At 46.8% G+C, this 1,153,433-nt stretch overlaps 2 protein-coding genes across 2 annotated transcripts; one reads left to right on the forward strand and one right to left on the reverse strand.

The window, feature by feature from the left end:
- Positions 1-102,881: 102,881 nt before the first annotated feature.
- SMC5 (structural maintenance of chromosomes 5) lies at positions 102,882-802,003 on the forward strand. Its single transcript, XM_078675750.1, has 24 exons — positions 102,882-103,214; positions 136,371-136,512; positions 155,273-155,325; positions 175,115-175,277; positions 208,786-208,920; positions 215,737-215,877; positions 218,732-218,893; positions 261,088-261,159; positions 310,421-310,676; positions 369,886-370,040; positions 373,813-373,926; positions 403,224-403,318; positions 426,656-426,788; positions 433,273-433,446; positions 434,466-434,635; positions 452,827-452,950; positions 507,794-507,916; positions 582,982-583,107; positions 614,235-614,330; positions 614,635-614,739; positions 636,995-637,114; positions 704,622-704,801; positions 757,895-757,990; positions 800,602-802,003. The coding sequence occupies exons 1-24, from the start codon at positions 103,015-103,017 to the stop codon at positions 800,737-800,739; spliced, it is 3,273 nt and encodes a 1,090-aa protein (XP_078531876.1). The 5' UTR covers positions 102,882-103,014; the 3' UTR covers positions 800,740-802,003.
- Positions 802,004-921,073: 119,070 nt separating this feature from the next.
- Positions 921,074-934,388, reverse strand: KLF9 (KLF transcription factor 9). The gene is made up of 2 exons (XM_078675751.1): positions 933,115-934,388; positions 921,074-924,038 (listed from the first exon to the last, which is right to left on the reverse strand). The coding sequence occupies exons 1-2, from the start codon at positions 933,707-933,709 to the stop codon at positions 923,818-923,820; spliced, it is 816 nt and encodes a 271-aa protein (XP_078531877.1). The 5' UTR covers positions 933,710-934,388; the 3' UTR covers positions 921,074-923,817.
- Positions 934,389-1,153,433: the final 219,045 nt, after the last annotated feature.

Here is a 1,153,433-nt window from a genome sequence, read left to right on the forward strand (position 1 = left end):
GGGTGGACTGCATTTCTTGAAGTGAGACACGTTTCGTGTGATTTTCTTATGATTGCCTTGAGCCGTGATCATAGTCCCTTTCCGACGGCTGACCTTTAGTGGATGGGCCAGGTAGCGACTGTCTGCTTTGGTTCCTCGATCTCGTCGAACTACCACCCAGTCTCCTTCTGTGATGTCATTGTGCTGTGCATGCCTACGCTGATCAGCATATGTCTTCATTTTCAGTTTCTTTTCCTGATCAATATTGACTAGTGTTTCATGATCAGTGTTTATGGGTCTTGACTGGCTTGCACTGGCTATGGCGGGTAATCGGGTGCGTGGAACTCTCCCTAGCATGAGAGTGGCTGGACATTGGTCTGTGGTGTTGTGAGGCGTGGTGCGATATGCCCGCAGTACTTCATTCAGTGCTTGTTGGATGTCTTTGTGAGCCAGTTCTGCTTGTTGCACGGCTTTCTTTAGTGTTCCCATAAACCTTTCCACCATGCCATTGGCTTGCGGCCATAGTGGTGTGATTCTTTGATATTTGAAGTCAAGATGTGTCGCAAAGTTGGCAAATTCGTGGCTGTTGAATGGGGGACCATTGTCGGACTTGACACGTAAGGGGATGCCCCATGCTGCAAATGTTTCGTCAAGTATTGGGATAACTGCAGATGCTCTGGTGGAAGGTATGAGTTGTGCGAATGGAAATCTGGAATATTCGTCCATGATGACGAGGATGTATTGGCTTGACTTCAGGGGTCCAAAGAAGTCTACGGCCACCTGTTGCCACACTCCTTCAGGTAGTTCGGACATCTGTAGTGGAGCTGGAGGCTCATCTCGACTTACTAGCTGGCATGATGTACAGTCCTTGAGAGTGTCTTCCACCATCTGGTCCAGTGTTGGAAACCAAACCCGTTCTCTTAGCGCCTTCTTGGTGGCGCTTGTTCCTCGGTGGCCTTCATGGGCAAGGTTGATGACTCCTTGTCTCAGTTTCTGAGGAATGACGATCCTCCCCCCTCTCAGAATAAGACCATCACTGCTAATGGAAAGTTCATCTTGGACATGACGGAAGGCAAGGAGCTCCCGAGAGAGAGAGCTTTGGTCATCCGGCACGTGGCGCCATGAGCAGTTGCGAATGCGTTCGGACACAGCCTGAATGACAGGATCTTGGGTGGACGCTTCTTGAATGGCGGCAAGCGGGACCGTGGGAGGACATGCCGCATCAATGAAGAAGTGCAGGTACTCTTCAGCGATTGAGGGCGGAGCCGTGGCAGAGGCTTTTGGGTGACGTGACATATAGTCAGCAGGGTTGTCAGACTTTCCAGGCCTGTGGACAATGGTGTAAATGTAGTCCTGCAGACGGAGGCCCCACCGCTCAATGCGCGGAGGCATCTTGGCCTTGGGGTTGCCGAAAATGGTGATGAGAGCTTGGTGGTCTGTGACGATGGTAAAATGCTTGCCATAGACAAAGAGGTGGAAGTGTTCACACGCCCAGACCACAGCTAGGCTTTCTTTCTCTGGTTGGGAGTAACGGGTCTCGGTGTCAGTGAGGCTACGACTGGCATATGCGATGATGTGACGCTGGTCAGAGTCCTCCGTATACTGGGCAAGAATGGCACCAAGCCCAACCGGGCTGGCATCCACAGTGAGTTCTGTCCGTTTTTTTGCATCAAAGTAGGCCAGATTGATCGCCGAGCTGACAGCCTTTTTGATCTTTCTGAAGGAGTGATGACATGCGTCCGTCCATTCAAACGGCTGGCCTTGGCGAGTGAGTTCGCGCAGCGGGTGGCTGAGCGTAGCAAAGTCTTGGATGTACCGGGCACAGTAGCTTGCCATGCCAAGGAATGAGCGAGGGTCGCCCACCTCTTGAGGTGTTGGAGTGTCCGCTAAGGCCGATACTTTTTCAGGGTCTGGAGTCATACCATCCTTGGAAAAGATGTGTCCATAGAACTTCAGGTGTGATTTGTGGAATTCACATTTGGCTGAGTTCAACGTGAGGTTTGCATTGAGGAGCGCATGGCACACTCTGTCAAGGGCCGTATCATGTTCTGTTTGATCTTTGCCATATACCAGTAGATCATCACTGTAGTTGAAAGTGTTCGGTATGCCTTGTATTACACGCCTGATAGTTTCCTGGAAGATTTCGGCAGCAGATGATATGCCAAAGTTTAGGCGTTTGTAGCGAAAGAGGCCTTGGTGGGTTGTGAATGTGGTTATATAGCGAGATCGTTCATGGAGTTCAAGTTGGTGATAGCCTTTGTTAAGGTCCAATTTTGAGAACATGGTAGCTCCGTTGAGACGGGCAATCATGTCACTGATGTGTGGCCCAGGGTGACGTTCTCGTTCAAAGCTACATTGGCTGCACGCATGTCTACACAGAGACGCACTTTGTTGTTTTGTCCCTTTTTGGGGACAACGACCACAGGTGATATCCACGGGGTGGGGCCGGACGTGCGTTCGATGATGTCGGCTTTGAGCAATTCTTGCAGTTCATCATCTACTGCTTGTTGCAGATGAAATGGTACTTTCCGATGATGTTGTGCCACTGGTGTGACACGGTCGTCGATGTGCAGTTTGACCTTGAAGTGATTTAACTTTCCCAGTCCCTTAAATAAGTTGGGGAACTTTGCCACAATGTCTGGGGTGTCTTCAGTCATGTAAAGGAGTTCTACCAATTTGAGCCGTTCCGCTGTGGGCAAACTGAGCAGGCAGACGGCTATATCTGGACCTTCTACCACATGGATGTATGCTGGAATCGCCCGATCCCGGTATGTTAGGGTGGTGTGAAAACGGCCTAGGCACGGTAGTGGCTTCCTGGACATCCAAGTGAATATTCTCACTGCTGCCGGTTCTAGTGCCGGGCGAGGTTTCATGCTCTGATATTCTAGCACACAGATGTAATTCAGGGAGGCACCTGAGTCCAGGACAAATTTGGCTGGGTGGCTTCCAATTCGGATGTCTAGTTTCTTGTATTTTCGCAATCGGTCTGGATCTGAGACCATGCATATATATTCATCACTATCCTAAGACACTGGTGTGTGTGTCGCAGAGTCACTGGATGTTGACCTCGACCGACGAGACTGACGTGATCTGTGGGAGTGGTCACTGGATCGTGAAGAGCTGGTGGAGCGTCTTTCCCGGTCCTTGACGGCTCGTGCGTGATGATGTTTTGAGGATTGGGCTCTGGAGGATCTCTGTCCTGAGCGTGATGATCTTTGTCTCGACGACTTAGCCTGGCATACACTTTCGAAGTGATTGTCTCTGCCGCAGCGGTGGCAGCGTTGCCCCATGGCTGGGCATTGGCCTGAATGTGGATAGTCCTGTCCACATCTGTAACAGCTGGAGTTTGACTTGGTGGATTTGGCATGGCGCGATTCTCTTGATCTGTGACCCGTTCTTGGTCTTTGAGATGAGTAGTGGTAGGTTGATTGTCTTGATTTCCCTCGATCATTCTGATGTTGTCGGTCCTTGTGATTTCTTGCTTGAAGACGAAATGCCTGTTCTTTCTTGTCCGATTTGTTCCCTTCCATTTTCTTGGCATGGTCTTCTGCCTGATCGTTTATACGTGTCATTTCTTCAATTTCTGCTAATGAGTAGTGCTTTTTCAATAGACGTCGCCTTAGTGATTCGGACTGACATCCTTCAATTATGCGTAATCGCAGTGCATCTTCAGTATTGAAGTCGTCGAAGTTGCAGTGACGGGCCAGTCGTCGTATGCGCAATATGAAGTCACCCATTCGTTCTTCTTTTTCTTGCGTGGCTAGGTTGAACGTGTATCGTTCATAGTCAAGGTTGTACTTGTGTAGGAATTGTCTGTCAAGAATTCCTTTGACGTCGTCATATGAGGCCGTGGCTGCATCAGGCAATTCCTTAATGAGTTGGGCAATGTCCTTTCCCACTAGGTTGCGTAAGGCAACTAGTTTCTGTTTGGGGTCTTGAACTTGCGCCCCTGTCATATAGTCCTCGAAGTCTTCGGACCAAGTTTTCCATTTGGGGCCCATGCTGCTGCCAGAGGTAAGCTCCAGTGGCTCTGGTGGCCTGAGGTATGATAGTCCCATGATTGTTTGAGGCCCTGTATTGTTCATAATGGCAGCGTTGGTTGGTGGGGTTTGTATCGCTGGTGTCGCTGGTGTCACTGTTGCTGGCGTTCCTTGTATCGCCTGTGTCACTGCTGCTGGTGTTCCTCCGGTATCACTGGATGAACTGGGTTGCACTTACATACTCGGTAGAAGAGCTTTGTGTTATTTGGCTCTTGTTATGTACTTATTTCAGGGTGCCTGACTCTAAGATGGCCGCCCCAGCAGGTGTACATGCAGGTCTATGGGCGACGCCTGCCCTCAAAACGGCCGCCGTTGGTGACACGTGGTTTTGCTTGAGGAGAACTAATTTCTGTGCAGGAGCATGCTCACCGGTAATATTTAGGTAAATTGCAGTATTGGGGCAGTCGCTTTGCTTCAGGGACTCACCCAGACCGGTCGTGGCCACAGCGTGTCTCTTGTTCTCCTCTTTGCAGCCGCAGCGTCTTTCGCGCTCTTTTGTGTCTGCAGGGTGCTTTCGGCGTCTCTCGCGCTCTTCCCCCGTTCACGGCCGCAAGGTTATAGGACACCAGGACGTTCTTTTGTGTAGCGGTTTCTTTTCTTCTGCACCGCTTTGGAGGCAGCCAGGCAGCGAGTGAGCGCGTCTTCGGCCGCTCGTGCTCCGCTCCAACGAGGGCTGCAGGCTCGGGTGTTCGGCTGCTCGTGAGCAGCAGGGTGTTGGAGCGACGTGGGATTTAGTGTAGGAATCCCATCCTCGTCGCCATTGTCGCTTTCCACCCCAAAAATACACAGGAGCCGAGGAGGTAAAGTAAACACGTCTTTATTTCACGTGTGTACCTCCTTACTGCCTTTCCCCACCTACTTCCTCTGCCTTCCCCACGCCCTTTCTGTGCTGCCTGTCCTGTCACACACAGGGTCAGGCAGCCACGTTACGACATCAGGGAGGGAGAGCAAGGTTGGGAGGGAAAGGGAGAGAGAGGGAGACCAAGGGAGAGAGAGGTGAAGGGAGAGAGAGGTGGAGGGAGGGAGACAGAGGGAGACAGAGAGAGGGAGGGAGACAGAGAGAGGGAGGGAGACAGAGAGAGAGAGGGAGACAGAGAGAGGGAGGGAGGGAGACAGAGAGAGGGAGGGAAAAGCGAGGGAGGGAGGGAAAGCGAGGGAGGGAGGAAAAGGGAGGCAGACGGAGGGAGACAGGGAGGAAAAGGGAGTGAGAGGGAGACAGAGGGAGGGAGACCGAGAGGGAGGGAAAGGGAGAGGGAGGGAAAGGGAGGGAGAGCGAGGGAGAGGGAGGGAAAGCGAGAGAGGGAGGGAGGGAAAGGGAGGCAGACAGAGAGAGCAGAGAGAGGGAGGGAGGGAAAGGGAGGCAGAGAGGGAGGGAGACAGAGGGAGAGCGAGGAAGGGAGCGAGAGGGAGACAGAGGGAGACAGAGCAAGGGTGGGAGGGAAAGGTGGAGGGAGGGAGACAGAGGGAGACAGAGGGAGGGAGGGAGTGAGAGAGTCAGAGTGAGTGAGACAGAGGAAGAGCGGGAGTGAGAGAGTCAGAGTGAGTGAGACAGAGGAAGAGAGGGAGTGAGAGAGTCAGAGTGAGTGAGACAGAGGGAGAGATGGGGAGAGATGGAGAGAGAGGGAGTGAGAGGGAGTGGGAGGGAGACAGAGAGTCAGAGGGAGACAGAGAGTCAGAGGAAGACAGAGAGTCAGAGGGAGACAGAGAGTCAGAGGGAGACAGAAACAGAGAGACATAGAGAGGGAGAGGGAGAGGGAGACGGAGAGGGAGAGGGAGGGAGAGAGAGAGAGAGAGAGAGAGAGAGAGAGACAGATGTGTCTATGCCGGGCCTGGTGGGTCTGGTGGCTCAGTGGACGAAGTGTCCGCTGCAAGGACCTATGATCAACCTCATGGTCACAGTTTTTTTTGTTGCTCCAGCCCCGCCCCTTACCCACTGACCCCGCCCCCACCGGTGCGGCCCTCGGACACAAACCACACTGTAAATTTGGCCTCGAGAGAAAGTTTGTGAGTGCCCATGTCTTAGACAAAACCTGTGGAGTTATGAGAAGTTAATTATATTTGAAAAATTAGTATTGGGTACCATTTGCTCTTCTTGAGCATTTTCAAATCCTGAACCTAATTTTATTCCAATAAGTAACAGTCCAGTTAACATTAAAATCTTATTCCCACTGCAGTTCCATTTGTGATTTTTGCCTCTCTGTATCAGAAGATGTAATATTTGTATGAAGAGTGGAGGCTGCTGGTGGGGGGCGTGGCCAAGCAGGCCAATATGGCGGGAGCATTCAATCAACCAATCACTGCATTTCTAAAGCGCGCTACATACCGTGAGGGTCTCAAGGCGCTGGGGGAGGCGCTACTGATCGAAGAGCCAGGTCTTGAGGAGTCTTCTGAAGGCCAGCAGGTCCTGAGTCTGTCAAAGGCTGGTAGGGAGAGCGCTCCAGGTCTTAGCGGCGAGGTAGGAGAAGGATCTGCCGCCGGCGGTGGCTTTCCGGATACCAGGAACAGTGGCGAGGGCGAGGTTGGCTGAGCGGAGGCTTCGGGTGGGGGTGTGGAAGCTGAGTCGGTTGTTGAGGTATGTAGGTCCGGTGTTGTGTAGTGCTTTGTGTGCGTGGATGAGGAGTTTGAAGGTGATCCTCTTGTTGACGGGGAGCCAGTGCAGGCCTCTCAGGTGGGGTGTGATGTGGTTGCGTCGGGGGACGTTGCGGATTAGTCGTGCCGAGGCTTGGTTGTTGTTCCTCAGTAGAGGGCGTTCCCGTAGTCGAGTCTGCTGGTGATGAGGGCCTGAGTAACGGTCTTTCTCATGTCGGAAGGGATCCATTTGAAGATCCTGCCGAGCATACGGAGGGTGTTGAAGCAGGACGCGGAGACGGCGTTGACTTGCCTGGTCATGGAGAGGGTGGAGTCGAGGATGATCCCAAGTTGCGTGCGTGGTGGGTGGGTTCTGGTGCTGATCCTAGCAATGTTGGCCACCAGGAGTTGTCACAGACTGATGGGGTGGGTCCGAGAATGAGGACCCCCGTCTTGTCTGAATTCAACTTCAGTCTACTGTCCTTCATCCAGTCGGCTATGGCCTTCATTCCTCTGTGGAGGTTGGCTTTGGCAGTGTGGGGGTCTTCGGTGAGGGATATGATCAGCTGGGTGTCGTCAGCGTAGGAGATGATGTTATGTTATGTTATGTTATTTTTACTTATACCGCGCACAGCTGCCCCAGCGAAGGGGCGTCCTGGCGCTTTGACAAGGCAAACACAACACAACACCGAAGAAAATCAGGAAGGCCAAAGGACACGGCATGAGAACTAAACAAATAAGATGGTCTTGATGGCCCGTCTAAACTGAAGAAGGTCATCAATAGCCCGGATATGAGGAGGAAGAGAATTCCACCAATTTGCCGCTAGCACTCGGAAAGAGCAGCCACCAGCTCTACTCAGTCTGAAACGCGGAACCACTGCCAGATTCTGATGTTGAGATTATGTTGTCGTGCGACGTGGGCGAGCGGTGCCATGTAGATATTGAACAGCGTTGGGCTCTGGGAGGATCCCTGTGGGACGCCGCAGATGATCTCGGTGGTTTTTGAGCGGAAGGGTGGGAGGCGGACGCTCTGGGTTCTGCCGGAGAGTGGTCCAGGCCAGGGCCTTCTCTTGAATTCCGGCGTCATGGAGGCGTGCTGATAGGGTGCGGTGGCAGCCTGTGTCAAAGGCTGCTGATAGGTCCAGGAGGATGAGGGCGGCTGTTTCTCCTTTGTCCATCAGGATCCTGATGTCGTCAGTGGCGGCGATGTGGGCGGTCTCGGTGTTCTGTGGTTGCTGCGAAAGCCGAATTGAGAAGGGTCCAGGATGTTGTTGTCTTTGAGGTAGCGGGTTAGCTGTTTGTTGACAATCTTCTCTGTCACTTTTAATGGGAACGTGAGCAGGGAGATGGGCCGTAAGTTCTTGAGGTCCTTGGGGTCCGCCTTGGGCTTCTTCAGAAGGGCGTTGATCTCGGCGTGCTTCCAGCTTTCCGGGAAGATTGCTGTCTCGAAGGAACTGTTGATTGTTTTCCAGAGGTGGGGCACGATGGTTGTGCTGGCTTTGTTAAAGACGTGGTGGGGGCAGGGGTCAGAAGGGGATCCGGAGTGGATGGAGTTCATGGTTTTGATGGTGTCTTCGTCTGACGTTGGACCAGGCGGTCAGGCGACTGGTGCAGGTGGTGGTCGCAGGAGTGGTGGACTCGGTGGTGGGTGCGGGGTGTCGGAGTTGATGCTGTTGTGGATGTCGGTGATCTTGCGGTGAAAGAAGGTGGCCAGGGAGTCGCACAGGTCTTGTGATGGTGGGATGTCGTTGGTGTTGGAGCTGGGGTTGGAGAGTTCTTTCACGATGCTGAAGAGCTCTTTGGTGTTTTGTCCTTTGTTGTCTAAGCGGTCCTTGAAGGTGGTCTTCTTGGCGGTCCTGATGAGTTGGTGGTGTCTACGGGTGGCGCTCTTGTGGGATGTGTGACTGTCTGGTGTTTGGTCGTGGAGCCATTTCTTCTCCAGCTTCCGACAGGTGCACTTGGAGATCCGGAGGTCTTCGGTGAACCAGGCTGCTTTCTTATTGGTGTGGTTGGTTGTGGAGGTCTTGAGAGGGGCGAGGGTGTTTGCGCAGTCGTTGATCCACTGTTTGAGGTTGGTCACGGTGGTGTCTGGGTCGGTGGGGTCGGCGGGTGGTCTCAGGGCGAGGGTGGTAGTCAGTTGGTCCTTGGTGACCTTGCCCCAGCAGCGGCGTGGCAGCTGTTGGGTGCAGTGGTGTGTGGTGGGTTTCCTGAAGGTGAAGTGGACGCATCTGTGGTCGGTCCAGTGGGGTTCAGTGGTGTGGTTGAAGGAGACGTGAGGGCTTGTGGAGAAGATGGGGTCCAGCGTGTGTCCAGCGTGTGTCCAGCGGCGTGGGTGGGTGTCGTCACGAGCTGTTTGAGTCCGAGGTTGGCGAGGTTGTCGATCAGGACGGTGGAGTTGGCGTTGTTGTTGTTCTCGTAGTGGAAGTTCAGGTCCCCGAGGAGGATGTAGTCCATGGAGGTGAGGTCGTGGGTGCTGACGAGGTCGGCGATGGTGTCGCTGAACTGTGTTCGTGGTCCGGGTGGTCTGTAGATGAGTGTTCCTCTGAGGGTGGTGTTGGGATCGGTGTGGATCCGGAAGTGCATGTGCTCGGCGGTGGTGAGGGTGTCGTCTGTGCTGGTCGAGAGTTGAGGGTGTCCTTGTGGATGATGGCGATTCCCCCTCCCACTCCGTTGGTGCGGTCTCTGCGGGAGATCTTGTAGCCCTGTGGGATGGCTATGGCGATGTCTGGTGCTGAGGTGGTGTTCAGCCAGGTCTCCGTCAGAAAGGCGACGTCGTGGGCGATGGAGTCTAGGAGGTCCCAGAGTTCGATGGCGTGTTTGCGAGCGGAGCGAGTGTTGAGGAGGATGCAGCGGAGGTGGTTGGGTTTTCTGGTTGGCGGTTTGGTGGGCTGGATGCTGGTGAATCTGCAGTTCCGGCAGGCGAAGGGCCCTTGGGTTCGCTTCGGAGTAGCCCGGTAGCAGGGGTGGTGTTGAGTGCGTGGAGGATGCTGGAGTCGTAGTGCAGTCTGGCGTAGCGGGGGCACGGGGTGCAGGGGTTCTGGAGCTGGGCGCGGTCCAGGCGCGGACGGGCGCGGACGGGCGCAGACGGGCTTGCCTTTGACGCGCCTTCGGCGCGCCCGCTGCGTGGCCTCCATAAGAGGCGAAGTGGGAGGGAGGAGCAGCTGGGAGGCAGGAGCGGGGCGGCCAATGTGGGCGAGGCACAGGACAGCAGAAGGCAAAAGGTGGAGGGGCCGCAGGGGGGAAGCGGGGGAAGCGGGGGCGGGGGGGCACAGAGGGCAGGGCGCAAAGGAACGCCTAGGAAACAGTAAACAGCCTAAATAAGAACAATGCACAAAATAAAGAAAGAATGTACAGTGGGAAAAACAAAGGTTAGCGGTACAGCGAGGAGGCAGTCACCCGGGGCACACCAGTGGCGAACCCTCGGCAGCGGCGGTAAAGTGGGGCAGAGTCTCAGGAGGAGCCATGCGGCGTGGGGAGTGACCGGAGGTCAGGTCACACTCACCTTCGCTGCGCGGCCTCCATAAGAGGCCAAGTGGGAGGGAGGAGCAGCTGGGAGGCGGGAGCGGGCGGCCAATGGGCGAGGCATGGGACAGCAGAAGGCAAAGGCAAAAGGGTGCAGGGCCACAGGGGGGCAGCTGAGGTAAAGTGGGGCAGAGTCTCAGGAGGAGCCGTGCGGCATGGGGCGTGACCTAAGGTCACTCAAGCTGGGGGGCCCACTATGTCTGGATATCTCTTCGGAAGGTCCAGGGAATCCCGGTGTGCTGACCTGTGCAGACGCGCATACAGGGCCCACCCGTTGAGCTCATCACCTCCCCCACGCGCCTCAAGGCTCTCTGGGAGATTAACGCCTGTTAGGCGTGACTGCCATCATCCGCTGTGCCCCCCGCGGGCAGTGGTTCCTCTAGTCCTCCACAAGGCAGCCCGAGATTCCTGACCCCTATAATGCCTTAAACTTATCATGCAGCAGGGCAAGCCCCAGCACAGTCCAAGTGACGACGGGGGTGTCTGCCGGCCACGTCGGAGTGATAAGGGAGCCACAGATAGAAGTGTAGGAGCCCATGGCGGGCTGAGAGACCAGATCGCAAAATGGCGGCGTCCGTTGCAGCCTAAGCGCTCCCGTGATCGTACAGGGGACGGGGGCGCAGCCCGCCTGTTGCGGTTCCCCCGAGTCTACTGGGGATCCCCGCGGGGGATCCATAGGTCATCCAAGCGGAGCCACTCAGTTGAAGACGGCAGGTGAGAGCACCACCGAGGCGGATAGCGAGACCCTCGAATCGTCGGATCCCCAGCGCGGGAGGAGGTTCGCACCCACATTACACAGTAGGCAGCGTCCCCCATATCGAAACACACAACACCGCCGGGGGCACAGCGGCAGCGGGTGATGGCAGTCATGCCTAACAGGCGTTAATCTCCCAGAGAGCCTCGAGGCGCGTGGGGGGGGTGGGCCCTGTATGCGCGTCTGCACAGATCAGCACACCGGGATTCCCTGGACCTTCCGAAGGGATATCCTGACATAGTGGGGCCCCCAGCTTGAAGCGGACGTTCTTGGCGGCCTGTGGGGCATAATTTAACCACAGAGCCTGCCAGTGGTCTGACCAGGAGAGCCCTGCGACTCACCATTGGAGTCACTCCTAATAGGAGCGGTACCAGCAGCAGACCCCGAAATGTCCCAGTGACCCCCGAGGACCAGGGTGGGGGCACGGGCGTGAGCTTCTCCCTTCCATGGAACCCTGAGCAATCCAGCATCATGAAACCTCCACAACCCAGCGCTGCACACCCCAGGGCCGCAACACTGATGACACCTGTCGGTGGTGTCCCCACCCTCCCTGCATTGGCGCCGGGCTTCGAGGCGCACGAGGGAGGCACACACTTGAGGGGAGGGCTGCATGAAGGGAACAACAGGAGGTAGTGGTTTCAACCTCCCTTAACAACCGAACGTGCCACCCGGGCCACAGTGGTGCCCCGACAATACGAAGTTCGAGTCCATGGCCCGTGAGGCGTGATGTAGCTGCTGTGTCCATAGGCGGCCGTCCCCGGGAGGCACAGAGGCGAGGCGCCGACACCACCCCGGACGGGGTTGCGAGGGATCCAGGTAGTAACAGCAAGTAGAAACTGCACTTCGAGCAAGGGAGTCCCCCCAGCACATCATAGCGAACGCGACGGGCAACCAGACAGCGTTAACAAATCCAACGCACAAGGGGAGTGCTGCGAGGGATCGCTGGTGGCGATCAACGGAGGACGTAACCAGAATGGGACGCCAAGGGGCGACGACCACAGCTCAGATCGCGGTGCTCTCCCGAGGGTACCATCCTCGATGCCGCAAACCTCACGACCGGGAGGTTAACTTGACAAGTTCAGACTTGATATCGGCCAAACTAGACAAAGTCCTAGCAGCGATTGAACAATCAAGAGTGTCCATGGAACACAAGTTCGGGGAGCTGGCCTCGGATCTCAACCTGCTCCGAGACGACCACAGGAAACTGGCAGACAAGGTAAAACAAGGAGAATCAACACTGCAAACCCTAGCAGTGCAACAACAACAAGGCACCTCCCTGAAAAACCTGCAAGCGTGGATGAAGATTCTGGAGGACAAAACGGATGATTTAGAAGGACGATCTCGGAGAAGCAATATCCGCATTATCAATCTACTGGAGGAGTGGAGGGTACCAATCCTCGAAGCTACATCGCAAAGTGGATTGCGACATTCACCCCTGCGGGGGAACTGACCCCTTTTTTCTCCATTGAGTGAGCACACAGGGTGCTGACCCGAAAACCACCACCAGGGTCGCCCCCGAGACCGTTCCTCCTGAAACTGCTCCATTACCAGAACAGAGACACTATCCTTCAGGCGGCTAGGAGACAAGACGTAATCAGAGTGGAGGACAAACAGGTCATGTTGTTCCCGGACTACTCAAGAGCAGAACAACAACAAAGGTCCACCTTCCTAGCGGTCAAACGGGTCCTACGCCAGAAGAACGTCCAATATGCACTCTTGTTCCCGGCCAGACTTAAGATCATTCATGATGAAACCACACATTTCTTCTCGGATCCCGTGTTGGCCAGCAACTGGGTTGAACAACACCTGACGAACATGATGAATTCCAGAAAGTCACAAACCAATCGCTCTCCGGGCCGCCAACGACGTCATCAGAAAAAAGTCACACTTACCCAACTCAACTCACGCTCAGATTCCTACCAGCAAAAATTCCCCGGAGCTTACCCAGATCGTCGCAGAACGCAGCACTTCAGGCGGCTGCGGAGGAGGGGCTCCCAGGGGACAGCTTGGACAGCGAAAGGGGCCCGCAAATATTCACGTCAGAAGAGAAGGGTAGTGATGGGAACACACCGGGGGATAGCTCCATGACTCTGCCAATAGTGACCCCCCCAAACGGCAGACACTTTGATTTAAACTTTCAGGGCCGCTAGGTCATACCCTGAAGAAAATGTAGGGAGCCATTCAAGATCCATGAACTATCTACTCATGTAGGGTCATCACTCCAGGACTATGGCAGATGGTCCTGCATCTGAGGGGCTGGACAGCCTGCCACCACAGCGGACTACACCACATGACAATGATTGCTGTAGATCTAGTTGGGCACCAGGATGACATAGACAATGGTCGGGCTGCTGTAGCGACAGCAGCTGGTGAAAGCTGAAGACCACGCACCCTAACAAACTAAAGTTAGCACATGTTGTGCAGTTTGGACGTACCGCCCGAGCGATAGGTCCTTCTAGTTGGGATAGTTTCCCGTTTGTTCATGTTACTTTTCCCCTGGTTCATTTTCCACACACATCCTCGGGGAACCTAATACAAAACATGCAAATGCCGGTGGGATTCATAGAGGTTGTCACTCAGGAGGGAGGTGGGCACGAGCGCAGAAGGGGGCGTCCCACTATATAAAACATCGCCTAGACATCAGGCACTATGACGGCTAGGCTCCCCAACACAGACCTGAAAGTGGTAACATTGAATGTCTTGGGTATGCATACAGCAAACAAGCGATATGCAATTTATGCTTATATGAAAAGACAGCAGGTGCAGATAGTAATCCTCCAGGAGACACACCTTACAAAGACAGAGGTGGATCGCCTATGCAAAAGATGGTGGGGTATAATATGTGCCACAACATACTCAGCATTTGCCAGAGGAACCCTCATTTGGATTAGGCCTGGGATCCCCTTTAAAGAAGAATCCAAGGTAGTCGACAAGGACGGCAGATACTCCCTGATAGCAGGGCACCTCGAGGGCAAAGAGATACTGATAGCAAGCATTTATGCTCCCAACGTGGAGCAAGAGCAGTACTGGGCCCGCCTCACTGGGATATTAGCACACTACACTACAGTACCATGATTACTGGGTGGAGACTATAATTGCACCCTAGACATTGGGTTAGACAGATCGCATCCCCCGCCGGTGCATTCACCTGCACGGAAACAGACAGAGCTTTTTAAAACTTTGGTTACCCAGTGGTCACTAGTAGATGCATTGCGAGACAGGAATCCGAACACTAAGATATACTCATTCCACTCCGTCCCACACAACCTCAGGGTGCGACTCGACAGATTCCTCTGCTCAGAGGCATTATTCCCTCAAATACTACACACTGACTACTTAGGCACAGAGTCTAAGGTACTAAATAGGGTCCCTAAGGGTGGCAGCACGAATTGTGCCAACCTAGGGGCCCCCCACCAAACTCATGCAAACTGCCACTGCAGGCTGCGTGTCTTGTTGCAGACAAAAGTGAAAACACGGCATGGCACACAGCCTGTGTGCCCTGCCTACTGTCACAGCATGCAGTATAGGGAAGTCACCCCTGCAGCAGGCCTTACAGCCCTAAGACAGGGCGCACTATAGTATGTGTGAGGGCATCACCACATGAGCAGGTATGCCCCTGTGCTAGTGAGTTCCATTGCTGCCAGTACAAGTGAACAGGAAAGCCATTTTACAAGCATATGCTGGACATTGGTAGAAGCTAGTTCTCCGGCTACATGATGGCTTCACTGAAAATAAGGGTGTTTGGTATCAAACATCTTTTACGAGTAAACCCACACTGAAACCAGTGTCGGATTGAGTAATACAAGCACACAGAAGGCACCCTAGGGGTGCCCCCTGAAAACCTACCAGCCACTGGTGTGCTGACTGACTGTTTTTTGCAAGCCTGCCACCGGAGACAAGATGCTGAATGCCAAAGGTTAGGGTCTTTGCTTTCCTGGGGTCATAAGCCAAGACTGCTTGAGTAGGGGATGCTTTGCACCCGCCCACATGAAGACCTGTGGATTAACATTCCACTGCCTTTGGTATGTAAATCTGGCTTCTCTCACAGGAGTGGAAACCAATGCCCTGTATTCAGAGCCCTTTGGCACCTGGACAGGCAACAAAATCAGCTAGCGAGACAGGCGTGTCCACCCTCAGGAAAGTACAATCTCTGAACTGAACTAACTGAATGTGACTTTTCAGAAGCGACAATTTTGGTGTTGGTAAATTTACGATCTTTAGGACAGGGTTATGTCCACTTCTCCAGGAAGTGGCCATATAGGGGTCATGGTGACCCCAGGGATAACAAGCCAATTGGCTACTACCCTACATTCCCCTAATGCCCCTAAATTCAGTATTTAGTTGAGCCCTCACACCAGGAAATCAAATCCTGCCAACATGAAGAAAAAGAGGGGCCGAAGAGCAAGAACTGCAGAAGAAAGCAACTGAGTTGGCAAAAGCCCTGCCGGCCCGTTGCCTATTTCTTAACAATTGTGCCAAAGTCATCTTGCCCTGAACGCTGATGATTCTCCACAGCCTGGGAGGACTGCCAGCACTTCTCTAAAGACACAAGAACTCCCGTGGAACAGCAAAGCTGTTTCCCTGCATTTCGCAGGTACCAAAGACTGAGCTGTGAGGCTCCAAGACTGTGAAAACCTGACACCGAAAAGCCCCACTGCACTCGAGCCGCCTGCCCCGAGCTGAAGTGGGCCAACGTGTTTCCCCAGCTCTCCAGACTGGAAGTGATGAAGCAAAGCTTCGCATATTTTGCGACTTGCTGTATTCATGAACCTCGTTTATGTGTAACAAGGTAATAAGTGTATGTCTTACTAACGTTTATATTAAGTTTGAATAAGGATTAAGAAGCTTGCCTATGTGTATTCCTAATGACTTTAATCCGTGTCCGTAAAATATGGCCGCCGCTTGTATTTAGTTACTGCGCATGCGTCAGCCACACTCACGTGTCCTGACGGGTCTGCAGAAGTGGAGGGAAATTTATGCACATGCGTAATACATAGCTTTGCCAATCATGTGGTACTGCTCGTGCCACTGCTCTTGTCATTGTTGAAATGTAGCTAACATTTAGACTGCATAAGTATATTTTATGATGATAAGTTGAAAGTACAACCCTGTGATGTGATTTCATAACGTTATTTCTATGTATTAATTTGTTCTCGCTTACTTTTCATGTACCGCGGGGAATGGGGGTCGGTCTGTACCGAGAGCCATCTTGGAGGTCCCTTCTGCGCATGATCGCCTTTCCAGGGACCTGACAACTTTGGCTGATGGAACTTAGCCAGCTGGCAGTGATGGGCAAGATGCTCCTGAGAACTGACCTGAAAAACCCAGGAAAACGGAGCCAATTGTCCTAGCTCGGCAACAATGTTAATTGTCACTCGTATTTCTGCACAGTTTCCCATGGGAACCCCAATCTTGCTAGGCGGTACCCAGATATGTAAATGAAGCATCCAAATAGTGTGTTATGATTGGTGTGTTACCCAAATCCTACCTTTGGACCAATCCAAATTGAGGGATTCTGACACTTTGCAACATTGGGGGGTGGTACCCTGTCCCAAAACAGTATATCTACCCTGGGTTCACCTAGGGAATTTGTCCGACTTGTCTGGTTTAGCTGACCTGTCACTGACCCATCGTACTCAATAGGTGACTGAAGATACAGAGCGCTGCGGAGCACTCTGTCCGAAAATTGACCATAGACTAAGGTTTTACTGAACCTTAAAAGTGCTGGCGAAGCACTTTGCTGGGAGTTCGCTGACCCAATCGGGGTCTTGATCGATAGCTGCAGAGAGGGTGGAGCGCAGGCGTTGCTTCCAAACTGCGGGTGCGGTCCTGTCCTGAGCGGTCCTGTCCTGAGGGTTTGCTGTCCTGTCCTGAGGTCCTGTCCTGATTCCTAATCTGAGGGTATCCTATCCTGTCCTGGGAGTCCATCCTACACCTGCTGTCCTTTGAGGGTATCCTTCCTTGAGGGTTTTCCTGTCCTTAACTGACCCGTGGCCAGGGTTTGGTTTCCACACCAGTCTAGGTAAATACTGCTCTAAGTTCTTTAAAACTTGCACCTTTCTATTTTTCTGTCTTTTGCTTCAATAAAAGAGACACCTTGCACATGTTGATTTTTCCATGCTTTGCCGCAACTATTGAAACGTAAAGTCATTTGCATATTTTCTTAACGTGTTCCCATGTTACCCTACCTTTTAGAAATCATATTTTGCATTACAGTTTGTCATTTTCTGATATGGTCTAGAACGACCTTACTTAAACTGTCTAAAGAATTGTTGCCATAAATTTATAGCGGTTTCTCTGTTGCATTTCATATTAGCATTTCCATGATTACACTGACTTTATTTCTCTATAGTTATGTACTTTTCATTATCTTGGTTATTGATTGCCTTATTCTTGTAAGTTTAATGCTTGATGATAACGAACTTTAGATAAACATTTTAAAACTTCCAGTTGTCCGTGGTCATTTACAACAGTATTGAATGTCATTTGAAATTGCATTTGCTGCCTTTCCTTTTACAGCTAGGCCCCTGATCCATTGAAGTCATAGGTACCCGTGTCGGTGGATGGTAAGTCGGGTACACTGAGTAATAACGGTAGGGAACCCACACAATTGGTAGCAGCCCGTGAAGTCGCCCTGTCAATGAGTAGTGTGAATTGAAAGTATATGGGCCCTGAAGCCGGAAACGGCGGAATCATTGGCTGGGTGACCTCGCGCGCTCCATCAGTTTTCTGGTAGATCAGAGGATGGTTAGGGACTAGCTAAAGGTTAGGCAGGATTAGTTAGACTAGTTAAGTCGGTAGCTGCTAGTATATTGATGCTGCTATAAGAGCGGCTGTTCCGAGGGACCCGATCACTCTCTTGTGAATACGCTGCTGAAATTCATGAATTATTGTATTGTTATTATTCTTGTTCTTATATTGTTATATGTATTAATCCATGCGTTTGTAAACCGTATTGTTTCTTGTTGTCCGAACTCCCCGGGGAATTGAAAGGGCAAGTGGTGAATAGAATCCATTGTCCTGAGGTCACAGGCTTAAGGAAAGTTAGGTGCAGGTTAGGATAACCGGGAAGCACTAACTAGGGTTTTCTGAATACATGTGTGAATAAATGTCAGTAACGAGGTTCATTGGCAAAATTCCCATAGTGGCGTAACCTAGTAAGGGTCACATCGGAAGAGTAGCAGGTTCCTCGGAGCTAGGGTGAAAGCAGAGGGGTCCGCTGGGAAACCTTAGACTCGGATATATCCCGGAGAAGTGGATGAGTTTAAGGGAATAACAGGTTCACCGATGCTAGAGTGAAGGGTAGGCGGAAGAGATCTACCCGCAGCGCGTGAAAAGTAAATGGAAGTAGTTTACTTGCAGTAAAAGAAATCTTTCTGTCTAGACACTTGAGCACTGTGGCGAATGTGTATTCGTTGTTAAATAACCAAGCACTGAGCACTTTAGAAAGAAAGAAAGTTTCCGTTACCTTGTGAAGGGAGGGAGTCAGCCGCGAAGCGTCTCTGACGTCACTCCGTGCCGCGCTGGGATTGGTAGAAACAGCGGGCGGGTAGCGGGGCTGGAATTGTGAAGGAGGGGTGAAGCGCTGGAGCGTGAGGACAGTCTCACGAAGGGGCCGCGCACCCATTGGCCGAGATTATTTGAACGCGCGCACCTCATTGGTCGCACGGAATTGCAAGACGCGTTCTGATTGGAGGTGATTTTGTAAACAGAGTTAAGCGTAGAAATCGTATGTGGCACTCGTATTGTCCAGAGACTAGACCCGATCCAAGAAACCAAGGGTTCGAGAGGGATCAGTGGAAAGCTAATAGATACGATATCATGTACGGAGCTAAGAGAAAGATGTCCCTTGTAAGTAGGGTAAAGAATTATTTCAAAACGGACAAACCGATTAAGTCTAGAGAGGGCGTTACTATCCCGCCACCGAATACTCCTGCCTCATTCATGATGTTTGACCGAGGGTACAACACCTGTGTGTGGTTGGAGAATTGGGTAAAGTACACAAAAGATGACGGAGTATTGGCTTTTCCGTTAGATGGTACTTTCAATGGTAGGATTTTATTTAATTTGAGAACTCGCATGAATGAATTACATCCCAGACCGAGACTAACGCAGTATGAGGCATTAGAGGAATGGGAGATTGAGGCTTTTGAAAGAGAGAAACCCCGGTTGGACAAAGGTTTGACCAAGTGGTACCCCAGGCTGAAACAAGAGACCAGGGATAAGAGGATGAAACAGTGGAGGCAGAGCATGATTGTTGAGGGTCTGTTTCCCATGATGCCAGCAGGTAACCCTTCTGGGGGAGAGAAAAGGACGGAAAAGAGTAAGCATTGGGGGGCCATGGGGGAGTCAGACGATGAATTGTTAGATGACATCTTTACGAGAAGTCCGCCCCCTTATAATGAGGGAGCCCGACCTTCCAGTACAGGAGACAATCCCCAACGTCCATCTATTAAGGAGGAGGACAGATCCCTATGTAGGGGGGGAGGGGGCCAGGTATTGCCCTATTTTGAGAAGCCCGAACCCCCGGAGGTGAGGACTATATATCCTAGAATGCCCGTGAGCCCGGAAGAAAAGTTCAGGAGTGCCCTTTTTGCAGCCTCCATATGGGGAGGAGCGCAGGTCATTTGGGACAGGAACTTTGTTCCCGAAACCAAATTATGGTGGGGGACCAAGTGAAACGCATCCTACTGCCCCGAGTTTTACGCCTCAACTGACCCCACAGATGATACCTGACCGAACTTTAGGAAGAGTATTAGATGAAAGGTAGCAAGAGGCCATAGCTAGACAAAGGTCAGAAATAATTCAGAAGATCTCCCAGTTAAATACCAGTCCTGAAGCTTTGACTATTCCAGTAACAATCGGACCCGTGGTTCCATTGTACGGGAATAGTCAAGGAGGTCCGAACCCTCCAGTTATGAACCCGATAATGGCCCCGCCGAGGCAAGAGCCCCTACTGATAGACGACCAGTCCAGTGAGTGCGAGTCCGAAGTCGTGTTCTTGGACCTGCCAAACAAACAAGCAGGGAAGGGAGTGCAGAAGAGGCATAATCCTTTCGATACGAAGGAAATTAAATTAGAATCAGCAACGGGTACCAGGAGTGTCTCTTTGGTAACGCCGGAAGAAATTGAAAATTGGAGTCGTGAATTAGAAAAGCAGGCTCCGCAAACGAAACCTTTAGACCTCTACAAACTGAGAGTAGAAATAGAGGAATTAATGGCAGGAAATGTGGGATTAGACAGATTGAATACCTATTCTGAAGAAGAATTGCTGTTTATGTGTAAAAGCCTTACCCGGAGTACTAGGGTGCTCCACGAAAAACTGACCGACACCGCAGCTAGTATGGGAATAGATATATCCAGATCGAAGCCCTTGCAGAAACCATACCGAGCTGAGTTCTCAGATAAGGATTTAGAGAACTTGAATGTGTCAGGGAGGAAGTTGCAGATTAAAGAGTTGCTTGCAGTTTTGCAAAAATGGGGAGACGTGGAAAGGTGGAAAACGAGGTGGGCACATAAGAAAGATGAGGCCCGATCGAGACAAGCTACCCCTGAGTTCCCTCTGAGAGAAGTAGACAAGCCCGAAACATTATGCCCCATGCGTGAAGTACCAGGTGGGAGGTATGTGCACGTTCCATGGTCCAGACAGGATATTGTGTCCTTTACTAACGATTTTCCGAAACTGCGTGAGAAGCCAGTTGAATGGTACCGGCAAGTGGAAAGGTTCGTAAAGGTGCAGAAGTGCCTGTGGAAGGACCTGGATGGGTTTTTCGACATTGTGGTCCCGGTCGATCTATGGACCGAGTGTAAAATAGCTATAGCCTGGCCAAGTGAAGAGTACACAAGAGATAAAGAAACAGGGGAACCTTCAAAGGAAGTCATGAGAAAATATGAACAAGTAATTCAGCATCTGAAACTAAAGGTGCCCGCAAAGGAAACTGATTGGACCAGGATAGATAGAATAACGCAGGAAAGAGAGGAGACAGTGCACTCCTATTATGAAAGGCTGTTGCAGGTGTTTAAAACATACAGTGGTATAGATAACATCGAGATGAAGGATATGACGCACTTTATTTACAGGTTTGTAAACGGTTTAAGACCTGAAATTTGTCAGTGGATAAAAGATAACAAAATCTGTTGGCACTCCAAAAAGGTAGACGAGGTCCTGCGGTACGCAAAGTACTGCGAGGACGAGATGGCAGAAAAGAAAAAAGCTCTGAAGGAGAAAGTGATGTGGGCTCAGGTGAAGCTCGCAGAACAGCAGGAAAAGCAGTTGAGTAACATGGTCAAAAATGCTAAGAACGAAGGTCCTGGGGGAGGGGGAGGAGGCAAGCCCCGGCCCAAAATGAGCAGGGAAGAGGCTATGAAGAAATTTCCCTGCCATCAGTGCGGCGAAATTGGACACTGGCGTAACGAGTGCCCTTACTTGCCCGAAGATAACCCCAAAACTCCTGATTTAACTCCACAGACGCAGAAAGAGAGACCAAGAAAGACTCAACCACAGGTAAAAACAGTTCAGGTACCCCGAGCACCAAAGCAAGTATACAGGGGAAAACAGGCAGAGGGAGATGAGATAGAAGTCTGGGAAAGCAATGAGAACAGAAATGCAGCAACTTCGCAGTATCTTTTAAATGATACCTTCCTTTGTGATGACCAGTACTGACGGGGCCTGAGAGGGGAGGACGAGGAGTGCGTACTTGGCGCCTCCTTGCCGGTAGACCAGTCCGGACCATACATTGAAGGAAAGGTTGACGGGAATGATGTCACCTTTCTGTTGGACACTGGCGCTACCCGTTCTACTGTGAGAACAGTGGACGTTCCAAACCTACCCCTCTCGGGAGAAGCCATCCAAGTAGTAGGTGTATCTAATCAATTGATTAGTACTCCTGTTACCAAGCCCATGGAGATCTCAATTGGAAACTTTAAGGAAATGCATAGATTTTTCGTTTGCGACACCAGTCCAGTAAACTTACTGGGACGTGATTTGCTGTGCAAAATGAACTGTACCATCTTTTGCACACCAAAGGGTGTTGAAATTCAGACCCCAGATGAAGACGGCATTTATAAATTAATGTTAGTCCGCCCCGACTCAGAAATTAAACGAATGACCATGCAGGATTTACCCAAAGAACTCCAAGAAGCAGTGAAGCCAGAGGTGTGGGACTTTACTGGGAAAGATGTAGGGTTAATGAAAAATGTGGACCCCATACAGATAGCAATCAAGGACAATGCAGTATACCCCAATACTAAGCCCTATAGAATGAATGCAGAAGTGAAAGCTGGTGTTACTGTGGAAATACAGAAATTGCTAGAAGGGAACATCATACAGGAGGTGATGAGTAGCCCATGTAACTCCCCGATTATGGGCATCAAGAAGCCTAGTGGCAAGTACAGAGTAGTACAGGATCTACGAAAAGTCAACAAGATAGTAGTTCCCTGTTGCCCTATTGTCCCGAACCCAGCAGTGATTCTGTATCAGATTCCCTGGGAGGCTGAGTGGTTCACTGTGATAGACCTGTGTCATGCATTCTTTTCCATTCCCTTGCATCCAGATAGCAAATTTCTTTTCTCATTTGCCTTCGAAGGTCACGTGTATTGCTGGAACCGGGTCCCTCAAGGGTATACAGAGAACCCCTCTATCTTTAATCAGATCTTGAAAAAATGTTTGGAAACTTTGGTCTTACCTGGGAACTCTGTCTTAGTGCAATACATAGACGACCTCTTGGTGGCGTCTAAAAGTCATAAGGATTGTGTGATTGACACCATTGCCCTGCTGAATCACCTGTGTGAGAAGGGACATAAAGTGGCCCCTGACAAGTTACAGTTCTGTGCAAAATCGGTGAAATATCTGGGGCACCAGATAGAAAAAGGTGTCAGAAAAGTGACATCGGAAAGAGTGAGAATAATTCAAAAGATGCAGTTGCCCCGTACTCAGAAAGAGATCAGAATGTTCCTGGGTGTGATAGGATACTGCAGGCAGTGGATTCTGGGATTTGCAGTCCTAGCTAGGCCCTTGATAAAAATGACCAAAAGAGGAACACCAGAGATTGTAGAATGGGATGATGAAAGCTTAACAGCCTTCACCAAACTGCGAGATTGTCTGTGTACAGCCCCTGCATTGGGAATGCCAGACTATTCTAAAGAATTTGCCCTATTCTGTGACACTCGCGATAATTGCGCGTTGTCTGTCCTAACTCAAGAACATGGCACAACCAGAAGGCCTGTGGCATATTTCTCTGCCACCCTGGATCCAGTGGCTGCTGGATTACCAGGTTGTTTGAAAGCAGTAGCTGCTACCTGTGCCAGTTTAGAGCAGAGTGAGTCAATTGTAATGGGACATCCGGTAACTGTGTATGTCCCACATGGAGTGGTAATTTTGTTGACCAGAACAAAAACTCAGTATCTCACCCCTAGTCGGCTGACTAAATATGAGAGGATTCTTGTGGGTGCTGCAAATGTAAACATTGTTAGGTGCAGTATTCTGAACCCAGCCACCCTACTCCCCCACCCAAAGGATATGGAGGGGGGGGTGGATGATGAACATGATTGTATTGATCTAACAGAATTCAACACCAAGCCACGCCCAGACATAAAAGAAGCGCCGTTGCCTGTGCATGATAAAGAACTTTTTGTGGATGGTTCATGTCTAAGGCATGAACAAGGAGGCCTGAGTGCTGCCTATGCAGTAGTGTCCTTAGAGAAAATTGAGGAAGCAGGTTATCTATATCAAATCAAGTCTGCACAAGTAGCCGAATTGATTGCTATGATAAAAGCTTGCCAAATTGGGAAGAACCTACGCATAACAGTGTATACTGACAGTCAGTGCTGTTATGGAGTTGTGCATGACTTTGGCCAGTTGTGGCTACAGAGGGAATTCCTGACTTCATCAGGTACCCCTATTCGAAATGGAAAAGTTGTTCAAGACCTTTTAGAGGCAATCCAGTTACCAAAGGAACTGGCAGTGGTAAAATGTGCTGCTCATAAGAAGAGCATGGACAAGGTATCACTGGGAAACGATTATGCTGATCGAGTGGCCCAATGGTGCGCAAGAGATCGGTATATCGTAAATCCGAAACGAGGGGGGCCAGGAACCAGCTGCCAACTTCAGGTGTTTGAAGAAGTGCCTACATGGGATGAAGTGAAAGAGTGGCAGCAGGCGGCACCTTGGCAAGAAAGAGAGAAGTGGAAGGAAGATGGGTGTCGACCAAGACGTGTGGATGGTGTCATTATAGGTCCAACTGGTATGCCTGTGTTACCTAGACACCTACTTAGCTCAATGGCGAGGTTGATACATGAAGGATCACACATTGGTAGGGACGCCATGATTCTAGTGTTCCAACAGACTTGGTACAGTAAAAAGTTCAGGAAAGTAGCAGAGTCCCTCTGCCAGAGGTGCCTGACATGTCAAAAGATGAACCCAGGGAAAAAGACTGTAGTGGAACTGGGAAAAATTGGGAGGTCCGGGGGTCCCTTTGTGAGAATACAGGTTGATTTCATCACCATGCCCCGTTGTGAAGGGAAACGATATGTCCTTGTCATGGTCTGTTTATTTTCAAAGTGGGTGGAAGCTTTCCCTACTCCCCAAAATGACGCAAAAACAGTAGCTAAGTGTTTATTAAAAGAACTGATACCTAGGTTCGGGGTTCCAGTCACTATTGAATCAGATCAAGGCTCACATTTTCATAATGAAGTAATCGACGAACTCTGTAAGGCCTTTGGAATTTCACAAAAGCTTCACTGTGCCTACCGTCCAGAGGCTTCTGGAGTAGTGGAACAAATAAATGGAACTATCAAGAATAGACTAGCAAAACTGTGTGATGCAACTAAATTGACCTGGGTGAAGGCCCTGCCCCTGGTCCTGATGGGACTCAGAAGTATTCCTGATCGCAAAACAGGCCTAAGTCCCCATGAAATCATTATGGGAAGAGTGATGAGACAAGCATGGGTACCAGGAAGCAAACTGTTGAGTATTACTGATGATTTGGTACTTGAATACTGCAAGAGATTGGGTGACCAAGTGCGTTCTATCTCTCGCCAGATCGGAGAAGACGCCATCCTCAATCCAACGACTCCTCTCCACAAACTGGTCCCGGGGGACTGGGTGAAGATAAAGAAGCATACTCGGAAGAGCTGCCTGGAGCCAAGGTGGGGAGAAAAACGTCAGGTGATCCTGGTAACTACCACAGCAGTAAAGTGTGCAGGAGTTCCACGCTGGGTACACGCCAGCCACACCCAGAAGGTACCACCAGACGAGGTGCCTGAAGCAGAAGGACGTCCAGCAGAGGACTCTGCAGGAGCCAGACCGGAAGTAGCTGATGACGTACAGCCCAGTACCAGTCGAGCTGCAGAATCAGCAGACGTTGGCCCAAGGATAGTTGATGACGAACTACCAAGAATCCAGCCTGCTGAAGGGGTCCCAGAAGCTGAGCCAGAAGTAGCTGAAGACGAGCTGCCAAGTATATGGCCAGAGGAGTGGATTCCATTGATTGATCTCACTGAAGACCCCATTCGAACCAGTGAGCGACTACAAGAAGGTAGAGAGTGGACTAGTGAGGAAAAGCAAGGCACAGGCGAAGAACCTCAGAATCTTGAGATTCACATCAAAACTGAGGAAGGAGAAGGTCAGATAGGGACAGAGCACGTGGTTGATACAGAACAAGTGAATAAGACTGAACAAGTGCCCGATACTGAACAAGTGCAGGATACAGAGCAAGTGTTTGATACTCCTCCACTGACTCCTGATATCGGGAAGGGACAGACTAGACATAGTGTAATAGTTCGAGCAGAAGAAAGTCCAGAGATCGAAGTGCTTGAACAGGATCAGATAGGATTAGAAGAACGTGTTCAGGAAACAGAGTCAGAGACACTTGAAGAGCAAACACACAATTTACCTGAACAAGGCCAGATTAGTAACCAGGCAGAAGAAATAGATGCGAGCCCTGGAATTAGTCAGATAGAAGAAGAAGAAACTGAAACAGAATTACCAACAGTAAATGAGAACAAAAGGGCCAGAGAAGGAAACGAAGTCCAAGTACCAACTAAAAGACTTAAGAAAAGAAAGCATCTTGAGCCTAGATTCGTAAAGAAATTAAGACTAAGGATAAAGACAGTAGAAGAAAAACGTGCAGAAGAAAGGAGAAGTGCTCGAATAGCTAAACAACAAGAGGATACTTCCAACAGAAGGAGTGATCGAATAAAAAGACAAAACAAAAAGTACAAGTCACCTGAATGGACACTTGTGTTGGAAGAACTTGAAGATCTTGATATAACTGACGTAAGCGACGGAGAGCCCGTCCCTGAGTACTCTGACGAAGAGGAAGACGAACCACCGTGAATTTGCACAAAGTAAGATACTCGTGTAAAGTCACAAAGAGGGGTCGAGAAACTTCTTCTGAAGCCAAAATGTCTGATTCAAACGTGAGTGGTAGACCTAGTCGCAGCTGTTGCAAAACATGCTGCAAGGTATGTGTCTGTAGTGTAGTTGTCCTGATATTAGTTTGGATAGGACTAACAATCTTTATACCCTTTGCTGTAAGTAAAGATACTAACATTGTCCCTACTGAAATTGTAAATACTGACAGTGAAGAGCTGACAACACAGATTGTAGCAAGACATGAGAGAGCACTGAGACAAACAAAACAAGACTTAGAAGCATCAGATGAGAGAGGACTACATTATCATGGAGTTAAGAATAAGACACACTTAATTGTTTTCGCAAACTTGTTAATACACTATGTAGAGACTATGGAAATTGAAGATTGCTATGTCTGCATGAAGCTACCTACCTCTGTAGCTGAAGGCGTGACATACCATCACTTGCCATTGACATATGGAATCTCCTGTAGCATTTTAGCTAGTTTATTTTACAAAAGAGGACCGTTACAGTACTATTACTCTAACAATGACGTGATCTTTTCTGAACTTCCTATACGTGGGAACTTGAATCCTGTACATACCAAAAGTGACGTAATACGATATATGGGAGACTACTTTCTGACTATAGGTAACATTGACATAGCGGACGCACACAGAGATAACTTGACTTGTTCTTTGCGTGAGCAGGAAAAGATGTTCCTGAACATGGCAGAGAAAAGGAGAATTAAAATACAAAAGAAGGCTAATGACGAAAGTCAGAAAAGGCCGAGATGGGCAGAGAACATGGAAGGCACCTCAACTGGTGGGGCGGGTCCTGCTCTGTTGCTGGATTTTGAAAAGAAAGGCAAGCTATGTCTTCACCGCGAGAAGACTAGCTATTATAATAACATTTTCATTGGTTCCAGTGAATGCGAACATAATTACAAGGTAATTGGAGGTTGGGGTTTCAAAAATGGGTCAGAGCCTGTGTTTCCTGGAATTTATTATATTTGTGGGGACAAGGCTTATTTCAAATTGCCGGATCACTGGTATTGAAGCTGCTATTTTGGCATTGTCTTCCCGAAAATATACCATGTGAATGGAGTTGCTGGAAGGAGTGAAAATACTAATGGCTTAGTGCGTAGTAAAAGAGAAAGTATAGGTGAAATTATGGGTAGTATTTTCAGTGCATTGATACCTGGAGTGGGAGTGGTTCTGAACACTCACAGAATTTGCAAATTGTCCACTATAGTGGATGTATTGTCTACTGAGACAGCTCATGGATTTCTGCTGGTCAATACCGAAATGGTTGCGATCAGATCAATGGTTTTGCAGAATCGACTTGCTCTTGATACCTTATTGGCGAAAGAGGGCGGAGTCTGCCGGATGTTAAAGGCGCAACATTGTTGCACTTATATTCCGGATAAAAGTGTACAGCTCAAAAGATACGTGAAAAACATTACTAATTTGGCAAAGGAACTCAAACCACTCGAGGTTGATAGTGCCTGGAAGAGACTGGTAGATGGTCTCTCAAATGTAGGTCATTGGCTTGCTAGCGTAGGTAAAGGCTTATTGCTTAAAGTACTGATGCCAATTGGAATTATAGGTCTCATCCTATTTTTCATATTTGTCTGTTGCAAATGCCGCAAGCGCACTAGAAAGCATGAAGTGAATGCAAGAGGGGTGAAACGAAGTGTGGATGAGCTTGAATTAGAAGAGATGAATAATCAGATCTATAAAAAGGTGAAGAATTCTCACCCTACCAAAACTGAAAGAGAGAAGCTGGAGCGATTGCTGGAAGAGATAGAGCTGTATAAAGTGTGAAAGAAAGTTGGCATCTGGTTCCATTTATTTTGTGATGATAGTAAATATCATCAAAGAGGGGATTGATGAAGCAAAGCTTCGCATATTTTGCGACTTGCTGTATTCATGAACCTCGTTTATGTGTAACAAGGTAATAAGTGTATGTCTTACTAACGTTTATATTAAGTTTGAATAAGGATTAAGAAGCTTGCCTATGTGTATTCCTAATGACTTTAATCCGTGTCCGTAAAATATGGCCGCCGCTTGTATTTAGTTACTGCGCATGCGTCAGCCACACTCACGTGTCCTGACGGGTCTGCAGAAGTGGAGGGAAATTTATGCGCATGCGTAATACATAGCTTTGCCAATCATGTGGTACTGCTCGTGCCACTGCTCTTGTCATTGTTGAAATCTAGATAACATTTAGACTGAATACGTATATTTTATGATGATAAGTTGAAAGTACAACCCTGTGATGTGATTTCATAACGTTATTTCTATGTATTAATTTGTTCTCGCTTACTTTTCATGTACCGCGGGGAATGGGGGTCGGTCTGTACCGAGAGCCATCTTGGAGGTCCCTTCTGCGCATGATCGCCTTTCCAGGGACCTGACAACTTTGGCTGATGGAACTTAGCCAGCTGGCAGTGATGGGCAAGATGCTCCTGAGAACTGACCTGAAAAACCCAGGAAAACGGAGCCAATTGTCCTAGCTCGGCAACAATGTTAATTGTCACTCGTATTTCTGCACAGTTTCCCATGGGAACCCCAATCTTGCTAGGCGGTACCCAGATATGTAAATGAAGCATCCAAATAGTGTGTTATGATTGGTGTGTTACCCAAATCCTACCTTTGGACCAATCCAAATTGAGGGATTCTGACACTTTGCAACATTGGGGGGTGGTACCCTGTCCCAAAACAGTATATCTACCCTGGGTTCACCTAGGGAATTTGTCCGACTTGTCTGGTTTAGCTGACCTGTCACTGACCCATCGTACTCAATAGGTGACTGAAGATACAGAGCGCTGCGGAGCACTCTGTCCGAAAATTGACCATAGACTAAGGTTTTACTGAACCTTAAAAGTGCTGGCGAAGCACTTTGCTGGGAGTTCGCTGACCCAATCGGGGTCTTGATCGATAGCTGCAGAGAGGGTGGAGCGCAGGCGTTGCTTCCAAACTGCGGGTGCGGTCCTGTCCTGAGCGGTCCTGTCCTGAGGGTTTGCTGTCCTGTCCTGAGGTCCTGTCCTGATTCCTAATCTGAGGGTATCCTATCCTGTCCTGGGAGTCCATCCTACACCTGCTGTCCTTTGAGGGTATCCTTCCTTGAGGGTTTTCCTGTCCTTAACTGACCCGTGGCCAGGGTTTGGTTTCCACACCAGTCTAGGTAAATACTGCTCTAAGTTCTTTAAAACTTGCACCTTTCTATTTTTCTGTCTTTTGCTTCAATAAAAGAGACACCTTGCACATGTTGATTTTTCCATGCTTTGCCGCAACTATTGAAACGTAAAGTCATTTGCATATTTTCTTAACGTGTTCCCATGTTACCCTACCTTTTAGAAATCATATTTTGCATTACAGTTTGTCATTTTCTGATATGGTCTAGAACGACCTTACTTAAACTGTCTAAAGAATTGTTGCCATAATTTTATAGCGGTTTCTCTGTTGCATTTCATATTAGCATTTCCATGATTACACTGACTTTATTTCTCTATAGTTATGTACTTTTCATTATCTTGGTTATTGATTGCCTTATTCTTGTAAGTTTAATGCTTGATGATAACGAACTTTAGATAAACATTTTAAAACTTCCAGTTGTCCGTGGTCATTTACAACAGTATTGAATGTCATTTGAAATTGCATTTGCTGCCTTTCCTTTTACAGCTAGGCCCCTGATCCATTGAAGTCATAGGTACCCGTGTCGGTGGATGGTAAGTCGGGTACACTGAGTAATAACGGTAGGGAACCCACACAATTGGTAGCAGCCCGTGAAGTCGCCCTGTCAATGAGTAGTGTGAATTGAAAGTATATGGGCCCTGAAGCCGGAAACGGCGGAATCATTGGCTGGGTGACCTCGCGCGCTCCATCAGTTTTCTGGTAGATCAGAGGATGGTTAGGGACTAGCTAAAGGTTAGGCAGGATTAGTTAGACTAGTTAAGTCGGTAGCTGCTAGTATATTGATGCTGCTATAAGAGCGGCTGTTCCGAGGGACCCGATCACTCTCTTGTGAATACGCTGCTGAAATTCATGAATTATTGTATTGTTATTATTCTTGTTCTTATATTGTTATATGTATTAATCCATGCGTTTGTAAACCGTATTGTTTCTTGTTGTCCGAACTCCCCGGGGAATTGAAAGGGCAAGTGGTGAATAGAATCCATTGTCCTGAGGTCACAGGCTTAAGGAAAGTTAGGTGCAGGTTAGGATAACCGGGAAGCACTAACTAGGGTTTTCTGAATACATGTGTGAATAAATCTCAGTAACGAGGTTCATTGGCAAAATTCCCATAGTGGCGTAACCTAGTAAGGGTCACATCGGAAGAGTAGCAGGTTCCTCGCCATCCCCAAGCATCGTGAGGTTGGAGCCCCCTGTTTTGGTTCAGCTCGACTGGTCTCCCAATCCAACACTGCAGCATCTGGTCACGAAGAACGATCCCCCTTGTCTTGCGCTGGGAACCCTACACTGGTTTGCACCACTTCACCCAGACGCCCTCGTGCCACTGGAGGTGACCTGCTGGTGCTGTCTTGGACCTTGCCCGATACCCACCTAAAGTCCAGGAGGTTGGCTTCGTAAGTTGCTGCAAATAACTCATATGCCATATTTATTTTTCCTTCCAAAGGATACAATTGCAGCCTTCTGCAAAATGCACTAAGTTACAAAAGCTTAACTGCCAATGTTTTTCTCTTGAGATCTAAATGCATTGAGTCTCATGCCGAAACATACATAAAGATAAGTGTTATATTTATTAATTAGTGTGGATCTCCTTATTGATTCGTGAGGATCATTTATTGACTATTGTGTGTGTTTGTAGATGTCTAACACTACTCTTGGATAAGTCTGAGGCTGCTCGACCACACTACCCCCTCATAGACCACCTTGGGATTGCCAGAGCAAGCCCGGTCCATTCGTAAGGGAATACCTAGACTCTTTGCGCAGTGTATCTCGTTTTGACATACTACATAAACAGCTGGCTTCCTACACACCGTCTTTTACCTATTTCATCCCTCATAGAGAGTTAGGTCTTTCCCATCTTAAAGATGACCTAAGAACCTGCCCACTGTTACTGTGGTGTAGAGTTTGGGTTATTGGGGCCCTCTCCCTAAATAGACTGCTAATCAAGGACTGCCTGTCCCTAGCACCCTACAGGACTTGGTAGTGGCCCTTGGTAAGCAGGACTTATTCGAAGAGCCTTTACGATCCTTGCCGATAACACCCAAAAAGACACTGAGGGACTCATGCTATACATTTTGGAAGGAAGACAGATGGGCCAAGGTGTCCGCACTCCCATCTGTTATTCGCTATTTTCATCTTGATCCCCCTAGGAGCATGCAAACATTTCTATCATACAAAGCACAGCACTATCAGCAATTTATTTAGCTCAGGTTTCACCTTAACATATTTCACAGACTGGTTACTTTTCCTCAGTGCTATGACTGGCTGCGTCACCTTGTGCCCTGCCCATACGATCAGGTGTCAATACAAAGTACATTACATGTAATGTTTTTTTCACCTTTTATTCTGTTCACAGGTCCATGGTTCTTTAACCATTTTTAGTCAAGTACTCCTTGTGTCAATGCACAGTAGTTTTGCACTTGCAACAATCTTTGGGCTCAGAGGAGATTGCCTTTATTGTTTATTCATTTTTGAGGTTGGTGCTCAAGAAAAGGAAATTGCATGGATAGCTCTGCCCGCAAGAACAACACTTTTGTGCACCGAGGTTACGGACTAATTTTAATCTTGGTTTTTATCCTGATCAAAACATTTTTATTGCTGTGATGTATTTTAATCTCTGCATTATTATCAATTTAATGAAAGATTCGTCACTTCTGTAGCATTCTATCAGGTATTGAACCATGGGATCGTACTTTTTTTGTGTGCATCCTGATTTTATCTTGGTGGGCATTGCTTCAACTTGCATGTTTAATCCTACTATGTACTGCTTTTGTATTTTATTTTTACTCTTATGGTATATTTTAAATCAAACCAATAAAGTTCATTTGACTTGACTTGACAGAAATTAGCTTTCAATCAATGAGAAACTTTAGGAGTATCCTAGCCTTTCACTATATATTTTTTTTTAAATCCTCGATCTTGTACGACCTTCATGTGTTGAAGTCAGGCGCGCAACACCCATTGGGCTCGCCGGGCTTCAGCCCCCCCCCCCCGTCGCCTCCTCTGCCCGGGCTAAGATGAGATGCACTGAAATGATTCACGAACGCATCCGATCCGAGAATGTGATGTTTTTTATCCTTTCTGAGAGGCCCGGCAGCCCGAGCCAGACAGCCAGCCTCTGAACAGTTTCAGCGAGTGAACCCCCCTGCCCCCACCTCTTGTTTTCCTTTAGAGTGGCACTGAGGTGAAATCCTTGCCTGAAGGCAGGGATTTCACCTAAGCACTTGAGCATGGGGTGTGAAGTGCACAGCAGGGGGAAAGAGCTGGCCAGTGCAGGCGACGCTTTTCTTTTGTAAAGGAATTTCTGCTGGTATCATAGCCCAGGGTGTGCTGTCTGTGCACTTGTATAGATGTGTATTCCATACAAGTGCACAGACAGCAAACCCTGGGCTATGATGCCAGTAGAAATTAATTTACAATGGAAAAGCGTCACCTGCACTGCCATCCCTTTGCCCCTGCTGTCCGTGCACTTGGATGGAATTCACATCCACTGCACTGCTCACTAGATGAATGGTGCTAGTGGGTAACTTTAGGGTTCAGGCTGGGTGTGGGTTTTAGTGTGCCAGGGAGACATTTTAGGGTTCAGGGTGGTTACGAATTGGGGTGCCAGGGCGTAGTTTTAGGGTTCTGAGTGGGTATGGGTTTTGGGGTACCAGAGGGGTAATTTTAGGTATCATGGCAGGTATGGGTTTTTGGGTACCAGGGGTCATTTTAGGGTTCAGAGTGGGTGTGGGTTTTGGGGTGCCAGGGGGTAATTTTAGGGTTCAGCGTGGGTATGCGTTTTGGTGTACCAGGGGTAATTTTAGGGTTCAGGGCAGATGTGGGTTTTGGGGTGTTAGGGGGCAATTTTAGGGTTCAGGGTGGGTTTGGGTTATGGGGTGCCAGGGGGAAATATGGTTCGGTATGGGTTTTGGGGTGCCAGGGGTAATTTTAAGGTTCAGCGTGGGTATGGGTTTTGGGGTGCCACAGGGTTAATTTTACTGTTCTGCGTGGGTATGTGTTTGGTGTGCCAGGGGTAATTTTAGGGTTCAGGGCAGGTGTGGGTTTTGGGGTGTCAGGGGGCTATTTTAGGGTTCCGGGTGGGTATGGGTTATTGGGTGCCAGGGGGGAATTTATGGTTCAGGGTGGGTATTGGTTATAGGGTGCCAGAGGGGAAATTATTGTTCAGCATGGGTATGGGTTTTGGGGTGCCAGGGGTCATTTTAAGGTTCAGTGTGGGTGTGGGTTTTAGGGTGTCAGGGGGGCAATTTGAGGGTTCAGGGTGGGTATGGGTTTTGGGGTGCCAGGGGGTAATATTAGGGTTCAGCGTGGGTATGTGTTTTGGTGTACCAGGGGTAATTTTAGGGTTCAGGGCAGATGTGGGTTTTGGGGTGTTAGGGGGCAATTTTAGGGTTCAGGGTGGGTATGGGTTATGGGGTGCCAGGGGGAAATTATGGTTCGGTATGGGTTTTGGGGTGCCAGGGGTAATTTTAAGGTTCAGCGTGGGTATGGGTTTTGGGGAGCCACAGGGTTAATTTTAGTGTTCAGCGTGGGTATGTGTTTGGTGTGCCAGGGGTAATTTTAGGGTTCAGGGCAGGTGTGGGTTTTGGGGTGTCAGGGGGCTATTTTAGGGTTCAGGGTGGGTATGGGTTATTGGGTGCCAGGGGGGAATTTATGGTTCAGGGTGGGTATGGGTTATAGGGTGCCAGAGGGGAAATTATGGTTCAGCATGGGTATGGGTTTTGGGGTGCCAGGGGTCATTTTAAGGTTCAGGGTGGGTATGGGTTTTGGGGTGACAGGGGGCTATTTTAGGGTTCAGGGTGGGTATGGGTTATTGGGTGCCAGGGGGAAATGTATGGTTCAGGGTGGGTATGGGTTATGGGGTGCCAGAGGGGAAATTATTGTTCAGCATGGGTATGGGTTTTGGGGTGCCAGGGGTAATTTTAAGGTTCAGGGTGGGTGCGGGTTTTGGGGGGCAAGGGTGTAATTTTAGGGATCAGCTCGGGTATGGGTTTTGGGGCTCCAGGGCGGTAATTTTAGGGTTTGGGGTGGGTATGGGTTTTGGGGTGCCAGGGACCTACACATATTGCCAAGTGCACAATGCTATGCGTACATGAAATGCAAAGTTTCCGAATGCCCCCCGACGTTTCAGGTATTAGAAATGTTTTTCAAGACTCCCTCGCCGCACCGATTTACCACGAGCCAGTACGCATACCTAACAGTAAAGCAGTCATGTCTGTTAACAGATGATTAATGGCAGTACTGCTACACACAGTCATGGGCACAATCCCCAAACTACCGACTTAGACTCTTACACGTAAACTTTTTACATCACATGTACTGCATCCCGGTTGGGTTGGACAAAATGGGGCTGGGAGACGACTCTAGATATGGCAGGTGCTCTGCTCTAGCCGCAGATTTTCTGCACCTCGTCTGGACATTCCCGGGCTTTGCCTCATATTGGGAGGAGATTTTTGTTTGACTGTGTGACATATTGGGACTTCCGCTTGAGTGTTCACCCCTGGCGGCACTGCTGGCCTTTGTGAAGGGGATACCCCCGGACATGCGCAAACTGGCTGCGCTCGTGTTGTTGCTAGCTATAAGGGTGGCCATGAAGTGGGGGCTGAGCACCCTGCCCCGGGCGACAGACGGCTTAAGTATGCTGCTATTGCCAGGAGCAGCTTACGAGCTAATGGGAACTTGTGCCAGTGCAGTCGTGACCCTGTGATATTTGCGACCCGCTAGAAGAATATTTGTGTAGCCACACACCAGCATAGACCGTAGACTGTGGATATGTGTAATTCACTTATACTGAACCATAGAGTGTAGGTATGGCACCACTGCTGGAATGGTTTCCCCCTCACAGAGGCAAGAGGTGCGTGTTAGATTGCTCTTGTCAGATGCGATGTGCACGCACGCTTATACTGATTCAAATGCCAATGCTGATTGTTTGCTATGTATCATATTGTGTTGTTGTTAAACTTCTATACTTAAGGCGTTCCTCCTACCAATGGCATGGAATGACGCAATGGATTTGTAAGCGATGTCCATAGTATGTGATACTGTATGAGCATAGGAGGTAAAGTGTATACCACATAGAAATATCGGCAGCTTGGCCTCAGTATTGTAAGCAGTTGTTCCTGCATACTAAGGGTATGGCCCCAGAGCCCAAGATGGCAGCTGTGAGGCTTTCAAAATGCTGGATACAAATGTATGAATACACATGTGTATCAGTTGAGTAGTGTGTAAAGCATGTAAACGGTTACTGTCTGCCTATGCTAATATAAGTCTGTATGAAGTTAATAAATTAAATATTTTTTCTGTGGAAATTGGTTATATTGTGTTCCTAAAGTGCTTTGTAGTAAAATATATTAAATTGGCCTTTTAATTCAGTACATTCTGTTCCTTTTTCATAAGACAATAGCATATAAATGCATCAAATTAAAAAAATCACCACATTTTTTCTCAACTTGACCTGAGCATTAACCGATCCTGATTATCTGCCATTTTAGCTCCGCCCCATTAATTAACATTAGCCACGCCCCTTCATTTGCCATGTTAGCCCCCCCCCGAAATTAAGATCTAGTTGCGCCCCTGGTTGAAGTCTTGTTTTTATACATAACTTTGAAAAAACATGGATGAAAAGGACCACATTAAGAGCTTTGAGTTTCATCTATCGGCTGTGAATTGTGTAATATCTTGAGAGGAAAATAAGTTATGACTGGACCATGAAACGTGTTTCTTCGCCTTTACAGCCATAATGAACTTAAGTAAGTCAAAATGTTCAAGAAAATGGATAATAATACCTCTTGTTTGTTAAACAAAGAAACAAAATTGTTTTGTGTCCCATTCTATGGGCTCTTTGAATATTTAAGAAACTGAAGAGGGCAATTCTAACACGTTTGGTATTAGGGTTTGAAAAGACTGAATAGGATCACTTCCTTCAGGCAACACAGAAATTCTAAAATTATTCCTTTCATTATGATTTCCCAAATCTTCCGCTTGTTTTTGAAGAAGATTTATTTGTGATTGCATGTTTTAACCTTTGTATTAGCATTGTCTAGGGCACTCACCGATTATTAAACATCAGTCATTCTCTCTTCAATGGAATTCATTGTATGTAATCTCTGCTTAGTTTCTTCAGTATATGGTTGCACCACTCTGATTTCTTGCAAAAGTAACTCCAGTGTTATGGAGGAAAGTGTTTTGTCTGGGTGAAGGAGGGTTATTTTTAGGCTGTTTGTGTGTAGAGCTGCTAGGGTTTAGTGACACTTTAGGGATAAGGGAGTTGGAAGAGTTTGCTACTGAAATCAATTTTGGTGACAAGGTTGAGGCATTTGCATTTTGCTTGATAGTATGAGGTTCTTCAATAAGTTCTGGATAAGATTATTTTAAGTTCAAAGTATTTTTTAAGATCGAGAAGAACTAGTAGTGTTATTTCATTGTAATGTTCTTGTTTTGAGCTTGCAGAAGACAGCCTGATACAATGATAGTAAATACCTCAGAGTTAGATGAACCACTGGCTACAAATAACAAAAGCCATCCCAGCTGGAACTAAAGTAATCTGAAAAGTAATTTGTAAAGACTTGTTGGTATTAAAACCTCTCACTGAGTCTGTGGCATCCACACGCATGAAGGTATTTGCCAGCAAGCAAAAATGAAAGAGTATATTAGTGTGTATAATGAAAAGATGACTGAAGGAGTAGCTCAAAATGAAAAAAGCATTTGGCATCTGTAATACTCTAGAGTTGTTGATATAACAGGTTAGAATAACAAAAAATAAAAATGCTATATTTTGTTTGGGAACATTTTACTTGCATACCCATAAATAAATAAAATGTCATTTTACCAGCCAAGTAATGTTACAAATATGTGAGGCGTGACCTCTTTCAAGAAGCCACAGGACACTCTAAATTGCACTCTTATTTCCCATGTGTGTTTTTCAGTATAACTACAAGGCCATATGTATTTCATTTAGAGCTAGAAATATGGCTTCAACTGCTGGAGATTTATGTCCTGCACTTTGCCTTTACTCCTCAGCTTGTTAAGATCAAGATTTTTTTCTTTTTCTGCCCTGTATCGCCTTTTAATTTGATAGTATATTAATCTAAGAAAGCACAGTGTCAGAGTTTTCATGGTGACTGTCTAAAGTAAACAATGAAGGTGAAATAATGAAATGTGTCAGGAGGTTAAACTAGAAATACAAATACAGTCAGGTCGATTCTCCATTGGACCTAAAGAACATGACATGACAGGTACAACCTGAGGAGACAGCCTGTTGATTCATGAAAATAACCTTCGCCTACAAGGAGGACTGAAAAAAGGGATGCTAATATATATTCACTGTTGTCACTGTCCAATTTCTTCCAGGCTGTCAAGGAGCTTGTTAGCAGGGGACCATCTTCTATTGGTGTCAGCCATTCTCCCCGCTTCTTTCTGCTACTAGGAGGCCCTCTTTAGAAATTTCTGGTACACTGTGACATAAGACAGGGAAAAAGTATATGTAAATATCACTTGGTGCAGTGGGGTTAAATAATAGGCGAATTATTTGATTCCTGTCTACGGTCTGTGTACAGAGAAAACCGACAAATATTATGATGTCTATAGCATGTAGTGATTACATTCCATATAATTAAGCTCCGCAAATCTGCAGAGCTTGGCTGCTTAAGCAAAATGTTTGGGCTTCCCTCAAAAAAAAACATACGATGTTGTTTGAAGCATCAGTTTTACCCCAACGATTTAAATGGTGGAATAGAAATGGTGTTTGCCTGTTTTGTAGCCTTCTGAGGGTTTCTTAATGCGCCAGTGATATTCAGAGAATACACGGCAAATTTACGCTGGGTTCTTGAAAAAGCCCTACAACCATCGAAGTACACTCAAATAGTGAAGCACCACAGTCTCCTGAAAACTATACTGCATGAGGGGACCCCACTAATACAGACATGCTGCCATAGCTGCAGCTTTATTTAACCTTGCCAGTCCCAGACTCACTGGCATGGGTGGCCACAGCACACTTTGACCTGCAGCACTTCACCCTGCACAAAAGCACCAGCAGGGACTACGGCTACCCTTCGCTGGGTCTTTACTCTGATCTTACCTGCCAGCCAATATGGGTGCCAGGGATCTCTTCAAGTCTATTTCCCCCCCTCATCATCATTACAGCTCAGTTGCTGAGTAAACTGAAGGCTGTCAACATACCCCTTACATCGTGTCATTCCCACCTGTGTGCTGCAGCCAGTGAGATTGACACTGATGCTGAGGAAGGGAGCCGCACATGCTGATACCAACTCAGCAGCCTCCCCACTCCAGCACCCCTAGGGAAAGTTAGCTTACTTAACAAAGGTGAGGCATAACTACATATAGCAAATCCCATGAAAAGACATTCTTACTGTTCCTAGTCTGTTGGCATCGGTTTATAAAACAAAGACATAATAGTAATGCCAAGGTAGGCGTAAATATGGGTCTGCCCCAAAATTAAGACCAGCGAAAACCTGGTCTTACTTTGGTGAAATGAGGAAAAATGTCTAATTTCTCCTCGTTTTTGCTGTGTCCATGTGTGCTGCGTTGTCTTTCCATGTGTGCTGCGTTGTGCAGCAGACATGGAATCAGCAAAACGTCATTGATTGTTTAAATGCAAGAAAATGTCCCTAGGCCAGGCAGCAAGGAAGGTAAAATATGTTACCCACCTGTTGGCTTCATTAGGATGTTGAAGAAATAGTGTGGATTTTTGTGCAGCCTCTCGTTTTTCTTCCACAAAAGAAGAGCATAAAATGACAGTCCTTCTCAAAATGCTGTAATACTGGGACTTCAGCGGAATGCCAGCCTCAGTTCAACCAACCCTATAAATGTCCAAGAAACCTATGTTCAGGAGATTCAGACCAAAACATTTCTGGATCCATCTACCTTACGGGCATGTTCCTGTGTCAAATTTGCAAAATAGGAATCTCAACACCCGAAACACAATGTGATTAATATATAGATCTTTTTTTTTTAAAGAATCATTCAAGAGGGTCAATCAAGATGTACATTTGCAACTTACCTTTGGATTTCATGATGTGTGTGAAATGGGAAACATCCTTTACAACGCAACTCTTACCACGCAGTGCCTTTACGACGCAACTTTTACAACGCAAACCATTACAACTCATTGCGCTGGGGGGCGCTCTAGGATAGGGAATAGGTTTAATGTACTATCCAACACCTTCCCTACTATCCATGGGGACTGGAGTTGGAATAGTAAATTAAACTATTCACTATCCAGCGCCCCAAAGCACTATGCGTTGTAATGGTATGCGTTGTAAAACTTGCGATGTAAAGGTAGGCGTTGTAAAAGTATGCGTTGTAACATCATACATCCGTGTGAAATATGACGATAACTGGTTAAGTTACAATTTTCGTGATGCTTACAAACAAAAGGGAAGAGTTGAGGGGAAATGCCATGCCAAGAGACATTCAGAGGAGTCATAATTATGCAAATAACGAACCCAGAAACTGGGGAAACCTAACTATGACTAGTATCATTACACTCACAGAGTCTAAAAATAGAGTTATTAATCTACCTGTTTGGCATGCATATACATGTATATACTACAGCAATTAGATATGCCAACTTCCACAACTTGTTCTTATGAAATAGAAAGAACCTCTCTTTCAAGGTATACTGTTGTCCACTCAATCATGCGAGTAGATGTTACATGTTACATGTTTTTTCTGAAACAAAGTGTTCCCCAATTCCTCCAACTAATGTGGAGCTCTCTGTTGGGGGTCAGGTTTTGCGACTTCCTTAAATATCTATGTAACTGTGATCAATAGGAACGTGAGTAGTCCAGATCAAGAGTGTGTATGTGATCTATGAGTTTGTTGGTGTGAGTTACCAATTAGTCTGTGATTTGTGGACCATCCTAAAGGAGGGTTTTCCAAATTAACGGGTCAACTTCAAAATAGGATAGGTCACCTACTTCTAAAATCAACTTAGGCAAATATGCACCTATCACTCACTTACTATTCAGTGGAAGCAGTGGGCTTCACACAAGAAAATCAGATTTACACCAACCATATTCTACATGGCTGTCAGGCTGCAGAAGATGCAATAACACTGAGCCAGCCACCATTTAGGGGAAAACATCCTTTACAACGCAACTTTTACCACGCAGTGCTTTTACATCGCAACTTTTACAATGCAAACCATTACAACGCATTGTGCTGGGGGGCGCTCTAGGATAGGGAATAGATTTAATTTACTATCCAACACCTTCCCTAGTGTCCACGGGGACTGGAGTTGGAATAGTAAATTAAACTATTCACTATCCAGCACCCCAAAGCGCTATGCGTTGTAATGGCATGCGTTGTAAAAACCGCGTTGCAAAGGCATGCGTGGTAAAAGCATGCATTGTAATGTCATACATCCCCATTTAGGTCATATATGACACACTTCTCATCACTTTCATGGGAACCCCTTCTCTCCTCTTACTACTTCATGTCCCAGTAGACTTTGGCAAAGTAAATCATTGTGCCCTCATCATCCTCCTAATGTGTAGAACTCACAAACACTGTAGTACACTCGTTCTCATCCTAAATCTCCGGCCGCTTTTCTGTCATTCAGATTGCTGCTTCCCGACTGAAGCAGCCACTAGTGGATTTATCTTTTCTTCAGTGATCCTCAACTTGTTAATGCAAGTGATCAGAACTCTCTTCACCTACCATGGAATCATAATCCACCAATATGCCAAAGATGCTCTTTCTACTTGAAGATTTCCATGTTCAAAAAGGTTAATTGCTCTAAAGTCTAGCTCTACACCGTCCAAGCGTCAAGGTCAAGCTCATGCTGAAGGTGAGATGAAACAAGAATCCGAGTAAGGCAGAGGAGAGTTTATGTTGCGTTATATTTTGTTATTGAATGTGTAGAGAGCTGCGATTACCTCTGAATATATCATGTGAATTTCTGCTTAGCAACCATTAAAGGCAGAATATGGAGTTCACACAGGAGCAACAGAAGCACAAGCCCTTGAAATGCTGATAAGCAACATGGAGTCACCCAAGTGGAACAGAGATCCAACACCTGGACTAATGTCATGTAACTATGGTGTACCATATCGAATCTAAACAAAAGCTCTACCTCTGGAGGCACTTTTAAGCACCCCATGAATAAAGTATATGGTTTCTACCCTGGAGAGACAGAAGGCCTGATTTAGAGTTTGGCAGGCATAGTATTTCAATGCAAATGCAATGGTGTATGCTGCCCCCCAAACTCTTAGTCGACACACCTCATTTAGAAGCTGGTGGACTGCGCTCTTTCCGTCAATGGAGCCCCCGCTAGCTCTTTCGATGGAAATGTTTCTCTGACAGTGTAGGGGCTGTTGGAGGAAAGGCATTACACTGCCCATCTATTAAGGGTCTTTTAGGGTTATGTCTTTTTTTCTGTTGTCACCAACAGAAAAAACATGGTGGTGAGGGAGATAAAAAGCTATAATGACCCCCACACCCTGGGAAAAATCTTACAAAATGTAGGGATCATTAAGGTTTTTCTTTGTTGAAAAAAAAAAAAAAATTAATCGTTTGATAGGTAGCCAGCAAAACCAACAACAGCTGTCCACCAAACTTTTTGCATCGTGCTGGAACCACTGTGGTGGTCATCTCCCCCAGAAGCTCTCTTAAGCAACCAGTGAAAATAGTATATAACATAATATGACCCCTGCGGCAACCCCTGTGGGTAATGTTACATTTTCAGTGATCAACAGAGACTCAATTCCTAGAGGCACTGTTAATTAATGAGGGAATAGATTACGGAGTAAACACAGTGGGACACCCAACCGCTTGAGGTGAAGCTAAAATGTTACCAGGTATATAAGAGTACAGTACATTTGCATGGAATGCACATGGGAGTGATAATGGTGCAGTGCACTAAGAACAACAGACACCCCAGTGTGTGGGTTTATGGGTCCACCTAGCAGTGGCAGAATTACGTTCACAGAAATAGTGTTTAAATGAGATGGAAGTCAGCGACATATACCGTACCTCTGCGAGGGACTACAGTTAGTTTAGGAGAATCAGACGATGGGTAGGGATTAGCGTATGAAAGGGTGAGAACGGTCAGTGGTTTTGGCCATAGGCCCTTTCTAGCCATAACCAGTCTTGTCAGATTGGGCTATTGCCTGCACAAATGGGTTATGTTTTTCCCATTTCTGCAGGAAAAAACTCTTCTGGCAAGTTGGAAAATGTGGTTTTATTTGGGCCTTTGAGCATGACATTTGTAGATGTGGTGTCACCTGCCACTCATAGTATGTTTCGCCAGGTCCATCAATTATTCATAGCGCATAAGAGACACCTTTAATGGTTCTGGGCACGTGGCTGGCCTGCTCCTAGAGTGACTTGACCATTGATGTCACCATTTTGTTCTGTGACTATAATAGTACTCAAGGTCTGGGCCTCATCTGCCTGAGGGAGGAGTAGAGTCAAGAATAGCCGGTTTACTTTACACACCCACTAACCTGCAGCTGAGCCTGAGTTTGCGCATGTCCAGCAATTTTCATGAGATAATAATAGTGCTAAAATAGCTCTGCTAGTTAATACTCTTGTTGGAGAGATCTTTGTTTTATCTAGTTATAGTTTTGACTCATCATAAAGTAGCTCGTAGGGTTAATCTGCCTGCTGCAAAGCACAACATATAACATGCAGATCCCAAATTTGTATTTTATGTAACTAGCTCTGTGGGTTACTGCTTTTATCACAGAGATCCTTTTGTTACTTGTAGTTCATTAGTTACAATTATTCTAATACAGCACAGTGAGCTATGACCCGGCACCAAGGAGCTGCAAGCAACCTGCAAGGCACAGCTTTAGAATCTTATTATCTTTTCTCAATATTTTGTTATTCTACATTTGCTGAACAGGGTTCATTTGGGTAGTAATAACGTCTTATTAACATACACAACCCCAACAACCTACGTTTAAAATCATGACTTTGTGATTCTCCAGACTGGCAACCTTCATTGCCTTATGTAACATTCTCTGTAGATCGAAATAAACTTTTGTATGAGTCATTGTCTTTGAATAATATGCGTGTGATGTAAGGCACTGACTTTGACACTCTACGTTGAAATGAGAAAGAGTAGTGCTATCAAATATATTGAAATAAAAAATACATTAGTAAGTGCTATTTAAATCATTATTAATTGATTTACTCAAACAGACAGATATTTCTGACGTTCTTGTAGTGCATACATATCTCTTACATACAGGGGTTGAACAAATTCAAAAACCTGCCTCCAATCCTAGTTACTCTTATGTACTTGTGAAGGGGTAGCAAGCTGAGTGCCTTTGTTTCCTTCCACTGCATTGGCATCTGAGTGTTAGGGTCCGGATCGCTTCCAGACAGATTTAGACTCCTGTAAAAGAAGGGTTGTTGGCACTTTAAGTGAGGCCTTTGTTTTGGGGCAAGCTGAAAGTGAAAATGTAACCCCCTCCTCCTCATTCCCTACAGGTTGCTGTACTGAAAGGAAAACAGAACCAAAGGGGATGATGGGGGGAGTGTTGAACAATGCAAGCACTCACCCCCAGTCAAATGATCTGGGTTTAATCCATCATCATCCTTTAGCACACTCCGCCACCCCAGTTCAGACATGGCCATATGCAAATCAGTCTGACCCTGTGCCTCATGGGAACAGTCCAGCCCGAACTGCCAAGCTACATCTTCCCTGGACCGGAAACAAGCATCCTGGGACAGGTTTCTGGCTCCGATCTGGCTAGATACCCCTCATTTTCTGTATTGATGAAAAGAAAGAATTAAAGAAGGGGCGAGTGGAAAGCTGGAGACAAAGCAGAAAGAGATGACGTGATATGCAAAAGGAGAATTTACTAAAGATGTCTGGAGATAAATGGCCCTGCAGTCCTGGCCTCACCTTGTCCAGATGGAGATGCAAAACTGGCTGTGATCCAGTATCCAACTGTGGGTGTATAGTGGTGCTTTACTTTACAGTTGGCACAGCAATAACTATTGCTCTCTATGCATGTAGCCTGAATGAACCACTAGCAGGCACAGTGAGAAGCTCGTCCTGCCATCAGCTTCAGGGCTCTCAGTCGTGCACCATGCCCACCCACCCACAACCTGAACTCACTCAGACATATAGAGGCCAATCAATTAATAATATGTACTATGTAATGGAATAAAACTGCAGAATCATAACATCTGGGAAAATCAAATGCTCTTAGGGAATACATCATGAAGTAATGCATTTGAAATGTAAAAAGTGACTGCTGTTTGAGAACATGGATGACTTAAGGTTTTTTTACAGTCAGTGGTTAGAAATTGATCAACGTCTTTGCCTTTAAAGTTAAGAACATGAAAACAGGGCCTGATAGAGACAGTTTTAGGACTCACTCTTCTTAAAGTCCTGGGTGGGTGATACGTGTAAAGTAGCTGTATGGCCTGATGAGATTGCACAGGCCAGATCTGGTAAGAATGGGGGACAGAGTAATGGATAAAGGGGGGATGCTGTGGGAAGGCACAAGAAGTGTGATAACTGTGTCAGCAGAGTTGAGGGAGCGCTAATATTGAGATTTTGTGGGTAAAACCAAATAACTCCACCTGCTGCTTATCAAGACTGTGAGCTTTAGTCTAGCCTTTGCTGCAAAACAAGGACAATAGCATTGGTCGTTTATAATGTTTAGCACCAGAGTATTTTTAGTGGCACTTTAAAAAGGAGGGCAGGTGATTGGTTAGAGGATGTCACTTTTCTATTACTGTCATTTCAGGACATTTTTACAGAAGGGGTCGGGGTGTCTTGTCTTACTGTGGCGACCCTCACAGCTGTCAGATTGGACACTTCGCCTTTTTGTAGTAAGCATGGTTGATTTGTTCACCCTGTGGCACCCATGAAATTGTGATGTGCACCCATGTTGCGCACACACATGCCCCAAGGACATGTGTGTGTGTAACCTAAAACTTTAAAAAAATGCATTTTAGTGCATTTTTCAGTTTTTGCAAATTACAGACAAGTTGGATTTGTCTGTAATGTGCGGTCCCAAACATCGAAATCGCTATTTGAAAGTGCTTCTAGCATTGCATTTAAGTCATCGCAAATTGCGATTCTTTAATTGCAATCGCAATTTAGGAATTCGCAAATAATTGTGAATTCTTAGATTGTGCATAAGAAACACTTTCATGCATCTCCAAAGGCCAATTTGCGATCGCAAACGGCAGATTTTTGCGAAACGCACCATTTGCGATTGTAAAAACCTTTGATGCATGTGCCCCGTAGTTGTTAATAGAATTCAGACATGATTGTGGCAGAGCATTGGTGCCCAATGAACCTCCTCCCACTATACAATAAAGAAATATAATTTCATAAGAAAGAACAAGTGTTTCTGTAATTTCATTAGCAAACAACTCTAATGTGCACCGTTTTCACATAGATCAAGGCCTGATTTATTTCATTGTAAATGTAATATATATCTTGTGGTTAGCTTGTTGTCTTACCCCAACCAATATTGTTCCCTTCAGCTAGCAAGATACATTGTTTTTTCGTAGGGGTCCCCCTTTTTTCAAAACTGAGAGAAGAGAAGAGAGCAGGAGGAAAAGTAGAATGTAGAGTGTGAATGCAGTGACAAGGAGCAAATGGAAGCAAAGATGGTGGTTACACAAAAAAGTGTAGAAGCTAGTGATGGGTAGTTTAGAGCTAGATTTTACAAGTTCATAGAGAAGTACTGTTGCTATTGTTACAGAGGCCATACAGTTTTGGGCAGCAGGCAGATTACACTAAAATTACTGGACTACTTTAGAATCACTCAAACATCTGCTTTAAAATGTGTGTATGGAGGGCGTGGCCAAGATGGCGGCGAGGTAGGACGCGATTCCTGGAACTCCTTCTCGCCGCCTGCCAAAAATAGCACCTTACAGCCCCTAAAGTGAGTCGGCACAGCAGATCCCGGCCCTGGAGGTCTCCCCCACAGCGTTGGTGTCTGTGGCAAGCGGCTGTAGACGTCAGGCGACAGAGGCTGCACCGGGTGAAGAAGAGAGCGGCGCTCCTGCGTGGCGAGCGCTGTGGCAGGGGCCTTGCCAAAGGGATGGCCCGTTCAGGATACCGTTGAGGCCAGCTTCCTCAGTAAGGGCCTCTGCCGGGCGACCTTGGACGACACGCGGATCGCACCCACCGCGCCTGGTGCTCTACATTGCCTATCCCGGGACTTCTGGAGGCTGGGGTCTCAGACGACGGTGTCTCCGCTGGTGGCGCTGGGCCGGGGGGCTTCCGGGCAGCCCAGGGGCCGCGCACCTGTCCGCTGTGGCCGGCGGTGATTGGACCAAGACCTCCCCCCTCCAGTGTGGGAGACTGTGGCCTGGTCAGAAGACACCGCAAGCACCTGCAACCCCCTCTGGCCACAGTGAGGGGGAAGACTTGTGAGGCGGACCGGGGATCTGCGGCGAGGAGGCCTCAGCGCGGCCCTACAGGGCTCGAAGACGCATTACAGCACACCCCAGGATCGAGGCCAGGAAAGACACACAGCCCGCTCAAGGAGGAGTGGAGAGTGAATGGACCCGGCGAGTGCGAAGAGTAGAGGTTGAGGAGAGACGCAGCGGTGCGAACAGGAAGGGGCCCTCCAGCGTCATCGCCACCATACTCCCGCACAGTGTGAGGCCCAGTGGGATGCCCGGCCTCGATTTTAGAGTGGGCGGTCGGACATTGGCGGAGGCAGAGCGGGAGGGCGCGGCGATTGCCTGCACAGCTCCGAGTGGGGACAACTGGGAGCCTGATTCTTAGCGGGAACAGCGGGAGTTCAACCCGAGCTTCGAGGCGTCCCCACATCGGAGGCACCTGGGGGTGTTAACGGCAAATTCAGGCACTCACGCTCCCCTGGCAAGGACGAGGACGTATTTGCACCGGTATCCTGGGGCTATTACCTGGGTGATAGCTTGATTGTTCCACAGGAGAGACAGTGACTCAGCTGTGCCCCCCGAGATAACGCAGCCTCCTCTATTGTGGGGGCTGGTCGCACAGCGCTACAGCGTTCTACACCCACCACAAGCGCAGACAGCCCAGGGCCTCCATGACGCTCACACACCCCCCGGCTGGTGCCCTCAAGAGTGTTCCATGATAGAGACTGGGTGATTGTGCGGACCTTTTACACTTGGCCTGAGCTCGGAGCGGTCTGGAGTGGCGGTCAGAAGCAGCCTGAAGAGCTGTGACAACAGAGGGGTGAGAGTTGGTAGTCCTGAGGAGGAGGTGGTGAGACGGGGATACCTAGGACACACCAGTCCGGGCTGGTGGCCCCGTCTGCGGATATGCTGATTACCGGGACTGGCTAAAGCGGGAGGGCCCGCAACCTATTCGCCGGGACTATACACGGTCTGGGGAAAACCCCGGAGGGAGTTGGTGCTCCAGTCTGGGCCTGGTGGGCGACGCCCTGCCTGAATTCCAACGGGGCAGCAGAGGGCCTGAGTGACGCTGGGACGTGCGGTTTTCACCAGGAGGCGGCCAGATTGACACCCGGGACTGCCGCCGGATGGTGGGGGAGACGACTGCAGTGCTCCTACATTGGCTCCATACTGGGAACACCACGACTATGACTTCGGCCAGAACGAGGAAACAGAAGTCCCTGAAGGATATCTTTGGAAGGGCGCAGTCCAACACTGACTTGCCATCCATGTCTGCACAATTGGCAACCTCACAGGCTCAACCTGACGTCAGAGGCGAACCCATTACTGAAGCGTTCCTGGAATCGCTTTTCAACACCCTCCAAGGGGATATACAAACTGTGAAAACGGACCTCACAGCCGAGATGCAAGAAATCCGTGGAGATGTAGATAATGTGGGAGAGCGAGTCGCAACCCTGGAAAATAAAAGCAACTCAGTGACGACAGAAGTGGCCATGCTCCAGCAAGAGATCATCCGCCTGCAGGATCAGCATATAGACGTCCAGACACACCTGGAAGACCTAGAAAACAGGTCACGTAGCCACAACATCAGGATCCGGGGTTGAAAGTTTCGGACGACACCAAGGACTTATTTGCTTTCACGGAGGGTCTCTTCCGCCACATCCTGGCAGCTCCTGCTGGCACTACCATTGTCCTGGACAGAGCACACAGAGTTGGTCCGCCTCGGGTGGCCAAGCCCCACCTGCCGATATCCTTGTCTGCTTGCAAGACTTTAAAACCAAGGAAGCTATCCTTTCAAAAGCGAGATCCCTCCATCCCATCTCCTACCAAGGACACTCCCAGGTGCTGTACCAGGACCTGGCCCTGATCACTCTACAGCGACGGCAACAGTTCCGCCCAGTGACGGAGCACCTTAGGCGACAAAATATCACATATTCCTGGAGGCACCCGTTCCACCTTGTTTTTCGCTTTAACAGAAAGCTTCACCCGATGCACTCCCTCATCGACACATGCCAACTGTTAGGCCTGGTGGTACCTGACGAGGAGGAGGACCGGCGGAGTGCTGAGTCAGAGCCGGAGACGTCTCCCTCAGGCTGGCAGCGACCCAAACGGCGGTGGCGATTCCGAAAACCGGACAGGCAGGCGATAGTGAAGAGCTAGAAAGATGCACTCGCCTCAGCTGCTGATGCACTGGTGGAACCGAGCCCCACCGCAGACTGAGGACTTGCCGCTTGTTTGTCCCTGACGACGGCTCGCTGACTACGGGCGGGCGGCAGGGGGACCTGGATCTCCCCACTTGGTCACACTACGAGACCCAACTCGACGATTTCCCGGCTCCTCCGGGAGGGCGGACACTTTTTACAGGACTTGATTGTTCTACATAGACTGAGTTTTTTGTTTCTTGTTGGGATTGATGTTTTGTTACCAGTTTTCTTGGGATTTTTTAAGTTTGGATTCCCTTGTCCACCCCCCCCCCCCACCCGCTCCCTTTGGTATGTCTCCCCTCACAAGCTGCTGGCTAGGCCTCTTGCGCCTTGATGCGTATTACGCCCAGCTGCACTCACAGCCATACTTCACCATTGAACCCCAATGATGCCATGTGACTCCCTCAAAGTCCTCAGCCTCAATGTGTGGGGCTTAAACAATCCGATTAAGCGCAGAGCGGTCCTGAACTATTTGGTACAATCCAAAGCGGACATCTGCCTCCTCAAGGAACTCACCTTCTCTCTAAAGATCAACATAGGCTGAGTTCCAAGTTCTTCACCACGCAGCTGTTTTCCTCTTGCACCTCGAAGTCTGCAAGGGTGGCCATCTTGGTCTCCAGTTCATTCCCCGGTAGGGTCGTCCAGAAAGAAGCCGAAATTAGGGGTCGTCTGCTCATATACCGGTTTCTGCTGGGGGGCATGACGATTGTGGTTGGGTCTATCTATGCGCCCAATGAAGGGCAGGTCAAGTTTCTCCTCACTGCTCTCCGAGAAGTGTCGCTGCCTCGGATCGCCACATATTACTGGGTGGGGACCTTAATATTGTTTTTGATAATGACGCTCCTGCCAGTAGGGGTACTTCCACACACAGGGCAAGCACAACTCTGGGACCTAGGGCTTTCCGACCTTTGGCGTCACTTCCATCCACATACTCGCAGCTACACCTTTTACTCAGGGGCCCTAAAGACATATGCCCGCCTTGACTATTTCCTTAGCACTACTTCATTCCAAGCCTATGCAACAGACTCTGAAATTCTGATGGCCTCACTCTCAGATCACTCACCAGTTCTAGCCACTTTCCAGTTGCAGAGTACCTCTCGGCCCCTTAGACACTGGCGACTGCAAGACACACTGTTACATCACCCTACGGTGGTTTAACAAATTCAGAAGGCTATTACTGACTTCCTCGCCCTCAATGTTAATACGGACACCTCCCCAGCGACTCAATGTACGGCACTGAAAGTGGTCCTCAGAGGGGAATTCATAGCCATATCCTCTGCTCAGAACAAGGAGAGAAGTTGTAAGAGAGCAGAACTCACCCAGAGGGTCTCGGAGCTTGAGCACCTGCATCAAAGAACTGGGGCTTCGCATGCTTGGCTGCATCTCTGTGTGGAACGGAAGCAGCTCGCAGCTTTAGACCAAGACAAAGCTGAATACGTGGCTCTTAGACTCCGACATTCCTATTATACGGCAGGGGACAGATGTGGTTGCCTCCACGCCAATAAACTTCGCAAAGCCCGACAGCGCCAGGGAGTGAAAACCATTTGCACGTCCGAGGGTGACTCTATTTCTGAGGACGCGGCAATAGCTGAAGGGTTCAGGGATTTTTACGCAAACCTACACACCGGAGATTCTCTGGATGCTCAACAAAGCGCTAAGTATATATCACAGGCCCACAGGCCCGCCCTGTCCCAATCCCAGGCCGATTACCTGGACAGAGCTATACAGACAGAGGAGGTTATTTTAGCGATTTCTCGCCTCAAATTAGGTAAATCACCCGGCCCGTATGGCTATACGGCCGCCTTCTACAAGTCATTCTGCGGTCAACAGGTCCACATCTTGACGGGCCTCTTTAATACCTTCAAGGGAACGGGCGCCATCCCGGGGAAGATGTTAGAGGCAGCGGTAGTGGTTATCCCGAAGCCAGGGAAGGACAAGATGGAGTGCAGTGCATATGGGCCTATTTCTCTGTTAAATGTAGACTGACAAGCGCAAGCCTAAACGAGCGCGCACTTAGGACCCGGCCCCCCGGCCCCCGCTCCTACCTCGGCTAGAGTTCCTGGCAGCTGGTCCACCCAATGGGGTGGCCGGCCGCGTAAACCCTTCCGGTGCATCCTGTGACGCGTTTCCGGTGGGACAGAGGGCGGGGACAGGGGACCTATTTAGGGCCCGGGGGCAGTGACCTCTGTCTCTTAGCCCTCTGTTCCACCGGACCGGTTGCTGGTCGCGGAAGCGTCCTCTCCCACTTCCCGCCTTTTCTAATTTAACTTAATTTAAATCCCCATTCGAATCGAGGCGGAGGTCGGCAGATCCTCGGGTGGCAGCGAGTCAGCACAGCAGTTCCATGGCGAGGGACGATGAGGGAAAGAGCGTCGAGGTCGGAGGCCGTTCATCTCGCCAGGTGAGGAGTCGGGTGTGCTCGGGGGCCTGGGTGCGGCCGCGGAGTTTCTGTAGGTAGTGCGGGGACTAGGTTGCTTCGGTGGTCTGCGGCTGCCGGCAGGGCCCTGGGCTCACGGGCTCCTTTCTGGGCGACGTGGACGGTCGGGGGTGGGGACCGGGTGCGGGGATCCCCTTCCCTTTGTTTGTATAAAGTTTTTAATTGAGGCCAGAGTAAAGAAATTCAATATCAGCCAGACTTTCGATAATCCGGTCCGTTTACTATATAATGTAACTGGTGCTATGTAAGGCGCTCTGATTCATTATTCATGTTCACGCTATACGAACTGGGGATGTGGGTTCGAGCCTCGGAATCCACGCTAACCATCCTGTGAGTCTGGGCAAAACATTTAATCTCCCAACAATTGATGGTGTCCCTATGTAATGTGATTTATGCTAGGTAAGGCGCTCGGATTCATGCTTCACGCTATTTAAAACCATAGCTGCCAGGGTTTCAGATTGCTATGTGTGACGTTTTTAAACATTGATTTAATGTGTGAGGAATGTTGCTGGTTAGTGGTGTGTACGCAGGGTGTCTTGGGGCACATACATTAAGACTGGTGTTACAGGCAAGACACGCACATGCCCATCTGGGTGACGAGTGTACACTTGGTGAACTGTTGGTCATAGGCGACTGAAAGCAGCTACCTAACCTCTGCTCTAGAATTTATGACACGGAAAATGCGTCCTATTTCATATGGAATAATGAGTACGTAATTTTAGTCCGGAGATTGGTTGAGCCACTTCCCTCTATCTTCATGCGTGGAGGGAAAGATAACCTTTTAACCCTGCACAGCTTTGCATTGCCTGTTGACGAGATTTAGGCGGTGCAAATGCTACTTGTGTACACTGGAAAATTATTACCTCTTCGTCCCATGCCTTTACCGTTTAACATTACATTTGATTAGACATCTGTTGTTCAGCCCGAAGGTACGCTGGGGTATACGCATGCTTACGTTATCTGTAGGGGCCTGGTACCAGCTGTCAGTTGGCCTTTAGGGTCGGCTAGTCTAACAATGAGCAGGAGTAAAAAGCCATTGTAGCGCTTTAAAACAAATGTGTTAAAGCTCTGTGTGTCCCGATTTCCCCCGTGTCCGCCTGTGTGGTGAGTGTACATTCTGTGGCGGCTCTTACCAAACAAGGAGAAGTAGGGCGGGGATGAATTCCTTTATCTGAAGAGGGAAGTGCGGAGAACATGTCTAAATGAGGCGCACAAGGGGAAGTACACTGCAATAGTGCAACTTGATGCGGTCTAGTCACTGCCTGGCACCATTGGTTCGTAGACTTTCTAGATCCACGCTAAGGAGAAATTCCCTAATCAATCACGTTTCTCTGCATCACCTGGTCAGGCACTGGTTGTATTTTCAAGGTTGGATGAGCACAGCACAAACCTGGTAATAAGGGGGACACGTACTTTGGTTAGTACTGCAGTTAGGACCTTGTTTTTGAGTCCTATGTCAAGCAGTATGATCTTGGGCAGATTACCTGCTCACCTCATTGTGATATGCAGTTATACTTAGCGCACCACTCATAATAATTGGTTTTAAGCACTTCCATTACAGAGTATGGTACTGTGGTTGTTTTTGTATTTTATGAAGATATTTCAATAGCGCTAACTACCCCTGGGGGAGACTGAGGCTCTTACCTGCATGGAGAGCAAACTACACAATTTTAAGGGTGCGGTATTTGTTTTGTGATAAGAGAAAAGTGTCTGCATTTATGATTTTGTCCCGTTGTACAAAACTTGTGCTAAAGGAAACATGCTTCAGTAGTGCTTTCCTTTTCAGACAGATATCTCTGACAACAACGAGCCTCACATTTCTAATTGGGGGCCCAGCCCAGTAGGGTTGCAGTACCTTCCACAAATCACAAACGACTTGTTCTTGCTCCTAGCTCACTAAATGACTTTAAGGCATTAGCTAGGTAGATGCGAATGAATATGATGGACCCCTTAGGCAACAGCCTTCAAAGCAGCGGTCTTGTTTGAAGAAAAACGTACACACAGTGGACCTGAAAGCTAATACATCACGACCGTCCTCAAGGGCTTTGCGTTTGCATTAGTGATGTATTTCAGGAGGTCGTTTCTCACCACTATGATATGAACCGAGTGATCTGAGACAGTTAAAACGTGTTAAAAACCACAGTTAAATATACACACATTTTATGCCCCTTGAAGCTCTGGGGGGGATTAAATAAATGTAATCTCTCATCAGCGCACAGTCACGAGGCTGATGCAGAATCGATGTTGCTGATGGCGCACCTTAAACCAGCATGGACTGGTGGCCTACTCGGGGGTTGGGGGGCCGTGGTACATACAGGTAGTGTTGGTGATGCGATGCACCAATGTTATGAGATATTGGTATGCAATAATAATGAAGTGCCTGTTACACTCAGGCACAATGGCGAAGGCGGCTCGGCACTCTTACCCTACTCACTTACTTGCGAACTTGCAAGGTTTGAAAGCTGGCAACTTATGCCTCTGCCAACAGGCCGGAACTGTGGCGCGAGGCTTAGCTGTTTTGATAAATGAAAAGGGGTAGGGTACGACACCATTACACAGCCTTTTGCCGGTTTGAAAGTGCCCGGTGCAAGTTTAATGGTAAACAAAAGGGCATACCAGAGACCACTTAATCGAACAATACTGGCCCTAGTCCCCATCCTTATCAGACCGAAAAAGGCCGGTTTAATCTTCAGACAGAATTCTAACTAGGGGAGTGACATTCAGGGGGGTAAGTGTAACATGGACATGGTCGTCCACCTCCCAGATTGATAACCGGATAAATACCCAGTGAATAGTCCTTAACAAGACTCCCGTAGCGTCATAGGCCCTTGCGTTATCCTTAGTACGAACACCACGTTAGGCCTAAAACTAATAACGGATAAATGCCGCAGTGTACAGTCCTTAACAAGACTCCCGTAGCGTGATAGGCCCACGTATACCCTTAGTACAAACACAACTTCGAAAATAAAATCGTGTTCAGTCTTCGAAGAGCGCCGGGTTGGCATTATAAATCGAACTGGTGTTAAATACAGTGGGCAGCAGCTCTCTGAGCTCCTGGGTATGCGCGAGGAATTTTTTCGCGCAAACATAATATAGGCCTTATTCGTATTTAGTAACTGAATAGGGGAACAAAACTCGCGGTTCTAGGGACGAAAAATGGCACGGCCGGGAATTCCAGTGTTAGGAGAGTCGTGTTTAATAATACAGCCCCTGTCTCACAATAAAAGCGTTACAAATAGATCCCCTGAGATGTGCGTGCACCGCGTGGCTTTGCTCGGCAGTGCTCCATGCAATCAAGGTGTACGCAGGACTGCATGCCATTTCGTATGCCGGTAGGCCCCTGTGCAATGTTGGTGGGTTGACCGGAACTATCTGGTCGCATTTTGTATGCTACTGGCAGGTAGTGACGATTGGGCGGGGCCAGCCCGAACCCGTGAGGTCATAGTTACCATGTTAAAGACATGTATCTCATTACTACCTGACGGATCCCGCTGTAATTTTAGTTGGGACATGGGGGGGTCATGACTCATAATGGTAATAAGTCCAACACAATACTGTGTCCGGCTGAACGCGGGGGTGGTATTTCTCACACCGTACCTGGCGGGATCCTGAGGCTGGATGATAATACGGTGCCCCAATGTTGTTACTAGGCATGCGGGTGGTCAGTTTGTTTTGCCACATATCGAGCATGAGTGACGGGTGCACAAGGGTTACGATTTCGTCATGACTATGTCTGAATTTGCTGTTTTTCTCCTGTGCATTAGTGTGCCCTGTCGAGAGGGGAGAGTCACTGGAGAGCCTGGCGGCCAATGAGGCGCTGCTGAACGAGTATGCCTGTCGGGCGACACCACGCAGGGCAGAGGGCACCTGGTGCAGCCAGGAGCCGGGAGGGTTTCGGTGAACCGACCCACTTGCAATGGGCCAAGTCGAGCTCAGTGAAGGGCCACTTGCGTCACATTGATGAAATTTGGTGAGTTGAGAGATCTCAAGGAAGGGCACGGAGCGCGGTCAAGAGCCTGGAATGTCTCGAGAGAGGCGGCTCAATGGGGGAATGGGCCGGGTTGTGCTCAGTGAAGGGCCGCCCGCGGCACATTCCACACCTAATGGTTTACGGTGAGGTGATGTATCATAAAGAGGGAGTACAGTTAGCACACACTGCTACGGATACTGGGATTAGAGACTGTAGGTCTTTCATGGAGCGCTGGTGGGGAAGGTGACGGACCTGTGGGCCCTGGTCACCTTTGTGGCGGTAGAAAGACCTTGTAACAGTAAAATTGACCGACGGAATGGACGGAAGTCCGCCTTGCGTACTCCCTAGGTCAGCACTGAGGGGGGGAGACGGTAAGCTCCCCGGTGGAAAATATGACCCCGGCTGGGGAGGCTAGGGCGACAGGTTACGAGCCTCCTGGGTCCCTGGGCAGCCTGGTGGTCGGAGGGCGGGCCCCTGGTGAGAACGGACAAGGATCAGAGGTTTGGGGCCCAATCCTCATGGGCGCAGGTGCGTGGATGCACCTGCGTGGATGCTCGGCAGGGAAGATGCGAGCTGGATGGCCCCTTAGTGCTGGAGGATGAGAATCTTGCTGAAGAAGAGAGAAAAAGACAAGAATAAAATTATGTTGATAAATAATAAAATTATGTTGATATAACTGTGAATAATGAATTTGAAATGCATCGTCATGTTTATGAAGTGTCAAAGAATAAACATGGCCGTTTTACACCCAGGCAAATCTCTGTTGATGATTTAATGTGGGTCTCAGGTATCGGGTGGGAGCGGGGAGCATGCTGGGGGATCCGGGTCCTATGACAAGCGCAAGCCTAAACGAGCGCGCACTTAGGACCCGGCCCCCCGGCCCCCGCTCCTACCTCGGCTAGAGTTCCTGGCAGCTGGTCCACCCAATGGGGTGGCCGGCCGCGTAAACCCTTCCGGTGCATCCTGTGACGCGTTTCCGGTGGGACAGAGGGCGGGGACAGGGGACCTATTTAGGGCCCGGGGGCAGTGACCTCTGTCTCTTAGCCCTCTGTTCCACCGGACCGGTTGCTGGTCGCGGAAGCGTCCTCTCCCACTTCCCGCCTTTTCTAATTTAACTCCCACCCACCCGTCCCTTCAGCTCAGTAGTTAGAGGGCGTGTTGCGGTAGAAAGACCTTGTAACAGTAAAATTGACCGACGGAATGGACGGAAGTCCGCCTTGCGTACTCCCTAGGTCAGCACTGAGGGGGGGAGACGGTAAGCTCCCCGGTGGAAAATATGACCCCGGCTGGGGAGGCTAGGGCGACAGGTTACGAGCCTCCTGGGTCCCTGGGCAGCCTGGTGGTCGGAGGGCGGGCCCCTGGTGAGAACGGACAAGGATCAGAGGTTTGGGGCCCAATCCTCATGGGCGCAGGTGCGTGGATGCACCTGCGTGGATGCTCGGCAGGGAAGATGCGAGCTGGATGGCCCCTTAGTGCTGGAGGATGAGAATCTTGCTGAAGAAGAGAGAAAAAGACAAGAATAAAATTATGTTGATAAATAATAAAATTATGTTGATATAACTGTGAATAATGAATTTGAAATGCATCGTCATGTTTATGAAGTGTCAAAGAATAAACATGGCCGTTTTACACCCAGGCAAATCTCTGTTGATGATTTAATGTGGGTCTCAGGTATCGGGTGGGAGCGGGGAGCATGCTGGGGGATCCGGGTCCTAATCAAACTGTACACCAGTATCCTAGCGGCTCGCTTGGCACCATATATGGACCAATTGGTTGAGCCTGACCAGGCCGGCTTTATACCACAGAGGCAGACTAGTGACAATACCAAACACATCCTACATTTGATAGAGAAGGCATCTCGCACCCAGGGCGAATATATACTCCAGGCCATCGATGCAGAGAAGCCCTTCGATAGGGTGCACTGGCCCTATCTTGAGATGGTACTGATGGCTGCTGGTTTCGGCGAGAAGTTTCGAACCCGCATATTAAATTGCTACCGCTCCCCCATGGCTACGGTCCGAGTCAATGGTCACACATCCTCTCGCTTTCCCATAGGCAGGGGCACAAGGCAGGGGTGCCCACTGTCACCCCTCCTCTTTGCGCTCTATATGGGGCCCCTGGCACTGCGAGTTTGAAGGAATCCCCTTATAACCAGGATTACATTTTGGGGGGACGTCCACACCATTAGCCTATACGCAGACAACATTCTGCTCTCCTTATCAGAACCGGTCACAGTCCTGCGTGCCCTATTTATTGAGCTAGATAAATTCACGCGCGGATCGGGGTTTAAGATTAACATGGACAAATCCGTGGCTCTGGACATTTCCCTAGCCCCGCGCACCCTTACTTTTCTCCAGGAGGAACACCCGGTGCAATGGGCGAATGATGGGATCCCCTACTTGGGTATCCAACTGGCCCCTACTCTTAAAGCTACTGCAGACGTCAACTACTCCAAACTTCGCTCCCATATACGCGCAGAATTAAACAGGTGGAAACACTGCACAATGTCTTGGTTGGGCAGGATTGCAGCCACCAAAATGACTATCCTTCCCCAGATCTTATATCTCTTCCAGACTCTTCCTCTCCGGGCTCCATCAGGTTGGATCCAGCAGACCCAGGCGGACCTATCCCGTTTCATCTGGCATGGCCGTAAGCCGTGCTTCCGACACCAGGTCGCAGTGCTCCCACCAGAGAGGGGAGAGTAGGGGTACCAGACATCCAGTTATACTATCATGCAGCTCAGCTCCGCTATATACTGGATTGGCAGCGATTGGAATCAGAGAAACATTGACTGTTCCAGGATCAGGCAGTGGCAGGCAGACCGCTGCAAGGTGTCCCCTTTCTCCGCAAACCTCTTTGCCCTCCTAACCTATATGCATCACTGATCACGGGCACCATTCTGGACTCGTGGGACTGGACCAATGTGTCTTCACAGCTGACCACCTTTCCTTCGCCCCTCACGCCATTGTTTGACAATCCGGACTTCCAACCTGGCACGGATTGCGAGCCTTCCAATTCTGGCGCTCTTCTCCTTGTAGGTCCCTAGGTCACCTTTTTGATTTGGATGGCATTATTCCCTTCCAGCAGCTCAAAGAACACTATGATATCCCAGAATCAGAATGTTTGCGATACCTCCAGACCCATCACTGGGCACTACACCCACAGGTTAAACCACAGGCACAGCGTCTACTAACCCCTTATGAGAAATGGCTAGTGACACTCTCCTTCGATAAAAAGGTTATCTCTGACCTCTCTAAAATGCTCTTAGCCAACACTACTTACACACACAATGCGGGCTGTGCCCGATGGGAAAGAGACTTGGGAAGAACACTAAGCCACAAGGAATGGGAAGGCATATACCACAGGGCTAGGCATTCGGCCTGCCACATGGGCCTCACAGAAACCCTGACCAAGATTGTCACATATTGGTATTACACACCAGAATGCCTACATCGCTTTGACCCTCGACGGAGTGATCTGTGCTGGAGGGGATGTGGGAAGGTGGGTAAGTTGTAGCATGTTCTATGGAGTTGCACCTGCATACAACCATATTGGTCCCAAGTGATTGACGAAATTGATTTGCACTTTGAGATGCAGCTCCTGTGATTCCCCTCTTACATTCTCCTTGGTCTTCCTAACCCATTGACATATACACTCAAATCCAGGAGGGGTCGGCAAATGGCAATTGCTTTGGGGTCAGCCGTACAGAATATCCTAATACATTGGCGCTCCGTCCAGCTCCCCACGCATACTGGCTGGCTCCAGAGACTCTGGCTGGTATTGGGTATGGAGAAACTCACTCTCACACTGGCTGGCAGGGGGTTAGAATTTCCCGAGCTGTGGCAACCCTTACTGACATTACTGGTATCCGAGTTTCGGGAAATAACTTGTCCTCGATACCTACGCCTGCTCCGCCTCCCTGACAAACAAATCCCGAGCAGCACCTCCAAGACACCTCGCAAGAGGGGCCGCTGAATGCCAGGCTGCTTTCCCTCTTTTACACCCCTCTTCCCGTTTCCCTCCCTTCTTGCTTTCTTTAGTTCAGGGTGGACGAGGGGGGGTGGGGAGATTGGGGTGTGAGGTGCGGGGGTGGGTTTCTATTTGTCCGCTTGTCCCTTTCCCTGTTTGTTCTGCGGACCTGCTCCATGCTTTACCTATGGTAACGACGCAACATTGTTGTCTCTTTGCACTTCACTGAGGGGCTGAATGTCTTGGTTTCTTATTTGTGTTGTAATCAATAAAAAGATTTAAACCATAAAATGTGTGTATGGAAATATAATAGTTTTTCCTCAAACATCAGCTGTTACTGAGCTTTAGAAAAAAAATACATCTTGATATGGAATACAAGTTTTCTATTTGGATGAATAAACTTAGTTCCCTAAAATAAATAGTTATAATTTCATGGCAAACAGCTATTTGTTTCTTAAAATACCAGCTTTTGTTTTTCACAAATACAGGTTTGATGCCCAAACATCAATTTATTATTTTATTGAGTTCCTGTACGTAAAACTACCAAAAATCAGGGATAGATTCTGCCTTGCACAACTATGTAACATGCCATAGATGGCCACAGAAGGGGGCTCATTACGATGGCAGAAGGCCCGCCACCGACAGCCGGTAGGTGGCAGGCCTTCCGCCATTGTACTGCTGTTTTCCCCCCGCTATATTATGATGGCGGGGGTAGTCGTTGGGTATGCGTGGTGGTCGTAAAGACCGTCCGCCATGGTTCTAACAGGCGGTCCTTTTCCAACCGCCTGTCGGAACAGAAACATAGCCCAACATTGCAGTAGGGATTATGATATCCCTTTTCTCCGTTCGTTTTGCGGCGGACAAACTGCAGCAAAGCGAACGGCGGAATTTGATTTGGGAGCCCGTAGTGGGCCCACCTTAATCCCGGGAATTGGATCAAGGGCACTGGGGGGCTCCTATGGTGCCCCCTACATATCCCTGCACCATATGGCAGGCACTGCATGGTGCCTGCCACGTAGTGCCTGGATATGCAAGTGCCTTTATTTTTGTATTGCGGCAGGGGCTATTTGTTATTGTACTTGGTGGTGGCAGCAGGGGGCAGAGGTGGGCTAAAATGGGGAGTTTCAGGACTAAGAATCGTCCACAGTCACAAAGTACCTGTGCTTGTTGGGGCAGACAGCAGTTACTGGCATACATGACCCCATAGTTCGGTCAGATGCTCGCAAGCGGCACTGTGCATGCCCAAACACTGTTAGTTATAGGCAGGGCCGGCGCTAGGCATGGGCAGAGTGGGCGGCTGCCCAGGGCCTCGCGGCTGTCTAACTGTGATGGGGCCCCCTACCGAGCCCATCAACCTTTTGAAACTGTGTCATTGTAAGAGTGACAGGGGGGGAGCCGCTTCCCTTGGCGTTTGCTGCCATAGTGTAGTGTGCGAGGCCAACGGCGGGGGGCCCCCCTCACCTCGCCCGGCTGCCATGGAATGAAAAAGCAATATGACACCCCATCCTTTCAGATGCTGCAGAGTGGGCAAGGCGGGTTTGTGTTTGTGGCCGTGATCAGCCTAATCGCTGTATCTCCATAACAGCAGTTAGGCAGCTACTTGAACTGTGAGGTGTGAAGTGAGCCCTGCCCCTGCATGAATGAAACGCAGAGCATCCTGCAGGGCTCACAACACAAAAACACAGAGTGATCTCACATCACAAAAGGCGCTGCTCCTTCCATGGAAGGGAGAAGACAGAAAATGGATAAAACGCTTATTATTCTATTCTCTTTTTTGCAACTGTTTTTTTTTCTCAAACAAGCATGTTCATACAAAACAAACATAAAAGGAGTTAAACATAAATAATAAACTCCAGTTGTAAGCGCTTGGTGTTTTTTATTTGCATGTAATTGATGTGAATTGAAGGAAGAATGAGCAATTTGGTCTTTAAAAGTTTAGTGGAGATGCTAACATTCAGTTAGGGGGAGGGATGGGGGATGATCCCACACTCATCCTTATCACCCCAAGGGGAGTGTAATGAACCCTCCAAGATACACCCAAGTAATATACCCCTCAAGCCACTCACCATCCATTGCTTTACGCATCTGAAAAGTAACACAAGAGCAGTTGTGTAACACAAAATGATGGGGTCCCCATTCTGCAGAATGTGATAATGGGCCCCAGAGTCTCCAAGATCTCACAGATATTCATTGGCCCAAGGCTGAATGGGAGCCCCCTGGTGAGATGGGGCCCTCAGAATTGTTGTGGGCCCATCTGTGCTGCAGGGGCCTCTATTGCGTCCTGGCACAAGAGGTGAAGCAAGGTAAGAGGCCGGAGAGAAGAGTGGTGAATAGCAAGGCATGTAGGGGAGAGGTGGAAGCTTGAGAGGCAGAAACAGCGAATGGAGGGTAGAGGTGAGAGAGAGATAAAACATGAAGGGGGAGATTTTCAAACCTTTTGCGCTGGTTTTGCATCACAAGAGTGACGCTAACCGGCGCAATTTATTTTTGCTGCTATTTTCTTTTCAGCGAAAACTTGTTTTGCGCTGGAAAGCACCCTTCAAGTAGTGCAAAGCAGCACAAAGCACTGCTTTGCGTTACTTTGCGCCGAGGGAGTGGTACATGGGCGTTCCCATGTAACCACACATACCCTTTGACGCAAAACCATATTTACAAAAATTTTTGAAGATGGTTTTGCGACAAAAGTTAACGCCCCTTCAAAGGAGGCGCTAACAAGAGAAATGCTTATATTTCTCCATGCTTTTACGACTTTGCATGCGCGCTACACTGCGCAGCACGTATGCAAAGTGGCAAAAGCTTTGTATCGTATCCAGCATAGTATTTTGCACAAGAAGGGTACCCTTCTGTACAAAACCTATGCTACACTCATGCACACACCCTAGCGCTTCAGCGCTAAGGTGTGTGCATGGCGCACAGTACTAAAACCAGTGATGGTGCAAATTAAATGCATCTGAGAGAGAGTGTAGTTATGGAGACTTGAGGGGCACTGTTAATGGGTGGTAGTGATGGAATCCGTGGCAGAGCAAGTTATTGGGGGCACCAACATTGTCGCACAGGGCTCCACCAGCCCTAAAGCTGGCCACTTCTACTTCCTACAGTTCTACCACCAAATCAAAAACGTTGATTTGACGACCCCTTGAATCTGTAGCATACATTCAAGTCAATGTATTATTTAGCAGTGGTCTAGGTTGTTCTAAGTCTTTTTTCGTTTATGTACAATTCTGGCGAGTAAAGAGCACACACTCAAAAAAGATTGTCCTACGTCTCTTAGCATGGGAGTGTGGGTTTCTGGTGAGAGGACTTACGTTAAAACAAATTACGAAGTATTAATGTCATCCTAAGGTAGCACAATAATGGCACAGAAAGATAAGGGAGCCTTTTGAAATGTGCAATTATGTCCATGGTGTGAGAGGTTTTTTCTTGTGTAATTTTATATTTTGAATGATCCCGCCCCTCATTACCTCAACAGGATCTCTCCCCTTTATGAGGCAGAATTGGAAAGTGTATCATGCACTCATCTGGAAACAATCATTTAACGAGGAGTAAATAATATATATCTTTGTGAGACCTGCACCTATCTTTTCCATCTAATGAGACAAATGTAATCCATTTAACAGTTTTAAAACATATGGACTTATTTCATTTGTATATTTAGCTTTTTGTCCATGTTACTGATATCCACGTTAGGTCTCTTCAGTGATGCCAAATAAGATCAACAGTCCTGCGATGTCACTTTCTGAGATGTCACTTCTTGTGATGTTACCAATGGCGGGACCTCCACTAGGGCGGAGGAGCGTCGCCCCACTACTTTCTCGCAAAAGCAGAAACACAAAATGCAAAAATGACCGTTTTATGTTTCTACTTCTAGCACTGCGAGGAAGCATAAGTGTTTGGTTGGGGGCGCGCGGGTCTGCTTTAGGGCAGGAGAGGAGTGCCTTGCCAACTGCTAAGGGCGCTGACTGTTCGACCTAACCAGTCATGCACACTCTGGCCTTTCTCTATGTAGGCTGCAATGCCATTGCAACATTGGTATTGGCTTAGGGGAGGGGAGGGAGGCTGCCTGCTTCCTGTTCCCCACCTCCCGAACTCCCGCGAGACCCTCCACACGCGAGTCATGCCGGCTGCGACTGGAAGTTACATGCAAATTAGAGGGGCCTCACATTTTCCCTTTCGCCCGGGGCCCCAGGAGTTCTAGGACCGGCCCTGGTTATAGGTATCTGCGGACTGGCTGCAGGACCACTGTTCCGTGTAGTGATGGTGAATGTGGTGACGCGAGGGCCCTGCCCTAGGTGCCCCTGCACTGATGCTGAGCTGCTACTGCCAGACAGGACAATAGAGGGAAGGAAGAGCAGGACCTTGGTTATGGGTGAAGACGTGAATGAAACTTTCACAGCTAACTGTGGCTTGGCAGGGCATCGCACCTGTCTGTGGGCAGACATGTACATTTGCACACTCATTCAGCTAAATGCACCATCAGCCAATAAGAGGTGGGTGTGTGCGTGCCATCTCTGCCAGCCTTGGCAGTCCGTCTTCCATGTCGGCCCATGAATCTCTGTGTTGGTGACTCAAGCAGCCAAGCACCTTTTCACCCGCATATGCCCTAATGCGCATTTACCCTCAGTTGCTACCAGGGCTTTAAGTGGGATGAAAAAACTGGAGGGTCTTTCAAAGGGGCGTGGCCAGGTAATTAAGGGCATGGCTTAAAAACACGTAAGCTAAAAATCTGTGTTTAGTATAGTGTGCCGCCCGACTTGTATTTTGGTGCTTCTGTCATTGCAACCAGATATATGATACAACGACTAACATCATACCTACAACAAGTCAGGACTATTGGCTTTGTCAATGGTTGTTAGTTGCTTAAGATAAATAAGCAGCAACTATGGCTTATATATAATATTGTAATAACTTTCCTGTAAAGCCCTGGTGACACCACAACAATGTTGCTGCTCCTGGGTTTCAAAAAGAGAAGGAAAATCCAAAGAGGAAATGACTCTCTTTAAAGGATTTCCCTTCCCATACAACGCTCACCTGGCATGACGTCATGCCGTAACTTCTCCAATAGTGAGAAGTGGGCAGCGCACATCAATGCCTGCTGTCACTGCAGTCCGGAAAAAAACATGCTGCCTGTGCCAGGGCACAAAACAGAGCCCGATAGAGACTCATTTCGAGGCCCCATTTAAAAAACCTGCCGGTGCTCAGACCCGGTGAGGCCCGGCCCACTTAAAGCCCTAGTTGTTACCTCTGCTGTCGAAAGCCAGGGCTCACCTTGATTCATCCTGTCCTGCCACTCATCAGGGCCTCCTTGCACTGCGCCTAGATGATGTACAGCAACTGTCACCGGCGATTTAGCTTCCACCCATATACTGCCCGGAGCCGGCTACCCATCAATCATGGGGAGGGCCAGTAAGCAAGTGCCCAGGCGTCATTAGATTCATGAGCGCTCATGACTCTGTGAGGCGGGTCACATGTAGTAGATACCCTGCCCATGCTTTAGCTGAGCACGCACAGTATATTTGTTTATATGAGCACCTGCTTTCACTTTCAGATGAGGGGTTAGAGTAAGGGAAATACAGCAATTTGACTGCATTACCGCAATTAAGTGAATTGCTACCAGGCCCGGTTATAGCTGGGAGGCCGGGTGAGCCAGGCCCACCCAAACATGACGTTTGACCCACACAGTCAAGCCAGAAGATGCTAGGGAGAACGCACAATGTCGAACGTTCTGACGTTTTTTCACTTTCTTTACTTTAGTTCTCAGGCAGGGGTCATTAAGGAATCTCTAGAACATCTTTTTAAAGAGCATTGTTTTTAATAACTACAATTTTAAATGTGTACTAATAAAGGGGAAAATACAGGCTTTAGGTGATTTTGCCTATTTTACACTGAAACGTTAAAATACTGGTTATGCTGGCAAAAACCATCCGGTGGCAACACTAGCTCGTGCTTGGGTCACCCCCCATGCGAATGAAGGAATATCCTCTGAAAATAGCACTGGCTCTCAAGTGTGCCATCCCTATCAGTATTCCAGAAGGGGCAGCACAAGCATCTGCGGCCTCTTGTGTATCTGCAGCACTCTGTGTAATACAGATCCATAAGGTTACCTCTTTGACTGCAATTACCAGGTTTACAATAGTCAGGCATGAAAACTGCTCTCAGTTGTCAACGATATTGCTTTCTTTTTTCCAAACCTGTTGTTGTGTTTTAAACTTATGAATGAAAGTACACCACAAAAGACTGACGCAAAAAGCAGGTGCTTGTGTTGTAGCCTGGTCTGCTGAGAATTGTAAGGGTTGGGGATGACAAGTATAGACATCAGTTTGTACTCTCACATAACACTATATGCTCTGGATGCCTGTTTGAAATAAGATCTGATGTAAATTTAGGGCTTGTAGGCTACCTCCAGAATTGACAAAAATTGGACCCACATTAGCCCAATCGAACGTACCCTTGGCCCATCCAAATAAAAAGTCCTGGAACTGAGCCTGATTGTTACACAGATGCTGCCGTCTCGAAACCCTGCTTTCTGGGGCCCGGTGGTGTTCCCAACTCAGTGACAAGTCCATTGCCAGGTTAACAATGGTACGTCGTGTTTTGGCAGCAGCATTATAAAGCAAGCTCTGCATTTAGCGGCCGGCTGAGGGCGTCAGGTCAAGATTCTTCAGCACTGGGATTGGGGCAATATTGAACTCAGGGCTGGCTGCTGCCAATTGAGCCTGGTAGGGCGGTGCGGGCATGGGGGGAGGGGCTTCATTGTTCCTGCTACTCTCCTCCAAGAAAGTGGATTGGCCTGAAAGCACAGGCTCCCCACCCAATCCAGACGGTGCTCTCATAGTATGAGAGCAGCAGCAGAAGAAGAAGAAGAAGATACTTTATTGTGTATGGTTAATTAAAACCTTTACAATATAGATTAAAGAAAGTTCCATTTTTTTAAAACATAAGTCAAATTTAAACATATTAAAACAAAGGATCCGTCCATAAAACAAAAAGCAGAATACATAAAATAATAACAAAAACACGGTTAAAAGAAGCTTAATATCTAGTTGAACGGTCTATTTGTCGTAAAAAAAAGTTAAAATCCTAAAAAGGTTCTCCATCAATGGCAGCCAAAGGGAGGAATAAAAAAGGGCCAATGTTATATTATAATAACAGTTCGAAATGTCCCAATTTGTAATTAATGGTGGTCGATATGTGGGAAAGTCAGAGTGAAACTCTAGTGGTTGATCATCCGGGGAACTATGTGGTTGAACCGTTAGACTTTTTACAGTACAAGTAGATTTATTCGGTTTCATTCAAAGTTTTAAAACGGGCCTCCACTTTTTCAAGAAATTTTACCATTCTGCAGCTCAGTTGGATGTCGTCTCCTTTAAAGAAGGCAAGTACTGCTTGCCTGTAGGTTCGTATCTTGCGAATATTGAAAAGTGGTCGCAGGAAGACGCGTCGATCTTGGGCGAACTTGGTGCAAGTAGTGATCAAGTGGATTATGTTTTCCTTGCCCTTCCTGCAGAGACGGCATGTTGTTGGTAAGTGTGGCCGTAACCATCGAGGTAAGTGGGCCGCTGACTGCAGCAGCCCTAGGCGAAATTTCAGGAACTTCTCTTTTATTTTTTTAGTGAAACCATTCTGAAGATAGGTTTGAGGTAAGGACGTAGTGTACGGTTGGAGCGTAAGCCAGCCGTGAGCCCGCTCTGATAGGGTGGCTTTGTCCTGCAGCAGTGATTCCTTCCGGACTGTCTTGTTGACCACCTTTTTAGGGCTCGCCTGCTGATGCGCTTCAGCGCATAGCTGGCGAAGCTCTATAGGGGCTTATCCAGTGTTTATCCACTGGCGATTCCACTGGCGATTCCTTCAAGTGCATGTGCTTTTTAGGTCATTGCGCTTGCGCAAGCCCTAAAAAGCGCGTGCACAATGCCACCAGCCGCCTGCCTGCCTGCCTCGCATTACCACATCAAAGGCAGCCCTCCGAGCGCATTTCTCACCCCCTAATTATTCACGGCCGGCCGGCAGGCACATCAAAGGCTGCTGCTGCCGTGACTCGCATTTCTCCTCCCTCCTCCCCTATCACTGCCCAGGCCGGCCGTACTTTCTCTTTACAAGGGCGCCCATTCCTGAATCACTTGAAATCTCTCCACATTATTTGCATTTTGTTAATTAAAAAAATTAACTTCAACACAGCGTTGCTCATTTTTCTCGACTTCGGAAGGATGAGTCCCAATCTCATTTGTACAAAGTGTTGTAATGGGATTATTGGAGAGTTAGAGAAACGTGCTCACAAGTTACATTTTTATGCAAATCATCTGAGTAAATAAACAATAGCATGGTGCCGTTTGCGTCCTTGACTTGATCTGGTTTTTATTTTTATTTTGCTATTATTCTCACAAAGGCTAAGAAGGTCTGCCTACTTTAGTATTAAGTGCTATACGTCGCATAAGCAACAGCTAACCATTCACTCACCCACGCAACGCCACTCACCCATGCAACGCCACTCACCCACGCAACGCCACTCACCCACGCAACGCCACTCACCCACGCAACGCCACTCACCCACGCAACACCACTCACACACGCAACGCCACTCACACACGCAACGCCACTCACACACGCAACGCCACTCACACACGCAACGCCACACACGCAACGCCACACACACACGCAACGCCACACACACATGCAACGCCACACACACATGCAACGCCACTCACACATGCAACGCCACTCACACATGCAACGCCACTCACACATGCAACGCCACTCAACCACGCAACGCCACTCACACACGCAACGCCACTCAACCATGCAACGCCACTCACCCACGCAACGCCACTCAGCCACGCAACGCCACTCAGCCACGCAACGCCACTCAGCCACGCAACGCCACTCACACACGCAACGCCACTCACACACGCAACGCCACTCACACACGCAACGCCACTCACACACGCAACGCCACACACACACGCAACGCCACACACACACGCAACGCCACACACACACGCAACGCCACACACACATGCAACGCCACTCACACATGCAACGCCACTCACACATGCAACGCCACTCACACATGCAACGCCACTCACACATGCAACGCCACTCACACACGCAACGCCACTCAACCATGCAACGCCACTCACCCACGCAACGCCACTCACCCACGCAACGCCACTCACCCATGCAACGCCACTCACCCACGCAACGCCACTCACCCACACAATGCCACTCACCCACGCAACGCCACTCACCCATGCAACGCCACTCACCCACGCAACGCCACTCACCCACGCAACGCCACACACACACGCAACGCCACACACACACGCAACGCCACACACACACGCAACGCCACACACACATGCAACGCCACTCACACATGCAACGCCACTCACACATGCAACGCCACTCACACACGCAACGCCACTCACACACGCAACGCCACTCACACACGCAACGCCACTCACACACGCAACGCCACTCACCCACGCAACGCCACTCACCCACGCAACGCCACTCACCCACGCAACGCCACTCACCCACGCAACGCCACTCACCCACGCAACGCCACTCACCCACGCAACGCCACTCACCCACGCAACGCCACACACACACGCAACGCCACACACACACGCAACGCCACACACACACGCAACGCCACACACACACGCAACGCCACACACACACGCAACGCCACACACACACGCAACGCCACACACACACGCAACGCCACTCACCCACGCAACGCCACTCACCCACGCAACGCCACTCACCCACGCAACGCCACTCACCCACGCAACGCCACTCACCCACGCAACGCCACTCAGCCACGCAACGCCACTCAGCCACGCAACGCCACTCAGCCACGCAACGCCACTCAGCCACGCAACGCCGCTCAGCCACGCAACGCCGCTCATCCACGCAACGCCGCTCACCCACGCAACGCCACTCACCCACGCAACGCCACTCACCCACGCAACGCCACTCACCCACGCAACGCCACTCATCCACGCAACGCCACTCATCCACGCAACGCCACTCATCTATATGCAAAACGAAAAATGTCAAACTCTTCTATTGCGAGACCTATTGCATTTTCAATGCTTGTTAAAGACTGCTGTAAAGCATGGAAGTTTCCAGAGTTGCTGTAAGCCAAGGTCCTCGATGGAGGCCTCCAGGTACCGCCTTGCCAAGCATGTTTCTTTGTTTTGAAGTTCCTTCCACAGGAGAGCGTTTAAAGTATTCAGGTCTCCCCTGCTTATTTTATGCCAGGTTTTTATGTACGCTCCCTTGCGTGCCAGCTCTTCTTTTTGTAACCCGAGCTCTAATCTCATTTGGGCAGGCGATGAATACCTTGGGAGGCCGAAGATCATGCGTAGTGCTTTTGCCACTGTTCTGTCTATTAGAGGAGCATCCCTCCCTCTCATAGATTCACTGTCATAAGTTATGGATGGGATTAATTTAGCCTGTATTACCTTAATAAGCGGATGTAAGCTTGGGCTGGAAACCATGTTTTTTAGGTTTCTAAGGCTTGCTGCGATAGTTAGTCCTCTCCTTTTTATGGCTTCGCACTGCGGCACGAAATTTCCCTTGTGGTCAATGATAACTCCCAGCAGCAGGATTGGTCTGAGCAGCCTCATTTGCCACTCAGACAGTGCTTTGGAGCCTGTGGCATTTCTCCAATCTGGCTGTGCAACACAGCTGGTTTGGATAAACATAAGTGTGCATGTCTTGTTTGGTCGACCTAGGACAGCCGGCCAAACAGACATGCGCTCTTATAAGTGACCACCACTTCTGCCTGTCATGACCCAGCCCGTCCCGCTCCCTCGTAAGCAGCACAGAGATAAATAAAACTATACTAACAATGTTTTATTATTGTTTTATTTATCATCTGCTGGCAGTGGGGCGACACTACTCTGCCATTACGTAGAAGCCGCCCCTACTGTGTCCTTCACTCTGCATTACTCTTATTCCCAGTCTCTCCCACTCACTCTGGCAATCTCACTCTCTCATCTTCACTGATGTGACCATCGCTCTGTGTGCTCATCAGAGAGGCCAGGGATTGGGTGAGCACGTTCTACACACCCTTATGACCATGTGATAGGAACAGGAGAAGATTGTGTTGTAAAATTCATCTCCTCATATTTACAGGGCAGCATGAAAGGGCTTACCGCGGGCATGGTTCGTTTAGGCAGGAATGTGCTGGAGAAGGACAAACTACTATCCCACATGTTTTTTAGGGAGCAGTCACACCTGTATACATGTCCCCTACAGTCAAGACCTCTATGCTCATTGTATGTCGCAACACAGTGTGGCTCAGACCTAGATCAAATTACTGACGCTGGTTGACTGTTAGCAGTTACAGCCGTTTTATTATTTAAAAAAATAATGTTTATTCCAGGTGCAATCTTGATCAAAACTCACTGATACACAAAGTCTAATAGGTCATTATTTCTCAAAGATTTACAAAGCGCTACTTTTTCAGCTACCAACGAAGCATGATGAAACGTATAAAGCGACAGGCACAAGAATTTGTGCTAAATATGTGCTTCAGCAAACACTTTCAAAGACAAGGCTTCTATGACATGACTTTTAGGATCCTTTTTTTGCTCATTGTGTTACCTAATAGGAGACAAGGTTTGTCTTACGCAGTATAAATAAAGATCCATCCCAGTCGGGACCCTGTGCCTCTCTGAATGAATGCAAAGGACCATAGAGGAGTGCATTGGCATGATATCACACTATAGCATTACGTCATAAGACAATGACGCAATGAATGACATCCTCCGCTCGGCCTGCTCACTGTTTTGAAATAACATTATGTAAATAACTAATAATAATTGATTCCCCGGCTTCTGAAGTTGAGCAATGCGCCAAAAGCTAGAACGTCCCACACCTTAAAAATACGTGCATCTGTTGAGCACTAGCACAATTAACCACGATGTCATGGTATAGAATCCTCTCATTCAATATCTCAGGAGATTAACGAACACTTTGTGGTGTGGGACGGTATAATAAAATCAACATTCTTAGAAGTCTGAGGCAGCTAAACTGAAAGTCTCTCTTTCTCCGATATGATGCTGCCATCTTGAGGTTAATTCTAGTAATAGCGTACTATGACTCGATAGCAGTACTTTATTATGAAGCACACCGCTAAAACAAAACACGAGGAAACAGATAGATAACCAATCACATTTTCTCTTTGTTGCATGCGATTAGGGTGGAAATGGTCACACACTAATTCATTTATAAACAAGAATGGAAATGCACATGTGCCTGTACTGACCAGTGATGGCGTGAGGTTACCAGCTTGGGTTATTTCTAAACAACATACTCACCTGGGCCCAGAAAACAATAAGCTGGCAAACCTGCGCTAAGGGTTCAGAATCTTATCTGACTTGAATCTTAATTTACCTGTACACCTTTCCTTATGAAACCTTTATACCTTAGTACTTAATTTCCTCTGGTCGACAGAGCAGGTAGTTAGAATAATAGGCATAAAATAAGATTTACTTGATTTCTTTGAATGACCACAGACTCGGGATAGTTATAAAAACGTTATCTATGCAATATTTTTTGAGTCAGATATAAATGCATGTCAATCATCAACTTCTCCAGGAAAGAATAACTATCAAAGCAAAAGTCTTTATAGACTTAGTAAAATTTCTAGACATTGGTACCTGGGTAGGGTGAGAAAGGGATACGATACAAGGACATATCACAGATTTATATTTACCTAGAATGGTGCGAGGGCCAACCCCTGGCCAAGGGCTGGAAAGAAAGGGCTCCCGTCTAGTCAGGAGCCAAACAGGTCAGGACAGGTGCAGGACAGGACAGGTAACCCCCTCTAAGTGCAACGCCAGAGTTACACCCCTCTCTGGTGCTACTCTCATTCCCCTTCTAGATGAACAGTCTTCTCCTTCAGCAATCATCCGATTCTTCTTTCAGAGTGCTCGATCAGCCCTCTGAGTTCCGTGACATCCACGTTCTCCTTCAGCAAACGTTGGGTCAGTGACAGGTCTGTGACAAGTCGGACAATCTAACTGACTAAGCCTACCTTAGTTAAATCATTTTCAGGGAATGTACCACCCACCAATGTTTCAATATTCATGTATTCTCTTCATTCGATCGGTCAATGGGATGGGGAGAGGTCATCACACCATACTAATGTGAAGTCATCTTCTTTAGTTTAATTGTTCTATGCACCCACCCTTAAATTTACTTTCCCAAGCTTTATTCCTCCCAGCAACATTCATATTACTTTTAATACAATGTATTTTATTTGTTTGCATCTTCTTCCCTTCTCCAGGGCAAGAGGTAAAGTTCTCAGGCGCATTGCTTGTGAGGCAGTTCTTGGCAGACATTCAATGTCACTGTCACAGGAGGATCAGGGTTTCAGTACACATGCATAGAATTCAGACAAGGTGGAGTATTTAGTTACACTCCAGGCCCAAATACGAGCTAATAATAAAGTCAAAGAAGGACATGTTAGAATACAAAATTAAATGAATGCACTGTATACCACTTATTTCTATTCTAATCACATTATTTTATTTTAACTATTGCATTAGCAAATTAGCAAGACAAGTGAAGTTTAGTTTAAGCAAAAGCATATGCATTAGCATGTGATGTTAAAAGCGGCTATTTTAGCTATTACTGTGCAGCTGCAAAGAATTCCCACCAAAAGCAAAGGACGTCATACTAGGTAGATGCAGTAGACGCATGCGCAATAGAGTTTCACGTTTTCGGCGGCCATATTAGGACACTCTATTTACTCGTTAGTAAAGCACATTGGTAAGCATCCCCTAGATACAGAAAATGATGTGTGGTGCAATTATTAGTACTAACAAAACATGATGGTTAATTTGTTACATGTTATTTCAAGAGGATTGAGTACAAGCAAGTTTCTTTTCGTATGAAACCTTGCTCCATCAATCCCCTCTTTGATGGCATTTTATGCCATCGCTAAATACTGAACAAGATGCCAACTTTAGCAGTTTCCCATTTCAATTTCTTCTATTACTTTAGTATTTCCCTTTTCTTTTCTCTTTTGGAAAACTTTCATTCTTTTATAAATAGAATGAAAGGTTTCACATTCAAGTGGAATTTCATCATATTCTGAAGAAGTCTTCTTTGGATCCTTTGAAACCCGAGAACTACCGCCCTATTTCATTACTCCCCTGGCTGGCGAAAGTTACGGAGGCCCATGTTAATCTGGCCCTTTCAGACCACCTTACTCGGGCCAATGTCCTGGACCCCACGCAGAACGGCTTCTGTGCTGGTCACAGCACGGAGACGGCCCTCCTCGCCATGGTGGAGCATTTGCGTGCGGTGTTGGATGCGGGTCAGATGGCGGCGCTTGTATTATTAGACCTCAGCGCCGCCTTTGACACCGTCTCTCATCGCATTCTGCTGCACCGTTTGGAGGAGATTGGCATCGGGGGGCCTGCTCTGCAGTGGTTCCGCTCCTTCCTCGACAACCGCTCTTTCTGCGTGGCCATCCCACCTTATCAGTCCAAATTCCATCCTCTGGCCATGGGGGTTCCGCAGGGCTCCTCGCTGAGTCCCACGTTATTCAACCTCTACGTGAGACCGCTGGCTGAGGTCGTCAAGCAGTGGGGCTTGACTATGGTTTCATATGCTGACGACACTCAGCTGGCGGTTACTCTCAGCGGGGATGCGGATTTGGATGCCCCTAGGTTTCAGAATGGACTGAAGGCGGTGGCCAGCTGGATGACTGCGAATTGTCTCCAGCTTAACGCTAGTAAGACAGAAATCATGATTGTCGGTAAGCGAGTGGAGCTCTGGGGAGACAGGTGGTGGCCTTCGGAATTGGGACCATCTCCGACTCCGGTCTCTGAATTAAAAAATTTGGGAGTTTGGCTAGATTCTAGCCTTAACTTTGTCGGCCATACAAAGAAAACTGCGGCCTGCTGCTTTGGTGTGCTGCGGGGCTTAAGACCCGTTCTTAAATTTTTTGATGCCCCGACCAGGCAGCTGGTGATTCAGGCGACGGTAATCTCCCGGCTTGATTACACCAGCTCTCTCCTGGTGGGGGCTAACCAGGCTGAAATTACTCGCCTGCAGCGCGTCCAAAATGCTGCCGCTAGAGCGATAGTTGGCTTGCCTAGATTCTGCCCTGTTTCTAACATCCTCCGCTCCCTGCATTGGTTGCCGGTGAGGATGAGAATCCAGTTTAAGGTCTTATGTTTGGCCTTCAAAATTCTGAAGGGCACTGCCCCCCAGATCCTGACCAATCTTTTATCTTTGTATGTTCCGTCTCGCTCTCTCCGATCTCTGGGCCAGGCTCTCGCCGTAGTTCCCCGGTTTAAGCTTTGTCGTGCCGGTGGCCGTTCCTTTCGAGTGAGAGCTGCGGTTATCTGGAACTCTCTCCCAGTTGAGATCCGTTTGTTGGAGGATCTTCTGCAGTTCCGTAAGGCTATCAAAACCTTCTTATTTTAACTCTGCCCCATGGTTGTTCTTTTGCTCCTGTTGTTAGCGGTGTTGTATTTTACCTTGTCATGCGCCAGGACGCTCCTTTGCTGGAGCAGCTGTGCGCACGATAAATACCTGTAACATAACATAACATAACATTTTCTTTCCTTTCCTTTCCTTTTTCATTTACTTCATACCATTTTCTTTTTCAGCAGGATTTGCACCAAATCATTATCATTAAGATTAATAAGATTATTTCCATTATTGGCATCAGTATTCGACCTACAATGCTTCTCCCAACATTAGAAAACCAACTACCTACAGAAGAAAGACCATCAGTTAGTCTCTTCCATGCATTATCAACCTCCAGTGGTTTCAATTCTTCTTCCAAATTCATGATAATTCTGACATATCTCCCAATTGCGAGACTTTTGCCAGGTATGTAGGTGCAACAATATTGCGCCTTTAACATTTTACAGACTCCGCCCTCTTTTACCAAAAATATATCAAGAGCAAGTCAATTTTGCAAAACCATTGATCTTATCGCAGCTAGTTCGGTATTGATCAATAAGAACCCTCCAGCAGTGTCAGACGATAAGCGATCAACCACTGTAGATAATTTACAAATTCTTTGCTTATTCAGAATTACTCACACTGAAGGTATCAATGCAATGAATATATCTTCTACAATTTCTGAAAAACTAGCTCTTTTCTTTCGTGTTAGTCCATTATTTTCTTCATTGCTTCCAGTGATTCTTTTTACATGATATACCTTTGGGAATACTATTCCGAAATAGCAACTCCCATACCAATGATCAGGGAGCTTAAAATAAGCTTTGTATCCACAAATATAATAGACGCCAGGAAATACTGGATCAGTTCCCCCTTTTAGTCCCCAACCCCCGATTATCAAGAAGTTGTGTTCACATTCACTGGAGCCAATGAATACATTGCTATACTCTGTTTTTAACCTATTGAGACAGATTTTCCCTTTCTTTTCAAGGTCCAGGGACATAGCAGCATGATTCTTGCCAGTTGCAATAAAATCAGCCCATTTGGGTATCTGAGGTTTTGGTTCAGAAGCCCTTCTATGGAAATCCTGTCTCCTTTTCTCTACTAAATTCATCTGGTGCTTCTATTTCTACCATGTCTTGTTTAATGTTAGCTACCTTTCCATGTGTACTAGTGTTATTCTGTTTATTTTCAGTCATTAGATAGGGAATGTCAGTCCTAACCATACTATGAGCACTACAAATAGACGACATATGCATATTCTACAGCATGTCTTTATACAGTTTTGTTTCGGTTTTCCAGCAGCTCTATTGTCAGCCATTTCTAATTAAGGAGATTTTATTCCCCCCCTTGTAACTTTTGTACAGAATACAAACTGTAATTTTAATTTTTTTTTTCAAGTTGGTCTCACTTCCTCATCAATTCGATCAGCACTCAATTCTTTATCACTGTCTCCACTTATTTCCAGATTTTCAAAGTCCTCATGAATCACGTATGTCCATTCAGGTCCCTCGAATTTATTATTCAGTCTTTTCAAACGTGGACTTCTCCTTTTTGGTTTTTCAGATGACGGTCCAGATTGACTGGTTACTTCATCTACTTGTTCTGGTTCTTTACTTATTGTTTTGAGGCGATATTTCAGTCTCTTGATAATACTAGGCCAAGCATCACCTTTTCTGAGTCTTTTAGCTGGCACTGTGCTTTCAATTTCTCCACATGCTCTTTTGTTTTCGTTGATCTGTGGCACACTTCGAATAGTTCCGTCCTCTGAATTCCTCTCTATCTGACCTTGTCCATGGGTTATTACCTTTGCTGTTTCTGCCTGGATGTGTTCTTCTACACTATTCTGACCATGTTCAGGAGTCTTTTTGCTTTGACTTTGTTCACCTTTTAATTCCTGAACTTGTTTTTTTTTACCTAACAGGTCCTGCTCAGGTCTTACTATTTCTTGATCGTCTTCTGCCTGGGCGTTTTCTCTAGTGCCTGTCTGTCCCTATTCAGACTCACGAGTGCTGTTTCTATTTTCTTCTGCCTGAGTGCATTGCTTTTTCCTTATCTGGTCTCCTCCTCAGATTTAATGTTAGTTTTATTTTCTGTAATCTGAGTGTGTTCTTCTATTCCTGTCTCATCTTCACTATCACTCTGACTTTCTAATCGAGTTTGACTTCTGCTTCTTACAATGATTTAAGGTATGTCCACTATTGGGATCCAGTCGTTCTGACTGGTGTGAGGTTGTTCGTGATCAGCTACTTTAGAATATATTGCTTGTGATTCTTCAGCTGTTCAGCCATCTGCCCTCTCAACTCCTTCAGCTTGTTGCGTTTCTGTTTCATCAGGTGCTGGTATCCTCTTTGTGTGGCTGGCATGTATCCAATTAGGCAATCCTGCACATTTGACAGCTGTTGTCGTAACCAATATAATCCAATGTGGCTTTCCCCACCTTGGTGCTAGCAATATTCTCGAGTGTGCTCTTTCACTACTACCCAATCACCAGGATTCAGATCATGTGCATAGTTCGGCTGTCTGGCAGCAGCGTCTTCCCCAACCTGGTGAGAGATAGAACACACTTGGTCAGCCAACTCTTTGCAATATTCCAGTACCAAATCATCAGTTAAATTTAACAGCTTATGTCCTGGTATACATGCTTGCCTCATTGCCCTTCCCATGAGTACTTCATGAGGACTCAAGCCTGTATTTTTGTCTGGTCTGCTTCTGAGTCCCATCAGGACAAGGGGTAAAGCATCAGGCCATTGAAGTGGGGTTGATGCACACACTTTTCCCAGTCTTGACTTAATTGTGCGTTTAGTTGTTCTACCACTCCAGAAGCCTCTGGGCAGTATGCACAGTGGAGTTTTTGCAAAATTTTAAATGCTTCACAAATTAACCAAATTATTTCATTATTAAAATGAGACCCTCGGTCTGACTCAATAGTTACTGGAAAACCGAATCTAGGAAAGAGCTCTCTCAATAGGAGTTTTGCCACAGTTAAACTGTCATTTCTTCTGGTCGGGTATGTCTCCACCCACTTGAAAATAAACAAACAATGACAAGGACATATTTCAATCCTCGACAAGCAGGTAACTGAAAGAAATCAATCTGAAGTCTTATGAACGGACCCTCGGCTTTCCCAATTTTTCCTGGACAAACTATTGTTTTTCTGCCTGGGTTCATTTGTTGACAAATTAAGCATCTCTGGCAAAGACTCTCTGCAACATTCCTGAACCTTGCATTAAACTAATCTTTTCGAAAAAGTCTAATCAGTACATCTCTGCCTATGTGTGTGTCTCCATGATATATTCTAGCCATTGGTGCAAGCATACAGTCAGGTAACACAGGTCTCCCATTTAAGTAAATTATTACACCATCATCAGTTGTTCTCTAGCAACCTATTTTCTCCCATTCCTCCTTTTCTTTTGTTTCTGCTTCATTTTGTAACTCTCTCACTTCCTCCCATGTTCCTATGGGGAAACATCCTTTACAACGCAACTTTTACCACGCAGTGCCTTTACGACGCAACTTTTACAACGCAAACCTTTACAACGCATTGCGCTGGTGGGCGCTCTAGGATAGGGAATATGTTTAATTTACTATCCAACACCTTCCCTAGTGTCCACGGGGACTGGAGTTGGAATAGTAAATTAAACTATTCACTATCCAGCATCCCAAAGCGCTATGCATTGTAAAGGTTTGCGTTGTAAAAACTGCGTTGTAAAGGCATGCATGGTAAAAGCATGCGTTGTAATGTCATACATCCGTTCCTATGCCCCCACGTAGCATAAGTTGGCAGCTGATTCCACATGCATCAATTTTCTTGTTTACTGCTATTTTGTATTTAGCACAATGTTGGGCAACTTGGTCAGCATAAAGATTACCAGCTGCCACTTTATCGTTTCCAGATTGGTGAGCAGCACACTTTACCACGGCCACTTCTTTTGGTAATTGAATTGCTTCAATTAATTCTTTTACAAAATGTCCATGTTTAATAGGGGTTCCTGAAGAAGTTATGAAATCCCTTTGCATCCTGAGTTGGCCAAAGTTGTGCACAACCCCGTAACCATACTGACTGTCAGTGTAAATGGTTACCCTCCAATTTTTCCCAATTTTGCAAGCTTTGATTAAAGCTACCAATTTCTCTACTTGTGCAGGCTTGACTCCTGGTAAATAGGATGCTTCGACTATTCCAGCCAATGTGCACACAGCGTAAGGAGCACTCAATCCTCCTTCCTCATGACTCATGCACGAGCCATCTACAAACAGCTCATGTTCAGCATTCTTTAAAGGTTCTTCCTGTATGTCAGGACGTGGTTTGGTGCTTAGTTCAGTAACATCAAGGCATTCATGTTCGACCTCATCTTTTACTTCCTCAAAAGGTGAATCAGGCAACAGAGTTGCTGGGTTTTAAACAGTACATCTGACTATGGTTAAATTTTCTGCACCTAGTATAAGTCGCTCATACTTAGTCAGCCGACTAGGAGTAAGATATTGAGTGCGAGTTCGCGTCAGAAAAATCACAACTGCATGTGGGATATACACTGTCACAGGGTGTTCCATTACAATGGATTCATTTTGTTCCCAACGTATGCATGTAGCAGCTATAGATTTTAGGCACCCTGGTAAGCAGATGCCACTGGGTCCAAAGTGGCAGAGAAATATGCTACAGGACGTCCCATTAGGCCATGTGTCTCTGTTAGAACTGAGAGAGCACAATTGTCTCTTGCAACTCAGAACAATGCAAACTCTGTGGAATAATCTGGCATACCTAACGCAGGTGCTTCGCACAGACAGTTGTGTAATTTCACAAAGGTTGTCATGCTTTCATCATCCCATTTTACTGGATCTCTTGCTCTTTTCTTTGTCAATTGTATCAATGGTTTAGCTAGTACTGCAAATCCCACAAGCAAATGCCTGCAATATCCTACAACTCCGAGAAACATTCTGATTTCTTTCTGAGTCTGAGGTTATTTCATGTTTCTAATCATTTTGATTCTTTCTGAAGTCACTCTTCTGACCCCTCTTCCAATTTAGTGTCCCAAGTATTTGACCGAAGTAGTACAGAATTGTAATTTCGCAGGTGACACTTTATGTCCACCTTCAGCCAAGTGATTCATTAACGCAATGGAGTCAATGACACAAACATTTTGAGTTTTAGACGTGACCAATAAGTTGTCTATGTATTGCACCAAAACGGACTGTCTGGGCAACACCAGAGATTCAAGACATTTTATCCAAATCGGATTAAAGATTGATGGACTTTCTGTGTACCCTTGTGGAACACGATTCCAAACATAAACATGCTCATCAAATTTGAACGAAAATAAAAACTGGCTGTCTGGATGCAATGGAATGGAGAAAAAGGCATGGCATAAATCAATTACTGTAAACGATCCTGCACTCCATGGTATGTGATATAGGATCACTGCTGGATTCGGTACTATTGGACAACATGGCACAACAATTTTATTAATTTTGAGTAAATCTTGAACCACCCTATATTTTACGTCTGGTTTCTTTATGCCAATTATTGGTGAATTACGACAACTCATTTTTCCCTTCAATATACCTTGCTCAACCACACATTCAATTTGTTCTGCAACACCTGCTTTTATTTCTGGGTTCATCTTGTATTGTCTGGTATTTGGGTCAACTGCACCTTCTTTTACAGTCACTTTTACTGGGTCGACATTTGCCCTCAGTCCTACTTCTTTTCCGGTAAAATCCCACACATCAGGGTTTACTGTATTCTGGACCTCCTCTGGTAGCTCGTCTGGCATCATCTTTTTAACTGCAGCTCCTTGTCTAGCTAACATGATTTTGTACACTCCGTCTTCATCAGGAGTCTGAATTGCAACACCCTCCGGTGAGCTGTATATTGTGCAGTTAATTTTGCACAATAAATCCCTTCCTAACAAGTTCACAGGGCTCAAGTCACAGACTACGAACTTGTGCATTTCTTTAAAATATTGCCAATACATACCTCCATTGGTTCTGTAATAGGGGTCCTAATTTGTTTATTAGAAACACTCACTGCTTGGATTGCTTCTCCCAAGAGGGGTAGGTTTGGGATGTCTGCTGTTTTCACAGTAGAACGGGTAGCACCAGTGTCTAATAAAAAAGTGATGTCATTTCCCTCAACCTTACCTTCTATATATGGACCTGACTGATCTACCGGCAAGGATGCGCCAAGTACGCATTCCTCTTCCTCCTTTCCAGGCACAGTCATAAAGTCTCTTCATCAAAAAATGTGTCCTGCAAAAGAAACTGTGGTGTTACAGAATTTTTCTTACCACTTCCCTCCCGGAATCCGGTGTCAACACTGTACTTGGCTTGACTCACAAAATCTGGCATAGGGGTAGGTGGCAATTGACTCTGTTGCGGTTGCCTCATTGACACCTCCTTCTGCGTCTGTCGATTTACATAATGAGTTTGGACATTATTATTCTGTATAAGTTTACACTCTTTTTTCCAATGCCCCAATTTTCTGCACCCGTGACAGGGCAACTTTTTCTGTGCCTCTTCTTTGCTCATTCGCCCTCCTGGTTTGCCCCCACTACCTTCACCTTGCCCTTCTCCTTTTCCTTGAATATTTGTCTGATTACTTAGCTGAAGTTCTTGTTGCTCTGCTAATTTTACTTGAGCCCACATTACTTTTTCTTCTAATTTCTTTTGTCTATTGTCATTTTCATCCCCACAGTATTTTGCATACTTAAGGATTTCATCAATAGGCTTTGCTTGCCAGCACAAGTTAGGCTCTTTAATCATTTGGGATATATCTGTCCTTAATCCAGTCACGAAACGATATACAAAATGTTTCATGTCTTTATTATCAATGTTTTCTAACCCACTGAACTGTTTGAATACCTGTAAAAGGCGCTAATAATATGAATGTACAGATTTATCTTTTTCTTGGGTTGTTCTGTCTATTTTTATCCAGCCCGTTTCTTTTGGGGGAATCTTTCCTTTTAAGTAAGTTATTACCTGATGATATTTTTTCATTACCTCGTCTGACGGGGCTCCTGTTTTTGCATCTCTTGGGTACTCATCATTGGGCCAATCTACTGAAATTTTATATTCTGTCCATAAGTCAGCAGGAACAACTATGTCAAACAAACCACCAAAATCTTTTAGCAATACTTTCGAAACCTTCACAAACCTTTCAACTTGTCTGTACCATTCTACTGGTTTTTCTCTAAGCTTTGGGAAGTCATTTGTGAATGATAAAATATCCTGTCTGGACCATGGGACATGTACATAACCTCCTCCTGGAACTTCTCTCATTGGTTACAACCTTTCAACCTTTTCTGTCTCTTTCATTATGTGGTTCGATTTGCCTGAGCTTCTTCCCTTTTCTTCGTCCATCTAGCTTTCCATCTATCTAAGTCTTCCCATTTTTGTAACAACGACAATAATTCTCTTATTTGTAATTTTATTCCTGACACATTCATGTTCTCTAGATCTTTGTCAGAAAATTCTTCTCTGTATGGTTTCTGCAATACTTTAGATTTACCTATGTCAATTCCCATTTTTGAAGCCAAATTCATTAATTTCTCATAAAATATTTTTGTGTTTTGAGTGATGCTTCTGCATATAAATGCATATAAATAGCAACTCTTCTTCACTAAAAGAATTCAATCTCTCTATTCCTACATTCCCTGCTATCATTTCCTCCAATTCTACTCTTAATTTAAAAATGTCCAATACTTTTGCCTGTGATTTTGGTTTCTCTATTTCTCGTGTCCACCTTTCTATTTCTTCTGGGGTTACTACAGTGGCACTTTTCGTTCCTGTGGACGCTTCAATCTGTACCTCTCTAGAGCATCTAGGGGCAACTTTCCTGACAAATCATTTATTGACTCTCTTATAGGCAGATCCATTAAAGAACTTGCTTGGTCATCAACTATTATATTTTCTTTTCTGGGTAACGTGATAGGAGTAGTTAGAACAGGAGTTTTATGACTGGTTTGCTTGTCTCCATATAAAGGAACAACAGGTCCTATAGTTACTGGTATCGTTAATGCTTCAGGACTTGTATTCAATTGGGTTATTATCTGAATTAACTCACTTCTATTTTTATTTATTGCTTCTCTTTCTTTTTCTTGTAGTATCTTTTCTATGGTAGTCTCATGTACAATTTGCGGATTCAAGGGAATTTTTAGAAATGGGGCACTAGGGGTAATTCTTTTTATTTCTTCTTGATAAGGGGGAGGATTTTTCATTAAAAGATCTTCAAGATAATCGTCTTCAAAATCTCCATTACCAGTCATTAAATGTTTTGTTTTCTCTGTACATTTACTTCTTGTCGGTTCTTCTGTGGTACATACAGGATATAATCCTTCCGCTACCATAGCTTGTCTCCATTGCTTCATCTGCTTATCTTGTGTCTCTCGGGGAAATCTTGGATAAAATGTACTTAAGTTCCTGTCACATCGAGGTCTGTCTCGCTCAAAAGCCTCAGTTTCCCACTCTTCTAGAGCCTCATACTGCGTTAATCTAGGTCTAGGTTCTAATTCATTCATGCGAGTTCGTACATTTTGCAAAATTATTCCATTAAATGTTCCGTACTCTGGAAATGCCAATATTCCATCATCTTTTGTGTACTCTATCCAATTTTCTAGCCATACACAAGTGTGGTAGCCTCTTTCTATCATCATGCATGATGCAGGCATTTTCGGGGGAGGAATAATAATACCTTCTCTCGTTTTAATGGCTTTATCCTTTTTTAAATAATTTTTAATTTTCTGCATAAATTACATTTTTCTCTTTTCTCCGTACATGATGTTTGGTCTTCCTGTAATGTACTGCTTGTGGGCAAAACCTATAAATCTTCTATCTGGACGGGACCTTATTATAGTTGGATCGGGGTTCACCTATAATCACCACTATCGATTAACACTGAAAATTCTATTTTTGCAATTTAATCAATTGTTTATTTCACTTATATGTTTCGCCAATATCAGCACGTCTCTTATTTTAATGACCAATCAACATTTGATTTACAGAACCACTTTAACGAATGCTTGCACGACTTTCCTGTGACTTGAGTTTTCACTCTCTGTACTCACCCCTCCTTTACAATCCTATCTCAGCTACACACCAGCTGTCTCAACCAATCCCAGTGCGGCTCTTAGTGACGTCAGTGCAGCACCCGCGACTGACCCCTCCTTTGGAAGGTAATACAAAAACTCAATTTTCTTTCAATCTTTATTTACATATTTCATTAATTTACAACATAAAAACATTCGCTACTGTGCCTGATTGACTAGATTCAAAGAAAAGTCCATTTCTTTCACAGCGAGTAAAACCTTTCTGTTTACCCTTCACACACTACGAGTAAAAAATCTTCCGCTTACTCTTCACTCAGGCATCAAAGAACCTGCTACTCCTTTAGACTTACCCTTTCCAGGTGATATAAGATCAAAGTTTCACCAGCGGACTCCTTTGCTATCAATCACTCTCACTTTTATACAAGAATAATAATCCCTAACCAGTGCTTCAAGTTCTACCTTCAAGATGGACAGAGTTTTCTCCTTCAGCAATCTCTCGATTCTTCTTTCAGAGTAATCGACCAGCCCTCTGAGCTCCGTGACATCCGCGATCTCCTTCGGCAAACGTTGGGTCAGTGACAGGTCTGTGACAAGTCGTACAATCTAACTGACTAAGCCTACCTTAGTTATACCATTTCAGGGTATGTACCACCAAACAATGTTTCAATATTCGTGTATTCCCTTCATTCGATTGGTCAATGGAATGGGGAGAGGTCATCACATCATACTAATGTGAAGTCATCTTTAGTTTAATTGTTTATGTTCCCGCTCTTAAATTTACTTTCCCAAGCTTTATTATTAAGCAACATTCATATTACTTTTAATACAATGTATTTTATTTGTTCGCATCTTCTTCCCCTCTCCGGTTCAAGAGGTAAAGTTCTCAGGCACATTGCTTGTGAGACAGTTCTTGGCGGACATTCAATGTCACTGTCACAGGAGGTTCAGGGTTTCAGTACACATGCATAGAATTCAGACAAGATGGAGTATTCAGTCACACTCCAGGGCCCAAATACAAGCTAATAATAAAGTCAAAGAAGGACATGTTTGAATACGAAAATAAATGAATGTACTGTATACCACTTATTTCTACTCTAATCCCATTATTTTATTTTAACTATTGCATTAGCAAATTAGCAAGACATGCGAGGGTTAGTTTAAGCAAAAGCATATGCATTAGCATGTGAGGTTCAAAGTGGCCATTTTAGCTATTACTGCACAGCTGCAAAGAATTCCCACCAAAAGCAAAGGATGACATACTACGTAGATGCATGCACAATAGAGTTCCCGCGTTTTCGGCGGCCATATTAAGTCACTCTGATTACTCATTAGTAAAGCACATTGGTAAGCTCCCCCTAGATACAGAAAATGTTGTGTGGTGCAATTATTAGCGCTCACAAAACATGTTGGTTAATTTGTTACATATTATTTCGAGAGGATTGATTCCAAGCAAGTTTCTTTTTGTATGAAACCTTGCTCCATCACCCGCTGGTCACTGTTCTAGTGTTCCTAATTGTTGGTTTGTACCAGCCACTCCTCGAGGGCTGGCTTACACTACCACCCCATGCCCATCCATGACAGGTGTCACAGGACATGTGAACCTGCCATTAAAAGGGTCTGACAACACGTGCCCTGGGCCAGTTCCCGATACCCTAACACTGTGTCTGTATCTTCAATATTACTATAAGGGGGCCTAGGACCCAACCCTTTTCATTGGTGACGAGCGGGTGAATCTGCGTGTGCAGCAGCCTTGATGTGTGGAAAAGGGGAGAGGGTAGCCCGTGCTGAGGTCACCCCCTGTCAGCAGTCCTTGCAAGCGCCTGGTTGCCCGCGGGGTTGAAGGAGGTGCTACAAAGTAGTGGAGTGCCACGTCTGACACAAGGACCCTGAAGGTAGAGCTTAGCGGGAGCCCATCCCACATTGGAAGTGCCTGCTGAGTCGTTGGGCATGAGGTGAGCTGGAGGAGGTGCACAGAAGTGGGCCGGGCTGTGTGAAGAACCCATGTGAAGCCAGTGGAGAAGTTGGAGTCCATTCCTTATTGAGACAAACCTAGGTGTGCCCAAGAGCAGCCTTGCTGCAGCATACTGCACAAGCTGGAGTCTGTTCAGATGTTTCTTTTGAATGATCAGGTACAGACTGTTGTAATAATCCCGCTGTGACAGAATGAGCACTGTGACTGCTGTTCTGAAGCTATCCTCTGGCAGAAAGAAGCTTGTGGAAACAACCCCGCTGACCTGATCACCAAAGGTGAGATTGGTAGGAGGCATTCCCATTTCTTCAGGCCACCAGTCTGGCGTCCAGATGTTAGGGTTATTGCCAAATATGATGACTTCCATCTTCCCTGCATTGAGTTTTAAGCAGTTTGAAGACATCCAGCCTGCAATGGCTTTCATGCAATCGTTGCATCTTGAACCCGTTTCTGCTTCTTTGCCTCGCTGTAGGGTCAGCACAATTTGTGTCTCGTCCGCGTAAGATGTTAATTGTAGCCCGAAGGATCTTATCAGGCTGGCCAGTGGGCACACATAGATATTAAAGAGGGTGGGACTAAGGGACAACCCCTGAGGCACCCCGCAGGGGAGGACGAAAGGCTTAGACCTATCCCTACTGAAATTCACCGTTTAAGATCGGTCAGCCAGGAAAGATTTCAGGAGATTCCAGGCCTTACCCATAACCACTGCAGTTGATAAACGGTCCATCAGAACTTCGTGATGGACCATATCGAAGATTGCTGATGGATCCAACATAATCAGGATAGCAGCGCCTCCCTGGACCACGGACTCTAGTACCTCCTCCGTGGATTTGATCAGGGCTAGCTCCGTGCTGTGTTAAGCACGAAAGCCATATTGTGTGGGATCTAACAAACTGTTGACCTGGAAGAAAGTGCTGAGTTGCACATGCATAGCTCTCTCTATTATTTTGCCAGCAGAGGGAGGCGTGAGATGGGTCTGTAGTTGTCAGTATCCCTTGGATCCAGGTTAGGCTTTTTTAACAGCAGGGTTATTTAGGCAGATATCCAGGTCTTAGGAAACTGTGAGTGAGAGTGCTCAGTATACGTTGTGGTGACAGTGTGAGGCCACAGCATCAGGAAAGCAGCCCGGCCCGTGCTGAGAATAGTGCTGCACTGCCACCTACTGGCCAAGTAGAGTCACCACACCTGGAACAGTGCACAGAAAGACAGCCTGCAGCACGAGGAAGGCTGCTGCAGTCTCAAGGCCAATTGAAGGAAAGTGACAGTGACATGAATGGGCAGCACTAACTGCAGTGTTTTCCCCCCTTTCAAGTTAAGCCCCACACGGCACAGGTGTGCAGTGGGACTGCCTCATCGGTGATAGAAGGAAAATGCTAAAGGTACCACATGACAGTGGGGCCTGGCTGTCCGTAAAAGGGAGAGAGACTGTGGGTCCCAATGCAGTGAACCCCAAGAAGCTCAAGGCTGCTAGCACCTATGAGGAGGGCTGCAGTTGCTCCTAGTAGCCATAGGTGGTCACTGCAGCAGTAATGACTGTCCTGGAACCGAGGAAGTGGCCTGCAGCGCAAAGAGGGGTACTGTGGCCCTGAACTGTGTAGAGGGAAAGTAAGGACGGACTGTGTTCCCCAGAAGAGGGACATGCTCAAAAGAACCCACACAAGGAAAGCTGTCAAAGGAATAGTGGCTGCACACAGGAGCCCGAGCTCTGAAGGGGTGAAAGGCTGTAAAAGGCCCAAGATAGAAAATACCAAGAAAGAAGTTCAAGGCTGCCAGCTAAGGAAAGATGCCAAGAGTCTGCTGATGGCAAGATACCTAAACAGCAAAGCCCTAGGCTGCAAGTCTATGAGGGACAGAAAAATGTGCACCCTGGTGGCGAAAGGATGCCACCGCAGGATGAGGAACAGGGTGCAAAAGGTACCAGCAGAAGAAACACCCTCAAGTGAAGCACATATGGTGCAAGGACAGAAGTGCACCAAAAATCGCACCAAACACACTGACTGCAAGGCCCATGTCGTTACAGGGTGTGATAGACCCTGCAAAGTCTCCCTGAAAGGAGGCGGAAGAGAGTGCCATATCGGCGTTGCCTTGAGGCAAAATGAGTGCATCCTCAAGAGAAGAGACCAGCGAGAGGTCGAAGAGGAGACCTGCAAGATGTCAGAGAAGACACCTGCGAGAGGTCAGAGAAGAGACCTGGAAGAGGTCGGAGAAGAGACCTGCGAGAGGTCGGAGAAGATGACCTGTGACAAGTCAGAGAGGGAGACATATGAGAGGTCGGAGAGAAGATTTGCCTGCAGTCGAAGGAAGAATAACTAGGAGAGATTGTGAAATGAAGAAGGGCATGACGAGAGGTCTGGTCACTGGATAAATAGAAAGCATTGTCCTAGGGGTAGGACATGGCCAGGGAGACCCCTGTGAAGTGCACGCCACATTGAAAGGCCTGGTCAGAAAAAGAAGAAGAGAAGACAAGATGGGACCAGACCGTATTGTGAAGTGAAAGAAGAGGAAAAGGAAGAAGTGTGGCACAAGGTCACAGCTTAATGAGTCCAAAGAAAGAAGAAGAGAGGAGTGTGTGATAGACATCTGGCACACTGCAAGGTACAGAATATAACTGATTGCAAGAACATCTTAGGACATCATGAGTGTAGCACAGTATCTATGTAACACCGAAAGGTTTAGATACAGATTACTTATTTTTACTAAACTGGTGTGATGTCCGTTTGTAGTGTTTCACTGTATTACTGTATGTGTTCACAAATGCTTTACCCACTGCCTCTGAGATAAGCCTGTATGCTCGTGCCAAGCTACCAAGGGGTGAGCAGGGGTTATTTTAGAAGTGTATCCCCCTTACCCTGATTAGAAGCAAGGGTCCATATTTGGACAAAGGTACCTACTCTGCCAACTAAAGACCCCATTCCTAACATCAGGAATGAACTTGCTTCCAAAGTGTCTCTGCAACTGAACATCTGTAAAGATAATTTTGAGAAAAACATCCTATCAAGCAGTCTCCTTTGAAGTTGGAGATTTTAGTTCTAATTCAAGAAGTCCAACAAAGTGAAGAAAGGAAAGTCAAAGTTTATGTCTCTTGTGCAAATTACTAAAGTTTCTAAAGGTGTTGTTTGGTTTTGGGAAAAGGGTGGTGGAATAAAAAGAGTTTGGCAAAGTTATTACAGGAACAAGACAGGGGAATTTTGTTTTGTAAGGCTGTTATTCAAGTAGTTGGTTTAGATAGCACCTGGTGACTCAGGTCTGTTGAACCAACTGCTGTGTTCTCTAGTGTAGCTTCCCATTTGTCCTCAAATGCCTTTCTCAATCTTTTACTTCAAGGTCTATTTACCACATGTTCTCGCAGTGCAGCAGTAAAAAATGCTGCACTGGTGAGGAGGAGAGAACAGGAGAGCACTATACATAACATGCGCACATCTCCCAGTACCAGCTGAGGACTAAGGTCCCAAAACTAGAAGAGGACAAAGGAGTGGGCAAAGGCCATCCCAGAACAAGGAATGGTCAATGCAGGTCGTCCAAGAAGGGACAAAGGTCGTGTCAGAACAAAGAGTGGACAAAAGTCATCCACGAAGGGACAAAGGGCGTGGACAGAGTTCGTCCAAGAGGGGACAAAGGTCTTCCCACAACTAGGAATGGACAATGGTCATCCGAGAGTGGACAAGGACTGGACAAAAGTTGTCCAAGAGAGCACAAAGCCCATGACTTGTATGGCGACCAGAAGTGGGTCAGAGGACACAGAACAGGGTCTAATGTTCCACTTCTGGAAGCTGGTCAGGGAGCTTTTAACCTTGTCTGTGAACCAGGAGGGAACAAATGTCCCACGGTTTGTACAGCGTTTCCAGAACCAAGAAGAAGCTCCTGCAACGCGGTCTCAGTGCCCCAGTACTGAGATAAAGAGTCCAGTATCAGAAAATGTAAGAAAATCCAGAAAAAAATATTTTCTTGAACTTAGAGTCTTAAAACATGATCTAATTATGAGGCCATCAACCAGAGCAAAGGATCCAATACTTAAGTAAGAGGTCAAGAACTTGTTAGAGGGATCCAGAACCAGACCGGGACTTCTAGTTCAAATTGTATCTTCAGTTTAACCTTAATCTTCATCTTGGAGTGCAAAACAGGTTGAAGAAAGTGAACTGCCTGATAGGAGAAAGTGGACTGACTTTTCCTGTTTTGGTCTGTCCAAGGGGAATAGGTGGTGGTGATACCTATTAGTTGTTTTGGGTGGTGTGTCTCACCTCACATTTCACTCTCAACACTCTTTGCCCCTTAACGCTTGTTTGCCTTCTCTAGCTTTATTTTTCTTCCTATTATAAAGGAGGAGGATGGGTGTGTAACACATTTCTAGATAAAGGAGGAGGATGTGTAGTAAACATATGCTCCTCCCAACATGGCCATCTGCGGGCATTTGCAGAGGCGTAGCTAGAGCTTGTGGCGCCCGGGGCTATCCCTCAGGTTGCCGCCCCAGGGGTCGGGTGCTGGGGAAAAATGGACGGCGAGCACTTGAAAGAGGTCCGAGAGACACGTAGTATCGCCGCTAATAGTTACCACCATCAATCATGCAAGTTAGATGCACATACATGACACTGTCCAAGGCAACACAGTTGAATACACCGGTGACCGGCAGTACAAAGGAGAACACACAGACTGCATGATTTATCTGGGAACTCATAAAAACCGCATGTGACATCCATCAGAGAGCTGCGTGAATGATTACCTGGTAATCTCCTCAGCACAATGCACACATGCATATACATGACACTGTTCAGGGATCCATCATCTACAGCAGACATTAAATGACTAAACATCGTGGTCCCCCCATTATAGCAGTGGGGACGTGCACAAACGAGATGTGCTCTGACTTGAGGTACAATAATGCAATGACGAACTCAGAACAGCATGAACTACTGAGGGGAGGTGGGGGTGGGGTGGTACACATATAGCCTGGCCTTAGAACAGAGTCACACCAGTCTCAACAGTCAGACCCACACCGTTGCAGCCAGAGAGTTTCTGCCAAACTCCTAGTGCCTACTGCTTGGTGCCGATCTAAGTTGGAGTGTGTGCAACAGCTAAGTTCAATTCAAGTCAAGGGAGATTTCTAAGTTCTGTCTATCTTGTCACCAACCTAGCACCAGCCTGCATTAATTGAGAGTCGCACCAGTGGCCCACCACAGCAGCAAGCCAATATAGCAACAACAAAGTACAACCCTGCAGGGTTACAGCATCACCATCCACCAAAGCATCCAGGCCTATCGACAGTGTCAGCTTCTTAATTGATGTGTTCTCATTCCTTGAGAATCCCAGGCCCGCCAACTTGCCTTACCAGCACCTCCTCATTGCTACAGGACCTCAGTAGTATGGCCTTACCCGAAAGGGCCTTATCATTGTTGGGGTACGCATGATCTTCCTCCACTAATGCCTTATCAGTGCTTTCGGATTCCAGGTAGTATTAGCTTTCCCCAACAATGCATTATCAATGCCACAGTAAACGCTTTGCTACTAAAATCTCCACCCTGTTGCTTCCCCAAAATGTTCAGATTTTACACTCATGACAGTGACATGTCTTATAAAAGGATGTTTGTGGGATTACCGATCCATATCATGGTAAATCTCGAAAATGCCTTAATGGTAAAGAAAACTAGAAAATATCATACTGGGACCCATGTTCATGGATGCTTGTATCCTTTCAGGTGCCAACCATCACGTGTGGTACTAGGGGGCAAAACCGCTATTTGCATAATTTTCAACACGCTTGCCGGGTGGACTTACCTGTCTGCTCCTCTCCTTTCGTTCCTGACTTCAGATGTTTCAAACAAACAACTGTGGAGATACCTGTGATGCACTGTAGAAAGTTCCTCTTGGGTTGGCAGTGGTCCTCCACTAGACCCTGGGACGGACCCACCTCTTCAAAAAGGTTTTGAATTGGGGACATCAGGCTCTGTGTAGTCCCATCCTCGGCGCTGCACCTGTACAAAGTCCTGAGGCCAGCTAGTGGTCATATGTGTAATAATGGCATATGGCTCTCGTTGTCGCTGTGCCAAGGATGCTGCCCAGAGTGTCTCAGGAGGAGGTGGGAGTGGGGAGTGCAGGATTTCCCTTCAGAAAAGGGCTGAATCAGCCTCGTAGTCAGTGTGTCATGGGGCCTGGGGCAAGAAATGGAATGATCCCCCTTCCCAAGATGTTTGAATTAAAAAATACAGGAATAACCATGATGCAGAGGGCTCCTTGGGTCTCTGGGCCCCCGGCACTACAGGAAGCTACGCCCCTCAGCTCAATGAGCACGAAAAGGGCATTTTCGGAGACAGCCACTCTGGCGCGATGGATTTAGAGGTGTCCAAAATGTGTCCAGGACGGTTGGATCCTTGCCCGTTTTTCTTGAAGTTCCCATAAGACAAGTTTAGCCACAAGTAATCTAAAATAAAATATTTGCATAGACAGTGGTCATCTGACATGCATCCTCCTCTCCTGGGTCTATGGTGGACACCCTGATAGAGTAAGAAGGGACAAAACGTGGGAGGACCTGCCACATGATGTGTACTGGGCGCCCTAATGAGGCCCACTTCAAACACGGACCACCGCAGGCGCTATCGGCCAGCATTGTGTGCATGTGGTGCGTTGCCCTAACCCACCTCAACCATCAGGATACAGAGCTGCAGCGGAAAGGCACCTGAAATCAAACACAAAAATGGAAAATAAAGCGGTGTATGCCAAATAAGAACACGCCCCCATGTTTCCATGACACGATGCGGGCAGAGCACATCTCCCTTAACACCCTTGACACCAATCCATGCCGTGTCGGCACGAGAGCACAACTCCCTGCCCTTCACTTTGGGGGGTGTTAGAACACATTCATCTTGCTCTCCCTACACCCAGGACATGCAGCAGTACGGAACACATCCACCTTGTCCCCCCTAAGCCGCATCGCCTGACGTGTCCACCTCAGCCTACTGTACGGCAGTGCCACAACACGCCCCCCTTAGTGCCTGCAGTTCCAATCCACACATCCTTCCTTTCTCTCCCTGGACGCTAAATCATGCATGCCAAATATATCTGATCCTCTCTATGACAGCGTGTGCAGTGCCAGGACAGGCCGCTGCCTTTGTGCCTTTGGTCCCAAGACACGGCGTGACTTAGAAGACACAGTGCCTTTGTCTCCATCCCCCAGCGCCTGCATTGCAGAACAGCTCTTGTTTGCACTTCCGACAGTGCAGACAGAGCAACATCTCACCTTTTATTTTCCCTCTACTGCCATAGCTGCCAATGTTTCAGATTGCCATGTGTGACATTTTCATAATTTCAGTGAAATTATGAGTGACATTTCAACGACTATGAGTGACACTTTCTCGCGAGCGAAAATCATGCAATGAAGAGGAGGGAAAGTACTAAATATCAGAAATTACAGTCATTTGGGCAACATAAATCTCTAATTAATTCTTGAAACTGCGGCAGAGCACCAGAAATGGAAAAGCAATAACCCTAGTTATGAGGGGCCTCTGGAGGGTGACATGAGTCGTGACGACCCTCCACTCGATGAGAGAGAGCTGGGAGCCCTGGCAAAACACCACAGTAAGTCAATGAAAATGAACCGTCTCGGACATATTATGTACAAATACTTGCACCATTTATAAAGTAAGCACAAATACTTGCACCATTTATAAATTAAGCACTGTGTACATTATGTGTATAATGTGACCACGTAATAAACTCTCAACTCAAGTACACAATTAATTAGTTAGATTATCTGACTGATCTAGCTGCAGACTCTATCGCTGACACTGACTCATTGAATTATAATCCTGTCCATAAACTGAAGTAACTTAATTACAGACCGAGTGGGTCACCCCCAGCAACTAGTGCTTTCAATGACCGACGGTGCCCACCATTATAAATCTAAGAAGGATGACGAGACAGAGCAGCCATGCCTGCAGATTACTGTTTGAAATAAATGAAAGGATCAGATCTTGCAGGGCTTGCTGTGCAGCAGAGCACACAGGATCCAATGTCCGATGCGGATGCCCGGCGATACCGCAGCTGAGCCCTCAGCCAACAAATTAATACAGGCGCGCAACGGTGCTCCGCTACCAGGGCTAATTCACGGACTAACTGCAGTGCACTGTGTGTGAGACCCTCTGTGTGACATGAACACCACCACCACTAAAGTCAGTGGCAGCATGCAGGCTGCCTGGCCAATGAACTTACTTGTTCTGTAGTAGTCTCACAATACTCTGGCAGCTGACACTAGTGTCTCACGCTCTCTGAGTGAGCGCGAGTTACGGCCGCCGCGGTGAGCCGGACGTGTCAGGGCCGCACATCACTGCAGGTAGCACTCTCCTAGGCCTCTCTCATGCGCGGCCATGATTAATAACACGGAGAGCTGGCGTCCGAGATCCAACGCTGCAGTGAAAGCGGTGCAAGATCACAGGCCCCTGCTTTCCCTCCGGCTGATGTATCCAGTTCTCTGTCTCCTCCCTTGCCCGCCTTTACTGTGCTGCAGTGTGAGGCCTGCCGCCTATCACCGTTAGTCACACTTCTCACGCGCACAACGCCAGGTGCCAAGACGCACTTCTTTTTACTCCCCAGGCCGCCATCCAATAGGCCAAGACTACTACAGTAGGGCCACAAGTGCCGCGCGGTCGCGGCCACCCACAAAATAGTGACGCCTGGGGCGGAGAACCCCCGCACTCCCTAGCTAAGCCGTTGGTCATTTGTCTTTTCGAGATAAAGGAGGAGGATGTGTAGTAAACTAGTTCTCCTCGCAACATGGCCACCTGTGTCATTACACCTTTCTATATGTTCCTACCTACTAAGCCTCCCAGAATGCCTGTGTACATTCTGTGTGGTACGTGAATGTTTTACACTTGTCAGTTGATGGTCTGGTCAGCTGGCGAGGTGTGTTGCTCTGCTGTAACTTAATAAACCTATCCTGTAACTACTAAGAAGTGTCCTGCTGCCTACTTGAACATCTTTACAACACCCTCCCTCCCACAAGAGAACCGGGCTGGACGTGAGTGGCTTGGGATGGGGTCCTGGTTGACATTGCCTTTAACTTTTATTTACACGGGTGCCCATTTTCATGGATTCACAGGGTTGCGGCACCCGCCATCTAAAGTACAGGCGGCAAGCGCAAAATGCTAAAATTAGTAATCTACAAGGACCGTAGAGATTTCAAAATGTTGCTGTAGCCTGAAGTCTGTGCCTGAGAGTCTTTTAAGCTCACTATAAATGTCTGTATGTGACTTTCGGATTCCTTGCCAGTATGACTTTGGCAGGGCATAGCTGAAAGAAATGATGACTGCTTGCGGCCGGTGACATTTCATTTCAATGAGCAGCCAGCCTGGCGCTGGTAAAGGCTGGCACTTTTATAATAATTGGGCAGATGGATGAAGTACGAACTTCCACTGAATGCTAAGGTCACCCGGGGTCAGATTTGATGCCCGAGGTGGTATGAGGCACGGGTTGGCTGCAGTTGTCATCATAATTTGTATTCGATGTTGTGTGCTGGTGTTTGTATGCATTCCCTGCTCACATGGGTGTACGCAAGCTTCTTTATATCTGATTTTGCCACATTCATGTCTTGTCACGCATACCGGCTTGTTTTGCCTTCCCTTCTCTAACAAAACAAATCGCCTTATTCTGCCGACTTCCTCTTTGCACCATTGACTTCTGTGCGCTGTACACCACCTGATTCAATCAATCAATCAAAGCATATATATAGCGCGCTACTCACCCGGAGGGTCTCAAGGCGCTAGTGGAGGGGGGGTCCGCTACTGCTCGAACAGCCAGGTCTTGAGCTGCTTCCTGAAGGCGAGGTGGTCTTGGGTCAGGCGGAGGTGGATCGGGAGGGAGTTCCACGTCTTGGCGGCCAGGTAGGAGAAGGACCTTCCTCCTGCTGTGGCTCTTCGGATGCGGGGGACGGCGGCGAGGGCATGGCTGGTTGATCGAAGCTGGCGGGTAGGAGTGTAGAAGTTGAGGCGGCTGTTGAGGTATCTTGGTCCTTGGTTGTGTAGGGCTTTGTGTGCGTGGGTGAGGAGGCGGAAGGTGATTCTCTTGTTGACCGGGAGCCAGTGCAGGTCTCTCAGGTGTCCGGAGATGCGGCTATGTCGGGGGATGTCGAGGATGAGTCTTGCTGAGGCGTTCTGGATCCGCTGAAGTCTCTTCTGGAGCTTGGCGGTGGTTCCGGCGTAGAGGGCGTTGCCGTAGTCCAGTCGGCTGGTGACGAGGGCCTGGGTGACCGTCTTCCTGGTCTCGGTGGGGATCCAACGGAAGATCTTACGTAGCATGCGCAGGATATTGAAGCAGGACGAGGAGACGGCGTTGACTTGTCTGGTCATGGAGAGGGAGGAGTCCAGGATGAAGCACAGGTTGCGTGCGTGGTCTGTCGGTTTGGGTGCGCTGCCCAGGGCGGGGGGCCACCAGGAGTTGTCCCAGGCGGAGGGCGAGGAGCCCAGGATGAGAACTTCCGTCTTGTCTGAGTTCAGTTTCAGGCGGCTGGTCATCATCCACTCGGCAACGTCTGTCATCCCTTCGTGTAGGTTAGCTCTGGCGGTGGCTGGGTCGTTGGTGAGGGAGAGGATCAGCTGAGTATCGTCGGCGTAGGAGATGATGTTGAGGTTGTGTTGGCGTGCGATGGCTGCGAGGGGGCTCATGTAGACTTTGAAGAGGGTGGGGCTGAGCGATGATCCCTGTGGTATGCCGCAGATGACTTCGGTGGCTTCTGATCTGAACGGTGGAAGGCAGACTCGCTGAGTCCTTCCGGCGAGGAAGGAGATGATCCACTCTAGTGCCTTCTCCTGGATTCCGACGTTGCTGAGGCGCTGCACTAGGGTGCGGTGGCAGACAATGTCGAAAGCCGCGGAGAGGTCCAGGAGGATGAGGGCCGCTGTTTCTCCGTTGTCGAGCAGGGCTCGGATGTCGTCGGTGGCTGCGATGAGGGCGGTCTCGGTGCTGTGGTTGGCCCGGAAGCCAGACTGCGAGAGGTCGAGGGATCCATTCGGCTCGAGGAAGGCGGCCAGCTGCTTGTTGACGGTCTTCTCGATGACTTTGGCCGGAAACGGGAGAAGCGAGATGGGGCGGTAGTTTTTGAGTTCGCTGGGGTCCGCTGATGGTTTCTTCAGTAGAGCGCTGAGTTCGGCGTGCTTCCAGCTCTCCGGGAAGGTGGCGGTGTCGAAGGAGGTGTTGATGATGTCTCGTAGGTGGGGGGCGATGACAGCGCCGGCCTTGTTGAAGTCGTGGTGAGGGCAGGGGTCGGTTGGAGATCCGGAGTGGATGGAGTTCATCGTACGGATGGTGTCGTCGGTGGTGATCGGGGTCCAGGCGTGGATGGAGGTGGTGGGGGTCGTTGGTGCGGTCGTGGGGAGCGTTGGTTGCGTGCTGAAGCTGTTGTGTATGTCTGCGATCTTGTTGTGGAAGTAGGAGGCGAGGGAGTTGCAGAGGTCTTGCGATGGTGTGATGTCGTTGTTTCCGGCGTTGGGGTTGGAGAGCTCTTTAACGATGTTGAAGAGTTCCTTGCTGTTGTGTGCGTTGTTGTCCAGACGTTCCTTGAATGTTGTTTTCTTGGTGGCGTGGATCAGTTGATGGTGTTTTCGAGTGGCGAGTTTGAGGGTGGTCATGTTGTCTGGTGTTGGGTCTCTGCGCCAGGCTCTTTCGAGGGCTCGGCAGTTCTTCTTGGAGCTCTTGAGTTCGTCGGTGAACCATGGTGCTTTCTTACTGCCGGGTCTGCTAGGCGGGGTCCTCAGTGGGGCGAGGTCGTCTGCGCAGGTGCTGATCCACTTCGTGAGGTTGTCGGCGGCCTGGCTGGGGTTCGCTGAGCTGGTGGGAGGGTGCCGGCTCAGGGATGCGGCGAGCTGATCGGCAGTGATCTTGTTCCAGCTCCTGCGTGCAGCCTGTTGCTGGTGATGGTGGATCGTGGCTCTTCTGAAGCTGTAGTGGATGCAGCTGTGGTCCGTCCAGTGGAGTCCGGTGGCGTGGCTGAAGGCGATGTCCTTGCTGGATGAGAAGACGGCGTCGAGTGTGTGTCCGGCGTAGTGGGTGGGAGTGGTCACCAGCTGCTTGAGACCGAGGTTGGCGAGGTTGTCCAGCAGGGTGGTGGTGTTGCGGTCGTTGTTGTTCTCCAGGTGGAAGTTAAGGTCCCCGAGGAGGATGTAGTCAGCGGAGGGGAGGGCGTGTGGGCAGATGAAGTCGGCGATGTCCTCGCTGAAGTGTGTGCGTGGTCCCGGGGGTCTGTAGATGAAGGTGCCTCTGAGGATGGTCTTGGGGTCGGTGTGGATCTGGTAGTGCAGGTGTTCGGCGGTTGTGAGGGTGTCGTCGGTGCTGGTCGTGATGCGGATGGTGTTCCTGTGGACGATGGCGATGCCTCCTCCGGTCTGATTGCCGCGGTCCCTCCGGGTGATCTTGTATCCGTCCTGGATGGCGATGGCGATGGCGGGCGCTGAGGAGGCGTTCATCCAGGTTTCTGTGAGGAAGGCGACGTCTGGGGATGTGGTGTCGAGGAGGTTCCAGAGTTCGATGGCGTGTCTGTGGACGGAGCGAGTGTTGAGCAGGATGCACTTCAGGTGGTTGCTGCTGGTGCTCAGCCTGGTGGGTGATCGTGTAGTGCAGGTCCGGATGCAGGTGAACTTGCAGGAGTGGCAGCTGAAGGGTCCGTGGGTGCGTCTAGGGGTGGCTCTGTAGCATCCAGGGATCCCGCCGGTGTTGAGTGCGATGAGTTCAGTGGCGTTGTAGGACAGTCGGGTCGTCTTCCGTCGATGGAGGCCAGGGGTTCTGGCCCTGGGCGCGGTCCAGGCGCGGACGGGCGCAGACGGGCTTACCTTTGGCGCGCCTTGGGCGCACAATCGGTGCACAATCGGTGCACCTGCTGCGCGTCAACGCTGCGCGTTCGCACGGTCGCCATATATGGCGAAGTGCGAGGGAGGGAGGAGCAGCTGGGAGGTGGGAGCGGGGAAGGCACAGAAGGAAAAGGGGCGTGTCCTCTTACACGGCGGCGGGGAGCGGGGCGGGTGGGTCAGCGACAGGGAAAGCAGCCATGGGGGGGATACAAACGCAGGAAACAGGGGCAAGAAAACCAACTGAGACACAATAAACAGAAGGATTCACAATATTCAGCAGGAACAACAGTAAAGGCGGCAGACCACACCGAGCGACGGGGGCGTGGTCAGCGGCAGGCTCAGCGAGGCTGAGGGCAGCGGCAGGCAGGCGGGGAGCACACGCGACAGCTGGTGGCCGTGCGGCGCGGGGGTGTCCTATGAATAGGTCACACTCACCTGTGCCGCACGGTCGCCATATATGGCCAAGTGCGAGGGAGGGAGGAGCAGCTGGGAGGCGGGAGTGGGGAGGGCACAGAAGGAAAAGGGGCGTGTCCTCTTACACGGCGGCGGGAAGCAGGGAGCGGGGCGGGTGGGTCAGCGACAGGGAAAGCAGCCCAGGGGGGATACAAACGCAGGAAACAGGGGCAAGAAAACCAACTGAGACACAATAAACAGAAGTATTCACAATATTCAGCAGGAACAACAGTAAAGGCGGCAGACCACACCGAGCGACGGGGGCGTGGTCAGCGGCAGGCTCAGCGAGGCTGAGGTCAGCGGCAGGCAGGCGGGGAGCACACGCGACAGCTGGTGGCCGTGCGGCGCGGGGGTGTCCTATGAATAGGTCACACTCACCTGTGCCGCACGGTCGCCATATATGGCAAAGTGCGAGGGAGGGAGGAGCAGCTGGGAGGCGGGAGCAGGGAGGGCACAGAAGGAAAAGGGGCGTGTCCTCTTACACGGCGGCGGGAAGCGGGGAGCGGGGCGGGTGGGTCCGCGACAGGGAAAGCAGCCCAGGGGGGGATACAAACGCAGGAAACAGGGGCAAGAAAACCAACTGAGACACAATAAACAGAAGGATTCACAATATTCAGCAGGAACAACAGTAAAGGCGGCAGACCACACCGAGCGACGGGGGCGTGGTCAGCAGCAGGCTCAGCGAGGCTGAGGGCAGCAGCAGGCAGGCGGAGAGCACACGCGACAGCTGGTGGCCGTGTGGCGCGGGGGGTGTCCTATGAATAGGAATTGTGCCTGCTAACTGTCGGTGCTGGTAAAATAAAGCCCTCACTGACCCATCAACTCTAGCTCACTCTACTACCCCCGAAAATGACCCCCATAACACCGAAGTGCAGACACTGAGTGTTTAGTGTTACATTTTATGTTACTCCATTTAAGTGTATGTTAGTGCATGACATTGTCTTGTCTTAGTGGATTAGTGATTTAGGGGAGAAGTGTGGCTCACTGGTTAGAGGAGGCAGACCCTGAAGCAGAGGTCAGACCCGGGACCAGGGTTCAATTCTCGACGCGACGCGGCAGGGTCTTGAGCCCAAATGTCCATGGACTCGATAATTCTCGCTTCGGTGCCTGCTCGAATCATGCGTTCACACTCTGCAACTCTGGGCAAAAGCTTGCTTAATCTCCACTACAGCCGCGGTGGGATGCCTGGCTTTCACCTTGGGGATGCCCAGTAGGGGTTATCTCACAGGGAAAAGCCAGGACGGGTTCCCAAAGCAAGCGCCTTAAGATCTTGTGGTGATAAGGCGCTATATAAGAACCTTTGACATTACATTTATGCCTGTGGGGAATACATAGATGGATTCTTGACAGACAAACATTTTTCTTGCTGCAAAAGTGTTTATAGTTACACAAGAATTAAGTAAAGGAAAGAGAGTGGGTGGCACAATGTGTAATTCGCCCTGGCTCACAGTTTGTTTTAGGAGCCTAGGCTACAGTGCCAGTGCTGCCGATTTCTGGGGATGACTAATTTCAAGGCTGCCTTGTTTTCATTTCACCCAGTGCCTCATTTATCCAATTTGCTGGCTCTGCACCTCACTCTTGAATGTTCTGTCATCCCTGTTTTCTCCCTTTTCCACTGTTTCCTATTTTTAATTTCCTCTTTCATTCTCCCTTTTCTGCCCTTCTCTCTCCTGATAATTGTCTGATGATGGACAAAATGTTCTGGCAGATGATAAAAAATAAGTCCCGGCCGCCAAAAATAAGTGAGAGTGCCGACCCCCTGCACCCACTGGCTCAAATAAAGCAGAGTCTATAGGACTCTTAAATGCTTTCACCATACCTTTACCTACTGTAAGCTGTATTGCTTCGGTTGCCTTTCGGTCACTTGTTTTTAGATCTCGCCTAGATAGCGTTTACGGCCACTGAGCAGTCATTTTTAAAATTTTTGCCTTTGGCAATCTATTTGTTTTTTTGGTATTAGGCTTGGCAGCCCCCCGACACGCACGCTACTAGGAGCTCATCAAAAATTGTGTTCCTTTGTTATCTAGATTGCAAGCGACAGTTGTATCTTCACATTGATAGTATTGTAGCCACCACTTTCCAGCAAGTAGAAGCAGTGGCTTGCATTACTAGCTGTGTCATTTATATGTTTAAATCCCAGTAGAGGTGTCTGCCAATTTTTATTAAGTATATGGTGTTTTCATTTTTGATGATTTGTACCTCTTTTCTGTGTTTGAAAGCGCATTGTGCAACAACTGTGCAATAAAACCAAAAATGTGTTTTATTTTTGTAGGAGACACAAATGCTGCTACTGGCTGCTCGCTTCAGTTCTTTTGCATTCTCTTCTTTGTTCCCTAGATAGCAGATAGCAGCTTCTCTTTATGTAGATGGTGTTGTTTCAAATCCTTATAGCAAGCTAGCAGTAGCTATAGTGCAGCGGATCTTCCGTTGCTTTGAAAAATATCTGGATGGCGGGTATCTCGGGCCAGGGGGGAGGGAGTTTAAATCATAGAGGAATTTCTTATAATCATATGTGCACATAAGCCCATTTCCTGAATGCAGCGTGTATCGAAGCAACATAAGTTACCTTGAAAATCGAAAGCCTTCGCTGTAATCCCTGTTGCTTGATGTCCGCATTAAGTAACTTGATCTTTTTTTTGGGGCATTCTGGAACATGTTGTTTTAAATTGTCCATTTTGAATGCAGGACTACCTGTTGCAGAGTACCAAAGAGCATGAGGCGGCCTCTCTGTGACTGATCTGGTAAAGCATTTCAGTTCTGATCTAACTGCAAACTTAACCAGTGCTAAATGTTTTGTACTGACTCACTTATGCACAGTTGCAGAAGCATAGTGTCACACCGGCTCCTAAAGGTTGGAAGGCAGATATTCCTGCATTGGTGGGGAGCCAGGATGTTAAACACAGATGCCAATTAGCAGTTAAACATAAGCCATCAGTGAGCTGGGGATATATTGGGGCTGAATCTGTCAAACACCCAGTGACTAGGAGGTTCACTTCAAAGGGCAGAGAACCATGCTCAGGACTATTTCAGCATCGCTTTCTTCGGAATGGTAATGAACACAACATTAAGGGATTTTGTTAAAAATTAAACCTGCTCCTTTGAACTATGACAATTTTAAACTGAAACATACCTTTTTGAAGTAAATTTTGGTGTAAAAAGAGGACACTTTATTTAGCCAGAACTCATTGTTTCCCTATATATGTAAAATATTTCAATTTCAATAAAAAATAATGTTCTCTTACTTTCTTTACTCTCGAATACAGTGCTTAATGTTCATTTCATTCTTTTGCAATAATGCCCTATTTGTTGTCCTCCCACAAAAGCAAAGGTATTTCTAGCCCCCAATTCAAAGCATATGCAAGCAGAAGCACTTTCAGGAGATGGCCTCCTTTTATGGTGTTAGCCAGACAGCCATGAAAAGGCACTAGGAGATTAAGTGATTTGCCCAGAATCAAAGGATGTGGAGATGAAGCCCGAACTTTGATTTTCCAGCTCCAAAGTCGGCAGTCTAGCCGTGAAACTACATCCTCTAAAGACAAAAAGGCCATATTCAAAATGAATACAGAAGATTTCATATAAAGTCCTACTTAAGAATGAGGTCTGGACCTTTGTAGAATTAAAGGGTGAATAGATCGGCTGTATTTTTCTCTGGGCAAAGGTGTCGAATACTCACTCAATATGGCCGCATTAAACAGATAAATCGGTATTGTAGCTCCCAACTTCAATGCTCGCCAGTGAAATCTTGAACGAGGCTTGCAACGCACAGCCAGCTGCTAGAGCGACGGCGGGAGTTACGAATGGGTATACTTCCTGTTTTGTGAACCAGGACTATTGAAACCGAAAGTTACTGCTGGTTCCCGCCCCCTCACAGACCGTGCCGGGTGCTGGTCCCCTATACTTGTTCCATCCCGGTAAACGGGTTCACCTGGCGTCGTTCCAGGCACAGACAACGCGAAGATGGCAACCCCGGCAAAGCGACTGTCTTCTCATACTAAGGAGGTGCCACTGCCCGACCCGGTGCCCAGCACTAGTAGTGGCAAAAGCCGGGACAAGAAAACGTCCAGTGGTCAAGAAACCATCGTACTGGGCAAGAACCCCGCACGCGCCCAGGGTTTTGTGGAGGGATCTATTATAAGGATCCGCATGGAGAACTTTCTGTGAGTAATTTGGTGGAAGGGAAGGGTAGTGTACGTAGACTTAACTTCTGCGCCATCATCACTCATCCCGTTGTGTGCCGCCCCCACCCAACACACATACACACTTCCTAGTGTCCCGTGACCCTATGCCTTAAGGGTTCTATGGCCCCATCATAGACTCCCAAGGCCACCCCAATTGAGAGCTACGACACTATCCCACATTGCATAATGACCCATCAAATACCCAACACGCTGATTTTAGCTCGACAGGTAGTCTTAATCTGTGCAGAGTTAAATAGGCAACTTGACAGTTACTTTAAAGCCGTACACGTTCAGTATAGAAAAAAAAAGAGTCCATGGTAGTTCTAACGATTCCATGTGATTTCAAAGAGATGGATTTCTAGGTAGGGGGTGCGTCTCATAGAAATACATGCACTACCGCATGCTTATCTCCTTTCTTAACATTTTTAGGATATTTTTACTGTGCAAGCTTTCTGTTACTTGCATTTTTTATTTTAATTGATTTCAGTATTGAGTTGGAATATTAGACTGCGTCCAACTTAACCCTAAAGTGTTTTTAAAACACAACTAACGTTGGTTATCTTAACTTACCTTTTGCAGCGTGCCGTCCGTCCGTCTGGTGCCCGTCAGTCACCGGCTGGCCAGTGAAACGGAGATATGTGACTTAAGCATAGGGTGATTAGTGGTGGCTCAAAATCAGAACTGCTCTGCAAGCTCTCCTATATAGGATGGAGCCCTGGATTTTTAGCCTAAAGTGTTTAAAATGTTGTCCTCTTTTTATACTTATATTATTCTCTATGGCATCGTATGTTATAGGGTACATACATGCGTACGCCTTTATGCCACGCCATTTCTATTTGCAAGCTCCTAAATGCTAGCATGTATAATCCGAACTGCCTATGGTTTTGACCTTTTAACCCCTAACGCGTCTTCTCCTTATGTCCTGTTATCACGTAGTGGGTGGCACTAAATGTGTTCCAAGTCTGGCAGGTCTGGTTCTCGAGTATATCCCCTCCCGCTCCCCAAAATCTTTAATGTGAAGCCCTGCCACTGATATATATGGACATATATATGGACATGCAACTACAATCCTACTTATTGCTAGTGCTTTTAACTTGCTTGGGAAATAAATGTAATGTAATGCACCCAATTATTTACTAATGATTACCGGTGCATAGTCTAGTTCTTTGTTTACTGATTTATTTATTTATAAAGTTTTATATAGCGCGAACTTGATCCCGAAGGATATCGGAGCGCTTTACAATAAGAGAGAAAGGTAACAAATCCAAACATGGGGAAGGCATAATTAAAACAGTAATGTCAAGCCAAACGACTCTAAGCTACCTGCTCAGCACTCTGGATACGTTTATTTGAATTGTCAATGAATAAACCTCAACTTGGTTCACGAAGTGCTCCAAGTATAAAAGTAATATCATTATGTTCGATTCAGGGAAGAGTTCAGGCATTGATAGATGACTAGTGGTTTGACATAAAAAAGTATTTCTTGGCTCCTACCTTGTGAAACCGTATCGACTCGTATCAGAGTTTTGACAATTTAAGCTATTCTGATCTGGCTTGCAAGAATGAGATGCCTTGCGCAGTTAGTTGTTTGTATTATAGGGTTTTTAGTTTGCATACAGCTACCTACGCACGTGGATGCCATCTCTTCTGTGCTAAAAGTTGTGTTTCGTAAGTGAAACGTTATCTTCACTCTGACAGAGACTGTGCACAGAGAGACTAAAACCACTGCATCTGGATTGAAATAAAACCATGGGAAATAACCCCAAATGTTATTTTGTCAGCAAAGGGTATGCAGATCAAGTGAACATGAAACCATACATCCCCCCGTTCCTTGTCAGCCCTGCGTCCCAACAACGTATGTGTGCAAGTGTTGTCAGCCTTTGTGTGTTGGTTTGTAAAGGCATAGGTATCTGGCTCTCCGTGGCATTGCACCTGATTAAACACATTTTCAGACCCAGGCCTACCAAGTCAAATGCCTTGGATGTTAAGAAAGTTTCTGCCGTATCTATCTTTGGAGCACAAGAAGATCACGGTGCAGGCCCTGATAGGGTCACGCCTGGACTATGCTAACATCCTCTACCTTGGCCTTCCTGAATATCTGTTGACCCGTCTGCAGATAGTCCAAAATTCGGCAGCCAGGGCAATCTTTGGTCTTACCAGAAGAGCCAGGGCGAGCAACCTCCTTGTGACTCTGCACTGGCTGCCGATTCGGAAGCGCATTGCGTTTAAGGCCTTAACTACAGCCTTTAAGGCGCTTCACAATTTTGGCGCTGGTTATTTGCAGAAAAGGGTCAACTTCTATCTACCATCTAGACCCTTGAGGTCTGCTGCCCTGGCCAATGCCATCGTGCCGTCAGTGAGACGTGTGCGGTGTGGAGGCCGCTCTTTCAGCTACCTTGCCCCCCGTCTCTGGAACACTCTGCCCTTGACGCTGCGAACGTGCTCCAATTTGTTTGCTTTTAGAAAGGGACTTAAAACCTATCTTTTTGCTCTGTAAGCCGTTTGTGATGTTTGGTGCCGTATGGCTGTTTTTTGTTAGTTGCTGGTGTTTGTGTGAGGATCTATAGCGCCGGGACGCTCTTTGAGCAGCTGAGCGCTTTACAAAACCCCCAGTAACATAACATAACATAACAAATGCGTGAGGACTGCAGTACTAGAGTCCAAATATGTTCCTCTAGCACTGTCTGCTACTTTGTGTATACAAAACCTGGAGAGAAGCTGCACACCGCTAAGTTCAAATTAACATACTGTAATGCAAGGTGAGGCAGGCTCTGGCACACCCCAACTGGCCATTTTACAATGTCCTTCCGTGCCTTTTTCCTTGAGGCCTTCAAATGAGACATACAACCCTGCAGCCATTCTGCATTTGAGCATGCCTGTGTGAGTAAAGATTGGGAACGCAACTGTTAGAAACGAAATTTAGAATGAAGGTGAAAGTAGAAAATCATCAGCTACAAAAACAATAACTGGAACTGTAGCGAGAAGGTACAGTGTGGCTCAGGAAGTATTGGTACAGTGTACCCCTTAGAGTCCCTCCATCGTAACTTTCATAATAAACACATTTCTTAACATTTCTAGAAGGTGAGTTGTTTTTGATGGCTAGGAAATCGGGCACAAAATGTTTTGGAGGTGCCACAATTATTGGACAACGGTTGTTTGATGGAGCGTTTAGATTGAACTTTCACGTTATGATAGTTGTGACAGGAGGTTCCTTGTCAGTCAAATATGACACATTGCTTCATTTTACCACGAGCAGCTTGAATCTGAATAGTTATTTTCGTTTTAGGTAGCCTATGAGACAGCACAGCTGTCCGGTTGCTAAAGACATCTTGGGGGCATTCAGAAAGTCGACCTAGAAATGCATTCCACCTTTGCTTAACATTGACTATTTATTTGGTTTGTAACTCACATTATCTGGCTTTCTATTTGCTGGCTTTATTTGCTTCAGGCTGTCCAGCTCGAGTGCGTCACTCCCGTTGCATAAACCTTGTTTATTGTATTCTTCCACAAACTCGCTTTCTGTACACAGGCCTTCAAATCTTGTTCTTATCTTGTCACATTTGCTGTGCATTCAAATACAGAGTTCAATTGTCGGACTGTGTCTTCCAGGGAGCTTGGTGTTTATTTTTCTTTCTCTGACTTCTAAGTGATAGGGTTTATGTGAGAGTGATGCTTGCTAGTGTGGATCCGCTTGAGGAAGGCTGTACAGGTGTTATTTTTTTTCTACCACACAACAAAATTTAAATGTCTATAAATTAACGGTGCTGATGATCAAATCAATACATTGGGTGAATACATATCCACACATTATTGTTTGTGTGCTGTATACGTCTATCAGTAAAACTGTATGTGGGTTCAAATGTATTGGCAATTTCAATTGAAGATGTGTTGTCTGTAATGGCAATACGCTGCCATACCATGCATATTCCACGTTACCCCAGTCTGCACCACTCCACTGCACTCTACTCTGCACCACTTCCGTGCACTCTACTCTGCTCCACTTAACACTACTCCCCTCTACACTGCATCACTGCAGTCTTCCCTGCACCCCTCCGCTCTACTCCTCTCTACAGCACTCCACTCTATGCAAATGCACTCTACCCCACACTAGTATGCACCACTGCACGTTTCGCCCCTGCAATCTACACCACTCCTTGCCAGTCTATTCTGTGCAACACTGCATTCTATGCCAGTGCACTCTACACCACTTTGCTAAAAACCAATGCACTCTATGCCAAACTACTCTGCACCAAACCACTCTGCCACTACACTCTACCCCACTCTGTTCTACTCTACTTCACTCTACCTCACTCTATTCTACTCTATGCCACTCTACTCTGCACCACTGCACGCTATGCCATTATACTCTTCCCCACTGCACTCCATGCCATTCTACTCTGCCCACTGCACTCTACGCCACTCTACTATACACCGTTGCACTCTACAACAGTATACTCTGCAACAGTGCACTTTCTGCCACTCTGCTTTATGCCACTCTGCACCACTTAATAAGCCAATACACTCTAAGCCACTCTGCACCACTACACCCTACAACACTCTACTGTATTCCACTGCACTCTATGCCACTTCGCTGTACTCTGGGACAGTCTACTCACTGTAGTCTAAGCGACTCTATTGCACTCTATGCCACTCCACACCACTCTATGCCACTCCACACCACTGCACTCTAAGCCATTGCACTCTATGCCAATGCATTCTTCACCACTTTACTCAAAACCAATACACACTACGCCACTGCACTTTATTCCATTCTACTCTGCACCACTGCACTGTACTCCACTATACTCTATTCTGTGCCATTGCACTATGCATCATTTTACTCTGCATGCCACTGCACTCTACACCAATGCGTTGTACGCCACTCTACTGTACAGAACTGTACTCTACGACACTGCTCTGCAGCACTGCACTCTGCCCCTGAACACTCTGCCTCTGAACTCTGTGCCACTCTACTCTGCACCATTTTATCTATGTCACTGCACTCCACTCTGCACCACTCTATGGCAATGTACTCTATCTCACTCTAATCTACTGTGCACCACTGCACTCTACGCCGGTCTACACTCCTCTGCACCACTCTACTCTATGCCAGTGCACCCTACCCCACGCTACTATGCATCACTGCACTATTCGCTAGTGTTCTATACAGCTCCACTCTGCACCACTTTACTCCACTCCACTCTGAAACAATCTATTCTACGCCACAGCACTCTGTGCCACTGCACTTAATTCCACTCTACTACACTCTGCACCTCTCTACAGCACTGCAACCAACGCTGCCCACTCTACACGACATCACTGTACTCTACACCGCTACTCTTCCACTGCTTTCTACCCTGCACCACTATACTGATGCACCAGCCCACTCCACATTGTTCTGTAGCAATGTGTAACTTGCTCAGGAGGTCAACCTTATGACCCACAGAAACCACGTCTTTGCCCTGGGTACAAGAAATAGCAGGTCCATTCTTCAGGGCTTCTCTCAAGTCACAGACAGCAGGCCCAGTTCTCTAATAATCTTCCAGAAAGTGTTTTTAAATGAATACCAGGAGGTGCCACATTTATCCCTTGAACTAGTTACTGGTGGGAATCATTCCTGGGCACTTCCTAACCAATGGTACAAAAGTTACAGGGTCTACGTCTACCCCCTTTGGGCATTTTCAAGATGGCCAAATCTTCAGCCACACTTAATTTGGACTCTGAGGGCTAAGTGTGTGTGTATGTGGAGTGCACAATAATAATCCTAGTGTCCTCACACACCTAACACTAAAATTCAGTTTGAGGCAGTCACTGTACCATCAGTAAACCCAGAGGCAAAAGTCTGGTAGGACAAACACAGAATCCTTTAACAACCTAATGGTGGATCCACAAGAATTGTCTTGGCATTCTGTTCTGTTTCCTTCTTTTAAGTGTGCTGCAAGGGTTATATGTAAATTCAGCAGACCTGTCAAACGGACTTTTTACTTCTGTCTCTGAAAGCAGAGGAAATGTGACAAAATAGTAAGATTTAAAGGCATCTAAAGCAAAGTAAATGAGCAATAAAGATGCCTTTAAATATTGTTAACTTGTCACATTTGCTCGTCTTTCACAGACAGAGGTCGAATGCATTTCAGTAAGGTCGAGTTGATTAAATGATTTTTTGAGCCCTGCCACAGCCTCCACCCTTCCTAATCTGGGGAGTTTGGGGCAATCATCTCTACTCATTTAAATCGGCCTTTTGTTTGCTCTTGGCAGGGTATTCACACCTATTCAAAGTTAATTACTGGCTTTGAAGAAGCTGAAGAGCCAATGCAAATTAGTCTCCAACAACATCGGACAGAGAAACTGTAACTTTCCAAAAATTGCTTTTCCTTAATGCATTAAAATCCAACTTCACAATTGAACTGGATTTGTAACAACGTGTCGCATGTGCTGCACTTCTTCAGCACAGAGAGCTTCACAGTACTGTTATAAGCGCACAATCAAATTTGCACTAAGTTGTAAGCTGAGGATGTGTTCGGAAATATCAGTGAAATGACATTATTCTTTTTTTCTGCATGTTTCATGGCCCACTGCTTCTTTTCACTTTCTCGAGGTAGATGAGTGATTAATGTTAATCTATAAACAGCTAGATGTTGCATTTGCGTCCGAAAGGCTATTGGTGGCCACTGAGCAGTTTAACCTGTGATTTCCTGCAAGAAAATAAAGCTGAAAGCCAGGAACTAAATTTCATGTTGCATTTCACAACTCTGTGCTTTGTTTTTTTTTTTTTTTTAATATATTTTTATTGCAGAATCAGGAATAAAAACATCCAACAAACCAACCCGTACACCAACGGTCCCCATCACACAGTGTAATAATAATACAATACACAGCCGATTGGCCCACATCCCGGAGGCGCATCAATAAGTCAGTTCACTGGAGGTACCTCGGTGCATGCCCTATGCGGGACACAGGTCAAGTATAACACTTCGTATCCGCTTTTATCCCACAACAACCAACCCACTCTCTCCATCTGATCCCAGGCCACTCTAATGTCATGTCACTAAAGCATCACAAGTACCATCCCGGGCCAACCGGTTCCGGGAGGTTGCCGCTAGCCGGCAAACCTCTCCCTCCAACGACTCCCTCCCACCCAGTGCCCCCCCCCCCCCTCAACTGCTGCTAATGCGGGTTCCACCATCCCCCTCCTGCTCTCGGGTGTCAACTATCAGGAAGCTTTGACAAGCAAGTAGCCACACGGAGTCCCTGGTTATAACTGCTCAGTGTCCTCGCCTTCGGTTAGGTAGTCCCTCAGTGCCTGCACCACCAGCTCCCAGGACCGTGCCAGTTCCAAGCACTTCTCGTTGCCAGCCCTGGTCGCCCGGCGCATTCGTAACACACTCTCACAGCTCGACCACCTCATCAATTCATTCCTCCACCTCCGTACAGACGGCCCCTCTTTAGACTTCCAATGCCAAGTGATCTCACGCTGTGCTAGTATCAGTCCCAACCCAATGAATTTGCTCGTAACCTTGGTCTTTTTGGTATGCGGAAACCAAAGAAGCAGGCAGGCGGCCATGTCAAAATCTACCTCCCGATCCGTGACAGCATTCAGGAGGTCCCCTATCTCAGACCAGTAGTTCCCCAATTTCAGGCAACCCCACAGCATGTGGTCAAGATCCACCTCAGGTTCTAGACATCGCGGGCACATGGCATCAAGCACCTGGAAGTGTCGCCGTAACCTCTCCGGGGTCAAATACGCCCTATGGAGCACAAAATAATGCACCTGTTGGAATCTCGCATTCCGCGTCCCCTTCCAGGTCCTGTGTAGCACCTGACCCCATACGGAGTCCGGGATTTGTCTACCGATGCTGGTCTCCCAACGCGACTTCAGCTCAGCTAACGGGGCTAGACCGTCATTTAACATCCTATTGTGGAGGCAGGTCACCGCCTTAACGGTGCCCGCTGCCATCACTACATATTGGCACACCGTCGTCACCTCCGGTTCAGCCAATCCGCCCCCCCAATGCCTCTGCAGGGCCGCGACAACCGCCGCATGCAACAGGAAGGTACCACTCGGCAGGCCGAATTGCTCCTGCAAGGTTTGGAACGGGGCCAGCGTCCCGTCCACATAAAGGTCACCTACCATCTGCAAGCCCAGGTCCTCCCACTCTAACAATTGGGACCAATCACCCCCATGCGGTAAGGCAGTGAGCATTCCCAGCGGAATCTCCGGTGCGTATGGTCGGCGCTTCCCAGCCCTCTTCAGGTGCCTGTTCCAACATAATCTGAGCGTCCATTCCTCCATCGTGAGGTCCCTACTGGCCAGTCTCTGTTGCATCACGATAGACGACAAAACATACCTCCGAATGCCAACCCCCCGGCCATCTTCAGGCCCCCTGAACACTCTGGCCACGTTCTGCGTCAGGACCTGGAGCTGCGCCGCCAGATAGTATAGCTCATAGTCGGGGACGGCCACCCCTCCCTCACACTTGGGTCTCATCAGGGTGGTCAATGCCACCCGCCTGCGGCCATGGCCCCAGAGAAAGCCGGTCACCAACATCCTCAGCTCCCGAAAGACACCCTGCGGGATCCACACCGGCAGTGTTCTAAAATAGTAGAGGAGCCTCGGGAGTGCCACCATTTTCAACAACGCCACACGGCCCAGTACAGACAGCGGGAGAGAAGCCCAGAAGTCCATACTGCCTCTCAGCGCCCTAACACAGCGCCCCACATTCCCCTCAAGGAGGTCCGCCGTGTCATGGTAGATGCGCACTCCTAAGTAAACAAAACAAGAGGGTTCCCACACCACCGGCCTCGTGAGCTGCGGGCAGAGCGTGGTCTTCCGCAGCGGAAACACACAAGTCTTAGTCCAGTTCACCCTGAGGCCTGAGAGCCTCCCGAACCTGTCCAGCATGTCCACCGCGCCCTCAAGAGCCCTTCCAGAGTCTGCCAGGTACAGTAACAAGTCGTCGGCATACAACGAAATATAATGTGAGTCAAGTCCCAGCGCAATCCCGTCAAAAACAACTCCCTGTCTCGCCTGCGCCGCCAACGGTTCCATTGCTAGAGCAAAGAGCAGAGGAGACAGCGAGCAGCCCTGCCTCGTGCCCCTGCAGACCGGATAAACCGAGGAGACCAAGGTCCCCAACCGCACCCTCGCCTTAGCCGAAGAATAGAGCACTTTCGTCCAGCCCCGGAACCCCTCCCCCACTCCGAACTTCAACAGCACACCATCTAAAAAATCCCATTCCAAGCTATCAAACGCCTTTTCAATATCAACCGTCAGCACTACCGGGCCTGGATCCGCCAAGGCAGCACTATCAATGACCCCAATCAGCCGGCGGATATTTATCGAAGTGCTCCTCGAGGGGATGAATCCCGCCTGATCCCTATGCACCAAAGAGGTCATCAGTGGTAGGAGCCGGGTGGCTAGGATTCGACTCAAAATCTTATAATCTACAGTCAGCATAGACAGCGGACGAAAAGAAGAAGCATCTAATGCATCCCTGCCCGGCTTCAGCAGGGGCACAACCAGCGCCTCCGTCATAGAGTCAGGCAACCGCCCCAATTGTTGCGCCTCCGCATACACAACCTGCAGTCTGGGAGCCAACACTTCCATAAATTTGGCGTAGAACTCGATCGGCAGCCCATCCACCCCAGGGGTTTTGTTCCGCGCCATGTGACTAACCGCCCCTCTGATTTCCGCTAGGGTTACAGGGCCCCCCAGGTCCCGGGCGTCCTCCTCATCCAGTACCGGTAGAGGGATCTGAGCTAAATAATCGCCTATGTCCGCGGCTTCCACTTCGAGGTGGCTGGTGTACAGACTCGCGTAGTAGGACTGAAAGCGCCCCAGGACTGCCGATTGCGAATAAACCACCTCCCCATCCTCCTGTCGCACACTCATAACCGGACATCCTCTAGGGTTCGGATCAGCCAACTTCGCAAGGAGCGTGCCCACTTTATCTCGCTCGTCATGCACTTTCACCGCATACAACTTATAATCATAGCACCGCAGTCTCTCTGTCTCTGTCGCCACCGCCTCCTTAGCACGCAACAAGCTGTCTTGCAGCTCCGGTCGCTCGGGCCGCAGCCGTTCCACCCCTCTCAGCACTTCCTCCGCCTTCGCGAGGTCATTCAGCACTGTACCTCTCACAGTCAGAAACCGTCCCATACACACCCCCCTCACCACCACTTTCATCGCGTCCCATTCATTCGCTCTAGTCTCTGTCGACCCAGTATTGACCGTGAAGTATTCGTCTATACCCTGTCGGACTGTGTCACAAAACGCCGGATCCTCCAGCGTCTCCGGGCGAAGTCTCCACGTAGGGACCGCCGATCTCGCCAGCTGCCATTGCACAGAAATCAGCAGTGGGTTATGGTCCGATATGGTTCTAGACAAATATTCAGAGTGAATCACCATCTGCGCTAGAGACTCGCAGCACAGCACTGAATCCAGTCGAACATGCAGATCATGCAGTGCCGAGAAGTAGGAATAATCTCGAGTTTCAGGGTGCTGCGCCCTCCACACATCCACTAAGCCCCACCGCTCCTGCCAGTCCCTCCTGTGGGTTGCAATTCTGCGCACTGGGGAGTCTACCAAAGGCGGGTGTGACCTGTCCAACACCACATCTGAAATGGAGTTAAAATCCCCCGCCAGCAATACAGGGCCCGCCAAATAATACGCTAATGAGCGCGATAAATCCTCAAAGAAATGCGCTTGATCAGCGTTGGGGGCATAGATGTTACATAGCACCACATCCCTACCACACAGTCGTCCTTCCACCACCACATAACGACCCTCCGGATCTATCCTTTGACTCGCGACTTGGAATGGCGTGCCCGCTCTGATCCATATTAATACCCCTCTGGCAAACGCTGAGTAAGTCGTGCCAAACACCTGACCCCTCCACCTCCTCTGTAAGGCCCCACATTCCTGCTGTGTCAAGTGAGTCTCCTGAAGCATCGCTATCTGAACACCCCGCCTCACCAAGTATGCATGTACCTTGTGGCGCTTAACCATAGTTCGAATACCCCGGACATTCCATGTGACACATTTCAAATTAGGTAACGTCCCCATAGAGCATCAATCCCAACAATGGCGCGCGCCAAGAAATGTGACCCGCATCGCAGCAATTGCACAACCCCTCCAAAACAAACCCTGTAACTCCCAACCCCCCCCTTCCCAGGACAGGGCCTAATAACCCAGCTTCAGCCCCGTTCCAAACCTCAAACATCCAACACATCACACTAATCTGTGGTCGACACCACAGAAGACCTTAAGGGTCTGATGAGGACAATGGAGCACCGAACCAGGACGACAGAGCAACCACCCCGCGCCCACAGCCCCACACTGCCAGAACAGCCCCAAACCTGGCAGTCCAATAGAAGTCAGGAGCGTCCAGGCCTGAGAAGAAGTTCAGCGGCCATGCGCTTCAGCCATTAAAGATACCATCAGACGTTTGTGGGGTAACCTCCGGCCCCTGCGCTCCCCCCACCTCCGAGCCGTCATCACCGGACTTCTCACCTTCACCCTCCGAAGCTGAACCTCTGGAGGCGTCATCCCGCTGCGAGCCCGTGATGGTCGCTGTGGCCTCCAGCGCACTCTGTCTATCGGCCAGCATTTGCGCCTCTCGCTCGGCCCGTTGGCGCCTATTCCGGGAGCGGATGCGCTGCGACTTCCTGATCCTGACCGGTTGCTCACGATCCCTGGCGGGCCTGTGCGCTCGATCCGTCCCCGCACGATACAGTTCCAGCCAGGACCATGCTTCATCGGGTGTTTGGAAAAAGTGAGCCCTGTCATCAACAATGATCCGCAGCTTGGATGGAAAAAGCAAGGAGTATTGGATCCCTTCCTCTCTCAGCTCCTTCTTTACCGACAAAAAAGACGCCCTGCTCCGCTGTACCTCCTGCGTATAGTCCGGAAAGATCGTCACCTTGCTGTTGTCCACTTGGAAGGGCCCATGATCTCTCGCCCTTTGGATCAGCAGATCCCGATCCTTGTAGTGCAACAGTCTGGCCACCATCGGTCGGGGCGGTCGGCCCTCCAGAGGGGGCTTCGCGGGCACCCTGTGTGCCCTTTCCAGGGAGAAGAAGGGGGAGAGGCCCTCCGGCGCCACCACCGTGCGGAACCAGTCCTCCAAGTAGGCCACCGCATCACCCTTCTCAATTTTCTCCGGAAGCCCCACCACCCTCACGTTGTTCCGGCGGTTGCGTCCTTCCGCGTCCTCAGCTCGACGCTCCAGAATCGCCAGTCGGTGGAGAACGTCATCAAGTTTATGCTCCGCCGTGACCACCGCCGGTTTCAGCTCCTGGAGCAGTTGTTCATTAGATTTCACATGGTCAGAGAGCTTGGCGTGATCCGCTCTCAGCAAGCCAAGCCCGGACGCCACCTGCGCAATATCCTGGTGCAACTCATCCTTGGTGGTAGTGATCGCGGCCAAAATGGCATCAAGACGGAGGGTCAGCCGCAGCTCCTGTGGCGAGGGTTCCGTCGGGGCATCGCCATCCGCGGCCCCAGACATCCCGTCCCCCCGCTCATGAGGCGCAGCGAGGTCAGCCCCCTGCGCGGCCATCTTGACGACGGGAAACGTGCCACCCAAACCGCCTCCTTCAACGACGGTCTGCTGCTGCCGCTCTTCCGTCCTTCCCGGTCCCAGGGACACCCGGCGCAGCCCAATGGCAGTTCACAAGATGCGCAGCTCCCCGGTCTCCAGGCAGTGCCAAATGTCCCCCCACGGCGCTCCGCCGCCAACCACCAGCTCAGGGATGGACGCCGTGCAGCCCCACCACTATCTTCAGTGCGTCATCCAAGTGCAGGGGCTAGGGGTATGAGCCCCCACGGGGGACCGAGAGGCAGGGGCGCCCCACCAGGCAATTTGAGCCCCCCGCTCCCGGCGGCACCAGTCTGCGCTGCGTCAGTGCACTGCGGGGTCCATACACCGCTCTTGCTGCTTCACCCCTTCCTGCGGCCAGCCGAGTGTCCACTTGCTCTGGGCAGCTGCCCTCTCAGCACACGGCCAACTCGCCGTCCTCCTTCGTGTCCCGGTGGCCTCTGCCTCAGTATCCCCTGAAGTGGGTCGGCCACAGTCGCCAGCAGCGCCGCCACCGGTGCAGCGCGAGTGAGGGCTCCACTCTCCTGCCGTCCGGGCGAGCAGGTGGGGGAGGGGCGCCGCTCGCGCCTAGGCAGCGTCGCCGTCCTTGTCCGTCGCTCCGGTCACGCTTCCTCGGGCCCCTCACCAGCGCACTGCCTCGCAAAGGCTCTCAGGCGCCTCAGGTCGCTCAGCACCCCACAGTGCGCCGCTCTCCAAGCGCTCGCTCGCTTGGCGCCGCCATCTTGGCTTTGTTCTTCAGCCGCCTCGAGCAGGACGTCAGGTCCGTCCGCCTGCAGCGCCCAGGGCTCCGACGGGGGTCAGACGCTCCCCGTTAGGTCAGGGACCCCACCGGAGCTCAGTTCCAGCTGCCAGGTCACGCGGGGCCAGCTTTTTCAGGAGATAGACGGGACTCGGCGCGGAGCAACTCGCTCACGCAGCCATCCCGGTCAGCGCCTAAACCACGCCCCCAACTCTGTGCTTTGGTTGTACATGTAATACCCCCATCTGCTTCTCAGACGGCATACAATCTGTTGGCTACATGCCAGAATTGGCAACTTGTCGGCTATGTTCTAAAATTTGCAAAGCCAGCAATGGTGTCAAGTTTGACAAAATGTCCTACTCCATTAAAAAAAATTGCTTGTCTCATTCGTAAATCCAAATGCAGAGCTCCAAAAAATTCACTCACCCACTCGCTATGGCAAGCCTGATTTAATCAAGACGAGCTATTTTTAGGGCCAACTCGCCCTTTGTGACAAGTAGGAAGACAAACTGACTTTTGATGCCTGTCTCTGAAAGCGTAGCAAATGTGACAAGATAACACGTTTTAATTCTATCTTTATTGCTCACAAAGTGAATGAGCTATAAAGATGCCTTTAAATCTTGTCATATTTGATCACTTTCAGAGACAAAGGTCCAGTAAATTACTGTTAGATTGAGTAGCTTTTTCAAGTTACTAAACCTGCTGGTCTATTAACATTTTAATGATTTTTCGAGCCCTGAAATGTAAACTCTGTGTGCACGTTATGTGAAGATTCACTCTTTCACTCACTCCATGCATTAAAACAAGCATTGGCTGTGTGAATCGATTTTTCTTATGTGTAATAGAAAGTTTTGTTCAGAGTTTCATGGCAGAATGAATGTACAACGCGTATAGCAGCAGCGCAGCCTTCCATAGCACAAGTAATAGCTTACCAACAGGTGGCAGTAACAAAAGAGACAGATCAAGATTCTTTCACACATACTGGGTAGGTACAATACTTATAGCTTTCACACTAAGGAGTGAGTGAGGGGAGTTAAAGACAGTTGTACGATTCCCATAAAAAACAAGAGGTATAAAACTCCAGGAAGAAACAACTAGATGTCTTATTCAATTATGCTACATTTACATACTCTCATAGGATGATGAACATTTACCTACCCAATGTGGTATGCTTTATTAGTGGGTTCTGTATCTTGCACAGGGAAGCATTCAAGAGTACCACTGTGCACTGGTTGTAAGTCTCCTAGTTATAAGTTCCCAAGTTAGGGCGTGGCTATGTTACTTATGTCAGCATATTATGGTCTTTTACACCACATACTAGAGAGATTGTTGTACAGTGTGCATCCTGTACGAATTATTTGAAGGTGCTCTCAGAAGTGATTATCATGAAAATTAAACATTTCTTAGTAGACATGAAGGAAAGTTGCCGTTCTTTTAAGGACACTGAGGCGAGGATTATGCTCTACTTTCCTTATTTTCCATATCCAGCAGTGTTCAACTTTAACAGAAAGAAACAAGCTTTCCCATGGATCCTAGGGAAAGGTCAACATAGGTAAACCAATCAGCAGCCCTGAACATCCTCAAATGCATGAGGCTTCTGGGAAAAGTACTCTTTCTTGACTGTAGCATTTTGCCCATCACTGAATTACTCTAGTCCATTTTAGCAGGTTCTGAGACAACAAGAAGCCAGAGGAAACAGAGATGAACCTGAACTTGTATACCCTGGATTCTCTTAGTACAATGGCCAAGGCAAACAAAGAACAACAGTATTAGGATTCTCCTACACAGTGCTACATCAGCAACTCTAACATTGGTCAGTACAGTAGTGTAAGCAAAACTTAGGGTCATACTTGTACCATATGCCGATCTGGCACACCCCTAATCACCTGTCTCTCTTAGACTGGGTGGGAAGGTGACTGATCACCTCAGGAAAACTCTGAGCGGGAATAATCCTCGCCTCCTTGTCCTTAATAGAATTGAAACTTTCCTTCATGTATACTAGGACATTTTTCATTCTATGGCAGGACCGGAGGCTTGGATTATGCTTGTTCAAAGCTTGTCAACCACCAGGGAGGCCATAATAGAGTCCAAAAGATAGCAAGTTATTTTTACTTAAGTTCCTTTATTTTGTATTCAGTACCAAAAAAGAGGTTTAATTTCCAGCCAACGTGTTTCGTTCTCCATTGGAGAACGTCTTCAGGGCTTGTGGATATAGCCGCACCGATCGGTGCGAGGCTTTAAGATATCTGGATCTTCTCAGTTAAGGACAGTGTCTAGGGTCTCAGACGTGATGTTTTGCTCAGTCCAAATATGCTTTGCGTTCTAAATCTTGGTTACTGGTATTCCACTGTAAAAACAGAGGGGCGCAACATGAAAGGGTGGTAAGGAACTTTTTAATCAGTTTTATTGAAGCTCCACAAGGCCTGTGGTCAAGTTACGATATTGGCACCACTGGATATTTATTAATCATTATGTTTGTGTTGTTTACATCTTTTTTTGCTCTTCTAACAAGGGCAAGTAAGCATTCTTTTCAAGTTAGTGCAGAGAGTGTGGCGTGTTAGTTACGGAGGAGGGAGTATTGATCAACTCTCCTTCATTATACCGCTCCCCTACATCCTGCTCCCTTCCATACCATGTTATGAAGATTTGAGGGTCTTGATTTGAGATGCTCCGTACTCCATCACTGCCAGGCTTAAAGGGTGATCTACATTTATCCTTTTCTTTTGGAAATGCTCCTTTTGGAGCATGTTTTTGCTGTATATTGGATACTTTGTCCATTTATGCTATTTATGGGTCAGCATTGTTCTTTCTGTGTGAAGTTGTTGCATACATGCTTTTTGCCATGTCCCTGAAGGTGTCCTGAAGGGATATTAGGAAGCATTCTTGATCATCTACCTTATGAGAATGTTTGGACTGGCCATCCAAAGTAACCCGCATCAATGCTGGTTAGATGATCCTGCTCTCTTTGCTTCTAGAGTTAGATTATTTCTGAGCTAGGGATGCTTCATATGTAGCAGTTTACTATGTTCTCCAGCTGAGAGTTTTCAAACCCTAATTTTCAATAACGACTTAGTCGCTCTCTGTTTTCTTTCTGGAGTAATGTATAGTAGGTAGTAAGCCTTTTGCTAGCTTCAGGTAAGCTTTATTAATCCTCATTTAGTCTGTGTTCTTTTTAAGTAACATCTAGTTAGCAGGGCCTTCCTTTGTACATCTACTATAATCTTGCTGCAGATGAGGTTGCCCTGTTGCATTCTCCATTTCATACCTCTCTCTCTCTCTCTCTCTCTCTCTCTCTCTCTCTCTCTCTCTCTCTCTCTCTCTCTCTCTCTCTCTCTCTCTCTCTCTCTCTCACATATATATAATCACTCTCTTGATCTCGATCTCTCTCTTTCATATATATATATATATATATATATATATATATAATCACTCTTGATCTCGATCTCTCTTTCATATATATATATAATCACTCTCTTGATCTCGATCTCGATCTCTCTCTCTCTCTTATATATATATATATAAATATATATGGCTGCTCCAAGTACTCCGTAGCAACTTACTACAAAAGACCAGCACTCACGGTAGCGAGCTTCAGTTTTTATTAAGCTCACGGCGTTCAGACGCGTTTCGGCATTCGCCTTCGTCGGTGTTAACATGGCGCCGCCGAAACGGCCGTTTTTTTTATTCAAACACTAACATTCATGGATACAGTAAAAGGACAACAATGTCCGAATGTGGGCGCCATCTTGGAGTGATATAATATCTCACCCCCATAATGGCGAAATATACAAAGTTCCATCAAACTCCTAAATGAGTTAACGATCCTCCAACATTCATCAACATATCAAATATATTAAGTATGTTGAATACATTACTTTCATAAAGCCCTGAATGGGCTACTGTCATTCCATACACAATATCCATGACTGTAAATAACCCTCGTGAAACTCCACATTCCCAAATTATCAAAACAGTTCATCCACAAAATACAGTTCATCTACAAATTACAGTTCATCTACCAATTGAATCAGTCTTATTAAAATAATTAGTTATCCCCTAAATGTACTGCCAATTCCTCATGAGAATTCAGACCTGCAGGTGTCTTGGTATTCAGATCGATGATATATCTGGACTCTAACCTTCTAAGAGTCGTCAATCTATCACCCCCCCTAGGGTTCTGTGGTACATGGTCTAAACAGAAATACGTCAAAAGATTTCTGTCCCCATTGTGCCGATCTTTAAAGTGGCGGGCCACTGGATATGTAAGGTCCCCATTATTGATGGCTCTGGCATGCTCTAAAACCCTGATTTTAGCAGGATGAATGGTACTCCCTACATATTTCAATCCGCATGGGCACTGTAAGCAGTATACTGTGTACGGAGTAGTACAGGTCAAAAATTTGTTTATCGTTCTGGGTTTCCTCAATCCTGGTACCTGGAACGTAGAAACTTTCTTACTGCCAACACAGGCCTTGCACTTTTTACAGGGATGAAACCCCTTAAGGACATTCTCAAAAGCCTTTGTTTTTTTCTGTACATAGCTGTTTGTTACACTATCTCTGAGGGATCTTGCCTTGCGATAAGTAATAAGGGGTCTTTTCGGAATGTCTAGTCCGATTACTGGATCCATTTGTAGAAGTTTCCAGTGTCTGTTAAATATGTTTCTCAGTTTGGTGGCATCTTGTGAGAAGGTGGTGATCATTCTAAAATTATTAACTTTATCTTCCTCACCTCCTCTTTTGTTGCTCACCTTTAGGAGACTTTCTCTAGTAACAGTGTCTACTCTCCGTTTGGCACCTTCCAAGACCTGAGCGCTGTACCCTCGTTCTCGAAATCTGGCCATACTTTCAGCCGCATATTTCTCATAGTCAATGCTCCTAGTGTTGTTTCTCTTAATTCGGAGCAATTCTCCATAGGGGATGCTATTCTTTAGTCTTGGAGGGTGTCCACTGTGAGCATGCAAAATGGAATTTCCCGCAGTGGGTTTCCGATATAATTTCGTGCATATTTTATTATCGACAACTGTTACTACCAAATCTAAGAAATTCACAGATGATTCACTGATGTCAGCTGTGAATTCCAGATTGTACTCATTCTGGTTCAAAGCCCCTATATACTCCAGAGCACTCTCCTTTGTCCCTCTCCATATAACGAAGAGGTCGTCGATATACCTATGCCAGGTGACGATTTTCTCCGTCCATAGATCTTTATCTGCTGCCCAGGCCACCTGCTCCTCCCACCAGCCCACAAATAAATTAGCGTAGCTGGGGGCGAAGCAGGTTCCCATCGCAGTCCCCGACAGTTGTTTAAAGTATTGACTCTCAAATAAAAAGATGTTATTGTGTAAACAGAATTTTAAGAATTCCACCAACATTGCATTGTGCTCAGTATATTTTGCTTCTCTGTTTCTCAGAAAATATTGTACCGCCTTTACTCCTTGCTGATGTGATATGCAGGTGTATAGACTGGTAATATCCATAGATATCAATACATCTCCTTCTCTCCACACAACATCATTAAATTTGCCCAGAAAATCCTTGGTATCTTTTGTGTAAGATCTTAATTTCACCACAAAAGTAGACAAGAAGTGATCAATATATATAGAAACATGTTCGAGCAAACTACCTTGAGACGAGACAATGGGTCTCCCTGGGGGACACGTTGCATTTTTATGAACTTTCGGGAGATGGTAGAAACAGGGCGTGACAGGGCTAAGTTTTCTCAAATACAGATACTCCTCTGTCTCCAACATTCCCTTCTCATACCATTCCTTAAGCATCACATAACATTCCCCAATGCTGGTTGTATATACCTCCCTTTTCACTTTCATATATGAAGTCTCATTGTTCAATTGCCTCAAAGCTTCTTTATTGTATGCCTCAAGTGTCTGCACGACAACGTTTCCACCTTTGTCTGAAGGTTTTACAATTATCAAGGGATCATTATTCAAGCTAACCATCGCCTGATACTGTTCTCTAGTAAAGTTAGCATCCTTCGTCAGATGATTCTTAGTCTTAATCAGATCATTGTCATTTCCTCGCATCAGTGCCAAGTCTCTTATAACATTATCTACAAATGTATCGATAATATCATTAGGCATCTGTGGAACAAAAGTAGATACTGGCCTGAATGTGGTAGATGCGCTTTTTTGTTCGATTCCTGAGTGATCAGCCGATCCCTCTTGCGACTCCCACTCATTTCTCAGGTCCTCCAAAACCTGAATCGCTGGAAGATCTCGTTCCAGTAAAACATCCGTTCTATCCTCTGTTCCTTTTTTTGACAATCCAGTGTCTTTTTTCGGACGCAACTTAAAAAAGTTATGCAGCTTTAGCTTTCTGGCAAACTTGAATAAATCTATCCGTGTCTGCGTGTATTCCAATTTCCTTTTAGGACAAAACGATAGTCCTAACTGCAGCACACTCTCTTCTGTCTTTGTCAACACACGCGGGGTCAAATTGATAATGGTCAAGTTGTCAGGAGTCATTCCACTTAACGTTTCCTGGTAAACTTCTTCTTGCTCCTGGTGAGCATTGGTGAGCCTATTCCGTTTGCTCCGGCGGCCCCCCCTCCTCGTTTTCCTGCACCTCTTTGTCCAGGTTCCGGGGGCTTCCCTCTCGTGTTGCTTTGCCATGACTGTCGGATGACTTGGAACTCGCTTTGAAAAGGCCCCGGTTTATCTCCCGAGCTGCCACCTGGTTGATTGTCCTCGTCAGAATGCTCTGGTGTAGTTACCTCAGATTCGGACGTCTCAGCTTGCTCAGTGGGCTTCTGCGCTGCCTTATTTATTTATTTATTTATTTTTTGCATTTGTATGGCGCGCAGCTACCCAACAAGGGTTTCCCGGCGCCGATGACAGAATTGAAGCAATTTTTAGGAGGATGGTAAATGACGGTGGATTATTTCTGGAAGAGCCAGGTCTTTAGCTGTTTTCTGAAGATGTTATACCTGTCTTCTTTACGGATATGGGGGGGGAGTTTGTTCCAGAGTGTGGGCCCCATGACAGCGAAAGATCTTCCTCCCATTCTTGCAAGTCTGAACTTTGGGGTGGAAAAGTTTGCAGCATTTTGAGAGCGTAGTGCTCTAGCCGGGGTGTAGGGAGTGGCGAGGGTTTGGAGATATTTAGGGGCGGTACCAGATTTGATCCTAAACATATAGCTCAGGGCTTTGAACCTGATGCGGCTTTCCACCCTGAGCCAATGTAGGTCTTTTAGGTGGCTGGACACACTGGAGGTTTTTGGGATATTACAGAGTAGCCTAGCCGCTGAGTTCTGGACCACTTGTAGTCGGTTAATGACAGCTTTGTTGGAGCCTAGGTAGAGAATGTTGCCGTAGTCAATCCTAGATGTAATAAGTGCATTGACTACGGACTTTTGGGTGTCAAGGGGCAACATCCAAAGGATCTTCCTTAACCATTTCAGGATGGTGAAGCAGAGGCCAACCACTCTGTTAGCCTGCTGCTTCATGGACAAGGTGTTGTCTATGATGACTCCCAGATTTCTAACTTGAGTAGCGGGAGTGGGGATGGAACCGAGCTCGGAGGGCCAGTGAGATGCGTTCCAGAGGTCTTTGTTTTTCCCCAGAAGGAGGACCTCGGTCTTGTCTCCATTGAGTTTCAGCTGGTGTGCGGACATCCAGCTGAAGATGTTTTGGAGACCTTGTTTGAGACGAGATGGGATAAGTGGGTTTGCTTCTGACAGGGAGAAGATGATTTGAGAATCATCAGCGTATGTCATGAGGGTGAGGCCAGATACATCAGCTAGATCGGCCAAGGGCCGGAGGTAGAGATTGAAGAACAGAGGGCTTAGGATGGAGCCCTGTGGTACTCCATGGGGGGCGCTCATTGTATCGGAGCAGGCTATTGAGGATGTAATTTGGAAGGTTCTCTGTGACAAGAAGGACTCAATCCATTTTAGTGCATCCCCCCTGATGCCATTTCTCCCCAGAGAGCCTTAGCTTGCAGCACCTTCCTTGGTGCATCATATTTCTTTGCGAACGTTAGGATTCTGCCCGCCGAATAATCCCGTTCATCCCTTTCGAACTTTTCTTGCTTGCGGGCTCGTATTTTGCCTTCGTATGTTTTAAGGCGCTTCTTCATGCCTTCCCTGAGGTTATCCTGTTTCTCCTTGTCCGCATCCTTTTCAATCTCCAATTCGAGTTCCTCAATGGCTTTCCGTACCTTCGCGTGATCACTCCAGGCAAAGTCAATCAGGATCCTTAGCATTCCTTCACACGAGTGCGCTGTATGTTCAGACCATTTTTGACTCTCTTGATCTCGATCTCGATCTCTCTCTCTCTCTTATATATATATATATATATATATATATATAATCACTCTCTTGATCTCGATCTCTTTCATATATATATAATCACTCTTGATATCTCTCTCTCTCTTTCATATATATATATATAATCACTCTCTTGATATCTCTCTCTCTCGCTTTCATATTCATATATATATATATAATCACTCTCTTGATATCTCTCTCGCTTTCATATATATATATATAAGCACTCTCTTGATCTCTCTCTCTCTCTCTCTCTCTCTCTCTCTCTCTCTCTCTCTCTCTCTCTCTCTCTCTCTCTCTCTCTCTCTCTCTCTCTCTCTCTCTCTCTCTCTCTCTCTCTCTCTCTCTCTCTCTCTCTCTCTCTCTCTCTCTCCTCTCTCTCTCTCTCTCTCTCTCTCTCTCTCTCTCTCTCTCTCTCTCTCTCTCTCTCTCTCTCTCTCTCTCTCTCTCTCTCTCTCTCTCTCTCTCTCTCTCTCTCTCTTCTCTCTCTCTCTCTCATATTTATATATATATATATATATCACTCTCTTGATATCTCTCTCTAACGTCAGCCCCAGGTAAGACCCGTTCTTTCACGCTGAATATTTCAAGTCGGCTCAGATCTTCGAGCTCACTTGCTTTTTTGGGGCCTTTTTCCTTGACACTGTGGCTATAGCACAGTATACATGAGAGGGGGATAGACAGCCCTTTTAGGATCTCTATCTCTGCTTGAATTTGCCCCTTAAGTTTAATGTGTGCTGTCACTGGAATTGCTTGTCGCAATTAATTTCCATTCATCATCGGTGCGCTTTGTGTATTAAGCTAAGAGAGGTTTTGGTGCAGATGGAATTTAATAGGATAGATTTAATATTGATCAATCAACATGACTAACAATTCATTGGAATTTAAAACTTAAAAAAAATTATGTCTAACATGTATAGTGTAAGGCTGGCAGTCATCGGTTCTTCAGTTTCTCTGTGAAAAGTCCTGCGGTTAAAGAGTTATTGATAATGTATTTGACAGGGGATAGCCGCGCATGTTGATAGAAGAAACTTTTTGAAAATTATTGGAGGGCAGGGGTTGGATGGGCAGCCAATCAAGCTGATTTCACCCAGTCCTGAAATTTGTAGGTTGTAATTTCTTGAAAGGATGTAATATATGGAGATTGTTTTCATGCTGTGATGGATTGTAGTTTAATAATCGGGGGCATCAGCTTTTTTTTAACTGCTATATGTCAATCCAATGTGCCTACTTTGGATAAGTTATGTGTCGCTATCATATTGCAGATGTCTTGAGAATGTGGGGTGGAAATATGACTGCTTCCTGGATTATGAAATTCAAGTATAATTTTATGGAGTTGCTCAGTTGGGCACCTGCCATTGTTGATCCTGCTTCATCATTGGATTTGTTTTAACTTTTGTATGTAGTATTTGTACATTTACTTGTGTCTTGCCCACACATTCCGTCGTGAGGGTTCACGTGGATTTGTTCCAATTTTGTCGAAGTGTTGAGATTTGTTCTTTTAATTTTTTTGAACTCTTTATTCATCTAAGGAGCTTTGTTTCTTTTTTTGCCATGCTTCATTGGGATTATTACGTTGAGATTCCAACGTCTTCATGTTTACTTTGTTCTAATTTCTATGTTGCTGCGGCATGGCAGTATTCTGTAGATGTTTTTTTTTTTCGAGTTCTAGAGCGAAAAGGTGATGCAGTGATCACTCTATTGTACTTGTGAATTTCACTGAATACTGATTAGTTTTAGATTGTTGAAGATGGCATCCAATCTATGACCTTTGTGCTTAGGTACAGAGAGGATCTGTTGTGAGCTGGTCAAGTTTATCCCTTATATAATTACATTAGGTTGATGTCAACTTGGTTTGTCGAACCACATTTTTAGTTTCCAGAGTATATGTATAAATTGAATATTTGATTGACCCACATCTTTATTGTTGCATCTTCTATCTTGATGAGTGTCAATGAATACTTTAAGATAGTAGCCAGCCCACCTCCTTTCTTTCCTTGTTGTTTGTGTGTACTGGCTTGATATCCAGATGGGACAGCTTCTTGGAGTGTTGGACCCATATCTTTTCCTAATCGTGCCTTGTGACAAATGCACCTTGTTCCATGTCTGTCAATCGTTAAAAAATGTTGCATTTATTTTTGTTCATTGAATGGGTGTTCATCAGCAAGCAATTTAGGTGGAGTAACTTTCTTTTGTGGAAGGAAGGGTTTGTGCCTGAGATGCTTATGGTGTTAACAGGTGAGCTTGTCATTGATCTGTCACTATTGTTAGATTATCGTTTTTCCTCGTGTATGAGAATGTGAGGGCGTAGTTATAGTGGACAAACCACCATCAGTTCACCCACTGTAACTGTGTTCTCACCTTCTCATGCACGAGGAAGGAATATCATTGTTGTAAGGAACAACACAAGATGGGTGTCTTGAAGAATGAGGATTTAGTTTACTCAAGCTGACACCACATGCCATTTCAGCAGCTCATTCTGTGAAGAATAACTGTCTTCCTAGACCGCTCTCCTAGAATGTCCATGGCGTCATTCTACAGCAAGTTCCAGTTGGAACCTACATGTAAACCAATCCAGACACATCTTCTTCCTTAACAACCCCAAACAATAAAATAAAACTATATTATATAGAGAACAAAATTAGCTTACAAAGAACATTTGAAAGGAAAATAACACATTTCAGTAATAAGACTAAACATTGCATTCAGTATAGACCTCCATAGCAATAAAACTGAGATCAAAATATGTTTGCAAACGGTAACTAAGAATATACCAAATGGTACCTAAGGATATAACAACATAACCCCAATGCAAGTCAAATCATTAGTGTGAGAAGTTGGCCTGGTATATGATGTTCACTATTCTAGTGAACACCTTGCACCAGTCCAAACAACCCTTATGGTGATGGTTGTAAGTCAACCTAATAGACCAGCTATCCGAGTGGTAGCGTTGACAGAACAGTCTTAGGCTAAAAGACTCTTGAGGGCGTGTAAAGCCAGCTGTTTTACCATATGTAACCCCTTGAATATCAAATGAAAGGACACCACACAGGATATATATAAAATATATATGTATTTGTGCACTAACACACTCCTCTGAACTCTTTATGAGGTCAGAGGCAAAAACACATAACAAGGTACACTTAGGAATACTTTACATGGCACAATTTACAGTTAGGCCCTAGGGGCGCGTAAAACCATATACTAAGTAAGTGGTATAAGAACCACGACTCGGGAAAGGAGAAGGCCTAGGGCCTTGGGAATCGCTGGGGCTACACTATCTGACCCTTAGGTTAGGAGTAGGAGGCCCACAGGCGGCGCGTGCAGTGTCTTTACACAAACGCGGGAGTCAATGTTAAGTCAATGGGAACTTAGAAGGTAAGTAAATGAAGATTTAGGACACTTCCGGTCTAGCTAGGAGGAAACAACTAGTAAATCTGGACACTAGGATAGTCAATCCCTACTGGAGCACCGAAGTACTCGCGTTACCTCACTCTTGGGCCGCGGGTGCATAGGTGTCAAAGTGTGTCGGGTTTCGTCGTTGTTCTCAATGGAGCCTTGAAGAAAGATGCTGCAGGCGACCAGGAGGAAGATGTCTGGAGGGATCCTAGGGTGGATCTAGGATGAAGAGGACCTGAAAGCAGAGGGGACAGAGTCTAGGTCACTAGCCAGTGACCGGGTGGAACCAGGGAGGAACCAGACGCCATCGAGGAGCAATCGGGTGCGGATGTAAAGCTTGTCGATGCAGCCACGTGGACCAGGAGGCTTCGAGGACGACCAGGTGCTGGAGAGGAGCTGTCCCACGAAGGTTCTCGCAGATGGAGGGGTCTACTTCAAGATTGGAGCCAACAAGCCTAAGCAAAGGCAACCCACGCAGGATACACAAGGAGCTTCTGGTGCAGACCAGGAGGGTCTGAGGTACTTCACCTTTTCAGGGAAGCGAGGGCCAGTCTGGAGCAACCAGACCAGCGATGGATTTTCACAAGGATCGTCGTCAGAGGGCTACTAGCCAACGGGCCAGCAACCGGACAACGCGTCAAGCAGAACACAAGCAGAAGGGCCCCACGCAGATCTTGTGGAGTGTGAAGGGCTGGTCTTCGGTGCAGGTGGAGCTTGGTGTCAGGGTGTCTCAGTCCCCAGTGCACAGCTTCGAGGATGCCTCAGGAGCTGCGCTGTTAGCAAATTGAGGATTTTCCAAGTTGCCTGGTTCCACGGATTCCGACGCCTTCCACGGAGCTCAGCTGTGCTGGAGTCGTGCAGTGGGGTCAGAGGAGTCCTGGAGTCGAGGTCTTGTCAGGCTCTGTGCTCGAGTTCCGGCGGGAACAGGGACAAAGCAAGCTGTCGAGTTGCTGGATGGTGCCTTGTTTCCCAGGGTGGTCACTCCTTGGCCACAAGGGAGATTCTTCAGTCTTCAAGTCGATTGAATGTCGAAGGGTCCAGAGCTTCGTTTCAAGTTTCAGTTCAGGATCAAATCTAAAGTCTCCTGGGTCAGCTCCTATCTTTATACTACTAAAGGGGGCTGGGTTACTCACTAGGTCCCTCCTATGGGTGGGACCCAGAAGGGGGGTGGTTGCACCCCCTTTCCTTTGTGCAGTTTCGCGCCAGAGCTGTTGCTGGAGTGCCCCAGCAACCGGTTTGAACTGGGGTATGCATGGAGCACCTAGTGTGCCCCAGGCATGTCTCATTCTATTCAGCCCTCCCTGTCCCAATACACAAAATCCTGTCTGGGGTGGTGCTCGCACCTCTTCAGGCAGGAAATCTATTGTCCAGGCTCCCCTCGCTGGAAGGTCTCCCAGCAGCAGGGGGTCAGACTTGTGTCTGTGGCAGCAGCATCCATTTTGTGACGCTGGGGCTCTGGTTAACTTTAACCGGGATAGTCAGCAACAACATGTCTTCTCCCTCTAGAAGGGTGGAATGCTACCCCCGTCGCCAGAATTGGGGAGGGGGTAGTATTCCAAAGCGTATGACACCTTACACGACATGTTTAGATAAAGCCAAACCAAAGTTAGCATTCAACCGCGAGGATTATAATGCACTTAAGAGTATATGGTATGGCAATATCATAGAACAGCTATATGGACATGGTTCCGAAAGCTGCCGACAGGCTCAGCTCATGCTAGAGCACCATCTCACACATAACCAAGCACTCTGCCTCCAGGATTGTTAAGGCCTGCCATAGGAGTGACTTATAGGTTACTATGTGTCTATATATATAAGGTAGGTATAGGGATACTATACCTAAGCAAGGGGTGATTACACAACCTTGCCCCAGCTGAGTGATCAGCCAGTTGTGTCAATTTAGGTGGCCAGCCAGGGGTGGCATAATATATGCTGCATCCCCTGGTAGGCCTAGGGTGCACCTATGCCCTGGGTACCTATGGTACACTTATACAGGGACTCACAAGGGTGACCCAATATCCAATTTGGTATGTACCTACAGTACATGGAGTCCATTTTACAGAGAGAGCAGATAGCCTGGGGTCCTGAATAGCAGGATCCCAGGCCAACTAAGTCGGAAACCAGCTAAACACTAGGCAAAAAGTTGGGGGTAACCATAGTCCGGTATCCACCTTCCTACAATTAGTACATGACGTAATCACATAATTATTTAGGGAGAATTGTGTTCCTCAGATTGTTTACCCTTCCAGTGATAGTTGTGGAACAAACCGGATCTGCCACATTACCTTGAGCAACATTGGCAGATTCTCCAGATGGCCCACTGTAAAGACTAGAAGATGATAAATTTTCAGGAACAGAACGGGAATCTCCTGCCCCCTAAATATAAGATCCAGACTGCCCCCGTCAACCCCACCTCTGTGGTCTTACTCATGAAATCCTCCAACCACCATTCAGCCATTGGCACCGGTACCCCAGCAGGCCCCATCTCCACATTTGCACCAATGCCAAGCTCAAGTACTTTCACCGCATGTGGCAGGGAGGAATTTGGATCCCTTCTTCTTTTGACCCGAGGTGGCTTAATCTTCACCAAGTCTCCTACATGGGAAACAACCTCTTTGACATTATGAAGAGCATCATATCTCGCCTTGCATCTCTCCTACCCTTCTTACACATTGCTTTGCACCTCCTCACTACCAGGAGTCCTCTTGCTCACTCCTGTTTATCTTTCAAAAACCTACACTCCACCAACTTAGAGTACTAATCCACTACTACCAAGGCATATCTCTTATACACTGGCAGGTCAAACATAGTACCCACAAAGTCCATACCCAACTTTTCCCAAGGGCCCTTAGGAAACTCAAGTTGGCACAAAGGAGTAGAATAAGCCCTCAATGACATGGCGGCCTGACCACAATATATGCATTGGCCAACCCACATGTCTGTCATTGTCCATCCCTAGCAACCACCAAAAATCCTGCACCCTTATTGTTGTGCTGGTCCTGCCAACATGACCTTGATGAGCAAGATTTACCAACCGCTTCTTAACAATACTTAGTGTAATGAGCATATTGTCTTACGGGAACAACTCATTTTCAATGGACAACTCTTCTATGACTTTGTAAAAAGGCCTGATATAATCATTTAAATTCCTTTCCTGGTGCCAACCTTTGGTAATGAACTGTCTTAACTTGATCTGACAGTTGTCTTTCTCAGTACTCTCCTTCCACTCCCCATACAATATGGTTTTGCTGGTAACTAACACACCATCCACTTTTCCAACAATTCATTCAACCTCATCAACCATATTCTCTTCACCATTATTCTTAATAGGACACCTGGACAAAAAGTCAGTTCTTGCATTTTTACTTCTAGGTATGTGTTTAACATCAAAATTTAACTCCTACCTTCTTGCTAGTAGCCTTATTAAAGTAGGTCTCGCCTTACTCGAATTATTGTCAGAAAGTAAAAATACCAACAGTTTGTGATCTGTTATAAGGGGAAAAGGTACGACCACATAGATATGTTTAAAAATGTCTACTCGCCCACACTCAAGCCAAAGCTTCACGTTCTATGGTACTATAATTTAGTTCAGCCCCAGAAAACCATCTGGAGGCAAAAGCTAACTACTGTACACTCTGTCCCCTCCACCATTTGTGACAGTACTGCTCTTAAACCAACCCTACGAGCATCAACCTTTACAATAGACTTGGCTTCATCTTTGAACCTGGTTAATGCAGGACCTTCCACAAGCAACCGTTTCAAACCTTGAAATATATCGCCCCCCAAACATATTCCACCCCTTTGCAGAAAATGTTCCTAAGGGGTTCAGTTTGTAAAGCAAAATTCTGTATAAACCGGAATAATAATCGCGCAACCCTAAGAAGGACCTTAACTGATCTTTATCAGTAGGTTCCGGGCTTTGATTAATTGCAACGACCAAATCAACTTTGGGTTTAATACCAGTTTGGGATAAAATGCGCCCTAAATACTTCATTCTGGAGCCTGAAACAACATTTCTGTCCCTTCACTAAAATACTTTGTCTTTCCAGTGAGCCTAACACATCATTCAGAAATTTCAAGTGTTCCTCCTCATTCTTGTGAAAATTAAACTATCATCTTGGTACTCCAAGACGTTTAAACATTAATTTCTGAAAGACCGATGCAGCGGAGGCTAAGCCGAAAGGCAAGAGCAGAAACCTGTACGTAACATAAGGCAAGTTAAAAGTGGTTAAAGATCTGGAATTAACACACATCTATTTGGTGATACGCTTCCCTCAGGTCAATGGTGGAAAACACGTTTGCATCACCCGCCTGTGCCAATATCTCTTGGGTTTTGGGAAGGGTAAAACAATCTAAAATAATGTTCCTATTGAGAAACCTGAGGTTCACACAGAACCTCATCCCAACATTTTTCTTTTTGACTACCACAATGGGGGGAACCCATTCAGAAGAGTTAACAGGCTCAATAACTCTCGCTGAACACAATTTATCTAAAAGAGCCTTCAATTGACCCCTTATACTTAATGGAACATTTCTCACCTGTGCACCACTGGCACATCCTCTTTCTTTTTTAAACAATTTAATGTTTGAATCCTTTCACCAAACCCAGACTGTCTCCAAAAAGGGATTTATATTCCTCAAGTAACTTTGTTACTGTTAAGGTGTGCGCAACAGGGTCAGCTAAAGAGATGGGACATTCAGCTCCTGGTCTGAGCACCATACCAAGTGCTCCCTGATCTCTCCACCCCAAGATATTGTATCCTTTTACCGCTACATAAATCTTAGTAGCTATGGATCTCCCTTAAAATGTCAACACTTTATTGAAGAAACTTACTAAGTCAATACTATGACCACCAAAAGCAATAATGTGTATGTCAGGAGGCGACAGTGGAAATGAAGGCTACTCTGAATAGTACATTTTGTCAGTAACAATGGTGATAGGTGACCCAGAGTCTACATGACTGTTTGGTCCTACCAATATAAACATCACAAATTGGATCCCCACATTTCCCATTGCCCTGATTTATTTCCACAATTTTGATGAACAACACAACCCTAGTGTCTAATTCTTTGGCTAACTCAAGGTACAAATGGGGTTCCCCTCCCTCACAAACATTTTTGCGCACTCCTACATACTTGCAAAATGCCACAATTCTTTACACGTCAAACAACATTTGTTGGCCGCAGGGCAGTGTTTAGCATTGGCCAAATGGTTGCTGGATCCACACCTGACGCATGTTTTGGGATCATCCCAAATCTTTTTCAAGTAAATTGAGGGATTTGGCTTTGACTGTGATTGCATGCACCTGTTCAGTACCAACATGTTCTTTGCCCATGTTCAATTCATTTGAAGCCTGGGTCGATCTTTCAATTCCTCCTGCTATCTCTAGTGTTTCCTGGAGATTAGGATTCTGACAGCATAACAATTTCTGCTGGATACGTTTATCAAAACAATTGACCACAATTTAATCCCTGAACTAATTACCCAGGTTACCATCAAACTCACATGTTGAAGTTAACACCCTTAATTCAGACAAAAAAGTATCAATGGATTAGAACTGTGATTGTGTCCTGGTAAAAAACCTATGTGTTTCTACAATAATACTGGTATCATCCTTAAAATTATTTTGAAGCCTATTAACAGCTTCTGTGTATGTGTCCCATTCTGTGTCAGGAGCACGAATAACTTTGGGTAAATGGTCAACTATGCGTTGGCCCTCAGCACTTAAGCAATTATAAAGTAAGGCCAACTTCCTTCTTGCATTAAATTTGTCCCCGTTAATAGCAATTAGATAGCTGTCAACCTTTTTAAACTACTGAAGCCATTTATACTTTTGAAAACCGAAAATGGTGGTGGAATATTCACATTTTGCATCTTGAAGTAAAAGGCTAGGTAAACTAACAACAAATTTCCAGGTACAGAAAATGTGGTGTGCAGTAGTAACTCCACCCAACCCAGCAACTGTGTGTACACAACAAATGGAAAAAAGTGTAATCTAGAATGAAAATAGTATCCACTAGCATATCATGCTACCCGGCAACCAACAGCTCTATTACCATAATGGCAAAAAATGGCAAAGGTTAATGTCAACAAAGCGTTATCCTCCATTTGAAATACCTGATAGAAGAGCATCCAGAATGACAGTAGGAAGTCAGTGTGCTTCCAAAATCAACGCAGTAGGCCGTGCCCATCAGCAAAGACACTCAACAATTATGCCTCAGTACAACTTTCAAATGATGAACAGAAACTGTAGTACAACTTTAATGATGTATATAAGAAAGGCATGCATGTCGCCAAAGACTGGCCAATAATAAAGCAACAAGGTTTGCCTGTTGCACAACTAAGTGAATGGTACTGTTAAAACTATGTATGACAGGAAAGCATGACAATCGCCGAAGACAGGCCAATAATGAAGCAGAAAGATGTGCATGTCACCGCAACAGGAAACCAGTCTAACGTTGTGAACAGGCCAATGATGAAAGAGCACAGCATGTCTGTCACCACAACCTGTATGCTGAACGAAAAATAAGCCCAAAATATAGCTGCCTCCTGCAACTAACGTGCTTACGTGAGGCGTTTGTCATGCACAAGCTGCAGAGAGTGTGCCATGGAAGGATGCCTTCTGACCGAGCCTAAAGTATGCGCACAGCCTCACTCACGCTCGTCGGTGGATAATGGTGAGCATGGGGGCAGAAGACTTATGTGAAAATTAGCTCGCTTACACAAGGCCAGATGCACCCAACTGCCAACTCCTAACTTGCTCCTGATTAATTACTGTGAATCTGTCCGCTTCACGAAAAAATACTTGGAGGGCACAGATAGTACACTAAGCCGAATCCAATGCGTCGTGGCACAAGAATAAAAATACAATAAGCAGGGCTCCGTAACTTGCCTGTACAACTGCAGCACAGTAAGCAACACGTACAGTTGTACTGTTGCTGTCTTGAATGGGGATCAAGCCGCTCGTCGCCAAAACGTGTTGTAAGGAACAACACGAAAGGGGTGTCTTGAAGAATGAAGATTCAGTTTATTCAAGCTAACTGCACATAGCCTTTCCAGCATCTTTTTCAGAGAAGACGAACTGTCTTATAAAACGCTCAGCTAAAATGTCTGTGGCAACATTCTACACCAAGTTCCAGGTTCCATTTGAATCCTACATGTAAACCAACCCACAACAATCCTTTTACAATAGTGACAGATCAGTGACAAGCTCATCTGGTAACACCAACTGCACCCCAGCTTTGTGACTTTCCTCGTAATCGCTGTTCATCTCAAACAAGCTTATTAGGGATTTGGTGGGACTTTAGGGGCGGGTAAGTTTGATTTGTGAAACTGGTGGTGGTGTAATATTGTGTTTCGATGTTTAATTCTACTGTCGGGTGAGGAAGGAGATTGTGAATGACTGGCAATACGTGGTGACCATGTGGAAGAGTGAGATTGCAGTGTTTGAGGTGTGAATGAATATGAAGATTTGTTAAAAGCGATGTGCGTGGCTATTGGGGGAGAAATCAGAAGTGTTGGGAAAGGAAGTCATGTATTGAGGTGGGAGATTGTGTATAAGACCGTTGTGGGGAAAGGTGATCTTTTACAGATCAGTTCAGTGTCCTGCGGTGGGGAATAAGTGGGAAAGGATTGGAGTTGGGTTAGTAGGGTGGGATAAATTGAGCGAAAGGAATAGAAAAAGGCATTAATAGGTGATAGTGATGTAGGGAGGTGTAAGTAGTATGGTCCACAAACATAATTTAAGACAAATTGAATTGAGACATTTTCTTCAAATGTACACTTGGACCAACAGTTCTTGAATATACTGGCACATAAATATTTATTTCATATAAGCGATAAAGTTAATATATAGATCCTGAAACCTGCCTGTTAAAGGTATAAGTGGCCGATGCTTTAATGAAACGTTGTGCCTGGTGTCTGCATTCCTGTGATAGTTTGTTTGTACTGTATAATTGCATTATTTTTAGGTACAAATAAAGATGTCTGCTTAAGATGCATAGTTTCTATTTTGTACATCATGCTGTTTTAATTGCTTGTGTGGTATAGGAACATTGTCTTCATTTAGGATACTTGAGTTTGAGATGCCTATTAAATATTATTTTTTGTTTTCAGAACATACGATTGTTGTGAAGTGTTTCCTGGGCCACACCTGAACATGATAGTTGGGGCTAATGGAACTGGAAAGTCAAGCATTGTTTGTGCCATCTGCTTAGGATTAGCAGGGAAAACATCATTTATTGGACGTGCAGACAAGGTGAGTACATTTATTTTGTAGATATTATAAGAAAAAAATCCATTTTTAGTGTTTTTAGACCAAGAAATAAAGGATCGAATGTTTAAATTTTCTTGCAAAAATGTCTTGGAACACATATTTTCATACAGTTGATTTGTTAAGGGAACACCTTATGACATAGAGTACCACACAATAATTGTTTCCTCTGCCAAAGTGAAGCTTAGAACTGTTATCTAGGTCTTATCTGGAGCTAATGTTTGTACTTCGGATACATGTAGAAAACATATTATGGAATGGTGGCTTAGCTTACAATTTCAGGGATTTCACCCCTTACTCTCCTACAGCATTGGGGTAAAAACAGTAGGTGGTTACATTACCCACTACAATGGTATTGGTCCTTTAACTTAGCCAACAGGAAGAAATGGGAATGAGAGAATGTTCTACGAATAATCTTCTCAAGCCCCAATGTTCAAACCCATAGTAGGTATGGGGACCTGACATTTTGTGGGAAGTAAGGCAGCTTCATTGAGTGTTCTTCAAGTCGTGAAACTTGAAGAGAGGTGCATTTGGGAATGCACTGAACATCCTGGGTACTGAACCATTTTCAGACACTTGCTTCAGGGTTTTGTTAATAAGGAAAGTGTTAATGCACGTCAGAGTGACCCAGAGGCCAGAATCAGGGAAACACATCTGTGAAAATGTTGTCACTCATTAAGATTACATAGGAACTCAACGTGCTGAAGGGAGGTGGTTGGTGCGGATAACCTTTCGGGAAAATAAAAACTTGACTAGTTATCTGAAACCAGTTTACAGTGAGATAAATAAAAATAAAAGCCTGAATGCACAGTCAACTGTCCAGTTCTAAAACCCAAAATGACAATCCCAGAAAATGTATTACATACTGCGATCTAAGTCAACAACCTCGGATACTTTACTCTTCTCTATTGCAGAATTAATGTAGGCTGAAAGCCTCAACATCTCTCGAAGCATGTTTCCATTTGTTTTTATTGTAAGTGAGATTTTTGTTTATTTAAATAGTGCATTTTTAAAACTCAAGCTAACAAAAACCTCACTTCCAAATTGAAACGTACGTTCGGCTGCAATTTGTCTATTTATAATTGCTTTGAGGGTGCAGTACCATATGTGGCTAATAGAGGTCCATTTACAACTCCACAGGGACACCTACTAGCAGCCTGTGGTACTGCACCCTTTCCTTGCTTAGTAGATTGTTTTCAATTACTTCTGCTACTGCTGGGATATTTTTTTAACAAAAATAAATAAAAACAAACATTGTCATTTGCAACTCCAATAGCTCAATGTTTCACTAATGCGAGACCTATTGCCTTGCAAATGCTTGTTATACCCTTCTTTTGGGGTCCAGCAAGGTTTGTGGTGAAGTGTTACCTAGAAGTCTTGAAATTCTTCACATTCAAGTCTGTCTTGATATTCATTCTGCCCTACTTCCACGTCTGTATATCCCCTCTACCTGCCCCCGATTATCTCCTCTTGTCTCTCCCCTATCCCCATTTTTGATTGTCCCTCCTACTCCAGTAGTGATCTTGTTCTAAACCAATTGAAACGACTACTATTTAAGAAGAACTATATAAAACACTAAAGACCGAATTGTCTTAAGTGTCTTCTGTAGTTCTTGTTACGATATCCTTATGCTGACTTGACAGAGTGGTGTGCTCCTTGATCCCACTCAGTAAGCCCATCCACTACTCTTGAAGCACAAACTGCTGTTCAGGCTGAAACAAGCAAGTTAAATACAAGTCCTCCGCTAGTTCTTTGATAGTTGGCACATCTGTAGGAAGATCTGTAGCAGAGTACTGAGGTGCCGGGTTTTTAAGAACCCGGTGGTGCCAGGGGATAACACCCGAAGACCTCTAAGTTCTCCCTTGTTCCGGACCACAGAAACACTGAGTCTTCTAGTTGCAGTCAGAGATCAAGTTTTATTGGCAGCTACCAAGTAACAGGTGTCCTAGAAGCACGACAAGCACGGGTCATGTGTTCTCAGGAGACTGTTCGTTTTTACAGAACCAGCCTTCTCCTTATATACAAAAATAATAGCTGCAAGCAAGAATTCTTGAGTTTATGATATAGCTATACACATATTTCTACAATAATACAAAAGAGCGAAGTCATGTAGGCAAGCCCGCATTTTAGACGTCCAATTCGTGATAGATTACCCAGCCAGGCCCGGAACTCCCATCAGATATCGGTGAAACCCCAATAAAGGAGGCACCTCCTAGTCATAAAACTGGCCATAAACAGGGAACGCGGACAGGTGTGTGTGTGTGTAGAAAACATGATCTGTACGCGGTGAATGGTTTGTGGTATGTTGTGCATTGATGCTATCGTATTTGGCCACTGGGCGAGGAGCTGCCCAAACAGGTTTGGCTGGAGGCAAGGGAGTCAGTTGGGACAGGTCAGGGGGGAGTCAGGGAAGGTGGACGTGTCCTTTTAGATCAAGCTCGACCTTTAATTGACTTATCATGAGGGCAAGACACAAGATGGATACCGTTTACAAAATGGAGTCTGAGGGGTCGGGACGGAAACTATGATTCAGGGGTGTTAGCATACCTCGATCAGGACGCAAATGCATAGGAATGATGTCCTAATCATTATCGGTTCGTCGACACCAAATTCGTCATGGTACGTTGATGTTTCGGGACACGGATATTGGACCTCGATACCGGGACAACAGTAGGGTCCAGAATTTCAGAACCACAGACCCTCCTTTTGCCCTCATATAAGGCAATAATTCATGTTAATCCGAGTCTAAATCTGTATGAAGGAATTCGTGGAGATGCTGCTGTAGCATCATTCTGTTGCTCAGTTCGTCCCTTAACACAGGCTTCCGTACACATGACGTAGCACAGAGGCCACATAGTGCAGGAGCGCACTGTACACACAGGCAGAACATAAACAGAAGTGCTAAGATCATCCCAATGAAGATCAGTGTTTTCCATCCCCAGGTAGCGATCAGTTCCCAGAACCACCCTAGTAAGGACCAGTCCCCTTTTTCTACGTGAAGGGAACCAGATATCTCGTGTAGCTTAGAGATGGCCTGGTACACTGTCGGTGCGTTATCAGGGATGAAAATGCAACAACTAGATTGGATCACTCTACACACACCACCACGATCGGCGAGTATGATATCTAGGGCAACTCGGTTCTGAAGGGTCATAAGTCGATCCGACTGAAGCTCGGTTGTCAAATTGCCAAGGGCTCCGGCCGTTGTAATCACGGCGGATTCATCTATCCTCGATAACTGGCGAATATTCCTGCTGTTCACCATAGGCCCCCAAAATGGCAGAAAACCCTTTGCGAAGTCAGCGAATTCCTGACCCGCGGTGTCGTCTTTACTCCCGACTCCTCTAGCTGTCCTTGTCCGATGGTAATCTGCTCTGGCCGTGTAGGTGGGAGGCAGCAGAAACGAGATAAAGCATGTACCTGAGAAGTCAGGGGGCAACCAGGTGTAGGCTTGGTCATGGCAGACGAAATACGTGCCTTTGGCTGCTAAGAGTATAGGGGAAGTTCGGGAAGCGAACACATATGTTTCCATGCATATACTCTTTCCTAATTGTGCTTTGGGATCCCTACCGATACCTTGTAAACATAAGTGACCTCGGTTGGGTACTATCCAAACTGGGCGGGATTTCTTTGCCGTCTGGCTCTTACTCAGGTAAACCCCATATTTAGTTACGTTCCAACGTATCCCTGCTACTAGTGCCTTGTTACTGGAATCACTCTCAGTAGAACGGGTCGGGTATGGTTCTAGGGCGAATAGGAACATGGTCTGGAAAGCCCACAGAGAACCATAATAACTGAATGGCAGGATGAAGTATGGGATACCCTTATCCGTTGTGTGTGGCATGAGTCCACATATCCAACAGTTCGATGTGTTCATTATGGACTGGTGTTGGTGTAGGAGTTGAATAAATGAGTTGTTTACAAATTCGAGTCTTCTGGCAGACTCGTGTTCAGGTAGAGGGTGAAAGTAGTGTGGGGAGATAGTAGGAGGAGGTGGTGGCCGGGTGTCATTTGAAAAAGTAACTTGGAATACGAATAGAGTATAACCAGTCAAAAACATCGTTATGCTACACAACATTAAAATACATGTTATCAAAAACCTTCTTTTGGCCAGTACAGTGCATAGTTGTCTTTCAATGTTCGTGAATCTGGTAGGTCTCTTTACCCTAGGAAACTCCATCCTCTAATTGCTGCCCGCGGTGGTAGGTTGATTCTGCCAGGGAGTGCGCTCTGTTCAGTCCGGGGTAACTCCCTTGGACCAACCAGAACCGTTGACCTAAACGTCCCCAGCTGCACTCCCCAGACTTCAACCGCGACCCTAGCAGCAGAACCGGATGGCGGTTCGAAAATCAAAAATGAGCACGTTTTCTGAGAGTGAGAGAGCTGAAAAATCAAAAATAGTTCTTGGGGGAAGGGAAATCACATTAATTTGCTTTTTATTAGTCTCTTTGTCTCGACCTTAGATTGTATTGTTGTTTCCCAGGTACGGTGTGGTCTTCAAACAATGTCTTAGGTTCTGAAGTGTCCAACTGCATTGACGGTGGCACAAGTCCTTGTAAAATATGATCACTCTCCTTTTCGGTACCAGTTTCTTTTAAACGTGCATCGCTGAAAGGGATGAAGCGAGGTATGGATTCTGTCTCGGAGTCGGCAATTCCTTCGTTGACCCACCGGTCGTATGGAAGGGGCAGAGGGACCCGTTTACAATGGGTCCCGTGCACCCAGTTCTTTTTGCCTTCCACCCGAACAGCTGATCTCGTGGAAAGAAGTACCAGGTACGGTCCGGTCCACCTCGGCTGTCCGTTGTTTGTGCGCTGGAAATTCCGCACCAAGACCCACGTGCCGGGTTCGATGGAGTGACCTGGATCGTCAGAGGCTGGCGGAGAGGAACTGTGAACCTGTTGGTGTAAAACACGCAATTTAGTTGTCAATTCGCACAAATAGTCAAGCAGTACGGGGTGTTCTATTTCGCTGAGTTTCTTTGGTCTTGGCACGCCCCAGACATTGGCTGGGCGGCCAAACACTATCTCGTGGGGGCTAAGTCCTAATTTAGAATGGACGGTCATTCTGGTTGACAGGAGTGCTAGGGGCAAGGCGTCAGGCCATTTAAGACCTGTACAGGCTTGGATCTTGGCTAATTTGAGCTTTAAAGTGCCATTGTAGCACTCTACTAATCCAGCTGATTGGGGGTGATTCGCAGAGTGAAACTTTTGTTGTATGCCGAAACACTCACACACTCTCTTCATCACGCGTCCTACGAATTCACTTCCATTATCACTCCAGATCATTCTAGGCATGCCGAATCTAGGGAAGAACTCTTTGACAAGGGCTTTGGCAGTTGACAAGGCAGTATTGTCCTTAAGGGGGTATGCTTCCACCCACCTGGAGAAAGCGCAAACAACAACGAGCACATACTTCAAATTGTTGCACCTCTCCATGTGAATGAAATCGAGCTGTAAAACCTCGAACGGATACGTTGGAGGCGCAAAATGACCAGCTGGAGTTGGGGTTCCCCTACCGGGATTGTACTTCAAACACACCATACAGTTTCTGACCACATTCTCTGCATATTTTGGGATATTGCTATTCTGCCATACTGGGGCCAATAGCTTACATATTCCTTTCGAACTGATGGGCGCAAATCCATGAGCCATTGTTACAACTGCAAGTACATAGGCGTTAGGTAATAGCCATCGCTGGTGTTCTGACAATTCGACCCAACAACCATTCGCATCTAACGTACCCTTACTTTCTCTCCATTCATTCACCTCTTTCTCAGTTGCCTCGGCTTGTATAGATTTCACGCTTTCGATGGTGTCCTCACACATTCCCACATCAGTAATCCATCTAGCGGGACCTACAACATACATCCGACTCATTGTGTTCCTTGCAGTCTCTTTTGCAACCTCGTCTGCAAATGCATTCCCGCGGCCAACATCGTCTTGAATCTTTTTGTGTGCACTGTATTTCACAATGGCAACTTGTAGTGGCAAGGTCAGTGACTCGAGGAGCTCATTAACTAGCTGACCATGCTGTATCTTTGCACCATGTGACGTCAGGAATCCACGTTCACGCCACAATCTCCCAAAACTGTGAGCCACACCAAAGGCGTATTGGCTGTCAGTGTACACATTCACTCGCTTTCCTTTCGCCAATACACATGCTCTTGTAAGTGCAATTAGCTCTGCAGCTTGTGCAGAATTGTGGGAAATGCGCGCGGTCTCTATAATGGTGTGTAATGTCGTTACGGCATATGCTGCAGTCGTATCACCATTCGGCAACTTGAAACATGAACCATCAACCCATAAAGTATCGTTGCATTCAGGAAAGGGAGTGTCCTGTAAGTCTACTCTCCCTTTTGTCTCTTCTTCTGTCCTAAAACAGCAGTCATGTTTATCAATCTCGTCTGTTTCTGTCGGAATGGGTAATAACGTTGCGAGGTTCAGTGTATCACACCTCTTTATGTGGATGTGACTTGCTAGCAGTGTAAGTTCGTAACTGGATAGTCGAGCGCTAGTAAGATGTTGTGTCTTCGTCCTGTTTAGTAAAATGTCTACTGCATGCGGAACCATAACGATCAGAGTATTATTCATGACTAATCCAGCGGACTGTCGAATGCAGACAGCTGCTGCGGCGGTAGCCCTCAGACAACTTGGTAGGGCTTTAGCCACAGGGTCTAGAGTTGCCGAAAAATACGTGCATGTTCGCTGTTTGTCCCCAAAGTGTTGTGTTAGAACTGATAATGCACAACCTTCCTTCTCATGGACGTATAATGTAAAAGGCTTACTGTTGTTGGGGTTTCCCAACACAGGAGCCGAACACAATGCATCACGCAACTCGTGGAAACTCGTCTGACAATCTTCAGACCAGGGCATAGGATTTGGCGTGTCTTTACAGAGTAGTGCCAGCAAGGGTTTGGCTAGTAGTGAGAAATTCGGTATCCACTGTCTACAGTACGATGTAATGCCCAAGAAGGCTCGAACCTCTCTCTGTGTCCTTGGGGCACTCAGTTCTGCTATTGCCTGTATTCTTTCTGGTGTCAGTCTCCTTCCCTCCTTCGACAAGATGTGACCTAGGTAGGTAACTTCTTGTCGACAAAATTGTAGTTTGGAGAGAGAGACTTTGTGCTTCATGTCACATAAGTGATGCAATAATGACAGCGTAGCTTGTTTGCAAATTTCTTCAGTGTCTACAGCGATCAGCAGATCGTCTACGTACTGAATCAGAGTCGACCCATCTGGTAGAACAATTGTGTCCAGTTGTGTTTTCAGGGCCTGACTGAATATTGATGGGCTTTCGCAGTAGCCTTGAGGAGCGCACTTGAAGCGGAAGCTTCGTCCTCCTAAATTGAATCCAAAAATATCTCTACTCTCCTCAGCAATCGGGATGCTGAAGAAAGCGTTCTTCAGGTCGATCACCGAGAACCAATTTGCTGAAGATGGAACCATCGTCAATAAAGCAGTAATGTCGGGGACAACTGGAAACTGTGGGATAACTATCTTGTTCACTTCTCTGAGGTCGATCACGAACCTGTACACAGGGGGCTGTGAAGGATCGGTACGCTTTAAGACCGGTAAGACTGGACTGTTACAAACATTTCCTGTTGTTTCTTCGATGACGTCTTTATCAATCAGGTCATAAACAATCGTCAATAACGCCTTTTCACATTCGCTAGATATTTTATATTGGGGAATACGTGGCAACCTAACGTTGGCTTTCAATGTTATGACATACGGTGCTATCTCCAAACGACCTACATCATTAGAACCATTAGCCCATAGTACATCAGGAAGACACGACAATTCAGTTGCAATATTTTCTTTTGACACATACATTGGAGAAACGACTTCCTTACCTAAAGTAAGCTGTACTCCCAAGGGAGAACAGTACAAAGTCGCATACAACCTCTTTAGTAAATCCAAACCTAACAAATTCTCACAGCAACCTGTTGTAAGAATGAGGGGTGCTTCTAATTTGCATGGGCCAACAGAAAGGGACATGGGACTAGAGATCGGGTTTCTAACCGGGGCGCCAGAGAAACCTACTGAAACATTCATTTCGCCAGACAAAGGTGCGCCAGGAAGTTTTGAGTGCATAATAGAACTTTTTGTAGCACCAGTATCCAGCAGAAATGGCTCTGACACTCCTGAGGTAATTACCTCGACATAAGGTCCATTCTGATCTACTGGAACTGAAACGACTCCCTCTCTTTGTCCATGGCTGTCCTAGCAATCATTACCCTCATTTTCGTGTTCGGTGTAATAGTCGTCAGCATAGTACTGAGCTGACCTAGACGATGCATTATTCTGTTGGTCAAAGCTGTTTATCGAATTCTGAGGCGGAAAAGGAGTTGTATTTTGGGTGAAATGTCCACGGCCCCTACCTCTGGGGGCATGTTGAACACCTCTTCCCCTTACACCTGAAGCACTGTTTAAACGTCGCGCAAGAGCCGGACAATTAGCTTTAAAATGACCCTCTTCCTTGCAATACGCACATTGATTCGGGCCATACGGAAGACGCTGATGGGGAAAACTCGTTTCCTTGCGCGTTTCTCGAATACTGCTGTTGTGGATGATAATTGGGCTGACTAGCCGTGCGAGGCGGATAGGCCTGTTGGAGAAGAACCTTAGTTTTTAAATCTTTTGCCTTTTTGTCTACTTTGTCTAGCTCGTCTTTGCGCCTATTTTCATAGTACTGGGCTGTAGCTAAAATTTGCGCTGACGTAGAGACAGCCCAAGCACTCTCTGAATCTTTCAGTTTATTACACAGTTCAGGAATTAAATTATGTACAAATTTGTCTACAAACAATCTTTGACCACCCTCGGTAGCCATATCTTGACCACTATGATCGGTGAAAGTCTCCTCAAATCTTGTGAAAAAGTCAGACACATTCTCATCTTTCTTCTGCTTGCACGCAGATAGCTTGTCCCAGTTTACGCGTACTTCAGGCATTATGGTTTTCATGTACGCGATAATTCTACCGGGAAGTTCGGCTATTAACGGCTCAGGTTTAGAACCACCAATTTGTCTAGCATCTATAGCGGTAATGTTCGCCCATGAGTCACCTAGTTCTTGGTCATGGTTCGTATGACGTATTTTGCTCCATAAAGGATGTGGAACAACGTTCCCAAACAACATGTCTATATCCGCCAAATTCATTATACATGAGCTTGCAGTTTGCGATAACTCCTTATAATACCCAGTCGGGTTTTTACGAGGATCAGGCAGTGTCTGTTTGAGTGCTAAGACTTCGGATCGTTTCCAGGGGACATGTACCCATACACGCTGGAAATGAGGCAGAATTGGCGGTACTACATTCGCATCGCCTTCCCTCCAAACAGGAGGAACCTCTCTCATGGGGTACTGTCTCGCTCTTTTCCTACCTGATACATCGTCTTCGTGACATGATCTAGAGAGGTTTCCCTTACTCCTATAAGAGAGCAATAATTCTATCGCTTTCTCAACATCTGCGCCTGTAATCATACCTTCATGGAACTTAAAGCGTGTACGCCATAGTTCGTTCATTGTGTATTCGGGATCATTCGTCTCCAAATCTTCGCACAGATATACACACATCTCTTCGAATACGTATCTCTGAGTGGGTGCATTCCATTGACGGAAAACTTCCATAACAGACTGAACATCATATCTAACAGTATCCGTAATCCATTGGCGTGCTAGTTCATTCAGCACTTTTCTTTCCTCGTAATCCGGCAGTTGACTACGTAACTGTCTATCTTCTGTTTTAGGGGTCGTTTTAGGCGACCCGAAGAAAGGTGAAAGCAGACCAGTGACGGTACCTGTCACTCTTTGTCTAATAGAAGGAGAAGCTTGCGGAGGGGCAAATGCATCAGAAAAGACAGACTAAGACGAAGAAGAAATCGAGGCCATAGCAGAGGAAGTTGAAATAGTGGCAGACGTAGTATCATAGGGAACAGTTGGAGCTGTAGGCAAAGTTGTAGAAGTAGATGGAGTATGTAGCAAAGATGGCGGCCCTTGAGAAGGCTGCGCCGGAGAAGTAGAAACCAGCTGAAGAGGAGCTGGCGTTCGTGCAAGAGCTGGGTTACGTGCGCCGGGGCGCGGTATAGTAAAATGCTTTGGTGGTGCGGTAGCGTCTAACGCATACGGTGGAGGTGAGCTTAAAAAGTGGGACATTAATGGATCTTTCTCGGATCTCTCCTCTTGACCTTGTCCCTTATTTGGTAACATCGGGTAGCATTTATCTACTGCTAGTTTCTTGCTCCTAAGTATTTGTTCGCTTTCTTGCTCTTCCTCGTTATCCCTGTATGCAACGGCAGCTTGCACCATTGACATACCTCCTTTTATTCCTTTTTGCTAATTTTATTTCTTTCTGTTTGGCTTCCTTGCGCCATAAGCGAAAAGAGTCAAACATCGCCGGCCGGGCTTTTTTCTTAAATAATTTGACCTCTAAGTTATCTAATATTTCTGAGTCGAAACTACCATATTGGGGCCATTTTAAAACACCATCCTTGCGGGTGTATTTTATCCACACTTCATTATATGTGATAGGACCTACGCCGTGCTTTACATAGAGCTCATATGTTGGAGTTCCAATCGGAGGAACCGGACAAGAATCCTCTAATCGGGAGTCCTTACTATAACCAAGACAAAACAAGTTTCCAAGTCTACTAAAACCAGGCATCTTTGCTCACTAGTCTAGCTTCAAACTTCAAAGGATTATCTGTTACGATATTTCTCGTGAATACACAAGTCCTTCGGCTTTGGGGCTTGCAAGTACCAAATCAAAGCGTATCTCAAGGATACCAAAAACTAAGGACAAACTAAGGACTGGGAGACGCTCCACTTATACTTAACTGAAGTATTTGAAGATCGGTGACGTCGCTAGAAGACTCGTCTATCGTTTCGCTCTACCAAGGATCACTGGGTCCAAAACAAGGCGATAGTCAGGGTAGCAGTCCTTCGTAGCCGTCGGGACGCGGGGAACCTCGCAGCAAAGACCTTCGGAACCACGTCGACATACAGGGGTCGCTGAAGTGGCTGGCCGTCCTCTGGAATTTTCACACAAAGCTCCTCACGAACATCTGGCTTGGACCGTCGCCGCTTGATACCGCCCGAGTTGGGCGCCAACTGAGGTGCCGGGTTTTTAAGAACCCGGTGGTGCCAGGGGATAACACCCGAAGACCTCTAAGTTCTCCCTTGTTCCGGACCACAGAAACACTGAGTCTTCTAGTCGCAGTCAGAGATCAAGTTTTATTGGCAGCTACCAAGTAACAGGTGTCCTAGAAGCACGACAAGCACGGGTCATGTGTTCTCAGGAGACTGTTCGTTTTTACAGAACCAGCCTTCTCCTTATATACAAAAATAATAGCTGCAAGCAAGAATTCTTGAGTTTATGATATGGCTATACACATATTTCTACAATAATACAAAAGAGCGAAGTCATGTAGGCAAGCCCGCATTTTAGATGTCCAATTCGTGATAGATTACCCAGCCAGGCCCGGAACTCCCATCAGATATCGGTGAAACCCCAATAAAGGAGGCACCTCCTAGTCATAAAACTGTCCATAAACAGGGAACGCGGACAGGTGTGTGTGTGTGTAGAAAACATGATCTGTACGCGGTGAATGGTTTGTGGTATGTTGTGCATTGATGCTATCGTATTTGGCCACTGGGCGAGGAGCTGCCCAAACAGGTTTGGCTGGAGGCAAGGGAGTCAGTTGGGACAGGTCAGGGGGGAGTCAGGGAAGGTGGACGTGTCCTTTTAGATCAAGCTCGACCTTTAATTGACTTATCATGAGGGCAAGACACAAGATGGATACCGTTTACAAAATGGAGTCTGAGGGGTCGGGACGGAAACTACGATTCAGGGGCGTTAGCATACCTCGATCAGGACGCAAATGCATAGGAATGATGTCCTAATCATTATCGGTTCGTCGACACCAAATTCGTCATGGTACGTTGATGTTTCGGGACACGGATATTGGACCTCGATACCGGGACAACAGTAGGGTCCAGAATTTCAGAACCACAGTACGAGAAGGTGATTCATCGCAGCCCTACCCTCATCTCTAGTACTGCTTTACATCACTTCCTATCTGTATCCTTACTGCTCATTCTTTTGTGCCCCCTGTCCGTCTCTCTCTTCCCTTTGAACTTCCTTACACCACTTAAATTCATATTTATTGATACTAATATCAATCCTCTAATTTTCCTACAACTTATGATGGAACCAATGGGCAGTGTGAGTATAAACTCACCGTTGTTTGCAGTTCCTGGGCCAGTACCCACACCACTTTGCTCCTTGTACTCCAATGTATTGTGCAAACTTTATATTTTACATTTTATCCTACAATATTAGCATTATTTTATTTCAGTGCATGAAGTCCATTCTTGTTTGTCAGTTGCATTGGTTTCTTGAAACTAGTCATTTTTAAGAAGCACAAACCAGAACAGTGTACTTGGCAAATGGTGTGTTTTTGTAAAGCTGTTTTTGCAGGCTGTGTTTAGATTGAGCCTACTAGGCAGTGTAAGCTGTCTGTTTGCAAAAGAGGTATTGCTGGCTTACCAAGAACGTACAGGGGATTACAGCCCGCCCACTGCTAAACATTGTCTTTGTCACTCTCATTGCTTGTTTCTTATTAAATGGCTTTCATGTCCTAGTCTGTCTATCTTCACCCCTGGAGCATAGTCTATTTACCATCTCTCTCAAGTCTTGGCTTCTAGCCTTCCAGTGCTCACTTTTAGGACACTATTTTTCTTGTTTTGCATAAGCACCTCACGAGAGTGCAAGTCTCTTCCAGTTCTCTCCCTCATGTGTTTCTCTGCTCACCAACTACCTGCCCAGTGTTGTTGGTGCTTCTCATGTTTTGCAATATGCCTTGTGTTCTTTCCCGTCACCAAACTCCCTGCCTTCCCCGGGTTCAGTATTGATTCTCACTTATATGATTCTCCCCCCTCCGTGTTGCTCTTGCTATTGAACTATCTTCCCCTTAAAAACCTACTGTTCCCCATCCTTCTCACTCCCTGCCCTCGCCCCATGTCTAACAAATTCTTCCAGGAACTCTGTTGGAACTACCCTCCTGTTATGTTATTGATATGTTTATAGCACACCAATCACCTGAGAGGGTATCCATGCACTTTTAGACGGCATGTGAGGACAGCCCCAGAGGGCTTACTTGAAACCGCTCGTGTGGAACTCCAGCAGAGAGGGGGAAGCTCTAATGTGTTGTGAGAGGTCGTTCCTGACTTTGGGAGCCTGGTATGAGAAGGTGCGACACCCTGATCTGCTTTTGTGTATGCATGGGGTGTATGTTAGTGAGGGTCCGGCAGAGTGGAGGTTTCTGGAAGGCCTGTGCTTTGTAAATGTGGGTGAGGAGTTTGGAGTTTGTGGACTTGTGTATTGGGATCCAGTGGCATTCCCTTAAGTGTGGTTTGACTTTCGGCATGGGATGCTATTTTGGATGCTGCATTCTGGACGGTCTGAAGTCTTCTTATGAGCTGGTTGATTATCCCTCTACACATGGTGTTTCCTTAGTTCAATCTGCTTGAGATGAGAGCTTGGGTGATGTTGCCCGATACCCACTTTTCATCAGCATCCTTAGGGTGTTGAAGCAGGATGAGGCAACTGCTTTGGCGGCCATGTTCAGTTTGTTGTCCATAATGGTTCTGAGGTTTCTTGGTTGTGAGCTGGGTGTTGGTTCGAGGTCTGTAGGCCACCATGTGGAGTCATGGCGAGGCTTTTTTCCCGAGGACCACCACTTTGGTACTGTCCAGTTCAGATTGAGGCAGTTGGACTTTATCCAGGCGGCCACTTCGGTCATGAATGCGGTGAACTTGCTCTCGGTATTTTGTGTTTTGTCAGAGTGGGACAGTATCAACTGCGTGTCATTGTCGTATGTGAGGATGTTTATGTTGTGAGTCCAGATGATATCTGCCAGTAGAGTCATGTAGATGTTGAAGAGCGTTGGGAGTTCCCATGCTCCAGAGGAGCAGGGAGGCATGTTGGCAGTTCTGTTTCTTCCAGTAATGAAAGAGCATATTCACTCAAGTCCATGTCTGTGGATACCTGTATCATGGAGCTGTCAGATCAGAATGGGATGGGAGATGGTGTTGAAGGCTTCTGATGGGTATAAGAGGATAATGGCTGCGGTTTCCCCTCTGTTGAGGATCATCCTGATGTTGCCCATTGCTGCTATGAGGTCGGTTTCCGTGGTGTGGTTGGGGCTGAATCCTGATTGTGTGGCATTGAGAAGCAAGCGATTGGCGAGGTGTTCGGAGAGCTTATTGTCTATGGCTTTTTCCAAGACCGTGGCTGGGTAAGGAAGAAAGGATATCGTTCGGTAGATGGTGAGTTTCAGCGTGTCAGTCGAAGGTTTGTTTTTTGAGGGCGTTGACTGCTAGATGTTTCCATGGTTCTGGAAATATGGATGGAGAGGTTGAGGATGGGGTTAAGGGCCTCGCTGATGTGTATCAGTCCTTTGTTGAATGCGTGATGGATGCAGGGGTCCATTTGGAATCAGAGGGTATGGTCCTCATGATTGCTGTGGTTACCCCTGTGCTTAATGCGTCCCATGCTGTTATTGTGTAGTCTTTATTCATCCCTGGGAGACTTCTGGTGAGTCAGGGGGTCTGGTTATGGGGCTAAATTGCTGTAAAGTATTGTGACCTTGCTTCAAAAGGTGTGTGAGAGGTATATATACAGATCTTGAATTGGGCCTGTATTACTACCGGTGGCCACTGTGGATGTGGTGAAATCCTTGAAGATTGTGAAGATTTCTTTGCTGCTTTAGGAGCTGATGTTTATTTGTTTGGGTAGGGCCTGCCTCTTGGTTTGTCACCTGGATTCATCCCACATAAAATTGACAGTATCACATACAAAATTGTTAACCTGAGCAACTACCCTTGTTTTGGGTAGTAGGACCTCGCGTTTGTGGTGTGGCACATGCTGCAGTAACAGAGTCACATCCAAGACCAAATGTAAGGACCAGAAGACACGATCCCTGACATTCTTCTACTATTCTCAAGTGATCTGGAGCTGCCTTAACACTCAGATCTGGCAAACTTGCATTTTAGGAAGTGACAGAAGACTGTCCTTTTCATGCGATAACTTGTCCACATGTAACCATCTGTATGATGACTGAGAGCAAGGCTGTGTGAAGTCTCTCCCTCCTCCACTGTGTAGTCCTGCATTCAACTCTCTGGTTTGTACAGTTTTATTACTTTATCCTGGGTTGCTCTGCACATGTCTGCTAACATACATTTGTAATGGATATTGCAACCTGCAAATTCCTCACATTAAGAATCTCCAAAGGCACCACACTGGACAAAAATAATTTTCTCAGGAATGCCGTGATGGTGATGCCGTGGGAGACTTAGACCCCGGAAGTGACCAAACGGTGCCTTCTACGGCAGCAACCCATTATGTGCTGGGGTCAGTTATTTTCTTTCTGCACTATTCGACATGGATCTGGAGTTCTGATCCCAACTTTGAGGGTTTTCTGACGCCTTTTGAAAACGTATGCTCAATGTGCCAGGGACATGGTCTTCCCTAAAAACAACAGTATTCCAGTTATGCCATAATTGCAGGAAGCAGCTGTGTGCTACGGACCAACACAAAGTGTCTCTTTGCTGCTTGGACTTTTACAGGCTGCAGGCTCATTTGATTCATATCAGTCGATTAGCAGCAGAAATGTATCTAACCTAGGCTGTTTCAGTTGAATAACTGAAATAGCCAAGGCTATTCTTTCCTTTTTGACCTAGCTGAAAGAGTTTTGTATCAGTACGAAATCTCATAGATTTGATCCAAAAAGAATACTACAAGGTGTATTTTCTTTGCAGAAACTTGCGGGTGCTTGTCATTTTAGGGGTCCACCATGTCCCCAATGTCAGAGAGTTCTTCAAGTGTTATCCTTGAATAATCTTTCATCTAAGTGAGCTGATACTTCATTTGAGACTTTTTCTCATAATAGTTACAACTATTTTTCTGGTGGGCAAATTTCATACTTGTTGTTTCCTTTTACTCCAAGTTGAATTTGTCATGTGCATGGTCTAAGATTTTCTTGAATGACTGTTGGGCATCAGGGTTTTAGGTAGGGTTGCCCTTCATCAGACAAGCATTCTATGACATCATGTTTGTGTATTTCCTGAATATAGGTATGCTCCTCTGTAACAGTAGTGTTGGGCATTTTAGTGGTTTTGTCTAGCCATCCTTTCTGAAAGCTCAAGATTAGGCATGCAGCATGATCAAACCATGGTAATTGATCTGGATTCCCACGCTTGTATTTCACTCACCCTTTCTTGAAATATAGGTTTGTAATATTTCAATAAATAACAAGCATTTGCAATGCAATAGGTCTCGCATTATGAAAGTTTGAGCTATTGGTCTTGTAAATGACAATTTTTTTATTTATGTGTTGATTTTGAAAATAGCTAAATTAATAGCTTTGTCATTTTCAATGCCAATAGTTATAACTTTCGCACATGTGACGACTATAGCATTTGTAATGCAACATGTTTTGTATTTACGTGACTTAGATGTATTGATATTACAAATAGCATCGGCTTTTAATTTTTTAAAATAATTAATACTTAAATAAAAGTGATTGTAATTTATATTGGCAATAGCTTAAACTTTTGTAAATAACGTTTGTGAAGATTATGTTCAGTGTATTTTATTGTGATGAAAATCCAAGAACAGAAGTGAAATAAATCTTTTTGTGACATTTGAAATAAAGCTTGAAACATTGAGAGAACATAATTGAACCAGTTGTTGTTGAATGGTTGCACAGATTGATGCTGTGATGTCGCGGAGTGATGCTGTGGTGGTGCTGAGTGATGCTGTGGTGGTGCTGAGTGATGCTGTGGTGGTGCTGAGTGATGCTGTGGTGGTGCTGAGTGATGCTGTGGTGCTGCTGAGTGATGCTGTGGTGCTGCTGAGTGATGCTGTGGTGCTGCTGAGTGATGCTGTGGTGCTGCTGAGTGATGCTGTGGTGCTGCTGAGTGATGCTGTGGTGCTGCTGAGTGATGCTGTGGTGCTGCTGAGTGATGCTGTGGTGCTGCTGAGTGATGCTGTGGTGCTGCTGAGTTCTCTCTGCAACTGCACTCTGCAACTGCACTCTGCAACTGCACTCTGCAACTGCACTCTGCAACTGCACTCTGCAACTGCACTCTGCAACTGCACTCTGCAACTGCACTCTGCAACTGCACTCTGCACCTGCACTCTGCACCTGCACTCTGCACCTGCACTCTGCACCTGCACTCTGCACCTGCACTCTGCACCTGCACTCTGCACCTGCACTCTGCACACTGCACTCTGCACTCTGCACACTGCACTCTGCACACTGCACTCTGCACACTGCACTCTGCACACTGCACTCTGCACACTGCACTCTGCACACTGCACTCTGCACACTGCACTCTGCACACTGCACTCTACATATGGTATGTTATGCTTACATACGTTCCATGTATATGCCACATTTAGTTAAGAATATATGTTCTGTTTAGTTACATTACTTTGTTTGTATACCCTTTTATGCTGCTCTAAAGTTATTTCAATGGGTGAAATGCGGAGCCTGGGTAGCAGGAAGGAGAAGATAAGAGAGTGCATCGAGTGCGGACTTGTGAGCAAGCGCCTTAAGCCATCAGGATGCTACTTCAAGGCACGTAGACAGGGTCGTAATACCCAATGATACTCGTAAAGGTAGCTACAAAAAATGGCGTTAGGTTGTGCACACACCCTGCAAAGATGCGTGTAGCGCCTTCAGTCACAAGTTGAACCTGGTGGTGTTCGCTACAATAGACGATAGTTATCAGTGAGGTTTGTTCCACCATGAAACGAAAGTTGGCTGCCGAGAGTAACAAGGCAGTGCTGGGAGGGGGGCTGCGCACCAACTGAAGTGCTCTGGTTGCACGGCCTGCGGCCGTGTGAAGTGATAAGCCTTGAACGGCCTGCGGCCGTGTGAAGTGATAAGCCTTTGAAGTATGGGAGTGTGGGAGGAGTGCTGCTACGGCCTGGGGGAAGCTGGCTGGGGAGGGGGAGGGGGAGGAGAAATGAATGTAAGGCTGTGGGGAACAGAGTTTATGGCCCAAAAGCGCGTGCCTGTGGCCACGTGAACTTCAAGAAAACTGCAAGGAACTAAGCCCTTGGTTTGACGAGGCTTTCGAGCACTTGAATTCTCGATCCCTCAATGCACTTGCGCGCATTGTAGGTCACGAGACCTAAAAAGGAGACAATGGTGCATAGGATTTAGCACAAGTTGCTAATTCTTTGATCTATATTGCACTTCTAGTCCATACTCACAACATCCCTTCCTTCATCCACGTCACTCACTGTTTATCTCTGTAGGTTTTATTTGTTATGTGGACAGAGAATGAAGAGCTATTATTCTGGAAGGTCACCACTATGTTTTATGGGGTTGAGTTGTTGGTGGGGTTGCATCTGAATATTGGTTTCTTCATTATCAAGAGAGGCAAAGCGCCTCTGTACCCTTTCGTACACAGAAGCATGTCTTATTAGTTGGAGCAAACGTAGGCTAGGAACTAAGATGTGGGTCCAGGAGGACTGGATCCATACTGGATTTACAGGATCGCTACAGATGTTACATTTACATAAAATGAGTCCAGAAGGAAATCATTTACATTGTCTGTAGTTATCCTGAACATCTGGTATGAGCCAGCCCTGTCTGGCCTATGTTGGGCTCCCTGGCCTAAGAGTACGTGTATTGCTATGTTGAATAACATGTGTTTTTTTTTTTTTTTTCAGGTTGGTCTTTATGTAAAGCGTGGATGTGCCAAAGGCCTTGTTGAAATAGAGTTGTAAGTGCTGTGTACATTTTAATCCTATTTTCTCTTGTGCCCCTGACTGTTTTACAGTGGGCAAACGTTTTAAAGATGTTGCATTTTCTAAAATGTTTAGTTATCAACACTTTAGCAGGAATAATATACAATGTAATGCTCGGCTTGTTACATTGTTACAATTGACCCAACTCAATTCTCAAAATCGAATTATTCAATTCTTAGTACAATCACAATTATGAATTCTTAAATTAGTGTTGAAACAAAGCTGCTGTGAAAATAGACGCCCTTTATCCATGCATGTAACTAACTCTTCCTTTCATGACAGTGTAGGAATTGTGCATATCCGAGAGCTAATTTGCTTTTACTTATGCTACCCTTGTGAATATAATTTATTTCATCGAGATTACCAAGCGCTGCCTTACGCATCTTTACTCATGGTATGTTTATTTGTTCAGATTCAGTAAGCTGGAGCTTGAAGTCTCCTGTCAGTTTCTTGACCTTCCACAAGACAGACAAACATATTATAGTATTTTGCACTCTATATACCACTCTTATACGATTCTAAAATAACTGCCAACTTGTTCTTCAGGCCTACGCTATCAAGACTATTGTAAGAAGATATGCATGTATTCAGCACTGTACACAAAACAATGATGCACCATGAAGTAAATACAACTCAACTGTATTTTGTGTTCTTATACCTCAGGAGAGGAAGGATGAGGAACTGTGGTACACATATTTAACATGTGGGTGAATTATTATTGGGAAGTAGTGCAACTTGATTCCTATCCTACTTATCTAGGTATTTTCCGCTTTAAAACATAGGTTTATGTAAATTACTATAATAAATCATCTTATTTGTATTCATGGAAATTAGATCTTTTGCATCTAATTTTTCAGATAAATCTTAAAGTCGGTATTAACAGAGGTAGGTGGTTCAAATGCGTGTTCCTCCTAATTCATGTAGCTACAAAATACACATATTTCATATTGGGTTTATGGACGGGCATCTTAAGAGTCTGGTGCTTGTTGACACCGTGTTCAAGGTCCTGGTTTTAAGAGGTCCTTTCCAAGTAACTCCTGTGGGGTGTTGGAAGCTTGGGTTACAGTAGTCCGGTAAATATCTTTTATTTGTTCACCCAAATTCCCTATACATTACATGGTAAAAGTATATTTCTTAATTGCATTCATTTCAGTACAGTTCAAGTTGTGTACTAATTTATTGATTGAAGAGGTGATCAAAGGGCTTAACTATCAGAGCAATGTCTGAAATGTTTTTTTGGTAGCATAATTTACAAATAATTCCGCTGGGATGTTGGAAGCTTGGGCTACAGTATTTTGATAGGTCTGATCAGTCCACATGACCCCTAATAACTGCAAATGTACTGGCATTCATGGGTTACCAGTCTGTTCCACGGACCACCCTTTCGAGCTTTGCTTACACTTTAAATGTTGGTCATTGCTTAAACCTCCACACTGTGGAGAATTCAGCATAACGTTTTATTAGACATTATATAGATCCCAGTCATTCATTTGTGTGTCTTTTGGGTTTTCTGAACAGTGAAGAGGCTGACACAATGTCCCTGGAACACGGGGTGTCAACATATGAAGGAGAACAGTGGTTCCTTGTGATACATATTATTTTTAAGCAAGAACTTTGGTAAAAAAAATTAGCCTTCAATTTATTTTACATTAAGTGCAAAAGAAATCATTATGTTATGTTATGTTATGTTATGTTTAAGGCTCTTTTATAGCGCACGGCTACCCCAAAGAGTGTCCCGGCGCTTTAGCAAAGAGAACTGCAGGGGAGAACACAACACGGCTATTTGCGGAGGCCGAAAGAGAATCAGGCCGAGAAGAGCCAAGTTTTCAGCTCCTTTCTAAAAGAAAGGAGATTATTTGCCTTCCTTAAGGAGACGGGTAGCTCATTCCAACAACGCCGGCCAAGTGACTGAAGGAGCGCCCTCCGATCCGAGCAAGTTTAACAGGGGGAACCACAGCTTTGGCCAACAAGGCTGACCGTAGAGACCTCCTCGGCACATAGAAGGCCAATCGCTTCCCAATATATTTAGGGCCAATCTCATGAAGGGCCTTAAAAGCCAGGGTCAAAACCTTTAAAGTGATTCTTTTTGCGATCGGCAGCCAATGCAATCTCGTTAGCAGTTCCGAGGCTTTTGCCCTGCGCGGAAGACCGAAGATGGCTCTTGCGGCCGAATTCTGCACACTCTGCAGACGGGCCAACAAATATTTAGGCAGCCCGAGATACAGGGCGTTAGCGTAGTCTAATCGCGAGCCAATTAGAGACTGCACAATGATTTTTTTGTGTTGTAGGGACAGCAGCGGAAGAAACTTCCGTAGCATTTTCAAAATGCCAAAGCATTTCCCGGTCAGTCCGATAATTTGGGGTCTGAAAGAGAGGCCGTCATCACACTGCACACCAAGGTTTTTGGCTTTCATTGAGGCCACTTCAGGCGGAAACATGTCCTGGGGTCACCAAGTCTTCCAGCTGGGATCCGGCGGACAGCCGAAGAAAAGCAGCTCCGACTTATCGGAGTTGCATTTCAAACTGTGCCGCCGAAACCAGTCAAAGACGGCACCCAGGCATTCCCCGATCAAGCCACCATCAAAAGCCTCTCCCTTCTTACATGTAAAAAGGAGCTGGGTGTCATCAGCATAGGATATGATCCGGGCACCAAAGGACTCCGCTACCGCCGCCAGCGGAGCCATATAGATATTGAAAAGGGTGGGGCTCAGGATAGATCCCTGAGGAACCCCCACCTCTAGCGGCGGCATTTCAGCGGAGAACGGAGGTGCCCAGACCACTTGTCGACGGCCGGTCAGAAAAGATTTAAACCAGTTACACACCGTCCCACGAAAGCCGATCTCCCAGAGTCTAGAAAGGAGACCGACGTGGGGGACGGTGTCAAACGCTGCCGACAAGTCCAGCATAACTAAAATAGCCTTCCCTCCCAGATCAAGCGACTCTCTGATGGCATCGGTGATCTCGAGCAAAGCCTTTTCTGTGCTAAAATTAGCACGGAAGCCCGATTGAGAGTCATGTAAGATGTTGTTGCTCTCTATAAAGTTGGAAATCGAGAGCTGTACATGTTTCTCAATCACCTTTGCCAGGGCAGGGAGAAGGGAGATCGGCCTATAGTTAGCATGGACAGAAGGATCCAAAGTGGGCTTTTTGAGTAGTGGCAGGATCAGAGCATGTTTCCAGGCCAAAGGGACCTCGCCCATCGACAGGGAGAGATTAAGCAGCGGATTAAGCAAGCTGTTGATAGCAGGCGCTATTCTTCCCAGACATTTCGCCGGGCAAGGGTCCAGCGGCGACACAGATTGAAGCCGGGATAGAAAATCAAAGGAGGCAGCGGCGGATAGAGGGGGGAAGTTCGCAAGGACTGGGCTCTTCTCATCTAATGGCGAGAGGAGGGTGGTTTGACAGAGGCCAGCATCAGGAAAGGAGTCCTGAATGGACTTAATTTTATTAATAAAGAAATCCCCGAGCTGGCTAATCCAAACTTCGGAATGAGAATGAGAGGGCGAAATCGAGGAGGGGGAGACGAACTCCTTTACAATCCTGAAGAGTTCTTTGCTCCTGTTTTCCGCCTCATCAATTCTACGCTCCAGATAAACTTTTTTTCCATCAGAGATGTGCTTATGATAAAGCCTAATTGCATCCCGATATTTAGTTTTGTCCTCCGAGTCATACTTGCGCCCCCACATTCTTTCTGCTTTCTTGCAATCTTGACGCATTTTCCCGAGAGAAGGAGTAAACCAAGGGGCCGAGGCATGTCTGGCCACAGATTTAGCTAACTTCCCCGGGGCTAGCTCATCAAATCTGGCTACCAGCCACTTCTGGACTAAAACTAATTTTTCCTCCAAGTTGCCCGAAGGCCGACAGGGATGACAACGGAGAGCATCGGACAACATTTCCACAGTGACTTGATGAAAAGGCCGCCCCAGCCGATTCGCATCTTTCAGCATTCTCGAACCAGTCAGAGCAGAAGAAAAAATACAGAAGTCAATTAAAAAATGGTCAGACCATAAAACAGGACGCGGCAAGGACACCTCAATCATCCTGGTCGAGAGAATCTGATCAATAGTGTGGCCTTTAGAATGAGTAGGGCTGGTGATATAAGAAATCAGCCCTAAAGGAGCGACAATATCCTGCAATTTAATTGTGTCCGGATCCGCTGCATTGTCCATATGAACATTCAGATCTCCCAACAGGATGCAGTGCTCCGATCTGAGGCACGGCACTGCAAGTGCCGTCTGCAGATCATCAAAGAAAGAGCCGAGGGGCCCAGGGGCTCTGTAGATAAGGATCCCAGTGCACGTTTGACAGGGAGAGAGCCCCAGGATGAAACCTAAGGCCTCACAGCCAGAGATGTTATCAACGGCAAAAGTAGAACATGGGACACTCTTATCTACGATCTCTGCCACACCCCCACCTCTATCTCCCACTCTATCCTTCCTAAAGATATTATAATTGGAAGGAATGGCAGTCGCCAGGTCCGGGCCAGAGCACTCTCCCAACCAGGTCTCTGTTAAGAACAGGCAGGATGTTTTTGAGCCAAACAGCAGATTCCAGATATCAACGGAATGTCTGCTAAGTGATCTAGTGTTAAGGAGAGTGCATTGATGGCGCGTGGGAAGGGGCTCAGTGGCAGAGTCCTTCGGAGCGGGGACCCGCCAGCCACATGTAGGGCAACCCTTCCTGAAGGAGCGACCGCACGGGAAGACACGGTGGCAAATCAAAGACTGTATGCGTAGAGCAGTCAGCTCAGAGAATGTATACGACAACATGCCGACAAAGCGCACACTCTACCCCCAGATGGCAGCAGGAGTCAAGATGTGCCCACTGTCCTACCTCGTCCGCCACCGAGACGCTGACGAGCGCAGACGGGCAGGACTCTAGCACGACTCAGGCGCAGGGAAGGCGCTTCCGCTGCGCGCCGGCAGGCGAGCTTTAAATAGCCTGCTCTCAGCGTCCACGATCACAGGGACGCTCCAAGATGGCGGTCGCTAATCCCTTCCCAAACCAAGATGGCACTCACCACCCACGACCTCCCCGGAACCGGACCCGCTAAACAGCGGTGGGTCTTCCAGAAGAAATTATGGTGCAGGTAAGGGGCAGGACAAGGACTAAAAACAAGGGATAAGTTAAACAGAATATAAATGAAATCCACAAAACGGGCGATTTAAAATAAAGCAGAGCAGCGCACTAGGAGCGCACGACCAGCAGCGAGGCGCCAAAGCAACTCTCGGCCACAGGACACCTTTGGGAATTAAATGTTCCCAAAGGTATCACTGTTCTCCTTCATATCTATATTCATATCTTAGGAGATAAGATGTGATGTACCTGCCAGAGCAGGCTACTATAGAACTGGGAAACCAGGTTTGAGTCTCGGCGTCAACTTAACATTCTGTGATTATGGGCAAATCACTTAGGGCCAGATGTAGGTAGCCTAATACCGGTCGGTAACGGCCGAAATTCGGTAATTTCGGTTGTTACCGACTGGTCCAGTGCCTAAAGACCCTCCTCGACGGACCAGACGATGCCTGCAGCCTCAGAACCAGGGACCCCGCCAACCGCGACCAGCCGAGGGTAAGATTCCCAACACCCAAAGACTCCCCGGCGCCCCACGGCCCCCTGTGTCCTCCTTTGGGGTACTCACCTCTTCTCCAAGATCCCAACTTACCTCTCGAAGTGGTAGTGGCACCTGAAGAATCTTCGTACCCGAGTCTGCAGCCTTTGATCCCTTTTTACCTTTTCCATTGAATAACATTGGGCGCCCGACGGCTTAAAAGCACCCTGCACCCAGCCGCCCGAGTGCCGCTGAAAGTGCAGCTACTACCCTACTCTACTTCCCCACTTGCCCCGAGTAAGTAACCAGGAGCTCAGCTCCCACAGCTGCGTGGCCTGCTTGCTTGCAGCCACCAACCGAAGGCCCCCTCCCCTCCATTGGATAACATGGGCCTAACTACCGCTGCACCCGGCTGCCCCTGTGCCGCTGAGGGTGTACCAACTGTACCTACCTGACCCTGGTGGACCCCTGAGTCTATGCCCAGAACCTTAACTTCACTGTCGAGTCCTCGCCTGTGGAAACCGATACCTCACTTTCCTGCCATAGGATAACATTGACAGGTTTGACTCGAAAAATCTTCTAAGTGTGAAGTTTTGAAACTCTAAGATATTCCTATACAATCAACCGCATACCGAATTCCGAAGTACTCACCTGTGATCAGGAGCGAAGCCAGTACTGTACCTTGTAGCCCAGTACTGAACCGCAAAAGTAATCCTAACCGGGTTTACTAGTAACCTGAATTTTCTCCATAGGAATCCATTGTCTACTTTTCTATGAATTTTCCTCCGAGTGTCTACTTTTGAAAACTTGAAATATTCCTTAAAAATCATACCTACTACTGAAACGTAATTAATTACTGAAAAGTAGAGATCCCAGTGCTGGACCTAGGAGCCCAGTACTGGATTACAAAAGTAACGAGAACGTACTTTACCTGTAACCTGAATTTTCTCCCATTGGATAACATTGCTAGATTTTCACTGAAAAGTTTCGAAATGTGAACTTTTAAAATACCTTTTATATTCCTTAAAAATCATTGCAATAACCAAAACGTTTTTACCAAACTGTTTTCAGCTTAGACCCCAGGACTGAATCTAGGATCCAGTCCAGGAATTACAAAAGTAATTTACAAAGTAATCAACTGCATTTTTTGTAGAAAAACTAATTGAGCTCAATGTTAGATTGTGTTTAGAATTGGGTGCCTACTGCAACCCCTGTACCTGTTGTGTTTACAAAGTTATTTCCTTTCTGCAAAGTAATTACCTGAGATCACTCATAATTGAGAAAAGTATATTTTGATACCTGTTGGTTCTAAAAATAAAATAACTATATCGTTTGATATAAAAACAATTGGCCTGGAGTTCAGTCCTTGAGTTTGTGAAACCTTTTGCTGACTGAGTGAGTACAACAAATGCTTTACGCTGTCCTCTGGTACTGCCTTACTGCTCGACCATGCAACCACTTTTGAGAGTAAGGTCAGCCCTGACTTTAACCTCTGTTATACCTCTGGGGTTGGTGGTCTCTATACACACTGTACCTTACTTTGGTCCAGTATATATAGAGCCACTTTCTCACACTGCTGTGTTAAGATTTTAGAGCACTTATCAAACATGCTTTGCCCATCATCTCTGATCTAAATATAACTGAAATTTGGCTGTTTCTCTTTAATAATTTCGTTATGTTCTCTTCATCCTCTTGAGGAAATTAGATATTCTTTGAACTGTATGAAACCTGAGATCTGAAAATATGAATGAATTTTGACTTGAGTGTCATTTTTATTAACTGTATATCACTCTTTAGTGATGACATAACTACAAGCAGTTTTGCTTGTTTAAGAGTTGTCTCTGAGATGCCTCTTGTTGCCCCTTTCAACATTACTGAACCTAAATTCCATAATATTTTTTTTGTTTGAATTTGTTTATTGGGTTTTTGGTTGCATTGACGCAAACAATACTTCATTGATCAATCGAGGTAAACGAGCATTACAAAAATTAAAGACATTGAGATACAATCGGAGACTTGGATTCTGTTAGACATTTCACAGTTCAGGGCCATTGTCTGTCTATCGACCCTTTCTGTGTGCTTTGGTAGCATGTATCACGTGGCATCCCATCAAAGCAACTGCACACCCCATGGACAGGATTGTCTCAAACATTCTAGTCTGGTAACTGCACCTGTGGGGGGGATGAACTCATGCTGCGTCGGGCACTGTGGGGATGGCGTTATGGGCATCAGCTATGTGGGTGTGATTCGCAATGATATGTGACAACGTGGTGTCTCTATGTTTTCAGTCAATCCGTGAGTAGTACATACGAGTTGCACTCTATCGAAATCGATCTTGTCTCCTTACCCAGGAACTATGGGGTGAACCAATTAACTCGGGAGAGGGATGGGAAGGGGGGAAAGACGGGAGGGGGGGTTTCTCTAGGTCACCGTGTCCAAGCATAGAGTACGAATTCTTAGGTCGTTGGGTATAAGCCTATAGCGAGCGTCGATGCTCCGTGTCCGGGTGTCAGGGGGTCGTCGAGTGTGGTCGCTCACGACATGTATGTAGAATCTGTGGCATGTTTATGTATGTGTGGGGGCTGATGTCGTCGGGTGTACCGGGGATTGCGAGGTTGTAGGTGACTCCTGAGGGCTTGTTGCCTGTGTGAAGGTGTGTAGTAATTGCGCCCACTCCAGGGATATGGGGTGTTTGCGATGTCCCCGTACCTCCTCCTCTCGGAGTATCTCTTCCTCCGCCTTGCCCCATTTATGTACTGCTCCAATCCATGCTGCCTCCGGCGGCCCCGCAGGGGCCCTCCAGTGCATGGCAATACTACGTTTCGCCAGGATGATTGCTAGTGATAGGAATCGGCATTGCGTTTTCTCAGTTTTCCGTTTGCGGAAAATTCCGAGTACACATGCCTCCCATGTGTTCATAGTGGTAATTCCCGTGACCTCTTCCAGTGTTCGATGGATCATGTCCCAGTACTGGCGGAGAGTGGGGCAATTCCAAAACATGTGTCTGAAGTCTGCCCCCGGGGTTCGACATCGGGGACACTCGAAGTGGGTGTCCGGGAAGAATCGTTGGAGGCGGCCCGGTGTGAGATAGGCCCTGTGTAGGACGTTGAATTGTATGTTACGGAACCTTGCGTTTCTGGAGACTTTTTTGGGAAATTCCAGGGCTAATCTCCATTCCCCGTCATGGACCACTCTGCCGAAGTCTGTCTCCCACTTCTGGCGTAGAGTCTGGAGGGATGGGAGGAGTAGCGACCGTATCGCTCTGTAGAGCCACGTCACTAAGTGTCTCCCCACCCCCATGTGCATGATCGTGTGGATCACTGGATGTGTCGCAGGTTCGCCGGCCTCCGAGTTCCAGTGTGTATTGCTGCTATCTATTAATTGCCTATGGAGCAAAAACTGCCCCGGGGGCAGGTCGTATCGATCCATCATCTGTTCGAACGTTTGCAACTGTCCGCCTTCGAACAGAGATCCGATTTCTGTGATTGCCAGCTCTGTCCAGACCCGAAGTGTGCCCGGGGAATAATACGAATCCCTACGAGGGAAACCCACCAGTGGCAACAGAGGCGAATATGGTGGTTGTGTTTTGGACATGCGATGTATACGCATCATGCACGTTCGGGCAACGGACACCTGCAATGGACGTGTCCGCTGGGGTTTAGTGCCCGGCAGCAGAAGTCTGACGATCGCGGCCTGCGAGAGAGGGCCGGTATCTGCGACGGTCTCTCCTGTGTATCGTCCCGCCGTCCAATAAGACAGCCACTGGAGCTGGGCCGCCAGAAAGTATGCCTCAAAGGCCGGCGCCCCCAATCCTCCTTCCGTGGTAGGCAGGTAGAGTGTGGTGAGTGCCACCCTTTTTCGACCCCCTCCCCAAATCAGGTCTGTCAGAAGAGTGTTCAGTTCTCCGAAGAATGATCGAGGTGGGATCACTGGGAGATTCACGAAGCTATAGAGCAGGCGGGGGACCATAATCATTTTTGCCAGTGCTACTCTGCCTATTGGCGCCAGCGGGAGTGTCTTCCAGAAGTTGACCGCTGATCTAAGACCAGCTAACGTCCTACGGTGATTCCCTGCGTATAAGTCCTCTGGGGTGTGGTACAACCGCACTCCCAGGTTTCGGGGGGCGTCGGCATTCCAGGTCAGTGACTGGGTACCCATCTGAATCTCGAAGGGGGCCACATGGGGGCTCAACGGGCATATGGAGGATTTCCCCCAGTTGACTCTTAGGCCCGACACCGTCGCAAACTCCTCTAGTGTCCTCCAGATGCATGTCAGGTCGCTCGTGGCATCCCTGACATAAATCAGGAGGTCATCTGTGTATAGAGATACGCAGTGCCACGTGTGTGCCAGGGGGATACCCCAGGCTTCACCCTCTCGTCTTAGGCGTATCGCCAAGGGCTCGACCGCCAGGGCAAACAAGAGGGGTGACAACGGGCACCCTTGTCTAGTCCCTCTGTCTACGGTGAATTCCGAGGAAATATAGGTGCCGATCCGGACCCTGGATTTGAGTTGTGTGTACAGGAGCTTGGTGTAAGCGATGAGGCGGGGACCAAAGTTGTTCTTGTCGATGACTTCGAACAAATATGACCATAGGAGAGTGTCAAATGCCTTTTCAAGGTCTAGTATGAGGCAAGCTGCATTCGGGAATTGGGCTCGAGTAATGTCTTGGACATGGAAGAGCCTACGTAGATTTTGGGATGTGTTGCGGTTTGGCACAAATCCGTTTTGGTCGGGATGGACCAACTTCGGCACGACCTGGGCATACCTCGTCGCTAACAGTTTACCTAGGATTTTACAGTCTGAGTTAAGTAATGTGATCGGCCTGTAGGATGAGGGGAGCTGGGGGTCCCTGTGTGGTTTTAGGAATGATACTATTAGTGATTCTCTGAGGGAGCGTGGGAGGACACCCGCCCTGAGTGCATCTTCGAACATAGTCGTCAGACGTGGGGCGAGGTAAGTTAAGAAGGTCTGGTAATACTCGAGGGGGAAGCCGTCCATGCCTGGGGCCTTGTTTCTGGCGAGCATCCCTATCGCTGCCTTGATCTCGGCCTGTGTTACTTTCCTGTCTAGGTCCTTCCGGAGCGCCGGCGAGACTTGGGGGAGACGCAACAGGATTAGGAAGTTGGACGCCGCGAGGGTGTCGCCTTGGCCGGGGGTCTGGTATATGTGCGAGTAATATGTGTAAAAACCCTGCATGATCGCTATCTGGGATGTTTGGAGGCGGCCGGCTTGGTCTGTGATTTCCGTGATAGGTTTCAAATCGGGATCCTGTCGAGCCATCCAAGCTAAGAGTGTGCCCCCTCTGTTGCCCTCCCGGTGCACCCTGCTGGCGTATTTTCTGAAGTTGTATTTACGCAGGTCCCGCAGTGTCTCAGCATATTTTGTTTTAGCTTCTGCCATTTGCAGCTGGGTCACCTCGTTGCGGTCATCCGCTCGTAGCATGGTTGCCAGCTTCTGTTCTGTATTGTGTAATGCGCGTTCTAGCACCTGTCGTACCCCTAGTACTTGTTGGATGCAATGTCTCCTTGCTACCACTTTGTGTGCATCCCACTCCACGAGACTAGAGGACGCCGAGCCCGCATTGAGTCTGAAGTGTTCCTGCAGGTGTTCCCCGTGTTCATGCGTGAATGCCTGGTCTGTGAGGCACTCCCGAGGGAGTTTCCATGTAGGTACTGGGGGGTGGGGCGGTTTCCATTGGAGGGTCAGGGCGTGGGCGTCATGATCCGATAACACTCTGCCTAAGTAGTCTGTGTGTCTAGTTTTGGCGTGTATATCAGGTGAGCAGAGGAATCGGTCAAGTCTCACGCGAAGGTCGTGTGGAATGGAGTGAAATGAGTATAGTTTCGTCGTGGGGTTCAATGCTCTCCACGTGTCCGTCAGTGCCCAGTGTCGAATCCACGCATTGAAGAGTTCCGTCTGTCTGTATATCGGTGATCGTGGTGGTGGGGGACGGGACCGGTCGAGGGTCGTGTCTAGGACACAGTTATAATCCCCTCCTAGGAGCCAAGGGGTGTTGGTGTAATCTGCCAGCGTGTGCGTGAGGCGGGACCAAAAGACGTTCTGCTCTACATTGGGGGCATAGATGCTACCTATCAGGATAGATTGCCCATCCAGTTGTCCTTCCAGTAATACATATCGCCCCTCCTTATCTACCGTCCTGGATTGTTCATGGAAGGGGACTCCCGGTCTGATCCAGATTAATGTGCCTCTGGCAAATGCAGAGTACCCCGTGGCACAGATCACACCCCTCCACTTCCTCTGCAACTTGCCGACTTCCGCTGTCGTCAGGTGAGTCTCTTGTAAGAGAGCTATATGTGCCTGTTGTCTCTTTAGATAGGCATAGACTGCATACCGTTTGCTTGCCGTGTGCAACCCCCTGACGTTTAGTGTGATAAAGGTAAAGTCTGTGTTAGGGGGTTTTGTCATGTGAGTGCGTCCGTCGTAATGGTCGGCGCCCCCTCCAACCCCCGGCTGCATCCAGAGTCACTCTCGCTCGTATCACCTCCCTCCATACTTGATTCCACTGCGACCAATTCACCATCTCCCGTGTAGGTATCAGGGTTAAAAGGGAAGGGGCTTAACATGTTAACAACATATAGGAAACAGTCCCAACTGAAGGGGCCCATTGCAAGGCACGATGAGCCCAAACTGTACATCTCGTACTGTCTCTAGTTCGTTCGGTGTGAGGGGGTGGTAAGGCGGCGGAACCCCGATCTCGGGTCAAGGCCACCCGCCGTATTGTCTCTCTGTGTGTGTGAATGCTACCACCCATACCTTAGGTTTGTCTTCTCGGCGTCCGCCGTCGGTTGGATGCTTCGTCATCATGGTCTTACCGCTTGGCGTGTCAGGTGTCATCAGATGAGTGTATCCGCCGTCTGTGGGGTCACCAGTGGCGGGGAGGCGGAGCCATCTCTGGAGGTGCGGACGTCACTTTGACCTTCATCTTCGGATGTAAAGATGTGGGGGCCTCGATCCATCTCCTGCTCGGCGTCTAGTTGCCCGACCTCTGCCGCTGCTTGTATGGCTTTCCGTCGGTCTGCTATGATTTGTTCCAAGTCCGGGACGCGTTTGACGCTGGGCGACGGTGGTCGGTTCATCTGTGTGAGAGTGACCTTTTTGGCGCGTAGTCGCCGCAGTCTGCTGGACGCTGAGCTTGACGGCGTGTCCTCGCGGTCTGATCGAGGCTGACTACGGTGATCCAACCAGTGTCTCGCCTCCGTGGGGTCCGTGAAGAAGTGCGTGGTATCTTCATAAATGACCTTGAGGCGGGCCGGAAACAGGAGGGCATATGGTATCTTAAGTTGGCGCAGGACTTGCTTCACTGTCAGGAATGTGGCGCGTTGGCGCTGTACTGCTTGAGAATAGTCCGGGAACACCATCACATTTTTGTCTTCCACTCTGAGGACTTTCGCTTGCCTGGCCGCCCGTAGGATCGTGTCCCTGTCCTGATAATGCAGAAGTTTCAGAAGAAAGGGTCTGGGTGGGAGGCCAGCTCGAGGTCGTCCAGTTGGGACCCTGTATGCCCTTTCTACAGAGAAGAACGGTGTCAGGTCTTGGGTCCGGGTGAACGTTTTTATCCAAGTCTCGATGTATCGAATAGGGTCTTCTTTCTCCACACCTTCCGGCAGGTTGATCAGACGTATGTTGCTCCTAAGGGAGCGTCCCTCTAAATCGTCCGCCTTGTGTTCCAGGAAGTTGACCTTCTCCTGCAGGTCCTTGATGGCTTTTTGGTTGAGCTGGACCTGAGGTTTTAGTTCATGGAGCGTGTGGCTCTCCTGCTTCACCTTATCTGCCAGCTTTCTATGGTCTGGTTTCCATGGAGACTCGGGAGTGTTCGATGGCCGCCAGGACTTTGTCCAGCTTTGTGGACATGTCCGATTCCTGTATAGGGCCTCCGGTTTTTGATCCACGTGAGGGGTCCGGGGAGGGTGATCTTCTCTGTGCCGGTGCCGGTGTCACGGTCACTGCTCGCTGTGTTCGGCCCATGGGTGGTGTGGGTGACCTATCGGTCCGAAGTGATTTAAACCCCTGTTTGTGGTGGCGCCGAACAGATCGGGCTTCCGAGGTCCCCTCCGTCTATTGTGGCTTTTCCAGGTGAGTCCCCCTATCTCCTGGCCGGGGGGGCTTGTGGTTTGCTCTCGATATGTGAGGCGGGAGGATCTCCGTGTGGCCGCACCCCGCTCTGCCCGATCCACTGTCGTGTCACCGGGGTGGTCTGGGCGCTCCCTCACTGCCGCCCGCCACTCCCGGTTCCTCTGCTAAGTACAGGCACTGCTGGACGGTGCTCTCCAGGGGGTCTTGGGTCAGGGGACTCGAGCTGGAAATCAAAGCTCACCTCTGGGACTCATGTGGTGTTGCTCCCTGGCACCCTCTGTCTCGTGGTGCCTATGGAGTTGACTCTTGGGCGCCAGTCTCCCCGCTAACCACTGTAGTCGTTCTGCACTTTTCCCTCTCGGGCTCACTTTGACGGCGCCATCTTGGATTGGGAGAGTCCCAGGTTCATCTGCGGGCGGCGTCTCCGGTTTCCAGTGTGGAACGGCTGGGTCCGCACTGGTCTCCGCGGTCTCCTGTTGCGATGGGTCCCCAGGGGCTGCCTCCGCCCAAGCCTCCCGTGACGGCGAGGTCCCGCTCCGTCTTCAGTCCGCCTGGTGGGGCCGGGTATCGCGGCTCTTCACCCGACGCCGACGCGTCCAACGTGTGCCAGCTCTCTCCGGGTGCGGTAGATGGCCGGCGAAGTGTGTGGTGCGTTCCGGGTCCCGGTAATGAAAGGGGCCGCGCCGGACACCCGGGACCTTCCCCGTCAATGCCTGGGCACCGCCATTTTGGGGAAGGTTCGGACGAGGGCGTCCGGGGCTAATGCGGGCATTCCTCGGACCCGCCGTCTCTCTACGAGGCTCCCCAGGCGGTGTCTGTAGTGTCCTACAGCAGCTGGTAGTGGCACAGGTATGTGGTGGCCGCTGTCATCATCGGCGTGGCGAGTGGCTGACCGGAGCTCTAGGGGAGTCCGTCCGCCATCTTGGCCAGCTTAGCCACGCCCCCCCTAAATTCCATAATATTTAAGATGTTTTCTTTTCCACTGCAAGTTCAAGTATTTCATTTTAAATTAGTATTACTAGGTGTTGCCTGTGATTTCCATTCCTACATTCATTTTTAAAGGTGGCAATGATTATCTTTTTAAAGTCTCAGTCTTTTCTTTAGATTTTCCTACAATCACTGCAGTGATTATCCATGTCATTCATGTCTCCAGTCCGCCTATGGTTAGTTTTGCCCCTTTCCTTCACCATCTCTTCCCTCATCTTCTTAACTTTTGCATACAAGGGGCTTAGGGAGGGCATCCATAGTTCTTCCTCGGTTCTTCCTGGGAAGCCCATACCTCCACCCTCCCTATGTTCAGTGTGCATTTGCCTGGTTTCACTTAGTTCTTGCAGTTAGGCCCTGCAGCATCCACTTTGACTGCCCTAACTGTACACCATGTTCGCCCTTGCTAGCATTCCAAGTGTGTAGACACTGTTGAAGGATTACCAGAATGTACTGATATTTAAATGTCAAAACCAGGGAATGTACCATTTGAAATTTAATTTTCATAATGCCCCCCTTCCCACTTCTCTTGGAGTATAATGTAATTGGACAAATGCATTTATGTATTAACTCTACATTTGTTTGTTCCGAATTACTTAAAACTTTATAAAATTCTGAAGGTAACCAAGATGATTGCTATCAAAATTAATGTGAAATAACCATAATTTTGCTTTTAGCAACATTTATGTTGTAGCCTGATAGTGATCCATACTGCTGATAAATGACACCAGTAATCCTTTCTGTCATCTGTATGCGTAACAGCCTCATGATATCTGGTCTTAAAGATTATAAATTGAGTGTCCTTGTTAAGTACTACGGCTTTTGCACATTGCTCCAGAATTTATCAAATGACTACAACAGCATATTAAAAAAAAAAGTCTTCTCTGGTCCTTGGCCAGCAAAATTAATATATAGTGGTATATAAACTAGGCAAGTTCACTCTGATGAACGGCTATTTCACAACCTTGATTATTGCTTGAGTTTGTTCAGTTTAAAATAAGCATTATGTGTAATATCTTCCTTATGTTATTATTTTCAGTTCTCTCTTAGATGAATATTGATTGCTCTATTTTAATAATGTATTCAAAAAGATTACTTAATTCTGATCAGAATACTTTGGTGGAAATAGTCACATTTTATTGTATGTTTGTCTTTATTACATATTGTATTACCATCTTAATTTTTCCTTTGGTATTGCCAATCTACTCTTTAGTTCACCCAACTTTTAAGACTGTGTTGGACTTGGCCCTTTTTGCAGGGTCATCCCTGAACTTATTTCCTTCCTCCTGTATTTTGTCTGACCTGTTTTTGTTGGATTTATGACTCTGGGCTCTTTACTACTGCTGATCAGTGCTAAAGTGCCTATGCTCTCCCTATTATAAATTGATGTATGGATTAGTGACTCCATGATTGGCTGGTTTGGTTTACTTGTTAGACCCTAGTACAGTGCACTGCGTGTGCCCAGGGCTTGTAAATCAAATGCTGCTGGTGGGCTTTCACTGGTTGTGCCACCCACAGAAGCAGCCTGTAAAGTGTGTCTCAGGCCTGCCATTGCATAGCCTTTGTGCAGTCTGGTACTGCCATGTTGACTGGGCAAGTGCACCCCCTTGCCAGTCCCTAAACCTTCCCTTTTCTGCAAATTAGTCACCCCTATGGTAGGCCCAAGGGCAGGGTGCATTGTAGGTAAAAGGTAGGATATGCCCTGGTGTGTGTGTGGCATGTCCTAATAATGAATTACAGCAATTTCCGTTTTTCACTATTGCAAGGCTACCTGTTCCCCATAGGCCAGAATGGGCAGTATGATTATAACATCTTATAATCCTAACTGACTATGGGAACTAGGTAGAAGTTCGAGTTTAGTATGCCTGAACTCAGAATGATAAAATACATATTTTAGTGAAGTTGGTTTTAACATTCTGTGTTTGAAAATACCACTTTTAGAAAGTAGGTATTTTCTTGCCTAACTATCCAAGCCTGCCTCTGCTAGGTTGTGTATTCCATGTCTGGAGTTTGAGTGACATGGGCTGGTGATTCCAGGAGATAGGCTGAGTCCGCACAGGGCTGAATAGAGCTATGTGCATGTAGATGGGTGGGAGGAGTTGCACTTGGGACCTGAATAGGGCTGGACCTGCCTCCCACAATGCTGGCTCCACCTCCTGTGATGCGTCTGAAGTCCCTGGCCCAAACTGTCAAAGGAAAGAAGGAGTCTAGTCAACAAAGTGCTTCAGGACTGCTCAGAACTGGTTTGCACTGGGTACAGAACCCCCTGCCTTCAGAGGACAAAGGATTTGCTTGTATAAATATTGGGACCCAGACCTAAGAACTTTAGATCACTTTTGGGAAACAAGAAGAATCTTTGCTGAGGAGAGGAACCCGAGAAACTACACAGGGCTGAATAGAGCTATCTGCATGTAGATGGGTGGTAGGAGTTGCACCTGGGACCTGAATAGGGCTGGGCCTGCCTTCCACAATGCTGGCTCCACCTCCTGTGGTGCGTCTAATGTCCCTGGCCCACACTGTCAAAGGAAAGAAGGAGTCTAGTAAACAAAGTGCTCCAGGACTGCACAGAACTGATTTGGACTTGGTACAGGACCCCCTGCCTTCAGAGGACAAAGGATAGCTAGTATAAATATTGGGACCCATACCCAAGAACTTTAGATCACTTTTGGGAAACAAGAAGAACCTTTGCTGAGGAGAGGAACCAGAGAAACTGAGGAGGAGACTATCCCTAAGATGAGTGCTGTTTGGGGGATTGGCCTGCAGTGGTTGCCTGACTGCCAAAGAAGGGAGAAAGGACTTTGTGCTTCTTTCAAATCAACTTGTAAAGGATCTCCAAGGGCTTGAGATAAAGCTTGCCTCCTGCTGAAGGTTCAACAGACTGCACCCAGCAGCTCCCCAAGAGTTATTTTGAAGTGCCTGCTGTTGTGTTGGGCCTTCTGAGGGACTGCGTGTTGCAAGGAGCTGGAAGCGCGACTCATTAAAGAAGAATCGTGTTGCAGCCGCTGTCGTCTCATCACTGAAGAAGGGTGTCGCCACTGTCGCTTCTCCTCGCAGAAGTACCTCGCATCGCCGGAGAAGAGTGTAGCCGTCACATCAGAATCCGTCGCATCCTTGGAGAAGCGTGTCGCCGCTGTTGTCGCATCACAGAAGAAGAGTGTTGCCATTGTCTCGTCGCATCGCCTCACATCACCGGAGAAGAGTGTCGCCGTCGCATCAGACGCTGTTGCATCACCGGAGAAGCATGCCGCAGGGCCTGTCGCGGCTCAGAAGAATCGTTGAGTCGCCGCACGGCCATCGGGCATGCAGGCTTCGTGTCGCATCAAGAAGAAGACATTTTTGTTTCATTGCACCGGATCTTCATTGCATCACGGCAGAGCTGAGCGCATCGCCACGGAAGCGCAGTAAGAAACCGACACATCACCTCCCCACGTTTAGAAGACCCGACGCATCCCCTACGCGGCCGTAGGGACCCGACCCAATACCAATCTTGCGTGTAAGGAACCAATGCAGCACCTTCCCTGCAACACTTTCATTGTATAGCGTTACGCATCCAAAGGTACATTGAACTCAAAGTGTTGCATTTATTTCTACAATTTTTAAAGTACCGTATTGTGGATTTTTGTCGTTTGTGGTCTTGTGTTAAGTCTATATAAAAATACGTATTTTTATACTACAACTTGTGTGGTGTCCATCTGTAGTGTTGTCACTGGGTTACTGTATGTGTTCACAAATGTTTTACACACTGCCTCTGAGATAAGCCTGACTGCTCGTGCCAAGCTACCAAGGGGGTGAGCAGGGGTTATTTTAGGAGTGTACCCCCTTACCTTGACTAGACGCAAGGGTCCCTACTTGGTCAAAGGTACCTACCTCTGCCAACTAGAGACCCCTAAATCTAACAGACTGTTTATTTGAAAATCTTGCATATTCAACACATATTCAACATTGTGCTTTTCATCCTATTCCACTGGTTGGAAATTGTATATCTGCAGCTAGAACTTTAAAAAACTTTGCCAAAATGGGAGCTGCCATTATAAAAACAATTCAATGCACCTCTGGTGTAAAAGCCCATTGTGCGTAGATACTTTTTTACTGATGCATTACCAACCGTGCTGTCCTGGATATGAGCAGTTGCTGAGTTCTGGCCAACACACTGATGATTGGCTTCAAGCAATGTAATGTGTGCTCCAGACAGTTGCCAGCAGCTGACACTCACAATGTCTACCATGTAAATGAAGAAGAGAGTAATGCTAGCAGAGACACTTGACTTGATACCAAAATTGAGGTTTTCACACTAGATAAGGGCTATTTAGGTCTGAGTTTGGTCTCCAGAAAATCTTACCCTTTTCCAGGGCCAAATTTATCCCCTGTTGGGGCATGCACTCGATACTAATTATAGTAAGGAAAGAATTACATGGCATGACTCAAAATCCTATTGACAAGAAGTTCAAAATGTATACTAGATTTCATAACTCCACCAACAGATGCATTCGGGCTGAGGAGGTCAGTTCTTCTGAGCCAATCTTTATAGACAATGGGTGGGACATCTCAACATCCGATCAAAGTTTCAAAACCTTCTTCTCTACATGACAGCCATATCGATAACACACAACTACATGTTAGCTTGTAAGGGGTAAAGGGAGTACATGAAGATAGTGAGTGAGAACTCATGATCACCCACAAAGCCTGAAATAATGGGCACAAGGAGTGCATACTAGGCTAATAGGTACAGTGCTCTCTGGAATGGGCAGCACAATTAAATTTGAGAATGAACTCACTAGTACATATTGACTTTTAATGTAATCTCGCATACATTCACATACATTTTTGACTGCCCCATCCCCAGATTATTAAAATCCAAACATTGGCACAGCTCTGTTTGAATTAGTGCATGTTGCTCTATATTGCCTAACTATAAATGAATTGTGAATCGACGGTGCACAATTAATGCTTATTTTTTCCAAATCAGTTACCAAGAGCATTAAGCTCTTGCAAACTCACCCCAACATATCAACTTGTATGCTAATTACTTTATTAGTAAACCTTAACATGAAATCACGTCTTACAGATTTGCCTTCTCAGTGTCTATTGTAGATTAGATTTTGAATTGATTTCTTCTATTTTTTATTTTAAACTAGGCTGAAGACTTCTGGAAATATCGTTATCACTCGTGAGATTCATGTGGTGAACAATCAGTCTGTGTGGTTCCTCGACAAAAAAAGTACTTCTCAAAAAATGGTGGAAGAACAGGTTGCTGCCTTAAATATTCAAGTAGGAAACCTTTGTCAGTTTCTTCCACAGGTAGGAATGTGTATATATTTTGAGTTGTATTCACAAACATAATTATAAATGTGAAAACATAACAAGTAAACATAGCTCACCTGATATAACCATCTCACATGACATTTGCCATCTTATACCTACTTTTGGCATCCCCTGCTCAAGGTAATTCTTTTTGCGGGTCCTCGAATGGCCAGTGCTGGATCAGATGTTTTCACCTACAAACATCTCTCATTTATTTACTTAAATTCACTATAAATTACATGGTAACAGTTTATTTCTTAATTGCATTAATTTCAATAAAGTTCAAATTGTATTCGGATTTATTGTTTGAGACAGCGATCAAAAGGCATAACCATCACAGCAATGTCAGGACGGTATTTTTGGCAGCATAATTTCTATAGAGCAACTTCAGATCTGAGAAGAATCCTTTGCTAATTCCTAAGTATGTCAAATCGGACTGGTGGAAAATAGTTGAGCGCACACAAATCATTGCCCAACTCTACTTTAACTACTTAGATGCTCTGTTGAGTTAATAAACACGTACCCATCTTCAAATAGTTAGCACTCTTTTAGAGCTTCCAGTCTTTTTGATCAGCCGCATTGCCCATGAATTGGGTTAACTCCAAAGTCCATATTAAATTAAATTGGTGGCACCTACTTGGTTGAACATACTCTAAATGTACTCATGCTTCATTCAGTCTCTTCCTAATATCCATACTGTAGACATAGCATACCTAACTCATTTATAACACTTACTCTCCTGATCAAGCATTACCATAATAGGACAGATTCGCTCTTGAAAATAATATTTATTTGATTACCATAGCCTGGCTAGGAGGTAAAGTCAGTTTTATATTTTTGTATTTCTAAACAAAAACAATGAGTACTTTTCATTTAAGATATTTGTTTTTTTAGAGAAGAACATTTTATTCCTTTAATTTCTTGTTGACCTTTATACTAATTCTCCAATTTTGGAATGAGGTTTGGAAAGAGCTTTCTTGACCCCCCTCATTATTGTTGAAGTGTCCTGCTGCATGCAGGACTAAGTGCATATTTTGGTTAGTCCAATTTCTCTCGATGTATAGTTTGCTACCATCGGTCTGCATTATTCGACCTAGAAACCATAATGAGGACAACTAAGCCGTCCCTGAGTGAAAAATTTCGTAGCGATCATAAAGGAAAGTTTCAATTCTATTAAGGGCAAGGAGGCGAGGATTAGACTGTTCTTTCTTCTTTAGTTTGCACCAGCAGCCATTATAAAGATGTATTCAAACATCACAAAACTACATTTCCAATAATGATTGGGAAAGAAATAGAGAAATAGTCCATCCAATCGGGAGCAAGCATATCCCTGAAGAGCTTTCTTCCTCTATCCCCCTCTTTCTTCCTGCGAGCACAGCTCAGAAAATGGAACTTTATTCCTGCTTGGAAGAATCCTGGCCTGAAAAAGAGAAGCCCGTATGTAATACACCGTTGCACAGAGACGACCAGTGTAGCAGATTGACTATTTCAAATCAGCATTTGAACAGTTCAGGTTGAGTAGCTAAGAATATCTATAACGCATGAGCATGCCTGAATACTTTATTATCAAATAACTCTACAAAGGGTGGGAATGATATGAACATACCAGTATGGGTGGGCTAATCCTTGCCTCTGTGTCCTTAATAGAATTGATGCTTTCCACTACAGCAGCTAGGAATTTTTTCATTCTATGTGAGGACCCAGAAGCGAGGATTAGGCTGGTTCAAAGCTTTTCCACCACTAATGATGCCAGATTCGTTACTTTTTTAAAGTAAAACCTCTTGATGGTAGAATCCGAGGACCAGTCTATTGCATTAAGAATGTCCTCTAAGGAAGCTCCTAAAGAAAAGGCTTTGGAAGCCATGGCTCCTCTAACCGAATGCGGTACAAAAGGGGGTGGTGATGGACGGATCATCTGAATCAATCAAACACTCACACCCAGTCAAAAGATCTGGGTTTAATCCATCACCGTTCTTTAGCCCACTCTGCCACCCCAGTTCAGACATGGCTATATGCAAATCAGTCTGACCCTGTGCCTCATGGGAACAGTCCAGCCCGAACTGCCAAGCCATGTCTTCCCTGGACCGGAAACAAGCTTCCGAGGACCGGTTTCTGGCATTCCAGCCGTCTTCAGCCCGGCTTGCATGAATCCAGTGGTAAAGTGAGCAAGGGACTCACGTCTGAGCATACCCTGCCACACGTATGGCGGCCAAAAGCGGTACAAAAGGGGGTGGTGATGGAGCATCTGAATCAATCAAGCACTCACACCCAGTCAAAAGATCTGGGTTTAATCCATCACCGTTCTTTAGCCCACTCTGCCACCCCAGTTCAGAAATGGCTATATGCAAATCAGTCTGACCCTGTGCCTCATGGGAACAGTCCAGCCCGAACTGCCAAGCCATGCCTTCCCTGGACCGGAAACAAGCTTCCGAGGACCGGTTTCTGGCATTCCAGCCGTCTTCAGCCCGGCTTGCTTGAATCCAGTGGCAAAGTGAGCAAAGGACTCGCGTCTGAGCATACCCTGCCACACGTATGGCGGCCAAAAGCGGTACAAAAGGGGGTGGTGATGGATGGAGCATCTAAATCAATCAAACCCTCACACCCAGTCAAAAGACCTGGGTTTAATCCATCACCGTTCTTTAGCCCACTCGGAAGCTTGTTTCCGGTCCAGGGAAGGCATGGCTTGGCAGTTCGGGCTGGACTGTTCCCATGAGGCACAGGGTCAGACTGATTTGCATATAGCCATGTCTGAACTGGGGTGGCAGAGTGGGCTAAAGAACGGTGATGGATCAAACCCAGATCTTTTGACTGGGTGTGAGTGTTTTATTGGTTCATATGCTCCGTCCATCACCACCCCCTTTTGTACCGCCTCTAACCGAATGAGCCCCAAACTTGGAAGTATCAATACCGGTTTCCTGAATGGCCCAGCTGACCCATCCGGCAGTAGTAGGTGAGGAAACAGCTCTATGCGGTTTCGTAAAGGCAATAAGCAATTGCTGTTCACCTTGAGGACGAATTTCCACCGTCATGGATTCATAGACCTTAATCGCCTGTACCACACAATTTTGGAGCGTCAGGAATAGACTGGTATGAAACCATTTTTGAATTGCATTTCGTTCTTCTAGAAACAACAAAGGTTACGCCCTTTGGAGTAAACACTCTACCTGTTAGATCAAGTGTTCTCACATCCCGAGACTCTACAACAGGATACCAAACACAGTAAAGCAGCCAGCTTGGCTGACATCTGCTTTCTTGACAAATACTTATTTGAGTGCCATGATTTAAAGAAACACAAGACCTTGTTAACATCCCATTAATGTGGAATTCCTGCGTGCAGGCGGAATGGGTAGCCGGATGCCTCTTAGGAGTTTGCAAACCAACAGATGTTCTCCCACAGGTCGTCCCTCTACCGGGGGTTGACCAGCAGAGATGGCTGACCGAAAGGTATTAATGGTCCTATAAGCTAGCCCCTCAGTGTCCAGGGAGGCAAAGACATTTTGAATGTGGACAACATGTGACCCCACGGGATCTACTTCCCTTTGACACCAACCCAACCACCGGGATCAGAATGAATGGTATCGTTTATTTGTGCTGTCTGTCCAAGATTTGGCGAGTAAGACGGCAGGCTCTCGTGAAATTCCTGGGACAGTCCAGCGTTCCCTGTAATCCTCCATGCCATGAGACGCAGGCAGCCAGACAGGACCAGTCAATGTGGATTCCTGTGGGGATCCCGGAGAAGATCCGGAAATAGGGTTAGAGGGATTGGAAAATCCCAAGAAAGTTTGATCAGAAACCAAACTTGAGATCTCCATATCAATGTGATTAGCACCAAGTCTGTCTGTTGTCTTTAAATCTCTTGTCACTATCCTCATTATCATGGAAAAAGGTGAAAATGCATACCCCGTCTCCTTGCTCCAATCCTGGAGGAAGGCATTGGTCACCACTACTTCCTGTTCTTGTTGCCATTTGTAATATTTGCTCAGTTGACAGTACAAGTGGGGGGTGAACATGAACCTACCTGACTTGTATTGCGTGAAACACTTGTTGGTATAATTGTCAAAGACTGGTATCTTGCCAATGGTGAGAGTGCCAATCCGCCACCTGATTGGATGTGCCGGGTAGATGCTCCGCAGAGACAGAGATCTGCTTGTCCAAGCAGTAGGTCCAAAACATTCTTGCCAAGTCGGCTAGAGTTTTCAACCTCGTTCCTACAAAGTGGTTGATGTAACGGTCTGCCGCTACATTATCCATCTGGAGAAGGACACAACACTGGACCTTGTCTTTGGTCCAACACTTCACGGCGAAAGATCCTGCCATCAACTCTAGACCGTTTATATGGGGGGCCCATTCTGTTGGTGACCACTTTCCTCCTGTGTAGAATTCCCCGCAACGGGTTTCCGAATCCCAATCCACTGGCATCCGACTCTATTATCAGGTCCAGTTGGGAGCCAAATGTGGCTTGGCCATTCCATGCCTCCATATGGGTGATCCAGCATTGCAATTCCTCCTTCGCTTCATCCAAAAGGGGGATGGACTGAGAATACATGAGACCCCGTTGCAGGTGCAAGATCTTGAGGTGTTGCAATGCCTGATAGTGGAGGGGCCATTGGAAGATGGCCTGTATAGAAGATGATAATAGGCCCACAATGTGGGCGAGGTGGCAAAGGCAAATGGAAGGTTTGGGAAAGGCTTTCCGCAGTTCATGTTTGATTTTAGTCAACTTCTGATATGCAAGGTTAAAGGTGGCTTTAATTGAGTCCACCACGAACCCCAGGAATTGCAGGTACCTGGATGGAGTTTAAGGACCACTTTGCTTCGTTGTTCATGAATCCTCCTGGAGACAATCTGCTGCAGATAACCAGAAAGTTGGCTCAGGCATTGGTCTGTAATGAGGATATTGTCCAGGTAAACTATTAGACAGATACCTGGGGTGTGTAGTTGTTCTATCACTGGCTTTAAGACCTTGGTGAAACACTATGGAGCGTAAGATAGACCAAAAGGAAAGGAGGCAAACTCAAAGATCTGACCGTCCGATTGAAACTGCAGGTTTCGCCTCTGTGGCAGGAAGATTGGCATTGTAAGATAGGCATCCTTTACTTCCAGACGCACCATCCAGTCATTCATCTGCAGTAAAACCCTAAGAAGATGGATAACCTCCATCTTGAAGTGGCGAACGACCAACCATTCTTTGAACTCTTTCAGGTTGATGACAGGCTCTACCCTGTGTGATAGGGCCCGCTCCAGAAGTCGGGGTGGAGTGACCATCTGAGATACCTGGGGTCTGTAGGTCAGTAGGTGGGGGTTGGGATTCCAAGCAAACCTTTTTGAGGCGGGCAACAGTAGCTAGATTGACCACAGGGCCATCTGCACTTTGCGATTGATATCTGACGGTGGTGCCAAGGGCTGCCCTGGAGGTAGGGAGATCTGGGACCCAGGTGAGTCTTCCCTTGTGGTGAGGGGTCTGTGGCACTGCGCTTCAATGCAGAGACTGCTTTGCAAATGGATACGTCCATAACCTGACAAAAATGATTGTCTATTAGGAGATGGGTAACCTTTCTCCATTTGCTCCTCGGAGTCAAACATTATGGTAAGGGAACTGGATCAGTCCTGTAATAGAGGGCAGTAATGGCTTGACACTGCCTTGGGGAGGCCTGTGGGACAATGATCCCTTATAAAACATTGGGATAAGCGGTGGTAGCCACCTGGGACGTGTCCCAACAATGAAAACCTTACCCTCACGAGTGTTCGGTCGCCAGGCGGTGGCTCTGGGAGCCCAAACAGTGTGCAGAGTGAATGAAAGAGCGCAAAAAGTAGGTGGTAGAGCCCCAGTGTACCGAGCAACTGATTGTTCTTCACTGCATTAAAAAACCGGCAGGTGAAAGTTGAAGGAGCGCGGGCCCCTATAGCGGTCGGCCTACCACACCGCGCACCCAGAGGCTGAGGCAGGGTAGCTGCCGCGTAGGAGTGAGAACGGTCCAGCAGCTGCGCTATGGAAAGCAAACGCTTAGTCAGCAATAAAACAGTAAGAACATAAACTACATTACATGATCCATCTAATAAGAATCTCACATGGATATAAACGAGGGAATAAAGGCACCTAGCTGAAGCTTCTGGAGCAGCGAAGAAAGAGGGGGGATAGAGCGTCGGCAGAAGGCTCTTCAGGAATATGCTGGGTCCCGATTGGATGGACTATTTCTCTATTTCTTTCCCAATGTTTATGGGAAATGTAGTTTTGTGATGTTTGAAAACATCTTTATAATGGCTGCTTGTGCAAAATGAAGAAGAAAGAACAGCCTAATCCTCGCCTCGGAGTCCTGACATGAAATTCCTTTCTGCCTGTACCATTTGGCTGACTCTGCATAAGCATTGCTTCAGTAGTATTTCTTAACATTTTACAACAAAGAACTATTCACAACAATTTCCTCTTAACCACATATGACAAAGAGAGATCTGCTAGGTGGTTCTATTTCTAACTCCCATGTAAACTTTTTCTCAGTCACCTAATTGACTCACATGGGCATTTTATTTTTTTAATTCTGAAGACATTTGGAAAAATTATCCTTAACCTTCCCATTCATTACTGTAAAACCATGGACCAAGCCGTAATCACTTCGTAAATACATACTGAAAATTCTCTGTATCTTGACATCTCCAAATTCTTGATCGCTAAACTTCAGTTAGTGTAAAACTCAGTTGTTAGTTCAAACCTTGGTTCCAGGGCTTACTTTAGAAACTTCCGAGAGGTAGCATTTTTCAAGGCACATTGTGGATATGCATTGGCTTGCTTTGGCTAGGAATCACTTTTTAAGAGTCTCTGTATTAGCCTTTGTGTCGTCTGCATCTCAGAACCTGTATTATTAGAATGCTGTCTACAACACTAAACGCCTGCTCAATCTGTTTTTCAGTATTTCTCTTATCCCTTCCCAGGATACACGAGGCACATTCTACCTAATAACAGACCTTGCAACAAACGTCCTATTGACTTTGCACATGAATCTAAACTTTCTTTATTCCACAAACAACTAAAAACATGGCTGTTCTCTTCTTATACAATTTCATATTTGTATACACATTTCATATATGTATTGACAGCATCTTAGATAAGTTGAAACCTTTTAGAATAGTAATGTATAGTGAAACCTGGTTGGAGTGTTCTAAAAAAGACACTGGGAAGAAATTAATCTGAGTTTATTGCCGACCTTTGTGGTTGGAGTACTTAGCTCAGCAGACCACTAGCTTGGTGACCAGCAGTAAGGTAGACTTCCAAATATCAAAGCCTCGTTTTTGTCACTGTTAACTTTCAAGGAATTGATCTTTATCCAAGAGACAACTGAATTAAAGTGGGATAGGGTTTTATTTTGATGCTTTTCTAAGTCATTGTTAATAGAATGATTTGGGTACCAAGCGAATAAGGAATAAGAGATACAACCCATTGTATGGATCCATGTTGCCACGGGTCAAGTAAAGATTAGAAAAAGTAGGTTTGAAACATGAGCCCTGGGAGTTTCCTCATTTGAGATGTTTTGAGGAGGACCGAAATGAGGCAAAAGACCTGCTTTGGTTCTGTAAGTAAGAAAAGAAAAAAGTCAAGCCAAGGCTTTTTCATGGATGCAGGTGAGTGTGGGATAATATACTGTGTCGAATGCCACTCTTCCACTTTGATCTAAGCTCTGGCTGAGGTCATAAGTGACATCAAGTAGAGCTACCTCCCTTCCATGCAGCGGGCAGACTCCAGCCTATCTGATGTCTGGAAGATCTTTAGATTTAGCAGAACAGAAGATATGACCTTTTTTATGGTGAACATATTGATGGGAAAGGCAATAATGAAATGGATCAGAAATGCTGATAACCTTCAGTTTGTTGAAGGGATTTATAGTGTTCTCACTGTATTACTGTATGTGTTCACAAATTCTTTACACACTGCCTCTGAGATAAGCCTGTCTGCTCGTGCCAAGCTACCACGGGAGTGAGCAGGGGTTATTTTAGAAGTGGAGCCCCTTACCCTGACTAGAAGTAAGGGTCCCTATTTGGACAAAGGTAACTACCTCTGCCAACTGGAGACCGCCAGTGCTAACGGTTCTAACAGTCGTTGTTGATGGTGTGTGACCAGCTGATTTGGATGATTTTCCTCACAGTGGTGTTGATGAAGGTCTAGACTTTGGTGGTGGTGGTCACTGTTATCATCCAATTTTCTGCTCCAAACAGAAGGTCCAACTTTACATTGGTGTTAAAAAGCCTGATCTTGGTTTGCAGCACTTGGTCCTCGGAGTTATCCAGTATTAGGGGTGTCTTTCATAGCCTCCGGTACATAAAAAAGTAATGTCCTATAGACATACATAGAGAAAATAGGCCTAAGGGTCTCACCTTAGTAGCCTTTCTTTGTCCTTATGCAAAAAGGACCAAACTCTCACAGTCAGCCAATCAGCTCCGACCTCCCTCTAGAACCTTCCTGGGAGGAGCCTCAGTCCCTCAGATTTTCGTACGCACTCAGCTAGTTAGGCGTAATATTGTGAGAGAGGGATGTGAGACTTCCCAGGGGAGGCGGGAGGGTTGCATGTGAATCTATGAAAGACACCAATACTGGATAACTGCTGTTACAGGTAAGTAACGCAGTTCTTATCCAGTATTAGGGGTGTCTTTCATAGATTCACATGCCTGAATCAGAGTAGCTAGCAATTAGAAATGCATATTCGTGATGGAAAGGTGCCCTGCAGGCATGTTAGACAATGCACACATTGTACTATAGCATGTAAAAAGACAGCATAAGCAGAGCATCACAATAGCAGAGAATGTGCATACCTGGATGGCGGGATGAGGGAAGGCTCACCTCACTGAAAGAGATGGCGTAGCACCGCCTGGCCCACTGCTGCATCCTTCTGAAGTTCGAGATCCAGGCAGTAGTGTCTGGAGAAGGTGTGCGGTGACTTCCAGGTCACCGCTCTGCATATGTCCAGGATCGGCACTCCAGCGAAAAGTGCTGCTGATGTGGACATCGCCCTGGTGGAATGTGCAGTGACACGATCAGTCAAAGGCCGTCCGGCCTTGTTATGACAGAATGCAATCGCTGAGGAAATCCATCTCGAGATGCTTTGCTTCGTGAGAGGCAGGCCCATTCTTGGATTGCTGTATGCCACGAATAGTTGTGAAGATTTGCTGAAGGCTTTGGTTTTATCCAGATAGAACTTTAGACATCTCTTGAGATCTAAAGAATGGAGTGCTCTTTCGGCTGCGGTGGAAGGGTTTGCAAAGAAAGACCTAAGGACTATTGGCTCATTGAGATGAAAGTCCGAAGGCACTTTCGGTATGAACTTTGGGTTCAGTCTTAACATCACTCTGTCCTGTCTGAATTGCATGTATGGATCCTGAATGGACAGGGCTTGAAGTTCGCTCACTCTCCTGGCCGATGTTAGAGCGAGCAAGAGCGCAGTTTTCCATGAGACGTATTTGATGGATGCCCGATGAATGGGTTCAAAGGGATGCCTCATAAGTTGGTTGAGAACTAGGTTCAGATGCCACATTGGGGGGACTTTCCGAGGCCTCGGAAAGGATCTATAAAGCCCCTTCAGGAATTGTTTGACAAGTCTATTGGACCACAGGGAAGGTCCCGTGAAAGTTCTCGATATAGCTGCTAGGTGGACTTTTATGGATGCATGTGCCAGTCCTGACCGTGCTAAGTGCAGCAGATATGGCAATAGCTGTTCAGGTGTGACGAACAGCGGTTGCAGGCCCTGGTCCGAACACCAAATGCAGAATCTTTTCCATTTGAGAGAGTAGGTTTTGTTGGTACTGTCTGCTCTCGCTTTTGCCAGTATATCTCTGCAGTCCTGCGGGATATTTAGGCCACCGAACTCTCTGTGCTCAGGAGCCAGGCCGATAAGCTGAGCGATTGCAGGTTCGGGTGTTGCACCTGCCCCTTGGACATCGTCAGGAGGTTCGGGTGCTGTCGCAGACGAATCGGTGTCTTGATAGAGAGCCGAAGTAGATCCGAGAACCAGTGTTGTCTCGGCCAGTACGGGGCAATCAGGATCAGGGTACAGGGCTCCGCCTTCATCTTCCTGAGGAGCCTCGGGATCATGGGAAACGGAGGAAAAGCGTACGCAAACACGCTGAACCAACCGATGGAAAAGGCATTCCCCAGTGATCCCTGTTGGGGATGGCAGCTTGCGTAGCTTGGGCATTTGGCGTTCCCCTTGGTGGCAAACAGGTCGATTCCTGGGACTCCCCATTGAGAGAAGATGTGAGTCAGCGCGCTGTCGCTCAGTTCCCACTCGTGGGAGAGTGATCGTTGCCTGCTTAGGGCGTCGGCGATGGTATTGTCCTTGCCCGGCACATAGTCGGCTTTGAGTGCGATTCCCTGCAGCACTAGCCAGTTCCAGATCTTCTGCGATTCGCGTGATAGAGAGAGCGAACGCGTTCCTCCCTGTTTGTTGAGATAGTGCATCGTCGTGGTGTTGTCCGTTTTGACGAGCACTGGGGAGTGCCGGATGCGTGGTAGAAAGGCCTGTAGTGCCAGATACACTGCTCTCAGCTCTAAAAGATTTATATGAAGCTGTTTTTCCTGAGTGTCCCATTTGCCGCTGATCCGAAGGTCCTGAAGGACAGCTCCCCATCCCTCCAGGGAAGCGTCCGTGGTGATCACCAGAGGTGTTGCCGGAAGGAGAAATGACAGTCCTACGGTCAGATTTTTGCGACGCCTCCACCAGGTTAGACTCTTGGTCATTTTGGGTGTTATCCAGACAGTGTCCTCGAAAGAGCCAGTACTTTGAGTCCATTGGCTCGCGAGCGCCTCCTGCAACGGGCGCATTCTGAGTCTGCAGTGAGGGACGAGGAGTATACAGGAGGACATCATGCCCAGGAGGGATGTATAGGTCCTGACCTTCAGATGTGTCCTGTTCGCCACAGCCGTGGCCAGGGACAATATCTTGTCTGTCCTTTCCTTCGAGGGAAAGGCTCTTGCGCACTCTGTGTCCAAGGTTGCTCCGAGGAAGGTAATTTTTGTCGTAGGGACGACACAGGATTTCTTGAGATTGAGGGTTAATCCCAGCCTCTGAAAAAGATTTGTGCAGGCGGTGGAGGATTTGGCTGCGTCTTCCTCCGAGGGTGCTTTCACCAGCCAGTCGTCTAGGTAGGGGAAGACCTGGTGACCCATTTGACGCAGGAAAGCTGCCACTGGTGCAAGGCACTTCGTGAAAATCCGCGGCGCGGATTTGAGGCCGAACGGTAGTACCTTGAATTGATAATGTTGCCCTGCAACCTCGAACCTCAGGAATTTTCTGTGACACTTGAGGATGGGAATGTGGTAGTAGGCATCCTGGAGATCCAAGGATGTCATGAAATCTCCTTTTTCTAGAATGCCTAGTATTTCTTGAATCGTCACCATCCTGAACGATTGGCTTCGTAGGAAGACGTTGAGCGCTCGGAGGTCCAGAATGGGCCGCCACTCCGAGATGGAAGTAGCGGGGCCCAGGTGATCATCCTCTTCACTCTGGAAGATTTCGTTAGGCGGTTGCATCTCCACTTTGCTTGGAGACGTGGTCTCCGGCGTAATATGCGGCTTAGTAGTCTTGCCCAACGCAGGACTGGAGGTGGAAGCCGCCGACGGCGTCGTCGACGGTGGTAGCGTGAGGGATGACACCTCCACTAGCTTGGTTTTCTTCCATGTGTCTGAAAGCGTCTTCGTCGACGACGAGTCCTCCGTCGACGGTAGCTTTAACTTCGTCGACGACGAGTCCTCCGTCGACGGCGTCTTTAACTTCGTCGACGACGACGAGTCCTTCGTCGACGGTAGGGTCCTCGTCGACGGAATCTCCGTAGACGGCAATTTGGTCGTCGACGACCGTGACGTCGTCGGTGCACTCGTCGACGGCGAGCCCGTCGTCGATGTCGTTCTCGTCGACGTTTTTGTCGTCGACGTCTTCGCCGTCGATGCTTTCGTCATCGGGGCTGTCGGTGGTGGATTCGTCGTCGACGTCGTCGTCGATAGGTTGGTTATCGTCGTCGACGGCGTAGTTTTCGTCGACGGAGTAGTCTTCGACGTCGACAGGGTCTTTGTCGTCGACGATTTCAGCAGTAAAACAGAGGAAATAGGTCTACCTGTCGATGACGATGATGGAGATGTCGACGGTGAAAGAGACAACGCTGACGTCGTTGACACCGTGGTAGTTACTGAGGTAGTCCTCTGGGCAGGTCTGCTAGATGCCTGAGCAGGCTTTTTAAAAGTCTGATTATCCTTAACAGACACAGAAGATGTCATAGATCTTGCCTCTGAAGACTTCTTGGCTGTCTTCCTAGGAGGGGTGTCTGAGGGGCCAGGGGAAGTTACCCTTGGCCTCTTTTGAGAGACTGCTGAGGTTTTAGAGACACTACCTTCGGAAGATTCCAGAGTGTCTCTGTCCTTGAGTCTGTCGAGCCAGATGAGAAGGCGACCTTCCCTGTCTCTCACGGTCTTTCTAGGGAAAGACCTACATATTTTGCAGTCTGCAGGGACGTGGTCCGGATAAAGGCAATATAAGCATAAGGTATGCTTATCATCCACATGGAGCCTTTTCTTCCCACATGAAGAGCAGGCCCTGAAAAGGGCTTTCTTCTGGGATTCAGACATCGAAGAAAGCAGTGGAAAGAAAACGTACTGCCTCAAAGTGTTACTGAGTAGTCCTTGAAGATTGTAGAATGAAGATTCACTTTTCAAAGGAAAGTAGATGATTTATAAGGAATCCTGAGAAGAGCTCAGGCTGGAGACTCCCTAGCACAACGTGCGGTAGAAAATCTGAGGGACTGAGGCTCCTCCCAGGAAGGTTCTAGAGGGAGGTCGGAGCTGATTGGCTGACTGTGAGAGTTTGGTCCTTTTTGCATAAGGACAAAGAAAGGCTACTAAGGTGAGACCCTTAGGCCTATTTTCTCTATGTATGTCTATAGGACATTACTTTTTTATGTACCGGAGGCTCCCGTCTCGACGACGGGGAATGATTCAGGCATGTGAATCTATGAAAGACACCAATACTGGATAACTGCTGTTACAGGTAAGTAACGCAGTTCCTCCTAATCGTCTTGCGCTGCCTGAAGGCATCCTTTGCTTTGCCGATTCTTGCCATGACATCGATGTCTGCCCTGCTCTACTGGTCTATGAAATTGCCCAGGTAGGTGAAGGCCTACACCTCTTTCAGTGCATCGCCTGCAAGAGTGACTGCTGTTGTGCTGGCTGTGTTAGCCTTCAGGACACTGTTTTTCCCCTGTGGATGTTGAGACCAAGTTGTGCTGGTGTGGCTGCCACATTGTTGGTCTCCTCTCGCCTCTGCAGATGGGTATGAGAGAGTAGGGCCAGGTCATCTGCAATGTCCAGGTTATTGGGCTGTGTCCAAGGTATCCAATGGATCCCATTTCTTCTTGTTGCTGTGGATGTCTTCATGATCCAGTCTGTAGCCAGCAGGAAGAGAAAAGGCAAGAGCAAACAACCCTGGGGGACTTCAGTCCTCACTTGGAAGGCTTTCAAGAGTTGTCCTCCATGGACTATCTTGCAGGTCATTCCCTTGTTAGAGTGCCCGATAATTCTTACAAGTTTAACTGGCCCACCGTAGTGGATGTCCAAAGCCCAGCTGCGAAAGGAGGGGCGTTATGCATCCCCATGTTTAAAAAAAATCTAGCCACAGAAACGTCAACCAAAAGACCAAGAGACATTCCAGACTTGGGGAGAGAGGAATCTACTTCACAGAGAGCTACAATGCTTTGTGGTGAAATTCAAAGATCCCTAGAAGCCACTAAGCCGATCCATCTGCTTTTGACCAAGCCATCACCATCAGTACATGGAACCTGAGGACCATGTGCGAGACAGGCAAACCAACCCAAGTGGCAGCGGAGATGAAAATTACAACCTTGCCTTCTTGGCATCAGCAAGAACAGATGTATACAGTCCGGAAAGAAAAGACTGGCTCCAGAAGAAATGCGGCTGTATACTGGACACGAGGAAGAAAATGCCTCACCTACTCAGGGAATAGCACTGATGCGAACAGCAGCAGCCAACAGAGCTCTGATTGGATGGGAAACCCACAGTCCCAGAATCATCACAGCAACCTTCCACTAAAAGGAAAAGAGGATCAACATGGATGTTATCTGGTGCCATGCACCTACAAATGACAGCAAAGAAGAGGAAAAAGAAAAGTTTTACAACAGGCTCCATCCCATTCTGGAAAAATGCCTTGAGAGATGCATCACCATACTGATGGGGACTTCAATGGCAAGATTGGAAGCAACAACACTGGGTACAAAGATGTCATGGGCAACAATGGCCTTGGCGACCAGAATGAGAATGGTGAAAGGCTTGCAGATTTCTGTGCCCTGAAGAGTCTGGTGATGGGCAATAGTGTATTCCCACACAAGAGTACGCAAGGCAACGTGGGTGTGACCAGACCATTCAACAGAGAATCAGATCAACCATATCTGCATTGCCAAGATGTTCCGGAGGTCCCTGTAGGATTTGGGAGTGATGACAGGAAGAAGGCTGAAGAAAGCATGGATGGAAACGATAAACCGACACCAGCGATATAATGCCACCCTCCTTAAACATGCCCAGAAACGAAGTGAATACTCAGTCATCCTCAGTAACAAGTTCCAAGTCCTGCAAAAACTAGAGAACGAAAGAGATCCAGTAGAAAGTCAGTGAGAGAAGAGCAAAGAAGCAGTGACATCAACCAGCCGGGAAGTACTCGGTTCCAAGAAACACCAGCATAAAGAATGGATGTCCACCGAGACCCTCAACAAAATTCAAGAGAGAAAGGAAAAGAAAGTTGTAGTCAACACCAGCCGTACAAGAGCAGAAAAAGCAAGAGCTCAAGGCGAATACACCAAAACCAACAAGCAAAGATTCATCGATGATCTTGCCACAGAAACCCAGGAAAAAGCAAGCCATGGAAACTTGAAAGAACTCTTCAACATAACAAGGGAACTCTTCAACATAACAAGGGAACTCTCCGGCAGATACAGGAAGCCAGAAAGACCTGTTAAAAGACAATGCTGGGAAGACTATAATGGGTAACGAAGGTCAGCAACAAAGATGGGTGGAGCAATTTGAAGAACTCCTGAACCAGCAAGTGACAATCGAATGCAGCAAACCAACTAAAGAAGAAATACGGCAAACTATCAAACATCTGAGAAATAGGAAGGTAGCACGACCTGACAACATTCCTGCAGAGGCACTTACGGCAGACGTTGAAACATCAGTGGACATGCTCAACCCCATGTTTGGAAGGATCTGGATAGATGCAAAGGCCCCCTCAGAATGAAAGAATGGATATTTCATCAAGATTCCCAAAAAAGGTGACCTGAGTAACTGTGCAAACTACAGTGGGACAACTCTTCTATCAACCCTAGGCAAAGAGTTCAACAAGGTCCTCCTGAACAGAATGAAGGAACAAGTTGATGTTCAGTTGCGAGATCAGCAAGCTGACTTCCGCAAAGAGAGATCCTGCACACACCAGATTGTAACACTTTGCATCATCATTCAGCAGTCAGTGAATGGAACTTCACTCTCTGTCTACTTCATCGGCTATGAGAAAGCATTTGACAGAGTGGACAGAGCGACTGGTTGGAAACTCTTACTCTGCATACATCCCAATAAGAGCTACAAGAAACTGATTAAAACATCCAACTCACACCATTAGTCTACTAGAATAATCGCAGCCAATAACTCAGCGGAGGACGTTTTCAAAATAAAGATAATTTTGAACCTGCATTCACTTCTGTCCTTATTCTACCCAGTGAAGAGCTCTGCAGCTCTCTTTCAGTCTTTTTCAGTGAAAAAGAAAGTGTAAATCGTATGACCACTTCATATCCTCTCCTTCACATACTGCTCTTTTGTAGTAACCTAGGCTTTTCAGTAAGTTTACTACTATTCAGTATTTAAAAACTGCACTTTTGTAGTAGGTCGCTGTCTCCGTTATTTTCTATGGGAGGGTGTTGCAGTACCAGTGGTTGGACATGTGTAGTGCTGAGCTTACTACAAAAGTGCAAGCTACAACAAACACGACTACAAAAGTCTAAGTTACCACAAAAGTGCAGTTTAACTTACTCAAAAATGTAAACTTAATCAAAAGTGTACGCTACCATTGCGAATCATGCTTCATGTGCTCACTGCCCTAACCACATTGATATTTAACCTCTTGATTTAACTGGCCCATTTCGCACATCCCTTTCAATAGTCTCCTCTAAAAGTCAACGGTCCCATATGACTGGAGAAACAGAGCAATAACTGAGTCACTATCCAGGTAGGCCTTCACTTACCTGGGCAGTTTCCTAGACAAGTAGAGTGTGACGGACGTCGATGTAATGGCAAGAAACAACAAAGCAAGGGATGCCTTCATTCAACGCAAGACGGTTTAGAGCTCCAAGGACCTAATGCTGCAAACCAAGACTTATTGTACGAAGACTGAGGCTTACGAGGTGACGCGTAGCAGCTGCACGTGTAGATTACCGATTTAATCAGCAGCTATCCAAGAACGAGATACATCCTGTTCCTGTGCCCATATTATTGCAACCTTTGACTTGGCCCACATTTCCTGGAAGCCTAAACGGACAACACCTCCTAAGCTATGATCCACAGACAGCCACATCTGCCCTGTCTCATCTCTAACTGCCAGCTTTTCCTCTGCGCCTTTTCTTTCATCCTTCCCCCACACTGAGTACCCGGCTGGATCCTGTGTGAGTAGAGTTCCATTTTCTTTCCACTTCACCGGTGTTCTTCACTTCTAACACGTGGCTGTGCGTATTGTTACTATTTTTTCAGATGTCCCTATATTATTAGGTCCTGAAGAGACCCAGCATCATTGGAAGGTTTGAAACGCCGTCGACATATAAAAACTGAATCATTGTATCAGCAGTGGTTACTCAACACAGTGTCTGAGTATATATAAGAATTGTAAATGGTCGTTTTCTGAATGTTGGAAACCAAGCTGTACGTGTCACAATTTTTACCAGTTCGTCTTTTGGTTCCATTACACACTGGGGACACTAAGCACTACTTGTTGTATATATTTGTAAAGTCTCTTTAAAATGTATATAAACTGTGAATACTCAATCATACTGTACTCGGGCTCCTTTCTGTCTGAAATCAATATGACCCATTATTATTGCCATTGTGCTTTTTCATTATCAGCATAGTTTATTATTGTTTCCACAAGAACCCTTGTTTCTTGACATACAGTATTTACCCTGGTTCGTTGTGTGTAGGGTTTCTCTTGTGTTTCTTATTGCAAACCAAGATCAGGCTTTTTAACACCAACGTAAAGTCAGACCTTCTGTTTAAGGCAGAAACTTGGATGATAACAGTGACCACTACCAACAAAGTCCAGACCTTCATCAACACCTCTGTGAGGAAAATCATCCAAATCAGCTGGTCATACACCATCAACAACGACTACTGTTAGAACTGGCGGTCTCTAGTTGGCAGAGGTAGTTTACTTTGTCCAAATAGGGACCCTTACTTCTAGTCAGGGAAAGGGGCTAAACTTTTAAAATAAACCCTGCTCACCCCTTTGGTAGCTTGGCACGAGCAGACAGGCTTATCTCAGAGGCAGTGTGTAAAGCATTTGTGAACACATACATACATACATACACATACATACATACATACATACAGTGAAAACACTAAAACCCCTTCAACAAACTGAAGGTTATCAGCAATTCTGATCCATTTCATTATTGCCTTTCCCATCAATATGTTCACCATAAAAAAAGGTCAGATCTTCTGTTCTGCTAAATCTAAAGATCTTCCACACATCAGATAGGCTGGAGTCTGCCCACTGCATGGAAGGGAGGTAGCTCTACTTGTTGTCACTTATAACCTAAGCCAGAGCTTAGATCAAAGTGTAAGAGTGGCATTCAACACAGTGTATTATCCCACACTCACCTCCATCCATGAAAAAGCCTTGGCTTGACTTTCTTCTTTTCTTACTTACAGAACCAAAGCAGGTCCTTTGCCTCATATCGGTCCTCCTCAAAGCATTTCAAAAGGAAAACTCCCAGGGCTCATGTTTCAGACCTATTTTTTCTAATCTTTACTTGACCCTTGACAACATGGATCCATACAATGTGTTGTATCTCTTATTCCTTATGCGCTTGGTACCCAAACCATTCTATTAACAATGACTTAGGACACCACACCAGTTTAGAAAAATAGGTAATCTTTACTAGACTTAACACAAGACCAAACGACAAAAATCCACAATACTGTCATCAAAAATGGACTTTAAAATGGTAGAAAATAGCTTAGTTCAATGTAGATGGTAAATGCGACACTTTGCTCTCAAAGTACCTTAGATGCATCACTGAAAACAAACAAAAGGTTCGCAGGGAAGTTGCTTACACTCGGGTGAGTGAATGCGTTGGTTCCTTACTGCTGAGCAGGGGAGTTGAGACTCGCTTCCTTACTGTGTGGAGAGTTAATGCTTCGTTTCTTCCTGCGGCCCGGTTACGATGCGACAAGATGGCGCCTCGAATGCGATGCGACGATCCGGTGTAATGCAACAAAATGGCGTCTTTGATGCGGTGCAACAATGTTGGATCCGATGCATGCATGACCGAAGGCCAAGCCGCGAAGTCGGTAACTTATGAGCCGCGACAGGCCCTGCGACACTCTTCTCTGGTGATGCGATATGCTTCATCGGCGATGGGACGGCGAAAATCTGCGGTGCCGGCACGCTACTTCGGCGATGCAATGACGACTGATGCGGCAGCGACACACTTCTCCTCGTTGCGTCGCGCTTCCAGCTCCCAGCGACATGCAGTCTTCTCATAGGGCCCAAACAAAAGTAGGCACCACCTCTCTGCAGGTAGAATTTCCAGCAAGGGAATTCAGGGGAGCTGGTGGTGAAGTCTTGTATCCCTGAGACTTCAGGCAAGAGGCAAGCACACTTCAAGCCCTTGAAGATTCTTCCTCAGGATTATGAAAAGTTCACAAAAGTCCTTTTCCCTTGGCAAATAAAGTAACCACTGCAGGCCAACCCAGGAAATAGCAATACAGCACAGGGGCAGTCTCCTCCTTCAGCTTCCTTGGTTCTTCAACCTTGGCAAAGGTTCGTCTTGATTCCCAGAAGTGATCTAAAGTTCTGGGGTCTGAGTCCCCCTTTTTATACACACAAATCCTTTGTCTCTGAAGGCAGAGCGTGTCTGTACCTAGTCCAAACCAGTTCTGGCTACACTCTGCCAGTGCACAATTTCTTCCTTTGTCAGTGTGGGTCAGGGTCATCAGACACCACAGGAGGTGGAGCCAGCATTGTGGAAGGCAGGCACAGCCCTATTCAGGCCCAGGTGCTACTCCTCCCACCACTCCCAATGCAGATTGGCTATTCAGCCTAGTGCTGACTCACCCTGCCTCCTGGAGCCACCTCAACCCCTGTCACTCACAAACCAGACATGGAATACACAAACCTAGCTGAGGCAGGCTGGATGGTTAGGCAAGAAAATACCTACTTTCTAAAAGTGCTATCTTTAAACACCAAATGATAAAACCAACTTAACTAAAATATGTATTTTATCATTCTGAGTTCACGCATACTAAATTCGTTTTACTACCATGTTCCCTAGATTATAAGATGTGATAATCAAACTGCCCATTCTGGCCTATGGAAACGGGTAGCCTTGCAATAGTGAAAAACGAAATTGGCTGTATTTTCACTATCAGGACATGTCACACACATCAGGGCATGTTCTACCTTTTACATACAGTGCCCATGGGGGTACCTTGGTCCTACCTTAGGGGTGACTAACATGAAGAAAAGGGAAGGTTTAGGGACTGGCAAGTGGGTGCACTTGTCAATTCGACATGGCAGCCCAGGCTGCACACAGGCTCTGCAATGGCTGGCTTGAGCCACACTTTACAAGCTGCTTCTGTGGTTGGCACAACCAGTGCTGCAAGCCCAAAAGCAGCATTTGATTTACAGGCCCTAGGCACACATGGTGCACTGTACTAGGGTCTGACAAGTAAATCAAATAAGCCAATCATGGAGTCACTAATCCATTACAGCAATTTACAATAGGGAGCACTTGCACTTTGGCACTGAATAGCAGTGGCCAAGTACCCAAAGCATCTAGACCAGCGAGAAGATAGCAAAAACACAGGAGGCAAAAGCAAAAAAATGGAAGGGAGACCCACGCCAATGGTGCCAGGTCTAACACGTGTCCCTTCCCGTTGAAATGTGAGGAGAACTACCCACCCCTTGGGAGTTCTCTTCACTCAGGTGGAAAAATCAGGACAGACCATCGGCATTGGCGTGTTCTGTACCAGGGCGGTGTTCCACTGTGAAGTCCATCCTCTGTAGGGAAATGGACCATCTCAACAGCTTTGGATTCTCACCCCTCATCTGCATCAACCATCTGAGAGGCCTGTGGTCTGTCTGAACCCGGAAGTGAGTCCCAAACAAGTAGGGCTCAACTTCTTCAGTACCCAGACCACAATAAAATGCCTCACGCTCAATTGCACTTCACCTCTGTTCCCGTGGGTGTAACAGCCTACTGATGAAGGCTACAGGTTGGTCTAGGCCATCCTCATTCATCTGTGAAAGAACAGCCCCCACACCGTGCTCCAAAGCGTCTGTCTGTACCAGGAATTCTTTAGGGAAGTTTGGCGCCAGAAGCACAGGCGCTGTGCACATGGCAGGCCTCAGGGCATCAAAAGCTTTGACAGGTGTCAGTCCAGATCACCTTCTTGGGCTGCTTCCTGGAAGTCCGCTCTGTCAAGGGTGCAACAATGCTGCCATACCCCTTGACAAACCTCCTGTAGTACTCAATGAGTCTTAAAAAGGCTCTCACTTCTGTCTGGGTCTTGGGGGGTTCCCAAACCAGGATGACTAAAAAGAGTCTCGGAAAAGGACAAGAACCCATGGTTTAACGAGGCTCTAAATGACGATAGAAGGAAATTAAGAATGGCCGAAAGAAAGTGGAGAGCACATCCGGCAACACCAGAACTGAAATCACTCAGAAAAATCTGAAGCGAATATAACAAAAAGATCCTTAGGTCCAAAAAAGAATATATTACATCAGAATTAGACAACGCTAAAAACAGCCCACAGAAACTATTTGAAATCCTAAAACAGCAATCGAACAAACTAGCAAAATCGGCCCAAGAAACCACCAAAACCCAACTAAGCTGCGAAGAATTCTCAAAGTTCTTCTCCGAGAAGGCCAACAAGCTGGAAATAGAGCTCAAGACAGCAGCGGAACACCTGCACAAACAGCCACAGAATCTGACCATTGACACACCAACATTCAACCACAATGAAGTAAAAAACAATGCACATTGTGAGACTTTCGATCTATATGACGAGAACATCATCGCCAAAACACTGGAAGATATCAAACCGAACAACCACTATAATGATCCACTCCCTGCCAAATATCTTAAAAAAATAACCCACATCATAATCCCAATATGGACAAAAATAATAAACTCATCCCTATCACAAGGGAACCTTCCAGACTGCTTAAAAAAGGGCCAAGTGGTCCCGATCATCAAGAAACCAACAGCGGACCCAGCAGATCCTAACAACTTCTGCCCGGTCACCAATATTCCACTATTGGCCAAATTAATTGAGAAATGCGCACAACAGCAACTGAGCCAAGACATCGCAAAATTCAGGCTGCTAGACGACTGTCAATCAGGATTCAGAACAGGACACAGCACGGAAACAGCGATCCTACATATAGTTGACGATGCAATACAGGCCCTGGACCTTAATAAGACATGTCTACTAGTCCTTCTAGATCTGTCAGCGGCATTTGACACGGTAAACCACGAAAAATTGCTTGAAAGACTTCACAACAGGATGGGAATGTCGGGAACGGTGTTGAAATGGTTTGAATCCTTCCTCCAAAACAGATCACAAAGATTTTGGGTCAACCAGACACTATCCACATCATGTCCGAATTCAATCGGAGTCCCACAAGGATCGACCCTATCACCTTCACTGTTTAACCTGTATGTCGAACCTCTGACAGATATCCTCCGAAACGCGAACATATCCTATCACATGTACGCGGACGACACGCAAGTGTACATCAAGATAGAATCCTTGGAAGACATCAAGCTAATGAATGAGGCATTAAAAATGACAGTAGATTGGCTAACAAGTAATCACCTGAAGCTAAATGCACAAAAAACGGAATTCCTATTAATCTCTCCCCCAAAGAAGTACGCAGAAGGGGAAGAATGGACTAGATTGATCACAACTTTAAACTGCACCCCTACGTTAGTGAACTCAGCGAAATCACTAGGAATCACATTAGACAAGAACCTAAACATGAAAGCTCACATCAACTCAATGGCAAAGAATGCTCGCTTTCGCTTGAACTATCTACGGAAAGTGAAACCATTCATCTCATCAGCAGACCTCAAGCTAGCATTACAATCACTAGTAATCTCAAGGATTGAATACGGTTGTGCAACCTTAACAGGCCTACCAAAAATCTCCATTGCGCCGCTGAAAGCTTGCCTCAATGCGGCAGCAAGACTCATTACCGGAGCGAGGAAATTTGACCACATCTCCCCGCATCTAAAAGCATTAAATTGGTTACCATACGAAGCAAGAATCCAATTCAAAATGGCATGTGTCACCCACAAAGCTCTTCACCACAAAACACCCAGATACCTTGCCCAGAAGATAAAGCTGGCTGGTGGAGGCAGACCAGTAAGGAGCGCCAATCTGCTGATGCTGAAACCACCCATCTTCAGGAAAAAGAAAACATACGACAGAGCTTTCACAGGGGCAGCCCCCAGAATATGGAACTCGCTCCCCCCAACTATCAGAAAAATTACAAACTCGACAACCTTCAAAAGGGAAACTAAGATCTTCCTAATGAGTAAATTCTTGACACAATAAAGACAAGAACACACCATCACCAAGAAAACTGGAGGCGATTGACTCCCTGGAACCGGGAGGAAGAATACACAAATAAAGGACAAGGCTGAACATTATACAGGAATACAGAATATCCCATACAAATCTTGTATGTATGCCAGAATATTTTCTTTAGACTGATACCGATCCTACCGCAACGCGGAGGGGATTATCGATTATATAACTAGACATTTAGATACCTCACTCTGGTCTTACAGTAGACAATTAGCTACCTCACCTAATATATTCATTTGGTATGGTTGGTTTTATGAACTAACCCTCGACACTTATCTACCTCAACCTACCCTATAACAGGAGGAAATTCTGACAATATAGCTAGACCATTATCTATTTTTAACAATTATCTACCTCACTCAATATAATAGTGGTACTGATATATTATTTGACTTAAGCAACTTGACACTTATCTACCTCACTCATTCTATTATATGTTGATCGTACTGTAATTGAATTATATATCTACAGAATGTATACTTGTCTGTGAAGCGCTCTGATACCCAAGGGTCACGTTCGCGCTATATAAAACTCTCTAAATAAATAAAATAAATAAATAAATAAATAAATAAATGGTCTCAATATTGAGCTGTAGGGGCGCCAACTGGCTGCTCCCAACCTAGTGTCCCAAGTACATCACAGAACCCTGCCCGATCTGGCGCTTACTCGCCTTGATCGTGAGGCCTGCTCTCCGCAGCGCCATCAACACTTCCCAGAGGTGTCGCAGATGTTCCTCCCAACTGGTGCTGAACACTGCAATGTCATCCAGGTAGGCGGCACTGAAATCTTCCAGTCCAGCCAACACCTGGTTGACCAACCTCTGAAAGGTGGCAGGGGCCTTCTTCATCCCAAAGGGCATAACCGGGAATTGGTAGTTCCCATCTGGTGTGGAGAATGCTGACCTCTCTTTTGCCCCATCAGTTAAGGCGATCTGCCAGTACCCAGACATTAGATCAAACGTGCTGAGGTACCCGGCAGCCCCTAACTGATCAATGAGCTCATCAGCTCTGGGGATGGGGTGTGCGTCAGTCCTGGTGACTGAATTGAGCCCTCAGTAGTCCACACAGAACCGGAGTTCTAGCGTGGCACCCGGTGCAGCAGCCTTTTGGACCAAGACCACTGGGCTGGCCCAAGGACTGTTAGAGGACTCAATCACCCCTAATGCAAGCATCTTGGAGACCTCCTCCTTGATGCAAGCTCTCACCCTGTCAGTCACTCTGTACGTTTTGTGGTTAAGAGGAGGACTGACCCAGTGTGTACATCATGGACACACCAATCAGTGACACTGGGAATCAGGGAGAACAGATCAGAAAACTGTCCCAACAATTGGCGACAATCATACTGCTCCTCAGGGGCCAGGGTGGAAGAAAGGTTTACACCATCCACTTACCCATCTTGCTCTGTTGCAGACAGGAGGTCAGGAAGAGGCTCAGTCTCTTCCTCCATTCCATCATTAAGGGAAAGAGCTCTGCATACCTTTCCTCCTGCCTTCGTCCCTACGGTAATGCCAGACTCCTTCGTTCTAGCTCAAAAGATTTTCTCATCACCCCCAGATTAAAAAAAGTACGCTCTGGAGGTAAAACGTTCCAAGTATGTGCTGCCTCCCACTGGAACAAACTTCCTACTTCCATCCGAATGATCCAGGAAGAGCTACCATTCCGAAAAGCCTTTAAATCATTTCTGTTCTGCTAGTTCTACCTGAGTCAGATCCAGCACACAATCACACAGGAGCGCCGGGACACCCCGTTGGGGTAGCTGTGCGCTATACAAAATACACTAAATAAATAAATCATCTGTCGCTAGGAACATGCCCACTTCAGACCTCTCTAAGTGGGGCTTCAGGCAGTTGACATGAAGGACCCGCAAACTGTTCCTTGGAGACCGCAAGTCCACCAAGTAGGTGATGTCACCTTTGCACTCCACCACCTCAATTGGTCCGGTCCACTTATCCTGGAGCGTGCAGGGCTCCACGGGGCTCATGACCCGGCTGAACCTCAGTCAGAGTGGCATTCTGATCGTACCACCGCTTCATCTCTTCCTGGCTGGCTTCCAGATTTGCCTGGGCCAGTTGCCCGAAACGCCGGGTTTGGTTTCTGAAGGCCAGCATGTAACTAAAACAGCCTGGGAGCTTTCTCCCAGTCTTCCTTTACCAAACTCAGAGGTCCTCTTAAAGGATGACCATACATCAGTTCAAAGGGGCTGAACCCTAAGGACTTCTGTGGCAACTCTCTGTAAGCAAAGAGAAGGCATGGCAAGAGGACATCCCACTTATGCCTCATAGGTTCCTCAAGACCCATAATCATGCCTTTGAGTGTCCGGTTGAATCTCTCAACCAGCCCATTTGCTTGGGGGTGGTAAGAAGTGGTGAACTTATAAGTTACACCACACTCCTGCCATAGAGAGTTCATATACTTGGAAATGAAGTTTGTACCACAGTCCGACACCACCTCTCTGGGTAACCCCACACGGGAGAAAGTCCCCATCAACGCATGGGGGATGTCACCGACCGAAGAGGGATGGCATGGTCCACCAAGACCAGGATGAACCATGGCTGTCTTGGGATCCAGAGGCCCCACAATGTCAATGCCCACCCTCTCAAAGGGGGTGCTGGAGAGGAGCCGTGTGCTTTTTCCCACTCTTTCCATTTGCTTGGCTAGTCTGACAGGTCCTGCAATGAGTATCTGAACTCTTGCACATTTGGGGCCGATAAAAGTGGTTGACAAGCCTTTTAAAGGTCTTGTCCTGCCCCAAATGTACTGCTAACTGTACATCATGAGCCAAACCCAGTAGGAAGGCTCTGAAGCGCTGGGGTACCACCAGCGCCGGGGCTGACCCAGGCTCAGCAACCTTAGGCTCGCTATACAGGAGACCATTCTCCCTGCAGATCCAATGTGATCCCGACTGATCACCTGCTGCATGGTTTGCAGCCTGTTGCCGCAAACCCACAAGAGAAGGGCTCTTGTTCTGCTCCTCCTTCCTTGGAGGGTCCTCCTTCCTGCTGCCAATGGGTCAGCTCCGGCAGGTCCCCAGTTCAGCTACCTGCTCCCCTGTAGGTTCCAGGGCATACCCCTCAAGGTCTGCCTCCTCCTGGACCGTGGGAGTGGGTTTCCCGCACCACCGGCCTCTTCTCTTTAAGGCAGGCACCTGGGCCACTCTTTCAGGCTCTAGGTCCTCTTGAACACCCGGACGGGCTGCCATGGACCGGCTGGTCACACACGCCCACTCAGGCAGACCCAACATCTCCAAGTGAGCACTTCGCTCCTCCTTAGCCCAAAGGGAGCTCTCTAAATCGTTACCAAACAGACAGTCAACAGACATGGATGGCCTCACAGCTACTTGAAGAGTACCAGAGACCCCCCCCCCCCCCACTCAAAGGGAACCTGAGCCCCCTTGCAGTGGATCTCTGTGTTGTCAGCGGCAACAACTGGATAAAATGCATTGGGGACCACCTACTTCAGACACCAGCCGGCAACTGACAGCTGTCACACTGACTCCGGTGTCTCTAAGAGCATCCACTCTATTGCCATTAATGGTAACCCACTGCCTGTACGTTTTAGTGTTGTCAGGCAGCTGGTCCTGGGGACCACCTCACAGTCTCCTAAAGAGACTAGGGACATCTCTGCTGGACCCCACCCACCTTGAGCACCCATCTCCTCCCCCAGGGCTACACTAGCCATCTTCCGGGGTGGTGCACCAGTGGGTGCGTTCTTATCTCTTTGGGGACACTGGGGATTATAAAACCGGTGACCCACCTCACCACACTTAAAATATTTTAGGGGTCCCTTATGAACAGGTTTACCTGTCGGGCCCCAGGCTTCTTCTCAGGGGGATGCTGTCAACCCTTCCTTTGGGGATTACTTTGCGGCCCTTACTGGACTTCCTCTGTTTACCCTTGGATCCCCCCACTCTTCTGCTGGGGACCCTGCCCACCTTTGGCGAAGTCTCCTACATGACCCTTGTGGACCTGGGTGCTCACCCAGCAGTCTGCCTCCTCAGCAACCTTCCTAGGGTTAGTCAGCTTGCTATCAATAAGGTGCTGGCTTAGCTCTGGAAAACAATTACTAGACAAGTGCTCCCATGCAAACAAATCATAGAGCCCCTGATAATCATTCACTTTGTTACCCTTCACCCAAAACATCCAATGCTCTGCAAAAAGTCACATATTCTACCCAAGTGCTAGACTCCAGGTCTTACAATTCCTAAACCTTTGTCTATAAAGCTCAGCAGTCAACCCATACCTGGTCATTAATACTTCCTTCATTTGCACATAAGAATTCTGATGCTCAGAAGGCAATTCCAATAAGGTATCCCGCCCATCACTGAGGAACTGCCCCCACAACCCTCTCCCCAAACCTTCTCGGGGACCTGGTAAGAGGTCATAGCTACCTCATAGGCTTTGAACCATTGCCCAATATCTGCTGTCCATCGCAGATCAGCCAACATGGGCACACAAAAGGCCAAAAGAATGCAGACTATGCGGGAATAGCAAAGAGGATTTCGCTTACCTAGTCTGCATTTGTCCTAAACTATCACAAGCACGAACCACCTTCTTAAAACATGCTATGATCACCAGAGGTATAAGTACATGCAGATCCGCTATTATAGCAGGCTTGGACCCAACAGATACCCCACTGAACTGTCCACTAATAAAGTTCTTTTCTGCGGACACGAACATTAAAAATAAATAAATAAATTATGATGATCCCTGAGCATTGTACCTTAACATGAAATAAGACTGACCCAGAATTTGCATTTTTAAAATAATTGAAGAGTTGGGCAGGAACGTCTGCAGAAACGTTCTCCCTTGTGCAGCTGGTTAGGTATTAATTAAGCTTTGGTCTAATCAGCTGTTAAGTATGAACATTTGAAAACCTTAGTACATTACTAAGAGGTTGAATAACTGATTGATGATAATTTATACAGAGTTGGGAGCTGATAACTGTCAAACAAAAGATTTTTTAAGACGGTTTTGTGATTTATATAATAGCAACTTTTTATTACAGTTCACTAATTTATTAGAAAGTGTATTGTTCTGGTTTTAATTAACGTAAAAAATAAACTATTCCATTGCCCAATATCTTCATTCTTATGAAACTCCTTATTGACATCCTTGGAAATAAACACGCTTGTTTCTACAGGCATGGATGGTGCGCTGCCACCAAAGGGAGACATTTCTAAACTCTTAGCTTTCAATTCCAATTCCCTCAACATTCTCTCATGCTCCAAATGCATTTGTTTTTCCTCCAGGGCCAACTTCTTATTCTCCAACTCCATCTGACCACCTAATTTGAGCTTGGCCAGCTCCATCTTATGCACTCTATCTCTCTCCCTGTCCTCCAACACTCTTGGGGACAGGTCCTTTGAAGAAACACTGCTGCCTGCTCTGGAAGGCACTTTCCTCCCATCCAGGCCCACTGGCCCCTCTAGCTGCCCATCTAAATTCTCCACCTCCTCCCTAGGCTATTCAGGATGCTCAGTGGCATTTCTAGATTCTACCCAGGCCTTCAGAGCCTTTTGGTATTCCTCTTTTTTGGCCTTTCATAGAGACTTTAAATTTTCTGCAAGCAGCTTTGAGGTAAGACACAGTGTAAGTGTCAATCCTACCTTCTTCAAAATCAATGTCAACAGATTCAATGGATGCTGCTTTGCTCATGGTGAAAAACAGTTGGCAGTTCTCAAAAAGCAAAAAGAAGTTCCAAGGAAAATTCTACCAAAAAGTATGTGGTTGCATTATAGTCTGCACTCACTAGTAGTGTACACCAAGCACTGTATATGAGTTACAAATGCAAGTTCAAATACTCACTGCTGACCACTAATGTTAGAACTGGGGGTCTCTAGTTGGCAGAGGTGTCCAAATAGGGACTGTTGCTTCTAGTCAGGGTAAGGGGCTACACTTCTAAAATATCCCCTGCTCACCCCCTTGGTAGTTTGGCATGAGCAGACAGGCTTATCACAGAGGCAGTGTGTAAAGCATGTGTGAACACATACAGTAATACAGTGAAAACACTACAAATGGACACCACACTAGTTTAGAAAAATCAGTAATCTTTACCAGACTTAATACAAGACCAAATGACAAAAATCCACAATACTGTAATCAAAAATGGACTTTAAAATAGTTGGAAATTGCTTAATTCAATGTAGATGGTAAATGTGACACTTTGCTCTCAAAGTACCTTAGATGTGTCACGTAAAACAAACAAAAGGTTCGCAGGGAAGTTGCTTACACTTAGGGGAGTGGATGCGTCGGTTCCCTGCACAGGGGAGTTGAGGCTCTCTTCCTTACTGGGTGGAAAGTTAATGCTTTGTTTCTTACTGCGGCCCGGTGACGATGCGACAAGATGGTGCCTCGAATACGATGCTACGATCCGGTGCAATGCGACAAAATGGCGTCTTTGATGCGGTATGACAGCGTTGGATGCGATGCGTGCATGCCCGATGGTCGTGCGGCGAACTCAGTAACTTCTGAGCCGCGACAGGCTTAGCGACACGCTTCTCCGGTGATGCGACAAGCTTCGGGGATGATGCAACGCCACACAGCTGCGGCGGTGGCACGCTTCTTCGCGATGCGATGGCAACTGCTGTGGCGGCGACACACTTCTCCTCGTTGGGTCGCACTCCCAGCAACACGCAGTCTTCTCAGAGGGCCCAAACAACAGTAGGCACCTCTCTGCAGGTAGAATTTCCAGCAAGGGAATTCAGGGGAGCTGGTGGTGAAGTCTTGTATCCCTGAGACTTCAGGCAAGAGGCAAGCACATTTCAAGCCCTTGGAGATTCTTCTTCAAGATGATGAAAAGTTCACCAAAGTCCTTTTCCCCTTTCCTTGGCAAATAAGGTAACTACTGCAGGCCAACCCTAGAAATAGCAAAACAGCACAGGGGCAGTCTCCTCCTTCAGCTTCCTTGGTTCTTCAACCTTGGCAAAGGTTCGTCTTGATTCCCAGAAGTGATCTAAAGTTCTGGGGTCTGAGTCCCCCTTTTTATACACACAAATCCTTTGTCTCTGAAGGCAGAGCGTGTCTGTACCTAGTCCAAACCAGTTCTGGGTACACTCTGCCAGTGCACAATTTCTTCCTTTGTCAGTGTGGGTCAGGGTCATCAGACACCACAGGAGGTGGAACCAGCATTGTGGAAGGCAGGCACAGCCCTTTTCAGGCCCAGGTGCTACTCCTCGGACCACTCCCAATGCAGATAGGTCTATTCAGCCTTGTGCTGACTCACCCTGCCTCCTGGAGCCACCCCAGCCCCTGTCACTCACAAACCAGACATGGAATACACAAACCTAGCAGAGGCAGGCTGGATGGTTAGGCAAGAAAATACCTACTTTCTAAAAGTGGTATTTTCAAACACAGAATGTTAAAACAAACTTCACTAAAAGATGTATTTTATCATTCTGAGTTCACGCATACTAAATTAGTTTTTCTACCTTGTTCCCTTGATCACTTAGGATTATAAGATGTTATAATAAAACTGCCTATTCTGGCCTATAGGAACAGGTAGCCTTGCAATAGTAAAAAACTAAATTGGCTGTAATTCACTATAAGTACACGCCACACACATCGGGGCATATCCTACCTTTTACCTACAATGCTCCTTGCCATGGGGGTACCTTGGGCCTACCTTTAACATGTAGAAAAGGGAAGGTTTAGGGATTGACAAGTGGGTGCACTTGCTAAGTCGACATGGCAGCCCCAGGTTGCACACAGGCTCTGCAATGGCAGGCCTGAGCCACACTTTACAAGCTGCTTCTGTGGGTGGCACAACCCGTGCTGCAAGCCCACCAGCAGCATTTGATTTACAGGCCCTGGGAACACATGGTGCACTGTACAAGGGTCTGACAAGTAAATCAAATAAGACAATCATGGGGTCACAAATCCATTACAACAATTTGCAATAGGGAGCACTTGTACTTTGGCACTGAATGGCAGTGGCAAAGTGCCCAAAGCATCTATACTAGCAAAAACACAGGAGGCAACAGCAAAAAAAGGAAGGGAGACCCACGCCAATGGTGCCATCTAACAACGACCTATTGCAGCAGACTTTCCAACTCCCTGCTCATGAAGAAATCATTGAAAGTCGCTGAATAGGCCACAGCCTCTGCAAACCAGTATCAAACAGCACAAAGCAAGCCCTGACTGGACCCTCAAGGGAAAGGAAATGAGAAAGGCCAAGAAACACCTGGCGTAGAGGCCTTGAGGCTGACTGCAAGGAGATGGGTTACACCGGAAGTCAGATTGAAAGAAAAGCCCAGTACAAAAATGTCTGGAGAGTCCTGGTTGATGGTCTATAATGCAAGAGGGGTAGTAGGCATAGGTAAGTAAGTAAGTAGGCAGAGTAGCTGTAATCCTAGCATCAAGATGTCTCAAATACTTTGTAATAACGTTTGGCTGCTGATAATTTGTGTGAGTACAAAGTGTGGTACGGGCGAGCCTGCTAGAATGCAACGATATAGTAGCTGTCATCCATCTTGTCTAGGATGGAGATGGAAGCAAACAATAAAACTTGATCCTAATTTCCTCCACCAGTAAATAGCGAAGTCTGTTCGAATGACTGAAGTTGCAGAAAATCTTCCAGTACAAAACTGATAGAAAATTAAAGTTGATTAGCTAGAGAAGTGGGTAGATAGAGAAGTGGATGCACAAAAACAGGAAAGGTTTACTGGGAAATTCAAAACTGAAGTCTGTAATAAATGACAGGAAGCCTTTCAGGAGCAAAATCCAAACTGCCTATGATTGTCTTCAAACAAGACAGAATAGAAACACTACCAGTAATCCGCTGAGCTTTAGGATTTATTGTTACATGGTTGCTAAGCTTTTGGGCTTGAGACAGAGTCTGTTTTTGTAGTGGCTCTCTGTGAGTAGTATGCATCCTTTAGTCAAATCTCACTGAGTTTGCATTGTGGGAGAACACTGTTGGTTTGTGACAGGGCAGATGGTATGAAGACAGTGTCTCTACTTCTTTGGTGTCATTGTTGTCCAAAGTCTTCCTCTACATTTTGGTACCATGGCTGCAGGAAAACAGATTTCATTATTTCATTGTAAGTTCACTCGGACACAGGACAGGAGCTCAAGGAAGTGCTGACACCAACGGTGTGATTCACCTGCGTCCTTGTTAGTACTCAAGACTCTTCATATAATCATTCCCCCTCAAACATTCAAAACACGTTGAGGACGAAAAGAATACTTTTTACATGAAAAGCCTTGACCAGACTAGCAGCGTGCACTCACTTGGCATCTTCCCAACTTTGATCATCTTGTTCATATTCTTTCCAAGCTAATAAGTATTACAATTATCCTCTCCAGCATATAGAGGAGAAGGAGCAGGGTGATCTTATAACTTGCAGGGAGCCAGGGTTTCAAGAGACATGAAAAAATGGGTGCACCTTCCCGTGTGCAGATAATTGTAGTTTCAGTGTGACAGGATCGATGGTCTCCATATATGGAATTGTCCTGTGTACTTGGGTGATAACTTCCCATTCTTTCTCAGCGATGTGAAATTATGAGTAGATAAACAGATGAGATTATGCATTTGATATGCTGGCTGTTTTATTTCTTCCCTAATTTGCTTTTACTAACATTAGCATCTTGAGCTTGTTGCAAATGTCTGATTGCTTTTGAATGTTGTAGATTGGATGAATTCTCTGCGCTACACGTGCAGTGCTTGTTGGATTCTTGATTGGTAGAAAACATGAACAATAAAAAGGAGAGGATCCCAGGGTCGAATGCATGACATTGTTACAAGCAAATTCAGCTAGGACTAGAAGATAACACTGAGGATCAGTTTGGTCAAAGATTAAGTGTTACTGTTTAGACTATAATTTGACCATTTCGTCTAAGGATGATGGACAGTAGATAAGGCAGATTCCATTTTCAGTAATCTTGATATTTCCCACCAAAATTTGAAGTTAAATTGAGTTCCTCCATGAAGCCGATTAAGTGATGAAATATAAAGTTCGGCAAATTCTTTGGCAGGTGGTATTTTTGAGTGGCCACAACAAGTGTCATCTGGAGGTGTAATTGACAAATAGTTAAGAATACTCATCTTGTAGGATGGTGGGCAAAATCAATAAAAATTTGAGATGATTGTTGGCTTGGTACACGTATAGCTTGTACATGCCTTTCATTATGATGTGCTGACTTGGGTGCTTCATATGTTGTACATAATGTAATAACAATTTCCTATGAATGAGACTCTAATGATAGAGAACCGTTGTTCTGTTTTAGTTGATTGTTCATTATCATATATTGTTCTTAATTATGTGACTGAATGAAAGTACTTTTGAAAATGTGGGACTTTAGTGTTGTTTAGTAAAGTTATTTTGTACTTGTACTTTTATACTTGGTTGATTAACATGCCCATTGACTGCAAATGTATGAAAATATTAAAAGCATCTGACGGTAGAAAGTGCTGTTGGATGTGTCAGTACGCAGTTAATTGCAAATCCCAACTGTGTTGGGTTTGTGTTCAGTGTTCTGTATTAATGTGTGCTATTCTGATGTGCAGTGCGATATGTGCTGGTGTGAAAATGTTGCTTCCTGGCGGTATGACCTGCCTATGCTTGATTGGCCCGTTGCTACAGAATTTGGTGTAAATTTTTTTTATTTTCTCTAGGATAAAGTGGGAGAATTTGCAAAACTCTCCAAGATTGAACTTCTTGAAGCTACTGAGAAGTCCATTGGTCCTCCCGAAATGTACGCATTCCACAATGAACTGAAAAATTTCAGAAACAAAGAGAAAGACCTGGAGGTAGATGATATGCAGTAATAGTAGTAACCTCTATTTGGTCATCAGATATTGCAGTTTATTGGTCTGGATTGTGTTGGTAGTCAACAAATTCTTTGGATTGAATCTATTAACTCAAATGTTTTTCATTAAAATTTTTCTTTTATATTTTACATTTATAAAGATGTCTGATCTATTCAGATAATAATCCCTGTACAGTGATTATTTAGAGCATCTAGGAAAAACGTTTTTATATCACTAGGCAAGTGTAGCCTTACAACGGCAAAGCTTTTGTACACTAACAAATGTTGACGTTTACTATAAAGTGACATGCACACTTGGCGTGGGTGAAGTGCTGATTATGCAATCCCAAATAATGATGTTCAGATGCTTTGTATGATTTTGTTTTCTCTTGTTTATGCTTTTCAGGAGGGGTGTGGGGGAAGACCAGGCGGACTGGTACTGGCCACGATTTTGGACGCAGATGGGCTTGCCTTAGGTTCACAAGCAAAGTGCCCACTGTGTGGATGCACAGCAGCATGCTTTATGTATCTGCTCGTATCCCTGAACATGCCCGGGTTAACAACTAGGACCCCTCTTTAGAATCGGATCCTAAAAGCCTTTCTCTAAATGATTTTTTTTGTAAACATATTTTATTGATTTTCATTGCAGCAAGGATATATCCATCGACACAATATTCACACTTCCCTCTCCCCCATCAAATAAGTATCTACATGCACAGATATATGTCCACGCTACTGACAAATAATGTTCACGTCTTATGTTCCCCATGCTCAATTAGGAATCGTGGCATAGTAATTATCCACTTACTTGGAAAACAATCGACATTGGTAGCCTGTTACATCTTATTAAACAAACCCCTAAGAATCCACCCCCATCCCCCTAGCCCTCCCTCCCTCCCACCGGTGTGTTCCAATTATTTACAACAATTCAATATATAGAGCTTGTGTTGACAATCAGTCAGGATGCTTGTTTTGTAATGGGCGTTCCAACAACCCACTAGTCCCCATTGTCCTCAGTCGATAGGTTTATCAGCGTCTGGACCAGTTCTTCCCATGCCCTTGCTGTGTCTAGTGCCTTTTCATTATTCTGGCGTCTCGCATGTTGGAGACGAATGTTCCCTTCTCCACTAGCCCATTCGATCAACACAGCTCTCCACTTTTTACTGCTGGGACCTTCCTTCGCCTTCCAGCGCATCGTAATTTCCCTTTTCGCCAGTACTAGGCCCATATCTATAAACTTACTTGTCACCTTCGTCTTGGAGGTGTGAGGGAACCAGTGCAATATGCATGTAGCCATATCAAAGGTCAACTGGTGCTCCGTAAGCAAGTTTAGTAGTTCCCCCACCTCCCCCCCTATAGTTCCCTAACTTCGGGCACCCCCATAACATATGGTCTAAGTCTGCTCCTATTGTATTACACCTAGGACACATCACATCCCCGACCTTATAATATTCCATGATTTTACCCGGAGTTAAATATGTCCTATGTATTATGAAGAAATGTACTAGTTGAAAGCGTGCATTCCTGGTGCCCTTCCATGCTCTGCTTATGATGTGACCCCATGTGGCCTCTAGTATGGGCTTCCCCTTGCTCACCTCCCATTTCCGACGCAGCGTATCTAACGGGGCCAAACCCTCATTCAGCATTCGTGAGTATAGGCGTGAGTATAGGCATGTACCTGCTGCCATCACCACATACTGACATACTGACATGCTTGCGTTATTTCCGGTTCTAGCAGTCACCCCTTCCAGTGCTTTTGGATGGCTCGCACCAGGGCCGCATGGATCAGAAAGTCTCCTCTAGGGAGACCAAACCTCTCCTGCAATGTCTGATAAGATAACAGCACTCCATCTTCATACAAGTCCCCAGCATGTGGACCCCCGCTTGCTCCCACTCCCACAATGACGACCAATCTCCTCCATGGGGTAATGCTGTCAGCATCCCTAGTGGAATCTCAGGCGTGTAAGGGCGCTGCGCACCTGCTCTTCGCTGGCTCCTATTCCAACACAACCTCAGAGTCTTTTCTTCTAAAGTGATATCCCTAAGATCCAGTCTTTGCTGTATACTATGAAAGACAGGATATGTCTCGGAATTCCTCCTCCTCTCCCATGTTCCGGTCCCCTGAATTCCTTGGCCACCGCCTGTGTAAGAACCTGCAACTTCGCTGTTATATAATATAACTCCAGGTCAGGGACCGCCAAGCCACCTTCCACCTTAGGCCGCATTAATGTCTTAAGCGCCACTCTGCGCCTCCCCGATCCCCAGATAAATCCTACAATCATAGATTTCAGGTTGGCGAACACCGAGCACGGCACCCATATAGGTAGCATCCTAAAAAAGTACAGCAGTCTAGATAGTGCCACCATCTTCAGTAAAGCTATCCTGCCCATCACCGAGAGCGGAAGGGTACTCCAAAAGGCCATGTTCCCCTTAAGGGCGCGTACGCATCTCCCTATATTCCCTTCTAAAAGGTCACTAGTTCCATGATAAATATTTACTCCGAGGTATGCCAAGCAAGAAGGTTCCCACCTCACAGTCAGCAACATCCTAGGTACTACCCTCCCCGGTTGTACTGGGAACAAGCAAGTTTCCTTCCAATTGACCTTTAGACCCGAGATCGTTCCAAAATCCGACAACAATCGCACTGCCCCTGCTAATGCGCCATCTGTATCTGCCAAAAATAACAGCAAATCATCCGCATATAGCGATATGTATTGCTGTTCTCCCCTAAAAGTCAAGCCCTTATACCACCGTCCCAGCCGAGCTCGCGCTGCCGACGGCTCTATTGCTAGAGCAAATAGCAAAGGGGACAGTGGGTAACCCTGTCGTGTCCCACAGGCCACTACGGGGAGAAATCATCTGCCCCACTTTAACTCTTGCCACCGCTGAAGTATACAGCACCGTCGTCCACCTCACAAACTCCTCGCCCAATCCAAAGTGCCCCATCGTTTTGTACAAATATGGCCATTCGAGGCTATCAAAGGCCTTTTCTATATCTACAGATAAGATAGCGGCCCCAGGCAAGTCTATACCTGCTTCGCCTAGGATCCTCACCAACCTCCGCACATTGGTGGCAGTATTCCTAGTAGGGATAAATCCCGCCTGATCTTTATGTACCAAGGCAGTCATATGCTGTAGCAAGCGCGACGCCAATATCCGACTAAGTATCTTATAGTCAGTAGTAAGCATTGACAATGGGCGATACGCTGCTGTATCTGCACTATCACGTCCCGGTTTTAGTAGTGGGACAATGAGGGCCTCACGCATCGACTTCGGCAGCTGCCCCAATTCCCGTGCTTCGCCATAGACCTCCAGTAACCGTGGTGCTAATATGTCTATATATTGCATATAAAATTCCACCGGTAATCCGTCCACTCCCGGAGTCTTATTCCTTGCCATCTGCTTAATGACGCTCCTAATTTCTTCCAGGGAAATGGGACGACCAAGTTGTCGCGCCTGCTCTTCCTCTAACTAGGCTTTCTCTAAATGATATATTCACTTACCACATGTTAATAGTGAGAGCAGCAGAGCACCTCAACGTACCCATTTACGAGGAGGAGGATTTTAAAATTGAAACACTATACAAGAAAGAACATACTACTCCATTTCTGCCAATGTTAAAGACAATGTTAGATTGTACCACATAAAATCCAGACTTTAAATTCCAGTGGTTAAAAGATATTAAGTCATAAATTGGGAAAGAGTAACCATTCAAACAGCCGAAGACCTTTAGGCCTTCACCACACGACTGATTATCTTTATGAGGTCATTTCCCATCTGACTTGTGCATAGTATATACAGATTGGAAGAGATACTTAGTGCAGCAAACAGGTGACCACCGCCTCCACAAGATATGCAACGAAAACACATTGATTCAACTGGCAAACATGTGGTGTTAGGCGCATCAACTTACTGACATAGTGCCAATAGCATTGCTCTCCTGTTTAGATACAACAGAGATCACTGGGAAATGATAGAGGAACTTCTACCACACGTTTCTGGCACCCAAAAGAAAAGAGCTAATAGTTTTGGTATGGAAAGTTCTATCCAGTGCCCTAATTAAAAGTGCCTTAGATGCAGCTGATACAGCATCAAGGCATGTGAACACCAACAACTTAATGTGGTGTCATGCATGGCTTAGAGTCTGTGTTTAGGCCAGAATTCCAGCAACCTTTCATAAGTCTACCTTTTGACTGGCAGCACCTCTTGGTCCTCGGGTAGGTGAAATACTAGAGATAATCAACATTGAAACAAGACACTTATCAATATAAAGCCAAGGGCATTTTACCCAGTCTCCAACAAAAGCAGGGATTTTGCCAGTCACAAATGTGTGTAGTACTCAAAACGTTTATGAATGGTTAAAAGGGCTAAGCCCCCTCTAATATCACCAATCTCTTAATGTGGCCTAAATGTTCTACTCGACTTATTGAACCTCTTTTTGATCCAAAGCATTTCTGTATCCTTCGATTCTTTAAATTAAGGTGGTTATCGTGGTACCAGTCCCATCTTTACACAGATTTAGGAGCTACAGGCTTTGTCACTTGAAGTATTTTTTCAGCTTCACCAGGATAGAGTTGTTCTTAAATGTCACCTTGTTGTTTTGCCAAAAGTAGTGTCACCCTTTCTAGTTAATCAAACTATTCAGCTGCCTTTTTTCCTTCCTTCATTCAACTACACTTGCAGAGAGAGCTGTACTTGTTTCAGATTTTGGAAGAACCATTATATACCGTATTGAGCGTGCGAAGTCCATTAAAAAAACAAAGCAACTGTTGGTTGCCTATGTTCAAACACACCTTGATAAACTAATTTTTAAGACGGATTGTAATATGTATTTAATTGTATTGCACCAGAGCTAAACGTACATTAGTCACTGCACCTATAGCACATTTTACTTGTAGGAAAGGTACTACAATTCCCTTTTTTGGTAATATTCCTTTAGCACCAATCGTAAAGCAGCTACTTTGTCATCTATCGACACATTCAGTGAACACTACTATGTGGACATTCATGCTTTACTAGAAGCACAAGTCAGACACCTTACTTAAACATTCTTCCAGACTCCTCATGTGATCACTCCCAAGCCACTGCATGAAGGGATGGGCTCCTGCTTTTCAGTCTGCACTGTATGTGATCTACAGCATTACATGTTGCAAACGGAAAATGTTACTTATCTTTAACAATCTGATTTGCAGCTTGTAGTGCTGTAGCCACAAACGTCAAGCTCACCTTTCTGGACTGAGCACACAGATGCCTGGCATTTTAAATGGTTTGTCACTGTACCATCCTATGCTCTTCCACCAGTTTGCAGGAACTATTCTGCCTCACATTTGCACAGTGGCACTCAGCTAACTGGGAAAGATTAAATCTATAGTTGAGGCTTGTGTCCTGCTGCATTGTGGGCTTCAGGGAAGTATTAAAAGTCCTCTTTAAATCTAAACTACTACGACAAAGAAACACTTGCAACGACTGAGCCAAACACTAGATGGCTGGGGTGTGCTCAGAATGTTAATCTGCTGCACTACAAGTTGAAAACCAGTACACATAGCATTTTCCTTTTTGTTTTTTTTTTAGCGCAGCTTTACACATTTAGTGTGAGAGGTGCTTAGTGGAACAGCATACCTTTACAAATTGTTGGGATCAACACATTCGATTCTGTCCTTTTGATGCCTAAGCACCACTTGTCACAATACCTTAAACTTTGAGGCAGCTTTCCTCTAATGTGCTGAGAGGATTCAGCCAGATAAACATTTTTGCTGCCAAATATTCTATATAAAATAATTTGTAGACTCATTCAGTGAATGTGTAAAGAGCACCATGTATATTTGGGAAAAGCATCAACACTAATAAACTTCGTTTTTGATTTCTATTTGTATATTGCTTGCCTATATTTTCAGCCATGATCTCGGGGAAAATGTATTAATTCTAAACTGAAACTAAGAAGACCAAATCCACCTTCTGCAACACACCTCTTTAATCTAACCTACCCTGTGTTTATAAACTGTTTTGATTGAGAGATAGGGGAAGTAGATAAATAAGTACCTACATCAAGGAGCACATATTCAAATATTTGTTGACTACAATTTTGTGCATATAACACTAGCTTGTACCTGTATTCTTGAGATGTTGCGGCACTTCTTGCAAGACAACCTTTTCATTTTGTTAAGCTTCTTGTGATATAAACCCACTATCTATCTGAGGATAAGCAGACATTTTACCCATACTGGAACACTTTTAGAGGAGTCCCATTCCCTTATTTCAGATTGTTTGGCATACAATTACATACTACTGACTTCACTAGAAAACATTCATCCATGAGCCATGTTGTCCCACAGCCAGATCAAGTCTTCAATTCATACAGAATTACTGTACACATTATGTTAACAAGGTTGATTGATGCCTTTGTGACAGAGCAGATAATGTACTGTTTTGTTCCAATTCTATTCCTCTGAGCTTCAATTTCCTCTGGTATTAGTGTGCAAGAGTGAACTATTTCTCTGCTCTTCGGAAATAAGAGGAAAGCTTTGACACATTCTTCAAAGTAACATCTTGAAACACTTAATCGTTTTGGATACGACCATCTTCACCTGCCCCTTAAGTTTTGTGATGCTCTATGGTGACTGGGTATAATCTATTCCTACTGGACAGCCATGACTTTGCATTCATAATGTGCACCTGTTGCTATAGTTTGGGGAGTCTGCAACATCTTACCAAAACTGAATGTCGTGGTGCTATGATTAAAAATAATATCAAAATGAAATGTTTTATGTGAGTGATGTTTTTAGTTTTTGAATCTGCGTATTACTCACTTATTTTTCAGAATTCTTGTAAAGAAAAAAATGACTTTTTGGAGAAAATGAAGCAGAGGAATGAACGGCACAAGCAGGATGTGGAAAGATACTATGAACGCAAGCGACATTTGGACCTCATTGAAATGCTGGAAAGGAAGAGACCTTGGGTGGTAGGTTTTTGACTTTGGTAGTCTTAATTTGGATTTCAAGTCACTCCTGCAGATCAACTAATGGCCACATCAAATTGACAGCAATTTGTTTTATGTTGATTTCAGTGACTGTCACAATAACTTTAGTTTCAGTTTACTTTAGCTCATTTTGTAGAGCTTCCTATCTGGTCTGGTAAATCAACATATCTATTTAAAAGTATGGTCATGCTAGTTCCATCTCATTATACTAAGGTAATACCATTCATACCTTTGCTCAACTCTGCTATGCTGATCTGGATTAATGTTGTAGCCATTTCATTCTCGTTTATCACAGTTATTAAGAGGATGGGTCAGAGTTCCTACTTATTACATGGATTAGATTCTGATTGCTGTAAAAGTTTTTGAATGTTTGGCGTTTTTAATTGAAATGATTTGTTCCTTTGTGTCTAAAATGAAAGACCAGTTGTGAGATCAATTAATGCTGGAAACACCAGGGTTTGGACTTCATTGTACCACATCTTCATCCCAAAGCAGATCTGTGAAATCTTTAGATTCACTGCGTTCTCAAAATAACTGCTACCCCTACTGGACGTTATGGCCATACTCCATTGATTGTACACATAATAGACTTTTCCAGGCCAGATCTTTTATACAGACACTCACATTGACGCTCATACTCTCTCTTTTTTCCCTGCTGGAAAGGAAAATACTTACTCTGTGGTTAGACATCTTTAAAACAGTCTGCTTGTTGAGTGCCAGCAGGCCTCGTCCAAAACTCCACTTGTGCAGTTAGATTAGTTTAGATTCTTGGCTCTGCTATTTTTGGAATCATACAATAGTTTTAAGAGAAACAATCCTTGTGGATATGATTGCTGTGTGTTTAATAAAAATCTCCAAATGGAAACGTATGTTTATTTGGGTAGTGCACTCTGAGTGCTGGTTATTCACACGCAATATTTTTTTACTTAATTGGATTTTGATCATTTGTGCCAGAAAAGTTACATGTGGAATACAATACTACATAGAAAGCAATAACCTCTATGAATGATTGAAACCTAAGCAATAGTTGCATTCATGGCAACGCAAAAGAAACAGAACAAAACATCAACGGACAATAGCCCATCATAGTCTACCTGTAATAGATTCCTGTTCACTGTGCTACTGGTGCAGAGGAGCCTGCTTAATTGATCTTCATGTAAGAGGCAAGTGTTTTTGAGAGCTGCTTTGAAGAAGGATAGGATGATAAATGTCCTCACGTCATGTCATCTGTACCAGTGGAAGTGGCCCAAGTTAAAAAGGGCAAGGAGGAAGAGTGCGGTGGGGAGTGCAGATTTTATGGTTTGATCTATCTGTTGTGTATTACCCTAAACCATGAAGTGATTTGAAAACAATTATTAATAATTTGAAGATGTTGCTGTTGTATACTGAGCCAGACATTTGGGTGTCTAATAGCAGGGTGTGGATGGTTGTGGTTTTGATTGGAGGTTGGACGTTCAAAGTGAGGTGATGCACAGGGAGGTTGAACATGGTCTTGGCTATGAAGTTAGAGGTTTTCAAGTGAGGCAGTATCATAGGCCAGTAAAAAGGCTGTGGCACTATCCCAGACTGGTAATGTCTACTGTTTCTTGAATAGTTGGATTTAATCGGTTATTATATTACTGCTGAAGGTAATAACAATATACAACCAAATATGACAAAGTAGATCCTTAGGTTTTCTGTCAAAGGTAGGAGGGGGTGGTGCATTGGAGGGAAATGAAAGAGAAAATGTTATCCAGCTCTGCGGATGAAAGGAAATTACTCGGATTTTGCAGAGTTGAGCTAATAGCAATGCAGTGTCACCTAATATTTTAATACCTTTGATGTTATTGGAACTTTGCTACTTTGGATGTGTTTTAATGGAGGAAAAGGAGACTGGTCTCATGGCAAAAAGAAATTGGAAAAACAAAGGTATAGAAAGAAAGCAAACATAATAGAACACAGTGGGCACTCAAAAGTAGAGGGGTGAATGGGGGACATAGAGAAGCTTGTGGACACTGTGTATAAATGGCATGCATAAACCAGGAATATGACTTGCAACTTGTATATGATACAGAGCATAGGCGTGGTTATTAGTAGAGTATTATGGTTAACTTTATCAAAGTCTGTAGATAGTTCCTGAATGTTCTACATGGAGGAGCTCTGGTTTCATTGTGAGTAAGTGTTCTATATGGGAAAGGGACATCTCTGTGGAGTACTAACAATTGTGATTTGGTCAGAAGGAGTTGCGGAGATTGTGAACAAATAGTTGATAAGCTGTCAAAGGCAAGTGTGGTTGGTAACTTCTACAATGAGGCAGAGGAACAAAAACATGAAGTACATGTTCCCTATCGAGTTGCCCAAGCACATATTTAACATTTTTGTTCTCTCTTGTGTTCTGTCCCTGATGTAAGCTTCATTATAAGTATCTGCTTTTAGGCAAGCCATTGCCATTTAAACCTTGTACAAGGTGTCTTGAATTTCCTAACAAAGAATAGAATTCTAACAATATTTTGCCATGGTTATTGTATATGCTGGCGGACCTTTAGCTTTTCAAATGTTAAGCTTTGCAAATGTTAAGTGAATGTCGAAGCAGCCTATTGTCACTCAGTCAAAGATATGGGAGTCACCTCACCTCATGAGCCCATCCTGTTGTGTGGGCTCTAAAGCATTTTTCATTAACTGGTTCTCATACCTGGATGAAAAGAGCCTGTCTTAAATTGAAGAACGTAGTGAAAAGAAGGACATCTGAATGTTTGTACTCAGTCTGAAATATGCACAATTGTGAGATCGGTGACTAAAGCATCTGCTTTGTGGTGTTTATTTAGAGAAATGATCTGTAGTTGATATTTTTCAAAAGGAATATGAAAATGTTCGACAACAGTATGAAGAGATGAAGCAAGGACGTGACCATCTCAAGGACGAACTGAAGAGGCTTAAAGAGACGCAAGCTCCAATGGCACACAGAATACAAGAGATTGAAAAGCAAGTCAAGAACTTTGATACAAAAATCAGAGATAAGGTAATAATTCTTCGGATTTAATATTATATTTAACAGGTCCACATAAATAAAGTTTTAGATTTTTGAAACTTTGACAGTAGGGCATAAATGTGCCCTGGAAAACTTAATATATGTACGTTTGTTTGTCAGTTAATTTCGTTTATTAGGCTTTTGTGACTTGAACATCCAGTCTGGCTTGTGACATTGACCAAAGACTAGACTTATTTGCGTGTGCAATTTATAAAGTAAGAACGGCACTTTGGTCTCTGAGTCAATACAAATACCTGCAGAACTGTACTATGCTATCAATAATAAATCATATGAATTATATGTATTCTACACTCACTGTAGACCCACCAACAGTCTGGTCTCAGTCATGACTGAATTGTGGGTTGGAGTTCACCCTTTGCCGGGAGCATCTGAGTTGGGACCTTACAGAGTTTGCAGTATCACTATTTTTCATCTGCAAATTTGTCTGAGCATGTCCAAAGTAATGTATGGTGTAAGTAAGTAATCTTCGTTTGCATCAGTTAGTTAAAACCCTTACACAAAAGATCAAAACTTTAAAAACTGCAAATTATCTCATTTCCATATATAGTTACAAATGAAAATTAATTTTAGCACCAAATAACTTAACAGTAGCATGGTTTTATTAATTGTTTAAGACACGTGACTCTAAAGTGACTGAGTGCATGAGCATGGCGCTCAGTTCCATCAGTTCTGTAGGTTGGATAGGGTTCATTCATGCTCACCTCTATGATAGATTACTATCCCTCATTTCAAAACTTCAGTCGGAGCTCAAGAAAATCCAATAAAATACATTTGTTTTGATCCTAAATGACCAATACTTGTACCTAAAACTCTGTACAAAATTCTGAAAATAGATGTCATTCTAATACGAAGTGTAGAATTAATAGCTGAATAGTGATCTCTTCATTAATTATTAAATATATTAATACTATCAATATCCAGTAGTGGCCTGAGCCTTGATAGTCGCTGTCCCCTTTTTTGCTTACATGGATTTATCATTCACTTGCTTAACTGTCTGTCGCAAAAATTACAAATAGCAGGTTGACAATTGCAAAAACTTCCCAGCATGGCAGGCAGCAACTGCATCTTTACAAGTTCTAAAATTTAACAGCAGGAAAACTGGTCACAGCCATACCTGCTAAGAGCCATTAGGGGGTAGCAAATACAGATTATATGCAATAAAGACTCAGACTATGTTCCACAGAGTTGATAAGTGCATTTCATTGTGCCTTAATACGCCTAAACCGATATTCTTTTAGTGGAATCACGCCATACCTAGGGCGTGTAGCAAACTTTGCTCCATTGGCATTTTCCTTGACAGATCCAAAAACCCTGAAACTCCAGTTTTGTTACACTGAGGAAGGAAAATCCCTGATCGTACCATAGCAGAGATGGCTTCAGTATCCATTCGTCTAGAAACTGGTCTAGCTGATTTTGACAATACTCTATGCATACATTTTGGTGGAATATTACTGTCCCAGATTTCTTCTGCTGCTAAAGTGTTTACCACAGATGTAAAATATTGATGCTACTTTTGACTACCAAATCAGGTATTTCAATGAACTGATTTCAGCGCTCCTTGCATTTACACATTAACCTATAAAGTGAGATTTTAGTATTAAAATTTTGTCTCGGTAGATTGAATGCAAGGTGCAGACATGCTAAAGATGCACAGTTGGAAAGCGAGAAGACTAAGTGATAGCACCGGTTCGGGGCACAATATAGCCGAACCTCTGTAGGTGATCTTTAACGGTAAACTTCCCATACATTAAAGTTTCAATTGATTTGGAGTTTATCACTTGGCACAGGTCTGATACTTATGGCCATTTATTCTGTGTATCAATTTTAAAAATGTGACTGTTTAAGCTAGACCAGCTTGCTTCTGGGAGCCCAGATGTTTTTATGGAGGCCACGACTATTAAAATGTACACCCAGGTAATTGATGGTTGATGTTATCAGTTTTTTGCTTCCAAAATACCATGACCATTTTATGGTGTTTTTCCTACAAATTAGTAAGATTTAAGTTATTCAGCTGTTAATTTCAATATTATTCATTTGACAGTCTTCATGGCCATTTCCATCCCGCTTCCACTGCGGAAGCTCAGCTGGGTCAGAGGTATTAGCCTTTTTCCGAAGCCCATTGTTCCAGCTCTTGAAGTAGGATCTTGGTGTATGCCTTCAGTCTACATACAGCAACGAAATTAATCTATAGTTTGTGGGGTTGTCACTCGATCCCTCTTTATGTATAGGAACCAGGATCAAACCCAGCCACCTCTCTAGATTAGTATTGTGCATCCTGCATTGAGTGAATAACAAGTGCATCATCCATGCCCATTCATTACTTGCTACTTTAAAGACACTGGCTGGAAGAAAATTTGGTCCTGGTGCACCTGCCAACTGTATGGACCTGATTCTCTTGTGTACTTTTCATGAGTTACCCATTGGAAATCCGGAGCCAAGGCCCTTGAGTGCTCAACTTGATGGAAAAAACTTAATGGTTCCATTTATTGATTAGCCTCATACAATTTTGCAACATATGTCGACCAAGATGCTGCCGTAATATTACCAAACGTTTGTTGGTTCTTAGGGTTCATTATCCCATGTGCCAGTAATCGAGAAAGTGCATGTATTAGTGCAGTGGTTCCCAAACTTTTGACTCCTGAGGACCCCCACTGAATCACTACTGGAAGCCGGGGACTCCCAAGCAATTTGTACAATTTAAATTTCTTTTTAAAAATGCCTTTTGAAGCAGAGGCAATTTCAAGAGGGAGACAGTCTGAATTGGGTCTATTGGCATGGACATGTATACATACAGCAGTGTATTATTTAGTGGTACAAGTCTCCTGCCCTCAGCCATAGCAGCACCTCTACATTCTCATTACAGAGCCTTGGAGTGGTGACCCTTCCTTACAGCAACAGGTTGAATGATTGTGAATTATTAGCATTTTTACCTATTCACAGTTTAAGAAGGTCTAAAATACTATACAATTATGAAGCATTTTATAATAAAGACATGCCCCAAGAAGCAACGAAAATTGCGAAAATTCTAACAAGATAGTGCACAAAGCGATGAGTCCAGTGTACAGAGCAAATTCAAGGTCTATATTAGGAGTTCATCATGGAAGTGCAAGAGATGGCAGGAAGGTATCTGCACAGGAGGCATATTGTTTCAGCGAGATCATGGAATAATGCTATGCCAATTATCATAAACCCCTGTTAGACATAATCTTTAGTCACAGACAGCAGAACAACATTTTACCACCAAGGGATGAATAGTGCAGTTAAGGCATATTTCAGAGAGGCCTCGCGTGGCACCTGACATGACCCTCTCCTGTTAGATGCCCACTGCCCAACCCCTGGCCAACAACAAACTGCAAAGGCTACACAGAATAAGATCTTGATGTGTCTGAATATGAAAGCTTGACAGTACACATAATTCACCCAAGGGCTTGTGGAAAGTGAGCAATCAGACAGTAGCACGAAAATCCTACTGCTGATCCTGGCTGCATCTATTTTTACCTGCCTGCCAAGTAACGGTGACCTATACACATGTGTCTTTCAACGCTTTATTGCTTTTATTGTATTGCCTGTACTTTCATTGTTGTGTCTGTGACTGCTGTTGTCTGTCTTCCCCCGCTGCCTGTAGGTGGTCCGTGCTTGTTTTTCTTCCCTCTGTTCCCCTCGCTGTCCCCGTGCTCTCTCTGCCCTGTCTTTCCTTCTGTACCCCTCGCTGCCCTGTGTCTCTGCCCGGTTTTCCCTTCTGTTCCCCTCACTGCCCCGTGCCTCTCTGCCCGTTCTGCCTTCTGTTCTTAGTGACGTATTTCAAAATGAATCAATGGAGCTATACCTACCAAAAGCCCCTACGAATCGTCTTACCAAATAATCAATCAGTTGGCAGTGAAGAAAAGTAAATTGTTTATTAGACAACCAATAGAGGAGCCCCTCCGTCGTCACCCAGCCAGTACGTGGAGAAGACTGCTGATTCACACTCAGTACATGGCATATATACTTTCATTGCGTTACATGAGATCACCGTACATGGAAAATTACTGGTAGGCACAGTAGTTTAAAGGAAAGACCATATATGGCACACAAAGCTCATTTAGAAGTCTGCTTCTGCTATTATTGAGGAGGGTCAGGAGGGGTGACTCCCTTCCGTCTCGGTGCATGGGAGCACAAATACGGTGCCTCCAGGAATGCGCTTATCACCTCTGAAACCAGATGCGACCTTGGGTCTCAGAACAAGAAAGAATAGTATGAATTCAGCTGTCGGTGTAACTCAACCAACAGGGCCTACTTGGCTGCTGGGGGGTGACACGTGACCACTGTTCGAGTCTAATACATGTACAGACAAAATGGAGTCTGTTTGGTTCCCAGTTTGCATATGAAAGAAATATAATGCAAGAGACGAAAGGAAGTTCCTGCATTGACATAACTAATTGACGTGTTTTATAATATGGATGTAAATATAGATACATTGTGCTAACACAAAAGACTAATATGAATGTAGAAGATCGATTTTATCCCTCAGAACCACCATTTTAGCATGATGTAGCTAATCAAGAGAATTAGTCCTCAAAAATACCCTCTTCAATCTGCATTATCTCTTGTATTTCTTGTTGGACCATTTGGGCTTTTACTTTGGTCGGAGATGGCTCTGCCTCAAAGGAAGTGAATTTGGATGCACAGTAAGAATAACAGGCCGGTCCACAGTGTACGCATAGACAACAGGTAAAGATAACACCTGCTATACCAGCTAACACCATCAGGATTTTCCAACCGCAGGTAGACAATAAACCCCCAAACCATCCAGAAAGGGACCAGGTACCTGTGTCGGCATGAATTTCAGAAGCTAAACTAAGCAATTTTTGAATAGCCAATTGGACAGAGGGTGCGGAGTCAGGGATATACACACAATAGGAGCTGCCAATCACACGGCAAGCTCCTCCTCGATCTGCTAAGATAACGTCTAGCACCATACGGTTTTGAAGAGAAACAAGTCTCGTAGCTTGAAGCTCAACCGTCAGATTAGTTAATATACCAGCTGTGGTATTTATAACTCTCTCAACCACCCTGGATAGGCGCCTTACTTCTTTACTAGTGATGATGGGCCCCCAAATAGGAAATACTCCCTTGACAATGTCAAAGTGCTGTTCAGGAGTATCAGTCTGATCTATCTCAGATGTATCCAATTCCCGTTTATCTCGTATTACAGGCAAACTTTGTCCGTCTAACCTATGATCTTTATGATAATTGGAAGGTGCTATATAGACGGGTGGATACAGAAAGGACAAATAACGACCCGCCATCCCCGCGGTAGCCATGTGTAGGCATTCTCGCCACACACAAAATAAACATTTGGAGGTGTTAACAGAGGAGGGCTACTAAAGATGTGTAGTCGATATGTATAATTACAAGGATTCTCTCCTACTGAAATATGTCCGGCTCCCTGTACACAAAAGGCGCAGGTGCTATTCAATATAGGCACCGGGATAGCTTTGTCATCAGTAACATTCCGATCCTGAAATTGCTGAATTGGTGTACCTCTATATAAGCCAGGATCATTTCATAATCACGCTCAGAGTATCGAGAAGAATCTACCGTGTAATGGAGGCACATCATTGACAGCAATTTAAACCAAGCCTCACAACTTCCCAAATAAGATAAAGGCAGTGAAATTAAAAGATCATGTCTATGCATCACTGAGGGAAGCAGACCACAAACCCAACAATTTGTTATATTAGTAGCACTATGCGTTTGATGCAACATCTCAACGAATACATTTTTAACAAGTCTGACGATGGCTTTCCTTATGAGGGGCTAACGTAAGAAAATAATGCTCAGTCGGTGGAGTAGAAGCCCCCAACACAATATGCATGGGATGGGGAAATTCTAAATTTAAAAACACACTCTACTATAATAAAAAATGCTGCAATGGTGATTACAAAAGCAACTTTTACACGTGTTGGCCAAGAAGAAAACATAGGTATATAAGTAGGCATATATCGAGGAGCGAGGGGGCGTTCCTCTTCAGGAATAAAACGACCAAAGGGAAACATTTTTAACTAAAAAAGTCCAAACCTCACTAAGGGACGCAGTCCAACCTGCCAGAGGGTGCTTCTTTCCTGTGTCCGTTTAGAGCCTCACAGGCAGGCTCCTATCGTTCATCAAAGAGAAAACAGATTTGTGCAATAACGTTGTATATACAATTGCAACCTGGGCCCTTTCTTCGGCTTCTTAGTCTTTCTTTCTGAACAGACCAATACAGTGTTCCAGCTCTCAACGTGTTCAGTCCAGTGTCTCGCTCAGTACCCCCGAACTAATCTAGCAATGCCCTAGTACTCAAGTCTCTCCCTATCTCCTGCCGTGTTTATCGGGGGGTACCCCATTGTTTTCTGGGCCGCAGATTGTAGCGAACATGCTCAGGTAACTCCTGGTCAACAAACAAAGCAGATGAAGTGTCATCCGTGACACCTGATTTATCCTGAACTCCTTGTGAAACAACAGGGGCAACCGATTCAGGGGCCAATTTCACTGTCGACGATGAGACCCCTTTCGTGCCTGATGCTCCTTCCTCTTGCCTTATCTCAATTTCTTGGGCATCAGAGAAAGGAACAACACAAGGAGCCCTCTGACTCTCCTGGGTCAAAATTCCTTCCGGATTTGGTTGATCAAAAGGAAGCGGGAAAGGTACTTTCTTCAATGGGAAACATGGACCATTCACCTGTCCGAGTAGCCAGGAGAATTTGAACTGGTTCGGTCCACCTGGGTTCCAGACTAGATTTCCGCTGATAATTTCTCACCATTACCCATTGGCCAGGCTCCAAGCGATGTCCAGGACCCTCCGGCAGGGGCTGCAGCGTGTCTGACACCTGTTGATGGATAGAACGAAGATCTTTAGTAAAGCGTACAAATAATCTGTCATCATTGGGTAGTCAATTTCTCGAAAGTTCCTTGGTCGTGGAACACCCCAAACATTAGCTGGCTGCCCAAAAATGACCTCATAGGGTGACAATCCTGACCGGGAATGGGGGGTGACCCGCAAAGACATTAAAGCTAAAGGCAAAGCGTCAGGCCACTTCAACCCGGTGCTTTCCTGAATTTTTGCCATTTTCAGTTTCAAACTTCCATTGTATTTCTCAACCAACCCTGCAGACTGGGGATGCAGAGTAACATGACATTTCTGCTTGATGTGTAATCCATTGTAGATATGTTTGATAAGATCTGCATTAAAGTGTTTCCCGTTATCTGACCAGATCACTCTAGGTAATCCTTATCTTGGGAAATACTCCTTAATCAAGGCTTGAGCTGTTGCCGGGGCAGTGTTTTCCTTAGTGGGGTAGGCTTCCACCCATTTTTTTTTGTAAAACATATTTTTATTGTTTTTATTCAAAGGAAAGAGGGAAGGGAAGAAAGGGGGAAAAGAAAAAGGACAGGCGACAACCCCGCCACAAATCCCACACAGGGGAGTGCAATATGCTATGAAATGAAATGCAGAGAGCAACCCATATCAGTACAAGCTTCCTCAGATAAAGGTCAATCACGTCTCTCGTGCCTCCTCAAAGGTCCGCAAGAAACTGTCCTGGAGCAGTAAAAAAAAAGGTGCCTGAAGTCATAGAAATCCTGGGTGCACAAGCTAAGCAGAGTCGCAACTATGGACAGAAACAAAACCCCAACTGGTACTCACCCCACCCCCCACCCTTCCCCGGTGGTGACAACACAGCTCCTTCCCCACCACGTCCCGGTGGGAGGACATACAATCCATTCAAACTTGAAACAAGTGCAGGGCCCGTAGAGTGGGCGGGCAAACCGCAGACGGTAAGCCTGATGACAAAAAGCGGACTAATGGGCCCCATCTAAATAGGAAATTCTTAAAGTCTCCCAGGAAGATGTCCGACATTCTCTCCATGCTCAGAAGACCCCATAACCTCGAGTGCCACAGTGATACAGCAGGTGCAGGTGGTTTTTTCCACGCCGAAGCCAGCGTGAGCTTAGCCGCCCCTAGGCAGAGCCATTGAATGCGCTTGTCTGCCTTAGTCTGGTGTTCCAGCAGTGGATCTCGGAGACCCAGTAAGACATGAGCCATCGAGTCCGAGATCGGGTACCCCAATATCTCCTTGATGTGGGAGAGTATCTCCGACCAGAAAGGGCGGATGATTGGGCAATCCCACCAAATATGGCGAAAGTCGCCCAAGAAGCCACACCCCCTCCAGCAACGATCCGAAGACGTAGAAAAAATGCGATGGAGTCTGGAGGGATACAGATACCAATCATACATGGTTTTCAGATGAGCTCCCTAAGGCTCACAGAATGGTTGTGCGCTGCTACATCCCTCCAAAGATGTTTCCATTCCGTATCAGAAATGTCCCGTTCCAAAAGACCTTCCCACCGCTCCATATATCGAGGTCGCGGGGCGACCGCGGTGCGCAGAAGCAGGCTATATATGAACGAGATCGCCCCCCGCTCGCAGAGGTGCGAAGCAGGAAGGATTCGAAGAGAGAAAGCGGACGAGTAGCAGCCTCTCGAACCCCCTCCGAGGTCGCCCAGTGAAGGAGCTGGGCATGGCGATAGCGTTCTGTGATCGGCAGGTCATAATCGCGCATACAATTGTGGAAGGTGAGGGGAACATCCCCATGGAACAAGTGCGTAAGTGCCCGACATCCGCCCTCACGCCACTGGCGATAGGGGCCCTCCTGAGCAGCCGGTGGAAAGGCCGGATTAAAGTGGATGGGGGTGAAGGGAGACGGAAAGGTGGTCCAACGATCGTCACCAGTGACCGTATCCCACACCTTTAGAACCGGGCTAGTGGGAGTGCTGATGTAAGCATTCTTTGGTCGATCCATTTTGGGCTTCCAAGCTAAATCCCAAATCGATCTACCCGCCACTGCCCGGTCCATATGTAGCCAGTGCTTCTCCGAGAGTTGTTGGGACCATTCCACTATCACCCGCAACTGTGCAGCCTTGTAATACAGAAGCATGTCCGGGAGTCCAACCCCCCCCCCCCCCCCTCGGTCGACGGAGCGTCGTAAAAGGAATCCGAGCCCGGCCCCCTTGCCAAACAAACTTCAGCATCATCGTCTTCAGGCGGCGGAAGAAATCCACGTCTAATGGAATAGGGAGGGCCTGGAAAAGATAAAGGAATCTAGGAAGGAGGACCATTTTAAGAGCATGTATTCGGCCGAGCCACGAGAGGAATTTGGGCTTCCACCGATCGCAGCGCACCGACGCCAGCAAGGGGGGAAAGTTAGCTGTAAAGAGGGAGCCCACAGTGGGCGTGAGGCGGACCTCCAAGTACATCAAAGAGGTGTGCGTCCACGACAGATTTGTCAATAATCGCAGCCGGTCCACCTCTGTAGGAGGTAAGGTCAAATTCAAGACATGGGATTTGTCAAGGTTGACCCGGAAGCCCGACACTGCCTCAAACCGGGAGAGCTCCTCGTGGACAGGCGGTAGGGATTGAGCAGGATCAACTGAAGATAACAGGACGTCATCTGCAAAGAGAGATATCTTGTGCTGTTCCCCTGTGAAGGGAATGCCCTTGATGCGTTTATTCTCCCGGATCGCCAGCGCCAGGGGTTCGATACTCAGGGCGAAGAGGAGAGGGGAGAGAGGACACCCCTGCCTCGTACCTCTAGAGTGGGGAAACGCAGCCGACCGATGACCGTTAACCCACACCCTCGAGGTTGGTTGATGAAAATTCGCTTGGATCATCGTGAGGAATTGGCGTGAAAAACCAAAGGCAGACAGGGTGCGAAACAAAAAACCCCAGTCGACTCGATCAAAGGCCTTTTCCGCATCCAAACCCACCAGTACAGCAGGGATGTGGAATCTAGAGGCCTTCTCTATCAGGTGTATCACCCTTCGCAAGTTATCATGGGTCTGGCGTCCCTTAATGAAACCGGACTGGTCCGGATGTATAATGGCCGGCATCAAATCCTGCAACCGGCGGGCAATGAGAGAGGAGTACAGCTTGGCATCTACATTCAACAAGGCTATAGGGCGGTATGAGGCGCAGCTGGAGGGATCTTTCCCCAGTTTGGGGATCACAGAGATCAAGGCCTCAGCCATAGTACCCGAGGTCTCCCCGGCGGTCGCCATGCTATTGAAAAGTAAGACCAGGCAGTCGACAAGTTCCGAAGCAAACGACTGATAAAAATAAGCTGTATACCCATCTGGACCAGGGGCTTTATTGGGTTTCAAGGCCTTGATCGCCATAAGGACCTCTTCCCTAGTAAAGGGGGCCGCCAATTGGTCATTGCTGACGGCAGAGACCTGTGGGAGTGGGAGGCCTAACAGAAAAGCTTCTTGCGCACCCACATCGAGAGAGTCACCCTTATACAGCGTCTCATAGAATCGTCCAAAGGTATCCGCTTTGTCCCCGTCCCGATGACGGATCGTGCCTCCCGAGTCCTGGATCCCCCCTATATATTCCCTCTCCCTCTTTTCTCGAAGCTGGCGAGCCAGATGCCGGCCCACTTTGTTCCCCTGAGCATACGACCCTCGGCGCAGCCGTAGGAGGGTGAGCTCAGAACGGTTGGTGTAATGCGCCTTCAGCTTCCCCCTAACAGCCGACAGTGGACGAAGAGTCGTGCGGGAGGGGTTCAATTTGTGGGCCCGCTCAAGTGTCGCAAGTTCAGCCTCTAATGTCTCCCGCTCCACCCTACGCAAGCGGTTGAGAGCCGCATTAAGTCCTATGCAAATGCCCCTCAGAGAGGCCTTACAAGCATCCCAAGTCTTAAACACCGAGGTGTCCGAACTTGGGTTAAGCGTCAAGAATTCCCTAATGGCTATCCTCAATGCCTTACAAGAGCCCTCGTCCCGCACTAGAGCTGCTGGGAAGTACCACTTCCGGTAACCGTCCCCCCTCATCGACCACTGAAGCTGGAGCGTCATCAGGCCGTGATCCGAGACAGAGAGAGAATAAATCGTAGAGTCCCGGACATCTCCCCGTAGGGCCTGACTCACAAAAACATAGTCTATGCGGGAGTAGGTGTGATGCACATGAGAGAAAAACGTATAATCCCTGGTCTGTGTATTCACCGCCCGCCACCCATCTATGAGTCCCAGTTCTTCCATCCTATTTTTAGTCACAGCGGAGAAGACGCCAGAGCCTGACCTTTGGGCACGGGAACTATCCACGGCCTGGTCCCACACCATATTAAAGTCCCCCATAACAACTAGTTGGCCCTCCACAAAGGTTCCCACCGTATCCAACAGTCCCTGAAGAAAATTATTCTGCTGGGCATTGGGCACATACACGACCACAAACGTACACAGGCGTCCATGAAGCATTCCTTTAACCATCAGCCACCTGCCATCTTTATCACTACTCACTCCCATAGGCTGGAATTGGATGGAAGACCTAAATAAAAGGGCCACCCCTCTATGTTTTGTAGAAGCAGAAGACCTATATATGAGGGGAAACTGCTTATGCCGGAGCCGGAGCTCATCTCTACGGGCCAGGTGGTTCTCCTGAAGCCCCACCACATCCAAATGATGATCTAGCAGATATTTCCACAATTTCAGGCGTTTCTGCGGGGAGTTAAGGCCCTTCACGTTCCAAGTTCCCACGCTAATAGGCATGTAAGCAAATCCGGCCCCCGACTCTACAGTAGCCAAATCCAGCAGGCTCCCACCCCCCCAGAATACACCTCTCCAGTCCGCACTCATGCCAGGGAACCCCCCCCTCCCCTCCCAGGACCGGCACCCCCCGGACCACTCCCAGCTCTCGTTCCCAAGCCGACAACAAGCCCACAGGGCCCAGCACAGAGCGACGAGTGCCCTCCAAACCCAGTAGCAGCGGGCCAGTAGACAATCTTGCACATGCACACCCGTCCATTCGTTATCACCACCCCACCCCCCCCCCCACACACCTACCCCCATTCATCCAACAACCCCCCCTCCCTGCCCACCCGGTACCCCCCCCCCCCTCTCCCCAACTCCCCAACAACCCAAAATACAAACCAAATGAGTCCCGGAGTGAGAAAGTCTCCCAAGGGGCGTAGATGGGGACCCAAGGACGGGTCTCCTAGGGCCAAAGACCGGGGTGTCTTCTCAGAAAGTACATTCATAACCCCGTCACCTGCGAGTGCGTGCCCCTCCGGCACCAAGGCAAGCGAACTGAAGATCAGGCAGCCCCAGAGCTCTGTTGTGACGGCGGAAGCGTGGCGGAGGCCACAGATGCCACTGCATTCCCCCGCTCCTGAAGGCTAGTCGTGCGGTCCGGCCTCCTGCGATTCTCCGGGCCCACCCTGTGCCAGGACGAAGAACGGCGCCTTCTCCGCGGCGAAGGACTCCGACGATCAGGCGTCGGGGACTCATCCCCAATCCCCAATAGTTCCTTTGCTTCCCGGAGAGAACGAATCTGTGCAAGCCTGTTCTGCCAACGGAAAATTATTCGGAAAGGGTGGCCCCAGGGGTAGGAGATATTGTGCTCTCGGAGATATGTAGTGACGGGACGGAACTCGCGCCGCTTTTGGAGTGTCGACGCGGCCAGGTCCTGATAAAGCTGAGGTCGATGCTCCCGAAATTGCAGGGAGGGGACATCACGGGCCTTCCTCAGGATCCTTTCTTTGACTTGAAAGTCGTGGACACACACCAGGATGTCAGGGGGGGGGCCTCCGTTCCGCCTGGGCAGACCCACTCTATGAACCCGATCCATCCTGATCTCCTGCAAATCTTCCTCGCCCAAGCTCTGAAGGAAGAGAGCCTGCACATATTCTCGGAGATCTCCCGCTTCACCGTCCCAAGGGACCGCCCGAATGCGAATGTTGTTCCGGCTGGAACGGTTCTCAAGGTCTTCAGCATGGGCCTGCAAATCTATATTCTGTTCCATGAGACGGAGGACGTCCTGCTGCAGCAGATGAACATCATTGGCCATACTGAGGTCGTGGTCTTCCAGGGTGGACACCCTTTCCCCTATGCTGTCGACATCCCTCCGCACCTCGCGGAGATCCGACGGGAGCTGGGTTCGGAGCTCCGATATGTCGTCTTTGATGGAGGTAAAGAGTTCCTTCATGAAGGCCTTCGTTGCCGGGGCCTCATCGTCAGATCTCCCCGAGGATGAACTCTGGCCCGGGGAGGCCGGGGACTGAGAGCTCTTGTTAGTCCCATCCTTCCCAGCTTTCCCTTTGCGTGAATTAGCAGCCATCTCTGCCCCAGACCCTCGCCCCCAGGGGTCCGAAAGAACGTCCCGGAGCGGGACGGCAGGCAGGCCAGCGAGGCCCACAGCACCACCAGCCGCTTCTCGAAGCTCCAATATCCCAAAGAATTTTGATGAGGCAGGCCCCTCGACCAGCACCTCGAAAGCGGCCACAGGGGGGAGACACGTGGCAGCGCCAAGGATTCCGAGCCGCCAGTAATGCAGTTCAGCTAGGCCCACAGCCCAATAAATCGATCAGCGGTCTCACCCTCCGCGTCCTTGATCTGGCTCCAGGCCCTGCCGCCGTTCCGCAAGTCGTTTACCGGGTCCGCTCCGCCTCTGGGGACCCGGGCGCCAGGTAGACCCTCCGCCCGGGGGACGCTCCACTTCTCAGCGCGGCCACTGCAGCAGTACTGTAGATCCTGGCAAAGCAGCCCAACAATAGCTCACCTAAGGGGGCTCCGGGCTCAAGCGCTCCCCTCTCCAGGTCGTCGCTGCCGCCGGGTCAGGTAGTCCCCCGGGGGCCAAAGCAAGGCCGCCTCCCGCTCCGCCGCCTGTCCGCAGCACCTCCGCTCACGGGGGCCAAGACCGCCCCTGCTGTAACAGCGGACCGGCCACTGAGCAAAGGCCGAGCCCCAGGAGCCGCGCCGGCCGCCTCCCGGACCAGGCCTCGATCCCCGGCCTCGAGTAGTCCGCCGGCCGCGCCTTCCCTCCAGCTATCGCGGGCCGCAGGCCCCGCCCCCACCGGAGGTCCAAGGCCCCGGAGTCGGGCAAGTGTCCGCTCGCGACCAGAAGGAATTTAGGGTGCCCTCGGGCCAGCTCGGGCTCCCCTCTCACCTCCTGCCTCCTGTCGCCGAGTCGCTCCAAGCCTTCTCCCGCTGTAGGCGGCCCCCGCCCGGAGCGCCGTGTAGGCCCTAGGCTCCAGGCAGCGTCGCTGTCTCGGGGATCGCGTCTCCCGTTTCAGGGGGTCTCGAGAGTCGCCCCCAGCGTCGCACCTCACTCCGGAGGGGGTCAGGAGCAATTTGTCGGCTGAAGGGACTCCAGGTGCTGCCGCTGAACAAAGCTAAGCAGGGCCGGGCGCCGGAGGGTACTCGCAACACGTCCTACTCCGCCGCCATCTTGGCCACGCCCCCCGGCTTCCACCCATTTACTAACAGCACAGACCACCACCAAAACGTATTTCACATTATTCACCCTTTCAAGCTGTATGTAGTCCATCTGAAGTACTTCGGGGGGTGCAAAATTTCCACGCAGTACAGATTTTCGCCCTCCTGGGTTATGTCGTAAGCAAACCATGCAATGTTGAACTAAATGAATTGCAGTCTTAGCAATATTAGGGTTCTTCCAAACTGGATCTAACAAAGCGCAAATACTGTGAGAAGTTGGCCTGATATATGATGTTTCCTATTCTGGAACCACCTTGTATCAGTCCAAGCTATCCCTTATGGTGTCTGGTTGTAAGTCAACCTTGTAGACAAGCTATCCTAATGGTAGCATAGACTAAGCAGGCTTAACTCAAGAGGTCGTGTTAAGCGAGCTGTTTTACCAATCACAGTCCTGTAATATCAAATGAAAGGACACCACACAAGTATATATTATAAAAATATATGTATTTATTTCTACAAATAATCCCCAGTGCTCTTTATGAATAAAGGGGCACAAGCGTTAAATCAAACGCACAGTATAACATACAAAGTTGCACAATTATGGATGAGGGCGAGGGGGCCACTCAGACCATATACTAAGAAAGTGGTATAAGAGATACCAATCGAACAGTGGTTAGGCCTAGGGAATCGCTGGGAGCAGTCGGGACAAGCAATGCTGAAGTCGGGAAAAGCCCGTGGGATTCGGGTGCAGTGCTTAAAGCACACGCATGCACCAATGCAAGTCAATGGTGCGTAAAAGTTACACAAATAGAGTTTTAGGATACTTCCGCTGAACCTAGAAGGACAAAACTTTAGACACAGACCCTAGAGGTGTGTACCAGTGTGGGAACACCGGTGTTGCAATGTTACCTCACCCACAGGAAGCGGGTGCATAGGGTCGAAGGGGCGTCTGGTTTCGTCACGCAGGTTCTGGGTGCTTGAAGCTGAAGATGCTGCAGGCGATGTGAAGGAGAAGTGTCCGGTGTGATCCAAGGGTGGATCAGAGTCGTAAAGTACCTGAAAGCAGAGGGGACAGAGTCTGGGTCACTCAACAGTGACCAGGGTGGAACCAGGATGGAACCAGGCAATGTCGGGCGCAATCAGGTGGTTGTCGAGGAGCTTCTCTCCGCTGCCACGTGGGCTCTGGGGCATCTGCGACGTCCAGGAGCGGGTCACGAGCTGTCCCACGTAGGCTCTCACCGTCGGCGCTGTCGGCTTCAAGATTGGAGCAAACAACACTTGGCCAAAGCAATCCACGCGGAACTGGAAGATTGCTTCTCACTCGGACCAGGAGGGTCAGAGTGGGGGCTCCTTTTCAGGGGAGCTGGTGTAAATCTGGAGCAACCAGAATCACAAGTCGTATTTCGGTTTTCGTCGGCACAGGGGCCACAAGCCAGCTGGCAAGTGACCGGGCCAACGCGTTGAGCCAAAAGAAGCAGAAGGGCCCCACGCAGCACTCGTCGAGTGTGGAGGGCTGAACTTCGGTGCAAGAGTGGCTCAGGGTTGGGGCTTCTCAAACCCCGGTGTACAGCTTCGAGGGTCACTCGTGGGCTGCACGGTCAGCGTCTCGTGGTCTTTTCAAGATGGCGTGCCCCATGCTTCCGGTCGCCTCTACGGGTCTCAGCTCTGCAGGGACTGTGGAATCGGGTTGTTAGAAGGCAGGCAAGCTTGATCTCGTCGATCTCTGTCGCTCGAGTTCCGGCGGGAACTGCAACAAAGCAGACGTCGAGGTGCTGGATGGTGCCTGTTTGCACAGGGTGGTCACTCCTTGACCACAAGGGAGATTCTTCAGTCTTCTACGTTGAGTAGGATGTCGAAGGGTCCAGAGTTTCGTTTCTTATGTTTCATCAGGATAATCTGAAGTGCATTGGCACTGCTCCCATTCTTATACCAATCTAGGGGGCTGGATTACCTGCTAGGTCCCCTCCTATGGGTGGGACCCAGGAAGGGGGTGGGTACACCCCTTTCCTTTGATCCAGGCCGCGCTGGGACGGGGGCTGGTGTGCCCCAGAACCGGTTTGGCCGGGTTATGCAAGGGGCAGTCTTGTGCTCCCCATGCAGTGTCTGGTTTCTTTCAAACCTCCCTGCTACAATCCACTATCTCCGGTCTGGGGTGGTGTGGCACCTCCCTGTGACAGGAAACCCTTTGTCCAGGCCCCCTTGGCTGAGTTTCGGTCAGCTGCAGGGGGTCAGACTCGTGTCTGTGGCAGAAGCATCCATTTTGTGGATCTGAGGCTCTTTTAAAAATCAACCGCATTTCAGTAACGTAACATGTCTTCACCCTCTAGAGGGGTGGAATGCTATCCCCGTCGCCAGAACTGGCGAGGGGATAGTATTCCAAATCGTATGACACCTTACACGACATGTTTTGATAAAGCCAAGCCAAAGTTGCTATATAACCGCGAGGATTATAATGCACTTAATAGTATATGGTATGGCATTATCCTGAAACAGCTTAGGGAGTTGTTCCCGACAGCTGCAGACAGGCTCAGCTCATGCTAGAGCTCCATCTCACATTAAACCACGCACTCTGCCTCCAGGATTGATAAGGCCTTCCATAGGAGTGACTCACAGGTTTATATGTGTCCAGATATAGGTTTAGATATAGGTATACTATATCTAAGCAAGAGGTGATTACACCATCTTGCCCCAGCTGAGTGATCAGCCAGTTGTGTCAATTTGAGAACTAGCCAGGGGTGGCAAAAGATATGCTGCAGCCCCTGGTAGGCCTTGGTGGCACCTATGCCCTGAGCACCTATAGTGCATGGTACAGGGGCTGACAAGGAGTCCATTTCCAATTGTGGTATGTACCTATAGCACATGTATTACTAATTTAGAGAGAGAACAGCAGGCTGGGGGTCTGATTAGCAGGCCCACAGCCTCAGTAAGTCGAAAACCAGTGAAGCAAAAAGCATAAATTTGGGGTGACCATAGGATAGCAGACCCTACTCTCCTACAAATACCCTTTGTTCCAACATGCGCTGTTCCATGAACCATAGTTACTACAGCATTAACAAATGCATTGGGGAGCATCCACCTTTGTTTCTCACTTAAGTCAATCCAACAACCATTATCATACAACCTCCCCACCTCATTTTCCCAACTGGACAGTTCAGCAGGGGTAGCTTCTTTTTGTATTTCTCGGACACTTTCCATGGTGTTATCAATCAGACCAGACTCCCCGACCCATCCAGCTGAACTTACATACATGGGAGACACTTTAGATCTAGCTGTCTCCTTCGCTATTTGATCAGCAAAAGCATTCCCTTCTCCTACATTATCCACTATTGCCTTGTGTGCACTACATTTCACAATTGCTACTTTCTGGGGCAGTGTCAAAGCAGTTAGCAACCTTAAAATCAAAGGGCCATGTTAGGTGAGAAATCCCCTTTCGGCCCACAATTTTCCAAACCTATGAGCCACGCCAAAGGCGTATTGGCTATCTGTGTAAATGATTACCCCCAATCCCTCGCTTAACTCACAGGCTCGCAGCAGTGCTATTAACTCAGCTGCTTGTGCCGAACGATTGGGACCCCGAGAAGCCTCAACTATAGTGCAAAGAGTGGTGATTGCGTAAGCAGCTGTTGTTGTGCCATCTGGCAACTTGAAACAGGAGCCATCCACATACAACTCCCCTTGGGGTTCAGATAGGGCTGTGTCTGTGAGGTCCACCCGTCCCTTCGTTTCTTCCTCAGTCCGAAATATACAATCATGTATGTCATTGTTTGGCTCATCCGAAGGGAGGGGTAGTAACGTGGCTGGATTCAGAGTGGCACACCTTTTGATAGTGATATGGGGAGCAAATAAAGTTAGTTTGTATCCAGTAAGTCGTGCACTCGTAAGGTGCTGAGTCTTAGTTTTATTCAAGAGTGTCCACAGCGTGCGGTACCATCACTGTGAGGTCAGAATTTAAGACGAGTCCTTCCGACTGTCGGATGGCCACCGCCACTGCGGCAGTAGCCCTCAAACAGCTAGGAAGTGCTCTGGCAACATAGTCCAATACTGCCGAAAAATAAGGCCTTTGCTTACCACCAAATCCTTGTGTTAACACAGAAAGAGAACAATTGTCCACCTCGTGTACGTAAAGCACAAAAGGCTTTCGGTAGTCCGGAGTCCCTAAGACAGGAGCCGAACAGAAAGCAGTTTTCAGAGAATCGAAAGCCTCCTGACACTCATCAGTCCAAGGTAGAGGTTCATGCACATCCTTAGTGGTTAGATACAAAAGAGGTTTAGTAAGAAGGGAAAAATTAGGAATCCACTGGCGACAGTAAAAAGTTATGCCCAGAAATGCGCGAACATCACGTTGAGTACGAGGAACAGGCATGTTAAAAATAGTAGACACACGGTCAGGAGTTAGTTTCCTCCCTTTTTTTTTTTTGAAACTTCGAAAGAGACACTTTATTACCATTCGCTGCTAAGTACAACAATAATTTAACCGTAGCTTCCTTACAGCCTTCCTCCGTGTCTGAGGCCACCAATAAATCGTCCATATATTGGAGGAGGACGTTCCCTGGGGGCAAAGTCAATTAGTCTAAAAGTACTTTCAAAGCTTGACTGTAAATACTAGGACTCTCCGTATAGCCCTGAGGGGCGCATCAAAATCTAAAGCTGCGCCCTGATAACGAGAAGCCGAAGATATGACGGCTATCAGGGTGTATTGGAATGCTAAAGAAAGCATTCTTCAAGTCTATAACGGAGAAAAACTTAGCTGTTGTGGGAATCATGGTGAGAATGGTGGTAATATCTGAAACCACAGGATATTGAGGAACTACTACTTTATTAACTTTGCGCAGGTCAATTACAAAACTATAAGTGGCAGCATAATCAGGGCCACTTCCTGTAGGGGCCTTTTTCAAAATTGGTAATATAGGGCTATTACAAATATTGGAAACCGTTTCTTCCACTACACCCTTGTCAATGAGGTCCTGTATGATCGTCAACAATGCCTTCTCACCAGCCGGTGAGATCTTGTACTGTGGAATACGGGGCAAACGAACATTCGGTTTTAAATTAATAGAGACTGGCAGAACATTCAAAAGGCCAACGTCCGTTTCACCTGTCGCACACAATGTAGATGGAATGAAAGCCAACTCAGGAGGGAGGGGTTAATTTTTCGCAAAACTCTGCCAAGTGTGCTGACCAGGCGATTGAATAGTTAAATACACTCCATCAGGAGAACAATACATTTTTGTATGCAATTTCTTCAGCAGGTCCAATCCCAAAATATGTTCCCCACAATGTGACGTCAACAACAATGGGGAATCCACCGTGACTCAACCTACGGTAAGCGGGAGAGGCTTAGAAATTAGGTTTACTACCGGGATTCCAGAAAACCAGACCGAAATATTATTTTGCCCGGACAGAGCAGCCCCTGGGACCAGTGATCGAGCAATCAAACTATTCATTGCACCCGTGTCTACTAGAAAATCTGCAACAGTTCCCATTAATTGTCCTTTAACATAATGCCCTCTCTGATCGACGGGTACTGCCACTCGGCCGCTGCTCTGTCCCTGGTTGTCCTACGCGTATGCCCTTCCTGTTTACGGTAAGCAAATTGGTTTGCTCCCAATGTAACAGCTGGGCCTCCTCCCCGTCCTACTCGCGCCCCTCTTGGAACAAATCCTCTTCCTACTGCGTCTCTCCCCCGTCCTCGGGCTACTTGCTGTAATAACACTCGAGTCTTAAGGTCCTTCAGCTTTTTGTCAGACTTATCTTTAGTCTTGTTTTCCCTATGTTCGTAATATTGGGCCATACTCAAAATAACAGAAGGAGTAGAGGTGGTCCAAGTGCTTTCGGCTGCCTGGAGCTGGGCAGATATTTCGGGCAACAGATTAGTCACAAACAGATTTACGAATAATCTTACCCCACCTTCCACTGACAAATCTTGCCCACTAAAATCAATAAACACCCCTTCAAATCTAGTGAAGAAATCTGATACACTCTCATCCTTCTTTTGTTTACAGGCAGTTAGTTTATCCCAATCCACCCTCTGGGGTGAAATTAAAGAATGATATATGTGATAATCCGACTCGGCAAAGCTACATTTTTCGGTCTTTGTTTATCTCCGGGTTTCCGGTCCTTGGTCCCAAGTTCCTCCCAACTCGTTAACATGAGGATGATCATGTACATGTCGCCATACGTCGACAGGTACCAGTAACCCGAAAAAGAATTCAATATCAGCTAAGGTCATCACGGCAGATGAAGCGGCCTCAGTGAGTTCCTAATAATAAGCAGTGGGATTTTTCTAAGGGTCAGGCAACTGGGACTTCAGGGAGAGATCCTCACTTCTTTTCCAAGGGGTATAAACCCATTGTTCTTGGAATCGGGCTTCAACGCGAGCTTGAATAACTTGATAACCATTGTCTCTGACCTTGGGGATTTCGGGTGATAAATCGGATGCACTTCCCGCATGGGATGTTGAGTATCCCAACTCAGGCATTTAGTAAACAACCTTTCTCGATACTTCATTAAGGTCCTCAGATTCCCATATACATCTTCTAATCCTAATTCAAATTTGTGTGCCCGATCCACAATGTCATATAGGACCTGCGGGGCTCTTCCATCCGTGAAACATTGCTCCCATAGGGAAATTAGACGGTTGGCCATAGTCTCTAAAGCATATTGCTGCATAACTGGTTCATAATCCTGCATGGTCCCCCATATATCTGTAATTGTGTAGATGGCATTCCGCACCCATTGGAATGTTTGGTCTATCACCATCTTTTTCCTTCGAGACCACCGTATTGCGGGTATACAGCCGTCGGGCGCCCAAAGTCCCGGAGGCATGGGAGGGGGTCGAATCAATCATAGCGGGTGTCGATGTGGCTGACAGGGAAGGCCAGGCCGTGGCCGGTGAAGCTAACGTTCTAGAGGACATAATGTGAGGAGACGGGCCACTGGTCAATAATATTGCCGTGGCTGGTACTGGGGAAGCGGGAGTGAACATTGGCCCCACAGGCATAGAGGCCGCAGCAACGGCCGTGGCTTGTGGGGCGTACAAGGCGGGGGCATTTACAAGTGGTATCGCAGGGTATACTCGTTGTGGAGCATTAGGAGACGGGGGACGCACATTCAATAAGTCCTCAATTTCATCCTCTGGCTCAGTCCGAGCCGTGTTACTTTTATCCACCTATAGCCTAAACTGCCTATCTATACATTCAACATTTCTCTCAGTTTGTTCCCTATCATATATGCTACAGCCTTCTGCGTTATAGTCTGACCATTTTCACTTTAAGTAATTTCTCTTCCCTTATACAACGGCGTTTCGCCTCTTTCTGCCACAGCTTTAACAAATCGAACATTGCCTGCCGGCTTCTTTTGGCGAATAGTCGATCCTGCAAATACTGTATCTTTTTCTCATCAAATGATCCTGTTAAAGGCCATTGTAATTCCACATTATCCTTTGTGTACTTGTGCCATTAATTATTAAACAAAATAGGCGTAAGGCCATGTTTCACATACATATCAACATTTGGACTGCCCTCTGGCGGGGCAGGCTGGCTCTCAACCAACCGTCCGCTCTTACGGCGGCAACAACATCCAAAACATATTTTGCTAAAGCACAACATTTTATTTATCAACAATACATCCTTTCACAAGCTCTCAAAACATGCCCATGTTCACTCAGATTCAATCTCTCTTCAAACAGGATCTGTCACATAGAAAAACTAACAAAACATACAATATTTTACATTGACATGTCCTTTTGCAGAACCAAACAACCAAAGAACGGAGCCCGTCGACTCCCGTTCGTGGAGAACTCGTATATTTCCAATCACCAGACCAACGGATACCAGAAACAGGCAGTCCGGAGACTACCAAGAGGCCATCAGACAGGAATTAACCACAGACCGGCCTACCGACCAACCCATAGTCTCCCTGGTTCACCTTCAGTACTATTCTGACTGAGCCCGCTACCTTAGCGCCGCTTCAGATATGTCCAAAAGGCTACCCAGTTGCAACTACGGGCCTTTCCGAGAACTGTCCGGCCGGGTGCGCACCACACGTGCCACACCAAGGCGTCTGATCGAAAACCTCTATTGTTCACCAAACAAGTCCGTGGAGCATCTGCCCGTGCAGCCTCAATGCCACCCCGTCAGACCTCCAAAGTTTTCCGTTGCACACCGACCACCAGCCAAATACAGTTAACTGTTTCCAAACGCCGCTCAACAGCGTAATCCAAAGACACCAAAATAATACACTCACCTGGTGCTGTCAAGTTCAAAGGATACACTGGAGCGGCCCCCTCAGGAACAGAAGCTCTTACCCCAAATCCTCCTCAGGGGTAACTCCTGGGACAAACTAGAATTCGCTGTCCACAGAATCAACCCCGCGGGGGAAAGGGGAAGTGGAAGACAAACAAAGAGAGACTTGCTTCGGACACTGGCTCCAACCTGGTCTGGTCTGGAATTGCGCTGAAAGGCAAAATTCTTATTAATTCCTGACACACTAGATAATGTTTACTTGCATTCTCTGCTTTTAAACTAAGAGGAAATCCTTACCAGTGTCTAACTAGAAGCTAGCTCCTCCCTAATTATGTTTGTCTGGAATGTTGCACGATCTGATTCACTGAAAGAACAGGCTGACACCTTGTTGAATACTAAGCGCTGGGATCACCATCAAAGTCTCAATCAAAGGTTGCTAATCTGTTCAAACAGTCTCTGAATGTTCTTGAAAAGGGGAGCTGACCAGAGGAAAGTCAAACGGCCAAATACATGGATTGCCAGCTTCAATTAACAGATGATTAATTGTCTCTAATAGCACACGGATACTGGATGCTCTGAAGTCTCTGTCGAGTCAAGGCTCATTGCATTCTAAGATTAACCAGTCTCAACAAGGCTCAAGGATCCTCTTTACTTCAGAGCTCTTGTGGTCCGAAGTTCACATCACCTCAGTCATAGCCTTAGACTCGAGATAACATCGAATAAACACTCTTACTTGAAATTCAAGGTCTTCACTTCACTGAAGACGCTCCTAAGAAACCTGCTCCTCTGCTCCAGATGAATGCTCTAAACGATGTCTTCAAACAACACTGTGGCGCGAATTCTCTGAGGAGAAAAAATTAATTACTACACGCTCTTATTGCTTGAGCCAAAATGTCATTTCCTACTTCCCTGTTAACATAAGGAAGAAGGCAGAAACGAATTCCTTCAGCAACATTTCTTTTCAGTCAGAAATGACAGCGAGCGCTGAATGCTCCTGTCGGACGAAGGAAGCCGGTTAAAGTGCGCAGAGCGAGGCGCGCGCATGCGCATTCTCTACAAATCTCGCCACTGCACAAACAACTAGACTGCTACATGATGTTTTGTTCGGTGGGGATCGGACACTGCCTTCCCAACATGGCTGAGCACTGCAGCGCCTCAATAAACACCGCAAAGACGATTTCCAGCATGTGCTTCTTTTTACGAGTTTCTTCTTATGAGGCACGTGGATCCTGACAGTACCTCCCACCAAGAATGTTCCCTCCTGTTTGGGTTTAGAAGGATTGGCCTCGTGAAACTCCCGAAGGAGTTTTGGAGCATGAATGTTTTCATAAGGCTCCCACGATCTTTCCTCCGGGCCAAAGTTCTTCCAGTCAATCAGATAGTACAGTGTGCCTCTCTTCACTTTGGAATCTAAGACTTTATGTACCTCAAACTCTTCGTGTGTGTCTACCTGAATGGGTTTTGGTGCTAAACGAACTCTCAACTTAGGTGGACTCCTTTTTAACAGGGAAACATGAAAAGTTGGGTGGACCTTGAGATAAGAGGGCAATTGAAGTTTAACTGTGACTGGGTTTAACATCTTTTCTACCTTGAATGGGCCTTAGAATCGAGGTTGAAATTTTCGATTTATCTTAAGCTTTAAATTCTTCATAGATAACCACACTCTATCTCCTGCCTGAAAGTCTGGATCTTCTCTTCTCTTTTTATCTGCGTGTTTTTTGTAAGATTCTTTTGCCTTTCCTAAATTTCTTTTGACTTGAAAAAGGGATTTCTGCATTTCGCTAACCTTTCTTTCCACTGCCGGGACTGGACTCTCCTCTTTTTCCACAATAAGAGTGGGATGTCTACCATAGTTTACATAAAAGGGGGAGTAACCAGTGGAAGAGTGAACGGCATTATTATAAGCAAACTCTGCCGCCCACACCAATTCAGACCAGTCCATCTTCTGATCCAAAAGGTATAGACGTAGGTACTGCTCAAGCTCCTGGTTCACTCTTTCCGTCTGGCCATCCGTTTCTGAATGATAACTGGTGGAAAAACGAGTGTCAATTCCTAATTTAGCAGTGAAGGCCTTCCAAAAGTGTGAAACAAACTGTGTGCCTCTGTCCGAAACCAATACCTTGGGAATCCCATGAAGGCGCACAATGTGTTGGACAAAAAGCTGAGCCAAAAGGGGGGCATCTGGAGTTTTCTTCAGGGGGATAAAGTGTGCCATTTTCGAAAGAACGTCTACAAATACCAGTACTGTGGTGAACCCATGACTTGGGGGTAGCTCCACAATAAGATCCATGGACACTGTATGCCAAGGATGAGGCGGAGTTGGTAATGGCCTCAACTTACCCTGAGGAGGCCTTCTCTCTGACTTTCCCCTTAAACACCGTTCACAAGTGGTCACAAATTGTCACACCTGAGATCTCATGCCTGGCCACCAAAAATTCCTTTCCACCAACTCTGTAGGCTTGCGAATTCCTTTATGGCCTGCTAACAAACTGTCATGACAGGATTCCATGGCCTATTCTTGAAGCTCCGATGTTGGGAGAAATATGCGGTTATCCTGATAAGGAACTCCACTCTTAACTTCTCGACCCTCCGCCTGTTTGGACCAATTCTCCATCTCTTGGACTGTCATAGATTTCTGTAACTTGTCTACCATTTCCGAAGAATTCACGGCCGACACAATTTTTTCTTCTGAGATGATGTTCTGAGGCTCTTTTTCAACGTCTGGAGAACCCGAATCAATCTGAGACAAGGCATCTGCTTTTGCATTACTTTTTCCTGGTCGAAAGGTAATTATGAAATCAAAATCAGCAAAAAATAAGGACCAACGTAACTGCCGGGCTGTGAGAGTTCGAGCAGATCTTAAGAATTGTAAATTTCTGTGATCAGTAAAAACTGTTATCTTGTGTCTGGCTCCCATTAAATAATGACGCCACTCCTCAAACGCATTTTTGACCGCTAGCAGTTCTTTGTCCGCAATAGAATAATTGCACTCTGGGGGGCTCAATTTTCTAGAGTAATAAGCCACCGGATGCAGCTGTCCAGAAGTTGGATGCCGTTGTGACAAAATTCCTCCTATTGCTCCATCAGAGGCATCTGCTTCCACAAAAAAGGGGTCCTCCATTCGAGGATGCAACAGAATAGGTGCTTTTGTAAACGAATCTTTAAGAAACTGAAAGGCGTTCTCTGCTTCAATGTTCCAAATGAATTTGACCCCCTTCTTCAGTAAACGAGTTATGGGAATCACTTTCTGCGAAAAGTCTGAAATAAATCTTCGGTAAAAATTTGAAAATCCCAAAAAACTCTGAACCTCCTTGACTGATTTCGGGGAGGGCCAATCCTGTACTGCCTTAACCTTGGTGGTGTCCATACTCACTCCATCAGGGGATAGCACAAACCCCAAAAATTCTACTCGAGTAACATGAAAAGCGCATTTTTCCAGCTTCACATAGAGGTGATTTTCTAGTAGTTTTGCCAAAATCGCTCTCACATGCGGGATGTGCTCTTCCTCACTATTCGAAAAAATTAGAATGTCATCTATGTAGACAACTGCAACTCTGTCCAAAAATTCTCCCAGCACATCATTTACGAAGTGCTGAAAGGCAGCGGGAGCGTTACATAATCCATAGGGCATTACGCAATACTCAAATAATCCATATCGCGTTCTGAACGCCGTTTTCCATTCATCTCCAGAGGCCACCCGAATCAAATGATATGCCCCTCTGAGATCCAGCTTCGTATAGATCTTGGCATCTTTAACTTGATCGAGTAACACTGAAATCAACGGGAGAGGATAACGGTTCTTAACTGTTACTTCGTTAACCGCTCTATAGTCTATGCAAGCCCGAAGATCCCCATCACGTTTTGGAATGAAAAACAGAGGAGATGACACCGGAGACTGGGATGGGCGTATGAATCCATTTGCCAGGTGTTTGTCCAAGTATTCTTTTAGATACCGATTTTCCTTTTCAGTGAGGGCATAGATTCTGCTACAGGGTAAAATAGCTCCAGGCTCAATTTCAATTTTACAGTCATAAGGGCGATGAGGAGGTAATTGCTCTGCACCTTTTTTGTCAAAAACCACCGCTAGATCTTGGTATTGCTCGGGAATTTCCTTAGTTTCCAAGGCACAGATTTGAGCTGAGCGGCTAGAGGCTAAAATCTTTACTGGAGCTGACTCTTCCTTAGTTTCTTGAATATCAAAACAATTTTCTCTGCAATACGAAGAATCCATTTCTATGGTTCTCTTACTCCAATCTATGCGTGGGTTGTGTTCAGTCAACAAAGGCAGACCAAGGATCAATTGAAACTGGGGCGCATCTATTAAATTGAACGTTATCCACTCCGAATGTCCTTTCAACCCCGTTAACAACACCATCTCCGTTTCATGGGTAATTGGACCTGACGACAAGTTGGTGCCGTCTACTGCTCGAACTGCCTCCGGCACAAGTTTTTGGACTGGTCGAATTCCATTTTGCTTGGCATATTTGAGGTCACAAAAGTTCCCTGTGGCCCCTGAATCAATCATTACAGACACCTCGTGTAACTCCTGGTCACGGAATTTAACTACAAAAACAGCTATCAAATGAGGAGCCGCAGACTGCAAAGTATTCATAATATGTTGTCTTCCTGGAGTCGTCTTTGAGAACGCTTCCACCCGTGCGACTCTATCTACGGGCGAAGCCGATCTTTTACTGGCAAGGGGGTTTTTGGTCTTTTGGAACACTCTTTAACAAAATGTCCTGCACCCCCACAATATAGACATAATTGAGAACTTCTTCTCCGCTCTTTTTCTTCCTTTGTAAGAGGTCCCCGCACAGAGCCTATTTGCATGGGTTCTTCTGAGGAAGCTGCTTCTGAACTTTTCGAAGGTTCACTTTTTACTCTGTCAAATCGTGGGGGTATGAAGCGAAAATCTTTCTTCTTTTCATTCCGGCGCTCACTGAGCCGATGATCCAATTGTAACACCAAATCTATAAGATCAGAGATTTCTGTAGGTCTTTGAGGAATTTGAGCTAGAGCATCTTTAAGGTCATCTCGAAGGCCTCTGTAAAAAATTGCAGCTCTTTTTGTTTCTGGCCAATTGGTTTCCACTACTAACTTGTTGAAATTTGCTAAGTATCCAACTAAATCTCTATTTCCTTGCTTGAGATCCAATAACTCATTGTCTGTAGCCTGCGACGCTGACCTACGATCAAATATTCGCTCAAATTCTACCTTAAAGTCGGCGTAGTTGGTTAGAATTGGATCGTTCCTGGTGACCAAGGACATGGACCATGCAGCCGCATCTCCTGTCAAGTACGACAAAATGAATGCCACTTTAGCTTGGTCGTCTGTAAAAATGACCGGACGACACAAGAAGTGTAACGAACACTGTGTCAAAAAAAGTTGCGCCTTCATAGGGTCCCCACCATACCTCTCTGGGGAAGCTAACGGAATTACAGGGGAAATGGAATGGATCACCTGGGTGGAGATGCCCGCTGAGGACGAAGGTTGGGATGCAGGGATGTTACCGTTAAATAATGACCTAGACGATTCTAAATCATCTAACCTTTGACGAGTTTGAGTGGACTCCTGCCTTGATCTCCTAACTTCTTCTCTTAGGGCCTTGTTTTCTTCTAAGGAGTTGTTAAGCTGTTCCTGCATATTTCTCGACACTGTAGTTAAAGCTTTTAGGTCAAAACTCTCCACCATTTTCTGCTCAGGAGGGGGCCTGAATCCTCAATTAAGAGGTGGGCACTTCAATCTGTCAAGTTCAAAGGATACACTGGAGCGGCCCCCTCAGGAACAGAAGCTCTTACCCCAAATCCTCCTCAGGGGTAACTCCTAGGACAAACTAGAATTCGCTGTCCACAGAATCAACCCCGCGGGGGAAAGGGGAAGTGGAAGACAAACAAAGAGAGACTTGCTTCGGACACTGGCTCCAACCTGGTCTGGTCTGGAATTGCGCTGAAAGGCAAAATTCTTATTAATTCCTGACACACTAGATAATGTTTACTTGCATTCTCTGCTTTTAAACTAAGAGGAAATCCTTACCAGTGTCTAACTAGAAGCTAGCTCCTCCCTAATTATGTTTGTCTGGAATGTTGCACGATCTGATTCACTGAAAGAACAGGCTGACACCTTGTTGAATACTAAGCGCTGGGATCACCATCAAAGTCTCAATCAAAGGTTGCTAATCTGTTCAAACAGTCTCTGAATGTTCTTGTAAAGGGGAGCTGACCAGAGGAAAGTCAAACGGCCAAATACATGGATTGCCAGCTTCAATTAACAGATGATTAATTGTCTCTAATAGCACACGGATACTGGATGCTCTGAAGTCTCTGTCGAGTCAAGGCTCATTGCATTCTAAGATTAACCAGTCTCAACAAGGCTCAAGGATCCTCTTTACTTCAGAGCTCTTGTGGTCCGAAGTTCACATCACCTCAGTCATAGCCTTAGACTCGAGATAACATCGAATAAACACTCTTACTTGAAATTCAAGGTCTTCTCTTCACTGAAGACGCTCCTAAGAAACCTGCTCCTCTGCTCCAGATGAATGCTCTAAACGATGTCTTCAAACAACACTGTGGCGCGAATTCTCTGAGGAGAAAAAATTAATTACTACACGCTCTTATTGCTTGAGCCAAAATGTCATTTCCTACTTCCCTGTTAACATAAGGAAGAAGGCAGAAACGAATTCCTTCAGCAACACTTCTTTTCAGTCAGAAATGACAGCGAGCGCTGAATGCTCCTGTCGGACGAAGGAAGCCGGTTGAAGTGCGCAGAGCGAGGCGCGCGCATGCGCATTCTCTACAAATCTCGCCACTGCACAAACAACTAGACTACTACATGATGTTTTGTTCGGTGGGGATCGGACACTGCCTTCCCAACATGGCTGAGCACTGCAGCGCCTCAATAAACACCGCAAAGACGATTTCCAGCATGGGCTTCTTTTTACGAGTTTCTTCTTATGAGGCACGTGGATCCTGACAGGTGCACACAGGTATGATTGCGTGTTCTCCACTGCCCACTCCTGAGGACCAACACGGTCAGCTCCTGGGTTACGCCCGAGGACTCCGGCGAAGGGTCTCTAGCAGCTGGGGCTCTCTGATCGTGAGAGTGGAGTTCAGCCAGAATCGTTAGTCAGTCCACCCCCTCGACCAGAGTAACCCTTCATTTGTCCTTTCTCACCGCGTGTTACGGGAGGACGACCCCAAACGCGGAGTCCCACCAGAGTCGCCAACTGACATATTTCAAAATTAATCAATGGAGCTATACCTACCATTATCCCCCACGAATAGTCTTACCAAATAATCAATCAGTTGGCAGGGAAGAAAAGTCAGTCGTTTATTAGACAACCAATACTCTATAGAGGAGCCCCTCTGACGTCACTCAGCCAGTGCGTGGAGAAGACTGCCGATTCACACTCAATACATGGCATATATACTTTCATTGCGTTACATGAGATCACCGTACATGGAAAATTACTGGTAGGCACAGTAGTTTAAAGGAAAGACCATATATGGCACACAAAGCTCATTTAGAAGTCGGCGTCTGCTATTATTGAGGAGGATCGGGAGGGGGACTCCCTTCCGTCTCGGTGCCTGGGATCACGAGTACGGCGCCTCCATGAATGCGCTTATCACCTCTGAAACCAGATGCCACCTTGGGTCTCAGATCAAGAAAAAATAGTATGAATTCAGCTGGCGGTGTAACTCAACCAACAGGGCCTATTCGGCTGCTGGGGAGTGACACGTGACCACCGTTCGAGTCTAATACATGTACAGACAAAATGGAGTCTGTTTGGTTCTCAGTTTGCGTATGAAAGAAATATAATGCAAGAGACGAAAGGAAGTTCCTGCATTGACATAACTAATTTATGTATTTTATAATATGCATGTAAATATAGATACATCGTGCTAACCCAAAAGACTAATACGAATGTAGAAGATCGATTTTATCCCTCATTAGCTGCCCCTATATTTCTGTATTCTGTATTTTGCCTCTGTGCCACTCGTTTTTTGTGCCCGTCTGCCCTCTGTGCCGCTCCTTTTGCCTTCTGTTCACTCGTTTTTTGTGCCCTTCTCCTTCTGTTCCACTCGTTTTTCCCTCGTTTTTTGTGCCTTTCTGCCCTCAGTTCCGCTAGTTTTTTGTGCCTTTCTGCCCTCTGTTCCACTTGTTTTTCCCTAGTTTTTTTGTGCCTTTCTGCCCTCTGTTCCACTTGTTTTTCCCTAGTTTTTTTGTGCCTTTCTGCCCTCTGTTCCACTCGCTTTTCCCTCGTTTTTTGTGCCCTTCTGCCCTCTGTTCCACTCGTTTTTTGTGCCATTCTGCCCTCTGTGCCACTCACTTTTCCCTCATTTTTTGTGCCCTTCTGCCCTCTGTTCCACTCGTTTTTAGTGCCTTTCTGCCCTCTGTTCCACTCGTTTTTTTGTGCCTTTCTGCCCTCTGTGCCACTCGTTTTTCCCTCGTTTTTTGTGCCTTTCTGCCCTCTGTTCCACTCGCTTTTCCCTCATTTTTTGTGCCCTTCTGCCCTCTGTTCCACTCGTTTTTTGTGCCTTTCTGCCCTCTGTGCCACTCGTCTATTCCCTTGTTTTTTGTGCCCTTCTGCCCTCTGTTCCACTCGTTTTTTTGTGCCCTTCTGCCTTCTGTGCCACTCGTTTTTTCATTGTTTTTGTGCCCCTTTTGCCTACTGTACCACTCGTTTTTTGTGTCTTTCTGCCCTCTGTTCCACTCATTTTTCCCTCGTTTTTTATGCCCTGCTGCCCTCTGTTCCACTCGTTTTTTGTGCCTTTCTGCCCTCTGTGCCACTCGTTTTTTGTGCCCTTCTGCCCTCTGTTCCACTCGTTTTTTTGGGCCATTCTGCCTTCTGTGCCATTCGTTTTTTCCTTGTTTTTGTGCCCCTTTTGCCTTCTGTTCCACTCGTTTCCCCAGCCGCTGTGCCCCCGGCGGCCCCGCCCCCCTGACTGCCCACTCGCTACCCCTGCCTCCCAATTGTATTATTGTGGTCTCGCCGCCCCTGCACCAACATTCACAGCTCTTGTGTGCTGTGAGGATGCATGTGCGTTTCATTTTTCACTACGACGACAGGCACTCGAGTCCTGTAGACCCCCTGGGAATGTCTCACGGACCCCTGGGGGTCCGCGGACCACAGTTTGGGAAACGCTGTATTAGTGGATTTTGCGGCTTTATGGAGCTTTATCCACTGTTTTACTTCTTGTAGTTGATGTAATTCCGATCTCTTCTTTCTGAATTATCTCAGTGCAGACCTAATTGTTATCAGTGCTAACTCATTTTGTCTATTTCTCGCCAGGAACCTTGCTCTACAATTAACTCTTCTTTATAATCAAATTATTTCCCTCGTATCATTGTGGGCTTATTCGGCTTCCATCTTTGTTTTATCAGCTGGGACTCTGGTGCTTTGAAACCTTTCTGGTATCCTGTTTATATAATGGGCCAAGTTTCTGTTGAGACTCTGTTCTCCTTGCTCAGACTGACCAAGGAATTTGTCAATTTAATGGTTTCCTCTTCCTGAGGCGCTAGTCGCCACCTTATTTTCTTAATGGCCGTAATTTCCATTTGATTACCTGGTTGCTGAATGGGATCCTTCTAACACAAGCTCACTAGTAATCGGCGCTGGAGTGTATTCCATGATCGCGGCTGCCTGTGTGCACAACTTGACCATTTTGTAGGTCTCGCCGAGCTTTGCAGCGCGCATGCACTGCTCTCTCTGCGAGGCATATTGTTGTAGGGTATGTTTTAGAAGTGGAGTGGAAACCCCGCCCATCTTTTTCATTGGCTGACGTCATCGTCCATGGTAAATGGTGAGTTGAAAAGGAGACTTTAGTCCCTCCTTGTTACCGCCCTGTCTCCTTTTAGGACCGCCCATCAGGAGTGGATTGTTTACTTGCGGCGTTAGACTGTATCCTTCAATTTAGTCGGTAAGCACTTTTTTTTTCATTCGCGCAATGGCGACAGCTTGTTTAACATTGCGGCAGCCTCAGCACTATTGGCTGCCGAGCTATTCTTTTGTAACTTGCGTTCGCCTACTGCAGCTGCAAGCCTTTTTTTCTATTTATTTAATTTTGCTTACAATAGCGGCACCTGCGCTTTAAATATCTTAAGTTTAAATGCGGGTGCCGACACTTTTCTTCAGGAGTCACTACTTGGTTCCTGGGTCATACCAGTGCAGAGTCATAGCAGGCTCCTGGGATCTCGTGCCACTGTTGTCAAACATGGCCCTTTTAAAGGTTACCAATTAAAAACTATCTGTTTCTGAACTAACGGATCGTGCCCCTTAACCTTTAAAGAGCCCTTAAACATTCAGTCCTTCCCTCCCGTTGTCGTCATGCCGACCTACCGTGCCTTCGCACTCACTGGCCTTTCGTTTCTTTTATGTCTTTTCTTCTTCTCTCTCTTTATTTTCTTCTTCCCTTCTCAAATAGTTTAATGTTGCCTCGCCCGTTCCTTGTCAGTGCTCTGTCACAGGCTTCCATTTTGTCTCTTCAGCCACGCTCGGAGCTGTACCTTGAAGTGCGAGTAAGTGTTTGGAAGTTCAGCACTACTTGCGGGCCTGTGACCTCCTCCATGGACTGACTTCGAGACGATAGAAGTCTCCCCTCTTCTTGCCCTCCCGCCCACCCCCTGAAGCAATTAATCAAATCTTTGACACACAGAAGGCTGCTGGGTTGACGGCGCTCAGAGGAGCCTTAAGGCTGGCGGCAGCCACAGGGCAGGGCTCAAGGCCCAGCAGAGCCTGTCGCAGGCACAGAGGCCAGACGACCGCAGGGGCATTGTAGCTAACAGGGCACATTGGGGTATGCACAACAACGGCCTTTCGCGGCACACAGTCTCCGGTCAGTTTATTACTGTGACGCACGTTGGAGGTTATTTAGCCAGGGCCTCTGGAATCATGCGGTAGAAGAGGACCAAGTTATGACGCAGGGTTGAGTAAATCTTGTAGCAAGAAAAAGCTAATTATGCTGCGTAATGTGGCACATTTTGTGATAGTGTTACTTCATTATTTTGACATTTTTACCCTTGCTAACACTTCTGGGCAAAGGTTTCCCCTCGGTACACGTTTCACACCCAAATATAGCACTGAACAACAAAAAAGTGCAAGTGTAGCTGCGTTTTTAGTAACTTTTGATGCGTTTGTGCTAGAAATGAAATTTGTTTTGTTAAAATCCACAGAGTATGCAGCAGATAATGGATTATATGAAAAAATCAGCAAATCCATAATGATGCGGAAAACAGCACAACCACATAATTGTATAATTCCAGTGTCCCAGGTTATAGCATATCCAGACACTGTTTGCAGTCTCAATTGGAGTTAGTTGGCTGCATGGGCCAGACTGTCCAGTTGTTTAAAGACTCACACTTTTTAGGCCCAACCGGAGTTCTTGAGAGACAACATGGCTGCTAGAGTGTGCGAGTTGGTTATGGAATTTTGAGGCATAGACACTAAAGTGATTGCCTTCCGACTCAAGTATCGTAAAGTATGGTAAGATTATGTGGCAGCAGTCGGGTGTAAAAGGGAGTTATTTGTAAGAGTTTGAGGATTTTGATTCGGGCCTTGCAACTCGGCTGAAGCGTGGAGAGGTTTATGCGGTTATCATATTTCTTGGTGCAGATGGTGAGCCAGCTAACTGCATGCTTCGCTTCCTTAATATAAAATGTGTATTTGTAGGGGGCACCTTCATCACTTCTGCTAGCCAAGCTGTATTGGAGTATGCACTTGAAGCCCCACCCACTCGCCCCCCCATATTTGTCATTGGCTTGTGTCATTGTCCTTCATAAAATGCTGGCTTCTGATTCATTAATAGACTTGTTAGTCCCTCCTTAGTACCGCCTTATCTTCATTTCTAACCTCCCTGAGGACTGGCCCTTTTACTTCGATTGTTACACCATATGTCTTATTTACTCTGTAAGCACTATTTTCTTTAATGGTTTCTCCTACTGCAGGCACAGCATATGTTCCTGCAACATTCAGCGCACCATGCACACTTACAAGGGGCGCTTTTACCCCCCCCCCAAAAAAAACATTTGTTTGTCAACTTGACAAACAAATGCTTTTATGGTAAAAGTGCCCCATACCGCACTTTAACTTTAATAGCGGCCGCAGACCTTTCTTTAGACACGGCTCATCTAAAGAAAGGGGCGTAGCCTCTGTTAAAATGAAAGCGCAGCATGGGACGGTTGTAAACAACAATCATTTGCAATCCAGTAGGTCTTGCATTTTAGAAACTTTTACCTATTGGTATTGTAAATGACAATGCCTTTTATTATTGCAGGTTTTTTAAACACAAATAAAAAGCATTGTCATTTACAATGCCAATAGCTCAAAATCTTGCAATTGTGAGACCTATTGCATTGCAAATGCTTGTTGTTCACAGGAAATGGGTGACTGTGATCCAAATGTAATCTAATGTTGAATCTGTATTACCCAAGATTAAATGTATGAAGACGGGCTGATCAGTTGTAAATCTGCCATTCATTGCATAGAGTCCGAAGTTGTTCAGAGTGCTGGCCAGCGAGAAATGGCCCTGCACTTCCCTGGAACTATTCTTTACTATACGGTGGATTCCCATCTCAGAGTCCACTACTTGTTGCCACGAGGTTTGGAATGTTTGCACCACCAGGTTTCAATTGAAGTCGCCTGTGAGCAACCACAATGCATCAGGGTAGGTCAGTACGTTGTTTTGTACCACTTGCGCTGAAGTTTTTGATGGACTTTTTTCTTTGTTGGGTGCAGGTTTTTAAAAATAATTCTGATGATTATAGGAGTTGGTACAGGCGGAACAGTGTTGCAGGAATGTAATTTAATGATGATATTATCGCCTTTTGCTCTGTGATACAGTGACTTCTACTCCCAGGATCTTTTGTATCTATATTGCCACACCACCAGATTGGTGGCCCCCTTTTTCCGACGGTTCAGTTGGGGTATAATATTCATTATGATTTTGACTCGGACACTGATTGCTGCCAGGTTTCTTGAAAACATACTATCTTAGCATGTTGCAATTCTTTTAATAAATCCAGTCTTTTGATCCAGTTGTTAGTCTCTGACATTCCTGAATGTAGTAGTTAAAACTGAGTTCGAGTTCTGATTTCCATCACCAGGTCATGGGAGGCTTTCTATGCTAGGGTCGTTGATCATTTTTTTTGTTGCACAAATCTGGTATTGCTGATGTACTCTGTCTTCACAAGGCATCTTGAAATCGATATCCCTTGAAAGGGATTACCAATGAATCCAGGGCCTTTACAATCAGACATTCCTCCGACCCATTTGCATTGATGACTGTCCCTTCTGGGCCAATCGAGAAAGCACTTCTGGGTATCGAATAATCGGAGGGTTCCTTATCTGAAAACGCTGTGGTTCAAGAGCTGCCTTGTGAGATCGTATTTTGGCTTAAATCTCGCTGCTAGACAGTGTGGGATTCATGCATTCGTTGATATCTCCAATTTCTCCCCTGCAGAATGCTACAGAGTGAATATCAGATGAGGGATATTTCTTCAGGCCTGGCAGTGCAGAGAACAGTTGTAACTAATTCCCCCTATATATTATATCATGGTTTCCATGTGTTGGATACTTGGGGAACACATTCAGTAAACTATCCTCTTTCGTCAGCTGGTGTGCTATATGGTAATGATATGGTACCTGCAGTGAGCCTGTCGTTCCTGGGTATGTCGCTGTACTTGTAGGTTGAAACATGCTTATTAAGTCCCAGATTACTTTTGCTGCACTCCCTATTTCTCTTCACATTTACTCTGTTCTATTCCCGTTGGTTGCCGCTTTGTTGATAACACTCCCACTGGGCTGTTGCATCTTTGTCAATGTAGATGTTGCAGATATTATTGGGTCCAACAGAGGGGACTTATTTACAACTAACTGTGTGGCTTTCTGCCCTTTATTATTACTTGGGTTTTATTTAATAATTAATATTGAGTTTTCAGTTTGGGCTAATTCTAAATTACTGCACTGTATGCTTTCTAATCTTCTCATACTTTCCTTCCAGCACTCAAGCAGTGTCCGGCTTTTCTCCCTATAAGACATGCTTAGTTTTTCTATAGAATCTTTAGAAGATATTCCATCAGTCTATGTTGTGCCTATGTCATCCTCTTGATCCAATTAATCCGATGGAACTCTCTGTGAATGTGCCTACTTAAACAGGGGTAAAAGGCTGCATGCTGTTTTCTCTGGTTATTTCCCATTTTTAGGATTCGCCTGCACAGCGCTTTCAAAATCTCTTGTAAAAAAATTAAAAGGGACCTAGATTTCGCCTATTACTTACCATTGGATGGCTCCCACATCACTCCTGTTTCCTTGCTTCCTATTGGTCAGCACCCCTCCTAGCTCCTGGATTCCTTCTACTGGGTTTCGAGTCTTCGTCCATGCCGTGGAGCTTGGACCAAGTACTGATTTCTGTGGCCAGTGACCTTCTACCTTCCAAAAAGAACAGATGATGGAGTGAATGTTTGATTTGTTCAGCATTCCATCCCAGTCACAGATCTGGGTTAAATCCATAATTTCTTTGCTCGCTACCCAATTTTCAGTTTGGACCCTGCTTCCTATGGGAACAGTCCCGCCTGAACTGCCAAGCCAGGCCCTCCCTAGACCAGAAAGAAGCATCCTGGCACCGGTTTTGGGGCATCACCCCTCATCAGCCAGGCTAACTTAAATCTAGTGTCACAGTGAGCAAGGGACCCATGTCTGGGAATACCCTTCCCACTTAGGGAGACAACAGCAAAAAGAACAGATGATGGATGGAATGCTGACCAAATGAAATATTCACCCCCAGTCACAGATCTGGTGTATTCGACCTGAGCAACAATATCCCAAACCACAATACTGCAACGAAAGATAAACATTGTAAATGTTTCTGTTGTTTGGACACAGATCGTTTTTTAGGTTGGGAAAAGTGTGACTGAGTATCTAGATTGTGTGAGCATGTATCCTCACCCTCATCCCTCTCTGTGTAGTCCGCCCCCTGCACCAACCGTGGTATGACCTTTTTCCGTGTCAGCTCCTGCTGGTTGTTTTCAAATCTACCTATCCCCCCACCCCTGCCTTCCTCCTGCTCCCGTGATTTTACTCAATACCCCAACTGCAGTCCCCCGCCCTCTGATGTCTTTCCCATGTCCTCCCTTGTGTTGTTCACTTTGCTGGGACTGGCTCGTTTTAGAAGAAGTAGAAGTGGAGCTTTTGCTTGCCCCTGCTTCTGCCATGCTGTGTTAACAAGCACTACACATAGAAGTCAGGTGCCAGATTCGTTTGTTTCCTACTGCTAGTCCATGGGTCAGCTCCTTCCAGTGCTATGGTTGCCCTCCTTTCCCTTCTATGTCCTACGTTGCTCGGAGCCTGCAAATTGACATTCCTGCATTGAATTCTGTTTTTTACCCTGCCCGGTAGAGCGAGCAGCTCTGAGGAAAGTGTGGATGCAGCACATTACACCCAGCCTGGAGTTAACAGATGTTTACTCTAAAACATATTCACTGATTGTAGGAAGCCGATTCTTTATATGGTATACCAAAAAGACGTATACCTTGCAAAGAATCAAGGTATTCCCTTATGAGTGGAGAGCAGCTTGCTCTAGCAATCCCAATGTGCTCTTCTAGGTAGTAGTGTGGTGGAACAGCCTTAGGCTTATCACAGAGGAGTGTTAGACATCTGCATAATACACACACAGTCAAATAATTCCCACATTTCAATAATGAGATCCATGCCAATTTGTGAAAATGCATATTTTTGTATCTATTTAGACACCAGAATCGATATGATCTGGTAAGTATGTTTCGAGATAAAAAAAGTTTACGTTTTCAAAAGTCGACACTTGGTGCAATTTTCAGAGGCTGTAATGTTATCCTATGGGAGGAAAACCAAATACGGCTTACAGGTAGAGTACAGCAACTTTCAAGACCAATCTCCTGGACTTAAGGTGAGTATGGGTCAAGGTCCATGGCAGAACTGAGAGGTCACACCAGGTGGCACTGGAACGTCCGGGTGCAGAGGTGCAAAATAGCGTTGGTTGCCTGATGTTATTTTATGGGGATCGGATCTTCTTGAAAAGAAGCTGCAGGTTTGCACTGGGAGGCCAGTCGTGCTGAACCAACAGGGGGTTCAGGCCTGAAGATGCTTTCGGGCGTGTGGACGCCTTTGGCCCTCTTCTCCACGGGCCAGGGGCGAGGGGAGCAGAGCTGTCTTTAGGCGTTTGGTTTTCCTCAGTGGCAGCACTTGCAGTAAAGAGGGCCTGCAAACAGAGGTTGCAGGTGGTGTTGGTGAGTTCTCAGTCGGAAAGTCCAAGGTGGGCTTTGTCTCTGGAGGGCAGAGGGACCACGCTTGCACCATTGGCCCACTTCAGCTCAAGCTAGGTAGGATGGGTGCAGTGGTGCTTTCCGATGTCAGCTTTTTGGCGGTCCGGAATACTCACAGGTCTCTTAGGGTGCCTGCAGGATACTGGGAAGCAGCTCAGTTGAGCTTTTCTGCTCCACTGGAGTTCCTGGTTCTTGGGTGAAGTGCTGACAGGTCTCCCGGGCTTTGGAGACACAGCAGCTGCAGGACAAGTCGTCTTTGTCGCAATTGTCGAAATCAGCAAACAGGCCTGCAGGGTTGGCTCCCAGTCAGTTGCCGGTCTTCTGGTCTTGCTTCTTTCAAGTCTTCTTTTGGGTCAGCAGGATCTGATTTCCTGGTGCCAGGGGCGCCCCTAAATACTAGGTTTAGGGGCATAGGGGAGTAAAGGGTAGTAGCCAATTGGCTACTGACCCCTGGGGCCACTCCGCCTTCTATAGGACCATTTCCTGTGGAAAGTGGGCATAACCCTGTCCCAGAGTTCCTAAGTTTGCCATCACAAAGATGACAGACTCTCGCATTCACTTCATGCAGCCCACCTTAGGGGTGGAACTAGCCTGAAGGGGAACATGCTTTTCTAACTACTAATTCTCCCGCCTATGCGGGTACCAAATGGGCCCTGGACGCGGTACGGGATGATTGTCAGGGTGGGGGGGTCGGCATCCTCTCTTGTGAGGATATCCAGATTTGCATACCAAAGGTGTTAGGCTCTTTGAAGCTCCATGCCTTGGAATGCTAATTTGCAGGTCATCCTATGGGAGGAGGTGTAATCACACTCTGCTGAGCAGGCTTTGTTTCCGATCTCCCGAGAGAAAAGGCCCTCACCCCTAGGGGTCAGAAACTAGTCTCTGGTGTTAGGCTGGCTAGGACCAATAGTTGGTAGATTTTTAGGGGTTCTTCTGGGCGCATGAGTTAATAAAGCCATCACTGAAATCAGCGTGGTCTTATTAATATGAGGTGTTTGATACCAAACACCTTTGGTTTGAAGCCACCATTCAGCTGCGGAACTCGTTTTTGCCCAGTGCCCAGCACACATTTAAAATGGCTTCCCTGATCACTTGTGCTGGCAGTAATTGAACTGACCAGCACTGCGACAGATCTGCTCATGCAGATATGTCCACACATGTAGTATAGTGCACCCTGCCTCAGGGCTGTAAGGCCTGCTGTAGGGGTGACTTACCTATACTGCATGCAGTGTCAACTGGCTAGATTGTAAGTGCGTGCCTTACAGTGCCCCTGAGGTCAACGGTCCCCTTTCCTCTCCACCAAGCTCCACTCCCTTCATAGGCGGTTGCTGCTCGGATGGCGGGGCGTCTTTATATACAACTGTTTCTTATGTTGCGTACCAAATCGTCGAGGTTGGGCATCAGCAGGTTCTCCCACTGAGAGAGAACGTTGCACAGTAGGCCTCACACTCCCGTTTCAAACTCCTAAAGTTTCAGTAGTTGGGTGCAAGTTTCATCTTTTGGAGCGCTCAGTGACCCATTATCTTAAATGTAGTTTTGCCCAGGAGAATTACATTGTCTCGTGAAGCTTGTGCTTTTGCTGTTCCCCGTCACCTTTACAAACAAAGCACTAGCTTTTTAGCTGCTGGGCCTTATATCTGCAGCTTCCCTTTTTCTAGAATGTGTAATTTTGTAGTATGCGGTTTGTACCTCGGTGGGTTAATGAGTACGTGCCTGCTGCAATCCTCTCGTAGCTCAGTAATGACTCCTCGCCAAGTGTGATACGCATACATAGCACATTGCATGCTCGGGATTTTCGAGCCCCCTCATTCGTGGAAACTAATTGAAACTACAATAGCCATATGCAGTTCAATGGTGGGTAAAAAGCGAGAGTGAAGGAAGGTGCCACACGTAACTTGGGGCAACTTTGCTGCTCAGTCTCTTTTACTCTCTAGAAAACTATTATATTAGTACCATTGAGTGGGGTAATTATGAAGGGCATTGTTTAAAGGTCCATTTGTGGTGTACCTTTTTTAGTAGGGGTTATTGACCGCGGCACGAAATTCTGTTTTTTATCCTGCCTGGTGGAGGGAGCGGGCAGGTCAGAGAAAGGTGTGGGTGCATCCAACACATTGCACGCAGCCTGGATCCTTACTCTAAAACATACCCACTGATGTCTGAGCTAGATGTAAGAGAACACATCTGCCCAATAGTTGTGAGTAGGGTTGCACAGTTAGTGGGTCGTATCACGCACCTCTGCCGTGCGCCTGCGGGATCCAGCCGCTAGCAGCAAGCTTGAACTCTTTTGCTATCGAAAATAATTTTTGGGGAGGTGCTATGGCACGCATATTGTTAGGCAGTTACTCTTTTAGCAATGAGAATGTTAAAGCCCCATAGGCATTGTTTGCAGTGGGTTGTCGCAGTATTGCATTACACCTCTAAAGATAAGGGCACTGCTGCAGTGACACGGCATCCAGAGCGGTAAGTCCTTGGAGCTCAGACGTGCATGTTATTGAACAGTTGACAGCACCTGTTAGAGCTGGCTATTGCTGTCCAAAGGCGTTTACTGATTTCACTGGATATTTTTTATAAGCAGGTGAAGTATTTAAAAAAAATAAAAAAATGGACATATATAGCCGGATATCTGAAAACCAATGTACGTAAAAAGGCGCAGAAGAAATCAGTTGTAGTATCACGCACTCACCAGCACGGAGAACATGTGCATCACATAGAACAAAGGTGCATGGCTACCTCACATGCAAAGCAGAAAGAATAGGTGAATCACACCCGTCTGGTGCCAGTTCATCTCAGTCACAGAACAGGTACAGCGTTGACAGATGCAATATCAGCTTCTCTTGCATACAAAAGAGGGACAGGAGAGCAGCAGAAATTCAGTCTTTCCTATACACAGAAACACAACCAGAGCCGGTACACACTCTTTTGAAAGATTATCAGACAGCTTAAAATGAGTCTCCCCAGAAAACGTAAAACTGATGTTTTCTGCTCCTGTCATTTTGCAACCTAAGGCTTTTCAGATAAAATATTTGGGCATGTTATAGTTTGCTGCAGTGTTTGGGACAAGGTGGTGTTCTGTACATCTTCCTCTGTCAGGCATGTTGTTATTTTTCATTTTGTACCTCCATTATTTGCTGGCACATATGGCTGAGCTTATTAACCACCCTGTACAACACATATTATTAATATATATTTTTTTTAATTTTCCAACATTGTCTTTCCTCCTCTGTGCTTGGGCTTCACCTTTTATGTTGATGATATGAGTACAGTTAGCTTAGTTGCCATGTTCCTGACTTTGTAAAGCCCATTATTAGCTGCTACGGGACGGCAAAGGACTGTATGCATGTTTAATGTAGAAATAAAATAAATATTGACTGTGACATGAGTTTTTCTTTTCTGTACATGGTATAGGGTATGGAAATTAAAGAGACATCTCAAAAATGCAAACAGAAACAGGATGCGCTAGAGAAGAAGGACAAACAGGTAGAGTGGTGCTTGATTTTTGATCTACTTGCTTTGCAGCACTTTTTTTGTTTGAAAATAAATTCTTTTACTTATGTTAATAATTTTGTGTGTGACCGCTATATAGAGACCAAATATTTTGAATGTAATTCATAATTGGGAAAAGCCAAGCACTTGTCTCTCATTCAGCACTATTGATGCGTTTTTGTGTCTTGATTCTCTGGTACAAGTATTATGAAATTTGCTTAGCCAAAGGAAAACATTTCTCGGCTACCACTACAGGCCTTGATAATAAGAAAATAACATTTTCCACTGTCTTAAGTAAAAAATAAATTAACCCTGTTCAGTCCTTTCAATTTGGCAATATTATAAAGTTATTCACGTATGTTAAGAGCTGAATCAAATTGTACAATGGATTGCGTGCAGCAGAGTGCATTAGTCTGATCATATGCCCCACCTTTTTCACAACAGGGCACTAAAGTCATGTTACAGGCAAATTGATTCAGGCACAACATTACATAACATTCTCACATGCTCATCTTTACCTCAACTAATAAATCATCATATATATATATACATATGCAGATAATATGCATACAGATTAGGTGTGTACGCTGCTTCATTTACTTGGTTAGTTCCTCAACAGTTTTGTGTAGATGTTTTTACTTTGTATAAATGACAAATCAGTTTAAAACATATGCTACTTTGAATATTTCCTTTCCAGGTTCCTTTTTCCTGGTTGACCATCAAACCAGTGAAGAATGAATTGTGTTGTCAGGATATTGGAACGTCTCATCTAGCTCCATTCGGCTTTAAAATTGATCGCTCTGGGTGGAACACATAGAGTAATTATTTTGACACAATTCTGGATTTAGTTTTGTGTTTTTATTTGGATGGCACTTAGTTTTGGTTTAAAATGTTTCTCTTAAAAGTGCATCTACGAAGCATCTGGAAGTTGTGTACTCTGTTGGTAGTCATGCTGACAGCCATGCCTAATTTTTTCACTTCCATGCTCTTCTTCTTTTACCTGGATTGAAGGGAGATCTTTGTCCACGGATAAACGTGCCCATGTGTAATGCTGGACTTGATATAAGATGAAATTCTGTAAGAGGTATGGATAATTAGGGCGATTACAATTAATGAGTACCTGGCCACCAGCCTACAAAAATTAAACAGACCTAATGCCAAAAAGGAAAGGTTTTATTATCATTAAAAAGGGCATATGCATGAAGGGTGCATGCCCTAGATAAACCCCCGATTCAGAAAAGGGGGTGGTGATGAACAGAGTGTCTGAATTAAGCAGACCACTCTTACCCAGTCCAAAGATCAGGGCTTGATCCATCACCGTTATTTAGCTCACTGCCCCATCCCAGCTCAGAACCTGGCTAAACCCCCGCCTCATCCAACTGGATGCATAGTTCTTTAACTTAACAAAGGTTTAAAAAAACCAGGAACTGTGGACCAAGAAGACAACAACTTCTTACATCACCACGTAAATAGGGTAGCACTACATTTATTTGTTCTGTTATTAGGCACTGGCATTTTGTGATTGGATTACTCTGAAGAAAAGTCTGCTGGAAGTAAATTACTTTTTTAAATAGCAAAATAAACGTATTGGTTGTCCAAGTCACAAACTGCATGACTGACATGAATGAAAACTCGATAATGCTTCAGCCACAGTTTGCCCAAACCTTGCCTGCATGTTTCAGCAAAGATATTCAAAAGAAATCTCAGTTTTGGTTCATTGACTATAAAAACTACATATGCGCTACCTTGTCTACCTCTTGTGTGTCAGGCCTAGCAAAAGATTAGTGCTTCGGAGACTTTGCTGTTCCTTATTTTTGTCAAGCGTATTTATTCTCATTGTGTGGGTATCCACTTTGTGGCCATATGGCAAATTGTTTCTAAAGCTGTTAATGCTTAGCTTCGATTGTCAGTACCACAATGGTGGCAAGACACATACATGTGCATTTGTGCACTTTCATCTCAACATTGCAGGATTTGTCATCTCCTGAGCTGGTATCTAAACTGGTCCTTAGAGTGAAATATTCATTTGTCATTATTATTTTGTTTTTAATTGTTCTCATAAAGTTGAGTTAGAACACAAAATACAAACTTGCTTACTACCACAGTACAAAATAATTACATTTCTGCTATGGTTGGAGCGTCTATCAATACATTTATGATTGATGTACTTGTAAAACAGTTAATTAGCCTTCATTGTTCAATACATTTTTGGTATTGTTTTTCCTTTTGTATTAAAATTCAAGCGCTTATGATAAGTTTACCCCAACTCATCAATATTTTAGTTTCTATGTACCATTTCTGAATAGAAGGTAGATATTTATCCTTCTGTTTCTTGTCAATCAGATTTCTCACTACTTAGTTTGCAATATACAGTATATTCTCTTTAGAGTCGATCATTTTTATTATGTGGGAATGTAGTATGGTACACAGCCCAGCTGCCTACATCATCTTGCTGGCAGGGCGTAAACTCAGTGCAATGACACAGCGTCTGGGCCTACATCCCGGAGGACGACCCAGCGTATTCCTACGAACTTGAGGAGCAGCCCCACCTGTACTATGACCTCCGCCTTATATCAAGTAGCGAACAAGAAAGAAAAATCAGAACCCCTCTCCCACCCTCCTCCCCCACAAAACAGCCCCCCTCCCATTCCCACCCCCCCCGCATCAGCTTCTATCTGCGCTGCTTACTTCACAGGATCCACCAGCTCTACCAGGTAAAATTCAGTCCACAGGCTTAACCCCTTCTGATTCTAAAGGAATGAGTTGCAAGATCTGTAAATACTTCGAGCAAGTTACTTCTCAGAGGTCTTTGGATAAGAGCTGTAGGAACGGGCCCCAAAGTTTAGCGTATTCCGAACCCTTCCCATCCATTCCCATCGAGAGTCATTCCATCGCTAAAATGTGCCAGAGTCTTTGAAACCAATCTCGAGGGTCAGGCACAGTCTGGTAACCCCAGTGCGCCAGGACCACCTGCCTCGCAGCTAACAGAGCCAGCGCAATCTGCCTACCCTTCAGTGAGCGCAGGGGAAAAAAACTTAGGGTAGGGAAGCCCCAACAGAGTATTCTCCGGCAACTGAGGGAATGTAATCTGAAACGCAGCATCCAATTCATCCAAGATCGTGGTCCAATACCTCCCCAGCTTCGGGCAGTGCCATAACAAATGCGCCAGTGTCCCTGACAGACCACACTCCCGCCAGCAGAGGCCCGACTTGGTGGCATCCCATGCTCTAACGTTCGCCGGAGTGTAGATCCAATATGCTGCTACTTTTTAGGCTGATTCGGTGCCCACGGTATTAGAGGCCGTGTGCTGTGCGCAGTAGAAAACGTGCTCCCACTCTTTTTTCGTCAACGGACGTCCCAACTCCGTTTCCCATCGAACCTGCGCAGGTGTACGCTGCCTCCTGGGCTGACTCACAATCATCGCATATAGCTCCGAGATGAGTCTCTGTTCGTCCTTCTTGCAGACCAACCATTTTTCAAACGCCGTCAATGGCCGGGACATGGAGACAACGTTGGCTGGTTGGGTGACCTAATATGCCACCTGCGAGTAGTGAAAAGCATCCGCCATCGGCAACTGGAAGAACTCCGTGCGTAGCCGGGTGAACGGAATCAAGCCATCTAAGTCAAAGAGGGAACCCTCCCTCTTACAGCCTTCCTCTCTCCAGCGATGGAAGACCGAGGACGCACGGCCCGGCGGGAAGTCCGGGATATCGACGATAGGCGTCATTGGGGAGGGGAACGTAGTCCACCCTTTGCGTTGCGCCAGCTGATCCCATGCCTTGAGGGTCGGGGACGTCACCGGGGAAGAGTAAAGGCCCCAGGCTCTGTGCTTGCGTTGCAGCCACAACTCCCGCCAGATATTGTAACTTGCCACAGTCTGGTCCATAAAGTTCCAATTTTTACTAGACATGGGCCTATTCCATTCGACTATATACCTAAGGCTGGATGCTTGAAAGTAGGCTGTCAGCAGAGGAAAGCCAGGCCCCCAGCCGTTTTCGGGGTGACCGCTATGGACAATGCCTGCCGCGGCCGTTTATTGTTCCATAAGAACCTATTGAGGAGCCCCTGCAGGTTCCGTAGAGTGCCCTGCGGAGGATTCAACGGTAGCATTTGAAAAAGGTACAGTATGCGGGGGAGTACAGTCATTTTCAGAACCGCTAGTCTCCTGTACCAGGCCAACTTAAGACGGGACCAATCCGAGAGGGCTCTGATCTACCAGCACTTTATAGTTCAAGGACACGGTTTTAGCAATAGAAGGGGCCAATCGGACACCCAAGTACGGGATGTCAGATTGTGCCCACTGGAACTCAAAGTCCTGCCTCAGGTCCAGGACGTCTGCCTCAGGGATGGAAAGGTTAAGAATTTGCGATTTGGAGAAGTTAACTTTGAAGCCCGCCACTTTCTGGAACTCCGATAGCTCCTTCGAGAGGCTCCGCAAAGAGTAGTGGGGGTGGGTGAGTGCAAGAATGACATAATCGCATACAGACTGATCTTATGCATAACAACCCCCTATTTGATCCCGGTGATGTCCACTTTAGACCGAACGCGCTGAGCAAAGGGCTCCATATAGAGCGCAAAAAGCAATGGGGAGAGGGGGCACCCCTGTCGCTTTCCCCTCGTAATGGGGAAAAGAGCATGTCTGCAGCCATTTTACACGCACAGCCGCCTTGGGGGCTGCATAGAGGCACTGAATCCACCGTAGGAAATTATCCCCCACCCCAAACGCCCTCAACACAGTGAACAAGTAGTCCCAATCTACACGGTCGAAGGCTTTCTCCCCATCTATGGCGAGCAGGAAAGCCTGCGTCCGAGAGCGATGGACTAAATCCATGAGGTGAAGCAACCGTTTAGTGTTATCTCCTCCTTGCCGTATAGGAATAAATCCCGCTTGATCAGGCTGGATGATTCCGTCCATCAACGGTCTAAGCCTAGCCGCCAGCACACCCGCAAATAACTTGGCGTCAATGTTGAGCAGCGAAATCGGCCTATACGATCCGCACTCTTTGGAGTCTTTCCCTGGTTTGTTGACCGTGATAGCCGCCTCTGCCATGGACGGAGCCACCGCTCCCACGTCAAGAAAATAATTAAAAAGGCGGGTCAAGAGCGGAGCCAGCTCCATACAGAAAGTTTTGTAGAAGATAGCAGAAAAGCCATCTGGCCCAGGTGATTTCGCCACCTTCAGTTTTGCAATAGCCGAGATGACTTCCTCAATGTGGATCGCCAAGTCTAAAGCCTCCGCCGATTCCCGATGGAGGGGCGTAACTCCGCATGATTCGAGATAGTCCGCCACTCCCTTAGAGGACACTCCCTCCTTCTGATATAGGGTCTGATAAAATTGGCGAAAAGTGTCTACAATGGCAGCATCTGTGGTGTGCTCCGTCGCTTGTGGGCCCCTAACGGTGTGTATAGTGGTCAATTGAGTGCGCGCCCGTAGCCTGTGCGCAAGCATCCGCCCGCTTTATCTTGATAGAACTTGTGTCGCAGGCGTAATAAGGCATGCATAGCTCTATCTATCCATGTAAAGGTGTTTCAACATGTGCCGCTTCACCTCTAACTCCCTCAAACCCTCGGCGCCCCAGTCCTCTTATGAATCACCTCCAGGCCACTAACCTCCCCTCTAACTCAGCTCGTTTCTCCTTGCGCAGATGGGAGTATGTCGCTGCAATCGCTATAAATTCACCCCTTACTACCAATTTCAGGGCCTCCCAGACCGATAAGAGAGGCGTTTCCCCCACCTCATGTTCAGCAAGGTAATGAACGATGGTATCTCGGATCTTTGCCACCACCGAGTCTGAGTGGAGCAGGGAGTCACAAAGGCGCCAGTCCGCCGGCGGCGGCCTAGCACCGCTAGAAGTAAAGACTACAGAAAGAAGCGCATGATCCAAGCGCGAATAAGTCTTATGGGCTGCTGAATAGAAGGTTTAGTCGTGCTCCTGGGGATGCTGAACGCGCTATACATCGTGCAACCCTCCCTCCAACAGCCACTGCTTCCCCCCTGTGACATTGCCCCTGTCTGGTGGGACCGCTGCTCCGATCTGTCAACCCCTGCCTCCATTACAATGTTCAGATCACAACCCACCAGAATCAGGGCGTCCAGTGACGCCAGTACCTGCGACAGCGCTGCATGCAAGAAGGACTCCTGGTTAGTATTTGAGCATAAATGGACCCAACAGTGAACTGTGCCTCACCCCATTGCACACGCACAGCCAGAAATCTACCTTTAATGTCCACCACTTGGGAGATAATTTTACAATGTGCGCGCGCACTAAAAAGAATGGCCACCCTGTTCTTTTTATTAGGCCCCGAAGACCACAGCTGAAGCGGGAAGCGCTTGTCTGCCATGCGCCGGATATCTTTAGAGAGGAGATGGGTCTCTTGTAGCAGGCACACACTTCTCTCCGCACTTTCCAGTAGGGATAAAATAGCGCGTTTCACTGGGCTATTGAGGCCTCTGACTTTGAGGCTCACTACCTTCAGCTCCCTATTCAGCATGTCAACAAGTGGGACAGATCGCCTATGCACATTCCTATTCTGAAGCTTCTATGGTACCACTTTGCCCCAACTGTCCCCTGAATCCTCGGCTAGTTCCCCCGAAAGCTGATGTGAAGTCCTAAAAACAACCCCAAACCCCCCAACTCCCATTCCCCACCCCCTCCCACCCCCTCCCCCCGCACAAGTAAACCCCAAAAACACAAGACTCAACATTCACAGTAGAAAAGAGCAAACGACAGTCCGTTAAACAGGCCCAATAGCAGGGGAACATGGCTCCAACCTCCCACTCACCCAATTCCTGATACAGGACTCATCTCCAACCAAGGACATAAGAGTGTCACCAATCTGCATCAAGTAGGAATCTGCATCAAGTAAACAGTCTCCTCCGGCGCCAGCTACTGGCCCAGTGAGTGCCAAGCTAAGCCCTCCGGAAGCAGGCTTACCGACCCGTTGCCACTCCGCGGAGCGTCTACGCTGTCTGCTGGGAGACTTATCTTCTCCAGACAAGGGAGCGGTCCGTGCCAGTCCCAAAATGTCTAGGGCCGACTCCAGGGAGCGGACCTGAATCAGCTTGCCCTTAAATTTAAAAATAAGCCTGAACGGGTGCCCCCACGAATAGGGAATGCCCTGCTCCCTTAGGTGGTTAGTGATGGGCTTGAATTCCCTGCGTTTGACAAGTGTGGAGGCCGCTAGGTCTTGGAAAAACGCAGGATGGTGGTCGCGGAATTGGAGGGGGTTGAGATTGCGTGCTTTCCGCAGAATCCTTTCTTTGAACTGAAAGTCATGCACACACGCCAATATGTTGGGGGGAGGGGCTTTGGGCCCCCGTGGCAGACCTACACGGTGGATCCGGTCCATTTGAATATCTTGCAGGTCCTCCTCGTCCAGGATCTGACGAAAATGGGCTCCCACGTATTCGTGGAGACCCGCCCCCTCGCCTTTCCACGGGACAGCCCGGATCCGGATATTATTTCGTCGAGATCTATTCTCTAAGTCCTCAGCATGTGCCTGAAGGTCCAAGTTCTGCTCCGTCAGGCGAATCACATCTTGCTGGAGTTGATGTATATCCTCCGCCGTTCCCAGATCGTGTTCCTCCAGCGTCGCCACCCGCTCCCCCACAGCGTCCACATCGCGCCTCACCTCCCTCAGATCAGACGCCAGCTGAGAGCGCAATTCTGAGATATTCTCCTTGATGGCAGTAAAGCACTCTATCATGAAGGCTTTGGTTGCCGGTGCATCGTTATCATCAGGCTGCGGGGACTTATCAGCAGCCGGCGAGGCAGGCTGCCCAGCCACTTTCTGGGGCATGTCTTTCGGGGGCTTGTCCTTCCCATTTCTGGCCGCCGCCATCATGCCCCTTGAGGGAATCTGCGACCAAGCAGTTAGGGCTATGCAGCAAGCGCAGCCACTGGGCCGGGCCCCAGCCGAGTGTCAGCTCCTCTGCCCTCAGACACCAGTCCAGCTCCGCTGAGATCTCCAAAGCGTAGGGGGCGGAAGAGGGCTGATTTACTTCGCGCTCGAAGGACAGGCAGTGTCACATCTACCCAGCAGCAGCCCGCCTTGAACGTCGCGGACCGCCGCCACCAGGAGAGGGCCAGCACAGTCAAGGGCAGATCAAAACCAAGCCTCCAGCCCAGAGGAAGAAGCAGGCAGCAGACTTTCGCCCCCCCCCCCACTCCTGAGGATGTAGCTCCTTGGACTCAACTCATGGGCGAGAGGCACACTCCAACCAGGGCCCGTTTAAAGGGAGGCCCCAGCCTCAGCTCCCTTAAGGTTCCTGTAGTCCGCCATGGCACCCCCGGCAGCACCGATGCTCCAAAACGCAGCAGCAAGGTAGGGACGCCACCAACTCTTAGAAAGTACCTCTAGGAGTCCACTCCTTGCCTCAACAGCACAGCCGCCACCCAGGGCCTCAGCAAGCAGGTGTCAGAAGGAGGAGAGCACTCCAGAGAGGCCAGGGCAATACCTCCGCTAAGCAGCTTAGTAGATCAGCAAGCAGGCCCCAAGCACCCAGCGGCCCCAGCTTCACAGGCCTCGGTGCAGCAGCATGGGCCAGTTATCACTCCGCTGGCAGGGCCTCTCCCAGGGTCAGCCTCGCTCACATTCTCAGCCCCCACAGGGCGTGGGGGGGATACAGCACTCCACCACCGGTCAGGGGGACCAACCAGAGCTCCATGCCTCCAGTGCGCAGACCAGATATAGGCCTTGAGTACAGGGCAGTCACACCACCGCTAGGCCTCACTACGGATGGGCGGCCCCCTCCAACACACGGGCCGACCGCGGGCCTGCCCCACCTGCAGAGCAATGTATGAAAAATGAATGTATGTGGGTGCTGCACACTGCTTTATTAAATTTCAAGGGCGTTTAATCGATACGTGTGCTACCTTCGATTGGTGCCTGCTACACCATATGAAACAATGTATTAAGCCTGACACCTGAATGGCTGCCAGGGCTCTAGGGTGCACAACTTAATGAGCGAACTCTTAATTCATTCAAACATTTTTGTTTATATTTCAACCATTATTTTTATATACATTCCATAGGCATATTCATCATCATCAAACATACATTATAATTTACATATTAATGAAATTTACAAACTTAAAACAAACAATTCCATAACATTAACCCAATGCATTTCGGGACCTTTCGTGGCCCCTTCGTCAGGGGTCAGGGGTCTGTCAAAAAAGCCAAAAGTAAGGAAAAAGAAAACTTATTACTTTCAATGCTTTCAAGTTTCTCAGTTACTTACAATAATGAATATTAACTATTTAATTTCAGGTCACATAGTGTCTCATTACCTGAGATCAGAACCTTTTCTAATTTAGGAAATCACGTTACATCATTGTTGAGCAGCCTTCAATGCCCCCAACAGCGGCCAAGCCGGTGAGTCCGTAGTATTGGTTAGGCAGACTGCACAGACAGAGAAACCTTAGGCAGCAGCGCAGATATAGTGGCGTCAAGGGAGCACAAGAATGGAGCCCAGTCTCATCAGCAGTGCCTTGCTCCTCAGCTCTCAGCACCCGTAAGCAGTCTTTAACCGGGCCACGCAACCAGCCCCACAAGCCGCAGCTGCCCAGTAATCACCCCTGCCAGCCGAGCAGCTCCCTCCGTGCTCCGGGCTCTGCACTCCTCCACCACCCTTACGCTCACCGTCTGCCGATGCGCGGACCGAGATCCGCCACACACAGCCCACTGTGCTCCTCACCTGCCGCCTGCACACCACAGCGTCACCTCTCCTCCCTCAGTGCGGGCTCCGACCCCGGGCGCCTCTTCTCACTGCAATCACCACAGCTGCCGAATGCCCGTTGGGTCTGCCGCGCAACCGTAGGCCCGGGTCGCTCGCCTCACAAAATGGCGGCCCGGAGGTAGTCCCGCAGCCTCCTTCTGACCGACCTCCTCCACAGGGCGAGGCAGGGGACACAGTGCTCTGATCTACCCAACACCGGGGAGGCCGATATTTCATCACAGCGCCTGATCGCTACCACTGCGCAATCCCCGGCTCTCCAGCAGGAGGGTCCCCCACCGTCGGCGTCTCTCAAGATTCCCGGCCGGGCTGCAGCGAGGCCGGGGCCGGACGGGGCACATCAATGGCCTCCACCGGGGGTGTGGCTAGCTGGCCACGATGGCGGTCGGAGGTCGTTAGAGCTCCGGTGCTGCCGGGAAGCCATTATCCTGCGACGGCCGCTACGGAGCTGAACATCGCCCAGGAAAGGACGCTCATGAATGCACTGCCCTCCCGGGAGCTTTGATCCGAGTTTGGAGCCTCCGGCAGACAAGGGGGCGGTGCGGCGAGTCCGGGCGCTGTTGCGGCCTAGTCCCTGGTCGAAAGCCGGGGCCTCAAGTTTGCGGCCGGCCGGACCTGCCCGAGATCTGGTACGGCCTACGTGGGGCTGGAAGCTGCTCCGCGGTGACCGGAACTACCTGCGGAGATCCAACTGCACGGAGGGCCCCCGAGGCGATTGAGAACTACGAGGAAAGACCGGCGGAGCCCGATAGAGGAACGGACTACTCCGGATTCGGCCGCGGACGGCGGCCGGGCCGTGGCGTCGCCTCTTGCTACTTCGCGGAGGACCCGCCTGCTCATTGAGGTACGAGGGGCGACCCTGCATCTGGCGGGATTGGGGAAGCCGACCCTACACCTTTGGCGGCCCCCCCCTTGACTGACCCCCTGCCCCGAGGGCCTCCTGGATGTAAATTTGGAGACGAGGCTGCCATCTTTTCTGGAGGGTTCTGGGGACACGGAGGCTGGCGCTGCGCTACACCGGCGGCCCCCTCCCTGGGCTTCCCCCCACCCCATCTACGAGGAGGGCGCTTGCTGGAGGACTGAGCTTGCGACGCCCTGTTGATTCTGCTGCGTCGGCTGGGGCAGCGGACTGAGCACAGGTCCGCGACTTGTGAGGAGCTTTGTGGGCTGAACTTGAACCGGGCCTACACAGCAGGCCACCGAACAGCGGCTGCCCCCCCCCCCTGGCCCCCTGCATATTCGCGCCTACAAACGTGAGGGCTACAGCGACGCGGCCCGACTGTTGAGACTGGTCAGTGCCCACGGACAGGGCTGAGATACTGACCCCTGCACCTTGCAAGGCGATTAGGAGGTTGCCCTACGACGAACAGTATGGGGCGGAGGGGGGTAAAAGCGGCCGATATTAAAGATGGTACTCCTACCGACAATGTCTCGGATGAGACCCCCGGCGATCCCGCGCCCGGGACTGCGGCTACTAGCCAACAGGGTGACAAACTAGACCTAATCCTAAAAGAAATTAGGGATTCCAGAACTGCGATGGAGATGCAACTGGGTACCCTTACCTCAAATCTTTCCCTGCTTAAAGCCGATCACTCCAAGTTGTCGGACAAAGTCAAGGACCAGGGTCTGGCGCTGACGGATCTTACCCCGGCGGTGGCTGAGCACACAGATTCTATTCAGCGTATCCAGCGTCGGGTACAGACTCTTTTGGACAGGGTGGAAGATGCGGAAGGATGCAATAGACGAAATAATATCCGCGTCATAGGCCTGCCGGAAAGTTGTGAGGAGCCCCACGCAGCGGAATTCATGGAGGCCTGGTTCCGGGAGCATGTTGCTACGGACGGCCTGTCCCCGTACTTTTGTGTGGAGAGGGCACACAGGATTCCTACGGGTCAGCCGAGCCCGGGCCGACCGCCCCGGCCCCTGATTGTGAGGATCCTCAATTACCGGGATAGGGACACGTTACTTCGACAGGCCCGGCTAAAAGCTGTCATAGAATATGAAAACAAACGCGTCTCACTTTACCCGGATTACACCAATCTAGTGCAGAAACAGCGGTCCTCATACTATGAGATTAAGAGGAAACTTCAGAAAGCCAGGCTCCGCTACGCACTACTGTTCCCGGCGCGACTCAAAGTACTCCATGACAATAAGACCCACTTCTTTGACAGCCCTACAGACGCGGAAGAGTGGCTGGAAGTGATGGACATTGAACGAGATGTGACCCAGACTCAGGGCTCGATGTCCAGTGGAGCTGGAGACGGAGCGGCCCCGAAGACTGGCGGAGCGGATCTGGGAGGCTCGGAATCGAGGGGTCGGAGGCCTCCGGCCCACGAGCAAAAACAGGGTCAAGTGGATGCCATTGCGATGGTGGGTTCCTTCAGAGAAGACCGAGAACAAGTGAATACGGACACGGAGGACAGCACTGTACATTCGGATTCTGAGAACAGCTTGGTACTTTTCCCGAATGTGACGCCCCGAGCGGCGGATGAAATCTTAGACACTGCCTTGGAATAATGGCTGCTGTGAATGTACTCTGACTCGCTGAGTCCCCCTGGTATCCTTTTTACTCTTGTAACCTTCATGAGGCTCCGTGGGGGGGGGGGGTGGGGGGGGAGGAGAGGGAGTGGGGTGCGAGGGACCCTGAGAACAGGAGCCATGCATGTTGTTTTGCAGTAAATGAGTGCTCTTGCAATGTTATGATCCTGTCTGCTGCCCCCTACAGGGTGAACTGAACTAGGCCACCACCCTGAATTATCACTGACATACCTCACTGGTTCTGCGGGATTGAAAGGGGGGCCCCCCCTCCCAAGTGAAGGCCGGTAACAGTGACTGATTATAAGCAATGTCCCTCCCGGCGGCGCCGTTGAGCAGGCGACACCGATTGACATGGTCCATTGGATGTGGCTTAAGTGCAGCAGACCCCCCAAGAGCGTATGCATGGTTCATTGTTTGCTTTTGTTGTTCTGTTTCATGTTCGGCACAGCTGGGTTCCGAGGCTGCGCCTCCAGAGTTGGGGTTTGGGGATGGGAGGGAACCGTCTTCTGGTCACCGTGGCGACTGCACACACTGCACTATATTTTGTTGTCTACTCGAACATCGGTATCTGATTATGGCTGACACGAAAGAGAAGTATAGGCTGGTTACGTGGAATGCGAGAGGATTAGGGGCGATACAGAAACGACACAGAGTGCACGCCTTCCTGCTCCGCCAGGGAGCACACATTGTGTTCCTCCAGGAGTCCCATCTGACGCAGCCCGAAGTACACACCCTGCGGAAGAAATGGAGGGGGACTGTCTTTTCCACAACATATTCTGCCTTCTCTAGAGGAGCTACGATCTGGGTGCGTTATGGTGTCCCTTTCGTGGAAGTAGATAGGAAGACAGATGTCCAAGGGCGATACCTTCTGGTTAAGGGCACACTGGATGGGGTGTTGGTAGTCCTGGGCAGTATTTACGCCCCAAATCACGACCAGGACAGATTCCTCCCAATTGTGAGCAGGGCCTTAGCAGACTGGGCGGACACCCCCTGGATCCTGGGTGGGGACTGGAATATGATACTGGACACGGGGCTGGACAGATCGCACCCTCCGCTTCAAGGGGCAGGGGTTCACAAATTGTCTGACTCCTTTCGAATATGGCTGCAAGGGTGGGGGTTGGCAGATATGTGGCGTACACTGTACCCGACACACAAGGAGTATTCATACTATTCCCCACTACATAACTTGCATACACGCCTGGACAGATTTGTTTGCACCAGGTCCCTGATGGCACAATGCTCGTCCTCGGCCTACCTCGCCAAGACGTTTTCGGATCATAGGCCGCTAACACTAGACTTGAACTGGGGCAGGATCCCCTCTCCGGTGCCCACCTGGAGGCTCAACCCATCACTACTTGAGGATGGCCCGTTCCGTGCCCACATGGAGAACACGCTAGCAGACTACTTCGGGGATAACTGGGACTCTGCGTCCTCGAACCTGGTTGTGTGGGACGCTATGAAGGCGGTGGTGAGGGGTGCTGCGATTGGCCGGCTGGTGGGCGCCAGGCAGGAGGTATATGATAGACTCCGTACGACTGAGGACAGGCTGGCAATGCTTGAGACCGCAGTGGGGACGGACCCTGAACGTAGGGGGGATCTCCAATTGTGCAATATTGAGCATGCAGAGCTCTTGGAGACCCTAAGGGTAATGGACTACAGAGAATACTTGCGACGGCAACAGGCGGAGGCGGACAGGTCGGGTGCACTGCTGGCTCGCCTGATTAGAGACACCCCTGAGACCCCGGTAATCACGAGTGTCAGAGACGACACGGGCAGGCAGGTAAATATGCAGATAGAGATCAATAATGTGTTTAAGGCCCATTTGGAGAGACTGTACGCCCCACCCCATACTGATACTAGAGATGCCATGTTAGAATTCCTGGATGAGCTTCCGATCCCGGTCCTCCCCCGAGATATCCAGACGATCCTAGCGGGGCCTGTTACACAACAAGAAATTAAAATAGCCATCCACTCTTTAAACCGAGGCAAGACCCCAGGCATGGACGGTCTGCCGGCTGAGTTTTACCAAACTTACTGTGATACGCTAGCCCCTATTCTAGAAAAGATCTACAAAACAGCGTACGAGACTGGCCACCTACCGGCTTCGACTATGCAGGCCTTGGTCATCTCGATCCCGAAGCCCGGCAGGGATGCACTGGACGTGAGTAACTATAGGCCTCTGTCTATGCTCCCCTCGGAGTATAAAATCCTTAGTAAAATTATAGCCCTGAGACTACAAGCCCACCTCCCTGGCCTGATCCACTCGGATCAGTGTGGCTTCCTCCCGGAGAGGAGCACCTCTCAAAATACGAGACGTCTCCATGACCTCATGTCCACGACCCCCCCGGACTTGCCGCAGGCGGGATGTATAACCCTAGATCTGCGGCAGGCGTTTGACTCCCTGACCTGGGACTTTATGTTTGAAGTTTTATGTCGCTTTGGTCTTCCTGACGCCCTAATCAAATGGGTTTGTCTACTATATACCAACCCAACGGCCCGGGCACGCACCGGCCGACACACGTCGGACAGTTATGGCGTACACAGGGGCACCCGACAGGGTTGCCCACTGTCACCGCTGTTATTTGTCCTTACGCTAGAACCCCTAGCAATTGCACTCCGGACTAGGGCGGCGGAGACGGGAATCCGGGTTGGGGACACCCATAATCTGGTTTCCGTCTACGCTGATGACATATTGCTGTTCCTACGAGACCTGCAGGGCGACCATACCCTCCTGGCGCATACCTTTGAGCGGTTCGAACGGATATCGGGCCTGGCGATTAACCCCGGGAAATCACTGGGGTTCTTTTTCCGCGACGGGCAACTACCCACCCACATACAGTTTGGGGAGCACGAGATCCAGGTGGCCCCGACTACCTTCAAGTACCTCGGCATTAATGTTTATCGGAACCCTGACGACCAAATTGAGGGTAATGTGCGGAGAGCAATTACTGGCCTCCGCGGTAGTGTGAACTTCTGGACGTCTCTGCCTCTGTCCGTCATGGGCCGGGTGGCACTTTCAAAGATGGTCCTGCTTCCCCGAATCCTGTATTATTTTGTGAATCTACCGGTCCTTCTGCCACAACCCATTTTTACCATGTTGAACTCGTTATTGATCACCCTGGTTTGGGGTTCGGGGAGGAGACGGATAAGCCTCAAGAAACTACAACTGTCTACCAGACAAGGGGGCCTGGGAGTGCCTGATTTACGTGGCTACTACTACGCTAGCCAACTACAGTGGCTGGCTAGGTGGGTGGCGGGCAGAAACCTTCACGAGATTGCTTTCACACCACAAGAGCTGGCGCGAGGGGCTCTCCATTCCCTCCTGCTGCCTGCGGCCAAGACTCCGAGAGACTGCCACCCCTTATTGCTCGTGGCATTGAAGTGTTGGCGGAATGCACTTAAATACACGGCAGGGACCCCTCCTTATGCAGACAACATTCCTCTACTTCGCCTACCGACTCCACAGGGACCCCTGACGAGACGTAGATTACAACCCTGGATAGATGCTGGGGTAGACAGGGTTGGAGACTTATTTGGGGACGACAATTTGCTAGACCATGCCACCTTTACACAATCCACAGGAGCCCCGCAACGGTTGTATCTTCTACACGCCACGGTCTCCCATTTTGTGAGGCGCACTTGGGCTACACAACGTACTAAACCACCACAACACGAATTGGTCCATCTTCTCCACTATATGGGGTCGGGTGGTCATTTAGTAAAATGGCTATATGTGGGCATTAGAGAACACGCAGCTGGATCCCTCACCCCACTTAGGGAGGCCTGGAGCACGGACACAGGAGAGGGAATTACAGACGGGGAATGGAAGATCATCCTCGGACATCCCAGGAGAGTGTCCAGGAATGCTAAATTCAAATGTATACAAGCCATGGTGCTACATAGGGCTTACCTCACTCCACAAAGATTGCATAGGATATTTCCCACCGTCTCCCTCTGCTGCCCTAGGTGTCAGGGTGATGACGCTGATATTGTCCACATGCTGTGGGCGTGCCCGAGACTGCGCACATATTGGGAGACAATCCGGCACGCACTTCACACCATAACGGGTATGCAGGTCCCGGTGGGCGCTTTACCCTGCCTGATAGGGAATAGGAAGAGACCCAAGGCCTGTAGGGCACAGCTGAAATTTACAGACCTAGCCCTCTTGTTGGCACTCCGGACCCTCACTATGAGATGGAAGTCCCTTAGGCCCCCAGCCATAGAGGTGTGGAGATCCGATATGCTGAAGTGGGGGAAGGCGGAGGCAACGGAATTGCGTAGGGAGGAGGAGAAGGGCCACCGGAAATACCCTGTAGCACAGGAGTGGGATCGCATGCTATTGGAGTTGGAGGATGAGGACCTGAGTTTGCCCGGGGAGGAGGGTACCTGAGTGCTCCTTGGAGATGGGGGGAGGAGATGTGTGAGGCCGACTGCCTAGATACACTGGTGACCACACCTATGCCCTGTACTGTCCATTTACACCGTCACATCACTATTAGACGAGCGTTATGAAACTGTACAAGGGAATGACCAGAAGACGGGAACGGGGTGGGGGGAGGTGGGAGGGAACGGGGAATGGTTGGGCGATACAGTATCCTACTGACATGTAATAAGTGATATATGATACTCTGGTTTGATATCTGGAATTTCACGAACCGTGATGTACGATTTGATGTATGGAGCACTGCGCCAAAGTTATGTTTCAGAAAACGGAAAAGACTGACAGTATGTTAAAAGAAATGTGTTACAAAATGTAATATCTGATCCAGTCACGAATAAAGAGTTAAAAAAAAAAAAAAAAATCAATGGCCTCCACCACCAAAATAACCCCTCCACTGGAGCGCTGGGTCCGCAGGCAACCTCCACTCTCCCGCACCGGCGTGGATGGGCACCAGGCGGGTTGATACTCAAAGCGGAGAACAAACTGCACCGGAGGGACAGCAGGACACGTCCTACTCTGCCGCCATCTTAGCCACGCCCCTATATTCTCTTTAAAACTTGACTTTTCTTTGTACTTTGAAAGAAGACCAATTATAGCAGTTTTCTTTACTATCACTAATTTTTGCCACATTAAAGCTGTTAAGTAGTTTTGCTCTTCTAGTCCTATTTCTTGGACCTTCTGACTTTCCACAAATAAGTATTCCCATGAACCCTTAGCACTAAATTGGGACATTTTGGATCAGCCTCTGGAAACCGTTCCTGAAATTTAACCGCTGTGTACTAGCACCTAAATAGGGTAAAATAAGGTACAAGTTAATTTGATCCCCTAGTTAACTTCTTCATTTTCAAACACCATTGACTTTGCTCTTCATTTGATTTTATGAGTACTGCTTTCCACTTATCCGGAATCTCCCTAAATGACTCTTCTTCCTCTATCCTTATTTTAAAGAGTGAAGATATCCACACCTTACTGAGTAATCCTTTTAATCTTCCTTTTTGACAAACAGCCATGCATTCAAATATTTTACCACTAAACCAATCCCTTAACTGCAAATTATTCAAAATAAATACCCTTGGCTGGTAGAATGAATTGTTCTTATGTCTGTGAAATTGATTTGTACTCTGACCCCTTCATTAAATCACCCTAAAAATGAAATGCCCTTGTAGTTGCCAAAACTTGCTTCCTTCTTCTACTTCTGAGTTTATATTTGGTTTCTCCCATACGGGGATTACCTCCTGTAGTGATGGGATAGTATGTGATTTGGTGATGGCCCTAAATATCATAATGCAGTTATGTTTCATTTTAAATCGGAATTTCTTTAAAAAATTGCGGTGGTACTGGCCATATTGAAATGGATGCCAGTTAGCACCTCTTGCCAAGTCATCTCGTCTTATATGCTTGTGTCCATGTTAGGGTGGATCTAGTTATTATCAATTGTTTTAGATAACCGGTTGAACCAACAATATAATAGTTTTCAAAATGTGTTGGGGCATAGCCCCCATTTAATACAGTGTGGGATATGTTACAACATCTGATTCTACTTGTTTTACTGGCCCAGATAAATTTGGTAATAATCACATTTAGCTCAATTAAATAATCCCTTTGTTAAACAACATGTAATAATTTGAAATAGAAAAAGGTATTGAGACAAAAACAGTCATATTAACCAGATTCATTCTCAAATTAATGAACATAGTTTCTGGTCCCATTTCAGTAATTGGTTTATCTTTTTCACAAGCAGCACATATGTTGGTCTTCTACTCAGTGTCGAGGAAGATACATTGTTTAGGGATTTTCTTTGGTTTCAGGAATAAACGTAAAATACATTCCATCCTGTCTGCTAAATATGAGTCTACAATGTAACCAAATTATGTGATATGAAGCCTTGAACGTTTTTATACATTTAGTTTTTTAATCCATCTGGGCCAGGAATATTTTCCCACTGGCAATTCTAATAATGGGCTTTTTGATTGAAATCTATTTTAAAAGGATCAATGTGCAAGAAAGGTCGTCTCTGGCAAAAGCTCTTCTAGATTCTGTAGCTTATTGTGAAATTGTTATAAAGATTTCACTGTTCCAACTGTACAGTTTTCTCTACTCCATCGCTGGGGCCACCCCTTCTGCTTGATATTTAACCGGAATGGAGATACCCACACTATTCACACTCCACCAGAGGCCATAACTGTGCTGAAGCTGCTGAAATCTCAAGAGGTCACCTCTCCTGCACGTCCAAGATCTGGAAATGCCGTCCAGGGAGATGGAACATGGATCCTTCCTCAAAATCGTCACTCAAACTGTTGTAAGAAGAAATGCAACACAAAAGGAAGGCAATCCTAGAAAAGGTATAAGATGACAAAGTGGAGAGCAAGGATTGAAACATATGACACCTCTCTTGCCCGAGAAAACATTGAACAAATGGAGGCTTGCAGCCTCATGCTACAAACGGTTAGCTGGCCTCAGTACGACACTGCCACCCATATGAAAAAGGAAATGCGGATGCACTAACAGGTTTATAAGTAGCATGGCGGAATGGTGGTGTCGGGCAGACAGAGGAATTGTGAACAGTGGAGGACACACTTGGAATGACCACCGACCTACTTAGTCATCAAAATCCCAGTGAAAGTCCACAGTGGTGAAAATGATGAGCCTCAGTGTTCAGGGACTTAATGCCCCAGCTTAACATTTATTCTTCCGGAACATGCTGTAGTAAAAATGTGATATGGATCTTACAAGAGAAGCATCTCCTGAAGCAAGACTGGAAGTGACGAATATCCCGCTGGTTCTTCCGACAGTTTCTCTCTTCCAGTCCCAATAAAAAGAGGGGGGTTATTTTATTGCCAAACACATTTAAGGGGAAGGATCTATACACTCCTGCTGAAACACCAGAGCCTGCTGGCAGTGCAGATTTCTATGGTAAGCCACATTTTCAGGCTAACTTCTACCTATGCCCCAATGACAACCAGGAGGGGTTCCTGAGAGAATCCCTAGCACAAACCATGGCCTGGCTGGATTTTTAAGTCCTGTGGTAGGAGGATCTGAATGTGCTAATTGAACCCTCTCTAGATTGCTACGCCCAGTAGGTTGGACATTCGGTAGCTCTATCCAAGGCGGGAATCGATGAGAACATGAAATCCTATATGGAGGGACTGCATTTTCTTCTCTGCGTCACATCAACTTTCGCAAGGTTAGACTACTGCGTGGACACTTTGCAGAGACTCAAAAACATGACACTTAGACATCATGGGTCTCCTCCTTGTCTGACCAATTACCATCACAATATCATTGCAGGACCACCATACCCCTGCACTTAACCAGATGTGGCAATTAAAAGACAACCTCCTGAAAAGCAAGAACATGCGCGTACCAATTAGGAATAGAATTGCTGATGTTCTACAGGAGAATGAGTTGTTCGGTGTCCCACGTTGCTGTCCTCTGGGATACCTTTTAGTCCGTGATATGGGAGGAACTGATCTTACTTGTGGCAAAACCTAATGTGGAGAGACTGGATAAAAGGTTGAAGCTGGAGGAGTAGTCGAAGGAATTAGAGGGTCAGCATAGACTCGCAGGCTCATAAATAATATGGTGCTAGCATATACAAACCAAACAGGAACTCAAATCCTTAGCTATGGACAGTGAGGAGTATGTTCTGCTCTCTACAATAATTGGGGGGGGCGCTGGTAAGAATGAGAGCCAAGAGTCCGAGGGGAACTATAGAACAAATTACTATTGACAAGGGGAAGTGTTCTACGAAAATGACAGGAATACTGAAGCTTTTCAACAATTTTACACAAACTTATGTTCAGTGGAATTTCTCTTAATATGATATTAACACTTACCTAGATGCTGTAGAGACCCAGACATTTACTGCACAACAAACAGGCCACCACAATAGAAAAGGATATTGGACTGGACGAAGTCCTTTCTGGTATAGCCAAATTACGCCTTGGCAAAGTCCCCGGCCCAGATGGCTTCGCCACTTTGATCTATAACCTATTTTAATACCTATTTGCACAAATATGGAAATTCTTGCATAATTCATTTGCAGTTACAGGTGCCCTCTGGCCCACAATGAAGGAAGCCGTTATCATGGTGATTCAGAAACTAGACCAAGACCATGTACAGTGCACCTCATATTGTCCCATCTCTCTCCTTAATGTGGATGCCAATATCTTTATGGCCCCTATATGCAGGGACTAATCAACCCTGATTAAACCGTTTCTATCTTGGAGAGAGATTGCAATGATAACACAAAATGGACCCTACACATTCTCTGCAAGACTGTACCATCTGAGCTGCCAGCCTTCTTGCTATCTATAGGTGCCACAAATGCTTTGGAACTGGTTTTCTGGCATTTTCTACAGGAGGTGTTGACCCCAAATATAGGGTGCCTCCGTAATGAGCGGCTACTTACATCCCAGTCCCAGAGTGAGAGTGAATGAAGTGCTTTTTTTATTTACGGATTGTAAGTAGAGGACCATGTTTATGTTAACTAACTCACTGACCTTCCTCCTGGTACTCCTATATCAGCTAGAAACCTTTGGCAAAGTTTCGGGGTTCAAAATAAATATATAAAAATCACAGACTCTGGACCTTAATTCACCTGAGACATTCAATATGGCCTACAGAGACCATACCCCTTCTCTTGGAATCAACACCATGTAAATTACCTGGAAAGTATGCCCTACAACTGAGAAAACGGTCTAACAGAATTACAATGACCTATTAATAACCTCGTACAGATTTACAAACCTGGCAGATTGGCCAGCTCTCCTGGATGGGTTGAATCACATTAATCAAGATGACACTGGTCCAAAAAATCTTTTATACAATGCAGGTAATGTAACTGGAGCCCCCTCCGGGCATGGTGGACAAACAGCAGAAACTAATGTATAATTTAATTTGGAGTGGGACGAAGGCCACTTACTGAAAAGACAAGCATACCTTGCACCAGCGCAGAGTGGGATTGTAAGTTCCATACTTAATGCACTGATCTATCGCGGCGAAACTCCAGTATATTGTAGAGCAGCACAGACCAACTTCAGAGAAATACAAGTGTTTAATAGACCATTCTATTGCAGACATCCATATTTGGAAGGTTCAAAACTAGCTAAGGAGCATAGCCCTACCTTGGGAACCATACTCTTTCCTGGTAATCAGAGCTACATTAGAATCCTGGGACAGGGTGGTTTTCCCGAGTGACCATACGTCTATACCTTCCCTGCTGATACCTGTTAGAAATATGGGTTACTGGTTGAGGGAGCTGGAACCCCTACTCCAGCAGCAACGACAATCCTATTCAGGGTGGGGCACAAGCAAACCCCACAAATTAACCTGTACTCAACCCTCTGATACCTTGGCACAGAGCAGTCGGGCTTCACTTCGAGAAAATGTGTATAGTTTTGCTGCAGCTCTTCAAACAGTAATAAAGGAAAAACACCACACAAGAAAAATCCTACACCAACTTGGAAACGTAGGGTAGAATTTAGTAAATAAAACAAGACTAAAATGACACAAATCCAATCAGTAGAACCGGAGATATGCAGTTGTGATGATTTCAATGAAAATAGTGCCAAAGAGCACAAATAAGTTGCTGTAGGCATCCGGTCACGTCGGACCGGGACATAATCACAAGTTCAGGCATACCGTGATGGAGCGCAGGCCGTCTACAGGGACCCAGTTGGGCCCGCTGAACAAGAGTACCTTAAATCCTGACTGCGGAGTGTTGAAATGTTCTGCGTTAAAGATGGGTCGTGTAGCTGAGGTGATGCAGTGATTATGAGGAGCTGTGATGCAAGAACCTGCGTTGACGAGTCAGCTGTCGATACGAGACATGTGATGCGAAGGTCTACGTCAGGATAGCATCACGTAGCAGCGTTTCCGATGCGGATTGCAAGGTTGAAGCATAGTCCTTACACTGGGAGAATCCTCAGAACAGAGGCAACGCATCAGTTCTGCTTAGGGTTGTGCCGTGCGGCAAAGGAGATGCGTCAGTTTTGTTGCACCCACAGATGGGCTAGCAGGGCACCTTCAGGCTCATTTCCAAGGGTCCAGGACTGGAGTGGCACCACTCGGCTGGGTAGGACTCACAGATGGCAAAGTCCAGATGCTGGGTTCAAAGTTATTGGGAGCCTTCTGTCCCTGAGGCTCTAGTCAGGAGGCCAGCCAACTAGCCCTTGGAGTCACTCCTGGGTTCAACAGATGCAGGCTCAGTCCTTCCTCCACAGGCAAGAGGGTAGTAGGTCAGCATAACAGGGCAGCAATCCTTCAGAGTAGCAGTCCAGCAGAGTGGAAGTTTTTTCAGCAGCACCGCTGCCCTTCTTGGCCATAGGTCCAGAGGTGTACTGAATAGGTCCAATATGTATCCCTGGTGCCTCCTTTGAAGTGGGAGAAGCGCATAGGTTTCCTGATATCAGACTAACTACTGGGGATATGCAGTTTGTGTGGCGGCAGGACACAGCCTAGTCAAGTGAAAGTAGAGCTGCGCCCAGCTCCGCCTTCCCATCGTGCCAGTGATGGCCCATACATGCACACCTAGGCTGTGTAGGAGAAATACACAAAGCCGAGCTGTCCGCTATTACCAGGTATGTGACCCAGAGACAGGCTGCAGGCTTTAACTGGCTACAGCAGGAAAATGCCAACTTTCACTCTGAAATGTACCTGATTTGCCAGTAAGTTATTTTGAGTTGCAGTGCCTCAGTATGGATATAGCCATTTCAGGCATTGCATGCTGTTGCACCTCGTGGTTTGCTCAATGGTTCTGAATTTGTGCATAAATGGTTTAAAACTTTTTTCTTTTTTCTCATTTGTGGTTGGGTGTTTCATAGCACTTGGTTGTAGATAGAGATGTTTTAACACATGGGTTCTATATAAGGATCACCTTGACTACCAGTGACCGTTTGAATTTTAGCTGCGCCCATTACCTCAAACACCCCACTCATCAGGATCGAGAAGTCGCTGTGTGACAGTGAGACCCCAGAGAGAGAGGGCAAAGCTAGCAGGAGGAGATGGGCCTGTGCCCACTTTTGGTCTCGGACTGTGCAGCAAAGGTCAGCTAGAACAAATGAGCTGCCCTGTATGGTGAATGCTCCTGCTGCAAAGCACAACCTGTAATATGAATATCACAAATTAGATTTATATGATAAAAGATCAGTGAATTACTGCTTTTGTCGAAGAGATCCCTTTGTTCATTGACAAAAATTATGCTGCAGTCCTTCTAATATAGCACGGTGAGCTATAAACCAGCATCAAGAAGCTGTATGCAAACTTCAAGGTATAGTGTTAGAACGTTATTGCTTTTTTTCACAATTAGTTCTGATTATTCTGTGGTTGCTAAAAGGTGGGCATATGAGTAGTAATGTTTTAATTAGTACGGACAACCCAATGTTTTAAATCCTGACTTTGTGTTTGCCCAGACCAAGAACTTTTTGCATAAGATGCCTACGAGTATGGATGATGTGATTCCTACTCCTTGTAACCCTCATTATCTTATGTAACATTTCCTGTACATTGATTTAGACATGTATGCTTTGTCTTTTCATATCGTGTGATGTAAAGCGCTCCAACATCCTTGAGTTGCATGGGTTGTGCTATAACAGAAATTAAGTTAAAAAAATAGTAGCTGCTACTTGCTTTATTATGCGTATCTTTCCCATTACAGATGCATCTGACATTCTTACAGTTCAAGCATATGTATTAGGGGTCAAACAAAGACAAAAACCTGACATAGTTTCTCGTAAGTGCTTGTAACAAGCTGAGTGCCTTTGTTTCCCTTCATTGCAAACACAACAGTGATGGACAGAATGTGGATCAATGTCACACATTCACCCCAGTCCAAAGATCTGGGCCCAAATCCATTGTTTTCCCACTCCACACCACCCTGGGTTAGACAATGGCGATATGCAAATCAGCGCTGACCCTGTGCCCCATGGGAACAGTCCAGTCCGAACTACAAAAGCCATGTCCTTCCCAGAACAGAAACAAGCATCCGAGGACCGGCCCGGTTTCGAGGTAACACCTCTCATCAGCCCGGCTAGCTTGATTCCAGTGGTGTGGAGTGCCTGGGACTCACGTCTGAGCATCCCCAGTACACTTAGAGCGGTAATTGCAAACACAACAGTGATGGACAGAATGTGGATCAATGTCACACATTCACCCCAGTCCAAAGATCTGGGCCCAAATCCATCGTTTTTCCACTCCACACCACCCTGGGTTAGATCACCCCCTTTTGTACCGCTTTGGCCGCCATAAGTGTGGCAGGGTATGCTCAGACGTGAGTCCCTTGCTCACTTTGCCACTGGATTCAAGCAAGCCGGGCTGAAGACGGCTGGAATGCCAGAAACCGGTCCTCGGAAGCTTGTTTCCGGTCCAGGAAAGGCATGGCTTGGCAGTTCGGGCTGGACTGTTCCCATGAGGCACAGGGTCAGACTGATTTGCATATAGCCATGTCTGAACTGGGGTGGCAGAGTGGGCTAAAGAACGGTGATGGATCAAACCCAGATCTTTTGACTGGGTGTGAGTGTTTGATTGGTTCAGATGCTCCGTCCATCACCACCCCCTTTTGTACCGCTTTGTTTCCCTTCATTGCATTGGCATCAAGGTGTTCAGCTCCAAATAGCTCCCGACCAGGATGAGACTCCAACATAAGGAGGGCTCATTGACATTTCCCCCTCCACCCAAGCATGCACCTTTTATTTAGCAGCTTAGGTGGGGGCAGCCACTATAGCGGATGGCCTGGCAATTTGCCTGCAACTCAAAGTTGATTAGTTTTAGACTGACCTCCTCAGTCTGCAGTACTGAAAACAAAAGCTTATAAAATGCCTTAAGAAAATTGCAGGGCAGAGTGGTGGGAGTTAAGGGCTATGAAGTGACCCAAGTCCGTTGAAGGAGACGGACAAAAATATGGACGGAGACCAGCAGAGCATATGGGGAAGAGAAAGAAAAGAAAGAAAACCAGCATTGAAAATGCAATAGGGATCGCCTTTGATTAAGTTAAAGCCATTTGCTTTGCTAATGGTATTGTATTCTAGCTTTGCATTATTTAGTGTATATTTGTGAACTGTTGTAGTTGTATCTAGTTAGAATTGTTTTGTTAGCTGTGTAGTAGTTTAAAGCTTAGCGTTAGTAGGAAATGAGCAGTGTTTCAGATTTTGGAGGTGAATAAATAGAAGACTAGTATGTGTGTTAATTTCGTATAGTGAGGATTACATAAGGCAGATAGAAGGGGCAAGGGGAGAGCAAATATATGCACAAATATACACTAAATACTGCAAAGCTAGAATACAATACCATTAGCAAAGCAAATGGCTTTAACTTAATCAAAGGCGAGACCTATTGCATTTTCAATGCTTGTTGTTTTTTGTGTCCGTACTTTTTGGGCTTTACTCCTTCGCAAGACTGGGTCCTGAGGATGGTCTAAAGGACCTGATGTGCTGTTTTGAGACCCAAACGTCAACAATATGTCCTTTCTAACAACATCAATGACACTGCATGGTGCTTTCAGTCCTTTATTCAAAGTTTAAATATGATGATTTGTTTCTCAGGGACTTAGGTGTCTTGGACCCATATGGTTAGGAGCTTTTCCTTAGATTCCCAAACCTAATGAATGTGAATATAGGGATCATAAGGTGGTGTCAGTGTTGGTTTGTTGATGTAGTGCTATATCAAAAATTGTATTTGTACTGTAACCTGTATATTGGATATGATGTGTTGTGTTCACATCATTACGTCATTGCTTTTATAAATGAGCGTTTTGTTGATGTCATTGGATCATTTTCTTGACCAGTATAAGATTAAGTTGACTAGAGATCATTCCTCCAGAAACATATTCTTTTTGTAGATTATGTTTCCCAGTTCCATGGGGGAAAACGGGGTTGCCCTATCTTAATATAAACTTTCTAAAAGTGGCATTTTCAAAATTGTAATTTAAAATCTGACTTCACCATAAGAGAGGATTTTTCATTACAATTCCAAAGACAGCAAACATGAACTAGTTACCTGTTCCCATTTGGAAGTTACACTTATAACATGTAATATGGTAACTCCAATGCCATCCTAGAGGGTAGGCCTTGCAGTAGTGAATAACGTATTGAAGAGTTTTTCACTACTAAGATATGTAAAAACTTGAAAGTACACGTCCTACTGTTTAAATACACTGCACTCTGCTCTTTGGGCTATCCAGGGACAACCCTAGGGGTGACTCGTATATATTAAATAGAAGGATTTGGGTCTGGCAAACAGTTTGTTTTGCTAGGTTGATTTGGTAGTTTAAAACTGCACACACAGGCTGCAATGGCAGACCTAGACCTGAAGCCTGTTTTAAGGGCTACTTAAGTGGGGCGCATAATCCGTGCTGCCGGCCGACTAGTAATATTTAATTTACAGGCCCTTGGCGCAGTTAGTGTCACTTTACCAGGGACTTTCAAGTGAATTAAATTGACCAATTGGGTGTATGCCAATTCTGCTGTGTTTTAAGGAGAGAGCACAAGCACTTTAGCAGTGGTAAGAAAAGCAGAGTCCTAAAAACCAACAAAAACAGGTTCAGAAAACAGGGCGGTGAAGGCAAAATCTTTGAGAATGACCTTCAGAAAAGGGACAAGTCCAGCAATACCCATACTTGGCAAACCATTTTCTCTAGCCCATTGATGTAACCGCTATATAGAATGACAAATTGCAAACTGGTGGGAGATTTCTGTGATATGGAAGATCTCAATGCATTTGAACAATTGAGGAGGGATATGGAAACTCGTAGAAAGAATTCCAGATGCTCCATGAGTCACCTAGAAACGGAAACCTGGTTTGATGAAAAATAGCTTGTGCCCAACTCCAGATGGCATGAGTGTGCACAGCATGGGGAACTGAAAGCACTACAAGGTCAAAACTGATTCCTACAGGTATTCTCTGAGAAGGGAGCAGGTCATTCATATGACACGAGGATGTTAATGCTTATGTCACCATTAAAGATTTAAATTGACCGCGTTCCTCGCAAAGTTATTTTCATTCTTGCATGTTGCGCAGGTAGTTCCAATAAGTTGTGAAGGTCTAAGAGCATTGACTATAATACATACATCTCCATGAAGGCCATGTTCACAGACTCCACCAGATTGGAATCCAAGGAGCAGCCCTAAAGTGGATCACATCCTACCTCACAGAAAGAATGCAGAAAATCATCCTCCCTGCCTAAAACATCACCTGCAGTGTACCTCAATGCTTATCCCTCAGCTCAACCCTCTTCAATGTATACATGGCACCCCTGGCCAACATTGTCAAGAGCCGCAAATTCAACATCATCTCCTATGCTGAAAACAACTAATTCATCCTCTCCCTGACTAACGACACATCAACCACCAAGGACAAGTTCTAAAGATGTATGAAAGAAGTGGCCGCCTGGATGAACAACTGTCTCAAATTCAACACAGTTAAGACAAAAGTACTCTTCTTCGCAAAAGGCAAGGCTACCCTCTGAAACAACAAATGCTAGCCACCTGAGCTGAGCCCAAACCCACAGATAATGACCGCAACATCACCATCATCCAGGACAGCCAGCTCTCCATGGTGAAGCAGGTCAGCGCCATCTCCTTTGCTTGCTTCCTCACCCTCCGAATGCTTAGGAAGGCCTTTAGGTGGCTCCCTCCCAACACCAGACGAACAGTCATGCTAGTGCTCACCACCAGCAGACTAGGCTACAGTGCTCCCTCTACATAAGAATGACCTCCCAACTCATTTTTTTTTTTTTACAAGCTTTATTGAATCCTCCGTTTTAGTGCAATATTTTATATCAAGTACTTATGGCATTTTTGTTTTTGTTGGTTGTTGTCCAATCCTTACCAATAATAAGTGTTGTAAACTTCAATCACTGTAACCAATGTAGTATATCATAATACATACAATAAAAATAGAACACATTTGATACATCCATAATATATACTATAATCCCAAAGGGTAGTTGTCTGTTTATCTGAAACTTATACCATGAACTGAGTTATCTCCCCCTCGCTCCCCCCTCTTCCTGGTCTGCCAGACTTCTGTCGTCCATCCCTCCTCGTACTCCTAATTTATTATCATTATCCGAGTGGTACTGCTGGTGTGCAATGGGCTAATCAGTAGGGTCTGCTCGGGCTGTCGGCACTTATGTGCCACGTATCTGGGTTGATCATGGGGCAGGGTTAGCAAATATCAGTAGGAAATCTAATTGTTTGAGTTCTTCCAACATAATGTCCCATTCCATAGAAATGGGGTGTTTTCGTAATCCCCATGTTTCCTCGCGTCTAAGTGCCGCGCTTTCGTCACTGCCCCATCTGACTACCTCGTCCCGCCATGCGTGCAATGGGGGGCTCCTAGGGAACTTCCATCGTATAGTGATTGTTCTAATGGCCAATATAAATACAAGGTCTAAGAAACGCGATTGGATTTTCAGGGCAATGGTTTTCTTGCGCAGACCCAACAGGCATTCCATGATGTTGTCCGTAATTGTGAGGTGTGTGATTTCCCCAAGTGTAATCCAGATCTTTCCCCAGTAATCACGAAGATGTGGGCAAGCCCATAACATATGAACGGAGACTGCCTCTTCTGCTTTTCATCTAGGACAGCAGTTTTGGGCTTCAGGGAACATGCGTTGTATCCGCTTCGGGGTTAAATAAGATCTATAAAGCACCACAGTTTGAATAAATTTAAGTTTGACGTTACGGGAGACCCATTTGGGGTGTTCTAAGATGCTCATCCAGGCTTTGTCCATGAGTTCCGTGTCAGTGGTTTCTGCCCATGTCGTGCTGAGGTCCGTGAGGGCAGTGTGCGCCTGTGCTCGAATGCCTGTATAGAGCCATTTGACTAGGTGGCCACCCCTCCCCATATAGTAAAGTAGATGTACTAGTTCGTGTTGTGGGGGCTCGCTGCATTGAGGCGCCCATGTCGCCCTAATATAGTGCACAATTGTTGCATGTAACAAGTAAAGGCGGTCTGGTGCACCAGTGTTCCGCACAAAGGTGGCATGATCTAATAGATTGCCATCTCCAAATAGAGAGCCAACCTCTGCCATGCCAGCATCAATCCAGTCATGTAGTCTAGTCATCGTGAGCTTACCTCCTGTGATTGGTATGCCTAATATCTGAAAGAGACACGTAAGTGATTGATTCCTTACCTTAGAATATCCCCAGGCGGCAGACTAGATCCGTAAAGCTTTCGTCATCAGTACCCCTGTGCGTCGATAGGCTTCGTCGTACGGCAACGTGCGCGTCGTATTCACCGAGATGACGTCACTGGAGCTACTTAGACGTGTCCACGCGCTCTTATGTCTGTTCTTTTTTTTTCCGTGCAGCAAGCACAGATCCGGAGAGAGCGGTACCCTGTCATCTTGTTGACTAAAGTGTTTGTTTGATTAAATTGTAAGTAAACTTACTTCTAGTACATAGGGATGCCAGGTTTCAAGCTTGGCGAGGACCCGCACCATGAGTGTCTTTTCTGCCTGGGGCGTGACCATGACACCGAGTCGTGTTCCCACTGCCGAGCCATGGCCCAGAAAACTTTGTGGGAGCGGTCCCAAAAGTGGCTGCAGGCCAGGGAGTCGGCCCCATGTCGTTCCAGGTCCCGGTCTCTTGGGTCTTTGGTCGCGGAGCAAGCACCATCATTCGAAGTCTTCTCACTCGGAGTCTGATGAGGCGAAGCACAAAAAGTCGAAGAAGCGCCGTCGCTCTTCGTCAGCCCCTCACCGGTCGCGGAGCCTGAGCAGTTACCGTTGGCTTACCCACCTTTCCCGGGTCCATCGGCGACTCCAGCCGAATTGCAAGAGTTTGTGTCTGCAATGGCACGTATCTTCGGCCCGTGTCTTCGGCCCGTGCGGCCCCATCGGATCGCCTTTGGGCCCCACTGTTCCGCGTTCCTCGACATCGCTGTCTCCTGCCCCGACGTCATCAACGTCAACGCCCAGAGTCCTCCATGGCTGTGGCCGGGGCTCCCCATTCTTGTCGGTGGACCCCGTACAGCCCCCACTGACATCGCCGGCGATCGACACCGGCATCAACTTCTTTTCCTACGGCGGCACGGTGCCGGAGGGATGCCTTCCGGCGCCGATCCCAACGCCAATGGGGGAATTTTACCCTTTTATTCACCCACATCCTCGTCCCCTCGTGCAGAAAGGGGAGGATTGGGAAGGGTTTGAAGACCCTCTCGCAGAACAGTGCGAGTCTGACCCCAACTGAGGAGGCGTAGGCCTGTGGCCCGGATTACACTCAGGCGCCCGGTTCACCATCCCCTTCAGCTACTATGGAGGAGAGTGGCTCCCTTTCCACGGTGCTATGTAGGGCGGCCGAGGCTCTTGATCTCGAGCTCCCTAGAGTGGCTATCAGGACCAACCTACTGCTTCGGCCAGCTTCTTTCTACAGAACCACTGTTGCCATTTAATGAGGCACTTTCTGATGTGCTTTTGCGCACTTGGTCCCGGCCCAACACAGGGGCTCCTGTGGATAAGGGTGTGGGTTGACGTCATCGGCCGGCTCCGGGCGACCCTGCCTTCCTCACCCAGCACCCCACACCTGAAAGTTTGGTGGTTCAGGCCTCCACGTCCCCGAGTGCGTTTCCTTCTGCTCCACCAGTCAAGGGATCCAAGAAATTGGAACAGTTTGGCAAGAAGATTTATTCTTCCGCAAGTTCTGGATTGCGGTCTGTGAACACTGCCTGTCTCTTGGGCTGCTATTCCCTTTCTGTATGGGATGCGGTTGAGCAGGTGCTACCTCAGTGTGCATAGGAGGCTCGGACAGTTCTCTCCCGAGGTCTTATGGAGGGGAGAGATGCGGCCAAGTTCACTATACGTTGTGGTCTTGATACCGCTGATTTGCTGGGTAGGCGGATTTCCACAACGGTGGTGTTACGGCGTCATGCCTGGTTGAGGACGACTGGCTTTTCTGCAGATGTCCAGAATACTTTGATGGACATGCCCTTCGATGACACCCGCCTCTTTGGTGATCATGCGGATTCCACATTGGAGTGTTTTAAGGCCTCTCGGGCCACGGGCAAGTCCTTAGGCCTTTCAGCCGCACGTACTCCTTCCACTTCCAACTTTCGTTCCTTTTGAAGCTCCAGATGAGGCGTGCAAACAAGTTCCTTTTCAGAACAAGCCGGCGCAGCAACAGTCCCAGCGCAGCCGCGGGGCTCACAGAGGTGGGTCATGGGGCCAGCGTGCGGGTCAGTCCACCAACACCGCTGCTGCCAGTGCCTCCACACCTTCCTAGTCCGATGTTTCAGGCCCACCAGATGCCAGTGTGGGGCAGGATTCGTCATCACCCGAGTCTACCCCCCCCAGCCATGCCACCGCTGTTCCATTTCATGTCGGGGGATCATTTGGTACTCTCCAACAGGAATTTGCGGCCCTCTTGGCCAAGGGGGCCATCATGCGCGTTCCGACGCCAGAAGTAGGCCGTGGTTGTTACTCTCACTACTTCTTGGTTCCAAAGAAGGACAAGGGTCTACGTCCCTTCTTAGACATTCGGAACGTCAATCGCTTCCTCCGTAAGGAGCAGTTCTAGATGCTCACTCTGGCTCAGTTCTTGTCTGCTCTCGACCCACAAGACTGGATGGTGGCATTGGACCTGTAGGATGCTTATTTTCATATTCCCATCCTGCCGGCCCATCTGCATTACCATGGTGGGCCAGGAGCATACTCAGTTCCCCGTGCTCCCCTTTGGCCTTACCAGCGTCCCTGGGGTGTTCACGAAAGTGATGGCGATGGTCGCAGTTCATCTGCGCAGATCAGGGGTTTCAGTCTTCCCCTATCTCGATGACTGGTTGTTCAAGGCAGGCTCCTCTCAGACAGTCGTCTCCCACCTCCAGACTACGGCCGACCTCTTGCATTTGCTGGGATTTTCCATTTTTCCTTTTTTTAAACATTTTATTGAATTTTCTTCCACACAAACATCTGGTATTGTCGTACAATGTTCTCACTGGGTACAGTTCCTAATTTTTTTAAACATTTTTCGGTTTTTTAACGTTAACCTCTGGGCATAGTTACATACCCCTTCTCTTATTGTCTCTTCATGCCCAATCGTCTTTCCAGTGAGTAATGTCCTCAATATAGTTGACTTAACAAAACCTTTCATCTCCAACCCATGTATCTCCAGCTCAATCAGTCAATACTTCCATCCAGTTATAAATCAATCCCTCCCCTGCTGCCCTCTCTAACCCACGCCACCGGTGTGTTCAACATTATCACATTTGGAAAACAAACAACAGTATATAACAAATCAGGGGGGCATACCTTTCCTCCTCTTCTGAGCTGGTTAGTCTGGCATAGATTTGCTGGGATTTTCCATCAACGTGCTGAAGTCGCACCTGCTTCCCTCCCAGAAGCCCCTCTTCATCTGAGCGGTTCTGGACACGGCTCAGTTTCAGGTTTATCCTCCCGAAAAGCGAGTCCAGGACATTCGGGCTATGATTCCGATCGTTCAGCCCTTGTCCTGGGTTTTGTGTTTTGAGTATCCGCCATTTAGTGCAGTAATATACCTCTATTTGTACTTTGTACGCTTTTGTAACATACACATCTCTCTTTTTTTCCTCTTGTAACGTATCGTTTGCTACCTCTTGTATTTTGTTTGCTCTTGATACATGCACAATTGTCACTATTGCCTTATGTAACGTAACGTTTGCTTTTGTAACATGTTGACTTGCAAATTTTCACTACTGTTCCTATCGTGAAGCGCTCGGACACCTTCGGGTAAAGTCCGCGCTGTATAAAAACGCATAAAATAAAATACATAAAATAAATCAAAAATCCTGCTGACCACCCATGCCAGGTGACATATGCGGGCTCTGCAGTAGGACCTGAAATTCCAGTGGGCGCAGCATCAGGGAAACCTGTCCGAATACGTCCAGATCTCGGAGGGCGCTGCACAACAATTGCAGTGGTGGCTCACGAATCAGCTTTGGGTCAGCGTCAGATCCCTCTCCCTTCCCCAACCGGTGCACACAGTGGTGACAGATGCGTCCCTTAAGGGATGGGGCAGCCACATGGGAGAGGCGGAGATCAGAGGCCTCTGGTCTCCAGCGGACTCCCAGCTCCATATCAACCTTCTGGAGCTTCGGGCGATTCTTCTTGCACTGAAGCCATTCCTCCCCTCTGTCAGGGGGAAGGTAGTGCAGGTGTTCACGGACAACACCACCGCCATGTGGTATTGCACCAAACAGGGCGGGGTGGGGTCGTGGACCCTATGCCAGGAGTCTCTGCGCCTCTGTACATGCCTGGAACATCATGGCATTTCCTTGACAGTTCAACACCTGCCTGGTTCTTTGAACGCCAGGGTGGACAAACTCAGCCACCAGTGTCTGATGGATCACGAATGGCATCTTCACTCGGAGGTGGCGCAAGGTCTCTTTCAACAGTGGGGAGAGCCTTGGTTAGATCTATTCGCCACCGAAGAGAACGCGCAATGTCATCAGTTCTGCACGGTGGGGCCGAAGACTTTGGTATCACAAGCTACTCTGTATGAGCCTGGATCCCCCGATCCGACTGCCTCTGCGGGAGGATCTTCTGTTGCAGCAGCAGGGGACGGTTCTCCACCCGAACCTGCCCAACCTCCTCCTACATGCTTGGAGATTGAGCAGCGACAGTTGATTCCATTTGACTTGCCTCCCGAAGTCTGTGATGTCATTCTTGCAGCTAGGCGTCCCTCCACTAAATCGGTATACGCCTGCAGGTGGAACAAATTTGTGGCAAGGTGCACAGCTAAGACTGTGGATCCCATTTCTGTCTCTCTTTCTGAGGTCCTTTTGTTCCTTCTTTCTCTGACCCGGCAGGGCTCTGCTCTGGGCACTATCAAGGGCTACCTTTCAGCCATTTCCGCCTTTCTGAGGCTTCCAGATAAGCCTTCTCTTTTCAAGTCCCCTGTTGTACAGAGATTCTTAAAAGGCATTATGCATATGTTCCCTCCTGTTCCTTTCATAATGCCTCAGTGGGACTTGAATCTTGTTTTGACCTATCTCATGTGCGCTCCCATAGAGCCGCTTCACAATTGTCCCTTATGTCTTCTGAATTTGCAAACTGCCTTCCTGGTGGCTATCACCTCTGCCAGGAGAGTGAGTGAGCTTCAGGCTCTTTCTTCAAAGCCTCCTTTTCTGTCGGTTCATCTGGACAAGGTTGTGCTTCGCACTCGTCCTTCCTTCTTGCCAAAGGTTGTCACTGCTTTCCACATCGGGCAGACCATCACTTTGCCCACTTTCTTTCCGCCTCCTCATCCTTCCAGAGAGGAAGAGAGGCTCCACCGTCTGGACCCAAAACGTGCGCTCTCTTTTTTACCTGAATCGCACACAAGCATTTCGGGTGGATGACCAGTTCTTTGTTGGCTACGCAGGCGCCAAGAAAGCCCGGGCTGTTAACAAGAGGACTATATTCCCGCTGGGTCGTCTTGTGTATCAAGGCCTGTTAATCTATGGCTAAAAAAGAACCTCCGGTGGGGCTGCACGCCCATTCAACCAGGGACTGCTTCTCTGGCCGTTCTGTTCTCCGTGAATTTCTGGTGTTATCTTATTTGCAGACCCACCACCGGGGTTGGTATTGCTGGGGTATCTATTCTAAGGTAAGGAATCTATCACTAATGTGTCTCTTTCAGATGCACAAGTTACTACTTGTGTAACGATATATCTGTAAGAGAGTTATTGATAGATTCCTTACCGCCCCACCCATCTTCTCTGTTCTGCGAACGGATTACTGAGGTTAAGGTTATCCTTTCGGGCCCTAGTTTCTATGCACCAATGGTCAGTATCTTACATGGCTCTGCGTTCCTGTCGCGGAAAGTTGTATACAGAACTGACGTCCGCGCACGTGGGCGCGTCTAAGTAGCTCCAGTGACATAATTGCGGTGAATACGACGCCAACGACGCACGCGGAGCCGTGCGACGCCGCCTATCGACGCGGAGGGGTACTGCTGACTAAAGCTTTCCGGATCAGGTCTGATGCCTGGGGATATTCTAAGGTAAGGAATCTATCACTAACTAATGTCTCTTACAGATATATCGTCACACAAGTAGTAACTTGTGCAACGGAATATTACTCGCGTATGGGATCGTGCCTGAGGTATACTGTTGAGCCTTTATATCTGGGGGTATTTTTTTGGGGGGGGGGAGCAGCAGATTGTGCAGGGTTTCACGTGTTAAGTCATGAGCGTCGTCACCTATTTCGTGTAGGTTCCGCCTGCCGTCCAGTAAGACAGCCACTGTAGCTGGGATGCATAGTAATATGCCCGGAAATCAGGGACTCCCAGCCCTCCCCTATGTGACGCCAGTTGCAGATTCTTGAGGGTAACTGTCTTCCCCTCGCCCAGATAACTTCCAGCAGTAGCATGTCCAGTGTGCGAATGGTGGATTGTGGCACCATCAGGGGTAGGTCAACAAAGAAATATAAAAGGCTAGGTAACATCACCATCTTGGAGATGACTATCTGCCCCATTACTGACAGTGGCAAGGATGTCCAGAAAGAGATGCTGGAGCGTATTGTAGTAGAAGCCTTCATTAGATTACCCACCAGTTGGTCTGCCTGTGTCCTATATACATGAACTTCCAGATATTTGAATGTATCATGTACTACAGATAACTGGTAGGTGCCGAATTTAAGCATAGCTGGGCGCAGTCCGTCCCGGAAATAGAAGGCATTAGATTTCCCTGCATTATTAGCTAAGCCCGATATATTCTCCAAGGCGGAGAAGACATCGGGGAGGGGTGCCGCCCCATCCTCTAAGTCGTGCATGTAAATGAGGATGTCATCTGCATATATTGAGATTAGGTGTGTAATGCTATCAATTTGTATCCCCAGAGTTTCGGACGACTGTCTAAGGGCTGTAGCCTGCGGCTCCAGCGCTAGAACAAACAGGAGGGGGGGAAAGTGGGCACCCCTGTCTTCTACCTCTGTGTATTGCATATTCTCGGGAGATGTGGCCCCCAGTACGTGCCCTGGCGGTGGGATTAACGTAGAGCAGGTGTACCCATTGGAGAAAGGCCGGGGGGAGGCCAAAGAGCTGTAAGTCCGCAAACCTATATCCCCACGTTATAGAGTCAAAGACCTGATGCAGGTCCAGCGCCAAGCTTCCTGCATTACCATACTCCATGGGGGTGGCCATCATGATATGATGAAGTCTTCTAGTGTTTAGAGAAGTGCTGCGTGCAGGGAGGAACCCACATTGATATTGATGTATAAGGGTGGGGAGGGCAGGTACTAAACTATTAGCAAGGGCCTTTCTTAGGATTTTATATTTGGTTGCCAATAAAGACACAGGTCTGTAGTTAGATAAGTCGGTGCTATCCCGTCCTGGCTTGGGGAGTGACGCCACTAGGGCTTGCATAGTGGATTGTGGCAGGTGGCTGGTATCCCAAGCTGTCTTATGGAGTATGTGTCATAGAATTCAATGAACAGGCCATCTAAGCCAGGGGCCTTGTTACGGTTTAGGCCTTTAATTGCAACTCTTATTTCATGTTGGGTGATGGGCCCTGAGAGGTCTTTACGTGTGGCTTTTGTGGTTACAGGGAATGTCAGGCCATTTAAAAATTAATCTACCAAGTTATCATCAGTGTGCGCTGGTGCCGCATATAGGTTGCTAAGATAAGCACAAAATGCCTCCTTAATCTCCAGCTGAGAATGAACTAAGCCCTTCTGTGGTGAGCGTATGCTAGTGTCAAAGTCAAAAGAAACTTTATTTCGATTGAATTTACAATCATAAAAGTACATTAGAGACAAATATTTACAACAATTTATAAAAAGTTTTCGTTTAAACATTTTTGGGTGAAGGATACATGACACTATGAATCAATGCGTTAGGAAATCGTTAAAAATCGTCTGTACAGTATCACTCTGTACAGGGATGAGATAGCAAGTTATTCATACAAACTGAGTAGAGTCTTATGGTGCAGTAACCAATAGTTGGGAATGAATTTTCAAGCATGCTTTAAAGAAGCAAGCTACAGATTTGGCGGCAAACGGGGTGTCTAAGTACTGAAGTGCCAAAAGAGCAGGTCTGCATCTTCTCAGACCTAATTGTCGGAGAAGTGGGACCAACCAGCGTTTACGCGGGGTCTCATAAAAGCTGCAAAAAAAGGTCACATGCAAGGTAGACAGGCGAGTACGTCCATCACAGGGACAGCTAGCTAATTCACGTGACCAATCAGAGGGCTCAGGAAGTGAAACAAGACGATAAAATAAATCAAATCGAAACCTAGTTAAAACATATCTATCATAATTTGACAGGTAAAAAGACAGATAAGGTTGGATGCCGTAGGAGGATTGTATCGTCATTAAATGAACGTTTGACTGTTTGCCAATTTCGGAACACATACGTAGGTCTCTTAAATGGGCGACACACAGATTCTTCAAAGTTTTTCTTGGTATAGCCATTAGTGAGACAGGGTCAGTGAAAAATGCTGGACAATTCAGATCATTCAAGAATTTAAAAACATATAATAGCCAGGGAATCTTTTTCCAGTAGGTCAATGTAAGACAATCAGTTATTAATGACCTAGTAAAGAGACATTGCTCCTGAGTCCATATACGATGCCAAAGGAGAATCGGTTGGTATCTAATGATGTCAGTAAGATACTCCCAACCGAGCTCCATATGGGTACCGTAAGTAGAAGCACTTCGGGGAAGGGCTAGTATATATTTCAAAAAAACGTTTTCGATTATTTGAAGCTCGTTAGCGGGCGTGTAGCCCCATACACCCGCTCCATAGGTGGCCACACTCATACATTTAGCTTGGTAAATTTTCAAAATTACAGCAGGGGCAGGCTTGCCCAACTTCCTTGAAAACGAAGTCAAAGCCGATGTTGTGCTCTGAAACTGCAATTTCTTGCTGGAAGTGGCAGGTTTCCAGGACAAATGGTTATCAATAAGAATCCCTAGATATGGATATGTTTTAGCAGTTTCTAACCTGGTCTTATCAATGAAAAGAGGTTTGCATTTCTGGGCTTTCTTGCCAGTATACATAACAAAAGTCTTGGACTTATTTACTTTAAGTCCAAGAGAGAGCATGTATTGGCAGTACTTGTCCAGTTGAATCTGGAGCTGATTCGGTGTCCTTGCCAAAATGACAGAATCGTCTGCATATAGTAATGCAGGGATTGGCCGGGTGTTTATGCAGGGGAGGTCTTTGTTATCTACCAGCATCGCTTGCTCTAACCCGTTTGTATAGATGTTAAATAAGAATGGAGCAAGGACGCACCCCTGTCTAACGCCTTTTGCAATGCCAAATGATTCCGAAAGCTCTCCATTGATGCCATATCTCACACATGCTTTTGCATCCGTGTATAGCTCTCGGAGAAATTTCAGGAGTGCAGGATCTACGCCCAGGTTACTCAAAATCTCCCACAACTTGGAATGAATTACGCAGTCAAATGCGGAACTCAAGTCCACATAGACCAGATAGAGATTACCGCCTTTGGCCCAGGCGTATTTGCCCATGAGCAAAGTCAGATTTAGGGCCTGTTCGACAGTACCCAATCCCTCCTGGAAACCGAACTGTAAGTCGGTTATGATCTTGTTCTCTGTGGCCCAGTCCCGGAGACGTTCCAAAATTAGTCTTCCGGCGACCTTGCCCAGAGAATCCAGGAGGGAAATGGGTCTGTAGCAGGCTGGGTTATCCAGATCTCCCTTTTTGAATATAGGTAGAAGCACAGAGGTGGACCAAGAATCAATAAGGCCAATCTGAGAAGCTGCGGACATAACCTGCGTAACGATTGGGGACCATAAGTCTAAGTTACACACAAAGATGTCAAGTGGCACACCATCAGGGCCGGGGGCTTTACCGGTCTTTGAGGAAGTCAACGCAGCAGTCACCTCCACAAGATCGAAGTGGAGGTCAATGGGATAAATATTATCGCTTGTAGAGGCTGCCTCCCCAAATCTGGAAGTCTCAGTTGTTAAAGTGGGGTTCCCAAAAATCTGTGAGTAGTGAGCTACCCATTTCTCTGCGGGTACTGCCACATCTAGATGGCGAACGGCAGTCACATCAGCTAGAAAAGGGGCCTTAACTGTTCGCCAAAACAAAGTGGTGTCCTTATTTAATGTACTCTGGTGCAATTGGGCCCAAAGGTAGTTTTTTATTTCCCGTTTGCGGGTTTTTTGAGCCAACTTGTAATTTCTTCTTAGAGAGGCTATTAAGGGTATGTCCCTGACTTGATTATGTAGGGCACTTTTTAGTGCGCGAAGGGCTTTTCGGCAGTGGGAATCAAACCACCCCCTGGAGTCCTTGTCATGAATCTTGTGTTGGCGTGTAAGCTCTTGTCGTATAGTTTCTAAGATTTTGGCAAAGCTAGAGAGGATCAGCTGAGGAGATGATGTCTTCTCCAAACAGTGGTGAATTAGGGGAAGGTTTTTTTGGATAATCTTGCTAGTGACCTCTGAGGGATTAATCTTTGACCATTTTACAGTATAGCCATTGATTTTACTCATCTCCAGGGAATGCTGCGTTAGAAGGCTTGTTTTTGAACAAGCTGGGGAGGGTATATTTAGTATTATGGTAATGCTATTGGAGTAGTGATCGCTGGAGGGATCAGTACCAGTTATAACAATTTTTAATCGATTATTTAAAGATTGAGTACACAGAATAAAATCAATAATAGTAGAAAAACCTCTACCATGGAAGGTCGGCTTAAACTCGACAGCAGGACTCACTAAATCATTCGCAAATTCGAGTTCAAGTGCAAAAAAACAGTTCTTTAAAGCAGCCCCAATACTGCAATGAGCAAAGTGGGCCAAGGGAACATCATGCTCATCTTGGAGCCCGCAAATACCTTTTTTGTAGTTGTTACATAAATAAACATTAAAATCCCCACCCCACACGACATGACATTGTAACTGCGGGTTCTTAACTTTTTGGTCATGCAAATATGATGAAGTTTCTAACAGAGATTTTACACAGTCAGCAGGTGTGGAATTGTTATACATGTTAATAAAATAATAACAAGAACTTTTGTCAGGAACTAGTTTAAAGATTTGGAAAATTGAAGATATTGACGGGACTTCCATAGTCGTAAATGGAATTTGGTTGGAAATATAGATAGCTAAACCACCCTTGGGTCTTCCATGAGCAGACGGTATGGCAGGAAAATTAAAGGTTTTGAAGCCCTGGATGTGGATAGGGTCTATTGCCCAGGTTTCCTGAAGGCAGATTAACTTATACTTATTAATCAAGTCGAGCCAAGACTGAAGGTGAGTCTTGGATCTAAGACCTGCTACATTCCAGTATAGGACTGGAAGATCCCAAGTTGATGGTAGAATAGGATTTGAAATCTGAAAATCGTCAGAAGGACGTAAGGGTTGGGACTGAACTATTGGGACAGGAAGGGAGGAAAAACGTTTTGGGTCACAGAGTTGTGGGATGATGTGTTGTTGACTCGGGGGTGAGTCCCCAAGGGGAGTTGGCTGGATGTAACAAGGATCATGATATATAGAAAGTGACGGCTGTGGAATCAGGGTTCGCGGAGGAGTGCAGGGCTCAGTGTGGGTATCAGACAAGGATGGCAGAGTAGAACCAACCATACGAGTTTTCTTGGAGATAAGTTTGGGGTTAATCGATACGTCGTTGGTGCCATTGTCTTTGGTAGATGGGGTTGGTGGTCAGTCTACCATATCCAAACAATCGTATCTGTTGGATAGCGGTGGGCCTCTCCAGTTGGTAAAGTGGCCAGGTAGTGGATTACTAAAACCGTAACCTGACCAGTGGTCTCGATCTCTATTTCCACCCCAGTTCCCCACCCTAGTCCAGGACCACGGGGGACCGGCATTGCGTCGTGAAGTCGGGGGGTAGAAGTATGACAAATTATGGGTGGCTATCCCTTCAGTGGAGATATGATCTCCCCAGGAGCAGATATGCTCCACTGTGTTAGGATCGGCGAAATTTACTATAACGCAGTCACCCTGGATGTTTTTGGGTTCATTACCTAGCCAGGGCACTCTGCGTACAGTGGTGACTATGTTGTCCAAAAAGGTTGGTAGAGGTCTATTTTTGGACAGCCAGTATATTACTTTATTTTTTAGTGACCAAACTGGTTCGTCCTGATTTGGGGGGAGTTCCGGGACGCCTGTCATTATTACTACGTAGGGGGATGCCTCAGGTGGAAGATGGATAGGGTGGCCCCTTCTCTTCCGATTACTCGGGATGGTGTTAAATCCAACAGAGCTTTTAGGATGGGTAGGGGCAAGGGTAGGAAGGGCAGGGGTAGGGGGGACAGAAAGTGGGGTAGGTTTGGTAGATGATAGTGGCTTAGGATTAGTTAAAGGTTGAGACGGTATGGGATTAGAAGATTTGGGAAGTGCTTGTGGCTTGGTTGTAAATACTAATGGTTGTTGTTGGTTAGGCTTCTCTGGGGCCTTTTGTTTGTTAGTATTGGGATTCGGTACAGTAGTACCAGGCTTTGACGTATTTGTATTATGAATAGTAGGCCTTCCTTGAGCCAAGTTGGGCTCTTTCTTGTTACCCTTATTTGAGTTTAGGCCTAGGGACAGTTGGGTTAATTGGGTCTGGACCGAGAGCAGAGCCTTTTCTATTGGTTCTAAATAGGACTTAAATAAATCTCCAATTCTGCTAAGCAACAAACTATCGTTACTACAAGTGTTAGTTGTGAAGTTACCATTTTCCATACCTCCTTCACTGTCATAGCTACTAGAGCTGGCACAACTAACATTCAAGTTATCCGTGTTAAGATCCGCTGCGTGTACAAAAGACAGGAAGGAAGTTGGTGAGGAGTTGTGGGAGAATTAAAGGTTTGTGGGGGGGGGGTGAGAAACAGAAGGAGTTGCAGGAATAGTTATGGGGGGAGGAGTAGTAATATGGTGAGACTTAGTAATTTCCTTCTTCTTCGATTTTTTGGGAACTGCTCCTTCGCGTGCACCCCTAGCTATAGTTGGGGAAGGGGCAACGTCTGTTTGGGTAGCAAAAATGGCTGGAGATTTTTCAAGTGAAAGATGGGATTCGGAAAGATCTAGAGACGCGGATAGATCCACTGTGCGGGGAACAGTGTGCGTCTCTGCATGTACTGTCAAGGGAGGGGGTAACTCAACAGGACGCTGGGGAGTTTTTGCAATAGCCAGTAAGCCCATTGAAGAGCGTCTGGCAATAGCCAGGTCCTGTGAGACCCTCCGTTCCAGTAAGATGATACCCTGCTCGATGGCCACATTGGCTTTAGTTATGAATTGGTCTATTGGCCCAACGACCTCAGCAGCAGTTTGGGCCTGCTTCTTAACAGTATTCCTGGTGGTTCTCGGAGACATAATGCAATGAAAATCGTTGCAATACAAAGGTACAGTAAATCTAATATGTCTTAAAATCAAACTACAAGAACCTGTTTAGAAGTATACTCAATATCAGCGAGGAAAAGAAGATAAAAGGCAAACTTAAATAGGGTGGCCCAGTCCAGTCTTGGCCGGTCTTGAACGGGCTTAAACGGGCCCGCCCTTGGCCCGGGCTTCGCCTCGCGCTTCGTTCCGCGCGCGTCCCGCGTTGCGTGAGGGACTGTTCAATTTATTGTGATCGTACTGGGGGGGCGTGGCCGCCGGGGAAAAGGCACCAGCTGTAAGGTGTAGAGCCTGCTGGTCCTCGCAGTCCCCCGGTGAAGGCAACAGGTAGTTTAAAGGTCCAGCGCACGCTGGGAGCGTGCAGGCTGTCCGCCGAGTGCGGAGACGCTCCCACCAGCGACGCGACCTTAACAGAACTGCTTGAGTTGTCAAATGCACCCTCCGTGTGCAGCGATAAGGCTTCCTCCTGAATGGCAAAAGCAGGTTTGGTCAAGTGAGCGGCACCCTTGGTCAAGTGAGCGGCACCTTTGGTCAAGTGAGCGGCGTGATAATTGGTGCTTCCGGGCTGTCCCTCAGAATTTGGGCTAGTAGTGTACCTGACTCGTCGGCCTCGGTATGTTTCCCTTGTGTGAAAGCTTGGTGGTCTATAAGTCGAAGGGTTTTCAGGGTCTCCGCATGTTTAATGCGAGCCTCCCATAGGGATTCCCGTTTGTCTGGGTCGGTCACCGTGGCTTGTTCCAACTCTGTAATTAGAGTTTCTACACCAATAAGACTCTTATGTGTTTCTTGTCTAGCCCCTACAATAGCACCTATTGCAGAACCCTGCACCACCACCTTGAGCGCGTCCCAATCTATTAGGTTAGAGGAAGCTGTATTCCAGTTTTCAGCAAAGTAATAACTAATGGTGGTAGATATTGTGGTCCGAAACGGGGCATCTTCCAGGAGTTGGGGCCATCATTTCCAGGTCTGGACAGGGGTTGGAACTCTGCCCCACGTAAGCATGAGCTCCAGAGGGTTATGGTCAGAGAAAGTTTTGGCTAAATAGGTGGACTGGTGTATATGTGTGACAATGGTATGGGAGCAGAGGAACCTATTGGGTCTGGTATGGAGCTGGTGGACTGGGGAGTAAAAGGAATATTCCCTATGTGTGGGCTGCAACATGCGTCATTGAGCCTCCAGCCCTGTAACCATGTGTTTAGAAGCTCAGCCTGTTTGTGGGCTCCACGTCGAGGACAGCATTACAGTCGCACCCCAGAATCCAGGGAATGGTATCCCACCCCGCCAGGGCTCTACCGAGGCTCTGAAAAAATGTGTCCTGATCGAAATTCGGAGTGTAGATGCTTCCCAGAACTACAGGCAGACCGTATAGAGTGCCCTTTAACAATATATATTGTCCGTGCGACGATCTAACTCTGTAAACGGGACCCCATGGCGAATCCATATACTCGCCCCTCTAGCAAAGGCCGAATAGTTGGTAGTGAATACATGGCCTCTCCACTTTTTGCGAGATTTCAATGCCTCCGACTCCATCAAATGTGACTCCTGAAGGAAGACAATATGTGCCCTCCGCCTAAGAAGGTAAGCATGGACTCTGTGATGCTTGTGCACTGCCCCTGGCCCTCGCACATTCCAGGGCAGCAGGTTGTAAGATCCTAAGGTGGCATTATTGCGAGGCATAAGTATATGATATGAGCTATGCTCCTTTCAGTTCGGAGCCAATGAGTGAACACAGACCAGGAATTCCCCATCCCTTGTGAACTAATTCTACTCGGCGCAGGCAATAAACAGGGCCGACCCAAACAAATAACTTGAACATACAAAGTCCATAGAACGGTACATTTGCTGTATGGGGGGTTCACGCTGCCAACCATACTATAGCTTGCTTGGGTACAGAGCTCTGGTAGCTCTACGGGGCCCTGGGGGGGTTTCTCGTAACATCTCGTATCAATCTGTGCAGGTCATGGAGAGAATTGCCTTATGCATTAATTCAGGGTCCCAACACTGACACTACCTAAAGGTCCTTATCAGATTGTACATGCTATGACTACATGCATAGATATAGCTAGAATAAAAGCATAACATTTCGGATCACACTCTATGAATTGTATACACATTATGAGCATGAGTGAGCCATCTCAGAAAGAAAGAAAAAGTATACTGCTTGGTTTGTTATATCGTTCTTGTGGCTCTATCGGCCCAACCGGTGCAGTCATACAGTGTATGTAGAGAGCCAGTCCCTTGCCATTCAGTTATCAAGTAAGCCATCCCCAGTCAGGGGCGTCGCTGAGGGAAAAAGAGTAATGATGTGGTCTGAGTCCGATTGAATGGTGCTGTCCTCTGAGTCCGTCGTGATCTTCGTGTTATCCCCGCGAAATGATCCAGCTGTAGCTGGCCCCTCCGCTCCCTCCGCCATCTTTTGAGCTGGAGTCAGACCGATTCTTGCAGGGTTCTTCGGGCCTCGACTGTGACCACGGGTTTGTTGTTGTGACTTTACGGGGCTATATCTCACAGAGCCCGACGACTTATCCTGACTTTGTTCCAGGTCCATCACCTCCAGCCATTCTTCCACATCATTGGGGCTGTCGAAGAAGTAGGTCTTCCTGTCGTGCATAACTTTAAGTCTGGCAGGGAACAATAGGGTGTATTTAAGCTGGGCTGCCCGTAACTTTTTCTTTACTGCTTGGAAGGAGGTCCGCTGACGCTGTACCATTATAGTGTAGTCGGGGTATAGAGAGATCCGCTGGTTTTCTAATTGGATTTGTGTTTTTTCCCTCGCCTTTTGTAAAATCACGTCTCGGTCTCTATAATTTAAGATTTTGACAATCCGAGGACGGGGCTGCGCTCCAACCTTTGGCGCCCCAGTTGGAATCCGGTGTGCCCTCTCCACACAGAAATATGGAGACAAGCCGCCAGGGTCAACGTGCTCTCGGAACCAAATTTCCATGAAGTCCCCAGGTTTAGTGTCCTCGTTGCCCTCACGAAGCCCAATAACTCGGACGTTGTTTCGGCGATTGCGGCCCTCCGCGTCCTTGATCTGGTCCCGAAGGCCATTAACTTGGTGTTGCAGCTGTTTTATGTGCGCAGTATGTTCTGAGAGTTGAGGGTCCATGTTATCCAATGCCTTCTCATGTTCTACTGTGTCGGCAAGTTTCCTGTGGTCTGCTCTCAGGAGAGTAAGGCCGGTCATAAGGGCTCCGATTTGCTGTTCTATTATTTTCCTAGAGTCCCGGATTACCTTTATTATCAGGTCCAACTTATCAGAATGGGTCTCAGCTGACCCAGTGGTGGAGGTACCCGGCGATGGTTCCCTAGTGTTGGACTCGAGGGTGGGGGGCGAAAAGGGGGGCGGTGTCTAGCATCTTACCTTTGAGTCTGCCCATCCTGGAGACCAGTCAGCCGCGAGTGCGGTTAAGGTATTTAAGGCAACGCGTTGCCGGTCTGGGAGCTTCGCCCTACAATGCAAGAAAAGGAGGTGGACCGCCCCGTTAGTCTTGAGCTATTTTGACCCACAGTCGAGCCCCCTACACTGCACCAGACAGGTATTAAGGAATGGGGCTGGGGGGGAGTGTCAGCTCACCTCTATTCCGATTCTTGCCTAGCAAGTCACATCATACAAATCCTTCCTGGGCCCCCCAGTCCGCCCCTTCTCAGAGGGTAGATAGGTTCCAGGGCTGCAGGGCCTGTCAGCGGCTGTATCAATCTGTCGACGTCCACCGTTATCTCGCCCCACTCTCGCTACACTCCAATCTCTGCCACTTCCAGGATGGGCCAGTCCCAGGGGGACCGCTGCTCCAGCTGTGTGTGTGTTTTTTTTTGCGCCAACTGCCGATCCCACGCGCCAGGGCCCCCAACAATGCCACCCCTGGCGTCTCCATGGCTCAACAGTAGGTGGGGAATCCGCTGCATGCCTCTCGCATAGGGGCCAGCCTGCCCAGCCAGGTATCGTATCCGTTCACTGTTAATAGACTCCAAATATACCTCGCGGCCAGTCCAGCCAGATCGCTCATCACATGCAGCAGGCAGCGGAGCACCGGGAAGGGAGGGGGGGTAGAGGAGGCCCACACTGGGCCCGGTTCTGACCGCGAGGTGCCCGCTCTCACCGTCTTTCAGTGCTGCATTGCCCCGTGGGCCGAGCAGGCCCACCGGTGGCGTCTGGACCCCGACACAGCAGCTGCCTGTTGTCGGCAAGGCCCGCCGGCCGATCAGGGCCAGCCGCCGACCACAGCCGGGGTCGCAAGGGACACGATCGTCTGGGATTTGCAAGGGCTGCAGCACGCTAGCCCCGTTGGGGCTCTGCAGGTAGGCAGTACACTCCGCGCTCTTAGTCAAGGGCCTTTAGCCGGCACTCCGCCGCCGCTCCACCATATCGGAACCACGGCTCGCCTCCCGGGCCATGATTAGCAGCCGTCGGGACCCTCCTGGCAGCGAGGATGCCCCGCAGCACGGCGATTCCATAGGATAATTCCCTCCAGGGTCCAGAGCCTCACCAGTTTGCGTCCGCCATCTTAGGCAGCTAGCCAAGCCACCCGTGAGCTCCCAACTCATGACGAAACTCCAGACTATCCAGAACACAGCAGCCAGACTCTACCTCGCCCTCTCCAAAAGGACTCACATCACCCCTCACCTCGGGAAACTCCACTGGCTACCAGTCGTCAAGAGATGCCAGTTGAAGCTGCTCACCATGCTTACGAGGCACTAAGCCAGCGTACCTCAACAGTCAAATTCATTTCCACCCACCTACCAGGAAACTCCGCTCTGAATCCCTCTCCCTGGCAGCCACCCGACGCATCCGCCGGACAGTGGAGGCCTATCGTTCTCCCACCTGGCGGCTAAGACCTGAAACAACCTCCCCCTGCACCTCCGAGACTCACCATCGCTCCAGCAGTTCATGAAGGACTTCAAAACCTGGATATGTAACCAACAACCAGGCAGCATGTTCTCCTAGCGCCTGGAGACCCTAACAGGTTATGCAGCCGCGCTCTCCAAATCTTGATAGATTGATGTTTTCTAACTTTTTGTGAACTCATAATTTGCGTACAATCATCTCATTTTGATTTCATCCAGGCGCAAGAGCGCGCGCAGAAATTTTGCTTAAATTCTTGACTTGCAAATTATTATTTAATTTAACAGTCACTTTGGCTAGACGTCTATTGCAAACTATCAGTTATGAACCCACGACTATATTCCACAGGATGCTGATGATGCATTTTTTTAATTAGTCATTTCTGTCTGGCTAGATTATTCTTTCTAAATTTTAATTCAAACGGATCTTTATATTGCTAATATGGCGGAAAAATGATTTCAGAACTAACGGACATTTTTGTTGACTTTGGTTGAGCTATAAAGGGCAAACGGTGTCAAAATGAGGTAAATTAAGATGGATTACATCATGCAAGAAGTTGCGCTACCAGATGGTTTAAAGGCAATTGTTAATTAAAACAGCACCATATTTCACTTGAGTAAAATCTACAAAGACTGCCTTTTAGGGCGCATACAATTGAAATGGTCTGCATCGTGGCAATACAGTTAAGTGCTTATCACTAGTATTTGGATTTTGATGCCATCTACAAAACCGAGACGGTACTTGGTGCAATAATATATCTCTGCAGGAAAAGTATACTCCCCTCTAACCTGCCTCCTCTTTGATCTAGTTTCGTCAGCTGTATGACAATAATGCAACTCTAAGCATTGGGTTTGCAGCTGGTATTGTATAGCCCTTTGACTAGCACATTGTTCCTGCTGTTGTGGCTGTGTAGTGCTGTGATACATACTATCTAGTTTTGGTGCTAGCAGGAGATTATATGACTGGTTTCTGTGTCCGTTTTGGGGCAAGCAGACTTCAGAGATTTCCATGTCCAAATTTGCATGAATGGTTTGTAGAGCACATGGTTTGTGTGAGTTTGTGATGGTAAACCCAGTCTCTTATTTGATTCTACTCTGTCCCATGCAATGTCCCCAAGAGGTAGAAGAGCTTCAATTGTAGTCAATGATTTATAGACTGAGACTTGATGAGAAAATCTAAAGGTAAAGCATGATCCGGCAGTATTCTGAAGCTTTTGTCAATGACATAATGGGTATCTTACAGGCGCTATTGACTCCATGTTATTTTTGTAAAGCTCTGAAATCTGTTACAGATGAAGCACTACGTGGTAGAAGTTTGCAGAGCATGTGAAGTTATGTTTGAGGAAGAGCTGTAAAAGCAGCAATTGTATGCATCACAAACTTTTTACCCTCTGATCATTAATAATGTTATTGTGAGTACAAAGTATTTATTTTTTAACAGATAGAAGAAGTGCAACAGTTCTTAAGGATGAAGCAAGATGAAGAGTTGAACAGACAGAAAAAAATAACTACCATTCGTAAGATGATAGAGGACTGGCAGAATGAGCTGAGTACCATGGGCAACTGTGGAAATCTGCAGCCAGAAATAGATGCAATAAGTGGTGAACTGAGGCAAGTTCAAGAAGATCGGGCAAACATTGACAGTCAAATGAGTGATCTGAGAAGAGAGAAAGAAATCTTGGAACGAGAAAAGAAAGGTAGAATTTCTCAAATTTGCTCTTTGTGTTACCCTTTCAGTTTAGTTGGCAATAGTGTTCATCATCTCCTTCATACATTATTTTATGAATGAACCTCTTTCTAGGTGTAACTACATCTCTCACCATTACTACTCTCCACATAACATTATCAACATCTATTCCATCTTAAGTTCCATTTCTTGGCATTTTTCTCACAAAATGACCTAAAGCTGTAATCTGATGAAGTTTAGGACTGGCATTTGCCAAGACATTTTGCTTTTATTAAAATGGTTCACTTACTATGTTAATTTATAGGGGTTTTCAACCTGCGCTCTTTATCCATTGGTTTGTTATTACCATTCATGTTTTAATTCTGCCCACTGCAGCATAACGCATGGGGCAGCCACCTTCAGCCTCTGACTAACTTCAGTGTGAGTGATGGCATTCTTCCCTTTTCCCAAGGAGTGCATCCACCAGTGAATACTATGTCAATTTGTTTGAGACCCCCAAAATATTTTTGCGATTTGCTAATTTTTTATTTATTTATTTAATATCAAGGACTAAATAGTTCCCCAACAATGAGGTTTTCAAAATGCAATTCCAAAACAAATATTGACAAAACCCAAAGGCTGGTGTGCAACCGATCTTTAGATTTTGCCAACCTTTTTTCTATCCTGCTCAGAAGTGATTGGTTCTCCACACGTGCGGTTGAGAAGGATATATTTTTATTTTCGTTTTTTATCCCTATTGTTTAATGTATGATGCAGGTCTCAATTGTTTGCCTGTGTGTATTATAATAATCTTAAAGAGACTATTAGTTATGGATTCCTCAACTTAGAATTACCCCAGGCATCAACCTGGATCGGGATACTTTTTTTTCAGCAGTACCCTTGCGTGTGATCGCTGGAATGATGTTGTTGTATCTACTTAGATGCCACCCCTGCGTGCTGACGTCAGCTCTTTCTTTTTCTGCGCCAGCCAGCGCAGATCCGGAGAGAGTGATACTTCTTGTCCCTTTTTGACTACTCTTTTGGACTTTTGTCGACTTCTTTTCGAGTTGTTCGACTCCCGGTGCACGAAGGGATGTCCCGTCCTCAAACCGGCTTCGAGGCTTGCGACTCCTGTCGTAAATTGATGTCTGTTACGGATTCAAACCTCGTGTGCCTTTGGTGTTTGGAGCGCAACTCCCCACCCAAAGTCATGCTCCGACGGCTGGGCCATGAACTCGAAGTCTTTGCGGGAGTGGTCCTGATAGCTTCTCGAGGCCCACCAACAGCTCTGCGCCGCTTAAGGTCCCGGTTGAGAGCAAGGTCGCGGGACCGGTCGCGGAGCCATCATCACCACGCCTCGTCGAAGTCTTCGGGTAAGTCGAAGCACAACAAGAAGGTGAAGAAGCCTTGTCGCTCTGCACGTTCTCCTTGGCCGAAGCGACGCAGGATGCGGAAGGTAGTCGTCCAGCTCTGCCTGAGGAGCCTGTTGGGTCGACTCCAAGCCTTCCCTCCCCTTTTCAGGGAGCCGGAGTGACCCCTGCCCAACTTTGTAGTTGTTACGAAACCCTCCACTTGATCTTTGGGCAGCCCGACTTCGCCGGCGTCCCTTCGGGCCCCGCAGACTCGACTGGTGGTTCTAGGCCTTCGATGCTGGCAGCTTTGGTCCCAGCACCGCAGGGCATCCAGGGATACAGGCCTGGATCCGGATCGGTGCCGGTCGACCTAACGACACCTCTGCTGTTGAATCCACTGACTACACCTCCGCCGCCGGTTGTGTCCCCAACCGGCGTTGACCCTGGCCCCCCCCCCTGATCTGGACACGGAGCCGGACTGGCGTCGACTGACTGGCGACCCTTTTTGCCCTTAGTGGCAGCCAGAAGAGGATGAGGAGGACTGTGAGGGGTCTGGTGACCCTTTGGCTGACCAGTTGAGTGAACTGGACTGGAGAGAGGAGTTGGGTGATGCCAGTGGTCTGGATACCTCACCAGACCCTGGTATGCTTTCTCCACCTACTGTGGCTACGGAGGAGGGAGCCTTGTATGCAGTGGTGTTGCGTAGTACGGCTGAGGCTTTAAACCTTGAGCTTCCTATGGTGGCGGTCAGGACCAAATTCCTGACCGAGGTGCTTTAACCGGCAGAGGCCTTTAAGGAGACCCTACTGCCATTCAATCAGGCCCTTACTGACATCCTTCTGGGCATCGGGTCCAAGCCAAGCACAGGGGCTCCTATGGATAAGATGTTTGCCCGACGCAACTGCCTGGCCCCGGGTGACCCACTTTTCCTCTCCCAACACCCTACCCCTGAGAGCTTGGTGGTCCAAGCCTCTACTTCTACGGACGCATTCCCTACTGCTCCCCCAGACAGGGAATGCAAAAAGCTGGACCATCTTGGGAAGATGTTTTCTTCTGTCAGCTTGGGACTGCGGTCGGTGAACACTGCATGTCTTTTGGGCTGTTATTCTCACTCTGTGTGGGATACAGTTGCGCAGGTTCTGCCACAGTGCCCAGAGGAGGCCACTCTCTCCTGTGCAGTCGCTGATGGCAGAAATGCAGCGAAGTTCGCCATCAGGTGTGGGCTGGATACCGCCGACCCGCTAGGCAGAACGATTTTGATGTCAGTAGTCCTGCGACGCTACGCCTGGCTGAGATCCACTGGCTTTTCGGGTGATGTCCAATCTACTCTTTTGGAAATGCCCTTTGATGGCCGTTGCTTATTTGGTGACAAAGCGGACAACGTGCTCAAGCGCTTTAAGAATTCTAGGGCTACGGCCAGATCCTTGGGCCTCGCTACCACCTCTCGCCCAGCGCTGTTTGCCTTTCGCCCCTTGTGTGGCTACGGAAGGGGTGTCCCGCCACATTCCACCCAGAGTCACAGACCTGCACAAACTGTTTAGCCTTGGCGCGGCTGTGGACGTGGGACCCAGCGTCGTGGGTCAGGGGGCCAGCGAGCTGGCCAGTCCACCAACGTCCCCTCTGCCGCAACCCTCCTAGTCTGTCCTTTCAGGGCCACCAGTTGCCAGTGGGCGGCCGGATCCGACTTCACCTCCCCCACTGGCAGACCATCACATCGGACAGGTGGGTTTTGCAGTTTGTCCGAAGGGGCCATTCCCTAGCCTTTGAGACTACCCCCTCCACCCATGCCACCACAATTCCATCGCATGTCGGAGGATCACTTGGTCCTTCTCCATCAGGAAGTTACGTCTCTCTTGGCCAAGGGGGATATCGAGTGAGTTCCTGCCCCAGAAGTAGGTTGTGTCTGTTACTCCCACTAGTTTTTGGTGCCACAAAAGGACAAAGGCCTGCACCCTATCTTGGACCTCAGGAACATCAACTGCTTCCTCCGAAAGGTGAAGTTCAGAATGTTGACATTGGCTCAGGTCTGCCCTCAACCCTCTATCTATCTTCAGATTTCTGTTCTTTTTGATAGTTATGAAGAAATGTAGCTTGAGAAATCCCAGTGTCACATTTATGATTGGTAATTGAGTACATATTCTATCTGTTTTTAGCCCTGACGAAGTCTCTTGGCTGTAAAGCCAGACGAAACACGTGTTGGCAAGATCAGCTGGCTACATGTAAATGAAGGTAAACTTGATGATTTGTACCAAGTGACTGGATTCATTTTGGATGAAATAAAGAAGATACAGAAAACTGCACTACTTTGGAAAACTATTATTGATAGGACTTTTGTATTTTCTAGAGTTGCTCAGGTTGAGAGTTGTTGTGGAAATTATTGGCATACATTGTATACCTTTTGTTACAACCTATGGCAGGAGTTGTATCTCCACCTTAGAGCATATGCTAGATCAACATATAAAAAATAGATACTGACTGTACTATTTGCGCAGTGTTCCCTACTGCCATAAAATTGTATATAGCCCTCAACCCAGGAGACTGGGTGGTGACGCTGGACTTGCAGGACGCCTATTTCCATGTACCCATCCTGCCAGCCCACAGGCGTCACCTATGGTTCACGGTGGGCCACGAGCACTTTCAGTTTACCGTGCTCCCCTTGGGTGTTCACTAAAGTGATGGCGTGGTCGCAGCTCATCTGCGCAGATCAGGTGTTCCAGTCTTCCCCTATCTCGATGACTGGTTGTTGAAGGCGAGCTCACCCCAGACTGTCATCGCCACCTCCAGACTACGGCAGACCTCCTGGATTCACTGGTGTTCATAGTCAGCGTGCTGAAGTCGCACCTGAACCTATCTCAGAAGCATCCTTTTCATCGGAGGGGTTCGGTACACAGCGCAGTTTCGGACCTATCCTCCTGAGCAGTGAGTCTGGGATATTCGGGCTATGATACCGATGTTTCCGCCTCTATCCGGGGTTTCAGTCAGAATGACCCTGAGGCTGCTGGCCCTCATGTCCTCCTGCATCCTGCTGGTGGATTTTGCCAAGTGGCATATGCGGGCTCTGCCGTGGGACCTGAAGTTCTGGTGGGCGCAGCATCAAGGGAATCTTTCTGATTGCATCCAGATCTCAGAGGACACTGCACACCAATTGCAGTGGTGGCTAACGAAACAGGATTGGGTCACCGGCAGATCCCTCACTCTCCCCCAACCAGAGTTCGGAGTGGTGACAGATGCATCACTTCTGGGGTGGGTCGGCCACATGGGAGAGGCGGAGATCAAAAGCCTCTGGTCTTCGGTGGAGTTCGGGCTCCATATCAACTTTCTGGAGCAACGGGCGATCCGTCTTGCATTGAAGGTATTCCTTCCCTCTATCTGGGGAAGAGTAGTGCAGGTGTTCACGGACAACACCACCGCCATGTGTGGTACTGCAACAAACCGGGCGGGGTGGGGTCATGGACCCTATGTCAGGAGACTCTCTGCCTTTGGACATGGCTGGAACATCAGGGCATTTCTCTGGTGGTTCAACACCTGACAGGTTCTTTGAACGCCAGGGTGGACAAACTCAGTTGCAGGTGCATGATGGATCATGAATGATGTCTTCACTCGGAGGTGGTGCAAGGTCTCTTTCAGCAGTGGCAAGAGCCTTTGTTAGAGCTATTCGCCACCGAAGAGAGCGCACAATGTCAGCAGTTCTTAGTGTTGGAATTTCCAAGGCGGCACTCGCTGGGCAATGCTTTTCGTCGCGAGTTGCCGTCGCGAGTTGCCGTCTTCTGTACGCCTTTCCGCCTATACCACTTCTGCCCAGAGTGCTGAAGAAGATCAAGCACGACCGGGCCTTAGTCATCCTTGTGGCTCCGGACTGGGCATTGAGAGTCTGGTATCCCGAGCTCTTACACATGGCCATCGATCCTCCGATCAGACTACCTCTTCGGGAGAATCTTCTGTCGCAGCTTCAGGGGACGGTCTTCCACCTGAACCTGTCCAGGCTCCACCCCTTTGCTTGGAGATTGAGCGGCGACAGTTGACCACTTTGGACATTCCTCCCGAAGTCTGTAACATTATCTTGGCAGCCAGGCGTCCCTCCACCAAAACGGTATACGCCTGTAGAGGGAACAAATTTGTGGCGTGGTGCACATCGAAGGCTGTGGATCCCCTTTCTGCCCCTCTTTCTAAATTTCTTTTGTTCCTCCTTTCTTTAGCCCAGCAGGGCTATTCTCTGGGCACCCTTAAGGGCTATCTATCGGCTGTTTCAGCCGTTCTTTGGCTTCCTGATCAGCCTTCTCTTTTCAAGTCCCCTATTGTAAATCGTTTCCTTAAGGGAATTACTCTCTTGTTTCTTCCAATTCCTTTCATAATGCCCCAGTGGTACTTGAATCTTGTTCTGACTTGCCTTATGTGCGCTCCTTTCGAGCCGCTACATAATTGTCCTCTCAGACTTTTGACACTCAAAACTGCCTTTGTGGTTGCCATCACCTCTGCTCGCAGGGTGAGTGAGCTTCAGGCTCTTTCTACGAAACCTCCTTTCCTGGCTGTTCATCCGGACAAGGTAGTCCTTCGCACTAAGCCTTCCTATCGTCCCAAAGTGGTTACCTCTTTCCACATAGGACAGACCATCACTTTGCCCACCTTTTTCTCGTCCCTGCATCCTTTTAAACAGGAGGAGAGGCTCCACCTTCTAGATCCAAAACGTGCACTTTCCTTTTACCTGGATCGCACAAGACCATTCCGGGTGGATGGTCAACTCTTTGCTGGCATTGTAGGCGCCATGAAAGGTCGGGCCGTGCAAAAACAAACCACCTCTTGATGGGTTGTCCTTTGCATTACAATATGCTATTCCTTGGCGAAAAAGGAGCCTCCAGTAGGGCTGCGCGCCCATTCCACCAGGGCGACGGCAGCCACTACTGCTTTGGGACATGGAGTTCCCCTGAATGACATCTGCCAGGCAGCCACATGGGCATCCCTGCACACGTTCACTAAACATTACTGCATGGACAGCCAAATCCGGAGAGACGGCTTCTTTGGCCGTTCAGTTCTCCAGGACTTTCTGGTGTGAACTTAGCAGACCCACCTCCGGGGTTCATATTGCTGGGCTATCTATTCTAAGGTGAAGAATGCATAACTAATAGTCTCTTTTATATGAACAAGTTACTTACCTTCGGTAAGGATATATGTGTAAGAGACATATATTGGCTGTGGATTTCTTCCCACCCCACTCATCCTCCCCGTTCTGCGAACTGACTTCTAGGGAAAGGGACTCCTGTTCAAGACCCTAGTTTTGTGCACCAGTGGTCAGTGTCTTGCATGGCTCTTCGCTTCTGGCGTGGAATGTCATGTAAAGAACTGATGTCAGCGCGTAGTGGCAGCGTCGAAGTAGATACCGCTACGTCGACCGAAGACACCTATAGATGCACAAGGGTACTGCTGAAGAAAAATTCTCTGGCTCCAGTCTGACGCCTGGGGGTAATTCTAGGGTGAGGAATACATAACTAATATATGTCTCTTACAGATATATCGTTAACGAAGGTAAGTAACTTGTTCTTTTGGTTACATCGTTTCATTGTTCTTAAAACCAATTTTTTTTTCTCAAGAACAGGTAGTGGTGGTTCATCTTTACGCTGTGCAAGAATTGGACGGAAGTTCCTTAGATTAAAAAAAGAAAAAGCAAAAAAGGACACAATGACAGAATTTAATTTCCAATCAATAGATTTGTGCATTCATGCTGTTTTCCTAGCAATAGCAATTTTTTTAATTCAAAATGTATGACCATAAAACAAGCCCCCTTTCACTCTTAACACTATTGCAGTTCAGGATCATCCTCTTTTTGACTACCCAGTTGCCCTAGAACTAGCACTATTGGTAGGGAGTTTTTCATTTATCTAGGTAACTAAAAGATGTCACAAGCTTTCATAATTTAACCCTCCGCTTCAAACCAAATATGATTAAATTATGCCCCTTTTGTAATCATGTTCCAATTTTCCCAAGGTAACCAGTGTTGGAGCTTTGAGGTTCAGTTATCCAAGGGCTGACAGGACGAACTTGGTTCGTGTGAGTCACAAATGACAAAATGGCAAGGCAAATAGAAGAAACCTACACACGAATAGATTCAAAGTTCAAACCAGAAAAGTTTATTTAAATTCAAGAATCATTACAAAAGATAATTGGTAATTTAATTCAAATCAGCATCAATATATCATCATTCAAAATAAATATAGGTTCAGAAAGAGGACTTGTATGAAGCCTGGCTCTAAGAAAACATGCAAAAGGTTTGGCAATTAAAAGATTTCTAAGTGCAGAATATACAAGCCAACTAACATAGGAATGACTCAGTTCTTCAAAAGACAAGAAAGGTATGGCAGAAAAGCCAATTTTGTAGGGTTTCAAACAGTGTAAGTCATACTCATGACATTGTGCGAAATGAAGTAATAATGATATAAACCAATAGTTTTTCATAAACACACGATTCACTTGCTGCAACACTGCTAGAAATTCCAAATGAATCCATAATTCATGCTATCTCTTAGCCTAAGAACAAGAGAACAGCATTACATCATTGCACCAATTAAATTCAACCAACCATTCAGAGTCGTCTGCAGGAACAGAAAAAGTTCTTGACTTGTAAAGAGTGGATACAGTTAGAATACAGCTTCAGACAAAGATACAAAATAAATTGCATTTCGTTTCAGCGCAGCCCCACAGACTATATACCATTTCTTCTACTTTATGAAAACGCAAGCACTGTAGAGAGAAAAACATGCATACAGAAAACTTTTCATTGCCCTTTTAAAAGTCCCATTTTCTTCAGCAGTCAACATAAGGCAAGAAAGGCCTATTACATTTATATTTTGCAGCCTCGTTATTCTAACTTTAAACACACACAAATGAACATTAAACTTGTCATTAATCTGCTCTGACAACCCTCTCTGATGGTTTTTGAAATCATCACAAACACACCATACTACTCTACAATAGTATCTCATTATTTTTGACTCTTCTTCAGTTCCACATAGGGTTTCAGCTCATCGTAAATCTTCGATTTGATGTCATCCAGTTTAATTTCTTCTCTTTCTTTATCTGGTCATCGCCATCTTCAAGCAAATGAATGTAAGTATTTTCCCTAAAATTTGCAAACAAAACCTCTGGAATCTAGACAACTAAAATGAAGCATTACTGTGATATAAATCGCATCAAAGTAAGTCGGTCTAAGCACATGCAGGCATATAATTCCGGAGTTCAGTTCACGGGTTCTATGCAGACAAAACTATCTTTTAAAAAAAAATTGTATTTATACATTTTTCCGTTTAAGAACAACACGATCCAGAATTCATTCAGCGATACACAGTACAGAATATATAAATGCAATGCATGACAATAACAGTACAATCAATTGCGTCTTAATAGTATATAGTGAGATGACAAATCATACAGCTGTGGCATAAAACAGTGTAATCCAGAACATCATCCATCATTTAAAGATACATACATAGCTAGTGAAGGGGCCCCAAATGTCTTGAGGCCGAGAGGCCTGCAGCAGTTCCTCCTCATAATATAGCAATTGGGCCAGACTGTAGGCCACATCGTTCAGCCACTGTGCCATCTGGGGTGCAGGTATACCATCCCAGTGAATAGAGACCCTACGTCGAGCCAACAGTAGGCCCATAGCAACCAGTTTTCGAGTAGCAGATTTGAACGCCAACACATTACCTAGGAGACATACAATCATGGTACAGGGTATTAGCTCGCCAACCATTTCCCCCAGCGCCTCTGTAACCTTTAGCCAAAAGGTTGACACTTTCGGACAACCCCAGGCTAGATGGCGAAAGTCAGCACCCTCCACCCCGCAGCGCCTACAGCAAGACGAGGCCCTAAGCCCATACTTGTGAAGTTGCAGCGGCTTATAATACATTTGGTGCAAATACTTATTTATTTATTTATTTAAAGAGTTTTGTATAGCGCGAACAGGACCCATGGGTATCAGAGCGCTTTACATATCAAGAGATAGTAAGGAGACATATCTTGTACAGAAGAGTTAAACAAAGTGAATTAACCTCAGATTACCATTGGATGCATACTGACCTGTCAATCTGCAGCATGCCTCCCATTCCTCTTCAGTGAGTGGGTGCGGCAACACCTCGTTCCATTGTCCCATAGGCCCCAATGCTATGGTTGCTTCATCAGCCTGTGAAGCACTATATAGCCTGGCTATCACTTAGTTCTGAGGGGGGAAGAATACATTAGCTGTAGCGCTGTCAAAGTTGGGGGTTCATTAGGAAACCCAGGATATAATGCCCGGATCGCAGCTCTCAGTCGACTATATATAAATGTTGCAATGATGTGCCCAGTACCCCCACCTATAAAAGTTTGCAGATCAATAAATTTGCCAGCAATGTAGACATTAACCATCGTATGTATCCCCCCCCTCATGCAATACCTTGAGGGAGCCTGGTTCACTAGATACCGATATTCCCTCATGATGCAGGAGCGGCATGGACGGTACGTACAATGGTAGCCGCGATGCACGCTTCCCAGCTTCCGCCATGCCTGTGCCATACAGTGTACTGTATCTATCTCATCTTTCTCATTGACAGATGTGCTATTGACAATCATCGCCTGTAAGGGAACCGGCCATACTGCCCCAGCCTCAACCGCCCCATGCGGCGTATATGGAGGTGCATTCTGCCAATAAAAAGCATATTGCGCTTGCGCACAGAGGTAATATAGATTCATGTCAGGCACCTTAAAGCCTCCACACTCATAGGGGCGCGTCAGGACATCCCATTTCACACGTGGCTTTTTCCCTCCCAAGCCAAAGTGATCAGTATGCCGCGAAGCGTGTTAAAAAAGGTGGGTTTTAACACTATGGGAATGGTAGTGAAGAGATATAAAAATGTGGGTAGAACTAGCATTTTCAACAGGGCTACACGATCTGCAAAGGTCAATGGCAGTCGTATCCAACGGGCCACTTGTTCCTCTAGCCGAGTGATCGCCGTGCCGTAGTTCTCGCTGATTACACATTGCGAATCTCTGTGCACCCGTACCCCTAAATACTTAACAGGCTCGTCACTCCACATTAGTGAGAACTCCAGATCAAATCGCTGCGTGGAATCTGTCAGGGAGAATATCACTGATTTATCCCAATTTATCCCTAAATCAGAGTGTCGTTCAAAGCGAAGGTATTCCCTAATAAGCTGTTCCAAGTATACTGCAGGCTCTCGCACGTACAGAACCATATCGTCAGCGTACATAGACACTGCCAATGGCCTTTGATGGAATCGCAGCGCCGCCTTAGCATGCCGCTGTTACAAGATGCAGGCCAGGGGTTCTAACACTATTGCAAAAAGTATAGGCGACAGCGGACAGCCTTGCCGCATACCTCGCCGAATTGGGAATTGGTCAGATGTTCTACCATTTATTCGTACCCGAGCTATGGGATTTTCATATAGCAACTTAATTCAGTTAGTGTAGATATAGGGGACCCCCAAACGATGCAGTACCGCAATCATGTAACGCCAGGAGACAGAATCGAAAGCCTTCGCGGCGTCCAAGAGGACGGCAGAGTAGGCTCCAGAAGGTGCAGAACTGCAAATAGCGTACGGAAGTTGTGAGCTGTAGAGCGGGCTGGGTCAAACCCCGACTGATCCGGCAGGACCATGACCGGCAACAGGAGCTACAGCCTCGTAGCGAGCACCCTTGCCAGTATTTTGACGTCTGTATTCATTAAGGATAGGGGTCGATAGGACTCACACCTATCAGAGGGCTTGCCCGGTTTTAATAGTGTCACAATGAGTGCCTCCCACAGTGTGCTTGGTAGCGTTTGCTGTTCGTAGACTTCGTCAAACATGAGATGCAGTTGGGGTACCAACAGATCTGTATATTCTTTTTAAAAAACTCTGCAGGGAGCCCATCCGTGCCCGTGGCTTTACCATTAGGCAAGGCACTGATTGCATCCCTAATTTCCCCAGCTGTTATCGGGTGCATTAAGAAGTCCTGTTGCCCCTTGGAGAGCCATACCTAAGCAATATCCTCTAAATACTGAGCTATCTCCTCCTTGTCCGCCGTCTGCCTAGCCCTATACATATCTGTGTAATACTGCACGAACGTTGCAAGAATACCCGCAGTGTCACAATGCCTACTGCCCTGACCCTCAATAGCCTGCATTACACTCTTGTGTGCCCGGGACTCTTTGATTTTGTCTGCTAGCGCCCTGCCGGGCCTGCCGCCCTCCCCATAATATCTAGCTGTCCAACGGCGCGATAGGTGCTTAACTTCGGAATCTGCCAGGTCATTGTATTCAGTAATCTTGGACCTTATTGACGCCAGGATCTGAGTGTCTGACGCAGTATCGTATTGTCACTCCAGATCTATCAGGTCTTGTTCTAAACGTGTCATAGAGCCCCGTATTGATTTTAACACTCCTGCCTGGAGCCCTTTACAAACCCCTCGGATCGTAACCTTAAACGCCTCCCATAGCTTACTATAGCTATCCACTGAGCCTGTGTTTTCCTCAAAGTACTTAACGATGGCATCACACACCCCCTCCCGGAATACCTGATCCTGCATGGCCGAGGCCTGCAGCCTCCACTGAAACTGTGGCGGTGTGTAATTAGGTATAGTAAGCTGAATTAGGGATGGGGAGTGATCAGAGAGGGTTCTAGGCAAATGGAGGGCCTCCGTGATGAGAGAGTTCACCTCATCTGTGACTAACCAGTAGTCCATCCTGGACCATGAGTTTCGTGCATAGGAGTAACATGTACCTTCCCTCTGTCCTGGATGTCTTAGTCTCCAAACATCTACAAGAGACAGCGTCTGCATCCCATTCCTGATGGCTTGTGTGGCTTTCTTGACTATGGGATCTGCCACGGATTGATGATCCATATAGAGGTCTAAGACCACATTAAAATCTCCCCCACAATCCAGTGGGGCCAATGGCAGATGATAAATCTTGTTCCAGAGTTCATCATAGAAATCAGGGTCATCCGTATTAGGACTGTAGAGGTTAAGCATAGTCAAGAACATGCCACAGAGTTTCCCCTGTACAATAATATATCGGCCATTAGTGTCGATATCCACATGTCATCTGGAACGGGCAGCCCTTTCGTATTAAAAGCATGACTCCCCCCGGCATAAGAGGAATAGGTGGACGCCCATTTAACTTCAGCCCATTTTGTAGCTACTTTCTCAGCAGTCTGCTTAGTCAGATGGGTTTCTTGAAGAAAAGCCACCTGTACATTGTGCCTATCAAGATAGGCGAGCACCTGCCTCGTTTTCTTCGGATTGTTAAGGCCCCGAACATTCCACGTTAGCCACGTGAGTTTGCCCACATCAGCCACAGCTTACACTATAATTGAGTGATCTAACATATTGAGACATTGCATATAATCTGTACATCACACTCTGACTAGCATAGAGTATTCTGAATCGTTCAGTAAAACATGGAAACAAACACCCAGAAGACCCCCCTACCCACACAGGCAACCCAATTATGTCCGGCCACCCCATAAAAAAAACACTATGAAACAAATCCCTCCCCCCCGCCCACCAATTGCAGAAATCCTGCCCATACTCAGAAAAAAACCAACAAAGTACTTGGGGAGTACCTGTACGTAAGACACTAGTGGCCCACATGCCCCCACATTGAAGCGTGGGGGGGTCAGGGCCAGAACTGTAGGCCACCTCGGCCCACCAATCTGCAAAGTCATGTGATCCCATACACACGATAGCTTAAAAAGAAAGGAAAAAAGAAAATAGCGGTATTCACCATCGACCCACTCCTAGCAACATAGTAGTTATGCACAGTCACAGGCCATAATAATTATAACAACAACATAAGAGGTGTCAATGGCATAAGTGCAGCAACAAGAGAGACCCACTCTTCAAAAAAAATCCAAAAAGCCAAATATACTATCATTATCATATCCCTCGGTCAGCAAGATGAAGAAAGGGGACTCGGAGAGATCAATATCAGTATCCATATGACTTACTATTCCTAAAGTTCATAGGCAGAGTCCAACTTAGTGGCCATGATATGAGACGTACCCATATCCCCATTGCACATCCACAATATAAACCACAGAGAAAAGTCTCACACAGTTCCAAGTGTTCTGTACTCCATCATTGTGCACATCACAGTGACAGAAAGGCGCCACACATCGCATGCAGCGTTATCAATCTTCGTCTTCCACAACGTCGTGCTCTGCCATCGAGCGAGTTTTGCGTTCAAGCTGTTTGATGTACTGCATAGCGTCCTCCGGAATCGTAAAAATTCGTGGTTTGCTGCCATGTTAAATCTTAAGCCGGGCTGGATACAGCATTGCATATGGTATTTCCAACGCCGGCAACTTTTTTGACAGGTTGAAATTCACGTCTGGCCTGTTGCACCGCTGCCGTGAAGTCTGGGAAGAGCTGAACCTCCATGCCCTGATATTTCGTAGTGCCCAATTCCCTCGCCAGCCGCAAGGCCGCGTCGCGGTCACTGTAATTAAGGAGTTTGGCTATTATTGGACGCGGAGGAGCCCCCGGGACCGGGCGAGGTGCAAGTGACCGATGTGCCCGCTCCACCACCAGCAGGTTAAAAAAAATTTCGGCCCCAAACATTGTTTTCAACATGTCCTCAATGTAGAGCTCCATTTTCACGATATTCGTGGACTCTCGGACCCTTATAATGCGCAGGTTGTTGCGCTGGGACCTAGTTTCGAGATCCTCTTTTTTGGCGTTGATCACCTCAAGTAGCTTCTCCATTTGCGCACACGATTTTGTGATGTCCTTCACCTTGTCCTCTGAATTAGAGGTGCGTTGCTCTGCTTCCGTGAGGCGCGCCTCATGCTTATCAAGCTTGGACGCCATGTTGTCCATACGAAGAGTGAGCGTATCGATTTTCCCATCGATGGTTTGCAAGCTTTGTTGCATCACCAGCAACATCCTTTCGAGCTTGCCAGTACCAGTAGCCTCTACATCCGTGTCCGTGTTCGACATGACCTGAGGGTCGCTTTCTTAAGGCGCTTGGACTCAAAAGTCAGCTTTGGCTGGACCTGCTTGTCAGGTTTCCCCATTGTTACCGGGGGGGGGGGGGGGGGGGCAGGGGTCAAGCGGACGTCGATAGTCGAGGTCCAAACAGCACCCAAAGATCCGGCCAAGTAATTTGTAGGACTGAGAGGAGGTCACAATAGTCACTGCAGCAACACTAGAGGTGGGGCGGCCCACAAGCGTAGATCCACCAGGGCGTCGCTCGCTATGCTGAACTAGCAAGGAGCGGGCCTCTCAGGTAGGTTGACCCATAAATCTGCCACTAGGTCCCAGACTGTGCAGCCAGTAGATGGTAACAGGAGAAAAGCGCCCCCAGAGTTAAAAAGGCGGCTGTCACCGCTGTCACGAAATGCTGAACAGACCAGGCCCGCACCAAGCCCAGCGCGCCTTCCTGCAAGCCACGGGGTTATCCCTGCACTCTCCGCAGTCGCAGCCGGTGCCGCCAGCGCGGTTCAGGCCCAAAATGCGGTCCCCAGGGGAAGTAAAGGTCGCAGACCAGTCTTCCCCTGGGGTATTCGCGCGAGACCGGAAGGACAAGGTGTGGGGGTGGGGTTTAGAAGGGGACGGGGTGGGGTTTAGGCATCTATAAGGAGTGGGAAGAGGCAGAAACAGCCTCTTCTAACTCCTGAGCACCACCGGGGGGTCGTTAGAAAGTTTGTCTTCGGTAAGTGCGTGGTTTGGGGTAGGGGCCGATTTTGGCGATCGGCGGTTTGTTTTTTGTTTTGTTTTGCAATGGTTGCAGGGGGCGTGCGGGTGTGTTTCCTTGGGCTACGGTCTGTGTTTTCTTCGTCATTCATTCCGGCATTTGGACGGCGGGGTTTCCCGGGGGTGCCGGGGAGCTTCGCACCTGGTCCGGCATGCCCGGTGGGGGGTATTTATGGTGGACGGCGGCGCAGTTTGGGCCAGGGGTTGGGGCTGCGGCCGGGGGGGCGGGTGCCGGCATTTGTGTTTCCTGGTTGCTTGGGGGCCTGCGGTTTGGCGATCCTGGGAGTGTGTGTACGGGGCCCCAGGTGTTGTCCGGCAGCAGTATATGCGGGCGGCAGGCCGGGCTGGACCTTTTTCGGATGTGCGCGGTTGCTGGCTTGGCCTCTGTCCTGGGGGGGTGGCCTCATGGTGCGCGGGGCGGGAGGCGGCCTTGGCGGACGGGGGGGGGGGGGACTGGTCTGGCCGTGCATGGGAGGGAAGCTGGCGGCGTTCTTACCCAGTTTGGGTGCGACTAATGCACGGTAGTGCGTGCGCTGGCTGCCTCTGTGGTCGGCGGGGGCTGGGGGGCCGGCGTGTCCTGTCGCGCACCTCGTGGGCTGGGGGGGGCGGGGCTTCCTTAAAGAAGTCCGGGGCTCTTTTCCGCGGCCTTGCTCCTGGAGGGGGGGCGGGGGAACTTTTGCCTGGCGACGGTGGGGGACCTTTGGGGGGGCGGTGTTGGTGCCCCCCCTCCCTTTTGTGTCTCTATTATGTTCCCCCGCTGCAGGGTGCGGTGTGGCCTGGATTATTTCGGCTGGTCCAAGCGTGTATCGCACGGTTGTGACGCTCAGGCTTTGCTTTGGAGTTTCTGTGTGGGCGGGCCTGGGGATGTGGTCAGGCACGCGGGGGGGGGGGGGGGGGAGGGTTTCGGGGGGGCAGTGGAAGTAGGGGTGAGGGGCCGCCTGCAAGGCGCGAGGCCCGGTGGTGCTCGGGGCTCACCCGGTTGGAGCGGCCTGGTGAGGGGGGGGTTCCTGGCCGGTATGGTGCCGGAGGTGAGGGGATGCCAGCGGGGGCGCACGACGGTCTCTGGGCGTTGGCCAGAAGCTGTAGGGGGGTCTGCGGCAGCCTGCCCCTCCATCGCGGGATCGCGCAGCGCACTCAGTTCAGCATATGGGATTGTTTGGTGAACTTGCGACCAGTGTGTGACGGTGTATGGTGTCTGCGGATGAGTAAGGGATTTTTTGACTGGGCGGTGGTGATGCGGTAGGAATGGCGAGTGGGTTTGTGGTAGGATGATGGAGTGAGTATGGGTCGGCGGTTGAGTGGGGGCCCCTATAGCGGTGGGGGGGTTGCCGTAACATTTGTTTTGTTGTTGCTACAGGAGCCAAGCTGGGCGCGATTTTGCAGCGGGAACGGTGGCAATGGGGTATGCCCGCGCCGGATGAGAAGGTCCTGGTTGATGCTGAGGTACGGATATGAGAATGGGGGGGCGAGCTGTCCTGTAGGGGGGTTTACGGCGGGGTGGCCGGGGTGCTATTGGGGAGGCAGGCTGCTGTGGCGGGCTGCTGGAGGACTTTTCACAAACGACAAAATGGAAAAAATGAATTGAGGGGGGCACGTGTTTGGTAGCCGTGGGGACTGGAGGAGCGCACCGGTTGCGGGATGCTAATGTTTGGGTGAGGGTTTTGTGTCGCTTCCGCCTTGCGGCAGTTCTGTGCCACCGGTAGCTGTGCTTTGGCAGAGCGATTGGGGGCCCGAAGGGCGGGCTGCCAGGTAAGCGAATGGTCAGACTGGGGGTTATGCACTGTTTGGTTTTGCCCCTGGCTGGGGCGTGCGGTGTTATGGGCCATCAGGTGGGTTGACTGGTTCAGTCTGGATGTGGATACGGAGCGATGGTGTGCAAGGGATCGGTAGGGCGGTGAAGTCCTTTTTTTGGTCATTATTGGGACTTGGGTTCATGGCGCTTGATGTCATGCTGGGGAGAGACTGGAACCTGGCGCGCAAAGGTTTTTTTTGTCTTAAGAGGGTACGTTGTGTGTTTGCGTTAAGAGTGTCTGAGGGGGCTTGACCCTACGTGGCAGGGGTCCACCGTAGCTGAGGAAGGAAGAAGGGAAGCGTGTGGGGGGCCTGGCGCGCAGGCGTCTTTGCAGCAGGTCAGTCTGAGAGGGCTGCTCATGGAGGGGGGGGTTTAGGCGGGGGTGTCCACTGGGGGATTTGTTTGGGGGTGCAGAGTGCAAGGCTGCAGGGGAGCTGGCGGCAAGGTGTGAGTACAGGGTGTGGGTGATGGGTGCGTGCAGTGGCGGAAGGTCTGGCGCTGTGCTATTCCCGGGGGTTGAGGGGGGTCATGGGTTTCCGTTGGTTTTCCCCAGGTGGGGTTGCTGTGGTCTATGGTGTGCGGAGGTTATTTGGGCAGTGTAATGGTGATCGGCATGGCGGCGCCGGAGTGTGTTTTGGGGTACGTGGCGGGGTGCATGGTTCTCGTGCTGGGTGAAGTTGGCGTTTGGGGTGCATGTGTGGATGGTATGGCATGGTTGGGGGGGTGGTTTTTTCAATGGTGGTAGATGGGATCCTTGTTCGGCTGGTTGTCCGGGATTTCGTGGTGGGGCTGGGCTGTTTGAGTGGGAGCCGCATGCTGTGGTGCTATTGTTGGAGTGCAGTTAGTGGGTGCAGCCTGTGGACGTGGGGGGAGATCTACAGGTTTCGGCATGCCGGTACGTTCATGGGTTTTGAGGATGGCGTGGTGGCGGGACGTTTGCTGAACAGGGGTTATGGAGAGAGGGATGCCCTTCATGTAGGACTAATTGTTCTTTTCTACTACAGGAGTTGGGAGTGGAGCAGGACCCAGGCGGTTGCCGGGCGTGGGACTGGCCCCCCCCTTCTCCTGGGAGTGATTCAATGAAGGTAGCAGACTGGCCTGTTGCGAGGAGATGTGATACTTTGAGGAATTCTGGAAGATGTATGTGGGTGTGTGGGGGGTGCGGAGGACATTGGTGCGTGTCAGACGGAGTTGCCCAAGCAGTATGTACGGGTGGGAGACAGACGTGCAATGGGTTGTCTCTGGTATGGCGTTGCACTGTCATTATGGAAAGGGGTGCAGGTGGGTGATGGAGGCGGTTGGGTCCCTGTCTGGGACTGGGGGCATTGCAACAGAGGGGGCAAAAAGGGGGCTACTTGACCTGTCTTGCGGGGCAAGTGGCCGGAAGGGGGGTGCGGGTTCCGGGGCCGGGTTTTGGTCTGACCGGTGCCTTCTTGTTACAGGTTGCAAGAGTTCGTGGGGGATGGTCGTACATGGGATGGGGGGTGTCACCTTTCATGGCCGAGTTTGGCCTGCTCAATGTCGCTTGTCTACGCTGAACGCTGGTGGGAGCGAGGGAAGTGCATCACGCCGGCGGGGTCGATGATCCCGCCCGTCCACGGAGTCTATTCCTTGTCCTTCAGGGTGCGGGTACTGATGGTGGATGGTCGTTCACCTCTGGGGTGACAATTGTCGCAGGCAGAGTAACACAAGCCATGGGACGGTTGGCCGTGAGTTGTGACTGGGGTGCTTGACATAAGCTGGGTTTTTTGGCCTGATAATCCTAGCGGTTGGTGTGGAGGCAGGCAGAGGGTGGGTGGTCGTCCACTGAGGAGGGGGCGCCTGACATGAGCGAGGTGGTGGCCTGAGAATGCTACCTGTTTAACTTTGGAAGGGCGGATGGTCATTCGCCGCGTGGGGGTGCGCTTGTGACGCACAGTTTTCGGTCCCAGCAAAAATGGGTGTTCGGGTGGAGGTGATGCAATTGGGTGGATGGTCGTTCACCCGGATGGGGGCGCGTGACATGACCGAGGTTTGGCCCGCAGTTTCTGGCTGTTTCAATTGGAGGCAAGCAACGGGATGATGGTCTTTCACTGCGAATGGGGCTCTTGACATGAGCAAGGTTCTGGTCCGAGGATACTCTGTTTCAAGCGGATGAGCAAATGGGTGGATGGTCTTTCAATGCGGGGGGGGGGCCCTAGTGATGGACGAGGTTTCGGTTCCCGTTAAAAAAAATTTGTTTCACAGGGAGGCGGGCAATAGGGTATGGTCATTCACCGCAAATGGTGGCATTTGGCATGAGCAAGGTTCTGGCCCGAGAAGATTGGCTGCTTCGATTGGAAGCAGGGAAGAGGGTGGACGGTCGTCCACGGAGGTGGGGGCGCTTGTCACAGACAGAGTTTTGCCTGTGAATGGTCTGTTACACTGACTGTAAGCTCAAATGGATGGTCGTCACCGGAAGGTGGGAGTTTGTCGCAATGAAGGTTGGCTGAAATTTTGTTTATACTGGAGGTGCAGGAAGGGCGGTGGATGGTCGTTCACCACGAAAGGGGGCACCTTTCAAGGGGGGAGAATGGCCCACGATATGTGCTGAGGTATGCGGGACGCAGTAATGGTTGGTGGATGGTCGGGCACAGTGACAGCAGACGTCTTCCCGGCCGTGGGGTTGGTCTGACGGATGTTCTTGGTGACTTGGGCAGGGTTGCAGGTGGTGGATGGTCGTTCACCGAAAAGGGGTTTCCTGTCACTGGCATGGTTTGCCTGACAATGGTTGGATGGCGCGGGTTGCATACAAAAGTGGGCTTGGTCTTTTGCTGCTGCAAGGGGGCATCTTTCCCGGTCGGGGATTGCCTCGAAATGGTTTCTTTGGGAGCCCGAGAGGCATTGATAGGGTGATGGCTGGTCAGCCACCGGTTGCAACGTAGGTGGCGGAAGTATTCGCTGCGCTCAGGGGGGCGGGGCAGGGAACCGCCCTCTGGGGGTTCCCTGGTTGGCGGTACTTTGGAGGGGTGGTGAGTCACATACGGGCGGATCCACCCCTCCGGTGGGGGGGGGAGAACGGTACACGGGTGACTGATAGCGGGGCGCGGTAGGCAATGAAAGGAAAGTCAACAAAGGATGTGCGGAGGGCATGTGAAGGTGAGAATGGTTAGAGGAAGGAGGTCACCGAGTGAATGGGGGAAGAGTCAAACCCGTGAGATGGTTTGGAGAAGGAAGAATGGAGAATGAGTCGGAAGGAGATTGGGAATGTATATTTGTTGCATTTATGTACTATGTAATAAAGTTTAAAGGAGTGCAACCTTGTCCTAATAAAATGGCCTTTTACGCTTCAAGTAACAGCGTGGAGTGTGGTTCTTGCGCGATGCGGGCCCAAGGGGAAGTAAAGGTCGCAGACCAGTCTTCCCCTGGGGTATTCGCGCGAGACCGGTAGGACAAGGTGTGGGGGTGGGGTTTAGAAGGGGACGGGGTGGGGTTTAGAAGGGGACGGGGTGGGGTTTAGGCGTCTATAAGGAGTGGGAAGAGGTGGAAACAGCCTCTTCTAACTCCTGAGCACCACCGGGGGGTCGTTAGAAAGTCTGTCCGCCCACCAACCCTACAGGTCCTAAGAGATGGCAGTGGGGTGTTTTTTGGGTCTGCGTATGCCAGTTTAGGGCAGGTTGCATAGGCGTTGCAGTACTTTGGAGGGGTGGTGAGTCACATACGGGCGGATCCACCCCTCGGGGGGGAGAACGGTACACGGATGACTGATAGCGGGGCGCGGGAGGCAATGAAAGGAAAGTCAACAGAGGATGTGCGGAGGGCATGTGAAGGTGAGAATGGTTAGAGGAAGGAGGTCACCGAGTGAATGGGGGAAGAGTCAAACAGGTGAGATGGTTTGGAGAAGGAAGAATGGAGAATGAGTCGGAAGGAGATGGGGAATGTATATTTGTTGCATTTATGTCCTATGTAATAAAGTTTAAAGGAGTGCAACCTTGTCCTAATAAAATGGCCTTTTACGCTTCAAGTAACAGCGTGGAGTGTGGTTCTTGCGTGATGGCGGACCTGCAGCAGCGTCGCGGGCCGGCTGCACCACCAACCCCCTCTGCCGCACAGCATGTCACTCACCATCAATCGTCCGCGCTCGGGCACAGCAGGAGTCACCTTTCGCTGCGCCGACGCCAGGCGCCGCCACTCACCGGTAAAGGCCTCGCGGCAGCCCGGAGCTCCAGCAGCAAGCACCGGTCGCAGCCGCGAGTGTAGAGGCGCCCGGGCCCCGCCGCCGCACCCAGCAGGTCTCGCTTTCCACAAGCTGTGTTTGAGCACTAGGAAGACCTGCAAAATGTATGGTTGCAAGACACCGGGTCCCTCACATCACTGTGGCTTTGCTTCAGGGAAAAGATAAGAATCCACTGACGGTACCCAGCCATCCCTAGAAACATCCTCACTTCTCTCTGTGATGTTGGTGGATTCATTATCAGCTTTTCAGAAATGCGTTCTTTGGACACCTTCCATACTCTCTTTTCAATTTGGTGTACCAAATGAATCCCCTCTTCCTGACAATACTGTAATTTAACGGGAATTACTTTATGTCCATTTTCAGCTAAGTTGTTCAGCCAGGCAACTGTGTCAAGTCTACAGACTTCTCTTATTTTAGCTGGCTTCTAAATCATCTATTTATTAATTAACACATGACTTACTTTGCAGAGTTGGACTTTCTAGATCCTTCATTAGGATTTCGGAGACGATTAAAGGACTTTGGGCCATATGTAGGTAGCTAAATACCGGTCGGTAACGGCCGAAAACGGTAATTATCCCGTTACCGACCGGTATTTAGCCTTTTCTAATCTAGGGGGCAGATTTTAAGGATTCGGTAATTTACCGATTCCTTATTTTAAGGAATCGGTAAAATACCGAATCCTTATTTTAAGGAATCGGTAAATTACAGAATCCTTAAAAGCTATGTAGGTGGCACTCAAGTGAGTGCATTTTTGCTATCAGGATTCGTTATTTACCACCAACTACAAGTTGGTGGTAAATACCGAATACCTTAAATAAAGCAATTTTTTGCTTTTTTTCTCAGTCCCATGTGTCAGACATACATGCCCTTAGGGCATGTATGTGCGCCTCATGTGCACACATGCATGAATCAGGGGTGCAACAGCGTGTCAATGTGACACCCTGCCACCCTTGAATATGCTTCCCCTATTACTGATTCGGCATCCAGGCCCATAGGAATGAATGGGTGGGTGATTCCTTATTACCGAATCGGTATTACCAATTCGGTAATAACGAATTTTATCGATTCGGGATTTTTTACCGAATTTTTAGCTACAGCGAGGCCAGAAGAGAAGGTGGGGCTCCCTCACGCAAAATGATTCCCAGCGTCAGTCTGAGTTTGCGTTGTCCTGGGTCCGGGAGGAGGATCACTAAGGGGAATGACTGATTGCTGCAGCTGGCCCCCGCTGCGGACCCTGAGCTGCTTAATCTGCATCTAACGGATGTGGTTCTGAACCCAGACAGGCCGTCGCAGATACTGGGTCCAACTGCAGTCATTGTTCCTGAGACCCTGGTGGACGAGGCTCCTGACCCAGAAGAAGTCTGAACCAAGTGCCGGTTTGAACTGTTGCCGTCTGAACTGGGTATTACCTGCATGTATGTGTTAAGCACTGGACTTGAATTCAATGGTGGTACCCTAGTAGTGATGCTAGTATGAGTCCTGTGGCTTGGTTTGCACCCTGAACGTCTAGTGGGGTGGGGGCTTTGAGCATTGGGAGGGGGCCACAACTTGAGCTCAATGTTGGATGCTGATTGAAACTAATGGCTGTCACTGGCTGACAAAGAAATGGCTGGTCTACGGCAGGGTGGCCCGTTGAGGAAGCATCATGTGTTAGTTAGAAGTCCCTGTTGAACCCTTGGGGAATGCAAGCATGGGACGAGTCTGCTTTCTCCCAGGTGATGCAGGACCTAATCACTGCAGAGCTAGAAGTACCTTTGATATGGCTGGGGGACTATATGTATACTGTTTTTAGAATATTGTATCACAAAGAAGTCCTTATTCAACCATTACTGGGTTTTTCATCTGCTCTAAAAAATAAAAAAAAAGTCATTCCTATACCTTAATTGTCTCCAAACATCCATTTTGGTTTCCATTCATAAAACAATTTAGGAATTTCTGTGGCTGTCTTGAAGAAGGCGCTTAGCACGCCGAAACGCGCAGAAAAAATAAGAATTTTCCACCATTAAGCCACAACGTTTAAACATGAAGCCAACTTTTACATTCATGTTTGGTTTTTGTACTAACGTTTGAAACACCTCTATTGAATTGTTTTATACTTGTTTGTATAATATTTATATGTCTATCTTGTGTTGATGAGTATAGTATGTCTTGTCGGTCCTATAATTGTCAGACATTCCCTGTCTGATACCAATAAGTTTTTATCATGAGTTTGTACTAATAAAATGACGTTTTTAACGTAAATGTACACTGAGTCTGTTTATATCCACTTGTTTGTTAAAGTTCCATATATGACCAGTTAATTGCCTAGGATTTCTTTTTCTCAAATGCATTTCCCCTGCCCTAGGATTTAGTATCCTTTGCAGGGGGTCCCATTTTTTCAATTGATTCATTCCCCAGCCGCAACACAGACATGAATCTACGGCACCTATTACACGTCATGTGAGGGGTACAGGCTGGAGAAGAATTGGCATTGGTGTCAATCAACCCAGAGAAGGCATTTGACACTGTAGATTGGGGCTATCTTCTGGAGGTACTGAGGGAGACAGGCTTTGGGCCACACTTCCGTCGGTGGTTACAACTCCTTTACACAGAGCCCTGTGTTTGAGTCCGAATGGGGCATAGCTGGTCAGAGACGTGGACGCTAGAGAGCGGGACGCGACAGAGCTGCCCGCGACAGAGCTGCCCACTGTCGCCCTTACTATTTGCCCTGGTCATTGAGCCCAAGGTGCTGTGGGCACGACGTGAACTCGAGCCGTGGAGGATCCGTGTTGGGGAAAGCACCCATCTAATATCGTTGCATGCTGACAATGCTTTGTTCTACATCTAATCTCCTTGTGTGACAGTCCCTAAGCTACTGCAACTACTGGACGAGTTTCCCGACTGTTCTGGCCTATGCCTTAATATGCACAAGTCTTTGCTTTTCCTATTGGCTGGCATGTAGCATTGCCACAGGGTGGGCCTCCCATGGCTGGGATTGCACTGGGAGACTGGATATTTCAGATATCTAGGCGTACAGGTTGCCCTTGCTGATGCACGGCTGTTACAGCTGAATGTGACTGGGGTGCTCAACTCCTTGAAGTGGTTGATGGCTTTCTGAAACACCTTACCGCTATCTCATGGGACTAGTGGTGGTGGCCAAGGTGCTTGTCCTCCTGCTTTGCCATTATATGCTCCAGAACTCACTGTGCAACATCCCTATGAGAGAGTTTAGGCAGCTGACCTCACTGCTGGTGGTCCTCTACTGGGCAGGTCGTCACAGCAGGGTGGCCATGCAGGTCTAAATGAGGCGCTATGAGGATGGAGGCCTAGAAGCTCCCAGATTGGACTTGTATTATTATGCGGCACACCTACAGCACACGGCTCGATGGCTAGACGAGGGAGAAAATTGTGGAAAGTGCTTGTTTGGAAATGGAGCCCAGTTGGAGAGGCTGTCGGCCGCCCTGATGGAGGGGACGGGTGCTGCAGGTGACTTACCATACGTGGTCAGGCAGACCGCGACTGTGTGACAGGCATTTGTAGAGCACGTTCTCAGGTGTGCACCGTTCAACTGGGAGCTGAGTGTGTGGTCCTTGGCTCCGGTATGAAAGATGATGGGGAACATGTCATTCCAGGCCTGGAGGGAGGGGGGCTGTAAGGTCCTGGGAGACTTGTATCGGAATGAGACCTTTATTTCTTACGAACAGGTGTGTGAGGTGTTTGGCCTGGGATGGGAGCAATACCTTCAGCATGCAAGCCTCCTGAATCTAGCAAGGGAGACTTGGCTCACATTCCCTGATGCACCTAAGACTACTCAAGCTCTGGAGATTATGCTCACGTGTGGCGGTGGATGCCTCGCCACCTCCCTGTCCCTCACAGTATCCTGTAATGCAAGTTTTTAAATTAATACTCTTTAATTATTTTCACTGCGTCTACATGACCCCAGCGAGTCTGGGTCTTGTAGACCCGGACTGAGATGACGCCTGCCCTAGGTGTGGGCTGGAGGGGAGTGGACTTTTTGCACTTAGCCAGGTGATGCGCCGATGTGCACAGATTCTGGACAATAGTCGTGGAGCGGGCAAAGGGAGGACCTGGCCTTTTGATTGATGCCACCCCACTCCACTGCCAACCGGAGAAGATTCCAAGGCCTAAAACTCGCAAGATGGCCTACAAATTGCCAATGTGTGGATGGGTAGGCGCTCTTCCTTGATGACTGGTTGTTGGAGAGACGTGTAGAATGATCGAGTTGCTGAAGAAGTACACATGAAGGCTAGCAGGAGGGACAAGAAGCTGGCTGAGGATCTCATGACTTGGAGAGCGCTCTGTAGGGACCTCCTAACATCAGAAAGGGCTGAGAGTGAGCAAAATAACTCAGAGGTGGCCAGCAGTGGGTTGGAACAGGGTCAATAGGTCATCCCCTAAGGGAATCAGCCCCAGGCCTCTAGCTTTGAAACTACGTATGACTGGAAGTCGATGGCTCTGTTCTCTCTTTTTCCATGTTGTAAACTGCTGTAATTGGTCTCTCGCTGCCCGCTCGCCAGACAATGTGCACCCATTGTGTCCTTATTGTTAAATAAAATAAAGGTTAAAAAAAATATATCTGTCTTTATCTTTTATTTGAATACACACACCATCCCTTGTACATTGAATGACATACTTAAATTTCCAAAGCAAATCCCTTCCTAGCAAGTTAACTCGACTCATCTCACTGATTATGAATTGATGATTATTCATAAATGGATCAATTGTCAGTGCGATATTAGGTTACAAGTTATAAGTCACTTGTTAATTTGAAATGCCTACAACTTTGGCTTCTTTTCCTGAGAGGGGTAGGTTGGGAACTTCTACCGGTCTAACCTTGGAGCTGGTGGCACCTGTATCCATCCAAAATGATACTGGATTGCCATTTGCTTCTCCTGTAACAAAAGGGCAAACTGGTTTGCTCTAGGACTGCACTAACCCTACAATCCTCCTTCCCCCTAAGGTAGATCATTGTCCTGAACTCAATCCTGTAGGTACCTGCAAAATGTGAAAAATCAACATTAATCACTCAAGGTTTTTTGCTGAAATCTGTAACTTTGTTGAAAACTCTGCAGAGGCTGTTGCATAAGTGGAGCTGATGGCGAATTCCCTTGTATTATGCATGGTCTTTACATGAGCCGATAGGGCAGGGGCAGCTGACTGTACCATCCCATTCTGTGACATCTGATTCAAATTCTGCTGCATTTGGCGAACAATTTACCAGTTATTTTGAAATCTGTTTGGATTAAATCTACAATCTCATTTCCATTGACCAGTCTGTCCAGAGATGTGGCATGGGCTATTTCTCATCTGTGCATAATTACCGTTCTTATTAGGCATGTTGTTTTAAAAAGTAGAGGCTTTACCTCTGACCACCACTACCAACTTGAAAACTTGAACAAACTGTGCACCATTTCCTTGAGTAATAACCCCGGCACAAGGAACAAAACGCAGACACTGGAAAACCACCTTGAATACCTTTTTGGAAAACTTTAGTTTGAGCCATCATCAACTTCCCCTTTGTTGTTTTTTTCTTAGCCTCGCAACAATTAATAAAAGTCTTTGCATAAGTCGGAATTTCAACCAGACGTTTGACCTGCCAACACATCGCACTTTGCTGAATATGTGAACTGTACTCCGGATACAATCCCAATACCAAAGCAGAAACAATTCCAAAAATCCCCTCTTTCGTAGGATCTTTAACACCGCTACACGGTCTGTAAATCTGCATCACTCTCATAATATGCGTGCTCAGATGCACCTGGATATTGCTTCTTTCTCATCGTTTTTGACCACTTTGCTTGCTTTTAGGTAACCTTTGGTTCCATATGCTCAATGACTCAATTGTATTTCTCCATAATTGGAGAAGGCTAATTTTGAGGGATTTCTCTCTGCAGTTCTTCTGTTGGCCACTGCACTATTGTCTTACGCTCAGTCCATAAATCTTGAGGCACAACAATTGAAAATAAAACATCTAAATCTTTTAAAAATTATTTCGACACAATCACAATCCTCTCTACCTCCGTACCTCTTGAGTTGCACTCTGAGCTTGGGAAAATTCTTATTAAATGTATAGAGATCACTATGGTACATGTACATATGGTCCTTCCTGCACTTTTCTCAACCCAAACCCTTTTTTAACACTTCGTCACACTCCGAATCACTCTCACGCACATTCTACTTCTTTTTACTGTGTTTCAACTCCTCAGGCGTATCGGGTGAATGTATCTGTTAGTCTGGAAACTTTGTCAAATCTTCCCATTTAATAATTGTCTCTCTTAATTCTATGAGAGTATTCTGCAATGTTTTGGGATTCTGATTCATTCATTCATTCTTCCAAGGACAAGCGTATCTTAAGTAATTCTTGAATTCTCTTTTGTGTCAAGTCCACTTTAAGATCTCTGGACAATTCCTGAAACTTTTCAAAGGCTTTGATTGGCACAGTTTTAATTTTCTGCAACAAATATGCCAATTCATGCTTATTGCTATTGTAATTTAATCGTTATCAACTCCTATTTGTGCCATTAATTTCAAATTTTCTTGGTGATTAAAAGTATACATTTTTACCCTTGCAGTCTCAGTATGTGAAGGATGAATAAGGCACTGCCTCATCCCTCCTGACACTCTGCTCCCCTGCCTCTATCTCCTGCATATGTGCTTGCACATGAGCCTCGTTATACGCAGGTGCTCTTGCTTCAGTAGTCAATCCGTCCACAAACTCATCCTCTCATTCTTTTCCGTCTTTCTTGTCCTCAATTTTGTCATTTTACTTTTTGTCTGTTTCTTCAGTAATTGCCAGGAAAGCATGTAGCTTGTAACTACTGGTCCTTCCCAATGACAACATTGTAAGACTTGACAGGTTAAGCAAAATAGGGGGAGGTATTGCCTGCATTCATCGCTCTGACCTCCTGTTATTCCGTTACTTACCGGCCCTCTCAACTCTTGTGACTACCTCTCTCTTTCTATTAAAACTACAGAAAATCAAAATTGCAAACCTCACACATTTTACCATCCCCCTGGCAGGAACGCCCAGTTCATGGACCATTTAATGGAGATCATCACAGTTAATTTGTCCCTTTTTTCTAACTATATATTCCTTGGTAACTTTAGTTTACATTGGGACGATTCTAAAGACAATTTAATCAATGTCCTTAAAAATGTCCTGAAGGACTTATCCTGTACACAAGCCTGCTCTCTCCCTACTCATGTAAAAGGTGCTACTTTAGATTAGATCATCTCCAGAGACAATGTTGTTACAGTAAGCTCAATTAATCCATGTTATTGGTCGGACCACAACATCATAACCTTCCAAATACTGTACATAACAAAGAAAAAAATCTTGCAACCCTTAAAAATCAAACATTGGGTACGGGACACCAAAAGTTTAAACAATTCTATTTGCACGCTGTGAGAGGGAGCTTCACCCACCGAACAATATGGGTAATGTGAATGATCTCACTGATCACTATAACTCTCTCACTGATCACTATAACTCTACATGGACAAACATAATCAATGTAATTGCTCCTCTTAAACTGAAATGAATTCATGATCAAGATAAAAATCCTTGGTTCACTGGGACTCGCTAAAAGGAAATGGAGACATCACCCCACATCCTCCCGTTTACATCTACTAAGAAAGACCAGAAACGCTCACAACAGAAGCATTCTCAGATCAAAAAATGATTTATTTAGTATTGAACTTGACAATGCCAAAAACAGACCGCATAAACTCTTTGAGTTGATTAAAACAATAATCGAACAGGCTTGCTGAAACCTCACATGAATCAAATAGAGCACAAATAAGCTGCGAGGAATTCTCCTCCTTTTTTTCTTCCAAAGCCAACTCCCTGGAAATCGAACTCTTGACACCTGTTGATTCACTGTCCAACTCGCAAATTTTCCAACCTGAACCACTACACCCTCTATTGCCAAAATCCAAAAATTAAGCACAATGGTCGGATTTCAAGAGATATGACCACAATGACATTGCTAGAGCCCTATCGTCCATAAATCCTAATAATCACTACAGTGATCCTCTTCCATCCAAATGCCTTCCGTTACTCGACCAGTGTATCGTCCCCATTTGAACCAACATAATTAATGCTACCTTATCTCAAGGTTCCTTACCAGACTGCCTCAAGACCGGTCAAGTCCTTCCCATCTTAAAAAAAACAGACCAGGAACCCTGTCGACCCAAATAAATTTAGGCCATTGCCCAACATTCCTCTTTTAGCTAAATTAATCGAAAAATGTGTGCAAGAACAGTTGAGCCAAAACATCCAGGCATTCAGTTTGCCTGATGACTGTCAATCTGGGTTCAGACCAGGTTACAATACCGAATCTGCAATTCTTCATATAGTGGCCAATGCTCTTCTGTCACTTGATCGAAACAAAACCTGCCTATTAGTTCTTCTTGACTTGGCATCCGCATTTGACACTGTAAACCATGAAATACTGATAGCCAGAATTGGAAACAGGATGGGCTTATCGGGTACAGTTCTTGACTAGTTTAAATCCTTCTTGCAGAGCAGAACGCAAAGAGTTTTGGTTAACCATGATCTATCATTACTGTTCTCTATCTCGATTGGAATTCCACAAGACTCTACTTTATCCCTCTCAGTGTTTATTCTTTATGCCGAACCACTCACTGAAACTCTTCTGCACACTAACACTTCCTACCACATGTATGCGGATGATAGTCAGATTTATATGAAGATATCATCTCTGGAAGAGATCAAATCAATAGATGATGCCTTAAAGCTGACCTTACATTGGCTAACCTGCAATCATCTTAAGCTCAGTTAGAAAAAAACAGAATTCCTTTTAATTTCTCAGCCCAAAAGCTCCTCTAATGTTAAGGAATGGGCCAAGTCGACCACTGCTCTAAACTGTACCCCTGCCCTGGTTGACTCCTCTAAATCGCTTGGTATTACTTTTGATAAGAACCTAAACATGCAAACTCTCATCAACTCTGGCAAAAATCACCTGCTTTCACTTGACCTATCTTAGGAAACTGAAACCATTCATTTAATCTACAGACCTTAAATTGGCAGTATAGGCCGTAGTCATTTCTAGGACCGAATATGGTTGCACAACACTTTCAGGCTTACCCAAGATCTCCACTGCTCCTCTAAAGGTGTGTCTTACTGCTGCAGCAAGACTCTTAACAGGATCTAAAACATTTGCTCACATCTCTCCTCATCTGAAGGCTCTGAACTGGATACCAGTCAAAGCCAGAATTCAACTTAAACTGGCATGTATTACTCACAAAGCTCCACCACAAAACACAGATTTATCTTGCTAAAAAATAAATCGAGATTTTTGGGGGAGGCAGACCATCTTGGAGCACCAGGGACCTAGTGCTGAAGAAAAAAAACCTATGACAGAGCCTTCTCCGAAGCTGCCTCTAGAATCTGGAATATGCTTCCTCCTTACATGAGAAGAATGAATTATACTTCTGCTTTCAAGAAGGAAGCTAAGATCTTCCTTATGAGCAAATTCCTACTGTAGCTGACGACTGAACTCAATTCTCGACTTCTTTTTAACCCAGGTTGCCACCTAGTCCATTAGTTATGGATTCTGCCCTCTCCATCTAGTTCTGTCATAACAACTTTGTTCCTGATTTGGTGCATAACAGAAATTCCTTGCTAGCTGAGATTTATCACATATTGAATATTTGTTTATCTATTTGCCTATAATGTCTGCAATGTATTCTTGTCAATTCCAAGTATATTGCATGGACCTGGTTATTACTATGTACATCGTGTCCTCATGATTCATTTGATCTTCTCTCTTTTTTGTTGTAATTTTGCTACTATGTAATTGTTAAGTGCTCTGATACCCATGGGTCATGTTCATGCTATATAAAAGTCCGAATAAAAATAAATAAAAAAATAACACTTCCTGCCTCCATTCTTTTTTCCGTTAATGCAGTCTCGTATCCATCCAGTGGTTGGCAGCCATACTAGCCTGTCCTTTTAGCAGTTTCGTATGTGCACTCTCATTTGTCATGTAGTCCCACTCAATCAAGGATTCGAATTGCGCAGGTCTAGGCTGCAGCTTACGTCTCAAACATGGCAAACCTCAAATTTTCAATCTTTTTCACTTCAGATTAACCAAATATAGGAAACTGTATCTTTTTATTGTCCGCAATAATTGTGTTCAGTTCTTTGAGCCATAGACGTATAGGTTACCCACGATCCTTAAGCATTTCATGGGTGGGGGTACCAATTAGGGGTGTAGAATCTCTTCAATTAGTGAGAATCACTGGTTTATTTAAATGTGCACCAGTTGTAACCTCAACCTAGCTCACAATACACAAAACTAATTCAACAAATCACAATTCAGTTTCAAAACAAGACTTGAATGCAATGCACAAACCAAAACAAATACCTTGCCTGCGTACCAGGAAACGGGACAGAAAGTCAAACTCACCGCAGTAAGGGAAACATTCTAAATAGTTGAATTCATACCAAGATAGGTTCTCAACCAACAGTAACCCAACTTTAACTCAGTGCATTTATTCCTGTGTACAAAGAACTGAACAACACTACCATGATTTGCTGATACACATTTATACCATTTAGGGTTTCACAGGACTTTAAACGATGCACAAATCACATAAAATCACAATATTTTCATCAAGAGCACAGTTTAAGACAACTTCAGCACTTTGTGCAAAACATTACAAAATAGTGCAATTTTGATTACAATGCATGCACCACACAATACACTAAACACCTTTGACATAAACACCCCATCTTAATCCAGACTACACACCACAAGACAACACAAGTGCACCATCACAATCCGTGTGACACTCCACATAGCACTCCACATAACACCGCACAAAACACTCCACATAGCACTCCACAACTCACTTCACAAACTGGCCTATATACTCACGACAACTTCAACATGTCAGGGGCATCTGGTGTACTACTGCTGTCGGCCCATTATCAATCCACACAATTCCAGGCCCCCTTAATACTGACATTTTTGGTGGTGCAAATCTCAATAAAAAATGTGCACTTAATTTGCACTCATTTGCCCTGTAACCATCCTCTGCTACCAAAATCTGTTGGTGCTTTGTACTTAAATTTTCAAAGAGCCAATTGAATGGAGTGATATGGTTCCTATTTCTTAACTGGGTTCTTACACTCTGAAAAGTCCACCCCGTTTGGAGCTAGATGATGTGCTGGTATACAGAAGTATCTTTGGATGGTTGTTTTTCCTGCAGATCTCTCACCTTATGAATATCCTAAGGTACCGTACTAGAACCAGAAAATGTTTCCCCTCAGCTGTAGCTCTCCATTTCCACCAGGGGGCATCACCCTGCTCCAGTAGTGGCTCCAACTACCCAGGATGTGATGACTTTGCCCTATTTATGCCATCTACTGGTAACAGTTCCTATTTTTCTGTGCCTTACCGATTTGGTTCTCAAGCTGCTCTTTGGTCTTCAGCAAATTTTATCGCATCTACTAGGACCAATTACGTCAAATTTTACATTTTGAGTTCTCAGGACACAAACCCTGTCAGTGTTGATAGATGTCTGTGTTAGGGCTCCACATCATTTGAATGTGGTGTCTGGTGCCTGATCATGATTCTTTAGCCTGAACCTCCTTAGTCCTGAAGACTATCAGAGGATACTCCCTCAGGCTCCAGCTCTGATTCTGAAGAACATACCACTTGTGAAAGTGTCTCTCCAATTGTTCTTGAGCATATTCTGATGCTGTGACTCTACTATTACAACAGTGTTTGCTGTCACCTTGGCCCTCAAAGGCTGAAGAGATAAATTGTATAGCAAGAGAATAGGTTAAGACTTACTTCAAATACTAACCTCTTGCTGAGCCTCTTCTACATAGCTAATGGATTAGCTTGAATAGCTGAACGTTTTGGCTCAGATTCAAACACCATGGACATGCCTAATTTTGATTTATAGTGCACAGAGAAAAATTAATCAGAGGCTTACTACTTTCTCCCTGCTTATCACACAGATGATTGACTATTTACGGTCTTCAAAATACAAGTGGTCTTGATACTTCTCCAGGAACTATCTCATGCGCTTTATGTTCTCCTTCTGAAGAGGTTTGTTCATTTGAGTTGCCTTTTCAACTGTGATGACTAAACATTCTTATGGAAATACTGCAGCAGTCTCCAGTGGTTCCTGCTATTTAAAGAGGCAATATTGGAACCAATACTGGCAAACTTGCAGAAACCCTTTTCGAACCTGGCAGATCACTCAGTGTAAAAAGGCCAGTTATTCTTCATTCTAATTTCTTATTGATTTATGCTGCTTTGAAAAGTTTGGCTACTCAAGCGTCTTCTATTAAACTTAACCCTAGTGATCTACCCTTCTGCATTACCGGACTGTGAGTCCTAATGGTCTGACTGCATTGACTGCAAATCTTTGCCTCTGGGAGTTTTACTCCCTGCGTTGTGATTTCCAGGTGCCTCCTACAAAATTGGTTGTGATTAGCCTTTCGGATAGCATGAAAAAAGCATTTTCTTTTTGGATACCTAAAAACAATTTCTGTAATGTGACTTAGACGCAATGCCCCTATCTATGGCTATAGTGGTTACTCTGTGCAGGTGCACCTGGATGCACTACAAAGGCTTTTCTGTGGATACTTAACCTGCCATGGACGTTGCCAGAAAATGCAGTAGACGTGCCCTTCAGTAAGTATGTTTTTTTTTGTAAAGTAACTTCTTCCTGGCGTTGTTAGAAAACAGTTGTGCTATGGCACGCTGGTTGGGATTAGTGTCCCCAGCCAAGCAGTTCACTAACAAAATCGTTGCATTTGTGGCTTTTCGAGCTGCGAGCCATCCTGGCAGCATCTGGCTTTCAGGCCAGCTCAGAACCTGCAACAGTTCAAAAGCTCCACCCCTACTTGTGCGATACAGAGAGGCTATGCGATCTGAACAATATCAGCTGCAGCTCCACTCTTCTTCCCTCCTCCCACTCCCCCAATTTTTCACTTGCTTGACTGATTCAGAACATTTATTTGTCCTCCCTCTATCATCAGCTTCCTGTAGAGGGGAGGGTCTCTCCTTTCCAGTTGAGAGTCCATTATGACTGATTGCTGGATGCTCAAGTTTATTCTCATGTGTAATGCTCATGGAACATCTTTATCTTGGAAGTGGAGGTTCTCACACTATTGCACAGGGAGACAGTAGAAGTGGCACCCTTAGAGGAGAGGAGTGGAGATGAGCAGAGGTTTTAGTCTCGCTATATTTTGTATTTTAAGAAGGACTGTGGCCTCGGTCCGCATCGGGACTAGAGTCTCTTGAAGTTCTTTGTTCTCCACAATAGTTTCAAAATGCTGTCTGACTCAGTTCCTCTTGGCCCTGAATATGGATAATTGGATGATATCCCTGGATCTTCATAATGCCTGTTTCTATTTTCTGATTTCTCTCTCCATCTAACAGGCATTACCTTGCATCACAGTGGGCCCCAGCGCTACAATTTTTGATTTCATCCTTTGAAAAAGACTCATGAAGCAGTCATATGAACAGAGTGCTAGCTGTAGTGGCTTCCTCGTTCAAGATGTCGGGAGTCATTTTATTACCATACTTGATGTGATTCCAGTATTTTAGGGCCTGATTCCGATCACAATTCTGCAGGTTCTTTACCTGTTGATGCTTTTAGCATCCGGGGAGTAGCTCTGCTCATGTGAAGGTCTTCACAAATGTCGATTGGTGCATTTATCCTTCCAACGTAACAGTTGATCTGAAAGAAACAGGTTAGTATTAGATTCCTTACCTTAGAATATCCCCAGGCGTCAGTCTGGATCCGGAAACTTTTGCGTAGCAGTACCCCTGCGCGTCGGTAGGCGTCGTCTGCAGGCGTCCCCTGCGGCTCCGCGTCCGTCGTCGGCGTCGTGCGCCGTGATGACGTCGCTGGAGTATATAGACGCCGCCTCCGCGCGCTGACGTCAGTTCTTCTTTTTTCCGCGCCAGTTAGCGCAGATCCGAAGAGCAGTACTCCGGTCTTTGACCAAAGTTTTTGATTATATCTAACTCTTAAGGTGCCAGTAGGATGCCCGGTTTTAAGAATTGTGACGGGTGTGACCGCACGATGTCGGTCACGGACCACCACCGACTCTGCCTCCGGTGCCTGGGCGCGGACCACGACGTGGAATCCTGCGTCGACTGCCGGGCCTTGACGAGTAAGGCTAGACGGGAGCGGTCCCGCAAGCTACTCGAGCTCCGGGTGTCGGCCCCACGTCAGGAGCGGTCCCGGTCCGGCCGGAGGTCGAGGGAGCGGTCGAGGGAGCGGTCGCGGAGCCACCACGAGCGCTCCGGAAGTCATCACCATTCCTCTGGTTCCTCAGGTAAGAAACACAAGAAGTCGGGGCGTCGTCATCGTACCCCCGACTCCCCCCGACGCGCGCGCGATGCGGCCGGGGGTTCGGGTGGCCCCACCCCTGCGGCTCCGCGTGGGTCGCCGGCGCTGCCTGCTCCATACCCGACGGTCCCTGGGCAAGGCGCGTCGCGCGAGGAGATAGAGGAGTTCCTCATGGCCATGAGGGCACTGTCTCCTCCGACGGGGCCTACGGCGCCTGCGGGCCCGGTGGTCCCGTCCGGGGGCCCGAGCGGTTCGGGTGCTTCGACGCCGCCGGCGGCTCCGGCCCCGGCACCGCTGGGCCCTTCAGGGTCGACGCCGGCTGGTCCGCCGGCCTCTCCGGCGCCGATTCCATCGGGGCAACCCATGGTGCCGCCTCCGCGCGACGCCGGGGCTCCGGCGCCGGCTTCCCCATTCCCTCTCCTACTCCGGACGCGGAGTCGGACCGGCTTCGCCCGACGCCGAGTCCGGCGCCGATGGGGCCCATTGACCCCGAGGAGCCGGTCTACATCGTTGACTCCGAATATGGTGAGGATGCAGATTATGGAGAGGGTTGGGAGGGGTCTGAGGACCCTCTGTCACGCGAGTGTCAGTACGACGTGGACTGGACAGGTGACTTGGGTGACGCCAGTGGTCTGGACGACTCTCCTAACCCTGGTTTTGTCTCGCCTCCTACTGTGGCCTCGGAGGCTGGGGCTGCTTATTCAGTGGTGTTGATGAGGGCTGCCAAGGCCTTGCGCCTTGAGCTCCCCGTCGCGGTTGTGAGGCCTAACATCCTCACTGAGGTCTTCAAACCGCAGTCATGCCCACAGGAGCCTCTGCTGCCGTTCAACGAAGCCTTGACAGACGTTCTTTTGGGCACGTGGTCCAGGCCCGCTTCAGGTTCGCCTGTTGATAGGAACGTGGCCAGACGACACCGTCCTTGTCCGGATGACCCTAAGTTCCTGTCCACCCATCCCACCCCTGAGAGTCTGGTGATCCAGGCCTCGACTTCCCAAACCGCATTCCCGTCGGCCCCGCCCGACCGGGAATCTAAGAGGTACGACCAGTATGGGAAAATAGTCTTCTCGTCCCTGAGTCTGGGACTGCGGTCTTGCAACACCGCATGCCTCTTGGGCCGCTACACCCACTCTCTGTGGGATACGGTCGCGGAGTGTCTGCCACAATGCCCGCAGGAGGTACGGGCAAAGCTCGGCCAGGCTATGATTGAAGGCCGAGACGCGGCAAGATATTCCATCAGGTGTGGTCTCGATACGACCGACTCGCTGGGCAGAGCGATGTCCACGACGGTGGCGATTCGTCGCCACGCCTGGCTGAGGTCCGCCAACTTTTCGGCGGATGTCCAAAATACTTTGATGGACATGCCGTTCGATGGCAGTCGCCTGTTTGGCGACAAAGCGGACCACGCGCTGGAGCGCTTCAAGGACTCCAGGGTCACGGCCAAGTCCTTGGGTCTCTCGACCCAGCGCCAGCAACCGGGTTCGTTTCGCTCCTTTCGTGGCCACGGAAGGGGCGGTCCCACACGTGCTGCCAGCCACGCACCGCAGAACACTTCTCAACGCGGTGGCGGTCGTGGATTCCGCCGCGGAGGCGGTCGGGGACAGCGGCGAGGTCAGGCCACACCTCCCCCCGCAGCATCAGCCTCCAAATCCTCCTAGTCCGAGCTTTCAGGCCCATGTGACGCCAGTGGGTGGCAGGGTTCGCCATCACCACTCCCGCTGGCGCACCATCACATCGGACAGGTGGGTGCTGCAGCTCGTCCGAAGGGGCTACTCCCTCCCCTTCGAGAGCACTCCTCCAGCCATGCCACCGCAGAACCACCGTGTGTCGGGGAACCACTTGACACTTCTGCAGGAGGAAGTTACGGCCCTCTTGGCCAAGGGGGCCATCGAGCGCGTTCCTGGGCCAGAAGTAGGGTGTGGTTGCTATTCCCACTACTTTCTGGTACCCAAGAAGGACAAGGGGGGCCTACGTCCTATCTTGGACCTACGGAACGTCAACGGCTTCCTCCGGAAGGAGAAGTTCAAGATGTTGACTTTGGCTCAGGTCTTGGCTGCTCTGGACCCACAAGACTGGATGGTGGCGTTGGACTTGCAGGACGCGTATTTTCACATCCCCGTCCTGCCGGCCCACCGACGTTACCTGCGGTTCACGGTAGGCCACGAGCACTTTCAGTTTATCGTGCTCCCATTCGGCCTTACCAGCGCCCCACGGGTGTTCACGAAAGTGATGGCGGTGGTCGCAGCTCATCTGCGCCGGTTAGGGGTTTCAGTTTTCCCCTACCTCGACGACTGGTTGTTGAAGGCGGGCTCGCCCCAGACAGTCGTCCACCACCTTCAGATGACGGCAGACCTCCTGCACGAGCTGGGGTTTTCCATCAATGTGCCGAAATCACACCTGTGTCCCTCTCAAAAGCTCCTTTTCATCGGAGCGGTTCTCGACTCGGCGCAGTTTCGGGTTTATCCTCCGGAACGGCGGGTCCGGGATATACAGGCTCTGATTCCAATCTTTCAGCCGTTATCCCGGGTTTCGGTCAGGTTGACGCTGCGGCTGCTGGGGCTGATGGCTTCCTGCATCCTTCTGGTGCATCACGCCCGGTGGTGGATGCGGGCTCTGCAGTGGGACCTGAAGTTTCAGTGGGCCCAGCATCAAGGCAACCTATCCGACCATGTCCTGATCTCGGAGGGCACTGCGAGACAGTTGCAGTGGTGGCTTACGGACCGCGATTGGGTCAGAGGCAGATCCCTCTCCCTTCCCCAACCGGAGCACGTAGTTGTGACGGACGCATCCCTCCTGGGCTGGGGAGGCCACTTGGGAGAGGCGGAGATCAGAGGCATCTGGTCTCCGGCGGAGTCCCGGCTCCATATCAACATGTTGGAGCTGCGGGCGATTCGCCTAGCACTGAAGGCATTCCTCCCCTTTGTCAACGGGAGTGTAGTGCAGGTGTTCACGGACAACACCACCGCCATGTGGTACTGCAACAAGCAGGGCGGAGTGGGGTCGTGGACCCTTTGCCAGGAGGCTCTGCGTCTCTGGCAATGGCTGGAACGTCAGAGCGTGACTCTGACGGTTCAACACCTGGCAGGTTCTCTGAACGCCAGGGCGGACGAACTCAGCCGTCGGTGCTCGGTGGATCACGAATGGCGTCTGAACTCGGACGTGGCGAAAGGTCTCTTTCTGCAATGGGGAGAGCCTTGGTTAGATCTATTCGCCACAGAAGAGAACGCGCAATGTCATCAGTTCTGCGCGTTGGAGTTTCCAAGACGGCACTCGCTCGGCGACGCCTTTCGGCGCGAGTGGAGTTGCGGTCTATTGTACGCCTTTCCGCCTATACCACTTCTGCCCAGAGTGCTGAAGAAGATCAGGCGCGACCGGGCCCAAGTTATCCTTGTGGCTCCGGACTGGGCTCGAAGGTATTGGTATCCCGAGCTACTCAGCATGTCAGTCGGTCCCTCGATCCGCCTGCCCCTTCAGGAGGACCTTCTGTCGCAGCAGCAGGGGACGGTCCTCCACCCGAACCTGTCCAGTCTCCACCTCCATGCGTGGAGATTGAGCGGCGACAGTTGAGGCCATTTGACTTGCCTCCTGAGGTTTGTGATGTGATTCTGGCAGCCAGGCGTCCCTCCACAAAGTCGGTATACGCCTGCCGGTGGAACAGATTTGTGACATGGTGCACAGCAAAGGCTGTGGACCCTCTTTCTGCCCCTCTTTCCGAGGTTCTCCTCTTTCTTCTCTCTCTTGCCCAGCAGGGCTCTGCTCTGGGCACTATCAAGGGCTACCTTTCTGCCCTTTCGGCCTTTCTACGGCTGCCTGATCAACCTTCTTTGTTCAGGTCCCCTATTGTAACAAGATTCTTGAAGGGCATCACGCACATGTATCCACCTGTTCCGTTCGTGATGCCTCAGTGGGACTTGAACCTGGTTCTGACTTTCTTGATGTGCGCTCCCTTTGAGCCACTTCATTCCTGTCCTCTCCGTCTCCTGACTTTAAAGACGGCCTTCCTGGTTGCCATCACCTCTGCCAGGAGGGTGAGTGAGCTCCAGGCTCTTTCTGTCAAACCTCCTTTCATGTCAATTCATCCAGACAAGGTGGTTCTGAGAACTAGACCTTCTTTCCTGCCCAAAGTAGTCTCTGCTTTTCACATCGGGCAGTCCATCACCTTACCCTCCTTCTTCCCGCCTCCGCATCCTTCAAAGGATGAAGAGCGGCTCCATCGTCTGGACCCAAAACGTGCGCTTTCATTTTATATGGATCGCACACGCCAGTTCCGGGTGGATGATCAACTGTTTGTTGGCTACGTGGGTGCGAAGAAGGGGAGGGCGGTACATAAACGGACCATCTCTCGGTGGGTCGTTCTGTGCATCAAAGCGTGCTACTCTTTGGCTCGGAAGGAGCCTCCTGTTGGGCTGAGGGCCCATTCCACTCGGGCCACGGCGGCTACTACTGCCCTGTGCCGGGGAGTCCCCTTGCAGGACATTTGCCAGGCGGCTACGTGGGCCTCGCTGCACACCTTTGCGAGGCACTACTGCCTGGACAGTCAAGTCCGGAGGGATGGCTTCTTTGGCCGTTCGGTCCTCCAGGACTTTCTGGTGTAGGATTGTATTGGTTCGCAGACCCACCACCGGGGTTGGTATTGCTGGGGTATCTATTCTAAGGTAAGGAATCTAATACTAACCTGTTTCTTTCAGATGAACAAGTTACTTACCTTCGGTAACGATATATCTGTAAGAAACAGTAGTTAGTATTAGATTCCTTACCGCCCCACCCATCCTCCCCGTTCTGCGAACTGATACCTAGGGTTAAGGACATCCCTTTCAGGGCCCTAGTTTCAAATGGCACCAGTGTTGGTTCTCGCATGGCTCTGCGTGTTCTGGCGCGGAAAAGCTGTGTACAAAGAACTGACATCAGCGCGCGGAGGCGGCGTCTATATACTCCAGCGACGTCATCACGACGTCGACGACGGACGCGGAGCCGCAGGGGACGCCTGCAGACGACGCCTACCGACGCGCAGGGGTACTGCTACACAAAAGTTTCCGGATCCAGACTGACGCCTGGGGATATTCTAAGGTAAGGAATCTAATACTAACTACTGTTTCTTACAGATATATCGTTACCGAAGGTAAGTAACTTGTTCGTCATCCCTTGTGTTCTCTGCAGTTGCAGGACACCACCTTAGATAGAATGTCTTCAGCCCCAGCACATTAATATGCATGTGCTGTTCTGATGGGGACCGAAGGGCTTACACGGTTATGTCCACCAGATGAGCAGTCCAGGGGGCTAAGTACATTCGACACGGTCAAGCAATGTCAAGGTACATTTACAACATAAGGAATCATTGTACAAGTCTGTCCAGTAGTCTGGTCCGGTTCATGGCCAGTTCCACCGAGGGGGATTCACAAAGTTACCCCCGGTAAATGTTCCAGTGGCCCCACTTTTTGTCCCACTTCGCAGAAGACACAGATTTCTTGAGTCACCTGTCTCTGAATTCAGTCATGAATGGGTGCTCCATGCTGTTGTAATAGACATTATTTTCCATACCGGAATGTCAATAAAATGCCATCTGATCTGTTACTTGCAGTTCTCATCTATTAGTGCACTGGGGGACAACTTCCGGTTCAGATGGTCTCTGGGTTTGCTCTGTGTTTCTTTCAAAAGGCGTGCAGAGAGTGCAAGAGGATAAAGGACAACTAATTGACATCACCCCAGATTGTTCGAGGATTGGGTACGCCGAACTGTTTAAACTCAGCCTTTTTTAGGTCCATAAATCCATTCCCATTTATATATTCATTTACCTACTTGTGTTTTCAGTAGTCAAGTCAAATTAACTGTATTCCATACACATAGGAAGATTGGAAATCAGTAACATGGACCAAGTGTAGAATGTGGTGTCAGGGTTGAACTACAATACATTCAAGAAATGTACCTTCTAACAAGCCACCAGCAAGATTGTTATTGAATAGAGGATTTCAGAAGATGCTGATGAACAGGGACATATTGATCTCCACTACACCCTTATGAAAACCTTAATTGCACCATATTCTTCATTACTTAAAGCATGGTTCAGATGTACTGTTAGTACCGCTTGACAAGACTATGAGGGACAGCTCCCAACTATCAACGCTTGAGGTTTAAATATGAAACTTTGCTGATTTGTGAGTTTAGATTGTGTGGAATGAGTTACATAACGTTTGCCTCTTCCAAGCATTATGTATAAATAGATAACTGTAACAGATCAGTACTATATAGAATCATCCCACCTGGCACATGGGAGCATCAGAACTCAACTGTGGAATGGAGAGGATTGCAAGTACAGCATTAAAGTGTATCACGTGGTATTTAATCTTATAAATAATACAGTCATGCAATGTAGCTAACAATTCATTCAGAGTTGGTGCCAATACTTTCTTCCAGGGCTGTAAAATACAGGTGTTTAGGATTTTATCGTGATGTATCCAACCATTTTCATACTTGCTATAATTGGAGATATGAAGCATACCCAGTTGTATTGGAGAACACGATTTTGCCGATACACTACCCTATGGAATGGGCTATGGTCCAATATGGAAAAACAACCTGTCACTTCCACAGTATGGAGTATATCACATTCACACGGTCTTCAACGCCAGCGTTTTAAGTGGGGAGGGAACCTGGTTTTCTACAGTTTGAGAAGAGCCCAAGGCTAATATGGAGCAGTAAGAAACATTTAGTTGAACACATTTTGGGTGTTTGTCAAGTGAAGTGAGAGGCATCCTCCCATCATGATCAGTCAGTCGTATCTCAGCATTGATTGCCAGTACATATTCAAAGATGAAGCAAAAGGATTGGAGTGTATGTTGTTAATGAGAACTCTATACAGACCTGGTATTACTTCCTTTTGTTGCCCTCACTTAGTGAGAGAGTTCTATATGTGAGAGCTTGCGGCAGTCAGTGGATACTTACCTAGTTGACTACGAAGGCAATGTAACACTTGATTGTATTGCCACCGGGAATGCATGGGAACTTCAAATTTAGTGCACATTGTTTGTGAGGGTTTGAGCGACCCTTCACTTATGAATACACAACCTGTTCAATTCCTCTAGAAGCCCAGGAATCCCAATGGACAGTAACTCCTCCACGGTCACTCCTGCATTCTCCTGAAAGGGGGACTGGCTGGTACAAACACAGGTCCCCATCAAGTTTTTTGCGGGCAGTTTTCCTATTGACTGGCATAGCCATGAGAATCTGGTTTCTCACTGGATGTTTTAACTGTTACTGTTATACGGTGTAGTCTGGCCCTTTTTGTAATGTAGCTTGTTTTATTTCAATGTCAATGGCCTTAGTATCTCATACATTACAGGAAATAATTATTTTACAGCTCAATAATGTGAGCGTTCCAAAAATGTAATTGTATCTAGAGACAACAGCCGTCTTATTTACCTTTACTTTTCTCCTTTGTAAACGATGCAGTTAGGGAGAATTTTCAAAGTCAATATGCGTCTTGGAAATTACGGTGGGGTAGAGATTGTCTTCTGCCCTACTTACTAACCCTTGTTTCAGAGAATCGCCAGATATCTTAATCCTTTCTGGGCCCCTTCCATCCTAAGCCTTCGAATACAGACCCTCGTACTGATAAAGTACATATGTATGGCTTCACGTTTTGCACGGGTGTTTTTTTTTTTTTATGACTGAAGAACAATTAAAAAGGAACCCATCCAGCCAATAGGCCTGGTAACAAATATTATTTGGGAATGTGATTGTCATCAGGATATCAGCAGCATGTAGAGACCACATGACCACTCCATTGGGAAATGCTATGTATGCCTTTAATCTCTTCCTATAACAGCTCCTTTGGGAAATGCTATGCCCTTAATCTCTTCCTAGCATCTGATCGCTGGAGACTGTTTCTACCATGAGTAAGAAAAGGGGAGAACGAGAAGAGGGCATCCCTGTCAAATGCCTCTCTTAATCCTTGTAGGTTTCACTAGCAAACCTCCATAGTGCACATGTGCTATCAGGCAATCATGTAGCTACTTTTACGTTGATATGAAGCCATTTACCCGGCCAAATCTATCTAGCATTCAGGCAGAATTTCCCTTTCCACCCAATATGATAGCTTTTTCGGCACCCATGGACACAAGCAAGACAACCTCTTAAAATCTGCAGAACTCAACAGGAGGTGAGGTAGAGTTTTCTGGTGGTTACCAGAGGACGCGCATGGGACAAATCTCACTTGGGTGTATGTATCAATGAGATTATGACTTTGCACCGCCTATTGGTCAATCTATGTTAATAAGCGAGATTTGTCTATAGCTACCATGGTGTACAGGGGCTTTGTCTTCATTAGGGATTATCTCATTCAATCATTAAATGGCCATCAGTGTGTTTATTATTTTGGCATCTTAAAAGGCATCAAATAGCATGGGAACATGATTTTTTGTCATCATATAGAATTCTCTGGGGATCCTGTCTTCCTCCGGGTGTTTGCAGTTCAGAGATAGTGATGGCAATCTAGTCAGCCATGTTTCCTCCTTCCAGGAGAGCCCTCCCTTCATCATTCAAGAAAGAGATTTACATGGACATTTGAAAGTTTCCTTCTCCAAATAATGAGTCTTCCTGAGTCAAGTGAGGCACACCTCCTCATAGCTACAGCAGATGTCACATATTATTGTGTATTTCTCTGTGGCGTGACTGAAATGCAAGCAGCCAGCCAGCCCACCTTCTTGCCATGCTGAGTGTTTTCATTGCTATTCCACTTGTACTAACTCTACAGCAGAAACATTTTATGAAACCGGATTGGAATTAGCCAAGGACTATATATCAGGGTATCGTTTTGTGTCGGTGAGCGAAGCAGTCCAAGAGGTGCACTTCTGCCACCAGGCAATGGCCTTCCGTGCATTACCCCCAAGTCATTCAACATCTGTGAAAGATTGGGGTTATACCTCCTACACTGGAAGGACATAACCTCAGGTCAGTGGGTATTATCCTGCATTTCCCATGGTTACTGCATGGTTTACTCTCTGTATTTCCTAATCCCCAAAAAGGGTAAGACATTGCAACCATCACTTCAAGACGGTCACCATACAAGACTTCATCCTACTTCTCAATATTGGAGCCTACATGACACCACTAGATCTAAAAGACATGTCCTTTTACATCCCGACCCATTATGCACACTGACAATATCTGAGGTTTGTGCTAAGTGGAGCAGATTGACAGTACAAAATGTAACCATTCAGCGTAAAGGACACATGTTGTTCACAATGCCTTAACTGTACTCCACACGTTATTCAGCTTCTACCCAAATAGAACTTCATACCCCTTCCCAGAACAAATTACCTGCAGCAGACCAAGGCGTTTCTGGGAGCAATGCTTACATCATTCACACCAAACGTTTCCCCCAGGAACGAAAGTGATGGCATTTCAAGGACTGCTTCCCCTTTAGCTGATGTTTCATCCTCTGACAGTGACAATGATAATAAAACTGCTAGGAATGATGGTATTGTGCATTGCACTAGTACCTAGTATAAGTTTACCCATGCGACCTCTACAACACTGTTTATGAATGGGAAACTGGAGGATCCAGTGTTGGTAGAGACAGTGTTCAGCACAAGCTACATTGGTGTGACAATAAAAGTGCATTATTAGGCAGATCATTCTAGACTTCCAGTTGCATATGAAGATTTGCTCGGCCAACAATCTTAATTGCTGGGGTACTCACACTGACAGTTCAAGGAGATTAGTTTTCTTAGGAGCAAACACCACTCATCAGTGTGTTAGAGTACAACTAGCCATACAAGCTTTTGTAACATTGATTCACCTCATCACAACCCATTTTATCATACATTTGCCTCCTGATAGGTAAGGGATCACTAGGTAATGTATTTCGTCTAAATTAATTGGAGCTAGTATATGCATTTCCTCCCATTCCCCTTCTTTTGAGGGTATTCATAAGTGCATGGTGTCCCATCCATCGATAGTGATCAGTACACCCTCTCTTCACCCCCTTTTTTAAATGACAGATTGATATCTATTCTCTTAAGAGTTGTCTCCTGGCACCCTAGCCTTCCGCCTCATCCTAGTTTATGGAACAATTTGCAGATGATGGCATCATTTGAGAAAGCTGAGTTTAGTGCGACGTTGCTACTAAGCACTGTCTCATTTTATGAACCATCTCACCTGCTTTATCTATTAAGTAATTTCTTTCTCTTGGTAGCTTGCTAAGTTATATGGCCAAATTTATTAAACATACTTGCTTTCAGTATGTGTTTAACAAAATGCTCCCTAGTAAGCTGATCCCATAGTCAAGGAGAATATCTAATGCCAATTCTACGATCCTATCCACATGTTCCTATTGTGAATGATAATTCTTCCTGGTGGTACCAGAATGAGTTGTTGACTAGATTAATGATGACATTTTCAAGTCTCCTCTTAATATTCTCCTGACTGTCAGGGAGGTGAATATAGTTGTATATCTCTTCTCTTTTGACCCATAAACCTGATTTTGAACAATCATGATTCCAATGATCTGCCTGAAAATGCTCTCCTATTTTCTCCTCTGTGTGAGACGGGATTTCTTTTCAAGATGGCAAAGCCCAGCTGAAGGGATTCTGCACATTCTAGTTGTGGAAAAAAAGTACTAGTTCTGTGTTTTGGGTAAATCTTTTCTATCATCCTTGTACCTATCTATCACTTAAGACTGCTGCACAACTGGAAAACACCTGGTGTTAAGGCTATCATTGCTTGATAAGTGGTGTCCTCCATAAAATGCTTACGTTACATGGTTCTTACCCCCTAATGAAAGTAAAAGCTCTTCGGCAGGTGCAAAAGCAGAGACCACGATTTTTCAGTGAAATCTATCAAACGGGAAGATGCACTACTTCTTCTTATTCTGTTTCTAGGATTTCTCACTGTACTGAGCCTCTTAAAGAGATCCTATGTTTGGATGAGAAATTAGCTTTGTACAATTCTGTGCATGCTTATGTGACATTAACGTTGTCCAGGATTGGCTACACACAAATCTGTCAAGCAGGAGTCATGATGAAGCTAACAGTATACTTTTTTTTCTACCTCCTTGTTGAATCACATTCCGTATAGATCGTATTTCTTTGCTTATGTAGTATTGCCGCTGTGACTTGTTGATTTTCAGCCGAAGTACTTTGTTACAATTTGTATTGTCACCTCACATTGTTGTTTCTGTTCATACAGATCAAAGTTGTTTTTGTTTATACGGATCAAAGTTGGAATCAGGTGGAGGCTTAGGATAACACTACCTTCTGTTTCTTTAGGTGGTGGTAGCGAGGCTCAAGGCAGGGAGTTAATTTAGTTGAGAGAAAAGGCAGTGTGCGAGACAGTTTAATTGCATATAGTTTTTGTAGTCGAAGTCTGAGTTTAGTCCTCCTATTTGCCATAATGGATAGCTTCATGCTGTGCTTTTACTGAGTAACCTGAGTTAAGAAGTATGATGCTACTGCCCTCTTACTGAGTGTCATTGGTCTTTTTTAATGATTGTGGTTAGGCAGTTGACTTCACATTTACTCTTTTTTTTGTTAGGACTCCATAATGGATGCTGTGGTGTGCCTGTGACTCAGCATCTAAATGAATAACCTTTACAGCAGCTAATAATAAAACAAAATTTTAAAACCTCATAAAAATTTGTTTTCATGAGTTTCTTGAATGGTTTTACTCTGCTCAAAACACTGGTTGAAACATTCCTAAATATTAAACGAGGCCTTAAGTGGGCTTTTAATTTGCTTTTGCAGGGTTATGGTAGCTCCTTAACGTGTCCTTTTCCGTCAATCTCCTTACACCCCCATAGGCTCCTGCTTTCACGACTGGGGCTGACCTCCTTTGTTGGTGAATCAGAATATTGCACAGCGGTAGAGGCTACAAAACTACATATACCACATAAATGTGACATAGGAGACCTGTACATAAGATGAGGAATATCTTTCCGGCCTTTAATGTGTTCTTTTAAAAAATTGTACTTGCTTGATACTCCTGATACGGAGTCAAGAGGTGAGTACCTACAAAATATCACTCTATTAATGATTATACCTGAGAACAGAGAGTATTTGGGACACATATTGAAGCTGGGGCGTCCCCCAGGGATCCTCCCTCAGCCCAACGCTGTTCAACGTCTACATGGCCCCCCTCGCTCGCATCGCCAGACTACACGACCTCAACATAATCTCCTATGCCGACGACACCCAGCTGATCCTCTCCCTCACCAAGGACCCCCTCACCGCCAAAGCCAACCTACACCAGGGCATGAAGGCCGTCGCCAATTGGATGGAGGCAAGCAGGCTCAAGCTGAATACGGAAAAGACGGAGATCCTCATCCTCGGGCCCAACCCCTCAGCGTGGGACGACTCCTGGTGGCCAGCATCACTGGGAACCCCCCCGGCACCAACCAACCACGCACGCAACCTAGGAGTCATCCTCGACTCCAAGCTCAGCAAGACCAACCAAGTCAACGCAGTCTCCTCCTCCTGCTTCCACACCCTCCGCATGCTCCTCAAGATCTACAGATGGATCCCGACGGACACACGGAAAACCGTCACCCATGCTCTCGTCAGCAGCCGACTTGACTACGGAAACGCCCTCTACGCCGGAGCCCCGTCCAAGCTCATCAACAGACTCCAAAGAATACAGTACGCCTCAGCACGCCTGATCCTTGACGTACCGCGCAGGGACCACATCACCCCGCACCTGAGAGACCTGCACTGGCTCCCCGTTGACAAAAGAATCACATTCAAACTCATGGTCCACGCACACAAAGCACTCTACAAGACCGGCCCTGCCTATCTCAACAAAAGACTCGCCTTCCACGTACCCAACAGGAAACTCCGTTCCGCCGACCTGTCCCTGGCCACCGTCCCGCGCATTCACAGAACCACTTCTGGGGGCAGATCCTTCTCCCACCGCGCCGCCAAGTCCTGGAATGCCCTCCCCCTCCTCCTACGACAGACCACAGACCTCCTGGCCTTCAGAAGACTGCTCAAGACCTGGCTCTTCGACCACTAGCTGCAGCTGCCCCCTCCCCCCCCCCCAGCGCCTTGAGACCCTAGCGGGTAAGTAGTGCGCTTTACAGATCCCCTGATTGATTGATTGATTGGTACATTTCTGAAAATTGAAAAAAAAATGATGGCCAGATATCTTTCATGGTAGCTTCAAGCTAGATATTCTTGTGTTTTGTTTAAGCCTTTATTATTACCCTTCTACACATTCTCTAGGTCTAGAAAGAATCTCGACTCAGTTGTAAATATCACGCTCGTTAGTCTTCAAGGCAGGTAAAGTTCATTACTAATACTGATAATACAAGGCAGGTGCATTCATAAACCATCTCTATATTACCTGGGGGAACACAATCATTTTAATAACCTTAGAATGTGCTTTGTTCTGTTTATAAAAGTCTAAACATTTTCTTTGAATGGTAAGTTATTATTTTTTTTAATTTAATATTAACATCTGCACCAATGACTTCTAACTTTCATATCCTTCACAAAACCAGCATGATTTGTGGTTCTGGAATGCAGTTTCACTCCTGATATGTCCACTGTTTCCACTGGTTTAGCAACAGACAGCTCATTAGCCTGCCACTTGTTCTGAAATAAAGAGTATATGTATCAACTTATTGACATTGTTGCTCCTCAACGTTCTACGACTCTTTATGTTGTTAAATATTATTGGAAGCTATTTATTAAATTCATTAAAATCACTGAAACAAAATAATTAAAACAATGTAATTTTACAAGTCATTTTGGTTACTCTGTTACAGACACTTGTGTGCCTCTCCTATGCATCCAGGCAGAAGCTACACCATCCCCAGATTATAGTGAGCAAATGTTAGTGTGTTGATTATTTCTATCTAGAGGAAGACCCTGCTGATGTGTACAATGTAGTGGTTAATGGTATTTGTGTAATTGCAGGGTCCCCTTGGGAGCTTTACAAGCATTTTCTATTCATTAATATCGGTGCATATCCATTCATTCAGTATGCCCTGACTGTAAATAGAGGGTATGAATGCTCAACAAGATCTTGGTATACTGCAAATTGGAAATTTCTCCTAAAGGTATCTCTGCATTACTTGGCAAGACATTTATTTCTTTATTTTTCTCTTTTTTCTCTTGAGTTGGTGGCAGAGAGTGGACTTGCGTTTCATAGTTTTTGATGTGCCTAGAACTAAAGTGTAAAGATATTTGGGAACCTATATCGATAAGAAAATTGATCAACTTCTCACAGTAGGAGTCTTCTGTAAAAATCTCTTTCTAACTGGTAAACGTGCAAGGTGTTTCTTTTGCGCAGACATAGCCTTTTTTAGGTCTCACCTAGCAAAGGCAGCACATGCGTTGCTTCGCTTTGGGGAGTCTATTGTTGTCGGTTTGGTGCACCAAGGGGACAAAACATGTGCGCGCCCGGACAGGCGATGTGCACACGCATGGCGCCTCCTCTCTGCCTCACAAGCTCCCACTGCGCCCTTGATTTAGCTTTCAGTTTCGGTTTGGTGCGTGAAGGGAATCAAAACATGTGTGAGCCCGGACAGGCAATGTGCACACGCATGGCGTCTCCTCTCTGCCTCACACGCTCCCACTGAGCGCTTGTTTTTGTGGGTAGGGGAGATAAGGTGATTTGACCAGAATTTCTGGATATTAAGTCTTCCGCTGAGACTTAAACCTAGGCCCCAAGTTCCAAACTCAACAACTTTGTCGCTACGTCACATTTAATATGTCTCTTGACAGAAAGCGAGCATCAATTACAGTGTGAACGCCTTGGGTAGACTGGACCGAAAAAAGTTCGAACCTCACAATCTGTCTTTTGAAATCTGTCATTGACGAGTGGTTTTGTGCCCCAGGGTACCGAAACGTAAGCCTTACCTGGGACAGCAGCAATGTCAGTGCACGCAGTCTATAAACAACTGGGCAAGTGGGTCACATCCTTGCTGCGTTCTTCGTATGCGTCAGCTGCCTCTGATGAAAGGCACACACAAGTGTCTTATATAGAGCGTGCCTCTCTAGCCCAAAGCCAACCAAGAATTAGCTTTAATACAGCCCAACGGGGATCCTCTACAAAGGAGGTTCTGTTGCACTGTGATGCAACCAGGAAGGCACACTGGCTGCTTACAGAGGTGCACTTAAGAACAAGCATTTGCAATGCAATAGGTCTCGCAATTTCGAGATTTTGAGCTATTGACATTATAAATGACAATGCCTTTTATTTGTGTTTTAAAAACCTGGATTAATAAAAGGCATTGTAATTTACAATACCAATAGGTCAAACTCTCTAAAATGCGAGACCTATTGCATTGCAAATGTTATCTTTGGTTTTGCCCTGAGACAGCAATTTAAAATCTTTTTGTGTCCCATACAATGGTTGTGATGCTTCAGACAAGGTCCTTAAATGTGCATGTGATGGATTAATGTTGCGTTCAAAGAAGCATGCCAGCAGTTTCATGTTACATTAACTAACAATCATTTGCAATGCAATAGGTCTCGCATTTGCAATGGTTTGAGCTAATGGCATTGTAAATGAAAAATGCCTTTGTATTTATGTGTTGGTTTTTAAAAACCGATAAATAAAAGGCATTGACAATTACAAAGCCAATACCTTAAACTCTCACAAATGCGAGACCTATTGCATTGCAAATGCTTGTTATTGTTGGTACAATTATTATCTGGTCCAGGCCAGAAACCGTTTTTCCAATAGAACTATAATCAGGTTTAAAAAGTCTTGTTATTTACCACCGGGAGTAACTTCAAGTTGTCTAATTTCTAATATTGTATTGTATAGTATTTGCATTTATATAGCGCTTACTACCTAGACGATGCGTCAAAGCGCTTTTTCAGGGAATATCACGCTTCTCCGAAACTCATAAAGGATTAGTGGTGAGTTAGTATAGTGAAATATGAAAGTAATTTGAGTCTTGGCTATGTTAGTAAGTTATTTGGATTGAGAAGGATAGTGAAGGGATAGAAGAGAGAAAAGGTTTGCATTTATATAACGCTTCCTACCCCTGATGAGGTGCATGCTACTCTGGAACCCAAAATGGAATAGTGATGAATTAGTATAGTGGAATATGAAAGTAATTTGAGTGGTGGATATGTTAAGTCAGTTATTTGGATTGAGAAGGATAGTAGAGGGATCATACACTTCTGGTTTCTGCACATGCAAGATTGTAAAGCCCAAAGGCATAAAGTAGTTTATTTTCCAAAATAAACTAACTTCCTGTACTAAAGGAGCCCAGAAGTATTTCTCTAAACGTTATAAACATACTTTGCGTACAGACACTACATCACCATGATTAATCTATCTGGACCAAAAGTAGACACTGCTAATGTCCATAAGAGCTGAAGCTTTACTAGAATCTGCAAAGCTGTTATTTTTTTTTTTTTTTTTTGGATAAAGACCTTTATTGCACAATAATACCATTACACAGCTCTAGGCCTACAACCCAAGGGGCCGGCCGCGTTGTTATTCAGTTGTCACTCTGCATTGTCGGATTAACACAGCCCGTCAGCCGACAACCTTGGGTCCGGCGGCGTATTGGAGGAGCTTTAGGTATTTTAGTCGGTACATGCTGTAGATAAAGTAGTCTTACTTTTTTTATAGTATATGCAGTGCAATGCGTTACTAAATAGTTATTATTAACAGTAACCAAACAGTAACTTAGGCAGCTGACCTCATTTACAACATCGAAATTTGTATTCAGCATTTGCGTATGGCTATGTGTACACTGGCTGTATCACGTCATCGTAGTAAGTCGTCCGTAAGAGTCACGGGGAGTTGTTGTCACTACCACTCGTATCCATCAGGCTAAACTATTTGCATCCTCTCTATCTCATCATCGGAGTCAGTAGTGGTCTCTTCAGGCAGTGGGTCACACAGGTCCCCCCTATATGCATTCCATGGCATCCAGATCTTGTTCCACTTGCGTGGACATGCCCTTGTCGTATATACCGCTCTTTCTATTAGCATTAGCACATCCATATTTCTACACCAGTGTACCAGTGTAGGTGCGTCAGCCGCTCCCCACTTCTGTGCTATGTCTCTTTTAGCTACCATCATGCCTATCGTCCCCCAGATTTGACCATGGCGTGAGAGATCGTTTGGTTCCCATATCTTCAAGAGACATTTGCGGGGTTCAGGTAGGAGAGAGACCTCTAGTGTTTGGGAAATAGTACGCATTACCTGCCTCCAGTATTCTAGCACACTCGGGCAGTCCCAGATGGTGTGTAAAAAGGTCCTTTCTTCCCCACACCCGCGAAGACAGTACGGGTGTTGTGCCCGGTGAAATTTATGTAATGTGGTTCTGGTGTAGTATATCCGGTGCAGTATCTTAAGCTGCACCAAACGGAACTTGGCAGAAATGCCTATTTCTTTCGGGGAGGCTAGTGCTTCATTCCACTCTTTCGTCCATGTCGCCCAGTTCGCTCCCCCACTTCTCTCGCAGTTTACTTGTAGGGTCTGGTAGGTTGTTTGTCAGTTTGCGGTACGTGAGGGATGTGGCGCTGTGTTGCATAAAATCTGTAAGCAGTCGGTCTTCCATAGGGGAGGCTTCAGGGATCTCTGTGTCTGTATGTATCGCAGTCAGTAAGGCATGCCTAATTTGTATGTACCTATAGATTTCGTTAGGGCCTAGGCCATAATGTTGCTGGAGCTGGGGGAATGGGATTACTGTCCCTTCTGCCCATAAGTCTCCCACTGTTGATATACCAATATTGTCCCACTGCATAAAGCCCTTGCTCCGTCTTAGATGTCCCAGCGCCTTGGTGTCCCATAATGGAGTTTGTTTAGTGATCACGCCACTCCACTTAAGTTTTGCCTGTGCCGTGTACCATAGTTTTACTGTGTGTTTTGTGGGTCCTATAAGTTTTGCCGCCATCCCTTTGTGGTAGTGCGCCGCCAATAAGCTGTGTGTGCCTAGCTGTACTCTATCTGCCTTATATGCTGGGCCATCTTGGGGTACATGTATCCAGTGATTAATGATCTTGAGCTGCGCTTCCCAGTAGTACATCTGTAGGTTTGGCAACGCGATCCCTCACCCATACCAGCTTCTGTTCAGTTTTACATGTGCTATACGTGTAGGGCGATCTCCCCATAGTAGGCTGGAGACCATGGCCGTGACTTGTCAAAAGTAGCGCGGCAACACCGGATATGGGGTGTTTTCAAGTGCATAGAGAAAGCGGGGCAATGCCATCATTTTATATAGCGCTGCTCTCCCCAACAGCGTCAAAGGCAGATTTGCCCAATATTGCACGTCCCGCCGTAGACGATCGAGCGATGGCTTCAGATTTTTGTCATAAAACTCAGACGAGTTCTTGGTGACATGTATACCAAGATATTTAAAGGAATCCACTGTCACCTCTAGCTGGCACCCTGCGGGCAGGACAGGTTCCGGCCCTTGTAGTACATAAATCACGGACTTTGTCCAATTTATCGTATAGCCCGATGCCGTCCCATGGGTATCGCATATTACTAGGAGCTCCGGTATTCCACGTTCTGGTTCCATCAAATAGACCAACATGTCATCTGCGTAGAGGGAGACTCTATCTTCCCAACCCTCCCCCCAACTGACTCCTTTCAACAACGGGGTAGTTCTAATCAAGGTCGCCAGCGGCTCCAGTACCAGGGCAAATAGTAATGGGGACAGGGCACACCCCTGGTGGGTTCCTTTCGCAAGTGGGATCGAGTGTGAGATGTGGCCGTTTGTCGCTACGTGTGCCATCGGATGTGCGTATAGGAGTCGGATCCAAGATATAAATTTAGGCCCGAACCCCATATGCGAGAGTACCGCAAAGAGATATTGCCATTCGACCATGTCGAACGCCATCCTTGCGTCCAAGGATAATATCACTGCCGCTGCCGACAGTTGTGGTGCTCGAGCCAACGCCCCATGGACTCGCCGAAGGTTCAGAGCTGTACTTCTGTGTGGCATAAAGCCCGATTGATCTGGGTGGATCAGTTGTGGAAGGTGGGGCATCAGCCTAGTAGCCAACAGTTTCGCCAGGATTTTCGCTTCTGCATTTAGGAGAGATATGGGGCGATAGGAGCTGCATTCTGTTGGGGGTTTTCCGTGTTTCGGGATCGCTACGATTGTCGCGGTCCTCTGGTCTAGTGGGAGTTCAGTAAGTGCCAGACTGTCCGTGTACATTGCCAACAGCGGCGCGCTCAATGTCTCAGACATTAACTTATACCATTCAATGGGGATCCCGTTGGGGCCCATCGCTTTCCCGGATTGCACTGCCTTAATGGCCGATTGTATTTCATCCGACGTGAGGTCGGCTTCTAGTTCCTCTGTCGCTTCCGGTGCAAGTGTTGGGGTTGGTATGTGGCTGAGGGAGTCCATGGCTTCCTCTCTCGTTACCTCTCTATTCGGGTTGTATACTTTTTGGAAATATTCTGCCAAGGTGCCAACGATATCTTCTGGGCGGGATCGAAGTGTGCCGTCAGAGGCGCGCAGTTGTAGTATACCTTTAGTACCTCCCCCTTTCTTGTCCAAACAGGCTAACATTTTTCCTGCCTTGTCCCCTACGTCGTAAATTCTATGTGTGGTCGCCGCAATATTGTCAATGGTTCATCTCTTTAGGTGGTCCCCATGCCGTTGCTGACATAACTGTAGTGTGTGCAGGTATTCCGGTGTAGGGTCTGCCATGTGATTTGTATTTGCAGTGCAAGTTCTAAGTCCGCCAATTCCTGCTGTTGCGACCATTTGTACCCCGTAATGGATGCTATGGCTTGTCCCCTCAGGACTGTCTTGTATGCCTCCCAACGGACTGAGGGAGAGGAAACTGATGCTGTGTTTTCAGCAAAATAATACTTCGTGCCATCCGCAAGTCTTTTCGAATTGTGGGGATTTTAAAATACCCCGGGTATATTCTCTTACGGGTCTTTTCCTGGCAGGACAGTGTTAAGGTCATCGGGGAGTGATCTGAAATTCCCCTAGGGTGTATGCTTATGTAGTCAATGGTCATTGCTCCAGTATTCTGTGTCAGGAAATAGTCAATGCGTGATAAGCTTATGTGTTGCTGAATAATAAGTGTATTGTTGGAAGGTGGGGTGTATGTGCCTCCACACGCCTGTCAGTCCCAGCGCCTCCAAGAAACTGGTGAAGTGAGAGTGCCCTTGAGTCTGTGTCCGAGCAGGGAGTCTGTCTGTTGCTTCATGCACTGTGCGTTAAAATCGCCACCTATAATAGGGTCTCCTGTTGGTAATTCTAAGAGGAATTTTCCCAGTGCAGGCAGTGCAATGGAGTGGAGCGCTGGAGGTATGTAAACGGACACCACATTCAGTGGTCTACCTTCCCACTGTCCCTGGACGGCCGCAAAACGGCCTTGATCGTCTGTTTTGGTGTTTAAAACTATGAAAGGGAATGTCTTCCGCATCAGAATGCCTGTCCCTCTCGAGCCTGATGTGAAGTCGGAGTGTACCGCCATTTTGTACCCTCGCCTATCTAGCGCCTGATTTGCCTTCCCGGTAAGATGTGTTTCTTGTAATAAGACCAGTGCCGGTCCAAGTCGCTTTATGGCCTGCATCACTAGACCTCTCTTAATCTTATCGCCTAGACCCCGCACATTCTATGTCAATAATTTTAGGGGTTTCCCCCGCGCCGTTGTCTGGTCTTGAGCTATGTGTCATGTCGAATTTGGCTGTGAGTGTAAGAGTGCCTCCAGAATCGTAGTGTATATTGTGTACCTCTCCGTGACGCTACCAGTGTGTCCTTGCCATCGTGTCCTGCCTCTATACTTAAATTCAAGAAAACTAAAACCAATACCCCCCTTCCCTCCCACCTCCCTTCCCTAACGGACTTTGAACTGCCCCCTCCCCCCCCCCCCCAACTTAGCAGAGTCCTTGTCCCTGTTCAAACCCATAGTACTTGCTTGCTGGGGTAAAGGTCTTGTGGTGGCACCGGTCCTTCATGCCCTCCTCAGCCCGCCCGAGCCAGTGTCCGACAACAGCCCAACCATCCTTATTCGTAGCAGCTGTCGTTTCTTTGATTACTGATTGATCCTGCGTCCTGTCAGTGTTCGTTGTCTATCGAATCCGCACCCGGCGACCTTTCTGAAGTTGTACGTCTTGATGCCGAGGAACCAGTGTGCTACCCCTGTTGTTGGTTCCGATTGTTCCTGTTTGTTCGGCGAGGTGCATCCACCCGTCTCCAACCCCCCAACCAGTCGTATGCTGCTTCCGGTGTATCAAAAAACCACGTCTTGTTGTTGGCCACCACTCGCAACACAGCTGTTTTTTTAAAGAGCAAGTGGCTAAAGAAAATTGATTATCTTTCAACTGCAACAATGACAGACTTTTTAAGCTTGTCATTACATTATTGTGTGGCAAGTCAAATAAAGAGGACGTCCAGATAACTCTGAGGGCTTAATGGTTGTGCTAGGTGACAAGGTAGATAATGCAATTGTCAGATAAAGCAAGTACATTCTGAAAAATGGATTAAAAATGTTTAAAACTGAAGTTGGAATGGATACATTCAATGATTAAGAAAGAGCTTAATGTTTAGCCCAAATCATAGAGTAGTAATTTGTGTAGAAAATGGAGAACTCCAAGTTATTAATCTTCATATTGACCATCAGTCTAGTCGAGTGTCACATATTGTAAGGACTGCCATAGGAGATAGATTGCAGGAGGTAATTATGTTACGTTAAAATATTTGTAGAGCTCGCGAATACCAAACAATGGCGTACAATGTCTGTACAATAATTTGAAGGAGAAAGGCGACTGGGACCTAATTAGTGACCAAGGGAAAAAGCCAAGTTTTTAGTACTTTTCTGAGTTTTAACAAATTAGACTGTGCTCTGGGATGGTCAAGCAGTGCTTTCCACCATTTATAGGTGGAATGGGAGGAACTTCTTCCTTCCCAATGGGCCTTCCTGATTCTAGCTTAGCAGTGGCAGATCGAAGATTGCGAGTGAGAACAAAAGCGCATGAAATACATGACAAATATATGATCACATTTAATATTCTATTAAAAGAAAAACAACTCGCAAATATTCTGCCAATTATGTCATACATAAAAATAAATTTCCAATACTTTAGATCAGTTTTAATAGGTAAGTTGTTTGGTGGACAGGATCTTGATACAGAAACTAAAAATATTTATATAACCACATCACCATCCCTGCAACTCAAAGGCGACCAGATTGCTCTACTCACTGTGTTTCCCCTAATAAACTAACCAAGGTTGTGTATATTATATTTTTGATCGCTTTTTAAAAGTGTATAGTGTCATTGGTTATTCGCATCCCCTGTTTCATTAACTCTGACCAACAGAGTTTCCTTCTCCCACCCACGATTTCAGGATACATACAGATAATGTGGATCCGATTTTCAATATCAAGTCCACACAATCAGTGCAACGCACCACAATGCTTTGCTACCTTGCATTACTTAGCAAGCTTCCCAAAACGTATATATTTAATCCCACACCTTTAAAAGCCATGAACATCCGTGTTGAGCCAGCTTGGTGTACTGTTAACTAAATCATGAAATGTTGGCAGAATATTTGTGAGTTGTTTTTCTTTTAATTTAATATTAAGGTAAGGTAATAATTGTATTTGTGCATGGTTAATTAAAACCTTTACAAAACAGATTTAACATTGCTAAAATTTGACTTAAAATACGTTTTATACAACTTTCTAAAAGTTTTTTTAAAAAAATTTGCTTAATGTCAATTTATGGCCATCATTATATTTAAAGGTTCATGGCTGCAGGGCACCGTGTCTATAACTTTCAGTCCGGCTTTTTTATTAATCCGCGGGGAACGTGATCTTCTGTCTTTTCGCCATTTGTTCAAAAATGTTTGTAATCCGACAATTTAATTTTGTTTTGCTGGAGTTGCAGCACAGTTTGACCGCCTGACGATGGACGCAATAAATCGTACCTCAGGTCATTTAGTTTGGAGCAGATACAGATTACATGGATGATATCTTCCTTGCCAGCTTTGCACAAGCGACAGTATTGCGGAGAGTTTTTTCTTTCCAAGGGCGGGAGATGGGAGGCAGTTGGAATTACACCTAGGCATAGTTTTAACAACTTTTCCTTTGTCTTTAGATTCATTCCGATGTTAAGATACTCTTGAGGCTGCAGTACTGCATAGTCGCCGAGTGTAATCCAGCCGTGTGCGCTTTTGGATAGTGTCTTCTTGTCCTCAATAGAGGAGATGATACACACTGATTTTTTCTTGATTTGTTTAAAAGTCAAATGATCAGTAGAGATGTCCCAGAGGTCTGACAGTCCCAAGATTTGGAGTGAATCAAATAAGTAGTCTCTGGCAGAGGATTTTCGTTGGCGAAGCAGCTTTTCCCATAAATTTGAGTTTAAAGAACCAATCTTGGCACTCCGAATCTTGTGCCAGGTAGTAATATACATGACCCGTCTTTCCAGTGTTTTTTTTAGCAGACCAAATTCAAGCCGGATTTGTGCTGGAGAAACGTATCTTGGCAGATTAAAGATTGCCCTGTATGAGTTTGATATCACTATGTCCAATAGTACTGCATCCTTTCCTTGAAGGGGTTCACTCCTGTATGTAAGGGTCGGTTGTAGCTTTGCTTGCAAGACTTGGAGCAGCGGATTAAGTGTTAAATGTGATAATATGTTTATTTATTTCATGCTGTATTTGTTCCAGTTCAACTAAGTGTAAACTTGAAATTAAATGTTAAACTGATAAGACAGAAAATGTATAAATGTTTTTGTGTCACCACTTTGTATTTTTCATCCTTTTCATTACTAGTGACCTTATCTACAAAACAAATACAAATTGATAGAAAACAAATTACAAATCAAGAGTTCCAGAACCAGCAACATTACAAACGTGGTCTGTTGGACTGAGCCTGTGTTTTATTTTCTCCAACAGATAAAGTTAACCGCATTAAGCAGTTTGATAATTTAATGAATCTAAAAGAAGAGAAACTCCGGACACGATTCAGAGACACTTACAATGCTGTCATGTGGTTACGAGAGAACAAGGATAAATTTAAGCGTGGTGTCTTTAAACCTATAATGCTAGAGGTGAGTTTTATTCATTACATTTTTACTAGCAGAAAACGGCCTTAACGCAGCTTAATTAATATGGCATAAAAATAAAGGTTTGTGGTGCCTTATCTCTGCTGATGGACCTTTGACTATCTGGGTTTCCACAATACACAAAATGCTGTTGGGAGCCTCTGCTTGCTGCAGAATAATTTTCTCTGGCCACGTACTTTCCGCTGGTCAATGGATTGGGCCTTGAACTGCACAATGCTTAACTTTAATTTCCTGTTTGTATGTTGTGAACCTTTTACAACTAGTCAGTTTTAATTACCGAAGAGGGGTAGCTCTTGATAGATTACATGAGTGATATTCTATTTCAAATGTTTCCTTTCAATGAATCAAAAATTCTCAATTTGTGAATAGTTCACCTTGATTTGCAAGATTGATATATTACTCCCGGTGCAATCTGGTGTTTGTTCAGACTGGGAGTAGCTCAGCCAAAATGAGTGCAAAAGTGAGTTGTAGTCACATTTGAACACTTATGCCAGGACATCATTATAGTGAGGGAAGCCTTTCCAAATCAGGTCTATAATGTTCATCTACACATATCAATTGTGTAAAATATATGGGCAGACTCCTTCAGTAGCAAAACCAAAGATTCTTAAAAATAACACATCTAGCAATAATCTGGTGTTCCACCTCTGTGGATTCTCTAAAGTGGATTTTTTTATTTTCGGAGAACAATGCCCATTTCATTTCTCCTTGATGTGGAGAAGTCTCTATTCTGAAAGATTGCCTGCTGCAGGACTGAAAGGTCTGGCATGTAACAGTCGAGAGTAAGACTGAGGTCTTGTGATTGGAGCTGGGGGAGCTTTAAGTTGGCCTCCTTCGGTCCAATGTTTTGGGAGGCACCATTTTCCAACTCCCCATGCTTATTAGAAGACCATGAAGCACTGCTGTGTTGAAGGATAAGAGGGAGCACACAAGTTATTTTGAGCAGCAGCACTGGGCCATGACCTGAGTTCTGCAATCACCAGGACATGTGACAAAATTGTAGCAAAGATGAAAATGCAGTGGCAGAGCTCAACCCGTTCCCAGTGGCAATTCCGATGGGAATCTGGGCTGAGACATTCCAAAATACCAGGGAAGTAGCGGCACATTTGAGTCTAAAGTTTACCAGTGCCATGATGGTCAGAAAGTGCTCGTATGGTGACACATATTGCCGAGAAATCTGAGGGAGAGAGAATGCACACAGGTGCTGATGAGAAATTAGCACCACAAAGGGCTCAAATGAACTATTCTGTCTTCACAGCTTGGCATATGTACCCCCGAAAGAGGCTTGCCTGTCCATGTGAGGCTCCCATAACAGCTCAATATCCAAGAGGACAGAGAATTAACTTGATCAGTAATAGGATGAACCAGGTACACCACAAAGAGCTGTTTACCTTATACATCGAGAAAATAGTCTTCTGGACTTGAAAGGTGTATCTGAATTGGTTTACTGAGAGCTGGTAGATTTTCTAAGGGGGTAAAACTGGGAGAATAATGAGTACAGAGTTTTAGTTTGCTATAAAAGATTAACTGTAAAGGCTTTAGTTTTATTAGTGAATGCTGGCACACTTTTTGTCTTCTTCCTCCTCCTCCCCATATTCCTGTCGCATCTATGAGTCTCAGAGAGTGGTATGTAAGAATATTGAAGCATAAAAATATTGTACTTCAAAAATATCGTTGCCAGATTGTCGGCTCCCAAAATGTTGTGAAGATAAACACATGCAGATAAGATTTACTGTTCTTACCTCAACAGCTACATACTATGAAGATACTTATATTTTGTCAATTAACGTATTTGTGGAGTTATGCATAGTAATTCTATAATTATATATACATAGTTACCATCTCAATATTTAGTGGCTGATATTTGGGTTGCAGTATTTTTATAGCATGACATTAATTTGAAACTCAGTACTCTGGTAATTTACTCTCAGATTAAGTAAAATAACTGGCTCTGTAGTGACTGCTCTTATCTAGTTCGAGATTGCACTGGTAGGAATCCTTGCCCAATCAAACAGTGTAACCAGGATACTGTTTGAAACTCAGTAACTAGCCAGTTGATAGGCATTTTCCACCCAACTGAAAGAGTTAGGCACCAAATGGTCAGTAGCATGTACATTTCAGGAGTGATGGGCATTACTTCATGAGCAGTGTCATGGATAAAGAGGAGACCACAGAGGAGGTGATGGGTGGAACTCCAATGCCGAAATAAACAACCTCTCAGAAAATCAGCAGGTAACTCTCTTCTGACAGCCAAATTGGTTCTAGTCAGTTGTTTGTTCTAGCAGCAGAGATGGCATGAGGGTAATGCCAGCTCTCCCAGGTGGGCCACACACATTGGAATGAGAAGCTGGGCAGCAGGCATTGCAGTGCGAAGCAACATGTTGCTTGTATATAGAAGGACAACTTAACCTAGAAGTGAATCTCCTGTCTTAGGCACATGAAGCACACCAAGAAGATTCAAGAGTACCTAGACACAGAAGAATAAATGTGTACACGAAAAGCAAAAGCTTCCTAAGAGAGACAGTCTGTTTTACAGTGAGGACTTATGCCCCTAAAGTAAGCCTGGGCGAGGTTTGTGGTGTTCCGCTACGCGGTACTCCGCAAAGTGCAAAAAAACCGCTGCCCCGCTACGTGGAGCTCCGCAAGTGGCGAGTGCGTTAGATAAATGCCATTTGCGGTGATATTCAGTGCCAGGTGCTTGTCCTCACTGTGCAATCATCGCGAACGGCACCATGCACATCGCAAGTGGGCACTGCTTCCTTTCTACCACTTGAGTAGATTTTTACTCGAGGATCAGCTTTCTCAACGTGAACATACAGTTTCTCAACGCGATGGGTAGCGAGCATACGCGACCTTTCACAATGAGAAATCTGATCGCCCGCATTGAGAAATCTCTCCGGGAGATTGATTTTCCACGCTCGCACTCGCTACCTTGATGTTGACTATCGCGAACGAGGAAAAATCTCGCCGGGAGGTGAATTTTCCTCGCTCGCACTCGCCAACTTGAAGTTGACGAACACGAGCAAGGAAAAAATTCCACTATGCGGAGCGGAGTTTTTCGGAACGCCACGAGCTCCGCGTAACAAAGAGTGCGGAAAAACTCCGCAAGCAGAATTCACCGCCCAGACTTACCCTAAAGCCAAAATTGTAAATAAATTAATTTCTTTTTATTAAGTTATTACGTGCGCCATTTCTATGCAGTGAATGTGCAAGAAGTAAATTTTAACTTTACTGCAATGTTTTCTTTATTTCAAAATTAACATTCGTAGAATACCATGGCTAACTGGTTAGCAAAACACTAAGGAGCAATTTTTGATAATGGGCATTTGTTTTAATGTTATATAATTGTTATGTGAAAAATAAAAATGTAGATAATTTATTTAGAGGTTGTATTGTTCTTATGTATCCCTTTTATTCTAATCATCTCTGTTGTATAGAATATTTATAAGAACTGTTCTATTATTTATGTATTAAATGTTATTTTGAGATTTTTATTGTGTGGAGATTTTATACTGCTTTTCATATTTCCAATCATTATTGCTCCCTTCTCTTGGCCTATTGCTGTATGGCCCTATCAGAGAACAGCTTGTTTGAGCGCATATTGGTGGTGTTATCTAGCTGTGAGCCTCTTACTGCAGCAAAATGTATGTTGAATATTAACTTTTTAAGTTTTCCCATAGTACCTGTCTTAAATCATGGTGGAAGGTGGATGCCATCTATTGTATTTAATGCGTTTTACTTAATCTTTCTTTTACAGATCAACATGAAAGACCAGCGAAACGCTAAATATATTGAAAATCACATTTCAATGAATGATTTGAGGGCCTTTGTTTTTGAAAGTCGGGAAGATATGGAGCTATTTCTAAAAGAGGTAATACCAAGCCGATTTTAGGTGTTTGGTAGCCATAGGGATTTTGACAAGCATATCATAGCTCATCCACTTTATATTTGAAAAAGGATTCAAATCTTTGAGTAATTTCATGTTAATAATGTGGGGTATGCAGATCCAAAATTGTATTTGACTTGACAAAACAATATAAATTGAACAGTGAATAAATGCTTACTGTAGTACACTTTAGATTTGTGCAGTCTAATACAACTTTACTAGTGATATGTTTTTTAACCCATAGGCCCATAGGAATCAATGGCAATTACCGAATCGGTAAATACCGATTCGGTAATTACCGAATCATACCGATTCTGTAAAAATAACCGAATTATTTCCTACATCTCATTTACCGAATCTAGAATACCGAATCGGTAAAATTCGGTATTCTAAAGTCGGTAAATGAGATTTACCTACATCAGGCCCTAAGTTTCTCAAGCTCAACCTAGAGAGAAAGGGCAGATGCAGTCAAGGCCATTGAAATAGCCAGGTTCTTAATTTCCGTCTGAAACCCATGTGATTGGCCAGACACAAATATGCAGATATAGGGAATTCTACTGTTGAGCTGACAGGTAGAAGAAAAGTCTGCCTCCCTGATACTTTGGTGATCTTGGGGATCAACAGTAGGTTCTGCAAGCTTGAGCGAAGGTGGCACGTGGGAAGGGAGTGAATAACTTTTGGTTTAAGATGTCTTTTATTGATTTTCCACAAAAGAACAATGAGCCAGTGTGCTCCACATCCACAATCATCGGGTAACAACCCGGCATAGTACTATCGTGCAGTTGGCAAAAGGAACAATAAACTTGAATACAAAACCCCCCTCCCCCCTCCTCCTCCTCCTCCTCCTCCTCAAAGAAAAAGGTGAACTTGCGCAATAGGGATAGTGCAGCCCAATAGGTAAAAGTGGAGTAGTGTGGCTCACTGGTTAGAGGCAGCAGGCCTGAGAGCAGAAGTCAGCCCGGGACCAGGGTTCAATTCCCGACGCGGCAGGGTCGTGGACCTTGGTCGGCGGACTTGATAATTCTCGCTTCGGTGCTTACTCTAATCAGGGGTTCCACTCGGCAACTCTGGGCATTAGCTTGCCTAATCTCCACAACGGCCCCACCAATTCCGGGGATGCCTGGCTCCACCTTGGGGACTCCCAGCAAGGGACCATCCCACAGGGAAAGCCAGGACGGGTTCCCCAGAGTTATACAGCGCCGGGACGCCCCGTTGCTGGGGCAGCTGTGTGCTTTACAAGTATACTACATTTACATTTACATAGGTAGGCCCAGAACAGCTAAGGATCAAGTGTGTCAGGAGTGGGCGCCAGTGGGGGATCTGTCAAACGTAGTAATCTAAGGTATTTGGGACATGTGAGTTCTGTAAACTCAGATTGCAAAAGTGCTACAAGAGGGGTCCTGAGTTCGTGGAAGGAGGCCTCCAGATTGGTCAGGGAAAGAGAAATCTTTTCCATCCCCAGAATGGACCACAATTTGTGTAACCAGCCTAGTCGAGTGGGAAGCATCGTGGAGCCCCAGTGTGTTAGGACGTTCTGTACTGCTGCTCCTAAAGTCGCCTCTCCAAGAGTGAAGCGGGAAGGTGAGGTCGTTGGGGAGGCCAAGAAGGATATAGGCTGGGAATCTTGGGATCTGTGTATCTAATTGGGAGTCAATCTCGTCTAGTATTTGTGACCAATATGTCCCCAGGGAAGGCAGTCCCAGAGCAAGCGAGTAAGAGTGCCCAGCACGCCGCAACCTCTCCAGCACAACGGGCTACGTGAGGGATTGCTCCTATGGAGCCGTACAGGCGTCAAATACCAAGTGGCCAATTTGGTGGCTGTTTCAATGGATTCCACATTGCGAGCTGTGCGACGGGCCCAATGGGAGATGTCCTTCCATTCCTTCGATGAGAGTTCCCTTCTCAGTTCACCCTCCCACCGCGATTGCCCAGAGGTTTTCGCAGTGTCTGGGGGGGGCCTCATAAATTTGTACAGGTCTGACGTCAGGCGTGCATCGCTGTGCCTCGAGATTAACCACTTCTCAAATGATGTAAGTAACCGCTCCGCACCCTCCTGCACCCCCTCCTGCAACACCCAATGTCTAATCTGGAGATAATGATATCGTTCTGTTTCGGGAAGCCCAAGATCAGTGCGGAAATCCTCAAACGGGCGAAGGCCCGTAAGATCAAAGAAATGCCCGATGGAGTGAGTAGCATCTGTCGTCCAATGATGAAAGTCTCTATAGTCAAGGCCAGGTGTAAAGTCCGGGTTCTTCACAAGGGGTGTGATGGGGGACGGGAATGTTGTATGGCCTCTAGCAGTCACAGTCCTGTCCCAACCTGCCATAATGAGCCGGGTCACCTCTGATAGATATAAACTGTGATGTTGACTCTGACGGGGAAGAAAGGGGACCCCCCCCAAAGAGTGCGAGCCGCAAGAGCTCTGTCTATAAATAACCAATGTGACTCAGGTAGAGACCATTCTACCAATGCCCATAGCTGAGCTGCCCGCCAGTACGCCAAAAAGTCTGGGATCCCTAGACCTCCCTCCAGCGGATCTCTGTAGGTGAGATTGCGGCGCATCCGAGCTCTTTGTTCCCGCCAAATAAATCGCTCTATGTCCCTCTGCAGGGTTCGTAGGACCCCAGTGGGAGGCATCAATGGGAGAGTGTGAACGAGATAAAGAATTTGAGGCAACAACACCTTCTTCACCGGCGCTATGCACCCTATCCATGAGAGGGAGTGAGGCCTCCATTTACGGAGTGAGGCTCGCACTAGTTTCAATAGAAGTGAGTAGTTCATTTGTCTGGTGAGAGAAACAGTGGGGGCCACCCGGAGGCCCAGATATGTGATGCCGTCCTGGACCCATTGAATTTGAAATACCCGCTGAAGGAGTTCCAACGTCCCAGGCTCCAGGGACAAGCTAAGAGCTTGTGACTTATGCACATTTATCTGAAAGCCCGATGCCATGGCGAATTGAGCTAAGTCATCCAGGAAGGCCGGCAGGGATTCTCGAGGACGCTCCAGGGTCGTCGCCAAGTCATCGGCATTAAGACAAAGTTTGTGCTCGGACTCTCCAAAAGACACCCCTCGGATCGATGGGTCATCCCGAATAAGTTGGGCTAGGGGCCCCATATATAGGGCAAAAAGCAGCGACGACAGCGGACAGCCCTGCCTAGTCCCCCTATGTATTGGAAAGGCCGCTGACACCACCCTATTCAACCGCACTGTAGCTGTAGGATTAGCATAGCACTGGAAGATCCAGGCTATGAAATGATCAGGAAGGCCAAAGTGAATCAAGGTTGCTCGGAGATACGGCCAATGGACCCTGTCGAACGCCTTCTCGGCGTCGACAGAGAGGATCATGCGTTCAGCCAGGAAGCGCTCGGAGCGATCCATCAGATGGAGAAGTAGTTTAGTATTATCCGAGCATTGTCGTCCGTAGACGAAGCCTGATTGATCCGGGTCTATCAAGCCGGGGAGATATTTGGAAAGTCGCCAAGCTGCCGGTAAATATCTTTTTAAGTCCACGTTAAGAAGTGATATTGGACGGTACGAGCCACAGAAACAGTAATCCTTCCCAGGCTTGGGTATTACAGGTATTAAGGCCTCTAACATAGTGGAAGGGAGAAGACCCTGTTGATCCGACGGAATTAAAAACGCAGGTGAAAATAGGGGGCAACTTTCCACAAAATTTCTTATAAAAACCTGAAGAGAACCCATCGGGCTGGGAGATTTGTTATGCTTAAGACGGGCAATCGCAGAGATAACCTCCTCCACTCGAATGGGGGCTTCCAGCTCCGCTGCGTGGGACGGTAGCAGTGTGGAAGTGGCTGCTCTCTGTAAGTACCGAGTCGGTTCAGTGTCAGGCAATACCTGAGCTGAGTATAATGATGCATAAAATTGCCTAAATCGGTCCATGTCCCCATCTAAGACCATGTTAAAGTCCCCTCCCAACAAGACTGTCCGGTCTGGCAAACCCGTCATGTCCTGAATGACCATCTTAATAAAACCCTCCTGGCCACTATTGGGAACGTAAACCGAGGCCAGTACAAACGTGTGAGTGTCTAAAATAAAGGTGTAGGCCAGAAACCGCCCCTTAATTTCAACCTGTTTGCTACCCACACATCTTGCGAAACGGGAGGAGACCAAGAGGGCAACCCCTGCTGTCTTAGAAGTGGCGGATGAGAACATTTGAATTGGAAATGCCCTTGATCGAAGGCGGTGGTTACCGGCCATTAGGAGGTGTGTCTCTTGAATTAAACATGCGGGCGGGAATCTAAAGTTGCAGCAGCTAACCGCACTCGTCTGAAGAACCTAGGACAAGTAAAGGGGCCTAGTAGGTGAGCCTGTCCTAACATCGTAGAAGGAGGAGATAACCCCATAAACAAAGGAAACACTGAAAGAAATACCCTGAACTAACCAAACAAGAATAACTGTCATGAGTAGAGTTCACAAATGTCCCAGGCGAACCGCCTGTGGTGAGACGTGGGATGGATAGCAGGAGCCCCGCTGCCCCCTCCCCAACCCGGACCTGGCCCAATCAACTGGAGTGGAGTGGTCCCACCGGGAAGCTGGAAGAGAGAAGCAAAGATAGAGGACATTCAAAACGGAAAGTGCCCATATAAGTCAGCAGAAGTGAGGGTGGAGTCCTCTGATAAAGATCGGAGAACTGCTGAGCGTTCCTTGGCCATAGCTTCTGTGTCTGGGCGAGAGACCGGCAGTGAGCCCCCCACTCTCCGCCATCGGCTGCCGTCCTCGCGTCGAGCGGGGCTGACGTGCTTCCCAGGACCGTTGTGGCCCGCCCCCGGGATGGCCAAGAGAGAGGACGCTTCCTCCATTGAGCAGACTTGGCGAAGTTTACCTTCCCATTTAAAAATGAGCCTGAATGGGTGCCCCCAGAAGTATGCAACATCCTTAGAGCGAAGGAATGTGGTGATAGGCGGGAAATCGCGCCGTTTCTGAAGAGTGGAGGCAGCTAGGTCTTGGAAGAGGAGCGGTTTGCATGAGCGGAATTCGATAGGGTGCTTAGACCGTGCCTCACGCAGAATGCGCTCCTTAAGTTTGAAACCATGAACACATGTCAGAATGTCAGGCGGTGGAGCCGTCGCCGATCTCCTGAGGCCCATTCGGTGTGTGCGATCCAGTCGGATCTCCTGGTCAGGGGGACCTCCCAAAACGTGGCGGAACAGGTCCACGACAAAGGCCTCTATATCCGGAGCCTCCAATCCCTGTGGAACCGCTCGTATCCGGATGTTTCTACGAGAGCGGTTCTCCAGGTCCTCTGTGTGGGATTGAAGAGCTAAATGTTGTTCACATAGGTGTAGCACCTCCTGTTGAAGCTGAGACACCTCTTCGTCCATGACCGCCGTCTGGTTCTCCAAGTCATCTACACGTCCTCCCACAGAGTCAATATCTCGGATTTCGTCCGTAAGATCCTTTTTCATAGCATGAAACTCCATGCTCCGGTATGCAAAGAGCGACTCCAGGACAGTGCTTGTGACAGGTCCATCGGCCTCCGCCAGGTCCTGCCGGTCTGCGGCCCCACCCGCCCGCCACATAGTGTCTGCTCCCCCAGTTCCGGATTTGAGAAATAAGTCTTTGACGGACCTGTCTTTTCGGCTTCTGGAGGCCACCATGTAGAAAGGCCGCGTAGCTGGTTGTAGGTAAGGGAGCGCTAACAACGCCAACCCACGGCACCCAGCACTCCTTGATGGTGTTCCTAATCCAAGGCTGTGGAGCGCCCCTGCCACCAACCACGTTCCAATGACTGATCTCGTCTCTTCGCTTTAGCTGCTGGCCTCTGGCAACACAGGAAAGGCTCTCACAACAGTGGCATCTCACACAGTAACCAGGGGCGACCCGGTCACACAGCTGGAGTTAATGTCCGTAGGCAAGGGCTAAGCTGAGCCCCCGGTCAGTCGTCAAGATCTCTGAAATCAGACCCGGGCTCTCACGAAGGATTCCAAGATGGCAGCTTCACCCTAACTATCTGTGCCTCAGCCTCAATGTCTAGCAGAGCAGAAGGGGACACGTAGAGCGGGACCAACTGTCCCAGCCGCAGTGTTGCTGGCCATTGATAGTAGCTGCGAGGTGATAGGTAGACAGGCCCTCAGTGAAAATGCGAGGAGTACTGCGCAGATGTCCCCGACCAGGGGTATCCGGAGAGTTGGTGCCGCCAGGCCTTGCTCACCTCCACGAGGTCACTCTAGGCCCGCCCTCGCTACTCCCAACGTCTGTAAGCCAGTCAAGTCAAGCGGGCCCCGCAGTGAGGTCGCCTGTGTCTCACCGCTGTCCCAAAGGATGTAGGCTGGTCCCAACCACCCTCACTGTGGCACACTAGTTGCTGGTAGGAGCTACAGGGACACATACAGTGGCGCAGAAAAGCCCTCCAGAAGACGACGTGCCAAGCCAGTCGCCGCCAGGCCCCGCTCACCTCTCAAAACCGTTCCAGGCCTGCAAACGCTGCTCCCAACTGCTGCAGGCCAAGCAAGCACCGCCGTCAGTGCGCCTGAGTCTCGCTGCTCCCTCAAGCAGCCACGATCCTCACCGCAGGAGTGCAAACCTCAACACCCGCAGCCTAGAAGGAGGCACGACAGGAGCGGCGGGGCCCACTCGGCGTCCAGACTCCCCGCAAGCAGTTGCACACTCCAGGCAATCACCGCCGCAACCCCTCAGAAGCAGGCCCGTGCCGCCATCTTGATGTTGCCAGCTCGTGGGTCTTTAAGGGTCTGGTCGCGGGACAGCGCCGGCCCGCACTGCCGCTGGAACCCACCAAGGCAACGTGGGTCCACAGCAGCCATCTCTGCTCCTGCTCGTCACGACGGCCTCTGCCGGCAGTCCTTCTCCATGCACACCCAGCCCCGCGGGTCCTCAGGCGTAGGCGGCCACCGCCATCTTGATGCTGCCACTAGTGGGTGCCGGGCGGCCCGTGGAGGCACTAAAATTTCAGCCGCGGCACAGATACGGCACCGCGATCGAAGCCGGGACCCACCAGGGCTACCGGGACCCTCAGCGGTATCCTCCGCTCCCGCCTTTCACAAGGGCCGCCGCTGTCAACTGCGCCCTCAGCGCGATCACAGGGCCAGGAGCCCGAAACCAGCCCCTACTGTCTGCCCGGTATCTCAGATGTGCAGGCAGGGATCACGGACAGCACCCAAGTCGGAATCTGCCGGTGGGGACACGCTGGACAAAGCTATGCAGGTAAGGCTCCGGCTGTGGGCAGGAGCGGCTAGCAGATACGTCCTACTCAGCCCCCATCTTGAACACGCCCCAGTGAATAACTTTTTGATGTAGAAAGAGCATGTGTTGTGTAGGCCTTTTTGTGAAAAGCAAAGGGCTTCATACTAGGTATGCTTACGCATCTGAAGCAAATGGAATGTTTTGAGGTGCTGTTTGATAGAAGATTCCATGGGTATGTCAAGAAGAATACTGACTTGTTCTGCAAACTCTGAAGAAGGTTTTGACGAATGCCTGAGTATAGTGAATTCCATAATCTTGGGGAGAAGAAATGAGGGCCTGCACAGCTGTTTTATGCAAGGATGTTGAGATCAAACTCCTGAGTATATGGAAACAGGAGGCAACCACACCACTGATTTTTGATTAAAATGAAATGTGATTGTCCAGTAGAACACCCAGGTTTTTTACATAGCTGGTAGTGCCTAAGAGGCAAACCTAGTGTTCGAGGCATATGAGCTGCAGATCACACACTATGCATATATCGCCATCTGGTGTTGGGCCCGGATGTTTGCAGTTTGTTATTGTCCTGGAAAAGTCTTTGGAATTCACAAGATAGGTGACTCCTTCTTTGGACAATAGTGCGCATGGGCATCGACTCCATCTTCAGATAGTTTTTTTCCGCCATAGGGCTCGGATGTGTTCCACGTGTTACAGTTCGGTATTGTTACTGAATTAACTTTCGACGCGCAATCCTTACCCAGTTCTTCGGTATTGTCTCTATCACGTTTTCCCTTTTGACGTGCATCTTCCCAAACTTCTACTTCGTTCCAGTCGACGAAGCAGGCCTTCGGGCCTAGCTGCGCCATCAGGCCTTCGTGGCTCATGGAAAGAACTACCTTCAAGAAATGTCCTCAATGTGGAGCCAAGTTTCCACATGCTGATCTGCATGAGGTGTGTAACCTCTGCCTTTCACCTGAACACGAGGCCAAAGACAGTCCGGCTTGTGCCTCTTTCCGCTCCAAGAAAACCATCCGGGATCGTCAAGCTTAAAGAAGCATGGCTCGATCATCAACATCGATACAGGATGACATCTTCCAGGAAGGCATCGATGTACCGGAGCAGGAGCAGATGGAAGAAAGCAGCCTTTGCGCCTCCGAAGCCAAGGAATCCGACGTCGAAGACATCACTCCGGGGCAACGGGTCGTAATTACTGACGTCGACCCTTACCCCCCACCTATCCAACCAAAGGCTTTGGTAACACCTTCACCTTCGGGCCCAGGTGCACACCATGAACAAACTTCCCACGTCCTGCCTTCGAGCTCAGCAGAGAAGTCTACAATTAAGCCTTCAGGCCACTCGGGACTTAGTCAGCCTTCTGTCTGTGCCAAAACCCCATCATCGGCACCGGCCAAAGAGAAACCGAAAGACAAGTTATTGTGTTCCTCCGCGCCGACGACCAGTTCCGCACTGGCGCATTCTGCACTCGAACCAAAAGACACTCAATCTTCGGATCCGAAAAAATCCTCGGAACCAAAGAAACCACTAGTTCCGAAACGCATCGGAACTGAAAAAACAACCGGTTCCAAAAACCCCCAGCACTTCCGATCCGAAAAAATCATCGGAGCCAACTAAGCAACTAGTTCCAAAGACTCCAACCAAACCTTCGGAACCCACAAAAACTCCTCAGACCAAAACAAAGGAGCATAAAATTAATTAAGACTGTGCCACATAAGCATTCGGACCCGAAAAAAACTACACCGAAACACCATGCTTCCGAGGAACTACTTTTTGAACCTGATCCTACACAAAAACTCTGGATATAGACCCAGAAACAGGTCATTTTAGGATTAGTCCTTCCAACAAAATGAAAATGGACAAACCTACACCATCTCCACTTCCCTTAAAGAAAAGAGACATTGCCACCTCTCCTTTAAGGATCGCTTTTCCACCTTCTCCACAAGACATTTCTCCTGTTCCATCTCCAAGAGCAAAAAAAACTCCTCCACCTCCATATATTGATGATACCACTGGTGACGAAGGAGATAATGAAGGTGATAATAACCAGACCCTATTCATTACATCCCAAATGATCCATGGGAAAATTATGGCACATCAGATGTTCCTGATGTACCACAGGAAAATGTCTATTCATCTAGACCATCCCCTCCAGAAGATACTATAGGTTTCACTCAGCTAGTACACAGGGCTGCACAATACCACGGGGTAAACTTACATACAGACCCCATAGAGGAAGTCTTCCTCATGGACACTTTTACAATATCCCAAAGGTTCACCTCTATTCTACCAATGCTAAAAGGGGTAATTAAACATGCTCCTGAAGTCTTTAAAGACCCAGTTAGAGCTAGAGTCATTAACCCTAGAATAAAGAAAAAGTACAAGGCCGCCCCAACTGACCCTTCATTCATTAAAGGACAGCTTCCATTAGAATCTCTAGTTGTTTCCAACGCCGGGAAAAGGGCAAACTCTCAAACATCAGGTGATGCTCCACCCCCTGACAAAGAGTTAAAACTATTGGACTTATCAGCCAAATGAACAGCGTCACAAGGAGCCAACATATGGAGGATTGCCAACACACAGGCTTTACAAGCTAGGTACGATAGGGCGCACTATGATGAGCTAGAGACCCTAATACAACACCTTTCAGAAGAATATAAATCAAAAGCCCATGATCTTATACAGGAAGGTAAAATAATAACTAATACCTCCATTTGCTGCAGATACAGCCTCCCGAGCCATAAACACCAGTGTCCTTTTACGCAGACATGCCTGGCTAAGGATATCAGGGTTTAAACAAGAGATTCAGACTACCATTCTGAACCAACCCTTTGACGAACAACACTTATTTGGACCTGAAGTGGTTAATCTTTAGAAAAGATGAAAAAGACACTGACACCGCCAAATCAATGGGAGCCTTGCAATCGCAAGCTCCCAGACGTTCCTTTTGTCGCTCCTATTATAGGGGCGCCTCTAGAGGCTTCAACACAGATAATGCCTCCACTTCATACAAAAGTCCCACACAAACCTCCTCTACCAGAGGTCATTACAGAGGAGGCTACAGGAGCAATAACAGCAAAGGTAAACGCAAAACTACCAATACTCGTGCTGCCACCACCTCAAAACAATGACTTCCTGTCGCTCTCCCCGGACCATTTTACTCCAGTCGGGGGACTATTAACTCAGTTCCTACCTGTCTGGAACAATATCACCACAGACAGGTGGGTGCGACAAATTATCCAATCTGGTTATTGCCTGAAGCTCACTGCCATTCCCCCAATATACCACCAAGACAGCGTCCAATGTCAGCAGAACATTTAGCACTTCTAAAACAAGAGGTGCTTTGCCTACTGCACAAACATGCATTAGAGCCAGTTCCTCTTCAGGATTCCCTTCTTGCAGGTCACGAGGCTGGATCCCGTCATTTCTCAAGTGGAGCAAAGAAGATAAAAAAAGCCAGCCACCCCTATCTCAACTCCTTCTCACAGGGAGGGGCGTAGACTGGACATTATGGGGAAGCATTTTTCATCCATGGCTGCAGTTACCGTCCGAGCACCCAACACACTAGCTATCACTAGCCGCTCCGATTGTCAGATCTGGTCTGATATGTCATCTATGCTAGACCTTATCCCTGAAGATAGGAAACAAGAAGCTAGGAAGATCCTCCTAGAGGAAGAGCGAGAAGTCTTTGAGACTATCAACTGTGCTATGGATATAGCCAACACAGGTTTCCGCCAGCTGGCAAGCGTAGCAGTTTTAAGGCGCCAGGGATGGTTGAATGCCCCTACCTTCAGACCTGAAGTCCAGAAAAAGATTTTAGACATGGCGTGTGATGGGGATTCTTTGTTTGGCAAGCACATTGACAAGGCGTTGTTGTCCATAAACACTGACACAGCAAAATCATTGGGCACCCTCCAATATAAAAAGATGCCTTTCAGAGGAGCAAAAGGACGCGGTTTTACCGCATGCAGAGGCAGTTGCCAAACCTATTGACTGCAATACAGGCAGACCTACCAGCCCCTTACTTACCGTCAGTCTGCTACGGCTGGTTTCTCTCGTCAAGGGGGCCACAAAAGAACTCCTCTGGAAGGAACCAATAATCAACACCAGGTGCCAGCCCCTCCTCACCCTTTCTGTGGGTGCGAGGATTTGCAATTTCTATCAACAATGGGAGAACATAACAATAATCCAATGGGTATTGGATCTGATAGACTTTGGTCATACATTAGAGTTCACAAAAAGACTTCCCACTCCTCCACCCAAAGCCCCCCCCTTCTTCTCATCTTCACTTATTGCACAAGGAGGCAGAAATCATGCTCTCAGAAGGAGGGATCGAGGAAGTTCCAACTCTGCAAAGGGGTCAGGATTTCTATTCCTGTTTTTTCTTAATGAAGGAAACAGGGGAGTGGAGACCAGTACTGGATCTCAAGAAGCTCCACAAGTTCCTAAGAAAGCAAACATTCAGGACGGTAACTCTGGCCGAGATCCTGGGTCGCTTCAACAAAGGAGACTTTATAACCTCACTCGATTGGGAAGACTCGTATTTCTACATCCCCATCCATCGAATACATCGAAAATTCCTCAGGTTTGCGGTAGCTGGTACCCACTACCAATTCAAGGTCCTCCCTTTCGACCTCAAATTGGCACCAAGAATATTTACAAAATGCCTCACGCCAGTGGCCGCAGTCTTACATTCTCAAGGTAACCAAGTATTCCCCTACTTGGACTACTGGCTTCTGAAGGCACCAACAGCAAGTCAAGCTACCAAGACCACAAAATGCATGTCTTGATCTGTTCAACAAGCTGGGGCTGACTGTGAACTTCAAAAAGTCATCATTTCTTCCTAGCGAAATCATACCATTTCTGGGAGTCTGGTTGGATACAGTCCAATGCAAAGTCTTTCTATCGGACAACGCTAGATAAGACTATGGCAGTTGGCTATGGCCATCTCAAGAAAAAAGTCTGTTTCCATAAGGAGGTACACATCGCTTCTAGGAATGTGCTCCTCAGCATTAGACCTAGTGCCCTTAGTCAGGCTCAAGATGAGACATCTGCAAGAGGAACTTCAACAACAGTGCCTGCAAACGTCTGGATCCTTTGGCTAGGAAAGCAGTAATGTAGTGGTGGTTCTACGGATAAAATCTTTCCAAAGGCCTCCCTTTCTTGCAAGAAATTCCAGACTACATTCTGACAACAAATGCCTCTGTGGGAGGCTGGGGAGGACACTTACAGGACCTCCAAATTCAAGGCAAATGGTCCAGTTCTCAGAAGCTAAAGCACATCAACAGTCTGGAGTTGTAGGCCATATGCCTTTCTTTATAAGCCTTTCTACCAAGGATAACAGGTACCTCCGTACTGCTTCATACGAACAATAGGACAAGTATGTTCTACATCAACAAACAAGGGGGAACCAAGTCTCTCACGCTTTCGCAGGAAGCGCAAGAATTATGGAACTGTACAACGGAGCATGGAATGTCTCTCACAGGCGAGAACGTTCCAGGCTTGCACAACACAGTAACGAGTGCTCTCAGCAGAGCAACAGACAATTGCCATGAGTGGGAGCTCAGCCAATACCAACTGGACAGTAGTTGCGATATGGGGGAAACTAGCACTAGACCTGTTTGCTACAGACGTCAACACCAATTGCCAGTCCTATGCCAGCAGGTTTCCACTCCCGTAGTCTCAGGACAATACCCTTTCTATGCAATGGCCAAGGGATATAAGTCTACACCTTTACCGCATCCGATTGATCCCCAGAGCTAGACAAATAAGGACAGGGTCCAACTGTACCAGAATAGAACTCCTGGAGTTTCTGGTAGAGTATGAGAAGGATCACCCCTCCCCTGAGGAGGAAGACTCCCAGGGAGATGGGGAGGGTAGTTAAGTGAATGAGGTCTTTAACCCCCCACCACTTAGTGATGCAAGGAACTTTAAGCTCCCCATCTCCAAGCCAGGGAGTAGAGGGACTAGACACTACAGACGTAGGCTAGACTCTGCGCAAGACAATGAAGACAACTTCACTGAAGAGAACAACCTTTTAGCAAGGTTGACCTAGAGACTAGAGCTAGAGAATAGGCTCCTAACCTTAGAAAAATAGAGAGCAGATATGGGCCTGGGTCACATCAGTGGTAGCAGTCATAATAAGAATCAAGAGAGAGAAGGATCATATGATTGTCCCTAAATTTGAGGATGGTGATGACATCACTAAGTGGATCACAGCCTTTGAGAGTGCTAGTGAGGCCAGAAAGGTCGGGGTGGGGCGGGGGCACTCCTTTGAGAACTGTTCTATGGTAAGTGCAGAGACTGATTTCCTACCGTTACTGGGGCAGAAGCAAAGTCCTATGAACTCATGAGGGCACCCTGATTGAAGGATTTGGATTCACTACTGAGGAGTGCAGAATTGAATTCATGGGTGCTCAGAAATCCCAGAATCAGTCCTGTGTTGGAGATTGTAGACTGCTCAGTAAAAACACCAGGTGACTAGTTGACTGGAAGTAAAGTGCAGAATTATGAAAGACTTTATAATTTGTTTATGAAGGAACACATTTTAAGTAACTGCATCAATGAAAAGTTGTATCAGTATCTGGTAGACCTAGGTCCAATTTCTCCCCAAGAATTGGGATGAAGGCGGACTACTGGGTCAAGACAAGGGTAAGACCACCACTGGGGTTGACCAAACAAAAGTGGTCACAAAGCCTCCCCAGGGGAAAGAGGGTGGGAAACCCAAAGAAAAAATACAAAAGTCTTCCAAAGGCCCCCAAGATACTGGTCAGGGGGGTGTGCCCAAGAACTCTTCCCAGCCCACTAGTCGGTACAAAGGGAAAATGTTAATCCTGCAAAGGCCTGGTGTTTCCGCTATAACAAGAAGGGACACAAACTGGAGATGCTGCTTGTTGCAACAAACCAGCCCCTACTCCCTCACCAGTTTCTACTTGTGTGACAAATCTCCAGATGGGATCAATAGTGTGCCCAGAGCAAATCAGGGTTCACACTGAAGCTGTTTTAGTCTCTAAAGGGGAGGGAGGATCAGCCACTGCAACTGTCTGTCCCCCAAATGTAAAGAAATACCTACAGTACCCCTTAAATGGGATTAAGATAGAAGCCCTGAGGGATACAGGTGCCAGTGTCACTATGGTGAGAGATGCACTGTTTTCCCCAGAGCAATACCTGACTTGAAAAACATATCCAGTTACCAAGGCTGACAGTGTCACCACTAAACATCCCATGGCTATGGTGATGTTAGACTGGGAGGGGGGTTGCTGACCTTAAACAGGTAGTGGTCTCTCCAACGCTTACAGCTTCCTGTCTGCTTGGAATTCATCTGGAAACCTCAGCATGGGCTGCGGTAGAAAGACAGACACATTCAGCATGCTGCAAATCCCTAAGATAGTGTGTGTGTGTGAAAACAGGAGCACAATGCCTAGCACAGGGTGAAAAAGGAGAGTTGGAGCCTGAAATGATGGCCCAACCTCCCAAGAGAAAAGGTAGGAAGATTGGTGAAACAGATTCCACACAGCAAAAAGATCAGGACCCCAATCCTCAGGGAGAGGACTTGTCAGTCCCAGAGGGAACTGAGCCTATGGAGCTTGAGCCTTAGGAGGTAGAGCTATTGGGACCACAGAGACCCTCTAGGGAAAAGCTGTGCCTTGGGCAGCAGGTCTGCCCGACTCTTGAAGGCCTGAGGCAGCAAGCTGCTGCACAGAAGCAGGGAGATGTCAGTGGCTCCCACAAAGTCTATTGTGAGGAAGGACTATTGTACACTGAGGCCAGAGACCCCCAAACCTGGTGTCACTAGGAGAGTGGCAGTGCCTCAGTTGTATAGGGAAATTCTACTCGCTGTAGCTCATGACATCCCCCTAGCTGGGCATCTGGGCCAGACCAAAACTTGGCCCCAGATATCTCAAAAAGTGAAGGAGTTTCTAAGCTCCTGTGTTACCTGTCAAGCCAGTGAAAGGAGGACACCCAAAGTCCCCCCCCTGATCCCACTTCCAGTGGTTGGGGTACCCTTTGAGAGGGTAGGTCTGGTCAAAGTTGGTCCACTTGAATCTCTGACAGCCTCAGGAAACAAGTTTATACTACTAGTAGTGTAGTATCATGCTACTAGGTATCCTGAAGCTATTCCCCTTAGGACTGCCACAGCCCTATGGTAGCCAAGGCCCTCATTGGTTTCTTCACCAGGGTAGGGTTTCCTAGTATCAGACCGAGGTTCCAACTTCATGTCTGCATACTTAAAGCACATGTGGAATGAGTGTGGAGTGATCTATACGTTCACAACACCTCACCACTCACAAACCAACGGTCTTGTTGAGAGATTCAACAAGGCATTGAAAGGCATGATAATGGGGCTCTGTGAAAAGCTAAAAAGGAGATGGGGTGTTCTGTTGCCTTGCCTATTTTTTTGCCTTTAAAGAGGTGCCTCAGAAGGGAGTGGTGGTTTCATCCTTTGAACTTCTGTTGGGCCACCCTCTAACGGGGCCACTCTCTTGTGCGGGAAGGATCGAAGAGAGCACCATCCTGTACCAAAGCAAGATGCGGTGGACTTTGTACCAAGCCTTAGTTCCAGGAAGACAGAGTACGTGCAGAAAGCATCCAAACACCTTGAGGCCAGCCAGGATATCCAGAAGCTCTTGTATGACCATGAATCTGCACTGGTAGAATTCCACCCAGGGCAACAGGTGTGGGTTTTGGAGCCAGTGGAACCAAGGGCCCTCCAGGACAATTGCAGTGGCCCTTACCCAATCCTAGAAAAAAATACAGTGAGGTCACCTACCTGGTAGACCAGGGCACTAGCATGTCCCCCAAAAGGTGATGCATTTGAACCGCCTCAAGCTCTATTGTGACAGGGCTGATGTAACCATGCTGATGGTTACTGGTGAGGATCAGGAGACGGAGAGTGAACCTCTCCCTGACCTCCTCTCTTTCAGCCCCCAAGATGGGTCAGTAGATGGAGTTGTCTACTCAGACACTCTCTCTGCCCAACAGCATGCTGATTGCAGACAGGTTCTGAACAGTATGCCCAGCTCTTTTCCTTGACCCCTGGTCAGACACCCTGGTGTACCCATGATGTGGACACTAGACAGCTTGCCTGTCAAAAACAAAAATCTATCACCAGTCTGACCAAGTCAAGTAAAGCATTAAAGCTGAAGTCCGCTAGATGCTGGATTTGAGGGGTCATTGAGCTTTCTGGGAGTCCCTGGGCCAGCCCAGTGGTCCTAGTCCTCAAACCTCATCCACACAGTGGAAAAAGAGAAATTAGGTTTTGTGTGTACTAAAAAGGCCTCATGCTGTGACCAAGACAGACGCTCATCCCATCCCCAAGGCTGATGAATTGATAGATAGGGTAGGGGGTGCCAAATACCTAAGTACCTTTGACTTAAATGCAGGGTACTGGCAGATTGGCACGGCCCCTAGATCAAAAGAAAAGCTTGCATTCTCCACACCTGATGGGGACGTCCACTTCACTGTGATGGCCTTAGGTCTAAAGAATGCCCCTGCCACCTTCCAAAGGTTGGTGAATGAAGTCCTTGCTGTGTTGGAAAGCTTTAGTGCAGCTTATCCTGATGATATTGCTGTGTTTAGCTCTCCCCGGCAGGATCACCTGGTCCTCCTGGGGAATGGTTTACAGGCCCTGCAAGCTACAGGCCTGACTATCAAGGCATCCAAGTGCCAGATAGGACAGGGAACTGTTGTGTACTTGGGCCACCTTGTAGGTAGAAGCCAAGTCCAAACCCTTCAACTCAAAATACAGACCATTCTGGATTGGGAAGCTCCACCAACCCAGACCCAAGTCAGTGCATTCATTGGCTTGACTGGGTACTATAGGAGGTTTGTGATGTGGTATGGGTCCATTGTGACCCCCCAACCCCCTCACAGAACTCACCCCCAACAAGATGCCCAAGAAAGTAAACTGGACAGTTGACTGCCAAAAGACTTTTGACACCCTAAAAGAGGCAATGTGCTCAGCACCTATTCTCAAGGCTCCAGATTTCTCCAAGCAGTTCATTGTCCAGACTGATGCCTCTGAGCTAGCGATATGAGTGGTCCCATCCCAGACCAATTAATATAGACAATTCCAACCTGTGGCTTTCATAAGCAGAAGGCTACTTTACAGGGAACAGCTTTGGAGTACTTTTGAAAGGGAGGCCTTTGCTGTGGTTTAGTCCCTGAAGAAGGTGAGACCATACCTGTTTGGTACTCCCTTCCCAGTTCAAACTGACCGCAGACCTCTCAGATGGCTAATGCTGATGAAAGGAAAAACCCCAAAACATTTTGAGTTGGTCCATATCCCTACAGGGAATTGGCTTTACAGTGGAACATAGACCTAGGACTGCACATGCCAATGCACATGGCCTTTCCAGATTTTTCCACTTTGATAATGAAGACTACCTTGGGAAAGGTTAGTCTCTTCCTCTTTCGTTTGGGGTGGGGCTTGTGTAAGAAAGTGCCCCTTTTTGCATGGTTACCCCCCACATTTTGCCTGACATCTGATGCTTCCTGACTTGATGTCCCCTGGGTCCCTGCCAATCAGGAACCGAAGAGCTGTGCTGACCCAGGAAGAAGAAAAGGACACCAACTGCTTTGGCCCCAGCACTACTGTCCTGACCCGTCTGTGACCTGCCTATAGCAAGAACCCCGACGAGTCCTGTAACCAGCATCCCCCAGAGCCTGGAGGACCTGCCCTACAGCCATCTTACAGACTTTCTTGAGCACCAGATATGCTCATGCAAAGACTCACCCATAGAATCTGGATTCCTGCGATTTTGCGATTCTGCACCTCTCTTCACCTGACGCCCCTGGCCCAAGTTCGAGTGGCCCAACACCACGAGGAGGTCTCCCCAGCGATCCTGACCTGGGATCTAGTGATCCTCGACCTCCCTCAAGCTTTGATACGACACCTGCAGCCTCAACCTGAAGGGTCCCCCGACCAGAGCCGGAGAGAAAAGTCAACGCCAGACAATACCCCTGCACCCGACGCCCCACGGCCTTGGGTGGGCCAACTGACAGTGTCCAGGCCTCACCAAAGAATCCAACTTACCTCTCCAGCTGGTTGTTACCTTCAAGACGTCTCCGTGCCCGAGCCTGCAGTGTCTTTGCTGAACTGAAGATCTCCATTGACATCCATTGGATCCCAGATGTCGTTTTGACACTCTGCACCCGTCCGCCCCAGTGCTGCTGGTGGTGCGAATTGAGTGCCCATCTAGACCTTGGGGATCCTTGGTCCTAATCCCCAAAGCTCTCACTCATACGTGTTGTACTTACCTGAGAAACCACTAACCCTTTTTCTCCCATAGGAATCCATGTTATGAGATTTTGGGCCTAAAAGGTTCTAAGTGTTGAACTGATGTTAGTATGGAGAAAAGATAACTAAACTGCAACGTCTAAAAAGTTTTACTGTGTATTGTGAGATCCTTAGATGTGGTATCTAGGTAAACCACCCCAGCACTCAATGTAATGAGAAAGTAATTAAAAAGTATCCTAAAAGTAATCACTGTGTAATTCAAACTGCTCTTTAAAGACATGCCAACCTGCAACGATTGCAAATCCATTCCAAAGTGTATTTCTGTGTAAAGGGTTACTATTGCAAGTACATTTTACCTACCTGTACCAAGCCTGCTTGGTTCTAGTAATAAAATACAAGTATACCTTTTTCCATACTTACCCAATTGGTCTTGATTCTCTCTGAGTGTGTGTAATCAGTCCTTGAGTGAGTTAATACAATACATGCTTAACACATCCTCTCAATAAGTGCTCGTCCATACTACCACTAAGAGACCTGTTAGTACTTACCTAATTTAGCCTCTGCTATTCTCTGGGGACTCCCTGGGCTCTGTGCACACTATACCTTACTTTGGTATAGTATATGCAGAGCTAGCTTCCCACAATGGACAACTGAAAATATGTTTGGTTTTCGCATTGGCCTTGGGACAGTCGAGCAGTACCTGAACCTATATCTTTTAATTAACAAGTATGCAGTGGCCAAGGAAGGCAAGGTTTAGCTAGCCTACATGGATCTGAGTTCAGCCTTGAATTGTGTCAACAGGTGAAAACTTTAGACAGTTATGAAAGACCTAGAGACAGAGCCCAGAGTTATGAACTTTTTGATGGCGCTTCATCTAGATGTAACCGCCAGTGTGAGATTTGGGCTAGCTAGAGAAACAACTGAAGCGTTTGGGCGAGGTGTATTACAGGGTTGCGATTTGCCCCCTCTTTTTTTCACTTTTTGTCAATTGGTTGGAGAAACATCTCCTGGACTCTAATGCAGATTGATCTAAGGTAGGCAGCTGCAGCATACCTGCCTTGATTTATGCTGATGACACCTTTTAATGGTCAGAACTGCGATTGACTTGCAGTGACTACTAGACCAGTTCTGTACTTTTATGAGCAGTTTGGATCTAGGTGCCAGTCATGCTGAAACGCACATAATGGGCTTTGAATCCATGGATAAGAAAAACAAGGCCTTTAGAATAAATACTGTTGAAATTAGCAAGGTTCCCTTATATCCATGCTGAGGAATACTTTTTGATGACATGCACCTGGGGCACCTAGAAAGCTAGCAGGGCAGCTGCTCTTTCAAGGAGCACTGAGCTGGTTCTAGCCTTGCATCTAGACTACGGCCCAAACCCATTAAGGAACTAATAAAATTCTACAAGGCCAAGTGCTGTCCAGGTACTACATTTGGACCTGGTGTATGGGGCATCTGTGTCCAAACCGGGCTGGAGAGAGTGAAAAATGACCTTATGAAAAGAACGTTAGCTGTACCAACATCCACTAGTAATTATTTCTAACACACAGAAGTGGTGTTATGGTACATGAATGATGCTACAAACACTTTGCTAAAGATATGGGCTAAGGAATAATAACTCTTTGAACCGATTAATAATAACTTGTTGTCTTAAATTGGAAAAGGGCATAAAAATACCTTGGACTGAATATGTGTTTGTGTGTCTGTCTGTCTGTCTGTCTGTCTCCCCGTCTCCCCTGTGTGGGGAGTGTAACAAGAATATGTACGAGGTTCACTCTTAACCTGGTTAGCAAGAACCTATATTTTGTGTGTTGATGACCCAGGTTAAGTATGTTCAATACCAATACATGCAAATTTGAGCATGGGCAAGAACGGTAGGTCTGGTCACATTTGTGCCTGGTCTCTCTTCCATGCATTTAGTTAAGAACAATTTACTCAGTGTTTTGGTGAATCCAATAGAAAATTAACCCAGGTTCTCAAACAAGTCGCCTAGGCTTGTTTGCACTCAAAATAAGCATTTGCAATGCAATAGGTCCCGCATTGTTTTAAAGTTAGAATTACTGGCGTTGCAATGGAAATATTTTTTTACTGTGTTTTGGAGTGGAGTGGAGTGGATGTATGTGATGGCAATTGTATGTTTTACAATGAATCTAAAAGGTCTAATGGACCAAGGTGACCTGATTCCGAACCAGGGTTCTTTTTCTATTGGATTCTCCAAACCACTGAGTAAATTGTTCTTAGCTAAATGTATGGAAGAGAGAACAGGCAAAAATGCGACTAGACCTACTGTTCTTCCCATGCTCTAATTTGCATGAATTGGTATTGAACCTTACTTAACCTGGGTCATCAACACACACCATAGGTTCTTGCTAACCAGGTTAATGGTGGACCTCGTACATTTTCTTGTTGCATTCCCCATACAGGTTACTTATGCAGCCAATCTACCTCCTTGCCCTTGTGATGGACGCTCTTCACAAAGCACGCTGCTCTTTATTCTTTATTTACACGTACTAGTCATCTCTAAGAAAACTGTTTATTTTGCCATTTGAAAACAGGCCACTTTTAGACAATGCAGGAGTGCTATGGAATTTTGAAAGACAGTGAGAATGTGTTACTTTATTGCAATTTCTGTACAGCGGGCTATATGATTATGATCTGCTTTGCTTTTATGAATTACTGTTTTAATTATGCCTGTTTTATGATTTGTGCATTTTATAACATTCTTGTATACTATGTATTTTGTTGTGTATGATTGATTTTATCTCTTGTGTGGTCACTGGATGACTGAATAAAGAGTAACACCTATTATATTCCCCATGTTTGGATGTGTTACCTTTCCCTCTTATTGTAAAGCGCTCTGATATCCTTCGGGATCAAGTTCGCGCTATATAAAACTTTATAAATAAATAAATATTACTAACCAAATATATCAATATTACACCCTGACTGCCACACTACTGTGACCTCTCCTCTGTGTAGTCCCTATGTCCCTTTGTTCTTATGTTCTTCCCCTTTGAGAGAAAGGCCCTTGCCATAAAATATCTGTTTTATGTAGCAATGCTTTTATCTGATTGGGATTACTATGCCCTTCGATTGTTCTGTCCGCTATCCTCGATGGACCTGCACTGTGGAGGTTTAACACACTTAAGCAAGGCCTACTTGCTGGATGTTGGGAGAGCAAATTCCTCTTATTTGGAAGGCCAAAAGGCGTTCCATTCGTGGCCAGAACCTGACCTGGCCAAGATAATAACCACCTCCTGCTAATTGTACAGATGAAAAAAAAATGCTTTTTCGCTGGGGCTGCCAAATTATCTCTTCACCATGTTGCAATGGCTAGAAAGATTTTTAGAGTTCTAATACTTTGATCAGGTTTGCTAGATTAACTCAAAACACGGCGCACAGTTTTTTCACGTGTGATTTTTGTTATTATACGCACGACTCACGAGTGGTTCATACAAGCACTTATACATTGATGGCATTGTATCTGTAGACCATTGAAGTAAATGTGTTATCTTTTGATTTGTAGCAATGCTCCCTGATGAAGGGCTCAATGCCCGAAATGCATAGGAATCAAAGCTAGATGCCATATGTCACGTGGACTAATCATGATGAAATGCTGAATTAATTTTATGATTATCAATTACACAATGATGAAAAAAGAAACTGAATAAAAGATTCCATTTTCAAACAAACAAGAAGTGAATCACATCTTTTTTTTAATTTATTTTTTTAAAACCTTTATTGCACAGAATCATCAACAATTACGGGCCTACAACCATCCGGCCGGCCTCGACATCATTCGGAGCACCGTAGCGAGCAATATGGCAACTCAGTAGCAACTTAAATCCAAATACAGGCAACCTAGGTTACATGGAAACATTTACACTACCGAGAAGCAGGAGAAATTAAGGTTTAATTTTATAATGTTCATAAAACATATGTAAAGAGTAAACGTTAGAAAGGATCAAAGTTCTCACTATACATTCAAAACAAAGGTGGTTGACGTCCATCAAAGAAATCCAGCGAGCATTAAAACAGAAGCAAAATGGCGGCACAGTGATATCTGAAAAGGATTGATAATCGCCTAGCATGTCGTGTGCCGATCGCTACCCACCCCTCCCCGACCCACACCATTGACCCAAGGAAAAAGGAAAAAGGAAAGGAATTGGAGAATAAAGAAAGAAAAAATAAGGCCCATAGGAACTAAAACAGACAAAACAAAGCCCCCCCCCCCCCTACCCCCCACCCAGCACACATGCAGAGGCTACGGCCTACCCCCCCCCTAGCAGCGTGCCTGTCGCCCAATAAAGAGTACCCGAAATAAAGAAAGAAGAGAAAGGAAGAAAAAGTATACATATAAAACCGGAGGAGGGCCAAATTTATGTGTCCTAAACAGCCCGTCAGGATATTCTCGGCCGCCCTACCCCGACCCCAAATTTGAAGCATAACCAACATCCAGCTCCCCCGTTTACCCATCACAGTCCCAGCAAAGCAAACAACAGTAAGCAAAAATGAAAATCATTTTCAACCTTGTCTCTGACGATCCGGCGTGCAAACGAGAAGCAACTATAAAACAGCCCCCCAGAATGAGGTAAACAGCTGCAAGGACCACGGCAGGACAGGGCGCCGTCCACAAAGAACTGTCCAACACAAAGCCATGCGGGCCACCGGTGTACAAAGAAGGGCGGTGCGCAATAGCAGTCCTCCAAAGTTAAACAGTTGAAGTAGAAGCAGTGCGCCCAGGACACAATAAGAAGAATCGCCAGCAGATCCCGAAGAAGTTGCAGGACACGGCGCCCAAAGGCGACTCCCCAGCAGCTGCGCCAGTCCAGGAGTCTCGCATCTCTCCACCGCTGTAGCAGATAGAGTCGCAGCGGTATCCAGCTCTCGCACCCCAAGCGTCTCCATGCACCTCTGGATAGACAGCTCACCGTAATCGGGCCCAGGGTGTGGCGAAGCGCTCTGCACGCAATCTCCAGCTCGGCCAGTTAAGGATAGCGTGGACAAAATGGCATCTAATCGGCCCCCCAGGTCCCGGGCATGACCACACCAAGCAGCTCGTAAGGCAACCAGGGCGCCCAGAATCTCTCCGATCTTAAGGGGCACCTCCGGAGATGAGGATAACGAAGCTCCTTGCACACAGGGCTCGACGACTAGGGGAAGTCCTCGAGTCCGTACGCCGGCATCCCCTTCCAGCAGTCCGTCGTCCCATGGGCGCCCCGACAAGCACAGCCAGGTCACGGGGACACGGGCAGCACAGTCCATACCGACTCGGCACACGGACATTGTGCGATGTCGGCAGTCGTAAGCACCCTCAGTAGTTGGTCAGGCCACCAGGTATAGTCGCCGAGCGCTCGGTTCAAAATGGCCACCTTCACAGCTCCGGAGACTGAAAGGCACCCAAAGTCGGCCAGGGGTAAGGATACAAATGTAGCACTGGCAGCTGCGAGTTCGAGCAAGTGTGGAGGTGAAAAGGAATGAAAGCGTGCTGCTGCGGAAAACTCTAAGCGGCAGCCGCTATCCGCCGGTCGACTCCGCTCTGCCGTCAGTGGCCGCTGTTGTGGCGGTCGGGGCCAGCCGGCTCCGAGAACAAAGACCCGGTCGCCGCCATTAACACCGGAAAGGAAACAGGGACGTTCAATCAGTCCTGTCGCAGGGAGCACATCGGGGGGCACACCGCTGGAATCAGCATCACTTCCCGAATCCGATACCGTATCGAGAAGACCGGATAAAGTACAGGATGAGCAACGGTACGGAGGGAAGACAAGCGGGGCAGCGGAGCCGAGGGTTTAGGCGGCCATCATGTTTGCAGGCTAGGCTCGAATCACATCTTTTAGTAAATTAGTTTGCCAGCCACAGCGATCTTTTGATTTTGTATAAATTATGCTGGATTTTCACATCCAGTTGGCAGTCATCTGGATTTTACATCTTGGTGTGTGTTTTATGTATTGTGCTTAGAAGGTATCGCGCTACATAGATCTAAAATGGAAATGGCAAGCTAAAACTTGGGATCTGTATGTAATTTTAGTATTCCTTCTTGTCTTTCAAAGAAGATAATTTGAAGTTTAGGACGTTTATAACTGCCTCACTTTAACCAGCCTCTGAAATGGCTGGTTGGATGGACGTGTACAAGTACTAAACTCACAGACAGGTCTTCCTTATTAATAAGCAGCACTTCACATGCTAAGAAAGGGAAAACACGTATTTAAAATAAAACCTGGGTGGGTGATTGTCACATACTACAATGAGGAAATTGGCAGCGCACTGGTCACCTTTCAGGATCATCATTTAAATGAGTAGCATGAAATGTATCACTTGGTAGCACTTCCATAGGCAGGCTGGCAGGACTGAGAAATAGTCACACGAGAGGACCGTCTGCAAAGGGGCATGTGGGAGGGGAGTTAAGGGTCTGTCACATATTTACGTCCAACCATGGTTATTAATATTTTATGTGGTGTTATCAGATAAGACCCCAGTTATGAACTCACGGGTTGGTTTTTGTTAGCGGGTAAAAATTTTGAGTTTCAGTTCACTCGTAGATGGGTGGTGTGGAGCAATGCGGGAATACATTGTTGTGACCATCTCGGTAGGACAACGTGTACAGGCAGCTTAGACTTGGTGCATTTGTGGATGGATGGATGGATGTGGATTTGAAGTTAGTTTAATTATACAACATATATTTCAGCCTTCCACATGCCATAGGTTTAAACACCATTCTAAGTGGAACTAAGTTGTCAGCTACCGCACTAGCACTCAGCATCATCCTTATACTCTGCCGTCAATGCAGTTTGTGTATACAAGCACAGCCTGCAGGTTGTTGCTTTTTTAGTTTGTTTTAATTTTTGATTCGCACAACGTGTGATCTCTTTTTAAATTTTTTTTTTTTTTTTACTACATTCAGAACGTACTCTGGACCTCTGATTCACTTCATCCAGTGTTCATCACCGCAACTGGTGTTCCCAACATATTCGCTTTGCTCACATAGTGGTCCACATGCCCCATGCATGGTTTTCACAATAGCGGACTTGCATGTATCGTCCCTATAATCTTTTCAGGTTTGGTGAACGCAAAATACAAGTGTGCCGTCATATAGCACATTTATAGAACACACAGCCCTCCAGTTGTTCCTTTTTCTTTAACTTTCACATACTCAATACGGGTAACTCTTCATCGCGTTTGGAGCGTGCACAGCACAACTAGTGTTCACAATATATTTACATGGCGCACATGCCCCATACACCAAACATTACCATCAATACACTTCCTTTTAGATTTATTGTAAAACATATAATTGCCATCACATACATCCACTCGTCTCCAAAATACACAAGTAAAAAAAAATTCCATTACAACGCCAGTAGCGTTAACTCTAAAACAATGCGAGAACTATTGCATTGCAAATGTTTGTTTTGAGTGCAAACATGCCTAAACATCAACTTATTGTAAAGCGCTCTGATATGCGCTATATAAAACTTTATAAATAAATAAACAAGCATTTGCAATGCAATAGGTCTCGCATTGTGAAAGTTTGAGCTATTGGTCTTGTAAATGACAATTGTTTTATTTATGTGTTGGTTTTGAAAATAGCTAAATAATAGCTTTGTCATTTACAATGCCAATAGTTATAACTTTCGCAAATGTGACACCTATAGCAGTTGTAATGCAACATGTTTTGTATTTACGTGACTTAGATGTATTGATATTATTGATATTACAAATAACAATGTCTTAATTTTTTTAAAATAATTAATACTTAAATAAAAGTGATTGTAACTTATAATGGCAATAGCTTAAACTTTTGTAAATAACGTTTGTGAAGATTATGTTCAGTGTATTTTATTGTGATGAAAATCCAAGAACAGAAGTGAAATATTAACATCTTTTTGTGACATTTGTAATAAATCTTGAAACATTGAGAGAACATATTTGAACCAGTTGTTGTTGAATGGTTGCAGAGATTGATGCTGTGATGGCACGGAGTAATGCTGGGGTTGCGCTGAGTGATGCAGGGGTTGCGCTGAGTGATGCAGGGGTTGCGCTGAGTGATGCAGGGGTTGCGCTGAGTGATGCTGGGGTTGCGCTGAGTGATCCTGATCATTGTAGGGCCCTCAGCTTCTCCCCTGTCCACCATGTGATAATTATGACGTGGTGTACCAGGCTCTGGCAAGACCAATAGGATTCACTTACAACTTCAAGTTCTTCTTGATTGATTGTCCACGTGTGGTTGAGTGAGTGACAAATGAATGGCCTGAAGAATGAATGAGTGATCACTGGCATAGATGGATGGTGAGTTCAGTGCGATTGCTGTTTGTATCATAAAATGTGCAAATAGTGAGCCGGGCCAGAAGACCAAGTGTACTTCTTTCAACCAATAAATGCATTTCAAGTTTAAGAAATAGCTAAAACTTGTGTGTTATTTAGTCTTTCTTTCTCTAATTTAAAAAATATTGGATCATGGCGTAACCACCCTCCCTTTATGTGAGCAAATCAGTCCTGTACAGTGGAGATGATGCTTGAAAAACAAACCCTTGCAAGGTAGCTGGAGAGCAGTGTTTGGCCTCGTGATATGTGGACGCTGTTAACTTGTAGGCTACCGTACCTCCCTTTCATTGTAATGCTGTTCAAAAATGAGACCACACCCTATAATGGGGGCAACACATGGATCACTTGCAATGGAGACGCACACCAGAAAGCATTGGTGCTCCTATGTCGGGGACGATTTCTTGACCGGGGTGATACTGCTGTCTGAGTTTTTTGGTGTCTTTGGTGTCAGTTTTTCTCTGAACCACTTTGTATTAGGACTCCAGCTGCACTATACTGATGAAGCCCAAATAGGCCGAAACCCATGTGTTTTTGCTTTCAAAGTGGACCTGTCCTTGCAGTTTGTGCTGGACTAGAACTATTGAAGGATGACCAAGGCTGATTTGCCTTTGGCTTCAACCTGTCGGAGGTGGCATGGTGGGCAAAAAAGGATGGACAGGATTGTGGCCCAAAGTAATTACCACTGGGTGAGATGACAACAATCTACCAACCGTTTTTATTTTTGTTTTCTTCATGCTACTCAAAGCCATTCTCCACCTCATAGATGCTTTTCTTTGTTTCTGAAGTTCTGGTAGCATCTGATAGAGGCCTGCTTTTTCTGTGGCATGTTATGTGCTATAGAATGCTGCACACCCACTTAGCAGAACTTAATGCCACATTTTCTCGTTTTCAGGAACCTCTGGGGAAAGTCATTCCAAGTCTACTATTTTCCTGCAGTGCCCTTCCTTTTTTCACAGACCGTGCACTATATATTGTTATATTATCCATTGAGGCAAGAATTACAATGGAGGAGGGGCAGTGAAAGGTGGGAGCATACACTGGGAGGGAACACTTACAAAATGCACAGAAGTGGCTGTACATGGCGTAAAAAAGCAGACTGTAGAATGAAGGAATCGGAGCCAGTGGAACAGAATGTAAAGTATTGTTGGCATTATGTGGATTTACAAACTGAATGTAACAGAAATAACGGAAGTTCCAACTTTGTGTAAGACTGTGACAAGTGAGGCATTATAGATGCTTGAAGCAACCAGGAATTGCTTTTATAAGCATACATGAACTGTCTATTAAATCTCCACAGGTTCCCAAGTACATGGGGAGCCCTGCCATCCTTTCTTCTTGTCACGCTGGCACCTGTAACGTTGAATATGTGAGGTCACACTGGACTACAAGTACCAGAATGCTAATTAAAATAGGCTCGGTTCGGCAAGTTACTCTTGAATGGAACTGGGAATCTTGAGAGCTGGTTGTGCTGTACATTGAAGCTCTGGTGGGTGTGGAGCATTTTTTTTTTTTAAACGTCCTAGGCACTTGAAACCATTTGTGTTGAAGAGTTCTTGGAAAGGAGATTTCTGATTCGAAATGAAGTCTCCTCGCTGCCTTTATTGTGAATCCCCTCGAATTCAAAGACCTGCGTGAACGGGGACCTCTCTCCTTGACACAGTATCTCAGCACGTTATTCTCGTTTACAACGGATACTTAAAAAAAGCTCTTTAGAATAAAATCACTGTAGGCGGGAGACCCGCTTGAGAAAGAAACCGCCATTGTTACTCGGAAATCTTTGAAGCGGGAGAGAGCTCATGCACCAGGGTAGGCGGGTGGCTAACGAAGTGCAAGGGCAGCCAGTCGTCAGACAGGAAGCTGTATAAATAAAATAAGATATTGGGACACAGTCTAACATAGTTGCAGCAAATATACTCTTGATGTTTTATTTTCTATGTACACAGTTTACTGGATATCTGCTGCTCAGACGTTAGATCATCCCAGAATGTCGGTGCAGATAGATTTAATGTGCTCACAGAAGCGCCGCCTTGGTGAGCAAGTCAAAACGAAACTGAAACATATGAGCCGCACGCTGTCTGCGGTAGAAGCTCACGCGCGCGACCCAATCCCAATCCCAAGGCGCATGGCAGAGTCGGATTCCGACGCGCGCGACCCAATCCCAAGGCGCGCGTCGGAATCCGACTCTGCCATGCTTCTTAATGTGCACGTGGCCATCTCTTGTCTCCAGTCGGCTGAGGCGACAGCTATAGTTCTCGCAGCAAGAGCGTTCTTTCGCGCGCTTTTCGCAGCGAGACCTAAAAAAGGACTTACCACCCTGTAACTCAGACCAGTTTAAAGCTTAACAAAACTGGGCTCTGGGAGTTGATATGATGTGTTTTTATCTTAACAAAGCATAAACTATAGTGTTAGTGTGGATTTACTGATTTAAGGGGGCATATTCAAGAACATATTAATCTGTACGAACCGTAGTGTTCAGTACAATACAAATAAACTCCTTTTTATGTTTTGCATCTAAATTGTTTGTTGTTACCTCTTTTCTTTTTAGGTCCGTGACAATCAGAGGTTAAAGGTAAATGCGGTATGTGCACCAGTTGAGCCCTGTGGAGAAAAACGACCTCAAAGGCACATTGAGGAGCTCCAGTAAGTTTTGAGACTTGATCCAGCATGGGCCTTTGAAATATGAATATTTACATTTTGTTACCAATGATGGTTGTTACATCCGTTAACTCAGTCTTATTGCCTTGTCTTCTAATCAAGCAATTGCCATGATTGTGTCTCCCATTTTCAGAGGCGATAGCCTTGTCATTAAAAGAAAAGGCGAGTTTAATGAGATCTTCCATAAGACAACATAAGCCTGCTCGGAGTTTGAAGCAGGCATATATATGGCTGTTTTCTTTATCTGATTATGATATTTCAATATTGTGAAAGGGGACACATACCTTGTGTGCCCTTGTGTGCTAATGAAAGCTCTAATTCCAGACACTGTTGAACATTGCATCTTGCATAAATGGATCTATTGGACATCTCTAGTATTGTAATTCTCTGTATTGTGCATTGCTTCAGAGATTTTCATACTGTGCCCAGTAATTTCATAATAACTAATGTATCCACCACGAGGCCAGATGAAGCAGCTCCCGCTACACTGAACCTAACAGTGTCAAGGTTGAGGATAGCTTTAGCAGTGCACAAGCTATCCACTCCAAAGTAGAAGTACCCTTTCCTTTCATCTCCGCTCCAGAAAGATTTTTAGAGCGCGTTTCCTTTCCCATCTAGTAATCAATAAAGTCCAACAACACCTGAGGATTTTGACTCACCAAAAATTGCTCGATAAAATAAATGTAGTGATTATTAGAGTGTGATTATTTGTGTCTGGTTTTAGAAATCATTTAAATTCTCCACTAGCAGTAAATGTTAATAATTTTGGCTAGAGGTACACTCGAATGTGGATTTAAAACCATATGTAAGAAAACATGTAGCTCTCTTAATTAATTACACAATGTTATTATAGTGCATGCCCCACATTGTTAGATACTGTCCCCCTGCTAAGATTCCTATTTATTGACACAAACATCATATGACTATCACCCTGTGAGAAATTGGGCTGTTGGTTGACGGGGGTGTGAGCCCTGTTCAAGCACCAACCACAATCCTTGCCGGGGTGATGTAGAAAGCTGGCTCTGTATATACCATACCAAAATGAGGTATAGTGTGCACAGAGTCCAGTAGAACCCCAAAGGTAGGCAGAGGTAAAAGTAGATATCATCTTACTCTCTATTTGTGGTAGTGTGGGCGAGCAGTTAGGTTTTATCAGGGGGTAGTGTTAAGCATTTGTTGTACACACTTAATCAGCAAACGATTGCACACACTCAAAGACTGAACTCAGACCAATTTGTTTTGTGTAAAAATATTAAGTTATTTCATTTCCAGAACCAAGCCAAGCCTGGCACAGGTAAATGAAATAATTGCTTTGCCAAAATATTATGCAGTGTTTACAGTTGAATGCAAGTTCAACTGCAGTTGTTTGAAATACAGGTAAATCAAGGATTTGCAATTACTGTACAGATTACTTTTTAGTTAGTTTTTGGATTACATTCTAAGTTATTTTTTCTACTCAGTGTGATATGCCTAGATATCACACTGGGACATTTCACAGAGAAAAGGTAAGTAAAATCAGTTTCGTACAGTTGTAATTATTCTGGTTTTCTCCCAATTCAACTTCACACTTGGAACAATTTTCAATGAAACACAGTCAGTGTATTCCTGTGTAGAGAAATGAATTTATCGGTTATAAGATAAGTAATCAGTATTTGGGATTGTTATTTCTGGGGCTAGAACAAGGGTTCCCCCAGGGTCCAGGATGCACTCTCAAATCACCCTCAGCACCACTAGGGTGGCCAGGTACAATGCAGTTAAGGAAAAGAACATAGGCCCTGGGTACCTGTTTGGCAGGAACCCATGGGCCACTCCGTCAAAGTACATCAGCAGTTTAGCAAACATTGGGGGCAACCATGCAAAAAGAGGGCACTTTCTTACAGGTGAGGTACAAGCCAACCCTAAATTATCCAGTATTCAAACCTCTGGTAGCTTGGCGCAGAGCAGTCAGGCTTACTTCAGAGACAATGTGTAAAGTATTTGTGCAACACTTCGAACAGTAATAAAGAGAAAATTACTCATAAATAGGATATCACACTAAGTAAAATAGAACCTTCTTTAATAATTTTATTTTTTTATTTATTTGTGGTGATTACCAAAAAACAAAAGCGTCAACTGCATCTGCGTACAAGCAGGCATAAAGGAACGGATAGTGTGCGTTACAAAATATAATACACAGCCATTCAGCCCACACCCCTGAGGTCGGGCGGAAAACAAATGGAGCATTTCAACAAATAAGACAAATATTAGCCTGTATCAGCCTGTATCGAACATAGAAAACATACCTGCACCACTTTTTATAAAGAGAACTTAAACAGACCCCAGGTGTCATCCGATCCTACATCAAGTGTCCCTGCGCAGCATGCCATCTTTAGTTCCATACTAATACCTAGCCAGCCAGAGTAAGGCCCCATACAATAATACGCGTCACGGGTAGGCCCCCCATGTCCATATAGGAGAACCCTTTCAGCCCGGAGCCATACCCCCTTCCACCTCTCCCATGTCCCTGTCCTCTGCTCCCCGGCTATTTTCCACCGCCTGTTTGTCCCTGTATTCAAAGAATAATCCCCAGAAGTTCTTGGGTCTTCTCCTAGGGGGTAGTAGTTTGCTGTAATTTTCTGATTGCGTGCAACAGTGGGTTAAATCCCCCAGCCATTGCTCTGTCGTAGGGAGGGGACCCCTCATCCAGCACATCGCAACTCGCCTCTTCGCCAGAAGCAGCCCCAAGTCTACAATCCTGCGCTGCGCCTTGGGCAATGGTCTTGAATAGCCTAGCAGTGCTAAGAGCGGGGAAGAGGCAATCACACCTTGAATAATACTACTCCTCTCCTGAAACACCGCCGCCCAATAATGCTGTACCCCGTCTCACAAGCTGCACTATCACAGAGCCCAAACCGGAATAGCCGATCTGGCATGTGGTAAACTCCGTTGAGGTACTTGAAGTGCACCAACCTATGCCTGCCATTCAGGGAAACAGACCTAGTGTTGGAGCAACAGTATCGCCACATCTCATCCGAGAGTTGCGTATCCAAGTCACGTTGCCAGTATATTCACACCTTGTTGTTACCACCTGCTCTCTCCGACATGGTTATCTTATACATAGCGGATACCATTTTTTTGGGCTCTTCGATTTTAATGACATGTGTAAGCTCCTTTTATTCGGGGGGGTTCCTGCATGTCATCCCCAAGGGCAGCAAATAGTCTCGCCAGCGTGATATATGGTGCTTTCTCCCTGTCGTGCACCCACTGATGTAGATGTGCCGCCTACGCTATACGATAATATAATTTGAAGTCCGGGGAGCCTAGGCCACCCAGTTGGTACAGTAGAACCAGCACCTTCCACTGGACTCTTGCCTGTTTACCGGCCCATGCAAGTCTGACCATCAAGGACGTAAGCCGCACAAAGAAACATCTAGGAAGCACCATCGGTATATTTGTGAACAGAAACAGCAACCTGGGCAATATGATCATTTTCATTAATGAGATCCTTCCCAGAAGAGACAGAGGCAACCCAATCCATTTCTCCACATTATCTTCTAATCTGTCTATTGCCCTGCCATAGTTTTCGCGGAAGACCGTTTCAGCATCAGTGTGCAGGCGTATACCGAGATACCGTACGGATCTGTGGTCCACCGCAATGGGTATTCCATCTCAAACTGTTCTGTGATTGCAGTAATAGGGAACGCGAGCGATTTGTCCCAATTCACCGTCAAGCCCGAGAGGGCCCCAAACCGCACCACTTAGCGCAGCAGCGGGGCTAAATTCGTCTGTGTCCCGGACGTATAGGATTGTTCGAGGCATGTGGGCTGCTAAATTCATATCTGTTGCATTAGATCGCCGCCTAGTGTTGGGTCCGGATGATCGCACATTGTTGTCCTGGAAGAGTCTTCGAAGTATCCTGAGATAGGTGGCTCCTCCCCTGGACTACAGTGCGCATGGGCATCGGCTCCATCCCCAGATTGTTTTTTTCCGCCATTGGGTTCGGATGCGGTCTCGACGTCTCTCTGTCGGAACCGAGAAAACGAGCTTTTTTACGGCCAAAAGGCCTTAGTTTCATTACGTCGGTATTGTTTGTGTACGGTCTCGAGTTCTTCCGTCTCTTTGAGTCGGAATCTGCGGAGTCGTATCACTCTTCGGACATCGAGGCCTTCTCATCGCAACACGACCAGAACTTTTCAGCATGGAGCGGAGCCCGTTTAAATACTGTCCCGTCTGTGGGTCCAAATACCCACATATCGACGTGCACCCGGTCTGTAACAAATGCCTTTCGCCAGACCATAACGAGGACAACTGCAAGGCCTGCTCCAGATTCAGGTCAAAGAAGACGCTCAAGCTTCGGCGCGCGGTGCGCCTCGAGGCCAGACAAGCGTCCCCGGCTCCAGAGAACATCTTCGGCGAACTGGAAGAAGAGGGCCTAAGCCATCATCTTGAAATCTCGCCGCCCGCGACGGAGGTCGAGGCGGATCCGGAAGACGACGACGGAGTCGTGGATCAAGGCCTTGAATACGTCGACGAGGTAGGGGACGTCGAAGAAGTTTATGGGGCCGCGGAAGATAGCTCAGGGGATGAGCTATGCCCCGAAGGTTACGCGGATCAGGCTCGGGTCACGGGATCGCCACTCGGCCTTACCCAAGACCCCGTACCGCAAGCCACGGCCCCGCCTTCAGGCCCGGCCACGGACATACTTGCTACGCAGCCCGTATCGAAACCGAAACCGAAACAAACGGTATCGACTACACCTAAAATGGCCGACACGAAAACGAAACCGAAACTAACGGATTCGAGTGCATCTAAGATGGCGGCCGTTCCACCGAAAACACCAAAGCCTGCTACCTCATCGACTCCGTCGGCCTCCGGTCCACAGAAGTCGAAGAAAACTGTCGATTCGACAGTGCCGAAGTCGTCAACGGAGGAGGCATCCTCTAAGAAGGTCGTCCGGCACGGGTCGACTGGGACGACGCCGTCAAAGTCCGCCAAAGCCAGCGACAAGACTCCGGTGCCGACTGAGACGTCGCTAGTCGGACACGTGGTTAACACGGAGCCTGTGCGATCCCACGGATCAAAGAGCGGAAGCTCAACACATCGGTCCAAGGACTCGGTGTCTACGGCTGCAGCATCGACGTCTAAGACTCCGAAGGGACCACAAGACGTCGGTTCCGAAGGCAAGGTGAAGGCCTCCTCGTCGGCGCCAAGTGACGCCGTGGGTGAAGCATCCCTCATCGCCGCTTCACTCCAGAGAATTCGGGATAAGGCCTCTACGACGTCGGCTCCGGCGCCGTCGCAACAGAAGCCGATGGACATGCCGGCGAAGCCTGCTAGCAAACTTCTCTTCCTTCTGCCGCCAAAGGAGGCACCAAAGGCCTTTGCGCCAAAGACGGCGCCAAAGACATCGGACTCGTCCACGTCTGCTGGAGTATCGGGTCGACAACTCGACTCCGGAGACGATTCGGAGCGTTTTATCGACGCACACACGGGCAAGTTGACCCTTTACAAGAGGAAGATCACTTCCCACCCAGTGGACTCTTATGTTATCCCACTGAAGAAGAAGAGGCTTGCACAGGACGCTCCAGTCCTGATTGAACCTATCCAGCCTCCTCCTAGAAGGAGTCCGACACCTTCCCCCGAACACTCTGAGGGAGAGGACTATGGACAAGATGACCAGTACACTTTCCCCATCAATGAACCCGATGCACAGCAGGATTCCTATGACGACATAGGCGACCAAGGGATACAGATTGTGGGGCAGGACCCACAGCCTTTCAGTGCACGTGCATCCCCAACAGAAGACTCTGCAGGTTTTCATGCACTCATTGAACGGGCAGCTGCTAATCATGATGTGGACATGCATGCTGACCCAGTGGAGGAAGATTTTCTGTTTGACACTTTTTCAGTCTCCGAAAAGACAGTAAAGACACTGCCTATGCTCAAAGGTGTCCTTAAGCATGCTGCGGACATCTTTAAAGAGCCTACCAGGGCGAGGGTGGTCAATCCACGCATCGAAAAGAAATACAGACCAGCACCTGCAGACCCTGCATACATTCGGGGACAGTTGCCACTAGACTCTCTTGTGGTCGCGAATGCCCGCAAACGGGCAAACTCCCAGACGACGGGTGAAGCTCCTCCCCCAGACAAGGAGTCTAAAGTGCTTGAGGCAGGGGGCAAAAGGGTAGCTGCGCAAGCCGCAAATTTCTGGCGGATTGCGAATACACAAGCACTGTTGGCACGTTATGATAGGGCGCATTACGACACCCTAGAGCAAGTTTTAGAACACCTGCCTTCGCAGTTTCAAGAGGCTACCAAACTGCTTATAGAGGAGGGCAAACTCATCTCCAACGCAGCCATAAAGTGTGCACTTGATGCCGCTGACACAGCAGCTAGGGCTATTAACACTAGCGTCATGCTGAGACGACAAGCGTGGCTACGCATATCAGGGTTTAAACCGGACATTCAAACGACCATACTCAATCAACCCGTCAATCCTGATAGACTGTTTGGTCCTGATGTTGACACCACCCTCGAAAAGATTAAGAAAGACAACGAAACAGCTAAGTCTATGGGGGCCCTTCAATCACAACAATTCCGGGGCAACACTTTTCGTCGCTCAGGTGCACGTGGAGTCACCAGAGGACAGATGGGTCAACAATCACAGTTCACTAGAGGTGGAGCACAGTCCTCCTACCCAAAGCAGAATAAAGGGGGTTATCGAGGAAACAGCACCAAAGGACGTGGCAGAGGAAACAACAACTCCCGTTCCTCTGCCCCAAACAAACAGTGACTCTCTGTCACTGCCCCCCGACCATTTAACACCTGTCGGGGGGAGACTACAGCAGTTCCTGCCGCTCTGGACAAACATCACCACAGACAGGTGGGTACGAAAACTTGTCCAGTACGGTTATTGTCTAGAGTTAAAGTCCACTCCACCCAACATTCCACCAAGGCAGCGGCCTATGTCCGCAGAGCACTTGCACTTATTGCAGCAGGAGGTAGTGGTGATGCTGCAAAAAGGCGCAATCGAGCTCGTGCCAGTGGAGGAGGAAGGCACAGGGGTATATTCCCTGTACTTCCTTAATCCAAAGAAGGACGGATCTCTCAGACCCATTCTGGATCTGCGTCCCCTCAACCTGTATATACTGTCAGAACATTTCCATATGCTTACACTGCAACAGATTCTTCCCTTGTTAAACCAAGGGGACTTCTTAGCAACCTTAGACCTCAAGGATGCTTATTTCCACATACCACTACACCCATCCCACAGAAAATACCTCAGGTTCACTATCCAAGGCAGGCATTATCAGTTCAAAGTCCTACCCTTCGGAGTGACCACCGCCCTAAGAGTGTTTACCAAGTGTCTGGCGACGGTGGCGGCGCACCTCAGGAGGCAGAATATCCATGTCTACCCCTACCTAGACGACTGGCTCGTTCAAGCCAAGTCGGAACAACAGTGCGCCGCGGACATGTCAACTACCATTCACCTCCTTCACAATCTGGGCTTCTCGCTGAACTACCCGAAGTCGCACCTTCAGCCAGCACATGTCCGGCAGTTTCTGGGCGCGACGATCAATACCCTGACGGCTATGGCTCAGCCAAACCAGGTCAGGATACACAGCATGCAATCTCTGATCCAAAGGTTCAGACCACAACACTCGCTTCCAGCGAGAGTGTTCATGCAGTTGATTGGCATGATGGCCTCCTGCATCTTCATAGTCCCTCACGCATGGTTACATATGCATCCGCTCCAGGAGTGCTTAGCAAACCAGTGGACACAGGCTCAGGGACAATTGACAGACCTAGTGTTGGTTACCAGTCGGGCGTTCAACTCTCTGCATTGGTGGACTCCACACAACCTTTGCAAGGGCCGACTGTTCCAAGAGCCAGTGCCACAGATTACCCTGACGACGGACGCATCTCTCCAGGGATGGGGAGCTCATCTGCTCACTTACACAGTGCAGGGACTATGGACGACGCAGCAACAGAAGATGCACATCAACTATCTGGAACTGATGGCAATCTTCATGGCGCTCAAGTCCTTCAATGTACATCTGTGCAACAAGGTAGTGTTAGTTCGGACGGACAACATGACAGCGATGTACTACATTCAAAAGCAGGGAGGCACCCACTCGCCACAGCTGTCTCATCTGGCTCAGAGCATGTGGAAGTGGGCCAATCAGAGGAACATTTTCCTCATGGCAGAACACCTCCCGGGCAAGGACAATCAGATGGCGGATCTGCTCAGCAGATACAGCCATCAAATTCACGAGTGGGAGTTACACCCATCAGTACTCCGCCCGTACTTCCAGCAGTGGGGTCATCCGGAGATAGACCTGTTTGCCACAAACGAAAACGCAAAATGCCAACACTTTGCCGAAAGGTTCCCTCACCCACAATCGCAGGGGAATGCGATATGGATGAACTGGTCAGGCAAATTTGCGTACGCTTTTCCACCAGCCCCTCTGATACCGCTGGTGGCGAGAAAACTAAAGCAGCACTCGATGACACTCATCCTAGTTGCTCCAACGTGGGCACGCCAAGCATGGTACACCACGTTTCTGGAGCTCTCGGTGGTGCCGCATCAAAGGCTGCGCCTAACGCCCAGGCTTTTGACGCAGAACCATGGAGACATTCAGCATCCAGATCCGCAACAGCTCAACCTGGCGATCTGGCTCCTGAAGTCCTAGAGTTTGGCTACCTTCACCTACCTCCAGAATGCATGGACATCATCAAGGAGGCAAGGAAGCCGACTACCAGAGCATGCTATGCTGCTAAATGGAAGCGTTTTGTTCTTCACTGTACAGCCAATAACATAAACCCGCTAGATGCATCTATCCCTAACATCATTTGCTATCTGTTACATCTTTACAAGTGCAATCTAGCCTACACTTCCATTCGGATACATCTATCCGCCATAGCAGCTTACCTTCAGAACCGGCAACATCTCTCTGTCTTCAGAGTGCCTGCCATTAAGGCTTTCCTAGAAGGTCTGAAACGAGTCATTCCCCCAAGGACACCGCCAGCTCCGGTGTGGAACCTCAATGTGGTCCTCAGCAGGCTGATGGGACCACCTTTTGAGCCACTACACTCGTGTGAACTCCAGTTCCTAACATGGAAAGTGGCTTTCCTTATTGCTATTACGTCACTGAGACGTGTTAGTGAGCTGCAAGCGCTCACAATACAAGAGCCATTCATACAAATTCATCCAAATAGGGTGGTACTACGTACTAACCCTAAATTCCTTCCGAAGGTGGTGTCACAGTTTAATCTCAACCAAACTATTGACTTGCCTGCATTCTTCCAAAACCCACAAACGGTGGCGGAAAGAATGCTCCATACTTTGGATGTTAGAAGGGCGTTGATGTACTATATTGACAGGACACAACCCTTTAGAAAAACAAAACAACTTTTTGTTGCCTTCTCGCCACAGCACAAGGGCAACCCTATTTCCAAAGCAGGAATAGCCAGATGGATTGTTAAGTGCATCCAGATCTGCTATCAAAAGGCTAAACGCACCTTAACAATACCCCCAAGGGCACACTCCACACGCAAATTGGGGGCATCTATGGCTTTCCTGGGGAACATTCCTTTAGAGGACATTTGTAGAGCAGCCACATGGGTTACACCACATACCTTTACAAAACACTACTGTGTTGATGTGCATTCCAAACAGCAGGCAGCTGTTGGGCAGGCTGTTCTCAAGACACTTTTTCAGGTTTCTGCAGCTGGCACGGGCAACCGCCGCTAATGGAGGGACTGCTATGTATTCAATGCAACAGATATGAATTTAGCAGCCCACATGCCTCGAACTGAATATGCTACTTACCAGTATGCATCTGTTCTTGGCATGTAGGGCTGCTAACATTCATATCGCCCACCCTCCTCCCCGGTGCCTGTCGCAGCTGCAGACATACTCTTGCATTCAATCATTAGCATGGACATCCTTTACACTTTACACTCCATCTCTGCCACAATGGCTAAAAACAATCTGGGGATGGAGCCGATGCCCATGCGCACTGTAGTCCAGGGGAGGAGCCACCTATCTCAGGATACTTCGAAGACTCTTCCAGGACAACAATGTGCGATCATCCGGACCCAACACTAGGCGGCGATCTAATGCAACAGATATGAATGAATGTTAGCAGCCCTACATGCCAAGAACAGATGCATACTGGTAAGTAGCATATTCATTATCGTCCGCATAAGTCGTGATTACCAGTTTGTAGGTGGGGAAGTTGAGACCCAGATGTGCATGGTATTCCCGCATAGCACATGCGAGCGGTTCCGCGATCAGGGCATATAGTGTGGGGGACAGAGGGCACCCTTGCCGTGTGCCCCTTCTGATCTGAACGGGGTCAGTGACTTTACTGCCAATGCTGACACAGGCAGTCGGGCTATCATATAATACCGAGATCATTTGTATGAAGATTGGACCGAGCCCCATCCTCGTGAGCACCGCCCTCATGAAACACAATTCCACAGAGTCGAAGGCCTTCTCCATATCGAGGAAGACAGCCATCGCCTACGATTCCGGCCTCGTATGCTGAATAGCCCCGAACACTGTCTGCAAATTATAGGTAAGATTTCTGACCGCTACGAACCCCGCCTGCTCCGGGGCAACCAGATCTGGCGCCAACAAAGCCAGCCGAGTCGCAAAGACCTTAGCATATATTTTCGTATCGACATTGAGAAGAGACAGTGGCCTATAAGCACTGCATTCATCAGCCGGCTTATCGGGCTTGGGAATAGCCACTATAAGTGCTTCCCTCATTGACCGTGGCAGTTGCCCAGAGTCAATCATTTCCATGAATACCGCGGAGAGGTGTGGAAGCAGCAGCTCTAAATATGTTTTATAGAAGTCTACCGTTAGGCCATCAGTGCCTGGTGCACTGCACGACTTCATCCCTCCAAGTACCTTGCGTATCATCAAATTCTATAGGGAGCATCAAAAACTCCCGCTGCGTATTCGTGAGGCATGGAAGTTGGATGTGTTCCAAATAATCCAGTACCCCCTCCGCGCTACATTGTGCACACGATGCTTAAAGTTCAGAACCGAGTCGCTATGTCATCCTCCTCCGTGAGTGTGCGCCCCTCTTTGGATTTAACCGCCGCAATCGTGACTTTCATCTTCCGTTGCTTCACCATGTTTGCTAGGACTCTACCCGGCCGGTCTTGTTCCCCGTAAGTTCGCGCAATCGCGTACTTCCCAAGATGCCTCACCTCAGCGCTCGCCTCCTCCTGATAGTCAGCCAACAGCCCCTTCAATTCCTCTCGCGTATCAGCAGTGTCCCCCGACAGGAGTCTACCCTCACATTCCACCAACTGCTTCTTCAAAGCAGCCAACCTGCCGCGGATCGAGCGGAGCACTCCAGAGTGTTTGCTCATGACAATGTCCCTAATATAGACTTTAAACGCCTCCCATACCGTACAAAGGCTGTCCACGAGCCTATATTACAACCAAAGTATGTCTCAATTACTTCATGTAGCTCTTCCCTAAAGACCGGGTCCAGGAGGGAGTATGGTGGAAATCGCCATGTGACGGGGGGGGCCCTCCGCGGTAGTGAAAAGCATACAAGGATTGGGGAGTGATCTGAGAGAGTGCGTGGTAAATCGTGGCACCTACGAACCCAGGACAGCATCCCCGTTGACGCCAGCCAATTATCAATTCGCGTGTGTATGTAATGGAAAGCAGAGTAGTGAGTGTACCCTCCCTGCGCCGGGTGCATACTACGCCATACATCCGCCACGTCCTCGCTAATAAGTATCCTGTCTAATTCCCTAGCAGCTCTTGCAGGGCGTCTCTCTTGGCCACTAGAGCGCTCCAATTCAGGGCTTCTGATCATATTCAAATCCCCTCCCCATAGCACTACACTACTCTTGAGTCTCCCGGACCATTCCCGCCAGTTTGACATAGAACTCAGGACTGTCATAGTTTGGTCCATAACCATTCACTGCCAATAACTCCAATCCCCTCCCAGTGAGTTTAGATATGACAACCTGCCTTCCGGATCAGCCGCCACTAAACTAAGCGAGTAATCCGACCTAGGGTTAACCCAAGTCAGCACCCCACGGGCATGTGTCGTAAAGCCAGCAGCATTAATCTGTCCCCTCAGCCCCCCTCGCCTGCAACCTAGAGCTGTTTTTCTGAGAGGTGAGTTTCCTGTAGGAAAGCTAAATCTACATGATGTCTGGTTAAGTAATTCAGGACCTTACGTAACTTCCTATGGTCGTTTAGCCCCCTCACATTCCACGTCAAGGCAGTTAGGCTCCCTGTCCCATCGTGTCCAGGCAGTCCACCAGGTATGTCACCCATAGCTAGCTAAAGCAATCATCATTCCACATACAACAACCACCTGCACAGTCTTCAGTGTACAAAAAGTCGGGATTCGCACCTTCTGGTCATTAACCATAAACTCCCCCCGCCCCCCACCCCCCTTCCCCCATCTCCAACGTACCCACCCACAGCGGACCTCCCCCAACTAGGTCGCGAACCAATCTACTCAGAACCCCCCCCTGCAGAAACCATGAGGGAAAAAAGAAAAAACATAACCAGCTCAGTGTTGCCACGCGTGGGCGGAGGTAGCCACAAACCATGCAAATAGTGAAACAAAAAGTTCAGCAATATCACAATGACGACCGCCCATCCGGGCCCGCCCGCCAGCATGTATAGTGCCCCCAAACCTTACCAACATCTTGGATAAGCACTGTATGCTTCGACCCTCAGTCCTGGTCTTCCAGTCCGCCACCCGAAACCTCCTCCAGTGAATTTCGCTCCGGTGTCGTCTTCCGCTCTCTCGCCCAGTCCTTGATCGCCTTCTGCAGTGCCCTGGGCTCTGTGAAGAAGAGTGTCTGTCCATTCCTGGTGACTTCCAGTTTAGCGGGGTACAGCATAGCATAGTCCAGCCCCTGCTCCCGGAGCTGGCGTTTCATCGGGACAAAGTGTTTCCTCGCCTCCTGTACCTTCGCAGTAAAATCAGGGTATAGTGCAATGTCCGACCCCTCAAACGACAGCGTCCGTTTGTCCCTGGCTGCCCTCAGGGTCGCATCCCTGTCCCTATAGTTGAGGAACTTAGCGATGATCGGCCGTGGTGGCGCTCCCGGCTTCAGGCGCGGCGCTAACGCCCGATGTGCCCTTTCGATGACGAACATGTTGGAGAAGACTTACGCCGCGAGCAGGGTAACCAGCATCCGCTCTATGAACGTCTCCATCCAACCCGTCTGTGCCGTCTCCGGAAGACCTAGGATCCGTACGTTGCAGCGGCGGGAGCGGGCCTCCAAATCCTCCGTCTTATCTTGGAGTACCTGCAGGACTCTGCCAAGCTGTTTATGATCGTTGTCTATGGTCGTCTGCGCCTCTTCGACCTCTGTTATCCTTCTTTCAGACATGTCAAGACGCTCAGCGTGTTTATCCAGCCGTTCAGGCATCCTGTCCTTTCTGTATGTTAAGGCGTCAATTTTCACACCAAGGGAATTGATACCCTCCTGCAGGCTTTTGTCCATCGATTTCAGCATGCTCTTTAGGTCCTGTTCTTCTTCCGGCGTCGTGCTCCCATCGCTGCCCCCCGCTGCGCCTTTTTCTTGCTGCTTGGATCTCGTCTGTGTAAAGGGCAGTTTCGATTGCCCACGTTCCGTCTTCCCCATGGTAACAGTAATTTTTATTTTTATTTATTTATTTATAAAGTTTTATATAGCGCGAACTTGATCCCGAAGGATATCAGAGCGCTTTACAATAAGAGGGAAAGGTAACAAATCCAAACATGGGGAATATAATAGGCGTTACTCTTTATTCAGTCATCCAGTGACCACACAAGAGATAAAATAAATCATACACAACAAAATTCATAGTATACAAGAATGTTATAAAATGCACAAATCATAAAACAGGCATAATTAAAACAGTAATTCATAAAAGCATTGCAGATCATAATCCTATAGCCCGCTGTACAAAAATTACAGTAAAGTAACAAATTCTCACTGTCTTTCAAAATTCCATAGCACCCCTGCATTGTCTAAAACTGGCCTGTTTTCAAATGGCAAAATAAGCAGTTTTCTTAGAGATGACTAGTACGTGTAAATAAAGAATAAAGAGCAGCGTGCTTTGTGAAGAGCGTCCATCACAAGGTCAAGGAGGTAGATTGGCTGCATAAGTAACCTGTATGGGGAATGCAACAATATTTACCGCACAGCCGCGCCGCAGGAGTATCAGATTGGTTATACCTCACCGGAACCGGACAAACTATCATGCGCTACAAACGCAGCCCTGGGGGGGGCGTCACCAGGATCGTCAGCAGGCACCCTCTCGGGCACCACCAGAGCCAAAGGCACCCACCACAAGCAGGAGCGCAGTCATTCACCACGGGCAGCGCCGTCCAATCCGTTTGCCCATAGGGCAAGACAATGTCCATGTAGTAGCCTCGTGGATGGCTGTTCTCTCGCCCATAGGCGCACTCAGCGCAGCCAGGCCCCTCCATGCAGCGCTTCACCAGTGCCCCTTCAAGGACTGCGCTTCGCCGGCACACCGCAGCTCAAATGTGGACCCTTATGCCTCCTCTACCACCTCCTTAGATTCCAGGTGTACGCTGTATGCCATCCAGCCCCGCATGCAGCCGCTGTCTTCACAGGGGGAAGGTGGAGTAGAGGAGGGGGTCGGCGCGCGAGGGCCCGATCAACCTGGCTCCAATGGTACGGCCTCTAGCTGAAATCCGGGCTCCAAGGCCCGAAGAGGGTCCCCTCCGCTCTGCAGCCGTTTATAACGCGGCCGCCATCTTGGCTTCTTGTCGCGTTTGTCCGCCCGATGTCCTGACACCGCTCCCTAGCTCTTCAAGCGGTCCCCGGCACCGCCGCAGGAGGGGGTCCACCGCTTCTGCGCTCCGCGCTCTGAATGTGGCTCAATTGTTAATTTTATTGGCGCGGCTCCGCCCGTACCGGCATAGCCTTCCAGGCACAGCCGCACGCACGGGCACGCCAACGGGGCAGAGTTCAGCGCGAGCCCGGCGCACAGCGGCCTACTCCGCCACCAGCTCGCCTCCCGGAAAGTATATTCTTGCAAGTGACCGGATGCCCGCAGCTTCCAACTTCGGGTGGCGGACCTCTGCACCAGCCTTCTCAGCCGCAATTATATGAAGTAACGGCCCTGGGTTCGCAGGATAATGTAGGATTTGTTGCCGGTTCGGCGGAGCCCCTGAGTTAAGCGCCCATCGCCGTTCCGAGCTAGCTCCGCCCCCCCACCTTCTTTAATAATTAAAACAAGACAAACTCATCAAAAATCCAATTAGTAGAACTTGAGATATTCAGTTTTAAAGATTTTTGTGACAATAGCTCAAAAAACCACAGAGTGCCAACTTTAGATATCCGATCGCACCCGGCTGGGCCAAAGTCAGAAGTTCAGGTGGAGCGCGAGCCAGCTACAGGGACCAAGTAAGGCCTGCTGAACAAAGTGCCTTTAATCATGGTTTGCGGAACCTTGCGAGGATCTGTGTCAAAGGTGTGTCACGCAGCTGAAGCGATGCATCGGTTCAGAGATGCAGCGAGGCTATGATGCATGGGCCTGTGTCGTCGAGGATTCAGTCGACAGGGCTTGCGATGCCAAGTAAGGTGTCGGGGAAGCTGCACACAGTCGGGGTGATGCGTCGGTTCTGAAGACCAGTGAGGTTGCATTGCAGAGTCCAGCGTTCTCTTTAAGGCTACTGTCGACGAGGAATATGTGGGCCTGCACTTTCATGCACTCACCTGGTCCCAAACGCCAAGACGGCACTGGAGTCTGTGCTGATGCTCCTTTCCCTCTCAGATGAAACTCCTCAGTCACGCACTGTTCCCAGGGGGAAGGTGGGTTGGGGCAAAATAAGAGATTTGCGATACTGGATCTGCCGTGCGGCAATGCACACTGCTTAGCAGGATGTGTCACTCCGGAGACCTTCTCTGTCTGCGAAGGTAGGAATGTATGGTTTTGTGATGTTGCAATACACTGGAAACAAATAGAAAAAACAATTACCATCAGTACACTAGCAGGCCTTCTTGTACATTGGTATTGCAGTAACTTTAGTAGCATTCACTTACATGTTTCTTCTACAACGCAGAATAAAAGTAGGATACCAGGTTCACAGATGCTAAACTCCGGGATCCTCAAGGAAGGGCTCCAAATACTGGTTTAAGTCTCTGACACTACCAAAGTAAATCTCGAAGCTTGGGTTGCAGTATCTGGCACTCCCAAAGTTACACTCGAAGCATGGGTTGGAGTTTCTGGCACTCCCAAGGTATACTAGGAACACAGATTGTAGTATTACACTTCCAAGGTAAAGAAAGGCATACAGGAGTATGACACTCCCATGGTATATTAAGAACCCGGATTGGAGTTTGACACTCCCAAGGTACACAAGACACATTGGTCTTGGTACAAGGATCACACATGAATCAAACTCTCAAAGGAGAATTCTATGGCAGTGCTACACTATGTGGCCTCCCCAAATACACTTTGGCCCCCCTAAAGGCTTCCCTGAACGCTGCGGACAGATTGATCAAGGGTACCAATCGAAATGCACACATCTCCCCGGTTTTAAAATCGCTAAACTGGCTACTCTACGAAGCTAGAATTCAACTGAAGATTGCCTGCCTATCACACTAAGTCCTCCACTTTAAAACCTCCATCTACCTTGCACAAAAACTAGAACTATCCGGTGGGGGGTAGACTGCCAAGGAGTGCTAATTCCCTCCTCTTGAAACCACAGATCTTCCGCAAAAAGAGAACATGCCAATGAGCCTTCTCTGGCGCCACTCCTAAAATTTGGAACTCTCTTCCACCGGAAATTCGGAGTATCTCTTCTAAGACTGCCTTCAAACTGGAAGCAAAAACATTCCTCATGAACAAGCACATTGGACATACTGTAGTATCGGTTATTATTCTTGTATTTGATCAATATTTTTGTTTTGGTTATTATTCCTGTACATGATTATTAAATTTACTCCCCTAAGTCATTATGTTCCATCGTCTAGCACATTCCTCGTTCACCCTGGTGTATAAATGATCTGTTAGATGTTCAACATTTGATTCATTGCCTTTTAGACTCCCCATTTGACCCCTGTTTTGGGTACTGGTTATTATTTCTGTATATGATTATTGTACGTACTCCCCTTATCTCGCTATGCTCCATCGCATAGCCCATTCCTACTCGTGCACTCAGGTTATATTGAGCTGTTATGTTTGTACTAGTTGATTCAATGCCTATTAGACTCCCCATGTTAGACTCATTTTTTGATTTGTTACCTTTGCTTCAAATTGTAAAGCGCTCTGATATCCTTCGGGATCAAGTTCGCGCTATATAAAACTATAAATAAATAAAATAGACACTACTGTTCATCAAAAAAACACAGAGCAAAGTCTCTAGTCTTTGTAGAAAACATAATTCGAAGGTCAAGGTTGCAGGAAAGGTCCGGAGCAAGGACAATCAAGGTGAACTGCAGGTAAGTCACTGAAGGGAAATTTGAAGACAACCCCATAGTCTGAAGACGCCAATATTCCGGCCTGCTTACTACTATAAAAAGATAGTGCCCACTAACCTGATATCAAGATCTTAGGCCTAGTATTTCAACTGATACTAAGTTTGAAGAAGGTCTCAAGGTCTTGACCCGGGAAGTCACAGACGGACTGAAGCAGCTGAGCAGAAGTTGGAAACGAAGGCTGTGTTGAGGAAGCTGGAGCCAAAGGAATCGCCGGGGGAACTTAAACTGCAACCGGGAAGAGCGCTGCCCTTGTCCCAGCAACAGCAGGAGCAAAGGGAGCCATTGGTTCATATGTTCAGGGAATACTTGAAAGCTCAGGCTTAATGGAATCCGGGGTAGAGATGAAATTCTGGCATGGAATCATAGCACGCCATAAGGCGTACACAGGGTCAAGGATTAAGAATGCTTGTAGTTTGGGGAATGACACTACACTTAATCAAGGTTAGTGGAATCAGTGGTCTAGGGGAAACTCAGGCAAGTTATCATAGCGCAGCATAAGGTGCCACAGGGGTAATGCAATATGAGCCCTGCATGCTAGACCAACCACACAGAAGGCGCATGAGAGGGTCTTGAGACGATGCGGGTGCATCGCACAGTGGTGGTTCCGATGGGGCTGCATCGGCGATGCAGATCTTTGCTACTGGTCTAACCCACACAGCACCGACGATGTGGTAGTTCTGCTCAGGTTTGCGCCACACAGCAGAGGATATGCATAGGTTCTGCTGTATCCACAGAGGCTGGCAGAGCACCTTAAGCCCACTGCCAAGTGTCCAGGACTGGGGTGGTGCCACTTGGCACTGTAGACTCACAGATAGCAGAGTCCAGGTGCAGGTGAAAGGTTATTGTAAGACTGTTATGTCCCTGAAGCTTCAGATTAGGAGACCAGACAAATAGCCCTTGAGTCACTCTGGGTTCAAGAGATGCAGGTCCAGTCCTTCCCACCCAGGTAAGAGAGCAGCAGCCTGCAGGTCAGCACAGCAGGATGCAGTCCTTCAGGGCAGCAGTCCAGCAGCATAGCAGCCCTTCTATGTCTTGGTCCAGCTCCTCCCTCTCATCCTGCCAATGATGGCCCTTCCAGGCTCACCTAAGCTCCCTATTGTGTTTGGCTGTCTAGAAGGAATAGACCAAGTCCAACTGTCACCCAACCCAGTCAAGTGACCCAGAGACAGGCTGCAAACACCAAATGACTGAGGCAGCAAAACTCCAACTTTATAAAAGTGGCATTTTCAAAACTGTTATTTAAAATTAGACTTCACCACAAGTAAGTATTTTTCATTACAATTCTGAAGACACCAAACATGAACTAGTTACCTGTTTCCATTTGGAAATTACACGTATAAAATATAATAAGCTAACTCCAATGATATCCTATGGGAGAGGCGGGCCTTGCAGTAGTGAAAAGCGGCTTTTTGAGTTTTTCACTACAAGGACATGTAAAACTTAGATGTACATGTCCAACTTTTTTTAATGCACTTCATTGTGCACTCTGGCCAGTCCAAGGCTTACTGTCGTGGTGACCTATATGTATTAAAAAGGAAGGTTTGGGCCCAGCAAAAGGTTTATTTTCCAGGTTGACATGCCAGTTTAAAACTGCACACACAGGCTGCAATGGCAGGCCTGAGACATGTTTAACGGTCTAAGGCACAATCAGCGCTGCAGGTCCACTAGTATCATTTAATTTACAGGTCCGGGCACAGGTAGTGCCAATTTACTAGGGACTTGTAAGTAAATTAAATATGCCAATTGCGTACAACACAATCTTATCATGTGACGGTCAAAGCACAGGCACTTCAGCACTGGCTAGCAGTGGTAAAGTGCGCAGAGTTCTAAAACTAGCAAAAACAAAGTCGGCACACAGGAGATCTGAGAGCAAAAATGTTAGGGGGAAAATTGCGCCAAGGATACCAGGTCTAACACACCCAAAGAAGATTTCTCAAATTAACTCCATTCTGAAATATCAGTCAAATCATCCTTGACCCAATGATGTGTGTCGAGTTTAGAAGTCCTGTGAAACCTCCCAAGCTTAAGAATCCACAACCCACCTGCTGCCATCGCCCCTAAAGAATCACAAAGTGTATCCTCTGTATTTCTCTGCCTCTTCTTCCCTCCCACTCAACAAGAAAATACCGATTTTCGGCCGTTACCGACCGACCTACATCTGGCCCGAAGTGTCTTGTTTCCAGCTTCCTCAGTTTAGCCTCACGGTTACCACCTCTTCTTTGTGGCGGAACCGTGTCAATAACAAAATATCTCAAGCCTGAGACATTGCCATTGTGTACTTCTCCAAAGTGCCTGGCCACCGGGTACGGTGTATCGCCGTTGTTGATGGCCCGTATGTGCTGGAGTACTCGCTTGTGCACCTGCAGCTTAGTGCTTCCTACATAGCGCAGGTCACAAGGGCACTCCAGAACATATACCGCGTACTCGGTTTTACAGGTCAACTTGCTTTGTATAGTTATTGGATTGGTACTCAGTGGAATTGTGTATTGAGTTCGGCTTTCTCCAAATTTGCATGCCTTACAAACTAAACATTTTATAAAGCCTTTGCTACTGTTCTACCAGTTCCTATTGACTCTCACCTCAGGACTCCTGGAAACCAGGTGAACACCAAGTGATCTTGCTTTTTTGTAAGCAATACTGGGGGATGATGCCATTACCTGCCCCAGTACTGGATCACTGGTGATTAAGCTCCAATGCTTAGTAATTATTTCACGGATACTTTTATGCTGGTTGTTGAACGTCATGATTAAACGAGTTTCATCTTTAATTGATTTGGTTTGGGTAGGCTGATTAGTTCTACTTGTAGATCTATTAGGATCATTGATTTTCCTTATGGCCTCATCCACCACTCCTGGTCGATAGCCCATCCTCAATAGTCTAGCCTTACACTCAGCTTGAGCCTCTGCACAATCCACATCATCACTACAAATGCGTTTGATGCGAAGCATTTCCCCATAGGGAATACTTCGAATCAAATGAGTAGGATGATGGCTTGTAGCATGCAATATCGCATTGCCCGCACTGGGCTTGTGATATAACCTGGTACGCAGATCATTCTCATATATGTAAATCTCGACGTCCAAAAAGCATATTGAGCTACTGTTAATCTCACTGGTAAACTTGAGGTTGAGATCATTATTATTCATGTTTGCAATGAATTTTACAGCATCATCCATAGTCCCTTTCCAAATGATGAAAAGGTCATCATTAAACCTGTACCACCTTATGATGTTGTGTTGCATGACCTCTGGGAATGTTGGTATGAGGACCTGTTCCTCCCAGTAGCCCATATGCAAACAGGCATAACTAGGGAAGAAACAGGCCCCCATAGCAACACCCCTCACCTGCTGAAACACCTGACTCGAAAACAAGAAAAAGTTGTTCTCTAAGCACAATTTAATCATAGTTAGTAACATTTTGTTGTGCTCACAAAATTTCATAGGTCTCCTGTTTAAGAAGTGCAATGCTTTTATGAATTACTGTTTTAATTATGCCTGTTTTATGATTTGTGCATTTTATAACATTCTTGTATACTATGTATTTTGTTGTGTATGATTTATTTTATCTCTTGTGTGGTCACTGGATGACTGAATGAAGAGTAACACCTATTATATTCCCCATGTTTGGATTTGTTACCTTTCCCTCTTATTGTAAAGCGCTCTGATATCCTTCGGGATCAAGTTCGCGCTATATAAAACTTTATAAATAAATAAATAAGTCCTTCAACTTCCTGTATATCTTCATGAGGCTTGACACCCAGAAGAAGGTTGGAAGTGCCTGTAACACATACAATATGTTTGGTATAACATTTATTTCAGTAGCATTAATCTTCCTCCCAATTTAGTCTACCCCAAAGGTCTACAGTCATCATAAGCCCCCTGCCATTATTTTCACAAGCAGCTTAAAATTAGTGTTCAACAATGTCACTGGATTCGCTATTGATGACACTAAAGCCTCTGCATTGTATTTGATGGTGCCAAATTATTTCTAATACTTGAAAATTTCCTGCAAAGAATTAGGCGAAAACATCAAATGTTTGCAAGTTCTTTGCAAAAACACTGCCTCAGTAGTTTCAGCCTCCAACAACTGCAGCACTTCTCCATCAAACTTTGGTAACCCATCTGTCAGATGATTCTGCTCAGGAATGCAGCGGTTACTGTTATATCTCTTACAGGTAAAGCTTCTATTTCAGATCTTTACCATCAGTGACAGTCACACTGTCAAATGTCCCTGCTACAATCAGGTCTAGCTGTCTGCTACTACTCTGAAATTCTGGGAGGCCTTTCCTTGGTCCCATGCTGCTCAAGCAACATTGCGATGGTACAGATTTGTGCTTGTTGATGGGCACTTTTGATTAATTCCTACTAACCTGGAAGACACGAGGTCGTGGTGTTAAAAGCTCTAGCACAGGTGCTATGTATTCATCACATTCTAATGAGGACTCTGAAATTACCCCAAGGTCTGAAACAAAGTCAACAATACCGCATCTAGACTAGGGACATAGGGCCAGATGCATCAAAGGGTTTTGCCCATTCTGTGTCTATGGGAAAAGGTGTTCATGCATATGGCCCATAATGCTTAGGCCTTAGGCTTTGTTATTTTCCCTTAGTTTGTTTCTCATTAGTATTTATTGTCCCACTACAGTCACTTGCAACCTTATACATAAGTGTTTCCCTTTAATAATAATCACTATGTGATCACCAGCAATGAGCACTCTTTTTTGCAATCATAAGCTTTTGAATTAAATCAAGAGGTCTATAGTGATTTCTATTCCTGCTGTTTATATTATTTACTTCATGAAAAGTTTCTGGTTCAACTACTGTTGTGTATTGTGAGTCAGCAGCTAAAAGGTTGGTACCCCTAAGGCCGGACATTCTACAATACCAATAAAGAGTTTTTAAAACGTTTATTTTTAAACCCCATGTACAACCTCTACGGTGCCTCACAAAGGCATTCTTAGAACTGTTCTTGCTACCTATCTCCTCTTGCCTACTCCCCTGGAGAAGAGGGCCGGCTGGCTCAACCCTATTCAAGGTCATAGTCATTTTCTGCCTAGGGCAGCCAAATTTAAGACGGACAAGCAGTTGTACTTTGTCTTCTGAGGAGACCAAAAATGTTTTGAGTAATCAAACCAGCCATCTTGATGTGACTAGCAACATGTTCTTAGCTTCCTTAACACCCAGTGAAGTTAATTCTACTGTGTGAAAAGCTACTGAAAGTGAAGTCGATTTTCTCAAAGAAGCTCCCGTTCTTGACTGTTTTTAAGCTGCCCGCTATTAGCAACCCAGCTTCTACTCTTTCATCATTACATACTTTCACCAGCCAATAAAGCCTAAGCTTATACCTAAGAACCTCGCTCAATAACATATTTGCTTCCAACTATATACTTTTTACTATATACGCCTTCTTTTTTTCTGCTTGGCTTATCTTTCCAAGTATGAAGAATCTGCATTGGAACTTGAGCATTAGCCATAAAATGTATCTTTGCTCAACTTATTTCTGGTATTTGTTTATTTCCTTGAACATTTTTCATAACAGTCTTCTTGGATACATTGTATGTTCTGGCTTTGGCTGTGCAACCAGTAAAAATGCTTTTGAACAGAAGGCGCAAGTACAGCCAATGTCATTTATTCTTGTTGTGCAGTCACAACTGTTGTATGATTATCGCATCCAGTGACTTATTACCCTCCCAAACAGTATTCCTGCCTGGTAGCAATGTTAAGATGAATATTTGCCTTCAACGCATTTCAGTTCATACTTGTATTCTTTGTTCTAATTAAATGTGTTTAACCTGCAATACAGGCTATATCATGTAACTGCTTCCCTTTTTCTTCGACACAGACATTATGGATTTTTCTCTTATTTAAGAGAATTATTTGATGCACCACAGCCTGTGATGAGTTATCTCTGTTTTCAGTACCATGTTCATGAAGTCCCTGTGGGAACTGAAAAGACACGATCTATGATAGAAACGGTAAGACATTTTCAACGCCGAATATGTTCATTGCCAGTGGAAGAATGAAATGGTACATTCCAAAACTGTGAAGCAGTTACCATCCTGAATGTGTTTTCTGCAGTAATGGAAAAGGCTTTACATAGGTTTTTGAAAATTTTGAGACTTTTCTCCCTATGTTAAAAAGTGGGAAGTAAAATTAATTTCCTGGGAATAATACAGAAACAACTCATACTTTTTTAGCTGTATTTGTTTGCGTCCAATAATTGAATTTGTTTTTATATCTGAAACTTCTAGCCGCAGAATCCTTACCATAGAATTATCCCCAGGCATCAGACTGGATCTGGAATTTTTTTGTGAGCGGTAACCCTGCGCACCGGTAGATGTCATCTTTCTGCTCTGCGTGGTGTCGTCTGTGCCAGAAGTGACGTGCCTATATGGGCGCCATCCCAGCATGCTGATGTCAATTTTTTCTTTCCACGCCAGTCAGTGCGGGTCCGAAGAAGAGGTATCCCAGTCACTTTTTGACTGACATTTTTTCAACCCTTTTGACAAATGTTTATGAGACATTGTCTCCTGGTGCAGCAGGGATATTAGCGAGGAAAGTTGGCTTTAAGCCCTGTGGCTCCAGACATCAGCAAATGTCGGTGACAGACCCACACCTCATCTGCCTCTGGTGCTACGAGCATGAGCACGAGGCAAGACCTGCGTTGATTGTCATGCAATGCACCACCAAGGCCTTCGGGGCATGGTCCAGCAGGCTACTTGCCACGTTACTTGAGCCACCACCACGGTCTTCTTCCCAGTCAAAAGGAAGGTCCCGGGATCAGTTCCTAAGTCACTCAAGCTCTCGGCTTCGCACTCTTAACTCGTCCGGGCATTCGAGTAAGTCCAACAATCGCAAAAAGTACATAAAAGTCAGATGTTTCGATTTCGCCCCACCTGTCGAAGTCATCCGAAGAGACGAGGGATGATCTGCGGTTGAGCCTGAGCCAGGGCCATCTCCATGCCTCCCGGAGTTTCCTGGAGCCAGAGCCATCCCCGCCAAATTCTGTGAGCTGTATGAAGCCATACACCTCAGATTTGGGTGGCATGCCCTAGCTGGCACGGCCTCGAACCAGGTCTTCTGCCGGCAGGTTCGCCACCGGCGCCAGTCGGGCCCCTTGGATACATGTACGGATCTGGACTGTTCCAGTCCAGCCACCACTGTTCCCATTCTCATCCTGGACTCGGACACAGAGCCGGCTGGGTGTTTTACGACTCCAGCGCTGAGAAGCATCCTAAACTGTGCCCTATTCCTATGGACTGGGACTTGGGGATGAACGGGAGAGGCCACTGGACTCTGAGGAAAATCAGCCCCGAGATGTCACTGAGGACACCTGATGTGACGATCTGGCTGGTGCCACTGGACTGGACACCTTTCCAGAAACTGACTTGGTCTCTCCTCCTACGGTGGCAACGGAGGAGGGAGCCTCATTTGCTGTGGTGGTGAGAAGGATCGCCAATCCTGGGCCTTCAGCTGCCCTCTGTGGTTGTCAAGACGATGTATTGAAAGAGGTGCTTCACCCGGGAGTGACCCCATCTGAACCGCTTCTCCCATTTAATGAATCCCTCATGGATCACAGGGCCTCTGGGGAGTAGGACAATAGCCTGCCGCCATCGACACGCCCCGGGAGACCCCAGTTTCCTTACCCAGCACCCCACCCCGGACAGGTTCATGGTCCAAGACTCCACTTCCAAAGTAAATCCCTGTGCATTCCCGACCACTCCACCTGATAGTGAATCCCAAGAGGCTGGATACCTTGCGAAAGAAGATGTTTTCTTTCCGCCAGTCTGGCACTTCTGTTGGTGAATACCGCATGCCATTAGGGCCGATACTCCCATTCACTCGGAAGAGGGCCAGGCCATATGCTCCCAGGCTATGGCTGATGGGAGGGATGCAGGTAAGTTCACCATACGTTGTGGACTGAATACGACTAAGCCTGGGCAATGAACTCCGGTCGTGGAGTTTGCGAAGTTTTCCGCACTCCGCGGCGGAACACACGGATTTCCCAAAAACTTTTTTTTTTTTCTCCCCCGTGATTGCCACCTTCAAGTTGGCGAGCGCTAGCATAGAAAATCCACCTCCCGGCGAGATTTTTCCTTGCTTATGCCCGCCAATGTCAAGTTGGCTAGCGTGAAAAAGTCACGCTCCGGGGGGATTTCTCAACGTGGGTGGTCGTGACCACCCATGTCGAGAAACCTTCAGTTCTCATTGAGAAAAGAGGCAGCGCCCTCTTGTGTTACGAATAGTGCAGTTTGCATTGACTTTGCAGTGCAGGACAAACACCCGGCACTGAAAATCAACATGAACAGGCATGACCAAGCCCACTCTACCGCTTGCGGAACTCTGTATAGCGCGGCAGAGTTTTTTAGAACTCCGCCAAGGCCTTGTTCTGACCAACTCGCTAGGCAGAGTGGTTTAATCGTTGGTGCCCCTAAGCGCTACTCCTGGTTGAGAACAACTAGCTTTTTGGGGGATGTCCAAGCCTTGCTCATGGACATGTCCTTCGATGGCTTCTGTCTCATCTGAGACAATGCAGACTCACCAGGTCCTTGGGCCCTTCTGTGGCCCCTTGCCAACCCCTGCCCTTCTTACGCTTATTTTGTGGCCACAGCTTGCCTCTGCCCCCCAGCCCCCACGGCATGCAAGCTTCTCAGCCCCTGCATGGCTGAGGACACAGTATCCACAGACCCCGTTGATTAGGTAGCTCGGTTCTCCATATTTTCCAAAGGGGCTACTTCCTCCCATTTGCCCCTCCACCCATACCACCCACTTACAACAGGTACATGTAGGATCACCTCTCATTACTCCGCCAGGAAGTGGTGGCTCTCTTCGCCTAGAGAGCCATAGAGAGGGTGCCGGCATCAGAAGTTGGTCATGGTTGTTATTCCCGCTACTTTCTGGTGCCCAAGAAGGATAGAAGCCTTTGTACTAACCTAGACCTGCGGTCTCTTAATTTCTTCCTGAAAAAGAAGAAATTCAAAATGCTCATGCTCACTCAAGTTCTGTCTGGCCCTGGACCTGGGAGTTCTGAACTTGCATGACATGCAGTTAACAGTGGGCCACAAGAACGTTCAGTTTGACATGCTCCCTTTTTTTCCTTGCCAGGGCTCTTCGGGTGTTTACCAAGGTGATGGCTGTGGTTGTAGCTCATATGCGGAGATCAAGGTTTCCAGTTTTTCCTATCTCAAAGACTGACAATTGAAGACGGGCTTGCCCCAGGTGGTCGTCTCCCACCTCCAGACTACGGTGGACCTCCTGCACTCGCTGGGGTTCCCTATCAACCTGCCAAAGTCACACCTGATCCCTTTCCAGATGTTCCCTTTCTTAGGAGCTGCTCTGGATGCAGTGCAGTTTCTGGGTTATCCTTACGAGCAGCTAGTCAAGGATATTGAGGCTATGTTACAGATGTTTCATCCTCTATCTTGGATTTCAGTGAGACTGAATCTAAGGCTGCTGGGCCTCATGGCCTCCTGCATCCTTCTTGTGATGCATGCCCGATGGCATATGCGGGTGCTGCAGTAGGACCTGAAGGTCCAGTCGGCGCAGCCTCAGGGGAATCTGTTCGACATGGCCCAGATCTCGGAAGGCACTACTAAAGACCTGCAATGGTGGCTGAAGAACCGCGTTTGGGGTCAGGCCCCTCTCCCTTCGCCAACCAGGTCTGACAGTAGTGACAGACTCCTCTCTCCTGGGCTAGGATAGCCATCTGGGAGAGGTGGAGATTTGAAGACACTGGTCTCTGGTGGATTAAGGACTCCAGATCAACTTGCTGGAGCTCCGAGGGATCTGACTAGCATTAAAAGCCTTCCTATTCTTCATCAAGGGAAGGCTAGTGCCTTTGTTAACAGACTACACCACTGCTATGTGTTACTGCAACAAACTGAGTGGGGTGAAGTCGTTGATACTTTGTCAAGAGGCTCTGCTTCTCTAGACATGGCTGGAACTTCAGGCCATTTCCCTGGTGGTTCAACACCTGGTGGGCTCTCTGAATGTAAGAGCAGACAAACTCATCTGAAGATGCCTGGGGGGATCATGAATATCGTCTCCCCTCTGGCGGTGGTGCAAGGCCTCTTTCATCAGTGAGGAGAGCCTTGGTTAGATTTCTTCACCACCGTTGAGAAAGCGCAGTGTCAACAGTACTGCACGCTGGAGTTTCCAAGGCAGCTCTTGCTTGGAGACGCTTTTCTTGTCTCAAGTTGTGTTTCGGTCTTCAGTATGCCTTTCTGCCCATACCACTCCTGACCAGGGTTCTCGAAAAGGTCAGTAACGACTGGGATCAAGTCATCCTTGTGATTTTGGCTTGGTCTTCGAGAATCAGCTATCCCGAGCTCTTGAGCATGTTCATCAGTCCTCTGGTCAGGCTGCCTCTTCAGGAGGATCTTCTGTCGCAGCAGCAAGGTAGTGTCCTTCATTAGAACCTGTCAACGCTCCACCTTCATGTGTGGAGGTTAAGGAGAGACAGTCTACAGCTTTCGACCTTAACCCTTCCCCATAGTCTGTAATGTTAATTTTGCAGTTTGCCGTCCCTCCACCAAGATGGTATACGCCGGCCATTGGAGCAAGTTTGTGGCATGGTGTGCAGCCCAGCAGGTTGATCCTGTATCTGCTCCTCTTTCCCAAGTCCTTTTTATTTATCCTTACCCTTGCCCAGCAGGGCTCTGAATTGGGCACGTTGACTGGTTATTTATCCACCATCTCGCTTTCCTGCGGCTGCCAGATCAGCCTCCCCTCTTCAAGTCCCCTATTGTAAATAGGTTTCTTAAAGGTCTGCAGCATGTTTCCTTCTTTTCCCTTCGTTATGCCTCAATGGGGCCTTAATTTGGTTCTAACTTTTCTAATGTGTGCTCCCTTTGAGCCGCTTTATAAATGCCCTCTTAGGCTTTGCGCTATCAGGACTGCCTTTCTATTGGCAATTGCATATGCCAGAGTGTTAGTGAACTGCAGGTGTCTTCTCCGTCTCCATATGTGTCTTTCTTTCCTGACAAGCTGGTCCTTTGGACTTGAGCATCCTTCTTGTCTAAGGTGGTCGCCCCTTTCCACGTAGGCCAGCACTCACTGCAGTAGCAGCCAGACGGTCTTCCTCCAGGAGTTGGCTTTATCAACTCCAGACGAGATGTAGCATCTGTGAAGTTTGCTTGCAACAGTTGAGACCATCTCTGGCAGAATCTCGGGTGATAATCTGGGCAAAGGACCTCTCCTGACAAGGGGCAAAGTGGCAGTCCTTATATCCTAAACCTTATCAGAAAAAAATAATTTCTGAGAAAAGTTTAGAAATGTCTGACATAGATTATGTGCTTCAAGGTATGCATCCCAGACGTTTCCTTATGAACATATAAGGCAAAAGGATTTGGTTATGTCTGATTGTGTTATTATTAAGCATCGACATGGTGAGGAGTAGACATTTGACTCAGACGAATTTAGCATTAGATAGTGTATCTGTCATTAATGGAAGAACTTGACAATATCACAGTTCCTAGAAAGAAAAGGGCTGACAACATCTGGGTCTAAAGGCAGACATGACAATGATTCTGCATAAATCAGGTAATATGGTGATATCCATGTTCTAAGTGTAACGAAGATGGCGGCCTCCATACACAAAGATGGAGTCGTGACTTACATAAGATGAAGTCAGACCTTAGGGACTTTACGTCACTGTAGGAAGGTAATTGAAGGCAATGAAAACCTTGGTAGTTATCTGCCAACTTACTACGCTTAGACTGCGTGGGTGTTTCTAACAATCAGAAATACTTGCACGTATCGCAAGGCAGAAGGAGAGCGTAGAGTTCTTTATATTGGTAATGTGCCTGTTTGGTCAGTCTAGTTTACCAAAACAGTCGCCCAGCTACCTTTATATAATCTCACATCTATATGGTAACAGCCTCACTCTTACCATTGGGGACAATCTCACATAGGGTTTTCTTTAGAGAAACCTTCCTCCTTATTGGAGACTTCTAGAGCTTTGAGGAGAGCTCAGGGTGGTTAAATGTGCTTTCAATTTTTCTCTTGGCATGGGTGCAGTGTGCAAAGTGCAAATATTAAGTGTGCATTTTATCTCACTTTAGTGGCCAGGAGTGAAATAAAAATGGCAGCAAGGTGAGTGGCAGCCATGACCAATCTAGAATCTGAGTCTCTTTCTAAGGGCTATATGAAGTGTTTTTGAGTAGGGTAAATGGATTACGTTGTCTGGACCTTCCCTTGCTTGGCATCAATCTCTTTAAACAGTGAGTGCATCGGAGCACATTGTGACACACATTCGGAACCAAACGTACTTAGAGTGCTTTATGTTTTACTCTATTGCACTCTGAAGGTAATCTTATAGTACCATACTATTTAACGTAAATATGGCAGTGAAATTGTAGCAAACGTTTTTTATGGTCCTAGTAATACATGTAAGGAAAAGTGCTACTTGTCTTGCCATTTGTTGCCATTTTCACCACATGATATTGTATTTCCATCTAGGTAATACGTGAAACCAAGCTTCGTCAAATCTACACAGCACAAGAAAGATATACGGTCAAAGTTTCTGCATATTCAAACAAGACTATTTCCAGTAATACGTCACTAAGAACAGCACAGTTTCTTACCGTCACTGTGGATGCAGATGAAAGAAGGTTACTTGAAGACCAGCTCAAGGTAGGCAGTGTGCTTTACAGTGAGGAAATCTAAAGTTCCTCAGCATTGCTTCTTCTCTAGATTAGCTTTTTTTTTTGTTTTTTGTTATTAACATATCTGTATGTTCACCTGATTCTATAGCTGTAGATTGCTTTGGTCAAGAATGCTTTGTCTGTAAAGAGTTAATTTGGATTCTCCGTGTCATTCAGTTTTTAACTCATAGGAATGACACTAGTCTCCTTCAAGCACCACATATATTCCTCTATTTTATTTGCATATTAGATCTTTTCTATAATCGCCACTACCTGACTGAGTTGTGTATTAGTCTCTTTCACACACAGACTTTTCCCTTTCCCCCTCTCATTCTCCCCCTCTCTCTCCCTCTTTCCCGGTGTGGCTTCTTTCTGTCAACAGCACTCTATGTGCAGTATGTTCCTTCACATCTTTGCAAACCGTTTTTGTGCTGTTGTTTAATTGAATAATATTAAGCACCCTTTCTTTGCAGATTTCCACTTGGAATTATATACAGGGTCACTTTAGTACTTTGTATTTTGTGTAGGTAGACAATCAAAATGTGCATGCCTTCTGTAACCTCCGACCATGACCCCTGCAAGATGGGATCACATGCTTTTTTATGCTCAGGACCCTCACACAGTGATGGGAATTGGGTTGGGTGAATCCATCATATTAGAGCCATATGACATGCAGCATGCAGTCCCTTATTTATATAACGATATATATGAATGTTCCTGTAGTGCCCCCGTCCCCTCTGTGAGATAATTGTCAAGATTCGTAGAGGTGAGGTTCACGTATTAAATTAATCTACAGATCGATTTTTAAAGTTGAAGGCTTATCTATGTGTCCTTTTAGTGAAGTAAAGTCCTTCTGCTTACTATAGTGAAGCCCAGCGTATTTTATCGTGGGTTTGGTATAGCTGCTTTAATGAGTTGACCTCCTACCTACAGATTTAAGAGGGGCATGGTACGCCACCACTTTATTTTCAGACAAGACCGTTATACGTGTTTCTTTTCATGTTTCAGGATATAAATAAAAAGATACTTCAGCTGGATTCTTCGGTTACCACCTTGACAGAAAGACAGAAGCAATTGGATCGCAAAGATAATGAATTGAGACAACGGAAGAAGGAGCTTTATGACCTAAAAGCAAAAAAGCGACAACTGGAGCAAAAGATCAGCACCAAACAAGACAGGTGAATATTTAATCTAAAAATTAAAAAATCTTTATGATGACATTCGTCCAAACAGATAGATAGATAGATAGATAGATAGATAGATAGATAGATAGATAGATAGATAGATAGACCTATTTGTAGGCAATGTATCTTTCTTTGACAGTACATAGATTCAAAGATTTGTCTTGACAGTAACATAATTAATTTGCATGAATCCCATGAAAAAGAAAATACGGTTGATTGTACCCTCTTCTAACCTGTCCTCATAGCCGAGTTTTTTTTAAAGGTTTTGGTTTTAAATTGAAAGCTGACTTTAAGGATTGTAAATGTTGCATGTTGCATGCTGCTGCCTTCCTGAAAAGGAGTTTTAACCGATTCATAAGCCTGCCATTGTTGCATGTGCATTCAGGTACTGAACACTTCTGTGTATTTTCTCTGTTAATCGTGAAATAATCTCTTCTGGGCCTACAATTTGCCACTTACATTTTAATATTATGAGAGGAACTCACCTAATCAAGAAGAACCTCACACTATCATAGATGCAGTGTGAACAATGTTCTTGTAACTTTGACTGGCAAGTCTGTGTAATCTGGTTGTCAAACCAGATGTTGGATTTTATTCAGATTCTTTGCCCAGCTAGTCGTAGTTTACAGAAGATATAATTCTCCTTAGCTCTTACAGTATTCCAGATATTCAAACAATGGACCAACTTATCCACCATGCTCACATAGACTAACTAAAGAAGCCATGCAGCCTAAGCTATTATGGAATCATCCTGAGAATCAAAACAAACAAATTGCTTCATATCATCTCCCGTCAAGTCTAGATACCAGTACACAAGCAAAGTAGAAGACCCATCTCTCCTAGGTACTTAGCCATTATAAAACTGGTTTTCCAAGTTATGGCAATTCTGGCGAGCTTTTTCGAGGTCTAGGGAACCATCCATTGCTTATTTTCACAACAACTGGTAATTTGTCTCATCATTGGGTCGGATGCCAGGCATATGACTATGTCCTGATCAACAATGCTCCCTTACAGTTTTGGCAGAGCAATCTTCTCAGCTTGTTGAATCTAGGAGAAGTTTAATTATTTCATGAAAAGTCCAATAAAATATCTACGCCCAGGTTTCAATTAAAGATTCATCTTCTTATTTACCATCTCACAATGGTAGAGTTAAACCTCATGCGTGCGGCGCATTTTTCCGCCGTACGCTGAGTTTTTTTAAAAACCGCGTTACATGACGAGCTCAGCTCGTCATGAGCGTACGACAGGCGTACCTCATGACGAGCTGAGCTCGTCATGAGCGTCGAAGGGGTTAAATGGTTCACACTCCGTAAGGCAGCAAATGTAATATTATTGTGAATGTTATCTTGTTTCAACACAACTTAGATTAGTTTCTCTGATGCCAAACATGAGGGAACTGATAATTAAGTTTGGAAACCTCAGGCTACTTCTGTTGCATAAGATTTCTTTAAATAATTCACACTGTGGCACTTATGAGTCTGCCCCTGGTTGTATTTTATTGACCCCTCAAGTACCCCATCTTCAAAGTCTTGCCCTATACGTTGGTAAACTCTCACCACTGCAACTTATATCACCCAACTTCAGCGTCCCAGAACTATAATTTTATAAGTCATAAACACCAGCACTGGGCTAAGTACTTGATTCATTCCTATTAAGCTGCCTGTTTTTATTTACTCACACCCCACCTCCTCAGATACTTGATTATTTCTTATAGAACCAGGCTTGTACACCCAAGGCAGCCTGTGGTTGTGGATTTATTTTTGTCTATTTAAAAAATATTTTACATAAATCTATACGAAAATCTTTAGTCTCTCAACTTAAAAATGCCAAATCCTAACATAAATGTGACATAATACATGCTTTTGCAAAGTTGAAACTTTTTTTTTTTTATAAATCTTTATATTCTGTGACAGATATTGGTGAGTTCAGCATTACTTGAACAGGTGTGTGCAGCTGTAGCGAAATAAAAAAGACTATTAGAAATTCTCCCAGGAGGTAAAGCCTGACATACAAACAATATGTGTGTGTGCTAGATTTGAGGTCCATCCCACACTTTTTTTGTTTGTTTTTTTTTAAGAGTTTTAGCACATATTGCAAGAACCATATTCTAAGCCGTGAGTAAGCCACCAGATTGAAAATGATTGATCCAGTGCCTAAGTTCCTACAGATGTTTAGTTTGTAAATCATATTAAGTGGAACCATGTTCCATGTCTTTTCACATGTAATTGTATTTTAATAACATAAAACAATACTGAAATTAATTGTCAAAAATGTCCTCTTGTGCTGTACCAGTTATGATTTTTTTTGTCATCCCATACATATTCATAAAACAAATTTCATAAAACAAATTTCTTCCATCATTGTGTACGGATCCCTCAACCCTACGGAACTGCCTACCCACACTTTAAGTTAATGCATCATTTATATCCGCGGCAGCATATCCTTAGGGGTTAATCCCAATTGGTACTAGGAATGTAGATTATAAACCAAACTCTTATATTTAATCCCTGCAAATCCTAGATCCAGGCAAATTAATGCTTAAATGAAGAGAATGTGGCAAAAGACTGTATCAGCTTCTAATAAATGTCAGTGGAATCCCCTCTGTCCATCTCTTTCCATTTAGAATTAGAAGGTGCACTCTGAGTAAGCCTTGAGGTGCTGACAAGATTCCCCGCGTCCCTGCCTAATTTACGAATGAGTTGAGCCTATCTTTTGCCTGTAGTGAGGTGATAACCCCCAACTGTGGCGAGTTCAGCCTTCGTACTTCAGATATCCATGATCGTCTGAATACCCTGATCTTTGTGGCGATAGTTTAAGGAATAAAAGAAACTGGATCGCACAGCGGAAAGTTTTCTAACACTGAATCATGTTACTGAGGACTCCAGACCACTAACTTTTGACCTATTGGTTCGCCATTGAAAGCTTCTCATCTGACGTCTTCCTAACAGACGCCCATACGAATTGACCGAACACCGATGGATTTATGTCTATCTAAATCCATCTTGAATCCTGTGATTGGAGATATCAGTGTGTGCGGCTCTACATTGAAAGAAAACTACCAGGCACTTCCCCTACAGACGCCCGGACAAACTGACTTAGTATCTCAGCCAATATTTGTCCCGAATCCATACTGATATTTCGTCCCCCACTCCATATTACATCATCGCCACAAGACAAATACCTAAAATACCTCAAAATTAATGTTCAACATCATAAATCTATTGCTGACAAGTACAGGATGAGAAGTTGCCTTGCACTAGTAAGTGAAACTACTTCTAGACCGTTAAGCTCCTCCAACGCCAACCTGACCTGCGTGCCCAGCATTCGCCCGACCTGGACGGGTGGTAGATCTTTTGCTTTCTTAAGCGCGAAAATGCGGAAGAGCCTCCATGTGGACCTCAGACATAATACAGACGTACTTTCCTTTAGGAAAAATTTGAAAACTTTGCTTTTTAATCATTAATCTTCCTCACTCTTTTTCTTCCCCACTGTCTTGGCACCAGGACACTCTAGATTGAGTAGCGCTGCGCCCATACAAATAACCTATTTCATTTCATGGTTTTGTAATTCAGCAATGGATACCCAAAATACTGTACATTGATGAGGGATAATACGTTATGTAGATAAGGGGCTTAATTGTCTTAAAATCCTATTGTGTTATTAACATTCCTCTCTGAAAAACATCCACAACACGTCAAACTTCAATGCTGTAACTGAGGACTCATTAGCATTCTGTAATGAAGTTCATTTGAAAAGTTTTATTTTGATTTAGCTCATTTGAAGTTTATCAATTATCATTTTTTTAATAACAATAACATTTCTGGGATGCAACATCAAATTTAAGTGAGATGTGCTGGATGGTTTTCCATTTTGGACCACAAGAAGTATCAATGCTGTAATGAAATTATATGAATCTATCCTTGGATTAATCTACTTAAGAGTAAAAAGCTTAATTCAGGCTAACCCCTATTCTCCCAAGTTACAGAATAAAAGTCGGTATGTCCTAGCTCCTGAACAGCATTGTGAAGCGCTACCTGAGAACCTCGCGGAAGATTGGATCCAAAATTCTCCCTTCAGTTCACCCAAGAAAGGAGGTCTAGTAATCATCACACTCTGCCACCATAAGTTTTCTTCTTTATCCTCACCCCTTCTGGGGTGCATACTTCCACAACTTCATATGTCGAAACACTGATCTACTCCTCCTTCACTTGCATTACTCAATATTGGAAGGAACAAAGACAGAGGTGATATATGGGTGTGGCCCACGTCCCTTTTCTCTTTTACCAACCTCCTCCAAGGCCCACAAGGTAGTGGTGATGTCAGCTTTCAGGTTTCCACAGCAAGAACATAAAACTGGGGTCTGGAGGTTTAGAACTACTCTTAATGCCTCCGATGTGAGGAGTGGGTAAAGAATTTGGGATACCCCTTGCTGTAGCCTTTATTAGCTCAATCTGTCGGTGGACTGTTTGAATCAAATGAAGGTTCTTTAGCTGTGCTCCTTACAAAGTGTTGCATATTTTTGGCGGGCATGGTGATATCAGAAGTTAGATCCATCAGGTTTAGGGAGAGCTGCATTCCCCATGAGGGAAATAAAGCCCTTCAGCAGGTATGGTCGGGCCAGATATGAGTGGGGCGAGACAGTGGATAAAAGCAGGGATCTGCCATGACATAAGGAGGGATCTTACTGTAGTAGCCCATATGTGATATATTGTAAGCAGCTGATTCACTGGTTTATTAATATGTTATCTCCTTTGCCCATGTTCTGCTTCTTCAGTGAGTGTTAGCTTCATTGAGTTACCATGTTCTGCCTGAATAATTCTCCAAGGGACACGTTATGAGGCGTAAAGGTATTCAGTCAGGTTCTTGCAGTAACATACTGTACTGTTTTTTAGTTTATCAATCAGATTTATCAGCAGAGTGCATGTCACCATCGCCTTACCCCCGACAAGCAAGCTTTTTTCACTCCGCACCCTTCCCCCGAGAGCTTGGTGACACAAGCTTCCACTAATCAGGCAAACCTGAATGCTTTACGGACTACTCTCCCTGATGAGGAGTCTAAAAGTGGAGACCTTTGGTAAGAGGGTATTCTTGCCCTCAAGACAGTGTTCTTAATTGCCATAACATGCACACAGCCGATGAGCGAGCACCAAGCTCTGTGTATCACCCACTGTATTCCACCACCTTCCCAGACTACTTGTATCTGCAAACTGGGAAATCTTTTCTTCCAAATGTAGTGATGCTATTCCACAGGAGTCAAATCATCACCTTGCCAGCGTGCTGTGGTCCACCTCACCCCTCTAAGGAGGAGGATAATAAACTCCATCACCTAGACCCCAAACGAGCACTGCGCTTTTAGATAGATTGTAAGAGAGAACAAAATGTAAGGTAATGCATCTTTTTGTGTGGCCACCCCAACGTTTTGAGCTGATGCTGCTGGCATTTCGACTCTGAAAGTGCACTTAGGCCTGCTAACTAGAAGTCAGTGCTTGTGACCTGACATGAATGTGTGTATGTTGAATTGACTTGTACTCAGTTAGCATAAGCTAGCGTACTGGTAGGTCCCTGGTATATGGTACCCAGGGTCTGTAAGTTAAAGGGTCAACCCAGGGACTACAGCACTGGTTGTGCCACCCTGGGTATGACAAAGGTAAGACATGGCTTCTTGTCTGCCACTGCAGACTGAAAGGACAATTTTCAAACTGCAATAGCCACTCTGCCATTTAAAGTAATAACCAAGCCAAGTCCTTCCTTTTTAATATTTGTAAGTCACCCCTAAAGAAGTCCTAGTAAGCCCCTAAGGCAGGGTATTAAGAAGTTACATGTATTTTTTATTGTTAAAACATTAAAAACTCAAAATTGCCGTTTTTACTGTGAAAAAGACTAGTAGATTCATTCATTGGTGAGTGTAAAGTTGCAGGCTGCCACATCAGCCCTCTAACTTCTGACTAGGACTACTAATGTTGATACTGTAAGTTATAAAACAACTTGTTCCATTAAGCCCAACTTGATGCCCAAGTCGAAATTTTTGTAACTTGCTGTAGTGTTTTACTTTTACAAAGTTTCCACTTTGTTGCCTTAAATTCATTGTGCACGGCCACCTTTTCACGTGGGGTCTGTCCCTGAGACAGCTTTCTTCCCTCCTGGGGAGAGATGCAAAGGTCTCCCAGGAAAGGAGACAATAAAAGCCTGCAGTGGAGAGCAATGTTATCTCTCCCTGGCAGAAAGCTACACTGGTGTTAGCCTAAAAGGCGAGTTTCAAAGGAGAAACTGCCTTTGAAGGGCAAATGGTAAACACTTTGGAGAGGGCTGCTCTATTGTTTAGGTAGGTAAATGCAAAAGGAACTATTGATGGACAGAATGCAGAACAATGTCATACATTCACCCCAGTACAGAGATCTGGGCCTAAATCCATCGTTTTGCTCACCATGCCAATCCTGTTTGGACCCAGCCATAGGCAAATCAGTCTTGATTCTGCGCCCAAGGGGAACAGTCCAGCACGAATTGCCTGGCCAGGTCCTCCCTGGACTGGAAACAAGCATCCTAGGACCGGTTTCGGGGGTTCACCCCTCTTCAGCCAGGATAGCTTGATTCCAGTGGCATGGAGAGCACGGGACTCACGTCTGAGCATACCCGTCCCACTCGGGGTGACAAATACAAAAGGAACAATTGATGGACAGAATGCAGAACAATGTCATACATTCACCCCAGTACAGAGATCTGGGCCTAATTACATTGATTTTTTGCCTCACCATGCCATTCCAGTTTGGACCCAGCCATATGCAAATCAGTCTTGACCCTGTGCCCAATGGGAACAGTCCAGCCTAAACTGCCAGGACAGGTCCTCCCTGGACTGGAAACAAGCATCCTATGACCGGTTTCAGGGTTTCATCCCTCTTCAGCCAGGATAGCTTGATTCCAGTGGCATGGAGAGCACAGGACTCACGTCTGAGCATACCCGTCCCACTCGGGTGACAAATGTAAAAGGAACTATTGATGGACAGAATGTAGAACAATGTCATTCATTCACCCCAGTACAGAGATCTGGGCCTAAATCCATTGTTTTTTTGCTCGCCATTCCAGTTTGGACCCAGCCATATGCAAATCAGTCTTGACCCTGCGCCCAATGTGAACAGTCCAGCCCGAACTGCCAGGCCAGGTCCTCCCTGGACTGGAAACAAGCATCCTAGGACCAGTTTTGGGGTTTCACCCCTCTTCAGCCAGGATAGCTTGATTTCAGTGGCATGGAGAGCACGGGACTCGCATCTGAGCATAACCATCCCACTCGGGGTGACAAATGCAAAAGGAACTATTGTTGCACAGAATGCCTATCAATTTCATACATTCACCCCATTCCAGAGATCTGAGCCTAAATCCTTCGTTTTTTTGCTCACCATGCCATTCTAGTTTGGACCCAGCCATATGTAAATCAGTTTTGACCCTGCACCCAATGGGAACAGTCCAGCCCGAACTGCCAGGGCAGGTCCTCCCTAGATGGAAACAAGCATCCTAGGACCAGTTTTGGGGTTTCACCCCTCTTCAGCCAGGATAGCTTGATTCCAGTGGCATGGAGAGCACGGGACTCACGTCTGAGGATACCCGTCCCACTCGGGGTGACAAATGCAAAAGGAACTATTGATGGACAGAATGCAGAACAATGTCATACATTCACCCCAGTACAGAGATCTGGGCCTAAATCCATCGTTTTTTTGCTCACCATGCCATTCCAGTTTGGACCCAGCCATCTGCAAATCAGTCTTGACCCTGCGCCCAATGGGAACAGTCAATCAAGCTATCCTGGCTGAAGACGGGTGAAACCCCAAAACCGGTCCTAGGATGCTTGTTTCCGGTCCAGGGATGACGTGGCTTGGCAGTTCGGGCTGGACTGTTCCCATGAGGCACAGGGTCAAGACTGATTTGCATATGGCCAGGTCTAAACTGGGGTGGCATGGTGAGCAAAAGAATGATGGATTTAACCCAGACCTCGTGACTGGGGGTGAATGTTTTGATTTGTTCTGCATTCCGTCCATCAATTGTGTGTCTTTTGCTTTCTTGCCCTAAGTGCGCCAGGTATGCCCAGTCGTGGGTCCTGGGCTCACTGTGCCACTGGAAATCAAGCTATCCTGGCTGAAAAACCAGTCTAAGGAAGCTTGTTTCCACTCCAGGGAGGACCTGCCTTGGCAGTTCGGGATGGACTGTTCCCATGAGGCACAGGGTCAAGTCTGATTTGTATATGGCCAGGTCTAAACTGGGGTTGCATGGAGAGCAAAAGAATGATGGATTTAACCCTGATATCGTGACTGGGGGTGAATGTTTTGATTTGTTCTGCATTCCATCCACCAATTGTGTGTCTTTTGCTTTCTCGCCCTAAGTGCGCCAGGTATGCCCAGACGTGGGTCCTGGGCTCACTGTGCCACTGGAAAGCCAACTATCCTGGCTGAAGAGGGGTGAAACCCAGAAACCGGTCCTAGGATGCTCGTTTCCGGTCCAGGGAGGACCTGGCTTGGCAGTTCGGGCTGGACTGTTCCCATCAGACACAGGGTCAAGATGATTTGCATATGGCCAGGTCTAAACTGGGGTGGCATGGTGAGCAAAAGCATGATGGATTTAACCCAGTTCTCATGACTGGGGGTGAATGTTTTGATTTGTTCTGCATTCCGTCCATCAATTGTGTGTCTTTTGCTATTGTTTAGGTAGACACGCTGTTAGTCTGGAAGGAAAGGGGAAACCAGTTGCCAAACCGTTTCTTCAGTGATGTTTAGCCCCTTTGGTAGCCACGTCTGGGTTGGGCTAGGATACTCTACACAACAAGAGAAGGATTCTGGCATGTTGGAGGAGGGCAGAATGGTGAATTCTCGAATAGCCAGATGCCCACTTTGCAGGAAGTGGTAACCTGGAGGGAGGGAACCTAGTAGCCCACTGACTGCATCTACCCCAAGGAAATTATCTGGGTGTAAAACGGGCACCCAGAACTCAGATTTTGATGGACTGGAGAAGAGGACCGAAGATGGACTGCTCTGCTGCACTAAGAACCAGGCGTAAAGAGGCTGCACTATCATGGACTGCACCTGCTGAAACTCGAGGCTAGGAAAGAAGGGACTGTGCTGTGTCCTACTCATGGAGAAGTTGTCTCCGCCCCCAGCTGAAGCAGGAGACTCTAAGGGCCAGGTGGTAGCCCAGATCTTCATAGAGCTGCTCCTTGTCGCTATGATGCACCAAGGATTAGGAACCGATGCTCAAAGTTGCACCAGAGTCTGCTGAACCTGGGAGAGTCATCAGAGTGAAGCTTGCTCACTCAGAAGGTCAGTTACCTCCAAAGGAATGACTTGCCCGTGACATCTATACTGGATGACTGGTAGCCCAGTGGTGACTTGATTTCTGGCAGGACTGAGAGGACTTCGAGGAACGTTGAACCCTGTGGCCAGGATCGCTTCGGTATTCCCACTGACTGAGGAGTGGCTGCATGAAGACCCCCACCTACAGCATTGAATCCACAGCATCGCATCCTCCGCATCCTGTATCCCTGCCTCAGGACCACTTCCATGGGAGTCTATGTTAAGGAGATAGAAGTGCATGGAACTTACTGAAGTACGCTTCTCCCTTCGAGGTAACTGTTTTTTAACACAATGCTGGTCCCCCTTGACTGGCTTCCTGCCAGAGTTGTTAGCCTAAAGCAACTTCAAGTAACTGCATTGATATTTACCCACGTTTTTCTTGAGAAAGTTTTCAAGTGTCAAATTCCTTAAATTTGCTAGCGTTTGTTCACGATTAAGTCAAACGTGCATATTTACTATCCCTTGTAAATGCTGTATCCCCAGTACCCTCCAGTGGATCTTTTTTAATTCTGGTGTATAAAAAGGACAGTCTTAAAAAAAAAAAAAAAATTGTTGTTTGATTTCTTGAGTGTTTTGGTTATTTCTTCTTCAATTAGTTTGTGTAAGCCTGACTGCTCAGAACCACAACTACCCAGGGCTAAGCTAAGGGTTTAACAAACTAAACCTTCTGGAGCTAAAGGGATTGGTAAGTATATTACACAGTGAGGTCACACAGCCACCCCTTATAATACATTCTATTTCCTCACAATAGAGTGGACAATCCGCTCTTTGTGGGGTTTGTGGGAGCAAGGAGGAAAACCATGCAGAACTTGACCATTTTGCGCTGGATGATGCTCTGTATCAAGATCTGCTAAGCATTGGACAAGAAACAGCCATCACAAGGGGTGGTGACTAATTCCCCCAGAGTCAAGGGTGCTACCACTGCATTGGCATACGGAGTTCCATTAGTGCACATTTGTCTGGCAGCTACGTGGGCATCTTTCTATGCATACACAAAGCATTTCTGTCTTCACAGCCAGGTTCGCAGAGAAGGTCATTTCTCCCGCTCTATCTCACAGGACTTTTATAATTGAGCCAATTCACAGACCGATGTTCGAGTAGGTAATGCTTCGGTTTGTATTTAGAAGGTGAGGAATCTATGACCAGATGTCTCTATCAGAAGAACAAGTTACTTTCCTTTGGTGATGCTCTTTCTGGTAGAAACTCTCAACAGCAGATTCCTCACTCCTCCTCCCAACCTACCCATACTGTGAATTGGACAAGGTCCATTTAAAAGGTTTATGAACCTGCTCACTGTTCGAAGCCAGTTAGCTGCTGGGGCTCTGATTCTGGGGCAGGCAGCCATGCACAGGGGCTCTTGTGCACAGTACAATTCCCTACCACCCTATCGGATAGCGAATCCAAGAGGCAAGATTCCGTTGGCAAAATGATGTTCTTTTCCGCCAGTCTTGCACTTTAGTGGGGAACACCTCGCGCCTCTGTGGCGGTCACGCCCACACAGTTTAAGATTTGGTTGCGCAATTGCTGCCCATGGTATTGGAATAGGCTTGAGCCATACTGCCCCAGGCTATTGCTGATGGCAAGGATGCGTCATAGTTCACCATTCGCTGTGGACTGGATATGACTGACTTGCTAGGCATGGTTTGCGTCGTCGGTGGCACACAGATGCCACACTTGGCTGATGTCTTCTGGCTTCTCGGGCAATGACCAGGCATCCCACATGTACACGTTCTTCGATAGCACCCGCCTCCTCAGCGATAAGACAAACCCCGCACTGGAGCGAATTAAGCACAGCTAGACCACTGCCCTGTCGCTGGATCTCTCCATGGACTCAAATCAACCCATTCTGCCTGCATTTCACCCCTCCTATGGCTATGGTGGGGACTACCATCCGGGTCCAGGTCTGCCAAGCCAGCAAGGCCTACTGCCTCTCCAGTCCTTTTGTGGCCATGAGTGCGGATCCTACAAGCCTTGTGTGTTACACAGTCCAAGGTCTTCGTCGTCCACCACTTCCTTTTGCCACATCCTCAAAATCCATTTAGTTTGCTCTCTTACTATCACCGGCAATCAGTGGGTGGCATGATCCGACATCGACTGCCCCACTGCCAGTCGATAACATCGGACAAGTGGGTACTTCAAATTGTTCACCAAGGGTATCCCTTTCTTAGAGGCCCCTCCACCCATGCCACCATCCCCACACCGTCCTAAATCTTGTCCTCACTTTCCTTATGTGCACCCCCTTTGAGCCCTTGCACAACGGGCCACTCCGGCTCCTTACCATCATAACCGCCTTGCTGGTGGCAAAAATATCAGCCCAGAGGTTCCGTGGGCTTTAGGCCTTGCCATCCAAACCTCCTTATCTGAAATCTACCCAGACAAACAAGTGCTTCGTACAAGACCTTCCTTTCTCCAGAAAGTAGTCCATCCATTTCATGTAAGCCATCCATCACTCTGCGTACTTATTACGCTCCACCACATCCCTACGAGGAAAAGGATCCACTTAATCATTTGGACCCAAAAAGAGAGTTGTCGATCTACCCTGATCGCACTCAAGAGTTACTGGTGGATGACCAACTCTTCATGGGGTATGTCGGAGGAAAGAAAGGACTGGCCGTACAACCGAGGGCCATCTCAGGATGAGTCCTGATCGGTTATCAAAATCTTCTACGCTCTGCCTAAGAAGCAAACCACGTGGGGTTTACGTGCTGATTCCACCAGAGCTAAAGCTGCAACCACTGCATTAGCATGCAGAGTTCTGGTCTTGGACATCTGTCAGATGGCAACGTGTGCTTCCCTGCAAACATTTACCAAGCACTACTGCCTGGCCAGTCAGGGTCCTAGGGATGGGCATTTTGCCCGTTCAGCCTTGCAGGACTTTCTCGTGTGAAATTGGTCCGCAGACCTGTAAGAAAGTGGCTCTGTATATACTGGACCCAAGTAAGGTACAGTGTGCACAGAGTCCACAGTCCCCAGAGGTTTGGCAGAGGCTAAAGTTAGATATAACCTTACTCTCTAAAGTGGTAGCTTGGTCGAGCAGTAAGGCAGTATCAGAGGACAGTGTAAAGCATTTGTTGTACACACTCAGTCAGCAAATGGGCTCACACACTCAAGAACTGAACTCTAGGCCAATTGTTTTGTATCAAAATATATAGTTGTTTTATTTTAGAACCAACAAGGTATCCGAATATACTTTCTCAGAATGAGTTACTTCAGTTAAATACTTTTCAAATAGGCAATAGACGTTTGAATACAATAGTTACAGTTGTTGCAAAGGGGCAACACAAATTCATCTTCCCCTTGGACTCCCTAAACGCTGCAGCAGAATTCCAATCTGTGATGCTCCATATTCAGCAGTGGATGAATCACAATCAGCTTAAACTGAACCCAGAAAAAACGGAACTCGTTTTGCCAGGAAACAGCGTGGCACATTGGGGCCCACACTTCTGGCCAAATGAATTAGGTCCTCCACCCACGCCGTCACGTTCAGTGAAGAGCCTAGGGGTGGTCATCGACTCCGACCTCTCTCTCAAGGGACATGTGGGGGCAGTGATCTCCGCTAGTCTGTTCCAACTGCGAAAATTTAGGAAGATCTCCCACCTGTTATCGCACGCCACCCTGGTGCAGGTGGTGATCTCCTTGGTGCTATCACGCCTTGACTTCTCCAATTCCCTTTACATAGGGCTACCTCAGACTCTGTCCCGCCGCCTTTAAATCATCCAGAATCAGGCGGCAAGGCTAATTCACAAAACACCCAGATGGCAATCTGCTAGGCCTTCGCTACAACAACTACACTGGTTGCCTATTGCACAAAGAGCCGCTTTCAAGACACGCTGCCTAATCTTTAAAGCACTCCATTGCAACAGCCCTGAATTTTTTAACAATCTCATTGTAAAGCATTCCCCGGCCCGTAACCTCCGCTCAGCACACCTTCACTTACTTGCTATTCCCTCTATCAGACGGGAAAAGCTAGGCGGCCGCAGGTTTTCATACCTGGCACCCAGGTTCTGGAACTCTCTTCCCCTTCCTATCAAGCTCAGTAACAACCTACTAAGTTTCTGAAAGGCTTTAAAAACCTGGCTTTTCACACAATCCTGTTAACTCGTCCTACCGCTTCATCTTTCTACATACCCAGCGCCAGGAAACTTATGGTGACAGTGCGCTTTACAAATTTCTATTAACATAACATAACAAACACAATATAACATTGAGCTCAATGGTAATTTCTAGTCAAATGCAATTGATTACTTTTCAGATTACTTTGCTAACCACAGGACTGGATCCTGGATTCAGTCCCAGGACATTTCTTGTAAACAAGTGAGTAAAAGCGTTTTGGTTACAGTAGTTTTAAGGAATATGATTGTATTTTAAAAGTTGACAGAAACTGTTTTAGGTGAAATTACCAATGTTATCCTATGGAAGGAAATTCAATTTGCTGGTAAAGTATGTTTACGTTACTTTTGTAATCCAGTGCTGGGCTCCTGGGTTCAGCACTGGGACATTAACTAAAACAGGCAAGTAATTACGTTTTTATCGTTGGCATGATTTTTAAAAGTTGTAAAAGATCAACACTTAGAAACTTTTTCAGCAAAAAGCAGGCAATGATATCCTATGGAAGGAAATTCAAGTTACTGGTAAGTACGGTTAAAATTACTTTGCAGGGTCAGTACTGGGCTGAAAGATGCAGCACTGAGGTCTCTCCTGATAGCAGGTGAGTAAATCGGAATTTGTTGTTCGGCTGATTTTAGATGAATATTTTAAAGTTTCAAAACTCCACACTTAGAAGATTAGAAGAATTTCCAAGTGAAACCAGTCAATGTTAGCCTATGGAAGAAAAGTGAGTTATCAGCTTTTAGGTAAGTACTCGACTGGCAGAGTTAATGTTCAGGGCATCCCCTAAGTCATTATGTTCCATCGTCTAGGACATTCCACTTTCACCCTGGTGTATAAATGATCCTCCATGTTAGACTCATTTTTTGATTTGTTACCTTTGCTTCAAATTGTAAAGCACTCTGATATCCTTCAGGATCAAGTTTGCGCTATATAAAACTTTATAAATAAATAAATAAATAGACCCAGGGGTCTCCCAGGGTCAGGTAGGTACAGTTGGTACACCCTCAGCGGCACAGGGGCAGCCGGGTGCAGAGGTAGTTAGGCCCAATGTTATCCAACGAGAGGCAGGGGGCCTTCGGTTGGTGGCTGCTGGCTAGCAGGCCACGCGGCTGTGGAAGCTGGGCTCCTGGTTACTTGCTCAGGGCAAATGGGGAAGTAGGATAGGACAAAGGTTGCACTGCCAGGGGCACTCGTGCGGCTGTGTGCAGGGTGCTTTTGAGCCGTCGGGCGCTCAATGTTATTCAATGGAGATCTTGAAAAGGGAACAAAGGCTGCAGGCTCGGGACAGAGATTCTTCAGGAGCGACCCACACCTCGAGAGGTAAGTTGGGATCTTGGAGGATAGGTAGGCACTCCGGAGTTGGGCACAGGAGGCCGGGGGGCGCCGGGTGCAGGGGTGTCTTTTTTGAGGTCGCAAAATGTTACCCTCTGCTGGTCACGGTTGGAGGGGTCCCTGGTTCTGAGGCTGCAGGCATCGTCGGGGTCGTTGAGGAGCATCCTTGAGCACTGGATTCCAGGTCAGACTCGCCTGGGGGACGTCCTCAGGGTCTTTGTCCACTCAGGCACAGGCCGGGCTCGGCGGGTGCAGTGTGTGCTGGATTCGTGGTTCCTGGCTTGCACCAGGGGTATTGCTGTTTGAGCAGAACCACTGCTCATGGGAGTCCCAGTCCATAAAAGGGTCAAGGCAGGCAGGTCCTCCGGGGTTCTCGAGGTTGCTGTCCGCAGGAGACGCCGAGATTTAGCAGGAGCAGGTTCAAGGATCAACAGACTGGTAGGGCTGGGGCCAAGTCAGTTGGTGTTGTCCTCTTGTTAGCAGCTGCACGGCAGATTTTCTTTTTCTTGGTCTTCTTTCTTGTTTCAAAATCGGGATCTGAGGAAGGAAGGCTCAGGATGCCCCTAAATACTAATTTTAGGGGCGTTACAGGTAGGGGAAGGGCAGGGACCAATAGATCCTGTCCTGGAGTGAGTACACCTCCTATCCTGCTCCTCTCCAGTGAGAGGGGGGCAGTAACCTATCTCTGATTGGGCAGGGCTCCCCATCCTCAAGAAGGCGGAAGCCCGGAGTTGTGCTTCACCTCGCCTCTCCCACCTGAGGGAAGTAGTTGGCACTGGCTGGCACACCCCCTTTCCTCACTTAGGGTTTCCCGCCAGTCTCCCCGCCAGAGTGGGGGTCAGAACCGGTGGGGGCCAGTTGCTGAATACAGCAAGTGGCCTGGAGAAGCTCACAAAGGCGGTATGCCTTTGAAGCTTCCCCCTGCCCATCCTGGGGGAGGAGACCTAGCACCACGCCCAGAATGTGCATTGTTGCAGGCCCAGGAGAGCGGGGGGCTCTCCACCCAGGCGTCCAGCAACATATCTGCTGTGTGGCAGCCTAGGCTACCTCTAAGAAAAGACGTGGATTGTAGGTTAGGTTTCAGGGGGCATCTCTAAGATGCACCCTGTAGTGCATTTTACATTAAATCCCACACTGGCATCAGTGTGGGTTTAATGTGCTGAGAAGTTTGATATCAAACTTGTCAGTCTTCAGTGTAGCCATTATGGTGCTGTGGAGTTCGTAATGACAACCTCCCAGCACCATATACTCTTAATAGCATCACTGCACTTACAGTGCCGAGGAATGGCCCTGGGTACTGTAGGGGCACAGGGCTCATGCACCTGTGCCCACACCACTGGCATCGGGCACCCAGCTAGAGGGGTGACTGATGTATGCTAGGGCAGTGGGTTTGTGGGCATGGCACACAGGGATGTGTGCCATGTCGACTCTTTGTTTAGTTCTGCACCAGGACACCCAGCCTGGGAAGGCAGTGTGTGTGTGTCAGGGTGCAGGCCCCCTAAGGGTGGCACAATAAGTGCTGCAGCCCTTTGGGGTCTTCTCTTGTCACAATGCCCTGGGAACCTATGGTACCATTTACCAGGGGCTGACATGTGGCCAGAGATGCCAATTGGGTTTTAGCTTCAACACAGTTTTAGGGAAGGAACACAGGCCCTGGGCACCTGATTGGCAGGAGCCCAGGGCACACTCAGTCAAAATACATCAGCAATTCAGCAAAAGGTGGGAGCATACCATGCAAGAAAGATGGCACTTTCTCACAAGACCCACCTCTGAGGAGATATTGATTGGGTATCTATTCTAAGGTAACCAGACCCAGAGAAGGAACCACCAGGGACAGTAGCAACCAGGGGTGCCATCCTACTCTAGTGTCGGGAGACTAAATGTCATTATGTACATTTTGCTTTGTGAAATGTTTATTATTTAAGATTCTTCTTGGAAGTCATACACTGAGTTGAACAGTCATTTACTATTCTAATGTGTGTTGAGTACTGAGCTCGAGCACCTCCACGCTACATCCCTGAGAGACCTGCTACTGCTCGCCATCACTACCACAAAATTAAATGCCGGAGGGCTCATACCTGGGCCTGTTTACAGAGCTATAATAGAATGCATCTCTGGACATCAGAGAAAGCTGACCTCAACCCCCGGTTGAGGCTCAGTATCCCCTACTTCCTCCGTATCGACCTCCTTCCCTCAAAGGATTTGGCATTCATTCTGTTCAGATGCTCCAAATAGTGTTTCTAGAAGATGATGACTCAATGAGTCAGGCAGTTTTCTTCCTCCACTGGGCATAGATGGTGGCGTCTGTAGCCTTCAGAATGCTAGTGGCTTGGACACTTTTCATTAGGTGGACTAGGGAGTGTCCTTCGTGTTCCCTCTCAGAGGAAGTGGCCTCATTCACAGCTGTCCTGTGTAAGGCATTGGAGGTCCTTGAATTACCTCTGGAGAAAAATAAGGATAATGTCTTCACAGGAATCCTGTTATTGTCACCCTCTGCAGTGAAGACTTTGCTTCCATTCACTGACGCCCAGATGGACTGGATTTTGTTTGCCTAGAGCAAACCAGCTCCTACTCCTGCAGTGAACCGCCAAGTCTCCCACCACCATTGTCAAGGTCTTGGAGCCACAGAATTTTTGACAGCTCAAGGAAGAGGTGAGGAGTCTACGGAGAGGTGGAATAGATACCAGAGAGCTCGTTATCATGGGAAAGTGGGAGGTGCTGGTGTGGAGAGAAGCCTGCACTGGACACGATCCATGCATGCCATCCATGCAATGTTTATACTTACACGGTGTCAGTAACTTCATTACAGTTAAACTTGGAGGATGTGGAAAATGCGGTTTAGACATTTCTCAAGCTGCATCGAAAGCTAAATAGAGATCTGACTTCCTTTGCACTGCACACTGGCCTATTTGGGATGAGGTGGTAAAATCCCCATCTGAGGTTGTTGGATTTAGTCGGGACAGTTGTGCCAAGCATGCACTGCTGGGAAATGTAGACATGGAGAAAACAAAATATATTTAAAGAGTTTGGTATTCCAAGCATTTGTTGGTTTTCAAAAGCGACCGAACTAGAAAACGTAAACATCCGCGGCAAGCACCAAGATTAATGATGGTGAAAGGGCATCTTTTTAATTTCTGAAGCGTGCATTAAAATTGTTTCATTTGACTTTGAGCATGTGGTTATAGTTGACTAATCAAAATAGAATATTAAAACATGTGGTTAGCTAGAAACAGCCCAGTCATCATTACACTGTGAATGACTTTTAAAGTACTTAAAGTGGTTACCTACTTCATCTAACTCAGACTGGTCACTAGTTAAAACATTTGCATGCACTGCCCATTCCCATATTTTAAAATGGAAAAGATCAGACACTACATTAAAGTACAAATGTTGTTCTTTGTTTACCCTTAGCTTAAAACAGATGGAGCAGGAAGACATCGACCTGGAATTAGAAGAGCAGCGTGCAAATACCAAGATAAAAGCAATTAACGTTCAAAAGGCAAAGCTGGCTGTTGAACTCATGCAGCTCATAAAGGTACACCTCATATAATAATTGTATTGTTCTAATTACGATTTCTTTATTTACTGTTTCAACAGCGAGGAACTATTTTTCTTTGTCTAAAGATGGATGGTGAAGTAAGAAAACAGGTGAAAGTGAGGTTCCATTACCAGGAAAGCCAAGATAGGAATTTTCACCTTGGTTAGGTGGACAATTTAAAGACGCTGGAAGAGGCCCTGTAGTGTTCTTTTCTTCGACGATTGCAATTGAGGCTATTGATATAATAAAAAAATTGCCAGGCATATAGATTTTTAAATAATAAAGCCACAAAGCTAAATGCCTGATAGTAGCACTTAAAAAAAATATTGTAATCTGTTTGCTTGCTTTGGTAGAATGTGAGGTAGCCTTATTGTAATTGGATTTAGATAGCGCGTACTACCGATGTCGAAGCGTTTAAGCGCTTTTTGGGTGAGTAGCACACTACTCCGGAATCTATAAAGGATTAGTGGTGAATTAGTATTGTAGAAATATGAAAGTAATTTGAGTGGTGGATATGTTAGCTAGTTATTTGGATCGAGAAGGATAGTGGATGGATAGAAGAGGGAAAAGCTTTGCATTTATATAGTGCTTGCTACCCCTGTTGAGGTGCTTTTTCGGTGAGAAGCACGCTCATCTGGCACCCATAAGGATTAATGGTGAATTAGTACAGTGAAATATGAAAGTAATTTGAGTGGTGGACTGTTAGTCTGTTATTTAGATTGAGAAGATGTATTCATGCACAAGTAAACATCTTATAGCCGCTTTGATGTGGGCTGTGGGGTTATAACGTGTTATAGCTTCATCTGTATATTCATGCACAAGTAATCATTGTATAGCCACTTTAATGTGGACTGTAAGGTGGAGTAAATGTGTTAAATCCCCCCTTAGAATATTTATTCATGCACAAGTACACATCTTATAGCCACTTTGATGCGGGCTGTGGGATGGAGTAAACGTGTTATAGCACCCTTGGAATATTAATTTATGCACAAGTAAACATCTTATAACCACTTTGATGCGGGCTGTGGGATGGAGTAAACGTGTTATAGCACCCTTGGAATATTTATTCATGCACAAGTAAACATCTTATAACCACTTTGATGCGGGCTGTGGGATGGAGTAAACGTGTTATAGCACCCTTGGAATATTTATTCATGCACTAGTAAACATCTTATAGCCCCTTTGATGCGGGCTGTGGGATGGAGTAAACGTGTTATAGCACCCTTGGAATATTTATTCATGCACAAGGAAACATCCTATAGCCTCTTTAATGCGGGCTGTGGGATTGAGTAAACATGTTCTAATCTCCTTAGAATATTTATTCATGCACTAGGAAACATCCTATAGCCTCTTTAATGCGTGTTGTGGGATGGAGTAAATGTGCTATAGCCCCCTCTGTATATTTATTCATGTACAAGTAAGCATCCTATTGCTGCATTTAATGTGGGTTATGGGGTGGAGTAAACATTTTATAGCCTCTTCGTTATAATTATTCATGCACATATAAACATCGTATAGCTGCTTTAATGTGTGATCGCGAGGAGCAAACATGCAGTAGCCGCTGCCGTGTATGGGTTCACGCAGCAGGACTAAACAAGGAATAGCCTCTTCAGTGTGTGTGCAGAGGTAAACATGTTATAGTATCTTTACTATGTGTGCTTTAATGGGGGTGTTATAGCTTATTTAATTTGGGTTATGAGGTGGAGAAAGCGTGTCATAGTATCTTTGCTATATGTGTGCTTGCATGGAGGTGTTATAGCTTACTTAATCTGGGTTATGAGGTGGAGTAAACGTGTTAAAGTCTATTTAAACATGCTATAGCCAGTATATGTGTACATGCACAACGAATAGACATGATACGTATAGCCTCTTCAACTTACATATGTGTGTGGACAATTATATATCAAAGACAACTTTACAGCTTTTCTTATGCATCCATCTGTCTTCTATAATTTGAAATAACCTTCAGATTACCATTGACATTCAGTGCTGATCTTTGATGCGCCTAAACCTGTGTGTGTGTGTGTGTGTGTGTGTGTGTGTGTGTGTGTGTGTGTGTAGCGACTGTCTAATGTTTAACTCCACCAATCTAATGAAAGTAGAGTTAGATGATACAATAGTATGGGTTTAACACTGAATCAGTAACGACAGTTGCTTTGTCCCTCAGTTCAGAGCCAAATCGTAGGGAAATGGAAACTGAAAGCATAAAGTGACCAATAATGATTTACAAATACTTGAGCAACATCAGTATTCTCCAGTATTACATCTTTCATAGATTCACATGCTTGTATCTTCCCCGTCGTCATGGTGGGAGTCTCACGGTAACAGAATGACCAAGCAGTATCATAGAGAAGAAAAACTGCATAGAAAATCCCCATAGGGGCTGTATTATTTGGTAACCAGACCATATCTTTGTTTGGACCAAAAGCCAGCCAAACAGCATTGCTGCCCTGCCCTCACACTCCCCAGCAGAAGCTTCCTGCCTCAGATTTCCAACCGCCTTCGTGTGATAAGGAGTCTCCCTGAGCTCTGCTCAGTTTTCTTTCTGTTCCGGAGTGAACTTTTGACCCTTTGGAATCTTGTTTCCTGTCTACTAGATTGAGGTATTGTGTGTACTTATTTCTCTCATGATGGCTGACAGCTCTAAAAAGAGGCTGTTCAGGCCATGCAGGTCCTGTGGGAAGGCCAGACTTTTCTCTGAGGACCCACATGAGGACTGCCTTTACTGTCTCTACCCTAAACACCTGGTGAAAGACTGTAAGCTTTGTAGAAAATTTTCTGACAAAACTAAAAGAGACAGAGAGGCTAGACTACTGTTATGGCTTCAGAAGAAGAAGGCCACATCAGGCTCAGATTCTGAGGAGGAATCTTCTCATTTAACTCCCAAGAAAAGAAAGGCTTCTGTTTCTGTGGAGAGAGGGGAGTCTAAAAGGAGTAAGCCTAAGGAGAAATTAACCTCATCTCTTCCTATTACTCCTTTGGAGAAACAGTCCAGTCTTAAGGAACCTGGGTCTGCACCTTCTACCAGCTCGCTGGCTTCTGCTCCAAAGCCTGTGGTGAAGACTTCAGCTCCGTCGACGACGACTTCGTCGACGACTATGGCCTCGTCGACGATAAGATCTAAAGCTACGTCGACGACTGCGACGTCTACATTGACAACATCGACAAGTAAAATCTCACTGTCGACGAAAAGGCCGTCGACGACAACCACGACGACTCCGTCGACAACAGGTTCGACGTCGAAGATGTCGACGGGGGCCCCGTCGACGAAGGTCCCGTCGACGAAGGTCCCGTCGACGAAGGTCCCGTCGACGGAGGTCCCGTCGACGGAGGTCCCGTCGACGATGGTCCCGTCGACGAAGATTCCGTCGACGATGGTTCCGTCGACGATGGTTCCGTCGACGAAAGTCCCGTCGACGACGGTTCCGTCGACGAAAATCGTGCTATCATCTGCAAAAGCGTTCAAATCACCGCAGTCGAAGACCATGATCTCGATCCGGTCGTTTCAGTCGACAAGAGGTTCGTCTACCATCAGTGAAGCTGCAGAGTTCACCTCATGGACAAAGATTTCTCCTTTGCCGCCATCCTCATTGCTGGAGCAAGACTCAGATGGCGAGGAGTCCTCAGGTGCCGCCTACAGTCCTTCTCAGCTTCAGATAAAGAGCCAAGACACGGATGAGGAGGAGGTTTATTCCTTCAAGGACAGACCACAATCTTCCAGATATGAGTCATTTCAGGAATCTGGTGATTACGATGAAGAGGAGGAGGAGCAGCATGAGGACTCAAGGGAGGAGGAACGTCAAGAGACGATTTCTATACCCATCACCCTTGTCTCTGATCTTAGGTTGATGTTAAACGACTACTACCGTCGCTTCCCAGAGGCGAATTCCTCGCAACCAGCTAGGCAGACGCCTTCCTCGCAGACACCTGAAGCACCTGCTTCCCAAGAACAAGGGGTGAGATCGCCGCAGGTTGTTACTATAAGGGACGACCTAACGGAATCCGACGAGGATGAACAGCCCGAAGAAGGAGAACTCGTTCATGATGCTTCGGGGCAGGAATGGGACGAATACGTTTTACCATCGGCTGCATCGCCTGACCCACTCAAATCTACCTCCCCTCCTCAAGACATCGGAGGCTTTCACGATCTCATGGAAAGGGCGGCCAAAAGATTCAGTCTGGATGTGGAGGTACAAGAGACGGATTGTTTCTTGTACGATTTCAAAGATGATAACAAGAGGTCGCTTCGCTCAATTCCGATTATCCCTCACATCTGGGAGGAGGGACTGAAGATTCTGAAAACACCTGCGTCTATAGCGGTTTCAGTTCCCCGCATTGACAAAAAATACAGAGCTCCAGAGTCCACAGCAGCCTTCCTCATTGGGCACCCCAGGCCAGAATCAGTTGTGACGCAGGAGGCGCAAAGAAATTCAAAGAACCCGGTGGCTACTTCCCTAGTGCCACCAGACAAAGAAGGAAGGAGAATGGATGGGGCAGGTAAGAGGTTTGCGGTCATGGCTGCCTCTACCATTAAAGCGGCAAATGCTATGGCACTGATTGGACGCTACAACAGACAAATGTGGTCTGATATTGCACCCATACTTTCTGCACTCCCAGAGGATAGAAAGGAGGAAGCGGCAGCCATACTTAAGGAAGGAGCTAAATCTGCTGCCGAATCTATCGACATCGCCATGGATGTCTCGTCTATGGCCTTCAGTCAGATGGCTGGAGCGGTTTCGCTTCGCAGGCAGGGCTGGCTCAAGGCGACTTCTTTTCGTCCAGAGGTGCAGGCGAAAATTGTCGATATGCCTTTTGACGGTGAAAACTTATTTGGGAAGCATATCGATGAGGCGTTGCAAGGCATAAAGTCGGACACGGATACAGCTAGAGCGCTAGGATCTCTTCAGCAAGGAAGGTTTCAGTCCTTTCGGAAGAGGGGTACAAGAGGTCAATTTAATCAAAGATCCTCTTTTCAGTCCAACCGATATCAGCCGTATAATCAACAAGGATATCGACAGTATAATACTAACAACCAATTCAGGTCCTCCAACTCCTCTTACCAACAACAGTCCAGAGGCAAATCTAACACCAGGGGGAAACCTCAGCAGTCTAATAGACGTCAATGATTTCAGGCCGGCGCTCCCCACACAACAGATCCCGGACAAAGACCACTATCTGTAATATTACACCAACTGGATGTCCATAACATCGGACAAATGGGTTTTAGATGTCATAAGCAGGGGCCACATTCTGGAATTTGTGGAAATACCTCCGGATCACCCCCCAGTACTCAGGCTCAACAAACATCGCCAGAAAATGCAGAAGGAAGTTCACTCGCTTCTGCAAAAGGGAGCCATAGAGGAAGTGCCGCAACATCTCAGAGGGAGAGGCTTTTACTCGCATTTCTTCCTCATCAAAAAGAAACAAACCCGGAAATGGAGACAGGTATTGGACTTAAGGGATCTAAATCAATACATAAAAAAGATACCCTTCAGAATGTTATCGTTACAAGAAATCCTACTACTGATAAAAGAAAACGACTACATGGCGTCCTTAGATCTCATGGATGCGTACTTCCATATTCCCATTCTTCGGAAGCACAGGAAGTATCTCAGATTTGTCGTGGAGAGTCGCCACTTCCAGTTCAAGGTCCTGCCATTCGGACTCAAGTCAGCCCCGAGGGTATTCACCAAATGCATGGCCCCGGTGGCGGCCCATTTAAGACTGCAAGGGCATTACATTTACCCATATCTGGACGACTGGTTGGTGACAGGTCCATCTTTCAGGGACGCAGCAACATCTCTTCAGAGCTGCATCCGGCTGTTTCAGCGATTGGGCCTGAGGACCAACTTAGAAATATCCTCGCTGACTCCGGCCAAGGGCATCCAGTTCCTGGGGGCATGGATATGCACCAGAGCAGGGAAAGCCTATCCTTCCGAAGAACGAATGGGAAAGATCATGAGGCTAACGGCATCACTTCAAGCAAAAAGGTCCACTTCCGTGAGGATATACAAATCCATGTTGGGGATGATGTCATCCTGCATCCCACTGGTACCAAACTGTCGGCTTCGAATGAGGCCTTTGCAGGAACAACTGGACGAGCAGTGGGTCCAGGCCAGAGGAACCTTCGAGGATCGCATTACCATCACGAGCCATATGAAGGTGGCAATGTCATGGTGGAAGATTCAAAAGAACTTGGATCAAGGCTTGAGCTTTATTCCTCTAGATCACGACTTCGTGATGACAACGGACGCTTCGCTGAAAGGATGGGGTGCGCATCTTCAGGAGCTGGAAATTCAGGGCCTTTGGTCAGACTGGGAAGCTCAGCTTCACATAAACATGTTGGAGCTCAAAGCGGTGTTCCTAGGCCTTCAAGCATTTCTTCCCAGAATACGCCAATCGTCAGTACTTATCCAAACGGACAGCACCACGACCATGTTTTACCTACTAAAGCAGGGCGGAACGAGATCCAAACAGCTGTCGACATTGGCGCAAAGAATCTGGAAATGGCTCATAACCAACGGAATTTCAATTCAGGTTCAGCATATTCAAGGAGTCCTCAACACACGGGCGGACGCCCTGAGCCGTACTACCAAGGCGACGCACGAGTGGGAATTACACAACACTCAGATCCGCTTCTTGTTTCAAAGGTGGGGCACTCCCACATTAGATTTGTTCGCAACGCAAAACAACTCAAAGTGCGTTCACTTTGCGTCCAGATACCATCAACAGGGCTCCAAGGGAAATGCATTCCTCATGGATTGGACAGGAAGGTTTGCATACGCGTTCCCTCCCTTCCCGTTGATACCGCGAATACTGCGCAAGATGAGATTGGAACCGTGCCGGATCATATTGATAGCACCAGCCTGGCCGAGACAGGCGTGGTTTTCAGACCTACTTCTATTGTCGAGGGGCGAAAAAATCCAGCTCCCGAAATTGCAAGACCTCATCTCCATGAAAGAAGGGCAAATTCTGCATCCGAATCTGCAATCACTAAAATTGTCAGCATGGAACCTCACGAGCGGGAGTTTCAAAATCTAGATATTTCGCAAGAATGCAGACATATTCTCTCACAAGCTAGAGCTGTATCAACAAACAAAACATATGCAGCGAAATGGACCCGTTTCTGCCATTGGTGCAGCAGACAAAACTTGCATCCGTTTGAAGTACAACCTGAAGGTATCCTTCCTTACCTGCTGTCACTATCTAAGGCAGGTCTGTCGCATGCCTCGGTCAAAGTACACTTGGCAGCAATATCGCGCTTCCGGCGGAAGCCAAATGAACCATCTCTCTGGTCCTCCAGAATAATAAAGGAATTTATCAAGGGACTTTTTAGGGTTTACCCACCCATCCAATGCCCTCCTGTGCCGTGGCACCTCAACACAGTCCTATCGCAGCTTATGAGGCCTCCTTTCGAGCCTATTCACAAGTCAGACTTACAGTTCCTGTCATGGAAAACAGCCCTCCTTCTCGCCTTAACATCAGCAAGGAGGGTTAGTGAAATCCAGGCCTTCTCAGTGGAGGAACCCTTCTTACAATTTCGTCAAGACAGGGTTATATTAAGAACAAATCCTACCTTTATTCCCAAGGTGGCAACATCTTTTCACCTCAATGAACCCATTATTTTGCCTACTTTTTTCAGCAATCCTTCATCGGAAGCAGAAAGAGCCTTACACTCTTTAGACATTTCCAGATGCCTAAAGTTCTACATTGAACGGACAAAAACGTTCCGCAGGTCCAAGCAATTGTTCATTGCTTTCGAAGGGCAAAGGAAGGGTCTTCCTTTGTCAAGACTGAGTATTGCCAGATGGATCTCCTCAGCTATCCTGAAATGTCATGAAAAAGCGGGGAAGCCGCTAGATTCTAAGGTGCATGCACATTCCACAAGGAAGATGGCAACTTCGATGGCCTTGTTTGCAGGAGTGGCGCTGCCTGACATCTGCAGAGCAGCAACGTGGAAGAGCGTGCACTCATTTACGAGACACTACTGTCTGGACACTGCGTGGAAAGAGGACACGGCAGTGGGACAAGCTGTTCTGAAACGTCTATTTCAGTAAGGTATGACATAATGGCATGATTTGTTGTCTATGCAGTACTTTGATTTATGTGTCAACATGCATTTATCGTATTTCTTATATACTGATGTGTATTGTTATACCTTTGTCTTACGGCAGAGCTTCCTTCTTAGTTCTGTCCTGGAAACGCTACAAATTTGGTGAGCACTGCTTACTACTCTGATACAAGCATGTGAATCTATGAAAGATGTAATACTGGAGAAGGAATTAGTTACTTACCTGTACACTATAGTTCTCCAGTATTATCTTTCATAGATTCACATGCGCCCGCCCGCCTCCCCGTTTCTCAGGCAGATCCTGTTTCTCGGTATTTATCCATGTCTCTCACTCGGGGACGGAAATCTGAGGCAGGAAGCTTCTGCTGGGGAGTGTGAGGGCAGGGCAGCAATGCTGATTGGCTGGCTTTTGGTCCAAACAAAGATATGGTCTGGTTACCAAATAATACAGCCCCTATGGGGATTTTCTATGCAGTTTTTCTTCTCTATGATACTGCTTGGTCATTCTGTTACCGTGAGACTCCCACCATGACGACGGGGAAGATACAAGCATGTGAATCTATGAAAGATAATACTGGAGAACTATAGTGTACAGGTAAGTAACTAATTCCTTAACTTGTATTGGAGAGCGCATGCCTTGTGTTTTCTTGTACTGCAACATTTTTTTTATATGGCTTAGCATACTTTTTTCACATCTTGTGTGTTTTTACATGCTCTTTGAGATGTCTTTTTAATTTTTAAACCTGATTTGGCACGCCTACTTTGCATTCAACGTAGAATTGCTCTGCTATATCTGCCTTGATCTTTTTCTTTTGCCTTTGCCTCTGTATGCCTATTTTGTTTGCAGTTTGGCCTCTTTGGTTCTCTTTTTACCATGCCTTGCCAAACGGTTCTTAGGTGCATGTTACTCGGCCTTGTTTCTTATACTTCAGAAGTATCTTTATATATATTTTTTTGGTTTACATTTGCATGGCAGTGCGAAAGTGTGTCACCACTACTCTTTAGAAGCTTGTCAGGTATAGATCTCAGCTGGAGCATTAAACAGCGTACCTCTTACATGCAAAAATGGCCTTTTGTGTGAATATCTATCAGGTCACCAACTCTCCATGGGTACTATTTAGACTGGTTAGTGTTCTTGTGAACCCCTGTCATGCTACCATATTGGTCCCTACCCCTCAAGGACTCTGACAGAACGTTTTTTCAGGTAATATCCCACAGGGCTGTTGCCTAGTTTTATTTAGTGTCCGCATGCACACTGACTTACATCATACGATCTTTGGTGTAGAATCCCATGTCTTATACGGATGACTCCGTTTTGCCTTAGGTCTATCTATTCCTGAATGAACACTATTCTACTGAAGGGCAGTGCCTGCAAAGCTGAGGTCCTGATCTTTGGCTTAGACAACCTGTGGAGTAACCGCTTCAGATGAGCTTGCCACCTTGCACTGCAACCAAGTTAAACAGCTTAGATTATGATTTGACAAGGAATTCCATGTCGGGGATCAGATGAACGCAGTAAGAATCATCTGATTCCGGCTGATTAGTGTTCTTAAGAAGATCCTTCCATTCATACTTCAACATCTGCAAGCATTGTTGTGAAAGCACAAATACTTTCCAGATTACACTATGCAAATGTAAGCTAACGCTCTTAAGGTCCATTTGGTGACTCATCTAGAAATAAAATCTCACCTTTTTTGTGGTGTCACGGGATGAAAATGTGATCAATTTTAAAACAAAAAGTATATATATATATATATATATATATGTATGTATGTGTGTGTATATATATATATATATATATATATATATATATATATATATATATATATATATATATATATATATTCACTGAAAAAACCATAGGTTATAGACCATATATAGTTAGGAATTAGCATTTACAAAACCTTGAAAATTCACTGAAAAAACCATAGGTTATAGACCATATATAGTTAGGAATTAGCATTTAAAAAACCTTATTTTACTCACACAAAACCATTGAAATTCCATATATAGTTAGTTGCACTAACTATATATCGCGCACCCGCAATCCACTGCTGATCATGTCACATATTACATCATTCATGACATGGTCAGTGACATCACTGATGACATCACTGATGACATCTCAAATGACATCACTGATGACATCTCAAATGACTCAGTGAATTTCAATGGTTTTTTAATAGCAAATATCATAAGCTGTCGAATGTCAAGTACGTGGTAAGTGAAAACATTTTCGTGTTTATGCACACTGATCTGCTTTGAATGGTGCCCCCCCCCCTCATTTCTATTAGGAGTACTCTCTCTTTGCAGATAGTGAAAGGTAGTTAACGCAGGCCTTTGCCCCCGTTGTAATCAGTCGTGCCTGTTTCTCTCTCCATTTGATTGATTGTTATCCAAGTATTTACTGTTTTAGAATTAGTTCTCTTTGGTTCATTCTCTATTTACAAACAAACACAGTCGCAATACTCTGTTTAGTCTTTGCAGATAACGAAAAATCGTGTAAAAAAAAAAGAAAAGGAATCGAGCAAAATCAGTAGGCCACTAATGGGATCTCTTTTTGACCTCGCTAAAATAGAAACATTAGGAACAACCCCTCATGACAAATACAAAACTAGTGAGATGAACTGAACTCCACACAATGATGGCTGCAAAACAGCTCGGCTCCGCCACCCACCCCGCCCAAAATAACGATAAAGAACGGCTGCCATGATTGGTTGCGGAATGACCACGACGGAGCTACGAAATGGTGCTGCTCTCATGCTAACCCCAGCTTCAGTCTGAAACATCCAGAAACACTGTAGACTACCAATTCGATCAGTTCCGGTAGCGCCCCAATGTAACCCGGTAGAGAAGAACTAGCCCTCCCCTCTTTGACTGATGGTTCTTGTTGCCTGTCCCTTCTGTTGTCATTTAACAGAACTATTTAGCCTGCTGAAAGGGGTTGTGTTCCGACCGCTGGTTGGTGGAGACATTTTGACTATATTCTGTACCTGCATTGTCGCGTAATGCGTCATATGACGCGCCGCGTTAGCGCATCCGGAAGTCATCCGGGGCGCGCAGCGCGTAACGTAAGCATAACAAGTCATGTGACTTGTTAATAAAACTTTTCATTGGTTCATTTTACTTTTCTTATTGTAATGATGAAAGGCTTGGTCATATGACCTAAAAATTACGCTTTTCATTACTTCCGAACATTATTTTTTCTTAAATATATGTTATAATGTTCCAGGCTAATGTACTTTCCCGGAAATTTTACAACTGTCCTGCAAGTAAAATATATTCTTTTTTCGAGAAAAAGAGCGTTTCTTCGTCCCATGACGGAGCCGTTGAGCAAAAGAGGGTCGACCTGCTGTCTTAGTCGCCGATACGCCTGAATATGAGATTCTTATCGATCACTTTATGTTGCAGGAATAGAAAACACAACAGCCCTTGACCATTTATCTTTACTGCGTTCCTTCGTATTATACCTTTTACCCTTCATGTAATTGGTCTGCTTTATTTCACTTGCCTTTTAATGATTCTAAAACAGTCACTATTATTAAAAACTTTACCAATGTATATACTACTACCATGTTTTCTTTTAAAAACCTTTATTGTGAAAATTTCATTATACAAATACGAGCCTATAACCACGTGGGCCTGCCACAGAGCAAACTGTAATCGTATATGATGAATAGACATTTACACTGTAGAGGATCGTAACGGGCGGGCCATTAGGTTGCAAGAACTAAGGTGTCTAACAGTTACGGAATCGGTGGACGTACATTTTATAATTAAAATACGACAGGGCCAGTTACAATAAAATTATCTAGATATACATTTGCGGGCAAGTACCATGGGTGACGTTAATTCGAACTTTCAACAGTACAGTAATCAATAACACATCAGAACTTAATATCAATAGGGATGTCGAAATATTCAATCAATTCTCGTCCCCGCCCGCCATGTGCTTCAAAACTGCATACGTATTTCGTGATTTCAAGGTTCTGCAACCAGTACACAACAAGGAGTTACGAGTCCCATTTATTCCGGCGCCATTTTGGGCGAGGACGGGCAGGTCCAGGATATAGTCAAAATGTCTCTACCAACCATCGACTATGATGATGTTCATATGCTGTATTTATTAGAGTAACACTCATCTGTCCACATGAAATTAATTTGCCACAATCTAAACATGTCATTTTAATCTTTCCAAAGTTCTTCTAAATATTTGGGACCGTTTCCCTTGCCTCTGAAGCTCTCAGTGCCACTTCTTTGATGAATGTACTAGCAGGTCAGGGGTTCTCCTCCAAATCTCTCTTTTATGCAGCACTATAATTAATTGGTGCCACCTCTCCATATGACGATGCATGGTATAGTTACCACAACTATATTTTTTTTCGGTTCCTCTGGAGAGTTCATCGTGGCAGATGAAGCGTGTAACGTACCGGGCATGTACCTTTTTTTGCATGTACAGGAAAGGAAAAAAAAATCGAGCGTCCGAGTTCTAAGGTGTCCCAGGGCCATTTTAGTGGACCAGGCCCAAATCCAAAGAACAGGCCGCCATTTTGAGAGTCCTCTTGCAGCCGCCTGTCGCTGTAGCATCAAGAGCAGCCGAAACTCAGCTGAATGGCAACTGAAACGGTAAAGGGGCGCCCCACTACAGCAGACGAGCCTCCACCTAGGAAGGCCCATTCACGCCGGCTCCCCCCCCTTCGGGCACCCCACGCCGTTATTCGGAGCAGTATTGTAGGATGGCCACACCAGTGCGGCAACTTGCTACACATCACCTCGGTGGTAACCGAATCTCAACGCCTTGTGGTGTCTTCTATTCAAAAAACATTGTTATGCTGCCTTCGACCTATTCGCCGCAAGTGCGCACACAACTCAACTGCATAGCTTGCTAGACACCACCTCGGTGCCATCCGGATCTTGGAATGTCAGCACCTTTTGGTGTCTTCTCTTCAGAAAATATTGTTGCGCTGCCTTTGGCCCCATTCGCACATCAGTCCGCTACTGACGCCATCTCACAGGCTAATGGGGCGCCCCACGCCGACTTTCAGCATTGTAGAATGACCACACCAGTACAGCAACTTGCTAGACATCACCTCGGTGCCATCCGGATCTCGGCGCCCCACTGCAGATGAAGTGCCTCTCAACTATGAAACCACCACGGTGACATCCGGATCTTGGCGCGTTGTGCTGCCTTCGGCCTATTCGCACATCGGTCCGCTACTGACGCCATCTCACAGGCTAATGGGGCGACCCACGCCGAGTTTCAGCATTGTAGGATGACCACACCAGTACAGCAACTTGCTAGACATCACCTCGGTGCCATCCGAATCTTGGCATCTCAACGCCTAGTGGTATCTTCCATACAAAAAATATTGTTACGCTGCCTTTGGCCCCATTCGCACATCAGTCCGCAACTTAGACATCACCTCGGTGCCATCCGGATCTTGGCATCTCAGCGCCTTGTGGTGTCAGTCAGAAAATATTGTTGCGCTGCCTTTGGCCCCATTCGCACATCGGTCCGCTACTGACGCCATCTCACAGGCCAACGGGGCGCCCCACGCCGACTTTCAACATTGTAGGATGGCCACAGAAGTTCGACAACTTACTAGACACCACCTCGGTGCCATCCGGATCTTGGCGCGTTGTGCTGCCTTCGGCCTATTCGCACATCGGTCCGCTACTGACGCAAACTCACAGGCCAACGGGGCGCCCCACGCCGACTTTCAGCATTGTAGGATGGCCACACCAGTGCACCTTACTAGACACCACCTCGGTGCCATCCGGATCTTGGCGCGTTGTGCTGCCTTCGGCCTATTCGCACATCGGTCCGCTACTGACGCCATCTCACAGGCCAATGGGGCGCCCCACGCCGACTTTCAGCATTGTTGGATGGCCACACCAGTGCGGCAACTTACTAGACACCACCTCGGTGCCATCCGGATCTTGGCGCGTTGTGCTGCCTTCGGCCTATTCGCACATCGGTCCGCTACTGACGCAAACTCACAGGCCAACGGGGCGCCCCACGCCGACTTTCAGCATTGTAGGATGGCCACACCAGTGCTGCAACTTGCTGGACACCACCTCGGTGCCATCCGGATCTTGGCGCGTTGTATTGCCTTCGGCCTATTCGCACATCGGTCCGCTACTGACGCCGCCTCACGTGCCAACGTATTTTCTCCGCATTTTATACCCTATGCCGCATAACAGGTCATGTGACTTGTTTATAAAACTTTTCATTGGTTCATTTTACTTTTGGTTTCCTAATGATGGAAGGCTTGATCATATGACCTAAAAACAACACTTTTCATTGGATGAAAACTTTTTTTTTTCCCAAACGATGAAAGCCCCACCTTGTTTCTGGATGTTTCAGACTAAACTGGCGTCAGCATGAGAGCACCACCATCTCGTAGCTCCGTCGTGGTCATTCCGCGAGCAATCATGGCAGCCGCTCCCTACCAGAAGCCTGCAGGAGTCGGGGCCCCCAAAACTTTTGATGAATTCTCAAGGCGGAGGGGACGCTTTCGAGAATGGGGTCCAAGACCTAGCAGACAAGCGTCCGATTTCCAAGGTGTCCCAGGGCCATTTCAGTGGACCAGGCCCAAAAAGGAAAGAGCCTGACGCCATTTTGAGAGTCCTGTGACAGCCGCCTATCGCTGCACCGCAAGAGTGGGCGCAACTCAGCTGAATTGCGGCTTTTGACACAGTGGACCAAAAACGGACGGAATGGCAACTGAAACGGTAAAGGGGCGCCCCACTACAACAGATGACACTCCACCTGGAGAGGCCCGTTCACGCCGCCTCCCCCGGGGCGCCCCACGCCGTTATTCGGAGCAGCATTGTAGGATACCAAAACCAGTGCGGCAACTTACTGGACATCACCTTGGTGCCATCGTTCTGCTGCCTTGGAACTATTCGCACAACAGTTTGCTACTGATGACCCACCCCCCGCGACGCCCCACGCCGTTATTTGCTGGGTGGCAACTTACTAGACATCACTTTCGTGTCATCTAGATTTCGGCGCGTTCTGCTGCCTTGGAACTATTCGCACAACAGTTTGCTACTGATGACCCACCCCCCGCGACGCCCCACGCCGGAAATCTGGACGTTGTGCTGCGTTGGGACTATTCGCACAGCCGACCGCTACTTCGTTGTTTTTCCCTAAAAATGTTTATATGTTATTACTATTTTTGTTTTCTTGTATATATTTATAAATTATTAAAGTTTTATAATCTTACTACTTTGTCGGAGTGCTATATATTTTTAATGTGACACATAATTGTAAAAACTTTGATGTACAAAGAGTCATCCCTGGAATCTTCCGCTTCACGCTCGGTCTCCTCCCCAATCACAATACAGGATGGTTTTCAGATAATAGCAACGCTTCTGCTGTGACGGATCTCATCGAGTGTGGGCCTTGATCTACTATAACTCCTTTGAAGAGGGGTGATTCTTTACAGCTGTGGCCATAAACTACATCTGCAGGGCTAGCTGATAGCCTAGGACCGGCCTGGACAATCGGACACAGAGGAAAAGGAGTGTCAGAGGGTGCGGTAGTGAATAGGGCGAAAGGGAGGTGTCGGGCGGGCACAGGGTGTGATTCTCAGGGAAGAGCAGCGCAGATGGGGGGAGGTTTATTACCCATGCATAAGACAGAGAGCGGGGGTGACCACTGCCTGGGTGAGATGCTTGCGAGGGTGGGGAGCCATGCTAAGGATCGACAGCGTGCACAGAGTGGGTCTGGTCAAGGCATCTAAAATGGCTGCCGTGCACGACAAAAGTGTGGCATTTGAAAAAAGACAAGATGGCGCAGACAATGTTTTTCAACACTTCCTGATTTCCTTCGAATCGAACGTTAACAGATGTTGGGGCATATTACCAAAGTTAAGCGATATTTATCCCTAACGATGCATTGCAAAGATTTTTTTACCGTCAGAAATTATCGCAGATAAACCTTGCTATTATCAAGGTTTATCGCAAATACGATAAAAAACGACCGCAATGCATTAATATCGCTGAAAACTCAGCGATATTCATGCATTACCGAGCTAATGCTCTTAGCCATGTTATCCACCTCCCATTGGATAACATGGCTAAGAACTGCTCAGGGCAGCTGTTACTTTTTGGAGATATTCGCGCTTATCTCGAATATTTCCAAAAGTTGATAATAGGAGATAGCGATGTTAGCGACTGTTTCCTGTCGCTAACATCTTGGCATGCCCACTTTGCATGTCATTAGTGATAAATATCACTCACATGCAAAGTGGAGCCCAAGATGGTCGCTATCTCCTACTAGCCGTCGCTAACTGGTGTTAGCAACAGCTAGGTAATACAGATATAATTTTATCTCCGCGAAGCGGAGCGCTGTTACAGATATATATCTTGTTTTTGAACGTTAATTTCTCAAAATGCACTGAAGCACATATATTGAGACCTAGCAAAGGCACATCGGGCTACCAGTCCCTAATATTTTACCAAGTTTCGTGCAAATCCATTCAGCCGTTCGATTATTATTATTATTTTTTTTTTTTGCCCCGCGGGGCCCTTTTAAAACCTCCACATCAAACCTAGGGGGTCAGCGAGGATCTACTATGCCCCCTTATGGTCATTTGCCCCTTCGCTTTGGCCTCCTCTTGTCTCTCGATCCTACCGAGAGACAAGATGGCGGCCGCTACGTACTGTTTGGAATGTTTACAGACACCGGAGAGCCAATCAGCTTCGCTTCGCAAAGCTCCGTAACGCGAAAAGTACGCGAAGCGGTGCGCTGTTACAGATATATATCTTTTTTTGAACGTTAATTTCTCAAAATCCACTGAAGCACATATATTGAGACCTAGCAAAGGCACATCGGGCTACCAGTCCCTACAATTTTGCCAAGTTTCGTGCAAATCCATTCAGCCGTTCGATTATTATTATTATTTATTTTTTTTGCCCCGCGGGGCCCTTTTAAAACCTCCACATCAAACCTAGGGGGTCAGCGAGGATCTACTATTCCCCCTTATGGTCATTTGCCCCTTCGCTTTGGCCTCCTCTTGTCTCTCGATCCTACCGAGAGACAAGATGGCGGCCGCTTCACAAAGCTCCGTTGCGCGAAAAGTACGCGTCCTGGAGCGCTGCCCGGTCCGCTGTTACAGATATATATCTTTTTTTAAACGTTAATTTCTCAAAATCCACTGTAGCACATATATAGAGACCTACAAAAGGCACATCGGGCTACCAGTCCCTACAATTTTGCCAAGTTTCGTGCAAATCCATTCAGCCGTTCGGGCTAAAAGTGAGGCCAACCGCCCTATGGAAAACTCAATGTTAAAAACACGTTTTGGGACCCCCCTTTTTTCTCGACCCCCCCTGGACGAACCCCCCCCCCCCCCAATTTTCAGGGGCTGCTCAGAAACAAAATGTGCCATTTTCCTGAAAATTTCAGCCAATTCCGTCCACAAACGCCAAAGTTATTAGACATAGAATTTTCAAAAAACCCATAGAGAAAAAATCCTAACTATATATTACCTACTGGCGACCGCCAGTAGGTAATATATATATATATATATATATATATATATATATATATATATATCCTCCAAATTGCCACAAGACTGCGCCGGACTCTCTCGGGGTGGGTGCTCAAAGGGGCGCTCGTGGCTGCAGTGGTGAGGGATGTGAGTGACAATATATATATATATCTATGTATATATATATATATATATATATATGTAGCAGCTACCACAACACCAGCCTGCCGCACTCTCCAGCGGGTGCTCGCGTAACGGGGTGTACCGCTCACAGCATCCACAGGTCCTCGCCCTGTTTAATGATCGCAGCACTCGTGGGGGTGGTTTCACAAACAAATTTTATTCGCAAACCTTACAGCATAGTAAGACGCGTTTCGGCATTGGCCTTCGTCAATTGTTACACAAAGGTGCGCGGCGGCCATTGATGCTTTATTACCATTGCATGTTAACATTTCAGCAAAACAAACAAGAGACACATAACCCTCTTGTAGAGGTGCCGCCATATTGTAACATTTTGATGAAATGTTAACATGCAATTTGTTTGTGAAACCACCCCCACGAGTGCTGCGATCATTAAACAGGGCGAGGACCTGTGGATGCTGTGAGCGGTATATATATATATATATATATATATATATATATATATATATATATATATATATATATATATATATATTCACTGAAAAAAACATAGGTTTCACACCAGTTATAGTTAGGAATTAGCATTTAAAAAACCTATTAAATTCACTGAAAAAACCATAGGTTTCACACCAGTTATAGTTAGCTGGAAGTTTTACTCGCATAAAACCATTGAAATTCCCACGTTATAGTTAGTTGGACTCACTATAACTTGCGCGTGCAATGCACTGCTGATGACGTCACATATTACATCACTCATGACATGGTCAGTGACATCACTCATGACATCACTGATGACACCATCCAGTGAATGTGTGTCTTTCTGAAAAATAAATATAAGTGAGTAATGTTCCTTGTAGGACCGGTTGTTGCCGTGGCTTTTTCACCTGTGCCTGGACCCTTCTCTGCAGTTCCTCGCCGGACCCGCTCCGCGGGTCCCGCTTCGCTGTGTGGTGCGAGGCGCTTTGTGTTTCAAGGAGCGCCGTTTTTCAGACTGTGGACATTGCACCGGGGAGGAAGAGCAGGCAAGTTCAGGGCTGCGAGCGAACCCGCAGGGACTCTAACTTCCAGGAGTCCCTGCGTGCGGTCAACCCTCAACACCTGGGTCGCTCTCCCTGACTGCCGCGCCCCCTGCCCCAGCATTGAAAGCAGCCGCCTTTGAGAGCGTCGTGGGATTCCTTGTAGGACCGGTTGTTGCCGTGGCTTTTTCACCTGTGCCTGGACCCTTCTCTGCAGCTCCTCGCCGGACCCGCTCCGCGGGTCCCGCTTCGCTGTGTGGTGCGAGGCGCTTTGTGTTTCAAGGAGCGCCGTTTTTCAGACTGTGGACTTTGCACCGGGGAGGAAGAGCAGGCAAGTTCAGGGCTGCGAGCGGACCCGCAGGGACTCTAACTTCCAGGAGTCCCTGCGTGCGGTCAACCCTCAACACCTGGGTCGCTCTCCCTGACTGCCACGCCCCCTGCCCCACCTCTCCCGCTATAATACTGCATAGCGAACCCGCTGCGCGGGAGCGCGCGGGAGCTCCGGGAGAAGCCCGGGACAAGGGCGGGACCGTCTGTGGCCGTCAGGGGCCGAAGGAGGCTGGGCTGGGCCTACCCTCTTGGTTCTAACATTTGCCTTTAAGTCTTTAGTATAATAAGCTGACAATTTGTCTCATAGCTATCATTATTACACCTTAACATACCATGCCATCCCCGGCAAGGGAAAGCACCCCCATAAGGCAGGGAGGAACAAAAAACATGACCCTGGAGAATTACTTTCCTCGGGCTGGGGTAGATGTGGATAAGGAGAGCACACTAAACCGGCGCAGAGCTGAACGGAGGCGCTCTATAGATAACTTGAAAGGTAGACCATTAGGAGATCATTCCCCTACACTCAGTGAAGATCTACCCTTAACTGAAGATGTTCCGATCTTGCTTAGGGACCTTACACAAACGCCCCCAGTGCTACCCATGAGCTTAACCCCAGTGAGTATTACAAGCCCAAGCAGGGGGACGATTGACCTAATTTCTCAACCTCCCTTAGCATCGAAATCTAGGAAAGCCAAACCAAAACTAGCAGCAGCACAAGAGGTTATCGGGCCCCCCTCAAATAAACGTAGGAGGAAGTCGAGGCGTGTTCAGGGGAAAAACAAACCCACGATTAGCCATTTAGACTTTGGGAAGGCATTTAAACCTCCCACACCGACTGTGACAACAGTGGATGTCTCACATTCTAAATCTGCTGCACAGGAAGGTGTGGTCCCTGCCCTGACCAAAGAAGCTGCTAGCAATATTATTAATGCTCCCCTTTCTGTTGCCCCGTTGGGTAATGTGGAATTCCTGCTCAGGTCACTTCTGCTCCCAATTAGTGAAAGCATCAAAAAAATGGAAATTAGGCTAACCATTCTTGAGGCTACATTAAGTAGTTTGAAAATCCCGGCCAACTCTCATGAAAGGGCTCCTAAAGTTACTGCCACCCGAATAGACACGAAACAGCCCCCAAAAAGTGTCACGCCTCCCGCCCCCCCACAGGTTGCAACTGTGGTCACCCCATTACAAACTCAGAGGAATATCCCTGCACCAGATAAGCCAGCTAACCCTAGAGGACTTATCCGCCCTGTAAACTCTGCTTCTTTAGCACAACCCATAGATAGGGATGCACCAACCTCACTAATGAAGCCCCATCCCAGGCCACGTAGACCCAATTTACCACCAGAGGCAAATGATTTTACAGTAGTCATGGCAGGTGTTCCATCGCTAGAGGTAGGTGAAGCTGAGGATTTTTGTGCCCTAAAAAGCAGGGCGATTAAGTGGTTAAATCTGAATAGACCCCTACCAGTACACTTAAATAATGAAATCATAATGGTTAGAAGGGTGCCTTGGGTGGGGAGGCAATTGCAAAAAACAACAAGTGATGGACTGAATGTGGATCAATGTCACACACTCCCCCAGTCAAAAGATCTGGGCCCAAATCCATCGTTTTTTTGTGTGGGGAGAACACGTAAATCCATCGTGGGGGATTGCATATTGGTGAGCTTCAGGGATGCCGGAACTGTCGCTTATATATGCCAGGGAAAGAATAGATCTCAAGAGTCAACTATTCAAACACTTCATGTGTCCTTCTTCTTCCCTCCCACCCCAGCCCCTGCACATGCGACCCGATCATCATATGATAACTGGGAAAGGGTGGGTCGGAGGGGTGTTTATCACAAGTTCAACCCCAGGCCATTATTCAGCCGATCAGAGCCACCTCTCCATACATTCAACCGGTTTCATTGCCTGGATGGTCTCGAGGGGGTAGATTGACAGACAGATAACGGTACACGGGGAGTAGGGGGCATAGAGGTTTTGAACGATGAGTTGAAGAAGCACAGCCATGTGGCAAAGCAAATGCATGTGCTGGATGAACTTAGGGTTGCAGAAATTGTATGTATAGAGGACACACAGGGACATACAAGGGTGTGAATCACTAGGAGGGCACCAGGGAGGAGGGGTTCAGGTGTGTGAGGCAATAAAAATCATCTCATGGAATATAGCTGGCCTGGCAGGAAAATTTAATAACAAAGAGTGGCTAGACTATATTAGAAAATTCCATGTAATTTGTCTGCAGGAGACCTGGGCCCAGGAGAATAACTTTCATCTGCAAGGGTACAAGTGTTTCTTTGTACCCGCTCAAAAAACAAGGTCAGGGAGAGCCATGGGAGGGTTAGCCATTTATGTAGATCTGGGCCTCCCGGGAAGTTTTACTAGTCTTGAGTGGAATTCCCACAGGATTCAGGCAGTAAGGTTTTCTGGGAAAGGTCTCAGATTTGTTGCAGTAAATCTCTACAACAATGTGATGGCGGGACCTAACACCTCTCTTGTCACGGAATTAGACAATAGGATGGGCGAGGTCATAACAGGTCAAAAAAAGGGGCAATCATATGGGTTGGTGGTGATGGGAGATTATAATTGCCACTTGTGCCCGGTACTGGTCCAAATAAATACAGATTGGTCCCGATGCCCCATAGAGAAGGGACCGCACTTCTCTCATACGCCGTTAGGTTTAGCTTTTAGAACGTTACGGCTTAAGTATGACCTTGAACACACCATTAACATGGTAGGGACGCAGGAGGATGGCACATTGCCACCTACATTTAAGGGTAGAGGTTGCTCTTCCTTCATAGATTACATTCTGGTTTCAAGGTCACTAACTCATAAGGTAACCAGTGTAGGGATAGATTGGAGCGGCTTCAGCGACCATAATCCTCTTGTCTTGGAGCTGAGATACAGGGCGGGTCTAAGTAATAGAGTTCAACGCACCTTTACAGAGAGAGCAACAGACCAGGGCAGGAGAATAAAATGGGCTAAAATAGATGGGGAAAAGTTTTATAGGGGCCTGGTGAATGCAGGCAAGCTTGCAATTAATGATTGTCTGGACATAGAAGTCCAGGGATCAAGGATTATGGAAGCTTTCGACCAGATTGCTAATCTGGTCGATGGCCTACTCAAGACCAGTATGCCACTCACGAACCACGGGAATCCCCGATGGTTCAACAAAGATTGCTCCAAAGCTTTAAGAGAGCTGAAAAGCTGCCTTAAAACTAAACCAAGGGTTCCCTACAAAGTTAAGGAGTGCAGAGAAAGGTATAAAAAGGAGATCAAGAGGAGGAAACTCGCCTTGCAGGCGGAAGCGTGGGCAGATTTGCGAGAAGCAGGGGAAAGAAAGGATCTAGCAGGTTTCTGGAAAATAATTAATAACCCAACTTTCCAGGAAAAAGATACTCCGGATTTAGGGGCCAACATTCTCCCAGAGCAGTGGGTTACCCATTATAGGAGCCTATATAATCACGAGCCTGGTTCTGCCGTAGAGCTACCGACCAATCCAATTGAGGCTTCATTGGTAGAATTCTCCATCAAGGAGATCACTGCAGGGATTGAGGGCCTGTCTAAAAATAAAGCGCCGGGGCCTGATGGAATCCCCCCAGATCTGTTCCTGAGTAACATTGAACTCTGGGCTCCCCTAATGACAAGGGTTATTAATACTGCCATTATCTATGGCCTACCTCCGTCTTGGTCCACGGCAGTAATTGTGCCGATTTTCAAAAAGGGCCACAGGGATGACCCAAAGTGCTACCGCCCGATTTCCCTGATTGACGTGTCGGCAAAACTTCTGGGGAGGGTAATTCTTAATAGACTGTCTGAGTGGACCGAGGAAAATAACATCCTCTCGGACACTCAATACGGATTCAGGGCAGGGAGGTCCACTAGTGACCAGTGCCTGAACCTCTATATGCTGACTGCCAAGTATACTATGGCTAGCGATGAATCCGTTTATATGGGTTTCATGGACCTGGCAGCAGCATTCGATCATGTCAATAGGGAAAAATTGTGGGGCATGATGTTTAGTATGGGGATAGAGAGTGGTTTAATTAATATATTGAGGGAACTGCACAGCGATACCACCGCTAAGGTCCGTTTTAATAGGGCGGGGGGACTGACTAGTTCTTTTCCTTGTATGAGTGGAGTCAGACAAGGCTGCATTCTTGCTCCCTTTTTGTTTTCCCTTTACATAAATAATCTGGAGCAGTTTTTGTTAGGTCTAAAGGCAGATTGCCCAAGGGTTGGGTCGCGTCACATTCCTGTTCTGCTTTATGCAGATGACGCGGTACTGATCGCACGCACACCAAGGAGCTTACAAACCCTGATTGATGGATTTGTTAAGTTCATGGGTGACTTGGACCTTTCTGTTAATTTGAGTAAATCTTATGTGCTCGTGGCGGGGAAAAAAACCACTGCTAAATACACATACACAATAGGGAGCCACATCGTGGAAGAGGTTAAAACATTTCCCTATCTTGGTGTAACATTTGATGGTGCCCTGCGGTTTGATACCTTGGTGGAGGAACGATGTGGTAAAATGATTGCATCTAACGGGGCAATTGCTAGCTATGGCAGGAGGCTAGGGAGATGGTCCCCGGAACAGGTGCTAAATCTGTATAGCTCTGTATCATGCTCCAAGGTAATCTATGGGGCAGAAGTATGGGGCTTTGTCAATACCACTAGTATCCAACGAGAAGAAAATAAATATCTGAAATCACTCTTGAGGGTACCACAAAGTACTGCTGGTTTGATCGCCCATAGGGAGTTAGGGAGACCATATATTGAAGATCTGATAAAATTGAGGCCCATTATTGCTTGGTTAAAAATTTGGGTCAACCCTGATGCGGCACTGAGTAGAGAAATCCTATCGGACTGTTTAGAGAGGGACAAGTGTATGCGTATCCCCTGGCTCCTTTATGTGAAGAAAACCCTCGAGGAGCTAGGTTTTGGGAACCTTTTTATTCATCCTACAACCATTGTAGCCCAGAATAAACTGCATGTTGGGAGAATTTTTCTTGAGCGGAAAAACCTACGCAGAGATGAGGCTGAAGGGTGTAAAAAGACAGTGAGGGCCCATCACCTAGTGAAGAGTGTGGATGGTATGGAGCCATCCTTGTACCTTATGTATAATGCACAGGATAGGTTCTCGATGTGCCGTTTCAGATTAAACCTACTCCCATTTATGTTGGCATCACCAGCGGGATTTGCTACATCAATAGAAGAGAAGGGGCCCTGCGGCTGCGACAACAGGTCTCCGCAGGACTCCCTTCACTTTGTTTTACTCTGCCCCTTTTACTCAATGCCCAGACGCAGATACCTGGTAAACCTCTTGAAGAAAGCTAACTTGGTCCACGCTAGGGAGGCACTAGTATTTTTACAGAAAGCTGCGGAACCATTAATACTGTGTAGCATCATGAATTTTATTAAGGTAGCATTGCGCTTAAGGCTCACCAAAGGAGAAGTCTGAATTGTTTTTATCTTAACCTTTAAGCGTTAAATAGGATTAAATTGTTATATTTATGTTTTGCAAATTTACTGTACAAAGAACCTTGAAATGTTTAATGATTTTTTACTATGTATATATGAGTGTGCTTTTATGGTGTTTTTTAATCACCGAATAAAGATTCTTTGACTTGACTTGACTTGAGTAATGTTCAAATATTTAAATATATGTATTAGTGTTTCACTTTGTGTATAAGTGGCTGCATGGGTTGGTGAGTAGCTACATGTGTATGTATATGGGTTATTAGATGTTTTTCTTAGTATCAGTATGAGTGTTTCTATGGTTTGGTGGGGGTATTACTTAGCACATAGATGCATGAATGACTGACTCTCTCTTTGTATGTGTTTTGAAGACAGCATATGTGCAGGACTGTATGGGTGGATGAGTGTGTATATGTGTGTGTTAGTGAGTGAATGACTGTCTCACTAGTGTTTTTATCAGTAACTACATATGGTTTAATCTAGTATATGTGAATATTGATGTATATAAGTGAGTATATGTGAGAGTGAGGGATGGTAAGAGTTCTTGTTTAAATTAGTATGTGTTTCTATAAGTGATTGTTTAAAAGAGTAAATATGTGTAAGTTTCCTTAGAAGTAAAGTGGTAGTGTGTGTATAGCTGTATATGCAAATAAATGGATGTTCAATAGTTTATTTGCATGTGTGAGTATGTGTGTGAGTAACTTATGGATAACTGTCGGTGTGTAACAGGATGTATAGGTGTATCACTAGATAGGATGAGTGAGTATATGTATGAGTGACTATATAGAACTGTTTGTCAATGAGTGGATGTGTATATAGATGGTGGAATTACTGAATTGGTTGTTGTAACTGATATGGGTATCTCAATTTTTGGGAAAAATTTAGTTTCTATTTTTGAATATGTGTTTCAAGGGTTACATTATAGTGAAAGGAGGTCTGTCACTCTGTCACAAGGATGGTGTCATCAGTGATGTCATCAGTGATGTCACTGACCATGTCATGAGTGATGTAATATGTGACGTCATCAGCAGTGCATTGCACGCGCAAGTTATAGTGAGTCCAACTAACTATAACGTGGGAATTTCAATGGTTTTATGCGAGTAAAACTTCCAGCTAACTATAACTGGTGTGAAACCTATGGTTTTTTCAGTGAATTTAATAGGTTTTTTAAATGCTAATTCCTAACTATAACTGGTGTGAAACCTATGGTTTTTTCAGTGAATTTCATAGGTTTTTTAATAGCAAATCTCTATAGGTATGAAATGTGATATTGAATTGAATTTTATATTGTATAATTATGTAATAGTTTAAAAAAAAAAAATTGTCCGGGGCGCGTACCGGTGAGCGTCCCGTTAGCGCTATTGCTGCGAACGAAAACCACATCGTGACGTATCGCGTAGCCGCGTCTGCGTGATACGCACGGCGTAAGCGCACCCGGAAGCACCGACGCGCATACGAACGCGCTACGTAAGTGCCCCAGGACGCGCAGCGTAAGCGCGTCGGGTCATGTGACCTGAAAATAACACTTTTCATTGGTTGCTAACATTTTTTTTTATAAAGAATGAAATCCCCACCCATTTCCTTCACTTCTTCTTTCACTTTTGTGACTGAAAGACCTGCCTGTTTTGCTGTCCGTTCTTTGTTGGATATCTTGGATTATCATGGCTGCCAGACCATCCAGCAGTGAAGATGACTCCAATGAATTCATCGATGAAGAGCCTCCTCAGCCAAAATACAAAGAACATTTCATCTGGAAAAAAAATTCCATACCTGATCACCAGAAGAAGGTAAATGCTCCAAAAGTGGAGTGCAGGATCTGTCACGCAGTCCTGTCACGGGGTAACCCCAATAAAAAATATTCTTTTGGGAACTCCACAATGATTCGCCATGTGGAGAGAAGGCACCCCCAGAATTTTGCCCGGGAAAGTGTCAAGGCTCTGGCACAAAAGGTTCCCAGTGATGGGGCCTCTACATCAACCGGAGGACGAACACCATCGGTGAGGGGGAGATCACAAGAGCAGGTTCCGAACATTCAGCCTGCATTTAACAAAGGCGCCCTTAAATGCAGATACTGTGATCAGCTACTTTCCTGTGGGGAGCAAAGTGTTCTGCTCATGGTTCGAGCATTAGAGAACCATCACTGCCGTTACCAGCCCTAATTTATTTATTTATTTTTTGCTCCTGTTGAGCAGTTTCCATTCCCTGTTTTTGTTGTAGTTCTAAAAAAAGAAGAAGAAAAAGTTCTTTTCAGAACTACCTCCAATTCTCATCAAAGAGCTATATTCTTAAAAAAATGAAAAAGAGTAAGTGAAGTGGAGTGCATTGATAAATGAATTGAAAATGAGTAAGAAAGAACAGAAAAGTATGAGAGGAGAAAGGAAGTGAAGTAGGGGGACTGAAAGAAGGTGAGTGTTGGGAACGAAAGTAAGGAGAAGGAGAGTGAACATGGGGAATGTGGTTATTCAAACAAAATGTAGAAAAGGAACAGAGGTGTGGAAGGGTAAGAAAAGATGCATTGCTGGAGTTGCATCATTTTTGTGACACTCTCCAGCAATGCATCACTTTTGCGCTTACAGATACGTCTGAAATACTGACGTATCTAAAAGTACTTGCGACATAATACGTCATATATTTAATATGACGCATGAGTAGAAGACTGAAGGCCTCATTTATGAGGCCATGCGTCACTTTTACGCCACCGGTGCGTCACTTTTTGTGACGCACCAGTGCTGTTAAAAATGCACCTTATTCAGTCATATTTACAAAGTGACACATCTAGGTAGATGCGTCACTTTGTAAACCCCTGCGCCACATTATACCTACGTCAGGTGTAATGTATGCAAAAGGAGTGTATTGACGCAAGAAAGGGTCGTTGAAGTGACGCAGTGAATGAACTGGGTTTTCCCCATGCTACGCTCCCCAGTACACTCCCCGGTGCGCGTACCAGGCGCCCCCCCCGCGAAATCGAAATTTTTTTTTTTTTTTTTTTTGCCCCGCTGAGCCTTTTATGGCCCCCACATCAAACCTAGGGGGTCAGGAGGGTCAACCCTGCCCCCTTTTGGTCATTTGCCCCTTTATTTTTTGCCACCTCTTGTGTCTCGATCCTACCGAGACACAAGATGGCGGCTGCTCCGGACTGTTTGGAATGTTTACAGACACCCGAGAGCCAATCAGCTTTCCGCTCGCGAACTCGCGTGGTGCGCTGGTACGCGCCCGGTACGCGTACCGGGGCGCGCCTATAGATATATATATATTTTTTAACCTAAATTACTCAAAATCCACTGGAGCACAAATCTTGAGACATAGCAAAGGCACATCGGGCTACCAGTCCCTACAATTTTGCCAAGTTTGGTGGAAATTCATTCAGCCGTTCGAGCTAAAAGTGAGTTCGACCGCCCTATGGAAATTAACATGGGGAAAACACGTTTTGGGACCCTCCTTTTATCTCGGCCCCCGATTGACGAATCCCCCCCCAAACTTTCAGGGAAGGAGCGGAGAGCCGCGAGGCAAAGTTGAGGAAAACTTCAGGCAGATTCCTCAACCGGCGCCAAAGTTATTCCCAATAGAATGTTGCGATTTCCCTATGGAAAACAATCCTAACTATAACTACCTACTGGCGACCGCCAGTAGGTAAAATATATATATATATATTTATATATACACATACACATAAAAGAGAACTCCCCAAGCCACCTCCAATCCAATTGATCGGCGAAGGAGACGGACCACTGGATCTGTCCTCAGATGTATTTAATGGCGCAGGTGAGCAGCAATGACGCGTTTCGGGCCCGTAGGCCCTTGATCACATACAAAGTCGTTACATACTTTTTAGATTTTTATATGCTGTGAAATAATGGCCACTCCCCCTGTTTGACCAGACCTACTTGGTCACATGACAAACATAGTAGAAACACTTGCGTTGTGACTACGGTGTAAAACACATGTCTCTTGCAAAATAAAGTGCATAAATGCTTATCTATCAGGCTAAATCCTTGATAATTCAATCCATAAAAAGCATTGCATATTCATTTAAAAGGACATACAAAAAACTGTTCAGGGGAAATTTGGACACGAAAATAGGTGCATAAAACATTTCAAACATCAATATATTTACAAAAAGAATTTTGTTAAAAAAAAACTGTAACACTTGTATCGCCTGTGCAAAAACCGCTGTGCAAAATACATGTGCAAAAAACAAGTTATTAATCACTAAAGTGCCACGTGCATGATGTGCCGATATGGAACATGTGTAAAAATATGAATAACAATAAAATAGACTATCATTGCCTAAACTCATTGCTAAAATTACATAATTTACACAAGTCTTAAAGTACCATACAACATCATCAATAGAAAAACGTGTGCACCCTATATGTAGATAAAGGAATGTAGAAGAGAGGACAAAATTTCATAATATTTACACAGAAATGGAGCTATTATGGGAGGCAACAGGGAACCTGACTACCTCCCGGGAAGATACCAACAGTCTGATTGAAAGTTTCATAAGAAAAACAATTAGAATTCGAAAAGGACTAGGTAACAGGGAACCTGACTACCTGTGAGCTGACATCTATGTAGAACATGTGGATAAAAGAGACAAAGCTCTTGCGGAAAGACCAAGAGGCACTAGAGTAAAAGAGTTCGGAGAATGGCAGCAAAAGAAAATAAATCAGAGGAAGGTGTACATATCCTCCGAATTGTTCAGACCGTTCGGCCACTTGCTGTCAAATTCTAAAATCATTGTGCTCTTCAACTGCCTTAATCTCTGTCCCTATTGCCGACCCTTCGAAGTTTAGGAATGGATCCCACTACATATTAAGAAAGGCAAGCTACGTCATTATTGTGTTTACTCTTAAAATGACGAGCTACCGGGTAAGTGGGGTCACTGTGAAGGATGGCTCTAAGTTGTTGCAAGATCCTGACATGCACCTGTAACTTAGTACTGTCTATATAATTAAGGCCACAGGTGCATGTCAGGACGTACACTGCAAAATCTGTTTTGCAGTTGAAGCTGCCTACAATTGGAATGTCCTTCCTGCAAAAAGGTGTTTGGTAGTACGTTTTATTCCTACCGAATTTACACACCCGACAACTAGAACATTTTTGAAACCCCGCTGCGGTTTTTAACCACGTACTTTTTTGTATTGTTTCCGGGCTGCTTTTATCCAACAATGACCCCATATTTTTTGCCCTACGGAAAATGATCATCGGCTTTTCTGGTAACTGTAAACCCAATATAGGGTCAGTTTATGGAATAGGCCAGTTTCTTTTAACAATGGTTCTGATCTTATTCTCCTCATTGCTAAAAGCCGTGATCAATCTGGGGCATTCAATTATTGCAGGCATTACATTATTTTCTACCGCCATATCACTGACGGGAATCATTGGAAAAAGACTGTCTCTAGGGCGTGTTTCTGCCTTCAATAGCACTTTGTCTAAAATGGTATCAGAATAACCACGTGCCTTCAGCCTTATTCTCATTTCATGTATACATTTGTCAAAGTCATCAGGTATACTACAGATCCGTTTTAAACGTAAGATCTCGCCATACGGAATACTGCTGATAGTATGTTTGGGATGGAGGCTGTTAGCGTGCAGAGTGGTATTCCCAGCCATGGGCTTTCTAAACAGTGTGGTCTCAAGTCTGCCATTTTTGACATATAATTTCACGTCAAGAAATTCTATTTCTTGTTTACTTAGGGGCCGATTAGGATCGCGGACCCAGAGGTGGAGGGAATGTCCGCAGGGGCTGCGGCGTTCCCTCCAGTGCAATTAGGATGTGACCACCAGGGTGGCGGTCACATCCTCATTCTTTAACATTACGGCGGGTGCAGCTTCAAGCTGCACCCGCCGCAATGTTAAAAATGCATGCACCGTATTTGCGTGCACAAAGCGGCAGGCACCGCTCGGTGCCTGCTGCTTTGTTCATGCAAATGCAGGGGGGTACCATAGGTACCCCCCATGTACACCCCCCACCCCCACTTCACCCAGGGGGCCCGCAACGGGCCCCTGAAGTGAAGGTCCGTATGCTTTTCCACGGCGGAAAAGCCGCCGCGGAAAAGCATACATATTACACCATCATAATATGGCTTGCGGTGTCTGATAGACACCGCCAGCCATGTTATAGCTTTTCCGCCGCGGTCGGAAGGAGACCGCGGCGGAAAAGCTGCGGACGGGAAAAAGATTCCCCAGCCATCCTAATCTGGCGGGGGGTCTTTTTTCAGTCCGCAGCGGTTTTCCCGCATCCTCCGGGCCGGCGGTGGCTTCCGCCGGCCCGGAGGATGCGGGAAAACCGATATCGTAATCGGCCCCTTAGTTTGGACGTGAAATTGAGATTGATGGAATTTTTATTGATCTCTTCCACAAACAACAAAGCTTCCTCCTCATCTCCCTGCCATAGAATAAAAATTTCATCAATGTAGCGTAGATACTTGACAATTTTCTCTCTGACCCATGTATGGTGTTGTGTGTTGAGGACCTGTTCCTCCCACCAGCCGACGTGTAAACACGCGTAGCTGGGGGTGAAACAGGCCCCCATGGCCACACCCCGTAATTGTCTCCAAACATCCTTTCCGTAAAGAAAGAAATTACTGCTAAGACGCCAATCAATGAGGCTTGTGATTACCTTGTTATGCTCATAGAACTCTACAGGACGTTTGTTCAAAAAATGTTGAATAGCATGCAGGCCACTATATATTTAACTTTTACCTAATTTTGACAACTTTTCCAAAACACTTTGCCTTTTGTGTCCCAAGCAATGGCTTGGTAATCCCTTTTTCCTTTCATATTTCAAAATGGTTAACAAGTACCCATAACATAATTATTGATGACCTTTCTCCATTTGTTCTTCTTCAGTCAATCGTCAATAAATACTTTATTTGATTTTACAACTTTATAATCATGAAAGTGCATTAATACTTCAGTTCATTACATCTAAAGAAGAAATTTTACTGCATACTTAAATTAATTACATCATAAAACCAGAGTGCACGTATAAAACAAATTCAAGCTAACTATCCAGTTTCTTGTAATATAGATAACTTGATAAATGTACAACACTACTTAAAATTAGTGACATCGTAAAGCCAGAGTGCAAATATAAAACAAATCTAAACTAACTGTCCAGTTTCTTTCTACTATTAATAGCTTGTCTAAGATATAACACTACATGAACACAGAATTCCTCTGTTTCTAGGTTTTGCAAAAACACCAGTGCCGCCCTACAGAGTCTTCTCTTGTATTTCTTTATCAATAACTTTATGAATACACGCCTGGGCACATTAAAATAATGATAGAAAAACAGAAAATGCTGCATCCCTTGGGTAGAGATTTTACTGCAAGGGCATTTCTCTAACTAAATCCACCAGTCATTTCAATTTGGGAAAGAGACAATGCAATACACCATATTTACTCTTAATCGTATTAAAAAATATTTCTGATATCTATCATTGATACAAACCAAAAAAGATTGCATTCCCTCATCAGCTAAGAGTGTAGAATGTGATGTATAGCTTATCTTTTGTCTGATGGCAGAGGATCATTCCTCATCCAAATGCTGACGGTACAAGGTCATTAATTTCCCTCCTTCCATCCATTCCAAGCTGCTAAGATCCCCAAAATAATGAGGAAATTCTAATATATCACAGAAATGTTTAATATACCTTAACCAGGGTATGCAACCTGACTGGTCGAAACGTAAACAGTCCTGAATTATCATTCTGTTTAGTTGTGCCTCAGCCTTTATCCATACCCTGTGCCACAGTAAAAGAGGTTGGCCCTTAAGAAGCTTAACAAACTTCACTACCAGTTCAATATGGCACAGCGCGGACAGACAGCTTGGGGGAACTGAGAGTTATCTCTTTAGACACATGGTCTCAGACTGTTGTATCCTTCTTGCAGTCAGGTGTCCCCAAATGCCTTTGCTATAGGTTGCCACAGATATATATTTGGCTTCATAATATACATGATTACCTCATGGGCTTCATGACTATCCTAGAAAAAAATGCAAAGAGGACATTGCATGCTTTCACAAATTGGTAATTTGTAGACGTTATCTACTGTTTCTAAGATCCCAATGACTCAAAGAAGACACCCAGTTAAGATCAAGTCTTAATCTGTACTAAGTGTGTATCTTTAACATAGAAGGGGGTGGGGGTAGCTCTACTAGAGTCACAAGTCATGGTAAATGGCTTAAAAAGATTGGCCTTGAGGTCAAAACCTGCTGTGAATGACTGAAAGCTACCCATTAATGATTGAAGGACAATTGGGGTGCGGGCCATTAATACCACTGTTTCACATAAAGCCTGGGGATCAGACGATGGCCAACCTGTAGCATGTCCATGCACCAAGGACACATCAAGGAGGAAGGATGGTCGATAACAAGTCAGAACATCCCTATTTCCTTTTTTTTAAATGAATATCACCAACCCCGACCAGATGGGCAATTTCCCAGTTTTAATGGTAGCCCTTAACACGTTAATCAACAACGGACCCCATAGATTGATATTGACCTTGAATAAATCGACTAAATCCTGCCAGGCTCAGGAGGATTTGCATTTGGGCACTTATTTGTAGCCATATACAATTTCTGTAATGTGGGCACAAATACAGGGACTTCTCCAGTTTTCTAGGTCAACAACTTCATATTCTGGTTAAAGCCATATAGGTGCCCCTCCTCCCCCGTGACTTTTGAGTAGATTGTGGAAAATGACCTGCCAATTTCCTGCACAGTAATAGCCACTTCCAAGGAGTGGGCCTCATGGTTTATAACTTGCCAAAATCTAGTGCTGTATTTTTCATTGCTAGCAGTTACCAACACTGCCAACGCCTCCTCTTTAATCTCTTTTGTTTCCTCATTGTAAGTGCTTTTTTATACTTCTTTCTGCATAATGCGATCTCTGGCTATGATCTCTTCACTATTTTCATAGCCACCCAAAGAGCAGCATGAGCTGCTGTGCAGTTATGGTCAAACAATCCCCGTGGTTTTAAAGCCTTCTATATCCTGGCCTTGTTAATTCAGATTTTATTTAGTTTGATAGTTCAGGGAAGATCAGTTTAATATCTAAGTCTGTGGTATACTTGTTCAAGCAGATATCAACAGATAATTGGTTCTCATTGATCAGCTTGCAGAGAAACCCCTCTGGATTGACCCTATTCCAATTGATATTTGTTCTACTTAATTGATGGACTTAGCTGAAACAAAGAGAGACCATAGATAGCGGGGACAGTAAGCACTTTACAAACTTGTACATAACTCTTAAAAGACATCCTGAGCAAGCAGATTCACTACCACATACTCTGTAGTAAAAGAGAGAAAAAGAAGAATCCTTCATCTCTCACCTCTGTTTTGTAAAGGTAGTTTGCTCCAATTTCAGTGGAGGCTGTCCAGGGCTGATACAACGCCACTTGTGAGCCATCGTGTGGGAACAGTGATGCTCTCCAAGATACAGCACACTAACATATGGTGGCAGTGGGGTTTCTCTGGCAGAAACTGCTGATCCTACAGGACAAGGCAGCTAGACTTTTCTTTGAGCTGTGAAAGTATGGGCATGTGTTGGAAGCTGAACAACAATTACATTAGCTGCTTGTTTCTCAACTGATAGAGTTTAAACCTCTATACCGCGCTCACTCGGTTTTATATGCCTTTGGGCTCAGGTGTATACTTTTGGGACTTCACAGAAATGTTTCTGTATGCTCAATGAGTCCCAGAACTAACCTTTAACCACCTCTTCTTTTATGCAAGTTCACGTTGGAGGCATGGCCTTTTCTGTCCTGACCATACAGCTGTGGAATCACATGCCTGTTACTCTTCAACAGACCATCAGTGAAGTGCTTTATGCATGGTCCTCAAGACCCATCTCTTCTTTTGATTGCTTTGCCTGTCAATGTTCGCTTGTGCACTTCAAACACTAAAACTCCTTTCAGAGAAAAGGGCCTTGTTACTCACTCACTCTTTTCCTGAAAGACCTCATGGGATGCTGTGATAGTAAAATTCAGATACCGAATATAAGGAATCTGCTTCAGTAAAAACAACCGCAAGGGCTTCCTTATACTTAAATAAATGTGTCTCTGTACCCTTCAGCAGTTGTGAGGCAAGGCAAAGGTTTTTTCTTTACCTTTCTTCCTCTGAATCAACACTGCCCCAACATCATTTGCATTTCCATTCACAATGCATCAATCATGCTACATTCTGGACAATCTAATCAGGGCAATGTAGATCTGCTTTTCAGTTTATTAAGGGGTCATCCAGTGAATGAACTTTCCTCATATTCCTCGTGGCATAAGCAAAATTCCTTATAATCTGCGAATAAACTCCAGCAAACAAAGAGAAAAAACAACCTGCTTATGACTACAGGACTAATATATTTCTGCAATTGCCTTATGAAAATCTGCCATTGGTTCGACCAGTCCCTTACTTTAGCATAGCCATTGATACTAACATAAAACCTTCTATTTTCTGCATTACAAATGAAGTAATTTATCTAGGACCAGATAAAATATTCCATTAACTGTCTGGTTATTTTAATTCAATATTGTTCTCAAACAAAGCTGCAAATGTATCCTAACCAATAATAGTGAATTGTGACCCAAAAGTTAATTAACTGTAGAATTCCCTTAACGTTTACTTTGTAATTCTCTGTCGTTTCCCTTGATCATCAACAGCCAAGATAGATCCTTCAGTTCCTCAAGCACATCTTTTACCACCCACACATTTGCTTTATTATGGAACATATACCATTTAGATTAAAGCTAAGCATTTGTTTAACCAATAGCGCACAATGGTTATCTATCACCTGAAGCAGATGCTTCATCTTACTTGGCACTTAATGTCCATGATCCTTTACTTGCTTACATTTGCTTTTCTCTGACATAGTGTTTATTCTGGCACAACAGGCATTATCCAGGCCCCTTGATTTACCTCCATAAAAAAAATTGTTGTCCAGAGATTTTCATTTTTGATTTGTGTTTTGGATCATTAGAGAAGTAATTTGGTTTGGGCAGTAATTTCTGACCCAGGCTGAATTTTTCTCCATGTGATTTTAAAAATTGGCAGACGTGTTGCAGTGACGTAATATTTCAGGAACCTTGAGACCTATATGCTCCAATTTGTTGTCAACACATAGGTATGTAGAAATTAAACAAATACTGTTTTTTAATCCTTTTATATATACACCAAACAATGTTTATGATTGAATATGAAAAAAAAAATGTATCACTCCTGTTTTAGACACATTTTCATAGTTCACTTTATTTATTTCGGCAATCGCTTGTGGTACATTTGCAGAATGTTGAACATTTGAGAAGAGCATATCGACAGGGACATCTTTTTGTAGCACAGGTTTTGCAAGTACTTGTAAGTTCTTTGGGTAGAGGCTTTAGAAATGTAATAAGTTTTAGCACCTTATCAATATCTTCCCAACCAAATTCACACAGATCTTTCTCTGCATATGCATGATCCAAAACATTTACACATCTTCTGATCAAGTAGAGTGCTCTTTTATTGTGTCCACGCTCAGAATATGATGTCGGTGGAAGATCACTTAGCTGGACTGATTTCTTGAAATCCCTGTACCCAAGATTGTAAAATATGTGACAGTCATAACTTGTTTTCCACACACATTGAAAGTATTTTTCTACGTCTTTAAAGTCATATTCTTCTTCTGTCTCAGCAAATCCTTTTAGAAACTACACAGGTTCAGCAGTCAAAGCTCCAAGCTTTGTTCCAATTTTGCTCATAGTGTCATCACCCGTAAGAATATGTGCGTTGATAAGAACACTGTGCATCTCTGGGTCAAGTTTCTTATACAGAATATGAAGCAGGATTACGTGTGTTTTCTCGCCTATGTCATAGCATGTCAATAACTCTGACAATCCTTGATTTATGAACACTGCAACAAATCTAAGTAGCACAATAATAACATCTGTGTCATTTGACAGTACAATGACCCGATTGGAACCATTTTGGACAGCCCACTCACATGTGCTACAATACAAAGGTCAGCTTCCTCTGATTTGCTGTTAAGTTCTTAAACAATATGGCCCATACCATTTGACTAAATCTCTGCAGGCACCAACTTCTCATTGACAATCATTCCACTTGCAATAATTGGAAATTCAGTGTTCACTGAAGCATCAGCAGTGTTTTGGTGAGTTGACATCTCCAAGTTTATCTTGTTCGATGTTGAGGACTAGAATTTATCAAGTTGCACAGGTATAGGTGTTGAATTCTTGATGCTGGCAAAGTCAATTGTTCCACTTGTAGACGTTCGTCTGCTTCTCTTACATCTTTGACAGATAGTTCAAGATAACTGTCAAAGACAATGCAATTCTTGCAAGGTGCATACTGATTTTGATATCTGTAGCGCAGTCTGAACGACCTTTCGACGTTTTGAATCAATGATATCTTTACCATTTGCAAATATTACATATAGTCCTCAACAACAGTAGTTTTCAATGAGGACATCTTTTTAAATTGAAATTCTTCAGGTAAAAGTTTTTTTTCAAGCTCCTGTATGAGTTTCGCTGCAGCATCTCCTTAAAATAAAGCATTTGTTGGAAGATCATGCAACAGAATGTCCTCAATATATTCACCACTTTATTTTCCTACATCCATCTCTCTATGTGCTTGCAAAAGTAGTTTTTTTGTAACCGGTTTTGTAGTGGCTGGTCGGACGGAACTTACTATGGCAATTAAAGCATGGAAGTTTAGGTTTAATGATTATGTCAAACAGTTTTTTCTCTTTCTATACAAATCTCCCCTGCTTCTATTCTGCATATAGTTTCAATCCATGTTCCAAAACATCTAGTAGACGTGTCTTTATATCGTTTTTCCACATATTGTTCGGTCATGAAGTTCTATAGTTCCACAGTCTCAGTCATTTCAAAGGGGGGTTCCTTGCTGCTCCATGGAGAAGCCTGCCAACATCTTTATTAAAATGTTCCCCTCTCTTTCCCACAAGTTCATGGTTTCACGATTGTCCATTAATTTTGATTGGTCATCTCTCTGAAAACATTGTAAATAGAAATGATTCACAGTAAGCTAGCTGCCATTGAGAAACATTCACTTTTACGTGTCTGACCAACAATTTCCTTGGAGCTTTTCTGTGATCGCTGGATCGTCTGTTCTAGTTTCATATCTGGAGCCACAGCATTGATCCTCCCATCTCTGTCTTTCACCACAAAATGTCTTTGGATACATTTTCTGTAGAGGTATGGTTTTTCCACATCTAGCTTCTTCACTCTTTCCAAATACCAGGACCCATATCTTGGGTAGTTCATGCAATTGGATTCGCGAAACACATTAATCGGTGACTCAACAATCTTCACGTGCAGCTCCCAATCACCTTCCCCATCAGCGTGTACCAAGTTTTTCACTAGAGCTATCGTGTAAAACATTTCACCAGTACTTAACAAAGTTTTGATTTTTCTTCACATTCTTTGACAAACTCTACAAACTTGGTTTTCAAGTTTTCTCATTTTGAATTGAGTGTATTGAACATTGCCTAGCTTTGCATTATGTCTTTTTAATGAAGTGCACCCTTTGCCTTGTTCACTTCTGAGATGATATGCAAAACCTAATTTGTCATTCTTGTTCCCGAAAGCATTCAATGCAATGTTTCTATAGTCTCAGATATTATGAGCATACCTTGTAACAAATTAACATAATGAGTTCCGCTCGATACTGACTGGTAGTTTTGCTTCCAAAGATTTTAGCTTAAATAAGTGCATTGTCTAGGCCTCATCCACTGATATAACCTCATGTCCACTGCAACACATCTTTTATCATGTGGGAAATACCCATCATTGGATAAAGATCCTCAAATTCTACTTGATTGTTAATAAAAATGTCAGCTACAATACAGAAAACACCTTCATTGCAGAAAAGTGGAAGGATAGGCTGGTCTTCAAGCTGAACGTGCACATTTTGGAAAATATTTTGAGCTGTGTGTACTGTGGCTTAGTTTGTGACTGGAGAAGGTATTGCTGGTAAAAATACAACCTTCTTCAGTGGAACGGTATTCTGGGAGATCAGAGCATGAATTCCAGCCCCCAGAGAAACTGACCTTTCTTTAGCCTTCAGCCTGCACCAAATAAGCGATATGATAAATTCAGTTAAATCAGCTTTGCAGGCTGCAGCATCAGGTAAAAGAAGATCCATGTCCTCAGCCACTTTGAAACTTTATGGTAGACTGAGACGTGTTGGTGGCCTGTAGTGATTTTGCACACGTTGGCAAGGCAGTTTGGTTATGAGTTTGCAGCTTCGTTTATTTACATCTACAACGGACTTATCTTGTTTTCCAGCAGCTGCTTCATTTTGTACAGTCTTGAATAAGCACCATGGCAGTATTATGTGTGCTAGATGTTCCAGAAAAAGAAGAGCTGGCTTCAAAATCAAAATTATCAAGAGCAGCAATTGTAAATCTTTTCCTGGTAAAGTGATTTGGAAGTGGTGTGCTGTCGGATTCACAAGATTTTACAGCATGAGCTGCTAACAAGTTCCTGCTCTGTACTATGTACTTCAGGATGTCTTAAAATGGCCCCTGCTGATTTTACTGCATCCTGTGATCTTATTTTTGGCAGCAGAAACTTCAGGAGTCAAATCTGCTTAGAGCACCATAAGTGACTCATTCTTTTTATTAGACTGACAAAAACTAGTTCTGTCATTCAAGTGCTCCCTGCGCTACTGGATTCATGCTAGCCTGACTGATGAGGGGTGATGGCCTGAAACCTGTCTCAGGATGCTATTTTCTGGTGCCGGGAGGACTTGGCTTGGCAGTTTGGGCTGGACTTTTCCCATGAGGAACAGGGTCAAGACTGATTTGCATATAGCTGGTTCCAACCTGAGGTTGCGTGGTGGGCAAAAGAACAATGGATTAAACCCAGATCTTTCTGACTAGGGGTGAATGTTTCATTGTTCAGCATTCCGTCCATCAAATGTTCCTTTTCCGTTTCTCGCCCTAAGTGGGAAGGGTATGCCAAGACGTGGGTCCTGTGCTCCCTGCGCCACTGGATTTTAACTTAGCCTGGCTGATATGGGGTGATGCCCTGAAACCTTCCTAGGATACTTGTTTCCGGTCCAGGGAGGACCTGGCTTGGCAGTTCAGGCTGGGCTGTTACTATGAGGAACAGGGTCAAGACTGATTTGCATACGATGGGGTCAAACTGGTGGTGGTGTGTTGAGCAAAAGAACGATGGATTAAACCCAGATCTTTGTGACTGGGGGTGAATGTTTGCCTTGTTCAGCATTCCATCCATTAATTGTTACTTTTGTATTTCTTGGGGCATCAGCTGTCACCACAATCGACCAACGCTGTATGCCAGCTGTGCACTATACCGCCTGCACTTACAAGTAAGTCTCAGAAAATAAGCCTTGCCTCCCACTTCACCATAATTCTTTCCCCTGTGCTATTCATACAGCTGCATTCAAAGCTAGAACACTACCCACTCACTTGAACTAAGCAATTGCATACCAATTTACAGCACGCTCATGCAATGACAAAATAATGCTGGATAATATTAGGCCTGGTGAAATTTACGTTCTACTTGTGTAATTTCAGTATTTCGCGTTATGTTTATGCAAAATTCCTGAAAGTATGCTGCTCTGCCACGAGGCTTAACTATGCGCTGCTCACTGCAAAATTTTAGCACGAGTGTGAACAGTCTGAACGCAATCAGCTGTTTCTCTCCCCACTTGTGTTTCTTGCACTATTTGTTTTACCGAAAAATGTGTACTCGAGTCAAAAATTGACACGAGAACACGTTTCTCACTAAAATATAATACCAAGGGATGGATTTGTCTTTCGCATAATTTTCACAAAATTTTGCATACATACGCAAGAACAAATGACACAAATTTAACACACCTCTATATAATGTTATTTTTCGCATAGAAAACTCTATCATTCTCTGAACTTGCCGCACACTAGAATCGCAAAGGTAGGGTATGGCAGAGCACAGACTAGTTAGCTGAAGGGGGAACGCCAGACTTCAACGTCAGAACACTAGTTTTAGAGAACACGGCACCGTGGTATGAAGGTTTGTTTCTTGCTTTGCAATCTGTTTTGCCTCAGCTCCACATCACAGGAGACTCCCTTCATATTCAGCTGTGGCTTCTCAACTGTCGACATTAACCGCCCCGGCACGAGGTTTTAAGAAAATGCCTCCTTACAAATACTCGAGGTTACTGGAATTATGCATAAGGGCGGATTAAATGATGTGGCAAAGTTCACTAAATTATGCAGCAACAAAAGGCAAATTATGCAACCTAATGCAGCACATTTTGTAATAGTACTTTTATCATTAAATCGACTAAGGCTCCTTCACTACACACTAGGCATAACAAAATGGTTAGATGGGCGGGAGCGGAAAGTGCATCCCTACGCAGAGAGGAAGCCAGGGGACTCCGGAAAAACACAATATCGTTGGAGTGGGCTGCCATATTGGAGGCCTTCAAAGGTAGTAGCCCAGAGGGGGTATCGAACGTTCCACAATCGCAATGAGTGCACACAAACAGCAATCAATCAGGAATGTAGCACGATAAGCGGGGGGAATCTCTTTATGCGGAATCGCCAACCCCCATCCAGGTTGTTGGAAAGGATGACTTACGAAATATTGTACTCACAGCCCAGGAGGAGGGAAGGTAGTATATAGAGGGTAGGGGGGGAGTTATCGGGTTGTAATTGAAATGTCATCATGCATTTCATGGATGTTTTTAAACGCACTATTGTGAATAATGTTGAAGATTTTATACTAGACTACATGGCTGGTATCATATAAAATGGCGTAATAGGCAGATGTTCATTGCGTAAAACATGTATAACAGTGAAGAAATTATGTTATGCTCTCTCTAAACAAAAAACCCTATAAAGTTGTTTTTAAAAAAAAAAGCATTATGCCCAGGCAGTCCTAGAGGTGAGGGATATGGACACAAATCACACGATCCTTTGGTTTATTACCATAAAGAACCTGTTATATGATCTAGAGCTGAATCACCTGTGGGATACTCCTATGGGAAGTATTTTCCCTAGTAAAATGGAGCTGAAGGCAGCGTATTGGAATCATATCTCCATGAAGCAGTTTTCGTTTTGTTCATATGGTTCACTGACCAAGGCTTTTATTGATATAAAACATGAAACTAAATGGGAGGGATATTGGGATCTCATCACGTCCACTCGCGCCAGAAAACTTTTTCATCAGTTTAGGGTCGGAACCTTGCCTTTACATTCTTTCACCACTAAATGGTGTATGGCAAAGTATAGCGATTGTCCCTTCTTTCCTGACGTTAAAGAAACAATGATCCACGTCTTTTTTGTTTGTCAAGCATATATCGCACCCTGAAAAAAATGGCTCAAACCCATCTGTGCCAATTTGGGTACAAGATCTTGCCTAGAGGCCTTCAGAATTTTAAAATGTTCTGTTGAAGGCCCAATTGTGGTTGGAACCGCTAAATTCTTAGGTTGGGCATGGGTGATTAGATGCAAAAATGTGAAATAATTGTGAAAAAGTTTATGTGCTTGATTCCATAATATCATGTGAACCATTAACTTATTGAATAATTTTATATGTGATTTACACCTCGTGTACCTTTGTAAATTGAAGACGGTTTTATTGTATTTTATTATTAATGTACCTGTTGTGGATTGGTTTTAAGGGTTTTTATAACTTATTTATTATCAAATTATTGTCGTTTCCAGGTGTCAAACGTATGTTTTTATGTCCGTATCACCAATAAGCTGGCTGTCGTTATCTGTTAATTGTATACTTATTAGGTTTCGCCTTGCGATCCGCTGCGCAGCAGCGTTCGCGCAGGCGAAATCTCATGTTTTAACAGTATGGGCACTTTGTCCCGCCTTCTCTTCTATTGGCTAGCTCCATTAATGGAGGCTAGCCATTGGAAGAGCGATCTGTCCGTCATTGCCGGATCAGATTCGTGGGCGTTCCGGCGATTTTTATTCATCCCGCTCCCAGGCGAAATCTCATGTTTTAACAGTATGGGCACTTTGTCCCGCCTTCTCTTCCATTGGCTAGCTCCATTAATGGAGGCTAGCCATTGGAATAGCGATCTGTCCGTCATTGCCGGAGCAGATTTGTGGGCGTTCCGGCGATTTTTACTCATCCCGCTCCCTTGCGATCGTCATGCGGCGGTGGGCGTTGTTTTTTTTTTTAAAGCTTTGTTTTCGCCATTTTGCAAGTGTCGTTTGCAGGGGTAGGTTGCGCGATGTCCCGCTGTCCATTCCCGCCCCCCCTCCCGCTGTCCGTGAGCCTGTTCCTGCCCCCCTCCCGCTGTCCGTGTGCCCGTTCCTGCCCCCCCTCCCGCTGTCTGTGTGCCCGTTCCTGCCCCCTCCCGCTGTCCATGTGCCCGTTCCCGCACCCCCTCCCGCTGTCCGTTCCCGCCCCCACTCCCGCTGTCCGTGTGCCCGTAGGTGCTTGTTTTTTCCTGTCAGTTGTTGTAAAGTCACGCCGTCATTTTTTACCCTTCTTCCCTCCTGCTCCCTTTGTAGCCCTTCATGCGTCCATCACGCACTTGACTCCTGTATTCACCTACCTTCCATTTTACCCCTTCATTCGTCCATCACCCACTTTACTCCTGTATTCGTCCACCTTCCATTTTGCCCCTTCCTACTTACCTCCCACTTTAACCCATGTCCCACTTTACCCCTTCATGCGCTCATCACCCACTTTACTCCTGTATTCGTCCACCTTCCATTTGACCCCTTCCTTTCCGCCGACTCCAGTTTCGCTTCACTCTCAGCTCCCGGTTTACCTTTTAACCCCCCCTCCCTTCTTGTGTTTTACAAGCAGCTGTGTGTTCCAGACGTCCGAAATTGACGTACAGGTTATGACGTACTCCTACGTGTGCCCTCGCGCCCGTGTGTCTATATAGCTTTGTTTTGCAGACGCCGCTACTTTTCCTCGCTCTGTCAGAGGCGAAAAGCGCCTCCTAACACTGAAGTTCCAAGCACTGCAGCAGCTGTGACTCGTGCACCCTCACATCTGTCTGCTTCCATCACCTCGGCGAGCTGGCGCTGTCACCCCTGTAGTAAGTGGGTAATCGACTGAAACCCATAAGTGCCAGGGCTCTCGCCAGGAGGCAGCTTACACCAGCCCATTTCAATTGTTAGTGCTGCCTAAAACAGAATCAACGATTAACCATAAAAGTGGGTAGAGGATGTAGCGTAAAGGCCAGAGCTGCTCAGCTGGGGAACAACGGTTCGAGTCTTGGCTTCGACTCAAGGTCCTGTGATTCTGGGCATATCACTTTATCTTCCCGGGCCTCCCACAAATGAATGTGTCCTCAACTGATGCTCATGAAAAGCGCAGGAGTTGATTACGTGCCCGGCTCAAATTAAGGGCTGCCTCTAGCTATAGTTGCAGTGGTAATGTAACGCCATGGCTATAGTCTTCCTCCCTCAGGGCTGGGCCCACGCCGTTTCCATGGTGCGGGTCTCACCTTAAATGAGCTTCCGGGACTCCCCTGGGACTAACAGTCTCACGTTCTCATCGCTAAAGTCTCTCTCTCAGGGCTGGAGGGTCTCTGGCTCGGGGCTGCGTTCACCCTCTCCAGATGGGGGTCTCCCTCTCCCTATGTGGCCAGTCCTGTTCTAGTGCTCAATTCTCACCCCCGAGTGCTAAGGTCGAGGCCTTGCTTGACTGGGGTCTCACACTCTCTCGGGGACGAGGGTGACACTTGTTCGGGCTGCGTCCACGCCGCAGATAGGGGGGTGGGGGGTCTCACAATCCCTAGGTGGTCACTTCTGTTCTAGTGCTCGCTTCTCACCCTCCCAGTACTAAGGTTGCGGCCTTGCTTGGCAAGTGTCTCACACTCTCTCGGGGACGTGGGTGACACTTGTTTGGGGGCTGAGTCCACACTTTCCCTGAGATGTGGTCTCACGCTCCCTGAGCTGTTGGACGCTTTTCAGGAGCAGGGTCCGGGTTTTCACTCTCCGAAGCCTTTTACCACAACAGGTGTGAACTGTCCATTCCCACTGCATTCTGGTAATTGTAGTGCCCGCGTGTATAACGTACACAGACACAGAGGAAATACCTGGGCAGGGCGAGTCATTCACACCTGCTCTGATTTAACAAACAATTGTTTCCAGCTATTGGCATTGTAAATGACAATGCCATTTATTTATGTTTTCAAAACCAACACATAAATAAAAAAATTGTCATTTACAATGCCAATAGCTCTAACTTTTACAAAGGCGAAACCGTTCCATTGTAAATGCTTGTTATGGTTTTTTAACAACCAAAATAAAGTTTATAAACTGAAAATGAAAAAATATATACTTTTACCATTATCTCACATGGTAACGCTGTCTCTTTAAAACGTTCACCTCATTAGTACCAGTTTAACATTCAAATACAGTAATATGCATTTGATAGAAATTAACTTTTTCGTAGGGCCCTGTGCAGCCACACGGGTCACCATGCTTTTTTTTAAACATTTGATCTAGAAACACTTTTTTTTCAAATCTGCGGATTATACAGCAGATGATCGATTGTGGCAAAAGCAGAAAAATCCGTAACTATATAGAAAACGCTGAATTTTATAATCCCATTGGCCCCGAAATACTACCTAATGCATGAGGGAATATCGATCTACATGAAGCAGTTTAATTAAACAATTGTAGAAGCACATTAAGTATGGGAACTGTGATCCCTAGTGTAAATTTGTGGGAGGGAACTTTTCAAAGGCGTGACAAAAAGTATTTTGTAGCGAATATGTTGGTGCTTCTAAACCACCCCTTAAATAAAAAATAAATGTAGGTTAAACTAATCTGTGGGAAATGCTCAATTTTACGGTATGAAATGTGTTGGTGAATGCAGTCACTGCAGCTGTATGTGTGTGTAACCAGAAAGCCGCAGAATCATATCCTGGTTGCTCCAGTGGAGGATAGTGACTTGTGTATTTTCAGCACTGCGAGGTCCCAGCCTATAACCGAGATCACTGTGAATATGTAAGTCATTATTTTAAACTTGCATTACTAATAGTAACAGCTACCCCAAAACTTGCAAAGCTATTTAGGTTTAAGATCAAATTTGTGCTTCTAAAATATAGATTTTAGAACTAGGCAGACTCTAATTGGTACAAACCTTTTTATAACAGACCATTAAAGTCACCACTCTACAGGATAGCTATTAAAATCCTTACAGTACCTTTTACAATAATAATGTTTGTTCAGGCAGCAGGCACTGTGGTATGAAGGTTTGTTTCTTGCTTTGCAATCTGTTTTGCCTCAGCTCCACATCACAGGAGACTCCCTTCATATTCAGCTGTGGCTTCTCAACTGTCGACATTAACCGCCCCGGCACGAGTGTCTTTTTACCAAAAAGTAGGGGAAACCGTTTCTGTGAAAGTATGGGTATGGTCACGTCGTAACTCGGAGATCCCGCCCACACCGACCTCCTAAAGCTTTTTAAATGACGTTGAGAACAATTGTTGGCATTCGAAGCAAGAGGAAAGCTTCACGTTAAAACACTGTGGTAATTAAATCTACGAAGTTAAATGTAACGAAAAAAGATCCCTCTTAGCCTTGTGACAGACGCCCTCAATGTGTGCTAGTTATTGTGAGAAGTTGGCCTGGTATATGCTGTCCACTAATTAAAGTGGGCACCTTGTAACAGTCCAAACAACCCTTATTGATGTTTAGGTTAAAGACAACCTTTATTGAAAGCTATCCTAGTGGTAGCTGTGGAGAGCAGCCTTCAGGCTAAGTCCTGAAGGAATGTAAAGCAGCTTGTTTTACCAGTCTATAACCTCCTAAATAACCAAATTAAAGGAGAACCACACAGGAGATATATAAAATATATGTATGTATTACTAAGCACTCTCTTTGAGATTAGAGAACAAAGTACACAATATTACAGTGCTAGAACGACAGTAAATAGCACAATACACAGCGGGCTCCAATGGGAGACCGAACCATATACTAAGAAAGTGGTATAACAGCCACAACTTGACTGGACACAGTGCCTAGAGCACGTAGAATCGCTGGGACCCCAAGTAACCATCCAAGGTAGTGCAAAGGGGACCCACAGGGGGACGCGTGCAGTGTGAGAACACTGCCGCGAGCTCCGTACAATCCTATGGGAATGTTGTGGTTGGAATTTTAAAGTTTAAGGACACTTAGGAGAGGACTTCGAGCAAACCATTTCCGACTTAGAAGGTTCTAAGGCCAGCACTCATGTGAGCACCGGAGTTACTCGTGTTACCTAACCCAGGGAAGCCGGGTGCATGGGTGTCAAATGGTGTCGGGAATATTCACCGTTTTCAAGGCTAGATGCTGCAAAGTGCTGCTGCCGTGAGAGGAAATCAGCTTCGGTAAGGACCAGCAAGGTCCTGGGGACTCTCCAATGGTTAGCCAGGGCACATCTGGAGCAACCAGAAAAGCCCAAGGAAAGTTAAAGTTACCATCACAGGGATCCACAGGCCAACGGACCAGGGATCGCGAAGGGACCTCGAGATGAATCACAAAATATCAGCCCACGGAACACTCGTGGAGTGTAGGCCTGTAATTTTCGGTGGAATCACTTCTCGGGGTCTGGACTTCAGGGATCGCCGGAAAGCAGATGCTTCTGCAAACGGACACGGTGCCCAGGGGTTCGAGTTCCACCGTCCCCACGAGGGTTACGGGTCTCAGGTTTACTGAGCACACTAGTCGACCACAGGGACACTTGGAACCCCACTTCCTGTGTTGCAAAAGTCTTAGGAGTCCTCAGGAGCTTCGGAGTTGCAAACCGATCAGATGCGTCTTTGGTGCCTGCTTAACAGGGGAGTAACTCCTTTACTCCAAGGGAGATTCTTCAGTCATCTAGCGCAGCTTAGATCATCGAAGTACATGGTTTCTGTAGCAGAGTTGCGTCCAGGTAAAATCTAAAGTCCTGTAGCCAGGGGTTTCTACTTTATACCCAAGGAAGGGGTTGGACATACTCTGGGGACCCACCTATGGGAGGGTCGGGACAGAGGGCTGGCTACACCCATATCCTTTATCCAGTATCGCGCCAGAGCAGAGGCTGATAACCGGTTTGAGCTGGACTATACACAGGGACACCAAATGTGCCCCCGTGCTGACATCAAAGCACTCTTGGAGTGCACCCACCCAGCCCTAATACACTAAAGCCTGTCTGGGAGGTGGTTAAATCTCCCTGTGACAGGAAACCTATTGTCCAGCCTTCCCCTGCCAGAGTTGTGTCCAGCAGCAGGAGGGCAGACTTGTGTCTGTGGCTGGCAGCATCCATCTTGTGGTGCCAGGGTCGAGAAATCTGGTACTGGGTGTACCGGTGCTGTCATATTTCTCCATCTAGGAGGTTGGAATCATACCTCCCACACCAGTTACTGGTGTGGAGGTATGATTCCAAGGTGTTTGAAACCAAACACAATCGTTTTTTGTGCGGCCGTTTTAAAGTTAGCATTTACCGCGAGGTTATAATGCACTTAAGAGTATATGGTATGCCTGCATCACAGAACAACCCCGGAGAATACATTCCGAAGCCTGCAGAGGGGTCCTGCACATGCATGGGCACCCGCTCACATAAAACCCAGCACCCTGCCTTCAGGTTTGATAAGGCCTGCCATAGGGGTGACTGATAGGTTTATATGTGCAGTGATAAGGTAGATATAGTGAACCTATATCTAAGTAAGAGGTGCATGCACCACCTTACACAGGTTGCAGTAGCAGACCTGTGGTGTCCATTTGAGTGGCCTCTCAGGGGTGGCATAATATAAGCTGCAGCCCCTGGGAGGCCTCTGGGGTACCTATGCCCTGGGTATATAGTGGGTATATAGTGTACAATATATTAGGGACTTATAAAGGTACCCCAGAATCCAATCTGGAGTGTATCTAAAGTACATGTAATCAGTTAATAAGAGACAGCAGCTAGGCTGGGGTCCTAAATAGCAGGATCCCAGCCAGACTAAGTCGAAAACCTTGAAACATCGGCAAAAAGTGGGAGTAACTATAAGATGCAGATCCTACTCTCCTACAGTTATCTACAGCTTTCTGTGGGAATCCATATTGTTTGCTTTCTCCGTAGCGTCTTCTAATGCGTCACATCCCTGGGCAGAAAGTACAATTGGGAGCGCTGAATTTGTGGTTAAGCTCAGTTCACGCTTTTTGCCATATTTATAGGGCAAGTCAAACCTAAATGAAGATGTAAAGTAGATGTGTGGGGAGTCAGCTGTTGGGTGTTGCAGTACCATGACAGATAAAAACGGACTACTTTCCGTGGCGTGCTTGCGTTTCCAATGCACACCAGACCCGGGTCCTGGAATTTTTATCTGGGCGGGCCAGGGGTGTTTGGGTGGGCCCAATGCGGGCCCAATTTATAACAATTCTGGAGGTAGACTACAAGCTCTGGAGTTACACATGGACATCGATTCACCAAAATGCCTGGGGTAGCGGAAATTACATCACACGTCCTTGACCTTAATGACATCAAAGAAGTGACATCATATTACCTTTGACCCTCAGTCTTCCTACAAAGTGATGTCACATAACCTTAACCCTTTTAACATCACAATAATTGGCATTGCTAAAGTTATATTAAAAGCCATAATGAAACATGAGTAATACAATAACAGAACATTGAAAAATGTCTGTTTAGATGCCACTTGTATTCACGTGCTGACGTCATATGAAAGGAGATCATTAATCGTGTTTCTTAGTTTTACGTGAAAAATTATGTGCTCATCTGAAGAGGATAATTCCACATTTATTCTGGGATACTGCCAAGACATTTATGATTCCCTTGTGGCTGCTTATGCAATGAGGCATGCACTGCCACTATGAGAGTATTATAATGTATGCCACATCCTAAAGTATATTACTGTGTGCATCATACACAGACTAAAATACATAAACACATTCAGAATCCACATACAGAAACAGCCGGGTCTGGCAGGCCAATGCATTCACTGTAGGGGCCTGTGTTCGACCTCATGGTCACAGGTTCGAATCCTGGTGGGTTCACTCAGCCTTTCATCCTTCTGAAGTCAATAAAAGGAGTACCATTGAGTTGGGTAACAATAAACAACTGTCATTCAGTGCCAAATTACCCTTGGGTGAACGTGAATTTTACAAACACACGTTATGTTAGATAATTGAGGTGCACAAGGACGCTGGCAGCTCTGGGCTCCGGTGCCACTGAACCTGCTGTTTCATTGGCAGGTAACTACCCTGCCCCACTTCCCCATACACATCGCCTAACTGCAGCTTGCCTCCGACATGAGGTACGGTTGCCACATTGCTGTTTTCTTTCACCACGAATATTTTAATGTCAGCCATTGTAAAAATTGAGAATCACCGAAAGTCATCATTTTTCCCCTTTACAGTGCATACGTAAAACCGTATTTATAAAAACAATGCACTTTAAAAAAAATTCTAGAGGTTCCTTAATTACACCCGACTAGGGTTGCCGCCTGGCAGATTTTTTTTACTGGCACGTCCGGAATTTTAATGTTCCAGGTGGTACGAAAATTAGCAAAACCACCCTAAATTAAGAATTTTATTTAGCCCTTATCTGTTCCTAATTCGAACAGCAAATAAAAATGAAAAACACCGTTAAATGTATTCTAGAGCTGAAAAGAATCCCGACTATTAAATATAGTAAAAACAGGCAAAAAAGTCAAGGTACAAATGCATACATTCAATTTTATTCATAGTTCTATTTAGTATCATGTTCATGCCTGTGCACACTTTTTAAACTACAACACACAGCGGGTATTTTCTTTTGGAAAGGTGACAACGCTATCCCATACTGATAATAAATTTAAACAAAGTGCAAAAATCATCACAACGTTTGGCCGTCCTCATGGCCTCGTCTGCCGACTCGGAAGGCCAAAGGTCATGTTTGGGTGGGCCTGGCCCACCCGCTAGAACCGGGTCAGATACAAACTCGAAGGTACTGTCACAGAATGCTGTCATCACACTGCTTGAGGTTGGAAACACCCAATGGCATTTGTGTGGGATGACACAAAACGTGAATAACACTGGAAAGCAAGACTATCACTGAAAGGGCTGCCCCCTGGCCCACTCCTATGCTGTAGTTTGGCTGAGCCAGGAGTAAACGACAGTACAAGCACGCCATGGCTGAAGGAGACGTATTCATAGCTCTCTGTGTAGGTATATTGTATTGCATTGTTTATTGTTTGCAAGAGGTCTGGGGAATCCGCTAAAGCTGTCCTTAAGCCCAGACCCAAAAATACCCTCAGACATGCGGTCGTCAAGACGTCGGACACGCCCATGTAGAGGTGTGGTGCCGCGGCCAGGGCGACTGACGCTGGAATCTGGGGATCAGGGTTCGATCCCTGGCTCCGGCGGCAGGTTAGCCCAGCACCATGTGACTCTGGGCAATAGCTCGCTTAATCTTCCCGACGGCCCCCAGCGCCTAGAGACCCTTACGGGTGATTGTGCGCTTTACAAATGTGGATTATTATTATTATTATCATCATGTACCTGCAGGCAAAATGAAGAGAACTGCAACATTTACCAAATATAAAGGATGAGCTCATAATGTTGAAATACATCCGTATTTCTTATTTAAATGCATTTAAATGCCTTTACAAAGTAAACAGTCCTTAAACACACTGTCAACTAAAATTCTCACATTATCACTTGCATGCTTTTTCTCAAGCACACAACAGCTGGCACTATAAAACAAGCATTTACAATGCAACGGTTTCGCCTTTGGAAAAGTTTGAGCTATTGGCATTGTAAATGACAACATTTTTATTTATGTGTTGGTTTTGAAAACAGATAAATAAATGGCATTGTCATTTACATTGGCAATAGCTCTAACAGCACTGTGCTCAGGTGATGCAGGCAGCACTTTGCACTCACGTGAAGCAGGCAGCACTTTACACTCACATGAATCAGGCAGTGCTCCATGGTGGTATGAGCCAAACAGCACTATACACTAATCGACACAAACCAGGCAGCACTGTGCTTGGGTGATGCAGACAGCACTTTGCACTCACATGAAGCAGGCAGTACTGTACTCTCATGTGAAGCAGGCAGCACTTTACACTCACATGAAGCAGGCAGCACTTTACACTCACATGAAGCAGGCAGCGCTCCATGGTGGTACGAGTCAAACAGCACTATACACTAATCGACACAAACCAGGCAGCACTGTGCTCATGTGATGCAGGCAGCACTTTGCATTCACATGAAGCAGGCAGTACTGTACTCTCACGTGAAGCAGGCAGCACTTTACACTCACATGAAGCAGCCAGCGCTCCATGGTGACACAAGGCAAACAGCACTTTACAATGTACAAAGAAGGCAGCGCTGATATGAAGCAGACCTCACTCTACAGTGACTGAAGTGAAGAAGTGAGTGCTCTAGGGTAATACAAAGCAGGCAGTGTTTTACACAAACTGATATCAAGCAAGCAGTGCTTTAGGCTGAAGCAATGTAAACCCAGCTTTCAACTATCACGAAGCAGGTAGTGCTCTATGGTGACAAAGTAGGCAGCACTTAATACTGACTGGTAAGATGCAGGCATCACTTTGCACTGACTAAAACCAAGGGTTAGGAAAGAGGGAGCACTTTAAAAAGGAAAACAAAATGCAGGCACACTTTACACCGACTGACACCAGTGTTAGTGGGATGTTGCAAGGGCTAGTGTGCCGGTGCAGGGAACTCCCCGGACAGGGCTCCGCCTCTTACCCTACCTGCTTCTCGCCAGCCGGGAGCACCGCGACGTCCGCCGGTGAGGCCCGTGTGCCGTGCCCCGCCTCCTGCTCGGCTTTCAGGCTACGTTGCAGATGCAGGATCCGGTAGCGGAGCTTCTCGTTCTCGGCGTCCCGGGCTGCTGGTCGCTTCTTCCTGCCGTGTCAGGCGGCTGATCTCCCCGGTCAGCAGGCGGATCGCCTCCTCCTGCGCGGCCATGTGGGCTGCCATGTCCAGGGAGGCCTCCAGAGCAGCAGCCGGGAGCCCGGCAGGCCGGAGACGAGGGAGGCGGGGATCTGCTGTGGGAGGGGAGAGCGGAGGCCGTGTTATATCGGCATCGGGACCGGCTGCGGCTCGGGAGGCGGGAAACATGTTTCAAATAAACAGATCTCAGCAAGTGACAGAGCATTCACTGTTTCAGGCAAAATAAACAAGCACAAGCACCTACGAGCACACGGACAGCGGGGGGGGGGCATTGGCACATAATGTAGATCAAAGGGGCGAAGGGGCGGCTGACGAAAAAAGGGGCGGCAAACAAAAGCCGACAAAAACAAATGCAATGCAATGCCGTGATGAAATAAGGGGCGAAGGGGCGGTGACGAAAAAAGGGGCGGCAAACAAAAGCCGACAAAAACAAATGCCGTGATGAAAAAAGGGGCGAAGGGGCGGCTGACGAAAGAAGGGGGCGGGACTTAAAAAAAGGCACGGGAACGCCCCCGATTCGCGTCCGGACGGGCAAAGAGTGACGGACAGCAATGTCTGCCAATGGCTAGCCTCCATTTATGGAGCTAGCCAATGAGAGGCAGAGGCGGTGCCGACATCCATACTGTAGACAAAAGTTTTCGATCTGGGAGGGGCACTTCGTGCCCTCACCAGGTCGAAACCTAAAAAAGGGAAGCAGGAATACAATTGCCAAAGCCAACGTTAACTTGATGAAAAAATAATCAGTTGAAACCGTGACCATTTATATCGGTTCATATTCTACTTCATCACACTGTAAGGAGTATTGCAATGGAGGATTCGCAGAGGGAGGTTGTGTGCAGAGCCACGATTAGGGATTTGAGGATATTAACTCAGGAGAGGCAGCACTGGGCTCCATGGTAGGTCTGGCTGGTATTCAAGGATTTAGGACGATGTTCCAGATGTAGGTAGTTTAGGTGATGTTATTGCTACGCAAAATAGGCACATGTACAGAACACACTGCCATTTATCAATTGCATTTCCTTTCTTGGCGAAGTTAACATTTGAATACAGGATGCGTTATAATGGCGACTTAGAAGTTTGATTGAAGTTAGTATGGCTGTCCTTTGCACAGCACAGAATACTAGTGATGTGCTGCACAACCAGATGCCTTAGGAATTACGAGATTGCAGCCACGTCTTTGTTGCAGTAGGATTCCACCAGTGTAGGTTGTTTATCAGCACTCTGATTTTGGTTAAGTTCCTTTTTGAACCCTCCATTCACATTGCCAGTTTTCTAAAGCTTCTCATGTATTGCAGCTATGATCCATAACCACCCCATGTCACATAAATGCCCCTTCTCTTTGTATTTCTCAGTTGCTTGTTGAACGAACATACTTTAGGTAACACTGCGTCATCCTGCAATTCTTGTGCTTGGAAGGAAATTAGCTTCTTCAAGGTGTTTTGTATAGTGAGAACCAAGCCATATTCAGACACTGACATGCTGCATGTATTTTTCTGATTACACCAAAGTATTTTTGTGATAACACCTCAGGAATTTAGCTCTAACGAATTGGCAACGACCCTTTGTCATTTGAACAATGATCTGGCATATGAAAATGTTTTTAAGACCGGATGGGTGTATGCAGATTAGTAAATCTGTAGTAACAGTAGTACAGTCTGAATTCTTGTCTTAATTTGAAAGGTAAATAGATTATCCATTTAAAGATGTCTTCGCTTGGTTCAACTGAGAAGTCCAGTGAATGCATAGGATCTTTGTATTGATCTGCTGGATTAGGTCATATTCCTTACAGACAAAAGCTGTTCAGTTTTTCCCCCAAGAGAACCTCAACCTGCGAGCATGAGCACCGCATAAACGGATAGACCTAGACAATGCTGTGTGTGTCCTAACAGCATGGCGCATTAGTGTGTTTTGAGTTACATATTTTTCTGATTAAATACCTCTTGAAACAAAGGTTAATTGGAGCTAAATCAAAAATAGACTGCAGGGTGTTCTCTGTTTCCGGGTGTGCAGCATCCTTTCAGCAGGAAGTTGTATGATCTTCTCAGAGACTGCTCTGGTTTCCTTTCTGGTAGACGGAGAGAAAGAGCCAAGTGAGTACCTGGCAGGAGTGTGAGGGTGGCACCTGGCAGGAGTGTGAGGGTGGCACCTGGCAGGAGTGCGAGGGTGGCGCCTGGCAGGCGTGTGATTGTGGTACCTGGGTACAGCGCTCCTTTATGCTTGTGCTTAAGCTTTTTTTCTGCGTTATTGCCTGTTCTTCAGCCATATCATTCAAGAAGAAAACCTAATCATATAAAGAATAAAAAAGGGTTAGAGCCCACATATTTCTGTGATAAATAACATTATTTGTCTCCGTATAATGATACATTTATGCCAACCTCTCTATTTATTTACAACTTTGTAATCTTTTTTTCTTTCTTTTTTTAAAGAGTTGTATGGCTTTAAACCTGCAGAAAGTGGAAATGGTGCTAGAGAGCACAACAGTGTCCTCAGAGAAAAATATGTTGGAGTTGGAATATAAAGCGGCAACATCACAATTAAGGGACCTGGAGGTAAAAAAAATAAACGTGATGTATTATGAAGTGAAAGTACAATCCCATGCTTGACATTTTCTAAACACGTTGGAAGTGATATTTTAGAATTTAAAAGTCACTGATGCATTTTCTTTTTGTGATTCATTTCTGTATTCAACTTTAAACTATAAAACGCATTGGGCGCCCAGAATGAAATACAAATGTAGGGTCAAACATGATTAGCTTCAGAAAAGTAGAATTACAAATTGGTACAGTCAATTAGTTTACATCTCTGGGTTCCTCTATACACAATATTTGCAGAGCATCTCCCCAACTTGCCCCCCAACCCCTATAGTACAGGATCCATCAGCTGCCAGGGATTGTAGCTTCCCAATGTAATTAAACGTCTTTAAGGCACCTTAACGACAAAGGAAGTAATACACACAGAATAAAGTACAAATATAATACAGTATTAATAAAGCTACATGCACCTATATACCATGTAGCCACCTCATAGTATCCCAACCTCTATTTCCTTGTGCTATCCTCATCCTGCCATATCCTGATACAGTTTTTGTGAATATTCCTTTGTGCCATGTAACTGTGATCCTCACTGTGGGCCAGTGTTGATGTCTGCTCCCTGGTCTCCTGCTCTTTTGGTTGTTAGCATGTTTTCCAACACCAATGCATTTTCAGTACATTGCACTGTTTTCTAAGAACAATCACTTTCTAGTAAAGCAGTTCTAGAATATTAAATTGAGGTTTAGGATATGAATTTCCTATGGCAATTGTCTGTAGCTCTGCCTTGTTTTTCAGGGCATTTTAGAAGACATTTTGTATTTCTGTAACCCAGTTCCCCTTGTTCTCAACGCAGGGAATGCAATAGCTGTACGGTAGAACTATGGGAAAGCAAAAATAAACACTCCTCGAATTCCTGGATAAATGTATTACTCTGACCCACAACTTGTCCACTAGCTTTTTTAAGTCACTAATTTTCTCCTCCTGGAGTGTGGTATTGGGTTTCAACAGACTTACATACTCTGCAAAAACTCTCGATACCTTAGAATAGAAGTTGGTATGGAAACTGAAAATGCAAAAGACAAGTTTATTAAGACCCCATGGGGTGGTGGTACAATCCTACAGCACCCTTCGGCAATGCAAGAAGTATCACCCCGAACACTGAATACATAGCTTCTTTTATACAGTTTACAGGAATTTGAAAAATAGGCGGTTCACACTTTATACAACTTTAGGTACATATAAGGGCATTTTTGGAACACAGCCAGCTTGTGGGAGGAGTTAGTACCACTGGTCAGTTTGGAGAACATTCCTAAGCAGTGACCGATCATTAACCTTGAAAGCCCGAATACGCATGTGCAGGCTTGACCATTACTAAAAATAGCCTGTTGCTGGGCAGATCAAATGGCCATAGGGAGAGAGAAAGGACAAAAGGGCATGCTGACCACGAGGTAGCGCATTCACTTAAAATGGAAGTCTGGAATACAAAATGGCCTCCGGAATATAGTCAAGCTAACAGTGCAAGTTCGTGTAGCTGAAGCAAATGCTAACCCAATTGCTGTCAAATTACGACAGACGGCCCTTTTAGCATTTAGCTGAAGCTACTTTATATCTGAAGTAATCAGGGTGTTCATCATCAATATTAATCAACATTATGTACGTTGACAGTCTAGTTGTGGAACATGGCGGCAGCAGTCTAGCTGCCGCGGTACTCTGCTCTGAGCCCTAGCGGAGCGTTATGTTTTTGACTGCCATGAGAGAAACGAGGACTTTGGTGCGAGAATTCTGAGTAACTCCGTCCTGCTGTTTCGGGAGTTTCAGAGGAATTACTGAAGCTTGCTTTTTACGGACCGGACTGCGTCCGCGGTCTTTTTTCCCTATCCATGTGTTTGGAGAGGGGCGTGCTCCAGCCTGGTTCGGCGATCCTCCGAATCCCGTCAATTCAGGTGCTCTGTCCGATAGAGCCGACATTGCAGCCGCCGTCAGGTTTGAGGCCGTGGCATCAGGCCGCCCTGGAGCTCTGCCGAGGGAGACACTCGCGGTCTCTCCGTAGAGACCTTCGGCCCAGCGTGCTCTTGAGGAAGGAGGGGCCGCGGGCTGAGACTGAATGGGCCGATACAGCCGATGCAGCAGCAGTTGCCCCAGCCTCTACATCAGCCATAGCGGCAGCTTCTGCGTCATCTGTGTCTTCAACAAAGGAGGTGAAGGGGAAGCTAGGAGGGGGGGGGGTCAGCTGATAGTAAGCTGTTCCAGACATCTGTAGAGGGGCCGCTTGATTCAGGACCGTGTTCCAGTGCAGAGCAGGGGGGGCGTAGTATATGAATCACCCCACGAGCAACCACTCTCAGAAGCCCCAGCCTTTATCCAACTGAAACCCCCTCCAACCTACAGCCGGTGATAGCTAGCAGGGGTTGTAGAGGTAATAGAGGCAGCAAAAACCAAAGCAAGGGGGGTAAATTCAGTAAGGAGAAGGAGGACAGGAGCGGACCCCCCGGTTTTGGAGCACAGACACTAGTTAGGCTGGAGTCTGGGGAAGTGACCCAGGGTATTGCCGAAGTGGGTTTCGAGCTGACCAAAACGACCAATACTACTAAAACGCCCTCTAAAACTTCTTCATATCTTTCTACTGAGGTGAAAGCTAAACGCGCAAAAAAGTCTATAAAATCAGCTAAGTCAGCTAAGTTGGTCCTCGATTCCAGCTCTAGGATAACGCCATCTCTGCGCTCTTATTTCAAGGCTATTCCTCAGGTGTTAGATTTGGTTCAGAGCTATCCCCCTTCAGTTTCTACCCGCCCAGGCCTATCCATGACTACGTTTCAGTCCGGCTGTTTGGACTCGGTTGATTCTACATCTGTTAATATGGAGGAGGCTTGCAATGAACTTCAACCCGGGGCGGGGGGCACATCCACTAGCCTTTCTCTGATAAATGTCAACTCTACCTTGAATATTACTTCACCTACTAAACCATCTGTAGAATCAAGTCTCAATATCAATATCCGTGTTACTGGTTCCCCGGCGGCATCTCCTTCGGAGCTCAGTACGGCACCAGCAACTTCTGCCACACCAAGCAGTTCCGTTGAAGTAGAGGAGCGCAGTCATCTGGGTGAGCATGTATGCCATGAAGTAGTCACGGACCTTGAGCCAGACGTTCTGGGTTGTCAAAGTCTAGAGGGGCACTTAAATGTAAATTTAAATATCCCGCAGCAAACTGTTCCTAATTCCTCTTCCACCTGCGATACCTCTTCTAGCCCGTCTGCTTCCACCGCTAGCATGCCTCCAGATCTCTGTCTCCTCATTATTGCTTATTTTCTCCAATTTGTCAGCTGACATTAAACGGGGATTTGAAGAGTCAACGATAATCCAGAGAGAGATCAGATCCTACTGTGAGTCTTTAGACAGTAAGATAGACAGTCTTTTTTCAAGAACTGGAGTGCTGGAAGAAACAGTTGCAGGAATGTCACTTGAGTTGGATAATGCTAAGGAGGAAATTGTCAAATTAAAAAGAGAAGACACTGCTCTGGCAGACAGAATGGAGATCTTGGAGAACAATGCGAGGCGAAGCAATATTCGCATTTTGAACGTGCCAGAAGGCAGTGCAGGTTCAGACATCAAGGCTTATATCATTCAACTTCTAATGAAGTCTCTCAATTTAGATCACTCTGAAGAGGAGTTAGCTATTGACATTCAGCGGATACATAGGGACCCCTTTAGGCGGAGCCCACAGAGGACTAAGCCAGGAAAGATCCTAGTGAACTTTCACACCTATTCATTAAAGGACTGTATCCTTAACCTAGCTCTCAAGCAAAAATCCCTATCAGGAGTAGGCTTCAAATAAGATCTGATCTATCAAGGGCCACCTTAGATAGGCAATGGGAATTGGGCAGGAGGATGGAGGCTTTTAGGAAACTAGGTGCGACAGTGCAGCTGAGTTTTCCTGCAGCTCTGAAGATTATGTTTAACAACAAAATGTTTAACATTCGCTCAGTTCAGGCTGCAGATGAGCTACTGATGACCTTTGGTGGGCCCAAGAGGGCCGAGGGGGGTTCAGGCTGAGAGTATGAGAGCATGAATATTTTTTCAAGGTAAAAAGGTTAGGATTCTACAATCCTTGACTTTTCCTGACTCTCCCAGTTGCTCCATCTCCTTCCTCCTTCTTGTCCTTTCCCATTCTTTTCATATGGTGACATGTAAAATGTCTAAATTAAAAAAAAAGGTAAAAAAATGTATATAAAAACATACAAACATGTATATATAATAATAATAAAAAAAATTAAGTAGATGAAAAATACAACAAACTAGTAAGAGGGAAGGAGCTTCTTGCAAAAAAATAAATAAATAAATAAAGGGGAGGTTGAATATGCGAAAAAGGGAAAAAAAAATTAGAAAAAGGGGAAAAAAGAAGGGAAAAAAATAAATAAATAAAAGAGGTGAAAATCACAACGGTGGCTACCTTGTACCTCGAGGGATTTGATTAGATTTCGTGTGGAGTTACAGCAGATAAAACCACAATGGTAGTATTATCTAGTCCTCAACCTTATAGTCAAAACGCTTTGCAGGGGCTCAGAATGGGTCAGGGGTACCACAAACAGGACATGTTCCGGTTAGATAGTACAAGGGTTCCTCAAGGGTGGGGGGGCGGGGTTCACTTGGGTGTGGAGGGTTGGGGAAAAAAGCATAAAATGTTCCTAATTTCCGATTTGGTTGTTGACAATTTTATTTCCATTTCTAAAGTATGGACAAGGATCGTATTTCAGATAGTGGTTAAGGGATGCATGCCTCCAGTATCCAGCCGTACTAGTCATACTAGCCATGAGTAATCTTAGGATTCTCTCCTGGAATATTAATGGCCTGCGCACCAAACCTAGACCAAATAGGATTCTACAATACTTACGGGATTCTGATGCGCAGGTCATTATACTTCAGGAGACACATCTAGTTGAGGCTGAGCTGCTTGATCTGGTAAAAAAAAACAGATGGATAGATCTGTCTGTCTCTACCTCCCAAACAATCACTACTAGGGGAGTGAGTATTCTTTTTAAAAAAAACTATCACCACAAGACTCATAACGCAGAAGGTAGACTCCGCAGGCAGGTGGCAATCGCCACCGTGGTTATAGGTGGCTCACGTTTAACTATAGCTGGATATTATGGGCCTAACCGGGATGATCCCTCATAGCATCACTATTTTCCGAACTTTTGCACTTCTCAGAACCAGTCATAATAGCAGGGGATTTTAACATCGTACTTGACCCCTCGCTAGATAAGACTCCGTCTAGTCGACAACAAACGTTGTCTAAGTCCAGAGCTTTCCTACTTAAATCTATGTGTCAATACAGATTTATAGATATCTGGAGAGTAAGGGCGGGTCAGAAAACTGTTTTTTCTTTCTGAAATTTTAAGTATCACCACCGATCCAGGATTGATTTTTTTTTAATAAGTAGAGCTTTGCTCGATTCGGTAAAAAATGTCACTTACCTACCATCGCACTTGTCGGACCACTCCGCAGTTTTTTTAGATCTTGTCGGTTTGACCCAATCCCCGGCCAGGTCATGATCTTTTGATCGGTCCCTTCTTACATCTTCAGATGATCTTTATTTATTTATTTATTTATTTATTTAGGCGAGTTTTATATAGCACGAACTAGACCCGAACTGAATCAGGTATCAGAGCGCTTTACATAGCACCAGTTACGTTACATGAGGACACGCATTCATTTTTAGGCACAGGGAGATTAAGTGATTTGCCCAGAATCACAGGAGGTTTTTTTTAATCTCTTATGTATTAGAGCAGAAGCACAAGAATTTTTGCGAATCAATATCTGCTCTGCGGGCTCTAGTACTGTATGGGACGCCTTTAAGTGTTCCCTGCGAGGGGTCATTAAGAATAAAACTGTATTCCGCAGGAGGCAGTACACCCAAGAAGTTGCATCTATAGAGGCCAACCTGTCACTGATGCAAACCGAACTAGAGGCCTGCAGTAATGTTTTCGATCCTACTGCATTGGCTAAGCAGGAGAAGCTGCTGGAACTTAAAGGGCAACTGGCTTCTGTGCTTAATCAGCGCATCCTCCAGAAATCGGAAGCTAGCAAACTAGCCCATTTCGAATTTGGAGAAGGGGCTGGCAAACTGCTAGCCTGGAAGTCCAGAATCGATCGGACACGTAATAACATTGATTCCATAACAACTAGCGCCGGAACCGTATCTTCGGATTTAGAAATAAGATTGGCCTTTAAAGATTTTTTTCAGAATATCTATCAGGAGGACAAGAATATCTCTCCCGAAAATATAAAGGAGTGGCTGAATTGTATTTCATTACCATCGCTATCCCCAGAACAAAGTGCATCCCTAGACAAGACGATCACGGAAGAAGAGGTGGTGATTGCGATTCAAAATAGCAAGGTGGGCAAGGCGGCGGGGCCTGACGGCTTGCCGGCCGAGATATATAAGCACCTTGCGGGTGAAATTGCTCCCTTCCTTGCTGTATTATTCAATCAAATTCTGCAGGAAGGAGTTTTACCTCAATCTCCTGGAATAACGCATCCATCACACTTATTCTGAAACCAGGCAAGGTTACCACTGACTGCGGTTCATACCACCCCATATCAATTCTTAACGCCGACTACAAAATCTTTGCGTCCCTTTTGGCCAAGAGGCTGGGCCAGGTTGCTCCTGCAGTCCTACATTTCAATCAGAAGGGCTTTGTTAAGGGTCGCCAGCTCTTTGAGCTGACGTATGACCTTATAGGAGCAATCAACATGGCGACAAGTTCCTCTATGCCTTTGGCAATCCTCACGCTGGATGCCACCAAGGCCTTCGACAGGGTCAATTGGTTGTACCTGTCGGGGGCCTTGGAAAGATTCGGCGTGGGTCGGGCTTTCCGCAGAGCGGTGGAACTCCTATACCATAATTCATCCACATCTGTCTTGGTTAACGGGGGTCTGTCTGAACCATTTAATATTACAAGGGGTACACTGCAGGGTTGCCCTTTAGCCCCCCTGCTTTTCGATCTTTATATAGCGCCGTTTGCTAAACAAAATTCGGGAGGACAATAACATCAAGCCTTTTAAATACAGAGATTGGGAAAAAAGGGTGTCCCTGTATGCAGACGATATTATGATCATGACGTCAGAGATCAGTACCGCGTTCCCGGCAGCTATAAACGTAGCCCTGGAATTTGGGAAAATCTCAGGGTACGAGGTAAATGCCTCCAAAACTGAAATTATGGCATGGAATAGGGATGTAACAGGTTTTAACGAGCAACTAAGGAGGAATTTGAGATATCTTGGTTTAATAATCGTTAAAGATATCAACTTGATTGCTCCCACCAATTTTGCTATAGTTGCTAAAGATTGCCGGAAGTTAATGGGGTCTTGGGGACATCTCCCTCTGACAGTTCTGGGTCGTGCAAATTTAGTGAAAATGTCCATTCTACCTAAGTTGACTTTTATTTTTAATACCATACCACTTTATTTTGACACATCACTGATGGCGAAGTTGCAGAGTGACATCTCTTCATTTATTTGGAAAAATAAAAGTGTAAGAATAGCCTGGAAGAAATTAAGGCTTCGTAGGGAGAAAGGTGGTTTGGCTGGTCCTGACCTTCAGATATATGCGTGGGCTTTTCAGATGACACACGCACGAATGTTGCTAAAAACCCCATCAGACCAAGGCATTGGGATGATGTTTTCGGCTTTATTACAGGGTGAAGGAGTTGGGCAGTCGGGTTTTCTTTTCAAGTTTGGTGACCCTAAATTTTTCAAAAAGGTTAAATTGAAGGTGCTGCAGGGCCTAGCAAGAACTTGGTTCAATCTCAGAGCTGCAACCAAACTAGGATATTACTCGAATAGCTCTCCTATATGGGATCTCCCTGCTGCTCCTGGTTGGGTAAACAATGTACTGGTAATCTCACTAAAAGACGCCGGAGTTTCAACATGGGGTGACTTGTTTGTGGAAGGGACCTTGCTCTTTTGAGAACATCTATCGAGCAAGGTGGGCCCTAACTTCTCTAGATTGAAGTATCTGCAAATATCAAGTTGGGCTCAAGCACAGTCAGCTAGAGCCTCCCGTTGTTACAACACGCCTCTAGGGGGAGGCAGCGAACTGGAATCTTTTTTGCTCGATAAACCATCAGTATCTAAGGAAGTTTCCCTATGGTACAAACAAATCTTGGAAGAGATCAATGGGGAATTCCATCTCCCAGACTAACTGTGGGGTTCCTCGATGCCTTCCCTGAACTTGAACGATCTATGGCTTATGTCCTGTAATGTCTTGTGGGATCTAGTCAAACTAGCCTGGCTCCGCAGGAACCACCCTTTTACCCTCCATAGGGCTTACTACTCCCCTCAGAGGTTGTCTAAATTTTCAACAGGGGACCCGGTTGCATGTGCCCGGTATGGTCTAGTGGCGGCCTCTGATGTACACATGTTCTATGATTGTCCACACCTGACGTCTTTTTGGGATCTAATTAGCAACAAACTTACATCCTCCATTGGTTTTACAGTGGTTATAGACCTTCGGCTAGTAATCTTCGGTGTAGTAGATCAGAAGCGAAGTCCTGCCAAAAACCTCTTGTTTTACTCTATCTTGGTGGCCCGTAGAGAAATCTGCAAGCGATGGAAAGAGGCTTCTCCTCCTTCTTTACATGACTGGTGTACCTCAATGCTACAAATATCAAAATTAGATCTCGCCAGGGCTGGGAAACCAGATAAAAGAGCTTTTTGGCATCTACTTGATTGGTCTCACTAGTTGTACTGTTTTAAAAAAAATATATATATTTTTATTATTTCCCCCCCTCCCAGGTCCGATGATTACGAAGCCATGATATACTCTCCCTGCTTAACAACTTCGCCTTTTTCTCTTGGCGTATTGGTGGATATTAGCAATGGTGGTAATTGGCTTATGGTTAGTATCTGTCTAATAAGTAACAAGGTGCCAGGATCGGCATGGTGAACGACATAGCTGTAGGGTCATGGCAGCTCTATTCACCGTCTGTACACTTACCAGTCTTTGACTGAGTCAGCATGTCAGCACCACTATATGCCTTTCTTCCTTGTTCAGAGGTTTGGCAGATCACAACCATGGTGGAGATGAGGACCAAAAAAAGAAAAAAAAACATTATGTTCGTTATTTCATTGCCGATCATTTGCTCGTTTTTGTCAATAGCTCGTTAGGACGGAATGCAAGTAGTGATACATACAGAGCATAGTGTAGGGCCACATTGGATACATAGGCAAAGGAAGAAGAGTATTCCAATAAAGATACAAAGAATAGTCAATAGTTTCCAACCCCAGGTACTAAGCAAAGTCCAGAACCAATTTGAAACTGTCCATGTACCATTTTCGGGGTGGATTTCAGCAGCAATCTTATGTAACTTAGAGATAGCATTGTATACAGAAGGCGAGTTGTCAGGAACGTATACACAACAACTACTACCGATGATGCCACATGCACCCCCACGATCAGCCAATACTACATCTAGAACCATTCGGTTCTGAAGCGTCACAATTCTGGTAATTTGAAGCTCCTCAGTTAAGTTCCCTAAAGCGGAGGCAGTTTGATTAGCAACAGCTTCCACAACACGTGTCAGCCGTCTTATTTTTCTACTATTTAGGACTGCACCTACAAATGAAAACAGGCTTAAATTGAAGTCAACATATTTTTGTAGAGAAGTATCCGTCTGATCGCCATCATCAATATCTAATGTCCTTTTAACTCTATTCAATATAAAATCATGGTATCGCACAAAATCATTATGGTACATTGGCGGAGCAATAAACACAGGGGGTAATACAAAAGATATGTAACAGGTTCCTAACCACCCAATAGGAAGGCGGTGGTAGCCCTTATTTCCACAAATAAAATAAGTATTACGTGATGCTACAAAAGCAATATTATTTGGTGAGTCAAATGCTAGAGTAGTAGTACATTCACTTTTCCCTACTGGGATTGTACCTTTATTTCTTACACAAAGATCAGCTTATGCTTCAATAACTGTAATCACAAATAAACTTAACATATTCACAGTTCTTAGATTAGTAAAAATACGGGGTGTAGATGCATTGTCCGGTCGATATTCTTCCCACTCGAGTTTAGTTCATTCTGCTTGTGGGTAACCATCTTTATCGTTATGACAAACTTTATTAAGTCAGAAAAGAAGTCCACCTTTTGTCGGCCATCTCAAGGTGATGAGGAGAGTGTACCAGGTATTGCAGGAACCATTATGAGAAAACGGAAGAGGAATAAGCGGAGTTCCTCCTTTCTTTTGATGTCCCGGCAACATTCCACATACCCAACAGTTTGTAGTGTTAGTCATGTTGTGGGTGTGGTGTAGAATTTGGATGAAACTGTTATTCAAATAAGTTTGTCTATGTCTTTCTTCATGATAAGGCAAGGTAAAATGAAAATGCTCAGATGGAACTGGAGTGGTAGGCAGCAAATATTTTCTCGCCGGGACCATTCGTTCTACGATCCAAGCTATTACTGCAAGTACCACTATTGTAGAAACAAAAATCACAGCACCAAGAATTTTCTTATTTCTCATCGTATTAGGTGCCATAGTCTCAAAACAAAATAATCGAAATAAAGCTAATAAAAAATGAGTGCTGAGCCCCGAGGTTGCCGCTGGTTTCTTCTCCGAGATTCAAGACGGGTGTCTCTACACTGGGCAGAACTGATCCCCAACCCCCTTGATATTCTCGGCTTCCGTTTTCACAAACCTCAGGGCGGTAACTCAACCAGTCTCGCACAAAACAACTGCTTTTCTCGATCGAAGATTATACTTCGCTGCACCAGAAACAGTGTGGTCCGGGAAGGCTTCCTCTGATTCGCTGGGCGTAGTGGCTGGGCTCTTCTCTGCATCCAAAATATCCCGATAATCAGACAGCACAACAGGGTTTACCAGATCCGGAGAAACACGCCGACAATGAGTGGAATGCACCCACCGCTTCTTGTTCGTAACTCTCACTGCTGTTCGGGTTGCAAGTAACACTTGTTCAGGACCACGCCATCTTGGCTCTAGGCTGCTGGACCTCTCAAATGCTCGGACCATCACGTAGTCCCCGGGTCGGAGATCATGAGCCCCTCCGATAGAGTTATCTGGGAGCGCTTCTCGAACCTGTTGATGAATAGAAAGTAAATCATTTGTTAATCGTGCCAAATAATCATTCATCATTATACAGGGCACATCATGTACTGAGCGGGGCTTAGGAACTCCCCAAATATTCATAGGCCTCCCAAACACCACTTCATAGGATGTGAGGCCAGATCGAGAGTGTGGTACTGATCTAATAGACAATAATGCTAAGGGCAGGGCATCCGGCCATCTCAAAGACGTGGATGCCACGATCTTTGCTAGCTTCAGCTTCAGAGTAGCATTATATCTCTCCACCAAACCTGCTGACTGCGGATGAAACACAGCATGACATTTTTGTTTTATCCCCAATCCTTTCAGGACATACTCCACGATCTTCCCAACAAAATGGGGGCCATTGTCGTTCCACAAAAATTTACAAACAACATATCTCGGGAAGTACTCCTTGAGTAACACCTTAGCTGTTGTCAACGCTGTATTGTCCTTCGTAGGGTAGGCCTCTACCCATTTACTGAAGGCACACACCACCACTAAGACATACCTAAGATTATTACAGCGTTCAAGCTGGAAGTAGTCCATCTGTAGTACTTCAAATGGTGCAGTCGGTGGAGCAAACCCTCCTTTAGGAGTATAAGTCCCTTTGGCAGGATTGTATTGTAAACATATCAAGCAGGTCTGCACTACTCTCTTAGCCGTGCTGGCAATCTCAGGATGCTCCCAAACTCGTGTAAGCAATTTGGTAATTGCAAGAGCTCCAACATGTGCCAGCCCATGTGTCATTTGAACCATTGCTTGCAAATAAGCAGCAGGCAATTTCCATCTCTCCATATCTTTGCTATGCCAACAGCCCTCATCATCTAACATTCCCTCTGTTGCCCAGCTTGTAAGTTCTGCTTCGGAAGCTGAATCTGTATATCTAATATTGCCTCTCTGGCGTCATGCCATCGTTCAGCCTGTGATTTCACCACATACATGGGAGAGACATTCTTTAACATTGCAGTCTCTCGCGCTGTACGATCTGCAAAGGCATTTCCTTGTCCTATTTTATCTGTCACCTTTTTATGTGCACTGCATTTAACTATCGCTACTTTCTATGGACATAATAGTGCATTCAGGAGATCGTGTACTAACTCTCCATGCATGATTTGCACTCCATGCGAAGTCAGAAACCCTCGTTCCTTCCAGAGTAGGCCAAAATCATGCACTACTCCAAAAGCGTAACGACTATCAGTGTAAATATTCACATATAATCCAGCACTTAGCTCACATGCTTTCGTCAGAGCTATTAGTTCAGCTGCTTGGGCCGATTTTTGCGGTATGCGAGCTGTCTCTACCACTGTCTTATGTGTCGTGATTGCTTAGGCTGCGGAAGTCGTACCATCTTGCAACTTTAAACATGATCCATCAACCCACAGTTCCCCATCTACATCTGATAGTGGCGTATCCTGTAATTCAATATGGCCCTTTGTTTGTTCTTCAGTCAGAAAAACACATTCATGTTGTTCTTCCCTCGGGACTCAGAAACAGGATATGGCAGTAAAGTAGCAGGGTTCAAAGTGGCGCACCTCTTCAGTGTAATATGTGGCGCCAACAGCGTTAACTCGTATCCTGTTAAACGAGCACTAGTTAGATGCTGTGTTTTCGTCTGGTTCAATAAGGCGTCTACCGCATGGGGCACTAACACCAACAATTTGTGTGACAAAACTATTCCCTCACTCTGTCGTATAGACACTGCTGTTGCTGCAACTGCTCGAAAGCACCCAGATAAACCTCGTGCTACAGGATCAAGTACTGCTGAGAAGTACGCAGAAGGTCGCTGTTTATCTCCGTGGGTCTGCACTAAAACTGATAATGCGCACCCATCCTTCTCGTGTACAGATAATGTAAAAATCTTTGTATAATCTGGTGTACCTAACACTGGTGCGGAGCAAAGGGCCTGTCTCAATTGTTCAAAAGCATTCTGACCTTCATCTGTCCATTCAAGAGGAGTCGGTGTATTTTTAGACAACAACGCAAACATAGGTTTTATAATGTGTGAAAATCCTAGTATCCACTGCCTGCAGAAAGACGTCAGACCTATAAAGGCACGAACATCTTTCGGAGTACAAGGAACTGGTGTGTCTAAGATTGCTTGAATTCGATCTGATGTCAATGCGCGTCCCTCCTTAGACAGAAGATGACCGAGGTAGGTCACCTTCGGTCTACAATATTGTAATTTCTTTCTTGAAACCTTGTGATTATTCTCGGCAAGGAAAGAAAGCAGGGAGAGAGTACGCTCCTCACATTGTTCATGCGTATCTGCTGCTAACAAAATATCATCAACATATTGAATAAGGGCCACTCCAGACTGTAGTTTAAAAGAATCAAGCTGCCTTTTCAAAGCCTGACTGTAAATACTAGGACTTTCTGTATAGCCTTGAGGAACTCGACAAAATCTGTATGATCTATTATTTAAAGTGAAGCCGAAGAGATACCGGCTGTCAGGATGAATAGGGATCGAAAAGAAAGCGTTTTTTAAATCAATGACAGAGAAGGTGGTGGCTGTGGGTGGGACCTAAGTAAGGTAGTAATATCGGACACCACAGGATATTGGGGCACCACTATCTTATTAACTTCCCTCAAATCAATAATAAAACGGTAATTCCTAGTGTCTGTATCTTTCTTTAGAATTGGAAGTATAGGGCTAATTCAAACATTATAGAGGACTTCTTCCACCACTCCTACAGCAATCAAGTCATTTATGATATGGGTCAAAGCAACTTCACCTTCTCTAGGGATTATATACTGTGGTACACGAGGCAAAAGCGCTCCCTCCTTTACAGTGATGTGTACGGGAGGGATAATCATCTGTCCTACATCAGTATCAGAAGTGGCCCATAAGGTAATGGAAGGGAGGCTAACGCATCGACTTCCTGAAGAAGACATGATCTCTCAATCTCTGGGTAATTCTCATTCAAAATAACCCGCACCCCTTCAGGGGCGCAGCGTATGGTTGCTCGAAAATACTTAAGCATATCAAGTCCCACAATATTATCTGGTGTATTTGGAGACAACAAAAATGGACATGGGGCAGTAAACTTATCAATGTGAAATAGAAGGGGCTGAGACAATGGGCTAAGGGAAGGTGTTCCATCGAACCCTCTCGATGTAATCGTTTCGCCAGACAGGGGAGCCCTGTGAACCAATTGTTTGGACTGAGCGCTACAAGTAGCTCCTGTATCGCCAGAAACTGATCAGTAGAACCCAAAACATGCGCTGTAATATATGGACTCCTTTGATCTACTGGTACTTCAACCGATTCCATACCCCATCCTATGCGTACGTATTATCCTGAAACTCAGAAGACTCACCCTGAGCTATCTGATACTGATTCCGTCGATCAAAAGTATTATAGTCAGCCTGACCCCGACCCCTAGCTTCAAACCTACCGCGATCACTCGCTCCACCCCTCGGTCCTGAACAACTATTCCAAAACCTATTATTTCCTCGATCACGCTGAATACGCTGTTCTTGAAGCACCGGACAATCTGAAAGCCAATGTCCAAACTGTTTACAGTATGCACACTGATCTGCAGAGATATCAGAACGGGAAGAAGGCGGGCTGGAAGACCCACGTCTACCCCTATCATTTCCCCTCGACTGCGTAGCGTAAACCTGAGCCAACATCACCTTCGTCTTCAAATCTTTCGTCTTTTTATCACTACTTTCCTTAGCCTCCAATTCCTGTCGTTCATAGTACTGAGCCATAGTTAGAAGAGAAGCAGGAGTTGCAGTGGTCCATGAACTTTCACTAGCCTTTAAACGCTTTGCAATCTCCGGTAGGAGATTAGCTACATACTTATCAACAAACAAATGCCTGCCCGTGTCCTCTGTTAATAATTGGCCACTGTAATCCTGAAACGCTTCCTCGAAGCGCGTAAAGAAATCAGAGACTGATTCATCTAGCTTCTGTTTACAAGAGGCCAACATCGTCCAATCAATCTTTTTAGGGGGAATGAATTATTCAAAATAGCCACTGGGAGGTCTAAAATGAGTTGGCATGGCTTACACGCGGGTTCTCTATCCGAATCGGCCTGTACTAGATCCTTCCAATTTGCACCTAAAATCTGTTGATCATCAAACTTAAGAATTATCCTTTTAATAGCAACTCACACAGCCGCACTACATCATAAAGGATAACATTCTAGAATAAACAACAAAGGATGTAACCAAGAGATGGTCTGCCTCTTTTAAAAGAATCGCCGCAGGAAGAACTCCAAAACTGAGAGGTCCGGGTAAGGAGCGAACTTCATAGGTTGAGAGAACAGGAAGCTTGAAGAACATCATGGAAGAAATTTCAGCATGTCCAAGGTCAGCCGGTCAAACGGAATTGTCTGAAAAAAAGAGATGGATAAGAACCAAAAGCCTGAGAGCTATCTTGTCACGTAGGCATAACAATAGATCAAGAACAGTTAAAGCAATCAATAAGGTCATGAACAAAATATCAAAATCCCAAAGGTTGTAAAAGGGAGGAGGGGGGATAATGTCAGCCTCCGTGTCTTTAATGAAATCCAGATTCTCTGGTCATGTTAATAGGAGAATCGCAATTTTATTACAAGACCGGAGGCTACATTATGCATGTTCGTAGCCCCGAAGGACAACATCAGACATATGCTCGATAGGCTTGCAATAATGACGAGCAAAAGTATTAGCATTTGACCAGTCAGCAGCTTTCAAGATATCATCCAACTTACCACCTGACCAGAAGGATTTACTGGCCATAGCTTCTCTAATAGAGTGTGCTTGAAACTTAGAAAGGTCGATACCAGCAAGTTCCATGGTAGATTTAACCCATCTAGCTATGGAGGTGGAAGAAACAGGTTTAAATGGTTTCACAAAAGAGACTAAAAGTTGATTTGCGTCATTAGGGCGTAGGAGAGACATCCTAGCGTCATATTCTTTCATACAAGCAACCACACAAAGTTTAGGAAAACTATCAAAACGAGGATAGAAAATAAAATCTGACATGGTTTTAGTTCTTCTTAAAAGTTCAAACTTGACCCCAAACATATCATAACATCTATTTGAGATGTCTAAACTCCTGATGTCGGATACTCTCCTACAAGAGATTAAACATAAAAGCGTGGCGAGCTTAAAGGAGAGGAACTTTCTATTAAGGGAAGAATTGTCGGGCCAAGAACAAAAGAGGTCTAAAATAGACTTGACGTCCCAAATGGTCTGGTATTTTGGTCTAGGGGGTCTTCTCAGTCTTATACTCTTGAGGACCCTGCAAATAATAGGATTTTTACCTACCGATTTACCGTTGACGGGAGAATGACCAGCAGAAATTGCGGACCTGAAGCAATTAATAGAGCGATAGGAGAGGCCTCTGTCGAATTGTTCGACCAGGAAATTTACGACATTCACGACAGGAGTCTCCACGGGATCCAAACTCCTTTCCAGGCACCAATGAAACCATTTCTTCCAAATGTTGTTGTATCTAAGGTGTGTTCCAGGGGCCCAGGATTCTCCGAGGAGAGAGAGAGCTGTTGACGAAAGTCCAGACAGCTCGTTAGATTGCCTGACACCTTCCAGGCAAGAAGGTTCAAATTCCCCTCGAGAATAAGGTGGTGATCTTCGCCGTCTGCGTTTGAGACCAGACCTGGGGAGGCTGGGATCAGGAAGGGAATGTCGCACGCTAGTTCCAGGGCTGTCGGGAACCATGCATAATGTCAGCCTCCGTGTCTTTAATGAAATCCAGATTCTCTGGTCATGTTAATAGGAGAATCGCAATTGCCCTCCACATATCAGGAGGCAATATTAACCCAAATAAAAGATCAATGTCAACTAATGACATGACACATGAAGAAATAGCTCCGTCCACTCCCTCATAGAAAGCTGCCCAATTTTTGCGCGGATCAGGTAAAGCTGTTTTAAGCGCCATAACATCTGCTCTATTCCAAGGAGTATAAACCCAATTATATATGAAATAACCTTTTTAATCCGCAGACAACTTATTATCATCTGTACCTTGACCTTTGGGAGGAACATACAAAGGCGCAGCTTCTCGCATAGGCATAACATGAACTGTATCACTCTTATCTGCTCCAAAGATAGGGCACTCCCTGGATTCAACCGTCGATCCAGACGCAGGCGAACCCGATGTCTTTTTCAACGTCCGTAATCGTAACGTCTCGTCCCGTAGCTGAACCAGTCGCCGGAAGAAACCATCTGCTTCTGCGAGAACAAAAACACCTTTACGTAAATTTTCACAACCAACTGCTATATCCTTAGATTCCAACTCAGATGAATACTTTCTAAACCGTTCAACAACTTCTTGCCCATAATAGTCCAGAAAATACAATTTCTCTTTTTCAGACCACGTACGCATACAATAGTCAACCTCTGAAATAGAAATAACATCAACGTTAAGTTTACGAGCCATCCCGCGTAATTCCGCAGATCTAGCAGTAGTAAGCATAGAACGGGTATCTCTCTTTTTATCCTGGTCCGTAGGTGAATCAGAATCCACATCCGGGGCCGTAGGCATAATATACGGAGGCGGGCAACGATCTAACAATAAGAAATCATCAGATTCATTAGTAAGGACAGGATAAAGAGAATGTCGAATAGGAAACTGACCGTTAATCTGTAAATTACGCTCCCGTATCTCCCTATCTTTCTGGTCCTGTAGTTCCTTATCCTGTAGCTGTAAAGCTTTAACATGGGCAGCCTTTCGCTGCTCCTTGTCCGCCAAGGCTTGTTCGCGCTTCATTCGTTCACGCACCGCTTTTTCCCACATACACACACAATGCGCTGGAACAAACACTGCTCCACATACTGAACCTTTCGTAAATCAAACGACCCATGTAGTGGCCATTGCAATTCAAGATCGGCCTTAGTATATTTGTTCCATAGTGTACTATACATAATAGGGGGGAGGCCAAATTTTATGTACATTTCACGATTAGGTGTACCTTCTGGGGGAGCTGGCTGAGATTCATTTAATCGATAACTGGTACCATTTCCAAAACAGCACATTCCTCGGAGCGTGCTAAAAACAGGCATGTCAGAAATATCACGAAAACGCGCTATTACTCTGTGGCACTCAAAATGTTTTACACATAATGCGCCGTTCAAACAAATACAAAATCAGAGAAATATCTCTACATTACCTGCCTATGTGAGGTGCACTCCACATATAATACAAATCATAGAACCAAATGTTAGCTAACTCAAACAAATCCAAAAGGCCACAGTAAGTGTCAGTAGACTACCTTACCAATCCAAAGCTTACCAAATATTCCAAACGTCCAGGTTCCAACTGCCAAGTTCTCGAATCGGCCAAACGGTCACTGCACAGCTACCCAACGATCAGGATCTCAGTCGAGGTCCGGCACCACCTGGAAGGTCACGTCGGAAGGAAAGGAAAAAACACCGTGGGTGCCAGGACTCGGGTCACTCAGTGGCAGCGCGCGTCCAGGGCGAGTTTCCAATCCTTCGTCACGACCAATCCTTCGGGCATCCGAGTCGCCGATGAGTTCCTATTCGGGCGCCAATTTGTGGTATTGGGTTTCAACAGACCTACATACTCTGCAAAAACTCTCGATACCTTAGAATAGAAGTTGGCACGGAAACTGAAAATGCAAAAGACAAGTTTATTAAGACCCCATGGGGTGGTGGTACAATCCTACAGCACCCTTCGGCAATGCAAGAAGTATCACCCCGAACACTGAATACGTAGCTTCTTTTATACAGTTTACAGGAATTTGAAAAATAGGCGGTTCACACTTTATACAACTTTAGGTACATATAAGGGCATTTTTGGAACACAGCCAGCTTGTGGGAGGAGTTAGTACCACTGGTCAGTTTAGAGAACATTCCTAAGCAGTGACCGATCATTAACCTTGAAAGCCCGAATACGCATGTGTAGGCTTGACCATTACTAAAAATATCCTGTTGCTGGGCAGATCAAATGGCCATAGGGAGAGAGAAAGGACAAAAGGGCATGCTGACCACAAGGTAGCGCATTCACTTAAAATGGAAGTCTGGAATACAAAATGGCCTCCGGAATATAGTCAAGCTAATAGTGCAAGTTCGTGTAGCTGAAGCAAATGCTAACCCAATCGCTGTCAACTTACGACAGGAGTGATCGAAAAGCTGTTCCTGCACAATATCTCCAAGCTTTTTTGGTACTTTGGGTGATTTTTAGTCCGAAGATACTATCGCCAACCCCCACTGCCTATTCTTGGGCTTATGCGTTATCCATTAGTCACGGATTATTAAAAATTAGAGTCTCCTTCTTTATGCTTGCAGTGCTTGAAGCGAAACCATCTCATAAATATGATATACTGTAGGATTTGGTTTCTTCAAAGATAGGCCACTCAAGAATCGGTTCTATTGGGGGAGGATGCTTTACAAGCTCCCAGAGATACCGGATCAAAGATTAAATACTGTGAATGCACAGAACAAAGCACCGTACCATCATTTATTTATTTATTTATAAAGTTTTATGTAGCGCAAACTTGATCCCGAGGGATATCACAGCGCTTTACAATTTGAGGGAAAGGAAGGTAACAGTTCAGTACATGAGTCAAATGGAAGTGTAAAACAGACAGTGAATCAAATAGGGCTCATATAACAAGGCCAGTTACAAATCCTAGGGGTCAGCTGATACATAGCGACATAGGAGGGGAGCAAATGATTCAACAAGAGAAGAAGAAAAGAAAAAAAATACATGGTAATGAATGGACTTATGTACAATTTGAGTCGTAACGGGGAGCATCACCGATTGAGCGCAAGTTACCAGCAAGTTACCAGCACAACGCACTTTACAAGCTTTGAGGGACACCAGATCAATTACTAATCACAGTGAATGCTCAGACATTTAGTATATTATGGGTCCTAATGGTGAGCATCCCCGGATACTGGTACAAGGATGGGCCCTGGATATGTGACCGTAAGCCCTGAATAGAAATGTAGGATACAAATGGGGCCCTTCGCAGGCATTTCCACAACTACTGCTGAACATTGTGGTGGTGTCTGCGTTGTAAGGGGCGTAATTTTATTAATTATCCTGGTTTTAATTTTATTTTTTTATTATTTTAAATAATTTTACTATAAATTTCTTTTAACTTTGAGGGAGGAAAGGAGATCCTGTTGAGTTAAGTGTGATCCAAGTTCCTGGCCATTATGAAATAATTGGCACATGCGAGAAATTCCAAGAATATCCATTCCTAAAACATGGAAGTAATGCTAAATGAAATGCATGTTCGAGGTACGTGAGCTGTAGATCACATGCTGCGCATAGCCCGCCATCTAGTGTTGGGTCCGGATGATTGCACTTTGTTTATCTTCGGGGAAGTCTTTTCCAGTCACAAGGTAGGCGTTTCCTCCTTTCGGTGATAGTGCACATAGGCATCGACTCCATTGTTAGATTGTTTTTTCCGACATCTGGTTCAGACGTGAAGTACTGCCTTCCGGTTCGACACCATTCCTTCGGTTACCCTCTGTGCACAAGACACTCCCCCCTCGACAGTATTGTTTCCGATTGTGTCTCCTTTTCTATCAACATATTGTATTAAAACAATCTTTTGAGTGGAAAGCACGTGGAAGGCCGTCTGGCCGACCGGCAGTCGATGGAACAAACTCCCTTCAAATTCTGCCCTCAGTGTCACGCGGAATACCCGTGCACCGACTCACAGAAAGTGTGTAACCTGTGTTTGTCTCACGAACACAGAGAACAGGACTGCGACGCATTCCAGGCTTTCCGCTCCAAGAAAACACTTTGCAACCATCAGGCTCGACGTCGCGACATGCAGATACAGCACACAAGTTCTATTCCGGACATCTTCGGACAACAATCAGACAAAGAGGCTGGGGAGGCCAATGGAACCAAGGACGAGCCTTCAACACCGAAGGCTACTAAAAAGCCTTCCGGCCCCGAAAGGACTCACCCCAAATCGAGCTCCAAGCCCAGACCTTCGGGGTTGAAACACAAGTCCAGCTCCGAAACATTCGGTACCAAAACAGTCAGATGTGGTAAAAAAATCACCAAAAAGGCACAGTTTCGACGCTCCGAACAACAAACCGGATCCGAAACAGAAAGTGTTGTATACTGGCCAAAGTCACCACTAAAGTGACTTTAAAGAGAAGGACTGATACAGAAGAGGAATAACACATTCCTTGAAGAAGAAGTGTTGGAACTAACCCTTCCCCTCCTCCTCTTCTATCACCTCCTTCCCCTCATTTTTAACCAATTTCACCTGAGCATTCACCACCACATACACCTGAAAACCAGGATGATGGGGATGGCAATGGGGATGATCATCACCCACTACAAGACCCATGGGGCGACTACAACACCAATTCGCCCACAGACAATGCCCTCGCCACTGGATCACAGTGAAGGCTACATTGAATTACTGGGTAGAGCTGCCAACTACCATGGGGTGCAGCTACATAAAGAATCCCAAAAGAGGATTTCCTCCTTGAAACCCTTAGTAGCACTCGAAAGTCATCACACACAATACCCATGCTCAAAGGGATGATCAGGCATGTAGATGTCATCTTTAATGACTCTGTCAGGGCTTATATCCATACCCCCAGGGTAGATCAGAAATTCAAGCCAACACCATCGGACCCAGTGTATATATAAGGGGACAATTACCATTAGACTCCATGGTTATGTCGAATGCAAGGAAAAGAGCCAACTCCAAAACTACAGGAGATGATCCACCCCCGGATAAAGAATCCAAACTTATTGATGCTTCGGGGAAAAGGGTGGCCTCTCAGGCAGCAAACTTCTGGCGTTTCTGTAACACTCAGGCATTGCTAGCACGATACGACTGTGCGCACTGGGACGAGATGGAACAATTAATCCAATTTTTGCCCCAGGAACATGGATCTAAAGCACTGCGGCTAGAGCGTTAAACACCAGCGTCCTTTTAAGGAGACACGCCTGGCTCCTCATATCTAGGTTCAAACCTGAAGTTTCAGCCTCCATATTAAATACACCCTTTGATAAGGAACACCTATTTGGTCCAGTGGTAGATTCTTCACTAGAAAAGATGAAGAAAGACACTGAAGTGGCTAAATCCAAAGGAGCCCTTCTGTCAACACAAAGTTGTGGTTCCTTTCGGTGCTCTTTTACCGCAGAGGCTCCAAAAATGCCTCCTCGGAGATCACCTCCTCCTACAAGGGCAATAACCAACCCTCTCCCTCTAGGGGTTACTTCAGAGGGGGTTAGAGAAGTAACAACGGCAAAGGTAGGGGTAGGGGTTCAAACACGCGCACCACCCCCTCCAATACAAAACAGTGACTTGCCTACACTTCACCCTGACCAATTAACACCTGTCGTGTAACTGTACCCCCTTGGGCACATTCCACTCTTAAGCTAGGGGCCACTATGGCTTGCTTCGGAAATATTCCCATAGTCTACATTTGCAAAGGTGCAACATGGTGCACACATTAACTAAACACTATTGTGTAGATGTGTTAGCGAGACAACAAACCAATGTGGGTCAAGCTGTACTTAAAACACTATTTCAGGCAACTCCAATAGCTACAGGTTAGCCACCGCTTTGGGAGGATACTGCTCTACAGTCTATGCACAGCATGTGATCTCCAGCTCACATGCCTCGAACAAATAATAATATTACTTACCCAGTAAGCATCTGTTCTTGGCATGTAGAGCTGTAGATTCACATGTGCCCACCCAACTCCCCGGATACCTGTGTCTGCTGTAGTTCTCTATTAATTTACATAACAATGCATGGACATCTCTATTCATTACTATTACTCCATTCTCATCCTCTGTGGGAAAACAATCTAACAATGGAGTCGATGCCCATGCACACTATCACCAAAAGGAGGAGTCACCTACTTCGTGACTGGAAAAGACTTCTTCGAAGAAAAACAAAGTGCAAACATCCTGACCCATGAATAGACGGCGGGCTAGGCACAGCATGTGCATCTACAACTCCTCATGCCAAGAACAGATGCTTACTGGGTAAGTAACATTATCATTTCACGATGAGTAATAAAGTAAATAAGAATTCAATTAAAATCTTTGTTTTGGCGAACAAAATGGAAACTGTGGTGGGTTCTGTCAGTGGAGCCAAAATTGGATTGCTGTCCTGGAAGATATTGAGCCCAGGATGAATATAAGGACCAAACTGAAAATAAACCTCTCAGCAGATGTAACAAATTTAAAGGTGAGGAAGATAGCTCTCTTAGAGCCATTTGAATCACTTTTTTGGGATTCCTAAAGCTCTTGCGGCAGTAACATTGATGCCTTCACATGGTCAGTGCTTACTTTGATAGTAGCATTTAAGGGGTTTATGGCAGAGCTGGCAGAAACAGCTCACAAATTTGTACATCCCAAAGTCTCCTCTAGTTCCAAATAGGTAATTGGAAACATTTTTATCAATAAGGGCCATGATTTTATTTAGCATTCAGCAACAGACCTTCGTAATGTGGTTTGAAAATTGTCGTACATACACTGGCTGCACAAAAATCACTAAGGAATGTGAGAGTGGACATTAAATGAGACCAATCCCATCAAACATGCAGCACTGCACCCCAGGCAAATTAAAAACAAAATGCTTTTCTAAAGTAGTCCTGTTCCAGCAGTACCAGCAGTACAAGTTATAGGAAGTCACACATCAATGAGATCCCTTAGAGGTAGGTTAATTGTCCTCCCAGCTGATGAAGCAAAAGGCTACACAATGTAGTAACTGGTGACACTTTTCCATGTAAAGCACTGTTTGGTTAATGTACATATTACTAACGTACTATTTTCAATGATTATACTCAACTGATCTGTAGTCTGAGCATCATTAGATACAAATGAGGCCATTAGTGTTAAAATGAATAAGCTTCATAGAAACAAAGTACACTATTATGTTACTGTTGTGGAACCGGTCCTTGCGCATATGGCCCCCAGAAATGTGCCTGGCTGTCCCTGTTAAAGTTGTTTTTCTGAAGGATAAATCTAACCGCTAATTCCTCACTTTGTGAATATCCACCTGCCATCAGATCCAGAAACTCAAAAGCAGTACTCCTGTGAGCTGGTAGGTGGTGTTGCGTGAGTCTGTGCCAGCATCATTCTGCTCAGGAAGTGACGAGCTAGGCTGTATATAGGTGTTGCTCCAGGCACGTTGACGTTGATTACTTTTTTTCCATGCCCTCAATCATAGATCCGGAACTCTACTCCAATTGTCTTTGATATATTTTTTTATTTTTGTTTTTATCAAAATTCTCTTTTTTACTTGTGTGCAAGTGAAATATGCCACCATCCAAAACTACAGGGTGTAAACATTTTCGGGACTGTCACAAGGAGATGTCTGTGGTATGACAAGGTATGCATGTGGTGCCTGGATTCAGAGCACACTTTAGTGAGGGTATGTTGCTAATATTTAGAGTCAATCATTTTTATTGTGTGGAGAAGCAATGTTTTACACAGCCCAGCTGCCTATATCAGTTGCCGGCAGGGCGTACTCTCATAGCAATTACACAGCGTCGGGGTCCACAACCCGGAGGGCGACCCCCGCGGAAGAGAGCAAAGCCTAAAGAGCAACCTTGCAATGCTTTAGCCACCACTTTTAATCAAAACAAACAGAAGACACAAAAATAAAACCCCTACCCCCACCCCCCACCTCCTAATAACCCCCCTCCCACCCCGCTCCGCACCAGCGTCTAACTCTACCATCCAACGTCCAGGACCCGCCCATACTCCTATCAACAGACAATCAATCAATATTTGTGGCTCCCTGAGGTTCTAAGGGAATGAGTTGCAGAATTTGCAGATACTTCGGGCACGTTACTTCTCGCAGGTCTTTGGAAAGGAGTTGCAAGAACGGACCCCAGAGCTTTGCGTAGTCCATGCCTTTCCCATCCATACCCAGGGAGAGGCGCTCCATAGCCAAAGTGTGCCAAAGTCTTAGTAACCAATCCCGTGAGTCTGGAATGACCGGGGACCCCCACTGCGCTAAAAGGACCTGTCGCACCGCCAACAAAGCTAGTGCAATCTGCCTACCCTTCAGCGAGCGCAAGGGAAAGTACTTAGGGTGGGGAAGCCCCCAGCAGCACATGTTCAGGGGCCCGGGGAAATGCATCATCCAGGTCATACAGGACCGCCCCCCAGTACCTCACCAGCTTCGAGCAATGCCACAGTAAATGCACCAAAGTCCCTGAGAGGCCACACCCCCGCCAGCAGAGGCCTGACTTCGCAGCGGCCCATGCCTTGATGCGCGCCGTGGTATAGTACCAATAGGCGACCACTTTATAGGCCGATTCGGTACCTGCAGTGTTAGAGGCAGTGTGGTGCACACGGTAAGAGATAGATTCCCACTCCTTTTTCGTCAAGGGGAAGCCGAGCTCTGTTTCCCAACGGACCTGCCCCTTCGTGCTCTGCTTCTTAGGATGGTGCAGGATCCTCGCGTACAACTCAGATATGATCTTGCGGTCATCTTTCTTACAGACTAACCATTTTTCAAACACCGACAATGGGCGGGACATTGAAGCGAAATTGGCTGGTGGCGTCAACCAGTGAGCTAACTGCGAATAGTAGAAAGCATCAGTCTCTGGTAACTGAAAGTACTCCCTCCGTAATTAGGCAAATGGAATCAGACCCTCAAGGTCAAAGAGAGAGCCCACCCTCTTACAGCCTTCCTCACGCCAGCGGTGAAAGACTGGAGATGCACACCCCGGCGGAAAATCCGGATTATCAACAATAGGAGTCATTGGAGAGGGAAAGGTAGTCCACCCCCTGCGCTGCGCCAATTGGTCCCACGCTTTAAGGGTCGGGGAAGTCACGGGAAGAATACAGGCCCCATGCCCTATGCTTACGCGGTCGCCACAACTCCCGCCAAATGTTGCAACCCGCTACCGTCTGGTCCATAAAGTTCCAGTGCCTGCTAGACAGGGGCCTGTTCCATTCTGCTATGTAACGGAGGGAGGAAGCTTGATGGTAAGCCGTCAGCAGGGGAAACCCCAGCCCACCCGCCGCCTTCGGGGCCGTAGCAAGGGACAGTGCAAACCAAGGCCGTTTATTGTTCCACAAAAACTTATTAAGGAGCCCCTGCAATTTCTGGAGAACACCCGACGGAGGAATCAAGGTCAGTCATTTTCCCGCCGCCAACCTCCCGTACCAAGCTATGTTGAGGCGAAACCTGTCAGAAAGGACCTTAACAGTCTGGTCAATGAGCAGTCTATAATTAGGAGACACCGTTTTAGCGATGAAGGGGGACAATCGGATACCCAAGTATAAGATATCGGAGTGTACCCACTGGAAGGCAAAGTCTTGCTGCAAGTCTTGCACGTCTGCGTCATTGATGGAGACGTTAAGGATGTGCGAGTTAGAGAAGTTTACTTTAAACCCCGCTACCTTTAGGAATGCAAGGAATTCCGCGGACAAACATCGCAGGGAGGAGTGGGGTTGGGCGAGCGACAGAATGACATCGTCCGCATATAGACTAATCTTATGAGTGTCAGCGCCAAACTTGTTACCCGAGATCCCCACGTTAGACCGAATGCGCTGAGCGAAGGGCTCCATATAGAGCGCAAAAAGCAACAGGGATAGGGGGCATTCCTGTCGCGTTCCCCTGGTGATGGGGAAGAGGGCTGATTTACAGCCATTCACCCGCACCGCCGCTCTAGGTGCCGCATAAAGGCACCGAACCCAGCACAAGAAGTTGCCCCCCATCCCGAAAGGCATCAGAGTAGCAAACAGATAGTCCCAATCGACCCGATCAAAGGCCTTATCCGCATCAATAGAAAGGAAGAAGGCCTGAGTCCAAGAGCAATGGATCAAATCCGTGAGGTGAAGCAGGCGCTTGGTATTATCCCCCCCTGGCACATTGGGATGAATCCTTCCTGGTCCGGGTCGATGATCCCATCCATGAGGGGGCTGAGTCTCGCACCCAGCACACCCGCAAACAGTTTCGTGTCTATGTTTAGCAGCGAGATCGGTCTATACGAACCGCAATCTTTAGGCTCCTTGCCTGGTTTAGCAATGACCATAATCGCCGCCTCAGCCATGGAGGGAAGTCACCTCCCCTGCCTCCAGGAAGGAGTTAAAAAGACTGGTTAAAAGAAGAGCCAGCTCCACACAGTACGTTTTATAGAATAGGGCAGAGAAGCCATCTGTCCCCGGGAATTTAGCTACCTTCAACATGGCAATCACGGATATGACCTCCTCTATGCGAATCGCAGAATCTAGTGCATCCGCCGACGTCTGACACAGAGGCATAACCCCACACGACGCCAAATAAAATGCTATTCCCTCAGAGGCCCCCTCCTCCCGTCTGTATAAAGTCTGATAGAACTGCCGAAAGGAGTCCACAATGAGAGCATCAGTGGAGTGCTCAACTGCTTAGGAATCTCTGATGGAATGAACAGTTGCCAGCTGAGTTCGTGACCGCAGTTTGTGCGCCAGCATCTTCCCCCCTTTATCCCCACTAAGGTAGAACTTGTGTCGTAAGCGCAACAAAGCATGGACAGCTCTATCGAGATCAAGGAGTTTTAACATATGTCTCTTCGTCTCCAACTCCCTCCAGAACCTCGCGGCCCCCGTCCTCTTATGTATCGCCTCCAAGCCGCCTACCTCCTACTCCAACTCAGCGCGCTTCTATTTGTGCAATCGAGAATACGTTGCTGCAAGCGCTATAAACTCTCCCCGCATCACCAGTTTCAAGGCCTCCCAGACTGAGACTAGGGCTGTACCCTCCAGGTCATTATCGGCAAGGTAGTGAACGATAGTTTCCCGTATCCGTGAGACTACTGAATCCGAGTGTAGCAAGGAGTCTCGGAGGCGGCGGCCGAGCACCATGGGAGGTGAGCAAAACTGAGATAAGGGCATTGTCTGACAGGGAGCGGGGCGCGATGTCAGCTGTGGAGAGATGAGGTAAGAGGGAGGATGTGGCCAAAAAGTGGTCTAAGCGCGCATACGTTTTGTGGGATGCAGAGTAGTAGGTGTAATCGCGCTCTTGGGGGTGCTGAACGCGCTATACATCATGCAACCCGCCCTCCAAGAGCCACTGCCTTCCACCCTGGGACATTGCCCCCGCCTGATGGGACCGCTGCTCAGACCTGTCCATCACAATATTCAGGTCACCACCCACCAGGATTGAGACATCTGGCGATGCTAACACCTCGGAAAGGGCCGCCTTCAGGAAAGGCTCCTGTCTCTCATTCGTAGCATAAATAGACCCCACTGTGAGCTGTGTCTACCCCCATTGGATGCGAACGGCCAGAAACCGCCTCTTAATGTCTACAATCTGAGAGAGTATCTTGCAGTGTGCACACGCGCTGAAAAGAATCTACACCCCATGTTTCTTAGCCGGACTTGAGGACCATAATTGCAGCGGGAAGCGTTTATCTGCCATGCGCCTAACATCTTTAGAGAGGAGGTGGGTCTCCTTCAATAGGCACACATCCCCACCCACACCCTCTAGGAGGGAAAGGATAGCTGAGCGTTTAACAGGGTTATTCAAACCCCTAAAATTGAGGCTTACAAACTTTAAGTCCCTACCCACGAGACTTACAAGAGGGAGAATAGCCACTGCAAGTCCTAACGCCATCACCCCTGGGGGTGCCACAGCTCTCGTTCTGTGCCCCAGGTCCTCGCCTAAGTCCCCCTGTAGCTGTTACGGAGCCCCCAAAACAATGTTGCTAATATTTTGCCTCCCTCTGGTGCGCCCAAGGATCTGCAGAGGCCTAACGATAAGGTCCTACCAGCAGTTGTGCCCTCAGTGCAGATTGTTCCAAGTGAACCTGCTTCGGGTTCTGAACCGCCTTAAGTGCCGTATTCGGTTCCAGCCCTGCTCCCTGTGCGGGCTCCACTCATATTGATACTGGTGCCAATTGCGCTGGAAAAAGACCCACAATCTGTAGTGGCCTCCAACTCCAAATAAGCTTAGTCTTGACTGAGGCCGTGCTCCAATCCCACCTTAGCGCAGATCGTATCCAATCCTTGTGACTTAGATACATTGCTTTTACCACACGTCAGAGCTCCTACCTTACATTTGCTCTTTTCTCAGATTCGTACTAGAGCAACTAAGATGCGAGACTAATTCTTCCAATAATATGACTATGACAATTTTTATGCCAAATACAGGATGGTAATGGTCTGGACATCTCACCAGACACTGTACATGTATCTCCGCCTGGGTCTGCCACAGAGGAGAGTGCTTCTTTTCCCATGGTTATGCAGTGGGCTGCAGAGATTCTCGACCTGTAGCTCCCTACAATGGAGGTCAAAAGAATAGTTCTGACAGAGGTTCTTCAGCCTGGTCAGGTGTGTACTGAACCTCACTTGTCATTTATCGCAGCCTTAATGTGTACCCTCTTGAGTATTTTTTAGGCTGGGGTCGGGGATCAAGCCAGAAGTGTCCAGCTCCACAGGAACAGCACACTGCCCAATCCTCCACCTCCCCCGCTGCCCAGAGTTTCAAAACTGTGTTAACTTGTGAATACCACCCAATGCAGGCAGGATATAGCATTTTCGCCACGGACAGCAGAGCATTATATTAGATCAGTGGGTGCTAAAGATTATCCTTTGAAGATACACCTTGCCATTCTTGGTAGACCTACCACATATAACTCCAACTACATTTCATTTTTTGTGGGATCAATTATCCAGCCTCCAGCAAAAAGTTTAGGTTCTTCTGCCCAAGAGACTCATCGAAAGGTCCCGGCACCGGAAATAGGGACTGGACGTTTTTACTTTTATTTCCCTGCCCAAGGAGGATGCAAGCCTCTGTCCAATATTAGATCTTGGCCCTCTCAACTTCTTTCCCAAGAAGGGCAAGTTCAAAATGTTCATGCTAGCCTAGGTTATATCTGCCCTACATCAGAGGGACTGGTTGGTCGAGCCGGACTTATAGAATGCCTATTGTCACATCCCATCTGCAGGTTCGTAGGCCCTATTTGCGGTTCATGGCTGGTCAGGAGCATTTTCAGTTTTCTGTGCTCGCTTTTGGCCTTACAGTGCCCCTTAGATGTTTACTAGAGTGATGTCGGTGGCCAATGGTGATGGCAATTTAAGTCCCACTGGGGCATCACCAAAAATTTTGATGGATACAAATGTTGCAACCCTTCCAAAAAGCTCATCACAATGGGTAATTTGAATAACAAAGGTTGATCTTGCAACCACACGAAGGCCGAAAGAGCTGATAAGTAGCCCGAACAAGACCTTGCTTGGCTAGGTACTGAACAAACAGTAAAACATCAGACAGTATAAAGCACCTTTGTGCTCTCAGGCCTTTATAAGAGGAATCACACTATAAATGTTTAGATGCTGATCCTTGCATTGTTTTATTCTTAAACAAATCCACATGGGTCCTCTAGTCAACATGTGTCTTGACTCTGGTACTTGTATGCCTTTGACATCCTAAAGGCAAAAACAAGTATAAATTAAGTTTTAAGCAACATGTTCATTGAATCCAAGTAATCGTTTACCACAATATAACACACTGTGACAGTCACAATCACTTGCTCTCTAGTGAGTGATATAATAGGAATTATTAAATGTCCTAAACAACTACATGAAGTAAAGTTGCCCCTAATTGTGACAAGTTATTGTGTGCATTTCCGAATCAAGGAAACCCAAGTTATTAATTGAAGAGAGAGGAACCCAAAAAGTGATGGAATAAAAATAAAAGGAAATATAAGTGTAATACCCATATCGGGAATAGAAGCTCGCCATAACACTAAATTTCAGTATTTAATTATCAAAATTGAGAGTGCAGAACAGCACTTGTTTCATTCAAAGGTTGCTTGAACTGAAGCATATGACAAATATTTAAGGTTCTAGTGCCCAGAATTTTCAATCTAAAAGTAAGATTCTAATAAGCATTAAAGTATTCCCAAATATATTACATTTGTGTGAGGTCCACCATATTGTTCTTATAGGTACGTGTCCCCCTCAAAATATATCATTTCATACTCGATTTGTATTATAAAACCAAACAAATTAGCTTAATACTAGGAATGTCCCCACATAAAATTACATCGTGTTACTAAAATCTCTCCAAATTCAATTTTGCACATTACAACTTACTTCATAGTCTTTAGCCCAGTGTCCACATTTCAAATGCATCTGTAAATATCTAATTTAATAATAAGTCCAGATTTGTAAAACGTTACTTAAGGGTAACCCGGCGCTGGGAGCCATCAGAGACATTAAGTGAGATATTGCCCAGAGTCATATGGTAGCGGGGATCGAACCGCAAGCCCCGTGCTCCACTCAAGATGGAATGAGTTTCCATGCAAGAGGTGCTTTGAAAACTCCAGCACACAGAAGTACTGACATTACGCATTCTCAAAAATGGTGAAAAGATAGTGCAAGGCTTCCAACAATGCTTGAAAACAGGTCGTGCCACCTTCAGGTGCAACTGCCATTAGTGATTCGCTAGACGCCTGCAGCTTAGTTTGTCTTCCCTGGTATTTAAGGATCTAGTCAGGTTGTTCACCACTAGAAAAATCCCTTGGCAGTCCAGCCACATGCAGAGGCTCAGGGCCTTCTGACACAGGGCCCAAGTCCCCTTATGTATTTTTGGTACTGTGTAAAAATAGGGTACTATAGGGTTATCTGTGGTGAGAAACTCTGCATCTTTGTGTGTAATCCACTCATTCTTCTTGGCTTCATCAATCAATATTTTAATCCTGTCCTGTAGTCTCCTTGTTGGGACTGATCTCAAGACACCATACTTCCTCCCCTCTCTTTGTAGAGTAAGACAGGCCTCTAGGTAATCCCCCTCGTGTTAGAGCACAACTGTGCCGCCCTTGTCGGCTGGTTTAATAAACAGGTGTGTTTTTATGCTTAGGGACTCCAAAGCCTTCCTCTTTCTGATAGATGCAACCCTAGAGGACGTGAGTAGCTCCTTGGAACATGGTTGAGCCCATCTTGGCTTTTAGTGGCCACTGTGGACCCGATGATGAAGTATGACACTATTAACGTGTGTGAGGATCATAATAATAAAAAAAAAAGACTTAACCCTGCTTCATTACACACTGACCAGGTCCCCATGTGGGATAGGATTTTTCTCTCGTAGAACAAGGGATGCTCCATTTTGTTGTTGTATTACTCATTAAGGAGAGAGTGTATCCCTTGGACCTTTGTCTCACCACACATTCTCCCCCTCCCTCCTGAGGGACAGAATTTCTACTGGACCCCTCCCCAATCTTTTTGTAATAGTATTTGTAGGAAAGTGACCCTTTTTGCATGGTTACCACCTACTTTTTGCCCGACACATGATGCATTTTTGACTTGGTTTTGCCTGGGTTCCTGCCAATCGAGTTCCCAGGGCTTGTGTTCTTTCCCAAAGTTGTACCTCTGTACCCACAATTGGCACATCTCTGGCCACAGGTAAGCCCCTTGTAAAGGGTACCAAGGGCACTGTGACCAGGTAAGGCCTCTAAGAGCTGCAGCACCTATTGTGCCACCCTTAGAGGACCTGTAAGTTAACACCCACATACTGCCATTGCAGGCTGCGTGTGTTGATGCAGAGAAAAGTGAAGACGACCTGGCACACATCCCTGTGTATCAAACAGGAGAGGAAGGGAAAGGGAATCACTCTTCTTCCCCAAATAGATAATTTCCAACAACAAAGAGTGACTATTGGCTGCACGACATTTGCCACCGCCAGACTGGTTTCTGAACCCCTGGGTAGAGCACCTCTGCTCTCTGGATCCCGAAACAAACGAGGTATCATGCCTCCTCCACCAGGATGGGCTGGGTCCATGAAAAGGGAAACTTCAAAGGCCTGCCGCCTTTGTAAGCTGGCCCTGTCTTTTGCTGCCCTCAGCAACCGGCTCCCACTGGTTCTGACCCCCACTTAGAGCAAGAGAATCGATGGGAAACCGAACTAGGAGGAGAGGTGTGCCCACTTTTGCTAATCCCATCCCTAAAGTGGGGAGGCAAGGTGAAGCACACATCTCAGCCCCCTCCATCTTGGAGATGAGGGGACCCAACCAATTAAGAAGAGGCTAATGCCCCCTCCCACTGGAGGGTGGCATAATAGGGGTGCACTCAACCCAAGTAAGGGACCCATTGGTCCTAACCTGCACACCCTTGTAATGCCCCTAAATTTAGCATTTAGGGACTATCCCAAACCTTGCCTGCTCCGATTTGAGGAAGAAAGAAGAAGCACCTAAGAGCTGTGCTGACCCAGGAAGAAGAGGATACCTACTGCTTTGCCACAACCCTACCGGCCTGTCCCAACTCCGACCTACCTACAGCAAAGGAACCGGCATGTCCAACAGCCCACCAGAGCCCGGAGGATCTGCCTTCATTCACTTTACAGACTATGTCTCCCATGAGCACCGGATTTGCTCAACTACGAATCCAAGACCAGAACCCCGACCCAGGCGGCTCTGTGGTTCTGCACCCAACACCCACGGCCCAAGTTTGAGAGGCTCAGCACCACGAGGAGGTTTCCCCAGGGATCCCGACCTGGGATCTAGTGATCCTTGACCTCCCTCAAACTTCCAAACGACACCTTTAGCCACAACCTAAAGGGTGCCCTTGGCCACGACCCGAGCTTGTAAGAAGGCATGACTCCACGACCTTGGGTGGCCCAACCGACGGTGTCCAGGTATATCACATGAATCCAACTTACCTCTCCAGCCTGGTAGTCAACTTAAAGAAGTCTCCCTGCCCGAGCCTGCAGCCTCTTTGCTGAACCGGAGGTCTCCATTTGAATCCACTGGGTCCTCTACATCTCCTTGGTACACTAACCCTGGCCTCCTGGTGCCGCTGATGGTGCCGCTTCTGTGCTGAATGTTAGCTTCAGCAGTGCTGACCTTAACCCCAGGAGCTTTGCTCCCACACCCGAGTGGCCTGCTTGTAAGCAGGCCCTGACCGAAGACCCCCTAAGCCTCATTGGCTAACGTTGGGCCCCTGCATTCAGCTGCCCCAATGCCACTGGTGGTGCAATTTGAGTGCCTTCCTAGACCCTGGGTAACCTTGGTCCTAACCCCCAAAACTCCCACTTGTAAGTCGTTTACTTACCTGAGAAACAGCTAACACTTTATCTCCATAGGTACCAATGTCTGTATGAAAGAAAAAGTAACTAATTTGCAAACCCTCAAAAGTCTTACTTAGCTTGTATTGTGAGATCCCCGGTGTGGTATCTAGGCATACCACCCGAGTAGTCAATGTAATCTAAAAGTATTCCAAAAGTAATTACTATGTAATTTAAACTGTTTTGAAATCCAATACAAACTGTGACAATTGCACATTCAACCACAACTGCATTTCCTTGTAAAGTCTTGCATTTGAGAGTATATTTTACTTACCTGTGCCAAGTCCTGCTTGGTTCTAAAAATAAAATACAAGTATACCTTTTTTTATACTTGCCCAATTGGTCTGGATTCAGTCTCTGAGTGTGTGCACCAGTCTTGATTGAGTGAATAAAATAAATGCTTAACACACCCTCAGGATAAGCCTGACTTCTTGCCCACACTACCACAAAGAGAGCTGTTGGTACTTACCTAATTTAGCCTCTGATATACCTCTGGGGACTCCCGGAGTTTTTGCACACTATACCTTACTTTCTTATGGTATATACAGAGCCAGCGTCCTACAGTATTCCTGAAGAGTGCCTGGGTGACCCCACCACCACATCTTGGTCATCAGTGAGGGGATATACATCTCCTGTCTGTGAAACTGCTGAATAATTGTTTATACTGTAGACCTAAGATCCACTGAAGGAGTTTAATTGGAGGTGATCCTGAGGAATCTGAAAGATGTGCAAGGCTATTAGGCACAAAGGGGTGTGACTTGGCCATCAGACATGAAGGGGCGTGGCTTGACCAGCCAACAAGGTGGGCAAAATCTGAACTAGCTTCCACTTGACGCCGGTAATCCAGAAGACTCCTGCCTCACAAGGGCTCAAGAGCACGAAAAACAGTGTTGGGTCAGTAACTAACACAATGCGGAACCTACCAGCTAGAGAAGAAAGCTGACATGAAGTCTCGCTCCTTGGCAACTGAGGGACCCTGCTGGCAGGCCTGGGAGCTCCGAATCATCTGGTGGCTGAGACGGCTAAAGTAGAAGATGGGGGAGTGGGTGGGAGCTAGGGGCGAGAGTATCAACTAGGGTTGTGGAGAGTGCACACTTCACCAGGACTCTCTCTGGATAAGGCTTCTCTAGCAAGTAGCTCGTGAGCTACTGGTAGCTCTCCATCTACCCATAGGCTGCTCTTCTCTGTGCAGCCTAATTATATAAATTAAAAGCCTTTGCTTTGTTGAGTTAATATATTTGTACCAAAGTTTGGAAAGCATGTATTTGAAACAAACTTGTGTATTATCAGAACTCGTAAGCTGATGTTTGAAGGAAATGGTTGAATTTCCCATATATTTCAAGCTGGTATTTGAGTGATAAAAATCAAATGGTGTTGGCAAGATTTTTTACTAAGATTATTAACTTGGTGCTAGGGGCATTGCAGCCATAGCTGTTCTATATTACCCGAGTATAGGTATTTCGCATTGTCAGAAGATATTTACATTACAGCTAGCAACCATGCCTGATGCACTGAAGTGCCCTCTGCTGGTAATATTTGTATATGGTGGCCACTAGTGTAATCTTGTCTGATGGGTTAACTACCTCTAAAATATTAATGGGGTGGGATGATTTTAGTTTAACATAAGTAGCTCTTCTAACAGAAAATGTTGGAGACCCCTGCAACTCGACTCTGTGCTGGCAGCAGCCTGAGGCTCTGCCAGGAAAGACAAGGAAGGACAGGGTGCAGTAGAAGCCTGGTCCCATCTACCACTTTGTGCCTGGCAGCACCTAGAAATGCAGACGAGTCCCAGCAGACATGTGGACTTGAAAGATGGGTCTGTGATGTTGAGAGCTGGTGACTTGTCATGCCACCTTACAGCCTCCCTCCACAGTGAAGAAGGGCAAAACCTGGGCTCACCTGCGGGTGCTCGGAGCCACACCAGAGGTCTTTTAGTGATAGCTCATCACCCCCAGGACTAATAGTTGATCTTTTACTGAAACTGCTGTGAAAGGGATGTTGCCAACCTTTCTGATCCCAACTCGTTCACCAAAGACTAAAATCAAGCTTGCAATTGGTGTCTAGATACAGGACAGCCAAAATGTAATAGAAAGGCCTCTCATGAGAAGGAAGTGGACACTATGGATGAAGTCAAAAGCAAATGACCCACTGAGAATGAAGAATGAGGGCCTGATCAATTAAGCAAATACCAACCCAGACAAACAATAAATTCCTTATGCTATTGCAGCAACTAGAGAAGCAAGTGGGCTCAGCACCTGTAAATCTAGGGACCCTCAGAGAGTATCAACATAAAGTAACAGAGTAGCTCAAGCAGATTCTTTGCTGAGGATATCTACTAGAGACATCTAGCCACAGATTCCTTTCTTGGAATCTTCCCCAGGTGCCAGACTGGACCCGGAAACTTTATTCCCCACTGTACGCCTGCGCGCTGGCAGAGGGTGTTGAGCGACCTCTTCCTCCGAATGTGATGTCAGCGGAGTCCATAGGACTCCCTCGGCAATACGCTGACGTCTGTTCCTTCTTTTCCGCACTTGCAACGCTGATCCGGAGTGGAGTTTGGGCCATTATTGGGCCCTTCTTTTCCTCTCTTCTCGTCTTTGAACAGTGTGCCTATGATGTCATTAGGGTTTAAGCCCTCGCTCTTTCGAGAGGCAGATGTCTATCACATGTCTTGGGGAGGAGCACAACTTTGTCAACTGTGGCTCCTGTCAGTGTCTCCGGCCGAAGGTGTTGAAGAAAAGCCATATGAAGCTCTTCAAGGCGCGGCTTTCTGATGAACCACGACGTTGTTTGGGTTCCCCGAAGCAGAGTGACAGGTCCAGATGTCGCTCGGGTGGGGAACCATCGCCTTCCAAGACGGGTCCAAAGACCCAACGTGCTAAACATAAGCTTGATGTCGTCCCACAACTGCTGGTTGCGGAGGCCTCTCAAGCAACCGTGTGCCTCCCTGCATACACGGGAGCCTGGGCGACCTTCGACAAAATGAAAGAATACTTTCTTTCACTGCAACCGGTCTGTGACCTTCCATCTCCCTCTGGTGCCCCTTCAAACCCCAAGGTGGTACGCAGTGCCCCAATTGCAATCTCACCGGCAGCTTCGGCCATGTTCGCAGGCGGGCCCCCCGAATGACTTCGCGTATTCGAGCCGGTGCACAGTCCCCTGAGGTTTACACCTTCAGTGTCGGCGTCTCTTCAGCCGGTGACATCAGTGGCGCCACTCAACGCGGATCCCATTACTATTTCAGACTTTGAGTCGTCGCCACACCGGTGTCGTGTGTGGCGTCGACTGTGCCGCCTATTGTGAACAATGCTGCTTTAGACCCTATTCGGTCTTTTTCTAGCTTTCCTACAGGAAACCCTTGTTTGACAGGCAGAGAAGAGACTGTGGGGCATACTCTTTTGGGTACCTTTGCCCCATCTGCCTTGGAAGACGCTTGGCTGACTGACGTCTTACTGGGTCTCATTGTAGTATGTTTTTCTTTTGATGCTGTAAGCGCCGGGACGCCCCTTCGCTGGGGCAGCTGAGCGCTATATAAGTAGTAATAACATAACATAACATATGGGCGGTGCTAGTACCTGCAGTCCTCACCAGCTTCAGATATGCTTTCCCCTCCAGGCATTGCAATGGAGGACAGTTCTGCCTTACTAGAGGTTTTGAGAAGGACGGCTACAACTCTGAACTGCCACTTCCCTTCGGTGCAGTTATCTACAGATTACTTGATGCAAATTTTCCATCAAGGTGAGAAGGGAGTTGTCCTGTTACTCCCCTACAGTGACCCCCTCTTTGATATGTTATTGGGGGCTTGGGCACAACCTGTCACAGTCTCTTGTTGACTGGGTAATTGGTCATAGGCATCATCCAGCCCCAGGGGATCCTCCCTGCCTCTTATGGCTCCCTACCACTAAAGGGCTGCTAGTACAGGCTGCTTCTGCATCAGCAGAGCTTAGTGCCCTTCCGGTAGTTCTCCCATGCAAGGTCTCCAGGTGGTTGGATACTTGTGGTCAAAGTCTCTTTTCTTCTGCTAGTGCGGCCTTGAGATAAAAAAACACTTGTGGCTTAGGTGGACTGTCTCATGCCCTATAGGATTCAGTTGCACCGCATCTGCCCTCTCTGTCAGAGGAAGCCAGCCAGGAGCTTATTTGTTTATTTATTTATTTTAAAGGTTTTATATAGCCCTGCTAGACCCGGGGGTATCAGAGCGCTTTACATGAGCAGAAGCAGTCAAAGAAAAGCAGTTGTTCAGAGTAAACAAAAATAAGCAAGTACATCTCACATTAAGTTAAAAAGGGGCAAAACGCACTTTACATGAGTAGAGACAATCCAGAAGAGCAATTTAACAGGGTAACCACAACACGCAGGTACAGCTCACAGAGAGTATTGACGGAGAAAGAATAGAGAAGAAACGATAGAGATTGGGAGAAATGGTAGGAGAAGGGGGTGGGGAAAAAAGAGGGTAGAGTCAGAGAAAACAGGGTGATATGTAAAAAGGGAGAGCGAGGTGAGAACCAGGAAAAAACAGAAAGAGTCCCCATGCAGGGGAAGCAGAAAGCAAGGTCAGAGACGTGGTGATGGACCCCAATATTTGTTGAGAAGGTGATGCTTTAGGTCTTTTTTAAAGCTGAGGTAGGAGGGGTTACAGTGCAGGTCCCGAGGGGGGATTCTAGAGGCTCCGGTGGTCCCGGAGAAGGAGCAAGATTGGGTGGTTTTCTTTTTTAACAGCGGGGGGGACTAGGAGGAGCGCATTGGTGCTTCTCATCGATCGGGAGCAGCCCGCTTTATTGAGTTTGTTTGTTAGGTACAACGGGGTTTGTTGGTGAAGTGATTTGTGCATGGTACATCCAGTCTTATAGAAGCATCTTCCTTCAACGGGTAGCCAATTTAGGGCTTTAAGGGCCATAGAGAGGTGATAAAATTGTTTACAGTCAGTGATGAGCCTGGCAGCCAAGTTGAGCACATATCTAAAGGGGGCTATGTGTACTTTGAGGGGTTCCGGTGAGGATAGCATTGCCATAATCAAGTTTAGAGAGGACTAGTGATTGGACAACCCATTTGAAGTCGTCTAATGGAATGTAGGGTTTGACTTTCTTGAGGTGTCTGAGAGGGAAAAGAGCTCCTTTAGCCAAGTTTTTTTTGTGGTCATTAAGAGTCAGATTTTTGTCAAGAGTGAAACCAAGTGATTTCGCAGAGTTGGATAAGGAGAGCGAACAATTGAGGTCCGAGATCCAGCCTTGGATTAGGAGCCAGTTGTTTTTGGAGAGAAGAGAATTATTTCAGTTTTTTTAGGGTTCAGTTTAAGATGGTTGGATTAGAACCACGATTGGATCTTACTCAGGGTATTGTTTAAATGAAGTACATCAGAGTGGGATCCAATCTTATAGTAGAATTGTGTGTCATCAGCATAGAGGTGATAATTGATTTAAGCTTGTTTCAAAATGAGGGTAAGGAGTTCCATAAAGAGGTTGAAGAGAGAGAGGAATCAAATAGAGCCCTGGGGGACGCCCAGGGAGACAGGTGTAGCATTAGAGAGGAAGGCATTGATTTTGATTTGTTGTGTTCTGTGCTGGTGGAAAGAAACAAACCATTTGAGGACCAAACCATTTAAGCTAAAGCGAGCTTTAAGTGAATTAAGTAAGGAAGAATGGTTAACTGTATAGAAAGTTGCCGAGAGGTTCAGGAATATAAGAAGGCAGTTCTCACCATTTTCAAGGGATCTGTGGATGTCATCCACAATGTTTAGCATGGCAGTTTCTGTACTGCAACCTTTCCTGAAACTGGATTGAAAGGAGTCAAGTAAGTTGAAATTGCCTATGAGATTGTTAGGATCATTGAGGTCAGCAGTGAAGGTTTTTAAGAATGGGAGTGATTTGTCCGAGTTGGAGGGAGTGGTGGGCACATCCAGTGGCAAGGGAGGTATTGAAGAAATTAATCCAATAAGGGGCAATGATGTGGTTAAGATCATGAACTAGGTTAGAAGGGAGTGGTTCTTTCGTGTGCGAGGTCGACTTTAGTTTAGCAATGATATTAAAGACTTCGAGCTCAGTCATAGGACGGAAATTATGCCAGGAAGCGATATTTGTCAGTTGGAAGTTGGAAGGGATGTCATCAGGAGAAGTTGGAATGGGTAGGTGAGTGGTAGAGGCGGTGTTGACAAAGGAGGTATGTCTAAGGCAACGTCTAAGGTATATTGGAGTCTGAGCGGGACCTGACTTAGAGGGAATGATTGGTCAATTTAGTCAGAGAGGAAGTTTTTTTTATTTTATTTTTTAAACATTTATTTATTGAGTTGTAATCAGATATGGCATACATTACAGTTTTTGCCATATAATAACAGACGTAAGAAAGATATACGTATTCATCATTCTTGTTTTCATAAAAGCAGAATAAAAGTGAAAGGAATAAATCATGGATTATGCAATAGTACTTAGTAACAAATCGAGCCCTCATTTGTCTGATCTAATTACACATTGCACATTATGATTGATCTTTGGGGAAATGGACTGCGATACAGTACACATGGCATCTATTTCAGAATTAACAGAAAAAAATACTGCAGTGGTTACAAGAGGTTCATTCATCAACAGCACATAATTATCTCGGGGCCCACTTCGACACAGATGTGCTGGGCTTATTATGAGGGAGGGGAAAAAGGGGAGGGTCAAGCTATGACATTCTCCCTATATCAATACAATTTTTTTTTTTTGTAGTGGCAAAGTTAACTTTATGATCTCGTCTCGGACAATGCGTCAGATGAGACCTCCGCAGTGCGTGCCAGGAAATAGCACTGGAGAGGGGCCCAGACATCTTTGCGCCTTAAAGCTCGCGGGAATGTTTCAGCATATGTAGTCAGCTGCTCCTGGCAGTATATTAAGTCATCAAGCCACTCCTTGAATTTTGGAGCTCGTCCCCTGCCCCATCTACAAGCCACTCTACGCTTAGCAAGTAACAAAGATATGGTAAAGTATCAACGGTATAACTTGGGGGGACATTTGGTATAACCTAACAGAGCCATCAGGGGTCTGCACTCCAGCGAGATAGACGTCGCCCGCTCTTGGGCATCGAAGATCTACACCCAATACTCTTGTACCTGTGGGCATTCCCAGGCTAAGTGCATGAAACCAGCCCCTAGACTACCACATCTCTCACAGCGATCTGTTTCTTTAAATTTGAACAGAAATATTTTGACAGACGTATAATATAAGCGCTGCAGGAACTTATAGTGTGTAATATGCAGTCTGCAGCTGGCAGAGATTTGTTCAGTTTGTAAGCAACAATATGTTCGAGGCATATCAGCTGCAGATTCTACACTTTGCTTTAGATCGCCACCTGGTGTTGGGCTCGGATGATTGCATGTTGTCATCTTGGAAGAAGCCTTTGTAGTCACGAGATAGGTGACTCGTCCCTTGGATGATAGTGCGCATGGGCATCGGCTCCATCCTTGGATTGTTTATTTCCGCCACTGGGTTCGGATGTAACTTTTCCGCTCCGGTTCGAAAATCTACTTTTCAAAGACTTCGAGGCTCAAAACTTTCTAAAAACAAACTTTAACTTCAATATACAGAGACTCGACCTTATCACTTCGATTCCGGTCGTCGACGTGGGCTGCTGGACCTACCCACGTGGTGAGGCCTACAACTCATGGAAAGGACACCATTCAAAAAATGCCCCGTGTGTGGAGCAAAATTTCCACACAGCGACCATCACGAGGTGTGTAACCTTTTGTTTATCACCGGAACACGACGAGTCGAGCTGCACAGCTTGTGCGCCCTTTCGATCCAAGAAGACCATTCGAGATCGGAGGGCCCGTCGACGCGACATGCAGAGATCAGCTCCGGAACCGGTGGATATCTTCGACGAAGGTCCATGTGTCCCTGAGGAACATTCCGATGATCTCCAGATCATACCTGATTCAGACGACTCCGATGACTCCATACCATCAGGACAACGCGTGAGTATGACTGCCCCAACCCCAGCCCCAACACCTAGACCAAAGGCTATGGACAAAACTCCGCCTTCGGGGCCCAGTCGAGACCGAGACATTCCTTCGAAAGCCCCGCCATCGTGCCCGGCTCCGAAGAAAATATCAAAGCCTTCTGGTAGCTCCATTCCGAGCAAACTGCACGTGCCGATACTACCAGCTCCCTTGAAACCGAAACCGAAAGAAGTCCCGGTTCCGAAAAAGACTCAGAAACCGTCGACTCCTAATGACAAGACGGCACCGAAACCAATGAAGTCTGCTTCCACCCCAAAATCTTCGGTGCCGAAACCCACAAAGCCTGTTTCTGATGCCTCCAAGCCCTCAAACCAGGCCTTGACTCCGAAAACAATACCTTTGGTGCCGAAAAGTACGCCACAGGACTATACAACAAATCCTAAGGCTAAAGACAAGCCGAAACCAGGCCTGGAGCCAAAAAAATCGGCGCCAAAAGCAATTTCTCAAGAAGAGCTTTTTAGACCTGATCCTTTGCAAAAGAGTATATACATAGATCCAGAAACAGGACATGTTTCCACCACACCACACAGAAAGAGGAAGTCAGATACAGCACCTATACCTCCAGTGCCTGTCAAGAAGAACTCTGCCACATCTTCTATGCACCCTTCTTCTCCTGTATCTTCTTCTCCTGCTCTCCCTTTAAGCATTTCACCTCAAAATTCTCCTAATCATTCTCCACAACATACACCTCCTCAGGATGCTGTTGATGATCAGTATAGCATAGGGGGAGGGAAAGACCCAGATGACCCTTTTCCCTACCCAACAGGTTCACCAGAATGGGAGTATCCAAACCCACAGGATAGACCAGATATTCTTGACCCACATATATATCCATCTAAACCTTCTCCTCCAGAAGACAATATTGTGTTTGGACACTTAATTAATAGGGCTGCCATCTATGTTAAAACTACGTCAGGGACAATCGATATTTGCCCGGCGGTATCGCCTCTTTAACCCACGAAATATTAATCAATGAAGAGGCAGGCGCTGGAGACGGGAAGGCAGGAAACCAGGTTTATTCTCTCCGGAGGAGAACACATCAGTTCAGACAGCAGGTATCGTCATGAGGTGCTCTAACCGCATCTCTGAGGCCTGGCCTCTTATACACAGGTTTATTGCTTTATTACATACAACACATTCTTGGCAATGCTTTGATGTACGGAGGGATATCCTCCGAATCTCCCCTTCAGGCCCGTTCCCACACACATTTACAGTTGAAGTCCTCACCCCGGTCACAACAGGTGATGACTACCGCGCAGCTGGACATTCCGCCGATTCATGGAATGTGGGGGTTTGGTCGGATCTCATAGGGTGAGGGCTTTGATCAACTCGGGGGTCCTTTGATGAGGGAAGCTCTCTACTGTACGGGGAGGGGCAAGGAACAGTATCGGCAGAGCTAGGTGTCGGCCTGGGAACGAGGAAGACAAACGGGCACACAGGAAAAGGGGATTTGTATCAAAAAGGGCCTGGGACCATGAAAGGAAGGAAGGGAGGTGTCGCGCTGGGGACAGGATGGGGTTCTGAGGCAGAGCTGCGCTGAAGAGGGGTTTATGACCCAAGGCATGTGCGAGCGGGGGTTGTCAGAGTGCGGGCTTTGTGAGGGAGGAGGGCTATGCTGGGGGCCAGTGGCATGCAAAAGGGTTGTTCTGATCGAGGCACCTAAAATGGCGGGCGCGCACGACAAAAAGTGTGGCATCAGAGAAAAAAAGGCAAGATGGCACAGATAATGTTTACCAGACCGTACTAATTTTCCACAGTCCTCCTTTTAACATATCCAAGACATCTTGCTGGCCTATTTCCAATTCATGTCGACTGTGGTGGTCATAGGAAAAGAAGTAGGTACCCAGGTGAAGGAGTTATAAACATTACATTTTAAAATCTTTCATCTTAGGAGGCGGGTTTAATTCATGTCGACTGTGGTGGTCATAGGAAAAGAAGTAGGTACCCAGGTGAAGGAGTTATAAACATTACATTTTAAAATCTTTCATCTTAGGAGGCGGGTTTATCGATAAAAACTCGTTTGCAGGAAAGTCATAGTAATGCAATAACAGACAAAAAATGATTCTGTAGTGAGAGCATTGAGTACATTTCATAGCTACTTATGGTCGTTCGGAATGTAAATTGATAGGTCATTACATATGTGAGTTCTGTTCATGTTTGGTTGGAGCATAATTAATACAATGGTGGCTGGGAGAGAAATGAGACGTAGTAGAAACGATAATTGAGGGTGTCAATGTTCGAAGTTAATGAGTTCTCAGCATTCTTTGTCGTCTTTTGTTGGCGCTGTGGAGCACCGGCGGTGGAGCTACGGGTCCAGCTCTTTTCTAGGTCCCGCGTTGCAGGGCACGACCTTTTCCTCACGTTTCTGGTCAAAAAGGTCCTTTTCGCCCTGTGTCCTTTGAGTTGATTGTCAAAAAGGTTCAGATGGAAGAAATGTGCGTGTGAGCAGTCCTTTAGGGTAGGTCGGAGAAAAAGGGGGATGGAGCAGGGCCAGATCGGGAACAGACTAGGGGGACGGAAAATTTCAGGTAGGCGGGCTCATGACCGAGTTTAGAGAGCGGGGACTGTTCGGCATACGTTGAACATCGAGCAGGGGCATCAGGTCAGCCCTTTCCTCTCGTTTTGTCGAAAACAGTGCCTCGTCCTGCAGCTCCTTACTGTCGCGGTCTCGCCTTGGCCAATGTCGCAGATGTTCCATAGTCTGTAGTCAGGCCACGTGCTCCCACATCCGGTCCTTCTTTCCTCCGACAGTCGTACCCTTAAATGAGTTTGAAAAGACAGTCTTTAGAGAATTGGCAGAGGAAGGTAATCACATAAGTCTATTTCTCTCCCAGCTCCAGGCAAAAAATGGAAACGTCCGTTATATTAGGGTTCGCAACTAACATATAAATGATTGATGATGGGCCTGCTGGATTTACTATAACTTTCCTTCACAACTATTTCTTTGGTGTTTGTTGGTCGTGGGACGAGATCTGGTACCTTTTATTGCATTACAGTTACGTCAGTTCTTCTGACGGAGACCCACCTTCTTAATACGAGCCTTACGAAGCTATACCGTTCTCCAGGGCTTTATATTTAAAAAGGGTGCTGTGTGCTATCACCATGGTCTGACAGGTATCTTGCTGAGGGACAAACATAGGCTAAACATTTTTCATTCTATCAATGCATCCTGCCTTTCAACTAAACGTTTTCGCTTTCAACAGGGTTCATTGCAATGATTTCTTCGCTTCGGTCTAATCTTTAACTTTGTAAAACATAATTCTGGTTCCTACGTAGCCTCTTACGGCCTGACTACTTAATTAGAAAAGACAGGGGTCTTATGGGAAACAACTAGGGACATAGAAAACTGTGGTAAGGGCGTAAATCGACCCATCTCTTACAACCGGGGGTGAGGGACAGTTTTATAACTCTCGTCTGGGGCAGCTGATACGAAACAGGGGGCGTTCCGGGAACATGAGGATGTTTCGATCACCTTTACTGTTTGGGTATTGCGACAATTCGGGACGGGGAAGGTCGCGTTATCTGAGGCATCTTTTTATAACACAGGAGCCGCTGACATGTAGTTCCCTTATTTCGGGTCAGATTAGGGAACCTCAGTCGTCTTACCTGTCCTTTCCCTTATGGCCAAATCTCGGTTTCATCAATTTTTAGCAGAAAGGAGAGGTAGTGACACGGCGTCAGGGTGATTTTTATTTAGGATAAATTTTGAGCAAATACTTGTGGTATTTGGAGCCAATTGGGTGGTGCACTAGGGGTGGCGGTTTGCCAATTTAGGTGCTAGTCGTTCGGAAGAGCGAGAGGGAGAGAGAGAGAGAGAGAGAGAGAGAGAGAGAGAGAGAGATGTGCAACAACAGGCTAAATAGTACACGTGCGACATGGGGAGTGGCCGTGCATTAAGATAGGCTATTCAGCGCATTACACAACATAAGACATTACGGGTCTGTGTTAGAATTTTGAAAGCATGCAGTTTGGGATGGACGAGCATTAGGCCGGGTACAGGGGACATACATCGAGTAAAAAGGGCACCATTATGTCGCATTTCTTGCATTCTCGGTCCTTTAACCAGTTAAGTCAACGCGTCAGTCATACACAAATATCATCTCATAGTTTTGGACATACGTGACAGGCGTCCATTCACGCAACACGGATTAAGGGTGATCGCTTTCATCATGTCATACAATTTATTGGCTCTTTTGGTACAAGAGCAGTTTGTGGGTGTGTTTAGGTGCCACCAGGCAGTGTTAGTCCGCTTCGTGTATCAGACATGGCGAGGCTTCAGATCTTCACCATACCTCGGTCGTGATTCCGATGTGGCCTGCAGGGGGGGAAAAAGGCGGGGAGGGGAGGGGGACAACATTCGAGCATATCAAAAGCACGGGTACGAAGGTCTTTTACTTACCTCATACTCGTCTTATCTCTTCGGGATAGAATCCCTGGGGTTGTGGTCTCTGGAGCCAAGGGGGGGGGGGCAGTGTGTCCTTATAGGCTGTGAGTAGGAAAACGTTAGAGAATCAGAAGCACTTAGCGCGAGGTTTCTAGTTGGTAGGTGTATTTAGCTATCGGGGTCCTTAAATCTCTTTCAACGCTGTGATGTTTTAAGGTTTATCAGCTCTTCGGTCAACTCTGTTCCCTAGTACCTTTTGAGTGTCGTATCTTTATAATATTCTATCATTTACATCGTTTCACTTTACCCATCCTTTATATTCCATCTTTTACACCGTTTCGCTTTTACCCATCCCCAGAAGTCGAGGTCTTTCTCCATGCGCGAGTCCCTGAGTCAGTCGCATATTTGACGGCAGAGTGTCGTGTCTTAGATTCGATCCTCCATCCGGGGCTGGGCAACCATCTTCTATTAACCTTAAAGAGAGAGCAGAGTAGGGTGCACAGAAAAAAACTCTCCCGCCGATCCCACATTTAAATAAAGCATGCAATACCCGTTCATAGTTTCGAAAACCTTTATTTTCACAATCGTTCAGCATGTTGATAGGACAGTGTGATCGGGGTTGGCCGGATACGGCAATGGCTAAAGTGCGTACAGTAGAGGGGGGGGCTATCTTGTAGGATTAAAAACATGTTTAAAAAGGTTCATTCATTCATTTGCAGTGAACTAAAAACGTCTATCGAATAGTTGAGGGGCCAAGGGGCATTCATTTCATAATTGGAAACACAGTTGGACTAGTTGTAATCAAATTCCTATAGGTATACCATGGGAGTGTGTCATAAGCGAGGTTACATGTCAGACATGATAATATCATAATGAATCGTACATTGAAAAACATTTTTCACAGGGTCCTTTTACATGTTCGTCGAGTGAATCCTTCCTCTTTTCCGTCAAGTGTACAAAGGATCATAACATATCTCGGAACATCGAGTCTTTTTAGCAAAAGAAAACACCACGAGGCGTTCGTAAGTTCCTATTGTTACCGGCGCCATTTTGGGCGGGGCCGGGTTAGTCCGGAAGTAGTATCAAGGAAAAAATGTTTCCTACAACCGGCAGTTGGACCAGAGTCCTTTTCGGCAGTTCGAGAATTCATGCTAACAGAAGGAGTGGCTATGTCATGCTTATTTCGTTAGCGATCAAGGCAGTTGTCCCTCACCGGAAACCTGCAGGGGCCGAGGGCTCCTGGGACTTTTGTAGAATCTTCAAGGCTGTGGGGGTGCTGTCGGAGGTGGGGGCTCGTGCCCCGGTGGGCAAGCGCCCGAGTTACATTGCTGTTCAAAGTTACTCTAGCGGCCGAGACCCGCCTTCCAGGGGGCCCAGACGCCATTTTGAGGCCTGCAGCAGCCGCCCTTCGTCGAGTCTGCAAGAGTGGAGGAGACCTTTTGGAGTGAACCCATGTCCAGTGCTGCGGAAGTATGGCCACCTGCGGTGCATGTTCGGTGCTGTGCGGGTATTGGCGCAGCCGTTGCATGTTCGGTGCTGCGCAAGTATCGGCACCGTTGCATGTTCGGTGCTGCGCAAGTATCGGCACCGTTGCATGTTCGGTGCTGCGCAAGTATCGGCACCACCGCCTGGCTGGAGGAGTTCGGCGCTGGGCCGGGGGCTGGGAAACCTCCTATCCGTGGAGGTGGGAGAGGCTCGTCCGCGTCGCTTCTCCCTCCCAGCCCGACCTGGACTAATTTTCGCGGAGGTATGTACAAAACATCCCTCCCCCCCAGAGTTGTCGCAGCCATTATTCAAGTGGCGCCGGGCGTGCTGCTGCGGCCATTACGGAGGAGAAAAGAAAGAAGTGTCCCGTCCTTCTCTGGGCCGGGCTTCCGGTGGATGTCGGCCGGACGCCCCTTGCTCTGGCCCCATGAACGGGTTCCTTGGCTCATCGGCTGCAGCCGGATCCAGTTGGCCCCAGTCCCCGGCCATTGGTGGCCGAACCGGGGGAGCATGTGGCGGGACTATCTGCAACTCTCACGTGCCACCGTGGCCGGACTGGGGGAGAGAGAGAGGGGGGGTCGAGGACATAGACATTCCCCCCCCCCCAACAACTCTCCGGTGTGGTCAAGGTGATCCCCTGGCTGGGTCCCGCTGGCCCTTGTCTCTCCTCCGGCTCCACCCTATGTTACGATTTCCTGGCCGACTGTTGGCAGCAGGACCCGCCTTATATGGGTTGCTGCCGGCTGGGCGTAGCCGTAACCCTGCCCTACCTTGGAAGGTTCCAGAGTGGGGGGGGGGGCGAATGTTCTGCTGACTTTCATTTTCTAGTTTACCGTTCTTGTTTCAAACGTTTTCTGTTGTTAGGGCATTATTAGGTGTTATTATTACGTACTGTTATTTGTTTCTTGTTCGTTATGTTAAATAAAAGTTCAAGTTCATCAGTGGCCTACGGATTTCGTTTTCCCATTCCTTTCTTTCCAGGTTGTTCCATGCTAAAGCTTCTGTTAACAGAAGTTTAAGTAACACGGAAACACAGGCAGAGGGATGACGCAGATTCATGCATCACGTACACACAAACTCAGACGGGGAGACAGTACAAGTATTATATACAAAAGACCCAAGACAAACATAAAACAGTTATTATTTTTTTTTTGGCCATAATTATCTTTTTCTGTATGCTGCGCATACTTATCGTTAGAGCAATGGGGCAGGCTTTAGTTATATGCCTATAAGGATGCGGAAGAAAGGAGGTAGTAGGTTTTCAGACATTGGCAATATCCCTAGTCCTCTCGGCGAAGGATACTTGTGTAACCCTTACCTCGAAATACCCTAAACTTTTCCCTACTTGGCTAAACGTAAGGATGCTTGATCATGTGTGTACATTATTCTTTCTGCTTTATTCGGGGTTTGTCGTCTGTTAATTTAGAGCTAGACTGGGTTTCCTGTCTTAGCGTTGTCTGGTCTATGAGGACTCGAACATGTCGCTGAAATCGGCCTGGCGAAATCTGTGCCATCGGGCATAATCGAACGTGGTGGTTCTATCTGGCCTGTCCATGTCAGTCTGATTCATCTTTGTCTCGCGCCTTTTCCCTTTCTGCCGGCCTGTTATTCCTGTCGGTCCTCTGCTCCTACTCACGTTCAGTAGAGTCGGGCATTGGGCTTTCCAGTGCCCGGCATATCTACAAAAAGCACATTGGTTTTGCCCTAAGTCTGGCCGTCCTGTGCGTAGTGTCGGGGGATTACTTTCGGGACGTTGTGTCCTGGGGTCGTCCTGTCGATATGTTCCTTTACCTGCTCTGTCCTCGTCTCTTTTCTTTCGTTGCATTGCTTCTTTGCGCCACATACCGAGGCAGTCGAGCATAATAGGTGTTGTCTTATTATCACGAAGGGCTATTTCTAACGTTTCTATTTTATCAAGATCGAAGGATCCTATCAGTGGCCACTGTTTCTCTTGACTTTCTTTGGTATACCTGTGCCACAGTTTACTATAGGCTATGGTAACTAATCCATAGTTTATGAACATGTCTTTATTAGGGGTGCCTTCCAGCGGAGCTAGATGATCCACCTCTAATAAACGGTCCGGGCTGAACCAGCTATCGACCAGTGGGGAGAAGACAGACATGACAGCTCACAACGAGGGACAAAAGTTAGCACTGCCTATCTTATCACTGTGTGCAAAGACTAGACAGAATATTTCTATTCTACGTTGTTTGCACACAGTGAATACCTCATGAACCAATATCAAATGAACAAAAAGAGGACCAGTGGGAAGAATAAGTAGATTCGCAAAAGATCTGCGTCCTCTACCCTTTCACTATCTGCAAAGGGGAACCTGTTCTTTCCTGTTTGTAGACAGAGAATCTCCAGAAAACAATCCGCGAACAGTAGCTCGGGGTCAAAAACAGTTAATCAGTGGCCGTTAATAAATTATCGATTCAGTGGGGGAGAAAGATAGGCGCGACGGCTGCGTTACCTATCCTTGACTGTTTGCAAAGAGAAAGAGCCTACTGTTTCTTCGTGTGCAGACAGTGAATCTCCAAATAGGTCAACAAAGAGTAATACTAGTATTTTCTGAACAATTAAACAATTATTTCGTGATTCGTCGTGTCTACACGACCTTACCCGGACCGTATGGACAGTTTCCTATCTTCCGAATCCAGCGCCCGATCGTCCTCTTTTCCTCGTATTCCTCGCGGCACTCCTGATGGTTCCCAGTCAGGACCGTAGATCACTCGGGAGAGGTCTGTTCGGAACCAGTGAAGTTCGGATGATCGGCTGCCAGACGAGGGTCTATTGGGCAAGAGCTCTCCCGATCGTTGCAATCGTTCACTCTGTCGTCAGGACCTCTCCCACTGGATCCACGAGTCACTGATGGGCCCCACGCTTGGGACGCCAATTGTTAAAACTACGTCAGGGACAATCGATATTTGCCCGGCGGTATCGCCTCTTTAACCCACGAAATATTAATCAATGAAGAGGCAGGCGCTGGAGACGGGAAGGCAGGAAACAAGGTTTATTCTCTCCGGAGGAGAACACATCAGTTCAGACAGCAGGTATCGTCATGAGGTGCTCTAACCGCATCTCTGAGGCCTGGCCTCTTATACACAGGTTTATTGCTTTATTACATAGAACACATTCTTGGCAATGCTTTGATGTACGGAGGGATATCCTCCGAATCTCCCCTTCAGGCCCGTTCCCACACACATTTACAGTTGAAGTCCTCACCCCGGTCACAACAGGTGATGACTACCGCGCAGCTGGACATTCCGCCGATTCATGGAATGTGGGGGTTTGGTCAGATCTCATAGGGTGAGGGCTTTGATCAACTCGGGGGTCCTTTGATGAGGGAAGCTCTCTACTGTACGGGGAGGGGCAAGGAACAGTATCGGCAGAGCTAGGTGTCGGCCTGGGAACGAGGAAGACAAACGGGCACACAGGAAAAGGGGATTTGTATCAAAAAGGGCCTGGGACCATGAAAGGAAGGAAAGGAGGTGTCGCGCTGGGGACAGGATGGGGTTCTGAGGCAGAGCTGCGCTGAAGAGGGGTTTATGACCCAAGGCATGTGCGAGCGGGGGTTGTCAGAGTGCGGGCTTTGTGAGGGAGGAGGGCTATGCTGGGGGCCAGTGGCATGCAAAAGGGTTGTTCTGATCGAGGCACCTAAAATGGCGGGCGCGCACGACAAAAAGTGTGGCATCAGGGAAAAAAAGGCAAGATGGCGCAGATAATGTTTACCAGACCGTACTAATTTTCCACATCTATCACAATGTCACCATGCATTCAGATGAGGCAGAAGAGGACTTTTTACTAGACACTTTTGAACAATCCCAAAAATCTGTGCAAATACTGCCAATGATTAAAGGAGTCATTAAACATGCCCCAGAAGTGTTAAAAGATCCTGAACGAGCTAGAATCATAAACCCAAGGATAGAGAAAAAGTACAGATCAGCTCCTGGGGATCCTGCTTACATTAAAGGGCAGCTACCCTTAGACTCCCTAGTAGTTTCAAACGATAGGAAAAGAGCAAATTCACAAACATCAGGCGAAGCACAACCTCCTGATAAAGAATCAAAGATCATAGATGCTTCAGGGAAAAGAATAGCTGCCCAAGCTAGCAATGCATGGCGCTTTGCTAACACACAGTTCCTCCTCGCAAGATACGACAGGGCTCACTATGATCAGCTAGAGAAGCTCTTACAACATCTACCTGACCAATATAAGGCACAAGCAGATGACCTCATACAAAAGGGTAAGCTTATATCAAATGCCTCCATTAAATGTGCACTAGATGTAGCAGACACTGCATCCAGGGCAATAAACACCAGTGTCCTCCTTAGACGTCACGCGTGGCTACGCATTCCAGGATTTAAGCAAGAGGTACAGACTACTATCTTAAATCAACCATTCAACCAACAACAATTGTTTGGTCCAGAAGTAGACACAGCTCTTGAAAGAAAAAATGAAAAAAGACACTGACTCAGCCAAGTCTATGGGAGCTCTGCAGTCCACCCAAGCAAGAGGCTCCTTTCGTCGCTCCTTTTACAGAGGAGGCTCCAAACAAGCTGGAGCAGATAATTTGGCTTCCTTTAAAACAAATGCACAATTATCCTCTAATAAAGGATACTTTAGAGGGGGCTACAGAGGTAATAACAATAAGGAAAGAGGTCGAGGTAACAACAACAATCGATCCTCTTCCAACACTAAACAGTGTCTTCCTTCAGCTCCCCCAACAGCATACCACTCTTGTAGGGGGGAGATTAACACAGTTCCTACCTGTCTGGAATTCTATCACAACAGACAAGTGGGTAAAACAGATTATCCAGTATGGTTACTGTCTAGAGCTTACAGCTACCCCCTCCAAAAATACCACCCAGACAGCGTCCAATGCCCACAGAACATCTAACGCTGCTCTAACCAGAGGTTCTCTCATTGCTGCAAAAAGATGCAATAGAGCTAGTTCCATTGCAACATCAAGGAACAGGGGTCTACTCACTCTACTTCCTAATACCCAAAAAGGATGGGACACCAAGACCAATTCTAGATTTAAGGCCTCTCAATCTGTATATACACTCAGATAATTTTCACATGGTCACTTTACAACAAGTACTCCCATTATTGCCACAAGGCGATTTCCTCACAACACTAGACCTCAAAGACGCCTACCTTCACATTCCCATACATCCTTCTCAAAGGAAGTATCTCAGGTTTGTGCTAGAAGGACAACACTATCAATTCAAGGTCCTTCCATTTGGGGTCACAACTGCACCAAGAGTGTTCACAAAGTGCCTAGCAGTAGTAGCAGCACATCTCAGAAGACAACATATCCATGTCTTCCCATACTTACGATTGGCTCATAAAGGCCAAGTCATTCAACCAATGTGTTCAACACACATCTCACACAATTCCGACACTGCACAACTTTGGGTTTACAATAAACCACACCAAGTCACATCTACAGCCCTCTCATGTACATCAATACCTAGGGGCTACCATAAACACCAATACAGCTCTAGCTTATCCCAGTCCAGCCAGAATACAGAGCATTCAAGCCTTACTCACAAGGTTTCAAAACCAACACTCTCCCAGCCAGAGTGTTCATGCAATTAAAAGGCATGATGGCATCTTGCATTTTTATTGTACCATATGCAAGATTGCAGATGCGCCCTTTGCAGGAATGTCTAGCACATCAGTGGGATCAGGCACAAGGACAACTAACAGACCTGGTGTTGGTGGACAGCCGCACATATCGCTCTCTACAGTGGTGGAACACCAAAAACTTGTCCAGAGGGCTGCCGTTCCTCGAACCTGTTCCACAGATAGTACTAACAGACGCATCCCTCACAGGATGGGGAGCACATCTGCTCCACCACACAACTCAGGGAGGATGGACAGCTCAACAAAAGGTGCTCCACATCAATCACCTAGAGTTGCTGGCGATTTTCCTGGCACTAAAGTCCTTCCAAGTACACATACAAAACAAAGCTGTCTTAATCCGGACGAACAACATGACAGCCATGTACTACATACAGAAACAAGGAGGCACACATTCCCTGCAACTATCCCAGCTTGCACAAAACATTTGGAGATGGGCCATTCCACAAAAGATATATCTGCTTGCAGAACACCTTCCAGGAGTTCACAATCAGATCTGTTAAGTCGACTGACACAACAGATTCGCAAATGGGAACTACATCTGCAGGTTCTTCAACCATTCTTTCACAAGTGGGGTCATCCAGACATAGACCTGTTTGCCACACACGAAAACGCAAAATGCCCAACCTTCGCCGCCCAGTTTCCACACCGTTGTCCAAGGGCAATGAGATATGGATGAACTGGTCAGGCAGATTTATGAACGCTTTTCCGCCAACCCCACTAATACCACTAGTGGTACGCAAGCTCAGACAACTGTCTCTCAAACTGATCCTGGTAGCTCCCACATGGGCACACCAACCGTGGTTCACCACACTACTAGAACTCTCTCTAGTTCCACACCAAAAACTGTCTCTGAGGGGCGTGGCCGACATCCGGCAGGAATGGTCGCTAGTTAGAGCGACTCCCAGCCTTCTCCGACGATCCGTGACACCGATCTGTCCAGGGACCGAGATTCCCTCCTCTGCCTGAGGGAATCGCATCTTCAACCGACTGCGCCCGTTGTGGCAAAGTGCTGGCCCGACCGGGGCCTCTTGTAGACTGAGCTGCCGGGGGAGAGCTGATTTCCCCCCCCCACCCCCGGTCCCGCAAGATGGCGGCCGCTCCGGCGGTCCCCCTAGGCTCTCCCTGCCGGGAGTGACTGGATTCGATCACCGGGGGCTTCCCGCGCTGCTCTGTGCCCCTCGCCGGACCCACCGACGGCCTGTGGCGGCCCGGGGGACCCCTTGGGCGCCCTTTGGAGCGGACTCCAACCTGAGGAGTGGGCCGCGGTGCGGACTGCTTCCGGCCGGGGAGTGAGCCACGAGACTCCCCGGCTTTGGGGCCTGCTGCGAGCGGCCCCTAGCACTGCTCTGTGCCCCTCGCCGGATCTACCGACAGCCTGTGGCGGCTCGACTAACCCCTCGGGCGCCCATTGGAGCGGCCCCCGGACTGAGGAGGGGGCCGCGGTGCGGATCGCTTCCGGCCGGGAGGTGAGCTGCGTGACTCCCCGGCTCCGAGACCTGCCGCGAGCGGCCCCTTGCTTCCCTGCTGCTGGGTTGGACGGCGCATGGTCCCTACACACTCGCCTGGCTCCGTGGAGGGGAGCGGCAGATTCTGCCTGCAGGACGTCGTCTCGACCATGAGGTAATCCCCTCACTTGGACGCTCGACCGGAGGCCTGGGGAGGGTGAGTTCGACCAGCCGACACCTGGTGCGCTGCGGCTGCCTGGGGCCCCGGGAGCAGACCCTGGGAGCCCTGTATCCCCCGGTTCTTGTTGGTCCGGCGCCGGAGCCATTCGCCTAGTCTGGCCCTGCCATTGCTGACGTCATCGGCCGCAGTGATTGGGACTCACGGCCCCGGGAGTGCGCCGATCCACCTGCCTACAAGACATACCTGCTCCTCCACCTGGCTGGTTCTGAATTGGCGGCGGACCTCCGTGTTGCCCACAGGTCCCTGGCGCTGGCCTTCTGTGACGTGATGGGAGTCCCTTCTCTTTGAGTTCCGCCTGCTGCTTGCCGCTACGGGGCCCCCAGTGGAACGCAATATCCGCGCCACGGAGTGGGCCCGGTTCTTCTGGTAGTCCTCCCGCGGGACCCGCTAACCTACTGAAATCGGCTCAGGCGCGGCTTGTAAACCCATCGCCCGGGAGGTGACCCGAGACTCAGTGCCCACGATTGGAGATCGCTGCGGGTGTTGTACTGTTTGGTCCCGGGGACGTGTTGTAGACTGCTCCTGGCCCGCTTCACCGCCGTGGTGGGGTGTCGACCTTCACCTCTATTATTGACTCTGTTGTGCCCTCCTGGACTCAGGGTCCCACTGCCCGGTGGGGATGGCGTCCGGAAAGGGGTCGCGTGGCCCTACTCAGAGGCAGATTACTAGGAACTCTTGGGCTGCTAAAGTTGACAACAAGGACGCGGCCCCCTCGAGTGACCCGAAGCTCGCTTCCCCTACTCAGGGGTCAAAGACACTCACCCTCGAAGACGTAATGGAGGCTATCGCTGGTGTTCGCTCCTCTCTGGAAACCCGCATCGACTCAGTGAACATAGAGGTGACCCTTTTGCGGGCTGACCTGCGTAAAATGGACTCTAAGGTCCGAGATGTTGAGGTCAAGACGGCGGCTTTGATTGATGACACCTCCACTCTTCAACAGCAGGTCGCTCAGCTTCAAAAGCAACAGAAACAGATGGGCGAGCAACTCGACTATTACGAAGGGAGGGCGAGACGAAACAACATTCGCATTTTGGGAGTTCCGGAACGGATGGAGGCGCCCTCAGCTGACCTATTTGTGGAATCCTTGGTCACGACCCACCTTCAGCCGAAAAACCTTTCAAACTACTTCTCTATCGAAAGAGCGCATAGAGTCCCGGGCGGCGCACCTAGGCCGGGTGCCCCCCCTCTCCCCATCATCGCGAGGGTCTTTAACTTTAGAGACCGAGATGCAATCTTGCAGGCCGCCCGCTCCGGACCACCCCTTCTCCTGGACAATGCTCGCATCTCTGTTTCCGGATTTCACGGTTAGGGTGCAGGCAAGACGACGCAGCTTCCTGGAGGTCAAAAAAGCACTGCGGATCAGGGGGGTCAAATACTCCATGCTGTTTCCGGCGAAACTACGTGTAGAACGCGATGGGAAGACCTGGTTCTTCTTCTCGCCGGAGGAAGTTTGGGACTGGCTGGAGGGCTGGAGTAGAGTTGGTGGCTCTCCACGCCACCGTACGGTGCCGGACGACTCCACGAGAGATGACCCCCCGCCGGAAAGTCAGGACCTCTTCACAGGACCTCTTGAGGACGCGGAGTGACATGTTTCCGTCACGACGGACTGGCTGCACAATATCTGGTCCCTTGCTGTCTGGGGGTCCGGTGGTTTGCTAGAAGGATCGGGGGGGCGAGCCTGCTCTGCATGCACCGCACTGTTCCTGAGATCTACTCTCCCGGCCGGGTCTGGGCCGCACCAGCTACCTCACAAGTAACTTTCTAATCTGTGATTTTGGCGTAAATGTATGACATGTCCCGATCAGTGTATTACATTCGTACTGCCTCTCAGTCGGATGAAGGGCGCTGCCTGCTCACATGCTAACCCCAAAATGAGTCGGAGGGCGACAGGCACTCTGCCGGGTTGGGGTGTGGATAGTTCTGAATCCGCGGGTAGGGAAGCAGGGTGGGGGGACGGGGTGAGGGGTGGGGAGTGTGGGGTCGACTTTGTTGTTGTTATGATGTTTATTTTCGTACTCCGCAGAGCTTCCGATGGTCACCTACCATTGTTAATTTCTCCCTTAGCTTCCAGCAGACTGGTCCTTTATTTTGCCTTCTCGCTCACCCGAGGTCCTATATTGCAGGGTCTCGCTTCCAGACAGCTGTATGGCCCCTGGGGCCCACATGTTTCAATTATCCTACAGCCTGGCACAAACCCGGCTCCTGGCTGTCCCGTGGGGCTCCTGTATAGGCGACCTACTATCTGGATTTCTCACCCTTACAACTATGTCTCGCCAACTCGCTAGCTCCCTTACAGCCCTCACCTGGAACGTTAATGGACTGGGTCACAAAATAAAACGTAGTGTGGTCCTCCAGTTCCTTAGACGCCACTCCCCCGACATAGTCCTGTTACAGGAGACCCACCTGATCGGCAATACCTGCCAGGCAATGCAGAGGGGGGTACAGGCTTTTGGTACATGCAGGGTTCACAACCGGGTCCCGGGGCACCGGAATATTAGTTAGGAAATCTCTTGCACTCACTCACTCACGTTATTGGGCGGACCCCTTAGGTCGCTTTTCAGTGGTGGAGGCCACCTGGGAGGGACGCCCGCTAAATATCGTCTCAGTATATCTTCCACCGACCTTGGTGCGCGACTCTCTTAAAGATCTGGGTGCTCGATTGGTGACCCTACCCCCGCGTACCCTAATCATGGGAGGGGACTTTAACGCCACCAGGATCGTAGACCCAAGAGAAGTTCACACCGTCAGACCTCTGAACTAGCTGACTTCACCCGGGCCCTGGTACTGGCTGACATTTGGCGCTTTCACTTTCCCGACACGCCCTTCTTCACTCACTACTCTAACGCACACAACAGCATGTCAAGAATTGATTATTTCTTTTGTCCCAACGCTGACACTGGCCACTTTACCCGCCCACGACACCTCCCGCGAGGTATATCTGACCACTCGCCACTTATGGTGGACTTAACATATAACCGGCAGATAGTGAGGGGACCAATCGTTATTAATCCCTGGCTCCTACGGATCCCTGACATTAGAGAAGCGTTGAGGGAATGCACGGACCATTACCTCGACGAGAACGTCTGCTCAGTGGACTCGGCGGTTACACTTTGGGAAGCCTACATAGCGGTGGTGAAGGGTGAAGCACTAGCCCTGAAAGCGAGTTATCTGCGCAAACAGGCGGAGCTTGTCTCCAAGGCTGAAACGGACCTCATTGACCTTGAGGTATCCCACAGCAATGCACCCACAGACTCCACCGCTGCGCGTCTCCGTACCCAACAGCTGATTTATAGAGCATTGGCCCAAGAACGGGCACAAGCACGACTGCTTCACACACGCCATCGGATCTACGAACACGGAGACTGTGCCGGCAAGATGCTCGCATGGTTGGAGCGACGAGATGGGTACCTTCTATAGCCGACCCGGATGGGACGGTTGTGGTTGACCCCCAAGACATTGCCGAGGTGTTCGCCACTCATTACGAGAGGGTATACACCGCCGGCAATATCTACTCCTCTGATGAATCCAGACAACTGCTGGAGGAGATGGGTCTCCCTGTCATCTCTGAATCAGATCGCCTCGCCTTGGATGCAGACCTATCCGTTGGAGAGCTCACCTCGGCGCTCTTCGCTGTAAACTCCGGAAAGGCCATGGGTCCAGATGGAGTGCCGATCGAATTTCTAAAGGGGATGGCCCGTGACATCGTCCCCCGTCTCCGGAATATGTTTGTGGAGAGCCTGGAACAGGGTATACTTCCCCTCGACCAAAGGTTGGCTTCCATTGCTGTCATTCTAAAACCTACCAAACCTGCTGGCGTCTCGTCTTATCTTGGTACTCCCTTCACTGATACACGACGACCAGTCCGGTTTCCTGCCGGGCCGGAACACGGCGCTGAACCTCCGTAGAGTCTATACCGTGCTGAGCCGACGGCCCTCCCTCTCCCAAGACGCTGCTATACTATCCCTTGATGCAGCTATGGCATTCGACTCAAGTGAATGGTCCTATCTGTTCGAGGTCCTCCGCCGCTTTGGACCCACCTTTATTGCCTGGGTACGCCTCCTCTACACGGACCTCTTTGGCCAGGTCCGAGTTAACAACTTCACGTCTAGAAAATTTCCTCTCCACCGGGGTACCAGACAGGGTTGCCCTCTCTCTCCCCTGTTAGTCGCCCTTACCCTGGAACCACTAGCTCACTGAGTTCGTACTGATGCCTCAATTCGAGGCCTGCGCTGGAGTGATGAGATTGTGGATAAAATCTCCCTATATGCCGACGATATCCTGATTTACGTATCGTCCCCACAGTCTTCCATCAACAGCCTGTTCCACATCCTCACGAACTCCGGCAAATACGCCGGCTATGCCATAAACTGGTCCAAGTCGGTGCTATACATGCTACATGGCTCCCCGCCTCGCTTGCCCCGGGACTTTACCATTACGCTGGCCTCGGACGGTTTTACCTATCTAGGTATTTTCATTACCTCAGACTCTACGCAATTTTACGTCCGCTACCTGCTGGGCCCATTGCGCAGACTGCGCAGCGACGTTGATCATTGGCGGTCGCTTCCGCTCTCTCTTCTGGGCAGGGCGGCATTATTCAAAATGCTTGCGCTTCCCCGCTTCCTATACGTCCTTCAAAACTGCCCTTTTCCCGTTCCTGATTCGTATTTCACGGCGGTGGAGAGCGAGCTCCGGGGACTGATGTGGGATGGCGGTGCCGCCAGAATAGCTCTCTGTAAGTTGTTCCAGGGCTGGTATGATGGAGGAATAGCCCTCCCCAATCTTCGCCTCTACTATTGGGCCTCCCAGCTTGTGGTGATCAATCATTGGATACATGGCTCCCCGCTTAACCCGGCCTTCCTTCTGGATAGAGCGCAAACGGGACGGGAGGGCTACCTGGGAGCCCTATATAGTAAACCCACCAAAACACGATACATTGGGCCTATGGCCCACACAGTGCGGATTTGGCACGTAGCCAACAAAATGCTAGGGTGGGCTGACAAACTGACCAAGGCCTCGCCTCTCTGGTCAGCCCAACGACTGGGTTCCCTCTGCTTCTCCCGAGGCTTCGACAGATGGGATGCGATTGGGATTTCAGAGGTCGGGGATCTGATTCACAAAAACAGGCTGCTGACCTTTGCCGAACTACAAGCTAAATACGCCCTGGCTCCCACTGAGTTCTTTAGGTACCTGCAAATCGCACATGCCCTGCGGGACGTATTTCCGGACTTCGCCTCTATACCCGCCACCTCCCCTCTGGAGGATAGGCTCCTGTCAGAACCTCTTCCTGAAAAGGTCATCTCCCTGACCTACCGTAAACTCTGCAACAATCTCCCCGATCCCTTCTTACCGTTGAGGGCCAAGTGGGAGGCGGACTTGGGTCCCCTAGACGACGAGGACTGGAGAACGGCACTGATGTGTCCGAGAGAGTCAGCCATATGTCACAGGTTCCGGTTGATACAACTAAAAGTACTACACAGAGCGTACATATTGGCCCTCACACTGGCTAGGATAGGCCGGAGACCAGACGCCCTATGCCTCCGTAGCTGTGGGCTCCCTGGAACCTTCCATCATGTCCTATGGGAGTGTCCTGTTATACAGCGTTTCTGGAGGACCGCCCGGTCCAAGATGAGCCGATCCCTGGGCAAGCCCCTGCCCGAGTCACCTAGAGATTGTATCCTTAACATCTGGGGCCCTAATGACCTCACTGCCCCGGAGCTACAATGGGCCTCACTGGGGTTTCTACTGGTTAAAAGATCCATAGCAATGAGTTGGGGCTCCCCGGAAAGACCACTAGTGGTGGGCTGGGTGGCCGCAGTGGACCAATGTATGATCGCAGAGAAGACCGTGTATAAAACGAGGGGTTGCCCCAAGGTGTGGGACAGGAAGTGGGGACACTGGAACACTTACCGGAGAGAACTGTGCGACTCTCCAACGGCGGAACTGGCTATGTCCAGGGGAGGTTCCTGAGTCGCTGTGTATGGGTTGAGGGGTCTGTGACTTGTCCCTAACGGGGACGTTTGATTTCTGTCTCCTATGCAGGGGTTCTCTTTGATAGAGTGTTATACCTCGATGGGGCAGGTACGAAGTGCTATGACCGGTTAGTGCTGAACTAATTGGATGGCTTATTGACCTTCCTGACGAGCTCTGCTGATTTTTATTGTTTCGTTTGGTATTGTTTCTGTTCCAACAAAACAAGTGGTTTGATTGCTTTCTTTGTGTCCATCGTGATCATCGACATCTATCCTGCATTGTGTTATGTAAGAGTGTCGCCGTCCGCCCTCAGGGATGTGGACCGAAAGGCTGTGTATTTCATTTTCACTTATCCTGTGCTCTTCGTTTTTGCTTATTTGATCACGGATGTGACTGTATTATGTGTATTTACATGCCACTATCACAATAAAATTATTTATAAAAAAAAAACTGTCTCTGACACATCCATGCTAACGCAGAACCATGGAGACATCAGGCATCCAGATCCAGGTCAATTGCATCTGGCGATCTGGCTCCTGAAGTCTTAGAGTTTGGTTACCTTAACCTGCCACCAGATTGTATGAAAATCATTAAAGAAGCCAGACGACCTACTACTAGAGCTTGCTATGCTGCTAAATGGAAGAGGTTTGCCATTTACTGCAATAATAATCAAATTGATCCTTTAGATGCTTCCATCCAAAATGTTATCTATTACCATTTACAAAGATGTAATCTAGCTTATTCATCTATACATTTACATCTTGCAGCCATTGCCTCGTATCTACAAAACAGACCACATATGTTTTTGTTTAGAGTATCAACAATAAAAGCTTTTATGGAAGGATTAAAAAGAATTATTCCTCCTAGGTTACCACCCTCTCCAGTGTGGAACCTAAACATTGTTCTTACAAGGCTCATGGGACCCCCTTTTGAACCTTTACACAAATGTGAATTACAATTTCTCACATGGAAAACAGCTTTCCTCGTTGCTATTACCTCTCTTAGAAGAGTTAGTGAGATTCAAGCTTTCACTATACAAGAACCATTCTTACAATTACACCATAATAAGGTGGTTCTAAGAACTAATCCTAAATTCCTTCCTAAAGTAATTACTCCTTTTCATCTAAACCAATCTGTTGAGTTACCAGTGTTTTTTTCAATACCTAGACTCTGTAGCAGAGAGAGCTTTACACACACTAGCTGTCAAAAGAGCTCTTCTCTATTACATCGATAGGACCAAGTGCTTTCGCAAAACAAAGCAACTATTTGTAGCTTTCTCTCCACCACATAAAGGCAACTCCATTTCTAAATCAGGAATTGCAAGGTGGATTGTTAAATGTATACAAATATGCTATCACAAAGCAAAACGCACATTAACAGTTCCTCCTAGAGCGCACTCCACACGCAAACTAGGAGCCTCCATGGCTTTCTTAGGAAACATTCCCCTAGAAGACATCTGCAAGGCAGCAACATGGTCTACAACACACACCTTCACTAAACACTATTATGTTGATGTGCAAGCCAAGCAGCAAGCTGCAGTAGGCCAATCTGTCCTTAAAACTCTCTTTCAAACTACTGCAACAGACACAGGTGACCACCGCTAGGGGAGACACTGCTGCACAATCGATGCCAAGTGTAGAATCTGCAGCTCATATGCCTCAAAAGGAAAATGCTACTTACCAGTATGCATCTGTTCTTGGCATGTAGAGCTGCAGATTTCTACACGCCCTCCCACCTCCCCGGGACCTGAATCTGTTCCAGTTTTATCTTAATTAGATATACATGCATGGACATCCTTTCTTTCTTTCTACTGACTCCATCATTTCCCATCATGGCGAAAAACAATCTAAGGATGGAGCCGATGCCCATGCGCACTATCGTCCAAGGGAGGAGTCACCTATCTCGTGACTACAAAGAATTCTTACAAGACGACAACAACATGCAATCATCCGAGCCCAACACCAGGTGGCGATCTAATGCAAAGTGTAGAAATCTGCAGCTCTACATGCCAAGAACAGATGCATACTGGTAAGTAGCATTTTCCTTCCATTCGTTATCTGTCATTTCATACCCTAGGTCTGTGTTCCTTTGTGTACGAGAAGCACTAGGGGGCTCTAACGGTTGTGTGCGTATATTGTGGTCGAGTGTAGAGACTTAATGCCCAAGCAGTGTAGCTCCCAGCATTTGGTGTAAGGGTGCAAGCTTTGTGGGTTCCTGAGGAAAGTCCGGAATAATGGATCGTATTACCTGACGGAGGCCGACATATAGAAAAATGTCGAAGGAAGAGGGTTGCATCTCATGAAAAATGTGGTCAGATGAGCAAAATGTACCATCATGAAAGAGATCCCCCCATTTGGTAATGTTAGTACGCGTGCATAGTTTGAGAAAACCCTTTTCTTGAAGTAGTGGCATCTGAGGATGATAGGACAGGGGTAGCAGCGGCGAGTACAACATGGGAGATTTAAGGAGACCTAAGATGCGATGCCAGGCATCAACCGTGCCCGTGATTGTGGTGGGTGCTATGTTGCGCGTGCGAATGGGTGCATGTAGTATCCCATCCAAGGGGATAGGGTCAGCTAGCAAGTGCTCCGCCGCAACCTGTAGCATGTACCTGGGCGGGGGGAGGGGGGTTAATCCAGTAATAGGCATAATGAGCCTGTGCACTTGTATAGTATGATTCGAAGTCTGGAATATCGAACCCTCCGCGCGAATAGGGCCTCGTGAGTATCGGCCATTGTAGTCGAGGCTGCTTACCTCCCCATACCAACCTTATCATTTCGGAGCGAAGTGTCTTGAAAAAATATCGACCAGGAGTATAAGGTATATTCATAAATAAATACAAGATTTGCAGAAGCATCACTATTTTTATTATGAAAGCTCAGCTTGCGAGCGAGAGTGGCAGGGAAATCCAACGAGTGAAGCTGCTTGTGAGCGGGTCCATAGTGGTACTGTAATTGAGGCGTATTAATTCTTTCCTGTCTCCCGAGATTCAAATCCCCAGATAACGCAAGTCCGTATCGCACCACTCTAGCGGGAAATCCAGGGGAAATCTAGTGACCGCGGACGTTAAAGGGAATATCTGTGACTTCCCCCAGTTGATATGGACCCCGGAGAGTTTCACAAAAACAATAAATTCCCGCAGCAGTGGATTAATATTTTGCTGAGGGTCTCTTACATAAAGGGTAACCTCATCCGCATAGAGAGAAATCATAATGTGTCGTAAGTTACATCAGAGTGCCTTGTCCTGATGGTGCTGCCGCAGCTTAGACGCCAAGGGTTCAATCACAAGGGTGAATAATAGGGCGGGATAACGGGCACCCTTGGCAGGTGCCTCTCGAGATAGGGAATGCAGACGACAAATGCCCGTTTATTAAAACTTCCCCAGGTCCTAAGACTGCCGGTATATAGTTAGAGAATCGTGGTCGCCTTATCACCTCAGCCAGTGCTTTCCCGGGTTGCTCACCCCCTCCATACCTGCGAGCTACCCAGTATTTCCCTATTTATATCTATGTTGCCCCTGTGGCAGAGATTGCAGAGAGGTTTGGGGTCAGGGTCGTATCTTATGCGGACGATACGCAGCTGGTGGTCACCCTAACCCAGATGCCGGAGTCGGCCGCCACAGCTTCAAAACATGTATCCAAGAACTTGCTGCCTGGATGGCTGATAACTGCCTGAGGCTGAATGGCGACAAGACTGAGGTACTGGTGGTGGGGCGGGCCCCGACTGTGTGGTCTTCGGCATGGTGGCCTCAGGAGCTGGGGGCGACACCTACACCATGTGCACGAGCAAAAAACCTGGGAGTATGGTTAGATCCTGGCCTGTCCTTTGACTATCAAACCAGGCGGGTTGCAGGTTCTTGCTTTGGAATTCTGAAGGTCCTGCGTAAAACCCTAGATCTTTTACCCGTGGCAGCTAGGAAGACACTGGTGCATGCGCTGGTGACATCCCGCCTGGATTATGGCAACATCTTGTATCTAGGTGCACCTGCGAGTTGCGTGCAGCGCTTACAGGGAGTAAGCGGTCTGAGACGACCGAAAAGATCATCTGCCAGGGCAGCTCGGGCAACGCTTCACTGGCTCCCAATCAAAGAAAGAGTCGCCTTTAAAGCGCTGTGCGTTTGCCATCGAATCCTGCAGGGTAGGCCCCGGCGTATTTATTTATTTATTTATTTAGAGTTTTGTATAGCGCGAACAAGACCCTTGGGTATCAGAGCGCTTCACATTACATGAGGTAGTTATAGTCTGTATCGTAGTAGCAACTTTCACAACATTAAGAGGTAGGTATATATATGGCACATAAATATAAGAACAAATTTCTACAGGAATATAGATTATATCAACATAAGTACGAACCATGACTTAATACATAGCACAATATAAAGTGTAACTGAATCCGACGATCCTGAATGTTTATTTTCTGAGTCTGTTTCAATTCCTGCCAATGCGCATGCCTTCTGTCTTCCCATGTTCTGACTATGGAAGGAATTTACTCATTAGGAAGATCTTAGTTTCCCTCTTAAAGGATATAGTGTTTTCAATCTTTCTAATGTTAGAAGGAAGTGAATTCCAGATTCTAGGTGCTGCTCCTGAGAAAGCTCTGTCGTAAGTTTTCTTCTTCCGGAAGATGGCAGGTCTCAACATAAGCTCCTTTGTGCTCCTGGCTGGTCTGTTCCCTCCAGATAGTTTAATTTTCTGAGCAAGGTAGTTGGGTGTCTTGTGGTGGAGTGCCTTATGTATGCTATTTTTAGCTGGATTCTGGCTTCGTATGGTAACCAATTTAATGCCTTCAAGTGTGGCGAAATGTGGTCAAATTTCCTTGATCCAGTGATTAGTCTTGCCGCCGCATTGAGACATGCCTTCAGGGGTGCTGTTGAAATTTTTGGAAGCCCCGCTAGCGTCGTACATCCATATTCAATCCTCGCGATAACAAGAGCCTGAACTGCCAGTTTGAGGTCTGCTTTGGATATGAATGGTTTCACTTTTCTGATGTAGTTCAGATGGTAGCGGGCGCTTTTTGCCATTGTGTTGATATGGGATTTCATGTTTAATTTCTCATCTAGTGTGATTCCTAGTGATTTCGCTGAGCCCACTAGGGTAGGGGTGCAATTTAATGCTGTAATCATGTTGGCGTACCTAGCAGAACTCGTGTCCCCATATATTCCTTCAAGTCAGCTGAGATCGGGGGGGGGGGGTCGGTTTGGTATGTGTACCAGCGATAAAAAGGTCCAGGATGGGTGACCGGTCGTTCATATTGTTGGCAGCCAAACAGCGGAATGCCCTCCCTGTGGAGCTCCGGATGGAGAGCCAAGAGAGGTGATTTAGGAAAAAAATGAAAACACTTCTTTTTCCTTAGGTTGTGTTAGACTCGGTCTGGGTCGAGGTTACTGCTGATTTTACTGCAACGTGGGGACACACAGGCATTTGTGTAACCACACCGCTTTATAAATGGACATATTATTATTATTATTCCCACTGAATTTTGGCTCACGTATATTGTGGCAGTTTCTCACAGAATTCATGTTGCGTTTATCACTCTCCCTCTGCCGCAAGCTGAGGCTCTAGTGTATGGAGGTCCTTAAGTTTCCGTAGAGTGCCCTGTATAACTCGAAGCACCCCAAAGCTTTTGGAGATGCAGAACCCCCTAATCATGACCTTAAAGGCCTCCCATATACTTTCCACACTGTCCACAGAACCTCTATTTCTCTGAAAAAATCTTGGATTTCCTCACCCAGTTCACTATGGAAAACCCCTTCTAATAATGCTGTAGGCTGCAGTCTCCAACTGCTACGAAGTACGTCGTAACCCGGAGGTGTAAGCAGGAGTCTCACGGGGAAGTGGTCCAAAAAGGTCCCGGCTAAATGTGCGACTTATTGTAGGGATGGCCCCAAGCCACGGGAGAACAGGCAATAATCCAACCAAGCCCAGGAAGCAGCCTGTGTCGTAAAATGTGTACCCTCCCTTGCACAAGGGTGAAGATGACACCATGTATCTAGTAAACCACCTTCTTCCAGGATCCCCTGTAGGACTGCATGATATTTGTTATAGTGATGGGATGCGGTGTTGGATCGGTCTACTGTAGGATTAAGGACTACATTAATGTCTACCCCCCAGATGATATAGGTAGAGCTGATGCCCACAATCTTCCCCCAGAGGCCAGTAAGAAAAGTCAGGAGTGTCGACATTGGGATCATAGCAACATATCAGAGTGACCAAGTCCGTGCCCAGACGTCCCTATGCAATGGTGTACCTCCCATTCTGATCTATGAATGTACCAGCTAGGGCAAAAGGTGTCAGTTTTTTAACAAGAATAGCAGTGCCTTTGCATAGGAGGAGTACGAGGAGAAGATTCTGTATTCTGCCCATTTACTGGTGAAAGTGGTAGTCTGCTGCAGGTTAATGTGGGTTTCCTGGAGCATGGCAAAATTTATCTGGTGACGGTCCAGGTTCGCTAATATCTGCTGGCATTTCTGCCTGCACCGCTGCCGTGAAAGCAGTTTATATGGTGAAAGGTACTCCCTCAAAATGTAGTTCCTTCTTTTCCCGAGCCATTTTTAGAGCGACGTCGAAGCCGTGTGATAATGGGTCGCGGCGTACTTCCAGGTGGAGGTCTCTGGCCTAATGAGTGATGAGCCCCTTCAACTATGAAGTGAGGGGAAATAGATTCCGCCCCCACCACTGCCAGCAACTTTCTCTCTATATATTCTTCCATTTTGCCCCTATTTGTACTTTCTGGATTGCCTAAGACGCAAATATTGTTCCGTATGCTTCTCGCTACAATATCTTCATTCTTTGCAGCAATTACTTTCAATAATTTGTCCATTTGCGAGTTCTGAATATGAGAAGTGTCAGCGTCAGAGATACGGCTTTCCGTCTCCTTGATGCGTTCTTCGTGGCCATCTATTTTATGCACAATAGCGTCCATGCGGGTAGTCATGGCATCCATTTTATCAGCGAGGACTTGCCCGACCTCCAGTAGGACTGTTTTCACATCCTCTCCTTGGAAAGAAAGTGTCTCTTGCGCTAATAGTTCAGTGCCACCCTCTACCTCCGTCTGCTGCAGGCATGTACTTTTTTTAGCGTCGATGGTGAGCTGTGGCTGTCTAGCGTCAGGCTTCCCCTTTATCAGCGCTTGGCCGTCTTGTGGTTAGCACTTGGCCCTTGAGTGGGGGGCACAGGTGCGCCAGACACCAGTATTTACACAAATTATTATCGTCCCCCACTGCGAGGGTTTATGTAGAACATTGTCACTGTCCAGGTCTTAGTATGCCAGTGCTCCATGAGCCTGGAGACAACAGGGTTGGGTGTTCACTGGTGTGACCGGTGAAAGATTGGCTGTGAGTAACCGTGAGGGTGATGCAGGTCTCTTCCACTGTCGATAAACACAATAGTATCTTTTGTGCGCCTTCCTGCCCCTCAGTCAGTGAGCAAACTCTTGTACCACTGGTCAATTTATCACAGTATGCCTGTCACCCTGGCCCTGCTATAGTGAATTGCACAACAATCTGTTAGGACGCGCATAGGGGTTTAGCAGGGCCCAGTCCTCATCAAAATTATATTTGGGCCAGTCTCGTCTCCAGCGGTGACCTCCGCAGCGTGTTGGCCTGGCCAAGCTCCATAGGATGTCAAAGACGCGTGCCGTTGCTTATGACGATCGCCCGCGTGGCTTGATTTAAATTGGCACTGCACCCCGGGGAGCGAGTTCAGGGCTGCCCCATGGGGGGGTCAGGCGGCTACCACTCTCAGCTTCAGACGCCCCTCGCGCAGCAGGCACTGAAATCGAACGGTGCGCGCCAAAGCGCCTGGTCGCACTCCCCGCTCATCCAGAGGATTTCAGCAGGCGGGTCCTTGCGTAACGTTTCACGCCATGATACAGCTCTGGGCAGAGCAGGACCTCACGAAGGCAGATGTATCGATCACCAATTTCCGCGCTGAACAGCAATGGACATTGGTCAATCTCGCACTGCAAGTTCCCGATGTCTCGGGCACCACAAATCGATGTTCAGTGAGCTTGTTGGCATTTTGGGTTTGTTATTTATTGTAAGAGGGAGTGGGGCACTGGTTGCGATCTTAAACTGAATGAGGTGATAGTCAGACCAGTTGATGGGTATGATGTTGAAAAGGGAGGCCAAGTCAGTGTTGGAAATAATAGCGTTGAGTGTGGCCCCTATGATATGGGTTGGATTGTGGCATAGTTGTTTAAGGTCATTCATCTAGAAGGTTGATGAGGCGCATGACAGTGAGATCCAATAAGTTATTCCAGTGGATGTTGAAGTCTCCTAAAAAGAGATTTTTTGAGTCAGAGATGGGAGGAATGTGTGAGAAGGTCAAACAATTCATCTGCGAAGAGAAGAGGTTCACCCGGAGGATGGAAGATGTTATGTAGTCTTATCGGAGAAGTGCCGTTGACAGTGAGTTCAATGCCTAGGTATTCAAAAGTTAAGTTATCCGTGTTCTTTAAAAGGATGAGCTGAAGTTCATTTTTGCAGATTATAGCTAGTCCATCCTCTTTTCTGTCAGGTCTGTCTTGCCTAATGATGGTTCAGCTGGTAGGGGTGGGGGGGTTAGGGTGAGTAAGTCAAGAATAGCCATCGAGTATTCATTGAGCCAGGTTCCTGTAAGGAAGGCAATGTCAATAGCCTCGCTGAGGATCGTTTCTGATATTTCCGTCGCATTTCGACTGCCGATCTGCACTTAACAAGCATGCAAGATAGAGGATTTGGGTTGTCTTTGACAGGTTTGCAAGACTGGATGGTGGTAAGCTGCGCTAGAGGTCTAGGAGAGATGGATGAGGAAGCGACTCTGTTAATGCCCACAATCACTGGGATGCTGGAGTAAGGGAGGGGTTTATCAGTTATTATTATTATTATTATTATAGAGGCTTTTGTAGCGCGCTCTGTTACTAAAAAGTATAGTATCCTGGCGCGGGAGAAAGGGAAGACAGATCAAATTACATGCAGATTGGAGAGACATCCGTTAGGCAGTGATGTTAAAGAGGTGGGTTTTTAGGCCTTTCCTGAACGCCATGATGGATGGGGATGTTCTCAAATGGAGCGGGAGGGTATTCCAAGCTCTCGCTGCTCTAACAGAGATGGATTGGCCGCCGAGCCTGCTATATTTAAACTTTGGCGCAGTCATTTGGTGGAGGTTGCTTGATCTGAGAGGGCGGTTAGGAACATAAAGAGAAAATCTTTTTCTCAGATAGGCTGGGCCCGTTTGATGGAGTGCTCGGTATGCTAGCACGAGGATCTTAAATAAGATCCTTTGGGCAACTGGGAGCCAATGAAGATCTCTAAGAGGTTGGCGGACACTAGATCTTCTGGGTATGTTAAACAGCAGCCGAACCGCGGCATTTTGAATAACTTGGAGGCGGTGAATCAAATAGGCTGGGAGTCCGCAGTAGAGGGCATTCGCATAATCCAATCTGGATAATATGAGAGCGCGAATAACCGTCTCCTTGGCCTCTCTCGGGAGCAAAGGGAGAAATCAGAGGCTTAAGTAGGTAGGGGTTCCATGGTTAATTAGGTCAGAAGTAGAGAGGTAGCTAACAGCACGGAGTGCCCTATGAGTTCGACTGCAAAGGGGTATAGTCCCCCATCAGGTGTGTTGGGAAAAGTTGTGGGAGCAAGAGCAAAAGGTATCAGTATGATTGGGGTAGGTCCTGTTGTTGAGGGTGTTGTAATCCCCTCTGAGTTGTGTAAGTTCAGTCGTCATAGCTGAGAGTTTGCATTCTATGTTGATTAGTGTCTGTGCTATAAGATTAAGGGGGAAACCAGCTGAAAAGGAGGGGGGATGAGGTGGGGTCAGTGTTAACAGGGGAAGGCAGTCCATCGAGCGGAGGGGGGGGGGGAGTGAGGCCGGGGGAGGAAGTCTGAATAGTGTTCAGGCTGTTGAACAAAGGATTCTACGTAGAGAAGGACGGGTCAATAATAGAATCGGGAAATGTGGTGGGAGAGGACAAGAGAGGGTGAGGGTTGGAGGGATCTACCACTTCGGATTAATTGGGAAGGATGCTATTAGGAAAGGGAGAGTTGGGTGTAGTGGAGAGTACAGTAGGATATCCCAGGTGCGGGGCCAGTAAGTAAGAGTAGGGTTAGAGGAAGAGAAAGGAAGAAAAATAGGGGCTGGAGGGGATCGGTCGAAAGAAACAGTAAGAATTGGAGCATGAGATCTAGAGGACGGAACAAGGGGAGTTCCAAGGGGAGGTATGTGAATTGGGGAAGCGTTTGTGGGAGATTCTGAGAATGTGGAGGGGTCAGTGGGGAGTCGGTCGAAGGTAAGAGGAAAGGTTGGCATATAAGACATAGTGGAGAGACATCTTCTTCAAGTGGTTCAAGATGGCCAAGAAGCACACAATTTTACCATTAAATGCAGTATGGACAGTACCGATCCTATCGATAGGAGTATGGTTCAAGCTGTCGCGTTGCTCATGCATGCATGACTATGACTATCTGGGTTTTCAGAACCCGTAAAAGGCACTATTCAGAATATACCATTAGATAGTGTCCATCTGTTTGGGGAGTAGCCTGATTCAGCCTTGCATTTGTTCAATGCTGGCCGATCTGATTAAACCACCTAATAGATTCCATGATTGTGTTTTTTTTTGTTCTGCATTTCTGCAGGCCTGTGTTTAACCTGCTTTTCATATGGTGTCACCAACACCTTCCCTTATATGGAGTAAAAGACTAGTCTGTTTCATTTTGCCTTGCACTCCATCATGGATTTAACTGTTCTTTTTACTGGCGATGTTCCAGTGGGTGTCAAACGATTAGTGCTGTTTTTTTCTATTCTCTGCTAGGTGCCGAATTCCTCTATACGTTGTCGGCAGCAGATACTGCTGCTTTATTGGAGTACTGGTTCCTTACGTCATGTTGACCAGTTTTCGGAGTTACTCCTTCGCAGTATATACTTACCCTATGTAGGGTATCTCTAGTACACTTTCTTTAACATTTCTATCTATACCCATACACATTTTTGGATATGTGTTTTCTACTTCTCCATATCCATATGCATGAATGCAGTTTGCTCTGCTTACATATGCGTCTGGATATGTATATGTACTCTGTTTCAGATGTATACTAGTATTTATGTACAAATATGTGTGTGCGTATATGTATATATAATATATATATATACACACATACACACATACACACATACACACATACACACATGCATACATACATACATACACACACACACACACACACACACACTGCTGGAGGAGGAGAAAGTGTCCGGTGGAATCCGAGGCAGATTCTAGATGAGATACCTGCAAGCAGAGGAGACTGAGTCTATGTCAGGAGTGACCAGGAGACATGGAAGACAAATGCCCTCCGATATCCGGTGTTGCAGAAGTGTTGACGAGGATCTAGACTCTGCAGCTGTGAGGACCAGTCGACGCTTAGGAAGACCAGGAGCCGTGCACGAGCTGTCCCACGAAGGATGTTGAGTGCTATGGGGTCGGTGTCCGGCGGGAGCACCAATAAGCCTGGGCAAATGCAACCAACGCAGGAATTATAGAAGGAACAACTTCAGGACCAGACCGGTCCAGGGGACTCAACACAAGCAGAGGAGTCAGGGTAGGCCCGAGAAATCATGGGAGCCCAAGAGAAACAAAGGTGACCCTCAACAGGACCCACAGGCTAGAAGCACTGGAGTCACAAGAGGACCTTGAGCAGCTCACCAAAACATGCAGGCCACGGTGCAGTCGATGTGATGTGGGTGAAGACTTTGGTCACTGGGGGTGCTTGAGGTTGGGGCTACTTGGAGCCCAAAGATCTTGGAGGAAGGAAGTCAACAAGCCTTTGCAACTGCAAGTTGACGAGGTGCCCAGGAGTTCGGGTATTGCAGCCCCCACAAGGGATACTGTCCTCAAACTTGGTAAGAGGGCTGAGCAGACCTCGAGAGCTGTGGACAACCACCACTTGATTGATTTGCAGAACCTTTCAGAGTCCTGAGGAGCTCAGGATCAGCAGACCGGTTGATTTAGTTGTGGTGCCTGCAAATGCAGGTAAGTGACGCCTTCATGCAAGGGAGATTCCTTTAGGTGTCTTAGATGCTTCACAGGCCTTGGAAGGTTACTGTATGATGCACAGGCACAGACGATGCAGCAGACTGGAAGGGAGACGAAGTCGAGCCTAAGCGAAGTCTAGCGTGCCCAGACAGTAGAGGAAGTGGTGTCTGTTTGGAATTTTGTCCCACGCCTAATCTAGGGACCCACACACAGGTAAGCCCTTACCTGTAGGTGGGTCCCTCAGGTAAGGGTCAGGACTATTCAGGGGACCCTCCCAGGGGAAGGTCTGGACAGGGGGGAAGTTACTTCCATGTCCTTTGTCCAGTTTTGCGTCATAGCGTGAGCCATAGGCTCCCAGGACTGGTTTGAACGGGACTGTGCACGGGGACACCAAATGTGCCCCTCATGCAGACTAAGTGGCGCTGGCAATCGCACCCACCCGGTCCCAAAGCACTAAATACTGTCTGGTAGGTGGTCACACCTCCCTATGACAGGATGCCTATTGTTCTGGCTTCCCCTGCTCGAGCTTGGCTTAGCAGCAGGAGGGTAGAAATGTGTCTCTGGTCGGCAGCGCCCATTTTGTGCTGTCCTGGTTCAGAAGGTTGGCATCGGGAACGCTGAAAGCCTAACTGAGGGCTCTTCCAGTGCTTGGAATCATACTCCCACACCATTTACCGTGTGGGGGTATGATTCCAACATGTTTGATACCAAACATGATAGGATTCGTTGCAGCCAGTTTCAAGATGGTCACAGCGTAATTACGTGGTGCTCATCTATATGGAATATGGCTGCTTCACTGACAAGCAAGGAGAATGGACTCCATAGGCTGTAGGGTGTTCTGCTCATTCAGGGGCACCCTCTCACTTACAACCAAGCACCCTGCCTTCAGGATTGTAAAGGCCTGCAATAGGGGTGACTTATAGGATTTAAGTGCAGTGACCCAAGATATAGGAAGCCTATATCTTTAGTAAGTGGTTTGAGCACCAGCTTACAAAGGCTGCAATAGCAGCCCTGTAGTTCCATTTTGAATGGTCTGCCATGGGTGGCATAATGCTTGCTTCAGCCCATGCGGTACCTATGCCCTAGGTACCTCAGTACCATATACTAGGGACTTATAAGGGTACCCCAGTATCCAATCTGGGATGTACCTAAGTACTGAACACAACAATTTAAGGGAGAAAGTAGATAGACTTGGGTCCTAATTAGCAGGATGCCAGTCAGACTGGTCAATAACAGCTTAGCACCAGGCAAAAAGTGTGAGTAACTGTAGATGCAGATCCTACTTTCCTAAAGTGTTGAAAACCTATATGGCTAATATACATTGAGGGGGACCAAAGGTGATTTAAAGGAGAAGGTGATTTAGTGCATTGGAGGCTCAGGTGCTTGATTGGTGTACAGGACCACACACAAGTTGCCTGTAAGAATCTGAGGGGTAGAGAAATTGCCATGTTGATCCTTATCTGTGAACATACGATATACATACATACATATTTGCATTATGCAAAGTAGCAAATGGTTTTTTCTTATCCTTGAAGTTTAATGGAAAACAGAAATTTCACAAAGTTGCAAAGTTTTATGCTTTACATGGATTTTGTCTTATGTGCTGGAGCAAAATGTTAACGTTTCGACATTCGAGCTTGTCTTGCATGGCATAAATTGAGTGTTCTATTTAAATAAGAAATTTGATCTTGTGAAATAGAAGAGTGTTCAGTGAGTGCGGTCCTGGAGTGATATTTTTTTAGCTTAATAATTGGTATGCATACGCAGACGTTTAGAGTGAATAAACTGAGACGTTCTTTTTTCATTTTGAATAGAGCAAGTTTGTCGATTTTGATGAAAGAAAGCGAAACCTGTTGGAAAGATGCAAGGAATTAATGAGAAAAGCAAGACAGGCGTGTAAGCTTGGTCCTGATCAACAGGTTCCTCAAGAGTACCAGACCGTGAGTGTACAGATATTAAAAACATTCTCAGTGTAATATTTTATACGTGTGTAAGTTTTAAAAAATTTGAAAGATTTTGGCCTTAATGGACAAAAGCCGGAAAAGGATTCGGTACTATTCATGTAGTAAATATTTTCCTGTTCCTGTTTCCTAGAGATAATTCTAAAACTTGATTACATTAATTATTTTGTACATCTCTGTCTGAAAGAAACACATAGTGGAAGATTCCTTACCTTAGAATTACCCCCAGGCGTCAGACTGGATCCGGAAAGTTTTCATCAGCAGTACCTCTGCGCGTTGACTGGTGGCGTCATGCGGCTCCGCGTCCGTCGTTGGCGTTGTGGTGTCCGAGATGACGTCACAGGCGCTATTTATACGCTGCCTACGCGCGCTGACGTCCGTTCTTTCTTTTTCCGTGCCAGAAAGCACAGATCCTGGAAGAGCAGGAACCCCCAGTCAATTTTTGACTGACTTTTTGAGGCTTTTTTTTTCTCCAATTTTTCATCAACTCTTAAACTCCTAAGGTGCAGTTAGGATGCCCGGTTTTAAGTACTGCGAGGACTGTCACCATATGATGTCGGTGACGGACCCACACCGAGTGTGTCTTTTCTGCCTGGGGCGTGACCACGACCCCCAAGTCGTGCCCCGACTGCCAGGTCAAGGTGCCGAAAACTTTGCAGGAGCGGTCCCGAAAGTTACTGGAAGCCCAGCAGTCTGCTCCACGCCTTTCGAGGTCTCGGTCCCGTGAAAGGTCGAGGGACCGTGCGCGGAGTCATCATCATCGGTCTTCGGGATCAAAGTCTTCGCACTCTGGCTCAGGTAAGGCAAAGCACAAGAAATTGAAGAAACAACATCGTTCTCCGACTTCCAGTCTGGCGACACGGCTTAGTGTGCGGGTGGTGCCTTCCCCATTGCTCCGGCGGTGCCTAGGGAAACGCCAACGGCCTACCCACCCTTTCCGGGTTCGTTGGCGACTCTGGCCCAGATACATGAATTCCTATCTGCCATGGCTTGCATCTTTGAGCCGTCGGGTCCCACCGGTGCGCCTTCGAGCCTCGCGGTCCCGAGTGGGGGGTCCTCGCCTTTCACCGCCGGTGGCTCCGGCGTCGCCGTCTACTCCGGCCCCACAGGAACCCCCGAGATCCAGTCATGGATACTGGTCGAAGCCGGTTGACCTTATAACACCTCCACCAACGTCGACCCCGCCAGCACCACTTCCGACGTCGCCCGCTCCTCAGGCCAGCGTCGACCCCGGTTTCAGCCCCGAAGTGGACGCAGCATCGGCCCAGCATCGAAGTCGCTCTGGGATTTCTATCCCCATGTCCCTACTCCTTATCTGCAGCCTGTACACCAGCCTGGGGAGAAAGAGTAGGACTGGGAGGGGTCTGAGGACCCTCTTGCAGCTGCTTGCGAGTCTAAACAGGACTGGGCAGAGGAGTTGGGGGACACCAGTGGTCTGGATACCTCTCCAGACCTTGGCATGCTGTCTCCTCCTACTGTGGCTGCGGAGGAGGGTGCTAGTTATGCTGTGTTGTAACGTACACCTCATGCTCCCTACTGTAGCCGTCGGGACTAACCTCCTAATGGAAGTACTTCAGCCAGCAGCTACATCTGCGGAGCCGCTGCTTCCCTTCAACGAAGCAAAATCTTTTGGGCACTTGGACCAGGCCCACCACAGCGGCTCCTCTGTATAGGAGCTTGGCCTGATGCCATCGCCCGGCTCCGGGTAACCCCATTTTCCTCTCCCAACACCCCACCCCTGAGTGCTTAGTTGTCCAAACCTCTGCTTCCCCAACTGCCTTCCCTTCCGCACCACCGGATAGAGAATCCAAGAAACTCGATCAGTTCTGAAGATTTTTTCTTCTGCCAGTTCTGTGCTGAGGTCCGTGAACACTGCATGCCTCTTGGGCCATTATTCCCACTCTCTGTGGGATACAGTGGCACAAGTGCTGCCTCAGTGATCCGGAGGAGGCCCGGACAGCTCTCTCCCAGGCTGTTGCACAGGGGAGAGACGCAGCTAAGTTCATGATTCGTTGTGGCCTAGACACCGCCGACTCAATGGGCAGATCGATGGCAACGACGGTGGTGATTCAACGCCACGCTTGGTTGAGGACAACTGGATTCTCAGAGGATGTCCAAAACACACCTATGGACATGTCCTTTGATGACCGTCACCTCTTCGGCAACAAAGCAGACCATGCGTGGGAGCGGTTTAAGGACTCGCGGGCTATGGCCAAGTCCTTGGGACTCTCCACAGTCCCCCCTCCTCCTCCTTCTGCTTTTCGCTCCTTTTCGTGGCACCGGAAAGGACGCCCACAGCGTTCGCAACAGAGCCACAAGCCTGCGCAGCAACCTTCCCAGCGCGGCTGCAGACGTGGGTTCCGCCGTGGTAGACCAAGGGGCCAGCGGGCAGGTCAGTCCACCTCCACCCCAGCCACCACTGCCTCCAAACCTTCCGAGTTTTCAGGCCCATCAGACGCCAGTGGGCGGCAGGCTTCGCCATCACCTCCCCCACTGCCACACCATCACATCGGACAGGTGGGTTTTAGACATAGTCAAAAGGTGCTACTTCCTCCCCTTCGAGACTACCCCTCCAGCCATACCACCTCAATACCCCCGCATGTCTGGGGATCACTTGGTGCTACTTCAGCAGGAAGTTGCGGCCCTCTTGGCCAAGGGGGCCATCGAGCGCGTTCCAACGCCAGAAGTAGGTCGTGGTTGCTGTTCCCACTACTTTCTGGTGCCAAAGAAGGACAAGGGCCTGCGTCCTATCTTAGATCTCCGGAACGTAAATCGCTTCCTCCGCAAAGAGAAGTTCATGGTGCTCACTTTGGCTCAGGTCTTGTCTACTCTCGATCCACAAGACTGGATGGTATCGCTGGACTTGCATGATGCTTGCTTCGCATCCCAGTCCTGCGAGCCCACTGGTGTTACCTTCGGTTCACGGTAGGCCACGAGCACTTTCAGTTCACCGTGCTCCCTTTTGACCTTACCAGCGCCCCTCGGGTGTTCATGAAAGTGATGGCGGTGGTCGCAGCTCATCTGCGCAGATCAGGGGTTTCAGTATTCCCCTATCTCGACGACTGGTTGTTGAAGACGAGCTCGCCCCAGACAGTCTTATCCCACCTCCAGACTATGGCGGACCTCCTGCATTTGCTGGGATTCTCCATCAATGTGCCGAAGTCGCACCTGATTCCCTCTCAGAAGCTCCTCTTCATCGGAGCAGTTCTGAATACGTCACAGTTTTGGATCTATCTTCCCGAACAGCGAGTCCTGGATATTCGGGCTCAGATCTTTCTGCCTTTATCCTGGTTTTGGTCAGAGTGACCCTGAGGCTGCTGGGCCTCATGGCCTCCTGCATCCTGTTGATCAATCATGCCAGATGGCATATGCAGACTCTGCAGTGGAACCTGCACTTCCAGTGGGGGCAGCATCAGGGGAACCTGTCCGATCGTGTCCAGATCTCGGAGGGCACTGCACAACAGTTGCAGTGGTGGCACATGGACCGGCATTGGGTCGACGGCAGATCCCTCTTCCCAACCCCAACCGAAGCTCACAGTAGTGACAGATTCGTCTCTCCTGGGATGGGGCGGCCACATGGGAGAGGTGGAGATCAGAGGCCTCTGGTCTCCGTCGGAGTCCAAGCTCCATAAAACCTTCTGGAGCTTTGGGCAAACCTACTTGCACTGAAGGCATTCCTTCCCTGTGTCAAGGGGAGACTAGCTCAGGTGTTTACCGACAACCCCACCGCCATGTGGTACTGCAACAAGCAAGGCTGGGTATGGTCATGGACCCTATGTCAGGAGGCTCTACGCCTCTGGACATGGCTGGAACATCAGGGTATTTTCCTGGTGGTTCAACACCTGGCAGGATCTCTGAACGCCATGGCAGACGAACTCAGCCGCAGGTGCATGATGGATCACGAATGGCGTCTTCACTCGGACGTGGTGCAAGGGCTCTTTCAGCAGTGGGGAGAGCATTGGTTAGATCTATTTGCCACCAAAGAGAACGTGCAATGTCATCAGTTCTGCGAGTTGGAATTTCCAAGGCGGCACTCACTCTGCAACGCTTTTTGTTGCAACGGTGGAGTTGCGGTATGTTGTACGCCTTTCCGCCTATACTACTTCTACCCAGAGTGCTTAAGAAGATCAGGCGTGACCGGGCCCAAGTCATTCATGTGGCCCCGGACTGGGCTAGAAGAGTTTGGTATCCCGAGCTACTCAATATGAGCATCGATCTTCCGATCAGATGGCCTCTTTAGGAGGATCATCTGCCGCAGCAGCAGGGAACGGTCCTCCACCCGAACCTGTGAAGCCTCCACTTCTTTGCGTGGAGATTGAGCGGCAGCAGTTGATTCTTTTCAACTTGCCTCCCGAAGTTTGTGATGTCACTCTGGCAGCCAGGCGTCTCTCCACTAAGGTGGTATACGCCTGCAGGTGAAACAGATTTGTGGCATGGTGCACAGCAAAGGCTGTGGATCCCCTTTTTGCCCCTCTTTCTGAGGTCCTTTTGTTCCTTCTCTCTTTAGCACAGCAGGGCTCTGCTCTGGGCACTATCAAAGGTCATCTTTCTGCCATTTCGGCCTTTCTCAGACTCCCTGATCAGCCTTCTCTTTTCAAGTCCCATATTGTGAATGGGTTTCTCAAAGGCATTACACACCTTTTCCCTCCTATTCCGTTTGTGATGCCGCAGTGGGACTTGATTCTGGTTCTTACTTAACTCATGTGTGCTCCTTTCGAGCCCCTTCATAACTGTCCTCTTCGTCTGTTGACCTTGAAGACTGCCTTCCTGGTTGCTATCACCTCCGCTAGGCGAGTGAGTGAGCTCCAGGCTCTTTCTTGTAAGCCTCATTTTCTGTCTGTCCATCCGGACAAGATTGTGCTAAGGCTCGTTTTTCCTTTTTGCCAAAAGTTGTTACGGCCTTTCATATTGGGTAGACTATTACCTTGCCCAGCTTCTTTCCACCTCAGCATCCTTCCAGAATAGAAGAGAGGCTCCACCGTCTGGACCCGAAACATGCGCTTTCATTTTATCTCAACCGCACACAGCAGTTCCGGGTGGATGACCAACTCTTTCTTGGCTATGTTGGCACCATTAAAGGTTGGGCGGTGCGTAAGAGGACTATCTCTCGCTGGGTTGTCTAATGTATCAAAGCCTGTTAAACTTTGGCTAAACAAGAACCTCCGGTGAGGCTGCATGCTCATTCCGCTAGAGCAACTGCAGCCACTACTGCATTGGGACATGGTTTCCCCCTGCCAGACATTTGTCAGGCAGACACGTGGGCTTCGCTGCACACGTTTACTAAGCATTACTGCCTTGACAAGTCCGGAGAGACGGCTTCTTTGGCCGTTCTGTTCTCCGGGACTTTCTGGTGTGATCTTGGTTCGCAGACCCAACACCGGGGTTGGTATTGCTGGGGTATCTATTCTAAGGTAAGGAATCTATCACTATGTGTTTCTTTCAGATGAACAAGTTGCTTACCTTCTGTAATGATATATCTGTAAGAAACATTAGCGATAGAATCTTACCGCCCCACCCATCCTCCCCGTTCTGCGAACTGATTTGTAGGGTTCAGGTCATCCCCTTCAGGGCCCTAGTTTCAATGTACCAGTGGTCAGTTTATTGCAAGGCTCTGTGTTGCTGGCGCAGAAAGTCGTGTACAGAACTGACGTCAGTGCGTGTGGACGATGTCTTAGTATTGCCAGCGACGTCATCTTGGCCACCAGGACGCCAACTATGGACGTGGAGCCGCACGACGCCACCTACCGACACGCAGGGGTACTGCTGAGGAAAACTTTCTGTATCCAGTCTGACCCCTGGGGGTAATTCTGAGGTAAGGAATCTATCACTACTGTTTCTTACAGATATATTGTTACCAAAGGTAATTAACTTGTTTTTTAGAACTATCTGTTGAATTACCACATTTTAATAAATAGTCTTTATCATAATTTTCATTTTCGCAGTTGGCATTCAAGAGATTTAAGATATTTAACTGCGGTACTCTACGGAATTGTGAGATTGTGGAATCTTAAGTTGATTACATTGGACTTCATTGTGAATGTACTGGTAAGCCCAATGGGGCCGGTTCCTTCTGATTATAATTTGCGATCTTTCACATTGAGGTTCGGTATATAACACCAGGAGAAAACATGCGTGAAGTCATTTTAAAAAAACTCGCAATTCCTGCTCCACTTTCAATTGGTAATTGCGGGGAAATAACATGGATTATTCTAGGGCACTTGTAAGGAGTCCCCTAGCAGTTACCATTGATAACTACCTCTGTATTATGTTAGAAGCATTATTATAGTGCGTTTCCCCAATTGTGCTCCTACTTGGCCCTTGCAATCTCCTGTCTTTCCCCTTGGGATTTAGTTCTTGTGGCCTGTGGCCATTGTTTTTAGGTCTCAGCCTGCGATGGCTGCGCAGACATGCACAGTCTTGCTGGCGAGATTTAATGAGATAGAGAGAACATCACTAGCGAGGTTAAGCCCGCCCCTCTTCTCCATTGGCTGGCCTCCTAAACGGTGGCCAGACATTTGAGAAGAGGTCCTAGTGACGCTCTTCTTTCTCTTTAAGCCCCGTCTTTTTCAGATTGGGTTCCTTGACTTCCTGCTGAAGTAAAAGGTTTCTTATCGTCTTTATGGGTCCAGATGGCCCCATAAAGAAGATAAGGAACCTTTTACCCCAGCAGGAAGTCGGGACGCCCAGTCTTAAAAGGACGTGCTATAAGAGAAAACGTGCTAAAAGAGAAAAGCGAGTGCTTGTTTCTTTTGCCAATCTGGTCTTGAATACGTCACTGCTCTCCTCTTGTGCCGTAATCGGGTTTTTGCTACTTTTCCGTGTCCTGGCACTCTTAGAGGAGGTTTCTCGTTATTGCAGGATTCTCCTCTTGCTGAAGTCTTGACCCGTTCATTCTGTTTGTCCCACTTTATCATGCCTTCACTACAACAGCTGCTACTCCTGCCGCACCCTTCCACCCCCGTTTGCCCACTCCTGGCTCTCCTCTACTGCCGCATCCTGAGCGGGCACAGACAACTACCAACAAGAGGGAACAAAGGCTCCACAAACCCTCTGCCAAGGAGGCTCCTGCGGGGCAGGAGCCGAGGCTCTTTCCCAACTCTACGGGACGTGTAAATGACAAAAGGACTCTGTAGCGTCAGGAGCCTAGCTCTGCCCCTATGTCCTGCCCCCTTCGGCGTTCTCTCTGTTTCCTCTGCCCCTCATTAACTGCAGCTCGAGTCTCCCCCTTCTGCCCCTACCTTTAATACAGCCCGCTCTTTATTTCTGCTGCCCCTTCCCCTTCTGCTGCCATCCAACTCCAAACTCTCTCATAAAGAGGCTTCACCTCTACACACACAGCAGACCGACGCTCCCTTCTCTCTGTCCCGCTCTCCCTTAGTTCATTTTCTGCCTCCCCCTCCCACCCCACCTCTCAGCCGCTTCCAAACCCTTCTCATTCCACACCCACCTCACTACCCTCATTCGCGGTTCTCTTTTCCTCCATTCTCACTCGCTCTTTTCCCTAACATCTTCCCCATCGCTTTCTTCACCCACAATCTCACTATTCACCTTATAGCACGCTCCATTCCCTTACTCAAAACCCACCACCCTTTCTTCCCTGCTCTTCCATCACCTTTAGGCTTCTCTGCAGTTCATCCCCTCATATTTCTTCTAACAACACTCTTCTCTCTCCCCTAGACCCTTAGCCACTGCCCTTTCGCCGCCCTCTCCAGTTTCTCTAGTGGCACACCCTCTCTCCTATCACTCTCTCAGAGCTCACCTTGTTTGCATATATGCTCACGGTAAAGGTGGCCATCTGAAAAGTACAGACCACCCGTGTCCAGAAATACAGCCACTGATAGGATGGCCTCACATGGCATAATACTCTACAAGCCAGTAGGCAGCGTGCCAGTGGTACCACAGAACACAAAATACTTTGCGCCTTTTAAAAAAAATATATATATATATCACACCAACAGGCAACTTTTCACAAAGAAACCGTAGAGGACACAGCGGGGTTGAAGGAAGATCGCTTTATTGCTGGTAAGTACGGCATAATGCATTTCGACGACTGTCTTCATCAGATGCCTTTAACAAAAGGGGAAGTCAGGCAACACTATGATTTTAAACCTTCATGGCTCCTCCCATATCTTCCGAGTACAGCTGGCCCCCATTAACAGTCAGTAGTTTCTGTTGCGTAGTCCGTTGTTAAAAGACTACCTATCCCAGAAGACACCAGAGTACCATTTGTCTTCTGTGGGGCTCTAACTCCTGTTCACGCTGCCTGTGCCATTTTCGAGGTTCGCTGGTTTGCCCAAATTGTCAAATTTTAACCAAAACGATCTCCCTCGGGGCCCCTGACGCTCTGCCTCACTTCTTTTCCCAGCTTCGGTCACGGAGCCACAGGTCAGTGTCCGTGCTCCCCCTTCAGATCCGGGCTGCTTTTGCAATAACCATTTGCTGGGATGGTTTGCGAGGCGGTCCGAGGTAGGAACCAAGTTCATTGGGAATGCAGGAAAGCGCCAGACTTCCTTCGGACTACTTGCGAGCCGGTCCTCCACACGCGACTGGCTTTCGCGGTAGTATCACACCAACAGGCAACTTTTCTCAAAGAAACCGTAGAGGACACAGCGGGGATTGAAGGAAGATCGCTTTATTGCTGGTAAGTACGGCATCATGCATTTCGACGACTGTCTTCATCAGATGCCTTTAACAAAAGGGGAAGTCAGGCAACACTATGATTTTAAACCTTCATGGCTCCTCCCATATCTTCCGAGTACAGCTGGCCCCCATTAACAGTCAGTAGTTTCTGTTGCGTAGTCCGTTGATAAAGACTACCTATCCCAGAAGACACCAGAGTACCATTTGTCTTCTGTGGGGCTCTAACTCCTGTTCATGCTGCCTGTGCCATTTTCGAGGTTCGCTGGTTTGCCCAAATTGTCCAATTTTAACCAAAACAATCTCCCTCGGGTCCCCTGACGCTCTGCCTCACTTCTTTTCCCAGCTTCGATCATGGAGCCACAGGTCAGTGTCCGTGCTCCCCGTCAGATCCGGGCTGCTTTTGCAATAACATATATATACAAATTGAGCAGAGGTCATCTGGAGACACAAACACACACCCACACACCCACCCACCCACCCCCTCTTGCTGTGCCAGCCCATTCAAACCAAGCCCCCTATTAACATATGAGAGCCACGCCAGGTCAGCGTGAATAGGGCATTGTCTGTGGGCACAGGAGAGCGCCGGGGCCTGCGGGCCTTAATAGCATTTAAGGCGCAAAGAGGCCGCCAACGTAGCAGCACTTATAACCCTGCTAGGTGTCTGGAAGGGGCACAGCGTTGTCTGCAGCTTCCAGGGCCCCATAATGCACTTAAAGTAGGGAGAGGGGCCTCTCCTGTGGAGGCAGGGGCAGCCCCCGCCTGCACGGACTGTAACACCGCCAGGCTTCAGTGGCGATCATTAATACATCCTTGCGTCGCCTCTTCCTTCACTGCCGACAAGCTCCACAGCCTGAACACAGGGCAAACACGCTAGACCCAGGCTAGGCACACATGACACACACATACCAATGTTTGGATGTAAGCATATATAATGTATTTTGATATTCAAGTTTAAAACATGTTTTCATTAAGATTTTGCTGTCCATTATTCATTAAATTGTTAAAGTTAATCTCAATTAAATTAACAGATGAGTGAGTGTCAAAAAGTGCAAAATAAAGACACATTACATTCGCCTTTGGTTGACAACAAGTGCTAATTTTATTTCTCATAGTCGGTTTTCTTTTCATCTCCAATAGTAAAACTTATCTTGTACCAAGGAGGACTTTTCCTTAGAATAATATAATAACTGAACTCCAACTTGAACTAAGCTAATTTCACTTTGTTCGCAGTTATGTTTTCATCTGTCGACTTGAGTCTGCGCGGCCCCTTTACATGCTTTAAGTTCTTTCTGCTGCGGATCGGGACATCCTTTTACTAGGAGAAATCCTTATACGGAGCATGTAGAAACATGTTCTTTCGCAGCTGCAGATACCATATCTAATCCAGCATCCTTCACACCCACAAACTGTGCACCCCTGGGCTAATGACTTAGCTTCCTTCCTTGCATCCCCGTCATAATTATAAGCGCATGGCAGCCATCAAAAGTATACGTATTCCCTCTTGTTTACATGCTTGTCCTGCTGTGTTTCAGCCCCCCTGTTCCGGGATATGTGCTTCCTTTCTTCCCTGGCCTCGTATCTCCGAGCAGGATGGCCCGCGGTGGGGGTGCAGGATGGGGCGGTGTCATTCCCTAGAAGGAGGTGCAGCCAGGGCAGGAAGTAGCAGTGTGGGTATCAAGTGCAATCACGCGTCAGCTCGTAGGACATCTGCACCACAAAGACAGCCACTTGAAATCTCACAACCACAAGAGGTGTTGTCTCAGACCCTCAGCATTGTTTACTTAAAGAACGGTCACACATTCGCCACAATCTCACTCAAAGGCCAGAAGCAGCCACCTCACATTATCCCTCCATCAAGAGTGGTTACTTACCTGTTGTCATGTCGTCGCTGCCTGACCTTACTTTAGGACAGGGCAGACGAGACAGGAAGGGGGCGGAGGAAACAGGAAGTAGAGGGGAAAGTCAGTTAGAACGTAGACACCAAGAAATAAAGACGTGTCCTACGATACTCCTGGCTCTGCGTCTTTCCTTAGAGGGGTACGATTTAACACTGGCGACGAGAAGGTGGGATTGCATCAGCCCACAGCACCATACCCCCGCCGTAGGTCCACGGCCGAAAGAACGAGAGAGCCGACGGCGCCGAAGCTTAAAGAGCGCGAAAAATCGCGGGAAACCCGCACGCCGCCCAGAAACTGCCAGCGGGAGCATTGCCTTGCAAAGGCAGCCCAAGCAGCAATACCGCCATCAAGATCCCGACTGCACCGGGAATCGGCAGAATCGCGGAAAAAGAGCGCAAAAGGCAGAGAGGAAAAAGAAACACACGAGGAAGAAGCCCGGAGCGTTCCCTCCCCTACAAGCACAGTAAGTGACTGTGAAAAGAGGGTGTATGCCGGATGAATAATAGGAGCAACTACAGCTTTGCATGTGGCAAACGAAGGGAAATAACTTAACACTTGATGCAAAGGAGAGACTGTCCTGAGCGGCGGCCATTTTAAAGTCAGGCACTGACCATTGACTCCCATTGAATTTTCAAAGGCGGCCATTTTGAGGTCAGGCAAGGCCCAAATACACATAAAACTACAGAACTTTCAAAGGCTTTGAGTGAGTAGTTAATAAGTGAGTCAAGATGACCACCCAGCCTGATACGTCGCGTCCTTCAAGCACAGGGGCAGCAGCTCAGGCCCCATCACCACCTCAGGTATTCATGGGAGTACCGTACCTACGCCCACCAGACCCACTAGAACTGTCGTCTGGAAACAGTATGGGACCCAAATGGAAGAGTTGGGCGGAAGATTTCGAAGACTTTATGACTGGATCTCAGGTGCAGGATCCCAAACAAAAACTTATAGCACTGCGAAACCTGGTTGGGAAAGACATTGCGCAGATCATCAAGGAACTGCCCACTGCCACCGGCACCTCTTATGATGACGTAAAAGAGGCTCTTGACCGGAAATTCTTACACAAACTCAATTTGGACTACGAACGCTATACGTTCCACTTAGCGTCACAAGGAAAGGAGGAATCTATGAGTGACTACATTGTCCGCATCAGGCGCCTAGCACGACACTGCGAGTTTGATTCATTCACCACGGAGGATGCACTACGACTGTGCATAATTGAAGGCTGCCAGTCCGAATCCTTACGGCGGCGTCTACTAAAAAAACACTACACACTGGAAGAGATAGAAGAGATGACACGGATCAATGATCAAGCGGAAGATCACGCAAAAAAGATGGAAGCCACCAAAACTTAAAGTAAGGAACAAGCTTTCAGGATACAAGCCCGCACAGACACCAAACGCAGTTCGGATCACCGTCAATCAAAAAGACTCACACAGACCTCCAGAGGAACGTCTTCACGTCATGATACCTCTTCACGGCACGAGTCCCGACGTGAAAGAAGCGACAGACCTGCGTCAAAATTTTACCGATGTGGCCAAGAATACCCTCATTCAGGGCAGTGTCCCGCCATTGGTCAACAATGCCATCGTTGTGGACGGGACAATCATTTCGAAGCCGCCTGTCAAGCACGACGTTCTGAATGGAAAACGACCACGTCACGGCCAACCACGCGCCACCATGCTCGAGCGATCAAAGGGAGAGAAGGACGCTCCTCCAGCTCGTCTAGGTCGAGCAGTCGTTGAGCCAGCTCATATCAGTCTCGCAGATCAACTTCCAGAGAATCGTCACCACACACACCTGTGTCACAAAATAGTGACGAATATATATGCATGGTGTCAGATCCGGACCGATTAAAAAAGTATCCCAAATTAGACATCAAAATAGGGAATCACCCTGCAAAATTCATGCTCGACTCGGGAGCGTCTCTGAACTACATCTGCACCCTTGAGTGCCAAAGCATGAATCCCAGACCGAAATTAGAGCCAGCAGCAGTCCGGGTCTATACCTGGATGACCAGGAAACCGCTGCCATGCCTAGGCCGATTCAACACCACACTAACTTACAAAGACCGGCAAATCCAAGCTTATTGGATGCAGCTGATTGCCTCCTCAGTTTGCCAACGGCAGAACGGTTGCGTCTTGTAGACCTCCTCTATATGATAGAAGATGCCCCAGACATTGTAAACAAATTCCCAAATCTCTTCAAGGGTCTGGGAAAACTCAATCAATTCAAAGTCAAATTACACATTGATGAACAAGTAACGCCTGTAGCGCAACACCACCGAAAGGTACATTTCATCTGCAGCAGGCGGTAGATGATGAACTGCAAGACCTGTTAAGGGCAGATATCATTGAACGCTCCTCAGGACCCACTCACTGGGTGTCACCAGTAGTAGTAGTACCTAAGAAGGGGCAGGGCAACAAAGTGCGCTTGTGCGTTGACATGCGTGCGCCCAACCTAGCCATCGAAAGGGAGCGACATCCGGGACCCCACATTAGTGATATGATCACTCGCCTCAACGGAGCGACAGTCTTCTCAAAATTGGACCTTAACAAGGGCTATCACCAATTAGAACTGCACGAAAAATCACGATACATCACAACATTCACGACCCACCAAGGACTCTTCCGTTACAAGCGCCTTAATTTCAGGATATCCTCGGCCGCCGAGATCTTCGAAGAAGCCGTCCGTCGAGTGATCCAAGGCATCCCAAACGCTTTCAATTACAGCGATGATATCCTGGTATTTGGAAGCGATCAGACTGAACACAACACAGCTCCAGACAGAGTCTGCCACGCCCTACTAAACGCCAATCTCACTCTGAACCCTGACAAATGTGAATTTCACAAATCAACTCTGAAATTTTATGCTCACATCTTCTCCAAAGAAGGCATGAAACCTGACCCGGAAAAAGTGTCAGCCCTTGCAGATACCCCACAGCCACAAGACGTCAGCGATCTCCGATCATTCCTTGGGATGGCAAGCTACTGCGCCCGCTATATCAAAGACTATGCGGCCATTAGCTACCCACTCAGAGAACTCACCCGTCAGGGCCAGTCATTCCAGTGGACACCTGCCTGCGAAAATGCTTTCAACAAAATCAAGAAGGCTGTGGGTTCGGCCATCAACCTTGCATATTTTGACACCAAACGAAAGACTGGGGTAACTGTTGACGCTAGCCCAGTGGGTCTGGGTGCTATCCTTGCACAATATCGTGACGACTCTGATCAACGGCATATAGTCGCGTATGCTAGCCGCAGCCTTACTGACACTGAAAAGGCATACTCACAGCCTGAGAAGGAGAGTCTTGCGGTCGTATGGGCCTGCGAACACTTTCACCTGTTCGTGTATGGGAAGCACTTCACTCTCATCACTGATCACCAGGCCCTTGTCACGATATTCGGAAACCCCATGGCCAAGATGCCCCCGCGCATCGAAAGATGGGGACTGCGTTTACAAGACTATGTTTACACCATCATTCATAAACCAGGGAAATCAGAGAACCCAGCGGATTATGTCTCTGCACCCTCAACCACATGTCAAGGAACAGTGCTCTATGGCAGAAGAGTATTTTCATTTCGTCATTGACAATGCTTGTCCTCCCACCGTACCGCTAGAGGCAATCCGTGAAGCATCCACTCAAGACCCCACATTTCAAGACATCGTGGATCGTATACGTACCAATTCATGGAGACACCTCCAAGACACCTCTCAACATTCTGATCATGAACTTGCGGCTTTCAAACATATCCGAGAGGAGCTATCAATCAGCACGGATGGGCTACTGCTGCGAGGGGGGAGGATAGTAATTCCCCTGAAATTACGGCAAGGAGTCATCAATCTGGCTCACGAAGGTCATCGAGGGATAGTTGCCACCAAGAAAGCACTCCGAGAACGAGTCTGGTTCCCGTCACTTGACCAGATGGTGGAAAACACACTCAAGGACTGCACCTCGTGCCAGCTAGTGGGTCGTGACGAACCACCGGCCCTGTTGCAGATGTCAGACTTACCAGACGAGGTATGGCAGCAAGTGGCCATCGACTTCTTCGGTCCTCTGAAATCGGGTAAATACATTGTCGTCATCATGGACGAATACTCGCGATTCCCCATCGCACATCAAGTAACTCCTACCAAGGCGTCAGCGGTAATCCCGATCCTCGATGAAACCTTCGCAGCATGGGGCATTCCTGCAAGAGTCAAATCAGACAATGGACCACCGTTCAGCGGCCATGAATTTGCTGAATTAGCAAACCATCTCAATTTCAAGCACAGGAAAATAACACCGCTATGGCCCCAAGCCAATGGCATGGTGGAGCGGTTTATGGGGACACTCAAGAAAGCAGTCCAGCAGGCCGAACTTGCCCACTACGACACACAACAAGTGCTGAATGAAGTGCTGCGAGCATATCGCACCACAAATCCATGCCTGGCCACGCTAATGCTTGGTCGAGTCCCTCGCACCCGGCTACCGGGCCTGAACAATGTTTCAAAACTTCAAGTGACGACCACTGACCATAGCACATTGGTCAAGCTAGACCACGACAAGAAACTGAAGATGAAAATCTACGCCGACAATCGGAGACATGCAAAACATGCAGACATCCAAGAAGGAGATTGGGTGATGGTCAGACGTGATCGCATAACTAAAGCAGACAGCCGATATCTCAATCACCCCCTGCGAGTCTCCAGTCGGAAAGGAACCATGATTACAGCGGAGGCTGACCACAAACGAATATCGCGGAACATATCACACTTTAAGAGATGCACCTCCACTGGTCATGAAGGAACCCGAATTCACGACTACAGTGCTGATTCCCTGACTCAGAGTGAGAACAGTGACCTAGACCGTTTCAGTCCAGAAAGACATGAAGATACCGGGGATCACCGGACACCAGAACTGAAACAGCCCGACCGCCCACGCAGACACATCAAACGACCAGCGCGTCTCATTGAAGAACTCTAAGAGACAGTAAGGCTGTTTGTACAAAAGGGGGAGATGTCATGTCGTCGCTGCCTGACCTTACTTTAGGACAGGGCAGGCGAGACAGGAAGGGGGCAGAGGAAACAGGAAGTAGAGGGGAAAGTCAGTTAGAACGTAGACACCAAGAAATAAAGACGTGTCCTACGATACTCCTGGCTCTGCGTCTTTCCTTAGAGGTACGATTTAACACCTGTGGACAGCAGTCCCCCCTTTCACTACAAAAGCAGATACTGTGGTCCGTGATCACATGAAAAGCCATGTCAGACACCACAGCCCTGCTAGGACACAAGAACAATCTTCTCAATCTTGCAAAGCCCATAGACTACAACAGCATTCGCCCAAAGCTCACAGTATCCAGTCAGACCACAAGAGGGGTCACGTGATACGCACTGCCTCCTTCGACCAATGTGTGCGCTTCAAACATCGCTGTTAACCAATTTTCACTTTGTCAATGTATATTAGTTTTTGTAAAACTTTATTGTTTGGGACTAACAGTACCTTAACTCCTTTCCATGGTGCCCCACTGAGAGCAAATGATCTTTTCATCCAGTTATAGCAGTTGTGTAAGGCTAAATGAGAAGAGTTAATATAACACCCAGGATAATGTGCTGCATGGCTATATACTTTAAAGTTTCCTAAAGGCGAGACCGTTGCTTTGCAAATGCTTGTTGATTGTGGTTTTTAGGGTCGAGCCTGCGAGTGCATGCGCTAGCGAGACACTGTTGTATAGAGAAAAGGGCTTGGAGTCCACCCATTGCTTACCGTTTGTTGTCTTAATGTCACTTTTTTACCGGCTCCGTAATTGGCTAGTGCACCATAATCTTAACTTCCATGCTGTTTGCTTATGTGTTTTAATGTTAGACTTTTGGGAACTGACCTGCCTCTTTTTAACCGATGTTACTGTTTACATCACGCATCTAAATTTGAGACGTTTTCATGAATAGGTTTGTCTGGCTGGTAAAGAGTACGACTTTTAAGTAATGTTGTTTCTATGTAGGTAATCTTTACACCGTCCGCCTGCTCAAGGTCAGTTTTGAGGTGATATTTCCTCAGGGCGCATCAATATTTCCGAAAGTTTTCAGTAATTTTTACTTTGTGCTCACGATCACTGTCTGCCTTGAAATAACCTTTGTAGTAGGTAGTAAAGCCTACCATGAAGCGGAATCACATTTAATTTTGAACACAGAATCATTAGAGTTACACCGGAAAATGCTTTTTTGGGGCACTCACATGTGCTCAGCTTTGACATAAAGTTTAAATGGTTTGCCTAAACATGAGCTTGTCTTTAAAACAACCGCAAACACAAACAACACGCACATAGTAACAGCAACATAAAAGGTAAGTTTGGGCGCATGATGTAAACATTAAGTCAAAGCTCAGCATACGTTAGTGCGCCACAAAATCATTTAGTACTAACTCTAATAGTAACAGCAACATAAAAGATAAGTTTGGGCGCATGATGTAAACATTAAGTCAAAGCTCAGCATACGTTAGTGCGCCACAAAATCATTTAGTACTAACTCTAATCAGTTGTTTACCATTATTAAATGGTAAGAAGGCTAATGTCAGGCCCTTTATGTTCCAATAACAGGTTCATTTCAAAGCGGGCAATCATCACAATGACCAAGTAAACATTACATGCACTAGCGTAGCAAGGAAGCCATGGGCCCTGGTGCAAGCAGGCCTACTGTTGTAGTCCATAACATACAGTAATTATCAGGATTCAGTGGGCCCTGGTGCCACTGCACCTGCTGCATCCGTGGGAGCTAGACCCCTGATTACATGTGAACGTTTGAAAATATTTCAATATCTGTTGGAACTATTATCCCTCTAGGCCGTCCTATATCACAGAACTGTGGAAAGATTACCATCTAAAGCCAATGCAAGTGTTTAGGGACTTGGTAACAGTATTAGTCAAAAGTGGGGCATATTCATTAAAGCCATTGGAAATATTTAGCTTCTCTGCATACGTATTGCTTATGCTTCCATTAAATATAACATGTGTTAGACCTGGCATCTTTTTGCATGTTTCCCCTGTCATGTTGCTTTCTGACCGTCTGGTTTTGACTCTGGTTGTGCTGGTTTAGTTTCTCTGTGCACTTTCTCACTGCTGTTCAGTGTTAAAGTGCAAGTGCTCCTATTGTAAATTGTATTAGGGATTTGTGTTTCCATGATTGGCGTATTTGATTTACTGTTAAGTCCCTAGTTAAGTGCACTGAGAGTGCCATGGTCTGTAAATCAAATGCTACTAGTGGGCCTGCAGCACTGATTGTGCCACCCGCAGGAGTAGCCCTATAAAGGTATCTCAGATCTGCCACTGCAATGTCTGCGCTCAGTCTTTTCTGCCATGTCGACCTGGCAAGTGCACCCAGTTGCTGGGTCCTAACCTTCCCTTTTATTACATGTACATCACCCCTAAGATAGGCCCAAGGTACACCTATGGGCAGGGTGCAGTGTATGTGAAAGGTAGGACATGTACTAATGCGTGTGACCTGTCCTGACAGTGAAATACAATATATTTAGCTTTTCACTATTGAAAGGCTATCTATTCCATAGGATAGAATGGGAGATACTTTGTAACATCTTACACACATAAATTCCCATTGAGATAAGATGGAGAAATGGAGTTTAGTATCCCTGAACTCTGAATGTAAAAATGTATCTTTTAGTAAAGATGATTTTTATGTTGTGTTTGAAAATACCACTTTTACAAAGTGGGTATTTTCTTGCTTAGCCATCCTATGTGCCTCTGCTGGGTTGTGGATTAACTGTCTGGCTTTGGAGTGACAGGTGCTGGGGATGTGCGTTCTCTTCAAACAGCCACTGGGGGGGTTGAGGTGTGTCCTTCTCCTGGATGAGTCAGGGCTGGGCTGAAGAGACCTGGGCTTCATTTAGAGTAGTGGGTGGAGATTTCCTTTGCGTCTGAATAGGCCTGCTCTGCCTTGAAAAATGGTTTCTCCACCTCCTGCTGGGAATCTGAGCCAGAGAGGACAGAACTGGTTTCGACTGAGCAGACACACTCTGCCACTAGAGAACAAAGGGAAATGAGGTATAAATATGGGGGCCCAGACCCCAGAATTTATGAACTCTTTTGAACCAAGAAGACTGCCAAGAAGAAGAGCTGGAGAAGCTGTGATGAGGAACTACCACTTTGCTGTGTGCTTTGCTGTGTTGGCCTGAAGTGGCTGCTTCTGTCTTGCTCAGTGAAAGGACTGGACTGAACTTTCTACAACTTCTTTTTGTGAGTTTCTCCAAGGGCTTGAGGTAGAACTTTCCCCCTGTTCAAGAAGTCTCAGGAAAGGCAAAGACTTCAAGTTCATCTGCTATTAGCACTAGAAACTGTGTGTTTTGTGCTGCAACAGAAGAAAAAGCAACCTGATGCCGTCAATGCTGCCGCTGCCAGCTCCGTGTCCTGATGACACCACCAAGGACACCGCCGCACTACGCACCGCAACCCTGGTCTCACCGACGACGCCATTCACCACGGCCACCGAGCCGCTGCTTGCACTGCAACCTGTGGGCACCGCACTTCGCACAGCCTCTCATCACTCTGCCGTCCTGGTACCCCCGCTGAGGACGTCCTCCTCCGACATCGACGCCGCTGCTTGCACTGCTCATAAGTCACATGACGCACCGCCCCCATCCCGCACACCAACCTTGGCCTACGACGCCGGCACCATCGACTCCAGTTTATCAGCCGATGAGAGCGCATCAGCAACGGCGATGCCACTGCTTGCACCGTGACCTGTCAGCACCGCGTCAAGCACCGCAGCCCTTGTCTTACTGACGCCACTGGACGACCATCGCCAAGCCGCTGACTGCACCACAACCTGAGGGCACGCCGCGCCGCTGTATCTCGTACCCCAGCCTGACACCTGCCGATGCTGGCGATCCCGACTTCGACCACGTGGAGTTTGAACAGCTACCTGTGTAACTTCAAGGGCCTGAGAACTCCTGCACCAACTTCTGGAACCGACACAGCTCTTCTGAGCTCAACAAGAGGTTGCCGACACCCTGCATTTCTAAAGGCACTGTTTTGCTCATCCTCCGACACCGTAGCTGGCCTGTGATGCCGTGGTCAGTTAGAACTGTTTGAATTTGTTGTTCACAACACTGTGATAGCCCCAGACTGAACTATCAACTTCAAGTAACTGTATTTTAATCAAATCTTTGATTATTGAGATTCCTGAGCACTGTAGTGTGGATTTCTATTCTTTTTGGTCTTGTTTGCACAGATAAAATATTGGTTATGATTTCTAAAACCGGTGTGGCGTCCTTTTGTTGTGTTTTCACTGCATAACTGTTGGTTAGGTGCAAATACTTTACACACTGCCTCTGAGATAAGCCTAACTGCTTGTGCCAAGCCACCAAGGGGGTGAGCAGGGGTTATTTCAGTAGTGTATACCCCTTATCCGGAATAGGAAGAAGGGTCCCTATTCGCATAGGATAACCACCTGCCAACTAAAGACCCCCATTTCTAACAACATGAAACTGCAAATAATATACACAAATGTACTAACCAATGTCAAAAATAATTATGAACAAAAAAAATACTCTAACTGCACCTGTACAATTTTGTACTACTACTAAACAAACTTTTAAAACTATAGTTATATTTACAAGTACATTGTTTCCTAAAGTCACTCTTTACAAACCATGCATGTTGTTTAACATTACTTTTGCAGTATTACCAAAACTATATATTTACAAACATAAAATGTTATTTTTGCCGATGCTGCACAGCATTTGCAAAACAAGCATTGGCAAAGAGGTCCAGGGGTTGAGAGGATCAAGGAATATGGTGTGGATCTGCTTCCTTAAATCATTCATGGGCAAAATCAGCCTTATTGCCAAAAAACAGGGCCATCAAAAGGCATATCCATTAGGGACACCAGGTGTCCCCAGACAAGCCAGTGTATCTCATATACACGTGTAGACATAGCACCCCACTAGTGCTCACTGCATACCCCAAGCAGTCAGTAATGTACAGGCCAGCCCAGATGACATTTAGCTGTACTCTGGCTATCCTGAATGGTTTGAGCCAAAGAAGATCAGAACTCCTCTGGAACGGATAGCAAGACCTTGATGGGCATATCTCAAAGGGCGTGCAGATGATGGCCTAACTGGCAGACACCATGGACTAAATGCAAAAACATGCTGGCAGAGGTGAACATCAGTTTAATGGACACCTTAGTCCTTTTCAACGCCATGTCCAGAGTGGTTGTAGGAAACGCATTAGGCTTAACCATACTGGTGGAAGCTTGAACAACCGCACTCTCAGGATTTGAATGCAGAGTACGAAAGTAAAGGTCATCTAGTGCCACCCTATGGCATCTGGCAACCGGTCTGTGTACTGGCAAGCAAGAGCAGGGCTTTGCCCGGATATCCATAAGGGTGTCAGTCAGGGCTTCATTAAATGAGAGTGAGGGCTCAGATAAAGCAGCCCCCAGTGCAAAATTTCAGACAGCACATTGGCTTTTACTTATACTTTGGGTGGAAAAACAACCATATAGCTTCAAATATGATTCAACATGAAGCAATAGGGACTTAATCCCTTCTCTCATGCCCCCACAATGGAGCCATTCAATTGATGACTAAAGTAACAATATGTAATGTAAAGTAATTCTGACCACTTAGATGTGCCCTCAAAAGTCAGGCAGGTGAATTTGATTATACCCAAAAAGAAAAACATCCTAGGTGCAAAAACCATTGGGAATCAAAAGTGCTTAAAATGTCAAATACCAATCAAATGCTTTAAAATCAGATGCAAAAAAAGAAGGAAATTAAGGAACAGCTGAAGACTGAGACAAAATTGCACTACAGCTGTCTATCCCCATGCAACGTCAAGTGTCAGTTTTAAAAGCGAAATAATTTTGTTGGGATTTGATGTCCACAAAACTTGCCATTTTGCCACAAGAAAGTAGAAAAAACCCTCGAAAAACGCAAACAAGGGGCAAGGTAGAAACACCTTTTTTTTTTTTTTTTAAATCTGCAAAATCCGCGCAGGGTGTGCGGATCCTGCCAATTAAAAAAAAAAAAAAAAAGACGCGCCCTCTCCCACGCTTCGATGCTAATTAGCCCCCGGGGGGGAGGGGCCAAGTCCCAGGGGCATGTTGAAAATAAAGTTTGGGGGGAGCCTAATCCCCCCACACTGCCCCGTGGACCACCCCCGTGGCTTAATAGTTTAATGTTAGGGGGGCCTCTAAGGCCCCATCCCCCCCCGAGCCCTGGGGACCGTCATCCCCACCCCCGGGGGGACAACTTAATTGACATTGCGGTGCCCCTTTTTACACCTCTCTGCAATGGGGCTTACTGGACGTACCTAGTGGGCTAATTTGCACCTAGGGACCCTCAGGATTCAAGGGGAGTTAATTTCCCAACTTAAAATGGCCTCAGGCTTGTTTACACAGTGGGGAAGGGAGGGGTCGGGGGCCTGAGGTGACATGTGGAAAAACGCCCTATGACGTGTTTTAAGTTGGGGAAATAATTCCCCTTCAAACCTGAGGCCAACTAGTCCACCAGGTGCTTCCGGTAAGCGCCACTGCGCTGCGTTGCAGAGAGGTGAAGCATGACGTGCACATTGTCTCTCCAACGAAGCTCTGTGGTACTAACTAGAGGTACCTGATGGGCTAGTTGTACCCAAGGGACACTCAGGATTCAAGGGGACTTTATCCCCCAAGTTAAAACGGCCACAGGGCATGTTTGGACACCTCAGCTCAGCCACCCCCCTCCCTTCACCAGTCTGCAAACGCACACTGTGGCGTGTTTTAAGAGGTATATTTAATCCACCTGCCCTATTATATACTAGGGACTTACAGAAGAGGTTATGCTAATAACAGGGGTACCCCAATGCATAGTGTTCCCTAGTGTATTTAGGTGTTTTAACTGTATTCTAAGTGTTTTTTTTAGCATAGCACTGGCTCTAGGACTGGTTAGTCAGTCAGTTACCACCAGTACCCATCTGAAAAAGTTGAGGGTACACAATGATTTTGCAACAAGGCCTCTTTCTGCTCCTCTGTTTGTTCTTTCTGCACGTCTTCCTTCTTCCTGCACTTTTCTTCGTCTTGGAGGACTTCTGTTGCTTCTTTCTGCATTTCTTTTTCTTCTTTCTGTCTGTTTTTTCTTCTTTCTTCACATGTCCTACCTCTGTAGGCATAGTTAGAAACTAGCATTTAAAAAAGCTTTGAAATTCACTTAAAAACCATAGGTTTCAGTTAGGTTAAAGTTAGAAATTAGTATTTAAAAAGCCTTTGAAATTCACTGAAAAAAACCCCCAAGGTTTCAGGCTTGTTATAGTTAAGAATAAGCATTTAGGGGGGGCAAGGGGGGGCGTGTCCAGCAGCATGCATGGCGGAGTGAGACGTGAGTCTGCACAGCTCCGGTGCAGAAAAGTGATCCGACGTGTGATAAAGGGGGCCTAAGGTCCCGGAAACCTACATAATTTGATCCCTGGGGGTCCAATATCCCCTCCGGCATCGGAAGACTGCAAGAGGAGGCTGTGGCAGTCTCGTATTCTGCAGCGGTGCGGGCCGGCCTGGAGGTCCGCTAGCGGGACCCAAGATGGTGCACCGGGCTCGCTGAGAACGGAGGCGGCACGACTGGCCGCTTCGGAGCCCGGCGGAGCTGGGGGTGCCCCGAAGAGCCTCCCCGCCTGGACGCCAATTGCCCTTGGGGGGGTGCGGAGGGCCCCGCAGACGCCTATCGTCGGACCCCGTTGAGGGGGGGGGGCGCCGGGACGAGAGCAGCAGAGCGGATGTAAAAATCACGGCCTGCCGCCGGTCAGGACTACGCAGCTGGTAGAGGCGGGGGCTGATGCCGAAGTATGCGGGGCTTGAAAGGAGAGGTGCAGTGCCGGAGGAACGAGGGGTGAGCTGGCTGCCTTCCACTCGGCCAGTAAACGGGGGGACTGACTGGAGCCCGGGCGCAATCTGAGACGGGGACCCCCCGGGGCCTCGGTGAGGAGGGCCTGCAGAGACTGCCTGTCTGGAGTGGCGGAGTCCCCCTCGCCATCCTGCAGGGCACAGATTTGGAGGGCAGCGAGGCCCAGGCATGCTGGTGATCTGCTGCTCGGACGTCTGGGACTCCTGGGGCAATGCGGACTAGTGGCACTATTAGTGACGACAGGCTTGTCCCGACTAGTCAACCCGACAGAGACCCCCCGGGGGCCGCATGGGTTGTGAGAGACTTGGCAAGTGAGCATGGAGACAGCGCGGCGCGATTTCATCCCGGCCCTGTGGATTTGACTGAACGAGTGCCCAGACCGGGCGGCCCACCACACCACACCGCACCCTGCCCGCCCTAACCCCTTCCCGAGGCTGAAACGCTGGGGAGGGTGCTTGCTGGAGGTGGGGGCGGAGGCTTGGCGGAGGAGCACGCTATCAAGTGGTGGCAGAGGGACTGCCTGGTGAAGGTCCTAGAGGAGGCGAAGGGGAGCATTGGGTTGGACAACATCCAGAAAGACCAGTCCTTCAAGGTGTGGGATACGGCGCAGCGCACTATGGGCAGGATAAAGGACAAGGACCCTAAACCCCCCCGGCAGGGCACACTGGACCGCTATACCAAGTCGACCCACACCGGATGAAGACTCTGCGGCTACTAGTTCGGACACAGCCCTGCTTATGAACGCAATCCAGGCCTCCCGCGAAGCCCTGGAGAACAAGATCGGAACGGCGGGATCTTAGAAATCTAGCAGACAGAGTGAAGGAATCGGAAACGAGACTGGGGGAGGCCAAAGACAAATTACAGGAGGTGAGAAAAGGTATGGCGGAACTTCAGTCGTCGCATAAGCAGTTGTTATGGAAGGTGGACGACTCAGAAAACAGGGCAAGACGCAACAACCTCCGATTTGTAGGTTTTAGGCAAGTGGGTGAGACTCCTCTATACAGACCCACGAGCCAGAGTCAAAGTAAATGGGGTACTGTCAGAGGATTTCCCCATAAGAAGAGGGACCCGGCAGGTATGTCCCCTGTCCCCGTTGCTCTTTGCCCTTACTATAGAAATAGTGGCATGTGAAATTAGACAGGAAAAAGAAATAAGGGGGTTTAAAATTGAGCAGACAGACACGTATGAGGAAAAAATATCGCTATATGCGGATGACGTCCTCTTGTATGTCACCCACCCTGCCACTACGATCCCGGTGCTGTTTACCCTGTTGAGCTGCTATGGCGCCCATGCAGGTTACAAGATAAACTGGCATCAGTCGATCTTATATACCCCCAGACGGGGATAGGGCTGGCCCCTCTTGCCCGGTGCTCTTAGGGTCACGGCCGAAGGGTTTACATATCTAGGGATATATATAACTTTGGATAGAAACCTCTCATACCAGAGAAACGTCAAGCGGGTGCTCGCAAACTTTGTTGATGACGCTGTTAGGTGGAGGACGCTCTCCCTCACGATATTAGGGCTTGCTGCAATGTTTAAATTGATAACAGTACCGCGGTTCCTGTATGCCATACAAAATGAATATTTCCCGCTCCCCGGCAGGTTTTTAAAGACATAAATGCTGAGCTGAGGTCACTGCTCTGGTTGGGGAGACAATCCAGGATAGCCCTAAGTACCTTGCAAAGGAACCAGTACAATGGGGGGATCTCCCTGTCGAATATCGATGCTTATTACTGGGCGGAACACTTATCACCGATCAACGATTGGTTTCACGCTCTAGCAAACCACCCCACATACAACTTAGAGAGAAGGACAATGGCACAGCGCACCAATCGACGCCCCTTCTGATGTTGGGACGTTGCCTTCTTGCCGCCGACCGACTTTGGTTACGGCGTTGGAAGCGATGCCAATGTAGGCCCTCGTCTTGGATTCTTTTCCTCTATTCTGGAGCCCTTCCTCTGGTTTATCCTTCTGAGGACCATGGTTGTGAAGGTACCGAGGAAGGTGTGGTGTGTCTCCATCCCATTTTGGACATGTTTCCACCCGCTATGCAGTCTAGCTGGTTACTTGACCTGGGTGACGCCAGTGGCTTAGAATCTTTTCCAGCCTCTTGTCTGCTCCTGGTTTGGCTATGGAGGCGAGTTCTTCTCTGGCTGACATGCTCAATCAAGTTTCAATTGTATTGAATTTACAACTTCCTGACTAGTCTAACATGGAGCCTGTCCTTCCTTATAGTGAATATCTTTTTGATATCCTGTTGGGTGCGTGCGCTAAGCCTGAAACAGGGCTCCCTGTGGATTGCTCGATTTCTCATCGGCATCACTGGCCCTGGAAGATCTGTCCTGTCTCCTTAGACATCCATCTATTCAGAGCTTTGTGGTACTCGCTGCTTTAGCCACCCAAAATATTAATTTTATCCCTCCTGTCCCTCAGGATAGAGAGGCCAAGATACTTGATGCTTGTGGTAGGCGTATTTTCTCTCCTCCTAGCGTAGCCCCGCGGTCTCTGAACACTTCTTGTGTCCTCGCCCACTTCTCCCATGGCTTGTGGGACTCAGTGAAATGCCTCTTGCCCTACCTTCTGGAGGAAGCCCAGAATGCCCTTGTTCCATTGGTTTGAGATGGTCAACAAACTGCCAACCGTTGCGTCAGCAGTGGCATGGATACCACCAATTCTGTTGGCTGGGCTGTGGCCTCTTCCATAGCCCTGTGAGGGCGTGCATTGTTGCTTGCTTTTAGGTTTTCGGAGGCTGTGCAAACTACTTTGATTGACATACCTTGTGATGGCACCTCTCTTTTTGGGGCGCATGCCGACTCAGCTTTACACTGGTTCAGAGATGGTCATGGTGGTGCGGATTCTAAACTGTGTTGTTGTACAAGGTTGTCAGGGCAAATTCTTCCCCCTTGTATCAGCTGTTATCAGCCTTCGTAGTGCGAAGTACTTTTTTCCCTTCCCCTTCTTGCTGCAGGTGCTTTTCTTCTAATTATTCTGTCAGTGGCACACTTGGTTTCCAGCCCTCTGGAACATATCTTACTTTTTGGCCTTGTGGGGTCCTGTTCTTAAAGCTTCCTTTTGCTGCTTAATTTTTTCTACCCAAGGACTTATTCTGTCTGGAATTCTATTAAGTTGTGCAGATGCACATTAGCCTTCTTCCCAGTTTTTGGGGGACTTCAATTTGAATGCCTTAGGGGAAGCTTTTGAGCTACCTATACACTTAGTATCCCATATAGGGACTTCAACTTCATTTTGTCTACTTTTGTCCTTGTGGGCAATAATCATAACACAGGCAGGCAAATTCTTGCCCTGGGTGCCATTTTTTTTCCCAACCCTTTTTCTACTATATTGTGCCCCTGCTGCTAACTATCAGCAGTTTTATGTTTGTTGCATTTGTTTTTACCCTTTAGGTGTTCCTACTTACCTAATTGGGTCATAGCCCTTACTGGGTTATACATATCTGCCTTCACACCCCTGGAGTGGCTATTGCGTCTGCTGTTCTTATCATTTTGTTCCCCTGGGACCCTCTTTCTTTGCTTGTTGATCCATGTCTTGGTATCCTTCTTTCACAGGAGGCTAGGTTTCCCTTTCTATTCCGTATCTTCCTTTCTCCTTGTGGGTGGAGATACTGTTTTCTTTCACACAGCTCTGTATGCCACTCCTGCCTTTCGTGGTCTCGTTTTTCTATGTGGTGGACTACTTTCTCCTTTTTTCCTCCTCACTTTGGGAAAGATGCCATTCCCCCCCTCCTTTTGGTGAGTATTTCATTACTTTTTAATTGGGCATATCCTATCTTCTGTCCAACTGCGTATTTCCGCTGCTTATGCACTGTCACACTGTTTTCCGATGTTTGAGGCCTCTTCCCCTTCCTTGGGTTTGTTCCCCTTATACCCTGTACTCTCAGTTTTCAACTAAGGCTTTAGTTTGTAACCTGTTTCTTGAGTTTCCATAGAGCCCTGTTTGGGTTTCTCACCTGTTTCTCAGGCTTCCATGGGTTTGACAGTATGTTATTGTCTACTTCAACTTTGTGTTGCCCTTGGTTTCTCCTGTTACCGCCTCCCGGCACCCGTCCTCGGTACGTGGTGGTGTTGGTTCTTGAATGGGTAGCCTTGTTTTCCTGTAGTGCCAATACCTTCCTCTTGAGTAGTATTGTGTACTGTCATAACTTCTTCTTTACGACGATAGGATGTATCATCTCTGTCCTCCCTTGATTACCTATGTTCTAGTAGGTACCCTTCGTTCCTTCACTTCTCGTCCTCCCGCTTACTGGCGGAGGATGTTACCTTCGGTGGAGTGCATATGCTTTCACTACCCTGTGTGACTTGTGTGTCTACTGGAAGTTCTATGTTTTTTCTACGCCTATTTATCCTTATATACATTTATCTTTGGATGTATATGTCAATGCATATATATACCGGTCACTTGAATGGATCTCTTGTAGATGTCTTTTACTCCTGATATATGTATGTGTGTGGTCGGTGCACATATGGTTGTCTAGCCATCTATATGGTATTCGTCTTTGCTTTTTACCTACACCCTTGTTGGTGACCTGGTTCTGCCTTCTTGGTTGTACTTGTCGGTTTCCTTCCTTTTCCTCAGTGAGCGTCTATGTTAAATTATTTTGGAAGATGCCTTATATACCTTCAAGGTTCCCAATGTCAATCCGGTTTTCTTTACAGTTCTGGTTGTTTCCTAGCGATGCCCTTCAGGATTCATTGTTCTGTTCCTCTTTTCAACATCATTCAATTATTGGAGGTTAATTTTTTCGAATTCTGTTTCTCAGGATAGTTTCCCTGACAATCGGTGGGTGCTTTTTATTCATTTTGTGTGTTGCTAGGGCTGAGCGCGCTGTGTTCGCTCCTTCCATTTGTTTTGATCATGGACTCTTGTTCTTAGTCCCTTTCCATTCCTTCTTAGGCTGCTTTCCCTTTGGGGCTGCTTCTGTACTGGTTCTACACTGTGTCCTTACGCTCTTATAGCTTTCTGCTCCCTGCAGGTTTCACATAGTCCTTCTTAGGGATCGGTCCTCTCGGTGAGCCTCTTGCTTCACCTGTCATTTTCGGTTGGTCTGGTCCCTTTCTATCTTTTGGGCCAGAGGCTACTCCTGTTTGGGGATCTTTGGTGAGGTCAGTTCGCAGCCCTCCTCTAATGATGGTATTGCTTGAGTAGCTGATTCTAAGATCAGGAATCTGCAGCTAGATGTAGTCTCAGATTCCTTATCGACCCACCCATTCTTCCTGCTCAGAGAAGTCGGCTGAGTCCGAGTCCCAAGATGGCTGCCTGCCAGCACTTCCTGGTTGAAGTGTTGGCAGACACTTAGACCTGTGCATTAGATCAGGAGGATTCACAGAGGGGTTGCTTCCCTTTATATACATATTTTGTTTTCCTTTAATAACTCTGAAACTACTGAACGCCTTTGCATCAAATAACAAAAAGCACTCTCTCCGGACCAAGAGCTAGCCTGCCAAATTTGGTGTAATTCCATCCAGCAGTTCGGGCTGTAGTTGTGTTCAAAATCCAAAAATCAAAACATGAGAAGCGCCCTTTTTTGACACTAACCTTCCCCTTACCCCTTTTTGTTCTTGGTCCCTGCTTGACTGATTCACCCGAAATATTCCATGCTCAACTAGACTAAGTGTGGTGCATTTTTTGGGCCATCTCGCAAACATTCATCAACCAGCCCCAAAGATATAGGTCCCTGGTACTTTAGTACGAGGTCCTAGCCCATGAATCTTCGATATGTCACTAAATACTATGGATAAAATGCACAATGGTACTAATACGAAAATCAAGTCTGTCTAAAATACACTAGAATACAGACCCCTCCCCTTGCCTCTACCCCCTCCCTTCTATTTTCTGTTTTGTATGTGTTGGTCGCAGGTTGCGCTCCACTTGTATTTTGTCACTAACTGTATATAGAAAGCTTATTCTTCAAATAAATTCTGTCCAGCTGGACAAAGAACATAGTGTCTATATAGCATATGTCGATAAGTTGTTTTTTACCTGTTGTCTAGCGACCACTGTCTTTAGTAACAATTACCTCACCCTAGGTCCCTACTAATATTGCCTTTGGGTTCCCTTGTTTCCTTAAAAAAGCCCCAAAGATATAGGCAAGTCAAAAAAACGCTTTTCCTATGTAAACTAGATCCTAATTATAACAACCTATTGGCGACTGCCAGTAGGTAATATATATTTTACCCTTTGGCGTTCGCCACTGGGTAGTTATAGTTAAAACGGTCAGCTAGTTTGATGAATCTCCACAAACCTTTCGAAAAAAAGTGCTATTTTTTTTGCCTACTTTCTGCATGGAAAGTTTGGGGGGGGGGGGGTGATCAGTCAAGCGGTGGTTGGGAAAAAGTGGGAGAGTCCTAAAACGCAAAACACCCATGCATTTTTCATAGACTTTTTTTTTTTAACAGGGCTACCGCAAAAACTGCTTAACAAAATTACACCAAATTTGGCATGAAGCTCGAGCTTGGTCCAAAGAAAGTGCTTTATGTGATTTGGTGTTAATCCGTTAAGTCGTTTTTGAGATATTGAGTCTAATATCTGGATGGCTGGGTTTGAGGGACTCTTGCAACCCAGTTTTAAAAAATGGAGCATTCTAATTGGTCTGGGGAGGCTTTTTTTCCTTTGAGCCAATTTGCTCCCATAGGAGAGACTCTCCCACCAGAGCGAGCCGCTCCTTTTTGCCTGCCAGCAACATAAAGAAAAATGTTTCTGCCAGCCATTACAGTATGCGAGGGACTTATCAATTTATTTAAAAAAAGAGAAGAAATAAGGGGGCAGGCTAGGGATACACTAGCCCTTGATCAATAGAGATCACTAAAACTGGTGAATGTCAGTGTTTTTTTAGTTTCAAATGTCACGATGTCAGTGAAATTTTCTTCACCTAACATTACTTTGACCTTTGCTTTTTCGGCTCACACACACACACATTCACACACTCAGTCTTATCAATCTTTCTCTATATCTCTCTCTCTCACTCACTCTTTTTCTGATCAGAGTTGCTGGAGAGGGTACGTCAACGTCCTTGGAAAAAATGCATTGCCTGGCATGGAACCGCTTAAACCTGCTGCATATTTCAGAAAGGACACCTTAGCCTTTTCTCCTTTTGAGGTCGGAAGTTAGAGAACCTTTAAATTGATCAATAATAATGTACAAGGCTTATGAACTGTTTATGGACTTTGTGTAGCTCTGTTCTACAATGATATTGTGCTCTGAAGCAAGGATTAACAGGAAACATTGGCTCATCTAGAAATGGCTATATATTTTATTGTAAGGTTTGCCAATGTGTAGTCTGTTACACTGCAACTTTTCTTAAGATCTCATTACAGTGAAAGCAGTTCGTGTAGTTATGTTTTATAAACTGAACAGTAGCCACTGTTTGAGTAAATGGTTCAGCCTTTTGCTGTTAAGAAAGAATCATCTTATTGCCCACTTGCTTTTGCTGACGTGTTCTCTTCAGTGTGATGGGCAAGAGAAAAACAATAGATCGTTTCTTTGTCACAAAAAGCTGTTGAACATTGTTTCATTGTGCTGCAAAGTTTAATATCCAGAGAGGGGTGGATTTATGTTTGCCAATGAATTATTGACCCCTCTGCCTTCTGTGAAGGATGCTGTTTCATATGCATTAGTAAGAGGGCTGGAAAGAGGGCAAATATCATCTCAGAATGTCCTTTTCAGTGACTTTTTTTTCTCTCTTGTAGGCTTTCCAAGCACTCCCAAACACGCTGGATGAAATAGATGCCTTACTGAATGAAGAGAAATCAAGAGCTTCCTGTTTCACTGGCCTCAATCCTTCAGTATGCTCTTTTTTTCCCACCTCCCACACCATGTTTTGAGATTTTGGTTGTACTATGCTTGACAGCACGAACAATGTGCTGTAAATGCCAGATTCTGACTCTCATTAGAATTTTAAGTAGGTTCTCCAGAAGGCACAGTCTGTACTGTTGATGATAAGATTGTATAAACCTCATGTAAAAGTTTTATATTAGTGTTGTAGAACTTGAAGCTAAATACAGTTTACCAGTCCTTGTTAAAGAACTGTTTGTTTATTTTTGTACGCTTTTATGAGTTGACATTTTGTATATGTTGTGTTGCCATTAGGTTGTTGATGAATATACAAAAAGAACACAGGAAATTTCTCAGCTGACAGAGGAATTAAATCAAAAGAAGACAGAGTTGGAAAACTATAGGCAGAATATTACCCAGGTAACGGACTTTAATCAATATCTAAGGTCGATTTTATTGCTGTTTACACACCTTTACAGAGACATACTGTGAGAAAGAATAAATAATCAACTGTTGTGACCGCTTCAAAACTGGCTTTTTATTAGTGTCACAGTAGACCTTTAGTCTGATTGCTGTGGTAAAATAGAATTCTGTACTATTGCAAGTTATTTGTTCAGCGTCTCTTTCATTAGTAAAGTCCTTTGCATATATTAAATACACATATTAACGTTTTCAAAAAGTAGGCATTTTGAAGACTACACGAAAAACCATAGAAGGGATCAAGTCCTGCTTCGCTTTCTTGTGCCTATGCTTTAACTTTGACTTACCCCACGACTGGGAGTGGGAACAGTCATGGGAACAGCTTTGTGACCCGGGACTGGGCCCATGACTTGAAATGGTTGCAACCGTTATTATGCTCTGCAATGTATTGTTTTGCCTTGTGATCTCAAATAACCTTTGGTTGGATTAGAGCACATTGGAGCCCTGCCTGGCGCCAAAGGCACACCTCCTCGAGGGTCCGTGACCGACAGCTACTTGCAGCAGTCCTGGCATGGCTTAAAGTCTGTTTTTTTCAGAGAGGGCATAGGATCCCTAAGACACCTTTTTGCAAAATTTGGAATCATTTGGAAGACTGATAAAGATAGGAGTGGAGAAAGAAATACGATTTGAAGAGGGCAGAAAGAATGGAACAGGGGCTTGCATGGCACATATCACATCAGTTCCTTTCTTTCCACACCTTTTGACACAGATTCATATCTCTACTTCCAACTTTGTCAGATTTTTACAAACAGCAGAATTTTATTTTCATATTTCTTTCAGCGAAAAAACAAAGTGCACAATGTGTAGAGTTGACTTGCAGTCCTGTGAAAAAATTCTCCTGAAGTAATCAGAGAGTGGGATGCAAAAGCTATATATCGCTGAACACAAAAAGTGAGGTAGGTTGCACTTCAAACTGTGTATCTGCTCCCTTTCCAAGTTACCTTCTTCTGATAAGTCGAGAAACAAGTTGTGCCAGAAGCACAATAAGTACAAGCGGGACTTGTCCTTATGTTGCCATTCTTGCTCCGGAGAGAGGTCATGCAGTTGGCACTACAAGGACCGGCTTCGCTGCCACTGCCTGAATCTGAGCCTGCCCAAAGGTGGTCTTGGCTGCTTCGCATTGCCAGGGCTGTTGTCTACACCACAGCAGATAGAGCATGGAAAGATTTGCTACATCGATTTAGGTCATTTCTGGCTCCCTCTGGACACCTTTGGCTCCATGGAGTCACAGGGGCCAACAGTTGAATTTTCATCTGTGTATTCAGCCCTGAGGATGACTGACCCCGGTTGTTCCTTGCTCTGTGTCCTGGCATGGGACAGCACAGCCTTCTACTCTGGTGCCTAAGGCCACGGAAGCGCCAACCTCCAATCCAGCGGTGCCTGCGCTAGATCTGGTCCCGAAAACCATCTCATCAACAGAGTTTGGCCTGCACCAGCCCTATGTCTCATTATCAGATCACCAAGAGTTACCCCCTAACGTGGACGATCCCAAGCCTCAGGCTCAACATCATTACTAGAAGAGGCTGAAAGCTTTGCTTAGATCAGATTCTAGGGCTTCAAAATATCACACACTAAGAAGACGTTCATTACAAAAGGAATTGCTTACTTCCCCCTCCTCCCGCCCCTCACTGTACTGAGACTGCCCTTTACCTAGGTATGTTGAATTCCAATGGACTTCATGTTCCCCATTGAGGACAGTGCCTCCTTTGCAGCAGTACCCCACAGAGTAGCAAAGAATCAAGACTTAAAGTTATCCGCAATAGGAACTAAGGCAAACATTTTAACACAGCTGTGGCCTGTGACCCTTGAGGCCTTGCTGCCCCTCAACAATGCTTTGTTGGAATATTTAATGGTGACCTGGTCTAAGCCATGTTCAGCCCCACTTGTAAGTAGCCCTTCAGCTAAGCGTCAAAGGCCCACCCCTCGTGAGCCAGATTTTCTGACCCAGCGAGTCAAAAGACAGGGAGTCAAAAGACATCAGCAAAGGAGTCTTTTCTTTAGCCAGCGTGTCCTACAGCCTGTGAAAAGTGTTTTCCTGCTAGGACGATAAACACGTGCCCTATGGTAAATGGCCAGGAAGATCTTGCTGTCTAACTCTAATGAATTTCAAAATAACTTTGCTCAGGCAGTCCAAAACAGACAAGAACTATGCAACTATGTCTTGAGGCCTAACAAGACACAACAGTTTGTTGTCTGACATGCTACAGACAGCAGTGTAATGATCAGCGGCCATGTATCAATGTTTTACCACAGGATTCTCTGGGGATGTGCAGGTATCCTTCATAGGCAAGCCAAGGCTCCAGACCTTTCGGTGAAAAGGCCGATTCTGCTTTTAGACCACTTCACTGACAGTCATTCTACAGTATGCTCTTTATGTCTGGTCTCTCAGGCTCACCTGTTTTACCAGCAGTGCCAGAAGCTCCTATTATACTTGCAGGATCTCCCCCAACACCAGAGACAGCCCTCACAACCTGTACAGCAGCCAAAACAGTCTTTCTGCAGCTTAAGAGGACACAGTGTTTGCAAAGCCTGTGCACATTACCCAGAACAGCCATTTTCCTCATCACACAATGCAACTGCAGCCAAGCCTCTGATTTTGATTCCTACAGTAATGCTCAGCCAGTAGAGGCACAAATTTTTTTTTTCCTGCCTGTCAAGCATACAATTACATTGGATCTGTGGATGTTGCCCATTGTTCAAAGAGTTCACGCCACACCATTCACATCATTGCCTCCACCGATCCTACACCTTTTCACTCAAACTAGAGTGGATCATGCTGACATCAGTCTACATGAAGTTCAGTCCCTTTTAGCCACAGGAGCCTTAGAGCGCATTCCCTTCATAGGGGCTGTCCTTAATGCAGTTTTGTTCAAGGCTTTTCCACCACTGCAGAAACTATATTGGGTTCCAGATCAGGCAGTTTTGAGGCTTCTTGGGAATGACCTCAATCATTCTACTGGTCTCATGTGCCTTCTGGCATGTGCAAGCAGTGCAGTGGAATTTCCAGCACCTGTGAGCTTAAAACTGGGGTTGTCTTTTTGACTACATCCCCATTTTGATGGAGAGAGTCTCGGACTTTCAGTGATGGCAGGCGGACACCCTCATGTTCCTTGGCAGGCTGTGTCCTCACCGCACCCAGAGCTCACAGTGGGAATAGATGCATTGTCTCCGGTTTGGAAAGGCGTTTTGGAAGAAGTGGGGATCAGGACCCTTTGATCTCCAATGGTGCGGAAGCTCCATATAAAACTTCTAAAGCTCTGCCCCATTCAGTTGACTCTGAACACTTTCCATTAAGGGGAGACCAATTAAGGTTTTTGTAGACAAAATAACCACCATGTGGTATTGCAACAAGCAGGGCAATATGGGGTCATTGACTCTGTGTAATGAGGCACTGCACCTTTGGACCTTCAGGAGATCTCCTTAGTAGCCAACCATAAGGGGGTGGGTTAATGAATGCCAGGGCAGATGAGCTAGACAGACTTCCATGAATGGCATCTTTGCCCATTGGGACGGTCCTTGGTTTGATCCTTTCGGGACAACAGTGAAAGTGCAGCGGCATGATTACTGTGAATTGGAGTTTCCAACAGGAGGCTCCCTGGGGGGTGAATTTGATCTCTAGTGGGATGCACTTCTCCTGTATGCCTTCCCACAGCTACCACTCCTGCCTCTGTTGAACCTGCACATATACCCTCTGATCTCTTAATTTCTTTGACAGGTAAGTAAGTAAGTAAATATAGCTTTATTCGATTTTCATATAAAATCATAAAAGCACAGCACATATATCAAGTCATAATCACAATTAATATATACTTACATATGCACATACAAGATAAAAACAAGTGTGATAGTCGGACAAGTAAAAGAATTTCAGATGCTAAACATTTTAAAGTGCAATATCTGGTGACTGAAACGAAGAGCAGGATAGGACCCACAAGAGGGATGCTTTACCACATGGATTTCCGCAACTTTATGACAGTTCTTAAAAAAAAACAAGATACCGCAAAGATCACATGCTCATCTTCAAGTCTTAACAATCTTGAGAAAGCTAGCCTGCAATTTCTTATACCCCAGCGATTTAGGAGAGGTTTCAAGTAAAGTTTTCTGGGGTTAGAATGAAAAGTGCAAAAGAACATTATGTGCAGATTAGACTGTACTGCGATTGTGCAAGATTCAGTTACCATTAAAAGCTTAGAAGTTAGTCCTATGTAATGTGAGGGGAGCTCGGGTAAAAATCATACAGATCCCAAATGCGAATTGTGCCTTGTCTTTCTTTGGGGGTACAAACTCGTAAAAAGGGGGCAACATTGGTGTTTTTAAATTTAATTAGTACCAGATCCCCAGCAGTGCATTTGGGCAGCGTCCCTAACCATCCCACCCTCCTGACACTCAAGATACCCCCGTCGGCAAGGGTCTATTCTTTTTTAGCCAATAGATGGCTTTATTTAGCAGATCCTGCTGGGATTCGCGTGTTCCCTGGGTGAGGGCAGGAACCCCAGAGAGGACAGACACATAAGGGGCGGCCTCAGGGGGCAGGTTGATATGTGGCATTCTTGCCAAGGCGGATCTAGCCACTATATGGGTTTTTGGTGCAGGTTTGACAAATACTTTGGGGTCTATTAGAGTAGGTGTGCATGATGGCTGTATTTGGGTAGCGTCCTTGCCAGATTTATACATTTCGGGGGCGATGGTAGGGTTAGGGCAGACGCGTGTGGCCATAATAGTAGCTGGAAGCGGGTGCTTTCTTATTACTGACTCAATATTGGTCAGCCTTTCCCCTAAATCATTCATTTTTGTGACCAAGGGAGAGATGGTAGCAATCAGCAGTTGCTCAATTTTGGCCAGTAAAGTCGTATTTAGAGACAAAAGAGGATCCTCTAGTTTGTCCGCGGCCGGGTCCTCGATAAATGCTATTGGATTAGCAGGTGATGGTATAACATTGGTGCACAGTATTTGTTTACTTGTATTGTTCCCAAAGTTAGTTTCAATGTCATGCTTCCATCTATTGTAGGAACCCAGGGGCGCAGCATTTACTTGGTTGTAAGCTATATCAGCAGGGCCATTTGCTTTGAGACAGAAAGAATCCACAGTTGGGGAGGTTATAGAATCAGGGACGTACTTTGTACCACACAGGGCGTTGAGTTCTTCCCATATAGACATCGTGTTTATAATAGTTTAAAGAAAGGCAAAATATAAGTCAAATAAAATTGAAGCACGATACCTCCCTCTGTGATGGAACAAAGTGGGGTGGCCCGTCCCGGCCTCCTCAGGCCTCTGAGGACCACAGAGGGCCCGCCCTTTGCCCGGGCTTAGCCCGGCGCAGTCCCGCGCGCGTCCCGCGACGTGGGGGCTCTCGGTGCACTAAGAGCACCTCCGGGGGCGGGACTGGGCGTGCGCGACTTCCGGTCGCAGTGGGGCCGCTGGGGGATGTAGTCCCCGGTCCTCGTAGGGCAGTGAGGGTCAGAATGGCGCTGGAAGGCTGCTGCCCACGACGGTAGAAGAGCGCTGCTCCCTGGCTCTCCCCCGGTACTCCCAGGTCGCCCAGGTAAGTGTCAGCAAAGTTCCCTGCTCCCCCGGGGCTCTCGGTGCACTAAGAGCACCTCCGGGGGCGGGACTGGGCGTGCGCGACTTCCGGTCGCAGTGGGGCCGCTGGGGGATGTAGTCCCCGGTCCTCGTAGGGCTGTGAGGGTCAGAATGGCGCTGGAAGGCTGCTGCCCACGACGGGAGAAGAGCGCTGCTCCCTGGCTCTCCCCCGGTACTCCCAGGTCGCCCAGGTAAGTGTCAGCAAAGTTCTTTGACAGGGTCCTGCACTTAAATATCTACATCCTACAACTCTACGTATGTAGATTGAGTGGAAGCAAGTGTTTTTGATTTACCCTTAGACATAGTGGATGTTATTCTTGCAGCTAACCGACCATTCACAAAATCCATATATTCGGGTCGTTAGGCAAAGTTTGTGGCCCAGTGTGGTAACCATCAAGTTGATACTCTACAGGCCAAGTTAACTGATGTCTAAATGTTTGTATTATCACAGGCCAAGGTAAGCTTTGCAGTGGGCATCGTTAAAGGTTATTTTTCTGATGGATACTTCTAACCGCAGAGTCTTTTCCTTGGAGTACATCCTAGGTGCCAGTCTCAATACAGACATTATAGCAGTGCTCCCTCGCACTGCACGGCAGAGCTTTGCGCTAGCTCCATTCCGCCCTGGCAGTGACAGCAGTGTCACATATAAGCTCTGTTTTCAGTCCTTCCTTTCTGCCCCTTCCAACATGGATATGAAGCGCCACTCCCAACTTTGTCAGTTTTCCGATGACTTCAAAAACAATTCTACCAGTGTGCTAGGGAACAATGTCCTTCTCCCAAACCAACAGGTTTCAAGCCATGCAGGAAGTAGATGTCGGTCACAGACCCGCACAAGATGGTTTTTGGTGTATGGGCAGAGCAACGACTCTTAAGTCATGTGAAAAGTGTACCTTCCTGCACCTGAACATGATCCGAGACCGGGAGGTGAAGTGTTATGTTGCTTAACACAAGAAGTCACAGTTGTTCCATAGGTCCTGCTCCAGACCCAAGTGACTGTCATGGCCCAGTCCCGCGGCTGTGCCCACGACTGCTAAACTTTGTGCCCTAAATTATCTGATAAATCCAAGCATTAGAAAGCAAAGTGAGGATTGATCCCCTTCCGCCACTCTGACTCCAAAAAGAAGGCACGAGGGTGCCAAGATATTAGTCGCACCCCTATGAGGTCTCCAGCCCAAGAAGCAATTTCTCAGTTGGTTCCAACTCACTTCGAATTTCCTTGGATATCCTTAATCCTGCAGCAGATTGAGTCCTTCAAGTAGGTCATGCTGCAAATATTCGGTTCACTTCCTGCTCCCGATTACGCATTAGGCTTTCTTGAAACCACAGGGACCCACAGTCTTGTTACTGCCAGCGGGTCTAACCCTGGTGCCATCTGTCCCGCTAGGTCCCACATCAATTCTGCTATAGACTTCTACTCCAGGCCCGAGATCCTCGCTTGTCCTGACTAAACTGATGCCAGTGTTGACGGTACTGGAAGAAGACCCGGTACTAGCGCCACTCTCTAATCACAAACTGACTTTGGCTCAAGACCTACCAATATCAGGCTAACAAATCACAAAAGCACCTCCAGTTATCATGCTACCTAACTATAACCTTATGTCGCTGCCATGTTGCACTTGTGATCAGATCCTCCATTTTCTTATTGCCAGAGCAGGGGTTACCCCAACATGGTGATGGTGGTGATGATGGTGATTGAGATGGCTTGCTTCCTTTTACCATATTGAAGAGGCCTTATACATTAATTGACAGAATGCAAGACCCGTGGGCTTGACACCTCACCTGAAACAGCTTGATTCTCCACTTTAGCGACCAACGGAAGCTAGTGCTTTGTGTGCTGAGGGCAGCTGGGGCACTAGTTACATCTACCCTGGGTTGAGACCAAAACAGTGTTCTTACAGAGAACTTAAAATCTGAGTCAGCCACTTATGAGCCCTTGCTTCCCTTTAACAGTGATCTCACTGACACTTTCACGCAAACTTGTTCGAAGCCTGGTTCTTACCCACCTGGGAATATGCAGGTGACAGGATGTCACAGAATGGTGCCTGGTGACCCGGATGTTCTATCCATGCACCCACCCCAGAGAGCCTTTTGTGCAGGCCTCAATCAGTAAGGAAGATCCTAACTCCTTTCCAACCACTCCTCCAGACAGGGAATCCAAGAGAATTAAGACTTTTGGCAAGCATGCATTTTCTTCTTGCAGGCTAGCATTGCTTTTTGTAAATGCAGTATGTTTGCTAGGTCATTACACTCATGTCCTGAAAGATGAGGCCAGCGAGATCTTGCCAGCAGTACTGGAGATTCGTAGGGACTCTTTGTCTCAGACGATTCAACATTTCCCCCAGATTTGCGATTCATCAAGTCCAAGAGATGGGGCTTGGAAATAATTCAAATAGGGCTATACCCTGTCTTTTTTTTCTATTCTGCTTAGTATTCCTCCCTGTCTGACCCATGCTGTTACAAGAGGTGCAGCAGTTGCTCTTCAAAGGTGCCATCAAGCAAGGTCTGGAATCGCAAAGAGGAGAGGGGTTGTTACTCTCACGCTTTCATCATTCTGAAGAAGGATGGGGGACCTCTGAATGTCTTCCTGCATTAGGACAAACACATAATATTCACACAGGCCATGATCCTGCCTTCTCTCAACCTAGGTGACTGCATGGTGTCATTGGTCCTGCTGGATGCCTGTCCTGCCCCCTCACAGGCGTTTTATGGTGCTCAAGGTAGGCCAGGAGCATTTTCAGTTGGCTCAGGGGCACTAACCTCGCCACAGCCTCTTGGGTGTTCACAGAAGTCATGGTGGTAGTCTTGGCCCATCTTAGGACGATGAGAATGTCAGTATTCCCTCACCTCGATGACTGACTGTTGAAGCCCCCTTGCAACACTCGTTCACAGACCACCTATGGACAGCAGTGATCCTCTTGACATTGTGGCGGTTTACTGTTAACGAGTATCTGAAAGAAACAGGTTTGTGTTAGATTCCTTACCTTAGAATATCTCTAAGCGTCCGGCTGGATCTGTAAAGTTTTTGTCAGCAGTACCCTTGCGCGTCGGTAGGCGTCGTCTGCGGCTCCGCATCCGTCGTCGGCCTCGTGATCGCCGGGATGACGTCATCGGAGTACTTACACGCCGCTCTCGCGCGCTGACGTCAGTTCTTCTTTTTGCCATGCCAGCTAGCGCAGATCCAGGAAGAGCAGTACTCTTAGTCATTTTTTGACTAACTTTTTGATCTATTTTGGATCTCTTTTTCAAGTCGACTTCGACACCTGGTGCCGTACGGATGTCTGGCTTTAAGCCGTGCGACGCCTGTCACCGCCTGATGTTGGTGACCGACCCCACCATCGGTGTCTCTACTGCCGCGGGCCGACCACGACAATAAGTCGTTGCCCGACTGCCGGGCCTTGACTTTGAAAGCTAAGCTGGAGCGGTCCCGCAAGCACCTCGAGATCCGGCAGTTTCCTCCGCGCCGATCGAGGTCCCGGTCGATCGAGGGACCGGTCGCGGAGCCGCAGTCGTCGCTTGTCGAGTCATCGCCAGCACTCATCGTGTTCCAAGTCCCCCGGTAAGTCGATGCACTCCAAGAAGTCGTCAAAGAGGCGACATCGCTCTTCAGACTCGCATCACCGCTCGCGCGACGCGGCTGAGGGTTTGGGTGACACCGCCCGCGCGGCTCTGTCAGAGCCCCTGGCGCCGCCTCCAGGCCCATACCCTCCGGTCTCTGGCCTGCGAGCGACGCCGGAGGAGATCCGTGATTTCCTCATTGCCATGAGGACTCACTTCCCTCCATTGAGGCCTGCCGGCGCACCTTCGGGCCCAGACCCAACTTGGGGCATTGGCGGGCCGGTGGCTCCGGCCCCGGAGCCGTCGGGTGCTTCGGCCCTGGCGCCGTTGTCGACTTTGGTCCCGACGCCACCGGCCCCCGTGGGATCCGTGCCTGGATCCCGTTCGACGCCAGTTGACCTTACGACTCCCATGGTGTCAGTCCGAGGACGGCGTCAGCCCCAGTTTCAGCCTTCTGAGAGGATCCTGGAGCTTGAGCTCTTCAGTTTTTTTTTATAAAACTGTTTTTTGAAGAGAATTTTTCAGAAAATTCGACATTTTCTGGTTTATAAAGGCTTCTGCTACTGTTTTTGTGAGCTTCCACTGATTTATTCCAGTCAGAATGCCAGCTTTATTCAGGAAGTGTCCTTCCTGTGACAAGAAAATGGCACTGGCAGATCCACACTCGGTGTGTATTGTGTGCCTTCCATCTACACACAATCCTGACTTGCCACCATTGTCAGAAGTTCTCTAGGCAAACCTTGCGCGACAGAGAACGGATAAAACTCCATGCTATGCTGGAAAAGGACTAGAATCATCAGGTGGGTGGCCATGGAGGCCCCAGGACATCGTCTTCCAACAAGCAAGGCCAAAAACGGCGACATTCCACTTCTCCTGACCCCAAGAAGAGGAAGGGGAGAAGAGATTCACAGTCGACGTTGGTGTCGCCGTCGAAGATGACCAGACGCTCTTCAGGAACACCATTGTGACATTGAGCGTCTCCGCCGCATCCAAGTAAGTCTGCGTCAAGGCACCACACTTCGGGCTCGAAGTCTGTGGCTGCTGACAGGACAAAGTCTCCGCCGAGGCTTCCGTCGATGTCGAGACACTCTCAGCTGCCCTCGAGGGGGACAGCGTCGAGAGTACTGACGGCTGACATGCCGCCGCCGGCTGGCGTGCCGCCATAGAGAGGATTGTTGAGATCCCACCACTCAACGTCGAGGAGATCGACGTCGACCCGGCGCCATGGAGGGTCGCTGTCGACTCGACGTCGTGGAAGTTCGCCGTCGACACGACATCGTGGAAAATCGCCGTCGACACGACGTCATAGCAGATCAACGTCGAGATCACCAACTCGACGCCGAAGGTCGCCGTCGAGGTCACCACGTCATGGACGATCGAAGTCAAGACAATTGAGACCTCGCTCAACGCTGATGGTCACTCAGACATCATCGATGTCGAAGCACTCGACGTCGAGAGAAGAGGTCACAGGCATTGCGGAGTCCCCGAGGCAGTCAGATGCCAGGTCCAGAGCATCCTCGGGGGACCGGTCATCGTCTCCTGGGCTGCATATTGTGGAGATCTCTCCAGAAGTCTCCCCAAAATCTGCAGAGGGGAAATCCCGCAGTTTGCCTCCTCGCTGTCCACAAGGTGCTGTATCTGGTGGTCGCAGTAGTCCGGGCTCGGATTACTCCCGCACGTACTCGCCATCTCCTGCCAGGCCAAGATCAGCCTCCAGGCCAAGATCAACCTCCAGGCCAAGATCGCCTTGCAGACATCGGTCTAGATCCAGGGGTCGGCACAGCCACCATCGCGACACGCCCCATAAGAGAAGGCGCACAAGATCTCCTACATGGTCTTCGTCTACAAGATCTATGGTCCGGGACTACTCTCCGACCTTCTCCTCCACACCGCCTTCACGGGTTTCACCCATAGATGACATTTCTACATTTACACATGTTCTGGGTAGGGGGGCAAAGAAACTTAACATCTCTTTGCATACCCCGGTGGTTCCCACGTCAATCATCTTTGATACCCTGCATCACCGGACAGCTCCCAGACCGCTGCTACCTCTGGTGCCCGGATTCCTGGAACCGGCTATGGCCACCTCTCCTACTCATGCGACGGTGGGTTCTGTACCCTCCAGAATTGCCAAAAAATACAAGGCTCCAGCAGAGCCTTGTTCCTCAGCCTTGTTCCTCAGGACTGATTCACCAGCTGATTCGGTCATCGCGGCGGCAGTCATGAAATCCCACTCCGCTTCCACCTCATCTTCGGTGCCCCCTGAGAAGGATAGTAGGCAAATGGACTCGTTTGGGAGGAAGATGTGCAGCACTTCGGCGTCATACATGAAGGTTGCCAGTGCCTCTGCCCTTCTCGGGAGATACGACAGATCTCTGTGGGACTCTCTCACTCGTTTCACCGAGAAGCTTCCCAAAGAAGACCGGCAGGATTTCACCGAAATCCTACAGGAAGGGGAGGGCTCGTAGCCAACCAAGTAATAAGTGCTGCATCGGATGCTTCCGACCTCGCCGCTCATGGCTACTCCCATGGAGTCTGCTCACGACGCTCGGCTTGGCTGCGCCTCACAGGCCTCAAGCCTGATGCTCAGAAGAAGATACTAAACCTCCCTTTTAATGGCTCATCTCTGTTTGGGGCCCACGCTGACGACGAAATGACCGAGATGAAGGCTGAGATGGACACTGTTAAGGCTGTGGGTCTGGAGAAACGCAAGGAGTTTAAGAAGCGCTTCCGTCAGGGCGACAAGCGGTCTTACCAACAGAGGGTTCAAGCCCCTCAGTGGTCCTCCCAAACGTAGCAAAGATCTCAGTTCCAGCAGAGACGCCGTTGTAGAGGCAATAACAATAAACAACAGTCCACCTCCAAGCAGCCTCCCAAACCTTGAGTCGTTGCTTCCTACTCAACCGTTCGCCACTCTGGTGGGAGGGAGTGTAGCGAGTCACCCGGAAGAGTTGAAAACCTTAACAAAGGACAAATGGGTGCTGAGTATTGTGCAGCATGGTTACTTGCTGAGGTTCAAGTCTCCTCCTCCGCAAGTGTCCCCACAACTCAAGCGCCTTCCTCGAATTCAAAGTCAGCTGTTGAAGGGCAAAGTTTGTATCCTTCTCATGAAAAAGTCTGTAGAGGAGGTCCCTCCCATGCGAAGAAATCAGAGAGTATACTCCCGCTACTTTCTAGTCCAAAAACGAGGAGTAGCCAAATAGTACAGACCTATCCTCGACCTACGTCTGCTGATCAGGTTTATCAGAAAAGAAAAATTTCGTATGCTAGCCCTGCACCAGATCTTTCCACACCTTCACCAGGGAGACTGGACGTGTGCCATCGACCTGCAGGACGCTTACTTTCATATACCTGTCTCAGTAAAGCATCGGAAGTTTCACAGGTTTCAGATAGAACGTCACCACTACCAGTGTTGAGTGCTACCGTTCGGCCTCAAATCCGCCCCACGGATATTCTACAAGTGCATGGCGGTGATGGCTGCCTTCCTCCGCAGGCGGAAGATCTTCGTCTATCCCTACCTAGTTGACTGGCTCCTGAAAAGCTCCTAGACCTTTTCTGCTTCAGAGCCATCTCTCTTACTGTCTCAACCTGATGCATTCCTTGGGGTTGCAGGTGAACTACAAGAAGTCAGTACTCCATCCCACCCAACGAATACACTATATGGGCGCCTCCCTGGACTCCGCAGAGGCAAGCGTGTGTCCTTCGGAGGAGAGGTTGTCATCCATGCTTCTGAAGTGCCGCACCCTGCTAGACACCCAAAGCCCCACAGCCAGGCAAGTGTCATCATTACTGGGATTAATGGCCTCGTGCATCTACATTGTGCCCAATGCACGCCTTCACAAGAGGCCTCTGCAGCAGGCTCTCGAGGACCAATGGTCTCAGAGGTCAGGCCACTGGGAAGATCGTGTTTCTCTCCACCAAGTTGCCAGAGACTCCATCAGATGGTGGATGAAACGTTCTCATCTTCTGCAGGGAGTCCCATTTCATCAGTTGCCTCCATCGCTGACAGTGGTCACCGATGCCTCAATGCACGGCTGGGGTGCTCATATGGACCAGCTTCAGGTACAAGGTCTCTAGTCCGAAGTAGAAAGAAGCTACCACATCAACTTCTTGGAGCTCCGGGCTGTCTATCTGGCGCTCAATTCCCTCTACCCGTCTCTGCGCACCAACCACATTCAAGTTCAAACGGACAACACAACGATGTTCTATCTGAACAAGCAGGGAGGCACAAGGTCACAAGTTCTGTCTCTGGAAGCTCAATCCATTTGGCGCTTGCTTCTGGTGAGAGGTCTCTCCATCGTGGCAGTTCACCCGCCATGAATCCTGAATGTTCAGGCGGACGGCCTAAGCAGAGACTTCGTAGAAGCGCACAACTGGGTCCTCAACGAAGAGGTTGCGCAGGAGGTGTTTCGACAATGGGGCGTACCAGACATAGATCTATTCGCAGACGCGGCAAACGCAAAATGCCCCGTCTTCGCGTCCAGATTCCCCCAGCAGGGATTACGGGGGAATGCACTTTTGATCAGCTGGTCTCAGACATTGCTGTACGCTTTTCCTCCCCTGCCTCTGATCTCGGCGGTGATACAACAATTCTACAGGACCATCACCAGAATGATCCTGATAGCGCCGGAGTAGCCACCCAGTGGTGGTACCCGGATCTCCTCCAGCTGTCGGAGGTTCCTCACCGGAGACTGCCCTGCCGCCCAGACTTGCTGACCAAGGACGAGGGGAGGGTGTTTCACCCCAACCTTCCTTCCCTTCGATTGACGGCATCGCTCCTGAGGTCATCCAATATGGCCACCTAGACCTTTCAGCTGACTGCATGAACATTCGTAAAGAGGCAAAGAGGCCCTCCACTTATGCTTTCAAGTGGAAGAGATTTTACATTTGGTGTATGGACAACTCTCTTGATCCAATCCACGGTCAGGAGCAGGTGATTCTCCCCTACTTCTTGCATTTGGCACGGTCAGGCCTGAAGTACCCCTCGATCAGGGTTCACTTAGCGGCAATTACAGCCTATAGGAAGTCTCCTTCTCAGACCTCATTTTTCCTCATGCCTGTGGTCAAAGATTTCTTGGAGAAAGGGTTTCCACCAGTGAGGTCCCCCTCTCCTCCCTGGGAGCTCAACATCGTACTTACCTGAGATTTGTAAGGCAGCTACATGGCGTTCAGTACATACCTTTACCCGCCATTATTGCCTAGATTCAGATGCACAGGCCGATGCCCAAGTGGGACAGGCCTCTTTGAGGAATTTGTTTGCATAACTGCATTATAAATGTGATGTTGATTCATGCTTTTGCTGTATACTTCATTGCCCGTCCGCGAGACTTTGGGTATGGGCTTGCTAATCTATTCATAGATTATGACTATTGATGAGTATCCCCTGGATGAGAAGGATTAGTTACTTACCTGTAATCCTAGTTCTCATCCAGGGGTATACTCCTCAAAGTCATAAGCGACCCACCCACCTCCCCGGACGAGCATTACTGCAAAGTTATGGTATGTTACTTACGGATTTACTCAGGTGTTTGTGCACCTCTAAAAAGAACTGACCTAACTGCCACCTGTTGTGCATCATGGGAGCAGGGGGTCGCCTTCAGGTTTTAAAGGCACGGTACCCCTACTCTAATGCCTTAAAGGCAAGGTCTCCGTTTTATTTGTTTCTTTATACTCTGCTGCAGCCTACTGGCAAATGCCATACTCTGCTGCAGCCTTCTGGCAAATGCCTGCAATTACAGAGTTTTCTATGGCAATAAAGCATTGTTGTATGGCAAATGTTTACTGCTCTCTTTCTTCCTTGGGGGTTGGGAGAGTATAGCTGCTACTATGCAAACCTATGTAATTTCAGCATCTTTGCCATTTTGGAAATATTTTAGGCTGCATGTATATGTTTTCACATATGCATATATATGTATATATATGTATTTTCTATATGCTCCCTCCGGGATCCCGCACATGGGCGGGGATTATTCATAGATTATGACTTTGATGAGTATACCCCTGGATGAGAACTAGGATTACAGGTAAGGAACTAATCCGTTTGATCAGTTTGGGAAGAAACTGTTCTCCTCATTGAGTTTTGGGTTGCGGTCTATCAACACCGCTTGCCTTTTGGGCCATTATACTCAGTCTTTGTGGGACACGGTTGCGGACGTGCTGCCCCAGTGCCCGGAGGAGGCCCGGGCCCCGCTCGCCAAGCCCTTGCGGAAGGGTGGGATGCGGCACGTTATTCCATCAGGTGTGGACTGGATACCACAGACTCGCTGGGAAGGGTGATTTCCACGACGGTGGATGTTCGCCGCCACGCCTGGCTGAGGTCTGCCAATTTCTCGGGCGATATCCAGGCCACGCTCATGGACATGCCCTTCGATGGCCGTCGCCTCTTTGGCGTCAAAGTAGACAGTGTACTTGAGCGTTTCAAGACTCCAGGGCTACGGCCAAGTCCTTGGGCCTGTCTGGCAAGTGCCAGCAAACTTCTGCTTTTTGCCCCTTTCGTGGCCAAGAAGGGGCACCCCCACACGTCCTGCCAGCCACAGGCCGCAGAACCAGCCTCAATGCGGTCCCGGAAGTGGTAACCACCGTGGCAGTGCCGGGGGACAACGGCAAGGTCAGTCCACATCCGCTCCCGCAGCATCTACCTCACAGCCTTCCTAGTCCGAGCTTTCAGGCCCATTCAACGCCAGGGGGGGTCAGGGTCCGCCATCACCTCCTCCACTGGCGCTCCATCACGTTGTACAGTTGGGTGCTGCAAATCGTCCAAAGGGGCTACTCCCTCCCCTTTGAGGCGACCCCTCCAGCCATGCCACCGCAGTACCACCGCATGTCGGGGGATCACTTGCAACTTCTACAGGAGGAAGTTATGGCCCTCTTGGCCATGGGGGCCATCGAGTGGGTTCATGAGCCAGAAGTAGGACGTGGTTGCTACTCCCACTACTTTCTGGTACCCACGAAGGGCAAAAGAGGCCTACGCCCTATCTTGGACCTTCGGAGCATAAACGGCTTGCTCCGGAAGGAAAAGTTCAAGATGTTGACTTTGGCTCAGGTCTTAGCTGCCCTAGACCCTGGAGACTGGATGGTAGCGTTGGACTTGCTGGACGCACAATTTCCACATCCCGGTCCTGCCGGCCCACCGGCGCTACCTGCGGTTCACGGTAGGCCATGAGCACTTTCACTTTACTGTGCTCCCCTTCGGCCTTACCAGCGCCCATCGAGTGTTCACGAAAGTGATGACAGTGGTCGCAGCTTATCAGCGCAGATCAGGGATTTCAGTCTTCCCCTATCTCGACGACTGGTTGTTGAAGGCGGGCTCGCCCCAGACAGTCGTCTCCCACCTCCGGACTACGGCCGACCTCCTGCACTCGCTGGGGTTCTCCATCAACGTGCCGAAGTCGCACCTGTGCCCCTCTCAGAAGCTCCTTTTCATCAGAGCGGTTCTGGACTCAAAGCAGTTTCGGGTTTATCCCCCCGAACAGCGGGTTGGGGATATTCAGGCTCTGATTCCGTTCTTTCAGCCTTTATCCCGAATTTCGGGCCGGTTGACGCTGCGGTTCCTGGGGCTGATGGCCTCCTGCATCCTTCTGGTGCATCACGCCAGGTGGCGAATGTGGGCTCTGCAGTGGGACCTGAAGTTTCAGTGGGCACAGCACCAGGGCAACCTGTCCGGCCACGTCCTGATCTCGGAGGGCACTGCGAGTCAGTTGCAGTGGTGGCTCACCGACCGTGATTGGGTCAGTGGCAGATCCCTCTCCCTACCCCAACTGGAGCACGTAGTGGTGACGGATGTGTCCCTCCTGGGATGGGGGGGGCCACATGGGAGAGGCGGAGATTAGAGGCCACTGGTCTCCGGCGGAGTCCCGGTTCTATATCAACCTTCTGGAACTGCGGGCGATCCGACTTGCACTGAAGGCATTCCTTCCCTCTGTCCGGGGAAGTGTAGTACAGGTGTTCACGGACAACACCACCGCCATGTGCCACTGTAAAAAACAGGGCGGGGTGAGGTTGTGGACCCTTTGTCAGGAGGCTCTGCGCCTCTGGACATGGCTGGAACACCAGGGCGTCACCCTGGTGGTTCAACACCTGGCAGGTTCCCTGAACGCCAGGGCGGACAAACTCATCCGTCGGTGCATGATGGATCACGAATGGCGTCTGAACTCGGACGTGGCGCAAGGTCTCTTTCAGAAGTGGGGAGAGCCTTGGTTATATCTATTCGCCATCTAAGAGACCAGGCAATGTCATCAGTTCTGCACGTTGGAATTTCCAAGGCGACGCTCGCTCGGCGACGCTTTTCGTCGCGAGTGGAGATGCGGTCTGCCTTTCCGCCTATACCTCTTCTGCCCAGAGTGCTGAAGAAGATCAGGCGAGACCGGGCCCAAGTCATCCATGTGGCTCCGGACTAGGCACGAAGATACTGGTATCCCGAGCTACTCAACATGTCAGTCGATCCCCCGATTTGTCTGCCTCTTCAGGAGTACCTTCTGTCGCTGCAGCAGGGGACGGTCCTCCACCCGAACCTATCCAGTCTCCACCTACATGCGTGGAGATTGAGCGGCGACAGTTGAGGCCATTTGACTTGCTTCCTTAAGTCTGTGATGTGATTCTGGCAGCCAGGCGTCCCTCCACAAACTCGTTATACGCCTGCAGGTGGGACAAATTTGTGGCATGGTGCACAGCAAAGGCTGTGGATCCACTCTCTGCCCCCCTTTCAGAGGTTCTCCTCCTCCTTCTTTCTCTTGCCCAGCAGGGCTCTGCTCTGGGCACTATCAAAGGCTACCTCTCAGCCATTTAAGCCTTCTTACGGCTTCCTGATCAGCCTTCTCTTTTCAAGTCCCCTGTTGTAAATAGATTCTTGAAAGGCATCACACACGTTTCCTCCTGTCCCCTTTGTGATGCCTCAGTGGGTCTTGAACCTTGTACTGACTTATCTGTTGTGCGCTCCCTTTGAGCCACTTCATAACTGTCCTCTTCGTCTTCTGACCCTTATGACTGCATTCCTGGTTGCCATCACATCTGCCAGGAGAGTGAGTGAGCTCCCTGCTCTATCTTCTAAACCTCCTTTCCTCTCTGTCCATCCAGACGAAGTTGTTCTGAGAACTTGTCCTTCTTTCCTGCCCAAAGTGGTCACAGCCTTTCATATCGGGCAGTCCATCACCTTGCCCACCTTCTTTCCGCTTCCGCATCCCTCGAAAGAGGAAGAGAGGCTCCACCGTCTGGACCCAAAACATGCGCTCTCCTTCTATCCAGACCGCACACGCCAGTTACGGGTGGACGACCAGCTCGTTGTTGGTTACGTGGGCGCTAAGAAGGGACGGGTGGTGCCCAAGCGGACCATCTCTCGGTGGGTCGTGCTGTGCATCAAGGACTGTTATTCCTTGGCGAAAAAGGAGCCTCCTGTGGGGCTGCGCGCCCATTCCACTCAGGCCACGGCGGATACTACTGCCCTGGGTTGGGGAGTCCCCTTGCAGGACATCTGTCAAGCAGCTACGTGGGCCTCGCTGCACACGTTTGCTAAGCACTACTGCCTGGACAGCCAAGTCCGGAGAGATGGCTTTTTCGTGGGTTCCGTTCTCCAGGATTTTCTGGTGTGATCTTGGTTCGCAGACTCACCACCGGGATTGGTTTTGCTGGGGTATCTATTCTAAGGTAAGGAATCTAACACTAACCTGTTTCTTTCAAATGCACAAGTTACTTACCTTTGGTAACAATATATCTGTAAGAAACAGTAGTTAGTGTTAGATTCCTTACCGCCTCACCCATCCTCCCCGTTCTGCGAACCGATATCTAGGGGTAAGGTATCTCCCTTTGAGGGCCCTAGTTTCATGGCGCCAGTGTCGGTTTCGATCATGGCTTTGCGTTCCTAGCTTGGAAAGCTATGTACAGAACTGACGTCAGTGCGCAAGGGCGGCGTCTAAGTACTCCGACGACGTCATCCCGGCAATCACGACGCCGATGACGGACACGGAGCCGCAGACGACGCCTACCGACGCGCAAGGGTACTGCTGACGAAAACTTTCCGGATCCAGCCTGACGCCTGGGGATATTCTAAGGTAAGGAATCTAACACTAACTACTGTTTCTGACGGATATGTCGTTACCGAAGGTAAGTAACTTGTGCTGCAGTCCCACCTGATTCATTCATCAAGGAACAAATTCATTTGAGCATTACTCAACACTAGACTTTAAAGGTTTTCTTCAACAGCAAGTCCAGAACATTTGTGCTATGATCCCAATGTTTCAGGCTCAATACTGGATCATAGTGAGATCAGCTCTGAGGCTTCTTGGCCTCTTAGCCTCCTGCATCCTCCTTGTCTGCACTAACAAAGGGCACACATGTGCTGTTCAATGGAATTTGAAGTTGCAAAGGACCCCGCACCAGGGATACTGGCTGATACTTCCAGGTCCTCGAGGAGATGGCTCAAGATTTGCACTGGTTTCTTCTCGAATGCAGATGGTCCAGCGGCAACTATCTCTTGCCCACCCAGAGCTGACTGATTGATCCCTGCTTGGTTTGGGAGGTCATCTGATGCAGGTAGTGATCAGGGGACTCTGGCTTCAAGCTGAGGGCCGTCTCCATATCAGTCTGATGGAGTTGTTGTCCATTTGTCTTTCTTTGAAAGTATTCCTCACATTCATCAAAGGGAGACTGGTGCATAAACTCACGGACATCATCACCACCATGTGGTACTGCAACAAGTAGTTGGTGGTTATGGTCCTGGGTCCTGTGTCAAGAGGCTCTGAGCTTCGAGAGGTGATTGGAGCACCAGGGCAGCTTCCCTGAACCACTTGACAGGGTACCTGAATTCCAGAGCAGATGGTGTGTTGCAGATCACGAGTTGTGTCTACATCCTGACATGGCACGGAGCTTATTCATGCAGTTTTTTTAGCAAGAACACTCTTTTGGAGATGCGTTCCAGCAGGAATGGGACAAAGGACACTTCTATGCCTTCCCACCCCTGCTACACCTAGTTCTGACAAAGGTCCGGCGCCAGGCCCCATTGGGACTCCATATTTGACCGGGAGAGTGTAGCACCTGTAACTTCTGCTAATGAGCTGTCCGTGAGCTACAGGTGCTGTCAGTGAGCTACAGGTGCTGTCAGTGAGCCACAGGTGCTGTCAGTGAGCCACAGGTGCTGCCAGTGAGGCACAGGTGCTGTCAGTGCAACCCTTAGACACCTCCAACGTTCCTCATAAATTGATGCTATGTACTCATGCTCATTTTTGCCAACAATTTTGTCACCCTTTTACGCGGGTCAATCTGTTAACCTTACTGCCTTTTTCTCTCTTTTGCATCCCTCTGAGGTGGAGAGGCTTCACCTGCTGGACCCAAAGAGTTTTTACATTGAGTGCACAAAAAAGTACCAAGTCGGCGATTAGATTTTCATGAGGTTTCCCAGTGCTAAGAAGGGAAAGCTAGTGCAGAGCTGAATAATGTCAATTGTGGATCATCCTAAACATAAAAATATGGTATGCCATGGCTGCCCCCCAAGTGTCTACAGTGTCATTCCACCAGAGTCTTCACTGCCATCGATGTTCCATTAGTGGACATCTGTTAGGCTGCTACTTTGGGGTTCATGCATACGTTCACTATGCACTACTGCCTAGCCCATCAAGTCTCCAGAGAAGGCCATTTCACCTTCTTGTCCGGTAGTACATTATTGTGTGAGTCCTCTCCTCAGACGCTCCACCTTTGACAATGTAAAAGGAGTTTTGCCTTTATCTCAGAAGTGTACCCCTTTTGAAGCAAAACATTTTTGCAAACAAATACCAATAGTTTGTTTCCTCATGTTTCCTGTCCAGACCACTTTGGATCATCAAATTGGAACTGCACTCAACCCTTTGTGACCAGTAGCAGCTTCCTTGTGTCATTCCGCGCGTTTTGGTTTTTTCACGGTCTTTGGCTAAGAAGATGATTAAGTGTGAGGTTAGTTAAGCAATTTGGCGGGTATTCTCTGCATTGCATAGGTTTCTTGAGCTAAACTCGCCTACAAAGATGCCATTGTACTTTGTTTTCTGAAACAACCCTAACATTTTCAGTTACTGCCTGTAGGAAGGTGGTTTATTAGTAGGTGCAGGTAGGTATCCACAGCTAGTAGTATTACCACAATCACTAATAAGGTCCAGTCAAGTCTCAATAAATTAATCCTTGCTCAACCCTTGGTAGCTTGGCAGATGAGAAGTCGGTCTCAACTTAGGAGACAGGTGAGTAAAGCATTTATTATCACCAAAATAGTAAATAAGTAAAAGACACAGCACAATAAAAATCCACAACCTACCGCTGCCATCTGGTCGCACTGGACCGGAACAAAGTCAACGTTTTAGGTTGCCTGTGATGGAGCATGGGTCGGATGCGATGAGCGGTTGGGCACAGTCAATTTTTGCTTTATGACTTTGTCACTTTTTGGAGCTTTTTTGCTCAACATCCAGCGATCGGCCTGGTAATCAAATCCCAGGAAACTTTCAGAGTCAATAACTACCAGTAACTGTCAAGAAACTGGGTGTGATCAGGACGAAAAGGATGACTTTCTTACACTGACAATGTGGGGTCTCAGAAGATCCAGGATTTGCTGCAATGACAATCTTCTGTAACCTTTTTTCTGACCTTTCTGATCAGGTTCTTAATTTTTGTTTTATCATTGGCTCTCATTTTCCAGTACTCTGATGTCCTTAGTATTATTTACTGTTGATGTAGTCTGTACATCTTTTTGTCTTAGTTTCTGTAGAGTGTGGACATTAATTTAAACTGACAGGATGTACGTAAAGTGGTACCCTTATGGAGCCAAAATACAGCAACAAGTAGTGCTGCGTAAGTGATTGTTAAACCATAGTGGCTTCAGTGCACATCTAAAAACATTGAAATTCTTTAGAATTCAGTCTCATGTCTGTTGAAACTTAAATGATGTATCCAAAGTTAAGCACTTCTTCCATTAGTTACATAGCTGCAGTTGCTGAAGTCACATTTTTTTCTATCTTGTCTCCCCTTTTTAAAAACCTGTAAAATCTAGCATCAGAGGCTTAAGCCGCCCTCCCGTCTTTGCTTCTAATATATATTTTTGATGTATTTGCAGGTAAAAGAAAGGTGGCTTAACCCTCTGAAACGGCTAGTGGAACAAATCAATGAAAAGTTCAGCGATTTCTTTACGTCCATGCAGTGTGCTGGTGAAGTGGATCTTCATACAGAAAATGAGGTATGTTTCCTTTTTTTAAATACGGAATTTATACTGACCTTAAAAATTCTTATGTTAATTTTGTTGATATAATATTTCCAACAGAACTTTCTTAGTCTTGAGTTGGTTTTTCACAATTGCAACATTTAAACGTTTTATTTGTTTCATCCTTTCATTTGACAACCATGGACACACTCTAGATTGGATTATAGTGGATCACATTCTTATTAATGTTTCCTTAAACAATTTCTTCAACTGTAATTTAATGTGTCTGATATAATGAGGCTTTGAGCAGAGGTTTCAGTCTCAAGTCTCCAAAATTCTCTCATTGTAACACTTTACTGGGGCCCAAATCACTTGAGATAGTCTTGTGTTTCTCTCGCTTTATCTGTTCCTTCAATCAGAAGAGCAATAGAATAGGAAACGGGTTCTATTAAAGGGGGTATATTTGTTTTGTCCACACTGCCATACAGTTTTTTTCTTTGACACAAAGCAACTGAGATTTTGCTCTTAATGTAGGTGATCTCTTCATCACTAAGGTGAAGCAGCCAATACCTAACCTTTAGAGTGCATCTAATTTACTAATCTATTATAAGTAGTTGTATGAAGGCAGAACACCAGCTAAGCAAAACCTATTTAGCTCCCCAAAGCTAGCAATTTGAGAGATGGGTATTTGCCTGAGAAAGCTGCCCCTTGTTATAAGAAACGGAAAAAAAAGGAAGTACTAATAATCTGGTTGGAAACACCTCACAGGAAATTAGCATTTTCAGTAAAATAATCAAGAACATGTTTGCTTTGCATATAATGTGATTGCTTAGGTAGTTAATTTCTGATGGATATTTCTACCCACATTTTCCTCACCTTGATAACCTCCCCAACTGCTAGACTACATGCAAAATCTTGTAATAGCTCTTGTGTGCTGTTAGGCATCTGTCATGACTCAAGCCCACTCTAGATGTGGCAGATCGAAGCTACATACAGGCACCGTCCATGCTCAATCTTCTTTTTTGCACATCTATTGACTCTGCTACTGAGATCGAATCCTACCAGTTTCAATGATTACTTACTTTCTTTAAAAAGTCTGAAACCTAATCTAACGGTCTAGCAGAAATGTTATCACTGAAGACTATCTGCTACAAACAATGCTGCTCTTCACTGAAGCAGATGTCTTTCACAGACCCGATTGGTGTTTTTTCTGGGGTCTAAACAGAAATCGACATCCTGCGTCAAATGGTCTTGAATGTATTCAAAGGCCATCAGAGAATGGGAGACGAAACTTTATATGATCAGAAACAAGAAAAAACTTAATTACAGATTCAGGTTGCTGTTATCTGATTAGTCAAAGTCAAAGAGAAAGTTCAAAAAGCATACTTGAAGCGCTTCCGTGTCCAGGCACTCCCATTCTCAGTTGGAGGTTGCACAGTTCGCATTTCCTGCCCCTGACTCTTACTTATTCCATTGTACCCATTCCAGATTTGAAGCTGAAACACCCTGAGTTTCCAGAGCGCTTCTCAGCTCATCGTCAAGTTTTTAACTTTGCCCAGGTTCTCTCTGAGACATATTCTAGCCTTTTAACCTCCAATTGCACCAATGCTGGCGCCACTGGCCAAGCTTGAAGTCTGACCACCTCGCACCCAGTGCTGGGCTATGCTTCTACTCCTTTGGCGAAGACCTTGCCTGGTGTTGCTGCATCACTGTCGTCACTGACTCCAGTGATGTCAAACCTGGATCCGTCGACGCTGGCCTTGGACCCTTCATCAGCGAGGATTCGCCTAATATTGCTCTTCATATCACTAAAGGACGTTCTTGTGCTGAAGATACCTCTGCTCAACTTCTTCGTCACAATTCGAGCGAATGGAAGCCTTTTTTCCCTCTCTTATTCACATGCCTTATCCAGTCCAAATCGAATAGGATGATGAGGCGTAGACAATTTACTATCTCCACATTATACTGATGATGGTATTTATTTTGATTTGCAATGGCCTGAATCGACGCTTGATATGCCACATGTCTCCCCCTCCAACAAATGAGAAATCTTCCTTTTTGGAAGTCCCGAGGAGAGTTGCAAAGTGTTAAAGCTACCTGTTCCAATTGAGACTAAAGTTACCCTAATTGCATAACTCCTTTAGCCTTGGCCTTGGAACTCTGAGCCCATATAGACATTCAGTGAGGCTTTTGTTAACCATATCTTGGCAGTCTGGTCTAAGACATTGTTTGGATCCAGCTCCACTTTTGCTAGATGTAGTAGAGTGGCTCCTGGGCACCTGAAGGTTTTGAAACAGTGCTCTAGTAAAGTTGAAATGAACTCTTTCTCTTATATACTTCTTGGACAGGTAAATAAAACATATTAATGAGATGGCTAAAAGGTTTTCGTTTTCTTTTTGAGCAGCTTGGCATTGCATTCTTTCAATGCTTTATGGCTTGCCATTGACACACGCTTTGGAAGGTGAAGTTTTGCCAGCATTTCTGGAGGAACTTCATACATTCTGTACATATTTTTACATATGCAATTGAGGATGGCCACAATGCTGCAAACAAGCGTTGTCCACTGACGTGTTGCCTGTACTGTGGAACCAGTATCATCCACCCACATGCCTGGTGTGTTCCACCAGACTCTCAGGAGATGCCCTGATGGGGGTGATAAGGGATGAGGACAGCAGCAACAATCTTCCTTCTCCAGGTACTCAAGCTCATCAGACCAATAGGTTCTGCATATTGTCCAGGTTAGCTATGCCCTAGCCTGTCTGGATGTTCTTCTATATTTATCTTGATTTCAATGGGGGTTAAAATGGTGCCAGTGCGGCGACAACCGTTTCGCTGGCGCCTCTCTGTGTGGCACTTGCAGCGCCGCGACTATCAATCGCACATGAGGGAGGCTATCTCGCACTACTGGTCAGAGAATGAGGACCCGAGTATAGATGCCATGACCCTGTGGGAGGCCCTCAAGCCAGTCCTTCGGGGCGTGGACATTGCGTGGTGCGCTGCGAATCGTAGGGCCCGCAGGCGGGAGGTGGAGGAGGCGGCCGACCGGGTGCGGAACCAGGAGACCAGATGTCTCACGGGGGAGGATGGAGTGGCTGTGGACCGGCTCCTGCACCTCCAACAGTCATACACCTCGCTATTGTTAGACGAAGCCCGACAGGCCTGGCTCGCTACGCAGAGCAGAATCTATCAATGGGGGGACAAGTCTAGCACAATGCTATATAGGCTATGTCAAAGCACTTATCAAGCCCAGCCCTTGCCGGGTCTCCGAGATGCCGCGGGTGGCCCTGTCTCGGCCCCTGAGGTCCTGGCCCAGATGTTTGCTCAATACTACGAGACCCAGTATGCCCCCCGAGAATCTCTCCCAGCGGAGGAGATTGACAAATTTCTCGCAGACCTTCCTCCCCGGGCGCTCTCGGATGAGGCGAGGGCCCGCCTAGACCTCCCACTGTCGGCGGAGGAGCTTGGGGAAGCACTGGGTGGCCTGAACACGGGCAAGGCCCCTGGGCCCAATGGGTTCCCCTGCGAATTTATGAAGTTGTTTCATCTCCAATTGGGGATGCGCTATAGGAAGGCACTGGAGGCGGCTCGGGAGCTTGGCAGATTGCCAGCGGACTGGCGACACGCTGAGATCGTAGTTTTCTGCAAACCGGGAAGGCCCCAAGACAGCCCGGACTCTTATCGGCCGATCTCTTTGCTGAACTTTGAAGCGAAAATATTGGCTAAGGCGTTGGTGAACCGTCTTCTCCCTTACATCACGGACCTGATCCATGCCGACCAGGCAGGCTTCATGCCTCACAGGGCTACAAGACACAACATACGTCGCGCTCACCTGGTGGTGGAGGCGGCACGAGCAGCGGGCATCCCCGCGGCCCTCCTGCTGGCGGACATGGACCGGGCCTTCGATTCCCTGAGTTGGTCATACCTCCGGGCCCTCCTCCTCCGGCTCAATCTGGGCCCACGTTTCCTGTCGTACATTCATCTGCTCTATACGGACCTGACGGCGACGGTCAGAATAGCGGGAGCCACCTCTGACACATTCCTCATCGGTCGTGGCACCCGACAGGGATGCCCTCTCTCACCTTACCTGTTCGCCCTGGCTATGGAACCGCTTGCGGCCTGGGTGAGGATGGATGCCCAATTGCGTGGTGTGGAGTGGGTTGGGGGCCCATCTGACAGGATTGCGCTATATGCGGACGACGTCCTGTTCTTCCTTACAGACCTCAATAAATCGGGGCCGAGGGTCCTTGAAATAATGCGCATTTTCGGTGAAGTGTCGGGCCTCCGGCTCAATCCGCAGAAGTCGAAGCTGTGGGTCCTGGGCGACAGGGGGACTTTGGGTCCCTGGGCCTCGGCCCTTCAGGAGGCGGCGGGAGGCCTTAAATATCTTGGTGTCTTTCTAACCGATGTGCAGGGAGTGTCATGGTCCCGTAATGTAGTGCCTGTTTGGGACAGGATCCGCTCAGACATGCAGATGTGGTCCAGGATGCCTCTAAATGTCTATGGCCGTTCGGCCATTTTTAAGATGGTGGCCCTACCCCGAATCTTGTACCAATTGCAGAACTACCCGTACCCAATTCCGCAGCAATGGTTTCGTCAGGTGAACTCGGCTCTGGGTCGGTTCCTATGGGCCGGTGGAGCGATAAGAGTGGCGCTCCGCACCTGCTTCCTGTCGACCTACTGTGGGGGACTGGCCGCATCTGATGTCCAGTCCTACTATCAGGCATCGCACCTACTTGTTCTTAACGAATGGTGGTACGGGGATCGCACTGACCCGACCTATGCCCTAGAGAGGTATATGATGGACCCACACACGCTCCATACTATTTTATACTCGGCGACTATCCGGAAGAGACTCCCGAGGGCCACGCAAGTAATCTTCAAAGTGTGGCGCGATGCGCTCCGCCGCATGGGATGGTGGAACACGCTCACGGGCGAAACCCCTCTATGGCACAATGGGAGACTGCCCAGCCTGGCTGCGCTCCGGGGCTTTGAGGGCTGGGATGCCATAGGCATTTCGGCGCTGGGTCACATCCTGAAGGGCACAGTCCTCAAATCGTTCCAGATGTTGCAAGATGAATTCGATATGCACCGGTCCCAGTTCTTCAGGTACCTGCAGCTCCGCCACGCCCTGACCCCCGCACTAGCGGACTTATCGTCCTTGCCGGAGTTTAGTCCCCTGGAAGCAAAAGTCTTTATGGGGGAATTGGAATCAAAAAAAATCTCAACCATCTATCAAACGTTAGTTACGCATTGTTCCCCCTCTCTTGATAAATTGCGGGCGGTCTGGGAGGGCGACCTGGGAGACTTGGAGGAGGAGGACTGGAGAGAAGCCCTGGAGGCCCCTAGGGGAGCTGCGATAGCGGTGCGCCTGCGCTTTATTCAATTTAAATACCTGCACAGGGCATACTACACGAGGGAACGATTGTGGAAGGCGGGGCTGATAGCCTCCCCGGATTGTTTGAGGTGTGGCAGTGAGGTAGGCTCCTTCTTACATACAGTATGGGGATGTGCACGGCTGCAGAGGTTTTGGACCGGTGTATGGGAATGCTTGGAGGAAGTGTTGGCATGGGAGCTCCCTCGCACGCCGCAACTTGGCCTGCTCCACGTTATGGAAAGAGTGGGGGGTAATCTGTATAAACGACACTTGCTCCTTCTGGGTCTTACAATAGCCAAACGAGATATAGCCCAAGCCTGGAAAGCCCCCAAGGCTCCGTTGGTGGGGGTGTGGAAGCGGGGCATGGACTTTAGCATGGGTTTGGAACGCCCGATCTTTGAGGCCAGAGGCTGCCCCAAGAAACATTATAGGATTTGGAAGAAATGGGCTGATTATAGGGGCCTATTGCTGGACCCCCCAGCGCCACAAGCCTCTGATACAGATCACGTCTATACTACCCTCATGTGAACTGTCCACTTGTCGCTACCATGCTGCTTTGGCTCCTGTTTCTGGACAATATGAACACCGTGCAGGGAGGGGGGTGGGACCCGGGTGGGGATGCGGGGAGGGGGGTGTTGGATAATGTTGACTGAATTTCTTGAACGCTGTTGCTCTTCTATGCTCACTGTCTTTCTGCAATCTTGGGAGCAGTGTTTCTTTTGTATTCTGTCAACTGCCATAACACTAATAAAATTTGTTCTGAAAAAAAAAAATGGTGCCAGTGACACAGTACAGGCACTGTTATTATTCCCTAGGACAATGAAGGCCTACAGCTGATACTGGACAGCAGAATTCTGAATGTATTCCTTCGGACGGAGACGTTCAAGATATTCAAACCTTGCTCAAATCCTACTGGGCATGAAAAATGGACATGGACCTGGACCTGCAAGACATGTTCTTTAACTGATCTTGCAATCCCACAGGCAATACCTTAGCTTATTGCTGGGATCAAACTACTTTCAGTTCACTGTCCTAACCTTTGGCCTTATATATGCCCCTGGAGTCTTGACAAATGTCATGTTAGTGGTGGATTCTAGTATTAAAGTGCCAGTATTCCACCTGTACATGTGCCTCGTCAACTGACTCCTGAAGGCGAGCTAGCCACTGCTAGTCTTGGAACACCTGCAGAGTTTGTGTCATTGCTGTTCCACCTGGAGTCCATTTCCCATTTTCAACCGGCAAAGATGCTGCTCTTCATCTGGGCTAAATTAGGCACAGTCGCTCTGACGGCCTTACCTACTGCCCACGTAGTGGGTCCAGGAAATCCAGGCTATTGTTTGAATGTGTCGAGTGAAAACGTCTGTTCCAGCCTTGATATTTTTGAGGCTGCTAGGCCTGTTATCCTTCTGCTGGTGCCCTATGCTAAGAGGCACATGCAGGCCCTACAATAAAAATTGTACCTGCTTGGCCCCAGATTTGATGGTGCCTGTACTGCAAGATTTACATCTCCGAGGTAGCTTATTGGGACTTGCTGCAGGTGAATGACAGATACTAACCGGATATGCAGAAGATGATTCTGTTTTATCCCTCCAGTTGTCACCGTAATGACCAATGTATCATCCCTTTGGGGAGAGGATGTGGCCTTCTGGCTAGTGCGATCGACCTTGAAGCTGGGGAACCGGGTTCGAGTCTCGGCAGGGAAGCTCAACGTCCTGTGATTCTGGGAAAATCACATAATCTCCCCTTGCCTACCAAAATTAATTTGTCCGTCTGTAGTGCAACTGGAGCTCATGTAAAGCGATCCGATACTTTTGGGTCACATTCGCACCATTGTGACCAGTTTTGGACTTCAGGGTACTGAATTCATTTTTCAAGAAGAAGATCAAAACAATGACACACTCTCAGGTTCTGCGGGTCTTGGGCCCTGAGGACTGGATGGTGTCTATAGAGATGCAGGATTTCTTCTTTCATTTGCTGATCCTGCAAACCCACTCCACATATCTCTGCTTATAGTGGGGTCAAGTCACTTCCTGTTCACCATCATGTGTAGCAACTGGACGTCGGCCCCTCTGATCATTACAAATCCACATCTTACCCTCCCTCAACAACTGGCTATTGAAATCGGGCTTGCGTCAACAAGTTTCAGACTACCTTCAGACAATAGTAGTCTTCTACTATCTCAGAGGCTTCCCTTTAATGGAATCGATTCTCGATATTGCCTCAGGGTCCAAACCTCTGACCCTGAGCAGTAGCCCTCCCCTTTGGCTTCTACTTCATGGGGACAACTGGGTACTCTGGCTGAGCCGCCACCCCTTCATCCATCAAAATTGAGCATGTCCAGTTGAGAAGCTTTGGAGTTTCACCAGAATGAGTGGTTGTAATGCTGGCTGTCAGCCACCCTTCCAACAACTCCATAAAGTCAGGTTATTTGGATTATTTTGTCCCATAGTGTGAATATAGAAGTATATTGACCACTTGCAGATGAAGTTGTCTAATGTTATTTTATTTTTGTAGTCTGTGGCTTGGCAAGGCTTTGCTATGGGCACAGTTAAACTGTTCTTATCCTCTTTTGCAGTCTTTTTTCGTACACCTGATATGCCGTCATTAGTCAAATCGTCTGTTGTGGTGTGTTTCCTAAAAGGGAGCAGGAGGAAATATGCGAAAGCTCTTTATCATGTGACCGTGGGACTAAATCTGTCTTATCCTTCCTGACGTTTGTGCAATTTGAGCTGCTTCTTAGCTATACTCTCTAGTTTCTTTTTTTTAACACCTTCAATGCTAAGGCAATTCCCGCTGGGTGCTGAACATGAAGGATCTCCATTTTTCATGACAAGGTCAGCTCGTCATAAGCACAGCTCCAGTGTACTGCATGACGAGCTGGCCTTGTCATTAGCATGGAAGTGGTTAAAATACTTTCTTTGTAGTTTTCCAACAATGGAATAAATACACTTGAGCAGTCATTTACAGAAACCTTCGAGACAGTTCTTATTAACACATTCTTTAGTTCACGCATGAGAGTCCCTGGTGCCCATTACAAGTCATTGTACTTTTACACTTCCCATGACATAGAAGCGCTTCCAGTAAATAATACAAAAGAAAAAAAAACATCAGGGCTAACATAGGCACCTCACACACTGTTTTCCCCATCAAACCCACTAGACTGCTCACCGCCGGATTCCACTGCTGACAACAGTTCTCTGCTCAATTCTCTCCAGCTTGTTATGTCCTTATCTAGCTTTTCGTCCCTTCGACATGCCTTGATATGCAACTCCTCAGCCAAGGACCACTTGGCTACATCCCTTAGCCAGTTCGCTAAACAGGGAGATCTCTCACCCATCCAACAGATGGCTACCCTCTGTTTAGCCAACACCAGTGCCAATTGTACAAGCTTATTTGCCATTTTTCTTTTAGCGTTGCTGCACTAACCCCAGGAGGCAGTATCTAGGCGTTGCCTCCAGCACAATTCCCACCCGTCTGCGGATGGGCACTACTACATCAATCCAGTACTTGTGAACTTCTGGGCAATCCCACGCCAAATGCATGAAACCCACATATATGCCATGACATCTAGGGCACTCATGCAATTGGGAGGCATCTACGCGATGGAGGCGCGCCTGAGTCATGTATACCCAGTGCAAGAAATTATAGTGCAGCAACTTCAACGAGCTTTGCAGGACACATTACGCATTAGCGCACATGCCCTTCCCCACTCCTTTTCCTGTATCAGCTCCTGCAAATTCGAATTCCACGTGTCCCACGCCTGTAGGGCCAAGGAGCCTGAGTCAGCCCTCATAGCCTTATACAACAAGGACACCTACCTCCGCCCAGCTCCACAAGTTAGCAATGTATCTAGAGTTTCTGTGGTCCAGGGAATGCCCGGGTACAGTGGCCACGTCATCTTGGCCACTTCCATCAGACCAGCATATTGTAAGTATTGCCCTGGACCCAAGCCAAATCCCTCACATGCCTGCTCAAATGTGATATAGGTGTCATTAATGTACAAGTCTGCGAACATCATACAGCCACCCACTCGCCATGACTGGAAAGACATGTTGTCCACCGTCCTATGCACTGGATCTAACTGTCAGATGGACAGTTCCGGGTGAAAACGAGCCTGCCCCAGTACTCTTTCTGCCATATGCAGGCTGTTTGCTTAACCACATACGGCTGCTCCGCACTTGCCCCATCACCCTCCATCAGGACCACTTGTAGGTCCTCCACCAACACTCGTCCAGCAGCCAAGCGCTTTTCCCAACAATCTCCTTCATCTAGCCACTCAACAGCATGCTGCAGATGTGCCGCATAGTAATTTAGATCAAATCTAGGGACCCCAAGTCCACCTTCCTCAAATAGCTTTTGAAGCATGCGCAGCGCAACCCTACAACGCTTTCCTGCCCAAAGCAGAGTTACCAGGAGAGAATTCAATTGTTGAAATACCTTCAGAGGAATCGGGCATAGCGCATTCTGCAAAGCATAAAGACATCTTGGCCACGTCACCATCTTTGCCACCGCTATTCTGCCCATTATTGGCAGCTGCAGTGTATTCCAGAATTTCACGGAGCGCCGCAATGACTCAACCACCATATTGATATGCATCCCTGTGAGCCACCTGTATCCCTAGGTATCGGAAATGGTCCGTCTCCCACCTCCGCTCCAGTCCAGGCTGTTCTCCAGCCTCTCTCTCTCTCTCTCTCTCTCTCTCTCTCTCTCTCTCTCTCTCTCTCTCTCTCTCTCTCTCTCTCTCTCTCATATCCCCGCCAATGGAAACGCCAGGGATTTGCGACTGTTAATGTGCAACCCCGGATATTTTGCAAACCGATCCATTAATCCCAACAAATGTGGTATGGCTTCGCCCGGAGAAGTAACATAAAACAACGCATCATCGCCTAAAGTGAAATGAGGTGTGAACTGAGCCCATTTTATATGTCCCAGCTGCCCTCTTCCCTACCAGGCCAAGACTGCCATAGGCTCTATAGCCAGAGCGAACAGTAGCGGCGACAAGAGACAACCCTGCCGCGTGCCCCACCCCAGCGACCATTGCGCCGACCTAGTGTGTCCCATCCACGCACACACCACAGGATCGGCGTATAGTATTTTGACCCATCTGCAAAAACGCAATCCCAACCCCAGCTGGCCAAGGATTGCCAACAAATACCCCCAGTCCACCGTATCAAACGCCTTTTCGAGGTCAATGTACTCCTCAGCTGCCCCCTGCGTCTCATGCAGTACGTGCGCCAGCCACCACACATTCATGGACGTACTACGGCCCTGGATAAAATCAAACTGATCCTTGTGAACTAGCTGGGCCATATGCGGTCCCAGGCGGTTAGCCAGTACTTTACATAATATTTTTATATCTGAATAAATCATTGTCAGCGGTCAGTATACCGCCGGGTCCTCTGCATCGCTTCCCGGCGTTGGGATGAAGCAGATTTCACCCTCTCGCATCGTAGGGGGCAATATTCCGCTGTCGAAGGACTTATTCAGAGTCTGTAACAAAGGTCTAACCAATATCGCTGAGTATGCTTGATAATACTCAATGAGTAACCCATCCCCCCTCGTGCCTTGGCCCTAGGTATGTTCCCAATCGCTTCCCTCAATTCCTCTTCATTAATGTGCTCATCAATTTCTGTCCTATCGTCCTTAGCTACCTGCCTTAATTGAAGGCCCTCCAAAAATGGGTTATATAGGTCTGCATTAACCCACGGGTCAACCTTATAGACAGACTGCAAGTGGTGCCGGAAAACTTCCAGCATGGCTGCTCGGTCATATGCCAGCACACCCGAGTGGGCTCTAAGACAAGTAAACTGAGGGGGAGCCTGCTCTCTGCTCAATATCCAGGCCAATAGACGTCCTGCGCGGTCTCCCTCTGCATGTAGCCGCTGACAATATTTCGTAAGAGTGTACTTATCCAGTCTATCCCAAGTGTCAGCAATCTTCTCACATATCCGTCTCTCTCGGTCCTGGATGTCAGCCTGTCCCTGTGATCCTGACTGTAGGTCAACCAACTCTTTCTCCCTATCCTGTAGTTCAGACTGCAGCTGTCTCCGAACGACATACGTCAGACCCATTGCTGCCCCCCTGACCACCGTCTTCATCGCTTCCCATTCGTGGGCTCTAATGCTAGCAGTGCCCCAATTAACGGTCAAATATTCTGTCAAGGCATTTGATATTGCCTCCTTCCCTACCTGGTTCTCCAAGATATCAGCAGGAAGCTGCCACCCGCGGGAGCCCTGTTCCCTTTCATTCTACTGTACTGTGCAGCACACAGGTGCGTGATCAGACAAGAACTGCGCCAAATGCGTGATCTCTGGCACCATTAATGCTGGGTGCTCGGTCGCTAAAACCCTATCAAGGTGACTATGTGTATTGTGAGTGGGCGTGAAACAGGTAAACATCCTCAACGTCTGTTGATGCTTCCTCCAAATATCCCGGAGACCCAAGTCCCCCATTAATTTCTGCAGTTGCTTAGTCATACGCAGTTTGGTTCCTCTTCTGGGAGGGTATCTATCCAGATCCGGGTCGATTACACAATTAAAATCTCCCAACCAGATCAAATGGGCATCTAGGTCAACAGTAATCCGACCCAGCAATGACACAAAAAAGTTCAGGTCGTCGACATTTGGGGCATATGTATTCAGTATACTAATATCTTTAGCATCTAGCTTGCCCCGCAACAACACATAGCGACCCTCAACATCCGCTTCGGCATACTGCAGTGTGAACAGGACCCCAGGTGCCACCCAAACCAACGCCCCCCTAGCATAGGTAAAATACGACTAGTGAAATACCTGCCCCCTCCACTTTTTAGCCAGTAGCCCCGCCCCAACATCATTCACATGCGTCTCTTGCAAGCACTTCACCATTATCTTATGCCGCTTAAGAAAGGATAGGACTCTATAACGCTTTGCGCAAGTGCCTAATCTCTAGTTTCTTAACTTGAAAACTGTGTTTCTCATAGTAACGTCTGCGTATTGTGTGGGCAAACTTCAGGTATTGTTGGCACAACCTACTTGTACTGCCTTCTTTCCTGGCAAATTAATTCTTAGGACACGTACATCCTTCTTTCTGAAAGTAGTGTCACCTTTCCATGCGATGAAATCCATTACTCTCCACAAGTTCTTCCCTCTCTCTCCAACTCATACATTTGAAGTTTCAGAGCAGTTGCAGAGACTGAACCCACAAAGTGCCCTTAGATTTTATATTTATAGGACTAAAGAGTACTGTGTTGGTGATCATCTGTGGGTTTAGTCAATGCAAAAAATGGAAAGTTGATTCAAAATCGAACTTTATCCTGATGACCATAATCTAGCCTCAAGCACATGCTTCATAAAGTGTTTACAGTACACAAACTTATGTTCAAAATCATGATCCATATTTCAAAGTTATTTTTAATTGTTCAGCCTGTTGATCACTTCTTTCTTTCTAGCCACAAAGCCAATCCGCGGAGTCTCGAGCGTACTCGCTCTACAAGCTTTACACTTTGGAAGGGTGCAGAATCGAATGTTAATCTCTGAATTTATGAGACCTTTCTGGCACAAGACGAAGTGATTACTGATCCGCGTTTGAATTAAGTACACTTTAGGACATAGTGGGACAGGACTGAATGAATGAATGAATACATTTATCGTGTCAAATAATTAAAATTGTTACAAAGAAATCGAGCAAAATGTCTCCCACCACTCACTTTCTTCAATCTAAATAATACATAATTAGCAGATCTAATAATTATGGCTAAAAAATGGATAAGATCGATCTAAAAATCGCAACACTTAAGTGAAGCGAAACCGATAAAATGGATATAAACCATATATTAAAACCGTAGTCTGATTCTAGTCCGTGACTGAGACTTTGCCTAAGAGTTCTTTCACCTTGTGTGCAAATTTGGCTAATCTGGCCTGTTCCATTGGGATCTCCAAGTTGAAGAGAAGTTTCATGGCATCTGTGCAAGTATGTGTGTCATATTTTAAAAACAGAGGTTTCATGTGCGACATGCGCGAATCATAAAGTGACATATGCAAACCAAGTGAACTATAGATTCCTCATACTGATGGCACAGTCTACAAGTAGTAACCGCCTCTGATTTCCAGCGCATGTTGATATCTTTTATCGGCAATACCATGAGTCTTACTCATAATATTCATTTTAGAATTGTCTTGTTCAAGGCGGCATCAAGATATGGCTGCCTCAATCGGTCATAGTAGGAGCTAGCTAGTATCCTAATGTTACTGCTGGAGGACTCCAGTTCCTTCATGTCATCTTCCTTGGATAATAGTCTAACTTTTTTAAATAGATTTTAAACTACCTGGTTGATGTATGAAGTCCTGCCAATTAGTCATATCTAGGTGCAGTTCAGTGCAGGCGGTGTGGAGGTTGTTGGTCCAGGAATTATTGCCTTTCATAAACATTTCTTTCAGAGTTGCTTTTATTGTGTGCGGAGGTGCCGCACAGACCCCTCGATAATACCGTAAGATCGATGCCCAATGTTCGTAATTTTGTTTATTTAGCTCAAATCCATGTTGTATCAAAGCATTCCGGGCATGGGCTGGTATCTGGAATTGCTGCTTGAATGCTCGGCAGTTGACACGTTCCATGACATTGATTAATGCTGTAGGAAATACTAATTGGCCGTATGTGATCGAGGGAAGTAGCTTAGCTCTTATGACCTTTCTAATGGGTAAACGGGCTGCTTAGTTTGGAGTTCAATTTACATAGGGCATACGTCACTGCCTTAGCTTTTGATTGGGTAGAAGCAGTGTGTGCTGTAGACTTCCTGTTACTCATAATCCAAACCCCCAAGTAATTATGTTTGGTGGTTGTTATTATTTTCAAGTTGCCCATTCTCCATTGTTGTTTAAGTTTGTTGGCATATTACCTGAATATTACTACCTTCGTCTTTCCTACGTTTGCTCCTAAATCATTTCTGGTTTATAAGTGCTTAGTGCATCCAGTGTTTTTTGCATACCTGTTTTGGTGTGATCCAATAGCACAATGTCATCTGCGTACTGCATTAAAAATAGTCTAGTTGACCCAATTTTAGCAGGTAACAAATTGGCTTTAGATATTGTTTTGCCGAGGTTCGCAGTGTATAGGTTAAAAAGCAGAGGGCCAATACACAGCCTTGTTTTAACCCCCGGTCTGTGTAGATCTTTTTAGTTGCTGAATTCATCGATAGTTTCACCCGTACCCAAGTTCCAGTGTAAAGATGATTATTGCTTTCAGCAGCGTCACCGGTATCCCCCAGTTTTGTCATTTCCACTACAGCAGGCTCCGATTAATACTGACAAATGTCGCAGAATAGTCCACAAAACATGCGAAAAGAGGTGGCTGCTTTTTCTGAGTGGACTGTTCTACCAGATAAGTGAGGACTAAGATGTTATCCAATGTTGACGCTCCTGGCATGAAGCCGGATTGATAGGCTGGTAGAATGTTGTTGTCATTGGCCTAATCTTGCAGGTCTTGCAAAAGGAAACTTGCATATCCTTTTGCCTCAATATCCAAGAGGGCAATCAGCCTATAATTCGATAGATCTTGGGTGTCACTCTTTTTGTGAAGTGGTTGCAGCAGAGAGCCTTTCCAGGTTTCCGGAATCGTTGAATTAGCCAAGCAATACTGATAGAGCGGCGTAAGTATGGTTCCCCAAAAGTCGCAGTCTTCTTTGATGAGATGTCCTGGTAAGCCGTTAGGACCCGGAGCCCCGTCCTTTCTGATGTTTTTTAGTATTGTTATCACTTGATTCCCTACATCAAGAGATTTGGTTGTTTCTTCAGCGGTTGGAGGAAGAATGTTGTGCAGACTAGTGCTGATGGAGAGACGTTGATTGAACCATGGGGTCTGATTTGGAGCCCTACCGTACAATGTAGTCACATGGGTAAACCATGTGTGACTGGCGACCCCATTGCACCCATCGTTGCCATGCCCAGACAGCCTATTAATGTATGACCAAAATTCTGCCTGTTTACTTGGAATCAACAGGCTGAATGTATACAGCCATTGAGAATCTTGCTGTTGTCTTTTAAAGTCCCATATGTTTTTCCTGTGTATTTTCCTTGCTAGCAGTTGGTTTTGAAATGTTTTGTCATTTCCCTCCTGCGGATGGCTTCTCTCGAGTCCTGCTTACTTTGCTCCCCTTTTCTGCACCTGATTTGAAATTGACAGCATACCCTTTCTCCGGAAGCTTGATTTTGTTTTGTTACCTAGCAAAAGGTAGTACTCCTCCGGCACCAGTTTGGTCCAGTTCTGAGTGACATTGCCTGCTGTGAAGTCTTTAGCGAGTGTTGACCAGTTGCTTTTCCAATTTAGTAGACCTGATATGTCTATTTTATTCAATTTTAATCTCCTCAGAAGTGCATAAGTATTCCCCCCCCATTGGAGTGACCCAAGAGGACGATGTTCGGAAGACAGGCCATTTGTAAAGTAATGCTTATGGCCAATAGGGAATGATCACTACTCTGCAGCGCCACAGGTTTTTGGAATTCTGACACTCGTCCAAACAGGCGATTGCACATAAAGGTACAGTGAATCGAAGATCTATTTTTCCCCTGTAGGTCTTTATTCGTGGCTGAGTTGGGAGATTGAGGCGTTTGTATTTATTTTAATCTGAATGTGTTTAGAAACGTGTTTATTAGCGTTCCGACACGGTCCTGCGGCAACCCTGCATCTGGTGATGTCCCCAGGTTGGGGTGTTAAAATCCCCAGCCATTATAATCCCATAATTCAGTTGAATGCTTAACAACTCTTCAAGTATGTCGACTGGAGCCCTCATCTCACTGTGTCTAGGTGATTCTTGCAGTTAAAGTAGACATTCAGAAGTACAATCCTCAATGGGCAGCCATTCAATTTCAGGCCCTGCAAATGAATGGCTTGGGCCATATCTGTGTTTAATAGGGGTTTGGCTTTTATATTGCTGCTAATTTGTGTATATATATATATATATATATATATATATACACAAATTAGCAGCAATATAAAAGCCTTCCAAACATGTTTGGAAGGCCATCTGGGGGTACACCCACCCCCAGATGGCCTTCCAAACATGTTTATATTTTTTTGTGCTAGCTGCTGGAATTCCATGAAACCTGGGATGACCGCTGGGGCAAGCAACCAAGTTTCTGGAGACATAACAGTTACCCGGTCATTAAAAAGTTAAATGCCCTGTCCTACAGTGTAGTTTTTAGACCGTAAACATTCCATGAGATTACTTTCAAAGCCTGCTTGGAGCAGTTTGATTTTAAGGATGTTCGACTCATTGCTGTTCCCTCTTCGATGTTTCTGTGTAGATCAATTTTTCCTCTTTCTGTGCCTGTGCGCCTTGTTTGAGTAGCTTTTTACAAGGGACCTGACTGTAATAAGTAGTGGGAAAAATGGACAAATAGAGTCAACATTTAGGAGGAACAAATCTGAGTCCACAATTGATTTTATTCTAATTTCAACCATTATACAGAATAAAGTGGATCATGTTAGTAACACCTTTACTCCCTATAGTGACCATGCCCTCCTACTTATTAATATAAGTTCCCCTCAAAAAGTGAAGAGACCCCATTTGAACCTCAATAATATTACTCTTGCAAGGAAAAATGGATATCAAATGAGGTGGGCCCAGGTCATGAAAAAGAACCTAATCGTGGATATAATATCCCTAGTGAAAAGAGATATCCTACACTGTTTGACAGAAGGTGGCCCCCCTTCTCTTTTATCACACTATTTCACAAACCTAATAGCAAATTTAAAAATTGCGCTTACCTATCAGAAACCATTAACCGATGTATCATAGGGTTGCTGGTTCAACTCAGCTTGCTCAGTAGCAAAGAGAGCACTTGATAGTGCATTAAAATCACAGCCAAGAGATCTTTCACTGATAAGAACTCTCTGGAAAGATTACAAGCAGGCAAGGAATATCTGCGAAAAGGGAGCTAAAGGAGAAGGCATGGGATGATCTCAAACATGCAGCTATCTTCAAGAGTAATAAGGAGTTTTGGAAGGTCATAAATGCCCTGTATTTTAGAAAACGTGACAGACCGGTCTCTAGATACACATGTAGAGGAAGAACTATGGGTAGGACACTTTGAAAGTATTTTTGCACGTCAACCAAATGAGGCCCCTTATATAGATCCTTCTTTATCTATCCAAGGTACCCTGACTTTTACTACTGGAGAAGTGAGGGAAGCATTGGAAATGTGCGCTCAAGGGAAGGCCCCAGGGCCAGATGGGGTCCCAATAGATCTTTTCCAGGACAACTATGACTTGTGAGTGCCACTTCTAACAAATGTTTTTAATAGTATAGTGGTAGAGGGCCCCCGCCATCTTGGAAACCTCGTGTAATAGTTCCTATTTTTAGCCCTAAAAACTATAGACCAATCTCCCTTTTGGATTCTACTGCTAAACTGATGGGTTGGTTGTTGCTAGCTAGATTGGAGGTGTCGGCTCAGGAACGCAATATTTTAATATTGGCGCAATATGGTTTTCAAAAGGGCAAAGGGACAGCGGACCAAGGCTTGAATCTCTCTCTATTCATAGATAAATATACAAAGGCGAAAAATGGGAAAATCTATATGGCATTCATGGACCTATTAGCAGCGTTTGACTGTGTGTCCCATTCAAAATTGTGGTCCAGGATGGAAGGAATGGGAATTGATCCCCTGATCATCCGTTTTATTCGTCAACTGTATTCCAATGCCTCTGCTTCGGTGAGATATGGCAGGAATGGGGAACGTACATGCTCATTTAAAATAGAAAAGGGCGTTAGACAGAGTTGCGTCATCGCCCGTTTCTGTTTTCCATCTACATTAACGGGGTGTAGGCGGACCTGTCTGAACTGTCTCTAGCTGTTCCCAAATTTGAAAACAATTCACTCCCCATTCTGGCATACGCTGATGATGCAGTTTTGATTGCAAGGACTGGGGTAGCCCTTCAAAAACTGTTATCTTCCTATGCCTCATTCATGCTCACTTGACATCCGAGTGAACGAGTCAAAATCGTTCATCATTATAGCAGGAGCTCCGAGAGGCACAAAGGCTCCATATTTCCATCTGGCCTCTAAGAAAATCGAGGTGGTTGACTCTCTTCCTTATCTGGGGATTTTGTTTAACAGTAAACAATCATGGAACAACTTGGTTGCAACCAGAGCCCTGGGCATGGAAAGGGGCCTTCAAGCTTTAAAAGGCTTTGCTAAAAAGCTAGTAGCCAGCCCACTGGAAATGATTAAGACCATATATCAAGCCAAGCCAAAGGCAGCTGTCACCTATGGGGCGGGAATTTGGGGAATGGCCAAAATAGATCAGCTTCAGAAAGCCGAAGATGCCTTTTTTAAGTCCAGGGTCTTGTTACCTCCCTCTACCTCTAATTATATTTTACATCTTGAACTGGGCCTCCCTTACCTGTGTGATTCGATCAGGTTAGCACCTATCCTTTTGTGGATTTCAATCTGGCGTAGGGATACTGTTGACTTGACGCAACGTATAATCAGGGACTGCCTGAGGCTTGAGGGCTACAGCAGAATTGGTTGGCTTAGTTCTGTAGTAGGGGATTTCTGTGTATAGTCATAATCTAGTGAATAGTCCCGCCCATGTGCGAGGACCCCGGCAATCAAAAATAATCTCTTAAGTTGTCAAAAAATTGCAGAACTGCAAAGACACTTAAGAGAGAATTTAAAGACAAATAATGCAGCCTATATCCACAGGCTACACTGTCCAGTACTTCAACTAGAAATTCCACCAAAAATCCACAAACAGCAAAGCCTGTCCAGATTTCCCTTGCTTTAACAGCAAAACCCCTCTGGAATGATAGAGAGGAAGGCATGGACAGACAAGCCCCATAGGCTGCCATTATGTGGCTTAAATAGGATACTGTGCCTTTAAGAGAACTTTCCAGAACTTCTCCCAGTATCCCAGAATGCATAGCAGGTCCCTCTCACTTTCAGTTCTTTTTTCCGGCTCCTGCTTACAGGACCCTGTGCATTGAGCTCTCCCTTTTTCAAGGGTTTATTGGAGTTTTGTACACTTTTTGGATTTGAAAGTTTTCTCATTTGATTCTTGGTGTTTCCTTTTCACTTCTGTGTGTTTGTTCAGGCTTTTAGGGATCTAAAATGCCTGCTTTATTCGACAAGTGCCCAGCATGTGGAAGGAAGAAGGCCAACACTGATCCACACGACGTCTGCATTCTTTGCCTCCCTGAAGAGCATGTCCCTGAAGATTGTGACATCTGCCAGACCTTTTCTACAAGGACCCTGAGGGAAAGGCTGAAAATTAGGCTCCAAGGCCTGGAAGAGAGGCGACTGCAGGCTGCAGGTGGGTCTGGGCAGGCTGGGAAGGCTCCCTCTGCCCCTGCTGAGGCCTCTGGGGGGCTCCCCAGAGGCAGGAAGACCAGCAAAAGGTCCCGGTCTCCGTCGACGTCGTTAGCATCGACGACGACGTCTAGAGGGATGACGATGGTGTGTTCCCCTTCTCCCCGGGGCTCCGGGTCGAGACAGCGTGGAAGATCGACGTCGAGAGGCCTGGCTAGGCCACCGTCGAGGTCACCGCCGACGGCGTCGTCGTCGAAGTCGAGGCATCGCCGTCGACGAAGGCACCGGCGCTCGCCGGCGAAGCGACACCGCCGGTCGCCGTCCACCAGTTCGACGTCGGGGGGATCCTCGGCGTCGAGGACCGCGAGGAAACGGTCATCGAGGAGTAAGAGTCGAAGCTCGCCGTCGAGGTCTGACCGCTCGTCGTCGAGGAAGAAACACTCAACGTCGAGGAGTCTGCGTTCGACGCCGGAGTCGAGGGATCGCCGTTCCACGCCTGAAAAACGGCGCTCGACGTCGAGCAGGAAGAGATCAGCGTCACCGAGGATCTCAACCTCCTCTAAGAGGCGCAGGAGGGATTCTGGCGCCAAAAGTCACGCTGGATCTGGTGAAGGACGTCGGAGGCGTCGCTCACGCTCTGGAGGGTCTGGATCACAGGCCCCTCCCTCGAAGAAGTCAACGGGCACAGTGTACTCGGTGGTATATACACCGCCAAGGCCTGCGACCCCTCCACCTCTACCGAAGGAGGCTCCTCCGGCTAATCCGCCGCTCCCCTCCCTTCTTCCGCTGCCTCCTGCGGGGCAGCCTTCGCCGGCGGTCCCTCCTCATAGGCCACCGAGGTCGGTGTCGCTGCCTCTGCTTCCGACACCTCCTAAGGGTACGCCTACTCCGAAGCCCCAGGATAGGCCACGGAAGACGCCTCCACGGAAACCGGTGGAGCGCCCACGTGCTGGGAGATCGCGCTCCCGCTCCAGGAGAAGGGAACGTTCGTGTCACAGGTCTTCCACACGATCTAGACGGCGCCACAGGAGACACAGGTCTCGTTCACGGACCCGGTCGTCTGGGACCAGGGACTACTCCCCGACCTTGTCGGATTCGCCGGACACGAGGGTTTCGCCGATCGATGATCTGGTGTCCTTCCAGGACGTGCTGTTACGGGGTGTGGCGAAATTGGGCATTACTTTGACGGTGCCCACTCCCAAGACATCGGTCATCTTCGAGACGCTCCATCAGAAGCATTTGTCTCGGCCGTTACTGCCACTGGTGCCGGGCCTGGAAGAACCGGCCATGGATCTTTTCCTCACTCCAGCGGTGACTAAGGCGGCACCTTCCAGGCTGCAGAAGAAGTACCGGGCTCCGGACTCTGACCCGGCCTTTCTAAGGCTGGAGCCCCCTCCAGACTCGGTGATTGTGACGGCGGCGCGCAAACAGCATGCCACCACGCCTTCCTCCATGGTTCCACCAGATAAGGAATCTAGGTGGTTGGATTTATCTGGGAGAAGAGTTTGTGGGACCTCAGCGACCTCAATGAAGGCAGCTAGTGCCACTGCCTTGTTGGGTCGGTATGACAGAGCCCTCTGGGAATCCCTTCAACAATTTGTGGAGCTCCTTCCGCGGGACAAGCGGGAAGACTTCCAAGAGGTGCTAAACGAAGGAATGTTGGTGGCGAATCAAGTCATCAGCGCTGCAGCCGACTCTTCTCTACTGGCGGCGCTTGGTTTCTGCCACAGAATAAACCAGCGACGACATGCATGGCTCCGCCTTACGTCTCTGAAACCGGACGCTCAGCAAAGGGTTGCCAATCTACCATTCTCTGGCGAAACCCTGTTCGGGAAGAACGCTGATGATGAAATGGCCCGCATGAAGGCAGAAGCTGAAACGCTCACAGCGGTGGGTTTGGAGAAGCCCAAGGAGACCAAGAAGACGTACCGTCTATTCCAACGCTGGTTCGGTGGTCAAGGCAGAGGGCGTGGCCAGTCTTCTGGACAACAGCAGCAGCAACAACAGCAGCAGTTCAGAAGACCATTCCAGAAACGCCAGAGAGGCAGAGGCGGCCATCAGTCGGCCCCAGCGAATAAGGGCCAGGCTGGGTCTAGGCCCTGAGCACTTACTTCCCCTACAACTGTTACCCGCTCCGGTGGGGGGAAGCATTCAATCTTTTCTGGCAGAGTGGAGAAAAATTACTCAGGACAAGTGGGTGCTGAATATTGTTTGCAATGGATACAGTCTTCGGTTCACCAGCCCGCCTCCATCGATTCCTCTGGTCGCTCGCAGTATCAACTGCGTGAGCTCCAGGCGGAGGCCGATATCCTGTTAAGGAAAAGGGCGATAGAAGTCATACCTCTGTCTCAAAGAGGAAGAGGTCTGTACTCCCGGTTCTTTCTGGTCCGAAAGAAGGACAAGAACGAGTTCAGGCCCATTCTGGATTTGCGACAAGCAAACAAGTGGATTTGCAGAGAAAAGTTTTGCATGCTGTCGTTGCATCAGATTTATCCTCAGCTGCAATGGGGAGACTGGCTGTGTGCCATAGACCTCCAGGATGCTTACTTCCATGAGCCCATTGCACACAAACACAGGAAGTTCCTGCGGTTCCAAGTCGGCGCCAATCCCTATCAATACACAGTACTGCCATTCGGACTGAAGTCTGCGCCGAGGACATTCTCAAAGTGCATGGCGGTGGTAGCCGCACACCTGCGGAGAAACAAGGTGTTTGTCTACCCATACCTGGACGACTGGTTGATCAAGGCGGCCTCCTTCACGGAAGCGCAAGCACACTTCCAGAAGACGTGCATTCTCTTGAACAAGCTGGGGTTGCACATCAACATGTCCAAGTCGGTTCCGACTCCAGTCCAGTGCATTCAGTACTTGGGAGCCTCCATCGATACGCTGTCAGCAAGCGTGTCTCCTTCGGAGGAGCGACGATTATCACTGCTTTGGAAGGCTCGGGCTCTCATGACCGCTCCATCCACGACAGTGAGGACGGTGTCTTCTCTACTAGGATCGATGGCCTCCTGTATCTTCCTTACGCCCCATGCACGGCTGCACATGAGACCGTTGCTAGAGTGCTTGGAGGATCAGTAGGATCAGAGGAGAGGATCTTGGGACGATGAGATACGTCTATCTCTGCGTCCTCTTCAGTCTCTGACGTGGTGGTGTTCAGCGGAGAATCTCCTCAGAGGGGTTCCCTTCCACAAGGACATTCCCACTCAGGTTATCGTGACGGATGCTTCTCTCCAGGGCTGGGGAGCGCATTCCGGAGACCTACAGATTCAAGGGACGTGGTCCCCGACGGAGTCCAAGTACCACATCAATTTCCTGGAACTCAGAGCTGTTCACTTGGCACTGAAGGCCTTTCACCCTTCCTTCCAGACCAACTCTCTACTTGTACAAACGGACAATACGACCACAATGTATTACCTCAACAAGCAGGGAGGCTCGAGGTCACGCACCCTGTCGCAGGAGGCGCAGGCGATCTGGCGCTGGCTTCTGGCTCGAGGACTGACGATAACGGCTACCCATCTGCCAGGTGTGCAGAATGTTCAGGCGGACGCACTGAGCAGACTGATTCAGGAAAACCACGAATGGGTCATAAACGACGAAGTACTAGGAGAAGTCTTCGCACGGTGGGGGACTCCAGACGTAGATCTGTTCGCCACCGCCGAAAACAGCAAATGCCGAGGCTTCGCCTCCAGGTACTACCAGCCGGGGACGCTGGGGAATGCGTTATGGATCAACTGGTCGAACAGCTTTCTGTACCCTTTTCCACCCATTCCCCTGATTCCGACGGTTCTCATCAAACTGTCCCAGTCCAGGGCGCGGATGATACTGATTGCCCCGGAATGGCCCAGACAGTGGTGGTTCACGGACCTGCTTCACCGGTCTCTCCTTCCTCACATTCGGCTGCCGTGCAGGCCGGACCTTCTCACGAAGTTCGGGGGGCTGATGTTGCACCCCAACCTCTCGTCTTTGAGTTTGGCAGCATGGCTCCTGAGATAGTGCAATATGGTCATTTGAATCTCCCTGCAGATTGTATGGACATACTGAAGGAGTCTAAGAGACCTTCCACTAGGACTTCCTATGCGTGCAAGTGGAAGAGATTTTGTATCTGGTGCAAGTCTAAGAACTATGATCCGACGACTTGTAAGGAAGATGTCATCCTTCCTTATCTTCTACAGTTGGCGCAGTCTGGCCTTAATGTCCATTCTATTAAGGTTCATCTTGCTGCTTTGACTGCCTACAGGAAATGCCCTTCGCAGACTTCCTTCTTCCAGATCCCTGTGATCAAAGATTTTTTGGAAGGCTTGAAGAAAGTGTTCCCTCCAGTCAGGCTTCCTTCGCCTTCATGGGAATTGAATGTGGTGCTGTCCAGGTTGATGAAGGAGCCTTTTGAACCTATTCATAAGGCTTCGTTGCAGCACCTGTCCTGGAAGGCGGCGTTCCTCGTGGCCATTACATCGGCCCGCAGGGTGAGTGAAATTCAGGCGCTGTGTTGCCAAGAACCTTATACTGTATTTCATGCTGCTAAGGTTGTTATGCGTACTCACCCTAAATTTCTTCCCAAGGTTATTTCTGATTTTCATGTCAACCAGACCATAACTTTGCCTACGTTTTTTCAGAATCCTTCATGTCCAGCGGAAAGGTCGTTACATTCCCTGGATGTTAGGAGGGTGTTGGAATTTTATCTGGATAAGACCAAAGATATTCGTAGGTCTGACCAATTGTTTATCAATTATGGATCAGTCAGGACGGGTCTTGCGACCTCTAAGCAGTCTATCTCTAGGTGGATTGTGTCCTGCATACAATTGTGTTACCAAAAAGCTAATAAGACCTTAGGAGGTAAGCCTAAGGCTCATTCCACCAGGGGCAAAGCGGCCACGACAGCATTGCTCCGTAATGTTCCGATTGCAGAAATCTGCAAGGCGGCCACTTGGAAGTCGGTCCATACCTTTGCTAAGCATTACTGCCTGGACACTGATGCCAGGGCAGACGCTCAGGTGGGGCAGGCTTCACTGCGAAATCTGTTCGCACAATAGTGGTGTTAATTCTCTTTCCTCCACCGCCGCTTTGGTGTGGGGATGGGCTTGCCATTCTATTCACTAGATTATGACTATACACAGAGATCCCCTACTACAGAAGGAGTAGTTTCTGTCCTGTAACTCCAGTTCTGTAGTAGGGGTATCTCTGTTATAGTCATAAGCTCCCTCCCGCCTCCCCGGTGGAGAGAGATGTTCATTTAAGGAATGCGACAGGTCTGGCGTGTTACGCCTTCAAAAAGAACTGAAAGTGAGAGGGACCTGCTATGCATTCTGGGATACTGGGAGAAGTTCTGGAAAGTTCTCTTAAAGGCACAGTATCCTATTTAAGCCACATAATGGCAGCCTATGGGGCTTGTCTGTCCATGCCTTCCTCTCTATCATTCCAGAGGGGTTTTGCTGTTAAAGCAAGGGAAATCTGGACAGGCTTTGCTGTTTGTGGATTTTTGGTGGAATTTCTAGTTGAAGTACTGGACAGTGTAGCCTGTGGATATAGGCTGCATTATTTGTCTTTAAATTCTCTCTTAAGTGTCTTTGCAGTTCTGCAATTTTTTGACAACTTAAGAGATTATTTTTGATTGCCGGGGTCCTCGCACATGGGCGGGACTATTCACTAGATTATGACTATAACAGAGATACCCCTACTACAGAACTGGAGTTACAGGACAGAAACTACTCCTTATGTTCAGGCTGAACTAAAAGCAATTGGGCAGGGAGAATTATTCAGGAACCCTTCATTATGTACCAAGGTATCCAAACGGGAAATAATTGACCTATTTATACAAAAGGCCTCTGCTGAACGATGGAAAAGGAACAGGTGTTCACAGTCGCTCATAGTCTATAATGGACTCCCACCCAGACCGGGGGAAGGCTATTTTTACCTTAATCATGTCACAGTGGCTCAGCATAGGTTCATCCTGTTGCGTTTCCGCTTGAACCTAATCCCACTGCTGCTGGGGTTTCCAGAAAAAAAGGTTCAAGCTTTCAGAATTCAAGACAGGTTTCCAGAAAAACGGTTCAAGCTTTCAGAATTCAAGCAGGTTCAAGACTGCACCGATGTTCCCAAGGGGGGGGGGGCTGGATCTCAACAGCTGGTTTCTCAATGCACTGACTTCTCTGTCCCTGGCTCAGGCGCTGGCTCTGGCCCTCTGTAGCTTGTTGCATTGGCTGCTTTAATACACTGCTCTCTCTCACCCAGTGTTTTTTGTCCAGATGTTGTTGGCATAACATATTTGCAGATTGTCATGCCGTTTGGTTTGGAGTTTGAGTTTGGATTTAAGTTTGTATTTGGATGCACAATGGGAATGGACTGCAGCTGCACTTGACCCTTCGTTGCCTGCTTTATCCTACTGCCGGTGCCTGTACTAGTTGGTTTGACCATTTTGGCTTACTCTTTGACATTTTCCTCCCTTGCTGTGAGCATGCCTGTTTATGATTACCTTGCACAACTCTGTCCTCAAATTTGTTGGGTAGTTTGTGGGGTAGTTTATAAATTAGTTTCTAGCTATGTGCCTGGGGTTTACACACTGTGTGCCTGGTTGAACTTACCTCGATAGGTCAGTTTTCCCTATTTTCCCTATTGTCCAGAACATTGTTTGATGTCAGGTTTGACCCTGAGTGTCGCAGAAACTTGACTTGTGGGATCACAGGTTCACAGTTACATTTATTCCTCTTCAAATAGAATGCTTTTTCTCCATCTGCAGAGGATGCATTTCTTCAAAACGGTTTTATGATGTCAGCACAGGTTGATACTTGAAAGTAGTGTTGCCTGTTATGGAGCAGTCTTTCAGGAGCTTCTGTCTGCTCTTACAATCGTGGTGGCATATTAAGCCTGACATTGGACCGCCTTCTCAATGTTACTTGCAAGATACAGAGCCACCTTATGATGGTCAAGATTGTTTGATTTGAGACCCAGTGAGGTGCATTATTAATTCTTTATAGGTTTCCCTCACATCTTGTGCAGGTCTCTAGCAAGCAATACACCATTACTGGGTTCAGCTGTAGTGTTCATTCTCTCATTGCGTGTACCACATTGGTCACCAGCAAACGGTCATGCTTTTTCCAGTTTCTGGACCTTCACACAGACATTCTATTGTTTTGCATTGAGCTTTCAAAGAACAGACATTTATAAGATGATTTAGTGAATCCAGCACAGGAGCCTTGCAGTTATCTTATGATCATGTTTTTATGGGACAGCTGTTAACAGATGAGCATAGCAATCCTATTATAAAAGAATACTTTTACCATGAGCAAACCAAAGGATTAATTTTACATTTTTGTTACTTTTCTAGCAGGGTAAATATACCACCAAATGTCATTAGAGATGGATGCTTGCTTATTCATTGCACTGGGGATTTGTTAAACCCCTTGGAATTCCCAAAGGACTTTACAAACAGTTGTTTGGGCGATCCAGCTTTGATTTCCAGATGCCAGAATGGGCTTGCTTTCTAAATTCTTTTGTCTGACGTGCTCTCTTCCCTCATAGTGTCTACAATGCTGTGCAGCCATTCATTCCATTAAATAAAAGCTATTATATATCTATTTTTCATAACTTTGAAATTTTTGAACGCTGTTGTAGCAAATGGAGCCTTCCTATTTAGTCCACAAGAATTTTTCACAAATGATTACCCAGGTTTTGGACTTTTACTATGTGTGACTCTCACTACCCGAGCTTTACTCAAGGTATGTTCACAATAATTGGACTGAGTGTGTTAACTGATTGTGGACATATTGTAAGATAATGACCCTGTGGAGTTGTGGGCTGGGCGGACCGGAATAACAGGCTGGGAGGCCGAATGTAGTGAGCTATTGTTAAGGATTTATTCGTAGGTATGGCACACAAAGTCTTTTTTAACAGAGGTACGGGAAAGAGTTCCGGAGGGAGGCGCCAAGACGGGTGAGTTCTGAGGCAGGATAGACGCCGCGGTTGTAGTCCTCTGCTGGGCTGTTGTCGTCAGGGTAACGTCGGGGAATGGTGCTCCTCGGAGATATACAGGGGAGAGAGAAGATAGGGGTTAGTCCAGTCCAGCAAGGACTACCGAGTACTCCACCTTCACCGGGGAGTGAATGGGCCAGAAAACGAACGTGAGGGAGGGCGGTAGGGTAGGAGGGGATCAGACCATTTAGGTAGCGAGGAGGGGTATAGAGTGCTTGAAGGTGTCGGGGATAAGTGCGGGGGAGTATACACAGTGCCCGTGATACTGTACTTAATTCTAAGGCTGGTGCAAGGTGCTCGTGAGGGTCTATAGACAATATTTACAGGTATTTACACTAATTACACTAGGGTACACGGAGAAAGGATAGAGGGTACTCACGTGCCCCGCCGCAACTCTCATCCGAGTTGCGGCCGCTCTCCAGCCACCTCCGGAGGTCGCCACCAGTCCTCCGACCACAGGTCCTCTTCCTCGTTCTCCTCTCCGCGTTCCGTCTTCTCTCCGATCTCCTCCTTCTTTCCGCTCTCCGTCGGGGGTTCCACGCCGTTCGCTGTCTCCTGCCACGAGTCTGCTGGGCTGAACGATGCTCCGTCTGTCCCCACGGCTTTTCTATGTTCCCGGCGGACCGTAGTGGACGTGCTTCCGGTTCCGGAAGGGTTGGTTTCCGGGTCATCCACGGGGGTTTCACTTCCGGTATCCTGATTGTCCGTTTCCGGGTCTTCGTTGGTTGGTGGATCCTGTGGGCGAAGAGAGAGAGTGGAAGTCCGATGGCCAAGGGACGCTGTACGTCCCGTTGTGGGAGTAAGGGACCCCTGGCTAGACCGCCATTCCGACGAGGTAGGGACGTCTGTTTTTCCACATCCCCCTTCCCTAGCTGTCTTATTAGTAGGGCTGGAAGGAGATGGATAACGTGAGAGGTAATCAGCATTGCCCTGGTCTAGTCCCTTTCGGTGTACTGTTCTGAAACGGAAGGGCTGTAGAGCAAGGAACCACCTCAGAACCCGGTCGTTGTGGCCCCGGTTGCGGGCCATCCACTCGAGTGGGGCGTGGTCCGTATACAAGAGGAACTCACGGCCCTCTAAATAATACCGGAGACTATCCACAGCCCATTTAATCGCTAGAGCCTCTTTCTCTACGACCGCGTAGTTTTGCTCACGGGGGAAGAGTTTCCGGCTGAGATATAGAATCGGTTTCTCGACCCCTCTTGCGTCTTTCTGTGACAGAACTGCCCCCAAACCCTGATCGGAAGCGTCTGTCTGCAGGATGAATGGTTGTGAGTAGTCAGGACTGATTAACACGGGTTCTGACAGCAGGGACTGCTTGAGTAGGTCGAAGGCTTGCAGCAGTTGGGGAGTGGGTTGCTGTAACTTCTCTTCGGTTCTGGAGGTTTTTCTCAATAGGTCGGTCAGGGGAGCTGCAATCTGGGAAAAGTTGGGTATAAATCTTCTGTAATACCCCAGCAACCCGAGAAAAGCACGAAGTTCTCTTTTGGTGTGAGGGAAGGGTATGGAGTGAATGGCCTGGATCTTATTGTCTTGGGGACGAATGACCCCTTCCCCCAACAGATAACCCAGATATTTCACACTTTGGGCCGCCAAGGTGGTCTTGGCGGGGTTGATGGTAAAGCCGTGATTACCAAGGGAGAGGACTACTGTTTGCAAATGGTGTAGGTGTTGTTCCCAGCTGTCACTATAAATGACTATGTCGTCTAAGTACGCCCCGGCATAGCTGGCATGGGGTCGTAAGACCAGGTTCATAGCCCTCTGGAAAGTTGCCGGGGCTCCATGAAGCCCGAAGGGCATCACCCTGAACTGGAACAAACCCTCAGGGGTTGAAAACGCCGTTTTCGGCTTATCTTCGGGTTTTAAGGGGATCTGCCAGTACCCCTTGCATAAGTCCAGGGTACTGATATATTTGGCTTTGCCTATACGCTCCACCATCTCGTCTACTCGAGGTAGGGGATAGGAATCAAAGGCAGAGATCTTGTTCACCTCCCTGAAATCGATGCAGAAGCGCGTAGAACCATCTGGTTTGGGTACTAAAACGATAGGGGAATTCCAACTGCTGTTGGACGGTTCAATTATGCCCATTTTCAACATCTGGGTCGTCTCTTCTTTTATGACAGCTCTTCGTGCTTCAGGGATACGGTAGGGTCTTTGGCGCACTGTTTTCCCTGTTTCTGTGTGGATTGCGTGCTCCACGATGGTGGAGTGCCCGGGTAGGGAAGAAAACACTGATTGAACAGAGGATAAGACCCGTCTGAGGTCTTGTTTATTTCTTTCAGGGAGGTCTGGGTCCATACACCCTTCAAATGGAAGGGAGGGAGTGCTAGTCAGGACAGGGAGGGGCCCCTCCCATTTCTTTAACAAGTTTACATGGTAGATCTGGGTGACCCCTCGGGTGGCATCCATCTCGAGTTCGTAGGTGACGGGAGTCACCTGTCTTAAGATCGGGAACGGGCCCTGCCACTGACCCAATAGTTTATGGTCGGACGAGGGTAGAAGTAACAAAACCAGGTCTCCCAATTTGAAGGAACGGGCCTTGGTTCCCTTGTTATACTGTTGTTTCTGGGTGACCTGAGCGGCTACCATGTTCTGTCTCACTATCTCTCTGATTTGTGTTAAGTGGGTTCGGAGATTGTCAACATACTCAGGGAGGGGACGAGTACGATCTGGCTCAGCTTCCCATGCCTCGCGAGCCATGTCTAACAGGGTCCTGGGGGCTCGTCCATATAACAATTCATATGGTGAGTACCCGGTGCTACTTTGCACTTTGCAACGGATGGCGAAGAGGGCAAGGGGAAGCATCTCCTCCCACCTTTTGCTCTCAAGGCCCAGGAGCTTCTTGAGGGTGGTCTTTAATGTGGCATTATAACGTTCCACCAACCCGTCTGTCTGGGGGTGGTACGCCGACGTTCTTATTTGTTTAATTCCCAGATGGGCGCATACTTGACGCATGAGGGAGGACACAAAAGGTGTACCTTGATCTGTTAAGATCTCCCGAGGGAACCCTACTCTACTGAAGATGGAGATGAGGGCTTTGGCGATGTTTTGGGTAGTGGGATGTTTCAAAGGGACGGCTTCCGGGAACCGGGTGGCATAATCCACCAACACCAGAGCGTACCTACAACCCGTCCTAGAGGGTAGCAAAGGTCCTATCAGGTCCATACCCACCCGGGAGAAAGGCACATCTATAAGAGGAAGGGGCTGGAGAGGAACCCGGGGGGGGCGATACCGGCTGTTTCTCTGGCAGACCGGACACTCCCTGCAGTATTGTTTTATCTGGCCGTGTACGCCCGGCCAATAGAATTTTTCAAGGATTGTTTGCCCCGTTTTTTCATTGCTGAAATGCCCTCCCAACAAGTGACTGTGAGCCAGATATAGGACTTTGTCCCGAAACAATCCTGGGATGACTGAGTAGGGAGTTGTGGTCCCCCTTTTCTGTAGAGGAGTCCATTCTTCCGAAAGAAGTAAGGACCTACTTGCAATGGGTCCTCATTGTCCAGGGCATGATTCCAGGCTTCCTGCAAAACGGGATCCTCTTGCTGGGTAGCTCGGAATTCCCGGTCTGTTTCCCATGGGTGAACATCGATCTGAGCAGGGTATGCACCGGTAAAGATCCTTTTCTCTCTTTTCTTTTGCTTCTTTGTCTTCCCCGGTTTGGATGGAGAGTCCGCGGAAGGAGACCCCTGGGGAAACGGGGCCTCCGCCCACCATTTCTTTAGAGAGTCTGTAGTGTCTTGCAGGAGATGTGGAAGACCACTATAATCGCTGCCTAAAATTGCTTGTTCAGGGAGATTAGGAACCAAACCGACAGTTAGCATACTTCCCTCATCTGAGTGTTGTTGTACCCGCACTCGGGCTGTCGGGTAACTCCGGGTGTCGCCGTGGACACATTTGATAGCGACCGTTCCAGTCATTGGCCCGACAGGATGGGGTAGTTCCTGGGGTCGTAGGACGCTATGTCTACACTCTGTGTCTGCTAAAGCCATCAGGCGGTGTCCCTCGATCCTCACTGGACAGCGGAAAGGCGGAGGGGTTACGTCGTTGGTGAGACAGACAAAATTCCGTGCCATTCCTATGTCCATGGGCTCCTCCTTTTGAGGACACACACGAGCAATGTGTCCAAACCCTCCGCAGTGATAACACTGAGGACCAGGCATGTTGGGTCGAGGCATGACCGGGTAGGGCATCAGGGGTGTTGGATCCGGTCTTCTGACCGCGGGGGGAGGTGGTCTTTGGGGACGTGAATGGCTACCATGTGGGATACGTGGATGTGGTTCCTCTTTGACCCTTTGTGATTCTTGGGCTCTACTGTAGGCACTGGCGATCTCTACCGCACTATCAAGAGTCAAGCGGGCGTGCTGTCTCACCCACTTTTGGGTGGCCGGATGTAGAGACGCCAGGTACTGCTCCAGGTATATTTTTGATAGTATCTCCTCCTTGGTGGCGGTGGCCGGTTTCAGCCACCTGTTCGCCAAGTCCTGTATCCGGAATGAGAGAGCCCGTGGCGTTTCCTGGGGACCCTCTTTGGCCTGTCGCAGACGAACCCTGTACGTTTCGTCGTCAATCCCCAGTCTCTCCAGAATGCAGGTTTTGATGTCTTGGTAGGGTGTCTGGCCCTGTATATTGGCCTGCTGATAGGCTGCCTGCAGTTCCCCAGTTAACAGAGGACCCAGATAGTGGCCCCATCGATCGGCAGGCCAAGCCGCAGCCTGGGCTAGGCGCTCGAAATTCGTGAAAAAATAGTCTGGATCTTCACCCGACACATACTTTTGCAGGACGACTGATGGCAAGGAAGATAAGGGTCTTTGTTGTCCCATGACGGTGGTCAGTTTCTCAAGGGCTTGGTCCTGTGCGGTCCCCTGTCCTTTTAGGACATCATGGAGTTGTCCTCGGTCATCTTCCGCAGTTTTAAGAAAGCGTTCCATCATCTTGCCAAGCTGCTCCTGGCTCTCCGCGAGGTGTTTGACTGCGGCCTCCATGCTTCCGGGGGATCCCACTTCTGACACCACCTGTGGAGTTGTGGGCTGGGCGGACCGGAATAACAGGCTGGGAGGCCGAATGTAGTGAGCTATTGTTAAGGATTTATTCGTAGGTATGGCACACAAAGTCTTTTTTAACAGAGGTACGGGAAAGAGTTCCGGAGGGAGGTGCCAAGACGGGTGAGTTCTGAGGCAGGATAGACGCCGCGGTTGTAGTCCTCTGCTGGGCTGTTGTCGTCAGGGTAACGTCGGGGAATGGTGCTCCTCGGAGATATACAGGGGAGAGAGAAGATAGGGGTTAGTCCAGTCCAGCAAGGACTACCGAGTACTCCACCTTCACCGGGGAGTGAATGGGCCAGAAAACGAACGTGAGGGAGGGCGGTAGGGTAGGAGGGGATCAGACCATTTAGGTAGCGAGGAGGGGTATAGAGTGCTTGAAGGTGTCGGGGATAAGTGCGGGGGAGTATACACAGTGCCCGTGATACTGTACTTAATTCTAAGGCTGGTGCAAGGTGCTCGTGAGGGTCTATAGACAATATTTACAGGTATTTACACTAATTACACTAGGGTACACGGAGAAAGGATAGAGGGTACTCACGTGCCCCGCGCAACTCTCATCCGAGTTGCGGCCGCTCTCCAGCCACCTCCGGAGGTCGCCACCAGTCCTCCGACCACAGGTCCTCTTCCTCGTTCTCCTCTCCGCGTTCCGTCTTCTCTCCGATCTCCTCCTTCTTTCCGCTCTCCGTCGGGGGTTCCACGCCGTTCGCTGTCTCCTGCCACGAGTCTGCTGGGCTGAACGATGCTCCGTCTGTCCCCACGGCTTTTCTATGTTCCCGGCGGACCGTAGTGGACGTGCTTCCGGTTCCGGAAGGGTTGGTTTCCGGGTCATCCACGGGGGTTTCACTTCCGGTATCCTGATTGTCCGTTTCCGGGTCTTCGTTGGTTGGTGGATCCTGTGGGCGAAGAGAGAGAGTGGAAGTCCGATGGCCAAGGGACGCTGTACGTCCCGTTGTGGGAGTAAGGGACCCCTGGCTAGACCGCCATTCCGACGAGGTAGGGACGTCTGTTTTTCCACAGACCCCCTTTGTGCAACTACAGTGAGAGGCACTGGGCTGGTTACATGTGAACAAGTACAGGCTGTACGAGTGAGACTACCATTGTGCATAGCCTGTCTCTGAAGGGACCCTGCAGATGTTGCTTCTCTGAGGCCCTTACACTGTGTACACATTATATGTAAAATCTACGATAAAGAGCATTTTTGCTCCACTTAGGCCTAAAGGGTCCAGCAAGGTACCAAACAGTGATAAAACATGAGCACCGATTTTGAATTTGTAGTCCCCAATAAGTCACATCCACAATTTATAGGACTTCAGGATTTCTCATATTTCTGTGGTGCAGTTCATGATCAGATTACAGGCCTTTGTCTTCCCTCCTGGGCCAAGGGCAAGTTAATTGCTCTGATCCCAGCAGAGGTTCAAAGGCCTTCCCACACAAAAGAGGAATTAACTGTGCTTGACTCCATTCCAGGAACAGGAAAGGGAAAGCCCAGTTCCATTAGAAGAAAGGAGGAAGCCCAGACCTCTGTAGTTAACACAGGAGGCAGCTCAACTTTAACGTTTTGGTGTTAAAGGATCAGGAAACTGTATAGGCTAGAGCCACAACTGAACCCCTCAGATGAGTGTTTTCCATAGACCACATGAAGTCACCATCTTAGATTGTCCTAGAATGCTGTGCAGAAGGGTTTGGACAGGAGTGTAGTGATGATGTGGCGTCCTAGGATTTGCAAGGGGTGCAGCCAGAACATTTCCACCCCACTTACAAAACACTGCACAAGAGAGCGAGACAGTTGAGAATTCCCTGGACCAGGGAGTTTGACAGTGAAAGGATGCCCAGCTGAAAGGAGAAGTCACCTTATGCCTTGCAAAGATGAACTGAGAACTTTGACTCCAGCTGACCCCTAGGACTAGGATGGGTCTCTACAGGGCCCATGGCGCTGGGCCCATTATGCTCCCGGAGTATCAATTGGGGAAAACAACCTGGACTCCACTGACACCTGTGTTCCCTTCAGGAAGCCAGTAGGCTCTGTTCTTTGGGGTGTGCTGCAAGGAACATGTTTTACTGGCTGGTTGTTGAGGGGCTGCACAGAATGCCCACCACCAGCGGGAGAGGAGCACCAGGAGCCAGACAGAGAACAGGTTGGGTGCAGGAAGCAGTAAAACCGAGCTTATCGTGCAGGCACCCTTTGGAGGCCATAAGGCCTGAGGGAAAGACTCCCAGTGGCTTGAGTTGGCTGCCGGGAGCCAAACAAGCCCAGGATGAAGAAAATCAGTTTTATGGAGCCAGAGATATGCAGCATTAAAGAATGATCTTTTTAACAGCCAACAAAACAAAAAACCAAGTGTGCAGCGTTTTGCTTGATCCTCTTCCAAAAGCGCCCAGTGGGGCTGGGCCCAGGGATCTGTGCATCTTTATTAATGTATATTTTGATGAGGAGGCGCTGTGTGTGTAGCTTCCTCCCTGACCTCGGGGACACCATCCCCTAAGATAAAGGACACAGAGAAGACCATCTGGGCCCCATTTACCGGGGCGAAGAATAGGACTCAGGAGCCAAGTTACATCCGGGCACGTAGTGCAGCCCCTGGGCTCGTGTCTGGGGGAGGGTGTGGGGTGGGCCAACCATCTGCTGCGCTGCCTGCCAGCAAGAGTGGGGGAAACTATGCAGCTCCTGCCGTAGGTGGAAACCAGGAACAAATGCCTCTCCAGCAGATGAGATTGGTGTCGGCACCAGTGTCACCCGGGAAGGCACTGGTAGCTGTCAATCTTGAGGGCCTTAGGGCTCTCCCTTGGGGCCCCCAACGATAATCCAGGCTGTGTGTGCTGCATCTGTGACCAGGGATCTTGTTGATGATGATGAATGAATATAGACTTGTCCCAGTTTTAATGGTGTACATCGGTAAATCCTAACATGTGGCTGTCTTATTAATGGGGTGACACATCAACAAAACCAAGTGGCCTGCCTCTATTTAAACCAGCACCACCTGTCGGGCTGCCTTCAGTTCCTTGGTTTTTCACAGGTCTGGGTTGTTCCTTCGTGTCAATGTAAGAAAAAAAAATCCCAGCAAATTTCAACAGTAACTAGGTCAAATATCACCTTTTAAGGTCTCTGGGTTTAAACACTGTTGAAATTGCAAAAGATGTCTATATCAGGTCGCAACAGCATGCATGCAGTTTTGAGGGCCATATGAAGAACCCCCCTAGCCTGAGATTCCTTTACCTCTTTGCACCCAAACACGATCAGGGAGCTGAAGGTCAATTTGTTCTTGGAGAAGGCCTGAAAGGACAGACCCTCTACCCTGGAAGTTCCCTGACAAAGCAATCCCCCTAGGGGCTTCCCATAAAAAAAACAAGAAACTACACACAAAGGAGAATTCCTATTGCTCAAGAAAATGGTTTAGCCCCAGGTACTGTTCATAGAGTTGAAGGCTCTGTTCTCTGTCACCATTCTTGTCTCATCTTTGGAGTCAACCCTGGTCCTCAAAAACCATAGACTTTTCAGCTTCATCTGCTGACCCCTCCTGATAGAGCAGTTCTGACAGGCTATGTTCAATATCTTCAGTACTGCCCACATCCTTCTGGGCCAAGCCCCAAGGGTGGTCTTCTCCTACATGCTTGGTTAGTCCAGTTGCTTTGACCCTCAAGCCACCCGCCTGCGCGCCTCCACAGGCTCCAGCTTCATTTTTGCGTCCAAGAGAGTAGTAGCCCATCAAGGCACCAGCCCATTTTTCTTTGGTCCTACTCAGAATGCTGCTTTCACTATCGCCTGAGCCCTCTAAGTTATCCGATTATTCAAGTGGCAAGAAAAACATTTAATCTTCTGGGGGTGAGAAATCATATCTCCTGGTCATCCTTCTGCAAAAAACTGTTCTTTACTTCTGTTGGACACATGGTTGAGTTGCCCTTAAAGTTGCATCCAAACACTGACTGTAATCCTATAGCCATCTTCATCTGCCCCAGAAACCATTTAATAAAGCGTTGCAGGAACTAATATTGACTCCCTTCAAAAAAACATTTCCAGGCCCAACAGCTTACACGCACATTGCACAGAGTCATAGGGGTGTGCATTGTGATCCCAAGTTCTATTAACGCACCTCTCTCCAGAGAACTAGGTGACTCAAGCATCACTGCAAAGTTTAATCAGAGCTCTTTCCCCATCAAATGACTCAACTCTTTAGGCTGTAATGTGTTTGCTTCTGGCACTCCAGCCCTGTACACTGCCAACACCATGTGTCTCCTTGGATGGTAAATCAATGCACAGTATGATCGGGTACGAAGGTCCATGATGAGCCTTCATAACCCCCTGTTTGGTGGGCGGCAAATTGGATGCCCCCAAACAGAGTTTTTAAATGTGGCCAGGACTCAGCTGACACTGGCTGGATCCATGGTTAAGTTGGTCACTCTCAACAGGCATACCTGCTTGCATTCCACAGACTTCTTGGGAAATGTTAATGCGGTCTTAATGGACATGCCTTTGCATAACGAGAGCGTATTCAGGAATCAGATCCATCCCTGGCACATTCACTTACTCTACAATATTATATAATTTAAAAGATCACTAGATTTAAGTTTATGTTGCTGCATACAAACTGACAAAGCATCTACTTTAGGTGAAGCAAATTAAGCCTGGTTCATCTCCACAAAGTACCGTCTATTTTTTAGCAAATTCATTGTTTTTATTTCTGCAGTGCTAGACATTTTGAAGCAGCAAAAGCAATGGTCAAACATGCATATTTTCAGTCTAATATCATTTCTTTAAATAATGCAGTGTCTTAAAGTTAGGTATTAAACATTGCATTTGTAGACCTCACTAATAAAGTAAATAAGATAAAAAGAAATGCTATATTGATTCAGCTATATTAGTTTACATGTACAGAAGATATTTTCTACCCGCTCCTGCTGGTGTCTAGGCAAATGGCAACATTTCATACCTGATTTCTAATGGATACTTGTAGCCGCAGATACCTTATCTTAAAATATCTCTAGGTGCCAGACTGGATCTGGAAACCTTTTTCCATATCAGTGCTCCACCACTTCACTAGGTATGTGGTATGTGGCTGCACAGAGACTCCAACTTCAAACCCATCCACATGTGAGAGATGGGAGCTGATATCCTTTCCTTTATTTGCACGTCTTTGGGTGCAGATCCGGATCTCTACTCCTAACTTTGTCAGATTTTCCAGCGACTTCTCAAAAGATTTTACCATTGTGCTAGGGAATTATGTCCCCACCTAAAACAACAGGTTCCACGCCTTGCCATGACTACAGGAAGAAGATGTCGATCACTGACCTGTGAGAGGTGTGTCTTTGATGTTTGGACTTGTGCCACAACTGTCTTGCAGTCCGAGACCATGAGGTGAAACTGTATATTGCCAAACACAAGATGTCGTGGCCTTTTCCTAAGTCCTGGGCCATGTCTTGGTCCAGTGGCCATTCCAGTGACCACTCAACTTTGCAATGAGTTCCCTGGTAAGTCGAATTCCAAGCACAAGCTTTAGATAGTGAAGTGGGACTCTAGTCCATTTTTCCACTCAGACTCTAAAGAGAAGGTGCAAGGTCATCACGATGTCGGTCAGAGCCCTTTAAGGTCTCTAATCAGATAACCAATTACTCAGCTATTTCTGACGTGCTCCAAATTTCCTGGGTTGTTGGTAACCCTGTGGATGATTGAGACCTTCAAGCAGGCCATGCTTCAATTTTCAGTGTGCTTCCAGCTCCCTCTGGCCCACTTTCTGGCCCCATGGAACCATATGGGTCTCCAGTGCTTCTTCCACCTCGCATCTACCTGCAGAGCTCCATTTTCTTTTTGGTTCTGTCTATGCCGCAGCAAGGTAGACCTTAGAAGGAGGAGGATGGTGATGGAGATGGCTTGCTCACCCCTCACAATACTGAGGATGCCTTATACATTTATGCACAGAATGCCACTATGCTTGACATCTGGTCTGAGGCTGCCATGTGCGTCATTGAGTGCATGGTCTGTGGGTATGTATGAACAAGTATGTGAATTTATGGGATACACGTGTATGGGTGACTGAGCTTGTGTTGTATGTCCTTGTGGCAATGGACATACCTTTCGTCACGTGTGGCACCGTTACATGTACAACACAAATATACCACATCTATTTTTTAAATGGGAGAAATTTAAAGTGCAGAAAAATGTCCTGCTGAAATGAGCGTCATAAGGAACATGTTCTGCTCTTGATGGAACATTTTATACACTTTAAATTTCTCCCATTTAAAAAAAAAGCTGTATTTTTCAGTTAGAAATATTGCAGCGCGGTTACCTGCCACTGGGAGAAAGATGGTTACTGTGTGTAAATGCACACTTGAAATGAGAGAAAATTACTCTGAAGAATGAACTTGGTTTTATATGCATTATATAAAACTCATACATTTAATTTTCTCCCATGGTAAAAGTGTATTTACAAACAGCAAGCATATTACTCTCATGGCGCCATATTTATAACAGGAAAAACTGCCATTTATTTAAATTAGAGGAATTTAAAGTGAAGAAACATGCTTCATAAAACATTAGGACTTAATTAGCTTAATTTGAAGTAGGAAAAAACTTTAAGACAATGTTTTATAGAAACATTTTTCATCACTTTGCAATTCTCCCATTTAAAAGAAAATGACTGTATTTTTCAGATACACATATGGCACTGTGTCAACCAGCCACTGTGAGCAAGATGCCTGCTGTTGTAAATGTGACACTTTGAAAAGGGGCAACATTAAAATGAAGTTAACTTATCCATTAAGTTAACCCCACATTAACATTTTCTCTCATGTAAAAGCATTCAGAAATATCATTGTGTTCTCAAGCTCCAATATTGAGTTGAAAACAACTTTTATTTAAGAGTTCAATACCTCGGTGCTTCAGTTCTCGACCTCTATGACCCACATGGGTCATAATGCCTGACTGAGCACTACTCATTATTAGACTCTGCTATCTGCAGCCTGATAATAATGTAACATAAACATAGCCTTTCCTTAACTTTAAAAGGAAATCGCAAAACCTATTGTTGCAGTTCTTAGTTAAAAAGGAACTTAAGGCTGGGAGCTACTCTGAAGGTTTCTCGCGATCGACTGGTTGGACAACACCTGGGATTGCAGCTTTCATTTCTTCAGCCAGTCTTGCATTGCGATCCATAAATGCTGTTTGTTTGCTACATTGTTACACACATACCTTGAGGAACATGGCCAGAGATACTTTGCCAGCAGTCCCAGAAGACCTTAGTGCCAATCTGGCACAGAGGATTCATGATCGATGGGTTGTGACCAAGTATGTTCTGTGCAGGTCTAAACGATACTACAGATTTCCTGGTGAGGGTAGTTGTTACTTCGCCAGCAAGCAATAATTCGTTCCACAGGATTCTCCTGCAATATGCAGGTCTCCCTCATGGATATGCCTTTTAATGGCTCACATCTTTTTGGCAAAAAAAGTTCATTTTGCCCTGGATTCTTTTACGGACAGTAGAGCCTTGGACAATCCCTGGGTGTCTTGGCACATAATAAGCAGTTCCCACATCAGTTTCTGAATTTTCCAAACTTCTCCAGGGGGCTGGTGTATAGATGGTGACAGTCTTCCCAGTCTTTCGAGCCCAGGAACATTAGTCTGGCAGGCAGTACAGAGGTCTGCATGGCCCCAATCCTCCCAGTCCCCATTCCCTTTTCCACTGGCAGCAGCCATTTAGCATATTTCGTTTTCCCACAGCAGTGCACACACAAGGCTGTAATGTGGGTGTAAGTGCACACTTTCATGAAGCATTGCTGCCTTGACAGCCATGTTCACCAGGTTGGTGGGTGGGTGGAGGCTTGTTGAAAAGGTGGCAAGGGGGTTGGGGGGGTGGGGCAGTTCATGTCACCAGTCCTGCAAGACGTTTTGACCTGAACCCAGTCCAAATTACGTACATTTGGTAACACTTTTTGTGGTGGATACACTCACTGGAAATGTTTAACATCTATAAAGGCCTTAAGTTAAGAATATGCACACTGGTACCAACAATTGTTCACAGTCTGCATCTCAAGGCGCGGAAAGATAAAAGCAAGAAGCAGATGTCAGCAGGCAGGGGTGGCACGTACACGTGGCTTCACTTTGTCACTTCCGGAACGGTAAAGAGCCAGCGCGGAGCTGTGAGGTGCACAAAAACATTGCTGGAAATCATTTCTAGATCCACTTTGGCACCTGTGGAGTAGTCTAAGATCAGGAACCGGCATTTAGATAGAGTATTCTCCAGAAAGAGCATTACCAAAGGACAGTAACTTGTTATTTAGTACCTCCACTAACCTTGACTTTCAGAGCCATTCTTGGGTCTGAAAAGGCCTTTGGTGTTTCCCTTTCTTGAAGACATTATTAGTGTTCCCTGAAATTTTGTTTCTTTTCTAATGTACTTCAAGGCTTCCTCCATCAGACCACACTGTAGCATTTTACACTGGAAGCACTTAAGATATCACTCTACAAGCCTTTCACAGGCAGCCATCACAACTCTACACTCCATAAAGGAATCCTGCTGTCTTTGCTGTTGTTTTTCCTGTTCTCTGCGTGCATTTTACGGAAGTTGCAGGTCTCTACCCCACTCCTATTGCAGGCTTCTTTACACACCCTCAGGCTCTTGTGCACATTTTCTTTTCAGCAGATGCTCCTCCGTACACAATTTATGTATCTACTTCCAACCCCACTCCACCAGTATACTGTGCTGTCTTCTGCCAGGACATGTCTTTGCAATGCAACAGGCTTTTGGGGACTCATGTGAAGTTATACTACTACTCCATCTTCTCTTTTAAATGGGCTAGTACCAAGCAACTGGACTGTAAATATAGACCAAAGGCAAGAACTCACAAATGTAGCTTAACTCCTAGCCATCTGTGTATCCTGCAGGCTTGACCTGACATATATACATATTTAGAATTTACCATGAATTAGTCAAACATACTATAATAAGTGGAAAGTAGTTGCAAGAACCACTGTAGTGTCCCTATAGCTCTGTCCCCGTTGTATTATGAGGTATACGGACATTGACCTACTGGATTGGTGAACTCCAGTTGATGATGCCAGTCCGAGCACCTTCAAATAAGGGTACGGAGTAGTATGGCCTCCGTCCAACGATCGACTTTTCATCATAGCTTTGCTTTTCGAAGGGTTTTTACAAGCTAATCCTCTAACAAAGTTGTGTTTCATTCATTAGGCAGTGACAAGTGGAAGACTGTTAAACAAAAAAAAGAGGACACTTGCACTCATTAACTATAAATGTGTGCCTGCTTGAGGACACATTGATAGTCCATGATCCACTTGGACCTGCAAGAAGTTTCATGGGCCTTCTTCATCTTCATCTTCAGGTACAGGCTGATATTGTTTGAGGGTCCCTGGTCAATTCTTCAGTCTGGTAGAAGTAGGAGAGGAAGGGGAAGAGAGTGAATTAGATAATTTAAAATTATTTCCCCTGAAGGCACTCCACTTGAATGTGTATGATCATCTAAAAAGATCTCTATTGCCAAAAGAATCTGATGGAGACTTCCAGTTGTAGATTCCTTACCTTTAGAATGCCCCCAAGTGCCAGTGTGCATCTGGAGATTTTTTTCGCCAGCAGTACCCATGCGAGTCCGTAGACTGTGTTGGGCAGTTCCAGGTCAGTCATCATGCACGCCGCAAATGACTCCACCCGGGCGCGGTGACCTCTGTTCTTTCTTTTTCCTCGCCAGCCTAAGCACAGATCCGGAGTGAGTTAACCCTTAGCTGTTTTTTGTAGAGTTTTTTCCAGAGTCTTGTACTCCTGGTGCGTCGATGATGTCCCAAGCAATTGGTTTCAAGCCCTGTGGATCCTGTCATCTGATGATGTTCTTGATGGATTCACACCTTGTGTTCCTCTGGTTCTTGGACCTCGACCACGACTCGAAGTCGTGCTCCGAGTGCCAGGCTATGAACCCGCATTCCAAGTCGTCGAAGAGGTCAGGTAAGCACTAGAAGCCATCAAAGATGCATAGGTGCTCTTCAACTTCATCCCGTCCATCGGCCGGCGCGACGCAGGACATTGAGCGTCATCGCTCTAAGGCTCCGTCGCCGGAGCCTCATTCCCAGGGGACTCTGTGCCTCCCTGTTTTTCCAGGAGCCGGAGTGTCTAACCAGACTTCTGTGCGGTCCTGGACGTAACTTTTGAGCAGCTCTTCTCCACATGTGCACCTTCGGGCACCATAGAGTCAGTTGGGGGCCCTTGGCCTTTGAGGCCGGCAGCTTCTGCCTCAACTTCGGAGGGCCCTCGTGGATCCATTACCAGATCCCTACCGACGTTCCAACGCCACCGTCCACGACATCGGCCCCAGCAGCGACGCTCCCGGCACCGACCGTGCCCCTGGTCAGCATCTACCTCATCTGCATTCCCGACGTGGACACGGAGCCAGTTCGATGCCGGAAGGGACTTTTGCCTCTGTGTTCATCCCTACCCCTGGTGTGCATTTTGTGCCAGGAGATGATGATGAGGACTGGGAGGGGCAGCTGGACCCTTTCACTGACCAGCTGGAAGAACCTATGAACTGACGGATGAACATAGGTGAGGCCAGTGGGTTGGACACTGGCTTGCTTTCTCCCCCTACTGTGGCAGTGGAGGAGGGAGCTTCCTACGCTGTGATGGTGAGAAGGGCTGCCGAGGTCCTTGGCCTCGAGCTTTCTTCGGTGGCAGTCAGGACTAACCTCCTGACAGAGGTGCTTCAGCCTGCAGCTTCTACCCCCGAACCACTCTTGCCCTTTAATGAAGCCCTCACAGATGTCTTTCTGGGCACTTGGTCCAAACCCTGCAGGGGGGTTCCTGTGGATAGGTCAATTCCTCTCTCCGAGCATCCTAGCATTCCTTACACAACATCCTTCCCCTGTGAGCTTGGTTGTTCAAACCTCTTCTTCCAAAGGCACATTCCCTTCTGCACCCCTGATAGGGAGTCCAAGAAGCTGGACCATCCTGAGAAGAAGATATTTTCTTCCTCCAGCTTGGCATTGCGGTCGGTGAATACTGCTTGCCTCTTATGCCGATACTCCCATAGAATCTGGGATACAGTTGTGCAGGTGCTGCCTCAGTGCCCAGATGAGGCCCTATCGATTCTCTCCCAGGCAGTTGTGGACTGGAGAGAAGCAGCCAAACTCACCATCCATTGTGGACTGGACACCACTGAGTCACTGGGCAGAACTGTTGTCTCATCAATAGAATTACGATGCTACGCCTGGTTGAGGACTTCTGGCTTTTCAGGGAATGTGCAATCTACCCTTATCAACATGCCCTTTCATGGTACTTGCCTTTTCGGTGACAAGGCAGACTCCGCGCTTGAGCTATTTAAGGATTCTCAAGCTACGTCCAGATCCTTGGGCCTCACAGCTACCACTCATCCCTCACAGTCTGCCTTTCGTCCCTTTCATAGGTACAGAAGGGGCTCCCAGCCACATCCTGTCCAGCCCAGCCACTGAGTCATGTAAGCTGTCCAGCCTCTGCGTGGCCACAGACGTGAGACCCAACGTCCTTGTGGGTCAGGGAGCCAGCAGGCAGGTCAGTCCACTCCACCCTTTCCCCCTCTGCCAGTGCCTCCAAATCCTCTTGGTCCAACGTTTCAGGTCCATTGTCGACCCGTCTGAGGCAGAGTTCGCCATCCCCTCCTTTGCTGGCAGTCCATCACGTCAAACAGGTGGGTTCTGAAGATAGTCCGAAGGGTCCACATCCTCCCCTTCAAGACTACACCTTCCTCCTTGCCACCTTCATACGACCGCATGTCAGAGGATCATTTCGCACTTCTCCACAAGAACATTATGACTATTTTGGCCAAGGTGGCTATAGAGCGGGTACCTGTGCCAGAAGTAGGGCTTGGTTGTTACTCCTGCTGATTTCTGGTGCCCAAAAAGGACAGAGGCCTGTGTCCTATGCTAGATCTCTGGGCCCTCAACTACTTCCTCCAGAAGGAGAAGTTCAAAATGCTCACCTTAGCCCATGTCCTTTCTGCCCTCAACCCAGGAGACTGGATGGTAGCATTGGACTTGCAGGACGCTTATTTCCATATTCTCGTTCTACCTGCCAACAGACGTTACTTACAGTTCACGGTGGGCCACAAACACTTTCAGTTTACTGTGCTCCCCTTTGGCCTTACCAGTGCTCCTCGGGTGTACACAGTAGTGATGGGGGTGGTCACCGCTCATCTGTGCAGATCAGGGGTGCCAGTCCTCCCCTATCTCCATGACTTGCTGTTAAAGGTGGATACGCCCAGGTTGTTGTCTCCCACCTCGCTGGAGTTCACTGTCAATGTGCCGAAGTCACACCTGACTTCCTCTCAAATGGTTCATTTCAGGGCGATTTTGGACACTGTGCAGTTTTGAACCTATCCTCCCGAGCAGTGAGTAGAGGATATTCATGCTATGATTCCGATGTTTCAGCCTCTATCCCGGATGTCGGTAAGAGTGATTCTGAGGCGGCTGGACCTTATGGCCTGCTGCAGTCCTACTGGTGGATCTTGCCAGATGGCATATGCAGGCTCTGCAGTGGGACCTGAAGTTCCAGTGGGCGCAGCATCACAGGAATCTTTTCAACTAAGTCCAGATCGCTGAGGAAATTGCGCACCAACTGCGGTGGTGGCTAATGAATAGGCTGTCCAGAATTCGGTTTAAACCGAATCTGCCCGAAAGTACACTACCGAATGAAAATCAGCTGACTCGTTTGAAACCGAGTGTCACTGATTTTCCTTGCTGTTGCACCACTTGTCCATTTGATGGAGCCAAAGCACTGCAGATCAAACTGCAATTTAGGCCCGAGAAGGAAGCACCTCCGAACGTGCGTCACCCCCATTAAATTCAGGAGAGACACATTGGTTGGCAAGATTGTTGGGTGTGGCCAGTTGCCATTGAAAATACTCTCCGGTGTTTGTCTAGCCCCACACTCCTCCTCATACTTCAGGCAACAGGACGAGACGACGACCAGACGACGACCGCCAGTGTTCCAAGGCCTATTTTATTTTGAGCCATCCAAGGTAAATGCTGGGAGTGTTGTGCAGTTCTATAAAGCGTTAGCCATCTGTAATGTATGTGGTGCTGTTGTTCTTACACGCCTTCGTAGAGCCCCTGCAATGTTTTGAGTAGGCAGGAAATTATTGAGCGACTAGGGGATGGGCACCGGGGAAAGCTGTGGCAGGCTCAAGTGTTTTGCGTAGTTTTTCTTGAAACGCTTAATGCGGCCCGTGAGCAAGGCCCCCTGCCTGGTTAACGTGGGGGAGAGAAGCTGTTGTAATCTGCCGTTTGTCTGCCTACCGGCTCGCACCCAGTGAATTCACAGGTCTTTGAAATGACTATGCACGTAACGAGGCTTTGTTGGTATTGCGCCCCTGAAATGTTTTAAGTAGGCAGGAAATTCACAAATTATTGGGCGACTGGGGGTGGGCACTGGGGAAAGCAGTGGCACACTCAAGTGTTTTGCGTAGTTTGCTTGAAACGCTGAATGCGGCCCTTGAGCAAGGGCCCCCTGCCTGGTTAACATTGGGGAGAGGAGCTGTTATAATCTGTCGTTTGTCTGCCTACCGGCCCACACCCAGTTGATTCACAGGTCTTTGAAATAATTATGCACGTACAAGGTTTTGTTGGTATTGCGCCCCTGCAATGTTTTAAGTAGGCAGGAAATTCATAAATTATTGGGCGACTGGGGGAGTGGGTACGGGGAAAGCGGCAGCACGCTCAAGTGTTTTGCGTACTTTTTAAAATGTCTTTGAAACTCTTAATGCGGCCCGTGAGCAAGGGCCCTCTGCCTGGCTAACGTGGGGGAGAGGAGCTGTTGTAATCTGCCATTTGTCTGCCTGCGGCCCCCACCCAGTTAATTCACAGGTCTTTAAAATGACCATGCACATAACGGGGCTTTGTTGTTGGATGGCTTGTTCAGAGGTTACTAGGGTAGGAAGAAGTTTGACTTCTGTGAAGAATACTGAGCTGACAGAATGCATTACCTATTTCTTAAAAAAAGTTGTACTTTTTTTAAATTAACCTTAACCATGTTTGGTGTCTCTATATATATGTGTCTTCGGCTCCAAAAACTGTAAAACATATTTGGCATGTCTCCCACTGCGCCCCCCCAGCACCCTCTCCCGCCCCGGAGTGTGCATCTAATTGTGTGAAATTATGGTAAAGGGCTTCGCTGTTCATTTGTCGAGTATTCTCGAAGGTAGATCTTTAGCTGTTTGCTCCCCCTCCAGCCTGTTTACTTTATTGGCTGCCAGCGCCCATTTTAACCCTCTCCACCCCGCACACAGTCTTCGGCTCCACCAACTGTAAAACATATTCGCATGTCCACCTAGCATGAGTGAGTAAACACGCAACACAAGCAGTGTGTGAAATTAGAGGGAACTATTTGTTGGGAAAGTAGGTGTTCTTTTAGAGGGACGCTAAGAGACACCAGACGTAAAAAGTGTGATAAAGATGTCACAGGATGTAAAGAGTGCTAAAACAGGACTTGGCGGATTCAGCATCGCTTTGAGTGTTTCCCAGATGTCTGCGATATTAGGACCCTTATAACAATAAATTGAGTGTTTAGCCCTAGTTTCTGTACTGAGCAAAATGACTAGTTTTAAGTGAAGTTCGAACCCTTTAGTCCATTGTGCACGTAAATTACAGAAACAGTGAGTACTCAGTAGATTGTCTCCTACATTAGTATTATGCAGCCTCAGTAGCCGATGCATCACAGCAAAAGAGAGAGTAGACAGAGGCAAAGGAAAGGAAGAGAGGGGAGAGGCGATGCATTACATCAAAAGGGGAAGAGGAGACAGAGGAGAGGGAAAGCCTCGTGGGGGAGAGGAGCTGTTGTAATCTGCCATTTGTCTACCTGCGGCCCCCACACAGTTAATTCACAGGTCTTTAAAATGACAATGCACGTAACAAGGCTTTGTTGTTGGTTGGCGTGTTCAGAGGTTACTAGGTAGGAAGAAGTTGGACTTCTGTGAAGAATACTGAGCTGACAGAATGCATTACCTTCTTCTTAAGAAAATGTTATACTTTTTTTAAATTAACCTTAACCATGTTCTGGTGTCTCTATATATGTGTCTTCGGCTCCACCAACAGTCAAACATATTTGGCATGTCTCCCACTGCACCCCCCAGCACCCTCTCCCGCCCCGGAGTGTGCATCTAATTGTGTGAAATTATGGTAAAGGGCTTCGCTGTTCATTTGTCGAGTAGTCTCGAAGGTAGATCTTTAGCTGTTTGCTCCCCCTCCAGCCTGTTTACTTTATTGGCTGACAGGGCATATTTTAACCCTCTCCACCCCCGCACACCCTTGAAGATCAGCCTGGGGTGTTTTACGTCAGCGGGCTGCTGGACTGCGACACCCTTCTGCCCTAAAAGATTGTAACCCACCTTCAGTATAGGAAAGCCCTGAATACTTTTTTTTACTTTTTATCAAAGTCCAAAGTATTTGTAATGTAAGTGCATAATGTGATGCATATGCATTTCCAGGTACTTCAGAATGAAAAGCGGAGCACATATCAGAGCCATTAATTGCCTTGGCTCAGAGGCTGTAAAATCGGCAAAGAGGGGGCGGGTGTTAAGCCTTACAAATGCTGACCAGGCATGAATCGTCCCTAGCACCCATTGTACTAGAGTTTCAGAATGCATATTTTGAAGGGTTGCTTTGTAACTTGACATGTTTTCACTAAACAAAGAGTCCATCATGGGCCAAGACAATGACCATTCTTCTTATTAGTTGATTTTATTTGTTGATTTTTTTTTTACCTGAGATCTCTCTGCTGTGAAGGGAGTCGATGTTATGGTAGCTCTCTTCACATGAATGAAGTTTGTGGTGCGTGCACCGTTTTTAAAGTGTCTGCGCTGTAATCATTTTTTCTTGTAGAAAGCAAACGCCCTAGTTTCTGTACTGCGCAAAATGAGCAGTTTTAAGTAAAGTTCAAACCCTTTAGTCCATTCTGCACGTAAATTACAGAAAAGGTGAGTACTCAGTAGATTGTTTGAATTGTATTCTACATTAGTATTACGCAGCCTTGTGGGGGAGAGGAGCTGTTGTAATCTGCCATTTGTCTGCCTGCGGCCCCCACCCAGTTAATTCACAGGTCTTTAAAATGACAATGCACGTAAGGAGGCTTTGTTGTTATTGCACCCCTTCATGGAGCCCCTGCAATGTTTTAAGTAGGCAGGAAATGCATAAATTATTGGGTGACTGGGGGGTGGGTACCGGGGAAAGCGGCAGCACACTCAAGTGTTTTGACTACTTTTTAAGATGTCCTTGAAACTCTTAATGCGGCCCGTGAGCAAGGGCCCCCTGCCTGGCTAACGTGGGGAGAGGAGCTCAGCCTATCAGCAGGATGGTGTATTTCAGGGCTCTGGCCAAATGGCTGCCCTGTGCTGCACTAACAGAGTAATTGCAAATGCAGAGTCTGTAATTAAGCTGATCAGCATGCAGGATGGAAAGATAATGGGAAGTGCAATGCAGAAGAGCAATAAGCAGCATAACCATCAAGACCAAAACAGTGGCATTGTTTGGCTAATTGGAAAGATTTCAACTTCACAAACTCATTGAAGAAAGCCAGCAATAATAAAAGCAAAGTGTTCCATTAACACTGATAAAACACCGTTTCAGTAGTTTTTTATGGTGCAAAAATGAGTAACCACCGAAAAGCACTGTTTTTTCCAAGTATTGAAATCACTGGAAAACACTGACAAAACACCACCAGAATTTACCAAAAATAGAAACTGAAAACAGGAAAGCCTACAAATGAACTATAATTGGATCAGAGGCAGACCACGCACCTTTCTCCAACCAGATCTGACAGTGGTGATGGATGCGTCACACCTAGGATGGGACAGCCACTTGGGAGAGGAGGAGATAAGAGGAGTCTGATCTCCAGCGTAGTCCGGGCTTCACATCAACCTGTTGGCGGTCTGGGCGGTTCGCTTGGCACTGAAGGCATTCCTTCCCTCCCTCAAGGGGAGGGCAGTGCAGGTGTTCACAGACAACACCACCGCCATGTGGTACTGCAACAAACAGGGCGGTGGGGTCACGGAGCCTTTGTCAAGAGGCCCTTTGTCTTTGGACATGGCTAGAACATCAGGGCATGACCCTGGTGGTTCAACACCAGGCAGGTTCTCTGAACGCCAGGGTGGACAAATTCAGCCGTTGGTGCCTGGTGGATCACAAATGGCGTCTTCACTCAGAGGTGATGCAAGGTCTCTTTCAGCAGTGGTGAGAGCCTAGGTTAGATCTGTTCGCCACCGAAAAGAACACGCAATGTCGGCACTTTTGCGCGTTCTAGTGGAGTTGCAGCCTCATTTACACCTTTCCGCCTGTACCACTTCTGTTCCAAGTGATGAAGAAGATCAAGCACGACCGGGCCCAAGTCATTCTTGGGGTACCGGACTGGGCACGAAGAGTCTGGTACCCCGAACTCCTGAGCATTGCTATCAATCCTCCGATCAGACTGCCCCTTCGGGAGGATCCTCTGTCACAGCAGCAGGGAACAGTTCTCCACCCAAACCTATCCAGCCTCCACCTCCTTGCGTGGAGATTAAACGGCAACAGTTTGCAGCTTTTGACCATCCTCCCGAAGTCTGTAATGTCATTTCGGCAGCCAGGCGTCCCTCCACTAAGACAGTATACGCCGGTCGATGGAGCAAGTTTGTGGCATGGTGCACAGCAAAGGCTTTCTGAGGTTCCTTTGTTCCTTCTCTCTTTGGCACAGCAGGACTCTGCTCTGGGCACTTTTAAAGGCTACCTGGCAGCCATTTCTGCTGTTCTGCAGCTACTAGATCAGCCGTCTTTATTCAAGTCCTCTATTGTTAGTAGGGGCCAGATGTAGGTAAAATCAAATCTGCAAATCTTTAATAGTGAATTTTACCGTTTCGCTAGTAAGGACTCGCAAAATTGAATGTAGGTAGAATCCCCAAAAATATTAGCAAATCCTCAAGATTCCTTAATAGCGAATAGCAAATTGAGATTCACTAATAAGGAATACCTACCCATTCACTCCTATGGGTTAGGAGGCCCATTGGAATGAATGGGAAGATATTCACTATTTGCGATTCGCTATTAGAGATTCGCAAATAGTGGGCGCTATTTCAAGGGTGTCAAAAGGACACCCTGTTGCACCCCTTCAGTGTGCACATGTGGCGCACATACATGCCCTAAGGGCATGGATGTGTGCCACATGGCACTTTAAAAAAAGCAAAAAAGTTCTTTTTTTTTTTAAAGGAAATGGCTAATTACCACCAACTTGATGTTGGTGGTAATTAGCGATTCCATAAGGCTAAAGTGCACTTTCTTTTGTGCTACTTACATTGCATTTAAGGAATTGCAATTTGCGCTTCCTTAAATGCAAGAGCAAAATAAGGAATCACAATTTTGAGATTCCTTATTTTGCTAGTTGGTTTAAACTCACCTACATTGCTCGCAGTCAAATAGCGATCGCAAACACTGAAATTCTGCGAATTGCAGCGTTGGCACTCGCTATTTGGCCACCTACATCTGGCCCTAGGTTCTTTAAAGGCATTATTCATCTACTTCCTCCATCTCCTTTCATAATGCCTCAGTGGGACTTGAACCTTGTTTGACTTACCTTATGTGCGCTCCCTTCGAGCCTCTTCACAGCTGTCCTCTTAGGCTTCTCACTCTTAAGACTGCCATTCTTGTTGCCATCACCTTTGCTCGCAGAGTGAGTGGGCTTCAGGCTCTTTCTTCTAAGCCCCCTTTCTTATCGGTCCATCCGGACAAAGAGGTGCTTCGAACAAGGTCTTTGTTCCGCCTAAAGTTGTCACTCCTTTTCACGTCAGCCAGACTATTACTCTGGCAACCTTTTTCCCACCTCAGCACCCTTCCAAGGAGGAGAGACTCCACCGTCTGGATCCGAAACGTGCGCTGTCTTTCTACCTTGACCGCACAAAAGATTTCCGGGTGGACGATCAACCCTTCGTTGGCTATGTGGGTGCCAAGAAAGGTTGGGCTGTGCAAAAGGGTACCATCTCTCGATGAGTCGTCCTTTTATCAACATTTGTTTATGCTTTAGCAAAAAAGTAGTGTCAACTGGGGCTGCGAGCTCATTCCAGTAGAGCTATAGCAGCAACTACTGCTTTGTTGTGTGGAGTCCCACTCATTGACATCTGCCAGGCGGCCATTCTATTGCACAAGTTCACCAGACATTACTGCCTGGATAGTCAAGTCCGGAGGGACGGCTTCTTTGCCTGTTCTATCCTCCAGGACTTTCTGGTGTGAACTTGTTTTGCAGTTCCTCCTCTGGCTTTGGTATTACTGAGGTATCTATTCTAAGGTAAGGAATCTATAACTAATAGTCTGTTTCAGATGAACAAGTTACTTACCTTTGGTAAGATGTATCTTTAAGAGACATATATTTGTTATAGATTCCTTATCGCCCCACCCATCCTCCCCACTCTGCAAACTGACTTCTAGGGATAGGGATCCCCTTGCAGGGCCCTAGTGTGGCGCACCTGAGGTCAGTATCTTTCATGGCTCTGCGCTTCTGGCTTGAAAATTCGTGTCGACCTGACGTCAGCGTGCAGGGGCGGCATCTAAGTAGGCACTGCAAATCGTCCCGGTGCCGATGACAGACGTGGGGTCGACCTACGCCACCTACCGACGCGCAGGGGTATTGCTGAAAAAAAATTCTCTGGATCCAGTTTGATGTCTGGGGGTAAATCTAAGGTAAGGAATCTGTAACTAATATATGACTCTTACAGATATATCTTTACCGAAGTTAGGTAACTTGTTCCTTAATTGTACCTTGTAAATTGTTAGAATCGTCGCTGCATTCTTTTGCACAGCCTTGTCTCACCAACAGTACTGCAATTTGAGGGGGCTAACCTAGGGGCCTTCCCTTTCAGGAGCCAGCCCTCGTAGCCAGTTATACGGGAAATCATTTGGGTGTCTTTTTCTGAATCTGGATCACGAACATTCCTCTCCTGAGCTTTATAGTAGAGTTTTAGACATAGGTCCAATTACGTGGACAGCTCTTCCCCACTTCTTCAATTGATATTTAGCTAGTAATTTTGAATGCAAACAACGCAAATTGCAGGCGGGTTTATAAGATGTAAATGTAGTTATTGACTGTATTTTCTGTAGGCAAGCCCGTCTGCACCTGACCCCAACCAGCGCCAGAGACCCTGTTCCTCCGACCACCCACCACTACGAATCCGCTGCCCTCCACGCAGTCAACCCCACAAGGAACAGCAACTGCCAGCTGTCTAGGCCGAACATCACCCACGGCCAGTTCTTTTGCCGACACTGCTGACAAACCTTCACCAACCTCCGCATCCCCTCAGCCACCCCCCTCCTGCCGGACACCTGCACACCCGAAGCCCTGAGGTGCATCCTTCTCAACGTACACTCCCTGCAGTAGAGATCTGGGACCTCCTCCACACCCTCTCTCCAGACGTCGCCTTCTTCGCGGAAATCTGGACCAGCTCCACCCCCGACATTGCTACTGCCATCCCCGACATCGCACACAAGAACTCCCTCCCACTCACCACCTCCAGCACAAACATCTCCTCATCCCCCACAGAACACATCCATTTCCAGATCCAGACCAGACCCTCGCCTACAGACCTCCTGGACAGCGAACCGCGTTTACCACAATCATCACTGACCTCAACGCGCCCCTCGCCTCCATGGACTACATACTGCTCAGAAACCTTAGTTTCCACCTCAACAATCTCAGCGACCCCAAATCCACTGCCCTCCTGGCAACCCTGCCAACATTGGACTGAAACAGTTCATAACCACCCCTACCCACAAGGCAGGACACACACTCAACTTCCTTTTCACAGGAGGTAATAACATCCACTTCAGCCCCATCACGCAAACCCCCTGGACGGACCACCGCTGCATACACATCTCTTTCGACAAAGCCACTGCTTAAAAACCTACACCACGCCGTCTGCGAAGGAACTGGAGCAAGGTCAGCGAGGACCACCTCAAATCCACCCTCAACCGCGACCGACGTTAACTCTGCAGCCAATGAACTACACAGATGGATCTCCAACTGCACAGACAAGCTCGCCCCCCCTCCGCGACCGACACAGACGGCGCCCCATAAAAGCCACCTAGGTTTACCACTGACCTCCAACAAAACCTCGGACCACCTACAAGAACGCCATGACAGAATTCCACCAATGCATCAGATCCACTAAAAGTATCTTCATCCAGAACAAAATCCTCGCCAACTCCAGCAAAGCAAGCCAGCATACCATCTCCACCTGGACCCCAATCACCACCGAATACACCGCCACGACCATGAAGAGCATTCAATGAGGAGCCCCCACGGACCCCTGCCCACGACACATTTTCCACAGAGCCTCTGCTGCCATAGCACCCGAGCTACAACGCGCCATCAACGCCACCTTCGATTCCTGCACATTCATCGATGACTGGAAACGTGCAGAAGTCAAAACCCTCTTCAAGAATCCCTCTGTATACCTGACGGACTTCAAAAACTACCGACCCATCTCTCTCCTCCCCTTGGTGGCAAAAGTCACAGAGAAATTCGTCAACAACCAGCTAACTAACTTCATCGAAGACAACTCCATCCTCAACCATTCCCAATCTGGTTTTTGCAGCAACCACAGCACTGAGACCTCCTTCCTCACCGCCACAGTCAACATCCCCACTCTCCTCGACCAGGGCCACACCGCACCCCTCATCCTACTAGACCTTTCTGCAGCCTTCGACACCGTCTCCCACCACACTCTCACTGCCAGACTCCACAACGCCAGCATACATGGAAACGCACTCAGCTGGATCTGCTCCTTCCTCACTGGCCGAACCCCAAGAATCAGACTCCCGCCCTTCCTCTCCGAACCCACAGAGATCATCTGCAGAGTACCCCAGGGATCATCACTCAGCCCCACGCTCTTCAACATCTACATAGCCCCCCTTACCGCCATCGTCAGACATCATGGACTCAGCATAGTATCCTACGCCGATGACACCCAGCTCATCCTCTCTCTCAGAAAGGATCCCCACACCACCAGACTCCGCTTCCAGGAAGGAGTGTGTGTAGTGTATTTTGTAAAGCGCACAGCTGCCCCAACGGGGCGTCCCGGCGCTCTATAACGCTGTGGAACCCTTCCTGACTCTCCCTGTGAGAAGCTCCTTCTGGGCAACCCCAAGGTGAAGCCAGGCATCCCAGTGTTGTAGGGGCCGTTGTGGAGATTAAGCAAGCTATTGCCCAGAGTTGCAGCGTGGGACCCATGATTACAGTTGGCGCCGAGGCGAGAATTATCGAGTCCGCGGACATTGAGCTCAAGACCCTGCCGCGTCGGGACTTGAACCCTGGTCCCGGGCCTGATCTCTGCTTCAGAGTCTGCCGCTCTAACCAGTGAGCCACACTTCTCCACTAAGTGAAAAACGTTGCATTCTGAATGAACAGCAGCTATCTGAAACTCAACTCCAAGAAGACAGAAGTCCTCATCCTCGGACCCACCCCCTCAGCTTGGGACAACACCTGGTGGCCAAGACCTGGTGGCCCACCACCCTCTGCAACCCCCGCACTCCCACGAACCACGGCCAGAACCTCGGCATCTTACTCTACTCCTCCCTCGCCAGAACCCAACAGATCAACACAGTGATCTCCACTTGCTTCAACACCCTCCGCATTCTACGCAAGACTTTCAAATGAATCCCCCCCACAAAGCCAGAAAGACTATCACCCAAGCACTCATAACAAGCAGAATGGACTAAGGAAACACCATCTATGCCGGAATCAAGAATTCCCTGCTCTGCAAACTCCACACCATTCAGAACACCGCAGCCAGACTCGTCCTCTGCATACTACGACATGAACACATCACCCAAGCACCTGCGAGACCTCTGCTGGCTTCCCATCGAGAAGAGAGTAGTACTCACTCACGCCAACAAATCCCTCCACAACACCGGACCCCAATACCTCAACAAAAGAGTCTCCTTCCACGTAGCAAGAGAGACCGCCGGTCCGCCCAACTCGCTGAAACCCCGTGCATCTGCATAGCCAGAACGGGTGGAAGAGCCTTCTACATCGCAGCAAAGACCTGGAGCGAGCTCCCGATCAACATCAGACGCTTCACCACTCTGCACATCTTCCGGAAGAACCTCAAGACCTGACTCTTTTTGTCTGACTCGGAGCTTCAAATACCCACCACCTCCCCCCAGCGCCTTGAGACCCTCACGGGTGAGTAGCACGCTTCACAAATCCCTGATTGATTGAGTTATTGCATAGCAGTGCCTGTCTTTTTTTCTTCTGTCAGCTAGTGGAGCACAAAAAGTGTTGTTCTCTCTCTCAGCTGCTACTGCTTTAAATCTGTTGAAGGCAACTAAGGTGTTTAATCTGCAGCCCAAAATATAAGCTATTGCTGTAGTAAATGTATGTTAGAAAGATACTGAGCTTATTATTTATTGTAACAGTAGAGTACTAGTATGATTTTTAAATTGTGAAATTTAAGATAAAACGCATGCTTTGTTACCTGACTGTTAAGTGGCCACAACTAACCAAGCTTCATAGGGATAAAACTGATTATGGATTTTAACCTTTTTAAGGCCAAGTCAGAGGTCACCATATTTTGAGAGGTATGTTACATCAGTTATGTTGAGTTTTGGGGCGGTTTCATTATGGGATTTCCTGCTTTATTGCAGTTGAACTGTACTAATTTCGCCTCTGGCGTAACCCAATGTAGTGGATTTAACTTCCCGGTTTAGGTAGTTTTCCTACGACTCTTTGCGCAATGAGCTCCCATATTGCTTGTTTTGTTTGCTGTTACAGAGAGCAACAAATTAGCTTCACATGCTGGGACTCTTTGCTAAATCCAACCCACCACCTGTGTCTTTGAGTCATAAAATTTCCTACAGTTGCCACTCGTCCATAATTTTATAAGGCTAGTGTAAAGCCAAACAGCTGTACTCTCCATTTAGCCATAGCAGTACAGGGAGTTCATCGGCATACTAATAGTATTTTCAATCAGATTTTTTTACTCCAGTATTGTTAAATGTTTTTGTTTTCATTTTTCTTTCTTCTGATTCAGTGCAATTTGGAAGTGAGGTATACATGAAGGGAAAAGCACCCTAATGCATTGTTTGAGGTGTACTGTATAGCTCTTACATACATTTATAAAATGTATCTTTGAGGGAGTTGGCGACAGTGGGGACAAGGATGAATCCTGCAGCAATAAGTTTAAATGTGTTAAAAGTTGTTGACTTCACATTTTGGGTCCATTTATGAGAACCAAGAAAGCCTCTTTAGTACAAGATAATTAGCCACCACGTTATGTAAAGGCTCAAACAGGTTCTGATGGTATTCAAGTTGTTGAAAGATGAAGCTAATTTCGATTACTTTTCATATCAGTATTCTGCCTGTGTGCATCATGTCTGTGAAGTGTGTTGATGTATGGAAGCCCAGGGACCTTCAAGTATATTTCCACTTCCTTCCATGTTACAGGGTTACCTGGTAAATTGCATAGGGCGTCCAATTCCATTTGTGAGTACAAGTGCCTAAGAAATGCTGCTAATTTATCCATCACAAGCCCAATGTGAAATGCTTTGTTTTTTTAAAATTTCTCTTAGTTTCTATACTTGATCTGTTACTCTTTATCGCGAGGAGTAGTCTTCAGCCTGTATTCCAGCAAGCATAATAGACTGAAAAACAGCAAATAAGTTTGTTAGCATTCCATAAGAACTATTTATATACTGAGTAAATATGTTACTAACTCTGAAAAATGTTTAATTTGAACAAAGGATATAAAACATAAACCCCAAATTTAGTTTAATACATAGTTACACATGGGTTAAAATGAGCCTTAATTCAGCCTTGATTCCAATTGCTTTTTTGTATACTGAAAATCTTTTCTTATTATACGTTTCAGTATATCTGACATGCCTTGCCTGAAAAGTAGTCATTATAGTTCAATTTCCTGTCCTGCTAGGGTGCCATGTTTCTAATGCACAAGTCTGTTTAGCAAACCGGCATACTTTTGTGACAATGCAAGTAACTTTCTTATAATACTGAATGTGCACCTTTAGTTCAGCGTTACTCTATATCAAACCCTTTCTGTTTGTTCCTTCAATTTCATGTCATAGATGCAGCTAACATTCAGAAAAAAACAGTTATAGGACCGTTGTATTTGGGCATTATAACTGAAAAGTCCCAACATAGCTTAATCATTGAATATTGTAGTCACCTTGTCTGAGGGACATGTTCACTTTCTTGTTGCTTGCACCACAGTTTGTGGCTGCTTAAAATGCATAGTGATAATTAAAATGTTTGGCCTGTAACCTAATCTCAAAAGTGTTCAGTGAAGCTGTTTCTGATAGAGACTTTTAGGTACAGATTCCTCACCTTTTAATATTCCCCAGGTATCAGACTGGATCTGTAAACTTTTTAACAGTATCTCTGAGCACCAGTAGGTGGCGCCATGAGGCTCCCCACTGATGTCATTCTTCTTTGAAAATGACTTGCAGAGCCTATATAGGCGTCACTCCCACACACTGACGTCAGTTCCTTACTTTTCGCACCGCCAGAAAACGATCTGGGTCTACTTCTTGTCTTTTTGGGACTTTTACCTCTTCTAAAATTAGATTATAAACCCGGTAAAGATTTTTGCAAACAAATATCTGTCAAATCCTCATCAGATCTTCCTGTGGTGCCTGGAGCTTGAGTTGCCACTCTAATGCCTGCAGTGGTTGCGCATTGATGAATCCGAAGGTCATACGAGACTGCAAGGCAAAACTTTACATAGCTAAGCACCTAAAGAGACCTCAGTGACACCGATCCAAGTCAAAAGTTTGGCCCTGTCTCGTTCCAGATGTTGCAGGAGTTGTTCCAGAAGTCTTTCTTAGTCTTGAAGTTGTCAGGTTAGTTGAAGAAAAAGAAATGTAAGTGGGACTCGGCCCCTTCTCACGACTCTTATTCACCTGAGAAAGCTCAGGAGCAACTCCATACATCTCACTCTCTTTACCGAAGTTGATCACGTCAGTCTATCCCACAACTTGTTCTGACACATCCCAAGTTTCCGGGGCCATCCACCACTCCGAAACTGATAGAAGAGTTCTGCAGGGATTTTTGATCCCCGCTATCTCCCTTCGGCATGCTTTCAGGCCCCACAGAGCAGAGAAGCTCGCCACGTGGAATACTGCCAGTAGGTTCGCCCTCTGCACAAGTTTGACCTTCCAAGATCATCACGAGACACTGTCCACAATTCTTTTGGGAATTTTGACACCAATGCCAACTTCATTGATGCCGAAAGACAAGGTAACTATGGCACTCCCTGGCTCAGAGCCTGTGTTGGTACGACCTTGACAGAGGCAGAGACCAAACAGACACCAGTTCCTCCAGTTCGACCTGCCACCTCCATAGGAAAAGTCACATGCACTACAATCCCTGTTTGGCATGGTTTCTGGCAATGATTATGAGATGGGTGTTGAGATTGGTCGGCCATACCATGAAGAGAATTGGTATGATGACCTCCCAGGAGCAAGTGGCCTTGATACCTCCTCTGAGTCAGGGCTCCTCTCGTCCCCTGATCCTGCCACTGAAGAGAGCTTTTTACACCATGGTGTGGTTGCCAAAGTCCTTGACCTCCAGCTCCCCTTCTTGGAGTTGAAGTCCTCCAGCCATGGCAAATAACCACTGAGCCCCTTTTGCCTTTGCAATGAGCCACTTAAGTATACCTTTTTGGGTGTGTGGACCGAACCTTGTTCTAGGCCCCCAGACAACCACCATTCGGCCCTAGGCAACCCTGCGTTTTTATCTCATCTCCCTTCCCCTGAGAACTTAGTGTTGCAGGCATCTATAAGCAGGACAAACACAGTTCTAACCACTGCCCTCTACCCCCATGCCCTCCAGATAGGGAGCCATAACAGGTGGAGACATTTGGAAAGAGTCATCTCATCCACCAGCTTTGCTCTTAGATCTGTGAATGCCAGCAGCCTCCTTACCCTTTGGGATTCGGTGGCTCAGGTCCTCCTAGATGTTCTGGAGATTTCCAACCTGTTCTCGCTCATGCTATACATATAATTAATTGTGACGTAGACCCCACCAGTTTTATCGTTCAAGCCATTGGTACTTTGTATCCATTCGCCATCACGCTGGACTGTGGTAAATTGGTTTGTCAGGCAATGTCCATGCCCATGCCTTTTGGCAGGACTTGCCTGTTTGAGGACAAGGCAGATTCTGCTCTAGAGCGACTCAAGTAGAGTAGGGCCACGGCACACTCCCCAAACTTATCTCTCCTGCCTGCCAAGAACATTAGCCTCACCGTTTGTTTTTCAGCTATGGAAGAGGTACACTGTACCATCAGCCAATCCAACCTTTAGAAGGTACCCAGAATTTTTGTGGTTGAGGCTGTTGTTCCCAACTCTCCTGCGGTCAAGGTCAACAGGTCGCCCAGTCCACTGTAGCCCCATCTGCCAAACCCCTTTAGCATGCCCTTAGTAGACCACAGCCACCTGGTGGGAGGCAGGATCCAACAATACTTAAAGTTGGCGAGCCAAAACATCAGACAGGTGGGTCCTTCAATTTTTTCATAAGGTGTTTGCCCTACCGCTCCTTTCGACACTGCTGCAGTTTCCACCGTCCATACCCCTCCCTCCCTCCAATGACAGACGGAGGGCCATTTGCCTGTTCTGCAGTAGAAAATGCAAGCCCTTGTGGCCAAAGGGGCTATCAAGAAGGTGCCTGCTCCAGAAGTAAGTAGTGGTTGTTATTTCTGCTACTTTCTGCTGCCAAAGAAGGATGGAGGCCTTCATCCTATTTTAGACTTGGGCCCCTCTCAGTGTCTTCCCCGGAAGAGAATCTTCAAGAAGCTCACATTGGCCAAGGTGTTGTCTGCCCGCGACCCTGGAGACTGGATGGTGCTGTTGGACATGCGGAATACCAATTTCCATATACCCATACTGCAGACCTTTCCGCTCTACCTACTGTTCATGGGGGTACAGACGCATTTCCAGTACCCTGTGGTCTCACCAATGTCCCTGAGGTGTTCACTAAAGTGATCGTGGTGATATCAGCACCACTTTAATGTCTTCAGTGATTGTGTGTCGGCGAACGTGAATGCCTTTTGATGCAGCTAGTAAAAGCTTTACATTACCAAGCACCAAATGACTCCACAACAAGATCTGACCAAGTCAAAGATTTGGTCCCATTCCCGATCCAGAAGTTGCAGGAGTTGTTCCAGAAGTCGGTTTTGTCTCAATCAAAATCATCTGGTAAAGTGGAGAAAAAGCACAAGAAATTGAAGCAGGACTCTGCTCTTTCATGGAGGTCAGATGGTTCCAGTCTTCCCCTAACTCAACCGACTGGCTGTTGAATACGGGCTTACCCCAGGCAGTCGTCAACAACCTCCAGACAACTGTGAACCTACTGTCATCTTTGGGGTTCACTATCAATGTGCCGAAGTCATACCGACTCCTTCCCATAAGCTCTCTTTGATTGAAGCCATTCTGGACACAGTTCAGTTTCGTGCTTTTCCCCTGGAAAGGAACGTTTAGTACATTCAGGCTGTGATACAGATCTTTCGGTTTCAGTCCGGGATTACTGACGCTTATCGCATCCTGCTGGTCAAGCACGCCAGGTGGCATATCTGGGCTATGCAGTGGGATCAGAAGCCTCAGCGGGCCTAGCCTCAAGGTTAAGCCTCCAACCACATTCAGACTGCAAAAGATCTGCAGTGTTGGTTACTGGACCATGATTTAGTCAGCAGAAGACCCTTCTCCCAACTTCACCCAGAATAGATGGTTGTGACCTATCCATCCCTTCTGCGTTAGGGTGACCACCTGGGAGAGGTCTCCGGCAGAGGCTTGCCTTCATATCAACCTTTTGGAGCAGAGGATTATCTGCTTTGCGTTGAAAGCCTTCCTTTGGCCATCATTGGGGGCTGGTACAGGTGCTCAAGTACAGAATCATTGTCTTGTGGTACTGGAAGAAAAAGGAAGAGAGGAGTTGCACCCTATACCAGGAGGCCCTGTATCTCTGCAAGTAGCTGGACCACCAGGGAATGTTCCTAGTAGTGAACCATCTCACAGTATTGTTGAATGCCAGATAGGATGAACTCAGCTGTTGATGCCTAGCAGATCACAAGTGGCAGTTACACTTGGAGGTGACCCAAGTCACTTTCGCTACTGAGGATACCCTTAGCTCGACCTCTTCGCCAGCACCAAGAACTTGCAAGTCAGCACTGCTGCACATTGGAGTTCCCAAGGTTTTTCTCGCTCTGAGACTCTTCCTGCCTCGAGTGGAACTTGGGGCGCCTGCATGTCTTTCTGCCGATACTACACCTTCCCCGAGGTCTTATGAAGATCAGGACCGACCGGGACCAAGTCATCCTATTGGCTCTGTACTGGATATACGAAGCATGCGGTATCCAGACATCCTGGTCATGAGCATCTATCCTCCTCTCAGTCTGGCCCTCCAGGAGGATCTGCTCTTCCAACAGCAGGGCAGGGTTCTGCATCTGAGCCATCACAATCTCCGCCTTTACGCTTGGAGATTGAACAGTGACAGCTGAGCACCTTCAGCCTCCTCCGGAGGTGGTTGCCGCCTTGGCAGCCAGGCGTGCCTCGATAAAAACTGTGTATGCTTGTCGTCAGGACAATTCTTTTGTGGCTTGGTGCAGTAGTTAGCAGATAGACCCCCTCCAGGCAAAGTTATCTGACATTTTGTTGTTTGTTTTATCCCCAGCCTTGCATTCTTTCTCTAGACACAGTTAAAGGGTACCTTTCGGCATTTTTTTATGGCTGCCAGATCAGCGCTCATTGTTTAAGTCTCTAGTTGTTATGCATTTTTTGAAACATTTACATTTATTTCCTCCCTCTCCCTTTCTCATGTCACAGTGGGACCTTACCTTGCTACTCAAATATCTGATGTGCATTCTTTTTGAGCCTTTTCATAACTATAATGGCCCCTTACGACTTCTCACCCTTAAGACAGTGTTCCTTGTCTCCATATCATTGGAGTGGCATGAGTGAGCTTCAGACTTTGTGTCTACCCGTGGTACACCAGCTTCTTCCCATACTAGCTGGTTTTGGGGACACTGACATCTTTCTTGCTTAAAGTTACGACGCCATTCCAAGTCTGTCAAAACATTACCTTTTTTCATTTTGTTTAAAAAAAAAAAAAAAACGTTTTTAGAGTGAGCAAAAATATGCAAATAGAGGGACCATTCACAAGATGTATAAACATTATCAGAACATACTGTAGAAAAGATATGAACGTTTAAGTGCATTGCGGATGGCGAAGGAGTTGCATTGTGTAGGTCAAAACATCAACTAGCCTGTATTATATGCACTGACTCATCCCTCTATGGAGCAGGAACGACTCCACCGTTTGTACCTCAAGATAGCGCTAAGCTTTTGTGTTGAGCACACCAAGGAACACCGGGTAGATGATCAGCTGTTTGTTGGATTCTGTGGAGTGTAAAAAAGGCAAGGCTGTACAGAAGAGAACCATCTCCCACTAGCTTCCTGCTTTGCCTGAAGATCAGCTATACATTGGCCAAAAAGCAGCCTCCAGAAGGACTGCATGCTCATCCACTAGGGCCAAAGCTCCTATCACTTCATTGGGATGCGGAGTTCCTGTCCTTGGCATTTGCCTGGCAGGTACTGGGTGTAGAGAGGGGCATTTTGCCCACTCGGTCCTGCAGGACTTTCTGGTTTAAGTACATTCACAGACCCACCTACCAGTGTGCAGAAGTAATGCTGAAAGGTTTTCAGCATTACTCACACTTGGTGAAAATTCAAAAAGTAAGGAATATGCTGATAAGTTGTCTCTAACAGAAAGAAAGTTACCGAAGGTAAGTAACATGTTCAGTAGGGACAAGCCTCTAGGAGAGGCTTAATTGGCCTTTGAATATGAATTCAGAACCTGGTTTAGTGGAGTAAGGTTGTAATTTCTCCTCATCTGAGGCATTAGTGGGCCTCATACTGTCATACGCACTGTCCTACCATCTGCTATCTCCACGCTTGTCAGTTCCACCATTCCCACAACAGTGCTCACTTAGTGTTATATGTGGTAAGGGTAAGGGTGGATGTAAACAAGGGCATTTATATAAATAGCCACATGAGTGAGGGCGCTTGAACCAAATAGAGAAAGGGCTCTCCCACGTCTCACAGGTGAAAATTCCCTAGGTATAGTTTGTTTGTTTCACCAGTTTCTCACTGGCGTCTGACAAGCCTGGGGGCCTTGGGTCTTCTCAGCCCCTCAGCTGCCTCCTAACTGAAAATCTTCACTTGCACACACACACACGGACACGCATACATACACACTGTATTACAGATAGACCCGACTAGCCAACTAGACATCACTGCCGTAAATAACGATGGAGCAATTGCATGGTGCATTCACAATATAAAAACACACCGTATTCCAGATAAATCCGACTAGCCAACTAGACATCACTACCGTACATAAGGATGGAGGGTGCATTCACACAACAGATTAAAGCCTTCAGTTGTAAAATACAACATAATATTAAGCTTACTTATAAATAAATGTTAATCCATCTAAGCCATTATAAGGAAAAATGTGCTGTATTCTTCTTTAGAACTGGTGTCACAGCCCTCCTGAGGCCAATGAATATGTTACGAATAAACACAAATTAAAAGTCTGTCCTGTCTTCTATCAGGAATCTAAGTGTTCAGATTTTAATAAAACACACACACCCCCTAAAACAAGTTTTATCCAGCTACAAATTGGAGATGTATTGTGAGAAGACACTTGAGTCCTGTACTCCCTCTGATTAACCCTTATGCTTCCTTAGCCAATCCCAGATGTGCTTCATTGCGCCCAAGGGAATCTCCTTGAATAGGGTTTGAAAGAGGCTGGTTTGCATAAGACTGGAAGTCTTTGCTGCGGTATACATTCACACTCATTCTTTGTGTCCTCAAGAAACCTAGGAGTCTTAATGATCGATTGCCCCTGGGTTAGGTGAGGCAGGCAAACCTGTTATTATGAGTTAAAGGACATGCTCCTTTGTCTTCATCTGCACCTTCCTTTGATGATGTTTGCCTAACCCTGCAGCAGTAGTGGACCATTAAACTGAGTCTGATCACCTTGTGCATCTGGGCTTAGCTGAGTCATTGTTACTGTTTTTAATGGACCCCTGCCGGTGGAGGTCCTGGAGATTGTTTTGGAATAGGTCTAGAAAGTTCTGGAATTTGCTGTTTTTGTTTAATGAAGTTCTTAATGCCTAACAATACTGTGCCCAGACTTCAGTTATCCTTTCGTCTCATAAAATGTCCCTGAATTGAGTTTCTATGTCATTTACCACAAGGAATTTAAGTTTACAGGCTTCAGTACACTAGAGATAGAAATATTTGTGTTACCTATAACCTTACTGCACACTAGATTGTGATGTATATTAAGATCATTCATGAGCCTGCATGAATGGGACACTCAAGGCATCGGCACCAGAGCATGTGAACACCATCAAGAGATCCTTCTCTGGTCCTGTAGGTTGTTTTGCTTATTTTTATCTGCCAGTCTTCACAATAGCCTTACTGCATTAACATATAAAGTATTATTGTCTTGATTTGGAGTTGAGGGATAAGGCTTAGGTCAGCCGTGCTATTCTAATGCAAATCCTGATTTACTTTGTTTATTTCCCCTCAAAGTCTCGTCTCTGTTTCAATTTATTGCAGTAGAAACCTCTCCATATGAAAATTATGCTTGAATATTTAAATTACTTGTATTCAGCTTATTTGTTTCTGATGAAATGAAATGAAAAGGGTTTTTATAAAGCGCATGGCTACCCGTAGGCATCCCAGCGCTGTGACAGTAACTAGAGTTGAAGTGAGCCTCTACAGAAAGAGCCAGGTCTTCAGATGTTTTCGGAATGTGAGGTGGTTGGGTTCTTTATGGAGGTCCAATGGGAGGTTGTTTCAGAGTTTGGCGGCGTTGTAAGAGAAGAGCCGTCCTCCACTTCTGGCCTTCTTGATCTTTGCTACTGCTGCAAGGTGGAGTTCATCTGAGCATTCTGTTGACCTTGTAAGGACGGATCAGATCTTTGATTATGGGTGGTCCTCTCCCTCCAAGGGACTTATGGGCAACACACAAGGCTTTAAAATTGATTCTTTCTTGAACCGGGAGCCAGTGGGGAGCACGCAGAGCAGGTTTGCGGAGCAGCGGTTGTGGGTACCCATAAGCAGCCTTGCAGCGGAGTTCTGCACGATCTGAAGTTTTGTGATAGCTGAACTTGGGGCACCCAAGTAGAGGGCATTGCTATATTCTATCCGAGACAGAATTAAAGCTTGGACCAACAGTTTTTTGGCTTGACTGGGTAGGAGAGGAAGCACTTTACGTATCATTCTTAGCAGCCCATAACAAGATGCTGCCGTCTTCCTGGCATGGGTTTTGAATGAGAGGTCTTGGTCTAACCAGATACCTAGACTTTTGATCTCTGTTTTTGGGGATGGTGCCGGCCCCATACAGGCTGGCCACATGGTGTTTGATTTGAAGCTTAGATGGTTGCCTAAAAGCAGCTGTTCGGTTTAATCACCTTTGAGTCTTTGATGGGATAAATTCATCCATTTGGCCACTTCTTCAAGGCAGGAATGGAGATCAGTGGATGTCTGGTCATACTGGTTCAATGCGACGACGAGCTGAGTGTCGTCAGCATATGTTACCAGATGAATCCCAAAGGGGGAGGTGATATCCGCCAAAGGAGACATATAAACATTTAAAAGGGAAGGGCTCAGGGATGAGCCCTGGGGGGCTCCACACCGAAGGGGTTTGAGCAGGTGTCGCCTTCGAAAACTTGCACAAGTCTATCTTCTAAAAAAGATTGAAGCCATAGTAAGGCGGTGCCGGTTAAACTGATACTCCCGAGACAGTGAATCAGAATTTGATGGTTCACTGTGTCCAAGGATGCGCTCAGGTCGAGGAGAATTATGGCAGCGGAGCCTCCGGCATCCAGGATCTTTCTCAATTCTTCCACAACCGCTAATAAGGCGGTCTCTATACCCTGACGGGGCGGAAGCCTGTTTGTGAGGGATGGAGCAGGTTGTGAAACTCGAGAAATGCGGAGAGTGTGTGATTAACATGTTTCTCCGCGATTTTGCTAATTCCTGGGAGCAGTGAGATTGGACAGGAATTACCCAGATCCGCAGGATCCAAATGCGTTTTTTTAGCAATGCTTTTATCATTGCCTTTTTCCACTCAGGGGGGACTATACCTGATAAATATCTTTCTAAAGACCAGTCGTTGTCCTCAACTCGTTCTGCGTTTCATGGAAGTTTTGGTATCTGTTTGGGAAGGTTTTTTGATTTCTTTGTCTTCTTGCCTATGTAGTGGAGTGGTGTGGCTCACTGGTTAGAGGCGGCAGACCCGGAAGCAGAGGACGGCCCGGGACCAGGGTTCAATTCCCGACGCGGCAGGGTCGTGGACCAGGGTCAGCGGACTCGATAATTCTGGCCTCGGTGCCTACTCTAACCAGGGATCACACTCTGCAACTCTGGGCATTAGCTTGCCTCATCTCCACCACGGCCCCCCACATACGCCGGGGATGCCTGGTTTCACCTTGGAGATACCCAGTAGGGACCATCTCACAGGAAAAGCCAGGACGGGTTCCCCAGCGGTCTATAGCGCAGAGATACTCCTTTGGGAGTCGATTCTATCGCGTTAGAAACCCACAATTAGCGTGGCGAAATTAGTTGGACCTGACTACATGCAGTCAGCGCCTTTATGTACCTTACATCACTTTCTGTGACAATGCCTTTCTGTCTAGACTCTTTCCTATTCATTGTGCAAAAATTGTTTTAACACATCGTCCTTGCTTGAATGATTGTCTTCTATAGACGTACAAAATTAGTCATATATAAAGTATTCATCCTTGCTGTATTTATGTGTTACTTTTCTATTTGCATATACTGAGCTTTATAATCTGAAGAATCTTTTGCTCTGTGTTTTACAGGAAGATTATGACAAGTATGGAATCCGAATCCGAGTGAAATTCCGTAGCAGCACCCAACTTCATGAGCTAACTCCTCATCACCAGAGTGGAGGGGAGCGTAGTGTATCCACCATGTTGTACTTGATGTCCCTGCAAGAACTCAACAGATGTCCATTTCGAGTTGTTGATGAAATAAATCAGGTAAATATTCCCCTTCACTGAGAGCTGGATGCAGCTATGCTTTATGAAAGCTCAGATATCATGGTTGTGGCAATAAAGATCACTTTGCTTATGGACAATTCTAAAATTGTCCTCCATTTAAGTGCTGTACTCCTGCTCTTGGTTTTGTGGTGGTCTGAAAAACATGCATATAGGACCACATCAACTTATACAGAAAGAGAAGGACTATGTCTGAAAGTTCTTGCGGAACTATGCAGAGGCTCATAAGCAGTGCATATGCCATTTTTGCTGAAACTGTACTGCCTACCATACAAATGTTAACTCAGCTCTGTGCTTTCTTGTGCGCTGCAGGCAGTATAATTTGAGGAAAAACCGGTCAATGGGCCCGTTCTGAGCCTACGTACAAAAGTAGAATGTGGTCATGATACAGTATCAGGATTTCCTAGTTCATCTTTCATTCCTTCTGTCTCGGTCACTATGGAGCCTGGAAAATTTGGTGCCAAACTAGACTAGCTAGACACCTGGCAAAATCACCTGTGCACTGTGAGGGTCGTCTTCTGGCCAGACAGACCCTCATGAGAAAGGGAGAAGGTGTGGGTGGGGTAGAGAGATCAGAGCATGTGGTGAGTCAGCAAGGCGGGGGGCAGAGGATAAGCACTCGCAAGTAAATGGCTGGAGGGCATTTCTGACCAAACGAAGTTCATTAGTATCAAGGGCACAATTTAAGGTTCTCACTTTGAATGTCAAAGGGCTAAACTCCAGGCTAAAGCTGAAAAGGATCAAACAGGAAATTAAAAATGTCAAACCTTGCATTGCATGCTTACAGGAAACTAAAAATAATATGAACAATAGATCAGTATATGAATGGGTGGATTCCCAATATTTTATTGATAATGTAATAGACTGTTGAAGGAGTCGTGATATTAATATTTGGACCTAACTGCCAGCTGGTCTTCCATATCAGGGTCACAATTAATTGCCTTGTGTTAAATATTTGTTCTTTTTTATGGCCTCAATAATAATGAACAAACTATATATGATGAAATTGCAGAGCATCTTGGGATGCTACCCAGCAACCTTATATAGTTGTAGGAGACTTCAATTGTCTCATTGATAAAGCCACTACTAAAACCTCTGAGCAGACCCAAATGACCCAAGTCAGGAAAGCGGTAAATATACTGAAAGGAAAAGCTTGATCTAGTCTATCTTTAGAAATTGCAGAGCTCAGATCTCAGACTACATTTTTTTGCTCTGTTGTCCATAGTAACTATTCTCGTATTGACTGCTTTTTAGTTAGTAAGGACATGGGCCTGGCACCAGTGATAGACTTTCATCCCGTTTTGTTTTCAGACCATGCCTCACTTGAACTGCCACTTGTCATAATGATACTGTATCACCTAAACATGGATGGATATGTCTCAAGTTTGTGCTGCATGTACAAGAATGCATGGTAAAGATTATAAAGTTTGTGACAAATGTTAATCAAATAAAGTATGATAAAGCCAGTGATTATATTTATGGGATACTTTTAAAGACAGCATTAGAGGCTTTTCACAGCAATATTTTGTCACTAGACGAAGAAAACTACAGGAGCAAGAACTATATACCTTAATAAGAATGTGAACATGTCTTTATAGTAACTAATTGGGATAACAGGAAGTATTTTCAATGAGGCTACAAGGGCCAGGGCACAAATTAAAGTACCCCATCATAAAAACGCAGAGCATCAGATTGGAAGCTTTAACATTTTAAGATTGGATTATGGGGACAAAATGGGTCCACTACTTCCTGCACAAACTAGAACATACATAGCAAAACGATGTATATTAGAAATTCATGATGATATAGCTGATTAATTCTGTAGCTATTAATAATCTTTATCCATCCTCTGTGGCAAACACTGGAATAGGGAGGAATTAGCCAATTACTTGCCGTGACCAAGCTACCTCTGCTCTCCCAGTCCCAGCATTTGGACATTTTAAGATCTGTTACTCTGCAGAAACTTACTGACCCCTAAAAGGGGGCTTTACCAGTGACATCCACAGATAAGGATTCAATCCCTAATGACCTATACATTGGTTTAATAGCATAAATATTACCTTTCCCTTTTTTTAAATCTAATCAGGGCTATCATGCAAGGTGGTTGCCTACCATGCTCATGGTCAGAAACTAACATAATGGTATTCTGTTAAAAGGATAAGGACCCCACTCTGGTAAAAACTCATCTGTACCATCATCTGCAACAATCTGTGTCTTGGCTACCCCGTGGCAACACAGATTCATCCTTGGCAGAGACATCACTCCCCATACCATCTTGACTGCAATTTTTATTTGACTGGGAAGAAACTAAAATTAACTGCCTCTCAGTGATGGATTTAGACATGAAAAAGCATGTGATATGTGATAGGGTAGAATAGCTGTTCCTTTGACAGGTGCTAGGCATATTTGAGTTTGCTGAAGTGGTTATCAAATGAATACAGGCTAACTGACAGTGACCATTAGGGATGGAGTCCATTAGTGTGGTTTCTTGTAACATTTTTACAATTACTAGGGGGACTAGTCAGGTATGTCCTTTGTCAACTTGCCTATGCGCTTTGTATGTGGAAGCATTTCTAAGAATGCTCATCACACACCTTATATCATACCAATCAAACTTCCACTGGAGGTTAAGCTTATGGCCTTTGTGAATGATGTATTCATTATTACATGAGATCGGGATACTCCACTCTCTGCTGCTAAAGAAGCTGCCCTTAGACACAGTAAATTATCGGGGTACAAATAAAATTCTGTAAAGTTGGAAATCCTTCATATAGATATACTTAATGCTCAGTCTGGTCAAACAGTTGAAACTATACATTTATAAGAGAATACGGAGTGAGGTCTCCTTAGTATTAAATAGGTGGGTGGGCTCCCTATTTAATTATCAGAAGAATCAATATTATTAAAATTACTTTCTGATCGATACTTCCAACTACAGACTCCTCACTTTGTGAATATTCCCACAGGCATTCTTCTTTGTCTTCATGCCCAGTTTCAGCAAACGTTTACCAGTATACAAAGGAAAAATGTCGCCTCCTAAGACAACAGTGTTTAAGCTGTGTAGGGACTGATGCAAACAGATGTCTGTGATGGACCCTCACAAATTGTCTGCTTGGTGCCTGAAGTTGCACCAGGACGCCCTGGACCTGTGATGACTGTGCCCAGATAAATCTGAAGACCATATGGGATTGTGAGGACAAGCGCTGGAAGACTAACCCTTTAGTGGACATGCTCCTTTCAAAGCACAGCGTGGCTCAGTGGTTAGAGGCGGCAGACCCGGAAGCTGAGATCAGCCGTGGACCAGGGTTCGATTACCCGCCTCGGCGGGTCTCGGGCTCAAAAATTCCACGGACTCGACAATTCTCGCTCCGGTGCCTACTCGACTCATGGGGTCACACTCTGCGACTCTGGGCAATAGCTTGCTTAATCTCCACTACGGCCCCTCGCGGCGGGATGCCTGGCTTTCACCTTGTGAATACCCTGCCGGGGTATCTCACAGGGGAATACCAGGACGGGTTCCCTAAGCAAGCGCCTTGAGACCCCTGGGTGATTAGTGCGCTATATAAATCGAAACACATTTACATTTACATCTGGTAGCTGCTGCTGTCCCTGCTGCTGCTGACCCAGAGGTCAGGAGTTTGAGGACCTCCTCTACCAGCAGGTTCTTACTTGAGCTTCATCCCCTGGTCTAGCGGTAGAGTGTCACTGCTCTGCTGCTTGACTGCCCTTCTGTCTCTCTTTCTCTGCTTGTTCTGTCTCTCCTTCTGCTCTTTTGTTTTTCTCCCTCTCCTTTGTTTTGACTGCCTCTGCCTTTTGGGGCTTTGCTTTCTCTGCTCTTCTTTCAATTTCTTTTAATTTGCTTTCTTCTCTTTTCTTTTGCTTTTTCTGCCCTTTTTTCATTTTCATTTACCTCCTGCTTTCGTCGCCCCTGCTGCTGCAATTCCCGCGTCCCCCTCCAGTGTCTCTTCCCGCTCCCCCGGAGCACTACTTAATGGTGGCCAAAGGCAAGCCTTTCAGCGCCTGGTCCGAGCTAACTCCAGGGGCCTGGCTCGCAGACTTTTCACCACTATGACCCCAGCACCCTCCTTGCCCTCAACCCTGGACGCCATGCCGCCTGTCACCTGGCGTCAACAAAGAACCCTTCGTCTGCCGGAACTGCAACCACGCCTTCACCCATGGCAACACACCATCTTCTCTCGCCGACCAACAGCACACCCAACCAAATCAACTGCATCCTCCTCAAAGTGCGATCCCTCCATAAACATGGAATTCTGGGACCTCCTCGACGCCACCTCTCCCGGCATCACTTTCTTTACGAAAACCTGGACCAACCCCTGCTCTGGACTGGACATCGCCCTCCCAGATGACTATAAAATCACCCCCTAAAGACCGCCTGACCGCCCTGGAGGGGGCATTGATATCGCCCACAAGAACAGCCTCCATACTCTTAACGACCCAATGACAACCATGGAACACATCCACTTACAGATTCAGAACAACTCCACCACCACCCTCCGTGGCAAGCTCATCTACAGGCCCCCCAAGCCCGACAGCCCTTCACCGACGCACCCCAAGCTCTCACATCCACCGACTACAGATTACTTGGAGACCTCAACTTCCACATAGACAACCCCAGCGACCAGGATACCACCTCCCTACTGGAGAATCTCACCCACATCAGACTCAAGCAGCTAGTCACCGCACCGACCCCCACAGCTAGACACAGGCTCAACCCTGTCTTCTCCGCCAGCGGGAACATCAGCTACAGCCACACTACCAAACTCTCCTGGAACGACCACCACTGTGTGCATCTCGCATTCACCATGCCCACTGTACACCACCGCTCTTATTGCCCCCCCTTTCGCAGCTGGAGAAAGGCCACCGAAGAACTTCGACTCCCTCAGCAAAACCACTCTGCCAACACCAACTGACACCAACACCGCAGCACGCAACCTCCACTGATGGCTCTCCGACTGCGCCAACCCTCTGGTACCCCTCAAGAAAAGACCTAGCAAGCAACATTCCAAGAAAGCCAGCTGGTTCGCTCCTGCCCTCCACGAATCCAGACATACCTGCCGATGACTTGAGAAGAGATGGAGGAACAACAAAACCCCGGAAAACGACTCAACCTTAAAATCCGCCACCACCTCCTCCTTAAACCACAAAGACAATGGCCTTCCAAGACAGAATCAAAGCCAATGCACTCAAAAGCAAACAACTCTTCGCCACTGTCAAGGAATTCGCCAGGCCCAAAAAACCTCACCATCTTCCACCACAAGATCAAGCAGATCTACGACAGCTTTGATGCCCTAGACCCTGCTACTACACCCGCCTCCACCACACACAACCACGCCACACCCCAATAGACCATGCTCAGCTGGACCACGCTCACAACAGAGAACACACTCAATACCATGAAGAACATTCATTTAGAAGCCCCATCGGATTCTTGCTTGTACCACATCTTCCACAGAGCAGCCGCCGCCATCGTCCCCCAGCTTCCCTGCACCATCAACTGCTCTGTCGAAACCGCCACCTTCCCCTTACGATTGGAAACACGCCGAGATCAACCCCCTGCTGAAGAAGCCAACAGACCTCAAGATTTTCAGACCCATCTCCCTCCTCCCCTTCCTGGCTAAGGGCATCGAGAATGCCATCAACGCCCAACTCTCAGAGTTTATCAAAATCAACCATGTCCTGGACACCTCCCAATCCGGCTTCCGAAGCAACCACACCACAGAGACCACACTTCTCCCTGCCACCGACGACATCCGATCCCTTCTCGACCGGGGCCAGACCGCTGTCCTCATCCCAATGGACATCTCGTCCGCCTTCCACACAGTCTCCCACCGCACCCTAATCATGAGACAACACAACACTGGCATCCGTGCCAAGGCACTGGCACTTTTTCACCGACAGGACACAGCATGATAGACTACCCCCGTTCATCTCTGAATCTACAGAGATTAGCTGTAGAGTGCCCCAGTTTTCGTTCCCGAGCCCCACCCTCTTCAACGTCTAGATGGTCCCCCTCGCAGACATCAGAAGCCACGGACTCAACATAGTCTCATACTCCGATACAGCCAGATGATCCACTCCCTCGCCAATGATCCCACAACTGCCAGAACCAACTTCCACAGCAGAATGAAGGTCGTCGCCACCTGGATGAAAGTCAGCTGCCTTAAGCTCAACTTGGACAAGACCGAAGTACTCATCCTCGGTCCAAGCCCTCCAACCTGGGACAACTCCTGGTGGCCACTCTGGAACCCCCTTCCATAACTACGGATCACGCATGCAACCTAAGCATCATACTGGACTCATCGCTCTCAATGAATTGCCAAATCAATGCAGTTTCTGCAGCCTGCTTCTACACACTCCGCCTGCTTCAAAAGACATTCAGATGGATACCCACAGAATCCAGAAATACTGTCACTCACGCACTCATCACCAGCAGACTCAACTACGGCAACGCACACTATGCCGGCGTGAGCTAGAAACCGCTCAAGAAACTGCAGAGCGTTCAAAACAAGGATACCAGACTGATCCTTGACATCCCTGGCTGCAGCCACATCATGCACCACCTCCGACAACTTCACTGGCTCCCGATCAGCTAGAGAATCGTCTTCAAGTTCCTCACACATGCCTACAAAGCACTCCACAACATAGGACCAGCATACCGGAACCACTGCCTCAGTTTCCACGTACCCGCCAGACAACTCTGCTCTGCCCATCGTGCCATAGCCTCCGTCCCCAGGATCTACACGACCAGAACCGGAGGAAGTTCCTTCTCCTACCCCGACACCAAGACCTGGAACACCCTGACCCTCCGTCTCAAGCAATACGCGTGGCTGACCCAATTCGAGAAGGACCTAAAAACGTGGCTCTTCGAATGATCCTCCACACCCAAAAGGACTAGTAACCCTCCAGCCCCAGCGCCTTGAGACCTTCACAGGTGAGTAGTTGTGCTTTATAAACCTGTGATTGATTGAAGACTCCATGCCACGACCAAAGTCGAAAGGAAGGTCCACTACGTGCTCCCGAAATTGTTCCCATAGAAGATCATTGTCACAATAAAAGTCTTAGAATAAGTCAAAGAAAATCCGTAAGAAGTGAAAGCGGAGATCTTCCCATTCCCACCACTCCAGGATTTCATAGAGGGCGCAAGGGCATCCGTGTACCTCCCAGTCTCACTCCCTATGTCCTTCTAAGCCAATACGGAGTCTAGTCCTATGCACCCTGAGTTCCAGACTCCTTTCCAGACTCCTCTGTAAAGGAGGCCATGTCCAGCATGGCCTCCTTCACAGAGGCCATGCTGGAAATTTTTGGCAATTTACCAGTTCCCTCTGGTGCACCTTCAGGCTCCAAGGATCAGCAGAAGCCTCCAGTCCGACTTCTGTCAGTGTATCCTTCCTCTGAGCCGTCTATGACTCTTGAACCCGTATCAGTTCAGCATCAAGTCTGGTGCCAGCTTTGGTTCTGGCGTCATACCCTGCTCCGGTTCCCTTTGCATTGATGATGATGCTGGAGTAGGACGTGAAGACCGTCGTACTATCAAACTCTGAGAAGAATCTACCTCGACCGAGGCTGCGCCCGACTCCAACTGGCACCCAGCCGACGCACAGTTCTCCCAATTCTGACACTATACCCTAATCAAGAAATAAAGTCCAAACTTTGCACAATTGTTTCGGCACTGACTTTGGAAAAGGACTATTAATGATGAAAGGGATGATTTTACCCCACATTATGATTAAGAGCGCTAGGATGAAGAACTCCAAGATGCCAGTGGTCTTTATATTTCCTTATGTCCCCCAAGCCACTCTCCCCCCACCCCACCCCCTACCCCACCCCCTTCCAGCTCTGTCCTTGCTACTGAGGACACTACCTCCTTTGCTTCAATTATGCAAATGGCAGCAGAAGTGTTAGACCTACATCTCCCTACTGTGAAGGTGAAGACTAATGTTTAGAGCGCACACTTCACCCTGTTCAATCCCCTACAAAGTCTCCATTGCCGTTTAATGAGATACTCACGGATACCCTTTTGGGCGCTTTAGCAAAACTGTGTTTGGTTCCCTAGTTAATAGGGAGGCCAATCATCGCCATCATTCTGCACGTGATGACCCATCCTATATTACACAACACCCAACACTAGAGAGTTTGTTGATACGGGCATCCACCAGAAAAGTCAATCAATGAGCCTTCGCTACCACCCCACGTTAGAGTGCGTTGAATCGAATAGAGGCCATTGTCTAACATATTTTCTCCTCTAAGATCCTTTCTGTGAGATTAGTGAAGGCTAGCCGTCTGCTAGGCCACTACTCCCATGCCCTTTATGACACGGTGACACACGTTTTACTGGCTGTTCCAGATAGCCTACGGGCGTCCTTCACACAGTCTATTCAGGATGGTCGAGAAGCGACGAAATTTGTATTTGCTCTGGCTTGTACACAACCAACTGCTTAGGTAGAGCAATGGGTACCAGTTTGGCACTTCAGCAGCATGCCTGAATGTAGTCTATGGGCTTCTCGGGGGATGTCCAAGCATCCCTGATAGACATATCATTTGACAACTCTTGTCTCTCTTTGGCGCCAAAGTGGATTCAGCACTGGAACAATTTAAGGAAAGCAGGGCTACACTACGTTCCTTTGGTCTTTCCATCAGACAATTCCACCAACAGTTTTGGCCCTTCTGACTGCGGTCACAGTTTCCAGTTTAGCCAATGCCAGAACCCTCGTTTCAGCCCAGAAGACCATTCTGCCCTTTCATGCTGCAGTTCTCAGGGACAATGTCCAGGACCACGGGAACTATGTGCAGCTCATTCCCACACCGCTCAAGCATCTTCAGCCACAAAACTGCTTTAGTGTTTCCTTGCTGGCACACAGCCACACTCTTAAAGATAGGAATCAAATGTTTCCTTCTGAGGCGGCAGGCCATCACTTCAAACAAGTGGGTCTTTCAAATTGTCCACTGGGTCTACGCCCTCTGGTTTCTTTTTACCCTGCGGCACCTTCACCACCATCATGGATGCTGACAGAGCACCACTTGTCAATTCTGTTTTAGGAAGTACAGGCTCATTTGGCCAAAGGGGCCATAGGGATTGTTTTGTCTTTTTGAGTAGGAGCTGGATGTTACTCCCGCAAGGAGGCCGGCGTCCTATTTTGGATCTTCACCCTCTCAAAGCCTTCCTGCGAAGGGACAAATTTAGGATGCATTTGCTAGTCCAGTACACCCCAGCAGAGAATGGATGGTGGCGTTGGACCTGCAGGACTCTTTATTTCCATTTTCCTATTTTCCAGGGCCAGAGGTGGTACCTGGGATTCATGGTATGCCAGATATATTATCAGTTTTGTAGCGTGAATATTTTCTGGATTCATATGCTGTGCATTATTCTGCCATCTAGTGGTAGGGTCCGGAATTACTGTATGTTTTTTTGGGGGGAGGGTTTCATGGTTGGTGGGCGTCAACATACCACCAGTTGGCGTCCTTCCGTGACGGGCTTCCTCGGGAAGCTCCCACTTTTTGTCACCATCTTCAGATTAATTTTTTCCGCCATTGGGTCTGGATCGTTACAGAAGGAGCTCTGAGGATTTGAAGAGAAGAATCCATGAAAATTGAAATTAATTCTACAGGTCAGCGATACCTACATTCGACGTTCCGGCCATTGATTCCAGCAGTCGCAGTAAGCCAAAAGATGAAAACAAAACTTCGAACAACCGGAGAATGCACATGCAGGGTGCTCCCTGCGCAAAGTAATGGACAAAACACCGTTCAAGTTCTGCAACAATTGACACCACAAGTACGCGCAGAAAGATCAGCATCCAGTTTGCAATCTTTGCCTCCCGCTGGATCATCAAAGTCAAGACTGCAATGCATGCTCGGCTTTCACCCCGAAGACGTTGAGGGTGAGAGAAAGGTAGAGAAGGGCCAACTACAACATGCAGGGATAGGGCCCTTCACCAGCACTTCTAGACCTGGGCCTTTCCAGCGAAGAAGAGGACAACGTCGCTGAAGGGTCTGAAGTCGACAAGGACACAGACATCCAGTGGTAGTGGTCAAGAAGAGGACTTCTATGGAGGTAAGAGATACGTCGGCCCCAAAAAAAGTAGACGAGTCACGAAAAACTGACTCTAAAGCCTCGACAGGAACCTCAGCGTCGAAGCACTTGACGACCGCAGAAGGATCCAATGATAGGCACACCGTAAGATCCTTGGACAAAGACTCCAGACTGATGATGACCCTCGAAAAATCGAAGACGGCGAAAGACGGGCACGATAAACATGATTCAACGTCAACAAAAGAGAGGTAAAAACAGGCTAAGCGCAAAAAGAAAGGGCGAAACTCTTGGCTTCGAAACACACGCAACCGAGGTTTAGAAAAAGAGGAAGCGCCTCTGTAGATGTTTAGAAAGGGATCCGTACTCTAGAGTGGTGGAATAATGTTTTTTTATTTTTAAGTACTATGTGACATGACAACGTTTAAATAAAGTTGATAGTCTCTTCCACGCTTAAATGCGTCAGAGATAGAGAATGTCCGAACTTGAGGTCTTCCTTTTCTTACTCCTGTTTCCTTCAGTCTTGAGATCCAGTTGGTGGAGGGTTGTACGTGGCAGATAAAAATAAAGAAAATTAAAAAATAAAAACGAGTGTTCCCACACAATCTGGTTCTACCAACAATAATTAGGGAAAGGAGTGTGGGGAAAACACTCAACCGTAACCATGTGAGCTTATCCCCCACTCGAGAGCCACGGAGCGAGTCAGTTAACCCCTACGATCCTCCATCCTCCCTTCGTGTACAAAGCGGTTTACTATTCACCGCGTTCCTTTCGGAAAGCCACCCACGTATGCGGGCACGTACCTCTGTGAGCCACACTCCTTCCTGAGTGTGGCTGGTCTCTCCGCGGTACTGGAAGGGGCCCGACTCCCTTGTAGGTGCTTTGGTAGTCCTCTGCTCCGTTCCCAGGGTCTTTACTTCTTCGGCGTCCCTTGGCTCAACAAACGCCTCTTCTCTTTTCTGGCTTGTTCTCCAGGCTTCTTTTGGTTCTCCCTCTGTCTCGACACTTCCGCAATCCGGGATGACGCCAAGCCCTTCTTTCTGTGTGTCTCTTCAAGGAGCCTCTTCCCCAGAATAGTAAGCTCCGATTGGAGCACGTGATGGAGTCAGCTGAGTCGAAGTTTCCTGGAGGTTCTCGCAATTAAAGGGGACGTAATAGTCTTGTCCGGAGGATTCCCACGCCGACTGCAAGTAAAGGACAGGGGAGGTATAAGGAGGCAACAGATCAGTGGAGACATCTATTTGATCCAGGGTAAGTAAAAAGCAAAAAGTAATTTTACGAAAGCTTGAAGCAATGGAAGATACTGCTGAAAACTTCTATAGAAGTAGAAAAAGTCGTCAAGGAGTTGCAGCCTCCAACGACACCCGAACCGCTCTATGAAGAAGAGGAGGAAGATTACTTCTTCGAGGAAGTGAGGGATATAGATGAACACACGTATGTGGAGTCGGCGACCTCCCAGACTCAAGACCTCTTATGTCAAAATCTATATGCCGAATCACCAGAAGAGGCGATTGATACATATCCCTTGAGGCCCTCACCGCCAGATGACATTGGGGTGTACAATCAGGTGATTAAAAATGCAGCTGAAACTTATGAAGTGCATTTGGAAGAGGAGAAACCACAATCATGTTTTTGTTGGAAACTTTAATGCCAATGCAGTCAAGAAACCAATTCCTACCAATGCTACCAAATGTACTCTATCAAGGGAAGGAAGCATTTAAAGAGCCTGCAACATGCAAGGCAGTCACACCAAGAGGGGAGACGAAATAAAAACATTGTTCTAAAGATCCAATCTACATCAAGGGTCAGTAGCAGCTGACTCTATCACTTCCACGGCTAGGAAAAGAGCAAATGTGCTAACCACTGCTGGCCCACCACCGGACAAAGAAAGTAAGAGGATAGACCTAGTGGGAAGAAAGGTCGAAGTGCGGCTAACCAGTGGCGCATAGCTAACTTTAATGCATTGCTGAACCGCCATGCATATCCGCATTGTGAAGATGTAGGGGATCTACTGCAACACCTACCGGAACAGTTCCAAAAGAGAGCTACCCACTCAGTGGAAGGGGGAAAAAATATTGCAAATACATGCTTGAAATCTGCTCTGGATGCAGCAGAAACATCCAGCAGACAAATGATGATTGGCATCACAAAAAGAAGGCATGCTTGGCTGAGAATCTCAAGTTTCAAACCAGAAGTGCAAAGCAATGTTAATAATTCACCATTCAATGGAGAACAACTGTTTGGGGGCGTTGTTGATGATAAACTAAATCAGTTGAAGAAAGACAACGACACAGCAAGGTCTAGTGGCCCTCTACAATTCAGAGGCATGCGTAGGGGCAACCCATCAAGAAGACCAACAGGTAGAGGGGGTCACCAACCTACTATCTCACACCAGCAAACATACCAGGAATCAAACCAAGGTCAACAACAGGGCCAACAACAGAACTGGCAGTACCAGCATGGAAGATAGTCCTTTCGTGGGTGCCCACGGGGAAGGGGCCAACAACAAAGAGGCGGTCCAGAGACCACCACCAAGTGATTGCATACCAAAAGGGGCACACTTAGCAAAAACATCACAAAGTGTACCCACAGCATTACAACCTACAGAAATTCAACATCCTGCGAACAGTTCATTCGTTATACAACACCAGTGGGAGGCATACTAAAATATTTCCTACAAGTAAATAACTACAGACAAGTGGGTGTTGAACATAATCCAATGCGGTTACTGCATAGAGCTAAACAAGCAACCTCCCAACAAAAGATCAAAGCTAAAGATACATTCACAAAGGGAATTCTCTCAATTGCTGGAAGAAGTGCAGGAACTTCAAACAAAACATGCATTAGAACATGTACCTCACAAGGCAAGGAACAAAGGCATAGATGCATCAAGCGAATTTGTGATGGCATTAGTTGCGAAACATCGATTGCAATTGCAAATTCCACTTCCGCAATGCATCAAGTGGAAAAGCAATAATTTGCGAATTCGCAAAACAAAGAATCGCTAAACCCATAGAAACTCCCACTGCGATTCCTTAAAGGTGAATCGCCACATAATCTGCTAATTAAATAGCGAATTCGCAATCTAATAGCAAATTAGCAAACAAATTGCTATCCGCATGCATCGACAATCGCAAATAGCGAAAACACCATTTTCGCTAACCACGAGTCGCAAATTAAGGAGAAGCTAAACCAGGTGGTAACCATGAAGTCATAGTGGCAAAAAAAAAAAAGTTGGAAATTACAAACATGTGTTGGCTAAATCAAACATACTTAAGGAGACTCATGAGGAGCATTAGGAAAGTCACAATGGCAGGTCTATACATTCTGCCAAGGCGGCTGAGGCTCCAGGCTGCAGCCCAGAACAGACGCAAGATCCATGAACCCATCTTCCGGCTGCGGATTACACTACTGGGCCAGACTGAAGATGAGATCTACTCCAAATACAGGCTCAATGGGGCAATGATCCTGAAGCTCATCAGAGACCTTGAGCCCCTGATGCAGCACCCAACACAGAGGACCAATGCCGTGCCCACCCATGTCCAGTTCCTGTGCTGCCTACACCTCCTTCCAGGGGATAGTTGCGGTTGCAGGGGGTGTATCCCAGAGTACACTTTCACGCTGCCTACAGAGTTTCCTGGACGCCATGCTGAGCCAGATCCATTACCACATCACCTTCCCAACAACCCTACATGACTTAATGCAAACTAAACAGGACTACTATCAAACCGCCCATTTCCCCCATGTAATTGGCTGCATTGACTGCGCCCACATACACATCTGTCCACCCACAGAGACCGAATACATGTACCGGAACCGCAAGTCATATCACTCCCTCAACATACAGGTGGTCTGCAATTCGAAAACCATCATTACAGACATTGTGGCACAATACCCAGGGAGCACGCATGATTCATTTATCTTCAGGCACAGCGGCATACACACCCGCTTGGTCAGTGGTGAATTTGGCGAGGGACATCTCCTAGGTAAGTACACATGCCCACATACAGTATGTTAAGACCATGTTGCCGCCCATAACGGGTACTGACCCTCTGCTCCTCCCTTCAGGTGACAGCACCTACGCCCTCCGTGAATACCTCCTCACCCCATACCTCAACCCAACAACACCACAGGAACGGAGGTACAATGGTGCGCATATACACACCGGAATTGTGATTGAGCAAACATTTGGCATATTAAAGAGTAGATTCCGCATCCTCTACAAGACTGGCGGGGCCCTCAAATACCGGCCCGAAATCTGCTGTTGCATCGTTGCCGTGTGCGCCATGCTGCACAATATTGCCACCAAGCGGAGGATACCTGTTGAGGTGTCTGGTAGTGAGTCGGAGGGGGACAACCTGCCACCTGCACATGTGCATCATGCACACGGGGAGAATCCTGCTGAAGGTCACAGGCGCCGCGCGCACATCACACAGAACTATTTCTAGTGCATACATACCCCTCACACAACACTGCACTCATTCAAGCCACATCAATGATTGACATGAGCAAGATTTGTTCTCAAAATAAAGCTCTTGTTTATTTCACAAGGTCTCAATGTGCTTCCATCAGCAAAAAATAAGGGTACGGCTTTTAAACATCCAAGGTCATGTAACCTGAGCTGGCATGCATGGTTGCCTCACCACGGCACAGCCTAAAATGTTATGCAACTAGCGCCTCCTGCCGCACGCACCCAGTCACCTCTCACCCTCCACGTTAGGCTGGTTCTGTCGGGATGCAGTGTTGGGCCGGGCACTGCTCCGCCTGTCTGTTTGCACCGGCACAGACAGGCTGCTGAGGCTAGATGTCCCTTGGCTGGCATCATCCCCCCCCCCCTTGCATTGCTATGGTGTGCCGCCTGTTGGTGCTCCACAGCTCTTGGTGACCTGCTCCAGGGCCCATGCTACGTCAGCACAGCATTGGACCATCTGGATTTGCATGGCCAATGATCTGCACGAGAGCTGGGAAGTGGCGTTCCCAATCAGGTGATTGGAACGGGTGTAGGCTGAAAGCCGTGTGAGCAGCTGCCTGTGGCGTCTGCGGGTGACGTCCTTCTGCGCTACCATCAGCTGGTTGCTCTCCTTCACCGCCGTGGTCAGTTCCTGCACACTCTCTGTGAGGAGACTGATGTTGCGTGCTGTTTTATATAGCTGCAGCTGCATGGCTGCCATGTGCTGCACCTGTTTGCGGTGCACAGCAAGCATCTGAGCCTCAATGCCCAGGCCCACGTTGTGTGCGTGTTGCTCCATGGCTGCTGTGGTGGGCACGGAGCGCTGCTGCCTTGACCTGCTGCTGGCGTGGGCCCCCACACTTGCTGTGCTTCGTTTCTGCCTCGTGGGTGGGGGTGGGGTCCACTCCACTGCCATATGTGCAGAGACGTTAGGTTGTGCTCCGCCTGTAGCTGCATGGGTGGCCCTAGGTCTCGGTGCAGGTGCAGGCTGCCTCTCCCCCTCCGTCTCTTCAGGTGTCTCCGCGATGTGGAGGATGTCACTGTCGGACGTGTCAGCATCCGCAGCACCTGTGATGTGGATGAGTGCATGATTATGGATATGATTCAGGCACCTGGGATGTTGCAACATGCATGCAGGCTCGCTATTGCTTAATGTCTGCATTCCCTGGCTGACTTTAGGGGTCTGTGTTTCTTGACTATTCTGGCTGTGTGTGGCTATCAAGGGACATTTACACACTGCAGGTTCCACAATGCATTTGGGCGTTTGGGTGGAGCAGGGACTGGAATACTGTGATTACAAATATGGATTGCACTGAGGGCATGGGCATTGTTAGGGTACGGGGTCGCAGTAGCATGCCTCTTACCTTGAGATTGGTGTGTGGTGCGGGAGGTGTCCAGTTGGGTAACGCCCACGCAGGCTTCAGGGTGTATGGTGTCCTCTACTAGGTCCTCCATGGGGGTGTTTTCAGGGACTGTGGGGTGTCCCCCGCCCGTACCCCTTGTCTCCCCCAGTCTCTCAGCTATTCGCTCCTTGGCACGGCCTCTGAGGTCGTACCACCTCTTTTTTAAGTCATCGATGGACCGGTGGGTGACTCCCACCTCGTTCACCTTTGCCTTGATGCACACCCACTTGCGCCTCTTGGTAGTCTCGGGCACCTTCCGGGACAGCTTCCCAAACAGTTGGTTGTGGTCCCTGCTCACTCCTTCAATCAGGTACTCCAGTTCTTTTTCACTAAACTTTATTTTGCGCTGCCGGGGTTTTTCACTTGGTCCTGCAGCTTCCTGGGACATTATGGTTTTATTTCCACTCCTGTATTGGCACTGCAGGGTGTGGCTCCTGGAGCTCAGTGCTCTGCCTCCTCCTGTATCCAGCCCTGTGATCCAAATGATGCATGGAGCAGGCTACTTCCTGGTAGTGATGTCATCATTGGGCTCCAAATGCGACTTCACGTTTTTGCGATCTCGCAATGTGCGAGATCGCTATTTGCGATTTCGGTAATTGTGGATTTGCAATTAGGGGGTTGAAAACAGGCGACTCTGCGGTTTTGTAGGGATTTTTGCGGAGTCGCATTTATCGATTGCGGGCGGGTGCAAATCGCATATATTTTGCAATTTGGATGATGCATCCGATTCTGCGATTTCTAAATACCGATTTGTTATTTTTCGCTATTTGGGATTGGCAGAATGGATGCTTGATGCATCTATATGAAAGGCATTTACTCAACGTACTTCCTAATTCCAAAGGTAGATTGAACACTACACTCTATATTAGACTTAAGGTTCCTAAACAAGTACATAAAAACACAAAGGTTCAAAATGACAACACTGCAGGAGGTGATAACTCAATTGCAACAAGGAGAACACATGACAACCAAAGACTTAAAAGACTCTTACTTGCACATCCCTATGAACGAAAGACACAAGAACCTATTAAGGTTCGCGGTCAACAAGACACAAGAACCTATTAAGGTTCGTGGTCAACAAGACACACTATCAGTTCAAGGTGCTAGCATTCGGACTCCAATCAGCACCAAGAATGTTCACAAAGTGCTTAGCAACGGTAGCCGCACACCTAAGAAGACAGGGAATTCATGTCTACCCTTATCTAAATGACTGGTTGGTAAGAGCAAGCTCATACCATCTCTGCAAACAGCATATAAAACAGGTGGTACCAACACTCATTCAGCTGGGTTTTTCAATTCATTGGAAAAAATCATCACTAGAGGCAGAACAAGTAAAGGTGTTCCTAGGCGCAGAATTAAACACAGTGTTAGGGAAGGCATTCCCAAGCAGCAAGAGAACATTAGCTTTTCTGAAGGAGACTCATCTGTACCAGAAAGGGCAACATCTGACAGTGAGGCTAGTGAGAAAAATACGAAGAATGCTGGCATCACGCATTCATTTAATTCCCGACATTCATCTACCCATGAGACCTTTTCAAGAATGGCTCCAACAACAGTGGTCACAGTCAACAGGGAGTTAGGAGGATCTAGTGGTTGTCACTCAAAGAGTTCATCTGGAGATGGCATGGTGGAACAAAACAAACATATCATCGGGCAGACCGTTCACACAACCAACCCCAACAGTGACCATAACAACAGATGCTTCCCAAGAAGGGTTGGGAGAGCACATTAACAACCAGGATGCAGTGAATCACATCAACTTTTTGGAGTTGAAAACAGTGTTATTGGCCTTGAAAGCATTTCAGAGACAAATCTACGACAAGAAGGTGTTTGAATCAAACAGACAACACAACGACCATTTTTTATATAAACAAACAAGGGGGAACTCAGTCTGTAGCTCTCTCTACTCTAGCCCAAGAAAGTTGGGAATGGGCAATCCTTAAGAACATAGACATAGTAGCAATTCATTTACCAGTGCAGGACAATATCGAAGCGGACAGACTGAGCAGACAAACGTCATCATCCCACGAGTGGGGAAAAAAATCAATCGGAAAGATTTTCTAGAGATGGAGGACCCCACAAATATACTTATTTGCAACATCCCGCAATGCAAGATGCCAATGCTTTGCATCCAGGCAACCGTGCAATCACTCCCTAGGGAATGCCCTATGGATGGACTGGTCAGGGATATTCGCTTCCGCTTTTCCTACGATCCCACTATTCTACAAAGTGATCCTCAGATGCAAAATCAGCCACATGACAATGATTCTCCTTGCACCGCAGTGGGCCAGGCAAACTTGGTTCTCGGAAATAATGGAAATATCTCAAGGAACAATGCACAAATTACCAAAGAGGCAAGACCTACTAACAATGCAAATCTGAAAGGTGCTACACCCAGAACCAGAGAGCTTAAGCTTAGCAGTATGGGTCCTGAGGACTTAGAATTTGCACACCTCAAACTACCAGAAAATACAATAGCTGTTCTCAGAGAAGCAAGGAAACCAACAACAAGAAAATATTATACAGCAAAATGGAAAAGACACACGCAATGGTGCCTTAAACATCTGACAAAAAAGATTACCAAAGAGAGAACAGTTCTAAAGTACTTGACTCATTTGCTTCAGAGTAACCTAAGCTACACTTCACGAAGGGTGCACTTAGCAGAAATTGTAGCATACACAAGAGGAGAAACAGGGAAGAGTTTCTTCACTTCTCGTGTGGTGAAAAGGTTCCTAGAAGGAGCAAAGAGAATAGCACCACCACAAATGGTGCAAGCGCCCACATGGAATCTGAACATACTTCTGACACAATTAATGAAAGCACCATTTGAACCGCTACATAAAGCAATGCAAAACCAAAGGTGATGATGGACGGAGCGTTGACAATACAATCACTCACCCCCAGTCAACTGATCTGGGTTTAATCCATCTCCGTTCTTTAGCTCACTCCGCCATCCCAGTTCAGACATGGCCATATGCAAATCAGTCTGACCCTGTGCCTCATGGGAGCAGTCCAGCCTGAACTGCCAAGCCATGTCTTCCCTGGACCGGAATCAAGCTTCCCAGGACCGGTTTCTGGCATTACAGCCGTCTTCAGCCGGGCTTGCTTGACTCCAGTGGCAAAGTGAGCAAGGGACTCACGTCTGAGCATACCCTGCCAACTTAGGCCTTAAACATCTGACAAAAAAGATTACCAAAGAAAGAACAGTTCTAAAGTACTTGACTCATTTGCTTCAGAGTAACCTAAGCTACACTTCACGAAGGGTGCACTTAGCAAAAATTGTAGCATACACAAGAGGAGAAACAGGGAAGAGTTTCTTCACTTCTCGTGTGGTGAAAAGGTTCCTAGAAGGAGCAAAGAGAATAGCACCACCAAAAATGGTGCAAGCGCCCACATGGAATCTGAACATACTTCTGACACAATTAATGAAAGCACCATTTGAACCGCTACATAAAGCAATGCCACAAATGCTCACCCTAAAAACAGCTTTCTTAGTAGCAATCACATCTCTACGTTAGTGAACTACAGGCTCTAACCAATACAGGAACCCTACTTCCAAATACATAGTGACAGAGTGGTCATGAGGACATAACTACATTTTATGCCAAAGGTGATATCACAATTCCACATAAATCAAACAATACAAATTCCAAGTTTCTTTCAAAAGACAAAGGCAGAAAAAACCCTGCATACACTTGCCGCTAGGAGAGCAGTCATATACTACGTTGAAAGAACCAAAGAATACAGTAAGACAAAATAATTCTTTGCCTCTTTTGCTAATAGCTTTTTGGGAAGACCAGTAACTAAGAATACCATTGCAAGATGGATTGCACAAGCCATTCAGCTATGTCACAAACAAGCAGGTCAAACATTACAAGTAGCACCACGGGCTCACTCAACAAGAAAGAAGGCAGCTACAGTCTCATTTCTGGCAAATACTCCAATTCAGGACTTTTGCATGGCAGCAACTTAGTCTCCATACACACATTTACAAGGCATTACTGTGTAAACGTCCAAATGAATAAGGAAGCACAAGTGGGACAAAAGGTTTTACATCATCTATTTACAAACCAACGCTCATCTTCCACCCAACCACCACAAGACTAGCAAACTGCTACAAAGTCTATGCACAGCATGTGAATCCAGGAAAAATTCACGCTGCAAAACAAATGGTTTCTTACCTGTTGGTGTAGTTTTGCAGCTTGAAGAATTTTCTGGATTCACTAGCAAACTCACCCTCCTCCGCCAGGAAGGCTGAGATGAAAAAAAAAAAAAGAATCCAAAGATGGCGACCAAAGGTGGGAGCTTCCGGAGGAAGCCTGTCGACGTCAAGGAAGGACACCAAACGGTGGTATGTCGATACCCACCAACCATGAAAAAAAAAAAATACAGTAATCCGGACCCAACCACTAGATGGCGGAATAATGCACAGCATGTGAATCCAAAACGACACCAACAGGTAAGAAACTATTCGCTAGAAGGTGTCTTCTAGCAACGGGGGAGAACAGTGCCTCAATTTTCTTTTGCCACTGCTGACAATGTGCAATCTCACCACTTTTGTGTGTTGAGGTTTCCCAAGCAGCTGTCACTCGGAAACTCCTTCCGTGAGTGGAGGTCAGGGCTCCTGAATGCCTTCCTGCCACTACCTCCCCTGAGTTCTGAGGAAGATCAAGTATGACCGGGCCCAGTCATTCTAGTTGCATCGGATTGAACGAGAAAAGTATGTTACCCAGAAGTTCTCGGCATGAGCATCTGTTCTCCACCAAGCTACCGCTTCGGGAGGATCTGTCTAAGGAGCAGGGCAGTGTACTGTATCCAGACATGCACAATTTGCATCCACATGTTTGGAGAATGAGCAGTGGCAGTTAGCTTCCTTTGACCTTCCTCCTCAAGGTCGTTGATGTCATCTTGACAGCAGACATCTTTCCACAAAATGAGTGTAAGCCAGTTGTTTTGGACACATTTGTGGGTTGGTGCAGCACCAGACACATAGACCCATTGCAAGTGAAGCTGGATCATCTTGGGAAGCGCATGTTCTCTTCCTCCAGCTTGGCACTGCAGTCCGTGAATACCACGTACCTCTTGGGCTGATACTCCCATACTATCTGGGGTACGGTCGTGCAAGTGCTGCCTCAGTGCCCTTAAGTGGCCTGGGCCATTCTCTCCCAGGCAGTGGCGGACGGGAGAGAAGCAGCCAAATTCATGATGAGATGTGGACTGGATACCACCAGCTCACTGGGCAGAACAATTGCCACATTGGAGTGTAAGCCACTTGTTTTGGACACATTTGTGGGTTGGTGCAGCACCAGACACATAGACCCATTGCAAGTGAAGCTGTCTGAAGTTCTGCTTTTTTTATCTGTCCCTGGTCCAGCAGAGACTTGCTTTGAGTGCTGTTAAGGACTATTTATTGGATCTTTTGTACTTTTTGCAGTTGCAGGGATTATCACTTTTTAAGTAACTCACCAGTGCTGATGAGATTTTTTTAAAGGTTTGCATCATTTATTTCCACAAAAAAAAACCTTTGTGATGCCACATTGAGACTTGAACTTAGTTCTTACTTTTTTGAAGTGCGCTGTTTTTAAGCTGCTACATAGTTTCCAATTGAGATTTCTAATGTTGAAGACTGTCTTTCTCATCGCCTTAACATCAGTTTGCCATGTGAGTGAGCTACTGGCTGTTTCTGTCAACCCGTCTTATACGACGTTCATCCCTCTATGCAAGAAAAGAAACTCCATTGTTTGGAACCTGAGAGCACTAAGCTTTTATATTGATCACATCATAGAACAACAAGCAGGGTGTAGCAAGGTTCTGTGCCAGGGGATTCAGTGCCTGTTGTGTTGGTTGGAGTGTCAGGTATTTTCCTAATCACGAACCACCATTTTTTGGTCTGAGCCCACTCCACTGGATACTCTATCTACCCGCAGGCTCTCCATTTCCCCCCCAACCTCCTCCCCTCACTTTATTTTTCTGTGATGTGTTCTCTTTTTAACATCTATGAAGGTCCCCAGTTAGGAATCCACACACTGGTACCAACAATTCTTTATGCTTTGTTTCTAATGGCGCAAAAATTTACAAGTAAGGAACCAAGGTCAGATCACAAAGGTGGCGCATTTATGATGCTTTGCGCTGTCATTTCTGGGGCTGTAGGGAGCCAGTGTGGATCGTTGCAGCGCCATCTAGCAACACTCATGAGCATTGCTGGAGAAAATTGTCTGGTCCAGACTGGTGTGTGGAGTGTATTCTAAGGTGAGGAATCTGCTGTTGGGTAGAGTATACCACATAGAGGGCTTTACCGAAGGTAAATAACTTGTTCAGTTGAACATATTTTAATGGCAGTCAAGGTGAAAATAAATGTTTCCGTAAACACTATGTTATAAAGTTAACAAGATGATGGTAGGGGGCCCTTTACATTCATGCCAAATGTTCAGCCCTTCAACCAGCATGTGTAATTAAATAGAAATGTTGAACACAAGGATTACAAACTGCCTCCTATCAAGAAAGCGTGCTATTTTCTAAAGATAACAGCTCTCCAGAAAGTCAGACAAGTCTCCATGGTCTTATGAATGTATTGCCAGAAAACACATACTTCAGCAATGCCTGTAGGCTCATTGGTCCTAACAATTTTGCAATTGGACTGAATGGTTCTAAATAAATGATGCGCCTCTCCAGTGTCTTTCATGGTAGACTGAAGAGGTGCTAAAAGAGGGTGTTTCATTCCAGAAAGGACAGTCCACTGTGGCAGATGTAACACTGGCAGAACCCGGTGCTAACTTGAATGGCCTTTTGACTCAGGAAGTGGTATCCTTAAGAAGATTCACCTGCTCTGAAAGAGACAGTTATCCAGTATTTGGGTGTCTTTCATAGATTCACATGCCTGAATCATTCCCCGTCGTCGAGACGGGAGCCTCCGGTATATAAAAAGTAATGTCCTAAAGACATACATAGAAGAGAATAGGCCCAAAGGTCTCACCTTAGTAGCCTATCCACGTCCTTTTGTAGGAAGGACCAAACAGAGCAGGCCCCAAGGGTCCCACCTTGGTGGCCTATCTGTGTCCTTTTGTAAAAAAGGACCAAATAAAGTACAACAGCCAATCAGCTACCACTTCCTTCTAGAACCTTCCTGCCAGAAGCCCAAGTCTCTCAGATTTTCTACCGCACGTTGTGCTAGGGAGTCTCCACCTGAGTTCTCCTCAGGAATTTCTCTTTTTCTTCAAAAAACAACTTTTATTAGTCTCTAAAGTTATGTCTGATAGTCAGAAGAAAGGTCTTTTCCGGGCTTGTTCCTCCTGCAGCAAGAAAAGACTTCACATTGACGATAAACATGATAAATGTTTATATTGCCTTTACCCTCACCACCAGGCAAAGGACTGCAAAATATGTCGGACCTTCTCCAACAAGACCCTCAAGGACCGAGAAGGTCGACTTCTGTTGTGGCTCAACAGGCTCAAGACCAAGACTGATGACTTGGTATCCGAAGGTGAGAGTGTGTCTGGAGTGTCGCAATTTTCCTTGAAGAGGCCAATGGTTTCTTCCCCTAGCCCCACAGACACCCCTCCTATGAAGACTTCTAAAAAGTCCTCAGAGGGCAAGCCATCTGTGTCTGGCAAGGACCTGCCTGTCCCAGGGAAACAGCCACTGGTCCCGGCGACGACGACGACGGCGTCGATGGTGCATTCAGCACAGAAAACCGTCTCGACGTCGACGACGACAGTGTCGACGACGACGGCCTCATCGGCTTCCTCCTCGTCGACGAGGACTACGCCTTCATCGTCGGCGAGTAGACCTACGCCGTCGACCATCCCGGTCACTCCATCGACGACGAAGATCTCGTCGTCGACGACGAGACCGTCGTCGAAGGCGTCGACGACGACGACACCATCGACGAGGACAACGCCGTCGACGAAGTCTACCTCGTCGACGAGGATCATCTCGTCGACGGTGGGAATGCCGTCGACGACGAGTACACCGTCGACGGTGGGGACTTTACCGTCGACGAAAATGACGTCGAAGAAGACATCGTCGTCGCAGCCACCGTCGACGACGACTAAATTACCGTCGACGAGCATATCTACCATGGCACCGTCGCTTTCGACGTCGACAGGACCCTGGAAGGAGTCTGCACTCCTCTCCCACGCCATGGATGCTTTTCCACCGCAAGTGAGCCATGTTACTGTGAAAATTACTAAACGGCCTATTACGCCGCACCAGATCTCGCCCGGTAGGATACAACAACTTCCTCCGGCCTGTATACTACAAGGTCAAGAGTCGGACGAGGACTCCTTTACGCAGGCTACTAGTCCATCGGACCTAGTCCTGAAATGCCAAACCACGGACGAGGAACCTGAAGAGGAGGAAGGTTACTCCTATGGTGTGTCTCCCCGCATCCATTGTCTCGGACCTACAATTCCTCATACAGGATTATAAGGAAAGGTTCCCGGAGGAACATTCTGCGTCAGCACCTCCAGCTGCACAGGCGCCAGCTCCTTCGTCTCGCCATAGACCAACTCCACTGGTCATTGAGAAGACACAGGTTCCGATTCAGGACGCTCCCTCATCTGACGATGAGGAGAGGGAACAGGAGGAAGGTGAAGTCGATGACGACCAGTCGGACCCGGATGCAGATCAAGATTATGTGGCACATTCTCCAGCCTCTCCGGATCCGCAGACCTCAGAGTCTCCACCTGCAGACATCGGTGGATTCCACAACATCATTGAGCGGGCGGCTAAGAGGTTCCATATGTCCATGGAAACTCAGGAAACGGAATGCTTCCTTTATGACTTCAAGGAGCCCACTAGGAAGACCTCAAGATCAATCCCCATAATTGACTACATTTGGAAGCAGGGCAAACAAATCATGCAAGCGCCTGCCTCTATACAGGTGGCGGTGCCCAGGCTTGATAAGAAATACAAGGCCACCTCCACGGCACCAGCATGCCTGACAGGTCACCCCAAACCAGATTCCGTGGTGACTCAAGCGGCGCAGAAGAACTCTCGCAATCCATCCTCGCCTCTATCAACGCCACCTGATAAGGAGGGCAGGAAACTGGATGCCGTTGGCAAACGCTTTACTACCACTTCAGCCATGACGGTCAAGGTGGCTAATTCGATAGCCCTCCTGGGACGTTACAATCGCCAACTCTGGGCGGACATTGCACCCTATCTAGCAGATCTGCCGGAGGATGTCAGAGAGGAGGCACATTCACTTCTATTGGAAGGACAGACCTCAGCCTCAGAGCTCATCGATTGTGCCATTGATGCCGCCATGACTGGTTTCCGGCAATTGGCAGGAGCTGCAGTCCTGAGGCGACAGGGCTGGCTCAAGGCCACCACTTTCCGCCAGGAGGTGCAAACCAGGATATTAGATATGCCTTACGATGGCCAGCATCTGTTTGGGGAACAGATTGACGCAGCCCTTACCACCATAAAAAAGGATACGGATACTGCCAAGGCTCTGGGTACTTTACAATTCCGGACCCAGTCCTTTCGTGGCAACCGGGGAAGAGGTCAACCTGCATACAAAGGTTCCTATCAGAATAGGTCTTCGTACACATATTCACAGTCCAAGCCGCAGTTTAAGCAGCGACAACCTCAACAAGGCCGACAGTCTTCCTACGGCAAGTCCAATTACCGAGGAAGAGGCCAAAAACGACCTGCTGGCAATAGACAATGACTTGTCTCCCTCGCTAGCCCCTCCACCACTACATTCTTTAAAACTTGGAGGGAAACTGAAATACTTCCATCGCAATTGGCAATCTATAACAACGGATCGGTGGGTACTCCAACTCATTCGATTTGGACATTCCCTAGAATTTACCTCTATCCCCCCAACTACGCCACCGTGCCAGCGATCACACAGGCACCTACGATTGCTTCTTCAGGAAATAGCTTCCATGCTGCAGAAGGGAGCGGTAGAGAGAGTTCCACGGGCCCACAAGAATCAGGGTTTCTACTCTCACTTCTTCTTAATCCACCAAAAAGGAAAGAAATGGCGCCCAATCCTGGATCTCAGGGCACTCAACGTGTTCCTAAAGAAACAATCGTTTCGTATGGTGACTCTGCAAGAAATCCTTGGGCTGCTGGACAAAGGGGACTACATGACGTCCTTAGACCTCCAGGACGCCTACTATCATATCCCTATTCTCAAAGGGCACAGGAAGTTCCTCAGGTTTGCGGTGGCAGGACAGCACTACCAATTTCGGGTCCTTCCATTTGGCCTCAAATCGGCCCCGAGGATCTTTACCAAATGCCTCTCACCAGTAGCGGCATTTCTTCGTCAACAAGGCCACCAGGTGTTTCCATACCTGGACGACTGGCTGGTGAAGGCACCGACGGCAGCCGCCGCAGCCTTGTCCTCCAGCGCCTTTCTGGATATTTTCCACCGCCTAGGACTAACCCTCAACACTGCCAAGTCAACTCTGGAACCCACCAAGGTCATCACATTCCTTGGAGCGACTCTGGACACGGACCGTGTCAAGGCTTTCCCCTCTCAGGAGAGAAAAATCAAGCTCATCTCCTTGGCCAAGGCAGTGGCTTCGCGGAAGACTCTTCCGGTCCGCACGTTCAAGTCTCTCCTAGGCATGATGTCCTCATGCATCCTGCTCGTTCCACACTGCCGCCTAAAAATGCGCCCACTACAGGAGGCACTGACAAAGCAATGGACTCAAGCCACAGGTTCTTTCGAGGACCGCATACGAGTCACTCGACCCATTATCAATCATTTGCAATGGTGGACATCTCTCCACCACCTCTCAAAGGGTCTGCCGTTCCTGCTCCCAGCGGAGCCACACGTAATTACTACGGATGCGTCCCTGGAAGGCTGGGGAGCTGTCCTCCAGGACCTCCAGATCAACGGCAAATGGACAACACAGGAAACCAAGCTCCATATCAATCTGTTGGAGTTACGGGCGGTTTTCCTGGCTCTACAGGCGTTTCTTCCACGCATTCGTCACTCCCCAGTGCTCGTCAGGACGGACAACACCACGACGATGCACTACCTGAACAAACAGGGGGGGACGCGTTCCATCTCGTTATCTCGAGAATCGCAGAAAATCTGGGACTGGCTTCTGACACATGGCATAGTGTTGAAAGCGGAGTACGTCCCGGGCAAGGACAACGTCTTGGCGGACGCACTGAGCAGGGAGAAGTCTCCTTCCCACGAATGGGAACTGGACAAGGAGGTGCTGGACCATATCTTCCAGAAGTGGGGCACCCCGAACATAGACCTCTTTGCCACCAGAGAGAACGCCAAATGCCCAAGCTCCGCAAGCAGGCATCACCACTCAGGAACCCTCGGGAATGCATTTTCCATCGCATGGCGCAACGTCTTTGCGTACGCCTTTCCGCCATTCCCACTGATTCCCAGGGTTCTCAGGAAGATGAAATCGGAACCCTGCACTCTGATCCTCATTGCTCCGTCCTGGCCGAGGCAGCACTGGTTCACAGAGCTTCATCGCCTCTCTGCCCGGCCCTCTCTTCGCCTGCAGCAGTTTCCGGCCCTGATCACGATGTCTCAAGGGCAGGTTCTCCACCCGAACCTGAGCTCTCTGAAGTTATCAGCCTGGCTCCTGAATACCGAGAATTCAGCCATCTGAACATCCCGCAGGATTGCAGAGATGTCCTTGCGAAAGCTAGAGCTGTCAGCACTAACAAAACCTACTCACTAAAATGGAAGCGATTCTGTTCCTGGTGTGTGGATCAAGGCTTGCACCCCTTCAAGGCCACTCCACAGCAGCTGCTACCATACCTGTTACACCTTGCGCAGTCTGGCCTTGCGCATACCTCCATCAAAGTGCATCTAGCGGCGATTTCAAGGTTCACAAGACAGGCTACAGGCCCATCTTTGTGGTCGGACAGACTCATCAAACAATTCCTAAAAGGTCTATTCAGGTCCTTTCCACGACCACGGCCTATTCCTCCATCGTGGCACCTTAGTGTGGTTCTTCATCAACTAATGAAGCATCCCTTCGAACCCATCCATAAGGCTGAGATCAAGTTCCTCTCATGGAAAACGGCCCTCCTCCTGGCACTAACCTCTGCCAGAAGGGTCAGTGAATTGCAGGCTCTATCCATCCAGGATCCTTTTCTTCAATTCAGAGAGGACAGAGTCATTCTGAGGACTAACCCTCGCTTCATTCCAAAAGTCCCTTCGGACTTCCATCTTAATGAACCGGTGGTGCTTAGATCGTTCTTTCTGAATCCTACAACGGCAGCTGAAAGAACTCTACATTCTCTCGATCTAAAAAGATGCCTTAAATTCTACATCGATAAGACACGACACTTTCGAAAGTCATCCCAGCTCTTCATTGCCTTTAGTAGACCAAGACTGGGCATGCCCCTGACAAAGCAGAGCATCTCCAGATGGATCTCTTCTGCGATCACCTTTTGTCATGACAAGGCCGGACGGCCTTTAGACTCACGAGTCAAAGCTCATTCGACTAGAGCCATGACACCGTCTGCGGCGCTGTTCGCTGGAGTGCCGATATTGGACATCTGCAGAGCGGCGACATGGAAGTCCCCGCACACCTTCACCAGGCACTACTGCCTGGATACTGAGCTGATGAAGGATGCAGCAGTGGGCCGAGCAGTGCTTCGCCATCTATTCCAGTGAGGTGAGCCCTACTACATCCCTCCATCCTTTACGGGTATGCACATTCTCTTACTGTATTTATATGCCATTGCATTTGGTGATTTGTAGTCATGTGATATGTTTTATCTACATGTTCATACCTGCTCTTCATACAGAATGTGCATAATGTATTGCTCGCTACTCTGATTCAGGCATGTGAATCTATGAAAGACACCCGAATACTGGATAAGAAATGCGTTACTTACCTGTAACTGCAGTTATCCAGTATTAGTGTCTTTCATAGATTCACATGCACCCTCCCGCCTCCCCTGGCAGGGCTCACTTTTCTCTCTAATGAGTTTACGCCTAACTAGCTTGGTGCTTACGAAAATCTGAGAGACTTGGGCTTCTGGCAGGAAGGTTCTAGAAGGAGGTGGTAGCTGATTGGCTGTTGTACTTTATTTGGTCCTTTTTTACAAAAGGACACAGATAGGCCACCAAGGTGGGACCCTTGGGGCCTGCTCTGTTTGGTCCTTCCTACAAAAGGACGTGGATAGGCTACTAAGGTGAGACCTTTGGGCCTATTCTTTTCTATGTATGTCTTTAGGACATTACTTTTTAAATACCGGAGGCTCCCGTCTCGACGACGGGGAATGATTCAGGCATGTGAATCTATGAAAGACACTAATACTGGATAACTGCAGTTACAGGTAAGTAACGCATTTCTTAGTTATAGATTCCTTACCTTAGAATTATCCCCAGGAGTCAGACCGGATCTGGAGAATTTTGCATAACAGTACCCCTGCGCGTCGGTAGGTGGTTGTCGGTCGACAACGCGTCCGGCGTTGTGGTCGCCGGGATGACGTTGATGTGCCTACTTAGACGCCACCCCTGCGCGCTGACGTCAGTTGTTTCGTTTCCCACGCCAGCCTAGGGCAGATCCGTAGAGAGCTTCACCTTTAGTAAATTATTTTGACTAAGCTTTTTTTGACTTTTTGTCGACTTCTTTTCAAGTCTTAGACTACTAGTGCGCAAGGAATATCCCAGCTTAACACCCTACGAGGCCTGTCACAAACTGATGTCTGTGACGGAATTGCACCTCATGTGCCTTTTGGTGTCTGGACCACGACCCGCAGTCGTGCTCCGACTGCCTGGCCATAATTCCGTAGTCTTTGCAGGAGCGGTCCTGAAAGCTCTTGGATGCCCGGCATTCGCCTCCGCGTCGTTACCGGTCTCGCCCGAGGGGAAGGTCTCAAGACTGCTTGTGGAGCCATCACACCTCATCCAAGTCTTCGAAGTCCTCGGGTAAGTCAAAGCACAAGAAGGAGGCGAAGAAGCACCGGTGATCTTTGCCTGCTTCCCGTTGGCCGACTGACGCGAGATCCGCAGCATCGTCACTCTAAGGCTCCGGCTTCAGTGCCTCCTTCAGGAATGACTCCGCTCCTCCCTCCGTTTCCAGGAGCCGGGGTGTCCCCTGCCCAACTTTGTGCATTTTACGAAGCCCTCCACAGTATCTTTGGGCAGCTCGACTCTGCCGAAGCGCCTTCGGGCCCCCGGGAGCCAATTTGGGTTCCTGGGACTCCGATACCGGTAGCTCCAGCCTTGGAACCAGAGGGCCCCCGCGGATCCAAGCTTGGATCCAGATCAACGCCGGTCGATCTTCCCCAGTGCCGATCCCAGTGAAGATACTCCCGACGTCTGCTATGCCCCCAGCCAAAGACATCCACATCAACCCCTCAACCCCCCCCCCCCCCCCCCCCCACCCTAACCACCCTCCCACCCCTATCCGAGTTGGAGCCAGACCATTGTATGTCAAAGTTTAATTCGACGCCGGAGGGTACTTTTGTTCCACAGTTCATCGCTGGTGTTCCCTATCGCCCAGAAGGTGGTGATGAGGATTGGGAAGTGTTGCTGGACCCTTTGGCAGACTAGCCTGAAGAGCCGGGCTGGAGAGAGGCCCTGGGTGACGCCAGTGGCCTGGACACTTCCCCAGACCTTGGCCTGGTTTCTCCCCCTATTGTGGCTATGGAGGAGGGAGCGTCTTGCGCTGTGGTGGTGTGAAGGGAAGCCTAAGCCTTGGGCCTGGAGCTCCCTTCAGTGGCCGTCAGGACTAACCTCCTGACTGAGGTGCTTCAGCCTGCAGCAACCTCCTCTGAACCCCTTTTGCACTTCAACAAAGCCCTCACTGAGCACCTGGTCCAAGCCCAGCATAGGGGCTCCTGTGGAAAGGACAATTGCCCACCGCTATCGCCCCGGCTCCGGTCAACCCAGATTTCATCACTCAGCACCCTTCCCCCAGAGAGCTTGGTGGTCCAGGCCTCTTCTTCAAAGGGCGCATTCCCTTCTGCTCTCGCAGACAGTAAATCCAACAAGCTGGATCATCTTGGGAAGCGCATGTTCTCTCCCTCCAGCTTGGCACTGCAGTCCGTGATACCACGTACCTCTTGGGCTGATACTCCCATACTATCTGGGGTACGGTCGTGCAAGTGCTGCCTCAGTGCCCTTAAGAGGCCTGGGCCATTCTCTCCCAGGCAGTGGCGGATGGGAGAGAAGCAGCCAAATTCATGATGAGATGTGGACTGGATACCACCGGCTCACTGGGCAGAACGATTGCCACATTGGTAGCCCTTAGGCACTACGCCTGCTTGAGGACGTCTAGCTTTCCGGGGGATGTCCAGTCATCTTTGCTGGACATGCCCTTCAAAGGCTGTCGCCTTCTTGGTGATAAAACAAACTGGGCGGTCGAGCGTTTAAGGATTCTCAGGCTATGGGCAGATTCTTGGGCCTTGTTTCCCATCCACCCCAGTCTGCTTTTCGCCCCTTTCGTGGCTACGGAAGGGGCACCCCACCACGTCCTGCCCAGTACAGTCACCAATCCATGCAAGCTGCCCAGCCTCTGTGTGGCCGCGGACGTGGGACCCAGCGACCTCTTGGGTCTGGGAGCCAGTGGGCAGGTCTGTCCACCCACCCCCCCAACACACCAGCCTCCAGCCAGTGGGTGGCAGGGTTCGCCATCACCTCCCCCACTGGCAATACATCACGTCGGACTGGTGGGTTTTGCAAATAGTACTAAGGGGCTACTTCCTCTGTTTCAAGACTGCCCCTCCCTCAATGCTCCTGTCTTTCGATGGCATTTTTCAGCCCGCTTGGCCAAGGGAGCTATTAAAAGGCTTCCTGCGCCAGAAGTATGTCGTGGTTGCTATTCCCGCTACTTTCTGGTGCCCAAGAACGACATAGGCCTGCATCCTGTTCTAGACCTCAGGGCCCTCAACCGCTTCCTCCGGAAGGAGAAGTTCAAAATGCTCACGTTAGCTCGGGTCCTGTCTGCCCTCGACCCTGGAGACTGGATGGTGTCGTTGGATTTGCAGGACGCCTACTTCCAAATTCCCGTCCTGCCAGCCCACAGACGCTACCTGCAGTTCACGGTAGGCCACAGGCATTTTCAGTTTACTGCGCTCCACTTCGACCCTACCAGTGCCCCTCGGGTGTTCACGAAAGTGATGGTGGTGGTCGCACCTCTTCTGCCCAGATCAGGGGTTCCATTCTTCTATCTTGACAACTGGCTGTTGAAGGCGAGTTCACCCCAGGCGGTCGTCGCCAAACTCCAGACTACGGCGGACCTCCTACACTTGCTGGGGTTCACTATAATCGTGCTGAAGTCACACCTGACTTCTCACATATGCTCCCTTTCATCTGAGCTGTTTGGATACAGTGCAGTTTCAGGCCTATTCTCCCGAGCAGCGAATTCCGGATATTCGGGCTATGATACCGATGTTTGAGCCTCTATCCCGGATTTCGGTGAGAATGACCCTGAGGCTTTTGAGCCTCATGGCCTGCAACCTGCTGCTGGATCACACCAGGTGGCATATGTTGTCTCTGCAGTGGGACCTGAAGTTCCAGTAGGCGCAGCATCAGGGGAATCTTTCAGACTACGTCCAGATCTCGGAGGGAACTGCACTAGAACTGCAGTGGTGGTGAACAGACCAGGTTCACTGATTGGGTCAGAGGCAGATTCCTCTCCCTTCCTCAACCAGAACTTACGGTAGTGACTGCTGCATCACTCCTGGGAGAGGCTGAGATCAGAGGAGTCTGATCTCCGGCAGAGTCCCGGCTCCACATCAACCTGTTGGAGCTTCGGGCAATCCGCCTGGCACTGATGGCATTCCTTCCATCCCTCAAAGAGAAGGTTGTGCAGGTGTTCACAGAAAACACCACTGCCATGTGGTACTGCAACATACAAGGTGGGGTGGGGTCATGGACCCTATGTCAAGAGTCTCTTCACCTTTTGACATGGCTGGAACATCGGGGAATGGCACTGGAGGTTCAACACCTGGCAGGTTCCCTGCACGGCAGGGTGGACAAACTCAGCCGTCGGTGCCTGGCAGATCACAAATGATATCTTCACTCGGAGCAACGTCTCTTTCAATGATGGGGAGAGCCTTGGTTAGATCTGTTTGCCGCAGAAAAGAACGCGCAATGTCAGCAGTTTTGCTCGTTGTTGTTTCCAAGGCGGCACTCGCTCAGCGAGGCCTTTTGTCGTGACTGGAGTCGCGCCCTCCTCCGCGCCTTTCCGCCTGTATCACTTCTGCCCCGAGTGCTGAAGAAGATCAAGCGCAACCGGGCCCAAGTCATTCTTGTGGCTCCGGACTGGGCACGAAGAGTCTGGTACCCCGAGCTCCTGGGCATGGCCATCGATCCTCCAATCAGACTGCCCCTTCGGGAGGATTTTCTGTCGCAGCAGCAGGGGACGGTCCTCCACCCAAACCTGTCCAGCCTCCGCTTCCCTGCATGGAGATTGAGCGGCAGCAGACAATAGCTTTTGACCTTCTGCCCAGAGTCTGTAAAGTCATCTTGGCAGCCAGTCGCCCCTCCACAAAAACGGTATATGCCTATCGATGGAATATGTTTGTGGCATGGTGCAATGCAAAAGGTGTGGCCCCTCTTTCTGAGTTTCTTTTGTTCATCCTTTCTTTGGCCCTGCAGGACTCTGCTCTGGGCACTCCAAAAGGCTCTCTATTTCTGCTTTCCTTTGGCTACCAGATCAGCCCTCCTTATTCAAGTCCCCTATTGTAAACAGATGCTTTAAGGGCATTATTCATCTCTTTCCTCCATCTTCTTTCATAATGCCCCAGAGGGACTTGAATCTCGTTTTAACTTATCTTATGTGTGGTCCCTTCAAGCCTTTTCACAACTGTCCTTTCAGGCTCCTTACCCTGAAAACTCACAGGGTGAGTGAGCTTCAGGCTCTTTCTTCTAAGCCCCCTTTCTTCTCTGTGCATCCAGACAAAGTGGTGCTTAGGAGGAGATCCTCGTTCCTTCACATAGGACAAACGATCACTTTGCCCACCTTTTTCCTACCTCCACATCCTGTGGAAAAGTAAATTTTGCCATGTTCTGTGTCCCTACGCCTCATCCATCATATGTTATGTGTGCATGACCAATATGCATATGTTATTCCCCATGTCCGATTAATGACGCAATTATAGTTGTGTCCACCTCTAGTATGCCAGTTTCCAGTCCTCGTGAATACTACGAATATCAGGCCTATGTAAAGCTATGTTGCCACGTTTCTCAGTGTGCACGTTATTCCATTATAAAGTCCCCGTTTCCAGGCCTCAAAAGGGCCCGGACATCAGATTCAGCTCCTGTCTCCTAAAAGCCTCGCTGAGGAGCGATACAGCCCCCACCTGTATCCTCGACCCTTCACTTACTTCCTGCCTCGCAGTGCCCGGTGCAGCTTGGCTCTGCCTCTGAGTCTGCCAAGAGTATGTTATGATTCCAGCTATCAGTTCAGTCCTTCTTCTCTGCATTCCTAAGCTACTGAACTGTATCAATAGTTTCCGTCATTGTCTAGCCTATTCGGCTCCACGTTAGAGAAATACTGTATTAATGGTCATTTAATATTCTTCATCACGCACTACATGTAGAATAATGCATGGTCCAGTCTTAGAATCAAGTTAGCTTTTCCCCTCATGACTCCTAGTTTATATCAACATGTTCCCTAAACATCAGATACCAGATAGGGTTTAGGTACATGTCGCTCCGACCCTCCAGACTCAAGTCTCTGCTCCTAGCACAGAGTTCGTAGCCCCCAGCTTCTCCTAGTAATACGTCATTGCCAGTTTTCGCGCACCATTAGGTTAGAGGTCCCGGCTCCTTAGGTAGCCCCCTCCTATGTTTCCGCCCATTCATGACATATTCTGTTACGTTTGCACCACATGTCTATGTACACGCCCAGTTACACCTACCCTTACTGTTATCTCTCGCGACTGCTACGCGTCACGCCTTCTGCTCCACCCACTGTTACGCCTACTGCAATGTAATGCTATGTGTTTGCGCTATGTATATAAGTCAATGTATTGTTATTAAAAGCTAGCGCGCTCATCCCAGACCCGGCCCCAGCAGCTGCTGGGTCATCCTATGCAGGTTGTCCTGATCCTGTCCTTATGCTGTAATAAACCTGCAGAAACTCCTACTACCTCGAATCTTGACTCTTATTTATTGAGCTATCTGTTATGCTATATGCCTAGTCAAAAATAGGGTATTATTTATTTATTTACCACATAATGGCGCCCGAATAGGGACTTGCCCTTTCCCCACGCGTCGGTGAAGCCACGCCGACCCCCTGACCCTCTACAGTCGTGACGGAACTCTTCTGCGCAGTGGCAGATATTTCTGCTCAAGTATCCCTCAGGCCCACGGAGGAGACGGAGGAGGCGGTCCAGCATCCGAACGAGACGGTGGAGGAACGCGGCGAGTCCCGACCAGAGCCCAAGCCGAGAGTCCAAGGTCCGAGGTATCCGGAGGCCCACCCGTAACTGAAGTCCGAAGTCCGTCGTCGTCAGCCCAGTCCCGTCCGAGGCCTTCCGTTCTTGCTGCCCGGTGAGTACCATTGCTGGGGTAGTATCTAGACAGGACCAATCTAAATTGACTCCTGGTCCGTGGGTTGGTGGTGCCCAGACTCACAAACGAAGTGTTCACCTAGGTGGATACGGGTCTTGATGCGTCCCTTTATGGGACCGGTGTGTTCCGTACTGTTACAGCAGTGCATCCAGTAACTCTAGTCTGTTCCGTTCTCGAGAAAATCTGTTCTGTTTCTGTTCTCAGTATTTTCAGGTAGTATTCTGTCCGAACTGTTATGTTATGATGTTGTTCAATGTATTTCCAATATCGTGGTATGCCTGAATTGTTTTCCCAATTGTTATTGTTCTTTGTGTATTGTATTGTGTTCCGATTCAAGTTTACAATGCCGCTCTTTTCCAAGTTACGACAGTTAAAAACTAGAAAGGGTTTATTAGAAGAAGCAGTTCCTGTTCCGCCTAGGGACAGTCCAGGTCACTTTATGTATCAGAAACATGGCATAAGCGCCATATTGTATTTAGATTTATGGGTAGAGTATACCAAACAGTTAGAAGAAAAGTATAGATGGCCCGTATCGGGTACATGGGATGCCGAATGTATCATGCGAGTAGAAGAAGCATTATGGAAAAAGAAAGCCAGACAGTCACAGAAAGATGCCATCGAGTTATGGCGTAAAGAAGCGCATAGAAGAACCGAAAAGGAAGTCAGAAAGTCGGAGTTAAGTAGAGAATCCCAGGAACGAGCCCAAGAAAGAGAATTAATCGAGATAGGTGAACAAGTCAAAGCCGAACAGTCAGACAGACAGAGGCATGCCCTTATTAGGGGTATGTATCCTCTTCTTGCCGAAGGTTTGCCAAAAGCGACCCCAGAGGCATCCAGTAATTTCCCGCCACCATTAGTTCCGACTAAGCTACGTCACAAACAGACCGCAGCTGATATTTTTATTTCGTCCTATTTGGACGACACAGTCCCGGAATATGCGAATCCTGTTCGCGCTCCGCCAGTCCCTGTAAATCAGGCACTTCCTGCTCCTTCAGACACCGGGGTGCCCTTAACAGCTCCCCCGGCCCAGTCCGCCATACAAGTCCAGCCCACGTTACAATTACCGACCTTGCCAGCACGAAAGGCATCAATCGACGATTCCGGTCTAGGGGCCGCAGGAGGAGCTACTCCTCAAACCCCGCCGCCACACAAGCGTTTATCAGCACTCGAATTACATGCTCAAGCATCACAGCGTACTCCTAAAAGTAATAAGTCTGTCACAGAAATCAGACAAGCCCTTGGCGAATGTGTCTATGACGCAGTCCCAGGCGAGTATAATATGGTTTTATATTCCGTACGCGTAAGGAGGGTGACCGAGTATCTAGTCACCTTACCGAATATGAAAGAAGATCTAGACAGAATATATCGTTTCATCCGTACAGGGGATGATCCAGAAAGTATTGGCGAGATTATGTCTCAAAGGAAAGCCGAGATCCAGCTCATGATATTAAAGTTCCTGATCAATTGTCTAATAAGAGAACAAGATTACCCGTCTAAAGATTCCGCCGAAATGAGAATCCTGACAAGGTGGAGTGATAATATAGCCGAGGGTAAGCACAAGACCGTCGGTGCTATGGAGAGTATGTACAAGAAAATCCGTAAAGAGATAATAAAGATACACGAACAGCGTAAAGCAGCACAAGTAAGCGAGAAAGAAAGTATCTCTGATCCCGAAGAAGAAGAGGACGAGAATCCCGCCAGAATAGCGTATGTAGGAAAATCTAGATTTCCAGATCGCCATTTACGCCTAGAACCCAAGTCTATTTTTCATCATTCAGCACCAGAACAAGGTTCTCTAGAACAAGTATTTCAAGCTACCGATCACATTCTGAAATCACGAATCGGTTATAGTGAGTTAAGTACCATGCATGAACAAGAACTAGCCCGATCAGCAGTCCGATGGATTACTGATTCTACCACTTTTCCAGACGAAATAGTGGCACAAATGTTTCTGAAAATGCCCCCAGCCGAGCAACGACTGGTGGGTATGTATATGATTCAGCACCTCATTACTCTGTATGAGGGTCAACACTCTGATCCAGGTCCGTTACATGATATCCTGAACGAGTTACTCCAGTACAGATGGAGAGGTCTAGGTACCGATTTAATTAGTGTCATTCTAGAACAACGCCACAAATATAGAACGTTCTTGAACCCGCATTTTGTTCATGTCTCACCCCCAGAAAGTAAATCATTCTACATAGACCGACAGAATCCGTTACGAGAAGTCCACCCAGTCAGAGGGACGGGTGGCGAAATGCAACGAGTGTTTGTATACACTCCAATAACAAAGATGGAACTTCTTGAAATGAAGAAATTAATTCCCTGTCATGACAAAGATCCAGCAGGGTTCCATAGAGAATTAAAAGACATGCTCCGTATGGGAGAATACACTTACCCAGATATCATTAAAATGTTAAAGGTCCTGTTACCCGCAGGGGTGTATGAAAAGCTAAAGGAAAAAGAATGGGAGGTGGGAGAGAAAAAGATCGATTGGACAGCTCTAGAAGCTGAAGACAAGGCTCGAGTACCAGGTACCGGTCTTGGAGATAAATGTAAAGAATTACCAGAATTATTGATTCAAGTTTTACCCAGATTATTGACAACGAGAAAAGAAGACTGGGATGCAATCTCAGCCTGTAAACAGAAACAAGACGAAGATATTAGTGATTTTTATTCTAGATTTGAAAAATGTTTCAGTATCAACAGTGGTCTCAAGACAAGTAGTGAGTCATACCCTCACCTTTTCGTTACTAAATTAGTCGAGAATTCAAGTCCACAAATTAAAAATCGAGTTTTGAAAGTTGAAAGCACCTGGCAAGCAAATACTCCGTCCCAGATGCTCCAGATGCTTCAGTACCACCAGAATAGAATTAGGGAAGAGCAAGAACACGAGAGAAAACGTATGAAAGACACGAAAATGAAAGTGCTAGTTGCACAATCTGTTCCTCAAGACAGTCAGAAGAGGGGTCCGAATCAAGCCAGTCATCCTGCAGCTCCCGTTAAAGGGAACTGCAATTATTGTAAACAGCCAGGTCATTTTATAAACGAGTGTGCAGTTCTGAAACATAATATAGCTACTGGTAAGACTAAAGAAAGACCACGTCCGCCGAGACAAGAACAAGTTTCACAGACTCCGCAGTCACAGAATGCACAACAGACAGTTTCCGCACCGCAGCCTATTGCTGCAACACAGCACGTTACATCACAGATGTATCAGTATGCACAGTCTGAGTATCCAGAGTATCAGCCATATTCATGAAACAGCCTAGAGAGGGAGGTAGGCTTGCCTCTCATCGAGATACCTGTAGATCAAGAAGGTCCCTATGTTCACAGTCAAGTATTAGGGAAAGACAGAAAGTTTTTGATCGATACAGGGGCAAGTAGGACCACAATTAGTCACGCCGAAGTTCCAGGGGCTCCGCTCTCAGGCTCAAGAAATGTTTCCCTTGGATTTTCAGGAAAGCCAATAGTTAATGAGATATCAAAGCCAGTTACTATAGAAGTAGGTCCATTGTCCCGCACTACTGATCTGTTACTTACTAAGTCATGTCCAGAAAATCTATTAGGCATTAAGACACTGAAAGAGTTAGGTGCAGTTATTTGCTGTTCCCCAGAGGGAATACGTCTGTTCCTACGTGACTTTAAGGGTCACTATGTATTACGAGATTTTGATTCCAGATTGTCTAATGTTCCACAGCACTTATGGGCGCAAGGTCCAACTGATGTAGGTTACATGCAAATCACACCCCATCGTGTAACTCTCAAACCAGGTGTAGTGTTACCCCGAATCAGGCAGTACAGATTGCCACCTGAGGCTGTAGCAGCCTTATCCAAAATTATTGACGAGCTCATGGCTCAAGGAGTAGTTGTAGAAACTGACTCCAATGTATGTAATTCTCCGATCATTCCAGTCATGAAACGTACGGATCCAAATGCACCCCCAGTATATCGTTTAGTGATTGATTTACGGGAGCTTAACAAATGTATTATTCCGCAGTACCCAGTTGTCCCAGACATCTCTTCCCTGTTAACTGCCATTGATTCCGAAGCCATGTTCTTCACTGTCATAGACCTCAAGAATGCATTTTTTAGTGTTCCAATTCATCCAGACAGCCAGTTTCTTTTCGGATTTTGTTTAAATGGAAGGAGCTATATGTTTACACGCGCTCCTCAAGGTTTCACAGAAAGTCCTAGTATTTACAGTCAGGCACTTAAGAGACAACTAGATAATATTCACATGCCAACTGACACTGCCCTGCTCCAGTATGTCGATGATCTCCTGATCACAGCCCGTTCTGAACGTGCTTGCGAGCGAGCGTCACTGACAGTTTTGTATTTCCTTGCCGAGATGGGGCACAAGGTGTCACCTTCGAAGCTTCAATTCTGTGTCCAGCAAGTGGTATACTTAGGACACTTGCTGTCCAAGAGGGGTAGGCAGTTGACACCGGACCGTATCCAGTTAATAGCGAGTCTTCCCCAGCCCAGAACCCAGAAGGAGGTACGTGCCTTTATCGGCCTTACTTCTTATTGTAGACAATGGATTCCCCAGTATGCATTTCTAGCCAAGCCACTGATACAGTTAACGACACAGGAGGCAGCCGTATCGACTGTCCTCCCTTGGACATCTGAACATACACTGAGTTTCAACGAGTTAAAGAAAGCTTTATGCCAAGCTCCAGTTCTAGCTACACCGAACTACAGTAAGCCTTTTACACTTTTTGTTACTGAACGCGAAGGTACAGCATTATCTGTTCTCACACAAGATCAAGCAGGACAATACAAGCCCTGTGCTTATTTTTCGAGCACATTAGATCCAGTCGCCCAGGCGTTGCCTGCGTGCCTCAAGTCAGTTGCAGCCACAGCACTAGCAATCAGACAAAGTGATTCCATAGTTTTAGGGCATTCCCTGACCGTACAAGTCCCACATTCAGTAGAAGTTCTTTTAAACCGAACACAAACACAGCACTTGACAATTGCACGTTTAACAGGTTATGAATTGACACTGTTCCAGCCACACATAGAAATTAGACGCTGCAACGTCCTGAATCCTGCTACACTGTTACCATCAGTTAATTCAAATCCAGACACACATGACTGTGTGGAAGTAGTTAACATTACGACTAAGCCAAGACAAGATCTGACAGACATTCCGTTATCAAATCCTGACCTGACACTTTATGTGGATGGTTCATGTATGAGAACTAGTACAGGAGAACTAGTCGCCGCGTATGCAGTGACTACTGACACTGAAGTTATTGAAACACACCGTATTGACACCCTGTCCGCTCAAGCAGCAGAGCTAGTCGCTCTGACACAAGCCTGTATACACGCCAAGAACCTGAAAGTTAATGTTTACACAGATTCACGTTACGCATTCGGAGTTGTACACGACTTCGGAGTGCTCTGGCAGGAGAGAGGTTTCATGACTTCTCATGGAATCAAGATTCAGCATGGTCTCCTTATTCAAGCCCTGTTAGATGCCATACATTTACCGACATCTATTGCTATCATGAAATGCAAAGCACATACGAAAGTTACAGACATTATTTCCCAAGGTAATGATCTAGCAGATCGCACAGCCAAGCTTACAGCACAGACTCCAGACATTCCAGTTAACCTGACACATATTCCAGATCCGACTACATGCATGACAGTTAAGGACCCTGCACAAGATGTCATAGATATCCAGTCACATGCTACTCCCGATGAAATCAAGAAATGGTCCGAACAAGGAGGGGTCCAGACAGATCAAGGATGGTTAACAAAGGGTAGAGCCACATGGTTTCTCCCCGACTCTATGGTTCAAGTCATCATTAATACCGCACATAGTCCAGCACATTTAGGAGAAAAAGCTATGTTAGACAGTATCCAGAACATTTGGTTCAACAAGCATTTACGAGCTGCAGCCAAGCAGAAAGTCCGTACCTGTATGATATGTTGTCAGTTTAATCCAGGTAAAAGTGTCCCGGTGGAACAAGGTGGTTTCCAGCCCCCTGACCACCCTTTTGAGGTCCTCCAGATGGATTATATTCAGATGGAGCGATGTCGAGGTTTCAAGTATGTCCTTGTAGTAGTATGCGCTTTGTCCAGGTGGACAGAAGCATATCCAGTCCCAGATTACACAGCCGCGACCACTGCCAAGCAGTTGGTTCGTGAATTTTTCCCTAGATACGGACTCCCTAGAGTCGTATATTCTAATAACGGTCAGCCATTCTCATCTGAACTCATGAAGCACGTTTCCCTTTTGTTAGGGTACCAGTGGAAGTTTCATTGTGTACGCCATCCTGAAGCAGCCGGTCTGGTCGAGAGACATAATCAGACTCTGAAAATCCGTATTGCCAAAGTTTGTAAGGAAAAAGGTGTGGACTGGTTAATAGCTCTGCCAGTCGCTCTGTTTTATATGCGCATGGTCGCACATTCTAGATCAGGTCTGTCCCCGTATGAGGTCGTATTCGGCCGCCCCCCTAACATGTGGGGTACTCCTAGACCCCGAAGTATTACCGATGTTTCATGTAATATGCTGACAGATTACCTAGCTTCCTTGATGTCTGCCCTCAACTCATGTCGTTCACAGGTTGCCGCCGCATTTCCAGACAATACCGAGGTGGCACCGCACGAGATCGTTCCAGGCTCCTTGGTGATGATCAGAAATTTTGACAGATCAAGTCCGCTGGAACCACGTTGGAAGGAGCCACGTCAGGTCCTCTTGACCACCCGTACTGCCGTCAAGTTGGAAGGCAGGAAGGGGTGGGTCCACCTTTCTCATGTAAAACTTTTCAATGGATTGAAACCCGTCTCCAAGAACATTTCCCAGGATTTCCAGGATTTTAAAAACTGTCAAGACATTGTTTTAAAGGACTGTCCCGCACAAGATATTACTACAACCCCTCCCTTGTTAGAGAAAACTCCGCAGCAGGAGTATAAGTTAAAGCTCAGGTCTAGTAAAATAAGTCAGTCAGTTTGATTGTATAAGTCCTCCCCTAGGTGAAACGGTTAGACTGTTTCTGACATGTATAAAATAGACCCCCATAGTGAGAGAGTTAGTCGAAGTTCAATTCAATGTATCGTTTTTCTGAGTTTCATATTATTCATCAGCATTTTGATTTCCTGCACCAGCTATGCGTTCTATCTGTATTTTCCAGTTCCTCATGCTAATATGTCTGCTAATGCTACAGTAGAGCACACGTTTAGTGATCTACCTCCTCACGAATATTCTTACCGCCTCGCTATGCGCAACAACACATTTGTCCGCATGTTACATTATTCACACCAGACCAGCAATGCCACTAATTGTTGGGTGTGTGGTCGACTCCCCCCTTTCCAGACCTCGAAGGGAGTTCTGCCACTCTTTCCTTATCCATTCTCACACAATGGTTCGTGTGGAGCATGGTCCACGTTAACGTCATCCTCAACAGATATGTCTTTTCTTAACAGTACATGTTTTCCAGACAAGCAAGGTTTCCCCCACAGAACAGGTTTAGATCTAGAAAATGAAGTTTATAATTTAGGTAATTATTCGTCGAATTTTATGGTCCTGAATGTTCAGTCTGATACTACTCCAGACTTACCTGCTATTTCAGTACTACCAGTCAAAGGTGAATTATGTGTCCGTAGTTATGGTTCCATACATGTAGGTCATAGTGACTGTACTACTGTTATCCAGTATAGTGACAGTGGGAAATCTGTTTTCAAAGCTTCACGTCATTCTTATTTTATTTGTGGTCAAACTGCATATGTCCGTCTGCCCCTCGATTGGGAGGGAACCTGTTACATTGTCTTCCTACTGCCACCTGTTTTCCTAGCCCCATCTGATTATCACAGAAACACACATCTAGTACACATTAGACATAGACGGGAGTCCCCAATTGTCGATTATACTGAAACTACTCTAGAACAGTATACAGATTTCAATAAAGGTTTCTTCTTCTTTGTAGGACCGGTCCAGAATAGTAAACTGATCCGTAGGTTAACAAGAACCCTTGAAGCTGTAGTAAATGAGACTGCCTCTGCTCTAGGTAACTTAACCGAAGAACAATCTGCTATGAGATTTGTCGTTTTGCAAAATCGTCTCGTCCTTGACGTCATACTGGCCGATAGGGGCGGGGCCTGTAGAGTCATCGGATCTAGTTGCTGTATTTTCATTCCAAATAACGCGCCGTCTGTTTATTCAGCTATAACCAGACTCCATAAAATTGCCCATCTGTTACACCAAGATCCAGGCACCTGGACATGGTCTGGTTGGTTCTGGAATATAATTTCCGCCTGGGGATGGAAAGTCCTGTCTTTTCTAGGTATTGCAGTAGCGATCATATTTAGCTGCTGCCTCTGTATACAATGTGGCCCTGCGATTTGCAGCATGTGCGCTACCTCTTGTATTCCTAGTCCCAAGCCCCGTTCTAAATCCCGTTCCAAGACAATTCGAGACGAGCAAATGGTACTGTATGAAATGATAGATGGTATCATGAATATTGATGTTTCCTGATGGAAACGTAGTGACAAGGAGGGAATGTGGAAAAGTAAATTTTGCCATGTTCTGTGTCCCTACGCCTCATCCATCATATGTTATGTGTGCATGACCAATATGCATATGTTATTCCCCATGTCCGATTAATGACGCAATTATAGTTGTGTCCACCTCTAGTATGCCAGTTTCCAGTCCTCGTGAATACTACGAATATCAGGCCTATGTAAAGCTATGTTGCCACGTTTCTCAGTGTGCACGTTATTCCATTATAAAGTCCCCGTTTCCAGGCCTCAAAAGGGCCCGGACATCAGATTCAGCTCCTGTCTCCTAAAAGCCTCGCTGAGGAGCGATACAGCCCCCACCTGTATCCTCGACCCTTCACTTACTTCCTGCCTCGCAGTGCCCGGTGCAGCTTGGCTCTGCCTCTGAGTCTGCCAAGAGTATGTTATGATTCCAGCTATCAGTTCAGTCCTTCTTCTCTGCATTCCTAAGCTACTGAACTGTATCAATAGTTTCCGTCATTGTCTAGCCTATTCGGCTCCACGTTAGAGAAATACTGTATTAATGGTCATTTAATATTCTTCATCACGCACTACATGTAGAATAATGCATGGTCCAGTCTTAGAATCAAGTTAGCTTTTCCCCTCATGACTCCTAGTTTATATCAACATGTTCCCTAAACATCAGATACCAGATAGGGTTTAGGTACATGTCGCTCCGACCCTCCAGACTCAAGTCTCTGCTCCTAGCACAGAGTTCGTAGCCCCCAGCTTCTCCTAGTAATACGTCATTGCCAGTTTTCGCGCACCATTAGGTTAGAGGTCCCGGCTCCTTAGGTAGCCCCCTCCTATGTTTCCGCCCATTCATGACATATTCTGTTACGTTTGCACCACATGTCTATGTACACGCCCAGTTACACCTACCCTTACTGTTATCTCTCGCGACTGCTACGCGTCACGCCTTCTGCTCCACCCACTGTTCTGCCTACTGCAATGTAATGCTATGTGTTTGCGCTATGTATATAAGTCAATGTATTGTTATTAAAAGCTAGCGCGCTCATCCCAGACCCGGCCCCAGCAGCTGCTGGGTCATCCTATGCAGGTTGTCCTGATCCTGTCCTTATGCTGTAATAAACCTGCAGAAACTCCTACTACCTCGAATCTTGACTCTTATTTATTGAGCTATCTGTTATGCTATATGCCTAGTCAAAAATAGGGTATTATTTATTTATTTTCCAAGGAGGAGGAGAGACACCACAGTCTGGACCCTAAACGTGTGTTGTCCTTTTACCTTAACTGCACCAAAGATTTCCAGGTGGATGATCAACTCTTCGTTGGCTATGTGGGTGCCAAGAAAGGTTGAGCTGTCCAAGAGAGTACCATCTCCCAATGGGTTGTCCTTTGTATTACAATCTGTTAAACTTTAGCAAAAAATGAACTACCAGTGGGGCTGTGTGCTCATTCCACTAGGGCTACGGCAGCAACTACTGCATTGCTACGTCGAGTCCCACTCCGTGACATCTGCCAGGCGGCAACGTGGGCATCTATACGCACGTTCATCAGACATTACTTCCTGGACAGCCAAGTCCGGAGGGACGGCTATTTTGCCTGTTCTGTTCTCCAGGACTTTCTGGTGTGAACTTGGTTCGCAGACCCTCCTCCGGTGTTTGTATTTCTGGGGTATCTATTCTAAGGTAAGGAATCTATAACTTAATGCCTCTTTCAGATAAACAAGTTACTCACATTTGGTAACGTTGTATCTGTAAGAGACATAGGTTAATTACAGATTCCTTACTGCCCCACCCACCCTCTCCACTCTGCGAACTGACTTCTAAAGATAGGGACTCCCTTACAGGGCCCCAGTTGTGGATCACTAGTGGTCCGTGTCTTTCCTGGCTCTGCACTTCTGGCATGGAAAGGTGTGTCAGAACTGACATCCACGCGCAGGGGCAGCGTCTAAGGAGGCACCGCGACGTGATCCCGGCGACCACGACGACGGACGTGGAGTCGACTGACACCACCTATTGACGTGGAGGGGTACTACTAAGAAAAGATTCTCTGGATCTAGTCTGACACCTGGGGGTAATTCTACGGTAAGGAATCTATACCTAACCTATGTCTCCAAAGGTAAGTAACTTATCCTTCAATTGTAGTGCTGCAGATGAAGATGGTATCTCCCTCTCATATCTTTTTTACACAACATTTTCCATAAAGAACATCCTAATGCAGACAACCCCACCACTGTGTATCACATTTACAAGCAGGGAGAAATTAAACTCTGATGTTAAGGGAAGCAGGGACAATCTGGCATTGGCTTCTAGCAAGGACATCAACATTAGAACAGTCCTTCACCCTAGCTTAACTTCATTACAAGACTAATTCATGATGACCTGCAATACGTGTCCCTGAACTTCCCAGATGGCTGCATTGACATATTGAAAGAGGCCAAACTATTTTCCATAATAACCTTTTATGCCTTCAGGTGGAAGAGATTCCTCATCTGTTGTCTAAAGAAGCAGATGGACGTTGGAGCTTTCCAAGTCCATAGCTTCAGGCTAAGTATAGTGAAAAGCTGTACAATAAGTTCAATTTTGCTAAAGGCTTTCTAAAAAATATTGCCTTTTTCCTTCCTAAAATAATTCCAGGCTTCCATTCTAAATAAAACAATTTCATTGCCTTCCTTCTTTGTGAGCTATGCTACCTTGGCAAAAATATCTTTCCATTCGGGAAAGCTGCTGTGGAGAAGTTTCCAGTCCTCAAAAGTTGCACGGTAGGATCTGTTTTTATGGTTACCCACTCTTTTTGCTGGTGTCAGTGTTTTTTTTTTTACTAGTCTTACTGGGATCCTGCTAATCAGGACCCCAGTCACTGTGCTTTCTCCCTACATTTGACTTGGTAAGTACTACTGTACCTACACAGTTGGCTAATGGTGTACCTCTGTAAGTACCTAGTATATGACCAATATACGTTTTCTTATATCTGAGGTCACTACACTTAAAACATATGTCACCTCTAAGGCAGGCCTTTATATCATGAAGGCAGGGTGCTGGGTTATAAGTGTGAGGGCGCTTTTGCATGAGTAGGACACCCCCTACAAACCCCGGCGTCTAGTCTCCAGGCTTTGTAAGTGCGGTCAGCCATTTTGATACATATAGTAGCCATGTGCCTTTACGCGATGGCTAACTATATAGTGGCTGTTCCGAACCTGGGTATGTTTGGCATCAAACATGTTGGACTCGTCCACCAACACTGTTACTGGTGTTGGAGGTATGATTCCATACACTAGGGGGCTTCTCTGGGAAGTCCCCAGTACTCCCGGTAACAGGAGTCTGCCATCAAAGTAGTGCTGCCACCGACCCTAGACACGATTCTGCCCTCCTCCTGCTACTAAGCTGAGCTCAATCAGGGAAAGGAAGAACAATAGATTTCCAGTCACAGGGAGGTGTGACCACCTGCCGGACAGGACTTAGTGTATTGGGCTGGGGTGGGGGCCAGCGCCACCAGACTGCATTGATAGGCACATCTGGTGCCCTCCTTGCATACTCCAGTTGGAACCAGTTTGGAAGCCTTTGGCTCCCGCTCTGGCGCAAAACTGAACAAAGGACATGAGCATCCTCCCCTCTGTCCAGCCCTTCCTCTGGGAGGGACCCCCTGAGTCGTCCTAACCTCTTTCTTAGGGTATAAAATGGCATACCTGTGGGTGGGTCCTCAGATTCATCATGTGACAAGACTCAAGCCTGAAACCAAGTCACTCTTCGATCGTCTGGACACTTGGACTTTTTGCCTGGAAACAAGACTGCACCAAGGAAGACTCCTGCTGCTCCTTGTCTCACTGTTCTACAAGTCTTCCTAAGCTGTGCTTCTTCCAGGATCTTCAACAGACCTATGGGCATCAAGGACACCTGAGATAATCTCCTTGGAGTAAAGGAGTCTCTCACTTGCATCTGCAGGCACTGCGACACAGCTTACCGGCCTTCTGCTCCTGACATCCCACGGGCTTTGAAAAGCTCAGCAACACAGGTGAAGGTTCTGCAACTCCCTTGAGGCCTGACCTGTCCTCCCTGCAATTTTGAGGCAAGTATCCCTCGTCGGAACCGCTGGGACCGAACCCAGGTGTACCGCGTCGACTTGCCATTGCCAAAGCTTGTTGGCTCTGTACCCGATAGATCTTCTGGCTACAAGAAGCTCCAGCCTCCAGTATCTCTTCCTGGCAAGATTTTCGTCCTCACTGCATCCTCTGAACCGTGGGCCTTCATCTTTGGTGAGCTGCTTGAGGTCTTCTTGCAACTCCTGTCCCTTTGGCCTGTGGGTCCTCTCGAGTGTATTCTCCTTCTTCATTGGGCTCATCTGCTTGCTCAGGCCTGCTATGACTCTCTTGCACTTGTGAGCCCCTTTGACCTTGCTAGTCCCAATGTTGCTCCTTCATCATATTCTGCATCTGTTGCTGCTGCTGCTGTTTATGAATATCGGAGAGAATAACTTGATTGGGAAGGTAAAGAAAGTTAAATGTAATCCTAATTCAAGTGGATATTTGCTTCTGAAGATTCTATACTTGTACCTTACTTCTCTGGAGTCCGGATCTAGTATTGTATTGAACAGTATTCTATTTTCAGTAGCAGATGATGTTACATTTCAAGTATGCTCTGCTTAAGTGATTACCTTACTGTGTATATTTAGTACTTTGGAGCAGGCGTCATTAGTTTAAAACATTTTTTTACATGCTTTGCAGACACAGCATCCAGAGCCCCTGGAGATTTCCCCTCCGTTTTAGTTTTTTCCCCATAGGATTTTGATTATAATAACACTAGCCAAAACTTCAGACTTCATGTTCTGCACTCTCCTTCAAAACGGAAATAATTCTTAGACAACTGCCCCAATTGTCTCCACCTTTGATGCCCAAATAGTATGTCTGTGGTGTCTGCAACCAAGACCTATACACTTTGTTCCCACATGCACTCCGAAGTCATCCAGGAGCACAAACCCAAGTTTGCCATCGCCAGACTGAATTGGAGGTCTATCTACGTCTCCTTCCTGCAGTTGTTTTCCTGTAAAGCATAGTTGTCCTCCTCTTTGCACAAGCAGAGGCAGCATTGGGAATCTAGAGAGATGCCTGGCTCCTCTATGCCTGCCCCATTGAAAGACTTTGCTTGCTATCTTTACTCTTGTCCTCCTAGTTGCACCTACGCCGGTCCCTATAGGTGTTACAATCCTGTCAACCTTATCTAACCAGCATTGCACCAGTAACTTAAACTGCAGATCATTTCAGCTTCTTTAGGCCTCTGTCAACTGTGGCCTGCTCTAGTGTTACATGGGTGACCGCTCCGTCTGCTTCTGTTCTAGACCACTCTACCTCTCCTGCCCAATTTTAAAGCAAGCGGCTTTATCTTCAACAACTCTTCCAAAGCTGATATGAGGACATTCTTGTATACCTCTAATGTGGATGACCTTTAATTGCTGACTCATGCAAGCACTCTAGATTAATTTTCAAGAGACCAAAATTCCAAAGATGCCATAGGTTCCCAGACCTAAACTTTTTCAGAGTTTCCTCAAATAGTTTTGGTACAACTTAGGTGTGCTCTATTTTTGCACTACCGTTCCTAGGGTTACGCTGATAGGGAGAAAGACAACATTTTACTTTTGATTAACACCAACATTTCTCTCTTTATGGACTTCCAAAATGTCAACCAGATGGATACCTTGTCTGAAGTTAAGTTCTTCCTTTTTCTGTGCTGTGGTTTTTATAGCTGCGGAAAGATTAATTATTCCTCTGTTCTCCAAATCGACTTTACTCATCTCTCTTCACAGAGATTCTTCCTCCCAGACATGTATCACTTAAGATCTGTTTCTTCTTTTTAATTACTTCCTTCAACTTTAAAGGAGCAGTGAGAAAAGCCATGTTCTTTGCTCACTGTGACAGGGTTCTTGTCTGAAGATATAAACCTGCTCCTTTTGATCTGACTTCTTTCTAAGCACCCTTCTTCTGAGTGTCTGGTTGTCCCAGCCTGCTCTGCACACCAGGAGCTTGCTACCTTCTTCCCTGCAATGGAAAAGAAGTAATGCTTCAGAGAATGTGGCTCTTAGACTACTAATGGCAATTGTCTCTTAGCGTGATACTAACATGCTTTCTAGGTAATTACTTTCTTGTCTATTCCCAGCTTGTCGGAGGACATGCTTGAAAACTTTCATTCCCTAAACCTGGAGGGCCTAAATGCCTCCAGGCAGTCTATGCAAAATTACTTGGATACTGTAGGAGAGTAGGATCTGCTTACTATGGTTACCCCCTCTTTTTGCTGATGTTTCACTGTTTCTCAACTTTCGTCTGGCTGGGGCCCTGCCATTCAGGACCCCAGCCTAGCTGCTTCCTCTCTAAAATGATTGCATGTACATCTGAAAGAGACACGTTAGTGATAGATTCCTTACCTTAGATTCCTTACCTTAGAATATCCCCAGGCGTCAGACTGGATCCGGAAAGTTTTGCTACCAGTACCCCTGCGCGTCAGTAGGTGGCATCCTGTGGCTCCTCGTCCGTCGCTGGCATCGTAAGCGCCGCGATGACGTCACGGAGACTACTTAGGTGCCACCCATGCGCGCTGACATCGGTTCTTTCTTTTTCCGCATCAGCAAGCGCAGATCCAGGTAGTGCACGTACCTTAGTCACTTTTTGACTGCTCTTTTGAGACTTTTGTCTCCCTCTTTTTCTCCTGGTGCACGTAGGCATGCCTGGTTTTAAGTCCTGTGGGGCCTGCCGTCGCAATATGTCGGTGGCGAACCCCCATGATGTTTGCCTCTACTGCCTGGAGACCGACCACGACTCCCGGGACTGTCAAGCTATGGCCCGAATGCCTTGAGGGAGCAGCACAGGAAACTGCTGGAGGCCCGGCACTTGTCCCGACGCCGCTTTGGGTCCAGGGACCGCACCTGGGCCCACTCGTGGGGCCGCATTCTTCGCTCCTCGGGCTCCAAGTCTTCGCCCTTGGGTTCCGGTAAGCGACGACATAAAAAGAAGTCGAAGAAGCGTGTTCACTCTCCGATGTCCCCCCTTCGGTCCTCGGATGCGGACGAGGGGGACAGGGGTTCTGCCCCTGCGGATTACTTGGAGCCTGGGAGTCCCGCGGCCTACCCGCCTTACCCGGGTCCGTCGGCGACTCCCGAACAGGTGCAGGAGTTTCTTGCCACCGTGGACCGCCTTATATGATAGAGACTACTAGCCGCAGATTCCTTAACATAGAATTATCCTCAGGTGTGAGACTGGACCCGGAAAACTTTCTTGCCCAGCATCTGTGCGCACCGGGAAGGGAGGGGCGGGGGGTGGCGGTACCACGCGACTCCGCTCCGACATCCTCCACGGGCGTGACATCAGCGAGGTCACATAAGCCCTACCCTGGCACGCTGAGGTCAGTTTTCCTCTTTTCCGCGTTCAACGCGGACCCGGATTGTGTTCCTGGCCTGTTTCGGGCCTCTTTTTTCCACTTTTGAGCGTTTTTCTTGGCAACTGTGTGCGAATGCCTTCGGGCTTCCAGACGTGCTCATCTTGTGCGCGCCAGATGTCGGCGAAGGATCCTCAATCCATCTGCATGTGGTGTTTGGGGGAGCACCACGACTCCACAGACTGTGAGGCGTGTCAGCAATGGAAACCGAAGTCCCGGCGGGAGCGCTGGATGAAACTCCTTTCGGCACGGATGTCCAGGTCGGCGTCGGCTCCGCGTCCATCCCCGCGGTCAGCTTATAGAACCTCCATCGACATTGTGCTTCTCCCAGGCCGCAAAAGCGTCGCGCACCTGTTGATAAGTGTCGCTGTTTGTCCCCGAGGGCTGGTCCTCGGCCTGTTGGGGGCATGGGTTCTCCGCAGGTGGTGAAGCCCCGCGCGTCGCCACCCTATCTGCAGTTTCCCGGCGTGGGGCGACTAGAGCCCAGATGGAGGCCTATGCAGCGGCCTTGCAGGTCTCGTTTTCTTCTCCTTCTCCTCCTGGGACGTCCGCGGATCGCTTGCCGCATGCGGGGACATCTGCAGCATCGTCGGCGGCGCCGGCAGGTTCGGCGCCGACAGGTTCGGCGCCGACAGGTTCGGCTCCAGGTTCGGAGGATGTGGTGCTGTTGGGGTGCGACCCTCCGGCGTTCCCTCCTTCGGACCATGGCGCCTCTGCGTCGCCGCAAACCACACGGGGGTCCCTGTGGTGTCGCGGGAGGTTGCCGTGGCTCCGGCGTGTCCTCGAGTCGCTGTCTGTCCTCTGGGCAGGCGTAGGCCTTGTCCGAGGTGACACGGCTCAGGCGCCAGTGGCTGCTGGCCTTGGTGGCGCCTCAGGGGCTGGCTAGGGGTCGGGGGTGTCCCCGGGCCCCCCTCATTCCTCCACACAGGTGGCTGCCTCATCGGAGGTCGAGTCGGTGCCTACTTCGGCGCCGTTCCTTAGCCGCCCCAGCTCTGACCCAGCCTCGGTCTCCTGCACCGCGCGTTGTGCTGAGGTCGTTCCGGCGTCTCCTTCGGCGCCTGTCGACGTTGACCTGCCCCTTCTCCAATGATGGTATTGTTTGGGTATTTGATTCTAAGATAAGGAATCTGCAGCTAGATGTCTCTATCGGATGAACAAGTTACTTACCTTCGGTAACGCCTTATCTGGTAGAGACAGGATCTAGCCTCAGATTCCTTATCGACCCACCCATCCTCCCTGCTCTGTGAACTAAGGGCCCTGTTATCTCCTTAATACCCTCTTTGCTAAATGCCCTCTTCCGATGCGCAGAGGTACTGCTGGAAAAAATTTCAGATCCAGTCTGGTGCCTGGGGAGGGTTTTAAGATAAGGAATCTGCAGCTAGATCCTGTCTCTACCAGATAAGGTCTTACCAAAGGTAAATAACTTGTCCTTTTGGGTGCGTTATTTGGGAATCCCAACATCCAATACCCGCTGTATAGGATTTACGTTTCTCTATTTAAGCGTGAACTCAACTTCTCAACCTGCTGCATTCCTTAAAATCCTGCATCAAAAACTGATCTTTCATCCCTTATTCTATGTGGTAGGTTTTACAAAGGCATTCAATCATAATCAAGATACAAGAGATACTGTGTATTTGTATTTACTCCATGAAATTGTATCAACTCCATGTGTAACTCGTGTAATCTCTACTTTGCCAACTCTGTAAAGGGCTCTGATACCTTTGGGTCAAGTTTGTGCTATATAAAACTGTATAAATAAATACAAATAAAATAAACTTCTCAGAATGGAATTATCTTTTCATTTCCCAAGGGAATGGACCCAGTCAATGAGAGGCGGGTTTTTGAAATGGTGGTGAAGACTGCCTGCAAAGAAAGCACTTCTCAATACTTCTTCATCACGCCAAAGGTGAGTCAGCTTTTTTTCGTTCATATTTACATTATGAGCTTAATCCCCTTAAATCTAAATTCCAGTTTGGGACTTTAAACAAGCACATACACAACCACTGACATCTGTTTCATTTCATGTTTTACACAAACTTGTAATAAAATGTGAATTATTTTAGATCTTAACCATCACTATACATTTTAGCTTTAAATCTAGTCCATGCATCCACTGTGTTGTACCCAACTTTCTTGCAAATGACAAATATATATATTTATTATTCATGGGTCACAGTTTGATGCACAGAGCACTTTCTTTAAATTGAGTTCTGATGGTCCTAGGATATAGAGTTAATAGATTTTTTGAAATTGTGTGTAAATTAAGATTGCAGTTGGTCACCGGCGCAGTAAAAAACATCATATTTTAATGCTAGAATTTCCGTTTCTGTGCGTGTGTGCATTTTCATTTAGGAGTTCCTTACCAAATAGACATTTTTTACATTCATGCTAGTTTGCACAATTGTACTTTGCACTTTTGTGGAACAAGGGCACTTGCCCACAATTTTCTGTATCCTTGTGCAGACAGGCTGCTGTCTTATTAGATGAGGTCCACTTTTTATTAGATAAGAAAAATGTGGTTCTAAAACGAGAAGACCTTTGTACTTTAGATGCATATTAGATGCATATTTGCACATCATTTTGCACTAGTTCTGTTTAGAAATTGGAATTGTTGTATAAACATTTTATTATGGGCAATGGAAATTGCACTTTGGAAGAGATTGGCTCTTGCCGGATATAACTGTATCGCCATATTCTAGTGTTTATTGATAGTCTTTCAATGAAAAAAAGGATCTGTCAGATTTTGACTTTAGGAGCTATTCTTTACTCTTTGGTTGAACTCTGCCTGCACTAATAGTCATGTGTGACCTGGATCGTGCAATACTTATTTTGGACTCTAGATTTTGTGGTGTATTATTAATTTTGAAACACCAATGTTACCTTTTGTTAAGAGTTGTATTTATATAAGATTTGTATGGTGTTATATGGTGTATTTTGTTGTTGTACACAATATGGATTCTTAAGGAGCACTGTCACTTTAAGTTAAAGGCAAGTCAAGTCTGTGGGTGTGTGTATAAAAAAATGGCATCTTGCAGTTGTGAAAGACTGCTTTGGCGGTTGAAACGTGTCAACAGAGCCACAAATAAAGTCTGCTTATTAGCGAACCTGAGCGTCCTGGAGCCTGTTATACATACATACATACATACATACATACATACAATCACACACACATACATTCACACACACACACATTTCAAAGGAGAATTTTAGTAAGACATTTACGTAGAATATGTAGAAACCAAGCTCATAGTGCCCAAAAATAAGTTTATGGAATAGTGCTTTGGCACAAACTGCCACTGAAAGCACCATCCCACCTTTGTCTAGAGAGTCAAGTTATAAAAGCATCATTTAGTTTTATTTGTACTGGAACAGCCATACTTTGGATCGTTCAGTGGCGTTGAACTTTTTATTCAGAAAACCGGCATGTTTATTAATGCCAACCCATTAGAGGGTACAAATGATATTGATGCCAAACTACCTGCAGAACTACCCAACATGTAACAAGTAGGAACCTATTGAGTTAGACCTAACAGAGGGCACAAATGATGAATATGCAATATAGCAAGTATTATGTGACAGTATTCCAGTGTAGCAAACATTTTCATGCTGAATTCCTGGACTGTGAAATCCAAAACGCATAAGGAAGCATTCACATTAATTATTGCTGAACAGAATTGTGATCTGTCTAATTAATAAAATCCTGAACTGAGATTGCACCTTCAGTCTTTGGATGAACTCTCTGCACAAGTTATGCGGCTGTCCCACCGGGAGGGCACATCACCGCCAAATTGAAGTAGCGGGTTAGTAGTGGAACAGCCACACTTTTGATTGATAAATGGCGTTGAACTTTTTATTCACAAAACCAGCATGTTTGTTAACGCCTGTAGGAAGCTGGCTCTGTATATACTATACTAAAGTAAGGTATGATGTGCACAGAGTCAATTGGATCCCCCAAAGGTATAGCTGAGGCTAAATTAAATAATCACTAACAGATCTCTTTGTGGTAGTGTGGTAGTGTGGTCGAGCAGTTAGGCTTATCAGGAGGGTGTGTTAAGCATTTATTGTATTCACTCAATCAAGACTTAAGGCATACATCCAGACCAATTAGGTAAGTATATAAAGGTATACTTATATTTTTTCTTTCTAGAACCAAGCAGGACTTGGCACAGGTAAGAAGAATATACTTTCAAATGCAAAACTTTACAAGGAAATGGAATTGGAATTGTTACAGATTTGTATTTGCTTTTAAAACAGTTTAAAATACATATGAATTACTTTTGAATAATTTTGGATTACTTTTCAGTTACTTTGACTACTTGGGGTGATATGCCGAGATATCACAAAATGGGTCTTACAAAATACAGGTAAGTACGACGTTTTTGATTTTAAAAAAGTTACTTTGGTTTTCATACAAAAATTCAGTCAACACAACATTTTTGGAACAGAAATCAATACTTTGGTTCCTATGGGAGAAAAGAAGGTTATCGGTGGGCAGGTAAGCAAACGACCTGCTAGAATAGCTTTTTGGGGTTAGAACCAAGGTTCTGTTGGGCACAAAAATCGCACCACCAGCGACAATAGGGCGGCCGGGTGCAGAGTGCAGTGGCCCAATGTTAGCCAATGGGGCTAGGCGGCCTTTGGGTAGGATCTGCTTACAAGCAGCCCACCTGGTTGTGGTAGCAAAGCTCATGGGGTTAGGATCAGCACTGAAGGGGCCAACAATCAGCACAGGAGCTGCACCACCAGCGGCATGGAGGCGGCCGGATGCAGAGTACCAAGAAGATGTCGGGAGTCCTGTGGTTTGAAATGGAGATCTCCGGTTCGGAAAAGATTCTGCAGGCTCGGTCAAGAAGGATTTCTGAGGCCGATCACCGGCAAAAGAGGTAAGTTGGGGTCTTGGGGGATGCCTAGACACTGTCGGTTGGGCCACCCAAGGCCGTGGGGCATTGGTGCAGGGGTGTCTTTTGGCTTTGGATCTTCTTACCAGCACCAGTCGCAGTCGGGGTGAGGGGGGCTGCTTCAGGCTTTAGGCGTCAGCTTGAAGCTTGAGATAGACCAGGGATCACCAGATTCCAGGTCAGGATCGCTGGGGAGACCTCCTTGAGGTGTTGGGTAACTCGGGCAGTGGGCGTCAGATGTAGAGTGGTGCAGAACCGCGGAGCCGCCTGGATCCGGATTCTGTGTTCGAGTCTTTTAGTGTAACCAAATCTAGTGCTCACAGTAGACAGTCATTTTGGTGAAGGCAGGGCAGGTCTTCTAGGTTCTGGATGGCTGCTGGACATGCCAGGGTTTAGCTGGCTTCAGGTCGAAGTCGGGAAAGGCCGGTAGGGCTAGGGCCAAAGCAATTGGTGTCCTCTTCTTCCCGGGTCGGCACAGGTCCTTCTTCTTTTTTCCTCAAATCTGAGGAGGCAAGGTTCAGGGTTGCCCCTTCGTTAACCCAGCCCATCCTGGGGGAGGAGGCATGACACCTCTGCCCAGTATGGGCTTTGTTTCTGGACCCAGACCCAGAGCGTGGAGACTCTACCCAGGGGTCCAGAAACCTGTCTAGTGGTTGCAAATGGCAGACAACCATTCAGGAACCACACCAGGACTGGTCGTTTTTCAGGGGGCATCTCTAAGATGACTTCTGAGTGCATTTTACATTAAAACCTACACTGGCATCAGTACGGGTTTTATGTGATGAGAAGGTTGCTACCAAATTTCCCAGGTTTCAGTAAGCTCATAATTGGAGTTGTGGAGTTCGTAATGACCAACTCACAGACCAAATGCTCTTCATGGCTGTACTTCACTTACAATGCCAAAGAATGAACTTAAACACTGTAGGGGTGCAGTGCTCCTGCAACTGTACTTTCACCTGTGGTCTAATGAACCCTGCTAGAGTGGTGACTTACCTATGCCACAGGCAGTGGGTTGCAGGGAAGGCACACAGACATGTGTGCAATGTCGACTTAGCTTCTCTCTGCACCAAAACATGCAACCTGCAATGGCAGTGTGTGGGTGTTAAGGTGCAGGGTCTCTAAGGGTGGCACAATAGGTGCTGCAGCACTTAAGAGGCCTTCCTTGGTCACAGTGCCCTTAATACCCATGGCACCTTGTACAAGGTGCTTACCTGTGGCCAGAGATGTGCCAATTGTGGATACAGAGGTCCAATTTCGGGAAAGAACACAGGCCCTGGGAACCTGATTGGCAGGGACTCAGTATCAAGTAAAAGTGCTTCAAGTGCCAGGCACAAAGTAGGCGGGTTAATGCAGCAGTAACCCTCTTTCCTATAACGCTGACCCACCGGAGGGTACAAATCATATTGATACAGAACTACTTGTCCCAACATGCAACAAGTAAGAACCTATTGAGGAGATTTATCAGAGGGCATAAATGACCAATATGCAATGTGGCAAGTATTATATGACAGTATTCCAGCGAAGCATTTCATGCTAAATTCCTGTGATTAAGGATTGTGTAGTCCAAAACGCGTAAGGAAGCATTGACATTAATTATTGCACTCCGGATTTGTGTCCTGCCTAATTAATAAAAGCCTGAATGGTCCACAATAACTTTTTATTTTTTTGTTTCCATTCTCACAAAAGTGCTCTGTTCTGAGCGTGTCCGGCCGACGCATTTCGGTGAAAAGCCTTCTTCTGGTCCATCCCATGTAGTCATTGGAAAAAAAACAAAAAGATTAAAGTAACGTTACATAGCACGTTACCTTATCTTTTTAGAATAATGTAACTTGCGCCCCCGACATGCACAGTTTTCTCATCAATATTTTCCCAGCAAATGTTGCTGTGATATCAATGATGTCATAGAAGATGTAGTGAGTGATGTAATGCGTGGGATATCTACTAGGTCATAGCAAGAGCGCAAGTTGCGGTTTCCTTAGGGCATGAGTTATAATTACTTGAGATAACTATAACTGGTGAATTTTTGTGGTTTTTAGAGTTTAAAACATTACTTTGTTAGTGAACATTTCACCTTACTATAACGTTACTTCGATCTTTGTTTTTTATCAGTGAATTTCTAGGGTTTATTTTAATGTAAAGTAATATTTAATTACCATACTTAAATTCAACCCTCCACATGGATCCAACCCCATGCTACACACAGCCTTTGGTCGTGCACAGTGCGGGAGTCTTCTCAAGGCCTAGCCTGAGGCTAGTCCCTGGCCCATACACCGCAAAGGCAGCCTACCCCACCCTGCACAGGGCTTCCCATCGTGCACGTTGGGGTTGGCCACAGTGCCTGCAGCCAACACCACGCTGTGCATGGCCTTCAGCCATGTGCTGTGGCCCGACCCATTTGCCTCCCCCCTCCCCCAATCCAAAGAGCGGCCACCACCCCAACCAAAAGGGTGGCCAACCCGTGCTACACACAGCCTTCGGCTGTGCATGTTGGGAGGTTGGCCAAAGGGCCAGGCCAGAGCACCCCATCCCCCAGGGCCTTTTTTTTATGGGCGGGCATCCCGTGGCTCCCCTCCCCAAGCCTATTATGGCCCAAGGGAATCCATCCACTAGGGCCATATATATTTTAAAGGTGAGGGGGCCATGTGACCTCCCCCCTCCAAGCTTATTAGGCCCCGGGTACCCCATCTGCCACGGTCATTTCTGAAAAATTAAGGGGAAGTGGCCTGCACGGCCCCCATCCCCAAGCCATTATTTGCCCCCGGAACCCCATCCCCTAGGACCCACATTTCTTAAAGGTGGGTGCCCCGGTACCCACCCAGGGCATACCAACATTTTCTTGTTGGGGGCCGCTGGGAGAGCCCCAGGTTCCCCGCGGCTCCAGTCGGCTCCACCGTAGGCAGCCGGAGCCGGCATTGCTCCCATCCGGATGGAGCAGCTACCTAATGCTGCTCATCCAGGCTGGAGCAATGTTTTGATTTGCTTCCCTGGCCACAGAAAAATACCAAACGTCTGCTCACAACCAGCAGGAGCATTTTCAAAGCTTCTGCCGGCTGGGAGCAGGCTTTGATGATTGCTCACGGTTGGCGGGAGTATTGAAAATGCTCCTGCCAAGCAAGAGCAAACACAGGTTTCCCTACACCGGAACATAGCTAGTGAGCGAGCCCCAGGGGATTGGGGTCATTAGATGCTTGAGGTGGGGGGCCACTTGGCCTACTTCCCCTCCCCTTCAAAAGACTCCTGGCCCTGGGGGATACGGGCCACGGGGCTAAGCGCAGCCTGGGGAGGGGGGCCACGTGCCCCCCTCCCCCTCAAAAACGCACTGGGCCCCAGGGGATGATGTGCCGGGCCAATAATGACCCAGAAAGGGGGATGACATGCTGAAAAAAACTAGCCCAGAGAAGGGCCCCCAGCACTGAAACAGATCAGAAGTGTGTGTGTATATATATATATATATATATATATATATATATATATATATATATGTATGTATGTATGTGTATATATCAAATTCTTTTCTTTTAAATAATCAAAAGGTCAGCGAGCATGCAAGCCCCCTTCATCGAGGTTTGAAAGGCCCTGGGGCCCACATTGTCTTAAAAGGACAGTGGGGGCATGTGAACCCCCATCCCGAGCCTCTGCATGCCTCATGGACCCCATCTCCTGGTGTGGGTATTGTAAAAGGAGAGGGGCGTGCACCTCCAGCTCACCGAGCCTTGAAAGGCCCATGGACCCAATCCCCTGGGGCCGACTCAGTGCTTACGTCCTGGGAAGCCCACCCTCTGTGCATGGACCCAACTCTGAACAGGAACACCGAGGCACAGGATATTTGCCTGCTGCCACCGCCCCGCTCCTTAGGCCCCAGTTTTCTCACCCAGCATCCCATCTTTGACAGCCTGGTTATCTGGGCCTCCACCTCCAGAGTTAACTATGGTGCATTTCCTACCACACCACTGGATACTTTTGGCTAGAGAATGTGCTCTTCTACCAGCCTAGCACTATGGTCGATGAACATTGCATTCCTTTTGTACTGATACGCCCTTACAGTCTGAAACTTGGTGGGGCAAGGGCAAGTTCTGCCCATGGTCTCCGTAGAGGCCCGAGCCATACTGACCCAGACTTTTGCTGACATCATAAATACAGAAAAGTTCACCATTCGCTGTAGACCGAATGCGACCGACTCGCTATGCAGAGTGATTGCGTTGTGAGTGGTGCTGAGATAACATGCTTGGCTGAGATCTACTGGCTTCTTGTGGATGTCCAGGCAGCTCTTGTGGACATGCCCTTTGATGGCACCCACCTCTTTGGCAATTAGGCAGATTCTGCGCTGGAGATATACAAGAAAAGCTTGGCCACTGCCCGGCCCTGTGTCTTGCCATGGCCTCACATTAGCCCATTCTGCTTCTCGCCCCTTCCGTGGCTAAATCCCCATCCTGCGTGCCCATAGGCATTACCTGCAGTTCACAGTGGGACGATCTGTTATAGCAACAGGGCAGGGTCCTGCATCCGGACCTGAGGACAATCCACCTTCTTTTTTTTAGAGTTTTATATAGTGCGAACTAGACCCAAGATATCAGGTATCAGAGCGCTTTACATGAGCACCAGTTTCGTTATAGATGAACACATTCATTTTTATTAGGCACGGGGAGATTAAGTGATTTGCCCAGAATCACAGGATGTTAAGAGTCGTTGCCGAGACTCGAACCCGGTTTCCGAGGTCGATCACTCTAGCCGCAAGGCTACATCCTCTTCATGCATGATTGACTAACAGTTTTCTGTCATGTCTTTCTGGCAGCTGGACATTCCTCTACTAAGACCGTATATGCTTGCTGATGGAAAAATGTATGGTTTGGCGTGCTTCCTAAAATGTTGTTCTCATTTTTGCACCTTTATCTGAGGTTCTGTTTGTTCTCTCAATAGCCCTGATAAGGCTTTCCATTGGGCACAGTTAAAGGGTATCTTTTGTCTGGTTAACAACGTTTACCCCAAAACTTTTTCCCTGCAGAGAATCACAACGCGGTTGTTACAACAACCGTGTTGTGATTCCGCATACCCTTACTCCGCATGTCGGAACAACGACTTGCGGAGCGGGGGGGGAGGTGTTGGATTTAAAATCCAACACCTTCCCTAGTGTCCGCACAGACTTGAGTTGGAATAGTAAATTATACTATTCCAACATCCAGCGCCCCCCCTCCGCAAGTCGTTGTTCCGACTTGCGGAGTAATGGAATGCGGAATCACAGCGCGGTCGTTGTAACAACCGCACTGTGATTCCCTGCAAGGAAAAAGGCTGCGGGATTTCGACATAGATTCCTTTTGTCTATATCAGTGTCCATACTGTTACCGGGTCAGCCAAATGAACCACAAAATCAACTCCGTCTCATCCTCCTGCTTCCACACGCTCCTCATTCTTCGGAAGATCTTCTAGTCGATCCCCACCGAGTCCAGGGAAACTGTCATCCATGCGCTCATCAGTAACAGACTCGACTACGGCAACGCACTCTACGCCGGAACCACTGCAGTAAAACTTGTCTTGTAGCTTTATTGTGTGCATGTTTCATTATTTGTTTGTTGTCTTCCTGGAGCCTTACCAAGTAGTTATTTGTGTACTGAATATCAGACTTAAAATGCACCCTGCTTAGGTGAAACGTTGCTGTGCCTGAGGTAAAGAGTTCGCCAGACACCAACTTTCTGTCCAAATTCAAGTTTGAAAGTATTTTTTCTTTTTTACAGCAACAATTTCTATCCTACCATGTACAAAAAAAATGATATCCACATAGAGCCTACAGTATTTTATAATCTGATAGAGACTACTAGCCGCAGATTCCTTAACGTAGAATTATCCCCAGGCGTGAGACTGGATCCGGAAAACTTTTTGCCACAGCATCCCTCTGCGCCGAGGGGATGGCATCATGCGACTCCGCCCAGGAGTTGTCCGCGTACGTGACGTCAGCGAGGTCACATAAGTCCCACCCCGGCGCGCCGACGTCAGTTTTTTCCTTTTCCACGTGCAATGCGGATCCGGATCGTGCTCCAGGCCTGTTCGGGCCTTTACCTTTCGCTTATTGCGTTTTGTGTGGGAACAGTGTGCGAATGCCTTCGGGCTTTAAGACGTGCTCGTCGTGTGCGCGCCAGATGTCGGCGACGGATCGTCACCCCATCTGCATGTGGTGTTTGGGGGAACACCACGACTCCACTGATTGTGAGGCTTGCCAGCAGATGAAACCGAAGTCCCGGCAGGAGCGCCGAATGAAACTTCTCTCAGCTCGCATGTCCAGGTCGGCGTTGTCACCACGCCTGGCCCCTGCGGAAGGTTTTCGGAACCGTCGCCTCCGTCTTCGACATCGTCCCTCTCCCAGGCAGCAAGAGTGTCGCTCACCTGTCGGTAAGTGTCGCAGTTTGTTCCCGAGGGCTGGTTCTCGGCCTGTTGGGGGCACAGGCTCACCGCGGGTGGTACAGCCCCGCGTGTTGTCCCATTATCTGCCGTTTCCCGGTGTGGGGGCGACTATAGCCCAGATGGAGACATATGCGGTGGCTTTGCAGGCCTCACTGGCTTCTCCTCCTCCGTCTTCCCCTCCTGGGATGTCAGCGCATCCCATGCAGTGTGCGGGGCCATCCACGGCGTTGCCGGCGGCTCCAGCCCCAGCGCCGACTGGTTCGGAACCCGGTTCGGAGCATGTGGTGCCGTTGGGGTGCGGCCCTTCGGGGATCCCTCTTTCTGCCCATGGCGCTTCTGCTGGAGTTCCTGTGGTGTCGCAGGAGATCGCCGGAACTCGTGTCGCACCCCCGAGTCTCACTCGGTCCTCGGGACAGGCGGTGGCCTCGTCCGAGGCCGGGGTAACGCCGATCAGCGCCGGCGGCTGCTGGCCCTTGCGGCACCAAAGGGGCTGGCGGAGGGCCCTTCTCGTCCAGTCATGAGCCGAAGTTGGCGGGGGATGCCTCGTCCTTTCCCGGGTCCCTCTCGCCCCTCCACACAGACGGCTGCCTCGTCGGAGGTCAGGTCGACGCCTTTCCGGCATCATTCCCTCACCGCCCCGGCTCCGGCCCAGCCCTGGTCTCCTGCACCGGGCGCTGTGGCGGAGGTTGTTCCGGCGTCTCCCCTGGTGTCGGGCAACGATGTCCTGCCTCAGATTGCGGACTCTATGGCGCCAGGCCGACGCCGGGCCGTTGACTCGTCCTCGGACGCCTCTTCTCCAGCGGTTCGATGCTTGCTGGTGTCATCCTCGCCGAAGACGGGCCGACGCATCGTGGCTTTTTCCCTGAAGTTGTCTAAGGACGGCTCCTCCCTGTCAACGCGCATTCGCCGGAGGCGCCGCGGGTCCCCCACTCCTCGGTCCCTCTTCCTCCTTTATGGACGTGGCCCTTCCTTCCTCCGGTTGGCTTGAGGGACTGCCGCCTTAGCTTGCAGCCATCGCCTACTGAGGAGCTGCTTACCCCACTGCAGGGCCCTACGGAGGCGGGTGCGGCCTTGGGTCGCGCTGTTTCCACAGCTGCGGGAATTTTGCGCATGGGTGATCCAGTTGCCCATTTCCTCGCGGATCATCATCTGGATGTTCTCCATCAGGGCTCTGGTGGTAGGGAACTGCTGCTTTCCTTCGAAAGTTCGCTCCATTCTTCTCTTTTGGGGACAACCCAGACCCAAGACAGGGCATTCTTTGGCTTGACTGGGTACATAGGAGGTTTGTGAAGTGATATGAAAGCAACAGGGTGGTCTTGTCCATCATTATTGGTTTGGGATAGGACAACTCGGAGGTGTCAGTCTATGAACTGCTTGGAGTAATCTAAAGCCTTGATAATAGGTGCTGAGCACATTGCCTCTTTTAGGGTGTCAACAACCTTTTGGCAGCCAACTGTCCTTTGCACTTTCTTGGGAATGTTGTTGGAGGTGAGTTCTGTGAGGGGGGGTCACAATGGACCCATATCTCTTCACAAACCTCCTATAGTACCCAGTCAAGCCAAGAAATGCCCTGACTTGGGTCTGGGTTGTTGGAGATTCCTAGTCCAGAATGGTCTGGGTTTTGGGATGGAGGGGGTGGACTTTCCCAGGTGGACCAGGTGATCCTTCCAGGAAGAGCTAAACACAGCAATATCATCACAATAGGTTGCACTAAAGCCTTCCAACCCAGCAAGGACTTTATTAACCAATCTTTGGAAGGTGCAGGAGCATCCTTTAAACCTAATGGGACCACAGTGAATAGGAAGTGCCTATCAGGTGTGGAGAATGCTGCCTTCTCTTTTGCTCCAGGGGCCATGCCAATCTGCCAGTACCCTGCAGTTAAGTCAAAGGAATTTAAGTATTTTGCTGCCCCCAACTTATCCATCAATTCATCAGCCTTGGTGATAAGGTATACATCTGCACTGAGGCCTCTGTAGTCAACATAAAACCTAATTTCTCTCTTTCCACCTTGTGGATGAGGTTTGGGAACTAGGACCACTGGGCTGGCTAAGGGACTCTCAGAAGGCTCAATGACCCCCAACTCCAGCATCGGAACACCAGGGTGTCTAACCAGGGGTCAAGGAAAAGGGCTTTACATACTGTTGCAGAACCTGTCTGCAATTAGCTTGCTCTTGGGCAGAGAGGGTGTCTGAGTAGACAACTCCATCCACTGACCCATCTTGGGGGCTGTAAGCGAGGAGGTCAGGGAGAGGCTCACTCTGTCTCCTGATCCTCATCAGGAACCATCAGCATGGTTACATCAGCCCTGTCACAATAGTTTGAGGCGGTTCACATGTATCACCCTATCTGATAGAGACTACTAGCTGCAGATTCCTTAACGTAGAATTATTCCCAGGCTTGAGACTGGATCCGGAATTTTTTTGCCACAGCATCTCTGCGCGCCGGGGGCGGCACCACATGACTCTGCCCTGACGTTGTCCGCTGGCATGACGTCAGCGAGGTCACATAAGTCCCACCCCGGCGAGCTGACGTCGTTTTCATTTTTTCCGTATGCAACGCGGATCTGGAGTGAGTTCCCTTGACCTGTTGGCCTCTTTTAACGCCTTTGCGTTGGGAACAGTGTGCTATGCCTTCGGGTTTGAAGACGTGTGCTTGTTGTACGCGTCAGATGTCGGCGACGGACCCTCACCCTATCTGTATGTGGTGTTTGGGCGAGCACCATGGGGGATCCGGTGCCTTAGCCGCTCCTCCACCGCCACCATCCTGCTCCACACGATCCAGTCTGTCTTTTTTCACACCCTTCTGCCCAGGGCCCTGTCCTGCAGACTGCTTTTCCTTCTTTGCCTTCAGTGTTGCTCCCTCCGTCATTGGAGGACCGGTGGTTGGACTCCTGGGGGCCTAACATTTTTGCTTCCACTAGTGCTGCTCTGCGTGCGCTCAACACACTTTGTGTGTTGGCCAGGGCTAACTCCGCTCTATGGGATTCTACAGAGTCCCTTCTGTCTCGCACCTCCCACGAAGGTGTACGCGCTGATCTGCGGCACCATGAGCTGGATGATGGGAGTTGGCTTCATTTATTCTCCGTTCGGCCTTTGATGTCTCTGATTCTCTCGACCACGCTATGGCGAGTTCTGTAGCCCTCCGCCACCATGCTTGGTTGCGGTATAGCATCTTTCTGGAGAATATTCGGGAGCGTCTTGTTGAACTGCCTTTTGATGGGATTCTTTTATTTAACACCCACGCTGACTCTGCTATTCAATGACTCCTTGCGGGGTCCCGTCCTCCTTCCCCTCCGTAAGCTTCGGCTTGTCAGTCCTCAGGTGTCTTATGGGAGGCCTTTATCTCACCTTTCTCTTTGGGTCTAGTGGTTTGGATGACCCGTCTGTGTGACTTTGAATGCCTTCAGGGTCCTTCAATTGACCCCTCTCTACTTTTTGCTGCTGTTACAGCCCTTCAGCTTTTGTAGTGTGTTATTTGGCTGTTAGTGCAGCCGTATAGGTCCTCGGGTTGGACCATCTGTGTCTTTTTTGGCTGATTGGTAAGCTGCCTGCGGTGATACCCACATGTTCTTGTCCTCTGCGAGTTTCCCTAAGAGGTGTGTTCGAGGCATGTGGGCTGCTGAATTCATATCTGTGCATAGATCGCCGCCTAGTGTTGGGTCCGGATGATTGCACATTGTTGTCCTGGAAGAGTCTTCAAAGTATCACGAGATAGGTGGCTCCTCCCCTGGACTACAGTGCGCATGGGCATCCTCTCCATCTTCAGATTGTTTTTTTCCGCCATTGTGTTCGGATGTACTTTCTTGACTCAAGTTCGGAATATACTTAAAACACTTTTCGCGAGGCCAAAAGGCCTTCGGGGCGTCGGTATTGTCTCGTTCGGTGCCCAGTGCTTACTCCAGTTTTTCGAACAGGACGTCAAAGGCCGTGTTGCCTTTTCGACACCTAGGCCCCGACAAGCATCGACGATGGAACGGAGCCCGTTCAAGAGATGCCCCGTCTGCAACTCCAAATACCCTCACATTGATGTGCACCCGGTGTGCAATAAGTGTCTATCCCCGGACCACGACGAGGCCAGCTGCATGGCCTGTTCCAAGTTCCGGTCAAAGAAAACACTTCGGCTTCGACGCGCAGCGCGGCAGTCGGCCAAGCAAACGGCGCCAGAACCAGAAAATATCTTTGGTGCTGATGACAACGAGGGCGCCGATGAGGAAGATCCTGACCGGCAGTCGGACCCTGCATCGGAGCACGACTCACACTATAGTGTGGACGAAGAAGAAGGCTACGTCCATGAGGAAGACATCGTCGAGGTAGGAGGCGACGCAAAAGCCATCTGAGCCGTCGATGACGACTCAAGCGATGAGCAAGGCCCATCCGCAATCACGGGGCCCAATACTGACACTACACTTTCTAAGGCTCAGGTCGAGGCATCGCCGGAAGGCCTTAGCCAAGATCTTAACCCGCATTCTTTAACCCCCGCGTCCAGGCCCGGCTAAGAATACTTCTAAGGAGCCATCGGTCAATCAGCCACTTTCAGCGGCCAAATAGAAACCGAAACCGACAGCAACTGTATTGAAACCGAAACTGCTGAAGCCAGTCCTCGGATCGACAGCCTCGGATTCCTCCGCTCCAATCCAATCTAAAAGTGTCATCGACCCTTCAGGGTCACAAGGGGGCGTCGACCCGAAACACGTGACGCCGAAGCCTGTGTCTGCCGTCAAGCACGTCGCGCTGAAGCTGTCGACGTCCACGCCCAAAGGTGGCGACACTGGCAAAGGACTCAAGGCTAGGAAGACTGTCGATCCCAAACTTCCAGCCTCGACTCCGATATCCAGCAAGGCCTTCGAGTCGAGAAGTGCACCCGACCCGAAAGAGCATGTCACGTCCAAGCAAAAAGGCGTACCTGTTGCGCACCAACAGCTCGAATCGACGCAGGGCCACAAGCAGCCCAGTAATCCTACAAAGCTGGTCGGATCAAAGACGACGACACCCTCAAAAAAGGTCGGTTCGTCTCCACTGCTTACTCAACCTATTAAATATGGACTGCCCCCGACCGCTCGACCAAAAACCTTCGAGCCACAAAAGGACACCGACACTACAAAAAAAAGTGTCAGTAGTTTCAAGGACTCAGTCGGTTGAGGAGGATGTTATGTTCCAAGCACCCTCATATGACAATCAGTCGAAACTGTTCATCGACTCGGATTCTGGTAGACTCACCATTTACAAACGGAAAATAGTTCCAGAAACTCCTTTAGAGTCATATAAAATCCCTCTCAAAAGAAAGAGAGACTTTGCCACCTCACCTCTTCTTTCTGAGCCTGTGGAGTCCTATGAACAAGACTATTCCTATTCGCCCACACGCAACTATGAGGATATAGGGGAGGGATACAATGAAGATGAGTTCAATTATCCTGCTGACACAGATCAGGATGAACAGCAAACCTGGACGGACCCTGTTGACCCTGGTGAGCCACACACCACGCCCGACACTCAGTCCTATACCGTCAAAGCCTCGCCTACCGAAGATACTGCGGCGTTTAACGCTTTACTTGAAAGGGCAGCCAAAAACCATGATGTGGACATGCATGCTGACCCGGTAGAGGAGGACTTTTTGTTTGATACTTTCTTAAATTCAGAGAGATCGGTAAAAACATTGCCTATGCTGAAGGGTGTCCTTAAACACGCTACTGACATCTTCAAGGAGACCACAAGGGCAAGGGTTGTAAACCCCAGGATTGAAAAGAAGTGCCGGCCTGCACCTGTGGACCCTACGTACATCAAAGGCCAGCTCCTATTGGACTCCCTCGTGGTGGCTAATGTTCATAAACGGGCAAACTCTCAAACCAGTGGTGATGCTCCCCCTCCGGACAAAGAATCCAAAATCTTTAAAGCATCTGGCAAGCGAGTAGCGGCTCAAGCAGCAAATATTTGGAGGATCTCCAATACACAGGCCCTATTAGCCAGATATGATAGGGCGCACTACGACACGTTAGAGCAGCTACTACAACACCTGCCTGAGGCTTATAAAGAGGGAGCAGAAATGCTGATACAGGAGGGGAAATTAATATCCAATCCATCCATCAAGTGTGCGCTAGATGCAGCAGACACGGCAGCTAGGGCCATAAACACAAGTGTGATGCTTAGAAGGCATGCCTGCCTACGCATCTCTGGTTTTAAGCCGGAGATACAAACTACTTTACTCAACCAGCCGGTTAACCCTGATTTTCTCTTTGGTCCTCATGTAGATACAACCCTTGAGAAAATTAAAAAAGACACTGAGACAGCAAAATCCATGGGGGCTCTGCAGTCACAACAGTTCAGGGGCGGTTCCTTTCGTCGCTCCGGTAACAGGGGAGCCTCCAGAGGTCAAGCATCACAGCAAGCCCAATACAACAGAGGGGGCACGCAAACCACCTATAACAAGAACAATAGGGGTGGATATCGTGGGAACAGCTCCAAAGGCAGAGGACGCGGAAATAATAATGCCAGATCCTCCGCCACCAATAAACAGTGACGTCTTGTCACTGCCCCCCGACCATATAACACCGGTCGGGGGGAGACTTCAGCAGTTCCTGCCGGTCTGGGAAGGCATAACCACAGACAGGTGGGTGAGAGAACTTATCCAATACGGCTACTGTCTAGAACTGACCTCCACTCCACCCAACATACCCCCAAGGCACCGTCCTATGTCCGCAGAGCATATGCACTTATTGCTGCAAGAAGTACTCTGCATGCTGCAAAAAGGAGCCATAGAACTCGTACCTTTACATCAGCAGGGTACAGGGGTGTACTCACTGTACTTCTTGATCCCAAAAAAGGACGGGTCTCTCAGGCCCATTCTAGACCTCAGACCCCTGAACCAGTACATCTTGTCAGAACATTTTCACATGCTAACTTTACAGCAAGTTCTACCATTGCTCAGTCAGGGGGACTTCCTAGCAACCCTAGACCTAAAAGACGCGTATTTCCACATTCCCATTCACCCAGGACACAGGAAATATCTCAGGTTCACCATAAACAATCAGCATTACCAGTTCAAGGTCCTGCCTTTCGGGGTCACTACTGCCCCCAGGGTGTTCACCAAGTGCTTGGCGACAGTGGCTGAGTGTCAGGACCCCTCCATTGCAAGTCGGAGCGACAGGACAGGAAGAACTTGGCAATAATCAGATGTGCAATATGCACATGAACTGGTCCGAACTGACTCGAAGATGGCGCCTGAATAGGCCGCCAGAGTCAGGTCAATGTTGACATTCTAGTCTTGCTGTCCGCTCTGCTGTCTCTTGGTGAGGCGCGCGCAGCTGACAAGCCGCGCACTTCACCGAGAATTCGACCGAGGACAGTAGCGCCTGACAGAGTTCCTAAATCTTAGTCAGAGTTTATAGCCAGTGTAATTATAGTTTAATGAGGCAGGAGAAAACGGAAACAGTGAGTGAGTCGCGCAGTTGTAAGCAGCCGTGAAAGAAGACAAGGCGGTATTCTGAGGAGCCGAGAGTTCGTGTGAGAAGCGTCAGCTGCAAGTCGTCAAGAGAGAGATGAGCAGGATATGAGCTAAGTGGCAATCTCAGGAATCAGGAAAGCTAAAAAGTTAATAAATGTTAAAAGTCAACGTCGCAGTTCAGAGTCAGCAGTTATGTAAAACGTGTAGCTTGTGTCAGAGACAGTGACAGAAAATAATAGCTTGAAGGAGAATAATAAAACAGTGCTTGTGGGCGGAAGACGTCATTCAGGGCACTTAATGTTTCAACCAGAGTCAGCATATAAAACCCACAGCGTCAGAGAAAGAAAACAATTCAGGTTTAATCTGTAGGAAAACGATACAAGGCTAAGAGTTAGATAAACAAATAAGGAAAGACTAAACTTACCGAGTTGAGGGTCCTCATCAGTAGGGCACACAGTGTATCATCCACAAGTCAATCTAAGAAAAGAAAAAGAACGCAGATATAAATAGACAGCAAAAGAAAAGGAAATTCAGCAAGCACCCAGGCAAGCGCTCAACAAGAAAATAAACAGAGAATCTCCTTAAAAAGAAGATCTTCACAAGAACGAATAGAGTGTAAGTGAATTAAATAGGGAAGGGTCTAGGGAAAACCAAATATAGGTTCTTGAGACTAAAGTATATTTTAACCTTGCAGACAGACCTTTCAACTTAGAACACGCATAACCATAGAAGATGCTCTAAAAGAAAAAGGACAAAGAAAAGTGTAGAAGAGAAGCTGAGTCCTGAAGACTTAGGGTAAGGAAAGGCGCAGTTAAAACCTGTAAGTTGTGTAGTGTAGTGTAGCTAGGAACTCATAATACTGTAACTCATTTCCCCACAGGTTATTTCGAATAAATAGAAGTCTGCTGGACGGACTGACGAAGAAACCCATCAGGACGGCCTCTTCTCTCTTTTTCTCTTTATTTATTTTATCCAATATCCCCCTTCCCTTAGAATCGCCTCACCAGAGACTTGTGACCTCAAGCTCTGGGTTGCTGTTTTGAGTGGAGTTGGGAACTAGCATCTCTGTTCCTGTGTAACCCGGAGTGATACAGGATCTGACAGAGTGAAGTGCCCAAGTTGCAATTTACACCCGAACAGAGATGGCAGGGGAATTAGACTTGCAAGGTTTAGGAACTATCCTGGATACCATACAAAAGGAGTTGAGCGCAGTTAGGGAGGAGAATCAGAACCTTAGAATGGAGATAGTGAATTCAAGAAAAGAGACCGCGGAATTGGCACAGAGGGTTAGACAACCTTTTGGTTTAAGTCCAGGTGCTCAAACCCCATTAGTAGAAGGGACAAGCAGAACAACAACCCAAGTGATCCACTCCTTATCTCCCGTTATTCCTTTAGCAGCTCCCGAACGTTTTAGTGGTGATCCACAAAAGGCCCAGATATTTATCACCCAATGCTCATTACATTTTCTGTGTCGTCCATCTATTTTCCCTGACGCGCAGTCTCGAGTAGCATTTGTTTTGTCGTACTTAAGTGGAGATGCAGCTTCTTGGTCTTTGCCTTTGATAACGAAGAATGATCCAATCTTGAGAGATTACGAGAACTTTAAGGAAGAGTTTCTTCGTATATTTGACAGACGACGAATCTCTCAAGCAGTCGACAACGAGCTATTGGATCTGAGACAGGGGAATCGTGATGTGGTCTCGTATCTAGCTCAATTCAACAAGCTTGTGGTGGAGACGAACTGGCCAGAGAGTAAGAGGGCTGCAGTCTTTTACCGTGGTTTGAAGGACGAACTGAAGGACGTTCTGGCCGGAATACCAAACCGACCCACGGAGATCTCTGCGCTAGTAGACTTGGTTTTAGAAATCGATTTTCGTCAAGGAGAAAGAAAAGGAGAAATGAAGAAAGACTACAGAGCAGTGCCGCCTAGGTTTGACCGAGCCAGATCGGAAGGAGGTCGGAGTTATGAGACACCACAGGGCGTAGAACCAATGCAGATTGGAACAATCCGAGGTCCTCTCACTAAGGAGGAAAAAGAAAAACGAAGAACCAGCAATCTTTGTATGTACTGCGGATCCGGAGGACATTTTGTAAGAAATTGTCCGAAGAAACCCAAGGTGAACTTCAAGCCGAAGGAAAACTAGCAGCACCATCTGTTGGAGGAGTTGGACAGGTGGATGCTGTCTTAGATCAAACTCCAGGAGAGCATAGAGTGGCGAATACCCTGCAATCAGCGGCCCCCCATTTAATTCTATCCATGGAAATCAGGTTCCGACAAGTAACGTTGATGGAAATCTCAGTAATGATTGACTCCGGAGCCACCGGAAATTTTTGCGATTTCAAATTTGCAAGTAGAGTGGGAATTAAGGCCATCCAAAAATCGAGAAGTGAACCTGTCAGAGCAGTGGACGGCACCAATTTATCTTCAGGTCCGATAGTCAGTCACACAGAGATGATACAGTTGATTTCAAATGAGGGGCATGAGGAGGAGATTCAGTTTAATTTAATAGATGCCCCCCAATTTCAATTAATCCTAGGACTTCCATGGCTCACCGAACATAACCCAAGCATTAACTGGAGTACAAGAACAGTGGAAATGGAATCGAGTTACTGCCTGGAGAATTGTTTCGGAAAATCAACGACAGAACCAGAGGAAAATCCCGCACATTTGTTATGTCAAATCGAAAGATCTATCTGTTCTATCCAAATACAAGAAGTACCAGAGGAATACCAAGAGTTTGAGGATGTCTTCAATGAAGTAGAGGCGGAACAGCTACCACCACACCGCCCTTACGATTGTAAGATAGAGTTGGAACCAGGTTCGAATCTGCCCTGTAGTCGAGTATATGCGCTCACAGAGAAGGAGCATCACCATCTAAGAGAGTATTTAGATAAGTACTTAGCGAATGGTTTCATCCGCCCTTCACAGTCCCCCGTCTCCTCGCCTCTGTTTTTTGTGCCTAAGAAGGAGGGAGACCTGAGGACTTGTATTGACTACAGAGCGATTAATAAGATTACCAAGGAAAACCGTTATCCTCTACCATTGATATCAGTTCTGTTAGATCAAGTAAAAGGAGCGAAGATCTACACCAAATTGGATCTGAGAGGAGCCTATCATCTGGTGAGGATGAAAGAGGGAGACGAATGGAAAACGGCTTTTCGGACGAGATTCGGCCTGTTTGAATATCAGGTTATGCCCTATGGTCTATGTAACGCTCCTGCTGCCTTTCAGCACTTCATAAACGATGTGCTGAAGGAGTTCATCGATCAGTGTGCCATCGTGTATATTGATGACATCCTTATATACTCAGAGGATGTAGGACATCATCAGGATCAGGTCCGCGGAGTCTTGCAAAAACTAAGGGAAAACAGGCTGTTTGTCAAACTAGAAAAATGTGCCTTCGGCGTATCCCAAGTTGAATTTCTGGGTTTTGTAATTTCTCCCACGGGGATACTAATGGATCAAAAGAAAATCGAAGCAGTAACCAACTGGAAATCTCCAGAGAGCGTTAAGGAGGTGCAAAGTTTTATTGGATTCGCAAATTTCTACAGGAGATTCATTAGTGAGTTTTCACATAAGATTTTGCCACTCACTCGATTGTTAAAGAAAGGAACCAAATTCGAATGGACCACTGTGGCGGAGGAGGCCTTTCAATCTTTGAAAGAAAGTTTCACGTCAGCACCAATTCTACAACATGCAGATCCGGCTGAACCTTTTTACGTGGAGACAGATGCATCCGACCAGGCTGTTGGAGGGGTTCTATCACAGAGAAGTAAAATAACTGGGCAACTACATCCAGTGGCTTATAGGTCCAGGAAATTGAACCCGGCCGAAGTCAACTATACGATCACAGAAAAGGAGCTATTGGCGATAAAGGACGCATTCAAAGATTGGAGACATCACCTGATGGGTGCACAACATCAAGTCACGGTGTACACAGATCATAGGAACTTGAAATTTCTGAAGACAGCTAGAACTCTGACCCCCAGACAATTAAGATGGTCACTGTATTTTGCTGAATACGACTTCATCATCACCTATCGGCCAGGAGCCCAGAATGGAAAAGCAGACGCACTCTCCAGAATTGACACAGAAAACCATAAGACACCGATAAGAGACCAATCAATAATCCCGAAAGAAAGAATCATCGGAGCTACCTCTACAATAAGCTTGGAGAAAGGCATTTGGGAAGCAATGAATGACAAGGCCATGGAGGATTGGGCGAGAAAGGAAGGAGGAGAGATTCATCATCGGTTGCCGTATTATCAAGGGGCTCTGTATATTCCTATCAAAGAATTACAAGAACAGATTATGAAGGAATGTCATGATGCAAGATTGGCTGGACATAAGGGTGAGGCAAAGACCAAGGACCTGATCCAGCGCCATTATTGGTGGCCAGAAATGTCTAGAGACATTGAGCAGTACGTCAAGACTTGCGAGATATGCGCTCAGGGAAAATCAGAGAGACAGGCTCCAAAAGGGCTACTCATGCCTTTACCCACTCCACCTTATCCATGGCACACAGTTACGCTAGATCTCATCACGGATTTGCCTCTTAGTCAGGGGTTTAACACTATATTAGTGGTGGTGGATTCCTTTTCCAAAATGGCTCATTTCACCGCTCTGAAAGGAGTACCCAACGGCAAAGCAGTTGGCGACTCATTTCAGCGCCCAGATTGTAAAGATCCACGGAATTCCAAGGGTGGTAATAACGGACAGGGGCCCACAGTTCATTTCCCATTTTTGGAAGTCATTCATGGAGGGGTTGGGCACAGAAGTTCGGTTTTCCACCAGTTATCACCCAGAGACTGATGGTCAAACTGAGAGGGTGAACCAAGAACTAGAACAGTATTTGAGATTGTTTCTTTTAAAACAAGAAGGAAATTGGTCAGATTATTTGTGGGCAGCAGAGTTTGCTCATAATAATGCAAAAAATGTATCAACTGGATTTTCCCCGTTTTTTATGAATTACGGTAGACATCCAAATTCAACTCTAGGTCAAGTTGATATTTCAGTCCCAGCAGTTGAGGAGATAGTTACACAATTACAACAGGTGCATCAAAGTGCAATAGAGAATCTCCAAAAGGCAAAAGAAAAATATAAGATTTATGCAGATAGGAAGAGACGGGTAGGGCCCCTGTTAGAAATAGGGGACAAGGTCTGGTTAAGCACTAAGAATTTGAGACTCAAAGGCAATCGAAAATTTCAACCGAGGTTTATTGGGCCATACCGAGTAGATGGAAAGGTGAAACCAGTGACTTATCGTCTCCAGCTGCCATCAAGGTTGAAGATCCATCCAGTCTTTCACATATCCCTCCTAAAGAAGGCCCCTGAGAAGTTGCGAAAAGAGTTGCCACCAAGATCCCTACAATTTGAGACAGGTACTGAATTTGAAGTCAAGGAAATTCTCGATTCGAAAAGACTAAAAGGAAGACTATACTATCTCGTGGATTGGAAAGGTTATGGGCCAGAGGAGAGATCTTGGGAGCTAGAAGAAGATGTGCACGCTCCAAGACTGACCAAAATCTTTCATCAACGATTCCCAACTAAGCCTCGGAAGGGAGAGTCTACCTTGTTGGAGGGTACTGTCAGGACCCCTCCATTGCAAGTCGGAGCGACAGGACAGGAAGAACTTGGCAATAATCAGATGTGCAATATGCACATGAACTGGTCCGAACTGACTCGAAGATGGCGCCTGAATAGGCCGCCAGAGTCAGGTCAATGTTGACATTCTAGTCTTGCTGTCCGCTCTGCTGTCTCTTGGTGAGGCGCGCGCAGCTGACAAGCCGCGCACTTCACCGAGAATTCGACCGAGGACAGTAGCGCCTGACAGAGTTCCTAAATCTTAGTCAGAGTTTATAGCCAGTGTAATTATAGTTTAATGAGGCAGGAGAAAACGGAAACAGTGAGTGAGTCGCGCAGTTGTAAGCAGCCGTGAAAGAAGACAAGGCGGTATTCTGAGGAGCCGAGAGTTCGTGTGAGAAGCGTCAGCTGCAAGTCGTCAAGAGAGAGATGAGCAGGATATGAGCTAAGTGGCAATCTCAGGAATCAGGAAAGCTAAAAAGTTAATAAATGTTAAAAGTCAACGTCGCAGTTCAGAGTCAGCAGTTATGTAAAACGTGTAGCTTGTGTCAGAGACAGTGACAGAAAATAATAGCTTGAAGGAGAATAATAAAACAGTGCTTGTGGGCGGAAGACGTCATTCAGGGCACTTAATGTTTCAACCAGAGTCAGCATATAAAACCCACAGCGTCAGAGAAAGAAAACAATTCAGGTTTAATCTGTAGGAAAACGATACAAGGCTAAGAGTTAGATAAACAAATAAGGAAAGACTAAACTTACCGAGTTGAGGGTCCTCATCAGTAGGGCACACAGTGTATCATCCACAAGTCAATCTAAGAAAAGAAAAAGAACGCAGATATAAATAGACAGCAAAAGAAAAGGAAATTCAGCAAGCACCCAGGCAAGCGCTCAACAAGAAAATAAACAGAGAATCTCCTTAAAAAGAAGATCTTCACAAGAACGAATATAGTGTAAGTGAATTAAATAGGGAAGGGTCTAGGGAAAACCAAATATAGGTTCTTGAGACTAAAGTATATTTTAACCTTGCAGACAGACCTTTCAACTTAGAACACGCATAACCATAGAAGATGCTCTAAAAGAAAAAGGACAAAGAAAAGTGTAGAAGAGAAGCTGAGTCCTGAAGACTTAGGGTAAGGAAAGGCGCAGTTAAAACCTGTAAGTTGTGTAGTGTAGTGTAGCTAGGAACTCATAATACTGTAACTCATTTCCTCACAGGTTATTTCGAATAAATAGAAGTCTGCTGGACGGACTGACGAAGAAACCCATCAGGACGGCTCTTCTCTCTTTTTCTCTTTATTTATTTTATCCAATATCCCCCTTCCCTTAGAATCGCCTCACCAGAGACTTGTGACCTCAAGCTCTGGGTTGCTGTTTTGAGTGGAGTTGGGAACTAGCATCTCTGTTCCTGTGTAACCCGGAGTGATACAGGATCTGACACTGAGCACCTTCGGAGACAACACATCCATGTCTATCCTTATCTTGACGACTAGCTTGTTCAGGCAAAGTCAGCCCAGCAATGTGCCAGCCACATGTTCCGTACGATTCACCTCCTACACAGTCTAGGATTTTCACTAAATTACCCAAAATCACACCTTCAACCCGCACATGTACAACAGTACCTGGGTGCCACAATCAACACTCTGACAGCGACAGCGCAGCCAAACTCTGCCAGAGTCAGCAGCATGCAATTGCGCATTCAAAAATTCAGGCCCCAACACTCGCTCCCAGCACAGGTATTCATGCAGCTGATGGGTATGATGGCCTTCCGCATCTTTATAGTCCCTCACGCGAGGCTACACATGCGTCTGCTTCAAGAGTGCTTGGCACAACAGTGGAACCAGGCTCAAGGACATCTAAAAGACCTAGTGTTGGTGACCGGTCGTGCATACAACTCTCTGCATTGGTGGAACACACAAAACCTTTGCAGGGGACGACCGTTCCAGGAACCTGTACCACAGATAGTGCTGACAACGGACGCATCTCTCCAGGGTTGGGGAGCGCATGTCCTCCATTATACAGTGCAGGGACTATGGACGTTGCAGCAGCAAAAGATGCATTTCAACCTGTTGGAGCTCATGGCGATCTTCATGGCAATGAAAGCCTTCAGACTGCATCTGTGCAACAAAGTCGTGCTGATCCGGACAGACAACATGACTGCCATGTATTACATCCAGAAGCAGGGAGGCACCCACTCTCCACAATTGTCTCATCTAGCCCAGAGCATGTGGAAGTGGGCCATTCAAAGGAACATGTTCCTCATGGCAGAACATCTCCCAGGCAAGGACAACCAGATGACGGACCTGCTCAGCAGGCACAGCCACCAGATGCACGAGTGGGAGATACACCCCTCAGTGCTCCAACTATATTTCCAACAGTGGGGTCATCCACATATAGACCTATTCGCCACAAAGGAAAACGCAAAATGCCAAACCTTCGCCGCCAGGTTCCCACACCCGCAGTCTCAGGGCAATGCGATATGGATGAACTGGTCAGGCAGATTTGCGTACGCTTTTCCTCCAGCACCGCTCATACCGCTAGTGGCACGCAAACTGCGGCAGCACTCCATGACGCTCATCCTAGTTGCTCCAACGTGGGCAAGGCAAGCGTGGTACACCACGTTCCTAGAACTTCGAGTGGTGCCTCACCAACGGCTGCGCCTCAAGCCCAGTCTCCTCACTCAGAACCGTGGAGACATTCAGCACCCAGACCCGCAACAGTTGAGCCTTGCAATATGGCTCATGAGGTCATAGAGTTTGGCTACCTCAACCTGCCCCCTGACTGTATGAACATCATCAAGGAGGCAAGAAGACCTACCATCAGGGCGTGCTATGCGGCCAAATGGAAACGATTTGTGATTTACTGTTCCAATAATAACATAAATCCGCTAGATGCATCCACGCAAAACATTATATGTTATTTGTTGCATCTCTACAGATGCAATCTGGCATATAGTTCCATTAGAATACATTTGGCCGCAATGGCTGCTTATCTTCAAAACAGACAGCATCTTTCTCTCTTTAGGGTGCCAGCCATTAAAGCTTTTATGGAAGGACTCAAGAGTAATTCCTCCCAGACACCCTCCTTCACCTGTCTGGAATCTGAACATAGTTCTCACCAGACTAATGGGACCACCCTTTGAACCTCTTCTCTCTTGAGATACAGTTTCTGACATGGAAAGTGGCTTTTCTAGTGGCAATCACATCGCTAAGAAGAGTTAGTGAGCTTCAAGCCCTAACTATTCAAGAGCCTTTCATACAGATTCATGCTAATCGGGTAGTGCCGCGTACCAACCCTAAATTCGTGCCTAAGGTGGTGTCACAGTTCCACATTAACCAAACCATAGAACTGCCCGATTTCTTCCCAAATCCAGACTCGGTGGCAGACCGAGCACTGCACACGCTAGATGTTAAAAGAGCTCTCCTGTATTACATAGACAGGACAAAGGATTTCAGGAAAACTAAGCAACTATTTGTTGCCTTCTCTCCACAACACAAAGACAACCCCATTTCCAAATCAGGTATAGCCAGATGGATTGTTAAGTGCATACAGATATGTTATCAAAAAGCTAAACGCACATTAACAGTTCCCCCAAGAGCGCATTCCACACGCAAGTTAGGGGCATCCATGGCTTTCCTAGGTAACATTCCTCTAGAGGATATATGTAGAGCAGCCACATGGACCACCATACATACATTTACCAAACACTACTGCGTAGATGTACACTCCAAACAGCAAGCTGCTGTAGGTCAGGCTGTTCTCAGAACTCTTTTTCAGACTGCTGCAGCTGGCACGGGCAACCGCCGCTAAGGAGGTAACTGCTATTTATTCTATGCACAGATATGAATTCAGCAGCCCACATGCCTCGAACGGAATATGCTACTTACCAGTATGCATCTGTTCTTGGCATGTAGGGCTGCTGACATTCATATCGCCCACCCTCCTCCCCGGTGCCTGTCGCAGCTGTAGCACTCAGAATCACTCTCAGGCATGGTCATCACTTACTGTATTATACTCCATCTCTGCCACAATGGCGAAAAACAATCTGAAGATGGAGAGGATGCCCATGCGCACTGTAGTCATGGGGAGGAGCCACCTATCTCGTGATACTTCGAAGACTCTTCCAGGACAACAATGTGCAATCATCCGGACCCAACACTAGGCGGCGATCTATGCACAGATATGAATGTCAGCAGCCCTACATGCCAAGATTAGATGCATACTGGTAAGTAGCATATTCCTTCCTTGTTTTGTTTTGGGACGTGTCATACCCTAGGTGGGGTACTTGTTGGCTATTGTATAGCCCTGTCCTACGCTGGGCGGATGTGGATTCCTTCTTTAGTTCCTCACATTTCCTGCCATCACTGTATACCGCTTGGTGCGGTCCTTTTTCTACCTCCTTGGCGCAGTTTGCGCTGCTCCAGGTTCTGTCCTGCTCAGTCTCCGATGGTGTTTCTATCCTTCTTCTACAGGACTTGCTTGCCATGCATTTTGTCCTTTGTTCCTGTGGGATGTTTGCATCTGTACATTTTGCCTTTCCTCTTCTGCCTCTGGATCGCCAGACCGACTTTTGTTATGCCTTCGTGTCGTGGTGTTTCCACCTTATTATCCGACGTTTCAGCCAGGTCCTCTGCCTTGCGTTCCAGGGGTGCTAGGATATTCCTGGTGTTCTCCTGTGTTCTGGTTGATGGCTTTAGGTCTGTTCTACATATGGGCACACTACTTCATAGGGATTACCAGCTGCCTGCTGTGCACGCCTGGTCGTTATGGTCCACCTCCGTGGGCCTCGGCGTGTACCCGTGTGCTCCTGTCCCATGCTCTGCTGGAGCTTTGTGTGACTGTGTCTTCATTCTCACGTATGCGCTTCTCAGCTGTGGGGCCCTTCCTGCCTTGTCCCCTGCCTCGGGCTGATGCCTGTTCAGCTGTCCCTTTGGCTGTGTGTGTATATGTACTACGGACGCGGGCTCTGCCTCCGTTCCCACCTCTCCTCCTTGGATTTTGCGGTGGATCTTTCTGCATTTGGTACTCTTTTGGTGCTGTCTGTCCCTCCTTGTTTTATGGCGGATGCTCTTTGTACCTCGGGTAGGCTTCCGGTATCCTGGCCTTCCCTTCTCCTTCTTCTTTCTTACTTCTGCTTGGCTGGGGCTGGGCCGTCCTTCCTGTCCCCATGACACATCCCCTGTTGGGGCCCTGTGTTTTTTCCAAGCTAGTGTGGTTCTCTCGCAGACCCGCCTCCCCTCTGAGTATGGCAAGGGTATCTATTCTACATTAAGGAATCTACGGCTAGTAGTCTCTATCAGATGTACGAGCTACTTACCTTCGGTAACGGTGTATCTGATAGAGCGGATTCTAGCTGCAGATTCCTTCACGACCCACCCTTCCTCCCCGTTCTGCGAGGACCTTTAGCTTGGTCTTCTGCTCTTGTTTCCCTCGGGAGGCTTTGTCTTCTGCGAGTGCCCTCTTTCACTTCCTCCCTGTCAGGATGCTTTATTCTGTTTATTTGTTCCACTCCTTCATTTCTGGTAATTGAACGGTATGCTCATGTGTACTTCTAAATCCCTACACCCTGGTTGTTTCCAGTGTGGGGCCTACTCATTATCTTCTCCCTTTTTCATTGCTTGGGGTTTCTAACTCCTCTGCAGTCCTCTGGGTGGGGGTCTCTTGGCTGTACCTCAGCCCTTAGCTCTTTAGAGGGGATACAACACTCCTTGATAGTGTTGTCTGGGGGTTGATTGTCGTTATTCATCTGTTCCGGCCTTGTTGCCCCTCACTGTTATAGACTGTGGGTGTAGACTTCTGTCATCTGCTATGCCATTTTTCATATGTTTTTCTGCCTCCAGGGAGGATATCGCCTTCACTTTGCGAGGTTGCTTCTCGGAGCGGTGCTCTGCTCTTTCCCTTCGATGGTTTTCAGTAACAACGTGCCTGGCACTTTCCCTAATAGTGCTATTCCTCACCATTCGCTTCTTCCCTGTTTCACTGATTGTTTTGCACACTGTTCCCATACTCTGACAGTTGTGTTTGTGATGGCTCCGCGTTGTGGCGCAGACAAGTTCTCCGAAGTAAACTGATGTCAGCGCCCCTGGGTAGGACTTATGTGACCTCGCTGACGTCATGTCCGCTGACAACGTCAGGGCAGAGTCACGTGGTGCCGCACCCGGCGCGCAGAGATGCTGTGGCACAAGAAATTCTGAATCCAGTCTCACGCCTGGGGATAATTCTACGTTAAGGAATCTGCAGCTAGAATCGTCTCTACCAGATACACCATTACCAAAGGTAGGTAACTCGTACTTTGGGGGACCTGCTAGTTCCCACGTCTACCAAGTAGGTGACCTCACTCTTTTTCTCTAGGATAGGGTAAGGACCACTCCATTTGTTCTTGAGTGCCCTTGGTGCCACTGGCTCTAAACCTCACACCTGTTGCCCTGGCTGGAATTCTACCAGTGCAGCTTTTTGGTCATACCAGAGCTTCTGGAGCTCCTGGCTGGCCTCAAGGTGTTTGGAGGCTTTCTGCATGTACTCTCCCATCCTGGAACGAAAACTTAGTACATAGTCCACCACATCCTGCTTTGGTACATGATGGGGTCTTTCCCATCCTTGCCTCACAAGTGAGAGTGGCCAAACAGAAGTTTAAAAGATGAAAACCCTACTCCCTTCTGAGGCGCCTCTCTGTAGGCAAAAAGCAAGCACGGCAGCAGAACATCTCATCTCCCTCTGAGTTTTTGAGGGAGTTCCATGATCATGCCTTTCAATGTCCTGTTAAACCTTTCAACAAGGCCATTGGTTTGTAGGTGGCAAGATGTTGTGAACTTGTAAACACTCCACACTCATCCCACATGTGTTTCAAGTATGCAGACATGAAGTTGGTACCTCGGTCTGATACTACCTCCTTGGGAAACCCTACCCTGTAAAGACACCAATGGAAGCCTTGGCTACCACAGGGGCTGTAGTAGTCCTAAGGAGAATGACTTCAGGATACCTAGTAGCATGATCCACTCATACCCTCTCAAAGGGTACCCCAACCACTGTTAGTGGGATTAAGGGGGCCTTTGGGTGTCCTCCTGTCTTGCCACTGGCTTGACAGGTGACACAGAAGCTTACAAAGTCTTTCACATTTTGGGACATCTGGGACCAATAAAAGTGGGTGACTAATCTTTCCCAAGCTTTGGTCTGGGCCAGATGCCCAGCTAGGAAAATGTCATGTGCTAAAGTGAGTAGAGACTCTCTATACAACGAAGGTACTTCCACTCTCCTAGTGGCACTAGGTTTGAGGACTCTGGCCTCAGTGTATACAAGTTTCTCCTCCCAATAGACCTTGTGGGAGCCAATGACATCTCCCTTCTACTGTGCAGCAGCTTGCTGCCTCAGGCCTTCAAGAGTGGGGCAGACCTGTTTCCCAAGGCACAGCTGTTCTCTAGAGCCTCCCCGGTACCCAATGCTCTACCTCGAAGGTTCAAGCTCTGGGGGATCATTTCCCTCTGGGGCTGACAAGTCCTCTCCCTGAGGAGAGGGCTCCTGATCATTTTGCTGTGTGGAAGCTGTTTCACCAGTTTTCCTACCTTTCTTTTTGGGAGGTTGGGCCATCATTTCAGGCTCCAAACCTCCTTTTTTACTCTGTGCTAGGCATTGTGCTCTTGTTTTTACACTCACAGTCTCAGGGATCTGCAGTATGGCTGCATATGTCTTTCTTTCTACCTCAGCCCAGGCTGAGGTTTCCAGATCATTTCCAAGCAGACAGGCAGCTGTCAGCTTTGGAGAGACCGCCACCTGTTTCAGGCCAGCAATGGTGACGCTGTCAGCTTTGGTAACTGGATACATTTTTCCAGTCAGGTATTGCCCTGGGGAAATCAGTGTATCTCTCACAATAGTGACACTGGCACCTGTTTCCCTCGGATCCTATCTTAGTCTCATTCACTAAGGGGTACTGCAAGTATTTATTTAAATTAGGGGGCCAGACAGCCAAAGGAAATAGCCCTCCCCTCCCTTCACTTCAGGGATAAAAACAGCCTCATTGTGAACCCTGATTTGCTCTGGGCACACCATTCATCCAATCCAGAGATTTGTCATACTAGTGGAAACTGGCGGGGACTAGAAGCTGGTTTGTTGGAACTGTGCATCACCAGTTTGTTGTCCCTTTTTGTGACAGTGGAACAGCAGGCATTTGCAGGATCAAAATGTTTCCCCTTGTACCCACTAGTGGGGCCCACTCCCATGACCAGGTTTTCGGGGGCCTTTAGATGACTCTTGTGTATATATCTGAAAGAGACCATAGTTATAGATTACTTACCTTAGAATTACCCCCAGGCGTCAGATTGGATCCTGAGAAATTTTTTCGTAGCAGTACCCCTGCACGTTGGTAGGTGGCGTCGGTCGACAACCGCTCCCGTCGTGGTCGCCAGGATGACATCATGGTGTTTACGTAGACACTGCCCGTGCTTGCTGACGTCAATTCTTTTTTTTTTTTCTCTCTGCTAGCCAGCGCATATCCAGAGAGAGCCTGCCCCTTAGTCCGTTTTTTACTAACTCTTTTTCGACTTTTGTCAACATCTTTTTCGAGTCTTCGACTCCTGGTGCACAAGGGGTTTGCTATCGTCGGACCGGTTTCAAGCCCTGTGACTCCTGTCACAAGCCCGTGTGTCTTTAGTGCCTGGAGCGCGAACACGATCCGAAGTCGTGCTCCGACTGCCAGGCCATAAAACCGAAGTCTTTGCTGGAGCGGTCCCGAAAGCTTTTGGAGGTTCGGCAATCCAGTCCGTGCCGTACAAGGTCTTGTCGCGGAGTCATCACCATTCCTCCTTGAAGTCTTCCCTCTTCTCTGGTAAGTCGAAGCGCAAGAAGAAGGCGAAGAAGCATCGTCGGTCTTTGCCGTCTCGTCGGCTGATGCGACGCGGGACCCAGAGCATCGTGTCTCTCTGGCTTCATCTTCAGAGCCTGCTGGGACGGCTCTGCGCTTCCCTCCCGGAGCCGGAGTGACCTCTGCCCAGCTTCGTGCATTTTACGAAGTGCTCCATAGCATTTTTGTGCAGCCTGACTCCTCAGGCGCACCTTCCGGCCCCATGGACCCGGCTAGGGCCCCTGGGTCTTTGATGCCGGCAGCTCTGGCATCAGTGCCGGAGAGCCCTCATGGAATCATGCCTGGGTCCGGACTGTTGCCGGTCGACCTCACGGTACCTTCCCCGACACTGCCATACCAACGTCAGTACCCGGCGATGGAGGTACTTTTGTATCGCTGTTTCCTATCGCCCTGAGTGCCAGCCAGAGGTGGGTGAGGAGGACTGGGAGGGGTCTGTTGATCCTCTAGCTGATGAGCTTGAAGAGCTGGACTGCTGAGAGGAGTTGAGTTACGCTAGTGGTCTGGATACCTCCCCAGACCTTGGCATGCTTTCCCACCCTATGAAACAAACTTAACCTGGTCCACAGTGATAGGCAATAATTCAATCATCAGTTGTGATAGCCACTACTACAGACTCAACGTAGTCTATTAGTAATCCTGATTCTATCAACAACGTGTGCCTCTTTCATATCTTCTATAAACCCACTCTAAATGTCTATATGTGGTTGCTTGTGTGTCAAGCAGTCACTCTACTAACTATGTAGAAAAAGGTGAAAAAGGTGTGAGCGGGAAGGAAGGAACCTCACGGGAGCAACCACCAGGGAACTACTGACTGGTACTCATCAGTGTGTTCCTCTTATCATCATCGGCTCCTTCCAACCCAAAGAAACAAAGTTGCAAAGAATAATGTAAAAGGGAAACAAAGATAAACAACTCAAATAGTGGTAATCCCTATACTACATATATGTGCACTACAACCCCCTGGGGAGTGAGAGCCGCTATCCGGCGCTCAACTACTATTAAAAACTGGGTAAGGTATCCCTGGCTATCTGAAACTTTATTCTGTGCTGGGTACCTGCACCTATTAAAACCTACACTCAACAGTTGTGCTTCGGTTTAATGTATAGGAAGCCAACATGTTTCGTTGCCTGTCATTCTTGGTCGGCAACTTCTTCAGGGCTGGGGGTTACCTTTGCCACACACTTCTGGAACCTTCCAATGTTTAACTCTAAAGACATATAGAGAGACATCAACAAAGATAAAACATAGAGGGACACTGTTAGATATATTGCCCTTCCTACAAACAAATTATCATATACCAACTGTTCATAGGACTTGCCGTGTTTACCTTATTGGGGGTACGCAGTGGCATACCTATGCTTGACTCCTGTTCACGCTTTTAGCTGTGTCGGCCCCCTATTGATAGAGGCGGTCGCTTAATGTCAACCTATGGGTATCATAATGAGAACAGGATTTAAAATAGGTTTAGAAAACGAGTAATTGAATAATTTATAAAGGAGCCCCCTCATTTACTCGCTCGCTTATGTACACATGTCTGATTGTTTCTAACGGTGGACCTCCTGTACCAACAGCCTCAGTTGAACCTCGCCCGTCAATTATCACCGTAGGTAACGGCCGTGCATAACCCATGTCAAACCTCACCGAGCAACACGAGGACCGCAATGACAGCCTACAACTCTACCCACCCGATGTTGTAGGGAAGACTGAGCGCTTGGCGTTAAAGACGTCAAAAGATACCCAGCGCACACTCGCAGCCTACTAATAGTAGCCGGTTCACCCCAATAGAGTATACCACAGGCCCCGCTGTCCTTACCGTCACTCAGAGGGTATGTCGCTTAGTATCGGGCTCCCGTTCAGCTACGCTATTATGCCTTGCGGTTTGTATATATTTCCGGATCCTCACGCGGGACGTTGGTCCCTGCGTGCGCGGCGTAATACGTCACGGGACTTGTTTTCATGGCGGCCATTTTGGAGTGGTGAACGAACCCTTTCACCTACGCCCAGTCCATACATCAACAGAGTTACTGTTATGGTAAAGCCCTATTGTTTCTAACCGATTCCGACAATACATCGGAGGGCTTAGTACAGGGCTATCAAGGATGCTCAAATGCCTGTTGATACTCCACCCTGAATCCATTATCGTAGTGTGTACTTTTGATGAGCTAATAATGGACTCATACAACGAAACCCATATTATTCAAAGTGATTCTCCTCTTCTGTATATTGTTTGTATATCATGTTTACAGGAGGACAGTCACATATGTATATTAAAATAAAAAATGAGGGTTCAGAATGGTCAAAGTGAACTTTGTCAGAGTCTCTGCTTCCACAACCATATCATTGTGTAATGACCTTATTCCACTCGATAAGGTAATTAAGACCTTGTCTGTCAACTCGTTCCTGGTAAATCCAGCGTGCTTCTTTAGTTATTAGCCGGGTTTCAATGTTCGTTGGGTCCCCCTTGATTTTTTTCCAGAAGTGTCCAGCACATCTCTCTGGGTTGGTGTTTCAACTCTTTATAATGTTCGACCAATCTGGTGGTTAATCGACAGGCTTTGATCGTGCTTAGGTGTTCTTGGATGCGGATCTTCACTTTTCGCGTAGTTAAACCGATATAGTGAAGACCGCACGGGCATGTCAAACGATAAATCACATTGGTCGTATTGCAATTCGTTAGGGAATTCAGGTACCATGTCTTGCCACTAATAAGTTGTACACTTTTAGTTTTTCCAGTAAGTCCACATACAGAGCATCCACACAGGGGTAATGTCCGGACAACTTCTCTCCTGTGGATGTCAATTGTTTGGTGCGGGAATGCACCAATCTGTCTTTAAGGTTCTGTGATCTTCTAAATGCGAACCGAGGGGGCGGCATTTTGAAGTTGGTGGTGCTGAGAAGGTGCCAATGCTTTCTCAAAATTACACGGATTCTCGTGGATAACGGGTCAAACGTGGTGACCACTGGTAAACAATCTCCTTTATCCCTCTGGTTTCTTCTAACAGGGCCGAGGTGTGTTCAGGGCCCTCTTGTATGCTGTCTTGGACACTTTTCTGGGGTAAGCTCGTTTCTCCAATTTCTCCACCAGATCACTCGCTGATTGTACATATTTCTCTGTGGTACTGCAGTTTCGCGGGTAACGTAGAAACTGTCCCACCGGCAAGTTGTCACGAAGTGCACGGGGGTGGAATGAGCCATAGTGCAGCAATGAGTTTTTATCTGTGGGCTTCTTGTGAACTTGTGTAATAAGCCGGTCGCCCTTGGCCTCAATATCCAGGTCGAGATACACTGCAGTTTCTCTATTATAGTGCCAAGTGAATTTAAGACATGGGTCCAGATTGTTTAGCCACGTGAAGAATGTTAGTAGCTCGGATTCGGTGCCTTCCCAGATGCATAAGACGTCATCGATGAACCGTTTCCAGAGACAGATGTTCCTCTGGTACGGGTTCGATGGATGATCAATGTAATGTTGTTCAAATTGTCCAACATAGATGCAGGCGAGACTCGGGGCAAATGTAGCCCCCATCGATGTCCCGGATATCTGTAGATACAGCTGGTCTATATATTGAAAGAAGTTACGTGTGAGGGCTAACTCTACACATTGGAGGACAAACGATTGTGGTGTATCATAAAACCACTCACTGGTCGCTAGAGCCCGCGCTGCTGCCACCAGCGTGGCATCCTGAGGTATACTCGTATATAGCGACTCAATGTCAATAGTGACTAGATATTGTCGCTTAGGATCATATTTGATAGTTTCTAAGATGTTAAGGACATCAGTCGTGTCCTGCACATATGAGGCTTGAGTGATGACACACTCACGCAAGAAGAAGTCAGAAAATTGAGACAGTGATTCCTGTACAGATTGGATGCCTGCGACTATAGGACGTCCCGGTGGTGGACGTTGAGCTTATGAATTTTAGGCACTATATAGAATGCCGGGATCTTAGATTTGGTGTTGATTAAGAAATCCGTCTCTTTTGCAGTGATCCATTTCTTTTCTTTAGCGCTGGTCACCATTGATGTAATGATTGTTAGAAGTTCACTTGTGGGGTCACGTGCTAGAGGCTGGTGGTTCTGTCGTGCCCCTAACAAGCGCATGATTTCGGTCTCGTAGTCCACAGTGTTCATCACAACGACTGCACCGCCCTTGTCCGCCGGTTTAATTGTCACCCGATCATTACTTTCCAAGGATTTAACCGCTACCCATTCCGCCTTGCTCATATTAGAGTATTTTCGCTTCAGGTCTGACTGTTCTAGTTGCTCGATGTCATGCAATACTTTTTCTTCAAAAACCGCAATCTCCGGGCCCATGGCTTGTGTGGGAGGGCAGAAAGTGGAAGGGCGATGTAAATTGGAGTTGAACACCGAAGGAGATCTGCGTTCTTCTCAGCGAAAAAACTTTTCAATTTGATTTTTCTTATGGTTTCATAAATTTCGCTTCTACACTTAAAGCTATCATGTGTAGGCGTTGGCACGAAGCCCAGTCCTTTATTGAGTACTTGGTGTTCTCCTGGTGTCAGCACATGATCGGATAGATTAACCACTATGTTGTTATCAAGTGTGGTTAAAATTGTGGTTGCTTGGGTCCTCTGCTCCGGGTGACTCGTGGGGAGTAGGTTTGCCATGTTTGGTTCTGCCTGGACCGCCCTCTGCCCCTCTGTCCTTGGCCTCCCCCTCGGTCTGCCTGTTGCTGTCCTAAAAAAGACCTGAACAGTGCTCCCAAGTCTTCGTCTGATCTAACTTGTGTGTTGAACCTGACTCGTCCCTGATTAGATGTAGAGGGCTGCCCACTCGTGTCTTCCTCCTCACTACTCGTATTGTCGAATGTCCAGCTTTGTGGTGTCCTCTTACCCTGACGTCTGCCCCCCCCCCCCCCCCGGGCTTCAGCTAGAGGAAACGTTTGGTCTGCTCTGATAATGTTTATCTTCAGTGTATGGAAATGCCCATTCATGTGTGAATTTATCTAGGTTACGTTTTAGCCCCTTAATCTTTTGATTCACCATATATGTTTTATATTCACCCAAGTCACTTTGTATTTGGGCTAGTTGGTCCTTAGTGTCAGTTATGGTAGTGTCTGCTTTAATGGTCTCCTCTAGTTCTAATATTTCTTTAAGGAGGTCCTCGCTAAGGCGTTTGGCAGTGTTAATAATGAGGATGAGCCAGACACGTGTACATTTATTAGCAATGTAACTCCAGTCGACCCGGAATCGCTTATCCTCTAGAAAGATTTTAGGCTCTAAACGTACTAAAAGACTAGCTGGTGCTGCTCCCGCACGAAGGTACTCAGTCATGAGCGCCCCATGCAGGGCCACCCTGACTTGGCGCTTCCTATCTTTGTTGATGTTTCTCTATATGTCTTTAGAGTTAAACATTGGAAGGTTCCAGAAGTGTGTGGCAAAGGTAACCCCCAGCCCTGAAGAAGTTGCCGACCAAGAATGACAGGCAACGAAACATGTTGGCTTCCTATACATTAAACCGAAGCACAACTGTTGAGTGTAGGTTTTAATAGGTGCAGGTACCCATCACAGAATAAAGTTTCAGATAGCCAGGGATACCTGACCCAGTTTTTAATAGTAGTTGAGCGCCGGATAGCGGCTCTCACTCCCCAGGGGGTTGTAGTGCACATATATGTAGTATAGGGATTACCACTATTTGAGTTGTTTATCTTTGTTTCCCTTTTACATTATTCTTTGCAACTTTGTTTCTTTGGGTTGGAAGGAGCCGATGATGATAAGAGGAACACACTGACGAGTACCAGTCAGTAGTTCCCTGGTGGTTGCTCCCGTGAGGTTCCTTCCTTCCCCCTCACACCTTTTTCACCTTTTTCTACATAGTTAGTAGAGTGACTGCTTGACACACAAGCAACCACATATAGACATTTAGAGTGGGTTTATAGAAGATATGAAAGAGGCACACGTTGTTGATAGAATCAGGATTACTAATAGACTACGTTGAGTTTGTAGTAGTAGCTATCACAACTGATGATTGAATTATTGCCTATCACTGTGGACCAGGTTAAGTTTGTTTCATATAGTGTGAGTGGAGGGCAACCTAGGTCCTATATTTTTCCCTCTTAGCTCCGTTTGTTCGAGTATGCTTTCCCACCCTACCTTGGCTACAGAGAAGGGAGCTTCCTACTCTGTGGTTTTGCGTAGGACAGCTGAGGCCTTGGGCTTCGAGCTTCCTACGGTGGCAGTCAGGACTAACCTCCTGACAAAGGTGCTTCAGCCAACAGCTGCCTCTTCGGAGCCCCTGCTGCTTTTAACAAAGCCCTAACCGACATCCTTCTGGGCACTTGGTCCGAGCTCACCAAAGGGGCAACCGCCTGGCCCCTGGCGACCCACTTTTCCTCTCCGAACACCCCACCCCGAGAGCTTGGTGGTCCAAGCCTCATCCTCGAAAGGCGTACTTCCTACTGCTCTCCCTGATATGGAATCCAAGAAGCCGGACCATTTTGGGAAGAAGATGTTTTCTTCCACCAGCTTAGGTCTGCGGTCGGTGAACACCGCAAGCCTCTTGGGCCGATATACGCATACGGTGTAAGGTACTGTTGCGCAAGTGCTGCCACGGTGCCTAGGGGAGGCCTGGGCCGTGCTCACCCGCGCATTTGCTGAGGGTCAAGACGCAGCTATGTTCACTATCAGGTGTGTGCTTAATACCGCCGTTTCTCTGGGCAGAACTGTTTCCACATTGGTAGCCCGAAGGCGCTACGCCTGGTTGAGTATGTCTGGTTTTTCGGGGGATGTCTAATCTCCCCTTTTGCACATGTCCTTTGATGGCCGTCGCCTGTTTGGTGACAAGACGGACTCTGCTCAAGCGCTTCAAGGATCTAGGGCTACGGCCAGATCCTTGGGCCTCGCAGCATCCTCTTGCACCACACAATCTGCCTTTTGTGGTTACGGAAGGGGTGCCCCACCACGTTCCACCCAGTCGAACCACAGGGCCGCACAAGCTACCCAGCCTATGCATGGTCGCGGACATGGGACCCAACAACGCAGGTCGAAGGGCCAGCGGACGGGCCAGTCCATCCATACGCACTCTGCAGCAGCCTTCAAACCTTCCAAGTCTGACCTTTCAGGGCCACCAGAGACCAGTGGGTGGCAGGATTCGCCATCACCTCTCCCACGGACTCTGCTCAAGCGCTTCAAGGATCTAGGGCTACGGCCATGATCCTTGGGCCTCGCAGCATCCTCTTGCACCACACAATCTGCCTTTTGTGGTTACGGAAGGGGTGCCCCACCACGTTCCACCCAGTCGAACCACAGGGCCGCACAAGCTACCCAGCCTATGCATGGTCGTGGACATGGGACCCAACAACGCAGGTCGAAGGGCCAGCGGGCGGGCCAGTCCATCCATACGCACTCTGCAGCAGCCTTCAAACCTTCCAAGTCTGACCTTTCAGGGCCACCAGAGGGCGGCAGGATTTGCCATCACCTCTCCCACTGGCAAAACATCACATCAGACAGGTTGGTGTTGCAGATAGTCCGAAGGGGCTACTCCCTCTCCTTCGAAACTACCCTACCTCCATGCCACCAGCACTCCATCGCATGTCGGAGGATCTCTTGGCCCTTCTCTGCCAGGAAGTTACGGCTCTCTTGGCCAAGGGAGCTATCGAAAGGGTCCCTGTGCCAGAAGTAGGACAAAGGTCTATGTCCTATCTTAGACCTCAGGGCCCTCAACCGCTTCCTCCGGAAGGAGAAGTTCAAGATGCTCAAGTTGGGTCAGGTCCTCTCAGCCATCGATCCCGGATATTGGATGGTAGCATTGGAGTTGCAGGACGCCTATTTCCACATCCCCGTCCTGCCAGCCCACAGGCGTTACCTACGATTCACGGTAGGCCACGAGCATTTCCAGTTTACCTTGCTCCCCTTTGGCCTTAACCAGCTCCCCTCGGGTGTTCACAACAGTGATGGCGGTGGTCGCAGCTCATCTGTGCAGATCAGGGGTTTCAGTCTTTCCCCTATCTCAACGACTGGCTGTTGAAGGCAGGCTTGCCCCAGAATGTCATCTCCCACCTCCAGACTATAACGGACCTCCTGCATTCGCTGGGGTTCACTATCAACGTGCCAAAGTTGCACCTGATTCCCTCTCAGAAGCTCATTTTCATTGGAGCAGTTCTGGAAACAGCGCAGTTTCGGGCCTATACTCCTGATCAGCAAGTCCGGGATATTTGAGCTATGATACTGATGTTTCAGCCTCTTTCACGGATTTCAGTGAGACTGACCCTGAGGCTGCTGGGCCTGATGGCCGCCTTCAACCTGCAAGTGGATCATGCCAGATGGCATCTGCGGGCTCTACAGTGGGACCTGAAGTTCCAGTGGGCGCAGCACCAGTGGAATCTTTCCAATGTCGTCCAGATCTCGGAGGGGACTGCACGTCATTTGAAATGGTGACTCACGAACCAGGATTGGATCAACGTCAGATTCCTCTCCCTTCCCCAACCAGAATTCACAGTGTTGACAAATGTGTCACTCCTGAGATGGGGAGGCCACATAGGAGGGACGGAGATCAAGCGTCTCTGGTCTCCGGCAGAGTCCGGGCTCCACATCAACCTTCTGGAATACTGGGCGATCCGTCTCACACTAAAGGCATTCCTTCCTTCTGTCAGAGGGGGTGGTGCAATGGCTCTTTCAGCAGTGGGTAGAGCCTTGGTTTGATCTATTTGCCACGTCGTTCCAGGTTCCAGATTGTGCACCACCTTGCAGGATCTTTAAACTCTAGGGCGAAAAAACTCAGTCTGGTACACCTAATGTACCACAAATAGGAGTTCCACCTAGAGGTGGTGCAGGGCCTCTTCTAACAATGTAGAGAGCACTGGCTTGACTGCTACGCTCTCCCCAAGAACATGCAATTTCAGCACTTTCGCATTTTGGAGTTTCCCCAGAAGGTTGTCTCTCGGAGACACATTCCACCTAGAGAAGAGCACGGGACTCTTGTATTGTTACGCCACTAGCTCTCATGCCCCGAGTTTTGAAAAAGATCAGAAAAGAACAGGCCAAAGTCCTATTCAGAGCATGAGCATCTATGCTCCGATCAGGCTGCCACTTCATTGTATGGACCAGGCGACGCTGAGGAGGACCAGGAGTCGTGCACAAGCTGTCCCACGCAAAAGGTCAAGAGCCAAGGGGTCAGTTTCTGGCAGCGGCAGCCAACATAGTTGAAGAAAAAGGTGCAGTTTCAGGACCAGCAAGGTCAAAGTGACTCACCATGAGCAGGTTAGTCAGGACAGGCCCCGAGCAAGCACGGGAGCCCACTGGAGCCAAAGAAGACCCTCAAGAGGACCCACGGGCAAAAGGCATAGGAGTCGCAAGAGGACCTCGAGCAGCTCACCAAAGATGGAGGCCCACGGTGCAAAGGATACGATGCAGGCGAAGATCTCTGGAGGAGAGAGTAAACAAGCCTTGGCAACTGCAAGTCAACTTGGTCCACAGGGGTGCTGTTCCATTGTTTCTGTCAAGGGATACTGGCCTCAAACTCGGTGTGAAGAAAGTGTAGGCCTCGAGGGAGTTGTAGAACTACCAACTGTGTTGCTGAGCTTTTTGGAGTCCGTGGGAGCCTAGGATCAACCACCTGGTCAGCTGTGTTGCGGTGCCAGCAGATGCAGGGGAAAGGGAAATTCCTTTGGGTGTCTTGGATGCCCACAGGCCTTGTGAAAAACCTGTATGGAGCACAGGCACAGACGTTGCCGCCGACTTGCAGGATGACAAGACCTGTGGCAGCAGGAAACTTCCCAGTTGCAGTCTCGGTTCCCAACACGAAGTCCAGCGATGTCCAGAGTGCCCAGACAGTTAAAGTTGAAGTGGTTTTGATGTGAATCTTAAAAGAATCTAGGGACCCACCCACAGGTAAGCCCTTAAGTACCCTAAGGAAAGGGTTGGGACGATTCAGGGGTCCCTTCCAGAGGAGGGGTTGGACAGTAGGGAGGATACTCCCATGTCCTTCATCCAGTTTCGCACCAGAGTGGGAGCCAACATCTCCCTGAACTGGTTTGAACTGGAGTATGCAAGTAGTGCACCAAATGTGCCATTTAAGCAGTCTGAGTGGTGCTGGCAAGTGCCCCCACCCTGTCCAAACACACTATGTCCTGTCTGGGAGGTGGTCACACCTCCCTGTGACAGGATACCTATTGTCCTGCCTGCCTCTCCTCGAGCTTGGCTCAGCAGCAAGAGGGCAGAGTTGTCTCTCTGGTCGTCAGCAGCCATAGTTTGCTGTCCGGGTCTAGAAGATTGGTACCGGTAGCACTGAGGGCCTCTCAGAGGAGCTTTACAATGCATGGAATCATACCTCCCACAGCATTTACGGTGTCGGGGTATGATTCCAACATGTTTACGTGGAATCCTACCTCCCACCCCGTTTATGGTGTGGAGGTATGATTCCAACATGTTTGCATGTAATTATACCTCCCACACCGTTGACGGTGTGGGGGTATGATTCCAACATGTTTGATACCAAACACAACTGGGTTTGTTACATCCAGTTTAGAGATATTCATCACGTAATGGCACATGGCCATTTTATGTATCTTAATGACTGATGCACTTACACCCTGGGAGAATGGACTCCATAGATTGTAGGGGTGTCCTGCTCATACAGGGGCACCCTCACACTTACAACCTAGCAGCCTGCCTTCAGGATTGAAAGGCCTGTTTTAGGGGTGACTTTTAGATGTGCAGTGACCTCAGATATAAGGAAAGTTTTATCTGTCCCAAGTGGTGCGGGCACCAGCTTACACCGGCTGCAATAGCAGGCCTATAGTCACAGTTGGAGTGATCTCTAATGAGTGGCATGATACATGCTTCAGCCCATGAAATGAAATGAAAAGACAATTTGTAAAGCGCGATGGCTACCCTAAGGCGGCCCATGGGAGACCCCTGGTTTAGATATGCCCTTGGTACCTTAGTACCATATACTAGGGACTTATCAGGGTACACCAGTAGCCAATCTGAGTGCACCTAAGTACGCAACATGTCCAATTTAGGGAAGAAGAACAGAGACTGGGGTCTTGATTAGTAGGGTTCCAGTCAGACTAGTCAGTAAAACATAATGACACCAGCAAAAAGTGAGGGTGATCACGAAAGCAGACCCTACTTTCCTACACATACCAATAAGATCTCCCATTGGTAAGGAGTAATTGGGATAAACCCTATAGTGGGGAGGGAGTGCAAAAGTAAATTCGATTAGTAATTTTCCTTCCCTACCAAGGCTTGAAGTTGTGAATTATCACCTTTGTTCAGTTACCATTAACATTATAGAGGTTCTATTTAGACAATGTTATTGATTGCAATAATTGTGATGAGCATTTTCTGTATGGGGAATATACAATTTTCATGGGACCTATTTTTTTTTTTCTGCAGCTCCTTCAAAATCTCACTTATGCTGACAAAATGACCGTCCTGTTTGTCTACAACGGACCTTTTATGCTTGAACCGACCAAATGGAATTTGAAAGCTTTCCACAGGAGACGAAAAAGAGTTGAGCAGATGGATCAATAAAAGATTTTGATGAAAGTGACTTGAAATTGAACCTTTTTGACAAAAAGAGAGCTTACAGATGTATGCTGTGTTTCATAACCATCTTTCCTATGGGAAAATTGCTCTGATTTTGCTAAAGTGAAATAACTAGCTGTATTTTTGTAAACTTTTATCATCTTCAAGCTATCAAGCCAGTCAAACCATTTCCAGGTTAACAACTGTTGCAAAAGTGTTCTTTATCAGAGTATAAACCGCTTTTGAAGTTTGAGTAAGATAAATGTTGAATAGTTGTCATTTGGAGCTTTTGGAGAATTTTAAAATGTATTTTCAGAGAAGCAACTTATGGTTAGAATGTTGGCTATTGAATTTCTCAAAAGAGCAAGAAGATTGTCTTGTGCAACAGATAATGAACACAATTTTATATTTCCAAGAAGTGTGTCTTTCTATTTGAAACAAATCTTTAAGATACAGTTTCCTTTTGTATTATAAACTACAATAGAATATTTTTATATTCATTTAGTGTAAACTCTTCCAAATCTGTGGCGCATGGGAAGTAAAAACCGGATTCCCTTTCTATGTATATTTTACTTTTGGTCTGCTTTTCTGTAAAGCCTTTGCTGTTTTAGATAGTGTAAACTATTTGAGTCAAGCACATTTTGAAATGGAACATGATCAACACAAGTGCAATTGCAAAAACTGTTTCAATATCAAAATCCATTTTTGTAAGTAACCTTTACTTTCAGCAGTTAAGAATATTGAAATATTTTCAACATTCAGCTGTCATAATAGCATATTTGATCAGAGTTTGTTAGTTACACACATTAAGTATGACACTGATACACCATAAAACTCCAGAGGGTTGGTGAACAGTTATGTTAGAGCATGGACATATTAATATTTGAACTTTTTCATTTGCCTTTTATTAACAGGAGTAGTCTTTATAAAAAAAAGCATGTTTTATTTTGAAAATATGTATTAATATTCTTTGAGTGCCATGCATTAATTTAATTTACCTTGCTATTCAAATTGCAACCATTGGCTCACTCAGACCTGCAGAAAGGTGAAGTGTTGTTGAAAATGTACAACAATCACTGTAAAAGGAAGTGAAGGGTACCTCTTTGTGAATTAACATGGTATATGATATGTTGCCCTTCCATTTGAAAATAACAAAAGAGATATTGATATCAATTGTTTTGTACATGCACTGCGTTAAAGATTTTTGAGAAGTTCCATTTTAGGACTACTTGTACAGTATATATTAAAATTGAGATTTATAAGAGCGTCACCAGATGTTTGGGTTTTTTCTGTATTTCTGCATTTATTCAGTTATTGCTATTGGGCATTTTCTGATTTTGTTTAAAAAAACACACACAAGGCCAGAAATGCAGCTTTCTTCAAATTTCCACAGTATGGACATGTTATTATGAAAACGCTAAACAAAATAAATTAAAACTTAGCCATGAAATCCTTACAAGCATAAGATATGGTCACCCAAACAAAATCACATACTAATCCATGCCAGTATTTGCACAATATATTCATATTACTTATCGGTTTCATGCCTCTCAAATATTTCTGATATTTGATAGAGACTACTAGCCGCAGATTCCTTAACGTTGTATTATCCCAAGGCTTGAGACTGGATCCAGAAAACTTTTCTTCCACAGCACAACTGCGCGCCGGGAGGACGGCACCACGTGACTCTGCCCTGATGTCGTCTACGTTCGTGACATCGGCGAGGATACATTAGTCCCACCCCAGCGCGCCTATGTCCGTTTTTTCTCTTTCCACGTGCAACGTGGATCGGATTGTGTCCTGACCTGTTATCAGGCCATCTCTTTCTTCGAGCTTTGGTGTTGCGTGGAACAGTGTGTGAATGCCTTCGGGCTTCAAGACGTGTACCTCCTGTACCTGTCCTATGTCCGACGACGGACCCTCACCCGATTTGCATGTGGTGCCTGGGTGAGCACCACGACTCGGAGGGTTGCAACGCCTGCCAGCACCTTAAGCCTAAATCACGGTGGGAGTGCCTGATGAAGTTGCTGTCTGCCCCCTTGTCCTGGTCGGTGTCGTCCCAGCGTCCGTCCCCTACCTCGAAGGCAAGGAGCCGCCAGTTTCATCTGCGACATCGTCTTTGGCCGCGGCCCTTTGGGCGTGGCTTACCGGCTGGTAGGTCCTTCAGTTTGTCTCCGAGGCCCTATCCTCCTTCCGCGGTGGGCACCCTCTCCCCCCGAGACAGGCAACCCCGCCTGTCGCCTCCCTACCCGCTGTTTCCCGGTTTCAGAGGCTACTAGGGCCCAAATGACAGCCTACACTGCGGCCCTGCAGGCTTCTTTGGCCCTTCTTCCACCTCATGTGACATCTGCAGATCCCTTACCTCGCGCCGGGACTTCCGCGGAGTCGCCGGCGGCTCAGGTGCCGGAGGTTTCAGCTTCAGGTCGTAGGAGGGTGGCGTGGTTGAGGTGTATTTCTTTGGGGCTCCCCTCTTCGGCGCCTACCGTCCCTGCCTCGCCGCAAATCCCCACGGGGCTCCCTGTGGTGTCGCAGGTGATCGCCGTGACTCCGGGCTTGTCCCCAAGTCCCCCTCGGTCCTCTGAGCAGGCGGCTGCCTCAACAGAGGCCGAGCCGGCGCCGGGAGCCTTCCTCCCTGGCTCCAGTGGAGTCGCGGGTGGAGGCTGGGAACTGTGGCGGCTCTCGATCCTCGACGCGGGCGGCTGCCCCGTCTGAGACTGAGCCGGCATCTTTTCGGCACCGCGCCTTCGCCGTATCTGCGTCGACCTCGCCCCATTCTCCTGGAGAGCACGTGGTGGCAGGAGTAGGTCCGGCGCCATGGATGCCCACTCCGGCGCCGGTCGACGTTGGTCAGGCGCCGATAGCGAACTCCACGGAGCCGCGCCGGTGTCGGGTCCTGGATTCGTATCCTGAGGTCCCTTCTTCTCCAGAGGTCTGTCATCTGTTGGTGTTTTCCTCCATGGAGACAGGGCGCTGTGTTGTTGCCTTTTCACCGGCATCTTCCAGGGACGGCTTTTCGCTGTCCCCACGGCCTAAATCCTCAAACCCTTCTTTCCGGGGCTCTCGCCTGGCTTCTCCACCAGCCTCTCCACATTCCCCTGGGGTCCCTAAGGTCCCACATCCATCTGTGGATCCCCCACTATTCCGGGGCTGGCCGCTTCCCCGGGACATGGGGACGGACGGCTCAGTCTGCAGCTGTCGCCCACGGAGGAATTACTTTCCCCTCCACGGCGCCCTAATGAGGCCAGTGTTTCCTTTGTTCGGGCTATTTCCACGGCTGCTGGTATTCTTAGGATGGGTGAACCTGTCACCCCATTTCCTACAGACAACCTCTTGGAGATTCTCCACCGGGGGTGGACGGGAGTTGTTCCTTCCTTTTTAAGCGTCACTCCATAATTCTCTTATGGGGGTTTGGCGGCGTCCTGCCATGGGCGATCCGGTCCCTCAGGCACTACTGCATCTCCATCGTCCTGCTCCGCACGACCCGGTCTGTCTTTCTTTCCACCCTTCTACTCAGGGCGCTATTCTGCGGAATGCCTTTCTGTGTTTGCCTGTGGTGTGTTTCCTCCGTCTCGGGAGGCCCAGTGGTTGGACTCATGGAGGCGTAATGTCTTCGCTTCTTTCAGCGCTGCTTTGCGGGAACACCTTGTGTGTGTTGACCAGGGCTACTTCCAGCCTGTGGGACTTTTGTGGAGTCCCTTCTTTCTCATGTCTCTCATGAGGATACCTGTGCTGATCTGCGGGGCCATGTGTTGGATGGTAGGGAGTTGGCCACGTTTATTCTTTGTGCGTCTTTGGATATTGTCGATGCTCTTGGCCGTGCTATGGCCACTTCTTTGGCTCTCCGTCACCTTGCTTGGCTATGTGATGCTGTTTTTCCTGAAAATATTAGAGAGCGTCTGGTCGACCTACCTTTTGTCGGGTCCTGCTGTTTAATACTCATGCAAACTCCGCCATTCAGCATCTTCTTGCGGGGCTCCGACCTCCTCCTCCTCCCCCTTCTCCTCCTAAGTAGGTTATTTTGCTGATCCTCCGGTCTTGGTGGGAGGCGTTATCCCACTTGCTTCTGGTTTTGGGTTTTGGAGTGGCTGTTACACTTTCTGTGAGGGTTACTGTGCCCTCAGTGTCTTTGGCTGGCCCCTCTCTTCCGTTGGCTGCGGGTTCAGCCCCCTTTTTTGGTGGGGATGTGTTTTTGGCTGATTACTAAGCCTTCTGTGGTTTCTGCCGCAGGTCCATGGTTTTGTCCTCTGATGCTGGATTGTTTTTTCCCTAAGAGTGGTTCCCATGCTTCTTGGGACGTGTCCTACCCTATGTGGGGTACATGTAGCTATTGCATAGCCCTGTCCTACGCTGGGAGGGTGTGGACTCCCCCTTGCGGGTTCCTCGACCCTCCTAGTGTTTCTGTATTACGATGGTGCGGTTTTTGGTCCTTACTGGCGCATGGCTTGGCCATCTGCGGTGTTGTCCTGCGGTATTATTGCCCTTTGCCTGTCGTTTGCTCTGGTCCTCTGTCTGGTGTTTCTGATGGAATAGTTTCCTGTGTTGACGGCCTGGTCCGTCCTACTTGTTTCTCCTCTTACCTTCTAGCTGATCGCAATTCTTCATGGATCGGTTCTGTCCGGAGCGGTCCCCTTTGGGGTAGTACGGGACATTTTACTAGCCTTGCCCTTGTTCTGAGCATGACGTGGTCTGGGCATTTAGTTTTGTGGAGCTTGTCAGCGGCTGGCTGTCCCCGCCTGCTCTTCTATTTTGTGGCCGGAGGCCTTGGCGTGGACCCTGGCACTCCTGCTTCTTGTCCTGTGGGACCATTATGAGATTACGTTCTTATTCTTCCACCTGCCTTATTACTGAGGCACTGTTCTTGTCTGTTGACTTCAAACTATGGCGGGCTCGGCTGCCCTCTGCACTGGGTATGTTTCCCAGTGGAGGGCTTTGCTGCGCTTCTGCCTCTTCTCCTTGGAGTCTGTGGGTAGCTCTTCTTCCTCAGTACTCCTCTGTATTGCCTATACACTTGGGGCTTCCGGTGGAGGTCCCTGGTGGGTTGACAGGGCTTGGGCTGTTCTGGCCTCCTTCGTATTGCCCTTGTTTTCTCCTGTTGGTGAAGGCTATGTTGCCTCTTTGTCGTTCTAACACATCCCCTTGGGGTAGGTGATCTTCCACAATGCTCAGGTTCACTTAAGCGTAGGGCCTGTGACTTCACCCCTGTTACGATGGACTGGGTTATTTTCCCTGTCCATGTGACTGGTCCCCTGTTGAGGGTCTTGTGCTTGTTTGAGCTGGAGAGGTTCTCTCGCAGACCCTCCTCCCCCTTGGGTATGGCTAGGGTATCTATTCTACTTTAAGAAATCTGCGACTAGTAGTCTCTATCAGATGTACAAGTTACTTACCTTCGGTAACGATATATCTGGTAGAGACGATTCTAGCCGCAGATTCCTTCGCGACCCGCCCTTCCTCCCCGTTTCTGCGAGGACCCCTCTCGGTCTTATGTACTCCCCTGCTTCAGGGCGGCGGTCCTCTGAGAGTGCCCTTTTTTCTTACTCCCTCCCTAGTGGGATGCTCGCCTTGTTGTTGTTTTTGCTCCAGTCCTTCCTTTCTGGTGATTGGTGTGCGAATGTCTGGGTATTTTTGCGCCCAAACATTTGGTCTCCAATGTAGGGTTTGTTGTGCCCTGCTTCTTTGTGATGCTTGCACTTCTGACTCTCACAGTCCTTGGGCTTGAGGTCCCCTGGCTGAGTTTCGACCCTCAGTTCTTTTAGGAGATCCCCCCTTGCTGGTGTGGTTGGGGGATGACTTGTCACTGCTCTTCCATTCTGGCTTGGAACCCTTCTTGGCTCCGATGGTTGCAGACTTCGTCTGCTATGCCCTTTTTCACATGCCTCCTGCCTCGAAGGAGGCTGTTATGTTGGTTACAGACTTGCTTACAGTAGCAGCGCTCTATTCTTTAATTCCATGACTTGGGGCCTTAGTACCTGGCACTATTCTGGATGGTGCTGTTCCTCACCATTTATTTATTTCCCTTCTATATAGCTGGGTTTTTGCACACTGTTCCAGTATTCTCACAGTTTTGTTTGTGATGGCTCCGCGTTGTGGCGCAGAGAGTTCTCCGAAGAAAGCTGACGTAGGCGCGCCGAGGTGGGACTTATGCATCCTCGCTGACGTCACGAACGCGGACGTCATCAGGGCGGAATCATATAGTGCCATCCCCCCGGCGGGCAGGGGTGCTGTGGCAGAACATTTTTCCGGATCCATTCTCATGCTTGGGGATAATTCAACGTTAAGGAATCTGCAGCTAGAATCGTCTCTACCAGATACATCATTACCAAAGTTAAGTAACGCATACGTTTTGACTATGTAACAAAGTATGCTGCACATATGGTCTTTCCAGGAATGTATGGCTCTGGAATTTCTACCCAGGCCGTAGCAAACTCATGAGATTTACCTTCTGAGTTCTTGCAAGATGCAGTCAACAAACACATTTTTTAAAAGAAAAGAGGAGTATGGAACAAAAGTGATATTTAAAGAGGCTGCCAGCCCTTTTGGCATTAAAACACCACCAGAATAGGATGGTATGCATAATATACAAGGAGGGAATCTGGTTTGTATTTGTTCTAGGTTTAGACAGTGTGCATTAAGCTAGTTGTATCACTAATGAAGAAGTTGTTCCAGGCAAGATGATGTGTGACAGCTGTTTGAATACAGCTCATCTGAAATATGTATCATAAAACCACAATATACTTTATTCAACAAGGGGCAAACGATGGGTCTTTTTAAGTATGATGAGACTTGTATGTGTTGGTTATCCTCAACCATTAGTGAAAGGGAGGGTGACTATAGGCCCAGAAATGTCCACTATTTCTGCAACAATTGCCAAAAGGTAGAACAGTGTGTGGTATCTTCATGTCTTTGTCATAATTTCTTTAGTTATATGTCCTCTGCTACTCAGCCAGTGTGACTGTGAGATAATAGAATGCTGATGTGTGCATAGTTTGAGTGAGTGTCAGTTGGAATGCGCGGGCAAGGATGCTGCTCCCGGTGGAACTTTCCTACTACCGTCTTCTACCTGTAACTTGAGACTACTAACTTGAGAATAAACCTTATGCTATTTCACTTGTTCTACTGGATACCCTGCATTTTCATTTACCAAAATGACGACGATAGCCTGCAGTTTGGGGAGTTTAACCATATTTTCATCTATTTTATCAACAAGCAAAGCAGACTCTTTCTGTAGACTTTTTTTCACCAACCACAGTGAAGTTGGCCTGTGCAGAACCTCATTGTTTACCTATACATACGGAATGTAACTAACCGCCCTGCTGATGAAAGGAATGCAGGGATGTGTCAAGTGATTGATAAGAACAGGCAGTGAGCAATTGGTAGCACTTTATTGATCTGGCATATCGGTGATGTCACAGGTGACGATCTGCTTCATTTGCCAAGTGGATGTTTTATCCTAACTTTGATACAGCAAGAAATCCCAGGCGGTGAGTGAATTTTGGCCCTTACACCGAAATTAGATACTGTTGTGTTATGTTGTGTATTATGTAATATCTCTTTAATTGTGTTCATTCCATGTTCTATGGAACACTGTCATTGTGTTCCACATATGTCATATGTATTCTGGGTTATTCAGTTGATGACTGTCCTGCTACCTGTCTGGCTGTGTACCTGCTCACGAAGGATTAAACTATTTGAACCTATCTAAAGTGTTATTCTTCAATTCAACAAGTGGCGACGATCGGGATCTTTACATCTCCAAGCTTCAATTCTTCAAGTATTTTTTTTTTTTTATAAGCTTGGTTCTTTAAAGGATAGCTAAGTGTTTTAATCCTTTGAATTCCCTTAACAAATCTTCTGATTTGTTTGCTCCAGCTCCTTTTGATTATTTTAGCAAATCCTCTGATTTGTTTGATTTGGAAGATTTGATGTGCTCAACTTCATCTGAGTCATCTAATGTAAATGTCCCTAACGAAGATTTAGTTGTTGATAGCTCCAATTTTGCTGTTCCTAGTGTTTCTGGCTTGGCTAATCGAGATGGTTTGATAGATATGCCTGTTCCCAGTGTTTCAGGTTTTGCCAGTCAAGAAGAATCGAATGTCATTAGGTATTCTAGGCGTGATAAAAGACCTCCTGTTTGGTTGGCTGATTATATTTCGGAAAGTTTTCCATTGTGAAAGACGTGTTTTTTTTTATTATTTATTTTACTTATTTATTTATTTATTATTTTTTCTGTTGTAAGAAAGGGGATGATGGTTGTTAGTTGTATGTTGTTTTTTTATTGTGTTCTGAGGGGGATGTGTTTTGTTGTGTATTATGTAATATCTCTTTAATTGTGTTCATTCCATGTTCTATGGAACACTGTCATTGTGTTCCACATATGTCATATGTATTCTGGGTTATTCAGTTGATGACTGTTCTGCTACCTGTCTGGCTGTGTACCTGCTCACTAAGGATTAAACTATTTGAACCTATCTAAAGTGTTATTCTTCAATTCAACATGTTGGTAGCACAAGGGTTAGTGCGGCATTTGAGAAAGGGCACATGGGCTGCCATGCGCTTCTCCCCAGGCGTGTGTAAAGTGCAGCTGAAGTCAAAGGAGCCACAAAGCGCTGTGAAACCACGAGCGTGGAAGCTACGTTTGGTGGGAGCCATTACATCAGCGTTATTTAGCATTTTGCTGAGGAACGTGAATGGCATCCGTAGATGGCTGCATAAAGCTTGCGCAATACGGAGGCAGCGTGGTATGGTTGCACGTGTTGGCGTTGGGCAGCGGTATGACTCCTGACCCTGCTGCGTCGTATTCCTGTCCTACAACCATGTCTTCAACTCATTCTACTGACCCGAAGCTAGATGAAAAATACTTACGGGAACGAATCAATCTGGCATGTAGCTCATTCCTTGTATGAAGTACTTTCTGTAAGTTTCCCTGACTGAACCATTTGGGTAAGGGGGATTGAAACTGTGCTGAGGGACACAGAGCAACGTCCAGGCGTGGAGTATCACTTATCTGCATTTTCTGTTTGAACAGCAATGTATACAAAGTAGTCACCTCAGTGGTTTCTGCCGAAGGATTCTTTTTATTTGCATATTTACAAATGTAGTTTTATGAACTTCTTTGGGTGAGGAGTCTGGGGACTTTGTGTCATCATGTTAATTCCTTATTAGTAGATTTGTGAGTGCTGTTCTTGTTTTTCTGCCTATTTATTTATGCCACGCTGAATTAGTGCTTGCATATGTTTGTATACCATTCTTAATTTTCTAGCCCATAATGTTTCATTTCTACGATGCTTATTTTACTGCTGTTGACTATATTCTATTATGGTTGGCATTTACTGCATGTGTAGATTTTCAGAATCGGTATCTGATTATTTGATTAGTGAATTGTATCCTCAAGTTCCTAAGCAGTAAACCCCCGTGTGCTGTTTGTGTGTTAGGCAGTATGCGGTGTGAGTGTTGCACCTTATGCAAATGTACTATTACTTGTGTTGGGGCATGTTTATTGCATCCCAAACAATTATTTCAGTTCCTTGTGATAGGGCAGGGAAGCTGCAACCCAAACTGTACTTATATTTGTTGATGCTGGAGCATTTTGGTTGCTCCCAAACCCTATATAATGTTGTTGGTTATGGGCAAGTGTTTTGCACTCAAACCATACTTGTACTGGTGCATGTATGTTTACACCCAGACATTACTTACTGTTGCTGGTGATGGGGCATGTCGTTGCACCCAAACCATACTTGCTTTTACTTGTACGGGGATGTTTATTTTGTCTCAGATATTTCTTACTATTGCTGCTGATGAGGCACTTTTTTGTACCCACACTGTACTTACATTTATGTTGCTAGTGATAGGCATTTACGTTGCGCCTAAACCCTACTTACATTTACATGTGTTGCAGCATTTGTACTTGCACCCTAATGTAACATTGTGAGGGGCTACTGAGTAGCTTCCTAAACAAGATTACGTTACAACTTCTTAATAGTACTGGTGATGGGACATTTTCTTTGCTCCTATACCTTTTGCTTTGGGAATATGTTTTGGCCTTTTTTAGATCCTTCTTGTGTGGTGGTTGATTGGGCAGATGTATGGCAATTAATGGGGCACACATTTTGCACCTTTGTGCTATGCTGTAGATTCAGTGACGTTAGTGTGAGGAGTCACTTTTGTTGCTCCTCTATATTTTATTGCTGAGGTGGGAGAGTGTGGGTGTTCCTCCTGAGTGCTGCATGTATGTGTCATTCTTGACCTTGTATCATTATTTTCTTACCTTGTCAGATTTTTTTAAATGTATTGTATGATTGAATTTTAGTTGCACCATATTTCTTCTTTTTATGATGTTGAGTATTACTATCTTCAAATTATTTTTTTACTCCCATGTTTTATGATCATCCCATGGATGTTATGTATTACTTTCTTACCGGTATCCATATTTTCATTTTTTTCCATAAAGAAGGGAGGTGTGTGGTATCATCATGTCTCCTTAGTTATATGTCCCCTACTGTTAAGCCAGTGTGACTGTGAGGTAATAGAATGCTGATGTGTGTATGGCTTGAGTGAGTGTCAGTTGGAATGCGTGGGCTGAGCAGTAAGGAGTATGCTCCCGAAGGGGCTTCCCTGCTACCATCTTCTACCTGTAACCTGATACTACTAATTTGATACTAATTCCAGAATGCTGAGGGGCGATCCGGTGGAGAGGCCAGCAGTGTTGCGCCCATCTTTGCTTTTTGATAATAAATCTTATTCTGTTTACCTATACTACTGACTACCCTGCATCTTCATTTAGCGCACAGGGGTTTCTTAAACTCCCCATAGCTCTGTGCTTCCATAATTACCAGGATAGGGATGTGCAGCTAGAGAGCAAAGTTAAATGACATTTTAATTAAGATAGTTAAAATGTATTCGAAATGGCAAATAAAACCACTCCAACTAGTGCTTAGAATTAACAGCTCACTGCTAGAATAAACAAAATGTCACAATAAAATAATAAGAATCTGATAAAGACTTTCAGCTGCAGATTCCTTACGTTTGAATTTCTCAGGCATCAGGCTGGATCCGGAAACTTTTGCTGAGCAATACCCCTTGCGCGCGATGTTGGGTGGCTCCTATCGGTTCCGTGTGACATCTGCATCGTTAGCATCGAATATGACATTGCAGTGCCTATAAAGGCGCAACCCAGGTGCGCAGACGTCAGAACTTTTCTTACCACGCCAGTAAAAGTGCCAATCCGGGAGGAGCTACCCCTCTGCCGTCATTTGACAGGTTTCTTCTCGACTCTCAAGCTGTGCGGGACTTGTTTCTGCCTGATGTCGGTCACCGATCCCCATTGCGTATGTCTTTTTAGTGTCGCTAGTGCAACCACAATATGAAGTTGTGTTCGGACTGTCGGGCAATGGCTCCGAAGACCCTGAGAAAGCGGGCAATGAAGTTATTCGTGATCCGGCAGTCAACACCGTCCAGCGAGACTCCAGGGAGGTCAAGGTCCCGATCGAAGAAGAGGAGGTAACTGGACAGCTCCCGGAGTTCTATGTCCTCTTCCTCCCATCGTGGTCCTCGGGACACATGGGGAGGAGGCAAATGAAGAAGTCCAAGCGGACTTCATCCTCACTTCAACTGCCGTCCGTCGTCGAGAGAGGTAATGAGCACCGACGCTCTAGGCACGATTCTGTGGATCCGTAGCCAGAGTCAACTTCCTGTCTCCCCCTTTCTGTGAGTCGAAGAGACTCCCGCTCAAATAAGAGTTTTACAAGGACATGCGCTGCGTATTTGAGTGGAACGGCCCAGCTGGTAAGCCCTCAGGCACTGTGGGGGTCGGAAGGGGTCCCATTGGGTTTGACGCCGTGAGGCCTCAGGGATCCGATCCTGGATCCAGTTCGACGTCAACTGTGTCCTTCCCCAGCGTTGGATCTAAAGTTGGTGCCTGTGATGTCGACAGAACCCAGAGGTTCTATGTTGTTGCCTGAGCACTTTGAGGATCTGCTAGGCTCAGGAGAGGATTGGGAGGGGTCTGGGGACCCTCTTGAAACCTAGGAAGTCTCTGAGGAGAATTTAGACTGGTATGGGTAACTTAGGGTGGCCAGTAGACTGGATACTTCCCCAGATACTGGCATGCACGCTCTCTGTCAACAGTGGCTACAGAGGAGGGGGCTTCCTATGCCGTGGAGGTTAAGAGGGCAGCTGAGGTCATTGGACTGGAGCTGCCCTCGGTGCAGGTCAGGACTAATCTCCTGACGGAGATGGTTCAACCTGGGGCTTCCACTCTGAACTCCTGTTGCCCTTTAATGAGGCACTTACAGACGTCCTTCTAGGAACATGGTCCAAACCTAGCACAAGGGCTCCTGTGAATAGGACAATTACATGCACCATCACCCAGCTCCGGGCGACTCAAAGATCCTCAGCCAACACCCCACCCCAGAGAGTTTGGTTGTGTAGGCCTCTAAGTTCCAAGGCCCATTCCCTTCTGCCCCTCCGGATTGGGAATCCAAGGGGCTGGATTCATTCGGGAAGAAGACGTTTTCTTCCTCCAGCCTGGAATGGCGGTTGGTGAATAGTGCATGCTTATGGGGCTGTTTCTCCCATTCCTTTTGGGAGACAGTTGCGCAAGTGCTGCCACAAGTCCCGGAGGAGGACCGGGATGTGCTCTCCCAAGCTGTCATGGATGGGAGAGATGCAGCAAAATACGGTGTGGCCTAGATACTACCGATTCGCTGGGCAGATTCAGTTCAACGACGATGGCCTTGAAGTGTCACGCCTGGCTTCGAACAACTGGCTTCTCGGGTGAGGTCCAAGCCAATTTGATGGACATGCCCTTTGATGGAAGTCTGTAACGTTATTCTGGCAGACAGCCGGCCCTCCACTACGTCTGTATACGCCTGCCGTTGGCAGAAATTTGGATTATACTGTACAGAAAGGTCAAGTGACCGTCTTTCTGCTCCTCTTTCTACTGATATTTTATGCATTCTAACCCTTGCCCAGCAGGGCTCTGCCTTGGGAACGCTCAAGGGTTACCTTTCTGCTCTGTCTGCTTTTTTGAGGCTGCCAGACCCAGCCCTCTCTCTTTAGTCTCCTATTATAAATAGATTTTTAAGAGGGTTGGCTCACTCAGTTTCACACACGCCCTTTGTTATACCACAGTGCAACCTTAATTTTGTCCTTACCTATCTGATGTGTGCTCCCTTTGAACCTTTGCACAATTATCCCTTCCGGCTGTTGACCATCAAAACAGCCTTCCTAGTGGCGATTACGTCTGCCCGGAGGGTAAGTGAGTTGCAGGTGTTATCTTGTTCGCCTCCTGATCTTATGTCCTTTCCAGACAAGGTGGTGCTTTGCTCCAGGGCTACCTTTTTGCCAAATGTTGTGACCCCATTCCATCTGAGTCAGTCCATCACTTTGCCCACTTTCTTTGCTCCCCCGCATCCCTCTAAGGAAGAGGTGCGTCTCCACCGTCGGAACCCCAAAAGTGCGTTGTCGTTCTACCTTGCCCACACAAATGAGTTCCAGGTGGATGACCAACTCTTTATGGGGTATGTGGGAGCAAAAAAGGGAAGGGCCGTGCAGAAAAGGAACATCTCTTGCTGGGTCGTTCTTCATCAAGACCTGTTATGCCTTGCCTTAATCCCCCAGAGGGATTAAGGGCCTATTCCACCAGGGGAAAGGCTGCGACTACAGCCTTGGCTCAGGGTGTCCTCTGTCTGGCAGCGACATGGGCTTTTTTGCACACGTTCGCAAAACATTACTGCCTTCATGGTCGGGTGCGCAGGGACAGACATTTTGCCCGTTCAGTCCTGCAAGACTTCTTAGTTTAGGATGTGAGTACGCAACCCACCATCGGGATGGTATGGCTCAGGTATCGGATTCCAAGGTAAGAAATCTGCAGCTAGAAATCTCTCTCAGATGAAGAAGTTACTTACCTTCTGTAACGCATTATCTGGTAGAGACTCCAGTGGCTGATTCCTTACAGCCCCACCCATGCATCCCCGCTTTGCGGACTAATATTGTATGACTAGGGTTGTTCCCCCCCCTTCCTTTAAGGGCCCTAGTTTTGCACAAGGCCACATCCGTTACTACGTGGCTCTGCGCTTCTGGTGTGGAAAACACGAAAAGTACTGACGTCCGCACGCCTGGTTGGCACCTATATAGGCACACAGCGTCATTACCGACGCGAACGTCTTCATGCTGAGCCGAATGGAGCCACTCAACGCCCCGCGCAAGGGGTATTGCTCAGCAAAAGTTTTCAGATCCAGCTTGACGCCTGGGAAATTTAAAGGTAAGGAATCTGCAGCTAGATAGTCTCTACCAGATAATGTGTTACCGAATGTAAGTAACTTGTTCTTCAGGGTCGGAGTTAATCAGTAATGAAAATATCAAGAAAAACCCAATTGTCTGATATAGAGTAAATGTTTTGCACCTCAGTTCAAATTTCAAGGAACAAAAAATGTGTTTAGGAAACAATTTGCCATACTGATCGACAGAATCAGAATTGGCTGACTTTACTATTTAAAAGTGGATTTACGAATTCCAACATAATTGAATTTTTTCAATTGTAAATGTAGATTTTGGACAGGTTTGTGGTTTTACCTTCAAAAAAGGGACCGCGCCCATACACTTGTGAGTTTGTGTGTTCACATAACATGGAAATGCATTTGGGCAATTGTAAAAGTGTTTCTTGGGTGGGAGGTACAAGTGGGGGAGTGGGTGTTTCTCGACAGGGAAATTCATAATTTTCACACATTCCCAATGTTCCACCTGATGGTAATACTGCATGCATATTGTGCACTTTTAGATATCAAACTATCTTGTGGGTTTCCAGCATTGTTTCTATATTTTTGAGTGAATAAAATGAAAGTTTGTAATTTGTTCAAAACTTGGAAGCGGTGTAATGCAAGCACATTTTTTTATTCAAATATGGGACTAGTTGCATAAACAATAAAGTACCACTTTTGAAGTGTTAATAAAGGACCAACCCCCAGGTCAATCTATACCTAACAGTACATTGGCTGTGATGGTTTCATTCTGCTTGAAGGCTCCTAATAAGATTTTGACTGTGGCCCAGTGGTAAATGCAGGGAGCAGGCTCGCGTCCAAATGGAGCATAATCTTTGGTGCTCAGAAACATAATTTCACCACTATCCAGTTCTAACAATTTCTAGTTTTACCAATACTTAGCCACATAGGCACACATTTTTCTTGGCCTGTGCCAAAGTGGTGAGGGATGTTGGTTTTATTTAGTAGTTTAGCGGCATGATTTTTCTTTAGAGGAAAATCAAAATATAAGACTTTCTGGTGGCAGATGATTTGGGTGTGGGCTGTCTGGTATGGCTGGAAATCACTTATACTAATGTTCTTGTTTACCTGGAGCTTACGCTCAAATCTGTGTTAAAGTTTTGAGTTTTAAATAGCATTCAGTGTATTTGAATGACACGTATACTCATTGGGGCAGATTTTCTCTACCTCAATGAAGGCAGCCCATGCTTTACCAATTTTGTCTGTGATGTCGGCGTCTGTACTGCCTTGCTTGTCTATGACACTGCTTTGGTAGATGAAGACCTCAACCTCTTGCAGTGTATCAACTGCAAGAGTGACTGAAGAACTTATTGTTACCCAACTCGTTCATACACTTTTTGCCAAGCTCAGAATGACGAAACTGTGTTGGACCTCTTTTCTTCAGAGGCTATGTGAGTTATAGGACGAGGTAACACCACATAACCAATATTCAAGAGTGTTTGCCTGGGTGTCAGTGCAAGTTCTTCCCACAGGTAAGTGTTGCCATACAATTGGTTGCCAAAAGCTAAACCATGATGGTGGAAAATGTGTACATCACGTTGGTTCTTAGGTCGAAGTAAGCTACTGTGTGACCTTAGATAGTCCACCATGTGTCTGTCAGAAACCCCTCATTCTTACCCCAATAAATTCCAGGCGAAGTGCCTCAAGATCTTCCAAAGATCAGAACAAAATCTGTTAAACTCTTCTGCAGATATGAATTTCCCTCCTGATGCTTCTAGCAGAATTCCAAGAAGTCCCATTGTGTTTACCTTTAGCTGAATCCTAACCTGAAATACAGTAACTGTAAAAACAGAAGAGGTGCAGGGCTCTGCCCACAGAGTCTGAGTTACAACCAGCTGAATCTTAATACTGTCCAAATGCAAAGAGCTAAAAGAAGGGTAGGAAGAGGAGGCATTTTAACATCTGGCGATACCCGACCTCAACGCACAGGCCCTTCACCTCCTTCCCATGCCCAAATAATCATGGATGAGAGTACTTGATGTCAAAACCCAGTTAGTGAGGCAAGCATGGATAAAGCATTTTTATTAAAAGAAATGCTGGTCCTTCCTCAGTCTGATGAGACCTGCAAAGCCTCTTAGAAGGGTATTATTAAATGAACATTGCATTTTTTAGTTTAACCATTTTAATGCTCTGTTGATCACAACCTGAGACGGTTGGCTTTCATTCTCAGATTAAATGTTAGCTAGTTCCACAGAAGGGGATTCATTTCCTCACAATATTTAGTGTCAACAGGAGAGCTACTATACAGCGTTGCCCATGGAAACATAAAGCTTTATTGAGCCACACGCTCACTGTTATTTTGTCATACAAGCATTCAAACATTGTCCTGTGAAACACTTATCTTGAAGATAATTACGTTGTCCCACTTTCTGACTCCATAAGCCTGTTGCGGCATCTTGGTATCACAGTCTTGACCTAATTTCTGCAGTCCTCAAATTATTTCCATAGAAGTGTTTTGAACCTTTTGCAACCCTTTAATCATGCTCTTGGGGAGGCTACCAAAAAGAACCCTAGAAAAATGCTAAACGTGCTGCTGTTACATAATGGAGTTGGATACACACAGCTTTGTGGTGTCAGAAATGTCACAATGTAATAGAGCACCTTTAAGCACTTCTTCAGGTGTTTCACTTAATATCTGATTTCATTAGACTAAGATTGGATTCAAGCAACATGACCTATGTCATAGTTCTCAAGTTATTAGAGATTGATTTAAAAATAATAGGAGTGTTAGAAGAGCAGATGAACTTACATTTGCATATCTGGGTAATAGTGGTAGGAGATGTGAAGTTCAGAATGAAGTTTTATGCTGCATGTACATTTAGGACATTTGCTAAGTTTGGAAAACTGTGCACATGGTTGAAAAATGAACATTCCAAGAGGCAGGATTCTAAGTGCAGGAGGAACTCCTATGTCCATGGTGATGGTTAATTGTTAGGGAAAGCACAAAGTTGATTTCTAGTCAAAGGAAATTTCACGTTGAGAACCCTGCAAAGGAGTGCTCTTGGTTCACAGTTGTTTGACATGAAAAATGCCTTTACTCCTCGCTGCACTGATGTGGGATCTCATTCTAGCATAGTCATTTGAAGTCAATTTACACATCAGTGCTAATAAGAAAGTTTCTTTTTTTTCAGGTTCAGTAAAAGCATCCCTGGACTCTGTCCTGTTCACCCTTTTTTGACAGAAAGTTTTTTTTTCTCTCATATTCTGACCTTACATGCATCAGGCTGCTAGCGAGGTAATGAACTGTCAAGGCGCACTTAAAAGAACTATCTACTGTGCACCATCTGAGAACACCTTCATGGCTAGATTTAAGAAAAAGAGACATGGAAAAGAATGTCATTGTGCCCACCGTTCTGCAGTGAAGAGCTAAGCCTCGAGAAGAAGTATGCTGGCATGTGCGTCAAAAGGGGAAATTGCTCCAACGGTATAGATGAGCATAACATTTCTAGAAAAGCCAACTTTATCATTTTTGGCCTCTTGAGAAAATTGCTCGCCTAGTATAGTTCATTCATTTTTTCAAAAAAACATGTGGAATCTGTCAATTAAATTTAGGAAAGTATTGACTTGAGAATAACTTTCTTGTTCAAAGCATTTACTTGGTTACTATTTATAAACAATGAGTCCCAATACATAAGTATTGTTACTGAAGTGTTAACAAAAATTAGGTGAATGGGGTGTCCACAAATGACGGATGATGAACCCTTCTTTGGCCAGCAGTAAAGAAAACATCTAAAGGAACCAACATTGACTCATTATAGAACAATTGAAACAACTCTCAAATTAATTGAGTCAGAGCGTTGGCTCCCCCCGGAATCCCTGTTTCGTGGTGGAGCAGGCACATAGGGCTCTTATGCAGAAGCCTCCGCCCAGGGCCCACCCGAGACCGGTCATTGCAAAGTTACTGAATTATCATGACTGGGACATTATTCTCAAACAGGCCAGGGCCAAGGAGCATCTGCTTTTTGACAATGCTCGCATTTTGATCTTCCCCGATTACACAAAACTAGTTCAACAACGGAGGCAATCGTTTCTGGCGGCCACGGCTCATCTTCAAGAACTTTAGTTGCAATATGCACCGCTGTATCCGGCCCGGCAGTGGGTGGTGTATCGGTCCCGCACTCAGTTTTTCGACTCAACGGAGGAAGTTTTTCAGTGGACGGATGAGACTGTGTGGCTGTGCCCTCACACGCTGCCCAGGCGGGAATCAGACTCTTCCTATAGCGAGGCCACCCGATGGCAGCCTCATTTGAAACCTAAGGGTCACAGATGTTCCAGATCAGGACGTCGGGCTCAATCTTACAGTGGATCCTCCCGGGCTGGATCGGTCTCCCGGCAGACTACATTGGCCTCATGAGTGGAGGGGGGACACTGTCGCTTTGATCGGAGAAGCCCGTGAGTGGGCCGGATTCTCTGTTGGACCTTCCCCGACAGAGAGAGTGCCTGTTGATAATGGGCTGTAAGTTGGGGATCCATTGGTCGGGGTGTGCCGGGACCCCCTGTTGGAGTCTGCTGCCCACACCTGCCGTGACAGATAATTCATAGTTGTAAAGGTATAGAGTGGAGGGTTTGTTGGGTGGTGGTTGTTCTTGTCCCTGGATCGCACTTCTCTATACTAACATTAGGCTTCCATGCACACATCAAACACCTTTCTCTGCACCAGCGCTTGCTACCACGGTCTTTCATGGCTGTCCCGATAGTCCTTGATAGTACGCGGATGCCCTCTGGTACCCTTCGCATAGTCAGTTGGAATGTCTGTTGCTCCCCATACTAACACCTGCGGCCCGGTGCATGGCTGCCGTTCCACCCACTCCAAGGTGACTCAGAGTTGGGTTTCCAGAGCTGCTGGTTCTCACCGGCAGAACAAAGAACAGCACACACCCAGCCCCTCACAGAAGCATCTTGTAATCCCAGATCTTCTCTGCTGCTTGAGAATGCTACACTGGCTCCCTTCCAGCCGTCTCTTTGAGACCAGGGTCCTGATGTTTCTTCCAGGACTTTTGGCAGTGTGCTTTTTAACCAACTTTAGAACTGGTGGCAACTAGAACTAGCACTGAACCATGAAGACTAATAGATTTGATGTGCCTGACTCTAAGATGGCTGCCAAAACCACACTCCTTTTCCTACCTTGCCATCCTCGCCAGTGCCTACCACCTGTCTTTGGTTTCTAGCCTCTGATCCCCTCCTGATCCTTACTCTTTTCTGGAGGAGCCCTAAACGCATACATGGCCGCTTCCCGGTGGAGCTGCACCTACAGCTAAAGGGGAGACTGGCCCTGGCACATCGCTTTGGCCATCACCTACCCAGCCAGATCCTGGACATTTGTCTCATTTTTTCCCCCGCTGCGGTCTCATTCCTGTGGATTACCTGCTGTCCCTTCCTATCCTGACTTTTGTGGTTGCTAATCTACTCCTGTATTGTTTATTTATCCATTATGTAACTATTGTGATACTTTTGCAACTTGTAACTCGCTATGTCCTTATGTAAAGCGCTCTGATACCTCTGGGTCTAGCCAGCGCTATATAAAACTCAAGTTTCCCTGTGAATTTTTTTAGAAGTATTTTTTTGCAGCTAGGGCCCCACTACCTCAGAGTGGTTGAGGAGACCCGTGAGAAGGGATGCCTTCCTCGTGATTGGAGACATGCGGATGTAGTGGTGTTTCATAAACCTGGCCGTCCCCGGACCAGCATGCTTCATATTAGCCTATTTCCCTTCTGAATGTGAAGCCAAAATCTTGGCCAAGTCGCCCGCCAATCACCTGCTGTCTCACATCACTACCTTAGTGCATCCTGACCAGGCTGGGTTTATGCCCCAGAGGGCAACCCGACAATATCCAACGAGCACTGTTGCGACCCGAGGCTGGGTGAGCGGGCGGCGCTACTACTGGCAGATATGGCCAGGGCCTTTGATTCCCTTAGTTGGGTGTACCTATTCGCATTGTTACACAGGCTGAATTTTGGACCGCCCTTCTTGTCCTACTTGACCTTGCTCTATACTGACCTCACTGCGTCGATGCGCGTCACAGGCTAGGCCTCCTCCACTTTTTCCATTGGATGGTGTACTTGGCAGGGCTGCCCTATGTCCCCATACCTGTTTGTATTGGCTATGGAACCCCTGGCCGCCTGGGTGCGGGTCGAAGCGCAGGTGACGGTCGCATCGTATTATATGCTGACGTCTTATTTTTTTCTCATGGATGTGGACAGGGCGGGCCAAGACTGCTCCGCATCCTGTAGCTCTTCGGGGAATTGCCGAGTCTCTACCTGAGCCCCCTTAAGTCCACCTTGTTTGTTCTTGGGGACATGTCGGGTCTTGGCTCCTGGGCTTCGTCGGTCCGAGTGGTTACAGGGGGAATGAAATACTTGGGAGTATTCCTGTCGGACTCGCCTACCGTATCCTGGGAAATGAATCTGGCTCCGGTTTGGGAATGTGTACGGGAGGATCTTAAGACTTGGTCCCATATGCCACTGTCAATTTATGGTAGGTCGGCCATATTCAAGATGTTCTCGCTCCCCAGTTTACTATATCAATTGCAGATTCACCTCTACCCGATTTCCCCCAGATGGTTCCATCAGGTGAACGGTGCCCTGGGTCAGTTTCTATGGGCCGGCGGAGCAGTGCGAGTTGCCCTATGGACGTGCTTTCTCTCTACGTACTGTGGGGGGCTGACGACCTCCGACATCTTGTCATACTATATGGCTTCCCACCTGCTCGTTCTGAATGAATGATGGTATAGGTATAGAGACGCACTCTGTACTCTGCATCGATACGCAATTCACTGCTGTCCGCGACGAAGGTAGTTTTCCAAATTTGGCAGCAGGCCCTAAGGAGGACAGGGTGGTGGAATAAACTGAGGCGGGAGACCCTCCCCCACCATGGATTGGGGTTTCGTGGATGGGATAGCATTGGTATCTCTACTCTGGGGGATGTAATGCGGGGGACAGTTCTGAAGTCCTTTCAGGCCCTGCAAAAGGACTTTCACATGCCGAGAACCCAATTCTATAAATATCTTCAGTATCGGCACACCTTCTTCCCGAGCCTGGATGGCTTGGAGTCTCTGTCGGAGTTTAGCCCGATAGAAGCGAAGGTGTTTATGGGAGATCTTCAGGATCACAAGATCTCTAAGATCTTCCAATCCCTAGTTACTCCCTGTTCTCCTACATTGCAGAAGCTTAGAGGGGCCTGGGAGGGAGATGAGGGCCCACTTGATGAGGAAGACAGACAACGGAGGCCCTGGCTTCCCCGCGGGGGCGGCTATAGCAGTACGTCTGCACCTGGTCCAGTTGAAGTATCTTCATCGGGTCTATCTCACACAGGCTCGATTGTGGAGGGCGGGATTGGTTCCCAACCCGGTGTGTCTCCGTGCGAAAGGAAGGAGGGTACCCTGATGCATACATTTTGCCATTGTCTTTCCCTAACACGATTTTGGAGAGGTGTGCTGGCCTGCGTCTCCAAGATGTTGGGCTGAGATCTTCCCCGCTTGCCGCATTTGGTGCTTCTACATGTTATGGCTGGTATTGGGAGAAACATATACAAAACGCCATCTTACTGCACGTGGGTGTCCGCATAAACATTTTAAAGTTAGGAAGCATTGGGCGGATTATCGAGGCTTGCAGCTGGAGCCGATCTCTGCCAGGGGGCACTTCAATCCAGCTTAAGTTTTAATCTGTTGGTGCAAACTGTGGATCTGAAAGAGACATCTAGCCGCAGATTCCTAAACTTAGAAAATCCCCAGGCGTCAGACTGGATCCGGATTATTTTTTTTGCAGCAGCACCTCTGCACGCCGGGTGATGGTGCCACACAACCCCGCCCTGATGTCGCCACATACGTGATGTCAGCGAGGTCATGTAAGTCCCTCCCGGGGTGCTGACATCAGTTTTCTTCTTTTCCGCGTGCATCGCGGATTCGGAGTAAGCGGTTCCTGTTTGCAGGCCCCTTTTGACGCTTCGCGTCTGGGACAGTGTGTGATGCCTACGGGTTTCAAAACGTGTACCTCCTGTTGGCGGCAAATGTCCGTGGCAGACCCACATGTTATCTGTATGTGGTGTCTGGGCGAACACCACGACTCGACAGATTTGCGATGCCTGCCAACACCTCAAGCCGAAGTCCAGGCGGGCGTGCCGGATGAAGCTCCTTTCTGCTCACCTGTCCCTGTCGGAGTTGTCTCTTCCTCCAGCCTCCTCATCGCCGGTAGGCCCCTCTAGTTTCCAGTTGTGGCGTTGGTCACCCTCTGGGGCCCGGATACGTCATTCGCCCCTTATGGGTATGTTGCGGCGCATGTCGCCGAGGTCCTCGACCTCACTTACCTCTGTTGTCGGGGGCACTAGTTCCCAGAGCCCTCCGGATGTGCGCCCCCCCGGGAGTCACCCCTCCCCTATCTGCCTTTTCCGGGCGTGGGGGTGACTCGGACCCAGATGGAGGCTTATGCAGCAGCCCTGCATGCCTTCCTTAGGTCCTCTCCTGTCCCTGGGGCGTCCTCGGGGCCTCCTCTACTTAAGGGGTCCCCGACGGACTCGCCGGTGGGTTCACCCCCGACGCCAAAAAGCCCTTGCCCTAAAGGGACAACGGAGATATGGTGTTGTCAGGGTGCTGCCCGGCCGGGTCCCCCTCTACGACCCATAGCGCCCCTACCACACCGTATAGTCCCAAGGGGCTCCCTGTGGCGTCATGGGTGGTTGCTAGTGCTCAAAGCCTTGCTTCGCGCATACCTCGGTCTGGAGCTGGGGTCGGTGGCGCCGTACACTCCCCTCCCCGACTCCGACTCCACTTCTTTCTTCGGAGTCGGAGCCTGTTGTGGCTGAGGCTGCGCCAGTGCGGCGCCGGAGGCTTGCTTTCCTGGCTCCGGCGCCATCCCATTCTTTGGAATCAGAGCTTGTTGTGGTGGACGTGGAGTCGGAGCCGGACGAGTCCGACTCGCCGCCGGATAGAGCCGACTCTGCGCCGGACGAGGCAGGATCGGCACCGACCAAAGTCGTTTTTGCGCCACCCAGAGGCAGGATTGTTGACTCTTCTCCGGAAGCTTCTGGAGAGAGTTTGGCGTCGCCTTCACATCCGGTGAAGCCGGATCTATCCTTTCCTGTTTTTTGGGGAATTTGTGGAATCGGCAGGATCCCTGCCTCTTCAGGAGCCCTATCAGGCTCCCTTCCCTTGGGCATTGGTCGCACCCTCAGTGTCTTAGAAGACTTAGTTTGCAGCCCTCACCTACAGATGAGTTGCTGTCCCCTCATCGGAGGGCTACCGAGGCCGCTACAGCGTTTCTTAGAGTAGTCTCCTTGGCCGCTCGTGTTCTAAACATGCAGCCCCCTTTGGTCCCCTTGCCTGTGGACCCTCTGCTTGATGTCCTTCGCCACAGGTCAGGGAATGTGGAGCCACTTCTGCCCTTTGAAGCTTCTTTTTATGACGCCCTTTTCGGCACCTGGGCTCGGCTGGCTTCCTGTGATCCGGTGGCTCGTTCTGTCTTGCACCGCCACCATCCTGCTCCACATGATCTAGGTTGCTTATTTGTTCACCCAGACGTGCCAGGGTTTGTTTTGCAAACTCACTTCCCTTCCTTGCCTCAGTTAATGCTTCCTCCCTCCCGGGAGTCTAGATTGCTTGAGTCGTGGGGTCGTAACATCTTTGCCTCCACTAGTGCTGCCCTTCTGTCACTGAATACAGTGTGTGTCCTGGCTCGGGCTACCTCTGCCCTGTGGGACTCTGCAGAGTCTCTGCTTTCCACCACCTCTGAAGGCACTTGTGTTGACCACCTTTATCTTCTCAGGGATGGCTGTGACCTTGCTGAATTTACCATCCGCTCAGCCTTGGATACTGCTGATTCCTTAGGCCGATCTATAGCTGATTTGGTTGCCTTACGGCTCCATGCTTGGTTGCGGGATAGCGTCTTCCCGGAGAATATCCGGGAGCGCCTGGTTGATCTGCCCTTTGATGGGGTCCTATTGTTTGATGCCCACGCCGAATCAGCTCCTCCTTGCCGCCTTTGGCCTCCCCCGTAAGTCTGTATTTAGCAGGTCTTCTTTTCACATGTTCTAGGGTGGTTACCTTCCTTGTTTAGCATCCTTCAGATGCACTATACGTTTTAGTCTGGCAGTAAGCCTACTGTGGTGGTGTACCACAGGTTGTTTGTTTTTGGACCTCGGACTGTGGTTTGCTCTAAGAGGTGCTCCCCGTTATTTAGGGGTGTGACATACTCCAAGTGGGGTACTTGTATGCTATTGTCTAGCTCTGCTATCTGTCGCAAGGTCCTAGAGATCCTTTTAGGCTCTATACGTCCACTGGCGTTTTATCTTACCGTTGTACGGTGATTAATGTTGGGACTTTTAGCGCTACCTCCTTTACGCCATGGGTCTTATTACATATGTGCCTCGTTCTCCTCCTTTGGAGGCTTTCACCTTATTTCTCATTCTTAAAATGCGGCTACTTTCTGCCAAGAATGCACTAAGTGAGTTCTTCCTTTGGAAAAGCCGTGTGGCGTGGTCGTGGATCATTCCACTTCACATTTTCTGCTATATATATATATATATATATATATATATATGTGTGTGTGTATATATATATATATATATGTGTGTGTGTATATATATGTGTGTGTGTATATATATATATATATATATATATATATATATATATATATATTGGATACCCTTTTTTTGTACATTTTTTTTCTACATCTCCAACTCTCTTCGCTTCTGCGAAGTCTGGGCCTATGTCTCCGTGTTTTAAGGATGTTGTCGATGCTGTTCTCGGGCTCGCATTTCTTCTAAGCAACAGTGTTTATGTTCAGTGCGGTTAATTGCACTTTGTTGCTTTTTCCTGCATTCTCCACAATAAGGGTTCCCTTTGTGTCCCACTCTCTGAGGTGGTACTCCAGCTTCATGCTGCTCCCTTCTTGATGTTCAGATGCTGGACTATATGTCTGTCTCTCTGTCTGTAGGGGAGTTAATTTCCCACACGGTCGGAGGATGTGGTCCTGAACTCTGAGGTTCTTTTTATCGTTGATATGTGTTCCTCTTCACAGCTCCTATTGGCATTTGTGTGCCTCTCTTGACACTCCCTTTGGTGGTGTCCTTTTCATTTGGATATGACCCTCTTCTGTATCTGCTGTGCCTGTGGGACGGATCCTCTGATGACGGTCGTCCCAGGTTTTGTGCCCTGCATTTCTCTATTCGCGAGTTAGTTCTCGCCTTGGCCTTCAAGCTGCCTACTTGGGCCGTTCTAAGGTCATTTCAGCTACGTCACCCTGTTGTCCCGGTGGCTGTGTGCTTTGTGCATGTCTCAGTTGTGGCCGCACCAGCGTGCTTCAGGTTGATACTGTTCGCCCCTGTTGCCCCCTTGGGTGGCTCGGTTTGCGCTTGGCGTGTTTCTTCTTCTCCTCGTATGTTGCTCAGTTCCTGCCTCTTGCCCATCGTTTCTTGGATGTGGCCTCTCCTGCGTCCGTTCAATGGGCTAGCCTGGCAGGTTCTGGTTACATCTTTTCATGTTGTCCTCAACCTTTGGTTGGTGTCCACATAATGCACCATTCAGCTGAAAGTGGTCCTTCTTCCTCCTTCATTCTGGACTCTCTCTCTCTCTCCCCCTCTTTTGGTCTGGGATATAACTGGTTCTGTTATACAACACGTACTCATACGGGTATGGTGTTGCGCCATTCTGGTTATTTTTAGATGCCTTGCTTGCCGTTATCTTTTGCTCTTCACGAGCTACTTGGGTTACTGTTTGGTTGTTCCGCCACAGTTTTTTCCATAGTCCGTCACTCTGTTGCCGGCTCAGTACTTCCGGCACTTTGTTGTTTTGTCGCAGACCCCCTGAGTATGGCTGTGGTATCTATTCTAAGTTAAGGAATCTGCAGCTAGATGTTTCTATCAGATGTACGAGTCTCTTACCTTTGGTAACGAAATATCTGGTAGAGACATTGTCTAACCGCAGATTCCTTAACGCCCACCCATCCGCCCCATTCTGCGAGGACCTTGCCAGGTTGGTTTCTCCACTTGCCTCTTTTCAGTTGCCATTGTTTTTTCTTTCACAGATGCTCACATTGGTGCGCTCCTTTGAGAATTGCCATATGCGGCTGACTCCCTCAAGGGGTTTCTTTCCTGTAAGATGATGCCTTTTGATTCACCTTCATCAGGAGATTAATTCTTTCTTCTCTTCTTCTGCTGCCTTCCCTCCCTCCCGCCTTCTCTGTTGACTCAGGGCTCTTGTCTCCTCTATAGTCGTCTATCTTTGGAGGTTCTGTTGAGCTCTGTTTCAGACCTCCTTTTCTATAGGGGAAGTGCCAGTCTTTTCATACCTTCCTGCAGTGGATTGTTATTCTTTCTGTGCTCCCTCCTTGCTGGACGGCACAGTTCTACATAATAATGACAGTCTATTTCTGGCTGTTGAAATATTCTTCCCTTGTTGCTCGCACTTGGGGAAGGGTCTAAGCTTTGCTATGTGGGGTGTCTTGCACCATCCTCCTTTATTTCACAGATTTTTCATCCTTTGCACACTGTTCCCATACTTTCTTTTTTTTTAATTTGTTTGTGTCCAGCCAACATCGACAAAACACAGTTTACAGTATTAACAGCTTATTGCAGTGTAGAATTACATAACTTATATACATCATATCTACGTTTGTGTTTTTTGTACCCATATCATCAGCATCTTGAACTTCCAACAGCCCTCAAAATTTCTTACATTCCCAACATCCAAAGTACAATTTAATACCTATCTAGACACATGTTTAGACAGCATATCTTTCCTCTGTTCACCCGTAAGCCAGCGTTGGTTTCATACTAATCTACTGTCCCACCAGTACCACACCTCAACCGTCTGCTCGTATAGATTGGAGGTATTGCATCAGGGGTTCCCAGAAATCCCGAGGTCTTGATGCCTGAGGCAATTCCTCTGCATAAACTTCCATGGTTTCTCTACAATAGGACAAATCCGTAAGCCAGTCTTTGAACCTCTGGGGCGTTTGCTGCCCCATCTAATAGCAACACAGCGTTTATGTAACAGAAGTGCTACAGCCAGGAACTTCCGTCTTTTTGCAGGCTTGAGTTTGTATATTCCCAGTAAACATACCAGCGGAGCATTCGGTATCAGTTCTGATAACATAGTGATAGCACTCCAGGAATCTTTTGCTAGTACCTATGTATCTGGACACGCCCATGCCATGTACAAGAAGTCTGCATTTTGTGCTTCGCATCTATAACACATATCATGTGATCGAAGACCATATCTATGTAACTGAATCGGCGTATAGTAAAATTGATGTAAGAATTTAAAGTGTATTATTCGCAAGTTGCAGTTTGATGTCATCAACTGTAGATGCGTGCAACTATATTCCCAGTCCCGTTCATCTATGTTGTCTCCTAGTAACACTTCTCAGTTATTAAGCGATCTGTTCGTGATCTCACCCTGTTCTGACTGTGACGCGTTGTATTAGCTTGTAACTAATTGTTGGCGAGTAGGTGCTGCCAATAGTGTCTGCAATGCTTGTAATTGCAGTGGTTCTTCCGGGTATGAGGTATATAGCTCCCTGATCGCCATTTGTAGCCGCAAATGGGCAAATTGCTTTATGGGTTTGTTATGTATGCTTAACGATGGGTGCTCCCTTTGGATAAGTCTACTGTGTGGGAATACATCTGTCATTGTGGATAGTTTTATTTCCACCAACAATTGTTACATGTTTTTCTCTTGCGTAACTGATATTTTCAGGTGATTTGCAATAGGGAGTGATGAAGCGTAAATGGGGAATTTCTGTGCTCGGCGTGCTAGTGTATACCATGCTCATGAGGTGCAGTGCACGGTTTGAATCGTGTCTCTGTTAGTAAAGGACTTTTGGTCTGACACATATGCTATCAGAGGGGTTGGTTGTACACTATCTCTTTCCAACGCCACATGTGGTATGTAGGCGTGCGGTTGTAACCAATAATGAGCATGTTGTGCATGTGCGCAATAAAAATATAATTGTAAATCTGGTGCCCCGAAACCTTCCTTGGTGTACGGTTTCGTTAATATGTTCCAGCTTATTCTGGCCTGTTTACCTGCTCATGTTAGCCTCTGCATAGCCGATCTCAGTATAGAGAACATTGCCTGCATTAGCCAGATAGGAATATTAATAAATAAATATACAAATTTAGGCAGGACTATAATTTTTTGCGGAGCTATCCTATAAGCTAGCGAAGGGGCATTCATATCCATTTATCTATCTGTTCTTCAAGTTTGGTCATCGCCCTTCCGTAGTTTTCTCTTACTACCAGTTCCGGATCCCTGTGTATCAATATGCCCAAATACTTTACCGGGTCGGTTTGCCATTTCAGGGGATAATCTACATCCGGCTGGGTTGTGGCTAATGTAAGAGGAATAACCACCGACTTGTCCCAGTTTATGTGCACACCCGAATATTGCTCAAAGCGAACATATTCTCTTATAAGGTTATTTAAATGTATATTGGGATGACGAGTAAAGAGCACCATATCATCAGCATATAATGAAATGCTTAGGGGGCAGAGATGAAACTGTAATGCAGCTTCCGAGTGGCATTGGCGAATTTTACAAGCTAATTGCTCCAAGATCAGCGTGAACAAAATTGGTGAGAGCGGGCAGCCCTGTCTCATTCCTCGACTTATGCTGAGGGGATCAGATGTGTGTCCATTTATTCTAATTCTAGCCATGGGGCCATTGTATAATAGTTCTATCCATCTCAGAAATGGCTCCGGAAAGCCCATTCGGCATAATAATGTGATCATGTATACCCATTACACTAAATCAAAAGCTTTCGCAACGGTCAATAGGGCCGCTGCTGCTGGTCGCTCTGGGTCCAGGTGGTGGTACAGCGCAAATATGGTGCGTATGTTTTGAGTGGTGGATCTAGTTGGTAAAAATCAAGCCTGATCAGGTAATACTAGCTTCTCCTGCAGGAGCTGTGTCCTGGTTGCAATAACCTTTGCCAGGATCTTTACATCAATATTGATTAACGATAGTGGACGGTAAGAGTCGCATTTAGTTAAGTCCTTGTCTGGCTTGGGGAGTGCAATCAGGGGTGCTTCCCTAAGCGAAGCAGGGAGTCTACCCTCTTCATATGCCTCGTCGTACATTTTGGCTAAGTGTGGTATCAACAAATCCTGGTATGTTTTGTAGAACTCTCCGGGGAGCCCGTCCAGCCCAGGAGCTTTGTTATTTGGTAAGGAGTTTATTGCGTCTATAATCTCATCTTTAGTTCTATGATGGCGTAAGAATTTCCGGTGAGTGTCCGACAGCCAAGCAAGAGCTACATGTTGCAGATATTGGTTAACTTCTATTGGGATGGTGTTTGTTTTTTCCCCATAGAGTTGGATATAATAGCCTTTGAAGCGGTCTAACATAGATGAAGAATCGTATAGTGTGTTAATTTCTTTATCTATGATCTGTGTTATGTAGGATGCTGTGGGTGTCGGCCTTATCTTGCTGGATAAGGCTCGCCCTGGTCTACCGCCCTCTCCGTAATTTTACGCTGTGTATCTACGTGATTTGTATTTTATCTCATCAGTGGCCTATTTCTGGTAGTCATCCATCCGCTCCCTGATTTTCGCCAATAAAGTGGGATTTTGCGTTTGTGTATGCTCTGCCTCTAGTTGTTTGATATCTTTCTATTACTTTTAATTGCTGCTGGATGTTCTTCCGAACCCCAGCATGTTTGCTAATGCAATGGCCCCTAATTGTAACTTTAAATGCCTCCCATAGTGTCCCTGCGCTGTCCACTGATCCAGAATTTGAATCAAAATAATCCTGTATGGCTTGTTGTAGGTCGCTGCGAAACACTTGGTCCAAAAGATCGATCCCCTGCATCCTCCACGTGAATTGCCTGGGTATGTATGTGGGGACCTCTAATGTGAGGCAAATTTGTGAGTGGTCTGATAGCATCTTAGGTAGGTGTTCAACCGTCTTTGTCCTCGTGCATGCGTCTTGTGTGAGCTACCAATAATCTATCCTTGACCTTGTATTGTGTGACGTTGTGTGGCATGTACCCTCCTTGCGCCCCCTGTGTCGCAGCCTCCATATGTCAGTCATCCGCCACGTTTCCATGCCTTCTTTTGGTACTTTGGCCGCTTGTTTACCATACCTTTCGTTTCCAGTTGATCTATCGAGGGCTGGGTCCTGGCATGTATTGAAATTCCCACCCCATATTCTTGTCGTACTCTGTAGTTCCCTAAGTTTAGACCATATGTCTGATTAGAAATTGGGATCATCAATGTTTCGACCATAGGACGTGACTATTGTCAGTACTGTACCCCCAAAATTTCCCTGTACTATAGCATATCGGCCTTGGTCGTCTTTAATAGTGCGAATAGGCTGGAATGGGGTGTTTCGCCTAATTAACAGTAGTACGCCTCTAGCATACGTAGAGAATGAGGACGCCATACGGTACATCACCCATCTTGGGCCCACCCGTGTTTCGGTTATGGATGTAAGATGCGTTTCTTGTATACAGGCAACATCTATACCGTGTCTATCAAAGTATGCCAGTACTTTACGTATTTTCTGCAGATTTTGAAGTCCGCGGACATTCCACCTTATGAACGTTAGTTTTCGGATATTCAAGCCCCTACATACTGAAACCGTCTCCACTGCAAATTCCAAGTATAGTTAAAACATTTTATGTACAATTTCCCAATGTTGACCAGACCTTTTATACCTTCCCAACCCCCTCCCAGTCCGCCCGTCCCATGCTGCGGAGCCAATCCCAAATCGGTTTACCATAATGCCCAACCTTCCCCTCCCTCCCTCCCTCAAAAATCAAAGAAAACAAAGAATACATCGGTGTGGTAGTGAAATTAGGTCAGAAGCTTCAACAGCTTGTGTTATACACGTTACGGGTATTTGGGCAGACCTAGGCGATCAGCCGGCGCTACCAGGCTTCAAGCGCAGTGAATCTTCTCGCTCACAGGTCAACACATTGGGAAAACTTCACCTGGCAATCCGTCGTGTTGCACCTCTTCTCCCCTGCAGTGCGTCGTGTAATTGCAGAATTTCGGCGTACGCCACCTCGCACTCTCAGCTATGGTTGTCCCAGTCCAACCATCTATTCTGGGCTCTGTGTGTCGTCTTCGGTATTGCTGCTATGTGTAGGTGCAGCAGTTTCTCTGTTTTTTTATTTTATTTTATCCTGAGACGGATAGTGTTATGGCAGGGAGGTCAGGGGCTGTCGATGGCGGCCCGGCCGATTCCAGATCCCCGCCTCTGGTTGCAGATTCAGGCTTATACCCCCTGTGCGTGCAGGAAGACCAGGCCGCAAATCAGTGACGAAGAATATGTTTGGTGTGGCCAAGGTTCACTACATAAGCTGCTGCCGGCTCTTAGCGCCACGTCACTCCCCCACAGAGACCGTCCAATTCAATCGTGTGTCGCCTGCCTACTACCTTGTAGCGTTGTCTTCACTTGTCGGTCCTGCCCAACGACAATGCGTGATATTTGATCACCATGCTAATTGCGGGCGCGTCCGTTCCCTTTGCGGTGTTTCCTCACCATACAGTCTCTCAAAAGACGGCGCCGTCCCTCTTTATCGACAACCGGCTCCGTCGCCACCGCTCATTCCTCAGCAGTTCCCCTCCGTTCAGGCCTCAGTCTTCTCGCTGTCGTAGGGCCTTCTGTTTGTGGTGTTCCAATCGTATCGACAGGGGCACCACACCGCTGCCGAGCTGCGTGCCATGCGTCCTGGCCTCTTCCTTTATGGTAGTTTGCTGCTTTGGTTTCAGTTTCTCGATGCCAGGCCTCGTGTGCGACGTGCTGCGTTACAGGCTGTAGAGTGCCTCAGATTGTTATTTCCCGGTTCACACAGGTATCCGGTGCCACAGTAGAGTCTGGTCTCACTATTTCTTAATTTGTGGAGATTCCGTTATGCAGGATATTTCAGGATATTTAAGGCGTCTGAGAGGCGTGGCTATCTCTCTTCGTGGCTAGCTCCGCCCCCCAACTATTCCCATACTTTCACAGTTTTTGTTGGTGGCTCCGCGTTGTGCCACGGAAAAGTTTCTCGGAAGAAAACTGACGTCAGCGCGCTAAGGAGGGACTTGTACGACCTCACTGATGTCCCGTATGTGGACGACGTCAGGGCGGGATCGTGTGGCGCCGTCGCGCAGAGGTGCTGCTGCAAAGAAAATCCAGATTTAGTCTGACGCCAGAGGATATATTTTAAGTTAAGGAATCTGGGCTAGACAACGTCTCTACAAGATACATCCGTTACTGAAAGTAAGTAACTCGTACATTACTGTATATCCGTATGCTGCAATTTTTTGGGTGATTGTTCTATTGCTGTGCTGCTCTTGGAAGGTTGTTAGTGTGGCTGGGGGGTGGGGGGTATTGGGATAGGGTTTTCATATAATTTTCTTTCGTCTGCATTGACTTTCCTTGATCTCATTATGAAAATGTCAAAGTCACAATGCTGTATGTTGATTATGCAGAAGCCTCTGGGTTACAGAGCTCTGCCACATATGTGCTATTTGATTAATAAAATCTGTTAAAAAATAAATATTTCATTGAGTCCACCAATAGGTGTATGGTCTAATCCCCAGTGGGTTATTTTCTTTCTTCAAGATGAATGATAAAATTTGACACGTTTCAGCTTCCAGATATGGCCTCAGGACAATGCGGGATCAGAATCACCCAATCTACAATTGGATACAATTAGAGCTTTCAATTGAGGAAACTCCCAGGGTCACTGCGGGTTCTAAGGCCAAGAGAAAAGTGTGCAAAAGATGGGCGACGAAAGACGTAATTCCCTCGAAATTGCAAAGTTGTTGCAGAACAAACAGTCCACTCTTTTGAAACTTCTTCAAACCGGCATACAAATAGCCTAGAAGGAAAATGTGGTTGTGTCTGCGATCCAGTATCATTCTGCAGTGCCTCCTGACTTGCTTACCAATGGCAAATTTGAGTTCCATTATGAAGATGGGCAACATGTAACTATTAAGAAAGTCAATGTTGAGGACATCTTCAACTGATGATGCATTTAGTGTCAAACCAGCAATGTACAAACTCTTAGCTTTAACTTAGGGGTTTGAATATTCTGAAAAATGCTCTCTTCAGCACATAAAGGTCATATCTGTAGAGACTGTTAGTTTTAGATTCCTTACCTTAGACTTTACACCAGGCATCAGTCTGGTTCTGGAAATTTTTTCTTCAGCAGTACCCCTGTATGTTGTTTGGTGGCGTCGGTTGGCTCCTCATCCGTCGACGGTGCCGGGATTACATTGCAGGACCTACATAGACGCCTCCCATGCACGCTGACGTCAGTTCTTTCTTTTTCTGAGCCATCCAAAGCGCAGATCCCGAGAGAGATACCTCTTAGCTGTTTTTTGACTAGTCTTTTTCGACTTTTGTAGACTTCTTTTTTGAGTTTTTGAACTTCTGGAGCATTGAGGGATGGCCCAACATCGGACCGGCTACAAGCCTTGCGGCTCCTGTCATTGGGCGATGTCCGTGACTGATCTGCAGCTCGTGTGCCTTTTGTGTCTGTAGCACGTCTATGCCCGAAGTCGTGCTCTGCATCACTGCCGTTCTCGTTCGCGGCGAAGGTCTCGAGAACGGTCTCAGTGCTCACACTCTTCGCACTCAAACTGGTCGGGGAGGTCTTCGGGTATGTCAGTAAAATACAAGAAGTCTTCTGAGACCTCTCCCTGCCTTTTTGGGAGCTAGTGCGTCTCCTACCAAACTTTTGAAATTTTATGAGGCTCTGTACTTAATCTTTGGGCAACCCGGCTCCACTGGCACACCTTCGGGTCCCGCAGAGTCAGTCGGGGGCCCAGGAACTTAGACACACCGGGGCCACCAGCGTCGATCTGGATTGGTTGATCTCACTTGACCTTCCCAGACGTCGATCCCGAGAACAAAGTTCTCCCCGTCAACCGTGCCCCCAGTCAGCGATGACCACATCCTCATCCCCGAAGTGGACATGAACTGGACCGACATTGGTCCCTGTGCTTATTCTTGGTGTTCCTTTTGGGCCAAAAGGTAAGGAGGAGGACTGGGCTGCTGGACCCTTTAACTGACCAGCTCGAAGTACCAGACTGGAGATTGGACCTGAGTGATGTCAGTGGTCCGGACACCTCCCCTGACACTGGCTTGCTTTCTCCCACTACCGTGGCTACGGAGGAGGGAGCTACCTATGCTCTGGTCGTGAGCAGGGCAGCCAAGGTCCTCTGCCTCGAGCTTCCCACAGTGAGAGTCAGGACTAACCTCCTGATACAGGAGCGTCAGCCTGCGTCGTCTTCTTCGGAACCCCTTTTGCCGTTTAATAAAGCCCTCACGGATGTCCTTGTAAGCACTTGGTCCAAGCCCAGAACCAGGGGCTCCTGTGAATCTTCTTACGATTGCATGTCTAAGGATCATTTGGCACTTCTCCGCCAGAAAGTATCAGCTCTCTTGGCCAAGGAAGCTATAGAGAGGTTCCCTATGCCAGAAGTAGATTGTGGTTGTTATTCCTGCTACTTTCTTGGTACCCAAGAAGGACAAAGTCCGGCCTCCTATCTTAGACCTCCAGCCCCTCAACTTCTTCCTCCCGAGAGAGAAGTTCAAAATGCTTACCCTAGCCCAAGCTCTGCACTAGAACCAGGAGACTGGATGGTGGTGTTAGTCTTGAGGGATGCTTACTTTCATATCTCCATCCTGCCAGACGTTGTCTGCAGTTCACGGTGGGCCACAAGCATTTTCAGTTCACTGTGCTCCCTTTTGGCCTTACCAGTGCCCTTCGGGTGTTCCCAAAGGAGATGGCGGTTGTTGCATCTCATCTGCGCAGATCAATGGTTCCAGTCTTCCCCTATCAACGACGGGCTGTTGAAGGAGGGCTCGCTGCAGGCTGTCTCCCACCTCCAGACTATGGCTGACTTCTTGAACTCACTGGGGTTCGCTATCAATGTGCCGAAGTCATACCTGACTCCCTCTCAGACGCTCTCTTTCATCGGGGCGGTTCTGTACACTGCATGTTTTGGGCCTGGCCTCCCGAGCAGCAAGTCTGGGATATTTGGGCTATGACACCTATGTTTCAGCCTCTACCCCGGATTTCAGTGAGAATGACTCTGAGGCTCCTGGCCTCCTGCTGGTGGTTAATGCCAGATGACGTATGCGGGCTCTGCAGTGGGACCTGAAGTTCCTGTTGGAGCAGCATCAGGTGCATCTTTCTGACTACGTCCAGATCTCGGAGGGACCTGCGCACCAACTGCAGTGATGGCTAACAAACCAAGATTGGGTCAGAGGCAGATCCCTCTCCCTTCCTCAACCAGATCTAACAGTGGTGACAGATGTGTCACGTCTGGGATGGGGCACCACCTGTGAGAGGTGGAGATCAGAGGCCTTTGCTCTGCAGTGGATTCCGGTCTCCATATCAACTTTTTGGAGCTCTGGCCGATCAGAATGACACTGAAGGCATTCCTTCCCTCTATCAAGGAGAAAGTGGTGCAGGTGTTCACCAACAACACCACCACCGTGTAGTACTGCAACAAACAGGTCCGGTGGGGTTGTGGGCCCCTTTGTCAAGAGGCTCTCTGCCTCTGGACATGGCCGGAACACCAAGACATAACCCTTGTGGTTCAATACCTTGCAGGCTCCCTGAATACCAGGGCGCACGAACTTCGCTGGTGGTGCCTAGTCGATCACGAATGGCGTTCCCAACCAGAGGTGGTGCAAGGTCTCTTTCAGCTGTGGGAAGAGCCTTGGTTAGATATGTTTGCCTCCGAAGAGAATATGCAAAGTCAACAGTATTGCTCGTTGGAGTTTCCAAGACGGCGCTCGCTCGGCGTCGCAGATGGAACTTTGGCCTCCTGTCTGCCATTCTGCTTGTACCACTTCTGCCCAGAGTGCTCAAGAAAATCAAGCACTACCTGGCTCAAGTCATTCTTGTAGCTCCAGATTGGGCACAAAGAGTCTGGTACCGAACCTTGTGAGCATGGCCATCAATCCTCCGATCAGACTGGGCCTCTGGGAGGATCTTCTGTCACAGCAGCAGGGCAGAGTGCTTCACCCGAACCTGTCCAGTCGCCACCTCTTTGCGTGGAGATTTAGCCGCGATAGTTGACAGTTTTCCACCTTCCGTTCGAAGACTGTGATGTTATCTTGGCAGCCAGGCGTCCCTCCACTAAAACGGTATACACCTGTAGATGGAACAAATTTGTGGCATGGTGCACAGCAAAGGGTGTTGACCCCCTTTTTGCTCCTATTTCTGAGGTCTTTATGTACATACTTTCTTTGGCCAGGCAGGGATCTCCGTTCATCACTCTTAAAGAGTATCTTGCAACCATCTCTGCTTTTCTTAAGCTGCCAGATCAGCCTTCTTTATTCAAATATCCGATCGTTTACAAATTCTTTAAGGTCCCTACTCATCTGTTCCCTCCATTTCCTTTCTTAATGCCCCAATGGGACTTAAATGTGGTACTCACTTTTCTGATGTGTGCTCCCTTAGAGCCTCTTCATAACTGTTCCCTCGGGTTGCTGATACTCAAAACTGCATTCCTGGTTGCCAACACTTCTGCTCACAGGGTGAGCGGGCGTCAGGCTTTACCTTCTAAGCCCCTTATTGTATCTGTCTATCTAGATAAAGGGGTGCTTCAGACCAAACCTTCATTCGTTCCTAAGGTTGTCATACCTGTTCATGTGGGACAATCTATCACTCTGCCCACCTTTTTTTGCGCATCCTTCCAAGGAGGAGAGACTCCACCGTCTGGACCCAAAACGTGCATTGTCTTTTTATCTTGATCACAAAAAAGACTTCCAGGTGGATTATCAACTCTTCGTTGGCTATGTGGGTGCCAAGAAAGGTTGGGCTGTTCAAAAAAGGACCATCTCCCGGTGGGTTGTCCATTGCATTAAAATATGCTGTGCTCTGGGACCCTCTTGTGGGGTTGCGTAGTCATTCCACCAAAGCAACGGCAACTACCACGGCATTGGCACGTGGAGTCCCAGTTCTTGACATCGGTCAGGCAGCGATGTGGGCATCTTTGCACACTTTTAACACTCTACTTACTGGGATGGGTACATATCCCGTTCAGTCCTCCAGGACGTCTTTCTGGTATGATCTTGCTTCGCAGACCCTCCTCCGGAAATGGTATTGCTGGGGTACCTATTCTAAGGTAAGGAATCTATAACCATAAGATGAACAGGTTACTTACCTTTGGTAATGATGTATCTGGTAGAGACATATGTTAGTTGTGAATTCCTTACTGCCCCACCCATCCTCCCCGCTCTGCCAACTGATTTTTAGGGATAGGGACTCCCTTACAGGGCCCTAGTTTTGATGCACCAGTAGTCCGTTTCTTTTATGGCTCTGCGCTTCTGGCTTGAAAAGTTGTGTTAATGGGCGGCGTCTATGTAGATCATCCCAGTGACCAGAACGCCATTGACTGACGCAGAGCTGACCAACGCCACCTAATGACGCGCAGGGGTACTGCTAAAGAAAATATCTCCGGATCCAGAATGACACCTGGGGGAAATTCTTAGATAAGGAATATACAACTAACATGTCTCTACCACATACATCTTTACCGAAGTTAAGTAACTTGTTCTTTTAACATCACAACAATCTCGAAAGACAAATCACCATCTTGCTTTGGAGGCAAGTGATGAAACAAGGTTTTTCATGCCAGAATAGCAAGTGGATTTATACCTGACACTGTGATACGAAAGAATGGTTTTAAACAAAAATTCGGACCAATACTAGTCATAAAGGCTAAGAACAACATAATCAAGTAGGAGACATTTAGGAACCTCCAGTAGATTTAAGCCCAAGATGATCAGGAGACTAAATCTGTGTCATGACATAATACTTTCATCTTCCCAATTGCGAAACACAAGACCTACGTGCCCTATTCATAAAGAAAACTTTGATAAGATACTTCTAACCACAGATTCCTCACCTTGTAAATAGTCCACGGAAGTCACAGTGCATCCGGAACTTTAAAGGAGTTCTCCTGCATGCCAGCAGGTGGCGATGTGGGCCTATGCACCGGCATAGTTCAACTCCAGTAGTGACTAGTGGATTTGCATATAGGCACTACTCTGCACAAGTTGCACCCTCTGACTTATTCACCAGACCTCTACTAGTGCCTTTGCAGACTCTGGCTCCACACTGGTCTACGGTAGGTCAACAGCGATGCCGACTCCATCGACGCCAGAGGGGAGACACTACTCATTGTGCTCTTTGACTCAGAAGCTGCGCTGCCCCGACCTTAACAGAAACCATGCTCAGTATCCGTCGTGCTGCCCGTTTCACCCCAGCCACTCAACATTATGACTCCATGAGAAGGCAGGCCTCCGACTCTACATCCATTATTTGGAACAGACTTTGAAAACTAACTTGATGTGGGAGTTGAGTTTGGACATCACTATCAAGAAAAAAGTTGGTGTGAGGGACCACAAGGACACCTCTCCTGACCCCAACCTACTCTCACCTCCAGGCCCTAACACTGACGATAGTGCCAGAGGGCAGCTGAGGTTGTCAACTTCCATCTCCCCACCTTGAAGGTCAAAACTAATACTTTGATGGAAGTTCTCTAACCAGGGCAGACTAATACTGAGCTCCTGTTGCTCTTTCATGAGGCCCTCAACAACGTTCTTTGAGGAGCCTGGGCCAAACTTTGATCTGGTCCCCCGGTGAATCAGACAATCCCCCTCCCCCACTGGATAGGTAGTCTAAAATAGTAGAAATCTTTAGAAAGAGGGTATTTTCTTCCACAAGTTTGGCTAACTGGTCGGTGAAGGGCAGTTGCCTTTTGGGCTGCTATTCCCTGATTTTCCGCTCTGTAGCTCATGTTCTTCCCGATGCCCCTGAAGACCTTCGGCCTGTACTGATCCAAGCCATACAAGATGGACGTGACGCTACCATATTTACCATCTTTTCAACCTCAGTGAAGCCAAAATCAGCCATGTACTCACCTCCTTGTTTATCACCTCAATTGCCACACCCACCTTTTCCAGAGGACCAAAAACAGGTAGAAGTTAATGCCCTACTAAAAAAAATTCAGCAGACCCCAGCGAACTTAACAACTACCCACCGAGCTCCTGCTCACCTTCCTGGCCAAAATATTAGAAAAAGTCAGCAACCAACAACTCTCCTCACATCTGGGACAGAACCTCTGACTAGACTCCTTCCAATCCGGATTCCGCATCAACCAGAGCACCGAGACAGCCCTCAATGCGACTAAAAATGGCATCTAAGTCCCACTTGACCGAGGAGAGACTATGGCTCTGATCCTCCTAGACCGCTTGGCAGGCTTCGATACAGTCTCCCACCACACACTCATCACAAGGCTGCACAACATAGGCATCCAAGGAGCCACTCTCAGATGGATCGCTTCTTTACTCACTGGAAGAACACAAAAATTCCACCTTACCCCCCACACTTCACCTCCGAACCCAAGGAAATCATCTGTGGAGTACCCCAAGGATTCTCTCTCTTCCCCACCCTCTCCAGCACGTATGACACCTCTGGCCAGCATCGCCAAAACCCACAGACTCAACATTATATCCTATGACACTCAACTCATCCTCTCCCTCTCCGAAGACATCACCAACACCAAGACCACCTTCCACAAGTGCATGACAGACGTCGCCAACTGGATGAAGGATTACTGCCTGAAGCTCAACCCGGGCAAGACCGAAGTAATGATTTTTGGAAACAAATGTTCCCCATGGGACGTGCCCCTACCCCAACTGACCACACTTGTAATCTAGGCATCATTCTGGACAACAAGCTATCCATGATTATTCAGGTCAACTCTGTCTTTTGCTTCTTCATCCTCCACATGCTTTGTAGGATATTCAAATGGCTGCCCCAAAGCTTAAGATGCTCCAACTCAGACGAAGACTAAAGACCATACAGAATGCTGCAGCTAGACATATCATGGATCTCCCTAGATGCACTCACTTTACCCCCTACCTTAGTGAACTCCACTGGCTCCTTGTACAGAAAATATGCCAGTTCAAGCTCCTGACCCATGAATACAAGACCCTACACAAGGTTGGGCCTGTCAATTTGAACCACCGCCTGAACTTTCATCAGCCCACCAGACACCCCTCCCCCACCTCCCTTTCTCTAACCCTCCGCCCCTGCATCCGACGTAGCGGATGCAAAGGTCGCTCCTTCTCCTACCTAGCAGTCAAGAGCTGGAATGAGCTACCTAGCCCATCTAGGGACCTCCCCATCTCTTCCAGAGATCCGAAAGTCCCTGAAGACCGAGCTATTTTGCTAATCAACCTCAACCTGCCAGTGCCTGGATACCCTCAAGGGTGGCAGGTCGCACTTTACAAATCCGCTGATTGATTGATCTGTTGTGGCCTGGATGCCACAGATTCCATAGGTCGGGTCATTGGCACTGGCCTAGCTATATGTCGTCACACCTGGATGAGAGCCACGGATTTCTTGAGCAATGTTCTATCATTTCTTATGAACTTGTTCCTTTTATAGGACTCCTTTTGGAGATGAAGTGGACTCTGTGTGTTCCAAAGAGAGCAGGGCCACTGCACGCTTCTTGGGGATTGTCTGCCCGCCACGTCAAGTGCATCAGCTTTTTCAATCTTTTTATGCTATGGCATGCGTATCACGTAGAGACAGCCAATTCATCCTCAACAGGGGTCACAGCTGTTTCGTGTCTATGGCACCCACCAATCCTGTGGTCAGGAACAGAGAGCCAGTTGGTCTAAAACTCCCCTCCCTGTGGCCCACCTGTAAAATCCCTTTAGCATGTCCTTAGTAGAGCACAGCCACACAGTTGGAGTCCGGATCCAATGATTTTTACTGGGTTGGCAGGCCATAACTTTTCACAGGTGGATCCTGCATATGGTTCAGAGGGGGTCCTCCTTGCCCTTCCTGGCAGCTTCGGCGTACCTTGCACCATCCCTGAAATTAATGATTGTGAACCATCTGTCCATCTGACAGAACCAAGTGCAACCGATTTTGCCCAAAGCCGATATTGTGAGGGTGCCTCCATCAGAAGTGCTTTATGGTTGTTGCTCCCACTGCTTCCTGAGATCGAAAAAGGACAGAGGCCTTCATTCTATTTTCGACCTTCCCCTTCTTTAAATTCAAGATGCTCCACCTGGCCCAGGTCTTGTCTGCCCTAAAGCAAAACCAAAGGGGATGATGGACGGAGTGTTGAACATTGCAAGAACTCACCCCCAGTCAACTGATCTGGGTTTAATCCATCATCATTCTTTAGCTCACTCCACCATCCTAGTTCAGACATGGCCATATGCAAATCAGTCTGACCCTGTGCCTCATGGGAACAGTCCAGCCCGAACTGCCAAGCCATATCTTCCATGGACCGGAAACAAGCATCCTGGGACCGGTTTCTGGCTAATCAGCCGTCATCAGCCAGGCTAGCTTGAATCCAGTGGCAAAGTGAGCAAGGGTCCCACGTCTTGGCATACCCTGCCAACTTAGGGCAGACAAAGCAAAACCAAAGGAGAATGGATGGTGGTGTTGGACTTGCAGGACAAATATTTCCATATTCCCGTCCTGCAGTCCCACCAGGGCTACCTGCGGTTCGTGGTGGGACAGTAGCATTTTCAGTTCACTGTGCTTCCCTTTGGTCTCACCATCGCCCCTCAACTGTTTTCGCAAGTGATTGCATCATCTGAGGTCAGGACAGGGCCGGACTGGGAACCAAAACAGGCCCCAGCAAAGTGCTCGGCCGGCCCCTGGGGGGAGGTCTGAGCTCTTTGCTGGGGCCGGTTTTCGGCCGATTTTGTTGCAGGGCCGATTTTGCAGCTATGCTGCATAAACGGCCCTGTAACAAAACTGACCCCCAGGGGCCCAAAACCGGGCCACACCCTTGCGGCGCACCAGGGGATTGCCCGGTGCCTGCAACAGCCAGTCTGGGCCTGGGTCAGTAGTCCCAGTCTTCCCCCTACCTCGACAACTGGCTGCTGAAGGCGGGCTCCCCCAGGCAGTCGTCACTCACGTTCAGACTACGTTGGAACTCCTGACATCGTTTTTAGTTCACTATCAATGCGCCAAAGTCTCACCTGACTCCTCAGATGCTCCCTTACGTAGACTCCATTCTGGACACTGTCTTGTTTTGTGCCTTTCTCCTGTATAAGAGTATTCAGCACATTCAGGCTATGATTGCAATCTTTCAGCCTCTATCCTGAATGTCAGTGAGGTCGAATATGAGGCTGCTGTGATTTATGGCCGCCAGGTGGCATTTGTGGGCTCTGCGGCGGGATCTGAAGTCTCAGTGGATCCAGCACCAACGCTATCTCTCCTATCATGTCCAGATTTTGGAGAACACTGTGAAAGACCTGCAGCGATGGTTGCTGTACTGTGATGGGGTCAGAGGTGTCCCCCTTTGTCCAGTGGAGTCTGGTGTAGGTGTTTACAGAAAACACTACTACCACAAGCAGGGCGGGAGTGGGCTTGCAGACCCTGTGCAGGGAAGCGATACACCTCTGGAAATGGGTGGAAAAACAAGGAATCTTCATGGTGAAGAACGACCTGCAAGTACCTTTGAACGCCAGGGCGAGCACCCTCTGCCATTGATGCCCAGTAGATCACAAGTGGCAGTAGCACCTGGAGGTGGCACAACCTCTCTTCCGTGAATGGGGAGAACCTTGGGCACCATCAAGAATGCTCAATGTCAGCAACTCTGTGTGTTGGAGTTTCCAAGGCATTTCTCAGTAGGTTACCTCTTTCTGCCTAGGTTGGAATTTGTGACTGCTCCGTGCCTTCCCGCTGATACCTCTATTGTCAAGTTCTGAAGAAGATCAAGACCGAACGAGCACAAATAATCCTAGTGGCTACAGATTGGGCACCAGCCTTTATTATACAAATGACCTGTTGTAATGTGTTTTTTGTAGGGGGGAGGGGGGGTTTAGGACCCCAGCATTTGTTTCCTCCTCCTATTGTTATGCTGCAGTGGGATCTTAACCTGCTTCTCACATATTTAAGTCACTACACAGTTGTCTTTGTGGCTTGTCACCCTCAAGACTGTTTGTTTCCGTAACAACAGCACAGCGGGTGAGTCCGCTCCAAGCTCTTTGTGTCAACCCGCCATGTCTTCTCAGGCAAACTGGGTCTGCAAACTCGGAAATCCTTTCTTCCAAAAGTATTGAAGCAGTTCCACGTCGGTAAAACCATCCTGTTATCAAAGTTCCATGCTCCGCTTCATCCCTCTGAAGAGGGGGAGAGAGGCCATCTCCTGGATCACATAAAATCATAAAGCTTTTGCATTTATTGTACCAGTGAATACCAAGTGAATGATGAGCTCTTTGTGGGTTTTGTGGGAGCAAAGAAGGGTAAAATCACGCAGAAAAGGACCATCCCTTGCAGGATCATGCTCAGCATCAAAATCTGCTACCCACTTGCCAAGAAGCAGCTCCCGGTAGGTTGAAAGGCTCATTCCACTCCTCCAGATCCGAGGCTTCGACCACTGCGTTGGCACGCAAGTTCTAGTCCTGGACATTTATCATGTGGCTACTTGGGTCTCCCTCCATACATTCACAAAACACTACTGTATGGACAGCTGGGTTTGCTGAGAGGCTCATTTCCCCTACTCGGTCTCACAGGACTTTTTAGTTTGAGCCAATTTAAAGACCCACCGCCGAACAGGTATTTCTATGGTATCTATTCAAAAGGTGAGGAATTTGCAGCTATAAGTCTTAATCAAAAGATCAAGTTACTTACCTTCTGTAACGTTCTTTCAGGTAGAGACTAACCACAGATTCTCCCACCAGAAAGAGTGTTGCCGAAGGTAAATAACTTCTTTTTATGTCAATGTTAAGGAATGTTTCCACCTAAGACCACAGGTTTTTTTCCATGCTGTATCTATCAGCCTGTCAGATGCACATGTCGATCAAGGTCCCACATGGCATCTGCCATTGGGGTTTCGACTCTCAATTCAACTCAGAGTCCTGAGATAAATGCCACCTGATGCATCCAAATGCCATCAGGGAGCATGAAGCTTTTTATCCACGTAACGGAGCTCAAGAATCTGAGTTGGTCCCATTCAGGGTATGAAAGGCATTCCCGCTTCCAATTGCTGTTTAAGGAAGTCTGAGATGAATTTTAAGAAAAAAGAAACAATCCACCACTCCTGATGCAAGCACAAAAAGGCCAAGCCTGATTGTACCCCATCGCACCACTCCCACTTCCCACTTGAGGGAAAAGTTGTGCACTTGGCATTTGAAATATCCAACTTCGGCAGCATTGTGCAATTAATTCCCAATTCCATGACTGGAGCAGCTGTGCTCCGCATTTCCCAGGTCCATTGTCAACTGTTGCACATTGAAGCCTTTTATGGCTGCTGTCCATCCTGATGGTTCTTGGTCCCTCCTGCATTTCTTCGGTCCCCCATGCATCTGTTGGGAACCCTAGTTGGACTTTTACTGGCGGGCCTCCCTCAGTGCCAGCTGACCTAGTTCGGCCTCATTATGGGCCCCTCTTGGCATTATACTGCACCTCAATACCTGTGCCATAGGCCCCACTGGTTATGCCTTGTTTGGCACCTGCCTTGGCTCCAGAAGCACAGCTCTAGATATCGACCTGACTCAGGTGTTGGATCTGGGGTGGACTTTAGTAAGATTTCAATCTGACACCCTGTTAAATACCTAAAGCATAACCTGTGGCTTAGGAGCTTCAGCCTACTTTGCTCTTGCCTCAGCGCCCGTACTATCAGAGGTTCAAACCTATTTTCAGTTCTGACTGCATTGCTTTACATGGGCTTCAACAGGTTCTTCCCCATAAAGATGATGAGTAGGTGGACAATTTACTCATACTCATTATACGGATACTGGCCTGTACCACAACTTCAGAATGCCCGTGGTTTGGACGCATTGTCAAAAACTGAATTGGATTCACCCATGGGCCCATCAGCCGATAAAAGTGCATCCTTAGCTGTGGTGATAGGAAGATCTGCCCAGAGATTTCCGCTTAGAGAGGCCATCCTGTACACAGAGGCCTTGAAGACCATTCCTCCGCTGCAAAGTATCTCGGACATTCAGGCTAGGATCCTGATGTTTTAAGCTTCTGTCTTGGTTCCAACCTTGATATTTCTGAGGCTTCTTTGTTTCCTGTCCTCGTGCACACTGAGGGCGCCTCATGCAGGTTGACATATGTGGGCTCATAAGTGAAACCTTCTCCTTCAATGGCCCAAATTTGGTGGTGAATCTCAGACAACAGCAGCATATTGGAAGAGGCAGCCAGGACCTTCAGTGGTGGATGACGTTTTCCAACCTATGTTCGTTCGCGCGACCACTGTGCTGATCCCATCCTGAGATCTGAGAAGGTCAACCGGCCAAGGCCTTTGTTCTCTGTTGTCTTCTGGTGCTGTGTGCCATCTGTCTGACTTTTCTGCATTCAAGGCTTCTCCACCTTCCGCAAGGGCCACGTCCATCCAGGTTCTAACAGAAAACATGACTACCATGTGGTACTGCAACAATCTGGGTGATAGGGGGATCCGTATGGGCAAGAGGTACTCATTGAGGAAACTTTCTTTGTTAACCTTTTTTTTTCCTGATCGATACTCTTATCTTCCTGCATGTTTTTTTTGTAGAAATATTTTTTTTTATAGATTTTTTTTATAACTCTTTACTTAATTATGGATACCAGCACATAAGAAATAACTAAAATCCAGATGAAAGGGACTAAAGTATTAAGAAGCTACTCGACTGAAGAAAGATATTACACATTTCTCTTGAATATCTGTAAATGCTTATTTCTAGCACTGGTCATACGTGTACAGAAAAAATAAAAAAATAGAACCAGGATTACAGACTTAAATTGTAGGCGTTAACGATGGAGAGCAATAAAAATATAGATGAAGAAAAGGGGAGAAATTCTCTTTGTATTGGTTGAGGCCTAAAATGTGGCATGCCAATTACATTTCATAGGTTGGGAAATAGGAGATACGTAATCGGGGAGAAAACCAGAAAAATTGGAAAAGTACATTTGTGATTATAAAGGTGTGTTTAAAGGGCAAAGCAATAACAAAGGTTTTCGGAAAGGTGTGAAGTGATAAAAAAAGGCCCAAGAACACAGCCCCTACGGCAAATGAAGAATTAACCTTTCATGTACAGCGAAAAACAGCATTAAAACAAATGCGAGCTATACCGCTCTCAAACAGTTCCAGAAATACCTAACAGAAAAATAAATTGTAGGAAGTGGTGGTGAGTGGTCCACTGTCTCAGAAGATGCATTTAAATCTAAACTTGCAGCAGTAAACTAATTCTTCTGGTGATGTGCTGTATGAATGGAAAGCAATGGGAGTTCACCATCTTGGAACTGTAAATTAAAAGAAAAAATGGTCACATCATGATGGATATTCATGCATGCTTTGGTGACAGATGTGTACCTATGCAATATCACTCTGGGACTGCCATAGCATTATGATGTATAGGCACACATGCATGATAGCACGTGTGCTTATACATCATCATAGGCTTTTTTCAGCAATATCATAAACCATCAGTAAAAAAGCACTGGCATATTCCTAAAGAAAATAAACATTTGCAAAGTAAATAGCTTGCCATTATTTTTTAATTGAAAACTCTGAACCAATTGTCTATGCCAATTATTTTGTACATATAGGTCACAAGTAATGTAGCTGGGCTTGTTAACCTCCTCCTCATGGCTGGTCTTCTGGGGCTTCCCACGGGGATCAGACCTCTTGACCCCAAAGAAGGGTCTTGGGTTCTTCAGGGTCCAACCCACAGCAAAAGCTTCCTTCTCAATGGCACTCCAATGCTGCTCTTTGGGAATGAGTTGCCTGCTAATGAAGGCAACTGGCTGATCCTGGCCCAAATGATTTACCTGTGACAACACTCTCCCTATCCCATGTTCAGGGGCATCTGTCTGAACAGTTAATTCCTTACTGAAGTCAGGAGCCTTCAGGACATGTGCTGAGCATCGAGTTTCCTTTAGGGTGTCAAAAGCTTTCTGACACTGCTCAGTCCAGATTACCTTTCTATGTTGCTTCTTAGAGGGAAGTTCAGTTAATGGTGCCACTATGGTTCCTTATCCTTTCACAAATCAACTGTAGTACCCAGTCATATCAAATACATCTGGGGAGATTCCCAGGGCAGAATTGTCTGGATCTTGGGTTACAGAGGCTGTGCATGGCCTCTTCCAACTTGATGGCCCAGGTATACAATAGAGCCTTGTCCCACATGGCACTTGCTTGCCTTGATAGTCAGGCCTACCTGCTGCAGGTACTCTCAAAAAAGGGTGAGCACCAAGGGAATAAAGGAAAAAGGGGAGCCTTCACTCAAAACAATATAATGCAAAAAAGTTCCCACAGCACTAAAAAAAAATTGTTTTCACAAATGGTTGAATACCCCAACCATCGAACTTCATTGTGCAGGGGCCAACCAGTGTAATCCTCTGGTTCCAAAAAGGATTGGGGCCAAGAAACAAAACAGAAAAACTAAGTGCGTGCTTTCTCAGCTAAAGTATAAAACAAGAGGCTCCTCATGTAAGCTTCCATCACGAGTCATTGGGTAACAGTCCTGCGAGCTCCTATTTTTAATCATAGAAGGAGCTCCTTATTGCAGTGAAGGCACTCAAAAAATTGTGCAACAACCCTTATGACCCTCAATCAGTATCTTCCTCTGACCCAGGGGAAAGGTAATCAATCACCTACACTATCCCTGCTAATAAAACATAAAACCTTGCTGATGGTGCATCAAGAGGTCCTCCAATAAACAGAGAGCCGCCTTACATTCCAAAAAAGGTTCAAAATGTGTCCAGAGGACTAGACTTAGCTGAGAAAGCACGCACCTAGCTTTTCTGTTTTTTTTCTTAGTCGTGACACCCCCGGTCCTTTTTTATACCAAAGCATTATGCTGGCTGGCCCCTGTATAGTGAAGTTCGATGGATGGGGTATTCATCTATTTTTGAAAAGGACATTTATTAGGAGTGAAGGGATTTGGGGGTGGGTGGTTGGCATTATACTGCCTGCTGCAGGGCCTGAAGCACTTCCTTGAGGTGGACCAGGTGATCCTTCCAGGTGGAACTAAATGCAGCAATATCATCTAGATAAGCTGCCCTGAAACTCTCCAGACCTGAAAGGACTCTATTGGCCAACCTCTGAAAGGTGGAAGGTTAATTTTTCAACCCAAAATGCACCATTTTAAATGTAAGTGGCCTTCTGGTATGGAAAAAGCAGACCCCTCCTTAGCTCCTGGTTTGAGGACTCCCTGCCAATAACCTGAAGTCAGGTCAAAGATACTCTGATATTTCACTGCCCCCTCGGCTGTGAGTATGGGGTGGGCATCACTCTTGGGGACTGCATTGAGGACCCTCTAGCCCTCACAGAACCTATTCTCAGGCTTCCCCCCCTTTAGGATTGGGCTTGGTCACCAGTACCACTGGGCTGGCATAATGACTACTAGAGGGCTCAATCACCCCCCCACTCTAACATCTTGGCAACCTCTGCGTTGATGCTAGCCTTGACCTGGTCAGACAACCTGTATATTTTGCTTTTGACAGGCAAGCTGTTACCAGTGTCCACATCATGGGTACAACATGTTGCAAGACCTGGGGTCAGAGAAAACAGTTCAGCAAACTGCCTCACTAGCTGATTGCTGCTGTTTCATTAGGGTGGAGGAGAGAACTTCTTCCATACTGCCATCTTGGGCATTAGAGGATAAGCGGTCTGGAAGGGGTTCACTATCGTCCTCCTCTCCTCCATCAGTCACCATCACCATCAGCATGGTGATGGCTGCCCTGGTGCAACTTGAGCCTTTTAACATAGATGACCCTATGAGTGCTCCTGGGGGTACAAAATCTAAAGTAGGTTACTTCCCCCTTCTTCTCTATGAAGGGGTATGGCCAAGTCCACTTGCCCTGCAGTGCTCAAGGAGCCACGCCACTGGCTCCAAGACCCACGCCAACTGTTGTGCCTTGTACTCAACCATAGAGGACTTCTGGTCATGCCAGAGCTCCACAAGCTCCTGGCTGACCATCAGGTTCTTATTCACCTTCTTTATTTACTCAGCCAGCCTGGAACAAATGCCAAGCACAGAGTACACTATGTCCTGCTTTGGTTCCTTGAGGGGTCTCTCTCTACTCTCTCCAACCATGCTTAGTGGGCTCCTTACAGGGTGTCCAAAGTGCAGCTTAACAGGACAAAACCAGGTTCTTTTTGAGGGACCTCCCTGTAGGTGAAAAGCAGGCATGGAAGAAGGGCATCCCATTTCCTTTGAGTTTCTCAAGTAACTCAAGGATCATGCCTTCATGGTTTCGTTAAACCTCTCCACTAGACCTTTGCCTTGGGGGTGGTAGGGGTTTTGCACTTGTATGTCACATCACACTCATCCCACATAGACTACAGATAGGCAGACATACAGTTTGTGCCTCTATCTGAGATCACCTACTTAGGAAATCCTTGACTGAGGTCCTCTCTGGAGGGACTTCCTACTCCCTGAACCTCAGTCAAATCTGGCAACTCTCTGAGGGCAGCGGTGTCCTCTTCTGGTGCCAGGCCGAGCCCGTGATAATTAGGCTCTTTGTAAGTTGGATTGGCAGCTGTCATGACCCTTCCCTTGGCTCTAGAGGTCTGGGCCATTGTTTCAAGCTCCAGGACCCATTGACTCTCCCTTTGGACTCTGTTTTCTGGTGGTTACACAAACCCATTCCAGCAGACCCAGTATTTCTGCACGGGTCCTCCCAGGATACTGTTGGCATCATCCTTCAAATTATCTTCTTCCTAACTACCTTGGGGCAATTTCTTCTCCAGCTGTGGAGGTACTCTGTGGACCTGTCTAACTCATACCATCTTGCCTTGGCTCCCATGTTGATTGTTCTGTCTCTGCAAAGTGCCCTCAGCTCATCTCTCTTGAAGGAGGACTGCTCATGTCAATCTCCATGCTTCCTTGCAGAAGTGACTCCTTAAACTTTTTTCAAACTTGTGAAACTTTCAGGAACTTTGCCACAAATTACTCAAGCCATTCCTACCTTGTTGAAAGAAAATAAAACGCAATCTGGTCAGAATCCGTAATCATATCTGTAAAAGAAGTCAGGGCAATACTTTTATCCCTAAAGTCTACCACCCAACTCTCTGATCCTCTTGTTTCCCCTGGTCAAAAAACTCAGCTACATCATCGCTCCAACCTGGGAGAATATCATCAACTCCTCCTTATCCAGTGTCTCTGGGCTGGCCTCCCTTAAACTTGGCAAAATATCCCCCTCATCAAGAAGCCTGATGCCAACTCAGATGACCTCAATAACCACACCCATCAACAACCTCCCTCTTCTTGCTAAAACAATTAGAAAATGTGTCCTCTCTATATTAATCAATCATATGGAGAAATTCAACTTGCACATCACCCAACACTGTCCAATCTGGATTTAGGAAAGGCTGCAGTACAGAGACTGCAATCCTGAACATCACTGATGACATACACGATCCCCTCGACAAGAGGGATGCCTGTCTCCTCATCTTCCTGGACTTCTCAGAGGCCTTTGATACCGTCAACCACAACACTCTTCTCAACACCCTTGCACAAAGAGCAGGCATCAGCCGCACCATTTTACAATGTTTCTCATCCTACCTGAGGGAAAGATCGAACCTAACCAAAATAAGTACATATCGACTGTAACATCAGTCACCAAGGAGTCCCCCAAGGATTAAACCTATCCCCGACCCTCTTCAACTTCTACATGGAACCTCTTGCACAGATCTGTAAAAGGGCCTTCTACACCTTAAAACATTTTTTTTAAATCAAAACTTGTATCCCCTCTGAGGACATGAAGACCATTATCCAATCCCTTGTCCAAAAACCTTCTGCCAATGAAGTCCACACTCAATGCAGCGGCTAGACTGATCTCTGGAGAGAGACGATTCAACCACATCACTCCCACCACTCCCACCCTCGAGAATCTCAACTGGTTACTAATTGAAGTGAGGAGTATATTCAAAACAGCATGCATAATACACAAAGCTCTCTACTCTGGAACTCGTACCTATCTTGCAAATAAACTCTCTAAAGCTGGCAAAAATTTTTCTTTCAAAGCTCCAACACACTTCTCCTCATCCCTCCCAATTCAAGAAAACCAAGTCCCTCACTCGATCCTTCTATGGTAATGCCCTCAGAAATTTGAAATGCCCTTCCCAAAGAAGTATAGGCCTCATTTATGATGTGATGTTCCGTGGCGCAGGAATCTGCTCCAAATTTTCTAGGCCACTCTCAGCCACTTTTTTTGGCTTAATGCTACCTCGTAAATATTGTTCCTTTTAACGCAGTTTTCTGCGTTAAAGGGACGTGCAAACATGAAATCTTGATTACCTTATTACCTGGTTCCGGCCATATATTGTATGACTTTTCTCTCCCTATATTATATGACTTACAGATATGCCTAATGTAAATAATGTCAACGATGCACTACAACTCCTCTAAAGCTATATAATCAATCTATATTTAATTCCTGTAAAAGTGCTCTGATGCCCTTGGCCCTAATTCAGCTATATAAAACTCAAATAAATAAATAAAAAATATAAAGTAGAAGTTCAGTCGTCACTGGGCTACCAGTCGCCTGGTATTGCAGTTAGAGTGAAATGCTTTCCTGCGTGATAACTGAGCTTCTGGGTGGCCAAGCTGCACTCCAACGACTCTCCTGGGCTCAGCAATCTCTGGTGCAACTTTGAGCATTAGGTCCTGGCCTCTCACTACTGCACAGCGGCGGTTGGCAATAGTCTGAAGATTGTCAGCTACCAACTTCCCCAGCAGGATTCTCAGCTGTTGTTTACCCTGTGAAGAAACAGGTCGTCAGCCATAGGACCCTTGGAGTCCCAGTGCTTTGGGTGGGCTCTAGAGAAGACTCCTTCATGAGCATGACACAGCAGGCACAGTGCCTCTCCTATGAAATGAAATGAAATGAACAGAATCTTATAATGTGCAACTAAGCCCGAAGGCATCAAGGCGCCTAACACAAATCCAAAAAACCAGTATAGAGCAACTACGGGTACGCTCTAGCGAAAAGCCAGGTTTTCAAGGCCTTTCGAAACAGCAGAGCGGAGGGCCTAGATTTGATTTCGCAGGGGAGGGTATTCCATAACTTAGGAGCGATGGAGGCAAAAGCCCTACCACCCCATTTATTCCTGCGAAAATGAGGTACCACAAGCAAACTCTTTGAGGAGGAGCGAAGGTCTCTACCCGGTACATATGGTAGCAGCAACTTCTTCACCCCCCCCGCACCTTTACCCGAAAGAGCACTATAGGTGAGACAAAGAATTTTGAATGTAATCCCCGATTCGATGGGAAGCCAGTGTAAGGCCTTCCTGGCTGCTGTTGCTGACGCTAATTTGGGAGCGTCAAGAACAAATTTAGCGGCCGCATTTTGGGCGGTCTGAAGACGCTGTAGCAAGCTCTTATTCATGCCACTGTATAATGCATTACAGTAGTCAAGACGCCAAGCGACCAAGGCTACTACCACTTGCTTCCGCGCCTGAGGGGACAGATAATGTTTTATTTTTCTGAGTATTTTTATAATGCCCCAACAGGTGGCAACCGTTCTATTTACTTGCAAGGACATGGAGAGAGCGGGGTCAATCAGCACTCCCAGGTTCCGTGCCGACTCCGTAGGCGAGGGACAGGCTCCCAGAGAGGGGAGCCACCAGTCAGGCGATCAGATGTACTGGTCAGGGCCGAACACCAGAATCTTGGTCTTCTCGCCGTTCAGCTTTAGTGAATTGTGAATCATCCACAAGGAGACTGCTTCCATGCAGTTCCTAAAGCTGAACGACGACAAGTTCCCCAGATGAGAAAGGGACGCCAGGATCTGTGTGTCGTCGGCATAAGAGACTACCTCCATCCCGAAAGATCTTATAAGCCTAGCAAGCGGGGTCACGTAGATGTTGAAGAGGGTCGGACTTAATGCAGACCCCTGTGGGACCCCGCATTGCACCGGTAGGGATGGAGATAAGAACTCTCCCAACTTGACCCTCTGCTCTCTCTGGTCCAGAAAAGAGGCCAACAGACTCAGAGCCGTCCCTTCCACCCCTATCTCCCTCAGGCGAGATGTTAAAACCGAGGGAGACTGGGTATCGAAGGCGGCTGTTAAGTCCAAAAGGACCAGGATGGTGGTATGTCCCTGGTCTACCTCCATGCAGATGTTATTCAGAACGACTGTCAAGGCCGACTCGGTACTATGGTACCTCCTGAATCCGTGCTGAGAATGATCCAGGAGGCCGGAGGAGTCCAGAAAAACCGCCAGATGTTGATTAAGATAAGTCTCCATCATCTTTGCAGGTGCTGGAAGCAAAGAGATGGGGCGATAATTCTTAAGCACCTCAGGATCCAGTGTTGTTTTTTTTTAAAAGAGGCTTGACCACTGCATTCTTCCATTGTGAAGGAAAAATGCCCTCACTGCTCGCCCTATTCATGATTTCCAGCCATGCGGGCAGTAGGCAGTCTCTGCACTCCTTGAGGACTTTAAGGGGGCATGGGTCAAGCGGGGACCCCGACTTTGTCTTATCCAAGAGTAGATCCAGCTCTTGGTACGATATCGGCGGAAACTCAGACAGAGTCATTACGATGTTGGGTAAAGCCTCCTTCGTGATCAAAACAGGGGAAACGGGTGGCAAAGAGATAGCGGATCTTTGTGACTCAAGATCCGAATAAATATCCACGATTTTTGAATGAAAGAAGCCTGCGATTTTATCGCAAAATTCCTGGGAACTTACTACAGGGTCCGGCAACTGTAACGTACAGAGCGTGTCCCCAATTTTAAAAAGATCCCTGGGAGAGGAAAGGGCGGTAGTAAGGTTGGCAAAGTACTCTTGCTTCACTCTGACAATCTCCCTCTTATACTCCTTGAGGAGATTCCTATGTTTGTCCCTCTCCTTCAAGATCCAACTCTTCCTCCACACCCTTTCTTGCTTCCTACACCCCTGTCTCATGAGCCTAAGAGGCTCAGAGAACCAGGGTGCCGAGGGTTTTTTTCTCGCCGAATAGCAAGAAGACAGAGGGGCCAGCACATCGACTGCTGCTCTGATGGTATTGGACAATTCCACAGCGGCCGAATTAACATCCCCAAAGAGGTCCGCATTGTAATTATGCATCAGAGGGACCAATGAGGCACTCGTGATGTTTCTAAAGTTCCTCCTTTATGTAAATTTACTGGGAGCCCCAGCCTTTGCCGATGACGGGGCAGTCTGCAGCTCCAGGGGGACAGCGAAGTGGTCGGACCAGGCCAATGGTATGGGCACCTCCGTTTTAAGCCTGTCATCATTGGAGAATACCGCATCCAAGATATGACCGGCCTGATGAGTGGGATATTTTAGCAGTTGTACAAGATCACATGCGGATAATGAATCTAGAAGGGCCAAGGAATCTTTGGAGTCAAGGTCATCTAGGTGATAATTTAAATCGCCCAGTACAGTCAGACTGGCAGATCCAAAGTAAGGCTCCAAGATTTTGAGGAGAGACTGACAAAAATAAGTCCTAGGCCCGGGGGGTCTATACACCAGGATGCCCACAAAAGGAGCGGCCTCTGGGGATTTTATCAAATAGTGCAGGGCTTGAAAAGAATCAGATGGCCTAGAAAGTTGGATGGTATGACAAGCGTGGGTGGATTTATAAAGAATGCCAAGGCCACCTCCTCTGCGCTCAACTCTATCCAGTCTGGCTAGAGAGTACCCATCCGGGACAGCTTCTACCAGGTCCGGTCCCGAAGACTCAGTTGCCCAAGTCTCGGTGAGAAACACCCATGTGGGCTTCCTTGCTGTAACAAAATCCCGAAAGGCAATGTTATTTTTCACCAGAGATCTGGTATTAATCAAGAAGCCTAGTTCCTTCCGGGAAAGCAACATGGGGGCGGTAGCAGTAGGGAGGGAAGGTCTAGAAGAGCAAGCAGTCTGGGGCTTACCATGCGTGATGAAACATTTGCTGAAAAAAGCATCTCGAAGAGTGTCCGGAGAGCAGGTAAAATGGCATGGAAGCCAAACAGGTCTCAGACGTGTAAGTTTGTGATAGGAATATGCAAGTCCAGCCCCGGGAGACATCTCAGATATAAGGCGAGAGTCCAGAGTAACACAGCCCTCCAGCCCGTCCTTAGCGCTAACGGGCGCAGATGGGCTGGACTCTGGCGTGACTCCGGCGTCACTACGGTGCCAACGCTGCGTTAAAATGCTGCGCGTAAAATGGGCGCTTTATATGCAGGTCAGCGTGTCCTTGTGACAGCTGGTCTGCTAGCCCGAATGGCGCCGCCAGGCGTCCAAAACTTCCCCCAAGATGGCGGCCAAAAAATGAGAGGTGAATCCGGGGACCCGCCAAAACGCGGTGTGCAAACAATTATGGTGCAGGTGAGAGGACGGCGCAGAAATGAAAACATGTTAAAAGCGAACAAAACACAAAATGAAGTTAAAAACGCTATCGCGTAGGTAGCTGATGTGCCCTGTAGCGCGCTGTTACTATCAGGTCAGGCGCACGAGTAGTTGCTGAGGAGAGAGCCCGCCTATAATGCCCCCCTTATATGCAGGTCAGCGTGTCCTTGTGACAGCTGGTCTGCTAGACCGAATGGCGCCGCCAGGCGTCCAAAACTTCCCCCAAGATGGCGGCCAAAAAATGAGAGGTGAATCCGGGGACCCGCCAAAACGCGGTGTGCAAACAATTATGGTGCAGGTGAGAGGACGGCGCAGAAATGAAAACAAGTTAAAAGCGAACAAAACACAAAATGAAGTTAAAAACGCTATCGCGTAGGTAGCTGATGTGCCCTGTAGCGCGCTGTTACTATCAGGTCAGGCGCACGAGTAGTTGCTAGCCACCAGGTTCAGAAGGAGTAGTCCATGCTGGTGCAGACTCTCTTTGCCTTTGCTGGTGCAGCAGTGTAGCCCTTCTTCCATCCAGTCCAGATGCGATCTGAGTTCAGGTTGCTAGGGGAGCCCTATTTATGCTCAAAAAGTGCCTTCAGGTTATGACCACTTCCTGGGAATTGTGGTATCTGGCTATCCTATAGTGCACCATTATGCCCACTCCCAACACAGCAGAATCCCTCGCTCGGCCTCCATAGTTCCTTAACCCGACCCAGAGGTGTGGCTTTCAAGGAGGCTACACCCCCCCGAAAAATTGGTTTGACAACAGGTTTCCCCTCTCCTTCCCGGATGCCAGCTAGACTGCCTAAACAATGGGGCTGCCCCTCTCCCAAGTGTTCCGAGCGTGCTCTTCAAAGGCAGCTTGAGCCTTAAAGCTCTTCTTTTGGGCCAACACCTGTGTGGCTTCTTGCAGGAGGGAGGTAACACTTCTCTCCAGTGCATGCCCCTATTGTCTAATTTCCTGAGAGTTGTTAGCACATCTCCCTAGGAGGGCAGAAAACTCTCTCGGGTTCAAGCTCCCTGTGTAACCATTAAGGGAACAGGGGATTAAAAACAACAAAGTGGCAACTTAGTAAAAGTTGCATAGTGTACTGGTTATATTAATTTCAACTTGATAACAAAGCCAGGCTTAACGTAATGAATTGTTTGATACCTTGGAGTATCAACCTTGTTTGCCACATTCAGGAGTTAGCACAACTGAGGGGTCAGCGTGTAACCCTGCACTCGCTGACAGGGCGACCAAGTTTTTCCACAGTAAAAACAACAGTCTCGCGTTTTTACTGCCAGAACACACAAAATACATGTTCTGCCAATGAAATATGCTGCACCCTGCCTTAGGGCCCTCTTGGCATATTATATACGCTGTCCAGCTAGCAAAGGTGGTAAAATCCTTTGGTCTGGAAGTGTTATAATATGCAGATGACACGCAGATCATGGTGTCCATCACTCATAACATCAGTGACGCTGCCTGCAATTTTAAAAACTGTATGCAGGCAGTATCATCTAAAGTTGAATGGCGAGAAGACGGAGGTTCTTATTTTTGGGGACAAGGTGAACATCTGGTCGAGGGAATGGTTCCCTGAATCTTTGGGTTCCTGCCCCGGCCTTGTCCCCCATGGTAAGAACCTGGGAGTCCTGTTGTACAACTCTTTGTCCCTCAATTTACCGATCAGTAGGACAGCGGCTACCTGTTTCGGGCTTATAAGGATCATAAAGAAGATCGCGCAGTGTCTTTCACTCACTGCCCGCAAACAAGTTATTGTTGCTTTAATACTCTCCAGACTAGATTATTGCAACGCCCTTTATTTGGGTATTAATAAGGGACAGCTGCGGCGTTTGCAGCTGGTACAAAACGCTGCGGTTAGGCTGGTGACTAATGTGCCTAAATATCATTCAGTCTCATCCTCCCTTCGGTCTCTGCATTGGCTTCCAATTGATCGTAGGGTCACGTTTAAAGCTCTCTGCCTTACTCATAATGCCTACTATGGCCGGGGCCCGGACGGCATTAAAGCATTATTTCACCATTACATCCCCACTAGGTACCTTAGGTCTGCAAGTAAGCATCTCCTTACGGGGCCCAGAGTCAAGCGGTTAAGATGGCGCGGGAGATCCTTCTCAACGACTGCTGCTAAATTGTGGAACTCTCTTCCTGACGAAATTGCTGGATAATGCTCACACACTCTTTTTCGAAAGATGGTAAAAACCTGGCTGTTTCCTCAGACGATGGTTTACGGGTGCCTCTGTTGTCTGCATGTATCTTCTGCTGTTAGCGCCTTGACGCCCTTGGGCAAAGTTAGCGCTTTACAAGTTTTATATTCATTCATATTCATAGGGGTGACTTACTCAAGTTTAACAAGGACATTTGACCTTGACATGGCTTTAAATGGCAAAGTCAGGTTAGAGACTGCTCTTTCAGTCTGCAACCGAGGCCTGGAAGACTCGTTCTACTTTTGTCACACCCTGAGTGGCACAGCCAGTGCTACAATCCCTGGGCTGGTTCTCTAACTTACAGGCCCTGGGTACCATATATAACGGACTTATATGTAAGTTGGCCCTATGCCAATTGGGTATAGCACGTTTTGGGGGTAGGGCACTGGCACTGTGGTCTGGTTAGCAGGCCTTAGTGCACTTTCAGACTCGAAAACCCAGCAGCTTGAGTCAAAAAACTTGACTCCATTCTGCAACGTCCTATACAAAGCCATATGCAACTTTGGACCTTCCCCATATCCAGTAATGGATATGTACACGGTAAGGCACCTGCAAAGTGCATATATATGATAATCTCCTTTTGGAACAACACATACGTTTCTACGTATTCACAAAACTAGAATAGAAACCTCAACATTAAATCATGATTACCTTATTAAGACTTAAGAAATGGTTCAGAATTCTAATAGGAACGAACCAAGAGTGGGCCCAACCATTACTCAAAGATCACAGCAAGCAAATCAGGACCACCGAGTAGAACCAAATCCTCTACTAATCAGGAAGCTCCTGAAAATATACCTTTTAGGGGCACCTCTAACTGACTTTGAGAAATACATATAATGACATCCAATGACGTGTGAAAATACAAACTACTTCGCGTCAGTGACTGTAAAATCTAACCCGAAGTATGATCAAATGAAGAGAGATCCCTCCTTAACCTTTCTTTACATTATAAAATTCAGTAAGCACATTCAGAAAAGACAGCCTGGTTCCAACCCCATGCCTGGGTGCTGAGAACCCACAACGCTGCAAGGTTACCTGAAACGGAGATGCTTAATGTATCAGTTGGCAACCGCCACGTACATACCCAAAGCTACATTCTTCTCCACACCTCTTTTCTTCCCGCTTAATTCTCCACCCCACATCCATCTTAGGAGCAGTTGACAGACATGACTAATTTCACAGCTATAGGACGTGCCCCACCGGACAAAAGGGAAAAGCTACGCATAAGTGTGACCACCTAGTACTTGGTGTTCTGAAGAGACTCAAGAATGCTACTGCTACTCAAGACTCACGTTTTGCTTCAGGTAAAGGAACAGCTTTGGCTGTTACTCCCGGTAGCACACATTGCGCCATTCTGTCCTCCTTTGACCTCCCATTGCCTCCATTGGCATTTGTTTCACTGCTGCTGTTGGTAGATGTTTTTGTTTGCTTTTGTTTACATCCCTAATGCCCCGAGCTTGTAGCATGAGAAAAAGACAAGCAGTGTCTGTTTCCTGTTGGGTTGCATTTTTCCAATATGATGAGATGTGATCTGTGAGACTCAGACTTTCCTTGCCCTAGACTCTCTCTCCATGGTGGTGTCAAAGGTGGTAAAAAGCCAGTGAACATCATATGTGCAAGGGGGTGGAGGGTGCCGTTGCCCACTTACTATTTAATATGTCTTTCAATCTTCTGTCCAATTTTCAGTGTAACTGGTTTAGTTCCCACCCCTTTCTTCATTAGGAAAGTTTAAAATGTAATTAAATATATTGCTATAATTTACCTTCTATCAAAGAGTGATGAAGAAAAACTTCGGGAGCTTGGTGGTGGTCTTTGGTAGCCTTTCGTGCTACCAGTGAACGAGATTCAAAGGGTTTAATTATGACTATGTTGGTCCATTGGACATCTGTAGTTGCCAGGGCCGGACTGGCCGTAGTGGGCACCGGGCAATCCCCTGGTGCGCCGCACGGGTGGAGGGCCAGTTTTGGACCCCTGGGGGCCGTTTTCGTTACAGGGCCGTTTTTGCAGCATAGCTGCAAAATCGACCCTGGAACAAAATCGGCTGAAAACCGGCCTCGGCAAAGAGCTCGGCGGCACCCACAACCCCCCAGGGGGGCCGGCCGAGCACTTTGTCAGGTCCTGTTTTGGTTCCCAGTCCGGCCCTGGTAGTTGCAGTGGCGGTGTGATCACTGCTGTACTGGCGGTCCGACTGACATATAACGAGTGGGCGGTGGGACCGCCACAGGACCGATGCAACTGCCGGGGATCCATGATTCCATGGCGGTGGCGCAGCAGTCTGAGAAAGTAATATGCTGGTGGTGCCGCTGCAGCATATTAAGGGTTTCCTCACTGCACTCCTTTTCATGGCTGTGAACCTGCCACAGCCATGAAAAGGGTGGCATGAGGAAACTTAAGGCCCCCTGTTGCCTCTGTGCATGGGGGTGCATCCAGGGGGGCACATAGTGTGCCCGCCTGTATTTCCGCACCCCTTTTTCCTGCACAGGAAGGAATGCACAACATGCTGCATTTCGTCCTGTGAAGGAACATACAGCGGTGCTCCCACGGCTGTGCTTTCCTAAGGCTTTACTTTGAGCCTTAGAAAGGCACTGCTGTGGTCCACCGCAGGACAGACCGCCCACCAGGATAAAACTTGTAATTCGGCGGGCGGTCTGACTACAAGTTTGGTGTCTTAGAAACACAATCGAGAGGCAACAAAATGCACATGTAGCATTAGTATATCAAACATCAAGAGGAAGTGAGTCAGCGAAAACTTTTTAGTTGATTCTCTAATTCTTTAATCAGTTGTTTTAGACACATTGCTGGCTAGACACATGATTTTGCCCTGGGGAAGCCTGTAATTGGGTGAAACGCATTGGCTGTATCTATCTATCTATACTTGATGAAGAAACTGATTAAAGAATTACAGAATCAATCAGAAAGTTTTCTCTAACTCACTTCCTTTTGATGTTTGACATACTAATGCTATATGCATTTTGTTTCGATGCCTCTCAACTGTGATTCTATGCATGTAATTAATGGGCATTTGATAACTGGTCATCAGAGGTGGGCAATAGCTGCTTGATTCACATTTAGGAGCACTTTTGGTAGTGATGCAAACAGGTCCCATAGCTGCCAATACGTGTTAGAGTGTGGCGGTCTTCCTGCGGTGCGCTGGAGTGGCGGCCTGCAGGAAAACCGCCAAACTCGTAATCAGGCCCTAAGCCAGCACGCATCTATTGGAAGATCTCCCAACCAGCCACCTTTCTAAGAAGGTGCTTCAGTAACTACTTTCCAAACCACTAACTAATATAGGCTGAGCCAACGTCATTAAACAGGTTATTTTTTACAATGAGCTGAGTGCTATGTCTTCATGGTATGTTGCATAGGTGCAAGTGCCGTTTACACCATGTGGTTTTCTACGTTCTGAATAAACTGAGCACGTTCATTCACCAGGAAGGGTGACCTTTGACTAAGATGTGGAGGAGTTCTAAGACTAACTTGGTGCATATGGTATTTACCCATTTCCGTCTGCAGGCTGTTCTGTGCCGAGTCGGATACTGGCATCAACAGCAGGTTGTACAATTAAGGTACGCCTGCTCTTGGTATTTTTTTTGTGGGGGTTCTGTGGTTCTGAAAATCTGGACCCTGTTATCATCCCGATATCGAGGTCCAATACCCGTGTCACAAAATATCAACGTACCATGAAGAATTTGGTGTCAGCGAACCGATAATGATTAGGGCATCATTCCCATGCATTTGCGTCATAATCGAGGGTCGCCAACACCCCCAAATTGTAGTTTCCGTCCCTACCCCTTAGACTCCATTTTGTGAACGGCATCCATCTTACGTCTTGCCCTCATGATAAGTCAATTGAAGGTCGAGCTTGATCTAAAAGGACACGTCCTCCTTCCCTGACTTCCCCCTGACCTATCCCAACCGACTCCACTGCCTTTAGCCAAACCTGTCTGGGCAGCCCCTCGCCCAGTGGCCAAATGCGATAGCATCGATACATAACATTCCCCAAACCATTCACTACATACAAACCATGCTTTCTACAAACACACACCTGTCCTGTTCCCTGTTTATGGCCAGTTTTATGACTAGGAGGTGCCTTCCTTTATTGGGGTTTCATCGATATCTGATGGGAGTTCCGGGCTTGGCTGAGTAATCTATCACGCATTGGACATCTAAAATACGGGCTTGCCTACATGACTTCGCTCTTTCGTATTATTGTAGAAATATGTGTATAGCCATATCATAAACTCAAGAATTCTTGCTTGCAGCTATTATTTCTGTATATAAGGAGAAGGCTGGTTCTGTAAAAACGAACAGTCTCCTGAGAACACATGACCCGTGTTTGTCGTGCTTCTAGGACACCTGTTACTTGGTAGCTATCAATAAAACTCGATCTCTGACTCGACTAGAAGACTCCGTGTTTCTGTGGTCCGGAACAGGGAGAACTCAGAGGTCTTCGGGTGTTATCCCCTGGCACCAAACGGGTTCCTAAAAACCCGTTACCTCAGTTGGCGCCCAACTCGGGCGGTATCAAGCGGCGACGGTCCAAGCCAGATGTTCGTGAGGAGCTTCGTGTGAAAATTCCGGAGGACGGCCAGCCACTTCAGCGACCCCTGTATGTTGACGTGGTTCCGAAGGTCTTTGCTGCGAGGTTCCCCGCGTCCCGACGGCTACGAAGGACTGATGCCCTGACTATCGCCTTGTTTTGGACCCAGTGATCCTTGGTAGAGCGAAACGATAGACGAGTCTTCTAGCGACGTCACCGATCTTCAAATACTTCAGTTAAGTATAAGTGGAGCGTCTCCCAGTCCTTAGTTTGTCCTTAGTTTTTGGTATCCTTGAGATACGCCTTGATTTGGTACTTGCAAGCCCCAAAGCCGAAGGGCTTGTGTATTCACGAGAAATATCGTAACAGATAATCCTTTGAAGTTTGAAGCTAGACTAGTGAGCAAAGATGCCTGGTTTTAGCAGACTTGGAAACTTGTTTTGTCTTGGTTATAGTAAGGACTCCCGATTAGAGGATTCCTGTCCGGTTCCTCCGATTGGAACTCCAACATATGAGCTCTACGTAAAGCACGGCGTAGGCCCTATCACATATAATGAAGTGTGGATAAAATACACCCGCAAGGATGGTGTTTTAAAATGGCCCCAATGTGGTAGTTTCGACTCAGAAATATTAGATAACCTAGAGGTCAAATTATTTAAGAGAAAAGCCCGGCCGGCGATGTTTGACTCTTTTCGCTTATGGCGCAAAGAAGCCAAACAGAAAGAAATAAAGTTAGCGAAAAAGAATAAAAGAGGTATGTCGATGGTGCAAGCTGCCGTTGCATACAGGGATAACGAGGAAGAGCAAGAAAGCGAACAAATACTTAGGAGCAAGAAACTAGCAGTAGATAAATGCTACCCGATGTTACCAAATAAGGGACAAGGTCAAGAGGAAAGATCAGAGAAAGATCCATTAATGTCCCACTTATTAAGCTCACCTCCACCGTATGCGTTAGACGCTACTACAACGCCAAAGCGTTTTTCTATACCACGCCCCGGCGCACGAAACACAGCTTTTGCACACACTCCAGCTACTGTTCAGCTGGTTCCTACTTCTCCGGCGCAGCCTTCTCAAGGGCCGCCATCTTTACTACCTACCCCATCTACTTCTACGACTTTGCCTACAGCTCCAGCTATTGTCTATGATACCACGTCTGCTACTACTTCAACTTCCTCTACTATTGCCTCTACTTCTTCTTTGCCTCAGCCTGTTTTTTCCGATGCACTTGCTCCTCCGCAAGCTTCTCCTTCTATTAGACAAACAGTGACAGGTACCGTCACTGGTCTACTTTCACCTTTCTTCGGGTCGCCTAAGACGACCCCTAAAACAGAAAATAGACAGTTACGTAGTCAACTGCCTGATTACGAGGAAAGAAAAGTGCTAAATGAAGTAGCCCGTAAATGGATTACGGATACTGTTAGATATGATGTTCAGTCTGTTATGGAAGTTTTCCGTCAATGGAATGCACCCACTCAGAGATACGTATTCGAAGAAATGTGTGTATATCTGGGTGAAGATTTGGAGACAAATGATCCCACATACACAATGAACGAACTATGGCGTACACGCTTTAAGTTCCACGAAGGCATGATTACAGGCAGAGATGTTGAGAAAGCGATAGAGTTATTACTCTCTTATAGGAGTAAAGGAAACGTCTCTAGATCATTGTACAAAGACGACGTATCAGATAGGAAAAGAGCGAGACAGTACCCCATGAGAGAGGTTCCTCCGGTTTGGAGGGAAGGCGATGCAAATGTAGTACCGCCAATTCTGCCTCATTTCCAGCGTGTATGGGTACATGTCCCCTGGAAACGATCCGAAGTCTTGGCGCTCAAGCAGACATTGCCTGATCCTCGTAAAAACCCGACTGGGTATTATAAGGAGTTATCGCAAACTGCAAGCTCATGTATAATGAATTTAGCGGACATAGACATGCTGTTTGGGAACGTTGTCCCACATCCTCTATGGAGCAAACTACGCCATACGAACCATGCCCAAGAACTAGGTGACTCATGGGCGAACATTGCCGCTATAGATGCTAGACAAATTGGTGGTTCTAAACCTGAGCCGTTAATAGCTGAACTTCCCGGTAGAATTATTGCATACATGAAAACAATAATGCCTGAAGTACGCGTAAACTGGGACAAGCTATCTGCATGCAAGCAGAAGAAAGATGAGAATGTGTCTGACTTTTTCACAAGATTCGAGGAGACTTTCACCGATCATAGTGGTCAGGACATGGCTACCGAGGGTGGCCAAAGATTGTTTGTAGACAAGTTCGTACATAATTTAATCCCTGAACTATGTAATAAATTGAAAGATTCAGAGAGTGCTTGGGCTGTCTCTACGTCAGCTCAAATTTTAGCTACGGCCCAGTACTATGAAAATAGGCGCAAAGACGAGCTAGATAAAGTAGACAGAAAGACAAAAGATTTAAAAACTAAAGTTCTTCTCCAGCAAGCTTATCCGCCTCGTACGGCTAGTCAGCCCAGTTATCAACCGCAACATCAGTATTCGAGAAACGCGCAAGGAAACGAGTTTTCCCACCAGCGTATTGCTTATGGCCCGAATCAATGTGCATATTGCAAGGAAGAGGGTCATTTTAAAAGTAATTGTCCGGCTCTTGCGCGACGTTTGAGCGGTGCTTCGGGTGTAAGGGGAAGAGGTGTTCAACATGCCCCTAGAGGTAGGGGCCGTGGAAATTCCACGCAGAATACAACTTCTTTTACGCCTCAAAATTCGATGAACAGCTTCGACCAACAGAATAATGCGTCGACCAGGTCAGCTCAGTACTATGCTGACGACTATTACACCGAACATGAATACGAGGGTAACGATTGCTAGGACAGCCATGGACAAAGAGAGGGAGTTGTTTCAGTTCCAGTAGATCAGAATGGACCTTATGTCGAGGTAATAGCCTCAGGAGTGTCAGAGCCATTTCTGCTGGATACTGGTGCTACAAAAAGTTCTATCATGCACTCGAAACTTCCTGGCGCACCTTTGTCTGGCGAAATGAATGTCTCAGTAGGTTTCTCTGGCGCCCCGTTAGAAACCCGATCTCCAGTCCTGTATCTCTTTCTATTGGCCCATGCGAATTAGAGGCACCCCTCATTCTTACAACAGGTTGTGGTGAAAATTTGTTAGGATTGGATTTGCTAAAAAGGTTATATGCGACTTTGTACTGTTCACCATTAGGAGTACAACTTACTTTCGGTAAGAAAGTCATTTCCCCAATGTATGTGTCGAAAGAAAATATTGCAACTGAATTGTCGTGTCTTCCTGATGCACTCTGGGCAAATGGTTCTAATGATGTAGGTCGTTTGGAGATAGCACCGTATGTCATAACGTTGAAAGCCAACGTTAGGTTGCCACGTATTCCCCAATACAAAATATCTAGCGAATGTGAAAAGGCGTTATTGACGATTGTTTATGACCTGATTGATAAAGACGTCATCGAAGAAACAACAGGAAATGTTTGTAACAGTCCAGTTTTGCCCGTCTTAAAACGTACTGATCCTTCACAACCCCCTGTGCATAGGTTCGTGATCGACCTCAGAGAAGTAAACAAGATAGTTATCCCACAGTTTCCAGTTGTCCCCGACATTACTGCTTTATTGACGATGGTTCCAGCTTCAGCAAATTGGTTTTCGGTGATTGACCTGAAGAACGCTTTCTTCAGTATCCCGATTGCTGAGGAGAGTAGAGATATTTTTGGATTTAATTTAGGAGGACGAAGTTTCCGCTTCAAGTGCGCTCCTCAAGGCTACTGCGAAAGCCCATCAATATTCAGTCAGGCCCTGAAAACACAACTAGACACGATTGTTCTACCAAATGGTTCAACTCTGATTCAGTATGTAGACGATCTACTGATCGCTGCAGACACTGAAGAGATTTGCAAGAAAGCTACGTTATCATTATTGCATCACTTATGTGACATGAAGCACAAAGTGTCTCTTTCCAAACTACAATTTTGCCGACAAGAAGTAACCTACTTAGGTCACATCTTGTCGAAGGAGGGAAGGAGACTGACACCAGAAAGAATACAGGCAATCGCAGAACTAAGTGCCCCAAGGACACAGAGAGAGGTTCGAGCCTTCTTGGGCATTACATCGTACTGTAGACAATGGATACCGAATTTCTCACTACTAGCTAAACCCTTGCTGGCACTACTCTGTAAAGACACGCCAAATCCTATGCCTTGGTCTGAAGATTGCCAGACTAGTTTTCACAAGTTGCGTGATGCATTATGTTCGGCTCCTGTGTTGGGAAACCCCAACTACAGTAAGCCTTTTACATTATATGTCCACGAGAAGGAAGGTTGTGCATTATCAGTTTTAACACAACATTTTGGGGACAGACAGCGCCCATGCGCGTATTTTTCGGCAACTCTAGACCCTGTGGCTAAAGCCCTACCAAGTTGTCTGAGGGCTACCGCCGCAGCAGCTGTCTGCATCCGACAATCCGCTGGATTAGTCATGAATAATACTCTGATCGTTATGGTTCCGCATGCAGTAGACATTTTACTAAACAGGACGAAGACACAACACCTTACTAGCGCTCGACTATCCAGTTACGAACTTACGCTGCTAGCAAGTCACATCCACATAAAGAGGTGCGATACACTGAATCCCGCAACGTTATTACCCATTCCGACAGGAACAGACGAGATTGATAAACATGACTGCTGCTTTAGGACAGAAGAAGAGACAAAAGGGAGAGTAGACTTACAGGACACTCCCCTTCCTGAATGCAATGATACTTTATGGGTTGATGGTTCATGTTTCAAGCTGCCGAATGGTGACACGACTGCAGAATATGCCGTAACGACATTACACACCATTATAGAGACTGCGCGCATTTCCCATAATTCTGCACAAGCTGCAGAGCTAATTGCGCTTACCAGAGCATGTGTTAGCGAAAGGAAAATGAGTGAATGTGTACACTGACAGCCAATACGCCTTTGGTGTGGCTCACAGTTTTGGGAGATTGTGGCGTGAACGTGGGTTTCTTACGTCACATGGTGCAAAGATACAACATGGTCAGCTAGTTAATGAGCTCCTCCAGTCACTGACCTTGCCACTACAAGTTGCCATTATAAAATGTAGTGCACACAAAAAGATTCAGGATGATGTTGGCCGCGGGAATGCATTTGCAGACGAGGTTGCGAAAGAGACTGCAAGGAACACAATGAGTCGGATGTATGTTGTAGGTCCCGCTAGATGGATTACTGATGTAGGAATGTGTGAGGACACCATTGAAAGCGTGAAATCATATACAAGCCGAGTCAACTAAGAAAGAGGTGAATGAATGGAGAGAAAGTAAGGGTAGATTAGACACGAATGGTTGTTGGGTCGAATTGTCAGAACACCAGCGATGGTTATTGCCTAACGCCTATGTACTTGCAGTAGTAACAATGGCTCAGGGATTTGCACACATCAGTTCGAGAGGAATCTGTAAAATATTGGCCCCAGTATGGCAAAATAGCAATATCCCGAAATATGCAGAGAATGTGGTCAGAAACTGTATGGTGTGTTTGAAGTACAATCCCGGTAGGGGAACCCCAACTCCAGCTGGTCATTTTGCGCCTCCAACGTATCCGTTCGAGGTTTTGCAGCTCGATTTCATTCACATGGAGAGATGCAACAATCTGAAGTATGTGATCGTTGTTGTTTGCGCTTTCTCCAGGTGGGTGGAAGCGTACCCCCTTAAAGACAACACTGCCTTGTCAACCGCCAAAGCCCTTGTCAAAGAGTTCTTCCCGAGGTTTGGCATGCCTAGAATTGTCTGGAGTGATAATGGAAGTGAATTCGTAGGACGCGTGATGAAGAGAGTGTGTGAATGTTTAGGCATACAGCAAAAATTCCACTCTGCGAATCACCCCCAATCAGCTGGATTGGTAGAGTGCTACAACGGCACTTTAAAGCTCAAATTAGCCAAAATCCAAGCCAGTACAGGTCTTAAATGGCCTGACGCCTTGCCCCTAGCACTCTTGTCAACGAGAATGACAGTCCATTCCAGATTAGGACTTAGCCCCCATGAAATAGTGTTTGGCCGCCCAGCCAACGTCTGGGGCGTGCCAAGACCAAAGAAACTTAGCGAAATAGAGCACCCCGTACTGCTTGACTATTTGTGCGAATTGACAACTAAATTGCGTGTTTTACACCAACAGGTTCACAGTTCCTCTCCACCAGCCTCTGACGATCCAGGTCACTCCATCACACCCGGCACGTGGGTTTTGGTGCGGAACTTCCAGCGCACCAACAACGGACAGCCGAGGTGGACCGGACCTTACCTGGTACTTCTTTCCACGAGGTCAGCGGTTCGGGTGGACGGCAAAAAGAACTGGGTGCACGGGACCCATTGTAAACGGGTCCCTCTGCCCCTTCCATACGACCGGTGGGTCAACGAAGGAATTGCCGACTCCGAGACAGAATCCATACCTCGCTTCATCCCTTTCAGCGATGCACGTTTAAAAGAAACTGGTACCGAAAAGGAGAGTGATCATATTTTACAAGGATTTGTGCCACAGTCTATGCAGTTGGACACTACCGAACCTGAGACATTGTTTGAAGACCACACCGTACCTGGGAAAGAACAGTATAATCTAAGGTCAAGACAAAGAGACTAATAAAAAGACACACAAACGAATGTGATTTTCCCTTCCCCCAAGAACTATTTTTGATTTTTCAGCTCTCTCGCTCTCAGGAAACTTGCTCATTTTTGATTTTCGAACCGCCATCCGGTTCTGCTGCTAGGGTCGCGGTTGAAGTCTGGGGAGTGCAACTGGGAAGTTTTAGGTCCACGTTCTGGTTGGTCCACGGGAGTTACCCCGGACTGAGCAGAGCGCGCTCCCTGGCAGAATCAATCTACCACCGTGGGCAGCAACTAGAGGATGGAGTTTCCTAGGGTAAAGAGACCTACCAGACTCCCAAACTTTGAAAGACAATTATGCACTGTACTGGCCAAAAGAAAGTTTCTGATAACATGTATTTTAATGTTGTGTAGCATAACGATGTTTTTGACTGGTTATACTCTATTCGTGTTTAAAGTTACGTTTTCGAATGTCACCCAGCCACAGCCTCCTCCTACTATCTCTCCACACTACTTTCACCCTCTACCTGAACACGAATATGCCAGAAGACTCGAATTTGTAAATAACTCATTTATTCAACTCCTACACCAACACCAGTCCATCATGAACACATCGAACTGTTGGATATGTGGACTCATGCCACACACGACGGATAAGGGTATCCCATATTTCATCCTGCCTTTCAGTTATTATGGTTCTCTGTGGGCTTTCCAGACCATGTTCCTATTCGCCCTAGAACCATACCCGACACGTTCTACTGAAAGTGATTCCAGTAACAAGGCACTAATAGCAGGGATAAGAAATATGAGTAGAGAGTTCGAAACCTATCTTACGATTCCCAAAGATGAACTCACTCCGTACACTCGTTGGAACGTAACCAAATATGGGGTCTACCTGAGTAAGAGCCAGACAGCAAAGAAATCCCGCCCAGTTTGGATAGTACCCAACCGAGGTCACTTATGTTTACAGGGTATCGGCAGGGATCCCAAAGCTCAATTAGGGAAGAGTATATGCGCAGAAACATATGTGTTCGCTTCCCGAACTTCCCCTATACTATTAGCAGCCAAAGGCACGTATTTCGTCTGCCATGACCAAGCTTACACGTGGTTGCCCCCTGACTTCTCAGGTACATGCTTTATCGCATTTCTGCTGCCTCCCACTTACACGGCCAGAGCAGATTACCATCGGACAAGGACAGCTAGAGGTGTCGTGAGTAAAGACGACACCGCGAGTCAGGAATTCGCTGACTTCGCAAAGGGTTTTCTGCCATTTTGGGGGCCTATGGTAAACAGCAGGAATATTCGCCAGTTATCGAGGATAGTTGAATCCGCCGTGACTACAACGGCCAGAGCCCTTGGAAATTTGACGACCGAACTTCAGTCGGATCGACTTATGACCCTTCAGAACCGAGTTGCCCTAGATATCATACTCGCCGATCGTGGTGGTGTGTGTAGAGTGATCCAATCCAGTTGTTGCATTTTCATCCCTGATAACGCACCGACAGTATACCAAGCCATCTCTAAACTACACGAAATATCTGATTCCCTCCACGTGGAAAAAGGAGATTGGTCCTTACTAGGGTGGTTCTGGGAACTGATCGCTACATGGGGATGGAAAACCCTGATCTTCATTGGGATGATCTTAGCACTTCTGTTTATGTTCTGCCTGTGTATACAGTGCGCTCCTGCACTATGTGGCCTCTGTGCTACGTCATGTGTACGGAAGCCTGTGTCAGGAGACGAACTGAGCAACAGAATGATGTTACAGCAGCATCTCCACGAATTCCTTCATACAGATTTGGACTCCGATTGATATGATTTATTGCCTTACATAAGGGCAAAAGGAGGGTCTGTGGTTCTGAAAATCTGGACCCTGTTATCATCCCGATATCGAGGTCCAATACCCGTGTCACAAAATATCAACGTACCATGACTAATTTGGTGTCAGCGAACCGATAATGATTAGGGCATCATTCCCATGCATTTGCGTCATAATCGAGGGTCGCCAACACCCCCAAATCGTAGTTTCCGTCCCTACCCCTTAGACTCCATTTTGTGAACGGCATCCATCTTACGTCTTGCCCTCATGATAAGTCAATTAAAGGTCTAGCTTGATCTAAAAGGACACGTCCTCCTTCCCTGACTTCCCCCTGACCTATCCCAACCGACTCCACTGCCTTTAGCCAAACCTGTCTGGGCAGCCCCTCGCCCAGTGGCCAAATGCGATAGCATCGATACATAACATTCCCCAAACCATTCACTACATACAATCCATGCTTTCTACAAACACACACCTGTCCTGTTCCCTGTTTATGGCCAGTTTTATGACTAGGAGGTGCCTTCCTTTATTGGGGTTTCATCGATATCTGATGGGAGTTCCGGGCTTGGCTGAGTAATCTATCACGCATTGGACATCTAAAATACGGGCTTGCCTACATGACTTCGCTCTTTCGTATTATTGTAGAAATATGTGTATAGCCATATCATAAACTCAAGAATTCTTGCTTGCAGCTATTATTTCTGTATATAAGGAGAAGGCTGGTTCTGTAAAAACGAACAGTCTCCTGAGAACACATGACCCGTGTTTGTCGTGCTTCTAGGACACCTGTTACTTGGTAGCTATCAATAAAACTCGATCTCTGACTTGACTAGAAGACTCCGTGTTTCTGTGGTCCGGAACAGGGAGAACTCAGAGGTCTTCGGGTGTTATCCCCTGGCACCAAACGGGTTCCTAAAAACCCGTTACCTCAGTTCACATTACAGTTGCATGTACTGAGGGTTGTTTGTTGTTGTAGTTTGGGTTCATAGTGTGCCTGTTGATTAAGCACGCTTGCTCCACTTCTTCGCTAAAACAATAAAGGGCGGAGACTAAAACTTTGAGACAATATCGAAAAACAAAAGTCTTAAAACTTTTGATACTGCTATTTTGTTAGTTAAAGGAGGAGACTATGTTTTAGCAAGACACGGGTGAAGTTATTCTCAGGTATTTGCTTGCACAGGGAAAACTAGATGCCTCTTTGTGGCTTAAGCATACCCCTAAAGAGTTGCCCCGCGCCTACCCTCCGCGAGGTGTGGGGGTGGGGGCACTTTGTCCTTCTGCTATAAAAGCAAGCTAAAGTTTAGGCTGTGTTTAAGTGCCCAGAATGCTCAAACATTATAAATACGCAGCAATCAAATGATTGTGAGCTATTTGGTGTTTCTCTCACTCACGAATGGGTATAAAACAACTCCTCTAACTTATAATCATAATAATATTACATAAACTAAATAGAAAAGGACATGACGCCTGTGTGATACAGAATGTGCACGGGCCCTGCTGCTATGCAGTTTGTAAAGACTAATGGTTCTGCAAGATGATGTGGATATGAGCCAATCCCAGCATCCATCTTGTAATTAACTTCCATCAGTTATAACAGATGTCGTATGTAGCAGCCCTGGTAATTTTTCAATCTACCTTTACTTGAGCGGTTGGGAAACATTTTAACTAAAAAGTTAATTTTAGGAGGAAAAAATGTTTTAAAAAAAATATGTAAATCCTGATTCTGATGGAGGAGTTTTAATAATAGCTTTTAGCTGCTCTCTGAAAATGTAGGAACCAGAAAACTATAATGATCCATGGTCCAGTATGGAGAGAACTGTTTTTCACATGGACTCGTGTTATGTCTGTGCTGTGGACACAAAGCACCAATAAACAAGGTCGCACTGAGGAATGTTACTGTTCTTCAGTATATTTTTAACAATTGCAATTTGGACTGGCAGAAATCAGCTGCAAGTGCTGCTGATTTCCATGTAAGCGTGCAGTATAGCAGGTTGCCATCTTCAATAGAACTTTAAGAGATGGGCAAAAGTAGGCAATCACAAGCTAACCAAACGCTGAAAATAACAGGTGGAAGAATCAGTGAAACAAAAGAAATGCTTAGTTTCTGTAGATATGGAGTAAGATCTGGGGTGGGTGAACATTCCAACTGAACTGGATAAGAGGAGAAAGGGGGGTATAATGAAGACCAGGGACTATAAATTGAAATTGGCTATAACAATGAAAAGCATCAAAGAGAGCGTAAAGAAAAGGCAACAGACTAGGCGTACAAAGATGGAGGAATAGGTTTAAACACAGTTTGAAAAATATGCAGTGGGACATGCACTTTGTCAGCAAATTCTAGGACAAGGTGAACATGGCGTGCAAAGACTATGGGGATACTGTAAAGGGCAGATGGGTCTTCAACGCTACTCTCCCTAAGGTGCCAACAATGCCTTATATTTAGCTGAGGTGGACAACAGGTTGTTGCACCACCAAATGATCACAGGATGTGCAGCTAGGTGGTACATGCTCCTGTAGCAGCATCTATACGACCAATGCAAGGTCAACACAGCGTATTGCCTGAATCACCAGGGGTCTTTGACGGGGGGGTTTCCTGGACAGATGATTGTGGGTCCATGTATAAATATTTGCAAAGCCCTTGGGCCATCTTCATTATAGCCCCTTCTTTGTGAGCTGGACATGAGATAGACATACTCATTGGTGTGCTTGCTGTATAAAACACTGAACAACATAGACCATGAATCTGAAGACAGGCAAGTGGGGGAAGACCACGAACATTTGCATTAGCTGGTCAAAAACTATTTGTTGCATGTACTGTGCCCATTAACGAGAAGTAGTGAAATGTCTTGGCTATCTTACGCTTTCAGGTGGAAATAGCAAAATTCATGTCAAGCTCACTGGAGTAAGGAAACTTGAGGCCCCTCCTCCCACCCGCCCGCAAAGCACGTGGAGAGGCCCCCTCCAGACTAATTGAGGTTCTCCGGACAGATTAATGTGCGGAGGGGGCCCCATGAAGCTTGGGGGCCTCCCTGCACTGCGGGGGCTGTGGGGGCCTGTGTTACGCCACTGGTCAGGCTACAGTGAAGAACACATTCCGGCAACATTTCTTGTGGCTAAAGTACAGTGGAGCCCTGTGAAATCCCAAATCAGTACTGCTACAACAGCCACATTTTACTAGGGATGAAAGTGATATTGGTGTTGACACAGTAGCCGTTGAGGTTGTAAGCTCGCTTTGGCATTTTCACCAGAATTATATATTGTTGTAAGGAGAGACGATCCTTCAGTTGGTGAAAGAGATGTGCTCTTTTCTCCTCAGGCTAGGCATTTTCGGACGAACAGGAAAACTGCAGCACAGATTGAACTGAAACTAGAGAGCTTGTCAGACCTGATTAACCTCAGGCTGTGATCTGACTTGCTATTGATGAACTGAAAACGGGACCATAGGTGTAAGAACCTGGCCATTGCTTACTCCGGCCATTCCAAGACCCAGCTCCCCTAGAGTTGATGTGGCATTTAAACCCAGGCCATATGTAATGTCCTTGGCACTTTGACTAGAGAAGAGAGAAAAGGTCTGTGAATTGACAGGCAAAGTTGGCAAAACCAAGGAAGAATTGTAAAAATTTGGCACACAGTGTCCTCCTTGTCAAACTGTAAATCTTTTTGTCAGCTATGTACAATCTGGTAGGGGTGATTCTAAAACCCAGTAAAGGGGACCAAGGATGTCAAAAAAAGGTGTTGCTATGGGCGTCATTCTAGCCGTGAGATGTTCAACTCCATCTTCCAATATATGTTTCCAATCTAGAGGCTATTCGCTACCACAGCATAACAGCTATGGCCTTCAACACTTCTGACAAAGTGATAATTCTAGAAGGCAATGCTTAGGAGGAACTAATTCTGGAAATCTCTCTATTCACAGTAGCAGCATGTTCCCTGATGTTCCGACACAACGCATCTTACTTGTTCTTCCTTGTTGTTGAAACACAAAGGTTCGGCCTAGAGAAATGTGAGGAGGCTTGTTAAGGAAAGGGTTAGTCTGCTGGAAGGGACATCTCAAATGAGAAAGAGGATAAAACAGTGCTTGCATAGCTACATCTTCCTCATATCTAATATTTTAGTATTCACATCTACAATGGGGATTTTTCCCAGCCCCAGAATGGAAGGAACAGAGATAGAGTACAGTATTGATAACAGGACAATGATTATTCTACCCATAGGTTTTGGTGTCTATATGCTACATGGGCAAACAACTACTGCATTTTACATACCCACCCAACAAGGTACATCACTGTTGTTTTGTTTCAATGAGTTACTTTCACTCACCGTCTTGAATACCATAAACAGATATAAAGGCTCATTATGATGGAGGATTTTCCGCATCCTCCGGGCCGGCGGAAGCCACCGCCGGCCCGGAGGATGCGGAAAATCCTCTGCGGACCCACCAGAGACCCACCGCCACATTAGGATGGCTGGTGGGTCCTGGTTTAGGTCCGCTGCTTTTCCGCCGCGGTTGGCTTACAACCGCGGCGGAAAAGGCCTGATATGGTGGCGGTGTCTCTCAGACACCGTCCACCATATTAGGATGTCTGTATTTTAATGCCTTTACACGGCGGCATGTCCGCCGTGCAAAGGCATACGGATTCTTGTTTGGGGGCCCGTTGCGGGCCCCCAGGGGTGAAGAGGGGGTGGGGGGTGCACATGGGGGGTACCTATGGTACCCCCCTGCATTTGCGTGCACAGAGCGGCAGGCACCGCGCGGTGCCTGCCACTTTGTGCATGCAAATGCAATGCGTGCATTTTTAACATTGCTGCGGGTGCAGCTTGAAGCCGCACCCGCCGCAATGTTAAAAATAGAGGATGTGACCGCCAGGGTGGCGGTCACATCCTAATTGCACAGGAGGGAACTCCGCAGGACATGCGGAGGTTCCCTCCTCCTCTATGGTCGAGGATGGACTCCAGTCCGTCCGCGATCATAATGTGCCCCTAAGTACGGAATTTTCTAACAGGATCTAAGCCAGAACAGTGCTAAAGTAAAGCATGAGCAAACTAGAATTAGTAAAGTTATTAGACACAGAAGCAAAGAAGAGTAGTATAATTGCCAGTCACATTTGCTAACAGAGTATCAAGTCATTTGTCACTTGCCACAAGGAATTGGTAAGAAAGAATTGGTCTTGCCCACTTGCAAGAGGGCTCAATTTTCTTAAGTGCTCCCTGCTGTCTGCTAAAGCTCCTGAGCTGTGCTCCAATGATAGATATCCAATCTAAGCATGAAAAATGGTTGACTCACTGCTGACCAAATGAATGCCATGGCCGCCCAGGAAGGCTCTAGAAAATGGAGTGTTGGATCACAGGCATGGCTTTTTATAGTGTGAGCAGTCAAAATGGCTGCACTATGCAAGATTGAATTTAAAGTCCCATTATCCCAACAGACATTTTGTGGTTTTACTGAGTGATGTAAGTAACAATAAAATATCCACCGCAATCCTGGTAAGTTAGACCAATTTCCTATCTTTTCTTTTACGCTACTATCTACATGTACATGTTACATGTAATCAGTTGCTCTGTTTGACTCTGTCCACATACTCACAAGTGAAGGGGTGCTAGAGAAACTTCTCAAATAAATAATTAAATCTCATGTGAATTGCATGTCCAATTACAGCACAAACTTTGATATCACCACCAACACCCTTGACCACAGACCGTTGACTGAAAATTGTATGCCCCCTGAATATCAAAGCTAGAATATCAAGGTATACAAATATCGAGGACAAAATATCTAATCCAAAATTTCTTGACAATGTATATCGTCAAGGTACGTTGATGTGGAGTTATGAATAGTAAATTTATACTTCCTCTATATGCACTTACCTTTCAATGTTTTTCCATGACCTTCTTGTATCTTGATATTCTCACCCTCGGTATTCAGTAGTACAAGCATCGAACATGTGATCAGTGTATAGTATGGAAAGAATCTCAGCTGTTGTTATGGGTAAGATGAAAAACTGTACAGTACAGGGTCCTTTTCAAATACGGCATGAACTGCAAACATTTACCTACACATCTGTGCCACCAAAAATGTTTGGAATCTAGCTATAAATCTGATTCCTGATCCTTGCTTCTGTGATTTATTTTTAGTAGTCACCCCAACATGTTATAAAAGATCAATTGTTCTGAATTTTGATTTCCATGTAATATCATAGGAAAATAAAATAAAACAATAATGTGGATATTTAGTAAGATTTTACACTGTGTTTGCATCACAAAAGTGATGCAAATTGGCCCAAAATCTTATTTTTTCCGATTTACTTTCCATTCCTAAACTTGTTTAGCACTGGAAATAATGTGAAAGTAACGCACTGCTTTGCATTACTTAGCGCAAAGGCGATGTACCATGGGTGGTGCATAGGCGTTCCCATGCAACCACTCAAGGTTTCTAACGCTAAACCCAATTTACTAAATAAAGTGGACAGGGTTTAGCATCACAAAACTGCACCCTTTTGAAGTAGGCGCAAGGAAGAAGAAATGCTTTCTTTTATCCTTCCTACTCTGACTTTGTACATGTGTTGCACATTACAGCACACACACAAAGAGGGGAAAGGGTTAAAGTTAGTATAAGCATGGTATTTTGTATTGCAAGGCTATCCCTCCAGTACAAAACCTATGCTAGACTCACAGGGACACCCTTGCACTATGGCGCAAAGGTGTCTCAGTAGCGCACGGCCGATGATTTCCGTGCCAGTGCTGGTGAAAGGGGAGGAGAGTGCCATATTTCTGTAAATATGGCGCTCTCCTCCTCTCTCCTTTTCACACAGCGCATCATTTATGGCTACTGCGCCGCATGAATAAGTGGTAATCTGGGACTAAGTGTGCAAAAGGCTTCTTTATCATGTAAATAGTGCATTTTATGTGCAAGCTCTTTTCATATCCGCAGTGTGGTCTATCTCCGTCTTCTGTGACATATGGGACCGAAAGCTGTTCTTCCATTGCTCCTTTCACCATCCCAATTGTCTTTTTCCAAAATAGCTTTTCCATGAATCGCAAATTCTTAATGTAACCTACCAGCGCGTGACAGTCCTTCTGTGATACATCTCTTCCAGAGCCTTCATTTGCCACATTTAATCTCTCTCTATCCGTCGATCTGCATTATTTCAGTTCTGAACTATCCACAACCTTGCCACCGGATGTCCACCAAAATCAGCATTTTCTTTCCCAATTGATTCATCATTGTCCCCAATCATCCCTAAAAAATCTGGTGAAGAGTCATTCATTATTTGAAATGTCTTTTCAAGATGTTACATATTCTTACCCAAGAGTGATGAAGCGCTGGGCAGTACACTGTCATATGATCTCATTCCATCACTATGTTTAGACATCTAGAGCAGCAACCAGAAGGTTGTGGGAAGAACTTTTGTATCCTTGCAAAGGTCAAGTATAATCTCTGCCTACAATAGTACTGTAAACATCACATATTAGTACCGAACACGAGGTTTTTGGTACACTGATGTTTTCTACTCCATTCCCCCCTCTGAAACCACTGTCTGGTTTTTGCCCCAACAAATGCTCAACATTTCAACATCTACAGTTAACAGACTATGGTAAGAAAAGAAAATATATATATATATATATATATATATATATATATATATTCGCTTGATCTTTTATTTAAGCAATCAAGGATGCTGCTCTCCCCCACAGATCTTGTATTTCACCCCAAAATTCCTTAGTTTATAAAAAAGTTTAAAAAAGGAAATTTGCATGTAGTTAAGTCCTCTTGGTAATCCAGAAAGTTACTTTAAATCCTTCTTTTACTAAGAGCTGTCGCAGGAAATGCACCTTGCATTTAATTTAGGATTCAACATATTCTTCTGAGACTTGCTTAGGAATTAACCGATTGTCCAATAATGGGATACATTCATGCCAAAGTATTTTTTTCCCTACACTTCTCCTCTTACCCCATATCAGATAAGTAACAATGATAACCTTACACCAGATTTTCTTCGAAGATTGAAGACAGCAACATCCTCAACATAGTAGGAGGGGCAAAGACACAAATGTTTCATAATAAAATTGATTGAGTGCTACCAAATTGAGAGGCATGCAAACAAGAAAATAACTATATAATACACTACAGGACTATGGCAAATGATAAGGCTGCACATAGTCGGTCAGTGGAAATCCAACATTTGGACATTGTGTTTGCTGACTAGCCAAGGTGGGCTTTTCAGCTTCTGTGGTCTTGTAGCTGAGACCAGGAAGTCAGCCAACTGACCCTTGGAGTCACCACTACTATCTGGGACTCGGGACGAATTTCCTTGAGCCAGTACCACAGGCACAGTCCTCTCTTTACTAGCCCAAGGGTCAGAAGGTGCAGTCCAGTCTTTGGTGTAGGCTCTTTTTGCTAGGTCCATGGAACAGCAAGGCAGTCCTTATCTGGTCCTTTCTCCAGTCCAGATGTGATCTGAGTTTTAGGAGCCAAGGGTGCCACTTTTATGCTCACAACTTGCCCTCGGGGCACTGTAACTACTACGTCTTTTCCCGCCTGACGATGACTTCCTGCAATTTGTGGAATCTAGCTATCCCAGAGTGCAATAGTCTGCTCCCGGTATGTGGAGCTTAGTAGCCCACCCTAGAGGTGTGGCTATCTAAGCGGACTACACACCCAGAGAAAGAACGGTTTGGCCACCTTTTTCCCCTCTCTGTCACTGACTCCAACCTGTCTACCAGAACAAAAGAGCAGCAGCTCTTGTGTGTCCACCATTTGTTCTTCAAAGGCAGCTTACCTTGTAAGCTTGCATTTTGGGCTCACACCCTATGTGGCTTCCTGCCAGGAACAGGTAACACCTCTTCCAACGGCAGACCTCTATTGTGTTCTTTTCTGGGGGTTGTTCCCACCTCTTCAGGGAGGGCAGAAGGCTGTCTTGTTGCCAGAATCTGTGAATGATCACTGGAAAACTGGAGTTACTGAGTGGCAACCTTCAAAGTTGCATTAAATTTGCCTTGGCTATCAAATCAGGTATAATGCAACAATTATTTTGACACCTTCAGTGGTCCCCTTCAGGAGTTATCACAGCTGAGTTTTTTTTTACTTTATTTTTCAGATTTTGATACACATCACAACAAGACATATCTATTGAATTCCACAGTGAATCAGTACACAGGTCCAGCATTTCTCTTACAGCAGACGATAAATCATATCACATCAGATGGATTCATACAATAAACCTACAAAAATTTTGCACAGGGTGTCCATAGGAACAATTATAACAGTATATGTAACCTGTCCCAGGGGCTATAATGTCTGCGAAGTGCGCAGATAACAACTAGGGTCCCTCCAGATATGCAAATTCAGGTGTCTCCCAGTGATGCGGTGCGTGGCTCTTCAGTACTGTGTGAGAGTAAATATACCTGTAGGGGTCCCCATATATCTCTAGCTTTGAAGGCATGAGGTAATAATTCAGCGTAGGTGGTGTTCTGCTCCTGACAATACATTAGATCCGCCAACCATTCCTTGAATTTCGGGGCACGACCCCTTCCCCACCGGCAGGACACCCTCCGTTTGGCCAACAGTAGTGAAAGGGCAAGGACTTTACGGTATGTAGTAGGCACCTGTGCCGTGTAGCCCAGCAGCATGAGTAATGGATCCCTCTCTATCGCGCTCTCCGTCATTTTATCGACCGCCACTAGCACCTGCTCCCAAAAGTCTCGTATTCTCGGACATTCCCAGGCCAGATGAAGGAATTCTGCCTCTGGCTGCCTACACCGGTCACACCTATCCGTATCAGCCAACTTGAACCTATATTTCTTCACCGGTGTATAATATAATCTGTGTAGATATTTATAATGTATTACTCGGAGCCTGCAGCTGGCTGAGATATGTGCCGTTTGCAGGCAGCAATACCGCCACTGATCATCGGTAAGTTCCCGCCCCAGATCCTCCCCCCACTGTATGCAAGCCTGACTGGCAATCCCTTCTCTGTTCATCTGTATGTTATTGTATAAACCTGATACTTGGGGCCCGATGTAGGTAAATTATTTTTACCGGTTCATAAATACCGACTCATACCGAATCGGTATTTATGAACCGGAAACCCAAATGTAGGTAAACATCCGGAAAAAAATACCGATTCGGAATCAATCGGTATCCAAACTCGGTAAATACCGAATCGGTATTTACCGATTCGGTAATACCCGAGTCGGTAACACCCATACAACCCTATGGCCCTCCAGTCCAATAGGAATGAATGGGAGACACCGAATCGGTATTTACCGAATCGGTAAATACCGATTCGGTATGAGTCGGTAAAATCCGATCTCGAAAATTCGAATACATGACATGTGAGCCTGTGCACCAATCAGGGACACCCACCACACCCCACAACAAAGCATCTGAGAGATCAACCAATGAGATGCAAGTACCACACCCCAGTACCTGGAGGTGGCCACACCCATGCAGGTGCAGAGCAACAGACTGCATAGAGAGCTGGTGGGGAGACAGAGGAGCAGGCTGCACTGAGACCAGCATAGAAACAGCATGGAGTCCCAGGAGGCACAAAAGGATGGAGGGGACAGAAAGAGGAAGGTGAAATTCAGCCCAACAGAGCTCCAGGTGCTGGTGGAGGAGGTTGGGCAGCACTACAGCCAGCTGTTTGGGAGACAGTCTCTGCAAGTAGCTGAGTCTGTTAAGAGGAACACCTGGCTGGCAATCCAGAGCAAGGTCAATGCCCTAGGAGTGACCCATCGCGAAATTGACGACATGAAGAAAAGGTGGTATGATCTGAGGATCATCACCCAAAAAAAACTAGTCACCCAGAGGAAGGAATCAGCAGCAACCGCTGGGGGGAAGAGCCGTGCCCCAAGCCTCACCGACCTGGAGCAGCTCGTGGAATCCACCATGGAGCCTGAGAGCATACATGGGATCGGGGATGCTGATAGCTCAGCCAGAGCTGTAAAAAAGAAAGGTAAGATGCATGGACATGTACCCCACGCATTCCCAGGCCCCTTCCCCAATGTGGGTGATTCACTCACAATCCAGCACACATGACTGTAGTCCCCAGCAAAGCATCATGGTAGTCGTAGTCATAGGTACATACATCAAAGCTGCCAACACCGAACCCTGCATGCCATGCCACACTCCCCATACACAAACAGTCTAGGCAAATGAAATTGTGTGTTAGGAATCTGTGTTGGGAAAACACACAGCCGATCAATGTCCATGTCTGTTCACAGGAGAGTCATCACGCAGAGCAGCGCAGGGAGGGGAGTCTAGTGCAACAACAACGGCTGCGAGGGAGAAGGCCACAGACACAGCTGGACCTAGCACTGTCCCTGAGGATACAACCACACCCCACGCACCCACAGCAATGGAGCAAGACACCACTGCACAGCCACTGTCGCCCCTGCTGTTCGAGACACAGACTCCGCAACCATCTGCAGAAGCCACAACACCCAGCTCAGGGTCCCCTGTGCATGTGAGGCCAAGGAGGCAGGACGTACCACCTTTGCGGATCCTGGAGAGCTCCGATGAGGAAGTGGTCGAGGCTCCCAGACCTAGCACACCACCACTGGCTGGCCACGCTGACAACTTGGGTCAATGGGATCTGGCCGTGCAAGTGACCGTGGCCGTAGGGCACGAGAGCAGGATGAGGGGCAGAATGTGCAGGGGGTCTTTGCAGGGCTGGAAGCCACAATGGTTAAGGTCCAGCGTATGCAGGCCAAAGGCATCATGGCAGTGCACAGACAGGTGCGCATCCTGAACACCAGGATGTCGGACATCGATCGGGGGATAGGTGCAATGGTAAAGGGAATGGAGGCCATGGGCAAAGGAATGGAGGCAATGGGCAAAGGAATGGAGTCCATGGCGGAGGGGGTGAGGTACATGGGGGTGCGTATGGGCACCCTCTGTGACAGGCTTGAAAGTGACCACCAAGAGAGGCGCAGGTATAGGCGCGAGGTCAGGCTGCTGAATCAGTCTATTAACCGGTTGGCAACTTCTACCACACTGCAGTGTCGCTGCTCTGTAAACATGCAGACTGACATTGTACACTGCTGCAGTGACTTGTCCCGGGGGATGGGGAGGGTGTCCTCTGCAATGGAGGCAATGCTGACACAGCAGACAGCCACAGGTGGCAACGTGGGTGTTGGGGACACTGAGGAGTCAACGAGCAGGAGTGGGTCCAGCACGCCTGTTCAGGACATTCGTAGGAGCAGCAGACTCCATGCTGATGACACCGGCATGACTGCGCATGTAGACCCCCAGCCCCGTGGCTCGCAAAACATCATGCGTAAGCGCAAACATTGAGAGACATAATGACATAATGAACACAGGACAGGTCACAGTGAAGTGAACTTTGGCCAACCATTGTGCAAAGTGCATTTAATTTGATATATGTTCTTTTGGATGGTGCAGTAGTGCATATTAAAGTGAGTGTTAAAAAAATGGACATGCCTGTGTGTCATCGCTCTATTAGAAGTATCTGTTGGTGATTTCAGCGCGTCGCAGTCGACCATCTGTTGCTGGTGCTGCTCCTGCTGCATTGTGATCTGCTTGTACTGTCCCATCATCTATGTCCTCATGATATGTTAGTTCTATCTCTGCGCCCGCCTTGGTGGCAAGATTGTGCAGCATGGCGCAGGTCGCAATAATCTTGCAACAGATAATTGGCGTGTACTGACGTGCACCTCCACTCTTATGGAGGCATCTAAATCTACTTTTCAGCAGTCCAAATGTACGTTCCACCACGCAATGTGTTGTTCTGTGTGCCACGTTATAACGCCTTTCACTCCTGGTGGATGGGTTCAGGTAGGGGGTGAGCACAAATGACCGCAGGGCATATGCACTGTCACCTGGGTGGGAAAGGATATTTTGATTAGTCACATACTCAGGAGTGCTCCTTCTGCATGAACTATCAGGGTGTCTCGCACATACTTACCCAGCAGGTATCCATCACCAAAATCACCAGCCACAAGGCGTCTGTATATCCCACTGTTGGTGAATATGTAGGAGTCGTGGGTACTCCCAGGATATTTGGCTACAATGTCCGTTATCATGTTGCTAGCGTTGCAGATCACCTGCACATTGATTGAATGTGTCGACTTCCGGTTTCTGTATATGTGCTCTGTTGCTGCAGGTGGGCATAGTGGGATGTGCATCCCATCGATACAGCCGATGATGTGCGGGAACTGTGCAAGTTGATAGAAATCGGTTTTTGTCCTTGCTAGTTCTGCAGGTGTCTCAGGGAACTCAATGTAGTGCTCCATCCTCTGCATCATGGTGTCAAGGAATTTTCTTAAAAAGCGTGACAGGCAGCTCTGGGAACTCCACCTACTGAGGCTATCACGTGCTGGTAGCTCCCAGAGGCAAGAAGGTGTAGGCAGCACAGCACCTGTACATGGGGTGGGATGGCGTGTGCTCTTGGGGTTGGGTGTTCCAGATATGGGTGGAGTTCCCTGATCAAGTCCAGGATGGTTCTGGGGTGGAGTCGGTACCTTTGCAGGATCTCTGCTTCAGTGAGTTGGAAGAGGGTGATCCTCTGCCTATATACCTGCTGCTCCCTTAGCCAGACCCTCTCTCCTGCTGCCTGTATCCGTAGCCGCCTTGCAATAACGTAGAAAGCCGCCATTGTGGGTGCACAGTTGCATTTTGGGACCTTCTTATATATCCTGTTCCTGGTTTCCAACTGCTTTCAATCCATGTTAAATTCCGACTCTTAAATACCGAATTTCACGAAATTCGGTATTTCCTGACTTTGCTACATCTCAACTGCCATTTTTTACCACTTCTTATTTACCGACTCGGTAAATATGAATTCGATATTTACCGATTCGGTAAATTACCATTTCTTATTTACCGATTCGGAGAATATGTATTCGGTAAATTCCGATTCGTGTAATACCGATTGAGTGTTTTACCGACTGGTATTTACCGATTCGGTACGTTTTTGGTGACATACATCTCGATGCACTTATACCGGTCGGTAATGGCCGAAATTACCGATTTTCGGCCGTTACCGATCGGTAAATGCCTACCTACATCGGGCCCTAATGCTTCTCATCCGCGGTTCCTAACATTTGCTGCAATGGGGGAAGGTATGATGGTTCTTGAGGGAAATCAGGAAGAATGGATCGCATTCCCTGCCGCAAACGCACATAAAGAAACACATCCAGAGGTGTAGTTTGCACTCCCTGTAAAAAATGTTCCATGGAGCAAAATGTCCCAGCGTGGAAAAGATCCCCCCATGTGGCAATATGTGCTCTCCTGTAAAGGCCCTGAAATCCCTTTTCCTGCAATAGTGATAGGTTAGGGTGATACGACAGCGGGAGCCTCGGGGAATAAAGGATGGGCAGTTCTAGCAGTGAAGTGATCTGATGCCATGCATCCACTGTACCAGGTATAGTAGTGGGTGGTGTCGCACGAGTTCGAGCGGGGCCATGTATCAAGCCATTTAGCAGCACTGGATCCGCCAGCCTGTCCTCCGTAGCTATCTGTGGCATGTAGCGAGGGGGATGCACCCAATAATATTCATAGTGCGCCTGCGCACTTAAAAAATATATCTCAAAATCTGGGATGTCAAAGCCCCCTTGTTCATATGGCCTCGTGAGCGTCGACCATCTGAGCCTTGGTTGTCTCCCACCCCCCCATAATAGCCTGAGCAGTTCAGTACGTAATGTTTAAAAAAAAATGCCCAGGGTGATAAGGGATATTAAGGAACAGGTATAGGAATTGTGGGAGTATGACCATTTTAATAAGAGAAGCACACCCTGCAAGCGATAGGGGCAATGATATCCAGCGGGTAATGTTAGTATTCAATCATGTTATGGCCGTACCATAATTGGCCCGTATAGTATCTTCTCTGTCCTTGGTCAATCGTATACCAAGGTACTTTAAATCCGTATCGCACCATTCTAACGGAAAGTCTAAGGGGAATTGCGTCACTGCCAGTGTGAGTGGGAAGACCTGAGATTTCCCCAAGTTAATACTGACCCCGGATAGCCTGCCGAATCTTATAAATTCACGAAGAATAGGATTAATATTATATTGCGGATCTCTGATGTAGAGCGGTATATCATCCGCATATAATGATATTAATATTTGACGTAAACAACAGGGGAATGCCTTATCTTGGTGTAGTTGGCGCAACCTGGAGGCATGTGGCTCCACCATGAGGGCAAACAAGAGCGGAGATAATGGACACCCCTGCCGAGTGCCCCTGGTTATCGTGAGGGGTCTGGACAGATGACCGTTGATCAGAATCTTAGTAGTGGGTTAATGATATAATAGTTTCATCCAGGACATGTATATCCTCGAGAATCCCATCCGCTGCAACACCCCAAACAAATAATCCCACTCTACCGAGTCAAACGCCTTAGTGGCATCTAAAATCACTGCGGCGAGTGGGAATTCAGGCGCCACAGTCTGGATCAGGGAAAACAGAGTACCGAGGTTGTGGGAGGTGGCTCTACCAGGCACGAAGCCCGATTGATCGGGTAATACAAGTTTGTCCTGCAAGAGAGACAGCCTGTTGGCCAGCACCTTTGCCATAATTTTCATATCGCAGTTCATCAGCGATAATGGCCTATAGGAATCACATGACTCGGGGTATTTCCCGGGCTTTAGCAGTGACGTCACTATGGCTTCCCTCATCGAAGGAGGGAGTGTCCCCACTTCCAATGATTCCTCATACACTTCCTTCAACACGGGTGCCATGATATCAATATAGCTCTTATAAAATTCAGCTGGCAGGCCATCCGACCCCGGCGCTTTCCCGTTTTCAAGTTGCATGATGGCCTCCCTGATTTCATCAGTCTCGAACGGGAGACTTAGAAATTCCCATTGCATATCGCTTAGCCACCCAAGTGCTACTTACCCCATAAAGTCATCAAGGTCAATGGGGCCGTGTCTTTGAGATGTATAGAGCGTGCTATAATGTGTGATGAATATTTCCAGTATACTAAGCGAATCTCGTTGCGTCGTCATATCAGTTTCCTGTATTTCTAGTATGTGTGTGTGAAAACGGGGACATCTTGTCACCTCAGCCAGCACTCTCCCTGGCCTCTCGCCCTATCCATATCTACCCGCTATCCAGTAGCCCCCTTAAACTTCAACTCCCTCTGTGCAGCATCTTCATATTCAGTTAGTGTTGCACGGAAATCTTTGTGCACCTGCCCCACCTCCCCCTGTCCCATCCGCCTTTCCATCCCCCACAACTCTCGTTCCAGACTGCGTATCATGTTCTGTATGTCCCTTAGGACCCCAAAGCTCTTGGATATGCAAAATCCTCGAATAGTCACTTTACCTCCCATATCATTTCAACTCTATCTACAGAGCCCTTGTTGCGGACAAAGAAATCTTTGATTTCTTCACCTAGTTCAGTTTGGAAGACAGTATCTAATAAGGCTGTGGGTTGCAGCCTCCAACCCGGCCTGGGTCTATCATACCCCGGTGGAGTTAATGACACCTTAACCGGACAATAATCTGAAAACGTCCTAGCCACACACTGCCAAAAGCCTGGCCCTAATCCCCTGGATAGTAAACAATAATATATACGTGCCCAGGTGCCTCTAAGGGACGTGAAATGCGTGCCCTTTCCTTGTCTAGGGTGTGCATACCTCCAGCTATCGATGAGCCCTCCTTCCTCCATTATCACCTGCAGAGCCTCTTGTGCTTTAGTATAGTGTTGCAGACCCACGTTGGACCTGTCCTGATGTGGGTGTAGGGCCACATTAAAATCCCCGCAAAAATAATATGAGTTGACCCGATTGTTAAAATTTGGCCCCAAAGATTAGTGAAGAACTCGGGCAGTCTATGTTGGGCCCGTAGCAATTGGCAATCATGATGGAATCTCTGCCCAGCCGCCCCCACGTTATGATATATTAACCCTGTGGGTCTTCCCTGAACCCCGCCAGGTCAAAGCGTGTTTATTTACTAAAGAGTATCGCTGTTCAACGGGCATATGAAGAGTAGGATGAGAACAAGCGGTTACTCGCCCATCGTCGGGTAAAAGAGTTTGTTGCTCTTGGGTCAATGTGGGTTTCCTGCAATAAGGCTACTTGCACCTGCTGTCTATCTAAGTAGGCCAAAACTTGTTGGCGTTTTCTCGGGTCCCCAAAGCCCCTGACATTCCATGAAATCACCCTGAGTGTGGCTCTATCCTCCTGTGTCATTGCCCCTTCTAAACATCTCCTGACCGTTGTATGGCCCCCGGACTTGTTTCCCCCGGAGAAACCATCCTCCCAAGTAAAAAATCTGGGAGTGGTGTTTGACGACGATCTCTCTTTTTGTCCACACATCACGGGTCTAGCGGGGAAATGCTTCGGCATTCTCAAAATGGTGAGAAAATTTCTCCCATTGCTCTCCCTACAATATCGCAAGAATATTGTTCAAGCGCTTGTGGGATCGCGTTTAGATTATGCTAACGCACTTTTTGCAGGACTACCTAAATATCTGGTGTCCAGATTACAAACTGTCCAAAATTCAGCGGCCAGAGCAATTTTCGGCCTTCCGCGGAGAGTCAGTGCCTCTCTGTTGCGTGGCAGGTTGCATTGGCTATCAATGCCTTGCAGAATCAGGTTTAAAATCCTCACGCTGGCATTTAAAGCCCTCCACTTTACGGGCCCTGCTTACCTCAGGAAGCGTATTGCTTTTTACGTTCCCCGGAGGAAATTGAGATCTGCTGATTTGGCGAAAGTGGAGGTGCCAGTGATCAAACAAGTGCGGATGGGAGGCCGGTCTTTTCAGTTCATGGCAGCCCGTTGCTGGAATGAGCTCCCTCTTTCACTTCGCAAGGCCAATAACCTTCTGGCCTTCAGGAAGGAGCTGAAGACCGTCCTTTTTTCTGCATAACCTGTGCGCCTTTAGTGTATTCGCCTCTGGGTCTTCTTGGTTCTGTTCAGGCCTCTTTGCTAAAGCGCCGGGACACCCTTTCCAGGTAGCCGTGCGCTCAAAAAGTGCGGTTTTAACATAACATAACATAACAATTGCATCGCTGCATCTGCTTACGTAAGGAAACACATCCATTAACAAAAACCTGTGCACTGTCCTCCCTGCTGTTTAATGAAACCCCCATCCCCATACCTCCCCCCCACTGAAGCATCCCAAACATGCCAGAAATGAATATCCCCTCCCCCTCACCAATACCCCCTAGCTTCTCAAATGTGCCAACGGGGCCCATCCCCTCCTGTCATAACTCCAAAAGGAGACTATAAAGAAGCAACAGTAACATGATAACAGTAGTGGGGTTTTCCCGAGTAGGGTAACACTCCTAGGTGGCTCACGAATACCTCTCGCCAGTCCGGGTGCAGTGTGTCACACTGCTAGTCCCAGTTCTAACTCGAGGGTGACCGACAATGTCATATTCTCGCTCGTCTCCCGAAGCATCCTTCAAGAATATGGCCAGAGACCGTATAAGCATAGTGTCTTGTCCCATATTCCTCTTAATGCGCAGTGGTGTGGCCATGATTATGAATTATGCGACGTACCACCGCAGCGTGCGGTACCATTGATCCGCAGCGTCACTCAATTTCTGGTGATTGGGATCGGGGTGAGTTCTCTGACTCCGGTGTTGATCTCTTCTGTTTTGTAAGTTGTTTCAAGAAATCTTCTACCTGTTGCGGTTTAGTGAAAAATGTTGCGACCCCTGATGGGTGACCCGGAGGCGAGCCGGGTGTAGTAAGGCGTAGTCTATCTGAGCCTGCCCTAGTTTTTGTTTTACCGCCAGGAATTTGCGGCGTTCCTCCTGTAAGTGTAACATAAAGTCTGGGAACATTGTGAGGGATATGCCATCAAAGGTCAGTTGTTTTCTCTCCCTGACAATGCGCAAAGCAACATCCCTGTCCCTGTAGTTCAACAGGCGGGCGATGATGGGTCTGGGCGTGCTGCCCGGGGGAGGCCGTGGCCCTAGGGAGCGATGCACCCTTTCAACTATACAATGAGGAGAGAGCAGTTCTGTGCCTACCACCGTTTTTAGTAAGTTCTCAATGTATTCCTCCATCCTGCCTGTGTTCGTACATTCCGGTATGCCCAGCACGCGTATGTTGCTCCTCCGACTCCTCGCTTCTATGTCCTCGTTCTTTGCCGCTATAATCCTGAGCAGCGTATCCATTTGCGCCGTCGTTTTTTGCATCAGGGCGGTGTTATCTTCTACGTCGGAGATGCTTTGTTTCGTCTCCTTTATGCGTGTCTCGTGTCCCTCCAGCTTCCGAGCGATAGCGTCCATTTGCGTTGACGTCGTGTCCATTTTATCCATCATTGTCGGAAACCCTTGCCTGACTTCCAGTAGAATCGACTTTAGGTCATCACTTGGGGCTGTTTTCTGCTCTTGCTGAGAGGCCGTCGCTCCAGCATCTACCTCTGCTTGCTGGTGCCTAGTGGGTTTTTTGGCATCAAACGTCAGGTGCGGTTGGCGGGCATCCAGCTTCCCCATTTGGGCTCCGACTCCAGCGATGCTTGTCCATGTGGTTTATGACCCCTTATTTGACGCAGTTCTTGGGGCGCGCTATGGTGCACTTTACTGTCCTGCAACCAGTCGGGCAGTATGTGAGTGTGCACAGAAGTGGGCTATGGCTACCCATGGTGATCTAAAGTAGGGGCGCTGACATCTTCCAAGGTGCAAATCTTATGGCTCTTCACAGCGATGGTTGAGGTATAGTTCCGCACAGCCGCCACAGCTCTCCACACACTTCTCGAAGCTTTGTCCCACTGCTTCCTTCTTGGGAGGGGTGGCACTGCACTTCCACCGCCCCAATTATGCAGGTGTAGAAAGGTGGTCCCGTAACTCATGTATCACATCTGTGCCTTATATCCAATGGTCTGCGCAGCCCCCCTCCACGTGGCATGTCGTGCCACTGCTGGGGCAGTTGGATCTCAGATCTAAGTGTTGAAGCCGGCCTCCCCCACCACTTCTCACACTTACGCCACTATAAGAACGGGTAACCAGCTTAATCTCAGCGCGCCGGAGGCTTACTGCGGTGTGTGTCCTCCCACCTTATTGGCCTTCTGGTCCACGGGCCTTGTGCTCCTCTCACCGCCTCCCAGTATCGCTAGGGGGGGTAGTTCAGGACTCCCATATTCTCCACTCGTGGGGTTGTACAGCGCTCAGTGCTTGTCGCAATCCCTATCCCCCACTCTTCCAAATATCAAAACACCGGAGCAGTATCAGTGGGGCAATGTTTCTGTCTCAGCAGGGATCACCATGCAATCGTCAATTAACTGCCCCTCTGCTTCCCTTGCACAATCTGCGCCTATGCTCCTCTCATTTTTGGATATGGGATTATATGTCCCTCAGACAGTTCCTGGGCAATTGGAACAGTTGGGGAAGGACAGCATTCATCGCGCCTTCCCGCTGCGTGCCGCTTCTGCCAGCCGTACTGTGCCAAACTGTGCCGTTATCGGGGGTTTTCGCAGCTGTGCCAGTTCCCCAAGTGTCTTCAATCAAGATGTCTGCTGTGCGCACCCGCCACGGACGATTCCCAGCACATCTCCTGCTGCTGTCTATTGTTGTAGAAGGAGGAAATCGCCCCCCACCTCCCCTGCACTCACTTGTCAGCCGCCACTCCAGCCCTGATGTCCAGTGGACCTGCGGGAGGCAGACCTCCCGTGTGGTGGTGTACCTGTCCTCCACTGGGCCTGCGTGCCTCGTGGGGACCACGGGCCTCTCGTTCTCCGCTGCACCGCCTCACAGCTCAAGGACCTCCGGGTCGTTTCCGCACCCAACAGTTCACGCTTTGTTTACCGGAGCCAGGCGTCCTTAGCAGCGACGTTCTCAGCACCGCTGCATTCCTCAAATTACGAAGTTCATACCCCACGCTTTCAGGAGTACTTCACCAGTATTGAGCCGGATAAATGACGGATTTCAGTGCCGGTCGGTGGGAGCCTCACCTAATGGCGGCCATTTCACACGTGCGCCACCTGGTGCCCCCCATCAAAGCTGAGTTGTCAGTGTGTAACACTGTACTTGCCAATGAGGCTACTATCCTTTTCACAGCAAAAACGACAATTTGCGGTTTTTATGGTTAGGACATATTAAAAAATATGTCCTACCTTTTAACATAGAGCACCCTGCATTAGGTCTTGATAGGCTTACCTTTGGGGTGACATATATATTAAAACTGAGCTATTGTTGTTTGTTTAAATGACAAAGTCGAGTTAGCTATTTGAAACTGCTCTACCAGTCTGCAGTAGCAGACTGGGAGACTTGTTTTTACTTTGTCACGCTCAGGGTGGCACAATAAGTGCTGCAGCCCATGGGGGCACTTTAACTTACAAGTGTTGGGTATCCCTGATACCATATATTAGGGTCTTATAAATAAGTTAACTTATGACAATTGGGTATAAGCCAATTAAACGTACACGTTTAATTGGCTTATACCCAATTGACTGAGGTGTGGTTAGCAGGCCTCAGTGCATTCTCAAAGTCGAAAAGCCAGCAGCATCAGTCCAAAACTTTGAGCGTGATTATGCAAAAAGAGCCATTTCCTTACAATATCTCACCGCACAGCTGAGAAAGTTATCCACCTCCTGCCTCATCATAACAGACTTAGGCATTATTTAACCTCCCTAACTCTATTTTGTTCTTTGCTACCTTGATAAAACTAATTTTAATCTATTTTGGACATGCTTATCAGAAGCAAACTAAGGTAAACAAATCACCACAGCTTTTACAGAACTAGTTCATCAAAGTAAAAAACTTCTTTATGAAAGCCTGTGCATAAGCGTGATGATTCTATCCCACGGTGGAGTCAGAGCTGAGTTCCTCAGGAGCAGTATTCTCCAATGCCCACCTTCTGGCAGCACCAACTCTGTGAATATTACTTACACCAGAGGATCGGAGTGGGCCGATTGGAGGGGGGGGGGGTTTGGGAGGGTACTGCAGGGAGGACGACCTGGAACAGCAATGAATTATGATTAGTGTTGAATTCGGAGGTCAATAACAATGTAACCAGAAAGAGCATACATGAGTTAACACTTAAATTACCTGTATGGTATTTAAAGATGTGGCTCACAATACATTACAACTCAGAATCATTAGTGGTGATGTATATACAGAACTTTTGTGTTTTGCCTCACACATGAGGCTGTTAGAGGACACTGTTCAATAGTTTCTTTTGCAGTTAAAAGGGAATTGTCCAAAGTCCATCACACACTTGTCATGCCTGTGACATATTTGTCAACATTCCTTATAAATATACTTTAAATACTCTTTATACCAACTATTCGTATGTATTCCTATGTATTCAAAACACACTTGTTCCATGCGCATTACTTTTGTTTTGTCCATGCGCTTATGTTAGGTAGCTCAATGTCACTCATTAATATCTAGAGTTAAAATTTAAGTGAGAGTATTATGGAAAGGCTGGGTACAACGGAGCAATGCACGTGGAGAAGTGTGGCTCACTGGTTAGAGGAGGCAGACCTGGAAGCAGAGGTCAGCCCGGGACCAGGGTTCAATTCCCGGCTCGGCGGGGTCTTGAGTCCTAAAATGTCCATGGACTCAACAATTCTCGCTCCGGTGCCTACTCGATTCACGGGTTCACACTCTGCGACTCTGGGCAATAGCTTGCTTAATCTCCACAACGGCCCCTCGCGGCGGGATGCCTGGCTTTCACCTTGCGGATACCCTGCCGGGGTTATCTCACAGGGGAATACCAGGACGGGTTCCCTAAGCAAGCGCTTAGAAACCGCTTGGTGATTTGCGCTATATAAATTCCTGTACATTTACATTTACATTTAATGTCTGATTTTCAAAGCCTTTCAAAATATAGATTCTAACCAGTTCTGTATATGCAAAGAACAGCTCAAACAATGGCCCACACTATATGCAAGCCCTTATCATGTGTTTGAAGCGTAAGAGGGGAGGACAAGCGTTCCTTAGGACATAGAAAGAGTACCCTCACAGCCTGAACATGACTCAACCATGACAGGTGGTTGGATTTGTCCAGCTCATTTGCAAATAAACGTCTATGGTAGGCGTTATCCTCTAATCCTACGAATTCCAGAGACGTTGCTGTTTCCCAGAAGCTTTACAAAATGAGCTTTAAAAAGAAGGAAGGCTGCCAACAAGTACCATCATTGAGAGTGGTTGATGATATAAGCTAACAAGAAGAATTCAAAGTCATTTTGGCTCACAGTGAATTCCATTAGAGCATAAGTCTTCCCTGGCTCTTTGATCAGTAGTCACATTGATGGGGATCATAGGGCTGTACATTTCGCAAGCATTTATCATCTGTCCACAGCAATCCATTTCCCTATTGATTTTAGAAGTTACCAAATGCAAGCTCTAAGCTCACCTTTAATATATTGGAAATAACTGCAGCTATATGCCAGAGTCCCTTGGGTAACACTCCTGGCCCAGTTGGGGTTCCTATGGATTTACTGATAAAGAAAAAGATTAGTGGGACCCTCTCTTGGATAATATGTTTGACTAATTTCCTCACATGCTTGTACCCCTCACTTGGGTGACATGAGTTATAGTACTAATATTTTTTTTAACTTTATCAGAAACCATTCCAAATGTTACAGGCCTATCTCGCTCATTAATATCTAGAGTTAAAATTTAAGTGAGAGTATTATGGAAAGGCTGGGTACAACGGAGCAATGCATAAATCTCCATCTTTTAATTGGTAAGTACACTATTGCCAAGCGCTGTCCAGTACACCTAGCCTTCATGGATTTAACCTGTGCATATGAAAATGTAACCATGTGCGACTGTGGCATCTGTTGTTTACGGTTATATGCTACTTTATTTTCCTATTTATTAATTCTTAATGAAGATCTTTCAGCTACAGTGAGAGCCCCAGTGGAGAACTATCCGATAACCTTTAAATGACATCAGGGGTATGTATCAGGGATTCGTTCTCATATCCCTGCTATTTATCTTACACATTAACAAACTTAATTTGCACTTGGCCACTACTAGCGCAGATGTACCCTTGATCAATGCAGTCCCCATTCCTGTCCTCTTATAAGCAGGTGATGCCGTTTTATTGGCCCGCACCCCTAATGCAGTGGGATACCTTGCTAAGTCCTTTGCCCAGTTTATGACTAACTTAAACTTAGCAACTAGCTTTTCTGAATCTCAAACAATGGCCTGTGGCCCAAAACTTTTGCCTGTGTGCCCTCTTATGATTGATTACAATAGATGGAGAGGGTGACTCATGGCTTTCATCTCAGAGTGATCTTCCATTCATCTGAGACCTAGACAACCAACGTTCCCACTGCTGCCTAAAGTTTAGCTAAATCGTAGGTGTTTTTTTTTAACTTATCTCGATTTGTAGCTAGCAAATCAATCACACCATTACCAGACATTTATAAAATCCAGTTTGCACCTATAGCGTCATATGGGGTGGGGTATAGGCTCACACTAACAGCTCTGCTTTACAGGAGGAAAACTTGATTCTGCAGATGTCTCCTCTCATTGCCCTCCCCCACATCGAACTTCATTTCTCATTAAGAGCTAAGCCTGCCATACCTAGAGGATTTGGTTAAGTTGGTCACAGTAATTTTGTGGTTGTCTATATAGCTTAACCACATGCATCTCTTATTCAGATATTGCTTGTCATGTGAAAAAGGGATGATACTGCCCTAGCTAGCTTATGTTAGAAGGGTTGGGGCGGATTTCTTTTTTGAGAAGCTGCCCTCAATATGTAAAGAGGACAATTTACACATTAAACATTTGTTTCTACAAAGAAGGCTGTTAGAAATTGAGAGGGATATTCACAAGGAAGTGGCGGAGAGAGGCGTTTGCCTTCTTGGCTTAAACCCTCTCTCCGCCACTTCAGAAAAGCAAGGCTGCACCATATTCACAAGGATATGGTGCAGCCTTGCGTTTCCACCTGCGATGGTGCTAAGTTTCACAACTTACAGCCAACGCAAGCACCCTTGCACCAGAGTGCAAGGGTGTCTGCAAGCAGGAAGGTTTGTTTATGTACAGGAAGGGAGACCTTCCTGTACATAAACAAGCCATTGCATTTTGCATTTTGCATGTTTGCTGCACAAGGCAGTACACATGGAAAATGTAAAAACGAGAAGAAATAAAGCATTTCTCTTCGTATTGCCAACTTAAGACCAGGGTTTTCCTGGTCTTAGTTTGGCGTTAGCTCCTATTTACGCTACCCTTGTGAATAGGGGGCAGCATAAATATCAATGGGTGTTGCGGTGGAACGCCCACCACAACACCCACTGCATGCTATTTTCATGCTAAACACAGCGTGAAAGAGGGCTAATTTACCAGTGGCTTAACGCTGCCTTGTGAATAAGGTGAGGCCCCTATCGCCACCACAACATCACTGCGTTAATTATTTGTGCAACACACACACACACAGTAACACAATGAAAACACCATGAAAAGACTCCACACGGGTTTCAAAAAATAGACAATAACTTTATAAATAAATCAAGACCAAAACAACAAAAATCCAATGTATAGAAGTTATGAATTTGTAAAGAATTAAAAGAGTTTTCATGCTTAGAAGCAATAAGTGCCAATGGGGGTTATCTGGTTGTGCTGGACCGGGGCAAAGTCAATAGTTCGGCCAACCACGATGGAGCGCAGACTGAATACAGGACCCACGAGGCATGGTTACAACAGAGAGATGCGGGGCACAGTCGAGCGATGCGTCGAGCGATGCATCAGTGTCACAGTGATGGCGATGTGTCGGTTCCATAGATAAAGTGCAGAGATGCGTTGGTTTCAAAGTGCAATGCACCGGGCTTCTCCACCCAGTCGAAGGATGCATCGATCTCTCCACACTGCCACCGCGGTTCCAATGCGTCAGGCTCTCAAGGCGATGCAATGGTTTTGAGACGGATGCGCCAGTTGCACGCTTCAACAGGGTTGCTGCGTCAGTCCTGCTACATGCAGACTGGAGATGCTTCAATTTCTGTGATATAAGTATCTGGGTCCACTTCCAGCGAACAAGGCACAGGAGCAGGGGTAAGGGTTTTGATATCCCTGAGTCCAGATCTCCTCAGCAAAGTCAGAGAGCAGCAGGCAGCAGGGCAGTACAAGAGAAAAGCAGGCCTTTCAGATCTGCAGCCCAGCAGAGTGTCAGTCCTGGATGCAGCACAGCAGTTCTTCTGACAGTCCAGGTGTAAGTCTAGAAGTGTCTGATTTGGTGGGGTCAGAGACCCTGTACTGATCCCTAAATTTGCCTTTGTAGTAGCGTGATTTCAAAGAAGGGTCTTTGAAGTGCACAAGTCTCCTTTTTTCCTCAGCCTTGGCTCCAGACTATCTGTGGGGCGTAATCAGCCCTTGGTTTGGGGTCAGGCCTCTACCTATTCAGAAGTGAGTGTCAGCCCCTCCCTCCCTTCCGGCCCAGAAAGAGCCATCAAAATGCAGATGAGTGCTCAGACACCCCTAACCTTCCTGTGTTTGTTGCTGTCTGGAGGGAATGCACAAAGTGAAGCTGTTACCCACCCGAGATGTGTATTGGAGGCAGACTGCTGTCACACAGAACAGTAAAAGCATAGAAATGCCTTTTTTCTAAAAGTGGCATTTCTAAAATAGTAGTGTTAAATCAAACTTTACCAGTAAAGAAGATTTACCATTACCATTCCAAAGACATAAAACATGATAAAGCTACACCTTCCTAATCAGGAATTACAACTTAAAAGTGCACTAAGGAATTCCCAATGTTAACCTACAAGAGGAGTAGGTCTCACAGTAGTAAAAAAACAATTTGGTTATTTGTCACTACCAGGAAATAAAAAAAACTTAATAGTACATGTCCTACCTTTTACTTACACAGTACCATACCCTATTGGCTACCTAGTTATTATTTTAAGGGAGACATTTGTGTAATAAAAGGGGAGTTTAGGGCTTAGTAAAGAGTTTAAAATGCTAAGTCGAAGTTGCAGTAAAACTGCCCACACAGACTCTACAGTGGCAGGCCTGAGACATGTTTGAAAACCTACTTATGTGGGAGGCACAATCAGTGCTGCAGGCCCACTAGTAGCATTTAACTTACAGGCCCTGGGTATGTGGTATACCACTTTACAAGGGACTTATGAGAAACATAGATATGCCAAACAGGTGTAAACCAATTATACCATGCTTAGATAAGAGAGCACATGCACTTTAGCACTGGTTAGCAGTAGTAAAGTGTTCAGAGTCCTAAAGCCAATAAAAAGGAGGTCAGAAAAAGAGGAGGAGGAAGGCATGGAGGTTGGGGTGACCCTTTAGAGAGGACCATTTTCCACCAAAGGTATTTAATGAAGGAAGCAGTTAAATTCAGCAATCCATTGGGGTGGATCTTTACCACTTTAAAAATAGTGTAGGTTTTAAACTGTTATGGCAAAGGAAAGACTAATCAGGTAAATTGAACTCAAATGGAATACTTTTGTCTTCTCACTTGGACACACTCAAACTGACATTCAGTGGAACAATCCCTGAACGAACTTTATTAGCAGAAAAATACAAACAGCATTTTACAGTTGGAGCATTCCTCATGCAACAACCCTAGTTGTAGAACATAATAACCCCCCTTTTTACAAAACAAACACAAAGGTGACCACAAATAAAAAGTGATAAAAACAAAACAAACTGAAAACTAAAACAGGAAAGAATTTATAAATATATTACCTACTGGCAGTCGCCAGTAGGTAGTTATAGTTAGGAGTTTGTTTCTATTGAAAAAACTTTTTTAATTTTGCCAACATCTTTGGCGCCGTTAAACGAATCTACGCACATTTTTCAAATCTCCAGCTGTTGTATTGAAAGTTTCGGGGTGATCTATCAAGCGGGTCTAAGAAAAAGGGGGGGTCCCAAAATGCGTTTTCTCAATGTTAATTTCCTTAGGAAACTTTAGACACGGCTACAGGCCGAACTGCTGAACGGAATTACACCAAAATGGCAAAAAGGTAGCTCTTGGTTCAGAAAGCACTCTTTTTGTTAAATGGTGTAAATCCATTCAGTAGTTCCTGAGAAATGTAAATATTTCTCAGAAATACAATTGGGGATGCGGAGGATCCGTGAACCCTCCTGATCTTGTGCGTGCAATCTGATTGTCAACACTTCTAACCAGGAAAGGTTGGCAGCAATCTTCTGACTTGGTTAAACCGAGTCACAAGAAAAAAGGTTAAAAAAAACTGAAAAAAACAAGAAAAGGGGTCAGGAGAGAAACACCTTGACCCCCTGGGCCCCCCAAAAATGTTTTTTTTTTTATTGGCGGGATTCACTGTGGATCCGCGAATCTGGCCTAAAGGTTTGAACAAAATGAAGCACTGGCTACAGCGCTTCGTTCCCTTAGACCCCAGGGACCTGGCCCACCACCTCCCGGGGGCTTATGGATTGAATGTGGGGGGCTATGCGGCCTCCCTGCAGCCCTGGGGATCACCACCTCCCCGGAGCTTTATTTAAAAAAAATGTTTGGGGGTGCTCCTGCCACCTCACGCAGCTCCATGGTCTGCCACCTCCACGGGGCTAATTATCTTAGATGCGGGGCACCACACAGCCCCAGGTAAAGCCACCTCCACCTGGGCTAAATTCGGAAATATGAGTTGGGGAGGCTCCAGCCTCCCCACAGAGCCCTGGGGACCGCCACCTTCCCGGGCTATATTTGAAAATAAAGTGTGGGGGGCTCGAACCCCACTACACAACACTGGGAACCACCACCTCCCGAGGGCTTAAATATTGTTGGAGGGGGCAGCGCAGCCCCCATCATAGAGCCTCAAAGGCCGTCTCAAGCAATGTCTCGGGCTGCCCACCCCTGGGACATTGCAGTTTGCTATGGCTTGGCAGGAGCACTGGGGTCCTGGAGGCAAAATCGGCCCAGGTAGGGCGGGCCGCTCAGACCCATTTTGAAAAAACATAAAGCCTGGACCCAGGAATGGGGTCCCCGGGGCCGGAATTGGCCACAGGGCCCCCCTCCCAAAAAAATACAGGCCAGGCTCTGGGGTATGGGGGGGGCATGCAACCTCCCTTCCTTAAAAAAAAGAAAATATATTTGAAAATGTCTGGGCCCCAGAGATGGGGCCCCTGGGGCCGAAAGCGGCCTGTGGAGGGAGGGGCTACACGGGCCCCCTACCCTATGAAAAGAAAAAAACAAAGGCCCATCCCCCATTAACGATTACAAAACAAAAAATGGGTCAGGCACTCTTGGTTGGGGGATGAAGTTCCCTTCGCTGCTGAGGGTTCTTAGGAGCCAGCTAGCCCACCTGTTACCACCAGTAAGCCCCACACAGTGGGATTGCTGAGAGGTGGTCAGAGGTGAGGAAGTCCCCTTGCCTTCTGAGGGCCTGAGGAGTAAATAAGACTTCATCCCTCAAGCAGCACTGCACCAGGAAGCACCTTTGCAGAGTGGTGGAGTAAGAGGGTTAAACAAACCCCACCTTAGTCATACAGATACTAACAAATACTTACTCTTATACAATCACTGACACAAGCACACACTCATCCATACAGCCACTCTCACGATCACACACTCTCACATACAGTGACTTATATACTCCAACACTCACATATACTACCTTTCACATATGGAGTTACTCGCCCATATACCACTGAGACATCCATTTACTGACACAGCCATATGTACACTCACTCACCCATACAGCCCCTTACAGATGCACTCATGAACCCATACACCCAGTGAATCACTCACTCACATATCCATTCAGGGAGTAACACATACATCCACCCACCCGCACATACACTCCGGCACCCATACAGGTAATCAGACAAGCATTCAACAAAAATGAATGTGTTTTTCTGTAATGAAACTGGTGCTCCTGTAAAGCGCTCTGATACCCGATTTCTCTGGTCTAGTTTGCGCTATATAAAACTCTAAAAAATAAATAAAACTTGTATAGATACTCATGTAGCTACTCAACAACCCATGCAGTCACTTACACACCAACTGACAGACTGATACAGACATTCACACAGATTAGTCACTCACCCATACATTCACTGAGACACATATGATCACTCACTTATACAATTAGTCACACACTCACTGAATCATCCATACAGACATGCATACGCCCATTCGTTCTTCAATACACATTTGAGTATATAATAGAACATTCTTAACCTTTTTTGAAGCACTCACAGTCACTGAATAACATCATCAGTGATGTTATTTGAAATGTCATCAGTGATGTCATTGACCATATCATAAGTGATGTAATATGTGACGTCATCAGCAGTGCATAGCGGGGGTGTGAGTTATAGTTAGCTCAGCTAACTATAACAGCTGAATTTCACAGGTTTTGTACGAGTGAAATTTCAGCCTAACTATAACGTTCCTGTAACCTGTGTTTTTTTTCCATGAACTTCTAAGGTTTTTTAAATGCTAATCCCTAACTATAACGTCCCTGAAACCTGTCGTTCTTTCATTGAATATATATGATAAACAAAAACAAAACTAGTCCAGGAAACAATCTAAGAAGAGAACAGCATTACGCCCATGAACTGCCCATGTATGGGACCCTATCCACCTTTCATGGTACATATTTTTCACGAATAGACATACATAGCCCCGTGTTCTTGGAAACCCTTTCGGGGACTGATGATTTAACCTCCCTCTTAATACCATAACTAGATGACATGCCTGTTTTCTCACCCAGACCTTTCATGGTATCATCCTGTATCTTCACAATTTTACTGAAATTCCACCAATGTCCACCCTCCACCATTACAGTATTACCACAAAAGTTTTTACCACCACCACTTAGCATGGCTCTCCGATCCACACTTTGGTAACTTTATTTTGTACAGATTTACATACCATGCAGGATAAGAACCATGCATGTTGTAGAACATACCATAAACTCTATTTGATTCAGGTACCAGGTCAGTGGAAGAGGGCTTTATGATTTAGATATAGAGCAGGCACAATTCACCATCTTGTGCCCTTTCCTCTAAGACAATTTAGTAGGTCTTGTATCTGTGGTTGTCCTTGTAAATGAGTCTCTGATGACTTCCTCTTGCATTTTATTTATTTCTGCAGTTTCTAAATATTTTTACTAAACGGTTTTGATTGCCACTTTTACGGAACCACAAATTCATCATGTGAAGAGTCACATTATGTTACCTATTGTTGTGTGGCGTGTTAGGCTCCGAGTGAATTTTCCCCATTCATGCCCTTATATAGGTACAATTCACATTGCCCTAATATAGGCATATAAATCAATCCCTTATTTAGACATAGCCCATGCAGACCAAATACAGGCATGGCTACTTCCATCCGTACCAAACGTCACAACGATTTCTTGGAAAATCGGCTTAAGCAGTCAGGGACCATCCCTTGCTTGAATATTAATTTGTCCAAGAACCCATGTACTTTGCAAAGAACTACTATTCCCTAGGGGTTCTTTCCTGACGTTATTATGGCCGACTTTACGTCAAACTAGACACCTTCAAGGTATAAATATGCCTTCACTTGCTCTAGCAAGACACAGTGGTGGTTCGGAGCAGTATCTACTTGCCCGATGCAGCTCGCTACAGCAAGTGCCGAAGGAAGCCGACCCTCCAGCTGACGTACTGATCGAGAGCCTGCATTTCTCTCAGCGAGAATCCAGCTCCAGTGTTTCCAAGCTCCCCTTGCGGGGTTAGAACCTAGAGAAATCTTGGATAGATTCTTGGCAAAGAAAACTAAAACCTATGCTACACAATACTTACTTATTCCCGCATACTAGACTTAGGTTAGGTACATTGGGGTAGGCGTATTTTAGAAGCACCAGTTGAGCATTTTTAGCCATTGTTATTTATGTATGTATTTATATATGGTTTAGAAACCATACAATGCTCTTACAGTATTATTTTATAATATTGTTCTCGCTGTACGCATTACACTTTGCAGTCTGCATTACGATTGTAGCCGTTCACTTTACTTGCATGAAAAAGAAGACTGTTCAATAAAACCTTTTATTGAAAACGCCCGTCTCTCTATTTCTCTGCACCTCTGTAGAAACGAAGCATGCACGAGTGACTGAGTGAAATACTTATCTATTGTTTCCACGACTCTATAGATACATTTCTTATTCTTGGGAAACAAAGTTGTCATGTTTATGCTGTTGTCCGAAACTAATCCCTTCTTGTGAATTAGAGAAAAATTCTAGTGACCTCTGAGCTAGCTGGCACTCACTATTGCTATTAAGTTTAATATATTCGGAATGGAACACACAGAAGCTGGCGACCGAGATGGCTGCTTAGACGCTCGGTTCAGTGAGCCCTCTCACCCCGCACATATATCCTGGCAAATATCCTGAGTCGCAACGACATATTCAAGTAGATGAAGGATAACTTTCACTCACCGTATGCTTTTGAGGCTTCTACGTGCGGCAGACCCGTGGAAATGTCCCCGCCTGTTTTGCGGCCTTCACGGAGCTGGGACCGGGGTGTTGAGTGAGGCGAACAGCCGGCCGCGACTGTGACAACAGCGGCCACTGGTGGAGGTGGGAGTCGGCAGGAGGGCACCGATGGTCCCATGGGCCGCTGGCGACAGTGCTGCCCCAATGCGCCTAGCGGAGTGCCTTGTGAGGTGTGTGGTAAAGCAGGGTCGAGGGGAGTGCCCGATACCTGGCCCCCTCTCTAGTGTTGTGTCCGGGCATGTTTACTGACTTTTCCCGGACTTGACGGGCGGCTCACGGGGAGCGGCGGAGATTTTGTTTAGCCCTTTGGTGACCCTTCGTTGAGAAGCCTACCCTGACCTTTGGGGTCCCCGTGGTGAATCCAAGGTGAGATGGAGAAGGGCGAGGCCGGATCAGCTAAGATGGCGGATGGTGCCCTCTTGCACAGACCACATCCAGACAGAGAAACCGCTGTGAGAGAGGGTCCTGTGGTCTGGCGACACGAGATGATGCCCACGTCCAGAGATATATTGGCGGCGCTTACAACCCTGCACATGACCCTTCTCCGGGACACCCGAGATCTGGGAAGACGGATGGCCGCCATTGTTGTACTGCCGTTCCACACGGACATAATTCGATGTCAAGGAAGCACCGATGTGCCTGCCTCTGCGTCAGTGATGGGTTTTCCAGCTACACCTCGGTTCGTGGAGACGCCGGAATATCCGGCTCATGAGATCGCTTCGGACGGATCTGCTGTGCATGCGGGTGCCTCGTCGGGGCCCTTGTCTGCTCGGCGGCTGGGTGGACAACGTTGTTCTGTGGTTTGGGCTGCCCCGGCGGCGTTTCAGCGCTTGTTGGATGGTGTGACTCTCTTTCCCTGGCTGGCGAGACTGTGTTCGAACTGGAAGGTGTTTTCGGGATTGCTGCAGACACAGTTGGATTTCCGCTATCCATATTCGACTGGGTTTTGGGGGCAGAGGTCCCATGGAGTAATAACACTGCTCGGTCCACCAGGACTTCTTGGACCCTCCACGCTGCTCTGTGTGTCGATTGATAAGTGGATGTATGTTGGTATTACTGATAGAAAAGGCCAGGGGTGAAATCGTCTAGGACATGATGGAACTTATTGTTGGCTGCCGGTGATTTGGGGGACACTCAGCGGGAATGTTATTGATTGTGTTATTCGAGATTATTGTTTTCCATTGCTATCCTGACCTTACTTTTAGAATGTATACTATGCGCGGTGGTGGGGGAGGGGGCCGGGTGGCTAGATCGATGGCTCTTCCCTCCATTTCTCCTCTTTTTTCTCCTCTTTTTCTCTTCTTCTATATTTCGGGTCTCTATTTAGGGCGACAGGCATGCTGCTGGGGGGGGGATAGGCCGTGGCCTGATGCGTGGTGGGGGGTAGGGGGACGGGGTTTGTTAATTTGTCCTCTCTTTGTTTCTATGGCCCTTTGTCTGTCTTTCCTTTCGGTGTCGCCGTTTTTCATGTTTCCTACAGTATGTTTCGTCTTGAGGGGTGGGGCGTAACCTTATGGCGTAACGTGTTTGTTATTTACATTTATCCTGACTTGTCTGCCCTACCCCCAATACTTCGCACGTATTTGCACTATTTGCGGATTTCCTGCTTTATGCTGGCTTTTGTAGGACCTTGTATGATCGTGTGACACTGATTCTGCATTTTTTTTTATTATAAAATGAACCTTCTTGAATCCTGAATTTTGTATTGTACGCTCGACTACAAGTTATATCCTGGACTATTGTTGGACCCTGATTCTCGGGTTGCTGTATTCTCCTATGTTGCTTCGCTGTACTTACAACTTGACTAGCGGCCGGCCGGGGTGGTTGTAGACCCATACGTGTATTTCTTTGAGGTAACAAATAAAGGTTCTTAAAAAAAAAAAGTTTAATATATTCGATAGAGACCTAGTCGACCTCAGTCCTACGTCTAATCTATAGGATATATTATTTCAATGCGCAGAGCCTTTTGGCAATATAGGAACTACACTACACTATTGGTTCTGAACAACGAGGAGGTTTGTTTCAGAGTTTGTGTTATAAATTACTTTTATGAATGTCTCTTATATTCAAATACAGTTGCTTTGACTCAAATTATTTCAGTCATATTTAGGTTATTTTTATAGCCAATAAGGGTCAAATATAATTGAGGCTCCCAGTTTTCCATTTTTACTGATTTTTACAGATAAATACAGACAGAAAATAGTATATTTTCTGTCTGCATTTTTGTAAGGAAAATTTCACGAAATTGGGTTATGTTTGAGAGACTTTCCATACTGTCTTTCATCAATTCCAGGGCAACAGCTGAGCAGACAGATGGCATGGAGAGTTAAAAAACAGTCTGAGATTTTCTTAAATACCGACATATGTCAGCATCCATTTATAGTATAATGCTAATATTTACCTGTGGTTGTATGTCATGTATGATTTGGCTGCTTAATTTGCTAAAACATGATCGGCGTCAAAGTATGAGTGCACATTTATTAGATAAATGTGGAAATATACCCTTTTCCAACTTTGTTTATTGAAAGAACAAATACTGATAAGATGGACACAAAATAAATATGGATAGATACAGATGGAAATGTTCAAAAAATAAATATCATAAAACTGGAAGCCCTGAATATAATACTATGGGCCTGACTACGAGTTGTATGGTATTTGTGGAGTGGGAAATCCACATTTGAAATTTACATCACTGTGCAATTACGAGTTAAACCCCATGGAATGGGGAACTACCACAACCGGATTTAAATGGAATTCCGAGTTCTGAGGGCATACATTTCCACCTGCTCTGAGCAGGTGATACGTGAAATGCATGTAGGGTGGGGATTTGTTGCGGGAAGCAGATGTCAGGCATAGAGGAGGGAAATGGCAGCTGAGTTCTGGCAGGTGGAGCATTCAACGTTCCGTCTGCCAAAAAATGACATTTGGTGACGAGGCGTGGCTGCTGCTGCAACTAAAACCTTGTGGTTTACTGGGAGATACAACCTGTTAAAATTGGGTCTAGTGTTCCCACACCTGGGAAAAAAAATACGTGCAGAGCATTAGCCATTCATAATAATGTATAGCAGAATTTCAAGGGGTAATTCCACTCTGCCTGACTCATAATCGGGGTCAATATATAGCCTGATTCTCGTAAACCCCAGCATCATCAGTGGTTCCCCTAATGTCTCCAGCATTTCAAATTAACATACTGAATGGCTCAGTAAAGCAAGGGGTGGATAGAAAGCAGGCCAGCCCAGTCATTCGGGAGATATCTGTCTGGCTTTTTATTAACGAATCTGAGTCCTTTAAAAAAAAATACCAACTATTGATATGATACATTTGGGGTAAACTCACATTTTTAAAGAGTCAAATCTAGAAATTCCCAGGTTATCAGATTAAACACTTTTTATGCATCCCTAAAAAACCTGCAGCTATTGGGATCGCCATAGATTCGATTGTTGATAGCTTCAATTAGGTAGAGTAAATTGGAAGAAAGAATCATGTCTGAAATAACCCAACCTTGTATGGTTTCACAAGATCCTGAAGAAATGTCAACATTCAATAAACAAGATTTTAATTAAAAGTTTATAACCTCCATTTAGGAGGGTATTGGTTGGTTAATGGTACAAAGCACTGCATCTCTGGCTTTGGAAAGATGGTCAAAATGCCTTTTTTTTATTTTTAAATGGGTTTGGCACAGGACCACCTTGGTAAAAAAGGTTTTGATACACTGGGTGCGAATAATTCTGTCAGTTTATTATCCCATTCGTTATTAATAAATAACATTATATATAAAAATGTCCTCAAATGGGGATTTGGCTAGTGCTTTAGTCTTGATTTTTCGAATATCTTCTTGCTTCTGGATGTATTTTATCAATGCTTTTTTTGCTCTCCTCTTTATGTGGGTTAGCTCTAAAGAGTCCTCATCCAAAGTTTTATAGACCTTTATAAAAAACCTGTGCATGGCTTCTTTCTCATCAAGAATTATGTGGTTCATTGGTCTTTTGATCTTATTTATTGTGTTTTCTGCCGCTTTAGCCAAGCTAATATTTTCTTTATTTAAAATGTTCTAATTTTCCTCTGCCACCTTCTGGCAATGTACCTGTTATATTTACAATATCAGTAGCTTTAATAGCGGACTGTAGGTCAGTCTGAATCATGTGTAATTGTTTTGGCTCGTTTCTGTAAAACTTTTCTGCCAAGAGGTGTGATGTTCTGACAGTTTACAACATAATCCTTCAATCACACCCTTTTTATGTAGTCTAATTTGAGCATGATGCGCTATGGATAGTCCCTGTAAAAATGCTTTGAAGGGTGTCTTTCTTTTTGTATCTAACCTACAGATTCAGTCAAATCAGTGCCACCCGTAACCCCCGTGTTATAAGAGACCATGATCCCTATCAGAGAATTATATAGGCAATGTTACCCAGAACTACATTACGATCTGCAAAGGTATTAACCAAATGAAAAAATATATTTTTTAAACGAACAAACAAAAAAGGGGGAGAACAACTTCAAACAAAGTGTGGTGGGTAAAAAGGGTGTTGGAAATCACCAGATTTCCAGATCTCAGGCACAATGTGAGGAACATCCTGTGCTCCACATAAATTCAAATGAAACAATTGGAGTCAAGATGTGGTTGTCGACAACGTTTTGATCCCAACTACGATGGGGGGGAATCATCATCAGGACAGGAGGAAATATGCCTGGGAGACAGCCTGTATAAGGCCAAGAAAATAGCAGAAGGGAGAGAAGGGAAAGGGGGGGTTGGGGGTAAAGGAAGGGAAACAAGAAAAAAGAAGAAAACTGAATAAAGAGAGGGTTAGGGGGTTCGGCGATGAAAAAATCAGTATGCGCAATACTTGAGTGAGCTTAAGGAAAAAATAAATAATACAAAAAAATTACAATTAAAACAAGTACGCAGAGGTGGCATGGCGAGGTGGTCGTTGATGGTAAGAAACGTTGTGAGCAGTGAAAAATTAATCATATGCCTAAATGCTGGAAGAATCGCACTTACGGACAGTCTTCGATGGAAAGGTTAAAGAGGTGTGGAGAACAGCGTGATGCTGAGCCAAACTAAGGTGAGGAAAGTGACCACAAGCTCAAATAAGGTACTTCATAAGCTTGATAGGTTAGTATGAAAAGGGAGATGGCCTGACTTATTTATTGTGAAATGCACAAGTTGTAGTTATTAGGTCTGGTAGAGTGAATTGTTAGTTCACTGTGGTAAAGCCTGCATAGAGGTGTTTTATTACATGGAATCTCACAAATTAACATAGTAAGCATGAATTTTGGTGCTGATTACCCTCTCAGACAAGTCCATGGGGTAGACGATTGGCACAGTAAGAATCCATTATGTCCTCCTAGGAGGAAGTGTGTATAATTTTGAACACATTTGTACATTAACGACTGTATGCCAATGGTTGCCTTGTGGGGAAAGCCTAAGTTCCACACCATAGTAATGAAAGGATTATGGTGGCCAGTGATGCCATTTGTCGGATCTGTTTTTTAGGAAAAGATACGAGAAAGGCAGTAAGTCTGACTTATTTATTTAATCATTTATCTAAAGCAAACCATCGTCCACAACTGTGTATCTAGGCGCTGATAGGAGAGGAAGATCGAAAACACAAAATGAAGATGGAAGAAGGCTAATAATGCTAAGAATTTTTTTTCAAAAAGGCCATTTATCTTAATTTTACATAATCAGTCCACTAGCTGTGTTGGTTAAGATCCCAGAAAAAGGAAAGTGTCCCAAACAAAACAGAAAAGGTTTGAGTTTTTTCCCTTAACAGTAGTATTTCTCAGATAACAGGGGAGAGAATTGCAATATTTAGGGCCCAGAACTCCCAATGCACTACCTCTGTTCATGGCATCTAGGCACTATAAAATAATTAGAGTCTATAGATTTTATTTATTGATTGCAATGTTATATAGCACGAACTGGAGCCGAAGGTATATGAGAACCAGTTGTATTACAGACGGACACATTCATTTTAGGCACGGGGAGATTAGGTGATTTGCCAATAATCACTGGAAGCTCGAGCCTCCTGCCAGACTCGAACCTGGTTTCCCAGCTTCAAAGTGGGTGCCTGGCCGTTAAGCCACATCCTCTTAAAGTTCCTTTAGATGTAGACTTAAAAAAGCACGTTGCCAGAGAAGACTTTTCTGGATTAATACTGTGAAAAACATATGTTAAAGTAAATAGGCCTGTAAGGATAGGTCGTAATTATACTATAATAAAGCATGTAAACAAGTATTTTGTTACATGTATTTTCACAGGTTACTGTAGGAGGCAAAGGTTTTGGTGTTGGTTGCCCCTTCTGACAAATACTTATTTTCACTGCAGGAATCCATGGTGGACCCACTTTGGAGGTCCAGTAGATCGTTTTGCCAACAGCCGTTTTGTACATAGTTATAATGTTATGCATTTATGCCTTGTGGTTGCCTTGTGTGAAAGCTTATAGTTAATACCATTTGACAGCTTTAGTTAGGATAACAAGCCCATGATAAAAATGACAGGCATGATTAGTTATTTGGAAAGTTGTCTCTGATGCCTTGTGTTTGTTCCATTTTTTTTTAAAGCGATGACGGATGCCTAAGGGCGGACCTATTTTAGTTAAAAAGTTATGTAAAAACAATAGGCGTTTAGGGTGGATATTATCATACCATGTTAAACCATGTAGACAGGAAATGAATTACATGGAGTCTGACAGATTACTGTAAAAGTCAAGGGTTTGGACATCTGTAAGCACTGGGGGCATCCTAGGAGGGGATACATATAGTTTTGCCCGTTATAATGTGCATGTAGCAATGTGCGTATTAATTTACACTTTAGAGTTAGAGTGACAACTTTAGCTATCTGCTAGGCTCTTGCAACAAAAGAAAATCATAAAAATACAAAATACATGCACTGATCTGCATACATCCAGGAACTTTGGATCAGCCCCCTTAAGCCATTGGTCTGGGTGAATGACATTCACGCTTCGTTTCTGCCCCTGACAGAATATAGCATGGGGCAATTGGTCAGCCCACTTCAGCGTTTCTGTATTGCACTCCAAGTGATGGCGTTTTCCCTGATCACAGGTGAACATCCACCTGAAACTGAGTAAAGTGCGCTTCAGCGATCAGGCTTTAGTTTTACATTTTCTCCTTTTATAGGTCCACCTTTTCTCTTTTTTTATTTTGTTTCGGAGATCCAACAAGCTCGATAGAGCTTCTGGGCCGCTCGTTTACTACTCATATAAGTGCACTGCATCCAGAGTAGCCACTGCTACTAAACTGGGTAGCTATCTTGAAGGGTATTGTCCATGGTACATCATTGTTTTACTGGTCTAAGATGGCAGTCAGTTTCGGAAGAAATGTCAGCCACATCCACCTGCATTCAACCAAGACCCAGGGTTTCCAACCTTTTCTGTAGTTAGAACTACTTCTGATCAGTGAAAATCATTGTGAGCTACAGAAGGCTGAGCAACTCATCTATTGTTACCAAGTAGCCCAATGACCAGCTTTATTGACTTTAAGCCTAATATCAATAGAGCTAAATGCTACGGGTTGAACTAAATACTTTAATTAGAGACCCTATGACAAGACTGCCATGTGTGTCTGTAAGAGCGTGGCATTTGAGGATGTACGAACATGTGTGAGTGTGAATGAGATATATATGTATGGGTGACTGGGAGCCTGTGTCGTATGCACTTGAGGCACATGACATACATTTCGTCATATGTGGCACTGTTACATGTATAACAGCAACATACAACAATTTTCTAAAATGGGAGCAATTTAAAGTGTAGAAAAATGTTCAGCAAAATTTTTTATAATATGGAGCATTCTTTCTGCACTTTCAAATTCCCCCACTTAAAATAATGGCTGTATTTTTCAGCTATAAATATGGCACTGTGTCTACCAGCCACTGGAAGCAAGATGCCTGCTGTGTGTAAAAGTGACACTTTGAAATGGGAGAAAATTAAACTGAAGAGTTGGCTTTATGTTTTTATAAATTCCATAAAACTCATCATTTAAAGTTTCTCCCATTTTTAAGTGTCACATTTACAAACACCAGGCATCTTGCGCCCAATGGTCTGTATACATGGTTCCATATTTACAACAGAAACAACACAACCATTTGTTTAAATGGGAGGAATTTGAAGTGAAGATACATGCTTCTTTAAACATTAGACTTAATGAAGGGTGGGTCTGCACACCTGAATTAGTACTGATAGTGATCAAGTTACTACTCAAAAGAAATTTGAGTGGCAAAGTTTTAGCATGCGTACAAGTGATGAGGGCAAGTGCCCATGACCCTCAAAGTTATGAATGCAGGAAAAAGAGCCTAAGGACAACCCCAGGCTACATGTAGCACAGCTTGTAGGCAGAGGGCCTTCACACAATATTCACATGTGTATATAATAATAATTTCAAACAGTTTTGTTTTTATATTAAAAAAGAACACTTCAATTTACTTCTTTCAGAATATTATTTTCAACCAGACCCAAAATGTATACAAACGATGTTTCTGAATCTGTCTATCTAACTAATGTTTCTAGAAATCACAACATAAGCTCCCAATGCATTTCGGGTTCTGCCAGAACCCTTCTTCAGGGAATATACAATACAAAAAAAGCTCCTAAGTGCCAAATCAATAAAGATGTTCTTCTGAGGTTTCAATCTGGATCTACAACACAAAAAAAAACGACAACAAAGTCGTTCAGTTATTTCAGTGTGATTCATGTACATACTTATTCTAATTAACCACATTACTTGTGAAGAATCTACACGGGGAGGTTAGATTCCTTGGGCTTTTCATTACGAGCACATTGGGATTTACAATCTCACTTGTTGATCGCTTTTAAATGTTCCTTAAGAACACCTTCACTTGCTGCACCAGTGGTGGTACTCTATTATTATCATTATTTTTTCTCTTACGTTGTCAGTGCAAATCCCCAGTGAATAATGTGAACAAGTAATTGTGTCTTATGACACACGTTTGAAATTGTGACTTTGTTGTCGTTTTTTTGTGTTGTAGATCCAGATTGAAACCTCAGAAGAACATCTTCATTGATTTGGCACATTAGGAGCTTTTTTGTATTGTATATCCCCTGAATAAGGGTTCTGTCAGAACCTGAAATGCATTGGGAGCTTATGTTGTGATTTCTACAAACATTTGATGTGACTATAACATCATTTTGTGTGTTTTTTGGATTATTGAAGACCTTGTTTTAGTTAGACAGACAGATTCATTAAACATTAGGACATAAATGACTTAATTGAAAGTGGAGAAATACATAATGACTTAATATTTAATAGAAATATTTTTTTCACTTTACATTTCTCCCATTGAAAAAAATTACTGTACGTTTCAGTTATAAATACGGCACAATGTCTACTGTCTACTGGAAGCAAAAGGCCTGCTGTTTGACACTTTGAAATGGAAGGAAATTAAAATGAAGCGTTAACTTAATCATTAGGGTAACTTTTCATTTTCTCCCATTTAAAAGCCTTCAGAAACATCATTTTGTTCTCAGCTCCAGTATTGAGCTGACAAGGACTTTTATTCAAGAGTTAAATACCTCAGTGCTTCAGTTGTTCACCTCTGTCCACCCTGGTTATCAATCTGACTGAGAACTGATCATTATCAGGCCCGGCTACCTTCAGCTTAATGCTAATAATGTAAAACAAACACAGCCTTCCCTCAGTTTAACCGCATGCGCGCTAGCGGGTTTTCCCGCTGCACGCTGGATTTTTAAAAAACCCGCGTTACGTGACAAAGCCAGCTCGTCATGCGCGTAGCACAGGTAACGCCCATGACGAGCTGGCTTGGTCATGCGCACTGAAGGGGTTAAAAGGTTATCAAAAAAAATAAGCCCGTTCCTTGTATACCTAGTCTGACCAGTTTCTTCAAAAGCATGGCGCATAACACAGTATCTAAAGCAGCGCCGAGGTCTAGTAAAATCATTGCTGCTGTCTTTCCATCATCATCCAGAGCAGAAAAAGTGAAAGCTCAAGATGAATACAACAAAAACAAGGAAGCAAAGGGAAAGCTTAAGAGAAGACAAGTGAATATTCATTAATGGTCTTACCACATAAGTCCATGAAGCAGCAAGCAATGAAAACTTGAAAGAACTCCACAACATAACAAGGAAACTCTCCAGAAGAATACAGCAAGTTAAATAAACCTGTTACAGACAAAGCTGGGAAGACCATAATGGGTAATGAAGCTCATCAGTGAAGATGGGTGTAGCACTTTGAATAACTGCTGAACTAGCCCATGCCGCAGTCTACTACAGCCAGCTGAGAAAGACTTGCCAATTAACTGCAGTATGCAAACAAAGGAATAAATACGGCAAGACATCAAACTTCCAGAGTCACTTCATAAGGAATCAAATCTGTTGCATTTTAGGAAATCTCTAAAAACTCTCCTGTTTAGGGAAGCCCTAAGCACCGCTTAGTGCCACGGCCTCACATATCTTTTTATTCTGCCAGTATAGCTTTCCTCTGTCAAAAGCGCCTAGAGACCTGACGGTGATTTGGCGCTATACAAGCTGTAGTTAACAATAACAAACATCTGAGAAATAGGAAGGCAGCAGGACTTGACAACATTCCAGCAAAGGGGCTGAAAGCAGACATTGAAACATCAGCATTTATTCTCTACCCAATATTTGGAATGATTTGGGAAGAGGAAAAGGTGCCATCCCCAAGAAAGGTGACCCGAGTAACTGTGAAAACTACTGAGGATAACTCTTTTATCAACCCCAGGCAAAGTGTTCAAGAGAGTCATCTTGAACAGAATGAAGAAACAAGTCAACGCTCAGTTGCAAGACTAGTAAGCTGGCTTCTACAAAGATCGATCTTACACAGACCAGATTGCAAAACTGCACATCATAATTGAGCAGACGATGGAACGGAACTTCCCCATTTATGTCAACTTCATCAACTATAAGAAGGCATTCGACAGTGTGGACAGAGAAACCATTTGGAACTCATCCACCGCTACAGTGTACCAGATAAACTTGTAAGAATCATGAGGAACTCTTACAAGGGAAAGACCTGCAAGACAGTCCATGGAGGACAGATCACGGAAGCCTTCCAAGAGAGGACAGGAGTCTGCCAGGGTTTTTTGCTCTCACCTTCTCTCTTCTGCTGGCCATAGTCTGGATCATGAAGACATCCACAGCAAGGAGAAGACATGTGATCCAGTGGAAACCTTGGATGCAGCTCGTTGACCTGGACTTTGCAGACTACCTGCCCCTACTATCCCATACCCATCTGCAGATGCAAAAGAAGACAGGCAATGTGGCAGCCACATCAGCACCACTTGGCCTCAGCGTCCACTAGGGGAAAACTAAGATACAGAAAGACAAGCACAACTGCAGGCAATGCATTGGAAGAGGTTGAGGCCTTCACCTACCTGGACAGTGTCATAGACAAGCAGGGCGGCACAGGTGCCAATGTCAAGGCAAGAATCGACAAAGCAAGGGCTGGCTACATTCAGCTAAAGATCTGGAGCTCCAAGGACCTCACGCTGCAAACAAAGATCAGGCTTTTTAACACCAACGTAATCGGTCTTTATGTATGGAGCAGAAACTTGGGAGGACAAGTGACCTCTACCCTGAAAGTCACGCCCTTCATCATCACCTGTTTGAGGAAAATCCTCTGTATCTACTGGCCACACACCATGAGCAACAATGACCTATGGCAGCTGACTTTACAACTCCCTACTCATGAAGAAATCAGGAAAAGATGCTGGAGCTGGATGGGTCACGCGCCCTTTGCAAGCCAGTATCAAACACCACTAGGTAAGCCCTGACCTGGAACCCTTAAGAGCAAAGGAAAAGAGGTATGTCAAGAAACACCTGGCACCGAGGCCTCAAGGCTGAGTGCATGGAGATGGATTACATCAGACGTGAGATTGAAAGAAAAGCCCAGGACAGAAATGTAGAGAGGAGGTATAGTAGGTGTATGTCATTAATCACTGTATGCAATACCAAGAAGGCCACTCACTGTTATGTTTAAATTTTTGCGTATTCCTAATTGCAAGCACATGTCCAAGCGCATTGAATATGCTTAAATTTGTGCATTTTATTGTAGATGGATGAGTGGATGAAATTAAGAATGAGCCAGTGCGCGTATGAATGAATAGAAGTGTGAAGATGAGTAATAGAGTGCATAAATGATGAAATATTGAGTACCTAAGCTCACCAGTAACTGAAGAGAATTTTTCGGTTACAGGTCAGACCTACTGGCATTACTATTGTTCGATTTTACAGGGTTGCAAATTCCACCAAAACTCAGCATTGTATCCCACAATAGAACTGAGGAAAGACTGCTTGTTGCAATAGTTTCTACTGTTACATGTCTTCCACCTGCACCATTGCTCAATGAGCAAACAATACGCTAACCCCCAATTAATAAAAAAAATAATGTCCTGTATTTCTCTTGTGGCTTTATTTTAATTTTAGATTAGCTTTAGCTAAAGCGTTTTAAATTAAAACAGCAAAAACAACAGAAATTAAGTAGAAAAAAACATATTTGTTTTTTGGGTTAATCAAATGCTGAAAATAACAGATGGAAGGATTAATGGAAAATTATTAACTTTTTTTGTTTGCAGTGCAAACTTGTAAATGGGGGTATAAATCTGGAGTGAATGGAAATTCCAACAGGACCTGATAAGAGGAGAAAGTGACGACAGCGGAATGGGTGCAATGGAGGGAACTTTAAGTTAATTGTTTATAAGGATGAAAAACATCAGGAAGAGTATTAGAAAAGGGCAAGCAATTCGGCAGAAAAGACATTTGAATTGATGTAAACAAGATACAGAGCATTATGGAACACATACATTGGGAAATACCTGTGATCATCAAAGAAGAAACATATTTATTTATTTATAAAGTTTTATATAGTTGATAAGAAACATTTAGCTGTAGATTCCTTACCTTAAAATGATCCCCAGAAATGAGACTGGATCTGGAATTTTTTTGTGAGCAGTGCCCCAGCGGGTGATGTGGTTCAGATCCGTGCCGGAAGTGACATGCGCAGTACCTATATAGGCAACACCTCAGCGCGCAGAGGTCAGTTCTTTTCTTTTGGCAAGCAGTCAGTGCTGATTTGGAGACAGCTACCCACCAGTCATTTTTTACTGTTACTTTTCAACTTTTTGCTGAAGTTTTTTGAGTCTGTTTCCAGCTGCGTCCTTACCTGTCAAGCCACCACAGCGCACAAGCTCCCCAGCCTCGGTGGGGTCAAAGGTGCGGTACCCACAGACCACATGGGTCAGGCAGCCAGAGGTCTGACCAGTCCACCACCCCCGGCAGCCACAGAATCATTAGTTAGCCCCCCGACCAATATGGGCAACCAGTGTGAGGCAGGACATGCCATCACCTGCACCACTGGAGGTCGGTAACATCAGACCACTGAGTTCCCCAGATTGTTTGAAGGGGCTACTCCCTCCCCTTCGTGAATACCCTTCCATCCATGCTATCCACTTGTGACAGGCTGATGGAGGACCAGCTCTCCTTACTCCACCAGGAAGTGGTGGTCTCCTGGCTGAGGGAGACACAGAAAGGGTGCAAAAGCCAGAATCAGGCTGAGGTTGTTATTCCAACTACTTTCTGGTGCCCAAGAAAGATGGAGTCCTTCATCCAAGACCTGCACTCTCAATTTCTTACTGAAAAAGGAGAAATTCAAAATGCTCAGGCTCGCTCAAGTTCTGTCTGCCCTCGACTCGGGAAACTGGATGGTAGCGTTGGACTTGCAGGATGTATACTTCCACTCTATCATCCTGCCTGCCCACAAGCATTACCTGCAGTTTACAGTGGGCCACAAGCACTTTCAGTATGCTGTGCTCCCTTTTAGCCTCACCAGCGCCCCTTGGGTGTTCACCAAGGTGATAGTGGGGATTGCAGCTCATTTGTGGGGATGTGGGGTGCCAGTCTTCCCCCTGTCTTGATACCTGGCTGCTGAAGGTGGCCTTGCCCCAGGTAGTCGTCTCCTACCTCCAGACTACATTGTAAACCCTGCTCTCGGTGGGGTTCACTATCAACATGCCGAAGTCACACCTGACTCCCTCTCAGATGCTTCCTTTCATCAGAGCTGTTCTGGACACGGTGCAGTTTCGGGCATATCCTACCAAACGGCGAGTTCAGGATATTCAGGCTATGATACCAATGTGTCAGCCTCTATCCTGGGTTCCAGTGTGACTGACTTTGAGGGTGCTTTGCGTCATGGCCTCAAGAATTCCGTTTGTGACACATGCCTGTTGGCATATGCAGGCTCTGCAGTGGTACCTGAAGTTCCACCGGGTGTAGCATCAGCAGAATCTCTCCAACATGGCCCAGATCTTGTAAGGTACTGCAAAAGATCTGCAGTGGTGGTTAATGAACCACAATTGGATCAGCGGTAGAACCCTCTCCCTTCCCCAACCAGATCTGACAATAGTGACAGATGCATCACTCCTGGGGTGGGGCAGCCATCTGAGAGAGGTGGAGATCGGAAGCCTCTGGTCTCCGGCGGAATCCAGACTCCACAGCAACCTATTGGATCTCCAAGCAATCAGGCTGGCTTCTAGGCTTTCCACACATCATCAATGGAATGATAATTCAGGTTATCACGGACAACACCACAACCATGTGGTACTGCACCAAGCAGGGTCCGCAGAGTTAGTGGACTTTTTGTCAAGAGGCCCTGCGCCTCTGGACATAGCTCGAAAAGCAGAGCATATGCCTGATGGTTCAACACCTGGTGGGCTCTCTGAATGCCAGGGTGGACAAACTCAACCGAAAATGCCTATCGGATCACATATGGCATCTCAATCAGGAGGTGGTGCATGGTCTCTTTCAGCAGTGGGGAGAACATTGTTTAGATCTGTTTGCCACTGCCAAGAACGTGCAATGTCAGCAGTTTTGCACGCTGAAATTTCCAAGGCAGCTCTCACTCAGAAACGCGTTTCCTCTCGAGTGGAGCTCAGGCCTTCTGTACGTCTTTCGGCCCATACCACTCCTGCCCAGCGTTCTCAAGATCAGGAACAACAAGGCCCAAGTCATCCTTGTGGCTCCAAACTGGGCTGAGAGAGTTTGGTATCCCAAGCTTTTGAACATAGCCATTGGTTCCCTGATCAGGCTTTCCCTTCCGGAGGATGTATGTTCTGTTGATACAACAGGGGAGGGTTCTACACCCAAACCAGTTGATGCTCCACCATCATTCGCGGAGATTAAGTGGTGACAGTTAATAGCTTTTGACCTTCCAGCCAAAGTCTGTAATGTCATTTTGGCAGTGAGGTGTCCCTCCAATAAGACGGTTTACGCCTGCCGCTGGGGCAAGTTTGTGGCATAGTGTGTAGAAAAACAGGTTGACCCCTTTTGCTCCCCTCTCAGATACTTCTGTTTATTCTTTCTCTTGCCCAGCAGGGCAATGCTTTGGGCACCTTAAAAGGCTATCTTTTTGCCATCACTGCATTTCTGCGGTTGGCAGATCAGCCATCCCTGTTCAAATATCTTATTGCACATAGGTTTTTGAAAGGTCTCCAACACATTCCCTCCTTCACCCTTTATCATGCCTCAGTGAGACCTAAATTAAGTCCTCACCTTTCGCATATGCGCTCCCTTCGACTCGCTACACAAGTGTCCTCTTGGGCTTTTTACAATCAAAACAGCTTTTCTGGTGGCCATAACATCTGCTTGGGATTATAAGTAGGCTCCAGACTTTGTCATCTAAGCTTTCGTACCTCAGCATCTTCCCGGACAAGCTGGTCCTTTGCACTAGCGCTTCTTTCCTTCCGAAGGTGGTCAATCCTTTTCATGTAGGATAATCCATCACCCTGTCTACCTTTTTCACTCTGCTGCATTCCTCTAAGGAAGAGGAGCCACTCCACTGACAGGACCCAAAAATAGCATTGCTGTTCTACATTGCCCATACAAAACATTTCCACGTGGAAGACCAACTTGTCATGGGGTATGTTGGAGCAAAGAAAGGGAAGGTGGTACGGAAATGGACCATAGCCCAATGGATTTGCTCTGTATCAAAATCTGCTACGCATTGGCCTAGAAGCAAACCCGAGGGTTGCGTGCTCATTCCACCAGAGAAAAGGCTGCGACCACTGCGTTAGCATGCAGAGTCCCGGTCCTTGCCATCTGCCAGGCAGCAACATGGGCCTTTCTGCACACATTCTCTTTCTCTGAGCACTACTGCCTGGACAGTCAGGTCCATCGGGATGGACAGTTTGCCCATTCGGTCCTGCTAGACCATTTGGTTTTAAATGGTTTCGCAGACCCAACTCCTAGGTGGTATTGCTTGGGTATCTATTCTAAAGTAAGGAATCTGCGGCTAAAAGATGAACAAATTACAGACCTTTGGTAACGCCATATCTGATAGAGACTATCTAGCTGCAGATTCCTTATCGACTCTGCGAATGGATTTCTAGGGATAGGGCTGTTCCTCTCTCAGGGCCCTAGTTTTGAACACCAATAGTTAGTTTTCTTAGTGGCAATGCGCTACCGGCATGGAAAGTTGCGAAAAGAAACTGACATCAGCGTGCTGGGTTGGCACCTATATAGGCTCCGCACACGTCACTTCCAGCGCGGACGACTCTGACAAAACCATGCGGTGCAACGACACCACACACTGGTGCGAAGGGGTACTGTTCACAAAATTATTTTGGATACAGTCCGACGTCTGAGGATAATTTTAAGGTAAGGAATATATGGCTAAAGAGAGTCTCTACCAGATAAGATGTTACCGAAAGTACGTAACTTGTTCTTTTTGTATTGTAAATGGAGAACTGTGAAGAGAAACTTGTGAGATAGGTGAAACGTCTTTACTGCCCATCTTTACAGATGCATCAACAGGCAGTATGCAGTTTCTGCTTGTCCAATGAAACATTTGTTGAGTGGACTTTAAGCTGCAGACTGTATTATTGATACAAAACTAAAACAATGTATCACCTTTTTCGGGTCTCAAGTTATTTGTTTTTTCAGTCCCCCTCGCCCCCACTGTGCATGCAACACACGTCAAGACTGTTATCTACACTTTAGCAGATACAAATGCATTGCTGTTTAGTTTTCATCATCAAACCCTGACCTTTATCATAACATCTCTTGCTTTATTTCCCATTACACCTTCAAGTCATGTGGAAGCTCTCTTTCATGCTAAGCTGCAAGACAGATCTCAGCACAACACAACCACTTCGGAAAAGCCATTTCTGTGCCATATCGCTGTTGACACATACCTCCAGATTAACTTCACTGGAGCGAAAACAGTGCATGGCCACTGTTCCTAGGAGAGATGTAAAACGTTATCAGACTCTGGGCCAACAGTGCAATGTTCAATTAAAGCAGCTTTCTTCACAAGCGACAGTCAAATAAGTACAAAGAGTTGATGCAACCTTGTTTAGTGAACCATCTAAGATTTAATTTTCTTATTCAAAATCTTACATGCAAAACGAGTTACTGCCTCTTCCCAAGAACAGCATTTTGTTGTCTTGCCTCCGAAATAGGAAATACAACCGCAGGTGGTGCAATTTTAACAATACAAATGAAATCGTTCACAAATACAATTGTCCATTGCAGCATTTTTTTTACAAACAAATCAGGCAAATTTACCGTGCTTAGAGGGCATCAAGATGATGTTATCTTACACGTTGGCACTGGTAGTGTCATCTTTTCAATCAATGTTATCAGTCAATCGAGCAGACTTGTGACCGAAGTCACAACCGTATTGCAAGTATGCAAGCGAAAAGACCACAGAGCTTACCAAAGGAACTCTACACGCACAACTTTTCAAATAAGCTCATTAAGTACATGCCCTGATGAAGGACTTTGTTCCAACATGTTTACTATTTAGTTACGGTCAGATTTACAGGTATGCAAGGCATGGAGGTGACTGGAACCACGCAGAAAATATTGCCCCTACAGGTGAACAGTGATACTTGCCCAGATGAGAGGGATTAGAACAATCACTCCCCGTAACATGGTGCCTGCCTTTCATTTCTGTAGTTGGAAGGAACGAATGGGCCAAAAAAAGGCTGGAGGTAGTTGGGCAGGTAAGCAGTGGACCATGACTGGAAGACATATGCAGAGTAAATCAATCTGAAACACTGAGTTTACTTTCGAACTGTCAATGGAAACAGTGGTGTACTCCAACTTCCTTAAGGGGGATTTAATCGCACAAAGATGACTGATAATTTGAGGGTGGTCCACTACTGTAAGCAAAAGACTCCAGCTTCGCTGATAATTAAAGCCATCACTATAGAACATACACGAATAATGATTCAGCTTTTTTTGGAATATACATATATGTATACATTTAATTTGGAAATTTGATTTGTAATATGTGTTACACATGGGAAAGGTTTATGCCTTTTCTGTACGCACCTGTTCGTGATTTCCAAGGGTTGACTGGCAATAAATAGTGTTTGTGCTGAAAGTTTTTTTGCTATAGTTTTTTGTAATTACATTTTTTCTCATTATGTGGAGTACTGTGTACAAGACCACTGTGACATTTGGTCTAAATGTAGCTGATGTGCAGCTGTATGGTGCAATCATCGGCACACACCTGTGTGAGGCTGTTATTACGAAACTGAAACAAAATACAAAAGCATCCCAACACTACCTTTTAAAGTGCATTTCCTCGTCTTACGAATCGTTTGTTGATTTGCAGACCTCGATATCACAACAAAAAATATCACAGCTGTAAAAGTTCATTGTGTGTTATGGGGCATTGGCAATGTATACGTTGAGGTACAAAGAGTACATTTAACCATTATTAAAAGTGGAAATTTGCCTTTTGGGGTAACAGGCCAATACAATACACACTTATTCTCACACTCTGTCCCTCACTTAATGGACCTGTAATATTTTGGATACTAGAGAAAGTATCCTGGTTCCCTACAAATAGGGCAAATGTTAAAGATTCTGCTAGCAAACAACAGGATGAGTGCACTCCATGCGTGTAAAATATACACAAACCAACCTTGGTCTACAAATGCAGAATATATTGCACATCTTTAATGTTAGATTCAAACACCTAACAACGCAGTAAAAAAACACACTTGGTGTGTCAAATCTTTCTGAAAAAGATTTTACCCGTCATATAAGTGAATTTTTTTATGTGTTTGGTTCGAAAAAAAAAATCTTTTTTTTCTCCTCAGTCTCGAGGCAGAGAGACAAAGTTATGCCTTTCTACATTTTGTGTGACAACTGGGCAACACAATTATCACAAAGAACTTCCAAAACACTTAAGTACAGTTTATATACAGTAGTTTGCAGTGAACTATAAAGTGGCTGTATAGGAGCCATTTAAAACAATGGCCCACTTGCAGAGATTTACATTTTGGCTCACAGAGCTCCCTGTGGATATGTGCGCCAAGTGTAAACCTTTAAAAAAAAGTCTTCCTCACCCTGCTACATTCTCACTTCTCTGAGCATGCATCCTATACTACAACCCCTCCTCCTCTTCCTCACACGCAAAAAACAAACACGCCCTGTGAAATACCTAAAAAAAGGCAAATGTCCAAGACAAGCAGAATATAAAATAATATGATTGATTACACTGGAGTTCATCATTTGAGTTTAACCCACTGTCAGCAGGCTGGCGTGGAGTCCACTGTACTGAATAAGTTTACTTTTACGCAATCTTGGAACAAGGAAACCTTCTGAGATGAACTGTGATCCCGCTTCAATAAAAAGGGTTACTATTGTGCCATGAGCTTGGATGTACAAAACATCTTTTTGTGATAGCGTACATTGCTACAGTAAGGGCCAGGGGCCCAAAAAGTGGATTTTTAAAAATCCATTTTAAATAGTCAGTATTAACAATATCTGCCTGTAGAAAAATCAAAGAGTGAGCAAAAAGAGCTTAGAGTTGCTAGTGAGGATACCACAGAGGAAACCACTCGACCACCAGATAGGCAAATTATCTGGGGTTTTGGAAGTAAAACAAATATCATGGTTTTGCTGTCAAAATGTTTAAGTGTGGTAACTTTTTTAAGACTGCTACTCATACCACAGAGACAAAGAAATGGAATCCGCTACATTTCCTAAAACGATGCAAGGAGGTCATATATACAGTGGCAAAATTCATTAATTTTCTGAAAGTCAAGTTCTTTTAACCTGTCGCTCACAATTCATGAAAGTTAGGAGTTTGCTTTTTTTGATTTTTTAATCATGCTGGGTTGAAATTCAGTGTGGCGCCGGGCGTGCTTTGTCAAGTGGTCACTCCTCATGAACCGCTTCTCACACAGGGGGCACCGGAACTGCTTTTCACCTGTATGCGTCCTGTAGTGGCGTGTCAGCTCATCTGATCGAGAGAACTTTTTAAGGCAATCTGGCCATGTGCAGGGGAATGGTCGCTCACCTGTGGGGACAAAAAAGAATGACCTAAAAATTAAGTATTTGCGTATATAAAAGCAATCCATATCAATGTACAACTTTTATTTAAGGAGAAAGCAAATATACTTATTTTTGAAATATAAACTTTGTCACAAATACACCAAATGTAACTAATTGAGATTTAGTCATTTGTTGCCTTTTTGGTTCTTTTGGCCAGCAGACATCAGACACGCCCCCTCCCTGAACACCTTCAGGAAATCTCTCAAGACCTGGCTCTTTGGCTAAACAGATCTGTTGACCCCCTCCCCCCCCCTCTCGCCTTGAGAACTTCATGGGTGAGTAGCGCACTTGCAATACCCTGATTGATTGATTGGATAATGTGAACTGTCAATGCAGGGGATTGAAGGCCATTGACTACTGTCCATTTGAATTGTGACCTCTTTCCTGTGGACAGACACTGGGTATGTTTTCCTCGGAGGAAAAAAAGGGCAAAATAGATCTGCCTCTGAAAAGCGGCCTATACAAAAATCTTTAACTGCTACAAGCCTACCGATATTCTATCTAGCCTTCCGAGGTGCTGGCCCTTTCAGCTAATATAGATATGGCCCCGATACATCCTCCAAAATGTCACTAAGGAAAAGACATTTGTTGGCCAGATTTCAGTTCGTGTTTTTGAGGAGACCTTAAAGAACCTGTCATTCAACAGCTCTCAATGCCATGGCTTCCTTTGACAAATATGCAAACTCAAGTGTTTACACACAATAAGTCACTATTCTTGCTTCATCTTCCTTTGAAATGTGTCATCAGCACTCCACTCTTACACCCAGACCATATCTCTTTGGCTCCCAGGTTAAGTCAAATAGGTACACAAACAAGGAAATAACAGATGTATGGGTGATATTAGGACAGCACCAATTAGTTGAAACTCCCTATAAAGTTAACAAGAGCGAAGAGTAGAAGTAGTAGTAGAGGTCAGAACCTACTACACAATTATATACAGCTCTAGGTAGAAGTAATAGGTTTCAATAAGATTAAAGTAAACATGTATCTTAACTATAGAATGAAACCATTGGTGGGACGCCAAGCAGAAGAATATGGGATAGCTGCATCATAAGAACTAAGAGAAGTTGACAGCAACAGATTCTGAGCGATGGTTATTATTACGAAATTAATTCCTGACAAACAGAAGGACATTACAGATGGATGAGTAAGAACAGTGGTGAACAGCGACAGGGCTAAAGATGTTAAGAGTACATGTTCTCTTGCTCTCCACTAAGCTCGCTCTCAGATAATTATGGAATGACAATGAAGACTTACAGCGCTTCAGATAATATTTAATATATTTTCGTTCAGAAGAACAATGTAATAATGAAAAAGGTTTTGTTCACCTAACATCTACAGAAATAACACGTTTGAACAGTGTAATGTAACTCTGAAAGCCAGCAGTGTTTGATTATTGTAAATGCCTTGAACTTTCACATTCATTCTTAAAAGAGCAGGTTGCCCCTTCTGTAATATTTAAAGTAGTCCATCTAGAAAAATATTACCATACCACACTGCAGCCTCCGACACGTTACAAAGTGTGGTTGATGGAGAGGGGCATCGTTGGCTCCAAGTTGTGTGCAAAGGTTAACTTGGGAACCCAGGGAAGTCCGATTGTGTATAATTTATGCACAATATTTCAATGTTTTGTGATGCATTATGATTTATTATGTTGCCCCTGAAATAAATTCAAAGCACAATATGTCTGAATTGAAATGAGTGGATCACATACTGTCGCCTATTTTCTATGAAGCCACCTCTCAGTATTTTTTGCATTGTGGAAGCACTATATGGATTTTACAATACTATAGTGCAAACCATTTCTTATATATCATAGAGCTGTCGATAATGGCGAAACAAAGGGGGCAGCTATAATCACTCCTCCCCCACTCACTTTTCCTCTACTTCTACTCTGCTTTCTCCCTCGGCTAGGAATCCTGGAATCATGTTCATTCGTCATTGACTCTGAACAACTTCTGTCAATGGTCTAGAACTGCTGCTTGCATTTTCATAACATCCAATAAATGACATCTTGTGTAAACTTCTCCTCGCTCAAACTGCTGCTTCAGGGATTATTTTCCTTGCATTCACTACTATTTATCACTATATGTTGACCTACCAAAATATCTGCTCCATCTACTTCAATCTATCCGGAATTCCCGTGTCCGTCGTGTTTTTTTCTATTGGCTATTGTACACATATCTCCCACTAACAGACTCAGTTTCGTTGGTTCTCAGATCTCAGTTCAGATTATGTTATCCAGATTATGTTATCTTTACATAGTTTTTAAGTGACTTCCCTCAATTTCTTCACCATGCCTTGATCTTAGCTTTCTCAATTACCCCAAATTATTATTTTCGCTCTAGATTCAAATGTCTTCTCATTCATAACCTCTGTATGCCCCCTTACACTTTTGCATCACATGCCTCGTTTCTTGTCTCTGGAATAGTCTCCCGATTTCTTTTCATTGTGATCATACTCTATCTGTCTGAAGGAACATTTGTTGACTATAGGCGATTGATTGTAATGTCACTGTACCTATGTAGATACCCAATTGCTTGTACCATGGTAAATACTTCATTTTTTGGCCGTCTTACTTTGTACGATTTGTTATTCCTTGCTTTGCAAAGCACATAGGATAACAGTTATATGACAAAACAAATAATAATAATAACAATAATAATAATGGCCGTTTGTATATGCAGAATGACATGCTTCCCCAAAAGCATATTTGACAGAGGTACATATTATTGTACATACGAACATATCAGATAAATCTGAATTTCAGTTGCCAGTAAGTGTCAGATTGGGGGGAAAATACGTTGCTAGATTGTACTCATTAGTTTGAAATTGGTAGACAATCTTGAGCTTCATTATATAAAGGGTGGTACTGTACAGCCAATGAAAGCAGAAAGCATCTGCCGCCAGTTCATTACTGCCTATCAGGAAAGGGCAGGCTATGAGAGTCAGGGTTTGTTTCTTCTGCTCGTGGGATACGCTATCATGTCTTCTACAACAAATAAACTTATTTGCTAGGAATATATATGCCCCATGCAAATTTGGGACTGGCATCATCCAAGTTAAGATCAGCCTTCTGCTGGTCGTTATATAGCTGTTGTCATCAGTGGGTGGCCTTGAGACCCATACACCTGAAGGGTCAGTATCAGTGGAACCTGCCAATATCAGGGCAGGTTTGAAGCCTTCCTCATAGGAGTGGGGGAGGAGCAACGTGTGGCCCATCTTCGACCATGTAACGTAAAAGCCAAGACCTTGTGCCAAGCGGTTGCAACAGTGGAGATGGCTCACTTTTCATGATGTCCCTAAGTTACCTCCTATAGCTCAGATGGTTGAATCTATTTTTTAACATACATCATTGTGGGAAATGTGGTACCACATGAACAAGATGCAGGCTGCTAAACACCTGGAGGTATAGCCATCTTTTAAGACCTGTGGATGTGTGAAAGTTCTTACTCAATAGGTTCTAGAAAGTAAATCAATGTATACTTCCATTTCAGGAAGGACACTGGTTAAACAGTGTTAACTAATCAACAGTCTGTTAGTAATAGTGAACCCAACATAACTAATGTGTTGAAAGAATAGGGTAGGTGTGGAATAAGCAAAGAAAATATAATTTTGAGTTCCTAAGGAAAAAAAAAAGAGGTGGTTAACCTTTCATATGTAGACAGACTGAATGATACCAGAGGATGTGAGTGCTAAGCTTAACGCATTTGAGAATCGACTATCGAGATCAGAATTGAAATGTGAAGTTTTATCTGATCTAAATTTCTGCCACAGACGTATATCCTGATAGGGAGGGGTTTGACCCTTTTCCAGAACAGGATGGGGACACACCCCTAGCACTGCTGTAACTATTTGCTCTAGATTTCCAGGTTGAGCACTTCCTTGATGTGTAGAACCACTTTCCCTTCTGCTGTTTAATTTGTCCACCATATACTTCGGAGAGTTAAGGCAACCAGTTTTGTATGTGAGGTAGGCCATCATGTAAGATAATTTAGTGCATTGGTCACGATCGTGGCGACATGGTAAAACCAGTGGGTGCCTGCCACCATGTGCGCAGCTGTGTGTTACAGTGCCTTTATCGAGGCAATCAGTTACCTGGAGCTTATTTAATCAAGACTAGACAGTAGAAGTGCTTCTGGCAAGATCCTAAGCTTAATTTTGAGGAAGTATAATTTGCGTTTCACTGCCAATGGAGATAAAATGTTGCTCTGTTTGTAATATTTGCTGTCTGATCCACTGTCATAAGCTGTGGAAAGTTCAAGAAGGAAGGTAAGCCATGTGTTCTCCTTCTCCAACATCTGAGGCTTGATGTCAATGGTTTGCGGTTTCTATGCTTGTTTTCCCATCTATATGTTCGTAATTGAATGTCCAAGCAGTTTTCAATAGTGTTAGGAGGGAATAACGTCCGTTATGAGGGCAATAGTTGTGGAGTCTGGTCGGATCTGCTGGAAATTGTATTAAAGGTATGGTTCAAAATTAGGAATTCGCCTTGTTGAAGAGAGGGGCAGATTATTTACAGGGAGAAAGGGGCATGAGTCTGTGTATGGGTTCTGAAAAGCAGCTGGATAATTTGGGTGAAGTGATGATTCTGTGGGCCTTCCAGTGAATAAGAAAATCTGGCAGCTTGAATGCGAGCTGTTTTAAGGAAGTGCCTTTTTGGTTAATTGTTAAAAAAGAAGTTTAAGGACTTCCAGATTTGGTCATAGTATGAAACCAAAATAAAGTATTCCATACTGCATTATGTAGAGTATAACAGTGGCATGGTTGATGGACACCATTGTTCTTCATAGCAGTGATCAATACAATCTCAGAGACTGGGAGAAAGGCTTGAATTCTAACATAATGATGTGGACCATTCCGTCTTCCCTTTCGTTCCAAGCATGTGGTGGCTTGACATGCACACTCGGACCCTTCAGTGGCAAAATACGCTAGTCTGTGCAGTGACCTGAAATGAGCCGCTTTGTGTTAGTTTACAATTCATACACGCAAGTTAGTGCTGACTGTCACTTTGGAAATTACCGTCATCTGGATTTTTGACTAGAGTAAGCGGTGATACTTTTTGTTGTGGAGTGTGGCCAAGCGAACTCCAAGGAGTGCAGGTAGCCAAAGAACATACACCTGTCTGAAATTATCTAACAGATCTAAGAGCATAAAATAAGCATGGGAAATGCGAGATTACATCGAGCACTTTCATTGTAGTCTTTTGCACTGAACTGTAATAAATATGTTTGTGCTTTGTTATATACTTTTGTGAGATACAAAACTAGGTTCCAAGAAACATTGATAAGGATTACATCCACTGGTAGAACTGGCATACTGAGAAAGTATGCTGGGTGTCAATATCCCACTATTGAAGCTCATGAAATCTTGAAGAACCTGTAAGGTTTTCAGAAATCCCATTCTAATGATGTTTGTTCTTTCCCTCATTTCCCTTCACAAATATTGGCTGCTTGAAAGAGACACTATGTATCTGAAAGAGCACTAGTCAATGATAGAGTCAACTGATTGGCCTATAGCAATCAACTGTATTTCATACACTGGTTCTGGGGTCACCAAACTGTTTGAACTTAGGTTTACTGAACTACAACAGGATTGTGTGAATGATCGATTCAGAAACTTTGCTGCACACTTTATAGAGGGACATCACAGTGCGAGAAGCAAGAACTGAATAGAAATGGGAAAGCACATGGTTCATTATTTACAGAATTGAATGTAAATTGAAGACTAGAGTTGTGCTGCATTCAATAAGAGGTTGTGAGTGACATCATAGATAATACATTCACAACCTTTATTTTTGGTGCTACTGTGAAAACCTCTCAAAAGAAGCAAATATTACAAAGAATCAGATAGTGGACTTCTTGGATATGATCTTACTGTTATCTTGCAAGGAACGCCTGGATTACCATGTTATTTTTCCTCTGACAATTTTCACACTCCCCTTGAAGCAGTGTTAATATTTTATCTGGGCTAAAGAATCAACAGGTTCGCCGATAGCAGTTGGCACCAAGGGTGCTTAAGTGCTGAGGAAAACACATACATGAAAGTGGAGAAATAAACTTTCGCTCTGCGTGCCTGTATAGCTGCTTTGGATTCTGTTTCACTATTATGCTGATACTTTCTACGCTTAAATTATGGTGAAAGGGAGACTCATCCTTGGTCATACTTCCAGCTCTTTGTGTGGGGTCACATGCGGAAAAGTCTGTTGTATGCTGCGCCCTCCAAGTTCAGAGTAGACATGAAGGATATGTGGCAGGCTATCTCTGAAAACACAAAACATGCCACCTGAATAAAAACATTTAAGTGACCCGTCATGATTTATTCTCCATCTAAACTCTTTTCAAGTTTTATGGGAGTGGATACCCACCTCCCGCTCTCTTAGCTTCAATGCTACTGCTTACATCGCCTTGTTCTTACTGCCAACTGTATGGCAGTCCCCAAGACATGACTTTGAATCTTCTATTAACAATATACTGAACTATCTGCAAATCAATCTGGGTGATTACTAATGCTCTAAAATAACCTCTCTCACTTGTGTTTGATAGCAGTTTCTCTTTAACCAGAGTGCAAAAAACACAAAGATTAGAAAAGGCATCCTTCGATATACTGCAATGTTCAAGGTCTTGGGATCCAGAGAGCTTGGAAATAGGTTAGATGAAGATACAATATCGAATAACTGCATACAGATGCATATCTTCTACAAACTCTTCTTAAGAATAACCTTAGCTACTGTAGTATACAAACCGCCTAAGCATGTCCTGCAAAGAAAATGTATTGAGGAGAAGTCCCTGTGAATCCCACTAAGCCTCAAAGCAAGCAACATCTGAATCGTCTGCACTCTAAACAACTATGTATGCTGGTCCCTTTAAACTGACTGTGCGAAGAAGCTATCACCTCCTCCCATTTCCCCACTCCCTGACCCTGCTGCCAAATAACCTGTTTGATTTTACTTGTTAAACTTCACGTCCGGCTCCTCCTTTTAAAGGAGGAGCCGGACTCACTTCATGAAATGAGACACTGTTGCAAATGTCAGGTAAAACACAAAGGATTTCCAATCTTCTAAGATTCAGAAGATGAAGCATGCGGAAGATGTAGAAATGGAGGAAAAATGCAGATGAGAGGGATTATAGGGTAAAGGAGAAAGCCCAAGACAAAGCTATAAACTAGTCTACTGTTCCTCCCACTGCCCTATGCCACACAGCCAACCTTTGGCGACGCCCTCCTTATGGAATAAAAACACTAATTTTGACCCAAGGAATGTCTTCAATACAGTGCAATGGGTTGTGGCAAGTCACACCCCTCTTCACGGTCATGTGATTATAATTGCCTGGTCCTGTTTTCCTTGCATGAAAGTTACAAGGTTGGCCTTGTAAACTATTTATCAGAATAAGGACATGGCCTCTAAATATTTCAAAAAACATGAGCGGTTTGCATGAAGAAATGTTTTTAGAATGTGATGTCTTCTTTCACCTTGCAAATCAAATATCTTGTCCTACATACATCTCCATGAAGGGTTTTGACAGGAGTTGTATTTTCATTACAATGCCATCTCACTACAAATTCGAGTTTGTTTTATGGCTTTTTAGCTCTCATTGGCTGAAGTATGCAGAGATCAAGCAACCGGTGTAATAAGAGTGATTTGGGTGGAACACTGCTGTCTTGAACATGCTTTAAACAATTTGCATTTCATTGAATATACAGAGATGCTTCCCAACTAAACTTGAGAACTACCCAGAGTTCTCTGCATTATGTAGAACGTTGGACGAGAAAGCATTGTTATTTTTCTGCATAAGGTTGTTTTTTGTTTTAAACAGCTGTTAAAAGTACACCAGATCACATGGCTATCAATTACTAAGACTTCGCAAGAGTAATCAGGATGTAAAGTCAAACGTTTCACTTTACATTAAATAAAAATGAGAGTAATGTGTGTGACGACATTAAATAGGCCTTTCAGACAAGTCTGTGAGATGAGGCGATGAAGAGACCTGCAGAGACTGGGCGTGTCTGCAGTACTTTTAATTCATAAGTACCCCTTCTGCTCCAAAGCCCCCACCCTCGTCTGATGAATGGAGAGCTTTAAATCACATTTGAAGACTGGTGACTGTGGGAGTTGTAGGAGGAATAAAAACGCTAAACGGTGGCGTCAAAAGACAAGGCGGTACTGAGTCTAGAGCATGGCGATTCCCGCCCACCACGTGTGGGAACGTGTCGTCGACAGCATGTTTCTCTCCTCTCCCTCCCTCCCGCCCGAGGAGGGAGTGGGCGGGGCCCGGGGCGTGCCAGCGCTGCCCCCGCTGCCCGCCGAAGGAGGGAGTGGGCGGGGCCCGGGGCGTGCCAGCGCCGCCCCCGCCTGCCGCACGTGGGCCGGGAATGCCTGGGCAGCAGAGAGGTCCCGCAGCCGCCTGCGGGAAGTCTAGTCAGGGTGCCTCAAAGGGCAGGAAGGAGACTCATCCTCGGTCATATTTCCCGCTCTTTGTCTGGAGTCACATGTTGGGGAGCGTCCGTTGCACGGCGCGCCCTCCCGGTGACGAGCAGAGCACACTGTGGAACCTCGCACACGAGCCGCAAGTTCAGTCATAAATGCACACGTCTACAAGTGGATTTTCTTGGAAAGAGGGAGGGGGGGGCCGGTCTTTTGAAGGTTGACCCTAACCAGTCAGGGTGCGGCGTCGCCCAGGAATAAATCTAAAAGGCGGTTTTTAGTCACATTGAAAAGTAGTATGAAAAGAGGCACGCTTCTAGAACGGAGTCGCATGTAATCTGACGTTTGTCAACTGTACCTAGGAAAGGGAGGTTCGTCACAGCTCCAAGGTGAAAATCGTGTTTTTGGGTAAAAAAAAAACCGGATCACCCTAATGTTAGCCCAATGCCCTAAACTAGTATAGGCTTGCACAGCTGGCTCACACCTGCTCCTGCCTCAGGCCACACGAGGTGTCTGCGCCCCCGCCGGGAGCGCCTCCAGACGGCAGCACTGCTCCTCCACACTCACCTGCGAGTCAGCCTGAAAGAGAGCCCCACCTGTGCCTCGCGCCGGTACTCACCTGTGTGCACGCGGTAGTGCGCCTTCAGGTGCGAGGACTTGCCGTAGACCTTCCCGCAGCCGCTGTGCGGGCACCGGTGCCTCTTGTCGGCGCCGCCCCTGCCCGGCGGGGGTGAAGTGTCCCTGGGGTGGCGGGTGCAGTCCTCTCGCTGCCCAGGGCGGGGGTCGGGGGTGCAGTCCTCCTCCTCCTGCTGCCCCGGGGTGTTGGGAGCGGGGCCGCCGCGGTCCTCCGGCTCCGCCGGCGGGGGGCTGGGGGCGGCGGCGGGCGCGCTGCTGGCCGGGGGGTACTCCAGCGCCGTCGGGTACTTGTTGAGGTCCAGCAGGCTCCGGGCGATGGCCAGCAGGGTGCAGTAGTCCTTCCAGGTGTCCCCGAGGCCGGCGGAGCGCTGCGGCTGCAGCACCGGGGACGGCTCCTTGGCCAGCTCCGGCCGCGACCTCTGGCGCAGCGGCGGCAGCTCCGACTCCTGGGGCGCGGTGGCCCCCTTGGGCACCGCCGGGGGCGCCTGGCTCTGCGGGGGCATCAGCACGGAGGGGCGGTGGGAGATGGACATCAGGCACTGGGCGGCCACGAAGTCGGGGTAGGCGACGGCTTTCATGGCAGCAGGGTCAGCGAGAGTTGCGCTTCCCCCTACCAGGGGGCACGGAAGGGCAGCGCCAGGCAGGAACAAAGGCAGCAAAAACCGAGGGGGGGGGGCTGCCAGGCAGGGTGCCTGCTTCTCACTCGCAGCCTGTGCTCAGAGTGTCTGACAGACAGACGTCTCTGCACACTCACACCCACGAGACCCACTGCCCCGCCCGGGGAGAGCAGCCAGACCCCTTCAGAGTCTCATTGTGTCTGTTCCTCCAGCACAGTGTCTGCTGCTGCCTGTGCCAGCCTCACACTGCTGCCTGTCCCGCACGAAGCCGCCTCTGCCCTTGGCAGCAGCATCCACCCCGCCGCAGCCCCCTCGGTGATGCACGTGAAGTGACGGTGCACTAGTGCGAAGAAGCAGTATGTCCCAGCACTTCTGAGAAATCCGAGGGAGAGGGGGCTGCTGCTGCTGCCCTGCCCGCCCCTGCAGTTTCCAGCGCCTTCACTTCTGTTCAGTCTGCGCGCACGCCGCTCAGAAGCGTGCTTGACTCCCCCTTGTTCCCTCTTGCCGGTTCTGTGTGCGCACACCCCCTGATTCCAGAAACAGCGCCTGCTGCCCCGGCATTTCTGGTGCTCGGGAACAGTTTCGCAGAATCCCGAAGCGTGCCACTCTGATGCAGCTCGCCATTGGTGGCCAATCTAGGTGATAGCATGCTGTTCTACCACGGTGTCCGCCCCCTGTCCAATGAGATCACTCCATTGGTAATGAGGGGGCAGGCTGTCCTTCAACTCAAGGAGGCGGGCCAATCACAGCCAGCAGCGAGGCTCCAGCGTGCTACCCATGCATTCACCAGGAGGAATATTAAAAGGGCGATGGCACAAATGGCAATGTAGAGCCAGGGGACATAATCAGAGCTTATGTGGCATGTCTCCAATGTATTGGCTGAAGTAAATACATTACACACAATTTAAAAAATGGAAAACACATCGACCATTCTCTACCGATCCACCTGTTTTGATTGGAGTAAAAATATATTTTCATTCATATTGATATAAGGACACACTTAATGAAGGTATGTTTTTTCAGGGATGATCAGGTATAAATATAGGCACTTTATATCTGCCAAGCGATTACAGCATCGACCATAGGATATACTGCAGACACACTGTGTTTTGTGTTCTATTGTTTTTTTCTAGTAAGTGATGTCAGTGCTGAAAAACCGGATGTCTGGCGTCAAAAACAACAAGCAGATCGTATGTGATGATGAAATCAAAATCAGGCGTGGGAAAGTAGCTTATGCCACACAGGAAAACCAGGAATGCTTGCTGATGTCTCAAAGTGCAAGTGGGAATGGAGGTTCAGGGAAAGCTACAAAGGATGAATATCTCCAGTCTGTTGGTGTAATGACTGCAGGTGTGCTGAAAAGCCACCAGATATGGTGAAGTTCTCTACTGGATAGGCAGGGGTGCCAGTAGCTGTGGCATTGTAGTAGATGCAGCTAGCTTTGAAGGTGGTGTTGGCAAAAGGATTTGGCATAGTTCTGATCCAGCGGCTCACCAGCAACAGGTACTCCAATACCAAATACTCACCTGGGCCCATAAACACACCTATACAGACACACAGCCTGGCAATAACCGCTGGAGTCAAAGATGTTGATTTTTACCATTTCAAGATTAGTCACCTCTTATTCTTGACTAATCTTTCACTGATCAAAAAGTTCTTTCCTCTGTTCGATGGACCATTAGTTGAACTAGTTGATGGTGAAATGACATAAAATAATCTTCTAACATTTATGAAATGACCACATACTCGGGAAATATTTTAAATCTTTATCTAAACAATTTCATATGAACCACTTACAAAGTACAATACAGTCGTCGTCACTCATAGGAAGGATGATTCAATAAATCAAACAAAAATAGAGCTCTGTGACACATTGGGATCATACGTCACCACCGATCAAGAAGATACTATCGTCGGTCAGTCAAACAAGCCACTGACAGTTAACCAGCTCGCATCAGGAACACCCGTACCACCACCCAAACAGACTTCAACTTCGCAGAACACTAACAAGCAGCTCACACTAACTGAGAAAGAACGAAACAACGATAAGTCTGGTAAAGATAGGCCCAACAGTCAGGTAGTTGTAAAGACAGCTACCAACAACATAGTATCCCCATTTTTAATAACTATTTCAACTACGGCCTCAGAACCCGGCAGACAACCAGCAACAAATGTGAGCAGGGATAAACTTGATCTCATTAAAGTCACCTTCCCAACCGACAGAAAGGACGTTAATCCTGAAACAATTAGGGAAATAAGGGGTAGACGTCGCTGGGAGAACTTAGCTGACGCAAATGAGTGCCTAGTAGCAACGAGGCACATGACAACCGTAGAACATGAAGAGAAGCCATTAAGCATCCCTTATAAGCGATCTCTGAACGGGGTTCATCTCCCCCTCGGAAGCAGTCACACTGTCAGCGTGAAAGATTCTGGGAGCCACAACCACACGAACCAACGCCAAACTATCAAAATTTGTGATAACCCACCAATGACAAAAGAGGAAGTCCCCAACGCGGGGAAGCTTCTTTTTATCCCTGAATACGAGCAGCAAGGCTCGCAGGACTACTTAAACCGTGGGAACATACGTAGTCTAACTTCAGCTATCCCTAGTCTTGGCTACCTTACTTCAGCAGACCTCCTGTCAGTCGAGTTTACAACAACGAACGACGAGCGAAAAAAAAGATGCGTACAGTCACGATATGGAGGGAGGCAGGAATAGTGACCCACATTCTCTCTGAAATGGCCAAATTTAAGGAATGGGGAATTCTTTTGAAGGAAATGGTCAAGGCAGCGTATCCGTCCCCGCTCCTAAGAAGGCACTCCAAGAGTATAAACCAAGCACAGAAGAATCGACCAACGCGCTCGGTCCTCCAAGGAGCCAGGGGAGCCGAAGCAGCAGGCTGTGACCACCCACAACCGCAATTGTCACTTCTTAATTGAACGCCCGGTAGGTCAACCAACACTGTAAGCCACGTTATAAAAATCCTCTCCTGGAACATTGCGGGTGCTAAAGACATTTTGAACAAAAACGGCAAAGGTGCCACTTGGGACCCGTATGTGATAATAGCCTTACAGGAAACGTGGCTAACCGACCCAATTGACATACCTGGCCGCTTGTGTTACCATGTAAGTGCGACTCGCCTACAGCGGTTTGGGCGAGCCCGCGGGGGCCTTTCCGTCTACATTTCAACAGCCCTAAAGATCAGAACAACACAACTGCCCGAATCGATGGCGGACATGCAAATCTTAAAATTGGATAGTGCACTAATGGCCAAAACCAGAACCTTAATCTTAATAAACATATACGCAAACCCCAAAAAATCTCTCAAAAAACACTTTTCCAACGCATTATTTCAGTGGTCTCAAACATGCGCTTGGAACATTTTGACTGGGAGATAATTCTCACGGGCGACTTCAACTCAAACCTCCTACACCAACCGGAGGACGAAGCTAACATCAACGCGGCAAATGAAACTTGGAATGTCTTGCCGCAGGTGGTCCCTCAGGCAAGGAAGAACGATAAGGAGGGTAAACAACTCATGTGGGATCTTGAAAATCTCGGTCTAAGAGCGTTAAACGGAAGATCCTATCAAGACATCCTTCCCTCCTTGACCTACATAGGCCCCAATTCCTGCTCCATACTGGACTACACATTTGTCACACTACCACTGCTTAGTCAAGTACAAGACTTCCACATCATCTGTTCTCTGGATAGCAACCATGCTAAACAGCATATTGAGATCACGATTGACATACCTAAATGCTCACCAGCTCTGACGCTACCAGGAAATGTCACGACCATCAACCTGAAACGGCTCAAGTGGACAAGTGAATCCCTTCCACGAATAGCCATCGACGCCAAAAACCTACTAAAAGAGTTCCTGACAGAGAATGCCCTAAGCCCAGACACCTGGAACAACTACCTGAAGCAACTCCCAAGGTCTAATTTAAGCAACACCTCAAGAACCTCTTACAAATTTAACATCAAATTTAATAGATCTGTACTACTATTAAAGAGGCAGTTGAAAACATTATTACATCGAGCATGTGGGCAAACCCAAAGCGCCAGCATCTGGGCAGCAGTACGCAAGGCCAGGACTCAATATAAGAAACTAATATGGACAGAAAAACAAAATCTCCAAAACGAGTTCTGGTCCAAACTACTACACAACATAAAGAAAGCCGACTCGCGTGTCTTTTGGTTACAAGTCAACTCCGTAAATCGGACAGCCCAACCAATTAGCATGGCCTGTATAACTGAGTCGGAATGGTCCCAACACTTAACAGACATATTCTCAATCAACAACTTGAGCACAGCCACAACCTTGGTCACCGAAGCAAAAGTCAACCCTGAGCGGGAAGACCCCGCCCCAGTGTCCAAAGGGAATCGCGCAAAACTTTATGGAACCACGGCACTATGCCGCAGGCAAGATGTTGAACAAAGCATCCTAAAAATAATTGAAAAAAGTAGGCAAGACAGCGCCCCAGGTCCAAACGGCATTCCGCAAGCCATTTACAAGGAGGACCCACAGTACTGGGCTAGTAAACTTAACCTACTGTTTCGAACGGTAAACAAAACATTTGGCGTTCCCGAGAGTTGGAGGGGGGCGATCATAGCTCCGATCTATAAAGGCGGAGACCGCAAGGATCCGAACAACTACCGTCTGATCGCCCTCCTCGACGCCGAAGCAAAATACTACGCGTCACTGATACTAGCCGATCTGGCTGAATGGTCTGAAACGAACAGTAAAATACCACTGAACCAGACCGGATTTCGCCGCGGTATGGGAACCATGACGAACGCAATGGCCCTATGTTTGATCGCTGAGAAAACCCTACAGAATTCCCAGGACCTTTATACCTGTTTTGTGGACTTCAAGGCGGCATTTGACCGCGTCAACAGGCAAATGTGGGCAAAACTAAAACACCTCGGCCTACCGGACTCAATCCTCTTGCCTATTATTAATCTTTACACTGAAACCTGGATGCAGGTAAAAATTGATAACGGGCGCCGCCTGACCAGGAAAATTCACACAACTGATGGATTAAAGCAAGGCTGTGTTTTGGCTCCACACCTATTTAACTTGTTTATGAACGATTTGGCAGAAAGCCTAGACAAGGTCAACGCGCATCCTCCCAGGCTAGGCACCCTTCATCTAACGCACTTATCGTACGCGGACGATGTGGTACTGTTGAGTCAGATAAGAATTGGCCTTCAACGCCTGCTAGACGACCTGTCCAGCTATACAAAAAGGAACCTGCTAACAATAAACATCAGAAAAACAAAGACAATGCTCATAACGCGTCGATGCAAAAATCCGCCAACCTTCCGAATAAATAATGACCAGCTGGAAGCCGTTAACAGCTATAAATACCTGGGGATACACTTAGACAAGCGCTTAAACTTCCTAGTGCACTTCAAAGACATAGAACGAAAGGGGGGCACGCCTTCGCCAGTTTGGCAGTCGAGCTAAAGGGTCCTCTTGTCTCCCCTTTGCTAATCGCAATGAAATCAAAACTACTGCCCACAATAGCATACAGAAGTGTTTTGCACCATGGGAAAAGCGCCACCCTCCTGGACAAAATTCAAACCAAAGTCTATAAACGGGTTTTCTTGCTATCGAACAGTTCCTCTCCAGCGCAAGTCAGACTTGAATTTGGATTACAATCTCAAGTTTTACTGAAAAAATACGAGGCCATTAAATTCTGGCACAACGTCTGGAGGAAACAGGAGAATAAAATGAACGGCGCACTCTGGGAAGCGATCCTGACAAGCCCGAACTCCGAGTACTCAACGTACCTAAAGCTCTCACTAGCGGCAACCAAGTTGGGACCATTGTGGGAAACAAAAACTGTCAGTTCCTTCGTTTAACCAGGTGGTTAAAAGGACTGCTAAGAAACACTCGTTCCTTAACGACAAGATAAGCTTTAGTACCCGAACCCACGCCTGGATGACTATCAAATCATATACAAGGCCCGCCCCAGCACCCTACTTAAATATTCCATTCTCGTTGATACTTAAACGAAAATTCCTCCATCTAAGGCTGGGCACTCTGCCCTCAAGACTAGACCAACCGAAATGATGACCGCAAGATACAATGGAATGCGACCTTTGTGGTGCAGGCAAACAAGACATGATACATATAGTCTGCATCTGTCCAGCCATGTATCGGGGTCGGCGGCACTGGCTTAAGGACAAACTTAACGAGCCCGCACCTGCTGATCTGCAATAGTTGCGATCCTATGCTCGGGGGACCCCCAACTGATCTGTAGATCAGTAAAATTTCTGGACAGTTTTGTGAAAAACGAGGCCCGCTGTCATAGGCTCGGCCCTTATTGAGACTTAAGAACACTGCTGTAAGATTAACTTGTGCTCGGGAATAGTTTAATGAACTTGGTGATAGACCCTTTGCTAAGTATCAGACAACAAAAGAAGAGAGGTCCGGTCATATACAAAGCTACCAAATATATGAGCAAGGAGATAAGTGGTCAATATTAATCACAGGTACTCCATTTGAGTAGGAAAGCCCTCACACACCGACCTAGTCAGTGTCATGCTTCATCATCGGGCCCCACCGAAGAGACCGAGTGTCTCTTCGGTGTGCTGCGACGCCAGAAATACTGCGGAGCTGGTCGTGTGGGGAGGACGTGTTGTGGAGATTGCTAAATTAAAAGTGACTGAGGGTATCGAAAAACTTTTAATGAATGATCCCTAAGACACGAGTAAGTGGTATATGTGTCTGAATTTAAAGGCCAAGGTTTTTAGGATATTGAATAAATTCAGCTAAATACCACAAGTTTATTAAAATCAGTCAACATGTTTCTGCCTTATCTGTGGTATATATTCACCATGGCATTCTTCAGGACTATACCCCGGCGGTATGGACACTCTAATAGTCCACCCTAACCTGGGGACGTGTAAGTGAAAAAAGGAAAAGTGAAAAAAGTGCTTAAAAATTAGAAGAGCAATTGCTCATTCCAAAAAAAACCCAAAAATTCAAGGGTGTATCAGCACCTGTAAAAGAAAATGACAAAGACAAACAGATATTGACATACATACGATTAGTTTATGTCAGCGTAGTCTTATTATAGTGCTCATAAGATGGTGGCAAACCTTTGTGTGCACACACAATAACTGATATCTTATGCACCATCCAAATAGCCCCTAGGGGTATTATACATGCTAAGAGGTGAAGTGCTAAAGGTGAAAAAAACTACTATGGTAGTGCTTTGGGATAAAAACACGGTGTGAATTCTCCATGAAGAGGGATCAATTTGACCAAACGGTCGGTGTCCCCTTAGGATGGTAATTATGGAGAAAATCTCACTTTAAAACAGGGCGCTACTAGCACCATGGGTCTCGGGAGGAGGATTGGAGCGCGCTTGGCACATCCTAGGAAAAGAGAGGAGGTACATGTCAACAGAACCCAACCAACACACAGGTACTTAGCTTATGGTCATTGTGAATGGCGTTCCGCTGGTGATCCAGACTCACGCCCTCTGCGCTCACAACCCGCTTCTCAACCTGCAAGAATCCTCTGAACCGGACCCCGACGATGGAGAGCGGGGCCGGTAAAGGTGTTTAAGAGCGCTGTTGCTTCAGTGTGCGCGCTCGATTCCGGGTTGGGCGTGTCCCGCCCAGGTCGAGGCCTGGAACGCACACGCCCACTAAGGCGGGACGCGCCCAGGATCAAGACGAGGCTTGAAATAATGAACCTATCCCTGCGCGATGGCCACAGAAAGGCTGGTGGTTGTCAGGGCAACCGTGGTTGCTCTATGTTTACGGGGAAGGTTCTGGAAGACAGATTTGATTAAAAGGGAGTCAGATTATTTATTTTAGTTCGGCGGAAGACCTTAATCCATGAGTGTCAACTGCTAACAATCATTGAGCAAGCAATGCCAGAGCAGAAGACGGGTGTTCCATCATTCTCGATATCAAAGCACCGCTTACAGTGTGGGTGTGAGTAGAAAGTGTCATTGCAGAATTTAACGCACTATCAAGTCCCTGCAAGGTGATTCGGACCTACAGGGGACAAGATTAAATAATTACACATTATGTAGAAACCACCTGGTATTTGGTGTTTAGGTGATATTTTTCAGATTGCATATGTGTCATGTTAATAGCTCTCCTTACAGACACATGAAGTCTCTGGGTTCATGATAGAACTGAATTCCACGGGACATCGTCATTAAGGCCATTGGTATTTGTCCCCAAACGGTGTACCCAACGCTGTTCTTTTTCGAACAGTCTATTTTGTACGTTTCTTGTGCCTTCCAGAACTTCAATAACAGTCCACCTTATGTCGTTGGTGGTATGATTCTTGTCTAGGAAATGGCGACTCAATTTTGTTGTTATTTTCTTGCACCTTATATTACTCCGGTGCTCACAGATCCGTTGTTTCACTTTTCTGGTGGTCATACCTATGTACCGGAGGTGGCAAGGGCACGTGATCAAATAGATCACGTTGATTGAGTTGCAGTTTGTATGCTCACGTAGGGTCCACACTTTCCCTTCTTCCAGTGTCAGGGTTTTTGTAGCTTGTGTCAAGTGACAGACACTGCAGTCCGAGCAGGGATAGTGTCCGGTGATTTTCGGGAGACCCCATGATGTTGTCACCGATGGTGTCGTATTTTGTGGTTTCTCTTTTGGGCGGGTATGGACAAGCGCATCTTTTAGACTGCGCCCCTTTTTGAATGAAAAAAGGGGTTTATCCCAGTCCTTTTTAACGGTATGCACAATATTCCAATGTTTGTTTATGCTCTTTTTCATGATATTTGAGAGACTGCTATAGGTGGTAACACAGGTGAGTGGGATCTGTTCTGGATTGTTTGTTCTTTCTTCAAGGAGGGACTCCCTTGGCTGGTTTCTCGCCCTTTTAAAACCTTTGTTCAAGGTTGGAAGTGGATAGCCTCTGTTTTTTAGTTTTTCGGTTAGATTGGCTGATTGGTCTTTGAAATCTGCGGTCAGGCTACAATTCCTTCGTAGCCTGAGGTACTGCCCGTAAGGGAGATTTTCCTTCAACGGACGTGGGTGGAAGCTGGTAAATTCCAGCAGATTGTTCTTTGCAGTCGGTTTGTTGTGGGTTTTTGTGGCCAGTGTCGTACCACTGATTGAGATGACTACATCTAAGAACACAATTTCTCTTCTGCTTGTGGTATTGGTGAATCTTAGATTGGGGTCCAGGGTGTTGATCCATGCAAGGAAGACTTTCAAGTCATTTTCACTACCATTCCAAATGATCAGTATGTCGTCAATGTAGCGTTTCCACAAAAGCATTGACGAAAAGAAGATGGCATTTGGTGGGAGGATATGTTTGGCCTCGAAATCTGCCACATACAACCCCGCTACGCTCGGCGCGAAGGTGCTGCCCATAGATGTCCCAGAGCATTGTAAATACAGTTGGTTTTTGAATGAAAAAAAGTTCTCTTTCAGTGCTATGGTCGCACAATCAATAATGAACTTTTTCGGTGTCTGGAATTCCCAATTAATTGAATCAAGGACCTTTTTGAGGACCTCGATTGTGTCATTCTGCGGAATGCTAGTATAGAGGCTTTCCACATCTAATGTTACAAGGGTGATAGAGTTTTCAGGGAATGTGATCTCTGTCAGTAGACGCAACAAGCTTTTGGTGTCCTTCAGATAGGTAGGTGTAGACTGTACTAGTGGTTTCAGAAAGTGATCGCAAAATTGCGAAAGCGGCTCAAGAAGCGAACCAATTCCAGAGACGATCGGGCGTCCTGGAGGGGGTAGTTTGTTTTTATGCATTTTCGGCAAAGTATAAAAGTAGGGTGTAATGCTACTCGTATTTTTCAGAAATGCTGCTTCGTTCTTTGATATATGGTTTTGATCCTCTGCTTGCTGTACCATAGAGCTGATCCTTTTTGTGAGGTCAGGGGTCGGGTCCAATGCCAGTGGTGTATAATTTCTAACATCACTGAGGAGGTTCTCACAGGTGGTCTCATAGTCAGTCGTATCTTGGATGACGATCCCTCCGCCTTTATCCGCAGGCTTTATGGTTATGGACGTGTCGTTTTTTAGTTGTTGCAATGCCTCAAATTCGGCAGTGCTAAAATTGCCGAATGTTCTCGGGTTCTGGCAGTCTTCTAGATCTTTAAATACGGCTTGTTCAAAAGCAGTTATAGCCGCTGGTATTGTGTGTGAAGGTGGGATGAAGGTGGAGCTGGGTCTTAAGCCCGTGTCACCTTTTCTGACTGATTCCATTGGGTCTGCTTTCCCATCAAAAAACGCTTTTAGTTTTAGTTTGCGAAAAAACCCTGCTAGTTCACAATGCAATTTGAACTTATCTGGTTTGGCTGTAGGGACAAAACCTAGCCCCTTTTCCAAAACTTGGGTCTCCACCGGCGTTAGTATTCTGGTGGATAAGTTGGTCACTAGACTCAAACTCCGCTCGGGCCCGGTTGCTGGTTGCTCCGGGTGTGGTTCGCTACTGAGTCGTCTTCCTGCCAGGTTACTCTGGTGTTCCCTCTCCTCTTGCCTCGGCCTCTCCGGCCGCTCTCTAAAAAAGGCTGTCGGTACTGCTGTTGGAAATTCCCCGGGGGCATGAAGCCCGGGTTCCAGCCCATAAAAGGAAAAGGTGGCTGTTGGAAAGCATAGGGGTTTGGGCCCATCCCCATTTGTGGGGGATACCACTGTTGCTGGTTTCCTTGATTTCCATATCCGCTTCTGTTTGTTCTGTTGCCGCGGTTCCCTCTTCTTTTCGTTTGTTTGTTAGAGTTGTTGCTAGAACCACTGCTATTAGATGAGTCATCATCTGAGTAGTCTGAGTTGTTAGTATTGCGTGCTGGTGGAGTAAATGAGGCCGCAGAGTAGGGATATACTTTCTCGAACTCAAACTTTTTTTGATCTTTTTGAAGTTTTGTCACCTTTGATTGCATCAGGTTGTCTTTGTATTCATTCAACTCCTTGTTGAGTTCATCTAGTCGTCTTTTATAGCCGGTGATAGTGGCTTTGAAATGAGACTCTGTTTCTCTAATCTCTACCATAAGGGATTCCGAGAGTCTCAGTGCTGTCTTAATTATCAGAACCATCCAATCGCGTGTGCAATGCCAGGCGATTGAGGCCCAGTCCTTCCGGAATGCCGCATCGTTCAGAAAGATACGTGGGGCATTTGCTACCAAAAGGCCTTTCGGGGCTGTATTGGTCGTTAGATAGCCCTTCAATATTGTGCCATGAAGGACAGTACGTATGTGCTCTTTCTTTTTCTCTGACAGATTGTCCCATTCAGCAGTGTTGGCAGTTGCTTGTGATATATGTGGGTCAGCAAAGATTGCTGCATCTGACATCAGCTCCTCGATTTCCGCCTCAGAGTATGTTAGACCCAGGTTCGACATAGTGAGATTTTGGACTTAAAAGAACAAGCAATTGTTATTATTGACTTGCTCGAAATAAAAACGTGCTCTCACAGCTGTGCGCTGCTATGATATATATCAACAAAGAGAGAGGAAGGGAAGGTCAGAGACACTCTCTTACACCCCAGTTAAGTATCAGACAACAAAAGAAGAGAGGTCCGGTCATATACAAAGCTACCAAATATATGAGCAAGGAGATAAGTGGTCAATATTAATCACATGTACTCCATTTGAGTAGGAAAGCCCTCACACACCGACCTAGTCAGTGTCATGCTTCATCATCGGGCCCCACCGAAGAGACCGAGTGTCTCTTCGGTGTGCTGCGACGCCAGAAATACTGCGGAGCTGGTCGTGTGGGGAGGACGTGTTGTGGAGATTGCTAAATTAAAAGTGACTGAGGGTATCGAAAAACTTTTAATGAATGATCCCTAAGACACGAGTAAGTGGTATATGTGTCTGAATTTAAAGGCCAAGGTTTTTAGGATATTGAATAAATTCAGCTAAATACCACAAGTTTATTAAAATCAGTCAACATGTTTCTGCCTTATCTGTGGTATATATTCACCATGGCATTCTTCAGGACTATACCCCGGCGGTATGGACACTCTAATAGTCCACCCTAACCTGGGGACGTGTAAGTGAAAAAAGGAAAAGTGAAAAAAGTGCTTAAAAATTAGAAGAGCAATTGCTCATTCCAAAAAAAACCCAAAAATTCAAGGGTGTATCAGCACCTGTAAAAGAAAATGACAAAGACAAACAGATATTGACATACATACGATTAGTTTATGTCAGCGTAGTCTTATTATAGTGCTCATAAGATGGTGGCAAACCTTTGTGTGCACACACAATAACTGATATCTTATGCACCATCCAAATAGCCCCTAGGGGTATTATACATGCTAAGAGGTGAAGTGCTAAAGGTGAAAAAAACTACTATGGTAGTGCTTTGGGATAAAAACACGGTGTGAATTCTCCATGAAGAGGGATCAATTTGACCAAACGGTCGGTGTCCCCTTAGGATGGTAATTATGGAGAAAATCTCACTTTAAAACAGGGCGCTACTAGCACCATGGGTCTCGGGAGGAGGATTGGAGCGCGCTTGGCACATCCTAGGAAAAGAGAGGAGGTACATGTCAACAGAACCCAACCAACACACAGGTACTTAGCTTATGGTCATTGTGAATGGCGTTCCGCTGGTGATCCAGACTCACGCCCTCTGCGCTCACAACCCGCTTCTCAACCTGCAAGAATCCTCTGAACCGGACCCCGACGATGGAGAGCGGGGCCGGTAAAGGTGTTTAAGAGCGCTGTTGCTTCAGTGTGCGCGCTCGATTCGGGGTTGGGCGTGTCCCGCCCAGGTCGAGGCCTGGAACGCACACGCCCACTAAGGCGGGACGCGCCCAGGATCAAGACGAGGCTTGAAATAATGAACCTATCCCTGCGCGATGGCCACAGAAAGGCTGGTGGTTGTCAGGGCAACCGTGGTTGCTCTATGTTTACGGGGAAGGTTCTGGGAGACAGATTTGATTAAAAGGGAGTCAGATTATTTATTTTAGTTCGGCGGAAGACCTTAATCCATGAGTGTCAACTGCTAACAATCATTGAGCAAGCAATGCCAGAGCAGAAGACGGGTGTTCCATCATTCTCGATATCAAAGCACCGCTTACAGTGTGGGTGTGAGTAGAAAGTGTCATTGCAGAATTTAACGCACTATCAAGTCCCTGCAAGGTGATTCGGACCTACAGGGGACAAGATTAAATAATTACACATTATGTAGAAACCACCTGGTATTTGGTGTTTAGGTGATATTTTTCAGATTGCATATGTGTCATGTTAATAGCTCTCCTTACAGACACATGAAGTCTCTGGGTTCATGATAGAACTGAATTCCACGGGACATCGTCATTAAGGCCATTGGTATTTGTCCCCAAACGGTGTACCCAACGCTGTTCTTTTTCGAACAGTCTATTTTGTACGTTTCTTGTGCCTTCCAGAACTTCAATAACAGTCCACCTTATGTCGTTGGTGGTATGATTCTTGTCTAGGAAATGGCGACTCAATTTTGTTGTTATTTTCTTGCACCTTATATTACTCCGGTGCTCACAGATCCGTTGTTTCACTTTTCTGGTGGTCATACCTATGTACCGGAGGTGGCAAGGGCACGTGATCAAATAGATCACGTTGATTGAGTTGCAGTTTGTATGCTCACGTAGGGTCCACACTTTCCCTTCTTCCAGTGTCAGGGTTTTTGTAGCTTGTGTCAAGTGACAGACACTGCAGTCCGAGCAGGGATAGTGTCCGGTGATTTTCGGGAGACCCCATGATGTTGTCACCGATGGTGTCGTATTTTGTGGTTTCTCTTTTGGGCGGGTATGGACAAGCGCATCTTTTAGACTGCGCCCCTTTTTGAATGAAAAAAGGGGTTTATCCCAGTCCTTTTTAACGGTATGCACAATATTCCAATGTTTGTTTATGCTCTTTTTCATGATATTTGAGAGACTGCTATAGGTGGTAACACAGGTGAGTGGGATCTGTTCTGGATTGTTTGTTCTTTCTTCAAGGAGGGACTCCCTTGGCTGGTTTCTCGCCCTTTTAAAACCTTTGTTCAAGGTTGGAAGTGGATAGCCTCTGTTTTTTAGTTTTTCGGTTAGATTGGCTGATTGGTCTTTGAAATCTGCGGTCAGGCTACAATTCCTTCGTAGCCTGAGGTACTGCCCGTAAGGGAGATTTTCCTTCAACGGACGTGGGTGGAAGCTGGTAAATTCCAGCAGATTGTTCTTTGCAGTCGGTTTGTTGTGGGTTTTTGTGGCCAGTGTCGTACCACTGATTGAGATGACTACATCTAAGAACACAATTTCTCTTCTGCTTGTGGTATTGGTGAATCTTAGATTGGGGTCCAGGGTGTTGATCCATGCAAGGAAGACTTTCAAGTCATTTTCACTACCATTCCAAATGATCAGTATGTCGTCAATGTAGCGTTTCCACAAAAGCATTGACGAAAAGAAGATGGCATTTGGTGGGAGGATATGTTTGGCCTCGAAATCTGCCACATACAACCCCGCTACGCTCGGCGCGAAGGTGCTGCCCATAGATGTCCCAGAGCATTGTAAATACAGTTGGTTTTTGAATGAAAAAAAGTTCTCTTTCAGTGCTATGGTCGCACAATCAATAATGAACTTTTTCGGTGTCTGGAATTCCCAATTAATTGAATCAAGGACCTTTTTGAGGACCTCGATTGTGTCATTCTGCGGAATGCTAGTATAGAGGCTTTCCACATCTAATGTTACAAGGGTGATAGAGTTTTCAGGGAATGTGATCTCTGTCAGTAGACGCAACAAGCTTTTGGTGTCCTTCAGATAGGTAGGTGTAGACTGTACTAGTGGTTTCAGAAAGTGATCGCAAAATTGCGAAAGCGGCTCAAGAAGCGAACCAATTCCAGAGACGATCGGGCGTCCTGGAGGGGGTAGTTTGTTTTTATGCATTTTCGGCAAAGTATAAAAGTAGGGTGTAATGCTACTCGTATTTTTCAGAAATGCTGCTTCGTTCTTTGATATATGGTTTTGATCCTCTGCTTGCTGTACCATAGAGCTGATCCTTTTTGTGAGGTCAGGGGTCGGGTCCAATGCCAGTGGTGTATAATTTCTAACATCACTGAGGAGGTTCTCACAGGTGGTCTCATAGTCAGTCGTATCTTGGATGACGATCCCTCCGCCTTTATCCGCAGGCTTTATGGTTATGGACGTGTCGTTTTTTAGTTGTTGCAATGCCTCAAATTCGGCAGTGCTAAAATTGCCGAATGTTCTCGGGTTCTGGCAGTCTTCTAGATCTTTAAATACGGCTTGTTCAAAAGCAGTTATAGCCGCTGGTATTGTGTGTGAAGGTGGGATGAAGGTGGAGCTGGGTCTTAAGCCCGTGTCACCTTTTCTGACTGATTCCATTGGGTCTGCTTTCCCATCAAAAAACGCTTTTAGTTTTAGTTTGCGAAAAAACCCTGCTAGTTCACAATGCAATTTGAACTTATCTGGTTTGGCTGTAGGGACAAAACCTAGCCCCTTTTCCAAAACTTGGGTCTCCACCGGCGTTAGTATTCTGGTGGATAAGTTGGTCACTAGACTCAAACTCCGCTCGGGCCCGGTTGCTGGTTGCTCCGGGTGTGGTTCGCTACTGAGTCGTCTTCCTGCCAGGTTACTCTGGTGTTCCCTCTCCTCTTGCCTCGGCCTCTCCGGCCGCTCTCTAAAAAAGGCTGTCGGTACTGCTGTTGGAAATTCCCCGGGGGCATGAAGCCCGGGTTCCAGCCCATAAAAGGAAAAGGTGGCTGTTGGAAAGCATAGGGGTTTGGGCCCATCCCCATTTGTGGGGGATACCACTGTTGCTGGTTTCCTTGATTTCCATATCCGCTTCTGTTTGTTCTGTTGCCGCGGTTCCCTCTTCTTTTCGTTTGTTTGTTAGAGTTGTTGCTAGAACCACTGCTATTAGATGAGTCATCATCTGAGTAGTCTGAGTTGTTAGTATTGCGTGCTGGTGGAGTAAATGAGGCCGCAGAGTAGGGATATACTTTCTCGAACTCAAACTTTTTTTGATCTTTTTGAAGTTTTGTCACCTTTGATTGCATCAGGTTGTCTTTGTATTCATTCAACTCCTTGTTGAGTTCATCTAGTCGTCTTTTATAGCCGGTGATAGTGGCTTTGAAATGAGACTCTGTTTCTCTAATCTCTACCATAAGGGATTCCGAGAGTCTCAGTGCTGTCTTAATTATCAGAACCATCCAATCGCGTGTGCAATGCCAGGCGATTGAGGCCCAGTCCTTCCGGAATGCCGCATCGTTCAGAAAGATACGTGGGGCATTTGCTACCAAAAGGCCTTTCGGGGCTGTATTGGTCGTTAGATAGCCCTTCAATATTGTGCCATGAAGGACAGTACGTATGTGCTCTTTCTTTTTCTCTGACAGATTGTCCCATTCAGCAGTGTTGGCAGTTGCTTGTGATATATGTGGGTCAGCAAAGATTGCTGCATCTGACATCAGCTCCTCGATTTCCGCCTCAGAGTATGTTAGACCCAGGTTCGACATAGTGAGATTTTGGACTTAAAAGAACAAGCAATTGTTATTATTGACTTGCTCGAAATAAAAACGTGCTCTCACAGCTGTGCGCTGCTATGATATATATCAACAAAGAGAGAGGAAGGGAAGGTCAGAGACACTCTCTTACACCCCAGTTAAGTATCAGACAACAAAAGAAGAGAGGTCCGGTCATATACAAAGCTACCAAATATATGAGCAAGGAGATAAGTGGTCAATATTAATCACATGTACTCCATTTGAGTAGGAAAGCCCTCACACACCGACCTAGTCAGTGTCATGCTTCATCATCGGGCCCCACCGAAGAGACCGAGTGTCTCTTCGGTGTGCTGCGACGCCAGAAATACTGCGGAGCTGGTCGTGTGGGGAGGACGTGTTGTGGAGATTGCTAAATTAAAAGTGACTGAGGGTATCGAAAAACTTTTAATGAATGATCCCTAAGACACGAGTAAGTGGTATATGTGTCTGAATTTAAAGGCCAAGGTTTTTAGGATATTGAATAAATTCAGCTAAATACCACAAGTTTATTAAAATCAGTCAACATGTTTCTGCCTTATCTGTGGTATATATTCACCATGGCATTCTTCAGGACTATACCCCGGCGGTATGGACACTCTAATAGTCCACCCTAACCTGGGGACGTGTAAGTGAAAAAAGGAAAAGTGAAAAAAGTGCTTAAAAATTAGAAGAGCAATTGCTCATTCCAAAAAAAACCCAAAAATTCAAGGGTGTATCAGCACCTGTAAAAGAAAATGACAAAGACAAACAGATATTGACATACATACGATTAGTTTATGTCAGCGTAGTCTTATTATAGTGCTCATAAGATGGTGGCAAACCTTTGTGTGCACACACAATAACTGATATCTTATGCACCATCCAAATAGCCCCTAGGGGTATTATACATGCTAAGAGGTGAAGTGCTAAAGGTGAAAAAAACTACTATGGTAGTGCTTTGGGATAAAAACACGGTGTGAATTCTCCATGAAGAGGGATCAATTTGACCAAACGGTCGGTGTCCCCTTAGGATGGTAATTATGGAGAAAATCTCACTTTAAAACAGGGCGCTACTAGCACCATGGGTCTCGGGAGGAGGATTGGAGCGCGCTTGGCACATCCTAGGAAAAGAGAGGAGGTACATGTCAACAGAACCCAACCAACACACAGGTACTTAGCTTATGGTCATTGTGAATGGCGTTCCGCTGGTGATCCAGACTCACGCCCTCTGCGCTCACAACCCGCTTCTCAACCTGCAAGAATCCTCTGAACCGGACCCCGACGATGGAGAGCGGGGCCGGTAAAGGTGTTTAAGAGCGCTGTTGCTTCAGTGTGCGCGCTCGATTCCGGGTTGGGCGTGTCCCGCCCAGGTCGAGGCCTGGAACGCACACGCCCACTAAGGCGGGACGCGCCCAGGATCAAGACGAGGCTTGAAATAATGAACCTATCCCTGCGCGATGGCCACAGAAAGGCTGGTGGTTGTCAGGGCAACCGTGGTTGCTCTATGTTTACGGGGAAGGTTCTGGGAGACAGATTTGATTAAAAGGGAGTCAGATTATTTATTTTAGTTCGGCGGAAGACCTTAATCCATGAGTGTCAACTGCTAACAATCATTGAGCAAGCAATGCCAGAGCAGAAGACGGGTGTTCCATCATTCTCGATATCAAAGCACCGCTTACAGTGTGGGTGTGAGTAGAAAGTGTCATTGCAGAATTTAACGCACTATCAAGTCCCTGCAAGGTGATTCGGACCTACAGGGGACAAGATTAAATAATTACACATTATGTAGAAACCACCTGGTATTTGGTGTTTAGGTGATATTTTTCAGATTGCATATGTGTCATGTTAATAGCTCTCCTTACAGACACATGAAGTCTCTGGGTTCATGATAGAACTGAATTCCACGGGACATCGTCATTAAGGCCATTGGTATTTGTCCCCAAACGGTGTACCCAACGCTGTTCTTTTTCGAACAGTCTATTTTGTACGTTTCTTGTGCCTTCCAGAACTTCAATAACAGTCCACCTTATGTCGTTGGTGGTATGATTCTTGTCTAGGAAATGGCGACTCAATTTTGTTGTTATTTTCTTGCACCTTATATTACTCCGGTGCTCACAGATCCGTTGTTTCACTTTTCTGGTGGTCATACCTATGTACCGGAGGTGGCAAGGGCACGTGATCAAATAGATCACGTTGATTGAGTTGCAGTTTGTATGCTCACGTAGGGTCCACACTTTCCCTTCTTCCAGTGTCAGGGTTTTTGTAGCTTGTGTCAAGTGACAGACACTGCAGTCCGAGCAGGGATAGTGTCCGGTGATTTTCGGGAGACCCCATGATGTTGTCACCGATGGTGTCGTATTTTGTGGTTTCTCTTTTGGGCGGGTATGGACAAGCGCATCTTTTAGACTGCGCCCCTTTTTGAATGAAAAAAGGGGTTTATCCCAGTCCTTTTTAACGGTATGCACAATATTCCAATGTTTGTTTATGCTCTTTTTCATGATATTTGAGAGACTGGTAACACAGGTGAGTGGGATCTGTTCTGGATTGTTTGTTCTTTCTTCAAGGAGGGACTCCCTTGGCTGGTTTCTCGCCCTTTTAAAACCTTTGTTCAAGGTTGGAAGTGGATAGCCTCTGTTTTTTAGTTTTTCGGTTAGATTGGCTGATTGGTCTTTGAAATCTGCGGTCAGGCTACAATTCCTTCGTAGCCTGAGGTACTGCCCGTAAGGGAGATTTTCCTTCAACGGACGTGGGTGGAAGCTGGTAAATTCCAGCAGATTGTTCTTTGCAGTCGGTTTGTTGTGGGTTTTTGTGGCCAGTGTCGTACCACTGATTGAGATGACTACATCTAAGAACACAATTTCTCTTCTGCTTGTGGTATTGGTGAATCTTAGATTGGGGTCCAGGGTGTTGATCCATGCAAGGAAGACTTTCAAGTCATTTTCACTACCATTCCAAATGATCAGTATGTCGTCAATGTAGCGTTTCCACAAAAGCATTGACGAAAAGAAGATGGCATTTGGTGGGAGGATATGTTTGGCCTCGAAATCTGCCACATACAACCCCGCTACGCTCGGCGCGAAGGTGCTGCCCATAGATGTCCCAGAGCATTGTAAATACAGTTGGTTTTTGAATGAAAAAAAGTTCTCTTTCAGTGCTATGGTCGCACAATCAATAATGAACTTTTTCGGTGTCTGGAATTCCCAATTAATTGAATCAAGGACCTTTTTGAGGACCTCGATTGTGTCATTCTGCGGAATGCTAGTATAGAGGCTTTCCACATCTAATGTTACAAGGGTGATAGAGTTTTCAGGGAATGTGATCTCTGTCAGTAGACGCAACAAGCTTTTGGTGTCCTTCAGATAGGTAGGTGTAGACTGTACTAGTGGTTTCAGAAAGTGATCGCAAAATTGCGAAAGCGGCTCAAGAAGCGAACCAATTCCAGAGACGATCGGGCGTCCTGGAGGGGGTAGTTTGTTTTTATGCATTTTCGGCAAAGTATAAAAGTAGGGTGTAATGCTACTCGTATTTTTCAGAAATGCTGCTTCGTTCTTTGATATATGGTTTTGATCCTCTGCTTGCTGTACCATAGAGCTGATCCTTTTTGTGAGGTCAGGGGTCGGGTCCAATGCCAGTGGTGTATAATTTCTAACATCACTGAGGAGGTTCTCACAGGTGGTCTCATAGTCAGTCGTATCTTGGATGACGATCCCTCCGCCTTTATCCGCAGGCTTTATGGTTATGGACGTGTCGTTTTTTAGTTGTTGCAATGCCTCAAATTCGGCAGTGCTAAAATTGCCGAATGTTCTCGGGTTCTGGCAGTCTTCTAGATCTTTAAATACGGCTTGTTCAAAAGCAGTTATAGCCGCTGGTATTGTGTGTGAAGGTGGGATGAAGGTGGAGCTGGGTCTTAAGCCCGTGTCACCTTTTCTGACTGATTCCATTGGGTCTGCTTTCCCATCAAAAAACGCTTTTAGTTTTAGTTTGCGAAAAAACCCTGCTAGTTCACAATGCAATTTGAACTTATCTGGTTTGGCTGTAGGGACAAAACCTAGCCCCTTTTCCAAAACTTGGGTCTCCACCGGCGTTAGTATTCTGGTGGATAAGTTGGTCACTAGACTCAAACTCCGCTCGGGCCCGGTTGCTGGTTGCTCCGGGTGTGGTTCGCTACTGAGTCGTCTTCCTGCCAGGTTACTCTGGTGTTCCCTCTCCTCTTGCCTCGGCCTCTCCGGCCGCTCTCTAAAAAAGGCTGTCGGTACTGCTGTTGGAAATTCCCCGGGGGCATGAAGCCCGGGTTCCAGCCCATAAAAGGAAAAGGTGGCTGTTGGAAAGCATAGGGGTTTGGGCCCATCCCCATTTGTGGGGGATACCACTGTTGCTGGTTTCCTTGATTTCCATATCCGCTTCTGTTTGTTCTGTTGCCGCGGTTCCCTCTTCTTTTCGTTTGTTTGTTAGAGTTGTTGCTAGAACCACTGCTATTAGATGAGTCATCATCTGAGTAGTCTGAGTTGTTAGTATTGCGTGCTGGTGGAGTAAATGAGGCCGCAGAGTAGGGATATACTTTCTCGAACTCAAACTTTTTTTGATCTTTTTGAAGTTTTGTCACCTTTGATTGCATCAGGTTGTCTTTGTATTCATTCAACTCCTTGTTGAGTTCATCTAGTCGTCTTTTATAGCCGGTGATAGTGGCTTTGAAATGAGACTCTGTTTCTCTAATCTCTACCATAAGGGATTCCGAGAGTCTCAGTGCTGTCTTAATTATCAGAACCATCCAATCGCGTGTGCAATGCCAGGCGATTGAGGCCCAGTCCTTCCGGAATGCCGCATCGTTCAGAAAGATACGTGGGGCATTTGCTACCAAAAGGCCTTTCGGGGCTGTATTGGTCGTTAGATAGCCCTTCAATATTGTGCCATGAAGGACAGTACGTATGTGCTCTTTCTTTTTCTCTGACAGATTGTCCCATTCAGCAGTGTTGGCAATTGCTTGTGATATATGTGGGTCAGCAAAGATTGCTGCATCTGACATCAGCTCCTCGATTTCCGCCTCAGAGTATGTTAGACCCAGGTTCGACATAGTGAGATTTTGGACTTAAAAGAACAAGCAATTGTTATTATTGACTTGCTCGAAATAAAAACGTGCTCTCACAGCTGTGCGCTGCTATGATATATATCAACAAAGAGAGAGGAAGGGAAGGTCAGAGACACTCTCTTACACCCCAGTTAAGTATCAGACAACAAAAGAAGAGAGGTCCGGTCATATACAAAGCTACCAAATATATGAGCAAGGAGATAAGTGGTCAATATTAATCACAGGTACTCCATTTGAGTAGGAAAGCCCTCACACACCGACCTAGTCAGTGTCATGCTTCATCATCGGGCCCCACCGAAGAGACCGAGTGTCTCTTCGGTGTGCTGCGACGCCAGAAATACTGCGGAGCTGGTCGTGTGGGGAGGACGTGTTGTGGAGATTGCTAAATTAAAAGTGACTGAGGGTATCGAAAAACTTTTAATGAATGATCCCTAAGACACGAGTAAGTGGTATATGTGTCTGAATTTAAAGGCCAAGGTTTTTAGGATATTGAATAAATTCAGCTAAATACCACAAGTTTATTAAAATCAGTCAACATGTTTCTGCCTTATCTGTGGTATATATTCACCATGGCATTCTTCAGGACTATACCCCGGCGGTATGGACACTCTAATAGTCCACCCTAACCTGGGGACGTGTAAGTGAAAAAAGGAAAAGTGAAAAAAGTGCTTAAAAATTAGAAGAGCAATTGCTCATTCCAAAAAACCCCCAAAAATTCAAGGGTGTATCAGCACCTGTAAAAGAAAATGACAAAGACAAACAGATATTGACATACATACGATTAGTTTATGTCAGCGTAGTCTTATTATAGTGCTCATAAGATGGTGGCAAACCTTTGTGTGCACACACAATAACTGATATCTTATGCACCATCCAAATAGCCCCTAGGGGTATTATACATGCTAAGAGGTGAAGTGCTAAAGGTGAAAAAAACTACTATGGTAGTGCTTTGGGATAAAAACACGGTGTGAATTCTCCATGAAGAGGGATCAATTTGACCAAACGGTCGGTGTCCCCTTAGGATGGTAATTATGGAGAAAATCTCACTTTAAAACAGGGCGCTACTAGCACCATGGGTCTCGGGAGGAGGATTGGAGCGCGCTTGGCACATCCTAGGAAAAGAGAGGAGGTACATGTCAACAGAACCCAACCAACACACAGGTACTTAGCTTATGGTCATTGTGAATGGCGTTCCGCTGGTGATCCAGACTCACGCCCTCTGCGCTCACAACCCGCTTCTCAACCTGCAAGAATCCTCTGAACCGGACCCCGACGATGGAGAGCGGGGCCGGTAAAGGTGTTTAAGAGCGCTGTTGCTTCAGTGTGCGCGCTCGATTCCGGGTTGGGCGTGTCCCGCCCAGGTCGAGGCCTGGAACGCACACGCCCACTAAGGCGGGACGCGCCCAGGATCAAGACGAGGCTTGAAATAATGAACCTATCCCTGCGCGATGGCCACAGAAAGGCTGGTGGTTGTCAGGGCAACCGTGGTTGCTCTATGTTTACGGGGAAGGTTCTGGGAGACAGATTTGATTAAAAGGGAGTCAGATTATTTATTTTAGTTCGGCGGAAGACCTTAATCCATGAGTGTCAACTGCTAACAATCATTGAGCAAGCAATGCCAGAGCAGAAGACGGGTGTTCCATCATTCTCGATATCAAAGCACCGCTTACAGTGTGGGTGTGAGTAGAAAGTGTCATTGCAGAATTTAACGCACTATCAAGTCCCTGCAAGGTGATTCGGACCTACAGGGGACAAGATTAAATAATTACACATTATGTAGAAACCACCTGGTATTTGGTGTTTAGGTGATATTTTTCAGATTGCATATGTGTCATGTTAATAGCTCTCCTTACAGACACATGAAGTCTCTGGGTTCATGATAGAACTGAATTCCACGGGACATCGTCATTAAGGCCATTGGTATTTGTCCCCAAACGGTATACCCAACGCTGTTCTTTTTCGAACAGTCTATTTTGTACGTTTCTTGTGCCTTCCAGAACTTCAATAACAGTCCACCTTATGTCGTTGGTGGTATGATTCTTGTCTAGGAAATGGCGACTCAATTTTGTTGTTATTTTCTTGCACCTTATATTACTCCGGTGCTCACAGATCCGTTGTTTCACTTTTCTGGTGGTCATACCTATGTACCGGAGGTGGCAAGGGCACGTGATCAAATAGATCACGTTGATTGAGTTGCAGTTTGTATGCTCACGTAGGGTCCACACTTTCCCTTCTTCCAGTGTCAGGGTTTTTGTAGCTTGTGTCAAGTGACAGACACTGCAGTCCGAGCAGGGATAGTGTCCGGTGATTTTCGGGAGACCCCATGATGTTGTCACCGATGGTGTCGTATTTTGTGGTTTCTCTTTTGGGCGGGTATGGACAAGCGCATCTTTTAGACTGCGCCCCTTTTTGAATGAAAAAAGGGGTTTATCCCAGTCCTTTTTAACGGTATGCACAATATTCCAATGTTTGTTTATGCTCTTTTTCATGATATTTGAGAGACTGCTATAGGTGGTAACACAGGTGAGTGGGATCTGTTCTGGATTGTTTGTTCTTTCTTCAAGGAGGGACTCCCTTGGCTGGTTTCTCGCCCTTTTAAAACCTTTGTTCAAGGTTGGAAGTGGATAGCCTCTGTTTTTTAGTTTTTCGGTTAGATTGGCTGATTGGTCTTTGAAATCTGCGGTCAGGCTACAATTCCTTCGTAGCCTGAGGTACTGCCCGTAAGGGAGATTTTCCTTCAACGGACGTGGGTGGAAGCTGGTAAATTCCAGCAGATTGTTCTTTGCAGTCGGTTTGTTGTGGGTTTTTGTGGCCAGTGTCGTACCACTGATTGAGATGACTACATCTAAGAACACAATTTCTCTTCTGCTTGTGGTATTGGTGAATCTTAGATTGGGGTCCAGGGTGTTGATCCATGCAAGGAAGACTTTCAAGTCATTTTCACTACCATTCCAAATGATCAGTATGTCGTCAATGTAGCGTTTCCACAAAAGCATTGACGAAAAGAAGATGGCATTTGGTGGGAGGATATGTTGATAGACCCTTTGCTACATAGTTTTTATGTTTTTTATATTTCCTTCCCTTTTTTCCTTCTATTTATTATTCCTTTACCACAGCCCTAAAAGTTTTGTACTATACGTCGCTGAATGCTTTATATTGTAATGGTTTTAATTAACTGAACAATAAAGAATTTACTTACTTACTCAAACAAAAATGTATCACTCCACAATGACATTGCTCAGAAAGATAGAGAGAAAAGTACAGACACATTCATGAAAGTATAGTTATCTAGGATGGTGTGAAAACCAACCTCTTGGCCAAGGAGCTGGGAAGGGTCCCTGGGAAAGATCAGGCAACAAAGGCTTCAGGACAGGAATCAAGACAGGATAGATTACCTCTCTACCACCGACCCTTGCATAGCACCCCTCTCTGACACTCTCTTCCTCCTCGAGATTCTTTTGCAATCTTCTAAGTAAATTAATTTAAGATAAATGGTTCTACATTTGATTCTTCGTCAGCATCTCTCGTTACTGCAACAGCATCCCGAGCTCTGCAGCATACAACAAATCTCCTTCTCTCTAAGCCTACCTCAATTATACCCTACAATATTCATGTACCACCCATTAATGTTTCAATATTGTGAAACTACTAACTCTGGACAGGCAAGGGGGAATGATCATCACACCATGCTTATTTTCATCTTAGTCTATCAGTCTATTGTTCAAAGATCCCATCCCTTAATTTTTATTCCAAAATCTTTATTCCCACTCGTATTAACATTATATTGGACCCAAAAGTATAATTTTCATGTATTCCCATTCATTCAAAGAATTGTGAAGCTGGTTCCCAGGGTATGTATTGCTTGCATCCTTGGACTGCGTTCAGGAATCACATACTTCTTCTGGCTCAATCACACTACGCATGTGTGGAGGTCAGGTGGGTTATAGACTCTGGATTCATACGAGAGGCCCAAATGCATACTAATAGGAAAGTCAGAAAGACAAATATTAATTTCAAAATAAAATGGTTTCACTGTATACCACCTATCTCTACTTTAATTCCACTCATTTATTAATGCTTTTCCCGCATTAGAATTAGTAAAAAAGCTTGTGTTAGTTTCAGCACAGCAGATGCTAAGCTTATGAGTTTTCAAGCAGCCATTTTAATGGCATCTGCGCAGGCACAAGAAATCCCCTCCAAGCGACAGCTCATCATAGTGAGTAGGTACAGTTGACGCATGCGCAATAAAGATTTCCAATTAGCAGCCATTTTAGAATTTCGCTCGAGTTACTTATCAGTAAAACACGTAGGCAAGCTTCTCTGTCTGTTATGTTCAATGTTGTGCGTATTAATTTACACAATACGTGGTTAATACAATATTAGAAGTTAAATGAGAGGATTGCATTCGAGAAAGTCTCTTTTCTACGAGTCCTTGCTCCATCAGTTCCATTAGGATAAAGGTGATGGTGTCATGTTTCTTCGGGCCTTTGATTGAACATTCTGCAGCATCTAAGACTCCCTTGAAGTCTTCAAGGCAGCAATGTGGAATCTGGTAGGCCACAGAGCATGGAATTGTCACCATCCAGATGTGATACTTTTGAGAGATTGAACGTTTTAAAGTCTCTTTCTGGGAGGAAGGACATCATTTCTTCAGTAGAAAGAACTGGTATCTAGCTTTCTTAGTTTCATTGGCAATGTGTCTTTGTGGATGAGGTCAATGTCAAGAGTGAATTCAAGTGAAATGGCTTTGATCAAATATTGGAGTTTGAATTTGTACTGGCCATTGTAATCAAGCCAAATTTTAGCCAGTCATTGCTGTTATTAATGAGTAGAGTTCCACAGTGCATCATGTAGGAGCCCATGTGAACAAACTGGTGTCAGTTGGAGAGCTACGTCGATAACTAGTGGCAGACGTAACTGGTGAATGCTATTGAAGTTTTCAGGGTGTGGAATAGAGTGGGATGTTCAATGCTGTCAAAGGCAGCTGAGAGGTCCAGCCATATCTAGAGGCAAAGCCACCGTAATCTGTGGTCAGGAGAACATGTGCTGCATAATAATCTGAAGTTAGATTGGTAGCTGTGCAGGATATCGTTGGAATTGATGTGATATAGGAGTTGTGCATTTACTGGTTTTTTATGTGCTTGGTGACGAAGTGTAGGTGATTGATGGACCAATAGGTGGAGCGGTCATCAATGTATAGTGTGTGTTTCTTCAATAGAGGGAGTAAATGACCTGTCATGAGAGCTTCTTGGAAGATGCCTTGAGTGAGTGTGAAATGTATGATGGCGAATGTGGGTGAGAGATGGTTAGTTTTTTATACAATTAATGAGAGTAAAACATCATCTTAAATGACAAAGGCAAAAAAAGTGTATCATAATCTCTGCAGGTCAGCCCGCACTAAATATGTATCAACTACCATCTCCGATGCTCTGAACTGCTCTAAAACACTTTTTAGTATGGTCAAGGAGCTCGCTGGATCTAAAACTCAATCTAGGCCCCCCTCACTTAATAAATGGCAATGTGAGGACCTGGCTACTTTTTTTGTCCAGAAAGTTGAGAATATATACTCGGAAATAGTAAGCCTGTAGTGTGATAACCCGCCTTCACTGCAATTTACTAAATCCCTCCAATTAGTACCTGCACCATCCTCAACGGACAATATCCATTCTGATCAAGGTATGGCACTTTGCGCACCTACTAACTATCTGGACACATGGCCCTTATTAAACGCAGCTTCCTTTAAAGGACTTTGAGACAGTATCAAATCTGGATCACCCAGGGACCCTTTGCCTATCTCTGTGCTCCAGCACCTTGAGCTGCCATCTCTGCTTGTCATTATTTAAATGCCTACTTACAAGAAGCTACAGTTCCACCTGATTGCACGCCATGGTGCTCCCTCTTCTCAAAAAGGTCAACGCCGAGCCCGACTAACCCTCTAACTATCGGCCCATTTCTTTGCTACCGACCGTTTAAAAAATGTTAGAGAAACATATCCACTCGCAGCAGTCTAATTTTGTTGAAACCCAAGGATTTTCTCGAGCCGCTGGCAGGCATTGCATCGGCTTCTTCGGCGATGCATCGGAAGCTGGTACGGTTGTGTCACGCTTCTTATCGTTGCGTTGCATTTCCAGCTCCCAGCAGCCAGAACAACCTCCAGAAGCCCAGAATGGCTACATGCACTTCTTTTTTTTTTTTTTTTAAATTCTTTTTATTGTTGCATCAGGTGAATCATTAGTACCATGAACAAGACATCGCGGGGGAGCGTCAACATTCCGCTCTACCCGCCGTTACGCAACTTTTGAAATAGACAGTTGCATTGCATTCATCCTGACGAACTTATTATTCTTCATTTTCACCCCGAACTCCCCCCCCCCCCCCATCAACTATAAGTAAAGGCAGTAACTGAGGGACCTCACCTCGAAGCCCCCCCCACCCAACTTCCCCCCCCCCCCAGCAGCATGAACCCTTCCACCCACTCTCTCCCCCCCCCCCCCCGCCCCTCATGGCTCTCTCGGTCCTCGAAGTTGTGTGGCAATGAGTATAAGCACTCCCCATGGCCCTTAGCCTTCTAGTGCACATATGCTGGGATCAGCGACCTACACACCCTGACTGTGCTTCATCCTACCACCCGCCCACTACCCCCTCCCGGTCCCACCCTCCTACTCCAGTCCATGGTAGTGCCTCCACTTGGCCCATATTTTTCTAAATTTTCGGGGGCACCCCCTAGCTTTATACGTAACACGTTCAGCTGCCATATACATATCCAGGCCTCTTCTCCATTCCTCGAGATTTGGTGGCTACATGCACTTCTTGGCAGGTCAGAACTCCCAGCAAGGAAGTTCAGGGGAGCTGGGGGCGAAGTCTTTGTGTCCCTGAAACTTCAGAACAGGAGGCAAACTCTTCTTCAAGCCCTTGAAGATCTTCCTCAAGCAGGAGACACTGCAAAGTCCTTTTCCGTTTCCTTGATGGAAAGTAGCCACTGCAGGCTAACCCCAGACAGCAAACAGCACAGGGGCACTATTCCTCATCAGTTTCTCCAGCTCTTCTCCTTGGCAAAGGTTCCTCTTGATATTCCAAGTGATCTAAAAGTCTGGGGTATGGGTCCCCCTTTTTAGACAGTAAATCTCTTTGTTCTCTCTTGGCCCAGGGCCCTAAGCCAAGTCCTAACCAGTTCTGGGGGGCACTTTGCAAGTGCATAACAACCTCCATTGTCAGTGTGAGCCCTGTCTCCAGACACACCACAGGGGGACAGAGCCATCATTGTGGAAGGCAGGCACAGACCTATTCAGGTGCAGGTGCTACTCCTCCAACCACTCAAAATGCAGGACTATTCAGCCTAGCGCTGACTCATCCAGATTCTCTGGAGCCACTGCACATCCCCAGCCCCTGTCACTCCAAAGCCAGACAATCAATACACATTCTAGAAGAGGCACACTAGATGGCTAAGCAAGAAAATGCTTACTTTCTAAAAGTGGTATTTTCAAACACCGATTGTAAAAATCACCCTCACTAAAGATGCATATTAAACTTTATTTTCCTACCTTGTTTCCAGGGGGTAGTTAGGCTTAATATATGTTATAAGCAAACTCCCCATTCTATCCTATGGGAACAGATAGCCTTGCAATAGTGAAAAACGAAATTGGCAGTATTTCACCATCAGGACACGCCACACATACCAAGGCATGTCCTACCTCTCACATACATTGCACCCTACCCACAGGGGTACCTTGGGCCTACAGTAGGGATGACTAATATGTAAGAAAAGAGAAGGTTAGGGCCTGGCAAATGGGTGCACTTGCCAAGGCGACATGGCAGTATTAGACTGCACACAGGCACTACAATGGCAGGCCTGAGTTACATTTACAGGCTGCTTATGTGGGTGGCACAATCAGTGCTGCAGGCCCACTATCAGCATTTGATTTACAGGCCCTGGGCACACACAGTGCACTGTACTAGGGACTGACTAGTGAATCAAATCAGCCAATTATGGAAACACTAACCCATACATACAATTTACAGGGAAAGCATATGCACTTTAGCACTGATCAGCAGTGGTAAAATGCCCAGAGTCATAAAACCAACAAAAACAGGTCAGAAACAGAAGGCCACAAAGCATAAAATCTGGGGATAAACCCATTGTAAAAGCCAGGTCTAACAAGGCTTAAACACCAAATCTGACCGTGTCAATGTAGCGTTGTTCACTGAAGACATAGTATGCTTTCTGACTGACCCTGAGAGATCGATCCCTGTCCTGAATAATTTCACCATTCCAGGAAGTCTCAGGCTTCAAAATGAAATATTAAAAGTCAAACGGTATGACAGCGGTCAAAAAACAAGATGAGCAGAGACATTTTGAGGGGATAGGGGTTTTATTGAGTACGATTTTGCACGAGATAGAATAGAATAGAATATCTAGGCACCATTCTTTCTACAACCAAGTAGCAACATCCCACATTTACTGGATTTTCTCTACAAATACCTATATTAATGGGGCACGTTACAGACTTCCTGGATAGAGAGGATCAGTCCATTAAAGTTAACTTTATTGTCAGTGTTACAATGTTCCCCTTTTTGCGTAGTCACCTCCACTTATTAGATATAATTCGTCTTTTTTGGGCTTTGCATACTGGGACAGTGCTTTCTAGTGCCCAGTCCATGTGCTCTGACCCCTAAAACCTGTTGATATTGGTTATACTCCTAATTGGCATACTAACCTTATTGTAAGTGCATAGCATGTGGTACCAAGTCTACCCAGGGTCCGTAGGTTAAATGTCACAATTGCTACTAGGAGAGTGAAATTGCAAAACATGACTGCAGGCCTACCACTGTAGGCTGCCTGTGCATTTTTTAAACTGCAGTTTTAACCTGTCAAAAGAACTCCTTTTGACAGCCGAAACCCTCCTTTTAAAAATTAATAAGTCACCGCTAAGAAGGCCCTAATGCCCACAGAGAAGGGCTTGCTCATTTCCCTGGGTATAGGGGAAAAAAGGCTCTGTTTAGGTGGAGTGGGGCACTGTGGAATTGATTGCAGCAGGGCACACAGGATCACCTGCTAAAGTGGGTAGGGTAACTGTTTTAGTACTTCGGAATGATATCATATTTTCTTAAGTTAAGCCTGTCTGCTCCAATGCGAGAGCTCGCAGGTCTTAGGATCAGGTTATAATTACTGAAACCTTTAATGGGGGTAACCAGATTAGTGACATTATTTAATTTTCAGGGTGCCCTACATGACAACAAGAGCAGGGAGCAATGTTTAGACGAGTTCCAATTGGAGGCAAAGGTTGACAGTACTCTTACATTGGGTGTAGCAAATATGTTCCGCCCATTTAGTCTACCAGGATTTTTCACAAATGATTACCCTGTTTTGAACTTTGACTGTGAGTGAGTATCACAATCTGAGTCTTACTCACTGTAACTTCACAGTAACTTCACAGTAATTGGACTGGGTATGTTAACCGCCAGTATCCCTCTGCTTGGCTAGGATAAGAGGCACTTGGCTGGTTACATGTGAACATGTGATCACAGGTTTGCAGGCTGAGTGTGATAGACTACTGTCAAGCACAGCTCCATATCTGCGAACAGGTAGCATGTCGCAGAATGGACTCGGTAAGGACTGTTGCTGACCTGGGGTAAGCCTTGTAATATGAGTGGGTTTTCATAGTGGAGTTATGTAGTACTTACTGGAAAATATGTGGTGTTTTCACTGTATTATATATCATAGTCAAAATCTGCCATGGAGTACAGTTTCACTCTTAGGCCTACTGGGTCCAGCAAGGTACAAATATGGGGATAAAATGCAACAGAAGTTTGAATTTGCAGTCCCTAAAAAAACACTTACACATCTTTTGAGACTTCAAGATTTGTCATCTTTCCCTCACTCTGCTCATTATAAGCCTTTGTCCTTCTAAGAAAACATGCTTCTTGGAGTTTTGCCGCCCACTTTTTGTCTCCATTTTGACTAGTAGGCACTGGGGAAATGACTCTGTAATGTTCTTAGTCCTGCTAAACAAGTCTCAAAGCATGTGATCCGACCCTTAAAAAGTGTATGTTTAATAGGCTTATCCCCAGCCGGCATAACTTTACTTACTTGTACTTCCATAGTATACGGTACCAGGGGTACCTAGGACATGTAAGCTAAAGTGTCTGTCATGAACTGCAGCACTAGTTGTACCACCACAAATGTGAAAGAGCAAAAGCATGACTCCCAGCCTGCCACTGATGGCTGGCAAAGCAGTCGCAAACTGCTAACTCAACTTTGCCATTTTAAGCCATGGTAAAAGCCCAAGCATTCCTTTTTATTAATATTTGCAAGTAACCTCTAAAACAGGACTACTGAGCCCTAAGGGCAGGGTGCATTATATTAAAAGGTGGGACCTGTTTAAAGGTCCTAACAGAAAAAAAACACATTGTTGTTTTTACTATTAAAAGGCTAGTAGCCCCATTGGTGAGTGCAGTTACATCTGATACTTCAGCAATGCTATCTTCTGAATGGGACTACTAAGATTGGTAAGTCAAGGTATTAAACAAATCAGTACATTAAATGCGACCCAGTGGTGGAATCAAATTTAATGTCACTTGTGGGCAAAGTGTAACTTTAGTAATTTTCCACTTTGTTGCCCAAGTTTCCCGTGTCTGTTTCCAGTTGCACCGAAAAACTGTCTTTTAAGACAGCCTCCTGGCTTCCTGGGGATACATGTGAATGACCCCTCAGCATTCCGTCCATCATTTGTTTGCGTAGCACTTTTCACCCCAAGTGGGAAAGGTATGCCCAGACGTGGGTCCCTTGCTCACTGTGCCACTGGATTCAATCTAGTCTGGCTGATGAAGGGTAATACCCAGAAACCGGTTCCAGGATGCTTGTTTCCGGTCCAGGTAGGACCTGGCTTGGCAGTTCAGTCTGGACTATTCCCATGAGGCATAGGGCCAAGACTGATTTGCATATGGCTGGGTCTAAACTGGGGTGGCATGGTGAGCAAAGAACAATGGATTTAACCCAGATCTCTTGTCTGGGGGTGAATATATGATTCATTCAGCATTCCGTCCATCATTTGTTTGCCTAGCACTTTTCACCCTAAGTGGGATGGGTATGCCCAGACGTGGGTCCCTTGCTCACTGTGCCATTGGATTCAATCTAGTCTGGCTGATGAAGGGTAATACCCAGCTTGTTTCTGGTCCAGGAAGGACCTGGCTTGGCAGGTCGGTCTGGACTGTTCCCATGAGGCACAGGGTTAAGACTGATTTGCATATGGCTGGGTCTAAACTGGGGTGGCATGGTGAGCAAAAGAACTATGGATTTAACCCAGATCTCTTGACTGGGGGTGAATGTATGATTCATTTAGCATTCCGTCCGTCATTTGTTTGCGTGACCTCCAGGAAGGGACATTTAGGGCCTGCTGGTGGAGGAGATGTTATCTCATCCTGGCAGGAAAAGCCACACAGGATGTGAGCCCAAAAGCTAGCTCAAAGGAGAAGCCCCAATTGTTGGGCAAATGGCAATCACACACAAGAAGAACTATTTCTTTTGTACACCCAGATAGGATCGCATCTGGGACAGAGAAGGGGAACCAGTGGTTAGACCAGTTTTTCCATGGGCGTATAACCATCAGGTAGGCACGCCCCTGGTGTGGGCTGCCAAGCTCCCTAAGCCAAGAGAGGGTGTTTGCCATCTTGAGAGTGGGCAGGTAATGACATCCAGGGGATTTGGCTGGTAACTTCCACATCCCCTGGGTGCAGTTTATGGGCCCAAAAAGGTACTAAAAAAGAATGAGAACTGGCACTGCAGTGATTATCAACCTTGTGACTAAATTATACAATTTTGTGTGCTGCAGAAGGAATTGCCCTCTGGTCCACAGGGCATGTGGAAAGTATCAGTAAAATAGCTTTTCTCTCATGAGCAAACAGCCCTTTCGCACACAGCGTTAAATGTCCAGTGTGGACTTCTCAAGTTCATTGATCCATAAAGAAAAGTTCAATTGGATAACGTTTTTAAAATAAAATTCATTGCCATAAACTGATCAGTTGTTCTTCTCAGGATTTTTATTCAATCCTCCATCGTAAATGTGTTTTCAAAATATGTTTTCAAAAGAAATCTTCTATTTATCATGATGCGATACAAGTTAATTACATGCAATTCCGTATCCCCAATGCATTTCGGGCTGGGTATTGCCCTTCATCAGGGATCATTTCAATTCTTTATCGCATCCGATAAGTGCTAGGTGGTTCAAAGTAGTTCAAAGAAAATTAACGCAAACCGGTAAAAGTCCGGGAAGGTACATCAGGCACCCTGACCTCAGAACTCATCTTTACTGGCGAACAGGACTGCTGACTTTGGACCTGGCAAATAGAGGCCATACAAAGTTGGACTGATGCTCCCTAGGCTAGCAGAGAGAGGACTATGCCTGTGGTGCCCTGCTTGAGGAAGAGTTGTCCCGAGCCCCACACAGAAGAGACACTTGGCTGACTTCCTGTTCCAGCACAAGGGCCACAAAAGCTGAAGATGCTAGCATTGGTGAGTTGGTAGCCAAGGTCACCAGATTGTCACTTGCCACCAAAGTGCACCCTGGGATTCCAAGTACTAATGCTTAAAAGTTGCACCCAAGTCTGCTGGACCCGGGAGAGTCATTGGAGTGCAATTTGATCACGCAGAAGGAAAGCCATTACCAGTAGAAGGGAACTGCTGGATTCGTAGCCACCGGGAGACCATTAGACTAGTGGCAAGTGTTTTCTGACTAGAATCCATCTGGACTTTGCACAACATCAACCTAGCAAACTGTGTTTGTGGGCTGAGGTGTGGCCCAACGAAGACCCCCATCACCAGAACGACAACCGCATCATCCTTGAGAATCTTCATTTTCCTGCATCCCTTCTGTCAGGACCACCCCAGTGAAGTCAATAGCAAGTTGTCATTAATGATGGCACTGGACTTGTTAGTCGTCTATAAATTAAAGTCGTGTATAAAATATTGTTTTTATAAATTGATGTCTGATTTCTTGAGAGTTGTATTTCCTTCTTATCCAATTGTTTTTTTAGTGCTTCTTAATGGTTTCACTTGCTTTTTTGTTTGTTTGTTAACACAAAAACAGCTTGCCTGTGAAGTTTTGATGGGAAGGGGTCAGGCAGCTGTGTCATAAAGTGGCAGAACTGAGGCTCTAAAGGCAGGTGGTTCTAGAGATAACTTGAAGTCACCATACTGAATTGCCCTATAATGCTATAGAGGAGGGTTGGGACTGGTATGAAGGATGATGTAGCATCCTAGAATTGACATGGGGTGCCTGATGCCTAAAAATTTCCACCACCACTTCAAAATCCTGGCTCAAACAAAAGACAGTTGAGAAGACCCTCAACCTGGGAGCGACGACGTCGAAAGGATGTCCAGCTGGAAGTATGAGCCACCTGATGCCCTGCAAGGATGGACTAAGCACTTGGACTCCAGCTGACCACCAGGACAATGCAGGGTCTCTCCAGGGTCAGTGACGCTGGCCCCATTATGACCCCTAATGAACAGTTGGGGGAACGGACATACAGGGGGACCTTAGAGAGCCTCCCTAGAGCTTCAGTGGACTGTTCCTTGACTCTACTGCTGACACACAGATGCCTGGATAGACAGTCTTCTGCTTGCTGGCTGTGAGCCAGTTGCGTAGCTAGGCACTGTGGCGCCTGTGGCGGTCCCTGCCTCTGCCGTCCCCTGATGGCCGCGTTGAAGAGCAGGGAGAGATGGCGGGGGGAGTGCAGTTGATGATTCCTGCGTTTGCCGCCCCACAGCAAACTCATGTAAGAGTGAGGGACTAGGCTGCTGTCCCTAAAACTCGTGCCACCCAAGGCGAACCACCCCCCTTGCTACGGCACTGCTGTGAGCTGTGGAAGATGCGCACTATGAAGAAGAGTGCTTCTGGAGCAGAGGCAGAGAACAGGTCTGGCGCAAACAGCCAGAAAATGCAGCTCCTCACAAAATGTCACAATTTAGAGGCCAGGAGGCCTGAAGAAAATGCTCCATGTGGCTAATGCTAGCCGCCAGGAGCAAAACAAGCCAAAGATAACCAAAATTGGCCTAACAAGGCCAGAGATATGCAACCTGAAAAATGTTTTTGTTTACCAGAGAAAATGGAAATAACAAAGCATGTGGAGCCCTGCCGGATGACTCTAAAATTATCCAAGGGGCGGGCCCGTGCGCAGGGGTTGTACCACGTTCAATTTTATTCTTTTTGAGGGAGGAGGCATGCATGAGTCTTCTCTCCTAATTCTTATGCACACATATGAGGAAAGCGCCTCCCAGAATTGTTTTTGTGTAGGAAGGTGTCCCTTCCTGCACAATCACAATCCTACAGGCAATGCAGGCACCCTTGCACCATGATGCAATGGTGCCTGTGTTGGCGCAAGGCTGCCAAGAAGGTGCCAGCGCAGGGAAAAAGGACAGGAATGTGCTGTGTGCCATAGACAGAGTGCATTCTTGCCCTTTCACTTTGACTCAGGGCAGTGCAGCTGCACTGCCCTGCACCAAATCCCCATAAATATTACCCTTGGATACTCCAGTATCACTTACACGGTGGCAAATAACAAAGCAAGACATCTTTTCCTGTCCAAGATCGATTAATGTTAATATTCAACACATCGCCCTTACGAAGAGGAAGCGGGGAAGGTGAAAGAGGTTTTAGTCAGTGATTCATAACCTTTTATACCCCCACATAATCATTACTGGAATATGGAGAAACTTCTCAATCATTATTTGGAATCTGGGTACCACTGTTGCATTACTGGAAGCTGGGGACACGGGCGTAAGCAATTTGTTCGATTTAAACCTCAAAACAATATTTCAAGCATTCAAACAAAAACGATTACATATTTTATTTCATTCTGAAAAAATATTTAAAAATCGAAATTTTTATTCTAACAGGAAGTTTGGGGCTTTTTTTTAACGGGGGCCACTCATTGCCCATACTATATTCCGTTTGTTGCATTTGCACTGTTCCTACAAATCAATCTGAAGACGCCAACTTAATTTTCGGCCTTCAATAGCAAATTCTTTCACATTTATGTCTTAAAATTTAAACTGTTGCTTTATTATTTACATATACTTTATTAATCTGTTAATATTATTTATAATACTATTTAATATTATAAGCAGTCATGGACCCCCTGAGTAGGTGCCATGCACCTACAGGGGCCACCGGAATCACCGGTTACGAATTTCTGGTTGAAGCCATACGTCAACAAAGATACCATGTCATTGTTTAAGACTGTGGTATTTGGATGGTGAGGAGGAAAGGTCTGGACATAGTTAAGAAGAACAATCAGGATATGCAAGTATTATCCTATAGCCCATGTAGCAAACAGAGTTGAATAAACTATGCTTGGAAATGGACGTCATTGCTTATGATTCCCCCTCCCTAATAACACAAGCTTGTGCGAACTGTTTGTCAGTAACCGAGGACATTGCTCAAGACAATTTGGTCAAGTGTATTAAGAGTGAACAGGATAATTGTATGTAATTATAGGATTAGACATCAAAATGCATGGTGAAGATGTTCCCTGCTGAATCTGGACAGGTATGTTTTACGTTACATAAACACTCTGATAAATAACCCTGGTGCATGTCAAGTTATAACAAATGTTGGCATACTCTTACATGTGGAATGGACAACATTTTACTGCTTGAATTTCCTTGCTACTATTCATTGAGGTGAACAACTAGGTGGAGATCGGGTTAGTTGAGATCTTGTGCATTACATATTGGTGCAAAGTAAGAAGCTGTGTCGAAAAAACAAATTAGCCCAGAATTTAATGCAATGTATTGGATTAACTTAAACACCCCAGTGGTACAATACAGTATATTTCGAGGATAAGAATAGTTTAATTGCTGCACATTTACATGAAAAACACAGTGGGTTTGATTTATATGGGAATTCCAATGCCTCGATTTTCAGGTTTTTTTAAAACTGTACTTTATTGATTTTTAGCAAAGTACAAACAAACACACAGTGCAAGCTGACAGTGCCGCACACACTCTCACGGCAATTACAGAACAGATGCTGTGACAAACAAGTAGAATACAGTATTCTTGAGCAGGAACATCTACCAGCCCAACCTAAATTAAAGCAGTTTTTGTATGTAACCAAGGTTACAAGTCAGGCATTATACAAGGAAGCACCAGTACACACTTGGCCATCAGAAAATGATCATGAGTATTAACCCTGCATGTAATCAGCCCTCTGTCTCAGAACTGCTCTTCGAGCTGGAATCACTATCATCCTGGAACATACCCAGCAATAGAGCCCACAACATTATGGCATCAGCTGCCCCTTCATCAGCACGAGACACTCTCATGTGGTCTTCTTCTGCCACTCCCCATTCCAAGAGATCTCGCAACCAATGGTCCAACAGGAGCACCCTCGTACCCATCCACCCAATGGCCACCTCCTTTTCGCCAATACAAGGGCCCAGATTTTCAGGCTTAGACACCTACCTTCAACCAAAATTGTACTTAAATTATTTTGCCTACATGACTGGGAATAGGGTATTTGGTTTTCCAGACACAATGGGCTTGTCTGAGGAATGCATATCAACTTCTAAATGTAAATATATGAACAACAGTCCTGAAGCCTCTATACTGGCTCCCAATAGCAAGAAGATCCTATTTCAAACTACTGTCCAACAATCACAGAGCAATTATTGGGAAAGGATAGAAATTAACTTAAGCAAAAATCATAAATTTTTCGCAACCCAGGGACTTAAGTTTCAGACTTTCACCTTGCTTGAACATTTCTTGTTATTGAATAAAAACCATTCGTAGTGCCACTTTCTGCATGCAAGCAATAAAACATTGGAATTCCATACCTGCAAAGCTCAGAGTCTTGAGAGTCACTGAAGCCCTGATTAAGAGATTTTGGCAGAGTAGTGGCGTGACGGTGAAAACCGCCGAGCCACCGCTCCGCCAAAGCTCGCGCTGCCCACCCACCAGATTACAACTTTTTTTGGGGCAGCGTTGCAGTCCCTTAGCAGTGTCTCTTTTAAAGGCAGCGGTGCCATTAAAATAGGCACAGCAATGGGATCGCACTATAAGGTTCCTGCACGGCATGGACTCGAAGGTACATGCAGCGCAGGAACCAATGTGCATGCAAACAGGGGGACACATGTTATGCCCCCTGTGTGCATCCACATATGTTTTAGGCACAGGGGGGCCCCTTTTGTTTCCTCCCTACCAGAGTTTACATGGTGGTGGAACTGCCATGAAAAGGGTGGCTGAGAGGAAACTGTTAATATGCTTGGTGTGACGGTGGCGGTCCCGCCAAGTATATTGCGTCCTTTGAGCACCGCTTCCATGCCAGGGAACAGCGGTTCCCTGGCAGAGCTGGTGGTCCTACGACGGTCCGACTGCCTGAGTGGTAATCGGGCAGACGGACCGCCAGTGCGGCGGTGGCTGGATCCACCACCGCCACGCCACCACAAGTCTGGCATTCCTCGGTATGGCAGACTCGTAATATGGACCTTAGTGTTCAGAAGGATGGTTAAGACCTGGTTGATGCCACTGCGAAGCAACAAAGAATCCTCAGATTCTCATTTCCTGCCCACAAATGGATACCCACAGGGCCTTTTAAGAGCAGGGAAGTGCTAAATCATCAGAATTCCTTGCACCTTGCAATTCCTGTGCAACCTCTAATATTAGAGAGAAGCTCATCTTCCTAGAAACTCAACACCCATGCATCTTTCTAAAACAATCACATAACAGTATGATCAATGCAAACCCCATTGATCGTCTACTCTTCAAAATCTCAACAGACATACTCCATATTTTTTATCTCAACATTTTTATTGTTTCCCAAAAGGAAAGGAAAACATAACAGAGAGAGATATATATAGAGACCAGAACATACATACCCTAGATTAAAAAGCATGTACAAAGCCTGACAGTTTCAATGATGTTTAATGTCTTTGTGGAAGAGAACAGGCAGTGTTGGCACCAAAAGGGCTCAAGTGGAGCAAACTATGATGGAACAACATATATCACCTGACCAATAGTAATTAACCTTTAACCTTTCTTTCTACTCTTTCTACTTCCTAAAATGGCATCCTACTTCAATATTCCCGAAAACCCTGCATGAAAATAACCTGATTTATAGCCAGGGATCATTCTGTCTCCTGCCTTCCCTTTAGGATACTTTCCTTACACTCCATGCTCTGCAAGCATTAGTACCTCTAGGTTTATCCTACCCCTTCAGAATAACCGTTCTTGCAAATACTAAAACCTACCTAACGTATTTAATAATCCGGCTCTTACTATCTCACAATATTTAATCCTCTTTACCCTTTTCTCTCATTCCTTTTCTCCACTTACATTAGCTCATTCAAATAATTACATCTAACTCCAATTAACATAATGCATCAGCACTTAAAAATTGAGGAAATTCTTCAGTTGAAACCAGAAAATGTGAGGGAGGGTCTAGGGGACAGTATTATAGACCGAATTGACTCCACACTCCTAATCACAAACATATCTAACTACGGGGAGAAAATCAGTCTGTTGGTGTGACAAAAAACCTCAAATGCTCAGGAATAGCCAGTTCACCAGTCTTACATAGCTTGCCCAATAACTGGCAGGAGAAAAGTCTCCATCAGCCCACCCATTTGGCAGAGCTTCGTCATCTGGAAAACTAAGAGAGGAGGGTCAGATGTAGCCAGTGTTGCTCCAAGGCTAACATACATGGATACTAGACCTCATACTCCCAGAAGATCTCAGCCACTACGATTGTTCAAGGTATGAGGAAACTGATGGAGTGCAGTGCAAGTGATAAGCGAGTGTGAAATAAAAATGACTAAAAGGACAAAAAATATGTTTATTAGAGATTGTCCTAATGCCATAAGATAAAAACCGCCTGATAGTTTGGAAACATTTTTTACTATCTTCTGGCAACAAGTGAGGTCGACATGTTTCAGCCGTGCGCCTAACTAGCCCGGCTTTCTTCAGGACCTTATAGATGTTGTATGCTACTGCTGAAAAAAAATCATTGGTGAAATGTGTAAATCATCTAATTTATTCGTGAGAAAATAAATGAAAAGATCAGTGGTATATTACCACCCTACCAGACATGTATTCCATGTGTATGTAGTTAAGAACTATTTCTTCATTCCTGGAACAAAATAATTGAAACATGTCGACCTCACTTGTTGCCAGAAGATAGTAAAAAAAAATTCCAAACTATCAGGCGGTTTTTATCTTATGGCATTAGGACAATCTCTAATAAACATATTTTTTGTCCTTTTAGTCATTTTTATTTCACACACGCTTATCACTTGCACTGCACTCCATCAGTTTCATCATACCTTGAACAATCGTAGTGGCTGAGATCTTCTGGGAATATGAGGTCTAGTATCCATGTATGTTAGCCTTGGAGCAACACTGGCTACATCTGACCCTCCTCTCTTAGTTTTCGAGATGACGAAGCTCCGCCAAATGGGTGGGCTGATGGAGACTTTTCTCATGCCAGTTATTGGGCAAGCTATGTAAGACTGGTGAACTGGCTATTCCTGAGCATTTGAGGTTTTTTGTCACACCAACAGACTGATTTTCTCCCCGTAGTTAGATATAGAAATTCTTCAGTTTCCTTAAAGCACAATATTAATCCAATAACCAACAAATCTACAATAACAATTAATAGCAAATGTATTGGCCACTTACTTTGGGCATCTTTGCATGAGCAACTGCTCTAAGTAGGTCACATTGGGTCCTATATATCCATTTAAGGTCTCTTTTCACACTGAGATCCAGTAAGACTCCCATTTATCCAGCATCATCTTCATGCTCCCATTCATGGCATTCTTGGACCCTACAATAGAACCTCAATGCTGACATTTTCCTCAAATATGCGTGCCCCACAGATGCCATCTCCAAATTCAACAACTGCCCAAATGCTCCTGAAATATTAATGGATCAGTGAAACCTCAAGCTCAATGATGGTGCTAAGATTAAATTAGTGGTTCATTCAAGCTGCTTCACTTCATTCACCTTGTACGATAATATTGTATCTTTTATGCAGCGTTTGGTAAGAACTGAAATTTGTGTCCAAAAAGGCACCTCAGCATGTCCACCCACATAGTTGCAGTAGCCATTAGCACCTTCTTCCAACTAAAACTCTTCCTAAGAAGATTTTTCTCTGCATCAACTACTCATACCATTCAGTCATCAGTACCCATGTCAACTCTAAACTGGAATATGTACTGACCTTTATTTAGTCTTCGCAGAATAGCAACTGAATCACTGCCAAAACATCCAGAATGTAGCCCCCGAACTAGACACAGAACTCGATAGAGGAGACCACAATTCACTGCCTCAGTCGAAGTTCCACTAGTCCACATCCAAGTAAGAATCAACTTATAAATCCTACCCCTGTCCTTCAAGAGTCTACCGGAAACCACCTACTGATTTACAGTTCACACAGAATCAAATCAAAGAGAAAGGAGAAACACAATTATAACCTACCAGAATACCAAATGTCTCTCAATGAAGTACAAGGAGCCAGTGAACCCACAATGAGAAGTGCTACACCAAGCCCACGGGTATGCACGTACACAGTCAAAGCCCATGTACAAATCGGTGTCAAACAGTGTCAAATTGAGTGTTCTGATGATGGCATTCTTTATTCTTACAATTTATCTGTCTTACAAATTATGTTTCCAAACATTCTCTATTTACTGCTTTCTTTTAAATTCTGCCATGGTTTGTCTTCTTCAGATTTTCCAGATTTCTATTAAATTTTTTAATAGTCCCATGAAAGATAGTAATTGCTCATGGTTTTCCAGGTGAGGTGTTGGTAAGTGGCTCTCTCAAAAGTCTTCAGCCTTACATCCTTAGCAGTTTCCTGACCCTCCATATGTCAAGATAAGCCTTATAACAAGAAAGTGGTGCCAATTTATAAGCGCAACCAATCTTCTTCAAGATATTATAAGACTAGGGTATTTTTGAGTCCTAATTCTTTTTAAAAGATGCTTCCATAATATGAACCTTATAAAAATATGGGTGAATTCTTTTTTTTTTTTTAAATGGAGCAAAAGGATATACATTAATCTCCTCATCACAGAATCGTTAATATTGAATACAGTATTGTTCTGGCTGCCTCATAATCCTAAAATAATCATGCACTGTGTGCTAGATTGAAATCTGATTTATTTGCTTGCCCTCAACTATCTGTGATCAGATTGTGTAATCAATTTATTAGTACAGCCACTGTGCACCAAAATTCTTTGGAGTAACAAACTTGAATTTAAAGTCACTAATTTGGTAGTTCTTCACTATTCGTAATGCTCCATAATCGCTACGAGGGAACACTGCCTAAACAAGTGTTAACAATTTTGAATGCCCTTCTCACAGGAGTGCTAAGTGGGTTTAAAAATGTTTTTGAATTTTTATTTAAGTATATAAAAAAGATTAAGCTGAGCGCAGGGAAACAAACAGCATATTTGCTTTTCTTGTACTTTGAGGAAGACCCAATGTTAGTCGGGCTGCTAATCAAAGGTTTCAGCTGGTAATACACCCAGGCCAAAGGTCCCCACCTCTCAAGGAGTCAAGTTTCCCAATTTAGGGTTGTTAGATTTGGGGGTCTCTAGTTGGCACAGGTAGGTACCTTTGACCAAGTAGGGACCCTTGCTCCTAGTTAGGGTAAGGGGGTACACTCCTAAAATAACCCCTGCTCACCCCCTTGGTAGCTTGGCACAACCAGGCAGGCTTATCACAGAGGCAGTGTGTGAAGCATTTGTTAACACATGCAGTAATACAGTGACAACACTACAGAAGGACACCACACAGATTGTATTATACAAATAAGTATTTTTATATAGACTTAACACAAGACCACAAACGACAAAAATCCACAATACTGTACTGTAAAAATGGTAGAAATAGCTTAGTTCACTTTAGATGGTAAATGTGACACTTTGCGTTCAATGTACATTGGGGTGCATAACGCTATACAACGAAAGAGTTGCAGGGAAGGTGATGCGTCAGTTCCTTACAAGCAAGACCGGTGATGCATCGGTTCCCTACTGCTGCGTAGGGGACGGTGATGCGTCGGTTCTTCTCCGTTTGGGGTGGGAATGTGATGCGTTGGTTTCTTACTGCGCTTCCGTGGCGATGCGACCCGCAACGCCGTGATGCGATAAAGATCCGGTGGAATGAAACAAGATGGCGTCTTCTTCTTGATACGACAATGATGCATGCACGCCCGACGGCCGTGCGGCGACTCAACAAATCTTCTGAACCGCGACACTCTTCCCCGGTGATGCGACGCCATCAACGGCGACACTTTTCCCCGGTGATGCGAGGCGCTTCAGTGATGCGATGCGACAGCGGCAGCGGCGACACGATGACAGCTGCCGCTGTGACACTCTTCCCGGATGATGCAACGGCATCTGCTGCGACGGCGACACTCTTCTCCGGTGATGCGAGGCGCTTCCTATTTGGACAAAGGTACCTACCTCTGCCAACTAGAGACCCCTGTTCACATTCAAGTGCTATTCCACCTGACATTTGCTTCAAGAAGGGACAGTGCTTGGGAAGCTGTCGCCCATCCACTCTACTACCATGATGGCCACTGAGCGTTGGAATGTGCTGAACGAGGAGACAAGTTGTGAGAGGAGTATGATCTCCATCAAAGATGCTATAATATTACTGGGGCTCTCTTTTGTTACCACGTACCTGGTCTAAGCCTTCTCAATAGTTACCCCAGAAGGATCCCAGTTAGAAGTGGTGCAATGTTACCAGGTGTATAAAGTCTGCACCTTGCATTAAATTTCAGCAGGTCAAACCTGACGAAATTAAAAGACTGAAAAAGGTCCAGAAAATACTGGGACTTGCAGAATGAATCACCATCAGGCTCTTAGAAGGGCACTGTCAGTGAAACTGCTCTCCCTCGCATCTCCACCATTAAGCGAGGCTCTCTGTGAGCCCCTGCACTCCCGTAGTGCTGGTGTTCGAGGCCCTCCTTTGTCTGCTTTCTGCTTTCTTCATCCTCTTCTTCTGCTCCGTGTCACCCTCTAGCTTCTTCACTCTTCAGGCTTTCCTTCACTTTTTCTCTGCTTTCTGCTCCATTTCACCCTTTATTCTTTTTGCACTCTTTCTCTTTATTTCACTTATCCTGGCTCTTTTGGCCTCCATTCCCCTGTTTTGCCTGCTGCTGCTGCCCCCGCGGCCCCTCCTCCTAGCACGCCCAGCACATTCCAGTTCCCCCCACTCCCGCCTCTGAGCTGTCCAGCCCTCCCTGACCCCTACCTAATGGCGGCCGCGTGCCAAAGGTAAGCCCATCTGCGCCCGTCCATGACCCAACTGCGACCAGCACCAGGAACCCTGGATCTCCGTACCGCCAACGCTACGACCCAGTGGAACTCCACTCACTCAACCCAGGCCGCAACATCAACTGCAAGCTAGCATCAACAGCCGACACCCACGGACCCTTCTGCTGTCATTGCTGCCGGCACACCTACAGCACCACCTGGAACACTGACCTCGCACAACCCGCCCGCAAGAACACACCCGAGCTGAAGATCCTACAATGCATCCTCCTCAACGTCCGATTACTCCACAATCGCCATCGCCATTCCCCAAGGATGCAAGATCTCCAGAAAGGACCGCCCCACCAGCCCGGGAGGGAGAATCGCCATCGTCCACAAATCCACCATCTGCCTGAGCACGGCCCCCGAGGAGCCCACACACCTGATTGGAACACCTTCACTTCAAGATACTGGCCCGCCCTCCCACCACCCTCTAGGGAACCCTCATCTACTGACCCCCTGGACCCCGCGGACCATTTGCCAACTCCTCACAGACATCATCTTCCCGCATGCCATCGCATCCACCAACTACACCTTGCTGGGAGACCTCAACTTCCACCTCGACAACCAACTGTACCCCAACACCACACCCCTCTTGGACAACCACCACAACATTGGACTCCGTCAGATCGTGACCGAACCCACGCACGCAGCAGGACACACCCTCGACCCCATCTTCCCAACAGGAAACTCCATCACTTTCAGCCACACCACGAACTCCCATGGACAGACCACTGATGCGTCCACTTCACCTTCAGAACACCCACCATTCACAGGCACCACAAAGAAACTGGACCAGAATCACTGACAACCAGCTCACCTCCTCACTCAGCAGCTCCACCCCAACCATCGCGGAAGACGACAATCCCAACAACGCATCCAGAACGATGCAAAGATGGATCTCCGACAACACCATAGCCCCCTCAAGAAAAACAACACTCAAGCCAAGAAAGCCAGATGGTTTACCACCGAACTTCGAGAGTCCAGACGCACGTGCCGCCACCTCAAAAAGGCCTGGAGGAACTCCAAATTCGCAAAAGCCCACAAAACCTTCAAAGCCGCCACCAACGCCCACCACCAACTCATAAGAAAAACGAGAAAAAAAGCGATTGAAGCCAGAATCTCTACACACGCACACAACTGCAAAGAACTCTTCAGCATCATCAAGGAGTTAACCCAACCCACCAGCAAATCTACTGACATCCCTCCCTCACAGGACCTCTGCAACAAACTCAGCACCTTCTTCCACCACAAAATCAAGAACATCTACGACAGCTTTGACGAAGACAACCAACACTCTGAACCCTCACCAGACACTCACGACGCACTGAAGCCAATAATTGACAACTGGACAGCCCTCACCACCGAAGACACACTGCAGATAATGAAGTCAACCCACTCCGGGGCCCACACGGACCCCTGCCCCCACCTCATCTTCAACAGAGCCGCCGACACCATCACACCCATGCTTCGCCACACCATCAATCGCTCCCTGACCAACACCTCGTTCCCCGACGAGTGGAAACACACAAAGATCAACTTCCTCCTGAAAAAGCCTTCGGTGGACCTCACCGACCTCAAGATCTACAGACCCATCTCCCTGCTCCCGTTCCCAGCTAAAGTCATTGAGAAAGCCATCAACAGCCAACTCGCCACCTTCATCGAAGAGCACAACATCCTCGACTCCTCCCAATCCGGCTTCAGAAAAAACCACAGCACAGAAACCACGCTTTTCGCCGCACCTATGACATCCAATCCCTAATGGACAGAGGAGAAACAGTAGCCCTCATACTCATCGACCTCTCAGCGGTGATCGACCGAGTCTCTCACTGCACCCTAATACCCAGACTTCACTACGCAGGAATCCGGGACAAGGCCCTCAACTGGATCCACTCCTTCCTCTCTGGCAGAACGCAACGGGTCAGACTCCCCAATTTCCTCTCGGACCCCACACTAACCACCTGCAGAGTCCCCTAGGGGTCCTACCTCAGCACCACGCTCTTCAACGTTTACATGGCTCCGCTCACCCCCATCGTCAGAACCTTTGGACTCAACATTGTATCATACGCAGACGAAACCCAACTCATCCCCTCCTTAACCAACGAACCCCACACCGCCAGACACAACTTTCAAGAAGACATAGAAGCCGTCGCCAAATGGATGAAGAGCAGCTGAATACAACTCAACACCGACAAAACAGAAGTACTCATCATGGGCCCAAACTTCGAGGCCTGGAACAACACCTGGTGGCCCCCGCCCGTGGAAGTTCACCCACACCCACGGACCACACACGCAACCTTGGAATCATCTTGGGCTGCGAGCTCAAAATGGACCGCCAGATCAACTCTGTCGCATCCTCCAGCTACCACACCCTCCGCCTCCTACGTAAGACCTTCAAATTGATCCTCCTCGAACACAGAAAGACCGTCACTCAAGCCTTTGTCACCAGCAGACTCAACTACAGCAATGCACTCTATGTCGGAATAAATCAAAACCTCACCCGCAAGCTACTAAACATCCAGAGCGCCGTCGCAAGACTGGTCTTCAACCTGCCAAGACACTGCCACATCTCCCAGCACCTGCGCACACTCCACTGGCTCCCCTTAGAGGCTAGAATCACCTTCAAGATTCTCACCCACGCAGACAAGGCCCTCCACGGACCATCATACCTGAACAGCTGACACAAATTCCACGCACCCCAAAGGACCCTCCGATCAGCCCAGCTCTCCTACGCCGTGGTCCCCCACACCAAAAAGACCAGATTGGGAGGCCGCTCCTTCTCCTTCTTTGCAGCCAGAGCATGGAACTCCCTTCCGCTCCACCTCAGACAGACAACATCGCTCTCCATCTTCGCGAGAAACCTCAAGACCTGGCTCTTCGACAGACCCCCTCCTTAATGGACTGGAACCTGCACCCCCTCCCCCCTCCAGCGCCTTGAGACCCTTACAGGTGAGTAGCCGCACTTAACAAACACCTGATTGATTGATTGATTGATTGTGTAGACATGTGTGCGCTACCAAGTGTCTTGAGACGTCATCGTATCCTGGGGAATCTTCACAGCTTGCCCTTGTATCTGCTCCTGAAACCGCATTATTGGGGGCACATACCAGGTTTTACCTACTGCTTCAAATGAGCAGGTACTGTCCGGTACTGAGTACCTGCACGTCTTCAATGTGACAGAGAGAGCACCTGCACATCTCAGCACTAGTGCAATACATTGTATGGGAGAGTACCAGCACTTCACAGGAGCAAACAAGTACTCTAAATAGCGAGAACCTGCAGTTTTATATTTCCATTTAAAGCACTGGTTTTACCACGAAGGGTAATTTTGTGAAGACATTTAAAGCACCGATCATGAAACAACAGTGTAAAAACATATTATGACACAATGGAGAGACACAGGTGCACAGACTGCGTCACGGTGCTTCACCTGTGTCAGTTCCAAGAGGTGACGCGCTTGAACTGTGACTGTTAAAAATATCCCTGTTGCTCAGCAGTTATCTTGTCAGGCTTGGAGGCCTTTTCGCCGCCTGTGCGAAAATCTAGCACTCTGACATTTATGGCTTGTAACAGATTCTGCAGCATCAGTTAACAATTGCAATGTATAATAACTACCCGGAATCGGATGTCGGTTCCTTATAATCACACTTCACCTAAGGCGCTGCAGGGCCCTTCCAAAATGAACACACATTTAACAAACCAAGTGAATAAACCTACAACATTGTTTAACAAAAATAAACACGGTTATTGATTTTGAAGCAAGGAAAAGAATTACAAGATCACGACTTAAGGTGTTTCTCAGAAGTGAGAGTTTTTATGATGTACCTGAGTCATAAAACACTCAAATTTGCCAAATACACCTTCAAATATATCCATGGTGCCCACTGGGTACTCCTAACTTCTTCGATCCTCGACTCCAACTAACTAGTCAATCAGATCTCAATGTAAGTAGGTGAACTGGCCACGCTCGCCCACCTGCCTCTTGCCTTTTCTAAAAGGATGCTGCGTCAACAGGGGCGTAGCTTGGTCAGTAAGATTGGAGATGTGTGAGCATCAGATTTCCCGACCATCTCGCTGGCATATAATGTTAAAATACATTATATGACAAGCAGGGCGCATGAGTGAGGCTTAAGAGGCAGTAGAAAGGGAAAGGAATATGGATTAATGGGAGTACTAAATGAGAGAAACACAATATTTTGTCAAATAAAAGTTTTTTAGGGCTTTCAAATCAGAGATGAGAGAGTGTGTGTGTGTGTGTTTTTGTCAGTGTATGTATGCAAAAATCCCAGGTGAAATCTGACAGACACCTCACCATACCCGACTGAAAGCACCTTGAACCCAACTATTCATCTGAAAATACATTTATTAGGAGGAGTGTAACACCCCAAACACCCCCCTGAAACTATGCCCCTGTGCAGAAAATGTCTGTGGTGCAGTGGTCTCCATGGCATTTCCTATTTGCTCATTGGTACAAGGCCCATAAAGGACTGTAACATTTAAGAAAAACCTATAAAAGTCCATCTTAAGAGTTGCCTTAAAGGAGCCATCCAGTGAAGAGAAAAGAACAGTACTCTTTCCACACTTCTGCATCTCGAATAATCACAAATAGTAGGCAATCTAGTGTCCTCTTGTTTGAGGATGCTTGCTGAGGTTTTGAGACATATTGTGATATCATTCACCAGATGGTGCATTTAATCTTCTACATTACAAGAATGTTTTATATTGTATTTCCCATAATATTGAGCAGAATTTGTTCAGTTGAGTTTCATTGTGCAGCAACAAGCTAGTGTGTTATCAATTTGCTCCACTTGATTCCCACAATAACCCTGGGGTCTCACCCATTGTGCATCAGTGTGTGTGTGTGTGGGGGGGGGGGGGGGGGGGGCTTCTCCACTCCTATGGAGAAACTGCCACTGCACATTACTCAAGTAAACCGCAGTAATGACACATCGACACCCATAATCTCAAAACAAAAACTGTAATCTCATGCAGAAACTGGTAATCAGCTAGCATAGATGGAAATAAAACTAACCGTACAGTTCTGAAACACGAAGCTGAGAACACCTCTGAATGAAAAGGCACAGGCAAAGTGTAATGCTGCGATATAAAGCACAGAATTGTTCTGGTATAAATATGAAGATTACAATGTTTCCGCCTAAAAGAAGTTACATTGTATCAATAAATACCGTTTAAAGTTTGCAACCTCAAGAGGTTAATACATAACAAAGCAAACACCAACAGTCAAATGTTCTCCAGGGGCCCTCCTGGGTTCTTTTGGTTAGGGGTAGAGTGGGATCTGCTCTTGTGTCTTCTGTATGTCAAGAGCAGCAGCAGCAGGGCAGGCCAGCAGAGCTGCACCAGGCCCTTCAGGCTTTGTCCATGCCAGAAAGAATCCTTTCAGAACCAAATCCCAGGCTGGATTTCCTAGTTGCCTGTCAACGCCAGCATCACTGGCGTCGGGGACAGTGGGCTGGAGAGAACGGAGCCAACAGAGACTTTGCTCTGTGTCACACCACCAAAGGGAGGCTTCGTCCAGTTCCTCAGCCCTGAAGGAGCCTGTACAGCTTGAGGCTGGTTGGTGGGTGACGTGCCGCATTTCTTGTCCTGTCCTGAAGAGGCCTGTGCGGAGTCACCAACTCTCACCCCTTATTTTAGGCAGCTACACAGCGTGTCTGTGGACAGCTGCCTTGGGCGATTTTCCCATGTGCGGGACCGAAGGAGGTCTCCTCGCTGACGTGGGGAGTATTCCCTCCCCCTCCACTAGTGACTTACCTTTTGGAGGGGCTCTTGTCCTGTGGTGGCCATTGTGGGGAGAGCCTGTAATGAGGCCTCTGTTTAGGAACTGGACACCAATAGGGTAAACAACAAAGCTCACGGTGTCTGTCCTAGTAGGAGCGCAGCTGCTCCTGCGCTCTACTGGGGCTAAAAGGTAGTCTACAGGTGTCCCTGTCCTCTATGTGTGATTCAAAGTACCTACATGTGCACAGGGCGCTTTATGTGTTTTACACTTCATACTCTAATGTCATGAGACCGGCCATTGTGATTCTGGTCTAATATGTCCTTGGTGATACTTTGGGGAGTCATGCTTTATGGTGATATGGTGATTCATATGTTTGTGTGCATGACCCAACTGCTCCATATTTACGCCCTGTAATGACAAGATAATGCGTATCCTTTGAGAATCTGCATGGTAGGTGCAGTGATGGTGTTTCATGAAGTGTGCACATGCTGCCCCCACTGACATCTGAGGGGTTCGACCTTCTGGCTCAGCAGGTCAAATCCGGGTCTCCAGCTGATCCGCTTAGACCGACCTTCTTTAGAGATCGGTCGTTTGTGGGCCGGGCCGTGGTTCACTCCTTGATCAACATCTCGTTGGAGTCAGGCACGGTACCCGCTAGCTGGAAGCGGGCGGTGGTTTCCCCCATCTTGAAAAAACCTTCCCTGGATCCGGAGAAACCTGAAAATTATCGGCCTATTTCCTTGCTCCCGTGGCCGACCAAGGTATTGGAGGCTCACGTCAACAAAGTTCTCTCAGCTCACCTTATCCATGCTAACATCTTGGATCCCACTCAGAACGGGTTCCGTGCTGGGCACAGCACGGAGACCGCCCTTCTATCCATGGCTGAACATCTTCGCATGGTGATGGATGCGGGACAGACAGCGGCGCTCGTGTTATTAGATCTGAGCGCCGCGTTTGACACCGTCTCGCATCCCATCCTATTGCATCGCCTGGAGGAGACTGGGCTGAGTGGTCTGGCCCTTCAGTGGTTCCGGTCCTTCTTAGACGATCGTTTCTTTAGCGTTGCCACTCCACCGTTCCAGTCCCAATTCCATCCTCTGAAACAGGGGGTGCCGCAAGGATCCTCGCTGAGTCCCACGTTGTTCAATCTTTACGTGAGACCGCTGGCTGAGGTCGTCAGGCAATGGGGCATGACTATGGTCTCATATGCCGACGACACTCAGCTAGCGGTTACGATCAGCGGGGATGCGGACCAGGATGCCCCCAGGTTTCAGAGTGGACTTAGGGCGGTGGCGAGCTGGATGAAGAACAACTGTCTCCATCTCAACGCAAAGAAAACGGAGATCATGATCGTCGGTAGGAGGCCGGAACTGTGGGGAGACAGATGGTGGCCAGCGGAATTGGGGCCGGTCCCCATTCCGGTCACTGAGCTGAAGAACCTCGGAGTCTGGATGGATCCCTCCCTCAGCTTCGTGGGCCATACCAAGAGAACTGCGGCCTGCTGCTTTGGTATACTACGGTCGTTGCGTCCCGTCTTGAAGTTTTTTGACCATCGCACCAGGCAGCTGATAGTCCAATCCACAGTGTTATCTCGCCTGGACTATGCCAGCTCCCTTCTGGTAGGGGCGAATGTGGCAGAGGTTTCCCGCCTCCAACGCGTCCAGAATGCCGCGGCGAGAGCCATTGTCGGCCTACCCCGAACATGTTCCGTTTCCAGCACCTTGAGATCTCTGCATTGGCTGCCTATCAGGTCAAGAATCCAGTTCAAAGTACTGTGTCTGGCCTTTAAGATTTTGTGGGGTGGGAGCCCTCAAATTCTTATGAACCTTCTGTCCTGGTATGTGCCCGCCCGATCTTTAAGATCCTTGGGTCAAGCTCTTACAGTGATCCCCCGTTACAGGTTGTGCCGGGTAGGTGGCCGTTCTTTCCGGGTTAGAGCGGCTGAGCTCTGGAACTCGCTCCCCGTGGATATGCGACTGCTTTCTGATCTTTTAACCTTTCGTAGGGCTCTAAAAACTCTTCTGTTTAAGTAAATTCCCTTCTTTTCTTTGTTATGTTCTCTGTAGATGTTGCTGATTACTTGCCATGCGCCAGGACGCCCCTTAGCTGGGGCAGCTGTGCGCAATACAAAAATTCGTAACATAACATAACATAACATAAGTATTCACTTTATTACGCTAACTGGGATGTTATGACAATGCCTAGTTGGCTAAGTGATTTATGTGATTGTGGTCTCTGTGTTATATACAATATATGAGATATTTATATATAATCCGGTGTGGAGTCTCTTTTGTGGTGTATTTATTGTGTCACTGATGTGTGTGTGTGTTGCACAAACACTTTACACATTGCCTCTGGAATAAGCCTGACTGCTCTGCCAAGCTACCAAGGGAGTAAGCAGTGTTTATCTAGGGTGTATAACTCCCTTACCCTGACTAGAGTAGTGGGTTCTGCTGGCTCAGGTGCATACTCTAGCCAACCAGAAACCCAATTTCTAACATTCACCAACCCGGGAGTCTACCTTTAAAAGGAGGGAACACCAAAATTCAGTGAATGGGGCGCAGTTCACACTACCCAAAAAACATATGACTGTTTGCGTCCAACTGAATAGAATAACCAGGGAAATAAGATTTCTTGTTTCCTTTAGTCTCTTCAGCCCTATTGAGTAACTTTTTTAGTTGGCTGGAGATATTGAGCAGCTTGTCCTGGCACCCTTTCCATGACTGATCAATCCCTATCGGAAGATCCTTTATCAACTTGGTCAGAAAGGTGAGCATTTTACTGTACATAACGGGCATCATAGCAACCTTGCAATCAAGCAAAGGTCGAGGGCACTGTGCTCATGGGCGTCCCATGACTACTTTGTCCAGGGGTTTCCTTAGCCTATTGTCGATATTTTATGCCTTCTTTTTCACCAGCATCCACTCAGAGGACTGTGGGTGATATAATCCTGGGGATCTAATATAGCTGAATCCCCTTTGTTGGATGAACTCTCTGAAGTCTTGTCATGTAGCTTGGATCGTTTGGCCCCTCTCCTTTCTAGCCCAGGATTGGGACTGTGAATTACATGCGTCCAGGTGGGATAATCCTCGCCTCTGTGTCCTTAATCAAACACCAACGATGGCTCGGGCCAAGTTAATTCCCCAAATCATCATGTTCCTCTGATCCATCCTCATCATTGACATCCCCACAGTCTTGTTTAAGCCTGTGCTGTGCCTCCACAATGGAAGAGTTGTGTACAGGTGTGCACCTCTTCAAGAGTGCCACCCTAGGCTATTCGAAGATGGCCGTAGGAGGCACAGGTACGCTCTTCTTTTTTGCCTTTTATGGCAATGGGAGTGTTGGTAACCCTTGGGATTCTGTAGGATTGAGAGTCCTGAGTCTTTCCCTATTGGTGGGGCTCATGCTCTGCGCCACTGCTATAAGCAAAAACTATATTCCCAGCGGCTCAATGGCAGCTCTTTGCATGAAGAAGTCAATGGCTTCTACAATGGGGAAGAACTATTGCACCTCCTATATCTCCTCAAGGCAGTCCCCCATTAGGGGGGAGGAACACCACCTCCCCTGTCACCATCGTCAAATAAAACGGGTTTTAAACCTTTTTTATTATCGTCTTATTTTAATACCCCTGGACATGCCCCAGCAGGAATCTAAAGAGTCAAACCGCCATGCGCAGTAAAGCTCTCTCCCGCCCCAGCTGCGTTACTGGGGCTGGAGAGAGCAGGCACAGGCTCGCAGTCTGCCTAGGAGAGCAAGTTTCCAGTGCTCAGGCCAATCCTGACACTGCACTGGCTGCAGTGCAGTCTGGGAGCCTGTGTCCAGAAGAAGAAAGAGCGCAATGTAAAGTCGCCCTTTTCTCCCCAATAATGACGCTGACGCTTTTGGGGGTTCAAGGGTGTTTAATAAATCAAATCGCTCTCAGAGAGCGCCGAGCCGATAGCTTCTTGCTCGGCGTTCGCGCCACTCTGCGCGCATGCGCGCTGCCGCCAAAGATGGCCGCCGCCGCATTGCGTCATCACGCAATGCGGAGCAACTAGTCCGTAAACACTACATATCTCCCCCTTTTATACAACAGCAATAATTTCCAAACTTACAGTCCTTCACCCCTTCACCCATCTCAAAGTCTCGGAATCGGGAAGGTCTCACCACTGCTCTTCCTCTGCGGGTATACCTTGCTGGGGCGGCAGGGGTATCTCTTCCCACTGTCTCCTCGCTGCCCTCCCCACCATTGGGCTCATCTGGGCTCCTTCCCGACCTCCTTACTTCCTCCTCCTCATCCACCTCCGGGGTGGTTCTGTTGTCCGGTACCTCACTCATTTCTTCTTTTTCCTGGTCCATATCCCAGTCGGTGAGTTCCGCTCCACCATTGGGCTCTGTCGCATTTCCCTGCTCCTGTTCGTCATGACTCCACGGCAGCACCTTGTTACACCTCGCCATGTGGTCTTGGGACCACACGTTGCCGTCACTCAACAAGGCCGCTCGATCATACACCTCCTTGACCTGGAGTGGTTTTCTGTACTTGCTGTCCCCCTTTCTCTGCATCACAGCCAACTTAACTCTTACCCATTCGCCTTCTTCCAGCCCCGTCTCCTTCACATTGCTTCAGGCATTGTAGTATTTGGTGTATACCGCTTGTGCCCTTTCCAGGTTTGCCTGCACCACTGCTGGGGACCATTTGCTGGTCACCGTTTTTTCCTTCCACATTCTGTTGTCTCTCGTGAAGGGATCTCGGCGTCTCAGGATTTGGAATGGGCTGTACCCTGTGCCGGTAGGGGTGATTCTGTACGCCCATATCATTTGGCCTATCTCCTTTTCCCAATCCTTTCCACACGTTATCGCTGCTTGCACTGATCCCATCACCACCCGGTTAAAACGTTCCACCAGTCCGTTGCCTGCTGGGTGGTATATGGCAGTGTGCTTGGAGAGGATGCCATTCCTCTCAATGAACTTAGTCCATTTTTCTGAGGTAAATTGTGGGCCGTTGTCACTCAATATTGACTTGGGTATACCTTCTCTTACGAACGTGTCATCTAAGAACTTAAGAATTGTCCCTGTGTCCATTACCTCTCCTACTGTCGCTTCTGGCCACTTGGAGTATCTGTCTATGAGGACACATACGTACTTTGGCGTTCCTTGATTGTCCAAGATCGGACCCAAAATGTCAATGGACAACTCCTCCCAGGGATTTCTCGGAGAGTCAAATTGTCCAAGCGCCGGTCTCAAGGGCTTGAGTGTCTTATCCGCTCCTTGGCACTGAGTGCACTCTCTGATGTGGCGCTTGACTTGCATGTCCATTCCTGGCCACCAGTATCCCTGTTTAGATCTTGATTTTGTCTTGCCGATCCCTAGGTGTCCTTCGTGGAGTATCGCCAATAACCTGGGAATGATTCCTGAGGGAGGGATGACCTTGTCTCCTCTGTATACGAACACTCCTTCGTCATCTACTGAGAGCTCCTCCCTGACTTCATAGTATCTCCGTAATTCCTCATTGAGGTGCCTCTTCTCTGGCCAGCCCTTCACAATGTACTCCTTCACCTTCTGTGCCACTTGATCCTCCTCATAAGTTGTCTCCCATTCTTGTCTGCTAATGACTCTTTCCTGGTCATCCATTAGAGCCACCATTTCTTCTCCCCCCTCTCTGTCCTCTTCTTCTGTTTCCATGGCTGCCGCTCTACTCAAGTAGTCCGCCACCTTGTTACGACTACCTGGAATATACTCTACATCATATCTGAATTCCAATAGTTTTAGAGTCATTTTAGAGATTCTAGGCGTGGCGCTGGCATGCCCACTGGAGGTGAGCACCTTCACAAGTGGTTTGTGGTCCGTCTTTACCTGAAACCGAGTTCCCCACAGGAATTGCCGGAATCTTGTCATCGCCCACACCACCGCCAGCATCTCCTTTTCTATGACACTGAACTTCTTTTCAGTGCTGCTCAGCGTGCGAGAAGCAAAGCTCAATGTCTCTACCACTCCTTGTCCTCTATCTTGCATTAAGACGGCACCTAAGCCCTTGTCGCTGGCATCCGTGGTGAGCACCGTTCTGCCTTGGGAGTCATAGTCTTGCAGTGGCACCGCACCCACGATATCCATCTTGACACTCTCAAATTCCTTCTGCGGTCCAGCTGAACGTTGTTTTCTCCCTTGTTAGTTGTCTCATGTGGTGGGTTTTCGTTGCAAAATGCTGGACAACTTTACTGTAATATTCTGCCATGCCCATAAAGGACATGACTTCCTCCTTGCTGGTGGGGGGTGGTGCATCGCATATGGCTTTCACATTCTCAGCTTTGGGCGTGATCCCTTGCACTCCAATTTCATGTCCCAGGTACATCACGGACTCCATTCCTAGGCGACATTTGTCCCATTCTGCGGTCAGGCCTTTTGTCTCCAACACTTCCAGTACTTTGGTGAGTTTGGCGTCATGGTCTATCTTGTCTCGCCCCATTATCAAGATATCATCCTGAAAGTACTGGATGCCGTCCATGTCCTTGAACAACTGGTGCATCAATTTTTGAAACACCGCCGCTGCTGACGCCAGCCCGAATGGCATGCGGCAAAATTGGTAGCAGCCAAAGGGGGTGATGAAGGACATCAACATCCTGCTCTCCTGATGTAGTGCTATTTGGTGGTATGCTGAAGTCAAATCGATGATGGAGTACCACTTTATTCCCCTTGTCTTGGCTAGCATCTCTTCAATTCTTGGTAAGGGGAACTTCTCCACTACAATGTTTTTGTTCAATTCTCGCAGGTCTACACATAGCCTGACCTTCCCGCTGGGCTTCATTACCACCACCAGTGGTGCCAGCCATTCAGCGCATGTGATCGGCTCTATGATGCCCTTCTTTTCCAGCTCTTGTAGTTCCACTTGTACTGCCTCTCTCACCGCCAAGGGCACATTCCTCACTTTATGGGACACTGGTACTGCTCCCGCCTTGAGTATGATCTTGTGTGCAAACTTTTCCAGCTTCCCCACCTTGCCTCCAAACACCTTCGGGTATTCCTTCTTCCACCTGTCTATGTCGGGCCACCCTTCTGGTTCGGTAAGCAGGATCTGGACTTTTCCTCCCGGGTCCAGTTTTATTCCCAGGTCGCCCTGGTCCAGCCATCCCAACACTGATGGCCCTTTTTCTGAGACATACAGTTTGCATATGGCGCTCCGTCCTCTGAATTCGAATTTCAACGGCCTGAATCCCACCATGGGTATGCGGTCTCCATTGTACGTGACGGGCCTTATGTCCAATTTCTCCAGTTCTGGGCCCACGTGAGGTTTGAATGTCTCGTTCCACACCGCCCTCTAGACTATCGTTTATGGTGAGCCCGTGCCTGCTACGATGTTTATTGGCACTCCTCCAATTGTCATGTCCAACACCGGCTTGCTTGTTTTGTTGGTGTCCACACATAATATCTGGTCATAGATGCAAAGCACCGTGTCTTCCTCCTCATGGCCGTTGTCCTCAGGGTCATCTTGCCCTTGATCCACGTACCGTACCATGCTCTACGATCCCGCAGAACAAACATTTGGCGCGAAACGCTGGGCACTTCCTGTCGTGGGCCTCGTGCTCCGTGCTCCCGCAGCGGTAACAGCTTTTCTTTCCACTTCCCGTCTGTCGGTTTGGCGGGCCTGGATTTCCTTTCCCCCTTTGTGGTCCTTTCTGCGGGCTACCCTTGTGCCTGTTATCTCTCCTGGAGTCGTCTTCTTCTATCCTGTTCACCATGGGCCTGGCCGCAGTCCCTTTCTTCGCCGCCTCCGCACATCGTCGTGCTAGCTCCGCTTTCTTTACTGTGGCCATGACCTCCTTGAGTGTGATATCTCCACTTGACCAGAATTTTTCTTGTATGGCCTTGCTTGTAGTATGCATCACAATCTGATCCTTGATAAACTCGTCTTGGAATGCGTCGTACTTGCACGTGGACGCCAGTTTCCTTAACGCCGCCACATACTCTTCGACCGACTCCCCCGCTTCTTGCTTCCTTTGTTGAAAATTGTATCGATCAATTGAGACGCTTACCGCTGGTCGGTAGTGTTCATTCAATTCCTCAATCGCGTGGGCGTATACGTCATCGTCCGTGGTCGCTCTTTGCTTGGGAACCAGGTTTTTTAAAACTCTGAGCCCCTCCGGGCCCAAGTTATGGAGTAGTATTCTCCTCTTCCTCTTACTTGTGAATTTTTCCTCATTTTCGTCTTCTAACACTTCTATGAAGTTGTCTATGTAGTCCCTCCAGTCCTCCCATCTCATCAGGGGTTCTCCTGGCTTGGGCAGGAACGGGACGGGCGCCGTCGCTGAAGACGCCTGTGCACACATGGTTTCGTGCTTGGTTGTTGGCGCGGTTTCACCTTGCCCCTTGGGGCTCCCTGGTGCTCCGTCTTCCTTCTGCTCTTTGTGGCGAAGCTGGGGGCTCTCTGTCTCTACCCCTTCGCTTTTCCCTGAAGTCGCCAGCGCTCTGTCTCCTGTGCTGTATGGTGACAGTGGGGGCTGTGAGGTTCCGTTTCCCTCTACGTGCACTCCCTGGTCTTTGCTGTGCTCAAGTTGGTCCCCAATGGGTGTGTTGGGGGGCTCTGCCGCGCTCTCTGAGGCTTATTCCTACTCACTACCACTGTGGTTGTTGGTTCTCCCTCTGTGGCCGTGTTTTGCTCCAGCTGGGTTCGGTGCACAGTGGTGTCTCTCCTTTTTCGTTTCTCTTGCTGGTTATTTTGTCTGGATCCCAGCCTCCGTCGCCATTGTAAAGTCGCCCTTTTCTCCCCAATAATGACGCTGACGCTTTTGGGGGTTCAAGGGTGTTTAATAAATCAAATCGCTCTCAGAGAGCGCCGAGCCGATAGCTTCTTGCTCGGCGTTCGCGCCAATCTGCGCGCATGCGCGCTGCCGCCAAAGAGGGCCGCCGCCGCATTGCGTCATCACGCAATGCGGAGCAACTACTCCGTAAACACTACACGCGATGCGGCGGGCAGAGGTGTTCAAGGTAAGTTTTTTTTATTTTTTATATTTTTGTCCCCTGAACCTCCCCCTCCCCACCTCCCTCCTGCAGCTCGTCACGCCGCTTTGGCAGGGGACAGACTGCTACTGAGATGCTTTAGCCAATACCCTGCCATGGTGATCATGGCAATATAATAAGTCACACGGGGTACAATGTAAAATTACTAATGGTAATGGTTGTAATTGTAAGGGAAGATTGGACATCATTCGCCCTAGTTGTCCACAGAGCAATAGCAACTTGGTGCCAGCTGGAGTATCTGGCTCAGTAAAAATTAATACTCCAGTCCTGTTGTGCATCAAGTGGGTGCTGATGGGTGAATAATTGCAGTTTAACAATGCCAAAAACCTTATCTGGAGGCCGCAGGAACACTTGTGCTGAGCAGCGGCTGCTCTCTTTGCTGCCCATGAGTAAAGTCAACACAGGCCCAAGATTAGCGAGGCGAGAAAAATTGTACTATGTGCAGACGGCAGGGGTCTCTAACCACCTCGGGCTATATCTCGCCATCATGAGTCTTGGGCACCTGCCCCTCTTGGCGCCAAAGTCAGTGTAGGGTGCACCACCGCATCTTGGCAAAATGTCTCTTTTAACTGCCAGTTGGGAAACCATGCTGGTCCGAAGGAAGTGCAAGTGGTTAATTTGTAAAACAAAAAATAAGAGCTAGGCTCTCGTCAGGAGGCAGCTTGCACCAGCCCATTGCTCTTGTTAGTGCCGCCTAAAACAGAACCATCTACTAACCATGGAAGTGGGGAGAGGATGTGGCGTAATGGCTTGAGCTGTAGACTTCGGAGCTGGGAAACCAGGTTTGAGTCTTGGAGTGGTTTCAGCATCCTGTGATTCTGAGCCGATCACGTAATCTCCCCGTGCCTACAATAAATGACTGCTTCCTTAATTGGTGCTCATGAAAAGCGCCAGGGTTGATGATTATGTGCCTGTGCTGAGCGCCGGAAACCACCGGCTCAAATTAAGCATTGGGAGGTGCTGGTCTTATTCACACCAATGTGCCACAAATTCGAGCAGGAAGAGACTGGGAGTGTCTCTGCTTAATGGGGCCCTCAAATCTGACAGCTGTCTGGAAGAAAACATTTTGTCAACAATCAAAATATAGTTGCACATTTTGGCAATACCAAACAGTAACGATCACAAATGGTTAAACTTTAAAGGATGAGGCCAAGAAATAAATTCCTTCTAGAAAATAGTTCCCAACGCTTAGCTGACTGCTACGCAGTGAAGAAAGAGGAAGTGTTATTCTCTTGAGGACTTTAGTTTTGGGACTGCTTCTCACTGACTGGATAACTTGTTTTACATTTTCCGATGGACTCGCGGCTCACAGTTGTTGCTGCTGTTATTGGTTTTATATGGCTGCAGAGAATAACAGAAAGAAAGAATAAGGCATAAACCTTGTCTCTAGTCCTGATAGAATTTGGAAAGACTTGCCAAAATCAGTGCAGAAACACGGATGGCTGATGTTAATCCCCATTCTATAGGGGACTACTTACACTGACTCGAGAATTTTGAATCCTGGAAATATGTATCCACTTGGTAGTATAAATTCCAGGTGCGAAATTTCCACATCGGAATTACGGATGCACTCATAGTATGGCCCGAAGCGCATGTTTACAGTCGTGCTTTTTGAAGTTTAAGGAATACATAAGTTACCCCTTTCTGTAGACCAACCCCGACCTAATAATGAGGGAAATATTGCAGATCGCCCTTCTACATTTGCAACCGTTTTGGGAAACATCCGTTGCCTGTGCCTGCTGACTGAGGCAAATGCAGAGTGTTATACAGCGGTCTGTACGTGAAACAGAAGGGTCTGAGGCATAGTCACATCAGGGCCACCGGAAGTCTCCCGCCCCCTAGTTCCCCAAACGCGCAAAATAATACACAGACATCGTATTAGTTTGGGAGAAAATTGCTGCAGGTTTATTTACATACAACATATGTAATGATGGTGGGTAAACATTACGGGCGATCCCGGGCAGGCTGCATTCTCGCCACCTGCCCGCCTGTTGAGCCAAACAGCACAGTGGCAAAGCACCCAACTGCTGTATAATAAAAATATAAATACTGACACGCCCCTTGTGGGGCGTGACTAGGCAAACCCCCGGTTGCACAGGCCCACAACCGCCCGAAGGACTACTGGGGCGCCGACACGAATTCCTGCACCTCCCATGAGGATACAGGTTAGGCTCTGGCACCCCCATGTGCCCGCTGAAGTACATCGTTTGCACCTCTCTTCTTCCGGATCGCCCAGTAACTCCGCTTAACTCCAACCTGCAACGATAAATGGAAACATTAAAAACCTCCACAAATCCCCCTATACCAACACTCTGGGTTAGAGGCAAGGGAGGGAAAAGAGTGTCCCGACGAGCACCCGACGACGTCCCGGGCGGCAAAGAGGCCCTCCATCGTGGTGCAGTAACCTAAGTACCCACGGAGGCCCCTCCCCGCCGCCCCGGACGAGAAACACGGCCAGCCGCCTCCTCCAACCTGTGAGGAGGAGAAGCTAACAACCTGCTGGGGGCGGGACAGCCCTCAGAGACTAATGGCCCGCCCTCTCAATGGCCACTGCGTGGCCTCGGGCAGGCGCATAGTCACATCAGGGCCACCGGAAGTCTCCGGCCCCCTAGTTCCTCAAACGCGCAAAATAATACACAGACATCGTATTAGTTTGGGAGAAAATTGCTGCAGGTTTATTTACGTACAACATATGTAATGATGGTGGGTAAACATTACGGGCGATCCCGGGCAGGCTGCATTCTCGCCACCTGCCCGCCTGTTGAGCCAAACAGCACAGTGGCAAAGCACCCAACTGCTGTATAATAAAAATATAAATACTGACACGCCCCTTGTGGGGCGTGACTAGGCAAACCCCCGGTTGCACAGGCCCACAACCGCCCGAAGGACTACTGGGGCGCCGACACGAATTCCTGCACCTCCCATGAGGATACAGGTTAGGCTCTGGCACCCCCATGTGCCCGCTGAAGTACATCGTTTGCACCTCTCTTCTTCCGGATCGCCCAGTAACTCCGCCACAGCCTGTGCGGTGGTACCCGCTGCCGCACAGGCCCCCCCACCTTTGCTACCTTTACTACCTGCAACCTTTGCTCAAGAGTGCTTCTTTCAGGTCCAGCAGGAAGAGGTCTAAACCTACAGGCGTGAGGTGAACACCATCCTCCTCAAAATAACCCTTCACTTTGTCTTGGATCATTTCATGTTTGATAAAACCTAGGCCTCTGCGCTGGGTGAATTTTTTCATGGCAGCATTGATCCGCCTTCTAGACCTCTCGATTGCCTCAGAGGAATTAGCACCCCGCCAGGATCTCCTGGGCACAATTTCGGACCACCAGATCTCGCATTCCCGCAAAAGGCCACTGATAATGCCCAAGTCTGTCTTTATCTTTTGTAACAGAGTGGATTTCCCCAAGTACGCAATGTCATTGCCACCCAAGTGGATTATCAAATGGCGGGGAGGTGGACCACCCCGGGCCAGGGCCTCCCGAAGTCTGAAGAGTAGACTATGCCAGCGCATGCCCGGGAAACCCAACCACACACAGTGGATACTTGTGAAGGTACTGGTCCACTGACTAACCTCTGCCCATCGGGCCAATCTGTCGACCATCGAGTGCCCCATGACCCATACAAGCGAACCTGCCAAAGAAAGACGCAATAAGTTCAAGGGTCTTTATTGAGTAAATCACAAGTAAAACAAATAACGCCACACCAACACAGCAACAAAGCAAGAAATTTACATCCTTATGTAGCGAAATCAAGGCCTAATGTAACGTTTATAGCAAGCAGATTCCCAGCGCCCCACTGACTGAACCTGAACTGGCTGCATGCCCGCTCGGAAGGCCGATGTGGCCGCCCCTATGCGGAAGGAATGGCTGGAAAACTTCTTTCCCTGAACTAACAGACCAGCCCTGTCCAGGCAGGCCAGCATTATTTGTCCATCTGATATTTAGTCAAGGGGCTGAGGTCAGCATGGACCAACAAGTAACCCGGGCCCGCGGGCCGCATGGCCATGAAGGCCCGTAGGATAGATACCGGACAGAAGCGCGGATCCCCAAGGGGGGAGAGCCTGATGACACACCCCTTACCAGCCTGATCAGTCTTGGACCGCCTGAGCGTGATGGACAACACCTCCCCAAAGGCGATATCCCCCACTCCCAACGCCTCCCCAGAGACATCTGTCTTCGAACGGGCAACCAGCTCGCAGCACCGGAAAGCGCCAAAAAATGCTAAACTGAAGGCTGCAGAAAACAAGGCCGCTTCATACTGGGAGTGCACAACTACGCGCAGCACTTGTAGCATAGCTTGAAGTGAAGGAAAATCAATGGGGGACCTGTTATCCGGGACCCTAGGATCCTCCCAAGCCCAACCCTTCAGGGCAGCCCTAATGACAAAGGAATTGGCTGGATCACTCCCTCCGCACAACCTAGCCTCGTGACTAATGGCCGCTAAGTGGCCGCAAACCCAAGAGTGGGACTTTTTCTGCTTCCTGGCCCACACAATGAACGCCTGAACTCTCCCCTCCAGTGCCAGGGCCTGCAAGCCTAAATCAGCAATGACTTTAAGGAAAGTAGCACGTTGACTCGCATAGCGTTTCCTAGTTCCCAGTGCCAAAGATTTCTCTCCTAAGTCTCTCAATTGCTGCTCCACTCCAAGATGTGCCAGAGCCTTGGTGCAAAGGGGGTCATCTCCTCTCTCGCCTGGGGGCATGCCGCCCGAAAACGGTCCAGCTGTAAACGAGAAAGAGCATCAGCTGCGACATTCGTGACCCCGCAATGTGTCTAGCTCTAAACTCAACATTGCAGTGCAAGCACCTACTAGCCAATTCCCGGAGTAGAGACAGCACTAAAGGACAGCTGGCAGATAGACCATTGATTGCCTGCACGACTGCCATATTGTCCGACCAGAACAAAACCTTCCTGTTGGACAGGGTATCCGGCCACAGGTGTAGAGAAATCACAATGGGAAAGAGTTCCAGGACAGTGATGTTAGCAGTAATCCCCCGCCTGCGCCAAGCATTGGGCCATCCCTGCGCGCACCAAAACTCTCCCAGAATAGCACCAAATCCCTCGCGACCAGAAGCGTCCGTGTACAAATTCAACTCCGGGCTCTCCACCCACGGGGACCTCCATATCACAGTACCATTAAAATCAGAGAGAAAATCATCCCACATTAGTAGGTCTTTTTTGAGTGCCGAGGTCAGTCTAACAAAGTGATACTGTCGGTGGACCTTGGCGGTAGCCCTGGCGAGGCGCCTCGCAAAAACTCTCCCCACCGGAATGACCCTGGCAGCGAAATTCAGCTTGCCTAGAAGACTCTGAATGACCCCCAGAGGTGCCTTATCCCTACCTAGCAAAGCATGGATATCGTTCTTCAGACCCACAACCTTTTCCGCTGGGAGACGAGACACTCCCTGAATTGTGTCGAGCTCAATCCCCAGGAAGGTCAGCACCTGAGCAGGGCCCTCCGTCTTACCTGGCGCCAATGGCACACCTAAGCGACTAGCAAGGTCAATAAAACAGTCCAGACCCTCCTGACACTCCTGCGTGCCCTCCCTTCCAATGAAGAGGAAGTCATCCAGGTAATGTGACACTGCTGACACTTTGTATTCTTCTGTGAGGGCCCACTGTAGGAAGGTGCTGAAGGCCTCGAAGAAGGCACACGAGACAGCGCAACCCATCGGCATGCACCTGTCAAAGTAGAATCCCCCTCTCCACTTGAAACCCAGTAAATGCTGGCTGTCAGGGTGTACAGGTAACAAGCGGAAAGCTGCCTCAATATCTGCCTTTGCTAGCCAGGCCCCCTCTCCAGCTCTCCTCACTAAGTCGATGGCCATATCTAGGGAACAGTATGAGACAGAACAGGCCGCTTCCGGAAGCCAAGAATTGACAGAGTTCCCCTCTGGAAAAGACAAGTTATGAATCAGCCGGAAAGCCCCAGGTTCTTTCTTGGGGACCACCCCCAACGGGGACACCACAAAGTCAGGAAGGGGGGGGGGAAGGAAAAGCTCTTGTCAACCACCTCGGGGAGCTCCCTGACTGATTTCTGGTTCTCTGCGTCCCTGCTGACCCGGGGACCCTGATATAGAATTTTGAACCCGTCCAGGAAACCAGAAGTCAGGACCTCCCTATCCTTTTCATTGGGATAGGCTCGCAACAAGCGCAACAGGCTGAGGATGATGACTGGAGACGGGCCTTTGGAACTCAGGGGGTGGGGGTCCCGGCAAGGCAGTACTGCGACTGAACCCCCCTCTAGGGTGGTAGGAGCGGAAGGCCAAGCTGAGGGGGGGGGGCGCAGCAGGGGGGGCAAGGGGAATGGAAGGGGGCTTGGGGACATTATTTATCCTTATTGGCAGCGCTGGTAGAGGAAGACCGCTTATCGCAGGAAGACTCTGGATGGGAACCACCACATTTGTTGCAAGCGTGTGAGAAACGACATGCTTTCCCCCAGGTGCAGTTTCCTGCGTTGTACAACCTGCAAGTGGAAGAGACATTCCTCTTGGCATACTGTCTGTTGAAACGGCCCCCCCCACGCCCTCCTCGAAAGGGCTGCCTAAAATTATTTTTCTTCTGGGAAAAGGACACATCGCTTTCAGACTTCTTGACCTGGACCGCGCTATTGGCACCACCCTCAGCTTTGCCTTTACACATGTGTACGATCCACAGTCTAACTTCAATCTGGTCCCACTCTAGTTCTGGACAGACCGACATCTTTTTCCTGAACTCACAGTCATATGAGTACCACCCCATCCCGGAAGATGCCTCAGCTTCATTGGTTATTATACTATTATACTGGAATAAACCTTGCGCCTGATCAGGGAAGCGCTCTGTGATTACCGCTGCAAGGATGGCGAAAGCCTGACGCCAGTTTTTTATTGTCTTTTCTGGCCATGACTGAAATCGCGCCTTCTTGACCTCCTCTTTGGAGCCCATTCTTGTCACATCCGACCCCTGCGCCCCCAACATCAACAGGGAAAAAATGTCTATAAATTCTCTACGCCATATGCCCTCTTTCGCTGCCTGCGGGACCAGCCAGGCTAGGGAACATTTGCCTGACAAGAGGGGCGCCATGGTCATCAATACTGTGGGCGCGGGTAGGGCAACCCCCAAAGTCGAGGAGGCCGCGGAAGGGGGGGGAGCGGCCGGGGAAACCGCCTGTGTCAGGGCCGGGGCCACCGCGGGGATAAGGGCATCCTGGGACACACACGGGGCCAACGGCAACACTTGGGTAGGAAGCGCTGAAGGCACAATGATTGGAGGCGTGGCGTCAGGCAGGGCAACCATACCTGACAAAGGACTGGCAATGTCCCCCCCTTGAGCTGCGAGCCCACCCCACACCCGAGCCACGTCTGCCTCCCCAGCGGCGGGAAGTGGCGCCACAATTGGCGGAACTGCAGTCTGTGAGTGCATTGAATTAGGGGACTGCACAGGGGGGGCGCGCAGACCGGCTCTGATTTCTGACATGAACAATGCCAGCGAGTCTGTAATCTTACCCAGATCTTCCCGGGTGGCAAATTCCACAGTAGGCACCACCGGGCGAGGGGGTGACGGAGGGCACACCCGGATCACCGCCGGGGGGGATGCCGGGGCGTGCACAATGACATTCCTGACAGGGTCCGCTGCCCTGGTCTTAGTGGGGGGTTCCGCAGGGAAGTCCTTCACTGTCGGCTTCCTAGCGCGCTTAGGCCTCCCAGTGGCCGTGTCCTCTGCCACCTCTATTTCAGATATCTGTGGGGCGGGGGGCGGGCCGGGGGCTTTCGGGGGGTTGGCCAACAACAGTTCACTGGCCCACGCCACCCCATTAGCTTTTATCATGTCCAACAAAACTTTCATCTGGGGGTCCTGGGAAGGTCCTAGACCCGAGTCATCAACCTGGGACGTCTGCGTAAAGAGCGATGGGGACCCCTGACTCTCCATGGTGCCTTCAAGTGTATCCTGAAAAAGAGATAACCATGAGCCACCAACTCCAGCATCTTTGTCAAGAAAGCACACACGCCCCCACACCATGACTGGCCCCACCCCCCCAAGCCGCCATGACTTCCCCGCAAAAAAGGGGGGGGGGGAGAAAAGGACGCTCGGATACCTGTTGGAAAACGTGAACGGATATCGCCTAGGTACCTCCATAGTACAGGCACTCTCTATGACGTACATACCTCAACTGTTATTCCTGAGAAAGCTCAAAAGTCCGCGCTGAGAGGGTGCCCCGGGATCCGTTTCAATGACCGAGTGCACTGTGTGAGACAAAGGAAATTAGAACACTGGACCTAACGTCTTGTACCAGCCGTAACCGGAAAGCAACAACACACAAATTAGACGATAGGCGTCTCCCCACCCCTCCCGGGCCCCACGGAAGGGCATTATCCTATGATGAAAAAAGGGGGGAAGCGCCCACCATTCTGTGTCGTACATACCTTGTAGCACAGTGAGCGGGGGGGGGGGGGTTCGTGTAGAAGCTCTGATCAGAGGAGGGGGCCAGGATGCGCAACGCGAATTCGCGCCAGAGTCTGCAAAACAAAATTAGACAATGTCACCAAACGCCCTTGCCTTATGCATTGAGGGCCCACACACCTAAAGGAATGAACGTTAGAACAGCGCTGTGCACCACCTGGAAACAACTCCCCACACCGAGGGACAGAGCGAGGTCCCGCCCGATCCTGGTCCCACGCACCGTCATTGGGTGGGACAGGGCGGTCGACTTACCACGTCACCGATGGCACGGTAAAGTACGTGCCTAACCCAGGCGGCCGAAGCGATTCCTAAGGGAAACACAACCTTCATACCAAACATAAATAATTACCCACGCCGCTGACCATTCGCGGGCCAGGCGTGGAAACTGCAATTCTTTCACTTCCAATACTTGGGTTCATACATGTAAGCCGACACACCCCTTGGCGTCAACGCTGTGCACAGTGGCCTACTCCACAAAAGAAGGCCTCGTTAGGGCCGCGCCGTGCACAACCTGGAAGTAACAACTCTTCATACCGTAAAACCAAATGAGGTCCAGCCGGATCCTGGACCCTCGCACTGTGGCCGAACATTCACCCCCTAAAATAAAATGAGGTCCGGCCTGGTATTGGACCCCCGCCCCGTGGCCCTACGGCCCAAGGGAAAAGGCACGTTGCGGCAGGGTTGCACAATTGAGGTCCACCCCGCTCTAAGACCCACGCTCAGTCGTTCCGTGGGGCGGGGCTGCCAACTTACCACACTACCATTGATATTGGCAAAGACATCGCCTGCCCCCAGCCGACCAGCGGCCCGACGAAGCGGTTCCTGAAAGAAAACGCAACTTATACAATATGCGCAAATAATTACATCGCCGCTAAGACTGTGTGGGGGCAGGCGCCACCAGGACGCGGGATAACCATGCATTGAACATGTCGGGGGGGGGGGGGGCGAGATTGTGGTTCTGTAAACAATCGCGTTAGATCTTGCACCAATAGGAATATCGAAATCAATGCCAGAATACATAATTAGTCAACAATCGATAGAGCGCAACTGCAAAATTGCTAAACAGGACAAGAAGCGCTCGATAGGTCCACGACCCGCATGGACCGGAACTCATGAAAGACAGGCGAAACATGGATAGGCACCCGCAATACATAAATAGGCAACAGTCGATAGAGCACAACTGCAAATTGCTCCACACGACAAGAAGGCATAAGTACGAGATGTTTACGTGAGGGGCGAGTGCCCCGGAACTCATGAATGGACAGGCAACCTAATCGGCAACTGCAATTATTAACAGGCACTTACCCGCCCCAGGAAGGGATTATCACGTGAGGGGCGAGTGCCCAAGCCGAACCACAGACCGCCGAAATGGCCGCCCGGTACTCCCCCACCCCAAAATGGCCGCAGGGGCCACCAGCAACCGGATGAGTTGGGGGGGGGGGTGGGCGGAGGGGGCTGCAAGCAGGCCTGGGTAGCGAAGGCTGCCTTAAAGTAACGTGCACCTGGGCCCCGCCACCGAGACGTTCCCCCACCCCCCCGAAGGGTAAAGAGGCAAGCGTCGTCCCTGCGCCGCCAAGTGCGAGGAGATAGTTCGGGGATCAGACAACTCCGGGTAGCATGGCCTGGGGACACAGAATCGGGCCGGCCGCGAAGCCCCCATGCCACCGAATGGGGCACGGAAACGAAGACCTCTCGGGGAACGGACGTCCCCCCCCACAGCAGCCCACGCAAATGGGCCGCCTCGCCAGACTCACGACTCCCGCGGAGGGAGCAGGCGGCGGACAAGGGGGGGGAAAATAGGCCAGGGCCTCGCTCACCTCAAGTGTTCCGAAAAGAGTGTCCCGACGAGCACCCGACGACGTCCCGGGCGGCAAAGAGGCCCTCCATCGTGGTGCAGTAACCTAAGTACCCACGGAGGCCCCTCCCCGCCGCCCCGGACGAGAAACACGGCCAGCCGCCTCCTCCAACCAGTGAGGAGGAGAAGCTAACAACCTGCTGGGGGCGGGACAGCCCTCAGAGACTAATGGCCCGCCCTCTCAATGGCCACTGCATGGCCTCGGGCAGGCGCAAATTGAGCAATAATTAATCTCAATTGAGGTGCCTGGTTGTTCAGCTGGGTTAGAAACTGTCTGAGTGCCATGGTACGTTGTGGAGAAACTGATGCCACAGAAAAAATATTTGTGGTGATGTGGTACTGTTCAGTGTGTTGTCTGCAAAAGAGCTGGAGATACATGCGTCTTTTGTAGGTTATACAATCTGAATAAATGCAAAGATTGAGTCTTAATTGATAAAGATCTGGGTGGCAGCTTCTTTAAATTTCAGTCAGATGAAAATAAAGCTCTGGCTGCGCAAACAAACCTCCTGTCCAACAGGATGGGAATAGATTTGCTTTCAAAGAACGTTAAACAGTGGAGTATTCTTGCACTGTGGACTTTCCATAACAGACTACCTCAAAGTAGCTAAGGAATATGACAAAGCCCTGATTGGAGTCGGAGATGGACAAATGTTGGGGTGCATTGGGAAAGACATAGCAACTAAACCAAAGTGTAAAAGCCGTAGTAGTGGAAACATCACCTTGAATTAATGTAATCTTTAGGGAGTATTGGCATTACTAGCATAGCAAAGATTTTTTTGGATGCTGACCATTCACATTCCTGTAAAATAGGTCAGTCATATGGTGGTACCGCAAGAACATTTATAGTGTTTAGGCCGATCATCCTCTATCCAGCACATCCACAACTCTCCCCCATCCCACAATGCTCTCACCCACACCTGCAGTATCCCTCCCTCAATATTCTTCTAAAGGCAGGCCACTTCCATGCTCTTTGCGTTAATCACCATCTGCAATCTCATCATCAGCAAATGCATAGCATTTGCCCCCACTGCCCCTTCCAGCATATGTGCAACATGATTCCACCACCTAGACTAGGCCATGCCACTCTATGCCTCTCCACTATACACCACTCTACTCTATGACACTCCACTCCACTCTACGACTGTCTATGCCACACCACTCTACTCCACTCCACTCTAGGACACTCTACTCCACTCCACGATGTGCCACTCTATGCCTCTCCACTATACACCACTCTACTCTATGACACTCCACTCTACTCCACTCCACTATGTGCCACTCTATGCCTCTCCACTATACACCACTCTACTCTATGACACTCCACTCTACTCCACTCCACTATGTGCCACTCTATGCCTCTCCACTATACACAACTCTACTCTATGACACTCCACTCCACTCTACGACTGTCTATGCCACACCACTCTACTCCACTCCACTCTAGGACACTCTACGCCACTCCACTATGTGCCACTCTATGCCTCTCCACTATACACAACTCTACTCTATGACACTCCACTCCACTCTACGACTGTCTATGCCACACCACTCTACTCCACTCCACTCTAGGACACTCTACGCCACTCCACTATGTGCCACTCTATGCCTCTCCACTATACACCACTCTACTCTATGACACTCCACTCCACTCTACGACTGTCTATGCCACACCACACCACTCTACTCCACTCCACTCTAGGACACTCTACGCCACTCCACTATGTGCCACTCTACTCCACTCTATGACATTCTGCTCCACTCTACAACACTCCACTCTACAACACTCCATGCTGCCACTCTCCTCTAAGCCACACCACTCAATGCCACTCTACTCCACACCACTCTACTCTTCAAAACTCCACTCTACTATGCTCTACAACTCTCCACTCTATGACACTCCACTCTATGCCACTTTACTTCGCTCTGCACCACTCCACTTTTTTTTTTTTGCAGAGTTTTATATAGCGCGAACTAGAACCGAACCGAATCAGTTATCAGAGCGCTTTACATAGCACCAGTTACGTTACATGAGGACACACTTTCATTTTAGGCACGGGAAGATTAAGTGATTTGCCCAGAATCACAGGGGGTTTTTGGCGTCGTTACCGAGACTCGAACCCAGATCCCCAGGTCCGAGGTCGAGCGCCTTAGCCGTTAGGCCAACCCCTCTCCCCACTCCCACTTTACCTCTCTACGGCACTCCACAACACTCTAGTCCACTCTACGACACTATGCAAACCTCTATGACAATCTACTCTACTCCACTCTACGACACAGTACTCCATCACACAGCACAGACCTTGAAATATTGGGGCAAATTTACAACAGAATGGCGGAGCGCGGTGTTATGCCACAACTGGTAACAACCCATTCTGAAAACGCAGGGATGTGCCATATTTGCTATGATACGGTGCACCCCTGCATTTCCCCTTGCGCTGGCGCTAAATTTAGCTCCCTGGTGCTAACACAGGCACCCTTGCACCATAGTGCAAGGGTGCTTGCGTTAAAGGGAATTATTGTTCGTGCACAGGAATGTGTTCCTTCCTGCATATAAACAATCATTAATGGCGATTTGAAACTTCTATGTGTGCTGCATAATCCAGCGCAAAAAGAAGTTGCAACTCGTCATGTTTAATGATTGTTTATGTGCAGGAAGAGACACCTTCCTGTACATGAACAATCACTGATGGCGATTCGTTCTTTCTATGTGTGCTGCATAGAAACAGCAAAAACGAGGAGAAATTCATAATTTTTCCCCGTTGCGCCAGTTTAAGACCAGGTTTTCCATGGTCTTATTTTTTACGCTACCCCATATTTACACCAGCCTTGTAAATAGGGAGCAGCGTTAAAAAGCAGTGGGTGTTGTGGCGGAACGCCCACTGCAACACCCATTGCCTGCCCCTTTCACGCTAAGTGCAGCGTTAATAGGGGAATTAATTACAAGACGTGTTAAGCCACGTTAAGTGGCTTAGCACCGTCATGTAAATAAAGCGAAGAGGTTATCGCCACCAGAACATCAAAAAAGTGCCGTTCCTGTGGTGATAATCCTTGTAAGTATGCCCCTTTGCCTCTTTGTCCATTTCTTCCATCTCTCTAATGTTTTTCCCTTACCCCTTTTCTGGCCCTCCTCCTCCTCTATATCATTTGTTGCTTTTGGTACTCCTTTTAGCCAGCTCAGAAGGAGGAAAGGCTAAGAGAGTCCCCAGTATCGTTTTAACCAGTGACTTGCAGGCTATGTCCAGCTTGTTACAACAAAGGGTACATCAAAAGCTTCACAACGCTCTGAAAACGAAAATAAACAATTACTGAGATGCATATTTTTTAACAGTGCACATCTTTCATTCATCAATTCTCAGGATATTATATATTTTGCCTTGTTCAATAGCTTGATAAAGAACTTTTGATTGTTATTTTCATTGTTATTTGCGTTGTTGTGGGAGCTCACAGTCTTAGCCTTTGTTTCAGTGAGGGGTGCTCCACGGTGCCCTGATGTCCTGAGTAGGGGAAGCAGCTATGTCCAAGGCCAGCACTTCCATTAGGTGACATGAGGCCGCATCCTCATGGTACCACCACCACCACCTAGCCTGCAAAACTGCTTTTTAGGTCTAGCGTTTTTGATTCTAGGACATGGATTTTATATATATATAATATGCTTACTAGCAGGGGCTTTCCGTCAACCCTCTTCATCCACTGACCCGTAGTGTCTTTCACATATTTATTCCACTTCCACCCACTTCGGCCCATTTCAATCACTGTCTAAATTAGGTATCAACATTCTGCCCTATATTTAAGATTTTAGACTTTATTTTGCATTGATGAAGGCCCGTCAGCTTCCCCACCAATAAAGTTTTGCAAAAATCCATGACAAAACAAATCAAGCATTGGCAAAGCTAAAAAACTGTCAGCCAAAAAAAGACCTATTGGCTTTGCCAGTGCTTGTATTTATTGTATTCTAGTGAAGCATACAGTTCAATGAAAATCGTTGCACAGTTCTCGTTCTTATCTATTTCCTATACAGCAAAATACATAAAGAAAGTACAGAAATTAATGTGCTTGCGAAGAGAATTTAAAGATAACCTGGGCGGGTCAAGCTCCCTTGGATGGCCTTTGATGGATCCATTGACATTGGATCCATGATATTGTCTGTGGAGCCGCTCTAGGGCGCCTTTCAATGAGAAGAGAAAATGATCTTCTTGAAAAACAGAAGTTCCCAATAGTCCATAGCAAATTCGCCCTCTGGCTATAAACAACAATAAAAGAGTTTGCCCAATTGTTCTACACATAGCCGATGAGAGAAACTGCCTTAACCACGCGGGCTGAGCCACGCGTGCTGTAAGCCGTACCACGCTTGCCTTAACCACGCATGTGCCTTAACAATGCATATTCGTTGTTAAGGCAGTGCCTTGTCTAGTTGCCGAGTGGAGGCACAGGAAGGGGAAGAGGAAGGACTATCGGGAATTGGGGCTGGGGGGGAGGGGCTTAGGTCAGGGTAGTTTTTGGGGTGTGAGTTTAATTTTAAGGTGGCAGGGGGGAAAGTGACAGTTTACAGGGCAGGGGTATAATCTTTAGCTCGCATGCCCCTTTACCCATTATGTCTTTACTACAAAATTGCGTGGAAAAGGCATGCGTGATAAAGGCATGCGTCCTAAAGACGCGGCCGTGGTAGAGACCATGTGGTACAAGCATGCGTTGTACCATCATACAAACCTCAACCTATAGGGGCCACTTCTCCACAAGATGAAACATCACAGACTGCAGACTGCTGAGAGACGGGCAACCAAAGTGGGCTTGGAGAGAAGCTCAACAACCAACCGTAAAACTAGACATCCTGGTGGAAGGGAGGGGTGGGACGTATGACAAAGACATTCCAGTTTCTCCGGGGATTTAAGAGTGTGCAAGAGGCGCACATTTGTCAGTGGTTTATTATTCTCCATGTAGGCAGGCACGACAGGAGACTGAAGGGGGAAAACCAGGGCTGCACTGGAGCAGTTCCAGAAAATCTTAGCTGACATAAATAGCCTCGAGTGTATGTGGCAGCTTTTCAGCAGAATTCGCTCTTTTTAGCATCTGCCTGTCACAGGGCAGAGGTCGAGGGTAAGGTTACCAGACGACACATATTCATCAGGGACTTCATTTTACAGTTCTGGGTTTTCTTTTAACAACCTACTGTATTCTGGGAGTTGTAGTGTTTATTCATTTCAAACTGGACTAACACACTGGAAAACAATAACTTATAAAAGTAAAGTAATGGAGTAGAGCCTGGGGCCCTCGTAATATTAAGTCACCTAGTAACCTTAACAAAAGGAACAATTTGGGTAGTAGAGGAAGTGGGATATTCAGTCTTAAAATGAAAGAGAGTAAAAAGGGTGATATAGCCAACAATGTGCACCCCAGTCTAATAAATCCTATGCAGGGATAACACAAGTCGTATACATTTGTATTGCTTATGTCCTGTAGTTCACTCAGGTGTAGTTGTTCTTAACTAGGTGAGGTCTGTGGGTGTTTATGTGTTACGCATACTGGAAGTCCTAAAGAGGGCACATACAAGTTTCACAATATGGATTATTACTGTAAATTAAAATGTTTTCTCAGCCATCCACTGAGGCCGGCTAGGGTTTGACATGGTTCCAGAAACAGAGTTAATGGATGACTTAAAGATTTTTAGTATGCACACAACTGAAGCCTTCACCCCAGGGCATCACAGTCACCACAGATGCCGAAGGACCCCTGGAAAGGTTCATTAGAGGAAACACGATAAAAATGGTACATTTTGAGAGATTGCCACTTTTGTTATGCAATATGTTGAGTTAAGCACAGAAAATGCGCAATCGCCGAGCTTTGCATGACTGACTCTGACGGGAAATTATTTTGCATGACCTCAGCGTTTCTGGCATGAAGTGATGTTAGGTAGACAGGTAACTAATAACAATAAACACAGTAAGAGGAAACCATAATAGAAATACATATAAGTGCAAAATAAACATTGTTAGACATAAGAAAAGTAATTAAGGCAGTTATGTAGAGCCCACACAATATTTCTGAATTACAGAATCACTTTGAAGAGGGTAACCAGCATCAGTGTTGGTCTAGCCACTCTCCAAATGAATATTTGTACTGTTAAGGTATAACTTCCCTGAATGAAGGTATGCGTTCTGGGGAAGCACAGAAAACAGCAAAGTTTGCATGGTTTTGCTGCACAAGTAAATAAGGATCTATAAAGTTGGGAAAATTAGGGTTATTTGAAGTTTTCAGGATACGGTGCATTGCCCAAAATTTGCCTCCTATCGTGTATTGATAAGAATACACTCTAGCGGATGGATATCTGCCAATTTGTGGGTGTAGAGTCTTGAATTGCTGTCTCGTGATGGCCGGCCCTCCCTGAGAGCCTGCGTGGGTCTTCCCTCAGGAGGACCAAATCGATAGCTATGGCATCTGTTTTCCCTTCCAAGGCCATCCTGAGTGGGATGGAGTCTTGAGAATCCTGTTGAGTTTATCAGAGTTTAGCGCTGTCATCGCAGGGATAGCTAGTTCACCTGGTAGGTTCCACGCCACCTGGTCCAGCTGAGCGCCGCTCTACCTTGGCCAAGTAGGTGACATTTTGTTGGGTTTATTAGTCCCCATAGTAGGGCAGAGTGTAGGTGGATGCTACTGAACATAATGAAGCCCAACATAATTAACACATAGTCGTTGTCTGAACTTTCTGTGTTCAAGCGAGATACCTTCACTTGGGTCGGCTCACCCTTATCAAACTCACCGCATACACCGTCAGAGGTGTGGAAGAGGCACACAAAGCCAACCTGAGGACAGTATGCAACCGTCCATGTGGGCATAGGTTGAGAGTTTTGTTAAAAGCAGATCGTCTCTGAGGTCCTTACAACTGTAGATGAATCTTTGGTGTACAGATGTGGATCCTGGGGCTCATTTCAGTTTATGCTGACCTACTGGAGTAAGGTCTCCAAAAAATCAACTGTGTGCCCTTTGCCTGTGCAGTCGAGCCACAGACAGTGAGACATTCTGTGTGTTCCTCGGTCAATAGTCTCTTAGAGTCCCCTTGTTGTAGATGGGCACTCTCCCTCTTTCAATTAGACCCTCAGGCCATATTGGGGACGGCCCCTTGGGAGGCCGAGTGTCAAAGTTCTTTGACAGTGACAGTGTGTCACTGCAGTCTTTTATTCCTCTTACCTATCGGATGGGGGGGGGGATGTTTCATTTTTCCTCTGCACTCATAGCCTCTATTTGGTATGGGTGTGCCAGAAATTACCAGGGAACCTCAGGTGAAGTGAGAAAAAGGTCCATCATGTCCCTCCCACTGTAATGGGGCCTCCAGTGTATCTTAATCCAGTGATCACTGTAGGGGAGGCTAGCACATCAGAGGAAACAGACACTTTGCAGAATGTCGACACTGATACTTGCAATCTCATCCTCAATCCTTCCCTTTTTTTGGCAGCTTGGAAAAAGGGAGGGCCGGCTGCAGAACCCCGGGCATTTAGCAGGCAGCATATATCGAACAAGTCATGGCACCATGTACGTCCAAAACGTACCCACCTGCATGGTCGGTATGGGCTAGCTAGTGTATGAGGAAGAATAGGGTTCCCATTTCAGTGGATGGAACATTGATAGTCAATTTTCATGCATCACTCGCACTTCAAGGTAAGTCACACAGAATCGTCAATCCTTATAGGTCGGCTGTCTCAGATGATTATACCCTTATGGCTGAAAACCAAGTAGAAGAGCCTCCGCTTATATGTCATCTGCTAAAGAGAGTGCAGGTTTCTAACCCTTCTGGTCCAAAATATATATATTTGTGGGATGTTAATATATCTTTACATTGTTTTTGAAATTGAACAAACCATGATTTGTTAACTCTCAAAATGTTATCTGAAAACCTTACTATGCTACTATGTTTAATTTCAATTAAACGCCTTTCAAGTGTTTACGGCCCTGGATATTTCCTTCAGACAATACACGTTTTCGAGGTGTCTATTTTACTATCAGACTAAAAACATATTTAAAATGCATGTTTTATTATTTCCCTAATCAACCAAATGTATGTGTGGGTTCTTGTTTTAACTTTTATGAGCAAAAGACAGCTCTTATAAGAACGCCCTCCACCTCTGAGTTGTTTATTTCATTTAGGAAGCCTTACAAAGCTCTTACATCTCCCACGTTTCTTCCTTTGGAACTCATTCTACTAGGGGAGCAATGGTGCCTAATGCCTTTTGGGCAGGTTCCAGATTGGAGAACATTTTCAAATCACCAGATTGGGCTAAAGATTCAGTTTTTCGTAACTTTTACTGCAAAACAATATTTAATGTTGTTTAGGATGTTATTATTATGCTTTAAACAAGCAATACAGGAGTCTCTAGCCTTTCATAGAATGCAGCTTTCCCTAGCTAAAAGTCTAGGGGGCATATTACCAAGCAATAGCGATAATTATCGCTATTGCTTGGTTAGCGGAAAAAAAATATCGCCGAGCACCGAGGATTTCTACCGCTGAGATACCTTGATATTATCAAGGTTTATCTCAAAAGCGGTAAAAATCCTGCGAAATGCATGAATATCGCTGAAAAATCAGCGATATTCATGCATTATCGTGACAATGCTCTTAGCCATGTTATCCACCTTCCATTGGATAACATGGCTAAGAACTGCTTTTAGCAGGCGTTACCTTTTGGAGATATTCGCGCTTAGCGCGAATATTTCCAAAAGTTGTTAATAGGAGTTAGAGATGTTAGCGACTGTTTTCAGTCGCTAACATCTTGGCACGCCCACTTTGCATGTCATTAGCGATCATTATCGCTGACATGCAAAGTGGGCCCCTAAATGCCCGCTATCGCCTACAAGCTGTCGCTAACTGGTGTTAGCGACAGCTTGGTAATAGGGCGATAAAATTATCGCCGCATTAGCGGGAAAAAGTCCCGCTAATGCGGCGATAATGCCCTTGGTAATATGCCCCTACATTTCATTAAAGGCATGGCGTTGAGCATTATCCCACCCCATTATGTTAATTCCCTCCCTTTGTATTTCACCACCGTTTCTACAGTCCATTGCTGGAGCCTAAGAAATGGGATATTACCACAGAAATTATATACTTCAGGATCCATCTAAATTTCTTAGTATGCTTTACTTTCTACAAACACAAAGACTCTAGGAATTCACAACGTTTATTTCAGTGTTTTATTGAATTTTCTCAAAATCTTTTCATTCTATTATTAGCCTGCTCAATTGTCCTGTTGATTATTCCTCTCTTTCTTTCAGTTTTTTCTCTCACACAAGAAAAGAGGAGTTGTTGCTCGCAGGCAAAATAATTATAGGTATTTCGCATTGTTCAATAGCCTACTACTACTTGTTTCCCATTGGCTGTCTTTTCAAAGTATCAAGGGAATTGTAGTTTTTTTCATCCTGGCTGCTGTTCAATTAAAGTTAGAAAAGTAAGCAGAATATTTGTCTCTGTAACTTTAATGAAATCTAGACTATCCTTCATAAATAGGTAAGAAAACATGCAATTATTGATTTTTACGACGACACTGCACACCTGCTTCGCTGTGTTGCGCAAGATGGAGAAAGCATCGCAGAACCATATGTATTAAAAAAAATTGCCTGCTGCTGCTCACTACCACTGAGCTGACACACAAATAGGCTGCTTAGCACCACCCACAACCTTTGCAACTATTGTGCAGAGATGTTTGTGTGCTGTACCTCACCAGTACAACATTCTAGTCCTAACCAACTTCAAATTATGTAATATTCCACACATTACATGTGCACTGTACAGTGCAGCACACGTGCAATGTGTGGACTATCTGGACAAATGAAAACACTTCCCTTTGTTATCGTCTGCCTCAAGGAGGCATTTGTTTTTGATGCAAAGCCCAGTCTGACTATTTTAGTAGAGTGGGCTTTGCATCAAAAACAATAGATGCTTGCACTGATCCGCCCAAGTTAAACCTAAGTAAAGTACCCTTGATGCAATGTGGCGCAAAACAGCACGAAGCACTATTTGCGCTAAAGGTACTGTTGAACCTGGCATCATTGGCATGGGTTTCCCCTGTATTCTTTGCCTTGACCTCCTGTGTTTTTGCTGTGTGTTAGACTCCGTTTTGCTGGTCTAGATGCTTTGGGCACTTTGCCACTACTGTTCAGTGCCAAAGTGCAACTGCTCCCTTAGTAAATTATTGTTATGGGTTGGTGTTTCCATGATTGGCATATTTGATTTACTAGTCAGTCCCTAGTACAGTACACTGTGTGTGCCCAGGGCCTGTAAATCAAATGCTGCTAGTAGGTTTGCAGCACACATTGTGCCATCTACATAAGCATCCTGTAAATGTCACTCAGACCTGCCATTACACTGCATGTGGGCAGTCGAGTACTGCTGTGTCGACTTGGCAAGTGCCCCCACTTGCCAGGCCCTAACCTTCCCTTTTCTTACATGTTAGTCACCCCTAAGGTAGGCTGAAGGTACCCCTGTGGGCAGGGTGCAGTGTACGTGAAAGGTAGGGCATGCCCTGGTGTGTGTGGCATGTCCTGATAGTGAAGTACTGCCAATTTCGTTTTTCACTATTGCAAGGCTAGCTGTTCCCATAGGATTGAATGGGGAGTTTGCTTATAACATCTTATAAGCCTAACAACCCATGGGAACAAAGTAGGAAAACAAAGTTTAGTATGCCTGAACTTAGAGTGTTAAAATGCATGTTTTAGTGAGGGTAATTTTTACATTCTGTTAGCGGCGGCCCCTCCATCAGGGCAGAGGAACGTCGCCCCACTGCTTTCTCGCAGTGCGAGAAGCTGAAATATAAAATGGTATTTTAAATACCATTTTATGTTTCTGCTTCTCGCGCTGCAAGAAAGCAGAAGGGTATGCTTGGTTGGGGGCGGGCTGGTGGATGGGTTGGGGAGGAGTGGCTTCGCCAATGCTTTGGGCCCTGACTGTTTGGTCGGCCCACTGGGGCCAACCAAACCAGTCATGCACACTCTGCATTTTCTCTATGTAGGCTGAGATTCTGTACCAAGTCGTAAGCTCAGAGGACAAGGAGTTCAACTGTAAGTGATCATGCACTTTCTGTAGTAGCAGCAGCTCATTCGGGAACACTCACTCCATTAGGCTGGAAATGAGGATGCGTCTTCACCACTCAGTTGTACTGTATTGTATTATTATTTGTAATGCACACTGAAGTGCCAAGGGGCACCTTCTAGGCACAAGTAAAAATGAAACTTGGGGTATTTCTAGAGAAATCTCAGGCATACATGGAGCTCTTTCACAGTCTGGTAATTTTGTCCATTTGAGAGGTTTTTATGCAAAATTCTCTAGCATAATGTTAAGACATGAGGGCTACAAAGGATAAAATAACAAAGTAACCATCAACTATACACTGTAAGCATCGTGTCATTTTATCCATTTGCAATTCTGTTCATAAGTTAAAAAAAGTGTGTCCAAGAGTCGATGCCTACGGTTCATGGTTGGGTTTTTGCAAGAAAATATGAAAGGCACCGTAAACTTTTTGAAAATCCTCTGGTTGCTTGTTGAATCTAGAAAGGAAATGTCCCTTAGAATAATAGTCCTTTAATTTACTCTTACACTGGTCGGCACTACGTGGAATTGCTTCTCTCAATCTCCTCCGCCCCCCCTAATGCCCGTGGGTAGACTTGATTTTAAATGAGCTAAAGGTGTCAGGCTAAAATCTGTTATAAAACAGTGTCTCTCTGCTCAGCAACAACCAGTACTGAACTTGACAGAGTATGTTCAGTGCAGGAGCTGTTATAGCACATTTTCTGACATCAGAGTCACTGCTAACAAGTGCCTAGATATAGTTTGAATTCAGCAGTAAGGAAAGTAAAAATATATTTTAAGAATGACTGCTGATTATTCATAGAGATGAACTAGTTGCATGGCTGCAAGGCACCTGCTTAAATAATGGATCCTGCCAAAGGCAATCATTCATAAAAGTGCCTGAGTTGCCTAATTAATGTCAATCATTGTTCTCATATGATAAAGAGAATATTTCACCCCGAAAAAACAAAGCAATGAGAGTTAATGGGCGTAATAATAGAACCTGGCAAAGAACACTTGGGGAAACCAACTTTGTGCATTTGCTTTGTTTACAGGGTGTGTGGTACAAAATACGTACTGTTTTGTATTGCTTATAATTACGTCAAAGGGCCAGTTCTGCTGTGCTGAGATCCTCACCCAACTCTTGTAGCAACTTTACTACCTTTATGTCCAGCTCTCCTCCTTTGTCCTCTATAGTAGTTGTTAGATTAGGGTTATGATCAGTATAGTCGGTTCAGGCAATCTGTGAAATGATGACGGTTGCTCGGTATCTCTAGAGTTTATTGTTACTCTGCAGGAAATCGGAAATGGCAAAACTATGGATACCCAAAAATAAATTTCTCAGATACTGTAAATTAAGCGGAGGTTCATTATCTGACATGATATAATCTCCCCTCTCTTCGGTCCATTATCTTCTCATTCATTCGCCCTTGTATATCAAAATAAGTAAATCTGACTGGTTATGATCTGTTGATGTTTGGCTATTAACCCCTTTCCCCAAGTTCCGCTTGTGTTAATGCACAGATTGTTCATAGACTTGACTCACACACAACAGTACTCACAGCCAGGCTCATGCACTCACCCAGGCTCGGCTCTTGATAATACTCTGACTCGATGAAAGCCTCTTCCTAGATAATACCCAAACTCACTGAAAGTCTAGCTCTTGATAATGAAAAGTAACACAGAGTGCTGGTAACACTGAAACTCACCCAAGGACATGTTCTTCGCTGCTTCTCAAGTTAGACAGTGCACTACGCTTGATAATACCAGTCTCATTAAAACTATTAGTGACTCCAATAATCACCCCAAGACCTGTTCTTGATAACTTGCAGGCTCATCCAAGTCTTGGTCTTGTTCACGTTCAGACTCCCTTTGAGCTCTGCTTTTGGTGATACCGAATCACTCACTGATATGGCCGTAATATAACAAAAAAACTGCTGTTCTTTTTAAAAAAGAAAAAAAAATGGTACGTTTTCCAATTTCAACAAATAAAACCAAACAAAGGATCTACCATTCCCAGCTCCTTTATAACAAGCCACATTGCAATCACATATCTGCTCCATTAACCCCTTCCCTGTTCATGCCGGAACTCCTCCAGAAGTGAGCCTCACCAGCGACTTGGGCGAGACCCACGGGCGACCAGACGGGCCATGATCCCGAATTGGACCAGACCTTCCGGTTGAGAACTGTGGAGGACCACCCGCAAGAGCAGCAGGGAGGAGACTGTAGAACCACAGTGAGTAGGCTCCGCCAAGCAGGAGCAGCTTGCTGCTGATGGCGCGCCGAGACCTAGAGGGGACAAAGCCTGCGTAATCTAGAGCGCGTCTGCACCGCTGTGAGCCGTGATGGCGTGTCAGGGTGGCTGGAGCTCCGGGATATACCCTTGAGATAATAGAGCGGAGGCGGACTGGCTTGGCGGCAAAAGAGCATTGGCCCTAGTAAGATTGCTCCACGGGCTGTGGCCTGACGATGACACCTAGAGCCCTACCATAACTGTATGTTAAGCTGCCAGATTGGAAACCAGGTGAGGTGGTGGAAAGAGACTTCGGCCTAGCCTATAGCCGTCCTCTCCTCCTGGCCAGGACACGTTAGAACCAGAGATACTAAGGTCACTTCCATAGCTACTGAGTAAACCCTGCGAACTCCGCCTATAGCAGACAAAGGGAGGTGAGAGAGGACCACAGAGGTAATCCCCAGCCATGGAAGCAGGCAGACCAAAGAAGGACAGATCAGTCAAAGACATGCTCTTAAAAACACCCCAATCCGAGAACCCATCCATCCATGGAGTCGACGGAGATGGAGGGGTTTGGAGATGAGGAGGGACCAGTCAGCTGCTCCTTTTTGTGGCCCCTCCTTTCCTCCCTGATTGAAGACCTCTCCACCATGAAACGAGAGATGTCTGCAGACATGAGAGAAGTACAACGCGACATAGACTCCCTGGAGTTCAGCTCCCTAGAGGACCATGAGTCGAACACGGCAGAGGAGCTCGAGAGCCTCCAACGGGAAGTCATCTGCTTACGAGAGCAAAACTTGGACCTTCAAGTGCACACAGAAGTCCTGGAAAACAGGTCCCACTGCAACAACATTCGAATACGCGGCATTGCATCAGGATTGGAGGATACCAACATCGACACTATGGTGGTGGACATGGTCCGCACGCTTTTCGGCGAGTCGAAGGGGTTCTCTATTAAGCTTGACTGTACGCACACAGTAGGACCTCAAAGGAGCACCTCGACCCCTCCAGCAGATATTTTAACCTGCGTCCATGACTACAAGTTGAAGGAACGGATCTTGTGCGTGGCCAGAGACACCACACCTTCAAATATAAAGATCAGAAACCTACTTTTTTCCAGGACCTGGCTGCCTCAACCCTATTGAAAAGAAAAGCGTTTCGAGCCATCACGGCACACCTACACTCCATTGGAAGGCATATTCATGGGATCATCCGTTTAGACTGATTTTCTCTCATAATGGTGAACTTCACCAACTACGCTCGGTTGCGGAGGCCAGCAAGCTCCTGGGCATTGCGGATCCTACAAAGGAGGGGACACCGTCAAGTAAAGCAATCATGAACAGGAGAAGCAGTCACGGATGGACTCGGATCAGGGTCCCTTCTATCTCACTGAAATCGGACTCAGCCACCATTACCAAAGAACGGCAAGCAGAATTGGAGTCCCTCACCGGGGAACATCAGGCGACGGGCATTTAGAGTAAATAGAGATAACAAGCAAACTCTGTGCACCCACCTCTGCCTGCATTGTTCACTGATGTCTGGTCTGTCCAGCGGGGGGCGGAAAGACATGGCCACGGGCACCTCATCCAACTCCCCTTTCCCCATCAGGAGCCGGGGCACAGTCCTCAGATCACACACACTCCACGATGTTGGACTTCTGTCCCTTGAGACTCTGTTGTAGGAGTTTCTTTGTTGGGGTTCTTTATTCTTTGCTTTTTAATTTTGTTTTCTCTCCTGTGTTATGGACCTTTATTGTCCCGTTTGTAGCAGTGGCCACACGCGATAGGAACGCACCGGATGTCCTGGGGAGGGCTTGTTGGTAACACACGAGGGATCACCAACTCACTCTGCAGGATCTTTTAGGACTCTACAGGAGGAATAGACGAGATTAAGGGTCTAATTATCCTGATTAAAAGAAGGGCCATCCTGTCCTATCTAGAACACTCGGCATTCTCCCCAGACTAGACTGGAGGGTGTTCCATCACTGGGAAGCCCGGGGATGCCGACCCATTGGGCATATGTTTGATGCAGAGGGATCCCTAACGTTTGAAGACCTCAGATCTGCATTTCTCAACCAGAGACTGAGCGATACCGCTTCCATCAAGTGAGACACTGGGTGAAGAACACTCTGGTATGCTCTGGGGCCCAGAGAAGGTTAACACTAACCCTGGGCGTAGTTTGTGTAATAGCGATACGCATATCTACGCGAAGTGCACGTCTCACTACGCACGCTACGCGTAGCTATGCGAACTGCGTTTTGCGGTAGGGAAAATGCTGTTCACACTGATTGCACAGTGCCAGATGCTTGTTCGCACTGTGCAATCATTGCAAACGGCATTTTGCACAGTGCAAGCGGTCGTTTTCTGCCGCTCGAATAGATTTGTACTCGAGTGGCAGCTTCCTTAACGCGGACTGGTAGTTTCTCGTCACGAGCGGTCGTGACCACTCGCAATGAGAAACCTGACCTCCCTGCGTTGAGAATCTCGCCGGGGGGTTTATTTTCCACGCTAGAGATCGACAACTTGATGTTACTGAGGAACGAGAAAAAAGTCTCGCCGGGATGGTGATTTTGCTCGCTCGTGGTCGCCAACTTGACGTTGAGGACCGCGAGCGAGCGAGAAAGCCTGCTACGCTACGCGTTTTTGCACTGTGCTACGTGTAATTCGCGTAGAGCGTAGTTGCGCAAACTACACACACTCTGCGAGCGTAGCGTAGTGTTCCGCCCAGGGTTAGTTAACACCATACGAGAAGTGGCTTCACACAAAGACAGCCAATACGCACCTTATCATTGAACTCTATCATATGTTGCAGCCTTCAGAACAGGCGGCCTCCACACCAGGGCAATGAAGGTGGGAGACCGAATTGGGCCGAACACTCTCGCAGGAAGAATGGGGGGACATCCATTATCGAGCGCGCCACACAACACGGAACCTCTGCCGCATGGAAACCGCAACCAAAATAGCCACCTATTGGTACCTGACCCCACCCAGAATACATAGATACAATCCCAACCGCCCCTCGCACTGCTGGAGACCATGTGGATAGGAGGTCACTCTAACTCATTTACTGTGGGGGGTGTACACCTCTCTAATTATATTTATGCTACAGGGGGAGGGGGCCTCGTTTGCAATCCATACTTAGTACAGAGATGGGGGAACTAACCTGCCCTAAGTAACTGCGACTTTTGTGACTTGTGGATCTCACAGAAGACCCTACCCCATGCACCGCTCCGGATACAGAGCAGGAGATGCCAGAAACTACCAGCTGAGCCTCCAAGATAGGGGGGCCGATGCGTAAGTGTGGAAACGAGGGAGGGACGACACGTAACAGATTAGGACCCAGGAGAATTTTTATTTTTTCCATTTTCCTTTTGGTTTTCATTTCCCCTGTATGGAGGGAGGTTGGGAGTTGGTACCCTTATTGCAAATTTCATTTTGTAACCTCGTTAAATGTCATGCTGCTCTGTTATCTACGGCATTGTTTGTTTATAATAACTCCAATAAAAATGATTTAAACCTAACAGGAGTGCAGGGGAAATGGGCAGTAAGGTAATCAGCAGCAGATCGGTCTAAGATAATTGAGTGGTGAAAGTTACTGAGGTGGGTCTAAGATAGGCCAGTGACCATAGTCTAGTCTCTTATCAGTGCAGGGTTTAAAGTTTTGAACTTGACAGCTGAGATTCAGGTTTGTGGTGAAAGGTCCAGTTGCAGACTGCAAGGGTTGAATAGGTTATGGTGGGGGGTTTTGGGAACTATGAGGTGGTGATCTGGCATTATCATTGCCAGCACTGGTCAACAATAAACTATCATTGGGCCCTGAGAGGTGTCTCTATGATTGTAAAGAGTTGTAGGGATGGGTGGCCGTGACCTAGTGTTTTTCATTGTTAACAGTGGTTGTGGTTAGATTAATTTTGGCCCTTCGGGGTTACAAGGTAACTAGAAAAAGGAGCAGCAAGTGTTTGTCCAAGAAGGTATGTCATTTGTGAAAAAGGGTAGATATGTTTTAATAGTGTCAGTCTGAAAGTGTGATGCTTATCACTGATTACAGTTTAAGGGTTTGGATTACCGATCAGTGCTTGTGATGTTTCCTGGTGTTTCATGGGTGGAAGAGATGTGTTCCTGATAATACAGAGACCTAATGAAAGCCTTCTTGACAATATCTAAAGCCTCTGTTCATGACAATACTGGACTCATTAAGATTTCAGATTGCCGATTTATATTTTAGCAGTTGGCCCGTTGTTCCGCCAGGGTGACAGGGTAACTTCCTCCGTTGCCCTGGTACCGCCTGACAGATTTATAATTACCACCAAGCTAGCGGTCAATTATAAAGCATTGCCAGGAGCCGCCACCACAGTAGTTCCAGTCAATGTATTTTCTTGTTTGGTGCAGGGTCCATCAACAAGACAGAGCTCTGCACCAAAGAGATTTATTTTTTATTTGCAAAAAGAAAATCCCAAAATAGGATTTTATTTTTGAAAATAAAAAAAGGCAATGCTCCCCTCTCCCAAGGCAAAGGGGGCATTTAGCAGTTTTCACTGTCACTTACCACCAGAGTTTTCCTGGTGATGACGAGCAGTGAAAACTGACTTTTAATTCTGCTCCTCTAAATTAGGTGGGCAGAATTACAGGTCTGCCTCCAATGACCCTCAGTACACAGGGCCGTCGGAAGGGGTTTAATCACAGCGGAGATGTGATTAAACCTTTGCTCCATCCTCATCGGAGTATGCTTACCACCAAGGTATAAACCAGGCCATTAATGTTGGTAATACCCAGGCTCACTCAAAGACCTGTTCTTGATAATACACAGACTAAGTCAAATCCTTGTTCTTGATAATATCCAGAGTTTCTTAGACCTCTGCTTTTAATTATATTGGGTTCCTCAGTGCTGTAATCTTGAAAATAGCAAGACTCACTCATAGACTTTTTCTTGATAATATCTAAAGACCCACAGACCTCTGTTCAAGATAATACTGATCTCACTAAGACTCCAGTTGATAATACCCAGTTGTTCTTGATAATACACAAACGAAGACTATCAATTCAGATGACCGCGTACTTAAAATCGGAACACATTTTATCTAGTTGCCAATCAGGTTTCCATAACGGATGTAGAATTGATAAAGCTATGATCAAAGGTCATTGATGGAGGGAATTCATGTTTCTTGGTACTGTTGGCTGACAAAGCTGGACTGAGAACAGCACCCATCCCTGGCAGATTGCTGTTCGACCGACTTGGGTGCTAGTGAGAAGCACCGCTTCCGCAGCTGCTGCAGCACTGCTGCAAACCGGCACCAGTAACAAAACCAGGCCCCACGGGTACCAAACCGGCCCCCACCCCTCCGGCCCACCGGGGAAATACCTGGTGCCTGTATGGCCAGTCCGGCCCTGTTAGCTGACTACGAGCACCTTTGTCAGTAATGGAACATCGTACAGTAATCCAAGGAAAAAGCACTTAAGTTGGCACCTCTCTTCTGTCAGAATGATTCCAAATGATAAAACGTAGATACAACGCTTCAGCATCCATGTTGGTGTATTGTGAAGGACCTCAAGGTTTGATCTTAGCATATATGCTCTTCAATATGTATGTTGAACGGATGGGGTCTATTTTTTATGGCACAGGAGTATTGCTACACTAGTATGCTGACAACACACAAGCTTACCATAAAACCTCTTTAATCAAGGATATCATCACTCTGTGATCAGTGTCCATCAAGGCACAAACCTGGATGACAAATAACTATCTTCAACTCAATCCAGAAAAAATAGATTTTAGAGTGTTTTCACTTAAAGCAAAAACATTTTGACCAGGAACTGCTTAAAGAGCTAACATCTATAGACTTCTCCCACAGTGATCTCATTCATATTTTAAGCTTGATATATCGCTCCCCATAATACCTTACAGAGAGATATTAAAGCGGCAAACTTCCATCAAATCTCAGAAAAAAATGAATTATTTTCTGACATCAGTCCAACTGAAATCAGCCAGTCACGCATTGTGGCTGGACTAGGCTTTGAAAATGCAAGTCTGTCCGGTGTACCACAATCCATACTTATTCCACAGAAAGCCACCTTCCATGCCACAACTAGACCAGTCTCCTTTTAAAAAAAAGATGAGTACACATCCCTATCATCACAGCTTTACATTGGCTTCCTATGGATCAACGTTCTAAATTCAAAGTGGGATGTCTCAGTCATAAGGCTCTACATCTTATCACACCTCACTGACCTTCTTAATATCTTTGGCGGCAATCAAGGCCTTCAAATCAAGGATACATTCTTTCTGGAAAGCCTGCAGTTTAGAACATCCCATGCTCTGTACCAATGATTCAAGGGAGCTGCCACCACATTAATGTCACTCTTCCAAGTGACATTAGATTTACCTGGACTCTACAATTAATTACTCACATGTTTAGTTAGATCATATTCACCCTACTACGTATACCACTAAATATTGCACATCCTTGTTTATATTACTGTTTGTTTACTGCATCTAAGGTTGAGGATTGTTCTAATGTTACATACAACAATGTGTTCCAACTTACAGTGCTCACAGGCTCCGGAGTAACATGTACTTTAGAAAACTGTGAAACAAATAAATTGAATTCCATTAAAACCTTTATCCTGATAATATCCGCAGCGTCCCAGATATCTCCTTTCAACAGTGGTGTAATTTCGAAAATACAGAGACTGACGCAAAGCCTTGTTCTTAATAATTCTCAGAGCTTCATGATGTTTTCTCCCTAATAACACCTATCTAGATTCACACAAGGCATTGCTGCTAGTAACATTCAGAAACACTTTTAAGTCTTATTTTTTTAATATCCAGGCTCTCTCAGACCTCCTTTATTTTTCTGTGCTCTTGTGTCCTATGCCTGTTTTCTCTCATAACACCACCCTCTTTTGTAAAGCCAATTCCTCGAACAGTTTATTATTTAGATATAGCTTTATACTTCTGGAAGATGTAATTAATACTACCACTGGTTTATTATATACAGTTATAGGAAGGGGAGCTGAAACCACCATTGACCGTATAATATTAGAACATTGGAATGTTGAGTGGTCATTGAGAACAATGGAGTTCTCGAGGCTTCTAATGGCCGGTAAAAGGCTGGAGCATCAATATTCCAATTTTTAACAAAGGCCTCATGGAGCCTGGGGAGATTTCAACACCCTCGGGCTCTGTGAGGCCTTTGTTTTACAAATTAGAACATTCTGCCCTCTAGGGTCGAAATGTTTTTTAATAGCCTTTGAGCCATTCATTGCAGGCTCTATGGTCATTAAAGGCCTGCTCTCTTGTTAAAGTTGTTAAAGGAGCAGTCCTTTAATAACCAGTATAGCCCGCTACAGCGGGTTCAAAGGCTATAGGTTATCAAAGTGCTTTCCTATTTTGGTTAACATCGTAATAAAGCCTAATTTGGTTAATGACCATAAACTGTTCATTCTCACCCTACATCTCCAAATCAGATAGATTATTGCACCCATTAACGCAGGAAATAGTGGATCTAACAGGTTCAAAAGGCCCACACTTGAGTTATGGGATAAGCTATGGATAAGGTTATGGAAATCTTCTAGGGCTGCAAATACTGTTCAGACTTTGTTTTTTATTTATAATCGACTTTTACTTTCCCCACTTATTCTTAGTAAAAGATACCCTGACTTGTCACATACATGTTGGACTTGTTCTGCTCCTTCTGCAGATTTGCTACACTTGCTTTTCAATTGCACTCCGGTTCATTCGTTTTGGATTAAGGTGTGGTCTCAAATTAATAACATCTTTTCCACTACACACCCGTTTCATGTATCTCATATTTTTTTGGGTAGTATTTCCCCCATTTGGGATCACTGCAGTTTTAGTATAAAAATAATTGACCTGCTTATTGCAGTAGCTTTTCAGCAGATTACTAAGGCTTGGAAAGATCTCACTAAAATCTTGTATCAGGCTTGGTGGTACGCTGTATGTTACAATCATAGGCTAGACACAACGTTTGTTTATCCACTCGCTTTGGCTCCAAAACGAAAGCAATTGTGGGACCCAGTCATCTCATTTTTTGATACTTGTGCTCTCCGCTCTCTGCCTCAATCCCCCTTTCAACAGGAAGTCGCTAAACCTCCTTGAGTTCCCTTCATTGTTTTATCAACTTTATATTAACAAATATTTTATCATTTTTTAGTATATCAACAAATTACTAATTGTTGCATATTTCCTTACAGCTGGTTATTTCTGCATTTTATTTCCTTTGGATTGTCTCTTTTATTTATTCTAATGTATATTTTATCTTTGCATTGATGTCTTTAATTTGTATAAGTGATTTTTATGACTGTTAATAAACTTTATTCTGAACTGAAAAAAAGGGCCACACTTGAAATGGACTGGAATTAGACCTTGGCAACTTACCAAAAGATTAATAGACACCAATAAACAGGACATTCGAGTCCTGACTATCTATGACTATAGGACTATCTATATAGCTTTTGGAAATATTACAGCATTTGTTAATACCATACTTTTAAGGAGACTAAGGCATGGCAAGCTGGTCCAAAAAGGATTGGTTTGATCAATCCTGTTAATCAGAATCAAAAAAGCAACGATTAGCCCTCAATGCATCCCATAGAGACCATCCTCTGATGACAACTCTTACAAAGAGTTATAAGGATGCACAGTCTGCGAGGAAAAAGATGTTGCAGTAGGAGCTTGGACCAAGCTGGAGGAAGTAGTGCGAACCAATAACTGCACCTGGTTCTGGCAGACAATCAACTCCCCTCTTATGAAAAATAACACAGCGCTTGACTTAAACTCTCATGTCCCAATGCATGTATGGGTCGGCCACTTCTCAGGTATCTTTAGTCCTTCATGCATACCAGATCGGCTAGATAACAGTTTAATCCAAATGGGCTCAACCTACACTGAGTGTAAGCCAATAAAGTTCACCCTAGACAAAGTCACAAGGGCCATCACTAAAAGCTCAAGCGTGAAAGCAGCAGGAGCAGATGGTCTCTCTGTTAATATGTACAAACACTTGCCGGACTTATGGCCCACTTATCTTGATACAAGTAGTGAATGCGGCAGCAAATGGACACATACCATCAACCTGAATGGAGTCACTGGTCATGAGCAACTTTCGTCCCATCTCCCTTCTTCCCTACCTCAGTAAAGTTCTTGAGTCTCATGTTACCAACACCCTAAGCTCATTCATTGAACATTCTCGATACCTTGACCCCCAGCAGGCCGGTTTTAGACCCGCCCACTCTACGGAGTCAGTTATACTTTCAGTTATGGAGGAACTGCGGAGAGGGGCGGACTCTAACATCAGCCAGGTCTTGGTGCTCCTTGATTTGTCGGCCGCCTTTGACACGGTCGACCATGATATTTTGGTCAACCGTGTCGGGAAGGCTGGCATTCGGGGCACCGACCTGGACTGGGTCCGCTCCTTTTTGACCAATCGCCACCAGGCGGTCTGGCTCTCTCAGTTTACTGCTGACAGGGTCGGTCTTACATGTGGCGTCCCGCAGGGTTCCTCCCTGTCCCCTCTTCTTTTTAATTTATATCTGACTCCCCTTATCCGGTCCCTGCGAGGTAATCATGTCACCGCGTTTAATTACGCGGATGACATTCAGCTGATTTTTAACATTGATGGCTCGGCTGAGTCTATCTTTAATTTTCAGTCTACCCTCTGTCACATCAGTGACTGGATGGGGACTAACCATCTTAAGCTCAACCCCGACAAGACAGAATTGGTTCTTGTCGGGGGAGCTGCCAACCCTTGGAAACCTATTTTTTGGCCTGTGAGTTTGGGCCTTCCTCCCAGCCCTGTCGACTCCGCAAAAAGTCTGGGGGTCATCATCAGTAATGATCTCATGATGAAGCCCCAGATCAACGCGGTAGTCTCATCCAGCTTTTTCCAGCTGCGGAAAATCCGGAAGATCGCCCGTTTTTTGACTACTGAGGCCCTTACTCTAGCCCTGTTAGCTTTAGTCATCTCGAGGATTGACTATGCCAATTCTCTTTATGCAGGTATTCCGGCCTACTTATTGAAGAGGCTGCAGCTTGTGCAGAACCAGGCTGCATGCCTCATTCATCATCAGCCAAGGCACCAATATGTCAGTCCTTTGTTAAAGTCCTTCCACTGGCTTCCCGTGTCTGAGCGGTGCAAATTCAAGTTAGGTTGTACTATTTTCAAGTCCCTCACCGGTGCGAGTCCACTTTTTATTTCCTCACTACTGCACCCTTATGTTCCTTCTCGCAACCTTCGCTCTTCTTACCTGGCCCTACTTAAGGTCCCGGTTTTTAGGCGTAAGAAGCATGGAGGACTGAGATTTTCTTTTCTTGCCCCTTCCTTCTGGAATTCACTCCCTCAGAGTATTAGATCTGCCTCTCCCTATGCACGTTTTAGATCTCTTCTCAAAACTCATTTGTTCTGCAATGCCTATCACTAATGTTCTTATTTTGCGGACTGTTCTCCCCCCGTTGCTCGAGCGCCAAGAAACCGTCAGGTGTTAGCTGCGCTTAAGAAATAATTTTTACATTACATTACATTACATTACACTGGTAATCCTAATATTAAACAAGCATTTACAATGCAATGGTCTCGGTATTATTAAAGGTAGAGCTATTGCAATTCCTCATGACTTTTTTTTAAATCATAAATAAATGGCATTGTCATTTACATTGCCAATAGCTTAATCGTTAAATTTACAATGCCAATAGCGTAATCGCTCGCAAATGCAGGACCTATTGCATTTACACCCACACAGAGCCACACACACAAAGCCACCCACACACAAACTGCGCTACCCACACAGAGCCCCACACACATGCAGAGCCCCCCCACACACACATAGCCCCCCACACACATACACAGAGCCCCACACACACACACACAGAGCCACACACACACACACACAGAGCCACACACACACAGAGTCACACAGAGTCACACACACACACACACACAGAGCCACACACACACACAGCCCCACACACACCCAGAGCCACCCACAGACCCAGAGCCACCCACACACCCAGAGCCACCCACACACCCAGAGCCACACACACACCCAGAGCCACACACACACCCAGAGCCACAGACACACCCAGAGCCACACACACACCCAGAGCCACACACACACACACCCAGAGCCACACACACACACACACACACCCAGAGGCACACACACACAGGAGAGCAAGCACAACGAGGGGGCAGGGAAGCAAGCACAGCCAGGGGGCAGGGAAGCAAGCACAGCGAGGGGGCAGGGAAGCAAGCACAGCGAGGGGGCAGGGAAGCAAGCACAGCGAGGGGGCAGGGAAGCAAGCACATCCAGGGGGCTGTGCCCGGACTGACCTGTGTGCCTTCAGATGTGAGAACTTGCCATACACCTTGTCGCAGCCTGGGTTAGGGCACTTGTGCTTCTTCTGTGGCATCTCCCAGTCGCTCCAGTCCCTTCTATGCTTAGTGTTGAGTCCTTCTGGGTGCCCTGCTCCGGTCACGGGGAGGTTGTATCTGTCCGCCGAGCTCCCCTCCCCTCGCCGGGCCAGGGCTGTGCTGGTTCAGGTCTGCCAGGCCACGTCCTGCAGGGAGGCAGTGTTCCCAGCAGCCTCTCCCGAGGGCAGGGCGAAGGGAGTTCCCAGGTCTGGGAACTGAGTGCGGCAGGAGGATAACTCTGATGTGAATTTATTGTGTGCCCAACTCAGTGTTCCAAGGGGAGAGTGAGCCTGCACCTTGGTGACCTTGCGGGAGGCATATTGGTGCTCTGAAGTGCCCACACGGCAGAAAGAAGACAAGACCTGCAGCCGATAAAGGGACAGACATGGGGGCGGCTACGGAGGTTACGACGGAAGCTCCCGGAGGGAGTGGGGGCGGGGGGGGGTCAAAGGACCGGGAGAGGACAGTAGGGCGCGGAGCCGGTCAAATCAAACAAAGTTGTTAAAAGAAGAAAGAAAGGGGCCTCTCACCTGCGCTCCTGGTCTGTGCCGCCCGAGGCCCCGCAGCCACAAGAGGAATGTGGCGGGGGAGGGAGGGGTGAAGGGCGGTAAATGAATTTACTAAAGGTATTTGAGCGCACACTTGCATGGCACTCAGATTGCGCAGGCTGTAAAATGTAAGTGGGTTGAAGCACCATTTTTGCGACATGCTCTTGCTGTCACTGCACGAGAGGTTGGTATGTGCACTGTGGGGATTTACCTGAGAACAGCAGGTTCCCCTTGTCCCACAGTCACCGGCCCGCACGCGTCCACCTGCGCCCCTCCCACCAAGTTGTGAGTGTTTCCTCTCACTTTTTAAAAACCTCCTCCCCGGCTCGCATGACCCACCCGCGGCCCCTCTACTCCGCCGTGGTCAGTAACCTTCACCCCCCACCACACTCCCCTTCTGAGCGAACCAGCAGCTCTTGTCCTTCCAGCAGCGCTCCCCTCCCCACCGAGCTGCGCACCAATCCCGCGGCGGGCTCCGCCCGGCTCCTGACTACCCCTGCCTGAGACTCCGGCACTTATAACCTGCCGGACAGGTGCTGGGCGCAGTGCTAGGGGGCTTGAACAAGCATGGTCACCCGCAGCCAGGATTAGGAGGGGAACACCTCGGAGAGGCGGGGCGCGCTGCACACAGGTGGAGTCTGCGCGCCTTGTAGAACTTTGGCAAGTTCCTGAACTTCTTGAAGGGACGCGGCGAGCATGGAAAGGGGGACCCCCGCTCAGGGCGGCCGGGCTCAGGCACAGCTGTCAATGTTGCTTTTGTTAACTGCGGTTGGCATTGCCCGAGGACAAGCCGTGGCGCACCGGGACAGTGCCCCCTTATCTTATGGAGCCCCGGATGAAGCGGAGGGAGCTCACCAACAACGGCGTCCGAGTGCCGTTCGGCAAGTCCGTCTACCTGGATCCCGTGCAGGACTTTACATTACCTCTATCTAAGAAGAGCTCAGTAACCCAGAGACATCCCGCCTGAGTATTACTTATAAAGTCTTTGTAACTTTGTGGAAACTCCGTCTCCAGTACCCTTAACAAACATTAAATCTGTACTGTAACCCTAGGAACCCCTGTGGGCGCTGCCAGCAAATTAAATTTGCCCACTCACTCTAAGTGCCTTTGCCTGACAATGGAAGCCGCTCTCTCGCAATACTGCCTTATCTGACACTAGCATTTAGCATCCTTCACTTTGCATCTCACGAACACGTTCACTTGTTACCTCGCGAACCGCAACATGCCCACATCAATACATCGTGAAATATTTCCGCTTTTCCCTACCTCTCTGACGAAACTCGTGTAAACTCAGGGGAACGAACGCGTATAAACTATAAACCCTGCGCTCTCCACAACCCCAGCGAGGCGACAGCACGCGCCACACCAGCCACTGAATCTATTGCAGCAATACCGAGAAGTGCAGGGACACTTTCTTTCAAATTAAAGAAATGCAGGTACGTACCGGACAGTGCTTGCTATTCCATTTAAAGCACTGGCGCCGGCGCTAAAGCGTCAGTCAGAGAGCCCTGGCTGAAACGGGTACTCGATATGGTACAGGAGTAAACGACAAGGGCACAGAATAAAGCGGCCGAGTGGCAAAGTGAGCAGCCGTTAGTGCAGGAAGCTGGGCCTGCGCCTAGAGGAGGACGGGCCGCACCGGGCCCAGAGAACAGCCGCTGGCCATCACCGACAGGGAGAGTGGCGGTCCTACCCTGCAGGTTGCGAGTGCTTGCCTCGCCCACATCGCTGGATGTCTCCTGCAAAGGATTGGAGACTAGAGAACCCCAGAGAACCTCATCAGCGGGAGGAGGGCGGGAACAAAGACACGGACAGCAGGAGGGGGGCGGGAAAAAGACACGGCGGGAACGAGGACAGAGAACCCCAGAGAACCTCATCGGCGGGAGGGGGGCGGGAACAAAGACACGGACAGCAGGAGGGGGGCGGGAAAAAGACACGGCGGGAACAAGGACAGCGAGAGCGGCCGACCTCATCTTAAGGAGCAGCAAAATGGCGGCCGCAAAGCTCCGAACATTTTCGGATTCGGGGGCGTGTTTTAGCGTTCTGCGTGACGGATGACATCACAGGTAGAAAGAACGCAAAAAACACGCCCCCGAATCCGAAAGAGACGGTGCTTGATTGGAGTGAAGCCCCTCTCCTCCAATGGCTGGCCTCCGTTTAGGAAGCCAGCCAATGGAGGAGAGAGGCAGGTTCATGCCCCGACTAAAAAACATTAAATCTCCGACCGGAGACTGCGCAAGTGCAGCCGTTCGGTCCGAGACCTAAAAAGGGCTCCAAATGTGACCGCAAATGATTTTGGAAAGACTGGAGGACTGGGAGGACACCAACACTGTGCTTACTGAGCCAAATATCGGTTTAGGAGCGGCCTTGGGATGGTAGAACAATGCGTCAATCTGGATCTCCTCATAGGAAAATATGTGAGGGCCAAACCCAATTACTTAACTCTATGTTTGTGGCTCTGTCCAGCGTTTTTGACTTGGTAAACCACCCAATTTTGTGGCAGACGCTGGTCTCCATGGGTGCTTCGTTGGAAATTGCGCCCTTTCTATCACAAATATATAGGGACTTATAAGCCAGGGCCCATTATGGGCCAAATGGGGATTGTTTGTCCAGAGAGGGGCCAGGAAGGGGTGTGTGTCGGTCCCTTTTCTGTTTCCTTGTACATAAATATTGTAGACAGGGTGCTTCATGGTGTGGCTGCCGACTCCCCTGTAAGTAATTGGATGGGCGGTACCGGCCCTCCCTTACGCAGACGCTACCGTCCTATTGTCAAGTACTGCTAACGGTTTGCAATGCCTAGTATATGGAGGTCAGGGAGCTTAAAATAAACCTTGAAAACTTATACTAAGATCTATGGAAAGGGTGTGGGCAAATCACATTCTATTAAGGCATTCTGATCAAAAGTGGTTACATCTTTACTCTACTTGGGCATTCTTTTTACTACCAGCGGCTCCTGTATCAAGCATATCGAATATAACAGGTTGAACTTGGCGTGTGATTGGGAGAGTATTTTTAGGTTCGGCACCAAATTGGGCTGTAAACCAATTAACGAAATGGTCACAATCAACAGAGCTACATGTATTTGTGCTGTCTCTTAGGGTAGTGGACTTTGGGGCCATGCAAATTTCATCATTTTACAAACACAAGAGAACATTTTCTTCCAGCGACTACTTGCCGTTGCACACAATATGGATTAATGAGGAGACCGGGTTTACAAAATCAATCATAAGGGATTATTTAAGATTAGATGAGGCTCTGAAAATCCCATGGCTCTTGTACATCTGTGGAGAGCTGGCCCAGCTCAATTCCCCCTGTTATTAGACAGCCCAGATATCATATAGCACTTTAGTAGGAGGGAACTGAAACTTATGCTATTTACCAACAAGGCTGAAGCCAGGTGTGCTAAAGGCATTCTCTTGGCACCCAATGAGGGCTTACAGCAGTATTTGTTAACATCTAACTAACACCGCTTCGTCCTGACACGAAATTAGGTCTGGGCGTAGCTCAAGCACTAGTGGCTTTCCCAAAAAGTAACCTGTCCTTGTGATGTACGGTAGTCCCAATCTATTTTGCACTTCATCTTGTTTTGCAGTTTTCACACTGAAACATTGTTCATTGCTAAAAAAATATTAGGGAGTACCAGGAAGCGTATCTGTTTTATGCTCCTTAGTTATTCCAGATATGTATTTCAGAGTGGCATCTTCTATGTGAAAAGGTATTGGCATTAGAAAACATTTTAATTTCACGCATCAAATTCTCGTCTAGGTTATACACAAGTATTTCCCAGGCAGTAGTGTTCGTCTAGTAGGGAAGGTTCTAGGGGCCCACCCACATTGTTTTCTTTTTACAAACCGTGTACAATCACCCAGAGAGACTTGCGGCTCTTTTAAGGCTCTGTGGCTATTCTTTGAAAACTATAGCTACAGGCTAGTCGTTTTATTGTGCTTGAAAACAGCGGACCCTTATTAGACGTTTTTGTTGTGTCGAATTTAGAGATAACCTGTTTGCACTTTTATTTTATTAACCACTAGAATTTATGGGATGGGCCACTTTTAGTACATAAGCGCTCCCGAGGCTGTCAAGCTCACTCGGTATGCACCTGTTACAACGCATTCGTTACTCCGCACTACCATTACAACGCGACTTTTATAACGCATACCATTACAACGCATTGCGCTGGGGGGCGCTATAGGATAGGGAATGGTATAATTTACTATCCAACACCTTCCCTAGGGTCCACGGGGACTGGAGTTAGAATAGTAAATTATACTTACCACTATCCAGCACCCCAAAGCGCTATGCGTTGTAATGGTATGCGTTGTAATGGTCGCGTTGTAATGGTAGGTAGTTGTAACGGTATGCGGAGTAACGTCATACATCCAGCTCACTCAAGCCTGCATGAATATATACATTTACAATAGCACTTTTATGATTTTGAGAATCCTATTACTTCTTTAAAAGGCTTCTGCACGTTGTATTAAGCCACCCCAGCCTCCATATTGTTTTACATACAATTTACGACGAGTTTTTTTAATTGTCTTCTCGTGAACTGCCATATATTGTTTTTATCACTGATTATACAGGCTGTTAGCTGCAATGCTGTTATGATAAGGTCTTTTATATATAGGATAGAATTGCGGTGTGCTCTTTTATGGTTTTGTATTAAAACCGAATAAAGATTTTGAACTGAATGCAGTCCTAAATATCGTTTACAAAATACCACCACAGTTAATATTAGAAATTCCACACACTTATGGTATAATATTTTTGGGAAATATATTTATGACACGGTATTTCTGTCAGACAATATTTTTGCAAACGATATTCTGACATAAAACTACGTACAAGTGTTAACCTAGTAGTGTGTATTCTTAAACTCCTGTCATTTTTTGGCCATCTAAAATTTCTGAGATTGAACGTTTTATTAAGAGTGTGATGTTTAAAATGGATTCTTTAATTTACCTTAGTTAGAGCAGAGACCCTAATTTGTTTAATTTCATGTAGAATTCAATAGAGTTGACAAATGAGTGTTGGAAATAGAGGGCAGGGAACTGAAGACAAGTTCAAATAAGCAGTTAAGTTTGATCCCTGAGACCTGATGAAATGGTTGCTAAGTGGGTGTATGCACCTGGTGCGTAGACGCAACAATCGTGAAACAGGTGGCGATCGATAGGCACGCTAAAGTGCTGCTGTAATAACATAGCATAATGAGACATATAGGGAGAAAAAGCAGAACCTTCAAGATCATCTAGTTACAAAAGGTAAACTGACATTATATGCCAATAATACATAGGGCCTTAATTTGTGACTCTGCATTTTCTGAAGATTCGGGATATGCTTGCTTGGTCCATTCGATCCCGGAAGTGCTACCAGGGATATCTTAAGGATTTTGGGGGCCCAGGGCCGAATCTGTTCGGAACAGCTTTACATTTATGATCAGATTTTAGCTCTTGCATGCCCTCGTATGCCAGGTCACTCAGTGCACTGGCACACTCGTCCACATTCTAAAGTTGTTACATCTAATATTCAGGGATACTGATGTGTGTGTTTTCAATATTGTGATACAGCAGCTCACAAATATTACTCCAAATAATCTGTAAACACCCTCCCATTTCTCATATGTGAGTCCTGTTTTGAACTTAAAGAAACGTTGTATGGATATTGCATAATACATAGACAGCATTTCTCTGCAAAATTTCTGTAATTGACTCTCTCATATCATTCACATTAACAATTAATTAAAGGAAACAGTATTTGAAACAATCTGAAGAATTATTCAAGGTTATCTGAGCAAGGCTATGCAGAACAGAGTTGGCTATGTCCGGGGCCACACTCAAAGGCTGGGGCCCTGGGCCTAGGCCCACTTTGGCCATGCCTTAAAAACGTCTCTGAGTGACATGACGAAAGTTAGCAAACCAACAAGCAGGTGAGCGGCGTGCTCCCGCTGCTTCAAGCCACAATCCAACTGAAGCCGCAATACTGAGTACCAGAGTGGAGTGCTGCGTGCTGTGAGGTTGGAGCTGTAGTGGCTGTGGCAGGCCGCAGCAACAGTGGCTGAACGGGTGGAGCAGGGCAGAGTTAAACAATGGGTGAGGTGAGGCACAAACTCGTCGTGAAGCGGACAACCAATCCCTTAGCATTGGTGTCACTGGAGCCAGGTGAACCACCGGGGTGCTGTCTTTTGGGGCTAGCAAGACTGAACTAGTGTACCAGCCATAGAGGGAGTAGCAGGAGCTGTAGTAGGGGAAGAAAAGGTGAGATATGATCTCTGCTTCCTACTCCCTGATAAGAAAACAAGCTGATCTGTCAATCTGCCAACTATTCAACCTGCCGGCCCACCGGCCCACCAGCCTATTAGTGGCTCCAAGAGTAACAAGTATGTGGTGTCCTTTTTGTGCAATGAATTGCGCTGCCTCATTTACAGCCAAGGGGTAGGCAAGTGAGGTATGTTCGGCTTTAGGTGCCTTCACCATAGAAGGTTGAACTCGGGTACCACAGAGGCGGTCTGGCTAGGTCTAGGTGCGGCTCGTGATATCCCTCCCTCATCCCACCTAATTTAGCATAAGGATCTGAGGGGTAAAGCTTACTGCATTTGGGTCAATACCGCTGTGACAAGAAGCAACTCCACGGTTTCCTGAGTTCTAAAGCAGTGATGAGGTCCGGCCAGATGAGGCAGGTGCTACGGATTAAGCTCAAACGCAGGAAGACGATTTAAGGCAACCATCTCAGCAACAGTGCAGCAGGCTCTACCTCCTTTGCTTAACTATTTCGGCCACAAACTCAACAACTAATCTAGGTGAGGTAAGACCTGTCAAAGAAGCCGGACAAATTGGCTGTGCATTCCTACAACTACTGACTTCTTTTGCCCGAAAATTGCTAAAACAGAACTGGAGCTGCTGACTCAGGGTGGAAGGTTTCTTTCATGGGACATTACGGAGTCTGTCGACGTGGTTGGAATCACAAGGGCCATTTTTTATTCAGCCCCGCTAACTCTAAAGGAAGGGAGTGATGTGAAAATAAGCCCGGGGACTCACAATTAAGCAAACTAATGGAATTTAGTGTTAGGCCGTGCTCTTCTCCTGCCCTTCTAGTTGAGTATCCCTCCAGTGGCTTCCTCCCAGACACGATGCCACTACCAATCCTTGTTGAGGCTCTATCACTCCTGGATGCCTTAACTTTGGATTGGCACCAGTTCATCATAGTATTAAACATGAATGCAACACAATTGCTCTAGTAGTAACTCTGACACACACAGTCCCCTGAGGAGGTGATACCCCTCAAAAAGTGGGGCAGTGACGGTTGCCGCACTTTTTTTAACAACAAAATGCCCCTTCACTCTACCCTTTGTACAGCACGATCAGGTAGCATTGCTTTGTTATCTCCGATCAAACCTTCTCAGCGTGGAAGCCATTGGCAATATTCAGTCCGACGCTGCTGGTCTGGAACCAAATGACCAATCACTTCTAGAGCTCTCACTTCTTTTACCCGGCGATGAGCCCTGCAATTGCGGTATGACTAACAATGCCAGCCCAAACTTCTCGCCGCCAGTGCTGGACTCTACCTGGTTATAAATTCTTCACTCCACAATTACTGCCTTTAATTACAACTCAGATAAGTTGGATCTTTAGGTTGACCTCTTGAATACCCTAAGTGTTTTCACCGCAGGGATAGACAACAAGCTTGCTATCTGAATAAACTAATAACCAAAGCGCAATCAAGCACCAATTTGGTACAGGCAGTTTGTTGCTGTTCACCAATCTCTGACATTTGTTTTCTCTTTCAGCCTTTCTTAATACTGTACTATCTAGATAAGAGATATTAGAGCAGGGGCTGGGCAAAGTTTGACCATGGCCGCAGCACCCAGTATCTCAGTTCCTCAAGCCTGCAGCAAGAAGTCCAACTCTTAGCAAACTGCAACAGTGATGGGGCAGCGTGTGACACCCCAAGCAGGGTAGAGTAGATGGGTCAAGCTAAAACTGTGGTTCCTTGACGGAAATTGGCGTGCATCTTCAAGGAAAGTCTTCTAGGGTAGAGAAGCTGGGGCGATTGTGAGTACCTCATTTGAAATTCAAAGCTGGCCAGAGCCCGTTACTAATTAGTTGTCAACCACATGGTCATCTCAGGTCAAATTTGAAAAAGCTTCATCTTCAATCCTGTCAGCATCTCCCCTCAGTAAAGGGGAAAGAAAACTTCAGTGGAAGCAATGAAATAAAGACCGCAAGCATTCAACTCTAGTGCACCAACAACTAATGTATCCAATGTTTTAAAAAAGGAGTGCTTTGAATGCCGGGCCTACGGATAATTGGAGTGGCACTGATTTATGCCCTGAGGTATCTTGACTGGAACACAACGTTGCTGCCAGCACTGCTGATTCAATACTCCACTCAGATTATTTGGGCAGGAAACCAAGCCTACAAGAAAGTGCACCATGGCATAAAGATCCCAACACTCCTGCTGGCCTAAGGGAAAGCCATTGGGAAAGGGGGATGAGCTAGTCTCCCTTGTAACCAGGGTGGTACAGAACCTGAGTGGTACTCAAGGAACTTCATGGGCTTCTGTATGCGCAAACCTTGGAAGCATTCAAGTTTTGACACAACAATTAAATCTTTTTCAGTCCCTGGTGCCCCTAAAAGATCAAATGGAAGTGTTAAGTGTGGACAACAATTCCTAACAAGGATTTTAAAAAACAGACCACCCACCAAGTGACATACTGTTACATGAGACTACAGACAACTATAAGTTCCCAACTGACACCTTGGTCCAATCCACACTTAACCCACGCAGACGTGTTGCTAGGCCTTCTGACTTGCACTGGTCAAATTATTTTTCATCCCAGAATACCATTCTCTGGGTCCCCATGACATATTGAAACAGGGAATCATTCTAAGCCTAATGAAGGCCATTACCAAGCTTGGTCATTTGGAGTCAAGATACATCATCGCAATCGAGTTCCTTACACCAAGGGGCACACAGAATTCTGATCCAAAGTTGAAGATGTTCGCCTCCCCTGACCATGTGCAAACATTTTGTCAAGAGAGGATGTGTTCAACACCAGGGGCATTAAACTCAGCATCTATAAAGAAAAGGCCTATCCATTGGTTCTCTTGAAACAGAAGGCAGTGCTGACAGCGTTCAAACAAGGGACCTATTCTATTTTGAAAAGTGCAAAGGGTTGCACACCACCAACATTTCAAGATCAGCACACGGAGACAGGAAAAACTCCCTGGATGAATGGAATTAGCTGCCATCAACCCTCAACCGTAAGCATACCGAATGAACCAAGTAAAGCGCACAGCCACGGATTTAGGAACCTTTTCTCCTTTCGCTATGTTCTTCAAATATTCATGGCCTTGCCCAAAAACAACATAAAATAGATCTCCCGGAGTACTGGGGATATTTGAAATCATCACTCTTCATAAAACCTAGACCACCCACAATTGACTGTATCATAACCAGGGATTTTAATGAAAATCTATTACTAGACAGCAATGATGAGGCTTCAGAGCAGGCCCAAGACAACTCATGGAGCATTCCTGAAAAGATCAAGCCCAGGGGAATCCAAGAGAATCCACTGGGGGAACTGGTGATTATGCAGCTCAATTGCTTGTGCTTTTCAGTTTTAAATGGAAGGTTTCCGAAGGATGTTCCACTTAAATGGACAAGATCAGACGATAAATCAAGGTCACATCTTGACTACACAATGTGTAACGTGGAAATGTTCAACCTTGTGGAATGCTATGGTATAGCGTCCTGCTCAGAGAGCGACCATCGTCCCCCAGTTATGAGACTGAACACCAGCATGGTGCAACAGGCTCTGGTTTGTGATGTTAGTAAAGGAGCATTTACTGACAATCTTAGGAGGCTCAAATGTAGGAAGGATTCACATGGAAAAAGCATGGCAGAATGTGTTAGAATAGCAAATAGGGTCGCTTCTGAGAAACCGTCCCCTATCGCTGATTGGAACAATACAACTGCTCAGCTACTGGTGAAATTTTCCTGCACCACAGCAGCTAAAGTGCAACCTCCATTTCACTCAAGAACATTTCCTCCTACTTCTACAATGGCAAGACTGAAGAAGGTCTTGAACATCTCCCTGAAAGCTGCAAAAAGCTAGTGACTGAGTCCAAGCTGGCACATAAGTGCCTTAAGCAAGCAGTTTGGTCTGAGAAGTCCAGATGCATAAGTCAGTTTTGGACCAAGCTCCTTCATGAGAGCATAAAGAGAAACTCGAAGAACTTTCGTTCCTTGGTCAATCTGCTACAGGCGAACGGAGCAGGCTGAGCCAGCAGTGCTAACATCTCTGAACCCGATTGGTTATCCTTTCTGGCAAGACAATTCACGCCCAGTGGATTTGCAGAAGAGTAAACCATCACGAAGTTCAGTTATGAAGCCGACTCCGCCACACAAACTCTTGGGAGGACTCTTGTTCTGTCACGTCTTGTGTTGCAAAGGGTCTTTCCTCCCCATCTCAGCATTTGACTTTCTCGATGCAATAGCTGAACACTACCCTGGCGAAAGCCAGACCTGATTGAGCTCCAGGACCAAACAGCTTCCCACAGGCTATATTCAAGCAGGATACATCTTTTTGGGCCCGGAAACGTATGCCACTACTTGATTACTGTCTGAGGAGTTAATAATTCCCGAAATCATGGTGCGGCGCCCTCATTCAGCCTATGCACAAAGGCAGCATTAAATCTGACCCAAAAAATTACACAGGCTGACAGCACTATTGGACAATGAAGTCAAATTCTTTGCCAGCCTGCTGATGAGGGAGCGGCAGCAATGGGTGAAGTCAAAGGGATATCATCCCGAAGAATCAAACAGGGTTCACTGAGAATTCAGGTACCTCGACGAACCTACTAGCAATATCTCTACTATCAGAGAGGGCGGTAACATCTCGTGCTATGCTGTGCTGCTGTTTTGTGGACTTTAGAGCAGCGTTCGATCGTGTTCTCAAATGGGCTCAGTGGAAGAAATTAAAGAACTGGGGAATCTCTCAGAGCCTCCTTGAGGCCATCGTACAACTGCATGCTAACACACGGATTTATATGAAGCAGGGTGAGGGACCAGTGTGTCTAGGAAAATCACCACCTTGCTGGAGGCCAAGCAGGAGTATGTACTTGCCCCATTATTCTTCAACTTATACATTTCCCAACGGCCCAGGTCCCTCAACATGAACAGCCACTCTCTCACATCAACAACCTGCTTTATGCAGATCACTTAGTTCTGTTCAGCCACACCAGAGTCAGATTGCAGAGGTTATTAGATGCCGTGCACTCCTACACCAATGCAAACCACCAGGAAGTTAAACTAAAGACAACAAAGATTATCATCCTGGGCAGAAAAATCAATAAGGCTGGAAGCTGGTATATTCATGGCAACAGGATTTCCCTGGACAGTTATATCAATATCTTGATGTTACAATTGATGCAAGGTGTTCCTTTGTCCACCATATGGGAGTTGTGGAAGCGAAAGCCCTGGCCCTCCTGGCTTCTTTTTCAGAACTAGCTCTTGAGCCTTGATCCACTTAGGGCGTCTTTGATATAGCTACTGTTATCACCAGAATCTTGACCTCAGCCGTACTACAGTACGACTCAAGGTTCAAAAATGACCCACAAATTATTGTCACACAATACCACACTTACATTGCCATGAAATAAGCAGTAGTTACTAAGAGTCAGCTTTTTTCGTAACTGTCTAATTTTATTTAGTACCGTGAATCTGACAAACTTTGCCTATTCTCGTATTGACCTTTTTCCACTCACCCGGCGGGCACTGCATCGCCCCAAATAAACCCTATTTTCAGCGCCATTGGAGCAACAGGCAATATAAACGCATACTGCCTGTAGAACTAGAGGACGCAATAGGGAGGCCCAGCAGAGGGAGACAAAAGTCTCCTTGGCAGGGATCGATACCAACCTTGGGGCTGTGAGAATAGCATCTAGACTCCCTCAAGGAGTCAAAAGGAACCAGTGTTTCATCTGTACAAATAAAAAATGCTAAATGCAGGGTCCCAACAATGTTTCTTAGGATCCTTCCACCAGTGTTGCGAAAGCCTTAGCTTCATCCACCTCATACCACTTTATTTCACCTTCCTACTCGTCTCCCTTTAGCTCACCTTTACAAGTTCTCTTTCACCCCTGCTTTCTCCCTTTTTTCCTGTCTTTCACTTCCTCATTCTTCTCCCTATACTGACCACCATCACTCTCTTTGATCGTGGTGAATGTCTGATGATAAAAAATAAGTCCGGAGCAGCAAAAACGAGTGCTAGTGCCCAGAGCCTGCAACCACCTGCCCAAAACGAGCCCCAGAGGGGACTCATCTCCCAGACAGGAATGGATATCTGGGACCTTCCTGGAGTCTTTCACTGGTTTCCATGGTACCTGGTGGCAGACGTAGTTGCTCGTCCACTTGTCATTTACTCCCGACAGGAACAATTCTGAGGTCATGGTCAACCCTCTGGATAGTGCCTAGTTTAATGCGATGCACTACACACATGGGGCCAGTTCCATGTATGCACACTGTCTGCATCTGGGATAGCCCAGTGGGCAACCACAGCTTCTGGAGACGTTTTGCGCCTGCTGAATCCATGAGGAGAAACATACGTCCTGTTACCTTTTCCATATAATCATCATACTTTGTTTTGAACTTTATACTTCATTGAGGGGTTACTGTGGGGCATATTATCAAGAAACGGCGTTAAAATTATCGCTGCTTTAGCGGCAGGAAACTGCCGCTAAAGCAGCGTTAATGGGCTTGATAATATGCCCTTGTGAATTCCCATAGAAGCCCATGTTCTGGTGTGAACATGGGCTTCTATTGGAATTCTCTACGCTTTAGCGGCAGTTTCCTGTCGCTAAAGCGGCGATAATTTTAACTCCGTTCTTGATAATATGCCCCTTAATTTTTATTAAGACCAGCAGCTCCACAGCTACCTCAGGTTCTGAATCTGAGCCTTGCGTTTCCCTGTTCTCTTCATATTCATGTCACGCACCGCCATCTCCAGTGCAACATCCCTTGGGTTGAGAACAGTTACAAACTGTTGGGAGGTGGAACTGCCTTTGGGAAAGGGTGTTCACACCAGGAGAATCATGTGGGACACTTGTCCACACACACCTGAGTGAGGAAATATGGATTCATTTTTAGGTTTCGCCTCGCCGAAAGGCTGCGCAGCAGACTTTTCGCGCAAGGCGAAAGCTTATGTCTAGAGATGTGTACTCATGTCCCGTCCCTCTGTTCCATTGGCTAGCTCCATAAATGGAGGCTGCCATTGGAACAGAGATCTGTCTGTCATGGCCGGAGCAGATTCGTGGGCGTTCCGGCCATTTTTACTCATCCCGCCCCCTTGCGATCGTCATGCGGCGGTGGGCTGTGTTTATTTATTAATTTTTTACAGCTTTGTTTTCCACCATTTCGGAAGTGTTCTTTGCAGGGGTGGGTTGCGCGATGTCCCGCTGTCCGTTCCCGCCCCCCTCCCGCTGTCCTTGTGCCCGTTCCTGCCCCCCTCCCGCTGTCCGTGTGCCCGTTAACCCGCCCCCCTCCCACTCTTGTACCAGCGACCAAACATGCAGTGTGTGTTTACAGAGGGGTGCACACATGGTCTCCGCGCTAGCGTGAATGCTTTTAGAGAGGGGTGCACACTGCAGCCTCTGGGTATGTGCTCGCGTAAATGTGTTTTGGGAGGATCACGCACAGTCTGGGTCTCTGTGCAGCACACCACTTGTCTTCCCTCTGCAGCCAGCTTGTCCGGCCCCCTTCCTTCAGCTCTCCTGCCGTTTCTTCTCTTCATCTCCTCCCTCGTCTCCCCCCTTCCATTCCGGCCCCTTCCCTTCGTACCCACTTCCTACGACCCTCCCTATCCCTACACCCAATAACTCTATCCCTCCCTCGTCCTTGTATACCACGTCCACCATCCGTCCTTGGAGCCCCACCCCCCTCCCTACGACCCCCTCGTCCCTCCTTCACCCCATCTCTTTTTGCCCGCCATCCCCCATTCACAGCATAATCTGAAAAAGTGTGGGCAGAAGGTGAGGTGGGGAGCTAGAAGGGGGAAGGAAGGGGGAGAATCTGGTGCTAGAAAAGTTTACGCTATATAAAACTGCATTAAGTAAAATAAATACTTGCACCCATTCACAGCATAATCTGAAAAAGTGTGGGCAGAAGGTGAGGTGGGGAGCTAGAAGGGGGAAGGAAGGGAGAGAATCGGATGCTAGAAAAACTCGAGGAAGATTACTTCATATAATTTTTTACACATCGTTTTAATTTATTTTAATTGTAACGGATCTTTGTGCAGAGTGAGAGTGTAGAGTGCAGAGTAGTGAGTGTGCAGAGTAGTGAGTGCACAGTAGTGAGTGTGCAGACTAGTGAGTGCAGAGTGTGAGTGCAGAGTGCAAAGTGAGTGTGCAGAGTGAGAGTGCAGAGTGAGAGTGCAGAGTAGAGAGTGCTGAGTAGAGAGTGCAGAGTAGAGAGTGCAGAGTAGTGAGTGCAGAGTAGTGAGTGCAGAGTAGTTAGTGCAGAGTAGTGAGTGCAGAGTAGGGAGTGCAGAGTAGTGAGTGCAGAGTAGTGAGTGCAGAGTAGTGAGTGCAGAGTAGGGAGTGCAGAGTAGGGAGTGCAGAGTAGGGAGTGCAGAGTAGTGAGTGCAGAGTAGGGAGTGCAGAGTGACTAGGGAGTGCAGAGTGACTAGGGAGTGCAGAGTGCTAGGGAGTGCAGAGTGCTAGGGAGTGCAGAGTGCTAGGGAGTGCAGAGTGCTAGGGAGTGCAGAGTGCTAGGGAGTGCAAGGGAGTGCTAGGGAGTGCTAGGGAGTGCAGAGTGACTAGGGAGTGCAGAGTGCTAGGGAGTGCAGAGTGCTAGGGAGTGCAGAGTGCTAGGGAGTGCAAGGGAGTGCAGAGTGCTAGGGAGTGCAGAGTGCTAGGGAGTGCAGAGTGCTAGGGAGTGCAGAGTGCTAGGGAGTGCAAGGGAGTGCAGAGTGCTAGGAAGTGCAGAGTGCTAGGGAGTGCAGAGTGCTAGGGGGTGCCAAGTGCTAGGGAGTGCTAGGGAGTGCAGAGTGCTAGGGAGTGCTGGGGAGTGCAGAGTGCTAGGGAGTGCAGAGTGCTAGGGAGTGCAGAGTGCTAGGGAGTGCAGAGAGCTAGGGAGTGCAGAGTGCTAGGGAGTGCAGAGTGCTAGGGAGTGCTAGGGAGTGCAGAGTGCTAGGGAGTGCAGAGTGCTAGGGAGTGCTAGGGAGTGCAGAGTGCTAGGGAGTGCAGAGTGCTAGGGAGTGCTAGGGAGTGCAGAGTGACTAGGGAGTACTAGGGAGTGCTAGGGAGTGCAGAGTGCTAGGGAGTGCAGAGTGCTAGGGAGTGCAGAGTGCTAGGGACTGCAGAGTGACTGCAGAGATTAAGCTAATGGCAATGTAAATGACAATGCCATTTATTTATTTGTTTTCAAAACCAACACATAAATACAAATTTTGTCATTTACAATGCCAATAGGTCTAACTTTTCCAAAGGCAAAACCATTGCATTGTAAATGCTTGTTAGTTAGGTTTCCCCATCTTTGACTATTTCATGGCTGTGGTTTTAATTAATGCACAGCCTAGCCTAGCCTTGAAATTGTTTAATTGGACTTAGGGGCCGAGGAGGGGGGGGGGGGTGCTGCAGCACACCCCAAATAACCATGCTAGAGTTAAAAAGGTGAATGAGCAATACAGATGCCTTTATATTTTTGTTTTTATCTTGTCACAGAGGTCAGATGTTTGACTCTGTCTTCAGACAAACTGCTGCTTATTCTTTTAACATGGAGATTAGTGTTTATTTGTATTTCTCTGACTGCAAAGTGAGAGGATTTTATAATGTGAACTATGCGACAATCCTGCTGAGTGTGAAAGGAAAGGTTGCTAATTTCTATTGCAAAATAACTTTAACTTTTAAAATACGTCAATTGTTAGGAAAGTACAAATTACGTAATTTATTGTGTAATTCTGAAGTGTGATGGAAACAAATATTGTAATAGGCTTAAAACAAATAAAGACACTTTACTTGGTGATGTGCAATTGAACAATATTACCAAAACCAGATGTCTATGTGTTATCATTTGTGTGCTGTGCAGTTTTATCAGTACAACCATTTCTATGGCTAATGTGTTGTCTGTAAATGATACTGTGCTACAACACCATGCTTTAGTAATATATTTGCGACAGTGTGCTCCAAAATGCACTACATACCACACTCTTACCACTGTCCTGCTGAATGGGCGAGGCTCATATGCTACAATTGTTCTGTGAGCTATGCTTGGCTTTTTCACAATTGCTATGATCTCAGTGACCTAATACTGATGGCAGCAACTCACTCTGAAAAATGTTCCAGCACAACTGGAGATGCAATGGGATGCTGTTGGAAAATGGCCCTCACTGAAGGGTCACACCCAAACTTTCTGCATTCCTCTTCCTCTTTTTCAGAAATCATTTCTTCTGGTTTAGGACTCAGCGCGCTTTACCACTGCTAACTAGTGCTAAAGTGCATGTGCTCTCCCCTTAAAACATGGTAACATTTGCTCACACTCAGTTGGCCTATTGAAATTACTTGTAAGCGCCTAGTAAAGTGCACTAAATGTGACCCAGGCCTGTAAATTAAATGCTACTAGTGGGTCTGCAGCACTGCTTGTGACATCCACTTAAGTAGCCCTCTAAGCATGTCTCAGGCCTGCCACTACAGTGCCTGTGTGTGAAGTTTACTGCCACTTCAACTTGACATTTGAAGCTTCTCGCCAAGCCTTAAACTCCCCTTTTATTACATATAAGTCACCCCGAAGGAAGGCCCTTGGTAACCCGAAGGTTAGGTGCTATGTAAGTAAAAGGTAGGACCTGTACTTTTATGTTTTACATGTCCTGGTAATGAAAAGCAGCCTATTTCGTTTTTCACTACTGTGATGCCTACTCCCCACATAGACTAAGTACTGGGAATTCCCTTATATGCTTCTAAGTGATAATTTTTGATTCCAGGGGAGTAGATTGATCATGTTTGGTATGAGTGCAATAGTAGTAATACATGTGCTTTGCTGGTAAGGTTGGATTTAACACTACTAGTGTAGAAATGCTGGTTTTAGAGAGTGGGCATTTTTTCGCTCTTAACTTTGCTCCAGCCTGTCTCCAATATACATCTAGACAGGGTGAGAGTTCCCATTCGTGCATTCCTCCTAGACAGCCATAAACACAGGAAGGTCAGGGGTGGCTGTACCCATTGGCATAAATCTGCATTATGATGGTCGGCATAGTTAGACAGCAGAAAAGGGGGCTCACACTGGGACATTAAGGAGTAATGACCTGACCCCACACAAATGGCTAGGGATTCCCATAGATAACCTGGCAGACAGGATTGTTTTGAAAGGGGTACCTGTCCACTTCAAAACCACTCTGACATTTTCCCCCACATCAAAGGCACATTTGGGTACAAGTACTGGGCCTCACACACTACCACATAAGACACTTCTGGACCTACAACAAATCTCTGTCAGAAGAACACCAGTGCTGTTCAAAGGACTCAATTGGATTGCTTTCCCAGGGGCACAGCTGCATTCGTGTTGCCCTGCTGTCTGCAGGTCTCTGACTGTACTAAAGGAGAGATGAACTCTGCCTTCCCTCCAAAGTAATCTCCAAGGGCTTGTTAGCTTGCCTCCTATTTCTGAAGTCTCAGTGACACAAAAGACTTTCTTCAGTTCTGCTGGTGCTGCTGGACTCTGCCTTCTGTGAGTCCTTCTCTGAGGTGCTGCATCCAAGTTCTGGCCCTCGGAAGTGGGTTCTACAGCTGAGTCTCTGCCAAGTCCGACATGAAGCAACATGAAGCCCCGCAAAGCCTTGCCGCACAGTCTCTTGGAACCAGCGCCAGATTACATCCAGCCTTGCTGCGCAGACTACTTTCCAGGATCTAAATTACTGTGTTCAGCGGGCCCAAGTGGGTCCCTCTAGCCGGCCAGTGCACCATCACGGTCGGCCTAAATTTGGATGTGCACTGGTCTGTCGCGACCTGAAGTAACCTTGTTAGCGTTACCTGCTTCTAATCGCTTTATTGCATTTATTCCTGCAACCTTCAATTTCTCAACTGCTATTATATGGATTTTGGCCGTTTTGGTCTTGTTTTACTCAGATAAATATTCTCTATCTTTCCACACCATTGTGGAGTCTTTTTGTGGGGTATTTACTGCGTCGTTGTATGAATTATTGCACAGACACTTTACCCATTGTCTTCTAAGTTAAGCCTGCAAGCTCTGTGCCAAGCTATCGGAGGGTGAGCACAGGATAATTTGGAATTGTGTTTTGACCTACCCTGACTAAGATTGTGGTCCCTACTTAGACAGGGTGCATACCTCTGCCAACCAGAGACCCAATTTCTAACAGTTACTATATCTCTTCTGCGTACTTCTTTTAGTATTCAAAAATGATGTGCTAATGAGTAAAAAACACCAGTTCAAAGCTGACTTCCAAAAATACGAGTAAACATCAATGAGTGGAGCAGCCCTCAACAAACAGAAAACAAGTTGCAGTAACTTTGGACAGTCTCAGACATGTAGCAGTTATCTACGAGGGGGAACAGAGGTGGTAAACAGACAAGTAGGCTGAGGGGAGAAAAGAGGAGCTACCCAAGGGAACAGGAGAGCAAGATGGCGTGTTCAAGTCTCAGGGGTTCAACTGAGGGTATAGGCAAAGGGTCAGTCGCATCACTTGTATTTGCAGAAGAGATAATGTTTTTACTCATATTTGATTTGAGTTTGCTGTAAGTTTGTTCTGCCCTTCCTTGGATAATGGCGTAAAAATATTAGAGATCATGGCTGGGAGTCTACCTGTTGGCCTGTATTTTTGGCTGCTGCTTTCAGGTTCTTTATAGTTTGCAACCTCCTTGCCTTTTTGGCTATCAACTCTAGATTCTCATTGTCGTTGCTTTGTTCTTTAGTTAGGATTACTCTGTCCTGTTCCTTTACTTTATCATTGCCTTCATTTTTGTTCTTGTCTTTGTCGTTATCTTTATCAGTGTTTTTTTCCGGTTTTATATCTAAGGCCTTGTCTGTGTTTTTTCCCGTCGTTTTATTTTTGTTTTTGTTTTTGTCCTTGTTTTTATTTTTCTCCACATTACCACTGCTAGCGTTGCTTTTCTCATCGGGGTTTTCTTTAGCCTTGGACCCTCTGGTTTCAGGTCGTCGTTGCCCATCTTTTGCTTTTTGGACATTGTTGGATTTTTGTGTCTCTAAAGTGGCTTTTCTAGGTTCTTCTGGCACTTCTGGTCCTTCTGGCTCTTCTGGCTCACTTAGGCCATGGTACAAACATCGACTGATGGTGGCGAACTATTCCCTGAGCCTAAAGTAACCGCCGTAGACGTAGACTCTGTCTCTGACATCTATGAGACAGGAGTATCTATTTCTAGCGTGACAAGCAATTCAAGCGAGGCAGGTGAGGAAGATAATCCAACTGAAAGAAGCTCAAGCCTCAAATTGGTAGAAACAACGCTGGAGGTCTCTGATATCAGAGGCGAAGGGAAATCAGGAGCAGCGTGTCAAAATTCCACTCCCAAAAAGAAGCTGGAAAAAAAAAGAACTAGACATAGAAGACACCGCAAATTATCATATGATGAAACCACTGACCCCGGGAGCAATACGGAACATGCTAAAGAAAGACCTAACCACACCCAGAACGACTCATCATTTAAAAACCCCGGAGAACCCGAATCAGACATGTGCTCTAATAGGGTTCCATTGAAAATGGCCTCAGCACAAAATGGAAGTACAGCGACAGACATGAAAAAACAAATGAACCATCTCTGAGCGAAGTACTCAACTCCATCAAACTTTTCCATAAGGATGTCAAAATGGACAGCAACAGGAATCATGCGGCTATACAAAAACTTCAAGATGCTGTACAAAAAGTAGACCGAACTTGCTCCGAAATATCTAATCGAATGGCCTCGGTCGAAACCCGCACTGAAAATCTCGAACTCGATGTCACAAAACTCCAAACCCAGGAAAAAGAACCTGACGGTGTTATTAAAGACCTGATGCAAAAGGTTGAAGACCTTGAGAACCGAGGTAGGAGAAACAATCTGCGCTTTCTCGGCGTCCCCGAGGGCGCCGAGGGAAATGATCCAAGGGGCTTCATGGCTGATCTTCTGAAAACATCTTTTCCCGAACTCCAAACTTGGAACCTGAATAACGAGATCCAACGTGCACATCGCTTCCCCTTGGTACTCCCCAAACATAACCATCAAACCCCACAGTACCCGAGAGCCATGTTGGTTTACTTCGAAAACTTCATCTTAAGGGAAAAAATCTATGATATTGCCAGGCCCTCAAATAAAAAAGAATTCAAGGGATTTACTTTTTTTGCGCGCCCCGATTTCACTCACGCGACAGTAGAACGCAGATGGCGAATGAGGCAACTGTTCGCACCATTTGAACAAACTGGAGCAACAGTGTACCTACAAAACCCGGCGCGTCTTCAAATCATCTACAAAGGAACAACTAAAAATTTCACAAGTGAGATCCAGGCAGAAGCCTATCTAAAAGAAATTACTGAGAAAAACAAGCAGAACACTGGAAAATAATCAAAAGGCATCCTGTAACGGTCTTAACCATTAAAGTATTACACTTTATTGAACATATACGCCAGCGGATCACACACCGGCAGCTCATTGGGGGGAAAAAAAAAAAAAAGAAAGGACTGAGATAAAGAAGGAGAGCATCTCAATTTTGTCAAAATTTGTGTTGGGAAGACAACAAAGTGAAGTAACATATGTATTTTATGTACCCAAAATGTATAAATTTTTGATCAGGCCACGGTCCGTGAGTGCTGGGGCGTTCTGTCCCTGCCGACGGCCACACCTGGGCGCCATATGACCCAGGACGTCTCGCAGGGAGAGGGGGGGTTAGGGGGAGGGGAGGGAAGGCTGGGGGAGGGAAGTGGGGTAGGGGGGGAGCATCTAAAAGAAATTTAAAAAACAGAACCAGAGTCAATCCAAGTTTTACTTTTTATTCAATATTACTCTCATGGACTAGGACAATCGAAATGAAGTCAGATCAAACACACTATCAATATGAGCTGAGGGCATTGGCAGATAATGGCTCGCTAAACATAGGACCATGGGGAAGTTAACTGTACGAACTTGGAATGTTTCAGGACTCTTAGATAGTGATAAACGCCAACGGCTGGGAGAGATAATTTACCGAAACCCAGCAGATATCATCTGCCTTCAGGAGACGCACCTGCCCTGGCTGAAAAGACACCTTCTCAAAATCAGGAGATATAATCTATTAGCATGTACCACACAAACCTCCAATATTAGGGGGGTAGCAGTGCTTGCTAAAACTTTTCTGGGACAGGCCACCCATAAAATAGTAGATACTCATGGCAGATGGGTAATTATCAAACTGGGCATTGGTATCACTATTTGCTCTATCTACGGATCTAATCAGGATGATCCAACTATTTTTGAGACACTTGAGCTCGAACTAGCACCTATACAGGGCCCACTTATATTATGTGGTGATCTAAACATATCGTTGGGCCCTCGATTCAGTAGTGATACGCACCCTCACTATATTGGCCGTAAGCCGCGAGTCTTTAAAGCTCTTAGTAGACTTTGCGATAGCTTTGGGTTAGGCGATGTATGGGACCTAAAAAACTATCCGGACCCTGGCTACACTTATTATTCCTTCCCCCATAGCAAATATGTCAGGATTGACTATATATTTGCTACTAGTGATTTGGCTGACAATGCTACAATTATAAAGGAATCTAAAATTATCTCGGACCATAATGCTCTAACTCTCACTATTAAACTTAGATCCATTAAGAGGGAACGCAGAAATTGGACATTTGGTAGGAAGTTGTTAGCTAACAAAGATTACATTACCCACATTACTAGCTGGGCCCAAGAGTTTTTTGATATAAACAGATATAGTGCCTCTAGGGTTGTTGTATGGGATAGCTTTAAAGCGGCTCTAAGAGGCGAAACTACGAGCTATCAAGCTAGAATACGGAAGCAAAACAATTTGGAATATCATCAACAATTGGCTGATCTGACTAGAGCCGAGGAAGAGCACATTGCACAAATAGCTCAAGGCGAGAATGGGAAACTAGCTATGCACCGCCTCCTAGTCTTAAAAACCGAGCTTAACTCTGGCCTGACTCAGAAAGCTGCTGAGACATATAAAGCACATTGGAAAGAAGTGTACGAGAACGGGGAAAAAGTTGGCAAACATCTCGCACTACATACATGCCCAAAAAATGTCCCATAATGCCATCACAAAGATACAATCACGAGGGCAGACGTTCACACAAACACCAGAAATAATTGATGCATTTCAACAATACTATCAGACCCTCTACCAGGATGATAACAAAACCAGCAGGGTAGATGCAGATTTGTTTTTAAAAGATCTTCTTGAGCAACCAGAGGTAAACAAGACTTTAGATGATAATACCAGAGAAGAGCTTGAGAAAGAAATCACCCTTATAGAAGTCCAACTTGCATTGTCTTCACTGGCTTCTGGGAAAGCGGCAGGTCCCGATAAAATACCTCTGGAACTATATAAAATTCTCAGTCATACCCTGGCCCAACTATTATATGATTTATTTTTAGGGATCCAATGGAGTGGTATCCCACCCACCTCATGGAGAGAAACAAATATAATTATCTTTTCAAAAAAGGGCAAACCTCAGGATCAATTATCATCATATCGCCCGATTTCCCTAATCAATTCTGACTCCATATTATACGCTAAAATAAAGGCCACCCGGCTCGGACGGGTCGTCGAACATCTGGTCTCCCCATGGCAGCACGGGTTTATTCCCGGCAAAGGTACGACCGACCATACTCGGAGAGCAATTTCCCTGTTTGATGTAATGTTTGCAACAGGAGGCCAGATGTCGATGATCCTTCTGGATGCCGAGAAGGCCTTTGACCGGGTGTCCTGGAATTTCTTATGGGCTGCCCTGACGCAGTATAATTTCGGCCCCAAATTTGTCAAATCTATAATGGCTATGTATTCTACACCAATAGCAAAATTACAAATAATGGGCTCTGAATCAAGTATAATTAGAATATCCAGAGGTACACGCCAAGGCTGTCCCTGTTCTCCAATATTATTTGCCCTGTATATAAATCCTTTAATTTTGAAACTTTTAGAGAACCCACTAATCACACCTATAGTTGTTAATACATTTGAAATTAAAGTATTGGCCTATGCCGATGACATTGCGGTACTAACGCCTAATCCTTCCGTGGCAATATCAGAAATAGAGGCAGTAACACAAGCCTCTGGACGCTGCTCTGGATAATCTCTGAATAAAGAGAAAACGATCATCCTATGTACGGATAACATTATTTGTAATGACCATAGGAAAACTAATAATGCTACATACCTAGGTGTTAGCATAAGCCCGGATGTCATACAAATCTCTCAACTCAATTATGAGCCATTACTAAACACTGTAAAGAAAGACCTAGATCGGGTTAATAGTTTACAGTTGTCGATATTTGGAAGAGGAAACGTTTTAAAAATGAATATCTTGCCAAGGGTGCTTTATCTTTTTCGGGCTATTCCATTGATGCCTGAGGAAAAGGTCCTCAAAATACTAGACTCTCTTATGTCCAAATTTATGTGGCAACAGGGCAAAACTAGAAGATCCTTGAAGCTTCTGTCACTACCACAGAACAAAGGTGGACTAGCAGTTCCAAACATTCTGCTATATCTCTGGGCTTCATTCCTCCAACAGATGGCCCCTCTTCTTTACGAGAAACCCAGCTTAGAGACCATGGAGAATGCACCTATTCCATCTATATACGAGTTATCCCTAGGGGAAAAAGCTAAAGGTCTTTTTCTGAGACAAGTAGAGAGAAGTTATTACAAGAAAAACAAATTTAAAGTTATCACGAGTGCCTGGACAATCTGGTTAAGGACAACGAAGTATATGCACATCCCAAAGGTTAATAGGTATTTGCCACTATGGCATTCTAACCTTTTTCCCGAACTAGGGAGCGATGTCATCGCAAAGAAATGGTGTTCTGTAGGAATTACCTCAGTTGGCGACCTTTTGGGTGCGAATGAGGCTTATACCTTTACAGATCTACAACAAAAATGTCATCTTTCACATGGGGACTACTTTAAATATTTGCAGATTCATACTATGCTCAAACATAAGGACCCTAATATTAACTCGGAGAAAATTGAAATTATCGATACCATCGCTAAAAAAACAGCAAGAATAGGTACAATCTATGATCAAATATTGGATAAAGTACAAGATGATTTAGAACATACAGAAACAGCGTGGGCAGACAGACTTAACAATCCGAATGTAGATATTGACATGAGACTTTGCCTATCATCACGACTACTTATGTCAGCTAGTTTAAAAGCCCAGACCTATAAAACTTTCTATAATCTATACTATACTCCGGCCAAATTATATGCCTGGGGCAAAACAGAGAACGATCACTGCCCCAGATGTCTTAAAGGCCCGGCAACGCTTATTCACATGTTCTGTGAATGCGACCAATTAACACTTATTAAAAAAATTATCTGTGAATTCTGGGAAGAAGTGTTTGGCCATAAAATACCCGACTCCCCTACTTTATATCTGCTAGGCACTGATAATACACTAAACCTGAGCAGGGAAGAAGAGGACATGCTCTTTATAAGCTCGGCAGTCCTCCGGGTAATACTAGCAGCACGGTGGAAAGACTCAGATCCACCGAGTTTTCAAATGTGGTTAGCACGTCTGCTCGGGGTCTTCAATCAGGAGAGTGCCATTTATGCCACCAGAGGGCTAAGATCCGCTAAGCGTGGCATGGCGATCTGGCAACCCATCACTAATTGGAGGAGGAGGCTTAGCCCAGTGTGATAGTGTGATAATGAATTACTCTAATATTTATTTTTATATGTTTATTCATTGCCCCTTTTTCTTTTCTTTTCCATTTTTTTTTATTTCACTCACCCTCTCAATATGAGAATGAAAACGAATCATACATGAAAGTAATTGTTTATTGTACAATATTATTGTATTTGGACTCATTTTTCTGTTTGTACCTGTTTTATCTGGTTCTGGCAAATAAAAAATTATTTAAAAAAAAGGAGAGCAAGATGGCGGTCAAGAAAGGAAGGTGTGTGCACTTCGGAGATAAGACCCTCCTTATTGCAACAAAGATCCAGTGAGGCCTGGTAATTATATTAACTGTGAATCTAGGAAGCTTGTGTTTTTGTACCTTCTTGTATCCTTTACTAGAAGTAGGTAAGCCTTGAAAAATAATGTATTTTCCTGTACCTTCATTTCATTATCTGCTTACATTGGGAATGAGTAAATCGATTTGGTACCCGTGTTGAATATTATTTAAATAACTGTATATTTATGTGTTATAGGGCGAATGTTGTTTAAAAATAGCTGCCCATGACAAAATGGAAGTGCTAGATGTCCGGGTTGAAGGCAGTGATGTGTGCCAGAGCTGACTGAAGAGTCCGTGCCAGCATCTGTTACACCTTGGTGGAATTGTGGCTTGGAATGCTATTCTGTAGTGAACCCTCTCTGGATCTTTGTGTACCAGCTGGTTCCCCACCATTACTAAGTGCTTTGGTTCTCCATCTTGCTATGTTTCATTTTGGTGGGGAATCTTCAACCCAGATGCCCTCCATTGTGCACTATTTTGTCTGTGTTGCTTTTTTCCTCTTTTATGAGAGCGCAATACCTCCAAGTTCCTTGTCCTTATCCGAGTCATCACTAGTGAGGTGAAGCTAACCTCCTTGAGACAAGCAACTCCGGGAAATTCTGAAATGAAACCCCCACCATAGGTGATATAAGGGAACTGTCCTTCCCAGAATCCTCCTGTTTTTCCTATCTAATATTAAAATCAGGAATTCTGGATTATGAAGGGGATCATGCTGGGACCTCCCATGGAGCTCCTTTGTCTCTCCCCTGCTAAGCTTATGAATTGAGATTAGTGAGAAATGCTTTAATACAATCAACAGTTTTGGACTGGAGTTTTGGGTAGCCTGGCACTGCCAGATGGGGCAACTTGAAAGGTCCAGTGTGTTGGCCATTTTTATTGGTTTCTGGACGAGAACAGGACAGGTCTAAATTGCTTGATGCAGTGGTAATAGATTCAATGGTTAGCAGTCTGGTGGGTAGCATATCAGTGGCTGAAGATGCAATAATTAAAGATTCTGCAGACTAAACAATTTGACTGGGTCTCAAAAAGGGATTATTCTGGTTTCCACCTTGCCTTAAGAGCAAGACTGTGGTGTTTATACTGCTTAGCCTCTAATTATTGACTTTAAGAAATGTTTCACAGCAGCAGAAGAAGGAATTGAATATTATACTTTATTAGAAGGAATTGGAAAGACAAATTGCGTATTTGTCTGATATCTCCTTTGATGCTGTTAGCTCATCAGTCGAGCAGAAGGTGCATCAATAGCTTCCAGACACAATCTCCACCATAACGCCTGGGACACAAATTCATCACAGAAATTGTTTGAGGATGTCCTTTGAAGGCATACATTTATTTTGTCAAGAACTTGAAAAGAAAAAACACTCCCTCATTTAGATCTAATTTGGAGGGGAAATGATTCCGGAGCAAGTTTTCACTAAAGCATTATCCCTCTCCTCCCCGCCCCCCGGATAAACAGAAGTCCTGATTATGCTGGGAGTGGCCCTGACTTGCTGATTAGAGGTCAGATTCAGCACTCCAATGAAACTTTAAAGACATCTACTTCTGTTTCCTGTGTGCTGCAGATAATCAAAGATATCAGATTGAGTTTGTCTTTCTGTTTCCCAGTTTTGGTGCCAAGGGAACTCTGTGGCCTCAATGTTAGGAGAAGAGAGAGGTTTCTCTTCAAGCAATTCAAGAGGATGAGTACTGCCAATTGTGTATCTTGTCTCCAAAGTGTCAGGGGGATGCAGGATGTTAATTGATTTAAAGAAAGTAAACAAGTGGGTCAAACGGATCAATTTCACGATGGACAATCTTCAAAAGATTATTTAATTACTTCCAACAGGGGACTTTATTGTACTGTTAGCTCTGATGGATGTTGACTTCCATGTTCCCATAGCACTCAATTACCAGCAGTACTTGAGGATATGTGACCAAAAGGATCTCTTCTAGTTCAAGGGTCTACCCTTTGGATTCAGGCCGGCATCCACGTGTTCACATAGGTGGCATCTCCTTTGGTAGCCCAACTGCATCTTCAAGGCTGATCAACTTTCCACTCTTGGATGATTGGCTTGCCATGCTCCAATGGACAACACGATTCTGTAAGGTCTTGAAGCACCTTGCAGTTGTCTAGAGAAATATGGATTTTGCCTGAAAATGTCCAGATGTCATATGACATCAACTGAAGATCTGACATTTATTGGTGTTCGATTCAGGGCACACCTAGGTATGGTCTGTCTACCAGAATCATGGGAAATACAGATCCATCAATTACTGTCTTATCTTCTTTGTGAGTCAACAAGCTCCAGTAAAGATGTAGTTAGAGATACAACTCCACTTGGCAGCATATACATTCATGGTGCCATGGGCATGGCTTCATCTTTGTCCTGTGGTGAGACACATGAGGAAGGTCTAGGTGCCAGCTTTGTAGGAATAAGAAAAAATGATTCCATTAATCCTAAACATAAAAACATTTCCTTTTGGTGGTTACAGCCAGTCAACCTTCCAGAGGGATTACCTGTAGATTGAAGCCTCTGAAAGTGATAACTGCGAATACCAGGTCCTAGGGTTGGGAAGCCATTGTGGAGGAAAGGTTGATCTAGGCCCTTCTCAGCAAGTCAACATACTTCGAATTAAAGGAAAATACCAGCAGTTCTGAATGCAGTCAAAGCTGGTAAACTTCATGTTGTTCAGCACCATATGACAACAAGATCAGACAACATGGTGACTTGGTCCTACATTAGGTAAAAGAAGGGACCTTGCTTCAACATTCAAGGGCTTTAGCTCATCAGCTGAGTCAGTAGGCAGCGAGCCCTCTCTTATTGTTAAAAGCAGTCAATATAAGGGTCATAAATCAGTGTTGTCATCCCCAGTATTTCAGTAGATATACAGAAGGTTCTGAGCCCCCTTAATAGTCCTGTTTGCAGGTTAGTGGAGAACCCAGACCTAGTAAGGTTAGTTGTTGATTTGGATGTCAAGAGGAGACATCTGGAAAACAAGGGATTAGCATTCCACGTATCTGTCTCTATCCAGAACTCTAAGAAGCTACACTTGAATACTATTCTCAACAGTGGAAAGATTTTCGCAATTGACTTATTTCCCATAATGTGTCTTCAATGAATTGTAATGTACTGACTATCCTTCATTTTTTCTGGGGGTTTGTCTTTAACTTTCTATACTTACAATGGAGGCTAAAAGTGTAGCCAAAAGAGCTTCTAAAGAACCCTGGGGTACCTTGGACCTGGTGAATTATTGGTTTCAAGGCTGTTTAGTTTTCCTTTGTCTTGGCTTTCAGTTAAATACTACTTTCTACTTTTCAGAGGGATCAAGTAGTGGTTCTTCCCGTGTTTTCCAATCTCCTTCTTCTCTGTAAGTAAAACTTCTGTATACCCTGGATGTTAAGAGAACTCGGAAAACTATCTTGACAGACCCTGTGGTTTAAGGTGAACTGGTAGCTTGTTTGTGACCTTTTGAGTTTCAGATCAATGAATGAAGGCCTCTGCTAAATCAATAAAAGATTGCATTAGATCTACTGTTGCCTTGTTAATTCCTTAGTAGGTGTGCCAATGTTAGAAGGCATTAGGGAAGATCAACCAGAAGTCTTTCAGCATCTTACCTCACACCTCACACTTTTTTAAATCAATACAGACTCATTATAGACTGCAAGGCTTGGATGTTGAAGGGAGGAACTTTAGTGATGGTATTTTCCAACACTATGGTAATCTTAAAATGTATTACATGAAAAATACATGGGGTGAGCCCTGATAAAATGTATGTTGCCTTTTTGTTCGATATGAAGGCCGATTACTTTGGAATTCCTCACTAGTAATGACGGGGACAAAAGGTATAGATTAGGGCTAGGAGTAATGAAGACTACCAGAAGGTAATCTGCCTCTCTCTCACACCCTGTAGTCTAGTCTTAGGATCAATTGCGGTAAGACTACCTTGAGACAGTCCGACTGACTTTTATAAAAACTTTAAAACAATTTTTCCTGAGGCCACCACATCTCAGTAACCAGGGGATTAAAATGGATAACATGCACTAAGAGACTTTGAGGGGCTCTGCATTCCTAGTCAAAGATATGCCCCTAAATGAAATACCCACCCAAACATTGCCTTAAACATATTCTATTTGTAGAGTATACTTCTAAGTGCTTGAAATAATGGAATGACCCATTTTGTAGGTTCACACACAGGCAGAATGATCATTTTAGCAGCGAAAAGAGAAAGATACAGCTTAGGTTACAGGCAAATCCCTACCTGAATGAATAACATAAAAAGTTTGTCTGCATGGCATTGATATCATTCCAATAAATGCTAGGAGTACAACAGGTGAGTGTTGCCTACCAAAGAAGGATTGCCAATATAAACTGCCATAGACATTCTGAGATAATTGGTATCAGTGTGGGCCTGGCAGGATGGTTTCATCCTGCGGCTAATCATTGGGTGATCTTATCCTAAATGGTAGCTATTTGTTAAGCCAAAATTAGTGCTTTTACCCTAGACTGGGAAGCCACAGATTTCATGATTGACGTGATCCAGGTTGTGGTTCATGTTATCTGGGTATGTTGCATTCCATCGCCTAATAAAACTTTAATGACACAGTTGTAGCACAAAGTCAGATCTCACCCTCCAGAGACTAGTTTAAGGTTTATATTATCTTATTCCTAACTCTGCTTGGGATTTCTATTGAATGACAATTCTGCAGCACTGAAATCGACATTAATCTGCAGTGCAAATGTGAATCATTCCCTGCCACACTATGAGAGCCCCGGGATCACCATAGTCAATATTACATTTTCCAATTGGCACAGTTGCTCATGGGAAGGATTCAGGAAGGAGTTAATATGCAACATATCCTAGTAACAACTGGTAGCAACAACCAACTGCAGAGTTGAATATGTGTGTCCCACAGTATCTGGAAGGCCTCTTATCTACAAAGAGAGTAAAAGTGTGAATAGGATTGTAAGTTGCTATGCCTGGGTGTGTTGGATCTACATTCAGCCTGGCTGGATTGGTCATTCCATCACTCTGGCACATTCCTGTTGGGTGACGGGCTAAGGACTATTTACAGAGCTGGATGGACATCCATGATCTAAGAATGAAAGTCCCCTTTTCCTAATTCTAGTTATGGTCCCCTGTACTGTGGAGCTGGTTTGAACATGCTTGCCAGTGCTATATTTAGTTTGCACTCTGGTCGTGCACCAAGTTGATGCAGCTTCTGCTTGTGAGTTGATGTCTAAAAGAGCATAGAATTAGACAATGATACACAAATAACCCCCCCCCCATGGAACACCTCAGCTTCAAGCTCCACACAGATGACAAGACAACTATCAGAGGCACCCTGACATACCGACTGCCAGGCCCGCACTCCAGCTTCTGCAACACAATCATTGCACACTTCATTGCACCCCTAGTCCCGGACTTCAAGGACTACATCTTCCTCAGCGACCTCAACTTCCACATGGATAACCCCAACATCAACATCTCCCACCTCCTCAACAGTATGAGCAGCCTCAGCCTGACCCAAATTGCCCGCCGTCTCACGCACACTGCAGGACGACATTTTCACCTCTAGCAATGCGTCAAATACAGCAACATCACAGAACTCACTTGGACCGATCACTCCATCGTCGTCCACTCCAGCATCTCCAGCTCCCGCACCCTCACCCCTAAGGTGGCCAGCGCCCCCCACTGCAGCTGCGGTAAAATTCCAGAGACTAGCTGAATGGACGCCCTCAACACCTTCAACCCAGCTGCCACCATCACCTTGGAACATGGAATTAAGAACATCAACGTCTGGATCACCAACTGTGGTGACAGCATCGCCCACATCAAGAGCTACAATTTAGAGAAGCTCCTCCAAAATGTCTAGGTGGTACACCCAAGAACTCAGAACAGCGAAATGTGACGGCTTCTGCAACAATCTCAGCCCCAAACCTGACCTGATTGCAGCCACCGATGACATTGGAACCCTCCTCATCCAAGGATAAACAGAAGCCCTGACCCTCCTCGACCTATCAGCAGCCTTCGACACCGAATCGCACCACATGCTGTTCGGAAGACACCACCACATCGGCATACTCAGATTCATCACCTCCTTCCATACAGGAAGAACACAGAGGGTCTACATACCACCCTTCACATCCAAACCCAAGGATCTTGTCTGCAGCGTCCCCCAGGGCTCATCCCTCAGCCTCATAATCTTCAACGCATATATGACTCCAAAGGCCAACATCGTCAGATCGCATAGGCTCAACATAATATCCTATGCAGATGACACCCAACTCCCCCTCTCACTCACTAACAACCCTACCACCAACAGGGCAAACGTCCGCAGATGTATGACAAGCATTGCCGCCTGGATGAAGAACAACTGCCTGAAGCTGAACACGGAAAGGTCGGACGTACTGATCTTCAGCAACAACAGCAATCCATGGAACAATTCCTGGTGGCCATCAGACCTGGGACCCGTACCAACACCTGCTGACCACACCAGAATCCTCAGAATCATCACTAATAACAAGCTCACCATAAAATTACAGACAAATTCCATCTCATCCGCTTTGTTCCTCACTGCGCGCATGCTACGTAAGATCATCAAGTGGATTCCCCGGCACACAAGACGCGTCATGACAAAGGCCCTCATCACCAGCTGTCTGGACTATGGTAACGCTCTCTATGTAGGAATGACTGCACACCTCCTACAGATGCTTCAAACCATACAGAATGCCGCAACCAGACTCATCCTCAATCTCTCCCGACGAAACTAAATCACACCCCACCACAGGCACCTCCACTGGCTCCCTGTACAGAAGAGATGCCAATTCAAGCTGCTGACCAATGCACACAAGGCTCTACACAATCAAGGAGCTGCCTACATTAACAACTGCCTGAACTTCCACCAACCATCAAGAGGTTTACACTCCCCCTTCCTATCACTTGCCCACACTCCCTGCATCTACCGAAGCAAAAGTGGAGGATGCTCTTCCTCGTACACCACAGCAAAGACCAGGAACAACCGCCACATGCAGCTCCGGACCATCACTTCATTTCCGAATTCTGACCAGCCCTCAAGACCTGGCTGTTTGAATGAGCATTCAGGGTGCTGCAAGCACCTGGATACCTTGTCAGGTGATTAGCAGCGCTATATAAATCCTGAATGATTGAAAATGGACTTGATGGTTTACTGTCTCTTACCATTTGTAAGTTCACTTTTAATGAATTGCATGAAATCTGGCTATGGTGCCAATAGACAAGCTGTCAAAAACTATGCAAGCCACAGACAACCCCTGATCTTTAAGTATTCACATTTTGCAGGAGAACCTACCGTAAACTGTTATCTAAGGCATCTCACAGATTCATGGTTACAGAGATTGACAAAACCATACCCATCTAGATCGTATAATGCTGACATTCACCTCAAACACACACACACACTGGCCATGCCTTTTCAGACTCTCCTTCGTATAGCCCACTATAGCCCACATCCAAAGCCAGCCCACCAATGGGACACAACTACAAACAACTTATTTCAATGAGGTTATGCAGGACCCCATAAAGGTAAGCATTGGTAAACACCAACTCTTCACCCAGAATATGTCCAATATCTCTACCCTCAGGCCCAAGTCTGAGCCATATTATCACTGTGGTGGTTCACACCCTCACCTCAGTCCTTAAAGGATGAAAACAAGCATGGTGTGGAGACACTTAACCACTGTCATGGCATGGTCCACCATTCAACAATTGTGCTTCTTCATTATTGGTAGCGTTTACGTGCTGGAACACCCAGACAACACGTATCCTGATGACTAAGCTGCAACAGACCTTGCATCAGACTCCACCATTTTCACCATTCAGCAAGCCATGTGTGGACATACCAGCCAGACACATGTCCCCTACAACAAAAACTGAAGGCGGGCAATGGAACAAACTGAAAACACAAGACACATAGATACATCAGGACAACAAAGCCAGCTAGAAGACGAGGACACGCCCATTTGTGAGTGTTTTTGGTTTTGATGATCTTTTGTTATGTGAGGTGTTTTTTTGTCTGCCGCCGTTGTCTTAATAAATAAAGGTGGCTGGCATCGTTAAAACCACCCGCATGACCAAGATAGACCAACGCCATTGTCTCGTTTTTTTCGTTGTGCCATGCACATTAAAGGAACAATGTTTTTTTAATTTCATCCTGCAACAGATGAGAGAAAAATAGTGCTTAACTATGTGTGGAAACGGAAGCATTATAAATGAAAACATTTGGGGTGAAAACATTGTGTCACTCCCCAAAACACAGCAGATAAACTTCAGTTCTTCATTATAGAACACAATCCCACCATCACGAGTGAAAAGTTCTATTGTGTCTGGTAGTCGAACAAAACAAAGACTCCAGCTCATTACATGTCTCTTGTGTTTAAAATAGGTTCTGCCGCGCTTTCCTCATTTGCTCCGAGAAATGTCCTTAAATACACCTCGGAATTCATCTCAGGAACCCGGAGTGCTCTTGTTTGCTAATCATAAGTCACAGTGCCTCACGTTGACGCCTCTCAGAGAGCGGCTCTTGTGGGGCGGCCCGACATCGCCACTTTAAGGAGCTCACTGCAGCAAGCAGCAGGAAAGTTCATCTGAGGACACGGCGCTGATTCTCAGAAACCGTCTAGCTGCTGGAACATTGAGCTCTCATTCAGTGCTGCACGTGAGCAACCTGCCCCGGATTGAGGAGAGCCCGCCCCAATTTGTGCAGACACATAAACTGGGGGTGGGTGTGTTTGGTGGGGAGAGGGCTGTGCCAGAATAAATCAAAACATTGCCTGATAATGTGGAATCTTATGAGCATGCTGCTTCTGCTGTCATGTGCCCAGGCATCACAGCAAACATATGTGGACTGCAATCGCATTACGTCACCCACCCGACGTTGTGTAGCAGGACCTATTGGCGTTTCATTTGTTATGTGATTGAACAAATAACCTGATCAATGTCGAGGCCATTTCAAAAGCCACCATATGTCTTTTTAAGGGAATGGCAATAAAAAGTATATGGATTTCACCGGTATATGATACATCGCGTTTCGAGTGAGGAGACGTATTCAAAGCGTTGCAGCAAGCTAAACTGCCTCTATGCGCTTGCTGCAGTGCCCAGTGGCACGTAATCCTGGCGTTCACCCTCCTTGCAAGTTCCCCCAAAATGTTAGTACCATATGGAAAATAAATGAAGAGAGAAAACATAATTTGCCCAAGATCACACAATTTGAACTAGTGGTTAAACTGGGAATAGAATTCAGATTTCCTGGTTCCTATAGCTACTGGACAGCATGTCTTCTTGTGCGAGGAAGTGATGTGAGCATTTGCAGTATCCGAGTCTGGGCAATGACCTGGTTCATAGCTGTGGAAAAAGGAATGAGTCGTGAGGTCCAGGGTAAAGGACAAGTGGGGGTTGGTCAGTTTTTCACACCTTACCTTACGTAGTGTATGGCGGACAAAATCGAAGACACGCCCCCCCCCCCCCCCCCCCGCTCTTGTGTAATAGGCACATAGAAATGTAATTAAACCTCACCAAACTTTCTGCACCTATTTGTTTCCCTGTGATCCATTTTTTGATGTGAGCCTGTAATATAAAAAGTGCAACAATTGGCTTTCACCTGAGCACATAACTAGTTTCCCAAAGAGAGTCGATCTTACATACAAACTGGAAAAAAAGTCCAACACATCTGACCAATATTGCCACCGGATTTTAACTGATTGTGTACTGACTAATACGGTGTTCTAATATCTCGTAATGGTTTTACTTAACTTAATTTAATACACTTCTAATATTGCCCCCGCCGGTAGGGTGCATATCCCTGAAGGCGCTGGCTTCCGGGCAGCCCTTGAACCCTGGCTCACAGGAAGATCTACTTATACATGACGTGGGGCATCTCCTAATCATCTGGTAAACAAGGGCTGCTGTAATCTGACAAACGCTGTTTCCAGCACTGGTGGCGGCACAGCTTGTCTGTCCCACACCTCCTTGGTAAATAAGCTCCCTGCTCGCATTTCATCATCTCTGCAGCAGCTTGTGCAACCGGCACAAGACGAACGATCATATCACAGGCCAGGACTCCTCCATCCCCTGCAGGCTCAGCACGTGCCAGCGCCACAACAAAGCCCTCGCCCAAGCACGCGCCGGAGAAATACCCCTCAGCCCCGGCCCGCTCCACCAGGCTGCCCGGGACTTGTTTACGAAGAATGTAATTTATCGTGCTTTTTTTAGCCAATACCCGGAGAGCAGCTTCTTGGAAGGGGTCGGACCTTAGTTGTGTTTATCGTACATTTTCTGTGTCATTATTTGGACTACCGTTTCAAGTTTCCAAGAGCACGACTCATCGTCTGAAGTTGTCACGCACAGGCAGGCGAAGGAGGGGGCGGCAGGAAAGAGAGAGGGGTGGGACGTGAGACAAAGCGGCTAACTTGACGACAAGCAGGGGCTGTTATCAGGTAGTTTCGGCGGAAACATGCGGGGAGTTTGCATTCTGGCCGGCGAGGCACGCAGCAAAGACTTTGTTACAAGTGAAAAAACACCAAAGAAAGCAAAACAACCCCCACTCCCCCAAAACCCCCCCAAGGAGGAGAGATAGCTGGGGTTTGGGTGGGTCTCTGAACTATGATTGTAGGAAGACGCTTATGGCTGGAAGAAACACGGATGGGATGATGCTGGTGAAGCAAAGTGTAGGGAGAGGGCGTGGTTTGTGATGCAAGTGTTACGTGTGGCCTCCTCCCTCGCCTTCACTATTACACAACCACTGTCCAGCATCGTCATCACTCTACTTCCACTGTTACTGTGTCAGGTACACACCATAAAATGTTATGAACGTTGCATTTATCAACAGGGTTCTTGCACCCAATGACGCTATTTGACTGTAGTGTCAAGTGACGCTTTCAACCTGTCTTGATTATTTTATTCACTAACACGTTGCATCTATTTCAGGTAGTTTTGTTTCTCATGTGTATGTATGGGCTCAAACATCCCAGGAGCCAACATGCTACTAACTAAAATGCCTGCACTGGCTGATGATGTGACAAATGACAAGGCTTCAATGTCTGTAGCACAAGTACCACCGGTGGATCAAAGGCTGCCACCCACTATGGCTTGTCTGCGGCACACTCCATCACTGGTCCACTCCATGTCCCATAATAATAATGCTCGACTGTTCACTGCTGATTATAGCATTGCTCTTGGCACTGTTCTGTCCAATCATTGTTGAACTTCTCTATGGCTCACTTTATCACTGAGTCCCACGTGTTGAGTCGTTAGGCCGCAAGCGCATGCTGGAATTAGCGCTGCGGCGTTAATGAGACTCGGGACACACAGTTTAGTTTAACCGCGTGGTCCGGACTGACTCCGCCGGCCACGCCCCCTTTATTATATATGCGAGCGCCTGACGCGCTCGCGTGTGCGCTCCCTTCGGTGCGCGGCCAACTAGACCGCTAACCAGCGGTCGAGAACATTACATTCCTTCTAACCTTTATTTAAACAAAAAGAAACATATTTAAGAGTCACTAAGGATCACAGTAACGCAGTGGCGGCTGGTGACATTTGAAGGTGGTGAGGTGTAAAAGTTTTGTATGAGTGCCCCAGAGGCGAGAGCGTGTAGCGAGTGAGTCCAGCCACCATTTGGTGGGGTTCGAGGAGATTCTCCTCAAACCCCTTCCCTCACCCCCGAAAAAAGAGCAGGCAAATGGTGCATTTAAGTAAATTTGAGGAAGCAAGAGAGTTGATAAAGCAATTGTGAAAGTGTAGTTATGGCATAAATAAAGAGACCCTGAGCCATAATCCCTATTAACAAGCCCTAATCCTTAGCCATAAACACCAACCATGAGCCCTAAACCATAAAATGAAGCCTTAAACCCCATTGCCCAGCCTTAAGTCCTAATACCTAGCCATAAACCCCAACTCTAAGCCACAAACACTAGCCCAAAACCCTTACGCCTAGCCCTAAACCCGAGCCCAGCTCTAAAGCCTATCCCGAACCATAAACCCCATTCCTCACACCTAAAACCCCCTCCTGTGGCTCTCGTATGCAACATACCTCCCGACCCGCCAAACCGTGTTAGAACTAGCTGGAACACCCCCAAATTTGACACCCAAATCACGTAAAAACGCATAACCGCGACTAGGCCTCAAAATCGTGTCCAACTCACAATCACAAAATAAGCACTTCCCCTGCTTCAATCTTCATCACACTTGCAGGGAACATAGTTCCAGCGATTCCCAACAACCTCACCAAGCCACAACTTCCTCGATCTACCGGAACGGGTACGACTTTTCTCCCGAATTTACCCCACACCCCACATTCAAAAACATCCAAAATTCAACCAAACTTGCCTCAAACCTCTCCCTAATCCTTAGCCTTGAACAGAAAGTAGGAGGAAAAGAAAGACAGGAAAACAGGGACAAAGAAGAAGGGATGCAAAATAAGCGAAAAGGGTGAGGGTTGTTGAGAAAGAGGAACGTGGAGGAATAACAGTTAGACAACGTTGGCATTTGACAGCCTGGCATTATGTTCTTAAGAAAACTTTGTCCCCACATGTTTTTTAACATGTTAAGTACAAGTTCATTGACGGACCCACACACGACTGACACTCCTTAGAAAGAAGGTCGGTAACAAGAAAAGCCAAGGACTGGAAACGTGGTGTCCGGAGAAACCGCATGTCAACTCTTGTGGACAAAGTAGATTCCCACGTGACAACTGCTGGCCACATCGTGCCTCCAGGCCCCTTGAAAACCTTGTGCTGTCTGTTCCCTCGGGTCGGAAGAGGCCGTCACGAAGACTTTCCTTTTAAAGGTCTGCCGTCTCAGAGTGCAGCACCCTGCAATTCATCAGGCCTTCTCTCTAGCTCTCCGCATATTGTCCGGGCCTGCGTGGTGGCGCCGAGGCAACACTTGGGCCACCGTGGCTATAAAAGGAACTGTACAACGAGCGCCTGACTCACCTTCCTGGCCCACTAGAACACTCCCTGCAAACAACCACGCCAGAGTCAGCATTTCAGACATCCCGGGTTTGCAGCCCTTGAGGCCTGGGTCCCGGATGAAAGATTTGCACCTCGCACACAGTCATGAATCCTAGCGCCGAAACACAGACCTGTCTCTGGTCATCTGAAATAAAGCATTCTCTGTCTTCAAACTAACACCAAAAATTATAGTCTTCAAACTTAGTTTACCTGTGGGAAATAATAAAGCGGCTGCTCTTTTGACAGAGAAAGTGTGCGTGTATTCATGAGTGGTTTGAAAATGATCAGACTAGGACCGGAAATAGCGAAAAAGGCGCCCGGCGTCCTTACCTGAGTTTCTGGGCTTCCTGTTCTTCATGATGACCAGGAGGCTGCCACTCCCGTGCCACTGCAGCCAGCTTGACTCCTGCCGGCCGCCGTTTTCAAATTCATTTCTTGCAGGCAGGACTGCACGCACACAGGACTACAGTAGCCAATCCTGACGCTGCCCTCTTTAGAGGAGAGCATCAGGATTGGGCTGAGCACAAAAAAAACGCCGCCCTTTTTACAAGCACTGGGGACTGTTGCAAATGCTAACCCCGTACTCTGCAGTGCTTGCTTTTTGAAAATCCATTTCGTTTGCTTGCTGCATAAAGGCAGTCGGGCAAACGTCACATGCGCAGTGCGCACTGGCACTCCAGCGCCACCCAGTGTCTGCAGACAGCATACTGACACATAAGTGAAGCGCTTGACACCACGGCCGCAGCAGGGCAATAATTATCGGACAATTTATTCGAGCGGCGCGTTAATTTATAAAACTTTTATTATTGCGCCGCTTGAATAAATTGCCCGATAATTATTAGTGGGGCAACGCCCCACCCCCCAAATGGAAAAACCGCCACTGCAGTAACGGAATAAAACATGGCCATCCGGCCGGTTACCAGAATGATGAATGGACAGTTCGAATTCAGCCCACCGCAAAGTCCGCCAGCTGGGAGGACGGAGCCGGGTTCCTCCGCAGCCCGTACCCTGCTGCTTCTCCCCGGTTGAGGGCCCTCCGCGGAGTCACCTGGGGATCGTCTGGGGATCGGGGAGTGCTGATTCGGGGTGTCCCAGCTGTCGACGGGCTTGTCGCCACGTCCTCGCCTAGGGCATCGCGATCCCCACCTCCTGGACTGTTCGGCCCGTCAGGTTGGCTGGACGTTTCCTCTTCTGGTTCTTGCTCCTGGTAGTCGGTGGCGCTTGGGTGAGCTTTCTTGAAAAAGGATATGTTGCGTGTGACCGTTTCCGTTCCTCGTTGAGCTGTCACCATGGTGCCGGTACGACACTGACAGTCCACGGCCTGGGCTCAAATAGGAGTCGGAATTTGCTCCCTGGATATCTGTCCTTCACATAGACTCGGTCTCTTTCCTGAATCTTTGATTCCTTAGCCCTTCGTGGAAGCTTGCATAGTTATTGGACCGGACCCTGTTAGATAGAGTCCTTTGTGGGTCCACTTGGTTGGGGGCCCAGTTGGGGTGGCTTGGGAGGGTGTCTCTGACTACTCGTCCCATGGCGGAGGGACCTGGCGCCGCTTCCGTGGTACGATGTGGCGTTAGTCGGTACTCTCTCAGGAAGCTGTAGATTGCTCTTTCCAGGGGAGCCTCTTCTGCGTGGGCGATTCTGATGACTTTATTTAGTGTGCGCATAAACCTCTCAACCTCCCCGTTGGCTTGAGGCCAGTGGGGGGTCACCTTCGGGTGATGGATTCACCAGTTCTTGAGGTATTCCGCGAACTCTTGTCCGTGAAACGGTGGTCCGTTGTCGGTCTTGACGCTCTCGAAGATGCCGTGCGTGGCTATGGTCTTCTCAAACTTTGCAATGACCTCCTTGGCAGTGAGAGTTGCTACGACCTCCACCTCAGGGTATTTGGTGAAGTCGTCTATGATGACGAGTGCGTATCTTCCATCTGGAGGTGCCCGAAATCCGCACTGACATACTCCCATGGCCTCTGCGGGTTATCTTCTGTGAGGACTGGGGGTGGACGTTCGGGTTGCCCCGCGGCCTGGCACCATCGGCACTCCTTGACCGATTGTTCCACCATGGTGTCCATGTCAGGGAACCACACCTTGGCTCGAAGCCTGCTCTTGGTCTTTACCATGCCCTGGTGTCCGCGGTGGGCTAGCTCGACCGCTTGCCGGGTCAGACTTTCAGGCATCACTATCCGTGTTCCTCTCAGTAAGCACCCTTGGCTGTCGACTGACAGTTCTTCTTTTACTCTCAGGAGTGTTTCCATGGAATTTTTTGCTTGTGGTGTCCTCTTGTTCAGCGAGGCTTGAGCAGCTCTCCAGTCGTTGGCTTGTAGGGCACTCATCACCAGCTGGAGCACTTCGTCGTTACGAGTTGCCTCAATGATCATTTCCAGACTCATCGGTAGGGGTCTTGACCTTTCCAGCACGAATTTCACGTATTCTTCGGTCTCCTCCGCGTCTTCCTTTTCCATGTTGGTGGCTGCTCGGGGATGCCTGGAAAGATAGTCTGCTGGGTTTGTTGCTCCCGGTTTGTACTCTACTTGGTAGTCGTACTCTTGCAGTTGGAGAATCCACTTTTCTATCCGGTGTGGCGGTTTGGATACTGACCCTCGGAACAGCGGGACCAGAGGCTTGTGATCCGTTGATACTGTAAACGGGTGTCCGTACACATAGACGTGGAAATGTCTGCAGGCCCAGTGAATCGCAATCGCCTCTCGCTCTATTTGGGAGTATCTCTGCTCCGTCTCTGTTAAGGACCGACTGGCATAGGCGATGGGGGCCCAGTCATCCTCGCCTTGGCGTTGGGTCAGCACAGCTCCCAGGCCGTAAGGGCTGGCATCCACGGCTATGTTGGTAGACTTCACCGGGTCGAAATACGATAGGGTCTTGTCTGCAGACAATGCTGCTTTGGTGTCCCGGAATGCCGTCTCCTGTTCCTCGCCCCACTGCCAGGGGGTGGTTGACTTGGTGAGCTCTCGGAGAGGCCGGGTGAGGTTTGACAAATCCGGAATGAATCTTCCACAGAAGTTCACCATGCCCAGGAAGCTTCTCACTTCCGATATGTTGGAGGGGGCAGGTGCATCCTGTACATCTCTCACTTTGTCCGGGTCGTGGGCTATTCCTTGATCTGAGAAGGTGTAGCCGAAGAAACTGATTTTGTTTTGGAGAAATTGGCACTTCTCGCGGTGCAGGGTCAGGCCTGAGTCCTTGATTTTCTGTAGCACGCCTCTCAACCTTTGGTGATGTTCTTCGATCGAGTTTGCATATATCAGCAAATCGACGCTGACGTTCAGGACTCCCGGGAGTCCACTCAGGACCTCCCGGATGGTATTCTGGAAGACCTCCGCGGCGCTGGAGATGCCGAAGTTGAGACGCCGATAGCGTCTGAGGCCCACGTGGGTGGAGAAGGTGGTTATGTAGCGGGAGTCTGGATGGAGGGGCAGCTGGTGATAGCCCGACCGGAGATCCATCTTGGAGAACCACCTTGCTCCGTTTAGTTCCCCTAAAATGTCATCGATTGTGGGGGTCAGGTGTCGTTCTCTCTTGACCGCTGCATTGGGTAGGCGCATATCTACACAGATGTGGACCTGGCCAGGCTGCTTAGGCTTGCGCGCCACCACGATTGGAGACACCCACGGGGTAGGCCCACTGACCTTTTCAATGATACCCTGTCGTTCGAGGGCTTCAAGTTCTTCCTCGACCGTCTTCCTGAGGTGGAAGGCTATTCTCCTGTGTCTGAGGGCGACAGGTTGGATCGATTGATCAATGTGGAGCGACACTTTAGGCATCCAATACCTCGGAACCTGTCCTCGAACTCTTCCAGTATCGTGTCTAGCTCTTCTGTTAGCACGGCCATTGCGAACCATATCAGTCTGAGTTCTTCTGCCGCCTGCCCGCTGATGAGCATGCCACTGCCCTCCTTGGTGACATAGACGGTCCTCGGGACTTTCCGGTCTTGATGCTGCAGTTCCGTCTGGAAGCATCCTATCAGTGGAATCGGTGTCTTCTGCCCGTATGCGAACACTCTGATTCTTGCAGCCTGCAGAGTTGGCTTGTTCCTTAGCTGATTATACACGTTCGCCGCCATGAGCTCAATGGAAGCTCCTATGTCAATTGTGGCCCTCACTTCCTGCTGGTGTATCCTTATGCGACACTTCGGAAGGCGCCTCTTCTTTCTCTGTGGTTGGTCAATGGCGAACACGTAATGGACAGGGTAGTCGTTGGAGTCATTGTCCATGTCTTCACTGTCCTGACATTCCCTTATGGTGTGGGCAGCCTCATTCTTGGGCTTAGTGGTTCTGCATACTGCTGCGAAGTGGTTCATCCGTCCGCATGAGCTGCATCTTTTCCCTCGTGCCGGGCAGTCTTGAGCGCGGTGGGGCTGGCCTCCACAGTATCCGCATTCTCTGCGCCTGTCTTGCGGCTTCTTCCCTCCAAATTGGCGTGTTTTCGGTCGGACAACGTTGACTTGTTCAGCCGTGTTGACCTGTTCCGCCTTGACTGGCCGGTGGAGAGCCGCTTCCATGTGTGACGCTCTTGCCTGCGACAGTTCTTTGGAGCGCCCTAGCTTCAAGATGTCTGCCAGCGGCTTCCCCTCTTCTTGCAAGATCTTCACTCTTAAATTGGAGGAATAGCACCCCTGTATTATTTGACCTCGAATTTCCTCCTGCTCGTCGCGGAACCCACAGGTGCTGGCCAGTTCCTTCAGCCTGCCATGGAATGCGTCAAGCGATTCTTCTGCTTCCTGTTTAGCTTGACGGAAAATGAACCGTTCATAGTCTTTGCTAGCCATGGGTTCGAAATGCACATTGAGAGCATTGAGTAGTGTTATGTAGGTCTTGGGTGTGGCTTCCACTAGGGTTTTGTAGATTCTGTGGATGTCTTTTCCTCCCAGGTGCAGAAGCAGTGCCCTGCGGCGTTCCCTCGCCGTGCCTGCACCTTCGAAGTAGGTCCAGTCCTTCCAACGAGGTGCTAGGGATGGTGGGGCACCATCCACCACAAAAGGCTCAATGGCGGGAATCGACGCCATGTTGGCACGTGGTGGGGCCTACCTCACGCCCCGGGTCACCCTTGACCGTGGCACTCCGGTTCTGGCCGGGTATGGCTATGCCTGGGTCCTTGCGCGTGAATGGGTGACGTGCGCTGCACGTGTGCTGCTGGACTGAGTAGATTGGGTCCCCACACGCTGGCACTGACCTTCTTCCCCCTCGGTCCAGCTGCTCTGGCTCGTTGCGGCGTCGGAGTGGGTTGTCAGCCTTGACGCTCTGGGTCCCACAGTGCCAATCGGCGATGCCATATGTCGGGTAGGGATACTTCCTGCATGCTCATGGGGACAGGCGCACGTGTCCGCTGCCCTCTGCCAGTACACGGCGCGGAACGGGCTACTTGCGCCAGGCTCGCTGATCACCGGAGGCAGTGGTCCGTCTTGTGCCCCCGCATTTCGGAGCACGGCAGAAAACGCAGCACTCTGGGGCACTGCATGGGTTCTCAGACCCTCGTCACCAGTGTTGAGTCGTTATGCCGCAAGCGCATGCTGGGATTAGCGCTGCGGTGTTAATGAGACTCGGGACACACAGTTTAGTTTAACCGCGTGGTCCGGACTGACTCACTTTATTATATATGCGAGCGCGTTACGTCACGCGCTCGCGTGTGCGCACCCTTCGGTGCGCGGCCAACTAGACCGCTAACCAGCGGTCGAGAACATTACACCACGCTTGCTACTGGACTCTCCATTGCATCCATCATCACTGGGCCCTATTGTGGTCCTATTATGTGCAGACTCACAACTGCTTACGGTAACAGTGTAAAGCAAACTACGTTACATTACTCTTTATTTTTTAGAGTTTTCTATAGCGCTGACCAGACCCTGGGAAGGGTATCAGAGTGCTTTTCAATGAGGGCACAGTTCGAATAAAACAATTAGCAAAATATAGCATACATAAAATCAGCATATTTTACAAAGTTCGGAGGGTCGCAGGCATTAGAGTATTTCTTAGGAATGGGTCATGAGCAGCGAGGGTGTCCTTAGAGGGATAGAAGAGCCATTCCAGGTGTAGACCTGGAATGGTCCATGTGATAGTTTATGGGAGGAATTTGCACATAAGGAATGATTTTGCTTCTTTTTTGAACAGAGGAGTAGAGGAGATTTTTCTGATGTAAAGAGGAAGCGAGTTCCATATTCTTGGTGCTTCTCCGGAGAATGCTGTCAGAGTTTTTTTCTTGTTGAAACGAGAGGGTTTGAGGAGTAAATTATCAATGCTCCTAGAATGTCTGATTCCTCCAGATAAGGTACGTTTTTGGGATAGGTACTGGGGAGTATTGTGGTGAAGCGCTTTGTGAGTGATGCATGCCATTTTAAGGTGGATTTGAGCTTCATAAGGTAGCCAGTTGAGTGCTTTCAGGTGTGGCGATATATGGTCAAATTTCCTACATCCTGTTAGGAGTCTTGCCGCGGCGTTGAGACAGGCTTTAAAAGGGGAGGTTGAGATTTTGGGAAGCCCCGCAAGTGTGGTGCATCCGTACTCCAGCCTTGAGATGACTAAGGACTGAACTGTAGTTTTGAGGTCCGGGTTCTCGAGGAAAGTTTTCATTTTCCTAAGATAGCTGAGGTGAAAGCGTGCGTTTTTAGCTAACAGGTTGATGTGTGTTTGCATGTTAAGATTCTTATCTACTGAAATTCCAAGTGATTTGGTGGAGTCCACCAGAGTTGGCGTGCAATTCAGTGCAGTGATCAACTTGCTCCATTTCTTTGTCTCCTGGGAGTTATTAGGAGTCATTAGGGGGGGAGATTAGAAGAAATTCTGTTTTTTGCGAGTTTAGCTTGAGGAAGTTGGTCGTTAGCCAGTGGACGGTCTTTTCGAGTGCCAGGTTCATCGTCTTTATGTCTTCAATGGAGGAGATCCTGATGTAACGTTGAGTGTCGTCCACGTACATGTGGTAGGCTATGTTTGCCTGCTGTAGTAGTTCGGTTAGTGGTTCGACATATAGGTTGAATAGGGTGGGTGATAGGGTAGCACCTTGTGGTACTCCTAGAGGGTTCGGTGAGGAGGGAGAAAGATTTTTGTTCACCATGAAAGATTGTGTTCTGTTTTCCAGAAAGGATTTGAACCATTGAAGGACTGTTCCAGGTAAACCCATCCTATTTTCCAGTCTTCTTAGAATTTTGTCGTGATTGACTGTGTCGAAGGCTGAGGAGAGGTTGATCAGGACTAGTAGACAGGTTTCGTTGCGGTCAAGAGCAAGGAGGGCGTCGTCCACTATATGCAGAATTGCTGTTTCTGTGCTATGGCTGGGTCTGAAACCCAATTGGTGGATGTTCAGAAGATTGATGTCCATGATGTGTTGGTTCAGTTGTTGTTGAACACATTTTTCCAGGACCTTGGCTGGCATGGGAATGTTGGTTATGGGTCGGAAATTATTGGGGTCGGAGGAGTTTGCTGTCGGTTTCTTTAGTATAGGGGTGACTTGGCCCGTTTTTAGGCATGTGCCCTTGAGCTAGCGATGCGTTAATGATTTTGGTCCAGAGAGGGAAGATGACTTGGTAGATGTGGGGAAGGCAATTTGAGGGGACTGGGTCATTGAAGTGGTTTTTGAGTTTGGTGGTTTCTAAAGTTTTGGTGATGTCATTAAGATCATAAAGTTTGAAAGTGGACCAGTGAGAGTTATTTTTTGGCAAAAGTAACTTGCGTTGTTCAGGGTTTTCAGCTTGAAAGTTCTTTGGGGTGGATGAGTTAGTTGCTGCCATGTTAAGCTCAAGCTGGAGGGAGTTCATTTTTGCTATGAAGAATGAAGACAATTGTTCACTGCTAAGCTGTGATTTAGAGGTCAAGAGAGAGGATTTAGCCAATTAGTTAGATTGTTGTTTTAGAATTTCAAAGAGTTTCTTTGGTCTGTCCTTGGCATTGTCTAGTTCTGATCTGAAGAATTCTTATTTAGATTGTAGAATACTTTTGTTACAGGAGTTTGTAGCTTTCCGAAGTTGTTTAAGATGGAGGGGGAGGGATGTTGTCTCCATTTCCGTTCTGATGATCTAAGTTTACGTCTTTCTTCGTTTAAGGCTCCGTTAAACCATGGGTTTTTATCTTTGTCTAGAATTCGTTTCAGTTTAGGCGGAGCAGCTTGGTCAAAGACCGTGGTCATCGTTGAGTTGTAGTGTCAGATATGTTGCTGGGGGGGGATGAGAACTTTCTCACAGTGGGAGGCTAGGGTGTTCCAGACAAGGTTTTTCATGTTTCTTCTCCATTATTTAGGCTTGTTTTGTTGCGCAAAAGTTTTCTTGGTAGCGGAGGAAATTCAGAAGGTGGTGATGTGATGGTCTGACCAGTCACAAGGGGTGATCAAGACAGATTCAATCGTATTTTGTTTAGAGATGAGCCAGTCAACAGCAGCACCCTTAGAGTGAGTGGGCTTTGAGATAGCTTGGAAACATACACATTGAAGGTGCTACACAACTTAGGTGCCACCTACCTGAACAGTCACATCTCCTTCCACCAGGGCTTCAAGTGGGCCGGGTTTTGCTGGTGCTCAGCACCGGCAGTTCTATAAAGCAGGCGCCGAACCGGGTCTCTATCGGGCTCTCCATTTTTGCCCTCAGGATGGAATAATCTTACCTCTGCAGCAGTACCACCTTTAACTGCTTTTGAGGTAAATTCAAATATACTGGCTATAGTACCTTCACAGTCTCATCATTTCAGAACTGACGCATTGTTAATATTCTATACAATGAAGCCATAGTTGTTGCTGATTTTTCTTACACAAACAAAAACCATTGGCACATCCAATAGCCCTGGCTTGTTGTGGGTGTAATGTTACTTGTTGTATTAGTATTATATATCTGTATGCAATGACAGAAGCAGCAAAATACTAGTTGGGCGGCACACCATTCTAAGAACAGATTTTTAGCTTGCGTATATTTAACCCACGACCTTAATTACATCAGCCACGCCCCTTTGAGAGACCCACTAGTTTTTTCATTCCACCTAAGGCCCTGCCTTCCACCATTCACCAAGACACCTCCGTTCTGCAGGACTCCTATTTGCACACATCACACACATACACAGAACCAGATCAGGACGGGCATTATCTTACATCACTCTAAAAGCGTGAATTGGCCTCTCATTCCACATCTGAGCCTTCTCCTCTCTTCTTGAATTCTGCAAGAAGCTGAAGACCTGACTTTTCTGTCTAGTAACCTGTCATAGGGGGGCTAGGCATGGGCATCTGCTCAGCGCCAGGATACCCTCGCGGGTGATAGTGCACATAACATAACAAAACAATGCTAGATTCTGTTACACAAATCGTAACTTTACCCCACTGTGGGGAACTGGGTACTTGTACCCCCCCACACACTGTTTGCCTGGTTATTGTGATGCAACTTTGACTGAGGTGTACTGGGGCGTGCTAACCAGGCTCCCAATAACAGTGTTCTTTCTCTAAAACTGTACCACAATTGGCACAACTTCAGCAACCCCTGTAAGTCCTTTGCAAATGGTACACATGGTACCTGGGATATTGGGACTGAAGAGGTTCCCCTAGGGCTGCATCACAAATTGAGCCACCACAGGGACCCTTCACCAAACTGTCATTGCAGGCTGTGTGTGTCTTGGTGCAGAGAAAACAGAAGATTAGACATGGGACTCATCCCTGTGTGCCATGCCTGAAGACACGGCATGCATTATAGGTAAGACACCCCTACTGTAGGCCTTACAGCCATATGGCAGGGTTAATTATACTTGAAAAAGGTAATCGAGTGCACACATCCTTATCTTATTTATTTTTTGATTTACAGTCATGGCGTGCTGGCTGCTGCCGTGATCTTCCCCAAAAAATCATGGCTATGAATCACATTACAAAGGACATGTGTTTAAAGCGCCAATTAGTCACACAGCCTGGTAAAGGAATAACTCCATCCAGTTAACCAATTTACATCATGTACTCCACACTTAATCCAAAAATGAATCTGTTTTGTTGAAGACTTTTATTCCAATGATTCATGTTGCAAATTTTATCCATCAGTTTATATCCTCTTTGAAGACAGCGCAATTCCACATTATTACACATGTAGAATTATACTACAAGTGAGGGCCTAACTGCATGAGCCGATATGCCCCTGTACAGTGCCGTCTTAACGCATGGCCACGCTGGGCAGTTGCCCCGGGGCCTACGAGCATAGGGGCCCCATGTAGACCAGAATTTAACGCTAATTTTCTGATAAGCATCTTCATTCCTGCGAGGGGTTGTGTAGGCAGGGCCCAGTGCACTGCTTTGCCTGGGGCCTTAAATGATGTTAAGGCGGCCCTGCCCCTGTAGTGGGCAGTTTGATTACTGCCAGTGAACAGGGAAGCCATGTTAAAACATGTGATGGGTACTGGGGAAAATGAGTTTCCTAGCTACATGATGGGTTCACTGAAAATAGGTGAACATCAGGCACGCAGGCACGCAGCAGGAGAGCAGAGTGCAGAGCGGTGAGTGCAAACGGAGAAAGGAGCGCACATGTAGAGCGGCTCATTTGGAGGAAGGTCCCGTGACATCAGCCCTCAGATTGAGCACCCACGGTCACCAGGGGACCTCCCGCGGATTTCACCAGATTCCGGTAGTGGCAGCCCTCGAAGCTTGGAACGGCCACTGAGCAGAGCGGAGACCAGTGTGGAGAGATTTTTATTTATTTATTTTTTATTTATTTATGCATTTTTATATAGCGCAGACTTTACCCGAAGGCGTCAGAGCGCTTCACAATAGGAACAGAACTGATACATGAGGAGAACATTACAAGTGAACAGATTACAAAAGCAGACGTTAAGTTACATAAGGTAAAGTGACAATTGTGAGCAAACAAAATACATGAGGTAGCAAGAAGTGCACAGGAGGAAAAAAAGTGACAAGTGTGCAGGTTACAAGAGAAAACAAAGTACAATTAGAGGTATAATACTGCAATATATGCTAGACACTCAGGCACAAGAACAAACGTTACGTAGGCAATGGTGGCACTTGTGCAAGTATCAAAGGCAAACAAAATGTGAGAGGTAGTAAACCGTGTGTTACAAGGGAAAAGAGGTGTGTGCATGTTACAAAAGAGTACCAAACACATGTACAAGGATAATACTGCAATAAATGGCACACACTTCAACCACAAGAACACACTGGGAAGGAACTTCCATAGTCATGGAGAGTAGAATTTTCAGTAATGGGAGGTCTTCCTTCAGATAATAGAGAGGACGTGAATTACTTTTGGAGGTGTCTTTGGAGGAGGAGAACTTTGAGGTCCCTTTTGAAGGCCTGGGAGGAGGCGGTGCTCCGGAGCTGAGGCGGAAAGGAGTTCCAGAATTTCACCGCGTTGCCTGAAAAGGATTGGGCCATCGTTCTTTCCTTCTTGAAAGTGGGAGGTTCAAGCAGTAGATTTTCCGCATTACGTGATGGTCTAGAGCCTCCAGAGAGTTTCAGTTAATTCGCCAGGTAGCGAGGAGAGGAGGAGTGCAAGGCTTTGTGGGTGATACAAGCAGTCTTGTAGATAGCTCTAGCCTTGATGGGAAGCCAGCGGAGGGTGGATAACATCGGTGTGATGTGGTCGCTTCTTTTGGCCCCATAAATGAAACGAGCTGCTGAATAGAAAACAGATTTAGGGGGGGACAAGTGGGATTTGGGGAGGCCAGTAAGAAGAGAATTGCAGTAGTCTAGTCTGGAGAGGACCAGCGATTGCACCAGGGTTATAAGGTCCTGCTCCGGGAACAAGCGACGGATTCCCCAAAGAAGGCGCAGTTGGTATCGAGCAGACTTTGCAATGGAATTGATGTGGGAGATTAGATTGAGTCTTTTGTCGAGTATTACACCAAGGGATTTTGCGCTGTCGACAATGATGGGTTTATTGTTAAGTAGATTCATCTGATCCATCCATGATTGCACCGGGGGAGGAGAGAATGTGGAGGAGAAGAGGAGGATTTCAGTTTTGGAGGGATTCAGAATCAGTTGATGAGTTGACATCCAGTTTTGAATGGAGTCGTGAGTAGAGCTTAGGATAGAGAGATCGTGAGTGGAGGCAACCTTGAGGTAGAGTTGAGTGTCGTCAGCATAGAGATGATAGTGGATCCCGACTTTTATTTAAGAGATTTCCCAGTGGTTCTAAATGTAGATTGAACAATGTGGGTGCAAGTATAGAGCCTTGAGGAACACCTTGATCTACCGCCACAGGAGATGAAAGACTGTTCGCTATTTTGATCATTTGGGATCTATCAGAGAGGAAGGAAGCAAACCATTTAAGCACAGTGCCCTCCATGCCCATTCTCTGTTGAAGAATGTTGAGGGGGGTGTTGTGATTGACAGTGTCAAAGGCTGCAGAAAGGTCAAGGAGAATTAGAAGGCAGGACCCCCCCGAGTCGAGTATCCTCAGCGCGTCATCAACCACTTGCAGTAGGGCTGTTTCAGTGCTGCAGTTTTGAATGAAGCCAGACTGGAAATTGTCAAGAAGATCATTGTCCTTGATATGACGAGAGAGTTGTTTCACTACACATCTTTCTGTGATCTTTGCAAGAAAGGGTAAGTTAGTGATGGGGCGGAAGTTGTTAAGGTCAGTCGCATCAGCAGTTGTTTTTTTAAGTAGAGGGGTGACCTGCCCAGTTTTGAAGGAGACAGGAAGGGAGCCTTGATAGAGGGAGAGGTTAACCAGAGTGGTCCAATAGGAAAGGGAAAGGGTATAGAAGTCAATGGCAATGGCACTGGGGATGGGGTCCAGATAATGGTTGGAGGGCTTTGTTTCGCGGATGCACTTGAGAAGGGCATCTTCAGATATGGGGTCAAAGTTCTGCCAAATAGCTACTGATTTGCACTCCTCTGGAGGGGTAGGATGAGTGACCTGATCCACAAGTGATTTCACTTTTTCATCAAAGAAAATAGCGACATCCGCTGCTCTCTTTGCAGAATCCTCCAACTTGGAGGTTGGGGAGAGTAGTTAGGAATCTTGATGGGATCGAATAGTTTTTTTGGTCTATTTTTGGCTGAGTCAAGGAGGGTTTTGAAGTGCTCCACTTTCCCAAGGAAGATGTGCTTGTGGTACTTGGATCTTGCTGAGCGAAGCGTGGCCAAGTTATCGGTGGAGGGCACTTGCCTCAATTGTTTCTCCAGGAATCTTAGCTGCTTCCTTTCTTCATAGAGGGATTTGTTGAACCAAGGTGCTAAGGGAGTGGGCCTTATCCTTTTGCTTTTGAGTGGAGCGACGTTATGGATTTCGGCTGCAAGAACTCTGAGGCATTGGGAGGTGAGTTTGTCAACATCTAGGTTCGGGTCTAGCCTTGGAAGTGATAACAAAGCTGATTCACAGAGGGGACCAACATCAATATTTTTTGCATCACGGAACCAGGAGATAGCCCTCTTGGGTTGGTCAAGAGTTATAGAGTGTGATAGTTGAAGAGAGAATGGGATGAGGAGGTGGTCAGACCAATCTACATGAATTGGGGTAGTGATCGAAAGCATGCCTGCTTTAGAAATAACGAGGTCCAAGATTGAGCCCTTAGAGTGTTTTGATTCTGTGGAGTGTTGGATAAGATCGTTTGCAGAGAGGAAGGTGGCCAGGGAGTTTGCAGAAGAGTCTTGGGGTAGGCCCCAGTGGAGATTTAAGTCACCCATGAAAGTCTGATGGTCACTGATGAAGTCAGTGAGTTCCTCCAAGAACGAAGGGCCACTACGAGGCGGGCGGTAAATGACATGGAATCTGAGGGGTGAACGGTGGTGCAATTGTAGCTCAAGAGAAAGGCAATCAAAGGTGTGGGAGGAGCTGATAGGAGAAGCCTTAAGTTGAAGGGAGTTTCTAAAGATGACTGCAACACCTCCCCCCGTGCTGTCAGTTCTATAATTCCTAAATATAGAATAGCCTGTGGGTAATAGGAGATCAAACATAGAGTGAGAGGTATCTTTGAACCAGGTCTCTGTGAGGAAGAGCATGTCAATATTGTGATGGGTGATGGTATCGGAGATTTCAAGTTTGTGTTTTACTGCAGATCTGCAGTTGTGGAGCAGACAGCGCAGCTCTGTCAAGACTGTTTTGGTGGCTGGGGCACTTGGGCTCTGAAGGGTGATCGGGATGTTGTACTTATGCAGGGGTGCTCGGGAGGGTTTAGGTGGATGCTTGGTTCTGACAGAGGAGATGGTCGGAATAGTATAGATAGTAGGGTTGCTAGGATATGAAGGTTGAAGAAGGGCGGCGTTCAAGGGCTTGTGTGAGTTAACGAAGTTTGCAGATGACAGGTTGAGCTTGGCTATATTGGGGTGAGGGGGCGAGGTGCTTCTCGTGGGAAGTTGGGAAGGAGTAGAGGTGCAAGGAAAGGTGGAAATCTTAGAGCTTAAAAGTGAAATGGCAGCTGTAAGCTGGGAGATGGAGGTGATAAGAGAACCTAACTTATTTTCCAGATAGAGTAAGGCAGAGCACGGAAGGTTGGGTGGCTCGATGGAAACCGGGGGGGCAGAATTGGTGGTGGAAGGCAGGGAGAGGTGGGGGGACAGGAGGTGAGTTGGGGTGTAGGGTTCACAAGTGGGGAAAGGTGGAGGTTGAGAGCGGGAGTTCGTGAATCGGAGATTAAGGGAGAGTTTTCTTTGTTGGTGTTGCAAGAAGGAGAGTAATTAAGGACACATTTAGGGGGAGAAGGGTGCGGAACACGGCGGTAGGGTAGAAGGAGAGGGGAGGTCTGTGTGGAGTCATGGGAATGTAGGAGGTTTGGGAGGAAAGGAGGTGAGGTGGTTGTGGAGGGCATGTGAGCTGGGAGAGGTGGCTGTAAGGGCTCGGGCATCTGGCAGAGTGGAGGGTGTTGAGAGAAAGGGAAGTTAGAGAAAGGAAGTGGTACTGCTGGACCCGAGGGAGGGAAATGGAAAGGGTTACCAAGGGGGGAAAGGGAGTGGCACAGCATTGCTGGAGGAGTAGGAGGGAGAAGAGAGATGCAGTGGGATTGTGGAGAAATTCGGGTGAATAACGAGGGGAGGAGGTGGTGGAAAGGAGGGATGGAAGAAGGGATAAGGGGAGCGTAGGGAAAGTTCACTGGGGGAGAAGGTTGGAGGAGAGGTGGACTAAAAAGGGGGGTGACTGGAAGGAAAATGGGGGAGGAGAAGAGATTGGAGTACCGGGATGGTGCAGATTGGACGAGGAGCGTATTAGCTAGCGTTAGGCTGAAGTGATGTGGGAGGGGGCATACTGTGAAGGGGGAGGAATAGGAGAGGAGGTCACAGGGGATCAGGAAACGGTCAGCTGCAGAGCTGAGCAGAGCAGCTGCACCCTCTTTCACATCTCCCGCCATCTCATCCCACCATCTCTCGCCCAGAGGTGTTTCCAGATGCCCCGGCCGGTGCCAGTGCCTGAGCTGGCTTTCAAAGTAGCAGACGTGGCTTCCTTGCTAGATAACTTTACAAATAGTGGAGAACCAACTGAATCTGTGGATTACTGGAAGGAGTTGCTTGCTACACACTGTTTGTAGTAGCAGCTCCGCTGGATAAACAGCCATGGTGCAGACAGATTGAAGGAGTTTGAAGAAGGCTGCTTCTGTCATTCGAGGCTGAGCTCAAGCGCCGAAGCTTTGTTCCTCGCTCGGTTCATCCTTGACTTGTCCTCCATTGCGGAGCACATCGAGCTGGCACCGGCGGGCGACTCTCGGGACTGAGACAGCAAGCACGGCCACTGTTTGTACGCAGAACTATAAAAACTCGGGCAGAAGTGGTAGATTACCAACATGGCCTCCAGCTTGTCCTTTTGCAGTGGGCCCTGCCCAGGAAGGAGACCGACAGTGCCAAGGGGTGCCGTAGAAAAAATCAACAGCCTGAATATTTAACAGGACGTTTTGCTGGAGGAGTGGCTGACTTTGGGTGTCACAGCAGCTTATAGAGATCCTGTACTCTCGTGCCAAGTGTCTCATAGTACTGCAAATATAAAGATACAGTTCACTCAATATCACCACAAACCCTGTTTCCAGATTCGGGCATAAATGTGGCGACTTAATGCATTTTGTGTGCTGTAGTCTTGGTTGGAGTTCGCTGAATTAGTCTTTCATACCAAACACAGCTGAAACAGAAGTAAAGACTGTGGTGGAGAGGTGAAGAGGCTCGGAGGCGGCAGGTGTGAGAGCAAGTGCGGCAGCTCCGAAGTGTTGCGCCCTGGGTGCCACGGTAATGGCTTGGCTAGTCCGTGTGCAGTTTGTGGCTCCCCTGGTGTGCCCCCACTTGCTTGCTCGACAACCATTTCTGCTCACTTCCGGATTTGTGTCTCATAGTTCGCGAACTGCGGACGCGGGCGCAGCGGCACTGCAACAGGCAAGTTCTTGAGTTCAGTGGGGGCTCCAGTCTTTGCCATCACCTCCTTTGTCCCCTTTGAGTTCCAGCAGTTCCTGGGGGACCCACAGCCACAGTCACAATTACGGCCACAGTCACATTTATGGCCACAGCGACGACCATAGCCCCAAGGACACACCCACCTCCCAGCCTGGTGTCCGATCGCAGTGGACGCTGGGGGCTCTCACCCAAGAGCATCCAAGAGGACCCTAGAGGACCCAAGAGGACCCTGACCTAGGGTACGTATTAGCCAAGGGTTCATAAGCACCGAAAAGAATCCTCCAGAGCTTCCAGTCGCCGGCGTACAAATGTGAAGCTCAAAAAGGTACGGCCAGGTAGCAGGGACCGGGACCCAATGGAGGTGGAGGTTGAACCAGTGGAGCCTGCAAAGAGAAGGATAACAAGGAGCACAACTACCCTACAAACCCAGGAAACAAAACAACAGTAGCACCCCCCACCAAGGGCTTATCACTCACTTCTTTTAGGCCTCCAGTGGTCCAACAGACACACTGAAAAGTCTTTCGAATGGAGGGAAAGGGGAGGCAGAGACCGCCTTCAAACCATCAGGACCCCAAGGAACAACAAGGGTCAGAGCTGGCACCATGACAGTGGGCCCACCACCACACAGAAAACAGGGAGCCCTAAGACCAGTACTAAGCACACTTCTAAGGTTAAAAACCCTCTATGGGTTACAGCCGACATCCATGGCCCACAATGGAGGAGGACAAGGAGTATAAGGAGGTGGTTGTGACTACCCCCCCAATGATCACATGTAAGAGAACTGCTCCAATAGCGTCACCCTGGGAAAATCAGAAGACATATTCCTCAGCAATGGACGACTCAACCACTTCCTTCCTGCAAAAATTAGAGCAGACCATCGAAAGAACACTGGATGCAACACCATTAAATCTTGGTAGGACCGCTGACGTGAGAACGAACCAAATAGAGAGTTGGAGCCTAATGGGCCAAGAAGCCCAGCAAGATGCAACGGAAGAGGCTACTCTCAAAGAGTTAAATCTGTTAGCATTAAGAGAAGCACAGGACATAATGGCCAGGGCATTGATATGGCAGTCTACAAAGATGGAAGTACAAATTGATTTACTGCAGTCAATGGCTCAGCATATGGTGCGCCAAGACGATAAGCTGGCAAAACTAGAGGCGTCACTTGAAGTTCACAAAGCCAACTCAGCACACACTAGCTCTTGTGCGGCCATTATAGAAAAATGGTCAAGGCTACCAGAAGTACTAAAGGACATGCTGGCACTAGCCAAGGGACAGAGGGAGACATTCCCACTAGAACATATAATCCCAAAGGCTTCAGCTGTGAAGATGGCGACACCAGAAAATACCAATATCTCTCTGTAGATAGCCAAGCACCCAAGTAGCCTCAGGCAGGGCCAAGCAATAGGAACATCACAGAAGCACATGGGAATTGGGTCCCCGAGGCCCGACCACTTGTCACAATAATCGACGTTTCACAGGGTGATGCAGCCCCAGCGGAGAAGGCGGATGGATCAGTGGCAGGGGCAGAAGTCCCGCTTTCAAGGAGGGCCAAGAAAAAGCTGAAGAAACAACTGAAGAAATCCTAAGCTAAAAAACATCAATATTGCCAGCAATACTAAATTCTGGTGGTACAGCAAATAAAAACAACTCAAAGCCACTTTTCCCCATTTTCAACTTCAAACAGGCAACCAAGGCCAAGACGACAAGGGAAGCAAACTCTGTGTCAGACGAGGATCAAAGCCAACAGAACACTCACTGGGAGGACCCACAAATAGTTGGGCAAACAATAGAGAAGACTCAAGATGAGGGAGTTGTGCAGCCCACATTACAGGAGGCCGCCAGCACATAATCTAGGGCCACTACCTCCCCAGGGCCCGGAGCTCCAATACAGGGCAGCAAAATATCCTAAAAGCAACCAGGACAAGCAGCAAGAAGAACAAACAAGGGTGGGATCGCCAAACGGGGCGATAGGCAGACATCAGGCAGGAGAGGCCCATAAAAAAACACTAAATGTGAATTTCGAGAGGTAGACCGCCTGGGAAGACGAATGGACACTGTGCAGCTCCAACCACAATAACCAACCAGCAGTCCCTGAGGTGATGCCCACTCCCAGATACACAGCCAAAGGATCTTACGACATTCTAAACAGGTTCAACATCGTCCGTCTCTTTAGCCACATCGAATCCTTGGCACAGATTACTTCAGATAACATAGAGTGGGTAAAGTTCAGACGTCTTGAGAGGGACACCCATGGAGGCTCCACCCTAGTCGGATTCACACAACAGCAGGCCCAACATGTCGTCCTCAGCGAAGCTTCACATCTCGCAGAATGGGGCATTGAAGTTACCGCCCTCAGTATACCGAAATACCCACACGTCCTTATGCTAAAACACAATCAGCAAGAACCTACATATATCTTCAAAGTTACAATGAACAAAAGCTTAGGAGGGAGAGAGAAACCAGGTCGACTAAGAACCCCGCTAAAAATCAACATCTCACACAGAGATACTCCGCATCGAGTGCAGCTTCTCCAGCAAGTGCTGGCTCATACGGGGGAGATATGGCACCAGTCTCCCTAATCAAAGAAACAGCAATGCAAACAGAGGATGTTCTATCTTAATTAGTGGCCAAGACTGTAAGCTAACCCTTATCTCATGGAATATTGCTGGGTTAAGTAACATCTTTAGGGACAAGGCCACATAAGACTACCTCGCAACGGGGGACATATTGTGCTTTCAGGAGACCAGGGCCAAGTCAACCACCCCAAATGGCGGTTTCTATGAACATCACATACCAGCGAACAAAAAGAACATCTTTGGACGCCCGTCTGGTGGTTTATCCATTTTTTTAAAGTCACGCTTGCAAATTTAAAACCAAAGACATAAAAGTAGAAACACCTGACCTCCAAGTCATCATAAGTGAGGGGCCGAAAAAGAGACAACAGCCCCATCCCCTGCTATTAATTAATTGTTACATTAACCTGGCAAAATTTCAAACGTAACAGGCCACAGAATCCTTAACAGCATCCTGGAAGACATATTCATCAGATTTGAGCATCATAATGTGATAATAGTGGGAGACTTTAACACGAGAGGTCTGGGTCAAGTCCCTGTCGCACACAGTAGTGGGAAGAAGTCTAGCCCATTGACTGTAACCTACAATCCACTCAAGGAATACAAAAAATCTGCTGCCCCTCACGGATCCCTAAGTCGACCTTCAGGAATGTTTCCACCATAGACTATAGTTTTATCAATGAAGGGCAGGCACATAAATTATGTGACTTCACTGTGGACGACAGAGATAAAAGCGACCACAGTCCACTCTGCGCCTCCTTTAATCTGGCCCTGGAACCGGCGGAAGCCCAGGAAACAATTGGTGCAACCACAGGCAAAGAACGTAATCTAGTCCTCAAAACAATAAAATGGACTGTCAACCTTAGCAATAGCCTGTTGGAGTATGTAGCCACAAGGGAGGTGGCACTAAAAACACAAGACATAAAGAACATCATAAATCTTTGGGAAACACTGCTAGCGGATTTACAGAAGAACCTGGGAAATATCAACCAACCAAGAAGAAGCCCACACCCAAGGCAATCTTTGCCAGAACAACGAACACTGAAGTGCCTAACACAAAGTAAACGTGCTCTTAAAAAGTCAATTAAGGCAAAAACAAAGATATCTACTCGTCACAAATGACCTCCATCCCTGCCTTGCGAACCACATATAAGAGGAAAGTCTGGGAGCTGAAAAGACAGTGGATGTAAAAGAACTGGCTTAAAGTGTTCTCATTAATCAAAGAAAAAGATAACAGCAAGCTATGGCGGTATATTAATAGTCTAATCTCCGGAAGCCAGCGCAAAGATAATAGCGTTGCCGGTAATGTATCTGAACAGTATGTGAAGGGTCTGTACACTAGTAGAACAAACAAGGTGGGCTTCCCCAGCTCAGAGTGGTCGCAGGCCGCAGCTGAAGTCATTGAAACTCAAAGCGCACAGAAAGAAATCACAGTGTCCAGTCAGAAAGAAATCACAGTGCCCAGTCAGTCCGACACAGTGGAGGACACCGTCAGGTACATTAGGGCGATAAGAACCGATGGGGCCCTTGGCCCAGATGGCATTCCCGCCCAAGTCTTCAAATCTGCTCCAGCTTTCTTTGCATCCATCCTCACCCGTTATATAATCATTCCTACTTCACAGCAACATTACCAAAATCCTGGAAAGGCTCAGTCTTATTTCCAATACACAAGAAGGGAGACCATTCAAACCCTGCCAAATATAGGCTCATAGGCCTGCTCGACATCGAAGCAGAGGTTTATGGCTGCCTAATATTAAGGGACTTAGAGGTTTGGGTGGACAAGAATGGTATCCTCCCACCCTCTCAAACTGGCTTCAAGGGAAATAGCTCCACCATGGACAACATCTTAGTGCTTGCTTACCTCTTGAAGCAAGCGTTATCGAGCAACAAGCCGCCCCTGTTTTGCGACAGAGTTAATCAAGGACGGTTATGGGCACAACTCAAATCTTGGGGGATCCCGGAAATCCTGTTAAAAGCAATAAAAGCCCTCTATGAGGGGACGTGGGTCCGGGTCAAAGTAAGTCCAACAACTGCAACCCCAGGAATTGAAACTAACACCGGGCTAAAGCAGGGATGTGTTTTGGCCCCACTACTATTTAACTTGTACACAGCAGACATGGGGCCAGCCTTGAAAGATGCCAGCCTAGTACCATCGAGACTGGGCAAGATGACCTTGGGAACCCTCCAGTATGAGGACAATACAGTGGTCATGGACCAAACCAGGGTGGGGCTCCAAAGAGCATTAAATAGTCTAGCAATGTACAACCGGGAAAACTGCTTGCAGATCAATGAGAGCAAGACAAAGAAGCAGATACAACATCACTTGAAAAATGAACTATAAGCATAGTCTTAAATGTTATAAAGAGATGCTGTTGGATACAAAAAAGAGCTTCTTTTCTAGTAAAATCCTTCTTGCAAGATCAAACCCTAAAGAGCTTTTGAAAACCTCGCCTAATGTTACTAAAAATGATAGCAGTCCAGAATTGTGTGAAACTCTGGCCACGTTTTTTCTTCAAAAAGTTGAAGGTATTTTCCCTACTTTTTCCCCAGAATCGTATGAAGTAGGTTTACTTCCAGGGAATTCTATAAAAAAAACGATTCTGGACTAGTTTTTGACCAGTTTTTACCTCTTAGGCTGGAAGAAACTGTTAAACTTCTTAGCTCTGTGAAATCATTTGTTCAGTTTTAAGCCTACTGATTAACAACATTTTCTCTACTGGGATTTTTCCGCTAGACTGGAAAAAGGCGTCTATTCTTCCTCTTTTAAAAAAAAACACCTCGGACCCTCTTAATCCTGGCAGTTATTGGCCTATTTCGTTGCCCACAAAAATTATAGAGAAAGACATGAACATTCAACTTAACTCCTATTGTAATAACAATAATGTTTTTGACAAGACACAATATGGCGTTAGAGCGAATCATAGTACGGAACTTGCTCTAATTAAATCATGCGAAGAGATAAGGGAGGCTCTTGACTGTGGTGGGAAGGCTGTTTTGATAATGTTGGATTTGTCGGCAGCTTTCGACACGGTCCATCACAGGGTGTTGATGGATCGGCTGTCTCGGGTTGGGGTTTGTGGGGTTGCCTGGAAACTCAATCCTTCCTATCTGATTGAACACAAACTGTCGACCTGGATAACCATACATCAAAGCCGTTTTGCCTCCCGTGTGGGGTCCCTCAGGGGTCCTCGCTGAGACCCACTGTTATAAAGCATAGGAGGTCCACACATAGAGTAGTCTTCATAGGATAGGTTTTATTGCAGGTAGGGAACAGCTTGGACAACCACCAACTGCCCACCAGGACAGTCCAGCTCCAACTGACTCAGAACAGCGTAGGAGCATTCCACATTCCAGAAGCTCACGTGCTGGGACACACGCAAGCAGCATACAACACACCTCCCCCCCCAAAACACAAAAAAAACAAAAAAAACCAGAAAAGAACAAAAAAAAACTAAGAACAAACATAATCCTTCATTTTTGCAGGTGGCCGCGAGACACGTACACTCCTTCTGGGTACCACATCTGCATCTCTTTGCACAGACTCATCTTGAACCACAGGTCCAAATTCAACGACATCAACTAAACCATCTGAGTCATTGAAAATTTCCTGCGGACCAAGGGTGGTGACAACAGGTACATCAGAATTGATAGGCAGCGACACCTGAGAGTTTTGCAAAGTATTAAAATCATCCAAAAACAATTGACCATTATCCTCAGCATAAGAGTGAGTAAGACATTTCCTAGGATTCATAACCAATTTGTCAGATCTAACAACAGAGACTCGTCTGAAATTCCAAATTTTCCCCCCTTCAACACGCACAGCCTTACTAAATACTTCAAGCACTCTAACAGGATCCGACCACTTAGCCCAATTCCTGGCAGACGAACTCCCAAATTTCACACGCACCAAATCGCCAACTCTGACCTTGTGGCGTGAAACACTTTCCACAGAACGTCTGGCCATTTTTTCTTGATAAACCTTGACCCGTTCTCCCATTTCCTCGGCATTGAAAGCAGACACATTGGGGCCAATGGATTTCAGCCACCAAGGTAGCAACCTAGATCCAGGTTTGCGACCTCTTAACAATTCGAAAGGGGAACACCCCGTCACCGAATTAGGTGATGTACGATATGTAAGCAAGGTGGCACTTAATGCTTTTTTCCAATTCAAATCATTCCTGACCGCTAACTGAATAGATTCCTTGACCACTCTATTAAAGCGCTCGGTCTGGCCATTGGCTTGAGGATTATAATTGGAAACCCTCTTGTGAGATATGCCATGTTCTTTAAAAAATATTTCAATCTCACTGCTAGTAAACTGCGTTCCATTATCTGATATCACCTCAGACGGAAGGCCCTCCCGACAAAAAACATTATTAAGGAAATCAATGACTTGCTTGGAGGTGATTCTTTCAACAATTTTGACCTCTGGCCATTTCGAAAAATAGTCTATTAAAACTAACCCATAGACCTCCTTGCAGCCAGGCAAATTTAAAGGACCAATGATGTCAATGCCCAACCTTCTCCAAGGCCCTTCAGCATACTCAATGGGAGTGATTGAGGTGGATAATGGTTTCACACTCTTGTCACTATTGGAACAAGAAACGCAATTCCTGACCCATCTATCCACAACGGCATCTAAAGAAGGCCACCAATAGTACTCCCTTAACCTTCTCTTGGTGGTGGACATGCCCATATGACCCTCGTGAGCAATCTTAATTAATTTTTCCCTGACTGATGAAGGAGGAATGATCTTGTCACCCCTGGTGATAATGTTGTTAGAACACATGAGCTCATCCTTAACCTTAAAAAATGAACTTAATTCACCCGACAACTTCCTTTCTTCAGGCCAACCACATCTAAGATAAGAATTGACCAAACCCAATGTATTATCCTCAGACATGGCTTCCACCCAAAGATTCTCACTGATGACCTCTGAATCATCCACATTGATGTCTTTCATGGTGTAAGCTACATCACACTCATCAGAGTGTTCAACATCGTGATGAGGTAAAGCTAACCTTGACATGCAGTCGGCATGCACGTTGAGTCTACCAGGGATATACTCCACAGTGCATCGATACTCCTGTAGTTTGGCCGCCAATCTGGCCAACCGGGCAGTAAGGATCCTTCCACCACCCGCAGCCAACATACTTACTAATGGCTTGTGGTCAGTTCTAAGCACAAATTTTGTGCCCCACAAAAATTGTCGGAAATGCTGGGCTGCCCAGGTACACGCTAATAGCTCTTTTTCGATCGTCGAATAATTACACTCAGCACCTTTCAATGTCCTTGAAGCATAAGAGACAATACTTTCTTCACCCATACCTTTCTGCATCAGAACTGCACCCAACCCAGTATTGCATGCATCAACTGAAACAATACATTCTTGACCCACAACAAAAGGTTTCAAGAACGGAGCAGAACAGATTTCTTTTTTTTTTTTAACACATCAAATTGCAGTTGCTGTTCATTTCCCCATACAAATTTTTCACTTTTTTTTAATAACAGTCGTAAATCAAAGTCTTACTTCTTGCTGGAACTGACGTGAACGCTGTTCCCCTTCCAACCTAAGGACTCGTTTTCTTCTAGGGTTGCTCCCGCTGTCGCCAGTATGTTATAAAGCATAGGAGGTCCACACATAGAGTAGTCTTCATAGGATAGGTTTTATTGCAGGTAGGGAACAGCTTGGACAACCACCAACTGCCCACCAGGACAGTCCAGCTCCAACTGACTCAGAACAGCGTAGGAGCATTCCACATTCCAGAAGCTCACGTGCTGGGACACACGCAAGCAGCATACAACACCCACCCTTTTTAATATCGATGTGATACCGTTAGCTGCACTGATTAGATCCTTTGGTTTCCAGTTAACCTCATACGCTGACGATACACAGATCGTTCTATCCATCAAAAACTGTCATGAAAAGGAAGCTGAAGCTCGCTTCCATGACTGTATGGAAGTCATAGTAGGTTGGATAGCCTTAAATTGTCTGAAGCTAAATTCAAGCAAGACTGATGTGATTGTATTCGGTAACAAACCTCATATTTAGACTACGGATTGGTGGCCCTCAGAGTAGGGAAATCAGCCCACTCCAAGTCTGACAGTTAAAAACCTGGGGGTCATTGTGGACAGTAGATTGACCTTCAATGATCACATAAGTTCAGTAGTTTCCTCCTGCTTTTTGATCTTGCGAATTCTCAAGAAAATTAAACCCTTTCTCTCTCAAACGGACTTTAGGACAGTAGTTACAGTCCTTGTTATGTCACGCCTGGACTACTGTAATGGCATTTATCTGAATGCCCAGAATCAACATATTAATAGGCTTCAGATAGCTCAGAATGCAGCCGCCAGGCTTCTGACAGGCATACTGAAATTTGCTATGGTAAAAAGAGATTTAACTCGGCTACATTGGCTCCCGGTGAAGCAAAGGGTTCATTTTAAGGCCTTATGCGTTAGCATTTAAGGCTCTCAATGGTATTGGTCCTGACCATTTGAGGCAAAAATTCAAATGGTATGCCCCAACAAGGACCCTGCGGTCTAAAGGAGCAAAACATTTCCAGATCCCCACTGTTAGGACAGCAGGCTGGGGAGGCAGGAGCTTTATCACCTGCGCGTCCAGGGCTTGAAACGAGCTTCCGTTCTTTCTGAGAAATGCCAGAGACCTTCTCTCCTTTCGAAAGGGTCTGAAAACCTGGCTCTTTACTCATTGAACTATCGCTTAAGCAGAGCTCAGTGCCAGGACACCCTAGGGTAATCGTGCGCTTTTATACATTTAATGAACATAACATAACAAAGATAGTAATCTTTGGTAAATACACACACAAAAAACAATCAACATGGTCTTTGGGTGAGCACCGAATTAGGACAGCTACATTCTACAATTACTTGGAGGTATGGATGACAGAGAGGGCCACAGCAGCCAAACACATCAAGGAGATAACATTGAGAATTAACAAAATAATTCTGTCGCTCAGACGTCTAAGCTATCGCCTAGCCAGTCCATTTATAGAGCACACGTTGACTGTACTTAGGGCTAAACTAATTCCAGTAATCACCTACGGTCACTTAGCCTTCCCAGGTGCACTTGAGAAAGTCCCTCAATGCAGCCCAGATAAAAGCTTACAGGACCATGCTACAAGCACCCAGAAAAGCAAGGAATACCAGGCTAAGGCTGGAAATAGGACTGAACAGACAGGACTTGGAACTACAGGGGGAGTACTGAAAGCCCCTGAAAACAATCTTAAATACTTTCTAAAAACGATTTTCAGGGCCAAGGGTTCCCCTTGGCACTCTAAGTTGGATCAAGCAATAGATCAACTGAAAATCGAGGCAGAGAGCATGCCCCTTCATGAAATTCCTTACTCTATCTGGGCTAAAGCTGTGAAGCTCCAAGTTCAGATCATTTCGTTCGAACTGGAACGATCCTCACTCCGGTACAACTCCCTCACACTGGCTGTAGACAATTCATATACTCCTGGGAATGTTCAACCATACATGCAAGACCCACTCTCAGCCCAAGCAAGAAAGAAAATCCTGTACTTGTGCCTCACTGCCCTCAAGATCTTGGATTTCAATCCAAAATGGACGAGAAACGACAACATCGTCTCCTGCCGGTTATGCAATTCCCACAGGGAATCCTGGCTACATCTTTTATGCTGCTGCCCCAAGCTGGCCAGCGATCTTTATCGTTTGCTGCGCCCGGCCCTAAGGGACAAGGGCCTCAGAACTTGTAGTGAGGCCTCGGAATGGTGCTTTTCAGAAGCCACAACCTGTTTACTTGCCAAAGTTGGAAAGTTTACCCACCAAATTAGAATTGCACTTGATTACCACCAATAGGCCGCAGATTTCAGGGTCTCAATCATTCTGTAATTAACACAGTCTGATGCCCTAACCCTGTTGGTCGTCACTTAAGCCAGGGGCTCCCCGCACGGACACTTGGATCATAAAGAGAACGTGGGGCCCACTAGTGGGTACATCAAAACTTTTATCAATGATAATTGACATTTTGGAGGGAATGACCCTGATGGATTTTTATATAACCATTGATCCCTACAGGAGTAACAATGTGAAAAGGAGCTGACCCAATATTTTAATTCATTTTCAAATTGAAGTTTTAAAGGGACGTGACGCAGTAAATAGAGCCCATGTAGCCATGGCACTATTTTAAGTTGAATACGGGTAGCTCCTAGGGAAGGGTGGTTGGGAGGGGGGTGTTGTTCATGTGTTTTATACTGTAAAGATTTTAAGTAATTGTACAGTTAATAAAGAATTTCATTTCATCTCGCATTGATAAATCCACATTGATTCCAGTGTTGAATTTATCAATACATGCACCCAGAGTGCATCTCAGGTGTCCCCTGAAACCGTACCAACTGCTGGTGGGCTGGCTGACTGGTTTTAGCCAGCCTAACACCAGAAACGAATTCCTGACCCCCAAGGGTGAGGGCCTTCGCTCTCGGAAGGCCAGAAACCAGGCGAGTTCTGGCAGGGGGTGTCTTCCACCCCCTCGCACTAGATGACCAGCAGATTAGCCTGCCAAGGCAAGGGAGCTTCAAAGCAGCCCCTCCACCTTTGGTATGCTACTCTGGTTTCTCTCATAGGAGAGGATGCCAACTCCCCTGCCCTGCTCCACTTTTGGCAGGAGGACAGGTGAGAACATTAGGTAGATACAGAGGAGAGCCCACATTCAGTCAGGTGGGGCAGGTAACATGAACCCCTCTTGTCAGATTCCTCCATATTTTATGGGAGAAAATTAGCCAACCAGGGTCAGGGTTATGCCCACTTCCCGGAAGTGGACGTATGAGGGTGTACTCACCTTAAAGGTAAGTAGCGCATTGGCTACTACCTCGCACTCCCTCTAACAAACCCTAAATTCAGTATTTAGTGGAGGTCCTGGCACCAGAGATTCCTGCTGAACTAAGAAGAAGAAGGACCGAAGAGCCTCGAAAGCAGAGAACAGGAGAAGAAGCAGCTGACTTGGCCCCAGCCCTGCAGACATGTCTGCATCATTCATCAAGTACTGCGCCAAAGTTGACTCATCCTGCAGCTGTGACTCCAAAACCCTGGGAAGACTGCCTGCCTTCAAAAAAGAACCATGAGTCTCCCATGGAGTAGCAGGGGTGCTCCTCTGCATTCTGCAGGCTCCCAAAAACTGCTGCTAAGCCTCTGGACTGTCAAAAGCCTGACACCGGAAAGCACAACTGCACCAGTCGTTCCAAGCCCGAGTTGAAGTGGGCCAACGGTGCCACCATAGTTCCCCAGCCCAGCATAGACAAAGCCCATTGCTGCTCAACTGCCGCTCACTCCCCAAACATACCACGGAAATTGCCTTATTGTTGGAGGAGAAGAGCCCAGACGTTCTTTTCGCCACAGAAACTTGGCTTCAGAAACATTCCGAACCTGATCTGGTACAAGCGCTTCCAGCCGGCTATCAACTACTTCGCCTAGACCGCAAAAAAGGTATTGGCGGTGGCCTGGCAGTAATCCATAAAACAGATTACCTTGTCACTAGCACCCCTATAAACTTTCCGGACTGTGAATGCCTACCTTTTTTTTTAATAAAATTCAGCGCCACGGAGGAGGAGCCAAGATGGCGATCGGGACGGACGCGTAGGCTCCCGGCTCCGTGACCCTCCGAGCCCCGCACGACTATCCTGTACTTCATCCTGGCATCGCGTTACACTCTGTGTTGGGGAAGGAGCGCTGAAACTGATGGCGCGGTCCCCAGATCCCTGCCAGCCCCAAAACCGGAGAAATCCGCGGCGGCAGTCAGCGGCCCTACGGTCTCTGGAGCCGGGACGTAAGCTGCAGAAAATGGCCGGGTGCCGAGGCAACAACAGCGGCCATCTGTACTGAGGCGGAGTCGGTCTACTGGTGCGCAGTGGCTGTTGGCCGGATTGTTGCCGCGGACGCCTTAATTGACAAGCTACGTGGCGATGTGGCACCCCCCGAAGCGCTGGCCTGGTGGCTATATTTTATGCCTGCGGAGCACATATTGTAGTTGCTTCGACGCTGTTTAAGATTCGGCCTGATTTTCGCGGGCCACTCCCGAATTTTCGGCTGACGATAATCGGGGCGAGGACGATAGCTGCGGGAGATCTCTCCTCGTGAGTCTGCCTTCATTGTCTTCACGCATCGAATAGCGGCCACATCAAGCTGATCTGCTTCTGATCGACTACCAGTCCCCGTTTATGATGGAAACGCCGGAGTGTCGCATGGGTGGAACGGAAGCTGCCATCCTGGCTACCGGGGTCCAACAAGGGGGGGGAGTATGTACAACCAAGTGGCGCTGCGATATGGGAGAAAAGGACTACGTTGTCCTGCGACGATATCCTTGCTGCTATTGGTGACTTTCGATCTGCCTGGGAACATAGCTCCCGTGAGCTGGGAGGGAAGCTGGACGGTGTTACGCTCTTGCTGGGACACTCACGATCGGACGGCCCCCTGGTACATAAGGATCTGCCCCAAACTATCTTCGAAGGGGATTCTGTGACCGCCCCTCTTTCCGGAGGGGTACGTGTGAGATTGGACTGTGAGGTGAATTATGGCCAGCTATCCGTTGGCCTGGACTATTCTGATGGTCCCCCTTCACAGCAGATGATGGCGGCTTCGTACTCTGCACCGCTACTGACGCCCCATGCTTGGTCACAGCGACGGCTGTCTCCCGTGCCTGCTTCTTCCGTCCTTGTCCTTGCGTTCCCGATGTGGACTGCGTGTGCTGGGACTGTCTTAGGGAAGATGGCCGTATGTTCTGATGACTTTGTGGGTGGCCAGCGACGTCCATCTTGTATGTTTGTGTTGCTCTTCGGCCTTGTTTGGGTACTCTGTTTCTTTCTCCTGGCTGATATGAGAATCGATTGGCAGATATGCCTCATGGGACTTGCGAGGACTGGCCAAGGGTGAGATGTATCCCTTCAATGTTGACATCTAGGTGGCTGGCGGGGATGGGGGGCGCGCGTTATTTTTGATACGCTTCTTTGTACAGTGTTTTGATAATTCTCCCCATTACTGACTGACTTGATTGATTGCTGTTGTGTACTATAGGGCTTGGGGAGGAGTGTTTTTTGTGGGAGGGGTTGGCCGGGAGCCCGTACAGATGGCCCTCCTCCAGTTTTATAAAATATCTTTTCTTTCTCTTTTCTGTGACTAAATTTCCGGTATTCTCCGTGGGCGACAGGCACGCTGCTAGGGAGGGGTAGGCCGTAGCCTCTGCAGAGGTGCAGGGTGGGGGGGAGGAGGTTTTTTTTTTCGTTTTGTCCTTTTTCAGTTTCTATGGGCCTTTTTGTCTTTTGTCTTTTCCTTTTCTTTGTCTTCTTTATCTTCCTGTTCTTTTTGGGTCAGCATGTCGGTTTGATATTGCGCCTTTTGTCATTTTTGTCTCTATGCTTTTTGTGCTTACTATTACGATAAATCTACGTTCCTGGGGTGGGGATGACTGGTGCGAAATGTGATTATGTGTCTCTCATCCTGATCAGTATACTTCAGCACCGATACCTCAATTATTATTATTTGGTCTGTTGATATCCTGTTGTGGGCGTTGCTCACTCCCTGTCCTCGGTTGACTATACTGCACCTGATCCTTCTTATTTTCAATTGTAAAATTAACCATATCGAATCCTGTAGCTCAATGGTCACGTTCAACTGAAGTATTGTTTTGGACATACTGTCGTATTTCGTAATGGGGGACTGCTGAGTTGTTTCATTGCTGGCGAATGTGCTCATATTTGCTTTCGAGGCCGGCCAGGTGGTTGTAGGCCCGTATATGTATGCTATTGATACACAATAAAGGTTTTTAAAAAAAATAAATTAAAAAAAATAAATTCAGCGCCACACATACCTTTTCGGGTATGCTTATATATCGTCCGCCGGGACCACAAGGACAGTTTCTCTCGGATCTCGCCTCAATAGCGGCAAATCTTGCAGTTAGCTCTGCCAACTTTACTATCTTAGGCGACCTTAACATCCACCTAGACGATCCTAATGACTCTGTAGCCAGAGAACTTTTCTCTAGCTTAACTGCCCTTGAATTACACCAACGTGTTACTGGGCCCACCCCCCGTCTTTAGCAACTGCAAAAATCTTCATGTCGGAAATCCTTCCCCCCTTCCTTGGTCCGATCACTTCCTCATCCCACTCACCTGGACCCTGTCCCTTCACCTCCCCCCCAAACCCCGACGACTCAACGCTCCCGCAACTGGTCTAAACTCTCTTTAACTGAGTGGCAGGATCTCCTACAAGTTACCAAACCCATTAACACCTCCGCTCCCACTCGAGATAACGAGAACTATAACAACTGGATCAGCAGCTCCCTAGACACAGTACTACCACTAAAAAATGCCAATCCTAAGAGGGGCAATCCTACAGCCCCGTGGTATACGAGTGATCTACGTGAAGCCAAACGTGTCTGTAAACGACTGGAGAGGAAATGGCGCCTCAGTTACCTCCCAGCAGACAAAGCAAATTACCGAACGGCAATCAAAAACTACAAATCAAATATTCATCTAGCCCAGGCTAAATACTTTGAACTTAAGATCGAGGAGGCAGCGTCCAAACCTAGGGAGATCTATCAGATAGCAAAATCCCTTTTGCAACTTCCTAAGGCCCCAAAGCACTACAATAACACTCAGACCCACTGCGAGGAAATAGCTGAGTTTTTCCATCAAAAGATAGAAACCATCAACTCTTCTTTTCCCCCCACAGTTACCATGACCACAGACTCCGTCAACATAGACCACACGACGGCTCCCCCCTGCGTGCTCAATAGCTTTCCCCCACTAGAACTTGCCAAACTGGAAAATCTCATGAGCCAGGTTAAATCTGGATCACCTATCGACCCAGCTCCCACCAGTGCTCTCACTCAGATAACTCAACTGATCTCGCCCACCATACAAAACCTGCTCAACTCCTCCCTTCAGACTGGTACTGTTCCACCTCCATGGAAAAGGGCAATGGTCAAAGCTCTACTAAAAAAGCCCAATTTGGATCAGTCCAACCTCGCCAACTATAGACCTATTTCCCTTTTGCCATGGCTTAGCAAACTTCTCGAGAAGCATGTAAACATCATTCTCACTGACTTCCTGGAAGTCAACAACATACTAGACCTCTCTCAGACCGGCTTCAGGCCCCGTCACGGTACGGAAACTGAACTTATTGCAGTGACGGAGGAGGCACGGAGGATCTTGGACGATGGCGGATCCACAGCCATCGTCCTACTCGACCTAAGTGCCGCCTTCGACACTGTCAATCATAACATCCTACTTCACCGGCTGAATAAAATAGGAGTGTCAGGTACAGCACTGGTTGAGGTCTTTCCTTACAGATAGATCCTTCCAAGTCTTTGAAAGGGACTTTACCTCAGCCAGTAAACCCCTCATTTGTGGAGTGCCTCAGGGCTCCTCTCTGAGCCCTACCCTTTTTAATGTTTACCTACGCCCCCTAGCTGATGTCGTCTGCCCTTTCGGGGTGAAAATCGTCACCTACGCGGATGATACGCAGCTAGTGGTAGCATTGGACCCCCCCCTGAACTCTCATCACAGATTACACACTTGCCTTGAAGCCATCGCTGCTTGGATGTCTAGCTCTTGCCTCAAACTCAACGGGGACAAAACAGAGATAATGCTCCTTGGAAATAACATCTCTAAATCCATCAACCCCATCTGGCCTCTCTGCTTAGGAAGCCCCCCGCAACCTAAGGAGCAAATCAAGAGCTTAGGCATCTGGCTTGACCACACTCTAATCTTCAACTATCAAGCCACCAAGCTTGCTGCCACCTGCTTCGGGCTGATGAGACTTCTCCGCAAAATTCTTCCCCTCCTCCCATTCCATTCAAGACGGATTATGGTTCAAGGCTTGATCCTCTCCCGTCTCGATTGTGGAAACGCACTATATCTGGGGGCCCCACAATGCACACTCAACAGACTCCAGGTTATCCAAAACTGTGCGGCAAGAATTCTCCTGGATATCCCCCGCCGATCCTCAGTCAGAGTCAGACTGAAGGACCTTCACTGGCTCCTGGTGAGATCCAGAATCGAATTTAAGAGCATGTGCATCGCACACCGCTCCTACTGGGGAACAGGCCCCTCTATCAACTCCCCCCTGGTGAAAGCCTATCTACCCTCCCGCCCACTCAGATCGGTGACCTCCCACCTCGCCTCAGTACCACGCATCAGAAAGGCCAGGTGTGGAGGCCGCTCGCTTTCTCACAACCTGGCTAAGATTTGGAACACCCTTCCCCTCCCTATCAGATCAGAACCTAACCTTCTCACCTTCCGTAAACTGTTAAAAACTTGGCTCTTCAGCAAAATTCCAATTTAACTCTTCACTCAGCTTCTCGTACTTCAGCCTCCCCAGCCCAACTCACTCTTTTCATAGCGCTGGGACGCCCCTGGGTAGCCAACGCGCTTTATAAATCATCAATACAATACAATACAATACAATACACCTTGGACTTGCCCACTGTGGACTTCCTGACGCCACCTGCAGCCTCTTTGTGCAGGCCCCCCAAACCACAACTTCTCCCAGGTCCAAAAAACAGACCCCTAAGGACACACTCTGCGCCCCTGGAGAAAAGAACTAATGTCCCTGGATATCGTAAGAGTTTAGCCCTCTTTCTAGTTCACATAGACTGGACTCCCAGTCCAAGCCTGCAGCCTCTTGATGACCGGACCGATCCGCTATTGAATTGAATGTGGCACCCAATGCTCTGATGCACCTCTGCACCTGGACAGACCTGCACCTCCCAAAGTGAGCTGTTGGTGCTGCCTTGGACCCCCCATACTCACCTTAAGTCGAGAAGATTGTCTGTAAGTCGCTGCTGAGTACCTGTATGCTGTATGTGTTTTTCTTGCCTAGCTTAACAATACAAGGAAGACTTTCAATTCCAAATAAAAGTATCAAAAATCACTCAAAATCTCTTGACTTTGAAGAACACACCTCTGTACCCTGATGCCCCAGTGCCACCCAGGTAACCTGTTGGTGCTACCTTGGACCTTGCCCCATACTCACCTCAAGTCCTGGGGAAGGGCCCAGTAAGTCATTGGTAAGTAACCATATGCAGCATATGTTATCTCCATAGCTTAACATTGCTGTAAAGTGCTTTAATCACTGTTGGAAGTATCAAACAGCTGATTACTTCAAACCTGCTATTTTAAACAGTACTTACCTGAATGATTTTTCTCTGATGCCCAAACATATATAAAGATGCTGGCTATTTTTATAAATTGGTGTGGATCTCCTTCTTGAGTTGTGTTGTCATTTATTTATCATTGTGTGTATTTGCAAATGTCTTACACTCCTCTGTGTTAAGCCTAAGGCTGCTCGACCACCTTACTCCTAACATCACTTTGGGATTGCATAGCAAGGCCCTGACCACCTTTAAGGGAACCACTGGACTATTTGCATGGTATATCAAGTTATTGATATAGCACATTAAGAGCCAGCTTTTTACACCCAATGTTCCTTCTGTTGTAGATTATGTTTATGCATGAGACTAAAGTAAACTATTTATCTTTGTAATCTACAACACTCCAACAGCTAAACACTCTAGGACAGTCTCACTCAAGCACCACTTTCAAGTGCCTTCCATACCTCTCCATCAGGTTCTGTTCGTTCTTCTTACTCTACTTCATTCCAGAACAAAGGCCACCAGCCCAACCACTGCACAGTAAGACCACTACAAAACACCCATTAACACATGGAAATGCCCACCTACACAAATTCCCCAACACCTAGACATCACTGCTTCTAATACTCAAAGGGGCATATTCTCAAGGACTTATCGCTACTTTATCGCAGCCAAAGTGACAATAAATGTATCGCTTCATTCACAAGCCTGTGCTAACAGCCCATATCACCAGTTTACCTGCGATAGCAGCTGCAACAAACATTGCCACAGATGACCCCAGCAACTAACGCTAATGAGATGCAGAGTAGGAGTTCCTGTGCAAAAAGCAGCGAACACACCACTTCGCAACATTCTCAACGACCATCAAGATCGGCGATAAGAGCACACAACAGGCAATAAGGCGTGTTAGCAGCAGGAATATAACACCTGCTCTGACCTGGTGTAAAGTCGGACGACAACCTGCAACATGAAAGGGAGCCCAGCCCAGATCCACACCAGAAGAACAACAGATGCTAGGGAGCCAACGATCATGCAGCTGGAAACCCATGAGGGCGACAACACCCACCACCACCACCCCCAGGCCCGCCACCCCTGGATCCCTCCCCAGACAAAGATATGTGACATCAACTTTACAAAATCATGAACAAAACAATTCAACTGATGTAGCACAAGTACAACACTCAGCATGCCTGTGAGGTTGAAAAAAGGAGAATCCCCAGTCATCTTTGAATTTCCAAACAAAACTTTTTATTCAAATTAAACTCAAAACAACTATTTGGAAGAGCCATGGCGGGTCATCTCTGGACAATCTGTATGTCACAGTCTGCAAGACAGAATTCAAGATAAGAACGTGTGTCATGTGCTCATCAAAGGACAGAGAGAGGGAGAGAAAGAGAGAGTGAAAGAGAGGGAGAGAAAGAGAGAGTGAAAGAGAGGGAGAGAGAAAGAGGGAGAGAGCAAGAGAGAGGGAGAGAGGAATAGAGGGAGAGAGGAATAGAGGGAGAGAGAAAGAGAGGGAGAGATAAAGACAGTGAAAAGAAGAGAGGGAGACGGAGAGAGAGTGCTGACACTGCGGACCCAGGCCTCACTGCTCACCTGCTGCCACCGGTGTGTCTCCAACCACGTGCCGTTACACACTGCAGTCCACCGGGTCCCTTATCTGAAACAGAGTCCAGATTTAGGGATGGCAGAGTAAATACAATTGCACACGCCATCATCGCATGCCCGCACCTGCGCACACACGCTGCTGCATCTCAGCCCCTCCCGCAGACCAGCGGTGACTTCCTATCTTTGCGCACCAAGACGTCACTGCTCACCTCCTGCCACCGGCGTGTCTCCAAGAGGGCCCACCACGTGCCGGTGCAAGCTCAAAGCCCGGGGCTCGCGACCTTGGCAGCCTCCACATCATGCAGCCCCGCACCGCGGGCCACCAGGTCACACACTTGATTCTGGGTCTTGATATCGCAATGGCCGAGAACATATCAGTGCACCAGGCTTCATTGTAGGCTTCACACCTGCTGAGCCCTTTAGGTGCCACTAACTCTGTGATCTGAAAGGCAACACCAAGTGATGGTAGGCCCGCTCTGCCCGCTGGCTCAGGCCTACACTGTGGCCCAGCAGGGATCACACAAATCCCTACCAGTCCGGACCGCCAGGATGGGGCATCATCGCAGGCTGCACACCCGCTCATCACTTAAGGTGCCCCTACCTCAGTGCACTAAAAGTCACCGTCCCGTGGTGGTGTGCCTGTGCCGGCCTAAGTGTGTCCGGTGCCACCAAGTCTGTGACCCGCATGTCATGGACCCTCTATGATTGGGTATCATGGTGTGGACACCATCAACGCCATCATGTAACCTCCGGCCCTGTGGAATGTGCTGTGGTAGGGCCCTAGGCACTTATGCATAAATAATAAGCACAGGGACACACCCAGCTAGAGAGTGAAAATGGCGTCCAGCACGTGCGTCGGGCATTTTTATTGGCAGGGTCAAATGTCCTGTGATGTGTGCTGGATGGGTGTGGTGTGGGTGTGAACCAGCCGTGTGGGAGTGGCTGTGGCATGCTGACAACTAGACATGTGATCAGCAGATCACTAGAAGGAAGACCTGGGACATGTAGCGTTGTCCCCCCCCCCCAGTAAGCGGAAGCGGAGTGGGCTGGCCTGGCGTATGCCAATCCAGCGTAAGTGTGTGAACAATGACCCTGGTGCTCTGGGTGTGGTTCCTTCTTGGGCAGGACAAGGAAGTAACTGATGCATGTGTCCCTGTTGTGGTGCCGGCGCCACCCAGACAGCAATGGGCAATGTGTCACTCTGGGACTCAAGTCCCACAACATGAGCAACATGGACATAAGGGGGAGTCACTGACCCTACATTCATCCATACTTCCACACTTGAAAGATCATAGACATGACACATCTGTGTGAATTTGAATGTTTACTGCACATTCAGTGAAGTGTTGTAGCTGGAGCAGTACAGGGCCATGCAAACCCCACTTTGTTGGCCCATGGAGGGCCAGCCAGAGTCTTTCAGGGAATGACAGCAGTCTCAATGCTGTGTCATTGGCGACCAATCAGAATATGGTAGTCTATGTCGAGGTCCAAGGTGAGGGTTGCAGAGTGTATCAGGGGACACTGGAAGGTGATGATGCAGAGGGCAGAACCAAGCAGAAAAAGTCCATATGGCGGAGATGAATGCTACAGTTTTTTTCTTACCAGGACGTCAGATTCAACTGCATCTTCGTCCTCTGCTGTTTCATGTGCCTCAGGTGTGGGCGGTGGTGTTCTGTCTCCTGCACACTGTGGCAGTGATACCTCAGGGGCCAGAGGTGGAATGTCTGCCGCACTGTGTGACACTGACACTTCAGGGAGCGGAGATGTGGATGGAGTGGTAGCAGCATCATTCATCAACGCCAGGCCTTGTGGCAGCAATGCCATGAGGAGGGTCTTTATGTCATTGAGGAACCCAGCTACCACTCACTGGTGTGCAGGCATGGCAGCCGCTCTTTCTGCCTGCATCCGCTCCATGGTCTCCATTAACCTCCGCATGTGTCCCAACTCCCGAGTGACATCGCTGGAGCCACTCTGCCTAGACAGTTGTTCTTGTCTCAGAGTCAGGACTCCAGCGATGTCAGCCATGGTTTGTTGGAGAGCATGGAGCGTACTGTGGGTGTCTGTTAGGGACTGTAAGTGGTCCCTGATGGGACTTAGACACCCAAGTATGGCATCTAGTTTGGCTGCCATGCGGTCAAAGCCCACCCGCACCTGTTCACCCATCTGCTTCTGGCACCCAACACACAGCATTGGAAGGCCATGTGGTCTTCGTGGGGGTCCTGGGAGGCAGCCGTGGTGGTGGGTTCTGCCTGCTGTGTGGTCTGTGCAGAGGGTTGGGTCTCCTCGTAGCAGCTGGGCTGCCCTGCTCCTGGAGGTGGGCTGCGGAGGCTGTCCACGAGCTGCTGGAGGGCGTCGGGTTCGAAGGAGTGGTGATCCTCTTTGTCTTCAGAGAGAGAGGTTCGGACTACTCTGCAGGAGGCGTTGGATTCCCCTCTGCAATGTGAAGGGGAGATGTGTTTTAACATTGTGTTCAAATGTATGTTGACGCATTGTACATGTTTACATTCAGACTGCATGACAGTGTACATTGTGACTGCTTGGGAGGAGCTGACTATTTGATGCGGGACAGTGGATATTTTGACACCTTCATGGATGTGTGTTTGTACTTGTACATCATCATCTCACATTTCTCAACAATGCCAAATGTGATTGGCCAGTTTCTACACACAGGGGTCACCAGTTGTGTTCTCTGTTCTATTGTGGGCGTGTTGCGGTTTGTACTACATTGTTGTTAATGTTGATCCGCTCTGTCTGTTTTATATGTGTGCAGCATTTTGGGGGAGTGGCCCCTGCAGCTCTGATTTTGCTGACCCTTCTCCCTTTCATGCTGGGTGCCTTTGACTTCTATGCTTATACAGTGCTGAGATGTTGCATATTTGGGTACATTGGTCTCTTTGTGAGAGTTGGTGGTCTAGGGCATGGTTTGTCCGCAGACGTGCTGTACTTAATTGTGCCCATTAATTCAATGGGGTCAACCCAATAAGTCAAAGGACCTGGGTATCAATTAGTATAAAGAAGAAATGGTCCTAGACATATCTTAAAGCACAAATTAATACATTAATTATTATTTGTATATTGAGGAAATAAATCCCAAGCAAAAAAGGGGGGGAGATGAAATTCATTACAAAGCCAGAATTCAATATCAATGTGTCGTACCCAACGTCTACTAATCAAAAAACAAATCCTTTTCCTCGGGAAACAGCTATCTCCTCCAGGCTCAAATTAGTCCAACTTAAAATACTACACCGCACGTACTACACCAGATCGATTTTATACAAGATAGGGAAGGCGTCACACATGTACTGTCTGCGTGGATGCGGTGAAGAGGGGACATTCCTTCATACTATATGGGATTGTGGTAGGGTGGCAATGTACTGGACTGCTGTGATGCGTACCATTTCTCAGGCTCTAGCTGTTTCCCTTCTGCCTGATCCCCGGCGCTGTTTGATGAATGTATGGGAACCTCGCGTTCTAACTCTCAGATGCTTCTCCACATCCCTCGCTTTTCTAAAGCCAGGATTGGCGGGCGAGCCTTTGCAGTAACAATAGCCGCTCTCTGGAATGCTATGCCTAACCACCTGCGCAAAGCAGAATTAGAACCCACTTTTAGGAAGGCATTGAAAACATGGCTGTTTGACTTGCCCTAGCGCATCCCTTCCCCCCTTTCTGACCACTTAGTGCCGTGACACCTCCGTTGGTGGTAGCTGATTGCTCTATAAATTGCTTGGTATTGTATGGTACGGTACCACCGTGTTGAGAATACAACGTTAATAGGGTGTAATTTTCCCGAGATAGACTGAGATGTGAAGAGTTGCGTTAAACTTATTTTGTAATGATTATCAAACGTTCTTGTGAATATCTCCCAAAATATTGTATGAATCTCTTGATGCAGTGAGGTAAGTTTTACAGCAAACCATAATAAGGGTAGAACATCACCACAAGAGGCATCAACACCAGGCTGCCCCTCAACACCCACATCCTGCATATGTACGTCTCTCCTTAAAGTGACCTAGCTATCCTGGTGCCAATGCATGGCTGGTTGTCCACCAGTCCAAAACACAAAAAGTGCTAGATCAGTAATCATTGAGGTGTTGTCTTATGTTGAAACCGTAACAAATTCTGAATGGCTGCCAATAGCGTGAGCCACATGCACTTTGCTGGTTCTTTCTCAGTCTACTAGACTGCAAACTATACAAAGATGTCCACACATGATTGTTAACATAAGTTCTCAAAAATCATTGCATCTCCTCCATGGTGATTTGATCCTTGCAAGTTAATTGCCTTGTTAAGTCTTCCCACAATACATGCCATATTTGAATTAAGTCTCTACTCTTACTGTCACTTCACCCACTACATGCACAAATATTCACAAGTACGAGCACATACACTGACCTTCATTTCAGAGCCAGGACAGGCCTTATATGTTCCAATGGTAGTTATATATCTTTGTTTCACTGGAGTGTAAAGGCCATTGCTCTAGTATACCTCTGATTTATCCGGATCCATACCCTTTGAGTCTACTAGGACCAACGTCTCACCAACATACTACTCACTACTGGTACAGACGCTGTTCTCAGATACTTTCCTTGAACAACTACCTCGACATTCCTCACATCAAACATGCCTACTTTGGACGACTATGGACCCTTAGTCATTATCCTTGATAAAGTTCCTTTTTGTGAGAAACAAGTGCTGGCTGTTTTATCAATACCAGGCTTTTGTTCTACTACTTCTACTTTCTTATGGCACATATTGCTGCCCCAAGGAGAAAAATAAAATAAAAACTACTGTACTGGACCACTTTAAATTGTTATGGACATTCATCGTACAACTATTATACCAGCTCTCTTTTCTGTGTGTTCCCTCATTTCTTTATACTGTTATTGAGTAAACAGTATCCATGGTGCTTGTTTATAAGACCCATTAGTAGCAGGGTGTTTTGCTGTGTTATCAGAAGGAACTGTTGAAGAATTTACATTGTATCATTTCTACTTGCAATATACTATTTTTCGGAAATAGGCCTTTTCTGCGGGGGTCACCCTTGATTTTTCGCCTTTTGCTGCATCCTATATTTTTGAAAGCTTTAGAACGATGTGCACTTTAACCTTGCTAACCAGTGGTAAAGTGCCTGTGCTCTCTTTTTAAACATGTTTGAACTGGCATACTCCTAAGTGGCATATTTTGACTTGTCTATAAGTCCCTAGTATATGGTACAAAAAATACTCTAGGGCCTCAAACCTAAATGCCACTAGTGGGCTGTAGCACATATTGCCCCATCCACTGTAATGGCTGTGCAAACATGGCTTCAGGCCTACCACTGTAGCTTGACGGTAACACTGCAAAATATGCACTAGGATCGTCAAAACACACCCTTTTAAATGTGAATGAGACACCCCTTTGTAGGAATTGTAGCCCACAAGGCAGGGTCCATAGTATCAAAAAGTAGAATATTTTGATACTAAATATTAAGATTTTCTTACAGCGACTAGCACCCAAAAACTATTTTCACTGTAGGAAGGCTGGATGGCCTATAAAGAAACACTGTAAAGCAATATTAAATACTAATACCGTATCTAATGGGATAAGATAGAAAAATAGTAAAAATACGTATTAGTTATTAAAAATTCAATTCCATGGAGAAGTCAGATTTTTTAAATAAATATTAAGGAAATGTAACTTTTAGAAAGTTAGTCTTCAACTGCCTGAACTGACTGTCAGGAGGCTAATTACATAAGCCTGCGCCAACTTCAGCCAATAATTAACCCTGCATTGGAGTGAATATGAGTAAAATGCTTCCCAGGAACAAAAAATAGGCTGACCTGAAGGGGCAGCGGTGACTCCTATGAATTCTATACAATAAGTAGCATGGTGCTCCAGGCATACTTTTTGACACTACTGTGTCAAATCCTGCTTGAGTGTCAAATTGTGCTAGACAGATCTTCTGGGGTCACATATAACACCCATGAAACTTTTGAAAGGGGAAAGAACAGGATGGAAAGACAATTCTTATGGAGCCAATGTCTACTTGCTCAAGGACTCTGCTTTTTTCCTACCATACTTCTGTCTCTGTGTTTACTGTGGGTACACCGGCTGCCTCAAACTAGATTTTAGTTTTAGATGTGAAGGACACTAGGATTTCCATAGTATACTCCCCAACATACCACCAAGGATAGTGTGGACACAGAATTTCACATCTCGAAAGTGTCCAAAGTGTCTAGGGTTGGCAAAGGGAACCTTTAGTCAGTTAGTTATGGCGTGCCCAGGAGTCAATCCTACCCACTAGCTAGTGCCAGGTATAAATGTGGCACCTCCAGCAACTCACTTAGAACACTTTCTAGACCTACAGAAGATCAAAAGATGACTGGTCTTATTGTCTGTGACTTGAGCGGAGCCCAGAAGGACTGGACCTGCTCCCTCTTTTACCCGGACAAAGAAGTGTACTTCGAGGGTCATAAGAGTGACCTTGTGTTCAACCTACTGGGATACAAGAAGCTAAAAGAGGCCTTTTCCTGGAAGTACTCATCTGACCAGTGGCAAAAGGCCCTGGACAGAAGCCTGCAGTTGGTCTCTGCCTTACACTAAATGAGTCTCTAAGTGCCTCCCCTGAAGACCTAGGGAGCTTTAGAGGTGTACCCCTTCGGGTGAATCGGGACTTAAAGGATTAAGGGCCTGATTTTGAATTTGGTGGTAAGGGTACTTCATCGCAATGAAGTACATTCACAGCCAAACTGAAGGTTCGCCAGCCTCATTTAGAGTCAGGCAGACCTTCATTACGTCGATGGCGAAGACTACTCCGCCTTCCCTGCCAATATAAACCTCTGACTGCCTGACAGAGTAAGGGGTGTTGGAGGTTGGATCATGTGCAGTTTTCACTGTCCATCACTGCTAGGTAAATTCTGCCAGTATGGTGCAGGGATGCAGGGAAAACTGTTAAATGCCCCCCTCGCCAAGGGAGAAAACTCACATGGCCAGCGGGGTCACTGCTGTTTTTATGTTCCATAAAATAAAAAATAAATTAAAAAAAACATTTTAAGTTTGCCATGTACCTCAGTTGATGGAGCTGTCCATCAAACTTACAATGCATTGACAGGAACCGCTGTGATGGCGGTTTTTTGCCAATGCCAGACGTGTAAAAATTTGGCAGGCGGGGACTTCGTCAGGGTGACGGAGTTCTTTATTTGGTCCCCCTGACGGACTAAACCCTGTCAGCAAAAGTAAAAATCAGTCCCTTAATCAGAAGGTAAAAATCTTTGTTCAGGATGTACCTGGTTGGTGCATCCAACCTGCGCTCCATCGCGGCCAGCCTCAAATTGTGCCTAGGTACCGGTCTACCGCGACTATAGACTATCATTGTTGCTTAGAAATTTTAGGTGGTTTTTCTTTTTCAAAATGTTAACATTCATATCTTCTGTTCCCTTTATTGGGTGTTTGTCATTTTTGTGTCATTTTGTTTAGTAAATGTATCTCTATTTGTCTAATTGGGTTTGACATTTTTATTGTTTAGAATTATGATTTTATTACTGTTTAGGCACTGCATACATACTTTACACATTTCCCTAATTTAAGTCTGTCTACTGTGTGCCATAACTGCCAGGGGTGTTGAGCTGAGGTTAATTTAATGACTTTAAGGGCTCACCCTGAGAAGGGTTGTGATATTCCTTGAGGTGGGTAGTCACCTACTCCAATTAATAACCACATTTCTTACACTATTCATTTGCACTGTATATGTTGCCGTTGACCAACAAACGTTCTTAACTGCTACCATTGTAATAGTAAGTGCTCTCTGTCCCAAGCTGCTGTGTGGAACTGTGGCACAGACCCTCTGGGATGCTCAGTTCTCAGGGAGCGAGAAGGATCAGATTGTATGGATGCATATGTCACAGCACGGGCTAGCTAGAGGGTATGTTCACCATATTCTGCAATAGTCATACCACTTAATAAGGGCTTAGATCCCTTTATGGACCCCTTTCCTTAATGCCTCATCTTTAATGGTTAATGACCCCCTGGTTCTTTACTGCCTTATTGTTTGATGACCCCAGGCCCTCGAATCAAGGACTCCATCCAGATTCCTTATTGGGAGTCTTCTTCCCAGTTTACTACCCCACCTGGACCTGCCTCTGCAGAAAAAAACAAGCTAAAGAACAGTAACCTAAAAAAAATATTAAGTGGAATTATCAATTGAGAATCAGAGCACAGATGAAACCTGCAACAAAAGGTTAGGTCACTAACTGAAGTCACAAAAAAACAAAAAGCAAATTATTTTGTTGAAAACCTCAGAGTAATATGCACAAAAAATTAGGGGGCATATTTATGACTTTTGTGGCACAGGGCAGTGCAGCAAGTCACTTTGCTGCATTGCCCGGCGAGGGCAGGAAAGCACCATATTTATCCAATAAAATTCCTGTTCTTTTCACTTGCGCTGGCTCTGATTTGGCAGCCTAACACCAGCACAGGCACCCTTGCACCATGGGTTTTTGTCATTTAGGTGTCATTTTGTTTAGTAAATGATGCTCTATTTGTCTAATTGGGTTTGACATTTTTATTGTTTAGAATTATGGCTTTATTACTGTGTTGGCACTGCATAAATTCTTTAAACAGAATGCAACATGAATGCAGCACACATAGAAAGAGGAAAAAACAAAGAGAAGTAAAGATAGCTCTCCTTGTTACGCCTCATCTCGGGAGGCGTAGCTTTTTGGCACATTCCCAGGTTTACCTGTTCTTTTAAATCTGGGAATGCATCAAAATCTATTGATGTTGCGTGGGGACACCTACACAACACACATAGAAATGCCTCCTTGGCGCGGAGTAATGCAGCACAGCGATTTGCTCAGCGTTACATTATGTAGTCACACAGGGCCACGCTAGGTGGCCTTGGTGGCTTCATAAATCTCATGTTACATTTGCATCCCTCTTGCATTGCGTGGTGCAAGAGCATCACAAAGGGGCTCATAAATATGCCCCCTGATTTGGTTAAAGACATTAAGAACTCTATGATAGAACCCACAAGTTCCTACCCACGCAAATGATACTCAAGCATGTTTAGCAGAGCCAATGGTGTTCCATTAAGCCGGGTTTGAGGGGATCTTATTTTTTCAGAACTTGGATGATATGTGTTGCGGCATGTAAGATGCCCCTAAGGGGTGCCAGTGTGAGTTGCTTTCTGGAAGAAATGTTTGATTTACTTTAGAAGAAAGTGCTGGTACCAGGCCGTCTTTGTTTTTTGACAATGTTTTCCATGAGTATGAGGTTGGTGTCCAGCGTGTATACAAGTGACTTGGCATTCAGTGAAAGTTTGAGTTTCGAAGTCGTCAAGGTTCAAGTCATTGAGCCAGGTTTGTAATGTTATTGTTTTTGTTGTTCTTGGAAAATAACCAGGATTCTGTCTTGGTTGGGTTGACCTTCACTGAACAAGGTCTGGATGATGAGGAAGTGGTGTTTCAGACGTTGGATGTCTGAAAAAGTGGAGACTTTCATCATGATACTAGTGAATCTTGATGCTGTTATCTGTGAGTACAGCAGCAAGTAACTCCATGTAAATGTTGAAGATGACAGGAGACAGTATAGTACCCTAGGAAACTGCACAGGTAATAAGGATCTTTTGAGAGCTGGAAGTGCCAATGTGAACAAATTGGTGTCAGTTGGAAAGGTACGGGGAGAACCAGTGAAGAGCATTGCAGGTGAATCCCATTCAAGATTCCAGGGTGCATATGAGGGTGGGATGGTCAACTGTGTTAAAGGCAGCTGAGAGGTCCTGCAGTTTAAGTAAGCAGGGGTCATCTTCATCTGTGGTCAAGAGTGCATTGTCAACTATATGCAAGTTAGCATTCTCCATGTTGCAGCATGAGTTGAGACAAGACTGCTAGTCTTTCAGGCAATTGTTAATATCAACTGATTCTCAATTAGAAAGAGCGCTGTTGGCCTGGAGTCAGGGGATGGCACAGATGAAAGAAGCTGCCGAGGCAGTGCAAGGAAGTGGCTATTGATGAAGAGCTGATACGGGCAGTGCATAAGCTCACAAGGCCAGACAAGGAGGATGGCCAGCCACGCAGAGAGGCTGACTGCCTGTTGGACTCACTCAAGCCTTTCCAGGGCCCTTGGGCCACAGGAAGGTTTTGAATGCCTCCTGTGCAGAGCTGTATTGGTGAACATGGAGGCCGCACAGGGAAAACTGATGCAAGGCGTTGGAACAGGACTGTTTCATGGATGGTATACAGGCATGTTCCCATGCCCTAAGTGTCCAACTATGTTTATATGTGGTATCCTGTTTTTGTATGTTGGTCCCAGTGTCACACTAATCCGTGTGTTTGCACAGAGGACTAGGACTGTCCTTGTCTATGTGAGGTCCTGTATTTGTCCACCTAGCGCGCCCAAACAGCGCATAGTAAACTACTGAGCCTGTCCTGGCTATAGTGCATAAAGCTGTGGTGGCAACCTACCATCTTTTTAGAGTGTGACCAGATCTGTATACCTGTGTCAATATGAGTGTAGCTTACACGTCCCACTTGGATAAAGTTCTGCTATTTTTTGCAATCCCAGGATCTAGACACTGGAAGATTATTGCATGCATCCCTAAGGCTGGAGGGTGGAGGACCAAACACTGAAGTAAGGAGGATGGAGACAGGGCTACTTTTAGAAATTATGTGAGGACTTTTGTGAAGAAGGAGCTGCTAATTAGTTTTTCCTGAGTGCTGCAATTTAGTTGATAATAGGGGGGAGAAGTGGGACTGCCATTTCCTTTTTTTTTGTTGTCCTCATATATGCCATCAGACCTGATAAACTCTAGATGGGATCCCTCTGTGCCTTCCACACAAACAAAATCGATAGCGCCCTGGATATATCTGTGCCTGGCATACAGAGTTCCCCCAGAGGTAGGGCTGCCTCTGGGTCCCACTCCCGTTCTCTTGACTAAATGAGAGGCAGGTTACTAGGGAGGACCGGACAACAAACCTCTGGCATAATCATAGGACTGATGTTATTTTATCCTCCAGGTCTCCAAGGCTGCCCAGACCTTATTACAACTAGATTCATCGCAGGCCATATCAGACTGACTCGTCATGATAATATTTTTAAGACAGTTCGTAAATGTGGGTGGGGCCTCCGATTTCCATGCCCTGCAGATTTCCCTCCTGGCGATAACTATTATGTAAAACTGCAATTTTGAAGCGGGGGGTACTTATTCAATAATCCAATGGGAGACCGAAAAAAAACAGAGTAGTGGTAAGCTCAATTGGTCTTAGTAGAACCTCCTCCAGAAAACCACATACCCCAGGCCAGTATGAAGCAATCTTTGGACAACCCATGAACATATGTTGATCGTCCACAGCCTGATCTTTACATCTGGGGCAATAGTATAACCTTGTGCTCATCTTGGATAGTTTCCCCAGTGTCCAATACACTCTATAGGTGGTATACAGGTGGTTCCTTCTAAGCATGGGCGGATTTTGCGGATCCACGATACACGAATTTGCGAATTCACGGATCGTGGATCCGCAAAATCCGCGGATTTTGCGGATCGGCGGATTTGGGGGCGGGGCTTCCTCGAGTGTGTGGGCGGGGACAAACGGACGGGGCTTCCATGCGAGCGCACATGCCTCTTGTGTGTATAAAAGGTCAGAGACCGATCAGAGCGGCAGATTAAGAGACAGAAGCTCCTGGTCACAGGAACAGCACGGGGATTGCGCTCGTGAAAGTCAAAGATGCAAATGCCTCTGGCCTGCATCACAGCGGATTTTCGATGGTATATTTGGGAAGAAGGCACACCTGCCCAGCCTCCACAACGCTCACGATCGATTTTGGGCTGATGAATGAGTCACTGAATTTAAGCTTCAACTAGGGCACATGCTTTATTGATATCTGCAAGTGTTTCCTGTTGAGGTTTATTTTTTGTGCCAGGACCGTCGTGCCAGAGTGAACCCTGCCCTTCATATTTATTCAAGAAGACACCACCGTTTTTCCCCATCGTAAATAATTTACGATGGCGCCGGCAAGCTGCCAGCGCCATCCTGAAAAAGTTACTTAATTAGCTTCAACAGGAAGCTCCAACTGATAAAATAAAGCAGGCGCTCGAGCCCCTGCTGTATCTTATCTATTAGAGCTTCCTGTTGAAGCTAATTAAGTAACTATTTGAGGATGGCGCTGGCAGCTTGCCGGCGCCATCGTAAATTAGGCTTTGAACTTTTGACCGCGGAATCCGCCGCTCGCGGATTGCGGATTTTCGGTAAATTCGCGAGAGTTCGCGGACCGCGAATTTACCGAAAATCCGCAAAATCCGCGATCGGAGCGGATTTTGCGCTCATGCTTAGTTCCTTCTAACATTTGCTGGTTTAATCAATGTCTGAGACATAGTGTAGAAATCACACCAAATTTCCTCCAGGTTTTCTGTAAGAACAGTACCCCAAAGATTCTACAACTCGAGATCCAAGCAGGCCCCTGCTTCTATAGAAGCTTTATACCAGAAGGAGACCTCCCACTTCCATAAGCCCACTCTAGAGATAAAATCAGAAGGCATACTATCTTCTTCATTGCCCCATGATTGTGTTGCCCACCAAGCAGAGAGCTGACAGAACTTAAATCTCGTTAAAGTCCCTTTTGTCAAATTGGAGAGGGACTCCCAACTCATAAGCTGTGAGCTTTTACATAAGTCCCTCCACAGCCTGATACCCGCTAGTTTAAGCGGCTGAGACAGTTGATCTAACAGACAATCAGGGGTCCCGGGGGAATCCCAAATCGGGGCCTGTAAGGTATAATATGATATCCCCAGTATTCTCCTGATATGTCCCCAATTTTTAAGAGCAGTCAGCAGTATCTTAAGGCGGACCTTCTTGTTAAATTTGGGGTCCCCAACTTATAAAGAAAGAATTCCTGTCCCTGCGGTAGATCATATAACATTGCCCTAAATAACATGCCCTGCGCAGAAGAATCTAATTTATTTGCCAAAATTCTAAAATTCTTAAAATGGAAGGCATAACAGTAGGAAAGTAGGTCAGGTAAGGCTAAACCTCCAATCTTCAGCCCTCTCCTTAACTTCTTCCACGCTATCCTGGGTGTTTTTGTTGCCCATATGAAAGAACCAATCTTCCCTTGAAGACTGGCAATATCTTTAGAGTTAAACAACGGAGTAGGGGTATATTAGAAGCACCAGTTGAGTAAGTTAGTCAATGTTTTTATGTATGTATATATTTTATACGTTTGAAAGTATCATATGGCTAAGAAACCATATCAATGCTTTTACAGTATTATTTTATAATACTCCTTTTACTGTATGCACTTTACTTCATGATAAGTATTGCAATTGTGGCAATTCATTTCTCTTGCATGTGAAAGAAGACTGCTCAATAAATAACACCTTTTATTGAAAACGCCCGTCTCTCTATTTCTCTGCACTCTGGTGAAACTAAGTACGCACGATTGACTGAGTGAAATAACTGTCTATTGTTTTCACACGACTCTAGAGATACACTCTTTATTCTGAGGGAGCAAAGTTGTCATGTTTATGCGGTTGTCAGAAGCTAATCCCTTCTCGTCTAAATCAGGAGAGTTAACTCTTTCCTGTTCATTTGAGAAAGCTTCTAGTGACCTCTGAGCTAGCTGGCAAAACTAATTAAGTCTAATATAGTCAGTAGAGACCTAGTTGACCTCAGTCCTACGTCTACACTGCTGTTTATATTATTCCAATGCGCAGAGCCTATTGGGAATATAGGAACTACACTACATGGCGCCCAAGTTTGGTAAGGCGATAATCTAACGCAAGACATTAGAGTAACTCAGTCGTGCTTTTTCACACAGACCCCTTTTTCCGTAAATACTCCAAAAGACGCCTGGAGTGGGTAAAAGGTTAATATCCGCCGGAACTTAGTAGGAAGAGATTCCTATGTATTAGTTTTTGGTTGAGTCAACGTTGATGGATACAGTGTTCCAAAATATTGTGCACCTAATCTTTGTTTCCCTTGAAACTTGATCTGCAACAAAAACTTTCTATTAGTAAAAATGATGGAAAGTGAAGACGAAAGGGAGGAAGCTAGATTAGCAGCTCGACTCCTAGCGGATGACACAAGTCTCCAAGAAAATGACCCGAATGCTATATTCATTCCGGTAAATGTAAGAAAAACTATAACTAAAAAACTTATAGAAAATGGAGTATCATCACGAGGTGGTACAGTAATATTCGTGGTAGACGCACATGAATATCGGCAGACAGAGGTATTCTATTCATGGATAAATTTTCCAGCAGCACACGCTGTGACACGCAAATTCCACTATTACAAAATAGGGGAACCTCCGGATGAATACGCTCCTTTCTAGGACGTTGAAATCCCACTAACTTACCAAGAGCACCTGCTCTGGTTTAATGGCGCCCTAAAACATCAAAATCACATCACCAGGCTCGGTCCACTAGGTAGACCAGGAGCAACGTGGCCGGTTCTAGCCAGCTACACACCATATCCCGACATAAAAAAAATATCAAGTGAAGAACTTTTAGTTAAACTAAAAGAATTAACAAAGGCATACAGAGAATTAGTTCAATTGGCAATGGACGATATAACATACCTCCAGAAATTGAAAGAAACAGATATAGCAGAACAACCTTTTGAACTTGCCAGAATCATAGAAAAATCCTATGAAGAACTAGGTAGAGATAGTTTGGGTGGGAAACCAGTAAAACCCCAACTACTTGAAAATCCTGAAAAAACATTTATTAAAAATAATCTAAACACTCCTAAAAAGAGTTGGGATGGAAATAAACAATCCACTCCCAGGGAAAAACGATTCCAGTCCAGAGGAAGGTCTCTTCAACGGAGAGATAGATCTCCAGAACGAGGTGGCAAGTCTCCCAAAAGGGAGCCCTCTGAGAAAAGATACAACCTTAGAGATAGGGATAAATTGAGAAAACCTGACAGATATCAAGATATTGATACACGTCCCTCTCGATCTTTTCAGACTTCCTCACTGAAATCGGAAAGAAGAGGACGGTCAGAACACAAAGAAGAGCACGTCAAGTCCAAAGACAAGGAACCTGCTCATCAAAGTTAAAAATTACAATTTCCAAGAAAGAAGGTAGCCAGTATTAAAATAAAACATGCCGAGGATACTGAGGACACAACTGAAAAACGGAGAGTGGGCCCAGACAATGCTAGACAGCGCAGCAGAAGTAACCATAGCTCGCAAGATCCTGATGAATCTTCTGGAGACAGTGGACACGAATGAATACATTCAGGTGGAAACTGCAGACACCAGGGTTAGCAAGCCCCATAAATTATACGAAATAACATTACGTATAGAGGGGGACAAGACTAGGAAAGTAAGGGGTCTCTTTTGGGATAACCTTTCGAAAGGCTATGACATCCTGTTAGCTGAGAAAGACTGGCCACCAGAGTTTGTCAGGGAGTGCCCTCATGGCGAAGAAATGATCATGCCTGCCTTCTCAAATCACATTCCAATTCATAAAAAATACACATTTGCAAGAAAATGGGCAGTGGCCCAAGGTCCTGCATTATATAAAAATCATGTAGGATGGGATGAGGATTCTTCTCCTCACAAAATCCAGTTAAAAAATCAACCCACTGCACAAAGGCAGTACCCAGTTAAACAAGAAGCTAAAAAGCAAGTCAGGGAGATCTTAGATCAACTTGAATATCAGGGGGTGATTGAAACATGCACCTCACAAATGAATAAGCCTTTGTTTCCTGTCTCCAAGCCAGACGATTCATATTGTCTAGTTTTGGACTACAGACATCTAAACTCCTGCTGCAAAACATTTGCGGTACAAAACTCACACCGTGCAGCACTAATGAATAACATCATGCGCAAAAAATATAAAACAACATTAGATATCTCAAATGGATTCTTTTGTCAAAACATTGCACCTGAAAGCAGGTATTTGACCGCTTTCTCCTGCATAGGGTCGCAAAAACAATTCTGTCGACTCCCACAGGGATTCAAGAATAGCCCAGGAATATTCTCAGCAAGGGTAACAGAGTTACTACAAATGTATGATGATGAGGCATTATCTTATGTCGATGACATCTATCTCACAGATGATGACCTGGAGACTCACTTGAAAAGAGTGAACACCATAATACTTGGGTTCGCAGCTGAAGGGTGCAAATTCAACTTTAAAAAGTCACGAATTGCTCACCTAACTGTCCTGTTTTTAGGATATGAATTATCAAGTGAAAGCAAAAGCCTAGCAGACAATTTCTTAGAGAAATGTGCTGTACTCCAAGCTCCAAAAACGCTGAAGAACTTACAATCAATACTAGGTTTCCTGAATTTCGGAAGAACGTACATTCTAAATTATGCAGAAAGGGTTAAACCTCTCTATGAATTAATAAAACCTGATTTCAAACCAATTAATTGGACTCAGAAACACACAGAAATTTTAAGATCATTACAAACAGACATGTTAACTAAAACAAAACTGCAAACTTGCGAAAACATTCGCAATCTTGTAATCCGAGTCATCCCAGGAAGATGCGGATTCACGTACCAGACCTCTAATGAGGGAGAAACGGTACCAATAGCTTACAAATCACATTTGTACACACAAGCTGAAATGAAATTCAGTTCTACTAAAAAAAATCTAACTGCGGTTCAAACTGCTGTAGCAAAGGAAAGAGCCCTGGCACTAGGTCAACGTATAATAATCGTTACACCAGTACCTGCTCTAGAAGCAGTAACAAGGGCAAGCATTCTAAATGCTAAAGCTCTACATCCGAGATGGATACAATGGGTTAATTCTCTTGCTGCATCAGACGTAGTATACAAATTCGATCCTAACTTAAAAACACAAGAATTTCCCCAATATGAATATGAATGTCCTCTGCCGTCCGAAATCCTGCCTCTGGAACATTACGGCTGTATAATATATACAGACGGATCAGCACAACCCGCAGTTGGGGGTAAACAAGCTTATAGTGCTGCGTGCGCGATCGTTAAAGGTCGGTGGCACGAAGGAAAATTTAGCCCACTGGTCACTAAAACCCAATCTCTAGGAGATTGTACAGCTCAGCGAGCTGAACTACTAGCATTTAAGATGGCGCTTGAAAATACCGATCGCGAATTCCCCACACTAATAGTGTGCAATTCATATTACTGCGGTCAGTCTTACAATGAATACTTGCAGAACTGGGTTCAAAACGGCTTCAAAGATGCAAAAGGTGGCACAATAAAGCATTAAACGCTTTGGGAACAAGTAGTTCTTTTACAGAAAGAACTACAAAAGACTCACGTGATACATACACTGAGTCATCAACGTGATGGCGTTCACGTTGCGGGGAATTCATTGGCTGATGAAGCCGCGAAGGCAGCTGTGCAAACGGCTTCCGTAGCTGCCATCACCCGGTCAAAAACAAAAATAGACAGCGATATAATACAAGCTGTCAGTGCTTCAGTAAAAGATGATAGAAAAACACTCCCGAAAGGCTTTCCAGTAAAGTACTCATACAAAACTAATGCGAATAATGTTCCTTTTGCTCGAATCCCTGGAGTGGGGGATAGGGCAATTCCAAGCATGGAACACAGGTTAGGACTAATTTTAGCGGCACACGAAGGGCTCGCCTCTGCACATGCTGGTGTTTCCGCCACAATATCATTATTAAAACAGAGATATTGGTGGGCGCGCATGAGAAAACAAACTAGGAACTATGTTCTAGACTGTGAAATATGCCAAAGAATGAAAGTATCAACAGTGAAACGACCAGCACAAACGCCCCTTCTAATCTCAGATAAACCATTAGCGTGTGTTTACCTGGACCACTGTGGTCCCTTACAAAGGGATGGCAACTATAAATATATCATGGTCGCAGTGGATTCCTCAACGAGATTCATTTGGATGTGGCCCCAGTGCACGGCTGACGCCAGAACTGTTATAAAAGATTTGCGAGTCTTTATCGGCACATACGCAATTGGCATGCTACATTCTGACCAGGGTCCTGCGTTTAGCTCTCGAGCTTACAAAGAGGTCATGACCAGCATGGGCATTGCATTGCGGTACTCTTCTCCCTTCCATCCTGAGGGAAATGCGGTAGTGTAAAGAAAAAAACGGGACATAAAGCAATCTATAACGGCAAGGGTATTAGGTTCGGGTGATGGGTGGGTCAAACATTTAACAAGTGTCCAACGTAGTCTTAACAATCTGCCAAGAAATTCTCTAAAAGGTTTCACTCCTTACGAACTATTGTTCGGCACTAGAATGCACATCCAGGATCTAGATTGTCAGACTTCAGTGGTAGAAGAAAAAGCCTTTGATATCAAAGATCGTTTGGCTGTTTTACAGGACTTAAATGAAACAAGAAGAAGTCTGAGTAATATAAAGTTAAAGCCAACAGCCACTGAAGAGAAACCACCTGTCCCAGCAAGGCCTGTCTGGATTCCAAAGATTGGGGATCTAGTCAGAGAGAAGATCGCGGTGAAGAAGGAATTTGGGCCTTCTTACAGAAAAGCAGTACCTGTCTTAGCTGTCAGCGGAACAAGATCAGTAGTACTACCGCCCATTGCTGGTAAAAAGGAGAACAGAGTTGTATCCATCGACCTGGTAAAACCACAATCATGTGGCCAATAATAAGTAGTAGGCCCAGTGGACTCCCAAGAAATAGCAGAAGACCAAATCTTGCTACAATCCAAGAGGTTCAAACTGAGAGACTAATCACATTTGATAAACCTGCAGTGAATAAAAAAGGACTATGCAACAAAGCCATGGAACTTGTGCCTCTTGAAACCCAAATTGCAACAGTTCGTCAAGAAACACCTGTCTACAATGATGTAGCATCGGACTATACTAATGTCTCAAAGAAAAATGCAAAGACAAATGAGAATCCGGAAGCAATTCCAACAATTGACAGAACTGCATCTGGCTACTTCATCAATTTCGATGACTTTTCGGATGATCCATGTGAACCTGAAGAAACACCAGCAACAAAAACTTTCAAAGACAAAGTAACTGAACTCTTTCATCAACTAAAAGAAACATATCTGATTTCACCATGGACTGAATTTTGGATTGTGTTAGGTGTACTTTTCCTCCTGCTTTGGCTCATCATGATTCTATGTTTGGGAAAATGTATTGAAGGAAAATTTAGTACAATGGACACAGCAAGCCAGAACATCAACTTGGTCCTAAAGCCTCACACATCCTCTCACATCAAAAAAAGAGAACTGTCACCAGTGAACATCACAGCCAATCCAATACCCGGTGGGGTAGCATGGGACAAAACGGATTATTAAATCTATGGCCCGATTGAGCTCTTGAAATATCCACACCAATTTCAGGTTTCCTTAAGTGACTTTGTGACACCAAGTACTTTCTCTGATGATTGGGACTTTGAAAATATTAATAATATGATGTCAGATTTAGTAATGTCAGCTAAATTCACAGAACATGATTACTTGCAGGGTTCATCGAATTATGAAGAAATGTACTGTTATAATCATTATGGTCATCACTATTTGCATAAATCTGCTCAACCTAGAAATGTTTTAAATTATAACCAAGGGGAACATTGTGCAACACCGCCTAAAGGCAGCTCGAAAACATTTTATGAGAAATTCCTATACTTCGCAGGGTTTAACACAAGTGATGCAGAAACGTTTTATTTTAAAATGTTTAATAAGACAGGAATGAAAACAATGTTGACAAATACTAAATTGATATATTCAGAAACATTTTATGAAAAAATGACTACATTTGGTTTTGAATTTTGGAAAAACAACATTGAAACAAAAACCATCTGGGGTACAAAAGACTGGCAGGTCCAAGGTTTAGAAGCATTATTTAGAGCCTGCATGATTCCAGAACAGATAATATTCCTGAATGACACCATTCAACAAACAACCTGTCTTGGTTTAGCCAAGATAAAAGACTTAAAGAAGCCATCTATTCCGAAGCCCATACCTGATAGTAATAGCACTACAGATGTGGAGATAGACGTATCCCATATTTTACACCAAAACAGAACAAATCCTGATTGGAAAAAATGGTTGATCTGACCCACAGACACAAATAACTGTCAAGATAGATTCCTGAACAAAACACAGGGGTTTAAACAGACCAGGCCAGACCCAAGATATTCCCAGAGACAACATCCAGGGATAGTTACAACATACAGTGTAGGGAAACTCTGCCTCGAATGGCTACAGAAATCCACACTGGCTGAAATTAAGCAACACTTGACTTTACTTAAAGACGGTGCTGACTTGCGTGATTTCATACTGGGACTACACAAACAGCGTCAAAAACGTTTCATATACGCCGGTATATACGCTGCTTACAACGAAGCTTGGAAAGTAACACAAATTGAAACAGCTGAAAAAATACGAGAAATTGATCGTATAAATTTGGAAAAATCACTTTCTGTAGTGGACAATGGGTTAACGACTCTGCCCTCCAGAATATATTCACTGGACAACATTGTATCATCTGCTATTGATATAATAGAGCAGGACTTACTAATGTTATAACATGGTCAGTCCCAATTACGTTCTATTGTACAGCTTGGCTGGACGTTGCAAAATCTGCATTCAGGCTACGTGCCATGGCGTTTAATCAACACAACGTCATTATTCTCTATCTTTAACCTTACTGATAAACAAATCAGTTTGGCACAAAAAGGAGCAGACTATACGATTCTGAGCATTGAAAAACTTGAGAGATTACCATTGACAATGTCAGAGAGACCTGTCATTGAATGGATAATACATGGAACGATTACAATCCCAATAACAAATTTCCAGTTTAAGTATTGCCAAAAATATATACCAGCAGGCCTGTATGAAAGGTTGGGTAAAGGATACATCAAGTCAACATGGAATTTACCTTATACACACAAATGTTATAGTGAAGGGAAAAAGGAGGTATTCCTTAGTGGTAACAATTGTAAAAAATCACTAAGCGGTACACTTCTGTATCAAGGTATTAACTTGCATGGAGCCTGCGAAGGGTCTTCAAATAACCTTTCATGTCACCTGCAAGGCACTCCTGCGACACAGATAGAGCCATTTTTCAGACAACTTTCCAACGGCAGTTATGTGCTAATAAGGGACCACAGCTGTTGTGGCATGGTGCCAGGAAAAGCCTATCTCGTGAGCGTTACTTACATGGTCACTTGCTGTATGCAAGTATTGTATCCAAATAGCAATCCAGACATGGAGGCGGCAATATGGCCTTCTTTGAATATCTCTTCTATTCGAATTGATACTGTAAGTAGAATGAAGTCTATTCTTTTACAGACAAATGTGCCTTTAACCTCATCCAAAGAGACGTATGATCTGCAAGTTGCAAGGACAGCAGCAGAGATACATTCCCTATTATCAACAAATTGCCCGTGCATTTCGTAGAAATGTTACGTCAAATCTTAAACATGTCTGATACCAGTGGCATCGCACATGTATTTAAGACAATTTTTTCGGGACTGTTAGCACCCTTTGAAACAGTTCTGGGCATTTTCCCGAATTTTGTCCATTCCCTTTTCGGCGGCTTGCCTCTTCTTTTAGGACTCGTAGCAGGAATTTTATGTTTGATCCTTCTGCTCCGATATGGCAAGCCAAGCCACAGACAGAACTCCGGCTACAATGGAAGAAACGATCCTAGCAATACGCTACAGAGACCGTATCACTAAAGTGCTCGGATTGGCCCGCTAAGAGATCTTAGTGCAATCTGGTTTCTTTCATTCAGACCAATCTGGCAAGATTGCATCTTACCTGTGATTCGATGTCTGCTATGCGGAGAAGAATGCGTGTTGGACATCTGTCTTACACTACCATCAGCAGTACCAATGGATATCGATACTTTGCTAGGTCCGGTAACGACTCATGCAACGTGTTGTCCCCAGCGGCTACCTATTCTGATGACGGCATTCGTTGAGACTTCACCATTATGAGTAGGTGGCGGTGAAGTACGAGAGGAAAGCAGCACCAAACAGGTACAACCCTCTGTGAGCATTGCTGATCCCGACATCGATGATAGCAATCATTCTCACATATGCACAATTTCAGCATTTTCGAAGTTGGTCGAACTTTCACCTGATGTTGTAGACCAATTTTTCGCAAGCCTGTCTGAAATTATGTTCTCCCCTGAACAAAAAGAATAACTTTTTAAACAACGAGTACACAGCGTTCCCTGAACTCTGAATTTGGCCTTCAGTTTTGATAAACAAGACTACTGAAAACATTTGGAACTATTTTTTTTCCCTGAAAGAGAAACTTTTTTTTTCCCATTTCCAAAATATTTACTTTTTTTGGCACACAGTAATCTGCTTAAAGTAGAACTATTCTTAAAGAACAGAGCTTCTATTTTTAGAGATACTAGAGACAATATTTTACCTCAGCCTCTAGCACATGTACAGTATTGTATAAATATGTGGTGAAATGGTATCGACCTTATTTTCTGTATTTAGAGCCATTTCATGTGTAATCTTCGCAATTCATTCAGCTGCTACATATATGCATTTTTTAACTGAATGATAACACTGCTTGAAAAGCGTGCAGTACCAATACTCATTTTCGTGTATTTACCACATACCATTTCAAATGCGAATTATGTATTTTGGGGTGGGTTGGAAATCACATGCATCGTTATATGTTTAGTATTGCTTAGTATTTAGTAATGATTGACATAATACATGGAGTGGGTGTTGTGTTTCTATCTAGGACCCTAATTAGATATCCCCGATTCATGCCCTTATGTGGTTATAACAAAACATATCCTTAAAAAGGCATAGGAATCATGTCCATATTCAGTCATAGCCCATGCAGTCCAAATACGGCAAGGCTACTCCCATAGACTCCTAGAAAGCACAACGTGTTCTTTAAACAAACCAAGCCTCCAGCAGCCCGGGAATTCCCCCTGCTTTGGTTTTGATTTGCACAAGAACTCCTGGAGTCCAGAAAGAACTGTTAGTTCTTAGTGACGTCTTATGTCCAACCTTACGTCAAACACGGCACCTTTCAGGTATAAATATACCAACGTTGCCTTAAGCAAACACACGGTGGTTTGGAGCAGAGCGGCTATCTACTTGCCCGACGCCCAGCTGATGCGAGAGCCGAAGGAGGCCGACCCTCCCTTGACACACTGAGAGAGACGCTGTCTTTTCTCTTGCTGAGAAATCCAGCTCCAGTGTTTCCAGTCACCCTTACGGGTTGCTGGGAGATCGAGTCCTGAGAGAGAGATACAAGACCTCCTACATTCTAGAACCAAGGTACGGAGCTGACTAAACCCTTGAGAGAATTCTTGATTCAGATTCTTGGCAAAAACCAACTTAACTTAAACTGCAACTTACTTACTCCTTCCCACGTATTAGGCTTAGGTCAGGTACACCGGGGTAGGCGTATCTTAGAAGCACCAGTTGAGTACGTTAGTCAATGTTTTTATGTATGTATATATTTTATCCGTTTTAAAGTATCATATGGCTAAGAAACCATATCAATGCTTTTACAGTATTATTTCATAATACTCCTTTTACTGTACGCACTTTACTTCATGATAAGTATTGCAATTGTGGCAATTAATTTCTCTTGCATGAGAAAGAAGACTGCTCAATAAATAACACCTTTTATTAAAAACGCCCGTCTCTCTATTTCTCTGCACTCTGGTGAAACTAAGGACGCACGATTGACTGAGTGAAATAACTGTCTATTGTTTTCACACGACTCTAGAGATACACTCTTTATTCTGAGGGAGCAAAGTTGTCATGTTTACGCGGTTGTCAAAAGCTAATCCCTTCTTGTCTAAATCAGGAGAGTTAACTCTTTCCTGAACATTCGAGAAAGTTTCTAGTGACCTATGAGCTAGCTGGCAAAACTAATTAAGTCTAATATAGTCAGTAGAGACCTAGTTGACCTCAGTCCTACGTCTACACTGCTGTCTATATTATTCCAATGCGCAGAGCCTATTGGGAATATAGGAACTACACTACAGGCAAGCTCCCCCACTTTAGTAGTAGCTTACAAACTTCTTTTGATACCTTCTGCCAACTAATCTTTGGTATATCCATCAATTTCTGTGTTATATAAATCCCTAGATATCTCATCTGTTCTTTGGCTCCCTGTATGATATCTGTACTATTCCACCCCATTACCTCAGTTTTTTCTCTGTTAATCATGTATCCAGATATATTACCAAATTCCTCAGCTAGTTCAAATAACCGTGGGATTGCATCAATATGATTTGAGGTATACAGAAGAAGATCATCTGCATATAGGGCTGTTTTAAGCTCCAAATCCGCCAATTTAAAGAGTAAAATGCCATGATCCATTCTAAGTGTGCACAGAAGGGTTTCAATATAGACATTAAACAATAGGGAGAGCAGGGGGCAACCCTGCCTGGTGCCTCTAAATATACTAAACCACCCCGTGAGGACACCATTAACTAAAACTTTCGGCCTGGGGTTCAGATACAGAGATTTAATGGCTCCTATGAAATTTACTGGGAAGCCAAACTTATTCATGGTCTCCCATAAATACTCCCAGTTAACCTGATCAAACGCCTTAGCGTCGTCGATTGCAATGATGGTAAGTGGCAACTTCCTCTCCTCCGCGAAATCAATTGCGCCGATCACCGGGAAGGTAAGCTCATTAAGCTGCCTCCCTGGTATGAACCCTCTCTGGTCCGGGTGTATAATTGTTTTAATGATTTTGGCCATCCTAGTGGCCAATATCCCTGAGAAGATCTTCAAATCCGAATTTAAAAGTGAGATCGGCCTATACGATTCGATTTTTTGTGGGTCTTTATTTTGTTTGTGTATTAGTGATACCGTCGCTTCCAAACAAGATGGGGGAATACTTTCGCCTTGTATAAATATTTTATTGAAAGGTTTTTTCAATACCGGCACCACCTTCTCTAAAAGGCTAGAATAGACTTCAATTGGTAAACCGTCCGGGCCGGCAGCTTTGCCCCGGCTCATTTTCCTCAACTGGTCTCTGATTTCACCTTCCGATATGTCGGAAGCTAGAAAACCCTTATCAGATTCGGACAATTGGGGTAGATCTTTAATATCTAACCAGGCCCCAACTTCACCTGGTCCGTGAATGGTATCATCTTGATATAGACCCTGCCTGAAATACCTTGCCTCCTCTCTGATTTTATCATCCTCTAATAGCAATACACCGGACCCCCTTTGTATCAAGCTCTTAATGTTATTTCTTACCCTTTCTGTTCTCGATTTCCAAGCCAGGAGGGAGCCGCATTTTTCACCATAGGCGAAGTTCTGTAATTTGCTTGCATCCCACCTGTCCTTCATGATCTTATCCATTCTGGCATTAAACTCTGCTTGTAAACTCACCAGCTCCTTCTTCAACTGAGGGATAAGTCCCTTGGCTGACAAAGCTGCTAGTTGCAACTCCATCTCCATCTCCTTCTCCTTAATATTCTTAAGAGCCTCTAATTCTGTTTCCTTACAAGACTTCCTTTTGTGGATCATCATGGAGCTCAAGACCCCCCTCAGATATGCTTTGAAGGTTTCCCAAACCATCTGCTCTGTTGAGGTGCCAATATTAAAGCTAAAAAAATCAGCTGATCTATCATTCAACTTCACCCTCACCCTTTTGTCCAACAACAAGGTCCTTTCCAAGGTCCACCTTTTCTCTGTCTTCTTAATCCAGAGACTAAGGACCAACTCCACAGCAGAATGGTCTGACATAATTGCTGGGATATAACTGATGGACCCTACCTCTGCGAGCAGGCCCTGATCTACTAAAAAGTAATCAATCCTTGAGTACTGCTTATACTTTTTGCTATAAAATGAAAATTCTCTGGCAGTATGATTTTTTACTCTCCAGATATCAAGCAAGTTATATTCCTTCATGACATTCCTAAGCACAGAAAGTGTTCTAGTTGGTGCACCATATCTCACTTTAGAGGTCCGGTCTAGTTGTTTATCAAATACTAGGTTGAAATCCCCACCCAATATAACTGGGGCTGACGTGTATAACAAGCAAGTCTGAAGTTTCAGGAGCGAACCGGAGTTGTCTTCATTGGGCCCAAAATACACAGCACAGGTGATCGGCGACCCACATATGGACAGAGTTGCCACCATAATGAAACTTTTTTATAGTTTTTTCTATCCTCACGAGTGGCGGGAGGAACATGGCGGCAGGCTGACGCCGGTCGCAGGAGCTCAGCGAGGCGGCGCAGCACACATATGCAGAAACGGCAGGGAAATGATTTAATAACGTCCCGTTAGACCTCCGTAACCTACCCGGTGATTAAGTGGTTTTCTCCTTTTTTCTTTCTATTTTGTTTTCTGGCTCCATTGCTCTACGGCGCTCCACGGCGGAAGTACTAGGACCCAGTAAAGGCGGATGGGCAGAGAGGTGGAGCAAGCTGTGCAGGAGGCCGGCTCCGTAGCGTTTGTGCGATTTGGAGAGCGTCGGAGCAGGCTTTGGAGTCGGGCCCGGGCTGCTCTTGCGAACATTCGGTTTCGTGGGCTGGTGTGCAGGGATCATCCACAACAAACAGGAGGAGTGCTCCCATTGTGTCTTCCGGTATTACAGCGTCCCATTTCACCACATTTGAACCCGGTAAGGTGGTCCCGAGCAGTGGGGAGAGCTGAATCTGGATTGCATGGATCTGGATTCCACTGTAGCCCATTTAGTTTTTCCCTTGAGTAGTGGGGGGGAAGTAAGGGCAGTGTCTGTTGTGCAGAGTCACTCAGAGGGGACAGAGAGGTCTAGCTTGCAGTTGGACTCAGTGCATAAGGGGAGCAGCGGCAAAGGTACTATAGGGCCAAGTACGCAGTGCCATTTGAAAGGGCTATCGCTATCGCCCCCTAGGAGAAACAGAAACAGATATCAACTAAGATCCCAACAAGAGTTGAGGTCTAAGGGAGTTCGGAACCATTTGGAGGGGGAAGGTGTGACCCCATTAACTCCATATAAAAAAAGAAAAAGTCTGGAGACATAAAAAAATTAAAGGGCCTTAAGGTAACTCACCCTCTCCGAAAGAATGCCCCAACTCTTAAAACATACTTCAAAATCATAGAGCAGGTTGCGGGTTCAGTCGGGGCAGTTGACACAGCCATACCTGTTCAGCATAGTGCCCCCCCCCGGTGCTTGAAAATCGCTATGCACCGCTAGAAAGCATTGCGGACCCAGTGAACCTGGAGAGCTTAAATGGGGGACACGAGGGCTCTATCGTGAACCCACCTGCGCCTAATCATGGTGATCTATCTTTGGGGGTCTTCACCCCCTCTTGTTCTTCCTACGGAGGGTAACATGCAGGCGCACAGGGGTGCCAATAAGTACAATAAGGACAAGGATAGTTTAGGTTCACTGTTACAGACATTAAGAGGGGACCTTATGTCCAAATTTGAGATATCCGAAGTAAATCAGAAGGGCATACATGATAAGTTTGATGCCCTTGAATTAAAACTGGAGGATATATGTACACGTATGGGATCACTCAAGCTTAAAGTTTCGTCATTAACGGAATCTGTCCAAGGCAATTCCAAAGATATTGACACTTTAAAAACTCAGAATCGGTCCTTACAAATGGATATGGAGAAGTTGGAAATGCATGCCAGTAGGAACAATCTAAGGATCCTGAAGATACCTGAGGGAGCTGAGATTGAGGATATAAAGGGATTCGTATGTAAGCTACTACGAGAAGGGGTCCTTAAAGATCGACCAGACATAGATTTAGAGACTGAAATACAAAGAGTCCATAGGGATCTTTTCAGGCTGCATCCTGACAGAAAAGCTCACAGGAAAATATTTGTTAATTTCCAGACCTATAGTGTTAAAGAGCTAATTCTGGGGAGATGTCTAACACGGTCTACTCTTCACTATCAGGCCACTCCCTACCAAATTCGTTCGGATATTGGAGGGAGAACAGCGCAAAGGCAATGGGAGTTAGGCTCCAGAATGCCTGAATTAAGATCACTCAGAGCGCAGGTTCAAATGTAATTTCCTGCATTATTGAAGATAATGTGGAAAAATGAAATGTATAATTGTAGCCAGCCGGAGGATGTTGATGACCTTCTGTCCCAAATGAGAGGGTAAAGGGTATGCTATGTGGAGAGGTCTATAAAGGAGGAGAAGGGGAAGGTAGGGTAGGAGAAAGGAGGTGGGATGAAACGGAAGAGGGATAAAATAGTGGGAAGATGGGATAACGTTTTTTCTTTAAAAAATAAAAAGAGAGAGAAAAAAATAAATATATAAACGTTTGAATTTATAATTACATATAGTATAGGTTGGAATGTTTTTCTCTCTTTCTTTTCCTGATTCTGATGAGAGAAGATGCTGTGCCGCCTTAGGGAGGGTTCCTAAAAGGCGGTTTTAACGCCAAATATCAAGGGTGGGTTCCTCAGAGGAGGGGGGAGGGAGGGGTGTGGGGGCGAGTGAATTTGGAAAATGTGTCCTCCTACAAGGTTAAAGAAGTTTATTTACATGGGTAGGTCATGTCTTATTAGGAAATGATTAGGTCACCTAAGATAAAATTCCTCTCCTGGAATGTGAACGGACTAGGCGGAAGTAGGAAGCTACTCCGGGTTTGTGAATTTTTGAGGAAAAGTGAAGCACATATTCTCTTGTTACAAGAAACTCATCTGGAAGCTATTGAATGTAAACAAGTCTTTAGTAGATTAGGTTGGGCACAGGAAGTGTTATGTTCCAAACAGAGAGGGTGCACAAGAGGGGTTGCAAGGGCAAATAAGGGGATCAAGGTAGAGAAGTGTGACACTGTTCAGTCAGGGAGATGGTTGGTGGCAACTCTGGCCATTTCCTTTGTGATGGGTGAGGCAGTTTCTAGTTCAGACCTGCACTTTTGTCTATCCCTTACTGCTTCAGAGTGAAAAATGACAGCCAGATGCACAAACCTCCGACTTCTTTGTGACTTTGTTGTGTGTGCTTCAGTTTGGAGACAACCTCAGTACTATGTGCGGTGATAATCATCACTCTACACAGAGCCTGTGTCTGCGGAGCAACCTGAAAAGAACACTCAAAAGAGAACCACCCCAAAATGATTATGAAGTTTAGACAATGGATCCACATCCTCTGTCCAGAAGCTGTATTTAAAGTTGGGACCCCAATTATCTCACTTGGTTCCAGCTCCAGGTCCTTCAAGACTAAGGAAGGTAGTACTCTGCCGAGTACTCTAAGAATTGCTGTGTGACCAGGGCTGTTGTCTGCCTAACTGCTGGTCTCTCCGAGGTGAGGGTACCTCACCTAAAGTCTGTGCTTTCTGCTAGAGCGCCTATAAGCCTGCCTGCCTGCCTGCCTGCTGATAGAGGGAAGGAGTCTACCTGGCTCTGCAGGAAGACAGACTGTCCAGGAGGAGAAGCCCAGCATGTGCCCAGGGGGACTGTGTTACATCCAGAGGAATCTGACTACCTAACAGCAAGCTGGGATCGACCCATGTTGCAGACAGTGCCCCTGGTTCCTTGAACCTGGTTCCTGGCAGCAACCATTTTAAGCACCTGTCTGTTTTGGTCTGGACTTGGTTTCATCTTCTCTCTTGACAACATGAAACTCATGGGGTAGAACTGCCAGTTCTGGCCTAGTTTGTGCTGCATTTGCTTTGCTGACGCCATCGCCTATCACGGCTACAACTACCGGCTCCTGCCAGGCGCCATGGATACAACTGTCATGTCGACGATATTGACAAGGTCGGGGCAGCAACTACCACTGCTGGACCAGGCAGAGTTTCACCTGCTGTGTGGACAACACTGGCCCAACTGGTGCCGCATCCACCGTAATGATTGGCACAGACTGGTAGAGGGCCCAGAACTGCTTTGTGGTTGAATAGAGCCAAAGCAGCCCAGGCCCCATACATGTTCCATACGCCAGCAAACCACAGAGCAGCGCATAAGTGTAAGACGTATAACTGGTTTATCAAAAGTGAGCATGCCGAGTCGGGCCATTCATACAAGTTTTTGGGCATAATTTTGGGGCACCATCTGTCGATTACCAATCATATTAAGTCTGTGTAAGCAAAAGCCCAATCTTTAATATTTGCTTTCAAACTCTTAAAAAACAAATTGAGTCGCCCTTTTTATCATCCATCTGGTGATGATGGCACAACTCTCACATGGCCTGGAAATATGTCACAGCAAGGAAATACCTATTTTAAATCAGCTACAAACTAAGGTGTACAAAACAGTGTTTTGTCTCCCCAAAGCATCCTCCCCAGCCCAGGTGGATTTGGAATTCAGTTTTCAAAATCAGAAACTCCAAGGAATCAACACCTTTGGAAAACTGTGCTGGAAACTCTGCCCTTCAGAGAGAGGAACACTGAATAATTTATGTCGGGTTGGGACAAAGGCTCAGATGGAGAAAAAAAAAGCCAACTCGTGGGGTGCCCACTTGGGAAAAACATATTTTGACTTGAAAATAGAATGGGACAGCAAGATGGACTAAGCAGCATTCGCTCGGTTAAGCAACTCCTTCGCAGAGAAAGTTGTCGCTTTTGCAAGATAAAACCATCTTTGCAAAGTAGCAACATGCTTAGACCGTGATAAATTCTTATAAAACTTGAGTCTTAAGCAAATGTCTCGGTGCATTTTATCCAGCCATAACACAGTTTTACACTTTATTGTCTTGTATTTTTTATTCAAAAGATCTACTTCCAACACCCAAGGGCAGGAAGCAAGACTCAAGCTGCTATTTATGCTGCTACCAAAATGGAATCAATATGTCTAGGGTGTCAAAGAGTCAAAAAATGTTCACTGGTAAACGAACTTCTGCGAAAAGTAGATTTGCACACGTCATTTTAATTCAAGGACAGGCCAAGCCGGTGAAAATAAAGACTACTTTAATCAACAAAATTACATCAAAATGACAAATTGACCAAAAGAAGAACAGGAGATATGGATTTTTGAAGTTTTAAATACAAAAACTACCCAAAAAGTAAAAACACAAACCGTGGGATAAAGGATGCGATAGCACAGGACAAGGTTAGGTTTTCAGGCCGACCGCAATGGAGCACAGGTCAGATACAAGGACCAGGTTTTTCCCACGGGAAAGGTTAGATCCCGAAGTTGACAGCTTTTCGTGAAAGCAGGCAGTGGACTGGTGCCTAGAGAAGGAGCTTCACATCAACAGATTCCAGAGTTGAGATGGAGCCTTGGCAAAACCATTTGTTTTGGTGTGAAAAACTCTGGTGCAAGAAGTTAAAATTTTCATGCCATGGAAGACTCTGGCATTGACCGGGTTTCCTTCCCCAGTGGTGCCAATAAAGCCGCCGTTGGGACCGAGGAGGGAAATATAACAGAATGTTTTATTAAATACTATATAAACATTGCACATTATGTTTTAAAACTGAGGGAAAGACTTGCACAGCTTGAACTGCATCGCACTTATGATCCCAAATAAAATGTTGGTAGCCCTAGCATCCAGGTCTCAGACCCAGGCAGAGGAACACAAAAACAGAGACACACTTTTTAGTCTTATATCATAATTTTTATTTGATCTTATCCTGGGATAATCGTCTTGTTATTATTAATTTGAAATAACTGTTATGATTCATTGTATTCTAGAAAGTGAGATTTTATACAGTGTAAGAATGTATATTTTATGACCTTTAGAGTTAGGAATAACTGAATAAAGCTTCCCTTGACACAAAGCAACGCTCACTGAGATGCAGCATGGCTTGGTCAACAAAGCAGTCTGAGGCTGGCCTTACTCACGTGGCCCATCCGCAGGAAAGAATACAAGGCTGCCAGATATGCTAGAGAGCACCATGACCTGACGCTTTCGCGCTACACTGCACAAGGGGAGGAGATGTGGTTTTGTGGCTAGAGCTGCCAACTTTGGAGGCTAGGGAGCCAGGTTCAAATCTTGGCCACAGTACTTAGCTAAACATTGTTGTGTTTTAGGCAAATCACTTAATTTCCCTGTGACTAAAAAATGTTAATGCGATATTTTTGTGTAATCCCCACTTGATGTACACACTCTTGCAGATTGTATCCAAACCCCCATGTAATGTACAGAACTTTGTTGCTTCCTACATACGTTTCTGTTTTAAATAACAATACACACTACTCCACCCTCTGTTGCTTCCTAGCCAGATTTCCACTATTTAAATACCATGCACACTACCCCACCAGGGATAAAAAACTTGAAACAAAGTTAAGTGAGTGTACATTTGACTTTTTGGGAGGGGACATGTGAGACTCCACTTGTGTCTGTTTCATGCTTTTCCATAACGTCTAGTGGGGTAACTAGGTGTTGCCCAGGGAGGGTCTAGCAGAAGGGAGCAGAGTGGGTGTAGCAACACAAAGGAGAAGCACCACTGCGGACACTGGCTTGTGTCTTAAGATGAATTGTGTAGCATGTAGTACCGCTGTGTGATTAAAAGGTGCTTTATTTCCCTAAAGGACATGCACTCGGATGGACCTGGTAGTTATTGTATCTGTTGTTTGTTTCTTTTCTCCTGCACCCATGCACCCCATCCTAAGTAACATACCCGAGAATCCTTTGACTGTAAGCCTTCACTACCCAGAGAGTCAAGTACAGAAGTGGTTGTACTTGCCACATTTTGCAGAGACATAGAAAGATAGACCCACCGGTGGCAAAACACCTCAGCCACCACGGGTAGGGCCCAGGTAGCCCCTGTCTGCCCTATGCCGCCCCCACCCCCGAATGGGTTCCCACACAAGGTGTGAGAGAGAACAGAGAACAACTTGTGAGCAAAAGTTCTAGGCCTGCCCAGTAAACAAGGGGACCAGTGGGGCACACGAGCTGCCATAGAAATCCTTCTGGTTGTATGATGGTAAAATGCATGCCTATAACCACGCATGCCATACCACGTGGTCTCTACCAAGATGCGTCTTTAGCATGCATGCCTTTACCATGCAATTCTGTGGTAAAGACATGATGGGTAAAGGGGCGTGCAGTCTAAATATCATGCCCCTACCCACTGCCTTGTAAACTGTCCCTTTTCTCTCTCCCTGCCCCTAAATATTGAATCTACATCCCAAAAACTACCCTGACCCCAGCCCCCTTACCCTGAGCCCTAAACTAACACATTCATCCCTAAACTACGCCGACACTGCCCTGTTAACTGTCCTTTCTCCCCTTGCCCTGAGCCCAAAAAATAAGCCCATTCCCCCAAATCTACCCTGACCCCAGCCCCCTTGCCCTGAGCCCTAAAAACTATTCCCTACATCCCTAAACTTCCCAAAGCCTGCCCTAAAAACTAACCTTACCCTAGAAACTACCCCAACCCCCTCCTTAGTTCTAAAACCTACCCCACCCGAAACACTACCCCCTCTACCCCCAAGACTAAGCCCCAGTCCAAGCCCCACTTACCTCACCGTGTCCTCTCCCGAGTCTTCCCCTTCCTGTCTTCCCCGTCCGCTTGGCAACTAGACTGTGCATTGCCTTAACCACGCATATGCGTTGTTAAGGCATATGCGTTGTTAAGGCATATGCGTGGTTAAGGCAAGTGTGGTATGGCTTGTGGGGAAATGGCACGTGCAGCTCAGCCCACGTTGTTAAGGCCGTTTCCCAATCCTTCTGCATACAATGTGCTAAGCACAATTGTGTTGAGACAATGTTAGGCCCTTATAAGCCCTAGGTTGTTGAAAGCTAGAGCGATGCCCTCACATAGAAGACAGACGGGTACCCATTAACTGTGGATAGTCATGGCCCGTACTTTGATGGTGATGAGAGTACATTTTCTGCTTCCTGGGGTGTGGCTTGAGGAATTGGTGCTGCAACCGCAAGAGTAAGGGTAAGAAATGTTAAGCTATAAGTGAGAAATTCTGAGATCCTGAATCTATTAGAAGTTCAGTTGAGGCCTAAGGCTTGAAGATATAATGGTTTGAGATGAGGTTTAAGACAAGATTTCCATAGCAAAAGTAAATTGGACGACTATGCCTTTCTGCAAGATGGTGGGACCATGCAACCACTGGTGGGGCCTCCATGGCGTGTCAGTGACAGAGAAAAATGCACAGATAGGATAGGATCCCACAAAAAGAAGAGTGTTGAAGCGAGTGAAAAATTTGCATACTCTTCTAGAGCACACTAGACACAATGGCTAAGGACCTGGGTCTGCTGAATGCGGACTTTGAGAGAATCACCACAGTGAAAAAAGGACAGAAATAATGAAGTCAGAATGAAAACACCTGAAGCTTGGTGCATCAAAAACTACAGGTAAGCTCCCTCCAATTCATAGACAAGATCGAGGATGCAAAGGGGATGCGCATGCCAGAATAACCTATGCATAGGGGGCCCGTAAATGAGCGGAGTCCCCAAGCATAAAACGATTTGTGTAGGAATCTACTGTAAAGATTCAAAGCCCCGGGGTCTCTCATCCTTCACAGTGGAAGGTGCGCACTGGACCCCTATCCCAATGCCTCGAATGGTCCCCACCATCACCACCAGGATCTTCTATTATGAAGGCAAGGGCAATATTATTCAGATGGCCTGAACTAGAAAGCTCAACTTAATGATTAGTGAAGTACATACACTTTTCCAGATTTCATGCAGGCAGTTCAACAAAGGTGTCACTCCTTCAATGTGCTGAAGCGCGAACTTGAGAAGTGTTTACTTAAATAAGTTTTGCTGTTACCAGCCAGAATTGTAGAGAGAACCTCATGGCACTTTTTGAGTTCAGACGATGCCTGGGAATGGCTAAAGGGTTGGTAACGCAAGAGAAATAATATACGAGCCAGAAAACACTAATCTAGTGGTAGTATGGAGGGACTGGTGCTAGACACACTAAGGGACACTATACATTCGCCTCATGATGGAAAGGAGGTAAAAAACTACTTAACAGACACAGGAAAATTATGGAATTACGCATAAACATAAACAAAGTTGTCATGAAGATGATGGTCAGTAAGACCTAGCGCAAACTGGCTCCTGAGAGATATGGATCCAAAATGTCTGGAGAACATAGCCCAGAACGTCATGTGTAGCCTACACTCCATTTAATTGGATGCCCCTTTCTTGCAACTGTGAAGACCAAAGATACATATGGTGGCTACCCTATAAGATAAAGATAGGGTTCAGTTGCTGGATGCGGGTGAGGGGGCTGCGCACTAGGGCTTCAGATACCCCCTAGGCGGTTGTCTCATTAGCACTGATCTTTATGGCGCTTCAGTTGTGAATTAGTTATTTTTTTGGGAGCAAAGCACATCTCGTGCATTGGGGGCTGGGTATGTTGTGTCCCTGTGTCCTGAAACATTCATTTGAATAGGATATACAGGGGCAGGGTAGGGGTAACAAGCCATGGCCCCTTTACAGTTGGGGGTGGATCCTAGAGGAAAACTATTCGGCCAGCGAGTTCATCTGGACTTTTGCGCAGCCAGCATGGCCCCTCACTGTGGTCCTGTGGGACTCCCATGTAGTCACATGGAGTTCACACTGGCTCTTTCTGGAGTCCAATGGGACAAAAGACAAATATGTGTGGGCATAAGTGAGGAAGAGCCTACTCCCTCCAGACACCCAGGACCCATTAGGTGGTAAGCCCCTACCATGCGTACCCTTCGCCTTGTACAAAACCTTCACAAAGAGCCCGCTCCCACTAAATACCGAAACCCCATTAGGTGGTCACGCCACTACTGTGCACACCCTTTGTCTTTTACAAAAGTCTTTACAGAGCGCCCAGTACCTCCAGACACCCAGGACCAACTAGGTGGCCAAGCCCCTACTATCCACACCCTTTGTCTTGTACTATTGTCTTCACCAAGAGCCCACTCCCTCCAGACAACCAAGCCTCACTAGGTGGCCAAGCCACTATTATGTACAGCCTTCACACTGCACAGAATTGTTCTACAGCTAAGAACAAATGCAACAGTTGTCCTTTCTCTAAATGTGCTGGCAGACATTGTGCAGGCTTGCACCAATGTAGACACTTTTCTGCTATAGTACATCTGTGTCTGTGTTGTGGTTAGGACAGTTTTGGTGCAGAAAGGAGTCCCCTTCTGTACTCAAACTATAATGGAAGGTTGTATGCTTACTGAAGAATACAGAACATGCACAGTGGAAAAAAACATTAAAATATTCTTTCTTGTTATTCCAGCCGCAGATAGGAGCAGGATTGTGGCACAAACCCCGTGTACAAGTTGCTGTAGATATGGAGTTGCATAAAAAACAATAGGTGGATACATGAAAATGCCTATACAACACCCATGGAACACCGCCTTGACACAAAATAATGCAAGGCAGTGCACTACACCGCATCGAATTACTATAGTTTATAAACCAACAAAAAAAGTGTATTTTACTAGTTTATCAATACGAACCTGAAGTGAAATCTTTATAAAAGTATGACAAATCTTGGTTATAAATATTTGGTTTTATTTACACTGTTACTAATAGATTTTACCTTTTATTATGTATAGACTGCTGTAGCAGACTATTTCGATATACCAACATAAAGAGATACGGATAGCAGGATTTACATTTGTCTATTTTTAAACCAGTAAAGGTGGTTTTGAAAATATATATATATATATTTTTTAACATTTTTAATGTTTTTGTATTTTTTTAACGGGGTTCAATCATAGGTCTCGAGGTACTCAAGCAGGACAACGAAATGGAAAAACGGGACAATTTCTACATAATAAAACTCAAGGGATCCTCATTAACTGACCCAGTTAGAAAACCTCTAGGCTCAAACTGAAATAAAATACACTCTTCCATAGTTAATACAGAATTGTTAGTCACGGGACGAGGCACAGGAAGTAGAACCCATATGGAAATCCTGCAGGGGCCTCATTGGTTGGGGAATCCCACAGTAGTACCACAGGGACTGTGGAAAGTAAAAAAAAAAAAAAAGAATATACTTAACAAGAGGCTTTAGGTTCAAAATTGAAAGCACACTAATGAAAAATCAAAAGAAAAAAATTAAGATAACTTTGACTTTACACCTATCTATCCTAATAACATTTTACTTAACATTATTCCACCCCCTCCAGAAATTCACTGAAAAAAACATAGGTTAAATTGACGTTATTGTAATTGTAATTGCATTTATATAGCGCTTACTACCGCTGATGAGCCGTCTAATCGCTTTTTCGGTGAGTAGCACGCTTAATTTGAGAGGTGGACATGTTAGGCTGTTATTTGGATTGAAAAGGATAGTGGAGGAATAAAAGAGGGAAGAGTTTGCATTTATATAACACTTGCTACCACTGACGGGGTGTTGAAGTGCTTTTTGACGAAAGCCACTCTACTCCGAAACCCAAGCAGCGGTGGACATGTTAGTCTGTTATTTGTATTGAAAAAAATAGTGGAGAGATAGAAGAGGGAAGGATTTAGATTTTTTTGTTTGGCAGCTCATAGTAGTAGGAGGAGGCTTGGGATGAATACATGGGAGATGGAGGGAAAATTCAGAAGAAAGGGTTTAGAAAGGCTTACTTGGGAAATCTGAATAGTGAAAGAGATATGAGATGAAGCAAGGAGGGATAGAGGGGAGAAGAGTCTGGAAAGGGTTATTTTGAGGATTGTAGCAGTAGAATGGGATTTGGGATGAGTGAGAGAGTGGAGGCAGAGGATATATTGAGAGAGGTATAGGGTGAGAAATAGGATAGTGCATTGGAGAGAGTAGTAGAGGTACAGCAAAAGCATCTTAATTTATGTTAGATAACACACACCAAAATTCACCGATTAAATTGACGTTACAGGTAGATAAAGAAAAAAGACCCTAACTTATGTAAAAAAAAACCAGAAATTCACTGAAAACAACAAAGGTTTAAGAGGGGTGACAATGTCAGTCATAATGTAGTATTTGAAAGCCCAAAAAAAATGACATTGCCAGTTAAAGTTTAGCGAGCTAACTATAACTTGCAACCCAGCCATGCACTGCTTATGACCTCACATATATCACTCATGACGCGATCAATGACATAATTGATTACATCCCTCTTGACATATCAAATAACATCATTGATGACATCACAGATGACATCATTCAACCGACCATAATTCTCTACAACCTGTTACAGCCTTTGAAATAAGTAAATACGTTCTAAATGACGCAGAATCATGAAAAGCATAAATTACATGAATGTGTTCATATTTAAAATAATGATACTACAGCCCACTTCTTCAAGACACACAAGCCACCTTACAGGACCATGCTTCTGCAAAGGACAGACTTCACCCTGTACACAACTATTCATGGAGACCCCACTCTATATGGACATCCAAGCCCAAATAGTTGGTCAGGCTCCTACTAGCCACAGACTTCACCCTGGGCACAACTCTTCGCTGAGATTCTACTTCCTCCAGACACACAAGCTCCATTAGATAGCCAAGCCCCTACTACAGATAGCCTTTGCCCTGTGCATAACTCTTCATGGAGAGCCCACTCCCTCCATGTCATAGAACATTTCTTGAATTATGTTATTTTAATTAATTTCTAAAGCGCCTGAATTCCCGAGGGTGTCTTGGCGCTAATTAGGCAAGGCAGTATAGGCAAGAGCAAGTGAGTACTACGCATTGAAAAGCCAAGTTTTTAGCAGCTTCCTAAAATTCAGTAAGGTGGAAGCTGCTCCCCATTTGAGTCTCTTAAAGATGGGGCAGGAGACCATCAAGATATTTTTAGATCGCAGGTCCCTGCAGGGAATGTACCAGGAAATGGACTGTTTGAGGTGACAAGGACCTGAGTTATGCTAGGCCTTATAGGTGAGGCACAGCGCCTTGAATTTGATTTGGTTACTCACTGAAAGCCAGTGGAGTCTCTTAATGGAAGCTGAGACAGTATAGAACGTGAGCAGGTCAAGGATAAGTCTTGATGACGCATTTTACATGCTCTGTAGTTTCTTCACGTACAGTTTTTGGAGCTTAACGTACAGTCCATTACATAAGTCCAGTTTTGTGGGAGTAAGTAAAGAGATGACTGTTTTTCTAGAGATATGAAGGATGAAAGGGAGAATCTTCTTGATAGTTCTCAAAATGTTGAAACTGGAGGAGACAACTGAACAAATATGCTTGTTGAAGTTCAGCTTGTCATCAATAGCTATCCCTAGATTTTTTGCTTTTTGGACCGGGATAGGAAGAGTTCCTAAATCTGTTGGCCAACACGCTGGGTGATTCATGTCTTATGCGAGGTCACAAGCAGTGCATGGCAGAGGTGCAAGTTATAGGTAACTATAACTGGTGGATTTCTGTGTTTGTTTAGTTTAAAACATGTGTTGTCACTGAGAAATATAGCTAACATCACATTATTTTAACCTTTGTTTATGTCAGGGAATTTCTAAGGTTTAAAAAAAAATTAAAACATCTTTTTATTACACCTAACTATAACGTTAATTTAACCTTTGGTTTTTTCATTGAATTGCTAGGTTTTAAAAAACTTTTAGTAATATCTATTTACGCTACATAAATCAACCCCCCACATGCAGTGAATACACATGCACATGCTGTGCACTGATGGGGTTGGCCACAGGGCCTGGCCTGTGGCCACGTCCTGTGGCTAACCCCGTAAAGGCAGCCAACCGCACACTGCGCAGGGCCTTCAGTTGTACACAGCAGGGGTATTGACAAACTCTCAGCATGCAGCAAACCACACGCTGCCCATGGAGGCAGGTTGGCAACAGGACATGACCCTGGGGACCCCATCCTTTAGGGCCTTTTTTTTAAAGGTGGTGGACTGCATGGCCCCTCTCCCCAAATCTTATTAGTCCCAGAGGAACCCCATACCCCGGGGCCATTATTTTTCATTAAAGGGGAGGGGGAAGTGTAGCCCCCTTCCCTGAGTCTTATTAGGCCTTGAGGGATGGGCTTGTCTAAATAAAGGGTGGGGGTGTGTGTGTGGCCCTCCTTCCTAGGCCAATTTCAGCCCTGGGCACCCCATTCCTCAGGGACTTGTGTGATTTTAAGGGTGAGGGGGCACATGGGTTTCCTCCCTAAGCCATTTTTGCCCCAGTGGACCCTATCCCCCAGGCTCAGCATACTTTTTAGGGGGAGGGGGTTTGCAGCCCTACTCATGGACCAATTTTGTGCTGAGAACCACATCTCCTGCGGCCGGGTGTGCTTTTCATGGGGAGGGGAGCACATAGCCTCTACTTCCCAGGGTCAAATTTGGCTCTAGAGACCCTATCCCCGGGGCTCTCACAGGTTTTGGTGAGTGCCCTGGTAGCCACCCAAGGCACCCACCAAACTCTTGTTGGGGGCCCTGAAGGGAGCCTCAAGGCCCCTAAGGCCCCAACCGGCTTACTGCATACAGTGCAAGCTGGCATTGCTCCCACCCGCAGGGAGCAGCTCCTAATGCTTCTCCCTCAGGGTGGGAGCAATATTTTCATCCGCATTATCAAAGCTCTCGCCCAATGGTAGTGGATTTGATGTTTACTCGTGCTTGGCGTGAGTTTTGAAAATGATCCTGCTAAGCGAGAGAAAACACAGGTTGCCTGAACAACTGCGGGCAGAGTAGCCGCTATGTCCCTGGGGTGGGCTCCCTTAGGACATAGGATCTGAGCCGGCCCGAAGGATTGGTCCCCGGTGCCATCAATTGCTCAGGGAGGGGGGGCCACATGGCCCCACTCGCTTCAAGTTTTCAGCCCTGGGGATGGGCTCCTCAGGGCCTTTTAAATCACAGCAGGTCCCCTCTACCCATTATGTAATATATTGACCCTGGGGGTGGGTTGTATGGGCCATTTGGTGGTTCGGGTTGGGGTTGCACTGCCCCCTCCCCATGTAAACACATTTGGACCTTTGAAGGCTCAGGAGGAGAGCTGCATGGCCCCCTCCTATTTTCTCAAATTTCAGTCTTGGGGTAGGCTTCCTGGAGCCTTTGGAGGCTCAGGGAGGGGGGCAGTATGGTCCCCCTCTCTATATTACCTAATTGTGGCCCCGAGAGTGGGCTCTCCAGGGCAGTTGGAGTCTCAGGGATGGGGGCCAAGCAGCCCCCCTCCCCTTAATGAATTCAGCGCTGTGAGTCGGCTCCCTGGGGCATAAGCTATTTAAATATGGCCAGCCGCCCCTTTTTTTTTTTGAATCCCGCAAGAGTCTTGTAGGATCGCAACATTGTTTGCTGATTTGTTTCAATTTTGGCTCATGGGGGTGATGGCGTGGGATTACCAGTCCAGTTAATCATACTCACCTGGGTCCAAAAACATTCCCACTTTGAATCAGTAATCCAACTTAACTTCCTGCCTATCAGAGTTTTATTTGCCTTAGGATTTATACATGTACACCATGACTTACCAATCCTTGTCACTTGTGCTTCAAGTCCTAAATCTAAGGATCGAGGGAGTTAGAATAATAGATAGAGAATAACATTCACCTGATGAAAAATAAACCACAGACTCGGGAAAAGTTTTAAACACTTTATCTATGCAATATTTTGTGAGTCAGAGTACACAGTAGTGAAATTAGGGACTCTGCAAGTAAGTAAACAATTATTAAAACATAAATCTTGCAGGACGTTAAGAAAATGCTTTTAGACATTGGTACCTGGGTAGGGTGAAAAGGGAAAATGGCACAAGGACATACCACACAGATTATATTTACCTAGAATGGTGCAAGGACCAACCCTAGCAACGGGCTGGGACAAGAGAAGGGCTCCTGACTAATCAGGTGCCAACAGGACAGGACAGGTAACCTCCGCTAAGTGCAACACCAGCGTTACACCCCTCTCGACAACTTCTCTCAGACCCCGACTGGGTAAATCGATTCTTCTCCCTCAGAAAATTCCTGATTCTTCTGTCAGAGTGCTCGACTAGCACTCTGCTCTCGATTCTCCTTCAGCATACGTTGGGTCAGTGACAGGTCTGTGACAAGTCGGACAATCTAACTGACTAAGCCTACCTTAGTTATACCATTTCGGTGTGTGTACCACCTCCTTAATGTTGCAAATTCTATGTGTTACCTTCATTTGATTGGTCAGAAAGACGAGGAGAGGTCATCACACCATACCAGTATGAGATCATTTCTATTCGATATAGTTGATCAATGTTCCCGCTCATAATTTACTTTTCCATGCTTTTATTCTACCCAGCAATATTTGTTTCAAATCATATACAATGTATTAAATACAGTTCATATTTCTTCCTCTCCTGGGGTCACACGGTCAGGTTCCCAGGAACATTGCGAGTAAGTCAGGACTTTGGCTGCTTGTCAATGTCAGCGGCGTCAAGGTTTTCTGTGATCATCTGCGCAGACGCAGCCTTTTTAAAATGGAGTTTGCGACACCCTCAGGCCCAAAATACGAGCTATCAATGAAGTCAAAAAGAGACATATTAGAATACAAAAATAAATTAATGCACTGTTTACCACTTATTTCTACTCTAACCCCATTACTTTATTTTAACTATAGCATTAATAGTTAAGCAGAACACACAAGTTTTAGTTTGAGCAGGAGCATGTGCATTAGTATGTGATAAGACAGGAGTATAACCCATAGACCAAGTCAGGACTGGGTAGATAAGGTACAACTAGAACACAATGTCCTGAAAGGTGAAAAGTCAATAGACAATTATACATAGCATGCACATAGCATTACTTGGGTGGGCAAGAAGGAGATTACTCATTTTTTATGTCAAAAGATAATTTGTTCAGCTTTATGTGATAACAATCATATCAAGGTCGGATATATACAGTTAGGAACAGCACTGCATAGAATGTATTGACAACCACATGGAACTTGGTGCAACAAACGTGACTAAATAGTGCAGGTGGCGACGCAAGTGAAAGAAAAACAGCGTAGTCGGCGCACTGTGCATAAGGTGCAGACTATTTACAGTGAGTGGCTAGACCGGCGCATGTGACATAGTGATATCACAGTGGGCACAATTAATTTTGGTTGAAGTCTAAAGCCACTAAGGAGAAGTGCGCCTGTTAGTCAGGCTGTTGGGTCGACGGCGTTTCGATCCGAGCATTTCGGATCATCATCAGGACTGGTTGTCTGATTTGGGAAGTGCTTGAAGGGATACGAAGGAAGTGGAATCCTTGTAACCAAGTAAAATTCCAGGGCTTCAGGCAGCTTACTAGGTCACCGGTTAGTTGGTGTCTTCGCTGTTGGGCAGAGCTTGCTGCAAATTAGCATTCGTGTCGGCCATGTGATTGAGCCGTATTTCGGAGTGTATCTGCCGAGGAAAGCAGTTTTGAAGCCAGCCGTTTCAATTAGCCGCGCTGAATGGGCGCTGAATGGATCAGCGCGACCGTCAGCATGTCAGCGAGGCAGTTCTGAGAACCACATAAAGCTGAACAAATTATCTTTTGACATAAAAAAAGAGTAATCTCCTTCTTGCCCACCCAAGTAATGCTATGTGCATGCTATGTATAATTGTCTATTGACTTTTCACCTTTCAGGACATTGTGTTCTAGTTGTACATTAGTATGTGAAGCATGAAGCGGCCATCTTTAGCACTAGTGTGCAGCTGCAAGAAATTCCCACCAAAAGCAGAGATACGTCACACTACGTAGATGTAGTAGACGCATGCGCAGAAAGATTCCAGCATTTTCGACAGCCATATTAAGACACTCGGGTTACTGTTAGTAAAAGCACATAGGTAAGCTTCCCCTAGATACTAAAAATGTTGTGCAATGCAGTTTTAGTAATCTCAAAACATATTGGTTAATAAGTTACATGTTATTTCGAGAGGATTGAATACGAGCAAGTTTCTGTACTTATGAAACCTTGCTCCATAAATCCCCTCTTTGATGGTATTCTATACCATCACTAATTATGGAACCAGATGCCAACTTTAGCATTCTTCCAATTCAATTTCTTCTATTCCTTTAGTCTTTCTTGTATCTCTTTTCTTTTGGAAACCCTTCATTCTTTTGTAAATATCCCTTTCATTTCCTCTAGTTGAATTTCATCGCTTTTTCATTTCTTTCTTTTCTCATTCCCTGCATGCCACTTTCTGTTTCTGCAGCATTTGCACCCAATCATTATCACCAAAATCAGTAGTAATATTCCCAATATTGGCATCAGTACTTTACCTGCAATATTTTTACCTACATTAGAAAACCAACTACCTACGGAGGAGAGACCATCAGTTAGTCTCTTCCATGCACTAACAACCTCCAGTGGTTTCAATTCTTCTTCCAAATGAGTAATATTTCTGAAATACCTTTCAATTTCAATACTTTTGTCAGGTATGTAAGTGCAACAATGTTGCGCCTTCAGCATTCTACAGACTCTGCCATCTTTTGCCAATAATATTTCAAGAGCAAGTCAATTTTGTAAAACCATTGATCTTATCGCAACTAATTCAGTATTGATCAGTAAGAATCCTCCAGCAGCGTCAGTCGATAAGCGATCCACCACTGTAGACAATTTACAAATTCTTTGTGTATTCAGAATTACTCCCACAGAAGGTATCAATGCACTAAATATATATATCCTACAATTTATGAAAAACTTGTTTTTTATGTCGTGTTAGTTCATTATTGTCTTCATTGCTTCCAGTGATTCTTTTCACATGGTATACCTTCAGGAATACTATTCCGAAATAGCAACTCCCATACCAATGATCAGGCAGCTTAAAATAAGCTTTGTTCCCACAAATGAAATACACTCCAAGAAAAACTGGATCAGTTACCCCTTTTAGTCCCCAGTCCTCAATTATCAGGAAATTGTGTTCACATTCACTGGAACCGATGAATACATTGTTATACTCTGTTTTTAACCTATGGAGACAGATTTTCCCCTTCTTTTCAAGGTACAGGGACATAGCAGCATGAGTCTTGCCAGTTGCTATAAAATCTTCCCTCTCAGCCCACTTAGGTATCTGGGGTTTCAGTTCAGTAGCCCTTCCATGGAAATCCTGTCTCCTTTTCTCTGCTAAATTCAAAAATATTTTCTCTTCTTCATGTAATTTACATGTTAAGTTGTCTTTATGTGCTTCAGCTAGATCTATTGTTTTCATTGTTAGAAAATATTCACCCATAAACTGTGAGTCTCTACTGCTAAGGACAGGGTTCATGTTTCTGCGTATAGGATTTCAGAAAAAATCACATCTATATTAGAATAATAATACTGTAACTTTCCAGTTCTATCAAACAAGCCAGCTAAAATACTACATGAAATAGCATATGTCAGTGGTAAATGATGATATGTTACTCCTTCTGCTACTGATGTCAGTAATTTCATACAGACGTAGCAATCACTAACTTCCATAGTTTCTACATAATGTACTAACAGGTTAGCAAATACATTGAAATCCGTCTCATTTCTATTTTTACTATGGTGATATTCTATCTCATCTGGTGCTTCTAATACTACTCTGTCTTGCTTAAGTTTAGCGACCTTTCCATGTGTACTAGTGTCATTCTGTTTATTAGCAGCCATCAAGTAAGGTATTGCTATTGTCAGTCCTAGCCATGCTATGAGCACTATCAATACACTACATATACATATTCTATAGCATGTCTTTATACAATTTCTTTTCGAGTTTCCAGTAATTCTATTAGCCATTTCTGACTAAGGAGACTTAACCCCTCTTTGTAACTTTTACACAGAATATAAACTGTGAATTTATTTCAAATTGGTCTCACTTCTCCGTCAATTTGATCAGCAATCATTTCTTCATCACTTTCATCACTAAAGTCCTCGAGAATTACATAGGTCCATTCAGGACCTTTGAATGTATTATTCAATCTTTTCAAGCATGGACTTCTCCTTCTGGGTTTCTCTGTGGATGGTCCAGACTGACTTGTTAGTTCATCTACTTTTTCTGGTTCTTCACTTATTGTCTTAAGGCGATATGCCAATCTTTTGACAAATCTAGGCCAAGCATCACCTTTTCTCAGTCTCTTAGCTGGCTCTGTGCTTTCAGATTCTTCAGATGTTCTTTTGTTTTCATTGAGTTGTGGCACACTTTGATTTTCATTGTATTCAGAATTCCTTACTATCTGACCTTGTCCAGGGCTTATTACCTCTTCCGTTTCTGCCTGGATGGGTTCTTCTATACTAGTCTGATCTTGTTCAGGAGTTTGTTGGATTTGGCTTCGACATTGGCTTTGTTCTCTTTCTTCTTCTTGAACACGTTTTTCTATAACTGTCTGGTCCTGCTCAGGTCTTGTAATTTCTTGATTGTCTTCTGCCTGAGCGTTTTCTCTAGTACCTATCTGTCCCTCCTCAGACTCAGGAGTTCTGGTGGGGGGTTTGGAAGTCTGAGTGTATTGCTCTTTCCTTGTATGGTCTTCCTCAGAATTACTATTAGCTTTGATTCCTGTAATCTGAGTGTGTTCTTCTATTCCTGTCTCATCCTCACTATCACTCTGGCTATCTAAATATGTTTGGCTTCTTGTTCTTATTGTCACTTCAGGTATGTCGACTATTAGACTCCATCCATCCTGACTGGTGCTCGGTTGTTGTTCATCAGCTACCTCAGGATCTATCACTTGAGACCCTTCAGCTGCACAACCTTCAGCCTCTACTTCGTCAGGTTCAGTTACTCTTTTAGTGTGGCTGGTATTAATCCAGTTTGGAATTCCTTTGCACTTCACAGCTGTGGTGGTAACCAATATTACTTGATGTGGTTTTCCCCACCTAGGCAAGATTCCCGGGTGTGATCTTTTATCACTAGCCAATCTCCTGGACTAAAATCATGTGCTGGAGTCGAATGTCTGGCCACAGCGTCTTCCCCAACCTGGTGAGAGATACTTGGTCAGCCAACTCTTTGCTGTACTCCAATACCAAATCATCAGATACATTTAACAGCTTGTGTCCTGGCACACATGTTTGCTTCATTGCCCTTCCCATGAGTATGTCATGGGGACTCAAGCCTGTTTTCTTGTCTGGTATGCTTCTGAGTCCCATCAGGACAAGAGGTAAAGCATCAGGCCATTCCAATCGGGTAGATTCACACATCTTTCCCAATCTTGATTTGATTGTGCCATTCAGTTGTTCTACCACTCCAGAAGCCTCTGGGCGGTATGCACAGTGCAGCTTTTGCTTAATTTTGAATGCTTCACAAATTAATCAAATTATTTCATTATTAAAATGAGACCCTCGATCTGATTCAATCGTTACTGGAAAACCGAGCCTAGGAATGAGTTCTCTTAAAAGAAGTTTGTCTACAGTTAGGAGTTTGTCTACAGTTATGCTTCTACCCATTTGGAAAATAGGCAAACAATGACAAGGACATATTTTAATCCTCGTCAAGCAGGTAACTGAATGAAATTAAGTTGGAGTCTTATGAATGGACCTTCTGCCTTTCCAATGTTCCCAGGGCAAACTACCGTTTTCCTACCAGGGTTCATTTGTTGACAAATTAAGCATCTCTGGCAAAGACTCTCTGCTACAATCCTGAACCTTGGGTTAAACCAATCCTGTCTAAACAGTCTTATCATTGCATTTCAGCCTATGTGTGTGTCCCCGTGATACATCCTGGCCATGGGTGCAAGCATACAGTCAGGTAACACTGGCCATCCCATCTAAATAAATTATCACACCATCTTCAGCTCTTCTCTGACAACCTATTTTCTCCAATTCTTCCTTTTCTTTGGGTTCTGCTTCGTTTTGTAGATTTTTCACTTCCTCCCATTTCCCTACACCCCCTAGCAGCATAAGTTGGCAGCTGATTCCACATGCATCGATTTTCTTGTTTACTGCCATTTTGTACTTGGCGCAATGTTTGGCCACCTGGTCAGCATAACGATTACCAGCTGTCACTTTGTAATTTCCAGGTTGGTGAGCAGCACACTTGACCACAGCCACTTATTTTGGCAATTGAATTGCTTCAAGTAACTTTTTTACAAACTGTCCATTTTTAATAGGGGTTCCTGAAGAAGTCATGAACACCCTTTGCATCCACAACTGGCCAAAGTCAAGCACAACCCCGTAACCATACTGACTATCAGTGTAAATGGTTACTCTACAAATGTTCCAAATTTTGCACGCTTTTATTAAAGCAATCAATTCGGCTACTTGTGCAGACTTGGCTCCTGGTAAATAGGATGCTTCGACTATACCAGACAATGTACATACAGCATAAGCAGCACTCAATCCTCCTTCCTCATGACGAATACATGAGCCATCCACAAATAGCTCATGTCCAGGATCTTTTAGAGGTACTTTCTGTATGTCTGGGCGTGGTTTAGTACTGTATTCAGTAAGGTCGATACAATGATGTGCGACTTCATTTTTCACTTCTTCAAAATGTGAGTTTGGTAGCAGGGTTGCCGGATTTAGAACAGTACACCTGACTATTGTCATGTTTTCTGCACCTAGAATAACTCTTTCATACTTAGTCAGCCGACTAGGAGTAAGGTACTGAGTGCGTGTTCTGGTTAACAGAATCACAACTGCATGTGGGGCATACACTGTTACAGGGTGTCCCATGACAATGGATTCACTTTGTTCAAAACTCATGCAAGTTGCAGCTACAGACTTTAGGCACCCTGGTAATGCTGATTCCACTGGGTCCAATGTGGTAGAGAAATATGCCACAGGACGTTGCATTAAGCCATGGGTCTGTTTTAGGACTGAGAGAGCATAATTGTCTCTTGCATCACAGAATAGTGCAAATTCTTTTGAATAATCTGGCATGCCTAATGCAGGAGCTTCACATTTGCGTAATTTTAGGAAAGCACTCATCCTTTCATCATTCCATTCGACTGGATATTTTGCCCATTTCTTTGTCAGTTGAATCAATGGTTTTGCTAGTACTGCAAATCCCACAATCCACTGCCTGCAGTAACCTACAACTCAAAGAAACATCCTGATTTCTTTCTGTGTCTGAGGTAGTTTCATGTTTTTAATTATTTTGATTCTTTCTGAAGTCACTCCTCTGACCCCTCTCTCTACCTGGTGTCCCAGATATTTGACTGATGTGGTACAAAATTGCAATTTTTCAGGTGACACCTTATGTCCTCCTTCAGTCAAATGATTCAATAACGCAATTGTATCAATGATGCTGTCACTTTGAGTTTTAGATGCAATCAGTAATTCGTCTTAGTACTGCACCAAAACGGACTTTCCAGGCAGCTCTAAGGATTCGAGAATTTTTTTCAAAATCTGATTAACAATCGAAGGACTTTCCGTGTATCCCTGAGGAAAACGATTCCAAACGTAAACATGCTCGTCAATATTAAACGAAAATAAAAATGTACTGCCTGGATGCAATGGCATGGAGAAGAAGGCATGGCATAAATCCATTACAGTGAACCATCCTGCACTCCATGGTATCTGATATAGGGTCACTGCTGGATTCGGTACTACTGGGCAACATGGAACAACAATTTTATTTATTTTACGCAGGTCTCTTTATGCCAATTATAGGTGAATTACATGGACTGCTCATTATTTCTTTTAGAATACCTTGCTCAACCAATCACTCGATTTTGGCAGCAACACCTGCTTTTATTTACAGACTCATTCTGTTCTGACGGGTATTTGGGAAGATTACACCTTACTCACTGTCACTTTTACTGGATCAACATTTGTCATTAATCCTACTTCTTTTCCTGAAAAAACCCACACATCAAGGTTTACGGTACTTTGAAGTTCTTCCAGTAAATCTTTTAGGGTCATCTTTTTAATTACAGTCTCTTGTTTAGCTAACATGATTTTATACACTTCATCTTCATCTGGAGTCTGAATCTCAACACCATTTGGTGTGCAAAAGATTGTGCAATTCATTTTGCACAATAAATCCCTTCCTAACAAGTTTACAGGGCTGGAGCCGCACACAACATATTTGTGCATCTCCTTAAAATTACTTCTACACACCTCCATTGGTTCTGTGATAGGGGTCCTAATCTGTTTAGTAGAAACGCCCACTACTTGGATCGCTCCTCCAGAGAGGGGTAGGTTTGGGATGTCTGCTACTCTCACAGTAGAATGTCTAGCACCAGTGTCTAACAGAAAAGTGATGTCATTTCCTTCAACTTTGCCATCTATGTAAGGACCTGACTGATCTACCGGTAAGGATGCACCAAGTACGCATTCCTCTTCCCCCTCCTCTCAGGCATTGTCAATATGACTCGTTTTCGAAAAATGTGTCCTGCAAAAAAAACTGTGGTGTTAACGTATTTTTCTTACCACATCCCTCCCGGAATCTGGTGTCCACACTGTATTTGGCTTGACTCACAAAATCTGGCATATGGGCAGGTGCAGGTGGTAACTGATTTTGTATTACCTGTTCCGGTTGCCTCATGACACTTCATTCTATTCTGCGTCTGCGGATTTAAATTTTGCTTTTGGACATTATTATTCTGTATTAATTTACACTTGTTTTTCCAATGCCCCAATTTTCCGCACCCGTGACAGGGAAACTATTTCTTTGCCTCTTCTTTGCTCATTCTGCTTCTAAGTTTGCCCTCACTACTTTCACCCTGACCTTCCCCTCTTCCTTGGTTATTTGCCTGTTGATGTAACTGGAGTTCATGTTGTTCTGCCAGTTTTACTTGAGCCCACATTACTTTTTCTTCTAATTACTTTTGCCTGTTATCGATTTCATCTCCACAGTATTTTGCATACTTGAGAATTTCATTGATAGGCTTTGCCTGCCAACATAATTTATGCTCTTTAATCATTTGAGATATTTTTGGTTTTAGTCCTGCAACAAAATGATATATAAAATGTGTCATGTCCTTATTATCAATATTTTCCACCCCACTATACTGCTTGAAGCCTGTAAAAGACGCTCATAATAGGCATGTACTGATTCATCCTTGTCTTGATTTGTTCTGTCTATTTTTGTCCAATCTGTCTCTTTTGGCGGTACCTTTCCTTTTAGGTAGGTTATTACCTGATAATACTTTTTCATTACATCATCTGATGGCGCTCCTGTCTTTGAATCTCTAGGGTATTCATCATTTGGCCAATCTACTGCAATTTTGCATTCTTTCCATAAATCTGCAGGGACAACTATATCAAACAAACCATCCAAATCTTTTAGCAGTACTTTTGACACTTTCACAAACCTTTCGACTTGCCTGTACCATTCTACTGGTTTTTCGCTGAGCTTTTGGTAGTCATTTGTAAGTGA

This window comes from Lissotriton helveticus, chromosome 2_1 (assembly GCF_964261635.1).
Source record: "Lissotriton helveticus chromosome 2_1, aLisHel1.1, whole genome shotgun sequence".
Classification (NCBI taxonomy): domain Eukaryota; kingdom Metazoa; phylum Chordata; class Amphibia; order Caudata; family Salamandridae; genus Lissotriton; species Lissotriton helveticus.

Coding starts and splice junctions, on each gene's coding strand:
- SMC5 (XM_078675750.1), top strand. CDS start 103,015: ATGGCAACCCCGGCAAAGCGACTGTCTTCTCATACTAAGGAGGTGCCA. Junction 103,215..136,370: donor ATCCGCATGGAGAACTTTCT/GTGAGTAATTTG, acceptor TTTTGTTTTCAG/AACATACGATTGTTGTGAAG. Junction 583,108..614,234: donor TTCCTCAAGAGTACCAGACC/GTGAGTGTACAG, acceptor TCTCTCTTGTAG/GCTTTCCAAGCACTCCCAAA.
- KLF9 (XM_078675751.1), bottom strand. CDS start 933,709: ATGAAAGCCGTCGCCTACCCCGACTTCGTGGCCGCCCAGTGCCTGATG. Junction 924,039..933,114: donor GCACTACCGCGTGCACACAG/GTGAGTACCGGC, acceptor TTGTCCCCACAG/GTGAGCGACCATTCCCCTGC.